This window comes from Lissotriton vulgaris, chromosome 8 (genome assembly GCF_964263255.1).
Source record: "Lissotriton vulgaris chromosome 8, aLisVul1.2, whole genome shotgun sequence".
In the NCBI taxonomy this organism is placed as follows: Eukaryota; Metazoa; Chordata; class Amphibia; order Caudata; family Salamandridae; genus Lissotriton; species Lissotriton vulgaris.
The window spans coordinates 603,418,609-604,572,041 of NC_141696.1; the positions used below are offsets into that span (position 1 = coordinate 603,418,609).

Genomic DNA, 1,153,433 nt, shown 5'->3' on the forward strand with positions numbered 1-1,153,433 from the left:
GTAGCTGTCGTATTGCACCGCATCGAGAGAAGCGTCTCACATTGAAGAGGAAGCATGTCGCCGTCGCTGCTGCTGCCGTCGCAACTCCAAGGGAGGGTGTCGTCGCCGTAGCTGTAGTATTGCACCGCATCAGGAGAAGAGTCTCGCAACTAAGAAGCGTGTCGCCGTCACTGTTGCTGCCGTCGCATCGTGGATGTCGGCGCTGTAGCTGCCGTATTGCACCACATCGAGAAAAGTGCCTCGCATCCCCGGAGAAACGCCCCGCTGTTGGAGCTGCTGCCATCGCATCGTGGATGTCGGCGCTGTAGTTGTCGCATTGTGCGGAAGCGTCTAGCAACATCGGAGAAGAGTGCCGCAGCCAAGGCTGGTGCCGTCACATCGCTGAACAAGGGTGTTGCCGCTGCAGCTGATCGAACCGAGACTCCTTGCATCCTCGGAGAAGCGTGCCGCATTTGGATGATCTTCACGTCTTTTTTTCTCTGCACCTGAACTTTGCTGCATTCCCATCGCTGCAACATTACTTGTTGTGGAAGCGCAACACATCGTAAGGAACATTGACAGAAAGTGTCGCATCTTAAGAACTGAACTAAGCTAAAACTACCATTTTTAAGCATGGTATTGTGGATTTTTGTTTGTGGTCTTGTGTTAAGTCTATATAAAGAATACTTATTTTTGATATAAACCTTGTGTGGTGTCCATTTGTAGTGTTGTCCCTGGGTTACTGTTTGTGGTCACAAATGCTTTCACACTGCCTCTGAGATAAGCCTGTCTGCTCGTGCCAACCTACCAAGGGGGTGAGCAGGGGTTATTTTAGGAGTGTACCCCCTTACCCTGACTAGAGGCAAGGGTCCCTATTTGTCACAAGTACCTACCTGTGCCAACTAGAGACCCCCAAATCTAACATGGGGCTTATACTATTTGTACACAAATTACAGGCAGTAACTGTCTGACCACATATTTGACTGTATTTTGTTGGTTGTTGTCTCTAGGACAATAGAGTTGTTAGTCCAGAAGCAGTTGCTGTATCTTAATTGCGAAGGAGTCTGCAACAGAAGCAGTTGCTGTATCTTAATTGCGAAAGGAGTCTGCAACAGAAGTATACTTTGCATATGTACTCTAGTCCCTTCGCTGTGCGCGTCGGCCAATAGCCGTCGTGAGCATTACCTCTGTAGTGCTGCACCCGTCTGTTGGCCGACGCGGCCTGGCCCACTTGTTTAAACCGCTGCACCGCGACAGAATTCGCACCGCGGTTAAGCGGCTAGACAAACTTTCATGGAAGGTATTCATTTCATAAAAATAGAAAACCAGAGAGAAACGTTTTCCAATCAACATCTTTTTGCCTAGAACGTATCAAGAACTTGAGCCTCCTGGTATACAAACATCTTCAGCATGGAGCTTGAGCATTAGCACTGACTGGCACATTTATTTTCAAACACACAAGCTATCTTTGAACACTTTTTAATGTTTTGAGCCTATGTCCTGCTACTTCTTGATAAAGACTTCCCATTAATTCAGCCTTGCAGGTACCTTATTGACAGACGACAGGACATCTTAAATGCCACAGCGCAACTCATTCTTGGTATTTTGGAAATAACTGTACAGTATGACAATTGGTGAGCCAAGTTGAACTTCAAGGGAAAAAGGATGGTTTCTTACTCACCCATAGCTCCATAGCAATGTATTTGCTGGTGGATGGCACAGTGGCTCATGTTTTGGTAGAAATGTTTCTCTGCTCAGGCTAAATCATTATGGATTTTATAGAGGATGTGATGTGTTTGAAACAATGCATATTTGTAATCCAATGTGATTTTCTTATATGGGAACTGCAATTGCCTAGTCAGACATAACTGTATAGGAATACATTGAGGAGAGGGTACCCCTGTTGGTGCCATCTGTTGTGAGAAGTTTTGCTTGACTCGGGCAATGTACACACAAGTATTGTAAAGGGGTTCTCTCTTTCTTAGGATCAGTACGAAAATTGGTGAGCCAAGTTGATCTTCATGGGAGAAAGGCTGGTTACTCATTCGTCTATAACTCCTGAGGAATGCATTGCTTTGAAAGTGGCACAGTGGGCACAGCTAGAAACATTGATTGGCTCAGGCTAAATCCTTATGGAGCTTGTAGGGGGATGTGATGTGTTTCAAAAACAAAACACATATTAGTGAGCCAATGCGTTTTTCCTATAGGAGAACCACAATCACGTATTCGCATGTAACTATTTTGGAATGCAATTAGTTGAGGGCAACCAGTTTGGTCCCACCTGTTGTGAAAAATGTTGCTTGGCTCAGGCATTTTACATATAGGTAGAGTACATGGGTGCTCCCTTTGCTAGGATGAAGATGAAAATTGGTGAGCCAAGTTGATCTAGATGGAATAAAGGATTGTTAATTATTAAACTATAAATCCATCAGAATGCATAGGCTTGAGGGTGGCCCAGTCGGCACAGAAGGAAACATTGCTTGGCTCAGGCTCAATCCTTATGGCTCTTATAGAGGGGTATGGTGTGCTTGAAAAACAAAATGCATATTTGAGAACCAATGTGCTTTTCATTTAAGGGAACTGTAAATACATAGCAGAAGTGTAGAGGGGAGTTCCCTTTATTAGGATCATTATGAAAATTGGTAAGCCAAGTTGATCTTCATGGGAGAAGGGATGGTTCCTTATTCACCTATAGCTCCATAGGAATGTATCGGCTGGAAAGTGAAACAGTGGCTCATGTTTTGGTGGAAATATTGCTTGGCTCAGGGAATTTACATATAGGTAGTGTAGAAGGGTGCTCTCTTTATTAGGATCGGTACGAAAATTGGTGAGCCAAGTTGATCTTAATGGGAAAAAGGCTGATTAATTATTTATATGTAACTCCATAGGAATGCATGGGCTGGAAAGTCGTACAGTGGGCATAGGTTGAAAAGTTGTTTGGCTCAGGCTAAATCCTTATGGATCTTATAGTGTGATGTGGTATGCTTTAACAACAAGATACATATTTGTGAGCCAATGTGATGTTCCTATAAGAGACCTGCAATGGCCTATTCAGACATAATTGCACTTTGTGGTGAGGGCACCCGATTTAGCGCCACCTGTTGTGCCAAATTGTGCTCAGCTCAGACAATTTACATACAGGTACTATAGAGGGATGCTCCCTTTGCTAGGTTCAGTGTGAAGGTTGGTGAGCCAGGGTAATCTTGATGGGTGAATGTATGGTGTCTTATTCCTTTATAACTCCATAGGAATATGTTGGGCTTGAAAGTGGCACTGTAGGCACAGGTGGATATGTTGCTTGGCTCCGGCTAAATCCTTACGGAGCTCGTAGGGTGATGTGGTGTGCTTGAAAAATAAAAACCATTGTGAGCCAATGTGTTTTTCCTATAAGAGAACCACAGTTACTTATTTGCATGTCAATCCATAGGAATGCAATGCGGTGAGGGCAACAAGTTTGGTGCCACTTGTTGTGACAACTTTTGCTTGGGTTAGGCAATTTACAAATAGGTAGTTCAGAGTGGTGCTCCCTTCGTAAGGATCAAGATTAACATTTTAGAGACAAGTTGATCTTCATGGGAGAAAGAATGTTTTTTTATGCGATTAGAACACCGTATGAATGCTTTGGCTGAAGAGTGGCACAGTGGGCCTATGTTTAGGTGGAAACCTTGCTTGGTCAAATTCCTTATGCTAGCTGAACAAAAAAAACGCCCAAGACAACTAAAACTGAACCAGGCCTGGGCAGTAAACCGCAAACAGGAACATGTCCCTAACCAGACCACAATAACAACATACTGCTAGCAGTAAAGGGACAACTCTCAATAGGTGGAGGAAACCTGACCAATACAAACATGATGAACTATAAAAGAAACTTATGGCTGGCCTAAAGGAACATGAGTCTGCAAATTATAGTATCAGCCATATAAGGACACATATTATGTCTACAATCAACTCTGATTTTATATTTATGAAGATTTATCTAACATTGGGTTTTAATTTGGTTTTAACCTGAAGATTCCCGTTTATAAGCAACAAAAAAACAGGGAATGTTGTGGAAATTATACAAAACACTGTTGAAACTGTAAATATATTTTTGAATTTTATGCAGTAACATTTCAATGGTTTTAAGTAACTATGCAGGAAATAAAGAAACTTGAAACTTGCTTGGCTCAGGCTAAATATTATTATTATTTTTTGCATTTATATTGTGCAACAGCTACCCAAAAAGGATTTCCCGGCGCTGAGCAGTCAATTGACAGATGGAAGAAGAGTGTCTTATTTGTCAAACAGCCAGGTTTTTAGCAACTTACGGAAACTGGAGTAGTTTGTCTCGTTTCTCAATGAGATAGGAAGAGAGTTCCAGTGCAACGGGCCTAGGTAGGCAAAGGATTTGCCTCCAATGCGTGCTCGCTTAAATTTAGGGATCATGAAACGGCCATGGGTAGCTGATCTGAGATTTCTAGATGGAATGTGTGCTTTGGTCATGGTGCAAAGGTACTTGGGGGCTATGTTGGCTTTTATTTTGTACATATAAGTGAGTGCTTTAAATTTAACTCTGTTTTCTATGTTTAGCCAATGTAATTTGCGTCGAAAAACAGAAACAGATTCCCTTTTTGATACTTTGCATAGTAGTCTTATTGCCGCATTTTGGGCCATCTGTAGACGATGGAGATTTGCTTTATTTGACCCCAAGTAGAGATCATTTCGGTAGTCATAACAGGACGTGATCAAGGCATTGACTACCGTTTTTTTTGTGGACTCCGGGAGCATCCAGCAGATTTTCCTCAGCCATCAAATGATGGAAAAGCAGGTGGCTGCAACTTTTACTGATTGTGCGTGCATGCTCAGATTGTCATCAAGGAGTATGCCTAGATTGCGTACTTGAGATACCGGGACAGGGAGGTTGCCCATTTTTCTGGCCAATGTTGTGGGTTCCACAGATGTTTCTGTTTCCCTAGAATTATTACCTCAGTTTTTTCTCCGTTTAATTTTAGGAAATTTACTTTCATCCAAGTTGCGATGTTATTTAGTCCTAATTTGAGCATAGAAGTGTCCTTGGGATTTTGAGCCGTGAGTGAAAACATAATTTGCGAATCATCAGCATACGAATAAATCGAGAGTCCAGACTCTTCTGCCAACTCTGCCAAAGGTTTGACATATAGGTTGAAGAGAAGTGGACTCAGGATAGACCCCTGTGGAACACCATGTGTAAAAGAGTAGATTTTAGAGCTGGCATTTTGGGAGAAAACTTGAAAAGTTCTATTGGAAAGAAAGGCCTGAATCCATTTGAGAGCTGCTCCGCCTATTCCTATGTCACTCAGTGTGTTGAGGAGCACCCTGTGTGATATAGTATCAAAGGCAGCGCTCAAATCCAATAGGATGAGCGCCACCGTTTACCCTTGATCTAATTTCTGGCGGATTGCTTCGGTCTCACCTAGGAGTGTGGTTTCTGTTGAGAAACCTGCCCTAAAACCTGACCGTGAGGGGTGAAGCAGCGGATGTGTTGTTACATATTGTGTTAAGTGTCTATGAATGTGTTTTTCTAGGATCTTTGATAGAATTGGGAGCAGTAAGATAGGTCGATAGTTTTTAATATCAGATGTATCTGCATTTGGTCTTTTTAATAGTGGGTGAATCATAGCGTGTTTCCAGGAAGATGGAATTTTGGACTCTTTAATGGATGCATTGAGTACGTGGGTTATGGTTGACATCACTGGATAATTAAGTTGTTTAAGGATATATGCTGGGATGGGGTCCTTCGGTGATCCTGATTTAATAGATTCTAGTAGCTCTCCTACACTATCCGTTGTTAACAGGGGCCAATCCCTTAACGTGTGGTCGGCCTTTACTTGGCTGGGTTCCTGTACCTCATGCGGTAGGAAAGCCTCATGCCTGGATGTATTCAGGTTCGAGGGGTTACCATATTCGGAGTTTTGTGAAATAATTTCTTGGTATATACCTTCTCCTTTGTCTATAAAGAAGATTGCTAATTCTTCGCATTTGGTTTGGGACAGGGTAGGAGGTTTGGCTATTGCTTCCGAGCCTGCCAGAGTTTTTACTGTATTGAATCATGTTTTTGCAGTTTGATGCTTTGCAGATGGTTAAGTTCACAAAGGAGGCACGAGCCTGCCTGCATTCTTTGTGATATTTACTCAATGCTGTTTTATAGACTAATTTAGCTATATGGTCATACTTACTCCTCCAGTTTCTCTCTAAGATTTTACAACTAGTTTTGGAGTTCTTCAGGGAATCATTATACCATGGTGCTGGTGGATGATGTAAAGTTCTCTTAAGTTTTGAGGTGGGGAGACAGACGTCAACAGCTTCCATGAGCCAGCTTTGTACTGCATTTGCAAGGGGGCCTACCTCTTGCTCAGGGGATGGTATGTGATCCTCCAGACATTTGTTCAATTTTTCTCTGTCTAACCTCTTCCAGTTTCTTTGTATATTCTTAGCACTATTAGCAGTGCTTAATGTATTTCTATCATGAGGTGAAGTCAGGGAGAAGTTTATCTGGTAATGATCGGACCAGATCGTTGGTACGGCTGGTAAGCAGGTGATAGTATCTAAATTAGAAAAAATGGGATCTAGGAAATGCCCGGCTCTGTGAGTTGGTCCTGCATTAACCAGCTTAAGGTTTTGTGAAGCCATATCCGAAATGAGTGTAGTACTATTTTTACAAGTGGCATCTTCTAAATGGAGATTTAAGTCTCCAAGAACAGTGAAGTTTGCCTTATTTGTTATCTGGAATGAGATTTCTTCCATTAAGACAGGAATCCAATTAGCCGTGTGGTCGGGGGGTCGATACATAAGTACCCCTGAAAGACTAAAATTTGGAGAGTGAGTTTAAAAAGGGCCGCTTCGCCTGCTGTAAATGAGATTTGATCTAAAGTGCAATGAAATTTTTTTTGAGAATTATCGCAATTCCCGCCCCCCCCCCCCCAGTGGGGGAAGTGATCCTTTCCCCCTCTGATTTTTTGTATACTACAACCAAGGAAACTGAAACGATCACATACATTTCCTTCTCCCCCCCCCCCTCCCCCTGATAAGCTATAGGTAGTGTAGACAGCAGCTCCCTTTGTTAGGATCAATATGAAACTTGATGAGCCAAGTTGATCTTGATAGGAGAAAGGAAGGTTATTTATTCGTCTAAAACTCCATAGGAATGCATTGGCTTGAGAGTATGCACAGGTAGTAACTTTGCTTGGCTCAGTGTAAATCCTTATGGAGCTTGTAGGGGGGTGTATTGGGTTTAAATTATGTGTAATCCAATGTGAATTTCCTATAGGGAAAGTATTAATTATTAGAGTATAACTGCTTAGGGATGCCTTGAAGTCAAGGCGACCCATATGGTGCCACAAATTATGATCAGCTCAGACAACTTACACACAGGTATTGTGAAGGAGTGCTCCATTGCTTAAAATGACTAATTTTATGGTGACAAGGTTTCTTGAGTCAGACTAAATCCTAATTGACGTAATGGTGGCATGTGTTGCATTTGAAAAATAAAAAGCTGTGTGGTGATGGCGGCACACGTGTTAGAAAATGTTCACTAATGACAAAAAAAGTAGACTGAGTTAGATCATTTTGGGTGCCAGGAAAAAAGTCCCATCCGGCCGGTGTGGACTATTACTTATACTGAAGAAATATGGGAGTGCAGGGACTGCCTGCACTGTATCCGATGGCACTCCAGTGGGAGAATACACTCCTGAGTGTTGGTATCCTAATAAGGTTTCACACGATATGATACGTTTTGAACCAGATTTCCAGGGCATCTTTAACAACAGACCACTTTTTGCATACCAGAGAGCTAAAAACATCAAAAACATCCTTGAAACCAAACCTACGGACCTTTCTACACACTATTCAGGTACTATACCGTGTCATAACTGCAGTCATTGTCACAACATCATTTCAGGCAACATTCTAAACCATCCATCATCGGGAAAAGCCATTAAGCTAAGGACTAATGCCACTTGTGATTCAAAAAACGTAGTATATCTACTAAAATGTCCCTGTGGATTGCCTTATGTAGGCAAAACCGAACGAAAGATTAAAGTTCGCTTGACAGAACATAAAAGCACCATCAGAAACAAATCAACTAAAGCACCCTTGGCAGCTCACTTCAGCACACACCAACATAACGTGAGCCAACTGAGGTTCCTTGTATTGGAGGTTGTCCCACTGAGGAATGGTGTTGATAAAAGAAAGGTATTACTCCAGAGGGAAACCGTCTGGATCAAGAGACTTGATGCCTGTCAACCTAAGGGCCTCAATGACAGACTGGAATATAGCTGTTTCCTATAAAGTGCTGTTGTCTCAATGTACATACTCCATCTTCCACTTTTCTACCCTCTAATGTTCATGTTCTATATTTCCGTCCTACAATGTTTACGCTATTACCCTCATGGCTTACTTCTCTTTTTGTCTACTCCCTCAACCACTTTTTCATCCAACCCTCCTTCATCACTTTACCATCACTTCACCCTCTTCACCTTCTCACATCTCATGACCTCGTATCGTTGTTTTACATTCATTGTGTAACTATTCTATGATTCACTTATTCTTTTGTCTACTCATTGCCTTTTAGTCTTTATTTTCCTTATGGTTACCCATTTACTGTCTCACCATCACATTACTTTCCTGGTAACCCTCCTTCCTACTTGTGGTTCCCATTACAATTTTTATTTTTTACACTGATTACTTTTATTTTTTACTCTGATTACCCATGTTCCACTTTTTTGACTCATTATGTTGTTCTCAATATGCACTTTGTATACATATTTCTTTTGAAGTTATTCATTGTGCATTGATAACGTGATTGACCATTCCAAGATGGCCGCTATAGTTGAATAACACTGGTTTCCGTGTTGATACGTTGATTAATGCATTTCTAGCGTTTGTTTCCACGCACAGTTCTAGTTAACACAGTAGAACATCATGCTATGGCTTACATCGTGTTTTGAACGGTCTTTTATTTGTACTTATGATTATCGGCATGCCCTTCATGTTGTCTACCTCCACGGGAGTCCGTTTTCTATTTTCGGTTTCCCAAATCGGGTATTTACTTCCGCGTTTCACCCCGACCTCATACTAACAGTCGGCAGCCCCGCATGTCGTGTGTTGCTGTTTACATTTATTGGTAAGCACTTTCCCGATCTGTCACTTTCACGTTACTTTCAACCTTTCTTTTACTGTCCCGTTTTTAATGCACGCTAGTTTGTGACGTTTTAGTTGGCATTATGCTCCGTTTGGCCGATCCACTCGTATTTTCACTTTTATTCAGTCTGCACTTAATGGGCACATTAACACCGGTTTCCCCACCAGTATTTCGGACTCGTTTATTTACATATCACGCACTTGGAGAACTCTCTCACTTCTTTTAGCATTGGAACAAGCACGCTTGGTTTAACCCGGTTTTTTGTTGTTCAGATCACTTTGCTTACCTCGTGGTAGCGAGCTCCCCTTCCTGACACTAATATGTTTATCCACAGATCCTTTGCTATCCCCTGACGAAGGGCTCCGCCCGAAATGCATAGGGAAGAGGCATTGATCATTTGACATTGTGAATAAATACAATTGATATATCGTTGCACGAATAAGTCACTATGATGAAATAATATGTGACTCATCAAGTAAATAAAACCTTCAACAAACAAGGATTACTACAGACTATGTTTATGTGTAACGTGTGAAACCTTATTAGGATACCAACACTCAGGAGTGTATTCTCCCACTGGAGTGCCATCGGATACAGTGCAGGCAGTCCCTGCACTCCCATATTTCTTCAGCATTTGAAAAATAACAATTCACTGTATGGTGATACAGAGTCCAATAAAATAGAGTTAACTGAACTATTTATGGTTGTATTTCATATAAAATGTTGCCTTCAAATAAAATGCTGGCAGTATAAGATGGTGGCCAAATAAGATGCTAACTTCAACCAGGGAGTAAGATGCTGGCCTAGTAAGAAGCTAACTTCAGCTTCGTGATCACCCTCGACCATACTTAAATACTCTCTCTACCAGGATACTTAACTACCTTCATTATGTGACCCCACCTACTTTTAAAAACTGTCGGTAGGACCCGGCCCACTTAAAGCCCTGCAGCTACTGTTGCAAATGTCTGAATTTAATTGTTTTAACTTGCGGTACCAATGTATCTTGCTAGTGTTGTAAAGCACTCTGATCCCGTCGGGCTATGTCAGCGCTATCCCAAGTCAAAAAGGAAGATCATCCTGGAGTGATTCTGAAGTCATTCGATGACTTCAGCCAGGCAATTCCTGCAATTAACTGGGGATGTCATCCGAAGCCATCCTGAAGTCTGCCTGCCCACAGGCAAAAATATTTAAATGGGATGACTTTATCTAGAGTCATCAGAGAAACTACTCCAGGATTAGGGCCCGATTACTTCAGTGGAAAAGATAAATGAGCTTGAACTACTGCCGGATGATCCCATGCAGATTACAGGATTAGGGTGGATTGCTCCAGGATGGGTCCCTGATTACTTCAGTGGAAAACATGTGATGACCTTGTACTACTCCAGAATGATCCCATGATGATTTCAGATTAGGCTGGATTACTCCAGGATGATCCTTTGAGTATTTCAGGATGAGGCTGCATTACTCATGGATGATCCAAGGATAACTTTAGAATGTGACTGAAACCGTACTAGTTGATTAATTAATAATGGGCATGTATTACCGCAGGATGGGTTCTGGCTGTATTACTGCATGGCGGTGTCAATATGCAGATGCAGGATGACCTCCAGTAGTAATACTGGTTTGCCATTTCACAAGATGTTAAGAAATACAGTTGTATTATTTTGTTAGCAGAGCAAATAATGGTTACAAAAACAAGCATTGGCAAAGCCAATACATTTTGCCTTTTTGACCATGTGACTGCAATTGTGGCTGCCTTTTTAGTAGTAAAATATAGCATAGTTCTTATGTATTAACTTTATTTTTAACATCCAGTGTTTATTACATTATTTAGAATATGATCATAATTATCAAATAGGTTAAGTTGAAAAAAAATCAATCACATAATGCCTACGAAGTGCAAAGAAAAGCACTGGGGGCATGAATAGGAAATGCCACAAACGTTCTAAGGATGAAGCATCTGGTTTACACAACTAAATAATAACAAGCATTGGCAAGTGTTTAGCGAGATATATTGACTTTACCAATGTCTTTAAGCTGTTCTGTACAGATTCTGCTGCATTCTGAAAAGTTATAATAAAGAAGTGGCAGAAGCATTTTTGTTACCTTAGATATGACCACAAAAACATTATGTACAACTGAACGACCATATTAAAAAAGTATCAAAAATAACTTCTGGAGGTTTTTTTCTTGTCCTTTCAATGCTGGCAACTTGTATCTGCCTGTCCCAATGGTTGCTTGTTGTGGGGGGTTTTCTTTATGGAGGGGGCATAAATAACAGGAGGGTGAAGGTAAGTCAGTTAGTGAGAGAGTCAGTGAGTGAGTGAGAGAGTCAGTGAGTGAGTGAGAGTCAGTGAGAGAGCGACCGAGTCAGTCAGTGAGAGAGAGCGAGTCAGTCAGTGAGAGAGAGAGCGAGTCAGTCAGTGAGAGAGAGAGCGAGTCAGTCAGTGAGAGAGAGAGCGATTCAGTCAGTGAGAGAGAGTCAGTCAGTGAGAGAGAGCGAGTGAGTCAGTCAGTCAGAGAGAGCGAGCGAGTCAGTGAGAGAGAGCGAGTCAGTCAGTCAGTGAGAGAGAGCGAGTCAGTCAGTCAGTCAGTGAGAGAGAGCGAGTCAGTCTGTCAGTGAGAGAGAGTGAGTCAGTCAGTCAGTGAGAGAGAGTGAGTCAGTCAGCAAAGGTGTCTGCGAGAGTCTAGCTTAGGTTTTGTACTGGAAGGGTCCTCTTTCAGTACAAAAAATAGTATGCCTAGAAAAAAAAGTGAAAACTTTACCCATTTTGGGGAGTGTTGTACCAAATACCAATTTGCTTTGGTTTGTAAATCCTGAAACGATTTTGAATCAAGTCTGCATTAGAAAACTTAAGCACACCAAAAGCAAAACATCCATAAATCTGGCCCCAACTATCAGATCAATATTCTCCTGCTCTGGAAAGATACTTTCTAAACTCTATCGCAGGATGCGGGCACTGTATGAAATAAATCTCAGAAACATTCTTTTTGGCTAGCTTTGTGCTATAGAAATACCATATGTACACAAAAGTAGTGGTCTGCAACAATGTTATGCTTTGCATTCAGATGAGCTTAACTTGTGCAGCTACTCCCATGCTCCCGCCTCACTGGGACTTGCCTTACTTTGAGCTACAGAGGATTACCTAGAGCTGTTTAACTTGATGACCAGTAACAAAAGACTGAAATAAATCATGGTTAAATGAAAAAGCATCAAAGGGGATGTGTCCAGGTGTAATTTTATTGATCTAAAACACTTTTGGATCCATAGGAGCCAGGATACCGAACAATAGAACAAAAAAAGTCTAGGACACTGTTCTAGAGGGGAAAAAAATGCCAGAATACTACAAGAAGAACAAAAGGCTGAATGAAAGCCAGCAACTTCATTATTTGTTTCTAGATTCAGAGTTTTCTTTAGTCCTCTTCCGGCATTGCATACTTTATAGCCAGCTTCCTTCTCATAGTTTTGTTGTCCAGTGTTGGCCAGCCGCCATCCCTGCACATAGACTTCATAAATTCTGGGAAAAAAGAAATTAACATAAATCAGTATCATGTTACCACCACTTTTTGAGGTTTTTAATAGGTTTGGGCTGCCCCGTCCAAGTGAAAAAACCGCCGTTCACCAGACGTTGTCCCACTTCCTATGCAAACAGAAAGCAATCAATACCAGATTTAACTTACAAAACCACCATGGAGGCAGCCATGTTGAGCCTGAACTCTACTTACAATATTCTTATTTGCAAAACAGTCTAAGAAATTACCATACTGACCAGAAATACAAAAAGGAGCTTACGGCCAAGTGCTTGGAACAGGGCAACTGATCTAATTATTGGGAGAGCTGATCAGGTCTAAATAAAAGCTGTGAGCACAGTGTTTTATAAGTGCAGTTTGCTATCACCCATTCATCCAGTTTGAGCTCCTCACCTGGACCTACACATTCTGAAATTAAACCCCAACTCAAGGCTTTGCGCCAGATTTGCATGCCATTTGTAGCGCAAACTCTCAATGAGTTACAACCCCGCCCCTATTGCTCTTTTGCAGACGTCTGTTAGTTAGGTGTGAAGGAGTCCTTGTACAATAATATGATCCAGGACTGCATATGCAAATATATATTTTAACACTGTATGTATATTCAAGTATTTTCATAGTTCAAGACCAATCAGAGTGGAAATTGTGCCAGTAGTGGCTGGGTGTGGATCTGCTTGGGCAACAGACTCCCCCAATACCAGTTGACAAGTGCAAACAGAGTCATGAGGCCACGCTTAGTAATAGCAAAGCAAGGCAAGTTTGCCCCACGCCACTGCTCACCGCCATGTGGAATGGGGCACTGACCACATAACTTGATGAACTCATGATTATAAGGTACAGGGCACAACTCTGTGTTCCAGACCATGAAAAATGGATACACTGCCAGGTCGCAATTTGCTGCTACTTTTTTCAGTTTGTAAGTTGCTAAGTCTTATTGGCTGAGACAAACTTGGAAAAACTAAATGTTGACTATATATAAGCACATGGACATACTTTAATATTTTTGCCAAGGTAGCATGTGAAAGGTAATATTATCGCTGCAAGGGTTCTAACATTTTTGTTAGACTGATCCTCAATGCATAGCCACCGTTACAGTGGCTTTCACATGACCAAGGGATGGTGCAGGTCAGAAATAAACGTCTTCGACATCTAGAGACAGGAGAGAGATACCATGTGTGTTCTTTTCCAGCTTGGGCAAGTGACAAGTTTGGCATTTAACAGTTGACTGATTCAATGTTGGCCCTTTACAGGTGCATGACTATGGCACCAAGGCCCTTTACCACTCATTCAAAGAAATATGCCTCTGGACATACTATCAGGGTAGAGTGATAGCTTTCCAGGATACCAGTGATCTATCTGTTCCATAACTTACCTTACTGCAACTATTAAAGCATTTCAAATTTGTTGAACAAGGATCCACGCTACATCCTCCTTTCAGCATCTAAAAGAGGTAATTCTGAAGATTGCCATAATCAATTACAGAAAACCTGGTTCACAAAAAACAAGGCCCTAAACACACACCATTAGTGGCATTAGATAGAACAAGGCTCAGGCACAGAGCTCCATACTAAGACTCAAGGACAGCAGGGTAGGGGCATTGTCAGTAGCACCCTCTCCTTTTGCAGACAGGGAGCGGGTGGAGTGAAGTGTGAATAAATTGGGAAGTCCGGGACAAGAATGTACTTTGCATAAGTCACAGCTCTGCCTAGCATTTCCTGCACTCCCTTGGTGTTGTTGACTTACTTGTTCGGGTCCTGTTGTCCTGCAGTCAGGAATTTGTGGATCCTTGATTGGACATCTCTGACATGTTACAGCCCTGACACGCGGGTCTTCCTCTCCCAGGTCGTTGATATCTTCTTCCGGGTTCCTTCGCCCTGCGTTCCCTCGCTAGAGGTACATGCTTGTGTAGCTGTTTCTTCGCACCCGAGTTTCTTCGGCCTCTCGTCCTGTAAAGAATACAATGAGAGAAGAAAGATATATTTAACCAAAGAATCCTCGTCTATCTGGTATATGGTAGGATGATGGTATACATATTTAGGAGGACATAGGTACTTATCTGATCCAAGGAGAGTGGAGAAATGGTTATTCTTTTGTTTCTCCTTTTTAACACAGGCTTGCTCTAAAGAGAAAATAGATATGTTGGTTTCCTGATTTCTTAAGGAGACCCTATATTCTTATCTGACCCAGCACTTTTTTTGTGTAGCTTTTTCATATTACATCCTATCTAGCAAAATATGTTTTTTCCTAGTATTAACTAGGATGTATATTTTTTGGTTATAATTTCATGCCCTTTTAAGACACAACCTCCAGACATGTGTAATTAAGATAACTTACTGTGTGTTTATTCACATAGACACGCTGTTATGGCGATAGCACAGACAAGATATCTACTGGCACTTTAAAGGGCAAAATGCAGGTTAGAATAAAAGGAAACGCACCACATCTAGCAAGAGCAATGATGGTATAATAACACAAAACACCCCATGGGTGAGCTCCTAATGTGGAGAACAACACAGCCAAACACACGTAGAATGGCTTTTTACATGAGGAAGTGTTTTTGGTGGTGTAAAACACAGTGTGTGCTGCCTGGTTTTTGATCTTCACCCTTGGGACAATCTGTGTTATTGTTTATCCTAAGCATGTGGCCTTCCTTATTTTCCATGAAAAAGATGATGGCATTCGCATTTTAATTGTGTTCCCTGGGCTACTGCAGTGGAGTTGTTCTCAGTTGTGCAGCGAAACGGTGCATCTGCGATACAGTCCCATATAGGTTTCCAGAATTAAAAAAGGATTTGTGAAAGGTAGAGCGAAAGCGCACCTACAAAGCCACAATCTACAATATTATCATAGACTGGTGAACAGTGGTCACATTATAGATTACACTCGAGCAGCGCTTGGTAACATTAATATGAGCAATGGTAGAATGGAGAAATAAGAAACTTCTACACTTGGTATGTCAAGAAGGAAGAGACTGATCCTAGCACACTGGCGACTCCTACTCAACATGTTAATGTTATCCTCCAGAGAGGACTGTGTGACGGTTAACAGGTTTAGGATTGTACAGCCACACATAATAAAACTTGCATCAATCGGCCAACCCGATGCAAAGTTTGAATGTTTGAGAGGCTATGCAGCATGTTCCTCTCTTCAACTGTAGCTCAATATTGGGGGCATTGTATAACGCAGAGCAGCCCCTCCATCAAAGATGGTGAAGCGTGCAGTGGCATAGAGTGGAGTGTTACGACATATGGTGCCGTGGAGTGGCATAGAGTGAAATGGTGCATAGTAGAGTAGAGTAGACATACACCTGTAAGTAGAATTTAGCATGCTCACTTCCAGGAAGAGTCCTGTATTAATTTCATAAATGCATAACAAGTCTGCCGAAAGTACACAACCATCCATTGCGCAGGAGACAGGCACTGAAGAGTGTGTGTGATCACACATTATACAGAAGACATGCACTGCCAGAAGTGCATTACAACACATTATACAGCAGACAGACATTGCCAAAGGAGCACTACCACACATTATGCCGTAGGCAGACATTGCCAAAGGTGCACTACCACACATTATGCAGCAGGCAGACATTGCCAAAAGAGCACTACCACACATTATGCAGCAGGCAGACATTGCCTTTGACATTGATACATCACAAATCAATTCCATATTTGGAAGAGATGCTTAAAACATGTCCCTTCCAAATACTGATTCGTTATGGGGGGTCACAATAAAAACAAGCATTGGCAAGTCCTACAATTGCGCCTATGTGAGAGCTATTGTCTTTGCCACTGTCCTTTAGCCATGTTGTACAGCAGCGTGGCTGCTGTTTAGCATGGCTATATGTTAATGGAGTGGCGTGGCGTAGAGTGGAGTGGAGTGGCACAGAGTCAAATGGCATAGGTGGAGCTAGACAGAGTGGCGGGATAGAACACGCATAGGGTAGAGTGGCGCAGAGTACAGTGGGATAGAGTGGCATTGTGCAGAATGGCATAGTGGCATTGTGTAGAGTGGCGTAGAGAGCCATATAGTGCAGTAGAGAGGCATTGTGTGGAGTGGCATGGTGTGGAGTGGCATGGTGTAAAGTGGGGTAGAGTAGCTTTGAGTGGAACTGTGTGGCGTAGAGTGGAGCGGTGCAGTAAAGTTATATTGGAAAGATGAGAGGCTGAGTTCACCACACAAGGATTCAGAGTGCTTCTAAAGCTGTGGTGCTAAACAAACTGAGTTATCCCTCACTGCACAGGTTCAACTTCATGTACTACTGCAAAGGGAGCCGGCTGAAAATAATCTCATGTAAAATGCAGTTAAGGGTTTTAATCCCAGTATGCATAACTCAGGCTTTCAAATCACACAATATTGGTAGTCACTTATGTGACAATGTTTGTGGTGGTCGACAGAATAAAGAACTTGAAAGTGTAAGAATATTTTGCTAAAATAATAGCTACCTAGAAGTTTGGTAGTGGAATGTCTCTTGGTAAGTTTTACGATTACTTCTAGGGTTGCCACGTGGCCAGTTTTTGTACAGCATGGCCGTTATTATAATCTCTCTGCCGTAACAAAAATTTGGAAAATCCCCCATGCCTGTATTTTTCCCTTATCAGTACATTCTTTAAACATTAAATCATGCAACGAGAAAACCATTTTAACTGTGTTCTACAACACCATTCATGACCCCAAAACGACAATTAAGGTATACAAAGACAGAAAAGCTATGTTCCCAACAAATACTGACAATTTCATATAAAGTTCTAGTTAAGAATCGTAGCCGACTCTCAAAACATGACGAGCTGGACTGTATTTTTCTCTGGGAAAGGTGACATCCCTGTTAATTTATATCAGCAGATAAACATTGTCCTAGCAACAGACTAAAAGTATGTTGTGCAATATACGAAAAGACGAAAGCTGAAGCGAAAAAGTGCAATTACTGATAATTATTTTAGCTTTTACGGAACAGTGTAAAGTCAGAGATCTGACTCTTAATTTTTTGCAGATGTAAACTCGTGTGCCATAAAAATCACATAAAGTGGACGAGCATATCTCCAAAGGATATATTTCAGACTTGGATTAGCTTTGCAACAGAAATATAAATGTTTTTATCGGATGCCTTTTAAACTGAGATAACAAACGGAAGGAAACCATGCCCCCTCTTACCTGGTGCCTGCCAGGAATCCGACCTTTGGCTGCCGACTACATCTTCCTGTGCAGCGCTGAAACTCTTAAAGGCAGCAGAAACAAAATCGAGTACAAGGAATCGCCATAAGACTTGCCTGAAGAGACCTCGAGGCAGATATCTCCAAGTTGCATTCACTCAATGGCGCAGGCAGTGACGTATTTCCGGCGCCACAGGATGTACGTAGTTTAGGAATGAAGCACACAGCGTTTTTCTAATGAAATTAAGTTTTGTGTCCTGGGTCAGCTGTTGCAACTAAGCCAACTAACAAAATGTGCTGGGAAAGTTCTGTTTTTTCAGGTTTGTTTCTAAACGTTTCCTTAGTGTAAAGACATATCCAAAACTCCTATTGGTTAAGAGATTCTATTAACCATAAACACTAGTTACAACCTGCGTGCACGCTCTCGTTTCCCTCTCGTGTAGCAGCCCACCATGAAAAGACGTTAATTGTTTTAAGGCGTCGCCTGGCTGTAGAGCTGCCTTCCTTATTCATGCAGCACAACAGGCATTCAAGGGGTGCGAAGCGCCCGAGGACCCAGGAGACTTACAGCGTGGGACCAGGAACACCTGCATTCCTCTGAACTTCACAACACTGAGAAAAGTTATTTATTGAAAGCAACACTTTACAACGTTCTCGTCCATCAGCTGTGAGCAGCTGACACAGTTTTCATGTTGAAAAGGAGACCCGATGTTATGTTTCCTTACATAGGATTATTGCAAAAAATTCCTGTCACGAAGCAATGTAAAATATTCTCACCTCATTTGCTTGATTTAAATGCAGATTAACGCTGGTCTTTCTTGATTTTCCTATGTCTATTTGCCCTACAGTTCCTTGAGGAGGTGCATTTAATGGGCAATTATTGAAGGGAAGATGTTTTGATGGCGAGTCCCTGCATTTCACGCATTGCTATAGGACATGTGATGAAGCCTTACATATTGGCGTCCAGGGTCAATGCCAACAATTAATCTTGCGTCTATGTCTTTTTGGCATGGATCGCCCAGTTTTCAGTTTTGAATATCTTATCAGGATGGGTCTGAGGGCTGCAATGTAGCCACATTTTTTTAAACCACTTTTAGGTGAGGTGGGTGAAATCAAAAGTAGGTAATTTAGATTTGCTTTTGGGAAAATGGCTATCTCCCATTTGCAAGCAGCTCGGAACTCACGACTCCGGTGCAGCTTTGCACTTATTGAAATCGGACACTCGATCAGCACTTGTGTGCGCAACAGCAAAGCTTCTGGGCCAAATGTGGAGAATATGAAGGAAGGCCCAGAGCCCAACCCCGACCCTACCCTAAGCTAGTGGAAGTAAGTCACCCAACATCTCATCTGCACCACCCCGCTGTAAAGCCACAATTAATAAGTCCCCTAGATGCACAGGGCTCCGTGAACTAGCTAGCTTTTCGTTTTTTAGCATCTACTGCATTGTTTTTAAGGTTTAGGCTTATATTGATGAAATTGTTGTGTTTTATGTCTAATGATGGCTTTTTAACATTTCAACATTTTTATTGGGCAGTATATATGCATTCTGTACTTTTATGGTCTGACGACCGAATAAAGTTTGATGAAATACTGCTGTAGATGTGTGTATTTTAAACAACAGCAATTTCTTCATAATTTTGCTCTATTTTACGTAGTATATGCACCATAATTTTCCTCATCCTGCAGCATTATTGCATACTACATTTCAAATAAATCCCAGTGGTCCTGCCTTCAATGCTTCATTTGCATCATTAATATTAATTAATTGTTGATCATTTAATGCTTGGATCTTTGTTTTTATTAATTGTTTAAAAAAATGTTTACAAGTATAATAAAAGCCTGTAAAATTATTAACTGTGAATCAACTAAAACAGTTATCTGACACTAGGTGCTTATTTGCATATAATAAAAGATACATTTCATATTTTAAATGGTTTTCATTGTGCAGTAATCATGCAATTCTGAAATCACAAATCGCTTAAAGAGTTAAACTTTTATAACAAAAATGAAACTAAATTGGTGGATATGCTCTACACGTAATCAACTATTCTTCTCCTACTGTAAATAGTGCCTGTGAAGTAATCAGTACTCATTTTCAAATAATCATCAAACATCCAGAACAAACTCATTTTGTGAAGTAATCGAATGCTCATTTTCAAGTCATCCTGAAATCATCAAGAACAATCCCATCTGGTGAAGTCATCAGGTAATAATTTTCAAGTCATTGTTGTGAAGTAGATTCGCCGTAGAATGAATATATTATTTAAATAAAGGAAGTCCACAAGAATATAATTATTTGTAAGTTTATTTCTAAAGAAAGGAGCTTGTGCGGCAGTAACTACGCAGAGTCACGGAATGACAATGGCACCGGGTGACGTCAGCTTTATACATACTTTGCATACCTATTAGCACGTGCCTAACAACCAATGGGAGGGAATTCCTGATCACAACAACTAGACCATAACATCTCCTTTTCTTAAGGGAAAACAAGGTTGAACATCAGAAAACTGTAGGTGGAGGACTAACTAGTACAGGGGGAGTTGCCCAGAAATAAGAGGGGGATGATGGATGTGATGACCACATACTAAATAAAATGATCTTGCTAGTACGGTATATAAGTCTAATGCAGAAGCTGCGAGGAGAAGGAAAACATGGGTTGTAAACAATACTAATGAAATGTGTAACCTAAATAAAAAGTTAGGTTTACTGTACGACATGAACTATGCACAATATATGGCAATTACTATATGTGTATAATCAACAGAAAATAAGAACTGACACTTCCTATTTGACAAAAAAAATATAGGCTGCATTAAATAAGTGCATTATCAGAAAGATATATAAATAATGACATATAATGACAGTATGAATGAATAGGTAATATAACGTCGAAAAGTTCCATAACTGTAAATAGTCCGTAAAAATTTGAGTGGCAGAAAGATGGTTCTGCTGGGACAACCAACTGGAAAGGAGCTCCACATTTTGGGATGGTAATAATGTCCTTGCAAAAAAATACATAAGAAGATACTGCGGAGGAGAAAACCGAAGACTGGTGCCACCTACTAGTGTATATTATTGCTGGAAGCTTGAATACTGATACATGAGTAAAATATAACAAAAAAGGGTGATGTATAATATTTACATGCCCGATATACACACTTCAATATCTACAATAAAAATACATGTAAGAAAACTTAACCTATTTTGCATAAATCTACTGTATGTGAGTAGGAACGATAATTGACACTTTATAGAATAACATTCTATATTTTGTAGAGCCACTCCAGTATGCGAAATATGTAACGATAGATGGATCTCGCCCTTCTGTTCTTAATTCCTATGGTCGAACATTTGAACCGTGAAAATACTTACGCAACAAAATGACTAATCCAGCATCTAATAATAAAAAAAATATATAAGAATATTGTCAGAAATATAAGAACTTCAGAATTTAGATTCCCTTCAATGTATTCTCGGATGAGCTGCAAGTAAAATATTAGGATAAGCTAAACCTAACTACCTATATAACAAAATGATATGTGTGAAAAGGAAGGAAAATATGAAATGACTTACTATTTATATGCAGGAGAAAGAGTTTAGATCACATGACCTACAATAACTCACATTGAATATATATATATAACATGTATGCAACATCTGACTGTATACTTACTTACGTGATGGCTTCTAGTTGAACACCTATAGGAATGAGATATCAGAAACAGGAAACATACCCTACTACCCAATAGTACTCTGTAAGTCACCTTTAAATCCCTTTAATGACAGATGAAAGGTGTGAACTATGTAGATGATTATATTAGATAACGATATTAAAGCACATATCCTCCTCTAACTCATCCACCATATTAATCCTTGCATCATCATTTCGCCTCTGACAAAAATTTCCACAGACCTTAGGAAAATGCCCTATTTTTTGGCATTTGGCACATCTTTTTCCTGTAGCTGGACAATATGTGGAATCGGCCTTATGGTTCGGGGAACCACACCTGAAGCATATTACAGGGGAAGGATTAGAAGCATAGTTAGGGTTGCCATTTTTTCTAATATTACTATCTATCCTTCTTCTGTCATTTACCAACGCTATGTTTGAATTAACTGATTCATTTGTTTTTGCCAATTCCCTTCTACTTTCGAGTGAACGTTCGATACCCTTGGCGATAGACAACCTCTGCCAATGTAGGTTTCTTGCAGGCCAATAAACGTTCCTGGATCTTGTGCTCAAAGCAATGGAACACAAATTGATCTCGGATGTAGATATCTGTCATGTCACCAAAATCGCATTTCATGGCTAACACCCTTAGATTTCCTATGTACTCTTTCGACATTCTCAAACTCTAATTGTTTTCTTAAGGCAAAACGATGTCTGCCCACCATAATGTTTTCATCTTCATCAAATTGTCTCTCCAACCTCTTAACTGCCTCCTGGAATTCATCCAGCGGAATAAATTGACCGGGATCTGGTTCATATTCAGGAAGACTTACAAACATTTCTTGACCAGCCACCCCCAACAACCCAAACAGAATAGCTTTTTTTCTTTCTGCGTCGAATTTCTTGCCATGGATGGCCACTATATAATTCTCGAATGCCCTATATCAGCTCTTCCACTTCATAATTGGTTTACCAGGAATTTCCAGGAAGCGGGCAGGAGTATTGAATATATTTTCATTAGACATGACTTCAACTTTGACCTACTCCTCTTTCTTAATAGATAAATTAATGGTGATGCAGACACAACTAACAAAACTGAAATGAACTGACAAATGCCAGGCTCAATAATGTAAGAGAATGTTGAAAATGCTAAATATCGGCACCTGAATCATAAAAATAAATATGACACTCTCTATAAAATACTTATAAAATCTTGTGATATGACAATTTAATTAAATATATTCGATGCCGGAAATTATTTCGATTAGTTCATGTGAATTTTCTTAATGTTCCTGTGCACTGAACCCGCGCTAGTGAGCTCGGTGAATACACCACTATTCAGTGCTTGAAAGAACCTCTGACGACAATTGGAAAAAAACTTGTTGCTCAAAATGGCGGCACGTACTTACGTCAATGACGTATCGACTTTCAAGATGGCCGCCTGGTAGGAGCTCCTGTTAAGAGCTCCCAGTGCTTGGGATCCCACTCGGGCTTTATCCCTGTTAGCACCCACGGAACCCGATTAAAAGTAACTGGATTGTAACCGGAGCGAACGCTTACCTGATTGACTGAGGTCTGGAGCCTGCAAATCCCCGCGATCACCTTTAATCCGCGTTGGGCTGCTCCTGGACGCTCGTCTTCAGGCACCCCCATCGCTCTGACTGGACTGAACGGCTGGAGCTCCGGGACAGACGGGACCTGATGAGCCGAGACGGAAGAGCGGAATCCGCCTGAGACCTGCCTGTCGGAGTCTGAGGGTTCCACACACGCTGGGGCAGCAGGGGCTGGAGTCCGACTCAAATCAACAGGCTGCTGCGGTTCATTGCCGGACCTGGGACGGAGGTCGAGAGCTACCCAAGACTTAAGTCTGAGGAGGAGGGCAAAGGCGTGGATGCGGAGCTGAACTGAAGGTAGGCACTGGGAGCCACCCTGCCACGGAGAGTCCCGCAGGGCTGCGGTGAGGCATTGCAGGATCGGGTCGGAGGTCCGGAGCCTGTGCGCCCCCGGCGACCGATCAAGTGCTGCGCATACAAGGAAGGCAGAGGCTTGGTGTCTGAGCTGCCCCTGTGCCCGGTGGAACGGAACAGCAAGACTCCCTGCAGTGGGGTGCTCACTGGGAACAACAAGCCCCGGCTATGGATACCCGTGGTGCGATCCCTGAGGTTGGCTGCTGGGTCGTGGAGGAGTGGGTGGCTGCATGTGCTGCGATGTTCGCACGGGAGCCCCCCCACTGATCCTACCTGTGGCTCACGCTAGGGCATTATCGCAGATGGCGAGCCTGGGGTGCACGTGAGGGGTTACACCGCTCGAAGACTCTGGAGGGCTGGAAGAGGGCCCCCCCCCCCGCTCCCCCGCACACCACACAGCATTGGAAGGTACAGGTGCCTTTTCATGACTGCCTACTGATTACTGTTGAACTGTTTCATTTAAGCATATCCAGCTAGCCGATGCAGACTATTCTTTACCTATATTGGTAATGTTGAACATGGAGAACAATAACCACTTTCCTGCATGTTACCGCAGGCTTCAGCCCTTTGTGCCGCTGCTGCAAGCTGTTGGATTATTGATCTAATGCATGGTTATTGATCTAATGCACGGCTGCAGAATCATCCCTCAGCAGCATAGAAGACCAAAAGGCAGACGCGGCAGCATTGAAGGTCCCCCCCGCCAGCTCAGGAGAGCAGCCTCGCCAAAGCTCAGTGTGCCTGATGAGCCGGCACCGCCCGCCCGCACCACCACTCGGGGTTTTTTGTCAAAAAGCACAATAAAGCCGGCCACGCCACAACAAAGGAGCCACACGCCGGAGGATTGTTAAGTGCCCCCTCCCCCAGTCCGCGGTGGAGATCACCGGCAGCTACGTCGGGAGTGCATCGAGATGTGGCAGTCCCCCATCCCTCCCCTCGCACCGCAGCACCGGAGATAGGACACGGACTTCAAGAGAGGGACGCGACCGGAGGCTGAGGCGCCGCCGCCACCCAGCGAGGAACGTTTGAAGGGAGTAACAACAACAAGAGCAGTAGATGCGACTGAAGACCGGAGCCTGCCCCCCTCGGCCCTGTTGGATACAGGGCCACTGCCTGCGCTGCCCTCACGGTAAATAGACTTGGAGCCATGATCTAATCCCTGGAGGTTAATTACACACAATTTACATATATCGGAAGGGTCTGAGTCACGTTATGGATTAAACCACTGCTTCAAAAGTTCTGTTGGCAGACTAAAAAGGCATACAGAGACGTAAGGTATTTATTTCTCTTTCCCGCCTGCTCACTTTTTAAAAATACCTCCTTTGTTCAAAATGGCTGGAGCCATAAACCTGTAACAATAAATCCCCTCCGGTACCTCTGTCCACGAGGCTCCTCAGTTAACTCCCCCACACAGAGATAAGCATTCCACCCAGCGAGCTGGAGCATTGCTGGCTTAGACGGAGAGTGAAATTCCTTCCCCTATGTTAAAAGTAACAGCAGCAGACAGAGGACTAATATCTCCACCTCCACTGCTTGCATGTAGAGGAAGGGAAACTGCTCTTCCAAGCAACAGCAACAAACAGAGGACTACTGTCTAACCCAGTTATTTGGCGGCCATTTTTGACTAGTTTCTCTCGAGCGGGGATCATTATCTGAACAGACACTAAGAACCTAGCATATTAGACTAATCTCAACTACCAACTACTGTGCTCAGTTGTGTATTCACACCATCTTGTGAAAGGATGTTTGTTGGTTGTTGGTTTGTTGGTTGCTCGGTAATGCACTGCCTCTGATTGCTACCTCATACATGAAAGATTGGCTGCCTATTATTGCAGTATTATAATTCTACCTATATTTTGAACAGGCTGCCTATTATCGTCTGCCTATTATTGCAGTATTATAATTCTACCTATATTTTAAACAGTGTTAATGCAGATTGCTACCTCATATATGAAACTATTATTCCCCTACCTGTATTTTAAAGATTTGTAATGCACGGCTTGTGATTGCTACCTTATACATGCCTATTATTGCAGCAGTATAATCCTACCTATATGCTGAACGTTTGCAATGCAGATTGCGACCTCATATATGAATGAATCTCTGCCTATTATTGCAGTATTATAATTCCACCTATATTCTGAACATAACGCTCAGAGTACGACCCCATTTATGGTTGTTTACTAACTAATGTCACCTTCTATTCTTTGATTCAGATTTTTGACGCATATACTGTATTGTGTACATTTTCGTTTATTGTAAACTTGCACATTTCTCACTTTTCTTCACTGTCAATGTACTAGCACTACCTCAAATTGTTCTGGTGAATAACTAGTATTATTATTGCTCATTATGCACCGTTTGGCACCACTCATACTGTTATATTCTAGTATATTTCGCTACATTATTTAAGCTGGACCGTCCGCTACCTCATATTTCGCTACATTATTTAAGCTGTACCATCCGCTACCTCATATTTCTTCACTCATTAGTGTACACTGTGTGTCGCACTATCATCTACCCTCCCACACCCACCTCACCGCCACACTCACCTACACATATAACGCCATCCTAGCATGGAGCCCATCGGCAGGCACACATTTAAAATCAACTACCCATCCGCACTCACCAAAAAAGCCGCTAAACGCTTTAAACACAACTTCCTGAGGTCTCACCCTGAAATCCCCTTTGTCGACACCTACTTCTCACCAGTCAATGGATCCCTTAACATCGATATCATCTTCCACACCTCTCGCAGAGCTCAATGGAGAAAAATGTTCCTCACACTACTCACTGTCTCCACCACCAGGAAATCTGCTCACTGCTTCACTCTCTCCATCACACCCTCCCAACTCTTCCTAGGCAGAACCACTATTACTATCTACAATAACGGGATTGTCCTAATTCAATCCACAGACAGGAACCTGGAACTACTAGACAACCTGTTCCCCACTTTCAAAGAGAACCTCTCCAACCATCGGACCCCCACTCACATCCCCGCCAGTATTATCACACTAGACCTCACAGCCCCCACCGACAACTCTTCTTACCTAGCTCAGCACCAGAACGACATACACCTCACCTCCTCCCCCAACACAACAGCCACTCACCCACCTGCTGCAACCACCCCACACTCCGCAATCACAGACATAAATAACCTCCCATCACACATCAGCCGACCCCACACTCCCACCCCGGTGACACCCACTCATTATACTCCCACCCATCCTCTCCCCCCTGACATCATAGACCCCGCCCACAACCCCTCTAACCTAGTTCAGCACCAGATCGACACACATAGCGACAAATCCCACACCCTGTCCACCCCCCTCTCAGCCCCCACTTCCACACGCTAACTAACCATACAGAGCACACCACATCTACTACCGTATCCCCCCCGCCCCACGACAGGACCATCTCCAACCTCAACTCCCCCCCCACTCTCAGCCCTCACTTCCCTTCAGGCTCCCCTTTCACCACCATCATACACTCCACTTCCACCCGCTCTCTCCGCCTGCCATGAATCCCCGCCTCCACGCCCCCAATCTCCTTCATACTTCATCCACTCCCATTGCCCCCCTACCCTCTCTCCCTAACACCAACCCGCACGACGACAACACGGAGCCCTGCATGAACACTAACCCTCCCCCCCACCCGCACGCTAAGTCCCAGGTCAGCCACCCAACCATGACTTCCACCCCCAGCACTAATACTCACCCCACGCTAGACAAGATTATGTCCTTCCTCCTACAACTCAAAGAAGAAATTCACACCATCAAGGAAGACATGCACATCATCAAAGAGCTGATCACCACACCCCCTAGACTCGCCTCACCCACCACCATCTCCCCTCTCAACATGCGCCCCTCCCGTCCGGACGACGCTCCCAAGCCATGTCCCACGCACCGGACCGCGATCCATGCCCACAATCGCAACAAGCACAACCGCCACACTCACTGGACCGCGATCCCCGCCCACAATCGCAACAACCGCCCCCTTCGTACATGCAACCCCCACTCGGACCTCGACACTCTCTCCGTCCTCCGCTCCTACGACCAAGCTCCCCTAAACCTCACAACGGCTCCGCAACTCCCCATCTCCACAATACACTCAAACCCCCGTAGATCCTCCACTCTCAACAACAGAATATCCGTCCCTAATAACCTTAGAAAAGTCCCCCTCTCTCTAGCACCCTCTTCCTCACCAGACACACCCCGTCTCAAATGCACTCTCATAAACTGCAGATCGGCTTCTAAACACTCCGCCGCCATCGCTGATCTCATCCTCAGATTGGACCTTGACCTAATCATCCTGACTGAAACCTGGTTAACCGAATCCTCTACACCTATAATGGACATTCTGGTCCCCCCTAACTAACACATCATTAGGCTTGACAGGTCTGGCAAGATAGGTGGCGGAATCGCTTGCATATACAGGAACAGCCTTTCTGTTCTGAAAGTCCCCATGCCGTCCCTACCCTCTCCAACTTCCTACGAATACATCTGCCTCGATATCATCAGTGATGGCAAACCGATTTGCTCTCTCCATAGCATTTACCACCCTCCCAGAGACCACCTCACCTTCGCCCAGCAAATGATGGACCTGATTTCAACCAACGCAGGACGACAGCTCACCCAAATATACCTGGGTGACTTCAACCTCCATTGGAACGATCTTAACGATGCGGTGGTAAATAGTCTTAAAAGCTTCCTCAGCGCCCTGGACCTCACACAATTATGCAACAGCCCGACCCACGTAAAAGGCTCCATCCTCGACCTCATCATCGCCAAAGAGGGCGCTATTCAACTTGAGGCTATTCAACCCTGTGACTGGTCAGACCATCATATTGTTACATTTCACATCAATGAAAAAGTCAAACTCAACTCTGTTCAACCCACCAGACCTAAAGTCTGGAAAAGAGACCTGAAAAGACTCAACCCATTATCCTTACCTCAGAACAGTCGCGACCTCCTACTCCCCCCTACTGGCGTTACAGATGTCCAATCTCTGACTGACCACTATCTTAGTGCAGTGACCTCAATAATTAATGAGGCTGCTCCCATGCAGCTAAAAAGAGTCCCCGCTAAAATCTCCAAACCATGGTACGACGGGAGTCTCAATGAAGATAGACGAGCCATGAGACTGGCAGAGCGCACCTGGAGGACAGCTCCCTCTGCACTACACCTAAAAACCCTGAAGACAAAGAGAAACGCCTACTTCAGGAAAATAAAGCGCTCGAAAGCAAACTTTTTCAGCCTCCAGCTTGACCAAGCAAAAAAACGCCCTAGAAAACTGTTTGAGTTAATCAGAACACAAGCCAAGGAACAACCCCAACCTCTCAGTACCTTGCACGAAGCACCCTCATGTGATGACTTCGCCACTTTCTTTACCCAAAAAACTGACAACATAAAGAATGACCTCCGCGCGGACGCAAGACTCCACAGCACTCTCAATTGCATAACACCCACCGAACCTAAAAACAATGCAACTTGGTCAGCCTTTGAAACCTACTCCGAAGAAGAAATAGGCAAACTGCTCAGCACCTTGAAACCTTCCAATCACCTCTCGGATCCCCTCCCTGCTTGACCGATTAGCGTGGTTTTCGGAAGACCCTACTCCGACCTGTATTACTTTGCTCGAACTCTATGCATGTATGAACATGTATGATTATGTATTTCACCTGAATTATTGTTGCTACTACCATCTACGCACACATTTAAATCGCTGTTCGAACTTTATGACTATGTATCTCAACTGTATTATCGATGCTACTGACTATCTATGCACACATTTAACTGTTATATTTGTATTATTGATGTGTTGTTCTACCTATGTGTAACCCCAATCTCTTGCTGGCATTCCCAGCCGTGTAAAGCGCTCTGATATCTGCAAAGATCCTGTTCGCGCTATATAAAACTTTCAAATAAATAAATAAATAAATAAATAAATAGACGCGCTATGACCAGCTGCTCACACTGAAGCGGATAACTGAATGCGGATGAGGTATGCGTCACCTCCAGCTGACAGTTGGAAGTAAACTGTCAATTACGCTTAACAAACGAATTCCCTCAAACGCCTCTCAACACTTCTTGATGTTCTGAAAAATACATCGGAATCTTTGTAATGCCGAATAATTTAAGCACAACAACTTCACGAACATCCGCACTTGCCCTTTAGTTATCTTTCAGACACCACCCCGACAATGAACTTCATGTCAATATCACAACACCGCTTTCCCTTCAGAAATCCTGTTATAACAACTCGAAATGTAGAAAGAAAGAATTACCGATCAGCCTTGAATTAGCTTAAGAAAGAAATGCCTTAACTTGCCTTGAAATGAAATGTAGAACTCCTGACGAACTTCGAAACGAACTGTAGAACCTCTGAAGAAATTTCCACACAAGCTCCTAGTGAAATCGCATCCCGTACCTCATCGCCATTTGTTGTGAAGTAGATTCGCTGTAGAATGAATATATTATTTAAATAAAGGAAGTCCACAAGAATATAATTATTTGTAAGTTTATTTCTAAAGAAAGGAGCAGAGTCACGGAATGACAATGGCACCGGGTGACGTCAGCTTTTTTTTTTTTTTAACATAATTTTTATTGCAACACCAATATAATTGTACAGTCAAGATAAGCAGCAATATTATTTCACTGTGTACAAGAGTAGTATTAACCAGTCTTTCAATTATCCGGGAGGTCCACCCTTTCCTCCGGTGCGGGTTGCCTTATCCACGGGTGCTTCTCGTATCACCTTACATTGTCTGTCAGTGGCAGCAGGCAAGCACTTCTGGGTTGCTTTTGCGATTTTCACCCCTCCCCCTCCCCCGATTTCGGTTCCCCAACAGCCCGCCAATTCCAGCTTCCTTCCCACCCTCCCCCGTGGTCGCTCTGCGCCGTATCAGCAGTATAAAAGTGCCTGGTGCGTTGTAGGAGGAACAGACATTCGCTAAGGTGTGCTCTCCTGTACAGTGACAGGGCTTGCCCCATCTAGCTCACCCTCGCCCTCCAACTCCTCAGCGTCCATGTCGCGGAGCGCCTGCACCATCATTTCCCATGCAGTTGCCCTCTCCAGAGCCTTCTCGTCATTCATCCTCCATGCCACCTGGTATCTCAAGGTACTTTCACATGCGGCCCACCTCAGGCATTCCCCATACCATCTTTTATATGTGGGCCCCACTCTCGACTTCCAGTTCCTCGTAATCTCCCGCTTGGCCAGAATAAGCCCCAAGTCTATAAATTTGCTAGTAGTCTTGTTTCTAGGCGTATGCGGGAACCAATGGAGGATGCCAACCGCTTTAGTGTACTGGATATCTCTGTCCGTCGCGCTGTTAAGGGCCCGCCCAACTTCCTGCCAGTAGTCTCCCAGAGAGGGGCAATCCCATAACATGTGACCCAGGTCCGCCCCGACTGTATTACATCTGGGGCAAGCAGCATTGTCTACCCCAAAATACTGTTGTACTTTCCCCGGTGTGAGGTATGCCCTGTGAATGACATAGAAGTGGATTAATTGAAACCTGGCGTTTCTCGAGCTCTTCCGTGCTCGCCTTAGTAACTGGCCCCAGGTCGTGTCAGGTATCTCCACTTGCAGGTCCAGCTCCCACTTGGCCTTCAGGGCCGTCAATGGTTGCAAGGCCTCCCGCTGCATCCTAGAGTACAAGCAAGTGACAGCCTTAAAGGTCCCCGCCGCCATCATCGTGTATTGACAGGCCATAGAGATGCCCGGCTCCTGCAACCCTTCCCCCCCAGTTACCGCTGCATGCAACAAGTAGTCGCCCCTCGGCAGGTCGAAACGCTCCTGCAAGTCCTGAAACTGCAGCAACACCCCATCCTCATATAGATCACCCAACATTTGTATCCCCGCCTCCTCCCAACCTAGCAGGCGCGACCAGTCCCCTCCATGCGGGAGGGCCGTGACCATTCCCAACGGAATTTCAGGGGCGTACATAAGGCGGACTCCCGCCCGCTTACGGGCCCAGTCCCAGCAGAGTCGAAACGTCTGCTCCTCGACCGTCAAATCTCCCACCCGGAGCTTCTGGTGCAGCGTGATGTACGCCAGAACATGCCGCGGGGTACCATCTACTCTCGCGTCTTCAGGGCCTCTATACACTCTCGCAACCTCCTGAGTAAAAATCTGCAGCTGCGCAGCCAGGTAATACCCTTCAAAATCCGGCACCGCCATCCCCCTTCATCCTTGGGGCGCAGCAGAGTGTCGAGCGCTATGCGCCTCCTTCCCGTGCCCCATAAGAACGCTATGACCAGAGATCTCAGGCGTTTAAAGATAGAACTCGGGATCCACACCGGAAGTGTCCTAAAATAATACAAAAGCCTGGGCAGAGCCACCATTTTGAGCAGGGAGATCCTACCAGCCAGGGATAATGGCAGGGTCGACCAGAAGTCCATGGACCCCCGTAGGGCATTAATACAGCGGGTGAGGTTGCCTTCCAGTAAATCAGCCGGGGTATGATAAACATAGACCCCCAAATAATGCAGGCAGCGCGGTTCCCATCTAAGTTCTCGCGCAGTGAGTGGGCATGGTTCTCCTGACCTCAGGGGGAACAGGCAGGATTTAGGCCAGTTGACCCTCAGGCCCGACAACCGGCCGAACCGCCCTAGTAGCCGCCGTGCTCCCTCGAGCTCGGGGCCCGCGTCGGCCAGAAACATCAACAGGTCATCTGCGTATAAAGAAATGAAGTGCGGTTTGCCCCTAAACGATAAACCGGCATAGTGGCGGCCCAGCCTGGCCTCCACAGCGAAGGGTTTCATCGCCAAAGCAAACAGGAGCGGAGATAGGGAACATCCTTGTCTGGTGCCACGCCTGACCGGGTATTGCCTCGAGATCAGAGTACCCACTCGAACTCTCGCTACCGCGTCAGTGTACAGGACCTTAGTCCAGTTTATGTATCCGTCCCCCAGTCCGAAGCGTCGCATCACCTCATACAGGTAACACCACTCCAGGCTGTCAAAGGCCTTTTCTATGTCAATGGAAAGGACAAATGGGGAAACGGCGCTCGGCCAGTCCGCACCCATCAGTCTCGTAAGCCTACGAATATTGTGGGTAGTGTTGCGTGTCGGAATAAAACCGCACTGGTCCTTATGAACAAGGCCCGTCATGTGCACCAGCAGTCTGTTGGCAAGAATTTTACTCAGGATCTTGTAGTCCGTCGTCAACATGGACAGCGGACGGTACGAGGACAGGGCCGCACCCTCTCTGCCCGGTTTCAAGAGCGGGATCATGAGGGCCTCACTCATGGAGGTCGGGAGCCTACCCTTCGTTTGAGCTTCATTGTATACCTCGCGCAGCCGCGGAGCAAGGTACTCTAGATATTTACTGTAGAATTCGATCGGGAGCCCGTCAAGTCCCGGGGTCTTGTTCCTGGCCATTTGCTTTACTGCACACCCTATCTCTCCAAGAGTGATGGGCCGACCCAGCTCTTCCGCCTCGGAGTCCTCCACCCTTGGCAGTTGTAAGCCGTCCAAGAACTCTCCTAGCTCATCCGCCCCTCCTGTCTCACCACTCTTATAGAGCCCCTCGTAATAAGTACGAAACTTATTCAGGATCCCGGGTTGAGTATGGCAGGGCTCCTCCCCCACCTCCTGGATCAACATGATCGGCATGCCCCTCCCGACTGGGTTAGCGAGCCATGCCAGCATAGACCCCCGCCTTATCGCCCTCCGCATGTGCCCTCGTCATGTACGCTTTATGGTCAAAGCTGCGCAGCCGTTCCAGCTCTACAGCCAGCCCCTCCCGTGCCCCACTAAGCCCCTCCTGCAACTCAGGGTGATTCGGGCGACTCTTCTCCAGTTCCCTCAGCCGTGTTTCAGCCTTATCCAAATCGTCCATCAAAGTCTTGCGAGCCCCAGCCGTGTGCCCAATACAGTGTCCCCGCACCACCACCTTAAACGCGTCCCACTCTACCGCCCTCGTGGAGGCCGAACCACTGTTTTCCTCAAAGTAACTCTCAATGCGTTCTCCCAGAGCCTCCCTAAACAGCAGATCATCCAGGGTGTCGGGTTGCAGGCGCCAAGTTGGCACGCAGTTAACAGTCACCATCCAGTTCAGAGATATCAACAATGGGTTGTGGTCCGATAGCGTCCTGGCCAAGTATTCCGCCCCACCCACTGCAGGGAGCACGCATGGCGAACAAAGAAACGCATCTAGCCTTACGTGCAGATCATGCAGGTGCGAGTGAAAAGAGTAGTCCCTAGTAGTGGGGTGCAACGCCCTCCATGCATCCCTGAGGGCCCAGCTCTCCTGCCATTCCAACCTGCGCTTGGCGACTCTATGCACTGGGGACGCGCGCAGTGGGGGATGGGACCTATCCAATAACACATCCTCGACTGAGTTGAAATCCCCCCCAAGAGGTCCGGCCCTGCTAAATAACCCGCCAGTTTGCCCGAGATGGTAGACAGAAATGCGGGCAGATCTACATTAGGGGCGTACACATTGCAGAGAGATATCACCCTGCCCCTCAGCCTCCCCTCCACCGCCACATACCTGCCCTCCGGGTCCACCAATGTTTTTGTCACCTGGAAGGGGACCCCCGCCCGTATCCAAATCAGTGTCCCCCTTGCAAAAGCTGAGAACGTCGTGTAAAACAGCTGCCCCCTCCAGCGTCTCTGCAGAGCAGCCCCCTCTTGCTTATTTAGATGTGTTTCTTGCAGGAACGCTATATGAACCCCCCCTACGCTTGAGGTATGCCTGAACTTTATGCCTGCGTGTCATTGACTGCATACCCCGCACATTCCAGGACACACATTTCAATGCCCCGGTACTAGCCATCCCTCCCCACACAACTGGACAAGACAACAAAGAACAATGTCTTCACATGTCCCGCGACCACGGGCCACCCCACCCACCCTCTCCAAACAGGAAGCCAAACCCCTCCAACAACAACTACCCCCCGAGCAACCCCAACTGCTCGCAACGCCCACCCCCCCAGGACAGGCCCCCCCGCAACTGGAAGTACCCCCATCCAAACCAACACTCCCAACCACCCCTCAAAGAAAGGCAGTAATGGCCGCAGTCTCCACTGCGGTGACCTTAGGGGCCAGTAAGGCGTGGCTCGATGTGCTAGATCCTCAAAGCAAATCAGCCCCGCGCACTCCACCCCACAATCCCCACATTATAGCGCCCCAAGACCTCAAGTAGCAGCGTTCCACTGCCACGGGCCCAATGCCCCGGTGTCCAACCAGCGAGTCCACTCCACTAGTGCAGTTCAACACGCCTCAAGTATCTCCTCCGAGGTCTGCGGCGTCACAATAGGGCCCCGGGCTCCACCAAATTCCGATTGTCCCGTCTCCGAGCCCGTGCCCGGGTCCTCTGAGCCCGTACCCTTCCCGGACTGGCTTCTGGTCCTGGATAAGTCCGCTACCGCCTGTAGGGCCGCCTGCCTCTCCGCCTCAGTCTGCGACACCGAAGGCTTACCGGTCCTCCTGCGGTTCCTCCTGATCCGTTGGGACTTCCTGACCGGTTGCGCCACCTTGGCCTCCTCCTCCCTGGCCTTAGCACCGTCCGTTCCCGCTTTATAAGTGTCCCACCAGGTCCAAGCGTCCGCAGAGGACGTAAAGAAGAGAGATTGTTCATCCACCACCACTCTCAGCTTGGCGGGGAACAGCAGAGAGTACTTGATGCCTTCATCGCGGAGCTCCCGCTTAAGGGACAGAAAGTTCGCCCTGAGCCGCTGTGTCTCAAACGTATAATCCGGGAACATAGTGACCCTGCTGTTGTCCACTTGAAAGGGTCCTGCCTCTCTCGCCCTCTGCAAAAGCCAGTCCCTGTCCCGGTAATGGAGCAGCTTGAACACCACTGGGCGAGGTGGGAGGCCTGAGGCCGGCGGGCGCGCCGGAACCCTATGCGCCCGTTCCAGGGAGAAAAAGGGGGACAGTCCCTCCGGCGCCACCTCCGTTCGCAACCAGTTATCGAGGTAGCCCACCATATCGTCGCCTTCAATTTTTTCCGGCAGGCCCACGAGGCGTACGTTGTTGCGCCTATTCCGGTTTTCCGCATCTTCGGCCCTCCGTTCCAGCACCTTCAAGCGGTCCATCACCTCCGACATCTGCGCCTTCACCGTTGCATGGCCCGGGGCTAATTCCTTAACCGTGATCTCCACGGACTTCACTCTGTCCTTAAGTTTATCATGGTCGGCCTTCAGGAGGCCCAATCCCGTCGCCACCTGAGCTATATCTTGTTGCAAAGCGTCCCTTGTGGTGGCGATGGCCTCCAGGATACGGTCCTGCATCCGCTGTAGTGCCGATTGGTCTCGATCCGCTCCTTCCGCAGCCTCTGTATCGGTCGCACCTTCTCCCTTCCTATTTGGCTTCCCCATCTGGGCCGGCTCGAGCGGTGGGCTCCAACTCTGTCCCTGCTCTCTCTCCGCACGTCGCCGGGCTCTGCCCTCAGGAAGGGTCCCTGCAGCCGCAGCGGAAAAGCCTGCCTTTTTCGTGCCCGTGGCGCTGCTCAGGTCTCCGGATCCAAGGCTGTCTCTAGGGATCAGGGTCTCCGATCTACCGCTAGCCCGGATGGCGCCAGTCGTGCTCAGAGGCCCGGGGTCACCGTCACTGGGTCATAGCCACACTGTCGCCTCCACTACCAAGGGGCGGATCCCAACCGCCCGGGGTGCGCCCAGGGTCCACTCCAACACCCAGGGAGGGGTGCGAGGCAACCGCTAGCACCCCCGACCTGTAGGGGTAGCAGCTCCTAGGGGGGCTCCGGCCCGGCGACTCCGTCGTCTCCGTATCTCATGCCACCGCCGCCATTTTAGGTCGAGGACTTCGCGCCTGAGTTCAACTTTCTGAGTCGGATAACTGGCTTGGAATGGCCCGGTGTCGTCCTCCGTGGGCACCGGATCCTCCGTGGTACCTTCCAGTGTCGAATGATATCAATTACGTCGGGGTCCGATCAGATTTTCAGGATAATTTCCGGGATCGGGCGCGGAGCTCCGAGCTCACGCTGCCTACCTCCTCGGCATCCAAGCCACGCCCCCCGGGTGACGTCAGCTTTATACATACTTTGCATACCTATTACCGCGTGCCTAACAACCAATGGGAGGGAATTCCTGATCACAACAACTAGACCATAACAAGTTGTCAGTGCGAGTTTCTAAACCTTGCTGATGACTTTAAGAGCTTGATGATGTCTGACGATGTGAAAATGACTTCTACAGTAGTTGGATGATCATCCAATAACTCTGGGATGGCTTCTAATGTCATCCTGTTTGACCTGCAAATTGCTAAAACAAAAAAAAGAATCTCCTTCTCTTCCCCTCGTGCCGATTCCCATTTTTTAAAAGCCTTATATATTCCTTTTACATTCCGGATCTGTTTGTTTTCTTTGTTTATTTTACAAATATCTATTTTTGTGTGTGTCACGATGCCATCGGTGCTCATAGTCAGCCCTGCGGGAATCAGGGTATGCAAATGAAACCCAGTCAGTGCTCCTTGTTGGGGTGTGTTAAGAACAGCACCGTAAGTTGGAGCGCTGCTTCTGTCTCCACCTACCGAGACAGGGCTGAGATTCGTTCGCCTCTCCGTGGATGGCTGTCAGAGAAGCCTTCGGAGGTATGCACGGGGTAAGAGCTCCGAAGAGAAAACTAAACACCTTCCCCTGGAATACCAATGATTACACAAGACCGGCTCACTTGCTACTGATGCAGGCGTTCCGGAGCAAGCGGAACTTCTCTTCCGGTGCAGCAGGAGCGGTAGTCTTTTCCGGGTCACCAGTGTTCTAACCAATCGAAGTGCTCAACGGGATGCCCAGCCACATAGTCTCTTGTAGTACCGCCCTGTAGTCTGTCAATCAGTTTAAAATCTGCTTCCCGAATACCTATTGGCTCCGCATTTTAACGCTGCTTACAGTGGAAAGAGGTAGAGGCAATGGAATGATCGACATCTTCTGTCAGGAGACAGAAGGTAAGGTCCACGTTTGGGAGCCTCCCGCGTAATTCGGGAGGCTTGAAGTGTAGGCCAAAGTGCATTTGCGATGCACCAAGATTTTATGTGACGTGTATACATCTAAACTGAACTAATTTATAAAAGGGTGCGGACACAGCCGTAAAGAGAGCACAGAACAGAAAGACCTGTCCCATATCATGCATTATATGTGTGTAATGCAAATTAAATGCGTGTCCGGCAGGGTATTTGTTTCTGAAGACTGTTTTTAAGCAGTATTTTCTGACATTGTGCTCTACATCTTTCAAAGCCCGCAATGTTTTTCAAGTAAGCTGATAATTAAAGGTAGTTCCTCATTCACAGGGAATGGCGGATGCAATACCCAGTGTCGAGCAAGTGTAGTTTATATAATACAGTTTTAAACTTTTTTAAAAGAAAGTTTTTTATTGCCTTCTGTAATAACTTTGAAGATGCTGCCTTAAAAGTATGAGTGCCAGTGACAATGTTAAGACGTAGCCTATTTGATTATTTCTGAAAAACCTTCATAAAAAGGCATATAAAACGTTTTCTTTTCACTAAACACCGGAATGTATATTTTTCAAACCATTTTATCATGTCAACTCTGAATGAAAACTAAATAGACAACCAACAACTGTAAATGTTTCCGTTTGAAGTAATAATTACTGAACTAAAATTTTGACAGGCTAATGAAAAATATTTTATTAGAGGGATTTTTTGTGTGTATATCTTATTGTTGTTATAATTGTAGTTGATGTGTTTTGTGGTACGGAGAGACCGCTGGGGAGACGGAGGCAAGGGTTCAGCAATAAAATTGCAGACACATTTAAACCAACAGACCGCATTTCAGATGCATTGGGGTATTTGAAGGATGGGCACTGACTGTACTATAGCCAATCTATCCAGTGGTAGGTCCTGGTGTGCATGGGGCAGATATAGAGGGCGCCATGAATGCCAAGTTACAGCGGAGAACAGGCAGGCAGAGACAGCTAGTCACGGGGATTGGAGGTGAGGTAGGTAGGGATAGCAAGTGACTTCGTTTGGCAGTTTGAGTGTATGCAGAGGCGTCTTGTGACGGGTTGTGAAGGAAAGAGATACTAAGAGTTCTCAATATACGTATCCTCCGTTTTCATCGCTAGTTTATGTCCGCTGTCAGCAGTTGAAGTTGATGCATTTGATGAGTTAGGTCTGCAATCCCCAAACGCTGCTCAAAGAGGAAGTGACATTGAGTAGTATCGGAGATTAAATGTGTAAACCTCTGTTCCCATGTCGAAAAGGAAGATCATCCTGGAGTCATTCTGGATTCATCTGATGATTACAGTCAGGCTATTCCTGCAATTATCTGGGGAAGGCATCCCAAGCCATCCTGAAGTATGCCTGTAGGACGAAAAATGTAAATGTGATGACGAACCTAGACTCATCACAAAAACTACAGTAGGATGGTGTTCTGATGACTTCTACTGGCAGGGAGTGATTACCTTTTACAACTCCACGAATACTAATTGACAACTTCAGGATGAGTGAGAATTACTCAAGGATGGGTTCTAGCTAATTAAAGGATGACTGTCAATTATTCCAGGATGATCCTATAACCGCTGCAGGATGAAAGTGGATTACTCTGGAATGATCCCATGACAATTTCTGGATGAGTGTGGATTATTCCTGGATGATCCTATGACAGCTTCAGGATGGCTATTGATTACATCAGAATGGCCCCATTATATTTTCAGAAAGAGTGTTGATTACTCTAGGACATGGGTACTCACAAACTTTCTCTCGGGGGCCAAATTTACAGTGTGGTTTGTTTCCGAGGGCCGCACCGGTGGGGGTGGGGTCAGTGGGGGAGGGGGCGGGGCTAGATCAACAAAAAAACCTATGACCATGAGTTTGATCACAGGTCCCTGCAGCGGATGCCTTCTTCGACTGCACCACCACACCCGGCATACACACATCTATCTCCCTCTTTCTCTCCATCCCTCGCTACCTCGCTCTCTCCATCCCTCGCTACCTCGCTCTCTCCATCCCTCGCTCTCTCCCTACACCCCTCTCTCCCTCCCTCCCTTGATCCCTCTCTCCCTGTCTCTCTCACTCCCTCCTTCTGTCTCCCTCCCACTGTCTCCCTCCCCGCCCACACTCCGTCACCCTCACTCCCTCCGTCACCCTCTGTCTCCCTTTCTCTGTGTCCCTCTCCCTCCCTTTCCCTCTCCCCTCTGTCTCCCTCTCTTTCCATCTGTCTATGTCCCTCGACCTCCCTCTGTCACCTCACCCTGCCTGTGTGTCAGCCCCGGGTGAGACAGCTTCCTGACACACACAGCCGCCCCCAAGCACTTCACAGGTCGTTAAAGGCCATTTGAATGCTAATGAGGCTTTGTTGTATTCCACCTCATCTTAGGCCCCTGCAGCTCCACTCTGGCTAAGTGAGAATCGCCCGACCCTGGCCCCCACATAGCAGCAGAGACTCTCAGAGTTGCGCTGCAGCAGACAATCTTTAAAAGAAAAAAAAAATACATTGGTAGGATGTCTGCAAGGTCCGTGGGCCGCCAGGGAAGGCTTGCCGGGCCGCCAGGGAAGGCTTGCCGGGCCGCCTCTGGCCCGCGGGCTGTACTATGAGTACCCATGCTCTAGGATGACGTGGTGAAAGGAAGGCATGTTTTTGTCCTTGATATTTGGATTTAAGCGGGGACACCAAACAAGTTCATTTTCACGTTCTGATGCGTCATTTTTAGTTGTGGATTTTTGATGAAGGACACTAGCCATCCCTGCTAAAAGGGCCAGGTTTTCAAGTTTCTGCAAACTCACCCGCGAACTTGCATCACCAGGCTGAGAAGTTATGCTTTCAGCATGAGCTTTCTTACCAACTCTTATATAATCCAGTGCACTCTGCTTGGCTTTTTTGTCCTTGCATCTTTTCTCTGCAATTTCTTCCTCTTGTAGTTCGCGTAACCCCCTCTTAAGTCTACCAGCGCTTCCCCGATTGCCACAGTCCATTAACATCTGCTTTTCCTCCAGTGCCCTTTGAAGTAACACCTGTTTTAGACCCTCTGTTGTGGCAGAATAGCTTGCAATTAGCTCTTGAAAAATATCCTGAATCATTAGACACTGTTTCTTAACTAACAAAAAAGCAAGAGAAAAAAAATATTTACATATAAACTTCAAAACAGATAAAAACACATTGACCACTTGCAATATATATTCACGCTCTAGCCATAATATTTAAATAAAGAGGTATTGATAATAAAGGACAAATGTACAATCTATCCATAACCAAGTAAGTAAGTTTTCCTTAATAGACAGTACACATTGTAAGCCTGAACTTGAACCTCCTGAAAAAAGTTGCCTAAATAAAATAGTTTATCCAAAAATGGCTGCCTTATAGTAGTGCCACAAGCTAAACGTTTCAGTCCTTTTCATAAGTGTTACATTTGTCTCTGGAGAGCAATCCAAGGCATATGTGGGGACATGCATGTTCATTTTTACTGTCCATTATTGGATTAATTAATCACAAATGTAGGTTTTTACTGAAACAGGTTGGTAATTTGTACCGTTATCCTGCAGTTGCAAACTTATTATAAAGGTTTACTTATTGTGCTTACCAGATGATTGGAACAGAATCATAGCTTTAAAATCTCTCTCTTCGGTGATTGGCCGACCAGCTTCATCTAGATTTTCGACCAGCCATTTACAAAGAACTTCCCCGGGATTGTCCAAAAGCAGGAAGTCACCATCTTTTCGAACACACACAGAATGATCGCAAGTGAAAAACAGGACGTTGAATGAAACCATGATTATGTCCTGCTAGATATAAAAATCAGGAATTAGTTTGTATGTGGTTTCAGAGGTAAAATACAAAGCATATCAAACTGATTAACAGATTTAATTGGAGAAAAGCACCCCAAAAAGTACACTGACCTGGTGCAATTTCTATCTAATATGCCTAGATTTTGGACTACAAAGAAGTGTTGGGCATGCACTGAAGGCCATTGAGGAAATTACCTAATAATCAACTTTATTTTTGGAGAGCCAGAGTGTATGCTTAGGTCTTGCTGCTCAGGGCATATAGTAATAGAAAAGTAGAGGCATTGTGAGAGAAATAGAAGAACTATCAATAAGTGAACTTTCACACGGGGTTTGTGACGGGAAAGTTACCTATCCCCACAGATGCATAGGGAGTCAGATGCCTGCTACCCTCTGCCCACCGGCACCCCAACATGAAAGGACAAGCGTTAAAAATGCAATAGGTTTTATTAAGCTAAAGGTATTAGCTTTGCTAGTAGTACGTTAATTGTGCAATATGTAACGGCTTTATAAATGAAACAAAAAGACATTACAATGACAAATACATAAAGCAAAAGCATTGGCATAGCCAATAGGTCTCCCCTCTGGGACCTTATAAGTGTTGTGGCAGATGTAACAAGACCGGCTTCATTTATACAGAGATCTTAGCGGTCAAGGTAAATTAGCACAAACAGGGAATACGTAATTGGCCCGGTCTCAATAATATATACAAACGAGTTAAAAACATTGCATGCACATGGAACGAAACCAGAATGATAGCCAGTTTTGCGAAAGTAGATATTGCAAGATGTTGGAATGCGTCCGACTACGTTTCCTAAATAGGGGGTAAACCTCAATCGCCACAGGCAACCAGCCCTTTCAATTACACAAATAGCAAACAAAATAAGGAACCAGCATTACAACGGCTAAGTTATTTGAAGCATTTATCCTTATGCTTTGAAACGTATCCATGAAAACTGCCAGTGTTTTAGAAGATGTGCTGCTCTGCACACTACACAACTTGGGGAACGTGACCAGGATTCAACAATAGAGCACACATTCATTTAGTAATGAAAGCTCACTACAAGTTGAAAGGACACAAGTAATGCTCAACAATATACAGTATTCACATAAATAAATGCGTTTAGCGATTGACAACTTTTCAGTAGATCGAAAACTGTTCAATTTGGTCGAGAATCTAGAATACACGCAGGTGCACTTGGAACCAGCATGGGACCTACAATACACGGGTAGTGATTTATTTTTCCTTACGGCGAAGAACTTGCTGTAAAACACATTGTTTAGGCATTATGCAATTTTAAACAAATTACACAGGCACGCACTACGTCACACAAAAATACACATGCTCAAACACAAAAGGTGAATATTAAACAAGCAGGCAGGCTGATACAGACAAACATCAAACACACATAATGCACACACATTGCAGCACAGGCATTCATTATAACACGTACGAAGCACACACATGCAGGGAGCTGCGTCTGAATTTGGCCCCTTAATGAAAACTCGTGCTTTCCGAAAAATGAGGAAGCTGGTCTGGGACGGAAATTGAACAACTGGGACCGAGAGCGGAGGATCGATGCTGCTCTTTTTTAAGAAAGGCAGCGCTATGCATGGGGGCTCTGACCCAGGATGGGCGCGTGCAGATATAGCGTGGAGCTTGCCCCGATGGACTGCAGCACTTACCTGAGTATACGCTGGAATCGATTAAGGAAGTGGAGTTGGGAAAATAAAGAGACCGATGCCAATCCATCGGTCCCTTTTCCATTGCACTCACGACGGTCTTCGATCTTGCCGCAGAACAATGACGTCACTTCCGGCGCTCCCGGATGTGCGTAAGCTTTTGCAAGAGGAATCCTCCGGCTTCAGATAGATGCAAAGGTGAGAGAGCTGCTCTCCATTGAGGACCTGCGGTTCGAGTCCCTGCCAGCCGGCAGGCAGACTGTTGGTTTACAGTAGGTGATTTTGGTATTGTGTTCGAGGCAGCTGTGCTTTTTAAAAATGTATTGTAGTATTGTGATGGAGTGAATTCGGCAGTCACAATGACGACAAAGCTTGTTTTCCTTTGCAAGACCTATTCCTCGAGCCATGAGAAGGTCTGTCCCCAGTTGTTTAATGAGTCTAACATTTGGATTCCACTAAACTATGAGGCAGATTTACAAGAACCTTGCGCCACTTTTCCCATGTTAAAAGTGACGCAAAAGTGGCGCAAGGGGCTTGTAAATCTGCCCCTCTGTGTTTATGGAAATACTCTATGAAGGAAGTGCAGCCTGGGGGTACAGAAAGTATCATTTGCAATCACAGCAGCGCCTCCCGGCTTTCCGCATTCATAAACAGTTTGGGGGTTTGTAGGGCTTTTGGATTTTAGGGCGTACATGGTCATTTTAGGGTTGAGGGTGGGTTTGTGTTTTGGGGGGCCAGGTGTAATTTAAGAGTTTAGAGCATGTTTGGGTTTGGGGTGTGAGGGTTAATTTTAGGGTGTGTTTGGGTTTTAGGGTACAAGGGTTAATATTAGGGTGTGTTTGTGTTTGGTGTGTAAGGGTTAATATGGGGGTTCAGGGTGTGTTTGGGTTTTGGGGTGCCAGGGTTAATTTTAGGGTTTGGGGGTTCAGGGTGTGTTTGGGTTTTGGGGTGCCAGGGTTAATTTTAGGGTTTAGGGTGGGTTTGAGGTGCAAGGGTTAATTTGGGGGTTCAGGGTGTGTTTGGGTTTTGGGGTGCCAGGGTTAATTTTATATTGGGGATCAGGGTGTGTTTGGGTTTTGGGGTGCAAGGGTTAATTTGGGGGTTTGGGGTGCCAGGGTTAATTTTAGGGTTTAGGGTGTGTTTGGGTTTTGGGGTGCAAGGGTTAATTAGGGGGTTCAGGGTGTGTCTGGGTTTTGGGGTGCCAGGGTTAATTTTAGGGTGTGTTTCGGTTTTGGGTGCAAGGGTCAATTTGGGGGTTCAGGGTGTGTTTGGGTTTTGGGGTGCAAGGGTTAATTTGGGGGTTCAGGGTGTGTTTGGGTTTTGGGGTGCCATGGTTAATTTTAGGGTTTAGGGTGTGTTTGGGGTGCAAGGGTTAATTTGGGGGTTCAGAGTGTGTTTGGGTTTTGGGATGCCAGGGTTACTTTTAGGGTTTAGGGTGTGTTTGGGTTTTGGGGTGCCAGGGTTAATTTTAGGTTTTAGGGTGTGTTTGGGTTTTGGCATGCAAGGGTTAATTTGGGGGTTCAGGGTGTGTTTGGGTTTTGGGGTGCCAGTTAATTTTAGGGTTTAGGGCGAGTTTGGGTTTTGGGGTGCAAGGGTTAATGTTGGGGTTCAGAGTGTGTTTGGGTTTTGTGGTGCAAGGGTTAATTTGGGGGTTCAGGGTGTGTTTGGGTTTTGGGATGCAAGGGTTAATTTGGGGGTTCAGGGTGTGTTTGGGTTTTGGGGTGCCAGGGTTAATTTTGGGGTTTAGGGTGAGTTTGGGTTTTGGGGTGCAAGGGTTAATATTGGGGTTCAGGGTGTTTGGCTTTTGCGGTGCAAGGGTATATTTGGGGCTTCAGGGTGTGTTTAGGTTTTGGGGTGCCAGGGTTAATTTTAGGGTTTAGGGTGTGTTTGGGTTTTGGGGTGCAAGGGTTAATATTGTGGTTCAGGGTGTGTTTGGGTTTTGGGGTGCAAGGGTTAATTTGGGGGTTCAGGGTGTGTTTGGGTTTTGGGGCTCCCAGCTGCAGGAGGTCAGACGTTTATCTGGAATTCATTGTGCAATTATCCAACAGTTTGCATTTTTCTGGAAAACTGAAACCAAAGTGGTGGACGTGCTCTTTAAATAGACAAGCAATTCCTGTTAAAATCACCAGACGCAAAAACATCTTATTGAAAACACAATAATACCTTTGAAGTATTCAGATGCTTATTTTCAAATCACCCCAAAGTCATCAGGAACAATGTCATCTTGTAAAGTTATCGGAGATTCATTTACAAGTCATCCTCAGATCATCAGGAATAATGACACCTTCTGAAGTCAGCATATACTAATTTTCAAGTCATCCTTAAATCATCACGAATAATGACACCTACTAGAGTCATCAGATACTTATTTTCAAGTCATCCTCAAATCATCAGGCTGAGCTTCTGCAGCTCGCTGATGACTTCAAGAGCTTGATGATGTCTGATGACGTGTAAATGACTTCTAAGGTAGTTTGATGATCATCCAATGACTCTGGGATGGCTTCTAAAGTAATCCTGTTTGACCTGGGTTACTGGTCACGGATCACATGCTTATTTCTTTTTTCCATTGCAGTGTTTCAGAGCAACATCCTCCACCCACTGCTGAGTCCTTTGTACAGCACTAACAGTACCATCTTTCGTCAAGCAGTCGTCAGATGTCTGCTTAGGCACAGCACCATGCTTGCTGCCATTTTCTCAGTTTTATGCTTACCTGGACTAACCTTTCAGGACACACTCTTGTATAGTCTAGAGTTAACCCAGGACTTGAAAAATCTGTCATTGCTTACTCCGTGGCAAATACGGAGACATATAAGGCATTGTATATTTGTAGTCCTCTTACGGGTAGACCATAACTTACTGGAAAGTTAGCTGAGTGAGTTAAGCTTCATACTGGTTTCTCCACCAGAGCCTGATTAAACAGTTATCACAAGGCCAACCCCATAATGGATGTACAACTTTTTATTTCTGTGGATGGCTTCGTTCCTCAGAGCTCAAATCTGAGCTATATTGAATGCAAAAATTATACATAAAAAATATTATGTAAATTGGTATTGTAAGCGTTTAGATATCTATTTTACTTATCTGTGACTCTTAGACTTGATGCTTTTACTTTGACAGCACTAAGATCAAAAACTGTTATGCTTGATAAACAGAAACACATGTATCATGCAACGGTGGCTGAGTACCAGTTGCAGGGGTGTGGGATTTAATAAAATATCTACTTGTCCATGGGGCAGGTTGCTTCAGAGAGGTTGGAGAGGTGTGGCTCACTGGTTAGAGGCGGCAGACCCGAGTGCCGAGAACGGCCCGGGACCAGGGTTAGATTCCCGACGCGGCAGGGTCTTGGACCAGGATCAGCGGACTGATAATTCTCGCATCGGTGCCTACTCCGACCAGGGATCACACTCGGCAACTCTGGGCATTAGCTTACCTCATCTCCACAACGGCCCCACACAAACGCCGGGGATGCCTGGTTTCAACTTGGAGACCCCCAGGAGGGACTATCTCACAGGGAAAGCCAGGACGGGTTCCCCAGCGGTCTATAGCGCTACGAGGCCTCCGGGTAGCAGTGCGCTTTACAAGACACAACAATTTACAATTTTTACAATTTCATAAATCTACTTGTCCTGTAACAAAATCCACGTGTCCCTTTGGTGCCATGTAGTGCGGCAACAAATTATGGCAGCAATCTCATTATATATGAGGTCTGATATGGCCTCTCTGATTATGCCAGGGCTCATACCATAGTAGTGCTTGCAATCTCCTTATGTTGCCACGTTTATGCAGATCTACATTAGGGCTGAAGGTAGTGGTAAGCAATAGTTCCAGGGTTAGAATGCCCTTTTGAGTCTGTGCAAACCTACTAACTTGCATGTTTTAAGGGTTTTCAACAACTCTTCTCTAATCTTTTTACTTACTGAGAAATGTTGGAAATTTACTCCTGACAATGGCAGATGTAAACCTTCTTCCAGAGTTAGGGAAAAAGTGGTTGGAGGGAAAGCAAACTTTCACTCAGATTTTCGCATGAGCAAATCTACACATGCACATTTTCTCATGCTAAAATGCAGTTCACAAATATTTTCTAGGAGTACTATTTTTGTCCAACTTCTTTACATTCTTGGGAATTCACGAAAGCCATATAGCTGCACTTAATGCAAGGACATACACCATGGGTGCACTTTTGATACTTTCTTTAATAATTGGGCCCATAATTTGGTCTGTTGTTGACCATGACCTTTTTCGCATTTATTGAAATTCTGTCTCTCTCTCTCTGTATCGGCTGTCGTCACTGTGAGTGACAGCATTCGGCTCCTTCATAAGGAGCATATCGGCACAATGTAGTTTTGTTCAGTGCCAGTAACTACTGTGGCAGAGTGCTTTATGAGACCAAAACAATTTTTGCTTTTGCCAATGTTTGTTATAATGGCGAGGGCCCGGCTTCTCTCACACCAGTAAGGTTTTACGAAAACCATGCCAAAACAGGACACACATTGACAAAACAAAAAAGCTGACCACCAATTTCAGATATACTGGTTTTGTCAATGCTTGTTTGTTTTTGTTTCCCATAATCCTATTGAAACTAATTACACTGATTTTCCATTATAAATATTTTGGGGAAATACTAGCATGCATCAACACGTTACTAAATGATGCTGCAAAGAAATGGTACCTGACATTTTACAGTAGTTTAGCGAAATGTTTTTTTCCTGCTTTCATTTTTTAATGAACATTTTATTTTGAAAGCAAAGAATCATCAATCTTGCTATCAAGGTTCTGCAGATATTTGCATCAAATCGGATAGCATTCTGGGAGCATTATACATAGCCTCATATTGCTAAACTTTGAGAACGTGTGTACACATTTTTATACTGGAACCACTGTCAGTTGTGCAGTCAGAGCTTAGAACATTAACTTAAAGCGCTTACCCTAATAATAAAGGCTTTCAATTAATGAACCATAAATACAGTTTGAACAGCATTAACTTATGGACAGAAATATTACCTTAACTGCAGACAGTGTCCTTCCCCAAAATGGGGTACTGCAAACTGGCATCCAAAGGGTTGATGCTGCAGGGGGTTGAGCCTACTTTTCCCAAGGACAAAAAACAAATGAATACTTGTTGCCCTTGACCCCAAACAATATGTCCTGGGCGTCAGGCTATAGGAATTCCACATCCCTGCAGTTGAGCTTGGCAATTGAAGTTAGTGCTATAAATTGAAAATATTGTACATAGCCCGGTTAATTAGTAGTTCAGTCTATGGCCACATAAAGTGTTGTAAAACTTCTCTCCACCTGTATACGAGCAACACCATGGTAAGTGAGCAGCCCTTTGGTGGTTACAGTTTAACACAAACTTAACCTCTCCAGTCTGCCAAGTCATCAGCCAACCCATAATTACCATTAATCTGTTCACCTCTTCTGTAATCAAACATTCTTCTCCATCTCTCAGACAGTCGCCAAAATCAGCCTGGTAGCTATTCTTTGCTTGGCCAAAAGCAGGCTTAGTATTCCAGCTTTATTGCATATTTTATGCTTTCATGCAAATGGGATTGTGCTTAATAGGCTGTACCTTATGGGTAATTTGGCTTAGTAAGCCAGTGCATCTACAGTATATATCATTAATATTTTTTAAATTTTATTGTTGGTATTTTTAATCGAATACCTAGCCCTGGTGTACAGTGAAGTGTTGTGCATAGCAGAAACATATAGAGCCTGCATGTGCAATTCTCTTTCATGAATAAATGTGGACATATATTGGAAAAGTCCAGCAATTGAGTGGAGAGAGGCTGGGGGAAGAGATTCCATCTGAAAAGAATATGGAGAACAGGTGGGATTTGAGATCTTCTATAAACTGTATCACTGAAGATGCAACCCTGAGGTGTAAAGAAGGGAGGTCATTCTATATATTGGGCCATGAGCTAAAAAAGCCTTTAAACGTTTCCATTCTTTGTTTTTCATTTTGATTTCTAGTTTGGCAAAGGATATTCTATTAGGTTTGTGGATGCTACCAGAAGTGTTTCATATAAAGGCAAGATAGGCACATTTCTTCATTTCCCTTGTATATCACACAGCAAATCTTGAAACGGTTTCTGGCAGAGGGTGAGTCAGTGCAATTCTATCCAAGTCAGAGAGGTTCGTAAAATATCTTTGATTGGTAATTAGTCGAGGTGCTGCATGAAGACTATCATAGATTGGAGGCAAATAAGTAGCCCATTACCTCTGTTGATGCATGATAAGACAAGGGCTTAGTTGTCAGAACGTTTAGGGGGTACTAGGGCAAACAAAAATTACTGGGATCAGATCTTAATAAGAGCCTTTCACCACTGATGTCCTAGGGTTTTACCTTACTGTTGAACAGAAAACAGCTCACCAAGTGTGTGGGACTTGGCCCTTTCCCCAGAAATTTTTTGCTTTTGACCCCTTTTAATTTAGAATGCCCCTATTGAAACAACAGTGTGTATGCTTTGTGTAGTGGAGAAGGACCTGTGTAGTGTAAAACTAGTGTTAAAGTACAGGTACTTCCTACCCCTAACATGGCCGCCACTGACCTCTGCTGCTGCAGCGTGGTCTACATTGGCGCATTCTAGTAGCCAGGGGCTGGCTGGAACCCTCAGGCAATGTAGCCATCTTAGCCTGCCAGCCTGCCCATAGGTAGAGCGGTGGAACCACCTGGAAGCCTCTGGAACCTTCTGGAAGAGGTGAGGTGACACCAACTGCCACTACCAACTGTCAACTGGCACTATAAAAGGAGAGGGAGGGAAACTTTCCTGTGAGAGACTGAGGGAGCACAGACCTGGGGGAGAACCTACGCAGGAGCATTAGGCGGAGGGGCCTAGACAGGGACCTATGACACTGGTAGAGACAGAGCTTAGGCGCTGCCTATCAAGTGTTGAGGGATCCTGAATTTGGCCCCCTGACCTGGCCCGGTGGAAGGGGAACCCCAGGTCGGTTTGAAGGGATCTGGCGGAGGAGACTTGGTATCAACCATCTACTTCAACATTCCCCCTCCTTTAAGGAACCAAGAGACTGAAAATTACAAGGGCGCAAGAAACAGCTGCGCCAAGAAGAAACCAAATCACCACAGGACTATTAAGAAATCAACCTGGAACTGGCGCTGTGTCGCTCCCCGCACCCCCTGACGCCACCTGGGATCCCTTATTCTGGTTTGCCACTGCTGTGTGACCTGTCCTGTGGAACCTGCTAAGAAGCGCTGTCCTTTTTCCACAGAGCGCTACAAAAAGAGACTGTGGCTGTGAAGCGCTGTATCCATCTCACTGCCCTAAGCGCTATTGCTGAGACTGCCCAGCGCTGTAAACTGCCGGAATGGTTGTGCCCCGAGGAGCGCTACATCCCTCAGGTGCTAAGAATTGCTGTGGGCTGAGGCGCCGTGGTAATTGCCCCCCCCCCCCCCGAGAAGTGCTGCAATTCGCTCCCTGGGGTGGAGGCCCTGAGAAGCACTGTCAACCCTTGAAGTGCTGTGCCAAGATAGCGCTGCAATTTCTCCCCGAGCGCTGTGACCGTCTGAAGACTTGCTGCTGAAAGCTCTAGAAGTGCCCTGAGCCGTCTGCTTTCATAGCTGTGCCCTGAGGGGGGAAGTGCCGACCTGTCGTGTGGTATCCCTCGCCCTGAATCGCTAGATCCCAGAAGCGCTACATCTGCTGAGCGCAGTGCCACCGAAAGCGCCGCTCGACATACCTCTGGGCCTGGACATCACCGTCGCGGCCCAGCGCTCTCTTGTGGGCGCCGGTGCCGCTCTTATCGCCCCCTTCAGCGGCACTCGGGCCGGGAGAGGGCCGCCGCGAATTTCAGTCAGGCCGCGCTAGGCCTGAGAAGCCGGGGCACTCGCCCCACGTGACGGGGGCGCCCGGCCGCGTCATTGGCCGCACCCCCGCCGGAAGCCGCGCAGCCATTGGCTGCCGTGCACCCGCCCCCGGCAGCCGCTCGCCGATTGGCTGCTGGGGTCGGGCCCCTCTACCAGCCATCTCCCGATTGGTCCCCGGGCCTGGAGGCCAGGAAAGGTCTGGGAAAAGCCTGATGGGACACCGAAGGGCTCCGTGAGAGAGCAGGAGACCCCTCCACCGGCCAGCGCAAGCCCGGACAGGCCGGGAATCCTCACGGAGGGGGCCCGGAAGAGCGAGAGCCCCCCTCCGACGTGTTGCACCCCCTGAGGCTGGCTGTACCTTCGGCGCTGGGGCCCGAGAAGCCCGGCTGCGCCCCGCGACCGGATCGGCCCCACATCCACCAGAGGGCTCCAAAAGAAGTAAGAGCCCTCCCCACCACCGGAGTCCTCCGCAAGGGCTCCCTGAAGAGCCAAAGACCAAAAGGTAAACCCCGGGGGAAGGAGGGCGGCCACAGAAGTGAACGCGGGGCCCCCAGGGAGATCGAAGGAGGCCCCGGGGCCGCCCCTCCCCTGCCGGGACTGTTGTTGGGCTCTGTTGGCCCCTGTAACTGGAAAAAGGTACTCTGAACTGAGCCAGGAGGATATTTCAGCCCCACTGAACTGCCTACAGAGACCCCTTCCCACAGAAAGGCCATGGGGAAGATACAGAGTGTTTAGTGGCCCGAGGAGATGTGTTATATGCACAAGTCAAGTGAATAGGTTTAATGAAATGCAAAGTTTCCCCAAAATGCCTGTGTCTCCTCGCCTAATGCAAGGTTGGAAGTAATGTAATGCTCATTTGAAGCCTGATGCAGGGCTTATGGGGGGCCAAGGAAATACTTGGGGCCTATCGAAATACTCAGTACTGGCTAAGTAAATGTTTACTCCTGATCCAGGGGAGGAGTATATAAGCTAAATGCCAGCAAATGTAGTCCCTTACGCATAGTGTATTTGTAGCTTAATGAAATGCTTTGTATTTAAAAGAAATGTGCATAATACACTAATGAAATGTACACAACAGAAAATTGAATATACTACCTTTAATGAAATAGGGTGGCTCCTGTTCAATGTTACACCCCCTGAAAGCCTACAGGTGGTTAGGTGTAGCTCTACATGAAACATGCCTAAATGATTCTCATGAATTTCTTGCAGAGGTGGGCTCTATGGAATGTTGATTCTCACCTGCAAACAAGAGTATACCTAATGAAATAGGGAAGTTGTTGAATGTCAATGAAAGCTCAATTTTTGTTCCAGAGGAAGGGTTACTCCTATTCCCTGAAATGTTGATTCCGGACTAAGGAAACGTTTTACCTACGCTTAGGGGATGGTTCTTCCTGCCTGAGTGTTAATGGCCTGTTTAGTCAGGGGAGTGGTGAGATGTTAGTTCGTACCTAGTAGGATGGTTATTCTACCCTAGTTAGGGGTCTGCTGATGCCCTCTTAGATGATAATTTAATCTGTAGGGTAAAGAGGTTACTGCTAGGAAAATGCTTGGCCTTTAATGAAATGTGTTGATGCATAATATGGTGAAATGCATATTGATTGAAAGGTTGATGCATAACTAATGAAAAGTTTTCCTTCAACTGTTAACCTGCTTAATGCTTATTCCTACTAGGAGTGATTCCTAAAATGGTTATTCCTGATTAAGGAAATGATTAATCCATCAAGAGGATGTTTATTCCTAATGAAATGTTTACTTCCACGTAGTGCTATATTTATTAGAAACCTACAGTGATTTATTTACATGTGCTGTTCTGAAACGCTCAGCTTTGCTTGGGGAGTAATAAGTAGAAACCTACTGTTATTTATTGAAGTGCTTTCTGTTGTAAAACGCTCACCCTTGCTTGGTGAGAGGTGGGTAAAAAGCCCACAGGGCTAATAAGATGACTTATCATTTTGGTTGTCTCCTTAATGTATTTGATGCAGGTGCTGACCAGGGGCAAGGCATAGGTCAGGCCTGTGTTTTTACAAAAAATGTATTTATCCAATATTTAATATTTATGGAATATCTAATATTTATTCAACTGAAGTTTAATGCCAAGTGTTGACACACAGGTATCTGAAAAGAGAGCTATGAAGCTAATTTTATGATGAATTCCTAATACCCTGATCCTGCTCTATCTTAATAAAGTTGACTTGAGTTTTTACACAAGCTCACTGGAGTGGTGTCACTAATTGCGTGCCCATGTTTCTGACTCAGTGGTAGAGTGTGCTGTATGGTCGCTTAACACATATGCTTTCGGATGCCTACCCGCTCGTGCCATGCTACCCTTGGGGAGCTGGTGACCCCAGTTCCAACAAAGTACATTCATGTATCTCACTGCCCTCCACAAGGCACAATGAGGACTCTATTACATGAGCAAACACAATGAAATGATGGACAGAGCACTGAAACTTCCAGTCACTCGCCCCCAGTCACAGATCTGGGTTGAATCCATCCATCATTGTTCTTTAGCTCACTTTGCCATACCAGTTCAGATCCAGCCATATGCAAATCAGTATTGACCCTGTTCCTTATGGGAACAGTCCGCCCAAACTTCCAAGCCAGGTCTTCCTTGGACTGGAAACAAGCATCCTGGGACCGGTTTCAGGGTAACACAGAAATTGAAAGGTGCCAGGCACTAATCATGCTAGCACCCTTCGTATTTGCCCTCCCAGCTGCCAAGACACATTCTAGTAGCTTCTCCGTGAAGCTCTTTGCCCAGTAATGTTTGGGTGCCTTTCCTCTGGTTGATTGTAATGTGAAGTGAGTATGTGAAACTTCTTAAATTGATGTCGTAGCTTGAACCGTTTTCCTTAGGTAGTAGCATAATTTTTGGCCACAAACTTCCTTGTTGCATGCACGAACATTTAACTAAGACATATTATTTATGTTTTCTTGTTTTTTCAGTTGTATGCTTTGGTTCTTTGATAAAACCAAAGCATATACAAGTGGCAAGCAACACTCTTAGGACAACAATGTTATTTATATTCTAAACTAAAATGAAATCGATTCAGAGCAAGGGTTTGCACCCTGAACTATGTTCACCCCCCACCTCCAATTGCTCTTAAGTCCAGGTTAATTAATTCCAACCAAGTGTTTAACAGGTTACTGTCCCTCACCACACTTGGACTGGTAACTGATAAACCAGAATGATAACCAATCAGATTTTGGGTTGTTGCATTGGTGGGGAGGGAGTCCGACTATTAATGGCGGTCAGTGATAGGCAATAGAGAAAGCCACGTGTGATCTCTCTTCTCTTGGGTACCATCTATGTCTTTGTCACTTTGATCCATTTGCTTTCACACTAGTAGCAAAGCTGACAAATCTAGTGTGGCAAAACCGCAGTGCCATTGGTTTTTTACTTTCATGTTCTGTTTCCCTGTAGTCTGTGAACTTTAGCACCATTCGATATAAAACCTGGCCTTCTCCTTTAGCCATGGTACTTCCTTATTCACATTCCATCACAAAATATATTGTGCAATTAACGTAACAGTTGCCACCATATCCATTTTAAGTGCTCTTTGAGCATCGAGCACGGTTTGTGCACTACGTTCTCTAAACTGCTTCTGAAACCATTTTATAAAGATCTTAATACATAAAGAGCTACTGTCACTCCCATTTTGACTTAGTTCTGTATATAGTGTAATATCAGTGAACTGAATTTTTTTTCTGCACCCAAGTTATCTTTCAACGCTCAAAATGCAAGTTCTCTAATACCTATTAACAGAGTTTTGATCTGTAGACATTCTTCCCCAATATGGAACTTCATGACATTGAAAACCTGCAACATAAGTTTAGTGGTTGGGTGTATGAATAGGGAGCAGGTCAACTCTGTGGGCTGATGAAAAGTAAATTTGTGGATATTCAAAAATATTTACATCGGTATTCCACACACAATTTGTGCATATAGTCTCATAATGAAAAAAATAATGATATGCAGATTTGTTGTGAAAAGACAGTCTTATACATTGGTCGCTGGGTCGGAATTCCTTAGTTACAGAAACGTAACCCTGTTTTTCCTATCTCTAGCTGTCAGATTTATTATGGTATGGGTGATTTTGGAGCCCAAGAACAGAGCATGATGATAATTGGTGATGAAAAAAACCCCGGGAATAGCTAAAAGAACAAAAAGAGCCCCTGATTATAACTTAGCCACAGGGTCAGACTATGGCTTAGACACATGTATGAGAATAGATGTAGAAAATACCCCAAATAAAAGTGCAACTACTAAGCCCAGGAAGAGAGCTTATGATAGTTGGAGAGATAAGGTAAGAGTAGAGACCAACCCGCTAGGAAGGGAGCAAAGAAGAACTGGAAAACAGAATGGCATAGGACTTAGTAGGAGTGGGCTTGGGAGATAGGAAAGTGAACTAGATATCCATAAACACCCGTGACCAAAGGCACACTCCGTCCAGTGTGGCTGGGGCAGGAAAGTAGGTGGTAATGGGGTGCGGGAAGCAGAACACAAAAAAAGAAAGTAGAAACTCTAGGTTAAGATTTCAACAGCCTATGGGTGTTTATGGAACCTGACCTAGACAATACCAGCGGCAAAAGGCATAGCAAGCTGAACCCTTTAAATAGGTCCAAGTTACTTGAGATATTCTCAAAATGTCCTAGTCTGCACACAGTATCCTCCTATGACTTAAAGCAGGTAGGGGTTTTGGAAAGTAAAGCAGGTACAGAGGTGACAAGGATCCAATTCTATCCAGCATTAGTTAGAACCATCTTTCAAAATGCTGAAAAAGACCAGAAAACACGGGGCATAAAAATCTCAATGTATGTAGAGCTCGAATCTGAGTGTTCCAAGAGTGGGATTCCTATAATGCCATAGGGGTCTCAAATAAATCAAGTTGGACTGGACACATTGGGTGTTCTGCTCAAGACCCAGCATATACTAAATGAGAGAGAGAGAGAGAGAGAGAGAAGGGTCCTTGAAAATCACCTTCCCTCTAGGAGGCCACCATAACAAGGGTCAGCATCTGCTATACCAGAATAAGATTGCTCCTCTGAGATGGGAAGAGGAAGATCAGGATGAATGGGATGAATTAAGTGATATTGACTAGGGATGGCATTTAATGCACAGAATCGCATTGTTTTCCTGGAACACAAATGGTCTAAACAATGTTTTGAAACATCAAATATTCGAACAAATCTGTAGGAAATTTCAGTGTTTCCATGAAACATTGCTGTGCACTGAGCACCCGCGATCAGATGGGTTCCTTCAGGTTTCAAAGGGCGTCTCAAATAATCCCCTTAGGATGTCCCTCTGGGGGCATGTTAACGTTAATATCAACAAAGATTGCCTCTAAAAAATGGAAAATTAACACCTGATGTAATTGGATCCTAGCTTGAGGAGTCATTTTGTTCAATGTCTAGAGTGGCTTTTATTCTGTCATTGTCCTTAACATTTAAATGCAAGTAAAGAATCCTCCTGGTTATGAGGGGAATATGGTTATATTTAAGGAGGATCTGGTTAATTGTACCTGCATCCTTTGCTTGTAATGTTAGGTCATTTTAATCACACATTTATTCCTGGGATAACTGATCAAATGAATGAAGATTTACTATCTACTTTTAGTATGCATTTTGGTAGTTTTCTGGTGGATGTGATGTCGGCGAGAGATACTGCTCCATTACATTTCATCACCACAAATGGTTTTGTCAGTCTTAAACTTCGAATACCGAGATTCATTGGCAAGGAAAACCTTTCTTTATGTCAACCAGTACTGCCCTAATGATTACTTATTTGTCCAAGCCTGGGCTTACAGTCATGTGGAGAAATTTGAGGTCCAAAAGGTTGTAGGGATTGATCATTATCCCCGGAGTACAACTTTAAACTTGGGCATTATCTGAAAAAGAAATCAAGTGCTTCCTCTAAAAATCTGCTTTCCGAGAAGTTGAAGTACGAGTATATCAGAGAAGTACTTAAATCGGTTAAAGGTTTTCCAATAGGAGAATAATGCTTTTAAAGAAGATGAGATATTCTCAGACTTTATTTTTTGGTATGAAGAAATAATAAACCAAGTGGTTGCGTGTTTAATGGTGGAGCTCAAAGTATTTAACAATAAAAAAAAATAATCGAAATAAGTCAGAAAACCAAATAAAGTATCTTTGGTTTGATGCAAAATACAGAAATTTGAAAGGGCGTATAAGGAAATTGGAAAGGTATATAAGGCATTCACAGACTAAAGAGGGTAAAATCAGACTTATTGACAGTAGGAAAAACCTTAAGTTTGATAGCTACTGAAAAGCGGACCCACCAGAAAAAAGCTGGACAATCATGCTAGAAACAATAGAGACAAACAATATTAGAGTCTGGAAAATAGGACAACATGGTCCAGAAAAAAGCATGGGAAAGCTGAAATGTCATGTGGGAAAAAGAAGCATGGGTCTCGTACATGGAGGAAATGTATAATAAAGATTTGTCAATCTTCCCGCAACCAGCTACTCTTAACATAAATGGTGGAAAGTAAGAATCATTTTCTTTAGAAACTATCAAAAAGACAAACACGTTGTTAAAGCTTACAAAAGCAGCTGGTCCAGATATTTTGCCAGCAGTAATAATGAAAACAAATATTGACTTGTGGTCGATCCTGCTTCATCGATTATTCCAGAATATTCTCTCTACAGGCATTTTTCCAGACATTTGGAACAGGGCGGTGATCCAACCCATGCACAATAAGGGTTCCAAATCTTCCCTAGGAAGCTATAGGGTAACAAACCTGTTGGACGTGTGTGGAATAGTTTTTTCTGTAATCCTCCTGGGGTTATTGAAAGACTGGACAGAAGTGAATTCAATAATCACCATAGAGCAAGCTGGTTTTAAGAGCGGACATTCGCCCCAGATCACTGCTCTAGTTTATGGCCAGCATCTAAAAAAATCACTGGAGCAATGTGAATATTTTGTTCCCTCATTCGCCGACTCGCCACCCATTCCTTCTAACTAGTCCACCACTGGGCTTTTTATCTCATAAGCTGGTTAAAGAGAGGAGGCATAAACTCCACCTATTTTTGAGTCTGGCCCCCAAACAATCGGTCCTTCTTGACCATCTGAGACAACAGGTGTGTCCACCTCTTACTCTATTTCCGACCTGGAATCCCACATAATAACTACCAGCGAGATCGGATGTCATGTGAAATAATATTTACCCAAAACATAGAAGAAAGGGTACCAAAAATCCTCGATTTCTCTTAGTGTGATCTGAAATATCAAGCTTAGCCGTGTACCTCATAGCCAATATCCAGTCCATTAATTTAGGGCTAAGTGGTGAGACCCACAACTTACATATCTCTCTACGAGCCAGTAAGATGGCGTAAAAAGTAAGTTTTACATTATCATTCATGCATTTATCCTCTAAATCAAATCTCCCTGTTATTATTAATTCGGGGCTTACCTCCATTCGCAGATTCAGGACTTGAAACAGACAGTTACTTACTTCCAGCCAGAATTGTCTTATATTTGGGCAAAAGACAAACATGTGTAGATCATCCACATTAGGGGTCTTGCATTTCGGACACCCCACTACGCCACCAACTTTGAATTTTGACAATCTGCGAGGGGACCAATATGCCCTATGGATGGTAAACAAAAGATTTCGCCTTAAATTTGCAGGTTTAACAATACTGTAAAGCACAGCCATTGTTACATGCCATTGGTTCTCTGTCGCGATCTTCAGCAAGCATTCTTTCCACAGAGCCTCCGCAAGCAGGAAAGGGCCATCTTCCAATTCCAATATCATCCAATACCACGTGGCCACCTCCTTCTTGAAGGTCCCTTCTGTTCCAAGCTTTAACTCAGTCATTTTGTCTCCCAATTACATTTCCTGAATCGTTTGCCCAACTCTGAATCTGCAAATATTTATATCTTGAAAAGACCTGTCCCCACAGTTGCTGGCAAAGGCCCCAAGTCACCAATTTACCCTCCTGAAACAAATCCTTCCATCTCTGCAGAGCGTCCTTTTTTTAGCGGAAGAGCCAAAGCATCCTTTGTCCAGAATGGAGCTCCAGGCGAATCCCATATTGGGGCCATATAACTAAAATACGGTAGTTTTAATAGTCTTCTTATTTTATACCAAACCTCCGCCAAGCCCCGAAGGATCTTAAGTCTAACTTTTTTGAAAAATGTAGGGTCTGCAAACTTATACAAAAAACCAAATCATTCTATCCACAGCTTTACAGCATCACACCAAATATTTCTCCGATCGTTGATATAGTTAGAGTACCCAACAGCATCCTACAATTCTTTAAACAAAAAGCCCATTCATACATTTGCAAATCCGGAGCCACCAGGCCACCTTTATTAACTCTCCTCCTTAGCTTTTTCCATGAGAGTCTTGATCCCTTTGATGCCCAAATAAGACACTATCTCACTCTGTAATTTAGCCATCCATTCCTTTCTGAACCCAAGGGGGATAGTCTCAAACAAAAATGTAACTTTTGGCACAATCACCATCTTCACTAGATTGGTTCGGCCATATAATGACAACGGAAGATTCATCCACCCTTTAAGAGCGGCCGAGACTTCTTTCTTTATCTTAAAAAAATTAGCTTTAGTGAGGTCCCCGATATTTTGAGTTATCCTAACCCCCAAATACCTCATTTCTGTTTTACTAATTAACCTTTCCGTATTTAAGTTCCAGACCATTATCTCAGTTTTGTCCTGATTTATCTGGTAGCCTGAGACTGTTCCAAATTCCTTAGTTATTCTCACCACATTTTTTAAAGTCTAATGCAATTTAGAAGAATAGATGATAATGTCATCTGCATACAGACCCATTTTTTTTTGACCAGTCGCCAACTACAAACGGGGGTATCTTCTCAGAGCTTCTGATTCTACAGGCTAGTGGCTCTATATATAAATTAAACAACAAGGGTGACAAAGGGCACCCTTGTCTTGTTCCACGCATCACTTTAACGGGCTGGGTTAATATACCATTAACCAAAACACGTGATGTCGGGGAGCAATACAAAGAGAGGAGGGATTCAGGGAAATTTTTGCCTAGGTTAAGATGCTGCAAAAGTGCTTTTAAATAAGCAAAGTTGAGGGCGTGGCCAAGATGGCGGCGTGAGCGGACGTGCTTTGTCGGAGCTCCCGCCGCCGGCCGCTAACTATAGCATATTTCCCAGCAAACGCCCTGAACCGAGCACTTCCCCGGCGGGCCTGAGGCCAGCATTGCTGTGGGGGGGTGCAGGACGGCTGTACGGCCGGTTCCCGGCGCGGAACCCCGGCTGGACCCGGCCCGGAGACCTGGTGGCGCTGAGGGCCTGGAAGGAGCGCGGCGAGTCGAAGGTGCCAGTGCCCGGCGGCTGCTACGACGGCGAGCCCGGCCCGCGCTGCTGAGCGCGAGGCCCCCGTGATCACCTGTCGGGGGCTTCTGCGGGCTCGCCTCGCTGACCTGCAGCTTGTCGGAGTGCCTAGCCGGTGGTGGTCAACTACGGACCCGGCCTTGGTCGAGCGGGGGAACCCAGGACTAGGAGGTGAGAAGCGGCGGTGGAGGGGGCCCCCACCCCCTTCGGCCCAGCGGACTCCCTTTCACGTGGGACCACCGGGGAGACAGCGGAGGCCGGCGGGCACCCCCGCAGGCACGTCCTCTAACGGCACAACCCGGCGGCAGTCTGGGGCGACCGAGACCACGATCCGCCGGCGCTGGGCCTATCAGCGTGGCACCCGCGGCCACCGGTCCCCGCCTGCAGCACTGCCCCAATCCTTGGCTGAATCTGCGCGCCTAGACTTCCAACGGGAGAGGTGGTGGCCTGTCGGCGCGGGGGGCGTGGAGAGGATCCACGGGGGCCCCGCACGTGGCGGGACAGCACGAGAACTCTAAACCTGCCCGTCGTGGTGGCGCTGACGCTGGGGACACCCACGCTGGTAGCCGAGCCCTCCCGACCGCGGGCCCCTTGCTGCGAGGAGGCCCCTGTGACCATACTGAGCTCCCACCCTCTGGACAGGACAACGCGGTGTGCCGCGGGCGCCATCTTGGGCAGCTTCCCGCCTGGCCTGGCCGGCGCTTCCCGCCTTGTCCTCTGGACCCGGCTCCACTGCACCCATCACGCGGCCCCCACGGTGCCTTGCTGCAGATTCGTGGAACAGCGACACCACACCGCTCACCCGGGGTGACGACGGGCTAGGAGGAACGCGGAGGTGCCACTCACATTGCACTGGTTGTCCCGGCCCCGGAGCGGCGCCCACAAGGCCCGAGGATCGATCTGCGGCCGGCAGAAGGAGATACCGGCGGACGCGGCGTGGGGCTCTGGGGCGGTATGTCCGGCGGGAGGCCCAGGAAGGACCGCACCATTAAGGATCACTTCACCCCCCCCTACCATGGGGAAGCGGAATGGCCCCGCGGGGTCAAATCCCCGGGGAGACACGGACAAGCAGCCGGTGGCCTCGTCGCCCCCTGGGGGAGCGGACCCCGAGGCTCCAGTCACGCGGTCCTTTCTGGAGTCCCTGTTCACTGGGCTGAGAGAGGACATCCATGCCCTAAAGAAAGAGCTCCAGGACGAGATCAAAGAGGTCCGCCGCGACACCGATGCCATAGGGGAGAGAGTGGCAGACCTGGAAACGAAGAGCGACACACGGGACGCCGAAATAGAGGCCCTAAGGCAGGAGCTGGCCCGCATCCATGACCAGCAGGTGGATCTCCAGACACATGCCGAGGATCTGGAGAACCGCTCCCGGCGGCATAATATCAGGATCCGAGGAGTGAAACTGGCCCCGGACACGGAGGACCTCTTTCGGTTCACACAGGGTCTCTTCAACCACATCTTGGGCCGACAGGCGGACGCCCCCCTGCGACTAGACAGGGCCCATCGGACGGGCCCGCCGAGAGCCGATGCAACGCACCCGCCTGACATCCTGGTGTGCGTACAGGACTTCAGGACAAAAGAGGAGATCCTAAGCAAGGCACGCCGCATGGAGAGTATCACCTTCGGCGACCATTCCCCGGCACTTTTCCAGGACCTGGCTGCACTTACCCTAGAGAAACGGCGCACCTTTCGGCCAGTAACGGCGGAACTGAGACAGCGCAACATTTCCTACAGCTGGGGGCACCCCTTCCGCCTGGTGTTTCGGCTTGGCAACGTCCTCCATCAGCCGCGCACCCTCAGAGACGCCTGCCGCGTGCTGGGCCTGGAGGAACCGGTGGTCGACGATGGGTCACCGGGAGAAAAGACTTCTAGCGAGGCTGGCCCAGGTCGCTGGCAGCAGCAACGGCGCAGACGCAGGCCGAGACGCCCCGCGGCGACTGAGATAGAGGAGGGGCAGAGGGCTGCGGTGGAAACGGTGGCGCAGGGCCTGGTGCCGGCAAACAAGGCCTGACCGCTGGGAGAGCGACGCACTGGTTCCACAAGCCATGGTTGGTTCGGGCTAATCTAGTCCGGCGGCGGGGGCGCGCACAGAGCGCTCCTTGGTCTTCCCTGATGGTGCCTCTGTCTCTTCGTCTGTGGCGGAGTGCTTCGAGCGGGCTGGCCTGCTTGCGACGCCACCACTGCCCCCACTCTACGGACTTACCTTACCACGGGTCCAGCGGCCACGTGCCTGGACCTGGGACAATGATGGACCACATTTTTTTGCCGGTTGGGGAGACGGGTTGGGTAGGGGGGCGGGCACGGGGAGTTGGATGGGAAGCGTTTGCACCGAGGGAGGGGGGGATCCAGGCGGGGAGGTTGCTCCGGTTGAGCAGGGACTGGGGGGGGCTGTCGGGGATGGGGGGGAGAGGGGGGAGGGGCGGGGGGGCTCTCCTTGTCCAGGGGGTGCTGACATCACGGGAGGGGCCGACGGGGCTCCCGGCGCTGTATCTTCCGCGACCCGCTGGCCTACGGTCACGGCCTCCGGGTGGGCTTGGCGTCTTTCTCACTATCCCAGACATGCCACGACATCTCACAGTGCTCACGCTTAATGTGCGGGGCCTCAACAGTCCGAACAAGCGCAGGGCGATACTATCATGTCTCGAACGCTCTAAGGCGGATATCTGCCTTCTTCAAGAAACGCATCTTCTGCGCAGCGACCAGCATAGGCTCAAATCCCGTGCTTTTCCATGGCAGTTCTTCTCATCCTCCCTGAAGAAAGCGGCGGGGGTGGCGATCCTAGTGGCTAAATCCTTTGAGGGAAGGGTTCTACAGAAAGAGGCCGAAATTAAAGGGCGGCTTCTGCTCTATAGCTTCCAAATTGCAGGCCACACCTTACTAGTGGGCTCTGTTTATGGCCCGAATGAGGGGCAGGAAAGGTTCTTACATACAGCTCTAGAGACCGCTACATCCACCACACACACTCACTTGCTGCTGGGGGGGGACCTCAACATCGTATTTCATAAAACAGCGGACCGCTCAGGCCAAAGATCCGGGCAGGTAGGGGCACTCACGGCAGCAGGGCATGCACACTTAGCAGACTTGGGCTTCACCGATTTATGGCGACACACACACCCCCTGACCACTGCCTACACGTATTACTCGGCGGCACACAAAACATATGCGAGACTGGATTACTTTCTGGGCTCCTCTCAACTGGCGTTACAGGTCGAGGGAGTGGAGATACTGCCGGCCGCACTCTCGGATCACTCCCCGGTGGTGGCGACGCTTCGGGTGGGAGCCATGCCAGCTCCACAACGCCACTGGAGGCTGCGAGACGGTCTCCTACAGCTGCCCGACACCCAGACCCGGCTCACAGCCGCGATTCGCCACTTTCTGGAGCACAACGCCAATGATGACACCACGAAGGCCACCCAGTGGGCGGCCCTCAAAGCAGTCCTGCGCGGGGAAATCATCTCCATCGCCACGGCCAATAACAAAGAGAGGGCGCTGAAGCGTGCCGAACTTACCCAACGGGTGGCAGAACTGGAGCAGATGCACCAGCGCACAGGGGCGGCCAGAGCATGGCGACAGTTGTGCGCCGAACGGAAGATGCTGGCGGCCTTGGATCAGGACGTGGCGGAATACGCCGCCATGTGTCTCAAACACGCCTACTACACCGGGGGCGACCGTTGCGGGAGGCTCCTGGCGAGCAGGCTACGGGCGCAGACTCAGAGGCAACATGTGCGCTCTCTCCGGTCGGCCAACGGCGACCAGATTACAGAGGACGCGGCAATTGCGGCGGCCTTCGGCAATTTTTATGCGGCGCTCTACGACGCAGATCACCTGGACCCCAATGCCGGTCCGGCCTACTTGCAGGGCGCGGAGCTCCCCACCCTTAACCCAGCTCAAGCAGACTTTCTGGAGCGGCCCATAGGCCTGGAGGAGGTCATCTCGGCTATTGCCCGCCTTAAGGTGGGGAAATCCCTGGGACCCGACTGCTATACCGCGGCATTTTACAAGACCTTTTGTCAGCAACTTGCCCCTCTCTTGCGCGACCTGTTTAACACATTTGACTCGCCTGGTGCCATACACCCGGACCTACTAGAGGCGTCTATCTCCGTTATTCCCAAACCGGGCCGTGATCCGGCAGCCTGCGGTTCATACAGGCCCATCTCGCTACTGAACATTGACTTGAAGCTCTACACTGGCATACTAGCGAGCCGCATTGCACCATATATGCAACAGCTGATAGACCCCGATCAGGCGGGCTTTATCCCTCAACGGCAGACCAGCGACAACACCAGGCGGGTGCTGCACCTCATTGAGGCCGGGTCGCGCACTAAACCCGGCTGCATGCTCCTCACCATCGACGCGGAGAAAGCCTTCGACAGAGTGCACTGGCCGTACCTCGATCAGGCCCTCCGCCGCTTCGGCTTTGGGGAGAAACTCCGCCATCGCATCTTCAACTGCTACCGCCGGCCCAACGCCGCGGTCAGGGTGAACGGTCATACCTCCCCGAGGTTCGACATTGGCAGAGGCACGCGCCAAGGCTGCCCTCTGTCATCGCTCCTATTCGCGCTGTACATGGAGCCGATGGCTCAAAGAGTGCGGCAGCACGTTCGCATTTCTGGTATCAAATTTGGGGCCGACACGCACAAGATCAGCCTGTACGCTGACGACGTCTTGCTGTCCCTTACCGACCCGATGCAATCCCTGCGTGCTCTCTTTGTGGAACTCCACACCTTTGCCCTGGCCTCGGGGTTTAAAATCAACGAAGCCAAATCCGAAGCCCTGAACATCTCCCTGAGCCCAGACGTGGTGGCCGAGATTAAATCGGAATTCAAGATTCAATGGTCGGACGCAACCGTCCCATACCTAGGCGTTCGCCTGGCTCCTACTGTCCGGGGCACTGCGCGAGTCAATTACGAGGCCCTCACACTCAAGCTCCGGGAGCAGCTCCGGCGTTGGAGGCCACTTACACTGTCATGGCTGGGCAGAATTGCCGCAATCAAGATGACACTGCTGCCGCAGATCCTGTATCTGTTCCAGACGCTCCCCGTGAACCCCCCGAAGGGTTGGCTTCAACAGACCCAATCGGATCTGTCGCGGTTCATTTGGAATGGCCGGCGACCTAGATTTAAGCACACTCTTGCTGCTCTGCCCCCGGCGAACGGGGGGGTCGGCGTGCCCGACCTCACCCTGTACTTCCAGGCAGCACAGCTGCGCACCTTTGTGGAATGGTTCCAGCTAGAGTCCGGCAAGCACTGGCTCTTCTTGGACCAGGCCGTGGCCGGCCGTACCCTCCAGGGTGTGCCTTTCCTACCGCGCCGACACCGTCCCCCTAACCTGTACGCCTCTGAAATCACTAGTACCGCCCTGCGGGTGTGGGACAGAGTGGCTGTGGCCAAGGGGCTGACCACCTTCCCCTCACCTATGACTCCCATCTTTGGAAACCCAGACTTCTCGCCGGGCCTGGACGCCGGAGCATTCACGACGTGGCGGGCGACACCCTGTAGAGCGGCGGGACAAATGTTCGACGTCAAGGGGATCCTCCCGTTCCAGCAGGTCAAGGCGGATTACGGCGTAGCCGAATCGGAACGCTTGCAATACCTGCAGGTGCGCCACTGGGTGCTTCACCCCTCGATCCAGCCCGGGGCCCAACGGCACCTCACACCCTACGAACGGTGGCTGCTGACACGCACTTCGGACAAGAAATTGATTTCAGATCTATATCAGCAGCTCCTTCTCACTCAGGCACACTCGTACAACGCAGGACAAGTCCGGTGGGAAAGGGACCTGGGGAGACAGCTCACTCGGAAAGAATGGGAAGGGGTTTACCATAGGGCCAGACACTCGGCGCACCATACCGGGCTCACCGAGACATTGACTAAGGTAGCCACATACTGGTACCACACCCCTGAGAGACTATATCAATGGGATGCCCGAATAAGTGACAGATGCTGGAGGGGGTGTGGGGGATTGGGTACTCTGGAACACCTACTGTGGAGCTGTGAGGCGCTGCGCCCTTACTGGGACCCTATCCTGGACCTCATAGATGCACATCTAGACACACAACTGCCGCGCTTCCCAGCATACATTCTTCTAGGCCTCCCAAACGCCCTCACATACCCTCTGAAATCCTGGAGAGGACGCTTGATCGCGCTTGCGCTTGGGGCTGCGGTCCAAAACATTGTGGCCCACTGGAGGGCGGTTCAGGCCCCACAGCAATTGGGGTGGCTTCACCGGCTTTGGGCGATCCTGGGGATGGAGAAACTATCACTGGCGGCAGCTGGGAGGGGGGCGGAATTTGCGGAACTCTGGCGGCCATTCCTCGCCCTACTTACCGGGGAGTTTCGGGAGGTGAGCTGCCCACGCTACCTGCGCCTGCTACGCCTGGCAGAAACACCTCTCCCAGACACCAAGACTCACACCCGTAAGCGCACGGGCCCTGCGCGCGCAGCGCCAACTGACTGTTAGTGGCGGAACACGACCGATAGAGCAATCCCGGAAATGGACAAGGAGAGGGGAGGGCTGGGGTGGGAAGGGTAGGGGGGTTGTTTCCATTTCTTTGTTTCTTAAGTTATGCTAGCACTGATTAGCTTGCACCGTTGTAGCACCTCTTATGACGCGGCCGGCCCAGTTGGGTTGTAGGCGGCTTGCTGTGTTAACAAGACGATGTTCCCGCTGGCCTCGTGTTGGGTGTCAGTGGGGTTGCTGCCTAGGCCTCCCTGGAGTGGGGACGGCCCCTACAGATGTCTCAGAGGTGCATTTCTTTGCCTATGCTCAATAAAATATTTAATACATAAATAAGCAAAGTTAACTCAATCAAAAGCCTTGGCGGCATCTAAAGCAATCACCGCCAAAGGAAGTTCATGCGTGGAAGCCATATCTATGATTCCAATAAGAGTAAAAGTTAATTCTTTCAGGTATCTCCCTTTAACAAAACCTTTTTGGTCCTCGTGAATCAATTTATGGAAAACCCTACTAAGTCTATCTACCAATATTTTTGAATAAAACTTATAATCACAGTTCAAAAGTGATATAGGTCTATATGAGTCCAAACTATTAGGTGATTTTCCTGGTTTGGGTATCAGGGAGATTGTTGCCTCATTCCAAGAACTAGGTATGGTTACTTCCCCCCCCTAAAAATTTGATTAAACAATTGACACAATGTGGGAGCAATCAATTCTACTAGCGCTCTATATACTTCAGCCGGGAGGCCATCCGGGCCTGGTGCTTTCCCCCTTTTACTTTCTTTGATCACCCTAACCACTTCGGCTCGAGATATTTCCCTATTTAGTGCCCCCATCCAATCCCCAGAAAGAGGTTCCAAATGCTGTAGCCACTTATCCATTTCAGCTTGTCTTGGGCAAAGGTCTTCCGTATAAACTTTTACAAAATAGCCATGGAAAGCTTCTGCAATTCTTTTACTATCTGTTATAGTTTCTCCATCTTTTTAATTTCTTTTATTTGATTACGCATCAGATCTTTTTTTAGCTTTCCACGCTAACAGTTTGCCACACCCTTCTCAATAGGAAAAGTGAGCCAACTGACTAGCTTCCCATCTTTCCTTAACTCTTTGTGACAGTACTGCTGTTAGTTCTACTTTTAATTCAAAGAGCTTATTTTTTACTTCCTCGTTTGTTATGTTGCCCCCTAGTCCTATTCCAGTAGCTTCCCAAGACCGTATTTCTTTCTCCAAATCCAAGACTTTTCTTTTAGCACCCTGAGCTCCCAGTCTCCCTCTCAAAAACGCTTTACACGTATCCCATACTATATCTTGTTTGGCTGACCCTTCATTTTTATCTAAAAAGACTTGTACCTCCTCTCTTAGGACTTCTAAATAATCCCCATCTAAGAGGATTGTACGATCCAATCTCCAGGTTGAAGTCAGACCCTCTGTCCCCAATTCCAAATTCAATCCAACAGCTGAGTGGTCAGAAATATGTGCCCCTAAATTAATCCCCTTCGTTACCCAATCCTTCAACCTAACATCAATCAAAAAGAAGTCTATTCGTGAACTGTGATTGTATTTTTTATTATGAAAAGTAAATCCTAACTGCTGACCTGCTTTTAATCTCCAAATATCACGTATACCTTGCTGTGCCATAATCCACTTTAACCTAGACGACATCTTACCATTTACAACAGCTCTACTATTTCCCGTCCGATCTAATTTGCAATCCAAAACCGTATTGAAATCTCCAGCCATAATTATTTTTGCTGAAAAATCTAGTAATTCCGCTGCTAAGTTATCCAAGATAGTTTCATCGTCCACATTTGGTCCATAATAGCCGACTACTACCAATACTTCCCCTGCCACTCTTATTTTAACAATCGCCCATCTACCTCTTTTATCTGCTCTCTTGTCTTCCATAACGATATTAACCCCTTTTCTAATCAAAATTACCACCCCCTTTGTAACTATTTCTTGGGGTGTAAAAAAAGCACTGGCTATCCATTTTTGAGCAGAAAAGATCTCCTTACTTTCTTTTTCAGTTAAATGCGTCTCTTGCAAAATAATCACGTGTGCAAGGGAATCTTCTAGATATTTCAATATTGATTGTCTCCTAGACTTCACTCGTAAGCCATTAACATTCCATGTAAGGAACCTTAGTTCCTTAACCTTAACCTTAACCTTAGCCCCACTCATGGAAGCTTGCCCACAATTCCCACCTTTCGGTGGCAAAGACGCTCCTGAGGATATTTTTCTTTTCTCCCAGTCCCCTTCCCCCCATTACCTCCCCCATACCCCCACTCCCCCACTCCCCCCTCTCCCCCCTCCCTGGAAAACCCAACCAAGACTCCCATGGCCTAGGCCTGTGGATGTCGCAGTGGCGGTGCACCTCATATCTCTTACTTACTATTCATTAATATGTGGGTGCCAAGCAGTAATCTGACCTTCCTTAACTAACTCACCTTCCCCTAACATAATTGCTATTCTCCTTGACATTGTTCTAAAAAGGTATCAACCTCTTCAGCTCCTCGAAACGTATACATTTTGTTCTGCCACATTACTTTTAGAAAAGCAGGAAATTTCAATTGGACTGTTGCCCCCAATGTTCTAAGTGGCCCCATACGCTTTCCTAACTCCCATTGTCCACTTGCTGTAGCAGGTGATAAATCTGACCTAATGTCCACTGCAATTCCATCCACCATTATATTCTTCTCCTTAAGGGCAGATGTCAAAATCCTCTCTTTTAAGTTATAAATTAAGAAGTTAACTAGTATCTTTCTTGGTTTAGAGCGATTTGGATTCAACCGGAAAGGATCTCGATGAATCCTCTGAATATCGCGTAGCAATACTTCTTCCGTTTCTTCTAGCTGTAACTCAGTTTTTAACAGTTGTACTACATAACTTTTTATGTCTGACCCCTCTTTTCCTTCTGGTAGTTTTAAAATCTTTAGATTATTTCGCCTTTGCATGTTTTCCAGTCTCTCAACTCTAATCATTCTTTCGCTCTTTGAATTTTATAATCTCAATCTCTTTGCAATTATCTAAAACTCTCTCCTGCATCGCTTTCATTTCTGTCTCAAGCACTTCTGTGCGGGCGCTTAATTTATCAAGTTTGGCCTCCAGTAGACTACATGAGGCTCTTATATACTCCTGATTTTTATTGGAGGCCTCAAAGCCCAAATGTATGTCTTTCTCTAACTTTCTTAAAAGCGCCACAACTGAAATGTCGGATGGGTCTGAGTTATTTGGCTGAAGAGCTATCTGCATCTTTTCCAGACCTTCCTGGGTTGTCAACATTTTCTCTGTTATCATCAGGGACGCCCCCACTCCCACTTCCCCAACCTCCAGCACACTTTCCAGCCCTTCTTCAGCTACTACTCCTTCAGCTACTAATGTTGTAATCAACTGCTGTGAGGTCTCCGCATCAGCCATACCAGCAGTATCTTGCGCAACCTCTCCTTCTTCTTCCATCCCGATCGCCAAAGCCTGATAGGGGTTGGGGGTTAAATGCCTGGACCAGTCCTGCTCCTCTGTACCCTTTAATACACACTGTACTGACTCTCCGTTTTTATCAGGATGGGGGTTTTGAACTGACTGTGTAGGGTGCGACTTCAAAATCAATATTTTAGGAATTGGCTTGAAATATGAATTGAGTGATGGGGTCGTAACTACCTTGTACTCAAGCCCCTTTTGTTTTCCCTTTTTTATATCTTTTCTTAAGCCCGGCTCCCCTGCCTTAGCGCTTTTAGCTTCTTTAATAGAACACTTTCGAAAGTTCTTTTGCAGCGCTTTAGGGTTACCCAAAGATAATTCATTAATATCTGACCTTGTGCTCCTTAACGAATATCTTGGACGCCCTGTCACCAGTTTTTTACTTTCTACCTTATTCACTGGCTGTACTTCCACCAAGCCAGCATCTAATGGAGACAATATTTGAGTTTTCTCCACAAAAGCCTTTCCACCTTTTACCTCCAACGCCCTTGCTAGGGGTTCCTCTCCTCTCCCCCGTCCTCCGATAACTCCTGAACCGATCCTCGCTACCACACGGCGTCCTCTGCCGATTTCCAGCGCCGCCCTTTCCCAGCTCCCGCTCTGCGGTTCCACAGGCAGACGCGGCTCCACCTCCTCGTCCTCCGCCCACAGTCGTACGGAGGTTTCTGCCTCAACCTCCGCCATAAGCCGTCAAACAAAGCAACTTCAAACTCCGGTAATATTCGCCAAAACCCATTCCAACCAGAACCCGATACCTTCGGTGAGTAATTCCTCTCCTTCAATATGCTCACACTATGGTCAGTTACCGCTAAACATTCCAAACCAGCACCGCCGCTGCTCCCGACATCCGCGACCCGCTACCTAGCCGGCCGCCATGTTTTCCCCCCACTGTGAATAGTTATATTGTTGTTTTGTGTTGACCGAGCCATGTTATTATGGGAAGCACTAAGAAACTATGATATCCCACATGGTTTACTTTTGAAGTTGCAGGAATTGCATAGAGATAATTTGTCCCAGGTGGAACTGTATGATGTTATGACTTTTTCATGGCGAACAGATTTTAGAAATGGCCTCGGACAAGGATGCGTTCTGCCACCCATATTGTTCTCCATTTACCCTATATATTTGACATGCGCGACTGTCTTTGCCCCAATATGAGTGGTTCACATATAAGTTGTCTCCTCTGTGCACACGATCTAGTGATCATTGACTTAGTAGAAATTGGTCTACAGAAAGAGGTAGATGTCTTTGCTTACTACTGTAATAAGAAAAAACTAATAGTCAACCTGCATACAACAAAGGTGCTTCCATTAGGGAACAAGAAATTCAAGTTTAATTGGCTTCTAAATAATGTTAAAATCAAGGCTGTTAATAGCTATAAGTACTTGGGGATGTGGATTGTGATGAACCTGTCATGGAAAGAACTAATTGATTCCCTGCAGGCAAAAGCTCTTTCTTCATTAGCGCTTAAGAAATTTGATTAAATGTATGGAGTTCCCCCTCTAAGAGCAGTATTGGTGGCATACCAAGAGATGATTTGGCCAAAGTTCCAATATGGTGTAGAGATACTTTGTATACGTGGGAAACTGGGAAATGAAATTGGGATCTTGAAGAAGGTAGATGCTTAAAAAGACTACTCTCCCTACCACCTTCCACTATGATCCAGGCCATTAGGACACAAACAGGGCTAAGTGCATGGAGCTGTGTAGCTGTGGCAGAAGCACTATAATTCTGGTCCAGAATAGATGGGGATGAGCCCCTAAAAATATCGACACTTTGTGAAAACTATAGATCTTCCAGGGCAAGGATGCAAAAAACTGAAATCAAAAAGTGATATGATAGACCTATCAAATGTTAGTAAAGCAGAGATTCGAAAGCTAACAAAAGCTAAAGCCAGGGATGATGATGTGAGATATTTACGGAACAAGAAATGTGTATCCCTTCTGATGGCCTCGTGTCTGTAGGAGGAAACCTTTTCCTGTTTGGATAGCTTACCAAATGAACATCTAAGGTCAAGCCTTCTGAAGTTTAGAAGCGGCATTAATCATGTTTTAATTTCTCAAGAGCAGGGCTCTTTTTATGGACGAGAAGGCAATTTGTAATTGTGGTCTTAATATGAAGGGGATCTAATGCACATCTTAGTAGATTGCCTGTGGCTTTTCCAACAATGAAAAAGATTGCTGAGCCCAATTTTACAAAAATACGAGATTAGAGTAAGGTGGCAAGCAGCCAATTTACTATAAAACATGCGATTTTTAGACTTATCCTATGCGCTGGGGCAATGAATTTTTTTTATTGTCCATGATTATATTTTGAGTAAATGTGAGAGGTTGTTATTGCCGTAGATATTTGATGGAATTTTAAGACAACAGCTGTGATTCTAGACCTGGTTGCAGCTGGCATGGTTTTATGATTTGGATGTCATATATTTATGGAAACGCTTTGTACTGTGTTAGTGTTTTAAAGACTAAGGTAAAAATAAACCTGTTTTGACGGACTGATTTTATGACCTCGATCGACTTAAAAGTTTTATCAAATAATACATACATAGTATGTGGTCTTAAAACTACTAAATCTAAAACTATTATTGTCCAGGGAAAGAAGAAAGACTCTTTAACAATTTCTTATACCTGGCCGATCTGTGTAATCAGTTGAAATGGGAACCACTTTTAACCACCAGAGTGCAGCAGACAAATAGGGCTGTGGATGCATTATTTCGTTTTTCCAGCAAACTAGGGCACAAGCCTGCCAAGGAATTATTTACCCTGTACAGAGCCAAATGTCTCCCTATTGCCATGAATGGCGTGGGGGTTTGGGGCCATGATAAAAACCATCTGCTCTAAATAATTGCAAACAAATTTATTATAAGATTATTGATGCTACCGAAAAGCGCTCCTACCCTATTTTGCCATACAGAATTGAACTTAGAGTTAATTGAAGACAGTATAGGCAGTGCCCCTTTGCTTCTATGGGTTAGGATCTGGCTCTCAGATTACTTAATTTAATTTGGAGAGATGTCATCAGAACTGTTTCAAATCAGACAATGTTTTTAAGATTCCCTGGTTCCATTATCTGAGGAGAAAATATCAGGAGATAGGTCTTGAACACTTTTTTGAAAACCCTGAAAGTATTCCTCCAAATGCCAAGATCATTATTGAAGAGGCGTATCGTACTTGGTTCAACATGCACATTTGTCAGCATCATGGCAATATAGGTTGGGCTCGGATGTTACCCGCCCCTCTACAATTTTATTTAACTTTTTCTGTCAACTCTCAGTTTCAATTTTATTTAACCATCTTTTGCTTATGCACTGTGCACTTTCTGCTGACATTTCCACGCCAAGGAGGGTGGTCAGACAGGCTTACACCCTGTGATAATTCCTCCAGTCAAAGCACTATGCAATATTTTGCCCATTGTATAAATCGGTAAAAATGAGACGTTTGTTGCCATTATTAAGGAACATTCGCCCTTGTTTGTATATGTGTAAATGTAATGTAAATGTGGCGTATTTGTATAGCGCGAACAGTGACCCGGAGGCATCCCGGCGCTTGTACTCCTACCACAAGGGAACCCCTCCTGGCTTTTCCTTGTGGGGTGTCCACTCCTGGGCATCCCATGGTGAAACCAGGCATCCCTTGTGTATCAGGGGGCCTTTGTGGAGACTAAGCAAGCTATTGCCCAGAGTTGCAGCGTGGGACCCATGCTTAGAATCGGCACTGAGGCGAGAATATCCGGTCAGAGGAATTTAAGCCCGAAACCCGCCGAGGCGGGAATCGAACCCTGGTCCCTGGCCAGCGTTCTGCATCAAGGTCTGCCGCTCTAAGCATTGAGCCACACTTCGATGGTTTTAACTTTTTTTACAGTCATTGGCAACCTCAGAAATTTGCTCTTCAGTAGTTAATTCTATAGAGGTTCTATTGCGATCAGGAAGCACTAGGATTAAAATTGCATGAAGATCATTAGGTTGACAGTTTGCTGCCTATAACTGACTTTTTAATGAATAGAATGATATGATATAGCTGGAATTTTATGATTAGTTTTAGATTTTATCATCGTTATTTAATGTATTTTATCTTGTGATGCTGTTAATCTTTTTATGGTTCTCATAACCGAAATAAAGGTATACTTGACTTGACTGACTGGCATGCAGATTCGTTGTCAAAACACAATCTCATACGGTGGTCACTGGGTGGGAATTCCTCAATCACAGAAACGTAACCTCGCTTTTCCCGTTTTTAGCTGTCAGATTTATTATGGTAGTGCTGATTTTGGAGCCCTAGGCTTCAGACCCGTAAGTCTATAATCACTGGTGGAGTTCTAGTTGCACTTTTTTTTATCTTATTGATTGGAGTTGTTTCTCAGGGTCAATACTGTGATGTGCAACATGCAATGGTCAAAACAGTTTGCCATAGTGTCATCTGTTTCTTCGTTCACTGGTTTTCTTTTTGACTCACCTCTTCATATGATTGCTTTTTAATCTTCAGAAAATGTGTGCCCAACATCATCTAACACAAATGTCTTTGGGGGTCTGGTTTTCTTGTAAACCAAGGTGTATTTGTTCTTATACCTATCAGGTGTTATATACTTCCTAAATATGTTTTTGTAATCTCAACTTGCAGGACTGTACTCTGGGTAGGCGTGCTACTGTGTAGTGTGATAATTACACTAATAAATTGCACTTAAGTGACTGTAAACAGATAGAAAACATAGTTATTCCTCGATGTACGCATAGAAATGCACATATTTTCGTAGATATCCGTAAAAAGACTGGATTTTTTTATATCTTCAATAATTGGATATTTACTCAAATTGGTCGAAGGCTTCAATGATTTTTTGCAACTTTAACAAAAATATTTGTTTGTGGTCCCTGTCGATTTAATGTTTACTGCCCAAAACTGCCCTGCTTTTGATTCCTTTATTATAGTGTTGATTTTCAATATTTTCACGAGCTAAGTGTATTGAATTCACAGATAGAAAATGTGACAATACTTGAGTACCCTGCATAAGGTGGCATGTAAAGCCCATCTGCCAAAGAGTCTACATCAATATCTGTAACGAGTTTTTGCATATTGCTATTCACATGTGAATAAACCTTTATTCAGTAGCCGTTTTGTGTCTGTTTTTGTAGATATGTGCTTGTTCACTGGAGATTAGACTGAAGCTTTTTGCATTTGGGAAATGGACCTAGCAGAAGCCCTGGAGGCAGGAGGCTGTGATCTTGAAACCGTACGAAATATTATACAAGGGGGTCCAGTACCTGCTGAGCTCAGATCTAAAGTATGGAAGGTAAGCTTGTAAAAACTGTGATAAGTTCTGTAACAGCCTGTTGCTCTATGCTATCGGTCTGGAACACATTTATGCTTTGGAATAGTACTTTTAAGCCTATCACCCGCCTGCTAAATCTGGATTTCCTTAATTTATTAATGCATTGTGTTAGGCGTGTTTTCATTTAATTTCTCTGAACGCAGAGTACACCTTTATGATATCCTGATGTTCTGTGTAGCGGGTGCAAAGGTCTGAGCAGAAGGGAGTGTTTTGGACCCTGGACTTTGTGATGCAATATTGTGGCATGTTTCCCTGGCCTGTTGCTGACCTGGAAACAAGCTAAGACAAATAGTCTTCTGGCCCCTTACCATATCCTCTAAGAAGGTTTTTGGGCTTAGTTTCCATTAAGGCAGAAGCTCTGCTGCATTGCACAAGGGGAAGTACTCCTATTCCAAGGCGTGCTTCGAATCCTCTTCTTATTTGTTTGCCTCTGTAATGGCCGGATTTTCCGCTTAGATGGGATCAGCCCCCAGGGGCCCTAGAACCCAGCCAAAACGTACTCACCTTCCCTCCTCAGATCGTATTCACCATGGATAGATATACAGATATATATACAGGTCGCACCTAAGGATGGGGAATGACAATATACATGTACGGATTTTCTACAATATCTTATTCACATCAGTTGGTCTCGCGGCCACCCTGACCCAGACCGTTCTACCCTAGGGCAGATATGACACACAATCCGGTGTGTCTACACATGGGCCTGCAGAACCCGATGCTCCCTTTTCCAAACTGTTCGCAATCCTGCGAAACTATACGCCAGTCTCCTTCCTGGCGCTCTCACTTATTCAAGCCACAATCCTGTGGGTATCCGCGCTGGTAATCCCCCCCAGCGTTCTCACTAACGCCGTATATCAACGACGACCACATTCCTATGAACAGTCATCAGGATAATATTCCAGTTACCTACTCGGGATAAAACTACAATAATGACATTGGATACGGTTCCCAAATTATATAGTGTACTTCCTGCTCTTGACATCAAAGGCCACTCACTCCCTCTTTGTTCGATCACCATTTACCTGATCGGGATTTCACATCCGTTCACATAAACAATTTTCAACTAGGAGATACATTTACCAAGATTGAACAGGAACACGAGGCACACGATAATTCTATAAGAATTAGGATATTTATTAACAGTAGACACAAATCACATTACTATGCAACATAACTTCTGCAAAGATAAAGATTAGAGTGCACGTTCTATGAGAAATGGACGGACATCACCTGGTTAATATGAAGTCTGGGCTCAGCAGTCATCTAGGTTCCCTTCTCGTCTCTGTGTCCTGGCTCGCCTTGCAGTCACACCCCAGCCGTCACAAGTACACGTCTGCACCGCTAGGCTCAACCTCGTCTGCTTCCCTCCAGGACACCGGAACCTTGCTGGTTATTAGCTACCGTCTCTCTCTCTCTCTGTATCAATGCGCTCCGCGCTAATTCTCGCTCAGTCTTTCTCAGAGAGTTTCGGTCTTAAATCTTTCTCGGACTTCAAGGATGGCGCCTGTCCGCCATGAGATAATTAATGGCAGAGATGCTAACGGCTAGATGCCGCCTACGGACTAACTGACAAACTGACTAACACCTTTGCTAATATCAAAGCCCGTTCCTTCATGGAAAGCTACGGCCAGTAACCTGCCGCCCACCAAATTCTTGTACCTCCCCGTACCAAGGACACGTTCCCAGCCGGCCGGCCTGAAGTTGTGTCTTCGGTGTGGAGAAAAATACATTCCTTCGATAAAGGCCAGCCTGAGCCGGTTCTCTCCAAGCGAACAACAGCTTGAAACTAAAACATTACACTTCACCTAGAAAGCCTTCTCGAGCTACCGGGCAGAAAGCAAAATGGAGTCTGTCTCGTTTAAGGCCTACGGAGCCCACAATATGCATAACTCCATAGAAAACATCCTAATATGTTAGCAAATGGGCAAATCATGTCTAATACTCATATATCTATCCCCTAACTTAAATTCATAAGCCCTACATTAAGGAAAGTGATACGAAAATGCCCTAATATATGTAAGACAGGGGCCCTGTCTATAGTCCTAATCCCTATGCTATGGGGGTGATAGGCTGGAGTCACTCTCCATCATTCTCCCTCTCAAAAGAGCCAGAAAAGGGCAGCCATTACAGCCTCCTACCAAATGCATGCTGGCAAGTATTCAGGAATGGAGATATCATGCATATCAACAAGCATAGGGTGGTTGGGAGAAGTAGTTGGGCAGGACTCTTTCTTGCATTCCAGACACCCATAGTAATTGCATTCTCTAACGCAAGCATCCTACTTTTTAGTTCTAAGATGATTAAAGTCTCCCACACTTAGATCTTCATTTGTGGACTGAAATCATTGTACAACGTTTTTTATGTGTCTTTGGGGTGATTTTAGAAGGTTCGTTTGCAGGCCTATCCCTGCTGCTCCTGTCGCACATTCGTATGTACATTTATTTGGACACATGGTGGTTGGGCTCCATCCCAGGCAGCTCGTCCAAGTACATAGCTTCAAAGTTTCTTGTGTTATTTTGAAACATGAAATTAATCCTTCCATGCCTGAGCTTGATTGATTTTCCAAGTGAACTTGTACAAAAGATTTGACATTTGGGGATGTGGGTCTATATAGGAAGCCACAATCTGTATAATTCATCAGGTGTAATATGTTTAGTAAACCCCTGTGTACTGCATCTGAGAAGCAGTCTGTTGCAGATCTTTGCTTTCCAGGATGCCTTTTTACAGTATGTTGTACGACAATCTAAAAACACAAAATGGGGTTATTCTGTTAAAGGTTTAATACATACATCCACCTACTACCACTGGTCATTGGGTAGCAAGTAAATAGCAGCCAGTGGATAGGCCTGGAGAGGTTGGTAAGGATGTTGGGGGAGGGAAACTGGGGAGTTGGGAAGAAGTAGTGATGATGATATCATTAACTGTATTGTGAGTAATTGACTGTTGTATTGATTCATTCCTCTTGCTGTCTATAAATGCTTCAGAATAACTTCAAATTAATGTTTCCCCTGAGACACCACACCGTTATCATTATAAAGAATTAATGAATAACAAAGCATAATTTAATGGGTTTCTCTTTATATGTGATGCAGGGTTATTATATTATGATGTCCTCTGTTAAACATATTGAACCCATGACCTGTATATCTTGGATTGTGAGGGATGACGATCAGTGCTGAATTTCCCTTGAACCCATTTATTATATTTTCAAGCTGGTGTTATTGTATTTTAAAGTATTGTTCCTCACACAGTTTTTGGTTATTCTCTTAAGTTACAGTCCTCATCTTGTTAACTTTTGGATCATTAAGATGACTTGTTGTCAGCTTACATGAGGGGAGTGCCTTTGCAGTCCCATGCAATTTTTGGTGGGTTCAGAGGGGAAATGCTTGGTTCAAAATAATATTGATGCATTTCTAAAGTCAGCTTTCAGTTTTGACCGATATCCTCTGCATCGGTGGCCCCTCTTTCCTGTAGTAGCAATTTCTTTCACCCTGCTGCTAGGTCTTGGCTTCTGAACACCGGCTTCTGTTGCTCCATATTTCTTTTTTAGCTTATAGTCTATAACACATTCTTACCATAGGTGATCTGCACCTGCGGTATGAATTTCTGGTCATTATCTTCTTTGACCAAACCACATCAGTACCAATTGTCTTCAACTTTGTTCATAGTGCCATTCGATGAGTTATCAAGAGCGAGACATCCTTCTATTATTTTTTCCCAATCCTTTTTCTGGTGGTTAGCTGTGTACACCTTTAAGCCCGTCTCTTAACCAGGGGTGGCTGGGAATTTGATCAGGGTGTCAAACGGGCCACACGTGTACACACATACTCATCCTCACCCATCTTTACGCATACTCCCTCATATCCATCTATTCACAAGCACATACACACGGACACACCTATTCACAGCATACACACACACTCTCAAATACACTTCCAATTTCCATGCACACATGCTTACCCTCATGCACCAAATTAAACAAAAAAAGCATCCTGGGCAACAGTAGTGATTACAGGTGGCAGGAGGGATGTTTTGTTGGTTCTTGGAGGATTGGGACTGCCTCCACGTTTCATTGCCAGATCTCGTGATGCGTCAGCCAATGAGCGGAGGCTGCATCCCTTACTTGTCAGAGTGGAATGAGGTCAGTGAGACTGTTGATAACATCCTACTCTGTGACAAAGCTTTGCTGATGGACAGTCACCCCCTAGCACTTCAGGGCTTAAAGCTGAAGCGCCCAGTTCCAAGTCTATTTGTGACGCACCCCCTCATCGTGAGGAGGGGGACCAACAAGCACTTTGCCTGGCTGAGGACGTCATTCCCACAAGACTGTGAAATCATCAGCCCAGCAAAGTTCAGCTCAGGCAGTCAGACACCAGCGCAATATGCGTATGTGCAGTGTCTGGCTTGAAAACAAAGAATGTCTGCATGTAAGGGATTGTCATCTGGGTGGAGAGCAAAACATTATTTTCCCGTTAGACCACAACTTCTCACTTGAAGCTAATGTCGCCTGCTGAGTATAATAAACAATATGTTCGAGGCATATGTAGCTGTAGAGACAGATGCTTTCCATGCTCCTGCCATCTAGTGTTGGATCCGGATGTGTGGACATCGACTCCATTATTAGATTATTTTCATTCCGCCATCTGGTTCAGACGTGTGTGCTTGCGCTCCTGGTTGAGACCGGTAGGGATCTCTCTTTGGTTCCTAATCTACTCTAACACATGCAGCATTGTTTTCCATCGCCCTTTTCCATTCTGCGTATCGAGGGACAATAACTTGTTGGGTCGATGCTTTTACTCTCAGGCCACGCCTGCTTTCGGTGTTTGATTGGTGCATAGTGCCTCATGATGGAGTATAGGTGGGGGATTAGTTTATGCGGAGATGGATTAGTGAGCATGTGTTCTTGAGCCTAGAATGTTGGGGTGAGATGGGAATGTGCCGTGCAGTGTGTGCCATTCCGCACACAGTTAATAGTAGAGGAATGTTTCTCATGCGGTGGGTATGGGTGCCTCAAATGGTGGTATAAAAGTGTTTCCCAGATAAACGTCTTGGAAATTATAAGGTCTTGCCCACGTGCGCGTATCCTAGCGCCCACATTCTGCAGGGGTGGTAACTAGGGGTTTCGCCCGAGGGGCACGGAGAGAGCATACAGGTATGGGATTCCTGCGTGTCTTCACATGCCATTCCATGCCCAGCACACACACTCCACAGTGTCTTATCTCTGCCCTTGACGCCTTGTAATGTGGTTAAAGTGTGGTGGACATGGCATCGCCGGCTTATATTGCGGTATGAGGACAAAATTGCGTTGGGTAGAGCCAAAAAAAGGAGGTACTGCGCCTGACCATATAACGCATAGAGAAACATATCCAGCGCGCTTCGACCAGCCAGAGAAAGTGGCAAGGTGAGAACCTTCCACATTACTAGTGGTTGCTTGGTAGCCCAAACCAGTGCTATTAGGTTAGATCTTAGACGTCTTGCAAAAGTAACCATATTGGGAATAGGCACATTAAGGAAAAGGTATAGTAATTTCTGTAAACAAATTATTTTCACTATTGCTATCCGACTCGAGAGCACAGCGGTAGCTGAGACCATGTTGGTACTCTGTGGTCTATGACACCATTTTTAAGCGCTTGTACGCGCCTATCCGTCGCACAGCATTCTCATGCCTCCTCTGGCAATTTTTCCAACAAGTATACCAAAATGTTTTCCGTCTAATCCTCATTATCACTTAATCCATTAATCCTGTTTGCACTTATTTGCTTATTCCTCAAACGGGGTGTTCATGCCATTTTCCAGGTTTCTCATGTTGCCACCGTGTCCATCCGGACCTCTTAGTAAAAACACGAATAAAGCATTCTTCGTTCAGGGCAGTGTTTATTTGTAAAAAAAAACCAATGCATTTCGTGCATTATATGCACTTCTTCAGGGGTCACTAATGAAAAAACAGTAAACCGTCATCACATTATGGAATTCTTTGCTATGTACATATGCATTAAAACTAGCACCTAATGACAATGTGCAAATCTGTACTCTATCATGTATACCATTTATTGCTCTTCATTCTCAAACTGCAAATTGACTACCCACGCAGCCAATCTTAATCTCTTTAATTATGGGCTTGCTGATCACATTGACGAAAAATAACATAATTTAACCGTGGACCTGGTTAATTTCTGTAAACAAATTATTTTCACTATCTCTATCCGACTCGAGAGCACAGCGGTAGCTGAGACCACGTTGGTACTCTGTGGTCTAGCCACGTGACAGCCCAGCAATAATCTGTCTGTCAGAGTTCATCAGGATAGCAACTGAGCCATATGACTAAGTCTCGTACTAAATCAGATAGCCACTTCAGTGGGTATTCCGTAATGAAGTCTTGGGTGCAATCCGTAAGGGAAAATAATATTGACTTGGACTAATTAACCTGTATGCCTGAAAACCTTCCAAATCGTATGACTATGTGGGTCATCGTAGCAAGGTTACCCTGTGGTCTGCAGACGTATAGGGTGACATTATCCACATACATGGAAACTATCAGCCCCATAGTAAAAAATTCAAGGCCTCAGTGGGCATGTGTTGTGGAAGACGCGCTGCCAGGGGTTCCATTGCCATAGCAAAGTAAATTGGTGACAGTGCACAGCCCTGGCACGTACCATGAGTGATTGGGAATGGGACAGATATGCCTTTAAGTTGTACGCGGGCAGTGGGGAGAGTGTAGAGGAGATGTGTCTCACAGATGTAACAAGAGCTGTGACCAAAACATGCAAGAAGGGGAAGAGGTAGGACCACTCCAGTGAGTCGTATACCTTTCTGGCATCAAGTAGGGCAGCCACTGCCGACCTATGCGGATGAAGATGATGCATAACTGCAAAGATGGTGCAGTGATGGTGTGATGTGGAGCATCCGGAAATAAACCTGGATTAACCTGGTCTCACTAGGGTGGGCAGGAGTGGGGGGAAGGAGGCGGTTTGCCAACAGTTTTGTGAAAATCTTTTTATCCTCATTGAACATGGAAAGCAACCTGTAGGAGTCTCAATGGCAGGCAGATTTGTCTAACTTGAGAAGCGTCACAATGACCACCTCTCTAAGGGAAGGTGGCAGGGAACATTTATCCAGAGATTCTTAGAAAATGAAGAGCATGTGATGTGCAATAATGGATGCATATTTTTTTTAAGGCGGTAGTTACGCCATCCAGACCTGGCACTTTGTCACCCGGAAGGCTTGTACTATTTCTTCCACTGTGAACGGGGAGTCTAGGTGGGCCTGGTCTAGTCATAATAGTTGGATAGTGTCCAGATGTGCAAGCAGTTTGCTCTTGTTGTGGACGGAAGTGGCGGTGTTAACTTCAGTGTAAAAGAAGGTCATTGTTCCCAAAAGCCCAGAGGAGGTAGATTGGAGATCTAGTTTGTCATCCAACAGCTCCACCACTTTGGTAGATACACGTGGTTTACGGTCTGGTGTGTGGTTCCTAGGAGTCCCCAGGACCTGCACGTTTTGGAAGACCTAAACGGAGGGATTGGTGTCTAAACCTCTTCCGGACATCCCCAAAGCATATGTCAGCCGTTAGACCGGCTAGCTCTACAGTGCCACCACCACCCCCCTGTAGCCTACAGAGGTGTAGGTAGTTTTTGGCAACCACTGAACATGACAACCCTGATTTCTCCGGGATTGTGGAAAACAGTTTTTTTCGCTCAGTGACTTGTGCTCACTTATTCTCATAAAATACACAGGGTGGCGATTAGGATGTTTAAATAAGTATTTATTTATCCAGCGTCATTCTTGTGTAAAACATATGTGCTGCGACAATCAGGAGAAAGAAGCATACAAAAGAGATTGCAAGTACCAATATAGTAAATAGTGGATCCATTTCTACCATAGTGCTAACGGGATGAACATTGACAGTTCAGATAAAAACAGTGGCACTTGCATATTCCTAAAATGCGCACCCTGAGTAATTTGACTAAATGTACCTAGCCTAGATCTGTAAGTGTAGCGTGTATATGCGTATATGTAGCCAAGAAACCCCTAGGGAAGAACCAACCCCCTCACCTAATGGTTGAGAATGAAGGACCCCGACTCTGCTTTGAGAATGACACCCCTCAAGACACCACTGTGTGTTGAAGATTCAGCATGCAAGACCCTGTGTCAGCTTGGAAGGAATTATCCTCTGATTTGGGGGAATAAGGGTCTTATATAATAAAGTAGAGACTCCAGGATTTCTTCTAGAATCAATGTTTTGAAAACAATCATAAATGTTTTCGAAACGATCATAAGTGCTTTACCAAACAAATGCGATCATACACAGTGGGCTGTTGGCCAAGGATGAAAAAAAGTGGTGTCCCTTGTACAGAATAATTATGCCATGCCTGAGGACATGTTTATGTACGTCAGGTACCGGGATTATGATAGAGTACTGAGAGCCTGGTGTCGAAAAGACAGGAGCAACCTACTTCCTAGACAGTCACCCTCCCTGTAGCCGCGGGCTGTTCGTCCTATTTCAAGAAGTTAGTCTCTTGGACCGCTTTTTCTGAAAATTCTGCCAGTTTGTCCCTGCCAATGTGGCCGTGTCTGTAGAGCAAAAATATTCTATTTTAAGATCGTGTATACATCCTTCTAGTTGCGCAAGTCTCCCTTGTATTTCCTTTAATACACCTGATTGTTTTGAAATACACGTGCTATGGATGACCACCTCATTTGTTTCCTAGAGGGTGAACGGAGAATCCACTGAGCCCTCATTATGCGCAGACCACTGGAATTATGCGGCAGGAGAGGGCTAAATCATGCAGAAGAGTTTAATACATTTTGCAGCAAGAAAAGCAAAATTATGCGGCATATTGCGGCACATTTTGTAGCAGTATTACTTCAAAATATAATTATTTTTAAACTTGGTAACACTGTCTGGGCATTGGTTGCAGCTCATTAGTTTAAAAAAAAGACCTGATGGCATGCTAACATATGTATATCCAATTTCCAAAGGAGAGTCTAAACCTTTCTTTTCAGTGGGACAAGGCTGACTATGAAATCATGCCCACCCATATGTGAAATGAAATGAATGAAATGAAATGAAATGAAATGAAATGAAAAAGAATTTCTAAAGCGCATGGCTGCCCTTGAGCGTCCCAGCGCTACGTGTACACACAGACAGACCTCCTCTGAACCGCATCCAGAGATGTTAGTCATTCTGGGGGAAAAGGAACGTTTTCAGAGATTTTCGGAATCTGGTCAAGTTAGGTTCTTTCCTCATTGATGTTGGGAGGGAGTTCCATAGCTGACCCGCATTTATTGAGAAGCGGCGTCCTCCAGCCCTTGCTCTTTTTGCTCTCGGGATAGCTACCAGGTTTTCCTCGCCAGAGCGGAGCGTTCGTGATGATTTGTAAGGGCGGATCAGATCTCTGAGGATCGGAGGGCCTGTGCCTTGGAGGACTCTGAACACTGTACAGAGCGCTTTGAATTTCACTCTCGCTCTTATGGGCAGCCAATGGAGTGCTTTCAAGGCCGGTTTCGCTGACGTTCTTCTGGGTGTATTCGTCAGCAGTCTTGCGGCTGCATTCTGTGCCCTCTGGAGCACGTTCAGGGTGTATTCCGGTGCAGCCAGGAAAAGGGCGTTGTTATAATCCAGTCTTGACAGAATAAGGCCTTGTACCAGCAATTTCCTGGAGTCTAGTGGGAGTAAGGGCATAACTTTCCGTATTGAGCGGAGCAGCCCATAGCAACACCCTGCGGTTTTTTTCGCCTGAGTGTGCATCGACAGCTCCGGTTCAAGCCAGACGCCGAGACTTTTTATGGATCCCTTCGGGGTCGGAGGATCTCCTAAGCAGGCCGGCCACATACATTTGGGGAGGGAGGTGCAGAGATTTCCCAGCAACATCACCTCGGTTTTGGAGGCATTAAGCTTGAGTCTTGAGTCGGCCATCCATGCCATGATGTTGGTAAGGCAGGCGGCAAACTTCTCACCATGGTTTTCTGCGAGCGAGAGCGAAACAATCAATTGGGTGTCATCCGCGTACGTTGCGAGTTTCACTCCAAAGGGTGCGACCTCCCCCTCCAGTGGGGCCATGTAGACGTTAAAAAGCGTAGGGCTCAGTGATGAGCCCTGCGGGACACCACACTGAAGGGGGGTGGGCACTGATCTATTGTTGCCCTCGCACACTTGATATGTTCGATCACTCAAGAATGACGTTAGCCAGGTGAGCGCCAGGCCTCTTACTCCCAGCTCCTCCACCCGGTGGATCAAGATCTTGTGATCCACCGTGTCAAATGCCGCGCTCCGATCCAGGAGGACCAGGGCTGCTGATCCTCCTGAATCTAAGATGCACCTGCCCTCTTCTACCATGGTGATCAGCGCCGAGTCAGTGCCCTGACCGGGCCGAAAGCCAGTCTGGGTGTGCCGTAACAACTCGTTGGATTCCAAAAAGGACGAGAGTTGCCGGTTAACCCATTTCTCAGCGATCTTTCCCATCCCTGGCAGTAAGGAGATTGGCCGAAAGTTGGACAAATCGGCGGGGTCAAGGCCCGCTTTTTTTAGCAGGGCTTTTACTATAGCCTGCTTCCAACTGGGGGGGACCTTGGCGGCAGCAAAGGAAGCGTTGAGTAGATCTACTGCCGGACCCGCTATGACATCCGTAAACTGCTTTAGGATGTACATAGGCATGGGATCCGTCGGAGAGCCACTTTTTTGCGCGGCCAGCTCTTTACAGAAAGCTTCCCTAGTGATCGGGGCAAACTTGTCTAGCACAACTCTATCAGTGGCCAGACAGCTCTCCCCTAAGGGCGGGCTCTGACGGGGCAAGGGGAGGCCGGCTATGATGTTTTGAATTTTCTGGTCAAAGTACTGGGCCAGAAGGTTACAGCGGTCCGTACTCCCCTCTGAGGGTTCTGGAGATACTGGAACTTTGAGCAGCTCTTTGAGAATTTTATAGGTTTCCCTTGAAGAACTGGCTGATGATTTTATCCTATTTTCAAGGTAGGCCGCTTTGGTGGCATTGCGTGCCACTTTATACGTTCTCACGGCTGCCCTGTACTCTTCTTTGGAGTTTCCTGCCCAGTTTTTCCGCCAGTCACGTTCTTTCTTTTTACAAATTTTTCTCAGAAGACCCAGCTCTGGGGTGAACCATAAGGATTTGGGGCCCCCCGTCTTCCTGTTGGCTATTTTCAGGGGAAGTACCGCATCTAAGGCTGTGCTGAGCCATTCGCAGAAAGCCTCATCTGCCTTTATAGGATCCCTATTAAGCACCGGGATGGTATGTGTCAGCTTGCGTGTAAGATCCCTGACCGGGAGTTTCGACCATACCCTTACTGGTACTTGTGCTGTGGCTGCCGGGGGAGGTGGGGGAGCTGTAACAAAACCCATTTGAAAGGGGATCAGGAAGTGATCAGTCCAAGGGAGAGGCAGGGACGGTGACATGGAGAGAAGGGGAAGATTAGAAAACACTGTATCCAATAAGTGGCCCTTGACGTGGGTGGGCTCCTGATTATGGAGGGTGATGTTCCCCAACCCAAGTTCGGATCTTAGGTCGTTTGCAACTTTATCCTCCGCTGAGTCGAAATGTAGGTTTAAATCTCCAAGCAGGAGAAAATTGGGTGCCGACGCTATTAGCATTGGGGCCTCTTCAAGCAGAGAGTTCACGAACTGCTTGATGTTACCCGGAGGCCGGTAAATCAGCAGCCCCGACAGTGAGTCGTTGGGGGACAGTTGAATCTTAAATCTACAACTTTCCGCATCCTTGATAGACCCTTCAGCGGCCCTACATGTCAACGTGTCTCTATATATAATGGCCAGCCCGCCCCCTCTGCCTCGCGGTCTCTGCAGGCAGAAGATACAAAATCCGGGGGGAAGAGCGTTCGCCATGTCGAAGTCCGAACTGTCAGATGTCCATGTTTCCGACAAAAATAGCACATCAAGCTTATGATCCAAAATCAGATGGTGGATGTGTAAGGAGTGCCTAGGTAAAGATCTACAGTTCAGGAGGGCTAGTCGAAGTGGTTCCCTGGGGGGGGGGGGGAGCATTCTGTATTGTATTGTATTGTATTGTATGTTGGATTTATATAGCGCTTATCACCCAGGGGTCACGAAGCGCTTGCCTTGGGAACCCGTCCTGGCTTTTCCCTGTGAGATAGCCCCTACAGGGCTTCCCCAAGGTGAAAGGCAGGCATCCCGCCGCAGGGGGCCGTTGTGGAGATTAAGCAAGCTTAATGCCCAGAGTTGCAGAGTGTGAACCCATGATTAGGTCAGGCACCGAAGCGAGAATTATCGAGTCCGTGGATATTTGAGCTCAAGACCCTGCCGCGTCGGGAATTGAACCCTGGTCCCGGGTCTGACCTCTGCTTCAGGGTCTGCCTGCTCTAACCAGTGAGCCACACTTCTCCACTCTCTCTGTGCCTCTTTACTTTCCGTAGTACATAGATCGCAGACTTTGAAAAGCACATCCATCCTCAATCTCCTCGGACAAAGGCAGGAGGCTTTGGGGCAGAGAGACAAAAGTTGTTCTTGCGAGTATGTGAGAGGCCCTCGCTTTGCTTTGGGCAGCATGTCTGGCCCTAGGTCCGTACGGGCCCGGACGGGCCCAGACGGGCTTGCCTCTGGCGCGCCTCTGGCGCGCCATCGGCGCGCCCGCTGCGCGGACAAGTGAGTGCGGCCATTTATGAAGCACGAGGGCCTGTTACATTTATAAAATCAACCATTCCAAGTCTGGTCAGGAGCCCACTATTCTATAATATCTAAGTTTCTGTCAGGAACGTGCCAATGATGACAGAGTGAACTGGTGAGTACCTACCAGTAACTCCATTGGTGCTGCTTACGTTAGGCACTTCCTGACCCACCTCCCACTTTTTTTAGACTTCATTGGTCCCACCTAGCGACTATAGAATGGTGGGCTCCTGACCTGACTTGTGATGGTTGATTTGATAAATTTAAGAACACATGTGGGTAGGCATGATTAGATAGTCAGCCTTGTCCCACCGAAAAAAACGGGCGTGAAAATTGGATGCACATGTGTTAGCATGCAACAAGGTCTTTATTTTTGAAATTTATGAATGGAGGGCATCTTAGTTCTTTTTCCTCTCTTATGCTCCTTTCTGTGAGATGCAGCTCATTAGTACCAGTTTAACACCCAATTATAGCAATAGGCAACAGACAGGTGACCAGTCAGCTTTGCAAAGGGCTTTTCACTGCGCAGCAACACATGTTTCTGCGTTTTAGTAACTTTTGAACTGTTAGAGTTAGAAGCAAAATTTATTTTTTGTTAAAATCTGCAGATAATGCGGCAGATGATGAATTATATGGCAAATGCGGCAAAATCTATAATTATGCAAAAATCTGCACAGTTGCATAATTCTAGGGGCCCTGGTTATGAGTAAAGTACTCCACCATTCCTTGGGGACCTCTTCGAGGAATGCTGTGCCCCGCAATGCTCCGGGGGGCAAATGCCAGGAGAAGGCGCGAGGGTTGTCTGGGGGAATGAGGAGCTCCTTCAGGACACAGCGGGGTCAGAGAGTGCAAGGCAGATGCATTACTTATGTAACCCAGGTCTGGCTGTCTCTGGAGACCAACCAATAATCTATTCTGGACCATGCGTTGTAATGTACTGTATTACATATACCCTTTTCGATATCTGTGTGTGACTGTCTCCAAATGTCCTGGAGAGGGTTTTCGAGGATAATCGTGTCAATGCAGCGCTGAGGACGTCTGGGGGGAACCTCCGATCGGTCCAACCAATTGTCCAATATCACATTAATTTCACCAGACCACAGTATTGCATTTGGGCAGAAGCTGGTTTTCAACTGCCAACTCTCCTAGAAGAACCCAGGGTCATTGATGTTGGGGTCGTAAACTGCAGCCAAGATAACGGGTTGTCTATGTAGAGTGCCTGCCAGGAGGGCGTCGCCACTTCAGTTGCCCCTAAAGGCACATCGCAGTTGCCACTGTATGGCTTTGCTTAGTAGGATGGCTACGCCTCTTTTTTAGCCAGAGTATAGGAAAGTGTAGGATTCTCCACACCAACTGGCGTACAGCCCTGCGGCAGAGGAGTGTGTAAAGTGGAGCTTTTGAAGGATGCAAACATCCTCCTGGTGTCTAACAAGATATGCATGTACCAAGCGAGCTTTCCTGTGGTCATTGAGCCCACGGATGTTCCATGGAGAGTTTTGGTTTTTATCATGATACTGTGAAATAAGAGTGTATGGGAGAGATCAATCGGCCAAGAAGTGTGTGCCATGCAGAAGGGTGGGCCATGCAGAAGGGTGGGGTAGAGTAGGGAAGAAGACACAGCCTGTGTATTGGGGCTGGAAAAGGGAACACAACCACCTCAAACAGCTGTGGATAGCAACCCAATCCCACCCCTCCAACCTCCAAATATAGTTGTGAATGGCAACCCCTCCCTCCACCTGAACATCCCACAAATGAATATACCAAAGAATCTGGGAGACATCCCTTGAAGTGGAGAGGAGTCGGCCGAGCTACCCAGTCAGGTATGGCAGGGTGGCTGAATGTGTGTTAAACACCTGAGGGTTAGACAGCGGTCTCACCTTAACTGTCTGGCATATTTGTGGACGTGGCGGCTCCTTAAGGGGCTCAACCGGCCTCCTCTGAATGAAACTGTAGGTGTCAAGTAAGCATGCTCAGCTGTTTGTACAGATCCACTGAGCAGGGTCAGGCTCCCACAGGCATTGTGAGGTCCAACTGTTAGTCATTGTCGCCGATGTGGTCCTCTCTTGGGCTACATGGAAGCCCCTGGGTGAAGGCTTTTTGGCAGCAATATCTTTGGCAAATTTCAGAGTCGATTTGGTATCAGTAAAACAAGGTTTCCCTTTAAAAGGGATGCCTAGCTCAGCCGATAGAGAAGGTTGTAGAGATTTTGTGCCTGTTGTAGGAGTCTTTTGGCATTCAGAAAATCCCCCCGAGCAGCCTGGACAGTAGAAGTAAAGTCTGGGTAAAAGGAAAGTATGTTCCCCTGGTATTCAATCTTCTGGCGTTCGTGGGCCAACTTCAGGACCACGCTTGATCCCTGTAGTTTAGGAATCTTGCGACAATGGAACAATCTAGTGCGCCAGGGGGGATGAGGGGCACCATCCAAGCGATAGTTGTGCCCTCTCCACAATAAAGACAGGGCCTCCCTTAATAGGTCTTGAAGCACGGTCTCAACAAAATCCTCAATTTTGAGGACCCCCACTTATCCGTGATCCAGAGGTTATTGCAACATTACCTTTCTTCTAATACGTTTCTTCTAAATCTGCGTTTTTAGCCTTGATACGGTTCAGGATCTTGTCCATTCGCATAGGATGTTCCTTGGCATCAGCAGGGGCGTCATCCACGTCTGATACCCAGTTTTCCTGATGGTCTAGCCTGTCTTCATACTTGTACACTCGCTGCTTCATGTGATCCAGGTGACTAGTTAGGCTATCTAATTTATCTAACTTCGCGCAGATAACTTTGAGGCTGGTCTTTACATCGACAAGAAGTTCTTTGAGGTTAATATCTTGTTGGACATTCTCCCACCGCCCCCCAAGATTGTTCGGGGCATCTGGCCACAGCGGTTTTGACTGACATGCTTATTGTTTGCCCATGATTGGGATACGGATAGAAGGGATCCTGGAATAGTAATAGTAGGAAGGTGAATACCTGACTATGGTTACCCCAGATTTTTTGCCTAGTGTTTAGCTGGTTTTCGACTTAGCTGGCCTGGGATCCTGCTAATCAGGACCCCAGGCAATCTGCTCTCTCTGTAAAATGGACTCCATGTACCTTAGGTACATATCCAATTGGATATTGGGTCACCTTATGAGCCCCTGTAGAGTGTACTATAGGTACCCAGGGCATAGGTGCATCCAAGGCCTACCAGGGGCTGCAGCGTATCTTTTGCCACCCCTGGCTGGCCATCCAAATTGACACAACTGGCTGATCACTTGGCTGGGGCAAGGTGGTGTAATCACCCTTTGCTTAGATATAGTTTTCCTATATCTAACCCTTTATCTAGACGCATATATACCTATAAGTAACTCCTATGGGAGGCCTTAACAATCCTGGATGCAAAGTTCTTGGTTTTGTGTGAGATGGTGCTCTAGCATGAGCTGAGCCTGTCTGCAGCTTTCGGAACCATGTCCTTTTAGCTGTTCTAGGATATTGCCATACCATATACTCTTAAGTGCATTATGAACCTCGCGGTCAGATACTATCTCTGGTTTGGCTTTATCAAAACATGTCGAGTAAGGTGTCATATGATTTGGAATACTACCCCCTCGCCAGTTCTAGCGACGGGGTAGCATTCCACCCTTCTAGAGGGAGAAGACCTGTTGTTCCTAATATTCCCAGTTAAAGTTAACCAGAGCCTCAGCATCACAAAATGGATGCTGCTGCCACAGACACAAGTCTGACCTCCTGCTGCTGGGAGTCCTTCCAGCGAGGGAGGCTTGGACAATAGATTTCCTGTCATGGGAGGTGCTAGCACCACCCCAGACAGGCTCTTGTGTATTAGGGCAGGGAGGGCTGAAAGAAAGGAGACACTGCCTGGGGCACACAAGGTGTCCCATGCATAGTCCAGTTCAAACCTGTGCTGAGGCACTCCAGCCCCAGCTCTGGCGCAAAACTGGACAAAGGGAAAGGGGTGTAACCACCCCCTTCCCTGGTCCCACCCATAGGAAGGACCTAGTAGGTAATCCAGCCCCTAGAATTGGTATATAGGTAGGAGCTGAGTCCCAAGACTTTAGATTATCCTGACAAACTCTAAAACGAAACTCTGGACCTTCAACGATCTACTTTGCAAGAAGACTGAAGAATCTCCCTTGTGGTCAAGGAGTGACCACCCTGCACAAGCAAGCATCAATCCAGTGATCAACGACTTGCTTTGTCGACGTTCCCGCCAGAGCCCGAGCACTGAGCCTGACAAGAACCGGACTTCCAGACATCCAACAGCCAGATCCACAGTCCCAGCAGAGCGGAGACCCCTGGAGCCGACGAGAGACGTGGGACGGGCCATCTCGAAAAGTCTGCGACTTGCTAATTGTGCAGCACCCGAGGCACCCTCGAAGCTGTGTATTGATGATTGAGAAGTCCCAGCCCTGAGCATCATCTGCACCGAAGATCAGCCCTGCACACTCCATGAGTTCTGCGTGGGGCCCTTCTGCATTTTCCTTCTCGACGCGTCTGCCTGGTCACTTGTGTTAGGTCACTGCGGCGTGTGCCATGCCACAGACATTGACCTGTGTTTAGGCAGGGTTCCCCAGTGTCCGTTTACACCCATTCCCTAGACTGTCTGCGTAAATCATGTCCTTTGCAGACGGTCCCTAGTAGACGTAAAGAGACGCGTCTGACAGTAAACCAATGCTTGGCTTACTATCTGTTACCACGCCCCCTCCTTGCTTCCTGGTTGCGAGAAACGCCATTCCCTCGGCGTCTGTGTTTCGCTCCATATTTCCTTTCCTCCTTGACTAAGACCGTTTTTTGGAGCTTCTTGGGTTTTTCCTAGTCTGTGCTCCGGTGTCGTCATCTAGCAGCTGAGTCCGTACGAATCCCTGGACTCCCGCCTCCCCTTAAACGACGAGCCTCACCGTGCTGCTTTTTTTGCAGAGTCTCGTCTCTAGGATTAGCGGGAGGCTCCCTGAGCTCTCCGTTCTCGCTAACAGTCAGTCCTCCCGTCTTGCTTCAGAGACCTTATCTCGTGGCCATCTTGCAGGATATTCCCTGTTACCTACCGGTGTTGCCTTGGCGGGAACTTTCTGGCAAGACTACGCAAAACATTGATTTCCTTTTTTCCTATCGAGAGTGTGTCTCTCCACTTGGTAAAAGTTTGCCGGGCCGGGCTTTGCCTCTCCTGAGTGTGTTAATGCTCCGCTCTTTTTCCCCCAGAAGAGCCGGCCATTGCACCTCAACTCCATTCCCCCTATTCTTTAATTTTGGTGTGAATGTTGTATGAATGCGTTCTTTCTTGAGTCCTCCACTACATGGCCTAGCATCATAATTCCTGCACTTTACTTGTCTACAAGGACAACCTGCTTCAAGGACGCCATTGGACGTGACTGGGGTAAGTGAGCCTCGGTTCTAATCACATGTCCATGTAAGCTTAATTGGGGTATTAGTGAAGCTTGTATGGGAAGAGTGGTGGACACTCCTTGGAATTTTCCCCTATACCTTTAGAAAACAGTCTTCAGGAGTGTGTGCAATCTTGCATTCTTGTCACTGTTTTTTGGAGGTTAAGGGGATTTATCTTCACTCATGTGGAAACTTGGCAAGCATCCTTTCAGGCCCGACAACTTGCCCGTTGGCTAGTGGCCATCTTGGCGACGATCCTTTGAATTTACACCGCTGGTCTGGTTGCTCCAGACTGGCCCTTGCTTCCCTCAAAAGAAGCAGCCCCTCAGACCTTGCTGGTCTGAGTAAGAATCCAACTTTGTTTCCTGCTTGGGTTGCCTTTGCCAAGGCTTGTTGACTCCAATCCTGAAGCCATTCAGAAAAGGGGGTGGTGATGGACAGAGTATCTGAATTAAGCAGAACACTCCTACCCAGTCAACAGATCAGGGCTTAATCCATCACCGTTTTTTAGCTCACTGCACCATCCCAGCTCAGAACCTGGCTACATGCAAATTAGTCTGTCCCTGGCCCAGTGCATCATGGGAGCAGGGCAGACCAAACTACCAAGCCAATTCTTTTACTGGAAAGGAAACAAGCTTCCGGGGACCGGTTTCTGGCATTACAGCAGTCTTTTTTTTTTTTTTTTTTTTTTTTTGGGTAAGACATTCATTGCACATTGTCATAGAAATAGTACATTCGACATCGCCTACATCCTGAGAAGGCCGGCCGTTCACGTTACTTAAAAGTAAATCAGAAATTCATCCTTACACAGCCCATCAGCCGACAACCATAGGTGTGAATGCCTGATCAGTCTCACATTTTCAGTATTTTCAGTCAATACCCCCGAAACCTTATGGGGATGACATAACAACAAAACAATAACTCCCTTTAAAACTCAAAGCACTGTGTCCCAACATTCTCCCCCCCCTCATTGCCCGCCATGTTATGCACAGAGTAGCAAGCGATCTGTAGTGATCGAGCGTTCAGCATGGTTCGTCACTAGAAGCCACTGACACCAGGTATTGTCTGAAAGGTTCCCAAAAGTCTCTGGGGCGGGACCCCATGGGTAACTCCTCCTCGTACGTGACTAGAGTATCTCTACAATAGGTCAAATCTTCTAGCCAGTTTTTTACCTTTGGTTTTCGCTTACTGTTCCAAAGTAAGGATATTCTCCTCTTCGCCATCAATAGTGCAATCACACACAGTTTACGTCGTCTCGCCCTCAAGTGCGGCACCAATCCCAGGAGACAGACTTTAGCAGTACAGGGCAATGTGGCCCCCAGCATAGTGTTGAGTGCCTGTATCACCTGGTCCCAGTACTGTGCCACCGCATCGCAGCACCACGCCAAGTGTATGAAATCTGCGTGTTCCTGCCCGCACCTGGTACAGTTGGAGTTGTCCCTCAGACCATATCTATGCAGCCTTTCAGGCGTGTGATACATGTGGTGCAAATATTTATAGTGAATCAGTCTTAGATTCCCGTTTGGTGTAAGCATCCCAGTGAGCATGCAGGAGGTCTCCCATTCCTCCTCCGAGAGTACATCCCCCAGTGCTGCATTCCACTTCTCTCTGGCTTTTGTGGTGTTACCCCCATTGCTAAATTGCGCGCTGCGGTACAGTCGAGACACCAAGTGAGATGCGGAGGGGGTGGTGAGCACGAGTGTCAGTGGTGCAAGTGCTTGTGGTTCTTCCGGGAATGTTCCAAAATGCTCTTTCACTGCCCTCTGCAATCGGTAATAATTGAAGCTAAACAACAGCGTTGGGTTCTTGATGTATGTCAATTGGTCTAATGTTATAAAGTGCCCGTCTCTATATAAATCCCCAAGGTTATCTATGCCCGCACGTTGAAGGAGGTCCATCCCCACCTGCTCCTGTGTGACAGATAATGCCGGATGATGAGCCAAGGGGAGTTGTGGTGCATAGAGTGGTGTACAACGTGCCATCCTACTCGGTGTTCTCCATGCGTCTATCGTGGCGTTCACTGGGTTAATGTCATGATCGTGTAATCTGGGACGTTTGTGCGGTAATATTCTTGTCAGTGGGATGGGATTAGCATCTCCCCGCTCTACAGCAACATGTGTAAGAAATGGGATCTCATGAAACCAATAATGTGCGAATTGTGCCTGCGCACACTGATAGTATAGGTAAATGTTTGGCACCTTGAAACCCCCTTTAGCGTATGGCAGTGTCAGGGTTTGCAGGTCCAATCTGGCCTGCTTTCCCGCCCAGATCAAGGAGAGCATGAGGGATTTTATGTTGCGAAACACCTCCGCCGGGGGCTTGATAGGTATGTTATTGAAAAGATATAAGAATTTTGGCAGGAGTACCATTTTTACTATGGCGAGTCTGTCTGCCAGTGAGAGCGGTAGCCCAATCCACCTCTTGTCTTTGTCTTCCAGTGTTGAGACGGTTCTCCCGTAGTTGGTGCGGATGACTAGTTCCGGGTCTCTGTGGAACCAAATGCCTAGGTATTTCGTTGGTTCCTCCTGCCATTCCAGGGGATAGTCTAGCGCTGTGGGCTGGGTACCGTCCGTCAGTGGGAGTATGAGGGATTTGCTCCAATTGAGGTGGAGACCCGAATATTGGCCGAATTTAATGTATTCCCTCAGCAGTGGGTTGAGATTTGTCTCCGGGTTCTTTACGTAGAGGACCATGTCATCTGCGTACAGGGCTATGTGTATGGGCCGCGTTGGCAACTGGATAGCTGAATAGTGGTGGTGCTGTCGTATTTTGCACGCTAGGGGCTCTAGGATAAGGGCAAACAGCATTGGCGACAGAGGGCACCCCTGTCTAGTGCCTCGCCTGATGTCTATCGGGGCCGATAGATGTTTGTTCACCCGTATGCGGGCTGACAGGCCCGAGTATAGCATTGTGATCCATCCGATGAACAATGGGGGGAAGCCCATCCGGATTAGGACTGTGTGTAAGAATGGCCAGTCAATCGTATCGAATGCCTTGGCCGCATCCAGTAAGACAGCTACCGCTTTAATATTCGGAGCCAAGTAATGTGCCAGAGCAAACAGGGTTCGGGTATTGTGCGTGGTCGACCGATCCGGAATGAAGCCTGCCTGGTCCGGTCTTATTAACAGCGGCATGAGCGGCTTCAGTCGGTCCGCTAGTATGCTAGTCAATATCTTAGTATCTACGTTAATTAATGAGAGGGGGCGGTACGAGTCACATTGTTCCTCGTCCTTGCCCAGTTTGAGAAGAGCGATGATCAGCGCCTCTCTCATGGATGGTGGGAGTGTTTGGGCTTCGTGCGCGGTTTCGTATAGATTCACCAGATGTGGGGCTAGCGTGTCTGCATACGTTTTATAAAATTCTATGACGAAGCCATCCGGGCCCGGTGCTTTGCCATTAGGGAGTCTTTTGATAGTATCTATGACTTCTTGTGCTGTGATAGGTCTCGCTAAATATTCCCTGTGTCCGTCCGCCAGCCAGGCGATCTCCACGTCAGCCATGTATTCCAATATCTCCTCCCGTGGTATTTGATCCCTGGCCTCGTACAGTGCCCCATAGGTTTCCCTGAATTCACCCATAATGGTCGGGATATCGTGTGCACGTGTGCCGTGTTTGGTGCGTATAGTCGCTATATGTTGTGGTGCCCTACCTGAGCAGATCTTTTCCGCCAGCGCTCTGCCCGGTCTGCCCCCTTCCCCATATCTCCTAGCCGTGGTCCTCTTAAAGATGTACTTAAGTTCATCATCAGCAAATGTGTTGTATTCCTGCAGTAGTACCTGAATGTCGCTCAGTAGTGTCGTGTCCCCAGTGTTTGTGTACCGCTGTTCCAGGTCTTGAAGCATCTCCTCCCTCCTTTGAAGCTGGTGACGGATATCCTTTAGTATACCTGCGGACGTGTTAATACAAACGCCCCGTATCGTTGCTTTAAATGCTTCCCACAGGAGGCACGGGTCCTCCGTGGTGGGGGCATTCAGCTCAAAGTAGTCGGTAACTGCTTTCAGGACTGTATCAACATACAGTGGATCCCGTAGGGCCTGCGCGTTGAATCGCCAGGTGTAGGGCGGTGGGACATAGTGAGGGATTCGTAACCGTAATAGTACCGGACTGTGATCTGACAGTGTTCTCGGGAGATGTGTTATCTGCTCTACCCATGTGAGGACGTCCTGTGTGGCTAGCCAGTAGTCTAACCTGGACCAGCTCCTATTCGCCGCATTAACGTGTGTGGCTACCTGTTCCCCAGGGTGCAGTATCCTCCACAGGTCGCGCACGTTCATGTCAGATATTGCGTCTAGCAGCATGTCCCTCGCCTTGGTATGTTGCTCAAGTGTGTGTGGAGCCCTGTCAAGCCCATCGCTGAGCGTGACGTTAAAGTCCCCTCCCCAGATCACATTATCTGCCTGTACATCCGCTATTGTGTGCCATAGACTTTCGAAAAACCCTGCATCGTCCACATTCGGGCCATACACATTCACCAGAGCTAGTTTTTGCTGTCTCACCTCGCCCACAACTATGACATAACGCCCCCCTGTGTCAGTGTACGTGTCCCTGATTTTGAAATGAGTCCCTTTTTTGATCAGAATACTGACGCCTTGGGAGTACGTCGAGTAGTATGAGCCAGTGGCGGATTCCGCCCATTTGTTCCCCAGTCGGGATGTGGAAGTGGGTGCCATGTGCGTCTCTTGCAGTAATGCCACATCCACCTTAAGTCTATTAAGGTATGCAAACATTTGCCTTTTCTTTTTTGGGTTTCCCAACCCCCTGACATTCCATGTGAGAAAGTTGAGTGTGTCAAGGCGTGCCATTAACACGTGGGCTGGTGTAATCGTGCGCCGTGTGTGTTGTGTGGCCACCTGTGAAATAGCGCAACTTTAACATTAATAGTACAGGCAACAAAAGAGGTCGCAATGTCTCTCAGACACAGTGCAAACATATGAACCATACTCAGCTTCCCCTCCCCCCCACCACCCACTTCAGCGCCCAAACTGTGCCAAAGCCATTCCCCCCCGAACTTCAGAACTGTGATCAAACTTGGTGTGGGGTACACCCTCTTGGGGGTGTCGCCCGAAGCACACATCTCCATCCACATGGTGGATGTGGACGGGCGCGATTTTGCATAATGATATCAACAAAATTTCCCCTCCCCTCCCCCTTCCGTCCCCTCGCTTGTAATCCTGACAATCGTTAACCCCCGTCTCCCCCAATGGTTCCAGTACATAGATAGGCAGTGCTGCTCACCCTCAGAGTCAGTGTCACAGGGTTTCACAGTGATAGTGCAGTTAGTACAGTCTGCCAGCCGCATGCCTTTAGTCAGTTGACCCACTGATTCCTGTTGCGGGTACTACAACAACACTCCCCAAGTGTACTCACTGCGTTACTGCCGTGTGTAGCCCCCTTTCAATGTACGCCAGCAGCAACGATCACGTCTTCCTGGAGTGCAAATTACAGTCTCGTTCCCAATGTAGCGTCCGTCGCCTGCTGCCAACTCCGAAGAAGCAATCCAATGATACACATAGGTCAGCCATCGCGTCGTCAGTCGTTGTCGCTCATTCTGCCCGCATTTTCCCGATCCTTCCTGCGTTTGGTGAGGGTCTTAACGTAGTCCTGCGCAGCTTGCACCGTCATGAGGATCCTCGGCCTGCCATCCGTTAGGATTTTAAGTTTTGCTGGGTACAGCATCGCGTATCCAATTTCCAGCTCACGAAGCTTCTTCTTCACTGGAGCGAACTCCTTTCTAGCCTGCTGTACCGCCATGGTGTGGTCTGGATAGAACTCCAGTGAGTTGCCCTGGTGTGTAATGGCGCCTTTTTCCCTCGCCAGGCGAAGTATAGTATCCCTGTCTCTGTAGTTGAGCACCCGGGCAATGATTATTCGAGGTGGAGCCCCTGGCTTCGGAGTGGGGGCCAGGGAACGATGCGCTCGTTCAACCAGGAAGACGTCGGAGAAGCTTCCAGCACCAAATATGTCCTTTAGCATGTTTTCTACGTACGTCTCCATCCTGCCAGTGTTGGTGGATTCCGGCAGGCCCGAGATGCGCACGTTATTGCGGCGGGACCTCGCTTCCTGGTCCTCCACCTTCGCTTTCAGGGTTTCCAGGGTCTTCTCAATGGCGCTGTGTGTTTTCGTGAGGTCTCTGGAGCGGTCTTCCACCAAGGAGATCCTCTGTTCCGCCTCCACTAATCTCTCCTCGTGGTTTTCTAGCTTAGTTGACAGAGAGTCCACTCGTGCCACGACATGGTCCATCTTGCTGTTCATGTCTTGCAGACTCTGCTGGATAGCCCTTAGCACTGACTCCATGCCGGCGCCGTCCCCCAGAGACTGATCGCCGTCCGCTTCCTGCGCCGCTCCTGTTTTCGCCGTTTGTTTTCTTGCTTCGAAGGGCAGCTTCGACTGCTGCTTGTCAGGTTTCCCCATCTCCCCCGGTGATACAGCAGGGCCAATAAATTGCGGGCTTGGTGGGGTTAATGGCGTGGTCGTCGCCCGTGTGCGCCGAGACTGTGCACCAACCGCCCTCTGCGCTGCGGATCTATTCATCAGCCGTACCTCTCAGCCACATATTCGCTCGTTACAGCACGGCGCTCTATGCAGGCGGGACCCGTGAAAGTTCATTCGTTATGGGGTGTTATCATCATCCGGGTAGCTCCCTGTCCGTTAGAGATGGCCCCGTGGCAGATGGCGGGTCCATTTCGCGCCTTTAGGCGTAGCACTTAGCAGCGCTGATGAGCCCCTCACCTCGCCACATTTGCCGGCGTGCCTCCAGCCGCCTTGCTCCCTGGCCTGCTTTCTTTGCCGCGTACTGTTGCGTCTCTACACCCGGTCACATCCCGGTGCACTGAAGCAGGGAGCCGGCAGCGTCTGGAGCAGGGTCGCCAATCGTGCGTTCCGCCGCCGCCGCCATGTTGGCCGTCCTGGAACGCACACAGTCCGCTGCGAGTTCCACATGCAGTGCAGGCATAAGATACCTGAATTTCGCTAGCCGTCAGCCCCTGCCGCTAGCGCGTCTGGTCGAGGTCAGCCATGAGAGCCCCCGGAGGCGGCATCGGTCGTTTTCTAGTTGCGGTCGCCACTACCGCTGTCCGCCATTTTGGCCAGCCTCACTGTGTCGCGCGGTCATTAGCCGATTTCTCCGGCGCTCCGTTCTCCCGCCGGCTGATATCTCCACAGTGCGGAGCCGGGACCGCCAGGCGTCCATTCCGCCAACTTGCGTGGGAATTGGGGCAGGTTGGGGGTCAAGGGGTCCGATTAAGCGCGCCCGTCCGGCGGAGCCGACTTAGCAGCCAGCCATTCCGCAGTGCGCCCTCTAGCGCCCCCCCCATTACAGCAGTCTTCGGCCCGGATTGCTTGAATCCTGATGGTGCAGTGAGCAAGGGACTCATGTCTGAGCATACCCTTCCACGCTTATGGTGGACAAAACGATTCAGAAAAGGGGGTGGTGATGGACAGAGTATCTGAATTAAGCATTACACTCCTACCCAGTCAACAGATCAGGGCTTGATCCATCACCGTTTGTTAGCTCACTGCACCATCCCAGCTCAGAACCTGGCTACATGCAAATTAGTCTGTCCCTGGCCCAGTGCATCATGGGAACAGGGCAGACCAAACTACCAAGCCAATTCTTTTACTGGAAAGGAAACAAGCTTCCGGGGACCGGTTTCTGGCATTACTGCCGTCTTCGGCCCGGCTTGCTTGAATCCTGATGGTGCAGTGAGCAAGGGACTCATGTCTGAGCATACCCTTCCACGCTTATGGTGGACAAAACGATTCAGAAAAGGGGGTGGTGATGGACAGAGTATCTGAATTAAGCAGAACACTCCTACCCAGTCAACAGATCAGGGCTTGATCCATCACCGTTTTTTAGCTCACTTCACCATCCCAGCTCAGAACCTGGCTACATGCAAATTAGTCTGTCCCTGGCCCAGTGCATCATGGGAACAGGGCAGACCAAACTACAATCCTGAAGCCGACACCGCCGACAGCGAGAGCCTTCGTGGGACAGTCCGTGCCTGACTCCTGGACGTCGTCGACGCCTCCTGGTCTACTTGGCTGCAGAGACAAGCTTCCCATCAGCACCTGATTGCTTCGCGACATCGCCTGGTTCCTTCCTGGTCACTGGCTAGTGACCCAGACTCTGTCCCCTCTGCTTTCACGTCCTCTTCATCTTCGATCCACCCTTGGATCCACCCGGACACTTCTCTCCTGGTCGCCTGCAGCATCTTTTCTCCAGGCTCCATAGGATTTGACGAAGAAACCGACACACTTTGACACCTATGCACCCGCCTCCTGTGGGTGAGGTAACGCGAGTACTCCGGTGCTCCTGTGGGTATTAACTATCCAACTGTCTAGGATTCAAGTAACTTTCACCGAGTCCAGTTAGAAGTACCCTAAAAGAACTAGTTTTTATCTTTTACGTTCCCATTCATTCTCTAAGGTAACCCGGTGTGTTTATAGACACTGCACACGCATCCTGTGGGCCTCCTGCTTCCTAACTCTTGGTAACTCAGCGTAGCCCGAGCGATGCCCTAGGCCTATTCACTTTCCCTGTGGTGGTCTTATACCACTATTTTAGTATATGGTTTAGCGTGCCCCTAGGGCCCTACTGTATTTTGTGCAACTTATTGTATTTTAATTTAATATCTTGTATTGTGCTTATACCTCTGACCTCATAAAGAGTTCAGAGGGTTTGTTTAGTAATAAATCATATATATATTTTATATATATCCTGTGTGGTGTCCTTTCATTTGGTATTAAAGTGGTTACATATGGTAAAACAGCTGGCTTCACATGCCCTCTTGAGTTTAGCCTAAGACTGCTCTGTCCATGCTACCCCTAGGATAGCTGGTCTATAAGGTTGACTTTACAATCATCACCATAAGGGTTGTTTGGACTGGTGCAAGGTGCTCACTAGAATAGTGAACATCATATACCAGGCCAACTCCTCACAGTGATACGGGCTAAGATCCAGTGGTCGATGCGTGCAGGGGAGCAGCAGTGTAGGGGTTCCACAGGGAAGGCTGGAGTACAGCGTAAAGTTCAGCTCTACTGATGATTGTGGGTCCCTTCAGAACCCCACCACTCCCCGTATGATAGTCCCACCGGTGGTAGCTCCTCTGCTACGGCAGAGGAGCGTCACCCCACTGCCTTTTAGCAGTGAAATAAAGGGAAAATAAAATTATAATAACTTTAATTATCATTTTATTTTCTCCTACTTCAGCAACTTTGCGTGAGGGGATGGGAGCAGGGGAGGAGTGCGCAATGACTGCTTGACCAGCCCTCTCGGGCGGCCAAACAGTCTTGCACACTTCGTATGTTCTCCATGCAGGCTTCATTATAGCCTGCGTAGAGTACAGGCCCAGTCTCCCAGTCAGCGTCTGAGGGTTAATACACAGCACTGATATCAGTCACAATGCTGCTAAGGCAGCGTTGTGATTGGCTGACTGGGAGCCTGGGTGTGCTTCCTGTTCCGGCCACTGAGGGAGTACTATGGAGGAGAGACGCGGTGAGATAGAGGTGAAAAGGTGTGAGAAGTTGGCCTGGTATATGATGCTCACTAGTTCTAGTGATCACCTTGTACCATGCCAAGCAACCCTTATGATGATTGGTTGTAAGTCAACCTTATAGACCAGCTATCCTAGAGGTAGCGTGGACAAAGCAGTCTTAGGCTAAACTCTGTAAAGGCATGTGAAGCAAGCTGTTTTACCATACACAATCCCCTTGAATACCAAATGAAAGGACACCACACAGATATATATTGAAAATCTATATCTATACTACTATTATAAAGGAAGAAATTTGAACCTTTGAGGCGGGTAAACTCGGGAACCACAGCACCAATCCACACCCCCATACATCGTTGTAATTGTCAGGGTGTGCAGCTGGACATAGGCTATATGAATTTAAAAAATATAAGTTATTTAAAAAATTTACGAGAGCAAATAAAAGTAGTCCCATGGAAGTAGCGCCGGCCGCGACTTGCGTGCTGACATTAGGAGCGCGGGGAGGAGCGGCGTCCAGGAGCGCGAGGAGGAGCGGCGGACATGAGCGCGGGGAGGAGCGGTGGACAGGCGGGGAGGAGCGGTAAGGAGCGGCGGACAGGCTGGGAGGAGCGGTGAGGAGCGGTGGACAGGCTGGGAGGAGCGGCGAGGAGCGGCAGACCGGTGAACTCAGGAGCGCGGGGAGGTACGGCGGATAAGGTAAGGCTCCGGGGGACCCACGGACAATGTCAGGTCGGGCGGGGGCCCTGAAGCCAAGGCCGGGACGGGCTGCTACTCCGGGGGACCGACTGAGAATGTAGGGGTGGGCGGGGGCCGGGCGGGCGGGGGCCCTGAAGACTGATTGCTCCCGGACAAGGTCGGGACAGGCTGCTAATATATATATATATATATATATTTACTACAAATATCCCCTATACTCTTTTATGAGCACAGAAGCAAATGCGTTAAAACAAAACACTGTTTAAATATACAAAAGCTGCACAATATGGATGAGCCCTAGGGGCCACCTAAACCATATACTAAAATAGTGGTATAAGTATCACTAATCGAAAAGGAAGTAGGCCTAGGGCCTTGGGAATCGCTGGAGCTGTTCGGGACTAGCAGTGACAAGTCGGGAAAGGCCCGCGGGACTCTGGTGCAGCGCTTAAAGCACACGCATACACCAATGCAATGTCAATGGTGCGTAAAAAGTACAAAGTTACTGAAATGGGAAGCTTCCGGATGACCTAGAACCTAGCAACTTAGAACATAGACACTAGAGGTGTATTGCTACACAGGAGCACCGGAGTGCCAGGGTTACTTCACCCACAGGAATCGGGTGCATATGTCTCAAAGTGTGTCGGGTTTCGTCGCGCTGGTCTATGGAGCCTGTAGATGAAGATGCTGCAGGCGGTTCGTCAAGGAGAGTTCCGGTGGATCCAAGGGTGGAGCTGAAGAGGTGAAGACCTGAAAGCAGAGGGGACAATGTTCAAAGCCACTAGCCAGTGACTACCGTGGAACCAGGAGGGAACCAGGCGATGTCTGGTGCAAACAGGCGAAGAAGTGAAGATTGTCTCTGCAGCCACGTGGACACGAAGAGGTCGAGGACGCCCAGGCGTCGATCACGAGCTGTCCCATGAAGGCTCTAGCTGATGGCGGTGTCGGCTTCTTGATTGGAGCAAACAGGCCTTGGCTAATGCAAGCCACGCAGGAAACAATGGAAGCTTCTCACTCGGACCAGCAAGGTCAGAGGGGCTGCTCCTTTTTACAGGAGCAAGGGCCAGTCTGGAGCAACCAGACCAGCGGTGTTGATTTCGGATTTCGTCGCCAAGATGGCTACTAGCCAACGGGCCAGTAACCGGGATGACCCGTAGAGTGGCAAAATGCAAAAGGGCCCCACGCAGATCGTGGAGATGCTGAGGGGCTGATCTTCGGTGCAGATGCTGCTCGATGATGGGGCTTCTCAAACCCCAAAGCACAGCGTCAAGGGTGCCTCGGGTGCTGCACAGTCAGCTTCTCGTGAATCTTCCAAGATGGCCGGTCCCAAGTCTCTCGGTGCCTCCACGGGTCTCTTCTTTTCAGGGATTGTGGATCGGACTCTGAGATGTCTGGGAATCCGGATCTTGTCGGGCTCTGGGCTCTGCGCTCGGGCTCCGGCGGGAGGCGGCGGCAAAGCAGACGTCGAGCTGCTGGATGGTGCCTGTATTCACAGGGTGGTCACTCCTTGGCCACAAGGGAGATGCTCTTCAGTCTTCTGTGCAGCAGAATGTCGAAGTCCAGTTTTCTTCTTAGTTTCAAGTCGAGTTTAGGATGATCTGAAGTCTTGGGACACAGCTCCTACTTATTCCAAATCTAGGGGCCAGATCACCTGCTAGGTCCCTCCTCTGGGTGGGACCAGGAAGGTGGGTGGTTAGACCCGCTTTCCTTTGTCCAGCTCCGCGCCAGGACTGGGGCTGGAAAGCCCCAGCACCGGTTTAGACTGGTTTATGCACAGGGACACCTTGTGTGCCCCAGGCATGTCTCATTCTATTCAGCCCTGTCCTACCCAATACACAAAATCCTGTCTGGGGTGGTGCTCGCACCTCCCAAGGCAGGAAACCCTTTGTCCAAGCCTCCCTCGCTGGAAGGACTCCCAGCAGCAGGAGGTCAGACTTGTGTCTGTGGTGTCAGCATCCATTTTGTGATGCTGAGGCTCGAGTTAACTTTAACCGGGGTTCAGGTTATGTACATGTCGTGTCCCTCTAGAAGGGTGGAATGCTACCCCCGTCGCCAGAATTGGCGAGGGGGTAGTATTCCAATTCGTATGACACCTTACTCAACATGTTTTGATAAAGCCAAACCAAAGTTAGCAAGTAACCGCGAGGATTATAATGCACTTAAGAGTATATGGTATGGCAGTATCCCGGAACAGCTAAGGGAGTTGTTCCCGACAGCTGCAGACAGGCTCAGCTCGTGCCAGAGCACCATCTCACATGAAACCAAGCACTCTGCCTCCAGGATTGTCGAGGCCTTCCATAGGAGTGGCTTATAGGTTAACATGTTTCCAGATGTTAGATATAGATATACTATATCTAAGTAAGAGGTGATTACACCAACTTACCCCAGCTGATTGATCAGCCAGTTGTGTCAAATATGGAGGCCAGGCCAGGGGTGGCATAATACATGCTGCAGCCCCTGGTAGGCCTTGGTTACACCTATGCCCTGGGAACCTAGGGTACACTGTTACAGGGGCCTATAAGGTGAACCAGTTCCAATTGTGTATGTACCTAAGGTACATGGAGTCCATTTTAAGGAGAGCGCAATTAGCCTGGGGCCCTGAATAGCAGGATCCCAGGCCAACTTAGTCAAAAACCAGCTAAACACAAGGCAAAAAGTGTGGGGGTAACCATAGTCAGATATCCACCTTCCTACAGAAGGTACTTTTTTATTTTTTAATACCCACACCCATCCCCATCCCCCTACTCCCGCCTCTGCACCCCTATCTCCGATCTGTGCTGGCCGCTGCTGAGTCCCACATGGGTGGCACGTGCAGGCTTGGTGGTCCCGGGTGTACAGTGAACAACAGGAGGAAACACCAGGCCAGCTGAACAATGTAGTAGGTGCCAGCCTCAACACACCTCATCAGCTGGGAACCTTTAGGAGGTTCTGTGACAGAGGCAGGATAACCCATGAAATGACACTCAGGCCGATAATGTTTCTGCCATCCAGCATGTTCAGTAAGGAATGACAAATTGAGTAGGTCCAAGAAGTGCCCAGGAGCCGGGTGGGAATTTGCCAGGGGTGAATAAAGTGTGACGCACTCACCAGTGGTTTGGGATCTGAAGGGCCTGCTCTTCAGACTGCAGCGCCAGCCTGTATGTGCCGCTTCGGGTTCCAGAGGGGCGATGACCCTCCCTGGCAGTGCAGCATACCTGTGCAGAGGTACAGTGTCCTCCTGGATTGGCGCTGGTACCGCGAAATAAGACAGGCGCACAGGCTGCGCTCCGCTCAGGTACTCATACCCCAGAATATGACAGACTAGCGAGGGAAGAGCAGCAACCACTGCACCCCCCCGGCTCACTGCCCCAGAGCAATAGGGTTCGCTGACTCCCGGCCACCTGCAGAGGCCCCCAAGGTGTCTGCACGGTTTGAGCGGCACTCCAACACAGGTAGACCATGGCTTAGAGTGCAGTGCCGCCAATCTCAGTCACAAGCAGGGGCCACAAAACTTAGCTGGTGGCAGTGCCATCCAATTCGAGAGGCCACAGCAGCAAATAGGCCGCTGACAAACGTCTTTGTGTAGTGCATTGAGTTCGGCCGGCAGAGCCCTCTAGGGAGCACCCATCTTGCGGCCTGGCTAGGCTCCGCCTTCCCCCAAAGAATTGTTACATTAAACCCCACTTGATGCCCAAGTGGAATTTTAATGACCATTTGACAACTTTAATGAGTATCCACTGTGTTGCCCAAAGTTATCCAGTGACCATTTATGGCCACTGACCACAAGGCATACTTCTGATCTCCTGGGAGGGAGGTGTGAATGACTCGCAGGAAAGAATACAAAGAGCCTGCCATTGGAAGAGGTGTTATCACTCCCTGGAAGGAATGCTGAACTGGGTGTGAGGTCCAAAGGCGAGCTTCAAAGAGGAAGCTGTCTTTGTAGGGCAAATGGTGGACACACATCAGAGGGCCTACTATTTTGTTTTGGTAGATCGATTGACATCTGGGACAGATAAAGGAGAAAAAGCTGCCTAACATGTTTCCCATGGGCATGTAGCCTTCAGATAGCAACCCCTTTAGGGTGGGCTAACTCCCTCCACACATTAAGAGAAGGGTTCTAAATACTTGGGAAAGGGCAGAATATTGCATTCTGAGATATCTAGATGCCACACTTTGCAGGAAGCTGTCAGGTGGTAGGGAACCTGGTAGCTCATTGGCTAGTAGTCCGCGCATCCTCCGGAGTCAAGTCCTGGGCATAAAAATCCCACCCAGACCTCCGATCTGCATTTGTGACGGGATCAATGAAAAACTGCCCTGCTGTTCCCTTGACCTGCAGGGCTCGAAAAAATCATAAAAATGTTACTAGACCTGCAGGTCTAGTAACTTGAATTGTCTACTTGACCTAACTGTACTGCGCTTGACCCGAAAACTGGTCTCAAATTGTGTGATCCTAGGCAAATATTTTTTCTTAAGGAACCACCTTTTTCTTCATTTTCACATAAGAGAGCCCCTTCAAATATGCAACTTCACTGTTTCTGCTGTACAAAAAACTCTTTATTTAACTAGACTAAACATTTGCTCCATATATAATAAGAATCAAGCCCACATATAGGGCACACATGATCGCTGGCTTGCCTTTTAGTTCACTAGTAGCATTGTCATCTGGGCAGGAGCAGGAATATTTCCCAGTTCATATTTAAACACTCACTTTTCATAAATCTATATCTATACTACTATTTTAAAGGAAGAACTTTGAACCTTTGAGGCGGGTAAACTCTGGATCCACAGCGCCAATCCACACACCCGATACATCGTTGTAATCGTCAGGGTGTGCAGATGGACATAGGCTATATAAACTTAATAAATATACGTAATTTAAAAAATGTACAGAAAAAAAAAGTAGTCCCTTGGAAGATGCGCCGGCCGCGACGTGCGTGTCCGATGTGAGGAGTGCGGGGAGGAGCGGCGTCCGGGAACGCGAAGAGGACCGGCGGACATGGCGCAGGGAGGAGCGGTGAGGAGCGGCGGACAGGCGGGGAGGAGCGGCGGACAGGCGGGGAAGAGCGGTGAGCGGCGGATGAGGTAGGTTATTTATTTATTTATTTAGGAGCGGTGAGCGGCGGAAAAATGAAGCAAAAATGAAAATTGTGAGCAAGAGGAAGCAAACGGAGCATTACAAAAGTGAGCCAAACATTGCATTACAGTAGGAAAAAGTTACGTGTGCAGGTTACAAAAGCGTACATCGTGAGCAAAAGGAAGCAAACCGAGCATTACAAAAGTGAGCGAAACGGTGCATTACAGGAGGAAAAAGTTACGTGTGCAGGTTACAAAAGCGTAGAAAGTAAACATAGAGGTATAAGAGGAAAAAGTGACATGTGCAGGTAGCAAGAGGAAGCAAACGGAGCATTAAAAAAGTGAACCAAACGGTGCATTACAGGAGGAAAAAGTTACGTGTGCAGGTTACAAAAGCGTACAAAGTAAACATAGAGGTATAATACTGCAATATATGGAGGAAGGCTCCGGGGGGCCCACGGACAACGTCGGGCGGGCGGGGGCCCTGAAGCCTAATTACTCCCAGACAACGTCGGGACGGGCTTCTAGTATATTACTAAAGCATGATGTGGTAGTGCACTCATGTATGGATAGCACATTTTTCTTTGAAATGGCCACAAAACTTTTCCACTAAAATGTTGTTTTACTGATAAGACTATATAGCTCATAAACCATGTTTTGGACCTTGGTTCTCAACAAAAATATTAAAAATGTGCGCATCACCAAGTAAAGTGTTCTGATTTGTTTTGATCCTATAAAAATCTTTTTTTTTCACCACAGAATTACGAAAATGTGTCTTCATAACTAGTGAAATATATTTAAAATGTTTGAACAGTTCACTTATTAGCTATTTTAGTGTTGTGTTAAAAGAAAAGCCTGAAAACTTACAGCCTTTCATTTTACATGCTTTGCACACAATGATTGTCACATAGTTCACTTTACTAAATTCTCCAACTTCAGTCACAGAAAGAAAAGTAAATGTAGGAAGACAAACTGACTTTTGACCTGTCTCTGACCACCGAGCAAATGTGACAAGATAACAAGATTTAAAGACCTCTTCATTGCTCATTCACTCTTTTTGAGAACACCTGATGTTGGCTTGCCATAACGGGCGAGTCGGCTCCAAAATAGCTAGTCCTTGTTAAATCTGGCACACCATAGCGAGTGGATTTTTTGACCCCAGACCTGGCAAAGAAAGGCTGACCCAAAAACTGGACCCACCTGCTGATCCATGGGCTTGCAAAAATTGTACTGTGCCTGAAATGTCTTGCTTGATGAAAAGTAGTCCCCAAGCCCTGGACAGAGGAAATGCCTGACTTCCTGTTACAGTCACAGGACCACAAAAGCTGAAGAAGTCTGGCTAGGAGAGTTGGTAGCCACAAACGCTTAACTGCCCCGACTACCAAAGTGCTACCTGGCAAACAGAGTCAAGACACTCAAAAGTTGCATTTGAGTCTGCTAGATCTGGGAGTCATCGCATTGCAGTTCGGTCGCCCAAGACTGACACTAACCTCAGTTAAAGGAAATGCTGGTTTCGCTATAACTGGAGACCAGTAGAACAGTGGCAACTAGTTTTTGGCGGTTATTCGACCAGACTTTGAGGGACCCAGTTGTGGTAAATATTTTAGTAATTTACCTTGATCGGAATTTCTATAATATCAATAAGGTCAAGTATGAAGAGCAGGGTCCATGGTGGTTCGAATTCAGGGTCTTTATTCAGTAACTCGAGTTAAGGGAGAGCTCCGTCACCTGAGGAGGATCGGAAGAATCTCTAACTTTCATCAAAGAGGACATGGAGATTCCTTTGAGCAAAACTCGGATAGCTGTGTTTGTAACAATACAGAAGTCAGTAAAACTCAGATAGCCGTGACATAATTTTACAGAAATCATGGCAGCGTCACTGTGTCAAAATCATACAGAAGTCATGACAGGAAGAAGCGTGACTGTGTCTTTAATCATGAGGAAGTCACGGCAGAAGCAGGGCATTGAGAAATAACTCTAGGCTGGTTCCTTAGATAAGAGAGGGAGAAAGAAAGAGAAAAAGGAGAACTGGTCGTTGACAGGATGTCTGGTGTAGTGTCTTTCAGCAAACGGGGGCTCTTCTCGGAATTGGTTGCTGTGGTTTAGCAAAACAGGGCCTATTTCTCGGAATCGGCCCGATTATAGGGAAATGGTTACAAATGGGGGTGTCTTGTTCTCGGATTCGGCTTAACCATAGGAATGTACAGTTTGAGTGAGGAAGCTGGTTTCTCGGAATCGCCCTAACCATAAAAATGTACCTTTGAATTTTAGAGGAAGGAGAGTGCGTGTGCAACTTTGTGTGCGCTTGATCGGGTTTGCTTGTGTTCTTGTTGTCTGTTTTCCGACATGATGGGCTCGGGGACGTGACTGAGAGGGTGTATGATGGGACCTAAACTACGAAAAATAACCTTTTCCACATTCCCTCCTTTTCCCATAATATACCCTTTTAAAAGTCTTCTTCTTATTAGTCTACTTCTATACTCATTAGGCAGTCTACTTGTTCCTGTAACATGATTCTTTTCTTTTCTTTCTTCTTGGACTGGGGTTTGGGAATGCAGGCAGTGATACAGAAACTACGTAGAGCTGGGCCACACTGAATACAGAGGCAACAGGTGAAGAGAATGGCTAGAGCAACACTTATTATTGTAAGGATCTTCCACCCCCATGAGGACAGGAGGCCCCTGAGCCATCCCGCCAGGGACCAGGCAGCAGTGTCTGCATCTAGTTTCTTTGAAAGTACATGAAGGCGGGAAATGGCAGAATATACTGAGGGAGCATTATCTGGAATGTATGTACAACAGCGGGATCCAATCAGTTCACATACGCCACCACGGTCCGCTAATATGATATCTAGGACCATACGGTTCTGTAACGTCATGAGTCTATCAGAAGCCATCTCAGAGGTGATGTTACTTAATGCACCAGCTGTTTTGTTTATGGCTCCCTGGACTACACGAGTCAGTTGTCTTATGTGGCGGCTATTGATCATGGGCCCCCAGAAAGGAATGATTCCTTTGAAGAAATCGCCAGCCTCCTGATCTACTGTGTCTTCAGCATCCATGACCCCCCTTCGTCGCCTATTAATCACGGTCGGAGGATCACTTAGATGATAATCTGCTGGGGCGGTGTAGGTAGGGGGGAGGAGAAATGCAATGTAGCACTTCCCGGACCAGCCTTGAGGTAGCCAAGTACGTGCTTGAGGTCCACAAATAAAACAAGTGTTGGAGGCGGTGGTCATTGTTGGGAAGTTTAAGTCCGGTAGGGTGTATGTCTTATTACACTCACTGTCTCCCATCTTCTGACCCTTGCCCTTACCTCTTACACAAAACATGCCCTTATGAGGCACAGCCCATCCTCCCTGCTCGGTCTGTCTCTTCTGAACTGAGAATGTTTCTCTAAAGGAGGTAGTGTCATTAAAGGGGGAATAACTGGTATTTTCACTATTATCTGCTCGTCCCCATGTTGCGGTGAAATCTACCATCTTTTGAACAGCGCGTACAGTCTTTGTTTTTATCTCGTTCCAGGTACTAGTGTTCTTGGTCTTGGTTTCAGGGATGTTTCTAACAGAAGCAGAGAATATCATAGAGAGAGCATAGGTAGATCCAGCATAACCGAAAGGGAGAGGTATAAAAGGCATACCTCCGTGTACGGAGTGTGGCATTAAGCCGCAGACCCAACAGTTGGTTTTGCTGATAACTAGTTGGTGCTGATGGAGCGTGGAGATAAATGTGTTATTGAAGAATTATTTTCTCCTACTTTCGAGATGCGGGGGAAGATCTACGTGTGAATGCATAGTAGTGTTGTTCAAAAGCGTAGGGGAAGAAAGTGGAAAAGCTAGATGAAGGAACCAACTTAGACAAGCCATGATGCAGAAAATAAGAATCATGATAGAAAGGAAAATATGAACTTTGTTTCAAAATAGTTTTGTGCAATGATTCTTGGTCTTCATGATTTCGGCTGCTTAGTCTGAGTAAAGTATGCACCAGTGACCGGACACTTCCCAGCAACAGCTTTACCAAGCGTCCGTCTTGGGCTTAATTAGCCACTGGTAGGTCGAGGTCAGGCACAAAGTCTCAAGTCTGTTTTGGATAAGATCGCAGCCGCGATTTGTACTCTTCTTTGGGCAAAAGTGCTGGAAGGGGTGAAATAAAGTCTGTTGTTTCAGTGTCTTTACAGTCTGATGGTTTAGTGTCTCTGGTCTCGGGATCAGCAATAGCGTCCGAAGGAGTTGGTCCGTGGAAAGGCTTGCAGTGGCTCACATGGAGCCACCCTTTACGTCCTTCGACTTTGACGGCGGTCCTCGTTGTGAGCAGCACCAGCTTGGGAGACGTCCATCTTCTTTCCAGAGGGCTGGTTCGGTCAAAGTTTGACGAGCACCCATTGGCCAGGTTGAAGGGAGTGCTCGTCGGGCGTGGTCTTGTCTGGAAAGGCTGCAGCCACCTGTGAACGGCAAGAACGTAGTGCAGACATCAAAGAAGCCAAGTAATCTGTCAGTACATTTGCATCAATATCAGTTAGCTTTTTAGGAGATGGGACACCCCAGATATTTGGAGGTCTCCCATATGTGACCTCATAGGGTGACAGGCCCGTCCGAGAATGTGCTACCATTCGCATGTAGAACAGGGCAACTGGAAGAGCTGTCACCCAGTCGATTTGCTTGTCAGCGCATATTTTTGCCAACTTGGTTTTTAATGTCTGGTTGTGCCGCTCCACCAGGCCTGCTGCTTGGGGATGTCTAACACAGTGAAATTTCCAGGTGTAACCTAACAGTAGGGAAACTGTTTCCATTAATTTAGAGGAGAATGGTTGTCCATTGTCAGAGTAGATGACTCTGGGCAATCCGTATCTTGGGAAAAATTCCCTCACCAATTGTTTAGCTGTCATTTGGACACCATAGTCTGGGACAGGGTAAGGTTCAGTCCATCGGATTAAGGTACAGACCACTACGAGGACATACTTGTATCTTTGACATCTTTCCATTTTGATATAATCCATTTGGAGGACTTCAAAGGGGTAATCTGGAGGATGGAAACCTCCTTGTTCAACTGATATACTTTTCCCGGGATTGAACTGACAGCAAATCATAGAGGTTCGTACTTTTTGTTTGGCTGCTGCACGCAGATGCTTGTTGCGCCATATCAAATTCAGGCTGTCTAACATTCATTTTTCTCCTAGGTGGGCAGGACCATGGGCAGTTTCTATCATTACAGGAACCATTATGTCAGGGAGAAACCATTTGGACTTGTCTTTTGTTACCCAACCTTGATCTGTGTGTGTACCTCCCTCTTCCTTCCATTTTCTCTTTTCGTTCTCTGTGGCTTCGTTTTGGATGTCTACTACATCTTTGGTGGGATCGATAACTGGACAGATAGTTCTAATAATGATTTCAGTGCTTAGTGTACCTGTCTGAGCAGCATGTTTAGCTGTGGCGTCCGCCAGAGCATTACCTCTAGTGATAGTCTATGACTTTGGTATGAGCTTTGCATTTTAGTATATCTACTTCTGCGGGTCTATGTACTGCTTCTAGTAGCTGGAGGATAAGATCTCCATGTTGGATCTTTGTTCCATGAGAGGTTGGGAAACCTCTCTCCCTCCACAAAATTCAAAAATTGTGGACTACCCCGAATCTGTATTGTGAATCGGTGTAGATGTTGACTCGTTTTCCTTTAGACCACTCACATGCTTGTGTAAGAGCTATTAGCTCTGCTGCTTGTGCTGAATGTACGGGTATCCTAGCTGCTAAGAGGGCTGTGTTTTCTGTAGTGACAGCATAGGCTGCTGAAAGTTTGCCTGATTAGAGGCGCATACAGGAACAGTTTACAAACAGTGTGTGTTCTGGTGTACTTAGAGGGACATCTGTAAGATCAGACCGGGGCTTTGTGACTAGTTCGACTACCTCTAAGCAGTCGTGAATCTGATTGTCAACTGGTATAGTAGGCAGTAACGTAGCTGGGTTGAGGATGTTGCATCTTTTGATTATGATGTGGGGTTGGAACAGAGTGACCTCGTAACCTGTGATGCGGGCTATGGTCAAGTGTTGTGTTTGTGTCCTATTCAAGAGTAGTTCTACTGCATGTGGAACTTGTACCTCAAGAGAGTGTCCTAATACTATGGAACCACTTTGTCGTATTGCTAGAGCTGTAGCTGCAACAGATTTCAAACAGGCAGGCAAACCTTGTGCAACAGGGTCAAGGGTGCTAGAAAAATAAGCACAGGGACGATGTTTGTTGGCTTGTGTTTGTACTGACAAGGCTGTACCTTCCCGTTCTGTGACAAAGAGGACAAAAGGTTTGGCATAATCGGGTGTAGCTAGGACGGGTGCAGAGCATAATGCTTGTTTAAGGGTGTCAAAAGCAAAAGTATGATCAGGTGTCCATGGCAATGGGGAAGAGGTTGTGGTCGTTAGCTGTATCAGGGGTTTGGCTAAGTATGCAAATTGGGGAATCCACTGTCTACAGTAGGACGTGAGGCCAATAAAGGCACGGACTTTTTAGGTTTTGCCTCGCCAAAAAGATGCGCTCTGCGCATCTTTTTTGCGCAGGCAAAAACCTAATGAGTACTGTGTGTGGGTTTGGGTCGGCCCTTGTCATTCATTGGCTGGCTCCATAAATGGAGCCTAGCCATTGGACGAGGGGCCTGTCCGTCAATGCCGGACCAGACACGGGGGCGTTCCCGAGATTCTTTGGCTTTTGCCGACGTCAGGCGAAAGCCGGGAACGCCCCCGAATCTGTTCCGGCATTGCCGGCACTTCTGCGTCTCTCCTCCCCCGTTTCCCGCCCCGTGACTGGCCGGCCGGCCAATCCTAGCGCGGCCGGCCGGAAGTGCCCGCCCCCCGCAGCCTGGGGGAAGAAGGAAGACGGCAAGAAGTATGGCGGCGCCCGCGGGGCTCCCGTGGCCTGGAGGGAACCCCGGGAGATGCGGAGGACGTTGCCGGTCTCCCATGCCGAAGAGGGAGACCGGAGAAGTGCCAGAGAGATTGCCGCCGTCGACGTTGCCGGTCTCCCTAGCCGAAGAGGGAGACCGGAGAAGTGCCGCCGTCGCAAGGTGCAGGTGAGTCGATTTGTTTTTTTATTTGGCGATTCTCCCAGTAGGCCGCTAAGCTTGCTTACGGGCCCCTCTCAGGTCGCGGAGAAACACTATGCTAGCGTGGGTCACTGACACTCTGGGCCCAGACTGTCGGTTCCGCTCTTGTCCCTCAGCCCTGGGGTAGTTGTCCTGAGTTTGTCTTGCTGCTGTCCCACTCTACTCTGTAGCGCTGGCAAATCCCCATCAGGCTGGATCAAGGGTCGGGCCCGTAGTCTAATCTGGCGCTGCGTCTGTGGCTGTTTGCGGGAACCTGAGAGTAGATGTTGGCCCCGTAGGTGGTGCAGGTACTTCCCTGACCGCCGATCCGCGGTCCGGCTCGCTGCCACCCGGTGCGTGCCCCTCTGCCCCCTCACCTGCTTCACTGTCGTTGGCACCGGGGCTGCTCTACCGCATGTACCCAGCAGGAGTACCCAGGCAGGTGCAGGCTCTTGGCGACTGGAGTGGCGTAGGCTGCGCCGGTCTCCCTGGTAGTGCGACGCGGCTTCAGGTCACGCGACATCCGAGGTCTCCAAGTCGCCGCCCACGCTGTCAGCCCGGCCTCAGGGCTCGCCGCGGGAGGAGGCAACGTACTTTATCTTATTATGTTTGCATTTTTTTTAAAATTTCCATATGCATGATTTTCCAACAGTATTTAATTTGCATTAACTCGTCCTACGCCTAGCCTCGTCAAGGCAAGTCATGCTCCCTGTCGTTCCCTGGTGGTGGTAAAGTGCGTCGACTGCCATCGGCAGGGGTGTGAAGAGGCTGAGCCACCTATGGGGCCCCCTGATGCTTAGGAACAGCTGCGCCCAGGATGAGGCCCGGGTGTCACCCCCCGCCCCCCCTCACCTCGAGGTGCGGATTAACGGGTGTGGAGGGGTTATTTTGGAGTGGTGTGCCCGGGCTGTGCCCCTGGGGGAGGGGAATTCCTCGCCTCGCCCTCCAGGCCCGGCTATATCGGAAGCCCGCATTGCACAGTTGTTCATTCTGGTGTGGGGCGGCGGATACTCGATCCCTCCCCCGCGCACCAGCCGGTCTCCTTTATCACACATCTGTCTCCAGGTACACTTTGAACCCTCGTGAGAACCCTGCAGACTGCGCATACTTTAAAAGGAGGGCTCTTTAACTTGTATACATTCCCACGTAACCCCGACAGCTGGTCTGCTCTACATTCCACTGGCAGCATGGGAGGGAAGAGCCTGGAAGTGGCTCCTATGGACACGGCTTTCCCTGGGCTTGCACCCCCACCCTCCGTCACATGTGTGTGAACCTTGCCTCTGCATAACAAGCTGCCATGGAAACAAAACAAGGATCCCTCCTTGCCTATTGCTGCACATATATAGGGCGTATGGACCCCGTGCAATATTCTCTCTCGGGTGTGCCTTCCCCGTAGCCGATGTCCCACCTAAACTGTTTTCCATCCCATGCACAACATCACGGAGTGGTGCCTCACTTACCACCTCCCACACAGGCGGATTCCAGGTCAGTGGCGTAATGCAGACCCCCTGTAGTCCCTGCAGTGCAGAGAGGCCTTCAACCGTTGAGGGGGGCCCTAATCCTTCAGAGGGTCACCATTCAGCCCAAAGAAAATGAATATATGTGAGACATGGGAGATGCAGGGCCTCCCATCACATTTTGCAGGAGAGGCCCCATCTTTTTACCCTTACACCACTGTTCCAGGTCAATGCATGCGCAGCTCTTCAAATCAAATGTTCTTTTGCATCTTTGGATTTATAACAGGATCAACAGGATCACAAGTCCCAGGATGCAATTAAAAGAACTGGGCTGGATGAACTACTCACGCATGGAATTAAGAAACTTACATTCGGCCCCTCAGAACAGATGTGCAACACATTTATCAACTCGACTTCGCTAGCCCGCTACAATACAGTCTGCCTCATACATGTTCAAGTTTTCACCAATAGGGTTGAAATTCAGGCTTCCGGACTCAGAGATTTCAAGTTTCCCAGGCCCATGCATAAGTAGATCATTCAGTCTAGGGTTTCTCTTTGCCATCGGGTCCTTGATAGCTCTTTGTAAAATTGGCACTACAAGTCCCAGAATGCAAAGAAAATACTTGGCAGAGTGAGCTATTCAAGCATGGACTTGCCAATCTTGAGAGGTCTGTGTGGCCGAACTGTTTGATTCTGACCAATTTACCCAATTTTACTTTGCATCTGGTCTAAACTCTTCTAAAAGAAATGGCTTTGCTATGTGGGCAAAAACAACTAGACGGTTCCAGAGTAACTATAGAATAATCACACACCACTGCTAAATTTTTAAACAATTGCATCTACCTCCACACAGTGCCGAAAATCTAAGATTCCCTAGTTAGTCAGGGAAGACATAGGCTTCCTTGTATTTTGCGATTCATCTTATTTTTTATGGAAAATGTATGCTGATGAATGCCCAAGTAGTTCACCTCATCCTGATTTTGACTCTAGCAAGAAGACATGTGCCTCAATAGCATCATGTATTAAAAAAAATAACATGAATACAAATACTTGCTTTGGGTCAGCCCTCTTCATCCACTGTCTGTTCAACTGCCATTCACATTTTGATTCCACCCACTGCCGCACAGTGGGTCAGCCCATTTGAGCCACTGGCTCTCTCACACTATGCGTGATGGTGTATTATTATCCCAGTCACATCTGCCTAAAAAAAGTGTGCCACAGTGCCAAGATATTGCAATGGGGGAGGGGCAGAAGTTAAGCCCATCAGTGCTGAAGCAGAGTCCACAGCTCGAATGATTGACTGGTCAGGTGTGGTTGTCAGTGAGATGATTAGAGGGGGAGGCAGATGTCTAGATATGCAGAGAGAGTACTTTTAATTCTTATTTCAGAAGATGTGGCTCTGCAACCCAGGGGGAAACACGTGCTTTCTCACTAAAGTCGCCCCCTTTCATAATTTTTCTTACTATGTGAATCCTGTAGCATGGTGAACATGAGGTGTAGGCTTTTAATTGGCCAACAGGGAGTGCAGATAGACGTGGAAAAAGAAACCAATTTAAAACAGGATGCACTTAGCATAGTGACTGTTACATCAAACTGGGCCTGTGGTTGAAAACGGAAGTATCCTTGGGGTAGCCGTGTTTCATGGTCTTATAATGACATCGAGGTTTCCCGAAGTCTGACTGATTTCACAAGAAAACCGAAATGCCGTTTCCCAATCTGCCCTCTCCCAGCCTGTCCCCTCCCTGCCCTCTCCCAGCCTGCCCTCTCCCAGCCTGTCCCCTCCCTGCCCTCTCCCAGCCTGCCCTCTCCCAGCCTGTCCCCTCCCTGCCCTCTCCCAGCCTGTCCTCTCCCTGCCTGTTGTTGTGTCCCGGCGGCAGCAGGCAGGAGCGTGCACTGCGTCCCCGAAGTAACAGCCCTAAAGGAAGCAAGAAGTACGTCCCCCTCCCACCAATCCCTGTTAGGTAGTGGAAACTGTCCAAACTGGGGTGCAGACAGCCCCTCTCACCTTTTGGCCTGGTACCACTGCACCAGCCGCACTACTTCCCTACTGACCGTTCTCCACTTAAGCCCCGTCTAAATTACAATTCCTGCTTGTGACCCTTTTGCCTGCTTGTACTTGTTTTCATGACCCTGTTGCCTGCTTGTGCCTCCGTGTGCCCCTGTTGCCTGCTTGTGCCTCCGTGTGCCCCTGTTGCCTGCTTGTGCCTCCGTGTGCCCCTGTTGCCTGCTTGTGCCTCCGTGTGCCCCTGTTGCCTGCTTGTGCCTCCGTTTTCGTGCCCCTGTCGCCTGCTTGTGCCTCAGTTTTCGTGCCCCTGTTGCCTGCTTGTGCCTCAGTTTTTGTGGCCCTGTTGCCTGCTTGTGCCCCTGTTGCCTGCTTGTGCCTCCGTGTGTCCCTGTTGCCTGCTTGTGCCTCCGTGTGCCCCTGTTGCCTGCTTGTGCCTCCGTGTGCCCCTGTTGCCTGCTTGTGCCTCCGTGTGCCCCTGTTGCCTGCTTTTGCTGTGTGGGTGTGTGTGGAAGGCTCTGTGTGGGTGTGTGTGGAGGGCTCTGTGTGGCTGTGTGTGTGGGAAGCTTTGTGTGGCTGTGTGTGTGGGAAGCTTTGTGTGGCTGTGTGTGTGGGAAGCTTTGTATGGCTGTGTGTGTGGGAAGCTCTGTGTGGCTGTGTGTGGGGGGGCTCTGTGTGGCTGTGTGTGGGGGGGGCTCTGTGTGGCTCTGTGTGTGGGGCTCTGTGTGTGGGTGTGTGTGGGGGGGGCTCTGTGTGTGTTTGTGTGTGTCATTTGCGAGAGATAAAGCTAGTGGCATTGTAAATGACAATGCCATTTATTTATGCTAAAAAAACATAAATAAAAATAATGTCAAGAGCAATGCCAATAGCTCTAACTTTAACAAAGGCAAAACCATTGCATTGTAAATGCTTGTTTCTGTGTCTTAGGGACAGGAATGTTAAAAATGAGTTGAATTCTTTCAGGTGTGAGTGCCCTACCCTCCTTTGACAGCAGGTGTCCTAGGTAGGCCACCTGCTGTAAACACAATTGTAATTTCGAGGGTGACACCTTGTGGCCATTTTGTGCAAGGAACATTAGGATAATCCGTGATGCTTGTTCACATTCTGGTTCAGAGCGTGCGGTGATCAGTAGGTCATCGACATATTGTAACAATGTTGTATTTGAGGGCATAACCATGTCGTCTAACTGTCTTTTAAGTGCCTGACTGTAGATACTGGTACTTTCTGTGTACCCTTGAGGAGCTCTTGTGAAACAGAAGCTACGACCTTGTAGTGAGAATCCGAATAGGTACTGACTGTCTTGGTGAATGGGTATACTAAAGAAGGCGTTCTTCAGGTCGATTACAGAAAAATGGGTGGCTTCAGGATCTTTAGCTGTTAGCAGAGTACTGATGTCAGAGACCACAGGGTATTGTGGTACCACACACTTGTTTAATTCACGTAGGTCGACCACTAGTCGGTAAACTGGTGGTGCACCATCATCTGTTTTCTTTCTTACTGGTAAGACTGGCGAATTACATATGTTAGAAGGTAGTTCTCTGAGTACTCCTTTCTGTATTAAGTCATCGATAATATGGATGAGGGCTTGTTCTGCATCTGGAGGTAACTTGTATTGTCGGACACGAGGTAGGACAACACCTTCTTTTAGTGTGACCATGTGTGGTGTAATGTCCATGAACCCTACGTCAGTCGGATCTGTCGCCCATAATGTAGCAGGAATGTCTCTTAGTCTGACGTCTAATTCTCGTGTGGTGAAATGACCTTTGAAATCTCGGAGGAATAGTCGTATTCCTTCCGGGGAACAGCATATCACAGCACCCAGTTCCTTTAACGTCTGAATGCCGCGTACATTTTCGGGACATGACTTAGTAAGTACCAAATCCGTGGATGTTGTAAGAGGACCAACTTGAAGTGATACTGGTTCAGAAACCTTGTTGATGACTGGTGTACCTGAAAAACCCAAGGAAATACTATTCGAGCCATAGAGTAGTACCTTGGGAACTTCGTTGTGCTGTACTGTCGTCCTACTGGCCCCGGTGTCTATTAGAAATTTTGTTTCCTTACCTAAGAGCTTAGCATTTACATAGGGACCCTTTTGGTCGACCGGGACCGGGATCAGTGGACGACTGTCATGTTCCTCCCAGCTGTCTCATGAAATTGAGGGGAATTCAGGATAAGATGACACTAGGTACTGATAGAGTTGGATGGCAGGTTTAGTATCAGTTGGAGGAGCTGATGTGGGAACAGAGGGTCGTGGGGGATAGTTACGGGGTTGAGTCTTCCCAGTGGCAATATTATGTTGTAATACTGGACAGTCACGCACAAAGTGACCTAGCCTTTTGCAATAATTGCAAGTAACTTTTTCTTGTGACACTTGAGCTTGTTTAGGGGTCTGTTGTATTGTATTAGTCTGTGCTACCAATACCTTCATTTTAGTATCCTTCGTTCTTTTCTTTTCTTGTTCTTGTTCATCTCTAATCCTATTTTGGTGATATTGGAGCATCTGAAGTGCTTGTGAAGGGGAGCTTGCTTGCCAAGTACTCTCTACCTTTAGTACTCTATTTCTGATCGAAGGCAAGGCATTTTCTACAAATTTGGAGACAAATAATCGACTATAGGTGTCTCCACCTGAGGAGAGGCCGCTGTTGATGAGAAAACATTTCTCTAACCTGGTATAGTAGTCCCCTATATCCTCATCTGGTTTCTGTTTGCATGCAGAGATAGCATCCCAATCTTCTTTCTTAGTGGTCAGCAACTGGGAGAGTATTTTCGGGAGAAGGCGAGGGAGTTCTAGGACTAGAGGTCCCAAGCCTTGTCCAGCAGCACGAGTACTTTCTTCTGTCTCTAAAGCTGTCCATACTATCTTTTTCCCATCTACCTCCCAATCTTTTCCTTTTAGTTTGTCATATGTCCCTTGAGGCAGTAGGACCTTGAGGAGAATATTGAGATCCTTATAGGTAATGGAACCCATTTGAAGAATATCCTTGAGTTCCCTATGGAAACCTGAAGGATCTTTTTCGTGAGAAGGGACCATTTTCTTCATCTCTAATATTTCTATTTTTGTCAGGGGTGTGTAGACAAATGTTTGTTGTAGTTTTCCTCCAGAATCTATAACGGGATGTACTTCTCGGAGGGGGAACTGTCCTTGGTCATAGTGATGGGGATTTGCGTCATAACTGTCTGAAAAGTATTGAACATATCGCTGTCGTAGGTCAAGGAAGACATTAAGGAACTCTTGTCCCCTGGCCACCCACCTCCCTTTTAAGCAGTCTCGTAAGAGACTGTAACTTTTTGGGCGGGCAACCAGTATCTTCGTACATTGTAATGAGGTGTTGAACCATATAGATGCTTGCTAACCTTTGGTACGTTAGAGGGATCGATAGAAACATTTGAGCGACTATATCAGGGCCATATATAGAGTATTGAGATACCCAATGGGTACTTGATCGAGCTAGTTCCTTTTCTTGGGTAGTGAGTGTAGGTTCGTCGTCCATCCAATCATCTAGAGCTTCTTGTGTTCGTTGGAACAATCTATCTCTCGGAGCTGAGAATTTCTTAGTTTTAATTTTTAATTGTCCACTATTCTGGGAACGAGGGATACGGGAGCGTACCGCTCCTTGAAAGGGAGCTTCTTCTTCCCTGTCTGTACTCTCATTCTCTATTTCCTGAGTAGGGATGTCTTTTCGGTGGAAATCAGAAACCTTGCTTGTAAAGAGTGGAATAAAGAGATCTATTTATTTTATTTTATTGTAACTACCTGCAACCACTGCTTGATCTAGTTGTAATAAATCATCAGGAACTCTTTTTCCTGCACTAGCTATCATTCTGATAAAACAAGTGATCATGAGTCGTGAGAGGCATTTTTTATGCGCTATGGGTCTATTTTTAATAGCTACCTGTAGGGCTTCTAAATTTTCTCCTGTTCGGAGAGTCTCGTAAATCTTGTTCAGGCAATTTGCGACATTCGGTACCTCTCGTATACCTTCTAGAGCTTCGCGTAGGTGAAGGGAGATATCCACTTGTGAACCTTCCCCTGGGGTCGGGTCGTAATCACATTCTAACATGGGGGGGGATTCCCGCTTGAGGTGTCAGACAGTTTCAGTCGGGGTGACTATTCGTCTGGCTGTTATTTGGTTGGTATAAGCAGGAGGAGGTTCCATTAAGTAAGTGGTAATGAAGTCTCTGGGAGCAGAAGGAGTTTTAGGACATGGGTGTGCTGTGGGAATACTAGGGTTATCTTCAGACTCTGTCTTTTGTGAAAGGACGGGATACATCCCCGTCATGGAGGCCGAGGCCTCCCTCTTTATTTGTTCAAAATTAATATCTGCATTCTGTTCTCGTAACTTTTCCATCTTACTTTCTTCTGACATTCTATTTGCTTTCTCTACTTTCCTTTGCTCTTTCTGTTCCCTTTGATGTGCTTCCTTTCGCCATAATTCAATACTCTCTAACATCGAGAGTCTTGCTTTCTTTTCCCAACATTTCTTTTCAACTGCCATGATACAATTCAAATCCCATGTGCCACTCTTTGGCCATCTAATCGCAATTTCTAAATCTTGAGTGTACTCTTTCCACAAATCCAAATACAAAACGGCAGTAATGCCGTACTTTGTATACATAAGGAAACCAGGAGTATCCTTTGGGGGGACTGGTACATCTTGTTCCAGTAAGCCCCTCCGGGTACCCAGTTTACACAACTTTGAAAACAAAGGCATTGTGACCACAAACAACAAAAACTTACACTTGATAACTTGATATATCCTAAGTATCAGAATACAAACATACCGTTTTCTAGAAACCTAGAACCCGTTTAGACCGTGCTCTGAAAAATCAGAACCCGTCTTGACCGTGCTCTAAATAAATCAGAACCCGTCTTGATACACCCCCAGCAGTACTCACCGAGGTGCAGAGAACTTGAAGATCTTGGAGATCTGGACACTGGACTAGTTGCGCTGCGCTCTTGATCGGGGGACTTTGCGGGATTCTGAAGACCTCGCACTCTGCAATCTTCACAGGTTTCGGGCTCTGGGTCGAGACTTCCGCTGTCGTCCTCACCGCCTTGTATGGATGCTCAAACATCGGTACGGTCTCTCTTGGACACGAAGGAGTTCATGCAGGAACACCCTGCAGCGTGCACTCTTTTGAAGTCCGTCGATGTCTTGAAGAGACCGGTTTGGGTCCGCATCACCGGCGTGTGGAGAGAAAGGGAAGTACCTGTTCGGGCGCCAATTTGCTGTGGTAAATATTTTAGTAATTTACCTTGATCGGAATTTCTATAATATCAATAAGGTCAAGTATGAAGAGCAGAGTCCGTGGTGGTTCGAATTCAGGGTCTTTATTCAGTAACTCGAGTTAAGGGAGAGCTCCGTCACCTGAGGAGGATCGGAAGAATCTCTAACTTTCATCAAAGAGGACATGGTATTTATGCACAGAAAAGAGGAAGGAGCTTCCCTTGAGTAAAACTTGGATAGCTGTGTTTGTAACAATACAGAAGTCAGTAAAACTCGGATAGCCGTGTCGTAATTTACAGAAATCATGGCAGCGTTACTGTGTCAAAATCATACAGAAGTCATGACAGGAAGAAGCGTGACTGTGTCTTTAATCATGAGGAAGTCACAGTAGAAGCAGGGCATTGAGAAATAACTCTAGGCTGGTTCCTTAGATAAGAGAGAGAGAAAGAGAGAGAGAAAAAGGAGAACTGGTCGTTGACAGGATGTCAGGTGTAGTGTCTTTCAGCAAACGGGGGCTCTTCTCGGAATTGGTTGCCGTGGTTTAGCAAAACGGGGCCTATTTCTTGGAATCGGCCCGATTATAGGGAAAGGGTTACAAATGGGGGGTCTTGTTCTCGGAATCGGCTTAACCATAGGAATGTACAGTTTGAGTGAGGAAGCTGTTTTCTCGGAATCGCCCTAACCATAAGAATGTACCTTTGAATTTTAGAGGAAGGAGAGTGCGTGTGCAACTTTGTGTGCGCGTGATCGGATTTGCTCGTGTTCTCGTTGCTTGTTTTCCGACATGATGAGCTCGGGGACGTGACTGAGAGGGTGTATGATGGGACATAAACTACTGAAAAAATAACCTTTTTCCACACAGTTACGCCACCGTGTTTGTGGACTGGGTGCAGGGGGGCCTGGATGACCACCGTCACATGATCAGCATCCTCTGCATCTAGTACCATTGCATCAAGACCACTCCATTGTTGTCTATAGTGGTTTGCCCATAGATCCTCAAACTGGACTGAAGACTGCTTTGACTGCAAGGAATATGTCTCTTGCATCAGGAGCACTCCATTGATGTCCATGGCGCTTCGCCCTTAGAGGCTGGAACTGGACTGAAGACTGTTTTCAGTGCAATATATCTGTCCCTCCAAGCCTCATTTGCCCTGTGACCCGATCCCCGCCAGTTTTGGTTACCCAGACCGGGCCAGAATAACTACTAACCGCGGTAGTTGCTAATGCTTGTTTGTGATTTGAATAAAAGCAGTGATTTATTTAATTAAATCCGATCTCCAGAACCCTCTTGTGGATTTTGTGCATTGTGGTGTTTAAAAAGTAATACAAATAGGAGCTATTTTTAGAAGTTGGTTTCTGAGTTTCTTTTGTGTTTCATTCTTACTCAACAGTTTGGTTCTTCTAAATGCTGTTGCACTTGTTTCTTTGACAAAGCCTCGCACCTGTAAACCACAGCTACCCTGGGTTGAGCTAAGATTTCGAAAATGAGCTTGACTGGACCCAAGATGGGTTTGTGAGTTTTATTACACGGTGAGGTTGCACAACCACACCATATAATAAATCCCTTTCTTCGCAGTGGTATAAACCAAGGACAAGTAAACACTGTAGACTGTGCCATCAAACTAAGCAGACTCCAGTCCACACTGCCTGTTTTATCCCTGTTTAACTAACTGAAAAAAGAGCCCTGCAAGACACCAGTTTAACACCTGTTTAACACATTGAAAACATTTTTGTGTAGCGAAGCTGTGATGGAATCACTAAATGTGGCTAATGCCATCTTGAAATTGGTTTTGTTAATTTCTTGAGTATACCAGAAAAGAAACCGTTAGTCCGAGCGTTTAACTCAAGTCTTCAAGAGATTGCTCCCCTCCGAACTTCAGAGTTTTATATGTTATCTGTGTAAAATGTCTCATTTTTATGTTTCAACAACTTCTTGAGCTTAGCCAAAAATAAAGTAGAAGGTTTAAGTATGCTCTGAAGGACATAGGTTGCTCTCCTCTGAGCTCCAAAGTTGCATATTTTAACTGCAAAAGGTCTTTTTTTTAAAGTATATTTTACCATGCAAAGGTTTTAATTAACTATGTATGAATTAAATAAATGTAAGCATGAAAAGGTTCCTCCTCCTCCAGGAAGAATGTTGCTCAAACCCTTAACATCACTTTGTGTGGAAAAAAGGTTCTATAAGCTATCTGGACTGGAGGGCCCGAAGCTTACTCACACTGCGTTCTGATGTTATCGCAACCAGGACAGCCATTTATAAGCTGAGTCACAACGGACAACTGTACATTGGTTTGTATGTAATAGTCACATTTAAGTTCCACCACAAACGGCTTTTCTGGAAACATATGTTGCAAACCGTCTGAACCCATTTCACGTAGCTCGCAGGGGTTACTGGGCCTGATGCTGGGTTGATGCTTTTGACTCCTGTTGTCCCAGGGCCTGACCCACTATGGATCCTGAATATCTGGGCCAAGTACCCATTCTGCACTCAACTTGGTTATTCCCCCTTGAGTTTGGGGCTCTAGTGTTTCACTGGCAAATCCCTGTTCCATCAGGTCCTCACAATGTGGTCAGGGTTATTCCTCAGTCACTAGTGGCCGCATCCAGGAAATGCTCATTAGTAGACTCAAAAGTCCAATTCAACTCTTAAGAAATAGTCCAGTGTTTTTGCGCTGAAGAGCTTTTATTGAGTCCCCTGTTGCTGATATTACCAGCTCTAATAGAGAGGAAGCATTCAGCATCCCAGCTGGCGCCTTATTTGAGGGTACTCTCAAGGCTCTGGTCCTGCTTGGTGAGTCTGCTGCCTCTCTCCTCTGAGCCTTCGTGGGATGTTCTGGCAGCGATGAGATGTTTTCTGTGCTCCACCTGTACGGTACATTCGGTGCTCTCCAACAGGGGGGCAGGTTGATTCTGATTATTCTGATCTGAGTCCCAGTGATGTGATAGTGCATCCTCACCCAGTCCCCGAGGTCCGGTTAGGTGCAGTTCTTGCGATGCTTCTCATGACCTATGCCATCACAGCTTCATAGTTTTCGGGCTTCGGCCGGATCTTCACAGCACCATTATTTTCAGCAGCCCCTCCTGGCATATGGTGTTGCCCCACTTCTGCTACCCAAGGCGCCATTCATCACCTCACTGGAGTCCCTCCTGGCACACGTGGTCGCCGCTATGATCCTGTTCAGGCTTCTGATTTTGTTTATCTGCTAGTATCTTCAACGGTGGCCCCTCCTGACATACAGGTCACAGCAGCAATGCAGTGCCAGCTTTGCTCTCACTTCAGAGCACACTTCCCACAGCTATCTTCACATGGCCGTCTGCTGACATACCCCATTTGCTGATTTGAATCTGCACATGGTCAATGACCCAATTGGGGGGGGCAGCCATCTCCTCACACTGGGAGTCCACTCGACGGGGCCCTCACTGGACCTCACGCCTTCCAACGATCTTTTCTTCACAGAGCACACTGTTCTTGGGAAGCAGGCAGGCACTAGTGCTCCAAGCTCCACAGCAGCTGGTCTTGATTTCCGTGGGTGATGTCCACACACCCAGCAGGGAGACTTGCAGGCCTTGGTCCTCCCAGACCTGGTCACAGGCAGAAGTCTTGCAAAGCTTCCCCTCCTCACACAGCCCATCTGGCTGCTTGAGGTTTTTGGGACATAGTCCATTTTCAGACACCAAATGTGATTTAGGGCCTGGGTCTTTGAAGTTTTATGTTGGGGTTCTGCTTCTTTTGAAGTGCATACTTCTCCTTTCCCTCTTCCCCTTGAAAGGCTGTCTGTCACAGCAGGAGAGACTCCACAGCTGATAGTACCACAACTCAGGTCATGGGAGTGACCAGAGTTTACACTTGGATGTCAGCCACAGTGATATTTGTATCAAAAGGTTAATCTCGGGCTCCCAGCCCGACCCTTTGGGATGCCCTTTGAAGTGTACTGGGGGAGTCTCTCTCTTCCGTCTCATTGTGTCCCGCCTAGCTCACAGGAATGCAGCAATACACAAATTATCTGGGGGATTACTCTACCTCTTCATGACTTCACCAGGGAGGCCTGTGTTTCCCAAAATGATACCCAAGCTCCTCAATGTTATGTATCATCACAGGCTCACATACAATCAGCAAACACATTCACCCTGTGTGCACTGCTCAGTACTGTAGCCTTTTCTACTCTGCCACTTGCAAGCAAACATGCTGCTGGTACACACATTTACCATGTGCGCAATGCACACAATACTATACCCTTCATTGACTGTTTTCTAGCAGGTACAAATACACCCCAAGTACATGTACTTGCCATGCGTGGATGCACTGCATAGCACTACTCTATACCTGTACTGTACTCTTCCCAGGCACACCTGTGCCCCAGATTGCAGTGAGCAGAGTCCAGGAAGTGGTAAGGAGGCAGACTAGTGCTGTCTCTTCCCCAAAACAAAAGTTAAAAAAAAAAAAAGATTTTTAGGTCTCGGCCTATTCATTCCGCAGGAATGAATAGGACGAGTCTAATGCGGTGAAGCCAAGAGTAAACTAAGCTCTCCCCAAAAAGAGGATTTCCACGAGTACATGTGCTCTCGTGCACGAGCTTGCCCAAGCCTCCTGCCTTAAAGACAATCTGCTTCTCCGCCCCCCTGGTGTTTCTGGCAGCCAAACGCTCTTCAGAGGCTCTGCTCCCCGCCTGCACCACTCTCCATACTTCTCCTCCCACCTCCCAAGGCCGTCCTTACTGCATGCCTCGCACACTACATCTAATTATCCAGATCGCAGCCTGTCCAGCCTGTGCCGTCTCTCCCTACCCCTTAATCCTTCACCCTGCCCCCACCACCTCTAGATATTGCTGCTTGTTTTAAACTTATTTTGCTTCTGCTGCATCCATCGCCTCCACCTTCAGGCAAAAATACATTGTTCAGCAGCACTTTCAAACTTTGTAAAATGGTTTTAGAAATTGCACATAGTTACTCTTTGCATTTACACATAAACATAAAAGTCCATTTTCATGTAGCATTCAATGGTGTCATTCTGGACCATAGTGCAGATAAAGGAAGCATGCATTTGTTAAGGATGTCCGAAAAACAGTTAAATGTGCAGCACACTCTGTGTATACCAAAGGCAATGACGGGGACCGAGTCAAATGAAAATAGTTGTCCAAAATTGTTATTGTCAAAACTGCGAATCGGTTTCATACAAGGCAACGCGCCTCGAAGACGTGACTTGCAGCCCTGGGCCTTGATTTTTAGAAGCACAGCCCATGGTCTTACGGGAGTCATACTGGCAACCCGAGAAGCTGAAAAGATAGCATTTCTCCTCCCCTAATTATTCTCTCCATGGCCGGCCGGCACATCAAAGGCTGCTGCTCCCCATGCTTCTCGTCACCCTTCCTCCCTTGTTTACTTTGCAGGTCACGAGTTAAGCCAACTCGCGCTTTCATTCTTTCGAGAGCGGCAAACTGAGTGCCATTAATTTAAGTTTTAGAAATACACAATTTTTCATAGCACTTAGAGCCAACCAGTAAAAGTACTGTACGAAGTGCCACATAAAGATATTATTATAAGCATTTTTCCAGTCTCGGACATAAACGTGATATTTGGAACAGCTTTATTAAACGAGCAGTTTCCAAGAAACGTGGATAAAGTAACGTGCCGGTTTGATAATTGTTCGGTTTTTTGTATGTCATCTTTGGTTTTTCACTGACCCAGTTGAACAAGAAATTAATGTTTTTCAACCGAAGATAAAATCGTTTTAAAACAATAAGGGGAAGCGTGCACATATTTTGGCTGTTCCCACCCTGCATCTGTTGCTGTGGCTGATCGATTTCGGTGTTGTAAAAATTAAATGTACGCTATTTTTTAGCAAGGAGCATTGGGTGCGTGGTGTGAAGCTGGAATTTCAACACGTTTGTGGTCTAGCAAATGTCAGCGTGGGCATCACTGTGTGTCAAAGGCATTCGGGATGGTTAAAGAGGCAGCTGAATGATGAGTATGCTGACGGGTAGAACTCTGGCTTGGTGACGGGGCTGAAGAGAGGAGGGTGCACGTGGTCACAAGAAATATTATCCCGTCAGCAGCATTTTGGGTGTTTATGCGGACCTTCCTGTTTTTTTTGCATGTATGCTTCTTACACTGTGTTTACAATAACATTGGTTGGCCTTTACAACAATATGTGCCCTTCTCGTACTGCATGCGTGATTTCCCATGGTGCTGGAGAATTGAATTTCTCTACCTCTCACCTGTCCTGGCTTGTGGTCTCGCAGAATGTTTCTAAATTTAGGGGTTGAGGTTGGAACTTACTCGTGGATACTGTGGTGGGGGAACATATTGTGTTTTACAAGACATTGCAGTTCAGTCGCATAAGGTGGTATTTGATTATCTAATTCATACATTTCAGTACATTTTATTGCATTCAATACATTCCTTCCTTTCATATTTTTCGTTTTCAGAAACACACCAGCTCCACCGTCCCGTAGTTCCACATATTTTAAATAATCATATTCTGAACGCCTTCATTTGTTAAGATGTCCGAAAAACAGTTAAATATGCAGCACACTCTGTGTATACCAAAAGCAATGACGGGGACCGAGTCAAATGAAAATAGTTGTCCAAAATTGTTATTGTCAAAACTGCGGATCGGTTTTATACAAGGCAACGCACCTCGAAGACGTGACTTGCAGCCCTGGGCCCTGGTTTTTAGAAGCACAGCCCATGGTCTTACGGCAGTCATACTGGCAACCCGAGAAGCTGAAAAGATAGCTCGGTATTCCTGAGTGCTGCAGAGGTGCTGTTGGGTGTACTCCCTCAGAACCGAATTCAGCTTTCATCCTTATAACATCACTGCAAAGGCCATACCAGCAGACGCGAATCGCGCGCATTATTCTAGCGCCAAGGGGGCGGTGAGCGCTATAACAATAGCCAGCATTATCAGTTTTTAAACACTTTCATTATGTACTCGCATCATGTGTTTTTTAACTACAATTCTTCACCAAGGAGATGGTGCACCGACCCTGGAGACCTCTCTACTAGCCTAAGGGAAACGTTTACTTCTGTGGGGAGTTCATTCATGGGCTGTAGCGCCCCAGAAAATAACCATTTACATGTGCCTGAGCAGGGAGGGGCGCAAATTCGAAGGAGGGGGCTAGTGTGATGAATTACTAAGCATAAAGAGGCGTTTGGTTGGCCAGTGGGTGAGATTTGTATGTGTAAATGGTAATTAACTCGCACTAAGCTGCATTTTTCCGATTTGTAAAGCCATGTCTCTTCCTACCATTTTCTCGGAGTGTGTCCACAGTCCCTGAATCCCCACACAGACTTGCACGCCGAAGACAGCATTATACTGGCCTGGGTTCTCATCAAGTATTTTACCACAAAAATCCCAGCAATGGCTCAGTTTTTCACCCTACTAGTCTCCTCTGTGCACAACCCTCACTCACCCTCAAACACCCTCACTCACCCACACACCCTCACGCACACATCCCACTCTCACACACCCTCACCCTCACACACCCTCACCCTCAAAACCCCTCAACCTCACCCTCACACCCCCACACCCCCTTACACCCCCACACCCCCCACACACCCCCTCACCCTCCCTCACCCCCACCCTCACACCCCCCACCCTCACACACCCTCTCTCACCCTCTCACACACTCTCACCCCCTCAGCACCACCACATTATCACTCAGCACCACCACAGCACCACTCAGCACCACCACAGCACCACTCAGCACCACCACAACACCACTCAGCACCACTCAGCACCACCACTGCATCACTCAGCACCACCACAGCACCACTAAGCACCACCTCAGCACCACCACAGCACCACTCAGCACCACTCAGCACCACCACAGCACCACTCAGCACCACCACAACACCACTCAGCACCACTCAGCACCACCACTGCATCACTCAGCACCACCACAGCACCACTAAGCACCACCTCAGCACCACTAAGCACCACCTCAGCACCACCTCAGCACCACCACAGCACCACTCAGCACCACTCAGCACCACTCAGCACCACTCAGCACCACTCAGCACCACCATAGCATCACTCAGCAGCACCACTCAGCACCACTCAGCACCACCACAGCATCACTCAGCACTACCACAGCATCACTCAGCACTACCACAGCATCACTCAGCACCACCACAGCACCACTAAGCACCACCACAGCATCACTCAGCACTACCACAGCATCACTCAGCACCACTAAGCACCACCACAGCATCACTCAGAACCACCACACCACCACTCAGCACCACCACACCACCACTCACCACCACTCACCCCCACTCAGCACCACCACAGCATCACTCAGCAGCATCACTCAGCAGCACCACTCAGCACCACCACAGCACAACTCAGCACCACTCAGCACCACCACAGCACCACTCAGCACCACCACAGCATCACCACTCAGCGCAACCAGAGCACCACTCAGCGCAACCACAGAATCACTCTGCGCAACCAGAGCATCACTCTGCGCAACCAGAGCATCACTCTGCGCAACCAGAGCATCACTCTGCGCAACCAGAGCATCACTCTGCGCAACCAGAGGATCACTCTGCGCAACCAGAGCATCACTCTGCGCAACCAGAGCATCATCACTCTGCGCAACCAGAGCATCATCACTCTGCGCAACCAGAGCATCATCACTCTGCGCAACCAGAGCATCATCACTCTGCGCAACCAGAGCATCATCACTCTGCGCAACCAGAGCATCATCACTCTGCGCAACCAGAGCATCATCACTCTGCGCAACCAGAGCATCATCACTCTGCGCAACCAGAGCATCATCACTCTGCGCAACCAGAGCATCATCACTCTGCGCAACCAGAGCATCATCACTCTGCGCAACCAGAGCATCATCACTCTGCGCAACCAGAGCATCATCACTCTGCGCAACCAGAGCATGCAACCAGAGCATCACTCTGCGCAACCAGAGCATCACTCTGCGCAACCAGAGCATCACTCTGCGCAACACTAAGCACCACAACAGCACCACCACAGCACCACTCAGCACCACCACAGCATCACTCAGCACCACTCAGCACCACCACAGCATCACTCAGCACTACCACAGCACCACCACAGCATCACTCAGCACCACCACTCAGCACCACCACAGCACTCAGCACCACCACAGCATCACTCAGCACCACCACTCAGCACCACCACAGCACCACTCAGCACTACCACAGCACCACTCAGCACCACCACAGCACCACTCAGCACCACCACAGCATCACTCAGCACCACTCAGCACCACCACAGCATCACTCAGCACTACCACAGCACCACCACAGCATCACTCAGCACCACCACTCAGCACCACCACAGCATCACTCAGCACCACTCAGCACCACCACAGCATCACTCAGCACTACCACAGCACCACCACAGCATCACTCAGCACCACCACTCAGCACCACCACAGCACTCAGCACCACCACAGCATCACTCAGCACCACCACTCAGCACCACCACAGCACCACTCAGCACTACCACAGCACCACTCAGCACCACCACAGCACCACTCAGCACCACTCAGCACCACCACAGCATCACTCAGCACTACCACAGCACCACCACAGCATCACTCAGCACCACCACTCAGCACCACCACAGCACTCAGCACCACCACAGCATCACTCAGCACCACCACTCAGCACCACCACAGCACCACTCAGCACTACCACAGCACCACTCAGCACCACCACAGCACCACTCAGCAACACTCAGCACCACTCAGCACCATCGCAGCACCACTCAGCACCATCGCAGCACCAATCAGCACCATCGCAGCACCACTCAGCACCATCGCAGCACCACTCGGCACCATCACAGCACCACTCGGCACCATCACAGCACCACTCAGCACCACCACAACATCACTCAGCAGCACCACCACAGCATCACTCAGCAGCACCACTCAGCACCACCACATCACCACTCAGCACCACCACAGCACCACCCAGCGCAACCACAGAATCACTCTGCGCAACCAGAGCATCACTCTGCGCAACCAGAGCATCACTCTGCGCAACCAGAGCATCACTCTGCGCAACCAGAGCATCACTCTGCGCAACCAGAGCATCACTCTGCGCAATCAGAGCATCACTCTGCGCAACCAGAGCATCACTCTGCGCAACCAGAGCATCACTCTGCGCAACCAGAGCATCACTCTGCGCAACCAGAGCATCACTCTGCGCAACCAGAGCATCACTCTGCGCAACCAGAGCATCACTCTGCGCAACCAGAGCATCATCACTCTGCGCAACCAGAGCATCATCACTCTGCGCAACCAGAGCATCATCACTCTGCGCAACCAGAGCATCATCACTCTGCGCAACCAGAGCATCATCACTCTGCGCAACCAGAGCATCATCACTCTGCGCAACCAGAGCATCATCACTCTGCGCAACCAGAGCATCATCACTCTGCGCAACCAGAGCATCATCACTCTGCGCAACCAGAGCATCATCACTCTGCGCAACCAGAGCATCATCACTCTGCGCAACCAGAGCATCATCACTCTGCGCAACCAGAGCATCATCACTCTGCGCAACCAGAGCATCACTCTGCGCAACCAGAGCATCACTCTGCGCAACCAGAGCATCACTCTGCGCAACCAGAGCATCACTCTGCGCAACACTAAGCACCACCACAGCACCACCACAGCACCACTCAGCACCACCACAGCATCACTCAGCACTACCACAGCACCACCACAGCATCACTCAGCACCACCACTCAGCACCACCACAGCACTCAGCACCACCACAGCATCACTCAGCACCACCACTCAGCACCACCACAGCACCACTCAGCACTACCACAGCACCACTCAGCACCACCACAGCACCACTCAGCAACACTCAGCACCACTCAGCACCATCGCAGCACCACTCAGCACCATCGCAGCACCAATCAGCACCATCGCAGCACCACTCAGCACCATCGCAGCACCACTCGGCACCATCACAGCACCACTCAGCACCACCACAACATCACTCAGCAGCACCACCACAGCATCACTCAGCAGCACCACAGCACCACTCAGCAACACTCAGCACCACTCAGCAACACTCAGCACCACTCAGCACCATCGCAGCACCACTCAGCACCATCGCAGCACCAATCAGCACCATCGCAGCACCACTCAGCACCATCGCAGCACCACTCGGCACCATCACAGCACCACTCAGCACCACCACAGCACCACTCAGCAACACTCAGCACCACTCAGCACCATCGCAGCACCACTCAGCACCATCGCAGCACCAATCAGCACCATCGCAGCACCACTCAGCACCATCGCAGCACCACTCGGCACCATCACAGCACCACTCAGCACCACCACAACATCACTCAGCAGCACCACCACAGCATCACTCAGCAGCACCACTCAGCACCACCACATCACCACTCAGCACCACCACAGCACCACCCAGCGCAACCACAGAATCACTCTGCGCAACCAGAGCATCACTCTGCGCAACCAGAGCATCACTCTGCGCAACCAGAGCATCACTCTGCGCAACCAGAGCATCACTCTGCGCAACCAGAGCATCACTCTGCGCAACCAGAGCATCACTCTGCGCAACCAGAGCATCACTCTGCGCAACACTAAGCACCACCACAGCACCACCACAGCACCACTCAGCACCACCACAGCATCACTCAGCACTACCACAGCACCACCACAGCATCACTCAGCACCACCACTCAGCACCACCACAGCACTCAGCACCACCACAGCATCACTCAGCACCACCACTCAGCACCACCACAGCACCACTCAGCACTACCACAGCACCACTCAGCACCACCACAGCACCACTCAGCAACACTCAGCACCATCGCAGCACCACTCAGCACCATCGCAGCACCACTCAGCACCATCGCAGCACCAATCAGCACCATCGCAGCACCACTCAGCACCATCGCAGCACCACTCGGCACCATCACAGCACCACTCAGCACCACCACAACATCACTCAGCAGCACCACCACAGCATCACTCAGCAGCACCACTCAGCACCACCACATCACCACTCAGCACCACCACAGCACCACCCAGCGCAACCACAGAATCACTCTGCGCAACCAGAGCATCACTCTGCGCAACCAGAGCATCACTCTGCGCAACCAGAGCATCACTCTGCGCAACCAGAGCATCACTCTGCGCAACCAGAGCATCACTCTGCGCAACCAGAGCATCATCACTCTGCGCAACCAGAGCATCATCACTCTGCGCAACCAGAGCATCATCACTCTGCGCAACCAGAGCATCATCACTCTGCGCAACCAGAGCATCATCACTCTGCGCAACCAGAGCATCATCACTCTGCGCAACCAGAGCATCATCACTCTGCGCAACCAGAGCATCATCACTCTGCGCAACCAGAGCATCATCACTCTGCGCAACCAGAGCATCATCACTCTGCGCAACCAGAGCATCATCACTCTGCGCAACCAGAGCAGCATCACTCTGCGCAACCAGAGCATCACTCTGCGCAACCAGAGCATCACTCTGCGCAACCAGAGCATCACTCTGCGCAACCAGAGCATCACTCTGCGCAACCAGAGCATCACTCTGCGCAACCAGAGCATCACTCTGCGCAACCAGAGCATCACTCTGCGCAACCAGAGCATCATCACTCTGCGCAACCAGAGCATCATCACTCTGCGCAACCAGAGCATCATCACTCTGCGCAACCAGAGCATCATCACTCTGCGCAACCAGAGCATCATCACTCTGCGCAACCAGAGCATCACTCTGCGCAACCAGAGCATCACTCTGCACAACCACAGCACCACCACAGCAACACTAAGCACCACCACAGCATCACTCAGCGCAACCACAGCATCACTCAGCGCAACCACAGCATCATCACTCTGCACAACCAGAGCATCACTCTGCACAACCACAGCACCACCACAGCAACACTAAGCACCACCACAGCACCACCACAGCATCACTCAGCGCAACCAGAGCATCACTCAGCGCAACCAGAGCATCACTCTGCGCAACCAGAGCATCACTCTGCGCAACCAGAGCATCACTCTGCGCAACCAGAGCATCACTCTGCGCAACCAGAGCATCACTCTGCGCAACCAGAGCATCACTCTGCACAACCACAGCATCACTCTGCACAACCACAGCATCACTCTGCACAACCACAGCACCACCACAGCAACACTAAGCACCACCACAGCACCACCACAGCATCACTCAGCGCAACCACAGCATCACTCAGCGCAACCAGAGCATCACTCAGAGCATCACTCAGCGCAACCAGAGCATCACTCAGAGCATCACTCAGCGCAACCAGAGCATCACTCTGCCCAACCAGAGCATCACTCTGCGCAACCAGAGCATCACTCTGCGCAACCAGAGCATCACTCTGCGCAACCACAGCATCACTCTGCACAACCACAGCATCACTCTGCACAACCACAGCATCACTCTGCACAACCACAGCATCACTCTGCACAACCACAGCATCACTCTGCACAACCACAGCATCACTCTGCACAACCACAGCATCACTCTGCACAACCACAGCACCACCACAGCAACACTAAGCACCACCACAGCACCACCACTGCATCAATCAGCGCAACCACAGCATCTCAGCGCAACCAGAGCATCACTCAGAGCATCACTCAGCGCAACCAGAGCATCACTCAGAGCATCACTCTGCGCAACCAGAGCATCACTCTGCGCAACCAGAGCCTCACTCTGCGCAACCAGAGCCTCACTCTGCGCAACCAGAGCCTCACTCTGCGCAACCAGAGCCTCACTCTGCGCAACCAGAGCCTCACTCTGCGCAACCAGAGCCTCACTCTGCGCAACCAGAGCCTCACTCTGCGCAACCAGAGCCTCACTCTGCGCAACCAGAGCCTCACTCTGCGCAACCAGAGCATCATCACTCTGCGCAACCAGAGCATCATCACTCTGCGCAACCAGAGCATCATCACTCTGCGCAACCAGAGCATCATCACTCTGCGCAACCAGAGCATCATCACTCTGCGCAACCAAAGCATCACTCTGCGCAACCAGAGCATCACTCTGCGCAACCAAAGCATCACTCTGCGCAACCAGAGCATCACTCTGCACAACCACAGCACCACCACAGCAACACTCAGCACCACCACAGCATCACTCAGCACTACCACAGCACCACTAAGCACCACCACAGCATCACTCAGCACCACCACTCAGCACCACCACAGCACTCAGCACCACCACAGCATCACTCAGCACCACCACAGCACCACCACAGCATCACTCAGCGCAACCACAGCATCACTCTGCGCAACCAGAGCATCACTCTGCGCAACCAGAGCATCACTCTGCGCAACCAGAGCATCACTCTGCGCAACCAGAGCATCACTCTGCGCAACCAGAGCATCACTCTGCGCAACCAAAGCATCACTCTGCGCAACCAGAGCATCACTCTGCACAACCACAGCACCACCACAGCAACACTCAGCACCACCACAGCATCACTCAGCACTACCACAGCACCACTAAGCACCACCACAGCATCACTCAGCACCACCACTCAGCACCACCACAGCACTCAGCACCACCACAGCATCACTCAGCACCACCACAGCACCACCACAGCATCACTCAGCGCAACCACAGCATCACTCTGCGCAACCAGAGCATCACTCTGCGCAACCAGAGCATCACTCTGCGCAACCAGAGCATCACTCTGCGCAACCAGAGCATCACTCTGCGCAACCAGAGCATCACTCTGCGCAACCACAGCATCACTCTGCACAACCACAGCATCACTCTGCACAACCACAGCATCACTCTGCACAACCACAGCATCACTCTGCACAACCACAGCACCACCACAGCAACACTAAGCACCACCACAGCACCACCACAGCATCACTCAGCGCAACCAGAGCATCACTCAGCGCAACCAGAGCATCACTCGGAGCATCACTCAGCGCAACCAGAGCATCACTCAGAGCATCACTCAGCGCAACCAGAGCATCACTCAGAGCATCACTCTGCGCAACCAGAGCATCACTCTGCGCAACCAGAGCATCACTCTGCGCAACCAGAGCATCACTCTGCGCAACCAGAGCATCACTCTGCGCAACCAGAGCATCACTCTGCGCAACCAGAGCATCACTCTGCGCAACCAGAGCATCACTCTGCGCAACCACAGCATCACTCTGCGCAACCACAGCATCACCACAGCAACACTAAGCACCACCACAGCACCACCACAGCATCACTCTGCGCAACCACAGCATCACTCTGCGCAACCACAGCATCACTCTGCGCAACCACAGCATCACTCTGCACAACCACAGCATCACCACAGCAACACTAAGCACCACCACAGCAGCACCACAGCATCACTCTGCACAACCACAGCATCACTCTGCACAACCACAGCATCACTCTGCACAACCACAGCATCACTCTGCACAACCACAGCATCACTCTGCACAACCACAGCACACAACCACAGCATCACTCTGCACAACCACAGCATCACTCTGCACAACCACAGCACCACCACAGCAACACTAAGCACCACCACAGCACCACCACTGCATCAATCCGCGCAACCACAGCATCTCAGCGCAACCAGAGCATCACTCAGAGCATCACTCAGCGCAACCAGAGCATCACTCAGAGCATCACTCTGCGCAACCAGAGCATCACTCAGAGCATCACTCTGCGCAAACAGAGCATCACTCTGCGCAACCAGAGCATCACTCTGCGCAACCAGAGCCTCACTCTGCGCAACCAGAGCCTCACTCTGCGCAACCAGAGCCTCACTCTGCGCAACCAGAGCCTCACTCTGCGCAACCAGAGCCTCACTCTGCGCAACCAGAGCCTCACTCTGCGCAACCAGAGCCTCACTCTGCGCAACCAGAGCCTCACTCTGCGCAACCAGAGCCTCACTCTGCGCAACCAGAGCCTCACTCTGCGCAACCAGAGCATCACTCTGCGCAACCAGAGCATCACTCTGCGCAACCAGAGCATCACTCTGCGCAACCAGAGCCTCACTCTGCACAACCACAGCATCACTGATTCAAATATGTTCTCTCAATGTTTCAAGCTTTATTACAAATGTCACAAATAGATGTTAATATTTCACTTCTGTTCTTGGTTTTATGCAAATCATGCTATATGCAAATCAGTCTGACCCTGTGCCTCATGGAAACAGTCCAGCCCGAACTGCCAAGCCATGTCTTCCCTGGACCGGAAACAAGCTTCCGAGGACCGGTTTCTGGCATTCCAGCCGTCTTCAGCCCGGCTTGCTTGAATCCAGTGGCAAAGTGAGCAAGGAACTCACGTCTGAGCATACCCTGCCACACCGGTCCTCGGAAGCTTGTTTCCGGTCCAGGGAAGGCATGGCTTGGCAGTTCGGGCTGGACTCTTCCCATGAGGCACAGGGTCAGACTGATTTGCATATAGCCATGTCTGAACCGGGGTGGCAGAGTGGGCTAAAGAACGGTGATGGATTAAACCCAGATCTTTTGACTGGGTGTGAGTGTTTGATTGGTTCAGATGATCCGTCCATTACCACCCCCTTTTGTACCGCTTTTGCCCGCCATCAGTGTGGCAGGGTATGCTCAGACGTGAGTCCCTTGCTCACTTTGCCACTGGATTCAAGCAAGCCGGGCTGAAGACGGCTGGAATGCCAGAAACCGGTCCTCGGAAGCTTGTTTCCGGTCCAGGGAAGGCATGGCTTGGCAGTTCGGGCTGGACTGTTCCCATGAGGCACAGGGTCAGACTGATTTGCATATAGCCATGTCTGAACTGGGGTGGCAGAGTGGGCTAAAGAACGGTGATGGATTAAACCCAGATCTTTTGACTGGGTGTGAGTGTTTGACTGGTTCAGATGCTCCGTCCATTACCACCCCCTTTTGTACTGCTTTTGGCCGCCATAAGTGTGGCAGGGTATGCTCAGACGTGAGTCCCTTGCTCACTTTGCCACTGGACTCAAGCAAACCGGGCTGAAGACGGCTGGAATGCCAGAAACCGGTCCTCGGAAGCTTGTTTCCAGTCCAGGGAAGGCATGGCTTGGCAGTTCGGGCTGGACTGTTCCCATGAGGCACAGGGTCAGACTGATTTGCATATAGCAATGTCTGAACTGGGGTGGCAGAGTGGGCTAAAGAACGGTGATGGATTAAACCCAGATCTTTTGACTGGGTGTGAGTGTTTTATTGGTTCAGATGCTCCGTCCATTACCACCCCCTTTTGTACCGCTTTTGGCCGCCATAAGTGTGGCAGGGTATGCTCAGACGTGAGTCCCTTGCTCACTTTGCCACTGGATTCAAGCAAGCCGGGCTGAAAACGGCTGGAATGCCAGAAACCGGTCCTCGGAAGCTTGTTTCCGGTCCAGGGAAGGCATGGCTTGGCAGTACGGGCTGGACTGTTCCCATAAGGCACAGGGTCATACTGATTTGCATATAGCCATGTCTGAACTGGGGTGGCAGAGTGGGCTAAAGAACGGTGATGGATTAAACCCAGATCTTTTGACTGGGTGTGAGTGTTTAATTGGTTCAGATGCTCCGTCCATTACCACTCCCTTTTGAATACGCATGATCTGTCTTTGCCTACAACAACAAAAATTAGCATTGGGGATTCAGGGAATAATACAGATGAGTACTCAAGACAAGGGTACACACCTTTTACAATGCAAAGGATATTTCCGTCCTAACATAAACCTTTAAAGAAACTAATTACAGGCGATTTGAATAAGGACGGCTGGTCTGGCAAACGTAAAAAGGCTGAGGGGGCAGACAAATAACCTTTAACAGTTGCCCATAGCTAGTCATTGGTGGTCCAAAGACAAAGCAGACAATGCAACAAGGCCAACAAAAAAAAATGTTGTTGGCCTTAGGAGACTGCACTTCACTGCTGCTAACCATTGCTAAAGTGCTTGTGCTCTCTCCTGTAAACATGGCACAATTGGCTTATCCCTGATAGGCATATTTAGTTTACTTATAAGTCCCTAGTAGAGTGCTATACCATATACCCAGGGCCTGTAATTAAATGATGCTAGTGGACCTGCAGCATTTTTTGTGCCACTTGTTTTAGTAGCCCCATAATACATGTCCCCGACCTGCCATTGCATCCTGACGGCAGTTTTAAACTGGCAATTAAACTTGGCAATATAACCCTCATGCCAAGCCTTAAACTCCCCTTTTATTTCATATAAACCACCTCTAAGGTAGGCCCTAGTTAGCCCATTGGTCTGGGTGCATTCTAATTAAAAGATTGAACATGTACTTTTAAGTTTTACATGCCCTGAAGGTGTATTACTCTAAAAGTAATTATTCACTACTGTGCGGTCTATCTATCCCCTAAGATAACATTGGTTTGCCTTATTACATGTAACAAGAACTAGTTTTTGATTGGGAAGAGGTAAGCATTTTATATTCGGTGTCTGAGAAATTGTAATAAAAAATCCTTTTTAATGGTAAAGTTGTATTTTAAGTAACAAATTCGAAATACCAGAAAGTTGGCATTTTCCTGCCTTAAACTATTTGGTACCTGCAGCCTCTCCCCAGTCATGTGACTGAGTGTAGTTGGCAGTTGGAATTTGTTTATTCCTCCGAAATAGCCACGGAGTAGTGGGATTAGGTGTGCCTGGATGGGCCATCAACTAGCAAGAGGGTGTGGAGGAGCTGGGCACAGTCCCACATGCATCTGGATAGGCTGTGCCCTGCCTTCACACTAAGGATTTTTTCACCCCTGCATTGTTCATAGATACAACCTGGAGCCAGGGCAGGGAAGTCAGGAAACTTCAAGGACTTTAAAATAGGAGAAGTTTCTAGAGAATTCTGTGACATTGCACCATGGATAGTTAATTCAGAACATCTAGCTCGGACATACTCCAACCATGCCCCAGTTTGCCTAACAATATCCCCTCCGGCACTGACTGTAACCCCCAAGAGCTGGAAGCTCACTCCAGAAGCATTATTTGACACTGCTTTCCAATCGAACTGGGCAAGAAAATCACAGACTTTTTCCAAAGAAATGTGGGTTCAGTCACACATATGGGTACAGTGTGGCACGCCTTCAAGGTCACGATGCGAGGCTCCTGTGTACCTAAGTGTCAGAGATTTCCGTTGCTAATCCCCAGGATTGTATTGATGCTGTAAAGGGGCCCTCCTCTAGATCATCCCAAGTCTGGCAATAATTGTTCGCAGACTCTTAAGGAGATCAAGCGGGGGAAAAAAGGTCCGGAGGGGAACTGCTGGGCTGCTGGAACTGGAGACCTGTAAATATACAAAGCACGAAATAAGTGGCACTGTTACCCGCTATACTAACACACTATTCAAAAAAGCTACTCGTTCCTCACCTGTATGAACGAAACAGGAATGCTTAATATATAGGGCAAAGAAAATGGGCAACTTCTCATCCCCCAGGTTTCCTACTGTAAAAGAAAAGTGACAATTTTGCTATTACTAGGCTTCCCAGGAATTAACCACCTTGCTATTATAAGGAAGAATGAGGACACACCTACCCTATTCGGAATGAGGAAGACCAGACTGCCCTCTTGTCTTCTGGCACTGATTTTTCTCTCCACCCCTCTCCTCCAAAGGGAAAGAAGATTAATGCTCTTGTTTGTTCACAAAATAATATCATTCATTTTCCCCTGATAGAGTTCTGGAATACATTACATCATGTATCAGCAGTAGGTAAACATATGCGCAGTCACCTTGATCTCTTTGTACACAAAGTTCCCCCAGGAAATAGTTACTGCGGTGTAAAAAATGAACCAAAACTAAAGGCAGCCCAGCAAAAAAAGAAAGTAAAACCTTCACTTCCGCTTATATCCAATATAGCAAAGAATCAAGTATATCAAGTCTTCGGCAATGAGACGCAAAGATCCAAGCGTTCAATAACCCCGAAGACCAGTTAAGCCAAATGTCAATCCTGCAGTTTTACCGGGTAAACTTACCTGAGTTTCCCAGCAGCTAAAACATAAATGAACCCCAAACAGAACCTGCAGTAAGTGTCTCAGCGATGCGGGCGCTTCCGAAGCCCCAGCCAGTAATCCAGAGGTTGGACCCACACTCACACGAAGATGGTTCCCGGGTCCGGAGATGCGGGCGCTTCCGAAGCCCCAGCCAGTAATCCACGGGCAGAGAGTGAACAAGAACCTAACACTCCCCCAAGAAAACGAGAAACACTGGAACAAAACGCTACGCCTGCAAACCAAAATAATCGGCAGCGCTTCTTCCTGATTGATTCATTAAATGCTTTTCCTGACGCATAACGTCATTCCGGCGCGACGCTCCTAGGATCATGGGATATGTAGTTTTGAGTCCCATGATTCACTCAGACAGCAGGCAGTGATTTACCAGCGGCCGGGAATCCTGACACTAAGAGCTTCGGAGTCTTACGAAACATAAGACTACATTTGCAGCAGTTAGAATGGAAGCAAAAAATGCTGTGAGATGGGAAATGTTGCAAACTGTGTTCTCCAAGCAGAATTCAGAGATAAACCCTCCGAATATAAAAATACTGCAGAGAGAGAAGCCTGCATTAGAGGGTAATATTTCTTGGCACGCAGGTACAGGGAAGGGGAGCGGCCAGGCAGGTCTCTGGCGGAAGAAATCCGTAAACCTTGCTTCTCTAAATACGTGATGGAGATTATTGATGACGACGGGGCGAGACAGAGAGACAGTAAAGAGATACTAACCACTTTTACCACATACAATGCCAACTTGTATAGATCTCGCAGGCAACAACCACTTTATTTATCGAGTTCTCTGAGTGACATAGCTATCAATTGGCTAGGAGACACACGAAGGGAATTCCTTGCGGCGCCTCTTGAGGTGGGTAAAATACGTGCTGCAATCATGCAAATGAAGTCAGATAAAGCGCCAGGGTCAGATGGCCTCCCGATAGACTTTCACAAAACGTATATCAATCAACTGATCCCCATATTAAAAGAGGTCTATGAAGAAGCCCAAGAAACAGGCATTCTCCTGTGCTCGATGAGAGAAGCTCTTATTACATCACTCCTAAAGCCAGGTAAACCCTCAAACACATGCAACTCATATAGGCCTCTTTCCTTAATCAATAACAACACAAAAAGTCTTGCCAAGGTATTGGCTAATAGACTAAGCCGCCTGATGGAGAAACTAGTGTTGCCTGACCAGGCTGGATTTCTTCCAGGGATAGCGACATCTCTCAACCTCCATGTTATTCTCCATACTGCCAAATGTCGACCCTCAATTGGCACTCGCGGCGGTCTTCTTAGACGCCACGAAGGCCTTTGATTCGGTCGAATGGGACCATTTATTTTCCATACTACAGTGCACGGGGATTCCCATAGGATTTTAGGTGTGGATACGCCTACTATATAATTCTCCAGCAACAAAGGTTCTTGTTAATGGTCCTACTTCATCATCATTTTCTGTTACACGGGGCACGAAGCAGGGATGTCCGCTTTCCCCCCCTGCTTTCTGCGTTTGTGATAGAGCCTCTTTGGGCTAAAGTGAGGCAGCAAAACCAGGACAAAGCTTTGCACTGTCACCTGCATCCCAAAGTCCTCTCCTTATATGCATATGATATTACCCTCCATCTCAGATACCCCCAACAGATTCTGAACCATATATTGAGAGAATTTGTCCGGTTTGACGAACTCTCAGGAATACGTATAAAGTGGGGGAAATCCCAGATATTCCCACTTACTGCATCTGCAAAGCCATTCACGCCAGACTTCCCAATAGAATGGTGTGACACTGAGGTGAAATATTTAGGAATACGCATCACTACTGACCGGTCCGAACTGATGCGTTTAAACTATCGTAGAACCCTGGAAAAAAATCACTAGCTATGTGTCAGAATACCGATCTATTCCACAGGAGTCGAAGATGGTCCCAATGCCCCTCCACCAATGCACTCCCCGAAAATAACTTCTAAGCACAACAGCCGGGGAGAAAGGGGAAGTGGAGGAAAAGAGAGACTGCCTCTGTATGAAGACACTTGAGAACTTCTGGCGGCTCCGCTACTCTGGTCAGGGTTGGACACACAGCATCTGTATCAGGAATGAGAATATATATACACACAGTCTAACCCATTGATTTCTAAATGTATATTCGTCAATATCTTTTTTCTCTAATTACCCTAACAACTTGAGGCGTTAGCTTCTTTCTATTTAACTCTATGTATCTTGCTTTCTTGCTTTTCTTTCGGTAGAATATGTTTTTATCACTTGTCCATCTCTGCTTGTGTCCATATAGAGCTTCACTCTTCATGAAGAATGATTTTCACTGAATGTCTTTTAAACCCTTTCAGTTCAAATAACGAAATGGTGACTGACTTACTCGTTGTATCCTTTTCTTTTAATATATCCGAAATCATACCTTGATCTTCAAGCTGATACGCCCACGAAGTTCTGCAGACCGCTGAGGTTTTCCTCTTTCTATTAAAAGTGACAAAAAACATGAATTTTGAGAAGCCTAACTAAGTCTTTTAGCTTGTGCTAGTTAAACTACATTGCCTCTTATAAAGCTCTAAAACGTTTGGCACAGTGGAAGAATTCAAAATATTGTTCTCTGAACTTTCCGAGATTTAAAACAAGAAAAAGGGCTGTGGCTCAATCTTAACCAAAAAATGCTCTTCAGCTAATTCAGAGTACTGAATGGAGATTTTTCTTCCTGGAGTGGGGAACTTGAAACAGGAATTTTTGGCATTTTCTTCTCCTCCGGAATTGTGGCACTGCGACAAGATGTTGAACGCGTCTTAAGTCACAGTTGAAGTGCGAAGTTCGTTAGTTAAGCGAGCGCACTTCAGAATCAAGTTCCGAGCGCGAGGAAGAAACACTAGAGCGCTGACCTGAATCTTGTAGAAGACTGGCTCTTGAACTCTTATCACAGGCTCCATTTGTAGAAGTTTGAGAAAGGTTTTTAAAATGTTCATGTGAATTAAATGCATTCTTCTTCAGGGTGGATTTTTTGCCATTTTCCTTAAATACGCCTTTGCTTTTTTCTTTTCCTTACCTACACTAACACTTGCTCTAGTGGTCCTGACACTGTGTCACAAGGTGGATCTCACTCCCACTATCTATGACCGGACGCACTTCCCTCATAAAAATGGTTATACTTTCCAAACTCGAATATTTATTTATGAATATTCCATTCGACCCAGGGAGGCATTTTTTCAAGACCCTACGCACAGAAATGAGTAGGCTAGCTCGGGGTGGCAAGCAACCCAGGTTGCAATGGGATGTACTTACTAGACCTTACTCCCAAGGGGGTTTGATGCCCCCAACCTAGAATTGTACTATATTTGTTCCCAGGCTCATTATGCACAACATTGGTTCCACCCTCCCAAGTACATGCCACAAGTGGCCGTAGAACAATGGCTGGCAGATCCTATACCCTTGGAGGGAGTCCTACTGAGCACGCCTCAACCCCGAGATGCTGCTTCTATGTCAGTCTCGTGTACGGTGAAAGCTTGGCAGCAAATAGCCAAATGGATGCAAGTCCCTATGTTATACTCGCCTCTGCTTCCCCTAGTATATCATCCAGAAATACCAGTATTACAGGAGGGTGCTTTTAAAGAAAACAAAACAAAGTTTGCCATACATTGCTGGAGTGACTGTATCTAAACTGAAAGTTCTGTACGCTGCAGCAGATGTTTACAAAACTGGCGTCCTCTCCTATGGATACCTTCTTGTATGTCAGGCTGAGACTAGGTATTAAAGAATACACACCTTCGTGTTCCACAAGAACCGCAAGCATTAACCTCACTACATAGGATATTACAATCTGAAACAGCTGCACATGTAGTGCCTGCATTATATCATAGCATTTATAGTAATAAGACCCCGGGACAGTGCACTGCAAGTGGAAAATGGAAGACCTATATCGGGCAGGAAATAACAGACAAGCAGTGGACCTACTGCTGTGCACAGACAGAACAAGTATCGTCTAGCAGTCGCCTGCACATTATAAATCGCACATATTACACTCCTACTAAAATGTATAAGTATAAATATAAACCTCGTGACCATGATCAATGCAACAGGTGTGGGATAGAAGGGGCAGATTTTCTACACCTCGCCTGGAATTGCAACAGCATTCAGGAATATTGGCGACCGGTATTTGTAGCAATGGTACAGATGACCTTGCCCTCAATCCAATTTTCACTTATGAAGGCTTTTTTGGACTATACAGAGAAAATAGAGGTTGGATACTGATGCTTCGTCTCTATAGGGCTTCTATAAGCTAAGCGAAGAGTGGCATGTAGATAGGGACAAGGGAGGGCTCCTAAGTTCAAGGAATTGGTCAAGGACATGATATTCCGGCAGGACCAGACACTCACCTATGTGGAACTATTCCCACTGTCCTCACTTCCCAGAGACAAATGGGATCCCCTCAAAGCATATCTCCTTGCACACCCAATAGACACCACGACTAACACACAGGCATGTTGAAGTGCTCTGGTTACTCACAGACTTCGAACAAATGAGATATTGAAAAAACACTTGGAGGGCCAGAAGCATAAAATTCCAACCCAGGTTGCTATGGTCAGAAATATTCTAAACTGTCAATGCTTGTAAGCAGCACATTACAGACATATATCCACAATGCTATTATGGAAACTGTCATGTATATCGAATTAATGTATGCAATGTATAAGTATATATTTGCCCATGCAATTTATGTACTGCAATTACTTTATGGTTTAAAAAAAAGGTTCTAGAGAATTACATTTGAAGTGGGCACCAGGTATAAATATTGGACCCCTGAAACCCAACTCTTGAGTACACTACTCAACCTGTGGATACTACAGAAGGAGGAGTGCTGTGCTACTTTGCTGCACAAAGGACTACCACTCTGCTGCCCTGCTACTTCGCTGAGAAGGAAGACTAGACCTGCACCTTTCATCCCAGGCTGGCATGAGTCCTGGGGTCGACTGACTGACCTCCTGTTCTAAGCTACAGGGACATAACAAGCTCCATATGCTTCTTGGTACTGCCGAGGTGACATGCTGCTTTGACCTGCCTGAGCCCTGCTGGCCTGAGTTCCTGATCCTCAAGAGGTGCCCCTCAGTTCCTGGACCCTTGTTGTAGCTTAAGTTGAGCTCTATCCTCAAGAAAATGAGAAACCCTGACGTTTTGGGCTAATTCACGAACAGGCACATTCACACCACAATCTTGCTGCCCGCCAACACAAAGGTCTGGTGCACCAGACTCTTCATGCCACAGTGACTGCCAGCGATGCCCGCACGCAAGATTTGCACTTCTTGCTACAGCATCAACAGCTTGTGAGGATTGCCAACACGGAGCTCCAGCAACGACAGTCTGCGACGCCAGGCCTGTTCTTCATGATACATCGACCTCCGCAATACTGTACCCGCTTCTCGGACCACCTCCACTAGGATGGAACTCTTTGCCCTGGACTTTGAAGGCAACTGTTTCAGTAGGACTAACCTGGTTCCTGTATTTGTCCAGTGCTCTATTGCGGTCGGCCTGAACTTATGACTTTCACCCAATCTTGTACATCGAGTGGCACTCTGTACTTTTACGCAGGTTACTTAACTGAAATTTTAAGGATTACATACATTTGATTTAGTGGATGTCATTTTGGTCTCCAATAATGTACTACATTTTACTCTATTCTTCTAAATTGGTGTGGAATTTTTCTTGTGTTGGGTTTTCACCTGATTACTGTTTGTGTGCTACATAAATACTTTACACATTGCCTGACTGCATTTGATCAAAGCTACCAGAGCAGTAAGCACAGGATCATTTAGTAATTGTTGTAGTTCACCCTAACAGGATTTGTGGCTGCTGTTTGAACAGGGGCCACCCACACCCTCAATCCAATTTCCCACAGTGCTGTATATGTCTGCCCACATCCTGGCCATCCTGATGGTTTGGGCCAAGGATAGATCACATGTCCTCTGAGACTGCTGGTAGAATCTCGCCATCCTTGTCCCAGAGTGCATGAGTGTAGTGTCCAGGAGGCAGGCAGATTAAAACTGTCACTTACCAAATGTTTCAATACATTTGGACTGGAGGTGTAGTCAGAAAGGTATTAGGATTCACTCTGCTGGTGGACGCCAACAGTTTTAGGAATATAATAATGATAATTTTGTTAATAATGTGAGGGTTTTTCAGTATATTCTTAAATGATCAAGGTTATGTATCTGCTCAGACATAATACAATGTATTTTGCTGAATATACTATGATTGTAATGCCTTGGCTCTGATCTTTGTGTATTTATTAATAATGACCAGGATTAAATATTCGATTAGTACTCTGGTGTGTTCCTACGTGCTGTCATCCATTTATGAGGGTTTTTTGTAGTTTGATGATTGCAAGTCTATTCCTGCTATGAATGTGATCCTTGTTTTATCAAGAAAGATGTGTAAAAATAGAAACTGTATGAATTGTGTACATGTTCAGTGGTACATAGCTCACTATTAACGTCTATGAAGTATATATCAGACTAATTTGGCAATGCTGTGCACATTCCAAGATGGCACATCACAATACATGTCTTCTGGACTCTTTAACATTGCATTGTTGGTGTTCACCATCTGCCACAATGCACTTTGTATTTAAGATCTGCTTAGAGATTTATGGTCCTCTTGGACAAGGCCCGTTGGCCAAAATGAGTTTAGTAAATGTTGTTCTGTTTGGCACGCTCTCTTTGTCACACTAAGTTATTCCTGCAGTCTGAACTTTGTAGTAGGTGCCATCCTTCCAGTGACATTGCCGGAGCATTGTGATCTTGTTTATGGGTGCATCATGCCCCTGCATGTACCCCCACTGAGAGAGGTGGCGTACGTCACTAGGTAGATATAGTTAGGTCAGCTGATCCATAGGAAAATATTTTTTTGTTTTGCTAATGACTTTGGCACCATTTGATGAATCTCCACACAACCTTCCAAAAAGGTGCTACTTTCTGACAAGTGTGTGCATGGAAAGTTTTAGGGAGATCTGTCTGGCGGGGGCTTAAAAGAAAACAAAAAAGGGGGAGTCCCAAAATACAAAAATCCCCATGCATATTCCATAGACTTCTTTAAGGCGGCCTACCACAAAAACTGTAGAACGGAATTACACCATATTTGGCAGGAAGCTAGATCTTGGTTTTCAGATTTAGCTTTTTGTTATTTGATGTAAATCCGCTCAGTAGTTTTTGAGAAATAAAGGTTATCTGGACAGTTCGCTCCTCGAGAGGAGAGAGAACTCTCCCAGGAGCCCCAATTTAAAAATAGAGCACTTTGATTTGGCTCAGTGAGCTTTATTTCCCATGGGCCATTTCACTCCGGTGGGAGTCAGACTCTCACGGGAGCGTGCACTCAGATTGGCTGTCAGAAACATGAGAAAAATTTTGCCGATAGCCATTGCAGGACTCTGGTACTTAGTCCCCTGTCCTGAAGTAAAAAAATGTAAAGTTATGTAAAGGGGCAGGGTAGGGATACCTTGAGCCCCTAGGCCCCATGGAGGGGGGAATGGGGGGGGCGGACGTACCCGATAGATCCACCCTAAAAAAAAATCTGCAAAAATTGCTGTGATCCTGCTGGACTCCCACGGGATCACCCAAAAGAATCTAAACTAATTGGTGTCCGAACTTCGTTTAATAACTTTATGCCCCCGGCAGCCCACCGCATGTGCTATATTCAATGTGGAGAGGGATTCTGCATGGCGGTTTTCTCTGAGCTATTAAATGTCCTGGGGAGCCCATCGCCAAGGCCAAAATCATGAAAAGAGTGGAGGGGGTCCGCGTGACTTTCATGTCAGGGAAGGGGTTGTGCAGCATTGGACAGACGTTCGATGAAGTCCTGGTGAAGCTGTTGACTTTGGTTGGAAAAGCTATAAGTGGGAAGATTCAAATTTGGCACCCTGGTAAGTTCTCTTGTCAACCGAATACATTTGGCGCACCTTAGCCCTGTCGGTTATTACGTTTGGACGTAGTCACTTTTTTGGAGCTGGAATTTCACCAGTGGGAAAAAGCTGCAGACTGTAGACCAAGACGACTGAATGATGCTGGATACCTTCTCCACAAAGCTTTGCTAGAATGGCTTTGTTGTTGCTGAAAAAGTCTGTGGGAGAATCTTCAGCCCAGTAGCTAGGCACCTTGTTAAACTCAACTTGGCAGATGTGTCCTGCTCCTCTGGAGTTTTTTGGAACCCACAAGTTTCCAAATTCCAGGTTTTTCTTAATGTTCAGGGCAGTACACTGACACATCCAAGGGTGCCAGGACCAAGGTAACAGCATTTGGGGATCAAGACCTTCTCCAGCAGAGCCACTAGCCGGATCCAGGGCAGGTCAAATTGGAATTGGTCAGCTGGGCTCTTCAAGAAAAAACTTTTTTCAGCTTGTTGTGGCCATGTAGAGTACCCTTTGAGTCAACTTCTTTGTCCTAGGTAGAAGTGGGATAGGTCCAGCCCCCAGATCTCGCAAGCTTGTGGGTGGTGGAAACTCCTGGATCCCCCTTACCAATGAGCAAATATTCAGAGGAGTAACACCTTTGCAGCAGTTCCTGTGTGCCCTACTGCAAACAATCAAACTGTGCCCTTCTCTGACTTAATTCAAGATGATGAAATCCTTCTCTCCTTGTGCAGATACTGTTTGTCCACTCCTGAGGTGTGAACGGGGAAATGAGTAACTCCTCCCCTATGTCCACTTCAAATAAGTGGGATTGGAGCTGCCTGACTGGGGGACCAAATAAGGGGTCTTTGCAGATGCTATCTGACTTCTCTGCCTGTGACAGGGGCGGCCACTTTGAAGGTAATCAAGTTCCTGGGCACTGCCCAAATAATCATTCTGCCAGAGGAACAGAAACACCTCCTCATACCCAAGGCTTTGTATCTGCTCTGGTAGCAGTTTTCATACCTCATTCAGGGTTTGACCACTCGTAGGTCTGTGGCTGGACTTTAAGATAGTGCTTTTAACTCAATATTTAATCAAAACCTGACTTCACAAGTAAAATGGGCTTTTAAACAATATATTACAAAGAGTCCAATAATAACATTGCTAGCTGTTTCCTAACCGCAGATAGCATTATTAAATGGATTAGGAAAGCCCTGTGTTCCTCCATGGAATATCCAGCCTTGCCACACTGAAAATGGTGTTTCGGGTGATAGTCATTGCAAGGACATGTTAACTTTAAGTTACTACATGTCCTACTTTAAAGTACCATGAACCCCCCTTGTGTGCTACAAGGCCCATATAGGGGTAAACTATCAATATTTAAAAAGGTTTCCCCTGTCAAAATGGGTTATTTTGACAGGCTAGTTTGCAGCTTTAAAATGTAGCTGCCAGGCTGCCGTTGCAGGCCTGGAGTCCTGTTTGCCTGGTCCCAGTTGTGCTGTAGTCCATAGGTGACATTGAACTTTCCCGCCATATGTGTATTCTGGGCACCATATACTATGGACTTGTAGGAAAGTTAAATATGCCTATAAGATGTTCCCAAATTCAATATGTTTTAGGGGTCAGATGACATGCATAAGGCCCTGGCCAGCAATGCAAGTGTAGAGTTAAAAAAACAAAAAGCAGTATCTTTCTACAAAACAAAAATCGGGGTAACCAGGTAAAAAGATTCACTTTCAAATACATTGCCTTTACAAAGCCAATGGCTGTATTTGGAAGTTGGGGAACTAGTTTGCTGTCTGACGCCGCTAGTTAATCTGAAAAGCATAACATACCTTTTCTGTCCCAGAAGATTAGTGTTTCGGGAAAGTAGTTTATAAATATATCATATTCTAGGCATCAGACTAACTTGGTTTGCTTTTGTTCCTTCTGCTGTTTTCTTTCAGATTGCACTAAATGTGTCAGGCAAAGGTGACAGTTTGGCCTCTTGGGATGGTTTCTTAGATCTACCAGAACAAGCAGTTATTCACGAAGATTGCCAAAAACTGATTGGTATGTAAATTTGTTTTGCATTACACTCAAAGGCGATTTCGCCTATTGCTCTCATATATAGAATCTTTTGTGATCCTGTGGTAATTTAATTTCTATCAAAACATATTTTCATTTAGTTCAGGGTTTTGCACATTTTATTTGTATATATTTTTTTGTTTTCCAAATGCTTATTTAAAAAAAAAAAAAATATATATATATATATATATATATATGTTTTTCATCGATACAATGTGGCTCAGCATGTTATTTGGAATAATTGTGCTAATTAAAAGTTGCACATCTATTGCTTCAGTGCATAGTTCAGACTCCATGTTATTACCACCTTACTGCCTAGTGACGTGAGAAAACAGTGCATATAGTTTCACATATTCCATTCAACCATCAGTTTAACATAATAAAACAACTGGAGTCCCTTAAGGCTGACTAAGTGTGAATATTTGTCAAGTTACTGATTGAACCCCTTCTTATGGTTAAGTACCTTTGTTTCTAACTACTGCACATGAAAAAACAGCATGGAATAACCAGACATGCAGATCAGCTGAATGTAATGTACTATTTAATCACTTGCAATTGAGGGTAGAGACGGCATAACTCACTCAAGTTTTGCTTCTTATGTACCAAGATTCCACCTCGCAGTCAACCACCTTAAAAAATAGCTTATTGCACTATTACATTGACCTCAGGCATAATTTTATTCACTGAAAATAATTTAAGTAATCTAGCTTTATTGCTGCCAAGAGCTATACTGTTTTTTAAAGGCCCAGTACACGAGTTCGGTTCAACCATATAACAAGGGAGAGGCCTAGAGCAGCTACATCCCGAGGCACAAGGGCTATAAGGCTATTAGAGCATTCAGCCCACCAAAGGTAGAATTTTTTAAATGATAAAGGGAGAAACGGAAAGATAACTATTGGAATGCTGGAGCAGAAAAGGCTTACACCAGCTATTATAGGCTCTAACCCACAACATATTCTTCAATGGAACTGTCAACATTCCAATGTTCTAATAAAGCCTTATAGCCTGCCGTTGCGGGCTATACCGGCTAATAAAGAACCGCTCCAGCGTTAAAGGCCCGAGCGGAAGGCAAGGGCCTTTAACATGGGAGCGATTCTTTAATATGGCCTCATAGCCCACTGTAGCGGGCTATACCGGCTATTAAAGACCGCTCCCGCGTTAAAGGCCCGAGCCGAAGGCGGGGGACTTTAACAAGGGACCGGGACTTTAATAGGCGCTAAATACCTGCTACGAAGGGCTATAAGGCTATTAGAACATTCTACCACTAGAGGGCAGAATGTTCTAACAAATAAAACAAAGACCTCTCGAGGGGATTTAAATCCCCTCTAGCTCCCAGAGGCCTTTGTAAAACATTGGAATGTTGCTCTACGGACCTTTACCGGCCCGTAGAAGCATGGAGCACTCCATTGTCTACAATGGAGCTCCCAATATTCCAATGTTCTAATAGCCAGAATAGCCCAGCTACTAAGGGCTATAAGGATATTAGAACATTCTGCCACTAGAGGGCAGAATGTTCTAACAAATAAAACAAAGGATTCAGGGATTGCGAGGGGATTGGAATCCCCTCAGGCTCCCTGAAGCCTTTGTTCACTGCTAGAGCTGTGAACAAAGAAACATTGGAATGTTGGAGCTCCAGGCTTATACCAGCCATTCAAAACCCAGAGCACTCAATTTTTTCCAATGGAGCTACCAACATTCTAATGTTCTAATAATATTGTAGTGTTCAGGGAGAGCAAATATATTCATATGTTCAAAGAAAATAAAATGCCACAGAAAAAAACACAGTTAAATTAGTATTATTGATACACATAAAAACCCTGAAATTCATGTTATAATTCTTCCGCTCTGCTATCTACCCCATAACTCTTCCCTTGTGTAATGCGGGAAAGATAATCCGTATTATTGAGAGGTTGGGTTTGGTAAACCATGATGGAGACAAAATGGCAGGGTAAATGTTTAAGGGTCCACTAAAAGATATGGCAGGGTATGGTAGGAGCAAAAAGGGATTCGAGAAGACAAGTAGAAAAAGAGTTCTGGGTTGTTGGAGGTTCATTAACAGTCATAAGTGTTAAAGGAATTACCAACTGCCTTAGTAGACCCCAGAGCACTTTCTATCAGTGTAGTAGGGTCCATTGAAATGTCAAACTGGGTAGGCGTGTCCTTCTGTCCTTATGAAGAACAGTACCCTGTAGCAGCCTAACTGAGCCAAAATGTTTCCTGGAAAATTAACGGATTAACTCCTAATGAGCAGTTTAATGCCTACATTTCAGCATGTAATATGCAAGAAAGGTGAGAAACTGAGGGTTTAAATTTAGGAAAAATTAAGTTGGTTCTTTTTTCTGGGCCCTGTTAGAACAATCTTAGAGTACATTTAAATTTCACACACCTATTTTTTTTACTAAAAAAATAGCAAATCTTTGCTTTTTCATTTTCACCCATCTTTAACATAATTCTGTCAAGTAAAAGGATTTTAATTTTTCCAGATTTTTGACAAATTTTCTTCTCTGAAATGCTCTTTCTGTTTTTTGAGAAGTGACTCTCCTGTGTGAAGAAGGTTGTTGCTAACTCCTACAACACCTGTGTTCTGTGTCTACTTGCCTCACATTTGGTCAAAGATTGACACATCTGTAAGGAAACGTCAAAAAGGACTTAAAAGACCGAGAGGGCTTAAGTGTCGTAGGAAGGATTTAGGACCTATCCGTGAATGAAGGAAGTAGAAGAAAAGGCTGGAAAAGTCACCCCTCTCATGCTTCTCCTGAAAGACCGCCTGCTCTAGAAGAGCACTCCTATAGGAAGCGATACAGAGAAAGGAGTTATTCAACAAGAGAAACAACTTGTAAGGTAACTGCATCAAGAGCAGTGGCCAGACAGAAGGTTTGTAATCTACCTCTCATCGACATCACAGAAAACGTGCCAAACACCTGCAAGTTGAAAGGCCTTCAACACTGAAGACACACATTTTTCTGTTGTCAAAACTGCCTTTAATATCGATTAATAAATCTGCTTCACTATGTTGATAGGACTCTCAGCACTGATGTTGAAGACAGAACACCAATTGTTGTCACACTTGACTTTGGAAAAGAGACACCGTAAGACTCCATCAAAGCCTGCATTACCATCCATGTTGAAAAGAACAAGGCTATCACCATCCTCTTCAATGCAAATGCCTATGACAACTCCTCCGCCGATTTAGTCTCCTTCTTCAATGTCACCACTACATTCCCTGCGACTATCACAACATGGTGTCTGCTGATGTGGCACCATGTTTTCCCGTTCCTTTACCAATTCTGACTCCAAAAAAGAGAGTAGAGTGCCTCTCCAAGACTTCTCAACCTATGTGTCATCCTGTTTTTTTAATCCGCATTCACGCTTTTTCTGACCACTAAGGCCAACAAGCCCTTTTGAGGACCCAGTGCGTATTCCAGGATGGTATTGAAACCAATGTATACGTCTCGACTAGGAAAACCGCAACACATCCTCACAGACTTCCGGCATCTTCCCATAGAACAGAAAAGACACTGATGTCCTTCCTGGTCTAGATCCCCTATTTCATACTCGGATGATACTCCATCTTGTATACCAACCTCATCAGCCGCATTTCCTTGTCCCTCCCCCATTGACATTATAATCTTTTTATGAGTATGAGGTACTAGCCAGTGGACCCAATATCAGAAAGGCACAAAGTTCCCCGGGGGATAGATAATAAAGTGTGTGTGTGTGCACGGGAGGAGAGCAAAGGCAGGGAACAAGGTGTTCCCTTGTTGGAACTAGAAGGCCTTACACACCCAGTAAGCTAGATGTCATGCTTCATCATTGGCCTCCTGCTCCTCGTCAGACTGGCGCTGCAATGTCTGACGGGCGCCTAACAGACGTTCTTTGTTGGAGTTCTTTTGTTCCAGCCAATGGTTGATTGCGTGTGAGGGGTCAAGTGAAGGTGTAGTCATGAGGGAGTGGTGGTTAAAAAAGGTGGGTCAGCTCACAAGGACCTTTATTAACGTGGCTGACTCCCTTGATTAAAAGAGTGGGAGGGGAAATAGGGACTGTAAGGGGCATAGCGGACTACCTCAACCCTCTAATTCGGTCGACATGTTTCTTGCCCAACTGGCAATTCTTCAGGACCTTAGGTGCTCAGTACTACACAGTGATAGAAAACAATAAAGAAAAAGAAAGATAAAAGATACAACCTCTCTGGGTCAGTAAGGGGGCAGGCCAGGAGGTTCTGCTATAGCGGGGTGACCTAGAAAAAATGTGTAGGAATAAGCCAAACGTTTATAGTGGTGTTATCTCATCAACAACTGATCACCGCAGCTCTCCAAAAACACACACAAGAAAATAGGAAACACAATCAAAGGGTATCTCTAAAGTATTTGCCCATGATCACAAATATACAGTTTAACAGTAAAAAAAATACAGAAATAGGATGAAGATGTCACAAGGTATGGAATGCCAGGGTTAATCCTTACCCAAGAGGTGTCCCTAGTGGGCCCCGCAGTCTGTTCCCATGGGGCTGCGCAATGAGGTACGGTGCCTGCAAACGAGAGAGACACACGCGCACCGGGTGCCAGCTTAAATTGGGAGGGGGAACAGGGAAACACAAAGTTGAAACAGCCACTCAAAATTGGTGGATGTAAGGATGCCTGGATAACAGGTGTCAAAGCATGGTCATTGTTGTACTCTCCCCCGTTTCCAAGATCGTAGCGAGCCAAACCAAGCCACCAGGACCTCCGGAATGACTAGCGTGTAGTGCATCCCACGTAATGTTAGTAAGCGGACAGTCAGGGTATGTAGAGAGGTTTGCTCAGCATAAAACAAGGCAACAAACCTTTTGTTGATAGCGCCCCCCTTGGGTGGCGCGAGGATGTGGGATATCTTGCCAAGCTCCCTCATACCCCCCCTATGACCCGACTTACACCCCCCATGGGGAGTCACGTACATCAGCCACCAATCTTAGGAACAGTCCTGTGAGGGCATGTCAGTTACTCGAGTGGACCTATCAGGTACGTGGTTGAATACCACCAACGAAATGCGGAGAGAGCCTGCATATCACAAAGACCCGGCGCTTCACACACAAACACATATCTTACCTCTAATGCGTGCAGCCAGGGCTCGCAAACCTACCCACACGCGTGGCGCTCCAACGGTAGCGCGTAACAGCTGGTGCCGGTTTCTCGATACAACCGGGTTTAAAAGAGAATGTTGTAATCTGTGAGGATTTTCACAACTCCTTGTGCTACTGTCCCATGGTTGTGTTACGGGAGGAGCACTATGTCTGCAAAGTGAGTCCGGATTCAGCGGCCAACCTGTAAGACCACTGCAAATAGTTCATTCAGTGTACAGCGTTATTCGACATCAGGCGTCTATCAGATATGACCCTAAACTCTCGATCTTGAAGTTGCATTTTTAAGTCATCCTTTAACTTCTAAATATCTTTCCGGGAGATAACATGCTTTAAGCTGATGACTTTCTGGGATTGCTCCACTATTTCGTGTTCTCTCTCTCTTGGAGACATCAGCACAACACAGGGAGGTCACTTTTATCAGTGGCATGTTCAGTACTTTACAGGCATTGACCTAATCACTTAATATTTAATTGTTTGATTCTCTGGCACCTATACTCTTAAAGCGAGTTCACAGTCATCTGTGGGACATTTTTTGGGGAAGAGTGGAGTTCTGCAGCATCAGCGCAGCCCTTAATGTGTTTTTGCTAAACATGGTCTACTGCTACAATGCATAAATAGCAAAACATCGCTCCACCATCTAGATGCATCATGTTGCTTTACTGTCTGGCCCGGCCTGCTGCTGTTATATATTGGAGGGCAAATGTGATCTTTGCAAGCTGCATGAACTTCTACATCATGCCTTCATTGTGGTAAGTGGCTGCTCCCTGGGAATCCTGAGTTTTTTTTAGTGAGGTTGCACATTTGTGAGATCCCTCTTGTCCAGTATGAGTCCCCTCTGATGTTGTGGTGCATTATCACTTTCCCTAGCCTACAACTATATTAAGTGTTACTTCTCATACTCCAAAGAAGTAAATTAAAGTCACTGCAATCGGAGGAAAAGGTGAAGCCCAAATGTGTACCGAAAACATTATTTGCAAACACCTAAAAGTGTCTGAAACACCCGCAAATTACACCCCCATCCGACAGACCCACACAACCAACTGGCTTGACAAAAAATTGCAATGGGAAATAGAAATCTTTTTAATTGGAATTAAGCAAATGTAGTTTACAAACATAAGTTAACAGGTGTTAAAAGGGAAATCCTGTAACATTTGTAAGTAAAATTGTGGTCCTCTTGTTTAAATGGAGGAAATTGGTTATTTGCAGTTATGTGGTCTATTTGTCTGATCTCTGTATTCTGGTTTAAGTTCTCCATGGTAGTACTATGGCAGGACGGGTCTGCAAATACATGGACTGTTACTTTTCACACTCCAGAAGAGAGAAAAAACACACAAGCAGGAATTTTTGTTTTTCAAAATGGACTAAAGTCCGTTCTAACGGGAAACACCCGTTACAACGAACGCGACTATTACAACGCGGACGGCATCGCAGCGCATGCTATCGGATCGCATTGACATATACATCGCTATTGATGACAATGTGTGGGAAAGGACACTGTTTAATGCTCAAAAAAAGTTTTTTCATTCCAGCCTCGCAGAAAAATATCGAAGAGGGTTGTGGAGATATAAAAGGAATAACGTGAAGTTTTGTGGAATAAGTTCAAAATGTTTGGGGATGCAGGAGGCAGGATCACAAGATGTGAAAAATGCAGCCTCACAGAAAACACTTGAAAACAGACAAGCAAAATATCGAGAGGGTTGTGGATGACCTTCAGTAGATTAAAAGCATTGGGGATATATAAAAGGAATCTAAATAATACAGAGATATAGAGATGTGGCAATGTTGATGAAATTTCGTGGAATAAGTTGAAAATATGTGGGGAATGCAGGGCCACAAAAGGCGGGAGGATGTGGTCTGACGGCTAGCGCTGCCGACTTTGGTGCTGGTAACAAAGGTTCGAGCCTCGTATCACGTCTCCCGTGCCTACACCCAAAAACTTACAAGTGCAGCACTACATCTACTTTTTATGTGTTGCATGGTGGGTGGGTAGGTGGATGCATGATGGGTGGATGCATGATTGGTGGATGGGTGGCTGGCTCATGGGTGGGTGGGTGGGTGGATGGATGCATGATGGCTGGATGGATGCATGATGGATGCATGCAAGATGGGTGGCTGGGTGGGTGGGTAGATGGGTGGTGGATGGATAGATGCATGATGGGTGGATGGATGCATGATGGGTGGATGGATGCATGATGGGTGGATGGATGCATGATGGGTGGATGGATGGATGCATGATGGGTGGATGGATGGATTCATGATGGATGGATGCATGATGGGTGGGTGGATGGATAGATGCATGATGTGTGGATGGATGCATGATGGAGCGGTGGGTGGATGGATGGGTGAAGTGTGGATTGATGGGTGGTGGATGGATGCCTGATGGGTGGGTGGATGGATGCATGATGGATGGATGCATGATGGATGGGTGGATGGGTGGTGGATGGATGCATGATGGGTGGATGGATGCATGATGGGTGGATGGATGCATGATGGGTGGATGGATGCATGATGGATGGATGCATGCATGATGGGTGGATGGGTCGTGGGTGGGTGGTGGTGTATGGTTGGATGCATGATGAGTGGATGGATGCATGATGGATCGGTGGGTGGATGGATCGGTGAGTGGATGGATGGATGGGTGGAAGTGTGGATGGATGGATGGGTGGTGGATGTATGCATGATGGGTGGATGGATGCATGATGGGTGGCTGGGTGGGTTGGTGGATGGGTGGTGGATTGATGCATGATGGATCGGTGGGTGGGTGGATGGATGGATGCGTGGAAGTGTGGATGGATGGGTGGTGGATTGATGCAGGATGGATGGATGGATGCATGATGGGTGGATGGATGCATGATGGGTGGATGGGTGGTGGATGAATGCATGATGGGTGGATGGATGCATGATGGGTGGATGGATGCATGATGGGTGGATGGATGCATGATGGATGGATGGATGCATGCATGATGGGTGGATGGGTCGTGGGTGGGTGGTGGTGTATGGATGGACGCATGATGGGTGGATGGATGCATGCATGATGGGTGGCTGGGTGATGGGTGGCTGGGTCATGGGTGGGTGGATATGGGATATGTACATACATTCCTGTGGTATACTGTACATTTTAGTTTTGTGAATACATTTTATAACTTTTATTTTTACCACATATGATGTGATATGCTGTCTGTACAACATTGCTGCCTGCTCCAAATACTTGTGATGTTTTATATTGGGAATTGCTTTCTCAATTCCCCCTGTAGACACTTTATGGTTGCAGGAGTGTCCTCTGGTGCACCATCAGTTCGGACCTCACCTTATTCCAATACTGACCTCTTTATTTGGAGATATTGCGGGTATTTTGTGTTCACTGCTACCATTGTGATGGTTTGTTTGCCTGTTGCCTCAATCCTTCTCTCTCTCTTCCCTGCCTCAGCCCTTCCCTCTCTCTTCCCTGCCTCAGCCCTTCTCTCTCACTTCTCTGCCTCAGCCCTTCTCTCTCTCTTCCCTGCCTCAACCCATCTCTCTCTCTTCCCTGCCTCAACCCTTCTCTCTCTTCCCTGCCTCAACCCTTCTCTCTCTCTTCCCTGCCTCAACCCTTCTCTCTCTCTTCCCTACCTCAACCCTTCTCTCTCTCTTCCCTGCCTCAGCCCTTCTCTCTCTCTTCCCTGCCTCAGCCCTTCTCTCTCTCTTCCTTGTCTCAGCCCTTCTCTCTCTTGCCTGCTCCAGCCCTTCTCTCTCGCTTTTGGGACCTTATAAGTAGTTATGCAGTACAATATCCTTGGTGCAACAACATCAACCGTTGCATGGCTAAACACTTATAAGGTCCCAAAGGCGAGACCTATTGGCTATGCCAATGCTTGTGTTGCTGTTCTGTTCGCCTTCCCACCCCAAAAAGTGATATTTACTGCTATCCTTGATAGGAGCAAGTATACAGACCTATCAAGAATGAGAAGATACTTGAGAAGAGTTAGTGAATGCCCCAAAAGGTATACATTTGAGAGAGTACATAAGCATTTTCATCTTGTAATGTGCATTTCCTGCCCACATTGTACAGCTATTTGTAAATGTATCCACACAAAACTTTCTGTGCGAGTGAATCCGTTTAATAGAGCAAACTTTTGAGCGCAGAAAGACTATTTGACTCGTTACATCTACACGCGCAAAGTTTTAAGAATCGCACCCACGTGGTATAAGCATGTTTTAACCAATGCTTCCTTCGGTGTGACTGATCTTTAAAAAAAATTATTTGCTAGCAGGTAAAGAAAGGTGTGCTAGTTTAGCCTAAAGATCGGATTCTCGGGGTACTGTAGTCTACTATTTGTAAGACACTTAGCAGTCCTTTATTTTAAACGCCATTCCATAGAGTGTGGATTATTCCGTGTCATTATAGGGTGATGCACTACAAATAGTTTTAAAGCAGTGATTGCTTCTCACAGATAGTGTTAGATGCTTCACTCTTTACTTGTGAAACATAATATACGATATTAAGCAAAGCAGTCACAAAGTTTTTTAAACGATGAACCCGATATTTCAAAGTACTTGAAACTTTCTGTTAAGCACTGTAATAAGAATGTTATCTAGGTCTTCCAGTTACGCTTGAAAGGAGTTTAATTTTCAACTGCCAGCCTGCGGGGAACATGTTGACACCTTTGCAGTCAAAGGTTTCACTTTACCGTCATCTATCTCACAAATGTGGAGAAGGAGAGTATTGTCTGGCATATTTTCAACTTACCATTGGGTGAAATGTAAGTTATTGCGCAAAAAGTACGGTACATACTCGGTCAGAAACAGAAGAACGTCCCAAAAATATTCATGTAGTATATCTGGCATGATGAAACACATGAAGATGTTATACCCTCATCAGCTGAAAGAGAAAGAAATGTCAAAAATCCATCTACATCCTCTGGTGGGCAGGTAGTTCCTGATAATGGCGTTGTACTGTGTTTGTCCGGGCCGGTAGGGAGAATTTTGCGGTGTGATGCAATGCGTGGTGTTTGTGTGCGATGAAAAAGTATTTTGCATACGTGTCAAGGCGTAGTGCGATGTAATGGTTTGCGTGGTGAAAGCGTGGAATGTAATGGTGCGTGCGATGTGAGGAATGCGATGTAATGGTGTGCGTTGTGTTTGTTTGCGTTGAATCGTCATACATCCCTCCGCATGAATTTTAAGTACCTTCCCCAAAAAGTGCGATGCAATCATGATGGCCACCCGCACCTTTTTCCTGGTCCCGAAGAGAAAAATTGACAATCAAACCAGCGGTATCTAAGTGCTTCCAATCAGATCGTAATAAGTGATTTTCCCTACAGAAAAAAAATGTCGCATTTGGCCTCCCCAAGTAGAGAAAGAATTTCAGCAGTTTTGCAGAACCATTAAGGTCCCGTACATTGAAGCTCAGCATTTTGCTGGAAGAATGACATATTACCGCAACAGAAAAATGGGCAACCTCTGAGTACATAAGAAGACGGGTATTGTTCTGTCGCCAGAATGAAAAAACTGTCCAGCAGAGAAAGAAAGAACCCATCAAATGCCGAGCACTTACATAGTCCCATCGGGGAGTTCCACTAAGCAATAATGGAGTTCCCTGAGCCTCATCTAAAACGAAACCAAGTAGGTGTGGGAACTGCAACCGCCGTGGCCCCTCCCCCATTAATATACAGGAACACTGGAAATATTCGGTCCTGATAAGGGGGGACCACAACTAAGTGGTTATCAAACCTAGTCATAAAGCATTGTGTGACGGTCAACCCCCAACTGCTGGACCATAGAACATGACAGGGTATAAAGGATACACAGAGACTCCTGGGAGCCAAGAAAAATATCACCACTGATCTTGATGGGAAAATAAATGCAAACAAAAAAGGACAAAAACATCAAAAGAAACAATAAAATAATAACAATCCCACTTCTGGGAAACAATCTCCCCATTTAGAAAGGGTCCGTCTGCCAGGCGGTAAAGGGTCTGTCTGCCAGGCGGTCAGTCATCTCCGCACCACGATGTTGAAGGGAGCGGTAGCCCCGCCGTGCGAAGGGCATAGCTTACTGGGCACCACAGCATCTCAACCCAGCCAAAAACCGGTAACAGGGCAAACTTACCTCTGCCAGAGCCCCACAGCCCCCCACTAAGACCTCACACTATGTCAGTATCTGAAACATTGTCCTGCTGCTGAAGTTGTTTCAAATGTGCCTCCCATTCCTTGTGGCCTATCGGATGCAGAGGGTTTCGCCAGCTAGTCCTTCCCAGTTCAACAGCGGCGTCTGTTTGGTGCCAAAGTGTGTCGGGGATCTGTGCTGCGATTGACTGCATTCCCCTTCAGAAGAGAAGTCAAAGTCCAGCATACAGTGTGCCTCCTCCAGGGTGCGGACTGCATGTGTTACTTCATTCCAGACAAATATCAGTCTGAAGGGATGGACCCACCTGTAACCAGTTTCCTTCTCATGCAGAAAAGTAGTAGCAGGTTTCAAAGATTTGCGTCGGAGGATGAGAGGTGAGAGATCTTGAAAAATGCTAACGTGTATCCCCTCCAAGGTTATAACTGGCAAGTCTCTGACAGCTGACATCAATTCCTAATGTTTATAAGAGTGGAGGCATGCCAGAATGTCCTGTGGCTTCCCTGGGATTGTCGCCGGGCGACCTCCCCTGTGAGTGCGATCAAGAGGAATATCCTTATCACCCAGTTCCAGCATTACATTCTTGAAGAGCCTCAGCACACAGTCCTCTAATTTCCTGGAGTTTACCTGAAGAGGTATTCCCCTGTTACAGATATTGGATTGTCGAGACCTGTTTTCCAAATCTTCCAAGCGGTAGTGCACTGCTCAATTTTGTAGTTCCAATAGTTCGCGGGCATGCTCATGGAGTTCTTCTCATTGATCACCAGATCTTTACATGGAATCCACTTGATACCCCAATTCGCCCATGTCTGCCTAACACTCCTGATATCACCTGCAACATCATGCCAAAGAGCTGCGAGTTTCTCTAATTAAGTGCGGGTCACTGGTTCCTCCAAAATGATAGTGTCTGCCACAGTACCCAACTCTTGAGTGGGAATTGGTGGATGTATATCCGGGCGGGCATCTGCTTTTTTTAGTAGATGTTTTATTTAGTAAGACTTTGTTGGAGGCATCCGTTTTGGAATGATTAGACACCACCTTGGTGAATTGTAGGTACCCCAGGGTCCAAGCTCCACCACCTGGGGAGACGGCTCAGGACCCAGTCCTTCTCAGACACCTTCATCCAGTCTCCCCCAGGGGGACACAAAGGCAGAGGCGCACTATAGTAGATATAGGCAGCACCACCATGTGGGCTGTGAGAAGTTGGCCTGATATGTAGTGCTCACTATTCTAGTGATCACTGTGTATCATTCCAAACAACCCTCATTGATGATTGGTTGTAAGTCAACCTTATAGACCAGCTATCCTAGGAGCATGGACAAGAGCAGTCTTTAGGCTAAACTCTAGAGGGCGTGTTAAGCCAGCTGTTATACCATCACATATACCCCTTGAACACCAAGTGAAAGGACACCACACAAGTTGTTATGAAAATAAAGGATATTTATTTATAACAAGTCTACCCTGAACTCTTTATGAGTCAGGGAGCTAAGCACACAACAAAACTCTTAAGAAAATACTTTAAGTCGCACAATTTACACAAATGCCCGAGGGGCACGAAAAACCATATACTCTAAAAGTGGAATGCGAAATACTAGCAGGTAAGTAACAAGATCCAGAGGCTTTAGGATCGCTAGGACTACACTACTGAACCTTCAGGTTAGGAGCAGGAGGCCTAGGGAGATCGGGTGCAGAGTGTGCACTCTCACGCGGGATGCGGGACAAAGTGTGGCTCACTGGTTAGAGGCGGCAGACCCGAGTTCAGAGAACGGCCCGGGACCAGGGTTCGATTCCCGACGCGGCAGGGTCTTGGACCAGGATCAGCGGACTGATAATTCTCGCATCGGTGCCCACTCCGACCAGGGAGCACACTCGGCAACTCTGGGCATTAGCTTGCCTCATCTCTACAACGGCCCCCACAGACGCCAGGGATGCCTGGTTTCACCCTGGAGATACCCAAAAGGGACCATCTCACAGGGAAAACCAGGACGGGTTCCCCAGCGGTCTACAGCGCCGGGACACTCGGGTAGAGTAACTGTGCGCTATACAAGTATCCCACATTTACATTTACATTATACTAGTATTCGTAAAGTTAGTGTTATCGGACGAATCCGACTTGATAGACTGAAAACGAAAAAGGATCTGGACACTTAGATAGTGAACCTACGTTGGAGCACCGAAATGCTCAAGTTACCTAGCCCAGGGGCTGCGGCTGCATAGGGTTCAAAAGACGTCGGGAATCCTCGTTACAGTCTATGGAGCCTGAAAGAATAAGTTGCTGGCAGGCGACCAGTGATGATGTTCGGAGTGATCCAAGCCTGGATTGATGATGGAGACGACCTGAAAGCAGAGGGGACTCAGTTCTTAACCACTAGCCAGTGATTAGGTGGGCACCAGGATGGCACCGGATGAAGTCACCTAGACCAGGTGAGTGGGCGACGCTGGACTCTGCTGTCTCTCGGACCAGGAGGCGTTGTCGGCGACCAGGATGGAGGTGCGAGCTGTCCCACGAAGGTGCCTGTTGTCGGCGATGCTGGACCCAGGATTGGGGCAACAAACCTTGGCAAAGGCAATCCCACGCAGTGGAGTCAAGATGGCGTCTGGAGTGGACCGGGAGGGTCCGGGGTGCTCCCCTCTTGGAAGGGAGCAAGGGCCAGTCTGGAGCAACCAGACCAGCGGTGTAATCGTCGTGGTTCGTCGTCAGGAGGGCCACTAGCCAGCAGGCAAGTGACCGGACAACGCGGTGAGCAGCAAAGAGCAGAAGGGCCCCACGCAGATCTCGTGGATGCTGGGGGGCTGGACTTCGGTGCTGGAGCTGCTCAGGGTTAGGGCTTCTCTAACCCCAAAGCACTCACTCGAGGATCCCTCGGCGGTCGTGCTGGATAAGCGTCGTGCAGTTTAGAAAATGGCCGGTCCCTTCAGGTCTCGTCACACCCACGAATCTCAGCTGGTCTGATGATGCAGGGAGAGGTCAGAGATGCCAGGGAATCCGGGTCTCGTCGAGCTGGGCAGTCTTGATCTGGAGGATGGACGTGCAGCAAACCGCATGCGCTTAGATGGTGCCCGCTGGTGCAGGGTGGCTACTCCTTAGCCACAAGGGAGAGTCTTCAGAAATGTTCAAGAGTTCTTTCGTGGAAAGTAGTGAAGATTCAGAATTATCTAATTTGGGAAGGGGGCCTGCTCCTACCTTTATTCTAAAACAAAAAGGGGCAGGCACGCAACTAGGTCCTGCCCATGGGTGGGACCAGGAGGGGGGTGGTTACACCCCTCTCCCTTGTCTGGACTTTCCCCAGCTCAGGGGCTGGTGTGCCCCTGGAACTGGTTCAAACCGGCAGATGCATAGTGAGCACCGGGGTGCCACTTGCAGTCACCTTCCTCTCAGCCCTGCCTACCTGGGATACTCAAAACCCTGTCTGGGATGGTGCTAGCACTGCCCCTGACAGGAAACCCTTTGTCCAAGCTCTCCTCGCTGGAAGGACTCCCAGCAGCAGGAGGTCAGACTTATGTCTGTGGTGGCAGCATCCATTTTGTGATGCTGAGGCTCGAGTTAACTTTAACCGGGGTTCACAGTTACATACATGTCGTGTCCCTCTAGAAGGGTGGAATGCTAACCCCGTCGCCAGAATTGGCGAGGGGTTAGTATTCCAATTCGGATGACACCTTACTCGACATGTTTTGATAAAGCGATACCAAAGATAGCAAATAACCGCGAGGATTATAATGCACTTAAGAGTATATGGTACGCGTTATCATGGAACAGCTATTAGGACTTGGTTCCGCAAGCTGCAGACGGGCTCAGCTCATGCCTGAGCACCATCTCACATAATTCCAAGCACTCTGCCTTCAGGATTGTAAAGGCCTGCCATAGGAGTGACTGATAGGAATACATGTGTCCATTTTAGGGTTAGATATAGGGATACTATATCTAAAGCAAAGGGTGATTACACCACCTTGCCCCAGCTGTCGTGCAGCCAGTTGTGTCAGATTTGGATGGCCAGCCAGGGGTGGCATAATATATGCTGCAGCCCCTGGTAGGCCCTGGGTACACCTATGCCCTGGATACCTAAGGTATACTGTACAGGGACTGATAAGGTGGCCCAGTACCAATTGGTAAATGCACCTAAGGTACATGTGTGTCAATTTAGAGAGAGAACAGCTAGGCTGTGGGTCTGATTAGCAGGCCCACAGCCAGGGAAAGTCGTAAACCAGTGAAGCAAAAAGCAAAAATCTGGGGTGATCATAGAGTTGCAGACCCTACTCTCCTACATGGGCAACAGCTGCGGCACCATTCCTACTACCAGCACTTGGTTGTAAGCCCCAAGAATCTTGCAAAGGTAATTAAATCTACCAGCAGCACCATCCAGTAGGCATAACAGTACACTGTATTGGTGCTGCAGATCACCACTCAGCTTGTGCTCAAATACTGCTGGTTAGAAGCCTCAAATCCATCAATCACCCCAGTACTTAAGCCAGAGTGGGCAAAATAGCACTCCAGAGAGGCTTCACCATGTGTAAACTGTAAACTTGCCGATTTATAGAGCGCGAATTGTTGCCCGGAGGCGTCCAAGCGCTAGGTATGTGTAAATAGGGAGCTCCCTATGTGTAAATAGGGAGCAGTTCAATTCACTCCTTCACCCGGCCAGATCCGAAGCCAGGTCGAGGCGCAACAGACCCCACTGGGCCACGTCTGGCGATGTCTGGATTGGGAGCCTCTGCTAACCCACTCCAACCGCCAGTCTCCTTGCACCACTGCTGCCTCTGGCTGCACTAGACAGAGGCCACCATTTTGCATATCTCCCCTGTCGGGGCTGGTCTCGCCATCGCTGGAGTTTCTGCCAGCCGCTGCGAGCTCCAACCCTCAAACATCTCCCGCAGGTCCGGACACATCTCACGCCTCATTACGGCTAGGTGATGGCTCCTGTGCCGGTGAAAACAGAGCTGTACAGACCTCGCACAGCCGAGCTCCACATAAGAGCTGCTACTCTGCCGCCATCTTGGCCTCGCCCTCCTAAACTCGTTATTTAAAAGTGCTTCCTTTGTATTACTTTAGTACATCAGTTTACATCATTTTATTGAGAGGCATTTATTAACAGTTTGAATAAATGCCTCACAATATAGTGGTATAAACTGATGCACTAAAGTGAAATGCTCCTGCATGTTAAAAGCATACAAAGGGTACTCCCCACTTTCAAATCCCATCAACCGCCACTGAGGAGTTCTCTGTCACAAGGAGCTACAGTCGTAGTTCATAGTGACAGATGCTTCCCTTTCTGGATGGGATATCTATTTACAACAGGCCATCAGTGATCCAGCAACAGCGCTGTAAATTGAAGGAGGCCATAGACAGAATAATTGGTACCGGACAAGATCTCTCTGCAGCGCCTTCAGGCCCAAAGTATCTGAGATTGCCTCCTGTCAGTTACTGCCGACTGGCTTGTCCCCAATGCCGACTATGCCCCTCAATCCCCACCATGGAGTCTGTCCCGACTCCAGGCACGGAGTCATGTGTTCATGCGCTGTGGCAGATGGCGCAGCCCCGAGTGTAGATGCCCACACAGACACATCCAATGCTGGAAGGTGATCCAGTAGTCCTTTCGGACTCTCCGGGTCAGCCACCACGACTTCATCTGAGGGCGCAGTCACCCCCAACCGCATCTTTATTCTAATTCTGAGACATGGCTGCACCAATACAAAATGCCTCATCTTGTTGAGGACGCCTAAAACCCATTTCTATGATGATGATACTATTCATTGACCGGCAGGATGCCAGTGGGCTTGATACATCCCTTGACTATTGCCTCCATTCACCCCACTGGCTAAAGCTACAGAGGAATCTGTCTCCTTTTCCACGGTTATAATGAGAGCAGCAGAAGTACTAGACCTTACATTAGCAACTGCAGAGGTAAAGACCAACATCCTGACAGAGGTCCTTCACCCAGGGCAGACATCTCAAAAACCTTTACTTCCTTTGAATGTGGTTCTAACTGATACACTACTGGGCACCTGGCAAACTAGGATCCTGCCTACAGTTAATAGGCAGATTGCAAGGTGGCATAGGCATGCTCCTGGGGACCCTGGCTTCCATCTTCAGAAAACTACTCCAAGAGAGCCTTGTGGGGCAGATCTCCATAAGTAGAGCAATCCTAAATGCGTTTCCGGCCACACTGCTTGACAGCCTGAAATAGATGGAGGCATTGGGAGAATGGATGTTCTCTTCGGTCAGCTTTGTCTTTAGAGCGGTAAATGCCATCTGCGTCCTGGGCAGATATTTGCAAGCGTTGTGGGTTATGGTGGTGGACATCTTACAAACCATTCCAGATGATATTATGCTCAAAGTCCAGCACTTTATTCAGGATAGTCAAGACATGGCGAAGTACTCCTGATCGGGACTTGGACACCACTGACCGCTAGTGTAGAGAGTCAGGACCATCTTGGTGCTTAGATGCCAGGTTTGGATTCGCTCAATGGATGTGTCCAGTAACATCCTACAGTCCCTCATTGAGATGCTTTCAATGGTACTCCTCACTTTCGGAAACCAGGTGGATTCAGCTGTGGATCGCTTTAAAGAAAGCAAAATTACCAGGCACTCTCCCTTAGGTTGGAATGCCAGTACAGCAGTTTCCCCTACAGTTTTAACCGTTTCGAGGCTTCGGAAGGGAGACTGAGGCAGTGTCAAAACCTGCCTTAACAGCAACAGGCTTCACAAGCCTTACAAGATAGAACGGCCGTCAGTGCCCAGGGCACCTGAGACAGCACACTATTGAAACTCTTGCCTCTCCCCCTGCAAAGCCGATTTAGTTTTCTACTCTCTGGCACAGATCCGACTGGTGAGAGGTTGCGCCACCTTTTACCTCCCCAAGTGGAGAAACATTGCATCCAACAAAGGGAGCCATAGAGTGGGTGCCAGTATCAGAAATAAGGACTGGTTGACATACATTTCCCTTTTTGGTGGGGAAAAATTATGGAAGCCTCCACCCTATCCTCTATCTTCAACCTCTGACATTCTTGCTCAGGAAGTACAAGTTCAAAATGCTCACCATGGCCCAAGTTTTGTCTGCCCAGGAGACTGAATGGTGGCACTTCAAAACCCTGGCCTACAGTCCCACTGACTCTACCTGTGGTTTCAGGCAGTTCTATGAGCATTTTCAGATCTTAGTGCACTGTGGGTGATAACTAAATTTCACCCAAATGATGATGGTGGTCAATGCCCATATGTTGCGGTTGGGTTACTAGTCTTCCCGTACCTCAACGATTGTCTGCTAATGGCAGGCTCAGCTCCTACAGTTCTAACCACCTCCAGCCAACGGCCAACCTGCTTACATCGTTGGGCCTTTCCATCAACATGCCCCTGACTCCTTCACGACGACTCCCCTTCATTGGACCTGTCCTGGCTTGGTGCTCTTCAGAGCTTTCCCTCTGCATCAAAGAGTCCAAGACATGTTTCAGCCTTTGACCTGGGCTTCAAAGAGAGTGGCTCTGAAGCTTCTTGGCCTTCTGTCTCCTACTGAAAAAAAACTCATTAAAGCATGGAATTTCATGATATGGTAACAGAGTACCCATAAAACAGATGTCACAAACACACAAAATCTCTATACGTGTTCTGGTGAGTAATACAGATCATCCATCCGCCTTCATCGAGACTTTTAACCAATGGTTTTAAATGTTACGCGTACCTCCAATTTGAGTGGAAATATCAGGGATCTAACCAAAAAATAGAAAAGATATTTACAAATGTAAAATTAATGACAATATTATTACGAAAACCCACCTTCCTTGAATGTTTGTCACAAAGAGAACAGAAGACAATGACTATCTTTGCCAAACAGTATTGATTATACTGAATCCTCCTCTATCTCTCTTGCCCAGAGCTCTGAAGAAGTTCATCAAAGACCAACCCAAGTCATCCTATTGGCTCCAGACTGGCAAGGAGAGTGTGATATCCAGAGATTCTGGCCATGAGCATCTGTCCTCTGATCTGCCTGCCCCTTCAAGGAGACCCCCTATTGCAGAAGCAGGTTAGGGTCCTGCACTCATGCCTGCACAACCTCCTCCTTCATGCGTAAAAAAAAGTGATAAAATTAATGGCGTTTGATCTTCCTCCTGAAGTAGTAGGTGTCATCTTGACAGACAAGTGTCCCTCTACTAAAACAGTTAATTCAGCACCCTGGGAGAAGTTTGTTTTCTGGTGTACCTCTCAAAATATCCAGTGTCTACAGGCACAGCTGTCTGACATAGTTAATTTGTATTTTGCTAGCTCAGCAGGGCTTTGCTTTGGCAACAGTTAAAGATTATCTGTTGGTCCTTTCAGTCTTTCTACGTTTACCTGATTGAAAGGGTTGACTAACTTGTTTTGCCAGCTCCATTTGTGATGCTTCAGTGGGACCATAATTTGGTCCTCACTTTCCTTATGTCTAACCTGATTGAACCAGTGCACAGCTGTTCCCTGCCCCTAGTTACTACAATCACTATATTTCTGATAGCGATTGATTGATTTGCCGTCGGTCCAGCTGCTGTATTCCACCTTCGTCACACACAAGGGACTCCTCGGGTCGAAAGTGGCACTTCTCCTGAATTTTATCACACTATTTCACTTCTGACAGTATTATCACCCTGCCAGCCTTTTTTGCCCCACCTCATCCATCTAAAGAGGAAGAAAGATTTCATCTCCGTGGCATTTAGATCGCTCTGAGCTTTTACGCCAGTTGCACCAAAGAACGCTGGTTGGACATATGTCTGTGATAAAGAAAGGGAACGCTGTACAGAAAAGAACTATCTTCAGGTGATTTGTCTTATGTACCAAGATCTGTTGTGTACTGCCCAAGAAGCAGCCTTCAAAAGGTCTACATACGCATTCCAAAAGAGCAAAGGCTGCTACCACTACTCTGGCCTGCAGTGTGCCAGTCTTGGACATTTGATGGGCTGCTAAGTGGGCATCACTCCACATGTTCACGTGGCGCTACTGCCGGGAAAGTCGGGTCCAGCAAGAGGAGTATTTTTCCCGTCCTTTCTTGGAGGATTCCCTGCTCTGAACCATTTCACAGACCTACCACCTGGGGAGGTACTAACTTAATATCTATTCACAAGGTGAGAAATCTGCAGGTAGAAGTATCCAGCAGAAGAACAGGTTAACTTCTCTTCAGTAAGACCCTTTCTGGTGGCTACTCTATCTAGTCTTTTATTTCTCATTTGCTCACCCATCTTCCAGTCCTGTGCAATGGACTTATTTGGTCCATGCTAGTAAGGTTCTATAGAGATCTGCACTCTGGAGCAATCTAATTATTTATGGCTTTCTGTCACAGCTCTGACCGATACCAGAAAGAAACTGAAGTCAGTGTGTGGAGTTGACAGCTATGTAGGGGACCAGATGTCCTATCCAGGGCGAGGTGGACTTGATGCAGAGCCGCATGACTCCACCTACTGATACTCGAGTGATTTGCTGAGAAAAATCCCTGGATCGGTTCTGGTGCCTGGGGGTATTCACAAGGTGAGGGCTCTGTGGTTAGATAGTGTCCACCAGAAAGAGCTTTATCAAAGGAGAGTAACTTGTTTGGTACTGACATCTGCAAGGCGGCAACATAAAAATCGATTCCCAAGACATTACTGTTTGGATTCAGATAATGGTGCCAATGCCAAAAGTAGGAGGAAAAACTTGAGGAATCTGTTTAAATTGATAAATTGTATTTGTCAAACTACACTATACTTACTATACTATGCTATGCTTAGGACTGTTGTATTTTGTGTTTCTTCCTTCTGCCCACCAGCCGCCTTCTGATGGATAAAATGTTCTGAAACTAATATAATATTTATGACAATCAGTGAAGATCCTATAATGCAGAAGACAAAGTTGATAACTTTTTGTCCTAGTTATGCATTGTAGGAATCTTCATAGAAGTCCTAACCATTCCACCTGCCATCCCTGACAAGGTAGTGTTTGGCAATAGAAAACAAATATGAGAACAGATAGATCACCTATTTCACAGCAAAAAACAGAATTGCCAATAATGCATCGTGGGTATGGGAAGCTCCATGAGTCTTTAAGAGACAAGATGCTTTTCCCTCTTTTTTTAATGTAAGCCTATCGGGCTACATTTTTTCCGCTGAAAGCTTCACCCACATCGAATGCCGCAATACAGGCTTGAAGCTGCTCTTCAGGCGTTCATCAGTTTGTTTTTTTACATAAAACCATTTAGCTTCAGTTAGCCTGTTGAGAAGTGCTGCTTATGACAAATGGACACTAACATCCTGTGTGGCATTTCAGTTAACACTACATCTATGGAAAGTGCTCTGGGGTCCACTCATGCAGCAGGGAATTATTCTAACATGTATGACTTCATTGAAGATTCCTGTAATGCAGACCTAGGACTGCTAGTAAGTAACCTTTCCTTTTGGTTTAAGCTTCTGGTAATGAGTACTCTGCAGTAACTGCTCTACTGAAAAAAAATATACAATGCATATGTACATACTGCTCAGAGTCCTGGTTTCAGTTTGATATTTCTTTATTTATTTATGACTGACACTAAGTCAGACTGTTCATATTCTATCCCTCAGATTGATTTACTGTGTTTGTGTGAATCCAATTTTAGACTTTATTACATGTTAACCTAATGTTCTCCCTTTCTCTTGCCCAGATCAGCTCTCTGTGCCAGAAGATGAAAAAACAGTATTGCTTTTGGATATTGAATCCGTTATCACTTTTTACTGTAAATCTCGCAGTGTAAAATACCAATCAAGCCTCAGCTGGATCCATCTGCTCAAGCCATTGGTAGATCTTCGCATTCACCGCAGTGATTTGTACAACTGTTTCTATGCGATCAAGAATAAGTATATTCCCAGGTAAAAATAATCAATATATGTTGTGAAATAAAGCAATATAGTTGTATTTCCATTCATAAACATAATCCGATATTTTCTTCTACAAATGTTTCCATAGTGCTAGTTGAATTGCTTTATTTCGTTCGACATCAGTCCATGTCATTTGACACAGACTATCATAACAATCAATCAAATATATTTAAAATTTGGAGTGCAATTATCCAGTGTACACCAGATTTTTTTTAAGGCTCGGTGAACATAGATCTTTACTTCACAGCTTTTGGGTTCTTCTGAAATTTGATATCTTATTTCATAATTAGCCGGGTATTCTGAACTGCTACTCTTGAACATTAAATTGCCTTGTGCTAATCGTTGACGTTATTGTATGCAAAAGCGTATCGAGAAAGCACTTTCAAAGACAATTTTCTGTGCTTCTCTGGAACATTATAATTAACTCCTGTGATTGGCCCTGTTTTAAGAATGAGTGAAAAGGTACAGAGGAAATCTCTCCAAGTTAGTGCTGAGTTTACATTAATTTAAGTCAATTTTATTTTGCTGGCAGGAGACAGTAGGTGTAACCATAAACGTTCCCACACCAACAGTTGCAAATCTAGATTCATATTCCAGTTGAACAATAATTCTGTCAATGATTCTGGCTGTTTCACAAAAAGGTAATTGTAGGAGAGTAGGGTCTGCTATCCTTTGGTCACCCCAATTTTTACTTTTTTTTGCTTCACTGGTTTTCGACTTAATGAGGCTGAGGGCCTGCTAATCAGACCCCCAGCCTGCTGTTCTCTCTCTAAATTCACATACATGTACTATAGGTACTTAACCCAATTGGAACTGGACTCCTTGTCAGCCCCTGTACCATGCACTATAGGTGCTCAGGGCATAGGTGCCACCAAGGCCTACCAGGGGCTGCAGCATAGCTTTTGCCACCCCTGGCTGGTCCTTAAATTGACACAACTGGCTGATCACTCAGCTGGGGCAAGTTGGTGTAATCACCTCTTGCTTAGATATAGTATACCTATATCTAAACCTATATCTGGACCCATATAAACCTGTGAGTCACTCCTATGGAAGGCCTTATCAATCCTGGAGGCAGAGTGCGTGGTTTAATGTGAGATGGAGCTCGAGCATGAGCTGAGCCGGTCTGCAGTTGTCGAGAACAACTCCCTCAACTGTTCCGGGATAATGCCATACCATATACTATTAAGTGCATTATAATCCTCGCGGTTATATGTTAACTTTGGTTTGGCTTTATCAAAACATGTCGTGTAAGGTGTCATACGATTTGGAATACTATCCCCTCGACAGTCCTGTCGACGGGGATAGCATTCCACCCTTCTAGAGGGAGAAGACATGTTACTTTACTGAAACGCGGTTGATTTTAAAAGAGCCTCAGCATCACAAAATGGACGCTTCTGCCACAGACACAAGTCTGACCTCCTGCTGCTGACCAAAACTCAGCCGAGGAGGCCTGGACAAAAGCTTTCCTGTCGCGGGGAGGTGTCACACCACCCCAGACAGGAGATAGTGGATTGTAGCAGGGAGGTTTGAAAGAAACCAGACACTGCCTGGGGCGCACAAGGCTTCCCCTTGCATAATCCGGTCAAACCGGTTCTGGGGCACACCAGCCCCAGTCCCAGCGCGACCTGGACAAAGGGAAAGGTGTGTAACCACCCCCTTCCTGGGTCCCACCCATAGGAGGGCACCTAGCAGGTAATCCAGCCCCCTAGATTGGTATAAGAATGGGAGCAGTGCCAAAGCACTCAGATTATCCTAACTGAAACCTATGAAACAAAACTCTGGACCCTTCGACATCCTACTCGACTGAAGAATCTCCCTTGTGGTCAAGGAGTGACCACCCAGTGCAAACAGGCACCATCCAGCACCTCAACGTTTGCTTTGTTGTAGTTCCCGCCGGAACTTGAGCAACAGAGATCGTCCAGACCAAGCAAGCCTGCCTTCTAACAGCCCGATCCACAGTCCCTGCAGAGCTGAGACCCGTGGAGGCGACCTGAAGCGTGGGGCCCGCCATCTTGGAAAGACCACGAGATGCTGACCGTGCAGCCCACGAGTGATCCTCGAAGCTGTGCATTGGGGTCTGAGAAGCCCCAGCCCTAAGCCTCTCTTGCACCGAAGCTCACCCCTCTACACTCACCGAGTGCTGCGTGGGGCCCTTCTGCATCTTTTGGCTCAACGCGTTGGCCCGGTAACTTGCCCGTTGGTTTGTGGCCCCTGTGCGACGAACCTTGAAAACCAACTTGTGGGGAACCTATTTTCCAAGATGGCAGGCTGACGCCACCGAGTGAAGGAGCTTGCATGGAGCCGCTCCGTATCGCTTCTGAAAATTATCATGGAAAAAGCTTGGAGAGCCACTAAATGACCGTGCAACCTTGCAACAGAAAAACTGCCAAATTACATTTTCTTCGTGAGAGCGAGCCAAGTGCCGGAATCAGCCGAAGAGTTGCTGAACCAAAAGCGCATCTTCCGATAACAAAAGGGGGAGAAATAAAACAAACCTTCCAGCATTTTACCTGCAATCTAACTGCTGTTCGACTCGGATGCTGCGTCTTGCCTATCGACTGAGCAGAGGGGTGGTGCTGGTTTGGAGGCTTCGAAACACTGGTCTCCTCCGAGCGCTCGAGCGGACGTGCTACAGGGCGGGCCCTGGCCTTGGGCTGACCCTTGCACAGCTGTGCGCACCTACCGAGGATCAGTCGGCGTATCCTGTGGAAACAGCAGACCCGAGCACCTCCGCTGTTACCGTGCTGATGACTTCACGCCAGGCAACTCGCTCCTCCAGGACTGGCAGAGCTGGAAAGACAACAGCATTGAGGCAAGACGAAACAGGTACGATAATGGCGGGGTCAGCAAAACAAACTAAGACTGTCACAGGACTTTTAGCGGGAGCCTGCTCTCCAGCTCTAGTAAGCAGGAAATGCTCGACTGGGGCTGTGTTAGTTTCATTTTATGGGGTTGTTGCTGCTCTAACTAGCAGCACTAACAGAGATACTGTGTCAGATACTGTGCTAGGTACAAAAAAAAAACGGACGTTATTTGCATCTCAGGTACACCTTCCAATAATGTAGATATTAGTCAAACAAGTCTCGCTGGGGAGGACAGAGATAAAGATAAGCACAAAAACATAAATGCAAACGTTGATAAAAACAACCAGCCAGAACCTGACACTATAATTTATAAGGCAAGAGATGAAGCGACTGATGCCATACATGTGGATATAGTTACTACTGATGGTGCCACACATGATACTGAAAACACTGATTTGACACGTATACCTTCAGCACCGGACTTAACTATGAGGTACGAGGTTGAAATGTGCGATCTAACTAAGAATTCTACGCCCATATTAGAGACTGCGATAACTACAAAGGAGCTACCGGTAGACAAATTAACCAATAAAAATGACCACTCACTAAATATTGAAACTGAGAGGGCAGTAGAAGACTCCAATCAAGACTATGAAGAGATCTCGGGAGAGAGTGAGCCAGATATAGAGGTAACTCCTGCCAGAGACCATGCCGGACAAGCCAACAATACAAAGAGAACAAAATTTAAAGCCAAGATCAAACAAAAACAAAAACCTACGACTCGCAAATCACTGAGTAAAGATCCTTCTACGAATAAAAAGGGACGCAAGGCTCTAATTGAGGATAGCCCATTGAGGAAGTGGATCGAAGCAAAGGGAGGAGTGAAGGGCATGGCCCTAAGGCTATCAGGAGCAAGCTTTGACGACGGCTTACATATAAGGGATAATACAACTCTGGGGACAGATAATGTGGATAACACGGATACCGCGGATAAAACAAAATCTAAAACGGATGCAACAATCCCACTACCCCCACCAACTGAAAACAAACCGGTTGATAATGACGCCATCACTACTGCACAGCCGGATCCCTCAACTGCTCCAACAACTCCTATTTCTGGCAGCTCGACCAAGGACTTAGATATTAGAGAAATAATCAGCTCACCAACTGCTACAATAGATTCTAACTTAAGGTCGATATCGAGTGAACCAGTCACTTATATATCAGAAACTTTAAATGATGATTCCAATGAAATTGTGTCTTTAAATTCTAACCAGACCTCCCCGGCTGTCAATACCGTAACTTCATTACTGGAGTCCAGTCAAATCTTAAATCAACCGCAGCCACATCCAAACCAGGGGATGAAATTCACAATCATTTTTTTTTTTTTTTGGTGTAAGACATTTATTTCACATTGCCACATAGGTAATATACAGTTGCATCGCCTACAACCTGATGAGGCCGGCTGTACATGTTGGTGGTATCTCCAATTATGACTCTGTTCTTACACGGCCCATCAGCCGACAACCGTAGGTCCGGCGGCGCTTTCGTGACATAGTTATCATGCATGTTATTCGACAATGTTGCATTCTGATATAGTTGCGTTCTCGGTCTCACATTTTATTTATTACATATGTAACCTCAACAACCTAGAGGAAAAAAAATTAACAAAACCCCTAAAAACTTAAAGCACTGTGTCACAGCATTCTCCCCCCTCCATCACACTTCTAAAAACCACATTTAGCAGCAGGTGGCCAGGTTCAGGTCTGCACCATTGGTGTCTCATTGTCAGAAGCAATCGTTAGCAGATATTGTCTGAAGGGTGCCCAATAGTCTCTGGGGCGTGAACCTGCCGGTAGCTCCTCCTCGTACGTGGCCAATGTATCACTACAATATGTCAAGTCCTCCAGCCAGTTTTTCATCTTGGGCTTCAATTTACTACTCCAGTGCAACGATGCCCTCCTTTTCGCCATTAGCAGGGCAATTGCACAGTTTTCGCCTGTGCGCCTTCAGTTGCGGAACTATTCCTAGCAAGCAAATTTTGGCCGTGCATTGTAAAGTTGCCCCGAGTATGGCATTAATGGTCTGTATCACTCGTTCCCAATATTGCGCCACCGAATTACAGTGCCAAGCTAAATGCATAAAGTCCGCATTCTCCTGCCCACATCTTGTACAGTTAGAGTTATCTCTTAAGCCATACCTGTGGAGTCTATGAGGTGTGTGGTACATGTGATGGAGGTATTTATAGTGGATGAGCCTGAGATTGCCGTTGGGTGTCAGCATCCCCGTCAGTATACAGGTGGTCTCCCATTCCTCTTCTGTGAGTGTCTCAGCTAGCGCTGTGCACCATTTCTCCCTGGCCCTTTCAGTGTTTCCCCCTATGTTTGTTTGCGCGCTTTTGTATAATCTGGACACCAGGTGAGAGGCAGAGGGTGCGGTGAGTACCAGTTGCAAAGGGGCTAGTGTCTGCGGTTCGTCCGGGAGTGTCGGAAAGTGTTCTCTCATTGCCCTTTGTAACCTGTAGTAGTTAAAACTGAACAGCAACGTCTGGTTTCGGATGTAGTCTAGTTTGTCTAGTGTTATGAATTGTCCGTCTCTGTATAGATCGCCTAGTTTGTCTATGCCAGCGTGTTTTAGGAGGCCCATCCCAACCTGTTCTTGTGCAACAGATATGGCCGGGTGGTGTGCTAGTGGGAGCGCTGGTGCGTAAAGTGGTGTGCTATGTGCCATCTTACTCAATAGCCTCCATGCTTCGATCGTGGTGTTTACCGGGTTGATGTCGTGGTCGTGCAATCTGGGTCGTTTATGTGGCAATATACTAGTCAGTGGGTTTGGATCTGCGTCACCTTGCTCCACTGCAACATGTGTTAGGAAGGGTATCTCGTGGAACCAGTAATGCGCAAATCGCGCCTGGGCACATAATAGAGGTAGATATCTGGGACCTTAAAGCCTCCTTTAGCGTATGGTAGCGTCATTGTCTGTAAATCTAACCTTGCTTGTTTTCCTGCCCAGATTAATGACAACATAAGGGATTTTATGTTTCGAAACACCTCCGCTGGGGGCTTAATAGGAATGTTGTTGAATAAGTACAGAAATTTTGGCAGCAGCACCATTTTTACTATGGCGAGTCTATCAGCCAGGGACAGCGGCAGCCCAACCCACCTCTTGATCTTATCCTCTAGTGTGGATATAGCTCTCCCGTAGTTGGTGCGGATGACCAGCTCCGGGTCCCTGTGGAACCATATGCCCAAGTATCTCGTCGGTTCGTCTTGCCATTCCAGAGGATAGTCCAAAGCAGTAGACTGGGTACCATCTGTTAACGGTAGCACTAGGGACTTGGTCCAATTAATCTGTAGTCCCGAGTAGTGGCCAAATTTAAGGTATTCCCGCAGCAGCGGGTTAAGATGTTGTTCTGGGTTTTTTACGTAAAGGACCATGCCATCTGCGTACAATGCTATGTGTATGGGACGTGTTGGGAGCTGAATGGCTGAGTAGTGATGGTGTTGTCTGATTTTACAAGCCAATGGCTCAAGGATGAGTGCAAACAGCATTGGTGACAGTGGGCACCCCTGCCTGGTGCCGCGTCTGATTTCTATTGGGTTCGAAATATGTTTATTTATCCTTATGCGTGCCGTCAGGTCCGTGTACAGCATCGTTATCCAACCTATGTACACTGGCGGGAATCCCATTCGCACCAGCACCGCGTGGAGAAAGGGCCAGTCGATCGTGTCGAACGTTTTGGCCGCATCTAGTAAGACAGCTACAGCCTTTATGTCCGGGGCCAAGTAGTGCACCAGGGCAAACAGAGTGCGGGTATTGTGCGTGGTCGATCTGTTTGGTATGAACCCAGCTTGGTCAGGCCTAATCAGCAGCGGCATGAGCGGTTTTAGTCTATCAGCTAGTATGCCTGCTAGTATTTTAGTATCTACATTGATCAGTGAGAGAGGGCGGTAAGAATCGCATTGTTCTTCGTCCTTGCCTGGTTTTAGTAATGCAATGATTAGCGCCTCTCTCATCGATGCCGGCAGTGTTTGGGCTTCGTGGGCGGCCTCATATAGCCTCACTAGATTCGTTGCCAGTATGTCGGCGAATGCTTTGTAAAATTCTATTACGAAGCCATCTGGCCCCGGAGCTTTTCCATTTGGGAGTCGTCTAATGGTATCTACGACCTCCTGTGTTGTGATAGGTCGCGCTAAGTATTCTCTGTGGCCGTCCGCCAACCACGCTAGCTCCACATCAGCCATGTAGGCCAACAGTTCTTCTTGTGGTATCAGTGGTCGTGCCTCATAAAGCGCCCCATACGTGCCCATGAACTCTCCCATTATAGTCTTGATATTATGTGTGCGTGTTCCTGCCTTAGTTTTTATAGCCGTGACGTGCTGCGGTGTCCTGCCTGTACATATCTTTTGGGCCAGGGCCCTACCAGGTCTTCCCCCCTCTCCGTACCTTCTGGCCGTTGTCCGTTTAAATATGTATTTTAGCTCATCCTCTGCAAATTTGTGGTGATCTGACAGTAACGCCCTAATGTCACTCAACAGTGCAGTATCACCAGTCTGTGTGTATCGCTGTTCCAGCTCTTGTATCGCCTCCTCCCGCCTCTGTAATTGGTGGCGTATGTCTTTTAGAATGCCAGAGGTTGTACTGATGCACACGCCACGTATTGTTGCCTTGAAGGCTTCCCACAGGAGGCACGGGTCCTCCGTCGTGGGAGAATTTAGCTCTAAATAGTCCGTGATCGCTTTTAGGATGGTGTCACATACAGCGGATCACGCAAGGCTTGTGCATTAAACCGCCACACATACAGTGGCGAGACATAGTGTGCGATTTGTAGCTTTAATAGCACGGGGCTGTGATCCGAAAGGGTCCTGGGGAGGTGTGTGATATTCCCTACCCATGCTACGACATCCTGCGTGCCTACCAAAAGTCTAATCTGGACCAACTTCTATTGGCCGCATTAATGTGCGTCGCTGCTTGTTTCCCAGGGTGTGTTAACCTCCACATGTCGCCCAGGTGTAGGTCAGTCATCGTATTTAGTAGCATCGCCCTCGCTTTTACATGTGGTTCCAGTGTATGTAGTGCTCTATCATTCCCATCTTGTAGCGTGACGTTAAAGTCCCCTCCCCAGATGATATTTTCTGCCCGTATATCCGCTAGTTTGTGCCATAACCTTTCATAGAAGGAGTCGTCGTCTACGTTTGGGCCATATAAGTTTACTAGAGCCACTTGTTGCTGTCTCACCTTTCCCACCACTGCTACGTATCTTCCCTCAGTGTCTTTGTGCGTTTCCGAAATCTGAAAATGGGTCCCTTTCTTTATCAGGATACTGACACCCCTCGAATATGTCGAGTAGTTCGAACTAGTGGTGGACTCTGCCCATTTATCGCCCAGCTTTGATGTGCTAGTAGGCGCCAGGTGCGTTTCTTGTAGAAAGGCCACGTTTACTTTGAGTCTGTCAAAATACGCAAACATTTGCCTTATCTTTTTTGGAGTGCCTAGGCCCCGTATATTCCATGTTAAAAAATTTTGTGTATCCGGACGTGCCATTACAGTTTGCTTGGTGGTAGTGTCTCCGTGGCAGATCCGCCTAGCCCCGCCAGTCCGCAGGCTGACATTCCTAGGTCATGTGTGTGCTGTGGTTCTCTTGTTAGGAGTGTGTACATAACAGCATCATTACGTGCAATGAATGTGGTCGCAATGCCTCACAGACACAGTGCATTCATGTGAACAGTTCCCACCTTCCCCTCCCCCCCACCTCCCACTTCAGCGCCCAAACTGTGCCAAAGCCATTCCCATAGCAACTTCAAACCTATGTCATAACTTGAATTGGGGTACACCCGCCTGGGGGTGTCGCCGATAGCACACATCTCCATCCACATGGTGGATGTGGACGGGTGCGTATTACATCAATACTGTTGCCGAGTTTTTCCCTTCCCCTACCCTTCTTGTCTTATGCATTGAAACAGATCCCCCCCCCCCCCCCCCCCTCTAATGGCCAGTCCTTGATGCAGGCAGTTGCAGGCCGTGTACCTCCCTGCTCCCATGTCGGCCCTCCTTTGCAGATAGCCTCTCAGTTCAGGGGTGTGCTGGTTCAGGTCCCACAGTTTACTGCCTATGCACCCTGACTAATCCTCCCCACGGGTCATGTACAGATGCCCAGCATCTATGAACGTCAAATGTACTCACTGTTCAACAGCCATGTTCGTCACCATCGTAACTACATTGGTTGGTCACCCCTGTTCCGCAATGGAGTTCAGTTTGCTGCGCAATGCCTACGGTAATGCCGCAGGCCCCAGCTGTCCGAGCAGTAGTATCCTACTGGACCGTGTGACTCCGCCGTTAATGTAGTTAGTCATTATCGCTCATTCTTTCCTCTCTTTCCCTTTCTTTTCGGCGTTTTCCAAGTTTTTTGACGTAGTCCTGTGCCGCCTGCACCGTCGGTAGAATCACCGGTTTGCCCTCCGTTAGAATTTTGAGTTTTGCGGGGTAGAGCATCGCATATCCAACTTCCATTTCCCGGAGTTTCTTTTTTACTGCAGCAAACTCTTTCTGCGCCATTTGCACTGCCATGGTGTGGTCAGGATAGAATTCCAAGGTGTTTCCCTGATAGGTGACTGTGCCTTTTTCCCTAGCAAGTCTGAGTATAGTGTTCCTATCTCTATAGTTGAGGATGCGGGCAATGATCATCCGAGGGGTGGCTCCTGGTTTTGGGGTGGGGGCCAGAGAGCAGTGTGCACGCTCGACCAAAAATACTTCCGAAAATCTCCCGGTCCCAAATATGTCCTTCAGCATTGTCTCCACATAAGTCTCCATCTTGCCAGTGTTGGTGGACTCCGGCAGACCCGAGATGCGTACGTTATTGCGGCGAGACCTCGCTTCCTGGTCCTCCACCTTCGCTTTCAGGGCCTCCAGGGTCTTTTCGATGGTGCTGCACGCTTTTGTTGTATCCCTGGATTGATCTTCGACCGTGGAGATCCTCTGCTCTGCTTCCACCAGCCGCTCCTCGTGGTTTTCCAATTTCGCTGTCATAGCGTCCACCCTCAACACAACATTGTCCATCTTGTTGTTCATTTCCTGTAAGCTTTGTTGGATGGCCCTTAGCACTGTTTCCATACCGGCGCCATCTCCCAGGTCTTGCTCCCCGTCTGCTTCCTGAGCTGGCCCAGTTTTGGTCGTCTGCTTCCTGGTTTCGAAGGGCAGCTTCGACTGCTGCTTATCGGGTTTCCCCATCTCACTGGGAGTCGCAGTTGGGCTACTAAGACGTGTTCCTGGGCTTTTCGGGGTCGTGGGCGCTGCCGCTGTCCGTTTACGTCGCTGTAAAGTGCCTATCGTCCCCGGTGCCGCGAGACTATGCATTGGACCATCCACCCTTCAACATAATCGCCCAGTGTCGAGCTTGTCACTGTTGTGATGATACGCTAGTGCGTGTGTTGCTGCTGCGCGTTTTACCGGTTATGCCATGCCAGGCTCTCGTTGGCGCGCACTGTGGGACCCAGTCTGAAATGGCGCCCGTGCTCTGTCGCTCTTCGCGACGCGTGTTGGGTCAGTGCCGCGAGGTAATATGCTGTCCTGCACGGTGCCAGCCTTGTATATGCAATCATGCGCCGGTATTGCCACGTTTCTTTGGGCCTCGCGTTTTATCCCCCTCGCTGCCAGCTGTCCGCAGATCTTTGCTCACGCCGATTACATGCGGCCGTTATATCAAGCTTGCGCCTTCTACTGTGCACCTCTTAACGGCGTGTGGCGTCCCCATCTGAGCGCTCCATACTCCGCTCCCTTATCAGTTGTGCCACGCTCTCCGCCTCCTCCTCTCGGCCTCTTGGTCTGCCCGCTTTCGCTCGATCCGGTGCAGTCTCAAGGCATCGGGTGAGCGGCAGTACCTGTCTCGGAATCGCCGTCCTTGCGTTCCACCGCCGCCGCCATTTTGTCAGTCCTGGAACGCAACCTCACCGCAGTTCTTACGCCGCGTATAACGAGCGCCCAGTTCACACTCCCCGCTGTTGTTGTTGCTCCGCGTGGGTGAGGTGTTTTCCCGGCAGTTGTGCCAGCGGCTGGGGGCGTTCAGCTCTGTTGTGCTCTGCGTCTCCGTGGTCCGGTCGCCGCCATTTTGGATCGCCTCTCACCCGCACCAGTGCGTTCGCCAATTTCTTCCTCCTGGATCTTCGGCGCCTCACGGAAACCGCCGCTGGACAATGTCACCACTTTCCGATGACCATTTTTCTGTTTGTTTCCCCTTTTGGAGCGGGTTTGGGGATGTAGGGATCGCTTTTCCCGCACCCGTCCGGCGGAGCTGACTCAGATGCCAGCCATCCGGCAGTGCGCCCTCTAGCGCCCCCTAAAATTCACAATCATTCAGATAATATCCCTATGGGATTAATTATGCAAACTCTTATGGCACAAAGGCAGGAAAGTCATCAACAGCATCTACAACTAAGAGAGGACAACACTAAGCTACAGGCCTTTATGAGCGAAGTATGTCAAAAACTGGGGGGAGTTACACAAGAGATAGAAGATTTGAAAACACGAGTTGCGGGAGTCGAAGTGAGCACTTCTCGAACAGAATCAACCACAAGAACTCAATCAGCCCGTATCACTCAACTAGAGGCTAAAGTTGAAGACATGGAGAATCGGGCACGAAGACACAATCTAAGACTATTCGGGGTTCCTGAAGGGGCTGACCCCCGTTCTTTCGTAGTGAGACTCTTTCAAAAAGCCTTCTGCGATCTCTCCGATTGGGACTGGGACTCCCAACTTCAACGGGTTCATAGACTACCTTCTGCTCCAAGGAATCAAAATAATACATTTCCCAGACCCCTATTGATATACTTTGGTAATTTCTTACTGAAACAAGCGGTAGCCCTCAAAGCCCAAGTTAATAACCCAGTCACTATGGATAATATTACTTTCTTTGTACGCTCTGATTTGAGCAAGGCTACAATGGATCGGCGCTGGGAACTTCGCAAACGTATTGACTCTTTCAAAGCAATCTGTTGTACAGTGTACTTACAGGTACCCGCTCGGCTCAAAGTCATTAGGAATGGCCAATCATTATTTTTTTCTGATCCGGAGGAGGCGACTAAGCATTTGGAGAAACTCACGAGAGAGAAACCCTAAGAAACTCTAAGAAATCTTTAAAACTTATTAAATAATCAATAAGAATTAATAAGAACTAATAAGAGATAAAATTGGACACTAGTAACTAAATTACTTTCTTCGTTTATTATTGCTCTCTCCCTTTCTTTTTACTTCTTTTTTGCTTCTATCGCTTCCTTTCTTTTCTTTTTTTTCTCTAGCTAGTTTGGTTGCTCTCCAATTAGTGTCCATTGCTCATTGATATATACTCTGATTTGCACTAACTGTATACCTTGAGCGATAGCTATATGGAGCAGACTCCCGGCTTGCGACTACACTGTGCTACCCTACCAGCGGTAGCAAGAGATAAAGGGGTGCTCCCCCTCAGGGGTCTTCAAGATTTGGGGGTGGCTGGGTGGGACTGAACTTTCTGGGTGGATAGGGGGGAAAAAGGGGGGGGGGAAATATATTGCAAGAGGGAAAAATGTATAAAAAACTATAACAAGATTATCGAGTTTATTTTATGGAGAAGACTGAGTGAGACCAATATAATTTATGTCTTCTCTTAGATGTTTGCTTTGGAATGTTGCCGGTCTTAATAATAAATGTAAAAGAAAACTGGTACAAGAAGAAATTAATATGTACAAACCACATATGGTATTCCTTTCAGAAAATCATATTAGATACAGTGACCGCAATTTATTATCACAAATGGGCTACGATCTCGTTGTCTGCTCAACTATAGAGACAACCAACCGAGGAGTTGCTATTTTGAAACAGAAATGGTTAAAATTAAATGTTATCAAAACTATTGGTGATGCTAAAGACAGGTGGGCAATAGCTCAATTACAATTCAATCAAAAACGCTATGTATTCTGTACCATTTACGGCCCAAATGCTGATATACCCAAACTGTATGAACATTTGACTATTGAACTAGTCGATTGGGATTGGGAATTGTTGTTAATGGGGGATTTTAACTGTGTCATGAATTATACTATAGATTCTACAAGCAAAGGTACTAGAAATAGGATGAGGAAAGTGAGATCTGCTATAGAAGAACTAGTTAAGATATATATATCCTGAAAGATGTCTGGCGCACTAAACATCCTACCATTCCCGGCTTTACATATTTTTCTGCCCCACATCAAACTCTCTCTAGGATTGATCTGGTATGGACAACAGACAATATTTTAACAAACTGCGAAATAGAAATTTGTCCTAAAGTTACCTCAGACCATAACCCGATATTGTTCGAATTTAAAACTTTGGATACTAAACAAACTACCTGTCAATTTACATTTCCTAGATATTTACTCACGGACTCTAAATTCACCCTGGGTTTGAAGAATCACATACTGGAATATATATCAATAAACATTAATTCCACTGCTGTTAATTATGTATGGGACTCATGTAAATGTAGTATTAGAGGTTACACACAACAATATATATTTCGGGACAACGCAGAAAAGAGAAGAGTTGAAAAAATAGCCACTTACAATATCTTAGCAGCCGAACAACAACTCGCAGATGCTATTACACAAGGTAACACTAACATTGAAGAGCTAAAACTAATACTAATTTCATTAAGAGTGACCCTAAAGAAAACTCTTAGAGAAAAATATAGCTCCAAAATTCATAAATATAAGCTGACACAATATGAAGGGGGAGACAGGATTGGGAAAATTCTGGCTTATAAAGTAGCCGATAAAAAGGCTAAAACCACCATAAAAACAAGAAAAGGATTAGATTCTAAAATCTATAAAAAACCAGAACAGATCTTGGATCAATTCGCCAAATACTATTGTCACCTATACACCAGAAAATGTACCTACATTAGAAATAATAGAATCCTATTTAGAAATACACAGACCTGAAAGAATGGACTCGGAAAAAAATTGACTACTTGACACTAAAATTACAACTGAAGAATTAAAAAGGCTATACATTCACTCCCCTTAGGCAAGGCCGCAGGTGAAGACAGTCTGCCTATGACGATCTACAAGATATGTGAACAAGAACTACTCCCTTTATTCCATCAGGTGATAGACTCTATAGGTGAAACAGGCAGCGCCCCTATCTCATGGCGCACTGCAAAAAAAAAAAAATTCTTGAAAAAGAACAAACCACCGGAAGAACAGGGATCATATCAACCAATTTCACTAATTAACACTGACGCAAAAATCTTCGTCAAAATACTTTCCAATCGGTTAGCCCCTATAATGCCCGAACTGGTAAATTGCCAGCAACATGGATTTGTGGTGGGGAGGGACACCACTGCTCATGTTAATACCGCAGTTACTACTTTCGACGTTGCGGCGACTACTCTTACCCCACTCGGAATGGTCATGCTAGACGCGCAGAAAGCATTTGACCGAGTGGGGTGGGAGTACCTCTGGGCAACAATAAGATCATTCGGTATACAGGGACAATATTTGAGATGGATTCAATCCCTATACGAAACACCAACAGCTATAGCAAGCTATTTGGGAAACAACTCAGATAGTTTCTTAATAAAAAGGGGTACTAGACAGGGGTGTCCTCTTTCACCCCTGCTATTTGCCTTAGCCTTAGAACCATTCTTAAATGCTCTTACAACTCAAGACCTCATTATCCCAATAGAACATGAAGGCAAGAGCTTAAGAATCACCGCTTTCGCTGATGACATTGCCATTTTTACCACCGATTTGGTACAAGCTATACCTAACATAATCAAGGAAGCTAGGGACTTTGGCGATATCTCGGGCTATCGGTTAAACGTCAAGAAAACTCAAGTGATGGCGAACTATCAACCATTACAACCGATAATAGGCGTACGCCCCGACGCCACCTATCTAGGGGTGAAACTTACCTCCAACATCGATAAAATTATTTCATTAAACTATGAGCCCCTACTTAAAGATATCACATCCACTCTTAAAAACTGGCATAAAATACCACTTAGCTTGATCGGACGCATCAATACAATTAAAATGAAAATAGTAACGAAAATACTCTACTTGTTTAGATCTATCCCGTTACAACTGAACAAATCCTATATTAAGAGGATAGAAAGTATCTGTAGCAACTATATATGGGGATATAAAAAAGCCCGCAGGTCAATGATGGCACTGAAACTATCCATTGAAAAAGGAGGATTACATTTCCCAGAGTTAAAAATTTACTTTTTTGCTTCTTTTATTTCACGTCTACGTAGCCTCCTGTCTAAAGAAGCCCCCCTATTTTATCATCAATTCATGCTAGGGCCACAAAGCAGCCAGTTTTTATTTCGGGTACATGACCCAAATTACTACAAGAGAGTCAAATTTAAGACTGCCAGAGCCATCAAAAGAATCTGGGATCAAATTATAGATACTGATAAAATACCCTTTTTCAACGCTGAACTACCAATATGGGGGAATCCGGGGTTGCCAAACATCTTTTCCGATGGTGCTTGTGCTCAATGGCCAGATGATGGTATTAACTCTGTAGGAGATCTTTATGGCCCAGAAGGTCTTCTAAGCTTTAATACATTAAAAATACTTTTATAAAATTAAAGATACTATGTATTTTAAATATATGCAGATACAGGATTTTTTGATTAATAAAAACAAAATCGAGAGTGTTGAGCAATCAGACATCTTACAATGTATTTACTCGAATCTTAATAAATCTCTTATTAGTAAAAGCTACACTCTTCTGAATAAAGGCCACGTTGGTGATTATGGGAAAATGGCGGACAAATGGACTAACAGGCTGGGAATTAATATTAATTCTAACCAGATTACGAGTTCACTCAAGCAAATAAACCGAGTGGTCCACTCCTCAAATTTAAGGCTACAATTCTATAGGACAATCACCCAACTATACTATACACCACAAAGAATTTCTGGCTGGACTTTTGGCAATACTCCCAATGAACGTACTAAATGTTCAAAATGCAATCAAGAAGCCGCTGCCATTGAACATATGCTTTACCAGTGCCCGAAACTCTCAACTTTTTGGGCAGGAATAACTGACGTTCTTAATAAGAAACAAATAATTTTCCCGGTCCTATCCGCCCATCTAGTTTTGCTCGATATACAAGATACCATTAGTAACTTTAAAGATTTAATAACAATAATTTTTGCTTGTGCGAGACTGGCCATTGCGCGAACCTGGATATCAAAAGAACCCCCAACTGTTATGGACTGGTGGTATTTAATTCATGAAATTTACACCATGGAGCTCTCATTGGCTAAACTAAGAGGCCCAAAAGCATTAGAACGAAGGGAAAAAATATGGGGATCATTTATTAACTAAATGTATGATCTTATTGCGACATCGGCACGCTTGTTCTCTTTTTTTTTGTTGTTGTACTCTCTGTAATCTACTATTTCCTTTTACTCTTCTCCTCTTTTCTTTTCTTTTATATACACAATGACTATATGTATAGTTATTTATATATGTATGTATAATTAATGTGATTTCAATATTGTAAATATTTTTTCTCTTGCAATAAATAAAAATGGTAAAAAAAAAAGAAAACCAACTTGTGAATCTGGTTGCTCCAGACTTGCACTCGCTCCCCTGAAAAGGAGCGCTCGCTCTGACCCTCCTGGTCCGAGTGTAACGCCATCTTCGAATCCTGCGTGGGTTGGCCTTGCCAAGTGTTGTTGACTCCGATCCAGAAGCCGACACCGCCGACAGCGAAAGCCTGCGTGTGACAGCTCGTGATCCACTCCTGGACATCCTCGGTGCCCCAGAGTCCATGTGGCAGCGGAGAGAAGCGACCCGTCAGCGACCTGAAAGCGCCCGACATAGCCTGGTTCCATCTGGTTCCGGCCTGGTCACTGCTGAGTGACCCAGACTCTGTCCCCTCTGCTTTCAGATCATCTTTAACTTCGATCCACCCTTGGATCACACCGGACACTTCTCGACTCAACGCCTGCAGCATCTTCAGCTCCAAGCACCATCAACCAGCGTGACAAAACCCGACACTACTTCGCACCTGTGCACCCGCTTCCTGTGGGTGAGGTAACTCATCAACGCCGGTGTTCCCACACTGGTACACACTTCTAGTGTATGTGTCTAAAGTTTCATCTTGCTAGGTTAAGCGGAAGTCTCCTTAAACTATAACTTTATAACTTTTACGCACCATTGACTTTACATTGGTGCATGCCTGTGCTTTAAGCGCTGCACCCGAATCCCGCGGGCTTTTCCCGACTTTAGCATGGCTAGTCCCGACTTCTCCCAGCGATTCCCTAGGCCCTAGGCCTAACCACTGTTCGATTGGTATCTCTTATACCACTTTCTTAATATATGGTTTGCGTGGCCCCCCGGCCTCATCCATAATTGTGCAACTTTCATATGTTTAACTGTGCTTTTGTTTTAATGCTTGTGCCTCTGCACTCCTAAAGAGTACAGAGGATTATTTTAGAAATAAATACATATATTTTTATATACAACTTGTGTGGTGTCCTTTCATTTAATAATACAGGATTGTGATTGGTAAAACAGCTCGCTTAACACGACCTCTTGAGTTTAGCCTTTAAGGCTGCTTAGTCCATGCTACCACTAGGATAGCTTGTCTATAAGGTTGACTTACAACCAGACACCATAAGGGATTGTTTGGACTGATACAAGGTGGTTCCAGAATTGGAAACATCACATATCAGGCTAACTTCTCACAGCAATTATTTTACATCAGCCTTTAGGGTCTGCTCTTATGTAAAATTCACATCAACGGTAAGGTTGCCTCTCAAGCCTGTCACCCACAGGATAGGAACACTTATGTTATGTTATGTTAGTGCTATTTGTATTGCGCACGGCTGCTCCAGCGAAGGAGCGTCCCGGCGCACCGACAAGGTGGCGAACACAACACAACTGGGAACAGAAATAATTATTAAGAAAATGGGGAGTGAAGGATTTAACAAAGCTCAGAAAATAAATGAGTTTTAGCGGCCTTGCGGAAGGAGAGCAGGTCACCAAAGGTCCGGAGTTTCAAAGGGAGAGCCATGCCTTAGCTTCATGGTACCTAAGACTGAATAAAATGAGTTGTTTCTTCTGCCCTCGACACATCAGACAAACATTTTGGCATTTTAAAGTTCCCCGCTGTTTCCCTGCATATGTATCTAAAGGAATTATTGACCGGTTCGGCTGCGCCATTCATTTTCTGTCACCTCATTCTCTATTGCGGTCCTGAAAGGGTTCTCTAATGTCTCTTGTCATAAATAGAGACTACCTTTAAATTGTGTTGGGGGTTTCGATTAGCTTATGAGCTTCTGTCCAAGTATTAGTTTCCATCCTTGGATCATCAGTAATATTTATTAATATGTTCAAGGTCCATTCTTTTGGTGCCTTATCCCCAGCCATCAATATGGAACCCCCACTCTTGCATATCCATTTTGGCCCTAAAACACACTTCTCAAGATTTCTGAAGACTTGAAATCCAGAATAGCGGACAATTTCCTCCGTCTTCCCATTATACAATGACTGTCTTTCAATTTCCACTGCCCTACTTGAACAAGGCAATTTCTAAGCTTGCAAGACCTAATTTCAATTATACAACTGCAAAACTTAAATATCCCTCATCTTGTAAAAGCAATTGTAACAAACCTGTCAATATTACAGCAATTTAGAGACAAAAGCAAGTTACTATCTAAGTAGCAATTAATCCTGGAGAACTTTAGTCTGACTAATTTCCTGTATGTTTTCATATATTCCATATTGCCAGTATTCTCAGTAGGACTTTATCAACGCAATATTGACAGACTACACTAGCTGTGGAGCACAGCAGCAAGGAAACCTAATGTACTGTTTATAAACCCCCATTACAAAACAAGGTATTGCACCACTTCAGTCTTAGTACTGACTAGAAAGTACAGAACTGGGACAAATAGCTTATTGTTTGAAGTATCAAGTCGTCACATTTGTAATTTATAGACTAAGCCTTGACACTCGTCCTCGTCCAGTTATAAGTGACCGTAGCAAATTAAAATTCCTAATCTCATTTCCATAAAAGAAATACCTGGCTTCAGATTGTGCCCTTTTGTTTCTAGAAAGTTAACATCTTTGAGCCTGTTAATGTCCTATATGTGTGAAAGAAATATTAATAAAGAAAATATCAATAAACAGAGGGTGATCTTGAAATAAATATTCGACGGGGGTATGTGTGCAATCCAGGTGTGTTCTTGTAATTATATGTTAAGATGTGGCTTTCTCGCCCTGTGGTCCCTCATAGAGGGATGTTTGATCTAGAGAAAGAAAGAATGACCTGAAAGTGTGGCTTGCCCATTTGTTTTAAATAGGTATTAAGTGCCTATTATTGACCCAGAAGTGAAGCAATCCATATATCGAACTGTCCTAGGGTGATGACTAAAGTCTCATCATTTCTCCCAGGTATTCAGGCCTTGGACGTCTGTGCGCGGAAATTTCCATTAATGTGTTCCAATCTAATAAGACGGGTTTCTTGCGTAAACCCCTATAGTCTTCCCTCTTAAATGCTTCCCTTTCTGCCATGCCCCATTGTAAAACTTGTTCCCACTATGTGTCTATTCTGGGAGCTTATGTGCATTTCCAGCTCTTCCTAAGCAGTCTCTTGGCCAGTAGCAGAGAGATGCCTGTAAAGCGCTGCTTCACTTTAAAACCATAGTGTAGGCACCGGCTGGATGTGTCATCGCCCCAGGTAACGCCAGAGTTCGTCATAGAGTGGGCATGTGTATGTTGGAGGTATTTCTGGTGTACACCACAAGAAGTCATTGCTCATCTGGGGAGTAAGTGATGGATGCTTGTTGAGTCTGAGTCGGATACATTATTCTGTGAGGAGCTGGAGCTGATGGCGGCTGGGCTGTCCTCATTGCAGATGCTGAATGGATTGCTGCTATTTGGTCCTGAAGGGCTTGTTGTGGAGAGAGGGTTCCCCTGGCACTGTCTTGAGTAATGAGTCCTCGCTATCACTGTCTAGGTGCATGTTGTGACATTGGCAGGGCCGACCCCCCAGGCTCGTTCCTAGCGCAGTACAGAAAATAAAGTTCCAACCTTTCCCAAGCACTCTCTTGGTTGGCAAAAAATTGAGAAAGTTGTTTGTGTATTATTTTAACTTTGGCTGTGAACAAAAGAACATAAGTGTGGCTGGGAGTACGTAGGTGTCTTTTTGCTTCCTGAAAGGAGGCACGTTTATGCTGTACAGCAATTGTGTAGTTCGGGATTATGGAGATCCTCGAATCATTGATGAAGATAGGTGCTTTTTCTCAAGCCACTTGTAGTAGCACACCTCGGTCCCTGAAGTTGAGGATTTTGGCTACGATAAGTCATGCAGATGCACCAGGAATAGGCTTCCTGGTGGGGACTCTGTGTCCCCTTTTGACGGTGAACATGTCAGAGAGCAGCAGGGGTCACCTCCCTCCTGAGCCAGTCCTTGATGTATTGTGTGGCATGGGAGCCCTCCATTTCTCCAGGGAACCCCACAATCCGTACTTCGATTTTGCTGGACCTCCCTTCAGCATCTTCAGCTCGTTTTGGAAGTGTTCTACCAGTTAGCGCATTTGTGAAATATGTGCATTATGATCATTGTTGCTTGGGGAAAGAGTGGCCAATGTTGACTCATTAGTTTTAACACTATCTGCTAACTTGTGGGGGTCGTCCTTAAGTAGGCTGATGTCTGTGGCGATTACACCTAGTTGCTGAGCGATGGCTGCTCGGGAATCACAAATGTCCTAAAGTTTTACATCCGATTTGTCCACAGGAAGTGTTGGTGACACATTGCTAGGGTGACCAACCGTCCTTAAATATTACGGACTGTCCGTAATTTGGACTTTACGTCCGTTGTCTGTGAGGATCCTTTTAACAAACTCCTTTTGTCCGTAATTTTGGGTCTTGCAGGGGAACAGAGCTGTTACCCTGCGAGAGGCCGCAGCTCCCTGATGGGGCCACCTCACACTCATCATAGGAGCATAAGAGCAGCCCTACCCTGCCCATTGTCACTCTGTCTGCGGCTGATTGCCCCATACAGAAAGACAATGGGCCAGTTTAGGCTCTTACAGCATGTGGTGGCCTCCCCTTGCTGTGGTCTAGGGCAGGGTATTCTGTAAGCGTTAGGTGGTAGAAATCTACAAAAGAATCTTTCAAAGTTAAAAAGAAGAGGTTATAGTTCTTACACAGTCTCATTATTTCAGAACTTAAGCATTTGTATTATTATATAAAACAAAGACATAATGCTGCTTTTTTGTTTATTTGATGCAAATAACATCCATTGACAAAGCCAATAGTCCTGGCTTCTTGTAGTTCTAAAGTTACTGGATGCAGTGATAGAAACTACATAATACCAATCAGGCGACACATTATGCTCAGCATATATTTTAAGGTGAGGTGTTTTAAGCCATTCCCTTAATTACATCAGACACGCCTCTTGGAGAGAACCCCAGATTTTTCATCCCACTTAAAGCCCTGGAAACAACACCATGTGATAGTCACCTCACGTCCTGGCACTGTGCATCATGCATGACTTCCAAGTTTTCAGATTGCCTATGTGCAGGGGCATAGTGAACCCTCCCCAACCCCACCCCTTGCTTTAGGAACTACAGCGTGGGTGAAGTTTTAGATGGGCCTCTGTCGCAGGGTTTCCGTTCTCTCACAGAACTGTGCACAGAGATCTAGAACCTGGGTGAGTTAGGGTGACCCACAACTCACCTTTGTTTCAGAAATCCCCTTACCAAGCTAGCTACAGTGTCGCATCGGTAGTAAATACTTCCCAATGTCTTAGACAATCCAGAACATGAACTTAGAATACCTCAGGTATCGTGGAACACATGAACACTCTTTCGTTATATAATCATTACAAACCGAAACTGGGAGGCAGAGAACACACGTGCAAGTTTGAAATGTTTATTTTTCAATGCAACATTCTCAAACGCAGTATCTTATATAATATCAATATACATATTATAAAAATCAGAGTTAGCAGCATAGTCACTAATCCATAATAAGCAAAAGGTGATAGCATGTTATGATGCAAAGATCTATATAATTCTGTATCACCTATATTTCGTGCACCCTAATTAGCATATTATATTATATCTAAGAAGGTCTCATCTGGGTTCTTAGCAGGGCGGACCCATACCTCTAATTCTCAGTAGGAGGAGATCACATCAACCGCTACCAGCTCTCAGCATGCGAAGCATCAAGTGTGTTGATCCATTCCCTGTAACTGTATCTTAAACCCACGTAGAGCCAAAATTTGGCACAAACATTATTTGTGTTATGACTAACGTGGTGCGAGGATCAGGCCGACAGCAACCTTGTGTTAGGTTATTCTGAGAGTGTGCAGTTCTCAGTGTGCAGACAGTTGTACCAAGTGTACCAAGCACGACTGATATCAGTGCAATAACATATTATTCTCAAATAAACACATCTTTCGTCTAGGTTAAAAGCTGCAATAACAATTAGGTGTCGTGTGCAAAACCGAAGCAGAAAGAAAATATGGCGTTTAAACATTTAATAAGCACATGCTAACTTAACACAATATATAGAAACGTAGTAACCATATGACACCCCCCCAATGATCCGAGGACGGTTAAAAAAGAAAAATATAAGCCAATACTCTTTGAGAGGCAAGACATGAAAGCAGAGTTCAATGATATTGAGCCAAGCTAAATGTATGTAAATGTATGTAAAATTTAAAAACACAAAAATGTATGTATGAATGCCTATAGTGGCCACACAAAATATAAAAAGTCGAACTTGAGGCCTAATTTCAATTAACAGGCCTAGAACATATGAAAAAATCGAATGTTCGTATTGAAAAAGGCACCATTCAGAATTACTAAAAAGTCACGTGCCAGATGGAAGTATTCAGAGTCATTCCTCGTTGAATGAATATGCAAAATAGGTAGCTACAGCTTCCAACAAGAAATCACTGCCATCATCCGAAAACAGTTCAGCCATCCAATTAAGCAATGGGAAAGAACATACATGCTCCTCCAACACTGATTCCTCTAGCAACATCAGAGGACAACTCAGTGGGTTCTCGAGAACGCTCTGTGCCAGAAAGTCATGCGCCGCTGCGAATATGTCCCACTGACCCATTAGTCCATGCATCGCTGCCACAGCCATAACCCTTTCGCCAGAACAGACCAACTCGTGAGCCACTACGGGGTACATCAGCTGATCAAAGTTGACGTCAGGAGAAGTCGGTAAACGGAGACACAAATCAATGGCCCAGTCGAAATCACAGCTCAGGCAATGAAACACAGGCTGGACACAGGTAAAATAGGAAAATCTGAAGGATAATCCAAAAGCCGTGCTCAATGTCGCAAGCGGCAAGGATCCATAGTAATCAAGCATCCGGTTGCGAAACTGCATCAGTAGGGGCTGTGCGTTTCCTTGCGCATGATGGGCATCCATGTTTTATGAAATAAAATATCACCAGAACGCCTGCAGCCAAAGCCAGCAAAACAGGAAATCCGCCAAACAGGCTAGCAAATATAGAATGAAAGAACGCAGGGATAATACCAAATACTTTTTCAAATGTAGTCACGAGACCACTGCTAACCATTTTAAAAAAATGAGCCAGGCCCGTTGTGGAGGAGGCATTGAAGATCTGATGAACCAGCTCGCAAAAATGAAACGGCAAATCAGTACTTAAAAGTGCTTGTACTTATGTGCGTGTGTTTGCTATGTGAAGGACATATGTTTCGCGTGCAGAGCTCAGGGCCACCTGTTTTTGAGACAAAAGGGCTCTTATACGGCCTAAACCATTGAACTCAGCTCTCAAGGTTGGTATTCTCGGCCAAATTAAAACTTCTGAATTCCCATGCGTGGGTGGATACAACACATTCTTGCAGCAAACCACCCTTTCTGACACGGTAACCACATAAGCGATACCAGCCTCTAAACCACAACAAAACTCGTTATTCAAAAGTAAATAACTTCCGTTGGACAACAAAGTGAACGTCGGAACTATTGCAGGAACTGGTGTCCCTTTCAAAACACAGGCCAAATTAGGTTTGTCCTGATTACAAGAACCATGCAACTGGATGTGTCTGCATATTAGTGAGCGGTCGGGCGACTGTGTACATTCTTCACCATTCAGATTCACTTCATTTCCCTCCTTAAGGCATCTGTAAGTGTATGGTAAAGACCATGTCTCATGGAGGAAAGCGCTGCCTAATGGTTCATATCGCCCAATGGCTATATATTTCATACAATTTGTAAATTTATACAAAGCAAACGGTAATGTTATAACACCATGAATAAGCCACGTCGCAGCAGTCACTTCAGCCACAGAAAATGGCAGGGATTCTAATTTTTCAATATGCAACGTAGAAAATGTTGCATCTCTCATTGATAGCATGCGCGGTTTTTCAGTCAGATTAAACGGGGCAAATAATGATGAGACGTTCATAAAAGTCCATGGCACTCGACCAGACTTAAGAGTCTGTAGTGTCCACGCAAATTGCATCACAGAACGCAATTGATTTTGACCATGATATAACACAGACACTTCATCATGTACAATGTCAACAACAGAAGACACAATATTGTTTAACGTGTAAATTCGGGAAGAAAGCGTGTTAATGCTGTTATCAACAACTGCAAGCACCTTCTCTAAATTTGCTTGATCAATAGCTCTCAGGCGTTTAGCAGCCTCAACCTGGGTAACTTTCCAAATTTCATTGTAAATCGCATACAGCCATCGTTTAGATCTACCTTTAGCTGGGCCTTTTATAAAATCGTTCAAATCCACATTATCATTTAATAGAGACAGATGTATTTTAACTGCAGCTAAAGTGGAATGTTGTAACCAATTCTGACAAAGCTTCCCCACAGAATAAGTCGTGTCAATATAGTCTTCCTCAAAACGGGGATCGAGTCTGACTTTCGTGAACCCTTTAGCCAAACCCAGAAACCGGCGTTGGCAAGAATCAGCACTTCTATGCCACATCAGCCAACCCTTCGAATCCAAACTGGATATGTTAAAGGACGAATTGTGTATAAGAGTTTGCAACTCATGAATGGACAAATCAGTAAAATTATCCCAACCTGTATATTCCTCCAAATCTGGGATGGTCGGTGTATTCAATTTTTTAGAAGTAGCCAATCCAAAGCATGTTTGGAAAATGGATGAATTTAAAAACAACATGTGATTCGGGATGAGACATGCACGGTGCAAAGCCTCAGTGCCTTGAACCTGCCAATCTTTGGTACCCCAAATCGATTTAAGGTCAATTGTTCCTTTCCAAAACTCGTAGCCATCTACAGCCAACCTGTCTAGAAAGGACTTCGAATACAGCAATTTTGTATCGGTAAGTCTAACTTTGGGCATGGACTTTTGTGTCATTTTAAAATAAAATGACTCGGGATTAGATTGATTAAAGTCTGTAAAATAGGTGTATTTTTTCAGAAACGTATTGGAACTGCCCCCTAATGGAGTAGGGCAATGTTCCCATTGTGTATAATTTACAGCAACCCTCCTGGAGCTTGTTTTATGTAAAAAATGATTACCATAGTGTTGAAAACAAAACAAATCACCATAATTAATAGAATCTGTGTACAGATCCTCAGCATCGAAGGCAGCATAATACTTTAAATCAGAGAATAATACTTCTACGGCCTGAATATCCCAATCATCAGAGCGTATATTCTGTTTAATTACATCTCCCATGTTTACTCTAAGCACATTTGGAACATTAATCACTTCAGTAGGCCCATGTATCTGAAACCTAACCGCATCCCACACAATCCCATCAAGGACAGGCCAAGCAGTAATGTTAACTGTATTTAAGTTTCGTTTCAGTCTGTGCGCAGAATGTGAAGAGGAAAGAGGGGCCAATGTTCCATTAAGGTCCTGAACTCCTGTTCTTTCTTTAACGTAGTGACCATCAATCAGGCGGAAAAAATAAAACACAAAACCAATTGACATAAAAAGATAGAATGAAAATAGAATCAACCAAATGTATGTCCAAGGCGGAATTAAAAAATGTTTTTTGAACAACGTGGCATATCTTGCAATGTTTGTGGGTTTCTTTGAAATTTCCGAAACAGTCGAAAGAGAATCTGGACTGGCCTGCCAAACGGGTCTGTAAATCAGGCATCGATAAATCAGCAGGATAAGTGTAGTTTAGCTCATCAATGTTAGTATCAGGAATAGTATTTAATAAAGGATTGGAAATGGCAGGCATCTCGAGGGACACCTCCTGTTCTGCACCAGATGTAATAGCCAGCACAGAGTGCCTCACCATGGAAGGACAGGATACAGCCGGTGTCATGCTATGAAGAATCGGCCACCCTGTGTGTCTTGACATTGTCAATAGAAATAAATCTGTTTTCCTTACGACCTGGAAGTGGTGGTAAAATGACTGTTCTTGTGCCCTTCACTCCAAGAACTCGAACTGGTGCTCGATATGCGGGACCAAACTCTTTCTTGTTATCGATCTTCTCTCGAACCAGTTCTCCAACTTGGGGTAGCCAGCCAACTACCGGGATCTGCAGCGCATCATCCGATGTGGAGGGCAAATGTTCCTTTGCAAGACTGTCTCTGGTCTTTTGTAGATTCTGTAAAACATTGCAATGTTCATCTACGTCAAAGGCCGTGGCCTGGGCCTTGCTGTCTAGCCCATCGAGGTCAGGTACATACATCTTGATACCAAAGAGCATTTCGTATGGGGTCCGCCCACCCAGAGACCTTCTAGGGAGATTATTAAGCGCACGCTGCACGCCTATGAGGTGGGCTAACCAGTTTCTGCCAGTGCCTATAACTCGAGCTGTCAAAGATTGCTTTAAGTCGCGGTTCATTCGTTCAACTACACTATTACCCTCAGGTCTGTAGGGACTCGAAAATTTGACTTGGACCCCCATCGAAACCATAGCATCCTTATACGCCTTAGAGGCAAACGCCGGACCCTGATCCGAATGGAAGGTACCACAGGCAAAAATTCCCACATAGACTCGCAAATCCTTAATGACAGTACGTGAATCAGCGCTCCGATGCGGCCATACCCACACAAAGCGTGTGCATGAATCAACTGCTACTAAGATGTACTTATATGCAGTATCAGAAGAAAATGGACCGCAGTGATCCAAATAAACACATCCAAGTGGTTTATTCGAGATGTACAACTGTGTCTGAGGCGGACGCGCAGCAGTTGAAGGCTTAATCTGCTGGCAAATGTCACATTGAAGAACATATTCACGCGTCTGTTTGTACAGTCCCCGCCACCTGAATCTCTGTTGTAGCTGAGTTACAGTGGCCGAGACGCCCGCATGCGCAGACGCCACTCCTTCATGAGCCGCTGTAATCAAAGCCGCCCTGCGATCCGAGTTGGGAACTAGACGTTCGCCAACTTCAGGGATTTTCACATAAGGAACCTTATCGGGACTTAAGTGGTATGAGTATTTAGAAGGGAACCCCGCAGGATATTTACTTCCCTTCTGTGTTGCAGCAACTGCTGCCAAGATGTCATCATCTATTTTGCTTTTGGACCTCGTGACTGCTGCAACTAGGTATTTCGATACCGCTGACTTCGCTGCTTCATCAGCAAGCGAGTTGCCAACAGCGTGGACCCCCACGCGCTGATGACCGAGAGTATGAATTACAAAGACAAGTGGCAGCTTCTCTTTAAGTTCCGCCACTCGTACCCAGATCGTCTTGTGTTTTATTGTGCTACCTTTGGAGTCACGAAATTCATTCTGAATCCAAAAGAACAAGTTTTCATTGTAAGACTGGACACAGTAGTAAGAGTCACTTACGATTAAAGTCGTCACACTAGGATCTGCGTACTCTAATGCAAGCATCAGAGCACGAAGCTCTGCTAATTGTGCGGTGCAGTCCCCAAGCGTCTGCGTGTGCACGACACTGGACTTGAACTCATCGTTCACCATGGCACCGACCACAATGGCGCAAGCGGAAACGTAGGCATGTTTAGAGCCATGCGCAACCTGTGCCGAACCATCAGTGTAAATGATGCAATGGAAATCCTCCAACGGCCGCATTGCTAATGGAGCAGGATGAACAAATTCATACTGTAAATACTCCTGCGACCGTAAAGTGGCGTCAAAAATAAACGTGACATCCTGGGACGTCAAGGACGCATCCCATTGAATCCACCGAGGGTGCAAAGCTTTGGAATTAGGTACACTGGCTTTCGTAACCGCCTCTAAGGCAGGACACGGGGTAACAACCAACATGCGTTTTCCTTGTGACAGGGCACGTTCCTTAAGAATCGCCATCTGCACAGCCGTTAAAACTTTCTCCACAGTGGAAAAACGCAGTTCAGCCGAAGTGTACAAGTGTGATTTGTAAGCAATAGGTACTGTGTCTCCTTCATTAAAAGTCAGGTACGTGAAACCCACCGCCCCAGGGATAATCCTTATCACCAGGTTGGTCTGGTTATCACGAGTCTGTAAGTATTCAGAAGCGAGCAAATCAGCCTGCAAAGACTGCAGAATGGCCGAATGCTCAGGCAGCCAGCATGATTTGGAAAAAGTTGGTTGTATCAAAGCATATAAAGGCTTGATACGCTGGGCATATTCCGGAATGTATGTCCTTCCGAAATTCAGAAAGCCCAGTAGAGATTGTAATTTTTTCAGTGTTGTCGGAGAGCGCAATTGCGCGCATTTCTCCAGGAAGTGGGGTGCTAAACCCTTTCCTTCGTTGTTAAGCTCGTAACCGAGAAACAACACCATGTACTCTGCAATGTGCGACTTTGCAAAGTTAAACTTGTAACCTATGTCAGCAAAGTTACAAAATATGCTATTTACTCGACACAGATGCTCCCAAAGATCGTCGTCTGTGAGATAAATGTCCACATACGAACAAGCAACTGGGTCGAAGCTCTCCAAAAGAGAGACAATGCGTGCGGAGAAGACTCCAGGACTGTTCTTGTATCCCATTGGGAGTCGCCGAAACATTTTTTGCACACCGCCGCATGTAAAACTGGTCCATTGGGAACTTAGACCGTCTAATCTATGGGCATAAAAACCATTGGAAATGTCAAGCGTGGTTTTGAACCGTTTACGCTCAAGACTATTCACTAACGCAGAGCCATGAGTATTCTGTACTGCACAGTTACGGCAATGCAAGTTCAAATGCCTATAATCCAAAACCAAACGATATGAGCCGTCCGGCTTGTTCACAGTAAAAAGGGGGTTATTCATCGGTGACACACACGTTTCAATTACACCTTGATATTCCAATTGTTCAAGGATAGCCGCGACTGAAGCTTTGGCTTCACGCCGTATGGGATATTGAGGTTGAGGCTGCGGTTGAGACCGTGAAGGAATCTCGTGGCTTGGTGACAATTTATCCCAGCCACACTGATTGCGGTACACAGCCGGCGCTAGCGCCAAAGCCCACTCTTCAGCAAAATGCAGCGCTTCCACTCTCGGTACAGTGTGCGCGAAACTGGGCAGGATTACCTCCTCCCCTCGCGGAGCTGCGAGAACAAAAGGTGGGGGCCAGTCAGCCTCCGAAAGCAAAATGTCATACGTGGACGAGAGATTTTCCCAAAATACCCCTTTTACAGTTCGCTGCATGTCACCTTCAATTAACAGGACAATTTCAAAAAGTCGTTCAGGGGGAGCAACATGCGTATCAGCAGTTTCAATCACAACATAGGAATTAGTCGCTGTCACCTTCAACAGTGGACGGAGGGCCTCTCTCACTATGGTAATCTCTGCTGCGCTGTCCAGCAAGGTCAGAGCCCACGTCAGATTCCGAAGCCGCGTTCTCACTATCTGGGGCATAACGATGCGCGGTCAGGGCAGCGACCTTCTTCGTGGCAAACTGTGGTCTCTTGGGCGTAGAGCCTTCCTGCTGCTCTCGTCCTTGCTGGCCACCCCGGCCCCTGCCGCCCCCTCCTCCACCCGTAGACGGAGCCGATGAGTCCTGAAAGGAACGAGGAGAGCGTTGGTCAGAAGCCTGAAATCTTTCAGGCGATTTAATCATCGCGCGGTCGCGCAAATCATAAACTCGATCCGACTGCGCAGGCAACGGAGACGCAGGAGCAGAAACCTGTGTTTGTTGTTGCTGTTGCTTACCCTGATTCTGCTTTTTAGGCCAATTTTGCTTTTTGGACTTTTGTTGACCACTAGTTTCCGATGTCTGACCCTGGGGCTGTTTCTTCTTCTTATCCGGAGAAGCTTTAACCCCCTTCGCATTGCGGCCAACCATTTTGTAAGCAGTCACAATAATCTTTGCCAACTGTCGGGGTCGGTCGGCCTCTTGAACCAACGCCAACGCGTCAGCCACCTAAAAGTTCACTGCATCTCCCTTGACATTCGCAAGGATTAGATCGCAAACTACTTCAAATGAGCCACACAGGCGCATGCCCAATTCAACAGCCGCCTCTGGTCCGTGTTCGTCTTGAACACGTTTAAGGACCCCACCTAGATTGGTCACAGACGGGGAGCCATAGCACCTCGAATAGACCGCCGCAAAAGTTTTTCCCCAGGTTTCACAGTCAGCAAGGTCAGGAGCCAGATCTTTCGGCAAACTTAGTGTAAGAATCCGGTGTTTATCACCCGGACTCGTGTTGGGAAACACAGCTTCCAGCTGGCCGAATTTCTCAGCAAGCCAGAAAGGAAAATCATCCTTTTCTTGGGGCTTTTTACCCATCACGGAATTGACCATGACCGGATTGATTTTCAGACCAGCATGTTCTGCACGAAGCTGTGCGCCCCTAGGGGCCGCGTCCTGAACATTACGGCTAGTGTAATGAACAAGTGCTCTAATCACTTCCACCGCGACTTCATGAAGCCGCCGCAGATCTCCCACGTTACAAGTGGCACGTCGGGGGTGAGGAGTAAATCCAGCCAAAGCGGGCCACGGAGTGCCCGGAATGGACAATGGACCTAACCTCGGAGCGGTTAAAGCGTGCGGTAGGGCGCCACCAAACCAAACTCCATGCTGCCAAGCGTCAATAGGAACTTCCAGTGCTCTGTACGGAGCGTACGCAGCCGGTACATCTGAAGCAGTGTATGAGTGGAACACACCAGAATTAGCGTCCACCGGCGGAAATGTAACCCACGAATAAAACAGTTCGTACGGGTAAGCATGTTCCGCACTCACCACCAGAATCACGGCCAAGCCCTCTAGAGGAACATCATACATCCGCAAATGGTCACGCACCGCAATGCGACTATGCTGCGGGATGTCCACGGCTAGAGCCATGTCAGCACAGGAACAAGAAAAAAACAAATAATACTTTGTAGCACAACTGGGTAGTAATCCAAAGAAACCGTTTTAGATAGATTCAAGCTTGAAAATGACCTATTTCAAAAATAGGTAGGTTTTTCCGACACTGCCGTTTAACGGGAATGTAGGCGTTAAGGATTGAATGATATACTACTCGAGTGTCATGATATAAGGCCAATCAACGTATGGGCGCCATGTCGCAGGGTTTCCGTTCTCTCACAGAATTGTGCACAGAGATCTAGAACCTGGGTGAGTTAGGGTGACCCACAACTCACCTTTGTTTCAGAAATCCCCTTACCAAGCTAGCTACAGTGTCGCATCGGTAGTAAATACTTCCCAATGTCTTAGACAATCCAGAACATGAACTTAGAATACCTCAGGTATCGTGGAACACATGAACACTCTTTCGTTATATAATCATTACAAACCGAAACTGGGAGGCAGAGAACACACGTGCAAGTTTGAAATGTTTATTTTTCAATGCAACATTCTCAAACGCAGTATCTTATATAATATCAATATACATATTATAAAAATCAGAGTTAGCAGCATAGTCACTAATCCATAATAAGCAAAAGGTGATAGCATGTTATGATGCAAAGATCTATATAATTCTGTATCACCTATATTTCGCGCACCCTAATTAGCATATTATATTATATCTAAGAAGGTCTCATCTGGGTTCTTAGCAGGGCGGACCCATACCTCTAATTCTCAGTAGGAGGAGATCACATCAACCGCTACCAGCTCTCAGCATGCGAAGCATCAAGTGTGTTGATCCATTCCCTGTAACTGTATCTTAAACCCACGTAGAGCCAAAATTTGGCACAAACATTATTTGTGTTATGACTAACGTGGTGCGAGGATCAGGCCGACAGCAACCTTGTGTTAGGTTATTCTGAGAGTGTGCAGTTCTCAGTGTGCAGACAGTTGTACCAAGTGTACCAAGCACGACTGATATCAGTGCAATAACATATCATTCTCAAATAAACACATCTTTCGTCTAGGTTAAAAGCTGCAATAACAATTAGGTGTCGTGTGCAAAACCGAAGCAGAAAGAAAATATGGCGTTTAAACATTTAATAAGCACATGCTAACTTAACACAATATATAGAAACGTAGTAACCATATGACACCTCTTATGTTTGCAACTGGATGGGGTGGTGGATGGGTGAAGGATGGGTGGCTAAGTGGAATGGGAATGGAGAGAGAAAGGGAGAATGTATGGATGAATGATAGCATGGATGGATGGATGAATGACTGACAGAATGGATGGGCAAATGGGTACATGGATGAGTGAAAAGAAGAATGTTTAGATGGATGAGTGAAAGAATATATACATGAGTGAAAGGGAGGGTGGAGAGCTGGAAGAAAGGATGGATGGATGGATGAGTGAAAGGGTGAATGGGTGGACAGATGAGCGACTGGGTGGGTGGATGGATGGATGAGTAAGTGAAAGGATGGCTGGATGGGTGAAAGAGTAAATGATTGGATGGATGAGTGAATGAATGGATGGGTGGAAGAGTGGATGGATGAGTGAAAGGATGGCTTGGGTGAAAGGGTACATGGTTGGTTGGATGGATGGATGAATTGATGGATGGAAGGATAGATGATGGATAGGTGTACAAATGGTTGAAAAGCTTTGGATATGGATGGGCATAGAGATGGAAGGACATATGAATAGTGAAATATTGAATGATTGATGAAAGAATTAATAGATGACAATTTGAGTGACACCCAACTGCTACTTGAATGTTACACTAGTAATTGTAAATGTTTGCATGTTTTGTTTTAGGTGTAAGAATTTAGGGAGAGTATCAGAGTGCCATGAGCAGTGCTTGAGATGTATATTGTGTTGTAGCAATAGGCAAGGCGTCAAAAATAAACTATGTAATAGTGTATTTGCAGTGCATTCTTTAAGAAATCTGCAGGGAAAAGCACCTTTGTGACTTCCGTAGGCTAGTGCAAGTCTCTGCGAAGCCCCCATAAGCAAAGTCAAATTCCATATTTTAATTTCCACTTGCTGAAACACCCTTAAAGTATTCCCTGTAGTGGGTTCATCACAGCAATCCTCCCTTTAGTGTGCGTATGCGTGCTGCTTTACATCTCACAATGGCACTCGGTTATGAGATGCTAGTAACAAAGTCTATCGGAGCTGATCTTCCTGACCACTTCTCTCACCAAACATGCTTGCTCAGGACCAAGAGTTGTAAACAAAATATCAGACTGAATCCCTCTACCTACAGGTAGCAACTCGAGAGAGGAAGACTTATCAGGAACCTTTCTTATTCAGCCTTTAGGCTTGATAAACTATTTATTCGGTAAGGAGGACCTGGGCTGAAACTTCCTTCTAAGGAGGAAGATGATGAATCACGTTTAGGCGAAGATCTGGCCGATTTTTACCAAAACGTCTAGCAGTAGACTTCCCCTTATAGAGTACAGCATGCTTTCCTTCTTTGAAGGCCTTGGAGACATAGAGTTCTCTGAACAACATTTAGCAATCATAGGGAAGTTTCCGTAGTGTGGCCTTTTCAGCAGGCTCAGTCTGCAATTGCTCCTCCTGAGATTACACCTAAATGCATTGACAACACCAGACGTTCTAGCTGTAGCCCTTATTACATCCTATAAAATATAAGCAATTAACCTGGCCAGCTGCTCTGTTGAGGCCAGATGGTCTGAGCACTCCAAACCTTCCTGCCTAACTTATATCAGTCCCGCACCATAGATTGGACTGAATAGTCCACATACACGCTATTAAAACCAGATTTCTGCAAAACCCTTCTTGAATTCGGCTCAACCCTTTTATCTGCAGCATCAGACGAAGGACAATCTTCTGGATTAATGGCTGTTTTCACAATCCCTGTAGCAAGGATTTCATCCACTCTACAGAATGAGGTAACATTTCGCCCCTATATCGAATATAACTTCTGGAGAAACAGTGGAACTGATAGTTTATCAAGCTCCTTCCACTCTTCTGTAACCATGTCCTTAATTCTCCCATGAAATGATTTTGCCGGTGTAGAGTGCTTTAAATATTGAGGAAAGAGATTTGTCACCATCCTTCAAGTGAAATGGATCAAAGCCTAAATTCTCCCTCACATGAGAAATAATGTCCAACATTTTATCACTCCTTGCATATTTCCTAGAGGATGCTGAAAGCGTATTCATTTCAGAACTCACAAAATCATCTTCTTTCACAGAAGTCTAAACCTTGGGAGATTTAGCTTCTTAACCCCTTCCCTGCTCATGACGAGCTCAGCTCGTCATGAGGCACAGTGGAGCTGTGCTTATAACGAGCTGAGCTAGTCATGAAACAATAGTATTCAAATAAGTTCAGCACAGGAGGGGAAAAGTCACAGCAGCCAAGGTGTTAAAGAGACTTAGACATTTAAAAAAAAAAAAACTTTATTTACCAATTTCACATTCATCACATCCTCATTACCAGCTCAAGAACAGTATAAATACGACCTTACACAGTGTACAACATCTTCGTACATTTTGCATGTGCAGTATTTCTGCCTTTCTACTCGCCCTTAGATCCAACATTATTACAGTTTCATAATGCATTAATTCAACCATTCATCTCTGTAACAATACCTTTATAACCCACAGCCTGTCCCCATCACAGGAAATCTGAACTCCCAATTGATGTATCCAAGATGTGAATACAGAGTGCAGTGTTTCAGAAGTCAGCCAATGCCAGCAGGCACTATTCCGCTGTTCAGCCGCGTGTCAGATTGTAATTGGAGCGCAGTTGTATATCATTTAAATGGACCCCAAATATCCAGAGGGCGAGATGAACCAGGCAACGTGGTGGCATACAAGTCCTAGTTGATATTTTCAGGGAGGTGGGAGCGCAGCAGACACGCCCCGACGAAATTACATTTTGCATGATGGTTCATATAGTTCATTATTTCTCGCTCAGTTCAATTCAAAGTGTTCATAGCCAGTGCTGTATTATTAGTTTCAATTCGTATCCCTAGACACGTGTTTCATGATTCCTCAATCGTCAGTAGGGAAAAAAAGCAAAGTTCATAGGTTGCAGGGCATGCTGCCTTGTCTCTCAGGACCAGTTCTACTCACAGCATGAAGGTGCAGGCTCCCGAGCTCGTCAGCTCACAGGAACTTGATACTTTCAGGGAGGTGGGAGCGCACCAGACACGCCCCAACGAAATTACCTTTTGCATGATGGTTCATGTAGTTCATTATTTCTCGCTCAGTTCAATTCAAAGTGTTCATAGCCGGTGCTGTATTATTAGTTTCAATTTGTATCCCTAGACACGTGTTTCATGATTCCTCAATCGTCAGTCGTCAGTAGGGAAAAAAAGCAAAGTTCATAGGTTGCAGTGTGTTAGACTATGTAGCCAATTCTTGCACCTCAGGACTGTTTTTTGCCCCCATTTGAGTGCAATCTCCCTTTTCGCCAGCAACAACTCCAATGCTATGAGCTTCCAGACCGGTTTTGGTATGTTGTGTACATATCCCAATAAAGCTATGGCCGGTGTAGGATCTATATAAAAACCGACTACGCCCCCCAGGGTATGAAATACAGCGGTCCAGAATCTACTAATTGTGGGACAAGTCCAAACCAGGTGTACAAAGTCTGCAAGCGTGCCTTGCATTTAAGACAGCAGTGGGGCCTCTCTGGGTCTATTTTGTGGGACATCTCGAGCATGATGTAACTGCTGCGTAAACATTTAAAATGAATAAGCTTGTGTCGGATGTTCAATTACACCTCCTTAGTTTGCATACAGCATGGAGCCCACTGCTCATCTGTTATAAGGTGACCCAGGTCCGCCCTTCCACGCAGCCCGTATTTTAGTATCATGAACTGGATTTGTCTTCACACAGGCTCTGTACAGTTTAGAAACCAAGTGTTTACCCCATGTTGCTCTCAATGGTGAGGGATAGAGGGGTGAATGTGTCTAGTTCAACTGTAAAGCCTGGAATCTTATTTTTTATCGCCGCCTGCATATGGGTGAGCTTTAATTTGTCCATAAATGATGCATTAGAAATCTGTCCCCGTTTGAAACTGAGAAGATTTGTCCCTCAATGAAAAGATCTCCTACTTTGGTCGTCATACCTAGCAAGTGTACGCTGCACTATCTTTTCTCCAGTTATTGGTATCCAGCGTTGATTTGGAAGCGGTAAGCTCGGGTAGTCGGAGATCCCAGAAACCGAAGCAGTTTTTGCCATGTCCAACTGGTGATAGAGACCGTTTGGATATCGCGGGGATAGCCCAGTGGGAGCCCCGTGTTCAAGGTGTCCGGCAATATCAGATCGGCTTCAGGCCTGAGGTAGAGGATCCTGTCGTCTGGGTGTAACCAGGAATATGCATAACTGCATTGGAAAATTAAATAGTGTAACTGAAAGTTAGGGACTCCAAAACCTCCCCTGTGGTATGGCAGGGTCATGACCGCCCAGCGAACTCTTGGACGCCTACCTCCCAAGTCAGCCTTATAAGTTGCGTGCTAATTGATTTGAAGAAACTGTTCGGCAGCGGGATAGGAAGATTGTTAAATAGTTAAAAGATTTTGGGCAGGACAATCATTTTAATCAATTCTATTCTCCCCGCTATAGAAAGTGGAAGGCAAAGCCATCTCTCCACCTGCTGCTCCAAATTTTATATTGCTGAGTCATACTTCAACAATAGAAGTTTGTCTGTTTGTAAGTGTATGTTGATCCCCAGATATTTAACCGATTCAGAGCACCAGGCGAGTGGGTACTCTATCTCCCATCTGACCGTGCCAAGGGTAAGGGGGAATATAACCGAATGATGCCAATTTATACCGAGGCCAGACTGGCTGCCAAATCTAATTATCTCTCTGATCAAGGGGGACAGGTTATTTTGAGGGTCCGTTACATACAAAATGACGTTGTCAGAGTAAAGAAACATTAATATCGGTCCAGTGTTAAATTGGAGCTCTCTGTAGAGGTGACACTCCTGGAAATGTCGGACAAGCGGATCCATTGCCAAAATACACAGTAGTGGAGATAATGGGCATCCCTGTCTCGTACCTCGGGAAGATGTAAAGGAGCGGGAGAGCGTACCATGTAAGCGTAATCTAGCTGTGGGTGCCGAGTACAATGGTGCAGTAAGATTAATAAATCCAAAGAGCATACCTAATCTGCTCATAACGGTCCATATAAATGGCCATTCCAACGAGTCGAATGCTTTTTCTCATCAAGCAGCACTGCTGACACCGGAGTAGGAAGATTTAAGCGGTGCAGGACTGCAAATAGTGAACGTACTTTCGGGGAGGTTGATCTGTGGGGAACAAGCCCCGACTGGACTGGGGAGATTATCTTGTCCAGTAGTAGGGCCTCAGTGCACTGAGATTGTCTTCGCCAGAATTTTATAATTAAAATTTAAGAGCGATAGCGGACGATAAGATTTGTAAATGGTCCTTACCGGACTTGGATAATAATATTATCACTGTTTCCCGCAATGTGGGGGGCAATTGGTTCCGCCCCAAGGATTCATAATAGACTTCTAGGAGCTTAGAGTCTAGTATATCTTTGTAACATTTATAAAAATCACCTGTGAAGACGTCTAGGCCAGAAGCAGATGCACCATGTAATGCGTCAATCGCGTACAATATTTCATCCTTCGAGAATGTCTCAGCAAGGTGGACCTGCATGAATTGTCCATATATACCATTGCTATTTTCTCAAATTATTAATCTGGGTCCTCAGTGGAGTGCATTTACTTGGAAGTGTGGAGGTCAGTGTAGTAACCCAAAAATGTACCTCAGAAGTTTCCGTTAAAGTAAGCCCTTACTCGGATCGGATAGTTGTGATGTACTCTTTGGAATATGAAGGTCTCGATATTTGCGCTAGCGTACGACCCGGTCGTTCGCCCTCATTATATTTACGAGCTACCGCATATTTGCTAAGGAAGTGTTTCTCTTTCCGCAGCTTCACGAAATTCCAATAGTAACGCCAAACCTATCTTTCATCTTCAACTTTCATCTTCAACTGCATCTGGGGAACCCACCATAGAAAGTTCTAAAGTGGTGAGCCGCAATTCAATGTCGGCTATAGTTTTCCTTCTAGTCCCGCATGGCCCCTGCGTGTTTGGAAATGACAATGTCCCTGATATAGGCTTTGAAAGCCTCCCAGTGAGTCGCCCACGTGTCCACCGACCCTGTGTTTATAGCAAAATAGTCCTCTATAGCTTCTCTAATTTTGTTTTCAAATAAGTCATCCTGTAACGCCCTACCTGGGAAGCGCCACTAGTACTCGTGCCCCTCTGGTCTAGGCATACGTAGTTTTAATGGGGCCGGAGCGTGATCTGAATAAGTACGTGGAAGTACCATAAGAGTTGTACCATGTGTATTGTATTGGGGTAAGCGGCCAGAAATCCAGTCTGGTCTAAATGTTATGTTGAGCTGAGTAGTGGGTGTAACCCGGGCTCGTCGGATTACGGACCCTCCATATATCTGTAAGTTCCCTGCGCGCCCTGGGTTTGGAATCGGCCGCCCTAGTGGAGCAGTCTATTGTGCCCTCTAAGAGTGCATTAAAATATCCACTCAGTATCACACCTCCTGAACTCATGCATAAGATTTGGGCGTCTAGCTCCTGGATAATTCGGGGCTATCTACATTCAGGGCCTAAACGCATACAAGAGTGACAGTGTGACCCATTAGTCTACCCACTACAACAGTAGATCGTCCTTTTGGATCACTGTGGCAGTAAGATTTGGAGAATGGAAGCCTTTTGTGAAGTAGGAGCGCTGTGCCGCGTGCATAATTACTGTAATTGGAGAAAAAAACGTGTGCCCCCAAACTAGACGCAAACCGTGTTGATCCTGACTTTGGTAAGTGCGTCTCCTGCAAATAGGCAACATCCACATTATGTCTCTGTAAATAATGTATTACGTGTAAGTTTTTTGGGGTTGTTGAGTCTCCTAACATTGCAGGTGAGAAGCGATAAAGTCGAATGGTCAGTTAAGGTTGGAGCTGATGCCATGTATGTCGGGTAGGAAAGATCGTGAAGGTAAATATTTCAACAATTGACCATTGAAACAAGTATAGCAGTGCTGGTAGTAAAAGAACATCTAACAGTTCAGTAAGATTCCCCTCCCTCTACCCCCCAACCAACCTCACGACCCTTACGCAAGGCAAACACTCATTTAACCAAAAACCCCAGGCATCTTGGGAACGCCCTAGTCGGAAAAACAGGGATAATGACAGATGCATGTAACTTTGAAAACTCAACAGTGTGCTACGCACCTAGGGGTGAAGCAACGCTCCAGTAATGCACATCAGTACAAAACAGCGAAAAATATCTCTAGTCATGCTGTCTCAATTATCATGATAACTTAGGCACATCATATGGGCTATACTATTCAGCTTGGTGACAGAGCAAATTTCAAAATATGTCAAATTCATTCACGAGAGAAGAGTTCAATGCTGGCAACCGATCCACTGTGTGAAGGGGAAGAGTCAGGTCCACTGTCTTTCCGCTGATGATCTGAACCTTTGTATGTTTTGCAGAAGGCCTGAACGTCCGTGGGGTTGTAGAAAATGCAGAATCATCCATTGACATCAACCCGCAGTCACGCTGGGTACAGCATGCCATATCTGAGGCTCAGATTTCGCAGCATGGGTTTGACGCCAGTAAACTTGTGGCGAGCCTCCTGGACCATCACTGTGAAATCTGGGAAGAAGAACACTGCATAGCCCTGCCATGTGATCACACCACGCTCCCTGGCCAAACGCAAGGCTCTGTTCCTGAAGTTCATTATGCGGGTGATAATGGAACGAGGCGGGCACCTGGGATTGGGGAGTGGGCCCAAGGATCGATGCGCCCTTTCCACTATAAAACCAGTGGTAAACACCTCCTTCCCGAAGATGTCTACTACCAACGATTCCACAAAGGTGTCCATTCTGTCCGTATTGGTTGACTCCGAGACCCCAAGTCTGCGGAGGTTATTTCGGCAAGTTTGTGCCTCCAAATCTTCGTTTTTGATAGCCATATCTTTGAAGATTTTTTCCATATGGTCTAGTCGCTTCGTCGATTGAGCGTCGCCATCCTTGAGATCTGATATACGACCTTACGCTGTGTCGAACCGCCGATCATGGATGTCTATTTTGGCCCCAAGAGAGTCCAAGCGCTTGTCCAGAGTGTAAAATCTGGTGTCTATTGATTTAGAACCGGCCCGTAGCTCCGCCAGTAAATCGGAGTGGGAGGAGGTAGCCCCTGTCCCCACCGCCGAGCCCTGTGCATTTTCTGGCATCTCACGCTCTTGTCTTGTGCTTTGTGCGTGGCGACGGGGAAAGATAAGTCTCTCTGCTTGGGGTCCTTCCTGCCCATTCCCGTGCACCCGCTGCCAGAGGAGTAGTTTGCCACTATCCACCACAGTGACATCGGAAGCAGATAAAGGCAAGCTGCTGTTGCGCCTATGGAAGGGACGGTATGCTGTGTTATCTGCCACTTTTACGGAGCTGGGTGCAAGAGCTGTGTTGCAAAAAATCTTGCCCGTGGCATGACCGCTGGATACAGAATTTACAGGGGGTTGCCACGTGCACACCTTTTTTCTTTCCACTTGGATGATCATTTTTGTTTGTTTCCTTTTTTCTCTTTTTTTTTAGCGTGCAGCCTTGGAAACGTGGCCTGCCCAAGTGCCTCGTATGTAAATACATTTCAGAAAGCTAGAGTGACATTCCACTCCATCCGGACGCACAGCTTATTCCATAGTGTCCTCACTCAAGTACTCCACAAGTTTGTCAGTTTTTTACAATTTTATTAAATGATTTTCCATAGTACACTTTTAACTTCTTCCTTAATTCTTTAATTCTGTCACTTGCAGGGCAGTATATGTATAACAGCGTTTCTAATGTCACAGATATGCCTATCCGTGCCTTTTTCTGGGACATGACGATATACATCAAACATTCTTAAAAGTGGATCGCATAAACCCAATGCATTTCGAGCTTTGAATTGCTCTTCCTCAGGGGTTCACTGTAAACATTAAAACATTGAAGCACAACATTAATTTTGGCATTTTCAGATCACTTAAAAACAGCAAATTTCAAAACCAATACCCGTAAACATGTATTCTGACGTTATCCCTCTAAACTCACAATTCCATACTTTACACAATGTACCCAGAGAAACCCTCCTTGCTAATTCCTTAACTCCATCTCCACAGAAATCAATGGTTCGAAAGTAATTTGTCCCCGTAGTTCACCCAGTCCACCTCAATGAATCCTACCTTTGTGCAACGTTATTGTGTTCTCTTTCGAAAGCGTGTCTACTTTCTAACGCCCACCGGTATCAAGTACCCACAAGCTATTGCTCCCATTTCAAAAGTTGTGCACTAAACTCCACCCTTCACTTTCACCCAATCACATTTCATGGACCGCCTTCATGACTACAGTTCCCATGAGCTATTGTTATTAACACCAGGTGCCTCCCTTACTTACGGACCTCTCAACAAAACTCTCTTGTGTGCCCCGCCCACCCTAGTTTGTCAATTACACGTCAGTAAGCTCTTTAAACACTATTTAGAACATTGGCATTTTAAAAAAAAAAATGTAGCATCAAGTTGATGTGGCAACATGCTGTTGTTATCGAACGCTGTTATTCAGTCCGAAAAGTCAAATGAAACTGTATGTTTATACTTCTCCGTTAGTGGTTTAAATGTTGCTGCCTTGATGCAAGGGACTTGCGCGCTGTTTATTCAAAGTTCTCCTTTCGGGTGGAACCTGGCCTAGGCAGTATTAGATACAGAATTTACAGGGGGTTGCCATGTGCACACCTGTTTATTTCCACTTGGATGATCATTTTTGTTTGTTTCCTTTTTTCTCTCTTTTTTCAGTGTGCAGCCTCAGAAATGTGGCCTGCCCAAGTGCCTCGTATGTAAATACATTTCAGAAAGCTAGAGTGACATTTCACTCCATCCAGACGCACATTAAAAACGCTGTTATGCATATACTGCCCTGCAAGTGACAACATTAAAGAATTAAGTTAAAAGTGCACTACTGCAAATCATTTGATAAAATTGTGAAAAAACTGACAAAATTGTGGAGTACTTGAGTGAGGACACTATGGAATAAGCTGTGTGTCCGGATGGAGTGGAATGTCACTCTAGCTTTCTGAAAAGGACCGCTAGATAGGCATCCGACGCCACAGCTGGCACTATGGAAATCGGGTAGTTCAAGGGTGCGCCTACCCTCAAGCATGCTCCTGAGCCTGTGGGGGAAGCCGATGAAACAGTGGGTACTCGGGGAAAGCAGAACGGAGGCCGAAATCATGCACAGCTCTTCAAGAGACAGTCATGTCCCATTAATAAAGGAAGAGGCCTCCACCAGGGCTGCCAGCTGGCACAATCCCTTTCCCAGGCCACCCCGCAAATTCAAGACTCAGTCCCCTGGCGCAGATGTGCAGCGTCACCAACACACCTCTCTGATGGAGCCAAGGATTGCTCCCAATGCAGAGCCCTGGTTGGTACGTCCCTTCCATGCAATCGACTCGCAGTTGTATGCTCTCAGTATCCGTTGCGTGTAGTCCCCCCCGCAATCCCAGGGAGACAGCCACCCGAGGACCCTATCACCCCGGGAGGCCCACGGGAGCGTCTGCTTAGCAGTGCGCTGCCCCTGTGCTCACTGTCTGAAGAGGGGAGGCGCAATGCGGCTGGGTGGGGGATTCAGGCGACGAGGGGGGGGGGGGGGGGGGGGGGGGATGTAGTAGCTGCACTCGCCACAGCCCGAAGTCCATGGCGGGGTCCATCAAGCTCCGCCAGCGGGCGCACACTTAGGCCTCAGACCGAAGGCTCTGGCAAACCAAGACGTAGGCGGGGTCTGGCCCCGGAGCTGTTCTCTGTGTGTTGCGGGCAGATTTTGGTGGCGAAAACATAGTCGCTGCCGCTCCTGCAGGTAAGGATGGGATGCCTTGTGATTTTTGATCTTTAACTGGCCATTTCCTGGAGAACAGCCGTATTGCTGCTGAGTCACCGATCGGAGATTCAGTGCCGCGGCTTGGCTCCGCCACAAAGAGACTTAGACTTCATAACCCTGGAGACTGAATGTCCTCTTTAGACATCAAAGGCAGCATATTTCGTTTCTCCTCTGTGATGCCTGGGCAGAATTGGAGTCTTCTCAGACGATCAGGAAGAAGACCTCACTTGCCCTCCATACTTTCGAACAATACCATCTTGAAAACAACCACTTATGTTTGAAAGGGTACCAATGAGAAACCTAGAAAAGTCAAACCCTCCAATCAAAAAAGATCAAAGGTATTAACCAATCATCGAACAAGCACCCTGTGTCCTCAAAAGTGAGAAACTCATGAGTTCCAGGGCCACCTACATTATCTGGACACCTACATGTGAGTTTTTCTTCTCTGCTGACCAGCTGTTTGCATACTTGAACCCTGGCCCGGATGCGCAGCTCCAGCTGCTCGGCGCTGCCTAACAGTCTGAGCGTTCACTCTCCCTTCCACGTTCCTGGCTCCTCCTAGCAACCTGAGCAAGGTTGTGGATTGAGGGTACACAAAAGGAACCCCGCACCTCCTTGTCGTCCTATTGCCTCTCACAGCAGTCTTCAGTGGTCTCCATGGCCCTGCCCAGGAGAACAGGTGAGCCGGAACAAGTCTGCAGACAGAAAATAACAGGAGATGTGGGAAAGGCCTTTGAAACGTTAAGAGGAGGCTTCGGATTGTGCCTGAGGAGGAAGAGAAACCTCTCATTGGTGCTCAAATCAAGCATAGTGTGTGCTAAGCAACCTCTTAGGACACTCAACATTAGGGCCCAACACTTCTAGGCCTACAAACAGGCAAGGTCTTTGCAGCACTTAAAAACAGAGCCCAGCTTCCTCTGGAGTTCTTAAGCCTTACTCCTGAGACACCTATGGTGAGAACTTTCTCTTTGCATCAGCGCTTATGAGTAGGGCTGCATTGCACCTAGCATAGCACATAGCAGAACTCCTGGTTATTGGCTCTAACCACAAGTTCCACTCTCTAGGTGCCTCCTGATCACCAGGATTTGGTTGATGTTAGTTATTGGTCCCTGCTGCACATCAGAGCTCCCCTATTCGAGACCAAATCTTCCTACTGGGCATTCTGGTTTCATAATTGCTCCACAGTTAGTTTAGTTGCATCACTCAATGCAGATTCAGCTCCTGCAGCAGGTCTAGGACCCAAGTCCTGTGTACAGCTCCTTAGTAACCAAGCGACTGGGAAGATAACACTTTAAGGTAGGCTTTTCCCCTCAGGCATGCAATCCAATAATCCTCCTTTTCTTGGCGGTCTACAGCATTCCTAGCATATGTCTTGCCCAGATTGCACCACCTGAAAGAATGCCAGAGGCCAGAGTTCCTGGCTCTGGTGCAAACGTCATTTATACTACGCCTGCAGGGCAAGCCCTGTTTACTGGTCCATGAGAAATTGGCACTCTGACCTAGGTTTCTATCCAATATTTGTCAGAGGTTTATATACAACCATGTTCAATCCATAAGTCCACATTTGGAAGCATTTTAAGCAATTCTTGGCATTTTGTATGTACTCCCAGACTGGTCCAGTCACTGTCTGTTTTTTAATAACAGCAAGGAGTGGTTGAGTTGGGAATTGGCTGTCCGAGAAAAACAATGACACAAAAGTAGGGGGAGGGGAGCCTTTCTCACTCAGCTAGCTCTTGACTTGTTCGGGGCAAAATCTCGGGTATGAGACTAAAGTAGGAAGTTGGCAGGGACTTTTTTGACTTTTTTTGTCTTCATCCTATCTTTCGCAGAAGCCTTGTCCAGTTCAAAGGACTTTTGGGACCTCTGGAATACATCCCTGTTTGGCAAGCTCTTCCCACCTTCTAGCTTATGTACCATTCACACACACACAGGGCATCCAAAATGGATACCTGTCCCAAACAATGAAGCGCTATAGTTATAACCCATGCTGGCCATAAACATAGAAAAACTTACAGTGCTCAACCACTCTCCTTAGATGTCCCCTGCAACCTACTCAGATTTCTCAACTGCAGCAGTTCTGGGGCAGATATCCTTCTTTAGGTTGATGCTTCAGTTTGCTGCTAACCAGACAATTAAACCAAGGGCTCGGTGTATGATACTCCATTATGGAGCCTCACCACATAGCAGAGGTCCAACTACAAGAGGTCAGAAAACAATAACACTTGTGTTTTCAAGAGATAGAACCCATGTTCATGACAACATGATCTAGGGTTGTCGAGTGATCCATGCCATCTGCTTGGAAATCTCAAGAGACCTTATTTGAGGCAGTGGATAGCTCACTCAAAGTGACTTCCAAGGTATGGACTTCAATTCACCAAAATGCAAGGGGTTGCAGAAGGGACATCATATGTCATTTTACCCCAATGAGATCACAGGAGGTGATGTTGCATTCTTTAAATATTTAAGTTATGTTTTCTATGTCTACTCTTTCCTTCTAAACTCTTGGATTTTTTTATACAATTTAAGCATCTTACTTTTAATAGATGTCCAATCATTTTTTACATAGCTGTTTGTTTCTCATGTGATTGTATTTATTATCTGCCCTGGTGTCGCTTTCTCTAGTCTCCTCCTTTAATTTAACTCTTTTCTCACTCCTCTCCTTATAATAGCTCAGATGTTCCAGACTCTCACCTCCTCTGTCTATTTTCAGCTCTTTCACCTGTCTCTCACCCTCTTACTCCCTTGTCTAGCTCTTTCTCACTGCCTCTGTCTCAATATCATCTCCATATTTCTCCGCCTCTTGTTGTTTCTTTTCTAATCTGTTTTAACACCTTTCTCTCTCTGCTTCCCTTTGTCTCTCAGTTGTCTTAGCACCACCTATCACCCGCTCTTTCTATATCTTCGCAATTTTTTTCTCTATCTGTATCATAACTCATACAGTCATCCCCTCTCATGGGTCCTCTCCTTTCTCTACCTCTCGGCTGTCTCTTTGTCACCTGTTAATGTTCCTATCACCTATCGCTCTCACATGTCTCACTCTTTCACACCTGTCTATATCTCCCACAACTGTCACCTATCTGTCTCTTTTATCCCTCACTCTCTCACACACACCCCTCCCCCACACACCTGTCTGTCTTCCTGCTTTTCCTTTCATAATTTCCCCCTTCAAGTCTTTCTCCTCTACCCCATCTCTCTAATTATCCTGTATTTCGAGATCATTGCACGTGCTCAGGGGCTGCAGGAGACACCGAATTGCACAATGTAGTTAAGGGACACAGAAAGTAAACATGGCCCATTAGAGCCCTGTTTAACTTCTATTGCTACAACTGCCCTTCCCACCTCTGAGGCCAAGTGTCGCAAGGGCAGACCCAGGGGTCGCAGCTTTGACCCCTGGCGAGCCCTAAATGACGTTTTCTAGTATAGGGCTTAGAGCCCTCCTTAGGTATGAAGAGCTTACTACATTTTGAGTTGCTTCTGGCGAGGTGGGACAGCTATTTTACATGTGCTAATTTCATTTCCAGAAATGACAAAGTTGTTTAAAAATAGTTTCCGAGAAATGGTGTCCAAAATTGTATTTTCTTTTTGGTCTTGGCTACCCGCCAGCTTGTTGTTTACTTGGATACGACCTTTTTAAAGAATTTACAGTGGACTTACATCACAACTATTACTTTCCATTGGTTGGCTTTATTGTCACACTAAGTTGCTAGCTTCTTCTGCAATACTTCGCCATCCTCTTCTGCTTGTATCTCCTCCTGAAGCAGTCGCTCTTTAACATCCTTTTGATTGATTTGCTTGTATCCTTCGACTGTTCTCTTTTTGGGAACTACTTTTTTCTTTTTGATTAAGCACTATATAGGAGTGCACATGTATTCCAGCTCGTTCCCTCATTTGCTTCTCCCCAGACAAATATCTGACCTCCCTCTTGCTCTCTCCCCGCGTGCTTCTCCACTGCCCCTGTGTCGCTCTCTCCCTTGCGTGATGCTTTTCCACTCTCGTCGCCCTCTCCTCCATTGCCCATCCACCCCCTGGTCCATTTGTATTTATTTCTTGTGCTTTTATGGTAAAATATTTGTTTACTTACTGATCCAAGTGCCAGTATGCTTCTTGCCAATGCTGCACAGCATCAATAAAGTTCATTGGTGAAGCAAGTTGATCCAAAAGGTGAGACCTATTGGCTTTGCAAACGCTTGTTGCACTTTTGAATTGCGAGTAACCATATCAGATCTCGTTGCACACAGTTGTATATCAGAATATCTAGCATAAATATGTCATGACTAGTATGGCTCCAGCCCAATTCAATAGTCATTCACCCCCCACGAATAATAATCTTGTACTAAACTGTTTATATTTTAATGCCAGATCTTTACCGGGACATGCTCTAGATATCTGGGAGCTATTAACATCCAAGTCACCGGACCTGGTTTTTGTAACAGAAACATGGTTGTCTGAATCCAATGCTCCTGATCTTGCGATTGCCATCCCCCCCAATTACAAAATCATCTCCAAAGACAGAGCCGGCAAAAAGAGAGGTGGCGGGGTTGCTGTTATATTCAGAGAGCACTTAACCTGCCTGGTCGAAACAACAACCGCCCAACCCGAACACGAAATCTTACCGTTCAAAATTCTCCTGGACGGCTATACCATGCTAGCAGGTGCAGTGGTTTACAACCCCCCAGGACATCAGACAAACATCGGGGCAAACCTATTAAAGCAACTCCTGCCAATATGTTTAAAACACAGAAACTACATGCTAGTCGGTGATTTTAACATTCATTTCGAAAAAACAGATGCCCCAGGATCTACTGAACTCAAATCAGATATGGAAATTCTTCAACTTAAACAGTGTATTGTGGGCCCCACGCACTCTGCGGGCCACACACTTGATCTTCTATTCACCAACATCACTTCCACCAGCATTAAAGAAATCAACCCACTGCCTTGGTCAGACCACTCTCTTATAGATTTTTCTCTCTCCCTTCCTGGGCGACCCCCTAAAACCAAATCCGTTCAACAGATATCCAAGCGAGCTTGGAGGTTGATTAACGAAACAAACTTTGATTCCAATTTCCCTAAAGACAAGGTCATATTTCCGGAGGACTCTTCTATTTGTCTGAACGCCGCCCTACTTGAGGAGGGCATTCTGCAAACACTGAATGCATTAGCCCCACTAAGAACAGCCAGAACCAAAACCATATCTGAGAAATGGTATACTCCCAACCTAAAAAGCCTAAAAAAAATCTGCCAAATAAAGGAACATCTATGGAGAAAGTCCAAAGACAGTGAAACCAGATTAAACTACGTCAACGCTCGGAAACAATACATCCGTGCCATAAAACAAGCAAAAAAGGACTACTTCACACAACGAATACAGGATAACTGCAACTCAACAAAAGAGTTATTCAAAATAGTCAAAGAACTAGGCAAACCCCCCAGTACGTCACAAACTCTAACCCCCTCCACAGAGGCCTGTGAACGTATTAGCACTTTCTTTTCGGACAAAATCAAAAAGATTTACTCCTCCTTCATCCCTCAAAACACTAATTTGTTTAACTTTTCCTTCACAAATGTCCCCCCATCAGAATCCCGTACAGACCTCCTAAACTCCTCAGACCTAGACACCGGGCCCAATCTCACCAGCTTCGAATTATTTTCAACCGAAGAGGTCCTGGCAGTACTGAACACAATTAAATCTGGATCCCCTTCAGATCCCTGCCCCCATTTTGTGTTTTCAAAAATTATATCCGCGCTTTGTCCCCTCATCACCCAACTGTTCAATAAATCACTAACCACAGCCACCTTCCCACAAGCCTGGAAGCACGCCTCTGTCACTCCCTTACTAAAGAAAGCTGGAACCGACATCTTAAATCCCGAAAACTATAGACCAATATCACAGCTCCCTTTTCTCTCAAAAGCCCTGGAGAAACTGGTCAACATACAGCTGACTAAATACCTAGAGACCAACTCCCTCCTAGACCCGTCCCAAACAGGGTTTAGAGCCAATAACAGTACCGAAGCAACGTTGCTGGCAGTGTCGGACGGTATCAGATCCACCGCCGACCAGGGTGGGGCGGTGGCACTGATATTGCTCGACCTGTCAGCGGCGTTTGATACGGTCTCCCACGAACACCTGCTTCATATACTTCGAAGCAAGGGAGTACAGTCCAAAGCCTTGGGCTGGCTCCACTCCTTCTTATCCAACCGTACCCAAGCTGTACACATGGGACAGTATCACTCTAAACCAAGCACCATCGGCTGTGGGGTACCACAGGGTGCCTCTTTGAGCCCCACCCTCTTCAATGTCTATGTTTCATCTTTAGCCGACATTGGGAGGAAGTGGGGCATTGGAGTCTGCTCATACGCTGACGACACACAGCTGGTGGTGACTATGGATGAAGGCCCTGAGGTCATCAAATCCAAACTACACAACTGTCTAGGAGAAATGGCCCACTGGATGCACAAGCATTCCCTGAAGCTGAATGCCGGGAAATCAGAGATCCTACTATTTGGGGGAGCAAAACATGTATGGGATGCCACATGGTGGCCCCCTTCACTGGGAACGGCCCCCTCTCCCAGTCAACAGGCCAGGAACCTGGGAATCATTATGGACGATACTCTTTCCATGAAAGATCATGTCAGATCACTCTGCGGGAAAAGTTTTGCCATACTCAAACTCCTTGCTAAAATATTCCCTTGGCTACCCTTGGACTGCAGACGGTCCGTTACGCAGGCACTACTGGTCAGTCGCCTGGATTATGGTAATGCACTTTTCAATGGGATGAACGACCATCTATTCTCACGTCTGCAGATTGTGCAAAACCAGGCGGCTAAACTTATTCTTAACAAAAGTAAGCGCGACTCAGCATCAGAGTGCCTAAATAAACTCCACTGGCTCCCAATGCGTCAGAGGGCTGCCTTCAAGCTACTCAGTCATGCTCACAAGACCCTACATGGAACTGGCCCTTCGATACTGCAAGGAAGGATCGAATTTTACAAACCTAACAGAAATCTGCGATCTTGCCAATCTGCATTGGCAAAGCCTAAACGCATCCATAAGGTCAGAACAGGTGGACGTTCCTTTTCCCACCTAGCAGCCAAGAGATGGAACGAGCTCCCCCCCAAGCTAAGACACACCTCCAACTATCTTCAGTTCAGAAGGAATCTCAAAACGTATCTCTATACTAAACCATAAATCCCAGCTGTCACCCTAGCAGCTTCTCTGGCTCTTAGCGCCGTGATATCCTTCGGGATGATTGATGCGCTCTATAAAAACCACAAAATAAAATAAAATGATACAAAAATATCATAGCCAAAATGTAATTGCCAAAATATCGTGAAAGTATCTATAGATCGTTATAGATTTACTATTCTTACTTCACATCTAAGTACCTTGAAGATATAATTATCGTCAAGATACATATATGTAGGGGTTAGTAAATTAAATCTATAACTGCCCGTATATACACTTACCTTCACAATATTTTGGTAGCCTTTTTTGTGCTATAATATTTTTGTAGCTCAATAGTTGAAACTCAATATTATTGTACTATACCTTGCACACTTATGAGTAAAGGGGACTTTACTACATCTATTTGCCCTATCTCACCTCAAGAGGCAACTTTTCTATGAAATGGGAGTGGTAATGACTCGCATGCTTTCTACCAAATAAAGTGTTACTGATTCAATGTTATTTCTCTGGAAACAGCAGGGTAATAAACACGTTATAACTTACCTTTACAGAGCCAACACTTCCTAATTGTCCTGGTGATTGGGCAGCTAAAGGGTAGGGTGAATTTACAGTTGTGCACGCAAATATGGGAAGTATCAATTTAATGCCATCACTCTGTGAATCTTTTCTAGCTCTCTTTCAGATCTGACCAATATTTTCTCTATTTTTCTAGAGATTGTTTCCAGAAGGGGAGGCCGTTTCATCTGTTTAGGCTGCTGCTGCAGTACCATGAGCCCGAGCTGTGTTCCTTTCTTGACACCAAGAAAATCACTCCAGACTCCTACGCACTAAACTGGGTAATACAATGGGAATCGGGACATAAAGAGGTTTTCCCTTTTGAGTTGACTTGTGGTTGTCTGATGTGAGATTTCATGTCTGTGACATATAGTTTCTGGTCATGACCATCTTTATGCCGTTCGCTGTATGCTCTTGTTCTCCCTCTCGCAACGAAAACTCCCACATGCACACACTCACTGTTCTCTCATTCACACATACTGTGGTGTTCTAATGCAGTTTATTCAGCATTTAACTCTAGTTCAGCTAGTAACAGTTGCTCTTGTAATGCCTCCTTTATCTGTGCGTACTGTTCCTTTTCTCTGTTTTCCAATCTGAAAAGCGGGCCACCCAGCTTGCCTTTAAAATGTGTCTTTCCATCATACTGATATATATTTATACCACATGTCTTACATAAGAGCTGCTTTAACGTATACAGCCAGCACCGAATGGCTGAAACGAGTCAGAGAGAGAGAGAGAGAGAGAGAGAGAGAGAATAGAGCTTGGTGTAAAGTGAACATTGAGGGCCACGTAATTGAGGTGTTACCACCCTCCCCTTTTATTTAAACACACAATATGCATGTCCAAAAATAATAAAATAAGATATTTTATTTACAGGGCTTATTGCTCCCCAGGGGCAGCACATTTAAGTGAAATACAGAGCATAAACTCCGTATTTAACTGTGCAGGCGACACCCCGCCTGCACCTTTAAGGGGGATTAGAGATGCCCTTGCAGGTGGGTGCTGTGAGTGACAGCACCCGTCTACAAGAGGATGTCCGAGGGGTGTAGTTCTCCCAATCCCCCCCCCCCTCCAGAGGGCTGCCATTAGGGAGATCACTGACAGTGTGCCACATCTTCTTTGCCTCTGCGCCTGCTTCTATAATATATTTACAAAAGGGGGTGGTGATGAACAGAGTGTCTGAATTGAGCAGACCACTCTTACCCAGTCCAAAGATCAGGGCTTGATCCATCACCGTTATTTATCTCACTGCCCCATCCCAGCTCAGAACCTGGCTATATGCAAATCAGTCTGTCCCTGGCCCAGTGCATCATGGGAACAGGGCAGACTAAACTACCAAGCCAATTCTTTACCAGAAAGGAGACAAGCTACCGGGGACCGGTTTCTGGCATTTCAGCCTCTTCGGCCCGGCTTGCTTGAATCCTGATGGAGCAGTGAGAAAGGGACTCATGTCTGAGTATACCCTGCCACACCTATAGTGGCCAAAATCGATTTACAAAAGGGGGTGGTGATGAACAGAGTGTCTGAATTGAGCAGACCACTCTTACCCAGTCCAAAGATCAGGGCTTGATCCATCACCGTTATTTATCTCACTGCCCCATCCCAGCTCAGAACCTGGCTATATGCAAATCAGTCTGTCCCTGGCCCAGTGCATCATGGGAACAGGGCAGACTAAACTACCAAGCCAATTCTTTACCAGAAAGGAGACAAGCTACCGGGGACCGGTTTCTGGCATTTCAGCCTCTTCGGCCCGGCTTGCTTGAATCCTGATGGAGCAGTGAGAAAGGGACTCATGTCTGAGTATACCCTGCCACACCTATAGTGGCCAAAATCGATTTACAAAAGGGGGTGGTGATGAACAGAGTGTCTGAATTGAGCAGACCACTCTTACCCAGTCCAAAGATCAGGGCTTGATCCATCACCGTTATTTATCTCACTGCCCCATCCCAGCTCAGAACCTGGCTATATGCAAATCAGTCTGTCCCTGGCCCAGTGCATCATGGGAACAGGGCAGACTAAACTACCAAGCCAATTCTTTACCAGAAAGGAGACAAGCTACCGGGGACCGGTTTCTGGCATTTCAGCCTCTTCGGCCCGGCTTGCTTGAATCCTGATGGAGCAGTGAGAAAGGGACTCATGTCTGAGTATACCCTGCCACACCTATAGTGGCCAAAATCGATTTACAAAAGGGGGTGGTGATGAACAGAGTGTCTGAATTGAGCAGACCACTCTTACCCAGTCCAAAGATCAGGGCTTGATCCATCACCGTTATTTATCTCACTGCCCCATCCCAGCTCAGAACCTGGCTATATGCAAATCAGTCTGTCCCTGGCCCAGTGCATCATGGGAACAGGGCAGACTAAACTACCAAGCCAATTCTTTACCAGAAAGGAGACAAGCTACCGGGGACCGGTTTCTGGCATTTCAGCCTCTTCGGCCCGGCTTGCTTGAATCCTGATGGAGCAGTGAGAAAGGGACTCATGTCTGAGTATACCCTGCCACACCTATAGTGGCCATAATCGATTTACAAAAGGGGGTGGTGATGAACAGAGTGTCTGAATTGAGCAGACCACTCTTACCCAGTCCAAGGATCAGGGCTTGATCCATCACCGTTATTTATCTCACTGCCCCATCCCAGCTCAGAACCTGGCTATATGCAAATCAGTCTGTCCCTGGCCCAGTGCATCATGGGAACAGGGCAGACTAAACTACCTGTCCCTCACCACCCCTTGTTGTAAATATTTTTGTCCACCCTAAGCGTGGAAGGGTATTCTCAGATGTGAGACCCTTGCTCATTGCACCATCAGGATTCAAGCAAACCGGGCCGAAGACGGCTGTAATGCCAGAAACCGGTCCCCGGGAGCTTGTTTCCTTCCCAGTGTAAGAATTGGCTTTTGTAGTTTGGTTTGCCCTGTTCCCATCATGCACTGGGACAGGAACAGACTAATTTGCATACAGCCGGGTTCTGAAACTGGGATGGTGCAGTGAGCTAAAAAACGGTGTTGGATCTAGCCCTGATCTCTTGACTGGGTGAGAGCTTTCTGCTTAATTCAGAGACTCTGTCCCTCACCACCCCTTGTTGTAAATATTTTTGTCCACCCTAAGCGTGGAAGGGTATTCTCAGATGTGAGACCCTTGCTCATTGCACCATCAGGATTCAAGCAAACCGGGCCGAAGACGGCTGTAATGCCAGAAACCGGTCCCCGGGAGCTTGTTTCCTTCCCAGTGTAAGAATTGGCTTTTGTAGTTTGGTATGCCCTGTTCCCATCATGCACTGGGACAGGAACAGACTAATTTGCATACAGCCGGGTTCTGAAACTGGGATGGTGCAGTGAGCTAAAAAACGGTGTTGGATCTAGCCCTGATCTCTTGACTGGGTGAGAGCTTTCTGCTTAATTCAGAGACTCTGTCCCTCACCACCCCTTGTTGTAAATGCTTCTATAATATGGCATAGAGGCAAAGGAGTTCCCTCATTTGTATGGGGCCATGCCACATGCAAATGAGGGAACACCCTCTAGTGATAGTCCTGGTGCCGTATGTGCACCAGGGCTATCTGTATTACAGAAAGGGCCCCAAAAGCGTTTGCAGCCCTTTCTGTAATGCCAAAGTGCAAAGCTGGCGCATATGCCTGTTGTACCTCTCTTGGGCACTTAATATAATACGGTCGCTGGAGGGTGTCCCACTCCATTCTTACATCTGTTCCTTCTCTTCAGGTATGCATGTTTTCTTTGCAAGACTGGACTTATTTGTGCTCTCTCTATAGATACATGCCGACGTTGACCACACACAATACCTGACCAAAACACTGTCCGATCATAACCCTCTGCTGGGGTTCTCCCTAACTGGAAAATAATGGTTGAATGTCCAGAAAATCAGGGGTTTCATCTAATTATTGATGATACTATACACACGTACTTTGCTAAAAATCTGCAGATAGCCTCATCCAGACGGATAGAATGTGAAACCTTTAAGATTGCAATACAAGGGCATTGTATTGGAAGGTCCTCTGAAATCAGACCAACATAGAACAGAAGGAGCCAATAATTGGGGATCAGGAGAGGAGAAGCTTGGTCACCCAGATCTAATCAAGTAGTAATTGGGGTTTAAAATATGCATTACAAAAACCTTACTCAACAAATTAGCCACTTGACTGCTGGGCCTGTACTCCACCTCAAGGCTGAGCCCTTTTTTGGCTGCCTGGGGGCAATTTGTTCTTAGGGCGCCATTATTTTTTTCCCACATAAGGTATCCAAGCCATATTTCCTTTATTTTTTCAAACATCCTGGAGATTCTAAGGGAACGCAGGGTTTGTGGATTTCACTGAAGGGGACTGAGAAGATAGGTAAAATGCTGCAACATTTTGAGTTTTTTGACAAAAATAGGAAAAAAGTACCCCAGATATGTGTCTGTCTATTTTATTTATAAATGGCATCAACAAACTGTTTGCTGTACTAAATCCACCATCTTCCCAGATTTCAGAAACATGCAGCGATTAACCAAAAAATTTTGTACCACAGTGTCGGCATTTTTCAAAGAGGTAGTCCATTTTTCCCATTTTGTGATCTCAACCTACTTCCAGTGTGTGGTGGAAACCAGTGGGAAGCCCATAGATGATCCTGGAAAGCTTTAGATTTCTGAAAAGTAGACACTATTTAGAATTCAGCAAGGGGTCATATGTGTAGATCCCGCAAGAGTTTTCCAAGGAAAATAAATGTTGAAATAAGGCATATTGAAAATGAGTAGGAAAAAATGGGCATTGGTGACAACATTTTTATCTGTAAATTTTTGGCACGATAATAGAATTAAAAAAAGTAATATAGCATTATGTCCGCTAGACCCTTCTTGTTGCTGGGATATGTAGAGTTTGTAGGTTCTCCAAGAACCTAATGTACCCAGAGCCAATAACTGAAATGCACCCTACAAGATTTTTTTCATTGAATACCAAGTATAGAAAAATTTAAGATTGCTTTTATCAAAATGGATGCATCACATTTTTCTACTGAAATCTGACCCTTTTTTCCACTGTGGATAATTGTAGATTTTGGACTCTAGTTTAGCTGGCATCTAGGAAAATCTAGCAGACCTGTACATCTTCGAAAACTAGACACTTAGGATTATCAAGGGGTGGCGTGACTTGCGTGGTTCTCAACAGGTTTTTTAAAATCCAGAATTCCTTGCAAACCTCAAACCTTGACTAAAAAACACATTTTTCTCATATTTCTGTGATGGAAAGTTCTGGAATCTGCAGAGAGCCACAAACTTCCTTCCACCCGGCATTCCTCTAAGTCTCCAGATAAAAATAGTTCCTCACTTGTGTGGGTTTTCCTAGTGCCCGTGACAGGAAACGGCCCAAAACGCAACATTGATACATCACATTTTTCCATTGAAAACTGACCCTTATTGGGTTTTGCCTGAACGGCGCTTACAACATTTATTGTATTTAATATATCTTAAAAGTACTGTTTACTGATACTCATCTTCCCCTGGCTGCATACACTTACAATACTTATCTTCTTCTAAAGCTATTCCCACTGTTTAAACCCCATTCACTGTGCACACTTCAAGGACTGTTTAACTATACTTTACCAAGCTGGCACCATAACCAAGGCTGATACTGTTTGGCTCAAGAACGCGTATATGTCAACCAAATCTGAAGAAAGAGAATCTAGAGCTTTGTCCATGCCTTCTGTGAGGTCTAATTTACCTTTCAATGAAACCTTATTTAAACTAGGCTGACTAAAACTTCTTGCTTTATCTGAAAGTGGTTTAGGGTTAATTTGATAAACCACTTGTTTTGTGCACCGAAGGGGTGGATGGATGAAACAAAGGGTATTCCCTGTCAACGTGATGGTTATTTAGCCCAAGATACCATGCATTTTGCTCTGGTATTATCTTTTTACTCGCTATTGCACAACATAATTTTGAAGTCAATCTGGCCTGAATGCAACTTTAGGCACGGCAGGCCTGCTTTGATACACCTGCAGATGTTGACTGATATTAGAACAGGTCATCATAATGCTACTTTTGAATTAGTACAGTTAATATGAGGAATCGAAATTTGCCTAGCATAGTAACGGTAAGCTTCAATTCTATTAAGGACACGGAGGCGAGGATTATGCTTTTCTCTCTTCGCTGTTTATTCACATAACACCACATAGCAGCCAGAAAAGCATCAAAACGTGAAATTTTTGTATTCCAAACACAGGAATATCAGAAAACATCATAATAACATTTTTTAATAACTACAAGTCCCATGAGATCAACATTAGGCAGTCCTTTCTTAGTGTCCATAAATCCCAATATAAGGCGTCCATCCTGTGAACTCCTCCTCTTTCTTCGTCGCGAGTCAGGCCAAAGTCTCAAGCATCTCGTTTCGCACCATCATTCCCTGGCGGAAAAAAGAACAACGTGAGCTAAGCCATACCCGCTGGGCTCGAAGGCAAGAAAACAAGACAACGTCACAAGTCCATGACATGCAATCCAGAACAACAATCCACATTGAAATTCGGAAAGAGATTACTTACACCAGTACGAGCGGGATCTCCGCAGGAGGTATGGGTAGGATAATCCTCGCCTCCGTGTCCTTAATAGAATTGAAACTTACCGTTACTACGCTAGGCAAATTTCGATTCTATGTCAGGACAGGAGGCTTCGGATTATGCTTGTTCAAAGGTTGTCCACCACCAAACTAGCAATATCCACCACTGGCTTAAAATAGAACCTTTTGAAGGTGGAATCCGAAGACCAGTCCGCAGCGCGCATGAGGTCTTCTAAACGTGCCCCAAGGGCAAACGCTTTCGAGGCCATGACCCCTCTTGCGGAGTGAGCTCCGAACTGCTTTGTATCAATACCAGCTTCCTGCATTGCCCAACGCACCCACCGGGCTATAGTGGGGGAAGAGACAGCCTTGTGAGGTTTGCGCAGCGCAATGAGTAATTGCCGCTCGCCCGGAGGGCGAAGTTCCGTAGTGACCTCCTCATAGGTTTTCAAACACTGTACCACACACAACTTAGGGACATCTGCAAATGCCGGATAAGAAATAGACCTTGTAGCCGATTTCGTACGGCGGCCCACGGTAAAGGTCCCCCCATCCGGGGAAAACGCTCTCGCCGTGACATCTAGGGCACGCACGTCAGACACTCTGCGACATGACACTAAACAGAGGAGCATCGCCAGTTTAGCTGATAGTTACTTTAAGGAGAGATACTTGTTAGGCTGCCAGGAAAGAAAAAGGTTCAACACCACGTTAACATCCCACAGGACGGAATATCGTGGCTCCGGCGGTAAAGCCAGACGCACTCCTCTGAGGAGCCGACACACAAGGGGATGTTCCCCGACCGCCACTCCATCCAACTGCACATGAGCTGCTGATATGGCAGAACGTATCGTGTTAATAGTCCGGTATGCTAAGCCGGCAGTAGAAAGTTCCGCCAGAAAATTCAGGATGGGAACGAGGCCTGCGACCATGGGATCCAAACCCCGTCGAAGACACCAACGAACCCATCTGGTCCAGGCCGATCTATACCTCTTGGCAGTGCTGCCTGCCCAGGCCTTGGACAAAAAGTGCTGAGCTGAGTTCGAAAGGCCAGGGAGCGACCAGCGTCGCCTGAAAGCCTCCATGCCATGAGGCGCAGAGAACCCTGGAGGAGATGGTGAGGGACCCCGTCTGGATTGAGGAGGAGACGAGGAAGCTGGGGGAGTAGGATTGGAGAATCCCAGGAAAGTTCCAGAAGAACTGGAAACCACACTTGCGACCTCCACACGGGCGTCACCATCACCACGTCCGCCACTTGGCGGCGAATCTGGGCCGCGGCCCGCACTATCATGGAGAAAGGCGGGAAGGCATACGGACGTTCCTGGCTCCAGTCCTGGAGGAACGCATCAGTCGCCTCCGCCAAGGGATCCGGTCTCTTGCTGAAGAACCTCGGCAGCTGGAAGTCCAGACGGGACGCAAACAGGTCTATGGAAAAAGGACCCCAGCATGCCGCCAGCCAGTGGAACACTTGAACATCCAGCTTCCACAGGCTGGAGTCTCGAAGATATCTCGAGTGCCAATCCGCCACTTGATTGGCCCGTCCCGGCAGGTATTCTGCCGTTACCGAGACCTGATGGGCGAGACAATAATCCCAAAAGTCTTTCGCCAGATCCGCTAGTGCTCGCGATCGCGGACCCCCTAAATGGTTCACATACCGAACCGCCGAAACATTGTCCATCCGCAGAAGGACACATGACTTCACCGAGTCCCTCGTCCAGCAACGGACGGCGAACGAACCTGCTAGAAGTTCCAAGCAGTTGATGTGAAGTCGCTGTTCGTCGGACGACCAAGCGCCGCCTGTGGAGAAATCCCCGCAGCGGGCGCCCCAGCCGGACCTGCTGGCGTCGGACTCGATCAAGTCCGGAACGGACCCGAAAATCGCTCGGCCGTTCCACGCCTCCATGTGGGCGAGCCACCAGGACATTTCCTCCTTGACCTCTACCGACAGGGGAATCAAGCGGTCGTAAGAGAGCCCCCTGCGCAAATGATGCGCTTTCAGCCGCTGAAGGGCCCGATAGTGAAGAGGGCCCGGAAATATTGCCTGAATTGAAGACGAGAGAAGGCCCACTACTCTGGCAACCTGCCGGAGGGAGGTGTGCGACTTGGAAATAGTTTGCCGTAGCACATGTTTGATTTTGGCCATCTTCCTGGACGGCAGACTGAGCGTCGAGGTTACCGAATCCACCACGAAGCCCAGGAACACCATTTGCTGGGCGGGCGTGAAAACCGACTTCTCCCTGTTGACGATAAACCCCAGACCTTGCAACAGGGAGATCGTCTGGGACAGGTGAGCGGCTAACTTGCTCGGGTCCTGGCCCAGCAGCAAAATGGCGTCGAGATAGACGATTAGCCGAATCCCCTGACTCCGCAGGGTTTCTATGGCCGGATGCAGAATTTTTGTAAAGCACCAAGGGGCCGAGGAAAGACCGAATGGAAGGGCCTTGAACTCGAAAACCATGCCTTTCCAGCAAAACTGGAGGAAACGGCGATGCGGGGGGTAAATGGGAACCACCAAATACGTATCTTTGAGGTCCAGACGGACCATCCAATCGTTCGGGAGCAAAACGTCTCTCAACAGATGGATGCCCTCCATCTTGAAATGGTTGTACACTACCCCGCCATTGAACTCCCTGAGGTTGATGACTGGTCGTCTGCCCCCGTCTACCTTTTCCACAAGAAAAATATTGCTCGGGAAACCCCCGGGGTGACGCGTTGCTCGACAAATAGCCCCTTTGCGCAGTAGCGCCGAGACTTCTTCGTCGATCAAAAGCACGTCGGGCTGAGAAAAAGTTATGGGCCGCGGAGGCTGTAACTGGCGCGGCTGGTCGTAAAACTCTATGCGGAACCCCCGCACGGTCTGAAGGACCCACGCGCCCGTCGTAATAGCCGCCCATGCCTGGGGGAAACATGCCAACCTCCCCCCAATAACAACTTGATCCGCAGGGATTACACTCACCGTGTGAATTGTTGCAGCCGGAGTCGTTCCGGAAGTTTCCGCGCCCCCGGAAACGCTGACCTCTGGTTGGGTAAAAGTTGTTGTAGTTCGCAGAGGAGTTGTAGCCTCCTCTGCCGGAGCCATGCCCTTTAACGGGCTGTTGTTGACCACCACGGCCGGTCGTGAGGCCCCTACCACGACCAGCCCCTCGGGAAAAACGCTGGTGGAAGACCCGCTTGATGGTTGACTGGGCCTTGTCCAGGGAAGTGAAAGTGGAAACAAACTTTCCCAGCTCCTTTATGAACGGCTCCCCAAAGAGACCTCCTTGAGCCACAGCGCCAGCTTCCGATGAAGCCAAATCACCCAACTTGGGGTCCAGTTTAATCAGCAGCGACCGACGCCGTTCGGTCGAAAGGGCACAGTTAGCGTTCCCCAGGAATATCACGGCCCACTGCGGCCAGTTGGACAACACCTCCGGGCATATGGCCCTGCCCGACACCTTGGCTTCCTCGGCCATATCCAGGATCTTGGTGAGGGGGCCAATGGTGTCCAATAGCTTGTCCTGACAGGAGCGCCAAGAACGGTCGATCCCCTTACGGGGGTCCTTTACAAACTTCGCCATGAAGGTGGCCATCTTTCCATCTAGTTCCGGCGTCATAGCCACCTTCCCATCCAAAGTCGGGCGGGGGCATTCGCCCCTCAAACAACTGCGCGCCTCCTTCTCCCAGGGGCTTGCGGAGGTGGCCCGCCACAAACTGCGCCACCTTGTCCCCAGGCGCCCAAGCAGCCGACCGTGGGTGCATGATTTCATCCGGGTTGAGCATGCCCGAAGTGTCCTTGGGCAACTCAGTCGAGTTAGATGCCGGTCGCCACGACCGTACTGAGTCTTCGTCGTCGTCTTCGTCAGTATCCGTGGGGGAAACACCCCCCGGGGAGGCCGGGACAGCATCCGCCGGCGTCGAAGGAGTCTGAGGCGGGGGCGCCTCGGAGGCAGACCCCGACGCCTTAGCCAGGAAAGCGTCTCGTAGGCGCTCGAAAGCGTCCTTGTCCACGCCCTGCGCACCACTGGGACCCGCGTCCCCACGTGGCTTCTTGGCCGCTGGTGGCCGGCTAGGATCGTTGGCGGGCATCCCCGCGAGGCCCGGCGCCAACTTGGCACACTCTTCCACAATGCGGGCCGATAGCCTGTCTTCCATAGGCCCTACGATTTCCTGCACGCAACGGTAAATCGACTGATCCACAGCCGCATAGAATTCGTCGTCCTGGAGGTATTGGTGTGACTCCTCCTCCTCGACGTAGTACCCCTCAGCCATGGCGTCCACAACGCAGTAAAGAAGAAAACAGGTATCTGAGGGTTCAGGTGGCGTAGACAAACTGCCACGTGTGGGCCAACCGGAGGTTAGCAAGGTTTTAGGCCGGCGGAACTAGGCAGTCACGAAGGCAGCACCAGCCTTCTCAGCGCGCCGACCCTCTCTCCAGAGACCGGGTCGCACCGCCTCCCAGCGCGCTTGAGCGGGTAACACCCCAGCGGAAGCTGATGCAGGAAAAGGTGCTGAAAATCGCCCGCGGGCGTCAACGTGGTCACGACCACCAGTACAGACCCCAACGGGGCGTTCGAGCACAGGACAGTACAACCCAAGAGGGCGTCGGGGTTAGGCGGCAGCAGGGCTCCGGCGACGTCGACTCACCAGCGTGGCTCCAATCAGCGAGACGGAAGCCGCGCGTGGGCAGGCGAGACGCTACGGCGCCCTCTAGCGGTGAAATCAACACCGCGGAACACACGGGGACATCGCGTAAGGGGCGAAGGCGTCCCCGCGATGGAAGGGGCTCTGGAAGGGAAAAAACCCCACAGACCCCCTAAAGCAATAGCAAAATCTATGCAAATAGAATGACAAATAAGCAAGAAAACACAAGACCTCAGCAGACACAAAATTGTGAAAGAGAGGGAGAATAGTACTTAACTGGCTGCGAAGCAGCGAAGAAAGAGGAGGAGTTCACAGGATGGACGCCTTATATTGGGATTTATGGACACTAAGAAAGGACTGCCTAATGTTGCTCTCATGGGACTTGTAGTTATTAAAAAATGTTATTATGATGTTTTCTGATATTCCTGTGTTTGGAATACAACATTTTTTCAAGTTTTGATGCTTTTCTGGCTGCTATGTGGTGTTATGTGAATAAACAGCGAAGAGAGAAAAGCATAATCCGAAGCCTCCGGTCCTGACATAGAATCCAATGTGCTTTTTGCTGTATCTTGGATACTTTTTAGCATGTTCTAACATTTTTTTATTATTTGTAATGCCATTTTTATTTTATGGATTTTTTGTTTTTGTTTTTAATGATCGTTTATGGTTTATCTGTTTTAAACTGAATAAAGATTCAATTGGAACATTTGTTAAATGTCACTAATGTCCAATCTTAAGAATGTGTTTATTTTAAGTAGTTCAAGAAGGGTGGTCCAGTAAATCACAAAATCAAATGTTATGCCCAAATAAATGATGAACCTCTCTTGATCTAACCTCATACCACCTGCGTGCCACTATCTGAGCCCCCTTTCTACACTCAAAACTGAGACTTGTTTTACCACAGTTGAATACTTTCACAATATCTAACTCTTGTTAAAAACGACTAACTTAAGTGCAAAGATCGCTGTGCCATACTCATGTAAGAAGCAGAATCTGAATTATCCAAACTATTTTGGGTGAATGTTGGCTCCCTCAATAGACTCATGCAAATCTGGCACACGAAGGTTAAATAGAGTGGAAGCCAACTCACACCCATGCTTTAATTATTGAAATTACCTTGGAATAATGCAGTGTTTACCAAACAAACCTTTAACCCATTTAGAACTATGTAAGCATTTACTTAGATTGAGTACTTTGTCATTGACATTTCAAAATGTACATTTATACTGCAGTAAGTTTCTTTTTAATGCAATTAAACGTTACCCCCCAACAAGGCAATAGTCCTTCGGGTTTTTCTGCACTTTTGTTTGCTGAGTTAGATAAGCCTGTCGGTATGGTGCAGTATATTGCTAAGTTTACTATGGATGTAAAATTAGTTAGTGGGATTTGGCCCACAAATTTGCCTTGTATTCCAAGGGCATTAGCTTTATTTTGATCATCTTGTGTCCAAACAAGAATTCACCTTTGTGTATTGTCTTAAGGCCGAGGCTTGTGTGGTATTGAGTTAGTGCAGGATGAATTAGTGGTGAATAGATAGATAGATGGTGAATGAATGGTTGGATGGTGAATGATTAGTGAATTTTGAGGGTATGGTATCTGTTGAATGGATTGTAAATAGTGACGGTGGTGAATGGGCATTTCATCCCCTCCAGGGCACATCCATCAACTCTTGTTGCACAATTAGAGGGAAAGTCCTTCTTCTAGTCATTTACAGAATTAGAAAGAATGAAGCGAACATCCGTGAATGACAATACACGTGATGAACACAATTTAGGATGTTTATAACCAGTAAGCGGCACATATTTTCACAATGACATAAAACAGAAGTTGGAATAATTTGTAACTTCTGTAAGCTGTACTGGGAAATTAGTGGCACAAGACACCTCTGAAGTTGAACCGTTTATTTCAAAACAGAGATGGGGATCTTTTTGGGGGGAGCATGGTAGTAAAATGTAAACTGTTAAAAAGATCAAGTAAGAGCTCTTTCACTTGCGTTTCCTTGAGTTCTCATTGAGAATTCAAGAGGATGTGCTGATGTCTGAGAAACCCCTGTGTATATACCTAGAGAGATGTTAATTCCTTTCGCTGCACAGTATTAGAGATGCTCTGTTAACTTATTTTTATGATAACCAACATTCCTAACCTTTTACTCTTTCAGCTCGGAAGTCTCTTTTCATGTTACTGCTCCACCATAGTCACTCAGACAATATGGGACAATTACCTACAACAGGCAGATCCTTTCTTCATCTACTTTCTAATGCTCATTATACTAGTCAACACAAAGTGAGTGCACGGTTCTCCTTTAATCTGTATATTTTAAGATACAAAATTAATCCAGGAATTCAATTCACCAATTTTTGTTTTCTTTTAGAGACAGTATTCTGGCACAAGAATCAGACAGCAAAGAAGACATTATAAGTGGGTAAAATTTTAGAAAAGGCTCGAGTGTTTGCATTTACGTGCTGTCCGAGAAAATACTGTCTTACTGCAAAAATGTTATGCTCTCATACAAGTAATAGCATACTGTCCGTGTGGGATGAGGTGTTTGGTAAAGATGAAATGGCAGTCTTGAGGCATTTAATAGTTGCCAGTAGTTAGGACTATGCTGCTAGAGAATTTGCTTTGTAAAATTTGACAGGCTAGCAGTTGTACACCTGCACCAATCCTTCCCTACATGATGAACTAAGCTGCTACATGATACCTTTTTGGTTCAGCGAAGAGGATACTGGCAACTTTATTTGAATAAAATATGGTATCTATCTGCACTGCTTTTTAATTTGTCCACTGCAATCATATGCACTTCCAGCAAAACGTCTTGAGAGATTTGTCCTCCTTCATGTCATTGGTGTTCTAGAAATTCAGTCACTTCTAGATCTCATGTAAGGCTTACGTGTAAATCAATATTTGCAGGTACACAAAGATATACATAGGAGCCACCTAATAAGTTTGCTGAATACCAAGGCTTTCTGGCATTGATTCGACCTCATCCCTCTTTCTTTCCTCACACTACACATCCTGCCTCTTTATCTCACTCTTACAGGTCTTAATCCTACTTGCTCTGTCTCCCTTTGCCACTGTTTCCATATACATTTCCTTGTATTCCTTTTTCCCTCTTGCTCTGGGTCAGCCCTATGATAAAAAATAAGTCCTGGACTCCAAGCAATGAGAACCGGTTCCCACCACCTGCAGTGAGCAGCATAAAACGAACACTGACCTCAATCAAGTGAACTTCTGAGTGAGGGTGTATTTAAATGGAGTAAATGACAACCTTGATGCTGATATACTCCTCCTTGAACTATCAGTGGCTTTCCACACCGTTCACCACCTCGCCCATGTTTTCCACACTCAGACCTAGGGATTCACAGCTCTACACAAATGATCTATCTTCTTGATCTCAAACTCTTCACACAGCATACAATTCTCTCCCTACTCTTTGGAACCCCTAGGAGTAGCTTTAAGAGTGCCTCAAGACGCCATGCTTTCATCCTCTAGTAATGGTTTAAATGACCTCCTCCCGCTATTTTATGTGATTCAGTCAATCAATCAGGCATTTGTAGAGCGCGCTACATACCTGTGAGGGTCTCAAGGCGCATGGGGGAACTGCTACTGTTCAAAGAGCCAGGTCTTGAGAAGTTTCCTGAAGGTCACAAGGTCTTTGGTCTGCCGTAGGTGGATTGGGAGGGTGTTCCATGTCTTGGCGGCGAGGTGGGAGAAAGATCTGCCACCGCAGTCACTTTTCCATTGCGGTGGATAGTGGCGAGGGCGCGGTCTGCGGAGCGGAACTTGCGGGTGGTAGTGTAGAGGCTGAGTCGGCTGTTGAGGTATGCTGGTCTGGTGTTGTGGAGTGCCTTGTGTGTGTGGGTGAGAAGTTTGAAGGTTATCCTCTTGTTGACATAGAGCCATTGCAGGTCTCTTAGTTGGGGTGGGGTGTGATGTGGTTGCGGCGAGGGATGTCGACGATCAGGCGTGCAGAGGCGTTCTGGATGCGTTGGAGCTGTTTCAGGAGTTTGGCAGGTGCTCCTGCGTAGAGGGCGTTCCTGTAGTCCATTCTACTACTGACGAGGGCCTGGGTGACCGTCTTTCTCATTTCGGTGGGGATCCACTTGAAGATCCTGCAAAGCATGCAGAGGGTGTTGAAGCCAGAGGAGGAGACAACATTGACCTGCTTCATCATGGAGAGGGTAAAGTTGGAGATGACCCCTAGGTTGCGTGCGTGTAGGGGGTGTTCCTAGTGCAGTCGGCCACCAGGAGTCGTCCCAGGCCGAGGATGAGGACCTCCGTCTTGTCCGAGTTCAGTTCCAGTCAACTGTTCCTCATCCAGTCGGTAACGTCCTTCATTCCTTCGTGAAGGTTGGTTTTGGCGGCGAGGGGGTCCTTGGTCAGGGAGAGGATCCGCTGGGTGTCGTCGGCGTAGGAGATGATGTTGAGGTTGTGCAGTCGTTCGACGTGGGCGAGCGGTGCCATGTAGATGTTGAACAACGTTGGGCTGAGGGATGAGCCTTTGGGTATGCCTCAGATGATCCCTGTGGCTTCGGAGCGGAAGGGGGAAGGTGGACGCTCTGTGTTCTGCTGGAGAGAAAGGAGGATGTCCAGTCTAGGGCCTTCTCCTGGATTCCGGCGTCGTAGAGGCGAGTTCGTAGTGTGCGGTGGCAGACCGTGTCGAAGGCGGCTGACAGGTCCAGGAGGATTAGGGCCATGGTTTCTCCGTTGTCTAGAAGGATCCTGGTGTCATCGTGGCAGCGATGAGGGCAGTTTTGTTGCTGTGGTTGCTGCGGAATCCGGACTGGTACAGGTCCAGGATTCTGTTCTCCTAGAGGAAGCTGGTCCGTTGTTTGTTGACAGCCTTTCGATGACCTTCGCCGGGAACGGGAGTAGGGAGATGGGTCGGAAGTTCTTGAGGTCCTTGGGGTCTGCCTTTGGTTTCTTGAGTAAGGCGTTGATCTCTGCGCGCTTCCAGCTCTCCGGGAAGGTCGCTGTCTCTAAGGAGATGTTGATGGTGTTCCGAAGATGGGGTGCGATGGTGCTACTGGCTTTGTTGAAGATGTGGTGTGGGCAGGGGTCTGCCAGGGATCTGGAGTGGACGGTGTTCGTGATCTTGATGGTGTCGTTGTTGTTGATATTGGTCCAGGAGAGCAGTCGGTTGGTGCGGGTGGTGGTCTTGGGAACCGGGGTGGATACGGCGTTGAAGCTGTTGTGGATGTCTGCGATCTTGCGGTGGAAGAAGGTGGCTAGTTAGTCGCACAGGTCTTGTGAAGGTGGGATGTCGGTGTTGGAGCTGGGGTTGGAGAGATCCTTCACGATGTTGAAAAGCTCTTTGCTGTTGTGTGCGTTTGTTGTCTAGACGGTCTTTGAAGGAGGTTTTTTTGGCGGATCTGATGATTCCCTCTATACATCTGACATGTCACAACAAAAGCAATGACACAAATATATTTTGTGTCCCTTTCTAGTGCATGCACACAATAAAAATCCTGTGCAAAGCAACCAATGGATGTAAAAAGAAATACCTTGAACTTAATTGCTGCAAGACTTATATTCTCATATACAGTGACCTAACATCAGTTGGTGTCCATGCCCCTCCACCCATCCCCTCTGGCAGATATGCAGACATGTCCAACCACAGCCAGCCATGAGCATAGAAAACGTGGTCAACATGAATTCCAACCTCTCCCAAGAACATCATATCAACAAAGTAATCTACACCGGTTTCCTCCTTTTCCATGTTACACAGCTTCTTGACCTAACTAGCGGATTCTGAATTGATAAAAGCCATACGTTCCTTGGATTTTCTCTCAAGTAAGAAATGCAACTCTTTTTGTTAGGGTGGCTACTTTGTTATGTGCACTAATGTATTTTTTTGTCCTATGTCCAATGTAGCATAATGGGTTTTACATTATTCCTTCAGATTATAAAAGCTTGCAGGCTTCTGATGATGATATGCTTACATAGTTACATTACTTCATATTTACTAATTCTTTTGTTTGGCAATAACGTACATAGTTTAGGAAACAGAGTTTCATCTAAACTAATGGTCTTCTAATGCTTTCGTCTAATTGTGCCAATAATTGCTCGTCTTTGTTTTTTAAAGAGTTTAGAGTTCAGTAAAGATTAGTACTGCATTATCGAACTACTCAGAATCAAGCCGAACAGCGCACCTACAAAATAAATATATAAATAAAATCCTCCTATGGTCTCGGGCATGTCGGATGCAGTCTATAGACCGGCCTCACCTGTAAATTAGCCAGGAGTGGGCAATTCTATCCTGTCTGTCTACCCTACTCTGCTGGCCTCGAGGTTTTTCCCTAAGAGGAACCATGGAATACCTACCGAGAGGCCCAAACCCTTGGCATATAACTGTGATACACTACCTTGTGACGTTTAAGGACCACATCTCTGAGATTAGTCAAGTCCCACTCTAAAATTGGTGATGTGTGCCTTGTACTTATAAATTGAAAACTTTTCAACCCAAAAGTTTATGATTAGCAGATCAAAAGGAAATCCCCTTAACTGGCTGTCGGCTAGTACCAGAGTCTAAACCATGGCCGGTTCTGTAAACCTATCCTGAATATGTTTGAAAGTGCTTAACCCCTTAACTGCTGAGACTTTTGCATCACAGAACGGAGCCCTTTTTTTTTTAGCTATCTGTAGTACTTTGCACTTGGGCATCTTTACCATTTTGTCCTTATAAGGTATCCGCACCTAAATTTGCATCCATTTTTTCCAACATAATGGAAATTCTAAAGGTACCCAGGAGGTGTGGAGTCCTCTGGAGGAACCGAGAAAATAGCCAACATATAGCTACTTGTAAAAAAAAAAAAAAATCGGGGGGAACTGGGGGGGGGGCGCTCTGCCGAAGATTGTTCCCCCCCAACCCCCCCCCCCCCGGAACCAGCTAAAATCACCATGTTTCAGCTTTTTCTAAACATGTAGAGCTGTATCAGATTTTTTTTTTTACCAAAGATTCCATTTGTTTTTGAAGAGGTAGGCCATTTTTTCCTAATTTTTGTGCCTTCAACCTGTTTTCAGTTTGTTGTGGAAAAAGTGTGAACCCCAAGAGTGGTGCCAGAAAGCTAAACATTTCTGAAAAATAGGCAACATTCAGAATCCAGTAAGCGGCAATTACATAAGATCCCTCAAGGTTTTCCCAAAGGAAGTAACTTGACCTTGAAATAAAAAAAGAAAATGAAAAATGTGTTGGAAAAACATTCATTTGTGGCAAAATTTAATTTGTAGCTTCTTGTCACAATGGCTGTTTTTCAAAGGCAGTACACTGGTGTGTCCGCTAGACCCTTCTGGTTGCAGGGATATTAGATAGGGTTTGTAGGTTTTCCAAGAAACCAAGGAAACTGAGCAAACAACTGAGCTGCACATTAAATTGTTTATAAAAAGTGACAAGTGGGTATGGAGAAAACCTATGTATTTCTGAAATATACACCAACTGCTGAGTTTAGAGCAGTGATTATTTGTATATCTCTGAATTTGTGGGTACCCCATCTAGCATATGATTCAGGAGGGCAATTTGCAAATGTCTACTTTGTCACACACAGGCTTTTATTTGAAAGGCACACATGCAGAGCAATCCAATTGATAACAAGTGTTTGACTATTCTGTGTTGCCACCATCTCCCTATAAAATTGGTACTCCGCTTGTGTGGCTGGACAAAGCACTTTAGACACAATGCAATCCATGATACGTCCTGGAGCCATCATATTTGACACGGCAGAAGCCATGCTTTAAAAAAAGAATTTACAACATGGGTGCCTGCGGATTTTAGGCCCTAGCACATTGGCCACACAGAAAAACCTACCATACCCAGATATTTCTCAAAGCTAAACAACTGTGGGTGTGGGCGGAATTTGTGATTTCTGTGGTTCTTAGAAGGTGTTTGCCCACACAAGCCATTTCAGAATTCAAACTGTGCAAAATATAGTTTTCCTCATATTTCTAGGAGGGAAAGTTTTGGAATCTGAGGGGAGCGATAAATGTCCTACTACTACGAGTTTGCCGACGTCTCCCCATAACAATGATACCTAACTTATATGGGTGTCCATAGCAGAGAAAGAAAAAGACCTAAAAAAACAACATGGACTGATCATTCTTACACCCCAAAACCAACCATTTTCTACGATGTTGGTGGCTGTGGAATGTGGGCTCCACATCAGCCAGAATCCAGCAGAATCTAGCAAACCTGCACATTTCCGAGAATAAGACACCTGGGAGACTATAGGGTGGGGTGAATTACATGGCTCTCACTAGTGTTATTTGTGTTTTACCCAGAAGCTCTTGCAAACTTCAAACCTTTGAGGAAAATGTGAATTTTCAGCATATTTCTCTAAGAGAAAGTTCGTCGGTCTGTGTGGGACCACAATTTGCCTACCACACACTGTTCCCCCAAGTCTCCTGATATTAATGGCACCTCACTTGTGTGGGTGGGCCTAGTCCTGTCGTCCAGAAAGGGCCCAAATGCAATGTGGAGACCTAAACATTCCCTGTTAACAAAACAAGGGAAACCTGCCAAACACAGACATTTCTATAAACTAGACATCCTGGGAAGTCCTGCGTTTTGTGCCTAGCATAGATCCCATGGGGTTTTCTTACCCACAATGCCCTTCAAACCTCACACTTTGCGTAAATCATCACATTTTGCTTGCATTTTTGCAACATCAACTTCGGGTATAGTCAGAGATCCACCAAATTCCTACCACCAGGCGTCCCGTCCCTCCCCCCCCCCCCCCCCCCCCCACCCCACCTGTCCCTATAAAAATACTACCCGACTTGTGTGGCCGTACCTAGTGCCCGCCACAGGAACAGTTCAAACCAGGGTTAATGGGAGTTCCCCAGCGTGGCTCATGGCTTTGAGATCACCTACCGCATTTCTCTAAACCCATTTCATCTAGAGAGAAAGTAATTTTTATTTAAAAATAATATATATTTTATAGTGAGATTACGTTGGTCTCATGTAGCTCATATGACCCAATAATCACCACATGATTTGTCAGAAAAACTTAGTGTGTGAAAAAAGTCAATACATTATCTGAAGCTAATTTTGTGTCTCTTTCTTAATTAGCATCATACTACTATCTCCATTTGAAACACTACATGCATTTTTTCAAAACATTGGGGATTAACTTCTGAAACCTATGTTAACTGACCCTCTCCACGTTTCTGTTAAGTATTCACTTGGTCACTGTCACACAACATTAAAGCTGGTAGGCAGTATAACAGTGCTTGAAATACGAAAGACTCCTAAAGGCAACCTTGATTTTGTTTCATTCATAAAATCTTTCTTTCGGTTGATAATACCATAAAAGATACAAACACATACATTTTTGTCAGTGGTGTTCGAAATAAAATTAAACAAATATTCCTTGCATCGGTCCCAAAGGATCAAATAATTCATATTACAATATTTAAACACGAAGGAAGATTGACAGAGGACATAATTTAACTATTTGCCATTTTAATCAGGGGTATTTGATATAGAACTAAAGTGTAAGTGCATTTGTAACTGTCCTTTATCGATTTAATCTAATCTACACCCCTTCTACTATAAACCAGTCTTTTAAGAGCCCTTTACCGCATTGTACTATAAAATCAAGATAATAAACACATTAAAAATGCATTAAAACCACACATTAAAGCTGGTAGGCAGATAATAGTGCTTGAAATACGAAAGACTCATAAAGGCAAACTCGATTTCATCATACCTATATTTCACCTAAAAGTAATGAAGGAACACAAGGATACTTGCACAACCGAAAAATATATATATGTTTGCTGAATGCTATATTGCGGACCTACTCATGTCTAATTCAAACTGTCTTAGTATGTATACGTAGTTGCTGATGACAGTATGTTTACGTTGTTAAAATGAAAAAAAAGTAAAAAAAAAAAGAGATAATGAAGGAATATACAAGCGAAATGCTATTCATTGGTAGGGAATAGCTGATGGCTTGCTTTTTATGACTTTATGAGATAGAAACTATTTGTTAACGATACAATAAAAATAAAAAGTATCTGAATGTAGTGATGTTTAATTGTGAGTATATTTACGTGCTGTAACATGGGCTGATTCCTATTAATTGACATACTACTTTAAAAGCAATTTCCTGTTTGTTTTTTTGTTGTATTGTATAGTGCACGTTTTTGAAATAAACATCAAAAGTGTTTTCTTTTCTCAAAACATTCCAAGTTATTGCTCTCTCGGAAGTGACTGTAATGTGACTTTATGCACAACAAACCACCTAATATAAATAAACAAGATAACGTAATAACCCATTTGTTTGCTTTTAGAGTTCTTGGCAAATTCACCATCTAGTTTGGAGACTGAAGATATTGAAGACCTTTTCTCCTTGGCTCAATATTATTACAGCAAAACCCCTACTTCCTTTAAAAAGGTATTAACATTTATTATCCCACCTACTGTTGTTTCGATTAGTTATTGACTGGTTCATCTTCATTGCTGTTTCTCTAGATGAGTCCTTGTTTGTGGTACTTCCAAGCTTGTACAACGTGTTTTGACTACTCGGATTATGAAAGCAATCATTATGACTGCCTAAGACTCTGGGCAAAACAAAATGTAATATAATTGAATCAATTAATATTTGGGTTGTACTTCATTCAAAGTGCAGCATGCTGGTAAGTGGCTGGCTATGCTTTGGAAATCACCAGGTAGAGGCAAATACCAAAGTGTACAGCTTTGGAATTATGCACTTCATCAAATGGATAAGATGAAAGTTGGAAAACAAAGCCCTGCTTTGTGTCTCAACGAAACAAGAGAGAAATAGAGAATCTGACTGCTAGGCAGAACTAAAAAGCAAACCTGTCTCAGCAGCATCTAAATCCAACAATAACTGAGTGCAGCTTTGTTCCCGTTGAAGATGGTTCCGACAGCCAGAGCTAAATCAGTGAGCCAGTGCAGTTTTCTTTACAGTTATTAAATAATGAGGTAGGCAGAAAATAATAGCCAAAGCATACATTCCTGGGATCCTAATTTAGTTTACCCTCATCGTTGTCTACAAATCTCACAATTCCCACTGATGAGAAAAGAACAAAAGAAAAAAGCACTTTCTGCTAGATACTTCTAACTGCAGGTTTATAATTTTGTGCAGTTTCCCAGGCACCAGACTGGACCTGGAAACGTTTAAAGCAATTTCCCTGCACGTCGATAGGTGGCTCATGCGGCTCCGCAACAGATCCGTCCTACCCCTCATGTGACTTTGGGGCCCCTATATCTGCACTCTGATGTCAGTTCCTTTCTTTACGTACCTTCCAAAATTGATCCAGAGTAGGGGTGGGCGTAGTTCGTGAAGTAGCGCTAAGTGAAGCTACGTGAAGTGCACTCCGCGAACTTCACGTAGCACTACGCGAACTTCACGTAGCACTACGCGAACTTCACGTAGCACTACGCGAGCTGCGTAGTAGCCTGTTCAAGATGCGTTTTCAATGATTGCACAGTGCCGGATGCTTGTCCGAACTGTGCAATCATTGAAAACGGCATCTTGCACAGTGCGAGCTGTAGTTTTCTGCTTCTCTAGTAGATTACTCGATTGGCAGCTTTCTCAACGCGAACTGGTAGTTTCTCATTGAGAGCGGTCGCGAGCATGCGCAACCACTCACAATGAGAAGCCGGACCTCCCCACGTTGGGAATCTCGCCAGGATGTCATTTTGCTTGCTCGCGGTCGCGAACATTATGTTGAGGACCTCAAACAAGCAAAAAATGACCGTTGCACTACGCTACGCTGCACTACGCGTGTTCGCACTGTGCTACGTGCAGCTCGCGTAGTGCGAAGTTGCGCAAATTTCGCAAACTCCGCGAGCGTAGCGTAGTGCTTCGCCCAGGGTTAATCCGGTGCTCTCAAACTTTGTCAGTCTGGCAGACTTTTTCCCAAAACTTGTTTCTCATAAACAACCGGGTTTGTTATATTGAGGCTGTTACCGACAGATGTTGGTGACAGACACCCCGGCAGTTCCCTTTTGTGTCTCGATTCCAAACATGACTGCATCATTGCTGCTCGAAGATTAATCTCATGGCAACCCGTGACCAGGTGCAGGTTTTCACAGACAACACATGTGCCAGGAGGCTGTACGTCACGCTTTCCTGATTACCCCACACCTTGCCGCATTTTTAATCGCCCGGGCACAAACTCAGCTGCTGGTTGCTAGTAGGTCACGAATGGCAGTTGCACTCTGAGATGGCAGATATCTGCCAGCAATGGGGAGAACACGTGGTCTTAACCGCCACAGAAAATGTGCAGTGTCCAGGTTTTTGCACGTTGCAGTTTCCCAAGGCCTCTGTCAGAGAAGCCTTCCATCTCAACTTTGGCATGGAACTCCTGTGTGACTTACCTGCCCTTGCTTTTCCTACCCAGAGTGCTGAAAACGTTCAAGAAAAACCAGCCCCAAGTCATCCTAGTGGCCCTGTGCTGAGCAAGTAGAATGTGGTACCAGAGGTCCTGGCTTTCTTTAGCCCTGCAAAGCCTTATTGTGGTGTCGGTTACAGATTACCTTTCGGCCTTGATCAACTATCTCTCCAAGTCATCAGCTGGGATGCATTTTTTTGAAGGGCTGATCCATATGTTCTGGCCAATACTATTTCATCATACCTCAGTGGGACCCTAATTTGGTATTCACCTTTCTGATGTGCATTCTTGTTGTCCCAATCCACGGTTGCCCTCTGTGTCGGCTGACTATCAAAGCTCTGTTCCTATTTATCAAATATCTGCAAGTGAACTTGGCAAACTCTAAGCGTTGTCCGAGGCACAGTCATATATCTTATTTATTTGCCGACAACCTGGTTGTCATGCCATTTCATATAGTGCAATTCATCACCTTGCTAAATTTTATATACAACCTGTTCCCTCCAAGAAAGAAATATGGCTGCACCTGCGGGAGCCTAAGAAGGCACTTCGTTTCTACATCGACCGAACCAGAATTTTCCAACAAAATAACCAACTTTTTTTCTTTCTTTCTCTGAAATAAGAAATGCAATTTGGTGCAAAAGAGAACCACCTACAGATGGATTAAATTATGGATCACAATCTGCTATGGGCTGTCTAAAGAGAAACCCCCAGAAGGAAGGTGCCCTTATTCCCCCAGAGCGAGGTTTGCCACCACTGCACTAGTGCATGGTGTGCCAGTCCTGGACATCCGCCAAGCTGCTACATGGGCTTCCCTCTGTACATTCAAAAAGCATTACTGAATGGACAGCTAGGCGGTAATGGGAACTTCACTTGATCTTTCCTATAGGATTTCCTGGTCTGGGCCATTCCACAGACCAGCCACCTGGGGACTGCTTTGGTATTGTAGGAATCTGGCTCTGTATATACTATATCAAAGTAAGATATAGTGTGCACAGAGGCACGTGAATCCTTAGAGGACGAGCAGGGGCTTTAGTAGATAATACCTTACTCTCTTTTTCGGTAGTGTGGTTGAGCAGTCGGGCTTATCAGAGGATAGTGTTAAGCATTTGTTGTACACACAGGCATGACATTTTGTCACACACTCAAAGACTAAATCCTGACTAGTTGTTTGTATAAAAAGTTATTTTGTTGTTTTATTTCTAGAACCAAGATTTACTTAGTAACAGGTAAGTTAGACTCTTCATACAATGTTACTTTTCAAAAAGACAGTGAATACTGGTTTGGTAAGAACATTTAGATTACATTTGCCGTTGAGAAAACAATTGGTAAACTGTTAAAAACACTTGAAATTACTGTTAGATAACTTTCATATTTCTTCCTGATTACTTTTCGAGTTTGGCATGAAACAGACTCCTAACACAGTTTAAGCAACAAAGGGCATTGGTAAACAGGTTAACTCTGGGGAAGGCACTAAGTAACTTTTTGTTAGAGCACAAGACAGGTTAACACTTTGAAGAATTTTCAGAGAAACCCCACCATTCAGTCCTCAGGAGAAAAACAAAGTGTTACGTTTACAGGTAAGTAAATGGTTTCAGGATTGGAGTTTTGGGGGGTAGAACCAAGGTTCCCCAAGGTTCAGGTTGGCTCTCAAGAAGCACCACTAGCAACATTAGGGCTGCCGGGTGCAGAATGGAGGGTGCCAATGTTGTTTTTTTGTTTTTTATTATTAGTTTCATCATAAGAAAATAGACATACAATTACCCACACAGGTACTTCGCTTCAAAGTAGCTTACTATACATCAAAAATTGTTGTTCAAGAACATGAATCGGACAATTAGGACGATGGGTGCTGAGTGGTGAGTACTCGTGGATCCGGCAGAATCTGGAGTCATCTAGGGTAGGTGGTTGACGAATCCAGTGTCCACTGGAGATCAGAGTTCTGTAGAATGGCAGGGTAGGTCCTTGGAGTCACTGGCTGAAGGACACGCAGAGTTCAGCTCGCAGGGGTTTCAGAGCAGGCAACAGGCCGGTATGGCTGGGGCCAAAGCAGTTGTCGTCATCGTCCTCCTCTGCAGCACGGCTCTTCGGTCCATCTTCTTGTCACGCCGAATCTGAAAAGGCAAGGCTGAGGGGTACCCCTAAATACTAGATTTAGGGAAAATACAGGGGTGTGCAGGTTGGGACCAATGGGTCCCTTCCCAGGGGTGCCTACACCCACTAGTATGCCATCCTCCAGTGGGAAGGGGATATAGGCCTTTTCCTGATAGAAGGGTCTCCCCATCTTCAAGATGGTGGGGACTGAGAGGTGGCCTTCACTATGCCTTCTCCAGCTGAGGGGTGGTGTTGGAGAAGGTGGGCACACCCCCCTTCCTGGCTAGGTTTTCCTGCTGGTTCTCGTGCCCGAAATGGGGGCCAGAATTGGTGGGAGCGAATTGCTGATAGCATCAAAAGGCTGGGGCAGCCAACAAAGGCGCCATGCTTCTTTGAGGGCTCTGCCCTCCTGGGGGAGGAGGCATGACACCTCTGCCAAGGATGTGCTTTGTTTCCAGACACAGAGAGCCGAGGGTTCTCTACCCAGGGGTCCAGAAATCTGTCTGGTGGTGGCATGTGGCTGGGAGTCAGTTGAGGTTCCGTGACAATCGTAAGTGGTGTTTTCGACTCGCACGAATATGGTCGAGTCTGGTATCTATGAACCGCAAATGACGAGTTTAGTAAGTGTGCGCAGTTTCGCTGTGCTAACTTAAACCGTTCGTTTGTTATGTGGGTTTTTCATCTGTACCCACGGGTTCCATCTTAGATACGGCATCCATTTTGTCTCTTGCCCTCAAGTAGCCAGCGAACGGACGTTGTCCGCTTCGCGACCCTGGGACTCCCAAGATATTTGCGGAAGACACATGTTCTTTGTAAGTGTCTTTATGACGAGGGGGTTGCTACTGTAAGGCAGATGGCGCCGCTCGAGGCTCATCTTGCCGCACGGACTTATTGTCTCAGCCGTGCATCTCATTAGGCACGTCCCTTTGATGCCTGTATCTCGTGTTTCCCGATACCTCCCTTTTACACCCTTTCCGATCTCCCCACTGTCTCCGTCTTCCTCTACACCTGTTCTTGCTCCTATTTCGATCTGTTTTACTGCTGATTGGAATTCGCTAATGGTGGGAAGATGGGTTTTACAGTTGGGAACCGCCAAATGTTTCCGCACTTATGTTCCGGACCTCATGTGTTTCAAAATGACCAAAGCGACCCCTCTGGGGGATAATGGTGAGAACTAGGTTGTAAACTTTTGTGTACCATGTTGTCCTATGGGTAAAAACTGTATAAAAGGAGCGATCCACAGAAGCAATTTGAAGCAGTCTCCCCAAGTTGCACGTGGTGTACTTGTCGTGACTTCTGTGTTCCCTGCAGCAAATAAACCTTGAATCTTTGACGTCGAAGGAAGTGTCCCGTGTCTCTGTGAATTGTACGCCGGAGCAGGTTACCCACGAAGGTTTCAGGTGTTGTGCCCTGGCACCGCTGGGTCTGAAAGAACCCAGTCCTTCAGTTGGCGCCCAACCTGGGGCTGCATCAGTGGTACCGGTCCAAGCCCGACGATCGTGAGGAACTTCGTGTGAAATCTCCGAGGGAAGGTGCACTCCGCTTCATCGATCCTGTTGTCGAAATAAGTGGCCCGAAGACTTTTCCCGCGAAGATTCCCGCCTCCGGACGGCTGCGACGGACTGCTGCCCTGACTGTAGACCTGTTTTGGCGCCTGGCGTAGACCTTGGTAGAGCGAGACGATTGACGGGCCTTCCTGGTGACGCCATCGATTTTTGAGTTAAGTATTTGTGGGTCGCTCCCAGAGTTCTTGGTTGTTGACACTTTAGCGAGTGTTTTTGTTGTTAACGCTGTGTGAGTGTTTTTGTCGGTGACACTTTGCTAGCGTACTTTGTTGTGTTGTTTGACGACTGCAGCCGCCAAAAACCGAGGGTTTTGTTCTTTGCTGGGACTTGGTAAATCCCGTAACCCTTGAAGTTTGTGAAACTCGGCTAGTGTGCAAGATGCCTGGTCGCAGTACTTTGTTTAGTTGTTTCAGACCATGTGGTACGGATTCCCGACTGGAGGACTCGTGTCCGATACCTCCGGTTGGAACTCCCACTTATGAGCTCTATAGTAAACATGGGCTAGGCCCAATTACCTTTAACGATTACTGGATTAAATACACGAAAAAGGACGGCGACCTTCGTTGGCCACCTCATGGTAGCTTCGAGGCCCCGATCTTAGATAATCTAGAGATTAAATTGTTCGAAAGAAAGTCAAGGCCGGCCATGTTTGATGCCTTTCGGTTGTGGCGCAAAGAAGCCCGACAGAAAGAAATCAGACAGACTAAACGTAATCAGCGAGATAATGTTGCTACCATAGTGAAGAAAGCAGAGCAATTTCAGCGAGATAAGGAGGTTAAGGATAAGGAAGTGTTTGATAGACTACAGCGTATGACCGTAGATAAATGTTATCCCGCTTTGCCTACGGAGTCGGAAAAGAAGGAGGAGCCAGTTGAGGATCCCTTAATGTCTTATCTTATGAAGTCACCACCTCCGTACGTACAGGGTACCGCAGTTCCTGTGGTCCCTGCCGTACCTATTCTTCCTCCGCCTGTTCCTCAACCTGCACCCGTTCTTCCGACTGTTCCTGCTCCTTTGCCTGTTGCTATCCCTACTGCTCCTCCGCTTCCACATACTCCTGCTCCCGCTACTGCTCCTGCTACTGCTCCTGTTTTGTTAACTCCTGCTGTTGCTACTGTTTCTACTCCTTCTCTTGTTAGTCCTGTATCGTATGCTTCTCCCTCTACTCGTTCTCGCACTACTCCTCTTGCTGCTAGCTTCTTTCATTCGCTCGGACCTGTTCATGGGTCCGCTGGTTCCGATGGTCCTCAGAGACGTAGCCAGCTTCCTGGAAACAGAGAACGCGTTGCGCTATATAATATGGCGATGGGTTGGATGGTAAATCCTCTTAGATGTCCACCCCGTGTTGTACTCGATACATTTTGTCAATTTAACATACCAACCCAAAGATATGTGTTTAATGAAATGTGTAAGTTCCTTTATGATCAAATAGCGGCCGATGCGCCTGACGAGGTGCTCACCGCTTTGTCTGATCTTCAGCTTCAGTTCGCAAATGGACTGATAGTGGATACTAACGTTCGACGTGCTGTTGAACGATTGCTATCTTTTCGTCCCGCTCCGATACCTCATGCATTGTTTGTTGAAGATATTGAAAAACAGCCAGATGAGTCTGGCCAATATCCCATGCGTGAAGTTCCACCCGTGTTGATGCCAGGTGATGCCGCTCATGTTCCACCTATCCTGCCGTATTTTCAGAGAGTATGGATACATCTCCCATGGAAAAGATCAGAAGTGTTGCAGGTGAAGCAATCTTTGCCTGACCCTCGCAAAAATCCTGCAGGGTATTACAAAGAATTATCGCAGCTCGTAGATGCTACGGTAATGAATCTTGCCGATATCGACATGTTGTTTGGCAATGTCGTACCGCAACCTGTATGGGCTAAGATTCGTCAGGAAAATCACGCAAACGAACTAGGTGGTGATTGGGCGGCCATTGTAGCGGCGGATGGGTTGCAAGTTGGTGGTGCTAAGCCTGAACAGTTGATTGCTGCTCTCCCTCAAAGAATAATAACATTAATGAAAACTCTTATGCCTGCTATGAGGGTAAACTGGGACAAATTGTCAGCTTGCAAGCAGAAGAAAGATGAGTGTTTCCGACTTCTTTACGAGGTTCGAGGAAGCATTCATCGACCATAGCGGACAGGATATGGGTACTGAGGGTGGTCAGAGATTGTTCGTGGATAAATTTGTTTCAAACTTATTGCCCGATTTGAGCAATAAATTGAAGAATTCGGAAAGTGCATGGGCCGTTTCTACCTCAGCTCAGATATTGGCTACGGCACAATATTATGAGAACAGGGAGAAAGAAGAGAACGACCGTGCTGATAAAAAGACGAAAGAGTTAAAAACTAAAGTGTTGCTTCAGCAAGCGTATCCTCCGCGTTCAAATCAGAATGCGTCCCAAAAGAATAGATCGCAGTCGCAATCGAACAGATCCCAAACTCGTAATGACTCCTCCTCCCAAAGATCCTCGTTAGGGTACAATCAATGTGCCTATTGTAGACAGGAGGGACACATTAAATTCAATTGCCCTGTTTTGAATGAACGTAACAATGGTAACTCATCGAGGGGAGGTCGCGGTGGTTCGCAGCAAGCATCACGTGGTAGAGGTCGTGGTGCTCAGAATGATCGCTCAGACAACTCATCCAATTCTAATAATTGTTTCGATCAACGTGGATCATCGCAAGGACGATCTGCGCAGTACAATGTAGACGATTATTACGTCGATCAGGGAACTGACGACAGTAATTACTAGGACAGCCAAAGACAAGGAGAGGGAGTGGTATCAGTTCCGGTTGATCAGAGAGGGCCTTACGTCGCAGTTGCTACATCTGGCGTCGTTGAGCCTTTTCTGTTGGACACTGGTGCAGCGAAAAGTTCTATCATGCATTCGAAACTCCCTGGCGCACCTTTGTCTGGCTTAACAAATGTTTCCGTTGGATTCTCTGGCGCCCCTGTTAGCAATCCAGTTTCACGCCCTTTGCCCCTAAAAATTGGGCCACGTGAGCTAGAAGCTCCGTTGATTTTGACTACGGGTTGTGGTGAAAATCTTTTGGGCCTGGATTTGTTTAAACGTTTGTACGCGACTTTGTATTGTTCTCCTGCGGGTGTAAAGCTTACGTTAGGAGAGAGGGTTGTCTCTCCTATGTATTTGTCCCTCGATAAGCTTCCACCGGAATTGAGTTCTCTTCCTGCGTCTTTGTGGGCAACGGGTCCAAATGACGTGGGCCTACTTGATATCTCCCCTTATGTTGTTCAGTTGAAATCTAATGTGCGACTGCCACGTATTCCCCAATATCGTATCTCCCTTGATGGTGAGCGAGCACTGTTAGCGATCATCTATGATCTGATTGAGAAAGATGTTATTGAAGAGACTCGGGGAAACGTGTGCAACAGCCCTGTACTGCCCATTCTTAAACGTACTGATCCTTCAAAACCGCCTGTTTATCGCTTTGTTATCGATTTACGGGAGGTGAATAAAATTGTGGTTCCTCAATTTCCCGTTGTGCCTGACATCACGGCGCTACTGACTTTGATTCCAGCTTCTGCATCGTGGTTTTCGGTGATTGACTTGAAAAATGCTTTTTTCAGCATCCCGATTGCCGAGGAGAGCAGGGACCTTTTCGGTTTCTCTCTTGGTGGACGCAGCTTCCGGTTCAAACGCGCTCCTCAGGGCTACTGTGAAAGTCCATCGATTTACAGTCAAGCCTTGAAGGGTCAACTGGATGCGTTTAGGTTGCCGGTCGGTGCGGCCTTGATCCAATACGTCGACGACTTATTGTTGGCTGCTGATACTCAGGACATTTGCAAAATTGCTACGGTGTCGTTGCTGCAACATCTCTGTGAGTTGAATCATAAGGTGTCCCCTTCTAAACTCCAATATTGTTGTCAAGAAGTAACCTATCTAGGTCACTTATTGTCACAGGAGGGAAGGAAGTTGACCCCAGAGAGAATTGCAGCAATTGCGCGAATGGCTGTGCCAAAAACCCAAAGAGATGTGCGTGCCTTTCTAGGTATCACGTCGTACTGCAGGCAATGGATTCCTAATTTTTCATTGCTAGCGAAACCATTGGTGGCTCTTACGTGCAAGGATGTTTCGACTCCTTTACCATGGACGGAAGAATGTCAGAAAAGTTTTTCTGAACTGCGTGATTCATTGTGTTCGGCTCCTGTGTTAGGTACTCCTGACTACAGTAAGCCGTTTACGTTATATGTTCACGAGAGGGAAGGTTGTGCTTTGAGTGTTTTAACGCAACCTTTTGGTGGTAAGCAGCGTCCATGTGCATATTTTTCCTCGACCTTGGACCCAGTAGCTAGAGCATTGCCGAGTTGTTTACGAGCAACAGCGGCAGCTGCGGTCTCCATCCGACAATCAGCAGGATTGGTCATGGATAATATGCTTACGGTGATGGTTCCGCATGCAGTCGATACTCTTTTGAATCGAACGAAAACTCAGCACCTGACGAGTGCGAGGTTGTCTGGGTACGAGTTGACGTTATTGGCAAGCCACATTCAAATAAAACGTTGTAATGTTTTGAACCCGGCAACTTTGTTACCAATTAGCACAGAGTCAGATGAAGTAGCAGAACATGATTGCTACTTGAGGACCGAAGAGGAAACAAAAGGTCGAGTGGACCTTAAAAACACCCCATTGGAAGATCCGGATGGCACATTGTATGTGGATGGGTCATGTTTTAAATTGCCGAATGGCGATGTGACTACTGCTTATGCTGTTGTAACATTGAATACTGTTGTAGAGACTGCGAGGTTGAATCAGAATTCTGCCCAAGCTGCAGAATTGATTGCTCTTACTAGAGCATGTGTGTTAGCGAAAGGGAAACGTGTGAATGTGTTTACCGACAGCCAATATGCGTTTGGTGTCGCTCACAGTTTTGGACGATTGTGGAGAGAGAGAGGTTTCTTGACGTCGCATGGTACGAAGATTCAGCATGGCCAGCTTGTGAATGATCTTTTGGATGCATTGACTTTGCCTACGCAAGTTGCGATTGTTAAATGTAGTGCGCATCGTAAGGTAACGGATGATGTTGGTCGTGGTAATGCGTTTGCGGATGAGACTGCTAAGGAGACTGCCCGGAACCTTAGCACTCGAATGTATGTGACGAGTTCGGTTAGGTGGCCTACAGAATCGAGTATGTGTGAAGACACTATCGAGAGTGTGAAAGCAATTCAGAATGAGGCCACCGAGACTGAAAAGATGAAGTGGAAAGAAAGTACGGGAAAGTTGGATGCGAATGGTTGTTGGATTGATTTGACTGATCAGAAAAGATGGATGTTGCCGGATGCGTATGTGCTGGCCGTTGTGACAATGGCGCATGGGTTAGCACATATTAGCGCGAAAGGTATTTGCAAGTTGCTGTCTCCGGTGTGGAAGAATGATGGCATTACGAAATGTGCTGAACGTCTGGTGAAGAATTGTATGGTGTGTATAATGTACAATCCTGGCAAAGGAACCCCAACTCCTCCTGGCAGTTTTGCTCCTCCTTCATGTCCCTTTGAGGTGATTCAATTGGACTTCATCCATATGGAGCGATGCAATAACCTGAAATACGTGTTAGTTGTGGTTTGCGCATTCTTCCGATGGATCGAGGCCTATCCTCTCAAAGACAATACTGCTTTGTCTACTGCGAAAATCCTACTGAAGGAATATTTTCCTCGGTATGGAATGCCTAGAGTCGTGTGGTCAGATAACGGAAGTGAGTTTGTTGGAAGTGTGATGAAGAGTGTGTGTAAGGGCCTTGGAATTAATCAGAAATTCCACAGCGCCAATCATCCCCAGTCAGCTGGATTGGTTGAAGGGTACAACGGCACCCTTAAACTAAAGTTAGCGAAGATTCAGGCTACGACTGGTCTTTCGTGGCCTGACGCTTTACCATTGGCATTACTGTCAACTAGGGCGACTGTACACTCCCGAGTAGGGCTTAGTCCCTATGAAATAGTGTTCGGCCGTCCTGCGAATGTGTGGGGGGTTCCTAGGCCAGGAATGTTTTCTGATCTTGAGTACCCAATGTTGATCGATTATCTACATGACTTGACTGCTAAACTGAGGTTAATTCACCAACAGGTTTACGACGCATTGCCGACGCAGACGGAGGGTCCAGGCCACCAGCTCCAGCCCGGAGACTGGGTGGTGACAAGAAATTTTTCACGCAAGAATAACCTGGACCCGAGGTTTACCGGACCCTATCAAGTGCTCCTGGCCACGAGGACTGCCGTTCGTCTCGAGGGACGTAAGAATTGGGTGCATGCCACCCACACCAAAAGAGTCCCCATCCCCTTGCCGGCAGACCCGTGGGTAAGCAGAGGCATTGCGTCATCTGAAACAGAAACATTGCCGGCGTTTGTGCCTTTTAGCGATGCACAGCTTGTTGGAGAATCCCCAGCGCAGCAGAAAGACACTGTTGAACAATTAGCATCAAAAGACTCAAGACCGGAACACTCAACTGATCAGCAGGACGCTGTCTCTTCAACGGATCCTTTGTTTGACGAGCAGACACGTCCTGGGAAAACCCGATACTCTTTGCGATCTCGCACTAAGGACAAATAAAAGATCTTGCTTTGCTGTATTGATAACTGCATTATCCCGTTTTCCGTGATCAGTTTTGAACCTTCGTATTACTGTAATTATTCATTGTACATATATTGAGCTTCATTCCTTGTACCTTTTGCTTCCACAGCTGAGAGACTTTGTTTTTGCATACATACATACTGTGCATTGAAGGCCGTAGGGCCGCGCGCGTACTTCCTTCTGGATAGTAGGTCTTGACGCTAGGTTAAAGGCCGTCGGTTCCTGGGAACTCCTAGGGATTGACTATTGCTACACAGAACGAAGTGCGTCAAGAAACGTTGCGGACGGTCATAGGGAATGGCATTCTCGAAGCTGAATGATTTGGAGGGAGCTCAGGTTCACAGATTCAAGCTGCAGCAACTCAGTCGTACCAAATGTTTTATATTCCAACTGTTTGTATTATTCTTGACTGCTTCTGCATTATTGGCGGGTGGGGTGTATTATACGATGTCTTATTTCTTACCTTCTGCTACACCTACTCCTGACCCTAAACTTACCTCTACTGTTTCTCCCCATTCCTTTCATATGTTACCGGAACACGAACAGGCTAGACGTGTAGAATTCCGCAACAATTCCTTTATTCAGCTCCTTCATCAGCATCAGTTAGTGGTTAACACTACTAATTGTTGGGTGTGTGGGTTGATGCCACATACTACGGATAAGGGAATTCCATATCTGGTGTTACCGTATAGTTCCCAAGGGTCAGCTCGAGCATTTCAAACAATGTTTCGAAGCGCACTGGGTTTCCACCCCATTCGAGAACCACGTTCCCCCTACTCTGGTCCTACCTCGTATCAAAAACCTTTGTCGATAGCAATAGAGGATTTAGATAGTGATATCTATGATCCCTCGCTTATTCCCGAAGAAGAGATACAAGCCTATAGGGTCCTAAGTAGAGGTGAATATAGTGCGTTCACTAGCGAAAAGCAGCTTAAAAGCTCGCCTCCGATATGGGTCGTACCCCACACTGGTAATTTTTGTCTCATGGGTCGTGGCCGAAGATCGCAAGCCCGACTTGGAGCAAGTGCTTGCACTGAAAATTACATTCTGCCGATGTTCTCGTCCCCTGTGTTCCTGGCTGCCAAGGGTACATACTTTATCTGTTATGATCGTGCATACACATGGTTGCCCGCTGACTTCATGGGCTCATGTTTCATTGCAAATCTGCTGCCTCCGACGTTCACTGTAGATGCCGATTATCATAAGACTAGAGTTGTACGAGGTGTAATTAGCGAAGAGGATACTGCCGGTCAAGAGGCAGGAGACTTTTTCAAGGGTTTCCTCCCGTTTTGGGGACCTATGGTCAATAGTAGGAACCTGAGACAGTTGACTCGAGTGGTAGAATCGACAGCTAATATTACTGCCAGTGCCCTTGGTAATATCACCACAGAACTTCAGGCGGAGAGACTTATGACGTTACAAAACCGTATGGTTTTAGATGTCATCTTAGCAGATCGAGGTGGGGTATGTAAGGTGATCCATTCGAGCTGCTGCATTTTCATTCCAGATAATGCTCCTACTGTCTATCAAGCCATCTCGAGGTTGCATAAGATCTCCGAATCCATACACGTGGATGTAGGGGATTGGACGCTACTTGGATGGTTTTGGGGCCTGATGTCGACTTGGGGTTGGAAGATTCTGATGATCATCGGAGTCGTTGTGGTGTTCCTGTTCACGTGTTGCCTTTGTGTGCAGTGTGGTCCTGCCTTATGTGGCCTCTGTGCTACAACGTGTATAAGACAACCACCTGTTACCAAGGGGACTCGGTTGGACAGAGCTATGCTACAGCAACATCTCGATGGTCTGATGAATATCGAATATGATTCCGACTAGTGCTTGCCTACATGAGGGCAAAAGGAGCGTCTGAGGTTCCGTGACAATCGTAAGTGGTGTTTTCGACTCGCACGAATATGGTCGAGTCTGGTATCTATGAACCGCAAATGACGAGTTTAGTAAGTGTGCGCAGTTTCGCTGTGCTAACTTAAACCGTTCGTTTGTTATGTGGGTTTTTCATCTGTACCCACGGGTTCCATCTTAGATACGGCATCCATTTTGTCTCTTGCCCTCAAGTAGCCAGCGAACGGACGTTGTCCGCTTCCCGACCCTGGGACTCCCAAGATATTTGCGGAAGACACATGTTCTTTGTAAGTGTCTTTATGACGAGGGGGTTGCTACTGTAAGGCAGATGGCGCCGCTCGAGGCTCATCTTGCCGCACGGACCTATTGTCTCAGCCGTGCATCTCATTAGGCACGTCCCTTTGATGCCTGTATCTCGTGTTTCCCGATACCTCCCTTTTACACCCTTTCCGATCTCCCCACTGTCTCCGTCTTCCTCTACACCTGTTCTTGCTCCTATTTCGATCTGTTTTACTGCTGATTGGAATTCGCTAATGGTGGGAAGATGGGTTTTACAGTTGGGAACCGCCAAATGTTTCCGCACTTATGTTCCGGACCTCATGTGTTTCAAAATGACCAAAGCGACCCCTCTGGGGGATAATGGTGAGAACTAGGTTGTAAACTTTTGTGTACCATGTTGTCCTATGGGTAAAAACTGTATAAAAGGAGCGATCCACAGAAGCAATTTGAAGCAGTCTCCCCAAGTTGCACGTGGTGTACTTGTCGTGACTTCTGTGTTCCCTGCAGCAAATAAACCTTGAATCTTTGACGTCGAAGGAAGTGTCCCGTGTCTCTGTGAATTGTACGCCGGAGCAGGTTACCCACGAAGGTTTCAGGTGTTGTGCCCTGGCACCGCTGGGTCTGAAAGAACCCAGTCCTTCACAGTCATGAACCACACTAGAGTCTGTTGTTTTTCAGGGAGCATCTCTAAGATGCCCTATGAGTGTATCTTTCATTAAATCCCACACTGGCATCAGTGTAGGTTTAATGTGCTGGGAAGTTTGATACCAAACTTCCCAGACTTCAGTAAAGCCATCATGGAGCTGTGGAATTCCTGTTGACAAACTCCCAGCCTATGCACTCAAAATGGCTCCACTGGACTTAGAATATCTGTGACCGGCACAGGCACTGTAGGGGTATACTGCTCATGCCGCTATGCCCTCACCTGGTTATGGTGCTCCCTGCCTTCAGGGCTGTAAGGCCTGCTAGAGAGGTGACGTACCCATGCCACAGGCAGTGGTGGTGGGCATGGCAAACTTTAGTTTGGTCTGCACGAAAACACGCAACCTGCAATGCATGGTGTGGGTGTTAAGATGAGTGGTCTCTGAGGGTGGCACAATGCATGCTGCAGCCCTCAGATGCCCTCTCTGGTCACAAGGCCCTTGGTACCAGGGGTACTTTGTACAAGGGACTTACATGTGGCCCAGAGGTGTGCCAGTTCTGGGTACAAAGGTACAGTTTTGGAAAAGAACACAGTTTCTGAATCCTGGGTAGCAGGATTCCAGTACATACTTACAGTTAAGTTGGCATCAGGTAACTGGCAAAAGGTTAGGGATAACCATAAAAAAGGGTCACTTTGCTACAGGTATCTATTCACAAGGTGAGTAATCTGTGGTTTGACGTCTGTCAGAACAAGTTACCCTGTGTTTTATTGTAGAGACTCTATCTAACCACTGATTGAATACTGACCCACCCTGTTTTGTGAAATAGACTTCTACACTTAGTCAGTCATGCAAAAACACTTTATTCGATTAATTAAAATCATAAAAGGCACAAATTTCATACAATAAATTATACAATCAAGCAATAAGCAATCCTAATATACACCAACGGATTTTAAAAACACAATTCATAAAAACACTCGTTAAAAAATCAGTCAGGATTACAGGAGCTACGGAGAATCTTTGATCTACGTCGCACAGCTGCCACCAAAAAACTAGCCACACTAAACATAATGCGGGTACTGCTTAACATCTGTAGATGTTAAGCAGTACCAGCAGGTCTAACTTGTGAAAAGCCGGCTTCTTTCAGAATTGGGAGCAGATATTTTTTCCGACGATCAGAATAAAACCTGCAAAACATAATAAAATGCAGTGTGTCTTGGTGAGAGAAATTATCGCAATTGCACGGCCTGCTACATTCTGGTTTGCCCCAGGTTGGGTAAAAGCCTAGGGAATAGTGGATCAGGTTAAACCTGAATCTTATCAATAGAAATCTATGATATGGTTTGGAGACAGTTCTTAAATAAGGTTCCAGCGAGGGGGAAGAGAGAAGCATAAAATGCGTTCTAACCCATGGCTTTGTAAGTTCCCTCTCCTCATGATCCAGTTTTGCCCTGTCTATAAAATGGTGCTTAATCCACAATACATCCTCCTTCGTAGTGTGGGTTGGAGATGTAAAGAGCGCGGGACGCCCTAGACGAGAGAACGTCGCTCTAACGTACTCAAGCCAAGGTATTCTTTTGGCGTTATCCATAGCTATGATGTCATTAAGGATCGAATGGTTGAGTTTAATTTCCTGGTTTAACCAGGTTTTCACAAGAAGTAGATCATGGTTACTATTCACAACAGTGGGGCCATCTTCAGTTTATCCGTGACATATCCCAGGCCAACCTCCGAGTGAATAGAAAAAGTGGGAGTGGATTGGGGAACTGAAAGCAAATGTTTCAGAAACCTGTTTTCTACTACTTGGATCTTGTCCTGGGCGACATAACCCCACAATGAAGCACCGTATGTAGGAATGGCCAAACATTTCGAGTTGTAAACTCTCAGCAGGGCCTCCATCGGTCGTGCCCCCAGTCTTTTTGCAAAGCTCATCAGCGCTGAGGTGGACCTCGCAACCGAGTTGCTTTTGAGCTTGATTTGGGGGCCCCAAGTACCTTTCTTGTCGGAGGACCCCTAGATAACAAAAGACATTTACTCTCGAGACCTCATCACCATTACAGAAGAAAGACTTGGATTTAAGTGTTTTACAGTGTTTCCCCACTACCATATAATGCGATTTCTTAATATTCACCTTAAGATCCAAGGGATCCATGAAAACACCAAACGCGTCCAGCAATCTCTGAAGTCCCACACCAGTGCGGGCCAACAGGACAGCATCATCCGCTTATAGGAGGACCGGTATAACAGATTCTCCTACACGTGGCATATCCACCCTCAAGTTCCCCAGGGACTTTTCCAGGCCATTAATATAGATGGTAAAGAGGAGGGGGGGGGAGGCAGGATGCACCCTTGCCTCCCCCCCCTCTCTGACCTAAAGTGCTTCGTGCATCTCCCTTCTTGAGTGACCCTCACTGAGGCAGAAAGGTCCTGATGTAGGGCCGCTAAAAAACGTACTAAAGGAGGGTCGATGCCTATTTCCAGCAAGATACGCCATAGCTTAGCCCGATTAACCAAATCGAAGGCTGAGGACAGGTCCATAAAAGCCATAAAAAGAGACCCGTCCTTCGCCACCGTGTATTTGCTGATTAGAAGCTGGAGATATAGACACTGATCAAGGGTGCCCCTCTTCTCTCTAAACCCATATTGCAGGTTAGACACGACACCACGACTAACTAAGACATCCCTGAGTTTGTGGAGTAGCACCCTGCCCAAGATCTTCACTGCAGAGTCTAACAGGGAAATGGGTCTATAAGAGGAGGGATCTCCGCGCTGGCCTTTTTAAAAAAAATTGGTATAATGACTGCGGTGGCCCATGAGGCAGGAAACCTGTTGCCGCTGGCGGCATTGAAGACGTTTGTTAAATTCCTTGCCCACAATTTTGGAGAAGAGCCATATAAATCCACCGGCACCCCATCGGGGCCCGGAGCCTTGTTCTTAGAGGATTCATTTATAGCTCTCTCCACATCCACAGTGTCAAAAATTACGCGGGGAGAGACTGCGACTCGTGAAGAGTACTATTTGAGGGACATGAGCCAGCAGAACCATACATATTGCTAAAATGGAGAAACCACTGTTCGTCACAATCCAAATCTGAACCATCTATACCCGAAAAGAATGGGTGATTGATTGTTGCCCAGAACTTCCCACTATCTCGGAGGATGTCGATTGAGAGGAGATTATCCCAGGCTTCCATTTTTATTTCCTTTTTCAGTCTGGCGATAGCTTCTTTATAGGCCCCTCTCAACTCGGCAATTGCCGCCTTATCCCTGGGACTACTTTTCAGCGCTTGAAACAAGGCCCTATAGGCCCTAGAGCAACTACCATCAAACCATCTTACATGTGTACTACATCTGCGGGTGTTAGTGGTAGTCGGGTCCTTATAGATCTGTGTACAGATTACCTCAAAGGCACTGACTACCTCAGCTGCGGGCGAGTTATTATTGAGGCTAGTGGCCAGAGGCCCATCAATTTTTGCACAAAGATCCTCCAAAAAGGATGCAGGGACCACCTTTGCCCACTTGTGCCTACAACCCTGATCTTTTGTGGACAAGGGACGAACATCCTGGTAAAGGTAATGCTCAGGGCCCATTCCCTCGGCCACATCCAGCTCCAAGTACACCGTATTGTTGTCACTAAAGGCGGACAAAACAACTTTATATGCGCTAGCCCTCAATAAGGCCCCAGGGGACATAAAGATATAATCAATCACTGTCCCGGGATAAGTGCCTTTATAAGTTGCAACCCTCTCCCCTGCCTCGATACAATTAGACTCATAGTTATTAGTGTTAGCAAAGAATTCCTCTAGGGCCTCCCCTTGCTTGGTATGCTCAAAATGAGAGGCCGCTGCGCCTGTTGGCCCCTCATGAGCATCCTGGGCCCTAGCGTAGCACTCCACATCGCAGGGATGAACATTAAAATCGCCCATAAGGACTATTTCGAAACCAGTGTTTTTGTTTTAGACTGTACTATAAAATAAAACTTTGCAAAGCAACCACATGTTGATTAAAATCAACACAATCTCTGAAATTATAAAAATTAATCACTAGTATTTTCAAATAGTGGGAGACGGACCATTTAATAATAAGGGAATTATGCGAGCCAGAATCCAGCAGTGTTAAAGTGTCCTTCAGATGTAACGCAAAAAGAAATATTAGGCCACCTTTTGCACGACCCACCAAACCCTTGACGGCCGGTACCGAAAAGCTAGAATAGCCATCCAGGCAAAAATTACTTGAGGGATCCCATGATTCCTGCATGGCAATAATATCATGTTTGGCTAGAAAATCAAGCCAAATGGCATCCACTCTCTTAGATCTAATGCCAGCAACATTCCAACTAATTAGTTTACATCTGTCCGCTACAACCGGATTGGAGTGATTAGATGAGATTGACTGATCCGGTGCTACCAGTCAATCATTATCCTCTAGATTAGACAGTGGAGCATAGCGATTATTCAAAATCAAATTAGTAATGTGGGAAAAAATACTATTAGTGGATAGCTGGCTCTAATTCCTCCCTGGGGCTTTGACTCCCCGCTGAGATGAACTGTGGGGGATTAGAATGTGGCCTGGGAGGTAAGGAGAAAATATTATTTGCGACGGGTGCTAAAACTAAATGACTATGTTTAACACGAAGCAGTAGATCAGGTGGCGGATAAAAGTATCCCAAGGGGACTGGTCTGATTCCTATTTGGGCGATATCTGACCCATCCCAGAACAATCTATCCTCTAAGTGAGGGCTGTTGAAGTTGACTATTATACAATCACCCACAGTCTGCTTGGGACGCCGCCCGACCCACCCCAGCCTTCTCGCCATAATAATATTAGAGGAAATGTCCAACCCACTGCTACTAGAGACTGCACACCAGGATCTGGCCTCCCTCAAAAGATCGTCAGTTGATTCTACCTCTCCTGCACGTAGCGGAGGAACCCCTATAAAAACAGCCACCAACGGAGCAGCTTCCGGGGGAAGGTCAAGATTGACCAAGCAACCCCTTGCCTGCCTCGCATTTGGGACTAAGGGCAGAACTAAATGGGGGCTGGACACACGAGGCACACTGCCTAACGTGGGCCTACCCAATGGCTGCTGCTTACTATGAAGAGATGGACCCACACTCAAATTCCTACCTATAGTGCTACAGTTAGCACGGGGACTCAGGTGGGACCTGGTGGGCCTCCCGTACCCCCCACTGGCCCCTGATTACTATGCTTAGCCTGACTATCCCCCTTTTGCTGTGAGCTAAGTTCCTTCAAGGAGAGACCAATTTGGATACATTTTTTAAGCAGATCAGCAACACACGCGTTTAAAGACTCAACAATGTCTTTAGCAATGCCAACCAATATCGGTTCTAAGCGTGAGATAATCAGTTCTTCCATTAACTCCCCCAAATTATTCTCTGTTTGGCCATCCGTGTTCAGCAAAACTTTAGGGATTTTTGCCCGTTTAGCATTCTTCTTCTTGGAGGCCCTAGCAAACCCCACATTACAATGAGCATTTAGCTCCAGTTAATCAGCACCTTCCTGGGTGGATTTAACAGGATCACTCATACTAGATGGATTCATCACGACCACCACGGGCTCCAGGGGTATACTAGGCACGGTCGTACTATCAGTAACGTCACAGGGTAAAGAGTGGGGGACCAGACCAAGTTCCTGCTCAGCGTCGGCAATCTCTTAAGTAAAAACCCCCATTGCAGAGGACAAATATGAAATAATGGATTCCGACTTCCTAGCATCCTTAGCCTTCTTCCCCTCCTCCTTCATGTTAGCTGCTTGTTTTCGCTTACCCATAGCGAAGCGTTGGGGGGGTGGCCCGGCCCGTGACCGCGCGCGTACTGGGACCGAAGGTCAAATATATCCCCGTTGAAGGTGGGCGGGGCAAGGGCTGGCCAGGTGCTGTGTGCCCCCGTGGATGGCTGGGACCTGTAGTCCTGCGGTAGTCCTTGGCTGCAAACACCCCAGCAAGAGTCTAGAAAGCGAAGCGTCTCCCGCGGAGCGGGAGACGCGAGGTGTTTTAAAACTGCTGCAGGCGGGCGGGGCAAGGGCTGGCCAGGTACTGTGTGCCCCCGTGGATGGCTGGGACTTGTAGTCCTGCGGTCGTCCTTGGCTGCAAACACCCCCACAAGAGTCTAGAAAGCGAAGTGTCGATCAGTCACTTCAGAATACTTTTTTCTTCATGGGTTGCCAAGATTCAAAGTAAAGTTCGGAAGAGGATCCCTGTAGTCACGGTTCAAGGCTTTTACAGCAAAACCTATGCACTTATTGACTTCTGTATCTCAAACTTGTTTCCAAATACCTGGAGATCTCCACCTCAACTACAGCGTCTCCCATAGTCAATTTGGCTGTAGTAGCTGAACATTCCAAAGAAGAGGTTCCACAATGCTGTTACTTCTTCGTGCAGATTATCCCTGAATCCATGGTGCCCATCAGTGCGAAAGTGCCATGTGCAAATCGGTATTTAAGTGTCTGAATGCCGACGCGTTTCGAGGTTAATACCTCTTCATCATGGGCAGCTGATCAGAACTCTCCCAGAGTGCTCTGCATGCCATTTTATCTCAACTTCTACAGTTCATTAATAAGATTCCAATCTAGATATTTGCACACTGGTATATGCTTATTGTTGGAACCTGGGATGTCAGGTCACCTAGGGTAGCCTGGCCTAGGGTAAGACACAATACTAGAGACACAAGTGTGAAGGTTGCAAACCACCCAGCAGTAAATCCACGCAATAACACACAAAAAGGACACTACACCAAAGTATGGAAAAATAAGAGCTTGTTTATAAAAATAATATACTCTGCTTTATACTTCTAAAATCACAGCTCAGTATTGTACATTTAATCCTGTCACTATACTTAGTCTTTCAAAGTTACTAAATCAACATCTTAAGCAGTTTTCCTATTAGAGTTTACAGCTCAATACAGCTTAGTCCTAAAATTGATAAAATCCCTGCAGAAATGCTAAATTAAATCATCAATTGACATCACTAGTACATTTGATCAAAATACAGAATTACTTAGATTTGATTACCATGAGGTGCTCCAAACTTTTCTCTCACAGCACCTCTAACCCCCTTCTACAGGTACACAGTCACTGAGGGGTTTCAGATATACCAAAATCTACATAGACATCAGCAACCTCTTTTGAGGAACTTATGCACTTACTTAACCAGCGAGTGCCTTCAGCACTCTCTATGCAGTTGGTTTCCTCAAGCTACTCCCCACCTTGGGTAACCCAGTGGTGGGAAAGCGATCAGTGTCTACGTTATGCCTTTGTGGCTCTAGCGCCACTCTCCCCTTTCAAATCACCTCCTTACTTGTACCAGAACGGGCGGTGGTAGTCTTGCTGCGCCGGAGGGTGGGGGAAAACACTTGGCAGGACAACAGGAGCCACATGCTGGCAAGGTTCACCAGCCTCTGGGGCCCCTCAGCTCCCCTCACCCCGCTTGAGCCTACTCCTCTGCGTGGCGCCAAAATGAAGAAAGCAGTCTCCGCCGTATTTCCCAAGCCGCTTCTGGGCTTCACAGTCCTCCCCTCCCGCTCGCGCCAGCTTCACTGTGTGGCGCTCGAGCAGGGGAGAGAAGTTACCACTCTCCTCCGCCGCCGTGGGACTCCCGGCGCTCCTCCTCAGTTCTCCCTCGCTCTGGGCAGGGGACGCACTACACTTCTAGGCATGCGCGAGGCGCCCACACTGTCACCGCCTCTCACCTCAGCTTCCAGACCCTCCTTCCGCTCCCGCCTCCGCTACGCTAGCTCCACTGATGAGACGCTGCTCCCTCGCGCTGTCTCCAATGGTGGGACGCTTCTCTTCCGGGCCTGCTCGGTCCTAGGCCCCTCCTGAGATGTGGAAGTGGGATCGCCTGGGGCATGCGCGGTAGCGCTCGACTACCTTCAAATCAGTGGCACATTCACCATAACGCGGCCGGTGCCCCTGGGGTCCTGTACACGGCGAGATCAGCGCTGCCTCATAAAAACCGGCACCCCTTTCCTTCCTCCGTTTCCTGAGAGGAAGTAGAGTTCTGTCGTCTGTGTTTCAGGTAAGGTCCCACAGGGACACACTGGCCAAAGTCTGCTTATACACCTAAGGCAATGGGACCTGAGCTATGCCTCTTCACTTGTCAGCTCCCAGTCTCTATCCTTCAGAGACTTCTTAACCCTTGGTGCTGGCAGGGATTGGGGATGAAGTGCACCCTTTCAAAGGTCTCTCTCACTGGGCAGAGGACTGCGCTCCGCAGCGCTGCAGTCTCCTTCTCCTTTTGACACCCCGCTATTCCTAAGCTAGGGGTTGGTCAGGCGCCCAGGGTCTCCAGCCATCAAACGCAGCAGGGATAGGACAAATAACCCAAGGGAGGAAGGGTGGTGAATCAATAGGCCCAAACCTCTGACTATCCTACCCCCACCTTAAGCTACAGCCTGTCCTCCAGCTGACTCTCTCAGGTAGACAAAATGGCTGTCCAGCATTCCGCCTTTTATAGGCTGACCCTCAAAGGTCCAGAAGGGACCAGAAGGTTCTGGAATGCCCTATGCAACTCTATGGGACAGGTTCTGGGTTTGGCAGTTAGGGCAGTTGGTAGCCACCATTTTGTGGTTCCAACTATTTTCCTGTCAGAACAGGCCTCTAGGCCTGAGGTGAAAAATTATGAGGGGGAAAAAGAACACCTATCCCCTTGACCAACACCTAGAAAAAGTTAGTGGACACAAAAATTAATAAAGGTATAAGGGGCAAAAAGGGGACAAAATAAATAATAAATTGGAGGGACTACGCAAAAAGCCAGACAGGTCTAACACACGTCCCCCCTAGCTGAAAGTGGGGAGAACTACCCAACCCCTTGGGAGTCCTCATCACTAAGGCGGAAATACCTGGAGACCGTCTGCATTGGCGTGGTCCACTCCAGGCCGATGTTCCACCCGGAAGTCCATTCCCTGTAGGGAGATGGACCACCTCAACAGCTTGGGATTTTCCCCCTTCATTTGCATCAGCCAACGAAGGGGTCGGGGGTCAGTCTGAACCAGGAAGTGCGAGCCAAAGAGGTATGGCCGCAGCTTCTTCAGAGCCCACACCACCGCAAAAGCTTCCCTCTCAATTGCACTCCACTTCTGTTCCCGGGGAAGCAGTCTCCTGGATAAGAAGACTACAGGCTGATCCAGGCCCTCTTCATTTAGTTGCGATAACACTGCCCCAATGCCATGTTCTGATGCATCTGTCTGGACAATGAACTCCTTGGAGAAGTCTGGGGCCCTCAGGACCGGTGCTGCACACATTGCCTGCTTCAGTTTCTCAAATGCTTGCTGACAAGCGTTCGTCCAAACTACCCGTCGAGGTTGTTTCTTTGAGGTGAGCTCTGTGAGAGGCGCTACAATAGTGCCATACCCCTTCACAAAGCGACGGTAGTAGCCTGTGAGGCCCAGGAAAGCTCGGACCTCAGTCTGTGTCTTGGGGGGTTCCCAGGCCATGATTGCCTCAATCTTCGCCTGCAGGGGCTGCACTGTCCCCCTACCCACCAAGTGTCCAAGGTACACAACCGACCCCTGCCCAATCTGGCATTTGCTGGCCTTGATTGTCAATCCAGCTTGTTTCAGGGCCTGGAGATCTGCTTGCAGATGTTGCAAATGGTCCTCCCAACTGCTACTGAAGACAGCAATGTCATCCAGGTAAGCAGCAGAGAAACCCTCCATTCCAGAGAGGACCTGGTTCACCAGCCGCTGAAATGTGGCAGGGGCATTTTTGAGCCCAAAGGGCATTACACAAAATTGGAAGTGTCCCTCAGGCGTGGAGAAGGCTGACCTTTCCTTTGCTCCATCTGTCAAGGAGATCTGCCAGTACCCTGAAGTGAGGTCAAAGGTACTTAGGTATTGGGCAGCTCCTAGCCGGTCAATTAATTCATCCGCCCTAGGGATCGGATGAGCATCAGTCTTTGTCACTGAGTTCAATCCTCGGTAATCCACACAGAACCTAAGTTTGGGTGTGGTGCCTGGTGGCGCGGCTTTTGGCACGAGCACCACCGGACTGGACCAAGGACTGTTGGAAGGTTCGATAACTCCCAGCTCTAGCATCTTGGCAACCTCTCCATGGATGCTAGCCTTCACCTTGTCGGACAGCCGGTAGGTCTTCGACTTCACTGGTGGGCTGTCCCCTGTGTCCACATCATGGGTACACAGGTGAGTCCTTCCCGGGACAAGGGAGAACAACGTAGAGTACTGCTCCAGTATCTGGCGGCAGTCCTCCCGCTGCTCAGGAGTTAGAGTAGGAGAGAAAATCACTCCCTCCACTGACCCATCCTTCTCTTGAGACGAGAATAAATCTGGGAGAGGTTCGCTTTCCGCTTCCTCTTCCCCATCAGTCACCATCATCAACATGACTTCAGGCCTCTCATGGTGGGGTTTGAGTCGGTTGGCATGCAGCACCCGTAGGGGCTGTCGAGGGGTCTTAAGGTCCACCAGGTATGTGGCCTTACCCTTCTTCTCCAACACTTCAAATGGGCCTGTCCAGCGATCCTGAAGGGCACTAAGCTCTCCAGGCTCCATCACCCACACTTTCTGGCCAGGCTCCAATTCCACCTGGTGAGCATTGTGGTCATACCACTCTTTCATGACTGCCTGGCTGGCCTCCAAGTTGTCAGAAGCTTGCTTCCACAACTTTGCCATTTGGCTCCTGAAGGCCAGCATGTAGCTCACCACATCCTGGGGGGGTTTCCTGGGAGACTTCTCCCAACCTTCCTTCACCAGGCTGAGAGGACCGCGTACACGGTGCCCATACAGAAGTTCAAAGGGGCTGAAGCCCACTCCCTTCTGTGGCACTTCCCTGTAGGAAAAGAGCAAACAGGGTAGGAGGACGTCCCATTTCCTCCGCAGGCTTTCGGGCAGACTTCTAATCATGCCCTTCAAGGTCTTATTGAACCTCTCAACCAGTCCATTCGACTGGGGGTGATAAGGAGTGGTGAACCGGTAGGTCACTCCACACTCCTTCCACATCGCCCGCATGTAAGCTGACGTGAAGTTGGTCCCCCTGTCAGACACAACTTCCTTGGGGAATCCCACTCGGGTAAAGATCCCCATTAGGGCTCTAGCCACCACAGGTGCAGTGACTGTCCTCAGAGGAATTGCCTCTGGGTACCGTGTGACATGATCCACCAGAACAAGGATGAACCTGTGACCAGCTGTTGTTGGTGGATCTAAAGGCCCTACAATGTCGATGCCCACCCTCTCAAAGGGTGTGCTAACGACCGGTAGTGGTTCCAGAAGAACCTTCAGCTTCACCCCTGTTTTCCCACTGGCCTGGCAGGTTACACATGTCCGACAGTAAGTGTTGGACGCCACTTTCATCTGAGGCCAGTAAAAGTGGAGGACAAGCCGAGCAAAGGTCTTGTCCTGGCCTAAGTGTCCTGCCAGAGGTATAGCATGAGCCAATTCTAGCAGAAAGGCTCGGTATTGTTGTGGGACTACCAAGGCCCTTGATGAACCAGGTAAGGGTACCTTGGGTTCACTGTAGAGGAGTCCATCCTCCCAGTGAATATGGTAGTGTCCCGTAACATCACCTGCTGCCTGGGCTTCAGCCTGTCGCCTCAGTCCCTCAAGGCTGGGGCACTCCCTCTGCCCCTTACAGAATTCCTCTCTGGTAGGACCTCCCTCCACATGCTACTCAGCAGGGATGGGTAAATCCTCCAGAGAGTCTACTTCCCCCTCCACGGACTCCTGGTCCACCACCGCAGGTGGCCGATCTGTCACATGGGGTGTGGAAGCCGAAGCAGGCTCTTCCTGTCTCCGGGTCTGTCCCTTTTTGGCAGCGGGTTGGGCCATTGTTCCAGGCTCCAACCCAGGCGAACTCCCTCTCCGGGCAGTCGCAGACCATGTGCTCGCACAGGCCCAGTCGGGTGTACCCAGCATCGCAGAATGCGTCCGGTATTCCACCTCTCTCCAAGTGTTGTGCTCCATGTCATTCCCCAACAGACAATCGACTGGCACGGCAGGGCTTACGGCAACTCGAAGTGAACCTGCAACCCCCTCCCACTCAAAGGGAACCTCAGCCACTGGATAGTGGCCCATTCTGCCGTCAGCCATCGCGGCGGGGTGGAGTACATTGGGAACCACCTGCTCTGGAGACACCAGTTGACTTCTCACCATAGTCATACTGGCTCCTGTATCTCTCAGAGCCTCCCCTCTCTGGCCATTGATGGTGACCCACTGCCCATACTTTGTAGCATTTGGGGGCACCTGGATCTTTGGGACCATCTCCCGCTCTCCCAGGGACACTAAGGTGACACCCGCCCACTCACCCCCCCTTATCTAAGGGCAACTCCTCCCCGAGCGCTACACTAGCCACTCCCGGTGATTTTCCTCCGGTGGGAGGGGGTGGTCTCTTTGGGCATCTGACATCTCCCTTATAATGTCCAACACCACCACACTCAAAACAGTGGAGAACCCTTGGCTGCTGGCTTTGGCCAGGATTAGGGTTTCTGGGCGGGTTTGCCTTAGGGGTGAAACCTGCTCCCTTTCCTTGGAAATTATTTTGGGGACCTTTAGAGAACTCCTTCTTTTTATCTCCCCCCTCCTTCTTCTGGGGGGCGCCCTGTCCGGCTTTTTGAGAATCCCCTCCAGTCCCCTTTGAGGACACCCGGGTACTTGCCCAGATGTCCGCCTCCTCTGCAAGCTTCCGGGGATTGGTCAGCTTGCTGTCCACCAGGTGTTGGCGCAGCTCGGGAAAACATTTCTCGAGGAGGTGCTCTTTCAAAAATAGATCATACAGCCCCTCATAATCCTTCACCTCACTGCCCTTGACCCAACCCTCTAAGGCCTTCCTGGCGTAGTCAAGGAAGTCCACCCAGTTCTGGGTGCTTAATTTGTGGCTCCCCCTGAACTTCTGACGGTACCTTTCTGGGGTAAGCCCAAACTTCCTTACCAACGCCAGCTTCATGGTGGGGTAGTGGGTTTGTTCCTCTGGTTCCAGGGCCAGCAAGGTGTCCCGACCAGCAGGAGGCATGTATTTATACAAACCACCCCCCCAGTGCTTTTCCTGCACCCCATGGGCTCTTAGGGAGACCTCATAAGCAGCCAGCCACTTGGCTATGTCGTCCCCCTGACTGAAGCTAGCTGTAAGGTCTTTCGGTAAATAGGGTCTGGACTCCCTGGCTGTCTCTTTTGATTCGCTGCCACCATTCATTTCAGGAGAGGACTCCCGTCGCAGGCTTTGAAGCTCTAATTCCTTCAACCTAAACTCATGGGCCATCCTCCTCTCCTCCTTCTCCTGCTCCAACTTAGCCAACTCCCATCTCAACTGCCTTTTTTCCCTCCTATCAGTGAGCTCGGCTTCAGTTAAGCTTCCCCCAGAGGCGCTACTGCCCCTCCTGGAGTAGGACACTGGTCCTGGGAGTAAGTTTTCCCCCTCAGAGTGGAATAACCCATCTATCTCCACCACCGTGTCCCGGTCTGCCCCTTCATCCTCCTCCTTCCCTTCTCGGTGTGCCTCCACCCAAGCCCTTAGGCTGGTCTGGAGCTCCCCCTTCCTGGCACCATGCTTGAAAAATACCCCCATTTTCTGGCAGAACTCTTTCAGCTGAGCCACAGAATAGGTATCTAGGTTTTCTAATGGAAACTCCATTTTGAAATAGGCAAACCTAGATTACACACACCAGAAAATTAGAGTTGCAAGGGCAACCTAAAGCTACCTCCACCCACCACCAGGAACAAATTTGGAAAAATAAAAAGACAAATTAGGAGGGCCGCAAGGAGAAAACTCCTGGTGTAGGCCAGTGTATTGCGTTTAATTACTATTGAGTAGCTGCAACCAAGTCAGGATCCCACCGCTAGACACCAATCTGTTGGAACCTGGGATGTCAGGTCACCTAGGGTAGCCTGGCCTAGGGTAAGACACAATACTAGAGACACAAGTGTGAAGGTTGCAAACCACCCAGCAGTAAATCCACGCAATAACAAACAAAAAGGACACTACACCAAAGTATGGAAAAATAAGAGCTTGTTTATAAAAATAATATACTCTGCTTTATACTTCTAAAATCACAGCTCAGTATTGTACATTTAATCCTGTCAATATACTTAGTCTTTCAAAGTTACTAAATCAACATATTAAGCAGTTTTCCTATTAGAGTTTACAGCTCAATACAGCTTAGTCCTAAAATTGATAAAATCCCTGCAGAAATGCTAAATTAAATCATCAATTGACATCACTAGTACATTGGATCAAAATACAGAATTACTTAGATTTGATTACCATGAGGTGCTCCAAACTTTTCTCTCACAGCACCTCTAACCCCCTTCTACAGGTACACAGTCACTGAGGGGTTTCAGATATACCAAAATCTACATAGACATCCGCAACCTCTTTTGAGGAACTTATGCTCTTACTTAACCAGTGAGTGCCTTCAGCACTCTCTATGCAGTTGGTTTCCTCAAGCTACTCCCCACCTTGGGTAACACAGTGGTGGGAAAGCGATCAGTGTCTACGTTATGCCTTTGTGGCTCTAGCGCCACTCTCCCCTTTCAAATCACCTCCTTACTTGTACCAGAACGGGCGGTGGTAGTCTTGCTGCGCCAGAGGGTGGGGGAAAACACTTGGCAGGACAACAGGAGCCACACGCTGGCAAGGTTCACAAGCCTCTGGGGCCCCTCAGCTCCCCTCACCCCGCTTGAGCCTACTCCTCTGCGTGGCGCCAAAATGAAGAAAGCAGTCTCCGCCGTATTTCCCAAGCCGCTTTTGGGCTTCACAGTCCTCCCCTCCCGCTCGCGCCAGCCTCACTGTGTGGCGCTCGAGCAGGGGAGAGAAGTTACCATTCGCCTCCGCCGCCGTGGGACTCCCGGCGCTCCTCCTCAGTTCTCCCTCGCTCTGGGCAGGGGACGCACTACACTTCTAGGCATGCGCGAGGCGCCCACACTGTCACCGCCTCTCACCTCAGCTTCCAGACCCTCCTTCCGCTCCCGCCTCCGCTACGCTGGCTCCACTGATGAGACGCTGCTCCCTCGCGCTGTCTCCAATGGTGGGACGCTTCTCTTCCGGGCCTGCTCGGTCCTAGGCCCCTCCTGAGATGTGGAAGTGGGATCGCCTGGGGCATGCGCGGTAGCGCTCGACTACCTTCAAACCAGTGGCACATTCACCATAACGCGGCCGGTGCCCCCGGGGTCCTGTACACGGCGAGATCAGCGCTGCCTCATAAAAACCGGCACCCCTTTCCTTCCTCCGTTTCCTGAGAGGAAGTAGAGTTCTGTCGTCTGTGTTTCAGGTAAGGTCCCACAGGGACACACTGGCCAAAGTCTGCTTATACACCTAAGGCAATGGGACCTGAGCTATGTCTCTTCACTTGTCAGCTCCCAGTCTCTATCCTTCAGAGACTTCTTAACCCTTGGTGCTGGCAGGGATTGGGGATGAAGTGCACCCTTTCAAAGGTCTCTCTCACTGGGCAGAGGACTGCGCTCCGCAGCGCTGCAGTCTCCTTCTCCTTTTGACACCCCGCTATTCCTAAGCTAGGGGTTGGTCAGGCGCCCAGGGTCTCCAGCCATCAAACGCAGCAGGGATAGGACAAATAACCCAAGGGAGGAAGGGTGGTGAATCAATAGGCCCAAACCTCTGACTATCCTACCCCCACCTTAAGCTTCAGCCTGTCCTCCAGCTGACTCTCTCAGGTAGACAAAATGGCTGTCCAGCATTCCGCCTTTTATAGGCGGACCCTCAAAGGTCCAGAAGGGACCAGAAGGTTCTGGAATGCTTATGCAACTCTATGGGACAGGTTCTGGGTTTGGCAGTTAGGGCAGTTGGTAGCCACCATTTTGTGGTTCCAACTATTTTCCTGTCAGAACAGGCCTCTAGGCCTGAGGTGAAAAATTATGAGGGGGAAAAAGAACACCTATCCCCTTGACCAACACCTAGAAAAAGTTAGTGGACACAAAAATTAATAAAGGTATGAGGGGCAAAAAGGGGACAAAATAAATAATAAATTGGAGGGACTACGCAAAAAGCCAGACAGGTCTAACACTTATGTTAATGGGCTCCGCATTCTATGGCGCAGACAGTACAGAAAGAAACTGAAATGGAGTGGCATGTGCCACTTACTGACACCCAGGGAAATTGCTTTGAAAGTTTACAGGTCCAGTCTGGCGCCTTGGAAAATTCACAAGGTGAGGAATCGGCAATTAGATAGTTTCTACCAGACAAAGCATTACTGAAGGTAAGAAACTTGTTCATCACCACCTCTGTATTGCGGCCCACCAATAGAAGCCCCTTAGACTACAAATTTAAATTACCAGCTACCAATGGGGGGTCAGGGAAATGTACAATAATTTATCAGGCGCTATTATGGAAGCCTGCCACCCAATAGAAACACTGATAAATAACAGAAATTACATATAATCAATGGAAATATTCAGACCTAGCCATTGTAACGATTTGAACTTACAGAAAGCACCATATTATTCAAACTAGACAGGTTAATATTGCTAAAAATGCACACCACACACAACATTAATCCAAGTTCAAGGGAGATTTTAGTCGCAAGGGAGAGGCATACACAGTCTGGACGAAACCCTATTCCTTGTAATGCAAAAATACCATATGACCAGTTCTTTCTGCAGAAATAGCAATTGATGGACAGAATGCAGAACAATGTCATACATTCAACCCAGTACAGAGATCTGGGCCTAAATCCATCGTTTTGTTGCTCACCATGCCATTCCAGTTTGAACCCAGCAATATAAAAATCAGTCTTGACCCTGTGCCTCATGGGAACAGTCCAGCCCGAACTGCCAAGCCTGGTCCTCACTGGACTGGAAACAAGCATCCTAGGACCAGTTTCGGGGTTTCTCTTCAGCCAGGGTATCTTCATTCCAGTGGTATGGAGAGCACGGGACCCCCGTCTGGGCATACCCGTCCCACTCGGGGTGACAAATGCGAAAACAACAGTTGATGGACAGAATGCAGAACAAAGTCATACATTCACCCCAGTACTGAGATCTGGCCCTAAATCCATCGTTTTTTGCTCACCATGCCATTCTGAACCCTTCTTACTAACAGTTGAAGACTTTACACTGGCTACATTCGCTACATTCATGAGACATATACCCTCACTTGAATCTCAGAAGTGTGGAACGGAAAACAGATCGCTAAAATGAAGAACAGAATACATATAGTTGGAAATACAATTGAACTAGTTACAGATAACTGCAAGATGCACTGTAGACTCAAGCTCATCGTTAGTAGTCACAGTCATCAACTGCAAACCAGGCTATGAAACGTTTTTTCTAGGCTTTATCCTGAAGCTGGTACGTTGCCTTCAAACACTGGTTCAAGAAATAATAATGAAAAGGGACCACAATTTTTAATTGGGCATCTCCATATGTAAATGGGGATTATACCTCAGTAGGAGAACATGGGCTCTTCTGCATTCTACTTATTGGTTAAAGGTCCCACCTACACAACTGACCATACTTTGACCTACATTTCTTACATAAAATTGAAGTTCCTCAATTCCCCCAAAAATTATTCTACCACTTTTTAGTTTCTTTACATTTCCCAAACCTGACCTGCGTCCCGTTTCCAGGTAGCAAATCACTGTCCTTGGCCATTTTGATTAACCACAGATCCTTTGTGCAGTGTCACTGTAATCTCATTAGTTCTGCAAAGCATGTTTCCACTGTTAGTTGGAGGTGTTATCTCTAAAGCTAAAAATCCACATGGGCTTTTCAGTTCTTGAGGGTTCCTGTCATCCATCATACATTCTGTCATGCATTGTGCAACACATCTTTTCTCTTGGATCACAAGGCAGAAGTGCCGTAGAAACGTCCCCCATCTTTAGGATCCTTCTGACACGTTTAACTCAGTTGGTTGGCGCCTCAGTCAAACCTACATAAAGGAATTTCCATTTTTTCTCCTATGTTTTGGGCCTTGTATTTTATAAGCGGTGCCTTGTACTCTGTAGAAGTGGCAGTTGGTAGCTCATCCTCTTAAAATATAATCTGTGTTCCTTGATTTGCCATTTTCTATAGTGAATCCTCAAGAGTAGGATTTTCTAGTCTACATTACCAACACCATCTTGGTGCTTTATTTTCTCGGCCCCAATTGATGCTTTTTCTTTAGAAACTTATCTGCGGATCTTCTTTCCTAGACAGAATATTTTGGAGGAGAGCTGGAAACTTAACACTGACAATTGGGCTTACTACCTGTGCATGACTGTAATTCAAAGCCCTTGTGTATTATCAATTATAGATGTCTTTATATTAATACTTCACCCAGGAAAAGACAGATCATAATGTGTATGATTTAAGATAGAAGCACCAATCAAACTGATACGAAACTGAATATCTGGACCATTGCTTGTAGAATTCTGGCAGAACCCAGCGATACTCTTGCTGATGTTAAGAAACTCATAGGTGCACATCCTTGTGCCAAAGTCTCATGAAAGTTATTTGCTTCTTTCTTTGTTCGTTGCTGGGAACGTGGCAGTCCTGTCTCTTGTGGTTTTGTGTTGTTGCTGCCGTAGAAAAGTCACTATTCACTAACTATCCAGAAATATGACTCAGACTTCTAGCCTCCGATTTCCTAACTTAGAATTATCCTCCGGCTTCAGACTGTATCTAAAAATATTTCATGAGCAGTATCCCTGTGCACTTGTAGGTGGCGCCATTAAGCTCAGCATGGTGTTCTGGGTGTAATCTGCCCTGGAAATGACGTTTGCGGTGACTATATAGGCACCACCCAGGCGCACAAGCGTCAGTTCTTTTCTTTGTGCGTCAGCCACCACAAATCCAGTAAGAGTTACCCATTAGTCACTTTTTGACTAGGTTTGTTTGATGTTTTGTCTTAGTCTTTTTTTTAGGTTTACCTCCTGGTGTTGCAGAAATGTCACTAAAGAAGGCCAGCTTCAAGCCCTGCGGCACCTATCACAGACGGATGTCTGTGATAACCAGCCCCTGGTATGCCTCTACCGGGACCAAAGGCCTGCCCCAACTGCTAGCACCATGCCCTGGAAGGCCTTGAGGTAGCGATCCCTCAAGCTTACGGCAGCTCGATGTGCGACACAGCAGCGATCGATGTCCCAGTCTAGAGGAAGGTTCTGGGAGACGTTGCGGATATAGAGGTTATTGTCGCACTCCAAGTTGTCGAGCCATTCGGGTAAGTCGAAGTCCCACTAGAAGAAAAGAAGTCTAAGTGTGCTTCCACTTTACCTCGTCCATTGGCCGCTAAGACGAGGGAGCGTTATGACTTGAGACCGGACTCTGCAGTTGAGCCAGCACTTTGGTCAGCTTGCGCCTCCCCGAAATTCCGGGAGCTGGTGTGACCCCCACCCCATAGCGAAAATTTGGAGGCCATTTGCTCATATTTGGTTGGCACATTCCCTCTGATGCGCTTTCGGGCACTGCAGGTTCTAGGGTGGGGCCCATACTGTATCCACTGCAGCTGCCCCGGTGCCAGTCGGACAGATGGATCTAGATCGGCGCCGGTCATGCCACCTCGACCTTCCCTGATGCCGAAGCCAATGCTGCCAGCACCTACTGGCCGCCCCATCTCTGACTCTGACACAGAGCCGAAGGGGGTATCCTCTGGCATCACCTCTGGCGCCAACTGGAGCCATGCCTTCCAGGCCAGTGCCAAAGTCCTATTCCTATGGGCTAGGACTCGGGGAGGAAATGGTGGGCTCGCTGAACCCTCCGGAATACCATCTTTATGAAGAACAAATGCACTGGTGTAATGATCTGGGTGAAGCAGTGGCCTGGATACTACTCCAGATACAAGCTTGATATCTTCCCCTACCATGGCTACTGAGGAGAGAGCTTCCTCCGCAATGGTGGTGCAGAGGGCAGCTGAGGTCCTGGACCTTAGCTTGCACTCAGTGGCTTTCAAGACTAATGTCTTGATGGAAGTGCTTCATCTGAGACTGTCCCCATCAGAACCGTTTCTCTCTTTCAATGAGGCACATACTGACGTCCTGCTTGGGACCTGGTGTAAGGCCAACACAGGGGCTCCTGGGAACTGGAAGATTGCCCGCCGCTCCGTCCTACTCCAGGGGCCCCAAATGTCCTCACTGAACAATCCTACCCCTAGAGATTGGTGGTCCAAGTCGCAACATCCCATGTAAATTCTGGCGCATTCCCTACTGCACCCTCGGACAGGTAATCCAAGAGGTTGAAAAATCTTGGGAAGATGTTTTCTTCCATCAGCCTGGCACTGTGGTCTGTGAACAGCGCATGCCTTTTGGGCCCCTTTGTCCATGCCCTATGGTATACGGTTAAGCAGGTGCTGCCAACAGTGCCGGAGTAGGCCAGGTCCGTGCTCTCCCAGGCTGTTGCCAATCTGAGGGATGCAGCTAAATTCACAATCCGCTTTGGACTAGTCACCACCAATTCACTCGGCAGAGCTGTTTAGTCAACAGCGGCCCTGTGACGCTGCGCCTGGTTGAGAACTACTGGCTTTTCTGGGAAGTTCTAGTCCCAACTCCTGGACATGCCCTTTGATGGCTCCAGTCTCTCAGGAAACAAGGCAGGTTTGGCGCTGGAGCACTTGAAGGACAGCAGGGCTACGACCAGGTCCTTAGGCCTATCTCTAGCCCCTCATCACCCTTAATCCTGGGTGGTCACAGAAGGGGCGTATATCGGTGTTTTTAACCTGCCCAATCACTGTGGCGTGCAAGCAATCCAGCCTGTGTGACCACGAACGTGGGTCCTAAAAGCAACGTGGATCATGTTGCAAACGGTCAGGTCAGTCCACTAACCCCCCCCCCCCCCCCCCCCTTCCCCTCCCCCCAGCAGCTGCAGCATCCAAATCCTCCTAGTCTACCTGTTTTTTTTTTCATTTTGTTTTTTTACAGAGTTTTATATAGCGCAAACTTGACCCAAAGGTATCAGGTATCAGAGCGCTTTACATGAGCACTAGTTGCGTTACATGAGGACATATTAATTTTTTTAAGCACAGGGAGAATGTGATTTGCCCAGAATCACAGGATGTTGTGTGTCCTTGCTGAGACTTGAACCCGGTTCCCCAGATTTGAGGTAGGCAACTCCTCTTTCCCTGTTTAACATCATGGGCATCCAGTGGCTGCAGGATTTGCCATCACCGGCCCCGCTGACAGTCTATAATATCGGAGAGGTGAGTTTTGCAGACTGTCCTGATGGGCTACTCCCTCCCCTTCGAGACTACCCCTTCCTCCATGTCACCTGCTTAAGACAGGCTGACGGAGGACCACCTGTCGCTTCTCCAACCAGGAAGTGACAGCTCTTTTGACCAAAGGAGCCTAAGACAGGGTGTTGACGCCAGAAGTAGATCATGGTTGCTATTCCCGCTACTTTCAGGTGCCCAAGAAGGATGGAGGCCATCATCCTATCCTGGACCTACGCCCTTGCAGTTTCTTCTTCAAGAAAGAGAAATTCAAGATGTTCGCTTGTTGCTCAGTCCCTGTCTTCCCTGGATTCTGGATGGTGGAGTTAGACTTGCAGGATGCAAGCTTCCACATTCCTGTCCTGCCTACTCGCAGGCAGTACCTGCTGTTCATGGTGGGCCACAAACATTTTCACTTTGCCGTTGCCTCTATGGCCTCACTAGCACCCCCTCAGGTATTCACCAAGTTGATGGCGGTGGCTGCATTTTATCTGCGAAGATCTGTGGTGCCAGTCTTCCCCTACAATCAATCAAAAGGGGTAGTGGCTAGGTACAAGGGTGCACACATCACTCACAGGGTAACCCGTAACTTTATCAAAGGTTCATATTTTGAATTGTCCATAAGTTGTGTGGTGCTCTGGAGGAGGAAGAGCCACCCGATCCTTCTCTTTATGCAAAAGAGATATTTTCCAGATTACGATTCAAACGATTCTCCAAGTACTCAATAAATCAATGTTGAGGTTGCGGTATCCACTGTACTTTTATTGCTGTATCTGATTATTAGTCCACACATTCAGACTTGTCACTAGCCCAATTGCCTTGCCAACAAGTGTTTCATCTGTGCTATATTCTGTGACAGCAGACTTCATCAGGGCTATAACATAAATATACAAATATTAAAAGCAGAGGAACTTCTGCAATTCTTTAAACCAGTCCATTCACCAGGGGCTGTGAAACAAGAGGACATCCCAGTCGTGCCAACTGTGACCCATTAGTGAGTAAAGCAAAAAGGTAGTTGCAAAAGGGGTCGCATAAAGGGGACAAATGACATCATTTGAGATATAACTTTAATAGAAGGTTGGCAAAAGAAAAGGAATAAGTGTTTAAAATTGTCTACCATGCTCTGGGCACTGTAAAGGGATACCTTTCTGCAGTCTCTGCTTTTCTTTGGTTGCCTGACCAACTTTCCCTTTTTTCAATCCCCTACTGCACATAGGTTTTTGAAAGGTTTGCAAAATATGTTACCTCCCACTCCTTTTGTTATGCCCCAGTTGGGACCTCAATTACCTTATATGCGCTCCCTTTGAGCCTCTGAACAATTGTCCACTCAGGCTTCTTTCTTGTGGCAATAACATCTACCCGGAGAGTCGGTGAGCTTCAGGCCTTGTCATCCAAGCCTCCATATCTTAACTTCTACCCAGAAAAACTGGTTCTTCGAGTGAGAGCTTCCTTTCTTGCAAAAGTGATCACTCCATTTAACAAGGGCCAAACCATCTCTCTGCCTACTTTTTACGCTTTACCTCATCTCTTCAAGGAAGAGGAGCGACTTCACCGTCTAGACCGAGAAAGAAGGTTGTTGTTCTACCTTGACTAGATGAAAGAGTTCCAGGTGGATGACCAGCTCTTTAAGGGGTATGTTGGAGTGAAGAAATGATGGGCGGTGCAGAAAAGGACAACCTCCAGATGTATTGTACTCTGCATTAAAATCTGCTATGCATTGCCTACTAAGCATCCCCCCCTGAGAGTTTACGTGCTCATTGCACCAGAGCCAATGCTGCAACCATTGCGTTCGCTCCCGGAGTTCCCGTCCTGGACATCTGCCAGGCAGCAATGTGGGCTTCCCTGCACACGTTTACCAAACAATACTGTCTGGACAGTCAGGTGCATAGGGATGGGCACTTTGCCCGTTCGGTCCTTTAGTACTTCCGTGTGTAAAATTGGTCCGCAGACCCACCACCGGGGAGGTATTACTTGGGTATCTATTCTAAGGTAAGGAATCTGCAGCTAGAAGTCTGTCAGATGAGCAAATTACTTGCCTTAAGTAACGCCTAATCTGGTAGAGGCTCGATCTAGCCGCAGATTCCTTATGGACCCACACATCCTCCCCGCTTTGAGAACATGTTTCTAGGGTCAAGGCTGTTTCCATTTAAGGACCTTAGTTTTTCACATCAGTGGTCAGTGTACTTTGTGGTTCCGCTCTTCTGGTGTTGAAAGTCGTGCAAAGTAACGTATGTCAATGCACCAATGCCTACATAGGCACCGCAAACTTCATCTCCAGCATGGATGAAGCCACATGGAGCTGAACGACAGTATCTACCGGCGTGCTGTGGGTACTGCTCCTGAAAAATTTTCATATCCAGCCTGACACCTGAGGAAAATTCTACGGTAAGGAATCTGCGACTAGATAGTCTCTACCAGATAAGGTGTTACTGTGGTAAGTAACTTGTTCTACACGCTTAGAGGATAACACGTTTTCATTCAGAGTTAAATATTGTTTGACCCTTAGTATACATCTTGACCAGTATGGTGAAAAGTCTGTCTTATCAAACGTGTTTCATGCATAATTTTTCAGAACGTTTGTTTTCTATTGTTATGTTTTTGTTTTCTCATCGGGCAATCATTAATGTATGTTCTTCAGTTCAGACCTTCATTTGTTAAAAAGAATAAATTACTATGAAAATGATACTTTTAATTTTGGGAAAGCAGTCTTAATACTGTGTTTGCTTGCTTCCTTCAAGGAGAACCAGAGTCTGTTTGGAAGCAGCTTATTGGGGCTTCGGGATGATGACAATGATCTGAGTCAGGCTCTCTGCTTGCCAATTTCTGTTTCTGAAATTCTTCAAGCTAATCAACAACAAGGGGTAGGTATTCTGTAGGCAACTAGTGAACAGTACAGAGTCATTTTTAAAGTGACTCATCTTTTTCAAATTCCAGCAGTTTTTCCATTTTATTTTTAAATTACTTTTAATCCTCGTTTCACTACAGGGATCTGCATCAAATGCTAAAGCTGAAACTACCCTAGTGAATGCATGGATAATGATCAGACTTCTAAGGATAATTATTTTCAGCAGTTGTGTAATAATGGGGTAACCCGATAGACCACTGTACCCGGGTACACTATGGTACATAGAGAAAAAAGTCACAGAGGAAAACATTGATAAAATGTAGAGGAGCAGTAAATAAGCAAATTATAACACCACCAATTGGCTCATTCCAAATATGGTTGTGAATTAATTGTATCACAGGTATCGAAATAAATCAAATATATAAAATAGAATATACTTCACATTTATGCAATTATAGGTAACAGGTGCACACATCGTGGGGTGACAAGTGCATAGCAGGTTTAAGTGCAAGTGATGTGCAAAGGGAAGGTAGTGCGCATATATGCATCAACAGTTAGTAATAACGACCTATCCTCCCAGATGTCTGGCTTACAAATGAATGTTAAATCATAACAAAAAGATGCAGATACAAAATCTCGGTCATCCAAGTTTGACACAAAAAGTAAGACAATGTCGAAGTTTCGACCCCTATGTGAACCAGCAGACTTTCCACCTTCAAAATTGGGTCTTCATCAGGACCAAGATGGGGAGGGGGGGGAAGGACGGGGGGGGGTGACGGACGGGGTGACGGGGCGGACGGGGGGGGAGTGGGCACCTATCAATGATAGTATGGAATTAGTGCGTTGGTGTGTCAGTCACAAACTAATCTACCAAGCATTGATTGATGATAAATTACCTGTAGTAGCGAGATGGCTTCAGGCTGAAAATTGTAGTGTGGGCCTTTTGGGCTCCTACAGAGGGCAGGGGGAAGAAAGGAGACATAAAAGGATCCACTAGGATTGGTACTTCAACTAGTGGGTACGAGGAGTAACAAAACAAACAAGAAATGGCCAAGACTTACTCAGTTTGGCGCAGGTATTCAAGGAGGGTTTGCCAAGGTTCATCAGTAACCTGTGGTTGAAGATGGTGCCGGTGTTGCGAAGGTTGATAAGTAACCTATAGCCGAAGAGTATACAGTATTAAATACTGTCCAAGGTATGGAAGATGTTAAAGATCATAAAACCGGGAAGGAGCCACGTGCAGAACCAAGATGGCCGTGTGAGCTCCGTGCTCCCGAGACCCCAGCCGCCCTCTGGTTAATCCTGCTATTTACCCAGGGCTCTGCGCCACTGATCCTGTAGCTGAAGAGGAGTGACGCCCGGCGCGGCAACTCCCGTCGGAATCCGAGGTCGGATTCTCAGGATACGCCACCCGCTACAGTGAGGCCTGCAGCTCCTCCAAGCCGGGACCTGGCGTAGTCCCGGTCCCCGGCCGCAAAGTCAACAATAGCAGGAGCCGGAAACTGGAAGTCACCGGTCCGGCCCCGCACGCGGCCCTGAATCGCCTGAAAACACAGCCAGCATCGGCTGATGGCACCCGTGCTGTGGTTGGGATACTGGAAGTGCCTGGGTAGGGCAGATGCACCTCCAATTGGGCACATACAAAATAAGCTGGCTGCAGCTGGGGCCAATACTGCTGGATGATGAAGCCCCCCAAAATATACCAGAGTGCGCAGTGGAGGAACTCTGCATGAGAGGTGCCTGGGACTGTGGTGCTGGAGCTTAGGCTGTACAGCGCAATACGCAGGAAGTGCACTGTTGGGGATTGGCACCCTCCGGGAGACAATGGCTGGTTGGGCTGTGTGCAAAGTTGCACTGGACACACTGAACAGCAGGCAGTGACTCCTGGCAGCTTAAGGTGGCGGGCCTGGACTGCTGGAGGGCTATAAGCTGCATAAGTGTACAGCGCTGACGATGGAAGTGTGTGGTGACCTCTGGGCTGCCTTGAGATTCTGGCGGTGAATGGAGATCGGAGATGTGGTGACTCGCGTTCCTCATCAGGTGATCTTTACCTTTGGAGCCGGAAGGTGACACAATATCCTGACGTTTTATTCCTGAGGAGATACCGTGAGTCTGCGAGTGGGGGAGGCTGTGCGCGTAGACTGAGTCACCCTCGGACATAAAAGGCTGCAAAATACGTCCAACCGCCACGGAAGACAACTGATCCCCAAATAGAGACACGCGATCAACGCCGCAGCGCTGTGTGGGTGAGCGACACTTACAGGGATGGTGGCGAGACTTGACTCCCATAAGGCCATGACCACCACATCGAAGGGGTGAAACAGGTGCAATCTAACAAACTCGACAGATACACAATGCCTAAAGGGTCGCCGGTGGAGCTTAAGAAGGCTACAGGGTCAGGTGGAGGTGAGCTTGATGCCCTCACTGAGCCAACACTGACTAATCTCATGGCTGCAATGAAAGGGGTACAGTCGTCCCTCGGGTGAAAAATGCAATCTATGGACAATAAACTAGATGCAGTTACGATGGAAGTGAATCTGATACGCGCCGACCTCCCCAAGGGTAGTGAGAAGGTGAAGTCGCTTGATATCAAAACCACTAGTTTGATAGACGATGTGGCGGAACTGCAGCAGGAAGTGCGTGCTCTTAAGGCCTCTTGTGATTCCACGGACCATAAGCTCGACGATTATGAGGGGAGAGCTTGGCGCAACAATGTGCGCATCCCTGGGGTTCCCAAGAGATCAGAGAATCCTTCGCTGGACCTGTTCATAGAGGACATCATTCTGAACCATCTCAAACCAAAGGGTCTTAGCAATTTCTTCACCATCTAGAGAGCCCACAGAATGCCGGGAGGGAAGCCTAGGCCGGGAGCACCACCTCGCCCGATGATCGCCAGGGTGCTTAATTTTTTAGACCGAGACGCTATCGTGCAAGCAGTGCGGTTGGGGGCTGCACTGCGAATCGAGAACACAACTCTTTCCTTCTTCTCAGATTTTACTCTGGCAGTGCAGAGGTTGAGACAAAGTTTCCTCCCAGTGAAGAAGAAGCTACGGGACAGGGGGCTGCGGTATGGCATGATGTATCCGGCTCGACTGCGCGTGGAAATTGATGGAAAGGCCTGGTTTTTGACAATCCGGAAGTGGCATTGGACTGGCTTGATAATAGACCCGCGTCCGAGGCCTAGAGACAAGAACTCGAGGAAGGAGAGGAGAGAACGGAACAGTAGGATTGAGGGCCTGGGTTTGGATATACATTTCGAACTATGTTAAGCATTTTGTCTGTCGTCTCTTCTTGATCAGGAGAGCATTCGTTGGTTTTGGTATTGAATGCAGGGTTAATGATGTTGCTGTGGGGGCTGGGGGTAGGGGCAGAGCATTGGTTTCCTCCTCATTACTACTTTTAGATATTTAGTTGGGGGATATTGGGCGACAGGCACACTGCGAGTTGGGAATGGGCATTGGCCACATGCAGGGGTGCCGGGAGGGGGGATGGAAATTTGGGGAGGTGGAATGGGTGGGTTTTGCGATGTTGTTCGTTGTAATAATCTTTGCATTGTTTGGTTTTTTTCTTGGTCGTGCATTTTTGTATGTTTGACAAGTCAGAGGTGGGGGGACAGCACTTTTCACTTCCACTTCAGGGGAGAGGAGGGCTTGTTTTGTATTTGTTTTCCTTTTGCATCAGGTGACGGTATTGCAATTAGATGCTAGCGATGTGGGGTAGATGTCGCGTACTAGTCAGGGATCGATGATCAAGGTGCTGAGATGGAATGTCAATGGTCTGGGTGACAAGATAAAGAGAGGGATGGTGAATCAGCTAATCAGAAAATATGCCCCGGATGCTGCCTTGTTGCAGAAGACACATCTTGTCGGGAATCGGTGCATGGTTCTCCATAAAGGGGGATATAAGCTAGTGGCACACGCTGTGTTTACTTCGGGGTCTAGGGGGGTCGGTATCCTAACAAAGAACTCCTTTCCGTTGGCAGTTCAGGCTACTTGGTCGGACCAGAGAGGCAGATACATAGGTGTCTCGGGGCAGCTGGGGTGAAGGACAGTTACCATCCTGTCAATATATGTTCTACCAGGCCTTCAGTTGGATACTTTCAAAGACTTGAGTGCCGTTTTTCTGACACTGCCCCTGGGTCTCCTGGTGCTGTGGGGAGATTTCAATGCAGTACTCGATGGGGGACTAGATAGATATCCGGCACGAATACACACACCATCGCAGAGGTGGCTCCCCGATTTCTTTAAGACACTGGGGTTGGTTGATAGTTGAAGGGTACATATTCCGACTCGGAGGCACTATACTCATGTGTCCGCCGCACACAACAGCATGTCCAAATTGAACTACATATTGATACCAGCGGCTATGGCAGACACAGTTAGAGAAGCACGATACCTTGGCAGCGGCATCTCAGATCATTCCCCAATGTGGTTACAGGTCGAGTTCGGGCAACCTGCGGTTGGCAGGGTAGCTCCGATTAATGCATGGCATCTGAAAGATCCGGCCACTAAAAAGGAGATACTCCGGGTTTCGGAACGCTATTTTCAAGAGAATGTGGGCACTGTCGACTCAGCGCAGTCACTGTGTGAGGCATATAAAGTGGTGCTGAGGGGTGAGGTCCTCTCCTTGGTTGCGGGAGAGAGGAAGAAACACAAGGCGGAGGTGACTGGGGTGGAGGCTGAGGTGATAAGGTTAGAGGAACGGGTTGCTGAGTCTGCCGCGCAGGGAGACCTTCACCTACTGAAGTTAAAACAAGATCTTTTTTTCATAAGCATGCTTTGCAAAGTCGGATATACGAACATGGGGACAAGGCTGGTAAGTTGATTGCTTGGTTGGAACGTGGGGAGTGGGCCTCTAGGTTGGTGCCGGAGCTGGAGGGGTCAGGATCCGATAGAATCACAGATCCACAAGCAGTGGCGGATGAATTTTCTGAGTACTTCAGAGAAGTGTACGCCACGGTAGGTGGTTTTACAGAGGCCAAGAACGGCGAAGTGATTAAAGATATCTGCATGCCGAGCTTGTCTGAGGACAATAGGAAATATCTAGACTCCTCTTTTATGGACTATGAAGTTGCGCAGGCGATTAGAGGCATAACATCTGGGAAGGCAACAGGTCCAAATGGGATACCAATAGAATTATATAAATTGAATGCCCATAAAATCGCTCCACATATTCGGGCCATGTTTCTAGAAAGTAAGGAGTCTGATCAACTTCCATACGACCAGCGGGTGGCAAATATTGTGGTCATCCACAAGACAGGCAAGACTAAGACATCTCCTTCCTCGTATAGATCCATCTCGCTTCTTAACGCTGAGCCCAAGATTTTGGCAAAATTGCTCGCCACCAGATTGGTCAAGGTCATAACAACCTTGATACACCCTGATTAATCCGGATTCATGCCGCGTCGTAACACGCCCTGAACCTGCGGAGGCTACACAGGATCCTGGGTGGATTTTATCGGGTGGGTTCGACTGCTGTATGCCACTCCCTTGGCCAGAGTGGTCGTAAATAATTGTAAATCAGTTGATTTTTCCCTCGGGAGAGGCACTAGACGGGGATGCCCGCTGTCCCCACTTCTCTTCGCTCTGGCGCTGGCGCTGGAGCCTCTGGCGGCATGGGTCAGGTGGGACCGGTCGATACGCGGCTTGTGGTGGAGGCCAGAGTGGGAAGATAAGATTTCGCTCTACGCGGATGATATCCTGCTATACCTCACTAACCACAGGGCGTCCTTGAGTAACTTTTTGGATGTCCTGGCCATATTTGGCAGATACTCCGGGTACGCTATAAACTGGTCAAAGCCGGTATTGTTCGTGCTGTTGGGGGCGCCGCCCGTGGTTCCACAGTCAGGCCCTATAAAGATTGAACTGGTGGGGTTTAAATATCTAGGCATATATATAACCTTGGACCCTATGATGAGATATGCTAATAATCTAGGGCCCCCCTTGAATCGGTTTAATAAGAACGTGGAGCAATGGAAAGCTCTCCCGCTATCATTGCTCGGGAGGGCGGTGTTATTCAAGATGATGGCATTGCCTCGGTTCCTATATGTACTCCAGAATACAATGGATCCGGTGCCGATGTCCTATTTTAAGGAGATTGAGACACTTCAGCTGCAGCTCCTCTGGGACGGCAGACCCCGTATAGCCTTGGTCAAGCTAACCCTCCCGTGGTACGATGGGGGCATCGGTCTCCCAGACTTGAGGAAGTATTACTGGGCCTCACATCTTACGGAGGTGAACCACATGGTTTATGGGCACCCCGGGACCCAGGTTATGCTATGGATCGTGGACAGGCACCGGGTGGAGATATCATCAGAGCCTTGTATGCTAGATCCGGGAGGTTCGCGCTGGTGGGCCCGACAGCACATGCTGTTCATGCTTGGCACGCTGCGACCAGAAGTTTGGGATGGGAGGGAAGATTGTTGTTGGCGACCCCCCTGTTCGGTTCGGAGAAGCTTGGGAGCTTGTGGAAGACTAAAGGGTTTGATAAGTGGGACCTCATTGGAATCAGCCAGATCAAGGATGTGTGGTGGTGGGGGGGGGGGGGCAGTGTGCAGACATTTGAATCTCTAAAACAACACTACAGTATGAATGATAATGAACACTTTCGGTACCGTCAGATTTGGCATGCCCTTCTTGCCCCCATACCTGGAGATACGGTGCTTCCGGAGGTTTTTCCTCTCGAGGACCGTGTGCTAGATGGTCACATCCCAGAAAAGACTACCTCCTTAACATATAGGAAGCTCGTAAATAATATGGATGACCCGTTGGGACGTGTTAGAACATTGTGGGGGGCTGATATATTGGAATTAGATGATGAGGACTGGGTAGAGGCAGTCTCCTCCCCTAAGGTGGTTGCAGTTCAGATGAGGCTCAGATTGGTGCAGCTTAATATCTTACATAGGTCATATATCACAGGGCCTAGACTTGTGCACATGGGGCGTGCGGAGAGTGTAGACGAGGTTGTGGAGAACTTGGCCCTTTCATGCATATCCTTTGGCACTGTGAAGAGATACAGAACTTCTGGGCAAAGATACACGATGAGATGAAAGAAGTACTGGGGGAGGGGATAAGACCGGAAGCCTGAAGATGTATATTAAATGTATGGGAACCCACAGATTTGAACGGGTATCTGAAACAGTGGGTGACGTTGGCATGTATGGTGGCGAAACTGAATATTGCTCAGTTGTGGGGAGCCAGCCAGCCACCCCGGGTTGCTAAGTGGGCTGAGGATATAGATTGGTGTATGTTCAGGGAGAGGGCAGTGTACGTGGCTAGGGGCTGTCCGGAGAAGTGGGGGAAGATCTGGGATAGTCATCGCGGTGAACTGTGCACACCCCCGATGCGGCGAATAGAAGCAGAAGCACAGGAATCCTGTGATCCCAAATTCTATGCATATTGTAATACATGATTCTGTACGAATGACTAATCAAACCTCACAGGGATGACAATTATTGTTCACCTTATGCTATTGTTTCTTTTGTTTCTTTTCAATAACAAGAATATTTAATTAAAAAAAACATGTTGCTGCCTAAACTTGTCTGCTATAAACTTGCAATTAAAATTCTGAATTAAAAACAAGTTGAAAATAAAAAGATCTTAAAACCGCTAAAGTCGCGAGCTGTGTGTCATAATTTCTGAGTGGGAAACAACGTGTCCTAAGGACACGTCATTCTCAGAGAAACTGAGGGTACTGCGCTCCTAATACGGCACTGAGGGGCTGCAGGACCTTCCCCCGCAGAAGCGATTGCAATATAAAATGTTGTATTCTAACCTCTTTCATTAAAAAGAAGTGCATGCATTAAATGCGCAATGTGAGCTCAGCGGGGGTGGAAGACCTCCACCAGCACTCTCATTGTTAAATGGTGTGTGCTAACCTCTTTGATTAATAAGAGGACGTGCACGTGTTAAATGCTGGGACGAAAAGTAACTGTGTCCAAGCCTAATGGATGGATTACCATGTCTAATGCGCGGAAAAACTTCACCAGTAATAGCGCTCCCCTTGTGAAGAGGGACTACAAGTGTATGCAAGCCTATTGACTTGGACAGGCGAAAGAAGGCGCGCAATAAACCTGTCCCTACATGAATAACCGTCTATGTGAAATTGTGAATACACATCAAGGGCTCATACTTGTATTTGTTTTTTCAGAAAAGGAGGAATTTGTGACATTGGACAGCATATCGTCTTCCTTATGTTAAGAGCAAGAGATGATGAGATCTGACATGGGGTAGAGACACCGTGGTGTTAGCTATGTATTCATCTTTTGAACTGGAGCTTGCAACAGTTAATCAGCATAATGTGTTTCTTGCCTAAAAACAAACAAATATTTGTACATTCTTTGAGGGTTGGAATATCTCACAGTAACAAATGATACATAGAGGAAGCGTCAGTATTAAACTTGCATGTAAGAAATTAAGTCCTTCTTGAGAGTCAAAAGTGCTTGCAACTTTGGACGTGGATAAACAAAGAAAAGAATATTACAAACATTAATGACATACTGTGTCTTGATGAGGGGGAGACGTCTATGATATAGTCATGTTTAGGGTGTTCCAACATGCTGTCCAGTCTAAATGGCTGACGCACAATCTAGAAAAATTCACTGGGCACCCCCGAATGTTTAACTGGTTGATACCACTGCGAATAGAAATTATGTCTGTTAATTCCCATCTAACAGAGGCAATAGAGCGTAAGTCTCATCCATTTCATTCTGGCCATTGTGTACAGAATTAAACCTATCCATCCACTTGCATTCCCTGGTAATTAAGATTTGGCTCAAGTCCCCACCCCTGATTCCCAAGGTGATGTTTCAATGACCAACCCTTTGATTGATTCCGGTGGGTGATTGAAAGTTTGAAAGTGTTCAACTAGGGGGCCCCTATACTGCAACACCGTATCCTACTGCTTTGCTGAAGTATACGTGCCTTCACCTTCTGTGTGGTTTGCCCTACATAATTCTTGTCACATGGGCACAGAATAGCATAAATGACATTAGATGTGTTGCAACTAGTGTGGGTGTCAAGATCTGTTGTGCAATTGTTATGGTTGAACTGTCTCGTTTCAATTGTTAGACCACATGCTTTACAGTTCCCACATTTGTAGTGTCCCACTAGTGTCTGGAGTTGCCTCAGCGATTGGATTGTAGGTTGGGGCGGAGGTTCCAGGAATGATCTGACCACATGGTCTCGGACATTCTTGCCTTTCTTAAATGAGTGCATGGGGGGCGGGGACAGGTAACTGTAGTTAGTCAGCCACGATTGGCCAATGTTTGACAATTTGTCGGATCTCATTGTTTCTTGTGTTGAATGTTGTGACACATATCAACCTATCCATGTTCTCTCCGGCTCGGTCTTTAGGCGTAAGAAGTGATTCTCTTGGATTATGCCAGGCTTGTTTCCTTGCCCGCTTCACAAACCGTCTCGGATATCCACGTTCTATCAATCTGTTGATCCGATCGTCTGATTCATTGAAAAAAGTCTTCTTTTAGTGTGCAATTCCTCCTGATTCTAAGGAATTGCCTGAATGGCAAATTGTCGTGTAGTCCCCATGGGCGGTGGCTGCCATACCGAAGAAGGGTGTTCATTTTGGTGGGTTTCCAATACAGAGTGGTGTGCAAACACTGGTTCGAGGCCTTTATTGAAATATCCAGGAAATCGAGGGTCGATTTGTCCCTATGAATGGTAAATTGGATATCCATGGATCTTTCGTTCAGCCAGGCGAAGAAGGAGAGGAGTTCAGTCACTGCCAGTCCATATCATGATTACATCGTCTATATAACGCTTCCAGTATGTTATGTGGTCTGAAAACGGGTTTAGATCATTATGAATGTATTGTTGTTCGAAATCATCCATCCAGAGGATGGCCAGATCGGGAGTGAAGCTGGCCCCTATCGCCACTCCTTTGGTCTGCACAAAATGGTCCCCTTGAAAATAGAAAAGGTTTGTGTCATTACAATCTTCAATAATTGAACGATGAAGCACATTGGTACCCGTGCAGGCTGAGTCCTTCTATCCAAGAGCTGCCCAATTACCTGGAGAGCATGACGTTTGGGAATGCTTGTATATAACGAAACTATATCTATGGTAACTAAGATTTGGGTTTCGGGATCAGTATAGGGCAAACTGTGCAAGGTAAAATATGGTTTAAAAGGTTTTGGAATTCTGACAGTGGAAGAGATCTGAGCCCATTGCAGGGATGTGAAGAGTCTGTGTCTCTAAGTGTCTTTGAGATTGTGAAAAGCATATATTGGCAACCTAAAGGGAGGACTGGGAGATCGTGCAGTAAGGTGTGTTCTAGATAGACATGCTGTGCATAATTTTGCCACTTAGTGGTTGGATCCGGAAGTGCTATCGTGAAAAATCTTTTTTCTGTCCTTGTTCAGTGTTGACTTAGACTGAGCCTGGGTATGACATCGGGAGTAAGACTACAATGCACCAAAATATGACCACCATTTTAGACACTTTTTTCCACTGTTTAGAGGGGCTCCATGGAAGCTCCATAGAACACCTAAAACCTATACACACAGAAAGAGCATTCTGTTAATAGAGGAAATGGGTTTCTCCGAAGACAACGGCATTGAGGAAGCCCGACGGCGGAACACCAGGAGGACCAAAACTATGAAGTTGTTCTACAGAACTCGAGGTGCATGGTGCGGTTAAAAACAGTATGGGAAGTCTTCGAGCCTGAATTCCCCAAGAAGGAACCGAATTTCCTATCTCTCAAATACATCTTCTCAAGATGACTTTTTCACTTACCCAGGGGTGCTTGTGGGCTGCCGATAGCTTTTTGGTGCAGATGGAGGTAGAATAGAAGAATGTGTTTCCTTTGTTTCCTGTTTACAGGAAGAATCATTGTCTACCTATGTACTAAAGTAGCAAATCAGTCTTGAATCAACTCCAGTTGGCACAGTCCATCCCAAACCGTCAGGGTCTATCTGAGCCGGAACACAAGCAACCCAGGACCGGATACGCTCTAGTTAGGACTCGTCAGCCAGGTGTAGCTCTGTTCAATGGACACAGTGTGCATAGGACCCACATCTGGGCATATCTGTCCCACTTAGGACGGCACACTAATGTATACAAAAAAGTGATGGATGGAATGCTTGAATTAATCTCAGCCAATGGCAGTCTTCTTGGACCACATCCCAATCCATCGTTATTTTGCACGTCATGCCACCTCAGTTTAGACCCAGCCATGTTCAAATGAGTCTTGACCTTGCTTCAATGGCGACAGTCCAGCCCGAAGTGACAGGCCAGGAACTGGAACACAAGCAACCCAGGACTGGTTTGTACCTAGTTAGGGCTCATCAACCAAGTATAGCTTAGTTCCAGTGACTGTGTGCATAGTACCCACTACTGGTTATACCAGTTCCACTTAGGGACAGGTATGCCTAGCATCTTGCATCAGGGAAGAGAAGTGCTTCAGAAACTGGTTTCTGCTGAAGCAGTTACCCTTAGGATTGAGAAGAAATGCATGGTGTCCACGCAAGATCTCAAATACATTTAATCACCAGTTGAAGCAGATTACCTGATAGTGACTACTGAACAAAAGAGGGCAATGTCCGCGGCCCTTGGAACTGCCTCCCGACAAGGATAGTACAAGTCTGCAGGTAGTGAGCAGAAAGATGAAAAAGACAAGAGCCACCCAGTGGCAATATCAGTGTCATCCTAATAAATATAGGGGCACATGCATTAAGGTATGCTTTTGCAATTCCTTAATTGCGATTATTAAGGAAACGCAATTATGGAATGGCTCTCCATTCATTCCTATGGGCTTACAGGCCCATAGAAATGAATGGGAATTGCATGCGCAGTTGGGGAATACCAAAAATAGATACTCGCAAATTGCGCATGCAATTTAAAGGATGCCAAAAGGGCACCCTGTAGCACCCATGAAATTGTAATGTGAACCCATATTGCGCACACACATGCCCCAAGGATATGTGAATGTGTAACCAGGAACTTAAATGCACTTTACTGCATTTTTCAACGTTTTTGCAAATTACCATAAAGTTCAAATTGATGGTAATTTGCTACCCCGATTTACGAAATCACTGTTTGAAATTTCATCATGCATCGAATTTAGGGAATCGCAATTTGCGATTCCCTTAATGCAATCGCAATTAAGTAATCGCTATTTTTGCAATAACTTAAATTGCGATTTTTGCATTTGGGATGATGCATCCCAAATGCAAAATTACTGGTCGCAAAGGGGCAGATTCTGAGAATCTGCCAATTTGCAACCAGTTTTTCTTTTGATGCATGTGGCCCATAGTCATCAGCAGTGAGAAGGCATAGAAAATTTTACGTCACACTTTCCCGGGGAGTAATATAAGAGAGCTAAGAACGTCATGGTGGAGGAGGAAGAACATAGCCTACTCCTGCATTAAGTCTGCTTTAGAAGTAGCTGACACCACAGGCAAACAGTTGGCTACTAGGACCATAATGCAGAGACTTGTGGCTATTCATTTCTGGTTTTGGACTTGAGATTCAGGCCAACATATTTGACTTGCCCCACACACGAAAAAAACAAACATCTTTTTGGGCCTGAAAAGACCACACCCTAGAAGGCGTAATAAATCGATTGGATTAAGATTGCTAAGGCCATGGGGCCATTGCAGGCGAGGAAATATGTCTCTAGAAGCGAAGCCATCATAGACAGAAGAGGACAGGCAAGGGTTAGTCCCATCCCCACATTCTAGAAACCTCCTGCAGTGTCACACATGAGGAAAACTCAACAGTGGCAACAACAGCACCAACAGAGCAAGATTTATTTTCATGCCAGAGGTAAGCACAGCGGCGGAACCTCCATGGAGGCAACCTCTCAATCCACCAAGTGACCTGGAGGTCCATTACCACGGACACATTTATGGTCAGTTTTTTGAAGCATGGGTACTACATGAAGTTCATACAGGCATCGCCCTCAATGCCCCCAAAACTAAAAACCTACAGGAAGGAACAGGAGGAGGTACTACAAAGGGAACTATTGGAAAACGAAAGGAAACAATTGAAATTGTGCCACAAGAGGAAGAAAACACCACAGTTTAATTGGTGTACTTTAAGCAAGACTTAACCCTGTGGCCAATAATGGTAAGGAACCTAAGATTTGTCAACTGGTTTAACAAAATACAAATGTTGCAGTTGAGAACCTTGCAAGAGGTGATTCCACCTTTGGAAGAAAAACTATCTGGAAGCTATAAATTTGAAAGATGCCTATTTTCCATCCTTCTTTAGCCCTCGCAAAGAAGATTTCTCAGGTTTGTGTTAAAAAGGGATACATTATCAGTTCAAAGTGTTGCCCTTTGTCATAAAATCTGCCCCAAGAGTGTTCAACAAAACACTGGCAGTGGTTGCAGCATACCTAAGAAAGCAGTGTGTTCATGTGTATCCCCACCTAGACAAAAGGCTGGTAAGGGCAAACACTTTCAGGCAATGCAAGACCAGTCTGAATAGGGTTGTCCACACACTTCACCATTTGGGGGTTTTCTGGGGCCAGAAATAGCTACGCTAAAAGCATATACAACTGTGAGAAGAGTAGCACCATTGTAGAGACTTGACATTGAGAACACTGATGGAGCTATTGGGGTATGATGGCCTCATGTGCACAGTTGATCCCAGACACAGGGTTACATAGGATACCCCTCCAAGAATGTTAAACCATCAGTGGTTAAAGGTGAAAGGGACATGGGATGATCTACTGGTTGTCACAGAGGTCAGCAAGGAATTAAAGTTGTGGAGTCAGATTCAAAGGAAAACAGTACCAATTCTCATGTATCGCACAGCTGCTTTGTTTCACCTAAACCAGCAGGTGAAGGAGTACAGTTTCACTACACTGTCCACTTGGCATTTGTCCGAGTTAGATCTACTGGTGGTGTAAATGACAATGTCTTTTACTTATGTGCTATGGTTTGAAGTGTATTTGATGTATGAACAGAGACACAGCTGCAGCACTGCCTAGATGACTTAGAATGAGGAATTACCACAGGGACCAGAGGATTTACTACTGGAACCTGAGAAGCAGCTCAAGCCCAGAATGTTACATCACTAATTTTAGAAATGTTTAAAAAATAATTGCAGATAACTGACTCCTCTTACTAGAACACACATTATCTGCCTAGTCATCTCCGTATTGTCTGACATTGAGAACAATATTACCAATTAACAATTTGCAATTCTGAAACTAGACCGTAATTCCCAAACACCTTTACTCTTTCACTTAATTACCTTTTGGAAACTGGGCTACGAGCAACATATGCCCACCCAAAATAATCCCAAGGTGGTGTTCACAATAATAACAGTAGTTGCAAAAAGACTGCTTGGTGGTGAGGTTGAAGGTAAGTAAATGGTAAGTATAGACAACAGACATTGTGGCCTGGGGTAGTCATACAGGAAATCGCCATAGAGAGTTAGCTCGACAGAGGTCCAGCCATGCAGAGGGTTAGACAAATAACTGCTGGAGACAGGACATTCCTCGCTGGGACATTGGTCTGAGATGAAGGCCCGGATTGCTTTGCTTTAGACATATTCTTTGGAGAAAAAATTGAGCATATGTTAAGGCGCACAGTTTTAAATAATCAATGATGAAGGTAACAGCTGAAATCGCGTACATACATGCATAGAAGGGGGGAAGTGGGAGGGGGAGAATGAAAAAACACCTTTGTCCACGTTGTCAGCGGGGCGGGTTACTTGGAAGTGGTGCTATGCCTGATGTCCTCTCGCCTTCCATGCGGCCTGCTGTGAACCCCCCAGGGCTGCTATGCACTATGTTGCTGCCCCCGCCCTGGGCTCAGCTGCCTGCTGCATTTCTGTTGCCGCAGTCCATCATGTCTGCAGGGGCTCTAAGGATGTCGGAGGAACGTCCATGCAAAAGAACAGCCAACGCGGTAATGTAAGTAAAGCGGCCAAAAATGTTAGAAGCAGCCGAACCACTGATAATTGCGCATGGGCACCATTGTTAAACTTAAATCATGGCTTTTTGCCTCCGCTGAAAAATAAAAAAATGATTTTTTTAAAGTTGATATAGGCGAGCTGCGCAGCACGAAAGAAAGGCGCACTGCCACTGTGTTAAATCTGCAGAGCGGTGTGGCGCATAAAATATTTAAAGGTAAAGCGCAATGTTGTGGCGCTTAAAAAAAAAAGCATTTGTTATGGCGTGCAACCGAAAGGCGTGCCGTGCTAGCTTGAAAAACAAATACACTTGCGGGAGAGCATGTTCTGCAATGGCTGGCAATAGAAAATAATGCTCAGACTGTAAATAAAACATACTGAGTAACACAGTAAGAAGGCCAGTACTCAAGGGAGGTTACAGAAGGAGAAAAGGCTGTACTAAGGAGGAACTACTAAGCCTACTCACGATTTTAAAGCAACTGTTTAGAAAGTACAGTAACATGAGCCAATTGTTAAGTTCAAGTCCTTACCTGAATACAGCATGTCTCGAACAGAGATGGCTGCCTAGGCGAGACCTAAAAAGCACATAGATCTTTCTCTAGGAAGTGCTATGTTTTGAAGTGGAAGAGATCGCTTGTATGGTGAAAGGGAAAAGCTGCTCGCTCCTAGCTAACGAGACAGTGATGGTTAAATATGTTGCCCATCCAGTGGACTACAATGTAGTATATTAATTCTTAAGCGTACACTTGTTATCTGTCACAGCATAAGTTAAGGGCTCAAACACAAGACAGATCTTCACTATCCCGAAAATCAAGAGTTTTATAGAATTAGACAAAAGGTTCTTCCTCTCGCATACTCTTCCACTAGCCCAGTGGAACCTAAACCTAATGCTAACAGGGTTCACTAGAACACCTTTTGAGCCCATAAACATGGCTTCACTTACGCTTTAACACTAAAAACAGCATTCCTTTTAGCAGTCACATCCATCAGAAGAGTTAGTGAATTGAAAACACTCACCATATAGAAGCCTTACCTAACAATTTACAAATGCGTGTTCATCATGAGAACAAATCCAAAGGTCCTGCAGAGGGTGCTGTCACTGTTTCACATCAACCAAACCATTATATTATCTACATTGCTATCAAAATCATGTTAGTACTGTAGAAACGGCACTGCACACTCTAGATGTGATGAGGGGAATTATGTATTCTATTCAATGTAAAGAAATGCTTCTATGTGTATAATCACCACAAATGTTTTGGACTGATGCTGCTGCTTTTTCGGCTCAACGAGTTGTCTGAGACCTCAGTGCCAGTGTTCTAACTCCTTACAAAGTGCATTTTGAATTGGCTACCCCCAAAAGCCATAAGGTGGCTTACTTATAAGTCCATACTATATATGGAACCAAGAGGACCCAGGGCATGTAAGATTGTCCCTCAGGGTTGCAGCTCTGGTTAGTCCACCCTGTATGTTACCAAATGCAAAATGACTCCCAGTCTTACACTGCAGCCTGGAAGAGCAGTTTTTAACTGCTAGTTGCACTTTGCCATTTAAATCAATGGCAAAGCCTCCACATCCCTTAACAGTATATGAAAGTCTCTTTCAAGGAAGGCCTGTGGACGTCTGAGGCAGGTAGTGGTGTGTTATTAAGTAAGATGTATATACTTTTCTATGTCCTAACAGCAAAACATCCAATATGTTGTCTTGTTGTGGAAAAGTTAGTAGCCCCATTGGCTGGCGCAGGGTTACCGGCTGACTACTCAGCCTGGCTGACTTCTGAATGGGACTACTAAAAGGAGTACTTAAAGTTACTAAATTAATCATGGCATTAGACCAGACTTAATGTCCTTCAAGGAAGCAACTCAGGGTGTTGGCACAAAACGCCGGCTTCAGAAGCAAAGCCGCCTTTGCTGGGCAACTAGCGATCACACTTCTCAAGGATTGTTCATTTGTTCAGGGAGACGGGTTGGCAGCGGGATTGGAGAGGGGAGACAAGTGCCCTAATCGTTTTTCTCGTGGGCCTGTAGCCCTCAGGTAGCCACACCTTTAGGCTAGGCTACCAAGCTTCTAACATCCATGGAAGGGTTCAGACATCTTGGGATTGGACAGAATAGTGCACCCTAGGATTGCTAGGTGCCATATATAGACAGAAATCATCACTGGGTGGGAGGGATCTGGTAACCCATTGGCTAGTGATTACATCACCCCCCATGGCAGTTTCTGGGCATAAATGTGGTAACCTGATCCTCAGATCACGCCGAAACTAAAGAAAGAACCGAAGAAGGACTACCCTGCTGACACAAGGACCTAGCAAGAGAGGACTGCACCTGTTCCAGCTTGACTAGCGAAGAGAGGACTGTGACTCCTGACTAGTGGAAAATGTGCTCCTGTGCCCCAGACCAAAGAATTGACTTCAAGGGTCAGTTTCTTGACCACTGGAACCAGCAACAATGCCATCAAAGCTGAAGAAGCCCCATCTAGCAAATTAGTAGCCGCTCTCCTGGAATTGTCTCCGACTGCCGCTGGGCACTCCTAGCGACCGATCCTCGATGGCCAATGCATCGGATTCCTATGGCCCAGGAGTGTCATCTGAGTACGAATTGGCCACCCCCAAGGGACACAAGCCTCCATCAAAGGATACCACTGGACCTGCTGGTGTACCGGGACAGGTAGCCCAGCAGCTCCTGGCCTTCTAGCTCCAACAGGATTTCTTGGGACCCGACTTCTGTGGCCAAAGTCACCCCACCTCATCCGTGGACCAAGAAGTAACAGCAAGGGCACCCCCGCCGTCCGCACAGCACCCAGAGCATTCTCAGCATCCTGCATCCCCTAGCATCAGGACAACTCTATTAAAGTCTATGGAGGTTTTGATGTAAAGCGTGGAATTGAACTTGGAACTGCTTTGGTGACCGGGTCACTGTTCAAATACACCTTAGTGGCCCTCCTGACCTTCTCCCTGCCGGATTTGGTCACCCACCTGGGCTGTAGTAGTCTAACACAATTATGTCAAACTTTTCAAAGTTTCTTAACTTTAGGTTCGAGGCATGTGGGCTGCTGAATTCATATCTGTGCATAGATCGCCGCCTAGTGTTGGGTCCGGATGATTGCACTTGGAAGAGTCTTCAAAGTATCATGAGATAGGTGACTCCTCCCCTGGACTACAGTGTGCATGGGCATCTTCTCCATCCTCAGATTGTTTTTTTCCGCCATTGGGTTCGGATGCTAACTCCTATACTCCAACTTCGGAATCGAAAACAAAACTTTTCTAAAGGCCAAAAAGCCTTCGACTTCGGCACTGTTCTCGTTCGGTACTTCTCTAATCGATCCAGCCTTCCATCTCGGATCGGTTGTTGACGCAGGCCGTTGGGCCTTTTCGACAACACGTGAGCCGACCGTCGATGGAAAGAAGCCTGTTTAAAAGGTGCCCACAATGCCACTCCAAGTTCCCACATACTGATAAACACTCAGTATGCAACAAGTGCATTTCCCCAGACCATAGGGAAGAGACCTGCCCAGCCTGCGGCCAGTTTCGATCGAAGAAAACTATGCGAAACCGACGGGCTGCTAGGCAAGAAATGCAGCGACAGGCACCGGAACCGGACAACATCTTCGATGATGACCAGGATCTTCCGGAAGCTCCTTACTCGGACCTAGAAATCGTCACTGTCGAGGACTACTCTTCTCCGATGACTATATCCCACCGGGGCAAATCGTGAGTACCCTGTCCCGACACCAATTAGCCCGTTACTAAAGGCTCCGGTCAAAGCATCGCCAAAAGGCCTTAGCCAAGATCATAAAAAAGTTTCGCCAGCCCCGGCTCGGCTCCTAAATCGAAACCGGAACCTTCAGAGACCGCAGGGCCCAGTACCATCGTCCCGAAGAAGGTTCTAGAGCCAAAGAAGGTCGTCGACCCGAAGGGCGTCGATCCAAAAAAGGCCGTACAGCCAAAGAGCGTCGAGCCAAAGAAGACTGTCGACCCCAAGAAGGCCGTTCAGCCAAAAACTGTCGAGCTCAAAAAAGCCTACTGTTCCGAAATCCGTCGACCCGGCAACAGGTGCTGTACCGAAGCCCGTAGCAAGGCCGGAAAAACCTGTCGACCCAAAGATAACTGCTCCAAAGACACCAGTCGATCCAAAAAAGAATATCGACTCAGAAAAGGACACTCACTTATTTCTCCTGAGGCACAGCCGGGAGCAACGATCTCTTGCTAATTTTTAAAATTGTACTTCTTTGTGTTTTTAAAATTGTTCACCTACCTACCCTTGGCGCATCTAATCTTCCTCGGCCATAGACACCCCCGCACATCGGATCTAGCGCTGCAGCGGGTGAGGTGTTTGGTGTTATCTTTGCCGCCATTTCCGCGTTCAGTGGGATACGCCCACCTGCGCCGGCCACGCCCCCTTCCAACCCTCTTCTCCACCTGTATATATAAGTATGTGTCCCCACCGGAAGCGCAGCGGATGAGCGCAGCAGGCGCGACGATTGCGCGCCGAAGGCGCGCCTAAGACAAGCCCGTTTGCGCCCGTCTGCGGCCGGCCGGGGCCTGGGGCCCGTCACTCTGCCCAATTTACATCTTTTGCCCCTAGGGACTTGATCGCTTTACACACACTCTGGCCGCTGGAATCTACTAGCTACTTAAAACTACAACAACCAGGCATTTTCCAAGCCCGCAGTACTTTTCCAGAGTTCAGGACCCTCCCGTCTTCCCTCACCCCCGAGCACATAGTCACCCCCCCCCCCTTCTTCTAAACCCTTGTCCGCTCAGGTACCTGCTAACATGGAATTAGCAATCACATACCTTAACACCCGGTCGTTTGTCAGCCACCAACTTGACATATGCCACCTCCTGGATTCAGACCGACCTGACATTCTACTCTTAACGGAGACCTGGCTGAATGAGGATTCCCCCCCTAACATCTTGGCAGCCATTCCACCTGGGTATTATATTCTCCAAGCCAACCGGCCAGCTGGGAAACTTGGTGGTGGCGTAGCCGCCATTATCAAACTCTCCCTCAGGTTCACTTCCCTCTCCCTACTCACCATTCTCCAGGTCGATTGCCTGGCAATCAGATTCGAATCCTCGGTGTTCCCCCTCACCTGCGTCCTGGTATACCGCCCTCCCCAACCCATGCCCAACTTCCCCTCGCTCTTTGGCGACCTACTTTCTCAGCTCACAATCAATAACTCCAAACTCCTGGTCCTGGGAGACTTTAACTACTGGCCGTCAGACGTACACGAAAGCTCCCACTCCTTGGCTTTCACCGACCTATTAAGTGGGCTCAATGGCCTTCAACACGTCCACACGGCCACTCATTCCAAGGGCCACACCCTAGACCAGGTGTGGACCTACAATCTTGAAATCAAGTCACTTGCGATCTCACCTTGCCACTAGTCGGACCATTTCTTAATCTCTTTTCTTCTCCTGGTCCCTCCACCGCCCCCCGTAAATGTGTATAGGCATTTATATAGCGCACTACTTACCCGGAGGGTCCCAAGGCGCTTCGACCGCTGCGAAACCCTTCCTGGCTTCCCTGAGAGATGGTCCCTTAATGGGTATCTCCAGGGTGAGACCAGGCATCCCCGGCGGTCTGGTGGGGCCGTTAGTGAAGATGAGGCAAGCTAATGCCCAGAGTTGCCGAGTGTGATCGCTGATCAGAGTGGGCACCGAGGCGAGAGAATTATCGAGTCCGCTGACCCTGGTCCAGAAACCTGCCGCGCCGGGAATCGAACCCTGGTCCCGGGCCGTCCTCTGCTCTCGGGTCTGCCGCCTCTAACCAGTGAGCCACACTACTTCACCCGTAGCCGAGGCCCTAGCCTCCTGGCCCGTAACTGGAATAAAGCAGACCTCGATCTATTTCTCACCTCTTTAACATCTTCGATTCTGCCCAGCCCCGGCTCCATAGACTCCCAGGAAGCTGCACTTGTCAAATGAAATCAGGCTCATCCCGTCCACTATACTCTTCAAGAAAGAGGTGAAGGCCATCCTTATGGCTAAATACACCTGAACACTATTGATATTGGAACAATGACAGTATTTGGCTCCCTTATTATCAGCGGTCTGAATACTTACCTTTGTACACTAGGACTTGAGTGCCTCAACATCCTGCAACGCACCCACTACTGACTATTGCTTTACTGTCAACATTGTGCTTACTCACCCTCTGGGGTGCTATAATCTTATCCGTATAGACATTGTATTGCTTCCATATTATTGTTTCTTGATTGTTATTACTCTGTATACTCTTGTATGATTGATACCCTATTCTTGCAACGCACTGTCTACGGAATCTCATATTGATGTAAGAGTCTCGCTTATCCGACCTACTGTTTCTGTAAAGCGCTCTGATATCTGCAAAGATCTTGTTCGCGCTATATAAAACTTTAAAAATAAATAAATAAATAAATAAATGGCTAGAGTCCGCTAGCGACAAGGTCGCCCCCCTTAAGTTAATTAGAACTAAGCGTCCCCATGACGCACACCGATGGTTCTCAGATAGCCTTAAATCTTTAAAACTGGGACTCTGCCAAGCCGAGCGTCGCTGGCGTAGAAACTATGATCCCTCAGAAAAATTACAATTCTTAAAACTATCTGGAGAATACAAACAGGCAATTTGTCGCCAAAACTGCTTACTTCTCTACAAAAATTCTTAATTCCGCGCAAAAATCTAAAGAAATCTTTGCCATTGTGGAGGAGCTCTCACACCCGGATAGGGTGACCATCAAACCCCTCCCATCTCAGGCACTATGTGATTCCCTTAACCAATTCTTCACAGACAAAATCAGCAGAATCAAAAACAGTATTTCCTCTGGATCCCCGGCGATGTCCCTCACAGAGGTTACTCCCTTTTTTAATCCCCACTCCCTGACCCAGCTTCCCCCCATACTAGAAGGAGATTTTCTCTCTCTGCTTAATAAAGTCTCATCTGGCTCCCCCATGGATTGCTGCCCTCCTGCGATTTTCCGTGCTGCCTTTTCGGCTTGCCCTGGCCCTCCTGAACAATTCTCTCCTGCTCGGTCAGGTCCCCAGCCAGTTTAAGAACGCTGAGGTGGTTCCCATACTAAAAAAAAACAACGCTGACCCCGCGGTTATGGGTAACTTCCGTCCCATTTCCCTTCTCCCTTACCTGAGTAAGGTACTTGAAACACATGTAACCAGCGTCCTCAGTTCTTTTATTGAAGATTCCAACTTCCTAGACTCCCAGCAAGCCGGGTTTAGACCTGCCCATTCGACGGAGGCGGTCATCCTCTCTGTCATGGAGGAACTCCGTAGAGGCGCCTTTGACACGGTCGACCACACCATCTTGGTCGACCGTGTCAAGGAGGCGGGCATCAGTGGGTCGGCCCTTAACTGGGTCCGCTCCTTCCCGACGAACCGCCACCAATCTGTCCGACTTTCCCAGTTTTCGGCTGACAGGATGAAGCTCACCTGCGGCGTCCCGCAGGGTTCGTCCTGGTCACCACTCCTATTCAACTTGTACCTCACCCCCCTGATCCGCTCCCTCCGGGGAAGGAATGTCACTGCATTTAACTATGCAGATGACATTCAGCTTGTCTTCAACCTCGATTCCTCGGTCGAAGCGGCCCTAGACTTTCAGTCCACCCTTTGCCACATCAGTAATTGGATGGGTGCTCACCATCTTAAACTTAACCCCGACAAGATGGAGCTTGTTCTGGCCCCTTTCCCTTGGCCCCTCTCCCTGCCCCGCTGACAAGGTGAAAAGCTTGGGAGTTTACATCTCCCATGATCTCTCAATGAAGCACCAGGTCAGTGCCACTGTGTCCTCCGGTTTTTTCCAGCTTAGGAAGTTTCGGAAAATAGCTCATTTCTTGACCACCGAAGCCCTCACTTTGGCACTGCTGGCATTAGTCATCTCCCGGATCGACTATGCCAACGCCCTGTATGCAGGCATCCCACAATATCAAATTAAAAGACTACAGCTGATACAGAATCAGGCAGCCCGCCTGATCTACCATCAACCCAAACACCACCATGTCCGCCCCCTGCTTAAAGCCCTCCACTGGCTCCCTGTATCGGAGCGTTGCAAGTTCAAACTAGGCTGTTTGACCCACAAATCTCTGGCCGGCATCGGCCCTTCCTTAATCTCCTCTCTTCTGCACCCCTACGTTCCCTCCAGGCACCTCCGATCCTCTCACCATGCGCTCCTCCAGACGCCTAGGTTTAGGCGCAAAAAACATGGAGGTCTCAGATTCTCTTTCCTGGCTCCCTCATTCTGGAACTCACTCCCGTTGGAACTCAGACTCTCTCTTTCCTACCCTCACTTTAGGTCTCTCCTCAAAACTCACCTCTTCCGCAGCATCTATACATAAGCACTCTTCACCTTCCCTTCATGCCTCTTCCCCAAATAAGTGAACAGCGCCAAGAAACCGTCCGGTGTAAGCCGCGCTTTATAAGAATTTTTTACATTACATTACATTTTACATTACTCATCCAAAGAAGCCTACAGAGCACAAAAAACGTGTCGGACCGAAAGTACCGGTCGACCCGAAGATACTTGTCGACCCGAAAAAAGGTCCCGAGCTGAAAAAATCCAACAAAACACCAAAAGTCGTCGAAAAACCAGGTGTTACCGACCCAAAGAAGTCTAACACTCAACCCAGGACTGTAGAGGAAGAACTATTCCACCCAGATCCATCAGACGACCAGGCAAAGATATATATTAATCCAGAGACTGGTAAAGTTACCATCCTGCATAGGAAAAAGAGCCCTTTGGACTCTGGCTCTCATTCCCCTATTCCATTGAAGAAAAAGGACTTTGGGACTTCTCCCTTTTCAGCCTATCATGCCTACTACACCTTTTGTTCCCTACTCTCCTTACTCTCCTTTTCACCACGTGGACAATGAGGGTAACATGGGGGATGAGCCACAGCCTCAATATGATTTCCCACAAGATCCTCAACCACAAGAGGAACCATGGGAGGAGCCAACTGACCCTTACAACACCCATCCATCCCTGATGTAGCCTCTTATCCTATTAAGCCGTCACCTACTGATGACACCGTAGTCTTCAATCAACTCATAGACAGGGCAGCACAAATCCACAATGTAGTCATGCATAATGACCCTGTTGAGGAAGACTTCTTATTTGACACCTTCCCTACTTCAGAAAAGAGTGTCAGAACACTTCCCATGTTAAAGGGAGTTCTATAACATGCACCTGACATATTTAAGGATACAGCCAGGGCACGGGTAATCAATCCCAGAATAGAAAAGAAGTATAGGGCAGCTCCTACAGACACTACTTACATCGAAGGGCAGTTACCACTAGACTCACTGGTAGTGGCTAATGCACGTAAAAGGGCAAACTCCCAAACAACAGGGGAAGCACCTCCCCCCGATAAAGAGTCAAAAATACTGGAGGCATCAGGCAACAGGGTAGCAACGCAAGCCTCCAACTCATGGAGAATTGCTAATACACAAGCCCTACTGGCTCGTTACGACAGGGCACACTATGATCAGCTCGAAAGCCTAATGCAACACCTACCTGAGCCTTTTAAAGCACAAGCTGATGACCTCATACAGGAGAGAAAATTCATAACAAACATCTCCATCAAATGTGCGCTTGACCCAGCAGACACCGCAGCTAGGTCAATTAATACTAGCGTCTTACTACGCAGACATGCATGGCTGCGTATTTCTGGTTTTAAGAATGAGGTGCAGTCCACCATTCTTAACCAACCTGTCAATCAGGATTTTCTATTTGGCCCTGCTGTCGACACCATTTTGGTTAAAATGAAAAAAGACACAGAAACCGCAAAATCAATGGGGGCATTGCAATTTCAGCAACATAGAGGCTCCTTTCGACGCTCCTCATACAGAGCAACTACACGAGGAAATACCTCACAAACATCTGCCTCATACAAAAGTAACACATAAAGGTTTTTCAACAAAAACACAAACAGAGGAGGTTATAGGGGCAACAATAATAAGGGAAGAGGACGTGGAGGCAATAACACCAGAGCCTCCACTGCCACAAAACATTGACTTCATTACGCTACCTCCAGACCACCTAACACCGGTCGGAGGCAGACTCTAACAGTTCCTACCTGTCTGGAACGCAATTACCACGGACAGGTGGGTGAGAGAAATTTTCCAGTTTAGTTATTGCCTAGAACTGACTTCTACACCACCAAACATACCACCCAGACATCGTCCTATGTCCACGGAACACATCACCTTGCTACAACAAGAGGTGAAATGCATGCTGGAAAAGGGGGCCATAGAGCAAGTCCCTTTCCACCAGCAAGGGACAGGAGTATACTCCCTATACTTCCTTATTCCCAAGAAGGGCGGTTCCCTCAGACCAATATTGGACCTCAGACCCCTAAATCAATATATACTATCAGAGCACTTCCATATGATCACACTACAACAAGTGTTCCAGTTGCTACAACAAGGAGATTTCCTAGCAACACTGGACCTTAAAGATGTGTATTTACCCATCCAACCAGCCCACAGAAAATACCTCTGGTTCACAATTGAAGGGCAACACTACCAATTCAAGGTTTTGCCCTTCGGGGTTACCACGGCTCCAAGAGTGTTTACAAAATGGCTTCTTTGGCCGTTTCGTCCTCCAGAACTTTCTGGTCTGATTATTGGTTCGCAGACCCACCACCGGGTTTGGTATTGCTGGGGTATCTATTCTAAGGTAAGGAATCTAATACTAACCTGTTTCTTTCAGATGAACAAGTTACTTACCTTCGGTAACGATATGCCTGTAAGAAACAGTAGTTAGTATTAGATTCCTTACCGCCCCACCCATCCTCCCCGTTCTGCGAACCGATATCTAGGATTAAGGTCATCCCCTTTTCAGGGCCCTAGTTTCAATGGCACCAGTGTTGGTTTTTAACATGGCTCTGCGTTTCTGGCGCGGAAAAGCTGTGTATAAGAACTGACGCCAGCGTGCGAGGGTGGCGTCTAAGTACTCCGGCGACGTCATCCCGGCGCCAACGACGCCGACGACCGACGCGGAGCAGCAGACGACGCCTACCGACGCGCAAGGGTACTGCTACGCAAAAGTTTCCGGATCCAGTCTGACGCCTGGGGATATTCTAAGGTAAGGAATATAATACTAAATACTGTTTCTTACAGATATATCGTTACCGAAGGTAAGTAACTTGTTCAACAGAAACAACATTTTTGCTTCCAGACTGCGACGGTAGTGTCTCTTTTTTCTGACTGTGGCTGTTGCCGGTGGCGTGTTACAAGAGAGGGCCAGAATATTTACCGGTGGGATACCGGCACCATCAGCCTCCTCAGCGATGTCACTTTTGCACTAAAAAAAAAAAAGACTGCTTTGAGCCCATCATCAAAACCCAAAGGGAACATGAATAGGATGATGTAACAGCCCACAAAAGCCATGGTCTTGATAAACAGTCCATCTAAGAAATGGTAAGCCATGAAAGCCCCCCACTAATTGAAGTAGGCTGACCCAAAACCGACTCTCTCTGTATGATTTCTGATAGATTACAGAAACTGCATAATAGTACTTTTTCAACTGGATAAAGCTCATGTTGGTGGCTGCACATCATCGCTGTCTGTGGTATGTAGCTTGGCCAAAGCTTGGAGGTGCATGTAGGCTTTTTTCCAGCGGGGAATCATTTTAGTAACATTTTATGCATAAACTTATAAATGGAGCATACCCACATTAAAACAACAGTACTTGGACGGTCTCCTTTTCGGGTCATCGCATAGTTAGGTCGGTGCATAAAAGTCCAAAATTGTTCATAAATGTAAGTATGGGAGGGAGCCCACGACTAGCTAGGCAACCATCGGTCAGCCTTCAGGCACTCCTAACCCTGGCAGGCGGTCCGCACTCCACACTCAGTTTAGGGTCAGCTGAGAGCCCCCACTTTCCAGGCCATAGACCTCCCTCCATCAAACCAAATTTTCTCATATTTCTTAGAGCAGCTCCTGAAAGCGTACACCACCTTTTCCGCTGCCATGTAAGTGTCCATTTCTGCAGTCAATTGTCCCTTGGTAGGGGCCTCTCCTACCCCCCACACCTGTGCCAAGTCCCTCTTAGGCACCCCTAGGCCCAGCAAGGAAAGTAATAACTCCCTGGAGGGCACAACTATATCTCTCCTGTACTTCCAAAAGCCCAAATTGGGGATTATGTGGACCCTCTTCCTCTAGTCTGGCCTCTGGCTCCATCAGTATTGTCAACCAGTGTTTCGGTATATCAGAGCATTCCCATATTGTATGGTAGAAGGACCCCACACACGGTCTACGTCACTTTACTCTGCATCACTCTACGCCACTGTACTGTACCCCACTCTAATCTACTCTGGACCACTGCTTGCCATGCAGCTGCACTCTGCCTCTCTATTTTATGCCACTGCACTCTGCCATTCTGCGCGACACCTCTGTAGTCTACCCTGCACCACTCCACTCTGTCACCACATTCTTCTCTGAAACGTCTACTCTACGCCACTCTACTTCACCCTGCCTCACTCGACCCTGCGCCACTCCACTCCACTCCACTCTAGTGCAATCTATGCTGCGCTACTCTGCACGACTCTACACCACTCTACTTTACACCCTTGCACTCTACGCCACTGTACTCTACGCCAATGCACTGTACACCACTTTACTCAAAACCATTGTACTCTATGCCATTGCAATCTGTGACAGTCTACTCTGCACCACTGTTCTCTATGCCACAACACTCTATGATGCTCTGCACAACTCTCTACGCCACATGCCACTTTACTCTATTCTGCAACACACTACTCCACTCTACTTTACTACACCAATCCACTTTATTCCACTCCACTCTGCAACGCTCTACTCCACTCTATGCCATTGTACTGCTCCCACTCTGTGCCGCTGCACGACAATCTGCTCTATAACACTCTACTCTATACATTATCCTCTAAGCCACTCCATTCTGCTCTATGCCACTCCACTCTATGCCACTTCACTGTGCTCTTTCCCACTCCACGATACTCTATGCCACTCAAATCTGCAACACTCTACTCTACGACACTCTACTCCACTCCCTTGTACTTTACAATACTCTACTCCCTTCACTCCAGTCCACAACACTCTATGCCACTCAACTCTATGCCACTTCATGACATTCCTCCCTACCCTATATCACAACACTCCACTGTACGACAGTCCATAAGGCTCTACTTTACAACACTCCATAAAAATCTTCTGTTCTCCATGACACTCCACTTTACAACACTTCATGATATTCTGTTTTATGACACTCCACTCTACTCCTCAACACTCTACTTTACAATACTCCACTCTACAATACTCCACTTTACGATGTTCAGCTCCACTTTTCTCCATGACTCTAATTTATGACACTCCACTCCAAGGCTCTCTATTTTAAGACATTCCACAACACTCCATAACACTCCACTCTATAACACTCCAGTTTACGACAATCCACTCTACTCCAATACTTCACTTTACAATTCTCCATGCCACTCCATAGCACTCTACTCCTGTCTCGCTTTGCCCTCCCAAAATACCACTCCCACACGATGGCTCAAACACGACGAAGCAGGAGACATATAACACAACAACTCATAGAAAGGGGTTTCACTTTATAAAATGAAATAAAGCAAATAATAATGGATTTCCTGAAAGAAATCAGAAAGATATATACACTAAATACATCAAATGATTACTTTGGATGTGCACTCTGACTCATTCACACATCAGAAAGAAAACACCTCAACTGATTATAGCCACTGGCCACACATCACAATGGCACTAATTAAAAACCAAACACTTCTCCTGGTGCTAATCTATCCTGACACACTCCAGACTTGGGTACTTACAGTCAAAGCCATGAGGCTCAGCGACCAGATGCCTGCACTGAAGATGTGTCCATTGTTCATGCTCAATCAATCCCAGTTTCTAATTCAACAACCCCCAGCTTTATTGTCTGAAAACACACTAGAAGGTTCGAGAGTCTTTCCTTCCGTGCCAAGGAAACTTGCTGGAATCGGCCACCTTCCATGCAAGCATATCAGGGCAAAAGGAGTTCCCACGTTCCCTCTGCATTCTCACATGTTCCAACCTTTATCTTAATGAATCTTACGAAAGCCTTCGAGGGTACGTTCAACAACCTCTTTTCCAAAAACAAAACAAAGCAACCTTGAACGTGATTAACCCAAACAACTTGAGCACTCTGTAGGCCTGCCTTTGCGCACAAAAAAGCTCGAGCAAGACAGTCAGAATTCAGGATGACATGAGGCCATGTCAAAGCCAATAGAAAAAACTTCATAATACTTCCCAATGTACATTTGTGCACCACGGGCTATAACAACATATACTTCATCTCTCAGTGTACAACACAATGCACATTTGTGCGCCACTGCTCATAACACTGCACTTAGAGACCAAAATGTATATTCCACACCTTTTTCTCTCTCTCATGCTTTCAAATGCACATCCCACACGTTCTGTTCTTGGCAAGCTGTTCTACTCTGTGACCCACTTTAAAACTGAGAGAAGAAATCTTCAAAAGAAACGAGGCATATGCAGGACGTACATTCAGGCTAGGATAAAATGAAACACCAAAGTCAATTAAAAAGATGGTAGTCAAATGTCATCACGTGGTGTCAAACCAAAAGAGTGCCTCCAGCACTACAACTCCACAACACTCCACTTTACTACATACCACTCCATTGACACTCCACTCTGCTCCACTAACTCTCCATTACTCGGCTCCACTGTACTCCATGACTCCACTTTACAACACTCCACTCCAAGGTACTCTGCTTTACGACACTCCACAACACTCCAGTCTAAACCATGACACTCCACTCTGTTCCATGACTGTCCACTTCACGACACTGCATAACACCCCACTCTACTCCATGAAACACTACTCCATGACACACGGCACTCCGCTCCACACTACTCCTTAACATTGTAGTCCAGGAAACTCCACTTTATGACACTCCACGACACTCACCTTTACGACACACCAATCCACTGAACTTCATGATACCCTGCTTTACGACTCTCCACTCGCTCTACTCCAGAACACTAAACTTTGACACTACAGCACACTCAACTGTGCGTCACTTCACTCAACACCACTCCACACCGCTTTACTCTACAATACTTCATGCTACTCCACAACACTACACTTTACCACTCTCCACTCCATTCTGTCATGTGTCCCAGTTAGGCCTAGAGGGAAACACTTCAATTTGACATGAACACAGTTTTTTTCCTAAAGTTGCCTTCACTTTCACACAATGGCCTTTGACACACATTAGCATTCGTGACAGTCTGAACTCGTTTTCCTGGTAAACTCCTGGTAAACTACAGAAACTACTTAGCAAGAGCATTATCTTTCCACCTTGGCACCATGTACAAGGCTTATACGTGCAAATGTGCTTATTATTTTTGTTTACATGGAGACACAGCTATCTAGAACACACAAACAATGGCAGCCTGCAAGAGATTTCGGCCCAAGGCCTTTGTTGTAAACACCGGTATGCGAAGGAGGCACTACAGGTCCAGAGCAGGCCCTACCCAGAAAAGCTGGTCAACCCCTTGCCTCTTCACAACCTTGGAGCATAATACTGCTTAAACTAGCGTGTTTTGAGAAGGGAATCCTCCTCTCACACATAGATAAACACTTTAGGGCGTGTATACACATAGTCTGAATTACACACCCACTAGTTAATTCACATACACTTGTTTTATTTAGTCCTGAAGAAAGCCAGCATATTCATAAGGCACTGGCTGAAACATGTTGACTCACCAATGGATGTGGGAGGTCGTAACTCGCCTCTAACATCCAACAGCCTTATTTTTAACCGCTGACGGTGGCCCAGGTATTAAAGTCTAATTCACCTTCGGGTACTGGGACCCCCGCCAAGCCGTTTTAACATCACATTCAGAACACTCTTCACCGCACACTCAGCGACATACCTGCTCCGCTGTAACCAGGCGTCGAAGCACACCCGGGACACGCTAGGTGTCACTGGGTGGTCCCGATGATGAAGCATGCCACCAACTAGGTTGGTGGGTGAGTGCTTCATGAGCACACCAACCAGGTGCTCCTATCCCATGACAAAACATACCTGAGTCCTTAAACTTTTTGTTAAACTCATAATGCATAAGCTAGTCTCTTTTTGATTAACTATATTTTGTTGTAAATAAACATCTGTTTCCAGGTGTTGACAGAGGAATACCTCTGCTGTCTTTGCGAGGTCTCTACACGCTGATGCTTCGGCCCAGCAATTTGCTCATATCTCCGCAAGGGGTGTCCAGCTCATGACCAAGATGGGGTCCTACATTCATTCCCATCAGGTAATGGGTTTGGAACATCCAGTACGGGGATTCTTCGCAGCACACACATAAACCCTAGAGGCTTTGGTTAGGGAACGCATTGTGGGAGTACGTAAGATTGTTATATTGTTTATATGCCTGCATATATACATTGTCTCAGTACAATGGTGGAACTTTTTTTTTTGTTCACTGACAGGAAACTTCTAATAACTTTCATCTGCTTCTGTCTATTGATCATCGCAGCACATATATTTTATACAAGAATCACATTGACTCAATAAACATTGAAAACGTCCCTCTTTGTATTCCTTGTATCTTTGTCTGAGCAACCAAGAACATGGGTAACTGAGCAGAAAGGGTTCTAGATCAGTTACCACGATTCCTGAGGGATCAGGGTTGCCATGTTCAGTAGCTTTCGGAACCTTTTGCTACCTGTCTAGGTTTAGGGGGGGACTATGATGGCACTGTGAGCCAGCTGGTCTATAGGACAGCATTTCCTGAGGGGGTGCTCGGAATCATTCTGGCACCTTCCCAATGATTATGCTGACCACAAACGTGCAGTTCCTACTGTAGAATGGAAACTACACAACAATGCCACTCTCCTTTATGGCACTAACTTTTAGCATTAGGCTTAATCATCGGACTTTAACATAAATGTAATTCAACCAAAATTTAACAGGAAGGGTATCCAAAATCCTCTATTTCTTTTAGAACGGTCTAACATATCAAGCTTAGCCATGTACCTCATGGCTAAAATCCAATCCATTAAAGTAGGACTAAATGGTGAGACCCATAGTTTACATATCTCTCGACGTGCTAGCAACATGGCATAAAAAATAAGTCTAACATTATTATTCAAAAGTCTGTTTTGTAAATCATATCTCCCCGTAATAATTAATTCAGGGCTTACCTCAATGCATTGGTTCAGAGATTTGGAGAGAGAATTACTTACGTCAATCCAGAATTGCTTGATATTTGGGCAAGACACAAACATGTGTAAGTCATCAACATTTGGAGCTTTACATTTTGGACATCCGACAATCCCTCCATCTTTAAATTTAGAAAGTCTATACGGAGACCAATATGCCCTGTGAATGGTAAATAAAAGGTTTCACCTTAGGTTTGCAGGTTTAACAATTCTATATAGCATGCACATAGTTACTTGCCATTGGTCTTCTGTCGCGATCCTTGGCAAGCTATCCTTCCACAGGGTCTCTGGCAGGTCGAATGGTCCATCCTCCATTTCTAGTATTTGCCAATACCAGAAAGCTACTTCCTTCTTAAAGGTCCCTGTCTCTAATTTTAACTCGAAGTCATTTTCCGTTCCGATCTCTGATTCCAAATGATTTGCCCAGCTTTGGATCTGTAGGTATTTGTATTTTGAGAAAACTGGACCCCACATTTGCTGGCAAAAACCCCAAGAAATTAAATTGCCATCTTGAAACAAATCTTTCCACCTTTGCAAAGCAGGTTCCTTTTTCAGATGTAGTGCTAGCGCGTCTTTTGTCCAGGAAGGAGCTCCAGGAGACTCCCATATTGGAGCCATATAGCTAAAATAGGGCAGTTTAGATATTTTCCTGATTTTATGCCATATCTCGGCCAAATCTCTCAAAGTCTTAAGCCTCACCTTTTTAAAAAATTTAGGGTCTGCAAACTTATACAAAAAACCAAACTCATGATATCCCGACCTTTTCAGCATTATTCCAAATAATCCGCCAATCTGAGAACTAAGAAGGGTACCCAACAGCATCCTGCAGTTTTTTTAACAAAAAGCCCATGCATAAATTTGTATATCTGGAGCCGCCAACCCTCCTTTATTTACTCTCCTCCTTATTTTCTTCCATGAGATTCGAGAGGCCTTTGACGCCCAAATGAATGATGTTATCATACTCTGTAACTTAACCAGCCATTCCTTTTTAAAACCCAACGGAATAGTCTCAAACAAGAAAGTAATTTTAGGTACAATCACCATTTTTACAAGATTAGATCGTCCGTATATTGAAAGGGGTAAATTCATCCAGCCTTTTAGTGTGTCACCAACTTCTTTTTTCACTCTATCAAAGTTAGTTTTTGCCAAACCTTCAATTTTTTGCGGAATCCTAACCCCAAGATATCTCATTACTGCTGTGGTTTTTACACCTCCCGTATTAAGATTCCAAGTCATTATTTCAGTTTTATCTTGATTTAACTGATAACCGGAGATCTTGCCAAAATCCTTTGTTGTCTTAACTAGATTTTCCAAAGAGCCAACTAAATTAGAAGAATAAACAATAATATCATCTGCATATAGTCCAAGTTTCTTTGACCAGTCCATCACAACAAAGGGGGTATCTCTTCTGAAGCTCTAATTTTACATGCAAGAGGCTCTATGTATAAATTAAAAAGCAAGGGTGATAAGGGGCATCCTTGTCGGGTACCCCACATTACTCTAATAGGAAGTGTTAGAGTTCCGTTTACCAATACTCGGGATGTCGGTGCACAATACAAAGAAAAAATAGACTGCGTGAATTTGTCTCCTAGGTTAAGATAATGCAGGAGTGCTTTTAGGTATACGAAATTAACTCGATCAAAGGCCTTGGCAGCGTCTAACGCGATCACTGCCAAGGGGTATTCATAATTGGAAGCTAAGTCTATCATACCTATCAAAGAGTAAGTAAGTTCTTTTAGGTATCTCATCTTAATAAAACCCCTTTGATCTTCATGAATCAGTTTATGAATGATTTTACCGAGTCTGTCAGCTAGGATTTTAGAGAATAATTTCTAGTCACAATTTAAGAGTGAGATAGGCCTATAAGCATCCAAACTCTTTGGAGATTTCCCTGGTTTAAGTATTAAGACAATAGTTGCCTCATTCCATGAGCTTGGAATTGTTACTTCCCCTCTAAAAAATTTATTATACAGATGACATAGTGTAGGGACCATTGTATTTCCTAAAGCTTTGTATACTTCTGCTGGGAGGCCGTCTGGCCCAGGGGCTTTCCCCCTTTTACTTTCCTTAATCACTTTCATCACCTCTTCTTGAGTAATTTCCTTATTTAGCTCCAACATATCCTTCGCTGCAAGTGGTTTTATTAGGGGTAACCAGCTCTCAATTTCTACCTTATTTGGACAAAGGTCCTCTGTATAGACATTCACAAAATAATCATGAAACGCTTCTACAATTTGTTTCCTTTCTGTTATGACTTGAACTGTGCCCAATTTCTTAATCTCTTTAATTTGATTCCGTATAGCGTCCTTCTTGGCTTTCCACGCTAATAACTTGCCACATCCCTCTCCATATGAAAAGTTTGCCAACTGGCTGGCTTCCCATCTTTCTTTAACTCTTTGAGTAAGTACTGCTGTAAGTTGAACCTTTAAATCTAAGAGCTTTTTCTTCCATGAACCCTCTGAAATGATACCGCCCTGGGGAATTCGACTAGTTTCACAATTTCAAATCTTTTTTTCTAAATTCGAAACTAGGCTGTAATACAGTCTTCGCTTTTTTGCACCCTGAGCTCCCATTCTCCCTCTCATGAACGCTTTGCAAGTTTCCCAAACTATATCCTCCTTAGCTGAACCCACATTTACGTCTAGAAAAACTTGTATCTCCTCTTTAAGAGTTTCTAAAACTTCTTCGTCAGCTAAAATTGTACGATCTAGTCTCCAAACAGGACTCATTTCTTCTAATTCTAAACTTAAGTTTAAACTCACTGCAGAGTGATCTGATAAATGTGCCCCTATGTGTTCTACACTTGTAACTCGCTCTTTCAACCTAGTGTCTACCAGAAAAAAATCTATCCGTGAATTATGCTTATATTTTTTATTATAGAAAGTAAATCCTAACTGCTGTGCTGCTTTAAATCTCCAAATATCACAAAGCCCTTGCTGGACCATAACTGACTTTACCTTAGCAGTCATTTTACTATTTACTATTGCCCTAACATTGCCAGTTCTATCCAACTTGCCATCTAATACTGTATTGAAGTCTCCTGCCATGATAATTTTACCTGAAAACTCCAGCAACTCCAATTCAATTTTTTCTAAAATTGTGGGATCGTCCACATTCGGGCCATAATAACCGACTATTACGAGCACTTCACCCGCCAGTCGTAACTTACAAATCACCCATCTTCCTCTACTGTCTACTGAATTATTTTCAACTACTATATCCGCTCCTTTTCTAATCAAAATAGCCACCCCTTTTGTAACCAAATCTTGAGATGTAAAAATAGCATTTGCAATCCACTTTTGAGTACTAAATATCTCCTTACTTTCCTTTTGTGTTAAATGTGTCTCTTGCAAGATGATCACCTGAGCTGGTGAATCTTCTAAATATTTCAAAATTAGTAATCTCCTTGATTTAACCCGGAGACCATTCACATTCCATGTAAGGAACCTTAGCTCCTTATTAGTAATCCTGCTCATCATACATTGCCCAAATTTCCCTTCTAATTATGTGACAGTAAGGCAGCTCATGAGGAATATTTTTTTTTATTTTCTCCCTTGACCCTCTCCCTCCCCTCCCCTCACAACCATTTCCCTCCCCGGAAAACCCAACCATAACTCCCATGGCCTAGGCCAGTGGATGTCACAGTGGTGATGTCTCTTGCTACTATTTTATGTATACACGGTCAGTATTCTACTTCTATCCATCGTGAGTGACATCCAGAAAGGCGTCTACCTCTTCAACTGTACGAAATGTATACATCTTATTGTGCCACATTACTTTTAAAAAAGCAGGAAATTTTAGCTGGGCCGTGGCTCCTATCTCTCTTAAGGGTATCAATCGTTTTCCCAATTCCCATTGCCTATTTGCTGTGGCTGGAGACAAATCCGACCTAATGTCTACTGTTATTCCGTCTATCATTATCGACTTTTTCTTAAGAGCAAGTGACAGAATTTTTTCTTTTAGCGAATATGTCGCAAAATTAATCAGAATTTTTCTTGGCTTAGCACGATCTGGGTTCAACCTAAAGGGATCGCGATGTACTGGTTGAATATCTCGGGTCAACATTTCCTCAGTTTCAACTAATGATAATTCCTTCTTCAATAGCTGCACTACAAAGCTCTTTATATCCGCACCCTCCTTTCCTTCTGGAAGTTTAAGAATTTTTAAGTTGTTGCGCCTTTGCATGTTTTCCAACCTTTCTACTCTTTCATCCAATTCTCTGTCTCTAGAGTATAGCTTCTCTATCTCTTTGCGATTATCCAGAACTCTTCCCTGTACAACTTTCATCTCTGATTCCATCTCTCCTGTACGTATAGTTAATTTGTCAATCTTATCTTCTAACAATGTACATGTGGCGCTTATGCGCTCCTGATTCCTTTTGGAGGCTTCAAATCCTAGATGAATGTCTTGTTCCAATTTCCTTAACAACTCCATAACAGACACATCTGTTGTTGCAAATCTCTCTTGCTGTCGTGAACCAGATTCTTCTGAGGAAATCAGCGTTTTTCCACTAATCATAATATCATCTTGCCTTGTGAATATATCCTCTCTCGCATTATCTTCCAGCTCAGCAGAGACAACAGTTAAACTTTCAGCTAATGAGTCTGGTGAAGTGGATTGAAATCTCTGCTCAATGGATGCCTCCGCGTCCACACTAATAACTTCCCCCTTATCTGCCTACATCTCTGTTACAAGAACCTGGAAGGGGTTTGGTGTTAAGAGGGTTGACCAGTCCTGTTCCTGCTCCCGTTCCTTTTCTATAGAATGATCAGCTGACTCATCCAATTAGACCCACTTGCCAACCTTAGGTTGAGATTGAGAGATAGAATCAGGCTTCAGCACCAGGACTTTTGGGACTGGCTTGAAATATGAATTAAGCAAAGGGGTTATTGGGGGCTTGAGACCAGCTTTTTCTTTTTTCTGTCTCTTTTTTCTCTCTTTCCTCGATGGGGAGTCCTTAGCTTTGTAAGAAGCGGGCTTAGAAGTAGCCTCTTCTTTTGACGCACCCTTTTTAGCACCCTTCTTAAACTCTAACGGATAAGAAATCAAGTCCCCTTGAGTTTTATCAACTTTGTTTAAACCCACCAAACCTCCCTGTCCCTCCAGTCTGTTACTCCTCAATTGGTATCTTGTTTTGCCCCCCTCTTCCAGCCCTTTGCTTGCTTGCTCAGTATCAGTGTTCCGACCAACCTCCTTAACTCGCTGCTCGGCTTCCTCGCCAGCTTCACTCCCCAGCAAAAAAGCGGGGGGGGGGGGGGGGTGTTCGTTAGGGCTTCCACTCCTCGTCCTCTGCCTCCGCTTGTTGGCGTTCCAATTTTCGCCAGCACTCGGCATCCCCTGCTGACTCCTTGCGCCGCTCTCTCCCAGCTCCCTGCCGGCAAATGACGCGACTCCGCCCCCTCACTCTCGGCGGCTTGCAGAGCCGAGTTCTCCGCCATCCGCTGCGAGTCTCCAAACACCGGCCGACGAACGGCCTCCAGGATCGCTCGATAACTCGTTTTGGGAGCTCAACAATCCCTGCTTGCACCAAAGTATGTGCGCCCTCCAGAATTACTGACAACTGACCGCAAGTCTCACTTCGACACCACCACTGCTCCGGACATCCGCGACCCGCTACCTAGCCGGCCGCCATGTTTTCCCACTCGGTGAGCCAGCTGGTCTATAGGACAGCATTTCCTGAGGGGGTGCTCGGAATCATTCTGGCACCTTCCCAATGATTATGCTGACCACAAACGTGCAGTTCCTACTGTAGAATGGAAACTACACAACAATGCCACTCTCCTTTATGACACTAACTTGTAGCATTGCCGAACAGCAGCCACGCTGGTATACAACATTGCTAAAACATATTGGCAAAGCCAATAGCTCTTGCATAGACAATACCTATTAGCTTTGCCAATGCTTGTTTATATTGAGGCTACTATTTAAGTATTCCTCATTTCACAGGTACATCAGTAATTTTCATGATTTCAGTCCTCCTATACATATGTTTGTTTCAACTTTTGCTTGGGGAAAATGTCATTGTCCTGTGTTGTACTACCTTTTCCTTGAGCAGATGTTCGTTATTTGCATTTAAGCCATCACATTTTTTTTACAGCAATTGCTTGATATACAGTTGCTTTCGTCGAGCAGATGTTAAAAGCAGCAGCTTAGTGTGAGCTATTATTGGCACAAAACATCAGCTGCCTCAAATAAAGTTGAGAAACTTTGAATTGTTCTTTTGTTCATTTTACATGCTTGCAAACTTTGCGTGCTACGTAGCTATCCCGCTAGGTCATGAGGGCATTCAAGTAATTCTCTCCTTTAACTTGGTATGCTTGTATCCATTTATTAAACTACTTTTTAGAGACGAAAAAGATAGTAAGGCAAAATGAGTTGACTGGATCATAATTCTAATAAATAGACCATGCGCATTTTCTTGGATATTTAAAACGTATATCTGTGTGCCAGTAAATTTATGGCAAAACTGTAAAGTGTCTTTATTTCTTGCAGGAGGGTGTAAGGTTTTTTGTGGTTGACTGCCGCCCTGCAGAACAATACAACTCTGGACACCTGTCAACGGCATTTCACTTGGATTCAGACTTGGTTAGTATACAACCGATCAAAAGCAGTATACTTTTTTTAATGTTGAAAGCCCTCAATAACAGTTCATCAGCAACTGCAAGCCACTGCAGCTAAAGATTTGCTAATTCTCCTGGTAACAGTCAAACATATTATATTTAATGTGTTAAAGATTCAGGTTAGTTTACGGAGCATTCGATATAGAAACTCTTTGTGAAATCTAGTACTGGTATAAGCATGCTCTGTAGTGCAATAGAGAAGGCTCACCTACACGCTGCCTCTGCACATTAAAAACAGACTGTGCCTTCAATTTATATAACGTTATCAAGGAGATATAAATATTGCATCCAGAGGAATTTCAGAAGCATCTTAACCAATGTTCAGAAGCCCTTGGTGAAACATTAAAAGCAAAGCCAGTTATAGGGCGGTGATATAGTGTACATCTTCTGTAACTGCACTTACACACAGTTCTGTTTGGATTTTGCATCATCACAAGTTGACGTCTGTGGCAGGAATAGTTATCTCCCAGCAGGGACCAGACTCTTAAATAGTTACTTGGATTCATGTACCAAATGTAGGGAAACTGAGCCTAGCTCTGGGGCTTGTGAGAAATCCAGTTCCAAAAAGATAATTGCTCAGGGTTTAGTATTTGGTCAAGGGTACACCCCTTCAGGAATGCTTGAGAGAAGACTTATTGTTTTCTATTTTGCTGAAATACTATACTCCATTTTGTTGTGCTGAACACCTTTTGTTCCTAGTCTTAAATACTACCTCACCTTCAGGCTTTGACGAATCCCTCTTGATCCTTCCTGGCCCCCTTTTCACAAATTTCCGATTATTGGAAATATAAGTACCTCAAAAATAACAGGAAAATCAGTTTCTCAAACGCATTATCTTATTATTTTCGTTCTCTTATGGTCATCACAGTTGAAGTAATATTAAAAGTGTTGGTTCACATACAGTATCTTGTGCAAAAAAGAATGGACACAACTGCAGAAATGTTAAGTGTAGTTTCAGCAAAGATTCATTTTGGAAATTCCATAAAGATGCATAGTTTCTGTATCTAGGTGGTTTACCGCTTGGAAAACATGGAAGGGTTTGCTTATCCTAGGCAGCCTGCTTATAGTACAAAAGGTTTTGAACCATACTGCATACAAAAACAGTTTTTACTTAGGTTTGTGTTTGAAAAACAACTGCAGTCCACTTCTAACGATGAATATCCTACCACTTGCATTCCAACACTATTCCTTGTGAAAAGGTGTGTCATGGTTCACAAACCTAAAACAATTGTGTAAAGCAAGAACTACATCCTGGATGACATTGGTTTATGGTTCATTTTAATTCAAATTCCACAATTGACATGCTTATTATGCACCTCTCAAAGGAGGTTTACCCCAAAGTAAATTTAGTAATCCTGTGTATATCTTAATGGGTTAGATGCACGCCAATGCAATGGATGATTTATTGGACAAACAGCTGAAACTTGTTTGCTCCATGTGCATTTTACTCATTAATAAAAAAATATATATTCTTGATTCTGTTCATGGACTTCCCATTCCACCAATGATTGCCACATGATGCCTATTGGCTGTGGATATTAGTCTAAAGACTGTTTAATGGTGAACTAAGAAAACACCTGGGGGGAAAGTCTCACAGACATGCCTTGGAATGCCCCTCCATTCTCCAAGAAAACCAAACCGTTATCCCTCAACATTCAAGAGTTGGGTCCTAAATTAAGCCATTCATTTGCTGATAAGTAGCAGTGAATGTTTTTAATCAACATGCATGTCTTTTGCCTTGCTTTTACAGCATTTTATATTTTACCTCCTCCTCTTCGCTGCAATGGTTAAGCTTAGTTAAAACATAGCAACTCTTACTTCCTTGGCTAGTGCAATAAAAAAAAAAATGTAGTGTTTAAAATATACAGGCATATTGTGGCAGTTGACAATATTTGATCTTCCTCCCGAAGTCTGTGATGTGATTTTAGCAGCCAGCCTGCAGGAAGCAGAAATTTGTAAAATATTGTACAGAACACTGTATTTATCCTCTTTCTGCTTCCCACTCTCAAATCCTTCTCTTTATTTTGACCCTTGCCCAACAGGGCTCTGCTCTGGGTACTTTCAAAGGGTACCCTTCGTCCCTTTCTGCCTTCTTGTGGCTGCCAGACCAACCCTCCTTATTAAAATTCCCCTATTGTAAATAGATTTCTTAAGGGGCCTGTAAATATATTCCGGCCTGCCCCATTTATCATTCCTCAGTGAGACCTTAATTTGGTTCTCACCTTCCTAATGTGCTCTCCGTTCGAACCTCTGCTCAACTGCCCCTCCATCTGCTTTCCATCAAAACAACCTTTTTAGTCGCAATAACTTCCCCCAGGAGGGTGAGTGAATTGCAGGCTCTATCATCAAAGCCTCCTTACCTGACCATTTTCCCTGATAAATTGTTGCTTCGCACTAGGGCCTCTTTCTTACTGAAAGTGGTAACACCATTCACGTGGGGCAATTAGTCACCTTGCCCACTTTCTATGCTCCTCTGCACCCCTCTAAAGAGGAGGAGCAGCTCAAACATATGGACCCAAAAAGAGCGTCTTTCTACGTTGACCGCACTAAAGAGTTCCGAGTTGAAGACCAACTCTTCTTGGCGTACATTGGATTGAAGAAAGATCGTACCCTGCAGAAGTTGACTATCTTGCGGTAGGTCAACATTTGCTATACTCTGGCCAAGAAACAGCCTCGTGAAGTCTTATGAGCTCATTCTACAAGGGCTTAGACTGCGACCAATGCGTTGCAACATGGTGATCCAGTCTTTGGCATATGTCAGGCAGCAACAAGGGCATCACTGCACACATTCACCAAGTACTACTTCCTGGACAGTCAAGTCTGCAAGGATGGCCTTTTTGGCTGCTCTTCCTACAGGACTTCCTGGTGTAAACTTGTCTGCAGTCCCTTGCTAGTGGTAGTGCGGGGGTATCTATTCTAAGTTAAGGAATCTGCGGCTAGATGTCTCGATCAGATGGACGAGTTACTTTACTTTACGCCTTATCTGGTAGAGACTTCATCTGGTAGAGACCTAATTTAGCCACAGATTCCTCACAGAGCCTCCCCCATCCACCCCACAAGGCAGACTGGTTTGTCAGGTCAGGGCTGATCCCTTTCAGGGCCCTAGTTGTTCTATACACACCACTGTCAGTGCACTTAATGCATCCGTGCTCATGGCAAGCAAATTCGTTAAAAGTAACTGATGTCCGCACGCCGATGTGGCACCTATATAGGTAACGCGTATATCAATTCTGGTGTGAACGATGCCAACTACGTCACGTGGAGCCGGCCGATACCACCAAACAGGCGCAAGGGTATAGCTCGAGCAAAGGTTTCCTGATCCAGCCAGCCTTGGATATTCTAAGTTAAGTAATTTGTCCTTCAAGACCTACAACATTGGGACAGAGTAGGTATAGAAAAGGTTAGTCATTTTTCCACACTGTTACTCGAATGAAATTCCCGTCACTAGTCGAGGATTGACATACAAGACTCAACAGAAACACCAGAGGGAGGTCCGCAAGTGTCTTAAAACTTCCCTCACACACCTTGCGGTGTCATGCTTCATCATTGGGCCACATCAGACACCTAGGCGCAATCCAACACTCTAGGTGGAGCGTAAGATTTTTTTGACGAAGACAGGTGGTAAGGGTAGTAAAATAAAAAAAGGTGGGGGTGATTCTACACACAAGACACTTGCAAGATTAAATGGAAAGGAAAACATACAAAACATATATGGCGGGATTAATTCTTCCCACACTGACAGGACCAAACTTAGCAGTAAAGTGAAATAAAACAGGCTAGAGGTTTCCCAGTTTCTACTTTATTCTATAGGGAAAACTCTGGCTGGATTAAAATAAGATAATGGGGGTATATATAGGGAAATTATGATCGCTCAATCCCCTCTGCTTCTACCAACATGTTTCTGCCTTTTTTGGATCCCTCCAACTGGGTGGCTTTAGGCTTTCATCGGGGTGTTGGTCCCTGTTCTCCAATCCTCCCCCAAGTCGGCTGAATATCACCTTAATAATTTTTTTTCGAAATGGACAAATCTGTTCCACCTTGTATGTCCCCCTCGCCAGAATTCTGTGGGGAAACAGATACCTAAGGAAGTAAACACACATAAGGTACTCCATGAGTGTCTAACATGAGTGTATAACCAACCATCAGGATATCTATGTGACTCATTCTACTGGTTTTTCACAGAGTCTCACGTCATCTTCTCACTTACACGCAGCCATTAAAAACCTTTTGTGTACCATCCACTAAGGTTTTGCACACACTTAAAATATGTGGTTTAACAAAACACACATAGTGCCACAGAACTCGCATCAACATTTCTTTCATATATTATATCAAAAAAAACATCTATGGGTTCTTACTTACACGAGTTTAAGAGAACTGCTCTTAACCCAGGACTGTGTGGGGCAGGTTCTCTCGCCGTCACACTGTAGATGTTAATGAGCGCATTAGTATTTAAAAGGTCAGGCTCTGGATTTTATTTACATCCATTCTTATATCCCCTCAATTGTTAGCATTAGGTTCTACACGCAGTCCCTTGCTCCCGGATATTTACTTACTAGTCACAAGAGAACGACTTGTCTTGTGCTCCAACTTTCGCAGTCCACCGCCGATGCAGTGCTTGCACAAAACGCCGTTTCTATATACCCTGTTTTCCCTCGCGTGTCGGTCCTACTTCCTGAATGCCACTGAACATAGTGATAGGAATACCTGCGCACGTCTCGTTATTTTATTTTACGTGGGCGCCATCTTAGAAGAGTGAATGTTGTATTTCACTTAACGGATGCCCTCTCATGCTAACTAAAAGGGTATTCTATTACTAAGGTCATAGTATCGTAATCGTTCGCTTTTCTTGGCATTAGAGTCAGATGTAGAAAAAACGAACAGATCGGAAAATACCAGCAGCGGTATTTCATGATTCAAATCACGGGATATATTTAAACTTATATTTGCATAGTAGTTCTGTTTTTTATGGACTGCTTACCTAATTTATCCTATTATAAAACAAACACCCAGATCGAAAAATCTTTATTGATGTTATTAATAAGAAAATGCATTGGGTGTAAAAATATAAAATTATATTTTTTCTCCTCAGAAGATAATTTTATTAACCTTATAGCCAGGTGGAAGGAGGGTGAAAGGAAAACACAATATAGTGAAGATGCTGTTTAAAACTTAATGTATTGTCATCCTAGATACAGTGTGAGAACAAGTCCTTCGTGCTACTGGGTAACGTGAGTCTATAGGCCAAGTGCACATCAATATATTTTGTCGCAATAAACTTCTTATGACTCATTTTATTTTGTCAGCATGCCATGTAATTGGAACCAGGGTATTTGATCATTCAGGCCTGTTATACTGCTGCGTAATCGTTCCACCCAACGTTGTTCTCTTAGCATCAAAATTTCGCCCACATTCCCAGTACCAGCTGGTATGTTCGGTTTGTCTAACACCGTCCATTGGAGATCTTTCTCATTGTGGCCTTTTTCCTGATAGTGTGCTGTCATTCTGGTGTTTGTTTTCCCGCACCTAATCGTACTCATGTGTTCTAGGATGCGGGTCTTGACTTTCCTTGTGGTCATGCCCACGTATAACATATTACAAGGGCACTTCAGGAGATAAATAAAATTTCGAGTGTTACATGACGTGTGTTTTCTTCTCTCCCAAGGTGTTTTTAGGCCAATGTCAATTTCTCTTCCATTCATAGAGTACGGGCAGGCTTTGCAGTAGCCACAAGCATAGTGGCCTTCTACTGGTGGTAGCGCCCAAGTTCTCTCTAGAGGTAACAGTTTTTTCCATGTTTCTAGGCCGTGTGTGTACTATCATATCTTTTATGCTGGCACTTTTCTTAAATGAGAAAAGGGGTAAAGGTTGATTTAGCCCATTGGAATTCAAAATCCCCCAGTTCTTCTGTATGATCTTCTTCATATGATCAGATGCTGTGTTGAATGTTGTAACGCAGATACTTTTCTCAACTCTTTCTTTCATGTTAGTTTCCAGAAGGGCTTCTCTATTACAGTTTCTTGCCCTTTTGCAGGCCTTTTTTATTACCCTTTTAGGATAATCCCGCTGGCTCAATTTTTCACTGAGAACATCGGCTTCTCTTTTATAGTCCGATATTTGAGAACAGTTCCGGCGGAGTCGCAGGAATTGCCCGTAGGGCAAGTTTTCCCGGAGCGAACGGAGATGAAAGCTCTTGAATGAGAGCAAGTTGTTCCTATCGGTAGGCTTGTGGAACACATTGCTGATTAATTTTCCTTCTTTTGGTATGATGTTCAAATCCAAAAAAGGGAGACATTCCTTTGTGATAGTCCCAGTAAAAAATAGAAAAGGATTCCTGCTGTTCAACCAGGATAAAAATGCTTCCACAGAATCTCTATCTCCTCTCCAGATGATCAATACATCATCAATATATCGGCGCCAAACCCTAATCTGATTAGAAAAGGAACTTGATCTGTTAACACTTTAAATACAGACGAGGTCCAACATTGATGCAATATAGGTTTCTCTGCTATGTGGGCTTGATATGTGAATAAGGGAACTAGAGAAACTATTATCCCTTGTCTCTCTTTTGTGGGTACTACTAGTCGAGGATTGCCAAGTACTCACCGGACAGTTACTCACGCATACAAAGTTGGTGCACGCCCGTAAACCGCAATGAAACATTCATCGAGATGAGCCTACAATGCATGCACTTATGCAGCTGCTTTTTACAATGGGGTGAAGTCTCACCATGTACTGTGATGTATAACAGGTAACTGTTTATAATGGGAAATAACAATAACGTTTCTTTAAAAAGTAAATCCATGGAGGATTAGCACAGCTAGCTTTAATGAACCTGTTATCTGCACTCAGCCTTGTAGACTTGTAGTTGGCCCTTTAGATTTGGAAGGTGAGGTGGGTTTGGTGACTTTGTTGCAGACAGTGAAATTATTTCTGCAAGCTAATAGGGATGTGTGCTGGCTACTTTGATATTCTCTATGTATATACATACTTTATGAGCTTAACTTGGTGCTATTGTATCAGAGGCCCCCTGAATTAATAATGCATTAATTCAGTTACTATCATATTCTGATGACTTCGTTCTGATTTCCTGGGTCAACCCTTAGTGGCGAAGTATGTTGAATTTTATCTTGGCCTAAAAACAAATGTAGTACATCTAAGATCCTGACTGTTGGCCCTTAGAACTCTTGTCCGAAGGCTATTATTAATGGTGGTCTGTGCTTGGGAGTGTTATTTATTTTTCTTAAGGTTCTGTTACTTTTGGCTCGTATATAAATAGGGGAACACAGTTGACCATAAAATCTGCAAATGTTGTAAAAATTATTGATGGGATTCTTAGTTTCTTAAGGGGCCATTCGCATTCCTTCAATGCTTGCTCCATACAGAATGTCTCTGTGGTGACACGCGAGGTGAGAGGTTTGAGTTATGCCATGGTACATTTGTTGCAAGTGGAGAAAATAGAGTTTTGAAATGTCCCTTTTCCGCCCACCAGTAGAAAAGCTTGAATTTTTTTTTAGAGGACAAAATAAGCTGTTCCCCAATATTTTCATGGTCTAATCCACATTTAGTGCATGATCCTACTAGACTTTCTTGGCCTGGAAAATCCTTTACTAATTACATGGCTATCTTTCGTAAAACAAACATTAGAAAGATTAGGCTGCAACGAAGTGTGTAGGTGTCCGCATATTATCCTGACCTCTCCCTAAGAATGGAGTTGCTACATTATTTCTCTTTGGTGCTTACCTTATTCACTTAAGTAAACACAAGGAGATGATGGATGGAGATCTAAAACTTTTCATACACTCACCCCCAATCACAGATCTGGGTTACATCCATCAATATTCTTTAGCTTACTTCGCCACCTCAGTTCAGACCCAACTATATGCAAATCAGTCTTGACCCTGTGCCTCATGGGAACAGTCCAGCCCGAACTGCCAAGCCAGGTCTTTATTGAACCGGAAACAAGCATCCTGGGACCGGTTTCTGGGTAACACCCTTCATCAGCCAGGCTATCTTGAATCCAGTGGCAAAATGAGCAAGGGACCCATGTCTGGGCATACCCTGCCAACTTAGGGCGGACAAAGCAAACACAAGGAGATGATGGACGGAGCGCTAAAACTTTTCAGACACTCACCCCCAGTCACAGATCTGGGTTTTACCCATCATCAGTCTTTAGCTCACTTTGCCATATTATCCTGACCTTTTCCTAAGAAAAGAGTTGCTACATTATTTCTCTTAGGTGCTTACAAAGTCAAAGTCAAAAGTTTTTATTTGTTTTGGTACTCAACAGAGGACCACAAAAGTATACATCACAAATTAATATAAAAGCAACATAGTTTTAAAAAATTTATACAAATTATAACAGACAAATTCGTTCGGAGGCAATTTGCCCACTGCTAATAGTTCTTTTTCCTTTGTTAGCCTGCAGGTTCGGTAAATAGGGTCAATATATGAAGCACGAGCTACTACAACTTTAGAGTTTGGGCAGACAAATAATAAATGCTCCACAGCTTGCTCGCCTCCTTGACATAACGAGCAAAGATGGTTAGTTTCCCCAGCCGACCATTTAGATGTATGAGATTGGACAGGTAGGATCCCTAATCGTAACATCAAGATCACCCTCCTTACACTATGAGTTAGGGACAACAAAATATAAGGCTGGATATGTTTATATTCTATGAGTTCAGTATATGGTTTAAAAGTTTTTAGTTTTCTGATATGCGCGTAGTCCAGGTCAAAACTCAACCTTGGTGTAAAACATTTAAGAAAAAGTTTTAGTTGTGATACAGACCAGGTAAGTAATATTTCTGTAGTAATTTCAGCCATTTGAAATGCAGCTGACATATTCCCTGAGAAAGTTTGTTTAGTTGCTTCTGTATCAAAGGTTTCCTTTTGTAGTAAAAACCTGAGTGTCCCCTCCTTTGCATGGAGGAGATTGTAGGCCCACCTAATAATGTTGGCCACAGCCGTGGCGTAAGCACTTGTTATTCCAAATTCTAACCTTAGAACCTGTACTGGTGTAGCAGCTGGGACCTTCATCATTCTTTTCAGTATTTTCCCCTCTTGTCGATCCATGAAGCCCCATTGCTTTAAAGGTATATATTCTGTAGCATAAGAGAGGACCGCAGGGATTTTCACTTTATATATTTTCAGTAATGAGGAAAAGTGCCTGCTCCCCGTGGCACTATAGAGTCGTGAGAGTGCTCCGGCGTGTAGATCAGATTTCTTTGTTAATTTATCTATATGCTTTGTGTTTGTTAGATTCTTTGAAAGAATCCTGCCGAGATATGTATATTCTATTTCTTCATCGATCTTTTCATCTCCCAGCCTCCAATTGTATTTGACGGTTTTTTTTTTCTTCCAGAAAATGCTACGATTTTTGTTTTCTTTACATTAGGAAGTAAGAAATTTTTATTTGAATATAGATACAAAGTGTCAAGAGCATTTTGCAAACCGAATGGTGTGAGATCGAACATAACTATGTCGTCTGCATAGAGCAACAAATGGATACTTTGATTGTTTATTTTTGGAGGCAGGTTTGAGCCCTGCTGTAGCTGCTTTGGCAGGTCACTGAGGTAAAGCGAAAATAACATAGGGGCTAGTAAACATCCCTGTTTAAGACCGTTCTCTGTATTTATTACTTTCGTTAAACCTTTTTCGCCCCCCATTTGGACTTGACACCACGTTGTTGTGTGGAGGCTTATTATTACCTGTAGCAGATGTTCATTGATTCCAAAACCCCTCAGTTTACTCCATAAAGTAGGTCGATCGACACGATCGAATGCGGTCGAATAATCTATAAAAGCCATATAGATCGTCTGTTTTCTTTGTGTCACATATTTATCGAGAATAACCTGAATAATTGCAATGTTGTCCGTAACAGAGTGCTTCGTCCTGAATCCAGCCTGGAACATTGGTATCAGTCCCAGCGAAAAAGCCCAGTTTTTTAATTGCAATAAAACTTCAGCTGCAAAAAAATTTCCGGACGCATCCATCAGAGCTATTTGACGGTAATTTCCTGCTACCGTTTTACAACCTTTTTTATGAATGGGGATAATAATGCTCCCCTGACACGATTTTGGTACTGTTCCAGTGGTCAAGATATAATTGAATAGTGGGGTTAACAAAAGACTCCATTCCTTTGGGTTCATCTGCAAGACCTTGATAGGAATTTGGTCGGGGCCAAAGGCACCTGTGCTTCTTGCCCTTCGAATGTGAGTTTCTACCATTATATTTGTTGTTTTAGGAATTAATGGTTTTTGTTTCTCCTTTGCATTATCTGTATAGTTTTCTTCAAATTTGACCATATTTGATTTATAGAGATCTGTCAGATAGATTTCCCACTGTTTTGGAGGAACCGGTACTGCTAGTAATTTCTTTTTTGTTCCTGTTAGTTTAGCTATTAGTGACCAATAAGTTCTCTGGTTTGGTTCTTTTGCAGCGATTTGTAAATCGACCCAGTTTCGATCTTGAATAGTTTTTTTCTTACTTATTTTTTCTCTTCTCAGCTGGTTTTTCAGTTTGTTTATTTCTTTCTTTTTAGTAGGAGAAGAATGTAAATATTGAACACGTATCAGTTTATTTAGTTTTTTCCTTATCTGAGAGTTCCAGATTTTTTTTGAGCTTTTCTTCATCTTATTACCAGCATTTCCTTGGAGATTCATTTTTATTAGTGCCTCTTTTAATTCGGTAAGCATACTCTCAAAATTTTCTATAGGGTCTTCTGAGTGCTGATTCTTTAAGAAGTGTTTTTGCTGAACCAGTGTTGCTATTTTGCCCATAAAAGATGAATTCCAGAAGATACGTCTCTGGTTGCTGTTTACCAGAGTTTCATTTCTACAAAGAATCATCTGTCCTTTTGTTGCAGACTGAGCCGACCAATTGGTTCGTAATTGCATCATGGCGTGATCGCTGTCTGATGAGAAGTTGGAGTGAAGATGGGAAATGGTTTCATATAGATCTTTGTCACAGATGATATAATCTATTATCGATGGACTCCCGTTTCCCTGTCTTGTATATGATGCCGGGATGTCTCCTTCAATGTTCCCATTCAAAATTACCCCATTTATATTAAATAGTGCAGATAACATTATTTTCCCTCTTTTATTTGAGCGGATGTCTCTGGGGAATTGGGGAGTATGAGGTTCCAGGCTTTCCTCTTCGAAAATTCTTCCCCACTTTTTTATTTCTGAATTAGAAATTTTCCCATTGAAATCGCCCATAATCATAAAAAGAGGAAACATATGGGCTTCTATTGTTTGTTTAATGATTTCCAAGATGTCTTCACATAGCATGTCATACTTTTTTCCTGGAGGGGCATATATGTTGAAAAGCAACATTGCTCTTTGGGGACTCATGTTATCGGTTTTTAGAAAAAATTTGATGCATTGCAAATTATCGCTGTTGGTCTCAACTATCTCTTGTTCCCAAGTACAATCCTCTCTCATTAGAATAGCCAAACCTCCTTTGGCATGGCCCCGATTAGTAGCTTTTGCAGGTATGTTGTAGACGTAGTACCCTTTTTGTGAAAAGGGTTCTGTTGCCCAAGTTTCTTGTAAGGTTAAAATTTCAGGTTGGTTTTTTAGAACTTCCTTCATTTTATTAGTTGTGCTCCCTGCAACATTCCACGATATAAGCTTTAGACCTTGGTTAAACAGAAATCTTCAGTTGGTTAGTACTTTTGCTGCAGTTCAGCATCCCCGGCAGCCATGTCCACGACTTCTCGGATTCAATATCGGTAACTTTGTTCTCGTTTGTATCCAGGTACCAAACTTCCCTTTCTCCTTTGTTTAAACGAATTTTCAGGATCGCTTCTCCCTGTCTCAAATCTCTAAAATTGCTAGCCCCCAAGTTTTCAGGCATCAATGAAGATCTGGGACCATTGTTTGGATAAGAATTAGGGATTCGCTGCCTATTGTTGTTTACGGTTTTATAGTTTGTATTTCCTTTGGACTCAACCTTCTCAATTACGTCATATCCAAATCTGTGTATTGTTTCTTTTTCCCTAAGTATAATCCCAGGTATTACGGGAGACCAAAAGGAAACTATTGCAATTTTATTTTGACCACTTTTGGGGAGAGTCACTAGATTAATTTCCCGGCTAGTCAAAAGTTGAAGAGGCTTTATATTTTGCAGGAGATTGAGTATCCTGCCTCTATTAAGTGGTGTATTATCTGTGGGGAATAGTTCTTCAAATTGAAGTGCATTTGACTGTATATTTGCACTGCTTGCGTTGTCCTTCATGTTAGTTCTATTGACATCAATACTTTCGTGTCTTGTCTTATTGACTATCTTAGTTGGGAGATATTCGTCCGCCCTTGGGTTCAGTTCTGGCTTTATATCTGTGCATAATCCTTTGGGAGATTCTCCTTTTTTACTCATATATGGTATACTTTTCTCGTCATTTTTCTCCTGTAGATCTCTTTGGGGTATATTGATTTTTTGGAATTTAAGTTTGCGGTTTTTCTTTTTTTGGATCCTTCTGAGAGGTTTTTTCTTCCTTTTATTTTTTCCCTTTTCCTCTGTTTCCTTGGTTTGATCAATTGTAATTTCTACTACTGGGGGTTCTGACTTAGTTTTTGTACAAGAATCTTCATCTTCCTTTACTAAGTCTTTATCATGTGAATCCTTTTTCATTTGTTTGTTAAAAATTGGGAATTGCTTTTGATTCTTTTGCGTCTTTCTCTGAATAATCTTTTCAGAGAATAAATTATTGAATTGTTAGTAGATTCCGTTTTTATCCTTTTATGAGTTTCTATGAGATCTTCTTCTGATGTCTGAGTAGAGGAGTGTCGATTACTTTGTTTATAGTCGTTTTCCTTTTGATCAATAGTATCCTTTGTTTGATTTTCTATTATTTTTAAGGACTCCTTCTTTCTTTTCTCTTCTACTAGGAATTTTAGAATGCCAATTTGGACATCCAGGGTTTGATCTGAATTTTCAAGGATGTTTCCTAGAAAGGAGAGAACCGATTCTAGGTGCTTACCTTAATCAGTACACTAATAAGCTACAAAACCCCTTAATAAGATCTTGTGTTGTCTTTATGACTGGTGCTGGGATGTGACCATATCTTGAATAAATACACAACCATTAGAAGACGTTTACTCGTTTTAGGTTTTAGATCTGGTTTAATCTGGGGACTACTGAATTTTCGTAAAGGTATGTGTCCTCAGTAAAATATTTATATTGGACCATAATAAACTATACTGACTGACTGGCCGATTGTCCAGTGCACTGTTTAAATTAAGCTGCTCAACAAAATGTTGCACTTCAAATTTCCTACAGTTAAGTGTTTGCAAAGAGTTCCACGCAGTGCCTCAAAACAGTGGCGTAACGATACTTGAGGGGGCCCCCCTGCAAAGCACATGGAGGGGGGCCCCCACCTAAGGTCCGGCCCCCCCATCTACCACTGTGCCCCACCGCCCAAAAATCTGGTATTTCTTTATTTGAAACCTCCAACAATCAATGAAATGCCTCTATATTGTCTTGCTCAAAATTCTATTGAGATATTGGCAAAAACTCTTAACATATAAGCTACGCCATTTGTAACAATACTGTCAAAAGCAGATTATTTAACCGAGGCAGCAATCGGAACAATTTCAAGGAGTGATCCTATTGTCTCAGGAACTGCCTCTGAAGAACAAAAAACTATGAAGGTTCTGAATTAGAATTAACAATATTGGACTATAATGTGAACGTGAAAATTTGAAAGACAAACCCAAACCTGCAACTTCATAGACTCAACCGACAATATGCATGAGAAGTACACAAGATATAACGCCTGTGAAATTCAAGAGAAATAGGAATTATCTGCATGCCACACACTAGCGACTGTCAAGGGTCACAGAAAGTGTCACAGACACACTAGTCCAAATTCTAAATGTGTTTAAATGTAATATTCAGGGATAGTGATGTGTGTTTTCAATATTGTAACAGCAGCTGCTCTCTAATATTACTGCAAATAATCTCTGTGACACCCTCCCATTTCTCATATGTGTGAGGTCCTGATTTGATCTAAAAGAAACTATTTTATAGATGTTGCATGAAACAAAACATTCCTCTACAAAATGTCTGTAATAGACACAAGTATCACCAATAATGAAATAAAGCAAAGGTAAGTGAAATTTAAAAAAAAATCTGTTTAAGAATCATTTGATGTCATCAGGGCAAGACTCTGCAGAACAAAGCTGGTTTTATCAGGCGGCCCCCTGAAAGTCTGGGGCCCTGGGCCGGAGCCCACTTTGCCCATGCCTTAAAACACCTCTGGATAGCATCTGCCTTTAATGGATGCAACAATCTCCCATGCAGTAATGGCAGTTTCTGAGGCAGCAGTTGTGACCTGGGGAGAGTAAAGGAGGTCCTTGCAAGAGGCGAAGGATATGGCTCGACAAACATGACAAGTGGCAGAGCACTTAGAATCAGGTCTGGGCCCTGGCATGGAACAGGAGCTGAGAATTTACTGTACGTGAAAGGAAGTCTGAGGGAAGATAGCAGCCCATCACGAAGTGGTGGGCATGTAAATGCAAGTAATAGGGTAGCCAGAGACAGTCCTGCAGGCAAAGTAGCACCAAAACCCACACACCTAAAAAATTTGAAAAGATGTCTTGCAGCTCCTCATGTTGGATCGCAACTTGGAATACCAAATGCATGTACATTTTAGTAAGAAGCATCCAAAACTGCACAAGCGACACATGATTGCTAACAAATAGTAGCTAGTTATACGTTTTCTTTTAAAATATGTGTAAACATGTTTTTTTTAATACACTCCTCTCCCATATGACAGTTCTCCATCTGAGCAAGTATATATTGAAGTGTTTTAGGATATTCAGAGTAAATCTGGAGATGATATTGATAACGCTGTTAGTTGTTAAAGGAAAAAGTAAGATTCAGGTCACCTTCCTTTCTCTTTTGCCAATGAATGCAATAGAATTTTAGAAGGGACTAAAGCAAACTATATTAAGGGGTTCGTTATGTTATCTTTTTTCCACAGAGAGGTTATTGTGAAGACGAATCCCTGATCTTCAACAATGTAGATGGATATTGCACATTCGGTAAATAATTAACATCAGTACTGAGAAGAGTAAGAGACTTTTGTGCCTTCACATTATACACACTGTTGCCTACAAAAAATATAAATTTTCGACTCGAGCAACTTGTTATTTTCAACATGATTGACAATTCTGTATTAGCATAGCAGTATGCTTAAAAAGAAAATTAAAGTCCATATTCCCAAAATATGGAACAAACTACCTGAGTCCCTCCGTAAAGAAGGAAATCTCCTTCGTTTCAGGAAGTCCCTGAAAACAATCCTATTCAGAGAGGCTTTGAGTTCAGCCTAAGCGTGCCCCCCTCTGGTCATCCTGCTGAGTAAGTTGTTGTGTCTTTTTGGTCAAAAGCACCTTGAGACCTGCCGGTGAGTTGGCGCTATATAAACCGGAAATACAAAATACAAAATACAAACATTCAACTCCGTGAGCTTTCACTCATGGTTTAAAATGCGGGAAGTACCATGTAATGCCCATAGATGGAAACATATCTATACTATGGAGAACAAATGGGTAAAGCACTGGGGGTTGCACACCTCTGCCCATTCATAGATTGGCTTTGCCCCTTGCTTCCCCAGTGGCCATCATCAACCTAAGCCTCTTGCTTCCCCAGTGGCCATCATCAAGCTAAGCCTCATACAACAAATCAGAGAAGCGAGAACGAAAGTCATACATTGGCTAGGGGATTGAAACCAGGGGCATAACTAGACCCAAACTTCGGGGGGAGGATGGCTTCTACTCCCAGCCAGGCCTGGCAATAGTACTGGTCACACACGGTGGAACAGTCTTTTTTGCAACCCCCATTTCCTCCTCCATGAATTCCCCACTACCACTAACCAACAATGCACCTCATCTCTCTATAGCACCTTTCTTACAAACATTTTTTTTTAGTGCTACTTATAGTTTACTCACACGTTCTTTTTAGCAGGCACATTGACCCCCTGCCCTTTGTGGGTGGGAGAAATGCCCATGGGAGTGCACAGTGAGTGATGTGACAGTGTGAGAGTAGGGTAAGAGGAGTGACTGCAGGGTGAGTGAGGTGACCATATTAATTTAGGTGCAGATGTAAGTACAGAGTGGGACGAAAGAGATACCATGGTTAGTGTTGGCCTTGTGTGAGTGAGATTGCAGATTGAACAGTGAGAGGGACAGGTGAGTGAAGTGTCACATGAGTGCAGGGTGAGTAGTGTGCTCATGTGACTGCAGGGTGAGGTACAGGGTGAATAGCGCAAGTGCATTGTGAGTGCAGAGGGATCACTGAGTACAGGGTGAGCGGGTGAATGGTGGGAGTGCATGGTGTTTAGTGAGTGCATTGTGATTGCGGAGAGTGCAGGGTGAGCGTAAAAGTGAAGGGCGAGAATGAGAATTGAGTTGTCTTAATGCAGAGTGCATTCCCAGACACTTGAAGTAACTCAGCAAGTTATTGACGGCGGCGTAGGGTTTCATATAAAAGTTAAACTATTGCTATTAATCAGGGATTAAAGGTGTAGGAAATAAATAATGTGCTAACCATTCAACAAACTTCCAGTCTTATGATTAGGATGGCCAGCTCATTATTTGGATGTCCCAGACTGGGCAAGAATAAGCAGTCACCTAAAACCATATTTTCAGCACTTATCTGTGCATACTTTGAACTGTAGATATAAATAGAAAACACTTTTAATTGTGTTCTAGAGCTGCCTGAATGATGACATTCATGACTGATCATTAAAGGGAACAAAGTCAGAAAAGTCACATTACAAATGAATACATACTTATTTATGTATAACCCTATTTAGTGCCAAGACTCCAGGCTCTTTAAACAACACATGGCTGACATTTTTCTTTTGGCAACCCTACTTTATATTCCTTTTCATGAAATGCATTCTCACACTACAGCAGTAAATGTAAATTTCAAATGCAGGGTATAGGTAGAGTGGGAGCGCAGGGGGCACTGGAACCAGAAAAATACTAAGCAACTGTAACCAGTTTACAAAGGTATGTTGAGCGTACAGCTGACTGACTGTTATGGTGCATTGTAGCACCCAACAACACTTTTCAATAATGTACATCACACGCAGACATGCAATGGCGCACACTGGGTAGAGCTTATATGGCACATAGCTCAGAAATACTATATAGCTGGGTGGCACGCAGCTCCCAAGAGCATTGTAAGTAGTATAAAACACATGCAAGAATTGAACTGAATGCACTGGACAAACCTCACACAGCGCAGATATACTATACAGCTGGCTGCAATGTGGCCCCCGAAAAGCACTTTTCAATGGCATGGAACACACACAAACTTCCAACACAAGACATTAAATAGAACATTTTGCTTACATCTAACTAAGCACAGACATAACATTTGGGCTGTGGGCCATATTTTCCATAGAATATAGTATATTAACATAAATAACGCAACCTAACATGTAATTGCTGTCCTTATAGTTGCGTGGCTCTATCTATAACTTGGTCATCGGAATGTGCTACAAACAAAGACAATAATTCTGGGCTGGTAAACAGGAGAGAGGAGAGGGGCAACCCATCTTCCCTATTGAGAGGCTCAGAAGCACACCATTTATTTTATGAGGTCAGGGCTGTTTTGAGGCAACTGGTACACCCATGCGCGCTACAACTACTGCGCTGATAGGGACCTTGGAGGCTGGAACATGGGGGCTGTGGGGCCTATATTACGTTCTACGCCTGCCCCATGATGCATGTGACTGGCATGTCCGGTATGCTGCCCACCCCACCCTACGCTCGGCGACTCCTCTGACAGACTCACCTGAGACCTGGCATGCTGCTCCAGTGGCAGGTCAAGTCGGCGGCAGAAGACTGGGCAAGGTTAGCCAGGGGCTAGCAGTAATTAAATTATGGCTGCACGGTCTCTCTGAGCCATCACACCTCACATGCATTTTTAATTGCTCAAAGCGGCATGCGCATGACAATGACCAGCCCCACCCTAATGGTGAGTACCGCGCAGACGCGCATTTTTTAATTACCGACGGCGAGCGTAACGTAAGTTATGTAATTCACATGGATGTGTGTAGTGCTAAGGGCAGCGCGACCACGACCCTGTACTGCGGGGCCTGTGTTATGCCCCCAGAGCCACTAGGAAGACTTGGGCACAGTTGGTTGTAATCTTCTTAAGGACCCGGGGCAGGAGTAGTATTGGGGGAAAGCATACAAGAGTCCTATGTTCCACTCCAAACAAATGTGTCGCAGAGCAAAAGCTGATTTGGAAATTCCAACGCACAGAAGTGCTGATCTAAGTTCTCAGCGGTGGCCAATAGATCAAGCAAAGGTTCTTCCCATTCTTGTAAGATCTAGCACCACCTCCAGGTGTAAACGCCATTCGTTTCCAGGAGCTTTGCGGTGGATACAGCAGCACTTGTCTTTGGATAGAGAAATACCACAGCTCAGAGACATATGTTTGCACTAGGCCATGTGCGATGCCTCGTTTAATAAGGATGCCCTCAGAGGTTTGCTGATCGTCCACCATTTCAGTAAGGACGATTGTCAGCGAGAGCGTGCAACAGAACCACCCTGCAGTCATCGGGGCAGGTTACAGAGAGCTGCCCACTCGGGGAGTGGAAGAAAAGTTGAGTTGGATCCACGTGAGTGGTGCCTTTAGTAGAAGGTTCCCATGTGTATGTGAGAGACATTTGTGTTCTTAACTGGAATAACAAACTAGGAACAAGTCCTTTCCAACGGAGGGCTCCTTGCTTTGAGCATGCCCTGCAATGGAGCTCAGAGAGGTTCTAAAACCAGAATGTTTATTTCCAGAAGATAATTAAACGCGGTAATTTTATATTCGATATATAATTTTACAAGATATTTTAGTTCTGTACTGTTTAACTTCTATATGTAACATATTATAGAGAAAACAAAGCAGCTTCTTTAAAGTGCATATAATTCCTATAAACATCATTTATTTTGGCTGGCTCGTATCACTTTTGTGTCATTTTATCTTGCACTATGGGGTATGTCCCTTATTTCTTTTCCTAATGAAGGAGTTTATGTTAATATTCATTCATTAATTCAATGTTCAGTTGCACTTGTTGGCGGAGTATTGTTGCTTCGTAGCACTATAAACAAAAAATGCTATATTTATTTAACCTGATCGTTCTTATGCTGCTATCCGTCAAATTAAAAATCTGGTTTCAATACCAGCAGCATATGCATCAACCCACAGAGCTTTCTCCCCAGCAATGTTCTCTTCCCAAGTTTAACTAAACAAGGGCCTGGTGGGAGAAATGCGCAGATTTCGATGAGCCGTTTAAAAGGCAAATTACAGTGTCTTTGGGAATGACACACGACCTGAGGGGGATGTTGCCACGAAAGATTTTGCCAGGGATGTCACTGGGTTGTGACTTCGTGTGAGAAAAGAGCAGGCAGTAAAATGCAATTGCGGTCTTGATAAGTCAAGCAAGTGATACATGGCCCGACCTAATTAAAGAGCAATTTTTGTATTCTTAGGAATGATGCATCGTATAATTAGAAACTAGGGCCTACATTCTTTACCTGGGTCAGAAGCAGATCTCAGCTCCCCTTAATTGTCACCCCCGGCCCTTCCTTGTCTCCAGCCCCAACACACTTTAACGGAGGAAACATTTTTAGCGGGGGTGGACTTTTGAAATCACAATACAATGAAGCTGTTCCAGTAAAAGAGGTTAACAGGTCAGGACTGTTATGAGGCAAATGGGGCACCCATCCACGCTACAACTACTGCGCTCAGCGCTGATGGGGCCTGCGGGGCCTATATTACATTCTATGCCAGCCTGGCCCTGTGATGCATGCGACTGGCATGTCCAGAAATGCTGCCAGCCAGTGCCCCCCCCCCACCCTCAGAGACTTCTGTGACAGACTCACCGGCAGCTCCAGTGGCAGGCTCAGCAGAAGACTGGTCCAGGTTATCCAGGGGTTACCAGTAATTACAGTATGGCCGCACGGTCTCTCTGAGCCATCGCACCTCACACGCACATTTAAGTGCGCAAAGCGCATGCGCATTGACAATGACCAGCCAACCCTATGCTCCACCCTAATGGTGGGGACCACGCAGACGCAGCCCACGCATCATTTAATTACCGACGGCAAGGCTGGGCGAGCGTAACTTACGTAAGTTATGTAATTCACATCCCAGACGGATGTGCATAGTTGTAAGTGCTGCATGGCCGCAGAGGGGCCCCCTGTAGCGTGAGGGCCCCCCCGCAATGCGGGGGCTGCGGGGGCCTGTGTTACGCCCCTGCCTCAAAATTGGTCACATTTCCACCAAATTGCAATCAGTAAATGAAAGATTAACGTCCATGCGTACTAATATACTTTCCCAAAGGCTCAAAATGGGGAAGCCCTTTGTTTCATCAGGCATAAATATATTTCCTTCAGGAAACTGGATAGTTTCATTAAAAAGTATTATTTGCATGTATTTTTTGTGAGGTCATGTGTGCGTTAAGTCAAAGCACTTTTGGATTCCATAACTAGTTATGCCAAATGGCTTGTTGGTAAAACTTACTGTTCAGAATTAAAGAAGGAAGTTGCTCACAGCTGCTTGCTTCAACATTTAAACACCCAAAGACTTCTGACAACAATATACATTTCTTAAAATAGAAATCCTGTATTATTGCACTCATTGCATTGTCTCACAGGGTTTACCTATTCAACCTTAACATGGTGCGCTCAGTGCCTCACATAACAACGTTTCTAATGTATATTTGTATTTAAGTGGTAATTCTCGGAGTGCCACAGATACCTAGGTATGACCATTGGCCTAGAATTGTACCACCCATATGTCACAGTCCAGTCTTACTTACCAGATACCACAAGCCTGGATCCTTTTTCCATGCCATTGGCATCATGGACACTCGCCTTGACTACTTGTAAATGTGTAATGACTGCAAGAAGCCTACCTGTTAACTAAAGTGAACCATCATAGAACATTGCAACATTTTTACCAGCAGCCTGCTGACTAGGCTCTTCATAATTGACTGCAGCTTGAAAAGAGCTGCTTTTTACTGCCTTGTATCATCAGTCGTTGTTAAATAATTTTCTTATGGTGTTTGCTTAGTGTATACGTTGTGTTTTGTTTACTTAAAAAACAATGTGGGTTCTTTTTCGGGTCGTTATCATAGATTTCCTTAGGATTACCTTAATATAAAGGAGCATTGTAGACGATGCAAATGATTTGTAAGTGGCTCTATTAATGACACTTGTTTTTACATTTGTTCTTTAGATGCTTCAGAATCCAGGAGAATTTGCATTGTCTGTGAAATCACTGTTAGAAGCACAAAAGCAGTCCATAGAGTCTGGCTCCATAGCTGGTGGGGAGCACCTGTGTTTCATGGGAAGTGGCAGAGAAGAAGAAGATATGTACATGAATATGGTCCTTGCACATTTTTTGCAGGTACGATTGTTATTTTGATGGAACATTAATAATGTAAACAACTTTTTTCCAGCTCTGCCTGTAGGTAGGTAGGCCAGTGTTTTCTTGATTCTTTCGTTTCTTGTTTCCAACCTGACTTTTTTTCAAATGCTTTTATTAGATTTTTTTGTTTAAATATGTCAGTAGAAAAACCTCTCTTGTATATACTGTTATAGCCCTAAATATGTAGTGCAGTTGTTCTATTGGAATAAAGCTCTCCAATAATTTTAACTATGCACTTGTACAAAATCTCAATTTAGTTGAAAATACAGTTATCCATTACAGTTTTATCAAAGTGAGTCTGAAGGTAATAGTAATATATTACATTTGTGTAGACCATGGAACAATGACAACCAACTAACTGTGAGCACCATGGGGAAGCATTTTACAAGGAAATGCTGCAAATTTGTTATGCAAATCTAGCCAATGATTCAGGATATGGGGAAGGAAAGAGGGAGGAACCTATAGACACAGCAGAACAACACTGCACATTCTACATTGTGACACAGTCACGCAAGTATAACAAATAAAAATGAATGCCGGAAATGACACGGCCAGCATTTAGATTCCATTGCCTTCTTATTGAGGTATATATCTGTAGGGAGCGAGGCGAGAGATCTTTGCCAAGGTTTTGACGTTGGAACAGTTTAGTGTCCTGTTCCATAAATATGCTGTGTTTACTGAGTACTCTGGCTGCCTCCTTTCGCAGGGCCTCAAATTCTGCTTTAGCCCATCTGATTAGGGAAAGTCGCCATGAAGTAATGCTAGGGGAAAATTGTGCTTGCCATTTAAATTTGCACGTTTGGCCAGCAGTAAAGCCAAGTCTATAAAGCGAGCAGCCACCTTATTAGCCTTTAAATGCGCTTAAAAAGTCTCGGAGCGCTTTCCTGCCAGGTGTTTGGGGGACAATATTGGGCAACTACAGTGATCACGAATGCCATGCTAATACTGTTCTAGAAAGGTGCAGCTCTATAGCATATGTTTGAAATCAGCTTACGAGAAGTTGCATGGTGGCAGGGGAGACCTCCATTGGGGATAATATGGTTACGTTGCTATTGCTGAACTCCCAGGGGGTCACAAGGAAGTGTTCAGAGAATAGCTGTGCCTCTCTTCCACATTACAAATCAAAATGCAAGAACGCACACGGTCTGAACACCCACTTACATTGGAGGGGGAGATTTATGATGTGGGCTACAACTCACTCCGCTGTGTGGAAAGGGGGCACTTAGCATGCTGTCTTCTTAGAGTGAGACCCCTCCATGAGCTGTAGTGTGGGTGAGTGACGCAGAGTTCAGTGGATAGGGTATGTGAGGTAAAACTACCTCCTAAGGGACAAACTTGATACTTTATTTTGTATCTCCAAAGAGTAGAATAAAACTAAGAGGAATGAAACTTCAACCCCATAATCTTAAAAAAGGGTCCACATGTGTCTGTCGATCTTAAAGACACTACAGTGAGGTGTGTGACTTCCTTTGGGACCATTGTGTTGAGTCACTCAGCCATTAAATGAAGGAAGAAATATGTGAAAAATATCTATGAAATAAATGCTTACAAACATTGGTCTACAGAATGTGGCTGTGTTTACTGTAGATGTGCCCTGTAATGAAAACTACAATCAAGAGATCAAAAGAAAATAGTATTGATTATATCATAATTGCCAAATTGGTACTTGTGTGCTCTGCTAGGAAGCAATTGTTTGTGCCAATCAACTGCCTTGTGGTCAAAATCACAGTGAAGTGAAGTGAACTGCTTCATAAATAGATATGTCAATTGTATATATGAGCTATCTCAGGCAGACTGATACACGTCTGTGCTCACGACACAACAAGAATGTCAGAAATTGCGACGTATTGTTAAAAAGAAGTGGAAAGGTAGAGTATGGTAACGAAAAAACCTTCCTTGTTGTAATTATCGGGTCCTACTTGGTAGAAAATTAAAAAATATACAATATTTAATCATTATCTTTGAGTTATGGTTCAAGAAGTGCCCAGGGCTCAGTGCAACTTTGCTGTAGGCACAGGTTCTTCTGCATGTCTGATATTGGTCTGTGCTCTTGTGACATTGTCGGAGGTGCAGGTACAGGTTTTATACTACAACGTAACTAGCGTTTATCAGTGAAATAAATACTGGGTGTAGGAAGTTGGGGTCTTGTTGCAGTACCCCTCCACCCCCCACACTTTTTGCCTCGTATTTGATGCAGTTTTATTTGACTGAAGTATACTGGGTTCCTGCTAACCAGGTCCCCGAACCCGTGTTCTTTTCCTAAAACTGTACAATTGTTTTCCCAATTGACAAAACCTTTAACACCCTTTGTAAGTTCCTAATAAGTGGTACCCCTGGTGCCTAGGCCCTGCTATACTAAAGAGGATGCCTAAGGGTAGCAGCACAAATTGTGCCACCTGAAGGGACCCCTCACCAAGCGCATACAAGGCTGGCATTGCAGGCTGCGTGTCTTGGTGTGGACAAAAGTGAAAACACAACATGTCACACATCCCTGTGTGCCGTGCTCCCTAATACAGCGTGTGATATTTGTAACTCACCTCTACAGCAGGCCTGACAGCTCTATGGCAGATTGCGGAATATTACATGTGAGGGCATGCCTGCATGAGCAAATATGGCTCTGTGCTGGTCAGTCCTATTACTGTCAGTGCAAGTGGACAGGAAAGCAATTTTAAAACATGTGCTGGACACTGGTGAGAACAAGTTCCCCAGCTACATGATGGCTTCACTGAAACTAGGGATGTTTGGTATCAAACATGTCTTACTGATAAAACCACACTGATTCCATTGATGAATTTAGCAATACATGCACTCAAAGGACACCTTAGACATATCCCCTGAAAACCTATAAGACTCTTTTGTGCTCCCTGACTGGTTTCAGCCAGCCTGCCACCAGAGACACTGTTCTGACTCCCTATGGTGAGAGCCTTTGTTCTCAAGAGTTTCAGAACAAAAGCCTGTCTGGGAAGAGGGTGTTACACTCCCCCTCACAGGCTGACCTGCTGATCAGCCTTCCCAGGCCAGCAAGCTTCAAAAAGCTGCTGCCTTTGGAATGGGGGTCTGGCTCCCTCACAGGAGAGGAAGCAACCCCCTTTGTCCAGGACCCCCTTGGCACCTGGACAGGTGGAAAAATTAGCTAGTCAGGTAGGCGTGCCGCCTCCAGGTTACCACCCCTAAGGTTGGCTACACTAAAGTGGACACGATTTTTCAGAAGTAACCATCTTTGTGATGGCATACTTAGGACTTCTGGGACAGGGTTATGCCCAGGAAGTGGTCATCCACCACTCAAATTACTTCATATTTCACTCTACTAATTTTCAATACTAATCCTTCATGGGTTCCGGAGTAGCCTGCTACTCGCCAGAAAAGTGCTTCAACACCCCATCAGGAGTAACAGGCGCTATATGAATTGTTTGAACTTTTTACCGAATACTTTGCTCTATTATGTATCTACACCTTCTCTGGTAAGAATGGCTGCCGGTTACTGCAGTACTATACTTCTACTTGCATTTTGAACTTTTTGTATTGCACAGATTGCTACCTCATATATGGAAAAATGTCTGCCTTTTATTGCAGTATTTTACTTATACCTGTACTTTGGTCATTTGTAATGCACAGATTGCTACCTCATATAACGTGTTTATTAACTAAGGTCAATGTTGATTCTTGATTTTTGATTTATTTTATCTTATTTTATCTTATTGTCTTATTACTGGATTACTACACTGTATGCATTGCTTTCACACTGCCATCGTATATTCTAGTGTTATATTGTTATTGCTGCAATATATATGCACATTTATGGGACTTAGTAACTCATTAGTAGTTTAGCCCTATTCTAGCCTGTATTTTATTGTATTTTTATTGTAGTGCTATACTGTTATTACTGCAATATGTATGCACATTTATGGGATTTAGTAACTCATTAGTAGTTTAGCTCTATTCTAGCCTGTGTTTTATATGCGGCAAGCTGCACATATCTCACCTTTATCCCCATCATTCGCTGTCCGCCTCCGCATTTATTTATTTTCTTATTGGGTTTTCATTGTAAGCTACGTCACGATATTGCACTGATTATTACTACCTCATCCAACTCTCTCTGTCAGGCAAACTGCGCCCAGCCACTTTCTAAGCCTAGACTACATTGCTGCTACCTTGTACATTCTGATATGTAACTTAGCCTCCACCTAATAGGCCTTACCTCGCATAGCTGGTCACACGGTGTAAGCTGACTGCTACCTTGTATATAGGGTACATCTGATAAGATGCTCCCACGCACTGGCTGTTCGGGGATCACACTGACTTCCACCCCCTATATCTGTGCTCACTCACTAGTGTCCTCCTTGGCCCTGTAACTAGCGGCTGACAGCGTGTACTATCGCCCTAGTTCAGACACCTAACACCACAGCCTCTCTAAAATGGAGCTCAACGGCAAGCACACTTTTAGAATTAACTACCCCTCCACCCCTCTCTCCAAAAGTGCCACTAAACGTTTCAAACACAACTTCTTGAGGGCGCACCCGGAAACACCCTTTGCTGACACCTACTTCTCATCAGGCAATGGAGCCCTGAATACTGATTTCATCTTCCACACCTCACGCAGAGCCCAATGGAGAAAAACTTTCCTATCTCTACTCACAGTCTCCATCACCAAGAAAACAACCCATGGCTCAACTCTCACCATCACACCTTCCCACCTCTTCCCTGGCAGGTCTACCATTACAATCTATAATACCGGGATTGTCCTGATCCAAGCCACGGACAAGAACCTGGAACTACTAGACAACCTGTTCCCCAAGTTCAAAGAGCACCTCTCCAAACTGCGGACCCGAACCCAGAAGTCCGCCAGCACTATCCCCCCTGACCTCGTAGCCACCACCTACTACACCTCTACCACCAGTACCCCAGTAAATGGCCCACCCGCTGTTAACGCACGCCACTCCCCAAGGACAGTCACGAATATCCCCACCGCACATACTAGTAGCCCCTCCAACATGACACTTCTTATCCCCACACACACCCCCTCCATCCCTCTCCCCTCGGACAGACCATCCCCCACCCACAACACTCCACCATTAGAACAAGCCACCGCCCAAAGTTTATTCACCCCCTCCCATCTCCCCCTCGACAGACACCTCTCCCTCCCCATCTCTCTCTCCACTCCCACCCACGTGTCTCTCACACCCGACACAACAACTCCCACCCACAACACGCCTACATCTGCACACACCATCACTCGGAGTTTATCCACCCAACCACCCCATGGCAGACACCTCTCCCTTCCCCGCTCCCTCCCCACTCCCACTCATAACGTCATCCCCCTCCCAACACAAGATACAGAACATACCTCCTCACTTACCCTATCACCCCCCTCTCTCCCACCTCCTATTCCTAGCCCTCACTACCCTCCTGTCTCCCCCACTGTCTTCAACCTTCACTCACTCTTCTACTCACCTGTACCGCCTCCCACTGAAGTCACTATCTATGCTTCCCACCCTCCGCCTGCCTCACCTTCACCACTCACACCCCTCGCCCACAAACACGTCCACACCTTGAATACCATCCCACCCATTAGCACCGCGGAACACCTCATCAACCCTCCTGACTTGACCTTATCCACACTCCAACAAGTCAAGGAGGAAATTTTACAAATCAAAAAAGACATCCACGCAATCAAAGACCTTCTCTCCTCACAGCCCAGTCTACCTCCCACCATCCCACTACCCTACAAACGACGCACCCTTCCTACATACACTCGCCCCCGACGACACCAGCAATGGTCCACTATCCCCGTTCGCAATAACTCCCACCGCCCCCGTCGTGTTCTCAGCCCCTTGTCGGACCTCGACCTTTGCTCTCTCCTACGCTCTTATGGCCCAGGTCCGGTAAAAGGTTTTTCCAATTCGCACATCCCCATACCCACAATTCCCACAAACGCTCTGAGGCTCCCAACACTCAACAACAGAGGCTCCGTCCCTAACAACCTCAGGAAAGTTCCCCTCACACTAGAAAGCTCGACCACCCTTCTCTCTCCCAAACTCAAATGCATCCTACTAAACTGCAGATCGGCCCAGAGACATTCCTCCGACATCGCGGATCTTGTCTTAAATAGGGAGCTAGACCTAGCCTTTCTAACGGAAACGTGGCTCACTGAAGCCTCTACCCCGATTATGGACATACTAGTCCCCCCCAACTATCACATCATTAGGCTGGACAGGTCTCCTGGCAAGACGGGCGGGGGAATTGCATGCATCGTTAAGAGCAACCTCTCCGTTACTCAAGTCACCTCACCCTCCCTCTCCTCCTGTGAACTCCTCTGCCTAGACATCATCAGTGAGGGCAAACAAGTATGTACTCTACATCTCATTTATCACCCGCCTGGTGACAATCTCATATTCACCCAACAAGTCATGGACCTGATCACTTCCAACGCCGGTCGGCAGACCACTCAAGTCTACCTGGGTGACTTCAATCTCCACTGGAACGATCAGAAAGACACTTCAGTGAATAGTCTAAAAACTTTCCTCAATGCGCTTGACCTCACCCAATTATGCGATAAACCAACACACGACAGAGGCGCGATACTCGATCTCATCATTGCCAAAGAGAACGCTATTCAACTGGAAGCGATTCTACCCTGCGATTGGTCAGATCACCGCATTATCACCTTTTTTATCAACGAAAAAGTTAAACCTAACCCTACTCAACCAATCAAATCCAAAACATGGAAAAGGGATTTGAAGAATCTTAACCCCTCCACCCTACCTCCCCACATCGGCAACCTCCTCCTTCCCCCTTCAGGTGCCTCAGATGTTCAATCACTGACTGACCACTACCTTGACTCTATGAATACAATAGTCAATGAAGTCGCCCCTCTGCAACTGAAGAGAGTCTCCACCAAAATTTCTAACCCCTGGTATGATGACAGTCTCAATGACGAAAGGCGTAATATGCGAATGGCAGAGCGCACCTGGAGATCGGACCCTTCAGCACTGCATCTCAAAAAGCTCAAGAACAAGAGAAATGCCTACTTTAGGAAAATAAAGCGCACAAAGTCGGACTTCTTCAGCCGCCAGTTGGACCAAGCGAAGAATAGGCCAAGAAAACTGTTCGAGCTAATCAAGACCCAAACAAAGGCACAACCCACACAATCAAATAGCACAACAAATGACACTCCACACTGTGAAGCCTTCTCTGCTTTCTTTAAACATAAGACTGACAACATAAGAAATGACCTCATCATGGATGTAAATCGATACTCCAACTACACCAGAATGGCTGACACTCAACCTAAAAACAAGGCATCCTGGCAGTACTTCGACACCTACTCGGAAGAAGCTATACACAAACTGCTCTGCACTTTGAAGCCCTCTAATCACCACACAGACCCTCTACCTGCTAATGCTGTAAAAGACTTTATCCCCTTGCTCCTCCCTCTCTGGACCAAGATCATTAACAGCTCTTTGCAACAAGGACACATTCCAGACTCCCTTAAGGTGGGGCAAGTCACGCCTATACTCAAGAAACCTACAGCTGACCCGTCTGACCTAAACAATTATCGGCCCATCACCAATATCCCCACCCTGGCCAAACTGTTGGAGAAATGTGTCCAACTCCAACTAACAAAACACATTGATCAATTTGACCTCCTCAACCCTCATCAATCAGGTTTCAGAGCGAAACATAGCACGGAAACAGCTATGACACACATAATTGATGACGCCCTCCAAATTCTGGATCGTAATGAGTCCTGCCTCCTCATCCTTCTTGATCTCTCGTCAGCATTTGACACGGTCAAACATGAGAACTTGTTGGAGCTGCTAAGTACTAGGATGGGGCTATCGGGAACTGTTCTCAAATGGTTTTCGTCTTTCCTTCACAACCGGTCTCAGAGGTTCAAGATCGACAATGTACTATCTACACCTGTGCCTGCAGATCTAGGGGTTCCACAAGGATCCACCCTCTCTCCTACACTGTTCAACCTCGTTATGGAACCCCTCGCCACCTTGCTTCAAGCATCCAATGTTCAATTCCATATGTACGCTGATGACACACAACTCTATCTTAAGTTACAGTCCCCGGAAGATATCAAACAGCTGAATTCCACGCTTATTAACACCCAATCCTGGCTGGCCGATAATCACCTCAAACTGAATGCTCTAAAAACTGAGTTCCTACTCATCTCACCTCCGGCGAAAATCTCCACCACCCAAACCTGGCTCAACAACCTAACAGCACTCAATGTCCAACCTACCATCGTGGACTCGGCGAAATCCCTAGGCATCACACTCGACGCCAAGCTCGACATGCAGCAGCACGTCAGCAAAGCCACAAAAGCAGCTAATTTCCAAATTAACACGCTGAGGAAAATTAAACCCTTCCTCCCGGCCAAAGACTTCCAAACTGCTGTACAAGCTCTAGTCATCCCTCGAATAGACTACGGAATTGCGACCCTCAGCGGTCTCCCACAATCCACAACAGCACCCTTAAGAGCCTCCCTGAACGCTGCCGCGAGACTCATTACTGGCTCTAGAAAGCACTCGCACATATCCCCAGACCTAAAGTCTCTAAAATGGCTGCCTTTTGAAGCCAGAATACAGCTAAAAATTGCAACTATGACACACGCGGCCGTGCACCACAAGGCACCCAACTACCTCGCTCAAAAGCTGTCTATATCAGGAGGTTCGAGATCCAATAGGAGTGCTAAAAATCTACTCCTGAAACCTCGTAGATTTCGGAAAGCGAAAACTTACAAACGCTCCTTCTCTGGAATGGCACCCAGGATCTGGAATGCGCTCCCTCCTGAAACAAGGCTAATCACCTCCACTGCACTCTTCAAGAAAGAGGTGAAAACATTGCTTCTGGCCAAGATCTCCTGATCGCTACAGATGTTGGGTCAGAGACTCTGCATTGCTTGTACCGCTGCTCTGCATATCCCCTGGCACTATACTTGACTTGTTGGGGGCACTATTACGCTACTCTCTTACTACCGACCAAGATATGATACACGTTGGTTTACTGATCCACCTGTACGCCATTGTAGTCGGATCAATGACCTGTGCTGCTCTATACTACTCCCTTACCTTATCATATATGGATTGGTTTTATGTTTGTTTTTATCATCCATGTTATTACCATGTTACTTACCATGTTATTACCATGTTATTACCATGTTACCATGTTATTTACCTGATCATATATGGATTGGTTTTATGTTTGTTTCTATCATCCATGTTATTACCATGTCACTGACTATTATACTGTTCCCATTATCTCTGTTTACTCCTATTGCCCCTCCCTGTCTTTGTGAAGCGCTCTGATATCTGTAAGGATCCTGTTCGCGCTATATAAAACTTTGAATAAATAAATGAATGCAAACCTTTCTTTCCCTGCTATCCCTCCGCTATCCTTCTCACTCCAAATAACTGACTAATATCCACCACTCAAATTACTTTCATACTTCACCATACTAATTCACCACTAATTCTTTATGGGTTTCCGGAGTAGCGTGCTACTCACCAAAAAAGCGCTTCAACACCCCATCAGGGGTTAGAAGCGCTATATAAATACAAACCTTTTTTACTCTTCTATCCTTCTGCTATCCTTCCGAATCCAAATAACTGACTAACAAATCCACCACTTAAAATGCACTTGCATGTTTCACTATACTAATTCAACACTAATACTCTATGGGTCCCGGAGTAGCGTGCTACTAGCCGAAAAAGTGCTTCAACGCCTCGTATGGGGTAGTAAGCGCTATACAAATGCAATTACAATACAATATAAGAGACTTAGTGACCCCACGGTTCAGTAACCCATTGGCTACTACCCTACAGTCCCCTTATGCCCCTAAATTCAGTATTAGGTGGAGTCCCTGGCACCAGAGAACCAGATCCTGAGCAGGACCCCCAAAGAGCCGCAAAAGCAGAGAGGAGAGAAGAAGCTGCTGACCTGGTACAGGCCCTGTTGGCCTGTCTGCATCCCTCGTCGAAAACTGTGCCAAAGTCGACTCTTCCTGCAGCTGTTGACTCCAGAAATCTTAGAGGACTGCCTTTCTTCGATTAAAGAACCAAGACCTCCCATGGGACAGCAAAACTGTTCCCTGCATCTCGCAGCAACTCCGGAACTGCCAAAACCCGACAACTGAAGCCCCCACTGCACTCATCACTCCAAGCCCGAGTTGAAGTGAGCCCACAAGGTTCCCCAGTCCTCCGGAGCCCGAATCCATCAGGATTTCACACCTCATGGACCCTCTGGCGTCGCCTGTAGCCTCTGCATGCAGGACCCCTCTACCGTGACTGCTACAGTAAGGAAAAACCGGACGCCTTAGAACACCTCTGCACCGCCACTCCTGGGCTGTGGCGAAGAGGACCAATGGTGTCCCGCGTATCTGAGCCTCAGGAGGCCTGATTTACCTCACCCCCTTGTTGTTTTGGCCGACTAGCCTCCTAGCCAGAGCCTGCAGCCTCTCTTCACAGAGACTGATCTCCATAGAATAACATGGGGCTCCTGAATCTGTTTTGTATCCTGCACCTGGTCACCCTTGTGCTGCTGGTGGTGTACTGTTGATGCTATATCATAACAAACAGAGGAGGGGGGGTCGTAGGTTCAAATCCCCAAAAACAACATATGATTAACATGAAGAACACAGGGGGTCTATAAACCAACTTTATGGCTAGCTATCCTTAACTCTAATGAGTGAGTTAGTGCCCAAGTCACCCTGGAAAGCCTGAGAAAAAGAAATGAAAGACATTCATGCGTGGGACCAAACATATACAGTACCGGTCGACAAGATCCAAACCACCCGAGTGTGGATTACCATCAAATGGACTTAGTGATCAGTCATATCATATGGTTCTCCAGCATATGAAATGGTAGGTCCCTTGATCATCGAGACCGATTACCAATCAATACGTAGTAGAGCTGGATCTAGCCCACAAGCACTTATGGACTGCCATATAACAGCTAATCAGTGATGGCTGAAAAAGTGATAGACACGATTGCAACAAGAAAAAGTGGTGAATTTAAAATAGGGTGATGTGTCCTGAAAAAACCACTAATTTAATTAAAGTAAGGGCGCATCCCCTAATTAAAAACAGAACAGTACAAACGACCGTGAGACCAAATATCTGTCGGAAAAAAAGGCCAACATGTTTCTGCCTAACTGGCCTTAAGTCCCTCGGCTTTCGTCAGGGGCTCTGCTCTCAAAAATGTTGCTACTGCTGCCAAAGTGATGTACAAATTATACCAAAATAAATGTATAAAGGATGATAAAGGTTGGAACAAATACAACCTGTGACATGCTAATCCTCCATATCAGTGGATGCAAATGAAAATCTACAAACAGATGCAAAAATAAGATAATGTATTAGCATAGTATGGTATCTGCAAGTTCCCAACACACTAGATCCATCATGCCATGATCTTTGCAAATAAATTTGTGATTATTCTCACCCAGTTTGACAGGGGACTGGACCTCACCTCACCTGGACCGTGCTCAGGTATTAGAAGAAAGCAGACAAAAAAAGGGGAAATTATAGAGCTATTAGGGAGCAGGCTCCAATATTTCAATTAAACCCTTTGGTCACTTAAGTCATCTTTATCTGATCGAAAGGTTCCTCAGTCTCTTACTGCTTCAAGTAGATATACATGTGCCTGTGTCACTGATATACTTAACACACAAATTCTCAGGTATACTCGAAGCAATGTCTATAGTATGAAATAGACCACCCATCTCATGTATATTCATCAACTCCTGGAGAGTCACTTGCTCTCTTATATAGTCTGTATAACAATATCAAAATAATCATTATTAGATCTGTTTCTCAGCTTTAACCAAAGATCATTTTTACGTCAAGCTGAGTTAGCGTGGTCTTAAAATGGGCTCAAAAACTCTCACATTTCTCAAAAATTGCGGACCTCCGATGGTAATCACACTTGCTAAACTCCTATACAAAGGAATCAGGAAGCTCAAAAAAGCCAACGAAAGCACTTCAACTACAATAGCGATCTACAACGTTGTCAAACAAAGTAAGAATCACCCCCATTATTACCTATCCGTCGGTGCCTCAAAGCTCTGTCCTGAGTCTTTGGGGGAGGCACCGGTACGGAAGACGAAGGCGTTTTTATCCCAAGTCCGTGAAAGGGACTACTTCACGTCGCGCTTGAGCAAGCTGCGCCATTATTAATTTGTCTCTATGCCCAATGTGCCTATTCAATGACAAATATACCCCTGTGTGCTGAAAAATAATCTAATTACCTTTCAGCCTTTTTCATGTGAACTGCCACAAAATATTCTTATCGATGTTGTGCTACCGTGCTCCCCGAAGGATCCATAGTCCCGGGACCAAAACTACCAAATGACGTCAGAACGTCAGCAGTTGTAGTTTATGTTCGAAGTGATACGGAGCTCTCTACGGTCAGTTCCACATAATGAACCCGGCACATACTTCTCAAAATACTCAAAAATCAAAAATGATGCAAAACGGACTCCAGCTTGCCAAATACACATCTATCCCCATCTAGGCATAATCGTAAAACCGGGAAACTTAAAACTACCAGATGACGTCGAAGCGTGAGCACTTGTAGTTCTATTAAAAAGGATGCTAATTTTCACGCTATCGGCTCAGTCAGATAGACTGACTGTGATTGGACCCAGGGAGATGCTAATATAACATCTTCTCTCATGCCGATTGTCAAGATCACAATTTATGGACATATTTAAGATCTCAAATCCTTAGTGAAGATTTGGTAAGTTACCAGTAGACCCGGATATGTACTAAATCATTATAAATATTCGCATGAGTATTACATGGAGTTGGCATCAAAAGGCAACGCCTGGAAACCACAGTGATGGCGCGCCTAAGTAGGTTTCAGATTCAAGACCTTATAACTTGCCAAAAGTAGAGAATATATTAGTGCCCTCAGTGAATCAATAGTACAGGGTTCTTGTAAGAGAAACAATATGGCACCAGTGAGTTGTGCGTTATTCCACCTTACAGTCACACACCAGGGATGAAAAGCACCCTATCTCATGTTCATGCTGTGTGTGGACCCTCAATGGTTTAAAATTATAGGGAGCACGACATCCTAATGACTTCGACTAGCCTGGTGAACGTGTTGTATAGACTACAATAAACAATGGACCTTACAACGAAGTCCATGGTATATCATCATTGAGTCCAACTACGTTAGTACGAAGTTTGTAGATCAATTTTTGTTCTTTCACGAACAAATATCTGGAGATATTGCTCTTGTATGACGGTATAAATGGCTTTTCTAGAACTGTCCACTGGAAGTCCTCTTCTCTATGCTGTTTCTCTAAAAAATGTTTAGTAAGGCTGGCTCGTCATAGATTTCTTACAGCGGAATGAGCTCTTGTGTTCTAACATTTGTGTTCGTACCTTACTCGTCCTTCCCACGTATCTGATTGAACACGGGCAGGTCAACAGGTAAATTAAATTCTCGCTGTTACAATTGGTAAAATGAGCCTGTTCCCAAGGCCGATTTGTGCCTATGTCAACATGAGTGGAGTGTTTCGTCTGGGGACAGAAGGAACAACTACCACAGGGATGGTCTCCTACCACTGGTGGCAGATTCCACAAGGTGCCTGCCGCTCTTCTGGGTGTCTCTTTTGGGCGGGTGTGCACCAGGCGGTCCCGAATGTTGCTTGATCTTTTAAAGGCAAAAAGAGGTAGAGCAATCTTGTCACTACTGTGATTCAAAATCTGCCAATGATGACGGACAATCTTCTGGATATTGTTGCTTTTGGTGTTGAACGTGCTCACAAAAGTCAATCTGTCTGAAGGGGCTTTGAAAACGGAGATTCTAGAAGCGCTTCACGGTTGCTGTTATTAGCTCGCTTCCGTGAACGCCTAATCCGTGAGCGTGGATAGTGTCTCTCAAGCAATTGTTTAGTTAGATTGTTAGCATGAGTTTTGAAGTCCTCGGTACTTGAACCATTTCTCCGTACACGGAGAAATTGCCCATATGGCAGGTTATCCCTGAGGGCTTTGGGATGCTGGCTTTCATACAAAAGTAAGGAGTTTCTCGCCATAGGTTTCCTGTATAGTTCACTCTGCAAACCTGCAGATGTGACATATATAGGGAGGTCCAGAAACGCCAATCTTTCCTTATGGGCCTCAACAGTGAATTTCAAAAATGTATTTCTACTGTTGGTGCAGCCTTGGACCTTGCCCACCACTCACCTTAATTCCTGGAGATTGATCTAGTAAGTCGTAAGTCGCTGTACTAAACCTGTTTGCAGAACTTGTTCTTCCTTCCATAGGATAACATTGCAGAACTTAAAAACTGCACGGTGTCCACTTTGTGAACTGAAAAGAATTCATATTTAAAACTTACTTACCTGAGCGATTATTTTCTGATCTCTAAGCACGTATAAAGATACTTTCTATTTTTAGAAATTGGTGTGGCTCTCCTTCTCGAATAGTGGGTGCCATTTATTGACTATTGTGTGTATTTCCAAATGTCCTGCACTCCTCTCAGTTAAGCCAAAGCTGCTCAAACACACTACCCCTAATAGAGCACCTTGGGATTGCTGAAGCGAGCACCTTGGGATTTGCTAAAGCAAGCCCCTGCCCACTTATAAGGGAACCCCAGGACTCTTTACACAGAATATCAGATTATTGATATATCACATAAAGACTAATTCACAAAGGAGCCAAGAGGGAATTACGGGTAACAGCAGGGTGGCCCTCCACTCAACAAACATCAATATCAAGAAACCCCTGTATTCTAATAAATGTAAAACTTCTATAGCCTGGAACAGTACAATATCTGAATCCAGTTTTACATCCCCTCAATATGTAGCCGGGTATGCTATATCTATGTCTATACCGTCCAAATCAAAGCATTGTTTGCATGTAAAAGGGGAGATTCCGGACGGAATTCAACTCGACAAATCCATTACGAATAAAATGCTGTCTGCTCCACTGAAACAGTACATCCACCCACACTTGATATAGAAGTGAAAGAATGCAAAAAATGTGTGGCGAAAAAGGATGACACCTCACGGGCGAACAACCCTCGGGGCAATTGGCAAATGTTACCGATTTATAGCCCCTTTCTCATCATCGGTTGTCATTCCTTTTCAGACAAAGAAAGAAAAGATAGTGTCCAAAACAAACCATACGTGTTAAAAGTGAGACAGGTGCAAATTTGGAGCTCAAACAATCGCTCCCTAATGTGACACAAACAGTGATTAAAATCAACAGGCACACCAATGGCACAACTTTATTCCTAAATCTGGTGTGTACTGGTGAACTAAAAAGGCTGGTAGCTTAGTTTCGCATACCAATACCTGCAGCCAACATGTTTCACTGCCTTTTATACCTTATGGCAGATTCATCAGGGCTCACCACTCGGTCACTGCACCAATGTTGGACATCGTAACTCTGGGAACCTCAGCCAGCCACGTCATCTCATACCAGCTGGTGAGGGAAGAAGTGGCTCTCAATACAAGCCTGTTTCAAAGATTGAAACTCATCTACTGTCTTTTGTTGCATCAATCGTACACAGACTCTACCGCATTTTGAATCATCCTGGATCATTTATTGATCCCCAAGAAAGACTGGCCCTCAGGTGCATCCTCGATCTCCAGACCCTCAACAAGTAAATTTTGTCAGAGCATTTCGACATGATCATGCTCCAGAATGTCATCCCACTGCTGCAGCATTGCATGACCACCCTCAACCTGAAGGATGCCTATTTCCACATCCCAGTCTATCCTGCCCAACCTTGCTACTTCGGGTTCATTATAAGTGGACAGCGCTTTCAATTCACAGTTCTGCCCTTCGGGGTAACTACAACATCCAGTTTTTTACCAAATTCCTTGCAGTGGTAGCTGCTCCTCTCAGGAGGGGCGACGTCCAACTATTTCCATACCTTGATGACTGAATGATAGAGTGCGAGCAGGAAACTGTCTTGCCCACTTTCAGACCACATTAGAAACTTTCATGATCTTGGCTTCGCTATCAATGTGGAAAAATCCCACTTCGGATACAGCCCTTATTAGGGGCAGTCCTAAATTGACTCGCAGGTAAAGGTTATCACATCCCTGCGGAATCCAAGCCTTCAGCACCTGCTGCCTCTTTTTCAGCCAAATCTCTAGTTTACGGTCAGTGGCTTGATGCGCCTCCTTGGCATGCTGGCCTGCTGCATTGCCATCATTTTCCCCACACAATTACAAATGCGTCCGCTCCAGGAGTGCCTAAGTATTCAATGATCATAATCGGAGGAAGTGTGTGGGAGGATTTGGTGTTTTTTTTTGGGCCAGCACCCATCACTGTCTGCAGTGGTGAAACAGCAACAACCTGTTGCAGACGTGGCCCTTTCTAGACCCAAACCCACAGGTGACCATTACCAAGGATGCCTCACTCATGGGTTTAAGGAGGGGGGACGCATCTGTTTTATATGACTGTCTAAGATCTAAGGACGCCCCTACAGCATCCTTCTATATTAACCACCTGGAGTTGCTGGCAGGTCAATTATCCTAAGTGTTGTTTACTGTCTCACACCGCACAAAACAGTCCTGTTCAGAACAGACAACATGACTGTCATTTATTACCCTTGGAAACAGGAGGGCATGCACACTCAACAGCACTCCAAGTTGGCACAAAGTATTTGGTGTTGCGCGATCCACCACAGGTTTCACCTGCCAGCGAAGTACCTTCTGGGAGTGCTCAGCCAGGCTGTAGACCTCCTCAGCAGGATGCAGCAACAAGTCCACATTTGTGAACTCCACCCCTAAGTTCTACTCCCATACTTCCAATGTTGGGGTTCCTCGATGTAGATCTCTGCAACTGCAGAAAACACCAAATGCCCAAACTTCGCCTCCAAGTTACCGCACCCTTAGTCCATAGGTGATGCGTTATGGACTAACTGATCAGGGATATTTGCTACACTTTTCCTCCTCTCCCACTTCTTCCGTATGTGGTCCATAGGCCAAGACAAACCTCTCTCAACGTCATCCTTGTAGCTAACATGTAGGCAGGCAGCTGCGGTTCACACTCCTTCTCGAGTTGTCAGTTCCACATGAGAAGCTCCCTATCCTGCTGGACCTGCTCACTCAGCACCAGGGTGCACAGTAAGGCAACCCAAGCAGCTCAACCTAGCAATTTGGCTCTTGAGGTCTTCAAGCTTGGGTTACTCAGTTTGCCAGCTGAATGCAAGTGCATACTTAGAGGCTTGGCGTCCCACCACTCGAGCCTGCTATGCAGCAAATTGGAAGATATTTATTCACCACTACCTACCCAAACACATTGATCCCCTTAATCATCCAGTATGATATCTTCTGCATTTATAATGCTCAGGTCTGGTTTAAACCTCCATTCACTTGAATTTTGTGGCAGTGGCAGCATAATTGCAGAACAGGGAACAGTCTATGATGTTCACAATCCAAGTCATTAAAGCCTTTATGGAGTAACTGAAGAGGGTTATCCCTGTGTAGTTCTAACTTGACAAATCAAAAAGGGGTAGGGGGCGCTGTTCCGAAGGTAGGGGAGCCAAATGTCACCCACTCACCAAAAGGAAAAAAGGAAGAAAACAAGCAAAAGAGTGATCCTAGGTCTAGAACCCACTGTTCTTCTGCAAGAGCAAGTCTTGTCTCTTATTGCCCTCACACAACCTGAAGGATTCCATGCTTCATTATTGGGTGTTTGCTCCTAGTCGGGCTTGTGCTGCAATGCCCTACTGGTCCCCTGAAGGGTCACTTTGGCGGAGATCTTTTGAGAACAGCCGTCAGATGAGTGCGAGTATGTGGGATGAGTCCAAATGAGGGGTAAAAATGTAAGTGAAAGTTAAAACTGGCTAAGTGTTACCAAAGAGGGTATATTTATTGTGACGGCACCCTTGTCAGAGTAAACAACCCGAAGGTCGTGCATTACTCCACTGGGCGTAATGTGCCCCAGTAACTAAAAGGTCAACATGTTTCACGCCTGGTTGGTCATGATGATCCGTGGCGCTTCTTCAGGACCGAAAAACAAGCTGTGATTTGGAGGTGCAAGTGAGTGGATGGAGTAAGACCCTCTGTACAGGACCACTGCCTACCACCAAGTACAAGGCACCTCTATGGGTAGTACCTTTGCGACTAGTCTGGCGGGGCTGTACATGTCACATTTCAGAGCCACACACATAATTAAGGACACCAAACTGTTCCAGGAACACCTTATTACTTGGAAGAGATACATTGATGACGTTCTCATCCTGTGAAGGGGCATGGAAGAGACCTGCTTGAAGTTCCATGATTGGATCAACAACTTGAACCCCCATCTACGCTTTACCACGACGTTATCCAATAAGGCCATCCCCTTCCTGGACTTACCGATCACTTTGGAGAATGGATACCAACATACGAAGTCATTTAGGAAGGCGAATTGTAACAACCTCCTCCGCTTCAAGAGCTACCATCCCAAGGCACTCAGGGAGATTCTACCTTAAGGCCAGTTTCTCAGGATCCGGTGCAACTGCAGCAACATCTGCAAGTTTGATGCACAAGCGAACTCGCTCGCCAGGAGCCTGCATGAGAGGGACTACCCAGGAGATGTCATCTGGAAGGCCAAGAAACGTGCTAGAAATACCAACCGCCAGGGACTACTTGAAACAAGGGAGCCCCAGACGAGTGATGTTATCACCTGTGTCACGACCTCAAAATACTACTCAAATACCAAATGACTGTCAGACTCTTCCAACCAAGGCACTTTAAGTGGCTTGCTACATGTCCACAAATGCACTTTAGAGCCTTGTGAAGCAGTATGTAAATACAATACCATACTTAATGAACATGAGACTTCTATTATTGGCTTTCATGTACCCAACTCTTGAAAGGTTGTATTTTGAAGGAAATTGCTCAGGTGCTTGTTAGGTACCTGCACTTCACTATCGATTGGGTTGGAAACTTTACCATGATATATAACCCAGAACTAGCTTGTTCACCATGAATCATTGCCTCCATCTCTTCTATGGTATGGTTGCTGCTGGGATTCTTGCGATACTGTTCTCTTAAAGACTGCAGACTAGGATAATAGCTCTGGAGATGGAGGGTAGTGGATGGGGGTGGGTGGCATGCATTACTATATTACTAATAATTTTGAAATGTATAGAACCCGGCCCTATTCAGCCCTAGAAACATACACTGAGTACACACAGGGTCACTTTGGTGGCAGCTTTTAAAGCTTTACTTATTCTTGATCCCAAGTGCCTACTTCCCATTAAGCTGGGTGAGGGTAATAGGCAGGCTGGGTACCATCCTGGCTGATCTGAAAAGTCTGCTCCCAATGGCGGGTTACCAACAATGGATTAACAGGTACTTCATCACCCAGTTGTGTACACCAAAATTCCCTTCAGACCCTGACCAAGTCCTGGCCTACCGTGGGATCTCAAGATCCATACATCGACTGTTTCCCAAGGATTAGCATTAAATGAAAGAATAACTGAATCTGGTGGTGCAAGTGCAAAGAAGCCCTAAACAAAGGGGATTAGTTGGAGGAATAAGGTCTCCCTACATTATTTTACTTTTCAAATTCAGTTGCCTGTCTTCCCTGATCTGCTGCTAAATGTATGAACATGTTTGCCAGTTTCTCCCGGGGCCTTGGGGCATGAGCCCCAGGATTAGTTCGTCTGATGAGCTCTTTAAAGTGCATCAAAGCCTGGGTTCTACATTTCTTTCTGTACCCCTTTCCAATTCAGACATGTTCTGTTATGGCTGCTGCTAGATAGCATGACCACAGCAGGATGGAAGTTGTAAGTGTTACTAAGACATAGGGCCCCATGCTCTTGAGGCTCTTCTTGTGATGGGCAGTAAAGTTTTTTGCAAGATTCATTGTTTTAGGGAAGAGTGAAAGCGTGCTCATTAGCGGTAAAGTTTAACCATCTGCAAATGAAAGGCAATCTCTGCCCTTTTACCACTTCACTGAATAACCTTAAATTGTTTCCAAGCTTTAAGGCAAAAATCATAGACTGAAACTTGATTTTTTTGTTGTAACTTTTTACATTATTACCAAGTGACCTATTTTTTGCAATAGCTAGTCCTGGTATTTCAGGCATCTCAGTGCTGCATGCTGACATTTGTAGTTTATTTTAAAATTGCAGGTAGTGGCTTGAGATGCAAACATGAGATGTTGCCGTCTAAAAAGCCAGGAATGTCTGATAGTCTCGAGCATGACATAAGACCACTTAATTTGGAGGTTGTGCAACATCTGCCAAAAAACAGCAGATTTCCTGTCACACTTGCAATTCCCCTGCTTTATTAGAATATTTGAAAGCGACAGGTTCCCATTGTGGAGCCCCTGCTGGTTCCACCAGTGGACCCGTTGACCCGTAGTCCATCCTCCACTGGGCTGTTTGTCAGTGCACGACAGAATATCAGCCATATATAGTTAACCAAAGAATTGACCCACACATGCTTGGAGAAAACTCTCAAAGTATCATAGTTATTTTTTTTGTTTTATTGATAACAATACCAACTTTAGGAGTTAATTTTTGAAAAAATAATACTTTGCTGAGCCAATGCATTAAACATGGTGCCTGCTCTGCAAAGATTCACTGACCAGTGGAATCGATCTTGCTCAAGGCACATATGCCCCTCCTTCCCCCACAGCCTTTGCTATTTCCAAGTATGGCAGGTGGTCTTCCTCCAAGCCAGAGGACGGCATCCATCTACTGACCTGGTGGACAGCCCAGAGTAGTGTAAATAAGCTTATGTTTTCAAAAGCGTAGGAATGTGTGACCTTCTATTTCTGAACAGTCTTTCTTCCTTATTTGAACAAACTTTGATCACTTTTTATGCTTACCTGGGCAGCGGCCATTTTAGAACTTTGCTTATGGGTTACGGTCTAGTTTTCCTGGCTTCCCATGTGCTGCTTGCATAAAACGTACAGGACATCTGCTCAACTGTTGACACTTTTTTTCCATACTGCCACATATATTATATTGCTACTTCAGGTTACTAAATTTAGACATCTGTCTGTGACAGTTTTTAATTAAGTAAAATTTTTCAGAGAGATTAGGGTATTTGTTTTTTCATTGCACTAGTTTTACCTATGTTGGGTTTCCTTGAATCTTACAAGTGGGTTTGTTTTGTTTGAAAGTTTGATGCTTATGGTAACCAAATAGGCACCCAGCAGTCTTTTTTTTCCACTTCTTCACGGCCTTTCTTTTATTTCTACGTAGTCTTTCTTCCATCTCTACACTTACCATGGCTGCCATTTTAAGGATTGGCTGAAAGGTTGCAGTCTGGTTTTTCTTACTCATGTGCTGCCAATATTAAACTGAGTGCACGATATGCGTGAAAGTGCTCACAGGCTCCAAGCCAGCACACCCATCCGGGACATAAGAAAGTTCAACTCATCTTAAATATTCCTACGGGGAACTTTTTGATCTTCAAAATATGAACACTCTGGTTTCTGCTGATACAAAAGGTAGTCTTGAGAAATGCAAGTTGTTGAAAAATACTGTCACTAAGACACCTTAGGCTGATCTTCTTTTACCTAATCATGAAGATGGCTTATGTTGCATTTCATACTTAACTCTCACTAGTTCTAGAACAAGCAAGACTACTGTAACCCATGCATCTAAAACCGACCCACCTCTAATAAAATTGGGTTATATTAATATACGTTCTTATATGTAACTTGCTATGGAAATCTATAATGCTATTTACTTGCATAATTTCCAATTTTTGTGCTTTTTTGAGACCTGGCTGAAAGGAGGTGTAGAAACCAGTATCCTCCCGTTTATGCCAAATGAGTATTTATTCACCAGATTTGACATACTCTCCTGAAAGCACAGAAGTGAAGTTACCATTATATGTAAATAATGATACTAAACAGACTAAATGCCAGAATTTTAACGTTGTCAATGCAGAACGTGTTACACTTAAAATGTCCTTTGTTATCATTCTAGTATACCATCCCCCCATAGAAGCAGCTCTTCTTTCATATCCGAATTTGCAGAACTATCTTTGGGTGTGTCCAGTACACACATAAACTGTCTTATACCAGGTGATTTTAATTTCCATTTTGATTACACAACTGACTGCATCTTCACTCCTTCTGGGTCACATGATAGATTGTAATATCACTCGAATAATCAATTCCTAAACCCACTTTGGTTGTCACATTTAGACCCTATTTAGGTAACTACCAACCTGGTGACTTCTGTTGAAGTTATTCCCCAGCTCTTGTCGGACCATTTTCCTTTATCTCTAGTTCTCTAAAACCCGCCTAATGTCATAAAAAATTTAAACTGACAAAAATGCTGTAGACCGTGGAAGAAAATAGATCAGCTGGTTATAATCATCTCTTTTGTTGATGTCCCAATTATTTCAGTTCCAGAAATAGGTTATTCACATTGTTACCCGTTTTGCAGCTGTTTCATGTAAAATGATCTCTGTAAACTTGATGAAGAGTCGGAAATATCGCAAGGAAGCACTTTAGTTTTCTGAAGCGTTAAAACCTCTCAAACTCAGCAAACATAACTAAAATGTAGAGTCCATTATGATCTCCGATCAAAATCAATTAACAATGTCAAGTGTTTAGCATACAAAAAGACCATCTTTGCATACAACAGTCCACCACACGGATACTCCCAGGAGTAAACAATGGGAACTCTTCTGAGTTGTTGAGGAACTGTCTTCTCCTCTATGTTCCCCACCCCACCGTGCAACCCCCCCCCCCCCCCCCCGAACGTGTTCCACAATCCTTTTATGAGCTAGCGTCCTTTTTTTTACCCACAAAAATACCAACATTAGAACTTCTATGACAAGATCTCTCTAGAACTGACTCAGAGATTGAACTACCTGCCCAGCTGCTTATTCATACCAGTACTGATAAACCTTGCCTAGAGCAGTTCTGCTGTCCTTCGCCTGATGATTTTGATACATTTTTAGCTAATGTAAGTCTGGATCTTCTTTAGATCTGATCCCAGTGCATTCTTTTTAAACCAATTTGTATTATTTTAATTTTAAGTAGTTTGAACAGCATTACATAGCTAGGTGTAATAAAAGAAAGAAAATGCCACCTTGAGTCCTGAGCATCTACGACATCATATTAAACTTTACAATAGTGACTGGTTCAACATAGAACAGTAAAACAGTAATAACTGCAAGTTACAACATTTGCAGATATTGTTATAAGCATCTCTATTTGCCGTTCCTTTGAGTGGACCTTCACACCTAGACTTAGTCTTTTTCCGGAGATGTGCAAAGTGCAGGCTGAGTAGGTCTAACCCCTTACTTAGTATGAATTCAGGGAACAATATCAGGTCTATACCATACAAAGCAGTCTGCTGCCCTCAATCAGGGAGACCCTCTTTATTCTCCTGCAGCTCATGGAACAAAACCTTCCAGTCTGCAGCCCCCGGGACTCTGCACAGCCCTATGATCTCTTCTTGCCTTAGCGCAACACCATTAGCACAACCCCATTTTAGCAGCGCAGTGCCAGAGTTTTATCCAAGTAAGCGTGGCTGCCTTCCAGTGCATGGCGATAGTTCTGGGTACTTCAAGCAGTGCTAGGGCTAGAAAGTGGTTTACACCGCTGCCTGCATTTTTTGTGCTTAAATATCCAAGTGCATTTGTTACACAACATTTGTTTCTTTTAATAACGTGTTGCCTGACAGGATCTAATTTTCTTTAAGGGACTGCATGTCTTTGGATAACGCCTCAAAAATTCCGTGGTTGGAATATGTAAAGGGGGAGATGGGCAGACTTGGCAGACCAAACCTTTTCATCACCCAAACACTATACTTAAGGAAGACTTGAAATGGATTAAAGAAAACTTTATGAGGAGGGCAGCTCAAACACGGGAGGAGAAAGAACTAACAAAACCCAGAGTTAGAGCCAACTTTCTCCTTCTGACCACGCCCCAAATTGAACCTTATCTAAAAATCGTGAGCAGACCATTCCATCGTCATTTGCTCATTAGATTTAGGTTCAATATAATCCAATATTCCCTGGGTGATTTCCCTGTGTGAGGTGTTCCTGATGAGTCTACCCCATGTAGCTGCGATAACTTTTCTGAGCAAACCCTCATGCATTTTGTCATGTTTTGTAGCCACTACAAAGAGAGTAGATTGAGGTTCTTGGCACCCATTTTAAGAGATGCAGGTTTCGTCCAGGTACGTCCTGCTCTACTTTATCTCCAGTTACTAGGTAGTACCAGGACAATCTTCGGGGTTGCTAGCTTCCTGGTCGCAGCCATGTGTACAAGGACCAGGACGCAATCCCCGAGGCAACTGGAAGGGTGACCTTATCATCCTGTATTCCTGCTATTGACTTTTCTAACTATTTTTAACTTTTTATACTGTGTATGATTTATACTGATGTGAACCTTTATATCTATGTAAATTGGATATCTTGACAGATTTGAACCCTCGATTGTTTTTTAACTCTATGAACTTTGTTAAATTGTAATCAATTTTTTAAATATATGTTGTTTTGTTGCTTTTATGATTTTAAATGCAATCGAATAAAGCTTGTTTTGACTTGACTTGAAGTGGTCTCTAGTCCTCTTAAATAACGTATTGCTAAACCATTATTTAAAAAGCTACTTATATCATTCAGATCCCCAAAATTATCTTCTTGTCACTCTTCGGCCTGCACCAGTTAAAATCAAGGACAACATTTCAGCTTCTCAAATATGCAGTTCCTTTCCTCCTCAATCCTAGAGGACTCACAGGTTGGTTTCCTTTTTTATTTTATTTTATTTTTTTTATTTTTATTGAGAGTTTGTGAACACATATCACACACCAAAATTCCTTTCATTCCAAATACAAAATACATGATACAGATCCGGCATACATAAATAAGTAATAATAATCGTTAGATACCAAAAGGAAAGAAGAAAAAAGGCAAAACTCTAGTTAGTTAAGATAAAAGTAACCATTCTAGCTTTTCGTAGCTTCACACTCTGGTTCTAAATAATGTGGAACTATAACATTTTTTAACCCAGAGGAGTTTTAGCGTACAATACAGAAAAGCCTGTGGCTAAACAGTTGATATCCCACTCGACTGACCCCTCATCCTTGCCGCCCTCCAAGCGGCCACTGGAGCCCAAATCCGTAGCCCCATCTCTCTTGTTTTTAAGCCCTTGAGTTCATATAGGGCTCCCTCCATCAGACCCCCCAGGATATTGCGGCATAGATTTGCATATTTAGCGGCACAAAAATGGAAATTTAGCGGCACAAAAATGGAAATTTAGCGGCATTATTGCGGCACTTTATTTTGCTCGTAAGCATTCCTTTTCAGCCTTAAATCAATGTTAACTGTTTTAACAGGGAATTCCACTGTGAAACTGGCATGTTTAAAGTGTCTGCGGTTCTACAGAAGCACAGCTCCAATCTGTACCTCGTGAGAGGGGGCCTATTTCTACAGTCATTTCTATCACCCTTTTTAACATTGAAAATATATTGATAATACAAATATGGCCCATACAGGAAGTCTTGCTTTGCTGCTAGAGCGCTTTACTAGAAAGTAATGCATTGAATTAAGTGGACAATTTAAGTGACACTTTGTGACTGGACAAAAGCAAGGAAATCCATAAAAAAACTATCCTCCTATCTGAAACCCAATGGTCTAAAAGGGCCTTAAAATATCCCCAGCAGTTCTGAAGCGCTGCTGCAGGGTACATAATTGCCAAGGCTTCAGGTTGCTATGTGTGACATTTTCATAAATTAAGTGTAAATATAAGTGACATTCAACGATTATGAGTGACAGTTTCTCCTGAACGAAATCAAGCAATGAAGTCTAGGGAAAGAAATAAATATCAGAAATACCCCCATTTGAGCAATTAGAAACTCTAAGAATATCTTGAAACTGCTGCAAAGTACCAGAAAAGGAAGGACATTAGCCTAGTGCCTTTGTAACCTGATTGAAAGACCTGTTTGGTACTCTGGTGCGGCTGCATTAGACGTCGCCAGCCCGCCAAACTGTGTCATCCTGGGCTGACACAAACGACGGGTGGGGGGGCTGAAGCCCGGTGAGCCCAATGGGTGTTGCGCGCCTGTCTTAAATCCACCTCCTGCCTGGTACTCCACTGCCAGACACTCCCTGCTCTATTATTTCACTCTGGCAGGTCCCTGCTTTCTCCTTTTGTGACGGGGTTGCTATGTTAATTGTCTCTCTTCCCGATCTGTGTGTTTTCCCATTGATTCGGTGTCCCCCCTTACCCCCCCCCCCTCTCAAATTAAGCGATGTCCTGCTCTGGGAATGATTGGCTTGCCATCCTAGCATTTTCTCGGTGGGTTGCGTCCTGAGTGAGGAAGAGAGTGGACTGCAACAATCCAACCAGGCCCCACATCATCCATCTAGTCACGGCAAACTGCAGTGACGAGTCTATTTGAACCTTTTCACCAGTACTTATATTTGGTTTTCGTGTGATTCTTTATTCTTTGATTCTCTGTTCGCAGTCAGCTTTTCCGGACAAATCTAACATTAGACGTTTTTCTCCTTCTTTGAATGTGGCATCGCTGGGTGTTCTTAAGCTAAATCTTCCCTCACTGTTTCTATCCATATTACTAGCTTTAGGTCAAGAGGCAGAGATGCCCGCTCACTTGTTGGACTGTGGACTCGAGCAGCAGTAATACGGTAATGTTCCTGCTTTATTTTTGACTGTCCCGTACTCGAAAGATCACAGATTCAGTTTCTCTGAAGCCTTTCAAGCTGAAATGTAGGACAGGGCAGAGGCCATTGTTTCCACACATCAGAGGTGCAAGAATTGTCCTCGCATCTTTCTTCAGTGTCGCAATTCCTTACTGCAGCAGTGCCTCGGGCCGCTCCACTATTTATTAGTTCTAAATACTCAGTTACACAGGTAAAGTGAGCGGTATTCGAGCACTTGGGGGCAAAGAGTTGCATTACTTGTACCCACCCTCCCAGAGCACCGGCCTTGAGCTTTCTAAGGGAAAGGTGAACGCAGCAGGTAAACAGACGCTGCACACGAGCCTCAAACACAGGGTTTGGTGACGGGGAGATAAACTTTAACGCTTGGGAAATTATGTAAGCCGTGACCCTTTGCCCTTACAGTACTCGCCTGCCAGAAGATAGGAAGGGGTGCGACCTCGCCAGCAGGCTCAGAGTTTGTTATTGGCCTCAGGCGTCATGATGAGAGAAAGTCCTGTTCCCGGAGCGAGGTGCCAGTAGCTGCATTTACATATCAAAGCCACGCAGGCTAAAGGATTGGATCGTGCCAAGTGGGACACAGCAGGTATTTGGCGGCTGGGCGGCGGCAGTAGTGAGATGTGCGCAAACAGCCTATGAAAGAGTAATGTTTGAATTGGTTACAATTATCGCGGCAATAATTGTAAATATCGCGGCCATCGCGCTAGTCAGCCGATTTCGCGATTTTTTTGCAAATCGCGAAATCGCGAAAGGCTGGAGGGTCTGCTCAATGTTATGAATGCCAAGGAGCCTGCATAGCCACATTTGGAATGTTGGAGCCTCTATATCTTTCCAGGCGGCTGAGATAAGTATTCGGAATACAGCTATTGCTATGAAAACTAGTGCTTCCTCCTCGATCCTTAAATTTAATTTACCACTGAGGAAACCGGAGTATCCTAATAAAGAAATGAGTTAAGTATAAAACTGCAGACAAGTCCAATAATATCAGGACACAGGTGTAATGGTTGTTGGCAGAATTCAGATGATCATCTTGCATGGCTATTAGAGCATCTTCTGTGCTTCTGTTGGGAAGGAAACTAACCTGTGGACTCACAGGTTGGTTTCCTTCCCAACAGAAGCACAGAAGATGCTCTAAAATCTATGCAAGATGATCATCTGAATTCTGCCAACAACCATTACACCTGTGTATCCTTTTGCTTCAACATCTTTAAATCTCTGAAACCTATTCTTCTATTGCTGTCAGAGAATTCCAGTAGCACAGTGACCGTATTCTCCATAGGTTTGCAAAATTATTATAATGCTTTATATTCCGGTATATCCAGGAGGGGGAATGGCCTGACGCTCATGGGGTGAGCAGTGGTGCTTTGAGTTCCTCTCAGCCCGTATCCAGCACCATCCTGATTCCCTTAGAACTAATCGAGTGTCCTAATCCTGCACAGCACTTTACCCCAGTGCGAATGAGATGCGGTCTCCTGAGACCACAGCACCTACATTGTGGGAGAATATAGAGGGTGTCTGTGACCTTGGAATTTTTCTGACCTTCACCGCTACCCTTGCACCTTGTGTGGATCATTGGTCCGCTGACTGGGACTAGCTGCTCCGATTACTCAGCGATTCGGGAAGATAACAAGAGGCAGCCCATGCCTCCCCCGGGCTACAGGTGGGAGTGTATACTGGGGGAAGGACTGAGAGGAATCTGGTTATCCTAGCTCTGATAAGACACAGTGTAAGATGGGCATATCCTCCCGTAGAGAGGAGCAGGACCTGGTGACGATGTATACCTTATTGATTGGTGAGAGGAATTCACCGCCTGCTGGTAGTGCCCGCAGGGAACCCAACGCTGCAGGACACACTCCAAGCCATAAATGCCTTCCCGCGAAGTGGTAGAGTTTAAAATTGACACTGGAGTCACAGACTTGAGCCTCTTGCAAGATGACTATAAGCGTCTTGCGGAGAGAGTCACCGCAAATGAGGAGACTCTGGGGAAGCTCCCTCCAGCCATAGGGACAATGCAGGAACAACTAAAGGCAGTGGAGGCTAAGGTTAGGACATTGGAAATTATGGCGGAAGATGTGGAAAACCGCTCTGGCCTCAACATTTAAGTAGTTGCGCACAGAGGCAGCTCCTGATCTGAAGAGGGCGCACTGGGTCCCGGCAAAACCTCCTCATGGCAAGACTTCTGTATTATAAATATCTGGACTATATTTTAGCATACGCTAATCAAATGGGGAGGATCACTTGTCCTGCACAACCTTCGGTATGCAGGAGGAACGTGGGGTGTCCCAATTAAAAGACCCTCATGCACGTGATGGGTATGGTGGTAACTTAGCGGTATATCTTGATTTTCCGCTGTCTAATCACGTGTGTGCATAATCATCAGGTTATGCAGTCTCCACCAGGAGGTTCTTACCCAAGGTTGATACAGTAGTGAGCCAGTGAGGAAGGGGTCTTAAACGGCCCGGAGAATCAGATCGAGGGAAATTTTATTATATCTGGGTTTGGGTCTGATAGACTCTTATGCAGTGCATCTCATGAACTTAATAAGAGTGATAGATGCACTAAGAGTATCGAAGTTAGAATTAGTGGGGGGGTTTAAAATTGGTCGACATGTTTCTGCCTCAATGGCCTAGATTAAGACTTACGGGCATTCATCAGGACCGTTTGGTGAATAATGTGAAAGGGGCTATAAATGATGTGCTCTTAAAATAGTGGGTGAGAAATAGGGAAATTGTCAACCTGTTTCTTTTGTATAGGAGATCACAGTGTACCAGTGTACCTGTGGAAAGATAAACACAATTTCTTGTTCAACATACAAGAGATCGGGTACAGTGCGACACAAACTGAGCAGAAATCTGCTAGACAACGTCTATTCGGTGATAGACTTCATAACAACTAAGAAATGGCAATACTTCATAGACCGACAGATACATATGGCAATGTCAACTCTCTCTTCATTTCTCCAAACTCATGCAGAGGGCTATAGCATACTTAAAGTTGGTGTTGCATGCATATGTTGTAAACCTATCTCGAGGTGTGGAGTTGGTTTGTCTCTTTTACGATCGGCGGTAGTGCTTCTATCAATTTGTGCTCACTAGCCAATGAAATACACGTTTACCAACACTCGTTCTAATGTAACACTATCTTTAGACAAGTTAGACCATGTTGGTGTTTTTGTGTCTTATCACACGTGGTGTTGGTCGGGTATTATACTAATTAGTCGTGGTCCATTAGTGACAAGGTAGGAAAGATTTTTATTACCTCGCGCGTATAACTAACGCGCTTCAATCGGGTGGCCGAGCTCTAGGAGGACTATTGGGAGAAAGAGTTAGAGTCAAGACAAAGCGCAGCGTGATACTTGCGGTTTTTATGTTCTCGCTCTTTCCGTATCGGCACCTTCTGCGTCCCCTGCTGGCGTCCTCTGTGTACGCGCTGCTTTCGCCAACCCGGAAACAGAAGGTTGTGTTTCCGGGTGGTTTTTAAGGGAGGCTGGTCTCTATGGAAGTGATTCTTTTGGTCCTTCCGTTTGTAGCTATAGAAACCCGGGGTGTTTACTATTGAGGTGAGTTACTTCCCTTTGTATTCAGTGCATTCTGTATACACGGCAAGGTTAATGGAAACATTGTTCGATAACTAGACGAACACTCGTTGTGTGAAGTTTCTCATTTTTATCTAAATGCTGTCTGTTGAAGCCGGCGTATAGTAAAGTTGCATTATAGAACTTGGGGCGACGTGTATTTCATCAAAAAACGACAGTTATTGCAGTTGTTGTGCCTCTTCGTGAGTTAGAGGTTACACAGGTCAGGTAATGTGTAGTTATTGTCTCGCCAGACTGAGCCAGGGGATATTATCATTCAAACCTTCACTGTCGGTTCTGAGCCTGTGCACCCACCTTTGTTCTTTTTCAAAGAGGATTTTTGCGGCATTTCTGTCTTTATTGGGTAGAGTTTCGAGGATGACCCAGTGTAGTTCTTCTACTGTGTGGCCCTTCTCCACGTAGTGGTTCGCCATTTTTGTAGTGCTCTTTTTGCATTTCACATTGCTGCGGTGTTCACACACTCTTTGTTTAACTTTTCTACATATCATGCCGATGTATCTGAGGTTACAAGGGCAGGTGATCATGTAGACCACGTGGCTGGTGTTGCAGACCATTGGTCCAGAAAACCCCAACGTACCTAAAGGACACCAGAGACCTCCTCAACCAATTACAAAACATTGAGTACTCTCCAACCACTATGCTCCTGGTTGGATTTGACATGGAAAGCCTGTACACCAGCCTTCCACAGGGGAAAACAATGGATACTCTGGAGAACATACTCTTTAACTCTATATGGACCTACAAAACCCCCAGACACTTCGTACTGGAATGTTGCCGAATGGCACTTATGGAAACATTTTTCCAATATAAAGACACTTTGTACCTGCAATGCCACGGAACATCGATGGGCAGCACATTAGCCCCCAGTGTGGCAGGACTCTACATCAGCACTTTCGAGGATCATCACATCTTGAATCAGAACAACAACCCCTTTCATCATCATATACTGTTCTGGAAGCGGTATATCGATGATATTTTTGTTATCTGGAAGGGAGATCCAAATAATTTACAGGTCTTCCATACCTGGCTGAACCAAAGAGACGAATGTCTAAAATTCGCCTACTGTGCAGACCAGGAAAGCATTGACTTTCTAGACGTGACCATCTATGCCGAGGCTGGCACTCTCCATACACGGACCTTCTTCAAAGCTACCTTGAAGAACAGCCTTCTCTCTTACAAGAGCTTCCATCCCCGCCCCCTGAGGGAAAATTTACCATACAGCCAGTTCCTCAGACTACGGCGGAATTGCAGCAAGACAATTGAGTACAAATCACAGGCTGACGACCTCTGCAAAAAACTGGAATCCCGGGACTATCCAAAGAGAGTGATTAATGTGTGCAAAAACGCGCCAGGAACCAGAACAGGGAAGCACTTCTTGAAACTTTCCCAAAAGCACCACCAGAAGATGTCCCGACCTGTGTAACCATGTACAGTCCAATGACAAACAGTGTAAAAAAGATCATAAACAAGAATCGGCGGATATTGACATCTGGGAACCTGTCTTGGCCGAAACCAAGGTTCGCAAATAAGAGGAGTCACAACTTAAAAGACATTCTAGTACACACTAGACCTGCCCCAAGAATACCTGGATAAATTACAAACCCATGGGGCACTCCTCAAGTGACAGGACACTATCCATGTGGCTCATGCTCTGTCTGCAGCCTACCAAGACCCACAAAAGAACTACAGTTACAACCAGATTTCAAATGGACCCTGAGGACCCACACAAACTGAAACACCAGCCACGTGGTCTACATGATCACCTGCCCTTGTAACCTCAGATACATCGGCATGACATGTAGAAAAATTAAACAAAGAGTGTGTGAACACCGCAGCAATGTGAAATGCAAAAAGAGCACTACAAAAATGGTGAACCACTACCTGGAGAAGGGCCACACAGTAGAAGAACTACACTGGGTCATCCTCTAAACTCTACCCAATAAAGACAGAAATGCCGAAAAAATCCTCTTTGAAAAAGAACAAAGGTGGCTGCACAGGCTCAGAACCGACAGTGAAGGTTTGAATGATAATATCCCCTGGCTCAGTCTGGTGAGACAATAACTACAGAGTACCTGACCTGTGTAACCTCTAACTCACGAAGAGGCACAACAACTGCAATAACTGTCGTTTTTTGATGAAATACACGTCGCCCCAAGTTCTATAATACAACTTTACTATACGCCGGCTTCAACAGACAGCATTTAGATAAAAATGAGAAACTTCACACAACGAGTGTTGGTCTAGTTATCGAACAATGTTTCCATTAACCTTGCCGTGTATACAGAATGCACTGAATACAAAGGGAAGTAACTCACCTCAATAGTAAACACCCCGGGTTTCTATAGCTACAAACGGAAGGACCAATAGAATCACTTCCATAGAGACCAGCCTCCCTTAAAAACCACCCGGAAACACAACCTTCTGTTTCCGGGTTGGCGAAAGCAGCGCGTACACAGAGGAGGCCAGCAAGGGACGCAGCAGGTGCAGATACTGAAAGAGCGAGAACACAAAAACCGCAAGTATCACGCTGCGCTTTGTCTTGACTCTAACTCTTTCTCCCAATAGTCCTCCTGGAGCTCGGCCACCCGATTGAAGCGTGTTAGTTATACGCGCAAGGTAATAAAAATCTTTCCTACCTTGTCATTAATGGACCACGACTAATTAGTATAATACCCGACCAACACCCAGTGTGATCAGACACAAAAACACCAACATGGTCTAACTTGTCTAAAGATAGTGTTACGTTAGAACGAGTGTTGGTAAGCGTGTATTTCATTAGCTAGTGAGCACAAATTGATAGAAGTACTACCGCCGATCGTAAAAGAGACAAACCAACTCCACACCTCGAGATATGTTTACAACATATGCATGCATCACCAACTCTAAGCATGCTATAGCCCTCTGCATGAATTTGGAGAAATGAAGAGAGAGTTGACTTTGCCATATGTATCTGTCGGTCTATGAAGTATTGCTATTTTTTAGATGTTATGAAGTCTATCACAGAATAGACGTTGTCTAGCAGATTTCTGCTCAGTTTGTGTCCCACTGGACCCCATCCCTTGTATGTTGAACAAGAAATTGTGTTTATCTTTCCACATGTACATTGTGACCTCCTATACAAAAGAAACAGGTTGACAATTTCCCTATTTCTCACCCACTATTTTAAGAGCACATCATTTATAACCCTTTTCACATTATTCACCTAACGGTCCTGATGAATGCCCGTAAGTCCTAATCTAGGCCATTGAGGCAGAAACATGTCGACCAATTTTAAACCCCCCCCCCACTAATTCTAACTTCGAAACTCTTAGTGTATCTATCACTCATAATAAGTTCATGAGATGCACTACGTAAGAGTCTATCAGACCCGAACCCAGATATAATAAAATTTCCCTCAATCTGGTTCTCCGGGCCTTTTAAGACCCCTTCCTCACTGGCTCACTACTGTATCAACATTGGGTAAGAACCTCCTGGTGGAGGCTGCATAACCTGATCGACCTGATGATTATGCACACACGTGATTAGACAGCGGAAAATCAAGATATACCGCTAAGTTACCACCATACCCATCACGTGCATGAGGGTCTTTTAATTGGGACACCCCACGTTCCTCCTGCATACCGAAGGTTGTGCAGGACAAGTGATCCTCCCTATTTGATTAGCCTATTTACTTAGGAAACTGGATGAATCAGCTTTCCAACTCCCCCTTTCTGATTAGAAAATATATTTTAGCATAAGCATGACAGGATCTCAGTCGACAATGCCACAGTGTGGATTTTCCCAGACTTCTCCAGAGGGTCCAAAGGCAAAGAGAATGATACCAGGAAGCTAAAAGGAAATTATGGTACAAATGGGGGTGGTGATGGACGGAGCATCTGAACCAATCAAACACTCACACCCAGTCAAAAGATCTGGCTTGATCCATCACCGCTCTTTAGCCCACTCTGCCACCCCAGTTCAGACATGGCTATATGCAAATCAGTCTGACCCTGTGCCTCGTGGGAACAGTCCAGCCCGAACTGCCGAGCCATGCCTTCCCTGGACCGGAAACAAGCTTCCGAGGACCGGTTTCTGGCATTCCAGCCGCCTTCAGCCTGGCTTGCTTGAATCCAGTGGCAAAGTGAGCAAGGGACTCACGTCTGAGCATACCCTGCCACACTTATGGCGGCCAAAGCGGTACCAAAGGGGGTGGTGATGGACCGAGCATCTGAACCAATCAAACACTCACACCCAGTCAAAAGATCTGGGTTTGATCCATCACCGTTCTTTAGCCCACTCTGCCACCCCAGTTCAGACATAGCTATATGCAAATCAGTCTGACCCTGTGCCTCATGGGAACAGTCCAGCTCGAACTGCCAAGCCATGCCTTCCCTGGACCGGAAACAAGCTTCCGAGGACCGGTTTCTTGCATTCCAGCCGTCTTCAGCCCGGCTTGCTTGAATCCAGTGGCAAAGTGAGCAAGGGACTCGCGTCTGAGCATACCCTGCCACACTTATGGCGGCCAAAGCGGTACAAAAGGGGGTGGTGATGGACGGAGCATCTGAACCAATCAAACACTCACACCCAGTCAAAAGATCTGGGTTTGATCCATCACCGTTCTTTAGCCCACTCTGCCACCCCAGTTCAGACATGGCTATATGCAAATCAGTCTGACCCTGTGCCTCATGGGAACTGTCCAGCCCGAACTGCCAAGCCATGCCTTCCCTGGACCGGAAACAAGCTTCCGGCAGCAGGAAATTACGGCAGCAGGTACTCAAATATGTGATGCTTTCCCTGCGTAGTTGCGAGTAGTGACCCCAGAGGGAGAGCAGTTTTTTCTCTCTCTGCAGGAAGTGTGGGACTGGTTGACAGACCTAAGAGGTTCGAGGGTCTACGCAAGCGTCGAACAGTGGTGTGGGCGCCAAATTGGTTCACTTTGCAAGCACTTAAAGCTAAACTCTGCTGCCCCTTCTCTGGCTGAGGCGCAGCTCGGCGGCAAAAGGTGATGGAGGTCGTGGCCTAGCTGAGTGAGAGACAGACTGACTTGAGATCTCCAGGACAGAGCCCTCCGACCCAAGAGTCTGATTCGTAACCAGAGTATAACGCTTCAGAGGACTCTAGTCACCAGGAACTGCACTATTAGCAACCAAGGAAGATGTGGTGGTACAGATAGCACAGCTCCGATGCTTCGACTGCAGACAATAGATGGACAGAACACATGGGGAGCAAGATAAATCTGTCTCCTTCCTGGCTTAGCTAGCTTACCTAGATAAATGTAGCTCGACGATAGTGGAGTTGGAGGATGGAGAGGGTCCTAAATATACTCACAGGAGGGGACAAATTACATATTTGGTCGCTACTACGCAACACTTTATGCTAGTTCCCCCACATGAGGCTCTGGGGAAATGCAGGCATTCCTGGAGGCATTGCCTCTACTGCGGATCACCGAGGAGGAAACAAGGGACCTTTATTTGGGGGGTGGGGGGAATGCTACCCGGCAAGTAATAGCGCCTGTCATCAAACATATGGCACACAAACCCCAGCCACAGACGGTTTCCCGGTGGTGGTCTACTCTGTGTACTCTGCTGAGTTGACCCCTTGACTTGTGAACCTATATGCAGCAGATAAGGAGACCAGTTTTCTGCCGGGTACTACCAGAGAGTCCCTATTTTAAAACCGGGTAAGCCTGCCCATGACCGGTCGGCCTACCGTCGATGCTCAACACAGACTACAACATCCTGAGTACGTTTTTGGCCAACTGACTTTTGCCCTTCATGATTAAGTTGATACATGCAGACCAGGTGGCTTTATCTGTGGCTGTAGCATGCCAGGAAATATTCGACGATTATTGACCGTTATGGGGGCTGAACAAGCTCACCAGGGAGGTGCATGAGTCTTCGCGATAGACATAGAGAAAGCTTTTGATAGCCTTGAGTGGAATTATTTCTATGAAGTTCTGGAACTCATGTGGCTGAGCAGGGACTATATTGAGTAGACTCAATACTTATATGCTCGCCCTACTGCTAGAGTGTGCACAGGGAGGGTTATCTCGGAGGGGTAGCTGGTGGGACGCTATTGCTAGGGAGCCATAGGCGTTTGTTGGAGAATTAGATTCTCTGGTACTGATGTTTGTTTGGGGGTCAGGCGGTGTGGAGTGGTGCTGATGACGATGCAGCTGCTGGTGTCCGTGGGCGGATTGGTGGTCCCTTACTTTGAGGCCTATTATATCGCAGCCCAGTTGCAGTGGCTGGCCCGGGAGATGGTGCAGAGACAAAACCCAGATTGGACACCAGGCTCGCTCGTACTGCCTTTACTTGATCTCCTGCGGGTGTTACTCAGAGTAAGCAGGCCGGCAGGGGGTGACTCACAGGAGTTCAAAGTACAGGCCAAGTGTTGGCGCTGAGGGTTAAGGAAAGTGTGGGTTAGGATCCCCTATTCCCCTGACCTTCCCTTGGACAGGCTGAGGGCACTCCCACATGGTGGTAACTGGCGGGACCTGACTTTTGGATTGAGGCTGGTGCGTCGAAGATGGGAAATCTAGACAGGAACACTGAATTGCTCCCCTTTGAAGAATTCCATGCGGAGTTTGACTTACCTTGCCTTCATTTTTTATTGCACAGAGCACTCACGACAGCACTACGCAAACACTGGTGCACAAAGACAACTGAACAGCTGAACCCCCGTTGAAGCAGAGCTGCTATTATATGTCTCTCTCTGGAGGCACCATAAAAGCAGTCTCTTGCTTCTACAGAGCATTACACACAGATCAGCAACGCCCATTGGAAAAACTAATCTCTCAGTGGGAGGCAGATTTGGGCAACCCGATCATGTCAAAGGACTGGTACAACATATTAGCTACGCTTTAAGCTCATAAATTATTATGGGCCATATGTATCAACACGTTTCCCCATAGACACAGAATGGGCAAACCCCTTTGATACATCTGGCCCTATGTCCTAGATAGGCCCTACCTGACCACAGTGTATAGGCAGATTCTTTCAGATAGCTGATGCAGCCTGTCTTCATTGCGGGAAAGAGAGGGCGCACATACTTTATATGTTTGGGCATGCCCGAGGCTGCATGGGTTCTGGAAAGGAGTCTTGCATGCGGTTGAGGAAACTATTGAGAGAGAGGTCCCACATACCCAGGGTCACAGTTTAATAGGATGGTTCCCCCATACATCTAAGACTAAAGTCACAAGCACATTCCAAGACCTGGCATTTGTCCTGGTTAAAAGTGAGATCATGAGGAATTGGAAGACACTGGGGGACCCCACCACCATAAATGGAGGTGAGAAATGATGAAGTGGGCAGGATGTGAGGGGCGAATATTGCTGAGCGAAGCTAGAAGGGAGATTGGAAACATAGATATGGCCCGATCCTGGGAAGCTCTGGTAGATGGCCTGCACAATCCCGAACTGAATACGCCCGAAAGATCACCTGCGGGATCCCCATGAGTGTCCTCTGGCGATCGAACTCCCATACTGGCGAAGTCTGACACGTGGACTTTTAAATGAACATGGAAAAGATAGGTTTACCTATGACTGCCCCTGCCCTCCTTGTTTATAATGGAGATATGTTTCCTACTCCGCAAATTAATCCAGTTCATGCTCTATAGTACTGTCTCATGGGGGTAGGGAGATAGTTTCTTGTAAAGTATTAATACTATATTAGTGCCATGCTTCCGTTCTATGTACTTGCAGCACGGCCTGGTGCAGGGTGCTATTTTGACGTTGGGCGCCCTGTTTGCAAAGGGGAACCTCTGGTTTGCAAAGGCACTGCAGGCATGGGAACGAAGGTCTTCTGGGTGCGACCACCACTTCAAGAGGTAAGTTGGAGGTTGGTTAGGCACCGTCGGTTTGGCCACCCAAGACCGTGGGGCGTCTGGTGAAGGGGTGCTTTTCAGAGTCGGATCTTCTTACCAGCTCCTGGTTGCGGTTGGGAGGACCTTCTGGATTTAGGCTGCAGGCGTCGGCTGGAGGCTTGAGGCAAGTCAGGGGCCGCCGGATCTCGGGTCAGAATCACCAGGGGGACCTCCTTGTGGTGTTAGCCCGCTCGAGTTCGGGCCGTGGACTGCGGTTGCAGAGTGGTGCGGACTCGCGGTGTCCGGCCGGAGCCAGAAGTTGCAGATGAACAAATCTGTTGTTCACGGGAGACAGTCTTTGTGGGTTGAAGGCAGGCAGGTCCTCCGGGGTTTCCAAGGTTGCTGGCTGCAGGACACACCGGGATTTCGCAGGAGCAGGTTCAAGGTGGAGACAGACCGGCAGGGCTGGGGCCAAGTCGGTGGGCGTCTTCCTCTTGTTAGCTTCTGCACTGCTGTTCGGTCCTTCTTCTTTTCTTGTAGTTTCTTCCGGTCTGAGAAAGCAAGATCTGATAGAGACTACTAGCCGCAGATTCCTTAACGTAGAATCATCCCCAGGCGTGAGACTGGATCCGGAAAACTTTTTGCCACATCATCCCTGCGAGCCGGAGGGACAGCATCACGCAGCTCCGCACAGGTGTCGTCCGCGTACGTGATGTCGGCGAGGTCACATAAGTCCCACCCCAGCGCGCCTACGACAGTTTCTTCCTTTTCCACGTGCAACGCGGGTCCGGTTTATGCTCCGGTCCTGTTTAGGCCTTTCTCTTCGCTATTGCGTGTGTTTGTGGGAACAGTGTGCGGATGCCTTCGGGCTTTAAGACGTGCATGTCTTGTGGACGCCTGATGTCGGCGACGGACCCTCACCTCATTTGCATCTGGTGTTTGGGTAAGATCATGGCTCCATTGATTGCAAGTCGTGCCAACGGTTGAATTCGAAGTCCCAGCGGGAGCGCCGGATGAAACTTCTCTCGGCTCGCATGTCCAGATCGGCTTCGCTCAGCTTCTGCAGAAGGTTTTCGAAGTAGCCATCATCGTGGCCGTCCTCATCCCTACCCTGTATTGCAAGAGCGTCCCTCCCCTTTCGGTAAATGTCGCAATTTGTCCCCGAGGGCTAGTTTCCGGCCTGTTGGGGGCGTGGGCTCTCCGCAGGTGATGCGGCCCGCGTATCATCCTCCTATCCACCGTTTCCCAGTGAGGGGGCGTTGAGAGCCCAGATGGAGACATATGCGGCGCTTTGCACGCATCGCTGGCTTCTCCTCCTCTTTCCCCTCCTGGGAAGTCTGCGGATCCCTTGCATGATGCGGGGCCCTCCGCGGCGGTGCCGGCTGCTCCGGCACCGACTGGCTCAGCTCCAGACTTGGAGGATGTGGTGCGACCCTTCGGGTCCCTCCTTCGGATCACAGCGCCTCAAACTTCTGCGGGAGTTCCTGTGGTGTTGTGGGAGGTCGCCGGGGCTCGGGTTGCATTCCCGAGCCCCCCTCGGCCCTGTGGACAAGCGGCGGTCTCGTCTGAGGCCTAGGTGACGCCGCTACGCCACCGGCGGGTGCTGGCCCTGGCGGCGACACAGGGATCAGCGGACCCCCCTCGTCCTGTCATGGGTCAAGGCTGGCGGTGTACACATCGTCCCTCCCAGGACCCTCTTGTCTCTCCTCGCAGGCAACCCCTCTCGTCCCCTCATGGGTCGAACCTGGCGGGGGTCTCCTTGTCACTCACTGGGTGCCTCTCGTTCCTCCACGCAGGTGGCTGCCTCGTCGGGAGGTCGAGTCGGCGCTGTCCCTTGACCACCTCGGCTCCGGCCCAGACCCGGTCTCCTGCGCCATGTGATGTGGCTGAGGCCTGTCCGGAGTCGACTTTGGTGTTGGACGACGGTGATGCCTGCTCCAGGTTGCGGACTCTACGGCACCGGATAGGCATCAGGTCGTGGAATCGCCTTCGGACGTCCCCTCTTCCCCGGAGGTTGGGCGCCTGCTGGTGTCATCGCCGCGGTTTTCGCCAGAGGAACCGCAGGTCCCCCACTCGGCGCCTCTTTCTCCTTTACGGACCTGGCCCTTCCCCACTCCGATTGGCTTGGGGGATGGCCGCCTTAGCTTACAGATGTCACCCACAGAGGAGCTGCTTTCCCCACCGCGGGCCCTTCAGAGGCGGGTGCGGCCTTCGCTCGCGCTGTTTCCACGGCAGTGGGAATTTTGCGCATGGGTGACCGAGCTGCCCATTTCCCCCCGGTTCATCTTCTGGAGGTTCTCCATCAGGGCTCTGGTGGTAGGGAACTGCTGCTTCCCTTCGAAGGTTAGTTCCATTCTTCTCTTTTGGGGGCTTAAAGCCGTCCCGCCACAGGGGACCCGGGGCCCCAACACCTTCTGCACCGCTTGACCCAGTGTGTCTTTCCCTCCACCCCTCTTCCAGTGGGCCCCTTTTGCGGACTGCCTTTCCCTCCCTGCTGTCGCTGTTTTGTCTCCACCATCACAGGAGGCTCGCTGGCTGGACTCTTGGGGGCGCAATATGTTTGCTTCAACCAGTGCGCCCCTTAACTCTTTGTGTGCTAGTTAGGGCCACCTCTTGTTTGTGGGACCCGGCGGTGTCCATTGTATCTGCAGCTTCTCAGGAGGGTGCTGGAGTTAATTTGCGGCACCATGCGTTGGATGGCCGGGAGCTGGCGGCGTTCATTCTTCGCTCCGCTCTGGACATCTCAGAGGTGTTTGGTCTTGCAATGGCTTTTTTGGTTGCCCTTCGCCGCCATGCTTGGCTTTGGGACAGTGTGTTCCCAGAAAATGTTCGAGAACGGCTGGTGGATCTTCCCTTCGACAGCACTCTTTTGTTCCCGGCCATCCGGAGGTTCTGGGCGGTGCTTCGGCCTCCTCCTCCTCCTCCTCCTCCTCCTCCTCCTCCCCCTCCCCCTCCTCCTCCTCCCCCTCCTCCCCCTCCTCCTCCTCCTTCCTCTGCTCCTCAGTGATCTGTGAATTGATCTGGTTTTTGGGAGTTGTCCCTTTATTGCGGCTGGTCGTCCCAGTTGTGGGATCTGTGTGGTTCAGGTGCCTGCGAGTCCTCTTTTGTTGGGATTATGGCTCAGTTGGCTGCTGGCCGGCCCTTGTTTACTGGGTGTTTTTGGTTGGGTTATCTACACCAGGGTGGCCCTGAGATTATGCCTTCTGTTTTTTCTCTCTCGCTGCTCAATAAGCCTTCGGCGGGGGGTTTACCCGCGGATCTTTCCGTTATCCTCTGCTGCGCAATTTTCTTCCTAAGAGGGTTCCCATGTCTTGGGACTTAACATATCCTATGTGGGGTAGTGGTAGCTGTTATATAGCTTGTTCTGTGCTGGGGAGTTGTGGTTGCCCTCGGGCCTCTGCTCTCCATGGTGTTTATGTACATTGTGGGGGCAATTCCCTTATCGCTGGATTGAACTGCCTTGGTGGCACCCCGGTGTGTCCTTCTCCGTGGTCGTTGCGCTGTTCGCCAGGTCTGACTTGCTGTCTGCGACCTGGCGTCATGACTCTGGTTCTGCTTCTTTTTGGACTGTGTGTGCGGACCCCTATTTGAGGTGTGTCTGGGCCCTTCTTTGCTCTAATGTTCTCTGTCCTGGGACTGAGATGGTTTTGTGTTCCTCCCTCTTTCAGGCACAGCCTGCCCGGTCTTCCTAGGTGCCCTGGGATCCTCTTCCTGCTTCCGACTGCTTCTGGCTGTCGACGTCATTCTGTCTGCCATATTGCCTTCCAGCTGTGGTGGGTTCAGTTGCCCTCTTCGCGGGGTGTGTTCCCGTTGGGGGAGGTTTGATCTCTTTCCCTCGTCTCCTTGGAACCTCTAGGTTGATTCTCTTCCTCCTCCTTGCCCTGGCCTTGGTTGGAGGTTCTGTTACATTGTAGTGGTGTGGGGTGCTTCGGCCTCCCCTTGCCTTGTCCTTGTTTCCTCTGTTGAGTGTTAATGGGCCTCATTTTTTTCTTCTTTTCTTCTTCCCACACCCCTCTTGGGGTCGGTGGTGTTCTGCTTGTGGGGGTTCCCCTTGCCTGGGTGGGACGAGATTCCTCGCCTTGGCCAGTGGACTAGTCTCCTGTGGGACCCTCTGTTATGTCCAGGCTGGTGGGGTCCTTTTGCAGACTCTCCTTCCCCGTGGGTATTGCTAAGGTATCTATTCTACGTTAAGTAATCTGTGGCTAGTAGTCTCTATCAGATGTACAATTTACTTACCTACGGTAACAATGTATCTGGTAGAGACGATTCTAGCCGCAGATTCCTTCACTGCCCGCCCTTCCTCCCCGTTCTGTGAGGACATTTGGTTTGGTCTTCTGCACTCGCCTCCCTGGTGGGTGGCTATGTCTTCTGTGAGGGCATTCTTTCGCTCTTTGACGGGCTGATCCGTCTTGTTGCTTGTTCCTTCCTCTCTTTGGTGCATTGGCGGATGGGTTTAACAGGTAATCTTGTGCCCCTATGCTCTGGTTGCTTCAGGATTAGGGGCATGCCTTCATACTCTTCCCTCCCCTCCCTTTCCCCTTTTGTTCCTGCGGGTCCTGGCCCCTCTGCTACCCTCTGGGTTGGTGTCATCTGGCCATTACTTTACCCCTTGTTCCTTGGGGGGCTGGTCGCCCTCTGAGCTGAGGTTGTTTGGAGGTTTGTCGTTCCTGTTTGTCTTGAACTGGCTCTACTTCATTGTTTCCTGGTTGGGGTTGTAGTCCTGCTACTTGTTGTCATGACATTTTGCTTATGTCTTTGTCTCAAGGGGGGGGGACATGTCTACAAACTGGCAGGGTGGCTGCTCAGGGCTGTGTTCTGTTCTTTCTTCTTTCCCTGCCTTTAAATACTGTAGTGTTGACACTGCTCCTTTTTGTGTGGTTCGTCACCATTCCTTTTTCCAATTATTTCTGCTTTTCACGCACTGTTCCCATACTCCCACAGTTTTGTCTGATGGCTCAGCGTTGTGGCGCGGAAAAGTTTTCAGAAGAAAACTGACGTAGGCGCGCCGGAGGGGGACTTACGTGACCTCGTTGACGTCACGTATGCAGACGACGCCTGTGCGGAGCCGCGTGATGCCGTCCCCCAGGCGTGCAGGGATGCTGTGGTAAAAAGTTTTCCGGATCCAGTCTCACGCCTGGGGATGATTCTACGTTAAGGAATCTGCGGCTAGAATCGTCTCTACCAGATACATCGTTACTGAAGCTAAGTAACTCGTACATTAAGGGGTGCCCCTAAATGCTAGATTTAGGGGTGTTACAGGTAGGTAAAAAGGGTAGGAATAATAGGTCTCTTCCCTGGGGTGGGTACACTCCCTATTATGCAACCCCCCCAGTGGGAGGGGGGTATAAACCTTTCCCTGGTTGGCTGAGTCCCCCCATCTGCAAGATGGCTGGGACTGAGAGTTGTGCTTCACCTCACCTCCCCCCGCTTGAGGGGTGGAGTTGGCAGAGGTGGGCACACCTCTCTTCCTCACTTGTTTTTTCCGCCAGTTCTCCCTCCCAAAGTGGTGGTCAGAACCAGTGGGGACCAGTTGCTGACAGCAGCAAGTGGCCTGGGGAAGCTCGCAAAGGCGGCAAGCCTTTGAAGCTTCCCCTTCGTGAACCCTGCCCATCCCCGAGGAGAAGGTTTTGTACCTTGTCCCAGGATGGGTTTCAGGCCCCAGAGAGCAGCAGGCTCTCGGCCCAGGGGTCCAGAAACATGTCTGGTGGTGGCAGCTTGAAAGCAGCCACTCAGCCTGGACAGTAGTGTTAGGTTAGTTTTCAGGATGCATATCTAAGATGGCATCAGTGTGAGTTTAATGTGCTGGGATGTTTGATACCAAACTTCTCGGTTTTCAGTGTAGCCATTATGGGGCTGTGGAGTTTGTAATGACAAACTCAAGGCACCATATACTCTTAATGGCAGCACTGCACTTACAATGTCTAAAAATTGACTTAGACACTGTATAGGGCTCATGCACTTGTACACTCACCACTGGTATAGTGCACCCAGCTAGAGGGTGACTGATCTATGCTAGGGCAGTGGGTTGTAGGCATGGCACGTCGACACGTCGGGTTGTAGCCATGTTGACTCTTCACTTTGTTCAGCACCAAAACTCGCAGCCTGCAAAGTGTGTAAGTGTAATGGTACAGGACCTCTAAGGGTGGCACAATAAGTGCTGCAGCCCTTAGAGGCCTTCTCTGGTCACCGTACCCTGGGTACCTGTGATACCATTTACCAGGGGCTGACCTGTGGCCAGAGATGCCAGTTGGGTTTAGGCTTCAGTGCAGTTTTATGGAAAGAACATAGGCCCTGGGTACCTGATTAGCAGGAGTCCAGGGCACACTCAGTCAAAGCACATCAGCAATCGAGCAAAAAGTGGGGGGGCAACCATGCAGAAAGAGTGCACTTTCTCACACACTGGCATCCAGCTAGCAAAAAAGATTACTTTCAAAGTATTGTGCATTATTCATTAGTGATACATTCATCCGCTCCAACTTTTTCAAAACCGTGCATTACCTTTCACACAACTCAACAATTATTGCGGTCTTCTAACACAAATATTTTGCACATTCCCCTTTTTTAAAAGAATTGGACTTGGTGTATTTTCCTTTACTGTGCTTGCTGCTACGGAATGAAATCAGCTTTCACCTTTTCTTAGATACATTTTTCCACTCTCATTGTTTGTAAGCTAAAACAGTACTTTCTTCCACTTAATGGTAGTGTGTGAGGTTTTCCATTAATGATAGTGTTCGAGCGTAAGTACCATGAGATTTGTGTTTGAGCTTCAGCAGCATGAAACCTTTGAGTGTAAGTGCGCTCTTTAAATCCAAATAATTTAACGTAACACAACAAAGTATTACCCTTCGCAAATTTCAGGTCCTGGTGTACTGGAGGTAAGTCTTGACATATGGGGTGCAACTATGGCAGTTAAAAGCAAGCATTTGCAATGCAATAGGTCTCGCATTTACGCAAGTTTGAGCTATTGGCATTGTAAATGACAAGGCCTTTTATTTGTTTTCGTTTTTAAAACATAAATAAAAGTCATTGTCATTTACATTGCCTATGTAAGACCTATTACATTGCAATTGCTTGTTTTTCTAGTTTCTAGCTGCAACGAAAACATAATGTAATTAAGGCAACACTAACAAACGTGGATGTTCCCTAAACCCATACCTTCACTTAGGTCCTGATAGCGCGAATCAGCCACATGTGGTGGCAGACGTTCTCTTTATAAGCCGTATTGGCATAACTTAAATCAACTAAACCATATGGGGAAAGAACTCGGTGGGTTAGGCGCTTGCTGCTTAGATCTGAGTAGAGCCAGTTTTAAATACCAAGGCCTGTGCACAGAATCAACTAGGAAAATAGAGACATTTGGGGTTTGGCCAGAGGACGAGCCAGCTCACTCCGTGGACATTTTACTGTAGCACTTCCAATTAACAAGCTAAAACGAACCGCCGAACATTGAGACGCGAAAAAACTGTTATTTTTACAGAGTGCTCCATTTCTAACACTCACCCAAAAAAGGCAATGTAGAATGTAGATGTGCTTGATGACTGTGGACGGTTTTGAAATATACTGTGACATTTATTGAATGGCTCCTTTAACCATCAGAGAGTCAGGGTAGCACTTCATGCACTTCATGCACAGAAAAAGGAGAAACATAATCTGATCTTATTAAATAACTGTACCTATTCATTATAAGTTTACTTGCAAAGAGACAAGTCCATTTGTGGGTTGGGAGTGTGAACGTCTGCATATTTAGTCTGGGGGCTGCCTTTTTTTGGGATAACTAGTCATGCATTTCCAGCTGCTTAGTAACTTCACAGAGAGACGATGTTTATCATCGTCAACGTCTGCTTGTTACTTCAAAAATACAAGCATTTGCAATGCAATAGGTCTCGTATTTATGAGAGTTTAAGCTAATGCCATTGTAAATGACAATAGCTTTTGCGGACAGCTTCCACGGAGGAGCGGGGAACGCCGCCAAACTCAAAGGACACATGGCAAGGGGGGCAGTTAACCTACCTGCTCCCTGGTGCATCTGGGCGCTGAGGCATCGCTGGGTCCCTGACGCTGTGGTCTCCCCCGCCGCCGAGCTGCAGGCATCGCTCGGACGCGGAGCAGGGTCGAGACTACAGCTCCCAGCCTGCCCTGGGAGTACACCGCCCACTTCCTGTTTGGCGCCACCGGAGGCGCACTAAAGTGGACAGCTTCCACGGAGGAGCGGGGAACGCCGCCAAACGCAAAGGACACACGGCGAGGGGGGCAGTTAACCTACCTGCTCCCTGGTGCATCTGGACGCTGAGGCATCGCTGGGTCCCTGACGCTGTGGTCTCCCCCGCCGCCGAGCTGCAGGCATCGCTCGGACGCGGAGCAGGGTCGAGACTACAGCTCCCAGCCTGCCCTGGGAGTACACCGCCCACTTCCTGTTTGGCGCCACCGGAGGCGCACTAAAGCGGACAGCTTCCCCCACGTCGCGGACGCGCGCGGACGGCGCCGGACGGAGCCCGGGCAGAGGGAGGGCCGTCTTTGGCCGTCCGGGGACGACTGCGGACGGGACGGGCCACCCTCATAACATCTATCGCCATCAATGGGTAAGCGCAAGAAAGCAACCAATATGGAGGAGGGAGGGAAGAAAGCCAAAGTTCCAAGGCACTCACACTCAAACTCTATATTGACGTATCTCACATCGGCGGTGGGTGCTCTGACGAAAGAGATTGCTAACGCGGAGCTTGAACTGGCCTCAGTAGCTACCCCCACCACCCAAGCTGTCACTAGCCCATCAACCTCCCCGGGATTGAGTGATATAACATCCGATGTATACCGCCCGCCACCACTGGACCCTGTTGTGGCAATTGTTAATCCTCTTCCCTCCTCATGTCATCCAACTAAGGACTATACCCCAGAGCCGAGGCAGCAGCCAGCCACCCAACCGCGGAAGAGATCTTTGGATGAGAACGCCACCAGCCTCTGCCCCCCTATTTTGCCAATCGACCCACTGGGGGATAAACTAGAAGAGCTTTTTACCGCTAGGATTGAACCACTACTTGTTGGAATCGCCAAAGATATTGTGGACACACTAAATACTTGCCTAGAAGGATTATTTAAGAAATGTGCTTTAATCGACAGATTAGTTAATAACCCTCCGCCTCACATGGCCCAGCACCCCAAAGTATTGTGCCCCGAGGGTATGGGAGTGAGGAAGTCAATTGACAAGGGGTATTCGAGACAGGCATTAAATGCGGTACCGCAATTTGAGAGTTGTACAGAGGTTCCTAATGTCAACCCTTGCTTGCCACTTAAGGATGCACCCCCTCTTATCATGGAGGGGCAACCTCAGCCTAGCATATCTGCACACGGGAGGGTATCCTATAGCAAATACAAATTGAACTTACCACCTGAGGCATCCCCACTAGTAGCGGTTTTTATTGGGGTCCCGCCACTAAGGGTTGGGGAGGCGGAATCTACTACGGACCTCATGGTTAAAACTCAAAAGTGGTGCTCAGACAATTGCTGTGGGGAGAACATAGCAGATGAGATAATTTTTGCAAGGAGGGTGGGTTGGATTGGCAAACGTCAGAAATTTACCCAAGGAGACTGCGTAGTCATCAACTTTAGTAGGGCAAACCTAGCTGATAGACTATTCTGGGATGGCTCTGTTCTATCCCCAAAGGACTAACTGAGACCTGTACCGCTGGGCTTTTTTTTTTATCCCCCCCCTGTTTACTCTATTCGCCCCTGGTGTAGCAAACCGGGAGGGCGATTATCTTTGGGAGAGGGAAGGACCAACGCACATGCACCCTCACTAACTTTAAGGTACCCAATCATCCCACCAACTTGTCACCCTGTTGCCCTTAAGAACGGCGGGGAGGGCACGGCACTGGCCACGGATAACCGGTTTGGACCCCTGTTGGGCTTGGAGGATATAGACTGACTAGTAGCCAACCACACCCCTCCAATAGAGGTGACAGGTCAGTTAATAAATGATGAAGCTGGGGCTTGCAAGATATTAAGCTGGAATGTGGCAGGCATCAATTCCAAGCGAAATGACAATGAGTGGATTAGCTTTGTCTCAGGGCACAAGGTGATCGCCCTACAAGAAACATGGGACAGCACCGCTAACTTTTGAATAGATGGTTTTACTAGCTTCGCTAAAGCTGCCACCCCTAGCAGCGCCGGCAGAGCGAAGGGAGGCCTCCTTATTTTATTCTCACTAGAACTAAATGGATCTCTAAAACAGATCAATAATGCGTCCCCTAACATCCTAATTGTTGAAAGGGAGATTAGTCCCTCCAGAAGGACATTATATATAAACTTTTATAACTCCTGGAATAGGGACAACTGTGATAACAACATTGCTAAGCTAGATGCAGTTTTAACGTCCGTCAGTCAGAACACACTTTCCGATTTAGAGTATATACTAATGGGAGGTTTTAATATTCACCCTTGCAAACAAATATGTGGCCTGAACAACGCAGAAGGGGGAGATGGCATAGAAGGACCACATTTTGAGCATACCATGCCAGGCGAGGAGCTAGAAGATCTACTGGCGAATCACAATTTCTATGAACCAGAGGGGGGCACAAGATTAGCTACCTTTAAGGGGACTGACCCAGGAACAACTATTGATTATATCTTTGTTACACAGGGCATCTTAAACAGGGTCACTACCTATCGAACAGTCCCCTCCCACTTTAGTGACCATAATCCAGTCACACTTGAGGTAGCCTGTGGAGATTACATGGGCCCAACCCCGGGTCCAGTCAGATCACAGCACACCCTACGTACAACTGACCAGGGTAAAAGGCTTAAATGGGCCAAGGTGGTTCTGGAGAACTTCTATGCGGAAGTTTTCCCGAAAATCGAGGCCCAGTTGGCGGTGTGCCAAGACTCAAACGCTAGTGACCATGAGATCATAGGAGCTTTTGAGACTATATGTGGGCAGATCTCCCAGGATCTCCTGGCAAAACCTAGGAAAGGCGCACCCAGCAAACAGCGTTGGTTTGATGCCTCTTGCTCAAAGGCACATAAGCTACTGATGACAGCCTTGAAGAGAACCCCTAGGATTAGGGATGACATAATAATGCTGAGGAAGAATTATAAGCTAGCCCTTAAGACTAGACGAGACAACATCAAACGTGAAGCATGGGAAAACCTCCTCTCTGTGGCCGTCTTGAAGGATAGCAGAAAATTTTGGTAAACAGTTAAACAGCCCTATTTCTCTGACTCAACAAATGACGTGCTGGATTGTGTCATCCCTGACGACAAATGGCTGGACCACTTTAAGAAAGAATAAGGGGATACTGGGTTGGGTGGTCAAGCATGCCTACTGGCAGCCTCGGATGCCACCCCTATTTACTTCAATACATCTGAGGTGCAGAAAGCTATTTTGGCCACAACCAAGAACAAGGCCCCCGGACCTGACTGGGTGCCGGCTGATTTCTTCATACATGCACCTCAGTTATGGGCGGGGGTTTTGGCTAATGTTTTCAATGCAGTTAATGGCAACTTTATACCATCAACCTGGGCTATTTCCACCATCGTCCCCATTTTTAAGAAGGGCTCGCGGGACGACCCGGGGTGCTACAGGCCCATATCCCTCTTGGACTCTACAGTTAAAATCTTAGGTAGAGTCCTGCTGGATAAACTGAGGGATAGCTTAGAGTGCTGCGGGGGGCTGGCAGATATCCAGTATGGCTTCAGAGAAAAGAAAGGTACAGTTGAGCAATGTTCCAACCTCCACCTGTTGATCTCCAAATACACGGTGGCCAAGGAGGGGTCCTTATCCCTAGCGTTTATGGACCTCTCCTCGGCCTTCGACTTGGTGAACAGGTCTAAGTTATGGGCCACACTCCTGAATATGGGGATAGATGAGGCACTGGTTAAGTTTATGGCCTCTCTCCACCAAGAGCTCTTTGCTGCAGTCCGGGTCACCAATGAGGTTAGGTGTACTTCCCGTTTCAAGTCCATGAGAGGGGTCAGGCAGGGCTGCATACTGGCCCCGTTGCTTTTTACCATCTACATTAATGGTCTGAGTGCACATCTGGAGGATGTTGTGGGTGATATTCCGCGTGCAGGTGCAGTTAAGATCCCCGCGCTCCTGTACGCGGACGACGCTGTGCTGATAGCCCGCACTGGTCTCTGCCTGCAGCGTCTCCTGGATGCATTCGGTACATTTATGGACCTTATGGACCTAAAAATAAATATAAATAAGTCCCATACTATGGTCGTAGGACGCCAAGCCTGTAAAGGGAAACACAACATTTTTAAATGCAAGGGAGAGATCGTCACCAGTGTCTCCACGTTCCCATATTTGGGGGTTCTTTTCGACCATAGAGGATCCTGGGGACCCCAGGTCAGGGCGAAGAGGTTGGCGGTGACAAGATCCTCAGCAGCCATAATGGGCTTCGCGAACAGGTTGGGCGCCAGTCCGATGGAAGCCCTTCTGAAGATCTATAAAAGCAAATCTGTCGCTTTGGCTTCTTATGGATCAGCCCGATGGGAATATGTCAACCTTGACCCAATCCAGAAGGCAGAAAATAGATTTATTTGGTCCCTCCTGTCTGTCCCTCAGTCCTCACCTACTTTCTCAATACACATGGAGGTGGGGTTGGACTTCGTTACTGACAGTTTGAATATGGCACCCCTGATCTTTTGGCTGAAGACTTGGCTCAATGAGGAGCTGCCTCTCAACCATAGGATCATGGCTGACTTTATGTCACTGGACCATTGTAAAAGGGTGCCATGGATGGCGTATCTGATGAAGGAGTTCTCAGATCTGGGATGACCAGAACTTTTTTCATCTCCCCGGGACATCAGGATTCAAGATATAGACTTGACCAAGAAACAATTTATGGACAGGGCAAGAGCTTCCCGTGAGGATAAAGAACTGGTGAAAACAGCTGTGAGGAGGCACTATCTTCTTGTTAATTCTTTTGCACTAGCACCTTATCTTAGCCTGGTTAAGATCCCATTCCATAGATTCCTCCTTACTAAGTTCAGGTTTAATTTGATACATTTTTATTTGGGCAATTTTAAAACGTGGGAAAAACCTGATTTGGCCCCCCCCCCCCCCCCCCCCCCCCCTTGTCACTGTGATCACTTTTCTGTTCAAGACACTATGCATTTTGTTATGTTTTGCGGGCTTTACTTAGAGCCCAGGAAAAAACAGCTGTTTCCTGTTCTGAAGGAGGCTGGCTTCACACAGGTGAGGCCAGCTCTGCTATACTTACAATCCTTAGCATACGCACTACATTTTGTATGGCCAATTTTCTGGTGGCAGCGGTCAGAACTAAAAAGATGCATCAGAACAATGGGGCTCCCAAACATTGTGTTAATCACTGTTTTTGAATTCTGTCAAACACAAAATGAACTTATTTTGCCTTTTTTCAAAGCTCACGTTGTTACTGATTTGTATAATATTGTAAATAGTTTTAAAAATGGTATGAAATGTTTTTATCTCTTTGTATGATTTTTAACTAAATCGAATACAGATATTTTTGACTGACAATAGCTTTTATTTTTGTTTTATAAACCAAAACCAAAATAAAAGGCGTAGACATTTTTAATGCCAATAACTCAAACAAGCATAACAGCGAGACCTTTTGCATTGCAAATGCTTGTTAAATATAGTTAATCAGCTGTGTACGCCATTTACCCTTTGAGAAAATCCACAACCCACACACCCCTGATGGGAACCAATCACATTACTCCCCTTACAACATCAGCTGCGAGAAAGGCATTGCTGACGCTTGCCCTCGGGTACATGGACAGCGAGGGCTGCCATAATAGTTGTGGCATAGACCATCAGCAGTATCTGTGGCAATGTTTGTTGTGCAAGGGAGCATAGGTGGGGGAACCGCTGTGCAGTGGGCGGCAGATGCATACAGGCAGTACATTGAGTCCCTAAAGCAGTACAGGAAGCTGTTAACTTTAATGTCAGTTCTGTGATAGTTTGTAAAACATTACAAATTCCCCCAAAAATTGTAAAGCTGGTTAAAAGTGTTGTAATGTAGCTTCTCGATGCTGTTCTCAATGCTGTTGCCCTCACCCAGGCTGTGAAGTTTCCTAGGCCAATGCGTGAAAAGTTCATCCAGGTCAAATTTTAACTTGGCATTCTAGGACCTGAAACCTCTTTTTACACCGTTAAAAAACAAACACTCTAACCCCCAAAATGCACACGAAGAACTTCGACAGGACGATTAAGACATTTGAAAGCTCTAGTCTCGGAACGCTGCTACAGTTAAAAAAGAACAAACACAAATACTAACAATTCCTGGCTCTTTATCTTACAACACATGCTAGACTCCTTGCGTATGTTTACAATTTTACATGAAAAACCATTCCAAAGACGCATCTAATGCATAAAAATGTCACACGTGACACGGCCTCTAACAGATCGGGGCAGGTGAAAGTTTCATTTTCTTGACATCTCAGAGCAGGGCACAGCGCGCTAATTCATATCATACTGCCAGAGCAAGCCCCTGACAGCAGCCCGCGTTTAGGAGCCTGGGAGGGACTTGCCACACTCAAGATGGCGGTCGTAGTTGCCTCTCTGGTGTGAATGACGTCACTAGAACGAGTCGCATGCTGCGGAGAATCTCCTGTCACTGTTACTTAAGAGTTCAGGAGGCATCAGAAAGAACTGCGCCTACAGGTGAGAAGACCCTGTGCCTCTTTGAAAGTGTTCTGGACTTTTCAGTCCTGAGAAATATGTAATGTACCAGTCAAAGCAGGAGAGGGAGAGGGAGAGGGTAACAGCCATAGTATCTGAATTTGGAACGGGAGTCGGGTTCGAGTCTCAGCGTCAGCCAGTGAGTGGGGGAAGAGGGGGGGAGTGGGGGTGTGTGCGCGTGTGTGGGTGTAGCTGTGTGTGTAGCTGTGCGTGTGTATGTATATGTGTGACTGTGTGTCTGTTAGCTGTGCGTGTGTATATGTGGAGCTGTGTGTCTGTGTAAGTGCGTCCTGATGTGCCTGCGTGGGTGTATATGTGTGTGTGTGCGCATGCATGAGTGACTTTTATGAGCATAGCAAAGTGATTCTGGGCCTAATTGAATGGTGTTTATATAACAACTATTTTTTATTTGGTAAAGAGATTTGGAGGCAACTGAGGGGCGTGGCTATGGGGGCCTGCTTCTCCCCCAGCTATGCGTGCTTGCACGTTGGCTGGTGGGAGGAGCGGGTCCTCAACGTCACGCATCAAGTGTGGGTACGAGAAAAAATTATCCGATACCTTCGCTATATTGATGATATTTTTATAGTTTGGCAAGGTGATGAAACAGAAGCTTGTGCTTTTATCAATGCAATCAATGACAATCCATATAACCTTAGATTTACTTCTAAAATGAGCACCAAACAAGCGGAATTTTTGGATGTCACTGTGTATATTGATGATCACAGCAGGGTGCAGACTACTCTCCATCGTAAAAGCACTGCAGGTAACACTACCCTCCATGCCTCTAGTTTACACCCTAGGCACACGATCCAAAGTATTCCCTATGGTGAAATTCTCAGTCTGAAGAGAATATGTAGTACTGCTACTGACTTTGAGATGTGTGTTAATGACCTGCGTAGCCGTATGAAAGCCCGAGGATATACAGAAAAAATGTTTAACCAAGCGTTAGCAAAATCCCAGGGCAGAACACGGGTTGGTCTGCTAAGTCAAGCTTCTGAGAATACTGAATCACCTGATGGGACAGCAGATATCACCAAACAGGAATGTCCCAGATTTATCACCAATTACAGCAGCCAACAAAACAGGATAAGGCAAATTATCAACCATCATTGGCCCACTATACTAACTGATAATGTATTGGGCAATATGCTTCCTGACAAACCCATGGTTACCTTTCGTCGTGCACTGAGTATGGGTGCAGTGCTCGATCAAAGTAGTCCGGAGCTCAAATGCAAACCGAACTGGCTAATTAAGGAGGGATGCCGGAAATGCTCTACTTGTAGAGCATGTAAATTCGGAATTAATAAGACACACTACAAAACCCCCTTCAGCGACACTGAGATTCTCATCAAAGGCCAGCATACATGCAAAACGGAATATGCAGTATATGTACTGACATGTACGTGTGGCCTCAATTATGTAGGCAGTACCAAACAGCCCGTACATGTCAGGATTTTGCAGCATATTCGAGCCATTTTGCACTCAGATCCTGCATATCCGGTGGCACGCCACTTTTTGAGCTCACATAATAAGGATATCAATTGCTTCTCTTACTACGTATTAGCTTCAATCCCCAAACTGAGGCGAGGTGGCAATCGTGAGCTCAAACTCCGACAATTAGAATCACGAATGATCCTCGAATTTGACAGTAAATGGCCAAATGGGCTTAACATTACAGAGGATCTTCGTCATTTTTTGTGATATGCTTCCTGTTTATAATACTGAGTCTTGGATACATTTATTGAATCCTGTTGTCCTTCCCTCTAGATAGTCAGGTTCCCTGTTATCTGGTGGGCCAAATACTCTTTTCCAGGTGACCAGTAATGGTGCTTATGTAATCAGCCATTTGTTTGGCCAGTCCAGTTCCTTGTTGGCCATTTTACCATCAATAGAAGTAACTCCTTACCTTCTCAAATTTTGTAAATATTGTTATTTAATATTTTGTATACACTTTTCATCAAATTTTGTATGATATTTACTAGCACTGTTTTTTAGGTCTCGCCTGTCGATGCGCATGCGCATCGAGCAAGCGAGAGTATTGGGACTTATCCACTCTTTCCCCAACTTGCAAGGAATCGTGGCGATTCCTTGCAGTGCCCGTGACTTTTAAACTCAATGCGCATGCGCATTGAGCTTGCGCATGCGCATTGAGCTTAAAAGCGCGTGCACGTCCGTCGTGGTTTACCCGCTCCGCCCCCTCCCCTTCCCGCCGTGCCGCATTTCTCCTCCCCCCTCCCCTCTCTTCCCTCCGTCTTGTTTGGTTGTCCCTCCCCTTCCCGCCGTGTCGCATTTCTCCTCCCCCTCCCCTCTCTTCCCTCCGTCTTGTTTCCTTTAGCTGCACTGGATGATCTATTCTTACTCAAACTTGCACCGCTTTTACTAAATCTTACCCTTTTAACCTTCGCGATGTTTCCCCCTTTTTACCTCCAGTGCTTGATATATCGTTCTCCCCTTTTTAACTCGGTTTTGCGAGGTCTCCGTTTATTTATCCTCTTGCTGGCTCCCCTTTTCTTTACCCCGCCCAGTCCGGAGGATCTCCTCTGCCATAGCCCGGTGCTGGATCTGTCCTCGTTAGCCCGGTGCTGTAATTGCCACGCTCCCCCTTAGCCCGGTGCTGGATCGCCCTTCTCTTATTTACTAAGCTGTTGGATTCACCACTCTTCGTCAGCTCAGTGCCGGGTTTTCGTTCGCCTAGTTAGCACGGTGCTAGTTCGCCCATGTTTCTCCGTCGGGCGCTGGATCGCCCCTTTTCTCTCTGTGCTGGATCTCCTCGCTTCGGTTTCGCTCGCCCTCCCTTCCCCCTTCCTGTGGCTGCTTTGTCTGCTCTCCAGCTCTGCGGGCTCGCTGCTGCCCCGGGCGTGGACTGGCTCCAGTCCCCGCAGAGAGCGGCTCTTCCCCCGCCCCTCCATCCCGCTCTCTCTGCTCTGCCTCCCCCTCTCTTCCAATCAGCCAGCGGGCTCCAGCCTGCGCCGACCCCACAGCAGAGCAGCGGAGCCAGGCGGACGGAGAGGGAGGGCTGTGCTGTTGCCTGCCACAGAGCAGGGGGCACTGCTGTCTGTGCCTGCTCCTCGCGATCTGGAGAGGAGACAAGCACGAAGGGTTTACTGTTCGGATCGGGCAGCCAAAGACGGCGAAATCTTTTGGGGTTCATCATCGCTACCTACCACACGCCTGGTGGCTTACTGCAGTCCAGTCTCCAGCTTGGGACGACATTGGCTGCCGTCATCGAAAAGCATTCTAAAGGCTGCCTACTCCTATTTTCTGTAGTCTGAGCCAACAGGCACACCTAAACTTTCTGGTGGTTGTCCTGGAATACAGCGCCAGGCACAAGGGGGAGCTACCAGTGCTGCCTGCCTTAGACGGAGAAGGAGGGCTTCACACATTATTGCAGAACTCTGTGCCTGCCCACACCAATGACAAGCGAATCCCTCAGATGTCTTGCATAACATCAAGTATGGGCTGTTTGTTACTTGTCACTGTTGTCTGTCGTTGGCAGCGAGCTCCTACCAGCAGGAGTCATGACCACTGGTGCCAGGACATCCCGTGCCACAGAACACCCGTAATTAACGCCCTGTTTCCAATGCTTGCTTCTGGCCTCTCACAGACATTACTATTTCTACCCCCGCTATTTAACAGGATCCCACACATGAGTTGCCCGACCGTGCTAATCCTGACTGCATGAATAAAATCCAGCACAGGCAAACGCACCCGTTCTCCTACTGTAACTTCAATATACTCGCAGGCTCGCCACCTCACCCAAACGTGCTCCCCCAAACAACGCGGCCTGCCACGCAAGGACATCAAACCTGGTTGCTGGTGGTCCCTACAGCTGCTTGAACCAGGTCCCGAGCTACAAATACCTCTCCCTAAATAATCTTGACTTCCCCTGCCATCCCGCAGGCAGACTAAACTCTGTCCCGCCGAGCTGGCATTCTCTGCTTTCCCCACAGCTCACCCTCACTCACTCACCCTCAACCCCTCGCTCACCCTCACTCTCACTCAGCCTCAACTACTCCCCCTCACCCTCACTCACCCAAAACCCCTCACTCACCCTCACCCTCACTCACCCTCAACACCTCACTCACCCTCACTCACCCTCACCCTCACTCACCCTCACCCTCACTCACCCTCAACACCTCACCCTCAACCCCTCACCCTCAACCCCTCACCCTCAACCCCTCACCCTCAACCCCTCACCCTCACTCACCCTCACTCACCCTCACCCTCACTCACCCTCACTCACACCCTCACTCACACCCTCACTCACACCCTCACCCTCACCCTCACCCTCACCCTCACTCACACTCACCCTCACCCTCACACAGTGCTCACAGCCACCAGTCAGCCTCCGTCCTCGGTGCCTCCACACCATTGTTGCTGCGTAGCAGGATCGGTACAGCGCTGCCACCTCACCTCTCAATGCTGTAGGTCAGGGCGCAAGGTGCGTGTCCCAGCGGCCACTCCAGCATTCAGCACCTCCTCGCCTCACCGCCTCGGTCTGCCTCTCACCTTCGCCGGCATCAGGCCTCCGCCCGCATCCCATAACTGCCATCTTGGGAGCGTAGTGCACCACAGGAAGGTTAAGGCGATCTCGCCCTCCAGACTTCTCCCCCAGGACTGCCGCCTCCGCAGTTTTCCGCTGTGAGTCTGCACGCCGAATCGCCTCCCAGCCGCTCACAGAGTGCACATCTCCCGTTGCTGCAGCCGGTGGAAGTCTCCCCCTCAGTGCGCTGCCGTCATTTTAGATGCGCAGCGTCCAGCGCTCAATCGGGTGATTTTGCTGCACTTACACCCTTGTAACAGCACCAATGCGCCCCAGCAGCAGTCCAGCTCATGCACCAGGATTTCCGCAACCAGTTTTGCAGTAAGGGGCCACCTTAGAATCACCAACCCCTCACCCTCAACCCCTCACCCTCACTCACTCACTCTCAACCCCTCACCCTCAAACCCTCACCCTCACTCACCCCCCCTCACCCTCACTCACTCACCCTCAACCCCTCACTCTCACTCACTCACCCTCACTCACCCTCAACCCCTCCCCCTCGACCCCTCCCCCTCAACCCCACACCCTCACCCTCACTCACCCTCACTCACCCTCAACCCCTCACTCACCCTCAACCACTCACCCTCAACCCCTCACCCTCAACCCCTCACTCACCCTCACTCTCACTCATCCTCACTCACCCTCAACCCCTCACCCTCACTCACCCTCACCCACCCTCAACCCCTCACCCTCACTCACCCACCCTCAACCCCTCACCCTCAACCCCTCACTCACCCTCACTCTCACTCAGCCTCAACTACTCCCCCTCACCCTCACTCACCCAAAACCCCTCACTCACCCTCACCCTCACTCACCCTCAACACCTCACTCACCCTCACTCACCCTCAACACCTCACCCTCAACCCCTCACTCACCCTCACTCACCCTCAACCCCTCACTCACCCTCACTCACCCTCACTCACCCTCACTCACCCTCACCCTCAACCCCTCACTCACCCTCACTCACACTCACCCTCACCCTCGCTCACCCTCACTCACACTCACCCTCACCCTCACACAGTGCAATAGTTCTCAGACCATTTCAGTTAGAGCTTTTAGAAATGTTTATGGCTTTTTTTATTTGTAATACTTTAGCATTGGCTACAGGAAACAAAAATGCTAAACATTTACAAAAAAACCCATAAACAATTCTAAAAGCACTAACTCTAATGGTGCGAGACCTATTGCATTTCCAATGCTTGTTACACTGGGTGTTTTTAGCTATAATGAATTGTACATATTGTAGTTTTATCTAGTATCAAATGTTTTTACAGTATTTTATGAGATATATAGGACAGTGTCCTATCTCTTACTGTTTGCATTTATGCTTTGAATACACAGGATACTTTGCAATATGTGGGTTTAGCACTTTATCCCCATTCCCCTTATTTCCCTATGCACTTTAATACACTCCACTTGACGCAGGCTTAGAACCAGTCTAATTTGTATATATTTGCACTTATAAATCAGCCTCAATTCCTCTAGTCACCGTAAATATATTATGTGTGAATTTTATGGTTTTCTCTAAATGGATTTATCCTGGAATTAATTATATGAAACCATCTCAAATAATACTTGTGGAACTATATTGCACTTTTTGCATAGAGTGACATTTCATTGTATCAATAGTGTTTGTTTAAATTTGATTTACACATTATTTGCGAAATATAAAAATGAAATGTTAAATGTAAATGCGAAATGTAGCACCACACTCCCACAGACAGGAGTAGTATGTCTTTCATTTCTGTGAAATTCTGACATCACGTGACTGGGCGGGCTGATTGGGTGTGCACTGCATTATAAAATTAAAAAACTCTAACTGGCTCACTTGCATGTGAACAAGGGCTTTTCAAGCCCGAAACGCGTAGTGCCCTCTTGCCTACCGGTTTTCCTGCAATAAAGATCCTGTGAAGCGCATCTGGTGGTCCGTCTCCTATGTTTCCTCGCCGGTCTGACTCCCGTCTGACTCTGAAGTGGTGTTTGGAGTTTCCGCGTATGCGTGAGTTTGGCTGTGTCTGCGCGCGATTGAGAGAGGCTGTGAATGTGGGACAGGAGATATGCACGGGGCCGGGCTGGGCGTGCGCGCCCATGAGGTCAAATCGCCAAGGAAAAGCGCGTAACCACCCACCCGTCCTCCATTCCCGGCAAACCCACAACAATAGGTCTTTCGCTGGAGCAGCGCTATGCGCTGCTAACACCAGCGAGACCTAAAAAAATTAATGGGATCAGTCCTGAACCTGATCTGCCTTCCTTGTTATGCAGTGAAAGTACTGGAATATTTAATTCATTCATTTTCAGAGCCTTTGGCTTTTTCAGAAAATTTATTTAAAAAGTGTGCTTTGAAATGCACATTTAACCCCATTTTTTCTAAAGTTTCTAGGGGAGAACTCCTTGAACTCTCCTAGAATAAATCTCTCACTTGTTTTGTTCCCTGTAATTCAAGGCAAGTTTAACGCCTCACCACTTTCAAAGACCACGAGCCACCACAGATGAGCAGAAGTGACGGAGAGCTAAGAGGACACTCTGTGTGCGGGGTGATGGGTGTGTCTAGAGAAGCCAGGAGCAGAGATTTGGCAGTGAAATTAATATATTGTCCAAGCTCAAAATAAACTCAATTGCATAAGGTGGTCCTCTCAAGGGATATATCTAGAGAAACTACTTAGACCTTGTGCATACTGCAACACATACAGACTTACGAACTGAGGCCCATAGGCTAGTGCTGTATGTTCAGGTCCTGTTTAGAGCCATGATCAGACTTAAACCTGGTAGAACAAGATTTACAAGTCAAGTCAAGTCAAGTCAAAAAGCTTTATTTCGATAAAATTTCATTATCATAAAAGCAAGTTTAAAAAGAATTGATAGGTAATAAAATTAGTTAGACATATCCAGTTAATAGCAAGAAATATAACATTTGCTAAAGTTAATATAGGAGTGTGGGTTCTGCCTTTGGGACGTCGTGAGCGCTGCCTGCCTGTTGCTCAGCCTTTCATCCCTGTTCCAGCGCCTGTAACAAACCTCCACGCCTCGCGGCCCCCGCTCCGCGGGCGCCGCTCGAAGGCAAGACTCTTTGTTTCACCAACCTGCCCAAGGCCACTGCGGAGTGCACAGGAGCACCAACGCGACTTTAAAGAGTGAAGATCAACCCTTCTCCTCGAGGCGGGACTGCGAGGACCAGCGTGCAGCGCGGCGCTGATCGGCCGCAGCTGGTCCTCTTCCCGCCCCTTCCACCGATAAAGATCAAGCGGTGTGGTAGGAGTGTGGGTTCTGCCTTTGGGACGTCGTGAGCGCTGCCTGCCTGTTGCTCAGCCTTTCATCCCTGTTCCAGCGCCTGTAACAAACCTCCACGCCTCGCGGCCCCCGCTCCGCGGGCGCCGCTCGAAGGCAAGACTCTTTGTTTCACCAACCTGCCCAAGGCCACTGCGGAGTGCACAGGAGCACCAACGCGACTTCAAAGAGTGAAGATCAACCCTTCTCCTCGAGGCGGGACTGCGAGGACCAGCGTGCAGCGCGGCGCTGATCGGCCGCAGCTGGTCCTCTTCCCGCCCCTTCCACCGATAAAGATCAAGCGGTGTGGTAGGAGTGTGGGTTCTGCCTTTGGGACGTCCTGAGCGCTGCCTGCCTGTTGCTCAGCCTTTCATCCCTGTTCCAGCGCCTGTAACAAACCTCCACGCCTCGCGGCCCCCGCTCCGCGGGCGCCGCTCGAAGGCAAGACTCTTTGTTTCACCAACCTGCCCAAGGCCACTGCGGAGTGCACAGGAGCACCAACGCGACTTCAAAGAGTGAAGATCAACCCTTCTCCTCGAGGCGGGACTGCGAGGACCAGCGTGCAGCGCGGCGCTGATCGGCCGCAGCTGGTCCTCTTCCCGCCCCTTTCAACTCACCTGCTCCTCCTATAAACTTTGCGCAGCTCTAACGCGCACGCGGGACGCGCGCGGGGCGGCCACCGGGGCGAAGACCGGGCAAAGAGCGGGCCGTTTAAGGCCGTTCAAGGACGGCAGAGGACGGCCCAGGCCCTGAATCCCTGTCTTATTGCCCTGAGACCATCAACCAGGTAGGCCGTTGCTACTCAGCCTTCCTTGAGGCCATAGCCACCTGACACTTGGTATAGCCTGTCCATCGCTAGCGACAACTATGCGGCACAAAACAAGAAGCTGCACCAAAAAAGCTGCAGAGGTAGCTCAAGTGACTGGCCCCATTGACCTCTTTATCTCACGGGTAACAGAGACAATTGACAAGAGCATTGTACTTCTAGAGAAAAGAGTCTCTCTCGACCTCATGGAGGCCAAGCGCTCTTCCTTGGGCTCCCTCGTAAATGCGCATTCACCTTCTCAGCAAGTCTTGAATAATTGCTCCTTGCCCTTAACCACTATGGGCACTGTTACAGTACCGAGTGCCGTCGACTTGTCGGTTACCTGTTCAGAGTCGGACCCGTCCTTTGTGGATCTGGAGGCGACCCCAGACCTAGAAGCCTGCCGGACACCCAGAGAGACGGAGCCGGACCTGGATGGGTTAACTGCCAGGTCGACCGCTTATGTGCCCAGCGACTCCAGGGATAAGGCTACTTGTATTCCCTCAAAAGTAATAGCTAAGCCCAAAACCAAGGAGTCTAAATTCAAATCTAAAGAGAAGACCAAAACCAAAGCTAGCAACCATAATCTGGTGACACCTATTCCACACACAACGCCTGGCATTCCATGCTGGGTCGAAAATATGGTCACGGACCTTAAGCATGACCTTGAAACTACAATAGTGGCCCAAATTAAACCCTTGATCTCTAAACTGGATAGATTAACATCTCTCATTATTACTAAATGGCCCAACAAGATCAATGAGTCTGGGACTATTCAGCAAGAAGGGCATAGAGAATCACCACCCAATCCCCAACCACCAACTAAGGTCACCAAGTCTACAGCTGATAAAGCGAAAAACCTTCCGCCATCCAAAGAACAACCAGCAACACATCTTCCCCACTCTGTGAAAAATCTTGCTCAACCATCATCAAAAGTAGTGAGCAGTTCTTTACCCGCCAAGCAACCAGCTGCTGTACTAAAATCACTTCCCAAGCCCCGGACCCTAAAGGGAAACCCACGAACATCCCAGCCCCCCATACTACTAATAATCCTGAAGTCCCTAAGCCAAGGCAGACTCGTTTTAAGTCTATTAGTCTGCCACCAGAAGTTTCCCCTTTTGTGGTTGTGTTGACTGCTGTCCCCCCACTGAAGGAAGGAGTTAGAGAGACTTATGTAGAGCTTAGAAACAAATGTGCCCAGTGTCTTCAAATACATAGACCATTACCCAGTAGTATGAGTGGGGAAATTCTTACTGTGCGTAGAGGTGATTGGGTGGGTAGGAGCAAGAAAACAATATCAGGGGATGTAATTACTGTCAACTTTAGGGATGTGGGGGCTGCGACTTTTATTTGTAATGCCCCTAACAGCGGCCCAGCCACTCAGATCAAACCACTCCCCCTCTCTTACTTCCTCCCCAACTCGACAAGACCCAACTTCCACCGACCAAGTAATCAAGGGCCTGCATGTCCCCCTCAATATGCCTCTAACCATTGGCAACAACCGCCCAATTTTCCATCTTTTGTCCCACATCATGCTGGTCTTCAGTGGCAACAACCCTTCCACCCCTTACCTCCTCCTTTTTTCCAACCCACCCAGCAGTGGCAACAACCTCCTCAGCCACTGTTTACTAATCAGCAATGGCAACAGCCATGGCAGGATCCGTCTCCATCCCTGTCTTTCAACCCTTCCTATACACAGTTTGCCCATCCAAATAGGTTCTGTGTCCTGGATGAGGTTGATTGACTTTCCCCTAAGGGAGGATTAGATATTAACCTCCCTAGTGTTAACACCAGTATGAAGGATCCTGTGCCGGAGACAATTCTCCCTATTAACTTAGAGGTGCTATCACCCATATTAACTAGGGACAGCGGTGATCCATGTAACCACCAAGGCACTGTGATCCAAGATGGAATCCTAGCACAGGGCAAGTTAAAGATCCTTAGTTGGAACCTCGCTGGGATTTCAAGGAAATTAGGCCTCCCAGAGTGGAATGCCCTGGTCGATGCCCATACAATTTGTATATTTCAAGAGACATGGGCCATTGAACCACTACATCGGGTGGGGTTTGTCACTATTTTTACCCCAGCAGTAAAATCTAAGGTAGGGAAGGGGCGACCATCGGGGGGGCTTATCATTTGGATAAGTATCCTCCTAAATTGTAGGATAATCACCAAGAAGCCAAGAACCCCGGATATTCTTGGTGTCTCACTATTGGGCCTACGGGGAAGTATGACTCTCGACCTTTATAATGTATATATTAGGGGAACCAAAAATGGGTGTATCTCACCTACAATGTTGGAGCTTGAAGCTCAGTTAGGAGAGCAAAGTGGACCTGGGCATATCCTAGTAGCAGGGGATTTTAATTGTACATATGAACCACTTCCCCTAGAAGGAGTACCAGACCTAGGAGAGGAGGACAGTAGATGGGGTATTCCTACCCTCTCTATCCCCCCCATCAAACGCTGGACTCTCAGTGCAATCCACCTAAATGCACTCACATTGGAGTTCGGCTTAAGAGCTGCCAACGGTCGCACTCGTTCTGACCCGCAGGGTGCTCCCACATTCAACAGAGTTGGTCAATGCACACTCATGATAACTCCCCCAAGTTATCATGAGTTCTCCACTGTGCATAATTAATTTCCTGGTTTTACCTTATTGGAAGAAGCTCCATATTCACTAAATTTATTTTAACCTGACCTGCGCTATTGGGGGGTCTAGCAAATGGTGGCTTTGAGGCAAAGTACACACTTGCTCTCAGTGGCACCGAGGGCATTGGGTATTTAAGGTATATCTACGTCAAAATGCCATGCTATATTTACATGGGCATGTCATTATTTTTCTGTTCTTATCAAAGTTGGCATCTTATGGTGTCCAAATCTTATTAAAGTTGAAATGAAGTAAGATAATTAAGGTACAAAAACAAAACAAGAGTTACCTTATTTAATTGTATGTTTCAAATGAAGTTTCTCTTCTTTTTTTCAGAAAAGCAAAGAGTATATCAGCATTGCCAAAGGAGGATTTATGGGTAAGCTCTGTTTTGATTTCATCCCATTACGTGGTGTCATTCTGCCTACACAAAATGTCTTTATCACTTATTTATGTTGCTTCTAACGGGGCATCCTTTAGTTGGATTGTATGTTTTTGAATAAGACACTGTTCAAGATACAGTGAGCACACTTTTCTCATTTTCTCAAATGTGTCCCTCACAGTAAGTTATTTAAATATGTTAATTGACCAGGAAGTGTCATAATGGCCATTTGGTTCATGCTTTTTAAACCTTGCAAAATACAGAATGCGATATGACATCTTGGCTGTGGGTTTTCTTTGGAACCAAAATGCTCAATGAGTTCCCCTATGTTGCCTGTTTAGCCGTTTATGGGGTGCTTTAGTATGTTGACATGGCCAATGCCATCGATATTTAATGTTTCTTGATGAATTTTGGGTATAGTCTAAAAAGCGTAGCATCTCGTAGCATCTCTTCACGATACATTGAAATGATGTATTCTACGCGTTTGTCCACATTCATTCTGTTAAATGCTTTGTTAATGTATTCATTATTTATAATGAGGCGACATTATAAATCGTATTCAATTGCAAGATAACAGTCAGGCAACTAGTTGTTACACGTGGCTGCTTAGCTATAGGTTTTCGTTAGCTCATGACTACAGAAAGCGAGAATATAGAGGGGGGCTTTCAGTGTTAATTTTCTCAGGTACACATTTTGCATTGTGATTTTGCCTTGGTCACGGGATGAACAAAAGTAGTCCATCTCGGCAGTCACACTGTGGAGCTTTCCAGAGATGATGCGGTTGCAGCAGGTGCCTCACTAATTGTTCCCTGTACAAATGGTACTCCGGGGATTCTGTAAGACCCCCTGTAGAGGGCATATGCAACACACGAAAAAAGGCTAATGCAGCTTTCTCGTACCTTGCTGAAAGTGCTCTGGACTTTACGTGGCACACTATGTTATGGATTGATACAGCTGAGTGAAGGGGCGTCAGCGCCGCCCAGTTTCCAGCACATCTAGGAATGGCTAACGTCTTCAAGGAATGGGGAAATAGCTAGTTAACGAGATTGTTTTTTGTAATTATATAGGAGTCACAAAATCTTTCACCTACAAGCTTTTTTTTTTCTCAATTCACGTAACATTTTTTTAACATCGTTACTCTACCATATATGATCAATTATGTTTTCGAAAAATATAATTAACACATTCTAATATGTACCGATGTTACAGTGGTTTAGCAGTATAGATTCACAGTTCATAAATAAATGACAACAAAGCAGTCTTCTGGTTAGAAAGGTTGCCTTTGTTGCTATGCAGATACACGGAGTGATGCATTACCTCATTCGTGCTAGTTCTCGGCAGATGCGCTGCACTTATTTTATGATTCGTTTTAACTCTTGGAACGGCATTTGAAACCTAGTTTTTTTTGTCAGACGGATGTAAAAAAAAAACAACAAAAAAACACCCCTTTCTTGTATTTCCCTACCTGTACTACTATAGTATAGTAACTTATGTTTGTATTGTGAAGTTTCAGGGCACCCCTAATTGGTGGCAACCTCTTCATAACCTCACTGGCTTTGTCTAATAGCTGGGGCCTAGTATAATCCGTGCCTTGGAATTTATACCTTGACATGCTTTCCAAGGTCAGGAAAATAATTCATCGTTGCTACAAAGTATGCTAACAAGATGAGGGTGTTTGGTAACTATCAGGTCTCATTACAGACAGTTTTTTTTAAGAAACCTAGGTCTCATGTTAAGAAATAAAAGATCAGCAAGAGGCACCTAAGAAAATCGGGAATGCAATTTCATATTCTCAAAATTATTTTTATTAGTTATAATATATAAATCTCATCAATATCAAACCAATGTTTGTTTACTCATCAACTTGGAATAAATATTTGAATCAAATATGATTAATCTTTTAGTACCATTTCATTTAACTTGATGAAGAAAGAAATAGTACTGTACATAAATAACGAAATGATCAAAGAAAACACACAGCCAACTCTTTTCACAACACCTGTCACTTTTTCAAGGCGGTAACAAAAAAGAAAATGGATATCATTGCAGCAAAATTATCACCAAAAACAAATACCACACACTCAACAAAAATTATCAACCCCAATAAAAAAATCAATATTTGTAGCAATATTCGAAAATAAAACAAGAACTGTTCAGAATTCATAAATAAACAGTTCGGAGTTTTGAAATACAATTCCTCTGCTAAGTAACTTAGGGTCTCTAGTTTTAAACATTCTTACCAAATAGTGAAAGAAATATAACAAATTTGATATATCTAGCACTCTTATCAACTAGTAATGGCCAGTCATATAATCTACATAAGTGTTCAAAAGGGACATAGTTCTCGGTGGCTGCTACATTTGGAATGGGTAGGGGTGACTCTGGAAGGTAGTGGTTGCAGACCATATGGTATAGTCCAAGAATAGTGATGATCGGTTTGGACTATCCGAGGTTTTCAATTTGTGTTTGAAGAAGACAAATTGTAAATCTTGGATGACTTTGAAAATGAGTGTGTGCTCCAGAGTCACTCTTTCTAAACTTGGCTTTTCCCTGGAACTTATTTTACCCTGTTCAAAACCAGAAAGTGCCCTCAACATCTCAGAAGAAAATCATTTTGAGAGTGATGTGTTAAACGACTATGGATATAAAATCTGTGAATGTGTAATGCAACCTTCAAACTGAAGTGGAGAGTTTTTGGGAGGGACTAATATAACATAGTAGTACTGGAGGTGTTGGGCAAAGTTTCACATCAGTAAGGGGCAAGCAAGTACTAGTGGGTAAGGGCAGTACCAGTGAGTGAACATACGAGTCATGCAAGAATGGTCTAAATAAAGCATTCATCTAAGGTTGGTCTGTGAAGAGGCAAGAGATGGCCCACCAGAGATCCTGTCAAAGAAAGGCAATTCAGGAAATGATCAGCAAGGAGCAATACGTATGCCACAGCTTGGCACCTGCCTTTCCCCCCACAATTGATATCTCTAGAGCATCATTCTATCTCTAATGTCTAAAATCATTTTAGTGTATTAATTTCAAACTTCCTAGCCTTTGTAATGGAAAGTTTGTTTAACTAAGAGCATGAATGATGCTCTTGTTTCTTCCCTATTAATGCAGCAGCCGTAAAACCAATCTTTTACAGAAACCATACTTTTATGCCCCCTCTTTTTTATGCAACCGTTGCTGTCCTAAGACTCCGGCTCATTCCTGTTTGGAAATGTAATCTCCACGAAAGATAAAATACCATCATAATTTCTTGCTCCAACCACATGGCAAATAATTAGCACATTTTTCTTTAAAAACTTTTTACCACTTCATATTTCTTACTTGGACATTAATAGGAATCCAACATCCTTAGCCAGACATTATTAGTTCATAATAAATCATTAAATTCTTATATAATATGTTGTGATAAATTTTTGTGCTCGATTATTAGCCCACCCTGAAAGGGTTGGGATACCGCCAACCCTGATCGTTGGGAGGGATAATTCTCACCTCTGTGTCCTTAATAAGACGGAAACTTTCTGTTATGAAATCTAGGATATTATATAGCCTATGTCTGGAACAGAGATGAGTATTATGCTTATTCAAAACTTACTTACACCACAGTTGCCATGTTTATTTTAAACTTGTAGTTTGTAGACCAATCAGTTGCATTTTGCATGTCTACCAGAGGGCGCCAAGTGAAAAAGTTTTAGAGAAAATAGCTCCACCGGCAGAATGTGCTCCAAAAACTGATAAATCTTTACCAATTTCCTGCGTAATCCACCTGACCCTCTTCCTATAGAAGGAGAGGAGACTGCCTTAAAAGGCTTGCATATTTAAATCTATAACTCGTTCATACTGTCATAGGCATTAATAGATCTGACCACACACAATTCTAAAGTACCGTCAAAGGTTGGGTATGAGATCACTGGAGTTACATTTTGTTCTCCTAGAGATAAGGAAAGTTACCCCGTCCGGGGTAAATACTCAACTTCTAATTTTCTAATCTCTAATGTCCAAAACTCTACTGCAGAAGATTAGTCACAGGGGCATGCTAGCTTACCTGATAATTCCTTTCAACAGAGGTTTTTGTGGATTCTCAGGTGGAGTAAAAGGTTAAGTACTCTGACATCCCCGAGAGATTAATAGTTGGGATCTGAGGGGAAGGGACTTCCTTACTAATAGATGTTCTCAAACTGGAGAGATTTCTATCGTGGTATGTCCTGCTGATTGGGCTGATCTGAATGTAGGCCATTCTCTCTGAGGCTATCAAGGACAGGAAGTTTAATGTATGCTCAATGTCGGACCTCAGGGAATCTACGTTCCTCTGCGAACACTAGCCCATCCATCTCCACCAGGCAGACCTGTTCTGCTTGCTCATGCCTGTGATAGAAGTCTTACAGCATTTGGCGAAAGTCCAGACACTAGCCATCATTCTCCGTAATACTCCAAGCCGTGAGCATAATTTTCCATCCATCACTGGGTGGGGTGGATTTTTTTAAAGGATCCATGAGAAATTTTTGAAATAAGGTGAGCCAGATTTGAGATTTCCTAAAAGTTCCATCAGAACTGGACAACATACTTGCAACTCCACATCAATGTGATGACTATCAAATTTGCTTTCTGTATTCTGACCTGAGAGGATATTCTAGTGATCAGTTCAAATGGCAGAAATGCATGCCCCATCCGTGGACTCCAGTCTTTGTGGAGAGGGCTTGGGAATATTGCTTTTATTGATGATGAAAGTAGGTCCACTAGTCGGGCAATTTCCTTAACCAGATGTTCTTGCTTCACAGTGTCTTCCAAAACTCTGCCTTATTCCTTGTCAGGAGCTCAATGTGGTTTCTGTGGAGATTATTGTAAACTCCGGGAAAAGTTGTCCTTTAGGGAGGTGTTAGAAGCAACTTATTTTGCTTAATGATAAATCCTAAGCCCTCCAAAAGCTGCATGTCATCTGGAGGCATTACAACAATTTCCTGAAGGCGTGGTCCATCAAAAAGATGGCATCTAGATGGACTATAAGGCTCAGACGTTTAATGGCTGGTTGTAGCACCTTTGTGAAGCACCACAGTGCAGAGGATAGGGTGAACATTAGTGTCTTAAACTCGAATGTCTACAGTTTCCACACACTTTTTAGATCAGAATTATGAGATTTGCCTCCTTCAGATTAGGCGCATCATGTGGTTGTGTAGTTGCAGTAGATCCCTGTGGTGGTGGATACCCTCCATGACGTGTCAATAAACAAGCCACTTGTAGAGCTGCTTGAGATTTAAAATGGTGCACTGGACTCAGTCTGTTTTTTCCACGAGAAAAAGGTTGCTCACAAATCAGTTTGGTTGGATGTTGAATACAGAGATTGCACCTTTTACCAGCTGATCTGCCTCCTCCTGATTGATTAGGGAAACATCCTAATCTGAAAATGATAGCCTTTTAATTTGCTGTGGCGTTCTGCAGAACTCTAAATGAAAGCCTTTTTCTGCTTACAGGACCGAAGTGTCTTGCGTCAACATGCTCCCATTTTAGTTGGGAAGAAGGGAGAACACTTACTGGTACTAGCTCCTTTCATATTTCTGGATCTCTAATGGCACTGGAAACCTCTGCAGAGGAAGAAACCTACAAATCTGGACAGGTCCTGCAATTGACAACCTGGAAGCCATGGCCTCTTGTTGGGGCTTGGGGGAGAAAACAGCTGGTGGAGCACTCTCTACAATGACTGCCCCTGGTGAAAACCTTGGGGTGAACTCTCTATACATGCCTTGTCCCGTGACCTAAATATGCTGACAGATTTCCCAAACGTCTTCATGAAGGGTCCCCAAAGAAGCCGCCTTCTGCTATTGCTCCTACTTCCAAGGTAGCCAGTCAACAGATGTAGGGTCTACTTCTATTGAAAGAGACCTGTTTCTCTCCGAAGAGAGGTTGCAGTTAGCGTTGCCCATGAATATGATCACTCTGTGAGCCCATCCAGACAGCATTTGAGGCGGGATAAGGGAAGCCAACTCTTTGGCTTCCTCGCTCTTGTCCAGGTTGGGCCCATGAATATCCAGCAGGTTATCTTGACAAGTCCACCATGGGCGGTTCATGGCTTTCTTCGGATCCCAAACATATTTCCCCATTCAGTGGCCCTTCTGTTTTTTATCTCGGGTAATATCTGCTTTACCCTCCAGGGAAGGATGGAGTTAAATTATCAAGAACCTTTCTGAAGGCGCACCCCGCCACTTGAGCCGCTGCCTTCTTAGTTGGAGACCACTCAGAGGAGCGAGGGTGAAAGATTTTCCGGGTCTGAAGTATCAGATATGGTGCCATTATTCCCCTGGGTACCTGGTTCTGGTATCAGTGATTTGGCATCAGCCAACGGGCATTAACACACAAAGGAAAGCTTGAGGAGGTTTAAAGACCAGCAGGGACCAACTCCCCAAAATTAGAAGTAACAAAACACAACAAGACCCCTGGGTATAAAATAGAAATGAAAAATAGAACAAGAGAGTGCTGGAGTGTCCCTTTTACAGGACGATTCCCCTCACCAACCCGTAGGTGGCCTGCTTTATCATTGGGAAACCTCCTCACATTGCGAACCTAGTCGCAATGCGAGCTACAACCTCCCTCTCAGAGAGGGAGGATCTCAGGGATGTTTTCAGTGTTTCAAAAGAGGTATCCTAAACCATATAGTTGAGGAGGGTGTGGTGAGGAAAGAAAAGAAAGAAAGATGTGTGTGTGAGGAAAAACTATCGCCAGGGTAGGCCAAAAAGTTTTATTGGGTCCTCTCTAGGTTAAAGATGTGAGGCTAGAGGATCTCTGGTCCCATCCCTTCACAGGCACACACGAGGTTGTCTTTCGTAGGTTCAAGGAAAGACTTTCATACAAAGTATCTTGTTGTATATTTATTAAATTTGTTTGGAGGTTGACATCATGATTTACAACATTAGTTCTTATGTCTTCAAATGTCTTTATCAACAATCATTATGTTTCAGGCCTTGTCATTCAAAACGTGTCCAATGCATTTCGGGCATATCAAACCTACCCTTCATCAGGGAATTGACACTACAAATGATAATATAAATGAACATTAGTATGACTACCCAGAATATATATGATAAAACAGTACACACTGGTAAATACGAGAAGTGGAATCAGGTGAAAATGACTGTACCAACAGAAACGAATCTAAATGGTGATGCTCGTTTTGTTCTTAAAGTGCAAGCAGTATCACGGTGTGTTTGCATGCATAGGCAAGAAAAACTACAAGAGAAATGGGTGGAAAACTATATTGGCGAATCACTCACATGCCTGTCGGTGAAAGTTGGGACAATCTAAAAAAGAAAAAAGGGGGAGGTATCCAATTAGTGCATGTTCGCGGAGTGCCGCGTGGCGCACTCTGTATTGGGTCTAACGGGTAATGAGCACTGACCTGTGGAAGTTCGTGGAAGTGTTCCGATCCGGTACTAGTCTCCAAAAAACGCCGGCAGGGAAAGTGGTTTGCCGCGTTTTTTTATTTGAAAGTGAAGTGGTCACGAGGTGGGTCACATGGTTCTGGGACATAGTAAACAGGCTGCGGCTTTGAAAAGTACGTGTGAAATCTCTGTGTCACCTCCCCCTTTTTTCTTTTTTAGATTGCCCCAACTTTCACCGACAGGCATGTGAGTGATTCGCCAATATAGTTTTCCACCCATTTCTCTTGTAGTTTTTTCTTGCCTATGCATGCAAACACACCGTGATACTGCTTGCACTTTAAGAACAAAACGAGCATCACCATTTAGATTCGTTTCTGTTGGTACAGTCATTTTCACCTGATTCCACTTCTTGTATTTACCAGTGTGTACTGTTTTATCATATATATTCTGGGTAGTCATACTAATGTTCATTTATATTATCATTTGTAGTGTCAATTCCCTGATGAAGGGCAGGTTTGATATGCCCGAAATGCATTGGACACGTTTTGAATGACAAGGCCTGAAACATAATGATTGTTGATAAAGACATTTAAAGACATAAGAACTAATGTTGTAAATCATGATGTCAACCTCCAAACAAATTTAATAAATATACAACAAGATACTTTGTATGAAAGTCTTTCCTTGAACCTACGAAAGACAACCTCGTGTGTGCCTGTGAAGGGATGGGACCAGAGATCCTCTAGCCTCACATCTTTAAGCATTTGAATAACGTCGTTGGGCCCTCGACGTTTCCTTTCAGAGCACCACAATAAATTCCTGTAACCATCACTCAATGGACAAACATGTAATACTTAACTAAACAAGCAGTGCATCCGTCCAATATAATCACATTATCCTCTCTAGGTTAGGCATAAATATAAGTACAATGAGAGGAGGGGTCGTACCCAAGGCAGAACCATGTTGCCCACCACTTATCTATGAAAGGATTAATCCCCACCTCCAACCAGTTGTTACACGGCGCCAAGAGTGTGCTGCAAGATAGCATAAGTAGATATCCGATAAGCCTGTCAAAGGACACGTGCAAAGTGATTGAAACGACCCCTTATGCCGGACCCCAGCCCACTCAAAGTTGGTAAACTTCATGGTCAAAGAGTGAAGCCATTTACGGGACTGGGATAGGGGGAATTACTCAGCACATACAAGTATATTGGCTGACACACCATTTTAAAGAGTACTGTCTGCCCGATTGGGTTCAGTGGAAGTGTAGCCCAGTGGCCATGATCACGTTCAAGCCGCAGGTCTAGACCCCGTAAATTAAGGGCCCAGGCCAAATCCGGAAGGGTAGACGTGTACCCCTAGATACTTAAAGCAATTGTGTCGAGTACGAATGATAGGACACCAGACCAACCTCAAAATGTTGTCTTTTACCTCCACTAAACAGGTCTTGCCTTCATTAACCTGAAGCCCGGACGCCTCACCGTACAGGATTTTAGGCAGCAGGGCCCGGAGCGCTGTTGATCTTTCAAGAACAAAAGCATAACATACACGTATAGCGTTATGCTGTCTTCAAGGCCCAGTCCCCATCACTATCCCTCCACCTGGGCATCACATCATATAAGCCACAAAAGAGGCTCTGTCACTAAGGCAAAAAGCTTGAGTATAACTCCTGGTGGAAGTCTCCAAAGGTCTAAGCGATAATTGGGATCGCCTTCTGAGGCCAGCCCGACAAGTCCTGAATCACTGGGAACACACGGTCGGAGACTCAACTGCTTGTCAATCAATACAATAATTTATCTGATTTGTCTCCCGAGGCATATACTCTGTGTCGTGGCCCTCCAGCACTACCTGGCCTCCTCTAAATAAACTTGCCGCAGTTCCATACAGGCCACGGCCATGAGACGACCGGAGTGTTGGGTGTCCCGACATCGCAGAGCAGCTTCCACTCTTAGCATCTGGGCTTCCGAGTCAGTCAGGCATGCTACTCGTCACCTCAACCTAACGAGCATAGCCTTTAATACCGCCTCTCAGTGAAGGCTTTCTAGCCGCTCATAGCATTGCCGCCGATTCCACCAATCCTACATTGAGCTAATATAAAATGGCGCAATTCCCTCTCAAAAAAGGCCTAGTCTTCTGAACTCTGCAGGTGCCAAGCATTGAACCTCCAAACTGGCTGTGAAGCAGTGGGCTGAGTTCCCCACGACAATAACAACGGAGCATGATCAGAGATACCACGCAGGAGAATGCACAACTATTGAACCGAGAGAAGATCCGTTGCTGGCAACCACATCAAGTCTATGCAAGATTCTACTGTATGTGCACCGGATCGAGGAGTGTAGGCCCTTTGGCCAGGGTGCCAGGAGCAGCAGGCATCGCAGAAACACAGCGAGTCTGCCCAGGAGGACAAGCAGACGGATCAGGAGTGCTGGTGGATGAGCCATCCAGGACCTGATCAGGAAGCTCAGTAAAGTCCCCTCCAACCATTGTGACGCCCTGATGGAGGGTCAAGAGGAAAAATCTCAGGATTTGCAGGAAAGATTGCAGCAGGGGCAGTGGGACATAACCGGATTTAAAATTATAGTGCCTCACTCCCAGTCGGCCCTCAATACCCACATAACAACACCGAGTGTCCGTGTTGGGCGCTTTAACCACCAGTAGAGGAATATGGTGACTCTCCTGGAACCTCGCATGAAACCTCAGTGGTAAACTCTATCGTAGCCAAAACGGCCCAGAAAGGGGCAGTTTGTACCCAATAAATGGGTCTCCTGCAATAAAATGATTGATGGTCTGTGGCGCTTGAGGTATCGTAATACTGCAGCGCGCTTAATGCTTCCAGGAGGCCATTTACATTCCAGGAGAGTACCGTTATCTTAATGGAGGCCATGACGCAGTCAGAGGGGCCAAAACTAGTCTGTACCCACCCAGGAGGAAACGTAATACCCCAAGGGCCTGCAATGCCAAGCCACATCAAGCTACTCTCTATTATCTGTGCGATCGCCACCACTAACCTTGAAAGAAAACACAGCGTTAAAACAAAACATTCAGCTAAAGAAACCAGGCTCAAGGACCTGAATAGAAGAAAAAAAGCGACGAGCAAAGCCCAGGAGATAGTGATAACCAGTCACATGTATCATCAGCAACATCGCACTTATTACAGAAAAGGGACACCACCGAAAGTTTAGTTAGTTAGTGAGTGAGTGTTTACCCCACAGCGAAGGGATGCAGATGATGCAAGATGGAAGGGCAATATGGATAAGGCTGTTGCATGTCATGAAGACCAGTATATAAGGAAGAGATGAGGATCTTAAAAGGATTGGAGACCGAGTACCACCTTGGCCAAAGGAGAAAGGGAACGTAATACTGTCACCAGAAAGTGTTTAAGAATGACCATCACAAAGTGAGAGTAGGAGAGATTTAAGTGAAAAATGAGGAGACAGATTTCACAATGATTTTTCAAGACTAATTATGGGAGGGTTTGGGAGAATAACAGAATAGAATCTATACATAAGCCGGTAGATAGTATTGGGAAATTGCTTCAAACACCACAAGCTAGGCATCCTACCTATGATGTTGATATTCATGAAAGACCCCTTATTGATTTGGACCACACAAGGAATGCAAGGAGATTGTCTAAACATATTGGTACTAGAGAAACAGAACAAGATGTGCTTCCTCAAGGTAGGAGAACTTGAGCGACAGAGCTCAAGCGATTGAAGTTTCAGGGAACACATGCTCAGCCAGACCCCAGGATGGGATCCTGTGAGGCAAAGGGAGGATTGACACTACAGAATAGACCAGTACACCAAACGAGTGTTCAATCGATTTTGCACAGCACAGATAACATAACAAGGTTTATTTGTAAAGTGCACATTCACCCAGAGGTCTCTTGGCGCTGAATAACAGATTTTCATTGTTACCCAACTCAGTGGTACTCATTTTATCGACCTCAGATGGATGAAATCTGAGTGGACCCGCCAGAATTTGAACCTGTAACCATGAGGTCAAACACAGGCCCCTGCAATAGTCGCATTAGTCCACTGAGCCACCAGACCCAGCTCTTAGTGAGATAGTCGCTGTAGGTAAGATTGGCTGGTACAATGTTGTGCCATATGTAGATAATTTGGTAGATTGGACTGAGTGGTTACCTTAACACATTAGCCCATGGCCACAAGAAGGGTCCTTTGACCGGCGAGATATGGCGAATGCTGAGGAATGCCTTCTGTATGGTGGGAGATACTGAGACTAGCTTACACACGGAAATGTTCGCGTGTATGGCAAAAATACACCAGACAATACAATGCCCAGCGTTTAACCACTCCCTTACACCAGGTGCCCTTGATTCGCAAGGGACTTGGGGCACTACATTATGTTCCTTGGCCTCATATGGACAAGGAAAATCTCAGGAAACTGTTACTGCTACTTACAGAGGGAGCAGGGAAATTGATTAGAGCATTTGAAAAGCAAGCCACAGGTATCACCTTCGCAGTAGTGGACATAAAGAGCCTGCTTAGTTCTCTCATAGGGGATAAAACAGACACTACATTTCAAAAGGATGGCATGAGAAATGTTACCCTCACTTAGATTAGCTGTTTTGGGTCTCCATTCAATTTGGTTAGAACAGCAGGTTGGGCTCAGCTGAGGAAAATGTATCCTGAAAGGCTAGATATTGGATCTCTCATGGCTCAGTCAAGGTAGCCCAATGAGAATACCTCTCAGATTCTTAATAGGATGAAATAGAAATAGACCCAGAAAGTAGGTCAGAGTTGGAAAGGAAAAGGAGGAATGATTTGTTGTTTTACAATGTAGTTAAAAAATGGTTGCCCTCTGACGTGCAGGGCTGACTTTATAACGTAGTTATTGTTATTGTTATTGTTAACTACAGCTTATATAGCGCCAAATCACTGACAGGTCTCTAGGCGCTATTTGATAAAACAACAATAGTGAAATATAAGAAAAGATGTACAGAGCTGAGGAGTTAGGCAGTGTTTAAGAATTCCCTAAACAGGAGTGTTTTCAAAGACTTCCTGAAATGCAATTGATTAGCTTCCTTAAGGAGAGACTCTGGGAGTTTATCCCAGATCTGTGGAATCACCACTGAAAAAGATCTGCCACCCTTCGTTGCTAATTTATAGCGGGGACAGACCAACCATTGAGTGTTAGAAGACCTTAATGAACGTATGGGGTTATATACCCCAAGGCGTTCTTTTATGTACGCAGATGCCTGGCCATAGACAACCTTATGAGCGATGCATAAACCTTTAAACTCCACCCGTTGTTTTATGGGGAGCCAATGTAGTTTATACAACCGTGGAGATGCCCAAGTCCGTCTAGGTAACCTGAATATCAGCCTGGCTGCGTCATTCAAGACAACTTGCATCCTGTTGATCAAAGTTTTGGGCAGACCCAAATACAGGGCGTTCCCATTGTCTAGTCTTGAAATTATTGTGGCGGAGACAATAGTGCGAAGCGTGGAAGAGGAGAGAAGGGGGGCTAGCTTGCGTAGCTGTCTAATTAAGTTAGTACAGGTCCCAACCACTGATGAAATCTGACTAGCCATTGACAGTTCGTGGGCCATTTTTATACCTAGACTTTTTACCTTAGGGCAAGGTTTCGGGGTGGGGCCAAGCTCTTGGGGCCAAAACAGATCGCTCCAAGGAGAAGCCTCAGTGGAGATCACCAGGACCTCCGTCTTGTCTGGGTTGATCTTCAACAAATTTGCTGTCATCCAGCTCACTGTGTATCTAAGGATTTGTTGGGCATGGGTCTGTGCGCAAGCCGTATTATCGATGCTCAGTAACAACTGAGTATCGTCAGCGTAATTAAAAGTTTTACAACCCATGCTTACCAAGGAGCTGATTAAGGGCTGCAGATAAAGATTAAAAAGGAGTGGGGACAAAGCAGATCCCTGGGGGACTCCACACTTCAGAGCACCCAAGTCTGATACACAGTCCCCCAATTGAATCCTCTGAGTTCTCCCAGAAAGAAAGGATTTTAGCCAATTATAGGCTGTGTCTTTTATCCCAAACGCGGCCAATCTGAAGCAGGGTATGGCTGACAGTATCGAATGCCGCTGACAGATCTAATAGTATCAGGGCACTCTGCGTTTTACTGTCAGCCATACCTCTGAGCTCATCCAGCACTGAAAGCATCACTAATTCAGTGCTATGGTGCGCCCGAAACCCTGCTTGCCGCTCATGAAGTAGATGGTGTGACTCCTGAAATACTGAGAGAGATCTCAGGACATGTTGTTCCAAAATTTTGGACAGAAAAGGTAGCTGGGATATAGGCCTATATTTTTTTAAGTTAGTGGGATCAGCCCCCAGCTTTTTTATTAGGGGCCTAACTCGTGCTTCTTTGAAACTCGAGGGGAGCTGGCCAATATCTAGGCATTTATTCAATAGGGAGATAAAATGATTCTCTAAAGTAGGAAGCGCCAGGCGGAAGATGCTAGGAGGACATGGGTCTGCTGGCGAGCCTGACTTAGTACGATTCATAAGTTGACCTAAAACTGTAGAATCAATCAAAGGAAATTTAAGGAAGGTGTGCTCAGAAGAGGGGGTTTGAGGATGAGAAAATGAAGGTAGAGAGTGGCTGCTGGAAGAGTTCTGAATGTCAGAAAGAATAGTTTTACCTTATCAAGAAAGTAGTGTTGAAAGATGTTACAATCTATCGGAGATTCTACTTTTCCTTCTTTCTTGCTCAGTTCATTTAAGATCTTAAAGGTTTCTTTCTGAACATTCTCCGCGTTATTGATTCGGGATTCGTAGTACTCTGCTTTTGCTGATAAAATGTAGTTTTTGTACAATTTAAGTCTTTCTAAGTGGCGTAGCTTTATTTTATGTTCTCTCATGGAAGGGTTAAACCATGGGGCTCCTTTCACTACTCTACTTATCTTTTGATTTCTTTCAGGAGCAATTAAATCAATGGCCTGACTAAGATTTTGCATCACATTCGCGAGTTCATGATCTAAATCTCCAGACGTATCATGTAGCTGTAGATTATTTTTGCGGAGGGTGTCAGTCAGTGTTCCTGAGTCAATTTTCTTCCATTGACGTACTTTCTTAAATTTTATGGGTAGTGATTGAGACAGATATCCATCAATTGGGATGTCGCAGTTTATCAAGTAATGGTCTGACCATATACAGGGTAGGACATCAGTTAGAACAACATCCGGGTCTGAAGTCCAGATGAGGTCGAGAGTATGACCTTTATCATGCGTGGGCACATCTACTAATTGCTGGAGTCCAAGTGTAGTCATAGTGGTTTCCAGATGTCGAGTTACCACATCTTTAGACGTTTTATCCCAATGGACGTTGAAATCTCCTGTTATTAAAACTTTTTGGTAGCGCGTGCAGACGTCTGAAATAATGGGAGTTAGTAGATCATTAAACAAAGGGGTAGATTTTGGGGGGCGATAAACTGTAAGAACAGCAAGGCAGGTGTTCCTAAATGTAATTTTCATCCCAAGTAAGTCAGCTAAATCGACTGTTTCTGCCATTAATTTAGTGACAGTTAAATGTTTTTTTAAAAGGAATTGCTACACCACCTTCTCGAGCATTATCTACGCGATTATGCCACATAGCATCATATTCATTGGGGAGGGCGGCTATGATGTCGGGTAGGGAGCTATCTCCCATCCACTGTCAGAATTAGGACATTTATGTCTTCATTCTGAAGAAGAGTGAATATTTCAAGGTGGTGTTTTTGTAACGATCTAGTGTTCAGACTAGTTAGTTTCAAACAGGAGTGAGTTGCAGGCGCACACCTATTAGTACATAGCTTGGTCAAATAGGTAGGGGTTAAGATAGGATTACTAGAATCTAGCCGGTGTAGCTCACCAGATGAATACATCAGTCGACATTCAGGGGGAGAGGCCCCTGTGCCCGGTTGTGCGCAGAGGGGCAGTACTCTGGCACGACTCCGGCGCAGGTCCGGCGCGTCCGCTGTACGCGTCCGCTGCGCGGAGGCATGGCCGTCCCCTTTTAAGCGCTACTAGAGCACGTCACCCGCAATAGCCCAACCCAATATGGCGGCCGTCAGTCACACGCCATCCAAGAATCAGCTCTCGGCGTCAATACTCGGCCGAGAGCGGTCCTGTGGCGAAGGGAGGGGGAAGAGGTCACAAGCGCAAGGTAAACAGAGTAAAAGCTTATTAAATCAAGCTAGCGTAACAGTTTATTAAGTCAAGCCAAATTTAAAACGCGCAATCTAAAAAGTGTAAAGTAAAAGGAGTAGACCTCCCGGCTTCCGCCTCAGGAGGGGGAGAAATTTGTTCTGTCAGGATGTAGTGGCAATAGAAGCCAAACCCTCGACAGAAATACAAACTCGCAGAATACATTTTTGCAAGAAAAAGCCTGAGAAAAAAGAAACAAACAGAAGGTAACAGAATAAGCAGCAGCCAAGTTAGTGCAGCAGACGTTGGCAAAGAAAGGAGCAGTGGATGGAGCTGTAGTGGCAGCCGCCACTCAAATGACTGCACTGTCTGTGGGATCAATCCCAGGGACCACTCAACAACAGTACCCATAACAGCAGGATGATGTAAGGATGCAGGGAAGTAGTAGAGAAGGACGCGGAGGTGTAGGAAGAGGTAGGATGGTTCCTCCAAGGAGGGATCAGGTAGTAATTATTGTCAAAAGTATGGACATTTTATCAGATCCTGCAAAACTAAATAATGGGATGAGCAAACTAGTAGAGCAGGAGTTTTTAATCCTCCAGGAAATGCAGCAGTATATCTACATCTAAATAAACAAATATATGTGCCACAGACACCCCTCCAAAATACAAAGCCACCATTAATGGGCCAAGCACAACAGTTACCATCTCAGCAAAACTACCAAACATCCCCAATGGTGACTCCACCTCAAAGTAGACAAGGAGGGGTAGTTGTGAGGGAAGGAAATCCTTTCCAGATACATTCTGTTGGAGCAAATATATATATAATGAAGGTGCCCGCAGGGTATTTCTATGTGTCCGGTCTTTTCAGTGCTGCGTAGGCCAAATGTGGAACCCACTGTGATGGTAGTTATCAAATACAAAAAGTATGCATTATTCATAGACACAGGAGCATCGAAGTCCTGTATTTAACCCCTTCCATGCTCATGACGAGCTCAGCTCATCATGAAGCACAGTGGAGCTGTGCTTATGACGAGCTGAGTTCGTCATGAACAATGGGGAAAATCCAAAGTCAGCATAGGAGGGGAAAACTCAAAGCAGCCAAGGTGTTAAAGAGTGAAACCTTCCAATTTCCAACTGATCAATGGATACACAAGGATTCTCTGGGAAAGTCATGAGGGTTCTTTTTTACCAAATCAAAGGAGATGGAAGTAGGAGGGAGGCACATTAATGGCTGTTTACTGTTTTCCCCTACTGCCCTAACTAATCTATTAGGGAGAAATCTGATGGCCAAATTAAATATTAAAATCAATTTTGAATCCAATGGAACCATGATTTGTGCCACCCTGGAGTCTCACCTTTTGGGGTCTTGGCAGTAATAGTAGATTCCTTTAGTGGAGATGAGACCAGATCATGATCTGCTGATATGGAGGCATTTACTACAGCAGTGTGTACAATGATAGCATATAATGTGAGAGACAACAAGGACCCCCTGATACCTTTAAATTTCCTGGGTCAGGGCAACATTTCAAGTGTGAGTAAATTACCCAGGCAAATAGAGAAACCAACTAACACATAAAAAAGTAATCCACTACAGTTTGTACATGTACAGTTTATGCTAAACTTTCAGAACCGTCGAGACGCCGCCCAGAGGGTCCACTCTCTAACACGAAAATAAGTTGTGCTCATTTAAAGTGCCGAAAAGAGCGTGCAACGAGCAAGCTGACAAATAAATATCATATGCGCAGAGTTCTCATCGTCTGCCCATCAACATTTTAAACCGCTGCGCTGACATCTTATCTAAATGAAGCGCGAAACGAATGGCCATGAATAACAAAGACCACTCGTCAGTAGCTCAAACATACTCGTGGTGAAAATAATATGACCACAGATGATGTACTACTAATGCGGTCTGAATAAACTAAATATGGCACCTACGGATAATCAATACTGAAGATTTCTTTACTTTAACACGAATTTTATCATCCTTAATATTCAACTCTATGCAGCATTAAGCAAGAGCACTCCCTTGCTCAGACCGTAGAAGCTTATCCTGATTCGAACCTGTATATAGCTTGATGGTACAGTCCTGAAGAAGGCACGTTAAAGTGTCGAAACGCGTAGACAGGATACAGTAAAACCATCCAAGAGTTTTTTATACTTATGAATTGTTTTATATTTTGTAATCGAGCATATGTTATAATGCAAACTAATTTTTATATCTTGTGTGTAATTATGTCTATTTTATCAGTCAGTATGCAACTGGAATAAGTATTAAATTTGTATTCTAAAATATGTACAAACTGTAGTGGATTACTTTTTTATGTGATAGTTGGTTTCTCTATTTGCCTGGGTAATTTACTCACACTTACAATGATAGCATAGACACCCGAATTACTGGGAAGGGAGATTCAGTTGCCCAAAGACTTTCTTTGTCAGCGACAAGAAAAACATGTCTGATGCTGAATTAATATTTCAAATAGATGCTTTAGAAGTGACACCAAACTATGTTGCTTTGAATGCCAGCGACTAAAATAACGTTTTATAGGCATGTGTTATTTTCATTGAGCCAAGAAAAATGGTTAGGGAGATACTGGAGGACCAACTGTTTGATGGTGATCCCAAGACAATTGCTGTAAATTTCCTAGATGACATACCATTGAGCACAGTGTTAGAAGAAAGGACACCCACATCACGTTGAGCTTTTTTATTTTATTTGAGAAGCAGGTCTGTTGCAGGTACCAGACGCTTTATGGACTAAGGGCCCCCAAGATGTAGTCCTTATTTGTACTGCCACACCATTACGAATTACATTAAAAGAAGGTGCCTTCCTACCCAGAGTGAGGCAATATCCCTGCCTAAAGGGCTGAGGGCATCGCCCCTACCATACAAGCATTGCTAGACTGAGCAGATTTACCCTGCAGTGTCTCCTTGTAATACCCTGGTATACCCGATCAAGAAAGCGAAGGGTAATACTGGGTGTATGGATCAAGACCTGCACCCCCTGAATGTCATAGTGGTACCAGAATTTGCAATTGTTCCTGACCCTTTTATCATTTTGGCCAATATTCTTCTGGATGCCAAGTATTTTTCTGTTTTTGATTTGAAAAAAAGTCTTCTTTAGCATCCTTCTCCACCCAGACAGCCAGTATTTGACAACATTCTCCTATCGTGGGACCCAGTACTTGTACACTCATTTACCCCAAGGGTTTTTAACAGAAAGATAAAGAATGACCTATCAAATTTCCGGTGTGGCAGCACACAGTTGGAATATGCCGCTATATTGATTTGTAGCCCTACTGAGCAGCAGGGCAGAACATACACTATCTGTCTTCTAGTCACTCTTGCCCAAACAGGATGCAAAGTGGAGAGAGAAAACTCAGTACTGTCAAGAAGAGATTCATTATTTAGGGCAATTGTTGTCAGCTTCTGGTCGTCAAGTGACCCCCTGAAAGGGCAGCATCCATCTGCCAAATGACTCAACCAGAAACAAAAGAATGCAGAAGTTTCTTGGTCTCTGTAATTATGTAAGACAGTGGGTCTTCGATTATAGCACATTAATAGTGCTCTTGTTGACTTCTATCAAACAAGCAAAAGAGAGGAAATGACAAGATAACATGAAATGAAGGAGAATTTTCAGAAATTGAAAACTGAAATAATAAATGTTCCAGTTTTGGGTACTCTTGGCTACACAAATGAGTTTGATTTATTTTGCCATTGCAATGATCAGGTTAAGTATCCCTTAGGACATAAACCATTACAAAATTTAGTGGAGTGCTGGATTCAGTAATGAAAGGACATTATCCCTGTGAGCAAGCTCTTGCTGCTGCAGCCTTTGCGGTGCAGAAACACCCCCACATTGTAATGGTGCACCTTTAACACTCTATGCAGAACATGCAGCATTTGCTATTATTCAGAAAACTAAGACTACTCTGACTACTTGGAAAGTGTCAGGATATGAGGCGATACTGCCACTACCATCTGTGAGATTTGTGAAATGTCATGCAGTGAATCCTGCACCATTTGTTGCCCATCCAGTATTAGACTCTTAGGAGGATGTGCATGACTTTGCAAACTATAGTCCTAATGAATCTAGTCAAGCAACAGAGGATCCTATACCTGGTAGCTTTGTTTATTTTCTTGACTGTTTTTCTACTGTTGACCAGGTTACAGGGATTAGACACACAGATGTGGAAGTAGTCAGAGGACAACAGCATGATTCCTCTGATGCACTCCATATAGTAGAGCAGGTAGACCAGCACATTTCGCCCAAGCAGCAGTGTTAACTTCATTAATAACCGCTCTTAAGCTAGGAGCAGTAGAAATCATTGCAATATATTCAGATTCAGATTATGTGACAACCACTGTGCATCCCGGCATCATGAGATGACCCAGGAGAGGTTTCCTTAAGTCAGGTGGAAGTCCTTTTATGCATCAAAGCATCTTAGAGGCACTAATAGAGGCACTCACATTACCAAAGTCAGGGGCAGTTGTGTAATGTGCAGTACAAATAAGTGGACAGGATTTTGTGTCCCGGGGTAATGTAGTAGCAGAATGGGCAACTAAAGATGCAGCTAGGCACACACCACTGCATGTGCCATCAGATTCACAAGGTCCCTGTTCTGGTGGCTCACACTGCCTCACCACCCGAGTTGGAACCCATGGCTACCACAGACAAAGACAAGCCTCATTATACTGAGACAGCATGGTTACATCTGCAAGAACTGCGGGAAGCTGCTCTTCCATAGGAAAGACAGTTATGCATTGGTGGAACCCACAAAACCTTTGCTTGCAGGGGACGACCGTTCCAAGAGCCTGTACCACAAATAGTGCTGACGACGGACGCATATCTCCTGGGCTGGGGAGCGCATGTCCTCCATTACACAGTACAGGGACTATGGACGACACAGCAAAAGAAGATGCATATCAACCTATTGGAACTGATGGCAATCTTCATGGCAATGAAGGCGTTCAAGGTACATTTGTGCAACAAAGTCGTGTTGATCCGGACGGACAACATGACTGCCATGTACTACATACAGAAGCAGGGAGGGACACACTCTCCACAGTTGTCACACCTAGCGCAAAGCATGTGGAAGTGGGCCATTCAGAGGAACATATTCATCATGGCGGAACACCTCCCAGGCAGGGACAACCAGATGGCGGATCTGATCAGCAGACACAGCCACCAGGTGCACGAGTGGGAGATACATCCCTCAGTGCTACAACCGTACTTCCAGCAGTGGGGTCACCCAGAGATAGACCTGTTCGCCACAAGGGAAAACGCCAAATGCCAAAGCTTCGCCGCCAGGTTTCCACATCCGCAGTCTCAGGGCAATGCAATATGGATGAACTGGTCAGGCAGGTTTGCGTACGCTTTTCTTCCAGCCCCACTCATACCACTAGTGGCACGCAAACTGCGACAACACTCCATGACACTCATCCTAGTTGCTCCAACGTGGGCGAGGCAACCATGGTACACCATGTTCCTAGAACTTTCCGTGGTGCCTCATCAAAGGCTGCGATTAACACCCAGTCTTTTAACGCAGAGCCATGGCGACATTCAGCACCCAGATCCGCAACAGTTGAACCTTGCGATCTGGCTCCTGAAGTCATAGAGTTTAGTTACCTGAATTTGCCTCCTGACTGTATGGATATTATCAAAGAGGCAAGAAGACCTACAACCAGAGCATGCTATGCGGCGAAGTGGAAACGATTTGTCATCTATTGTACCAATAATGACATAAATCCGCTAGATGCATCCACTCAAAACATCATATGTTACCTGTTACATTTACATAGATGCAATCTAGCCTACAGTTCCATACGTATACATTTGGCTGCAGTGGCAGCTTATCTTCAGAACAGGCAACACCTTTCACTCTTCAGAGTACCTGCTATTAAAGCTTTTATGGAGGGACTCCAACGAGTGATTCCTCCAAGACACCCACCTTCACCTGTCAAGAACCTCAATGTGGTTCTAACCAGATTAATGGGCCCACCTTTTGAACCTCTACACTTGTGTGAGATTCAATTCCTAACGTGGAAAGTGGCTTTCTTAGTGGCGATTACATCACTTAGGAGAGTTAGTGAGCTACAAGCCCTAACTATTCAGGAGCCATTCATACAAATAGGGTAGTGCTACGTACAAACCCTAAATTTATGCCAAAGGTGGTATCCCAGTTTCACATCAATCAGACTATCGAACTGCCAGTGTTCTTCCCAAATCCAGATTCAGTGGCAGATAAAGCTCTACATACCCTGGATGTTAAGAGAGCTCTCCTGTACTATATAGACAGAACAAAACCTTTCAGGAAAACTAAGCAACTGTTTGTTGACTTTTCACCACGGCACAAAGGCAACCCCATTTCAAAATCAGGTATAGCCAGATGGATTGTTAAGTGCATACAAATTTGTTATCTAAAAGCTAAACGCACATTAACAGTTCCCCTGAGGGCGCATTCCACACGCAGGTTGGGGGCATCCATGGCTTTCCTGGGAAACATTCCTCTAGAAGACATATGTAGAGCAGCCACATGAACTACCATGCATACATTTACCAAACACTACTGCGTAGATGTACACTCCAACAGCAAGCAGCTGTAGGTCAGACTGTACTCAAGACTCTTTTTCAGGCTGCTGCAGCTGGCACGGGCAACCACCGCTAAGTGGGAGGCTACTATGCATTCTATGCACAGATATGAATTCAGCAGCCCACATGCCTCGAACGGAATATGCTACTTACCAGTATGCATCTGTTCTTGGCATGTAGGGCTGCTGACATTCATATCGCCCTCCCTCCTCCCCGGTGCCTGTCGCAGCTGTAGCACTCGGAATTAATCTATAGCATGGACATCACTTACTGTATCATACTCCATCCCTGCCACAATGGCAAAAAACAATCTGAGGATGGAGAGGATGCCCATGCGCACTGTAGTCCGGGGGAGGAGCCACCTACCTCGTGATACTTCGAAGACTCTTCCGGGACAACTATGTGCAATCATCCAGACCCAACACTAGGCGGCGATCTATGCACAGATATGAATGTCAGCAGCCCTACATGCCAAGAACAGATGCATACTGGTAAGTAGCATATTCCTTATGGGTAGAGAGAGGATGCACCCAGTCAGGGGATTGCCTGATGTAAAGACAGCTGTCTATAGGTCAACCAGTGATGACATAGGCTTTGGTTACAATAGCTCTGGATCCGCTACGTTTATCAGCCCATGCCTCAAGGGACTACTTGTCTATGCAAATACAAGACTGGTTTGTTCCCAATGTATATAGCACACATAACTTGTATCTTCATAAGTGCACTGTCTGTCAGCAATTCTCCCCAATCGCATACTAAAGTAATACATTCTACTATTACACGACCACAAAGTCCCTTTAAAGTCCTTCATATGGACTTTTTAGACATGATAGATAGGTGTGTTAACTACAGATACCTCCTAGTTGTGGTGTTCCCTTTTTCTCAATGGATTGAAGCAGGACCATGCTTTCATTTTGATGCTAAATCAGCAGCTACATTCCTAATTTGTGAAGTAATCCCACAGTGGGGAATTCCAGAAGGGATTAGATCTGACAATGGCACTCATTTCATGAACACAATATTACTGCATATTGCAACAATGTTATGATTAAAAGATAAATTGTCCTCCGTGTACCACCCTCAAAGTACTAGTAATGTTCAGCTACTGACTGGCATATTGAAGAGTAAGATATGAGCTACATTGCATGAGCAATGGTTGTCTTGCTTACCAATAACACACTTTTCCCTTAGGAATACAGCAAGTTCTGACCATCACGTGACACCCCATCAAATAGTGACATGGAGATCGATGAATAAGCTCTTCAGTGATCCTGAATTATGATATGCATGTGTATTTGTGTGAACTAATGAAATGTGCAAGATTCCTCTCTAAACCAGTAACAAAGGAAAAGGAGAAGTGGATCACTGCCAAGGTCGACTGCCATCTGTCCACGTATGAGATACAATATTTGTAAAAAACTTTGTTCAGAAATGGAGGGAAAGACTGTTCGACAGCCTCTACTCAGTGACCATGGGGACTCCCACCACCTTAAAGGTGGATGTCAGGAAACCCTGGTTCCACCGCACCCATGTTAGTCTAAACACAGCATCTTGCAAAACATCTTAGACAAACTAAATGAAGCAAGATTGTTATCTCAACTATATCCCTCTCCACTGTTGGACTACTTTTTTTTAAAAACTGCTCAAAAGAAATGTATTTTTGTTTATATGCTTCTTTTTGTCTGTTGATATTATCTTTTCTGCTCTTCTATAGCAAAGTATGTGTTAGTCCTAATATTTTCCATGTATGAAGAGAATTCTCTAATAATAATGTGACTCTTAATGCTCATACTCCGCTGTCAGATATGTAGTATCAGCATATGTCAGACTAATGAATCCTGGTTTGTGGTTCCCAAATTCCTCATGCTACGGGATCAGATAGACTGCACTCCACGAAGGAATTATCCCCAAGTAGAGCTTAATGTTTATTATATCTCTACTTGTGTAGGATTAAAGGCCCATATGGAATTGACACATGTCAAAGTTGTACGTTTCGTAGTTAATATCACAAAATATGACTCATTACCAGAAGTATTGTACATTCTCACTGTTGGACAGGACATCTGGGATGATAGATCACGTACGAGGACAAGCTGATGTCCCATCACTGTAGTTTGGACCCAGATGGCCCTAAATTTCAGATTTTTAGAAGTAACACATACCTGTCAACCAAGTGTAACAACTATTTTCTTAACCCCTTACCGCGAGATTGTGTTCGTAGGCCAGGATTTAGTTGTGAGAAGTTGGCCTGATATATAGTGCTCACTATTCTAGTGATCACTTTGTATCATTCCAAACAACCCTTATTGATGATTGGTTGTAGTCAACCTTATAGACCAGCTATCCTAGTAGCATGGACAAGAGCAGTCTTTAGGCTAAACTCTAGAGGGCGTGTTAAGCCAGCTGTTATACCATCACATATACCCCTTGAACACCAAGTGAAAGGACACCACACAAGTTGTTACGAAAATAAAAGGATATTTATTTATAACCAGTCTACCCTGACATCTTTATGAGTCAGGGAGCTAAGCACACAACAAAACTCTTATGAAAATACTTTAAGTTGCACAATTTACACAAATGCCCGAGGGGCACGAAAAACCATATACTCTAAAAGTGGAATGCGAAATACTAGCAGGTAAGTAACAAGATCCAGAGGCTTTAGGATCGCTAGGACTACACTACAGAACCCTAAGGTTAGGAGCAGGAGGCCTAGGGAGATCGGGTGCAGAGTGTGCACTCTCACGCAGGATGCGGGACAAAGTCTATGGATGCTAGTATTCGTAAAGTTACTGTTATCGGACGAATCCGACTAGATAGACTGAAAACGAAAAAGGATCTGGACACTTAGATAGTGAACCTATGTGGGAGCACCGAAATGCTCAGGTTACCTAGCCCAGGGGCTGCGGCTGCATAGGGTTCAAAAGACGTTGGGAATCCTCGTTGAAGTCTATGGAGCCTGAAAGAAGAAGTTGCTGGCAGGCGACCAGTAAAGATATTCGGAGGGATCCAAGCCTGGATCGATGATGGAGACGACCTGAAAGCAGAGGGGACTCAGTTCTTAATCACTAGCCAGTGATTAGGTGGGCACCAGGATGGCACCGGATGAAGTCACCTCGACCAGGTGAGTGGGCGCCGCTGGACTCTGCTGTCCCTCGGACCTGGAGGCGTTGTCGGCGACCAGGATGGAGGTGCGAGCTGTCCCACGAAGGTGTCTGCTGTCAGCGATGCTGGACCCAGGATTGGGGCAACAAACCTTGGCAAAGTCAAGGCCACGCGGTGGAGTCAAGATGGCGTCTGGAGTGGACCAGGAGGGTCCGGGGTGCTCCTCTCTTGGAAGGGAGCAAGGGCCAGTCTGGAGCAACCAGACCAGCGATGTAATCGTCGTGGTTCGTCGTCAGGAGGGCCACTAGCCAGCAGGCAAGTGACCGGACAACGCGGTGAGCAGCAAAGAGCAGAAGGGCCTCACGCAGATCTCGTGGATGCTGGGGGGCTGGACTTCGGTGCTGGAGCTGCTCAGGGTTAGGGCTTCTCAGACCCCAAAGCACTCACTCGAGGATCCCTCGGCGGTCGTGCTGGATAAGCGTCGTGCAGGTTCTGAAGATGGCCGGTCCCTCAGGTCTCGTCACACCCACGAATCTCAGCTGGACTGATGATGCAGGTAGAGGTCAGAGCTGCCAGGGAATCCGGGTCTCGTCGAGCTGGTCAGTCTTGATCCGGAGGATGGACGTGCAGCAAACCGCAAGCGCTTAGATGGTGCCCGCTGGTGCAGGGTGGCTACTCCTTAGCCACAAGGGAGAGTCTTCAGAAATAGTCAAGAGTCCTTTCGTGGAAAGTAGTCAAGATTCAGAATTATCTAATTTGGGAAGGGGGCCTGCTCCTACCTTTATTCTAAGAAAAGGGGCTGGCACGCGACTAGGTCCTGCCCATGGGTGGGACCAGGAGGGGGGTGGTTACACCCCTCTCCTTTGTCCGGACTTTCCCCAGCTCAGGGGCTGGTGTGCCCCTGGAACTGGTTCAAGCTGGCATATGCACAGTGAGCACCGGGGTGCCACTTGCAGTCACCTTCCTCTCAGCCCTGCCTACCTGGGATACACAAAACCCTGTCTGGGATGGTGCTAGCACCGCCCCTGATAGGAAACCCTTTGTCCAAGCTCTCCTCGCTGAAAGGACTCCCAGCAGCAGGAGGTCAGACTTGTGTCTGTTGTGGCAGCATCCATTTTGTGGAGCTTAGGCTGTGTTAAGCTTTAACCGGGGTTCACAGTTACATATATGTCGTGTCCCTCTAGAAGGGTGGAATGCTAACCCCGTCGCCAGAATTGGCGAGGGGTTAGTATTTCAATTCGTATGACACCTTACTCGACATGTTTTGATAAAGCGATACCAAAGTTGGCAAATAACCGCGAGGATTATAAGGCACTTAAGAGTATATGGTACGCGTTATCATGGAACAGCTATTAGGACTTGGTTCCGCAAGCTGCAAACGGGCTCAGCTCATGCCAGAGCACCATCTCACATGATTCCAAGCACTCTGCCTTCAGGATTGATAAGGCCTACCGTAGGAGTGACTGATAGGAATACATGTGTCTATTTTAGGGTTAGATATAGGAATACTATATTTAAAGCAAAGGGTGATTACACCACCTTGCCCCAGCTGTCGTGCAGCCAGTTGTGTCAGATTTGGATGGCCAGCCAGGGGTGGCATAATACATGCTGCAGCCCCTGGTAGGCCCTGGGTACACCTATGCCCTGGATACCTAAGGTATACTGTACAGGAACTGATAAGGTGGCCCAGTACCAATTGGCAAATGCACCTAAGGTACATGTGTGTCAATTTAGAGAGAGAACAGCTAGGCTGTGGGTCTGACTAGCAGGCCCACAGCCAGGGAAAGTCGTAAACCAGTGAAGCAAAAAGCAAAAATCTGGGGTGATCATAGGATTGCAGACCCTACTCTCCTACATTAGTCACCAGGTCAGACTTTGCCCATCATCAATGGCGTCTCAATATTGAATTTTATTTGTAGGGCTAGGTCTTTATGGAATGACACTGATGTTAGTCTGGGTGCAATAGGGAAATGTACACATAACTGGGATGAAAACATTTCACTTACACTTGAGTAGATTGCACAATAAATCCTCAGACTGTCACAAGACTACTGTTTTTTTTATGGTTCAGAGAAAATGGCACTGTTAATGTAGGCAATAATATTGTCTGAAAGAGCACAACTTACCATGCCGACATGCAGGGGTGGGGGGGGGGGGTTGGGGGGACACCTCCAGCCTTATGATTATTACTGGTAGTGTGGGGAACTGCTGTAATCCCAGTTACCAACAAACTGAGGTGGAATCTGCACTTTTGTGACCTTGCACACTCTGGTTTTGGTAATTCATGGAATTAATATATCAGCCTTGCATGAACCATCAGACGACCTTGAAACACCATAGCCAAAGGAAGAGAACTGCAGAGTACTATCGTACAAGTACTTGGAATAATGTACCACAAGAGTACTGCCTGATTCGCAGATACTCTTTTGGAAAATTCTGCTGTTTGTTCAAGCTAAAGCAACATCTTGATGGCTGCAAGTTACATGGTGGGAATTGATAAAAGTCATTAACACTATAAATGGCTTCTTTAATACCATTAAGGATGAGCTGCGAGCCATAAGAATGATGGAAATTCATTTGAACATAGCTCAAAAACGAATTGAGTAGAAAACACACAGCTGTACTTTGTTAAAAACCAGTTTAGACCACTTGTGCAGAGTAAGGTGAAAGGTTCACCTGTGGACACAGTGAAATAAGTAACTTGAAAGGGTTTTAGTTAAAGACCAACTTGTGTTTAGCAAGCATGAAGATAGTTATGGGTTTATGTAGGAAGGTGGATACTAGACTATGGTTACCCCAGATTTTTTTGCCTAGTGTTTAGCTGGTTTTCGATTTAGTTTGCCTGGGATCCTGCTTATCAGGGCCCCAGGCTATCTGCTCTCTCTGTAAAATGGACTCCATGTACCCTAGGTACATCTCCAATTGAATATTGGGTCACCTTATCAGCCCCTGTACAGTGTACTATAGGTACCCAGGGCATAGGTGCATCCAAGGCTTACCAGGGGCTGCAGCATATCTTTTGCCACCCCTGGCTGGCCATCCAAAATGACACAACTGGCTGATCACTCAGCTTGGGCAAGGTGGTGTAATCACCCCTTGCTTAGATATAGTATACCTATATCTAAACCTATATCTGGACACATATACACCTATAAGTCACTCCTATGGCAGGCCTTAACAATCCTGGAGGCAGAGTGCATGGTTTTATGTGAGATGGTGCTCTAGCATGAGCTGAGCCTGTCTGCAGCTTTCGGGATGAACTCCCTTAGCTGTTCTGGGATATTGATATACCATATACTCTTAAGTGCATTATAATCCTCGCGGTTACTTGCTAACTTTGGTTTGGCTTTATCAAAACATGTCGTGTAAGGTGTCATACGCTTTGGAATACTACCCCCTCGCCAGTTCTGGCGATGGGGGTAGCATCCACCCTTTTAGAGGGAGAAGACATGTTACTTTGCTTAAACGCGGTTAAATCTAACCAGAGCCTCTGCATCACAAAATGGATGCTGCTGCCACAGACACAAGTCTGGCCTCCTGCTGCTGACCGAAACTCCGGCACAGGAGGCCTGGACAAATGGTATCCTGTCACAGGGAGGTGTTACACCACCCCAGACAGGAGATAGTGGATTGGGGCAGGGAGGGCTGAATGAAACTAGACACTGCCTGGGTCGCACAAGCCGTCCCATGCATAGTCCAGTTCAAACGGGTGCTGGAGCACTCCAGCCCCAGCTCTGGCGTGAAATTGGACAAAGGGAAAGGGGGTGTAACCACCCACTTCCTGGGTCCCACCCATAGGAGGGACCTAGCAGGTGATCCAGCCCCTAGATTTGGAATAAAGGTAGGAGATGTGCCAATGCAATTTAGATCATCCTGACTGAAACTTTGAAATGAAACTCTGGACCCTTCGACATCCTACTCAACGTAGAAGACTGAAGAATCTCCCTTGTGGTCAAGGAGTGGCCACCCTGTGCAAGCAGGCACCATCAGCGCATCAAGACTTCCTTTGCCGTTGCTCCCGCCGGAGCTCGAACGACAGAGACCGACAAGACCTGGACTCCCAGACTTCCAACAGCCCATCCACAGTCCTAGCAAAGCTTAGACCCGTGGAGGCGACGTGAGACGTGGGACTGGCCATCTTGAAAAGTCAACGAAGTGCTTCCTGTGCAGCTCCCGAGGCATCCTCGACGTTGTGCTTTGGGGTTTGAGAAGCCCCAGCCCCGAGCAGCCTATGCTCCAAAGATCACCCCTCCACACTCACCGAGTGCTGCGTGGGGCCCTTTTACACTTTTCCTGCTCGACGCGTTGTCCGGTCGCTTGCCCGTTGGCCAGTGGCCTCTGTGACGACGAAACCTCAAAACTACACTGCTGGTCTGGTTGCTCCAGACTGGCCCCAGCTCCCCTGAAAGGGAGCCATCGATCTGACCTTCCCGGTCCGATCAAGAAGACATCTTCGAGTCCTGTGTGGGTTGCCTTTGCCAAGGCTTGGTGACTCCGAATCGAGTACCGACACCGCCGACAGCAAGAGCCTTCGTGGGACATCTTGTGTTCATCAGCTGGTCATCCTCGATCCTTCCTGGTCCACGTTCCAGCGGAGACAAACTACTCGACAGCACCTGATCGCAGCCCGACATTGCCTGGTTCCGTCCTGGTTCCATCCTGGTCACTAGCTAGTGACCTAGACTCTGTCCCCTCTGCTTTCAGGTACTCTTCATCTTCGATCCACCCTTGGATCCAACCGGACTCTTCTCTCCTGGCCGCCTGCAGCATCTTTTCCTCCAGGCGTCATAGAACTTCACGACGAAACCCGACACACTTTGGCACCTATGCACCCGCTTCCTGTGGGTGAGGTAACGATATACCTCCGGTGCTCCTATAGTGGTTTACACCTCTAGTGCCCTAGTTTTAAGTGGCTAAGTTCTAGTCCAGTCGGAAGTCTCAGAAACCTAACACTTTCTGATTTTTACGCACCATGGACTTGTATGGTAAACGCGGTTGCCTATAGACACTGCACCCGTATCCTGTGGGCCTTCTCCGACCTAACCTTCGTTAGTCCAGTGTAGGCCCAGCGATTCCCTAGGCCTGTTCATTGTTCGTGACGTGGTACTTATACCACTTTCTTAATATATGGTTTGAGTGGCCACCCGGCCTATCCATAATTGTGCAGCTTATTGTATGTTATACTGTGTTCTTTGTTTAACGCTTGTGCTTCTGTGCTCCTAAAGAGTATAGGGGATTATTCTAGAAATAAATACATATATTTTGTAATATATAACTTGTGTGGTGTCCTTTCATTTGGTATTTAAAGGGATTGCATATGGTAAAACAGCTGGCTTCACATGCCCTCTTGAGTTTAGCCAAAGACTGCTCTTGTTCATGCTACCCCCAGGATAGCTGGTCTATAAGGTTGACTTACAACCAATCACCATAAGGGTCGTTTGGACTGGTGCAAGGTGCTCACTGGAATAGTGAACACCATATACCAGGCCAACTCCTCACAGTTTAGCACATGTGAGCACCTGCACACACTCCTTGCTTCCAAACAGATTGTAACCTGATTAGACAATGGGTGTGTGGTAAATGAATTCAATATTACCTCATCTCAGAATTTCTATCCTTAATAATCATAATTTCAGTCAAAGCAAGGAGAGGAGTCCGTGGTGCTCGAGTAAAAAAAAAGGATCCAGTAACTCGAGTTAAGGGGAGAGCTCCATCACCAAGCGGGTACAGGAGTGGTCTGCAGCTTTATTCACACATCAGAATATTTTTACAGTTTTCAGTCAATAGGCAAAAGAAGAAAAGAGAAGTGACAAGAAAAAGGGAAGTGACAAGTAGTAATTTCCAACAGATGTGTCATGGTAGGGGCGTGTCTTGTGTCTCGTGAGAGGGCATGTGATGTGTGGAAATGTGTTCTCTTTCAGTTGAAGGCCCTTGCTCATTCAGAGGTTTATATCTGGCTTAGAGTCAAGAACATGAACCATCTTGTGTAAAACAGGAACTATCTTGCTGGTTCTGGGAATTGGCTTAACCACAAGAGTCAAAAAGAGGAACTATCTTGTGTAAAACAGAGACCATCTGCTCTCTGGCTTGCAGTCAAGGACAGGAACTATTTCTTAAGACAGGAACTGTCTGCTGGTTCTGGGAATTGGCTGAAGCACCGGAAGGGTTGGTCAATGAACTAAGATGCCAGGTGCAGGGTGTCTTACAGTTAAGAAAACAGGAACTATCTGCTGCTGGTTCCCAGAATTGGCAGAACCACAGAAATGTGTGGTCAATGAACGGGGGTGCCAGAGGCAGGGTGTCTTGCTTGTGGGTCTGAAGACAAAATGGATGTGTCACAAAATGGGTGCTTGTCTGAATAAGTAAAATGGCTGTCAGGCAGAAACAGGGAAATGATGAGGCACAATTGTCAATTTTATTTCCACAGGTGCAGGAAAATTAAATTAGCCTAGAACACACAGCGGTATTAGGAATACAATGATAAAAGCACACACTCCACTTAAATTACATTTACCATGAATACTCATGCAGTCATGAGCAGAAGAATGCCATGCCTTGAGTGTTTTTCTGTCTTCAGTTTATAATCTACAAGTCAATTATTATTTACTGTTTTTAATACAGTACTGTGAAAGATATCAGGGCTCGACAAATCCACTCGCCCGCTCGCATTTGCGAGGGAGAATGGATGAGGATGAGCTATTTTTAGGTCCTACTCGCCCTTTCTGGCGAGTAGGAAGTCAAACTAAATTTTGTCCTCTGTCTTTGAAAACAGAGCAAAAGTGACAAGATAACATGATTTAAAGGCATTTTTATTGCTCATTAAGGGAATGAGCAATAAAGATGCCTTTAAATCTTGTTAACTTGTCACTTTTGCTCCGTTTTCAGAGACGGAGGTCAAGTGGGTTGCAGTCAGGTCGAGGGGATTTTCCATGGTACTAGACCAGCAGGACTAGTACCATTTTTCGGATTTGTCGAGCCCTGGATATGTATAAAAAGAGCTCCCCGTGAAGCATTCATTTGAGAGACCAACAGTCTGCCTGTGTGTAAGGAGGGCCTTTCTCTCTGTTGCAGCATTAGTAAACAAGCATTTGCAATGCAATAGGTCTCGCATTAGGAAAGTTTGAGCTAATGGTATTGTAAATGACACATTTTTTATTTATGTGTTGGTTTTGAAAATAGCAAAATTAATAGCTTTGTCATTTACAATGGCAATAGTTATAACTTTCGCAGATGTGACACCTATAGCATTTGTAATGCAATATGTGTTGTATTTACGTGACTTAGATGTATTGATATTATAAATAACAACGGCTTTTATTTTTTTAATAATTAATACTCAAATAAAAGTTATTGTAATTTATAATGGCAATAGCTTAAACTTTTGTAAATAACTTTTGTGAAGATTATGTTCAATGTATTTTATTGTGAGTAAAATCCAAGAACAGAAGTGAAATATTAACATCTTTTTGTGACATTTGTAATAAAGCTTGTAACATTGGGAGAACATATTTGAACCAGTTGTTGTTGAATGGTTGCACAGATTGATGCTGTGGTGGCGCTGAGTGATGTTGTGGCGACGAGTGATGCTGTGGCGTTCAGTGATGCTGTGGTAGCGCATAGTGATGTTGTGGTGCCCCTGAGTGATGCTGTGGTGGTGCTGAGTGATACTGTGGTGATGTGATAGAGTGAGTGCAGTAGATAGAGTGAGGGCGATAGATAGATAGAGGGAGGGCGATAGAGTGAGGGCGATAGATAGATAGATAGATAGATAGATAGACTGAAGGCAATAGATAAATAGAGTGAGGACGATAGAGTGAGGGCGATAGATAGATAGATGGTTGTGTGCTTGGTTGTGTGTGTGTGGTTGTGGTTGTGTGCGTGTGGTTGTGTGCGTGTGGTTGTGTGTGTGGGGTTGTGTGTGTTGGGTTGTGTGTGTTGTGTGTTTGTGGGTTTGTGGTTGTGTGTGTGCTTGTGGTTGTGTGTGTGTGGTTGTGTGTGGGTGTGTGTGGTTGTGGTTGTGTGTGTGGGGGGATGTGTGGTGGGGTTGTGTGTGTGTGTGTGTGGGGGGGTTGTGCATGTGTATGGGGTTGTGTGTGTATGGGGGTTGTGTGTGTGGGGGGGGTTGTGTGTGTGTGGAGGTTGTGTGTGTGTGGGGTTGTGTGAAGGGGTTATGTGTGTGGGGGGGTTGTGTGTGGGTGTGCGTGCTTGTGTGTGTGGGGGGATGTGTGTGTGGGGGGTTATGTGGGGGGGTTGTGTGTGTGTGGGGTTGTGTGTGTGTGTGGGGTTGTGTGTGTGTGTGGGTTGTGAGTGTGTGTGTGGGGGGGGTTGTGTGTGTGTGGGGGGGTTGTGTGTGTGTGTGGGGTTGTGTGTGTGGATGGGTTGTGTGTGTGTGTGTGTGTGTGGAGGGGTTGTGTGTGTGGGGGGGGATTGTGTGAGGGCACAGTGTAATGAAAGTGTGAGGGTGTGCGAGGTTGCGGTGTGTGAGGGTGCAGTGTGTGTGGCCTAAAGTAGTGTGAGTGAGCAATGTGTGAGTGCGCATTGTGTGAGGGGTCACTGTGTGAGGGGGCAGTGTGTGAGAGGGGGCAGAGTGGGAGAGGGTGCAGGGGTGCACGGTGTGAGAGGGTCAATTTTTATAACCCCAATAGTGAATAATGTAACATTATTCAGTATTAGTATAAAAGATTGACAGAAAATAAGGAGAGCTGGCCCCCAACCCATGTCCTTAAGGACAAGCTGCCCCTGCGTTCCTAGCCCTGATTTCCCCACCTCTGAAGCTAGGAGTCGCAAAGGCAGTGCCGGGGGTCGCAAGGGGCGAGCCAGGGTTTGCAGCACCTAAATGACATCCATGAGGTCTAGTTGGAGGGTATGCCTCTGCCCTGGTCTTAGAAGGGGCGTAGCCCCTCTCTGCCACGGTCCTAAAACTCACATGCCAATTTGGGAGGAAGGGAATAAGATTGCACCAAGTGATGTAAGCATCATTTATTAACACATACACCCTAGGGATTCTTGGTGCTAAAATATTGCAAAATGCGATATTCCGATCCAAACCTGCTGGTAAATGAATCAACAACGTTTTTCGATGACTTTACAGAAACAATCTGGCGTTTTCCTCATGTCCACCCCCAACGCACCTTTTCAATGTCGGATGGTGGCATTTGCCACCAGAATGGGCATGACATTGTGAGACAGAAGTACAGTGGTTGGAAGGGAGAGGGGGAGGTAATGTGGTGTACCAGAGTCAGCGTCCCCCCCCCCCCCCGGCCCGTTTGCTGCCCATGAAACTGCGCGTATTCCTCGGCACCAAAGGGGTGAGCATTTCCAGTTCTCTTCACCCATGCACAGCAAGGCACGCTAGAAAACACAATGAAAGCAATTCCTGAAAAGGACTATCCATTATTCCCGAGGGCGAGGTTGCCTCGGCTGGGTGTCCTAAGGAAACAGGGGCATCGCCATGCTGATATCAGTCACTGTTATCCTCCAGCTAGCTTCTGGGTACGAGCAGGAACAAGGGGCCTTTATTTGGGTCACTAGGTTGGTTGAAGGAGGCCGGATAGTTAGTGTGCATCTAGATCAGGAGAATCCACAAATCTTGCAAATTATTTTCCCAAACAATTATCACACTTAAACCGTGGGGTATTTTGCAAAATTGGCATCAAAACACCCGAATAGGCTCATGTTTCTTGTGGGTGCATGCGGGAATGAATTTCTCAACAAAAAAAATATATTTCTTGTTGGGAAAGAATAGATAAAGAAAAGTCAGGATATTTGCCCTTTAAACGAACTGTTAAACCTTGGGAATTTCGTTCTGCTGGTGGAAATTTATATAGGTTTTATTCTATAGATCCAGGGAGTTTTAGTGAGTCCCCTACAGGTTAAAAATCTACACAAGTCTTCAGTGGAACCTGCAATCAATAGATTTCCAACTTCTAAAATAATGTGATACATGCAGCTAATGCCATCTACCGTCCATGTTTATATTACAGGACTCTGGATTGCTAACAATATTAAAGAGTGGCGGTAGCCAGTTGGTGGTTACAGTTACCTAGAGAGAGGAAAACCTCGATCTTTCAGCCACATGCATCAAAAGACAAGCATTGGCCGCGCAGCTCTAAAAGTAAAGCTGCCTGGCAGCGAAATGAAATAAATAAAAAAAAACGCGAGTGGTGACGCGCGTGGGGTGCACGAGTGTCACCGCAACTGCTACCTTGCCGGCGAGCAGCTTGCTATAATGCGCATGCGTGCGCGCTCTTGTGCGCGTTCTAGCAAGCTGATCGCCGGCAAAGTAGCATTTCTCAGAGACCTACTAAAGATCTCGGCCGAGGCCAGCGCATGCGCTGGATCAGGCCAAGACCTAAAAAGGGGAGAGGGCCACGTACCTCCCCATCCCAAAGCCTTTGTAGGCCCTGGGGATCTCATCACCCGGGGCCCAATATAAGAAAAACAAGGGAAGACGGGACAATACCAAGCCTTTTCAGGCCCTGGGGACCCCATTTGCGGTGCCGTCCCTTTTTTAAGAGGAGTACCAACCTGTCCTCTTTTGAAGTGTTAGCAGTAAATCAGATCTCAGCACGAGATCAGGAGGGGTCGCAGATCCACAGCGTCCCTATGTATGCAACTGGAACTTTCTTTAAACAACCCCAAAGTTACTGTACAAATTTACACCATTTCCCAAAAAGGTCGCTTTCTGGACCAACAGCTACCTTTCTGCCAAATTCCTTTCTGCAGTTTGCACTGTAGCCTTGTCTAAAGTTCCTATGGAAATTAACATGGGAAAACGTGTTTTGGGACCCCCCCTTTCTCTTGGCCCCTGCTTCACAGATCAACCTGAAATTTTCAAGAAAGAAGCTGAAGTGAGCGTCTAAATAGTTTAGAAAATTTTGCAATGATTTGTCGGACGACGCCAAAGTAATTGGCAAATAAAAAAAAATGCTGTTTCTATGGAAACTACATCCTAACTGTAACAAACGCCAGTGGTATACTATACATATATATATATATATATATATATATATATATATATATATATATATATATATATATATATATATATATATATATATATATATATATATATATATATATATATATATATATATATATATCCTACTGGCGGTCGCCAGTAGGTAGTTATAGTTAGGATTTTTTTCAATGTTAAATCTCAAAATTCTATTTAGAATAACTTTGGCGCCGGTTGACGAATCTGACTGAACGTTTCCTCAAAATGGCCTCGCGGCGTTCCGGTCCTTCCCTGAAAGTTTGGGGGGGGATTCGTCAAGCGGGGGCCGAGATAAAAGGGGGGTCCCAAAATGCGTTTTCCCCATGTTAATTTCCATAGGGCGGTCGATTTCACTTTTAGCCCGAACGGCTGAATGGATTTCCACCAAACTTGGCAAAATTGTAGGGACTGGTAGCCCGATGTGCCTTTGCTATGTCTCATGATGTGTGCTCCAGTGGTCTTTGAGTATTTTAGGTTAAAAAAAATATATATATCTATGGCAGCGCCCCGGGGAGCGCTCCGGGCGCGCCACGGGAGGTGCGCACGGAAACCTGATTGGCTCTCGGGTGTCTGTAAACATTCGAAACAGTCCGGAGCGGGCGCCATCTTGTGTCTCGGTTAATTCGAGACACAAGAGGTGGCTAAAACAAAGGGGGAAATGACCATAAGGCGTCAGGGATAGACCCCCTCTGACCCCCTAGGTTTGATGTGGGGGCTATAAAAGGGCCCCGCGGGGCATTTAAATGTTTTTTTTTTTTCGTTTTGCGCGGGCGGAGCGCCCGGTACGCGCACCGGGGAGCGGACCAGGGAGCGTACTATGAGGAAAAAAGAATGACAGAGTTTTTAAAAAATGAAGCCTTTTTTTAGAAATTGAAGGTAGTTCTAAAAATAACTTTTTTTCTTCTTTTTGTTGTTTTATATTTTTTTGTGTTTTTTGAACATTTTGTACTTTTTTTGGCTTTTCAAAACAGTTTTATATTTTTTTTGTATTTTTTTAGGGGGAGAAACAAAAAAAAGGGAATTGAAACTGGCTCAACTGGAGCAAAAAAACAAAAAACCCCAAAAATTACTTCTTTTTGGGGCACTTGTGATTGTCACCTGCAAGGACGATTAGCTTTACGCTCTTTTCACCATAGGCGATAAGCTTGCCACATGCAGTACAAGTGATTTTAAAATCAGCAAATCGTGGCTGAATACAAGGCATCATCTCTGATGTTTCTGGTCATGATGAAGTGGGTTCGTTTCTTTGGGAGGTGGTCCTTGAAGACTGGGGGAGGTTACTGGCCAGTTCCCTGAGCTCCACACGAGAATAGTTGTTAGGGTGCTTACGGGTCATATGTCGAATCATGGTATTGTTATCGAAGGAATATTTTTTGTTTGGGTTGCCCCTTGAGAGTTCTTCCTTACAGATTAGGCAAGTTACCTTTTCACTTTTTTCTTGCCCTCTGGGAGTGAAAAAAACTCCCATACAATGTGTGACTTGGGCTTGTATGGGGTATTTTGTTCAGGCAGCCATCTTCCACCATCCTCCTCTTCCTCTTCCTCTTCCTCTTCCTCCTCCTCCTCTTGTTGACCACCAATGTAATCTTGAGCTGGTCCTCTTGGTGGTTGTGGTGGTGGTGGTGGTGGGGCAGATGCACCAGCTGCTGCTGCTACTTGAAGCCATTATAAAGATCAAAAAGGTACAGAGAGGTACAAACAGGTCTTCCTAAGTCAAAGGACAAAGTCAGAATAAGGAAAAAAGGTGGGGTCTTTCATCATTTGGAAAAAAAAACTGTCCTGAACCAATGAGAAGTGTTATTTTCAGGTCACAAGACCAGGGGCTTCATCATTATGAAACCAAAACTGTTATGAACCAATGAAAAGTATTATTTTCAGGTCACATGACCCGACGCGCTTACGCTACGCGCCCCGGGTCGCGTCGCGTAAGCGCGTCGGATGTTTACGTTGCGCGATCGTATTCGCTCGAGTACTTCCGGGTGCGCTTACGCCGTGCGTAGCACGCGGACGCGGCTACGCGATACGTCACGATCATGTTTTCGTTCGCGATATTGGCGCTTACGGGACGCTCCCCGGAGCGCGCCCCGGGGCGCTTTATAGAAGTACGCTTTTTGGGGCGCGCACCGGGAGCGCTCCAAAAATAAAAAATAAAAAATTTAAAAAAAATGGAAAAAATTGTAGGGACTGGTAGCCCTATTCTTAAGTGTTTTTTACGAAAATTAACTTTGAAAAAATATGTATTGTGCTACATTGGGCTATATATATGTTAGAGCCAAAATGTAGCCCAAATGTAGCCCAATGTAGCCCAAAGATGGCCACCAGAGACAAAAAAAATATATAGCCCAAATATAGCCCAACTGTAGCCCAATGACAGAATGTACCAGAGTGTTCTAAACAACTAGAGCGCTAACAGTCTTACTTATAAAGTGAGACTTATAGTTAGGAATTAGCATAAAAAAACCTATGAAATTCACTGAAAAAACAATAGGTTTCAGACCAGTTATAGTTAGGAATTAGCATTTAAAAAAACCTATGAAATTCACTGAAAAAACCATAGGTTTCACACCAGTTATAGTTAGGAATTAGCATTTAAAAAACCTATTAAATTCACTAAAAAAAACATAGGTTTCACATCAGTTATAGTTAGCTGGAAATTTTACTGATATAAAACCATTGAAATTCCACGTTATAGTTAGTTGGACTCACTATAACTTGCGCGTGTAATGCACTGCTGATGACGTCACATATTACATCACTCATGACATGGTCAGTGACATCACTCATGACATCACTTATGACATCATCCTTGTGACAGAGTGACAGACCTCCTTTCACTGTAATGTAACCCATGAAACACATATTGAAAAATATAAATTAAAAATGTTTTAAAAATGGAGATACCCATACCAGTTACAACAACCAATTCAATAATTCCACCATCTATATACACATTCACTCATTCAGCAACAGTTCTATATAGTCACTCATACATATACTCACTCATCATATGTAGTGATACACCTATACATCCTGTTACACATCGACAGTCATCCAAAAGTTACTCACACACATACTCACACATGCAAATAAACTATTGAACATCCATTTATTTGCATTTACAGCTATACACACACTACCACCTTACTTCTAAGGAAACTTACGCATACTTACTCTCTTAAACAATCACTTATAGAAACACATACTTATTTAAACAAGAACTCTTTCAATCTCTCACTCTCACATATACTCATTCATATACATCAGTACTCACATATACTAGATTAAAACATATGTCGTTACTGATAAAGACACTAATGAGACAGTCATTCACTCACTAACACACGCATATACACACACTCATCCACCCATACAGTCCTGCACATATGCCGTCTTCAAAACACATATAAACAGTGAGTCAGTCATTGATGCATCTATGTGCTAAGTAACACTCCCACCAAACCATACAGACACTCATACTGATACTAAAAAAACATCTAATAACCCATATACACACACATGTAGCTACTCACCAACCCATGCAGCCATTTATACACAAAGTGAAACACTGATACATATATTTAAATATTTAAACATTACTCGTTAATATATGTATTCACTAAGATACACTTAATAAGCCAGTTAACCAATCATTTCTTTTTTAAAAAAACATCCATTTACACACTTATTTAAACATTTATTCTTCCATCGACCTTTACATATACATATATAAAACATATTTATTTTTCAGAAAGGCACACATTCACTGGATGGTGTCATGAGTGATGTCATGAGTGATGTCACTGACCATGTCATGAGTGATGTAATATGTGACGTCATCAGCAGTGCATTACACGCGCAAGTTATAGTGAGTCCAACTAACTATAACGTGGAATTTCAATGGTTTTATATAAGTAAAATTTCCAGCTAACTATAACTGATGTGAAACCTATGTTTTTTTTAGTGAATTTAATAGGTTTTTTAAATGCTAATTCCTAACTATAACTGGTGTGAAACCTATGGTTCTTTCAGTGAAATATATATATATATATATATATATATATATATTCACTGAAAAAACCATAGGTTTCAGACCAGTTATAGTTAGGAATTAGCATTTAAAAAACCTATTAAATTCACTGAAAAAACCATAGGTTTCTCACCAGTTATAGTTAGCTGGAAATTTTACTGACATAAAACCATATTAAACATATTAATTTTAAAGAAAGACACACATTCACTGGCTGGTGTCATCAGTGATGTCATGAGTGATGTCACTGACGATGTCATGAGTGATGTCACTGACGATGTCATGAGTGATGTAATATGTGACGTCATCAGCAGTGCATTGCAGGCGCGCTTGTTATAGTGAGTCCAACTAACTATAACGTTGGAATTTCTATGGTTTTATGTCAGTATAATTTCCAGCTAACTATAACTGGTGTGAAACCTATGGTTTTTCAGTGAATTTAATAGGTTTTTTAAATGCCAATTCCTAACTATAACTGGTGTGAAATCTATGGATTTTTTCAGTGAATTTCATAAGTTTTGAAAATACTAATTCCTAACTATATATAAGGCCTCAAACCTATGAAATGTAATATTTTTTATAATGAATCCTATATTGTATATTTATATAATATATATATTTTTTTTTTGCCCTGGTGAGCTCCTGGTGCGCGCCCCGGTGTGCGCACTGGAAAGCGCAAGCGCACCCGGAAGTACTCGAGCGAATACGATCGTGCAACGTAATCATATGACACGCTTACGCGACGCGCACCGTGGCGCGCCCAAGGGCGCGTCGCGTAAGCGCGTCGGGTCATGTGACCTGAAAATAACACTTTTCATTAGTTCAGGACAGTTTTTTTTCCAAATGATGAAGGACCCCACCTTTTTTCCTTATTCTGACTTTGTCCTTTGACTGAGGAAGACCTGTTTGGAGATACAAGAGAAATATTTTGTACTTTAATATGGCTACAGTAGCAGCAGCAGCTGGAGCATCTGCACCACCACCGCCACCACCACCACCACGAGGACCACCACAACATCACATTGGTGGTAAAGAAGAAGAGGAGGAGGAGGTGGAGGGGAGGGGGTGGCTGCCAGAAGACAATACCCCATACAGGCCAAGGCAGCACATTGTATGGGAGTTTTTTTCTATCCCAGAGGGCAAGAAGAAAGTCAATGCGCCAAAGGTGACTTGCCAAATCTGTGGCATTGAACTTTCAAGGGGGAACCCTAACAAAAAATATTCATTTGGTAATAACACCATGATTAGGCACATGCAACGCAAGCATCCCAACAACTATGCTGCCGCAGAGGTGAGAGAACTGGCCAGTAACCCTCCCCAATCTTCAACCAGCAACTCCAAAAGAAAGCAACCCACTCCATCGGGACCAGAGACAAGGGAGACGATCCCTTGCATACAACCACGGTTTGGTGAATTCAGGATCACATGTATTTTTTGTGGTAAGACCATCTCCTATGGTGAGCAGAGCATAAAGCTCATCCTCCTTGCTGGTGACAACCACAATTGCCCAAAAAACCCTAATTTTTTCCTGATTTTTTTTTGCTCCAGTTGAGCCATTTTCAATTCTCTGTTTTTTGTTTCCCCCCATAAAAATAAGAAAAAAATATATAAAATAGTTCATAAAAGCCAAAAAAAGTACAAAATGTTCAAAAAACATTAAAAAAAAATAAAACAAAAAGAAGAAAAAAAACAGTTCTTTTCAGAACTACCTCCAAATTATAAAAAAAAGGCTACATTTTTTAAAAACTCTCATTGTTTTTTCCCCATGGAACGCTCCCCGGTACCACCTCCTGTGTCTCGATCCTACTAAGACACAAGATGGCGGCCGCTCCGGACTGTTTGGAATGTTGACAGACACCCGAGAGCCAATCAGCTTTCCGCGCGTACCGGGGATGCTTATAGATATATATATTTTTTTGAACCTAAATTGCTCAAAATCCACTGGAGCACATATCTTGAGAAATAGCAAAGGCACATCGGGCTACCAGTCCCTACAATTTTGCCAAGTTTGGTGAAAATCCATTCAGCCGTTCGGGCTAAAAGTGAGGCCGACCGCCCTATGGAAATTAACATGGGGAAAACACGTTTTGGGGCCCCCCTTTTATCTCTGGCCCCGCTTGACAAATCCCCCCCAAACTTTCAGGGAAGGACTGGGGCGCCACGAGGCAAATTTGAGGAAATGTTCAGGCAGATTACTCAACCGGCGCCAAAGTTATTCACAATAGAATGTTGAGATTTTGTATTGAAAATAATCCTAACTATAACTACCTACTGGCGACCGCCAGTAGGTGTAATATATATATATATATACATACCTTTTTGACAAACCATATATATGGATCACTGATACAATATTGTGGTAATCAATATATTGCTGACAAAAATATTATCTCAAAATATCTAGTTTACCACAATATTGTATTCCTATACTTATAATGGAGTGTACAAAATTATTGAAAAAATATCGTTGACACTAATATCATCCAAAACATACAATATATCTATTTTGAGTTTAAAGTATTGTTGTCTGGTTAGCGAACTGAAAAGAGTGTGTAACTAGGATGGCTACTTAGATTAGCTTGAAGGTGGTGGATAAATTGCGAATGAAAGTTATAACTATACCTTTAGAATTTTTAAAGTTTGTGTAGTTTAAACTTGGTTTGTATAGGTAAAATAAGTTTTCTTAACTGTAGCTCAGCTTTAACCTTTAGCTTTTTCATCTAAGTAAAAAAAAAAAATTGTAATAAAAATGTGTTTCAAATCGTTGAGTCTTATCGCTAGTGGAGAGTTATGTGGTGTGTCGTACAGTACAGTGAAGCAGAGTGTTGTAAAGTCTATTGTTATAGAGTGAAGAATTGTAGTTTGGAATAGAGTGGAGTAGAGAAGAGTGTAGTTGCACACTGTACAGTGAAGGAATGTGTTATATAGTGTAGTGGCATGGTGTCTCATATAATGGAGTCAAGTATTGTAGAATGGAACAGCAAGTTGGTCAGTGGAATGGCGTGTCAAACAGTAGAGTAGGGTGTTGTAGACTGTCAAAGAGTGCAGTATAGTGTTTTAGAGTGGAGTAGGATGAAGTTGAATGTCACAGAGTGGGGTATCGTCATGTGGAGGGTCGTAGAGTATGGTGAAAGAGAGTATCGTAAAGTGGAGTGGCTACATTTTGACTGAAATCGAAGCCTAGACTGACTTCATCTAAGCCTTGCTCAGTCCCACCAGTCACCCAGCCTATTCCCAGATAACAGGCCTGCAACAGATGATCCAACTTTCCGGACACAGAATCCCAATCCTACTCCTGATAGTATCATAGTACAGGCTTTACAAACCAAACTCTTTTCCAACTGCTCCACCCAACGGGAAAATATGCACTATGGCAAGAAAGTTTCATCGGCTAGCCTAGAGCTTCACTAATACACATACTTTCTGGCCTGCAAGAAGGACAGGAGGTTGAGGCTGATTTTGGACCTCAGAATATTGAACTCGTTCCTCAAGAAGGTAATGTTCTTAATGGTGACGTGCACAGGAGTCACGCCATGTGTAACTGCAAAAAGAATACAAATAAATCAAGAGGTTTCTCAATATAAACCACATGACTCCTGTGCATGATTAATGACAACTCCCGCTGATTTGGGTTGGACTGATTACAGATATTGTGGTTACCAATTGTGATGTTTTGATGTCATCAATAATGGAAATATTTGGTAAGGAAAAGATTTGATTATGATGATCTTATACTTACTCTTGAGAACATCATATGGTCCGATAACAGACGTACCTGTTCTATCTTTGTCCATAGGCCTTTTTTTGGTGACTCTTTGGCAGTAGGATCACAATCAGTTGAGCGTCTATATGCACATTACTAAAAATGCGGAAAAGTACTAGTGTGACGGTCTGGTAACCTTATTGCCTGTTTTCTCCTTTGTATAAAGAGATCATACGTGTGGCCAATTACAGAGGCATAAACTCCACACTTGGGCCCATAGTGATCAAGATTTTGCATCGCCCTTACGCCACGCAAGGGTGAATCAAAACCTAAGTGAGATTTATCGAGCCACTGAAGGCCACCTTGCATGGGCGAGCGTGGCTTGATAAATCTAGAGTAACGCAAGGCAGCGCAAATCACTGCCTTGCTCTGCAGCAGGGAGGCATTCCATTGGTGGAGCTTCGATGTTCCCATGCATCCACTCATGGATTTTGACGCATTCCAAGATTTGTCATTAATGGCATAGCTGGGGATTCGTCACAATGCTACGCCTCCCAGGTTAGGCGTAACAAGGAGAAATCTATTTCTCCTCGTTTTTTCCTCTTTCTGCATGCTGCCTTCTGCAGCACTTATTGAAAGAGGGAAATGCCTCTCAGGATTGTTTTGGTATAGGAAGGTGTCCCTTCCTGCACCAAAACAATCCTGCCTACAATGCTGGCACCCTTGCCCTCTGACATAAGGGTGCCTGAGTTGGCACTAGTCAGCTAAAAGTGCGCCAGTGCTAGGAAAGGACAGGAATGCACTGTATAATGGTAAATACCACACATTAGTTCCCTGTCCCTTTCACACATCTCAACAAGTTGGCTGGCTGCATTGCAGTGCGTGAAAGAATTATAAATCTGCTCCTCGGTTTGTGAATAGCACTTTGTAGCATATTTTGTACTATTGCAAAACATACTACAAATTGCATTTGTGAAGCAGGCAGAATTGATGAAGCAATAAACAAGACTAGGGGCCTGTTTTCGATCTGTGTGAACAGGTTACTCTATATAATGGAATTTCTATTTTGTCGGAGGAGATGTCCGTCACTAAATCCTAAGTAATGTTAGAAAATGACTGCTACTACTTGAGTCCCAGAGAGTAAAACTTTTTTTTCTCCTAAAGTGTGCATTAACAGTGGCCCTAGCATCCCTCTGGCCCTAGCAACACCTCTTTTAAGTAAACATGGCTCAGTGTCCTCAAAGGAACCATAGTCCTGTTATATTTAGATGCCGCGCTCCCTGCTGGATAGCTTTTAGTCACCAGTTGGTCCTATTTACTTTGCACCATCAGCTCTGCCTAATGTCTTCCTTGATCTCGCCTTGGTGCTTGCGGACTGACGATGATGTATGTGGACACAGACGTTAGGAAGATGTAGCCATGGGAAAGCCATTTCTGAGCGACGCGAGTCTCGGCTCTGTTGTGTGCACTCGAGGCCTGACGAGCTAATCAGCGGCGCAGCCTTGAATGAATCCCGGGAGTATTAGGAGTCTGAGGCGGGTATCTGCACACTCCTCGGGCTGCCATCTGCTCAGAGCTTGGAAGGGATTAGCAGTTCTTACTTCAATGTAAGAAACTTGTTTCGATTAGTTTAAGCTTTTTTTGGTGCTCGAGGCTGTGCATGTTCCAAAAGTGAAAAAGATGTCATAAGTGCAGCCGGGAGAGAATTTATTCATTTGTGTCTGTTCTGTAACATCTCCTAATTGCGGTAACAGTCGAGGTTTTTTTCGCTCCTTGTCCACAAGGTATTCTGTATGCCCTGTTATCAACCTATACATTTAACTACATCACTTACTGGATGGTCCGCAGAGGTAAATGTTTTTGCCTTATGGTGCATGCGTTTGAGGTTATTCTCCATCACGAAATGTGATTTCTCAAATGTGTGTCAAATAGGCGTCTGTATCTTTTTCATTACTGGACTAAGTGCTGCACAATAACAAACCAGCATTGCGGCACCTGCGCTCCACATCCGGGCCGGAGAGGAGACAGAGGGGGGGATAGGAGTGCGAGGGCTGCTCGCACATGCGCTGTTCCGGAATCTGCGGCTCGTGCACAGTGGCGGCGGGGCAGACTTTAGGGGGCTCCTGTGATCAAGACTGAGCCGCAGATGAAGACACGAGACCAGCGCAAAGTCACCACAATTGCTGGTAAGTGGGGTATATCTACATTTAAAGCATTTAAAGCCTTACATGTTTAATGCTGTGTTGTTTACGTGTCCACTAAAAGCCTGGTCTAAGTGCAGTGTCGACGCGAAAGTGAAACTGCATGCTTTTGCCTCGGGACAGGAGATGTGCGTGTGGCTGGACGTGCGCATCCACAGACCACAATCTGCGCGTGCCCCGGTCTGTCTCCCTTGAGAGGCATCTCAACGACAATAGGTCTCGAGAGCGAGACCTAAAAAACTGTCTTTGCATTGCCAAGAGGAGTCTGTGTAGTTTTTTCATTTTGATGGTTTCAAGACACCCTGCAACATAGCCAAAATGACTTGTCGATGTGTTCAAACCCTGTGATAATTCTTTTTCCCCCTACAATAAGTTAACAGGGCGTTAAGTTTCAGTTTGCGGTCAGATATGTATAGCTAAGGCGCTGCAGGCAGTTGTACTGCTCTCTCTGATGTCGGAAAAATGCAGAGCTTGCGCATACCAGCCACAAAGTGTCTGAGGTCGGGTCTCTTAAGTTTATTCCTCCCGGATGTAAGGGAGCACCCTCTACTAAACCTCAGTAGTGTGGCCCTGCATCAACAAAATAAAACCAGCACCGTTTAAGGAGCCCTAAACTTGTTGCCAAAGTGCTACCTAAATGGGAAAAGGTCAATAATACATGAAGAAACACTTGCATCCTTCCGGTTTGTTAGTAAACCAGTTCTCCACACAGGCGAGCTGTTTTTTTGGTCTTGAGGCTGCTGAAGCAGCGAAGAAAGAGTGGGTATAAGAGATGACATGAGACTGTAAGGGTGACCAAAGCCTGTGACTGTATAAAAAGTTTATTTTCCACTTCCTTTACCTATGGAAAAAGAGATGTTTTACTGTTGTGTTTAAGGCTGTTGTATTAATATAAGTGAATAAGATGAGCTTAATACTCGTATCTGGACTTGACATAGAATGCCAGGCAGGTTTATTGTCAGTGTGGCTTTCGGAATTAACCTCAGCTGTGTCTACGGTGTAATCTTTCTGAACTGTTATAGCAATGGCTGATAGAAGGCTTGTGTTTGTATGAATTCGATTGTGAAGTGATGGATTTGGCACTGCTCTGTGTGCTCATACTGGAGTCAAGCTATCCTGGCTGAAGACGGCTGATAGCCAGAAACCGGTCCTAGGATGCTTGATTGTGGTCCAGGGAAGACCTGTCTTGGCAGTTCAGGCTGGACTGTTCCCATGAGGCACAGGGTCAAGACTGATTTGCATATGGCCATGTCTGAACTGGGGTGGTTGGGTTAAACCCAGATCTGTGACTGGGGGTGAATGTTTTGCCATTGTGCAACATTCCGTCCATCAACTTGTGTGTTTTGCTGTTCACCCTATGTGGGAAGGGTATGCCCAGACGTGGGTCCCGCGCTCACTACGCCACTGGAGTCAAGCTATCGTGGCTGAAGACGGCTGATAGCCAGAAACTGGTCCTAGGATGCATTATTCCGGTCCAGTGAAAACATGGCTTGGCAGTTCGGGCTGGACTGTTCCCATGAAGCACAGGGTCAAGACTGATTTACATATGACCATGTCTGAACTGGGGTGGCTTGGTGAGCAAAATAAAGATGGATTAAACCCAGATCTGTGACTGGGGTGAATGTTTTGCCAATGTGCAACATTCCGTCCATCATCCTGTGTGTTTTGCTGTTCACCCTATGAGGGAAGGGTATGCCCAGACGTGGGTCCAGGTGCTCACTACACCACTGGAGTCAAGCTATCCTGGCTGAAGACGGCTGATAGCCAGAAACCGATCCTAGGATGCTTGATTCCGGTCCAGGGAAGACATGGCTTGGCAGTTCCGGCTGGACTGTTCCCATGAGGCACAGGGTCAAGACTGATTTGCCTGTCTGAACTGGGGTGGGTTGGTGAGCAAAATAATGATGGATTAAACGCAACATTCCGTCCATCATCTTGTGGTCATACTGTAAGGGTGATTTTGACAGCTGTGCTGCTTTCAGAGTAAGGCGCCATGCCCACAAACAGTAGAAAAGCAAATAAAGTCCCAATGCACCCTCACTCCCATACCAGCATGTGGGTGAAATGATTATTAAACAACATTCCCAGATGGAGACCTGAGAGTCTGGAATGCACTGGAGAATAAGGAAATGAATCCTGTTATGCAAGATATCAGCATGAGAGTGTTAATCAATTTGAAGTTCTAAACTTTTTGATTGGCCAATAACTTTGAGAAGTTCTATATTGAAAATAACGAAAGGACATTTACAAAAAGAAAAATTCTATTTTGTTTAATTCTCAGTAGTGTTTTCTGCATTATCGGTGGTGCGCCTGTAGAATAAAAATGACATATATTACTCCAACAAAAGGCCCCTAAATTAAGGGGACATCCTGCGGAAAATAAATTCCACTTACAGGGCAACATTTTCTCTGCCTAACAGAAATGTTAAGTCTCTTTTAAATGATTTATATCAGTCTAATTTCAGGTCACTTTCTAGGCACTAAAGAATTCAATTTATGCATTGCTGGTGGTGGTGTATAAATGCATTGGTTAGTTGTGCTGAAGTCACTAAGCAAAAGCGATTATAAATTTTTCTCAGAGAGAGCTCTGTCTGCAAATGGAAAACAAATACTTTGCCCCACAACTAAACCAAAGTCGCACAGAATAAAGGGATGAAAGTGTATGTCTAATCAAGGAAGCGTGACATGTCATTTTCTTTGTACATTGCGGCACAAAAAGGCATCTTGATTTGACATGGAAATGTCCCATTGCAACATTTGATATAGCCTTAAAGCCCACAGCACAGCTGAGGGCTATACTGGTTGTTAAAGGCCTTGAACCCAAGCTATATATAATGAGGGACAGGGTCTTCTTTTTTATCTATTTATTCGTACATTTTTAGAACACATTACTAGTACAGTAATCAGTTCTACAAGACGATACACAACGTATAAATTAAAAATGGTAATAAGCCCAGATTTTTTTTTGTAAGAATTTTATATAGCGCAAACTAGACACGAGGCATCGGGTATCAGATCGCTTTACATGAGCACTAGTTACAGATGAACACATTTATTTTTGTTAGGCACTGGGAGATTAAGTGATTTGCTCAGAATCACAGGATGTTGAGCGTGGTTGCGGAGACGCGAACCCGGTTCCCCAGGTCCGAGGTCGACCGCTCTAGACGTAAGGCTACATCCTCTCCCCTAGTCCTACAGTACATACAGATCACAATACATTTACAGAAGTGTAAAAGAGACACAGCAGACGTTTCCATAATGCCTTAATATCAAAACACATCATATGGGGAGGATGTAAAGTCAAATATGTTTTAACAGGTTAAGCAGTCTGATATATCTTGTAGTAACCTCTAATGCAGTAACAGTGCAGGAGGGGTATAGTAATTAATCTGGATTTAACTTCAACTTATAGGAACACAGAGGGTCCTAAAAGTCACAGGGACGAGCAGTCCGCGGTAAAGTTGAGGCATATGTCTCCGACCAGTACATGTAAAGGGGATCCCCGTAAAGAGAAAGGGTGTTGTCAACAAACCAACACTAAATGATACATACACTTTCAAAAACTAAAGAAAAACATCAAGAAAAACATCAGAGTTGTCTTTCTCGGAAAGTACTGTAGTTTATTTACAATACCTTACACTGTTACTTTAGGAATTTTTTTTTCTCAATTGTAATAATAGGTGCCCCAGAAAGAAGGGGGGGTGAGGAAAGGGAGGGGAAGTGCTCAGGGGAGTGTGAGGGAATGATGAACACAGTTGGAGAGATAAGTGATAAATACACAAATTAACAAAACAATCAACAAAAATACAAATGCAAAAGCCAAAAATTCTAGGCATACAATAATTGATTATTTCGCATGATAACTTTCAACGGACACACAGTCAGTACAGAACTGTAGAGGGTAGGTGCCGGAAGTTGTATAAAGAAACACCGTCGACGTTTCGACACCTATGTGTAGGCTTAATTCAGTCCTTAAGTGGGGTCTTCATCAGGACAATTGTGGCAAGGGAAGTGAGGGGCAATCCTGTTGAATAAATAAATAATGGTGAATTAATAAGTGGTGCAACATAGTCAATAGATTTAGACTATGATGAAACTCAAATGGTAATAAAGCAAGTTTACCATGGGATCGTGGCCCATAGAGCTCACGACGTGGAACAGCAAAGGACTGTGCTTAAATCACCGGTCGATCGCCAGAGGAATGAATCTCAGAAAACTACAGAGGAGGGAGGAGACAACCAGTAAAACAAGACCAAGTCATATAAATGGACAATCAATTAAAAGGCAAGTTAAAACGATCACCACTGATGTGGGATCGACTAGATTGTGTACGTCAACAGCTCCACTATTGTAAATGTGGAGTTGAGGGACCTATACCCATAATATAGATCGGTCAGTGGATGTTATGCCTATGAGGAACCGATAAATAAAGGTCGAAATGGCCCATTAGTTAAAAGAGCTGAAAAGGCATGGGATGCTAGGGGGAACCAATTCAAATATTCCACTTTAGTCAATCCAGAGATCGTCCAAACACACATTAGCAGGATAGAAGTTAAAGAATACAACGTACCTTAGCTGACAAAAACAAGAAGCGAAACGGTTGCACGCGTCAGGTATAACCGTTACTTGATAAACGCTCACTGCACTGTATTTGAGAACAATGACTCAAATATCAATATGGATCGTAAATCTAAAAAGAAGTCGAGGGGGAGTGAGTCAAGCGAGGGGGGGAATGGAAATGCTGAAATGACAATAAGTAATGCTTAACCAGCCTAAAAGCCTTGCGTTGCGCTACATACCTTAACTCACAGCAAGGAGGCAATTCAATTTTCAATGTCAATTTCGGCCATTACCATCAAATGCTGCCTGCACTCGGCTGGCTACAGGGTCAACAACATGCGTCAAACTGAAAAAAAGGGTCGAGGGCGAGCCTTAGTGACATATCTGTGAGCAAATCCTGAAATTTTGGACAATACTTACCACTCCACATCATGGCCACTCTATGCTTACCCAATAGCAGACCTGTGGCAGTGAATTTACAAAACATTTCAGGTACTGCCTTAACAAAACACAACCGAACCATTATAGGAACTAGTTGGAAAGCGTTATCTGTCATGTCTAATATCGTTACAATTATCTTATTTCAGTAATGGCCACCACTGGGCAGGACCATCCCAGGTGGAGGAAATCCACCCCCCAGGCACCACATCTCTAAAACATAGTATCAGCATTATTAAAATAGCTGGCGAGATCTACAGGTGAAAGGTTTGCTCCTAATATACATTTGGAATGAATTAGCCAATATCTACCTTCCGGGGGCACCTCCTTTGTTTATTGTAAACAGAATTGCTATTGGTCATCTAAAATGCAGTGTTCCAAGTCACCCTACCATGGAGTGCGAGCCCTGGGGCCCTCTATAAGCATGCTATCCATCACTGCAGCATATAAATCATGTGATAAATGGGAGCGGGTTAGAAAGCAATATTGCCAAAACTGGCCACACCAGAGACTCCTCTGGGAATACTGTAAAGAGGCGGCGAACTTCATGCGCGAGCCTATGGTAGGTAAGAACATCCAGGAAGGTGGCTGGGGAGTCGCCTACATTTTCTTGGTACGTTTTAATCATACGTGCTGTGAATAAATCACGTAATGTTTTAAGACTTTTCCTTTCAAGATTCAATAGTCGTTACGAAGTACGGTCGAGGTGCAGCATATCATATTATTTGAGGTGTATTTTTGTTGAATATGGTTCGGAAACATTACATAAAGAGGACAACCTGTTCTTTACCCAAACAGTACAACAGACGGTGTGAATTTCCATTGTTTGTCTCGGGAACAGTACATAGGGGCAGCAGGAAGAGAAGTGGGTGAAATTAGGCCTCGCTCGATAAAAACATGGGGGGCCCTGCCTGCTATTCTGAAACCAGTGGTGGATGAATTGCACCTGTGCCACCAGATATACACCTCAAAGTGTAGGACCCCAAATCCCCCCCATGATACGGGAGCTGCTATGTGTGCCACTCTATCTGTGGCTGTCGGCCCGCCCATGCAAGCTTGATCATAAGCCAACATAGTTGAGCAAAGAAGGCCTTGTTTAACATAATGAGAATAATTTGAAACCGATGAAGCAGCTTAGGCAAGACAATCATTTTCATCAGAGCCCCTTTACCTGCCAGAGAAAGGGTAACTTAGGACTGCAGGGTTTCCATCTACCATCCATAATTTTCCCAGACCACAGTGGGGATGTCTGTATGGTAGAAAATCTTCAGATATCTAATGGGCGCAGTCTGCGAAAGCAATGGGTATGGTATGTTGGGTCTAATAGTAGCTTTTGTTAGGGAGACCATGATAGATTTAGCCCAATTAATTGAAAGGCCAGACAAGCAGACACATTTCACAATGATAGGAGTCAAATTAACTGCAGGATTTCTAACCATGCGCATCCCACCATCGGCATACTTGTATAATTGTGTATAGTGGAATCCCATTTTCAACCCCTGTTGACAATGAAACTCATGCAGAGCACGCACCATGGGCTCAGCGGTTAAGGCAAAAAGAAGGGGCGACCAGGGGCATCGCTGCCATGTACCTCTGCCAATCATAACCGGCTCAGGTAGCCCATCATTTAGGCACAACCTAGCTGAGGGAGCGGTATACAGAATCTGAACCCATTTTACCAATGCCCCACTCAGTCACAGTCTGGACAGGACTGTGAGTAGAAAAGGCCATTCAACAGTATCAAAAGTCTTTGCGGCATCCAAAAACGCAGCAACAGGTGGTATATCCAGGTTTCGCTGGAGTGTAAGGACAAAAAGTGAGCGAAGGTTACCCGATGTGGCCTGGCAAGGAATGAAGCTGGACTGGTCAGGACAAATCAGTTTCTGCATCAATGGGAGTAGCCTGTTTGCCAATATCTTGGCAAGAACTTTGCTATCAACATTGATAAGGGAGAGTGGATGATACAACTCCCATTCAGAAAGAGGCTTCACTGGCTTAAGGAGGGTGATAATAATGGTCTCTCACAATGTCAAAGGCATCCGACCCTTCTGAAACGCCTCTTCATTGACAGGCCACAGTATGGGTGTCAAATTCTCAGAATGTGTTTTATAGAATTCATAGGGAGGCCGGCGCTTTCCGTTGTTCAGTTGTTTAATAATGTATCTGATCTCTGCTTCGGTTGGGGGTTGACAGAGAAAATCCTGTTGCACCTGATCTAACCACACCAAGGTCGGTCTTTTTAAATAAGAGGACATGCCTGGGATTCGCCAGCGATTACAAAATGTACAAACGCTGGTAAAAGGTAACAAATTCCTGCAATACATTCACCGGATCATACACTGATTGCCCATCAGATGGATCCAGGCCATAAACATGATTAGCAGCCCATTTGAGTTTCAGCAACATAGCAAGAGTATGTCCCAGTCTGTCACCCACCCCATACCTTCTAGCCTGTGAGTGTTTGCCCAGAAACTTCACCTCTCTATCAGCCTCTTCTTGAAACTAATGAGTGAGCACATGGGATCTAATAAGCTATTAGCATTCGTTTCCTCATAATGGAGTTCCAAAGTGCAAATGTTTTTGTTCTAATTTAGCAAGTCTACCTCTTGTGGATTTGAGGATACCATGCCCTTTAGCTATACATTCCCCCCGAATGACAACCTTCAGGGCTTCCCAAAAGATAGAAACCGAGCCCTTATTTAGTGTGATGTAATCTTAAATGGCAGCTCGAATATCTTCCTCAAGTACTGTATCTAGTAAAGTTTGGGGTTGGAGGCGCCTTAGTGGCCTGCATGTCCATTTGTTTGGCATGGCTATTTGTAATATGACCGCGGAGTGATCGGATAAGGTTCTGGGTTGATGCTGGACGTTCTTTTTCCATCCCACAACATCTCTCAATCCCACCCAAAAGTCTGGCTGTGAAGAGGTGTAATGAACAGAGGAGTGGAATGTGTGTTCTCGAGTTACGTCATTTAGTGACCTCACAAGGTCGATCATGTCAAACTGTTCCATAGCAGTGAGAAAGGCTGTACGAGCCTTGATGAGGTGTCGTTCGTTGCGATTTGAGCAATCTAATGCAATATCCTGAACAAGATTGTGGTCTCCACCCCGAATAATTGAACGTGGGTCGATTGCCAAGTAGTGCTTTAGGGTGGACTTGAAGAAATAAGGGCTGTCCTTGGTAGGCCCATATGTATTTATTAATATGACATGTGTAACCAATTGGGCCCTGCACCACTAGATATCGACCGTCACGGTCACCAATGGTCGATAGGTGCTGACAGGGTACTTGCTTTCTAATAATGGCAACTCCTCTAGCATAGGACGTTTTAAGAGGCAAACGTTTGGTAGGAACCCCACGCAGCATGTAACCGCGACTTCCTTCCAGGCAGTAAATGAGTCTCCTCCCCAAAAAAAAATATCCACCTGATGTGGTTGAGATAAGCAAGAACCTGTCCGCATTGTCAAGGGTTATGGAGACCTGGGACATTCCAAGTGACACATTTTATGGGGAGATCACAATAATTGTGTGTGTTTACCATAAAACTTAAGGAAGACAAAACTATGAGGATATTGTAAAGAGACTGCCAATCTCATGCTGAAATGTAGTATTGGTTTGCTGTTATGTTAAACCACCCTAAACCCCCCACCCAGCCCAGCCACACCAGGACCCGAACTCCTAGTGATATCCCCAAACATTTTATACAATCGGCTTGTTGAAGAGAAAAACAAATATTAACAAGTATCATATTGCATAATATAGAGCCCAGCCTAAAACAGGGGGCGACCAGAGCACTGATAAGGAAATTGCAACTAGTTAGCCAGTGTTGAAGCACATAGTGTAAACATTAGTACTCCGCGATAATGTATGCAAATCGTTCAGGGTGAGTAACTCACTGTGGGATCTAACTAGAGTCAATCAATGCTAGTGCTACATCAGCCATAGAAAAAAACCCAGATGGATACAATTAGCATGAAGGAAAATAACAATCCATACACTACAGTATGTATGGCAAGTCGCAAATGTTTTTTAACGCACTTGCATATTAGCCAACTAGATTTACGGTCGCCTTTTTTTAGAACAAGTTCATCAATAACTCAATGTTGCGCCTACTTACCTTGAGACATTGCAATACGCAAAAGCAGAATATTGTTACAGCAATACCGATTAGATTGCCAGGTAGTGTTGGAGAAAGCGTTAATTATATTGTCGTGGGCAGCGAACTAATCCGTAAATTGTTTTGCTGTTCCAACCATAGACTTTTAATTGCCATGAACAGCAATGAGATTTTGAACTACGTATTGAGTTTTCTTTTTTTTAATATAATTTTTATTTTAAGAAAAAGAACTTACACACAAGGCAGTAAGACATTACATTCGGACATGTGTTCAGAAAGGAAAGAGACCGCAGAACAATTTAATACAGACGTCATCGGCACAGGAGGGGGGGCCAGTGAGGAAACAATAGCAGTAAACATGACGGTTACACAATACTTAGAATGACTGATCAGGGGGAGAGAGGAACCTCTGGGGTCTCCGCGAATGGAGGCGAGCATATGTTTCCACAGTAGGAGTTCCACTGGCTCAAATTTTATTCCATTTCTTGGGTCTACCCCGTGCCACATACACAGTCTTCTCCCTAAACATACACCAATCCATGTTCTCCTTCCACGCCAAGACCGTGGGCGGCCGCTGGGAGCCCCACAACTGTGCAATGTCTCTCTTAGCAATCATATTCCCAAGGGTCGCCCACTGAGTCTGTGCCACATCATAGTCATTCGGTTCCCAGACATTCAACAGGCAACACCTTGTTTCGGGCAGCAATGCCGCCCCGTGACTCTTTCCATCACAGCATGCACTCGATTCCAGAACTCCACTACTCCAGGGCACTCCCAAATTATATGGAGGAAGGTGCCAACCAATCCACAACCACGCTTACATAACCCATCTACTGAATAACCCATGTGAATCAAGCGCGGACCGGTGACATATATCCGGTGTAGGATTTTAAGTTGAACGAATCGAAGACGGGCCGGAATCGCGACCTCTTTCGGCAAGGATAGCGCCAACTGCCAGTCCTCGTGATCCAATTCCAAACCATCGCTAGTCCAAACCTCTCGAAGCCGCACCAACAGATCCGCTCGATTATTAATCAATTTCTTGTGTATCAAAGAAATGGTGCTGTCGGGCACGTGGCCGTCAAGCACCCGATCTTCTAGTGGGGAGGATTCGGGAATGTCACTGCCCTCAGGAAAAACCGACCTCAGCGCGTGGGTAATCTGGGCATAACGGAAGAATTCTCTATCACTCAGCTCATACTCTACCTTTAGTGCCTCGAAGGTCTTGATTTTACCCTTGACCCATAGGTCACTCACCCTGCTAATGCCAATCATATCCCATTTTTCAAATCCTTTAGTCTTCCACAGAGAACCCAGTCTTTCAGACGCATAAAGCGGAGTTGCACGGGTCCCCCCATCCCGTTGCCGCACTCGCATCTTACCACACTCGCACCGCTATCTTGGTAGGTCCCAAGAGTTCCCTACCCGCTGCTTTGGAATAAAGGACCCTGTTGTAGTCCCCACCCGGTAACCGGTACTTATCCATCTCGAATGCATGATTAGAGGCAGGTCCATACATTCCATGATTAATCGCTCCCAACTGAGAGGCCCAGTAATATCGCCTGATATCCGGAAGTGCTATACCTCAGTCGTACCAAGGAAGCGTGAGCTTGGAGAGGGCAATATGCGAGCGTCCATTCCAAATCAATCGCCTCTGCAAACTCTCGACCTCCTGAAAATAACTCGCCGAAACAACATCGAAAGTATTCCGGAGCGCGTATAAAAATCGCAGTAAGGATATCATTTTAAAGAGGGCTGCACGCCCAAGCGGTGAGAGCGGTAGCCTAAGCCAGCCCGCAACATCAGTTCTTAACCTCTGGAGGGGAGGGAGCAGGTTACGATCATAACGAGCCACAGGATGTAAGGTTATAAATATCCCTAGGTACTTGAATCCCGATTGCGACACCTGGATAGGACAACGGCACAGCAAAGGGGGGCACCACCCGAAAGGACATAGACACAGGATTTGGTCCAGTTGATTACAAGACCGGAGTTCCTGCCGAACGATGTGAGCACATCAAACAATACATTCAACGACTTACGAAGGGACGTAAGGTACAACAGAATGTCGTCAGCGTAGAGCGATATGCGATCCTCAAACTCCGGGGTCCACTGAATACCTTTCATAGAAGGCTTCCATTGCAGCCGGGTAGCCAAGGGCTCCAGTGCAAGGGCGAACAGAAGGGGGGGACAAAGGACAGCTCTGTCGCGTACCCCTCCCGAGAACTAAAGGCTTAGAGACTCGACCATTCACCACCACTTGTGCCAACTGCTCCTCATACAAACGTTTCACCCAGCTAATGAAACCAGGACCAAAACCAAATTTTGCAATAGCGGCCCAGAGATATGGCCACTCCACCGAGAACACCATGCAAGCGCCTCAGGTTAAGTGCTGTATTGCGATGTGGGATAAAACCGGACTGGTCCGGATGAATCAAGTCACTAATTACTTTTATCAAGCGATTTGCCAACACCTTTGCGAGGATCTTTGGTTCTGCTTTTAAGAGCTAAATGGGCCTATACAACGCACATCGATCTCGCGGTTTCCCCTCCTTGTGAATCACCACGATGGTAGCAAGACGCTGATCATGAGCAAGGAAGCCAACGTCTCGCGACTCTAGAAACATATCAAGGAGATAGGGCGCCATTTTGTCTGGACGCAGCTTGTAGAGCTCGGTGGGCAGGCCATTAGGGCCCATGGCCTTGCCCGAGCGCACAGAGCGAATAGCGAGGGCCACCTCGTCAGCTGAGAATACCGCATCCATTAAGTCCCTATCCGAATCCGACAGGCGAGGCAACGCAATGTCACGCAGCAACAGATGGGAGTCTTCCTTCGGTCTATCGGAGACTGGGGAGTACACCTTACGGAAATGTTCAGCGAAACACTCGACAATCTCAGCCGGATCAGTCACACACACTCCATCAAGTTTCTCAATCACAGGAAGCACACGACTTGCCCTCTCCTTTTTATCCAGCCAAGCGATCAGTTTCCCAGCCTTATCACCCACATCATACAGTCTGCCCTGCTGCTCTCTACTCATGACTTTGGCGGCGTCCGTCACCAGGGCCCTATATTCCAGTTGTTTGAGGCTGAGGGCATGAAGTTTGTTACGAGTCACACCCAGTTCCAGGTTCCTTTCTAGCTCAGTTATTTCAGTCTCTAAGCGGACCACCTCCTCATTTTTACTTTTCTTGGCACCAGCAATTAACAATAATGCCTGTCCTCGGATGACCGTCTTAAATGCCTCCCACAATGACACACATGAGGACACGGACCCCTCGTTCTCAGCAAAGTATTGATCCAGGCTCGGGTTTTGGGGTCACGTAGAAACCAGGGATTGATCGGGGCAACCCGTCCCTCAACACTCATACTAGTGCCGATCTGGAGCCACAATGGGGAGTGATCTGATATACCCCGAGCCAGATGTCTAATTTCCCTGACAGAGGAGGCCTGCGCCGCCGGCACCAAGACATAGTCAAGTCTGGAGAGACTGATGTGAGCACCAGAGTGAAAAGTGTACTGTGTCTGTCCCGGATGCATCAACCTCCAACATTCTACCAAGCCCAGAGTCTCCGAAAACCCACTTAACCAGGACTGCGACCTGGTGAGGTCTCTGGGGGGGTAGCGATCTACACTACCGGAGACAACTGAATTAAAATCTCCACCCATCACCAGAATACCATCTGGGAGCCCCAGTACCATACGCCCAAGATCAGTAAAAGTCGAGGTCTGTAGACCCGGCAGGACATATACAGAAACCAGCGAAACCGTCCTCCCCTCCAACCTCCCTGTGATAGCAGCGTAACACCCCCTATCGTCCAGGACCACGTTATCTATTTCCAAAGGGAGGGAGATCTTGACAAGGATGCCCACGCCCCTAGAGCCAGTAGTGAACCCAGAGTGTACAGCCAGACGATATCCTCGCCGGTTCATGGCATGGCAAGTGTTTCCAATCAAGAGCGTCTCCTGCAACAATACAACATCAGGGGAGAGGCGCCTCAACAGTTGCAACACTACTCCCTGCTTTATCCTATCCCCCAAACCATTGACATTCCAACACAGCAGTTTCAACCCACTACCCCCCTACCCCCATCCCAGCAACAAATGCAGAATCCACCCCATGGCGAACACAGTGCCCAGACAGAAGAATCAACGTTGCCTTGGGAAAAAATAAAACAATCCCAAACAGCCCCTTCCACCCCCCCAACATGATCCCGTCACAACACCCCCCACCCTGCACCCCTGCGTTAACCTAAAAAAAATCCCCAGTGTGCCTGTCGCCCTAACATTAAACTAGTCTACAAAAAGAAACCCAGGGGAGGAAAGAGTTCCACTCCCCCCGCCACCCTCGGGTATGCCGCCCTAAGTCACATAAGTATGAAAGATATCAAATCAAGCTTTATGGTATGTTAAATGTTCGGAAATCAGGAACCACATTGTCATTCTTGCTCCGGCACGCCACCCTCAGCTCCACCCGAGTGTTCCGTCTGATCGCTCCGCTTTGGTAAAGTGTCCAACCAGTCACTCACGCTCTCAGGGCGATCAAAGAAAAACGTCCGGTCCTCATATTCGACACGGAGCCTGGTTGGAAGCAGCATCGCATATTTCAAGCCCATGTCTCTCAAGCGTCGCTTCACCCCCTGAAACCCCATCCTCTGTCTCTGGACGAACTGGGTAAAATCCGGGTAGAATCTCACTGTTGTGTTTTCAAACTTCACTGGGCCACCCACCCGCGACGCTTGCAGGATAGCGTCTCTGTCTCTGAAGTTGAAAATCCTGGCGATAATCGGCCTCGGAGGGGCATCCGGCTTTGGCTTCCCAATCGGTACCCGGTGCGCACGTTCCACAGCAAACAATTTACTTAGGCCTCTGGGGCGAGATGATTTAAAATGAGGTCCTCCACAAGTAGATCTGCAGAAGGATTGTCCGATTTTTCAGGGACCCCAATAATACGTACATTATGACGTCTGGCCCTGTTTTCAAAATCCTCAAGACGATGAGCCATGAGATCATTGGAGGATCGCAAGTTGCCGACCTCCGTCTGTAAGTCGGACACATCGGTCGTAAGGCTGGAGGTCTTTAGATCTAAATATTTGACCTTCTCATAAGTTTTCGATAAGTCTGCTCTAATCAAATTGACGTCAATGGCCACGGTGTCGAGCTTAAGGGCGGGAGCCTCATATTGCTGGCCAATGGAGGTCTTGATACCAGCAATGGCGCCCATGACATCCTGCAGGGTCAACTCGATCGACGCAGCCGGGTCCTTCCTTGCCTCATCCAGAGTCTTACTCGTAGCACCAGGGGACTCCTTAGGCTTGGTATAACGATCCATGACGTTTGTTTGAGTTGCTCCCCCCTGGAGAGGCGTCTTGGTTTTCCGCTTCTCATTATCGGGCCCGCCATGTTGGACAAAGTGCCCCCGAGGGGCTTGTGAGACCTGGTGATAATGGCCCTTCGTTGTCAACCCACCGGAGTCCTCAGAAGCAGGCGCCAGCAGCCGTGGCCCAGCACACAATCGCCCGCGACCGTTGGCACACAGTGTTCACAGAGTTCAGCTAGACCTCTGGCGACCAGATTGATCTCGAGACAGGACAGGGCCAATGACCGAAAGCTAACTCCAGGCAGCAAGCTGAGCCCAGTGGGCCGTTGTTGTTCAACTACTGCCTGGGCATCCTTGCGACTCGAGCCCCAGGCGTCGCCATGGGGTGGGCCTCGAAAGTTCAGGATGTCGTAGTAGCGGTTCCCGAAGACCGATTCAATTTTCGAAAGCGACTTTTCCATCAGCTGAGCTTCATCTCCAATAACCCGTCTTTGTAGTCAGGATATCGTTCAGGATTTATGCGCAAGGCGGTGAGGGTCTCGGGAGCCCTGGGCTCACGCGGCCATCTCGGATGCGCGTTTAGCTCCTCCCGTATTGAGTTTTCTTATCAAAATAAGAGACCGGGGAGAATATCTATCCATCCTTATAACGTTCTTGAGGAAAAATAGATATATATACACAAATATTTTCTTCCGAGTGCTACGCCATTGTTTGCGCAAGAAGACGTCCATTAGGGTCTCTACACCAATAGATAAACTGAATTTTTCGTCCTGAAGAAGGTGACGATATATCTAACTTTCACGGAAATGCAGCTTCAACAGTTTTCTGTATATTTTTTATCTATTTGCAAGTATATTGTTTTTTCATTACTTTTTTATGACATGCATAAAGAGAATGACATTCTTGTATTGATGAAATCATTTTTACATGATCCTGTTATTCTATGCATTTGTATTTTCTCAATATATGAGCACTATCAAGAATTTGTTTTAAGGTTTTAATAATAATATGATATATTGGATTATATGTTTTATAGCGAATTTATTGATTATCATTGCACCATAACACAACAGCCTGTAAGTTAGTTTTTTCTGTCTTAGCTTTCCCTCTCTATTTTGTCTATTTAGTAGAAGTTGTTTATATCACGTACTCTTTAACTCTGGTATGCCTGTAGGATTTATGTTTTGACTAGGTTTGCTTTCTGACCTATTGAAAAGGGATCTCTTGCTTCGTGTTACACATACCCATCCCTTTTCTAAGTACTAGTGTACCTCCCTCATATTTTTGCGACAACCACTCCACCTCATTAAGAGGCAAACTATTATTGACGGTTTCCTGAGCGGGAACTGTTCCCTGTAATGGAGGAGTTTTCTGTAAGAAAGCCAAGGCTGCAGTGGATTCAGTGAAGATCTTGTAGAGGGTCTTTAACAACCAGTGTAGTCCGAGACAGAAGAGATGTAAGGTTTTTGGAACATTCCACTCACTGAGGGTCGAATATTCTAAATTAAAAAAGGGAGAAACATAGAGACACAACTTGGAATGTTTGAGCAGAATGCTTTATATCAGCCAATTAAACTCTGGAGCTACTCCATTGTCTTCAATGGAGCTCTCAACATTTTAATGTTCTAATATAGCCTTTGAGCCCGATGTAGTGGATTCTACCGGCCATTAAAGTCCCATTCCAGGGTTTAACCCCCTAGCCAAAGGCAAGGGCTTTTAATAAGGTAGCAGGGCTTTAATGGCTGGCTGAGCCCCCTGCGGAGGGCTCTAAAGCTATTTGAACATTCCGCCCGAGAGGGTGGAATGTTCTAATTTGTAAAACAAAGGCCTCCCGTAGCCCGCGGAGGTTGAAAACCCCTCGGGAGGTCTTTGTTCAGAGAAACAGCTGTGAACAGACATTGGAATGATGATGCTTCGAGCTTCTACCAGCCATTACACCATGGGAGCTACTCCATTGTCTTTAACAGAGCTCTAAACATTTTGGTGTTCTAATTATGCTTACATTTCCAATGTAGTGTTGAACTGTGTCAAGTTGCACTGAAATCACATTCAGTGAAAAAATGATACAGATATCCGATTAAAACGTAAAACAAGATGGCTCAGCAACAACAATAAATAATTCCACTTGTCATTCTTTCCTTTTTTTTTTTGCTCATTGTATTGTTAAAACATTCGGCTGATCTTTCTAGAAATCTTACCACATTTTTAGTTCTTAAGAGGAAAGTCAGACGGTATTAAAATTATATAAATCCTTCTGCTTCTTATGGAATCTTAAAATTGCTGTTTTGGGAAGGATCTTATCTAATGTGCTGATGCTGGACTGTATGTGGTTGTGGTTCTGCTGTCTGAATTATACATTTTTGTGGCATTTCCTACAGCCCTGCAACAGCATTTGGCAGACATTAATGTAGAAGGGCTGGACAGTGGATATGGACACTGGATTGCTAGTACTTCTGGATCAAGAGGCAGTATCTCTTCGTCGGCTGATGTAAGTATCTAGTGTAGTGAGCTGCAATCATCTGTGGTGTAACCAGAGATTTCAAAGCTGGTGCTACAGACTGTATTTCCCAAATGAGTCCACCTGTTTTCTGCATTCATTCAAAATGTATTTTTTTTATGTATTATCACATTATTTATAATGCTGTGACACTTTACATTTCAAGACCCCCCTCACAATTTCATCAATGTGATTCTCAAAACAACTGTAATTTGAACACAAGTTTCCCATACTGTAAGATTTAGACTAACCCTTGGTCCCAAGTAGTTTGGTCAGTACAGTCTGAGAGTGTGTTTGCATTTGATTCCACCTTGCTATAGGCCTTAAGAAGAGCGCACTATCGGTCTAGTTTCTGTCCCAGAGAGACTCTAATTAGTTTATTTTGACAATTACCTCATATTGGAACAAAATAAGTTAAATGTTCCTGTTTTAGACAACTGGGAAGGAGGCTGCCTCGATGTTCCTGTATTTATGTAAGACTTTGATTGGGCCTATATAAAGCACAAAAAACACTAGGTCTCCTACTATAAGTGTATCACAAGAAGAGCTGCCTGTGCTGTAGATCAGTATGTACATTATCCTACATATGCACTAGGTTCAAATGTCATAATGTGATAATTGTACCACTTTAATTTATTATAAAACAATACCTGACAATATTCTTATAATGAAAAACACCTATTAACTCTCCTAAGCATGGAGTAGCATTCTCATTTTTAAAGCATTTCATAGTATTAAGGGCAAAACACATATTCTCATGGCAAAGTGAAAAATACATTCAATGTAAATAGTATCTTTGTAGTGAAGAATAACCCATCACCGGGCTGCATGATGTGTGCCGTGCTCACAAAAGTAATTAGGCGAGAGAAAAAGGGGAACAGTTGGTCATATCAGTGAGTATCAAGAGTACTTCAGTCCAATCATTGGGTTCAGGATGGAATAGTTTTTTTATGTAGTGGACTCAACTCAGTGGATTCACCACTAATGATGTGTGTCAAGTGTTGAGACAGCAAGTCTAATTTATTTAAAGAATAGCAGTGTACATTTATCTTTGGATAAGTCAATGCATTTTGAACCCATATTTACTGGTTCTATAACATTTAGTGTTTTAAAAGTTTTTAAGTCTTTTCTTCTTGACTAGTATAATGAACTGGGCTGTGGTGAGGCACTTACTATTTGATTCCAGTGAGATGGTTGTTGTAGCATCCTCTTACAATGAAATCCAAGAGGAACACGGTAGCAGTTTGAAAAGAAGTTTATTCTTCAGAAGTTCTCATCCAGAGCCTTTTAGATATCTGTTTTTTCCACAACCCTCTCAGACGCACGTGTCCCAGCATCTTCCACCTTACCCTCAGATTCAACTTTTTTACCCAAAACCCTAGGCACATCAGACTTTTTGTGTACATAACAACCCTGTTGAGATAGATTCCATATGCGGAAGTCTTGAGTTTTTGTAGGATTGTTTAAAACCATAATGGCATGTATAGGTATAGAGAAACTAAGACCACCCCCACACATTGCGGGACGCTTTATCATTACCAAGTCTCCTCTATTTTCTTCGCCACTTTCCTCTTATCTAAACCTTCCTTCCTGTACTTCACCCTAGACTCCTCTCTAGCGTGTACCTTATCCCCACCACAAGTCTTCCAACTTAATGCTTCATATTTACACACACTTCGTGGTTCAACAGTAATGCTGGGTGACCTTCCTTGGAAGAGTTCAAAATGAGTGCTCCCAGTGGTACTGTGAGGGGTATCTCTGTACATCTCTATTTCTTTTAGTACTTTTTTCCTCCAGTTCAGTAAGTTGGACTTTGCCATGGCTCTCGTTTCCTTGAGCACTCTATTCAACCTTTCAGACATTCTATTTGTCTCTGGGTGATAGGGTGCACATTTTCTTATGCTGCATATCTCTTTTTCTTAGAAATTCCTCCATTTACTTAGACACCAGCTTAACCCCGTTGTCAGTAAGAATTGTTTCCAGTGTCCTCTCTCCAGACATAAGTTCTTCCAGCTACGTGATGACCTATTTGGTATCAATAGCCGTTGTGAAGCAGACCTTCCGGCCATCTTGAGTATTACCGCAATTACATACACCAGCTGACCATTCCCATGAATTGGCTCCAAGATGTCCAGTCCAACATCTTGCCAATGCTGTGGCGGCCACTCTCCTACAGCCATGGGTTGCACTCTTGGGCTGTTAGATTTGTCACTCATTGCACAAGGAAGACAATCACAAATGGACCTCTCTACCTGTTTGTCCATTCCCAGCCACTAATAAGATGCCCTAAGCCTCTCCTTGCTCTTGGTGATGCCTTGATGAGTCTCATGGGCTGTACCAATCAGCTCTTTCCTGAGATTATACAGAGGTACTAGTCTTGTGCCTCAAAATAACCTGTCCTTAGACAGCCTAAGCTCATCACACACACACATCAATAACGTTTGGCGGTCTCTGATCCGTTTCTTATTGCGCCAGCCATTCTGAATCAGTAACACCACTTCAGCCAAAACAAAATCAGCAACCATTTCTTCACGCCATCTCAGAAATGGCTTCACTTTCCAAAAAGCACACCCATTCAAACTCATTCTCTAACAGATCATTATCATCACACACCATATCGTTCTCTTTAGGAACAAGTCTTGAGAGTCTATAAGCTACTACATTTTCCACGCCCGGAATATATTTTACAACAAAACTATTCCTGCAGTGCAATGACCCACTTTGTAATGCACCCATAAACTAATTCAAGCCCCTCTTTTGTAAATAATTTTGACAAGGGGTTTATGATCAGGCTTAACTGTCCAATAAACAGAAAGTGTTTTGCTTTCCACCTTGGAATAGCTGGACTGCTCTGGTATATGACCATAATAGTTCTCATGCCATCAGAACCATGTTGTGTAGAACTGCACCTAGTTCTTTTTTACTTGCATCAGTGGTTATGATTGATTTGATTTTTGGGATCAAGGTTCCTCATATTGGGTGCAGCAGAAAATCTTTACTTTATCAGAAGATACTGGTTCTCACAACTACAATCCCATACAAACGCCACACTCTTCCTCAAAAGCGTTCTTATGTTTATGCTAAGCTAAAATTCCTCAGAAACTTTCCATAATATTCCACCATCCCTGAAAATTTCATAAATTCTTCTTTAGATGACAGAAAACTCATGTTCTTAATGGTGGAAACGTGTTCAACCGTAGCTTTAATACCTTCCTCTGTGATGATATGACCCAGATAATTAATGGTATCAATGCAAAACTTAACACTTTTCCACTTTGATAGTGAGATTATTGTCACATACTTCCCTAACACCTCTCTCTAGGTGAGTGTTGTGTTCAGCTTCGTCTCTTCCAAACATTAGAATGTCATCTTGGTAGATGCACACCCAATCAATACCTTTCAACACCCTCTCAATAACCCGCTGGAGGACTAAAGCTACAGAAAACAGTTCAAATGGAAGCTTAACAAACCTGTAGACACCAAAGGGTGTAATAAATGTGGTTAAATCTCTAGGGGATTCTTCTACGTCAACCTGGTGATAAGCGTAGGTGAGATCAATGGTGCTAAACACCTTAGCACCACTTAATAATAATTACAGCTCTGTAATGTTGTGTAACTTGTACCTATCCACAACCACACTCTTGTTCCGTTGTCTTAAGTCAATGCATAAGCACAAGCTGCCATTAGGTTTCCTGGCTGCAGCAACCGGACCCAGACACTCTGTACCTTCCACCTTCTCTATAATTCAGTTTTCTATTAATTTTAACAGTCCTTCAGAGGAATTGGTACGCTTCTGACTTTGCAACATATCGGCTGAGCATTTTGCAGAAGTTTTATATTGCGCTCATAGTTTCTTAGACACCCCAGTTCCTCACTGAAAACCTTGGGGAAATCACGCTTAAGCATGTTCAAAAAACATCTTCAAGCAAACAATGGGGTGACCCTGTGTCCCTCAGAACCTGGGTATGTATTACAGAAAAACAATGGTTCTGTCAGGTATGCTTAGCACATTTCTTGTACAAGTAATTCAGTTATCTTATTTCTTATATACAATACTCACATGTAACACCAAAAAATGATTTTATCCATAAGGAACACACGAAAGAGAACAGTTAGATGGGTAATGAGTGGTTTTATATAAATTGCATCATTTATCACTTACCCATACTTAAATCGAGAGCTGTCAACAAAGTGAAGTTTCAAGGTGAAAAGTGATCAAGTGACATATCGTGCTCAGTGATACAGTTGAGTGCGTATTAAGTACAAGGTGATTAAGATATGTACAAGGGAAGGGAAGGCCATACTGAGGACAATGACTCTCCTGGTTGGTTGGTCGAAGTAGCAACAAATGCTTGAGTTCTGGGTTTTTTTCTCCAGTGTTGCCTCAAGTGGTGTATACGATGTTTGTTTGCATGCATATTTCCCGATTTTTCAAGGATATCCTGTTAGTAGTTTGCCTTTTAGGTTTCTTTTTTTTAAATCCTCAATTTTGGTGGAACAAGTTTGGCACATCCTCATGGTCTGGCCGTATTGGCGATTATGTTTCAAACTTCCTGGGTGGAAACTGTTAAAAGATAATATCAAACACCCAAAGGGTAAAAGGAGGATGTTTGCAATATGTCTAACCACTTGCAATCGCTCGGGTAGCATTTCAACCCATCATTTTGTTGCCCATGCTGCCACCTAAGATTAGACCCAGCCATATGCAAATCAGCCTTGATCCTGCTCCAATAGGAACAGTTCACCCCGAACTGCCAAGGCAGGTCTGCTCTGAACTGGGACACAAGCAATTTAAGACTAGTCCTGGGTTGTTTGTGTTCCGGTTCTGGGAGGATCTGACCTGTGAGTTAGGGCTGGACTGTGACTATTGTGACAGAGACAAGGCCGATTTGCTTATAGCTGGGTCCAAACTGAGGTGACATGGTGAGCGAGAAACAATGGATTGGGATGCAGGCCCGAGTGATAGCCAGTGGCTGGGACGAATTAAAGCATTCCATCCATCACTTTGTTTTTTGATTGCCCTAAGTGTGATGGGTACGCCTAGACGTGGGTTCCGAGCTCACTGTGCCACTGAAATCAAGCTACAACTGGCTGATGAGCCCCAAATAAGGGTGCAACCGGTCCTGGGTCACTGTACCCCAATTCAGGGCGGACCTAGCCTAGCAGTTCGGGTTGGACTGTTCCCGTTGGAGCAGGGTCAAGGCTGATATGCATAGTGCAGTACCCAAACTGAGGTGGCATGTTTGGCGAAAAACAGTGTATTGGGACATGGCCCAGAGCGATCACCAGTGGTGTAGATTAATTTAAGCATTCCATCCATCACATTGTTTTTTGATGTTATACTGGCGTAGGCTATTTTTGTCAGTAGGTGTATTGTACAAGGTTATCACTAGATATCTTTCTTCAGATGTTATTGTGCCATCAAGGAAAGTGATCTTTTCTTGTTTACGTACGTATTAAGTTTAATATATTATGATTACGTGTTAAGCCAGTGAGTGTAACTCCCTTATATCTTCATTCTTGCCTGTCCAGATGCAAAATACATATTCTCTATTGCAATATCATTTATTGATATTGTTGCCATACAAATTAATATAGAATATTTTTTTCTTCACATTCAGCCATATAGAGTATTGCCTTTTCTGTTGCAAATAAACATCCTGTGGCAGTCTCTTTTGTTTGTAGGAAGACATTCTCTGTAAGAGTAATTTTGGCTACTGCTAGAATATTTCCTGTCGGTACTATGTGGTCTTTCCTTTTTCTTTTTAAGTAAAATTCATTCAGCTCTAGTGGCTAATGTTGGTGTACAATTAGACAACGTCAGAAGCCATTATATGTCCCAGTTGTACAGGATCCCTTCTGTTTTCTTGATGAAGTCTACTGCATCTTGATTGAATGGCTGTCAGCGTGGCAAAGAGTATCAAAAAGAGATCTACATTTTCAGAGAGTAGTGCAATTAGAGTCACAATTAGATTATATCTGCCTTGCTGGTGGTTTCAAGGGATCCTTGTTTACTGTGGAAAGGAGATGTAGTTCTGGGGTCCGTGGTGTGCAGATTGTCAGAATTTCATCTCCCCCTGGCTGATCCGTTCCTCATCACGCACATACTGGAGTTTTTGGTTTATTTAAATCATCGTTTGTCATGTGGAATATTATTTCAGTTTTTGATCACTAACCCCTTAGCTGCGGCTATATATATATATATATATATATATATATATATATATATATATATATATATATATATATATATATATATACTATCTATATATATATATATATACTATCTATATACTATCTAAGTAAGGGGTGCTTACACTACCTTATCCAGGCTGCTAGTGCAAACCTGTGGTGCCATTTTGGAAGGGTTCCCAGGGGTGGTATAAATACATGCTTCAGCCCCCGGTAGGGGAAACCACCGTTACAACGCAACTATTACAACGCACACCATTGCAACGCAGGATCCTTTACAACGCATGATATTACATAGCAGATGCTATTACAACGCATGCCTTTACAACGTAAGTATATCATTTTATTTAACCTTTTTTTGAATTTCAAAAATATTAAAAATAAATAAAATAAATTAAAGTAATTTTATATATATATAGTTTGGGTTTTGGGGTACGGGGGTATTTTTAGGGTTCAGGGCTGAGTTTGGGATTTGGGGTACAGGGGTATTTTTAGGGTTCAGGGCTGGGTTTGGGTTTTGGGGTACAGGGGTATTTTGGGTGTTGCGGTTTGGGTTTTGGGGTACAGGGGTATTTTTAGGTTTCAGGGCTGGGTTTGGGTTTTGGGGTACAGGGGTATTTTTAGGTTTCAGGGTTTGGGTTTTGGGGTACCGGGGTATTTTTAGGTTTCAGGGTTGGGTTTGGGTTTTGGGGTACAGGGGTATTTTTAGGGTACAGGGCTGGGTTTGGGTTTTGGGGTACAGGGGTATTTTTAGGTTTCAGGGTTGGGTTTGGGTTTTGGGGTACAGGGGTATTTTTAGGGTTCAGGGCTGGGTTTGGGTTTTGGGGGACAGGGGTATTTTTAGGGTTCAGGTTTGGGTTTTGGGGTACAGGGTTTTTTTTTAGGGTTCAGGGTTTGGTTTCTTTTTTGGGGTATTTTTAGGGTTCAGGGTTAGGTTTGGATGTTGGGGTACAGGGGTATCTGAAAGAGACACGTTAGTGATAGATTCCTTACCTTAGAATATGCCCAGGCGTCAGACTGGATCCGGAAAGTTTTGCGTAGCAGTACCCTTGCGCGTCGGTTGGCGTCGTCTGCGGCTCCGCGTCCGTCGTCGGCGTCGTGGGCGCCGTGATGACGTCGTCGGAGTACTTAGACGCCTCCTCCGCGTGCTGACGTCCGTTCTTCTTTTTTCCGCGCCAGCCAGCGCAGATCTGGAAAGAGCAGTTCCCTAGTCACTTTTTGACTAACCTTTTTGATATTTTTGATCCATTCGAAGTCTTAACGACTCCGGTGCCGTTAGGGATGCCTGGTTTCAAGCATTGCGACGAGTGCGACCGTACCATGTCGGTCACGGATCCCCACCGCTTATGCCTGATGTGTTTGGGCGTCGACCATGACGACGAGGCCTGCTCCGACTGTCTGGCCCTCTCGAGGAAGGCCAGGCGGGAGCGGTCCCGCAGGCGACTCGAGATCCGCCAGTCGGCCCCGCGCCTTGTGAGGTCCCGGTCCCATGGGAGGTCGAAGGACAGGTCGCGGGGACGGAGCCGTCACAGCTCCGGGAGTCGGCGCCACTCCTCCGGGTCCAAGTCGTCAGGTAAGAAGCATAAGAAGTCGAAGAGACATCATCACTCTTCTGACACCCCCCGACGCTCGCACGACGCGGCCGGGGGTCCGGGTGACACCGCCCACGCGGCTCCTCGTGAGTCGCGGGCGCCGCGTTCGGCCCCATACCCCCCGGTCCTGGAACGCGACGCCGGAGGAGATCGAGCGCTTCCTCATGGCCATGAGGTCCCTTTCTTCTCCGACGGGTTCCACGGCGCCTTCGGGCCCAGTGAACCCGTCTGGGGGCCCTAGTGGGTCGGGGGCTTCGACCCAGACGCCGTCGGGTGCTCCGGCCTCGACGCCGCCGGCGCCTTCGAGCCCGGCGCCGCAGGGCTCCACGATCCCGACGCCGCCGCTGCCCTCGGGCTCGGCGCCGCAGGGTACAGCGGCTCCGGCGGCGTCGGTGCCTTCGGGCCCGGCACCGCTGGGCCCTCGTCGGGCGATGGATCGTCACCGGTGGACCTTACGACCCCCCCGGCGTCGGTCCGTGTGGTGTCCCCTCCGGCGTCGGCCTTGGCCGGCGCCGTCCCCGATGCCTTCTCTCAATCGGTTCCGACGTCGGGACGACGCCTATCGGCACCGATCCCGACGCCGTTCGGAGATTTTTATCCCCATGAACCGTCCTCATTCACTTATGGCCCTGAGTCTCAGGAGATGGGGGAAGAGGAGTATTGGGAGGGATCTGAGGATCCTCTGACAAGGGAATGTCAGTCTAACATGGACTGGACAGGAGACCTTGGGGAGGCCAGTGGCCTGGACACCTCTCCAGACACTGGATTCGTCTCTCCTCCTACCGTGGCTTCGGAGGAGGGCGCAACATATGGTGTGGTGTTGATGAGGGCTGCTAAGGCCTTGGGCCTTGAGCTCCCCGTCGCGTCCGTGAGGACTAACCTCCTCACTGAGGTCCTTAAGCAGTCATGCTCCATGGAGCCTCTGCTGCCGTTTAATGAGGTCTTGACGGACGTTCTTTTGGGCACTTGGTCCAGGCCCGCTACAGGTTCGCCTGTAGATAGGAACGTGGCCAGACGCCACCGCCCGGCCCCGGGCGACCCATGTTTCCTTTCCACCCACCCCACCCCTGAGAGTCTGGTAATCCAGGCCTCTAACTCCCAGACCGCCTTCCCGACGGCTCCCCTCGATCGGGAATCCAAGAGGTACGAGGCTTTTGGCAAGAAGGTGTTCTCGTCCCTTAGCTTGGGACTGCGGTCTTCAAACACCGCATGCCTCTTGGGCCGTTACACCCATTCTATATGGGAAACGGTGGCAGAATTGCTGCCAGAGTGTCCGTTGGAGGTACGGGCCAAACTCAGCCAAGCCCTAGTGGAGGGCCGGGACGCAGCGAAGTATTCGATCAGGTGCGGACTGGATACTACTGACTCGCTGGGCAGAGCGATGGCTACGACAGTGGCGATACGACGCCACGCCTGGCTGAGATCCGCCAACTTCTCGGCAGACGTCCAGAATACACTCATGGACATGCCGTTCGATGGCCGTCGCCTCTTTGGCGACAAGGCAGACCACGCGCTTGAGCGCTTTAAGGACTCCAGGGCTACGGCCAAGTCCTTGGGCCTCTCGGCCCCGCGCCAGCAAGTGGGTGCCTTTCGCTCCTTTCGTGGCCAAGGAAGGGGCGTCCCCACACGTGCCGCCAGCCACTCGCCGCAAACTGTCGTCCCGCGCGGCGACGGCCATGGGAACCGCCGTGGAGGCGGTCGGGGGAACAAGCGGAGCCAGTCCACACCTACCCCCGCAGCATCCGCCTCTAAACCCTCCTAGTCCGTGCTTTTCTGCCCATGTGACGCCAGTGGGAGGCAGGGTTCGCCATCACCACTCTCACTGGCGCACTGTCACTTCGGACAGGTGGGTGCTGCAGATCGTCCGGAGGGGCTACTCCCTCCCCTTCGAGACGACTCCTCAAGCCATGCCACCGCAACACCACCATGTATCGGGGGATCACTTGCGGCTCCTGCAGGAGGAAGTTTCAGCCCTCTTGGGCCAGAAGTAGGTTGTGGTTGCTACTCCCACTACTTCCTGGTACCCAAGAAGGGCAAAGGGGGCCTACGCCCTATCTTGGATCTGAGGAACGTCAACGGCTTCCTCCGGAAGGAGAAGTTCAAAATGCTGACTTTGGCTCAGGTCTTGGGTGCCCTAGACCCAGGAGACTGGATGGTAGCGTTGGACTTGCAGGACGCATATTTCCACATCCCCGTCCTGCCGGCCCACCGGCGTTACCTGCGGTTCACGGTAGGCCACGAGCACTTTCAGTTTACCGTGCTCCCCTTCGGCCTTACCAGCGCCCCACGGGTGTTCACGAAGGTGATGGCGGTGGTCGCAGCTCACCTGCGCAGGTTAGGGGTGTCAGTCTTCCCCTACCTAGATGACTGGTTGTTGAAGGCGAGCTCGCCCCAGGCAGTCGTCAGCCACCTCCAGACTACGGCGGATCTCCTGCACCAGCTGGGATTTTCCATCAATGTGCCGAAGTCACACCTGTGCCCCTCTCAGAAGCTCCTTTTCATCGGAGCGGTTCTCGACTCGGCGCAGTTTCGGGTTTACCCGCCCAAACAGCGGGTCCGGGATATACAGGCTCTGATTCTGGTCTTTCGGCCGTTATCCCGGGTTTCGGTCAGGTTGACGCTGCGGCTTCTGGGGCTGATGGCCTCCTGCATCCTTCTGGTGCATCACGCGCGGTGGCGGATGCGGGCTCTGCAGTGGGACCTGAAGTTTCAGTGGGCCCAGCACCGGGGCAACCTGTCCGACCATGTCCTGATCTCGGAGGGCACTGCGAGACAGCTGCAGTGGTGGCTCACGGACCGCGATTGGGTCAACGGCAGATCCCTCTCCTTTCCCCAACCGGAGCACGTAGTTGTGACGGACGCGTCCCTCCAGGGCTGGGGAGGCCACTTGGGAGAGGCGGAGATCAGATATATATATATATATATATATATATATATATATATATATATATATATATATATGTACATACGTACATAATAATTATTTAAAAATAATTTACTTTATTAAATTAATTCAATTTTAATTAATTAAATTTTTTAATAAAATAATATACTTACCTATACTTACCTTGTAATGGCATGCGTTGTAATAGCATCTGCTATGTAATGTCATGCGTTGTAAAAAATGTGTTGTAACGGTGTGCGTTGTAAAAGTTTGCGATGTAACGTCATACATCCCCCTGGTAGGCCTCTGGAGTACCTATGGCCTTGGTGCCTAAGGTACCATATACTAGGGACTCATAAGGGTAACCCAGTAACCAATCTAGAGTGTACCTAATGTACAGGTAACCAATTTAGAGAGAGAACAGCTAGGCTGTGGTCCTGATTAGCAGGGCTACAGCCAGACTAAAGTCGATAAACAAGTGAAACACAGCAAAAAATGGGCGTAACAATAGGAAGCAGATCCTACACTCCTACATCGCATTTTCCTCCATTTCTTTAAGCTCTCTCTGTTTAAGACTCAGCATATGTCTCAGTGCCAGATCAGTCATCCCTTCTTTCCCAACCGTGTCTCAATGTCCGTTATTTCTTGTTCCAGTGGCTCACCTCGTGAGCGTCATTGCTTCTGTTTGCCCCCGCCCACGGCCTGTACTAAGCCCCGGGCCACCACTTTGTATACTTCCCAAAGGCTACTATGGGAGTCCACTGAACCTGTATTCTCTTCAAAATACTGTTTTGCTTGTTCCCTGAACTCGGAAATTACAGTCCTTAAAGTGCAATGGGTTTATACGTGGTGGGAGAGTGTTATCCGATATGCCCTTCTCCTTGTTGCGCGCCTCGCAGAACTGTCCCGCGTACATTGTTTGTGTAAAGATGTAGTCCAGTCAGGAGCCACTACAGTGTGCCGCTGAGATGTGGGTATACTGCCTCGCGTTTAGGTTGTGCATGCTCCATAAGTCTGTGAGTCCCAGCACCTCCGTAAAAGAACTCAGTGGCTGCAGCTTTGTTGCTCGGAGAGACGACGTATCTCTGTCTTGTTCTAATGATATAATGGCATTCATATTGCCGCCTAGTATGATAACGCCTGGGGGCATAACTAATATTAGTTTGCTAAGTTCTGGTAGAGTCTCCTCGTGGAGCCTCAGAGGTATGTAAACAGAGCAAAAGTTGAAAGGCCTTGCCCTCCCATAACCATAACCCTGTTAACTCCACGTATCTGCCGAATGGGTCATACCACGTGCATTCCAGCAGAGAGGGTACTGTATTTTTAACTAGGATTGCAACCCCTTGGAACATGATGTGAACCATGCATGGGCCAGAAGAGTATATCCAAATCGATTGAGTGCTAGGTAGTTGTTGCCCTTTAATGGTGTGTCTCGTGTAGAAGAACTAAGTCAGGGGACTGTATATGCAAGTATTGTAGCACCATGGTGCGCTTCATTTTGTCTCTCAGGCCATTGACGTTCCACATCATGACCTTCTTTACTGATGTTGTTTGTGGTGTCATATCTGTAATGGGGTAGATTGCAACTGTCCCCACTCACTTCCCAATGCCCCCCCTCCCTTTTCCCCCTGTCTCTACAAGGCAGTGTGCCGCATATGGAATGTATTGGTGTCTCTGAAGCTGAACCGGAATAAGCCTAACTTACAAAACACAAAAACAGAGAAAAAATGCCTTTACAGAACACCCACCTCCCTGCTACCCTGCGCCGTAGGTCTAAAACTACCCGCATCCCCAATTTGCAGAGTGGCTGTTGCCCAAATAATCATTCAATGTACGTTTGGTTCTGCTGGCGCTGCTTCCTATAGACCAGTGACAGCTCTCCCGTCTCCCCGCCTTACCTGGTGCTCTGATGTCCAATGTGTGTCTTTCCCTGTGTGTCTACACAACCCTAGCACTTACACAATCTTCAAGTGGGAATAATCTCTGCAGTGTTTCCCAGAAAAAAAATATAGTTTATGCACTTAAAAATTTAATTTTTCGGATGTAGGCTCAGCCGAAGAATCTGTTGCACCACTTCTTGCCTTTCAGAAGCCCCAGCCTGTTGAGAAATCTGACACAACTATGTTGTTCAGCCTGCCTCTGTAATTGTATATGTACATTTCCTGAAATATTTGCTAGAGAGTGTATAGTGACGGGAGTGGGTGTCAGCATAACTAAAAGTTAAAGCATGAATTGGAGTCAGAATGCATATGGGGAGTGGGAGATAATATGGCTCGAATGACAGTAGGAAGGAGTGAGATGATGGAAGTAAATGTTAAATGGATCCCATTGGGATGGAAACGAGTGAATGGGAGTATAAGTGTGTGGCTAGAAGAGAGGGTGGATGTGAGAAGTGACTGGAGGGGGATGGAGTAAATGGGAGTTGAAGCAGATTTGAAAATGTGGGAGCAGGTAGGAGTAAATGGATTTGGCAGTAAGACCATGTTGAACATCGTTACACTGGGTGAAGAGTAGGTGAGGGAGTAGTAAAGTGAATCAGCCAGACGAAGCCTTTGAGACAGTTGCATGGTCTGAGAGGAGCCACTGCAAGTTAAGAATGTCACTGACTTACTCCTTTAAATTCAGCTAAGCAGATTAGAAATTAAGGCAACGCAGTTGAGTAGATGCTTGTTTTTATTACAGGATATAAGTAACGATTTTTATGGTATTTTTGTATTTCATTTTTTATCAACCATTAAAACCTTTGATTTTTGCATACCATTCTTATTTTCTGATCCATTAGCCTTTTTAGCATAACTTTTTCTGCAGTATTGGTATCTAAAGTAGTTTTTTGTGCAATCACACATTTTAAAATATCATAAAACAGCGGTGCTGCCCATCAACAGCAGCAGGTATAGCTGGAAGCATTAGCCCAGCTCTCCTTTAGTGAATCACCATTCAAAAATGCCACCAAACATAGACTTTGTTCTAACATGGCTACCAACTTGAACACCACTACATTATGTCCATCGTAGTCCGGTGAGTCCTGTTTTACCAGTATATAAATGGCCTCTCATGAGTGTACCAGTGCATTACCAGCCCTCCAGCTTGTTAATGCTCTTGGATTCTTTGCTCCGGTTCAGCCAGCTCCAACCTTGTCCAGTTCTTCTAGCAGAACTGGAACTGGCAGGATTAGAGCAGGAGTGCAACAAAGGGTCAAATAGCGGCTGCAAACTGGAGGAGTTGTGGCACACCGGTAAACTTAACAGAGGCCCTTTATATACTGGATCACCAAGTGTCACCTGACAGGAAAGGCTGATCATGGACATGCTGAATTGGTGTTTATTTTATATCCTACCTGGAAGGAGGCCTTTGTTGATGTCCATCTTGGAATGGTATTTCACTAAAAGGAAGTTGTCCTGATGCTTCCTGCTCGCAGCCATTCCTCTTGGTTTTCTGGAACTGTAACAGATAATTTGTGATCTGTGTCAATTTCTCTCTGAAGGATGAACCATTGACCCTCTTATAGCCAGTACTGTCAGTCTGTAAGATATCAAATATAGCCACCAGCATTTTGTTTTTATTCAGGTTAAATTATTTTTTCCTAGATTTTCAGGCTCAAGCAAATGTCACTGTGCTTCTAGAGTTCATTTTTTATTTAATCTAATGCTGTATTTGTTTCTCATAGGGTGATTCACCAAATGGTTCAGGAGATGGAAAAGGTGTGAAATCCTTGGTAAATAAAATGACAGTTGCCCTAAAGACCAAATCTGTGAACGTAAAAGAAAAAGTTATTAGCTTTATTGAGAATACATCTGTGCCCGTGGACAGGTAAGCTGGTACAAATGTAGCCATTCATTTAGTTACTTCATATTGTTTCATGCGTAATTATTTTCATCTTCCTATGTGTGTATTCGCTAATCTATGCATTTGTTTATTTTCTGTTAGTAAGAAGTGTTTTGAAGCTATCTGGTGGATATTATTTGTGTTGTCTAAGCTGGAGTTTTTCTATTTGCGTTCCAATGCTACTTTGTTTTAAGTTATCCTAATAATTTTGGTGTTTTTAGGTCGTGCATACCAGACAGCGCTAAGGTTTGGTTGCAAAAGATATATTGTTGAATTGCCAAGAAAATGGTGGGTCTTGCAGCCCTCCCATTGCTTTCCCTTAATTAGCTTTACTGTCATTCTCATTTATCTGCTTGTTATTGGATGGATGCCCATTGTGTCCGTCCCTCCCATGGAGCATTTCCCAATTACTTGCGTCCTTCCACTGCTCACTTTTAGGGATTAACATTTTTCTTTTGTCTTAATTAACCAGTCCAGCTGCCTCTGTATTGTGCTTCTCATCCCCTCTCTGCGCCCTATGATGCCTTCACCCGTGTGCTTCTCCACGGCCTCACTTTGCGATGTGCATACTCTCTTGTGCTTCTCCCCTTCTCGTTGTTTCCTTGTATGTGTGCTTCTCCCACCCAGCTCCACATGCTCTATCTTTCGCCCATTGGCTTTTTTCCTCCTACACTCATGTTACCCTCTCTCTCTCTCACCTATTTACCTAACTCTGCCCGCACCCACGCCCTCTGTGGTGCTTGCCCCACCCAAGATTCTCTTGTCTTGTAACTTCCACTCACCTTCACCAGCCTGGATTGCTTCCTCCCACCCGCACCCCCTTAATTCTTCTGCTCCCCTCATCCCATTGTGATGTTGCTTCTGCCCACCCACATCCAAATAGGTTCTGGCCACCTATTTTAAACAAGCATTGGAAATGCAATAGGTCTCGCATTAGAAAAGTTGGTGCTATTGGTCTTGTAAATGTAATATTTTTTTAATTTATGTTTATGTTTTTATAATAGCAAATGTATTAATTTTGTTATTGTAAATGCCAATATTTATAGAATTTGCAAATGTGACACCTATAGCATTATTAAAGCTACATGTTTAGTATTCCCCTGACTTACATGTATTGATATGACAAATCTTAATGGCTTATACATTTTACAAGTAACTAGCAGCCCGCCCCAGCGTTGCCCGGGGCAGAAGGGGACTGGGGGCAGCATTTCAGGCTTGCGTGCACTGCCGCCCCGGCCCCCGCCCGCCACGACATTTCCACTCCTCCCCGCGCTTCACTCAGCTGCCCACGTTCCGCCTCCACCCAGCGCTCCCGCGCTTCACCTACCTCAGCCCGACTTCACCGCTCCTCGTTCTGCCTCGTCATATCAGCCCGACTTCACCGCTCCTCGTTCCACCTCCTCCCATCAGCCCGACTTCACCGCTCCTCGTTCCGCCTCCTCCCATCAGCCCGACTTCACCGCTCCTCGTTCCACCTCCTCCCATCGCTTCTCTGAGCCGCACACATTCAGCTCCTCCCCGCGCTTCATATATCTCAGCCCAACTTCACCGCTGCTGTCCGCTGCTCCTCCCCGCGCTAGATGATGTCAGCACGCACGTCCACGTTGTTAGCGCACACGGCCAGCGCTACTTCTTCGGGACTACTTTTTTTATTGTTTATTTTTTAATTAACGTTTATTTTTATTTTTTTTATAGCCTATGTCCATCTACGGGACCCCCCCTTTCCAACGCTGTATTGGGTGTTGCGATTGGTGGTGTACTTTTCGAGTTTACCTGGCTCAAAGGACACAGTTCTCTCTTTATAATAGTAGTATAGATTATTAATTACATAATAATTTTTGTAATGTATAATGGCACTACATTTAAAAAAAAATTGTGAGAAGATTGTGTTGCGTATTTTATATTTTAGAAAAATCAAGATTAAAAGTGTAATATTAATATTTTTTTGTACTTTTGTAATAAAGCTTTAAACATTGATACATTGCATTTTTGCTGAGAACTGGGTAGAGTGAGGGTGGTAGAGTGAGGGTGGTAGAGTGAGGGTGGTAGAGTGAGGGTGGTAGAGTGAGGGTGGTAGAGTGGTATAGTGAGGGCGGTAGATAGAGTGAGGGCAATAGATAGAGTGAGGGTGATAGATAGAGTGAGGGTGATAGTGTAATTATGTGGTGTGTAATTATGAGGCACTGAGTGGTATTAGGAGTGCATGTTGCGTTGAGCGCAGTGTAAATATGTAGCATATAAATATGTGGCACAGAGTGGTATTTGGAGTGTATGTTGCATTGAGTGTAGGGTAATTATGTGGCGTGTAATTATGTGACACTGACTGGTATTTGGATTGTATGTTGCATTGAGTGCAGTGTAATTATGTGGTGTGTAACTATGTGGTAGTGAGTGGTATTTTGAGTGTATGTTGCGTTGAGCGCCGTGTAAATATGTAGCATAATACATTGTTGCACTGAGTGGGTGTTGTAGTGTATGTTGCATTGAGTGCAGTGTAATTATGTGGTGTGTAATTATGTGGCACTGAGTGCTATTTGGAGGGTATTTTGCGTTGAGCGCAGTGTAATTATGTAGCATTTAATTATGTGGCACTGAGTGATATTATAAGGAGTGTATGTTGTATTCAGTAGAGTGTAATTGTGGGGCGTCTAATTATGTGGCACTGAGTGTTATTGTTTGGAGTGTATGTGTCATTGTAATTATGTAGCATATAATTATGTGGTATTGTGTGGAGTGTGTGTTGCATTTAGTAGAGTGTAATTATGTGGTGTGTATTTATGTGGCACTGAGTGGTATTCGGAGTGTATGTTGCGTTGAGCGCAGTGTAATTATGTAGCATATAATTATGTGGCACTGAGTGGTATTGTGTGGAGTGTATGTTGTATTCAGTGGAGTGTAATTGTGTGGCATGTAATTATGTGGCACTGGATGGTATTGTTTGGAGTGTATGTTGCATTAAGTGCAGTGTAATTATGTAGCATATAATTATGTGGCACTGAGTGTGTGAGGGTGCAGTGTGTGTGAGGGTGCTGGGTGTGTGAGGGTGCAGAGTGTGTGGTCGCAGTGTGTGTGGCCTAAAGTAGTGTGAGGGTGCAGTGTGTGTGTGGGCTAAAGTAGTGAGAGGGCGCAGTGTGTGTGTGTGGCCTAAAGTAGTGAGAGGGCGCAGTGTGTGTGTCATAAAGTAGTGTGAGTACGAGTGAGGACGAGTTCCAAGCCTGGTAGAGGAATGTTGGCTCGGTCATATTCAACAGCAGGCGCCCCAGCTAGGCTGGTAGTATGACACCAGCAGATGCAATATTTAGCAATCAGACAGTGTCAGAGAGGAAACGGACAGTCTGGCTGCGAGCAGAAGGCGGCAGAGGCATGGATTGGGAAATCAACACTGGAGGAGACAGAAGCCCGTGAAGAAAGCACACATGAGATGGAGGAGCAGAAATCCGGAGGAAGAAAGCTTGAGAAAGTTGAAGGATGGAAGGATAGGGAGAAAGATGCAGATAAAGTCACTGAGGAAGGAAACGATGGGGAGAACTGAATGGACCTAGAGCAAGAAATATGGAGTTAAAAGGCAGAGAGGAGGCTGAGAGCGCGTGGCTAACTGAGAATATCTAAGCGGCCGAAAGGGGATAAAGGAGGTGCGAGTGCACGCCGAGGTGAAGGGCTGTGCGAGAAGGGAGGGGGAAATGCCAGCAGCAGAGGAGCCTGCAGGCTGTTTAAGGCAGATGGTGTCTGCGCGCAAAGGACTGGGCGAGAAGGGAGGGGGAAATGCCAACAGCAGAGGAGCCTGCAGGCTGTTTACAGGAAATTGCGTGAAAAAGGATGTTTATAACATTCACATTAGAAGAACCACACCAGTCAGCAGAGTAAGACCTTCTGCAGCGTCTAAAGACAGGAGTGTAGCCAGCAGCATCAGAGATCAGTTGCACTACTGAGTTGCGTTATGTATTTTCAACATGCACAATTTATATTGGTATGTATGTTAAACATGCCCACACTTTATTTTCTTTTAAAGCATGACTGCTGATGTGGCTCCACATGGCGCCATCCTTAAAAGTTACAGAACAGTGCGACAGTCGTTAGATGAGTGCCGTGCTGTAAGCGAAATGTTTTTAAAAGTTACTGACAGTGCGGTGGCCGTGAGATGGGTGCTAAGAGAGAAATGCTCACCTGAAATGTTAAACAAGAAGCGGTACAATTGCTCAAGCAGTGTCCCGCAAGTAGTGTGTGCGGCCGCCACTGCTGTAGCGCGGGGTGCCGGGCGGCTTGAGAAACAAGTTTAAAAAAAAAAAGTTAAAATAAAACGAGACACAGCCTGGCTGGTAAGACTGGTAGATAGACTAAGAAGACAGACTACCCAACGTTCCTTGCTTGTTATTACTGCACATGAGCATGGTGTTGACCTGAAGCGCCATGCCCTCCTCCTGGGAGTAAAACTTTGCAAGTACAACAAGAAACATAAAAGCAAGAGCCGTGCTCAAACATGAAACACAGCACCAGTGTATATAAAAGTTATGCGCATAATGCAATGCAAGGGGCATCTGATGACACAAGATAGCAATTCTTGAGGGAAGTGTGATGAAGCCTGGTGCGATGAGTCTGTGCCATGCTGAGAGAGAAATGCTCGCCCGAAATGTTTAAAAGAAAGTTACCGAACAGTGCGACGTCGTTAGATGAGTGCCGTGCTGAAAGCGAAAACTTTTTAGGGCTCGACCTCTGCCAATGCGCTTGCGCATTGCAGATGTCGAGACATATTGTGGCTTAACGAGAGCTTAACCAAACAGGCGATTTGATGTTGTGCCCGTGACAAAAGCGCGTGCACGCACTTAAGCCACCAGCCTCCCTCCCACAAGCTTCCCCCAGCGTGCGCTCTGGCATTTCTCCTCCCCTAATTATTCACTGCCCACGGCCGGCCGGCACATCGAAGGCTGCTGCTCCCCGTGCGTCTAGTCACCCTTACTCTACCCTATTCTTCCCTTCTTGCCTCTCCCCGCCCCCCTCCCCACCACAGCAATGCCGAGGGCTTGTTTATGTTCCAATCTCACAGTGGACATGTTTTCATCACACTACTCATGCTGCATTTTTAAATTACTCAGTTTGATGTGAGCAGAAGTCTTTACTTTATTTATCCAGCTTGTATTTTCTTTTAAAACACTTGCTCCACCTCGAGCTTTACTTTCCGTTTGAACTTTCGCCTTGTATTTAAACACGGAAAAACCAGCATGAGAGTGTTTATATAAACAGCCAGTACGAGCTTTCGCTGCATTTCAGAGCTCACGTTATGCTTATCTTCAACATTTCCGGCTTATATTTGCTTTAGAAAACTTTCATTTCTAAGCAGCCAGCACAAGATATTCCTTGTGCTTCAATCCTGGTGCTGTGTTTACTTTCAAATGGAAGGCTCGAGCTCAGCTTCGCACTTCGCTGCACCCACGGTGTTTACATATGATTCAAAGCCTCGAGCTGCCCTTCACACTCCCTGCTTACGCTGTGTTTACCTTTGAACACTCCGTTTAAGCCAATTAACTCCCCGCTCCTCATAGATTGTTTATGAAGTAATGCTTTGAGAATTGTATATTTCTAAACCAACGAAGACAGTTCTTTGCATATGACAACTAAGTAGATATTTATGTCTTTTACTTTCCACTCGATAACTTTCACTTTATAACCACCTCACCTTCTGCCGGTTTGCTTAAACAGTTCTTCTCAATTTTTTAAAGTATAATTACTGCTCTTCCTGCTGCTTTTACTTAATGTATATCAGTCTTAATAGTAACACTTTTTTATGTTAATTGCACATTCTCCATTGGATTGTATATCTTTAAGTTGAAATGTAAATTTCTTCACACTTTCTTTGCCTGCAGCTTTGAATTTAATTACTTGTTCTTGCCTTCTGCTCCCCTTATTGCCCTCGTTTTCTTGCCTTCTGCTTCCCCGATTGTACTTGTTTTTTCTTGCCTTCGGCTTCCCTACTCCATCCATCCATCCATCCCCCCCACTCCATACATCCATCCCCTCCCCTCCACTCCATCCATCCATCCCCTCCACTCCATCCATCCATCCCCTCCACTCCATCCATCCCCCCACTCCATCCATCCATCCCCCCCACTCCATCCATCCATCCCCCCACTCCATCCATCCATCCCCCCACTCCATCCATCCATCCCCCCACTCCATCCATCCATCCCCCCACTCCATCCATCCTTCCCCCCACTCCATCCATCCCTCTCCATCCATCCCACTCCATCCATCCATCCATCCACCACTCCATCCATCCATCCCCCCACTCCATCCATCCTCATCCATCCATCCCCATTCTCCATCCATCCCCCTACTCCATCCATCCCCCCACTCCATCCCCCCACTCCATCCATCCATCCATCCCCCCACTCCATCCATCCATCCCCCCAACTCCATCCATCCATCCCCTCCATCCATCCATCCCCTCCATCCATCCCCTCCATCCATCCCCTCCATCCATCCATGCCCTCCATCCCCTCCATCCATCCCTTCCATCCATCCCCTCCATCCATCCATGCCCTCCATCCCCTCCATCCATCCCTTCCATCCATCCATCCATCCATCCATCCATCCCCTCCATCCAAACCCTCCATCCATCCCCCACTCCATCCATCCCCCCACTCCATCCATCCATCCATCCATCCCCCCACTCCATCCATCCACTCCATCCATCCATCCATCTGCCCCACTCCATCCATCCCCCCACTCCATCCATCCATCTCCCTACTCCATCCATCCATCCATCCCCCCCTACTCCATCCATCCATCCCACTCCATCCATCCATCCCTCTCTCACACTCCATCCATCCATCCCCCCACTCCATCCATCCCACTCCATCCATCCCACTCTATCCATCCATCCCACTCCATCCATCCCCCCACTCCATCCATCCATCCATCCATCTCCCCACTCCATCCATCCATCTCCCCACTCCATCCATCCATCTCCCCACTCCATCCATCCATCCATCTCCATCCCTCCATCCCACTCCATCCATCCATCCCACTCTATCCATCCATCCATCCATCCCACTCTATCCATCCATCCATCCATCCATCCCACCCTATCCATCCATCCCACTCTATCCATCCATCCATCCCACTCTATCCATCCATCCATCCATCCATCCCACTCTATCCATCCATCCCACTCTATCCATCCATCCATCCCACTCTATCCATCCATCCATCCATCCCACTCTATCCCTCCATCCATCCATCCCACTCTATCCCTCCATCCATCCCACTCTATCCATCCATCCATCTGTCCCACTCCATTCATCCATCCCCCCACTCCATCCATCCAGCCACCCTACTCCATCCATCCATCCCACTCCATCCTTCCATCCCACTCCATCCATCCCCCACTCCATCCATCCATCCTCCCACTCCATCCATCCATCCATCCTCCCACTCCATCCATCCCACTCCATCCATCCATCCATCCATCCCACTCCATCCATCCATCTCCCCACTCCATCCATCCATCCATCCATCCATCCCACTCTATCCATCCATCCATCCCACTCTATCCATCCATCCATCCCACTCTATCCATCCATCCATCCCACTCCATCCATCCATCTGTCCCACTCCATTCATCCATCCCCCCACTCCATCCATCCATCCATCCCACTCCAGCCATCCCACTCCATCCATCCATCCCACTCTATCCATCCATCCCACTCTATCCATCCATCCCACTCCATCCATCCCCCCACTCCCTCCATCCATCCATCCATCCATCTCCCCACTCCATCCATCCATCTCCCTACTCCATCCATCCATCTCCCCACTCCATCCATCCATCCATCTCCATCCATCCAACCCACTCTATCCATCCATCCATCCCACTCTATCCATCCATCCATCCATCCATCCCACTCTATACATCCATCCATCCATCCCACTCTATCCATCCATCCCACTCTATCCATCCATCCATCCCACTCTATCCATCCATCCATCCCACTCTATCCATCCATCCATCCATCCCACTCTATCCATCCATCCATCCATCCCACTCTATCCATCCATCCATCCATCCATCCCACTCTATCCATCCATCCATCTGTCCCACTCCATTCATCCATCCCCCACTCCATCCATCCAGCCACCCCACTCCATCCATCCATCCATCCCACTCCATCCTTCCATCCCACTCCATCCATCCCACTCCATCCATCCCACTCCATCCATCCCCCACTCCATCCATCCATCCTCCCACTCCATCCATCCATCCATCCTCCCACCCCATCCATCCATCCATCCTCCCACTCCATCCATCCCACTCCATCCATCCATCCATCCCACTCCATCCATCCATCTCCATCCATCCATCCATCCATCCATCCCACTCTATCCATCCATCCATCCCACTCTATCCATCCATCCCACTCTATCCATCCATCCCACTCTATCCATCCATCCCACTCTATCCATCCATCCCACTCTATCCATCCATCCATCCCACTCCATCCATCCATCTGTCCCACTCCATCCATCCACCCCACTCCATCCATCCATCCCACTCCATCCATCCATCCCACTCCATCCATCCATCCCACTCCATCCATCCATCCATCCCACTCCATCCATCCCACTCCATCCATCCCCCCACTCCATCCATCCATCCTCCCACTCCATCCATCCCACTCCATCCATACATCCATCCATCCATCCCACTCCATCCATCCCACTCCATCCATCCATCCATCCCCCCACTCCATCCATCATCCATCCCCCCACTCCATCCATCCATCCCCCAATCCTTCCATCCGTCCCCGCACTCCATCCATCCATTCACCCGCTCCATCCATCCCTCCCCCGCCCCACACTCCATCCCTCCCCCGCCCCACACTCCATCCCTCCCCCGCCCCACACTCCATCCCTCCCCCGCCCCACACTCCATCTGGATCATGGGAACGGCCTTAATGAAGGTATCCCTGCCTACGAGCTTCGGAGACTTCAACTTATTCAAAACCAAGTCGCGCGTCTCATTCACAGGCTCCCCAAATCTCTCTGCGTTACCCCTCTGCTTAAATCCCTTCACTGGTTGCCCATTTCCCAGCGTTCCTTATTCAAGCTGGGCTGCCTGACCTTCATGGCTCTTGCTGGCACTGCTCCAGCCTTTGTTAATTCGAAGATCCGTGCCTATGTTCCCAGCAGAAGCCTCCGTTCCTCCACTCAGGTACTCCTGGATGTACCCCGATTTCGGAGGAAGAAACTGGAAGGCATGAGGTTCTCCAACCTTGCCCCTCGCTTCTGGAATGCTCTCCCTTTCACCATTAGGTCCTTCCCCATCTATATGGACTTTCGCAAAGTTTTAAAAACCCACCTCTTCTCTCTAGCTTTTCCTTTGCAGTAACTCTCCGCTCTCCCCTCTGTGCTGTCAACTCATAGCGCCAAGAAACCGCTGGGTGTTAGAGCGCTCAATAAATTCTTTCAACCATAACTTCATCCCTCCCCCGGCCCACACTCCATCCCTCCCCCGGCCCACACTCCATCCCTCCCCCGGCCCACACTCCATCCCTCCCCCGGCCCACACTCCATCCCTCCCCCGGCCCACACTCCAACCCTCCCCCGGCCCACACTCCAACCCTCCCCCGGCCCACACTCCAACCCTCCCCCGGCCCACACTCCAACCCTCCCCCGGCCCACACTCCAACCCTCCCCCGGCCCACACTCCATCCCTCGCCCACACTCCATCCCTCGCCCTCTTGCCCTGCCTCTATCTCTCACCCTCCCTCTATCTATCTTTCGCCCTCCCTCTATCTATCTATCGCCCTCACTATCCATCGCATCACCACAGCATCACTCAGGGGCACCACAACATCACTATGCGCTACCAGAAAATCACTGAACGCTACAGCATCACTCGTCGCCGCCACAACATCATTCAGAGCCACCACAGCATCAATCTGTGCAACCCTTCAACAACAACTGATTCAAATATGTTCTCTCAATATTTCAAACTTTATTACAAATGTCACAAAAAATGTTAATATTTCACTTCTGTTCTTGTATTTTCATCACAATAAAATACACTAAACATCATGTTCCAAAAAGTTATTTGCAAAACTTTAAGCTATTGCCATTATAAATTACAATAACTTTTATTTAAGTATTAACTATTGAAAAAAATACAACCCATTGTTATTTTTAATATTAATACATCTAAGTCATGTAAATACAACACATATTGCATTACAAATGCTATAGAAGTCACGTTTGCAAAAGTTAACACTATTGGCATTGTAAATGTCAAAGTTATTAATTTCGCTATTTTCAAAACAAAAACATAAATAAAAAATGTGTCATTTACAATACTAATACCTCTAACTTTACTAATGCGAGCCCTATTGCATTGCAAATTCTTGTTAAAAGTGGGTATGCGAGGCGAGATGCAGGCAACAGGAAAGACATGCCCAGAAGTTGTGTGCGCGCGCGCGTGCTAAAACGATCTAAAAAAAAGAACGAGACACGGCCTGGCAGGTGTAAAAGTGAAAGTACGGCCGGCTGGCCGTGAATAGTTAGGGGAGGAGAAATGCCTGAGTGCAGAGCGCGCACGCTGGGGGAAGCTGTGGGAGGGAAGCAGATGGCTTTGATGTGTGCACGAGCTTTTCACGGGCACTGCATGAAATCGCCCGTTTCGTTAATCTCTGGTTAAGCCCCTATATCTCTCGCCAGCAGTGCACAAGCGCATTAGCAGACGAGACCCAAAAAATGAATACTTTTTCACATTTGTTCTTTTGATTTATCAATCTAACTCAAATCAATAAATAATAATTTAAAAAAACATGGTATTTTGTAGGCCCATGCATGTGTGGTGTGCACACTTACAGAATGATACTGACAGCCATGTCATAGGCTTTGAAAAAAATCCTTTTAGTCATGCTGTATAGCATCTCTGAAAACTAATGTCAAAGCCAGTAGGTACCAAAGGTGAAACCTGTTGGCTTTGACAGTGTTTGTTTGAATTCACCAATGACAGAAGTCGATGGAGTAGTGACCGGATGGGACGGCCTACATTGTCTATCCAAAGTAATAACAGCAAAAGGCCTTTCTGCCAATGGAGCGTAGATTGTGGCGTGCAGTGTTGATGTTAGTCTTCCAGGAAAGCATAATGTTGAAGGCATTGTAATGTTTCACCATAAGAAACAACATTTAAATAATTAGATCATATACAGTAAATGCTAAAGAATAGCCTTGGAAAACGGCAAAAATACAATCAACATGTTTTGGCGAAATTATGGGCCATCTACCCCTGATTGTGTCCCCTAGCCGCAAAGTATAGTAGAGCAACGGGATTCATTACTAGATGAATTTATTTACCACTTTTAGACTTGCCTTTTTGATGTATAGTTTAGGCAGACAAAACCATAATCCGATGAATGTCCTTTACCAATCTACCAAACAAATGTGTCCTTTTTGTTGCGTCTCCCCTCATTGCACTACATTTCTTAATTGCCTTCCTCATGTAAGATTAAGTAAAAAAAAAGGCATAGTGTTTTTAAAACTGGTTCTTCTCACTTCGTCTGAACATTCTTCTTTTAGAGCTACACTTTGCTTAACTTATTGAAATGGGTATTTCTCATTGACATAATGTTACAGGCTCTAAAATATTTATTGCTAAAAGGGAGCTAGCGGACAGGTAGAATTGTAGGGAAGGGACAAATCCATATCAGTTTGACTTCTATTTGCTCCTTTCGTAAAGCTTGTACCTCAATTTCAAATTGCCCCATTTTTGTAGCAAATCTTTTTATCTCATTTCATAAGAATGTTAGCACGTACACTCATCTACATTCAGGTGCCATTGAGGGCCTCAAATAAACCCAATAAACTAGTAAACCCTGGTGGATCACAAACCAGAGGCAATTGTCGCCTTTTCTCTCCCACTCCCCCTGCTTTACTACACTGGGAGCCTAATTTATGGAAGCTAGAAACTATCTGTGATGAATATGTATGTTTCTATTATTACCTACTAATGCATGCATGTATGGGTTTGTATGGGTTTGTTGCTATTGCCCTCTAATCTTTTTCTCTGTCTGTGGACAACTGGACTGTTCCACTGTTTTTAGAACGTTTAGATATTGGGGGCTTATGAGATCTTTACATTTTGATTACAAGAAGTCCAGGATCAGGACCAAGACCTTTCCAAAGCACTCTGTTTTATGTTCAATTGAAAAGGCGACCTTTTCCATTCCTAGTAGAGCCCATATCCTATGTCAGCAGTTCCCAACATCTAGTGCTCAAGTTTTATCCCATAGAGTGGTAATGAATTGCCAGGCTGCACATAGTCTTAAGGACGTTTGTTTCCCTCGCATTATAGTGTTCAAGTATGCTTTAAGGTATGTTCTGGTAATCAGGTTATTTGTTTTGTACAAGGAGTCTAATGTGTCTAGTATTTTTTGTCCGTTATGGCTGAATTTCAGGAATTTATCATAAATAATGAATCAGAGTTATGTGGTTCTCTTATCCCCACTAACCTTCACTTGTTTTCAGTTTGTCCGATTCATGAAGTGTAACTTTTTTTTTTTTGCAGTGTGTAGTGTTCTTTTAATCATATTTTATTTCCCTGTAGACCATTTAGAAGTAAAGTGCATTCTTTGAAATCGCTTCTCTCACTCATCTGCAAGGTAACACTCCAAGTCCTTTTCCCATTGTCTTTGTTTCTGTCTTTTATATTTAAGAAACAATCCTCTTTTCTTCCCTCAAAACACTTATTTTTCACATTTGGTCTAAGGGCGCATAACGTGATTCATAGTGTTGTGTAGAGCCCAGCAACAAACCTAACATCATCAAAACTCTGCTTCAATCAAATTGAAATCCTTTTAAATCTCCTCAAAGGGTTTAATACCAGTCTCATCAAAGAATTTCCCTACTCTTATTTTTATGTTGTTATTTCTCCATCCCTTAATCGAGCTCTCTTCTAAAATTGGGTTGAACTATGGAATCCCTATCACTGGAAGGTGAAGGAAAGGAGGAAATACCCAATTTGACAGCCACTTAATCCCAGACACCCAACAGGTATCTGGTAAATGGGTAGGAGTATGGTTCCAAAGCTCTATGGTTTTGTTCCATCCATTAGGCCTTCCAATTATTAGACCCAGTAGTTGTTTGGTTAACCTCATGCGCGCTAGCGGAATTCCGCTCCTGCGCTGAGATTTTCTAAAACGCATGTTACGTGACGAGCTGGGCTCGTCATCAGCGTGCGAGGAGGCTACGCCATGACGAGCCCAGCTCAGCTGGAAGGGGTTAAGAAATCATCTCTGTTTTTCTGATTTAGGCTCTTCTCTATGAAGTAGCACAGCTTTGCTCTTGATAGTCTTTGAATACTTTGAGTAAAACTATCACAGCTTATTGTTGATGAGGAAAGCGATTGGCAATACTGTTACTTCCTAATCCATATAGAGTTGGCAATTCTTTCTTGCATTTTTTTCAACAATTTGTAAAGCAGGGGGGGGGGGGGAGTAGAGTTTGAAAGAGTGTCATGGGCAGTGAAGTCATTTTGGCTGCTGCTATTCTTCAAAGGGATGTATGACGTTACAACGCATACCATTACAACGCCTTTTTTACCACGCAACATCCATTACAACGCATTCCATTACAACGCATGCCATTACAACGAATTTTTAAAAACTACATTTACAACGCATTCCATTACAACGCATACTACCTTTACAACACATACCATTACATTGCATGTATGGTAATTATTGGATAGTGTAGGAGTAAAAATTACTATTCAAACTCCAGGGGGTGCAACTGTAGGGTAAGTGTTGGATAGTGTAAGGGTACTATGCGTTGTAATGGTATGCGTTGTAATGATATGCGTTGTAGTGGTATGCTTTGTAGTGTCATGCGTTGTAATGGTTGCGTTGTAATGGCATGCGTTGTAATGGGTGTTGCGTTGTAAAAGTTTTGTTGTAATGGTAGTGCGTTGTAAAAGTTGCGTTGTAAAGGTTGTGTACCCTTCAAAGCCAGGATAAACCACATTTCGTTTTATGCCTTCTTTTCATAGCTGTGTTAATAGTGAATCGAGTCGGAGTGTTCTTCAGTAGACAGCAACACGTCTGCTGCGGTCATAGTTTATTTATAGATGCCCTTCAATATCCTCACCCTTTGTTAGCTTCATTTTTAGGTCTCGCCTGTCGATGCGCATGCGCATCGAGCAAGCGAGACTATGGGGGCTCATCGACTCTTTATCTAACTTGCAAGGAATCGTGGCGATTCCTTGCAGTGCCCGTGACTTTTAAGCTCAATGCGCATGCGCATTGAGCTTAAAAGAGCGTGCACATGGCCCCAGCCGCCTGCCTTGCCTACTCTCCCGCCCCCTCACTGCTTGATTGCACGGCCGCTAGGCCGTGCCTCCCCTACTCCTCCTCCTACTCTCCTCCCCTCCCGTCTGTTCCCGCACTCCTCCCACACCCCGCTCCGCCCCCTCACTCTCTCTGCCCGCCCGCTCTCCACTCTATCAGGCAGCCAGCCGCACTCCTCCCACACCCCCGCTCCGCCCCCTCACTCTCTCTGCCCGCCCGCTCGCCGTTTAAAGTCTAGGACTGAAACCAGCGCCCTGGTGACTTCGAGCGAGGTGGAATCTGACCTATTCCACAACAAAAACCTTTGAAAGGTGGAATCTAAATTTTCAAATGTGATTCAACTACAATATCTTCTTAAACAGCATGTGCATTTATAAAGATCTAACTACAAAAACAGATGCTCACAATATTGGCCAGTCAAGCATGTTATTTCACTGCAAGCTCTAGTCTTAGAATCTTCAAAAAAAAAGTTGGTTGTCAAAAAATGCTGAAGCCCATCAGCTACCACAGGAGTGTTTTAGCGAGAATGAAGGCACCACAACCATATAGCACACCCCCGCTCCGCCCCCTCACTCTCTCTGCCCGCCCTCAACGCCTCACCCTCACTCACCCTCACCCTCACTCACTCACCCTCACTCACCCTCACTCACCCTCACTCACCCTCACTCACCCTCACCCTCACTCACCCTCACTCACCCTCACTCTCACCCTCACCCTCACCCTCACCCTCACTCACCCTCACTCTCACTCTCACCCTCACCCTCACCCTCACTCTCACCCTCACTCTCACCCTCACTCTCACCCTCACCCTCACCCTCACCCTCACTCACCCTCACTCTCACCCTCACCCTCACTCTCACTCACCCTCAACACCTCACCCTCAACACCTCACCCTCAACACCTCACCCTCAACACCTCACCCTCAACACCTCACCCTCAACACCTCACCCTCAACACCTCACCCTCAACACCTCACCCTCAACACCTCACCCTCAACACCTCACCCTCAACACCTCACCCTCACTCACCCTCACCCTCACTCACCCTCACCCACCCTCACCCACCCTCACCCACCCTCACCCACCCTCACCCTCACTCACCCTCACTCACCCTCACTCACCCTCTCACCCTCACCCTCACTCACCCTCACCCACCCTCACCCACCCTCACCCACCCTCACCCTCACTCACCCTCACTCACCCTCACTCACCCTCACTCACCCTCACTCTCACCCTCACTCTCACTCACCCTCACTCTCACTCACCCTCACTCTCACTCACCCTCACTCTCACTCACCCTCACTCACCCTCACTCTCACTCACCCTCACTCACCCTCACTCTCACCCTCACTCACCCTCACCCTCACTCTCCCTCACCCTCACTCTCACTCACCCTCACCCTCACTCTCTCACTCTCACCCTCACCCTCACTCTCACTCTCACTCAACTCCTCACTCACCCTCACCCTCACCCTCACTCACCCTCACCCTCACCCTCACCCTCACCCTCACTCTCACCCTCACCCTCACCCTCACTCTCACCCTCACCCTCACCCTCACCCTCACCCTCACTCTCACCCTCACTCTCACCCTCACTCACCCTCACCCTCACTCTCACCCTCACCCTCACTCTCACCCTCACCCTCAACACCTCACCCTCAACACCTCACCCTCAACACCTCACCCTCAACACCTCACCCTCAACACCTCACCCTCAACACCTCACCCTCAACACCTCACCCTCAACACCTCACCCTCAACACCTCACCCTCAACACCTCACCCTCAACACCTCACCCTCAACACCTCACCCTCACTCACCCTCACCCACCCTCACCCACCCTCACCCACCCTCACCCTCACTCACCCTCACTCACCCTCACTCACCCTCTCACCCTCACCCTCACTCACCCTCACCCACCCTCACCCACCCTCACCCACCCTCACTCACCCTCACTCACCCTCACTCACCCTCACTCACCCTCACTCACCCTCACTCACCCTCTCACCCTCACCCTCACTCTCACCCTCACTCACCCTCACTCACCCTCACTCTCACTCACCCTCACTCTCACTCACCCTCAACACCTCACCCTCACTCTCACTCTCACTCACCCTCAACACCTCACCCTCACTCACCCTCACGCTCACCCTCACTCACCCTCAACACCTCACCCTCACACAGTGCAATAGGTCTCAGACCATTTCAGTTAGAGCTTTTAGAAATGTTTATGGCTTTTTTTATTTGTAATTCTTTAGCATTGGCTACAGGAAACAAAAATGCTAAACATTTACCAAAAAAACCCATAAACAATTCTAAAAGCACTAACTCTAATGCTGCGAGACCTATTGCATTTCCAATGCTTGTTGCATGTGCTCTCTACCAATACTTACATAGAGGGTAAATGGCTGTGGGGATAGAGGGCAACCATATTTGCCAAGATACCTCTAAAGTTTTGTGGTGATATTTTAAAGTGATATGGTTCTGTAACAGCTCAAAGTGGGTGAGCTCTCCCTGGCTTTGGCGATACTGTTATTGCGTCTTCCATTGCATCTGACATGATGGCTGTGTCTGACAAAGAATTGAAGAAAGAGGTCTGTGATGGATGGAGCAACACATTATTTTACTGAACATCAGGTTGAATATATCTAGGGCTGGCATTTGTATTTAAAGATCATTGGTTTTTGCATGTGCTTCAACAAGTTTACGGAGTACTGTCTTCATAGTGGGTGGGAACTATTTGTCTATATGCTGCTCAACTATACCAGCTAACCTCTCTGCATGTCTTCATATTCTCCTGTGTTTATTCCCCTGTTGGACTCCACTATACATCAATTGAGAACCAACTTTTCAAATGGAGTAATGGCTCACATTGAGCATCTTTGATAAGGCTTGAATTGTGTAGGTCGCACTTCCCCATATCATCCCAGCCGCTATGCCACCATGCACTTAGAACTCATAAGTGTGTACTTATGTTTTTCTCTCCTCCTCTTGTGAGTCTTAAATTAAGCTATCTGAGTCTGGAACGCTCACTTCTCAAATTGCTGCAGCTCCCACCTCTGAGGAATTTCTTCTTGGTTTCTTTCAATCCCTACTGTGTGGCTTTTGCTAAAGTCTCTATCGAGGGGTTCACTCTATCAGTGTATTTCTGTCGTAGCACTTCCTCAACTTCCTTCAGAGTTTGTCCAATGACCCTTTCCTCTTTCCACTGGAAGAGGGGGTGGTTCCTCACCCCATTGATGAGAAATTATTTTTCGATCAAAGATCATCTCTGGACTGAAAGTCTTTCCCTCTATTGATTCTGGCAAGGGCATTGGTTCCTTGTTCTTTTCAAAGAAATGAACCCTTGTCAGGGTGCATTGTAAAGCATCCTTTCTTAGTACATTGTGGTCTTCTCTGTGTCACTGTTTTCTTGTTACTGTCCACTCTGAATTTTTAGCATGACGTTTTATTTATTTTGTTTTATTTTGAAAGTTTTATATAGCCCGAACAAGATCTTTGCAGATATCAGAGCGCTTTACAGACGGAAGGAAAGTGTGTGAGTAAATAACAATTGGGGTGGGGAAGGTACATGTGGGAGCATAGTCAACCAGATACATCAATAATGAAACAAGTACAAATAATTGATAGCGTAAACACTCAGGCAGGTCAATAACACGAGTCATACAAAAATGCAGAAAAGATCAGTAGAACTGAATGGTACAGCGTCTGTAAAATCATCCCCAGTAATAATTCAAGTGTATTTAGCCATGAGGATAGCTTTTACTTCTTTCTCAAAAAGTATGGTAGAGGCGATGAGCCTGGTTTCAGGGGGCAGTGAGTTCCAGATCCTGGGTGCCATTCCTGAGAAGGAGCGTTTATACGTTTTTTCCTTGCGGAATCTTTGGGGCTTTAGCAGGAGATTGTTTGTACCTCTAGTGTTTCTAGAGCCTCTGGAAATCGTCAGCTTCTGGGAGAGATATCCGGGTGTGCTCAGGTGGACAGCCTTGTGCGTGATGCAGGCGATTTTCAGATGTATTCTGGCTTCAAAAGGCAGCCAGTTCAGGGCTCTCAGGTCAGGGGAAATGTGTGAGTGTTTTTTTGATCCGGTGATGAGTCTCGCTGCGGCGTTTAGAGAAGCTCTTATGGGTGCCGTGGTAGTTAGGGGGAGACCGCAGAGGGCGATGCTGCCGTAATCTATTCGAGGGATGACTAGAGCTTGTACCGCAGTTTGGAGATCTTTGGCTGGAAGGAAGGGTTTTAGTTTCCTTAAGGTATTGATCTGGTAGTTCGCCCCCTTAGTTGCTTTGTTGATGTGTTCCTGCATGTTGAGGTTGGTGTCAAGTGTTATGCCTAGAGATTTTGCTGAGTCCACGATGGTGGGATGAACATTGAGTGCGGTTAGGTGTTTAAGCCAGCTTTGAGTGGTGGTGATCTTCGCAGGGGGTGAGATCAAGAGGAACTCTGTTTTAAGAGCATTGAGTTTGAGATGATTAGCGGCCAACCATGATTGGGTGCTTCTGATCGTTGAATTCAAGAGCATAATGCCTTTGGGTGATTGTAATTTGAGATAAAGTTGGGTGTCATCGGCGTACATGTGGAATTGAACATTGGATGCTTGTAGCAAGGTGGTGAGAGGTTCCATAACTAGGTTAAACAAAGTTTGGGATAGGGAGGATCCTTGTGGGACGCCTCGCAATACCGGTATTGGAGACGACATCCAGTTGTTGCTCTTGAATTTCTGCGTTCTGTTGTGTAAAAAGGACGTGAACCACTTGAGCACAGTTCCAGATATACCCATTCTTGTGTTTAAGAGTTCGAGTAAGTTCTCATGTTTGACAGTGTCAAATGCAGAAGAGAGATCAAGAAGGATAAGGAGGCAGGTATCGTTTTGATCCAGAATTTGGAGGGCGTCGTCAATTATGTGCATCATAGCAGTTTCTGTACTGTGGTCCGCTCTGAAGCCTGATTGATGAGGGTTGAGTAGATCAAACTGGTTAATGTGTCTAGTCAATTGAGTTTGTGCGCATTTTTCCAGCAATTTGGCAAGAGTCGGAATATTGGTAATGGGACGGTAACTATTTAGATCAGAGGGGTCGGCTGTAGGTTTCTTTAGTAGAGGTGTGACTTGTCCAACTTTGAGGGAGTCGGGGATGGTCCCTTGTTGAAGTGAGCTGTTGATAATTTTAGTCCAGAGTGGGAGGAGCGACGGGGTAAGGTCTTTGACAGCGTTGGCAGGAAGGGGGTCCGTGAGGTGGTTGGCTGGTTTCACAGTGCTGAGCAGTCTACCAATTTCTTCTTCCGAGTAGGTGGCAAAGGATGACCATGTAGCATTGTTTTTGGGTTCAGTGGGTGCTGTGCAAAGGGGTTTGGGATAGAGACTTACGTCAATGAGGAGATCGTTCTTTATGTTGTCTGTTTTTTGGATAAAGAAAGTAGCGAAGTCTTCACAGGAAGGTGCTTCGCCCAGAGTGCTGAGTGGATGGGGTTGTTCCTTGGATTGTGTTCTGATTAGCTCAAACAGCTTTCTCGGACGATTTTTGGCTTGGTCAAGCTGACGGCTGAAGAAAGCTGATTTTGAGCGTTTTATTTTCCTGAAGTAGGGCATTTCTCTTTTTCTTCAGCGTTTTTAAGTGCAGTGCGGAGGGAGCTGATCTCCAGGTGCGCTCTGCCATTCGCATGGCCCGTCTATCGTCATTGAGATTCCCGTCGTACCAAGGATTGGACATTTTTGTGGATGCTCTTTTTAGCTGCATAGGTGCAGCTTCGTTAACTATGGTGGTCATAGCGTTGAGGTAGTGATCCGTCAAGGATTGGACATCCGTAACGCCAGTGGGAGGAAGTAATAAATTGCAGCTGTTGGGGGGTAGAGTGTTTGGGTTGAGTTTTTTCAGGTCCCTTTTCCAGACTTTGGGCTTGAAGGATTGAACCCCATTGCTTTTGATTTCTTTAAAACAAGTTTGAATTATTTTCTTGAAAAGCCCCAATTAGATTTTATTTGCATGCAGTCATGTGTCATTTGGTTCAGCTTTAGGTCAACCCTTTATTTATCAGGGAGAGGGATTTTGGTGGACATTTGTTCAGTACTTTGTCCAACATCTACCATTTGGCTGTTAGTAACTGCTTGATAGACTGTTTATTCTATTACTGTTAGCTGTCCTAGTTCCCTTTTGTTAATTCTTGATACCATATGCGCTTCCCACTGCTCAACTCATTGCCGCAGTCTTGCCTTTGATGTTAACACCTCTCATGTTGCTTGCATTCTTTAAAGTTGATAGGACCTATTCACTCCTTGTCAATCTACAGTTTTGGGTATTCAGGTTGGCATGTGATGCTGTCATGTTCACTTTGGGAGGCTCTGTTTATATCTCCTTCGCAATACGGACCCACCACCAACCTAGCAGCGAATATCACCAACTTCAACCAATTGATTTCCTACTACGTAGACGCTCTTGCACCCATCAAAACTCATAAACACCACAGAACCAACAACTAGACATCTTGGTACACAGAACTCCTGGACTCTAATTGGCACTGAAAGAGGTGGCTCTCGCTTGGTTACGCTTTACCTCTTGGGTGGAGCATAGGCCTCCTTTGCGCCTTTCCGCAGATTCCACTCCTGCCCAGAGTTAAAAAGATGAGGAACGATCAAGCCCAAGTAATATTTATTGCTCTGGATTGGGCACGGAGCGTATGGTATCTTGAACTCCTGAGTCTCATTATGGTCATCTTTTAATGCTCCCCCTTAGGAGGATCTTTTGTTTCAGCAACAGGGCAGGGTCTTGAACCTCAACTTGGTGTTAACATTTCTCATGTACGCTCCCTTCGAGCCCCTGAACAATTACCCAATTCTCCTACTTGCTATCAAAACTGGTTTTCTGGTGACCATAACATTCGGCCAGGAAGGTCAGCCAACTTAAAGCACTCTCTGTGCATAGTGTTTACAAAACTTTCTTTCCAGGCATACTGGTTCTCAGGACCCGTGCTTCATTCCTTCTGAAGGATGTGACACCTTTTCATGTACACCAGAATATCACCTTGTCAACCTTCTTTTCTCAACCTCACCCTTCTAAAGAAGATGAGACTCCACCACCTATACCACCCCAAAAAAAGTTGTCATTCTACCTTGATCGTACCAAAGAGTTCCAGATGGAAGATCAACTGTTCTTTGGGTACATTTAGGCAAATAAGGGAAAGGCTGTGCAGACATTACTCATCTCACAATGGATAGTGCTCTGCATAAAAATCTGCCATGCAATGGTAAAAAACAATCCCCTTAGGGCTTACATGCTCATCACCAGAGCCAAGGCTGCTACCACTGTGTTAGCTGGCGGAGCCCTGTTGTGGAAATCTGTCAGGCAGGAACATGGGCGTCACTACACACATTCACCAAACATTACTGTCTGGGCAGTCAGGTCGGTCGTGATGGGCATATTGTCAGTTTAGTCCTGCAGAACTTTTTGGTCTAATCTGTTAGCAGACCTCCCTCCAGGGAGGTATTGCTTAGATATCCATTCTAAGGTAACAAATCAGCGGATTGGAAGGCTTTCAGATGAACAAGTTGCATATTTTTAGTAATGCTTATCTGATGGAGATTTTATCTAGCCGCAGATTCCTTACCGACCTTCCAATCCCACCCGCTCTTCGAACTGATTTCTGTATAGGCTTACCCTTTTGAGACCGTTGGCACTGCACACCAGTGCATTATCATTCTTCATGGCTCTGTGCTTCTGGTGTGAAAAGTTGTGATAAGAATCTGACATCAGTGCTCTGGGTAGGCACCGCACATGTCACATCACTCAGACAACGGCTGACGTGGAGCCGAGCGATGCCACCTACAGGGGCGCAGGGGTAGTGCGCCACCTACAGGGGCGCAGGGGTAGTGCTTGAAAAATTCCAGATCCAGTCGGACGCCTGAGGATTATTCAAACTTAAGGAGTCTGCGGCTAGATAGACTATTCCAGATAAGGCATTAGAAAAAGGTAAGTGACTTGTTTTTTTTTTTTTTTTTAGGAGTCCCACATAGTACACCTTCTGAGGTTGTTTATGAAGAGTTGGGCATGGGCTATGTGATCGATTTTATCCGGCTCTGTCCCCAGTTGCTTTAGCTTTCAATTTAGTGCAACGCGGAGCTAGGCCTCAATAGGTTGAGTATGCAAGAATGCATGAATCTTGATAACTCTTCTCTGATCTCTTGGCTGACTTATGTCTCCTCCACAATGAAATGTTTTTGTTTTTTTGTTTGTTTTTCGCATCGTTGTAATATGTTTATTAGCGCCTCACAGAAGGCCCGCCTGGGGAGGCAAACAGGTGTCTGGTTACAGCTACTTAAAGGAGCCAGAATAGGGTGCCAATACACATGTTCGTGGTTCAGGTGAATGTGATCAATGCTTTGGTTTGGGAGGCAGAGTTGTCTTCTTGGAGTGGTTTTAACCAGTCTAAAAAAGGGCCCCAGATATTTTTGGGTCTGGAGGCTGTGGGCATCAGTTCCCAGAAGTTAGTTAATTGAGTGTGACTGAAAGTGACATCTTGAATCCAGGCCTTAATTGTGGGTGCTTTCCTGTCGCCCCAGTAAATGGACACTCTATGTTTAGCCAACAAGAGTAGCATTGCATGTAATTTGCAGTTCTCTGCTTTGGTGTCCTTCACGTATCCTAATAACCCTGTGACTGGCTGAGGTTCGTTAGGTACCCCTAATATTTCTTGGATTTTACTGAATATTTCAGCCCAGAAGGAAGCGATGGGAGGACATTGCCAGTGTAAGAAGGTGATGGGAGCATACCCACATCTCCAACATCTCTCGTCTGGTCTTATTCCCATTTGATGTAACTGAGAGGGGGTTCTATAAAAGCTGTGCAGATATTTAAAATGTATTAATCTCAGTTTATAATTAGGTGAGAGCAATTGAAGTTGGCCACAGCAAAGGCCCATTTTTCATCTGTTTCCTTCCCATCAAGGGCTGCGTTGTAGCTTTGCTGGGCTTTGGGTATAGTGAAAGGTGCTATGTTTTGCATAGAGCAATATAGCCTCATTATTAGTCTGCAGGAAGATGCATTTGTAATCAACTGCTCAGGTGCTGGTAGTTGATTAGGGGGTTTGGGAAAGGCAGCGTGCAGTTGTCTACATGTAGCTCTGATCTTAAAGTAGAGAATTAACTCCCTCGCGCCCCCGGCCGTTGGTTCGGGCGGGGCACAGAAGGTGTCATCGGGATAGAGATCTGCAAAGGTTTCCAGTCCCATTGACTTCGCCAGCGCTATATTCCCGCCATCTGTCATCGCCAGGATATGTGGATTTTGTGTTAGAGGGACGGAGGGGGCGTATAATATCTCCATGCGGGCTCTGGTGCTCAGTCTGTCCCAAGCCCTCCTGAGGGTTTCGTCTGTATCTATACCATCCCTCGGTCTTCAGTATGTTCGATAGAGGGCTACTTGTAGAGGGACTGGGGCTGCGATGTCTGCCTCCATGGCCACGTGGGGCTGAAATGGGATGGGATGCAACCAATAATGTAAAAAATGAGCTTGCTCGCAATACGCATAAAGTGACATGTCTGGAGCCCCCAGTCCTCCCTGCATGAGAGGAAGTGTTAGCAGTTCCCAGGCGACACACACTTTTTTTTCTCTTCCCAGACAAGGGAGATCATCAGAGAGTTCTAAAAAAAGGCGTGGGTGAGAGGCATTGGAATATTAACGAATAAATATAAATATTTGGGCAGTGCAACCATCCTAGCAATCGCTATTTTGCCAGCAAGTGAGATCGATAGACTAGTCCATGTTTTTATTTTCCCTTCGAGCCAGGAAACAGCACGACCATAGCAATCTGTTGGCGAGCAATTTAGCATACATTTGGCATCCAGATTTTTCAAAGAGAGTGGTCTGTAAGAATCTGTCTCCTAGCATGGTTTCCCGGGTTTCAATAGCGTTTGAACTATCGCCTCTTGCATTGAAGGGGGAAGCATGTCAGTAGTTTGGGCCTCTTCAAAAACTGTCAAAAGATGAGGTGCCAACAGGTCTGCGTAGGACTTGTAGAACACGGTGGTCAACCCGTCAGAACATGGGGCCTTGTCCATGGGCAGGCTGCTAATCATCTGCAGAATATCATTGGATGTAAAGGATTCATCCAAATATTCCCTTTGCGCCCTCCCGAGCCATATCAATTCAACAGTCAAGGTAGGGCTGGAGTTGCTCTGGCTCCGCCTGATGGGTGGCCGTGTATAGCTTAGTGTAAAAGTTGACGAATCTACCTAGCACCTCCCGGGGACCTCTGATTAAATTTGAGTCATCTCCAGTGATTCCAGATATGTAAATGGTAGTGTGTGGCATCTTGAGCATGTTTGCTAAAGTTTTACCTGGCCTTTCTCCCTCCCCTTAGCGTCTGGCTTGGGCATGTTTGCCCATGAATTTCACCTTGTGTTGTGCCTCTTCCTCAAATTCTGTAATGAGCTCCCAAATAGATGACAAAAGTTTAGGGTCTTCGGTGGTAAAGCATGTAGTTTCTAGCTCCTTGATGCTGGTCTCTAGAGAGGCCAGTGTACCCCGGATAGCTTTAAGCACCCTGGTGTGGCGTGATATACATTTCCCCCGTATAACCACCTTGAATGCTTCCCAAAGTGTTGCAAGTGTGGTCACAGACCAGTGTTGGTGTCAAAGTATTCTTCAATGTCCCTGTTTTTTTCTTCTTTGAAAGCGGAGTCCAAAAGGGCGTTTGGGGCCAATCTGCAGCTAAACATTTTTACGGGGGTATCCGGGTCCGTCAATTGTAGCAAACAAGAAGCGTAAACAGGCAGCATTCTGAGGAAATGTGTACTGTCAAATGTCCAGGCTGCAATATCCTGTGAGTCCAACCAATAATCTTACCTGGACCAGGCTCCATGATAAGCTGATATACATGTGCCCTCCGCAACTCCTGGGTGTCTCTGCCTCCAGACGTCAGCCAAACCTCTGTTTCACAGTATAGCATTCAAAGCGTCGCAGTAGTTGGGATGCATAGCGCTGGGTGTGCCCTTCCTGTCTAGAGTGTCATTAAGTACATCTTTAAAATCATTCCCCATATTATTGTGTCACAACCTAAGATTTGTACTTTAGCCCAAACATTTTGAGAAAATTCAGGAAGGTCTGTATTCGGCCCATATACTGCCACAAGCATTATCTGTACCCCTCCCAGCATGCCACACAGAATCACAAATCGGCCTTCAGGGTCAAGCTGTGATTCTATTGTTTTCCAGTCTAGTCCTTATCGAATCAAGATTGCTACCCCGCTCGCAAAATTAGAATTAATCGAGAGAAAGTGTGTCCCCAGCGCTTATGTTGCAGTTTTAGATGAGATGAGCTATTTAAGTTGGTCTCTTGAATTAGACATATATCAATATGATGTCTACTTATAAAGGAATGGACAAGTCTGGTCTTTCTACAGACGTTCAGCCCACGAATGTTCCAGGTTAAAGGTCTGTAGTTAGTCATGCCTACCCGGAGAATTCATGCATACCAGACAAATTTAGCTTGTGTAGTTGTCAGTGTGCGATAAATACCTCATGCGGTCCCTTCTGGAGCTCGGACCTCCCCGACAGGCCCCGACCTGGGCTGCCTGGAGTGTTGCAGATAGCGACAATGCGTGTATAGTTACATAATTCTCTCCTGTCTAACTTCCCAACTGTGACATTCCCTCCCCATATCCCACCCACACCAACCCCCCAATTAGATTGTGTGATAAATCTGCCCCACCCTTAAAAAAAACTCAACAATATGCTCCAGATGAAAGCCTTGCAGCAAAACTTGGAAGCTCTCCCCTGAGGCGTGGGGTCACTGGCACAAAACCCTGCCCAGAGGCGGGGTGGCCGAGAAATATGAAGAGCACCAGCGGCATATGTTTGAAATCGTAATTTAGCATCCTTGACTTATCAGTTGCGTTTTTAAACATTACCATGCAACTGTTTCACTGTGGCTCTGGGTCTCTATGTATTCAATATCATTCGGCTTTGAAGCAGAGAATAAACGCCAGCATCAAACGTCATTGTCACTGAGGTTTTTATCAGGACTCTACTCAGGGGATCTTTGCATTTAGCAGTACACCTCCGTCCGACCACATGTTTGGCAAACTTTATTGCTGTCTGCGCATCAGTGAAGAAGTGGGCAGTGCCGTCCTGTATAAATTAAATTTGGCAGGGTAGAGTAGATCCTACAGGACCTTCGTCTGTAGGAGTAAGCGTTTTACTGGCACGAACTTGCGCCGGGCTACCTTCACAGTGGTGGTGAAGTCTAGAAAGAATGAGATCGTGTTACCCTTATATTGTTTAGTCCCACGCTCTCTGGCCGGGTGCAGAACTACATCACCGTCCCGGTAGTTCAACAGATGGGCCAGGATCAGTCGAGGAGTGGAGCCCACAGGAGGTTTAAGTCCCAGAATCCGATGTGCCCGTTCAGCAATGAAAACGATTGGTCAGACCCAAACAGATCATGGAGCAACTCTTACACGTATTTCTCCATTTTGAAAATGGCCGTCGTTTCCGGTACTCCATTATGCGTATGTTGTTGCACCTTGACCAGGCCTCAAGTTCGTCATTTTTGGCTCCGATCATGGTCAGGACTTTGTCCATCTGCAACAGCTGCTCTTTGACCTCTACCTAAAAATCGTGCTTATCTGAGGTGTGATTCTCAAGCTGATCTAATCTTTAGTCATGCGTGTCAACTCTTTTCCTGACCTGCCATAGTTGGGAGGTAAGTACATCCAGTTTGTTGTCGATGGTGTGGAGACTAGATCTCATTTCCAGCAGGAGCGCGCAGAGGTCTCTCCTCGGTCGTCTGTTGGTGCTGTTGAGGGGTCGCTCGGACCCGTAGTCTCTTTGTCTTGCAATTCTTTTATTGTCGAATGATAACTTCAACTGTTTGGTGTTTGTTTCTCCCCATGTCTGTGGGCTGGCTGGTACACTGGTTGCACTTAGGAGTGCAGGTGTTTTCCCCCCGGGGTCCGCACAGCATATATTGTAGGGTGCGGAGTGATCCTCTGGCTTTCCGAAAGTTGAAGAATGGTGTCAGCAACCCTCGCCGTAAGTCGCTATGTCCCCCTCCGTGCCGTATCACTTGTGTCCTCATGGCATTAAATACAGTTTGTAGGCGAGGGGGGCCAACACGATCCCCCAGGATGCAATTAACCAGTTGGTTTTCGGGGGACAGCCTCTTAGCTTAACCAAGCGCTCAACGGTTTCAGCTGCACCTTTATATCCTGTGGTAATCATCCATCCAGCAATTATATGACTTCATGCACCTAAAGTTATAATTTCAGCTGTAGTGACAATGTAGCTCTTAGAGCCTCAATGTGCCTGCTTACTTAAAATCTGCCAGTCCCAGCGAGGCCGTATTGCCTCTTGCCCCTCACACGGGGCTCAGTTCACCTCCCTGCCGCAGAGATTATCCAACTGCGTGCAGTCTAGATCTCTCTCGGGGGCTCACCAGTCGTTATTAGTTGCGCTCGCTTCTGTTCTTCTGCTGCACTATCTTTCACCAGCGCGATGTCCGGCCGCAATTCCGCTTGAGCTTAGGTGCCTCCTCCCCTCAGCACAAGATGGTGGCCTCCGTCACCTGGGGCTTCAGGCCTACGAGGTTACACTCAGACACGGAGCTCCGCTCCAGGCAACCTTGTCCAGATCTTCTGCTGGGCCCCGCATCACCGCCAGCCATGCACCTCAGATCTCCGCATCGGAGACAGCATAAACATGGCCTAGCACAGGTAACGTCGCAGCCCGGCGGCCCTTAGACCACCCCACAGGGCCTGTCGCAGCACTCTGGCCCTCCGGTTATTCATGGTTTTTACCTGCCGAATGGCGCCGTTATGCGTTTTGCACCGACAGGAACAGTTGTCTTGTCTTTTTCAGTGCCACCGGTCACTTTTAAGCACGGATTATGTAAGAATTAGGTCCAGGCCAGCAGAGCACACTCAAAGAGCAACCATCTTGCTGCTTTATTTTTATGAAATGTACTGTATTGTGGTGAATGTTTTGCCAATGTGCAACATTCCATCCATCATCTTGTGTGCTTTGCTGTTCGCCCTATGTGGGAAGGGTATGCCCAGACGTGGGTCCCGTGCTCCCCATACGTCACTGGAGTCAAGCTATCCTGGCTGATGACGGCTGATAGCCAGAAACGGGTCCTAGGTTGCTTCATTCCGGTCCAAGGAAGACATAGCTTGGCAGTTCAGGCTGGACTGTTCCCATGAGGCACAGGGTCAAGACTGATTTGCATATGGCCATGTCTGAACTGGGGTGGCGTGGTGAGCAAAATAACGATGGATTAAACCCAGATCTGTGGCTGGGGGTGAATGTTTTGCCAATGTGCAACATTCCGTCCATTTTCTTGTGTGTTTCAGTGCCCGGAGGAGGCCTGGGGCGTACTCTCTTGGGCAGTTGCCGAAGCGAGAGACGCAGCAAAGTTTACCATCCGCTGTGGGCTGGATACTGCCGACTCACTAGGCAGGACGATTTTCACGTCAGTAACCCTTTGACGCTACGCCTGGTTGAGGTTTATTGGTTTTTCAGGGGATGTCCAATCCACTGTTCTGGACATGTCCTTTGATGGCCGTCGCCTATTTGGTGACAAAGCACCAACACGCTAGAGCACTTTAAGGAATCTCGGGCTACGGCCAGGTCCTTTGGCCTCTCCACCACCTGTATTTGTATTTGTAATTGTTTGTATAGCGCTAGAATCGTCCCCCAAAGGGGTATCTCTGCGCTTCAGCAGGACCGTGAAGGGATAGCAGCATATTCAACAGGGTCAGTAATGGCAGAAGAGGAAGGTCTTAAGCATTTTCCTGAACTGCAAGTGTTCAGAGCACTGTCTTAAGGGGAGCGGAAGTTTATTCCATAAGTGTGGTCCGCGATATGAAAGAGCTCTTCCTCCTAATCTGACCCTTTTTACTCGCGGTACCACCAGAGGTGTTTAGCACCTGAACGTAGGGATCTGGGGGAGCGTAAGGCAGGAATTTTTCAGCGAGATAGGAAGCCGTGCCCTGCGCAGTCTGCTTTTCGCCCATTTCGTGTCTACGGAGGCGTGCCCCGCCACGTCCCGCGCAGAGCCACAGGCCAGTGCAAGCTGTTCAGCCCCTGCCTGGCCGGGGACATGGCAACCACCACTGTGGTTCTGGCGGCCAGCGGGTGGGCCAGTTCAGCACAGCCCCCTCTGCAGCAGCCTCCAAACCCTCCTATTCCGACCTTTCAGGGCCTCCTATCGGCAGTGGGTGGTATGATTCGTCATCCCCTCCCCAACTGGGGCACCATCACGTCGGACAGGTGGGTTTTGCAAATAGTCCAAAGGGGCTACTCCCTCCCCTTCGAGATTACCCGTCCAGCCATGCCACCTCAGTACCATCGCATGTTGAAGGATCATCAGGCCCTTCTCCATCAGGAAGTTTCAGCATTCTTGGCAAAGGGGTCCATCGAGCGAGTTCCAGTCCAGAAGTAGGTCGTGGTTGCTATTCCCACTACTTTCTGGTGCCCAAGAAGGACAAAGGCCTGCGTCCTATCTTGGATCTCAGGAATGTCAACCGATTCCTCCAGAAGGAGAAGTTCAAAATGTTGACGCTAGCTCAGGTCTTGTCTAACCTGGACCCTGGAACTGGATGGTAGCGCTGGACTTGCAGGATGCTTATTTTTACATCCCCCTCCTGCCGGGGTCCACCTGCGTTATCTGCGGTTCACGGTAGGCCACAAGCACTTTCAGTTTACCGTGCTCCCCTTTGGCCTTACCAGCTCCCCTCAGGTGTTCACAGGTCATCTGCGCAGGTCACCGGTTCCAGTATTTTCCTATCTCAACTACTGGCTGTTGAAGGCAGGCTCGCCCCAGGCTGTCGCTCCCACTTCCAGACTATGGCTGACCTCCTACGTTAGCTGGTGTTCTCCATCAACGTGCCGAAGTCCCACCTGAATCCCTCTCAGAAGCTCCTCTTCATCAGAGCAGTTTTGGACATGACGTAGTTTCAGGTCTATCATCCGGAACAGCGAGTCTGGAATATTTGGGGTATGATTCCGAGCTTTCAGCCTTTATCCTGAGTTTCGGTTAGGCTGACCCTCAGGCTACTGGGCCTGATCGCCTCCTACATCCTACTGGTGGACCATGCAAGAGGGCATATGGGGGCTCTGCAGTCGGACCTGAAATTCCAGTGGTCACAACATCAGGGGAACCTGTCCGATTGTGTTCATATCTCTGATGACACTGCACACCAATTGCAGTGGTGGCTAACAAAGCAGGAGTAGGTCGACGGCAGATCCCTCTCCCTTCCCCAATCAGAGTTCACAGTGGTTACCACTTCTGGGATGGGGCGGCCACATGGGGGAGGAGGAGATCAGAGGACTCTGGTCTCCAGCGGAGTCCAGGCTCCACATCAACCTTTTGGAGCTTCGGGCGATTCATCCTGCACTCAAAGCATTCCTTCCCTCAGTAGTGCAGGTGTTCACGGACAACACCACCGCCATGAGGTGCTACAAGAAACAATGCAGGGTGGGGCGTGGACCCTGTCACGAGGCCCTCTGCCTCTGGACATGGCTGGAACATCAGGGCATTTCCCTGGTAGTTCAACACCTGGCAGGTTCCCTGAACACCATGGCGGACGAACTCAGTCGCAGGTGCATGATGGATCACGAATGGTGTCTTCACTCGGAGGTGGTCCAAGGTCTCTTTCGCATGTGGGGAGAGTTTGGTTAGATCTATTTGCCACAGAAGAGAACGTGCAATGTCAGCAATTCTGCGCGTTGGGATTTCTAAGGCGGCACTCGCTCGGCGACACTTTCAGCGTGAGTGAAGTTGCGGTTTTCTATACGCCTTTCCGCCTATACCACTTCTGCTCAGAGTGCTGAAGAAGGTCAAGCGACATCGGGCCCAAGTCATTCTTGTGATTCTGGATTAGGCACAAAGAGTCTTGTATCCCCAGCTGCTACACATGGCTATCTATCCTCCGATCAGACTCCCTCTTCCAGAGGATCTTCTGTCGCAGCAGCAGGGGACGTTCCTCCAACCGAACCTGTCCAGCCTCCTCCTCCTTGCGCCAACGGCGAACGCGAAGTCGACCAATGCCACCTTCTGACGTGCAGAGGTACATTGACGAAAAACTTTGCGGATCAAGTCTGACACCAGGGGGTAATTCTATGTTTCTTACAGATATACCGTTACCGAAGGTAAGTAACTTGTTCATCTCTCCCCCAGCCCCCCCCCCACGTTAGGCATGGCTCGCACAAAGTAAGGGCAGGGATTCCCAGTTATGGAGGGTGGAGGGACTTTTTACTAGTAGGAGCTGCGATCTTCCCTAGAGAAAATTCAATAAAAAGGTTTGTGCCCTGGGCCTAGGCATTAGCTTGCTGGCTGGGGCACTACCAACTCCTTATTGCTGGGGAAGTGATACATTTGATGTATCCCAGTCATCACAGCAGAGTGCTGATGACGAACAAAATGAAAAACAAGCATTTGCAATGCAATAGGTCTCACATTAGGAAAGTTTGAGCTATTGGTATTGTGAATGACACATTCTTTGTTTGTTTTGTTTTTGAAAATAGTGAAATTAATAGCTTTGTCATTTACAATGCCAATAGTTATAACTTTCGCAAATGTGACGCCTATAGCATTTGTAATGCAATATGTGTTGTATTTACGTGACTTACATGTATTGATATTACAAATAACAATGGCTTTTAATTTTTTTCAATAATTAATACTTAAATAAAAGTTATTGTAATTTATAATGGCAATAGCTTAAAGTTTTGTAAATAACTTTTGTGAAGATTATGTTCAGTGTATTTTATTGTGACGAAAATCCAAGAACAGCAGTGAAATATTAACATCTTTTTGTTACATTTGTAATAAAGCTTGAAACATTGAGAGAACATATTTGAACCAGGTGTTGTTGAATGGTTGCACAGATTGATGCTGTGGTGGCGCTGAGTGATGTGATGGCGAACGAGTGATGCTGTGGTAGCACATAGTGATGTTGTGGTGCCCCTGAGTGATGCTGTGGTGGTGGGGAGTGATGCTGTATGCTATGTTTTGTTTTGCTATCCTATGTTTTGTTTTGTTATGCTATGCTATGTTTTGCTATCCTATTCTGTGATTTGTTATGTTATGCTATGCTGTGTTTTATGCTTTGTTTTGTTATTCTATGCTATGCTATGTTTTGCTATGCTATGCTCTGTTATGCTATGCTCTGTTATGCTATGTTTTGTTATGCTATGTTTTGTTGTGTTTTATTATGCTATGCTTTGTTTTGCTATGCTATGTTTTGTTATGCTATGCTATGTTTTGTTATGCTATGCTATGTTTTGTTGTGTTTGGTATGCTATGTTTTGCTATGCTATTATATGTTTTGTTTTGCTATGCTATGTTTTGTTGTGTTTTCTTAAGCTATGCTATGTTTTGTTGTGATTGGCTATATTTTGGTATGCTATGTGTTTTTGTATTTTGTTATGCTATGTTTTGTTATGCTATGGTATGTTTTGCTATCCTATGCTTTGTTTTGGTATGCTATGCTATGTTTAGTTTTGCTATCCTATGCTTTGTTTTGTTATGCAATGTTTTGTTGTGTTTTGTTATGCTATGCTATGTTTTGTTATGCTATGCTATGTTTTGTTGTGTTTTATTATACTATGCTTTGTTTTGCTTTATTATGCTATGCTTTGCTGTTTTGTTATGCTATGCTATGTTTTGCTGTTTTGTTATGCTAAGCTTTGTTGTGTTATGCTATGCCATGTTTTGTTATGCTATACTATGTTTTGCTATGCTATGTTTTGCAATGCTTTATTTTGCTATGCTTTGTTATGTATGCTATGTTTTGTTGTGTTTTGTTATGCTATGCTATGTTTTGCTATGTTTTGTTATGCTATGTTTTGTTATGCTATGTTTTGTTATGCTATGCTTTGTTTTATGTTGTGCTATGTTTTGTTATGCTGTTTTGTTATGCTATGCTATGCTTTGTTATGCTATGCTAAGCTTTGTTGTGTTATGCTATGTTGTGTTTTGTTTTGTTATGCTATGTTGTGTTTTGTTATGCTATGCTAAGCTTTGTTTTGTTATGCTATGCCATGTTTTGTTATGCTATGCTATGTTTTGCAATGCTTTATTTTGCTATGCTTTGTTATGTATGCTATGTTTTGTTGTGTTTTGTTATGCTATGCTATGTTTTGTTGTGTTTTGCTATGTTTTGTTATGCTATGTTTTGTTATGATATGCTTTGTTTTATGTTATGCTATGTTTTGTTATGCTGTTTTGTTATGCTATGCTATGCTTTGTTATGCTAAGCTAAGCTTTGTTGTGTTATGCTATGTTGTGTTTTGTTTTGTTATGCTATGGTGTGTTTTGCTATGCTTTGCAATGCTATGTTTTGTTATGTATGCTATGTTTTGTTGTATTTTGTTATGCTATGCTATGCTATGTTTTGTTGTGTTTTGCTTTGTTATGCTATATTTTGTTATGCTATGCTTTGTTTTATGTTATGTTATGTTTTGTTATGTTATGCTGTGTTTTGTTATGTTATGTTTTGTTCTGCTATGTTTTGTTGTGTTATGCTATGCTTTGTTTTGTTATGTTTTATGCTATGCTTTGTTGTGTTTTGCTATGCTTTGTTGTGTTATGCTATGTTTTGTTTTGCTACCCTATGCTATGTTTGTTCTACTATGCTGTGCTTTGTTTTGCTATGCTTTGTTAGGTTATGCTATGCTTTGTTTTGTTATGCTATGTTTTGTTGTGTTTTGCTATGCTATGCTTTGATGTGTGTTGCTATGCTATGTTTTGTTTTGTTATGCTGTTTTGTTTTGCTATCCTATGCTATGTTTTGTTATGCTATGCTGGTGAGGGTGTGAGGGTGAGGGTGAGGGTGTGTGAGGGTGAGGGGGTGTGAGGGTGAGGGGGTGTGAGGGTGATGGGGTGTGAGGGTGATGGGGTGTGAGGGTGATGGGGTGTGAGGGTGATGGGGTGTGAGGGTGATGGGGTGTGAGGGTGATGGGGTGTGAGGGTGATGGGGTGTGAGGGTGATGGGGTGTGAGGGTGATGGGGTGTGAGGGTGATGGGGTGTGAGGGTGATGGGGTGTGAGAGCGAGGGGGTGTGAAGGTGAGGAGGTGTGTGAGGGTGAGGGTGTGTGGGGGGTGAGAGGGGGTGAGGGTGAGGGGGGTGTGAGGGTGAGGGGGGGTGAGGGTGAGTGAAGGTGAGAGGGTGTGTGAGGGTGAGTGAGGGTGAGGAGGTGTGAGGGTGAGGGTCCGAAGTAAATGGTGGCAGGGCAGACATCATAAGACAGAGAGAAGAGACTTCGTGGTGACTGCGTTGGTCAGTTTCAGAATCAGGAGGGGCAGAGTCAGCACAGTCTGCGAGGGATCAACGTGTCTAGAGGCAAAGCATAGCGGATGTAGCATTACAGCTAGCAAGTCGAGTGTTTTCAAGCTGAGTGTCCATAGAGAGATGGCAACACAGCAACAGCATTTGAGGAGCAAGGCTACTGCAAACAAGCACGGTAGGCTTTCACTTTCGTCCAGAAAAAAAAAACAAGAAAGGTGTAGAGAACACCGAACAAAACAAGGCTTCCCTGCGAAATTGATGCAATGAAACCAAGCTCTCTGCATTGCTGTGGTGGGGGGAGTGGGAGCGCATTCCTTTGAAGTCTAATGCCAAGGTTCAGACAAATGGTGGTGTGTGATGTGCACGTGGGGGGGAGGGGGCGGGGGGAGCGGCACCTTTGAAGTCTGATGCTGAGGCACAGACAAACGGTGGTGTGATGTGGCTGGCGATGGTGTGCACGCGTATAGCTCATATGAACTGTACGCGATCCGCAGGCTAGGTAGACTTTTCTTTTCCACTTACTACAATCTGGCCTATTTATACCTGTGGAATATAATAGGCGAGACCTAACAAAGGGAGCAGTCCATTGCGCTTGTGTGACTGTCTAGTTCACTAAAGAAAAAACACTGTTAGCCCTAAAAACTTATCACGATAGGATAGCACAGTTTAGTAAGCAGTGTAGAGAAGTTTTATCCCAACAATTCGCCTTGAGTGGGTCCGTTCCCAGAAAGCCATTCAACAATCCACAGATCTCCTGCTTAAGGCCCACCGTCAGATTCTGCGTTTTTAGGTCTCGCTGAGCCATTGCGTTAGCAATGTTCGCGAGATATAAAGTAAGGGTTTTGGAAAGTGCTCCTAAAATGCAGATTGGGTACAGTGCATGTGAGCACAACCACGCGCATTGTGCACAGCTTCCATTTGCCACCTGACACTTTGCGCGCCGCGCTCAGCCTCTGCTGCCACACGCATTCAGCTCAGCCGGTTGCACAAGCCCTCACCCCCCATATGCTCGCTCGCCAATGTCCCTCCCACCCTTCCTTTGATCTCCGCTTTTCTTTGAACTTTCAGTGCGAGCTCTCACAGGCTCCTCTCCGCCCAATTCCTTTAATTGCCCTCCCCTTCCCACAGCGTGCGCATCGCTTGTTGTTTTCTCCCTGCCTGCTTCTACACAGCCCCTGTTATTGCCTTTCATTCGCTCAGGTGGTCACCCCTCACCGCTTTTCTCTAATACATGTTCTTTTCGGTGAGTGTCCAGTGCTCAGGATCTATAATACTCTGCTTGAACCCGGACCCCTGCTCAGTCCACGATGTGCTTAAATGCTTTAACTTTTCCCCGGTTTCCAACTTTCTGTGCAGCTACTTATATCAATAACTTTCCTGTGCTGGACTTCACTAATTGCTTTTTTTTCCTTTTTTTTTTGCAAGTTATTTAAGCCACTCCCTTTATTACATTACCCACGCTGCTGGCGTTATCCTTTCAATCCACTTTTTGCTGCTGTACTGTCCCTCACATTTTAGCAAATTAAGACGTTATGTGGGGCTGTTGGGGCAGGACGATGGTAGGTAGTTTTGCAAGTTATTTCACCCTTCACTCTTCACCCCATCTCAACCCATTGTAACCTCCTTTAGCGCTGTGCACCCCTTCACACACTCGCACATAGCTGACCATCGCTGCATGCTCTCTTCAGAGAGGCCAGGTATTGGATGGGCTTACATCAGCCGTGTGATGTGACTACAGGCCAGGTAATGTCCCCCGAGTGACTTGTGTTCCCACTATCTTTTCGCAGTTTGTGCCTGTTTAGTCCCCCCATGCACCCAAATGTGCTGCATTATACCGCATAATTTGTCCTCTTTTTATTTTTTATTTTTTTATACCCAACCCTGCCGCATACTATAGCCTAAGCCATCGTTGCTGCGTATTTATCTTATGCAACTAACAACCGTTGACAAAGCCAATAGACCCGACTTATTGTCAGTATGCTGCTACTCGTTGTATCATAAATCTGGATGCAATGACAGAAACAGCCAAAATACAAGTGGGGCAGCACACTAAGCTAAGCACTATTTATTTTATTTTTTGCACGTTATTTAGGCCACTCCCTTCATTACATTACCCACGCTGCTGGCGTTATCCTTTCAATCCACTTTTTGCTGCTGTACTGTCCCTCACATTTTAGCAAATTAAGGCGTTATCGGGCTGTTAGGGCAGGACGATGGTAGGTGGTATTGCAAGTTATTTCACCCTTCATCCCATCTCAACCCATTGTAACCTCCTTCAGCGCTGTGCACCCCTTCACACACTCGCACCTGGCCGACAATCGCTGTGTGCTCTCTTCAGAGAGGGCAGGTATTGGATGGGCGTGTCTCCTGTTAAGGGGCATCATTCATTCCAGTTACCTTACACAAGGTCACATTCATTTTTATTGTCCCGGGAATATTAGCTTATTTGTCCAAAACTATAGGATGTCGAGCGACTCCGTGACTTGAACCCGATTCCCAGTTCTAAAGCAGGGCTGGCCATTACACCGCATTCTGGGGTAAGGGGAGAGGGTCAGGCAATGCCACAAGGAGGCTCAGCTCGTCATGGGCTCGAGGTGCCAACAGGACCTGGGGCTGAGCCAAAGCTCCCCCCCCCCCCCCCCCCCCCCCCGCCCCACCCCTCTCGCTGAGCCGAGCCTGCCAGGACCTCTCTACAGGCCTCTGCTCTGCTGATGTGGACGGCATTAAACGAAGAGTGTACTGTAAGGTGATGCCACGAGTCCTCGCTTCCTTCCTGATGGCTCCGGGCACAAGGCGTCTCTTCTCCTTCTCTGTACATCTATCTACCGTAGCGCCTCGCTCTGCACACAGCTTCTTTCTCTTAGCGCTGCATGCTTCTAGCTCACTAAAGCCTCACTAAAGCTTGATGTTGAGTTTAAGCGCAGTGGAAGTCCATTTACAATAGTTGACTAGTTATCTTTAATTTGTTTATTGGTGCATTTGGATGTTAAACAGGTACTGCTAATAAGGTGAGATCTTTGTCCCGATGGTGTTACCATGAGTAAAAAAGGCAAAATAGCTAAGTAATATAACAAAATGTGTTGCATTATGCCGCATAATTTGCCTTTTCTTGCCATATAATTTAGCGGCATACTTTGGTCCATCACTGCCACATAATCCCAGTGGTCCTAAATATAATGTTCTAGTTAGACCACTATTTCTATGTCAGGAGAGTTTAAAAGCTCAGAAATAGACATATGCATACTTTTGTAATCGTCTAGCCTAAGGGCAGCATGTCGGGGTCTCGCACATGACCTATTTTGCATCTATTTTCTCACATTTCGGTAGTTTTTGTAAATACAGTTGGGTAATTTAGGTGGCTTCTGGACATGTCACAGCAGCTTCTTTTGGCATCTCAGGTATAATCACCCTTGGATCTCAAGAGGCTAACTCTCTGGTCTCACCGGAGGGTCACTTTATTATCTCACGTGAAGGTCATTTGAGGGTCACTTTAAGAGCTAACATGAGGGTTATTTTATTAAATGCTTTAGATTTCACAGGAGGGTCTCCATCAGCCGCCCAATTAATCAATGTACTGGAACACTGCTTTTTCCCACGTTGCGATAGATGCAAAGCGGAAGTGTGCCTGGGATTTATTGAGGCTTAACAGCAGTGCAAGGTATAACTCGGACCGACCGTCTAGGGGGAGCAGGGAGTCTGGAAGCACATGCTTCAGAATATGAGCATAAACTGTGTGCTCCTCGGAGCTGACAACGTTACGCTTATCTGCCCCCTCACCCGCCCCACACACAACCACACATACAACCACACACAGAACCAACCGTCAGTGCACACTTTCACCAAGCACAGACACCATCAGTCATCAGTGCACGCTTTCACCAGGCACAAACACCACCAGCGGTCAGTGCACGCTTTCACCGGACACAAACACCACCAGCCGTTAGTGCACGCTTTCACCAGGCACACACCACCAGACGTCCGTGCGTTTTCACCAGGCACACACACACAACCAGCCGTCAGTGCACGCTTTCACCAGGCTCACACACACCACCAGCCGTCAGTGCACGCTTTCACCAGGCACACACACACCATCAGCCGTCAGTGCACGCTTTCACCAAACACACACACACACACACAGTTGTCAGTACACGCATTCATCAGACACACACCACCAGCCGTCAGTGCACGCTTTCACCAGGCACACACACTATCAGCCGTCGGTGCACGCTTCCACCAGGCACACACACCACCAGCCGGCAGTGCACACTTCACCAGGCACGCACACTACCAGCCATCAGTGCACAATTTCTACAGACACACACCACCAGCCATCAGTGCACACATCAATTGTTAACGCATCCACAATTAACTATTGTAACAATAGCAGTATGGAGCACTTTACTTTTAAACATATTCATTTAAAGTGCAGCATGCCACCATTGCTACAAAAATAAATACACATTTTATTTGTCCTACAATTTATAGACTTTTGTTGCAATTGGTGTTGCAATATTTAGCAATGCCAATAGCTCAAACTTAATGCGAGACCTATTGCACAGTAAATGCTTGTTGATTTAATGATGTGGTACTATTTGATTTTGTTTATTTAAAAGCACATTTTGATGCAGACCTGTGTTTCTTGGTGCAAGGCTGAGTTTGCGTATTAGCATAGTATTCCTTTGAATATGATTACATTACAATTTTCTTCCCTTTTGTGCTTCATCATTCTATTAATTTGATTGGTTGAACATGCATACGGTACCCTAAAGTGTTTCGAGGTGAACCCTTCTTCAGGGCTTTGTTCTATATTTTTCATAGTTCTGCGAACAGATAAATTAGAACTATTTTGAGGTGAACTTGACAGATTATGGCACCTAAAAATAAAACTCAACAGTGAATACACCTCTGGAAAGAAAAAGTGTGTATTACATTCATGTTCGAGAATTTGATTAATCCATTCTTTATTGCCATCTTTTCACTAATGCAGTTATTGATATAATTTCATGTATTAGTGCGCTCAAACTGGACCAGGAGAAGCGCTATCGGCCACGGCCATAATCAAAAGGGTGTTTTCTTATGTTAGCATCCAATTAAAAGGGATGCTGTGTGCTATGGTATGTTGCTCTGTCAAACATTATTTATATCTAACCCTTTCACTGCAACATATTACCAAATTTCAGTTGAGTAACCATTCCAGTCCATAACCTTAGCACCTCCTTTTGTTCATGCCCAGATACTTAGTTATGAAATTCATGGTTCTTCCAGTCTTTCATGAACATGCACAAAGAGAGTTCCATGGTTGGTGGGCAGCTTCTCACATCTGCCTGTTTTATGTCCTAATTCAAAATAGATGCTGACATTTTTGTATTGTTAAAAGGTAAGTTCATTTCTGTCTTTCTTACGCAGTTGTATTTGTCTGTTAATAAATATTTTTTGTGATTGTAATATTGCTGGGATCTTCTGAGAAGCCTGTTATGTTCCCTTTAATTGTGCTGCGTTATTTCGAAGTTGCACAATACATTAAACTTCTCTCATTGCCGGTTGTGGTCATTTAATGTTCTCTGTTGGGGCACACACTTCTTCCTGATGGATTTGTTGCCTTTTGGTGTGCAGGGTAATCCGATCGACTTATAGCCGCAGATTACTTACCTTGGAGAATACCCCAGGCATTCGACTGGATCTTGAAAATCTTGAGCAGTACAGTACCTCTGTGCTTCGGAAGGAGGCACCGAACTGCACTGTCACTTCCAACGTGGTTGGTTCATAAATTTGTGGTACCTATATAGGCATCACCCCAGGTCGCTGATATGATTTCCTTTCTTTCATTGCCATCAGCATAAATCCGGAAGAGCATCCCAAGTCATTTTTTGACAGCTTTTTTCACCTTTCTGACTACCCTTTTTTAAGATGTTGCTTCCAATGTGCCTTAGGAATGTAGAGCCTGCCATAGGAAGTTATCTGCCTGTGACAGACTCCCACTTGGTTTTTTTATGGTGCATGGAGCTGGACTATGACCCCAAGGCCTCCCCTGACTGCTGTGCAATGAACCCGAAAGCAGTCCAGGAATGAGCATTAACGCTCCTGATCACTTGACAACAGACAACTATGTGCTGCTCCAGGTCCCGGTCAGGTGGAAATTTCCGGGCCTTAGATTATCTAACTGTTGTCAGGTATGTCACACAAGAAGAAAAAGAAGTTGAAGCTTTCTTCAACTTTATTGATCATCGAACAAGGCTTGGAAACGATGCAACCAGTCTAAGCTGCGCTCCCACACTTATTCAATGGAGCCAAAGCCTGGGTCTGCTCTGAGCCTCCTTGAATTTCTTGAAACCAGAATGACCCTGGCCCAACTGTAAGAATTCTGAGGCGATGAATCTCACGTTTGGGTGAATCGATCCCTCTGTAGCGCCTTCGGGCATCATGGGTTTGGAAGGTGCCTCCACTGGGATTCTGCTGGCTGGTTCGTCCTCGGATCCAGTCAGGCCGTTTGGATCTGTTCTTGGTTATGAAATGACTCTGGCTGCAAATCTACAACCTTCACCAGTGTTTGGTCTTGTGGGTCCATCCCCTACGCTACTGACCCCATACTTATTCCATACTAGAATAAGGAGCCGGACTAGCATGGTCCAACGTTGACACAGATACCAACCGGACCAGGACCTTCTGTGTTGGAGACAGTGCTTCCTTTTTCTAACAGGCCCTGTGAGGTTTTTTGCCTGGGATGAATCTGAGTATCCCTATTGTTATCCTGACCCCCCTGAGAAGTCGTTTACAGAGGATAACTGGTATGAGGAACTGGTTTATGCTAGTAGCCTGGACACCTCGCTAGACAGTGTGGCTGCAGAGGAAGGGGCTTCTTTGCCATTGTGGTGCGACGGGCGGCTGAGGTCCTTGACCTTACACTGCCCTCAGTAAAGGTCAAGACCAATGTTTTGATGGAGTTGCTTCAACCCAGGGCATCACACACAAGACTCCTCCTTCTCTGAAGCCCTCAACTGATACCAGCTGCGTCCATTTTAACACAGCCAGCAGACTCCCCAGTCTTTATGTGATCATAGACACAGCTTCCACAAGCCTTGTCGGACCCAATGGCAGAGATCTGCCCAGTCTGCCACCCCTGGCAATTTCTGCCTCCAAACCCCTTTAATGTACCCTTGCAGCATCATGGGCAATCAGTTGTCGGCAGGATCAGGCACCACCTGTCCCACTAGCAAGCCATAATAGCAGACAAGTGGGTGCTCCAAATTGTCCAGTGGGGTTACTCCCCTCTGGTCCCGGAAACACCACTGCATATGCCACCCCCTCAGACTGACTGACCGAGGACCACAGCTCCCTGCTGTAACTGGAAGTGCAGTCTCTTCTGGCCAGAGGAGCCATTGAGAGGGTGCTGACGTTGAAAGTAGGTCATGGTTGCTATTCCTGCTACTTTCTAGTGCCGAAGGACAGGCCTTTTCTCTATACTAGATTTACAACCACAGCCACATCCTGACCTAGAAGAGATTAAAAATGCTCACATTACCTCACGTATCTTATAGAGACTGCTAGCCGCAGATTCCTTAACGTAGAATTATCCCCAGCCGTGAGACTGGATCTGGAAATCTTTTGCCACAGCATCCCTGCGCGCCGGGGGGACGGCACCACATGACTCCGCCCTGATGTGGTCCGCGTTCGTGGCGTCAGCGAGGATACATAAGTCTCACCCCAGCGCGCCTACGTCAGTTTTTTCTTTTTTCCGCGTGCAACGCGGATCCGGATTGTGTCCTTGCCTGTTTTCAGGGCTTCTTTTCTTTTTAACGCTTTGGTGTTGTGGAACAGTGTGCGAATGCCTTCGGGCTTCAAGATGTGTACCTCTTGTGCACGTCCCATGTCGGCGACGGACCCTCACCCGATGTGCATGTGGAGCGTGGGCGAGCACCACAACTCAACGGATTGCGACGCCTGTCAGCACCTTAAGCCTAAGTCACGGCGGGAGCGCCGGATGAAATTGCTGTCGGCCCGCTTGTCCAGGTCTGTGTTGTCCCAGCGTCCGTCCCCTCCCTTGGAAGCAAGGAGCCGCCGATTCGGTCTGCGACATCGTCCCTCGCCAAGGCCCCAAGGCGGTTGCTCACCGACTGGTAGGTCCTTCAGTTTGTCTCCAAGGCCCTGTCCTCCTTCAGCCGAGGGCGCTGGTTCCCCTCTGGAAGTGCGCCCCCGCTTGTCGCCTTCCTACCCGCCGTTTCTCGCTATTGGGGCACCTAGGGCGCAAATGACAGCCTACACTGTGGCTCTGCAAGCTTCTTTGGCCCCTCCTCCACCTTCTGAGACGTCCGCAGATCCATTGCCTCGCGCAGGAACTTCGCAGAGTCAGCGTCGTCGTGGTCGTCGCCGCCGATGGCGGCTACGGCTTCGGCCCCACGCCGAAGGTTTCGTCTTCAGGTCGTAGGAAGGTGGTGCTGTCGAGGTGTAAATCTTGGGGGCTCAACTCTTCGGCGCCTGGCAACCCTACCTCGCCGCAAATCCATACGGGCTCCCTGTGGTTTCGCATGAGATTGCTGGGACTCCGGGCTTGCCCACGAGTCCCCCTGGGTCCTCTGAGCAGGTGGCTGTCTCGCCAGAGGCCGAGCCGGCGCCGGGAGCTTTCCTCCCCTGCTCTGGCAGAGTTACGGGGGGAGGCTGGGACCTGGGGTGCCTTCCCGAGTCCCTCTCAGTCCTCGACGCGAGCGGCTGCCCCTTCTGCGTTCGATCCCGCGCCTTTTTGGAGCCGCTCCTTCACCATACCGGCGTCCACCCCGCCCTATTCTCCTGGAGAGCACATGGTGGCAGAGGTCGACCCGGAGCCGCAAATGCCCACTCCGGCGCCGATCGACGTCGAACAGGTGTCTGTGGCGGACTCCACTGAGCCGTGCCGGCGTCGGCTCCTTCGGTCGTCTCCTGAGGTTCCTTCCTCTATGGAAGTCTGTCATCTGTTGGTGTCTTCCTCCCCGGAGACAGGGAGCCGCATTGATGCCTTTTCACCGGCATCTTCCAGGGAGGGCTCCTCAACGTCCCCACGGCCTAAATCCTCGGATCCTTCTCTCGGTGGCTCGCGGCGGGCTTTTCCAGCGGCCTCTCCATCTTCCCCTGAAGCCCCTCAGGTTCCGCACTCATCTGTGGATCCCCCACTATTCCAGGGCTGGCCGCTTCCCCCTGGTCTTGGGACGGACGGCTCAGTCTGCAGCCGTCGCCCACGGAGGAATTACTTTCTCCTCCGCGGCGCCCTACAGAGGCCAGTGTTGCCTTTGTTCGGGCTATTTCCACGGCTGCTGGCATTCTGCGGATGGGTGAACCTGTCACTCCATTTCCTACAGATAACCTTTTGGAAGTTCTCCAACAGGGCTTTGGTGGACGGGAGCTATTCCTTCCTTTTGAAGCGTCGCTCCACAAATCCCTACTGGGGGCTTGGGGGCGCCCTGCCACGGGTGATCCGGTGCCTCAGCTGCTCCTGCATTGCCACCATCCTGCTCCGCACAACCCAGTCTGCCTTTCCTTCCTCCGTTCTACTCAAGGTTCTCTTCTACGGATGGCTTTTCCGTCCTTGCCTGTGGTGTTGTTTACTCCGTCTCGAGAGGCCCAGTGGTTGGATTCATGGGGGGGAAACGTCTTCGCTTCTTTCAGTGCTGCCTTGCCGGCGCTCCACACTCTGTGTGTGTTGGCTAGGGCTACTTCCAGCCTGTGGGACTCTGTGGAGTTCCTTCTTTCTCATGTCTCCCATGAGGGTGTTCGTGCTGATCTGCTGAGCCATGTGTTGGATGGTAGTTGGCCGCGTTTATTCTTCCTGCAGTCTTGGATGTTGCCGATGCTCTTGGCCGTGCTATGGCCACTTCTGTGGCTCTTAGTCGCCATGCTTGGCTGCGTGATGCTGTTTTTCCTGAAAATTTTAGGGGGCGTCTGGTTGACCTGCCCTTTGATGGGGTCCTTCTGTTTAACACTCATGTGGACTCCGCCATTCAGCTTCTCCTTGCGGGGCTCGGTCCCCCTCCTCCTCCATAGGCTGGTTTGTTCATCCTCTGGGACTTGATGGGAGGTGTTATCCCACTTGCTCCTGGTGTTTGGAGTGACCGATACACTTTCCGTGTGGTTTGCTGTGCCTTCGGGGTCCCTTGGTTGGCCCCTCTCTTCAGTTGGCTGCTGATTCAGCCCTTTTTGGCAGGAGTGTCCTTTTGGCTGATTCCTAAGCCTTCTATGGTTTCTGCTGCAGGTTTTATGGTTTTGTTCTCTGATGCAGGATTGTTTCACTAAGAGTGGTTCCCATACTTTCTTTGGGACGTGTCATACCCTAAGTTGGGTACTTGTAGCTACTGTATAGCTCTGTCTTACGCTAGGAGGGTGTGGACTCCCTTTTGCGGGTTCCTCGCTTTTCCTGGTGTCTCTGTATTCCGCTGGTGCAGTTTCTTGGTCTTTAACTGGGCGTGGCTTTGCCATCTACGGCGTTGTGCTGCGGTGTTTTTGCCCTTTTGTCCGCCGTTCGGCCTGGTCCTCTGTCTGGTGTTCCAGAAGGCATAATTTCCTGTGTTGACGGCTAGGTCCGTCCTACTTGTTTCTCCTCTTATCTTTTGGCTGGTCGCACTTCTTCATGGAACGGTTCTGTCCAGAGCGGGCTCCTTCTAGGGGTCGTTTGGGATTTTTCTGTCATTGCCCTTATTTTGAGCCCGGCGTGGTCTGGGCGTTCGGTTTCATGGCGCTTGCCAGCGGCCAGCTGCGCCCGCCTGCTCTTCTGGTCTGCGGCCGGGGGCCTTGGCGTGCGCCATGGCGCTCCTGCTTCTTGTTCTGCTGGTGCCTTGTGAGACTAAGTCCTTCTTCTCACGCCGGCCTTTATTGACTGAGATGCCGTTCTGTCTTGTCTGTTGACTTCAAGCTGTGATAGGTTCGGCTGCCCTCTTCACTGTGTGTGTTTTCCGGTGGAGGGCTTTGCCTTCGGATCTACCTCTTCTCCTTGGGGTCTTGGGGTGGTTCTTCTTCCTGGGTACCCCTCTGCGTTGCCTGTACCTCTGGGGCTTCTGGCGGAGGTCCCTGGTACCTTGACTTGGCTTGGTGTGCACTGGCCTCCTTTCGCCTTGTCCTTGCTTCCTCCTACTCGGTGGGGGCTGGGCTGCCTCTCTTGTGTTCATAACACATTCCCTGTGGGGCTGGTGTTCTTCCAAGATGGTGAGGTTCTCTTCTGCTTGGGGGGACTGGGCTATTCTCCCTGTGACTCATCCCCTTTTGGGGTCCTGTGTTTGTCCAGGCTGGGGAGATCCTCTTGCAGACCCTCCTTCCCCTTGGGTATGGCTAGGGTATCAATTCTATGTTAAGGAATCTGTGGCTAGTAGTGTATCAGATGTATGAGTTACTTACCTTAGATAAGGATGTATCTGGTAGAGACGACTCTAGCCGCAGATTCCTTCACAACCCGCCCTTCCTCCCTGTTCTGCGAGAACCCTTCTTTGGTCTTCTGCACTCGCCTGCCTCCGGGTGGTTGTCTTATGCGAGTGCCCCCCCCCCACCCCCCCAGGGGGTTGCTAGTCTTGTTGTTTGCTCCATTCCTTCCTTTCTGGTGATTGGTTGATGATTTCATGGGTACTTCTGCGCCCCTGCATCCTGGTCTCCAGTGTGGGGTTTGCTTGTGCTCTTCTTCCTTTCGTTGCTTGCACTTCTGACTCCTTTGCAGCCCTTGGGGTTGAAGTCCCTTGGTTGGGTCTCGACCCTTAGTTCTTTTCAGGAGATGTCTCTCCCTGCTGGTGTTGTCTGAGGATGAATTGTCGTAGCCCTTCCGTTCTGGCCTTGGTGCTTTCTGCCCCCGGGGGGGGCTGTTTTATTTGTTTGCAGGCTTGCTTTGCAGTAGCTGTGCTCTGTTCTTTCTTTCCAGGACTTTTGGTGCATAGTGCCTGAATGGTGCTGTTCCTCACCATTCGTTCTTCCCTTTCTGTTTAGTTGATTTTTTTCGCACACTGTTCCCGTATTCTCACAGTTTTTGTTTGTGATGGCTCTGCGTTGTGGCGTGGAAAAGTTCTCCAGATACATTGTTACCGAAGGTAAGTAACTCGCACATTGTGTGCCCTGGAGACTGGATGATAGCGCTTGATTTTCAGGACACATATGTCCATATACCTGTTGTGCCAGGTCCACAGTACACTGCAGTTTGCAAGCCCTTTCCGTGTGCTGGGTACCACTTTGAACTTACCCGCCTTTCGAGTGTTCACAAAAGTGATGGCAGTGGTTGCAGCCCATCTGGCGAGGTCAGGGGTCCCAGTCTTCCCCTACCTTGATGACTGGCTTTTGAAGGCAGGCTGGTACCAAGCAGTCCTGGACCACCTCCACACTACAGCAAACCTCCTGCGTTCGCTTGTGCTCACTATGGGTTCACTATAAATGTGCCAAAGTCACACCTGACTCCCTCTCCGATGCTCCTTTTCATTGGAGCAATTCAGGACACAGTGCAGTTCCCCACTATGCTCCAGAGTGGCGAGTCCAGGATTTTCAGACTCTGATTGAAATGTTTGAGCCTCTATCCGGGATTTCAGTGAGATAGACTCTGAGACTTCTGGTTTTCCTGGCCTCCTGTATCCTGCTGCTAAAGTATGCTCACTGGCCTATGCGGGCCTTGAATTCTCAGTGGCCAGCTTCAGGGGAATGACTCCGACCTAGTCCAGATATACAGTGGTGGGTAATGACCTGCGGTGGAGTCTGTGAGAGACCCCTCTCTCACCCCGATGTCACATTGGTGACAGATGTGTTGCTTCTGGGTTGGGTAGCCTTTTGGTAGAGGTGAAGATCAGAGGACTTTGGTCACCAGTGAATTCTTGATTCCGCATTAACCTGTTGGATTTGAGTGATTCACTTGGCTTTGAAAGCTTTTTTTCCATCCACGAAGGGTAGGGTGGTTCAGGTGTACCCGGAGAACACCATCTCGGGATGGGGTCCTGGACCCTGTGCCAGGAAGCCGTGCACCTCCTGGATGTGGCTTGAACATCAGGAAATGTTCCTGGTTATACAGTATCTGGTGGGAACTCTTAATGCTAGGGTGGATAAACTCCACCATCCATGCCTTGTGGATCACAACTGGTGTCTCATCCGAAGGTGGCGTAAGATCTTTTCTGTAACTGGTGAGACCCTTGGTTAGATCTTTTTGCCACTGCCGAGAATGAGCAATGTCAGTGCTTCTGCGCATTAACCTTTCCAAGGCAACTCTTTCTCTGAGATACATTTCATCTGAAGTGTGGCTTGCGACTCCCTTATGCTCCTAGCAAACACTCAGCCTGCCAGGAGTGCTGAAAAAGATCAGGACAGACCAGGCCCAAGCCATACTAGTGGCTCCTCATCGGACATGGAGAGTATGGTATCCAGAACTCATGAGCATGGGTCCTCGATCAAGCTGCCCCTTCAGGAAGATCTCCTCTTGCAGCAACTGTGCATGGTTCTGCACCCGAGCTTCTGCACACTCCGCCTTCATGCTTGGACATTGAGCTGCAGCTGAAGAGTCTCTTCGATCTCCCTCCAGAAAGTCTGTGAGGTCATCTTGGCAACCAGTTGTCCATCCACAAAGTCGTTATACAGCTGTCGTTGGGACTAGTTAATGGCTTGGTGCATTGAAAAACATGTGAACTCTTTCTGCACCTTTGTGCAAATTGTTTTTGTTTGATGTGTCGTTAGCCCGGCGAGGCATTGCTCTGGCCACAGTTAAAGGGTACCTTGAGGCCGTCTCTGCTTTTTTAGTTACCAGAGCAACCTACCCTGTTCAAGTCACCCATTGTGACATGTTTTCTGAAAGGACTTCAACATGTGTCCCCCCCCCCCCAAAAAAAAATCTTTCTTTATGCCTCAATACGACCTTAATTTGGTTTTAACATACTTAATGTGTTCACTCCGTGAACTCACACATAGCTGTCCTGTAAAACTTCTGACAGTCGAAGGCTTCTTTGTGGCTATCCATCGGCCAAGAGGGTCAGCGAGTTCTTCTTCCCACACAAACTGGTTCTCCGCACCCGTGCCTCTTTTTTGCAGAAGGTTGAGACACCTTTCCACCTCAGCCAAAGCATCACACTACCAACGTTCTTTGCTCCTCCTCACCCCTCCAAGAAGGGGAGGGATTCAATTGCCTGGACTTGAAAAGAGCACTGACTTTCTACATATATCGCACCAAAGATCACTGGGTGAATGGTCAGCTCTTTGCTGGAGTCACTGGAGCAAAGAAGGGGAAAGCATTGCAGAAACTAACCATCAGCCATTTTCTATCACTGGTACACTTCAGGAGAAGTAACCATGCGCTTTGCAAATAACATTATTAGTGTTTTTATTTATTTCCAGATGGATTATACTCTGTATTGAGATTTGCCTCGCATTGACCAAGAAGCAACCCTGAGTACTGGCAAGCTCATTTCAATAGAGCCAAAGCTGGGACCACTCCATTGGCTTGAAAAGGCCCCATCCTGGACATCTGACAGGCTGCGAAGTGGACAACCTTGTACGCTTTTATCACTGCCTTGATGCTCAGGTCCATCGTGAAAGGCACTTTGCCTATTCGGTCCTCCAGGACTTTCTAGTCTGAGCACAGTTAACAGACCCTCCTGCAGAGCAGTATTGCTTTCGTATCTGATCCTGTAAAGAAGCGTTTGTCACCACGCTGGGGTGGTGCTTATATAGGCACCATGAACATAACTTCAGCGTGGATGACACCTCTGTGGAGCCATCAGTGCCACCTTCTGGTACGTAAAGGTACTGCTCTTGAATCTGCAGCTAGTCTTTACCAAATAAGGTATTTTTCTTTTTTTTGAGTTTTATAAAGCGCAAACTAGACCCGAGACATTGGGTATCAGGGCGCTTTACATGGGCACTAGTTTTGTTACACAAGGACACATTCATTTTTGTTAGGCACGGGGAGATGAAGTAATTTGCCCAGAGTCACAGGATGTTGAGCGTCGTTGCCGAGACTCAAACCCGGTTCCCCAGCTTCGAGGTCTGCCACTGTAGCCGTAAGGCTACATCCTCTCCCCTATAGGTATTAACAAATATAAGTAACTTGTTCCTTTCCTCTATTCCTATGCTATATGAGTTATATTCCCCTGTCTTTCCTTGCCCTTAGTTTGGGGAGTTGACGCTTTTGCACTTTGGCCCTAATTTATGCTTCTTCCTTATTACTTCCTCCTCCCTTAATTCTTTTGAGGGTTCTGCTACATTCTTTATAGCATTTTTCTGGTAAGGCTATCCCTGGTCTAGTGGTTCATCCATCGAGTTGGAGATACCTTTGATAAGACTCACCATGCTGCTGAAAAGATATTTTCTTTGTCCTACCCAGCAACTATGAAAAGGATGCAGAATCAACAGAAGACTGCTACAATGTGATTGAATCCTCAATAAGGTGATAGTTGCCTCCTTTCCTAATGGAAGCAAGATGCAGCTCCCAATGTTGTATTCCAAAATGTTTTTCCATTTCTCAGCAGATTACTGTGATCTTAAGCCCTAAAGTGTGTTTCATTCTTATTCTTCCTGGGGTAAAAACATCATGGATAACTTCACACAATAAGCCTTTACATGGAGAATCGCATCCGTTGGAGATGGGGGAGGTGTCACTAATTAGTTGACTATTTTTCGAAGCTGTTCCTGTGACTCCGCCTTTGGTGGACGAGAATGGGCAGAGTATTAATAGTCACAAACACTCTCTAATTAGGCCTCCTAATTACATTTCAGACGCACGTTCAAACTCCACAAAAAATCCATTAGCTCCCAATCTTCTAGCAAAGAAGACCACTTACATAAAAATGTATCTTATTCCGTGGCACGTGCACTTCAATCGTTATTTGACCAGCCTTTCTAACCCGCATACCCCAAGGAGAGAACTTCACTCCTCTATGAAAGGACTACTGACTGTTTGCAAGTGCAAACCTGAGATGAGCGATCGTTTGAAATACATGGAGCAAACAGTCAAATGTTTCTTATGAACCTTCACAAGACATTAAGCAAGAAATGGATATCCTGCATTTCAGTGAACACATTTTTTTGACTAGTTAATTGATTAAAAATATTTGTGACATTTTGGATATAACAATTGGATGCAATAAGTAAAATCGCTGCTTATGTTATTTATAACGTCATGGTTCATGGCATGAGGGATGCATTAGGGGATTGCAGATGCCTACCATTCATAGCTGATGAATTTCAGTATTTAGGTTTTAGATGATATCCGTAACATCCCTCCATTTGTAGTTTTAGAGGAGGTTCCTTTTTTATTTTAAGTGCACAGTAGTGTATCTTCTGAATAAAAAATATTAACTTACCTTTAACATTTTGTTCAGTGATGCATATATATATTCGCAAATTTGTGCATATTTAATAAAAGAGCCGCAATATGATCTATGTAGTTCTATTCAGACCATTAGTTTGTATATAAAAAGAGTTTTGTTTGTTTCATTGATAACTTTTTCATGGTTTGACAAACCCGGACAAAATGTTCCCATTCCCACTGCTCCCTACTTCTGCCCAACAAAAGCCAGTGTAAGGGTGGTTTAGGATTTTTTTGTGCAAATTGGTCGAATAGTGAGTAAATGTGAAGTGGCAACACCCACTATTTTCCTTCAATGCTAACTGGCATTTTTGGCTGGCAGCAATGTGGAAGACACTGGATAGAATGACACGAGACTTGGTCCAGAGGATTAAAAGTGATCAGATTCAAAATCGTTTTTATCGGGTTGGAGAAATCTGTCAAACAGTGTTTGTAAGTGTAAAGATATTTGACAATTCTTCTGAATGAAATCTGAATCTTACCTTATACTTGGATTCCCTGCTTGGAGTTAATTCTTCTTTGTTTACTCTAGCAGCTTTTAGGACATTTGAGGAAATGAACATGCTTCATGCCTTGATTGGTAAATTACTTAACACTAACAGACCAAAGGGATAGCTTGGTTGATTACTAGAAAACAAGTCAAAAACTAAGAAAGAAACTCTCCATCATCATTACCTTATTTAAAGACCAGGATTGTTTTTTTCTTTTGGTGTGTTGTTTTTTGTTTGTTTTTTGTACCAAATATTTATTTATTGAATGATTTTGTTATCTTATGTTCCTTAAGACTCGTATGCTCCATGACTGTTTTGATGTACTTACATTTTCATTGTATTCTATCCTTCTGCCTCAATGTGATGTATAGAATGTCATTGACTCTCCCGTGGCCAGACAAAGCAAATATGGAGCGGTAAGCCAACTTAAGGGGCACTGCCTGATTCAAGCACTTTCGTCTGTAGTTAAGCTCACCATTGTATCGCTTCTAAGCATTGGTTTACCAACATCATCCGAGATTCTTTTGAAGATTTTCATGTCTAGTCAACTGATGGTTTTTCGAAATGCCCAAACAATATACACTAAATAATTAATAAAATAGAGTAACTCAGAAAGCCCAGGAATAAGCAATTCTATGTGAGTGAATATCTTCCGTGAAAAATTGGATTGCCATACGATTCAGATTATTTTTAGAAAATCACACAACACAATAGAATGTGATACTTTCCATTTCATTTACATTCCTTTCAGTTAAAAATGTACAAATCCAGTTCATTTTCAGGTGATAATTCCTGTAAGTTCACATTTGTATTGAACTATCTTTTCTAATGTAGAACATGTCTTCTTACAAATGTCACTCACTAGTTGAGCGTAACGTGTTCACTTTTTAAAAAAGAATAATAATGAGCAAATATTTTCTCTATTGTACTTTTAAAATAATATATATTTACTGAAAATTGTCAAATGAACAGAGACCTCGTAGCTTACTCGTTTCACATTCATTTACAGTTGTTAATATTTTCTCCTCAAAAAATGTCTTAATTATGAGACCACATTCTATGTGCCCCTACAGTTCTGACTCACAGAGTAACCACAATGCCACATTGGATTAATATATGCTCTTCATTGGATTTAGCAAACTCACCCCATAAGAGTAAAAGAAACTGCATCATTCCCCTTGATGTACATGGCCTCCTTATTTTCATGCTTGCTAAAATCTAGATGGGCCTTTATTTTGCAGTCATCTTCAAATATTCTCTATGCCTGGCCTCTTCTGAGTGACTTCTAACTTCCATTTGTGCTTTTATTTCTCCTCATCTAACCTTCTAAAATTTTAGTTGTGGCAGTTGAAGACTTACTTATTCCTTTCATCATACTCTTAATAGTGCAACTATTACCTTTTGTTTTCTGTATTCTTTGTCAAGCTGTTTAGTGCACAAATTAATGGACACTTGTTGGTGTTAAGGGACAAAGTCTAAAACCACTCTATCAAGGTGGCAGGATTTCAATCCTTAAACCAGACTGCATTTTGGGGCAAGATTATTGTATTCAAATGTCCCCCTTAGATCCAACAGGGTGATTTGAAAGTTGGGTGGACCATTCAAGGCATCTTTGTTAAACACTCATGAATCTACCAACCCACCCTCCCGTTTTACAAGATGTGAGCATACCAGTCTGAAAAATAACAGAAAATGGTGCATATGAGAGCCGCCTCATCTGTCAAGGCTACTAAAGAAAATTTGTTTCCGATCCTATTTATCAGACCTGCTTTCATTTATTTTAAAGACTTCAGTGCATTGACTAGGCTTTCCTCAAATCTCATCCTTATCAGGATTGTTGAGATTTTTCATACCAATGAAACGTTGGCATAGATATAGGATAGGTAAGGAGACTCATTCTTATACTAACATTTCATGCATCACCTTCTCTGCTGTTCTGACGGCCCTCAGCTACCATGAAAGAAAATATTTTTCGGCTCACTCACAGAAATTACTTTGTTATTTCTTCACATCTTCATTTTGAGATGCCGCCTTCTTTATGAAGATGTATTTTTACACGAACTATGTGCAGATCTTTATTGGGGACCTTAATACCCCTTCCACTTTAGTCCTAGCTTGTCTAATTTTCGTATTCACTGTTAATTTGTGAATTGGTATAATATATAAAAAAATATTTCTGCAAAACTTTTTAAAGCATATCTTGGTTTTAAATTGAATTTTACTCCAATTTTATCAATAATCAAATCCATTAAAGATTCATAATTGATCAATACATGTATGGAGTATTTCTGGCTGGCTAGTACTCTATATCTATTCAATGCACTTCATAATAGATGCAAAAACAATGTCTCAATAAGGAGTCCACTGTTTCAGGTAGAGTGGCACATAGTTCATTCACAAAACAGCATATAGGAAATGGAATTCGTTGGGACAGAATCTCGTAAGGTAGTGACTGTATCCAAGAGACAATTAACTGGAAGCGCTGATAGCAAATGAAAGGTGACTGATGTCAGTGAAAAATTGCCTTGTTCTTCATGTATTTAGTTATTTATTTTAGTACTTGTATTCAAAGTACTACATTAATCCATTAATACTTTTCATTTTCAAAAGACCTCTTTGCTTCACCTTTAGGGTTAAAGTTGTGCCTGCCCCTCAATATATGATGCACTCATTCTGATTATGATGCCTTCTCTACTTTGAAATATGTAATAATGGTTTTAATTAAGGAACTAATTGATGAGGGAATTTTAAATCATAGAGCAGACGGAAATTCACGTGTCCCATGTTGACCTCTGATTGACCTCATGCAGATGTTTTGTCATCATTGCTCTTTATGGCTTTAACTTGCCCAGACTCTGCTGGCAATCGCTTAAAGATTTTATGAAAAACATTCCTTCACTTCCTGAAACCTAAAATAATTCTTATTTTCACATTTGACCTTGAATAGATGTTGATGAACAATCGACAGACGTCTTTTCTTTCTATCTGCCTTCTCTCTCGCACAGTAATAAAGTGACCCTTCGTCTACAACTCTAATGTCTTAACATCTGAAAATCTCAGTTACAAATACCAGGCTTAGAGCTCATTGTCTTTTATTGGAATGCCTAACATATCATACATCATGTTTTAGTTACTAGCTGTCATTTATCCCCTTGATACATTAGCGACCTCATTTTCTTTTCACTTTCTGCTTCTATACACCACTCGAACTGTAACAATAGCATTTGATTAAATATGGAGTTCAAACCTGTGCCTGCCTACATGGATGGAATACAATATAGGTATTTATAAATGAGCCAGTTGAAGCTTTCACCTCTGTTTTACACTCTCTAGTGTGGGCGTTGTTAATGGGCCTGTATTTTCTGATACTGCTACAGTTGTAGACCTTCTGCCCTTTACGTTAACTAGCTGTTGAAGGTAGAGTGTTGCTCCTTGTCTTGCTAACAAATAAACAGACATAATTTTCCTTTGCGTAATTACTTTACAGTGTTCAAAAGAAAGAGAAACCAAGCCATCTTAAGGTCCAGTACAACAGAGCAATTTTCTGTCCCGTTTAAACGTCTAAGGAGACTGATTCCAGTTAGACAGCCATTTTTTTACATTTTGCTAGCCATCCTTAGTTCACAATATTGTGCCTCAACGATTACCATACTTTACTGTGGCTCTCTCATAATGAAACCTGCAGGTCTGCGATGAGACCTTGCTTTTCACCATCTTCTGGCAAGATCCCTCACGTCACGTGGTTGAGCCAACTTGTATTGTCCAATGTATTTCTTAAAATTCTGTTCTCACAGTTCCTTTTTAACCTGAGTGCTCCTCCCTTTTTTTGGATAGGTTATTGGAACAATATTAGCTATAAGACACGCCATACCCTTCCAACCAAATTTCGAGCGCCATCTCATACAGCCATAATGTAATGATTAGATTCCTGTCTTGTAGTTTGTTTGGATGTAAGGTCCTAATCTTTAATCGTCTGGAATTTTCTGAGAATCTTCAGCTTCGTTGAGGAGTAAATACACATAGGCAATATACAAAGCATCTGCAGGTAAACCCTTTCTCCTCCAGCTAGCATACTCATCTAGGAAACCATACATTAAAAGAAAATTTAAAGGGTTCGATCAGTTGAAATTCTTTCTCGGACCGTTGGTGTTACCGATGCTTAAGGTCATAACAACATTCCAAGTTTCTTTAATACAGCTGAAATTTGGAGGTGTTTTCCTAACAAAACTAACTGCTTGTTTCATGTTGCCTTTAATCATTGTACTAACTGTAATCAATTGCTTTAGCACCTTTTTTTCTTTGGCATGTAGGTTGAAGAAAGTTCACTTAGATCAAAATGTTACATTACTACCTTTTCCTATTGTGACTACAATGAAATGTTCACTCTAGTTTTTAGCGCCTACGTTACTTTTGTCTTGGACATTTTCATGTTATCCTCTAAATTTGTGTCAGTGTAGGCCAGGAGTCTCCAACCTTTTCTGTAGTAAAAGCTACTTCTGATCAGTGAAAATCATTGTGAGCCTCTGAAGGCCAAGCCATTCACAGCTTTCTTACCAAGAATCCCCATGCCCAGCTTCATTGACTTTAAGCCTACGTTCCACAGAGCCAGATACTTTGGTTTGAACAAAATACTTTGACTGGGGCCATGATGACAGTACTGCAATGTTTGTCAGTGAGAGTGTGGTCCTTGGGGATGTATTAATGTGTGCGTATGAATGAGTTATATGTGTATGGGTGACTGAGAACCTGTGTTGTATGTACTTGTAGCATAGGACATAACCTTTGCCATATATGCCACTTTTACATATATAGCACAAACAAACAATTAATTATAGGGGAAATTTAAAGTGCAGAAATATGTTTTGCAAAAAAGTTCTAATATGGAACATTTTTCTGAACTTTAAATTTCACCAACTTAAAATAAGGCTGTATTTTTCACTGATACATATGACACCGTGTCTACCAGCCACTTGGAAATATGCCTGCTGTCTGGAAAGATGACACTTTGAAATGTGAGAAAATTACACTGAAGAGTTAACTTAATGTTTATATGGATTCCATAAAACCCCTAATTTAAATGTTCTCACATTTCCAAGTTTCACATTTACAAACCGGAGGCATCTTGCTTCCAGTGGCCTGTTGACACATTGCTGTATTTATAGCCAACAAATACAGCCAGCTGTTTAAGTAGGAGACATTTAAAGTGAAGAAACATGCTTCATGAAACATTAAAACGTAATTGGCTTTAATCGAAGTATTTTGCTTCACTTTCAATTTATTCCATTTAAAAACTATTATGTTATGTTATGTTATTTAAATTTGTAAGGCTCACAGCTACCCCATGGGATTTCTCAGCACCAGCCTGGTAAGGAAAGAACGGAGGAGCAAAGACGTTGAACAGCCAATTTTTCAGACATCTGCAAAAATTCCCATAAACTGTTTCTTTTCATAGTGAAATGGGAAGAGAATTCCACAGGGAGGGTCCTAGGTAAGCAAAGGATAGACCGCGCAAGCGCATCAATCTGATTCAGGGAACAGTGAATTTAAACTGAGTAGTGGAACGGCGGAAGCGTGAAGGTATACAGGGTTGAACTAAGGATTGCAGATATTGAGGGGCTAAACCAGTTTTGAATTTGAACATGTAGCTCAAGGCTTTGAATTTGATACGAATCTCCACCTTTAGCCAGTGAAGGTCGTGAAGAAAGCCTGAGATAGAGGCAGTCTTAGGAACCTGGCGGAGCAGTCTGGCAGCCGTGTTTTGCACCACCTGCAATCTTTGTGTCACATCTTTTTTTGAACCCAGATATAGGACATTGCCGTAGTCCAGCCTAGATGTAACAAGAGCCTGGACTACTGTTCTCTGAGTAGAGAAGGGTAGCTTGCAAGGAATTTTATTTACCCATTTAAGAATGGTAAAACAGGTTGAGGCCACCTTCGTGACCTGATGTTTCATTGATAACTGATCGTCGATGATAAAAGCCTAGGTTACACACTTGATAAACAGGCTGGGGTAAAACACCCATTTCCAATGGCCATTGCTGGGGACCCCAAAGATCTTGTTTTTTCCCCTAAGATCAGAACTTCTGTTTTTTCTCCATTAAATTTGAGTAAATTATCTTGCATCCAAGACGCCATCTTCCTCAAACCAGCCTGGAGAGTCGATGATTCAAATTCCTTCCCTGCAGAGAGGGAAAAGATTATCTGAGCGTAGGAGAATATAGACAGCCCTGCCTCTTCAGCAACATCTGCCATCGGGCGAACATAAACATTAAACAACAGAGGGCTCAGTACAGAGCCCAGGGACACTCCATATGGGGATAAGTGGGGCTTAAAGCTGGCTGTGGAGGAAAAAACCTGAAACTTATGGTTAGTGAGAAAGGAGTTAAGCCATTGGAGCGCTAGGCCCTCAATACTCAAGGATTGTAAAGCTTTAAGCAACACAGTGTGTGACACTGTGTTGAATGCAGCGCTCAGGTCAAGTAAAATAAGGGACCCCATGTCACCAGTGTCCAGTCAGTGTTGTAGCATTTCACTGACTCCTAAAAGAGTTGTATCAGTTGAAAACCCCACTCTAAAACCTGATTGAGAAGTGTGTAGGAAGTTCTGGGACTCAACAAAGGAGGATAACTGGGAATTTACATGTTTTTAAAGAATTTCAGAAAAGGCAAAAAGCAGTGAGGTCGGTCGGAAGTTGGCAGGCTGTGAAGGGTCAGCGTTGGCCTTCTTTGAGAGGAGGAGAACCATGGCATGTTTCCATTCTGGTGGGGCTATTCCCTCCTGTAAGGAGGCATTGAGGAGTCCCATAGTCCGCATAAGTGAAGGAGACTCAAGCTGCTTCAGCACAGAAATAGGGAGTAAATCGAATGGAGAGCCAGATTTTAAGCTAGCCAGTAGCTGATTAAATTATCTCATTTCCAGGAGAGACCATGCTTCCAGTTTTTTAATGGATTTAGTATTCCTACAATTCTCCGTCAATGTATCACTGGCTGCATTGGGAGAGGTGTTGGCCAGATGTAAGATATTAGACAGATTGACGCCAGCCTGTGCCGAATATAATTTTTCCACTTTGCTCACAAAAAGGTAGGCAGGATCCTCACATTGCATTTCATTGAGGGTAAGAGGGGTAGTCTGACTTTCTGAACCAGATTGTTCTTTGACCACCTTGAACAGGTTCTTAGAACAGTTCAGAGCTTGAGAAATTGTAGAAGAAACATATTCATTTCAAGCTGTTTTGCAGAGATAATTGTAATCCCTTATGGCCTTTTTATAGGCCAGTTTGGTGTCAATCGCATAGTTCTTCCTCCATTGTCTTTCTAGAGTTTTACATTACTTTTATATTACTGTATTTTTGACTTATAAATATGGCACAGCTTCTGCTGGCCACTGGTAGCAAGATGCCAACTTTTTGTAAATACAACACTTTGAAATGGGAGAGAATTACAATGAAGAGTTAACTTAATTATTAAGGTATCTTTTCAGTTTAATTTTTCTCCCATTTAAAAACATTCAGAAACATCATTTTGTTCTCACGCTCCAATATTGAGTTACAAGTACTTTTATTTAAGAGTTAGGTACCTCAGTGCTTCACCTTTGCACCTCTGTGCCCCAGCTTGGACCATAAATCTGACTGAGCACTGCTCATGATCAGGCCCTGACATCTTCAGCCTGATGATAATAATGTAAAATAAATACAGCCTTTCCTTAAATTTAAAAGGAAAATGTGACCCTGTGCGCATTTAAAAATGAATTTAAGGCTTTCAGTTACTGTGAAGTAACTATGAGCTACCTGTGGCTTGCGATCGACTTGTTGGAGAAGTTGGAGGCATTTGATTTCAGTTTTCGAATGCAGCCGTGCAAATAAAGGTTCCGGGAACGTTTTTGTGCAAAGCACTAGAATGATGCTAAGGTGGTGTTGGGACCAGTTGGGCAATGTAACAAAAACTCAGGTGTTGTGCTGCAGATCTAAAATCACTTGAAATTCTCCTAGCCAGTTTAACAGACTGACTCATAGGGCCTGTTTTAGAGTTTGGCAGACCAGGTTTTTCTGTCACAAATGTGACGGATACCCCCGTCTGGCACATTATAAGTCCATTATGTTTATGGCATTTGTAATATGACTAACAGGATATCCGTCACATTTGTGATGGGAGTAACTCATCCACCAAACTTTATATCAGGACCATAGTTTATTTCTGTTTTTTACTCAATATTTTAGCTGGTGGGTGCACGTAAAATACTGATGCCTGTAAAACAATATTTTTCTCTGCTGCTTTAAAAAATATATTTTTTAAGGTGTTGCCTACTAGACAGCTCGTACGCAAGACGTATTGTTAGCTTTCAGTGTGCTTAGAGACCGTGCATTGACTGCCATTGGTTGCTTTAATTGTTACCTTAATTTGCTTGCTTCTTATCCATTATGTGTGTGTTTTCCTTCCTCTTTTTGCGTTTCTCCTCCCTCTGTAACAGGGGCCTACTATGTGTGTCCTTCTACTTCTTACTTCTCAGTTTATACTTTTTTCTTATAGTTTAAGCACTTTATGAGAGTGCATGTGTTTTCCTGCTAACTCCCTTGTTTAATCTTCTTCTCTGCTGCGCTCGAGTTACTCTCCCCACCATCCCACTGTTACACGCTTGCCATTGTGTGCATCTCCCCATTCCCCTGTGTTGCTTTCTCGCGTGTGTGCTTCCACCGAGATCCATGCTGTTTTGTCAGTTTGCTTCCCCCCAGCTCCACATGATCTTGTCTGTTAGCTTCCATCCAAGCTACTTCTAGCACACTCCTGTGTTGCTTCTCTACCCCTACCCTCCATATTGCTTCTCCTCCCCCACCTTCCATGTTGCTTCTCGCCTACGTCAGTTTTTCCCTTTTCCTCGTGCAACGCGGATCTGGTCCTTGCTACAGGCCTGTTTAGGGCCCCTTTTTCTTCCATTTATTTTTGGTGGAACAATGTGCGAATGCCTTCGGTCTTCAAAACTTGCACGTTTTGTGGGCGTCTTATGCCGACGACAGACCCTCCTCATTTGTATGTGGTGTTTGGGGGAGGATCACAGCACCACTAACTGGGCGGCGTGCCAACAGTTGAAGCCGAAGTCGTGGCGGGAGCGCCGGATGAAACTTCTCCCGTGCGTCTCTCCAGGTCGACGTCCTCCCCTCGGTCTGCTTCAGCAGACTGCTTCAGATACGGCCGTGGTTGTCGTCTTCACCCTCCTCCAATGTCACCTGAGTGCCGCTCCCCGGTGGGGAAGTGTCGCAGTTTGTCCCCGGGGGCTGGTTTCCGGCCTGCTGGGCCCGTGGACTCTCCGCGGGTGATGTTGCCCCGCGTGTCGCCCTATCCACCATTAACGGTGTTGGGGCATCGAGTGTCCAAATGGAGACATACGCTGTGGCTTTGCAGGCCTCGCTGGTGTCTTTTCCTCCTTCGCCCCTTGGGGTGTAGGGGGATCCCTTTCCTTGCGCAGGGCCCTTCGCGGCAACGCCGGTGGCTCCGGCCCCAACTGGTTCGGATCCAGGCTTGGAGGATGTGGTGCTGTTGGGGTGCGGCTCCTCCGGGACACCTCCATCAGACCACGGCGTCTCTGCCTCACTGCAAGCTCCCACGGGAGTCCCTGTGGTGTCGCAGGAGGTCGCTGGGGATCTGGTCGCATCCCCGAGCCCCTCTCGGTCCTTTGACAGGGTGGTCCTGTCTAAGGCCAAGGTGACGCCTCTACGGCGCCGACAGCAGCTGGACTGTGCGGAGCCACAGAAGTCGGAGGACCCTCCTCATCCCGCTCCAGGTCAGACTGGGTGAGGACTCCTCGTCCCTCTCCTGGCCCCTCTCGTCCCTCCCCACAGGCGGCTGCATCGTCGGAGGTCGAATCATCCATGGCACCGCCACATGGGTTGCCGAGCGATTTCCGCCACATTCTGGGCCGCAGCTGGTGGAGGGCTTCGTGTCACTCCCCAGGCCCGTCTCGTTCCCCCAACACAGGTGGCTGGGTCGGCGTCGTAACGGCGCCGCCCGGAGCCGGTTCGGCTCCAGTACCACTCCGTTCTCTGGTACGGGGTCATTTGGAGGAGCCTTGTCCTGTGACGTCAGATGGTGCCGACGTCCTGCCTTAGGCAGCGGACCCTACGGTTCCGCGCAGGGGTCATACCGCGGATTCGTCTTAAGACGCTCCTTCTTCTCCGGAGGCTGGCTGTATATTGGTGTCGTCCTCCCCAGAGACTGGATACCGCGTGGTGTCTTTTTCACCGGCATCGAAGGGCTTCTCCCCGCCCTTCCTGAGGCAGAGGTGTTCGTCGGAGGAGCGGCAGGCACATCATTCTTCGGCTCCTTCTGACTTCCATGTCTGGCTCTTGCCCGTCCCGCTTGGCCTCGGGGACGGCCGCCTTAGTTTCCAGCCGTCGCCCACGGATGAGCTGCTTTCTCCACCGTGGGGCCCTATGGCGGTGGGTGCGGCCTTCGCTCACGCGGTGTCCACAGCTTTTGAGCATTCTCCGCATGGGCGACCCGATGGCTTATTTTCAGGCAGACCATCTATTGAAGGTCTTCCACCAGGGAGCTGATGGGAGGGAAATCTTACTTCCCTTTGAAGGTTCGCTCCTTTCTTCCTTGACGGGGGCTTGGAGGCGTCCTGCTTCAGGGGACCCGTTGCCTCAGCATCTTCTGCACCGGCACCTCCCGGCGCCGCGTGACCTGGCGTGTCTTTCCCTTCACCCCTCACCCACCAGCCCCCTTTTGCGGGCTGCTTTTCCCTCCCTGCCGCCACTTTTGAATCCGCCGTCCCGAGAGGCCCGCTGGCTGGACTCTTGGGGTCGCAACATGTTCGCATCGACCAGCGCTGCCCTGCGGGCCCTTAACACCTTGTGTGTGCTGGCTAGGGCCTCTTCCTATTTGTGGGACTCGTCTGAGTCTCTGGGATCTGCAGCGTCCCTGGAGTCTGGTCAGGTGGACTTATGGCATCATGCATTGGATGGCCGGGAGCTTGCAGCGTTTATTCTCCGCTCCGCTCTGGACATCTCAGAGGTGCTAGGCCGGGCCATGGCTTCCTCAATCGCTCTCCGTCGCCATGCTTGGCTTCAAGGCGGAGTATTCCCTGAGAATATTCTGGAGCGACTCATCAACCTTCTGTTTGAAGGCAGCCTGTTGTTCCATGCCCCGACTGACTCCACCATCCAAAGGCTCTTGGCAGTGCTCCATCCTCCTCCTCCTCTGCCTTATCCTCCTCTTCATTCGCCCCCTCCTCAGTGACTCCTGAGTTGAGCTGATTCTGGGCCTTTTTAGGCCGGTTGTTGTGGCTGGGGTGTGGGTTTTCTGGCCATTTGAGTCCTTCCTTGGGACTTTGGCATTGTTGGCTGCTGGACGGCCCTTTTGTTGATTATGTGTGTGCGTTCTTCCGGAGTTGTTGCACAGATTTGGCCCTGAGATCAGGCCTTCTGCTTAGCTTGGGCTGCTTGTCAAGCGTTCCGCTGGGGTGTTTTTTTCCCCGTGGCTCTTTTGTTTTTCCTCTGCTGCGGAAGCTCTTCAAAATAGGGTTGCCATATCTTGGGACTTAACGTACCCTATGTGGGGTAGTGGTAGCCGTCATATGGATTGTGCTCTGCTAGGGGGTTCTGGTCGCCTTCGGGTGCCTGTTCTCCATGGCGTTTATGTTGGTTGCTTTTGCTTCCTGAGGTTGTGTGCTCGACCACTCGTAGTGGTGTGCCCCGGGCATCTCCTCCTCTCCCTGCTCCTGTCCTGAGGTCTGGGATTATCCTATGTTCTCCCTTGCCAGGCGCCGCCTACTCGGCCTTCCTGGGGCCTCGGGCTGTTTTTCTTGCTTCTGGCGGCTTTGACTGCAGGCGCTGTTCTGGCTGGCAGGCTGCTCTCCATCTGGAGTGGGTTCGCCTTCTTTTCCCCCCATTTTTTCCTTGGGCCCTCTGGGCTTCTTCTGCTTCCTGTCTTCGCATTGGGTGGAAGCTATGTTGCCTTGTGAGGGTGTTGAGTGCTTTGGCCTCTCTGTCCTTGCCCTTGTTTCCTCTGCTGTGAGAGTACAAGCCTCTTCAGCCTTCTTTTCCCCCCTACATCCCCTTGGGGTCGGTGGGGTTCTGCTTGTGAGGGTTCCCTTGGCCTGGCAGGGGCGAGGTTCTACCTGGTCCACAGATCTGGTACTCTGTGGGGCCGTCTGTGTTCTGCATTGGCTGGTGAGGTTCTTTCGCAGACCCTCCTTTCCAAGGGGTATTGCTAGGGTATCTATTCTACGTGAAGGAATCTGCGGCTAGTAGTCTCTATCAGATGTACGAGTTAATTACCTTCGGTAACGATGTATCTGTTAGAGACAATTCTAGCCGCAGATTCCTTCGTGGCTCGCCCTTCCTTCCCTATTCTATGAGGACCCTTGGGTTGGTCTTCGGTACTCGCTTCCCGTGGGGGGGCTGTGTCTCCTGTTAGTGCCTTTCTTGTTCTTGACTGGTGGCTCCTTCTGGGGGCGGTTCATTCCTCTTTGGCTCGTTGGAGGATGAGATTCCGGTGCTCTGGTGCCCTGCTGTTCTGGCTACGCCAGGTTTGGCGTGGATTGCTTTCTATCCCTGTCCTCCCTCCCCTCCCTTCCTTCCAATGCTATCCTCTGATTTAAGGGTCATCTGTCCATGTTTTGCCCTTGTCCCTTGTGGGTGGTTGCCCTCTATGTTGGGGTGGCTTGGAAGTTTGTTGTCCTGTCTGTCTTACAACTGGTCCCATTCCTTGCTCAGGATGGGGGTGGTGATTTTACTGCGTGTGCCATGACTTTAACGCTTGTTCTTCGCCTCCGGGGCACAGGGATGGGAGTCTGTGTATGTGCTGGCAAGGAGACTGCGCAGGGCTCCATTTGTTCTTCTTCTTCTTTCCCTGCCCGTTCTGCAGTGTTGGCACTACTCTGGTGGTGTTGTTAGTCACCGTTTCTTTCCAAATTTTCTGCTCTTCGCACACTGTTCCCATGCTTCCACAGTTTTTTATCTGGTGGTTCCTTGTTGTGGTGGGAACATTTCTCTTAAGAAAACTGATGTAGGCGCGCGGGGCGGGTCTTATGTGATGTCACTGACGTCACGTATGCGAACGACCCCTTGGCGGAGTCGCGTGATGTCTCCCTGCCCCCCCCCCCCCCCGCGTGCAAAGCTGCTGTGGCAAAAAAGTTTCCCGAACCAGTCTCACGCCTTGGGATAATTCTACGTGAAGGAATCTGCGGCTAGAATCGGCTCTACCAGATACATTGTTACCGAAGGTAAGTAACTCGTACTTCAGGAATACTAAACTCCATCTTTCTATCTTGTCCCAATGGGAAGTTATATTTATAAGACGTTATAAATAAACTCCCATTCCATCCTATAGGACAGATAGCCTTTCAATAGTGAAAAAGGAAATACACGGTAGTTTACTATCTGGACATGTCACACACCTCAGTACATGTCCTACACTGCACCCTGCCCATTGGGCTACCTTGGGCCTACCTTAAGGGTGTTTTACATGTAAGAAAAGGGAAGATTAGTACCAAACTGCTCACAGACACTGCAGTGGCAGGTCTGAGTTATATTTACAGGCTGCTCATGTGGGTGGCACAATCAGTGCTGTAGGCTCACTAGCAGCATTTGATTTACAGGCCCTGGGCACACACAGTGCACTGTACTAGGGAACTTACCAGTAAATCAAATATGCCAATCATGGAATCCTCAATTGTTAACATACTTTACCTGGAGAGCATATGTACTTTAGCACTAAATAGCAGTGGTTGAGTGCCTAGAGTCCTAAAACCAACAAAAACGGTCAAAAACAGGAGGCCCAAAAGTCTGTGGGTAAATCCGCTGAAAACGCCATGTCTAACAGGGGGCGTGGGGGGAAGCAATTGCATAATATAGATATGCATGCATGCTTGATGTGTGCGCTCACAAAATGACCCGGCTGACCACATAGGCCTTTTCTTTCTATTTTTTACCCTAGCTGCACAGCATCATGAATGCTGAGCAGCATGGTGAACATGATTGGTTAAGTCAATAGGTCCCAAAGGCGAGACCTATTGGCTTTGCTAGTGCTTGTTTATTTATATGCCCAGGTGTACATTATTGTGGGTCTGTATATGAGACATTGTGGACCTGTATATGAGACATTGTGGGCCTGTGATTGATGGTTTGGGTTCCTGCTCCGTTCACATATTTGAATCAGACAGCAGTGCAGCTGTCAACTGCCCCGTCATCCTCAATCCACAATTGGAAATAGGGGAATAAGGACAGTAGATGTTGACAACTGGCTAAGGCACCCATTCATAATAATACACAGAACAGCTGTCCTGTTGTACTGTTTATAATTGTAAATGGGAAAAGGCATGCACTGGGTGGTAGCTGTAAACACTGAAAAGCCATGAGCATTAGCACTGGGTTGCCAAGAACTCTGAGCAAGGATGTAGGTCTGGCCTTCAAGCCACTGATGGTGAAAGGAAGCGGAGGTCAGAGCCTACTTTGTATAGACGGAATATGACCTTGAATTTCGACTTGCCAGGCCGTGCCCTGCACTGTGCACTCCGTCTGACAAATGCCCCTGAATATGGCCTTGAGTCTTTAGCAGGTACAAGTTCCATGCTTGAGTCTTTCATCACCTTATGTACAGATTTCTAATTTTTCACAACCCCACTGAGCTTAGGGTCTAGCAAATTGTGATTGGCTTTGCATCCCTCCTCTAGTGTCAGAACCCCTTTCAGAGAGCCATGGGCAAGTAGGGGTTGCGGGGGCCAACTGGGGAGGTGAAGCCTTTTACTCCTGATGTGCCAGGGCCCAAATTACTATGGATACAGAGTAGCTTGGCCAAGTACCCCTTCTGCAGTGCAGCACATGGCTCATTTCACGTCCCTGGAATACAGAGATCGCAGACTCCGTCCTGCACATATGCAACGTCCCATTCGTTGAAGTAGCAGTTTCCTCATAACTCACAGAGTCATGGACTCGGGCAGGCCCATAATCATCCCCTTGAGGGTCTGTTGAATCTTTTAACTGGCCCATTTGTTTGGGTGAGTTATGGTGTGGAGAAGTTTTAGGTTACCCCACACTCACCCACATGTACTTCATGTGTGCAGACCTGAAGTTGCTGCCTCTGTCGGACAACACTTCTTTGGGAAACCCCACTCAGGTAAAAATCCCGATCAGGGCCCTGGCCACTTCAGGTGTAGTTACCAACCCTCAGAGGGATGGCCTCTGGGTTCCTAGTGGCGTGACCAACCAAAACCAGGATGAAACTGTTGCCTAAGGCAGTTTTGGAGTCCAGGGGTCCAACAATGTCAATTCTCACCCTCTCAAAGGGAGTGCCCACAACAAGCAAGGGAACCCTGGCGAGACATCAGCTTTTGTCCTGTTTTCTTGCTTTCCTGGCACGTGGGACAAGACCTATATAATGGATCTAAGGTTGTCTTCATTCAGAGCCAACAAAAGTGGGTACAAGCCTGGCAAATGTGTTGTCATGCCAGGGCTATGTCATGAGCCAACCCCAGTAGGAAGGCCCTGTAACTCCGGATACCAGCAGCACACAGGCTTCCCCAGGTCCAGGAACCTTGGGCTCACTATACAGGTGGCCAGTCCCCAAATAGATAAGGTGACCTCCAGAGGCATGTGCTTCCTGAGCCTCAGCTTGCTGCTTCAAGCCCTCTAGAGATGGACACACTTTCTGTGCTTAGCAGAATTCTTGCCTGGTTGACCCACCCTCAACTTGCCATCCAGCAATCTGAGGCCGGTCTTCCGGGACAGATGTGCCCTACCTGTTAGGCTCAGGGGCGGCTTCCTCATGTGCCCCATCAGCCAGTCCTGTGAGTGTGTTAGGGGCTAGTTTCCCGCACCTCTTGCCCTTCCTCTTCTTGGTAGCTTCTTGGGCCCTTCTTACAGGTTCTTGGCTTCCTTGACTCCCCTCTCTGGTCACCATGGACCTTGTGGTCACACAGAACTATTCAGGCAAGCCTAACATCTCCCATTGCGACATGAGCCCCACTTCTTTCCAGACAGTATGCTCTAGGTCGTTTCGAAACAGACAATCTACAGGCATAGCATAGCTCACACCTACTTTTAGGGAACCTGATACCCCTCACTCAAAGGGAACCATAGCCACTGGGTAGTGACTCATGGTTGTCTGAGACTATGACCAGGTGAAATATATTAGGGATGACCTGTTCTGAGGACATCAGATGACACCTCACAGTAGTCATACTGGCTCCTGTGTCTCTCGGGGTGCCTCCACCTTTTGCCCATGGATGGTGACCCAAAGCCTATACTTAAATATTGGAAGGCACACGTTTATGTTTAGGATTTGTAGAGCGCATGGCTACCTGAGGGCTTCCCTTAGCTGGTGAGTGCTGAATAAAGTGCCTTTGCTTGGTAAACAGGTTACTATGGTAACAAAAAGGTCTAGATCTTTATTCTAAAGGTGAGTTCATTTACAGTAGTCTTATTCTGAGTGGCAGACTATTGCATAACTTTGGTACCAGATGTGCAAATGACCTTCCACCCCATCTCACTCTTTTCATTCTAGTAGTGCTAAGAAGGTGTTGTTGGATGATATCATGTGTCTTTCTGGTGCATAGGGGGAGACCAGACCTCTAAGTTTAGTTGGGCCTTGATTCTTTATAGCCTTATATGCAATGCAAAGAGATTTATACTTAATCCTTGTTTCAACAGGCAGTCTGTGTAGCCATTTTAAAGACTCCCTTACTGGAGCATGATTTGGGATTTTGAAAAGCCTTGCTGCAGCATTTTGTACTACCTGGAGTCTTTTTATGACCTGTTTTGGTGAGTTCACATAGAGTTACCCTAATCCGAACAGGAACTATCAGGGCTTGAATCACAATTTGTCTTAGATGCTGTGGGATCAGTGCTAGTATCTTCTGATCATTCAAAGTAGACCTAAGCAAATGCCAGCCAGTTTGTTTGCTTGGTGGTCCGTTGTGAGGCATGGGCTTCTGACACCATCTCTCTATCCCCTGGGATCACTGAGCTAACCTCTGCTCCTTGGAGATACTGGTGCTCTCCCAGAGGTTTGTCTCCTTAACAAGCTCCCTGGCGTCAGTGATCTTCCTATCAATCAGGTGCTGGAGCAGCTCTGTTGGACAGTTATTGAGCATGTGCTTTCTCAGTATCAAATTAAATAGCTCTGTAAAATCATAAACGTTTCTGCCCCGCACCCATCTGTACAGTACCATGCCGGTGTAATTAAGGAAATCCGCCCAAGACTGGTTCTGAAATTTTGGGCTATCCTCAAACCTAATGCAGCGCTTCCTTGGTGTGAGCCCAAACATGGTGACAAGGATGGTTTTCATGGAGTGTACTTTATCTAGTCCCCCACCTCCAGGGTAAATTAGATACCCTTCCCCAATGTAGGCATGTGTTTGCAGTGTGATGCCTTCCAATGTTCTTCTGGGACCCTGTGCATCTTAAATGCCACCTTATAGGTAGCAAATTACTTGTCAATTTCGACCCCTACCACATAGCTGGGCACCAGATCTTTAATTATGTGGTCTTACTTGTCACCTTCAGAAACTATAGGTATGCTGCCACCATTGCTGCTACTGTCTTGACTGAGCTCCGTGATAATCTGGCAAGTTGCTGTGCCGTCTTCGTTTCTCTTCTGCACCTCTGTCCACCGTCTGCTTTAGCGCCGGGAGACCCTTTCGGTTAGCTGCGTGCTCTACAAGTCTTTTTTAATAATAATCATAATAATAATAGACTCTGCTTGCCTTTATCTAACTTCCAGTTCTATCATGCTCACTTCACAAGCCAGAAGTAGTTTATTTTCCTCCAGGGCTCCCTCAGTCTTCTTTTGTTTGGCCTCCATCTTAAGTTTGACCTTCTGCAGCCTAAACTCTGTCAGCAATGATGTCCAGCTCTCTGACTTAGCTCATGGCCGTTCTCCTTTCCTCGTTTCCCTAGTTTGAGAAATAATGATGAAATAAATGGTGACCATGTTAATTGAGTTTTGTGTTCACGAATATAAAATATTTTTGTGAAGTAACGTCAGTACTGGCTCTGTTGTTTTGTATTTGACATTTAGAGTACCCTAGCTTTGCTAACATTAAATTGGCCCAACCCCTTGTTAGTGTTTCGATATTTAGAAAGTTGGCTTTTTCTTACTATAACCATTCTGTGCCTCCACCTTTCTCTGAATCCACATCTGGGGAAATAGACTTTCTGTGAATTGAAAACTGTATTTTTTAAACACATATTTTCTCTAAAAACTGCATTTATTTATGCAGGGACAGTAACGCGAGAGATGGGGGAGAATTGGGTTATACTTAAATACTGGAACTCAAAGCGCCTCTCTGACTGCTTGTTTTAGGGCAAGGCATGTGTACAGATGGGATACTAAACCAGCATTGGCCAATGCTTTTTTACTGACTCTGTTCAGTCTTTTAACAAACAGTGGTGTGCCGTGGGGGGCAGGGACTGGAGAGCACCTCACGGGCCGCCGTAAGTGGGGAGGGAGGCAGAAACAAAACGTAGGGTATACGGACAGCGGGAAGGGGGAGGGAGCCTGTTGAACATGTACAACGGGAGGGGGAAGGGGGAGTGGGGGTTACCTCACCGGTCGCCGCAAGTGGGTAAACATCTTTTAATACTCTGTGTCCTTTATTTATTTTCATAGTAGGCACCTTGTTAGATGGTTTTGGCATGGGCCTCTTAAGGGTATCCAAGTCCCTGCAGATTAACACAGCCAAAACATTTACGTCTCTTGCACCACATATCTGGGGGGAGGAGAAAGTGGGAGGGAGAGAGGGGAAGATTAAAGAGAGGCGGGTGAGGAGCCAGTAAAGGGAGATAGATTGCAGCGATAAATGTCTCTTGCACCACATATCTCAGGGAGGAAACATTGGGAGGGAGAGAGGGTGCTAGTGAACGGGGCGGGTGAGAAGCCAATGAAGAGAGATAAGAAACAGTGCTAATTAAAACAAGAAAGGCAGTTGGCACACTGCGCACCGATGCTCACTTCTGAGAGCAAAACGCAGTGGGAGTGACCTTTACACAAAGAAATGGGACATGCACCCGCCTTTGGCCATTTGCGTGCTTTCATTATTGAAAGCCACACGCAAAGGCCAATCAGATGTGTGGGAGTTGCCAAGCAGACACAGAGAAGTATGGAGTGCTCACAAGAAGCCTCCCATAGAACAGCACATGCGCGCTGCGCTAGGCTCTACCTAAAAAACAGTATTTATTACCTATTTTCTTTAAAACTGTCCTTATTTCTTCTGTATTATGCTTTTTATTGTATACATTTGTTGTCAGAAATGCCCTGAAACCTACTACAAACCTTGTTTATAACCCTTAGCATAACTGTAGCCTATCCCTAACTTAAACACTTTACCCTTTCCCTAAATATAAGCTAATCTTGATCCTAATTGTCACCCTCCCAAAGTGAGCCCGTTTCTCCAGATTCTTAGACAGTCAGGGTTTCAGGGGGGTTCTGAAGTGAGTTTACGAATGGTGTCCAAAGCCTTGAGTAATCTTGCACAACTCAAAAGTGCGATTCTTACATTTTTCACTTATTTTACTTTTGCCATATAACTACGATTTGTCAGCTGCTATGGCAGTTTTTGTGCATAATTCACAGCTTTGCAGCCACTTATCCTTTGTTCATAAGGCATTTGGCACAAAAGAGAAGATTTATTTTTGTTTCTTAATTAGACAGTCTGGGTAGTTTATGCACTTGTCACATGGTATTTGACTTGATAATCAACAAGTTTGAAATTTGACTAAATGTGCATCCTTCTTTGGACGTTAGCGGCAGACAGTTTGCAGTTATTTTAATAATATCTACCAACAATGCGTTTTGTTGCATGCCACTTGAAATCTGATCCTTAAAACATTTTTGTTTTTCATTAAAAGACACGTCAGCAGCAGTGACAGACTGGGAAAGCCATATCGTGGTCTGAAACCAGTATTCAGCATTGGGGATGAGGAAGAAAATGACACTGGTATGTAGTAAATGTTTGCGATTTCCTTAAAACACTATTTCAAGTGTGTAGATTCCCATTTGTTTATTTAAACAGTTTTATATTAATTTACAAACGTCTCCCCCACTTTGTACTTGATGTAATAAGCTACCCATCATGATAAACTTCTTCAATGTGATAAGAAAGAATTAGGGGGAAAAGTACTCAACATTTGTCCGTTTATCCCAGGGTGCAATCGTTCAGTTCTTGTCGCTCAGGAGTGTTACTTGAGGTTCACTGTGGATTTCAGCTCAGGGTCTATCTGTTAACCCCTTCCATGCTGATGACGAACCCCAGCCGTCATGCACTACGGTGCTCGTGTGCTGATGACGGCTGGGGTTCGTCACGGCCCGCCCCTGTTCGTGTTGTTTACAGCACACCAGGGGAATCGCGGCCGCATGGAAGGGGTTAAGGCTAGTAATCGAATGTTGTGTTTTCGCCACAATGCTGGCACTTCACTAAGACTGTCACGGGTCTGTGTATTTGCACTCTTGAACAACTGGCTAGTGAAGGCTCTGTTTCTTGTTCTGGTCCAAGAACATTTTCTATGCTTTATGACTCTTCTCCACGGCTTTAACTTAACCCTTTCGATGCTCATAACGAAATGGTTCCATCATGAGCATCGGTGCCCCTGTGCTCATGGCGGAACCATTCCGTCATGAGGACAGGGGCACGAAAGCCCTCTGCTGCAGACAGCAGAGGGATTTATATTTCTCCCCAGTGACCTCGGGAGCTGGGGAAGAGCTTACCCAGCTCCCGAGACCCCCCCTGCACTTTCTGTGAATTGACGATCAGCGCACACGTCGCACTGATGTCATTTCACAGAAACCAAAACTGAAATGAGCCTTTAGGCTCATTTCAGTTTCATTTTCTAGGTGCTCAGGGGGCTATCTCAGCCCCCTGAGCACGTAGAAAGACGGTAGGTTTCCTAAGATGGCTTCCGAGCCTGGGGCCAAAAACCTTACTCACATGGGTGGTTCAAGTACCCACGACAGGTAAGGGCCCAAAACGTATTGAGGAGACATGAAAATGACCTATGACAAAACATGGTTTTGCAAGGGGAGTCACCTAGGTTTTTGGCCCCAGCCTCGGCGGCCATCTAAGGAAACCTACCAAACCCACACATTTCTGAAAACTAGACACCTGGAGGAGTACAGCAGGGTATGGCTTGCGTGGGTTCCCCAACATTATCCTGCCCAGATTTAGCTGAAAAAAATCCCTTATTTCTCAAATTTCTGTGTGGGAAAGTTCAGGAATGTACGTGGATCCACAAATTTCCTACCACCCAGTGTTCCCCCAGGTCTCCCGATAAAAATGGTACCTCATTCGCGTGGTTGGGTCAAGTACCGGCGACAGGCAAGGGCCCAAAACGTATTGAAGAGACATCAAAATGACCTATCACAAAACAACCTGGTTTTGCAAGGGGTCACCTGGGTTTTTGACCCCGGGCTCGGCGGTCATCTTCGGAAACCTACCAAACCCACACATATCTCAAAACTAGACTCTCGGGGGAGTCCAGACAGGTATGCCTTGCTTGGGTCTCCCAACATTTTCCTACCCAGAATCCCCTGCAAACCTCAAATTTAGCTGATAAAATCACTTTTTTTCTCAAATTTCTGTGTGGGAAAGTTCTGGAATCTATGTGGATCCACACATTTCCTACCACCCAGTGTTCGCCCAGGTCTCCCGATAACAATGCGTGGGTGGGTCAAATACCCACGACAGGCAAGAGCCCAAAACGTATTGAGGAAACATCAAAATTACCTCTCACAAAACAACCTGGATTTGCAAAGGGGGTCACCTGGGTTTTTGGCCCCCTGGCTCGGCGGCCATCTTGGGAAACTTCCAAACCCACACATTTCTGAAAATTAGACACCCAGGGGAGTCCAGCGAGGTATGGCTTGCGTGGGACCCCCAACATTTTCCTACCCAGAACCCCTGCAAACCTCAAATTTACCTGAAAAAATATTTTTTTTCTCAAATTTCTGGAATCTGCGTGGATCTACCTGTCGCGGGCACTAGGCCTACCCACACAAGTGAGGTACCATTTTTCTCAGAAGACTTTGGGGAACGCGGGATGGGTGGAAATTTGTGGATCCACGCAGATTCCAGAACTTTCCACCACAGAAATGTGAGGAAAATGTGTTTTTTTTGACAATTTTTTTAAGTCACCCCATCCTTGATTTACCTGGGTGTCTAGTATTAAAAAAATTATAGATTTGCTAGGTTTCCCTAGGTGCCGGCAGAGCTAGGGTTCAAAAACTACAGCTAGGTACTTTGCCAAAAAAAGGGGTCATGTTTCCCTGTGAAATTGTTTCCTGTCACGGCCACTAGGCCTACCCACACAAGTGAGGTACCATTTTTCTCAGAGGACTTTGGGGAACTCGGGGTGGATGGAAATTTGTGAATCCACACAGATTCCAGAACTTTCCACCACAGAAATGTGAGGAAAATGTGATTTTTTTTTGGACTTTTTTTTTAAGGTTTTCAAGGGATTCTGGGTAACAGAACCTGGTGAGAGCCAGTCAAGTTACCCCATCCTGGATTCCCCTGGGTGTCTAGTTTAAAAAAATATATAGGTTTGCTAGGTGCCGGCAGAGCTAGGGTTCAAAAACTACAGCTAGGCACTTTGCCAAAAAAAGGTAATTTTTCATTGTGAAAATGCGGCGTGGTCACGTTGCGTTTTGAGCCGTTGCCTGCTGTGGGCACTATGCCTACCCACACAAGTGAGGTACCAATTTTATCAGGAGGCTTAGGGTAATTCAGATTTGTAAAGCAACTGTTATTACCTATTGACTTTAAATGCATTTCTGCCTTCCAAATGAAAGACAAGGTGTAAAAAAGAAGTAATTCTGAAAAATGATCGATCATTCTCATGCTAGTATGAGTATTCTCAATTTCGGAAATGTGCAAATATCTACGATCTTCATACCTGTTTCGTAGACTTTAAAGCGGCATTTGACCGCGTCAACAGACAAATGCTTTGGGCGAAATTAAAGCACCAGGGCCTACCGGACTCAATTCTCTCGCCCATTATTAACCTTTACACTGAAACCTGGATGCAGGTAAAAGTCGACAATGGACGACGTCTGACCAGGAAGATCTACACCGTTGACGGACTAAAGCAAGGATGCGTCTTGGCCCCACACCTATTTAATTTAATTGAGCGACCTGGCAGAAAGTCTGGACAAGGTTAACGCACATCCTCCCAAGTTAGGCACCCTTCGCCTAACGCACTTATCGTATGCGGACGACGTGGTACTCCTGAGCCAGACAAGAATCGGCCTCCAACGTCTGTTAGACGACTTGTACGCCTACACAAAAAGGAACCTGTTAACCATAAACATTAAGAAAACAAAGACAGTGCTCATATCACGCCGACGCAAAAATCCGCCAATTTTTCAAATAAACAACGACCAGCTGGAATCAGTCAATGACTATAAATATCTGGGGGTACACCTAGACAAGCATTTAAATTTCCTGGTGCACTTCAAAGCCATGGAAAGAAAGGGGGCAGCATTATTACATGCCTTCACCAACTTGGCAGCTGAGCTAAAGGGCCCTCTTGTCTCCCCCCCTGCTAATTGTAATGAAAGCCAAATTACTGCCTACAATAGCGTACGGGAGCATTTTGCACCATGGGAAAAGCGCCACCCTCCTGGAGAAAATACAAACTAAAGTCTACAAGTGGGTCTTCTTCTTACCGAATAATTCTTCCCCAGCACAAGTCAGACTTGAATTTGGTCTACAATCCCAAGTCTTACTGAAAAAATATGAGGCCATTAAATTTTGGTACTATGTCTGGAGGAACAAGGAGAATAAAATGAATGATGCACTTTGGGGAGCGATCCAGACAAGCCCGAACTCTGAGTACTCACTGGAGGAAACTGAGCTCGGAGCATTGTGGGAAACAAAACTCCCAGCCCCTTTATTTAACCAGGTAGTCAAAAGGACTGCTAAGAAGCACTCGTTCCTCAACCACAAAATCATTTTCAGTACCCGGTCCCACGCCTGGATGACTATTAAATCGTACACAAAGCCAGCGCCAGCCCCTTATCTAGACACGGCATTCTCGTTGAACCTTAAACGTAAATTCCTCCATTTAAGGCTGGGCATTTTACCCACACGACTAGACCAACCTAGATGGAGACCACAATTAACAACTGAATGCGATCTCTGCGGTGCAGGTAACCAATACTTTACACACATAATCTGCATCTGCCCAGCTATGTACTACGGACGGCGGCACTGGCTCAAGGACAAACTCAACGAGCTAGGAGTCTGTACCTGCCGGTCCGCGATAGTCCAAGCCTTATGCTCAGCGGACGCCCAACTGATCTGTAGGCTAGTAAAATTCCTGGACAGCTTCGCGGAGAAAACAAGGCAAGCTGCTGCTTGCCGGATCCCCATCGAACATTAAGATCACTGTTGATAGATAAATCTGTATCACACCAAATCCTGCTATGACTGGCCGGACTCCTTGTATCTCAAACCTTTTATAACGTAAACTTTTCTTTTAACTCCTTTCCCTATTTATTTCCTTGCTAATATTTTAAAAATTCTGTTTTAAATGCTGTACCATACCTTACATTGTAATGGTTTTAATTAACCGAACAATAAAGAAATTTACTTACTTTACTTACTGTTTCTAAACTCTATATTTTTTTCCCATCTCAGAAATACATAGGTGTCTTTCATACGGATTTTTCTATGTATACATTTTCCCAGAATAATTTCTATATAACCGGTACATAATAAAAAACCATTGCAAATCGCTGCTCAGTTTTTGGCTCTGGGTTCATCGGATTCTTGGTGAACCTGCAAGTCCTATATATCCCCCCAACCAGTAAGGTCTAGCGGATGTAACAGTATATTGCTTTCAAATAGCTGTCATGATTAGAAGTAGTTAGAGGTGAAAACATTGACACAAAAGGCATTTTTTCAACTAATTTTCCTTTTTTCCTATATTTAACTGTTAATTTCTATAAAGAAACCTTGAAGGATCTACACAAATGACCCCTTGCTGAATTCAGAATTGTCTACTTTTCAAAAATGTATAGCTTTCCAGGATCTATTATTGCTTTCATACCCGTGTCTACCATTAACTGGAAGGAGGTTGAAAGTAGAAAAAATAGCAAAAATAGGCTATTTTCCACAAAAATGCCAAAATTGTGTAAAAAATGTTGGTTTTCTGACAGAAGTGTTTCATTCCCTAAAAGCTGGGAAATGGTGATTTCAGCCCCACAAACCTTTTTTTGATACCATTCGTAGGGGAAACCCCAGACGCTTTCATTTACAGCACTTTTTTCCCATTGTTCCCCCCAAAAAACAAAATTTTGCTGTATTTGGCTAATTTCGGGGCCCCTTCCAGGGGAATCCACAAACCCTGGGTACCTTTAGAATCCCTAGGATGTTAGAAGAAAAGGACGCAAATTTGGCGTGGATACCTTATGTGGTCAAAAAGTTACAGGGGCCTAAGCGCAAACTCCCCCAAATAGCCAAAAAAGGCTTAGCACGGGGGGAGGCCTAGCAGCACAGGGGTTAAGCTTCTGGGATGCGAGAACTTCAAACCATCTTAGTTCATCCATCTTTCAGCTTTCCAGCCAGAAAAGTTGGGTCTACACACATCCCCAGTCTTCTTGACCAAATTAGTTTCAGAGTGTAATATCTACGAGTCTGTCACACTTATTTTTGCTTTGTAGGATCTTCCCTAATAGTCATGAATCCCTGCATGTGGGGATCGGAGAATACTTCTTTTTCTGTTAGAGGCTTCTTACTGCAGATTCCTTACCTTTTGAATATTCCCCCAGGCGTGAGATTGGATATGGAAAATCGTAATTGGTACCTCTCTGGGCTGCAGGTGGCACCAGCTCCTGTACGTGAAAGTCATTCGGCGCCTGAAGTGACATGCGTGGGCCTATATAGGCACCACCCATAGACGCCGACATTGGTTCCTTTCTTTTCACGCCATCAAACATAGATACAGAGCTGCCAAATTTCTCTTGAGACTGTCTCTTATTTCCTTCAAAACATTTTTTTTTACCAGTGGGCTAGGGCAATGTCCCCTCCAAAGTCGCCTTGTTGGGAATGTCCCAAACAAATAACTGTGACTGATCCCCACTTGGTTTCCATTTAGGATCTGAGGTCAGAACACAACTCTTAGACATGTAGCTGGTGTGCCTTGATGCATGCACAGGCTATCCGGGAGCATGAGGTGAAACCCTACCCTTGTCAGGTTGTCGTTGATGTCAAAGTCTTTCGGCTAAGTCCAGGAGAAAGCGAAATAAGTGCAAGCGGGTTATGAAATCCGTTGCACCACTCTCCTGAGAGGATTTGAGGTTATGGTGCCTCCCGGACCCGCTATCGAAATCATTCTGTAGAGCCCGTTCCTGATCCTACCTAGTGCTAGTCTAAATTTTCTGGGCCTGGGGCAACTCCTCTACTGATTCAGGAGTTTCAGAATGCAATGTTCCTCATTTTTGGTACAACACCTGTCCCCTCCGACTGGCCCCAAGAAGCAGATGGGCGTCCCATCTGGACCTCTGAGGTCATGACCTACCTCTGCCCCTGCTAGGTCTTTTGGATCTGCTTCCAGGTCCGTGTTGGCTTTCATACTGAACCGGTGTCCCACACCAGAACGGGATCCACTAACACCGATGTTGACGCCACTAATTCTGGATAATGGAGGCTAATCCATAGTGCTGCCCAACTCAAAGACAGCGCGCGCTCAGACCTTGTTTGAGGTCGCATTCGGCTCTGATAATCCCTCAACAAATGGCAACCCTTCTGACACTGACACAGTAGCCTCGCCTCAAGGAAAACCCCTTATGCATGGACTATTTGGCCCAGATTTGGATAATGGCATGTATGATACTTGAGATTAATTTGCTCAGATATACCATGAGTCAAATTGGTATCAGGATCGCTGAGCTGCCAGCTCGCCCTGCCACTGATGATAGTACATCATTGGCTGTGGTGATGAGGACGTTTTGGATCTAAAGCTACTCAGTTATAATGACAAGCAAAGGTGCTTCATCTGGGTCAGATTATTTCTGAGCCCTTTCTTCCCTTCAGCGAGGCCCTCACAAATACTCTCTTGGGAGCCTGCATATAATCCCTGTTTGGGGCGCCCAGTCGACTGCCAGATTGCCAATTGTCATCGTGTTGCACCTGGGGATCCTACCTTTCTCAACAGTCCTCCCTCACCCATGAGCTTGGTAGAGAAGGCCTCACCCAGATTTTGCCGGACATCCCAAAAAAAGTCTGCCCCATCCTTTTGAAGGCTATTCAGGACAGGCATGATGCGATGAAGTTCACAATTTGTTAGGGCTTGATAGCACCAACTCTATTGGTAGAGGCGTTGACACGGGTGTGGCCCTTTATAGCCATGGTTAGATGCTGCTCCCTGGATTTTTAAGAGACATCCAGGCGAGCTTGGTCATGCCGTTTGATGGCTCCTGTCTGATATTTAGAGGCAGACTCTGCTCTGGAGTGCCTAAACACCTTGGCTGCTATGGGTGTTCCCCTCCTGTGCTGTTACTCCAGCATTCCCATTATACATGACGAGCTCAGCTCGTCATAAGCACACGACTAGTGTGCTGCATGACGAGCTGAGCTCGTCATGAGCACCGAAGGGGTTAAAGAAAGCAGGGTCACAGCGCATTTCCTGGCCTGTTTGAGCCACCATGCAAACCACACCTGCAGTTTTGCTCCCTCTGTGGCTGTGGTAGGGATTTCAACATCGCCTTTAACTGCCACCGGCTTAGCAATTCCTGCAGTCTTTTCATGGCCGCGGCCACTGTACCTACAGATTGAATGGACTTCAGAGTCAGTTTGCAGCCCAGCCAGCAACTCCTCCAGCTGTCGCACCCTCTAAACATTTTTAGCATGTCCTTAGCAATGCAACACCACCCTGTCGGGCACAGGATCTGGCATGTTCTAACAGTGTTGCAAGCCATTACTTCAGGCGGTGGGCTGCAGATTGTCCAAAAGGGCTATGCATTACTGTGTCTCCAAACCTTGCTGCCCTTCCCACCGTCCTTGGAATGGTTGATGGAGGATAATCTGTCCATTTTATAGGAGAAAGTGTAGGCTCGTTTCAGCAAAGGAGCCATAGAGGGGCTCATGATTGGCCTGGAGCATTAATTTGTTGTGCTCCCCAAGTTAGCTTATGAAAGTTAATGGCGGTGGTTGCAGCTCATCTTAGAAGGTCGGTGGTTCCAGTCTTTTCCTACCTTAACGTCTGGCTGTTGCCGGCTAGTAGTCAAAATCCATCTCCAAACTATGGTGAACCTCCAGGGGTTGGTATTCACTATAAACATGCCAAATTCACACTTGACTGCTTCGCAGATGGTCTCTTTCATCTGAGCTATTCTAGATATGGAGCCATTTGGAACCAATCCCCTGTGAGCAATGAGGTGTGGTTGTGTGATCACCCTGTGTAATACACTTGCCAACCCCTTTAGGAACAGTAGGTTTAGTTTATCAATCCTTCTACTCAACCTCTGTAGCTGAGGCTCTGAGTGTAAAGCATTTAAACAGCTCCAAAATAATTGAAGAAGAAATCAACAACACTCCTAGGAAATCCAATGCCAAACTAAAAGAATAGACCGTATTTTTATGTGTTTTTAGACACACAGTTAAAAAGATCTGCTTTAGGGTTCTGGAGATATAGAGTATACAAGGTATAGTAAAGTAAAGCTTTTCACTCAACTGTAAACATGCAATCCCCAGTTAAACAAATTTGACACTTAGGAACTTTTTCACCAAAACGTTGCGCTAGTTGTATTTTGGTCACTTCGAGTCCCTTTAGGTGACCAACTCCAGTAGAGAGACAGTCAGGGCGACCAGCAAGGTCCTCAAAAACAGGTACCTCTGTCAGCTCCAGGCACTTTTATCCATTACAGGGGTTTCCTATGCAGGTTCCTGATGCATCGAATAAAGGATGCTGAAGGTGATTAAGGATGCTGTGGATGCATTGCGGTCAACTGGGTCTTCATGCAGCTACTCGTCGGTTCACAAAGGGGGTGAAGCGGTCCTGGTCACAGGGTTGACTTCCCTGAAAGTCCTCTTGGTGCTGGTAGAAGTCACCCATATCTCAGTCATGGCCATATCCTTCCCTGGGCAATAACTCAGCTCTGGGTGACTAAGCTGCATTCTGACGTTTCTCCCGGTCATAGCAAAATCGGGTGCAACTTTGAGCATCCGTTTCTTGTCTCTGGCACTGCACCTGGCGGTTGGAAACGAACGAAGATTTTGGTCTACCAACAAGCCCCAGAATGCTTCTCAGCTGGTGTGGCCTTGTGCCAGGAGTAGGAGGTCATCGAACTGACGCTTTGAGTCTCTTGACTGGGCTCTGGAGATGACTTCTCCATGAGCAGGACACAGCAGGCATAGTTCCTCTTCTTTGCTACCCACCAGGTTCAACAGGTGCAGCCTCACTGTGCCGGTTCCACAGTACAGCAGGGCAGTCCTCCTTCGGTCCTTCTTCCAGTCCAGGCAAGATATGACTAGGTCCCTCCTAGGCAGCGCGCATGCGCTGCTCTAGGAGAGAGCCTTTAGCAATCGGTCTTCACTTTTCAAGCACTCGTGCTTGTGGCATCATGCACCTTACGGGAGCGAGCTGCGGCGCGGGCACGTTAATTACCAACAGATGTCTCCTGCGCGCTGCTGCTCGCTCCCGCAAAGTGGATGCCACCACAAGCACAAGTGCGAGGGCTTGAAAAGTGAAGACCGCTTGTTTACGATAGATGCAGGAGGTAGGGTCAGCTTTCTGTACTGTATAAAATTACAGGAAGTATGCTACGCATTATTGCACAAAATAAACATCTTCCGAATGCTCTGTACACCGTGTCTCCTGTCCAATCCTGTAAAGCGTTTAATGGAAAGCTGGCCACTCTACAATTGCCCCGCTCGTGCACTTATACATTCCATCATTTAGGATTATGTGTATACAAAAGTTATCTAGTATTATGGGTGTCTTTCATAGATTCACATGACTGAGTCATTCCCCGTCGTCGAGACGGGAGTCTCCGACACATAGAAAAGTAATGTCCTATAGACATATATAGAGAGAATTAGGCCTAAGGGCCTCATCTTAGTAGCCTATCTATGTCCTTTTGTAAAAAGGACCAAACTCTAGAAGAGAGCCAATCAGCTAACGCCTCCCTCTGGAACCTTCCTGTCAGGAGCCTCAGTCCCTCAGATTTTCTACCGCACGTTGTGCCAAGGGAGTCTCCACCTGAGTTCTCCTCAGGTTTCCTTACTATAGCTTATTTCATCACAGATTTGGATTATTTTCATCACAACTGATTATGGCTGATGTTCAGAAGAAGAGGGGTTTCTTCAGAGAATGTACTTCTTGTGGGAAAAAGAGGTTACATATTGAAGATCAACACAAGACATGCTTATATTGCCTGTATCCGGACCATTCAGCAAAAGACTGCAAAATTTGTAGAACTTTTTCTACTAAAACGCTGAAAGACAGAGAAGGACGTCTTTTACTCTGGCTGAACAGGCTCAAGACCAGGGACAATCTGGAGTCTTCAGAGGAGGTTGAGTACTCTTCGGTCTCCTCACAGCTGTCTTTAAAAAGGCCAAGGGGGGCTTCCCCTAGCCCTACAGACGCTCCTCCAAAGAAGACCGCAAAGAAGTCTTCAGAGGTAAAGTCATCAGCGTCTGAGAAGGAGGTTCACACCTTCAAAAAACCTGCGCCGTCATCGTCGACGACATCGTCGTCGCCCTCATCTGCGCAAAGGAAGACTGTCTCTCAAATCTATGTCTCGAAGTAGACGACGACAGTATCGACGACGTCAGCATCGTCGACATTTTTGTCATCGACAACTACACCTTCGTCGACGGCGGGTAAGCCTTTGTCGTCGATCATTGTTATCAAGAAATCGTCATCGTCAACGACAGCGTCGTCGTCAGTGTCGACGACGAGACCAACGCCGTCGACGCCTGTGCAGTCGACAAAGCCCTCATCGTCGACGAGTGTGCCGTCGGCGAAATCATCATCGTCATCGACGAGTGTACCGTTGACTAAGTCATCGTTGTTGACGAGTGTACCGTCGACGAAGGAATCGACGACGAAAAAGATACATTCGACATTGCCATCGTCGGAGAGAGTTTCGTCGACACAGTCATCGTCGACGTCAACATCGAGAACGAAACCAACGACAGGCATACCGTTGTCAGCGGCACCGTCGACGAGGACATAGTCGAAGCCACAATGGAAGCAGTCTCCGACGATTCCACCGTCGATTAGACAGACTCAAGACCTACGCTCCGTAGACGATAAATCGTCTACAATCCTATAGTCGACGAGTCCTTCAATGGAAACTACACCTGAATTGGCGTCCCCAAGTAGGGTGCAAACATTACCACCGGCTCGTCTCCTACAAGATGAGGAGTCGGAAGAGGAGGATAGCACGCAGGCTACCAGTCCGTCTCATCTAGTGGTCAAATGCCAAAGTACGGATGAAATGATGTTGAAATTACCCAGGAGCGTAATGTTCAGGCACAGGTTCAGACTCAGGTTACGCCCATGGTATGTTTACCAGCGTCTACTGTGTCTGATTTAAGGTTCTTAATAGAGGACTATAAACAACGTTTTCCTGAGTCCTCGGCTCCAGCGGATAGGCAGATTCCTCCAGCGGCCAGGGCAGCTGCGTCTCCACGGTCCAGACCACCACCTTTAGTGCTTCATCAGTAAAGGGAGCAAGTACAGGATCCACCATCATCTGAAGATGAGGAAGAACCTCATGAAGAAGGGGAGATCCAAGATGTCCTTTCCAATCATGATGCTGGAGATGATTATATCATTTCTTCTCCAGCGTCCCCAAAGACAACAACATCTGGTTCACCACCGGCAGACATAGGAGGGTTCCACAGTATGATGGAGAGAGCGGCCTAAAGATTCCACATAACGATGGAATCTCAGGAAACAGATTGTTTCCTTTATGATTTTAAGGAGCCACTTAGGAAGACAACTAAATCAATTCCCATCATTGAATACATATGGAAAGAGGGTCTACAATTGATGCAGACACGAGCCTCAGTTTCTACGGTGGTTCCAAGATTAGACAAAAAATAGAAGGCCCCAACATCGGCGCCAGCCTGTTTTACAGGGCACCCCAAACCAGACTCGATGGTTACACAGGCGGCGCAGAAAAATTCCAGAAATCCCTCTTCACCGCTAACAGACCCGCCAGATAAGGAGGGCAGGAAGCTGGATAACATCGGGAAACGATTCTCAACTACGTCGGCAATGACGATAAAAGTGGCAAAGTTAGGAAAAACAGGTAATTAGGAACAATATTTAGCTAATGGACACGACCTGACATCAGACAGTAATAAATCTGGTTAAACAGCATGCATGGTACAAAAATATATATTTTATTTTATATAAAGATTTCTTTATAATTAAAAGGCACACAGTTTAATGTCTCCTCTGTACATGTGATGATTAATCTACATATATCGTATGCTATACTGTTTTGTTCATTTCTGTTTTCCAATACAGTTTATAACATTTCATAGTTTGGAGACTGTGATGGTGGTGCTAAACAAACTGATCATTTGCGATCTAAAAACATGGCTAGATGTAATAACTACGCGCGTTTCGGCTGAGGGCCTTCATCAGGAAGCCATGAAATTCCCAAATGAACCTATGCAAACAGAAAAATACATTACATGTCGGTGTCAGTGTGTTGTCCTAGTCATAAAAGTGCTCAAAAAACATACAGTGCAATTTTTACAAATTTGTGGTTAAAAACACAGGCGGAGATGTCCTGAAATTACTTGAGCCTGTCCTGCTATCTACAAATCCATATACATTACAGGGTGCCCATCCTGACTAATTGTGCATAAATATGTGCAGATGGATGTATATCCTAACTGGTTATACATGTGAATATCTACATGAGTATATACAACATACTATACAGTCTTGCTGCCTATGCTTAGATATATGGAACAATATGCACGTCCTAGCTGTCTTTACATAAATGTGGGCAACATATTGAGCGACCTGATTGGTTATTTACACAGAAAGGGTGTGGAATCTAAGTATATACAGTAAATATATACATACAGAATATTATGTATTTCCTAGCTGCCTTTCCAATAACTAATACAACATAATAAGCAACCTGGGTGGTTATTGAGACAGATTGGATGTGGAAACAGAGACTAAGAGTCCTATGGGTATATATGCTGTCTGGGCACTAAGATGAGAATGAGGAATGTATAGGACACAAAAAGATGGTAGAGGTAAGTGCCCAATGAGGAAGACTACTATTGGTAAACATATTAAGTGGAAAACAGACAAGCAAGGTCTCAAGACTATTCGTGTACCTTAATTTAATCGGAATCAGAAGTTGAAAATACCTCGGGTCACGGTGGTCCAAATGAGACTGATTGAATTAATGGAGATTCTAACATAGAAGAGAAGGATAAATGTGAAAATAATGCACTAAAACGTGGAGTTCTAAGTGATTTAATTGGCGGGAGGGACTGGTATCTTGAATGAATACCTGGATGAGTGGTCCGTCGCAATGGCCCGTATTAAGAATTTAGTATTCTCGGGAACTGCCCGGAAAGGAAAGGAGATTGCAGTGGAGTTAACTCGAATGCCTGTGGGTGAAGACAAGCGTGTTTTATTCAGAATGCAGGGAATGCAAAGCGGGGTAGGACAGCGGGGAGGAAAGAAGGGGGGAGGAAGGGGGAGGGTAGTGGGGCAGGGGAAGATGGGGTGGTATTTAGAGGGGGGGGGGGCGTAATACCTGATTCGACAGTCCGTCAGGAATGTTAGTGATGGGGATCTGAAGGTCGGGTACTTCTTTCAATTCGGTGCATCCAAAGCAGTGTCCATGTTAAGGAAATCTGGAACCAAGGGGGTAATGGACAGGGCATTAGTGGAGCAAGGCTTCGATATGGGCTGCATAGCAGGGAAGTCGAGGGGCTAGTGGACTGTAGCGTGTCAAAGCAGACACGGGTAAAATTACCTTGAAAAGGAGTCCCGCCTGCCTTCCAATAGAGGAGGGCAGGAAGCTGGATAACATCGGGAAACGATTGTCAACTACGTCGGCAATGACGATAAAAGTGGCAAATTCTATGGCACTGCTAGGAAGATATAATAGACAATTATTGGCAGACATTGCTCCGTATCGGTCTGAACTGCCGGACGACACGAAAGAGGAGGTTCAAGCTCTGCTCCTGGAAGGTCAGTCTTCGGCCTCTGAATTAATAGACTGTGATCTGGATGTTGCAAAGACTGGTTTCAGACAACTAGCAGGAGCAGCTGTATTGCGAAGGCAGGGATGGCTCAAGTCTACCTCATTCAGACAGGAGGTGCAGTCTAAAATCCTAGACATGCCATATGATGGACAACAACTGTTTGGCCCAAAGATTGATGAAGCGCTACAAACAATAAAAAAGGACACAGATACAGCGAGAGCACTTGGCACACTGCAATTTAAAAACCAGGTCTTTCAAGGGAACAGGGGCAGAGGACAATCCTCTTACAGAGGCAATTATCAAAATAGATCCTCGTATTCTTATGGCCACGGCAAGTCGCAGTACCATCCACGCCAACAACAGAACAGGCAGTCCTCCTTTGGAAAGTCCAACTTTAGAGGAAAGACCCAACGAAAGCCCGCTGGCGGACGCCAATGACCTGCTATTACAGCCAGTCCATCCCTCATCTCCTTCTTTCAAAATTGGAGGAAACTGACCCATTTCCTCGACAACTGGAGGAGGATAACAGCGGACCGGTGGGTCCTCCAGTTAATTCAATTTATACATTCTTTAGAGTTCGAAATTATCCCTCCAACAACCCCTCCTCGCCGTATGCCTCACAAGAACCTACGATTGCTTCTTCAGGAAATCTCGGTCATGCTTTGGAAACGGGTAATAGAGCGAGTACCGTCAGCCCACAACGGGAGAGGATTTTACTCCCGCTTCTTCCTCATTCAAAAGAAGGAATAGAAATGGAGGCCCATTCTAGACCTCAGGGCGCTCAACACATTCTTAAAGAAGCAATCGTTCCGCATGGTCCCGATTCAAGAAATCTTGGGCCTACTGGAGGAGGGAGATTTCATGTCTTCTTTGGACCTGCAGGACGCATATTTTCACGTCCCAATCCACAGGAGTCACAGGAAATTCCTAAGATTTGCAGTGGCTGGCCAACACTATCAGTTCTGTGTCCTCCCTTTTGGCCTCAAGTCTGCACCCCGGATCTTCACCAAATGTCTTTCCCCGGTGGCAGCTTTCCTCAGACAGCACGGGCATCAAGTCTTCCCGTATTTGGACGACTGGCTGGTGAAGGCACCATCCTTGTCAGGCGCAACCCAATCCTCCAACGCCTGTCTCAATCTCTTCAAAAACTTGGGTCTTAAACTTAATCGGGAAAAATCCACCTTGCATCCCTCTCGAGTCATTACCTTCCTCGGAGCAACACTAGATACAAAAGCTGCGAAGGCTTTCCCGTCTCAGGAGAGAAAATGTAAGCTTGTCTCCCTAGCCGCATCGGTGGCTTCGAAGAAGACTTTATCAGTCCGGACCTTCAAATCCCTCCTGGGCAGGATGTCCTCGTGTATCCTACTCATACCGCACTGTCGGCTATGGATGCGTCCTCTCCAAGAGGCTCTGTCTAAACAGTGGACGCAGTGTATGGGATCGTTAGACGACCGCATAAAGATCACAAGCCAGATCGTCAGGACATTGCAGTGGTGGAGGTCACTCAAGAACCTCTCACAAGGGTTGCCGTTCCTGCTTCCTGCAACTCCCCATGTCATTACATCAGACACCTCTCTGGAGGGTTGGGGAGCAGTCCTACAAGAATTTGCGGATCAGTGGCAGATGGTCGGAACAGGAGACACAGCTCCATATCAACCTGTGGAGCTGAGGACAGCCTTCCTAGCCTTGCAGGCCTTCTTGCCAAGGATCAAGAACTCCCTAGTGCTCGTCAGGACCGACAACACTACGACGATGCACTACCTGAGCAAACAGGGAGGGACACGCTCGCTAACACTCTCTTGCGAATCGCAGAAGATCTGGAATTGGCTCATTCTCCACAACGTATCGTTAAGGGTGGAGTACGTCCCAGGCAAGGACAATGTCATCGCAGATGCCCTAAGCAGACGGAGGTCTTCATCTCACAAATGGGAGCTAGACATGGCGACCACCGCTCACATCTTCTCAAGGTGGGGAACACCACAAATCGACCTATTTGCGACCAGGGAGAACGCCAAATGCCAAAGCTTCGCAAGTTGGCATCCCCAACCAGGGTCTCTCGGAAATGCATTTTCCATCGCATGGCGCAACATCTTTGCGTACGCATTTCCGCCATTTCCAATGATTCCCAGAGCCCTCAGAAAGATGAAGGCGGAGCCTTGCACTTTAATTCCGATAGTCCCATTCTGGCCAAGGCAACATTGGTTCACAGACCTTCATCGCCTCTCACTGCAGCCGCCAATCCGTCTACGTCAGCATCCATCTCTACTCACGATGAGCGACAAGCAGATTCAACATCCGGATCTGAAATCTCTCCGGTTATCGGCTTGGCTCCTGAGTACCGAGAATTCAGCAAGTTAAACATTCCGCAGGATTGTAAAGATATCCTAGCCAGGGCACGAGTGGACAGCACTAACAAGACGTATTCCCTGAAGTGGAAACGCTTCTGCATCTGGTGTGCGGACAAAGGTCTACGTCCCTTTGCCACCTCTCCAGAACAAATATTACCCTACTTGCTTCATCTGGCGCACTCCTCTATAAAAGTACATTTGGCGGAGATATCACGATTTAAAAGGACACATAGAGAGCCCTCTCCCTGGTCTAGTAGACTGATAAAACAATTCCTTAAAGGTCTCTATAGATCTTTTCCTAGTCCACGAATGGTCTCTCCAACATGGCATCTCAATGTGGTTCTTAACCAACTAATGAAACACCCTTTTGAACCCATTCACAGGGAAGAACTAAAATACATTTCGTGGAAGACAGCTCTCCTCCTGGCGCTTACATCAGCAAGGAGGGTCAGTGAACTGCAGGCTCTTCCGTCCAAGACCCCTTCCTGCAGTTTAGGGATGACAGAGTCATTTTAAGGACCAATCCTAGGTTTATTCCCCAGGTTCCGTCGGACTTCCACTTAAATGAGCCGGTGATTCTCAGATCATTCTTTCCAAATCCCAGCACCGCAGCTGAGAGATAGCTGCACTCATTGGACCTTAAAAGATGTCTAACATTTTATATTAATAAAACCAAACATCTCGGGAAATCCAACCAAGTTTTCATAGCCTTCAGTAGACCTAGAATGGGTCTACCGCTGTCCAAACAAAGCATCTCCAGATGGATCTCTTCGGCAATCGCCTTCTGCCACGACAGAGCCGGACATCCATTGCACTCTAAAATCAGGGCGCACTCTACAAGAGCCATGTCGACTACTATGGCACTATTTTCTGGAGTGCCAATTATTGACATCTGCAGGGCGGCAACATGGAAGTCGCCGCATACCTTCACCAGGCACTACTGTCTGGATACAGAGCTGATGAAGGATGCACAGTGGGACAAGCAGTGTTACGCCATCTATTCCAGTGAGGTGAGCCTTCCTCCATCCTTTTATGATAAGCACATTTCTCTGTTACTGCTTCCTGTTGATATCTATTGATGGTTCATAGTCACATGATATTTATTATCTAATGACTTGTATATGCTGTTCCATCAGAAATGTGCACACGGTATTGCTTGCTACTCTGATTCAGGCATGTGAATCTATGAAAGACACCCATAATACTGGATAAGAAATGCGTTACTTACCTGTAACTGCAGTTATCCAGTATTGGTGTCTTTCATAGATTCACATGCAACCCTCCCGCCTCCCTGGGAAGGACTCACCTATCTCTCTATCAGTGCTACGCCTACTTAGCTTGGTGCGTACGAAAATCTGAGAGACTGAGGCTCCTGACAGGAAGGTTCTAGAGGGAGGTGTTGGCTGATTGGCTCTCTTCTAGAGTTTGGTCCTTTTTACAAAAGGACATAGGCTACTAAGGTGAGGCCCTTAGGCCTAATTCTCTCTATATATGTCTATAGGACATTACTTTTCTATGTACCGGAGACTCCCGTCTCGACGACGGGGAATGATTCAGGCATGTGAATCTATGAAAGACACCAATACTGGATAACTGAAGTTACAGGTAAGTAACGCATTTTATTCACAAGAGAGTGATAACAAGGTTTGTCCAATATGTTTACAGTAAGGAACCCTGATGAAAGCCCGTAAAGAAAATAACGAGGCTAGAAACGCCTCGGCAGGATCATTTTATGATGTTTGAAAATTGAATCATAAACTAGACAAAAAGAGTTGTGCTAATTGAGCCAAAAATAATTGGGTTATACATGTATGCCTAAATAGGATACGGCGTATGCAGGATATTTTATATGTAATATATATTTTCTTTTTATGTGGAGTGTGACATATTGTTGATTGTTTGATGTTCACAAAAGATGTGATTGTATCACGTTGTCCAAATATGTAATTGTTAATAATGTTTAATGTAGTATAATTTTTTGTGTGATTCTCCAAAGGAGAGAAAATCCAAAAAGAAGTATTAAGAATACAAAATAGAGGGTAATTAAATAAACCCCAATCGCAACAAGCATTTACAATGCAATGGGTTTCGCAGCATTAAAGTTTGAGTTATTGGCATTGTGTATGACAATGCGTTGCATAAATTTTTTAGCAGACTTTGAATTGGTGAGCAGTGAGAGTGTGTGCAAGAGTATGCTGTTGCTCACACCTGTTATTATTCACACACCTCTGATGATGCAACTCAGACACGGGCTCACAGCTGTTATTATTCACACAGCTCCGATGATGCACCTGAGCACGGGGCTGACGCAGTTATTATTCACACAGCTCTGATGATGCACCTCAGGCACGGGCTCACAGCTGTTATTATTCACACAGCTCTGATGATGCACCTCAGGCACAGGCTCACACCTGTTTTTTTTCACACAGCTCTGGTGCACGGGGCTGACAGTTATTATTCACACAGCTCTGATGATGCACCTCAGGCACGGGGCTGACGCAGTTATTATTCACACAGCTCTGATGATGCACCTCAGGCACGGGGCTGACGCAGTTATTATTCTCACAGCTCTGATGATGCACCTCACGCACGGGCTGACGCAGTTATTATTCACACAGCTCTGATGATGCACCTCACGCACGGGGCTCACAGCTGTTATTATTCACACAGCTCTGATGATGCACCTCATGCACGGGGCTCACAGCTGTTAATATTCACACAGCTCTGATGATGCACCTCAGGCACGGGCTGACGCAGTTATTATTCACACAGCTCTGATGATGCACCTCAGGCACGGGCTCACAGCTGTTAGGCCGACGAGTGCATGCGAGGTGGGCGAGTAGTATCACTGGTCTCACACTATAGGAGGCACGGTTAGAGGGTAAAGAGGCTGGAAAAGACAGTGGCGTGGAATGAAAGTGGGAGGGCTCGGTAGGTGCGAAGAGAGGCTGTGGCTTGAGGGAGATGCGTTGTTGAAGTATGCGCACTGTGCAGAAGGAGGCTGGCATAATGTGTGAGAGATGGCCTGCCAGTGCCAGTTATATTCGGGGGTGGTGAATGGCTTGCGATGCATTTGCGGAGGGTGGAGCTCGTAGTGTGGGTGGAATAGCAGAGGAGGCGGGCTATGCTGTGGCTTGGGGGCAGGAATTTTTAGGAATATGTGAAGCGCTGTGGTTAGCGGAGGGGCGGTTTGGTTTGTTGATGTGTGAGCGCTAAGGAGATGGGTGACTCAGTGTAGTCCTTTACTTTAACAAAAGTAACGTTTGGGGCGAGATGCGGAGATATACCGGCATTAACCCCTCAGCAACACTTGCTAAAAAGTCCACTTTTAAGACCCAAGCATGGAAAGGCAGGAATGCAATTTTTTACGGGAAGGAGGAAACAAGGTGGCGACTATTATATAATACGTCATTACTTTTTCAATAGCGCCACAAATTCTTCATCCACTACCTTTCCGACCGCAGTCATTAATGACGTCCCCCCAGCAAACCTTGAAAAAGTTGTTTACCTCCCCTGTCCCATCCCGCTGCAGCTGCCCCGGCCAACATACGTCATCTCTCAGCCTGCACGCCCCATTCACCAACACCCTGTGCGAACAATCCAAAGAGACGGAGACCCCACCCCCAGCTCACGGCGGGGTTATTTGTGCCTTACCGTGCCGCCCTCACCAAAGGCTCGAGGAGCGACGATGTCCCAGAGTTCTATTAAAATGCCAGGGAGACAGTGCAACGGAAATGCAAAAAGGCAGCGAAACCGAAACCACGGTTGTAGCGCAGGAGACGCCGTCGCCGTGCGTGTGCACGTTTGCTGTCCCTGCGCAAGCTGCGATGAGAAGACACGCCGAGCCGAGGTTGGGGATGTGTGTGTGTGTGTAAGCGCGGGGGGTCTGTATGTATGTGTGTGTGTATGCGGGGGGGGAGTTCTCTATGTGTGCCTGTGTATGCACGGCGGCGGCAGCAGGGGGAGGGGGGTTCTCTATGTGTGTGTGCATGCGTGCGTGTATGCGCGGCGGCGGGGGGGTTGGGGGGTTCTCTGTGTGTGTATGCGTGGCGGCGGGGGGTTGTCTATGTGTGTGTATGCGCGGCGGGGGCGGTTGGGGGGGTTCACCATGTGTGTGTATGCGCGGTGGGGGGGTTGGGGGGTTCTCTGTGTGTGTATGCGCGGCGGGGGGGGTCTGTATGTGTGTGTGTGTGTTTCTGCTTCCAAGGAGCCATGGGAGACGGGAAGCGCGCGTGACCTGATCCTGATCCGTTTACGCGCGCGTGCACATCACTTGCACTTCAGATTTCTGTGCATGAGGCTGACGATAACCGATGAAAGGCACGGCTACTGTAATGCTAACAGCATTCCTATTTTCAAAACTCATGCCCTCTCGCTCCACAAGCTGATCACTACTGTTCAACTCGGCAGCTCGAGAGACAGACACCGTTCATACCTGCTTCTGTAGTCGTACATTGATAGTTTTGTCAGATCACTTAACCAGCCCATCTGGAAATCCTCAGCATGGAGACCGTCATTGCAAATGGTACGTCACTCTGCCAGCTGATAAATGCTTCTAAATTGTCTCAGGTGGGACAGTCCTCTCTGCAGTTGTGCTGGCATGGCGGCCACCTTTAAATGTTGTTGCTGTCCACTGCAGTAAAGCCACAGTAAAGGCCACTAATGTTTTTCTTACTAACAAGTAGCTGGCACAGGGTAAAAAATAACAAGCATTGGCATAGCCAATAAATCTCACCTTTGGGACCTTATAAGTATTTAGTTATGCAACACAAAATCCTTGGTGCAACAATATCAACTGTTGCTAAGCTAAACACTTATAAGGCCCCTAAGGCGAGAACTATTGGCTATGCCAATGCTTGGTTTGGGTGCTATAGGTGCCCCTTTTATGTTCAGAAAGTGTCCTCAGGGTAGGCGCCTCCCTACTGATAGCCACTAGGCCCCCTCTCACTTAATGGCCACTTACCGGGAAGTGTGGCATCTATATATCCCAAGATGCACTATTCTGTCCTCTACAACGTGGCAGACTCACTCTCTCGTCCAGAGCTTCCAAGGCCAACCCAGAAGTGTGACTACAAAGGGGGATACATGTCCCTGAAAACTGGTTTGACAACAGGTTTCCCCTCTCCTTCCTGGATGCCAACTAGACTTCCTAAACAATGTGGCTACCCCTCTCCCTAGTGTTCCCACTTTGCTCTTCAAAGTTGGCGCCAGCTTTGAAGATAACGTTTTTTGCCGCAACCGGGTGGCTTCCTGCAGGAGGGAAGTAACACATCTCTCCAGTGCAATCCCCAAATGTCTGCCTTCCTGGGAGTTGGCAGCATGTCTCCTTAGGTGGGCATAAAAGTTGTCTCTGGTTCAAGCTCCATGTTTAAAGCTGTTTAGGACACGGGAGATTGAAGGTAACATAGTGGCTACTTTTTTAAAAGTTACACACTGTAACTTGTTACATTAATTTTGACTTGGGAGCTAAATTGTGCTTAATGCAATAAGTAATTTGAGTATCAAGTGTTATCAAATTTAGTCGCACCTTCAGGAACCCAGCTGATCCTCTCCCTGACCAACGACCCCGCCGCCGCCAGAGCCAACCTGCACGAAGGGATGAAAGAGGTGGCCGAGTGGATGACGACCAGCCGCCTGAAACTGAACTCGGACAAGACGGAGGTCCTCATCCTGGGCTCCTCGCCCTCCGCCTGGGACGACTCCTGGTGGCCTCCCGCCCTGGGCACCGCACCCAAACCGACAGACCACGCACGCAACCTGGGCTTCATCCTGGACTCCTCCCTCTCCATGACCAGGCAAGTCAACAACGTCTCCTCGGCGTGCTTCAACATCCTACGCATGCTACGGAAGATCTTCTGGTGGATCCCCACCGAGACCAGGAAGACCGTCACCCAGGCCCTCGTCACCAGCCGACTGGACTACGGCAACGCCCTCTACGCCGGGACCACCGCCAAGCTCCAGAAGAGACTCCAGCGGATCCAGAACGCCTCAGCCAGACTCCTCCTCGACATCCCACGAACCAGCCACATCTCCGGACATCTGAGAGACCTTCACTGGCTCCCCGTCAACAAAAGGATCACCTACCACCTCCTCACCCACGCACACAAAGCCCTACACGACCAAGACCCGAGCTACCTCAACAGCCGACTCAACTTCTACGCTCCCAAACGCCACCTCCGATCAGCCAACCACGCCCTCGCCGCCGTCCCCCGCATCCGACGAGCGACTACAGGAGGAAGGTCCTTCTCCCACCTGGCCGCCAAGACCTGGAACTCCCTCCCTCCCGACCTGCGCCTGACCCAAGACCACCTCTCCTTCAGGAAGAAGCTGAAGACCTGGCTGTTCGAGCAGTAGCGGCACCCCCCCCCCCCCCCCCCCCCCCCCCCCAGCGCCTTGAGACCCTACGGGTATGTAGCGCGCTTTATAAGTGTCATTGATTGATTGATTGAATTAGTACAGCTAAGGGGTTAGCGTATATCCTTGCACTCCAACATGGCAAACAAATCCTTCCACAGTAAAAATGACAGTTTCGTGGTTTTGCCTTCTGAATAAATACACGTTCCACCCATGAAATACGATTCACCCTGCCATAGGGCTCAGTAAGCCTGCCATAGGGGTGACTTATTCATGTTTCAGGGGAAGATTTGACTTCGTAATGGCTTTAAATGGCAAAGTCAGGCTAGCAGTTTGACACTGGCACTGAAGTTTGGTTAGCAGGCCTAGGTGCACTATTAGAGCCTTAAAACCAGCCGCATCAGTCAAAAATCCTTGGGGTGACCATACAAAGAGAGGCATTTCCTTACACCCCTCCAGAGTGGAGAGTCCAGGATATGCTGGCTATCATCCTGATGTTTTAGCCTCCATGCTGGACTTCAGTGAGGATGACTCTAAGGGTGCTGGGACTGTTGGCATTCTGCATTCTGCTGGTAAAGTGAGTCAGGTGATATATGTGGGATCTGAAGACTCAGGTGGACCTCCCTGATCAAGTCCAGATTTTGGAGGACATTGCAACTGATCTATAGTGGTGGCTACTGGATCGCGATTAGGTCAGTGGCATACATCACTATTCCCCCCCGAGCTGACAGTTGAGACCAGTGCATACCTTCTAGGATGAGGTGGCCAGTTGGTTCAGGTGGAGATCAGAGGTATCTGGCCAACAGTGGAGAATTGGCTCCACATACTGGAGCTCAAAGCCATCTGCTTTGCATTGAAAGCCTTCCTGTAACCCCTCAAAGGGAGGGTGGGTCAGCTGTTCAGACAGCACAACAGCCATATGGTACTGCAAAAAGCAGGTTGGTGTGGGATTGTGGACCTTTTCTCAGGAAGCCCTGCACGTGTGGGCATGGCTGGAACACCAGGGAGCATTCCTAGTGGTGCAGCACCGGGTGGGATCTTTAAATGCCAGGGCAGACATCTTAGCCGTTGACACCTTGCAGATCACAAATGGCAGTTACACCTGGAGGTTCTCTTCTGTGAATTGGGAGAAGCTTGGCTCAATGTGTTCACTGCCAATGAGAATGCTCAATGTCAGCACTCAGGCATGTTTCTAAAGCGACTCTCACTCTGAGACATGTTCTGATTAGAGTAGAGACAGGAACCCCCTGTGCACCTTTCTGCTGAAACCTCTTCTGCCCCAGGTTCTGAAGGAGATCAGATTTGACTAGGCACAAGTCCTGCTAGTGTCTCCGGATTGGGTTTGGAGAGTATGGTAGCCCAAACACCTGGGTATAACCATCTGTCCTCTAGTCAGGTTGCCGCTCCTTGAGAATCTCCTGTCACAGCAACAGGACAAGATCCTGCACCCAATCCTGCACACACTCCTCAATGCTTGAAAATTAAGCGGTGGCAGTTGTGCCATTTTGACCTCCCTCCTTGAAACAGAGATGGGATGCCAGCTCAAATCGATCCTAAGTGGGCACAGGGGAAACAGGGCAAACTTTGAGGGGATGAACAGACCTCAAAGCAGCACCCTGTGGCAACAAAGCCATCCACGACTGCAAAGCTCTTTGTGCTAATTAAGCCATTAGTGTCGCCTACCCCTTTGGTGTCTGCAAACTCTTCGGGTAGTCATAGGGATTCAACTCCACACACATCATTAGAGCAGAGACCTAAAAATGCTGTTTTGGCACTGAAGCCAGCAACATTAGCATTTTCTGCTCTACAAGAACATCATACAAAGAAATCTCGTAAGGACATGCAACACAAGAAAGCTCATTCCACAGTCAACCCTGATGTGGAGGCCAATGTCTTTGAAAACCTCCTAGGACTAATGGAAAGTAAGACATTTGGAGGCGCAACATTTCTCTGAACAAACAAGCCATAAAAGGAAGATGGAGGATACTGCTCAACCTCCACCTTCTCTGAAGAAAAAGACTATGGGAGCACAAGTCAACCAGCCCTATGCCACTTGACACGTTCCCAAAATCCATGTCGCCGTCATCCACACATCCAGGCGATGTAGACTCAGGGAACCCTACACATAACACTCACGATGATGACTTTCAGGGAGTGCCCCCAGATAGTCCAGATGGTGTTGCTCCACCAGACCCTGACATTGTTGCGCCACCCCCGTTCAAAACATCACAACCAGATGACACTTCTTCCTACAATAGTGTTCTACAGACAGCGTGCAGCTGAATATCACAAAGTCGAGATGCACACCTCAGAGGAAGAAGGTGAAATTTTAGTTGTGACTCTTTTCAAAACGGAGTGCTTGGTTCAACATTTACCCAGCATAGGGTCAATGCTGAAAGTCTCTACTGAGATATTCAAAGAGCTTGTTAAGTCAAGGGTACTAACAACTAGAATCGAGGGCACAAACAAGCCTTTTTCCCATGATCTGCTCTACATTAGAGAACACCCAACAACGGATTCCTTAGTGGTTTCAACAGCTAAGAAAAGGGCAATTTCCCAGAGTACAGGTGACGCTCCTCCTCCAGCCAAGAAGAGTAAGCGTTTAGGTGTGGCAATCAAATGCATGGCAGTAGGACATGCTAATCATGTGACCTCTGACCCTGCCAGCAGGTAGGTCGCCCCCCCAGCCGCCACACGGTCCTCCTGTGACGCTGCCCCACTAGTGCTGTCGCCGCTGCATGCTGCCTGAGTAAGTCCTTCTGTGCCCCCTGCTCAGTTATCTGCCTTCGTTTTCTGTGCCCTGGTGCCCGCTCTCCCCCATTCTTGCATTCCTGTGCCCCCTGCTCACAGTTATCTGCCTTCGTTTTCTGTGCCCCCTGCTCACAGTTGTCTGCATTCGTTTTTCTGTGCCCTTGTACCCCCTCTCTCCCATTTTTGCATTTCTGTGCCCCCTGTTTCCGCTTTGTCTCCCATTGGTGTGCCTCTCTGCCCCCCTCCCCCGTTTTCCCTCCATGCCACCTTTCCCGCCGCTGCGTGCCTGCGGCCCCGCCCCCACTGTCCCATTCGCCACCCCCCTCCCGCCTCCCAGCTGCTACTCACTCCCACAGTCCCTCATATGGAGGGCGCGCCTAAGGCAACCCCGTCTGCGCTTGGACCACGCCCAGCGCCAGAACCCCTGGCCGCCGCCGCACCCAGAGTATCAGACTGAGATACGACTCCGCCTCCCTCAATGCACTCAACACCAGACGACCACCCACCTGCTACCAAGCCACCCCGAAGCGAACCCACAGACCCTTCACCTGCCAAGCCTGCAAATTCACCTGCCTTCGAACCTGCCCACCAGACACAGCAGCAACAACAACCACCTCAAGTGCATCCTCCTCAACACCCGCTCCGTCCACAAACACGCCGTCGAACTCTGGGACCTCCTCGACACAACAGCTCCAGACGTCGCCTTCCTCACGGAAACCTGGATGAACGCCTCCTCGGCCCCTGACATAGCCATAGCCATCCCGACGGATACAAAATCACCCGGAAGGACTGCGTCAACCAAACCGGAGGAGGAATCGCCATCGTCTACAGGAACACCATCAACATCACGACCTACATCAAAGACACACTCTCCGCCGCCGAACACCTACACTTCCGGATTCACACTGACCCCAAGACCACCCTTAGAGGAACGCTCATCTACAGACCCCCGGGCCCGCGCACACAAATCAGCGAAACCATTGTCGACTTCATCAGACCTCTGCAACTCCCTTGCCACGTTCTTCCACCGCAAGATCGCAGATATACACAACAGCTTTGGACCCCAGACTCCGCCTCCAGTCACCGAACCAGCGACCCCGACCACCACCCTCCACGCCTGGACCCCATCAGCACTGAAGACACCACTCACGTAATGAACACTATCCACTCCGGCTACCCCTCGGACCCATGCCCCCATCATATCTTCAACAAAGCCGACATCATCATTGCACCCCACCTCCGGAACGTCATTAACAACTCCCTCACGTCAGCCACCTTCCCTGAGATCTGGAAACACGCCGAAATCAACGCCCTTCCGAAGAAACCCACAGCGGACTCCAAAGACCTCAAAAACTTCCGCCCCATCTCTCTTCTTCCCTTCCCAGCGAAAGTCATCGGGAAAACCGTCAATAAACAGCTGACTGCATTCCTCGAGTCAAACAACTTACTCGACCCGTCCCAGTCCGGATTTCGTGCCAACCACAGCACCGAGACCGCCCTCTTTGCAGCCACCGACGACATCAGGACCATGATGTACAATGGAGAAACAACCGCTCTCATCCTCCTGGACCTCTCGGCAGCCTTTGATACCGTATGCCATCGCACCCTAATAACCCGCCTCTTCAACACTGGGATCCAAGGAAAGGCCCTGGACTGGATCACCTCGTTCCTCTCAGACAGAACCCAAAGAGTCCGCCTCCCTCCCTTCCGCTCAGCGACCACCGAGATCTGCGGCGTACCCAAAGGCTCCTCGCTCAGCCCAACCCTCTTCAATATCTACATGAGCCCCCTCGCCGCCATCGCACGCAAACACATCAACATCATCTCCTATGCCGACGACACCCAGCTAATACTCTCTCTCACCAAAGACTCTGCCACCGCCAGAACCAACATCCAAGAAGGAATGAAAGACGTCGATGAATGGATGAAGCTCAGCCGCCTGAAGTTGAACTCAGACAAGACGGAGGTCCTCCTCCTCGGACAATCCCCTTCCGCCTGGGACAACTCCTGGTGGCCCTCAGCGCTGGGCTCCGCGCCGACACCCTCGGACCACGCCCGCAACCTGGGATTCATCCTGGACTCCTCCCTCACGATGACCAAGCAAGTCAACGCCGTCTCGTCCTCTTGCTTCAACACCCTGCGCATGCTCCGAAAGATCTTCAGGTGGATCCCCACCAAAACCAGAAAGACCGTCACCCAGGCCCTCGTCTCTAGCCGACAGGACTACGGAAACGCCCTATACGCTGGAACCACCGCCAAACTCCAGAAACGACTACAAGGCATACAGAACGCCTCCGCACAACTCATCCTCGACATCCCTCGCCACAACCACATATCCGCCCACCTGAGAAACCTACACTGGCTCCCCATCAACAAAAGGATCACGTTCAGGCTCCTCACCCACGCACACAAGACACTCCACAACATGGGCACCCGAATACCCCAACAACCGCCTCTCGTTCTACACTCCCACCCGCCAGCCTCGCCCTCGCCACCATCCCACGGACTCGCAGAACAACCACAGGAGGAAGATCGTTCTCCTACCTGGCAGCCAAAACATGAAACTCCCTCCCTGCACACCTTCGACTGACCGAGGACCATCTCACCTTCAGGAAACACCTGAAGACCTGGCTATTCGAGCAGTAGCAGCACCCCCCCCCCCCCCCAACCCCCCCCCCCCACACACACACACAGCACCTTGAGAGGGTGAGTAGCGTGCTCTATAAATGCATTGATTGATTGAATCTTTGGTGCATTGCCAATTCGATGGGCCTGCTCTTTCATTGTAACAGGGTTACCTGCGATGACACACAGAAGCTGTTGCCTGAACATTATGAGCAAGAGCAGAGGAGTGAGAGCTAGCATAATTCCAATGCAACTATTAGATGCACCCAGAACAGTGCAGACACCTCTGCATGAAGAATTAATTCCTCAGTCATACTGCACAGGCCTCCTTGGCTGAGCATCTCAGGATTTAAACCAGAGGTTCAGCTACACCTAATGAATGTTCCTTTTGCTGAGGAACATCTTTTTTGGCCAGAGGTAGATACCCAATTACAAAAAATAAAGTTGCTGAAACTGCAAAATCCATTGGGACTTTGAAATCCACAAAACCTAGGCAGCAGTCCTTTCACAGGTGTCAGTGCAGTGGGAGTGTCAAAACCACCACTACTGACTTTTTTCTTACCAAAAACAACAGCAGGCACACCACCAACAAACTGCTAGGAGCTACTACAGAGGGGGCGCAATCAAAGAAGGGGGACTAAAGGGCTTTTGTGAGAGGTCCAGCAAACATGCCCTGCTCAAAGTACACACACTCTTCTATACTTCACAGGCCTCTTACACCCACTGCACCAAACGGCAAGGAATAAAAGATCTCCGCCAAAGAGTCCCTGCATTGGGTGTCCGTCGGGCATTGCAGCGCCGGCCCGACGAGGAGCTTGCCCGATGATGAATTATGACACCCAGCGGGCTGGGTGTGTGAGGGCCATAATTCCGAAAGCAAGGATTCCCCACCTCCTTTCGTAATAGACCAATATACTCCTGCTTGGGATCCTGCCTCCTCCCTTCCCCTTTAGGAACTGCATACCTAGTTTTTTGTGTGGGTTGTTTTTTCTACTACAGAAGGGGACATAAGGGGAATAGTCAAACTGGCAGCGGTAAAGGTACTCACGGAAAGGGAGACTCCACCTCAAAACAATGACACTTCACGAATTCCCTCCGATAACACAACACCTGTCGGGGGTACGACCTATTGCCAGAAAAAGCATCCGACTGATGGGTGCTGTCCATTGTTCAGCACAAATACTGCCTAGAGCTCACTTACCACCCCCAAGCATTATGTCACGCAGACAGACCTTCAGCCCTCAATACCTTTACCTTCTCAAGGAGGAGGTAAAAGCACTGTTGTTGAAAGAAGCCAAAGAACCAGTTCCAAAGGAACACCTTGGCAGAAGTTTATATTACCTCTACATCTTGATACCCCATAACGTATGGTACAATGAGGCCAATACTAGATCTCCGCCCTCTCAATCGTCACATATTGTTAGAACACTTCCACATGGTGACACTACAGGATGTAATTCCTCTGCTTCAGGAAGGCGACTTCATAGTGGTCTCTGCAGAGTGCTCCTTGAGGTGATACAACAAATTTGAACACCCATATCTGCCATGTCCCATAAAGCCTGACTGGTTTCCCAGTCCAAGCCTGCAGCCTCTTTTCGACTGGACCGATCCACGTAGGGTAACATCGGGCACCCAACGCTGAAAAGCACCTCTGCACCCATTCACCCCAGTGCTGCCCGAGGTGACCTGTTAATCCAGTCTGCTACTTAGAGCACCTGAAGAACCTGAGCCAGGACAGCATCCTAAACTGTTCTTGTGTAGGTAAAATTTCAAGACACTGATATCTAGGATCGGAGACAGACCACCACCCTTTTTCGGAATTAGGAACTACTGAGAATGGCATCCCTGTTCAGTGTTCTGCTTTGGAACTAATGCCCTCAGTCTCCCTGCCACAGGGCCGATACCTCTTGTTATAGCATCAACAGATGGTCTTCTGGCTCAAGAGAATCATGGGGGTAGATCTGGGGAGCCATTATTTGTAAGGGTAGGGCAAACCCTCTTTCTACAATCTGCAGGTTCCATTGCTACAATGTTATGGCCTTTCAGGCCTGTAGAAAGGGGCTACTTGTCCTCCTACAGGCCACACCTGGTCCTTCAAGAGGAAGCTAAAGTGACTTTCCAAGAACTGGGGAAAAGGAGAGCGCAATGTACTGACAGCCTCCCTCTGTTCTACCAGGGCAGTGGGTTTTGTTTCCGAGAGGGTTGGAGCCCAGTCCTGATGGCTTGTCTTGAAACGTCCATTCAATTAGACACTTCAGCAGAGTGCTCCTTGAGGTGATACAACAAATTTGAACACCCATATCTGACAAGTCCCATAAAGCACAAGTCTTTCATCCTAGGAGACAGACTGCATTAGGAGAGGGGGGATCAGGCTAATTACGAACTTGGTCTTTCTGTCTTATGGCTTCCAATATTTTTGTTTAACTCCATGTCAGGAGGGTGAACTGGGAAAGCGCACAGGTTGTATTTAGCATAGGATGACGTCCGCTACATCAGACTTTCCAGGAAAGATTGCACTGTTAAAGAAACGATGGATCACCTGGTCCAGGCCTCTATCATCTGTCCGCTATTTAGTTCCCCGCCAGGGCCGATGTGGGCTTCTCCCAAAATAATCTGTGTGTAGTTTGCCAGTAGCAGTGGCATGTAGAGGCGCATTCCTATATCGCTCTTCCTCTATGATTCTCTGGTTCTCTCTTCTTCACCTCTAAAGAATTTCCTTTGTGCTCAATACTGGTTGTTCTGAGTTGGGAGTGATGCCGGTAATGGGCCTCCTAGCGAAGTTCAGCTTGCACAAGCAGAAAAAAAAGACGATTAATGCTTGAGTAGGGCCCACTGGCAGAACCCCTAAGTGGTCCTGTAGAGCTTTAATGTGCACCATAGGGGTCATAGGGCACACCAGAGGAGGTCAACACATGCCGGAAGATCTCTATCATTGCATGGAGGTAAATGACTAGATCAGCCCCTGTGAAACCTAGAATTGCCTTAAGAAGCATCAATGTAGTGTGACCAGTGCAGGCCCTAGACCTGACATTTGCGGCTCTGGAGTAGTCGGTCCCTCAGTCTGAGGTGATCTAAAACCTACTTTTCGGATGTGGCATCAATTGGGGTCGGAGAGGACAGATCAGACTTACCATGTGATCTCAACTAATAGCATAGAAACTCACATCCATGCTTCCCTTTCTTTTTATATTTCTTCTGTTTGTCTCTGGAAGACTTGAAGGAGTTTGAGAATGGGGAAAGAAACCTTGACCTGGAGAACAAGCAAAGTAAAACCCCAATCTTATTCCACTTGCAGGATATAAAGAGATTTTCCTTACCGTTCTTTATGATCTTGGGGTTCATGCTGCTGCACTGCTCACATTACCGTCATATCTTGACCCCAGGCATCACAACCAGGCATAGCTTTTAGCAATTCAACTCAATTTATTTTATTATGATTTGGAATTCCATGGAATCCCACATAAAATACAAAATAAAAAAGCATTTCATACAGGTCAATGAATAAAAACACAACAAGTCACAACTTCAATTTTCCTAAATTACACCCAATGGTACATAATCACTTTTTCTAAATTAAACTCTTCACTACGGTGGATGGAAAAAATCAGCTTCTAAGGCACAAAAGTTAAAAACTTCAATTTTCCTAAATTACGTCTTCCAGAGGTAAGTAATCTATTTTCCTTAATATATAAGTCACTTCGGTAGACAACAGAAACCTCTTAGAGTACACTTGCGGGCAATAACACTTATTATCCGATAGGATACACTTTTGGCTATCACCCTAGTTTAATACATTACTCTACATTTGGACGGCTAATAGTTAAAAGAATGTACAGTTATCATTAAATATACACATATCGATTTATAAATACAGTTAAAAACTTTTTTAAGGAGATGAACATGGAATAGTAATAGCAGCAAATATTTTACAAAGTACTAACTAAAGTGCTAATGCATTAAATAAAGTGCAAGTGCGTTAGATAACCTTTCTTACAAGTGACTAACTAGCAGCTTGTTTATAAGGAGATGCACGTGATAAATTGACTATCCTGCGAATATGCTACAACGCAATAAGGGTTATATGTTGATTATCATCTTTAGCAACAGATTAATGTACCTAAAGTGTTTGAGAAAGTGCCAATATATGGGATAATTTCACACAATACTTTAGAGGACCTACAGCTCAAGCCCATTAATTTTCTTTTTTAAATAAACATTTAAAAATTCTTTAAAAAAGTGGAAGATTTTAAAACACATTAGTTCTGATGGGGGGAGCAAAAGAAAGTTGCGGGCCTGTTCTGATGTTGCGATTTTATACTGTAAAAAACATGCCTTAGGTATTTGCGGCGTATTAAGTGAAGTGCTGGACACACAATCAAGACATGATTAAGATCTTGTATACCGCCATTGCATAAATCACAGCGTCTTTCATTTTTAGGGATACCCTCCCAGGCACCTGTTACAATCCTCAAAGGCAGCAAGTTCATTCTCAATAATAAGATCACTCTGCGAACTCCATGATTCAGGTTCCAAAGTACATACGGCTGAGGATTTTTAACAGTAGAGCTTCCTGCAATACAGTCCAACCTTCCATTCGCGTGGCATATTTTCAAATCTCTTTCACGTGAAATCACATATATAGTTTTTTTAATTATATGCTTTAAAGCTATTCTATCTAAACCCGCTACTTCTTCAAAATCTAAACCAAAAATGTTCAAAGCCTTAAAAATAATTTCTAAAAATTGCACTTTTCTGCAACATAATAACAAAAATGTCCTTATGCAATGCTAACCTTAACAGATTCTCTTGACCATTTAACAAAGCGTTACACCACCGTAAACAAGCTGCCATTGATAACACATATGTTGAAAGGAGGCCAAATTCGAGCTTAAGAGCTGCGATAGACGCAGCATAACTTAGATTACATATTTGGCGCCAGATTTTTCCTTCGACTTTCTCAAACTTTGCCCACTCACATTCATCTATTGTTTCACTTGCATAATTCAAGGTCTGGGGGATCTTTATTTTATACACTGCAATAGTGTGCGAAAAATGTCTTTTCCCGCATTGCAAGTACAAGCGATTAATTGCAGAGGCTTGTGAGATAGCTTTACTTTTACAATGGTCCATATGTTTCTTAGCAGAGCACCTATTTGTAAAAAAAAATCCTAAGTACGGGTAAAATTTTACTATTTCCATTTTTTCATCTCCTAAAAACCATTTCAAATTTGGTCTAACCTTACAGCCGCTATGACTAAAAATCATCACTTTACTCTTTGAAATGTTTATTTTTAAAAAGTATTCCTCAGTGTACCTAACCAATTCCGTCAGTCGTCTCTGTAACCCAATTGGGGTTATATCCATTATTATTGCGTCATCCGCATACAACAGACAACTTATTTTTAGATCACCCACTTGTGGAGGATCCCCTTTACTCTCCCCTAACCGACTCAGTAGATCGTTTATGTAGATTGAGAAGAGTAAAGGGGCTAATAGGCACCCTTGCTTCAGCCCATTGTTAGTGGGAATTTTCTTTCAGAGGCCTTGAGTCCCTCCTAACAAGACTTGAGTCCATGTCGAAGAGTGAAGGGCAATTATTACTCTTAACAGGTTCCCTGGGATCCCCATAGCAATCAATTTCCTCCACAGCGTCCCTCGATCCACTCTATCGAACGCTGTGGAGAAATCAATGAATGCTGTATACAACGGAGTTCTCCGACCCATGGGATATTTATCAGTTAGGGTTTGCAGAACAGAGATGTTGTCTAAAGTACCACTATTCTTCCGGAACCCTGATTGTTCAAGGGGAATTAAATTATTTCCAAATACCCACTCTTGCAAGTGAACAAGGATACTTTTTGCGAACAATTTTCCAGTTGCGTCTAAAAGGGAAATTTGCCTAAAACTTGCCGGAGAGTTTTTAGGGCCCTTTTTATATAGTGGGACTATTATGCTTCCCTTCCAGGAATAAGGGATGTCCCCGAGATTGTAACAATGGACAAACAGAGGTTGTAATAATTTTGCCCAATCGCCACAGTCGTTTTTTATAATGGCTACTGGGACATCATCCGGCCCCATTGCCCCGGAGTATCTTGCCCCCTTAATATATCCTTCAATTTCCCTCACTGATGGTGCTTCAACATCACCGGCCAATGTTGTGATTTTACTAAACACCTCAACCTCATCAACTAGTGGATTGGGGGCATACAATAAGGATATATAAATACACCATTCTGCTTCAGGGATCAGCATGGGTTGAGATTTTTCTCTACTGTCGCAAAATTTGGCTATTAGCGCCCAGTACTTTCTAGTGTCCCCCGAAAGCGCCACTTCCCGAAGGTTAACCCATTTTTCATCTTCGGCAGCCCTACGGTCAGCTGCTATTTTTCTTTTCCGGACCTGTTTTAATCTATATATCTCTTTTTGTCTTAAGGCCATAGGGTCTTTAAATTGGGATCTGATCAGCCCATTTATCTTCTTATTAAGTTTTTTAATATCACTGGGCAGTATTACTATGGGGGGCGGCTCTTTCACCTTGCTTCTTTCTTCCCAAATCTTTTATCGCAGTCATGACTCTTTCATATCTCACAATCGGGCTCTCCCGGATTAAACTAAATGCAATATTTTTAAATACCCACTGAAAGTTCGGGAGGTTCTTGTAAGACCAATAAGTGCGACCATTATTTCGAGAATACATTGTCATTCCTCTGATTCCAGAGTTCAGGTTTCTCAATATGTATAACTAAGTTTACCGCCAAGATGTTATGGTCACTCAACTTAGTGGGAACCACCTTGAACTGTGAACATGCCCCAAACAATTGAAAAGACACTGCCATATTATCAAGTAGGGAATGGCCATATGTCCCATGAAAGGTAAGGGCTGCGGGTGAATTCTCTGGGAATCTGCCATTTAATAATACAAGATCAAGATCCCTAAGATTTTGCAAGAGTGTAAGGCCACGTTTGTCAGCTTTTAAATTGGTCGGGACTACTGGCTCTGGTATACACCAAACCTCCTCCAAATCCTCATTGGAAAAAGACAAGATGGAACTGTTACTTATTTTAGCATTAAAGTCCCCTACCATCATTATACATACTCTTTCTTCATTACTACATAAGTTGTGCACAAAAGAGCAAATGGAATCAATCAATGGGCTAGACGCCTTCCCAGGAGGAATGTACACGTTTACCAAAAACAGAAACGTAGTGTGACCCCTGTAATCTATTTCCATTTTCAACCTGGCGCATATACAACAAATTGATGGGTGTATGTATATCACAGGGTCCCATGCTAACTCACAACTTAGCAGAATGGCTAAACCCCCACTTGCACGCCCCTTTATGGATTTTTTTGCCGCACTACAGTACACATAATAGTTCTCTAACAGGAACTCTTCCCTAGCCCACGTCTCCTGGAGGCAAATTATCTTGGGGTCTAGGTATGCTAAGGATTTAAGCTTCTGATTTTCTTTTACTAGCCCCGCCATATTCCATGAGACAATTGTCCCCAGTAGGCTACCCCCGCACTATGGGTTTTGTGAAAGTTGTTTTTGCGCCATTCAACGTACTTGCAATCCAACTCCATCGCTTTTAGCAGGTTTTATCCCTAATGGAAACTTCACAGATAATACAAAACAGTTTTTAGATCTTATAGACAAAGCCACTCATTGCCAGAGAGAAGTCTTGCTATTTTCCATTGATAGCGAGAAGGCGTTTGATCGCGCTCATTGGCCCTACTTGGCCGAGACACTGGCATATTTTGGTCTCAGGGAACGGTATAGTGCCTGGATTCTTAGTGGCTATGGGGAACCGAGGGCCTCCATTACAGTCAATAGGAGAAGCTCAGCCCAATTTGCCATATGTTGTGGCACACGACAGGGATGCCCCTTGTCTCCACTGCTGTTTGCGTTCTAAATTGAGCTTTTAGCTCAAAGGGTTAGGGATGACCCAAACATCACAGGGCTAAGTTTGGGGTTGAGGAACAGGTCATCACCCTTTACGCAGACGATGTTGTTGTTTCCCTCGACAATCTTTGAGAGGGATTTCATATGAACCTGGCTAAATCACTGACCTTGGACTTCACGGTCTCACCCACCGCAAATGACTATCTCACTTAGAATCACTCGATCCGGTGGGCTTTGGGTTCCCTCCCATACCTGGGTATTCACCTGGTGCCCACCTTTGCTGGGATCAGGACTCTCAACTTTCAGGACCGGACTACGAGGGTGAAGGCTGATATGGCACTTTGGCAACTATACAACCTCTCCTGGCTAGGACGGGTCACCGCCCTTAAAATGATGATCCTGCTCCAGATTTTATGCCTTTTTCAAACACTCCCCCTACAGTTCCTGTCAGTGACGCTCCAGACTCTGCAAGATGCACTAAGGCATTTTGTGTGGGCTGGCAAGCGACCCAGAATATAACGCGATTGCTGTTGGCGTCCCCCGATCGAGGACGGTCTCGAAGTCCCTTGCCTACTACATTATTTTCAACCTACAGAGCTTCAGTATTTGGTGGAGTGGTCCCACCCAGGGTCAGAAAAGGCGTAGTTATTCATGTATAGAGCACTTGCGGCACAGCTTTATGGAAGGTTCCATTTCTGGCCCGCACTCACCACCCTGCAATTCTGTACTTGTCCTTGGTCACCACGCCTATCCTAAGGACATGGGATAGCCTGGTGACTTGGAGGGGCGTTACAACGTTCCATTCCCCTATAACTCCGGTATTTGGAAATGGGAACTTTACTCCTGGTCTGGATAGCACGCTGTTCAAAGCTTAGAACAGGCAGGATGCCGGTCCATAGGCCACTTGATTGATGCAGAGGGCCCTATCAAATTTTAATCTTTGCATGCAGACTATGTGATTCCTGAAAGGAAACCGTTTCGGTGCATGCAGATCAGACACTGGTTAATGCATCCGGTAATGAGGGAGGCTGCACAATGGCAGCTGACAATATTTGAGCTTTGGCTTCTTAGCAAGGTCTCAGATAAGCACCTCATTACCGAACTATATGTGATGCTGTTGAGGGGGAGCCTGGAACGAAGTCCCCTGCGCAAGTTCCATGGGAATTGGAAATTGCCAGACCACTTCCCCTAAGGAGTGGCAGGCAATTTATAAACACATCATCTTGAGACTGCAACGAGAATTGCCACGTACTGATACCTAACCACGGTGGATTCCCTCGCTTTCACAGAGGGAACCCAGCGCGTAGCGATAGTTGTTGGAGGCATTGTGATTCCCCCAGAACTTTTGCACATATCTTGTGGGAATACGCTAGACTTACACAGTTTTGGAATGAGATCTTGACTGATATAACACTCACTTTAATACCCAACTACCAAGATTACTCTCATATATCCTATTGGGACTTCGAAACCCCACTTAAATACTGGAGCGTCCGACATGTCTCTGGCACTAGGACGGCACACAAGTCAATCTTAGCCTATTGGGGAACAGATAAAGTTCAGTTTCAGAATTGGCTACACCATATTTGCCATCTTCTGGGGATGGAGAGGCTTTCTTTAACACTTACTCAGCAAGGGGACCTATACTGGGATATCTGTCAACCATTTATTTTGCTACTCTCCCAGAAATTAACAGAGCTAACCTGTCCCGGATGGCTGAGGTTTCTCCGACTGACTAGTCCGGCAGACTGAGCTATCCTGATGACCCGTCCATATGTATATCTCCTATACAACATGATCTCATTTATAGTTGGTGCTAGATGGGCACCCAGGGATGTGTGGGAGGTGGGGAGAGGTTTGAGGGGAGTTTATTGAAAATGTTGCTAATTGTCAAAGTGAAGTTTAATCTTCGAGATGTCACAGCTCTATTGAATATCTTGCCTTTTTTAACTGATTGTGCAACAATAATAACAAATGTAACCATAAAGTTAATTATTCTGGCCTGAAGATTTTACTAACATTTTTACTATAGCATGATGTGTATAAATTGTACTTTCAGCATGACGGACCACAATAGGTTTTTGTTTATGGTCAAATGTTTGAACATCTGTTCTGTGTCCCCTGGCCAGGAGTGGATGGATACCTCTACGAATATTTTATGCTTGGTAGCTGTATGTTTTCCAGGGTTTATTTTCCGGTTTCCTTTTATAATTATTTTAATTGTACTACTTTTGTGGCCATTAGCCGTAATAAAGTAAATAGAGAAATACGTGTAGACTTAAAATAATAACCTAATTTAAAGGTGAGCCTGTTTTTCCTATATTATAAACAGTTAATGTGTAAAACCTTGTTTTTCCCATCTTTTCCAGAGGAAAATGATAGCTCTTCATTGTCAGATGATGATCGGAAAGAAATAGTTAACATTCAAACTTGGATAAATAAGCCAGATGTTAAAAATCATTTCCCGTGTAACGAGGTGAAAGAAAACGGCCAAATGTTCCCAAGGTATGCTTTTGTTCTCTCCTCCTAAGAGTATTAACAGTTATAAAAATACATTTTGATAAAGGGACGGAGTGAGAAGGCATGTTACGAAATAATCCTTTTGAGTAACATTAAAATGGACCACAGTAAAGCATAATTGTAGACTGAGGTATCGAAAAAGCTGTGGAGGACTTGTATGCTCTGTTGAGTCAGCTGTAATTTGAAAAAAGACCATTTCTGAAAATAATCAGTGTAGCAAAACTATGGAAATATATAAATCACAAAAATTGTACTATATATATCGTTCAAAGGCCTAGAGCTTCAGAAGATAGCCCTAGGTTTCTTTTACCCAAGGAGTATACAGTGTGAAGACTTGTCTAGTGTTTGGGAATGGGCAAAGTTGGTAATGCCTTCAAACTATCCAAACATTGTCAACATGAATTTTAACATGATGGGAGTTGTTTTTGTTGCCAATATAAGGTGGTTTTGTGACTCACTGGGTCAGGGTTTTCCAGTCAGAAGTGCATCAGGATATCCCCTTCTGAATGCCTTCCCTGTTCCGTCATCAGGCACTTGTCGTGGACATTTTGGTCAGTTCCTCCAATGCTGTTATGTAAGGGGGCTAGTGATAGTGAAGGACACCGTCAATGGCAAAAGTGTTCAATAACAAACGCTGACTTTTAAAAGACTGTCCTTCCTAGATCAGTTCTATGGTGTTCGTTTTCCTAAAGATGTATAGGAAAACACAATGGTTTGTTTAAATAACCCTCGCCCACCAAAAGGTCCCTTGGTGGCATGCTTAATCATCGGGTTCTTCCCACCTGCTGGGGGACGGGAGTGCTGCGACCAACGACGACATGGGAGCACTTATTGGTGAAGTGATGCTATGTGTGATGTGAGACTGGAAGGGTCAGAGTGTATATAGTGGGATAGAAAATACCTGGCTGAGTGGAAACTAAAATGTAATATTCCCCATGGCTGGTATTATCAAAAGTGGGGAGTGTAGGATGTATGCTATAATGGGCTACTACCTCCATAGTCCTAAACTAGATAGCATCATTTTAGTTGTTAAGGGTGGACTTTCTTTGTTTTTTCATGCTTTACAGAGGAGGGTGAGTCCACTACTTACTGAACCTCTTCCCTCCTTTTCTTGTTTATATTTTTTACAAAAGACTGTTCAGGATAGTCAGGATACATTTTAAGGTATCCATCATGGGTGAAAAGGAAAACCCTGGACCAGATCAAGCAGGCACTAAGTGATCTGTATTATACTAAGAGTGGTGCATTCAACCATTCTTATATGCAGAAGGTCTACTAGAAGCGTCATTTTACAGGGACATTTTTAGCCTGGCAGGCACGAGAACAGGCTGCCAGTAACATGATACATGTTCTGAAATGCCCGGTGTCTGGGGTTAGGTGTAAAGTGGGTAAAAATCATGCTCCGTAATTATAGACCGATATGTAGTCAGAATAAAGTGGTGCAAAAGAAGTGTTGGGGAATTTTTTAGCAGGGCAACCTATCCTTACCTTATTTGAGGAAGATGGGGAAAGTAATATCTGTCCCTTCACTAAAGAAGAATTGGTAGAGGTGGTTAAGAACCTCCCAAACTGTAAGGTATGCAGACCTGATGGCTTCTCGGCAGAATTTTTTGAATCCTTCCTAGAAGTACTGGCAGATTATTTGGTATTGGTTACCAATGCAATGTTAAAGTGTGGACCAATCCCAGCATTTTTTAGTATGGTGAACGTTGTTAGTTTTTAAGAAAAATGTGGAGAAGACTCAAATTCGTACCACCCAATTACTTTACTGAAATCTGATTATAAAATAATTATGAAATTGTTGTCTAGTAGATTTAATTGGATAGCAGAAAAACTGATCCATCAGGTCCAGAATTGTTTTTACCGCCAGACATCAGCGAGGCACAAACATGCATTACTGATACGCTGGACTATTTTTCAGTTAATAGTACTGCAGCTATAGTTCTTTTATTAGATGCAGTAAAGGCATTCGACCTGTGGGTCTGGGAAAGACTTTATAGTATCTTAGCCAAATTTGAGCTTCCTCCCCATATCACATGGTTGGTACATAAGATGTATTTGAGTGTGGAATCCTATATTATAATGTTCGAGGCATGTAGGCTGCTGAATTCATATCTGTGCGTTATGCCACAGAGGTGGGGAAATTACAAGTTTGTTGAAGGACCCGGCAGGGTTGCCCTTTAACGTTGATCCTGTTTGCTTTTTTATCGAGTCCCTGGCGATTGCAATTAGACAGAATGACAATATCTGACCTCCCATTGGACAGATGAGCAAGATACAACTATACGCTGGCAATATCTTGCTGATTCTTGATGGTAATAAAGGCTTGCATGAGAAAGCTTTTGAGATTTTTTTGCTATTTGAGAAGTTGGGGGGCTATAAAATCAATAGGAAAATAACTGTAATTATTTTATGCGGGTGTAGTTCAGACAGGTTACTCCCAGAAATAGTCTCCTGCGTGAATAATCAACCAAAGAGGTACCCAAGGATTAGATATTCTTCTAAAATGGAGAATGTATGAGATCTTAATTTTGCCCCTTTGCTTCTAAAAGTCCACGTTGAAATTCCCTTCCTCTAAGTATCGCTTTGATTAAGATGTTGATTCTTCTATTAATTTACTTGCTTTTTTCAGCCACCCCATGCTTGTTAACACCATCCTTTTTTTAAGAAAGGGGAGTCCATGTCTATGTCATGTATTTGGCAAAATAAAATGGACAGATTAGCATTAAGCACTTTTATTGAAGAACTGGAGATGGGTGGGTTGGCACTAACCAATGTAAAGTATTATTATTTTGCATAATTTGCACATTATATGTTGAGATTTAATTTGAAGCTAAGATTAGGCGATATGTTTAGGAATTATTTTATTCTGCTGATTCTCAATGAGTGTGATGTACTTGGGACATTAAAATGAACAAAATCGCCCAAAAAAGTTTGCTACAAAAGTTTACGTTGTCTTTTTAGGAAAAGTGCGGATTTCCATAGTACATATGATATTCCCTATATTAATGCTGCTACACCTTTGTCAGAGCTGGCTGGGAAGTCCAGTTGGCTCCTGATATAGTGCAAAAATGGGAGAGAGCCGGGTTAGGAAGGTAGCAAACTTTGTCTGTTTAGAGGAGGTAGAAATCACTGGAAATGTGTTAAACGGTTCAAGATGATTTTCTGCTTCCCGGTTCCTTTAAAATATTGGTCAGTATATTCAACAGCTTGGAGTGCTGGTAGATCTGGAGCCATCAAAAAAATTGCAATTGTGTTATTGGAAGTTCCTGATTATAAGCAAGCAGGAGAATGGTAAAGACTGCTCGCGTCTATGAAGGGCCCGGATCTTTGTCAAAAAGCAATTAACAAAATGGGAAAAGTTCGACGGGTTAGAATTAATGATAAAGATGTGGGACAACATTAATATGCTGAATTTTAAGGTTTTGAAAGGAGTCAATTGGCACATAATGCAATTTTTGTGGGTGGCTTCCATACAGAACCCCACAATTCTTAACACAGGTGAATTCTAGGTGTGTGTTCGATAATTCAGGGGAGGTTGTAAATTGGACACACATTATAGGGTTCTGTCTCCCTATCTGGCGAGGGCTTGGGAGATTAATTTAGTACCTAGTACTTGGTGGATAGTCCTGGGTGTGATCCAGCTATTCGATTAGCCACCACATTTATAAAATTATTATATATTGCAATGGCAAGGGCCAGATCTTTATTACTTCAAAGGTGACGAACACCGTTGATCCCCACAGTGTGGAATGGGTGATAAGAATGAAACAAGAAAGAAATAAGGAGCGTCTGAATGCTCTGCATTGCGGGGGAACCAGGAAATTCAATAAAATGTGGGGGCAGTTTATGGAACAAGCCTCAGGCTGAAGAGATTGATTGTTCTTTCTTTTTGGGAAAATGTTTTACATAAGTGTTCCTTGGGCACTATGAAAAGTGGACCCTTAATGTTGTTTGGTTTTGGATGTACTCTGTGATGAAATGTGATTTGTGTATCTATAACATTGGAATATGAATATCATGCCGGGATGTTTGTATCACAAATTAGGATCTCAAAAAAATATTATTTAAAAAAAAAAAAACTAGCTTTGGCATATAATTAATCTTGTGAAAAACCAGCACAAATAATTAGAATAGCAAACGTGTATGTACATTTCTGTACAAAAGCCACACCCCCCTCCACTAGCTGGTTATTGGAAACAGTTATTTCCGACTTGAGCTGGACATCTGTTAAAAACAAGTTAAAGTGCAGACTTGTGAGTATTGTAGTGTTCTCGCATTCGATTTTCTGAGGGACACCTAGTAATGACTAGTTGAACTGCTGTTTCATATAAGAAATTCAGTGCTTTTGCATTCGACTTTTGAAGGACACCTAGTAACGACTATTGGAACTGTGGCTTCATGTAAGAATGAAAAGGCTTTTGCAATTGACTATAAAGGGGCACCTAGTAATGACTTGCGGAATTGCACCTTCATAAAGAATTTAGGTGATTTTGCATTTGACTTTTGATGACACATTGACGACTAGTGGAACTGGGACTCGATTAATAATTGTCAGTGCTTTTGAATTTGACTTGTGAGCGACACCTAGTATTGACTTGTGGAACTTTGGCTTCATTGAAAAATGTCAGTGCTTTTGCATTTCGCTTTTGACGACACCTAGTGATAACTAGTGTAATTGCAGCTTGGTGTAAGAATTTAAATGCTTTTGCATTCGACTTTTGAGGAACACCTAGTGAGGACTAGTGTAACTGCAGCTTGGTGTAAGAATTTAAATGCTTTTCCAGTCGACTTTTGATGGACCGTAATGCATTTGACTCAATAGGACCTTAAGGAACTGCAGTTTTAAGCAGGAATTTTAAAGATTTAGCGTTTGACTTGAGAGGGAAATTTGAAAAATCACTTTTTGAATTATCACTACTAATTACCCCACACATTACATAATTAATAATATCAATGCAACATTTGCAATGAAATTATTGATGAGAAAACTGTGCATGGCGGGGCGCAAGTTATAGTTACCTTAGGACACGAGTTATAGTTACTTCAGATAACTATAGCTGGTGAATTTCTATGTTTTTTTAGAGTTTGAAACGTTACTTTGTTACTGAGCATTTAACCTTACTATAACTACTTTAACATTTGTGTTTTTCAGAGAATATACATTGTGAGGAAATGGGGTTTATTATATGGTGTGGTTGTACAACCTCATTGTGTAATACACTTACCAACCCCTTTAGGTCAAGTAGGTTTCCTCTGTAAAACCCTCAGGTCAACCCTCGGTAGCTGTGGCACTGAGCAGTAAGGCCTATGCAGAGGACGAAGTGTTAAGCATTTAAACAGCACCATAACAATTGAAGAATCAATCAACATTACCCACAAGAAATCTGGCATCAATTTATAAAAATAGACTGTATTTTATAAGATTTTAGACACTAGAACGAAAAAGATCCCCCAGAGGGTTTGGGAGATTAGATTTTACAAGCAATAATAAATCAAAGCAATATCAGTCAACCTCGAACAAGCCATGGCAAAGTCAATAAATTGGACACTTAGAAACTTTTCAAAAGAAAACTTAGGTAAGTGTCAATGAAGTACTTGAGGTGACCAATTTGGTCAGGTAGCTAGTCAAGGAGACCTGCGAGGTCATCAAAAACAGTTAGCTTCACTGCAAAAGTAGTCCCTCAGGGGTTTCAAGTACTTTATCTGTTTTGCAATTGATTCCTCTGTAGTGGTCCTGATGCAAGGGATGAATGATGCTGAAGATGCTCCAAAGATGCTGCGGATGCGACAGTCTTCCTTCATAGATTCCTCGGTCCATGAAGAGAAGAGGGCAAGGGGGGCCTGGTTGCAGGGTGAATGTGCCACCAAGTCCTCTCTGGTCTGCCCGAAGTCCAGTCGCCATTGAACTATCAGTCGCCCGTTGTTACGGTTACAGGCTTATCATTCCTGGTTCTATAATTTTCCTTCTGAGGCTCACAGCAACTCTCTGACAGCACTCCTGAGTCCAGCGAACTTGTGTGCAACTCTTGTGTGTCAGTTCTTAGTCCTCTGTGCTGCACGGCAGTGGTGGTAGCAGCTTTAAGACTTTGGGCTACCATCTTGCCCCAGCAGGCTTGTTCCACTCTTGGGTCCCTGTTGTGCGAACAGGAGGTCAGTCAGCTAGCTTTAGAGTTCTCTTGGCTTCAGTGGTCTCTGGAGACCGCTTCCCTTTGAGCACAACACAGTAGGCACAGTCCCTCTCTTCACTAGCCACCAGGCGCAGCAGGTGCAGACTTCAACAGTGCAGCATCTCTTTGCTGGGTCCTGCCTCTCTTTGCTGGGTCCTCGGTGCAGCAGGGCATTCCTCCTTCCAAGTCGGTCAAGGTCTGAGATCTTCTCTCGTAGCAGGACACAGCAGGTAAGTCCCTTTGTTCGCTAGCCAGCAGGTGTAGTCCTCGCCAGTGCATCCTCTCGTTGCTGGTCCCTCTGTGCAGCAGGGCAGTCCTTCGGTGCTTCTTTCAAGTTAGTTGAGATCTAAGTTCTAGGTGCCAGGGGTACCTAATTTATCTTCAGAAAATGCCATCCGGGTTGGATGTGGTTGGTAGCCAATGAGCTACCAGGTTATCTCCCTCTTGAGGACCACTTTCTGGGAAGTGTGGCATCTGACTATCCCAGGATGCACCTTTCTGCCCACTCTGAACATGGCAAGACCCCATCTCTCAAAACTCAGTGGTCCCTAGCCCACACCCAGAGGTGTGTCTACCAGGGGGCTACACACTCCTGGAAAAACCGGTTTGACCACTAGATTCTCCTTTCCTGTCCCCAGTGACAGCCTATGCGCCTAAACAGAGTAGGCCCCCTCCCAAGTGTCACCCATTTGCCCAAAAAGGCGGCTCCTCTTTTGAAGCTTGGCTTTTGGGATAACACCTGTTTGGCTTCCTACAGGAGGGAGGTAACACCTCTCTCCCATGCAGGCCCTTGTTGTGACCTTTCCTAGGAGTCCTTAGCACGTCTCCCCAGCAGGGCAGAAAGATGTCTACAGGACAAGCCCCTTGTACATCAGTTAACAGGCACTGAAATCCTTGGGCAACTAAAGTGGCAACTTCTAAAGTTGCATTTTGCCCACCAGTGAGAATAAATCAGTTTTAACCATTAAACCAGATTTAATACCCTGATTGTTTTTATACCAAACAGTACCAATCTTAGTACTACCATTCAGAAATTTGCAGTCCTTGGATGCCAGCCTGTAACTCTGTACTTGCCAATGCGGCTACTAGACTTTCCACAGTAAAAATGATAACCAATATGTGTCACTTACAGAAACATTGTTACCGAAGGTAAGTAACTTGTTCATCTGAAAGTGACTATTAGTTATAGATTCCTTACTTTCGATTTCTACGTCAGTAGCCCTGAGGCGCTACGCCTGGCTGAGAACCTCTGGCTTCTCTGGGGATGTCCAATCTACCCTTTTGGACATGCCCTTTCAGGCTGTCGCCCGTTTGGTGGTAAGGCGGACAACGCACTCAAGCGCTTCAGGGACTCTAGGGCTACGGCCAGATCCTTGGGCCTTGCAGCAACTTGTCACCCCATGCAGTCTTCCTCTTGCCCCTTTCGTGGCCTCGGAGGGGGTGCCCCACCACGTTCTACCCATGATGAAAATGGTACCTTGCTTGTGTGGCTGTGTGTAGCACACACAACAGTTACCAGTCAACACGTAACTGTGTGAAGTCAATGATGCCTTTCGATGGTTACAATTTTGGTGCATTTCTATGACTTGCTTCTGATGGATACTTCTGACCACAGATTCCTCACCTTGCGATTTTGCCCTAGCACCAAACTCTAAAGCAGTATACCTGCTCACCAGTAGGTAGGACTCTGCTGTGGGAGTGATGAGCGGACCCACATACAGTGCCACCCATGTATACTGACATCCATTCCTTTCTTTTCTCATCTTTAGGCGTCGATCTGGATCTCAGCTCCTTCTTTTTTCTTCTCTTAAAATATATTTTTTCCTACTATTGTCCCATCTAAATTCTTCCAGTGTGTCAAGAAGCAAGTCAGACCCTAAGACTACAAAGTTTAAACCTTGTAGGGTCAGTTTAAAGCAGATATCTGATAAATCTCTATAAGGTGTGCCATTGGTGTTTAGATTCAGGGCCTGACTCCAAGACTGCAGCCAGATGAATTGGAAATCTATATTTTAATCAACAAAAAATGGACACTTGTAACACTGCTTGACCTTTGGTTCAGTGTAAATAAGGAAACCCTCAAAGAAATCAATGTTAGATAGAGTTGCGGTATATATGTTTCATCCGCCCCACATTGAAATTCCGGCAGTTATCATAGGGTTATTCCTATTTGTGTGAACTGCTTGCCTCATCCAGAGGCACCTCCAGTCTCGAGTGCAGTATCCAGAGACAAAAAGGATTTCCCACAGAGAAGGGAGAAAAATAAGGGGGATAAAGAGTTCTTTGAAAAATGGGAAAAATACCTTATAGTTTTATTTCAGGGCAAGTTTCCATTGGTTAAAATGGCTGGTATACTATGTAAAGGCCAAGTTACTGGGCCATGTAGTATTGCAAGAAAGAAGTTGTCGACATGTTTCAGCTCCTTGGGCCAGGCGGTCTATGGAGCTTTCGTCAGGACTTACAAACAGAAAATAGGCAGATAGTTTACACATAAAGTTCTACTCACACTACTTGTGCGGTAATTCATTTCTCATAATGTTTTTATGGAAAATATGCTCTTCACAATCTAGAAGAAATGTAGAATTAGGCATATTGGCTAATAATTGCAAACATTAAATTGTAAGTTTTCTGTGGGGGAGGGGGTGAGGGTAAGTTCGGGATCACAGGTAATCAATTGTAATTACACTGGACTCGCTGGAAGGAAAGTGAGGGGGAGCTACAGATACACCCTGATATTATATGGTAGGGCTAGAAGGTAATTGCCATATATTTTCACATTTCGTATGTTCACAGTGTGTGTTTTCAAAAGCAGGAAGTCTCTAAAATACACCACGGTATGGTAGGCTGTGCATATGCTAAGGACATATACATCGGTATGCATACAATGCTATGTAGTTTAAAAAATGTTTTAGTCTGTATGGTCGAGTGATCACATGTCGCACTGTACAGTCAATATATAATATGCGCTATATATTACTGGCAGGTGGGTACATATAAGTAACAGACTGTTGTACGACTGTTCCTATAAGGATGGTGGTGCCAACACTAACGCATATGATGGTGGAACATTTGCACTCAGGGATGCGTTTACGCAAAATGCCCAACAAAGTATGGTAAAAAGCTTGCTTAAAGGAAGTGGGACAAACATTTTTTGCTTTAACGGTGCTCGGGCTTCTAAAGTTGCTCAACATTCATAACCACGTCGTAATTGCAAATTACGTAATAGCAACTGGGGTGACTAGGAACATTTGTGCATTAATAAGATTAGCCTTAAACATATACGATTGTAATCACGCACATTCAGCTCTTACCTGCTGTGTAAGAGTACTCCACTTTCAACGGGGGACCGCTAATTGAAAGCGCAGAGCTGGGTTTAGAGAAGAAAAGTCTATAAGTATGGAAAAGCGGCAATTCTGCGTCTTACCGGTAACAATGCTCGGAGTTTTCATGCCGCCATTATCCGCGTGGAGGCTACGTTATAGCCTTGTGCTGACTCTGCCCCCGGTGTGCGGAAGTCGCGTTACTGTTTCCTTTTCAGCGGGTTGGATCTCACTGATTTAAAGGGGCAGTGAGATGTTTTTAGCTAAGATGACAGTGTAAGGGTGATCTAGTTTAGAATGCGGAAAAAGGTTGGCTGCATATATTGCTCAGAAAAAACGGTGATTCATATGTACACATTATAATTACAAACCTATCTCCTGATTTTGGGTGCATTAACGACTGAGATGATATTCGGTGAGCATGTTATCGCATTCTGTCAGTTCATTTTGCGAAGTGATGCCATGAAATGTTATCATTCAGACCGTACTCAAATGTACGTAGACGGTCTACCCATCTTTGCTCCTTTTCGTATAGTATTTTCTCCACGTTATCAGATTTGTTTGTCAACATCTCGATGACTGTCCACTGCATATCTTCATGGGAGTGATTCATTTCCAGGAAATGGGAGCACAGTTTTGTAGTGTTCTTTTTTAGCCTGATGTTGCTTTTGTGCTCACCTATCCTGAGTTTAATTTTGCGGCAGGTCATCCCAATGTATTTCATTTGACAAGGGCACTGGATCATGTAAATAACATGGGACGAGTTACAGTTAGTGAATTGCTTTTGTGTCCAGACGAAATTGTCCATTAGTTGTAGAGTTTTTGTGGCTGTCGTTGTTTTGCAAGCAACACAAGTACCGCATGGGAAATGTCCTGACAATGGGGTCATAGTAACGCTGTTAGTTACAGGCATCCGAGTGTGACTACCTTCAATCCAGCTACCTATGCCATCCAAAAACTGATCAACAAAAACTGGCATATAGTGAACACTGGCCAATTCAATTGGCCAAAACCCAGGTTCGCCAACAGAAGGACAAAAAACCTAAAGGACACTCTTGTACATACCCGCCCTCGGCAAAATACTCGGATGCCTGTAACTAACAGCGTCACTATGACCCCATTGTCAGGACATTTCCCATGCGGTACTTGTGTTGCTTGCAAAACAACGACAGCCACAAAAATGATCCCTATAGCACTGCCCCCCCCCGCCCCCCCCTCCCTCAATCATCATACTCGACTCTGCTACTGAGCAGGATCGGTGTCGCCTGACAATCAGAACTTGACTTCATGAGTCTGAGCCAGAGCCTTCTTCTTTCGATAGGCCTTGTGAAACAACGACAGCCACAAAAATGATCCCTATAGCACTGCCCCCCCCGCCCCCCCCTCCCTCAATCATCATACTCGACTCTGCTACTGAGCAGGATCGGTGTCGCCTGACAATCAGAACTTGACTTCATGAGTCTGAGCCAGAGCCTTCTTCTTTCGATAGGCCTTGTGAGGAGTATGATTGGGGAGGATCTAAGGATCCTTATGGTTACCAGAATTCCTTAGAAGAGTTGAGGACAACGAAAATCAGTAGATAGTGGATGCCGGTGGTCTGGATTCTTCCCCAGTCACTGGCCTAGATTCTCCTGCTAATACTGCTACACAGGAAGGGGCTTCCTTTGCCATGGTGGAGAGGAGGGCCCTCACGGGCAGTCAAGACAAAATGGTTTACAAAGAAGCTTCAGCCGGGAGTTGCCCCCACAGAACCTCTTCTCCCCTTTAGTGAAGCCCTCACAGATGTCCTGATCGGGGGAAGGGCCAAGCCCTGCATAGGGGCTCCTGTGCACCGAACAATTTCCTGCTGCCAGCTTAACTCACTCCGTACCCCACTCCGGGAGAGTCTGATTGCGTACCCCACTCCGGAGAGTCTGATTGCCTAGGTTGCCACCTCCAAAATTAACCCTGGCATGCACTCTTTCACTCCACCAGATACATTCGGCAAGAGAATGTTCTCTTCATGTTTTTGGTTACTACACTGCTCACAATTTTGGATTTGGTTGTGCAAGTGTTGCTAATGGTCACAAAGGAAGTCTGAGCCATACAGACCCAGGCTGTGGCCAGTGGCTGGGATGCAGCAAAGTTCACCATTCTCTGCGGTCAAGATACAACCAATTTGCTAGGCAGAGTGATTGCATTGTCAGTGGCACTCAGACACCACACCTAGCTGAGATCAGCTGACTTTTCAAGGGATGTTTAAGCATCCCTTATAGACCTGTTCTTCTATGGCACCCACAATAAGGCAGATTCCACATTGGAGTGCTTTAGGAACAACCTGACCACTGCCAAATATCTGGGTCTTTCCATGGCCCCACTTCAACCCCATTCTGCCTTTTATCCATTCTGCGCCTACGGTTGGGCTACCAGGTTGTCCATTCCTGCCCAGCCACCTAGACCCACAGGTTGCCACAAGCCTTGTGGGACATGCAACCAGAGGTGTAACCAGTCCACCACCCACTCCTGCAGCCACATGCTCAAAACCCTTTTAGTTTGCCCTCTTACCATCATGGGCAACCAGCAGGCTGCAGGATCTGACATCACTTCACCCGCTAGGCAGGCAGTTTCTGATATGTAATTTCCTTTTCTTAGCCAGTCTGCCCAGCATTATCAACCCATCAAAAGCGCTATTCCTCTTACGATTTGGCACAGGAGGTAGTGACTAGCCCAAGAACAAAACATTTTCAAATCCAAAACTTGCTGTGAAATTTTCCCCATTGTTTATTTTATTTTTCGGTGTTTTCAGCTCAGCTCATGTTTAGCTGGGATTGCGAGCACCTGTTGATGTGGTTGTTAATCTTGGCTTGCTTTCAGACTTCAAAAACACTTGTCATAATCTTTTTTATGTCTGTTTTTTTTGTTGTTCTTTTGCAATTTGTAATGTGATGTCATGAGTGACGCGCATCAGATTACATGCCTTGTATATGCGAGCCCAAGTTACTGCTGCCAACGACATGCACATCTGGGTATTTTATGGTGCACTCGCTCTTAGGTGCTTCATGACATATCAATACTCACTTTCATATTTTGACACCACCGCTCAATGGGAGTACGTCTTTCCCTGTTTTCTCACTTATGTGCTACATTTCCTTGTTCCAAGTTGCTCTTCCTTCCTCCCTAGCCTATATTAACATGTGAACGCATGCACATCATCACACTTTTAACTTTTTCTCTTGATGTTCAACAATATTGGCAAAAAACAATGGCAAAACTAGTAAGTCTGCATTCACATCCAAAAGACGAGAACTATTGGCTATGCCAATGCTTTTTGATGTAAGCCATTCCACAGACAGACCACCATAAGTTTCGGAGCGGAATGAAGTTGTCGCAGATTTGCAGGACACCGTCCCGACATTCATGAGCACTGCTATTTTGAGTTCCTGGATCCAGTCTGGTGCTTGGGGACATTCCCACGGTGAAGAGTCTGCTCTTAGATACATTTTCTATCAGAAAGAGCATTTTCGAAGGTAAGTAACATGTTCATTCGGTGCACCCATTCATGGGAGGCAGCAGTTTAATTGAGAAAATGCAGCGTGGTAGGACTTTGACCATTGGCTGGAAACCGGCAAGTTTTCTTTCTCACAAATATGATCAAAGTTGTCTTCTTTGACTCATTCTTTGATGTTCAGAAGACATTCTACGGTAGAAAACTTGCGGTAATCCATGCAAGTCAAACCACCCTGGAATCTTGTAGGTGTGTTGGTTTCAAAAATGCTCAGGGTTGGGAGACTTCCCTGGTTGCCATATGACCCAGAGTCTGACCAGTGCAGTCTTTCATCATGTCCGGTGAGAAGAAATTATGATTTCTTAGGGTGTAGTTTTCACATTTAGGGTAACACAGAGGTGGGTAAATTCCCCCAGTTGTTCTTCCCTGGAGGGGGGGGGCATATGTACTGTGTAGCACCCCATGCCATCCTTATTCCTTGTCTCATTTTTTCCCCTGATAGTCTTGTGTTCTTACAGCCCCGCTGAGGGTAGGTGCTAGGATATGCTGGAGAAGTCCTTACCATACCAGATGTGCTATGAATGTGTCAAGCAAGTCCATCGCATCTATGAGGTTTATGAGTGTGTGTGTATGTTTCCCAGTTCTACCTTCCCATAGCTCTGTGTTCCTTTAGTCTTTTGCATTTGGCTATAATTTAATTTTTTCAGGATTAAGTGCAACATTTAGATCTTAATTTCCATATTTTCCAATTGATGTGCACAAACGTTAAGGAATATAAAATAATTTACTCCTTTAATCATCAAGAAATTATTTGCAGCTTTGCGCATCTGTAATGGGACCAAGTTTACTACTTGAATAATTATCGAGTTCCCCTCAAGTTGTATAACTCAGCCACTTGCGCCATTACGTATTGTGTATATTCTTTGTGATATTAATACCCTTGTTTCTGATTTTTAGCCATCTCCTCGTCACTGCGAAGCACATGTTCTGCTTGAGGGAGATTCCATCGCGGAAAGGTTTGGCTTACATACAGTCTCGTCAAGCACTTAACTCTGTGGTTAAGATCACTTCCAAAAAGAAACACCCTGAACTTATCACCTTCAAATATGGAAACAGCAGTTCATCAGGCATTGAGGTTTTAGCAGTAGAAAGGTAAGAGTTCCTGAAATGAAGCTGATAAACTGATAACATTAAAAAAAGAAAAAATGTAAGCTCTTTCTGATGAATGTGTCTTCCTGCTAATTCATCACCTTATTAATATATCTCCTGGTGCTAGTTTTGCCCCGGCAATATCTCTCCAGTGCCTCCATGTGGCATCATGCTGTTTCAGCCATACCTCCCTCCACCTGATGTGACAGAGTATAATAGATGCTAGCTGGGACACTTGCATTAGAATCCTGATTTTCTGTTCAGAGTTGATTCTTGACTGGAGCTTACTCATTGCTTTACAGGTGAAATTCCTCATCATTTCGGTTCTGACTAGATCAGATATTGCTTCCAAATATTTCAAGGTTTAAAACCTGGCACAGATGCCACAAGAAAATGTTTTTGTTGGATCCACATGAAATCTTCATATGGTGTTTAGGCAGGTAACACAATGCCATCCCCTGCTATCAGCTGCATCGATAAACCCGAAAGCTGTTTAAGAATGGTAGACAAGGTCCTCAGAGATACGCCAAAGCGTATCCATTCATCTTCCTGGCAGGAAACAATCTCCAAACAGATCGTCCCACAAAAGATGCCATCTAGAGACCATTTTCTTTGTGGAAATTTTACCCCTCCCCAAATCATTTGGCGACTTGAAGCCTGTGGGCGTGGGAGGGGAGGTGGAAATGGGCGCAGTAACAGTAACAGGCTGAAGACCAGAGTATTTCTTCAAACTGGGTTTTATTTTCAGGGTTCGCTGGGTTCGAAAGGTGAGTCTCTCTCTTGCGAAATCCAGATTGTCCGTGGTGGCGGAGTCTTTTGGCCGAGGTGGCTCCTGGCAGATGTCTTCTTCTCCCACTCCGGTACGCCGTCTCCGGACCGCAAGGGAAAAGAGACCAACAGAGGGAAGCCGTTAGTTTGTTGCTTGATACCGGCTTACCCGAGTTGGGACCGAGTGGTTGTGAGGGAGCACCCGTGGTTTGTACAAGACGAACGTGCTCGTGCTCAGGTAGAAGGAGTGGCGTGAGGAACGTGGGATGGGAAGGAGGGGTGGAGGGTGGGAAAGAACACAGGAAAGTCACACACAGGGGAATCTACAGTATTTACAAAGGGGCGCTCTTTTTCCCCACCCAGGTTGCCCAACGCCGCTGTACCTGAGAAAGCCACACTCCTCCCTCTGGAGTGTGGCACGGCGGTTCACGGGGTCGTTGGCCTCCTGGCTCTTCTCCGCTCTTGTTTCTCTCGTCCTCTCCGTCTTCTCCTCGCTTCACCTTCGGTTCTTCTTCTCCGCTTCCTTCTCCGACCTCCGGGGTGATGTCACACCCCGCATACAGGATTCCTGCCCTTTCACCAATCTGGAGCCTCTGACGTCAGCAGGGGGCGGAGTCTCGTCTAGGTCGTCATACGCCCAGTTAAAGGCGCCGGGGTCATATTCACCGTCCCGTTCCAGAAGGCTTTCCCATTCTGCCCTCGGAGAGTCAGTCTGCGGGGAAGGAGGGGCGTTAGGGTCAGGGGTCCACCAGTCCTCAAGGCCTCCCATCCCAACCCTGTTACAAAGCCGTTCCCTGATCCTAGAATTTTCGTAATTGGAAAAAATCACAACACTGAAAAAATCTAAGCTGGTGTACCCAATTCTCTCAGGTGACCCTGTGCAGAATAACGCCTTCCCCTATTTGTTCACAGTGCTCCATTACCCTCAGGATCACTCTCCTCAGATGACCTCAATCATGCCTGCTTAATGATTCTGTTGGTGCTCCAAAGTCGCACCACCACTCGACACATTGCCTACATGGGCTCTAGCTCACTTCACCGTAAAAATCATTCAAGTGGCAAAAGAGAAGTTCAAAGCATTTTTGATGATGTGCCCTTGGCATGGCTCATAGGTCTCAAATATTTCCAAGATAGAATGATGTGAGAGGGACAGGCGGAAAAAGAAACTAGGAGGTCTTATGCGTGGATCTATTTTGGCGTATTTATTTACAGTTCTATGTTTGAAACAAAGTTGAAACAAAATTGAAAGAGAATGAACTCTTCTGGTGGTAGGTCGTCCCAGTGGTACACAGGATTCCCTTGGCCGTCGTCTTCTTCTCCTCCCAGGTAGGTAGGGTGGTGGTTCCCCGGGTAGCGTGGAGAGAGAGAGACAGGTGGTAAGTATATTTGTCCGGCTTTAGTACATTGTACCGTCACCAAGAAAACCCCAAAGTGCTCAAGGGACGAAGGAGGGAATAATGTGGGGTAAATAAATAAAGGCAGAGTGTGTCTACAGGCTTGTCCTTACTTCAGGTAACAAGTCTCAAAGGTAGGGTAAACAGGTTGGTGCAGGAAAGCAAAAGGAAAATAGAATCAGCCCACAGGCTACTTCTATGCCCAACAGAAGTGGAGACCTTGCGACTTAGCAGCGGACCTATATGCCGGCTCCCCGTTCCCTTACGCTATCCGGCGTTCGCTTCTCTGCCCAAGTAACAATCAAAAAACAGAAGGCTAGAAAACCCGTGCCCAACACAAGCCCGGAATACTGACCCCTCCCTCCACCCCCTTTCCCGATTCATGCACCGTGTTAGCCGTAACTCTCCAGAGTTACGGCGGCACTTGGGCGTCCTCCGGGGGTATCCAATACTCCTCGGACCAGGTTTCGTCCTCTCCGACGGCAGCCTCTTCTTCGTCCGTTCCTGGAGCCTCGGTGTCCACAGGCGGGTCCTCGGTGTTGCCGGTCTTCCTCGTGGGTTTCGCGTCCTCCTCTCCGCTCCTCGCGTCTTCCGGGTTCTCTCCGTCAGCCGTCCGCTCCGCTCCGCCTTCCTAATGGTGCCGCTCTTCTCCCATTGGTTGGGGCTCTCCTGTAGGGAAGAGGTCTCTATTTTAGTTAACCCTTCAGTGTCCGGGCCAGGCAGTTCCGTGGAAAAGTTCCGATGCGGGCTAATTATAGGGGTAAAGGCAAGCTCCTCCTCACATCCCCCTTCCCTAACTTTCTTGCCAGCAAGAAAAGGATCGAGTGGATATCTGGACAAAAAGTCAGCATTGGTTTGTTCTTTGCCCTTTCGATGGTGTCTGGAACCTGTAGGGCTGGAGTGTTAAAAACCATAGAAGAATCCTGTCATTGTGTCCTTTGTTTTTAGCTAGCCACTCAAGTGGGGCATGATCTGTATATAGAGTGAATTCCCTTCCCTCTAAGTAATATCTGTGGGTTTCTATGGCCCATTTGATTGCTAGGGCCTCTTTCTCAATCACTGCGTACTTCTTTTCTCTGGGGAATAGTTTCCTACTGATGTACAATATAGGTCTCTCTTGACCATGAGAGTCCCTTTGGGACAATACTGTCCCCAAGCCTGTGTCAGAGGCATCTGTTTGCAAGACAAACGGCTTAGTATAGCCAGGGCTAAGTAAGATTGGTCGGGAAGTGAGGGCCTGTTTTAACTTCTCAAAGGCCTCTGTAAGTGTAGGCGAAGGATTTTTTAATTCTTGTGCTGTCTTGATCTCTTTCTTTAATAAATCTGTCAAGGGGGAAGCCAACTGAGAACAATTCGGAATAAATCTCCTGTACACCCCAAGGAACGCTCTCAGTTCTTTTTTTGTTTTAGGAAAGGTGATGGATGTTATGGCTGCTATTTTTTCTTCTCTGGGTTTTATATATCCCTCTCCAATAAGATATCCCAAATACTTTACCGAACGAGCAGCCAACTTGCTTTTGGCAGGATTAATGTTCAGTCCGCTTTTCCCTAGTTCTTGTATGACTCTAGCAAGGTGGGACAGATGTTCATTCCATGACGTGCTATGGATAACTATATCGTCAATGTAGGCTGCTGCAAACTTTTCACAGGGTCTCAAGACATGCTTCATTAATCTTTGGAAAGTGGCTGGAGCTCCATGTAAGCCGAAAGGCAAAACTTTGAACTGGTACAACCCGCTGGGTGTGAAAAAGGCTGTTTTTTCTTTATCTTGGGGATTTAAGGGGACCTGCCAGTACCCCTTACACAAATCTAAAGTGCTGATGTACTGGGCCGTGCCAAGGCGTTCCACCATCTTATCGACTCTCGGGAGGGGATAGGAATCAAATTGGGAGATTTCATTGACCTCCCGGAAGTCGATGCAGAAGCGGATGGACCCATCGGGCTTAGGCACTAAAACAATGGGCGAGTTCCACTCACTTTTAGAAGGCTCTATTATGCCCATGTGCAGCATATTTGTTACTTCTTGTTCTACCGCTTGCCTGCGGGATTCTGGGATGCGGTAAGGCCGCAGTTTTAGCCTCTTGCCTGATGGAGTATTGATGGCATGTTCTACAATCGTTGTTCTCCCTGGTTCGAGGGAAAATACACCAGCCAATGGTTTTAGCCGGGCTTCCAACTCCTGTCTTTCTTGTTTAGGCAATTCACCATCAATACTTTGTTGGTACTCTCGAAAAAGGCTCTTGAATAATGGGTAGGGGATGTAAAGGGGCTTTCGGAGGGGTGGTTCTACTATTCTTTTGACAGATTGGACATTCTTTACAATACTGTCGTATCTGTCGGTAAATGCCGGGCCAATAGAATTTTTCTAGCACAGTTTTCTCTGTCTTTTCCTCCTCAAAGTGGCCACCCAATTAATGACTGTGGGCTATAATTAATACCTTTTCTCTATACTGTTGGGGTACCAACAACTGAAATGGCATGTCCCTCCTCCCTATCCGATAAAGTAAGCCCTTTTTACAAACAAACTGGGGACCTACTTGGTCTGGGTCTTCCTCGTCCTGAGCCTTGTTCCAGGCTTCTCTGAGAGAGGGATCTTCTCGTTGTGCTGAATGGAATCCTTGATCGTCCTGAAAAAGGGGGGAATCAATTCTCTGAGTTAAACCTACTCTGGTCCAATCCCTTTTTTCTCGTTTTTTCGGTTTTCCGCTCTTTCTTGGTTTGCCCTCAGGGAATCCTGGCTCTAAGTCTTGTGAAAAAGGGGCAGTACTTCTCCACTGTTCTCCCTCCGTCCATGTTTCTTTTACTAGTTTCGACGTGTGGGGGTAGTCATTCCCCAATACCAGGTCAGCCGCAGGATATCTCCGGGTGTCCCATGAACACATTGAATGTCAACCTCACCTAGCAGTGGTGGAACCCCTCCGGGTACAGCTTGGGGTTGTATTACGCTCTGCCAGCAACCAGTGTCTATGAAGGCCTGTCTTCTTTCCCCATTGACTAGGACTTCTCGATGGTAGGGACAGCTGGCTCCTGAAGGACTACAATAGTAGGAGCGGGCGAGTCCCACCTCCATAGGCTCCTCTTTCTGGGGACAGACCCTGGCTATATGGCCAAAGGCCCCACAATTATAACACTGGGGTCCGGGTTGAGTAGGTGCCCTGATGGGAGGGGTCACAGTACTAGGAAAAAGCGTAACAGACTCAGGCTTAAGGGAGGGTGGTCTGTATGGTTTGGTGGAGGAAGTCCCTGGTTTGACTGGGGGATATCCTGGTTTCTTCCAATTGTGTTCCTCTCGCCCCTTTTGTGATTCTTGAGCCCTATGAAAGGCACTGGCTATCTCTATGGCTCTATCTAAAGTCAAACCAGTGTGCTGACGTACCCACTTCTGTATATGGGGATACAAGGAACTCGGATACTGTTCTAGATAGATCTTTTCCATTATTTCGTCTTTAGTTGCTGTTTGGGTTTTCAGCCACCTATCAGCCATATCTCTAATTCTGTATGCTAGAGCTCTGGGAGTTTCCTTTAGTCCCTCCTTAATTTGTCTCAACTTTATTCTGTACGTATCTTCATCTATCCCCAGTCTTTCTAATATGCTTTTCTTCACATCATCATAAGGGATAAGGCCTTGAGGATTTACTGCTTGATAGGCCGCTTGTAATTCTCCTGAGAGAAGTGGACCTAAGTATTGCCCCCATTTGTCTAGGGACCACCCTGCTGCTCTCGCCATTCTTTCAAAATTAGAAAAGAAAAAATTGGGATCTTCTCCCTCAACATATTTCTGCAACACCATGGAGGGTAAACCGGTATGTCCTCGTGGTTGGCTGAGTGTATCTGCCAGTTTCCCTATCACGTTTTCCTGGGCATGGCTCTGTTCAGTCAAAGTCTTATGGAGCTTTTCCCTATCTTCTTCCGCAACAGCCAGGAATTTCTCCATTATCTTGCCCAACTGTTCTTGTCCTTCCGCCATTTTCTTAAACGCGGCCTCCATTTTTCCTGATCCCACTTCTGACACCAGATGTGAGAGGGACGGGCGGAAAAAGAAACTAGGAGGTCTTATGCGTGGATCTATTTTGGAGTATTTATTTACAGTTCTATGTATGAAACAAAGTTGAAACAACATTGAAAGAGAATGAAGTCTTCTGGTGGTAGGTCATCCCAGTGGTACACAGGATTCCCTTGGCCGTCGTCGTCTTCTTCTCCTCTCAGGTAGGTAGGGTGGTGGTTCCCCGGGTAGCGTGGAGAGAGAGAGACGGGTGGTAATTATATTTGTCCGACTTTAGTACATTGTACCATCACCAAGAAAACCCCAAAGTGCTCAAGGGACGAAGGAGGGAATAATGTGGGCTAAATAAATAGAGGCAGAGTGTGTCTACAGGCTTGTCCTTACTTCAGGTAACAAGTCTCAAAGGTAGGGTAAACAGGTTGGTGCAGGAAAGCAAAAGAAAAATAGAATCAGCCCACAGGCTACTTCTATGCCCAACAGAAGTGGAGACCTTGCGACTTAGCAGCGGACCTATATGCCGGCTCCACGTTTCCTTACGCTATACGGCGTTCCGCTTCTCTGCCCGAGTAACAATCAAAAAACAAAAGGCTAGAAAACCCGTGCCCAGCACAAGCCCGGAATACTGACCCCTCCCTCCACCCCCTTTCCCGATTCACTCACTGTGTTAGCCGTAACTCTCCAGAGTTACGGCGGCACTTGGGCGTCCTCCGGGGGTATCCACCACTCCTCGGACCAGGTTTCGTCCTCTCCGACAGCAGCCTCTTCTTCGTCCGGTCCTGGAGCCTCGGTGTCCGCAGGCGGTCCTCGGTGTTGCCGGTCTTCCTCGTGGGTTTCGCATCCTCCTCTCCGCTCCTCCTCGCGTCTTCCGGGTTCTCTCCGTCAGCCGTCCGCTCCGCCCTCCTAATGGTGCCGCTCTTCTCCCATTGGTTGGGGCTCTCCTGTAGGGAAGAGGTCTCTATTTTAGTTAACCCTTCAGTGTCCGGGCCAGGCAGTTCCGTGGAAAAGCTCCGATGCGGGCTGATTATAGGGGTAAAGGCAAGCTCTTCCTCACAAATACCTATTTGGGCCGGCCTCAGATGCCATTGCCTTGTCTAATAAACATACAGCTGCTCAGAAGATGAGTCAGAGGCTGATGTCCTCATTCTCCCCTTTAATACTTATGCTAGCATACATCTTTAAAAAATGCTAGTATATTTTATACATATTTTCAAAAAACAAGGCAGACCCAATGGGTACCTAGGGACCTTGGGCAATCAATTATTGTGAAGAACAGTGGTCCATAGGATTGAGTTTTCACAAGGACAAATACAAATATAGACTCCAATCAGTACTATATTGACAAGATTTTCAGTACCCAGCCGGGCCTGAAATTTTATTTCAAATATAGGTAAATTTAAAAGACCATCAAGGAGGTCTAATGTGAAAGTTGATAGGGTACAAGCCTGTACCTATCCAAAAGTACACTCAAGAAGAATTCAAGAGTAGGAAGAGAGCAAGGAAAAAGAGGGTAAAGAGTATCAGGCAAAAAGAACAACGGAGCCAATTGTCCCTTGCATCAATAACATATTAGCACGGCAAGTTCAGACAACCAATTCATGTAACAGTATAAACACAATGGAGAAGTTACAGAATCGGAGTAAGTGTCGACGGCGTTTCGATCCCCGGCTCCTAGTGAACTGGGATCATCATCAGGACTGTAAGAGTGTATTGCCTGTATGTGCTTTCTTTAAAAACCTTTCCGAGCGATCAACATCAGCCTCCTCGGTGTCCTATTTGGGTAGGTTCTGGGGGGGTGCTGCCATAAGTTCCTATCTTATGATGAGTAACGCTTGAAGAATCCAATTATCATGGAACTGGTTTCGTGTATATTCCACCGTCATAGGTGTATACTGTGCATACCACTTGCTGCCACTGTGCATACCGCTTGCTGCCTACTCGGACCGCGAGTAAAGGACTATTAACTCCTCGCTAAGACCTTCGAAGTCCTAGTGTATACACCTATGACGGTGGAATATACACGAAACCAGTTCCATGATAATTGGATTCTTCAAGCGTTACTCATCATAAGATAGGAACTTATGGCAGCACCCCCCCCAGAACCTACCCAAATAGGACACCGAGGAGGCTGATGTTGATCGCTCGGAAAGGTTTTTAAAGAAAGCACATACAGGCAATACACTCTTACAGTCCTGATGATGATCCCAGTTCACTAGGAGCCGGGGATCGAAACGCCGTCGACACTTACTCCGATTCTGTAACTTCTCCATTGTGTTTATACTGTTACATGAATTGGTTGTCTGAACTTGCCGTGCTAATATGTTATTGATGCAAGGGACAATTGGCTCCGTTGTTCTTTTTGCCTGATACTCTTTACCCTCTTTTTCCTTGCTCTCTTCCTACTCTTGAATTCTTCTTGAGTGTACTTTTGGATAGGTACAGGCTTGTACCCTATCAACTTTCACATTAGACCTCCTTGATGGTCTTTTAAATTTACCTATATTTGAAATAAAATTTCAGGCCCGGCTGGGTACTGAAAATCTTGTCAATATAGTACTGATTGGAGTCTATATTTGTATTTGTCCTTGTGAAAACTCAATCCTATGGACCACTGTTCTTCACAATAGTATATTTTATACTTCACGAGAAGGGGAATCTTACTCCTCTCTCCCTTGGAACTGAACCCCATTGTTTTGGCTTCAACACCTCCCATTAGAGAGCTGAATAACTGGACTCTTGGTTGTGATTTGTTTGCCTCTGACAGCATAGCATTTTGAACAGCAGACACTTCCTGGGCTGCCATGTCAAGTAGAAACTGGCAAAACATAGTCATTAGTGAACCACGTCACATAAATAAGCCCTTTAGGACCTGTTCAACAATAGTTTGGACGCTTCCAAACAAAACTCGAAGTGCATCTTCTATTCTTCAGACAACATGTCTTGTTCCATGGACATGGCAGTCATCCTATATTTTCATACTTGGATGCATGCCTCTGCTACTTCTAGAGCTGCCCATACCATACTCCTGAACATGCCCTTTGCTGGTGAGAGACTATTTGACAAGGCCATCTCCTCCCTGCAACACAGTTAGAATAGTAGAGCTATGGCTTGCGTGCTCTGTTTTGCCTCCTCAGCGAAATGGTTCCACCAACAGTACAGGAAGTTTCAAAACTATTCTGAAGCAGAAAAGTCACAGCAACTGAAAACTCTTGGGTACAGTTTTTTTCAGGGTATGAGTCCATGTATTCCTGTGCTTGGACTGGCTGATGCTGGTGGAGTAAACTCACTTGTCCAGGAAAATCTCCAGAGAGCAATCACTGTCCTCAGTGACTTGAAGTATACAATAAAAGTCCATACGTCTCTTAGCATTCCCATGCAGAGGCTGACCTTTACTGAATCGTGGTCGACAAAACCTTTAGATTGTCTTCCTTCCTGTAGAAAGGATTCTGGATAATCCAAGTATGATTCTCATGTGTCTGATTCAAGCCTAGGTCCTAGTCATGCAGGGCCTCACAGCCTTTACCATTCTGTCGGGCTTACACCAGGTGGTGTAGGTGGGAGCCCCCCATTAGTGTCTAAAGAGGCAGTGACTGTAGCACAGAGGAAGATGCAGATCTTTTGGTCCCCTCTAAACGTCTCCAATCTTGTGGGGTACACCCATTCAGTCCTCCACAGGCTTAGGGTATTGTGGCCACATGTGCCTCCTCTCTGATCTGGACTGTTCAGCTGGGTGGAAAAAATGTTCTGAACCTTTATTCCGTGTCGAAGGAGCACCTTTACGTATATGTGCTCGAGCTTTGGTGGTCCCTTTGTCCCTACCATATCCGGAGTAATGTCTAGATTCTATCAGGCAGCACCACTGCTGTTCATTATCTCAGCTATGAGGGTGGTGCAGGGCCATGGACTGTGATGGTAGGTGATTATCCTGTGAACATGGGAACAGCATTGGGTATTCTTGCCACTAGGGGATCATCTCACAGGCTACCTCTGTGTGAGAATGAATGCCCTCAGTCATCATTCTCTGGAGGACCACGAGTGGGAGCTACTCCCCAAGGTGATGGAGGTAGTCTTCTCATGCCCGGAACATGAAGTTTTTTCAGCTTTGAGCCATACACTTACATCAGGATGGGCCCCTGTGGCTCTCAGGGCCGTTTATACACATATCCACTAACTCTAATTCTGCCAGAGTTCTGTGAAAAATGTGTGAGGATCTTGGGCAGCTGATTCTGATTGCTCCTATGTGGCCAAGTAGCAACTGGATCTTTGATCTGTTGCCGTGCGGCATCCCACCGTCCCTTTGCCTCTTGCTATTAATGTGTCAGGTTCTCCATCCCGTTCCCCAAGGTTGAGTGTCCTTTTTGCTTTCTACATCATCTTGGCGGCCAGGAAAACTGCCACTGATTCCTTTATGCTGGCACAGCTTAGTGCAGTACAGCGAGTCAGAGGGTATTCATTCTGTTAAGTCTCGCCAACAGACATCTTGAAGTTCGAAAAACATTTCATTAGCTGCAGTAATATTTCTGACGGATACATCCTCTTCCCACACATTAGTTTCCACCCTCCCGCATGCTCGGTGAGCTGTTGCTGTGATTAATAACATGCTATGGTACGCAAGAGTGATGTGCTGTATTTGTCACAGTTTTGTATCTGTGGTTTCGCTTTGCACTCTTTGATGGGGAAAGGGGTAATGAAACAAAATACCAGGAACTAGTGTTAGTGTGCAGGTTAGCACCTAAGATACTACAGTGATGTTATGTCCATATCGTATGTTATATGTTAGATAGGGATTTATATCGCGCTCAAATACTGTAGAGTGTCCTGGCGCTTGCGCAGGCTGAGAGAGAACGGCAGAAAATTACAGAACCATTTTAAAGAGATGTGTTTTTAGAGTTTTTTTAAAAAGACGGAATTCCTGTAAATGCTGTAACTTCGCAAAGAGGGCATTCCAGGCAGCAGCTGCTTTAACAGAGATGGACTGGCCACCCAAACGCGCCTTACGGAACCTTGGGTTGACCAGCCGGCGCTGGGTGGCAGATTGCAGAGGGCGGTTTGGCATATGTAGGACAAAACGCCTCGTAAGATACGCTGGCCCTTGCCCATGGATGGCCCTATGAGATAGAATAAGGGTCTTCAATTTCACCCGCTGGGCCACTGGTAACCAATGCAGATCGCACAAAAGCTGCCGGACACTAGATCTTCGCGAGATGTTAAAAAGGAGTCTAGCCACAGCGTTCTGTATGATCTGGAGTTTCTTTACCAGATAGCCTGGAATGCCAATGAACAAAGCATTTAATATACCGGCCAATTCCAGCGGAAACCCATAGCGGGTTAAGGAACCAATGGCCATCATGTTATATTCATTATAACAGGACATCGAGGTAATATTCTGCTCCCACTCGCCAAAATCACGGGCGCACTCACTCACTTAAGCCCTGAGACTTATTTTATTCTTTCTCATTTAGGCACCAACCTCTACCCCACAGTCTCTCCCAGCAACATAGGAGACTCGTGAGGATCGTTTGCAGAGGTGCGCAACTCGCCTGTATTACTTTTTATATCATGAGGCATATAGAAACCTCTGTCACGCCCGCCCACACAATGCATGAATTTGACACTTATAAGTTTTATTGTCTTGACCACAGCCCTCAATGCCCGGACTCGCTCATTAGGCACCCCTACCGGCATGTCCTGAAATTGCTATAAATTCCACATGAATCTTCACCATGGCACGACTGACCCAATGCAACATCGGTAGTCACAACCACGTTAGCGCCTAAATACACACGGTGCCATAAACCGAACCGACTCAGGCCAAACTGCTCTCACCATTCTGTACAGCATGAGATTGGCACATTGGAATATAGGTTGTCTGAAATCAACGTCACAATGGCATGAAATCAATGTATGGTTTGTGCATTTTACCTGTAAAGAACAACTTTAATTAGTGCCATATTTAAACATATTCTTTTTTTCCCTCTTCTCTCCCATTCTTGTTCAATGTCACTTTTATCAGAAAAAGCACACACAGGCAAAACATTGTTTATGTCCTGATGATGATCCCAGTTCACTAGGAGCCGGGGATCGAAACGTCGTGGACACTTTGTCAAATTCTGTAACCTTACCATCGTGTTGAAATTGTTACATGAATTTGTTGTCTGAACTTGCCATGCAAATATGCCACTGATGCAAGGGACAATTGGCTCCCATGTTCTTTTTGCCTGATATTCTTTACCCTCTTTTCCTTGCTTTCTTGCCTATTTTCTTTCAATCCTTTTGGAGTGTACTTTTGGATAGGTACAGGCTTGTACCCTATCAACGTTCGCATTAGACCTCTCTGATGGTCTTTTAAACTTGTTTATATTCTGAAATAAAACTTCAGGCCCGGCTGGGTACTGAAAACAAAATATAGTACTGATTGGAGCCTATATTTGCATCTGTCCTTTTGATAACTTAATCCTACGGACCTCTGTTTTTCGTAATAAATGAACAAAGCATTGGCATAATCGAGGCGGGAGAGGATGAGAGCACACACTACCATTTCCTTCGCCTCCCTCGGCATCAGGGGAAAGAACCTTCGTAGGGCCTTGAGGGTGCCGAAGCAGACTCCTGTAAGTTTTTTAATATGCTCTTCAAACCGTAGATTCTCCCCGAACCAAACCCCCAAGTTCTTCTCAGGGTCCCCTGCAGATCTGGGACAAGGGACATTGGGAGGCCACAATGATTATCGGAAAGCGGGGGGGAACTGACCATATAGGAGTGCTACCGATTTTTCCTCGTTGCACTTAAGTTGGGCATGTGCAAACCAACAGAGAACAAAAAAAAAAGCCAGGTCTGAGCGATCTTAGTATCCAGATCCGAACCCCTCTAAGTAAATAGCATCTGGGTGTCATCCGCGTAGGCTATAATTTTTGCACCCAGTTCCTCCGCTAAAACATTCAGGGGGGGTCAGATATATATTAAAGAGCAGAGGGTTTAGTGAGGAGCCCTGAGGTACTCCAGTGGAGAGTTTCCTCACAGAGGACGAGTTGGGGGGGCATCCAGGCCTGCTGGGTACGGTTGTCTAAAAACGATTCAATCCATTCTAGAGCAGAGCTGACAATGCCGAAGGATGACAGTCGGGCAAGAAGAAGTCGATAGGGCACGTATCGTAGGCGGCAGAGAGGTCCAACAAAATCAGAGCCGCTCTGCTGCCTCCATCTAAGCTCTCCCGAATTGTCTCAGTCATTTCCACCAACGCAGTCTCCATACTATAGGAGGCTCGAAACCCAGATTGAGCAGGGTGCAGAGCATTAGATGTTCCCACAAAAGCCTCCAACTGTCGGAATGCCACCATCTCACAAACTTTTGCCAACGCTGGCAGAAGAGAAATGGGACGATAGTTTGATGGAACAGAGAGATCCAGCCCAGATTTTTTAAGAAGGGGTAGGAGTTTGGCCTGTTTCCACCACATAGGAACAGTGGCCGTCTGAAGGGAGAGATTAATAATCTCAGCAACCTCTGGGCAGACCGCCTCTGCTACCCCAGCAAGAACTCGGGCCCGACACGGATCCGTGGGTGAGCCATATTTCAGTGATTTCAAAATAGCTAAAATATCGGGCTCAGCCACCTGTGAGAAATGACTAAACTGGTCAATGGGAGAACTAAGGCTCATCGGGAGTGCCAAAAAAGCGCTCCTTTGTTCGGAGAGGGTAATTCCCAAGCCATCCTGAATCTTTACTATTTTATCAATAAAAAAGGAAGACCGGTCCTCACACCACTGTGTAGAGGTAGGTAGCATCATTTGCTCCGCGTCGGGGGAGAGGAAGCTCTTAACTATAGAGAAAATCTCCTTGCTGTTGTTATTCGCACTAATAATCCTCCCTGCATAGTAATTACTTTTTGCTTTCCTAATAGTAGAATAGTATTCCCTCTGGGCAGTACGGAGCGCAGACTTGGCAGAAGGGCAGTACTCCTGACGCCAGCTGCGTTCCAATTTTTTACAACCCAGTTTCAGCTCTTTTAGGGCATTCGAAAACCAGGGCTTCGAGGGTGTGGAACGCTGTTTGCCACTAACAAGTGATTTGGCAGTAGAGCTGACCTCTCGGCTAATCCAGGAGTCAAAGCTATGTGCTGCCCCAGTGAGATCAATTCAGTTTTCATTCCACATGCGATTGAATCCTGTCATGAAGAATTTTAGAAACAAGGAGAGAAAACAATAGCCCAAAAATAATCAAATGTCCAACACACACAATTTTCTCGTAAAGGTCTTAAAAGTAGAGGAAAAGAAGCTCTACCATTTATTTTATAAAATTCCTCATCATTATACAATATATACAAATACAGATTTTTGAAAAGCAAAAAACGGGGTTACCAACTAGTAACGTGCATAGAATAGAGTGAAAAGATTTTTAGTGCTCGTGTAAGACAGAAAAAAGACCAAGAGGGTCTAGAGAAGATGTGTTCCAGTTGATTTTAGAATCCAAGGTTAAGTAATCCTTAGAGAGGTTCTGGAGGAGCCTGCCCTCAATGTTTAATTCTGCAAAAAATGTCATTCTTTCTTGCTATGTTACGGTGAACAATTCATCCGTTGCTCTTATTTTGAAAGAGAAAAGGGGGGACAGGGGCACAAAAGATGCAGGCTCCAGGTAGGGGAATGGTTGTCGACGTTTCGACCCAAGGATAAGAAGGGCAGTTGATATCCTCATGTGCGGGTCTTCATCAGGACGGGATGGTGAAGGGAGGGGGCTTAGTTACATTAAATTCATGTAACCCCAGTGGTGTGGGCAGACACCCATTAATGGTGTGCCATGTGTGAAAGGTCAATTGGTTATGAAAGCCGTCCAGGCGTGCTCTCGAGTACCAAGCTGAAAATGGCGGCGGGTGAGGTCCGATGTATTTTTTAAGCAGTGTCTCTAGTGTCGAACTGCACGTGCCGTCAGTGGGGCTCAGTCAGCTGACGACCGCTGAAAGGTGCTCAGACTCTGCCGTCTCAGGGTCTTTGGCCGTCGCGTCTAACCCTGAGACGGCAGAGTCTGAGCACCTCTCAGCGGTCATCAGCTGACTGAGCCCCACTGACGGCCCGTGCAGTTCGACACTAGAGACACTGCTTAAAAAATACATCGGACCTCACCCGCCGCCATTGTCAGCGTGGTACTCGAGAGCACGCCTGGACGGCTTTCACTTGATACCCAGGTCCTAGGACTTTTGTTGGGTCACCCCATATATAATAACAGTCCCAGTGAGATAAGAAGGCAGTGCCTGACGCGACTGAATCAAAGCTTCGGAAAGCGCCGGAAGGTTAATCTTCATGGGGCGGGTACAAAAAGAAGTGGCAGCCGAACCAGACGGCTTCCCCATGGACCAGGAGAACCTGATCAGATGGTGGTCCGACCAGGTAACTTGCTCTGGTTCACTTATGGCCAAATCGAAATTAGTACAAACTAGATCCAATAGATGACCCGCTGAATGCGTCGGCATCTTGACCACTGGGTTAACTGAGCCAGGTGAAGATATAAAGAGTCTTGGCTAGACCAGCTTGTAAGACCTGAGAGTCGTTTCTGGGGAAAGGGTTTTTAGGGCTGGTTTGAACCCTGGAATAGGTATTCATAATGTGGGTGATCTGCATGATATTTTCTTTTTTTGACACCAGGGTGGTTACCAAAGGTAAGTACATTTTTCTTGTAATTCATGACTTGTATTTAAAAAGTCCTGTACAAACCCTTTTTTATTTGACATAGAAAGTTATAGTATAGTGGGTACAAAATTCTATTTCAGCAGTACCAATGCATTGCACATGAAGAGAACAGAAATGTTGACTGTATGTCATACAATCCAAGCACATCTTTAACAACACATGTTCAAAACCGAACACAGCCAACACATTTCATCTTTATCGAAGACTTTCTTAGACTACTAACATGTGGTAGAAACACTGTAGTTGTTCAGCCATAATAGTAGTCGAATTGCGAAATGTATGTACATGATGTGTATTAAAGTTAAAGGTTTAGTGCAGGTATGCATAAGTAACTACTCCAATGTAATGCCTGGTTATAGTCATCCATGGTGCGCAGGACTAAAAGTCTCAATAAATGTAGACAATATACTCGAGCCTCTTGATAAAGGAAGACCCTCAAAGGGAATTGAGTATGTTTGGCAAGTCATCTTTTCTCACTTTGCACTCATGTTTTCTATTGTTTGTGCTCGAAGGTGCTGTTCTCAAAAGATGAGGATTATTATACTTCAAAGTGTATTGTTTCTATTTTATGTTTAATTTCTGAAATGATGCTTTAACACATAATATCTGAAAGAGACAGTCAGTGATAGATTCCTTACCTTAGAATAACCCCTAGGCTGGATCTGGAAAGTTTTTCTGCTTAGTAGGACCCCTGCGCGCCAGTAGGTGGCGTCCTGCGGCTCCACGTCCGTCACTGGCGTCGTAGGCACCGAGATGAATTCAGGGAGAGTACTTAGGCGCCACCCATGCGCACTGACGTAAGTTCTTTCTTTTTCCGTGCCGAAAGCACAGATCGGGATTGAGCACGTACCTCAGTCATTTTTTTACCACTTTTTTCAGACTTTTTGTCTCCTTTTCTTTCCTCCTGGTTCACGGAGGGATGCCCGGCTTTAAGTCTTGCGGGTCGTCGGTGGCGGACCCCCATGATGTCTGCCTCTACTGCCTAGAGCATGACCATGACTCCGGGGATTATCAGGGACTGCCATGCCATGGCCCGAAGGCATTACGGGAGCGGCACCGGAAGTTGCTGGAGGTCCGGCACTCCTCTCACTGCTGCTCCGGGTCTAGGGGCCGTTTGCGGGACCGGAGCCGTTGCTCCTCGGACTCTAAGTCTTCACCTTCAGATTCCAGTAAGCGACGCCATAAAAAGAAGTCGAAGAAGCGCTTTCGCTCTCCGATGTTCCCCCCGTCGCTCCCCGGAGGCGGACGTGGGGGACAGGGGCTCCTCCGGAGCCTGGGAGTCCCGTGGCCTACCCGCTATACCCGGGTCCGTCGGCGACTCCCGAACAGGTGCAAGAGTTTCTTGCTGCCATGGACCACCTGTTTAGGCCTCGGGCTCCCGCCGGCGTGCCTTCAGGCCCTGAGGTCCCGTGTCCAGATCCTATTGGCCCGGCGGCACCGTCTCTGACGCCAGCGCCCTCGGCTCTGGCCCCGGTGCCACAAAGTGCAGCTCTGCTGGCTCCGGCCCTGGCGCCGCCCTTGGCTCCGGCACCAGCGCCGCCACAGGCGCCGCACTGGGTGCTGTTTATCCCGCCCCTGCCCCGGTTTCTGGACCATTCTGTTCCGGCCTGGGATCCACGTTGGGATGCGTCTTCGGCGTGGCCCGGCTGGTGCCACCACCGGCGCCGCTTCTGGCGCCACTGACCCCCTCACCTGCTTCGGACCTGCTGCCGCGGCCGGCTCCTTCTACTCCGGAGCCAGATGAGGATTGGGACAGCTCCGAGGACCCCCTTGCGCGGCAGTGTGACTCGGAGCAGGATCGGGTGGATGACCTTCAAGATGCGGGTGAACTTGATGTGTCCTCTGACCCGGGGTTTGCCTCGCCTTCGCCTACTATGGAGAAAGGCGCTTCCTATACTATGATGCTGCGTCGCGCCGCGGAGGCTCTCCATCTCGACCTCCCTACAGTGGCCCTTTAGACCAACCTCCTTACGGAGGTGCTCCAGACGGCGTCTACGTCATCGGTGCCGCTGTTCCCTTTCAATGACGCCCTTACCGAAGTCCTCTTGGGTACTTGGTTGTGGCCGGCCTCGGGGGCACCGGTGGATAAGAACATCGCTAGGTGTCATCCTCCATTGCCTGGTGATCCCGCCTTCTTGAGCACTCACCCCACGCCTGAGAGCCTGGTCATTCAGGCCTCGACATCGCAGAGTGCCTTTCCCTCGACCCCACCGGATAAGGACTCTAAGAGGCTGAACCAATGTGGCAAGAGTTTGTTCTCCTCAGCCAGTTTGGGGTTGAGGTCAGTTAATACCGCCTGCTTACAGGGCTGTTACTCCCACGCTGTGTGGGATTCGGTGGCAGAGGTTCTACCTCAGTGCTCTGAGGAGGTCCAGGCTGTCCTTTCCCAAGCGATTGCGGAGGGCAAGGATGCGGCGAAGTTAGCCATCAGGTGTGGTTTGGACACCGCTGATTCGTTGGACAGGACGGTTCGAGGCATGTGGGCTGCTGAATTCATATCTGTGCATAGATCGCCACCTAGTGTTGGGTCCGGATGATTGCACATTGTTGTCCTGGAAGAGTCTTCGAAGTATCACGAGATAGGTGGCTCCTCCCCTGGACTACAGTGCGCATGGGCATCGCCTCCATCCCCAGATTGTTTTTTTCCGCCATTGGGTTCGGATGTGTGTCGGTTCCCTCTGTCGGAACCGATAGTTGTTTAACTCTCTTAACTCGAGACCAAAAGGTCTTTAGGCTTAGCGCCGGTATCGTTTTCGTTCGGGTTTACTGATTTTCTTCAGCTCCGAGCTCTCGCTGCCCTTCCGCGTGCTGTCGGCGCGGACGGGCCTACACAACGCTCCAGACATGGAGCGCACTCAGTTTAAACGGTGCCCGGTGTGCAATCAGAAATACTCGCACCTCGACGTGCACCCAGTGTGCAACACTTGTCTGTCGCCGGACCACGACGAGGCCAGGTGTATGGCCTGCTCGAAGTTCCGGTGCAAGAAGACCCTCAAGATTCGTCGGGCTGCGAGACTCCAGGCCAAACTGTCTGCGCCCCCGCCGGAGGACATCTTCGAAGAAGACGTCGCGGCCGACAATGTCCAACAGGTTTCGGACTCTAGCCCTGCGTCCGAGGGGGATGCCTACGACGCAGGAGACGAGGAGTTTGACGAAGCCGGCGACGAGGTAGGGGACGACGATACGGCCTTTGCCACCGTGCGGGATAGCTCAGAGGAGGAGCTTCTCCGGACTGACTCGGGGGCCGACCCCCTTCCTGCAGCCCAGGTCGAGGGATCGCCTTCGGGCCTTACCCAAGACCGAGTTATTAGTCCAGCAGCCCCGCCTACGAGCCCGGCCACGGACATTTTGGAGGTGCCACTCACATTTACTAAAACGAAAGTGAAGCCCTCGGGTTCAACGCCTCCGGTTTCAAAACCGAAAGTGAAAGCAGTGCTGAAGGCTCTAGAGGCGTCAAAAGTAAAGAAATTCAAAATGGCCGCCATGGACAGTCCCGCCAAGATGGCCGACCCAAAGGCCTCAGGGTCGGTGCCGAGGGCGAAGTCGTCCGACGCGGCTGCGTCGGCGCCGAAGATGGTCGAGGTCGATGACCCAAAGAAGGCTTCAAAGAAGGGTCACGGCGATCCCAAAGCTCTGGCTTCCCCGGCTCCGCCCGTCGGAGCCAAGGACAGTACCGCATCGACTCCGAAGAAGGTGCCTCTCGACGACACTACTCCCAAATCAGGGAAATCACAAGAGGCGGTCGCTCCCTCTCCGGCCCTTTCGGAGAAAGTCAACGAGTCCCTGCAGCGGATTCGGAAGGTCGCGGAGCTTCCCGATCCCGAAGCTGGCGGGTCGAAGCCCGCACAGAAGCCGTCGGAGGCACAAGCGCCTATCCGCTTCACCCTGCCGCCGAAGTCGACGCCGAAGGCCTTCGCTTCGAAGCAGGTACCTGGGGTCCCCTCAAAGGAGGTGTCGACGCCCAAAGCGTCTCCAGTGGTGGCTACGCCTCGGCTCCAGACGCTCGCGGAGGAAGAACGTCGTGAAGTCATCATCGACGCCAATACCGGAAAACTGTCCCTCCTCAAAAGGAAAATCACCACGGAGCCGGTGTTAGAACACTATCGCATTCCTCTCAAGAATAAGAAGGACTCTGCGGGTACTCTAGCACCTTTGGCGCCGGCGTCTCCGGTTGACCTGCCGCGTTCCCCGACTCACTCCAACGCGGGGGATGGCGACGAGGAGGCGGCTGAGTACAACTATCCGGCGTACTCGGAGCCGGAGGAGGAACATGAACCTTGGTCCGCCGGAGGCGACCCTGACGACCCGCAATCGGGTCAGGAACCGCAACTCTTTGCGGCGAAGACTTCGCCTACGGAGGACTCCGCTGCCTTCAACGCGTTGATCGAGAGAGCTGCGGCTAACCACGATGTCGAGCTGCACTCCGATCCTGTGGATGTGGACTTTTTATTTGACACTTTCTCTGTGGCAGAAAAATCGATCAAAACTTTGCCAATGCTCAAGGGAGTACTCAAGCACGCGCAAGAGGTCTTCAAGGAGCCTACTCGAGCACGTGTCATCAACCCACGCATTGATAAAAAATATAAGGCAGCGCCCTCGGATCCTACATATATCAAGGGACACTTGCCACTGGACTCTTTGGTGGTATCCAACGCTCGCAAGAGGGCGAACTCTCAGACGACTGGTGACGCTCCTCCCCCAGACAAAGAGTCGAAAATATTTGAGGCCTCAGGGAAAAGGATTGCTGCGCAGGCAGCTAACATTTGGCGCATCTCTAACACGCAGGCCCTACTTGCACGCTACGATAGGGCTCATTATGACACCCTCGAAGCACTGCTGCAGCACTTGCCTGACCAGTACAAAGAAGCAGGGGAAATGCTAATTCAAGAGGGAAAGCTCATCACAAACGCTTCCATCAAGTGTGCGCTAGATGTGGCTGATACAGCCTCCAGGGCAATCAACACTAGTGTGTTGCTCAGAAGACATGCATGGCTTAGGATTTCAGGGTTTAAACCTGATATACAAACGACCATCCTGAACCAGACGGTTAATCCTAACCATTTGTTTGGGCCTGAGGTGGATACGACGCTTGAGAAAATGAAAAAAGATACAGACACTGCTAAGTCAATGGGGGCCCTCCAGTCTCAGCAGTTTCGGGGTGGTTCCTTTCGCCGCTCCAATACCGGAGGTGCCTCAAGGGGTCAGGCATCGCAATCCACCCAGTACTACAAGGGCAATACCCAAACCTCATACTCCAACAAGGGTAGAGGTGGCTACAGAGGCAACAACATCAAAGGCAGGGGACGTGGAAACAACAGCTCCAGGTCCACCGCCACAAACAAACAGTGACGCCTTGTCACTGCCCCCCGACCACACAACACCGGTCGGGGGGAGACTCCAGCAGTTCCTGCCCGCGTGGAAATCCATCACCACGGACAGGTGGGTCAAGTCTCTTATCCAGTACGGTTACTGTCTGGAACTTACTTCCACTCCACCGAACATACCTCCAAGAAGCCGTCCTATGTCCGGCGAGCACTTGCACTTGTTGCAGCAGGAAGTTCAGGTCATGCTGCAAAAAGGGGCAATAGAGCTCGTCCCACTGCAGGAAAGGGGTACAGGAGTTTACTCTCTGTACTTTCTAATCCCAAAAAAGGACGGATCCCTACGGCCCATCCTGGACCTCAGGCCCCTCAACTGGTACATTCTCTCGGAGCATTTTCATATGCTCACGTTGCAGCAGGTACTCCCTCTGCTTCAACAGGGGGACTTCCTGGCTACGTTGGATCTAAAAGATGCGTACTTTCATATCCCCCTGCATCCTTCACACAGGAAGTATCTCAGATTCACGATCCAAGACCAGCACTACCAGTTCAGGGTTCTGCCGTTCGGGGTCACCACCGCGCCAAGGGTCTTTACAAAGTGCCTGGCGACTGTGGCCGCGCATCTGCGGCGCCAGAACGTCCACGTTTACCCTTACCTGGACGACTGGCTCATTCAAGCAAGAACGGAACAGTGCGCCGACCACGTGTCCCGCACCATTCATCTCCTGCACGATCTGGGATTCTCTCTGAACTACCCGAAATCCCATCTCCAGCCCGCCCATGTACGACAGTATCTGGGCGCGACAATAAACACTCTGGCAGCCACTGCGCAGCCAACTTCAGTGAGAATCGCCAGTATCCAAACGCTGATCCAACGATTCAGACCTCAACACTCGCTTCCAGCGAAAGTGTTCATGCAGTTGATGGGCATGATGGCCTCCTGCATCTCCATTGTCCCGCACGCGAGACTACATATGCGTCCACTTCAGGAGTGCCTGGCACGTCAGTGGACTCAGGCTCATGGGCAACTGACAGACCTAGTGTTGGTGAGCGGTCGGGCATACAACTCTCTGCATTGGTGGAATCCACAAAACCTTTGCAAGGGCCGACCATTCCAAGAGCCTGTGCCACAGATTATCCCGACGACGGACGCTTCTCTCCAGGGGTGGGGAGCGCATGTACTCCACTACACAGTGCAGGGACTATGGACACTACAGCAAAGGAAGATGCACATCAATGTGTTGGAACTGATGGCGATCTTCATGGCCTTAAAGGTGTTCAAAGTACATCTGTGCGACAAGGTCGTGTTGATCCGGACGGACAACATGACACCCATGTACTACATTCAGAAGCAGGGAGGCACACACTCTCCGCAGCTGTCTCATCTGGCTCAGAGCATGTGGAAGTGGGCCATTCAGAGGAACATCTTCCTCATGGCGGAGCATCTCCCGGGCAAGGACAACCAGATGGCGGACCTGCTCAGCAGGCACAGTCATCAAATGCACGAGTGGGAGATACATCCATCAGTACTCCAACCGTACTTCCTAAGGTGGGGTCATCCAGAGATAGACCTGTTCGCCACAAAGGAGAACGCAAAATGCCAAAGCTTCGCCGCCAGGTTCCCACACCCGCAATCACAGGGCAATGCGATGTGGATGAACTGGTCAGGCAGATTTGCGTACGCTTTTCCCCCAGCACCTCTGATACCGCTGGTGGCACGCAAGCTCAGGCAGCACTCGATGACTCTCATCCTGGTTGCTCCAACGTGGGCTCGCCAACCGTGGTACACCACGTTTCTGGAACTCTCCGTGGTACCGCATCAAAGGCTTCATCTCACTCCCAGCCTTCTGACGCAGAGCCATGGCGACATTCAGCACCCAGATCCGCAACAGCTCAACCTGGCGATCTGGCTCCTGAAGTCCTAGAGTTTGGCTACCTCAACCTTCCTCCCGATTGCATGAACATCATTCGGGAGGCAAGAAAGCCCACTACTAGAGCTTGTTATGCGGCTAAATGGAAGAGGTTTGTCATTTACTGTGTTAACCACGATATTGACCCGCTAGATGCTTCCATTCAAAACATCATTTGTTACCTGTTCCACCTGTATCAATGCAATCTGGCATACTCTTCCATCCGCATTCACCTGTCTGCTATGGCAGCATACCTCCAGAATAGTCAACACCTGTCACTTTTTAAGGTCCCTGCTATCAAGGCTTTTCTGGAAGGACTCAAGAGAGTCATTCCGCCAAGGACCCCACCAGCTCCAGAATGGAACCTCAATGTGGTTCTTACAAGACTGATGGGTCCTCCCTTCGAGCCACTGCACTCTTGTGAGCTTCAGTTTCTGACTTGGAAGGTTGCTTTCTTAGTAGCAATTACATCGCTACGGAGGGTTAGCGAGTTGCAGGCGCTCACCATCCAAGAACCTTTCTTCCAAGTACATGCTAACAGGGTTGTGCTCCGCACTAACCCTAAATTCTTAACCAAGGTTGTATCTCAATTCCATATGAACCAGACAATTGAGTTGCCAGTGTTTTTCCAAAACCCAGAGACGCTGGCGGAGCGGATGCTCCACACCCTTGACGTTAAAAGAGCCTTGATGTACTACGTGGACAGGACAAAAGATTTTCGCAAAACCAAGCAGCTTTTCGTTGCTTTTGCCACACACCACAAGGGAAACGCTATCTCCAAAGCTGGGATCGCTAGGTGGATCGTGAAATGCATTCAAATCTGTTACGCTAAAGCTAAACGCACTCTCACTATCCCACCAAGAGCCCACTCAACCAGGAAGTTGGGGGCCTCTATGGCTTTCCTAGGTAACATTCCCTTAGAAGATATTTGTAGGGCAGCCACATGGTCTACCACACATACTTTCACTAAGCATTACTGTGTAGACGTGCACTCCAAACAGCAGGCAGCTGTTGGTCAGGCTGTTCTCAAAACACTTTTTCAGACTGCTGCAGCTGGCACGGGCGGCCGCCGCTAATGGAGGGACTGCTATGTATTCTATGCACAGATATGAATTCAGCAGCCCACATGCCTCGAACTGCAAATGCTACTTACCAGTATGCATCTGTTCTTGGCATGTAGGGCTGCTGACATTCATATCGCCCACCCTCCTCCCCGGCGCACAAGTTACTACTTGTGTAACGATATATCTGTAAGAGACATTAGTTAGTGATAGATTCCTTACCTTAGAATATCCCCAGGCGTCAGACTGGATCCGGAAATTTTTGCGTAGCAATACCCCTGCGCGCTGGTAGGCGTCGTCTGCGGCTCCGCGTCCGTCGTCGGCGTCGTGAGCGCCGGGATGACGTCATCGGAGTATATAGACGGCGCCCATGCGCGCTGACGTCAGTTCTGATAACACAGCTTTTCCGCGCCAGATACGCAGAGCCATGATAGAACTAACACTGGTGCCATTAAAACTAGGGCCCTGAAAGGGGATGACCTTAACCCTAAATATCGGTTCGCAGAACGGGGAGGACGGGAGGGCGGTAAGGAATCTATCACTAACTAATGTCTCTTACAGATATATCGTTACACAAGTAGTAACTTGTGCATCTGAAAGAGACACGTTAGTGATAGATTCCTTACCTTAGAATAGATACCCCAGCAATACCAACCCCGGTGGTGGGTCTGCGAACCAATATCACACCAGAAAGTCCTGGAGGACGGAACGGCCAAAGAAGCCATCCCTCCGGACTTGACTGTCCAGGCAGTAGTGTCTTGCGAACGTGTGCAGCGAGGCCCACGTGGCTGCCTGACAGATGTCCTGCAGGGGGACACCGCGGCCCAGGGCAGTTGTCGTTGCCGTGGCCCGAGTGGAGTGAGCCCGCAATCCAGCCGGGGGCTCCTTCCTCGCCATGGAGTAGCATGCTTGGATGCACAAGATGATCCACCTGGAGATGGTCCTCTTGTGTACAGCCTTTCCCTTCTTCGCACCCACGTAACCAACAAAGAGTTGGTCATCCACCCGGAATTGGCGAGTGCGGTCCAGGTAGTAGGAGAGCGCACGTTTTGGATCCAGACGGTGGAGCCTCTCTTCCTCTTTCGAGGGATGCGGAGGCGGAAAGAAGGTGGGCAAGGTGATGGACTGCCCGATGTGGAAGGCCGTGACAACCTTGGGCAGAAAGGAAGGTCGTGTACGCAACACCACCTTATCAGGATGAACAGACAGGAAAGGCGGGGAAGAAGAAAGAGCCTGGAGCTCACTCACCCTTCTGGCAGAGGTGATGGCAACCAGGAAGGCCGTCTTCAGCGTAAGGAGACGAAGAGGACAGTTATGAAGTGGCTCAAAGGGAGCACACATCAGATAGGTGAGAACAAGGTTCAAGTCCCACTGGGGCATCACGAAGGGAACAGGAGGGAACATGTGTGTGATGCCCTTCAGAAATCTACTCACTATAGGGGACTTGAACAAAGAAGGCTGATCAGGTAGCCTCAAGAAGGCTGAAAGAGCAGAGAGGTACCCTTTAAGAGTGCCCAGAGCAGAGCCCTGCTGGGCAAGGGAGAGAAGAAAGAGCAGCACTTCCGAAAGGGGTGCAGAGAGGGGATCCACAGCCTTTGCTGCGCACCATGCCACAAATCTATTCCACCGGCAGGCGTATACCGACTTAGTGGAGGGACGCCTGGCTGCCAGAATGATGTCACAGACTTCGGGAGGCAAGTCAAATGGCCTCAACTGCCGCCGCTCAATCTCCAAGCTTGTAGGTGGAGACTGGACAGGTTCGGGTGTAGGACCGTCCCCTGCTGCTGCGACAGAAGGTCCTCCCGAAGAGGCAGACGAATCGGGGGATCGACTGACATGCTGAGTAGCTCGGGATACCAGTATCTTCGAGCCCAGTCCGGAGCCACAAGGATAACTTGGGCCCGGTCGCGCTTGATCTTCTTCAGCACTCTGGGCAGAAGTGGTATAGGCGGAAAGGCGTACAACAGGCCGCAGCTCCACTCGCGACGAAAAGCGTCTCCGAGCGAGTGCCGCCTTGGAAACTCCAACGCGCAGAACTGCTGACATTGCGCGTTCTCTTCTGTGGCGAATAGATCTAACCAAGGCTCTCCCCACTGTCGAAAGAGACCTTGCGCCACGTCCGAGTTCAGACGCCATTCGTGATCCATCATGCACCGGCGGCTGAGTTCGTCCGCCCTGGCATTCAGAGAACCTGCCAGGTGTTGAACCACCAGAGTCACGCCCTGATGTTCCAGCCACTGCCAGAGGCGCAGAGCCTCCTGGCAAAGGATCCACGACCCCACACCGCCCTGTTTGTTGCAGTACCACATGGCGGTGGTGTTGTCGGTGAACACTTGCACCACGCTCCCCCTGACAGAGGGGAGGAATGCCTTCAGTGCAAGACGAATCGCCCGCAGCTCCAGAAGGTTGATGTGGAGCCGGGACTCCGCCGGAGACCAGAGGCCTCTGATCTCCGCCTCTCCCATGTGGCCTCCCCAGCCCTGGAGGGACGCGTCCGTCACAACTACGTGCTCCGGCTGGGGTAGAGAGAGGGGTCTGCCACTGACCCAGTCGCGGTCCGTGAGCCACCACTGCAGTTGTCTCGCAGTGCCCTCCGAGATCAGGACATGATCGGACAGGTTGCCCTGATGCTGGGCCCACTGAAACTTCAGGTCCCACTGCAGAGCCCGCATCCGCCACCTGGCGTGACGCACCAGAAGGATGCAGGAGGCCATCAGTCCCAGAAGCCGCAGCGTCAACCTGACCGAGACCCGGGATAACGGCCCGAAGATAGGAATCAGGGCCTGAATATCCCGAACCCGCTGCTCGGGTGGGTAAACCCGAAACTGCGCCGAGTCGAGAACCGCTCCGATGAAAAGGAGCTTCTGAGAGGGACACAGGTGTGACTTCGGCACATTGATGGAGAACCCCAGCAAGTGCAGGAGGTCGGCCGTAGTCTGGAGGTGGCTGACGACTGTCTGGGGCGAGCCCGCCTTCAACAACCAGTCGTCGAGGTAGGGGAAGACTGACACCCCTTGCCTGCGCAGATGGGCTGCGACCACCGCCATCACCTTCGTGAACACCCGTGGGGCGCTGGTAAGGCCGAAGGGGAGCACGGTAAACTGAAAGTGCTCGTGGCCTACCGTGAACCGCAGGTAACGCCGGTGGGCCGGCAGGACGGGGATGTGGAAATAGGCGTCCTGCAAGTCCAACGCTACCATCCAGTCTCCTGGGTCCAGGGCAGCCAGGACCTGAGCCAAAGTGAGCATCTTGAACTTCTCCGCACGGAGGAAGCCGTTGACGTTCCGCAGATCCAAGATAGGGCGTAGGCCCCCTTTGCCCTTCTTGGGTACCAGAAAGTAGTGGGAGTAACAGCCACGTCCTACTTCTGGCCCAGGAACGCGCTCGATGGCCCTCTTGGCCAAGAGGGCCGAAACTTCCTCTTGCAGAAGTCGCAAGTGATCCCCCGACACACGGTGGCATTGAGGTGGCATGGATGGAGGGGAAGACTCGAAGGGGAGGGAGAAACCCCTTCGGACAATTTGCAGCACCCACCTGTCCGAAGTGACTGTATGCCAGTGGGAGAGGTGATGGCGAACCCTGCCTCCCACAGGCGTCACATGGGCCTGAAAACTCGGACTAGGAAGGTTTTGAGGCGGGGGCTGCTGAGGGAGGTGTGGACTGGCCTCGCCGCTGGCCCCGACCACCGCCACGGCGGTTCCCACGGCCGCCACCGCGTTGCTGAACATTCTGCGGCGCGTGGCTGACGGTCCGCGGTGGGGCGCCCCTTCCGTGGCCACGAAAGGAGCGAAAGGCACCCGATTGCTGGCGTGGGGCCGCAAGACCCAAGGACTTGGCCGTGGCCCTGGAGTCCTTAAAACGTTCCAGCGCATGGTCTGCCTTGTCGCCGAAGAGGCGACGGCCATCAAACGGCATGTCCAGGAGAGTGGCCTGGACATCGGCCGAGAAATTGGCGGACCTCAACCAGGCGTGGCGTCGAACCGCCACCGTCGTTGCCATCGCCCTGCCCAGTGAGTCCGTGGTATCCAGCCCACACCGGATGGAAAAGCGTGCCGCATCTCGGCCGTCCGCAAGGGTTTGGCTGAGTTTAGCCCTGACCTCCTCAGAGCATTGTGGCAGCACCTCCGCAACCGTGTCCCACAGAGTGTGGGTGTAGCGGCCCAAGAGACAGTTGGTGTTCACTGACCGGAGCCCTAGGCTCACAGACGAGAAGACCTTCTTCCCGAACTGCTCAAATCTCTTGGATTCCCTGTCGGGCGGGGCCGACGGGAATGCGGACTGGGAGTTGGAGGCCTGGATGACCAGGCTCTCGGGGGTGGGGTGGGTGGACAAAAAGCAAGGGTCGCCCGGTGCCGGGCGGTAGCGTCTGGCCACGTTCCTATCCACAGGGGGACCTGTGGCGGGCTTGGACCAAGTGCCCAGCAGAACGTCACACAAGGCCTCATTGAACGGCAGAAGGGGCTCCGCGGAGCCGGACTGCTGTTTGAGTACCTCAGTGAGGAGATTAGTCCTCACGGCCGCGACGGGGAGCTCAAGGTGTAGGGCCTTAGCTGCCTTCGTCAACACTACACTGTAAGCAGAACCCGCCTCCGAAGCCACAGTCGGGGGCGACGTAAATCCAGTGTCTGGCGATGTGTCAATACCACTGGCCTCCCCAAGCTCATATGTCCAGTCCTGATGAGACTGGCAATCACGTGCCAGAGGGTCCTCGGACCCCTCCCACTGCTCCTCGTCACCCAGCTCCTGGAGACCAGGATCAACAGCCAGGGCCTCCTCGTGGAGATAGAATTCTCCGACGGCCGACGGAATCGGCGCCCAGCGGCGCCCCTCCGACGCCTGAGGCGGACCGTAGGAAGCATTGGGGTCGGCAACCACTACGGGCGCCGGGGACGACACCTGAAGGGACGGCGCCGGTGAGGTCGTAAGGTCGACCGGCGAGGTCCCGGATCCGGAGCCGGATCCAGCGAGGTCGCGCGGCGCCGGGACCGAAGTCGCCAGCGGCGCCGGGGCCGAAGCACCCGACGTCGTCGGGGCCGAAGCGCCCGACCCGGAAGGACCTCCAGACGGAGCCGCTCGGCCCGAAGGCGCCACGGGAACCGACTGAGGAGGGAGGGCCCTCATGGCCATGAGGTACCTCTCGACCTCCTCCTGCGACGCGCCGTGCCCAGGGACCCGAAGGTGTGGGGCAGGCGGCGACGCTTGCGACTCCCGCGGAGCCGCGTGGGCGGTGTCGCCCGAATCCCCGGTCGCATCGAGCGAGCGACGGGGCGGGTCGGAGGACCGATGGTGTCGCTCCGACCTCTCATGCCTCTTACCTGAGGACTTGGATCCAGACGATCGGTGACCACTCCCGGAGCGTCGATGACTCCGACCTCGCGACCTGTCCCTCGACCTCCCGTGGGACCGGGACCGGGACCTGGAGCGGCGCGGGGCCGACTGCCTCAGCTCGAGACGCTTGCGGGACCGCTCCCGCCTAGCCTTCGACGTCAGGGCCCGGCAGTCGTCACAGGTTCGATCGTCGTGGTCGAGGCCTAAGCACTTCAGGCACCGGCGATGGGGGTCCGTGACCGACATGAGTCGGCCGCACTTCGAGCAAGGCTTGAACCCGGGCATCCCTGGCACCGATAGTCGAGAATCGACTAAGTAGAGGATCAAAAAGATCAAAAAGTTTTCAGTCAAAAAGTGACTGGGGGTAGAGCTTCTTCCGGATCTGCGCTAGCTGGCGCGGAAAAAAGAAGAACTGACGTCAGCGCGCATGGGCGCCGTCTATATACTCCGATGACGTCATCCCGGCGCTCACGACGCCGACGACGGACGCGGAGCCGCAGACGACGCCTACCAGCGCGCAGGGGTATTGCTACGCAAAAATTTCCGGATCCAGTCTGACGCCTGGGGATATTCTAAGGTAAGGAATCTATCACTAACGTGTCTCTTTCAGATGCCTGTAGCAGCTGCAGTCTTCATATTTACATATGCTCATAGCATGGTCATCACTCACATACTTCACTCCATCTCTGCCAATGGCTAAAAACAATCTGGGGATGGAGGCGATGCCCATGCGCACTGTAGTCCAGGGGAGGAGCCACCTATCTCGTGATACTTCGAAGACTCTTCCAGGACAACAATGTGCAATCATCCGGACCCAACACTAGGTGGCGATCTATGCACAGATATGAATGTCAGCAGCCCTACATGCCAAGAACAGATGCATACTGGTAAGTAGCATTTGCAATTTCCACGACGGTGGCGTTGTGGCGCCACGCCTGGCTGCGTATCACTGGGTTCTCACCCGATGTCCAGAGCTCGCTCGTGCACATACCCTTCGATGGCTCCTGTCTTTTTGGCGACAAGGCGGACTGGAGCGCTTTAAAGGCTCATGCGCCACGGCCAAGTCTTTGGGTCTTTCCACGAAGGCCCCTGCCACGTCTGGTTTCCTTCCTTTCGCTCCAGGGTAAGAGCACCCAAGCACGCTCCTCCGCTAAGCCTGTGCAAAACTAGCCCCAGCGTGGCCGCAGCTGTGGCTTCCACAGGGGCGGGTCTGGTAACCAGCGAGCGGATCAGTGCACCTCCACCCCGCTGCTTCAGCCTCTAAGCCTTTTTATTCCGAGCTTCCGGGAGCACCCCACGCCGGTGGGTGGCAGGGTACGTCACCACCTCCGCCACTGGCGTGAGGTTACCTCGGACAAGTGGTTGCTGCAGATAATCTGCCTCGTTATTCGCTCCCCTTTCTGTCCTCCCCTCTGGCCATGCCACCTTGGCACCACCGCATGTCGGGGGATCATTTGGCTCTTCTCTGTCAGGAAGTCACGGCCTAGTCCCGCTACTTCCTGGTCCCCAAGAAGGAAAAGGGGGGATTACGCCCCATCTTGGACTTCTGGGACGTTAATCGCTTCCTCTGGAAGGAGTACTTCAAGGTGCTAACTCTGGCTCAGGCCCTGGCTGCCCTGGAGACTGGATGGTAGCGTTAGACTTGCAGGATGCCTATTTCCACATCCCCGTCCTGTCGGCCCACCAGCGCTACCTGCATTTCACGGTAGGCCAGGAACATTTTCAGTTTGCCGTGCTCCCCTTCGGCCTTAGCAGTGCCCCTCGGGTGTTCACAAAGGTGATGCAGGTGGTCGCAGCTCATCTGCGCAGGTCAGGGGTGTCAGTCTTCCCCTACCTCGACGACTGGCTGTTGAAGGCGGGCTCTCCCCAAGCAGTCGTCACCCACCTCCAGTCTACGGCCGATCTCCTGCACTTGCTGGGGTTCTCCATCAATGTGCCGAAGTCGCACCTGAGTCCCTCTCAGAAGCTCCCCTTCATCGGAGCGGTTCTGGATTCGGCACAGTTTTGTGTTTATCCTCCCCAGCAGCGAGTCCGGGATATTCAGGCTATGATTCTGCTCTTTCAGCCTCTATCCCGGGTTTCAGTCAGGATGACCCTCCGGCTTCTGGGCCTGATTACCTCCTGCATCCTGCTAGTGCAACATGCCCGATGGCATATGCGGGCTCTGCAGTGGGACCTGAAGTTCCAGTGGGCACAGCATCAGGGCAACCTGTCGGATCACGTCCAGATCTCGGAGGGCGCTTCACGACAGTTGCAGAGGTGGCTCACTAATCGCGATTGGGTCAGAGGCAGATCCCTCTCCCTTCCCCAACCGGAGCACACAGTAGTGACGGATGCTGTAGGAAGGTGGATATCTGACTATGGTTGCCCCCAACTTTTTGCCTAGTATTTTGCTGGTTTTCGACAAAGTTGGCCTAGGATCCTGCTATCCAGGACCCCAGGCTTCCTGCTCTCTCTGTTAAAATGGACTCCATGTACCTTAGGTACATATCTAATTGGTATTGGGTCACTCTTTTAAGTCCTTGTACAGTGTACCATAGGTACCCAGGGCATAAGTGCACCCAAGGCCTACCAGGGGCTGCAGCATGTATTATGCCACCCCTGGCTGGCCATCCAAAACTGACACAACTGGCTGGTAACCCAGCTGGGGCAAGGTGGTGTAATCACCCTTTGCTTTAGATATAGTATACCTATATCTAACCCTAAAATGGACACATATACACCTATAAGTCACTCCTATGGCAGGCCTTAACAATCCTGGAGGCAGAGTGCTTGGAATTATGTGAGATAGTGCTCTGGCATGAGCTGAGCCTGTCTGCAGCTTTCGGAACCAAGTCCTTTAGCTGTTTCCATGATAACGCTATACCATATACTCTTAAGTGCATTATAATCCTCGTGGTTATTGCTAACTTTGGCATAGCATTATCAAAACATGTCGAGTAAGGCGTCATACAAATTGGAATACTACCCCCTCGCCAGTTCTGGTGACGGGGGTAGCATTCCACTCTTTTAGAGGGACACAACATGTATATAACTGTGAACCCCGGTTAAAGTTAACTCGAGCCTCAGCATCACAAAATGGATGCTGCCACCACAGACACGAGTCTGACCTCCTGTTGCTGGGAGTCCTTCCAGCGAGGGAGGCCTGGACAAAGGGTTTCCTGCCTTGATAGGTGCTAGCACCACCCCAGACAGGATTTTGTGTATTGGGTAGGACAGGCCTGAAAGGAATGAGACATGCCTGGGGCACACAAGGTGCCCTGTGCTTACACCGGCTCAAACCAGTTGCTTGGGCACTCCAGCCCCAGCTCTGGCGCGAAACCGGACAAAGGATAGGGGGTGTAACCACCCCCCTTCCTGGTCCCACCCATAGGAGGGACCTAGTGATAGTACAGCCCCCTTTAGCAGAATAAAGGTAGGAGCTGGTCCAATTCCAAATTAGATTATCCTGAATTGAAACTTAACAAGAAGAAACTCTGGACTTCGACATTCTGCTCCACAGAAGACTGAAGAAATCTCCCTTGTGGCCAAGGAGTGACCACCCTGCACAAGCAGGTACCATCCAGCGTTCCAGCGTTTCACTTTGTCGCCTTCCCCAGTGGATCCAGACTTCAGAGCCCGACGAGACCCGGACTTCCAGACCTCTCCGACCTCTACTCACATCTGCAGCACAGCTGAGATCCGTGGGTGCGACGAGACACGTGGGACCGGCCATCTTGAAGAAACTGCAATTTGCTTCCAGCACGACTTCAGAGCATCCTCGACTAAGTGCTTTGGGGATTGAGAAGCCCCAGCCCCGAGCAGCTCCTGCACAGAAGATCAGCCCTCCAGCATCCACGAGATCTGCGTGGGGCCCTTTTGCTTGATTGCTGCTCGACGCGTTGTCTGGTCACTTGCCGGCTGGCTAGTGGCCTCCTAGACGATGTTCCTTGAAATCCACACCGCTGGTCTAGTTGCTCCACACTGGCCCTTGCTTCCCTGCAAAGGAGAAGCACCCCGGACCCTCCTGGTCCGCACCAGACGCCTTTTCCACTCACCGCGTGGGTTGCCTTTGCCAAGGCTTGTTGACGCCGAATCCGGAACCAACACCGCCGATAGCGAGAGCCTGCGTGGGACAGCTCGTGCCTCCATCCTGGTCATCGAAGACACCTCCTGGTCCACTTGGCTGCAGAGTCAAGCGTCCGCTCTTCACCTGATCGTGACGACAGCATCTGGTTCCTTCCTGGTTCCACTCCAGTCACTGGCTAGTGACTTTGAACATTGTCCCCTCTGCTTTCAGGTCTTCATCTTCCTTGATCCACCCTTGGATCACTCCGGACAGCTTCCTCCTGGTCGCCTGCCGCATCTTTCTTCAAGGCTCCATAGACTTCAACGCGGAAACCCGACACACTTTGACACCTATGCACCCGCAGCCCGTGGGTGAGGTAACAAGAGCATTTCGGTGCTCAAGGGTAGATTGACTCTCCTAGTGTCCAGATTTCCAGTCGTTTTAGTCCTAACTAGTTGGAACTGTCTAATACTTACCTTTTCGCATAGTGTACTGTCCATTGACTTTGTTATGCGTCCCGTGGGCCTCCTATTACTTACCTACGGTTAGGGTAGTGTAGTCCCAGCGATCCTACAGCCTCTGGACAGCTCCATTCCTTCTATCGACTTTCTCAACCCACTTACTTAGTATACGGTTTGACGTGCCCCTAGGGCACCATTGTAATTCGTGCAACTTAAACGTATTTTTCCTAAGAGTCTTGTCATGTGCTTAGCCCTCTGATCTCATAAAGAGTTCAGAGGTGTTTGTTATTAATAAATATAGTGTTTATTTTCATAACCATCTGTGTGGTGTCCTTTCACTTGGTATTCAAGTGGTTATATGTGGTAAAACAGTTGGCTTCACATGCCAAAAGAGTTTAGCCTAAGACTGCTTTGTCCATGCTACCATTAGGATAGCTGGTCTATAAGGTTAACTTACAACCAATCACCATAAGGGTTGTTTGGACTGATACAAGGTGATCACTAGAACTAGTGATCATCATATACGAGGCCAACTTCTCACAGATGAGTCTCTCCTGGGATGGGGAGGCCACATGGGAGAGGCGGAAATCAAAAGCCTCTGGTCTCCGGCGGAGTCCTGGCTCCATATCAACCTCCAGGAGCTGCTTGCAATCCGGCTTGCACTGAAGGCATTCCTTCCCTCTGTCCGGGGAAGTGTGGTGCAGGTGTTCACGTACAACACCACCGCCATGTGGTATTGCAACAAGCAGGGCAGGGTGGGGTCGTGGACCCTATGTCAGGAGGCTCTGCGCCTCTGGACATGGCTGGAACATCAAGGCATTACCTTCGGGGTTCAACACCTGACAGGTTCTCTGAACGCCAGGGCGGACAAACTCAGCCGCCGGTGCTTGGTGGATCTCTCTGATGTGGCGCAAGGTCTCTTTCTGCAGTGGGGAGAGCCTTGGTTAGAGCTATTCGCCTCCGAAGAGAATGCGCAATGTCATCGGTCCGCGCATTGGAATTTGCAATGCCGCACTCCCTCTGTGCCGCTTTTCGTTGTGAGTGGAGCTGCTGTCTATTGTGCGCCTTTCTGCCTATACCACTTCTGCCCAGAGTGCTGAAGATCAGGCACTACCGGGCCCAATTCATTCTTTTGGCTCCGGACTGGGCTCGAAGAGTATGGTATCCGGAGCTACTCAGTATGAGCTTCGATCCCCGATCCGACTGCCTCTTTGGGAGGATCTTCTGTCGCACCAACAGGGCGCGGTCCTCCACCCGAACCTGTCCAGCAACCTGTCCAGCCCCCACCTCCGTGCGTGGAGATTGAGCAGCGACAGTTGACGGCTTTCACCCTTCCTCCTGAGGTCTGTAATGTCATTCTGGCAGCCAGGAGTCCCTCCACTAAAACGGTATACGCCTGCCGATTGAACAGATTTGTGACATGGTGCACAGCGAAGGCTGTGGATCCCCTTTTGGCCCCTCTTTCTGAGGTTCTTCTCTTTTTTCTGTCTTTGGCCCAGCAGGGCTCTGTTCTGGACACTATCAAAGGTTATCTTTCTGCCATTTCTGCCTTTCTGAGGCTTCCTGATCAGCCTTTTCTTCTTAAGTCCCCGGTTGTTAACAGTTTCCTCAAAGGCATTACACACACGTTCCCTCCCGTGCCTTTCATAATGCCTCAATAGGACTTAAAGCTTGTCTTAACTTTTCTGATGTGCACTCCCTTTGAGCCTCTTCATAACTGTCCTTTACGTCTTCTTAATCTAAAGATGGCTTTCCTGGTAACTATCACCTCTGCCAGAAGAGTGAGTGAGCTCCAGGCTCTTTCTTCTAAACCTCCTTTCCTTTCTGTTCATCCGGACAAGGTGGTTCTAAGGACTCGTCCTTCTTTCCTGCCAAAGGTTGTCACGCCCTTCCACATCAGGCAGACCATCACTGTGCCCACCTTCTTTCCGCATCCTTCAAGGGAAGAGGAGAGGCTCCACTTGTTGTGAATGTATCTAGGACCCTAATTAGATATTCCCGTTTTATGCCCTTGTGTGGTTATAATAAATCATATCCTTATAAAGGCATAAGAATCATATCCATATTAAGTCATAGCCAATGCAGTCCAAATACGGCAATGCTACTCTCATACACTTTTAGAAAGTACAACACGTTCTTAAACAAACCAAGCCTCCAGCAGCCCGGGAATTTCCCCTGCTTCTGTTTTGATTTCTCCTAGAACTCCTGAGAGTCCTGAAAGAACTGCCAGTTCTTAGTGACGTCTTATGTCCAACCTTGCGTCAAACTCTGCACCTTCCAGGTATAAATATACCAGCATCTGCCTTAAGCAACACACAGTGGTTTGGAGCAGAATCGGCTATCTACTTGCCCGATGCCCTGCTAATGCGAGTGCCGAAGGAAGCCGATCCTCCCTGCTGACGCACTGAGAAAGACGCTGTCTTTTCTCCTGCGGAGAAATCCAGCTCCAGTGTTTTCCGGTCACTATTGCGGGTTTCTGGGAGATCGAGTCCTGAGAGAGAGATACAAGACCTCCTTCATTCTATACCTAAGGTACGGAGCTGATTAGACCCATAGAGAATTCTTGATTCAGATTCTTGGCAAAAACTGTAACTCATCTACTCCTTCCCTGTACTAGGCTTAGGTTAGGTACATTGGGGTAGGCGTATCTTAGAAACACCAGTTGAGTACGTTTAGTCATTATTTTATCATTGTATGTATTTTATCCATTTTAAGTATCATATGGCTTAGAAACCATATAAATGCTTTTACAGTATTTTTTCATAATACTACTTTTACTGTACGCACTTTACTTTATGACAAGTATTGCAATTGTGGCAATTCATTTCTCTTGGATGAGAAAGAAGACTGCTCAATAAATAACCCTTTTATTGAGAACGCCCGTTTCTGCATTTCTGGTGAAACGAAGCATGCACAATTGACTGAGTAAAATAGCTATCTATTGTTTCCGCGACTCTAGAGATATATTCCTTATTGCAGGGGGAACAAAGTTGTCAAGTGATATGGTTGTCAGAAGGTGCTGGGAAACATGGCGGCGGCAGGTTGAGCCGCGGCAGCTCTCTGCTTTTGGACTCCCGTCGTAAGCAATGATCCCGAGGGTTAGACCTTACCGCTGAAGCTGAACTGCCGACAGCGCGGTCTGATCAGCTGGTGTTCTCTGCTTTTTTTTTTTCTCTCTCCGAGGTGGCCGTTCGTTTTTGCAGGTTTTTCAGGTTCTGCAGCTTTCCAACAGCGGAGGTGTCTCTCCGCCATTCCTTTACAGCCTATGTGCCTGGGGGAGGAGACTAGTGCAGCAGCTCCCCTAGCAGCGGCAGCGGAGCGGACCGGTGTAAGACGTTCCACTGTAGCGGCAATACAATCTTCGATCCAGGCAGGCGACTCCGGGCAGCCGGTGCAGGGACCCCCGCATTTGCTGGCGGGGGGATTGATTTGGATCAGAGCCGCCCTGGAGCTCAGAAGAGGTCGTCGAGTACGCGACACTCTGCCGAGGCAACATGCTTCCATGGTAGCGTCTTGGGAGCAGGCTGACCAACGCGAAGGGGAGAATCTGGACGAGGATTTTCATCAAGTAAAGCGGAATCCACAGCACACGCAATACAGCCGGCGCTGCAAAAAAGGTGTCAGAGGTATCGCTGGTAACGGTGGGGAAGGGGCCAGTGGGTGTAATCCAGCTACCTTGTTTTTTGAAGGGGTAACAGCTAACACGAAGGAAACCACCAGAGGGGGCAGGGGGGGCAAAGGGAGGGGGAAAGGAAAGGAGAAAGCAGCTTTAAGGAAGAAATGTGCCTCCATTATTTCAAATGAAATATGTAAATCACCTATTCCCCAAACCTTAGTACCAAAAGATACTCCCCCCGCCTCTGAAGTTATTACAGCCACCACTATTATTGAAGTTGAGGATCTGGACTGCACAATTGATGGTGTGAGCGGTCCAGGGTTAAAGGGACTTGACGCTGACACTGTTACTGTCACGAATACAGCTGGAATTGAGAATAAAAAACTATCAACATACTTAACAGGTCAGGTTAAGGCAAAGCGTTCATTTACCCCTAAAACAGCCAAAATAGCCAAAACTAAATCAAAGACCTTGGTCTCCACCTCCAAAATAACCCCTTCACTGCGTTCCTACTTTAAAGTGGTTCCCCAAGTACTGCGGTTAGGAAACGAAGGCGATACTGCTTTTGAAATTCGGAGAGCGGCTAAATTGGTGTTAGGTTCCCCTATTGCGGATATGGAGGATTTGGAGGGCGCAGCGAGTACAAACACCCTTACAAACAGCAATATGGTTATCCATAATAACACTGATAAGGGCATGGAAACCAACGACGATCAACTTCTCTCCCCTACATTAGGAGAGGTTAGTCAAGTGGGGCTAGTCGATTGTCAGATCCCCTCTAATTTGGAGCAGGCTATGCCTTCAGTGCCTTCTGTGTCTTCACTGGTTCTGTTCAATCCCTTAGCTCCACCACTACCGCTTGCCCCTCCGAGCATAGCAGCAGGGCTAAGCCTGCAGTCAATCCTTCTAGAAACTGGTTCTAAGGCCTCTACTAGGAACCAGGAAGATCCTAGCTCTTTCCAGGATACCACCCAGGCCTTGAATAGTGATCTCGTGTCCACACTGCAGGCCTCTTTCCAGACAATGTTTACATCTCTGGCGGCAGATATTAAAAAGGGGTTTGAGACTTCCGCATCCAATCAAGCCGATATCCGATGTTACTGTCAATCACTGGACAGTAAGCTAGGGGATCTTACCACTAGAACGGAAACACTTGAAGATTCTGTCACGGAAGTAAATATTAACCTGAACGCCACAAAAGCTGAAATAACAAACCTCAGACAGGAAAACCAGAGTTTGTCCGATAGGATGGAGACTTTGGAAAATCACGCTCGGAGGAACAATCTACGAATTCTGAATATTCCCGAGGAGAAAGAGGGCTCTGACATCAAACAATTCGTGGTTTCCCTGTTAAAAGAAGCGTTAAGACTGGACTTCTCTGAGCAGGAAATAGCTCTGGATATCCAGCGCATTCATAGAGAGCCTTTTCGAAAGAATCCTCAGAGAACCAAACCTAGAAAAGTTTTGGTCAACTTTCTTACCTACTCTCTTAAAGAAACCATTCTGAATACAGCATTGAAACAGAAGGTGGTTAATGCTAAGGGGTTCAACTTTCAGATCAGATCAGACCTGTCTAGGATAACGCTGGATAGGCAGTGGGAGCTGGGTAAGAGGTTGGAAGCGTTCAGGAGTCAGGGGGCCGTAGCCCAGCTGGTCTTCCCTGCGGCTCTAAGAGTAATGTATAAAAACACAATGCACAATATAAGATCAGTGCAGGCCGCAGATGAATTTCTCTTAAGTATGGGTAGAAGGTCGGAGTCTCCTAAGTAGTTTCGGTCTACTTTCTTATACTATCTGCTTCTCTGTATATACTAGTTACTTTTTTATTTCCCTTGTCTGATCTCAGTCTGATCTCAGTCGAGTCTTTGAGGCTTGCTTAGATTATTTTTCAAAGGGTTTAAGTTTCTATTCCTTGTATTGAGATAAGGAGTCTAAACACTCCAAATACAAAATAATACACAATAATATAATACTATGGGAGGTATATAGTATACAGTGAAAAGCATACGTGTAAAAAGAAGAAAAAAAAAAAGGAGGAAAAAAAAAAAAAAGATAAAGAGAAAATAAAAAAAATAAAAAATGGGGGTAAGAAGAAAGGAAAGGAGGAAAAATAAAAAAAAATAAAAAAACTTCTATCTCCTGTCAAAAGGTTCTTCTCAAACTGGGAAATAATATTATATTTATTCATGATTCTCTTTCCCACCTTTTGATCTCTTTAGGTCTTCCCTCCAAATTTTGGTACTTTTACGATGGTGGCGGGGGTTCATAGCAGGGTGCTATCTCTCTGGTTATCCAGATAGATAGAGTAGGGGTTTCCCACGGGTGGGGGGTCTGGGGGGGGAGGGGTGGTAGGGGGCGGGGAAAAAGCAAAAATTGTCCTCTTAAATGTCCTTTAAAACAGTTCTTGGAGGGGAAAGTTATGAATATGCACAATTTAGTATTCATAGATTGGCAGTATTGGCCCCTGGTTCTGGTAACTCAGTTTCAGTATAATGCATAATATACGCATTTTATCCTGGAACACTAATGGTCTCCGCACTACCCCAAGAAGGAACATTATCATGCAATATTTACGAGATTCGGTTGCACAAGTATTAGTGCTCCAGGAGACACACTTGGCAGAGATTGAAATGCAAAATCTGCTCTGTAAGAACAAATGGATAGACTTTGGGGTCATTACTTCACAAACTTCACACATTAGGGGGGTGGCCATTCTTTTTAAAAAATCTATCAAGGCAAGGTTAATTTCTAAACAGGTAGACCCTTATGGCAGATGGGCAATAGCCTCTGTTATTGCTTTGGGCTCAGCATTCACGATAGTAGGGTATTATGGCCCTAACCAGGACGATCCATCTGTTTTAACCACACTTTTTTCTCACTTGTACCTATTCCCAGAACCTGTTATTTTGGCTGGCGATTATAACATAGTATTGGACCCAGTATTGGACAAGTCACCCTCCAATAGGGCTAAATCCCTATCCAAAACTAGGATGTATTTATTAAATAACATGAAAGCATTGAATTACATTGATATTTGGAGGAAACTCCATGGGTCTCAAAGGGGGGTGACATTTAAGAACTTTAAATTTCACCACCAGTCTCGGATAGATTTTATATTGATTAGCCATATTTTAGTTAAACAGGTAAAATCAATCTCTCATTTACCTTTTCATCTTTCTGACCACACTGCCATCCTTCTGGAGCTTGACGCTGTTTCTAAGCCCTCTTTAAGAAATTGGTCTTTCGATAGATCAATTCTAGCCTCATCCAATATGGTAGAAGCATTAATACAGGAATCTAAGTCCTTTTGGGTGATTAATCAGGGGACTGCCTCACCCGGGATCACCTGGGATGCCTTTAAAGCCACGTTAAGGGGTTATTTAACCAACTTATCCTCATATAAAAATAAGACCTACAGGGATGCAGTAGCCTCGCTTGAATTAGGGATTGCAGGCCTTCAAGAAGAGATCGATCTAAATCTAGGGTCCCCACTAGTGGAGCTGCAAGATAAATTAAAGGTCTTGAAAGGAGATCTCTCCTCAGTTCTAAATGCTCGGGTCTTAGAGAGATGGGAGGCTAGTAAGTTGGCCCACTTTGAATATGGGGAAGGTGCCGGGAAGCTCCTGGCCTGGAAGGCTAAGACAGATAGGGTCCGTAATAATGTTAGTTCTATTTGTAAAGATGGAGTTCTATTTTCTACAGATGAGGAAATCAGTGGAGCTTTTAAAAGTTTCTTTACGGATATATATCAAGAGGATAAGAGGGTACAACCTAGTCAAGCAAGGGACTGGCTAACTGGTATATCTCTACCATCCTTAAATTCAGAACAAAGGGTTTTCTTAAACCGCCCTTTTACACAGGAGGAAGTAAACCTTGCCATCTCTAAAAGTAAAAAAAATAAAGCTGCAGGTCCCGATGGGCTACCTTCTGAAATATATAAATTTTTGTCCCCTACAATTCTTGCCCATCTAACAGACCTCTTTAATAGTATCTTAGTCGATGGTGCCTTACCTCCTGCATCCTGGGATAGGGCCTCTATAACCTTGATTTTAAAACCCGGTAAACCCACAACTAGCTGTGGGTCATACAGGCCGATCTCAATTCTTTGTACAGATTATAAACTCTTTACATCGGTCCTCGCAAACAGATTGGGGGAAGTTGCAAACAACATCTTACATGCCAATCAGAAGGGATTTGTAAAAGGAAGGCAACTCTATGAATTGACCTACGACCTTATTGGAGCAATAGACATGGCCACATCAGCATCTTTACCTTTAGCAGTCTTTACCCTTGATGCAACAAAAGCTTTTGATAGGGTAAACTGGGTCTACCTAGAGGAAGTGTTGAGTAAATTTAACTTAGGTGATAACTTTAGGCGAGCTATTAAGTTACTATATAAAAGCCCTTCTGCCTCACTACTTGTTAACGGTGAACTTACGGAGCCATTTAACATCTCGCGTGGAACTCGTCAGGGGTGTCCTCTCTCACCACTCTTGTTTGACTTATATATTGAACCTTTTGCTCAGTTAATTCGGGATAACCTTAATATAAAACCTTTTATTTTTGAAGGATGGGAGAAGAAAGTAGCATTGTATGCGGATGATGTTCTTATTTTTTCATCCGAGCTGAACTCGTCCTTTCCTACCGTTATATCTATAGCGGAAGAATTCGGGGCTATATCCGGATACGAAGTCAATGCATCCAAAACTGATATCATGGTTTGGAATCATCCTGTACCGACTGTAGGAGTACAGCCCAGCTCTACCCTCAGATATCTTGGGTTAAACATCTACACTGATATCAATAAGATTGTCCCCTTAAACTTTGCTGAAGTAGCTAAGGCGGCTCGAAGATCGATGAGATTATGGTCTGCTCTCCCCATCTCTCTAATAGGCAGGTCTAACCTCGTCAAAATGTCCATTTTGCCCAAGATCACATACCTATTCAATACAATCCCTCTTTTTTTTGATTCATCCTTGATTGCCAAACTTCAAACTGAAATAAATAGATTTATATGGAACAGTCATACGCCTAGACTATCTTGGAAGAAGATTAGACGTCGGCGAGAAAAAGGAGGTCTTGCAGCACCAGACTTGCAACTCTATGGCTGGGCCTTCCAACTCTCACATACCAGGATGCTCTTAAAGACCCCTAATAATGCTGGATGTGGGAAGTTATTTTCAGCACTTTTAAGGGGGGAAAAAATCGGGCTGACGAACTTTCTATTAAAATTTGGCGACCCTAAATATTTCAAGAAGGTCAAACTAAAGGTTTTAAGGGACCTGGCTAGAACATGGGCTAGTCTAAGACGAACACTCAAATTGGATTACTATTCTAGTAGGGCCCCCCTTTGGGATTCCCCAGGTACACCGTCTTGGCTCTTAGATAGTTTAGCTCTCCCAATTAGGGCAGCCGGACTTTCATCATGGGGGGATCTATTTGTTGAAGGAACTTTACTCACATGGGAGACGTTGAGCCTAACTATAGGATCTCGTTTTTCACGATTTAAATATCTCCAAATGCAGAGTTGGTCACAGGCCTATAGCCAAGGAAGGGGTAGGTTTAAAATAGGTATCGAGAGTAATCTTCTAACCCACCTGATGGATAAACCACCTTTTAAAAAAGAAATTACATTTTGGTACAATCTTATTCTAGACGAGACTGATGGTGAGTTTCTGTTACCCCTTTCGCTTTGGAAAACCTTTATATCTGACATTGACGTGGAGGGCCTATGGATAAAATCATTTAGGATTTTGGGTGAGATCGTTAAACCATCTTGGCTCCGTCGCAACCATCTGTTTACTCTGCATAGGGTGTATTACTCTCCATTACGTCTATCAAAGTTCCCCAATAATGATCAAGTGGCATGCCCTAGATGTGGCTTGGTAGCAGCATCAGATATCCATATGTTTCTTGAGTGTCCGTTTATATCTTTATTTTGGAATGAAATCTGTGCTTCTCTCTCGTTAGCAATAGGCTCGCATGTTAACCCTAGTCCCATGCTAATTTTCTTTGGCATTATACCAGAGCTAGACGGCATGTGTAAAAAATTGGTCTTCTATAGCTGCCTGCTAGCCAGAAGAGAAATATGCAGACGGTGGAAAGATAAGACACCCCCTCTCTTTACCGATTGGCGTGCAGCAATGCTACAGATGTCTAAATTAGACATGGCTAGGAAAGGTAACCAACACAAGAGAAGATTTTGGCTGCTTTTGAATTGGTAATGGGTTTTTTTTTTTTTTTTTTTTTTTCCCCCATGTCCTATGATTTCGCTGCCTGTGGGGTCGTTTACTCGATCCTCGCCTTTCATACATACCCAACTAGGGCGACATCGGTCACAATCTGGGTTGTATTGAGCAGTACGCTAGTCCAGTTGGTACCATTATTCGATCATTGAGGTGTTGATGCTTGGCACTGCGGGATACCCCGGTAGGATCCAAGAAAGTCCCCCTCAGTTAATCTGGGTCAGTGTCTCAGTAATCCCCTCTAAACTGATCGTTATTGTTTGGTTTCCAAGGGCAAATATGAGGACACAAAAAAAAAAAAAAAAAAAAAAAAAAAAAAAATGGTTGTTAGAAGCTAATCCCTTCTTGTCTATTCAGGAAAGCTAAACATCTTCTTGTTTACTCGAGAAAGTTTCTAGTGACCTCTGAGCTAGCTGGCACACACTATTAAGTCTAACATATTCAATAGAGACCTAGTCTACCTCAGTCCTACGTCTAAACTATTGTTTGTTATTCCAATGCGCAGAGCCTATTGGGAATATAGGAACTACACTACAAGGCGCCCAACGTTTGGTAAGGCGATAATTTAACGCTAGATACTAGAGTAACTCAGTCGTGCTTTTCACACAGACCCCTTTTCCGTAAAAACTCCAATAGACGTCTGGAGTTGGTAAAAGGCTAATATCCGCAAAAACTTAGTAGGAAGAGATTCCTATGTATTAGTTTTTGATTTATTCAACGTTGAAGGATATAGTGTTCCAAAATATTTTTCACCTAATCTTTGTTTCCTTGAAACTTGCTCTGCACACTTTCTGTCAGCAAAATGACAGAGAGTGACGACGAAAGGGATAGAGCTAGACTAGCAGCTCAACTTTTGACGGAAGACGCAAGTCTCCAACAAGATCAACCGGATGCAATACTCATCCCGGTAAATGTAAGGAAAACCTTAACTATAAAACTCATAGAAAATGGTGTATCATCAAGAGGTGGTACAGTCATATTTGTTGTCGAGGCACATGAATATCGGCAGACAGAGGTATTCTATTCATGGATAACTTTTCCAGCAGCAAAGGCTGTAACACACGAGTTCCACTACTACAAAGTAGGAGAACCTCCAGCGGAATACACGCCTTTCGAGGAAGTTGAAATTCCACTAACTTACCAAGAGCATGAGCTCTGGTTCAATGGCGCCCTAAAACATCAAAATCACATTACCAGGCTCGGTCCACTAGGTAGACCAGGAGCCACATGGCCGGTTTTAGCCAGCTATACCCCACATACTGTTATTGAAAAAATGTCAAGCGAAGAACTTTTAGTTTGAATAAAAGAATTAACAAATTAGGCAATTAGTTCAATTGACAATTGACGGTACAACCTACCGCCAGAAATTAAAAGGAACAGATATAGCAGACCAACCTTTTGAACTAGCCAGAATAATTGAAAAATCCTATGAAGAATTAGGTAGACAGTTTGGGTGGGGAACCACTAAAACCACAACTAACTGAAAAGCAAGTCTCCACAATGGGAGCCCTCTGAAAAAAGATATACCTTAGAAATAGGGAAAATTTGAGAACCTGACAGATATCAAGATATTGATACACGTCCCTCTCGATCTTTACAGACTTCCTCACAGAAATCGGAAAGAAGAGGACGATCAGAACATAAAGAAGAGCGCGTCAAGTCCAAAGACAAAGAAGCTGCTCATCAAAATAAAAAATTACAATTTCCCAAAAAGAAGGTAGCCAGTATTAAAATAAAACATGCCGAGGATCCTGAGGACACAACTCAAGAACGGAGAGAGTGGGCCCAAACAATGCTAGAGAGCGCAGCAGAAGTGACAATAGCTCGCAAGATCTTGATTAATCTTCTGGAGACAGTGGACACAAATGAATACATTCAAGTGGAAACTGCAGACACCAGAGTTAGCGTGCCCATAAACTATATGAAATAACATTGCGTATAGAGGGAGATGAAACTAGGAAAATAAAAGGTCTCTTATGGGAAAACCTATCTAAAGGTTGTGATATCCTTCTAGCAGAAAAGGAATGGCCACCAGAGTTTGTCAGGGAGTACCCACATGGCGAAGAAATGATTATGCCTGCCTTCTCAAATCACATTCCAATTCATAAAAAATACACAAATGCTAGAAAATGTGCAGTGGCCCAAGCTCCTGCATTATATAAAAATCATGTAGAATGGGATGAGGATTCTCCTCACCATAAAATCCAGTTAAAAAATCAACCAACTGCTCAGAGGCAGTATCCTGTTAAGCAAGAAGCTAAAAAACAAGTCACAGAGATCTTAGATCAACTAGAATATCAGGAGGTGATTGAAACATGCACCTCACAAATGAACAATCCTTTGTTTCCTGTCTCCAAGCCAGACGATTCATATCGTCTAGTTTTTGACGACAGACACCTAAACTCTTGGTTCGAGGCATATGGGCTGCAGATGGTACATTATGAATAGATCGCCATCTGGTGTTGGGCTCGGATGATTGCACTTTGTTTTTCTCTTGGACAGTCTTTTATATCTTGGTGACTCCTCCTTTGGTTGGTAGTGCGCATGGGCATCGGCTCCATCCTTAGATTGTTTTTTTCCGCCATCGGGTTCGGATGAGGATTGAGACGCTCCAGATCAACTTCAAAAAGAAGTGATTTATCGGCGCGTATTCCCTTTCCAATTCGACGGTATTGTTATTGAACGCGTTTCATTTCCATTCCGGCGCGTTGCGACTTCAACATCGAAGAAAAAACTTTGATCTACGTCGACGAACAGGAGGCCTTTCTCGACGCAGTCAAGCCCGGAGTCCATGGAAAGGACTCCATTCAAGAAATGTCCAACGTGTGGTGCTAAGTTCCCACACAAGGACCTACACGAGGTGTGCAACCTCTGCCTATCGCCTGAACACGAATCCAGGGACTGCGAAGCCTGCGCAGCATTCTCCTCCAAGTTGACGATTAAAAATCGTCGAGCTCGAAGACACGAGGTTTCCAGAATGCAGTCGGAGGCGATCCCGGAGCTGTTCGGAGACGAGCAACTTGAGGAAGAAGAGGATCATGAGGATCAGTCGGGGTCGGAAGGACCAGTCGGATGTCGAAGAACTCGACGTGCAACAAACCGTGAGTGACGGCGTCCCCTTACCAAAAAACTGACCCCGTGTGGTAACGACCCCGCCTTAGAGCCCGGTCAAACCGCAGAAAAAAGTTTCCGACGCCCCGCCCTCGGGCCCGGCAACGAAACCGAAACTGAAACCGAAACACTCGGCCTCCCACCATGTCGGATCCGAGAAACGGTCGACATCGACTTCGACACCGAAGCTTCATACAAGGGAAAGCTCGGCATCGAAACATTCCATGTCGAAACAGAAACATGATTCGACGTCCAAGACTCACTCGACACCGAGGAAGTCGGAATCGAGTAAACACTCGGTGCCGAAAACACCGAACATTGACGATCGAAAACATAAGCACCTTTCGGAACCAAGGCCTTCGGTGCCGATTCAGGAGCAGCAGACAGATCCCAAACAAAAGATTTTGTTTATCGATCCGCAAACTGGCAAAGTTGTGACGAAGAAGAGAAAGAATGAACAGATAGAAGACAAATCTCTTCCTTCAAAAAAGAGAACACTGGGGACAAATACAACTCCTCCTGCTTCTCCTCGACCTAAAGTCACGCCCTCTTCTCCTATTCCTCACACTATGCCAAATATTCCTGCACCTTCCACACCAAGACCATCTACACCTCAGTCTGATATAGACAGTGATCCAGGGGAGGGAGAACCTCAAGGGGATGATGAAACCATCCCAGATGAGGATGACCCATGGGAAAATTATAACGTAGGGTCAGATGAGGACAACGACCCAGGGTTATATCCCTCAAAGCCTTCACCACCTGATGATAACACAGGGTTTGTACAGCTCATTAATAGGGCAGCAAAATATCATTAAGTAGATATACATACAGAACCTCAAATAGAGGACTTCCTATTAGAGATGCTACCTAATGCACAAAGAACATCAGGTACTCTTCCTATGCTGAAGGGTCTTCTCAGTCACACAGAAGAAATATTCAAAGACCCAGTGAGGGCTAGGGTGTTAAACCCAAGAATTGATAAAAAATATAAGGCGGCTCCAAAGGATCCAATATTTATCAAAGGGCAGGTACCTCTGGACTCGCTTGTAGATTCAAACGCTCGTAAAAGAGCGAACTCATTATCTACAGGAGAGGCTCCTCCACCTTATAAAGAGTCAAAATTAATAGATGCATTAGGCAAGAGAGTATCATCACAAGCGGCAAATAGCTGGCGTATAGCCAATACACAGGCACTACTTGCACGTTATGACAGGGCACATTATGATGAATTAGAAAAACTCATCACACATCTCCCCAAAGAACATCAGAAAAAGGCAGATCAGTTAATACAGGAAGGAAAAATAATAACTAATACTTCCATTAAGTGCGCCCTAGACGCAGCAGACACTGCAGCAAGATCCATCAACACCAGTGTCATGTTAAGGAGACATGCATGGCTTAGAATCTCAGGATTCAAACAGGAAGTACAAACGTCCTTATTGAACCAACCCTTTGATCAAAAGACACTTTTTGGTTCAAGCACAGATGAGACCTTAGAAAAAATGAAAAAAGATACAGAAACGGCTAAGTCAATGGGAGCATTGCAACAGCCAACACAAAGAGGTTCCTTTCGTAGATCCACCTATAGGGGAGGCTCAAAAAATACAGGAACAAATCAGCAATCCACCTCTTTCACACCTACATCACCCAAAGGTAATTCAAGAGGTAGTTACAGGGGTAACAACAACAAGGGTAGAGGCCGCGGAAATAATAACAACCGCAATGCCTCAACCCCAAAACAGTGACTTCATAGTACTTCCCCCCAGACCACATAACACCGGTCGGGGGACGTCTATCACAGTTCCTACCTGTCTGGGAAGACATCACATCAGACAAGTGGGTGAGACAGATTATCCAACATGGTTATTGCCTAGAACTCACAGCTACCCCACCAAACATCCCCCCCAAACAGCGTCCAATGAGTCAAGATCATCTGACATTGTTAAAAGAAGAAGTACTAGCACTACTACAAAAGCATGCAATAGAGAAGGTCCCAAAAAATCAACAAGGGACAGGAGTATACTCTCTATACTTCCTAATCCCCAAAAAAGACGGGTCCCTAAGACCAATCTTGGACCTCAGACCTCTCAATGCATACATAAATTCGGAACGTTTCCACATGGTCACGCTCCAACAGGTACTCCCTTTACTGAAGAAAGGGGACTTTCTTTCTACACTGGATCTAAAAGACGCTTACTTTCATATCCCAATTCACAAAGCCCACAGAAAATACCTAAGGTTTGTAGTGGAAGGACAACACTATCAATTCAAAGTCCTTCCGTTCGGGGTCACAACGGCACCAAGAGTGTTCACAAAATGCCTAGCTGTGGTGGCAGCACACCTAAGAAGACAACAAATACATGTCTTCCCCTACTTGGACGATTGGCTAATAAAGGCCAAGTCACAAGAAGAATGTCTTCACAACACACAGAAGACAATTCAATTGCTGCACCACCTAGGGTTTACGGTGAACTGCAAAAAATCACACCTGCAACCAAACAAGATTCAGCAATACCTGGGGGCTACTATAGACACAGAAAAGGCAATAGCATACCCCAATCCGATCAGGATACAAACAATGGTCGGGTTAACACAAAGATTTCAACCACAACACTCCCTACCAGCACGAGTGTTTATGCAACTGTTAGGCATGATGTCCTCCTGCATACTGCTAATACCACATGCCAGACTACAAACGCGTCCACTACAGGAGTGTCTAGCGACACAGTGGAATCAGGCTCAAGGTCAGATTACAGATCTGGTGTTGGTAGACGACCGTACGCATCGCTCTCTGAAGTGGTGGAACACAACAAACATTTCCAAAGGACGGTCGTTCCTAGAACCAATTCCACAAGTGATAATAACAGCGGACGCATCGCTCTCCGGATGGGGAGCGCATATGGACAAATACACAGTGCAGGGGAAGTGGAGTGTGCAGCAAAAGAAACTGCACATCAATTACCTGGAACTATTAGCGGTATTTCTAGCACTAAAAGCTTTCCAAATGCAAATAACAAACAAGGCAGTCCTGATCAGAACAGACAACATGACTGCAATGTATTATATTCAAAAACAGGGGGGGACACACTCTCTCCAACTATCCAAACTAGCACAGGACATTTGGAGATGGGCCATTCCTCAAAAGATCTATCTGTTAGCAGAACACCTACCAGGAGTTCAAAATCAGATAGCAGACATCCTAAGCAGACAGTCAGAACAAGTACACGAATGGGAGCTGCACGACCAAATACTGCAGCCATTCTTCCAGAGATGGGGGCAACCAGAGATAGATCTGTTTGCCAATCATCAGAACGCAAAATGCCAAAACTTCGCATCCAGGTACCCACACCAACGGTCCCAGGGCAATGCACTATGGATAAATTGGTCCAACAGATTTGCTTACGCTTTCCCCCCTCTCCCACTAATTCCGTTAGTGGTTCGGAAACTGCAGCAGCACTCAATGACAATGATACTAGTGGCACCCACGCGGGCAAGACAGCCGTGGGTCACCACGCTACTACAACTCTCACAGGTGCCACATCAAAAGCTAAGATTATTGCCCATGCATCTTACACAGAACCATGGAGAAATAATGCACCCAGATCCCAAACAATTGAACCTAGCGATCTGGCTCCTGAGGTCATAGAGTTTGGATATTTAGATTTACCACCAGAATGTATGGAAATCATTAAACAAGCAAGAAGTCCTACCACCAGAGCATGCTATGCAGCAAAATGGAAGAGGTTTGCTATACACTGTAACAGTAAGCACATCAACCCTCTGGACGCATCCACTAAACAGATCATTTGATATTTACTACACTTGCAGCAATGTAACTTAGCATACACCTCTATCAGAGTTCATCTCGCAGCTATAGCGGCGTACCTACAAAACAGGCAACATCTTTCCCTGTTTAAAGTACCAGCAATTAAAGCTTTCATGGAGGGACTCAAAAGAGTCATTCCACCAAGACGACCACCTTCCCCAGTCTGGAATCTCAACATAGTACTTACCAGACAAATGGGGCCACCCTTTGAAACTATGCATAGGTGTGAAATACAATTCCTCACATGGAAGGTGGCCTTCCTCATAGCTATCACGTCACTTAGAAGAGTAAGTGAGTTGCAGGCTTTTACGATTCAAGAACCATTCATGCAGTTACACCAAAATAAAGTGGTTCTTAGAACAAACCCAAAATTCCTACCAAAGGTAATTTCTGCATTCCACATCAATCAGTCAGTGGAATTACCGGTTTTCTTTCCAAAACCACAAACAGTAGCGGAAAGAGCCCTACATACATTGGATGTTAGAAGGGCAATATTGTACTATATAGAAAGAACACAAACTTTCAGAAAGACAAAACAGCTATTTGTTGCGTTTTCTCCTACACATAAGGGCAATCCCATCTCTAAAGCGGGCATTGCCAGATGGATTGTAAAATGTATTCAAATATGCTACTTAAAAGCAAAGAGAACATTAACTGTTCCTCCTAGAGCTCACTCTACACGTAAACTAGGAGCATCTATGGCATTTTTGGGAAACATTCCACTAGATGACCTATGCAAAGCAGTTACCTGGGTTACACCGCACACCTTCACAAAGCACTATTGTGTAGATGTGCACACAACACAACAAGCTAGAGTGGGACAAGCTGTATTAAAGACTTTATTTCAGACAGTTGCAACAGACACAGGCAACCACCGCTAGGGAGAGAACTGCTGTATAGTCTATTCATAATGTACCATCTGCAGCCCATATGCCTCGAACGGAATATGCTACTTACCAGTATGCATCTGTTCTTGGCATAGAGGGCTGCGGAGTGGTACATGCCCTCCCAGCCTCCCCGGAAACCTGTGTCTGTTCCAACATTATCTTATTTAGATACACTTACATGGGCATTCCTATCTGTATTCTATCATACTACTCCATCTAACCCTACTATGGCAAAACAATCTAAGGATGGAGCCGATGCCCATGCGCACTACCAACCAAAGGAGGAGTCACCAAGATACAAAAGACTCTCCAAGAGAAAAACAAAGTGCAATCATCCGAGCCCAACACCAGATGGCGATCTATTCATAATGTACCACTCTGCAGCCCTCTATGCCAAGAACAGATGCATACTGGTAAGTAGCATATTCCTTGTAAAACATTTGCAGTACAAAACTCACACAATGCAGCACTAATTAATAATATTGTGCGCAAAAAATATAAAACATTAGATATTTCAAATGTTTTTTTCTGTCAAAACATTGCACCAGAAAGCAGGTATTTGACCGCTTTCTCCAGCATGGGGGCCCAAAAGCAATTGTGTCGTCTCCCACAGGGATTCAAGAACAGCCCAGGATTATTTTCAGCCAGGGTAACAGAGTTACTACAAATGTATGATGATGAGGCATTATCCAATGTCGATGACATCTATCTTACAGACAATGACCTGGAGACACACTTGAAAAGAGTGAACACCATCATACTTGGGTTCGCATCTGAAGGGTACAAATTTAACTTTAAAAAAATCACGAATTGCCCACCAGACAGCCTAGCAGACAACTTCTTAGAGAAGTGTGCAGTACTCCAAGCTCCAAAAACGCTGAAAAACTTACAATCAATTCTATGTTTCCTGATCTTTGGAAGAACTTACATTCTAAATTATGCAGAGAGGGTTAAAGCACTCTACGAATTAATAAAACCTGATTACAAACCAACTAATTGGCCTCAGAAACACACAAAAATTTTAAGATCATTACAAACAGACATGTTAACTAAATCAAAACTGCAAACACGCGCAAACGAACACAACCTTGTAATCTGAGTCATCCCAGGAAGATGCGGATTTACATACCTGACCTCCGGTGAGGGAGAAACAGTACCTATAGCTTACAAATCACACTTGTACACACAAGCTGAAATGAAATTCAGTTCTACTGAAAAAATTCTAACCGCGGTACAAACTGCTGTAGCAAAAGAAAGAGCCCTCGCGCAAGGTAAACGTATAATAATCGTTACACCAGTACCTGCTTTAGAAGCAGTAACAAGAGCAAGCATTCCAAATGCTAAAGCATTACATCCGAGATGGATAGAATGGGTTAATTCTCTTGCTGCACCAGACGTAATATACGAATTTGATCCCAGAATGAAAAAACTAGAACATCTAGAATACGAAAAAGAATGTCCCCTGTCGATCGAAATTTTGCCTCTGGAACAGTTCACCTGTGTTATATACGCAGATAGATTTGCACAACACTACGTTGTGGATAAAAAGGTTTACAATTCAGCGTGTGCGATTGTTAAAGGTCGCTGGCGCTTAGGTAAATTCAGACCAATGGTCACTAAAACTGAATCAATTGGAAACTGTACACTCAGCGAGCTGAACTACGAACTTTTGAGATGGCGCTTGAAAATGCAGATTGCGAATTCCCCACACTAATAGTGTGCGACTCACATTACTGCGTCGAGTCTTATAATAATTCCATGCAGACCTGGATTAAAAATGGTTACAAAGATGAAAGAGGTGGCACAATAAAACATAAAAAACTTTGGTAACAAGTAGTTCTTTTGCAGAAAGAACTACAAAAGACTCACGTGACACATACGCAGAGTCTTCAAAGTGATGGCGTTCACGTTGCAGGGAATTAATTGGCTAACAGAGCCACAGCGGAAGCTGGTCAACCGGCTTCCGTAGCTACAAAAAAGCGTTCTAAAAAACAAATAGATGGTGAAACGCTGCTTGCTGTAAAAGCCTCCATGGAAGGCAATTATGCGGCGTTACCTCTGAATCATCCACTCAGAAATACATACATAATTGATGCAAACTCTGTTCCTTTTGCTCAAATTCCTGGAGTGGGGGATAGAGTAATTCCAAACACGAATCGGAGGGTCTTCTTGATTCAAGAAGCACTCATGGGATTGGGTCTGAGGCACCAAGAGATCCTGAAATCTCTAATAGAATTGCAATCACGACACTGGTGGCCGGAAATGAGCGTGCAAGTTTATAACTTTGCAATGGAGTGTCAGGACTGCAATAGAGATCGCAGTCATGAACCGGACCAGATATCAGACTCTAGCACAGTAAGACCAGCCCAGACTCCTCTATTAGACAGCATTAGACTGTCTACATGCAGGCGTCTGACCGGACAAATGTGATCCCATAAATATTAAGACGAGATTCATTTGGATGTAGCCCCAGCGCTCGGCTGACGCCAGAACTGTTATAAAAGATTTGCGATTCTTTATCGGTACATAGGCAATTGGCATGCTACATTCTGACCAGGGTCCTGCGTTTAGCTCTCGAGCTTACAAGGAGGCCATGGCCAGCATGGGCATTGCATTGCGGTACTCTAGTCCATTCCATCCTGAGGGAAATGCAGTAGTGGAGAGAAAAACCATGACATAAAGCAATCTATAACAGCGAGGGTATTAGGTTCGGGTGATGGGTGTGTCAAACATCTAATAAGTGTCCAACGTAGTCTTAACAATCTGCCAAGAAATTCTCTGGGTGGAATCACTCCGTATGAACTTTTGTTGGGTACAAGAATGATAATCGAAGATCTCGATTGTCAGACTTCAGTGGTGGAACAAAAAGCTTTTGATATCAAAGATCGTTTGGCTGTTTTACAGGACTTGAATGAAACAAGAAGAAGTTTAAGTAACACAAAACTAAAGCCAACAGCCACTGAAGAGAAACCACCTGTCCCAGCAAGACCTGTCTGGATTCCAAAGATTGGGGATCTGGTCAGAGAAAAGATCACGGTGAAGAAGGAATTTGGGACTTCTTACAGAAAAGCAGTATCTGTCTTAGCTATCAGCAGAACAAGATCTGTCGTACTACCGCCCCTTGCTGGTAAAAAGGAGAACGAGTTGTATCAATCGACCTGGTAAAACCACAACCAAGTGGCCAATAATAAGTAGTAGGCCCAGTGGACTCCCAAGAAGTAGCAGAAGACCAAACCTTGCTACAATCCAAGAGGTTCAAACTGAGGGACTAATCACATTTGATAAACCTGCAGTGAATAAAAAAGGACTATGCAACAAAGCCATGGAACTTGTGCCTCTTGAAACCCAAATTACAGTTCGTCAAGAAACACCTGTCTACAATGATGTAGCCTCGGACTATTCTAATATGAAAAAAGAAAAAGCAACTGCAAAGATTAATAACAATCCTGATGCCATCCAAACAATTGACAGAACTGCATCTGGCTACTTTATCAATTTCGATGTCTTTTCCGATGATCCAAGTGAACATGGAGACAAGCCAGCAAACAAAACTTTCAAAGACAAAATTACAGAACTCTTTCATCAACTTGGAGAAACATATCTGATTTAACCCTGGATTGAACTGTCGATTGTGTTAGGTGTACTTTTCCTCCTGCTCTGGCTCATCTTAGTTTTAAGCTTGGGAAGAATGATTGATGGAAAATACAGTACAATGGACACAGCAAGTCAGAACATCAACTTGGTTCTAAAACTTCACAGATCCTCTCACGTTGAAAAAAGAGAACTATCATCAGTGAACATCACAGCCATTCCGATACCTGGTGGGGTAGCATGGGACAATACGGATTACGAAATCTATGGCCCAGTTGAACTCTTGAAATATCCACATCAGTTCAAGATTTCTTTAAGTGACTTTGTATCACCTAGTACTTTCTCTGATGATTGGGACTTTGAAAATATTAATAATATGATGTCAGATTTAGAAATGTCAGCAAAATGTACAGAACATGATTATTTACAGGGTTCATCGAATTATGAAGAAATGTATTGCTTCAATCATTTTGGGCATCATTATTTGCATAAATCTGCTAATCCTAGAAATGTGTTCAGTTATAATCAGTGGGAACATTGTCCAACTCCGCCAAAAGGTAGTTCGAAAACATTTTATGAGAAATTCCCATACTTCTCAGGGTTTAATTGTCACTGATCCAGAAACGTTTTATTTAAAAATTATGAATAAGACTGGAATGAAAAACATGTTGACAAATACTAAACTGATTTATTCTGAAAAATGTTATGAAAAAATGTCTACATTTGGTTTTGAATGTTCGAGGCATGTGGGCTGCTGAATTCTTATCTGTGCATAGATCGCCGCCTAGTGTTGGGTCCGGATGATCGCACATTGTTGTCCTGGAAGAGGTGGCTCCTCCCCTGGACTACAGTGCGCATGGGTATCGACTCCATCCTCAGATTGTTTTTTTCCGCCATTGGGTTCGGATGCATATTGGTTCACTCAAGTCGGAATCGATATAAAAGTTTCTTAAGGCCAAAAGGCCTTCAGTTTTTTCGTCGGTATAGTCTTGCGTTCAGTGCCCAGTTCTGTTCCAGCTCAGTTCCCGAGCCAGATATCCAGGAGAGCCGCGTGCTTTTCGCCGCTGAATGCCGGGTCGACGCCAGAGGCCTTATCGACGACCCATCACGGAACGGATCCCGTTCAAGAGATGTCCCGTGTGCAACTCCAAATATCCCCACATCGACGTCCACCCGGTGTGCAACAAGTGTCTGTCGCCGGTTCATGATGAAGCCAGCTGCATGGCTTGTTCCCGTTTTCGATCCAAGAAGACGCTTCTGCATTGACGCGCTGCGCGCAAGGAAGCCCAGCAGATTGCACCGGAGCCGGTGGACATCTTCGATGCCGGGGATGATGAAGGAGCAGACCGGGAGGTTCGAGAGAACCTGTCGAATCCCGCGTCAGAGGTCGACTCCAACTACGACGCTGATGTTGAGATGCTCAAACTGGAAGAAGTCGTCGACGAGGTAGGAGACGACAATGGGGCCTTTGGGGCCATGCAAGATAGCTCGAGCGAGCTAGGCCCACAAACTGACACTGGGGCCGAAACGCTTCATAAGGCTCAGGTCGAGGGATCGCCACAAGGCCTTACCCAAGATCTTCCTATAAGTTCTACGGCCCCGCCTTCGGGCTCGGCTTCGGACATGTCTAAGGAGCTGCAAACAGCGAAATCAAAACCGAAAGTGAAAGCTCCGGTATCGACGCAACCAAAAGCACTGGTGACTACATCGAAACCGAAAGTGCGTATTGGTTTGGTCGGCTCGAAGTCCTCGGACCTGTCGGCACCGACGAAGCAGAAGAGCGTTCTCGACCCGAAGAAACCGCTGAAGGGCGCTGAGACGAAGTCTAGCACGCTGAAGGCAAAGGTCAAGGCAGTCGCCCGAACAAATCGGCGCCGAAGACAGTCGACACCGACAAAGGACTCGGTGATCCAAAGGTTCTCGAGCATCCGCGTCGGCCGGACAAGGCCAAAAGCGGAACAACCCCCGAGTCCACGCCTGGTTGTGCCTCGAAGGATTCCGTCGACGCAGCCGTCCGCCTCCTTCTCGAAGCAGGTGGCAGACTCCCTGAAGCGCATCAAGGACAAGGCTTCGGTGGTCGGGCCTAAGGATCCTCCACCTTCAAAGCCTGCAGATAAACCTCAGAAGACGTCGACGCCCATCCACTTCACGCTGCCACTGAAAGTGGTGCCGAAGGCTTTCGTCCCTAAAGTGGCCGTCGACGTGCCCAGGAAGGTGTCAATGGTGCCGAAGCCGACAACTGTGGTCCCGGCCGCAAAGCATCGACAATCCTCGTTGGAAGAACAACAGGAACAGTTTATCGATGCCGAGACAGGCAGACTTTCTCTTTATAAGAGAAAAATCGCCCCGGAACAGCCAATGGAGTCCTATAAAATACCACTAAAAAAGAAGGATTCTACTTCAACACCTGTTCTTGTAGAACCTGTATCTCCACGTGGCCATGATATCTCACCCACTTATTCAGATGTGAACACTGGGGAAGGTGATAATGACGAATACAGCTATCCTGTGGACACTGATCCTGATGATACAAATGAACCCTGAGCAGATGCTGCTGACCCAGGTGGTCCACACTCTGCCCCAGACACTCAAGTGTATGCTGTAAAAACGTCGCCTACTGAGGATTCGGCAGCGTTTAATGCCCTCATTGAAAGGGCGGCTAAAAATCATGACGTCCAGCTCCATGCTGACCCCATTGAAGTAGACTTTCTTTTCAACACCTTTTCCACCTCAGAGAGGACTGTCAAGACTCTGCCTATGTTGAAGGGTGTCTTGAAGCATGCTGGGGAAATCTTTAAGGAGCCTACAAGAGCCAGGGTGATAAACCCCAGGATTGAAAAGAAGTACAAACCGGCACCTGGAGACCCTGCTTACATTAAGGGACAGTTGCCGTTGGACTCTCTTGTTGTTTCTAATGCCCGGAAGAGGGCTAATTCACAAACTACGGGTGATGCTCCTCCCCCAGATAAGGAATCTAAGGTGTTCGAGGCATCAGGGAAAAGGGTAGCAGCTCAAGCGGCCAATATCTGGCGCATTTCAAACACTCAGGCACTCTTAGCCAGGTATGACAGGGCCCATTACGACACACTTGAGACCCTGTTACAGCACCTACCAGATGAATATAAAGAGGCAGCTGAGATGCTCATCCAGGAAGGGAAGCTCATATCAAATGCTTCTATCAAATGTGCACTAGACGCAGCAGACACTGCTGCCAGAGCTATTAACACTAGTGTCATGTTGAGGCGACATGCCTGGCTCAGAATCTCCGAGTTCAAGCCAGAGATACAGACCACCATTCTAAATCAGACAGTAAACCCTGATCATCTATTTGGCCCAGAGGTGGACACCACCTTCGAGAAAATCAAGAAAGACACTGAGACTGAAAAGTCTATGGGGGCTCTCCAGTCGCAGCAGTTCAGGGGTGGTTCTTTTCGTCGCTCAAGCAATAGAGGTGTTTCCAGAGGCCAGCTGTCCCAGAACACACAGTACTATAAAGGTGGCGCGCAAACCACATACACCAAACAAAGTAGAGGTGGATATTGTGGAAACAGCGCCAAGGGCAGAGGTCGTGGAAACTACAACTCCAGGTTTTCCGCCACTAACAAACAGTGACGCCTTGTCACTGCCCCCTGACCACGCAACACCCTTCGGGGGGAGACTTCAACAGTTCCTGCCAGTCTGGAAGTCCATCACCACAGACAGGTGGGTCACGCAGCTTATCCAGTACGGTTATTGTCTGGAGTTAACATCCACTCCACCCAACAGACCCCCAAGACACCGTCCTATGTCCTCCGAGCATTTGCACTTATTGCAGCAGGAGGTACTCGTCATGCTGCAAAAAGGGGCAATCGAGCTCGTGCCTGCGGAAGAAAGAGCACAGGAGTTTACTCACTGTAGTTGATACCAAAAAAGGACGGGTCCCTCAGAACCATACTGGACGTCAGACCCCTCAATCAGTACATTCTGTTGGAGCACTTTCACATGCTAACACTGCAGCAAGTCCCACCGTTGCTCAGTCAGGGAGATTTTCTCGCAACATTAGATCTGAAAGATGCGTATTTTCATATTCCGCTGCACCCGTCACACAGAAAATACCTCAGGTTCTCCATCCAAAATCAACATTACCAGTTCAAGGTTCTACCTTTCGGAGTCACCACGGCACCCAGGGTGTTTACAAAGTGCCTGGCGACAGTGGCGGCATACCTACGGAGACCGAACATTCACGTCTACCCTTATCTGGACGACTGGCTAATCCAGGCAAAGTCGGCCCAGCAGTGTGCCGCCCACATGTCCCACACCATTCACCTTCTTCACGATCTGGGATTCTCACTAAATTACCCAAAGTCCGAACTGCAACCCGCCCACATACGGCAGTATCTGGGTGCGACGATAAACACTCTGGTAGCCAAAGCACAGCCAAATTCAGTGAGGGTCAGCAGCATTCAATCGCTGATACAGAAATTCAGACTTCAACATTCGCTTCCAGCACGAGTGTTCATGCAGTTGATAAGCATGATGGCCTCCTGCATCTTCATAGTCCCGCACGCGAGACTACATATGCGTCCACTTCAGGAGTGCTTAGCACGTCAGTGGACTCAGGCTCATGGACAGTTGGAAGACCTAGTGTTGGTAACCGGTCGTTCATACAGCTCTCTGCATTGGTGGAATCCACAAAACCTTTGCAAGGGACGACCGTTCCAGTAGCCTGTGCCACCCATCATTCTGACGACGGACGCATCTCTCCAGGGTTGGGGAGCTCATGTACTCCACTACACTGTGCAGGGACTATGGACGGCACAGCAGAGGAAGATGCACATCAACGTTCTAGAACTGATGGCTATTTTCATGGCGATTAAAGCATTCAAAGTACATCTGTGCAACAAGGTCGTGTTGATCCGGACGGACAACATGACGGCCATGTACTACATCCAGAAGCAGGGAGGTACACACTCCACAATTGTCTCATCTGGCTCAGAGCATGTGGAAGTGGGCCATTCAAAGGAATATCTTCCTCATGGCGGAACACCTCCCGGGCAAGGACAATCAGATGGCGGACCTGCTCAGCAGGTACAGCCACCAAATGCAGGAGTGGGAGATACATCCATCAGTACTCCACTCGTACTTCCAAAGGTGGGGTCATCCAGAGATAGACCTGTTCGCCACAAAGGAAAACGCCAAATGCCGAAGCTTTGCCGCCAGGTTTCCACACCCACAGTCGCAGGGCAATGCGATATGGATGAACTGGTCAGGCAAATTTGCGTACGCTTTTCCCCCAGCACCTCTAATACCGCTGGTGGCACGCAAGCTGAAGCAACACTCGATGACTCTCATCCTGGTTGCTCCAACGTGGGCACGCCAACCATGGTACACCACATTTCTGGAACTATCCGTGGTACCGCATCAAAGGCTGCGCCTCACACCCAAGCTTTTGACGCAGAGCATGGCGACATTCAGCATCCAGATCCGCAACACCTCAACCTGACGATCTGGCTCCTGAGGTCTTAGAGTTTGACTACCTTAACTTACCTCCTGACTGTATGGACATAATCAGGGAGGCAAGGAAGCCCACCACCAGAGCATGCTATGCGGCGAAATGGAAGCGGTTTGTCATTTATTGTGCAGACCACAACATCAACCCGCTAGACGCCTCTATTCAAAACATCATTTGTTATCTCTTACATCTATACAAATGTAATCTGGCCTATGCTTCCATTCGTATACATTTATCCGCAATGGCGGCTTATCTCCAAAACAGGCAGCACCTCTCCCTTTTCAGAGTGCCTGTCATCAAAGCCTTTCTAAAAGGACTCAAACGAGTCATTCCTCCACGGACCCCACCAGCTCCCGAATGGAACCTAAATGTGGTCCTCACGAGACTGATGGGTCCCCCTTTCGAGCCACTGCATTCATGCGAGATTCAGTTCTTGACATGGAAAGTGTCTTTCCTAATAGCGATTACGTCACTACGACAAGTTAGTGAACTCCAGGCACTAACTATCCAAGAGCCATTTATACAAATTCATTCCAACAGGGTGGTGCTTCGCACTAACCCTAAGTTCCTTCCAAAGGTGGTTTCTCAGTTCCATATCAACCAGACTATAGAACTACCTGTGTTCTTCCAAATTCCTGAGTCAGTTGCGGAGAGAATGCTCCACACGCTTGACGTCAAAAGAGCCTTGATGTACTACATTGACAGGACCAAAGATTTTCAGAAGACGAAACAACTATTTGTTGCCTTTTCGCCACAACACAAAGGCAACCCCATTTCCAAGGCTGGTATAGCCAGGTGGATCGTTAAGTGTATTCAGATCTGCTATCAGAAAGCCAAGCGCACTCTAACGATTCCCCCGCGGGCCCACTCCACCCGGATGTTGGGGGCCTCCATGGCTTTCCTTGGAAATATTCCTTTAGAAGACATATGTAGAGCAGCCACATGGTCTACCACACACACATTTACAAAACACTACTGTGTGGATGTGCACTCCAAACAGCAGGCAGCTGTACGGCATGCTGTTCTTAAAACACTTTTCTAAACTGCTGCAGCTGGCACCGGCGGCCGCCGCTAATGGAGGGACTGCTATGTATTCTATGCACAGATATGAATTCAGCAGCCCACATGCCTCGAACTGAATATGCTAGTTACCAGTATGCATCTGTTCTTGGCATGTAGGGCTGCTGACATTCATATCGCTCCTCCCCGGCGCCTGTAGCACTCACAAATACTTCTAGCATGGTCATCATTCACAGAGTTTCACTCCATCTTTGCCACAATGGCTAAAAACAATCTGAGGATGGAGTCGATGCCCCTGCGCACTGTAGTCCAGGGGAGGAGCCACCTATCTCGTGATACTTTGAAGACTCTTCCAGGACAACCATGTGTGATCATCCGGACCCAACACTAGGCGGCGATCTATGCACAGATATGAATGTCAGCAGCCCTACATGCCAAGAACAGATGCATACTGGTAAGTAGCATATTAGTTTGGAAAAACAACATTGAGACAAAAACTATCTGGGGTACAAAAGAATGGCAGTGTCAAGGTTTAGAATCATTATTCAGAGCCTGCATGACCCCAGAACAAATAATGTTCCAGAGTGACACCATTCAATAAACAACCTTTCTTGGTCTAGCCAAGATAAAAGATTTAAACAACCCATCTATACCAAAGCCTTTGCCTGATAGAATCAACACTACAGATGAGGGGTTAGACGTGTCCCATAGTTTAAAACAAAACAGAACAAATCCTAATCGGAACAAATGGTTGATCTGGCCCACAGACACTAATAACTGTCAAGATAGTTTCTTGAACAAAATACAGGGGTTCAAACAGAATGGGCCAGACCCAAGATATTCCCAGAGACAACATCCACGGATAATAACAACCTATAGTGTAGGAAAACTATGCTTCGAATAGCTACAGAAATCCACACTACCCGAAATTAAGCAACACTTAACTGTACTTAAAGAAGGTGCTGACTTGCGAGATTTCTTACAGGGACCTCGCAAACAGCGCCAAAAACGTTTCATATGTGCCGGTATATACGCAGCTTACAATGAAGCTCGGAAAATAAAACAACTTGAAACTGCAGAAAAAATATGAGAAATTGATCGTATTCATTTGGAAAAATCACTTTCTGTAGTGGACAATGGGTTAACAACTCTGTCCTCCAGAATTTATTCACTGGACAGCATTGTATCTTCTGCTATTGATATAATAGAACAGGATATGCTAATGTTACAACATGGCCAGTCCCAATTACGTTCTATTGTACAGTTAGGCTGGATGTTACAAAATGTGCGTTCAGGCAACGTGCCATGGCGTCTAATCAACACAACGTCATTATTTTATGTCTATAACCTTACTGAAAGACAAATCACTTTGGCAAAGAGAGAGGCAGACTAAACGGTGCTGAGCATTGAAAATCTAGAGAAATTGCCATTGACAATGTCAGAACGACCGGTGATTGAATGGATAATACATGGCACCATTACAATCCCGATAACAACTTTTCAGTTTCAATACTGCCAAGAGTATATACCAGCAGGCCTGTATGAAAGGTTTGGTAAAGGATACATTAAGACAACCTGGAATTTGCCTTATACACATAGATGTTGGAGTGGGGGCAAGAAAGAAGTATTTCTAAGTGGTAACAACTGTAAAAAATCACTAAGCGGTACACATCTGTGTCAAGGACTTAACTTGCATGGAGCCTGCGAAGGTTCATCAAATAACCTTTCATGTCACCAGGAAGGCACCCCTGCTACACAGATAGAGCCTTTTTTCAGACAGCTTTCCAACGGCAGCTACGTTATAATAAGTGACCAAAGCTGTTGTGGCATGGTGCCAGGGAAAGCCAATCTTGTGAGCGTTACTTCCATGGTCACTTGTTGTATGCAAGTATTGTATCCAAACAGCAAACCAGACCTGGAGGCGGCAATATGGCCTTCTTTGAATATCTCTTCTATTCGAATTGATACTTTAAGCAGAATGAAGTCTATTCTTTTACAAAAAACTGTGCCTTTAACCTCGTCTAGAGAAACGTATGATCTGCAAGTTGCAAGGACAGCAGCAGAGATGCATGCATTATTATCAACAAAATGCCCTGAACATTTTGTAGAAATGTTAAGTCAAATCTTAAACATGTCTGATACCAGCGGCATCGCACATGTGTTTAAGACAATTTTTTCGGGACTGCTAGCACCCTTCGAAACAGTTCTTGGCATCTTCCCTAATTTTGTGCATTCTGTGGTCAACGGCCTGCCTCTCATCTTGGGACTCGTAGCAGGAATCTTATTTTTGTTCCTTCTGCTCCGATATGGCAAGTCAAGTCACAGACAAAACTCAGGCTACAATGGAAGACACGATCCTAGCAATACAATACCAAGAGCGGATCACTAAAGTCCTCGGCTTGGCTCGGCTAAGAGATCTGAATACTACCTGGTTTCTTTCATTCAGACCAATCTGGCAAGATTGCATCCTACCTGTGCTACGATGCATGCTTTGCGGAGAAGAATGCGTGTTAGACGTCTGTCTCACACTCCCATTAGCAGTATCTATGGATGTCGATACTTTGCTTGGTTCGGTAACGGCTCATGCTACGTGTTGTCCCCAGCGGCCACCCATTCTGATGACTGCATTCGTTGAGACCTCATCATTATGATTAGGTGGCGGTGAGGTACGAGATGAAAGCAGCACACGGGTACAACCTTCCGTGACCATTGCTGATCTAAACACCGATGATGGCAATGCATCGCACATATGCACTATTTCCACCTTTTCAAATCTGGCCCAACTTTCACCTACTGTTGTAGACAAATTCTTTGCCGGCCTATCTGAGGTAATGTTCTCTCCTAACAAGGGGAATAATATTTGAAATAGTGAGCACACAGCGTTCCCTGAACTTTGAATTCGGCCTCACTCCCTGCTGACGCACTGAGAAAGATGCGGTCTTCTCTCCTGCCGAGAAATCCAGCTCCAGTGTTTCCCTGTCACCCTTGCGGGTTGCTGGGAGATCGAGTCCTGAGAGAGAGATACAAGACCTCCTTCATTCTATACCTAAGGTACGGAGCTGATTAGACCCATAGAGAATTCTTGATTCAGATTCTTGGCAAAAACTGTAACTCATCTACTCCTTCCCTGTACTAGGCTTAGGTTAGGTACATTGGGGTAGGCGTATCTTAGAAACACCAGTTGAGTACGTTTAGTCATTATTTTATCATTGTATGTATTTTATCCATTTTAAGTATCATATGGCTTAGAAACCATATAAATGCTTTTACAGTATTATTTCATAATACTACTTTTACTGTACGCACTTTACTTTATGACAAGTATTTCAATTGTGGCAATTCATTTGTCTTGCACGAGAAAGAAGACTGCTCAATAAATAACCCTTTTATTGAGAAAGCCCGTCTCTCTATTTCTCTGCATTTCTGGTGAAACGAAGCATGCACGATTGACTGAGTAAAATAGCTATCTATTGTTTCCGCGGCTCTAGAGATATATTCCTTATTGCAGGGGGAACAAAGTTGTCATGTGATATGGTTGTCAGATGCTAATCCCGTCTTGTCTATTCAGGAAAGCTAAACACCTTCTTGTTTACTCAAGAAAGTTTCTAGTCAACTCTGAGCTACCTGGCACACACAATTAAGTCTAACATATTCAATAGAGACTTAGTCGACCTCAGTCCTACGTCTAAACTATCGTTTGTTATTCCAATGCGCAGAGCCTATTGGGAATATAGGAACTACACTACACACTGTCTGGACGTGTGCTCGCATTCTATCTGCAGCGTACCCAACAGTTCCGGGTGGATGATCAGCTCTTTGTTGGCTACATGGGCGCCAAAAAAGGTTGGGCGATGCACAAACAGACCATCTCCCTGTGCATCAAAGCATGTTACTCCTTGGCCAAAAAGGAGCCTCCTTTGGGGATGCGTGCCCATTCAACCAGGGCGACTGCCGCCACTAATGCCTTGGGACGCGGTGTCCCAATGCAGGATATTTGTCAGGCAACGTGGGCCTCGCTGCACACATTTACCAAGCACTACTGCCTTGACAGTCAGGTCCGGCGGGACGGCTTCTTTGGCTGTTCTGTGCTCCGTGACTTTCTGGTGTAATCCTGTTTGCAGACCCTCCACCGGGGTTGGTATTGCAGGGGTATCTATTCTAGGGTAAGGAATCTATCACTAATGTGTCTCTTTCAGATGCACAAGTTATTTACTTGTGTAACGATACATCTGTAAGAGACATTAGTTAGTGACAGATTCCTTACCGCCCCGCCCATCCTCCCCGATCTGCGAACTGATTACTAGGGTTAAGGTCATCCCCTTTTAGGGCCCTAGTCTTATGCACCAATTGTCAGTTTCTTGCATGGCTCTGCGTTTCTGGGCGGAATAGTTGTGTACAGAACGGACGTCAGCGCGCATGGTGGCGCCTAAGTACTCTCCGTGACTTCATCTCGGCGCCTACGACGCCAGTGATGGACGTGGAGCTGCAGGAAGCCACCTACTGGCGCGCAGGGGTACTGCTAATTAGAAAAACTTTCCAGATCCATCCTGACGCCTGGGGGTTATTCGAAGGTAAGGAATCTATCACTAACTAATGTCTCTTACAGATATATTGTTACACAGGTAAGTAACGTGTGCCTTGCAGTACACCCCAATCCACCCCACTCCAATCTGCCCCATTCCAGTCTACCCCACCTCACTCCACTCCAATGTGCCCCATTCAGTCCGATCTATCCCAGACCAATCCAATACACCCCACACCAATACGCCGCACTCCAATCCCAAACAATCTGCCCCATTCCAATCTGCCCCAATGCAATACAATCTGCCCCCCTCCAAACTGCCCCAATCCAGTCCAAAACAATGTGCCCCACTCCAATTCAAAACAACCATCCCCACTTCAATCCAAAACAATATGCCCCTCTCCAATCTAAAACAATCGACCCACTTCAATCTGTTCCACTCCAAACGAAAACAGTCTACCCCACTCCAATCCAAAACAACCTACCCCACTCTAATACAAAATAATTTGCCCCACTTCAATCTGCCCCAATCCATAACAATCTGCCCCACTCAATCCAAAACAATGTGCTCCAATCCGGAGCAATCTGCCCCACTGCAATCTACCCAACTACATTGCTCCCCACTCCACTCCATCCCAATTCACCCCATTCAAATGTACCACAATCGCCTCACTCCAATCCACCCACTTCAGTTCACCCCAGTCAGTCCAATCCATTCACCCCACCACACTCCAATCCAACCCACCACGCCCCAATCCAACCCACCACGCCCCAATCCAACCAACCACACTCTGCTCCAATCCACCACTCTCTGCTCCAATCCACCACTCTCTGCTCCAATCCACCACTCTCTACTCCAATCCACCACTATCCACCCCAATCCAATTCACCCCACTCCACATGATGCTGATATTGAGAATCTGGTGTCGAAATTCAACACTGGAGGGAGTAGAGAAGTGGAAGCTTGCGGACTTAAAAATTGATTCAAGTTATATCAAATAGGGGCCTTATTCAGTCCTGCAAACTATCCCTGATTATGGGTTAGATTATTGTACGTTCAACAATTTTCTCGCAATGGAGCTTAGCCATGTCACTAGAACACATTTTAATTTCAAGCACCCATCCCTTGTGATTTAACATCTTTCCCCTTGCTGACTCTGAATTAACCTTTACTTGCCAGCTGGAGAAGCATCTTTTATGGTGATGAAATACATAATGTATCACAATCATGTCTGGATGGTCTCTCTCAGCTCTTTCCTATGATTAAACCACTGATCTGCCCTAAGTATCATTTCTTCATGTCTTCCCTGGCCATTCAGTTAAGGTATGCTGAGGCAGTTCCAGCCACTTAGTCTCATTTTCTCCTGTAAAGGAGCACAGTTTAGCTTGCACCATCATCAAACCCCGCATGAAGGAGGCTCTTCATCCCTCTGGAGCGCCCTTCCACTCTTGCTTGCATGATTACTTCTATTAGGATGAGCATTACTGTTTCATTGAGTTTTTACAAGAACCCCTAATAAAAATCAAAACTACAAATCCCAGAATACAGTATTATATAGCCTAACGATGACAGTGCTGGGTGATATCACACTTGATGATGGGAAATGAGTACCTTTGGAAGGGCCCATTAGCTTATCAAGTCCTATTTTTGCATGACTTAATGCTGCTGAGAAGCTCCCTGCAATATGAAGTACAAAATATGTCTTATATATCCATTCTGATTGATAGTTCTAACTGCAGATTCCACAGCTTTTGAAAATCCCCAGAATTTTTTCAAAGGAATTGCTCCTGCATGCCCGTCGCTGGTGTTTTTGGCTCAGAAGTTACTTTACTCCATCCCAGGAAGTGACAAAACTGAGCCACACCTGCATGCTTACATCAGTCCCTTTCTTTCTATCCCCCTCAAAGCGAATCCGGTGGTCTTCTCCCATCTTTTGTCAGTGCTTACAGGCTCCAAATTTGTTTTTCTGTAGACAGTGTACAGGGAAATGTATCCCCTAAAACCCACAGGCTTCAAACTGGGCTATGAAAGCCGAATTCGGTCACAAATCGACACAATGTCTGCATGGGGTGTCTAGGGGTGACTCCAAGTCATATGACAAATGTTTATGATGCATCCACAGGCCAACAGAGAGCAATCAATGAAGTTTTACACCACCAGGACATGTTACTGCGCAAGGAGCAGGCTCACGCCATGCCCCAGTCCTACTTGAAGTCTCTGTCCTCAGCCAAGATGAGGTTGGTGAACAAGTCTCGCTAAAATCTCAAGAAAGACTTGTCACCATACTGTCATTACCACTCCAGGGAAAAGTTGTGTAGTCTGCACTCAAAAAGCCAAACTCCGCCTACATAGTCTAATTTTGATTCCATCCTCCAGCTGGATTTATTCGAGCACGAGTTCCCCAAGCCATTTACGACCGTGCATCAGATGAAGCCATGCTACAGATTTTACGACAAAGCTTGCTCCCTCTGGAGACTCTATGGGCTCCTTGGAGCCTAATGAGTCCCCAGTCAGGCTTATCCTGGCAGCATCACCCTAGCACCAACTGATCTCTCTAGGCATCTGTCTGCTCCTCTACCAGGGGCAGCACCTGCCTCCACTCCATGCCGAAGCCCCAACAGGTTCTGTCCACTAAAGTGCCTGTTTCTACTCCAGTGCCTCCTAACCCGGATCGGACAGAAACGTTTGTCTTGGCTCGGGAGCCAGCATTAACTACCCTATGCCAGGCCTAAGTCTCGTTATGAAATCATGAGGGCGCAGCCTCCAAATATGAATAAACTCCTGCCTCTACCTCAACATCAGTACTATCATAGGCTAGTGGTCTTGTTCAGAGTATTCCTCATTGCAATTACCTCGATGCACCATGTTAGTGGCTCTAGGCGCTGTCAGCCCAACCTCCATATCCCACCTACTTTCTGGACAAATTGGTGCTGCAAACTCGAGCCATCTTTTTCCCAAATGTGGTGTTGCACTTCCAAGAGGGACAGTTCATGACCCTACCTACCTCCTTCACCCCATCTCATTCCTCTAAAGAGGAGAGATTCCACAGGTTGGTCCTGAGACGGGCCCTTGGCCTTTACATCGAGTGGACGACGGAGCACCAGAGCAGCTATTTATTGCCTTTTCAGTTACAGGGCTCGAAAAATCCACTTGACCGCTTGCATTTGCGAGCTAACTGTAATGTGGGCAAGCTATTCTTGGCCCTACTTGCCATTTCTGGTGAGTAGGAATACAAACTAACTTTGATATGACAAGATAACAAGATTTAAAGGCATTTTTATTGCTCACAAAGTGATTGAGCAATAAAGATGCCTTTAAATCTTGTTATCTTGTCACAATTGTTCTGCTTTCAGAGACGGAGGTCAAGTAGGTTGCAGTTAGGTCGAGGAGATTGTCAAAGGTACTAGACCTGTATTACTAGTACCATTTTTAGGATTTTTCGAGCCCTGTGTTACTAAGAGGAAAGCGATCCAGAAGGGAAACTTATCCAGATAGACTATCCTGTTCATGAAGGCATGCTGCACGCTGGCTAAAAAGGAGCCGCAATGAGGGCTTTTGCCCTCATTCTACTAAAACCAAGGCTGCTGCAACAGAGTTGTCTAGAAGAGTCTTGGTGTTGGATATCTGCCAGGCTGCAACTTGAGCGCCTGTTCACACCTTCACCACATATTACTGTTTCTACAACCAAGCATCCCAGGAGGGCCATTTCCCAAGCTTTGTCCTTCAGGATTTTCTGGTGTATGTCCACTCCTCAGATCCGCCACCTTTTAGGAGGCACTGTTTAGGTATTGATTCAAAAGATGAGTAATCTTCAGTTGGTAGTATGCATCAGAATAATGAGTTACTTGTCTTTACTGACACTCTTCGTGATGATTCCTCACAGCCCTCTTGCCTCCCCGAGCTGTGGATTGGACTTTCTGATAGAGATTTCTTATTGCAGATTCCTCAGCAGGCACCAGATTGTATCTGTAAGTATATATAGCAGTTTTCTTGCGCGTTAATAAGTGGCGTCGGGTGGCTCAGCATGGGTCCTTCCCCACCCCAAGCCCAGATAAAGCTGAGCCAGAGCTTGTCCTACATGTCCTGACTATCATAAATCACTTTCAGCTGGGCCGGGAGCGTTTCAAACATAACTGATAGAGACATCTAGCTGCAGATTCTTTACCTTTGAATTCCCCAGGTATCAGACTGGATCCGGAAGAATTTTCTTCGAGCACTACACCTGCGTGCCGGAAGGTGGCGTCGGTCAGCTCCACATGAAGTCAGGGTGCGCTCCCAAACTGACGTCCCTGTCATCTATATAGATGCTACCTAGGCACGCTGACGTCAGTTTGTTTCTTTCTGCGCCACTCAATTTATGATTTGGAAAGAAAGCTACCCTCTGTTATTTTTTGGCAGGATTTTTCGACCTTTTGTCGACCCTTTTTTGGTGTGTAGCAATGTTCTCTAGGAAGTCTTCTGGGTTCAAGCTGTACAGTGCCTGTCATCGCGCCATGTCGGTGACGAACCTCCTTTTGGTTTGCCAATGGTGTCTAGAGCCTCACCACGACTCCAAGTCATGCTCTGACCAGCGAACAATGGCACCAAAGGCTTTGAAGAAGGGATCTCTGAAGCTGCTCGGGGCCCGGCAGGCGACGTCATACCCCACTCCTCTGAGATCACTGTCCTGGTCGAGAAGAAGGTTCTGGCTCCTCTCCAAGAGTCCAAGCCCTCTGCGCACCACTCAAGCTCATCAAGGGACTCAGGTAAGAGGCACAAAAAAACACAAGAAGTCGAATCGTGTCTTGTCTTCTACCCGTCCATCGGTTGGCACAACGGAGGGACCTCCGCATTCAAGGCCTTGTTCTCCAGAACCTGTGCCGCCTCCTTGCCTTCCTGCTTTTCCGGGTGCCAGAGCGACCCCTGCTCAAATTGGTGAGTTCTTTGAGGCGAGGCACCTAATGTTTGAGCAGCCTGAACCCCTCTGATGTGCCTGCAGGCCAGGGGCTACAGGTTCCACAGCGCAGGTCGTTGCACTACGACCTTCCTTTATGCCAGTCCCGTCACCACGTTTCCCAGCGCCCGCTGGCAACTCCAGGCTTATTTTGATTCCTGACGACACGGAATCGGAGCGGTTTCGACAGATGCCGATTCTGGTACAGATCGGACCAACAGTTCGCCGTTCGATGTGAGTTAGACACAATCAACTGGCGCAACAGCAATTTCTACAACTGTAGCTGTAGACTCCACGCCTGGCTGAGAACACCTGGCTTTTCAGGGGCTGTCAGGGCTTCGCTCATGGACCTGCCCTTTGAATGCACCCGTCTCATCGGAGACAAGGTAGATAAGGTGCTGTAGTGCTTTAAAGGCTCACAGGCTGTGGCCAATTCTTGGGCCTCTCAGCTGCCTTCCATCCCCAATATGCTTTCCACTGGGGAACATCCTTTACAACGCGGATGTTACCCTGCAGTACCGCTACAACGCGTATTTTAGAACGCAAGTCGTAACCACGACTTGCGCTGGAGGGCGCTAAAGGACAAGCAATAGTAGATTTACTATTCCAACACCTTCCCTTACTGTATGTAGGCTGGTGTTGGAAGAGTAAATTAAACTATTCCTAAGTCCGCACCCCTACAGCGCAAGTCGTGGTAACGACTTGCGTTGTAAAATACGCGTTGTAACGGTACGCGTGGTAATACCACGCGTCGTAACAGCGTACATCCCTTTCCACTCCTTTTGTGGCTATGGAAGGGGCTTTCAGCCATGCCAGTCCCCCCACCCGTCCCCCAGCCACTAAGCTGTGTAAGATCCACAACCCCTGCACAGACAAGGGCGTGGTTTGTTTTAACATTGTGGGTCGGGTAGCCAGAGGTCTGGTCAAGCCACCCCCGGCAGCTCCAGCCTCCAAACCCTTCTGGTCTTGCCCTTCAAATACAGGGGTGTCCAGTTGGTAGTAAGATTCGCCATCACCTGCATGACTGGCAAAACATCACTTTGGACACGTGGGTTCTCCAGATTATCTGAATGGGCTACTCCCTCCCATTTAAGACCATCCCTCCCTCCATCCTTCAGACAGGTGACTGAAGATCATCTACTTTTGCTCCAGGCGGAAGTCCTGGCTCTCTTGGCCAGGGGAGCCATAGAAAGTGTTCCGGTGCGAGACGTAGGCTGTGGTTGCTATTCCTGCTACTCTCTGGTCCTAAAAAAGGACAAAGGCCTCCGTCCTATCCTAGACCTACGGGCCCTCAACTACGTCCTAAAAAGGAGAAATCGAAGATGCTCACATTTGCTCAGGTTTTGTCTGCCCTGGGCCCAGGAGACAAGCATTGAACTTGCAGGACGTGTACTTTCACATTCCTGTCCTGCCTGCCCACAGGCATTACCTGCAATTCACGGTGGGCCACGAGCACTTTCAGTTCACGTTTATCCCTTTTGGCCTTACCAGTGCCCCTTCGGTGTTCACCAAGGTGATGGCAGTGGTCGCAGCTCATCTGTGGAATTCAGGGGTACCAGTCTTCCCCTATATTGACTGCTGGCTGTTAAAGGTGGGCTTGTCCCAGGCTGTCATCTTCCACCTCCAGATTACGGCAGAGCTCCTGCATTTGTTTGGTCTCACTGTCAGCGTGTCAAAGTCTCACCTGACTCCTCAGATGCTCCCTTTCAGCTGAGCTTTTCTGGACACCGTGCAGTTTTGGTTCTATCCTACAGAGTGGCGAGTCGAGGATATTGAGGCTGTGATACTGATGTTTCAGCTTCTATCCTGAATTTCGGTGAGAATTACTCTGAGTCTACTGAGCCTCATGGCATCATGCTAGTGGCGCATGCCAGATGGCATATGTGGACTCTACAGCATCAATGGAATATCTTAGACATGGTCCTGATCTGGGAGGGAAATGCACGAGACCTGCAGTGGTGGCTGACGATGGTGGCTGACGGATAGCGATTCGGTCAGAGGCAGACCCCTCTCCATTCCCTAACCGATTCTTACAGTAGTGACAGATGCTTCCCTTCTGGGATGGGGCAGTCATCTGGAAGAGGTGAATCCAGACTACACATCAACATGCTGGTGCACCGAGCGATCCGATGGGCTTTGAAAGCCTTTCTTTTTCTTTTAGAACAAATTTATTGAAGTTTTTGCTGGTATAATGCTTCTCATACACAAACAACAGGATGCAGTACATTTCGAAGCAGCACCAATATTTCAAAACGTCAACAAAAGCAGAAACACAAATTTGAAAGCCTTTTTAACCTCTATCAAAGGAAGACTAGCTCAAGTGTTTACTGACCACTATCGCCATGTGGTACTGCAACAAACAGGACGGAGTGGAGTCGTGCACTCCTTGTGAAGAGGCCCTGCATTTCTGGACATGACTGGAACAGCAGGATCTATCCCTAGTGGTTTAACACCTGGCAGGTTCCCTGAACGCCAAGGTGAATTAACTCAACTGTCAATGCCTAGCGTATCACAAGTGGCGTCTCCATCTGGAGGTGGTGCAAGTTCTCTTTGAGCAGTAGTGAGAGCCTTTGTTAGATCTGTTCCACTCTGCAGAGAATGGCCAATTTCAGCAGTTTTACACGCTGGAGTTTCCAAGTCGGCTCTCGCTCTTCTGGAGTGGAGCACAGGCCTCCTGTACGCCTTTCTCCCCATACCACTCCTGCCCTGAGTTCTCAAGAAGAACAGGAACGACTGGGCCCAAGTCATCCTTGTGGCTCTGGATTGGGTAAGGAGTGTCTGGGCTCCCGAGCTTTTGCAAATGAGGATCGATCCTCTGACCAGACAGCTCCTTTAGGAGGATCTTCTGTCACAGCAGCAGGGGAGGATTCTCCACCGAACTTGTCAATTCTACTCCTTCTTTCATGGAGATTGAAGGGCAGCAGTTAATAGCTTTCGGCCTTCCTCCCAAATTTTGTAATGTAATTCTGGAAGCCAGGCGTCCCTCCACTAAGACGGTATTCGCCTGCTGGTTGAAGAAATTTGTGATATATTCAGGCCCGGACTGGCCGTTGAGGGCACCGGGCAATTCCCCGGTGGGCCGCATGGTTGGGGGCCGGTTTTGGGCCCCTGGGGCCGTTTTTGTTACAGGGCCGTTATGCTGCAAAAACGGCCCGTAACAAAAACGGCCGAAAACCGGCCCTGGCACAGTGCGCGGTCGCACCTCTCCCCCCCTCCCCTCTCCTCCCGGAGGGGGAGGGGGGCCGGCCGAGCACTTTGCCAGGGCCGGTTCTGGTTCCCAGTACGGCCCTGGATATATTGTTCAGAGAAGTCTATAGACCCTCTTTTTATTTCCCTTTCCAATGTTTTACTTTTTATTTTGATCCGTGACCAGCAGGGCTTTTACCTGGGCACCCTGAAAGGGTATTTTTCTGCTTTCCTGAAGTTGCCAGACCAACCTTCTTTATTTGAGTCACCCATTGTACATAGATTCCTAAAAGGCCTTGTACATATGTTTCCATCTTCCGCCTTCATTGAACCTCAGTGGGACCTTAATTTGGTTCTCATCAGGCCTCGAAAAAGCTTAAAAATGTTACTAGACCTGCCGGTCTAGTGACCAAAATAATCTATTCAACCTCATTATAATGCTCTTGACACATAAACTGGTTTAAAATTATGTGATCCTGAGCAAGTATTTTAATTTACGGAGACTTCATTTTCGTCTTGATCACATATGAGAGCACTTTCGAATATGCAAGTTCAGCATGTCTGCTGTACAAAAGAATCTTTTGTTTGATATAATATGCTAAGCTTTTGCTCCATATATAATACAAATCTAGCCACATATAGGATACACATGACTGCTGATTTGCCTCAGATCATTAACCGCATTGTCATCAAATCATGTTTAAAAACTGCCACTTTTGTTAAATACATAATTAAAGCATAACGTAGCAGCACACTGTCATTTGCAATCAGCAGATTTTAGTTTCTGCAAATGTCATTTGCACATTACCAAGTAAAGTGTGCTGATTTGTTTTGCTTCTATGTAAATCTTTGTTTGCATCACACTTCTGAATTACAAAAACAAGTTATTTCATAATTCCTTATATATTTTAAAATACTTGTACTATTCATTTACAAGTAGTTTAAATGTTGTGTTAGAAAAAAAAACTGACATTTTGCAGCCTTCTTTCACAATTATTGTAAATAACTCACTTGACAGAAAGCACACACTATAATAAGAGAAAGAAAATTAAACTCCATTTTCCAGGAACAGATAAGCAACAATTAGTAAAAACAAACGGACATTTGACCTCTGTCCTTGAACAGACTGCAAATGTTTCAAGACATAAACAAGATATCAAGGTGTCTTTATTGCTCATTCACTTTCTGAAAGAACAAAACACCTGTTCCTTTCAGCTTAAGTAAACTCGCCAACGAGAAAATAGCACAACCTGATAAAATCCCACTCGCAATTGCGAGTGGATTTTTCGAGGCCTGCTCACCTTTCTTATCTGTGCTCCTTTCGAGCCCGTGCACAATTTCCCCTGTTGCTGCTTACAATAAAAACAGCCTTACTAGTGACACTCGCATCTGTAAGGAGGGTGAGCGAGCTGCAGGCTCTATCGTTCAAGCCTCCTTTTTTTTTTATTTACGATATTCCCTGACAGATTGGTGCATGTGATAGAGACATCTAGCCGCAGATTCCTTAACTTAGAATATCTCCCCAGGCGTCAGACTGGATCTGGAAAATCTTTTTTCCCCAACAATACCTCTGCACGCTGGGAGGTGACGTCGCCCGGCTCCGTCCTGACGTCGTCCACAGAAGTGACGTCAATGGAGCCATATAAGCCACTCCCGGCGTGCTGACGTCAGTTTTCTTCTTTTCCACATCCTAATGCGGATCCGGGAAAGTAATACCTCGGACCTGGTTTTGTTTATTACAGGCCTTTTCGCAACAAGAAACAGTGTGTTCAATGCCCTTTGTGGTCTTCAAACCGTGCCAGTCCTGCTCGCGACAGATGGCAGCAGCGGACCCTCACCAAATCGGTGTATGGTGCTTGGGAGAGCACCATGACTGTGGAGTGTAACATTTGCCGCCAGCTATGGCGGCAATCACTGCGGGAACGCCGCATAAAGCTGCTGGCTGCCCGGATGTCCCAAACGGACCCTCGCGACGCAGGTCTTCTTCTCCAGCAGAGTCGTCCACACGGCTCTAGTCCTCACAGGAGGACGTTCTTGTTTGGGGCCGGTCCCGGAACCGTCGCAGTCATTCGCCAACCTCAGGTAAGCATTGCCCCCCTCCCTGGCACGCCTCCAGGTCCCACAGGGGGGTAGGGACTCCGGTTGTGACACCGCCGCCGGGTTTACCCTCCGCTCCAACTGAGTGCCCTGACTGACACCAGAGTCGCTGCAGGTAAGCATTTGCCGGACCCCCCCCCCCCCCTCCCTCCCTGGTGCGCCTCTGAGCCCCACGGGGTAGGGACTCAAGTTGGGATACCGCCGGCGGGTTTACCCTCTGCTCCAACCGAGTGCCGCAATGTCAGGGCGCGGCCAGAAGGTAATCTCACGACGTCTAGCCCTTCCATTGCGCCTTTGCACAGCCTTCTGTGGCTCCCTGCGGCATCGCTGGAGGTGGCTGTGGCGCGGTGCACGACACCGCTTCGGCGTGCTCTCTCCACGCAGGTTTCCACCTCGGGGAATGGTGAGTCAACGCTGGTCCGACTCAGAGTGGCCGAGGCCTCTTCGGCTCGACTCGAAGGGTTGAGGCCTCTTCGGAGGTCGGCAGCTCGACTCAAGGAGTTGAGGCCTTTTCTGACGGTGCAGACGCTTGCTCCACTCCGCCAGTCGGGCTTATTCGGAGGTCTCTGATGCCGGCTCAACTTCGCCTCGATGCCGATCGACGCCGGTGCCGTTTCTGTCTTTATTGTTGGAGGAGGAGGTCCCGGTGGGTTCACCACCTCCCCCGAGTCATTTCACTACTCTCCAGTGCTGGCGTCAGTGGAGCATTGGCCTACTCATCCTGCTGCTGAGCCTGTATTAAGTGGCCGGTTTAGCTTGCGTTCATCACCTACTGATGACTTACTCACCGTCTCGCGGGGCCACGGAGGTTAGTGGGACGTTTGTCAGGGCTGTTTGCACGGCTGTAGACATTTTAAGGATGGAGTCGCCCTCAGCCTCAAGTCTTTCTTCTTTGCTGGATATTCGCCACCAGGGCGCGAGAAACATGGAACCATTGTTACCTTTTGCGGAGTCAATATTTGACATCTTTCTCGGAACCCGTGGATCGGGTCGTGGCACATCGCCATCGGCCGGCTCCCAATGACCCCGCCTATTTGACCCTCCATCCTGGAGCTGGAGGACTTGTGCTTCAGACAGCTCTCTCTGTCACTCCTGTTCCGTTGCATCCTCCCACACGGGAGTCTCAGTGGTTGGAGTCATATGACCGTGATGTGTTTGCATCCGCCAGCTGTGGACTCCTGTCCCTCAACACGTTGTGTGTATTTGCTCGGGCTACAGTTGTCCTTTGGGACGCTGTTAAACGGCCCATCCACTCCTTGCCGGAGAACTCTTGTGCCGATCTGGTGCGCCTAATCAGTGATGGCCATGATGTGGCACACTTTTCAATTTGGTCTGCCATGGACCCCACAAACTCGGTGAGTTGTGCTATGGCCAGGTCGGTTGCCATACTCCGCCACGCGCGGTTGCCCAATGGCGTTTCCCAGAGCATGTTCAGGAGCAGCTTAGAGATCTACCATTTCATGGGGTTACTCTTTTCAACGCCCATGCCGATTTGGCGGTCAGGCGCCTCCTGTATCTGCCTTCCTCGGTTTTAATCTTCGTGGAGGATTTTTGGTTTTGTGACTGTGCCGTCCCTTTACTTTCTGTTACCCATTGTGGGCTGCAGATGTTCTGGGTTGTGTGGCTGCTCAGCCGTCTTGTTTACTTATTCTGATACAGCTGATTAAGCTGTGTTTGCCTTTCTTTTGAGCCTCTTCCTACGTGCTTGTCTCAAGAAAGACCCTTTTTTTGTGGGGTTGTGCCTTACCCCATGTGGGGTATTTGTTGGCAATCATATTGCTACTCTTCCTTGCCCAGGAACATTTGATGCACGCTTACTCCTCCTACTGTTGTAGGATGTCTCTTCTGGTGAGATCCATGGGATTATTTTCTCTCCAAGGGTTCCAATTGGTTGTCTACGGTTGGTACTTAATGCATCCCTGCATCCGTAAGGGGTTTTGTCAACCTGGCGTGTTTCTGCAAACTCGCTGTCCACGCCTTGCCTGTCTATCGGTGGGCATGCGCCCCCTGGGGGTGGGGGGGCAGGTCTTCCCTGGCACGGTCTCTGGTTCCTTGTTGCTGGCAGGACACGGGTCCGGTTTGTCCCTTCCTGTCCTGTACATATTCTTAGTTCTCAAGGAGTGGCTCTTGTCTATGCCTTTCTGCCACTGGATCTGTGCTCCGCCCCTGATGTTTTTCTGGGTGTGAGTTTTTACTCCCATTTTGGCACAGGTGCTTCTTTAGGTAGCATTACTGTGTGTATTCTTCTTGACATTCTCCATTTGGTAGACGGTGTCGGTCTTTGGTGGTGTAGACTTTTGGCGCCAGGCTTCTGTCTGTGCCTTCTCTCAATCCTTTATGGGTAGTCTTGTGGTCTATGTTTCCACCTGTCTGACAGGAGACCAGGATTCTTCCCCCTCTTGGACCTGTTGTTTTTTCTGCATTCTTACCTGTTATGCAGCACACACCGGTGCCGTGGTACAGCTTGCATGACTCTCCTATTTAAGATTTCGTCACACCACATATGTGTGGTGACATTCCTGCCTCTTTGTCTGTATATTGTGGATTCTATACGCCACTGGGGTGCTTGCTTATAAGTATTTTTGCCTTCATGTCAGATATTCTTGTTTACCCTTCCTTCGGGATAGTGTCCTCTGTGTTCATAGCTTTGCAGGTTCTCCACTCACTGTGTTGCTTTTTAATTTGTTTGGCTGCATGAGCTTTTGCTCAATGGTGGCTCCTCTGTCGGCACTAGGCTCTTGGTTCGGACCTGCCACTGTTGTCACATGTCCTAGGGGGAACACATTACAGTGTTTTTTCTTACACCCACAGGCCTCTTGCTGTGGCTCCTGTTCTTGGGCGGACAGTCTTCCGACTGTCCCCTGTTTTTATGTGGCTTCCACTGTGGTGTCTGTTCAGGCAGTGTGCTCTACCGTTGTCATGTTGTTTCGACCATTGGATCTTAGTTCTTCTTGGATTATAGGGACTGGTGCTGGGATCCTTCTTTGAAGCTCTCACTGCTTGTTTCTTATGTTAGCACAGAACTTTCTCGTTCTGTTTTTCCTTTCGTCTGTGTCTGGGCGACAGTGGTCTCACACGTCCCTCGTCGGATTTGGTTCTTTTACCATCCCTTGTTCTTGCTCCTTAAGGTGGGTCATGGGTCTTATGTCCTTTGTCCTGGCATTGCGACTTCCACATAATTTCGTCAGCAGTTGACAAACATGTTCTCCTGGATCTTGGTGGTTGTTTCGTAGACCCTCTTTCAATGGTGTATGGCTTTGGTATCTATTCTAAGTTAAGGAATCTGCGGCTAGATGCCTCTATCAGATGGAAGAGTTACTTACCTTCGGTTAAGATGTATCTGGTAGAGGCACAGTCTAGATGCAGATTCCTTAATGCCCGTCCATCCTCCCCGCTCTGCGAAGGCCTTTTCATATGGTGATTTTCCACCTAGCCCCCACCTTTCTGGTGGCCTTGATCTTCCGGAGGTGTGCTCTCGCACCTCACTCTGGGGTAGGGTGTGTTCTCCCGCGTGGGGCTCCGTCGGCCTCCCCTCCGTCCTAGTGTTTGGTTGGTGACGTGTTCTTGCACGAAGGGGGTGTTGTTTGGCTTTTATGGCCTTTGGCTCTCCACTCCGTCCACGTTTCTCGGTTGTTAAAGTCTTACTTTTCACTGCCTTCTCATGTTGTGCCACCTGTGTTCTTCATGTGTGCAGTTATTCTGTTTTTTATTCTCTCCCACCCCCTGTGCCTCCTTCTTTCTATAGCAGTCAGTTGGGTTAGCTTCGCTTTGGTACTACAGTCTTTCAATCTCTGGAGGGTGTGCGTAGTGAAGTTTCCTATGGTCGTTTACTCCTAGTCACTTGGCTTGCATCATGTTGCTTCAATATTGTGGTTCTTTTCATTTCCCTCCTGTGGTGACGAGCTTGTCTGGCTTGTCATACCTTTTGTGCCACAGCTGTTGCCCCCCCTCAAGGTGGGGCACGACTTGGCAATTTGTTGGGCCCTTGCTTTCAGCAAGTGTTCTGTGAGCCCCCTTCAGTCCCTCCAGGTACTGGCTGCTTTTCTACTTCCTATGGTTTCTCATGCAAATGATTATTCTCTCATTTTCATGTTACTTGTTGTGTTTTCAATGATGTTGCTCTTCTTTTAACACACACTGTTCCTATGCTTTTGCAGCTCTTTGCATGGCTCCGCGTTGTTGAGCGGTAAAGTTTCCTGTAGAAAACTGACATCAGCACGCCGGGAGTGGCTCGTATGGCTCCATTGACGTCACTTCCGTGGCCGACGTCAGGACGGAGCTAGGCAACGCCACCTCCCGACCTGCAGGGGAAAAAAGATTTTCTGGATCCAGTCTGACGCCTGGGGAAATATTCTAAGTTAAGGAATCTGCCGGTAGACTGTGTCTCTACCAGATATATCATTACCTAAGGTAAGTAACTCTCCCTTCACACTAGAGCTTCTTTCCTTCAGAAAGTGGTAACACCTTTTCATATGGGCCAATCTGTCACCTTGCTCACTTTGTACACTCCTCCACATCCCTCTAAGGAAAAGGAGCGACTTCACTGCTTGGACCCTAAAAAAGCGTTCTACCTTGACCACACGAAAGAGTTCCAGGTGGATGGCCAACTCTTCGTGGGGTTTGTTGGTGGGAAGAAAGGTAAAAGAACCATCTCACAATGGCTTTTTTTCTGCATCAAGATAGGCTACGCTTTGGCAAATAAGAAGCCTCCTGAAGGCGTAAGGGCTCATTCTATTGGTGCTAAAGTGCTACCATTGCATTAGCACATGGAGTCCAAGTCCTGGAAATCTATCAGGCAGCAAAGTGGTCGTCCCTGCAAACATTTACCTAGCATTACAGCCTGGACAGTCAGATCACCGGGGCGGTCATTTTACCCACTCGGTCCTGCAGGACTTTCTAGTCTGAAGCATGTCCGTAGCCCTGCTCAGGGGATGGTATTGCTTGGGTATCTATTCAAAGGTAAGGAATCTGGGGCAAGATGTCTCTATCAGATGGACAAGTTACTTACCTTTGGTATCACCTTATCTGGTAGAGATAGTATCTAGCTGTAGATTTTTTACTGGCCCATCCAACCTCCCAGCGCTACGGACATGTTTCTAGGGTCAAGGTCTTTCCCTTTAAGGACCTTAGTTTTTCAAACACACAAATGTCAGTACTCTTTATGGCTACACGGTTCTGGCATGGAAAGTCGTGAAAAAGTAACTGACGTCAGTATACGGGGTAGGTGCCTCTATAGGTTACACTTCCATCACTTCTGGTGTGGATGACACCAAAGAGGTCATGCGGAGCAAACTGACACCACCTACTGGCGCACAGGGGTATTACTCTAAGAAAAATCTTCTGGATCCTGTTTGTTGTTGGGTAATTCAAAGCTAAGTAATCTGCTTCAAGATACTGTCTTCCAGATAAGGCTTTACTGAAGATAAGTAGCTTGTCCAACTGTCCCAAATGCTTTCAGTTTTTTATCAAAATCACTGTTCACAAAAGCAAACCTTGTCCAGTTTAGATGGTCGATCACATTTTATATCTCTCTTCCGGTGCCAGAAAATCGCCAGAGTAAAAAACAATATCCTTGGGCTTTTTCTAGGGGGTAAGAAGTGGAACCAGTGTGCCTTTTCAACTGCCATTTCAAGTCTGATGTGACAGAAGTGGGTATGTTTGTATAAACAATTGAACTATAAAAACCGTTATGGGGACCTGCTTCAGCCAGATCCCTCAGTAGGAGGATTGGTTATACTGGGCACCTATATTGTTATTCATTGTAGGATTGTTGTAAAACACATACTGTAATAAATGTTTCCAAATCTGAGATGAGCAACTAGACTGTTAAGTGTACATAACATAAGACATTTCTTAACGACTTCAGTGGATACATTGCATAATACCTCACTATAAGATAACAGGCCCTATCTGTAAATAAGTAAGCTAAAACTATCTAACAAGCTAGGGAGCTACCACACCAACAAAAGAAAATAGGGCAACAAGGGTGCAAAAAAACAGTTGACTAAACATATCCTCACATCTCAAGTAACTTTTCAGTCCTGTGGAGAAGGAGCTGTCCATGCTTTTCAAACCATAGAGTTCTGAGTTTTATTTATTTATTTATTTATTTGTAGAGCGATTTGGGTGCACCGCCCGGTGTGTCCCCGCGCTGAGACATAACTAATGGAAAGATGCTGCTGCACGCTGCAAGACCTGTCGAGCTATATTTTTTTGCAAACAGCCAGGTCTTCAGCTGTCTACGAAATCTACTTTCCCTTGGTTCAGTTCTTAGGGCAATTGACATTGTGTTCCAGATTTTTGCTGCTAGGTACCTGAAAGAGCGAGCCCCCATTCTTGCTCTGAATATTCTTGGAACTGTCACCAGTGCCTTCCCCATAGATCTTAAGGTGCGTCCTGGGATGTATTGGGTTAGTAGTGGTTGAAGGTATCTTGGGCCATTCTTTAATAGAATGCAGTGACAGTGGTACATTGCCTTAAACACAACTCTCTTTTCCGCTGGCGACCAGTGTAATGCTGTTAGGGCTTTCTTCGTGTTAGCTCTTCTTGGAAGGCTGAGTACCAAATGCGCCGCCGCATTTTGTACCCTCTGTAATTTGGATAGACCTTTTTGTGAAGCGCCCAGATATAGTGCATTCCCATAGTCCAGTTGGGAGGTTATTACTGTATGTACTATGTTTTTTCTGGCATTAGATGGTAACAGATCAATGACTTTCCTCAAGGTTTTCATGGCCCCGTAGCATTTCCCTGCTACCTTCCGAATCTGATTATCAAATGTTTTTTTTTTTTTTTTTTTTTTTTAAACTTTATTCGGATTATTACGATCCATAAAAGCATTACAATTACAATTAAAAAAATCTTCAATGAGATCTGGTTTACCAATTAATTAAAAAACAGCAAAAGGGATTACAGTACTATTATAATTTAAAGGTTTTTCCGATGTCTGTATATACATTTCAGAAAATTAAGGACATGGTAACATGTGGCTTCGGTGTCCAAAAGCTGCAAACTCAGCATGGCTGCTCTGCATTGTCTAAGACCCCAAGATTTTAGAAGGGTCAGTAGCCAGAGTTTGCGGTGTTCCTGATAAAATTTACAGAACAGAACTGTGTGGATAGAGGATTGACTTGATATCCCGTCACATGGACATGGAGGTAAATTTAAATCCCAAACATTTGGCGTTGGGAAGACCACCAGTTTATGAAATATGTTCAGTCTGAATCTTATCAGGAGAAATCGTTCAAAGGTACCAATGTCAAGATTTAAATAGGGCTGCATTGAAAGGGTAGATTGGACCAGCATAGCATGCTGCACCGACCGTTTTCCAGCTTCTGCCTGAAGTCTCAAATTTGTCAAATGATCCAACGCTCGCTTTTTTAAGTTATCGTTTGCGAGTTCTCCAATTTTTTCGGGATTAAGATAATATTTTTCCATTCCAAGGTCGCTAAGAAAGGTCCGAATATAGGCCAGCCATTTGATTTTTAAAGCGTAGTCCAGAGACATTGCATCCGCCAATATTGTTTTTGTGAGGTCGTTTGTGTCTGACACCCAAATACGTCGCCAAAGTAGAAGTGGTTGGATTTTGGCAAGATCTTCAATATATGGTGCCCCTAATTCTAAGTGGCAGGCGTAAACGGAAGAAGTTTTGGGGGCAGATAGGATGAATCTAAAAAACTTATTTTCTGCAATTTGCAGAGAAGTGACGTCCGTGTGTCCCCATAGTCCTGCTCCATATAAGGCTGTAGATTGGCACTTGGCTTTATATATGGTTAACAGTTCCCTGGGTGGACGTTTTCCTAATTTTTGAGAAAACGACACCATAGCGGCTAGTGCTCTTTTAAAACAATGTTTTCTGGCTTCTACTGCTGGTTTCCAGGAGAGTTTATTGTCTATCATAACCCCCAGATAGCAGTAATCATTTGTTGAGTCAATTTTTTGACTGTCGAGGAAGATGGATTTTTGCTGTTTTTTCCCGACCCCAGCCTTCATTACGAAAGTCTTTTTCACATTTATATGGAGGTCAAGAGTTCTCATAAACTGGGAGTATCTGTTAAGGGACCTTTGGAGTTCACGGGGAGTTTGTGCGAGGAGGACGGCGTCATCCGCATACAGCAGGGCGGGGATCGGGCGATGTTTGGCCATTGGGAGGTCACGGGCACCCTTTAGTAGCTCGACCTCCAAGTTGTTGGTATAGAGGGAGAAAAGGAAGGGTGCCAGGACACATCCCTGTCTGACCCCACGCTCTACTGTGAAGGACGCCGGCAGTTCTCCCTTTGTCCCGTAGCGAACTCTTGCGGATGGGTTGGAATAGAGTTCCCTTAGAAAGTTCAGGAGTGGTTGGTCTACCCCCATCTGTGCTAGAAGGGACCACAATTTCGTGTGGGAGACGCAGTCGAAAGCCGCGGACAGATCTACGTATGTCATATAAAGTTTTGCTTTCTTTGCATGCACATATTTTCCGAAGATTATTGATAAATTTAGGGCTTGTTCCACAGTACCTAATCCTTTTCTGAATCCGAATTGAAGGTCGGATAGGATACCTTTTTCTTCCGCCCAATCCTGTAGTCTTTCCAGTATCACTCTTCCTGCTATTTTCCCCAGCGAGTCCAACAGGGAGATTGGGCGATAGCAGGCGGGGTCCATACGATTACCTTTTTTAAAAATCGGCACCATAATGGACCTAGTCCAAGACTCTAGAATTCCTATTTTTGCTGTAGCGCTGCAGACCCTTGTTAGAATTGGTGCCCAAAGATCTGTTTGATGTTTAAAAAGGTCTGCCGGGACACAATCCGGCCCTGGAGCTTTCCCTTTTTTGGTAGAGTTCAATGCCACAAGAATTTCAGGAATTTCGAATTTTATATCTATTGGGTATGGTGGGAATGTTTTTTCCCCTTCTTCCAGCTCTTGGTCATGAATTGGTTTTTGGAAGATGCTGGTGAAATGTGATACCCAAGTTGCAGCGTCTATGGCGGCTTCGATTTTTGGGCAAGTGTCATCCGCCAAAAAAGGAGTTCTTATAATTCTCCAGAAGGCTGTCGAGTTTTTTTCCTGGGCACTGGTGTGGAGTTCGTGCCACAGCGCTTGCTTCAGTTCCTCTTTCCTCTTTTTCCTTGTTTTTAGGTATTCACTCCTGAGAGTGGCTATTGTTCTGGAATCCCTTTCATTTTTATTTAAGGCTAGCTTTAGTTTTGTATGAGCCTTAGTGCACTCTTGATTGAACCAGCCAGTGGTCCGGGATGAGTCAGATTTTTGTTTTCTTGTAAGTAGCATCTTTGTTTTTTCCATAATTTGGGCGAAGTTAGTTAGAAGCTCCGTGTCATTAGTAGCTATATCCAAACAGATTTCAATTTGGGGGTAAACTGATCTTATTAGTTCTTTGGTGAGTTCCTCTGGATTGATCCTCTCCCACTTTATGGTATACCCATTTGCTTTATCCACGTTGATATTTTCCTGAGTCAATGCGTTTGCTATTATTACTGGAGAACATTTTTGATAAGTTAGTGAGACTTCCAGAGTTAGTATTGCATGGTCACTTTGGGAATTCGGTAGTACTTCAAAGTTCTTTACTCTTGATTGTAAGGAGGCTGATATAATTATAAAGTCTACCGTAGTTTGGTAACCTCTTCCTATATAGGTAGGTGCAAGTGAGTTTTCCCCATAGTCCAAGGTGTTTACTATCTGGAGATCCAGATCGGATAGGAGATCATTCATTTGCCTTCCCATTTTGGTGTGCGAGAAATGGGTAAGTAAGAGGCCGTCTTCTGTCACCATGCCAGGGCATTTTCTTTTTAGTTGGGTACAGGCGTGAAGATTGAAGTCGCCTGCCCATACTATTGTTGCCGGGCCTCCTTCTCCTTGCTGCGTTCTGAAGGTAGTTAGAGTTTCATGGAGGTGGGCCAAAACTCTCTCTAAGTCCAAGTCATCCAGATTGTTATAAAAGTTGATAATGATCATCGACTCTCTTTTCTGGAAGTAAAGACCAAGGATCTGCAAATTTGGTGCCAGTTCAATAACCTTTGTTTTAGCATTTTGAATAGTTTTAGCTATGTAAATACACAGACCTCCCTTTGGTCTGCCTATATGTCCCGTCTGCGCGAGAGACGAGTACGTCTTGTACCCCTGCAGGTGATATTCTTGTAGTGACCATGTCTCCTGTATACATAATACTTGGTGGTTAAGCGTGTGGTACAGGATTGTCCCATCCTCTATTTTTGTCCTTAATCCAGCGATGTTCCACGAGATCAAACTCAGGTTTGTTAGGCTGTCCCTTGAGCTTTTTGTTCTTTTTAGTTCGTTTAGTTTCTCGGGAGTAGGTGGAGTCTCTCGGTCTGGAGGGACTGATGGGGATTCGATGGGTTCCAAACGGTCTATATGATTTTGGGAATATTCCTGAGATTGTGGTAGTCAATCAACGCAGTCCAGGGGACTATATCTGTTTGCTAAATGGAGGCCGTTCCAACTATCCCAGCGTGTGGGGTCGTTGTGCTTTGTCCGATGATCCTGTCCACTCCATTCGTTCCTATCTCTGCCTTGATGGTTTGGGCCTAGTGGATTGAATGGGGGAAACCATCCTTGCCGCGGCTGTTGCCATAAGTGGGTGTTGTAGTGCATAGATTGCTGAGGTTGCCACCATTGTTGGGTGGTATGATGTGGATATTGAGGTGGGTTTACAGGAGGTTGGGTAACAAGGTGTGTGGGTTGGGGAAATAAGACAGGTGGTTGCCACTGGAAAGCTGGATGCTGTAAGTTTTGCAAGGAGCTTGGCCTATCTGGGTGGTGTTGGGGATGATACATGTTATATTCGGAGGGATTTATAGGGCCGGTGTTTGGTAGGTGTGCGTACGAGGAAAAATTTTGCCTTGTGGATGGGGGTAGGAAGTAAGACAAGGGAAGGGGATTTATTTGTGTGGCAGGTCCTCTATTGGACGAATTGCAAATGTAGTTTGCTGCCCCTATCTCCCTGAATTTGATACTGATGACGTCCCCCGCTATTGCCTTCGTGCTTCTACCAACCCAATCTCCTCTACGTGCGGAGAAGATGTCGCCCCTAATGTGGGCAGGTAGTGGTCTATGGAGTTGGAGCCACTGGGCACATTTGTTCCTCAGCTCTGCGAAAGTTTCACTTGCACCCTCCTTCAGTGGGGGAACTGCTGTTAGCACCACCACGAAGGGAGAAGCTTCCGGGGGTAAGTTAATTATTTTAGGCCGAGGTTGCTTGGTCTTCAGATCTGATGGTTTTTCTTGGGAGGGGGTCTCTGCTGGAATGGTGGGGTTTCCTTTCGTTTGTCTATTATTTGTTTTTGATTGAGCTTCTGGACCTGTTTGTGTGGCAGAGGAAGGATCTACCACATCCGGGATGTTTTTGGGGGCATCCAGATTGGTCCCTTTTTTGGCTAATGGATGTGTTACTGCCGCTTTTTTGGTTAGTGAGATATTGGACTTGTCTATTATGCTAGTTATTTGTTTGGTGCTGGGTGTTTTTTTTTTAATTATTTCCTGTGCTCCCTGCGTTGGGGCGGGACCATTCCTGCTTGATTTACAACTACATTTGGTGTTGATTAATGACGTAAGTCTGTCCAATTTTGATATGAGTGGTTTGATCTGCGCTGTGATTTTGGCCTCAAGGTCGGATTTTAAATCCATAACCATGTTTTCCACCCAACAGGGGATGCCTGCCGAAGAATTTGGGGTAGGTGTGATCAAATTATGGTTCTTTCTTTTTATCTTTGGTTTTTCCTTGATGATTGGCATTGCCTCGGGGTGGGTGGAGATATTTTCCCTTATTTTTGTTGTTTCTAGGATCATTTCTGGATCAGGTGGTAAAGAGTTACTGACGGCACTCTGGTCTAATTTCTCGACCGGTGATTGGCAGGCTTCTAAGTCTGGGGTTGCGTCGAGATCGACGTATGATTGATCAGAGTCCGATTGAGTTACGGACAAATCGACGGAATTTGGAACAGTCAACGTAGGAGCGATGGTTAATGGGAGTGGCAAGGAGCAGTTATTAGCCACCTGGTGAACGGGGGAATTTACAGTGGCAAGTGAACCGAACGACGATCGTTTTGCCTGCATGAGGTCCAAAGAGACTCTTTTCTCCAGTAGGATGATGCTTTTGTCAATGGTATCATTGACCCTGGATATGAAAAGGTCTATGGGGCCGGTTACTTGCGTCACCAGAGCCACTTTCTTAGACGCACTTCTTGTTTTGGGACGCATCTTGAGTCCCAGTGATGTGCGTTTGTTTTCGTGGGGGGCTAGGGGGTCGACGTAGAGTTCAGGGTGACAGGGCCGTGGCCGTCCTCTGCCGTCCTCGAACGGCCTCAAACGGCCCTGTCTTTGCCCTGTCTGTCTTTGCCCTGTCTTTGCCCTGTCTTTGCCCTGTCTTTGCCCTGTCTTCGCCCGAGCTGCGTCCCGCGCTGCGGGAGAGAGATGTTGTTAAGTAGGAGGCGTAAAGGGCGGGGGGCGGGCCAGCAGGGAGAGCGGACCGGAAGCTCTTCCTTGGTCTTGCAGGGACTTCTGGGAAATGAAGTCCCCGCACGCTCGCAGCCCCGCTGGTCCCTCGCGCCCCTTACCGCCTTGCTGTCTTGCTGCCGGTGTCCTCGCCTCAGTTCTTCAGGATACTGCCTCTACCAGCACCCACCGACGAAGCGGCACCCGCGGAGCGGGTGCGGCGAGAGGTGGGCTGGGAGGCTGATGCGCTGTTTGGCTGGTGCGTGACCGCTAGAGTGGAGCTTTCCGCTTGAGTGCAGAGTAGGTAGGTGTCCCACAAGGTGGAGGGAGAGGGACGCTTTTAGCAGGGTTGGATGGGCGGGGGGCGGGCCAGCAGGGAGAGCGGACCGGAAGCTCTTCCTTGGTCTTGCAGGGACTTCTGGGAAATGAAGTCCCCGCACGCTCGCAGCCCCGCTGGTCCCTCGCGCCCCTTACCGCCTTGCTGTCTTGCTGCCGGTGTCCTCGCCTCAGTTCTTCAGGATACTGCCTCTACCAGCACCCACCGACGAAGCGGCACCCGCGGAGCGGGTGCGGCGAGAGGTGGGCTGGGAGGCTGATGCGCTGTTTGGCTGGTGCGTGACCGCTAGAGTGGAGCTTTCCGCTTGAGTGCAGAGTAGGTAGGTGTCCCCGATTATCAAATGTCAACTCGGAGTCAAACCAGATTCTGAGGTTTTCCACTTCTACTTTTGGGGTGGGCAGTTGACCCAGTGATTCCGGCCACCATGCGGACGACCATATGGTTGGCATCTTGCCTACCGGCATTACCTCTGTCTTATTCCCGTTTAACTAGAGGCATCTGAAAGAGACACGTTAGTGATAGATTCCTTACCTTAGAATATCCTTAGGCGTCAGACTGTATATGGAAAGTTTTCGCTAGCAGTACCCCTACGCGTTAGTAGGTGGCGTCCTTCAGCTCCGTGTCCTTCGCTGGCGACATATGCACCGAGATGACGCCACAGAAACTACTTAGGCACCGCAATGCACGCTGACGTCAGTTCTTTCTTTTTCCGCGCCAGTAAGCGCAGATCCGGTTAGAGCACGTACCTCAGTCTCTTTTTGATATCTTTTTGAGACTTTTGTCTCCTAGAGTTGTTCTTTGGTGCATGTAGAGGTGCCTGGTTTTAAGTCTTGTGGGGTCTGCCGTCGCAATATGTCTGTGGCGGACCCCCACGATGTCTGTCTCTACTGCCTGGAGAGCGACCACGACTCTTGGTCCTGTCTGGACTGTCGAGCCATGGCTTTGAAGGCCTTGAAGGAGCGGCGCCAAAAGCTGCTTGAAGTCCGGCACTCGTCCCAGCACCGTTCGCGGTCCAGGGGCCTCTCCAGGGAACGTTTTCAGGGCCACCATCACCACTCCTCATCCAAGTCTTTACCCTCAGATTCGGGTAAGAGATGCCACAAAAAGAAGTCAAAGAAGTGTTGTCGCTCTATGACGTCCCCCCGTCGTTCCCCAAATGTGTACGAGGTTTACAGGGGCTTTGCCCCTGCGGCTTCTTTGGAGCCCGGGAGTCCCGCAGCCTACCCACCTTTTCCGGGTCCGTTGGCGCTTCCCACACAGGTGCAAGAATTTCTTGCTACCATGGACCGCCTGTTTAGGCCTCGGGGCTCCCGCACGCACGCCCTCGTGCCCCGCGGACCAGTGATTCGATCCTGTTGGGCCATTGGCCCCGCCGGCGGCTCCAGCCCTGGCACCACAGGATCCTGCGCCGCTGGCTCTGGCCACGGCGCCACAAGGTCCTATGCTGCCCCAGCGCCACCCTCGGCTCCGCCTCAGGCACCGCAGTGGGTACCATTCACTCAGCCCCTACCCAGGTTCCAGGGCAATTTTGTCCCTACCGGGGATCCCCAGTGGGAGGCAGCGCCGGTACGGCCCCGTCCGATGCTGTTCCTGGTGCCGTTTGTCCCTTCCCCGGCCCCTGCCCTGACTGACGACTTACTGGGCACTTGGTCACGGTCGGCCACAGGGCCCCGGTGGATAAGAATGTCACCAGGCGCCATCACCCAGCGCTGGGTGACCCTGCTTTTCTGACCACTCATCCTACGCCCGAGAGTCTGGTTATCCAGGCTTCGACATCCCAGAGTGCCTTTCCCACGGCTCCACCGGATAAGGACTCTAAGAGGCTGGAGCAGTTCGGCAAATGGTTGTTCTCTTCGGCCAGCTTGGGGCTGTGGTCGGTGAACACTGCATGCCTATTGGGCCGCTACTCCCACGCGGTCTGGGATACAGTCGCTGAAGTGTTGCCTCAGTGTTCTGAAGAGACCCAGGCCGTGTTGTCCCAAGCTATTGCAGAGGGTAAAGATGCGGCTAAGTTCGTCATTCGGTGTGGTTTGGACACAGCAGACTCATTAGGTAGAGCAATTTCTACTACTGTGGCGCTTCGTCGCCACGCCTGGTTGAGATCTACCGGGTTTTCACCGGATGTCCAAAGCTCTCTTTATTTATTTTATTTAGGAAGTTTTCTATAGCGCTGTCAAGACCCGGAGGTAACCGAGCGCTTTACAGTAAGAGAAAGACATGACATATGAAAGGTATTAGCATTCAAGGAGTAACATAGTAAGCGGAACATGATAGTGCTGCCGAACTTCTTTGGTTACATGATTAGTTGTAGTCACAATAGTACAGGGGTTGCTTACTGGCCCCGGTTATCCGCAACCGAGGGAGCGGACAAGGAACAAGGCTTTGAGTTGCCTTTTGAATTCCACAAAAGATGGAATAGTTCTGATGTGCAGGGGGATGGAATTCCAGATTTTGGGGGCGTTTCCAGTGAACGAGCAGTCCGCTGTTTTTTTCTTTCTAGTTTTAGGTAGGATGAGCAGGAAGGAGTTGGAGCTTCTCATATTCCTGGCTTGGCCTGCTTTTTTTAGTTTTTTTGCCAGGTATTCGGGTTTGCCGGTATGGAGGGCTTTGTGGGTTAGGTAGGCCGTTCTGAAGTTGCTTCGCATTTCCACTGGGAGCCATTTGAGTACCTTGAGTGCTGGGGAGATGTGATCCGATTTTTTGATGCCGGTGATCATTCTGGCTACCGCATATAATGGTGTTTTGATCGGAGCCAATCTCGATTTAGGGGTACCTATTAGGATTGCGTTCCCATAGTCCAGTCTTGACAGTACCAGAGATTGCGTGGCCATTTTGAGATCCTTGTTCGGGATGTAGGGTTTGATCTTGTTCAAAAGTCTGAGGTTAAAGAATGCACCTCTGGCCGCGTTCTTGATGTGTTTTGTCATGTTTAATTTGGGGTCTATGATGATGCCAAGAGATTTGACAGAGTCGGCTAGAGTAAGATTTCCTTTGAGGGCATCAATTGCTTTTAGCCATTCGGTGATTTGAGGGTTTTTCATCCTTGTTCGAGATGAGGAGTGTCTCAGTTTTGTCTCGATTCAGTTTCAGGTGATTATTTGTCAGCCATTGTTGAACATCTTTCAGGACATTGTTTAGTCTGTGAATGTCAGTGAGAGAGGAAGTTTCCAGATAGATTTGTGTATCGTCCGCGTAGAGGTGGAAGCGGATGTTGGCTTTCCTGAGTAATTTGGAAAGTGGTTCCATATAGATATTGAAAAGCTGAGGCGAGAGCACCGATCCTTGGGGGACGCCCTTATTGACCTGCTGGGTTTCGGAGGTGAAGTTCTTGATTTTTATGAATTGTGTTCGATTGTGTATGAATGAGGAGAACCATTTGATAACTACTTCGCCGAGGCCAGCTCTCTTGAAGAGCCTTGGTGAGGAGTTTGTGGTCCACCGTATCGAATGCTGCGGAGAGGTCAAGGAGAATGAGGAGGCAGCATTTGTCTGAATCAAGAGATCCGTGGATATAATCGATGTTCAGCATCGCTGTTTCTGTGCTGCATCCTTGTCTGAAGCCAGATTGGAGGGGGTCTAGGAGATTGATGTTGTCCAGATGTTGAGTCAGTTGCAGAAGTACGCAGCGTTCCAGTGTTTTGGAGAGTAAAGGGAGGTTAGATATTGGTCTGAAATTGTTCAGGTCTGTTGAGTCAAGGCCTGGTTTTTTCAGCAGGGGGGTAATTTGCCCCATTTTTAGGCAGTCAGGGACCACTCCACTTTTTAGGGAGCTGTTAATGATTTTGCCCCATATAGGTGCAAAAGTGTGCTTCATTTTCTTGATTAGTGAGGGAGGAATGGGGTCAGAGATATGTGATGATGGTTTGGAGGACGCGATCAGTGAGATCCATCTGGAACGGGGCGAAAGCTAAGCCAGGGGGTGCTCAATGCGCCGGGAGAGATGGCCTGAGGGGCGGCCGAGCTGGTCTTCTTGGGGTGTGAATTGTTGAAGTCGAATGAAAGTTCGATTCTTGTGATCTTGTCGTTGAAGAAGTGGGCAAAATTGTCGCATAGTTCTTTGGACGCCTGTACAGAAGAGGACAGTGGTTTGGAGGTTTGTTGTCTGATGATGCTGTAAAGCTCCTTCGGTCTGTTTTTGGCTTTGTCCAGTGCCTCGCGGAAGAAGCTGGATTTTTTTTTTTTTTAAACTTTATTGACAGGAAGGAATAGTGGTTAATCAGTTGCATACATTCTTTCGGCAATCGTTACATATCGTATAAAATTATCATTTCTATAGGTGATGAGTGACATTTTCGTAACAAGAACTGTGTCGCCTGCGGTTTCCCGAGTCTTGTACATACATCAATCGTCCGTTACATTGTGCAGATTGCAATCCTCTGATAACCCCTCCCTCATATATCAGCGACGGTGAAATCACTTTTCATTGAAAACATTCTCAACAAACTTCCCAACTTACCCCCCCAACCATGTGTCATCGCAACCCTTTTGTTTCACCCACATTTCGTAGTAGCCTGTGTCTCTACTTGCACTTTGGTGTGTGGCCAGGTTAGTGCCGCCAATGTACCGTTTTCCTGTACTTGAGGCAACTGCCCCGCAACCGTTCAGTTACTCCTTCTCCCCCTCCGAGTCTAAGTCCTCTCCCTCTGGTAAGGGTTCACAGATTTCCCCTCTGTATATGTTCCACGCCGCCCAAACTTTGTTCCATTTCCGGGGCGCTGCCCGAAGTACGTAAACCGCTCTCTCTGTCACCATTAGAATGTCCATGTTTTTAGCCCATCTACTGGCGGTGGGTACGTCTGGCGCCCCCCATTTCTGTGCTATATCCCGCTTTGCCACTGTCATAGCCAATGATGCCCAAATCAGTTCGTACCTACCCAGATCATTGGGGTCCCAGATGTTGAGAAGGCATTTACGTGGTTCAGGTAATATGGAAAGTTTAAGGGCCTGGGAGATTGAGCGGAGTATCTGTCTCCAGAATTCGCGTATTTGTGGGCATTCCCATAGTGTGTGTATCAGTGTCCCTTCCTCCCCGCATCCTCTCAAACAAAAGGGGTGTAGTGCTCTCTGTATTTTGTGCAACAGTGGCCTGGTGTAGTAGATGCGGTGTAGGATTTTAAGTTGTACTAGTCTGAGCTTACTAGAGATTCCAACCTCCTTCGGGGAGGCCAGTGCCTCATTCCATTCGAATTCGTCTGTTTCTCCTAGTTCCCTTTCCCATTTTTCTTTAAGCTTTAGCGTTGGGTCTTTGAGATTGTTGATCAGCTTTTTATATGTAAGGGAGGTGGCGCTTTGGAGCATGAATTCCGTTAGCAGTCTATCCTCCAATGGAGAGGAGTCCGGCAGAGTGGTGCCTGCAGGGATTGCTTGTAGTAATGCATGTCTAATTTGGACATATCTAAACGTCTCTGTGGGTCCGAGGTTGTATTGCTGTTGTAGGTGCGGAAACGGTATTACTGAGTCATAGTCCCAGAGGTCCCCTACTGTAGAGATGCCTATGGAATCCCACCGCTCAAACCCTTTACAGCCTCTCAGGTTCCCCAATGCCTTCGTGTCCCACAAGGGCGTCATTTTGGTGATTCGACCTGCCCATCCCAGACGGGCCTGTGCCATGTGCCACAATGCCGCCGTGTGTTTGGTCGGACCAATCAGGGTCTTCAGTTGTGACTTGTTGTAGAGCACGGACAGCATACAGTCCGTCCCAAGTTGTGACCAATCCGCCCTATAGGCCGGGTCGTCTTTTGGGGCGTGGATCCAGTAGTTTATAATTTTGAGTTGGGCCGCCCAGTAATATAGCTGAATGTTGGGGAGCGCTATGCCCCCTTCGTACCAGCTTTTTACCAGCTTGTCGTACGCTATACGCGCCGGGCCAGTATTCCAGAGCAGGACAGTGACCAGCGCCACAATCTGTTTAAAGTAACGCGGTGGTACCAGGTGCGGAGTATTTTCCAGGACATAGAGGAGCCTCGGGAGGGCCATCATCTTGTACAATGCCGCCCTTCCCAGTAGGGTCAGGGGCAGGGCCGCCCAATGTTTAACATCTGCTCGCAGGCGATCTATGGGCGGTTTTAGGTTGCTAACAAAATATTCTGCTTCCCCGCACGTGATGACAATGCCTAAGTATTTGAAGGAGGCCGATGTCGTAAGCAGTGGACAGTTCTCCTGTAGTCTCGGTGCCGGGCCCTTTAACGTATATACCGTGGATTTCGACCAGTTGAGAGTGTATCCCGATGCGCGCCCATGTGTGTCACAGAGGTCTAGCAGGGCTGGGATGCCTGTATCAGGTGCGGTCATATAAATGAGCATGTCGTCCGCGTATAGCGAGACTTTGTCCTCCCACCCCTCCTCCCATTTGATGCCTGCGAACAGTGGTGTGGATCTGATTTGGATGGCCAGAGGTTCAAGCACCAGTGCGAAGAGCAGGGGGGACAGGGGGCAGCCCTGTCTGGTCCCCCTGCCCAGAGGGAATCTCGGCGATATGTGGCCGTTGGCCACCACCTGTGCAACGGGTTTCGAATAAAGCAACCGTATCCATTTTATGTATTTCGGCCCAAATCCCATGCGTTCCAGTACCACAAAGAGATATTCCCACTCTACCAGGTCGAATGCCATTTTGGCGTCGAGAGAGAGAATCACCGCTTGCTCCGTGAGGAGGTGCGCTCGGGCCAACACTCCGTGGACTCTTCTGAGATTCATCGCAGTGCTCCGGTGGGGCATAAAGCCCGACTGGTCCGGGTGGATCAGGGTACTGAGGTGGGGCAGCAAGCGGGTAGCTAGAAGTTTAGCTAGTATCTTGGCCTCGATGTTCAATAATGATATCGGGCGGTACGAGGTACATTCTGTCGGGGGTTTCCCCGGTTTGGGTATTGTTACAATCATGGCCGTGCGTTGATCCAGCGGCAGCTCCAGTTTGTCCCTGCTCTCTAAATACATGGCCAGTAGTGGGGCACTGAGGTCCGGAGCCATGGACTTGTACCACTCTACCGGTATCCCGTTAGGGCCCAGTGCTTTACCGGACTGTAACGCCTGGATCGCCAGTTGGATTTCTTCCTCCGTCGGGTCTAGGTCTAGGGTGTCCCTATCTTCTTGAGCAATGCTGGGGATGGTAATGTCTGCGAGTGTTACCGTTGCCATTTGTCGCGTGACCCTCCGGTCTGGTGTGTATATTGCCCGATAGTGTCGTGCTAATTCGCAAACTATTTCTTCTGGGTGTACCAGTGTCCGCCCCTCCTCTGTGTTGAGCCTCTGAATACCTCTCGTTCCATTCCCCCTCTTATCTAGCCATGCCAGCATACGACCTGCTTTGTCGCCCACGTCGTAAATTCTATGTCTAGTGTTTGCGATATATCCTTTCCCAGTCGTTTTGAGGTGAGCTAGGTATTGTTGTTGCCGAACCATGAGGGTGTGTGCCGTGGACGGGGAGGGGTCTGTCATATGTGCATTGTTGGCCGTGTCGAGTGCAAGTTCCAGGTCTGTGAGGTCCTTTCGCGAGTCCCGTTTGTGACCCGTAATCGCTGCAATGGCCGCCCCCCTGAGGACTGTTTTGTACGCCTCCCATAGGGTGGAAGGTGACACCGCTGTGCCTGTGTTTTCAGCAAAGTACTGCGTTGTCACTAGTTTTAGCTTCTTTCGAATCTTGGGGATTTTTAAAAAATTGGGGTAGATTGGGTAGATTCGAGCATTACGTTTACCCCCGGTGGTGAGTGATAGGACAATTGGAGAGTGATCTGAGATTCCCCTGGGTAGTGTGTCCACTTTGTCCACCATGTCTAGACCCAATCCCAGTGCCATGAAGTAATCTATACGAGATAGGCTATTATGTACCGCTGAGTAGTAAGTGTATTGGGTGGTCTCGGTGTTCAACTGTCGCCAGAGGTCCACAAGGCCTAGGGCTTCCGCAAAGTCCGACAGTGGTGTAGTACCTCGTGGCCGGGTTCTAGAGGGAAAGGTGTCCTTAAGTGGATCCATGATTGCGTTAAAGTCCCCCCCCCAACAATCGTTGCGCCATCGGGGAGATCAAGAAGGAATTTGCCCAGTGCCGGTAGGGCCACAGAGTGTAGGGCTGGGGGAATATATACTGATATCACATTCAGAGCTCTGCCCTCCCACTGCCCATGGACCGCGGCAAAGCGACCCTGGTCATCCTCCACACGGCGGGTTACCATAAAGGGGGATGATTTTCTCACCAGTATGCCTGTTCCCCTGGAGCCAGTAGTGAAGTCTGCATGTACCGCCATTGTGTAGCCACGTCTGTCTAGGGCTTTGCAGGTGGACCCTGTGAGGTGGGTTTCTTGTAGGAGGACCATATCCGGGTTCTGTCGTTTTATGGCCTGTAGGACCAAGCCTCTCTTGATTTTATCACCCAGGCCCCGGACATTCCATGTCAGTATGCGCAATGGGGGAATCCCCCCCGGCTGTGGAGGAGCCCTCGGCGGGCGTGTGATTAAGTGGCCTGGCCATTAAGGTGGTGAGGGAGTCTTGCACACAACGTGTGCTGTGGCGTAACCCACGTGCCGAATTGTGTCGTGCTGTGTAGGAGACATACAGATGTCAGGGTAATAGTACACTGTAGGTGGTGAATGATGACTACAAACAAAATTAAGCATTCCAACATGAAAACTTCAATCCCATCCCCCCTCCCTGCTACCCTGCTCCACGGACAAACCCCCGCCCGCTTCCCCAACTGTGCAGAGTGCTTTAGTCCTCCCCCAAACATCTTACTTGCGCGTAGGGTTGGTGAGTCCCCTTTGGGCACTGCTTGTGCCCACCTTACTCAGCCTTGTCCGAGCCACGGCACCCGCGGCCCACACAGTCTCGAAAGCAATGTAGTTCAGCTTCATACCGGAGCCAATTGTCCAGAGTCTAGAGGGTCTCTTTCAAGGTCCGAATCTATTTCTTCCTCGCCTCCCTGCTGCGGCAGTTGGGAGGACTGACTGGGTGGTGTTTTCTCCGTACGATGTCGCGGTCGGTCTCGTTGTGAGCGGTGTCACTGTCCTGCTGGTCTCCAGCCCTCCAGCCATTCTTGAGCCACCTCTGGCGTGTCAAAGAACCAAGTCTTTCCCTCGGCCACTATCCGTAGTTTAGCAGGGAACATCATGGAGTATGGTAGTTCCCTGTCACGTAGCGCCTTTTTAACCTCCGTGAAGGATTTGCGTCGCCTGGCCACTTCCGCCGTGTAATCAGGAAAAAAGGCTAAGGTCGCATTTTGAATCCGCACTGGTGGTGAGTTCCTTGCTGCCTGTAGAATTGCGTCCCTGTCTCTGAAATTAAAGAGCCGGGCTAGCACCGGCCTTGGTGCTGCCCCCGTCTTGGGCGGGCCTCCCGGGACCCTGTGCGCTCTCTCCACCGAGAAGAAATGAGATAGGCCTTTGGGCTGGAGTTTGCTTTTGATGAGATCTTCTATATAGAGGTCCATGGCCCCTTTCCCCTCCGTCTCTGGAAGCCCAAGGATACGCACGTTGTTGCGTCGCGAACGCCCTTCCTGGTCGTCCAGCTTGTCGTGTAGGAGCTTGGTCGCTTTCTGCATCCTTTCCATGGCCACTTGGAGCTCCGAGGTGTCTTCCACTAGCGACTTTGTTACCACTTCCACCTGCGATACCCTCTCCGCCATTTTGTGAAAGTCTGCTCGCAGCAGGGAGACTTCTGAGGAGATGGCGCCCACCGTGGTTTTCACCTCCGAGAGTGTTTTCATGATGTCTTCCAGCGTTATTTTGGTCGTTTTCTCTGCTTCCTGGGCATGTCCTGTGGAGGAGCGCCCTGTAGTTTGCTGTTGACCCTGGTGGCCATAGGCGAATTTGTCCAGTTTAGCCTGCGTGGACCCACTCCTGAGGCCTTTACCCGCCATAGTGCTGAGATCTGTGAGATCCAGAGATTTGTCTTGCGTCTGAGGTCACCGTTAGTCGGTATTAGCCAGAGAATAGCAGTTCGGTGGGTGGTGGACAGCGTGTCCCCCTCTGCTGTTTGCGTAAGCTTCACTGTTCGTTTGCGTGGGTTTCGGTGAGCCGCTGGTATATTGGGTGTCGTTGCCCCCGATACTCTCCCTCAGGGCTGGAACGGCCACTGCGACCCCCACTCTCGTTCTTCCATGCTGTTCTGTCCCTCACGGCCACTGCGGTTGGTGTAGGGTCCGGGCCCGGGCAGCCGCCCCCCCGCACACCCGACAGGCCGCCGTGTGCCGGATTTTCGCCGCTTTGTTGGTCCTGAGGGTCCCCCCTGAGCTCCCGCGTAGATGGCCGGGATGGCGCCGTCCCCCTGGGGTACCGACGTTTCTAACCGTAGGTCTGGAGCGGTGCTAATGTCCACTGTTACCCCTCAGTTACGCGGGGTCCGATGATGTCCTCCGTAGTTTTCCCCGCCCGCTAGGCTTTCGTGGGGGGGGGGGGGGGGGGGGGGAGTTCAGGATGTTAGCTCCGCTTCGTGCGGTCAAGGCTCTGACCTTTGCGCTGCTCCTCCAGTCCCGCTTGGTGGTTGCGGCAGTCCGTGTGCCGCCGGACGATGTCGTCAGGAGTGGCAGGCTGGTCCTGTACCGCCCAGCTGGTATCGGGGTGAGTTCACTTCTCTCGGCCGGGTCGGCCGCACTTCCGCCGGGGCCTGGATGGCACGCAAGGCCGGTGCTGTTCCTCCGGCTGTAGGCCCCCGCTTGCCACACGACGTAACTCAGGCTCCGGTGTACCGATTTCTCCCAAAATTGGACCGGTGTCACCGCTCAAGTCCCGGACTCGAACGCCGCCGCTTCAGGTGTGCTAGGTAGCGGATAAATGTGTCGGATAGATTAAAAGGCTACAGTGCCCTCGGGAGCTCTCACTCTAAGCGGCCGCCATGCTTGGCTGCTAGCCACGCCCCTGATTTTTTGTTTTTGATGTGGTTGTTGTATTTCCTGCGGGCTGCTTTCAGTTGGTCACGAAGGATGGCCGTTGGGTTATTTCTCCATTTTCTCTCCTTGGCTCTTAGGGTTCTCCTTTCTGCGTTGAGGTCAGCGTTGAACAAAGTTCTGGAAGGGATCTACTTCTTTTGAGATTTAGTGGCGCTAGTTTGTCGAGTATGGACACTAGCTCGGAATTGTAGCAGTCGGTGAGCTCATTGGTGGAAAGGTGTGCTTTGTTGGCCGGAAGAAGAGAACTTAACTGACCATCCAGGATATCCAGGGGTATTTGGTAGCGGTTTCTAGTCCATTTGGGGGGGGTCTGGGGGAGGTTTGTGTGAGGTAATGGGGTGATTAATATGAAAGAGGATCAAGTGGTGGTCTGACCAGTCGACGGGGAGGATGTGATTGACCGTGATTGAATTCTTTTTTGAGATGATAGCATCCATTGTGGCTCCGCGATTGGTTTAGGGGATTGTGTGTCTCGTTCCAGCGAAGATTCAGATCGCCAAGAATTAGGTTGTTGGAGTCGCCGAGTGCGTCTTGTGCAATCAGGTCGGAAAGTTGTTCTCCAAAAGAGTTGTTTTTACCTGGGGGGTGGTAGAGCAGGTGACATAGTAGAGAATCCTTATCTTTGGTCTTGATGATGGTGGATAAGCATTCAAATGAGTCGTAATCAAAAGAGGTGGTTTCTGAAATGTCCAGGCTGTCCTTGTGGATGATAGCTACCCCTCCTCCCCGCTGCTCTAACCTGTCTTTGGTAATGAGGGAGAAGCCGGGTGGTACCAGCAAGTCAAGGCAGGGAGGGGATATCTTATTTAGCCAGGTCTCTGTGAGGAATGCAATGTCAATGTCGTGGGTGAGGATGGCTTCAGCTAGTTCAGTTGCGTGCATTGAGGCCGATCTACAGTTGATTAGTAGGCAGTTGGAGAATTGCTCCTGATTACTGGCCGAATTATCTATAGTCTCCCTTGGTATGGCGGTGAGGACCGGGTGTCTCTGAGGTTTGGTGCTGGGTGGGTCTTTCCGGTGACCTGTGATTACTTGGATTTTGGATTTGGGAGAATCAAAGGCGGGGATGTTGTATGCTGCGGCTAGCAGAGTTGCTTCACTGTCTGACATGGGTGCTACTGTTCTTAAAGGCCTTGAGGTCAAGTGTTTTGTGGCTGATAAGGGCTTTGGGAGGAGTATGAGAAGGAGTATGGGTCTTGGACCTAGGGAAGGGGACTCCGGTTTTAGCAGTCTGCTGTGGACAGGGTTCCAGGATCTTGTGGGGGGGATCGTGAAGCAGGGTACTAGGCATTTCTGAGGGCCTAGGAGAGCTATTAGCGTTGACTGAGTTGGCCGTCGGCGGAGGGCATTTGGAGGGTCTGCGGGCTATACCTAGGTTGGAGAGGATCTCCAATAGGCCCTGGGAGATTGTGGCAATCTGGTTCTCGAGAGCCGAGAGGCGTTGTGACACGGAGTTGAGGGAGGGGTTGGAGGTATCTAGGGTATCGGCAAGAGTGTTGTGGTTTAGGATGAGGGATCAGGGGAGGGGACGGAGGAAGGGGAGGGGAAGGCAGAAGGGAAGGATTTGAGTGACTGTGAGCTGGGATGAGACTCAAGGGGAGGGAGGTTTCTGAAGGCGGGAGAAGGGGAGGGGAAGGGACACGGCAAGGCTTTGAGTGACTGTGAGCTGGGATGAGACTCAAGGGGAGGGAGGTTCCTTAGGGCGGAAGAAGGGGGGGGGGGGCAGGGAAGCGCTTTGAGTGACTGTGAGCCAGGATGGGACTCGAGGGGAGGGAGGTTCCTGAGGACGGGGGAAGGGGAGGGGAAGGGACCAGGGAGGGCTTTGAGTGACTGTGGGCTGGGATGAGACTTGAGGGGAGGGAGGTTCCTGAAGACGGGGGAGGGGGAGGTGAAGGGACAGGGAAGCGCTTTGAGTGACTGTGAGCCAGGATGGGACTCGAGGGGAGGGAGGTTCCTGAGGACGGGGAAGGGGAGGGGAAGGGACAAGGGAGGGCTTTGAGTGACTGTGGGCTGGGATGAGACTCGAGGGGAGGGAGGATCCTAAGGACAGAGGTGAAGGGACAGGGGAGGGCTTTGACTGACGGTGAGCTGGGGTGAGATTCGAAGGGAGGGAGGTCCCTGAAGACGGAGGAAGGGGATAGGAAGGGATAGGGGAAGGCTTAGAAAGACTGTGAGGTGGGATGAGGCTCATGTGGCGGGGGGTTCCTGCAGGCGAGCTAGTATTTTCTGTATGGGGATGAGGGAGGCGGTAGCTGGAAGAGGAGTTTCGGTAGGGAGGAGGAATTGAAGGAGGGGTTGGGATTTCCTGTTGTGGCTGGTTGGCAGAAAATGTCCGTTGTGAGACGGCGGTGCCGGGAGGGGCGTAGTAGGCAAGGGAGATATCGCGGAGGAGAGGATCATAGTCTTCTGTTAGCAGTGTGGGTGGTCGGGGAGGTTGTGGCGTGGTGAGGTAGGGTTGGGGAGGTTGATCTTAATGTGGGGAAAAGGGAGTCGAAGGCTTCAAGGTTCTAATTATTCGCCTGAATAAGGACTGTGCCGTTGGAGTAGATGGTCACGGTAGTGTAGCCCCTACCGGCCGATCTGGAAGGGAGTATAGTGGTAAATTTGCAACTATGGGAAGTGGATGTGGTTTTGGCGATAAATAGTTGCGTTCTGATCAAGGAGATCCAGTATTCAGGTCTCTCAGTGTGGAATATACGGTCCATCTTGATCGGACCATTGACAGACGAGTGGTAGATGTCTGTGATTAGGGTTTCCCTGTGTTGACGGATAAGTTTCTGTTTGAAAGAGCGTCTCAGTTTTGTAGAGAGGAGGGGGGGGGGGGGGGATGATGGTGAAAGAGTTTCGGCTATGGGGTTTCAGGTGGATAGATAGTACTTGAGGAGAAGGGGAAGGCCGGTCTCGAGCCATCCTGGAGGTAGTGTAAGCGTGAGTGGACCTAGTTTAGTTACGGTGTTACGCTCGGGTGACGCGGCTCAACAAAGCCTGAGTCCCGGAGTCTTGTAGGGCATTGTGACGTTATAACTGGTGTCACGAGCCGGAGAGTCCTTGAAGACAGCCAGATTGCAGACAATCCAGCAACAACTACGGGATTGCGGGGAGGTCAATGTTGGCGACTGAAGGTGGCTCGGTACCTGTATGTTTCGCTCTGGAGGTGTCCCGGGGTCACGGGAAGGCAGGGGAGCGACGATCACGTTAACGTGTGATCGGGCGGACAGTCCCTGCTAACTGATAGCGTGAGTCAGGCTGCCCTTTCTTGCTTAGTGAGGGGCAGATCTCTTATGGCCATGCCCTTTGATGGCACTCGCCTGTTTGGCGACAAGGCCGACAGTGCTCTGGGGCGCTAGGAGGACTCGCGAGCCACTGCCAAGTCCTTAGGTCTTTCCACGAAAAGTCCAGCCACTCCTGGTTTTAGCTCCTTTCATGGCAACGGAGAGGGCACCCAGGAACGTTCCTTCACCAAGCCTGTGCAGAACCAGCCTCCGAGAGTCCGCAGGCGTGGTTTCCGCAGGGGTGAGTCGGGAAATCAGCGTGGGTGTCAGTCCACCTCCGACCCTGCTGCTTCTACCTCCAAACCTCCCTAATCCGAGCTTTGGGGGACACCCCACGCCGACGGGTGGCAAGATCCGCTATCACCTCCCCCACTGGCACGCTATCACTTCAGACAAGTGGGTGTTGCAGATCATCCACAATGGTTATTCACTTCCCTTTCAGTCCACCCCTCCAGCCATGCCACCTCAGTACCACCGCATGTCGGGGAACACTTGGCATTTCTCCAGCAGGAAGTCACGGGCCATCGAGTGCGTTCCTGGGCCAGAATTAAGGAGTGGTTGTTATTCCCACTACTTTCTGGTCCCCAAGAATGAAAAAGAGGGTCCGTGTCCCATCTTGGACCTCCGGAATGTCAATCGCTTCCTCCGGAAGGAGAAGTTCAATATGTGGACTTTGGCTCAGGTCTAGTCTGCTCTCGATCCAGGAGACTGGATGGTAGCATTAGACGTGCAGGACGCCTATTTTCCTGTTCCCGGCCCACCGGTGTTACCTGTGGTTCATGGTAGGCCACGAGCACTTTCAGTTTACCGTGCTCTCCTTTGGCCTTACCAGCGCCCCTCGGGTGTTCACTAAAGTGATGGCGGTGGTCGCAGCCCATCTGAGCAGATCGGGGGTCTCAGTCTTCCCCTATATGGACGACTGGTTGTTGAAGGCGAGCTCGCCCCAAACGGTTGTCTCCCACCTCCAGACACCGGCCAACCTCCTGAATTTGCTGGGGTTTTCCATCAATGTGCCGAAGTCGCACCTGAGTCTCTCTCAGAAGCTCCAATTCATTGGAGCGGTCCTGCATTTGCTGGGGTTTTCCATCAATGTGCCAAAGTCACACCTGAGTTTCTGTCAGAAGCTCCAATTCATCGGAGCGGTTCTGGATTCGGCGCAGTTTCCGGTCTATCCTCCCCAACAGCAGAACCGGGATATTCAGGCCATGATTCCGATCTTTCAGCCTCTATCCCGGGTTTCAGTCAGGATGACCCTCCGGCTCTTGGGCCTGATGGCCTCCTGCCTCCTACTGGTACATAATGCCAGGTGGCATATGCGGGCTCTGCAGTGGGACCTGAAGTTCCAATGGGCACAGCATCAGGGCAACCTGTCTGACCACATCCAGATTTCGGAGGGCACTGCACGACACTTGCAGTGGTGGCTCACGAACCGCGATTGGGTCAGTGGCAGATCCTGCTCCCTTCCCCAACCGGAGCTCACAGTGGTGACAGATGCGTCCTTGATGGGGTGGCCACATGGGAGAGGCGGAGATCAGGGGCCTCTGGTCTCCGGCGGAGTACCGGCTCCATATCCACCTTCTGGACCTGCTGGCGATCCAACTTGCTCTGAAAGCCTTCCTTCCCTCTGTCCAGGGACAGGTGATACGGGTTTTCATGGACAACACCACCGCCATGTGGTATTGCAACAAACAGGGCGGGTGGGGTCGTGGACCCTATGTCAGGAGGCTCTGCGCCTCTGGACATGGCTGGAACATTGGGGCATGTCTTTGGTGGTTCAACACTTGGAAGGTTCTCTGAACACCAGGGTGGACGAACTCAGCCGCAGATGCATGTTGGATCACGAATGGCGTCTGACCTTGGAGAAGGTCTCTTTCTGCAGTGGGGAGAGCCTTGGTTAGATCTATTCGCCACTGAAGAGAACGCACAATGTCATTAATTCTGCGCAAATTTCTAAGGCGGCACTCGTTTGGAGACGCTTTTCGTCGCGAGTGGAGTTGCGGTCTGTTGTACGCCTTTCTGCCTATACCACTTCTGCCCAGAGTGCTGAAGAAGATCAGGCGCGACCGGGCCCAAGTCATTCTCGTGGCTCCGGATTGGTCAAGAAGAGTTTGGTATCCCTAGCTACTCAGTCTGGCAATCTGTTCCCCGATCCGACTGCCTCTTCGAGAGGATCTTCTGTCGTCGCAGCAGCGGGGGGTCCTCCACCCGAACCTGTTCAGCCTCCACATTCATGCGTGGAGATTGAGCGGTGCAGTTAACAGCTTTTGACCTTCCAGCCGAAGTCTGTGATGTTATCTTGGCAGCCAGGCGTCCCTCCACTAAAACGGTATTCGCCTGCAGGTGGAATACATTTGTGGCATAGTGCACAGCGAAGGCTGGGGATCCCCTTTCTCCCCCTCTTTCAGAAGTTCTTCTGTTCCTCCTTCTCTGGCCCAGCGGGGCTCTGCTCTGGGCACTATCAAGGGTTATCGCTCGGCCATTTCCGCCTTCTGAAGGCTTCCAGATCATCCTTCTCTTTTCAAGTCCCCTGTTAGTCGTTTCTTGGAAGGCAATACCCACACGTTCCCTCTGGTTCCGTTTATAATGCCTTAGTGGGACTTGAATCTTGTGTTGACTTATTTGATGTGCGCTCCCTTTGAGCCGCTTCAAAACTATCCTTTACGTCTTCTCACCTTAAAGACTGCTTTCCTGGTTGCTGTCACATCTGCCAGAAGAGTGAGTGAGCTTCAGGCTCTTTCTTCTAAATCTCCTTTCCTTTTTGTTCATCTGGACGAGGTGGTTTTACGGACCAGTCCTTCTTTCTTGACCAAGGTTGTTACGCCCTTCCACATCAGGCAGACCATCACTTTGCCCACCTTTTTTCCACCTCTGCATCCTTCAAAAGAGGAAGAGAGGCTCCACCACCTGGACCCAAAACGTGTGCTCTCTTTCTATCTGATGCACACACAACAGTCCGGGTGGATGACCAGCTTTTTGTTGGCTAGGTGGGTGCCAATAAAGGTCGGGCCGTGCACAAGCGGACCATCTGTTGGTGAGTCATTCTCTGCATCAAGGCCTGTTACTTGTTGGCTAAGAAGGAGCCTCCTGTGGGCCTGCGTGCCCATTCCATCGGGGTAACAGCTGCCACTACTGCCTTGGGACGCGGCGTTCCATTTGAGAACATTTGTCAGGCAGCTACTTGGGCCTCGATGCACACGTTTACCAAGCATTACTGCCTTGACAGTCAAATCCGGGGAGACGGCTTCTTTTGGCCATTCTGTTCTCTGTGACTTTCTGGTGTAATCTTGTTCTCAGACCCCCCACTTGGGTTGTTATTGCTGGGGTATCTATTCTAAGTTAAGGAATCTATCACTAACGTGTCTTTCAGAGGCACAAGTTACTACTTTTGTAACGATATATCTGTAAGAGACATTAGTTGGTGATTGATTCCTTACTGCCCCTCCCATCCTCCCCATTCTACGACCTGATTACTAGGGTTAAGGTCATCCCTTTCAGGGCCCTAGTTTCAATGCACCAGTGGTCAGTGTCTTGCCTAACTCTGCGTTCCTGGCGCAGAAAGTCATGTTCAGAACTGACGTCTGCGCGCATTGGGTGGCGCCATCTCAGCGCATATTACGCTAACGACGGACGCAGAGCTGCAGGATGCCACCTACTGACGTGCAGTGGTACTGCTAGCAAAAACGTTTGGATCCAGTCTGACACCTGGGGATATTCTAAGGTAAGAAATCTATCACTAACTAATGTCTCTTACAGGTCTATTGTTACACAAGTAGTAACTTGTACAATGGTTTGACATCCAATCTGCCACCTCCTCTAAACATTTGGCGAAGTGGATTGCTGCCTGATCTTTATCTTGAGACAGCAGTACAATTAACTGCGTGTCATCCGCGTAAGACACGATCAACACCTTATGTTTCTCCACTCGTTCTGACAGTGGTCCCACATAGAGATTCAAGAGAGTGGGCCTCATAATTGATCCCTGTGGAACCCCCTGGTGCAGAGGAAAGCTCTCGGATAGGTGTGTCTGTTGTGCAACTTGGAAGCTCAGTTCGGAGAGAAACAATGTCATCCACTTCAAAGCGTTCCAGAAACAATGTCATCCACTTCAAAGCGTTTCGCCTGATGCCACTTGCCTCTAGTCTTAGAAGAAGCAATTTGTGCGAAACGGTGTCAAACGCCACACTGCGATCCAGCAGGATCAGTGCGGCCGTTTGCCCTTCGGCAGCATATTTTCTCAGCATTTCTGTGGCCATAAGTAGTGCTGACTCCGTGGAATGCGCCATTCTAAAACCTGACTGAGATTGGTGCAGTAAATCATTCGTATTGATGTGGTCCACCAGTTCTTTATTGGTGATTTTCTCTGCAATTTTGGCCACAAACAGTAATAATGAGATACGGCGTAGATTTTCTAATACTGTGTGTTCCGCGATGGTTTCTTTTTGAGTGGTCTGACAATGACCGTTTCCATTTGGTAGGGACCACCCCAGTCTGAAAGGAACATAGGATGAGTTCCGCAATGTACGGCAAGGTCGCGTCTGCCCCTCCATTACTTTCTCTAGTCGAGCTGGGTCTAAAGAAGAACCAGATTTTATTCCTTTTGCTGTGGCTTTGAGTTCTTCTATTTCCTGAATCTTAAATTCATCCAGAGTTACTCCTGCAAAGTTTGTATGGCTTACACAGGCTGAGCTGGTTCCTTATTGCACTTCTATTGGGAAGGTGTTGTATATTGTAGTGTAGTTCCTATTTTCCCAATAGGCTCTGCGCATTGGAATAACATAAACAGCAGTGTAGACGTAGGACTGAGGTCATCTAGGTCTCTACTGACTATGTTGAACTTAGGTTTTGCCAGCTAGCTCAGAGGTCACTAGAAACTTTCTTGAATGAACAGGGAGGAGTTAACTTCCCTGATTAGACAAGAAGGGATTCAGTTTCTGACAACCGCATAAACATGACTACTTTGCTCCCTCAGAATAAAGAGTGTATCTCTAGAGTCGTGTGAAAACAATAGGCAGCTATTTCACTCAGTCAATCGTGCATGCTTAGTTTCACCAGAGTGCAGAGAAATAGAGAGACGGGCGTTTTCAATAAAAAGGTGTTATTTTATTGAGCAGTCTTTTTTCTCATGCAAGAGAAATGAATTGCCATAATTGCAATACTCATCATAAAGTAAAGTGCATACAGTAAAAGTAGTATTATGAAATAATACTGTAGAAGCATTGATATGGTTTATTAGCCATATGATACTTTAAAATGGATAAAATATATACATAAGTAAAAACATTGATTAACAAACTCAACTGGTGCTTCTAAGATACGCCTACCCCAGTGTACCTGACCTAAGCCTAATACGTGGGAAGGAGTAAGTAAGTTGCAGTTTTTAAGTTAAGTTGGGTTTTTAGCCAAGTATAGGAATCGAGAATTCTCTCTAAGGTTTTAAACAGTTCCGTACCTTGGTTCTATAATGAAGGAGGTCTTGTATCTCGCGTTTCAGGAATCGATCTCCCAGCAACCCGCGAAGGCAACTTGGGAACCCCGGAGCTGGATTTTCTCGGCGTGCGAAAAGGCACTCGCATCAGCTGGGCTCCGGATAAGTAGATAACTGCTCTGCTCCACACCACCGTGTGTTTGCTTAAGGCAATGTTGGTATATTTATATCTGAAAGGTGCCGGGTTTGACGTAAGGTTGGACATAAGACGTCACTAAGAACTAACAGTTCTTTCTGGACTCCAGGATTTCTTGTGCAAATCAAAACAGAAGCAGGAGGGGATTTCCCGGGCTGCTGAAGGCTTGGCTTGTTTAAAGAACGTGTTGTGCTTTCTAGGAGTCTATGGGAGTAGCCTTGCCGTGCTTTGGACTGCATGGGCTATTTACTAAATATGGATCTGATTCTTATGCCTTTATAAGGATACTATTTATTATAACCACACAAGGGCATGAATCGGGAATATCGAATTAGGGTACTAGATAGAAATACAACAATATTTTTGTTACTTTATTCGCGAAAAATTCTGCCGCCTTATTACAGCTCTCTATGGTAGTTGTTATGTCCTTTCTCTCTTCATGTGTTTTAAGAGACTTCACAATTATGAACATTTCTTTGCGGGAATTACTGGCACTTTCTATTTTGTCCGTATAAAATTTACATTTGATTTTCTTGATTAATGAGTGATAGTATTTTAGTTCCTTTTTATAATCTTCTTTGGCCCCACTACAGTAGTCTTTCCTCCAAACTCGTTCCCGTTTTTTACACCTTTGTTTGGACTTCATCAGTTCATCATTAAACCATGGTGCTGTTGTGTTTTGTCTCTTAGGGATTCTAGTACTCCATGGTGCTATCTTATCTAGTGTCTCTGTAATCCATGTATCAAATTGTTTAGTGGCTAGGTTTATGTCTTTATCTAGCGTGAGATTCTTCTCCCTGAGAACTTGGGTGAAGGATGAGGAATTAAATGTGTTCCACTTCCTAGTTGTGATTTCCTTCATTGGGTGTTGTGGCTTCCTTCTGTAGGACAGCACTGTAAAAGGGACTAGGTAATAATCCGACCAAGGAACTGACCATGGTGCTCCTACCTCTGTCCCAGTAAAATTTGAGAAAATTGGGACTAAAATGTGGCCCCCTTGGTGTGTTTGTGTCTCCACTATTTGTGCTAGATTCAGTGTCAGCAGGTCCTTGCATACTGCACAAATTTCTTGGTTATGTATGTCATCAAAATGTATTTTTAGGTCTCCTAGCACCAGAAAATTTTTATATCTCAGAGCTGGGTGTACTACCTTCTCTTCCAGGCTCGCCATAAACTGCGTTGTTAGAATGCCAGCTATGGTGTTATCCACCTCCGCGGATAGGGTAAATAAGAATGCCTCACAATTGTCTAGGCCTGCTTGTTTGATATCGCACTTCATCGTGGCTTTATAGATTATAGCAATTCCACCGCCAATTTGGCCTTCCCTATCTTGCCTTACTAGCATATAATCTTTCGGGATTGCGTCTAGTACATCAGGGGTAGAGTTCTCGTTAAGCCGGGGGGGCGGAGCTAGACGGCGACCAAGATGGCCGCATTATCCCGAAGCTCCATCCCGTGGCTATCAAAATCCTGCATTATCCTACATTAGTGAGACAATAGGCGACATCCATAGTGACCCTTGAAACAGAGGTGGTTACATCCCGACAGCAATTTGGTGCCGGAATCCAGGAGATCCTCGAGGCGACGTGACACCGGATCGGAAGGCCTTCCGACCCCGTCCTGCAGTACTTGGCCCACCCACGCTGCGTCATCGTGCGTGCGGCTACGATCTGCTGTGCACTCGCGGAGGCGATCAGCTGGAAGCGGGAAGGCCCGAACAGGTACTTGCCTCCCGGCGCCCGGCTCCAACCCAGGAGGGGAGCAGAGATCATCGCGGCCTCCCTCCCCACCGCCCCTGCCTCCCCCCAAGACGGAGATATACGAGACGCGCTCGCTCCAAGCTTAACGGAGCGTGTCCGATTGAAGCGACCAGTGCGGGGCACCCCTTTCCCCTGGGTGAGACGCGAGGGTGGGGTGCTCTTGCGAACTCCCCCGAGGGGCCGGAGGCTCTGAACCACACGGGGGAGCGCTAAGGAGTGGATTGGCATTGCCACTCACTATGGGACTCACAAGCTAAGAGACTGAATATACTGCACCCTTAACCCCCACCGGGCATACATCCAGGGAGACACTACCAATTGGCCACCTCGTTTGACCTCAGGGGACCGAATGGAACGTCCTTGGGGGCACAAGTGGACAGACTGCGACAGCCTTGGCAGGGGGCCGACTGAGGTGGCGAGGCTGGGGCTTTGGAGCACGTGGCACGCTTGAAATTGATGTGATTCACACTCGAGGGGTAGCCACTGAAGAGGACTGGATAAAAAGCTCCTAAACCCCCTTGCTGCGGCATTCATGTGGCGGACTTCTAGCCTAATCAAGAAGGGCGACTGTGACCATCCTTGTAGTTGTGGCAGCCCCTCCCCTTGCCCCTGAACGGACTGCGACCCACATCGCCGCCTCAACGGGGAGGGCACAGTCACCCCCTGCCTATCCAACCACAGTTGAATTCCCTGGCCTGTTGGCTCATGAGGGACACATGAGTGCGTGGTGGCCATACTGAGCGAGACTCTTGGAGGCTTTGGTTGGCATGTGATGAGTCCGGCTAGCCCTGAGTTCGGAGTCTAGACCTGAGGCTGCTGGGAATTAGCAAAGGATCCACCGTTACCCCGGAGCGTAATTTTTGCTGCTTTCACCACCCCGGGCTGGTAGCCGCCATTCCCGCTCGCTGAGCTGCGTTGCCTGGAACTACGCATACTACGCTACACGATGGGCAAGGGTGACAAGACGCAGAGCAAACTCACCTTCGAACAAAGGCGTTTAAGGTCACAGGGCCCCACGGGCCCAGACAAAAATGACGAGCGGGACGGCGATGACGCAGCTGGGGGCGCAGACATTAAAAGCATGCTCCTTGCTATGGAAAAAGGCCTCCAAAACAGCATGACATCGCTGAGATCGAAGTTAGATCCTCTCACTTATATATGCTTGTCAAATGAAGGGATGTACAGCTACACATGCCGCTTGTTGGTTAGACTGCTGGAATTGTTCAATACGTTTGCGTAACATTTAATCTCACTGATGCTCTTTATAAGCTGCAGCGGGTGGTAGCCGGAGGATCTCCAGTGTAGTGCGCTCCTGGCTGGTGGCTAGGCTACCTCGGCCCCCGCGTGCAATGCACCTGTTTGTCTCTACGGAGATCAACCAGTATGGGGTAAGGGACGGGGGAGGGAGGAGGGAGGAGTGGCGATGTAATCTGCAGGGCCCAGTTGGGGGGGGGATCTGCTGTGGGTGGGGGGAGGACTTGTTTGTTGGCTTGAGCCATCAGTTGGGGGGAGGGGAAATGTTCCTATACTGTTTGTACACACAGGCCACACTAGGCTCATACAGACTCTGCGCACACTATTCAACACAGTCTTAAGTGCAATGACGCGTATACCTAAACTGGGGGATCGTGGCTCTACTGCCACGATTCGCGCACTCACGTAGAATGTAAGAGGGCTAAACGATTTCTGCAAGTTGAGGAAAGTACTCAGCTACCTCCAGCGGCAACAGATGGATATAGCGCTCCTCCAAGAGTCTCATTTGCCACTCACTAACAGGATGCTGCACAGTAAGTGTTTGGAAGGTAATATCTCAGCTGCAGGTTTTATGACCCATGCCAGAGGAGTGATAACCTGGGTGAATCCCAGATCGAAACTTACTCTGACTTCCTTGAGGGCGGACCCCGAGGGCCGTTTCGTGATCGCAAATTATAAAGGTCTAGGGATGGACTTTGTAGTTGTTAATGTGAATGGTCCGGAGGCGCTAGGGGGCGCACAGCGGGATGGCTGCCTGAATGACGGCTCCGCCGGGCAGGCACTGATGAACGCAGCTTAACATGCTAATCGGCAGTTAAAACTACAATAAAACCGGGATCTGAGAAGTTGGACCCCTCATGCACACGAAGCGGACAAAGCGCCCGACTGAAAATGTAAACGAACCGAAAATTTGGACCGGAATCGCAGATCCGATCGCCTCGGACAAGATGGCGGGCGCAACTTCAACGGAGCCCAGAGTGTGAAGAGCGGCGGTTTTAGGACGCTACTGCCTATCCCGGGCGAACGAAAAGCCACGAATGACAAGGTGACTGTCAGCCCACGGACATTCGCACTAGTGAGTACTTTTACTTTCTAACAGACGGGGAGCCACCGCTGAGTACTTTTACACAAACAGCGATAAAATGGCGGCGCACATAAGCGCGATTTACTCTGCAAATTGAATGACCCTAACAAAGATCGGTACTGCATGGGACACAACGTGGGTTCGACATGGAGCATAATTGTGCATAACGGACAGTTGGGAGGAAGGGATTAAGGCAAAGGTGCGACACGGAAATGTTTGAAAGCTCAGCCTTCCCTGATCACCACTACATACCAATTGGAAAGATGTATGATTAAAATGGCGGCGAGGAGTTGTATGAACCCTAATTGTATCAGAAGATATAGATTACTCACTGACCAACAGATCACACGAGGAGACAGATTAAATCAAAATGTCACCCTTTAACATTTGCTGACGCCCACTAACGTTCATACAAGCACTGTATTATCAAGCCGGATAGAACAGCTCTCGCCACAATAGCTATCCACATATCTGACGTTTCAATATGGCGGCGCGCAGGATAGATGCCCCCTGAACACAGCTGCGCTATCAGCTCAGATAACGTACGACGCTGTGACGCCGTGTAATAGCGCGATTGTGGAGGGGAAGGCTGCAAGAACATAAGAAGTAATGCAGAAGCATATGGCGGAGACATGGAACTGCAACAAGGTTGACGCAGGTAACCCCTGAAATGCACATGGGGGGAATTGCGCTGCTACCAACGTTGCTGAAGCGACGAAGTACGAGGGCTTGAAGAGAACGACTCCACTCATTAGAAGCTGTATGTATCGCTGCAATGACGCCTGCATGACACACCCCAGCAGAAAGTGATAGACAGCCGTAGGTTGGTGGATTGCAAAATAACATATAGTGCAGACACTCTCTGGACGCAAAATCCAGCGGATCTCGACAACCTTGTGGGGATTACCCAGAACTAGATTACCTGAAGGTGGCAACGCACTGGCCAACATGGGCAAACCGGATAAACAGCAGCCCAAGCTCACATTCGAAGCTCGCAAAACAACCAGAGGACAGACCGGACAAGGAGAGGATGACACAGACGGCCTCTACTCCCGGAAACAATATGGAGGCCATTCTCACTGCGATACAAAACAATTTGCAAGAAATAAATAGTAAATTGGATCATATGTCGAGCCGGATGGACAGCATGACGAATAAGCTGGAGAAACATGGCGAGAGATTGGACACAGCGGAACAACGTATCTTAACAGTTGAGGATGAATCACATAGAACAACGGGGAAATGCCAAGGCATGGAAAAACTGCTGAAGTCATCAACGCGAGAGCTGATGAATTGGAAGCTCGTTCCCGCCGAAATAACGTGAGAATAGCGGGTCTGTCGGAAACGACCAACACGGGTAAGATGGAACAATACGTTGAACAACTAATCTTTGGGGAGAGCTGCTTTCGCCCATGGTTATCATTCAGAGGGTTGTAACCAATTGGACTTTTGACTGCGCACTCTGTTTTGTTTTTTGACGGTATACTTGTTGAAAACAGATTTCTGGAGTGTGGTTGGTGCAGGATGTGAGTACCCTTCTGAGCCTCAGGGTCAAAGTATGAATGTCAATGCGTGTTTCCTGTATCACAAGATTCACATTCACATCCGCACTCTCTCTTCTTTTCATATGCCGGTGAACAAATGTGTTAAATAAACTTCTTTACTCAATTGTTTGACTGTTCATTTCATTTCATTTAATTCTCATGAAATTTTTTCGACGCACGCCGAGGGGCCACCATCGGAATATCGTACATCCAGATACACGCACACAGACCTACTTACAAGGGTACAGATTTAAAGCCCCCCTAGGAAGAGCTGTGTAGCTCGAAATGCATCGGGCAATGTACAATCACTAAATTACTGAAGTAATAAGGAAAATGAAAAATGAAAAAATTTCATGAGAATGAAATGAAATGAAATGAACAGTCAAACAATTGAGTAAAGAAGTTTATTTAACACATTTGTTCACCGGCATATGAAAAGAAGAGAGTGCGGATGTGAATGTGAATCTTGTGATACAGGAAACACGCATTGACATTCATATCATTCAGAGGGCCCACAGATCACTCGCTCTGAAACCACCACCTGGAGCCGCCCCACGTCCCATTGTGGCCCGCGTCTTGAATTACAGAGACCGTGACACGATACTTCATCTGGCGCGTGAGAAAGGACAAATTCAACATCAAGGGAACAAGCTGGAATTCTATCCAGACTTCACTGTAGCTGTTCAACAAGCACAGCGTGAATTCAATACAGTCAAAACAAGACTCCGGGAGATGCAAATCAATTACGCTATGCTTTACCCTGCGAGATTACGGATTGTCTGGGAGGAGAAAGTGATAATTCTTACGAGCCCTAAAGCAGCCCAAGATTTTCTTAAGAAAATAAAGGGCAAGAGCAAATCAACAAATAATCAGGCCCAGAACCATGACTCTGATTAACTGTAATCTGTGAGGGTCCTTGAGGTATGCAGATCTCAGCGCCATACCTGATGTGATACGCAAAAGGGAACAACAAAGGAGGTAACGAGAGAGGCCGTTCAGCTACAGGTACGAACATGATGGGAAGAGGTAAGATGATCACTTGCGTTGAGGTCGAGACTCTACTGATACCTTAAGGTAATGATACGGAATGATAAGTGATAAACGGACAGACCTGGCAATCAGAACAAGGTTTGAGATATACATCAGACTCTACATTGCCTGTTCCATGCACTTAAATGTAACGTGGGAAGAAGAGGCTGTGTTCTCTTAATACACAATGACTCACCGTGATTGAAAACTTAAGATGCCAACACAGTGAATATCGGGTGGTCTATCATAGAACTATACATGAGCGACTCCACTATTATGTTGGCTGCCATAAAACAATGGTGCGTGTTGCTAACCTGGGTTGAGCACTTCATTGGGTCTTCCATGACTAGAACTAAGTACGGATATAGGAAGATAGTTTCTTTGCATATATGTGATATATGTGATGTACCATTGTCTACTCGGGGTGCGGGGAGGTGGGACACAAACCTGATTGTCAAGCATGAATCACTTTTAGCATCAATGTTGCAAATGCCTGCCCCCATCCATTTAGTTGGGTGGTGTAATGCGCCCACGGCGGACCTCCACATGGGTGTACCCCGTATAAGTTATGTTACATAGGGTTGTTAATATGGCAGAATGTCTTCGGCAGGATGGTTGCTGAAGTGGGTGGGGGGAGGTGGAATGGGTGTTCTGTTTTGTTCTTGAAAAGGCCAAAGCATTTAATATGCACTGCTACCCTTCTGGTTGTGATACAGACTCTGAAAGGAGCAAGGAGTGAGACACCAACAGTCCATGAGAAACAAACGTTTAAGATGGACTTGCCAGTATATGTTCAATGCCAGTTAGAAGCAATAAGACCGATAGATCGTATCTGAACATCCTCACATGGAATGTCCGAGGTTTCACGAACCCAAAAAAAACAAGACAAGTACTGACATCCCTAGACAGATGGGGCATAGAGATAGCTTTATTGCAGGAGACGCACATTGCACCGCATAAACACAACTCTATAGGTGCTAGATGGGCAGAATCCATACACACAGCTCCCTATTCCTCATACTCAAGGGGGTTGATGATCTTAGTTAAAAAAGGGGTAAACTTTCAAGTGAACCGCAAGATACTTGACGCAAATGGGCGTTTTATTACATTGTCTGGAATCCTAAGAGGTCAAAAGATAACGCTAGTGAATGTATACGGCCCAAACATTGACTCACCTGAGTTCTTTCAAAATATTTAGAACCAGGTTCAAAAATTCACGGATACAACTTTATTGTGGGGGGGGGGGACTTTAATCTAACATTAAGGGACCAAATAGACAGATCACCAGCATCTATAGAAGGTCACAGGAAAGCCCGGGCGAAAGTGTTAGACATCATGGAAGACACTCCTTTGAGAGACATATGGAGGGCAAAACGCCATCACCGCCATCACCGCCAGCGCGCCAAAGGCGTAGCCACGCCCCCTGCGAGGCCACGCCCACTACATCCATTACAAATGTGTCGACCTCCCCAGTGCAGCGGACGAGCGCAGCGGGAGCGCCGTTTGCGCGCCGAAGGCACGCCTAAGGCAAGCCCGTCTGCGCCCGTCCGTGGCAGACCGGGGCCTGGGGCCATAACCCCTGGTCATTTTCACACTTAATCCACTTCCTCTCTGTTATCACTCAGGCCCACTGACAGCGCCGGACCCGCCCCACCCGCCGTTGTTCTAAAGCGTGCCGCTACTCACGGCATTCTGAAACCCGAATTCTCTCTCGGCAAGGCACCTAAGCCTAGGTCCTATGCGCCTCATTCTACTCCCGATGACTCTGAGGCCACTCTCAAATGCCTATATCTGAATACTAGATCCATGGTCAAACACCATCTGAATATTTTTCTCTTGCTCCAGGCTGAACAACCTGATTTTTTGTTTCTATCTGAGACTTGGCTTACTGAGGACGCCCTACCCGATATCCTAGCGGCAGTTCCCTCAAACTACTACATTCTGCATGTCGACAGACCAGCCGGCAAAAGAGGTGGGGGGGTCGCCGCGATCATTCGCAGCACCCACAAAGTCTCCTCTTTACCATCCCTCGACCTATCAGGAACAGACAACTTGATCTTTAAAAAGGATACTAATACTGGATCATTACTCCTCATCCTTATATATCGCCCCCCTCAAAAAATGCCTACTTTTTCGGCATCTCTAGCTGAACAAATTGCTCCTCTGATAATTGCCCATAACAAAATTGTGTTGCTAGAAGACTTTAACCTGTGGCTGGACTCTGCCGACTCTGACTCTCAGGCTGCCACACTGAAAGAAACCCTCCTCGATATGAATCTCTCCCAACACATTCACCTTCCCACTCATGAAAAAGGGCATAGCCTAGACCAAACTTGGTCCCAAAACATTCCCTTGGCAATTAAGTCCATTATGCCCTGTGTTTGGTCGGATCATTATCTGATCAACTTTACTATGACCACAGGGAGAAGTAAAAACCCCCTGCCCATGCCAGGAGGAAAAACCAGAAGGTGGAAGAATGTTGATGTCCCCGCTCTCATTGGCTCACTTACTTCCTCCCTTCCCTCGTTTGATCAGGACATCGAAAAGATGGAAGAGGCTTTTTCAGGGTGGCTACTCCAGGCTGCGGACGCTCACGCCCCCTGCACCTGCTTTCCCCGCTCCCGCCCCAATGACGCCCACAGGTGGTTTTCACCTCTTCTGAAAACTCACAAACTTGAGGTCCGTCAACTGGAGCGAAAGTGGCGCACAGCCTATTCAGAACAAGATAGGGCCAACTTCTGCAAAGCTCGAAAAAATTATCAAAAGCTTATTTTAAAACACAAAACCGATTATTTCTCGGATAAAATTCTTAAAGCCCAGAATCAATCTAAAGAACTGTTCAACATTGTGGAAGACCTCAGCACCAGTGACAGAACCTCCCTTCCGACAGTCCCCACTCAGGAACTTTGTAATTCTTTAAACTCCTTCTTCTTTGACAAAATTTGCACCATTAAACAAAACATCCCCACCACTCTGCCTCCACTTTTATTTGCAGACATCTTTTACAACCCTGTTACCCTGGACTCTTTCCCCCCCATTGAAAACGCTAATCTATCTAAACTTCTTTCTAAGATCAAATCCGGCTCCCCTGATGACATCTGTCCCCCTTACATCCTGAAAGAAGTGGGCACCAGCATTCCTGGGGGTTTTCTTCCCATGCTGAATGGTTCACTTGCTCAGGGCAAAGTTCCAAACAACTTTAAAAAAGCCCTCCTCATCCCCCTCATAAAAAAGGCAGGAGCCAATCCATTAGACCCACTCAACTACAGGCCCATATCTCTGCTGCCATACTGCGCCAAACTCTTGGAGTCTCATGTATGCGACAGCATCTCCACATTCCTTGAAAAATCGGAATATCTTGCACCTAATCAAGCCGGTTTCCGCCCTTGCCATTCCACGGAGGCGGTCATCCTCTCGGTGCAGAACACCCTTAGGCGGAATGCGGATGAAGGGATCCACCAGGCTCTGGTGCTTTTAGACCTCTCTGCTGCTTTCGACACGGTCGACTATACCATCTTGGTCGACCGTGTCGAACAGGCAGGCCTCAGGGGCCCTTCACTGAGCTGGATCCGTTCATTTATCACTGACCGAACTCAATCGGTCAGACTAGGCTCCTTTACGGCTCCCACCATTTCTACCATCTGCGGAGTGCCTCAGGGCTCTTCGCTGTCTCCCCTGCTTTTTAATTTGTATCTGCGCCCTCTCTTGTATTCCCTCAGGCACGCTAAGGTCACCATTTTCAATTACGCCGATGATTTGCAGCTCATCTTTCCTTTGAACACCAAGGACTCTGTGGTAGAATTCCAAAACACCATGTCCCACATTTTGAGTTGGATGAGCTGCAATCATCTCAAACTTAACCCAGGCAAGACCGAACTGGTCTTGCCGGGACAGAGCGCCCTCAGCTGGAACCCTAGCTTCTGGCCCACATGCATGGGCGCCCCCCATCCAAATCATCCTCGGTCAAGAGCCTCGGCATTTTTATCAGTGAGGACCTCTCTCTGAAAAAACAAGTTGGAGCCGTTGTTTCCTCCAGTTTTTTTCAGCTGAAGAAAATTTAAAAAATCGCCCGCTTCTTTTCCCAAGCTGCCCTTACTCAGATCATTATCTCCCTGGTTTTGTCCAGATTGGACTTCTCCAACAGTCTATACCTTGGGCTCCAAACTGGAGAGCTTAAACGCCTCCAGCTGGTTCAAAACCAGGCAGCCAGACTCCTCCTGAACATTCCTAGAAGGCAATCTGTCAGACCTGGCTTGAAACAACTACATTGGCTCCCGGTCGAGCAACGTGTGGCCTTTAAAGCTGGGTGTATCCTTTTCAAATCTCTACACGACATTGGGCCCATTTTCATTAGAGACCTATTTAAAAAATATAGTCCCCCCCCGCAATCTCCGGTCTGCTCACAAAGCCCTTCTGACTATCCCTTCTTACAAGAAAAAGCGTCTCGGAGGCAGCTGCTTCGACCATCTTGCCGCTGTCCTCTGGAACTCCTTCCCTCTTCATCTGAAACTTAGTGATAACATCCTCAGCTTCAGACACTCTCTGAAGACCTGGCTCTTTTCCCAGGCGCATCACTAAGCTGCCTTATCTCCACCCTCCGATGGCCACGCCTGTTCCTTACTACAGCGCCATGAAGCCTCCGGGCGTACGAGCGCTTAACAAATGCCAAGTAACATTAACATTAACATTAACAAAACACCCGGACTTGCCAGGTGCGACACACGTTAACATGGCACATGGGAGCTGGTCCCGTATTGACTTTTGGTTAGGGTATAATAATATATTGTTATGGACAAATAAGTTGCAAATATTACCGAGAACACTGTCCGATCATAATCCGATCCTACTATCGCTCCAGGTGCCACGTTATGCCCCACCTCCTTTTAGCTGGAGATTTAACGCAAAACCACTGACAGGCTCGGTCTATGCCGACACCATAGCCACAGCTATAAAAGATTACTTTCACTTTAACGTTTCTTCTGTTGAAGATCCAGGCACTATATGGGAGGCATTCAAAGCAACATTAAGGGGTAAATGTATGAGTACCACGGTGGGTATACTAAGGGACATCAGGGGACAGATACATAAATGTGAAGCTCAAATGAAAGACCTTGAGATTCAATATGAAAATACCCAGGATACTGCTTACTTGGGGGAGTTACGAAAATTGTGCTCTGAACATCAGACACTACTAGAAAACACATTAAAATATATATATAAAAGACCAACAGCGAGACAATTTGGAGAGGGCGGAAGGCCGGGTACAGTATTAGCTGCTAAGATCTGAGAAGGGAAATGCTCTCAGACGATTCTAAAGATTCGTGACCCTGAAGGGGATATAGTCACACACACAGAGGACATCCTAAATTGTTTTGCCCACAACTATGGTGAGTTATACAAATCACAGCCCACGGCTAACATAGACGACACACTCCGTTACCTTCATGATGTGACAATCGCATGGCTTTCAGATACCCAACGTGAATACCTTGCCAGGCCAATAACAGTGGAGGAAGTGTCAGAAATTATACAATCACTACCTAATGGGAAAGCGCCGGGCCCGGACGGCTTTACCTGTGAGTTTTGCAAAACATGTGTGGACATACTGGCCTCACATCTGGTGGCTATGTATGGCGGTGCTCTTGATCAAGCGGAGCTACCTCCAACACTACGTGAGGCAATCATAATCACGCTCGTAAAACCACACAAAGACCCTGAAAAATGGGAATCATATCGTCCATTATCATTAATAAATGTGGATTCTAAAATTCTAGCCAAAATTTTAGCAGTACGATTGCAGCCGCTGATGACTAACTTGATCCTCCCGGACCAGGCAGGATTTATACCGACAAGGGCCACGTCACACAACACCAGGACGCTTTTTGCCCTGTCGCACTACCTTGAACCCACAACTAAAGCGGTAGCAGTTATGCTGGACGCCGCCAAAGCGTTCGATTCTATAGAGTGGACGTATTTACTAACAATACTAAAACGAATGGGGTTCCCCTTGAGATACATCAGCTGGGTACAACTTCTTTATACGAATCCACTGGCCAGAGTGCGTGTGAACGGTTACTTGTCGGAAATGTTTCCCATTGGGAGAGGAACGCGACAAGGATGCCCACTCTCACCACTATTGTTTTGCTCTAGAGTTAGAACCACTAGCCTGCATAATTAGACAAAGGTACAATCACTCTGCCCTACATTTCCCGGACCGGCCGCTACATATATCATTATATGCGGACGACATGCTCCTGTGCGTACGTGACCCGGTACAAAAGTTAGACCCGTTACTGAGGGAATACATTAAATTTGGCTGGAATTCTGGTCTACAGATCAATTGGGATAAGTCCTCGATCATCCCACTAACGGACACCACACTACCACATACCACAGAATTCCCACTGGAATGGCAAACTGACCCTATACGATATCTGGGGGTCTGGTATAGTAGACACCCAGAGGAAATTATTTGTACAAATTATGGCAGGGTAATAGAAGCCTTGGAAGGGAAGATTGACAGATGGATACACTTACCGCTATCGCTGGCAGATCGTATTGCCATTGTGAAAATGAACATCCTTCCTAAATTTTTATATTTATTTAATAACATTCCTATTCCACCTCCGAAAGCGGTGTTTAAAAACATTACGGCACTAGTGCTCAAACTCATATGGGCAGGTAAACAAGCACGTTTGGGCCTCAGCACATTAACGCTGCCCTATGAAAGCGGAGGTTATGGCGTGCCAGATTTCTACCTCTACTATCTATGCGCACAAGCGCATTACGCTGCTTTCTGGTTTCACAAAACGCCTTATCTAACTCATACAGCAGTGGAAGAAGGGGATGCGTTCCCAATACCACTAACAGCCCTAATACCACATAAAAGGCCTCCGTTACATTCGGAAGACATAAATACCAGACACACCACGAATCACGCGTGGAGAACACTGGGTCGGCTAACACATAAACTACCGCTATATGCCCCTGCGTTACCATTACACCATCACCCAGAATTGTCAGTAACGAACGAGAAGGTGGGAATGGGTTTGTTAACACAAGTTGGTATAGACACGTTTGGAGACCTATACAAAGATGGGAACTTTTGTCAATTAGAAGAATTATCTTACATAAGTAATCAGACCATGCTGTTTCGATTCACATACTACAGACTACAAAGAGCTATTAAGGAATTATTTCCCATTTATCCTTTGGAACCAGCATGTTTAGAATCACTACAATTGATATTGACATCTTCCAACACATCACACTTGATTTCCCGACTTTATAGGGTGGCACAGGGTGAATTGCCAAATAATACTGACAAGGCCAAGTACAGATGGAGCGAGGTATTGCAGGAACCACTGTCAGACAAAGAGTGGTTTACAACATGTGCATTGGTTAAACTTCTGATGCCAAACGGCAACCTCCGTATCTTACATTTTAAATATATCCACCAAACATATCATACACCATTAAAATTACACAGACATGGACTACGCGATGAAGCAACATGCAAGAGATGTAAATGGAAGGAAGCAGATTTTATTCACTTAGCCTCGTATTGTGGGAAAATACAGGGATATTGGATTGAGATAACTGCTACATTATCTGAAATGCTGGGCACAGACATTGAATGTTCAATAAAAACGTGTTTATTGGGGTTGGTGACGAATGTGAAAGCACAAAAACGCAAATTCTGTGTAATAGCCCTGTTAGCAAAACGTCAAATTTCTCAGAACTGGGACAGCACTAATACACCTAGTATAAAAAAGTGGTTAAAAGACATGGCTCACTGTCGAGGCAATTTACTAACCTATGAGGAGGAGTTACCACGAGTATCAAGAGCTAAAGACTACTGGCAGTTCTTCACCAAACTAGCGAACTGGTTGATGTACCTTGAGTATTTTTTTAATGCACAACATTGTTAAAATGCTGTATCAGTGTGTCACACCCAATTGCCACAATCAATCGTTTTGATACGCCGAAGACATGTAATTACACCGTTCATAGGCGATGGATGAATGCGGTAATGTAATGGCCGATGTTTCTTACTGTTGTATACTTGTAATGTACCACTTTTGGGTGGTTTATATCAGTTTATTAAAATCAATAAACAGAATTTCGAAAAAATGTGTATGGTCCAAATTATGATTCCCTGGACTTTTACCAGTCACTAGCGAATATAGTTGGTAATTATCATACTGCGCAGGTTCTGTGGGGAGGGGACTTCAATTTAGTACTCAATCTGGCATTAGACAGATCTGCGGGTCCTCTGCGTAAGCCTTCGGCCGCGGCCTAGATGTTGAATACTTTGCTCACTAGTCTAGACCTGGAGGACGTGTGGAGGTACAGACATACGGCTCCGGGGGGGATACACCCACTATTCGGCCTATTATGACATCCACACCAGAATCGATTACTGGCTGGCAACCTCTTCCATAATGAGTCACATCAGAGACTGTAAGATTTTGCCGCGCACTTTATCGGACCACTCACCTCTCTTGTTAGTTTTAGACACCCCTAAAAAGGCGATTTCTCCCGTTCCAATGGTGCTTTCTCCCGTACTCGCTCCTTGATCCATTATTCAGGGGTGAGCTAGCTGAAGCGATAGACGTCTTTTTTGAGACTAATGTAGGTTCGGTTGAAGACTTTCAAGCGGTGTGGGAGGCCTTTAAGGTCTACAAAAGAGGCATAGCCATATCCAAACACTCTAGTGTTCTTAAATCCATCAGACAGGCTGTCTGCGTTGGAGCGACAACTTTTGAGCCTTGAGGAGCGTCAGTTGAGGCAACCAGGCACCGCAGTTACGGATGAGATAAAGTCCCTTCTTACGGAATATCATGAGTAAGCTGACAGGGACATTAAACATATGGGTAAATACGCGATAGTACATACCTACGGGGAAGGAGAGAGGCCTAGTTCGGTCCTCGCTAGAATATTGAAGGGCAAGAGAGGGAAAACGCAGGTAACTGAGTTATAGACTATGAGTGTCCAGACTTTCACGGACCAATCGGACATAGCGAACACGTTCAGAAGCTTTTACTCTGACTTGTATTCCTCTAAGTGCGGAGACCTTTCCGATGAGATTTTGGAATACTTAGAGCACATAGAGCTGCCCATGCTTTCCAATACGCACAGGAAATTCCTCATGCTCCCAATAGCAAAGGAAGAAATAATAGAGGCCCTAACATCTATGTGGGCGGGGAGTGCTCCGGGAGTAGATGGTCTTACGGTGGAATTCTACAAAGCCTTCCAAGAGCAACTGATTCCCCATCTATCCGCTTTGTTTGATGACATCTGCGTGGAGAGTAGCATGCCACCGTTCATGAGGGAAGCACTGTTAGTCACTATACTTAAGCCTGGAAAGGCGCATGACTAGTGCAGCTCGTACAGGCCGCTTTCCTTGTTAAATGTTGACACTAAGCTTTACGTAAAGGTGCTAGCGACGCGTCTGGCACTCCTGGCCCCCAAGCTGGTGGCGCCGGAGTAAGCGGGTTTTATCCCCAGTAGGAACTTAACCTACAACATTCGCACTGTACTGGGCACCATGCAGCATGTCAAACAGGACACGAGAGCCATTGCAGTGTTCCTTGACATGGAAAAGGCTTTTGAATCGGTGGAGTGGCCGTTCTCGCGACAGGTGCTGCAGAGGATGGGACTGGGCATGCCTTTTCTTCAAATGATAGGCTCTCTTTATAACTAGCCTTCCGCCAGGGTGCGAATTGGCAATCTGGTTACGGAACCCTTTTCTATTGGTAGAGGCCCTCGGCAGGGCTGCCCACTATCCCCATTGTTATATGCCTTAGTGGCTGAGCCATTAGCCTGCGCGCTGAGGGAATACCATGGCAACGAGGGTATACGCTTCCCAACATATAAGATAGTCATGTCAATGTATACGGACGACACCCTGTTATATGTTCGTGACCCTGAAAATAATGTCTGGTCAATGCTCAGGGAGGTTGTACATTTCGGTGCCCTCTCGGGCCTGAGAGTAAATAGGGGGAAGGCTAGCGATTTCGTCCAAACTCCAGCTACTCAGCAGTTTGACATGGAGTATCCGCTCCAATGGACTGAGGACCCAATTAGATATCTAGGAGTGCGTCTCCACACTGACCCAGAACTCCTGCTTAGTGAAAACTACGGAGTTGCGATTAGCAAGCTGGAGGACGATGTGGCAATCTGGAACAAAATCCTGCTTTCCCTTATGGGACGCATTGCCATAATGAAGATGGTAGTACTGCCTCGACTTTTATTCCTATTTAACGCTATCCCGATTGTGCTGTCTAAGGCTTTCTTTCAACGGCTAACTTAGCTTATGATCAAAGTAGCTTGGGCTGGCAAGCAGCCCAGAGTTAAATGGACGCTCCTCATGCTGCCATACAGCTTGGGATGCCATGGAGCCCCAGATCTAGAACTATACTATAGAGTAGCGCAAGCATCACACATGCACACCTGGGTGCACGGAGACATGCACATCCCACACGTGCGCATGGAAAAGTTGGTCGGGAAGCCACTTTCGCTTCCAGCCACGGTGTTCCAGCCAATGGATCGCAGGACTGGGATTCTAGACTCTTATCACAGCTACTAACCATGCGTGGCACTCACTGCTACACAGGCAGAGAAGAGCGTTGCACTACTCGCCGGCTATGCCAGTGGACTGGACACTATGGCTGTCCCCCATCGAAGAGAAGGAAATAATCCGGGCTCTGCAGCAGCTCGGCATCCTACAGACGGGAGACTTTTTCAAGGAAGGCATGGTTAAAACCTGGAAAAAGGTGGTAGGTGATAGAAGTGACCTCTCCTTATTGCTCCGATTCCAGTTCCATAGAGTCCGCAGTGCGTTTTTAGAATTGCTAGGGACAGACCTGGCGGAAGTCCCGGAACTTACATATGTAATAAAAACGGAGACACCCCGCAAATTGCTGACTAATCTGTACAAACTCGCAGTGTCCCACAGGGAGCAACAACTCATGAAGGCCAGAGTGGCATGGCAAAGAGACTTACAGATCACAATAGACGACGACATGTGGCGCTACTGCTGCGTTAATACTAGGAGGATTTCCTTAAACTGGAAGCATAGACTGATACATTTTACATTTCTTCAAAGGGTATATTATACCCCAGAGAGGCTACATAGATACGGCCTTTGACAGTCAGCGGCATGCGAGAGATGTCGTGAGCCAATGGCTGACTTTCTCCACCTGGCGTGGAGCTGCCCTGGGATACAGGCCTATTGGGATAAGATCTTTACTGAAATGAGCAGGATCTTGGAAGTTGGGCTGACTCCTGATCCTGCGCTTGCGCTCATTGGACACTCTAGGGGACTCCGGGTCGCAATCCGGAGGCTTGCAGACAGGGGGATGCTGATAGCGAGAAGGGTGGTGGCACTCTGCTGGATGAGAGGGCCTCTACCTACCACAGCCCGATGGGCACAAGACATGCTTTACTGCTGCACTCAAACTGAACATTATAGTGAGCTGCTACCACCTACAAGTCGCACCAAAAATTTCTGGGGACTATTTCAATCATACTTGAGTGGCGCAGCTCGAGAGGGTGATTCTGACACCGCAGATATAGCTGGAGGGTCTCAAGTAGGCACTTCCGACTATATGGTGTAATACAACGTCGACAAGGGACTGTCATGCACTAGAACCATGCGCACTCATGGGCTGCGGAGGAAATGGGAGTGTATCTAGTGGGAAGTGTGTTTAGAGTACAAAATTAACTAAATAATCCAACACAGGGCCCAGACGTTCCTTGTGGGGTGGCCAGTCCACGTGTAACGACAGAAATGGGAGGATTGATGCCTACCTGCTAGGGGTGGGAAGAGGACTGTATGCGCACGAAGTTCCGAATGAGTCTTAGATATTGTATAGTCAGTTTATTGCTCTGTGTGTGTGTAACGGGGAGGGGGAGGTTCTTAGTTACAAAACTGAGAGGTTTCGAAAGTCCTAGAAGTCACTCGCCTAAAGGTACTTTGTCTTCCCAGGGTCGGACGAAGATTATTAAGGATTGCATGGAGGTTTATCACAAACTTTCTTAAATTTGATAACTGTTTATACTATACATGTATTGACTGACCTACATGCATCTCTTTTTCCACGCCGCCGGACCCCAGGGTTGTCGGCTGAAGGGCTGTATTACTCCTGAAGTAATAAGCTGACTCTATGCTTGCACGCAGCCGACCCCAGGGTTGTAGGCTCATTGCTGTGTCTCTACTGGTGAGCAAAATAAAGGCTTTTGAAAGTTAAAAAAAAAAGTTCTTTTTAAGCCAGGTCTGGTCAGGAATAGAGCATCCAATGATATTTCCCTTAATAAGTTGTGGATCTCATGCTTGTGTTTGGCCAATGATCTGCAGTTTAGTAAAGCTAAATGTAGCTTGCCCTCCTTGGTATTTTGGGTTTTAAACGTAAGTGCATATTGCATTGCCTGCATATTAGTGCCATGCTATCTACATTTATTTTATGCCTGCATGCTGTGTCTGTGGGCTTTGACAATCTAAATAGCTCCTCAGCTGAGTACTTGATCCTGTATTGCGCCCCCATAGAACCAGGGGACCGGCGGGCGCGGACAGGCGCAGATGGGCTTGCCTTTGGCACGCCTTCGGCGCGCCAGTGGCCCGCCCGCTGCGCAGCCGCATACACATTGGTCTCTTGTAGGGGAGCAGGCCGGAAGATCCTCCTCAGCCCACTAGACCATAAGTGATGCTCTAATGCCCTGTGACACTCACTGACCCGCCCTCCACACAAGGGCACTCAGCCGGTATGGACCAGGGCGGACTGACTAATGAGGTAGGCTGTGCAGATTATCTATTTAAAACAGTAGGCTGTGCAAATTCGCTATTAAAACCAATACAGTTTTTATAAAAAAAAAGTTTAAAAAACAATCAGCAATCACAGTATCTAGCGCGCACACTCAGCAGTCTCACCGGATTGTCTCTGCGTGGTCGCATTCACATTGGTCTCTTGTAGAAGAGCAGGCGGAACACTCCGCCTCTGCCCACTAGACCAGAAGTGATGCTCTAATGCCCTGTGACACGCTCTGCCCCGCCCTCCACACAACGGCGCTCAGCCAGGGTGGACCGGGTGGGCTCACTAACAAGGTAGGCTGTACAGATTATCTATTTAAATCATTAGGTTGTGCAAATTCGCTATTAAAACCAGTACAGTTTGTAGTTTTTAAAAAAAAGTTTAAAAAAACACGCAGCAATCACAGTATCTAGCGTGCAGACTCATCGGAGTGTCTCTTTAGCAATTTATAGAGAATCCATCACATAACCAGTTTTTTTTTGGTTTGGGCAACTTAGCTGAAGATGGAATTAAATGGAACAGCAGCAGTAATGGACATGTTGTGCTTGGGGTCAAGTTGCTTACTGGATCCTGTAGCAAATTATGTTCCATGTCAACCAACATGGAGACTTAGCATATCTGAAGAGAAGGTAAGTATAAAACTCATATCAGGAGGTTCAGCATAAGCTGCTTTTGGACATTCAAGCAACCACTACTTACAATGAGAATGGAATATTTTGCACTACATCTGCCAGAATGTGCTGTGGGGACTTGGGTGGGCTTGATAGCCAGTATGCCACCTTAAACCCCTTCAATCAATGGAGATGCACTTAAGGAAACCACTGTCAAATCAATATTATCCAGGAGATCAGTATAGAATGTATTAACTCTATATGTCCAAATTAAATGCCCAACCGTACCTGTATCCTAATTACATGGTCAACTTTTATCTAATAAACACAGCCCAATTCTCTCTAGTTTTACTGGAGTCCATTATAATCAAAATATCAGTTTTATTAGATATAGTTCAAATTTAGATCTAAATTGTTTTTAGTAGTCAAGTCAAGTCAAAAACCACTTTATTCGATTTAGTTAAAAATCATAAAAGCATTCTACAAGCAAAAGAAAAGGGACAATACAAATTCATGAGAAATTACATACATCAATAGCAATTTATATATACACAATTTAAAAACAGCTAAAAAAGGAATGAATATTTAGCTAAAAAATTACAGGTACAAAAAAATACATTTAATCCTTCCGTGCAAAACCCCTATGTTACATTTTAAGTCGTCTCCTCCTGATCCTAACAGCAGCAACAAGATAATTGGCCACGCTAAACATAACCAAAGCTGAAGCCAACAATTGGAGATACAGGAGGGCTGGTTTTGCCTGATGGAAGGCTTTGTCCTTCAATAAAGGTACCAGGTATTTCTGTCTGGGCACAAAATAGAAATGACAGAACAGCATAAGGTGCATGTTATCTTGCGTTGAGAAGTTGTCGCAGTTACAGACAGGTGCATCCTCCTCCTTATACCATCCTTGACTATCACAAAGGACCGTGTAAATCTGGTTAAACCGAAATTTAACCAGAAGCCACCTGTGAAAGGGGATGTTAACAATGGAAAGGTACTGTTGTATAGCAAGGCAGGTAATGGTCAAAAAATGGGCTCTGACCGTGGGTTTTATAAGTTGGTGTTCCTCCCTCTCCACGATTTTCAATTTGGAAAAGTTGAGCTTGACCCAATCTAAATCAGATTTCTTTAGACCTTGAGGGGCAGAAAAAATCTCAGGACGACCAAGGTCCAAAGAACACTTATGGATGTATGATAGCCAAGCAATATTTTTAGATTTATCCAATTTTAAACAGTCCCCCAGTATTTTATGATTCAAACCTAGATTGTTATTGGTCCAGGTCCTAATCCATAACAAAATAGGTGCCATTAAAAGGATATCAGTGATATACCCTAAACCAAGTTCCTGGTGAACTGAAAACGTGGCTGTTGATTGGGGGAGCCCTAGTATAGATCGAAGGAACTTATTTTCTTCCCTTTGAATAGATTCACAATTCACATAGCCCCACAGACCTGAACCATACCTGGCTATTGACACAGATTTTGCCCTATACAGGCTTAATAAAGCACCAGTTGTCTTTCCACCCAGTCTCCTAGAAAAACTTAAAATAGCATTGGCCGAACTCCTAACTGCTTTAGTTTTGGCTGTAATTTGATGAGCTCAGCTACCCTTGGTATCAAAGATTACACCCAGGTAAGTAAAAAATTTGACATTAGTGATCGCATCACCATTGCAATAGAACTGTTTGGTATTATTTTTAACAGCCCCAAAATCCATAACGTGAGATTTGGAATTGTTTACCACTAAGTCAAGTGAAGACATAAAATCATTAAAAGCATTTAAGAGTCTTTGCAAACCTAAATGAGTCCGAGCTATCAAAGCTGCGTCATCCGCGTACAGGGGAACAGGGATGCGAGTATCCCCTGCACGCGGAGTGTCCAAGGTAGCAGTTAAAAGAGTCTTCTCTAATGAATTTATATAAAGAGTGAACAGCATGGGAGCAAGAATGCAGCCCTGCCGCACGCCCCTACTTGATTTGAACCAAGCTGTACGATTTCCTTCTTGGTCCATTCTAATTGAAGCTTTTAAATCCTTGTGGAGTTCTGCCAAAAAGTGTACAAGGGGAGGATCAAGTCCCAATTTTAACATGGTCCACAGCCGGGCTCTATTAACCAAATCAAATGCCATGGACAGGTCCATAAATGCAACAAAAATTGACCCCTTTTTTGCAGTAGTGTATTTCGAAATTATCAAGTGAAGATTGAAGCATTGGTCCTCTGTTCCTCTGCCTGAACGAAACCCATACTGGGCATCTGTTAAAATATCATTATCTAGAGACCAACTGTTAATTCTTGCTAGCAAAACTTTGCCCAGGACCTTCAGGAAGAATCCAATAAAGATATTGGTCGGAAGCACTTGGGGTCGTTTCTTTGGCCCTTTTTAAAAATGCGAACTATAATTGAACATGCCCAAGTTTTTGGCAAACCCCCCTCAAGCACACAGTTGAAAACATTGGCTAAGATCTCTGCCCACATCTCAGGGTTAAGTTTGTAGAGATCCAAGGGGACCCCGTCTGGGCCGGGAGCTTTATTAGCAGCAGAGCCTAAAATCGCCACCTCTACTTCGGATTTACTAAATTTTAACTTAAGAGGAGAAGTTGGGGAACAGGGCATTGCAAATGCCTCAACTATTTCATTTGAGCCATATATCTTAGAAAAATGTTTAATCCATTCTGCTTCAGGGATGTTAATTTCAAGATCCATGTTATTTGATTGGGCAAATAAAGGATTATTAATTATGGACCAAAATTTGGAACTTTGTTTAAGAGTTGAAGAATCCATTAAAGAGTCCCAGGCTTCCTCTTTGATGGCCTTTTTTCGCGTCTTGACCGCCATAGCATATTCTTTTCTCAACTGTGCCACCAATGACCTATCTCTAGGGAATTGTTTAAGGGCTTTCAGTAAAGCCGAGTGTGCCTTGTAGCAAGTGCGATCAAACCACCCAAAGGCTGGAACAGGACCCCTCCTTGCTTTAGCTGTAAGCTCTTTTTCTACTCTGGCACAAATAGCCTCAAAGGCACTAACTACCTCATTCCCCCTCCTCACTACGTCCCTACATTTCTCAAATTCTACTGCCATGTTTTGCTCAATTAGATCAAGAAAGTCCTCAGGGCAAACTTTACACCATTTAAGGCGCCTTCCCTGATCTCTACTCCTTACATCCCTTGCAGAGGTGGCCCTCAAAGCCCCTTTGCTCAAGCCGGAGAGGGTGTCCAAAACTAACAGCACCGGATTACGGTCGCTGAACCCGCTTACAATTGCATTATAGAACAATACATGGCGTAGGAGCCCCGGGGACATAAAAAAGTAATCAATGATCGATTCACTTCCCCTTGCATTATACGTGACCACACGCTTTGTTGAGTCTGAAAACCCTGGTTCATATAAATCATTAGATGATAACAGATTTTCCATTGCCACGCCCTTAGGGCTATGCTCAAAATGTATTTACAAAAGGGGGTGGTGATGAACAGAGTGTCTGAATTGAGCAGACCACTCTTACCCAGTCCAAAGATCAGGGCTTGATCCATCACCGTTATTTATCTCACTGCCCCATCCCAGCTCAGAATCTGGCTATATGCAAATCAGTCTGTCCCTGGCCCAGTGCATCATGGAAACAGGGCAGACTAAACTACCAAGCCAATTCTTTACCAGAAAGGAGACAAGCTACCGGGGACCGGTTTCTGGCATTTCAGCCTCTTCGGCCCGGCTTGCTTGAATCCTGATGGAGCAGTGAGAAAGGGACTCATGTCTGAGTATACCCTGCCACACCTATAGTGGCCAAAATCGATTTACAAAAGGGGGTGGTGATGAACAGAGTGTCTGAATTGAGCAGACCACTCTTACCCAGTCCAAAGATCAGGGCTTGATCCATCACCGTTATTTATCTCACTGCCCCATCCCAGCTCAGAATCTGGCTATATGCAAATCAGTCTGTCCCTGGCCCAGTGCATCATGGGAACAGGGCAGACTAAACTACCAAGCCAATTCTTTACCAGAAAGGAGACAAGCTACCGGGGACCGGTTTCTGGCATTTCAGCCTCTTCGGCCCGGCTTGCTTGAATCCTGATGGAGCAGTGAGAAAGGGACTCATGTCTGAGTATACCCTGCCACGCCTATAGTGGCCAAAATCGATTTACAAAAGGGGGTGGTGATGAACAGAGTGTCTGAATTGAGCAGACCACTCTTACCCAGTCCAAAGATCAGGGCTTGATCCATCACCGTTATTTATCTCACTGCCCCATCCCAGCTCAGAATCTGGCTATATGCAAATCAGTCTGTCCCTGGCCCAGTGCATCATGGGAACAGGGCAGACTAAACTACCAAGCCAATTCTTTACCAGAAAGGAGACAAGCTACCGGGGACCGGTTTCTGGCATTTCAGCCTCTTCGGCCCGGCTTGCTTGAATCCTGATGGAGCAGTGAGAAAGGGACTCATGTCTGAGTATACCCTGCCACACCTATAGTGGCCAAAATCGATTTACAAAAGGGGGTGGTGATGAACAGAGTGTCTGAATTGAGCAGACCACTCTTACCCAGTCCAAAGATCAGGGCTTGATCCATCACCGTTATTTATCTCACTGCCCCATCCCAGCTCAGAATCTGGCTATATGCAAATCAGTCTGTTCCTGGCCCAGTGCATCATGGGCATCTTGTTGTAAATATTTTTGTCCACCCTAAGCGTGGAAGGGTATACTCAGATGTGAGTCCCTTGCTCATTGCACCATCAGGATTCAAGCAAGCCGGGCCGAAGAGGCTTAAATGCCAGAAACCGGTCCCCGGTAGCTTGTTTCCTTCCCAGTGTAAGAATTGGCTTTTGTAGTTTGGTTTGCCCTGTTCCCATCATGCACTGGGACAGGAACAGACTAATTTGCATACAGCCGGGTTCTGAAACTGGGATGGTGCAGTGAGCTAAAAAACGGTGTTGGATCTAGCCCTGATCTCTTGACTGGGTGAGAGTATTCTGTTTAATTCAGAGACTCTGTCCCTCACCACCCCTTGTTGTAAATATTTTTGTCCACCCTAAGCGTGGAAGGGTATACTCAGATGTGAGTCCCTTGCTCATTGCACCATCAGGATTCAAGCAAGCCGGGCCGAAGAGGCTGAAATGCCAGAAACCGGTCCCCGGTAGCTTGTTTCCTTCCCAGTGTAAGAATTGGCTTTTGTAGTTTGGTTTGCCCTGTTCCCATCATGCACTGGGACAGGAACAGACTAATTTGCATACAGCCGGGTTCTGAAACTGGGATGGTGCAGTGAGCTAAAAAACGGTGTTGGATCTAGCCCTGATCTCTTGACTGGGTGAGAGTATTCTGTTTAATTCAGAGACTCTGTCCCTCACCACCCCTTGTTGTAAATATTTTTGTCCACCCTAAGCGTGGAAGGGTATACTCAGATGTGAGTCCCTTGCTCATTGCACCATCAGGATTCAAGCAAGCCGGGCCGAAGAGGCTGAAATGCCAGAAACCGGTCCCCGGTAGCTTGTTTCCTTCCCAGTGTAAGAATTGGCTTTTGTAGTTTGGTTTGCCCTGTTCCCATCATGCACTGGGACAGGAACAGACTAATTTGCATACAGCCGGGTTCTGAAACTGGGATGGTGCAGTGAGCTAAAAAACGGTGTTGGATCTAGCCCTGATCTCTTGACTGGGTGAGAGTATTCTGTTTAATTCAGAGACTCTGTCCCTCACCACCCCTTGTTGTAAATATTTTTGTCCACCCTAAGCGAGGAAGGGTATACTCAGATGTGAGTCCCTTGCTCATTGCACCATCAGGATTCAAGCAAGCCGGGCCGAAGAGGCTGAAATGCCAGAAACCGGTCCCCGGTAGCTTGTTTCCTTCCCAGTGTAAGAATTGGCTTTTGTAGTTTGGTTTGCCCTGTTCCCATCATGCACTGGGACAGGAACAGACTAATTTGCATACAGCCGGGTTCTGAAACTGGGATGGTGCAGTGAGCTAAAAAACGGTGTTGGATCTAGCCCTGATCTCTTGACTGGGTGAGAGTATTCTGTTTAATTCAGAGACTCTGTCCCTCACCACCCCTTGTTGTAAATATGCTCAAAATGTGGCAAAGATGTGTGATCTGGACCAGTATCGTCTACAATCTGGCAGTGTAACTCACATAAATGAACATTAAAATCTCCCATCATAATTAGTTGAACAAAAGTGGTTTGTTTTGACATGTAATTAATTAAAAAAGAGGATAAACCTTCTAAAACAAAATTAGGGGGCCCCCCTGCATGGAGTTATAGCAGTTTATTAACACAATCTTGTTCTTATCTGCCAAAAGAATTTCCACCAGCTGAAAAAAGTGTGAAGAACTGGGGATTTCTTTGACAGTCCCTGCTACTTTAACTGAAACTAGAAGTAGCAGACCCCCCTCTATCCCTTCCCGCCGTGGAACTCTGCGCATTGACAAAGAATGAAATGTATCCATCTACCCAGAAACCATTTTCTTTTGACCAAGTTTCCTGTAAGGCAACTATATCGTGTTCCTTCAGTTTCTGTAGCCAAATCGGGTCCTCCTGTTTAGCCCGTAGGCCCGCGATGTTCCATGACAATAACCTGATATGCCCCCTGCCCAGTTCTAAAGGGTCATTTATGGCAGTACTAACAGTGTCGCCTGATGTAACAATCACTGCATTATCTAAGCATGGGTCAATCAGGCTTTCATGCTCAGGCTCTAGTCATTCAATATCTATTCGTTCTGCTAGAGCCGTGAACCTATTTGACAATGGTAAGTCATTTGTAGGGATGTTCCTTACAGAATTAGCTAGGCCACTGCCCCTAGGTGGCTTTGTCACCCATTCATTAACAGATAGAGGCGAAATAAGTTTGTCTTCAGCCCAAGCATTTTCGGTAAAATGTGACATGTTGTTCTCACCATCACCTGGCCTATAGGCGCGAGGGTAAAAAAAGCCTAGGGGCATCGCTCGAACACCTTTTCCTACAGGGTCCAAAGGGGAGCCATCCCAGAAGAGGCGGCTGGCGACATTTCTAGATTTAAAATTAACAATTACACAATCTCCAGCTACCTCTTTCTTACTTGTGCCCACCCAGTTAACCCTTCTACCTGTTACAATATTGTCTGCGATGTTACTTTCTCCCGTGCAGTTAGCATTACACCATTTTTTAACATGCCTAAGAAGAGTGTCATGATGTTCTACCACCCCATCTGCAAGTTTAGGCACGTTAACCAAAATTGCTACAAAAGGTGTTGCATCCGGAGGTAGATTTACTGGGGGTACCCTTCCTGCCCCAACCCCCTGCGGGCCTCTAGGCCTTACTGTGGGATTTACACTGGAAGCAGCCTCCGTCGTGGGAATATATATCCCCTTATCCACTTTTCCTTTTTTCTGAACAGGGTTATCGGTGGCCACTTTAGAAGTGACAGTGGGTCTATTTGTAGAAAGACCACAAACCTTCGGGGCAGAAACCTGCACGACTGTAGGGCATGGCGCCGTAGGTGTAACAGAAAAAGGGGCCCGGGTATTAAGGGCATCATTGATGCGCTCACATTTTGCCACAAGGCCCTTAACACAATCCCTCAGTCTCAGTGATGTCAGAAGCAATCTGGATTAGTGCGGTTTCAAGTCTTTCTGTAAAAAGTTTTTCCAATAAAGACGAGATGCCCTCCTCAGTGACGTAAATTGGCCGTTGAGGCCCAGGCTGGTTAAATGCAGTACTTCCTATATCCACCGGGGTCATAGGGAATGATGGTATCACTGTTTCAGGCAAAACCGGGAATGCAAGAACTGTAGGGGATTGTGGCAAGATGGGTCTACAAGACTCAATGATGACCCTAGGTTCCAGCGGGATACAGTTGATAGCAGAAATATTGGATGTGTTAACGGCCCCTGGGCTAGATGCAAGACCCAGCTCACGCTCTGACTCTGCAATCTGTGTTGATAGTTCACCCACCTTTGTTGTTAAGTACGTAATGATACTAGTCGTGTACTTAGACACCTTAGCTTCGCCTGCCGCCGATGTAGCAAGTTTGCACTTACCCATGATGAAAGGGATGTGGCCCGTCCCTGGTCGTCCTTGGACGGCCTTAGACGGCCCGGGCTCCGCCCGGCGCCGCCCGCGCGCGTCCACGACGCGGCGGTAGCCGTCTCCTTTTGTGCGCCTCCTGGCGCTGTCAGCTGGAAGTGGGCGATGATTTGCTCCGGGCAAGCTGGGAGTTGTGGTCCGCTCCTCTCCGCGGCCGTGTGATGGTGCTGCACGGCGGCGGGGGCGACCACAACGTCAGGGACCCAGTGGCGCGGTGTGATGGTGCTGCACGGCGTCTGGTCGGTGAGTGCAGCGTGCTGCGACCCCTCCTGGAGCCGGTAATGATTTTTTATGCCCCCCGCTCCACTCCGGGAGCCGTCTCCTTTTGTGCGCCTCCTGGCGCTGTCAGCTGGAAGTGGGCGGTGATTTGCTCCGGGCAAGCTGGGAGTTGTGGTCCGCTCCTCTCCGCGGCCGTGTGATGGTGCTGCACGGCAGCGGGGGCGACCACAACGTCAGGGACCCAGCGGCGCGGTGTGATGGTGCTGCACGGCGTCTGGTCGGTGAGTGCAGCGTGCTGCGACCCCTCCTGGAGCCGGTAATGATTTTTTATGTTTTTAGTAGATTTATAAGGTTCAGACACTGAAATTACGAAGGGTAAAATCCAGGTTTTCTATCAATTTGACAAGTTTCTTTTGGAGGTAGACCTTGTCAGAAAAAGAGCTGCCAACTTTTTTTTAAAGATCTTTTTATTAAGTAATATAAAGCGAAAAATAGGTCAGTGCATCACACTACATCACAATCATATATCAGTCGATAGCCAATAAGCATCAGAACATCAATACGTCAGACACATTTACCATCAGTTGCTCCTCTGCACGGTAGCTGGAGCATTAATAATGTAGTTGTTAAGAAGGAAACAATTGCAATCGTCTGAGTGAGTGAGGTACAAGGGCCACCCCTATAATCCTTTCTGTAGCCCCAAATTTTCTCCCACTTTTTAGGACAACCCCTGCCCTCACGAGCTACCTTTTCAACCACCATGCTCAAGTACATGTCTCACTTCCAGTCTCTGTGACATGGTTCGTCTCTGCCCCCCACAATCAAGCAGTATTGCTCTTGGCGATAGCCTAGCCCGAATCATCCAGGTTCACTCCATACAATTCACATCAGTTGCGTCCCAAGTATTGAGCAAGCACCACATGGCTGAGAATGGCATCTCACTCCGACACAGGCTAGTCATACAATTTACCACAGACTCCAAATAGAACAGCAATCCCAAATTATATGATATAAGGTACCCAGCTGTCCACACTGCCAGCAGCAGTTCGCATCTGTTGCTTTAACCATTTTTGCCATGGTGGTGCCGGCATAGTAGGTCCTATGTAATATCTTGAGCAGTACTAAGCGAAACCCAGAGGTAATCGATATCTCTTTCGAGGAGGCAAAGGCCTGAGGCCATTCATTGTCCTCTAAACCTCCCAAATCTAGGTCACATTGCTCCTGCAAACAATGGAGAGTGTCAAGGGAATTGTTAATCAGTTTGTAGTATGTGAGTGAAATTGCCTTGTTGGGCATGAAGTTAAGTAGTCTGTCCTCCAAAGGGAAGGATTCAGGTAGTTCCTGTTCTTGGAGGAAGTACCGCTCAGAGGGCTTGTCGAACCTGCAGGTAATAGAAGGTCTTAGTAGGGGCCAAATGATAGTCTTGCGGTAAGTCAGTGAATGAAACATCTCCTGGAGACCATAGATCACCCTCCCTGGAAAGACCAATAAGATCCCAAAAGTCAAACTCGGGTTGCCTACCCAGGATACCCTATGCTTCAGAATACCACAAAGGGGTGGCCTGGGTTATTTTACCCTTCCATCCCAGGGATGGGACTGTATGCTACCAAATTTTAACCATGACCACTGTAGGTCCCTAGAATGTCCAGTGTCCAGTGTTGTGGACTAGTATAGAGGGGAGGTGTACCCATTGAGCGGCCCAGTGAGTTTGTTCAGTGCTATGCGTGCTGGTTCCCCATCGAAAAGCAGCATTCTGAGGGCTGACTCCTTAACCTGAAATTAGGCCGCACGGATTGGGCAAGATATGTGTATTATGTAGTGCATAAAGGAAACGAGCAGGGCCATCATTTGAAATAACACAGCCCAACCAAGTAAAGACAATGGTAGGGACCTCCAGTACTGCACATCGCTCTTAAGTCACGTCAGAGACAGTGGTAGGTTTTTTTTCATAGAATTGGGCCACGTTGGCCCTAAAAGAGATACCCAGGTAGCAGAACCCATCGAAGACTATCTGCACTTCAAACCCCTTTGACAATTCAGGCGCTGGCCTACATAGTTTTCATCCAATTAATCACATACCTCGAATACTGACCATCGAGGGTGAGTATGAGCATAATTCTGTCGAGAGAACTGGTGGCCTGCCACATACAGCAGAATGTCATCTGCATTGAGCAAAATTCTGTCCTCCCATTTCTAAGTCTATTGGAAACCGTGGATCAATGAATCTCAGGCTGCCAAGGGTTCCAGAACAAGAGAGAAAAGGAGTGGTGAGAGTGAGCAGCCCTGTCTAGTTCCTTGCTGAAAGCTAAATGCGAGGGAAATCCCCCGCCTTAACAGTTATTACCTGTGCTAGGGGCTCAGTGTAGAAGAGTCTTACCCATGCTATGAAATTAGGGCTGAAGCCCATCCTCGTCAATACTTCAAAAACAAAGACCACCTCAAAGGTGTTGAAAGCCTTACAGGTGTGCAACCTGAAGAATAAAGCGTCCTCCTGAATTCAGCCAGTGTGATCAAGCATTCCACGGAGCCACCAAAGATTAAGAGCAGTACAGCGTCCTGGAATGAAGCTGGATGATCAGGATGGATTAGTCTTGCAATAATTTGATCAATCTAGAAACCAAGAGTTTGGCCAATATTTTGACTTTGGCGTTAAGGAGCGAAATCAGTCTATACGAAGCACAGTCATCTGGTGATTTGCCCTCCTCACGTATAACGACTATGTTGGCCAACCTCTGATCCCTCGAAAGAATTTGTTGATCTTTACTTTCCTTAAACATTCACAAGTACGGGGCACGTGTCTAAGCAGTGAGCTTATAGAGTTCTGTTGGCATACCATTGGGGCCGATGGCCTTGACTGAGTTCAGTCCTTGCATATTCGGATGTTAGTCTCGTCCCTTGTAAGGGTGGGAAGTGCTATATTCACTAGTAGGTCGTGGGATTCTTCCATCGTAGATGTCCGCATTGGGGAGTAAAACTGGGTATAATAGGAGGCGAAGGCTTCGGTAATTTCCCGCCTATCAATCGTCCAGTGACCCTCCTCTGTGTGAATGTTCAAAACCAAATGGCTTGCCCGCTCCATCCTATCCAGCCACGCTATGAGCTTCACCGCTTTGTCTCCCACCTATTAAACTCGATGCATTGCCCTCTGGCGGGCGCTGGTGACCTCAGTTATCAGTTACCAAGTCTCTATATAGTCTTTGTTTAAGTTTGGGATGTGTTTAATATCCGCTTTGTCTGGACCTGTCAATTTAGTCTCTAGAGCTAAGATCTCGTGCTCCAGCGCCTCTTAACTATGCCCTTCTATCCTTCTTGTGATCATGTATTAATGATAGACTCTGACCCTTGATGACTGTGGGAAGCCTATAGAACAACGTCTGTGCTGAGTCTACAGATGTCTCATTCTCTGTGAAGTACTAATCTGTGGTCTGTACAAGTATTTTTAGCTACCAGGGATTGAGCGTATCTCAGTGCTCTCCAGGGGTGTATCTAGCCATAAACAGCCCAAAGCATTGAGTGGTCATGGATGCCTCTGGCCAAGTGCCGGACCTCAAGAAATAGAGGGAGCCCATAAGCCAAAGTAAATATAACATCAAATCCGGAAAGGCTACGATGTGCCCCAGAGTGAAAAGTGTAGTGTTGGGTCGAGAGGTTAAGTGTGTCCACGAGGCAGAGCGCAGAGAGAAAATCTGCTAAGGGGCGACCTTGGGACACCACCCCCTAAAGAGGCCAACGGTCCTCAAAATCAATGAGGGCCATATTAAAGTCCCCACCCATGAATTATTCTCCTGCAGGGAGACTAAGCAGTCGGAACCCGAAGTGTATGTACCCTGTGTGTGCGAGCATCTTGTACTGCCATCGGTCCATGGCACTGTAGGTTGTTTCCTCCAAGTGTGTTTCTTGGCGGAGCAAAGAGTTATAATCTTGACAAAAGAAAGAGGCTTTAATGTTTGAAGCTAGAACCAAACTGGGCTTGACAAAGTTGCGTGATTTAGGCTTAAATGATGGCACTCTTGTCTACATAGAGATCAAGGTCTACCTTTCCAGAACTCACCAAAAGTATATTACACATTCTTTGGTTTTTATTTTTTATTTGAACTTTGGGTGCTCACAGGAAACAATTTTAAGATGTTGACGAAAAGACATGTTATCAATAACGTATGGGTAAACAGCTGCGTATAGGTTTGAGAAGAGCATAAGAGTATCCAAGTTGGACTGAACTGAATTGTATCTGACTCTCTGTTTGCCTTTTGCTAAAATAGTGATTTGAAAGTTGGTGCTTTTTTGTTGTTAAGACCTAACTACTATATATTATTTCTTTTTCCTTTCAAGGTATATAATTCCAAATGCAGGAGAGGCTACCAAAGTCATCAAGCAACAAATTATGAAAATTCTTGATGCCTTGGAAAGCTAACATAATGTTTTATAGTGTATGTACATTATGGGCATCCAGACCAACCACATAGAATGGGATACAAAAGGATGACGTTTGAATGGAATACTAACCTACGCTAACTATTTTGTTTTCTGATGGGGTTTCCTATTTTATGTCAAGCCTTAACAATGTTCTTCTACCTTATTGTTCGTACCAACTGAAATTCTGGGCAGGGAAGGATCTAAAAAAATTGTTTCATAAAAGTTGTTTATTTAAGTCATTTGAATCAGCACTAGTGAGCCAGATTTTCATCCCTATAAGATAAAAGGTACACATGCAATTCAGTAGTGTTAAATTGCATTAGGATGTGTTGCATTTTGGGGTTGGCTTTACTGATGTGTTGTCTTTAATGACCATAATATATATAAACCGTTTAAATTGCACAATTTTGTAAAATAGTTTTTACCTGTTAGCAAGGACTGAAAAACAATTACTCAGGTTTGTAAACTAAAAAAACAGCAAAGAAACCTTGAATGATGAGAAAGACTCCAGCTCTGTGCATACATGTACCATGTTGTGTAAATTACTTGTGAAAGACCTTGTAAAATAAAATGTATTCTTTGAAACCTTTTAAAACTTTGATAGTGGAGTTTAATCATTGAAACGCCATGAAATTGATTTTGCAAAGTTTGAGGTTCTAAAGTAATATACGGCTACGCCTATGTGATGGTATTAATATTTAAAGAAAGATTTGATTTGCGGGTTGGTTGAAGTACTGTAATGCTGGTTTAATATGAACATCTTGACAGAGAGGAACTGCTGGCATACAGCTAATTGCCGTTTTCTTCACCCAGCTATTCTGTTTACAAAAGCAAACTGGACTAAATGATTGCATATTGTAAGTATTGTTATCACTGCCAATTAAAATGCATAACAGTAGAACATGTATGACTACCAAATATTTAAGTATGTTTTTGACACAAATATTTTATTTTGAAGACTGGAAGACTGCTTTTCATTTCTGAAACCCCACACTACCTGGGCGTGTATGTTTACCATGTTTTATAATGGATTGTCATCTAGTATATATGTATAGCAGCTGCGTTCACCTTCATCAGTTTGTCTTGACTGATTTAGTCTATCTCCCACTCGCATTGATTTAAAAAGGTGTTCTGTTATCGTTTCTGGATTTTCTTAATGATCTAAGATTCATTTCATCACATTGAAATTCTCTAGGGCAACAACCTATTACTATGCAAGATGTGTTTTTTTAAAAGTGTTAATTGATTTTTTTTATATTTTAATCTTGGATCAGACTCTTGCACTTTGGTGTGTAGATCATATTAGAGTTTCTAACACTGAATACAGGCCACTGCACAATTAACTTTATAGTTTACTGGTACAATAGTATACTACTTGGATCGTGCGTTAGGTATGCTCCCTAAATATTAGCCGACTAAATAAACAATGTAGGATATGTATCATTATAAGTGGCTCTAGAATATTCAAAAGCATTTACAGGTTCTGTAATCCGTAATATGCAGAACACAAATGATTTCCTGGTTGCTGCATGTTAAGGAAATCAACAGATACAGCCGACGTTTCTGTCACCCTGATTTCTAAGCAGTGAAGTAAGCTGTAGAAATTTTGCATGAAGTTACAATTAGGGCCTTTCCAGGTATTTATAATTCTGGATTACTTTTTCATGTACTCTGTCCTCCAGTGATGTCCTGAAGAGCCATCAATTGTGTGCCTACTGAGAGTCAAATATTGTTTTCATAATTTTCATGTAAAGATGTTTGTGTTACCGTTTTTAAATTGCAAGTTGTAAATAAACCATTAGAAATGTGATCATATTATTTTTGATAGACATGTCATTGATATCTTTGCTGTCATTGCCTAAAATGGTTATGTAGTAGTATGTTTTTTAGCATAAGGACTATAATTATTGAAAAAGCACACCTATCAATTACAACACACACTGCAAACTTCGCATTAGTTTACGTATCTAGTATAGATTGACTACAAACGATTGCCGTGAGTACTCCCGACTTCTGAAAATGGGCTGTGACAACACTTCTACACTTTCACGTGTACACCAGAGGGTCTAAGGTAAGGCTGCAGGGGAGCATGGCATATTGAAGGCGTTATTGGCCCACCTTTGAGCCACTGGTAACTGCACAGTGAGTATGTATAGATAAAGTTGGCCTGCAAGTGCCGGGACTTCATCCAATCTTCTGGGTCCAAAGCGGAGAGAATCTGAGCCACTGTGAGCATTTTAAATGTGTCCTTTCTCAGAAAGGTATTTGCCAGACGGAGGTCCAGAAAACTTGTAAGGTGTAACCGTCCTTCTTTCTGAGTCCAGTACCCACTAATGGAAGCTTTGGAGCGCCAAAGACTGACCTCCTGCATTGCTTTTGCAGAATGCTATTCTGAAATTAATCCCGATATTGACGGACGATGGGGTGTAGGGCATGGTGTATCCCCTTTGAACAATCTGCTAGACCCCCCTGTCATATGAAGTATCGCCTGTCAGGGAGAAAATTATGAATCTTGTCTCCTGCTGGCCATGCATGAGTCACAGAGGGTAGACTAAAGCGAATTAGTAGCCATTGCAGGAGGAAAAGGAGAATGCAAAAGTGGCTGTCCCTGCTGACTTGCACATTTGCTGGCAGTACTACAGTCACCATCTTGAAAGGGCTGTGACGACTGCTGTGTGGCAGGCTGAAAAGACTACAGAAGGAGGCTGTGGAAAACCACAACCTACGTGGAGCACAGCTGAGGACAAAAATTTCTTAAGGCAATAATATACACAATGTGTAGAAGTATACTGTATTCACGAAATTTAATCAGTATTAAGTGCATCAATAAAAAGTAAAAAAATTAGTATGAATTGATTTTATCACAAACAAAACATTGTCCTCTGAAAAATACGAATATAAATTCTCATCATGTTAACACAAAACAAATTAATTTAACTCCAACATTTGTAGGGTCCGTAACATAAAACACTCCCAACGCATTTCGGGTTCATTCAGAACACTTCTTCAGGCTGAAAAGACTGTCATCTGTAACAACACAAACCAGAAAGTAAATAGGAATTACCTTACTCATTGAAGATTGAACAATCAAGCTTTTCAGTGCGCAGTTCTTTGTTAGAAAGTCAGGATCACCAGTAGCTGCTCTGTACTGCGGAATCACAGGTCAACAAATTCGCAAACATGAACATGGTTAGGCCCTTGTAGCTGTAAGGGCTTCATTACATAGCAGTAATGGCTCAGATGAAGAAGGCCTTTGTTAAAAGAATCTCAGTCAATACATTTGTTTTCCTCTCAGTGGTAAGCAACTACAGCTCTAATGCTTCAGCTGTCTTTCGAATCGCCTCTGCAAATTAGGCATTTTGTTCTAGTGGCAAGTCTAGCTCCGTTTTAAGAAGTCTACATACACGTATAACAAGGAAGAAAGCAACCCATACCCTTACTCATCCGTGTCTTGGAAGACCGAGGGTGTCTCCTGCAATGGGTCATATTCAGATCCTAAAACTTCATGGATCCTCTGCCGATAGTGGTGCTCTAGCAGAGGTCTTTGGTTTGAATTGGGCTGAATGACAATTGGGTTCTCTATTATAATGTCATAGTTCTATATGGATCTGGAACTGGCGGACCACAGCTCGGGGTCTAAGAGTGTTAGAACCGGTTCTTCAGGTGTAGTGAGTGTCCGCACAGAAGAAACTGTTGGGAACCATGGTGCTGTAGTCTTAGTCCTCATCTGAGACAATAAAGGCCTGCTAGCGTGTGCCAAGGTGGCAGAGAGTAACAGGGTGCTCAGCTGGCAGTAGTCAAAATGGAGACCTCTGTGGCTCTCTAGAGCCTGAAGGGACGCCAGAGAGAACTGGTGGTATACCAAAATCTGCAGTATGGCCATCTTGAAGACCACTATCTGTTGTGGGATCAACGACTGACTAGAAACTCTGGGCACCCCAATAGCAACTGCAAAATCGACTCTGATTCAGGTGACTTTGGAGGGTGCAACTATTATCTTCATGCCATCTTGCTTGATTTCAAGTGGCAGGATGAGTTAATCTTTTTATGGTTTTGTTTTGACTTTAACTTTGAGCTGGACATAGATTTATTACTGAAGTCTCATCATGAGCAGGATAGCAACTTGGAGGGATACCTATGCCTTGACCATGGCCTCTTGTTTTATTTGGGGAGATGTACCCCTCCTGTTGGTAATTTCACCTCCTATTTTTGGATTTCCTTCAGGTGCATATTTGGGCACGCGTTGATAACATTCAAGACTTTCAAGCCACTTGACTGTCATGAACAGAGCCTAATATAATAGACAAACCGTATGCGAATATGTGACCAACATCTTTTTATTGCAGTTCTAGCATGCTTCGAATCTTTGTGTTGTCAGGAGGAGATTGTTCCCTAGCACAGTGACTGAGAAATTAGAAGCCGCCAGAAAACCAGTGAAATTCGGAGCTGCGCTCCAGAGCCCCCTTGAAGGCCACAGACAGAAAGGAACTGACAGCATGCAGTGATGGTGCTGTTATGCAACTCTATTCCATCACTTCCAAGGCTGTACGGAGCCACAACGAAGCTGCATGATGCCACCTGCCAGTGTACTGCAGCATTGCAAATGGATTTCCCAGATCCGGTCTCGCATATGAAGATTCTTCTGAAGTGAGAAGTAGTAGGTTAGAGTATTCATCATGTTAAGGATAAATGGGAGACGAACACCACTAAGATCAAATTAAAAAAATAGCACTGAAGCACTCCTCTGAGTCTGAACCAAGCTGATTGTGACCTGTAAATGTGAACATAAAGAAATGGTTATTCTTCAGAGAACTAGTTATTTTGATCATATGCGCACCTAATTGCCTAAAGGATGCTACTGCCCTGTGCAGTCATTCTGACTTAAGGAAGATGTAGGATATAGAGAAAGAAATGGAAAGCAATATGAAAGAAAATGGGCATATATTTTTTTTAACCAGTACTGCATGGAAAACAGCTGAAAGATGGAAGCCATGGAAAGCAGATGTGTGAGTGTATTAGAGTAACAGAAGACGAACCATTAAAGAACTAAAAGCGTCAAAACTGAGAGACTTGAGGGGTGTGGCCAGGCGGTCCAATATGGTGGACGCACCGTAAAGAAGCCATACAGTAATCTTTCAATTATCCTACCGCATCGGCCCTCGAAAACACAACAATCCAGTGTGGTGATTGCGAGTGCTTTGTGGGCTGCAAAAATGGTTCTGGAATCACCCTTAATACAAACAAAGAGATGCCTCGGTTGAGGGGCAGCATCTGGACCAGGGCTAGTGACCAGCGTGCACAGGAACAGCGGTTCTGGCGTGTCCCACCTGACAACAAAGCGATACCAAAGGGGATGATGGAATCAAACACTCACCCCAGTCCACTGATCTGGGTTTAATCCCTCATCCTTCTTTAGCTCACTCCACCACCCCAGTTCAAACATTGGCTTGGCCATATGCAAATCAGTCTGACCCTGTGCCTCATGGGAACAGTCCAGCCCGAACGGCCAAGCCATATCTTCCCTGGACCAGAAACAAGCATCCTGGGACCAGTTTCTGGCTAATCAGCCGTCATCAGCCAGGCTAGCATGAATCCAGTGGCAAAGTGAGCAAGGGACCCACGTCTGGGCATACCCTGCCAACTTAGGGCGAACAAAGCGATACCAAAGGGGATGATGGAGTGTTTGAGCAAATCAAACACTCACCCCCAGTCAACCAGTCAACTGATCTGGGCTTAATCCATCATCATTCTTTAGCTCACTCCACCACCCCAGTTAAGACATGGCCATATGCAAATCAGTCTTACCCTGTGCCTCATGGGAACAGTCCAGCCCGAACCACGGAGTTGGCGCCCTGGATTGTGACTTCTAGCTATGCCGAAGGTGAGTCCTCCATCTGTGCGAGCGGCCAGGGCTCCGAGGCGTGACTGCAGTGGCTGATTGAGCAGTAGGCTGCCTGCATGGCTCCACAGCCGCTACAGAGTCTGCGGCGTCCCAGCCTCTACATCGGCGGCAGGGTCGGGTCGTGAGGTGCAGCGCACTTCGGTGCATGGGACTGGACCGCAACTGGGTAGTGGGCGACTGCTGGACCGACGGGGCCGCTACTGCGTGAACACCGCGGCCCTTTGGGTGCATCAATCGGCAGTCAGGCCAGCATTCCGGCCTTTAAGGGGAGACCACAGCAGAGTTTTAGGCGCGGGCTGTGGCTTGGGCACAGACGCCACCATTGATAAGACACAGTGCTCTTTATCTACACATCGGCGGTCGATTCGGGCCGTGTTGTACATTGTTGCAGGTGGCTGACAAGGCGCAAGGACTGGGGCACCTTAGAACGCGCTCTACATCGCCTCCGTGGGGGCGGCCTGGCCAGGACGGAGGGGGCTGTGTATGATAGTGAGGCTGCCTGGGCGAGATCCAGCTTGCTGTGGCATACTGGGGTCAATGTTGGCTGCAGAGACCCCCTGCCCACAGGATATAATAGAAGCGTTTGGGGAGCCACGGGGAATTGAATGTTAGAAGACACAAATAAACTACCTCCATGGGTGGTGATCACCTGGCGATCTGATTAATCCTGCGAAGAGAGACACCTATTCAGGCCAGTCGAGAGACACCAATACATTGTGGGACCATTGGTGGGGGGTGAGTCCCACGTATCAGTTATAATGGTGATGCACTACCCTGTGGCGTTCGGTGACAGGCAACCACCACATTCGTAGTTCGTATTTGGCCCTATACAATACAACACAGGCTCGCGTGCTGCATCCTACTTATCCCACTTATTGTTGGGTACCAGAGTGTGTCTGGGACTCAAGATTCGCCACTAAACCTATATTATATATATATATATATGACTGGCTCTCCTCCCCGGAGTGTGAAGAGCATGGTCACTACATCCAGGGCAATTCATACATTTGGGCCCTTGTCCAATCTAGATCTGAACCCATTGCTAAACCCTTGTGATCATTCATAGAGAGTGCTCCACCTGCTGATACGTGCAACATGACAAAAGATAAGCTCCCCCGCAACGGCACAAACGTCTCCCCTCAATATCTTTTCTTGTCTTTTTGATTGTTCCTTGGTAAAATATTTTTTTTGTGTGTTTGGGTTTCCTTAAGGTATTGAAATGGGAATTATCTGTTCTGCGATGTTGCTCTATGTAGATTTAGAATTGTGACGCAATTAAGGTAAACTTTAGTTATTCATTTTATATGAAAGATTCAGTTGAGTTTGATGGTGTTGTTTTGTTGCTGAACGCCACCAACACTCTTTATTGGTATGTCCTTTGGGTACTAGTAACCTCTTCCTGGAACTATTGACTATTTTTCTTCACTAGAAAACCCTGTAATAGCTAGTAGCTCTGTTCAATACTCGAAATATAGATTCAGAGCCAAAATGTCCAACTGGATGCTTTCATCCGAAATCTGAGGTCCTGTGAGACTTGGGATGGTTAGATTGTGTAGTCAATTCAATTCTGAATTGACTACACAATCCAACTAAACAGTTTTCATTTTTAGGCCTTGAATGAACTGTGCTTTAAAACGTATTGTTTATATTCCGTGGGCTTTAAACCCACTCACAGCGTATCATTAGTTCATTGTCACTCTCATTAGCAATCTTGTGATTGCTTAGCTCCGGTAGGCTTCCATTGCTTTCTTGTGTTAGGTCCTTCCTGGAGCATGGACCAAGTAAATGAGTTCTTTCACGTCTTTGTATATCCTCATCTTTTTGCAACTTACTATTTGCTATTTTATTTTATACGGGTTTTAGTATTATTCGTGGACATTCAATGTGCTTTCCTACTTTTAAATCAAGCACACTACTTATTTATGTTGCTTTTACTCTATCTGCCGTCGCTGTTGACGCTTTAGTTACCTGCACCCACAACTGTACAAGTCTATGCCACTGAACTCTTCACTGCTCTACAGAACTCCAAGCCACTCAACTGTACACCGTTCTTCACTATGCATCTCTGTGCCACTCCCCTCTACTCCACCCCACTCTATTCCACGCCATTCTACTGCAGTCCTCCCCACTCTACACCACTGTAATCTACACCACTCTATGGCATTCCATGCAGTGCAGCTCTATGCCACTCCACTCTTTGGCATTTTACTCTTCATCACTCTACTTTACTCCACTCTGCCTCTCTACTGCATGCTACTCAACTGCAGTCCACCACACTTAGTCACTCTACTGTATGCCACTCTAATCTACACCTCTCTACTCCCCTTTTTGCCAATCTAATCTGAAAGAGATTCCTAAATGCAGATTCCCCACCTTAGAATTATTCTCAGGCATCACACTAGATGCGGACATTTTTCATGAGCGGTATCCCTACATTCCGGTAGGTGGCGTTGTTTGGCTCCACCTGGTGTCAACTCCGGAAGTGATGTGCCGATATAGGTGCCACCCCAGCGCACTGACATCAGTTCTTTTCTTTCTGCGCCATTCAGTGCAGAACCGGAGTGTGCTAACTCCCGTTATTTTTTTGACTGACCTTTTTTGACTTTTTGTTTGAAGGTTTTTGAGATCCCTTCGCCTTCTGTTGCAGAGATGTCCACAAGCAAAGCTGGCTTCTAAACCTGTGACACGATGTCAGTGACAGACCCACATCTTGTTTCCCTCTGGTGTCTTGAGCACACCACGACACAAAGATTTTCGTCAGCTGCTGTTCCATGCACCCCAAGACCTTGAGGCCCCTCAAGCTCTTTGCCACTCATCATGCTATGCCGCAACGGTATAGACCTGGTCGAGAGGAGGCGCCGGAATAGGTTGCAAAGCCATTGATCATTACAGTCAAAGTAGTCTGGACATTCGGGTTTGTCCCATAAGAAGAAAGAGTAAGAAGTTGAAGAGATCTTCGATTTCATCCCATCCATCAAAGAGACAAGAGAATGTAGTCATTCAAGGCCTGGCTCCGTGGTTGAGCCTGTGCCTAGGCCAGCTCCGTGCCTCCCTGAGTTTCCCGGAATGACCCACGCCCAACTCCGCAAACTTTGAGACCATGCAGCTCATATTTGAACGGACCGTCCCTGCAAGCACGTCTGCATGCCCTGATGGTTCAAAAGGGGCTCCTACTGGTTCCCTGCTAGCAGGCCCGCCAACACGCCAGCTGGGAAGCTTGGTTCCACAGATGGATCTGGACCAGCGTCGATCGTACCACCTCTACCTTCCCTGATGCTGTCCCCGTTTTCATCCCCAACTCCGACACGTAGCCGGAAGGGCGTCACCTGACTTAGGTGCTGACTGAAGCCTTTCCCTCCAGATTAGAGCCTGAGCCCTTTTCCTACAGGCTAGGACTTGGGGAAGATTGTGAGGAGAACTGGACCCTGAAGAATACCAGCCCCTAGACCCCAACAAGGCCTGTTGTGAGGAATTGCCAGATGCCAGATACTGGCATGGTCTCTCCTCCTACCGTGGCTATGGAGGAGGGAGCATCTTTTGCTATGGTGGTGAGAAGAGCAGCCAAGGTCCTAGGTTTTAGTCAAAACTAATGTCAAGACATAGGCTTCAGTCAAGAGTGCCCCCTCAGAACAGCTTCTCCCATTGCTGCACATAGGCTCCTGGGAATAGGACAATTACCTGCTGCCATCACTCCGCCCTAGCAGACCCCAGTATCCTCATCAACATCTTACCCCAGAGAGATTGGTTGTCCAAGCCTCTACTTTCAATCTAAATCCTGGCTCATTCTCTACCTCCCCTTTAGATAGGGAATCTTAAGAGGCTAGACAGCTTAGGCAAGAAAGTATTTTCTTCGACCAGCCTGGCACTGTGGTCCGTGAACACTGCGTGTCTTTTTGACTGTTACTTCCATGCAATGTGGGATTTAGTTGTGCATGTGCTGCCCATGGTCCCGGAGTAGGTCCAGTCCATACTCTGCCAAGCTATGGCAGATGGGGAGATACAGCCAAGTTCAGGATCAGATGTGGGCTCAAGAGGACTGACTTTCTAGGCAGAGCGGGTTCCTTCCTCGTTGGCCTTACTGCACCACACCTGGTTGAGAATGACTGGCTTTTCAGGGGGTGTCCAAGATTCGCCTATGGACATCCCCTTTGATGGCTCCCGTCTCTTAGGAGACCAAGCAGGCCCAGTGCTGAAGCGCTTCAAGGACAGCAGAGCTACAGCTGGGTACTTGGGCCTTTCCTTGACCCCTTGCAAACCCTAGTCTGCCTTTTCCTCCTTTTATGGCCCCATAAGTGTAGTGTAGTTCCTATATCCCTGATAGGCTCTGCGCCTTGGAATTATATACACTATAGGTTTGACATAGGACTGAGGTCAGTATGTCTCTATTGAGTACATTAAACTTAATTACTTGCGTGTGCCAGCTAACTCAGAGGTCACTAGAAACTTCTCGAATGAACAAGAAGGGATTAGTCTCTCACAACCGCATAAACATGTCAACTTTGTTTCCCTTAGAATCGGAACAGTTCTCTGAATCGTGGAAACAATAGATAACAGTTTCACTCAGTCAATCGTGCATCTTTCGTTTCTATAAAGTTACACAGAAATAGGTAGAAAGGTGTTTCAATAAAAATGGTTTATGGAACAGTCTTATTTCTTGTGCAAGAGATATGAGCTGCTACAATCGAAAGACAGAAGGCCTTGTAAATGCAGTTATATGTTTAGACTGCTTCCTCTGCATTGTTCTTGTTTGTTTGAGGGAAAGGACAAATTACATTAGAGTTTTTCGCCTATTGATCCTTTTACCCCTTGCTTTTAACTCACACATCTCTTGATTTTTACACTGCACTCGATCCCATCTTTATCATTTGTTCATGGGTACCTTAGCGATTGATGGTGCGACCCAATTGAGTAAGGGCGATGGATGGGTCTCATTGATCAAGAGACATACCACCCCATTTTTGGATGACCAAATGAGAACACTTGATCTACATACCTATTTGATGGGAATCCAACACATCTCTGTACGGGTCTTACCAACAATCTCAGTAGGTCCTTCGACAGGTTTGTCCTGGCACACATTCTGATATAGAGACTTTTATAGCTCTATTAGCGCCTAACTCACTTATGTAGGAGTTTTGCAGCAGCTGGGAGTACTTGAAGCTCCGTTATAGACCCCCGGTTCTTTTTGTTGTTAGAATGCGAAGTATAACACGTACAGTGTTAGTGTAAAATAATACTGCAATAGCATGGTTTGTAGCTATTACATATATTCATAAAAATTCATACATAACACAGGCTAAAATGTGAATACTCATCTGGTGCTTCTAAATAGTTCTACCCCAGTGTACCTAACCTAAGTGTAGTACGAGGTAAGAAGTAGGTGCTATTTTCTAAAGTATAGCTAGCTATAATTTCGTTTTGCCAAGAGTTCCTCTAGGTTCTAGTCTGCTCCATACCTTAGAATGAGAGAGGTGGAATCTCTTTCCGGGTCTCGATCTCTTAACACCCCACAAGGGGAGTCAGAAACACTGGAGCTGGATTCTCTGTGAGGAGGATGACAGGGTCTGGTCAGTGCGTCAGGCGGGGACTCGAATTTCTTCCAAAGTTACCGTGGCGAACCATATCGAACTGTGTAGCCGAGCAATGGTTTGCCATGGCAAGTGAAGGTATATTTATACCTTGAAGGTGTTTAGGAATGCCAGTATTTACGTAAAAGTCGGGCAGAGGAACGTCATGAATGAACCCCTAAGGAATAGATGTGCATGCATAATAAATGAGTTCTTGGAGAAATCAATAATCCAAGCAAGGGGAAGTCCTAAAGGCTTAAAAGTCTGGTTTTCCAAGAACTCGGTCTGACATGGATGGACGGATGTAGGTGACCATGCCTGAATTTGGTTAGCATGGATAATGCCTAAATAAGGGTTGGATTTCTATACCTAAATAAGGGCAATATGAATTGTGCCTCTATAAGGGCATACATTTGGAAACCTATATATGGTATCTAAATCGACACACAACATAAGGGCTTTGCACCCACGTCTTTACCCCCCAGCCACCAGAGCATGCAAACTTCCTCCCCTTCGTGACTACCCCTTTACTCATGTCAACCTTTTGCAACAGGCTGACAGAGGACCATCTCTCCTTACTCCACCAGGATGTGGCAGCTCTCTTGGCCAAGGGAGCCATAGAGAGGATGCTGACGCAAGAAGTACGTAGTGGTTGTTATTCCCACTACTTTCTGGTGCCCAAAAAGGATGGAAGCCTTCGTTCTATACTAGACGTGTGCCCTCTAAATGTCTTCCTGTAAAAGGAGTAATTAAAAATGCTCAAATGTGCTCAAGTTCGGTCTGCCCTCGACCAGGAAGAATGTTTGGTAGAGTTGGTCTTGCTGGATGCATCTTTCCACATGCCTGTCTTGCCTGCCCACAGGTATTACCTGTGGTTCACCTGGGCCACAAGCACTTTCAGTTCCCAGTGCTCACTTTTGGCCTTACCAGAGCCCCTTGGGTGTTCACCAAGGTGATGACGGTGGTTGCAGCTCATCTGTGGAGATCAGGTGTACCAGTCTTCCTGTATCTCAATGCCTTTGTGTTGAAGATGGGTTCACCCAAGGCGGTTGTGTCCCGCCTCCAGACTATGGCGGACCACCTGCACTTGCTGGGGTTCACTATCTGAAAGAGACACATTAGTGATAGGTTCCTTACCTTAGAATATCCCCAGGCGTCAGACTGGATCTGGAAAGTTTTGCTCAGCTGCCGGGACTGGCCCCCTCTACGCCAGAGGTGGACGGCGGCTGGGAACTGTCTGAGGACCCGCTTGCTCGGCAATGTGACCCTGAGCAAGATTGGGTGGATGACTTGGAGGATGCGGGCAACCTCAATGTTTCCTCTGACCCGGGGTTTATCTCTCACCCGCCCACGATGGAAGGGTGTGCCTCCTGCACAATGGTGCTCCGTCAGGCTGCTGAGGCCCTCAACCTTGACCTCCCCACGGTGGCCTTCAAGACCAACCTCCTCACCGAGGTGCTCCAGCCAGCATCTATTTTGTTGGAGCCGCTGCTTCCCTTTCATGATGCCCTCACAGAGGTCCTCTTGGGCACTTGGTCGAGGCCAGCCACGGGGGCCCCGGTGCACACAAACGTCACCAGACGCCAGCGACCGGCGCCCGGTGAACTCGCTTTCTTGACCACTCAGCCTACCCCTGAAAGCCTGGTCATTCAGGCCTCGACGTCGCAGTGTGCCCTTCCCACGGCCCCGCCAGATAAGGACTCCAAGAGGCTTGGCCAGTTTGGGAAGCGGTTGTTCTCTTCGGCCATCCTGGGGCTGCGGTCGGTGAACACCGCCTGTTTGTTGGGCCGCTACTCCCACGCCGTGTGGGATACCGTTGCTCAGGTGTTGCCCCAGTGTCCTGAGGAGTTGCAGGCTGTCCTTTCTCAGGCAATTGCTGAGGGCAAGGATGCAACTATGTTCGCCATTCGTAGTGGGTTGGACACTGCCGACTCATTGGGCAGGGCGATTTCTACGACTGTGGCAATGCGGCGCCACGCCTGGTTGCGTTCGACTGGGTTCTTAGTCGATGTCTAGAGCTCTTTCATGGACATGCCTGTTGATGGCACCTGCCTGTTTGGCGACAAGGCTGACAGTGCGCTGGAGCGCTTTAAGGACTCTCCGGATATGGCCAAGTCCTTGGGTCTGTCTACTCAGAACCCGGCCACTCCTGGTTTTCGTTCCTTTCGTGGCCAGGGTCGAGGCACGCCCCTCCACCAGGCCTGTGCAGAACCAGCCCAAGCGCGCCCGTGCTTGTGGTTTTCGCAGGGGTGGGTCGGGGAACCAGCTTGCGTGTCCGCCCACCTCCACCCCCGCTGCTTCCGCCTCCAAGCCCTCCTAATCGGAGTCACCGCATGTCGGGGGATCATTTGGTTTTTCTTCAACAGGAAGTTGCGGCCCTCTTGGCCAAGGGGGTCGTAGAGATGGACTCTGCATAGATGACGGCATTTGACCAGAGCGCGTGATGGAAAGAGCTGCCTTGCTTCTGGAGTATAGAGAGACTGCCGAACGGGAAATACTGTACATGGGGAAATACCACAATGCACGGGTGTATGGAGAGGGAGACCGCCCTGGTAGGGTGCTGGCACAAATGGTTAGACCCCCCTGCACCAAGGCTTACATCACTGAGCTACACTCCCAGACAGGTCAACATATTACTGACCGTTGGAAATACAGCAGGAATTTCTCTCGTATTTTTAAACACTTTATGCCACAAGACTGGGTTCAGATCACACGGCACAAGAAGCCTATCTATCAGAAATTGCACTTGTGTTCCTTGAAAAATTCATGCAAGATTTCCTAGCGGTACCGATCACAGCGGAAAGCATAGATGAAGCGATTACGTCTCTTAGCCCTTCTTCTGCTCCCGGGCTGGATGGATACACAGGGGAATTTTACAAAGCCAACAAAGAAATATTGATCCCTCAGCTGCTAGACATGTACGCTGAAACCTTGGAAAAACAAGTCCTGCCTCCCACGCTTCGCGAGGCAGTCATTATATTGCTCACCAAACCCGGCAAAGACCCCCTGTTGTGTGGTTCCTATCGTCCCCTGTCTCTCCTTACCCTCGATTACAAAAATTCTTGATAAGGCATTATCATGTCGCCTCTCATTGCTTATGGAGTCCATAATCTCCCCGGCCCTGTCGGGTTTTATAGCGGCTGCTGTCCTACTGGACACCGAGAAAGCCTTTGATTCCCTGGAGTGGCCCTTTTTTCTCTCTATAATGCAGCGGATGGGCATGCCGCAGGGTTTTATGGCCACCACAGCTCTGTTATACACCACGCCCATTGCCAGGCTTTGGATTAATGGCACTCTGTCCTCACCCTTTGGACTGACTCTCGGTACGAGGCAGGGATGCCCCCTGTCTCCCCTGCTATTCATTCTGGCAATGGACCCGCTGGTGATACATTTCCAGGAAAAGCATCTCCACAGGGGTCTGGCGTTCCGCACGGGCCCATTATTGGTCTCACTGTATGCGGATGACACAATCCTTTGTCTATGATCCCGAGACTAACTTAGATCCTCTTCTACGAGAAATCATATGCTTTGGCACTTATTCCGGCCTAGGGAAAAACTGGCGTAAATCTGTGATCTTCCCACTCACGGAGAGCACCACCCAGTGGACACTTTAATTCCCGTTGGAATGGTGTTCCGACTCAGCGAGGTATTTGGGGGTGCAGATACCCCGGGATCGAGATCAAATTATTCGCCTTAATTACGGGGTAGTGATTTCCAAACTTGAGTCGCAAATAGACCACTGGCTAAAGCTGCCCCTATCCATGGCAGGGCGCGTGGCGCTTATTAAGATGATAGTCCTTCCTAAATTTTTTATATTTGTTCCATAATATTCCAATTCCCCTGTCTGGGAAGTTTTTCAGTACGCTTCGCACCCAATTGCTTAGACTGGTCTGGGCCAACAGAACACAGAGAGTTCGGTGGCAGGTCATGACACTCCCCCCTACGAAAAGGGGGGATACGGTGTCCCGGACATGCAGCTCTACTATCTGGTGGCACAGTGTAGCTTCGCCCAGGCATGGTACCACCCTGACGCCAGAATAACCTTTCTGAAGCCCGAGTCAGACTTCGTGCTGCTGGACACCCTGGCTGTAGTCCTACCTATCGGGATCCCTTGAGATCGTACAGATATTCAACCGGGCATGGGCCTCACTGGGATGCCTCACAAACACACAAATGGTTTATTCTTCAACCATCCCGCTACCAAATCCTAAACTGTTGCCCATAACTTGAGAAAAACTTGTGCAAAAAACCTGCACAAAGTTCGGTATTACCAAAGTGGGAAATTTCTTTCCTGGAGGTCACGTATTTGACCTAGACGACCCGTCCCTTTTTCCAGATGCTTCGTTTATGGATAGGTTTGTGCTTGCTAGGCTTAAGGCTGCATTGTGGGCCCGGCTTCCTGATTTCCCTTTGGAGCCGCCGTCCTTTACTCCTTTGACAATGGTGATTAACAGCAGCAGAGGGGTACATTTGATTTCGCAACTGTACAAGGCGGGTATGGATCTGATTGTATTAGATGATGCCAGGGGGCGGGGGCCTGGGAGGCGGACTTGGGTAACCCAATATCTGATGAGCAGTGGGCTGTATGCTGTCTGGAGACCAAACTAGTATCTATTAACAGCAGGCACAGGTTGATTCATTTTAAGATTTTACGCCGAATGTACGTCACCCCACTCAGGGCGCACAGGTTGGACCCCAATAGGTCACACCAATGTCAACGGTGTCAATCCCCCCAGGCTGACTTCGCTCACTTGGCCTGGACTTGCCCACGGATTCATACATTCTGGATGAGGGTTCGCCACACGCTCAGTAAGGTTATACAAATACAAATTAATCCTCTTCCCGAGATTGCTCTTCTGGGATATGTGGTACAATTCCCCATAAAGGTCAGACGGTTTGCAGCCATCGCCTTGCTTTTGGCGAAGCGAGAGGTGGCGATACACTGAGGGGGAGGGGGGCTCCTACAGTGCAGTCCTGGCTCCAAAGTTTGGCTTCCTGTTCTATGAGAAGTGAACATTATGCAAACACAGTCCCTCCAGCCTCCAGACCCAGGGACATATGGGGCCCCTTCAAGTCCTATCTTGCTATCCAGCAGCATGAGCACTCCACACAACATGAGCGAGAACTAGAACCGACAGGAGTAGGCTAATGCATTGTTCTAATTCTAGGCAATTTCTTTGTTCCAACTCTGTGTTTGCTTGCAGCGATGGGCTGGAGTGGTGTTGGGTTTGGTGGGTGGGATAAGGGGGAGGGGTGCTTGCCGAGTAGTATCATTTGTGATTACCATGGGCCAGGACTGTGGTACTTGTGGATTGTGATGTTCATGCATGACCTATTGTGCAAATGTTAGGACGACTAAGGCCTTTTATGTTTATGCAAGCAGATCGCCCTGCCATCGGGCTCAGTGCATTGCTTTGTTTGTATTTTTTTGCTCAAAATACTAAATAAAGTTAGTAAAAAAAAAAAAAAGGTTGTCACGCCCTTCCACATCGGGCAGGCCATCACTTTGCCCACCTTCTTTCCACCTCCACAGCCTTTCAGGAAGGAGGAGAGGTTCCACCGCCTGGACCCAAAACATGCGCTTGCTTTCTATCTGCAGTGTACCAACAGTTCCGGGAGGATGATCAACTCTTTTTTTGGCTACGTGGATGCCAAAAACGGTTGGGCGGTGCACAAACAAGCCATCTCTCGGTGGGTCGTTCTGTGCATCAAAGCATGTTACTCCTTGGCCAAGAAGGAGCCTCCTGTGGGGTTGCGTGCCCATTCGACCAGGGTAACTGCAGCCACTACTGCCTTGGGACGCGGCGTTCACTTGCAGGACATTTGTCAGGCAACTACGTGGGCCTCGCTGCACACGTTTACCAAGCATTACTGCCTTGACAGTCAAGTCCGGAGGGACGACTTCTTTGGCCGTTCTGTGCTCTGTGACTTTCTGGTGTAATCCTGTTCGCAGACCCACCCCTGGAGTTGGTATTGCTGGGGTATCTATTCTAAGGTAAGCTCTATAACTAACGTGTCTCTTTCAGATGCACAAGTTACTACTTGTGTAATGATATATCTGTAAGAGACATTAGTTAGTGATAGATTCCTTACCGACCCACCCATCCTCCCCGTTCTGCGGACTGATTACTAGGGTTAAGGTCATTCCTTCCAGGGCCCTAGTTTTATGCACCAATGGTCAGTATCTTGCATGGCTCTTCGTTCCTGGCGCGGAAAGTCGTGTACAGAACTGACGTCAGCCCGCATGGGTGGCGCCTAAGTACTCTCCGTGACGTCATCTCAGCGCTGATGACGCCAGTGACGGACGCGGAGCCGCAGGACACCACCTACTGACGTGCAGGGGTACTGCTAAGCAAAACTTTCCGTATCCAGTCTGACGCCTGGGGATATTTTAAGGTAAGAAATCTATCACTAACGAATGTCTCTTACAGATATATCGTTACACAAGTAGTAACTTGTGCATCAGTGTGCCAAAGTTAAAGCCGACTCCATCTCAGACACTCTTTTATCTGGGCTGTTCTGGACGGTTTTGGGCTTATCCTTCCGAACGCAGAGTCCAGGATATTCAGTCTATGATGCAAACGTTTCAGCCTCTTTCCTGGGTTTCAGTGAAACTGAGTCTGCTGGGCCACATGAGTGCTCTGCAGTGGGACTTGAAATTTCAGTGGGCGCAGCATTGGGGGAAACTCTGACATGCTCAAGATCTCGAAGGGAAGAGCAAAAGATCTGCATTGGTGGTTAAGGAATCACAATTCAGTCAGCGTCAGACCCCTATCCCTTCCCTAACCAGATCTGGCAGTAGTGGCACATGCGCCACTCCTATGATGGTGCTACCATATGGAGAAGAGGAGATTCGAGGACTCATCAACCTACTGGAGCTCCGGGCGATCCGGCTAGCCTTTCAACCCTCCATCATGGGAAAGCTAGTGCAGGTGTTCACGGACAGCACCACTGCTACGTGGTACTGCAACAAACAGGGCAGGGTGGGGGTCATGGACCCATTGTCATGAGGCCCTGCACCTCTGGACATGGCTGGAACGTCTGGGCATATCCCTGGTGGTTCAACACCTGGTGGGCTCTCTGAAAGCCAGGGCGGACAAACTCGGAGAAAGATGCCTACCTGATCACAAATTACATCTACATCCGTAGGTGGTGCAAGTCCTCTATCAGCAGTGGGGAGGCCCTTGGTTAGATCTGTTCACCACTGCCGGGAATACACAATGTCAGCACTCCTGTGCGCTGGAGGTTCCAAGAGGACTCTCACTCAGAGACCCTTTTCATCTTGAGTGGAGCTCAGGCCTCCTGTACGTTTTTCCACCAGTACCATTCCTGCCCAGAGTTCTCAAGAAGATTAGGACCAACCCGATCTAAATAATCTTTGTGGTCTGGACTGGGCTTGAAGAGTTTGGCATCCTGAGCTGATGAGTATGGCCATCAGTCCTCCTTAGACTGCCTCTTCAGGAGGAGCATCTGTTTCTGCAGCAGAGGAGGGTTCTCCACCCAAACCTGTCAATGCTCCACCTTCCTGCATGGAGATTGAGCAGCAGCAGTTTACAACAACTGCACTCCTATTTGCCTTGTTCCATATCCTCCTAGCTCCTCCTCCCTTCCCCTAGGTCCCCCACACCTCCCGTGGGGTGGATGCGCCCGCACCTGATTCTCTGCCCTCCTAATTACCGCCATTGGGAACACTACAGCCTGTCCTAATGTGCCAAGAAACTATTTGACAATTAATATAAAGACTAAAATGGCACAATATTAAAGGGTATGTGGGTGGGCTCACAGAAACACGCTCTCGCTCATCTTTTCTGCCCTCTGAACCATGTTGCAGCAAGAAAGGATAACCCCCACACCCTTGCCTAAAATTCCCCGCTCATTGACACTGTCCCTTGGCGCTAGTGACCTATTCCAACCCAACAACTTCTGGCATGTGGCACTTCAACAAAGCCACCAGGGGAAGACCGAATAAAGCCATGCTCCCCTCCGGTACCCTCATCATGCAATAAAGAACCGCACACACACACAAGCCTGTTGTAAAAGAAAGGGGCACTTTATTTGGACATGCTTGCAGTAACACAGCAAAACACTTTATACAACATACAACAGTATTTTTATTAATGCATAATCCCATTGAAACCCTAATGTATACAAAATCCCCCAATTGAACACCATAAACTCCACTAGACCATTAATTCCACTCACACTAATCATTCACATTAACCATTGTCTCACCCAACCCGAACCATCCTAACCAAAAGCACTCCCCTTCCCCTTGCTCCTTGTCCTCCAAGCTCTTGTTCTCTTCCCTGGGTCTCCTTTCCGCCCCCCCGAGATGTGGATACGCCTGCACTTGACTCTCCGCCCCCCAACTTACTGCCACCCTGAAAATGTGTTTTCCTGATGACCTCAACAGAAGACAAACTCATACTTCAAACGCACCAAGGCTGCTCGTTTCACACACATGCCAACAACTCTTGCAACTCCACAAAATAAAAAGCATATCCAGATTTGATCAAATGCACCCCATCAGGCTGAAACAAATGCCACTCTTCCTCCCTAATGTTTGAAGAAGGAAGCACCATAACCCCCATGGATTGGCAGAATAACCTCATTGCCTTCTAAAAATTTACGTCTGGCCCTAGGAACAAACTCAGTCCATACAATGGTTGTCCCAGACAATAATAGTTTCAGCAAAGGCAAGACCCCATTCATATGTTGCAGCAGTGTCAGTTCTGAAAGAGGCACTTGATCATTCTTCCCAAGATGGATAAGTAGTAAATCAGGACTACCCCTGGTAGATGACAACTGAGCCAACAAAGAAAGCAACCCTCCCAAACCACCGCATAACACTCTTGCTCCATAAAAATATTTTGTGTTGGCTGCTGGCCAGGCCATGGTTCTTCCGGGTTAAGACTCAATCGAGCCCTGAACTCCTCGTCGTACCTCAACCAGGCAAAATCCCCGAAGTGAATCAGCGCCTTACGAATGATGTCCATGTACTTCAAAGTAGCAATGGCTCTCTCCCCATACTTTTCACAGTAAATACTGGTAAAGATAAGAAATGCTGATGTCCAATTATCTACCGTCACAGACACTCTTGGTCCGCATGCCAACTCCAACTCCCACTCCCACTCCTTGGACAATTCTTTAGACTGAATGTCACGATGCAGTAATTTAAAAACATCAATGTAATCAGGTTTCCAGCTCTTATTCAGAGTTTTCTGAGATAAATGAGATCCCAGTGGTATTGCAAGCCCCATGTGCGCCAATTTCTTCCTAGACTGTAAAGAATCATCCATAACCTCACCTTTCTCATCTTTTTCTTGTGCTGCCTGATCCTCACATTGGATTCCTTGATCACACATTGAAAACGACCCCAACTGTGTCCTATTAAGGACAGTCTCCATTTTCCCCAGCTGGAGGACCATCGAATTGTTGCTTAAAGCCGACAGAAATCACCCAGTCCCCTACCCCCATCGATACTGAGGAAGGCTGCCCCTCCATGTTCCTTCTCACGTCCCAAACATACCACAAAGGAGCAATACCTTTTCGCAAACTGTGTCCTCCCACAGTTTGTCTGCCATCAAAGTGAATCCGCTTGGAACTTCTGGGCACCTCCATGGTCCCATCAGCACTTGACTTCTGAAAAGCACCAATCGCCTGCTCTTTTCTGTTAAATGCCCCTCGGCCCCCCTCCAAGCGAACCTCGACCCACAGAAATAGCTTCATTATCATGCAGTTCCCCTGCCTCAAACTCATCACTATAGTCCAAAACCAATGCATCATCGTCCATCTGATCAGACACACCACTAACACCCGAATGCTCTCCATTCCCCTCACCACCATCATTATTGTGCCAAGCGCTGTACAGACAAGGAATTTTGCTTTTGCTGCAGTGGGAAAGCCATGACAGACTCTGCCATTTCCTCAGACAGACCTCCTGGAGACACACTTTGCTCCATCAGGAACAGCATCCTACTGCCAGTCATGAGGTTGAATATCCCACAGCTGCACCCAGAGACTCGCAGGAAGTCCGGGGGAGGAGATCATCCTGCTCAGATGGCGCCGCACCAGCCCCCAAGTCAACATCTGCAGCCTCCATAATGGGTGCCCAAAACCACTTCCCAGTCTCCCCAGTAGCGGGTAGCCCAGATGCAGTTCCAAAACCCCTGCCAAAGGACCCCTTGCTATGTCACCTCCTCACTAGAGCACAATTTACCACAGTCAGTAGGAGGATTCATATCCCCCAATCGAGCACCCTGAACATTGTAAACACCCTGGACCTCCAGCTCATAGCCTGCACCCTGCCCCAATCCAAGTGCTTCACCTGAGAAGCTGCTCGGTCGAAGACATGCACCGCTAGCGATGTGATTCCCTGTCTGATGTCACCGAGACAACTAACAGCTGCCAGCAGCACCACCTGGCACGCAGGAGGCATCGCCCCAGCCAACAAGTGTGCTCTGCAGCTTTGCTTCGATAATTGGTGTGGCCGGCAGAAAAAACAATCTGCGTCCCTGTTAGAAATGGGATTTCTGGCTGGCTAGAGCTTGCGCCTAAGCCAGGCAGAAACCACCACTCTAGGCAAGGGAGTTGCACACTAAAGATAACCCCTGCTCTCCCCCTTGGTAGAATGGCAGGAGTAGTCAGGCTTATCCCAGATGCAATGTGTAAAGCATTTGTGCAACACATACACATACATACACACACCCACCCATACACACAACCACACACACAACCACACACACACAACCACACACACACAAATACACTCACACACACTCACAGCAGCAACACACTAGGCACACTACAAAAGAAACTCCACACAAGGTTATATAAAAAATAGCTTTTGTATTATCCAAAACACAATAGGATCATAATCACACAATATACACTGTGCCAACTGGCATCAGGTAGAACATCAAAGGAGATTATATACAGGACAGGACCACTGTTAGAACCTTTAGAAAGCACTAGTAACACATGTACAACACAACCAGTGAATACTGGTAAAATACTGTACTTAGCAATATCACCTGCAACATGCGTTGTGTCTGCATCACATTAGCACACAAACACATTATACATAAACGCTATAGTATAACATTAGGCAGCAACACATGGTGCATAAATCATCAGCATAAACACATTATGCAGAAACACTATAGCATAACATTAGGCATCGATCGACACATGGGGAATAACAGGCACTGGCACCAACAATGCCACTGAAGCCCCACTCCGAGACTCCTAAAACAAAAATTGCCTCCAAAAAGAAATCAGCCCTAGGGAGCTCCGTTTACGGGGTTTCTCCCGGTGCACCACTCTCTGCACCAACTGTGCTGCCCAGTTCAGCCCCACTTACCAGGCTGCTTGTGGATTCCTCCGGTCTCACCTAGGCTGGGGGAAAGGCACAGACGATGTGCCTCAGCTGCTTCCTCTTCCCGGGCCTCTCAATCTTCCATGAGATGGGGCAGAGATGGAGTCCGCAAGGCTCCAGACTCTTCTCGGCATGCGGGGCTTCTCCACCGGTATGGGAGCCCTGCCTACATCAGACACCCTGTTGCCTGACTTCCCCTAGGCCGTGCTGAAATTGGCTGCCTCAGCAGCTTCCTATTTTTCCGGCCTACCCCGCCCACAACCAGGCAGCTTGCTTGGCTTCTGGGTCGCGTTGACAGCGGTCCGGTAGCGCCACAATGTGGGGTAGGCTCCCGCCTCTCTTCTGGTACAAATCCGGGGTGGGCTCCTGCCAAATAAGTGGCGTAAATCCGGAGTAGGCTCCCACTTCTCTTCAGGCACGAATGCGGGGTAGGCTCCAGCCAAATAAGTGGCGTAAATGCGGGATAGGCTCCCGCTTGCCTCCTACGCTGTGCAGGGGAATCCACATGCCGGGATTCCCTCAGGACGCTCTGGCAGCCCAGCGCTGAAGAGCGCACACACTCCTCCCTTTCCTTGAGTAAAAGATCTGGCGCTCTTGAGGCGCTAAGCTCCAAAGGTTCCAGGGCAAAGGCTGGGCCCTTCAGCAGGGGAGGCAGTCCCTCATGGCGGTTCCTCCTGGGGCCCAGCAGCAGAAAGTCCCCCAGTAGCACAAGCACACTTCATGGGGTCAGAGCCCCAGTATATATACATATTTCTATTTTGTTCTGCTCTGACACAGGGCTTGGGGGAACCAGTCTCAACTGGTTCTGGAGGTGTTGGAGCACTCTGTGTACAGTGCTCACACCCTCCTTTGTCAGATGGGGGCTCGGTCCTTAGACACACTTCAGAGGGGCCCAGCCAGCAATAACCTAGGCAGGCACAGACCTATCAGGGTCAGGGGACTACTCCCACTATTCCAAATGCAGATCCCCTCATTCCTGCTGTCCCTGGAGCCACACACACCACACACACCTTACCAGGCTCTGTCACTCCAAAGCAAGACATGCAATCCACATCAGGTAGGCAGACACATAGCACACAGAAATGCCACCTTCTAAAAGTGGCATTTCTAAAATTGTGATAATAAATCTTGGCACACAATTGCTCAGCATTTATTATTACTATTTCACCCATTCCAAACTTGGGTCTACCTTAGGGGTGACTGACATGCAGCAAAAGGGGGGGGTCACAGACGAGGCACACACTTTAGGTGTCACGTCACAGCTGCAGTAACACTGCACGCACAGGCCCTGCAATGGCAGAGGCCTGAGACCGGTTTGAAAGGCTACTTTGGTGGGTGGCGCAATCAGCTCTGCAAGCCCACCAGTAGCATTTAATTTACTGGTGCCGCGTGTCTGAGATACCCCTTTACAAGGGACTGACAGGTAAATTAAATATGCCAGCCAGGTGTAGAAGGCTGCTCTCCACAGCTACCACTAGGGGTCGTTTGGACTGGTGCAAGGTGCCCACTAGAATAGTGGCCATCATACACCAGGCCAACTTTGCACATTGGTGTGCAGCGGATGGGATAAGAGCTTGCATTTATTTTACCAAATAATCTTGAGAATATCATTTGAAAAATCACATTAAGGTACCAGTAGGTACATATGAATCAAGACTTATAATACATAAGTTCTACTGAACTTAGAAGTTGTAGGTGGTAAGGGCTTAGCACACCCTGACTACAACTCCTAGAGAGGTTCTAGTAGGAAACCAAGTAGTGTAGGTAGGTGCACACACCACATCTCACTAGTCATGGCTTTAAAGGCAGGAGCTAGTGCATCTCTGCCAGATTTCAGCAAGGAGCAGACATCTAAATATGACACAAAAATTCTTATCAAGTGGGAGCACCGTAATCAATTAATTATTTTCACAGTTCAACTATGTTGATTCCAAATCTTCTACCTAGAAGGAACAGATCACTTTCAGTAGAATCCAACCATTCTGGTTCATCAATAGGGTCCTCTGCCTCATCTGACAGAAGAAGAACTTCCCCTGAGAGAAGAGAACATGAAGCTAGAATGAGAGAAGTCAAGCTTAGGATCAAGAGTCAAGAAATTGCCCTTGAAAAAGATACCCTGGCTCTTGAAAGAGAGCGAAAATTAGCAGGACTAGAGTCCTCTGGTGGCAGCAAAATCCCTAGTGGTAGGGATCGGTCTTATGACCATAAAAACCTAAGCAAGATTGTCCCTCCCTATCAGAGTGGGGATGACATCCACAAATGGATAACTGCTCTGGAAAGGGCCTACAAAGTAAAGCAGGTACCCCCTAAGCAGTAGGCAGCAATCTTGTGGCTCTCCTTTGCAGACAAAGGTAGAGACAAGCTCCTCACTGCAAGAGAAGAGGATGCTGACAATTACAATGGGCCCGATGTAGGTAATAGGGAAATACTGATTCCTAAATACCAAATTTTACCGATTCGGTATTTAGAAATCGGTATTTCATATGTAGGTAATAATTCGGTAAAAAATACCGAATCGTTAATATTCCTTATTACCGAATCGGTAATAAGGAATCACCGACCCATTCATTCCTATGGGCTTGGAGGCCTCCTATAATGAATGCAAAGAAATTCTGTAGCGATTCGGTAATCGTGGGAGGTATTACAAGGGTGCCAGTGTGTCTAAAGGACACCCTCTGGCACCCCTGAAATGAGCATGTGTGCATGCGTGGCGCACATAAATGCCCAAAGGGCATGGATGTGTGCCACACGTCACACTTCAAAAAGCAAAAAAGTGCTTTTTGAAATGAATTCGCTATTTACCACCAACTTGGAGTTGGTGGTTGTTGGAACCTAAATATGTCAGGTCACCGAGGGTAGCCTGGCTTAGGATAAGGCAATGTCAACAAAGGCACATGTATAAAGGTTGCAAACCACCCAACAGTAACTCAATAAAATTCCACTCAAAAATGACGCTACACCGTAAATTATGGAAAAATATGGATTACTTTATAAAAATAGATTGGCTATTTTCTCTTCAGTATTTCACACCATCATTTCTCCTTTTTGTATTGGTTACTTTTAAAACTGATATTCACATTTCATAGTCAAATTACATTTGCTTTGTCAATTTCACACGGTTCACATTAAGCCTTCTATTTTCTACAGCTTTATAACAGTACAACTCAATGTGGTGGATAGCAGGGCAAATGGACGTTTGAATAAACCTCTGTAGTTTCCTCCAATTACCACCTTCCTTCTCTCACACTCCCTAATGATGCAGTACAGTCAATGAACATGAGCCAGGAGTGAGGAGTATCAATAACGGCAATGATTACAGTGAAACATTAGCCTGGTCATATAAAATAGGTACTTTAGGCTGATGTCTCAGGAAGTTCCCCCTCCCTGCAAAGCTATTATCATTGAACTCCTTAGCCTCCCCTTAACACCAGATTCTCTCCTGACCCAGTTCCAGAACCGGTGTCCCTTATAACAATACAGACCTTTGCGTCTTTGAGGCAACTCTTCAAGGCTTTCTTTGAGTTATTTATCTGAAAGAAACACGTTAGTGTTAGATTCCTTACCTTAGAATATCCCCAGGCGTCAGTCTGGATCCGGAAACTTTTGCGTAGCAGTACCCCTGCGCGTCGGTAGGCGTCGTCTGCAGGCGTCCCCTGCGGCTCCGCGTCCGTCGTCGGCGTCGTGCGCCGTGATGACGTCGCTGGAGTACATAGACGCCGCCTCCGCGCGCTGACGTCAGTTCTTCTTTTTTCCGCGCCAGTGGACGCAGATCTGAAGAGCAGTACTCCGGTCTTTGACCAAGTTTTTCGATTATTTTTTCTCTATTGTGCCTGATAGGATGCCTGGGTTTAAGAATTGCGATGACTGTGAGCGCACGATGTCGGTCACAGACCATCACCGCCTCTGTCTCCGGTGTCTGGGCCCCGACCACGACGTGGACTCCTGCGTCGACTGCCGGGCCCTTACCAACAAGGCTAGGCGGGAGCGGTCCCGCAAGCTGCTGGAGCTCCGGGTGTCGGCCCCACGTCGGGACCGGGAGCGGTCCCGGTCCGGCCGGAGGTCGGGAGAGCGTTCGAGGGAGCGGTCGCGGAGCCGCGCCGGGCGCTCCGGAAGTCGACACCACTCGTCAGGCTCGTCAGGTAGGAAGCACAAGAAGTCGGGGCGTCGTCATCGTACCCCCGACTCCCCCCGACGCTCGCGCGATGCGGCCGGGGGCTCGGGTGACCCCAACCCCGCGGCTCCGCGAGAGTCGCCGGCACGGCCTGCCGCATACCCTCCGGTCCCTGGGCATGGCGCGTCGCCTGAGGAGATCGAGGCGTTCCTCATGGCCATGAGGGCGCTCGCTTCTCCGACGGGGCCTACGGCGCCTTCGGGCCCAGTGCTACCGTCTGGGGGCCCTGGCGGCTCGGGTGTCCCTGCCTCGGCGCCGTCGGGTGCTCCGGCCCCGGCGCCGCCGACGGCTCCGACCCCGGCGCCGCAGGGGCCTTCGGGATCGGCGCCGGCTGGTCTTCCGGCCTCCCCGGCGCCGTTGCCATCGGGGTTACCCCCGACGCCGCCCCCGCGCGGCGCCGGTTCTCCGCTGCCGGTTCCGGCCGGCGGTGGGGTTCCGACGCCGGCTCCGGGCGGCGCCGTCCCCTTACCTTCTCCGACGCCGGACGCGGCGCCGGACGGGCGTCGCTCGACGCCGGTCCCGGCGCCGATGGGGCCCATGAACCCCGAGGAGCCGGTCTTCATCATTGACTCCGAATACGGAGAGGATGAGGAGTACGGTGAAGGTTGGGAGGGGTCCGAGGACCCTCTGGCTCGCGAGTGCCAGTATGACCCGGACTGGACAGGTGACTTGGGGGATGCCAGTGGTTTGGACGACTCTCCTAACCCTGGTTTGATCTCTCCTCCAACCGTGGCATCGGTGGAGGGAGCTGCCTATTCTGTGGTGCTGATGAGGGCTGCCAAGGCCTTAAACCTTGAGCTCCCCGTCGCGGCCGTGAGGCCTAACATCCTCACCGAGGTCTTCAAACCGCAGTCATGCCCACTGGAGCCACTGCTGCCGTTTAATGAAGCCTTGTCTGACGTTCTGTTGGGCACGTGGTCCAGGCCCGCTTCAGGTGCGCCTGTTGATCGGAACGTGGCCAGGCGCCACCGTCCTTGTCCGGACGACCCCAAGTACCTGTCTACCCACCCCACTCCTGAGAGTCTGGTGATCCAGGCCTCGACCTCCCAGTCCGCATTCCCGTCGGCCCCGCCCGACCGGGAATCCAAGAGGTATGACCAGTTTGGCAAAAAGGTCTTCTCGTCCATTAGTTTGGGCCTGCGGTCTTGCAACACCGCCTGCCTCTTGGGCCGCTACACCCACTCTGTGTGGGATACGGTCGCGGAGCTGCTGCCAGAATGCCCCATGGAGGTGCGGGCAAAGCTCGGTCAGGCTGTGGCTGAGGGCCGAGATGCAGCGAAATATTCCATTCGGTGTGGTCTTGATACGACCGACTCGCTGGGCAGAGCTATCCTCCTAGTCCGTGCTTTCGGCCCCATGTGACGCCAGTGGGTGGCAGGGTTCGCCATCACCACGCTCACTGGCGCACGATCACTTCGGACAGGTGGGTGCTGCAAATCGTCCGAAGGGGCTACTCCCTCCCCTTCGAGACCTCTCCTCCAGCCATGCCACCGCAGAACCACCGTGTGTCGGGGGACCACTTGACACTTCTGCAGGAGGAAGTTACGGCCCTCTTGGCCAAGGGGGCCATCGAGCGCGTTCCTGGGCCAGAAGTAGGGCGTGGTTGCTATTCCCACTACTTTCTGGTGCCCAAGAAGGACAAGGGGGGCCTACGTCCTATCTTGGATCTAAGGAACGTCAACGGCTTCCTCCGGAAGGAGAAGTTCAAGATGTTGACGTTAGCTCAGGTCTTGGCTGCTCTAGACCCACAAGACTGGATGGTAGCGTTGGACTTGCAGGACGCCTATTTTCACATTCCCGTCCTGCCGGCCCACCGGCGTTACCTGCGGTTCACGGTAGGCCTGGAGCACTTTCAGTTTATCGTGCTCCCCTTCGGCCTTACCAGCGCCCCACGGGTGTTCACAAAGGTGATGGCGGTGGTCGCAGCCCATCTGCGCAGGTTGGGGGTTTCAGTCTTCCCCTACCTAGACGATTGGTTGTTGAAGGCGGGCTCGCCCCAAACAGTCGTCCACCACCTTCAGATGACGGCAGACCTCTTGCACGACCTGGGGTTCTCCATCAACGTGCCGAAATCACACCTGTGTCCCTCTCAAAAGCTCCTTTTCATCGGAGCGGTTCTGGACTCGGCGCAGTTTCGGGTTTATCCTCCGGAACGGCGGGTTCGGGATATTCAGGCTTTGATTCCCATCTTTCAGCCGCTATCCCGAGTTTCGGTCAGGTCGACGCTGCGGCTGCTGGGACTGATGGCTTCCTGCATCCTACTGGTGCATCACGCCCGGTGGCGGATGCGGGCTCTGCAGTGGGACCTGAAGTTTCAGTGGGCCCAGCATCAGGGCAACTTGTCGGACCACGTCTTGATCTCGGAGGGCACTGCGAGACAACTGCAGTGGTGGCTTACGGACCGCGATTGGGTCAGGGGCAAGTCCCTCTCCCTTCCCCAACCGGAGCACGTTGTCGTGACGGACGCGTCCCTCCAGGGCTGGGGTGGCCACTTGGGAGAGGCAGAGATCAGAGGCATCTGGTCTCCGGCGGAGTCCCGGCTCCATATCAATCTGTTGGAGCTGCGGGCGATTCGTCTGGCACTGAAGGCATTCCTCCCCTTTGTCAACGGGAGTGTAGTGCAGGTGTTCACCGACAACACCACCGCCATGTGGTACTGCAACAAACAGGGCGGAGTGGGGTCGTGGACCCTTTGCCAGGAGGCTCTGCGCCTCTGGCAATGGCTGGAACGTCAGGGCGTGACTCTGACGGTTCAACACCTGGCAGGTTCTCTGAACGCCAGGGTGGACGAACTCAGCCGTCGGTGCTCGATGGATCACGAATGGCGTCTGAACTCGGACGTGGCGCGAGGCATCTTTCTGCAATGGGGAGAGCCTTGGTTAGATCTATTCGCCACAGAAGAGAACGCGCAATGTCATCAGTTCTGCGCGTTGGAGTTTCCAAGACGGCACTCGCACGGCGACGCCTTTCGGCGCGAGTGGAGTTGCGGTCTGTTATACGCCTTTCCGCCTATACCACTTCTGCCCAGAGTGCTGAAGAAGATCAGGCGCGACCGGGCCCAAGTTATCCTTGTGGCTCCGGACTGGGCTCGAAGGTACTGGTATCCCGAGCTACTCAGCATGTCAGTCGGTCCCCCGATCCGCCTGCCCCTTCAAGAGGACCTTCTGTCGCAGCAGCAGGGGACGGTCCTCCACCCGAACCTGTCCAGTCTCCACCTCCATGCTTGGAGATTGAGCGGCGGCAGTTGAGGCCATTTGACTTGCCTCCTGAAGTCTGTGATGTTATTCTGGCAGCCAGGCGTCCCTCCACTAAGTCGGTATACGCCTGTCGGTGGAACAGATTTGTGGCATGGTGCACAGCAAAGGCTGTGGACCCTCTTTCTGCCCCTCTTTCGGAGGTTCTTCTGTTTCTTCTTTCTCTTGCCCAGCAGGGCTCTGCTCTGGGCACTATCAAGGGCTACCTTTCTGCCCTTTCAGCCTTCTTGAGGCTTCCTGATCAGCCTTCTTTGTTCAAATCCCCGATTGTAACTCGATTCTTGAAGGGCATCACTCACATGTTTCCACCTGTTCCGTTTGTGATGCCTCAGTGGGATTTGAACCTGGTTCTGACTTTCCTGATGTGTGCTCCCTTTGAGCCCCTTCATTCTTGTCCTCTCCGTCTCCTGACTTTAAAGACGGCTTTCCTGGTTGCCATCACCTCTGCCAGGAGGGTGAGTGAGCTCCAGGCTCTTTCTGTCCAACCTCCTTTCCTGTCCATTCATCCTGACAAGGTGGTTCTGAGGACTAGACCTTCTTTCCTGCCCAAGGTTGTTTCGGCCTTTCACATCGGGCAGTCCATCACCCTCCCTTCCTTCTTCCCGCCTCCGCATCCTTCAAAGGATGAAGAACGGCTCCATCGTCTGGACCCAAAACGTGCGCTTTCATTTTACATGGATCGCACACGCCAGTTCCGGGTGGATGACCAACTGTTTGTTGGCTACGTGGGTGCGAAGAAGGGACGGGCGGTCTGTAAACGAACCATCTCTCGATGGGTCGTCCTCTGCATCAAAGCGTGCTACTCTTTGGCTCGGAAGGAGCCTCCTGTTGGGCTGAGGGCCCATTCCACTCGGGCCACGGCGGCTACTACTGCCCTGGGCCGGGGAGTCCCCTTGCAGGACATTTGCCAAGCAGCTACGTGGGCCTCGCTGCACACCTTTGCGAGGCACTACTGCCTGGACAGTCAAGTCCGGAGGGATGGCTTCTTTGGCCGTTCTGTCCTCCAGGACTTTCTGGTGTAGTTTTGTATTGGTTCGCAGACCCGCCACCGGGGTTGGTATTGCTGGGGTATGTATTCTAAGGTAAGGAATCTAACACTAACGTGTTTCTTTCAGATGAACAAGTTACTTACCTTCGGTAACGATATATCTGTAAGAAACATTAGTTAGTGTTAGATTCCTTACCGAACCCGCCCATCCTCCCCGTTCTGCGAACTGATACCTAGGGTTAAGGTCATCCCTTTCAGGGCCCTAGTTTTTACATGGCACCAGTGTTGGTTCTCTCATGGCTCTGCGTCTCCTGGCGCGGAAATGCTGTGTGCAAAGAACTGACGTCAGCGCGCGGAGGCGGCGTCTATGCACTCCAGCGACGTCATCACGGCGCACGACGCCGACGACGGACGCGGAGCCGCAGGGGACGCCTGCAGACGACGCCTACCGACGCGCAGGGGTACTGCTACGCAAAAGTTTCCGGATCCAGACTGACGCCTGGGGATATTCTAAGGTAAGGAATCTAACACTAACTAATGTTTCTTACAGATATATCGTTACCGAAGGTAAGTAACTTGTTCACCAGCGCATTCGATTCTGCGCAACAAGAAAGTACTCCCTGCTCTCCAGCTTCACACCCACACAAGCTCCTTACTTTCAACAAGGGCCCTCTTTCACGCGTTGTCTTAGGACACTGGAGGGAGGGAGGTAGGCCACCAAGGAAGCTCCACAGATGCGGCTTGCTTTTCAAGCCGACCCACCAGACCAGCCGCTCTTCCTTCAGTTTGCGATGGACTTGTGGCTTCTTAGGCGGGGAAACGACGTTGTGCGCTTCTTGCGGGGAATAACGGTGAGAGACACTTCCGCCTCACTTCCGTTCCCGCCGAGGGTCTTCCTCAGCCCTTCACTGGGCCTGCGCATCTCCTAGACGCCTCCGCGCCTTCAGAGCCGCCCGCCTACCAAAGCCAGCACTCCGCCTACAAGGCACCGCCCCGCCTCTTACCGGGCCTGCGCGATTCTCGGCCGCTATCTTCCTGAAACAGGCGTGGCTCCTCCCAAAGCGAGACACCGCTCCGCGCCTCTGGGCATGCGCGGAGAGCAGCGTCTCCCGAATCAAGCACCAGCCCGTCAGCTCACCGCAGTCCCGTATCTCCGCCTCAAGGACTCCAACCCCAACACAGGGCGTCTCCACTCCGCTCCTGGTAAGATCGGTAGACAGTCCAAAGGGAAGGGGTTTTACTCGGCCAGCAGCCAGGTGGTTGGCTTAGGTTCTCCAAGAAGAGCCAGCGAAGATCAGAGCTGACACCCTCAGTTATCAAGGTCCCACCAGAGGGTTTGGTCAGTAGCTAAGGGGGAACGTCATCCAGAAGAGGCTGTCAAGCTTCCTGCCAACTAACTTCTCTCTGTGCGTCCACCTCCACTCGCCACTGCCTTACTCCTCACACTCTCTAGACTACACAAAATGGCTCCCTGACCCCTGCCCTTTTATAGCCAGACCACACAGGGTCCAGTAGGGTCCAGAAAGTTCTGGAAGGCCTAATGTTAACCTATGGGGCAGTCTAAGATGTGGCAGTTGGGGACAGTTGGTGGCCACCATTTTGTGAAACTCAGTAAATCCCTGACAGGAAAGGCACCTAAACTGAGGTGAATGATTATGAGGGTAAAAGAGCACCTATCCCCATGACCAACACCTTGAAAAATCTAGTGGACACAAAAATAAATAAAGGCATGAGGGGCAAAAAGGGGACAAAATAAATAATAAATTGGAGGGACTACGCAAAAAGTCAGACAGGTCTAACACGCGTCCCCCCCCCAGCTGAAAGTGGGGAGGGCTACCCAACCCCTTGGGAGTCCTCATCACTAAGGCAGAAATACCTGGAGAGACCGTCTGCATTGGCGTGGTCCACTCCAGGCCGATGTTCCACCCGGAAGTCCATTCCCTGTAGGGAGATGGACCACCTCAACAGTTTGGGATTCTCCCCCTTCATCTGCATTAGCCAACGAAGGGGTCGGTGGTCAGTCTGAACCAGGAAGTGCGAGCCAAACAGGTATGGCCGCAGCTTCTTCAGAGCCCACACCACCGCAAAAGCTTCCCTCTCATTTGCACTCCACTTCTGTTCCCGGGGAAGCAGTCTCCTAGATAAGAAGACTACAGGCTGATCCAGGCCCTCTTCATTCAGTTGCGATAACACTGCCCCAATGCCATGTACTGATGCATCTGTCTGGACAATGAACTCCTTGGAGAAGTCTGGGGCCCTCAGGACCGGTGCTGCACACATTGCCTGCTTCAGTTTTTCAAAAGCTTGCTGACAAGCTTTCGTCCAAACTACCCGTCGAGGTTGTTTCTTGGAGGTGAGCTCTGTGAGGGGCGCTACAATAGTGCCATACCCCTTCACAAAGCGACGGTAGTAGCCTGTGAGGCCCAGGAAAGCTCGGACCTCAGTCTGTGTCTTGGAGGGTTCCCAGGCCATGATTGCCTCAATCTTTGCCTGCAGGGGCTGCACTGTCCCCCTACCCACCAAGTGTCCAAGGTACACAACCGACCCCTGCCCAATCTGGCAGTTGCTGGCCTTGATTGTCAATCCAGCTTGTTTCAGGGCCTGGAGAACTGCTTGCAAATGTTGCAAATGGTCCTCCCAACTGCTACTGAAGACAGCAATGTCATCCAGGTAAGCAGCGGAGAAACCCTCCATTCGAGAGAGGACCTGGTTCACCAGCCGTTGAAATGTGGCAGGGGCATTTTTGAGCCCTAAGGGCATTACACAAAATTGGAAGTGTCCCTCAGGCGTGGAGAAGGCTGACCTTTCCTTTGCTCCATCTGTCAAGGAGATCTGCCAGTACCCGGAAGTGAGGTCAAAGGTACTTAGGTATTGGGCAGCTCCTAGCCGGTCAATTAATTCATCCGCCCTAGGGATCGGATGAGCATCAGTCTTTGTAACTGAGTTCAGTCCCCGGTAATCCACACAGAACCTCAGTTCTGGCGTGGTGCCCGGTGGAGCGGCTTTTGGCACTAGCACCACCGGACTGGACCAAGGGCTGTTGGAAGGTTCTATAACTCCCAGCTCTAGCATCTTGGCAACCTCTCCATGGATGCTAGCCTTCACCTTGTCGGACAGCCGGTAGGTCTTCGACTTCACTGGTGGGCTGTCCCCTGTGTCCACATCATGGGTACACATGTGAGTCCTTCCCGGGACAAGGGAGAACAACGTAGAGTACTGCTCCAGTATCTGGCGGCAGTCCTCCCGCTGTTCAGGAGTTCGAGTGGGAGAGAGAATCACTCCCTCCACTGACCCATCCTTCTCTTGAGACAAGAACAAGTCTGGGAGAGGTTCACTTTCCGCTTCCTCTTCCCCATCAGTCACCATCATTAAAATGACCTCGGGCCTCTCATGGTGGGGTTTGAGTCGGTTGGCATGCAGCACCCGTAGGGGCTGTCGAGGGGTCTTAAGGTCCACCAGGTATGTGGCCTTACCCTTCTTTTCCAACACTTCAAATGGGCCTGTCCAGCGATCCTGGAGGGCAGTAAGCTCTCCAGGCTCCATCACCCACACTTTTTGGCCTGGCTCCAGTTCCACCTGGTGAGCATTGTGGTCATACCACTCTTTCATGACTGCCTGGCTGGCCTCCAAGTTGTCAGAAGCTTGCTTCCACAACTTCGCCATTTGGCTCCGGAAAGCCAGCATGTAGCTCACCACATCCTTGGGGGGGTTTCCTGGGAGACTTCTCCCAACCATCCTTCACCAGGCTGAGAGGACCGCGTACAGGGTGCCCATACAGAAGTTCGAAGGGGCTGAAGCCCACTCCCTTCTGTGGCACTTCCCTGTAGGAAAATAGCAAACAGGGTAGGAGGACGTCCCATTTCCTCCGCAGGCTTTCGGGCAGACTTCTGATCATGCCCTTCAAGGTTTTGTTGAACCTCTCAACCAGTCCATTCGACTGGGGGTGATAGGGAGTGGTGAACCGGTAGGTCACTCCACACTCCTTCCACATTGCCCGCATGTAAGCAGACATAAAGTTGGTCCCCCTGTCATACACAACTTCTTTGGGGAAACCCACTCGGGTAAAGATCCCCATTAGGGCTCTAGCCACCACAGGTGCAGTGACTGTCCTCAGAGGAATTGCCTCTGGGTACCGTGTGGCATGATCCACCAGAACCAGGATGAACCTGTGACCAGCTGTTGTTGGTGGATCTAAAGGCCCTACAATGTCGATGCCCACCCTTTCAAAGGGGGTGCTAACGACTGGAAGTGGTTCCAGGGGAGCCTTCAGCTTCACCCCTGTTTTCCCACTGGCCTGGCAGGATACACATGTCCGACAGTAAGTGTTGGACGCCACTTTCATCTGAAGCCAGTAAAAGTGGAGGACAAGCCGAGCAAAGGTCTTGTCCTGACCTAAGTGTCCTGCCAAGGGTATAGCTTGAGCCAATTCCAGCAGAAAGGCTCGGTATTGTTGCGGGACTACCAAGGCCCTTGATGAACCAGGTAAGGGTACCTTGGGTTCACTGTAGAGGAGTCCATCCTCCCAGTAAATATGGTAGTGTCCCTTAACATCACCTGCTGCCTTGGCTTCAGCCTGTCGCCTCAGTCCCTCAAGGGTAGGGCACTCCCTCTGCCCCTTACAGAATTCCTTTCTGGTAGGTCCTCCCTCCACATGCCACTCAGCAGGGATGGGTAAATCCTCCAGAGAGTCTACTTCCCCCTCCACTGACTCCTGGTCCACCACCGCAGGTGGCCGATCTGTCACATGGGGTGTGGAAGCCGAAGCAGGCTCTTCCTGTCTTCGGGTCTGTCCCTTTTTGGCAGCGGGTTGGGCCATTGTTCCAGGCTCCAACCCAGGCGAACTCCCTCTCCGGGCAGTCACAGACCGTGTGCTCACACAGGCCCAGTCAGGTGTACCCAGCATCGCAGAGTGCGTCCGGTATTCCACCTCTCTCCAAGTGTTGTGCTCCATATAATTTCCCTGCAGACAATCAACTGGCACGGCAGGGCTTACGGCAACTCGAAGTGAACCTGCAACCCCTTCCCACTCAAAGGGAACCTCAGCCACTGGATAGTGGCCCATTCTGCCGTCAGCCATCGCGGCGGGGTGGAGTACATGGGGAACCACCTGCTCTGGAGACACCAGTTGACTTCTCACCATAGTCATACTGGCTCCTGTATCTCTCAGAGCCTCCCCTCTCTGGCCATTGATGGTGACCCATTGCCCATACTTAGCAGTATTTGGGGGCACCTGGATCTTAGGAACCATCTCCCGTTCTCCCAGGGACACTAAGGTGACACCCGCCCACTCACCCCCCTTATCTAAGGGCAACTCCTCCCCGAGCGCTACACTAGCTACTCCTGGTGGTTTTCCTCCGGTGGCAGGGGGTGGTCTCTTTGGGCATCTGACATCTCCCTTATAATGTCCAACACCACCACACTCAAAACAGTGGAGAACTCTTGGCTGCTGGCTTTGGCCAGGATTAGGCTTTCTGGGCGGGTTTGCCTTAGGGGTGAAACCTGTTCCCTTTCCTTGGAAATTGTTTTGGGGACCTTTAGTTAACTCCCTCTTTTTATCTCCTCCCTCCTTCTTCTGAGGGGCGCCCTGTCCGGCCTTTTGGGAATCCCCTCCAGTCCCCTTTGAGGACACCCGGGTACTTGCCCAGATGTCCGCCTCCTCTGCAAGCTTCCGGGGATTGGTCAGCTTGCTGTCCACCAGGTGTTGGCGCAGCTCGGGAAAGCATTTCTCGAGGAGGTGCTCTTTCAAAAATAGATCATACAGCCCCTCATAATCCTTCACCTCACTGCCCTTGACCCAGCCCTCCAATGCCTTTCTTGCGTAATCAAGGAAGTCCACCCAGTTATGGGTGCTGAGCTTGTGGCTCCCCCTGAACTTCTGACGATATTTCTCAGGGGTTAACCCAAACTTCCTGATCAAGGCTAGCTTCATGGTGGGGTGGTTGGTCTGCTCCTCTGGTTCCAGGGCCAGCAAGGTGTCCCGACCAGCAGGAGGCATGTACTTATACAAACCACCCCCCCAGTGCTTCTCCTGCACCTCATGGGCTCTTAAGCAGACCTCATAGGCAGCCAACCACTTAGCTACATCACCCCCCTGACTAAAGCTAGCAATAAGGTCTTTTGGCAAATAGGGTCTGGACTCTCTGGCTGTTTCTTTGGATTCGCTGCCACCATTCATTACAGGAGAGGACCCCCGTTGCATGATCTGGAGTTCCAACTCTTTCAACCTGAACTCATGAGCCATCCTCCGCTCCTCCTTCTCCTGCTCCAGCTTAGCCAACTCCCATTTTAATTGTCTCATTTCCCTCCTGTCAGTGAGCTCGGCTTCGGTCAGGCTTCCCCCGGAGACACTACTGCCCCTCCTGGAGTAGGACACTGGTCCTGGGAGTAGGTTTTCCCCCTCTGAGTGGAATAATCCTTCTATCTCCACAACCGTGTCCCAGTCTGTCCCTTCATCCTCCTCCTTCCCTTCTTTGTGTGCTTCCACCCAAGCCCTTAGACTAGTCTGGAGTTCCCCCTTCCTGGCACCATGCTTAAAAAATACCCCCATTTGTTGGCAGTAATCTTTCAGTTGGGCCACAGAATAGGTGTCTAGTTTTTCTAGTGCAAACTCCATTTTTCAACAGGCAATACAAAGTTACACACACAAGGAAATTTGAGTTGCAAGGGCAACCTGAACCTACTTCCACCCCACCACCAGGAACAAATTTGGAGAAACAAAAGTAAAAATTAGGAGGGCCGCTAGGAGAAAACTCCAGGTGTAGGCTAGTGGGTTTTACTAAATTACTACAGAGTAGTTGCAACCACAGTCCGGATCCCACCGCTAGACACCAACTTGTTGGAACCTAAATATGTCAGGTCACCGAGGGTAGCCTGGCCTAGGGTAAGGCAATGTCAACAAAGGCACATGTATAAAGGTTGCAAACCACCCAACAGTAACTCAATAAAATTCCACTCAAAAATGACGCTACACCGTAAATTATGGAAAAATATGGATTACTTTATAAAAATAGATTGGATTGGTTATTTTCTCTTCTATATTTCACACCATCATTTCTCCTTTTTGTATTGGTTGCTTTTAAAACTGATATTCACATTTCATAGTCAAATTACATTTGCTTTGTCAATTTCACAAGGTTCACATTAAGCCTTCTATTTTCTACAGCTTTATAACAGTACAACTCAACGTGGTGGATAGCAGGGCAAATGGACGTTTGAATAAACCTCTGTAGTTTCCTCCAATTACCACCTTCCTTCTCTCACACTCCCTAATGATGCAGTACAGTCAATGAACATGAGCCAGGAGTGAGGAGTATCAATAACGGCAATGATTACAGTGAAACATTAGCCTGGTCATATAAAATAGGTACTTTAGGCTGATGTCTCAGGAAGTTCCCCCTCCCTGCAAAGCTATTATCATTGTACTCCTTAGCCTCTCCTTAACACCAGATTCTCTCCTGACCCAGTTCCAGAACCGGTGTCCCTTATAACAATACAGACCTTTGCGTCTTTGAGGCAACTCTTCAAGGCTTTCTTTGAGTTATTTACCAGTGCATTCGATTCTGCGCAACAAGAAAGTACTCCCTGCTCTCCAGCTTCTCACCCACACAAGCTCCTTACTTTCAACAAGGGCCCTCTGTCACGCGTTGTCTTAGGACACTGGAGGGAGGGAGGTAGGCCACCAAGGAAGCTCCACAGATGCGGCTTGCTTTTCAAGCCGACCCACCAGACCAGCCGCTCTTCCTTCAGTTAGCAATGGACTTGTGGCTTCTTAGGCGGGGAAACAACGTCGTGCGATTCTTGCGGGGAATCACGGTGAGAGACACTTCCGCCTCACTTCTGTTCCCGCCGAGGGTCTTCCTCAGCCCTTCACTGGGCCTGCGCGTCTCCTAGACGCCTCCGCGCCTTCAGAGCCGCCCGCCTACCGAAGCCAGCACTCCGCCTACAAGGCACCGCCCCGCCTCTTACCGGGCCTGCGCGATTCTCGGCCGCTATCTTCCTGAAACAGGCGTGGCTCCTCCCAAAGCGAGACACCGCTCCGCGCCTCTGGGCATGCACGGAGAGCAGCGTCTCCCGAATCAAGCACCAGCCCGTCAGCTCACCGCAGTCCCGTATCTCCGCCTCAAGGACTCCAACCCCAACACAGGGCGTCTCCACTCCGCTCCTGGTAAGATCGGTAGACAGTCCAAAGGGAAGGGGTTTTACTCGGCCAGCAGCCAGGTGGTTAGCTTAGGTTCTCCAAGAAGAGCCAGCGAAGATCACAGAGCTGACACCCTCAGTTATCAAGGTCCCACCAGAGGGTTTGGTCAGTAGCTAAGGGGGAACGTCATCCAGAAGAGGCTGTCAAGCTTCCTGCCAACTAACTTCTCTCTGTGCGTCCACCTCCACTCGCCACTGCCTTACTCCTCACACTCTCTAGACTACACAAAATGGCTCCCTGACCCCTGCCCTTTTATAGCCAGACCACACAGGGTCCAGTAGGGTCCAGAAAGTTCTGGAAGTCCTAATGTTAACCTATGGGGCAGTCTAAGATGTGGCAGTTGGGGACAGTTGGTGGCCACCATTTTGTGAAACTCCGTAAATCCCTGACAGGAAAGGCACCTAAACTGAGGTGAATGCTTATGAGGGTAAAAGAGCACCTATCCCCATGACCAACACCTTGAAAAATCGAGTGGACACAAAAATAAATAAAGGCATGAGGGGCAAAAAGGGGACAAAATAAATAATAAATTGGAGGGACTACGCAAAAAGTCAGACAGGTCTAACACGCGTCCCCCCCAGCTGAAAGTGGGGAGGGCTACCCAACCCCTTGGGAGTCCTTATCACTAAGGCGGAAATACCTGGAGAGACCGTCTGCATTGGCGTGGTCCACTCCAGGCCGATGTTCCACCCGGAAGTTCATTCCCTGTAGGGAGATGGACCACCTCAACAGTTTGGGATTCTCCCCCTTCATCTGCATTAGCCAACGAAGGGGTCGGTGGTCAGTCTGAACCAGGAAGTGCGAGCCAAACAGGTATGGCCGCAGCTTCTTCAGAGCCCACACCACCGCAAAAGCTTCCCTCTCATTTGCACTCCACTTCTGTTCCCGGGGAAGCAGTCTCCTAAATAAGAAGACTACAGGCTGATCCAGGCCCTCTTCATTCAGTTGCGATAACACTGCCCCAATGCCATGTTCTGATGCATCTGTCTGGACAATGAACTCCTTGGAGAAGTCTGGGGCCCTCAGGACCGGTGCTGCACACATTGCCTGCTTCAGTTTTTCAAAAGCTTGCTGACAACCTTTCGTCCAAACTACCCGTCGAGGTTGTTTCTTGGAGGTGAGCTCTGTGAGGGGCGCTACAATAGTGCCATACCCCTTCACAAAGCGACGGTAGTAGCCTGTGAGGCCCAGGAAAGCTCGGACCTCAGTCTGTGTCTTGGGGGGTTCCCAGGCCATGATTGCCTCAATCTTTGCCTGCAGGGGCTGCACTGTCCCCCTACCCACCAAGTGTCCAAGGTACACAACCGACCCCTGCCCAATCTGGCATTTGCTGGCCTTGATTGTCAATCCAGCTTGTTTCAGGGCCTGGAGAACTGCTTGCAAATGTTGCAAATGGGCCTCCCAACTGCTACTGAAGACAGCAATGTCATCCAGGTAAGCAGCGGAGAAACCCTCCATTACAGAGAGGACCTGGTTCACCAGCCGCTGAAATGTGGCAGGGGCATTTTTGAGCCCAAAGGGCATTACACAAAATTGGAAGTGTCCCTCAGGCGTGGAGAAGGCTGACCTTTCCTTTGCTCCATCTGTCAAGGAGATCTGCCAGTACCCGGAAGTGAGGTCAAAGGTACTTAGGTATTGGGCAGCTCCTAGCCGGTCAATTAATTCATCCGCCCTAGGGATCGGATGAGCATCAGTCTTTGTAACTGAGTTCAGTCCCCGGTAATCCACACAGAACCTCAGTTCTGGCGTGGTGCCCGGTGGAGCGGCTTTTGGCACTAGCACCACCGGACTGGACCAAGGGCTGTTGGAAGGTTCTATAACTCCCAGCTCTAGCATCTTGGCAACCTATCCATGGATGCTAGCCTTCACCTTGTCGGACAGCCGGTAGGTCTTCGACTTCACTGGTGGGCTGTCCCCTGTGTCCACATCATGGGTACACAGGTGAGTCCTTCCCGGGACAAGGGAGAACAACGTAGAGTACTGCTCCAGTATCTGGCGGCAGTCCTCCCGCTGTTCAGGAGTTCGAGTGGGAGAGAGAATCACTCCCTCCACTGACCCATCCTTCTCTTGAGACGAGAACAAGTCTGGGAGAGGTTCGCTTTCCGCTTCCTCTTCCCCATCAGTCACCATCATTAAAATGACCTCGGGCCTCTCATGGTGGGGTTTGAGTCGGTTGGCATGCAGCACCCGTAGGGGCTGTCGAGGAGTCTTAAGGTCCACCAGGTATGTGGCCTTACCCTTCTTTTCCAACACTTCAAATGGGCCTGTCCAGCGATCCTGGAGGGCAGTAAGCTCTCCAGGCTCCATCACCCACACTTTCTGGCCAGGCTCCAGTTCCACATGGTGAGCATTGTGGTCATACCACTCTTTCATGACTGCCTGGCTGGCCTCCAAGTTGGCAGAAGCTTGCTTCCACAACTTCGCCATTTGGCTCCGGAAAGCCAGCATGTAGCTCACCACATCCTTGGGGGGGTTTCCTGGGAGACTTCTCCCAACCATCCTTCACTAGGCTGAGAGGACCGCGTACAGGGTGCCCATACAGAAGTTCGAAGGGGCTGAAGCCCACTCCCTTCTGTGGCACTTCCCTGTAGGAAAATAGCAAACAGGGTAGGAGGACGTCCCATTTCCTCCGCAGGCTTTCGGGCAGACTTCTGATCATGCCCTTCAAGGTTTTGTTGAACCTCTCAACCAGTCCATTCGACTGGGGGTGATAGGGAGCGGTGAACCGGTAGGTCACTCCACACTCCTTCCACATTGCCCGCATGTAAGCTGACATAAAGTTGGTTCCCCTGTCAGACACAACTTCTTTGGGGAAACCCACTCGGGTAAAGATCCCCATTAGGGCTCTAGCCACCACAGGTGCCGTGACTGTCCTCAGAGGAATTGCCTCTGGGTACCGTGTGGCATGATCCACCAGAACCAGGATGAACCTGTGACCAGCTGTTGTTGGTGGATCTAAAGGCCCTACAATGTCGATGCCCACCCTTTCAAAGGGGGTGCTAACGACTGGAAGTGGTTCCAGGGGAGCCTTCAGCTTCACCCCTGTTTTCCCACTGGCCTGGCAGGATACACATGTCCGACAGTAAGTGTTGGACGCCACTTTCATCTGAGGCCAGTAAAAGTGGAGGACAAGCCGAGCAAAGGTCTTGTCCTGACCTAAGTGTCCTGCCAAGGGTATAGCTTGAGCCAATTCCAGCAGAAAGGCTCGGTATTGTTGCGGGACTACCAAGGCCCTTGATGAACCAGGTAAGGGTACCTTGGGTTCACTGTAGAGGAGTCCATCCTCCCAGTAAATATGGTAGTGTCCCTTAACATCACCTGCTGCCTGGGCTTCAGCCTGTCGCCTCAGTCCCTCAAGGGTAGGGCACTCCCTCTGCCCCTTACAGAATTCCTTTCTGGTAGGTCCTCCCTCCACATGCCACTCAGCAGGGATGGGTAAATCCTCCAGAGAGTCTACTTCCCCCTCCACTGACTCCTGTCCACCACCGCAGGTGGCCGATCTGTCACATGGGGTGTGGAAGCCGAAGCAGGCTCTTCCTGTCTTCGGGTCTGTCCCTTTTTGGCAGCGGGTGGGGCCATTGTTCCAGGCTCCAACCCAGGCGAACTCCCTCTCCGGGCAGTCGCAGACCGTGTGCTCACACAGGCCCAGTCAGGTGTACCCAGCATCGCAGAGTGCGTCCGGTATTCCACCTCTCTCCAAGTGTTGTGCTCCATATCATTTCCCTGCAGACAATCAACTGGCACGGCAGGGCTTACGGCAACTCGAAGTGAACCTGCAACCCCTTCCCACTCAAAGGGAACCTCAGCCACTGGATAGTGGCCCATTCTGCCGTCAGCCATCGCGGCGGGGTGGAGTACATGGGGAACCACCTGCTCTGGAGACACCAGTTGACTTCTCACCATAGTCATACTGGCTCCTGTATTTCTCAGAGCCTCCCCTCTCTGGCCATTGATGGTGACCCATTGCCCATACTTAGCAGTATTTGGGGGCACCTGGATCTTAGGAACCATCTCCCGTTCTCCCAGGGACACTAAGGTGACACCCGCCCACTCACCCCCCTTATCTAAGGGCAACTCCTCCCCGAGCGCTACACTAGCTACTCCCGGTGGTTTTCCTCCGGTGGCAGGGGGTGGTCTCTTTGGGCATCTGACATCTCCCTTATAATGTCCAACACCACCACACTCAAAACAGTGGAGAACCCTTGGCTGCTGGCTTTGGCCAGGATTAGGGTTTCTGGGCGGGTTTGCCTTAGGGGTGAAACCTGTTCCCTTTCCTTGGAAATTGTTTTTGGGACCTTTAGAAAACTCCCTCTTTTTATCTCCTCCCTCCTTCTTCTGAGGGGCGCCCTGTCCGGCCTTTTGGGAATCCCCTTTGAGGACACCCGGGTACTTGCCCAGATGTCCGCCTCCTCTGCAAGCTTCCGGGGATTGGTCAGCTTGCTGTCCACCAGGTGTTGGCGCAGCTCGGGAAATCATTTCTCGAGGAGGTGCTCTTTCAAAAATAGATCATACAACCCCTCATAATCCTTCACCTCACTGCCCTTGACCCAGCCCTCCAATGCCTTTCTTGCGTAATCAAGGAAGTCCACCCAGTTCTGGGTGCTGAGCTTGTGGCTCCCCCTGAACTTCTGACGATATTTCTCAGGGGTTAACCCAAACTTCCTGATCAAGGCTAGCTTCATGGTGGGGTAGTTGGTCTGCTCCTCTGGTTCCAGGGCCAGCAAGGTGTCCCGACCAGCAGGAGGCATGTACTTATACAAACCACCCCCCCCAGTGCTTCTCCTGCACCTTATGGGCTCTTAAGGAGACCTGATAGGCAGCCAACCACTTAGCTACATCATCCCCCTGACTAAAGCTAGCAATAAGGTCTTTGGCAAATAGGGTCTGGACTCTCTGGCTGTTTCTTTGGATTTGCTGCCACCATTCATTACAGGAGAGGACCCCCGTTGCAGGATCTGGAGTTCCAACTCTTTCAACCTGAACTCATGAGTCATCCTCCGCTCCTCCTTCTCCTGCTCCAGCTTAGCCAACTCCCATTTTAATTGTCTCATTTCCCTCCTGTCAGTGAGCTCGGCTTCGGTCAGGCTTCCCCCGGAGACACTACTGCCCCTCCTGGAGTAGGACACTGGTCCTGGGAGTAGGTTTTCCCCCTCTGAGTGGAATAATCCTTCTATCTCCACAACCGTGTCCCAGTCTGTCCCTTCATCCTCCTCCTTCCCTTCTTTGTGTGCTTCCACCCAAGCCCTTAGACTAGTCTGGAGTTCCCCCTTCCTGGCACCATGCTTAAAAAATACCCCCATTTGTTGGCAGTAATCTTTCAGTTGGGCCACAGAATAGGTGTCTAGTTTTTCTAGTGCAAACTCCATTTTTCAACAGGCAATACAAAGTTACACACACAAGGAAATTTGAGTTGCAAGGGCAACCTGAACCTACTTCCACCCCACCACCAGAAACAAATTTGGAAAAACAAAAGTAAAAATTAGGAGGGCCGCTAGGAGAAAACTCCAGGTGTAGGCTAGTGGGTTTTACTAAATTACTACAGAGTAGTTGCAACCACAGTCAGGATCCCACCGCTAGACCCCAACTTGTTGGAACCTAAATATGTCAGGTCACCAAGGGTAGCCTGGCCTAGGGTAAGGCAATGTCAACAAAGGCACATGTATAAAGGTTGCAAACCACCCAACAGTAACTCAATAAAATTCCACTCAAAAATGACGCTACACCGTAAATTATGGAAAAATATGGATTACTTTATAAAAATAGATTGGTTATTTTCTTTTCTGCATTTCACACCATCATTTCTCCTTTTTGTATTGGTTACTTTTAAAACTGATATTCACATTTCATAGTCAAATTACATTTGCTTTGTCAATTTCACAAGGTTCACATTAAGCCTTCTATTTTCTACAGCTTTATAACAGTACTACTCAACGTGGTGGATAGCAGGGCAAATGGACGTTTGAATAAACCTCTGTAGTTTCCTCCAATTACCACCTTCCTTCTCCCACACTCCCTAATGATGCAGTACAGTCAATGAACATGAGCCAGGAGTGAGGAGTATCAATAACGGCAATGATTACAGTGAAACATTAGCCTGGTCATATAAAATAGGTACTTTAGGCTGATGTCTCAGGAAGTTCCCCCTCCCTGCAAAGCTATTATCATTGTACTCCTTAGCCTCCCCTTAACACCAGATTCTCTCCTGACCCAGTTCCAGAACCGGTGTCCCTTATAACAATACAGACCTTTGCGTCTTTGAGGCAACTCTTCAAGGCTTTCTTTGAGTTATTTACCAGCGCATTCGATTCTGCGCAACAAGAAAGTACTCCCTGCTCTCCAGCTTCTCACCCACACAAGCTCCTTACTTTCAACAAGGGCCCTCTGTCACGCGTTGTCTTAGGACACTGGAGGGAGGGAGGTAGGCCACCAAGGAAGCTCCACAGATGCGGCTTGCTTTTCAAGCCGACCCACCAGACCAGCCGCTCTTCCTTCAGTTAGCGATGGACTTGTGGCTTCTTAGGCGGGGAAAAGACGTTGTGCGCTTCTCGCGGGGAATCACGGTGAGAGACACTTCCGCCTTACTTCCGTTCCCGCCGAGGGTCTTCCTCAGCCCTTCACTGGGCCTGCGCGTCTCCTAGATGCCTCCGCGCCTTCAGAGCCGCCCGCCTACCGAAGCCAGCACTCCGCCTACAAGGCACCGCCCCGCCTCTTACCGGGCCTGCGCGATTCTCGGCCGCTATCTTCCTGAAACAGGCGTGGCTCCTCCCAAAGCGAGACACCGCTCCGCGCCTCTGGGCATGCGCGGAGAGCAGCGTCTCCCGAATCAAGCACCAGCCCGTCAGCTCACCGCAGTCCCGGATCTCCGCCTCAAGCACTCCAACCCCAACACAGAGCGTCTCCACTCCGCTCCTGGTAAGATCGGTAGACAGTCCAAAGGGAAGGGGTTTTACTCGGCCAGCAGCCAGGTGGTTAGCTTAGGTTCTCCAAGAAGAGCCAGCGAAGATCACAGAGCTGACACCCTCAGTTATCAAGGTCCCACCAGAGGGTTTGGTCAGTAGCTAAGGGGGAACGTCATCCAGAAGAGGCTGTCAAGCTTCCTGCTAACTAACTTCTCTCTGTGCGTCCACCTTCACTCGCCACTGCCTTACTCCTCACACTCTCTAGACTACACAACATGGCTCCCTGACCCCTGCCCTTTTATAGCCAGACCACACAGGGTCCAGTAGGGTCCAGAAAGTTCTGGAAGGCCTAATGTTAACCTATGGGGCAGTCTAAGATGTGGCAGTTGGGGACAGTTGGTGGCCACCATTTTGTGAAACTCAGTAAATCCCTGACAGGAAAGGCACCTAAACTGAGGTGAATGATTATGAGGGTAAAAGAGCACCTATCCCCATGACCAACACCTTGAAAAATCTAGTGGACACAAAAATAAATAAAGGCATGAGGGGCAAAAAGGGGACAAAATAAATAATAAATTGGAGGGACTACGCAAAAAGTCAGACAGGTCTAACAGTGGTAAATAGCGATTCCTTAAGGCTGAGGTGCACTGTTTTAAGTGCCACCTACATTGGATTTAAGGAATCCGTATTACCGATTCCTTAAATGCAAGGCCATAAGGAATCGGTATTAAGAAATCAGTATTTACTGATTCCTTAATACCGAATCCTCCCTACATCTCAAATGCCTAAATACCGGTCGGTAACGGTGAAATTTAACGAATGTCACTGTTACCGACCGGTATTAGGCCACCTACATATGGCCTTTAGTCCTGAAGAGTGCTTTAATAGAGGGGTTTGGCCTAACCACTGAACAGTATAGGTTGCTGTTCAGAGATACCCAGAAGACACAGACTCAGGACTGGACTGCCTTTGTAGATTGTGCTAATAAGGCTCTGGAGGGCTGGTTACTGGACAGTAAGGTAAGTGACTATGCAGGATTGTATAACCTTATAATTAGAGCACAGATTCTTAATAATTGTCACAGCCAGTTATTGCATCAGCACGTGGTTGACTCTGATGTGACCTCTCCCCAACAATTGGGTAAGAAGACAGACAAATGGGTCAGAACCAGGGTGAAGCAGAAGGTACAGAACCAAGGTGGTGGTGACCAGAAGAAGTAAGACCAAAAGGGTGGGGAGAAAGCTAAAGACCAGTCTTCACAAGGTCCCCAAAAAGCTTCTAATGGTTGGGGTCCCAATCAGTCCAAAAAGAAAGAAGGCCAAATGAAACCATGGTGCGAAAACTGTAAAAGTAATACTCACTGGACCAGTGAGTGCACCAAGAAGGAGACAGCTCCAGCCACCATTGCCCCTAAGGCAACTGTTCCCCATAGTTCAGCTCCAAGTGGTGGTTCTCAACAGAAGGGTATAGTAGGGTTAACCCTGGGAAGTGAGAGGGACTCTGGACTAGCCAGAGTGTCAACTCAAGCCGTTTTGATCTGTGATGGAGGCATAGATGTGTCCTCCTCTGTGATTCCCAGTAACCTGGGCAAGTACAGACAAACTCCTTTAGTCAATGCTAAAAAGGCTCAGGCCTACAGGGACACAGGTGCCAGTGTCACAATGGTGATACCTGACTTTGTGGACCCTGGACAGTTCATACTAGGTGAAACCTACCTAGTGACCAATGCCAGCAATGTCACTACCACCCATGATATGGCAGTTGTTAATTTCTCCAGGGGAGGAGTAACTGGCCTTAAGAAGGTTGTTGTTAGTTCAGACCTCCCTGTAGAATGTTTGCTTGCAATGACCTAGAGACTTCAGCCTGCTCTGAAGTGGAGTTTAGGACTCATGAAGAAATGTTAGGAATCTCAGCACATGTCCTTGCTGTGACTAGGTCACAAGTCAAAAAGTCTAACACTGAATAGGCGCTGGATTCTGGAATAATGCACCAGTTTCCTACCAGGAAAAGGAACAGTAGGGTTAAGGCAGTGCATTCCCCCTTGCCTCAGGATGAGGATCAGCCTTCTGAGGAAGCGGATTGTGAGCCTGAAGAAGGAACTGTCCTAGAAGACCTTGGACCTGATCAGGTTGAGTTTCTTGGGACAGGGGGACCTTCCAGGGCAGATCTTAGGCAGGCGCAGTTGGACTGCCCTCCTCTTGAACCCCTCAGACAGCAAACTGCCGCTGAGGCTGCAGGGAATGCTAGTGGCACCCATAACATTAATTGGGATGAAGGGCTCCTGTATTCAGAGGCTAGAGACCCCAAGCCTGGTGCTTCCAGGAGGTTGGTCATACCTTTGGCATTCAGGGTCTTCCCTTTGACACTAGCCCATGATATTTCCTTAGCAGGACATCTTGGCCAGAACAAGAATTGGGACAGGCTTGTCCCTCAGTTTCACTGGCCCCACATGTCAGGAGACACAAAGGAGTTTTGTCGCTCCTGTGTAACCTGCCAAGCCAGTGGCAAAGCAGGTGGCACTACAAGGGCTCCCCTTATACCACTACCTGTGGTGGGGGTTCCCTTTGAAAGAGTAGGGATTGACATTGTTGGACCAATGGATCCCCAAACAGCATCTGGGCACAGGTTTGTCCTGGTGGTAGTGTTTCATGCCACCAGGTACCCAGAAGCTATACCACTTAGGACCACTACAGCACCTGTTGTGGCAAGTGCCCTCTTGGGAGTTTTCTCAAGAGTGGGTTTCCCTAAGGAGGTTGTTTTAGACAGAGGTGCAAACGTTATATCTAGTTACTTGACTGCAATGTGGAAGGGGTGTGGAGTGAACTATAAATTCACCACACCCTATCACCCAAAATGCAATGGCTTAGTTGAAAGGTTCAACAAGACCTTAAAGGGTATGATTAAAGGTCTCCCAGAAATGCTCAGACGGAGATGGGATATCCTGCTACTCTGCCCTTTATTTGCATACAGGGAGGTTCCTCAGAAGGGGGTTGACTACAGCCCTTTTGAACTTCTGTTTGGGTATCCTGTAAGAGAACCCCTTTGCCTGGTGAAGGAAGGATGGGAGTTACCTCTCAAACTTCCCAAACAAGACATTGTGGACTATGTACTTGGTCTCCCCTCCAGGATAGCTGAGTGCATGAAAAAGGCATCCAAAAACCTTGACGCTAGCCAGGAATTGCAAAAGGCCTGGCATGACCAAAAGGCTGTACTGACTGTCTACCAGCCAGGACAGAAAGTGTGGGAGTTGGAGCCAGTGGCCCCAGCAGCTCTCCAAGACACGTGGAGTGGACCCCACACTATTGTTGAACAGAAGGGAGAGGTCACCTATTTGGTAGATCTTGGAACTTCCAGGAGCCCCCATAGGGGGTTTCATGTCAACAGACTGAAACCATATGTTGACAGGGCAGACATGGGCTTGCTCATTGCTACTGATGAAGGACAGGAGGAAAAGAGTGACCCTCTCCCAGACCTGCTCTCTCAGAACCCTGATGATGGGTCAGTAGATGGTGTAGCTTTGGCAGCCTGTCTCACTGACCAGCAACAAAGTGACTGCAGCCAGGAGGCGCATAAAGGCTGCCTTGTTGCCGAGTCCGGGGGGGAAGTTCACCTGCTGTTTGCACTCACTCTGAGGGCCGGGCATTGCTCCGCCACATCTTCTTGGCTGGGCTTGGCTCCGCCGAGCCCCGAATCTTCGTGGCAGCATCTGAGGACCGGGCTTTCCCTCGCTTGTTCCTCCGCCCGGGCTTGGCTCCGCCGGGCCCCTCCCACTCCCTGGACTACACCTCCCAGCAGCAGCGGACGTAACCTGGAAGCGCCAGGAGGCGAGACTATGATGCTACCTGTCCAGGCTGTTCATGCAAGATGGAATCACTACCGCATTTTCTGTTTGCTTGTAGGGCTTATAAGCTACCTCGAGCTAGGTGGTTAAAACCTGTGTGTAGAGAGATGGGTGTTAGAGATTTTAGGATTGCATTACGTATTCTGCTAACTGACGCATCCTCTATGTTCATTGTTTGTGGGATTGCAAAGTATCTTTCTAGCGCTTGGTTCATAAGGTCTAGGTTGCTGGACGCCACAAAATAGAAATGTTAATCTCCTCCCGATTGATCTTTCCTACTGAAAATGTATTTTAGGCTTTTGTAACTATTTTTTATTGTAAAAAGTGTTTTTAAACCTCATTTTTTAGATGAAATTGTAATATGTATGTGATACTATTTGTATATTGACTCCATGATTAATGTATGTTTGCACTTTTATGATATGGAAATATCGAATAAAGTATTACTGCTACTGCATAAAGGCTGCCTTAGAACATCGTCCTGCGGGACGCGCGCCGGGAGAAGCCCGGGACAAGGGCGAGACAGTCTGTGGCAGTCCGTGGTTGGACGCAGCTGGGCTGGGACACCTCTCTGTTACCTTCCCCTAAAACTGTGAGACTTGAGACTATTATTTGTTGGTTTTTCAACTAGTTACTGTGGGTACTTTTATATGGAAATTGTTAAATGCACAGTTAAGTTTTATTACTAGCCTTGTGTATATACCGGGCCATTTTTCAAGCCGTCAAGCTTTGTTTTTAAGCATAGTCAAGGCTCTGGGGTGAAAGGGAGCTTTCTTAAGCTAATTGTGCCATACATTCTCCCATCTTATCTAAGGGTATAACGGTGACTAGGAATTCTGACGCCCGGGGTCTTTTTGATCATGGGGAAAATCATTAAGCCCTCTATTATTCCGCCTAGAACCAGGTTACAGGCTGCCAAAACCCAGCCACTACCAACCCTCACAGCAATTGACCTAATGCTCCAAAAAACCATAGGAGCAGTAGCAACGGCAATTGAAGACACTGAAAGGCGGTTGTCCTCAACCCCCGCAATAACCCTCCCTCAGTTAGAAAGTGACGTCTCCCTGGCCATCGCCAACCCTTTTCAGTCAACCGCTTACCAGATGCCTTCCTTCTTTGAGTTACCGTGCGCACAGATTGCTCCTGAGGCAATTGTCTCCGCGCCACCTTCCGCACTGGCCCCAAATCCGCTAGAAATAAGTGACCCCAAGCCTAGCCCAAAACGGAGAAAATTAAAAGTCACGAGGAAATGTGTCAAGAAGAAAACACATTTTCGCACTAGTGTGCAGTCAGATCCTGCTTTTCCCCGCCCTCCTTCTGCACCACCCCTTTGGGTCACACACTTGATGACTGATCTCCAGGCCCATATAGAACAAGTCATTAGCTCCCAGGTAAAATCTTTAGCATCGAGACTAGACAGAATTCTCTCCCTTATTGCTAACAAATCCCTAGGGAAGCCCCAGCCAGTTAGCTCGCAGGGGAACCATGTCAGGGGAGATGTTCTAGTCACCACCTTGGGTGCCTCGTCGGGCACTGGTTTGGAGGGTGGTAAACAAACATTTAATCCACCACACGTTATGGCCCAGATAGTTGTGCAGCAGCCCACTAAGGCATTGACTAAACCCGTAGGTGCCCCTTGCTCTACTGAGGTAACTAAAGCAACTATTCCACCCACCAGTGTCCCGCCTCAACCCCCGGTAGCACCTGTGAACCAGCCTCGTGCCGATGGTATACCTAGCCCCACTACCATACAGACACGACAGGCCGAGAGCTTAACCAAACGCGCTCCTCGACCCCACCTACCGCCGGAGGCTATGCCTTATGCTGTGGTGCTTACGGGAGTTCCACCCTTGGAAACAAGTGCTAGTGAATCCTACTCCGAGCTAAAAAATAAAATCATATTTTGGTTAAACCGACACAGACCCTTAGTGGGACCCGGGCAGGGGGAGATCCTTTTTGTACGCAGAGTCAGTTGACTGGGCACAAGACGCAAGGATATAGAAGGTGACTGTGTCATTATTAACTTTCGGGACACAGAGGTGGTAAAATATATTCTAGGTAATGGCGGGTTGGACAACACGAGTAAGATTCACACACACCACTTGGGGTATTTTTATCCACAGGTTAGGGTGCAGTTTCTTCCTCCCTTTGGTGGGCTTGATCGGGAGTACAATCTTCCAGTGGGGAACAGATACAGGGCGCTGAGTTACACTGATTGACTCACCCCGCAAGGAGCCATTAATACCAAGGTTAGTTATTCCCAGGAGAGGCCGACCGAGGAAGGCTCCAAAGGTGAGACAGGGCCAGAGGTTCTAAACCAGATGCCAACAGCAGCAGGTCTCCTACCCCCATCATCTCCTTCGACACCAAGTGCGCTCGGGGGCGGGGGGGACCGGGTGGCTCCTCCCCACCCCGTGAGGTGCACGAATAATCCCCTTCTGCACAGGGATCCAATAGTCATTCTTTAATTGGGTCATGGAATGTTGCAGGCTTGGGGGCTAAACTGTCGATTCCGGAGTGGGGTGCACTGATAGACGATTATGATCTATGCCTATTTCAGGAAACCTGGCTCCTGGTTCCTCCCCCTTAGAGTAGGATTTGCATCCTACCACATACCGGCAGTGCAGGGACCGAGGGGAAGGCCATCTGGGGGACTGTGCATCTGGGTGGCGGTACATCTAGGGTGCTCAGTCAAGGTAGTTGGCACACTGAGCCCTGACATCCTCTGTATTCTCCTTACCTTCAGGGATCGGGATGCCTCAGTCCTGGTTGTGATCCATATCTACCTACGCCTGCTACCACTCAAGCTAGGTTTAGAAACCATAGAAGCCCTGGAGTTATTGCTCTCATCCTTTCCGCCCTCCCACAATATGGTGTTAGGTGCCGACTTGAACTGCCATTTTGAGCCACTGGGGGATCCCCTCGGTTACTGCCGAGGAGGACGTGACATGGTCAATACCTGAATGCCAGATGTACCCAGTCAAGCGGTTATCACCTCTGGCTCTCGCAATTAACAATCTGGTTGTTTCCAACTCACTGAGGGCGTGTAATTGCAGATTGTTACCTGACATACCCGGTGCCCACACTTTTAATAGATTAGATAGATCCACCACAATAGATTTTATCTTGGTTAATGTGGAATTCTGGGCAAAAGTTAAATCATTCAAGGTTATACCACGGGTTGAGAGTGACCACAATTTGTTAAAGCTGGAATTGGTCCCCCACCTCGGGGCATTTAATCCACAGGCTGCTCAGGAACCCATACTCAATGAGAACTACCTTCAAATAGCGGGAGGCAGACAAATTCGTTGGGCGAAGGTGGCATTGGACCAGGATAAGCTAGCGGAAGTCTACAACCACGTAGCCGGGGCCCTATCAGTGGCCTGCGAGCTGGCGGGCCCAATTTAGATCAACTAAATCTCCAGGCCCTCCAGCGCACTCATACTGAGCTATTCACCACGCTGGGAGCCTACATCTTTACCACTGAGCCAGGCAGGGGAGGGAATCAGAATCCTGACCACCATTGGTTTATTAAAAATTGTAGGGTAGCGAAAACTACCCTGGTAAAAGAGGTAAAAACTGGGTCACCCAGACGGATTAGGTTGGCAAGACAAAACTATAAAAATCTTGTGACAGAGGCAAAATCTGAATGGGAGGCGGACAGATGGGACAAGGTTAGTAGGACGCTTACTGCCCAGGACTTTAGGTCCTTTTGGAATCTGGTTCGGGGGGGAACGGTGGCAGAGAAGTCAGCCATACTCCCCAATCTTAGTGAGGACACATGGCTCGCCCATTTTAAGCCCCTCTACGCCCTAGATCATGTAGCCCCTGCAGAGGAACCACTAAGTCCTTTGGCAATCGAGCCCTCGAGGGGCACGGCCTATGCCCACCAACCCTGTACATTGCTGGAAGTTCATGCTGCGCTTAAAAGCCTGGCCGCAGGGAAAGCTCCAGGCCTGGACAGAATTCCGGGCGACCTATATCGGTCGGAGCAAAGGGTTTGGGCGCCTTACATCTGTGTCCTGTTCAATGCAATCATGGAGGGCCTGGATATTCCTCCCACGTGGCTGGATGCGGAAATCATTCCCATATATAAGAAGGCCTACCCCTTGGACCCTGCAAACTACCGGCCCATCAGTTTGATCGACGTAGTACAAAAGCTCTTTGCTCGAGTCCTACTGTCTAGGTTGCAGAATTGGATGGATGACCATCACAGCCTAACCTCCCTACAGGCTGGATTTTCGGGCAGGGGTTTTCTACAATCGATCAACTGTTCAGGCTCCAACTTATATATTGGAGGACTGTCGTGCTAGGGGGGGGAAGCTTGTATCTGGTCTTTGTTGATCTTAGGGCTGCTTTTGACCTGGTCAACAGAGACAAATTGTGGGCTCTGCTTCTGGATATGGGAGCCCCAGCATATTTGTGCAACCTTTTGAGGCGCTTGCAAGAGGGCAAATATGCCAGGGTCAGGTATGGAAAAGGAGGGGTGCTGTCCACCCCGTTTCCAGTTAATAAGGGTGTAAGACAGGGGTGCGTTTTAGCCCCCACGCTTTTTTCCCTGTACCTTAACGGGTTGATTGCACATCTAGATGGGGCTAGGAATTTGGACTCCCCCATCCTAGCCGGGCGGAAAGTACCGGCGCTAATGTTCGCTGATGACACCCTCTTATTGTCTAAATCTTTTGGGGGTGTCCAGCGAACATTGGAGGCATTCTGTGACTTCTGCAGGATGAGGGACTTGGAGATTAACGTCTCCAAAACCAAATTCATGGCGTATAACGCCAACAAAGCAAACTGTCCCCGCCCTCATATGGATGGATTGCCCCTGGACCGAGTGTCCACATTTGACTATTTGGGGGTTACCCTTAATGACAAAATGGACTGGACCTCACACGTTGCCAGGGCCAACCTGAAACTGACTCAATCGTCTGGTGGCATCTTGAAAGTTTTTAACGGAACACCCCAGAAACTGGTGGGCCCGCCTGTAGAGATATACAAAAGTGCAGGCACGAGGGGGTGCGATATATGGAGCAGATCTCTGGGGGCATGCCAGTACTTTTTCGCTTTCCCTTACAGAGAACAGCTTCATTAGACGCATATTACGACTCCCCAGAAGCACTCCCCTAATCCCCCTAAGATTTAACCTAGGCCTGGTTCCCGTTCAGGAAATTGTATTGAATCGCCCTCTTCTTTATTGGAGACGCCTTGGTCCACTGTGGAGCTAGAGAGCTTCAGAGAGGACCTGCGCGATCTCCTGGCGAGAAGCGGTGCGGGAAAGATCCCATGGCTGAAGCATATTAAACATCTTTCTCTAGCACTCGGAATGGGGGATCTGTGGTCGACCCCCGAAGTAGCCTGCCCCCAGATTTAAAAAAAATCATTGGGTATGGCCCTAAACCAACATCGCCTTGCCATTGTTCTTGCCAATTCTTCCTTGGGTAGGTTGACCGAAAATGTCTTCAATTTTAAAGCACTTCCTAGTTTTGAGGAATTTTTGGATGTTATCCAGCCTCCACTGGCTAAGAAATTGTATATTCAATTTCACCATGGCTCATTGCCTTTTAGGGCCTTAACGCACAAATGGACTGGGAACCTACAATCAGTGAGTACCTGCCCCGGGTGCGGGGTTGCAGAGGAGACAGATCCGCACCTTCTGCTCTTCTGCCCCTCGTACCAAGGCGCGAGGGTCAAGTGGCTAGTCCAATTTTGCAGGTCCAGGGGATACAGAGATTACAGGGAAGTGCTGAGGATCTTAAGAGCTGACACTTCGACCCTGGCTGTGTTCGCAACATCAAGAGTCCTCCTTTCTATGTGATATACTAGATATGCAACCCTAAAAGGAAACCTAAAAAAAAAAACACCACTAGTTAAGGTCCATGGTGGTGATACCTTCCCTCTCGAACTCTACTTAGGGCCTTAGCCACTTTTTTTTATGATTGTTATTATGTCATGGTTGTGTATTTTTCATTGCCTCTTTTCTTTTCTATGGTATATTTTATAATAACTACCTATGTAAAGTCTTTTTAATGCAGTTTTCAACTTGATTTTATGGTTCTGTAAATTGTCTTTTAATGGTTTTTAACCGAAATAAAAGCTTTGACTGGCTGACTGCAGACAAGTTCTGCAACAATACAGACGTATGTTTTCACTGACTCCAAGTCAGACTACCTGGTGCACTCATGAAATGGACACTGGGGATAGTCTGCCTGTTAAAAATAAGATTTACAGGCAACCTGATCATGCCAGGGACTGTATCAGGACAGAAGTGCAGAAAATGTTGGAATTGGGAGTTATTGAACCCTCAGAGAGCCCTTGGGCCAGTCCAGTAGTCCTTGAACCCAAACCTCACACCCAGGGTGGTAAGAGAGAGATGAGGTTTTGTGTGGACTACAGAGGTCTCAATGCTGTCACTAGGACAGATGACCTTCCAATACCCAGAGCAGACGAGCTCATAGGTAAGTTGGCATCTGCCAAATTTCTGAGCACATTTGATCTGACAGCTGGCTACTGGCAGCTCAGACTAGCTGATGATGCAAAGCCAAAGACAGCATTTTCAACCCCTAGTAGATATTATCAATTGGTGGTAATTCCCTTTGGTCTGTAAAATGCACCTGCCAAATTTCAAAGGTTGGTGAATAAAGTCCTCACAGGCCTGGATGACTACTGTGCAGCGTATCTTGATGATATTGCTGTCTTTAGCTCCACCTGGTAAGATCACCTGCTCCACCTGAAAATTTTTTGGGAGGCCCTGCAGAAATCAGGCCTAACTATCAAGGCTACTAAGAGCCACATAGGGCAGAGTCAGGTTGTGTACCTGGGCCACCTTGTAGGTGGAGGCCAGGTTCAACCATTGCATAGAAAAATCCAGACCACTATGGGCTGGGTTGCTCAAACCGCCCAGACTCAGGTCAGAGCTTTCTAGGGCCTGACTGGGTACTATAGGAGATTTGTCAAGGGGTATGGTTCCATTGTGACATCTCTGAATGACGTAACTTCTAAAAGAATGCCTAAGAAAGTTCAGTGGACAGTCAGATGTCAAAAGGCATTTGATGACCTGAAGCAGGCCATGTGCACTGCACCAATTCTGCAAAGTACTAACTACTCCAAAGAATTCATTGTTCAAACAGATGCTTCTGAGTTGGGGGTAGGGGCTGTGCTATCACAATTGAATGAAGGAGGTCAGGACCAGCCAGTAGCTTTTATTAGCAGAAGGCTGACCCCTAGAGAGAAACGTTGTCAGCTATGGAGAGGGAGGCCTTTGCTGTGCTTTGGGCCCTGAAGAAGCTGAGGCCATACTTGTTTGGTACTCACTTCACAGTTCAGACAGACCATTAGCCCCTCTTGTGGCTAAAACAGATGAAGGGTGAAAATCCCAAATTGCTCAGGTGGTCCATTTTCCTACAGGGGATGGACTATACAGTGGAACATAGACCTGGGAGTAACCATGCCAATGCAGATGGACTCTCCAGATATTTCCACTTAGAACATGAAGACTCAACGTGTCAAGGTTAGTTTAATGTCCCTGCGTTGACGGGGGTTGTGTAGGAGATTAGGGTCTGCTTCCTATGGTTACTCCCACTTTTTGCTGTGATTCACTGGTTTTTCGACTTTAGTATGGCTGTGGCCCTGCTAATCAGGCCCACAGCCTAACTGTTCGCTCTCTAAATTGATACCATGTACTTTAGGTACATATCAGATTGGTTACTGGGTCACCGTTGTGAGCCCCTATATATGGTCCCCTAGGTACCCAGGGCATAGGTGCACCCTATGCCTACCAGGGGCTGCAGCATGTATTATGCCACCCCTGGCTGGCCTTCCAAACTGATACCACAGGGCTGCAATTGCAGCCTGGGTAAGGTGGTGTAATCACCCCTTGCTTAGATATTTTATATATATATATATATATATATATATATATATATATATATATATATATATATTACCTACTGGCGGTCGCCAGTAGGTATATATAGTTAGGATTTTTTCTCTATGGGATTTTTGAAAATTCTATGTCTAATAACTTTGGCGTTTGTGGACGGAATTGGCTGAAATTTTCAGGATAATGGAACATTTTGTTTCTGAGCAGCCCCTGACAATTTGGGGGGGGTTTCGTCAAGGGGGGGCTGAGAAAAAAGGGGGGTCCCAAAACGCGTTATTCCCATGTTAATTTCCATAGGGCGGTTGGCCTCACTTTTAGCTCGAACGGCTGAATGGATTTGCACGAAACTTGGCAAAATTGTAGGGACTGTTAGCCCGATGTGCCTTTGCTAGGTCTCAATATATGGGCTCCAGTGGATTTTGAGTAATTTAGGTTCAAAAAAAGATATATATCTGGGCGGAGCCTAACCACACATCTGATCTGATTGGCTGTCAGCACTTCATCCAAGAAGTGTTGGCAGCCATCTTGGGACCAATATACATGATAGCACCTCATTAAAAAGCATTGTAGTTAATAGAGGGTTTTAGGACTTTAGTTACATTATAAATCATTTGTTGATGGTACCATACTCGTTTTAGGAATTGTGGTGGGTTCTAAGGTGATTTTACCATGTGAAAAAACCTTCTGCTGTGATATCATGAATATTGTTTGAAAGAAAACTAATATCTCATGATTTTCCCACAGTGGTTTGGAAGGGGATCTATAAGCTAAACTGAAAGCATATTTTCTGTAAATTCACATTATCTTTCTCAGTCATGTGAAAATGAAGTCTGGCATTCTCAGTAAAACATGTACATCCAACAAGGACAGAGACTGTCAGTTGATTCCTTTGTGTTCTACTGCAGCCTCCTAGAGTGTTCTAAAGAACAACTAGAGCGCTAACAGTCCTACTTATTACAAAGGTATGGCACACCTGAAGCCATCTTGATTGGAATAAAGTGGTAACTCTTAAAACATTTAATTTAAAAAGAAACAACATGAGGAGGTATATTTTGCCATAGAAAGTATGATTAGTGCCGCAGAATGAAAAATTAGGGCACATTTTGAATGACTTCTCAAATCCTTTTCTATTTCATTAAAACATTCTGACATGCAGTCTCCCAAAATGGCCACCAGAGACAAAAGAGCCCAAATGTAGCCCAAATATCACCCAGATATAGCCCAAGTATAGCCCAATGACAGAATGTCCCAGAGTGTTCTAAAGAACAACTAGAGCGCTAACAGTCCTACTTATTACAAAGGTATGGCACACCTGAAGCCATCTTGATTGGAATAAAGTGGTAACTCTTAAAACATTTAATTTAAAAAGAAACAACATGAGGGGGTATATTTTGCCATAGAAAGTATGATTAGTGCTGCAGAATGAAAAATTAGGGCACATTTTGAGTGACTTCTCAAATCCTTTTCTATTTCATTAAAACATTCTGACATGCAGTCTCCCAAAATGGCCACCAGAGACAAAAGAGCCCAAATGTAGCCCAAATATCACCCAGATGTAGCCCAAGTATAGCCCAATGACAGAATGTCCCAGAGTGTTCTAAAGAACAACTAGAGCGCTAACAGTCCTACTTATTAAAAAGGTATGGCACACCTGAAGCCATCTTGATTGGAATAAAGTGGTAACTCTTAAAACATTTAATTTAAAAAGGAACAAAATGAGGGGGTATATTTTGCCATATGAATTATGATTAGTGCTGCAGAAAGAAAAATTAGGGCACATTTTGAGTGACTTCTCAAACCCTCTTCAATTTCATTAAAAAATTCTGACATACAGTCTCCCAAGATGGCCACCAGAGACAAAAGAGCCTAAATGTAGCCCAAATATCACCCAGATGTACCCCAAGTATAGCCCAATGACAGAATGTCCCAGAGTGTTCTAAAGAACAACTAGAGCGCTAACAGTCTTACTTATGACAAAAGTATGGCACACCAGAAGCCATCTTGATTGGAATGAAGTGGTAAGTCTGAAAACACTCAATTTAAAAAGGAACAACATGAGGGGGTTAATTTTGCCATAGAAAGTATGATTAGTGCTTCAGAAAGAAAAATTAGGGATCATTTTGAGTGACTTCTCAAATCCTCTTCTATTTCATTAAAAAAATTCTGACATGCAGACTGAAACATGCACTTTGAATACCAGCAGCAGATGTCCCTGGTGAGCAGTAGCTTTACTACAGTGATCTAATGTGCAACTAGAGTGCTAACATTCAGAATTTATGGCAAATGTGTGACACATCTGAATGCCTTCTTGATGGAACCAAAGTAAACAAGCATTGAAAATGCAATAGATCTCGCCCTCGTTTAAGTTAAAGCCATTCTGTTTGTAATGAGGTGGCTTTTTAGCTTTGCTTTTATTAGTGTTTTTTCAACTTTCATGTAAATAACATGCATCTGTATGCATATAAGTATATGTATGCATGCATTTATGTTTGCATTTATATAGATATACAGATGATATATGTTTATATATGTATGTATATATATATATTCACTGAAAAAAACATAGGCTATAGACCATATATAGTTAGGAATTAGCATTTACAAAACCTTGAAAATTCACTGAAAAAACCATAGGTTATAGACCATATATAGTTAGGAATTAGCATTTACAAAACCTTGAAAATTCACTGAAAAAACCATAGGTTATAGACCATATATAGTTAGGAATTCGCATTTACAAAACCTTATTTTACTCACACAAAACCATTGAAATTCCATATATAGTTAGTTGCACTAACTATATATCGCGCACCCGCAATCCACTGCTGATGATGTCACATATTACATCATTCATGACATGGTCAGTGACATCACTGATGACATCTCAAATGACATCACTGATGACATCTCAAATGACATCACTGATGACATCACTGATGACATCTCATTTGACATTACTGATCACATCACTGATGATATCATTCATGTGATAATACGATGAACCTCTTCAGACTCTAATATAACCTTAGATACAATCAGTGTAAACAGACACTCACAGACTGTCACTCACCCATGGAGTTACTCACACACCTAGTCAGTCATGCAAAGAATCAATCACACCTCCATTTCCTCAACTATACAGTTATACAAACCTTACTTATTCAAACATATACTAACACATATTTACTCTCTTATACAATCCCTGATACAAGTTCACAATGATCCATACAGCCACTCACACATTCACTGGCTCTTATGCACAGTTATTTATATATGTCAACTCTCACATGTACTGTGTTTTACATATGTACTTACTTTGACATGTAGCACTGAGATATCCATTCACTCACCAATACACTCATGCACACAGTCAACCGCCCATACAGCTGTTTCCACATGCACTTTTGAAACCATACATCTAGTGAATCAACTGCTCACACATCTATGCACAGAGTCATACACCTCCCAGCCACCCACACACACACTCAGTCTCCCATACAAATACTTCGGCAACCCATCAATAACCCATATAGTTACTCATATAGCTACTTATAAACACATGCAACAGTTTACAGAACAACAGACATAATGATGCACAAATTAAGACAGTTTAGTCACTAACCCATGCACTCAGTGAGACACATTTAATCACTCACTCATACAGTCAGTCATGCACCTACTAAATCCTTCATCCAGACACTTATACATCCACTCATTCTTCAATATGTAAGACATATTTTAACTTTACAGAAACATACAGTCACTGGATGTTGTCATCAGTGATGTCATCAGTGATGTCATTTGAGATGTCATCAGTGATGTCACTGACCATGTCATGAATGATGTAATATGTGACATCATCAGCAGTGGATTGCGGGTGCGCGATATATAGTTAGTGCAACTAACTATATATGGAATTTCAATGGTTTTGTGTGAGTAAAATAAGGTTTTGTAAATGCGAATTCCTAACTATATATGGTCTATAACCTATGGTTTTTTCAGTGAATTTTCAAGGTTTTGTAAATGCTAATTCCTAACTATATATGGTCTGTAACCTATGGTTTTTTCAGTGTATATATATATATATATATATATATATATATATATATATATATATATATATAGTTAGGACCTAGCTACCATAGGAAATCTGCAACATTTTATTGGGAATAACTTTGGCGCCCGTTGAGGAATTTGCGTGTAATTTTCCAAAATTTAGGCCAGCTCCGCTCCGCTCCTTCCCTGAAAGTTTCGGGGGGATTCGTGAAGTGGGGGCCGAGAAAAAAGGGGGGTCCCAAAACGTGTTTTCCCCATGTTAATTTCCATAGGACGAATTGACAGGCTACAGCCCGAACCGTTGAACGGAATTACACCAAACTTTGCAAAATTGTAGGGACTGGTACGCAGATGTGCCTTTTCTATATTTGGTGAAAATTGCTCTAGTGGTTTTTTCGAAAATTAACTTCAAAAACACATATATATCTATAGGCGCGCTCCGAGCGCTCAGTGGTATGCGTACCGGGGGCGCACCCGGCGCGCCACGGGAGTGCACGAGCGTAAAACTGATTGGCTCTCGGATGTCTGTCAATATTCTAAACAGTCCAGAGAGTCCGCCATCTTGTGTCTCGGAGGAATCGAGATTCAAGAGGTGAAAATAAAAAGGGGGAAATAATTATAAGGGGGCAGGGTAGACACGCCCTGACCCCCTAGGTTTTCTGAGGGGGGCCTAGAAGGACCCTGTGGTGCAAAAAAACTATATATTTTTTTTCAAATTTTCGCGGGGTAAGCGCTGGGTGCGTTCCCATGTACGCTTACAGGTACACGTACCCTGAGCGTACCACTGGGAAACCGTAGGATTCTGCACCATGCTCCTGTGATAACTTCTCCACTCAAGATACACTCCATTTAATTATGTTTTGTGAAAAGTCCTCTTTGGCCCGTAAAAAATTTCTTTTGCCCATTTAAAAAAAAGCTGGTTTCATGCAAGTGAGACCAGCTCTTATACACTTGCAGCTACTGAGTAGCGTGCACACTATTTTTAGTGTAGCTAGTTTCTTGGTGGCAGCAGTGAGGATCAACAAGAGTAAAGGGAACGCTTGTCTACTGCAGGATGTAGTGGAAGGAGAAGGGGCTACTTAGTTTTTCTGAGTTTCTCAATAAAGGTGATATAAGATCTTACTCTTGAACAAATTCTGATCTGTAAATACGAGTGCATATATCTAAAAAAAAAACAGAAATATCTTGCACAATTTCCAACTTGTATAGAGCTTCAGTGGTGCTGCACAAGTTTGCTATTTGCACATATTATGTATAAATTATGAATTGTATGTACTTTGTATATGTTTCAATGGCTGCTAAAAACTAGTACATTTATCCGTCTGTATATAATTTTAAAACTTTTAACTTGTATGTATGAAAATTTTTAAACTGTATGTATGAATTCTTTGATGCTGCTTTTATGATTTTAATTAATCGAAATAAAGACTTTTGACTGACTGACTGAGGTACGCGTACCCTGAGCGTACCACGGGGAAAACCAGAAAAAATATATTTTTGGGCCTGGGGGGTCCTTGTGGGACCCCCTGAGCAGGCCTAGGGGGTCAGGGGGTTCTACCCTGTCCCCTTTGCGTGTTTTGCACCTTTGTTTCACTGCTTTCTTGTGCCTTGGTTCTACCGAGGCACAAGATGGCTGCCAACACTTCCTGGTTTGGAGTGCTGACAGACAGTGGCAGTCAATCAGCATGCCTTTCACAGGAAAGCAGCATGCTCATTGGCTGTCAATACTTCTAACCAGGAAGTGTTGGTATTCATCTTGTGCTAGGTAGACCGAGGCACAAAAGAAGCAGAAAAACAAACGTGTAGAATGCAAAAAGGGGGCAGGGTAGGAAGAACCTGACCCCCTAGGGCTGCTCAGGTGGTCCCACAAGGATATTAACATATTTAAACATTATCCACTAATAGAATTAGCATTTAAAAAACACAAACCTTGCGAATTCACTGAAAAAAACATAGGTTTCAGGCCTTATATAGTTAGGAATTAGCATTAAAAAAACCTTGCAAATTCACTGAAAAAAACATAGGTTTCAGGCCTTATATAGTTAGGAATTAGCATATAAAAACCTTTGAAATTCACTGAAAAAACCATAGGTTTCAGGCCTTATATAGTTAGGAATTAGCTTTTAAAAAACCTTTGAAATTCACTCAAAAAAACTATGTTTTAGGGGTGTTATAGTTAGCTGGACATTTCACTCATACAAAACCATTGAAATTGCTCCTATATAGTTAGTTGTACAAACTATATTTCGCGCACCCGCAATCCACTGATGATGATGTCACATATTAGATCATTCATGACATAGTCAGTGACATCACTGATGACATTATCCACGTGACAATCACATACACCTTTTCATACACTGGTAAAATCTTTCAGCACTCTTTGTAAATTACAGAGTATCATATTTGAATCCATTGTCACAGCAATACAAGTATCTAAAAACCCACTCAGTGATTCATAGATGTATACACACATCTAATCCCTTACCTGGAGATTCACTCATACATGCTGTCAATGAACAATAGAACACTATCAAAAATACTTATACATCTATATCGACATTACACACCAGCACACATCCTATTCACATATGAAGTCATCCTACTCACTTATGCAAACAATGGATCATACTTACATATTTACTTAGCTACACACTTATACAAACACCACTTCATGTATTCATTTAGATATTAAGTCATACTTAGTGAATTATAAAATCATTATTACAAGTATACAGATATTCGTACAGTCACTCACACAATCATTGAGTATCTGGGAATCCTGCCTGCCAGCTACCAGAGTAGCTTCTGAAGATCCCTACCTTGCCTGGGGTGGATTGACTTGTGTTCTTGGCCGCAGAGGAGGCGAGAGGCGCGGCGAGCGGGACTGCGAGGACCAGCATTCCTACAAACAACACCAGCTGGTTCCTCTTCCCGCCCGCGCCTCGCCCCCTCCCAGTGCCACGCCCCCCGCCTGGGTGTACTTTACCTCTCGCGGCCCCCGCTCCGCAGGAGCCGCTCAAGAGTGATTTCGTGTCTGGGAATCCTGCCTGCCAGCTACCGGAGTAGCTTCTGAAGATCCCTACCTTGCCTGGGGCGAATTGACTTGTGTTCTTGGCCGCAGAGGAGGTGAGAGGCGCGGCGAGCGGGACTGCGAGGACCAGCATTCTTACAAACAACACCAGCTGGTTCCTCTTCCCGCCCGCGCCGCGCCCCCTCCCAGTGCCACGCCCCCCTGTCATATATAAGTGCCCCTGGTTACGCGCATCGCGGGACGCGCGCGGGGCGGTCCCCGGGGCGAAGACCGGGCAAAGAGCGGGCCGTTTTAGGCCGTTAGAGGCCGGCAGAGACCGGACCGGGCCTCCCCTCTAACGTTGAGCCTGTCCCAATTCTCCACCCCTGATTTCACCAGTCCGCGGACCCCGACTGTTCCCTTGCCATGGCTACTAGAGTATCCAGGAGCAAGGCTGCTCAACAGTCTTCTAGTACACTGGAAAAATTCTTTCCCAAGGCCAGTGCTGCGGTTAACAAAGGTCATACAGTGCCAGACACTCTCCCTGAGGTGAACACAGAAAATGTGTCAGTGGCCCCCTCGGATTCCTCTTCAATTGATGTTAGTACTCCAATACCCCTTGACGCTACCCATCTATCACTCATGGATAGTATTGATCAGACAATTGAGTCAGTCCTCCAACAACTTAGGACCCCGTCAAACTTACAGAGGGATAGTGAGTCCTTGCGTCTCTCTGGGGTTGTGGAGACCACTCCCTATGTGAACTGTGCGGAAATGACCAAGGCGCAGGAGGGGGATCAAGATGTAGTGTTAACGGAACCCGGAGACAGCAGAGTGGACCATCCTCCGAAAAGAAAAAGGTCAAGGAAGCTAAGAGGGGCTAAAAGGGCTAAAGTGGATAAAATCAATCCAATAATGGATGTCAGCACGGATATTTCGGCTTCTCCTGAGATCACCTCCCCGGGAACTGGGTCTGATCATTCAGGCTCCCCATTAGTCACATTTGTACCAGGGTGCTCTGGGCCGTTTACATTTGGTGGAACCCCACCTAATATCACAGATGCCCTAATTAGCTCACTTACAGTCATCCTTAAGAACCTATTGGAACCCTTATCTGCAAAACTGGACTCTATGGATGCTAGACTCATGGCTATAGAAAATGTATACAACAGAAATAGTCCTAGCGGGGGGTTGGGTCCAAGTGTACAGACGGCTCCCCGGGAATCCGTGGGGAATAGACCACCAAGAACAGGGTGGGGGACTCCTACTGCTGGAACAAGCAGACAGGCCCAGACTGGGGTACAACACAGTACTACAGGTAGTCAAGTCCCCCTACTGCCCTCTTCACAATCGTCTAGGCCACCTGTCCCTGCACCTAGAAGATCCAAGCAACCGACACCACCCCAACCAACGAGTGAGGGGTGTGCTACTAATGAACATACCGGTCGTCCCATTAGCCCTAACACTAGGCGTAGGGCGGTCAATTTGCCCCCTGAGGCAGTGCCTTACACAGCGATTATGGTGGGAGTTCCTGAGCTCACTGGTGACACTAGAGAGCCACAGGACTCACTCCGTAATAAGGTAATTAGCTGGCTCAACACCAATAGGCCCCTCCCTCCTAACATCCAAGGAGATGTGCTGATGGTTAGAAGGATCCCATGGATTGGACTTACCCCCAAGAACAGGGCGGGGGACTGTATCATAATCAGCTTCAAAAGTCCACTGGTTGCCCCTTATATTTGCAACTGGCTGGTAAGGCCGGACAAGTCCAACATAGATTTAGTATCCCTCTCACACTTCTACCCAAATGTCTCTAATTTAGTTGTGGGGAGGGAACAGAGCTGGACTAGAGTGGGCTTCGCAATAGATGGATCACGGTACAGACCCAAGCATAACACACTGCCCGCCCATGGCAACTTCATTCATCAGAACAGATTCTCCTGCCTGGACCAAGTAGATTGACCACAAAGGGGAGTCACACCACAACATTCAGAAAAATCTGCCCTTGGGTTTCCGGACAGGGGGGAGGGTATATCTCTTCCCGCAACTGACAAAAGGATCCAGGTTTCTGTCAATGAGGGGGGGACCTCCTTGGGAAGCATTCCAGTACAAGCTGAGGAACCATCAAGCACACTCATTGCTTCTACACTGCAATCAGTGGAGCTTGCTGTATTACCCACCCCGTCGCCCATCATAACCGGTTTGGGCGATCCGGGCAATCCTGCATATGTTATCCCACCCGTATTAAGTGAAGCAGGTTCGCAACCTCAAGGTCCAGGGTTGAGGATTCTCTCCTGGAATGTGGCAGGCATCACAAGTAAAGTGGGCACCCCGGAATGGGAAACCCTGGTTAATAAAAGTGATATCCTCCTTTTCCAGGAGACTTGGGCAAGGGAACCACAGTCTAGGAGGGGGTATGATGTTTCTGAAATCCCGGCAAAGTGGAATGGGAGGGGGAGACCTTCGGGTGGTCTAGCAATCTGGGTGGCGAGCCACATTGGGTGCCAGGTGGAAAGGATGGACACACTCTCTCAGGACATCCAGTGTGTGCTCCTCAGATGGCCCGGTAAAAGAACATGGGCCATTGTTAACGTTTACTCACGACCAGTTGCTGTGGGCAATGAATCCCCCACCCTAGTCGAACTCTCATCTTTTCTAGGACAATTGCCAGGTGACCTGAAAATAGTGATGGGAGGGGACTTCAACTGCCACTTCGAACCCCTGGAGGGCCTAATGGAGGGTCCCCTTACTGCCGAGGATGATCACTGGGGAGTTCCACCTTCCTCCTCACCTCACCCCAAAGCCTGGTCTCCGTTGGCAGTACAACTTACTTCCCTCACCTTGAACTTTGCACTGAGGACATGCAATGGACGCACCCCTTCTGACACTCCTTCGGTGTGCACATTCAACAGAAAGGGCCAGGAGTCAAGGCTGGACTACATATTCATAGACATCTCTTTGTGGCCTAAAGTTCAAGATTTTAGAGTGGTCCGAAGGACAGATAGTGACCACAATTCCCTTTTGCTGGAGATCCAGCATCCAGCCCCTGGAGCAGGGATGTCAACTACTGACACCGGAGTCGACCAGGGGGACTTACTCCTCACTACAAGCAGGCGTCGGGTGAAATGGGGGAAGCTGGTTGACAAAGAAGATGCTATTAACAAGTTATATGGCTTAGCACTCCCCAGGTTCCAGGAGGTGGATGCTCTCATTAACCAACTAAGACCCTCTGATTACAATGAGAGACTATCTGGCACTCACCAGGCCTTAGTGAGGGACCTTGCAGATGTCTTCAACCCGGTGGTGCCCTCAAGAAGGAAAAAGACTCGTACCCCGACTTGGTACACCTCTACTTGCAGGAAAATTAAATCTGAGTTACTTTCCACCATTAAAGAGGGTAGTGACAAGGTGAGGGTTGTAGCCCTTAGGAGGGAGTACAAGTTAGCACTGGCCAATGCAAGGGCAGAGTGGGATTGGAACCATTGGCACGAACTGACTGAGGCCCTTAAATCCAAAGATTCTAGAAAATTCTGGGCCCTGGTAAATAACAGAACAGGGGATCTTATATCCGCAGTAGAACCCAATATTGCCCCCTCTATTTGGGAGGCCCACTTCGGAGCACTGTATCAAGAGGCCACTCTATGGCCCGAAGGGATGGCGGCGGAGTTCCCCTGTCTTCCAGACATGGCCCTGGAATTCTCCTTAGGTGAGGTGAAGATAGCTCTGGAGCGCTTAGCGCTAGGGAAGGCACCGGGGCTGGACAAGCTACCCGGTGATCTCTTCAGACACCATCCCGACATCTGTGGCCCGTACCTTCTTATCCTTTTTAATGCTATATTAGGAGGTATGGCGGTCCCTTCCTCTTGGCTTGGGGCTGAAATAGTGCCGATCCATAAGAAAGGGTCCCCTCTGAGTCCGGCAAACTATAGGCCAATTAGCCTTATAGATGTCCCCCAAAAGCTTTTTGCGCGTCTTATTTTGAACCATCTATTAGACTGGGTAGAGGATAACAACATCATGAGCCCCTTGCAGGCTGGCTTCAGGAAAAACACGTCGACCATGGACCAGATCTTCCGCCTCGTCCTCCTCTACTGGAAGACGGTGAGGATTGAGGGGGGAAGACTGTACATGGTCTTCGTGCATCTGAGGTCAGCCTTTGACCTAGTCCCGCGCAGGAAACTGTGGGAGGTGCTGGAAAAGCTAGGAGTTTCCCCCCAGCTACTTAACATCTTAGCCAGGCTGCATGAGAACAACTATGCGCAAGTCAGGTGTGGGAGAGATGGCAATCTCTCATCCAGGTTCCCTGTCCGTCGAGGTGTGAGGCAGGGTTGTGTCTTGGCACCGACCCTGTTTTGTTTATTTATTAATAATGTCATCTCACACCTGGAAAACGTCAAGGACAACGACGCCCTAAGTTTGGCAGGTAGGAAGGTACCGGCAATTGTGTTTGCCGATGACACCCTCCTCCTTTCCAAATCCCCCATGGGGATCCAGAGGATTCTGGATGGATTTGGTCTTTTCTGTTGTCAGCACGGGTTGGAGGTGAATACAGAGAAGACCAAGTTTATGATCTTTAATCCACCAACTAAAACTAGGCCCAATCCCACCCTGGGGACTGCCAGCCTTGAGAGGGTGTCCACTTTCATATATCTGGGGGTAACATTGCAGGAAAATTTATCATGGGATCGCCAGATAGTACGATCTAGGATCAAACTGTCCCAACTGTCGGGCGCAATCTTGAAGGTGGCCAATACTTCTTCCTTCAAGCCCATAAGTCCGGCCCTTGAAACTTACAGGACCCAGGCCAAGGCAGCGGCCATGTATGGCAGTGAGTTATGGGGGGCATAAAGCGGTAAAGGACTTATCAACAGTTGAAAATAGCTTTTTAAGGCGCCTATTACTTCTCCCACGTGCTACGCCACTTCAGCCTCTGAGAATGGACATGGGTCTCCCCCCTATTGCAGAGGAGCTCGTGTCAAAGCCAGTGAAGTTCTGGCACAGGCTCTGGTCTACGAATGAACTTCACCATTATAGGGAGGATCTTACCCACGTCATGAGCTTGACCTGTAGTGGCAAAATTCCTTGGCTCACCTTTGTGAAAAACGAACTGTTTGCCACGAATCTCCGTGACCTCTGGGAGGACCCTGCGCGAGGCTGCCAAACAATCTCGCGCAAAGCCCTGTCACAAATCTATAAAGACAGGTCCCTTGCACACTTGATGGACGCTCAAAACAGCGGCACCCTAACTTTGCGATTTTTAGAATCCAAAAAAAATTCATATGTCTTTGAACCTTTTATGGATTTTATTTTCCCCATCCTGGCGAGGAAGCTGTTTGTTCAATGGAGGCTTGGCACACTCCCCATCAACTCATACACCTGCAAGTGGACCAACGGGGGCGATAAAACCTGTCCCTGCTGTAACAGCCATCTGGAAGACGACCTCCACATCCTGTTTGTTTGCCCCGCATATCAAAGGTCCAGGAAACATTGGATAGCGCCGCTATGCAAGAACCTAGGGTTCAGAGAGTATGCACAGGCATACAGGATCCTGAAAACCAGCACCCTGGGCCACATTGTGTTCGCTGTTTCCAAATTTCTCATGGCTATATGGTTGATCAGAATGAGAAAATCTTCTGAAGCCCCCTGAACTTTCTAGTGTTATTAAATTCCTTCCTCGCTGGGAGAGTGAATTTTATTCAATGTATTTTAAAATGTATTTTAATGTATGTAATGTTTTGCACTGCATCTTTTATGGTCTATATGGCCGAAATAAAGAATTTTTGGATTGGATTGGATTGGTATACTTACTTATATACAACAATTGACACATACACTGCCTTTTATTTTTCTAGTTTGTTGGACATGTACCATTGAGAAATATATTTGCTCATCACCACACCCATAAAGAGATTCACTCACCCAAACAACTGTTAGAACATGTAGTTATAACTTCATATATCTACTGAATCAACTATTCACACATCTTTGGACAGTCACACACCCCCCACCGAACCACACACGCTTTCACTCTCCCATACACATACTCAGTTAACTAATCAATAACTAATATAGACTTTCACATTGCTAGTAGCCAACTGTAGAACCAGTTTACACAACAACTGACAAAGTGATACAGATATTCACACAGTTTAGTCACTATCCACTACATTTAGTGAAATATAATAAATTGGTCAAGAAAACAGTCAATTACACTGCTACTAAATCCTCGATCCAAATATTTATTTATATATATCCACTCATTCTTCAATGCAAATTGCTATATATATAATGCATATTTTAATACCGAAGCAAACCACATTCACTGGATGATGTCATCAGTGATGTCATCAATATGTGACATCATCAGCAGTGGATTTCGGGTGTGCGAAATATAGTTAGTACAACTAACTATATAGGAGCAATTTCAATGGTTTTGTACGAGTAAAATGTCCAGCTAACTATAACACCCCTAAAACTTATAGTTTTTTGAGTGAATTTCAAAGGTTTTTTCAAAGCTAATTCCTAACTATATAAGGCCTGAAACCTATGGTTTTTCCAGTGAATTTCAAAGGTTTTTTATATGCTAATTCCTAACTATATAAGGCCTGAAACCTATGGTTTTTTCAGTGAATTTGCAAGGTTTTTTTAATGCTAATTCCTAACTATATAAGGCCTGAAACCTATGGTTTTTTCAGTGAATATATATATATATATATATATATATATATATATATATTCAATGAAAAAACCATAGGTTATAGGCCATATATAGTTAGGAATTAGCATTTACAAAACCTTATTTTACTCGCATAAAACCATTGAAATTCCATATATAGTTAGCTAACTATAAGCGCTAACTATATATCGCGCACCCGCAATCCACTGCTGATGATGTCACATATTACATCATTCATGACATGGTCAGTGACATCACTGATGACATCACTGATCACAACATCCAGTGATTGTATGTGTCTGTAAAGTTTAAATATGTTTCACATATTGAAGAATGAGTGGATGTATAAGTGTCTGGATGAAGAATTTAGTAGGTGCATGACTGACTGTATGAGTGAGTGATTAAATGTGTCTCACTGAGTACATGGGTTAGTGACTAAACTGTCTTAATTCGTGCATCAGTATGTTTGATGTTGTGTAAGCTGCTGCATGTGTTGATCAGTAGCTATAAGAGTGGCCATATGGGTTATTGATTGGTTGCCCAAATATTTGAATGGGAGGCTGAGTGTGTGTGTGGGTGGCTGGGAGGTGCGTGACTCTGTGCATAGATGTGTAAGCAGTTGATTCACTAGGAGTATGAGTTCAAGAGTGCATGTGGAAACAGCTATATGGGCGGTTGACTGTGCATGGGTGTGTTGGTGAGTGAATGGATTTCTCATTGCTACATGTGCAAGTAAGTACGTATGTAAAACACAATACATGTGAGAGTTGAGATATATAAATAACTGAACATAAGAGCCAGTGAATGTGTGAGTGGCTGTATCGATCACTGTGAGCTTGTATCAGGGATTATATAAGAGAGTAAATATGTGTTATTATATGTTTGAATAAGTAAGATGTGTATAACTGTATAGTTGAGGAAATGGAGGTGTGATTGATTCTTTGCATGACTGACTAGGTGTGTGAGTAACTCCATGGATGAGTGACAGTCTGTGAGTGTCTGTTTATACTGAGTGTATGTAAGGTTATATTAGAGTCTGAAGAGGTTCATTGTATTATCACATGAGTGATGTGATCAGTGATGACAAATGAGATGTCATCAGTGATGTCATTTGAGTTGTCATCAGTAATGTCATCAGTGATGTCATTTGAGATGTCATCATTGATATCATTTGAGTTGTCATCAGTGATGTCATTTGAGATGTCATCAGTGATGTCATCAGTGATGTCACTGACCATGTCATGAATGATGTAATATGTGACATCATCAGCAGTGGATTGCGGGTGCGCGATATATAGTTAGCGCTTATAGTTAGCTAACTATATATGGAATTTCAATGGTTTTATGCGAGTAAAATAAGGTTTTGTAAATGCTAATTCCTAACTATATATGGCCTATAACCTATGGTTTTTTCATTGAATTTTCAAGGTTTTGTAAATGCAAATTCCTAACTATATATCCACTATAACCTATGGTTTTTTCTGTGAATTTCATTGTTTTTTTAATAGCAAATATGAAAAGCTTTAAAATGTCAAGTACGTGATAGATAAAAACATTTTCGTATTTATGCACGCTGATGTGCTTTGAACGCTGCCCCCCCCCCCCCTCCCCTCTTTTGCCTTAGTAGTACTCTCTCTTTGCAGATACTGAAGGGTAGTTAACGCAGGCCTTTACCCCCGTTGTAATCCGTCGTGCCTCCTTGTCTCTCCATTTGATTGATTGTTGTCCAACCATTTACTGTTTTAGAATTGGTTCTCTTTGGATCATTCTCTATTTACAAACAAGCACAAAGTCGCAATACTCTGTTTAGTCTTTGCAGATAGTGAAAAATCGTGTAAAAAAATAAAAGTAATCGAGCAAAATCAGTAGGCCACTAATTGGATCTCTTTTTGACCTCGCTAAAATAGAAATATTAGGAACAACCCTTCTTGAGAAATACGAAAATAGTGAGATGAACTGAGCTCCACACCATGAGGGCTGCAAGACAGCTCGGCTCCATCACCCATCCCGCACAAAATAATGACAAACCCTATGCAAATATTAAAAATATAGACAACACACCAGCAAAGAAACAGGGTAAAACATTTTATTAAAAAACTATTTACATAACGTTGGTTTATAAGATGATGTCAGTAGTGGACCGATGTGTGAATAGATCGAAAACAGCACAAGGCTCCAAGATCCGGATAGCAAGCTCCTGGATGTTGGGTGCCATAGTTTAGAGTTCTGAATTTCAGCCTTTTTCAATGCCTGTGCTTTGTTGAATCAAAATGGCGGCTTGACACAAAGCTGACTCAAGCGTTGTTACTGATGCTATGCAGACCAAAACTGGTTTTCAGTTTGTACATTTTTCTAGATTTTTCAATCCAAGTTTGGTTGACTTTGTAGAACGATGGCTTCAGATTTTCAACATACGGTGTGGTGGCGCTGACTGGGAGGGGGCGCTTCGCTCCTGCCCCCTCCCCAAGTAAGATTTTCATACGTGAAAGTACGTTAATGGTTTTGGTCCCTGAGATGCTTCGATGTCACTACCATTCTCAAATAGCATAAGTTCTGGATGTTGGGTGCCATAGTTAAGAGTTCTGAGCAGCGCTTGTAACACTGTCTGAAGCTTATTTCCACCTACTGCAGCTTCACTATTCTCAAAGTAAGTGAGTGTCGTTTGTGGACCTGACTGCATTAGAAAACAATGTGATATGTTACCTTCCTAAACAGCTTGACGGAGGCCCCTGAGGGGCGGTGTGATGGCCATGGACTCGGAGAAGACGCTTGGCTCCGACACCCTCCCCAAGTCTTATAGCACTGGTGTAGCCTGAGATCGCCCCCGACATAGGCGGCCGGCTCCCGGGGTCCGGCGGAACTTTTTGCCTTTTGATGACTCTTCAATTCTGGACCTTGTCCCACAATCCGTTTGACCTGAAGACAAGCTGTAGTGGGGCGCCCCTTTATCGTTTTAGTTGCCATTCCGCCCGCTTTTGCTACACTGTGCCTCTTCCGCCATTCAGCTGTTTTCCGCCCGCTCTTGCGACTACAGCGTCTCGCTCACCATGTAGTTGAGATGCGCCCGCTCTTGCGGTGCAGCGATAGGCGGCTGCCACAGGACTCTCAAAATGGCGGCCGGCTCTTCGGTTTTGGGCCTGGTCCACTAAAATGGCCCTGGGACACCTTGGAACTCGGACGCTTGTCTGCTAGGGCTTGGGTCCCATTCTCGAAAAGCGTCCCCTCAGCCGTGAAGATTCTACAAAAGTCTTGGGGGCCTCCGACTCCCGCAGGCTTCTGGTGGGGAGCGGCTGCCATGATTGCTCGTGGAATGGCCACGACGGAGCTACGAGATGGTAGTGGTCTCATGCTGACGCCAGCTTTAGTCTGAAACATCCAGAAACACTGTAGACTACCAATTCGATCAGTTCCGGTAGCGCCCCAACATGACCCGGAAGAGAAGAACTTGCCCTCCCCTCTTTGACTGATGGTTCTTGTTGCCTGTCCCCTCTGTTGTCATTTAACAGAACTTTTTGGACTGCTGAAAGGGGTTGTGTTCTGAACGGTGGTTGGTGGAGACATTTAGACTATATTCTTGACCTACGTTGTCGCGTAATGCGTTTTATGACACGCCGCGTTAGCGCACCCGGAAGTGATCCGAGGCGCGGCGCGCAGCGCGTAACGTAAGCATAACAGGTCATGTGACTTGTTAATAAAACTTTTCATTGGTTCATTTTACTTTTGTTAATTTAATGATGAAAAGCTTGGTCATATGACCTAAAAATTACGCTTTTTATTATTTTCGAACAATATTTTTTTTTCAAACATATGTTATAATATTCCAGGCTAATGTACTTTCCCGGAAAATTTACAACTGTTTTGCAAGTAAAATATATTCCTTTTTCGAGAAAAAGGGCGTTTCTTCCTTCCATGACGGAGCCGTTGAGTAAAAGAGATTCGGCCTGCTGTCTTAGTCGCCGATACGCCTGATTATCAGATTCTTATCGATCACTTTATGTTGCAGACATGAAAAACACAACTGCCCTTGACCATTTATCTTTACTGCGTTCCTACATATTATACCTTTTATCCGTCATGTAATTGGACTGCTTTATTTCACTTGCCTTTTACTGATTCGAAAACAGTCACTAAAAGTAAAAACTTTACAAATGAAAATACTACTACCGTGTTTTGTTTTAAAAACCTTTATTGTGAAAATGTCAGTATACAAATACGGGCCTATAACCACGTGGGCCGGCCACGGAGCAAACTGAAATCGTATATGATGAGGAGACATTTACACTGTAGAAGAACGTAACGAGCGGGCCATTAGGTGACAAGAACAAAGGTGTCTAACAGTTGCGGAATCGGTGGACGTACATTTTGTAATTAAAATACGACAGGGCCACTTACAATAACATTTTCTAGATATACATTTGCGGGCAAAGAGTTACGAGTCCCATTTATACCGGCGCCATTTTGGGCGAGGCCGGGCAGGTCCAAGATATAGTCAAAATGTCTCCACCAACCATCGGCCAGACCAGAACCCCTTTCGGCCCTTTATGCTACAAGATGGTGTCTTCCATTCAGAAAATATTGGTGGCAGCATTTTGAAAGGAAACAGAAACAGCCGTTCTCCTAGTGAGTTTCACATTGTTACATTTAGGAAGAATGTTGAAGAGTAGTATGTGGAAAATCTGAAGCCATTTTTCTACAAACTCTCAATCAGACTTGGATGGAAAAAAAAAACCTGAAGAATGTACAAACTGAAAACCAATTTTTGTCTGTATAGCACCAACAGTAACGCTTGAGTCAGCTTTGTGTCAAGCCGCCATTTTCATTCAATCAATAGCGTCCCCCTGCACACATTCAGGGACCTGGTCGTGTCTTCAGATGAAACGCATTGTAGGAAAAGAAGCAGAAAGGAAAAGGAAAAAAGTTCCGCCGGACCTAGTGAAGCTGCAGCAGGTGCAAATAAGCTTCAGACAGTCTTACAAGCACTGCTCAGAACTCTCAACTGAGGCACTCAACATCCAGGACTTGCCATTCGGATCTTGGCGCCTTGTATTTTTGTTTTGTTTTTGATGGAGGGGAAACAACAAAAATCAGACATTGAAAAAGGCTCAACAGTGCAGGGCGCCTTGTGCTGGTTCCGACCTATTCACACATCGGTCCGCTACTGACATCACCTCATAAACCAACGGGGCACCCCACGCCGACTTTCGGCGCAGCATTGTAGGATGGCCACACCAGTGCGGCAATTTGCTGGACACCACCTCGGTGCCATCCAGATCTCGGCGCGTTCATTCAATCAATAGCGTCCCCCTGCACACATTCAGGGACCTGGTCGTGTCTTCAGAAGAAACGCATTGTAGGAAAAGAAGCAGAAAGGAAAAGGCAAAAAGTTCCGCCGGACCTAGTGAAGCTGCAGCAGGTGCAAATAAGCTTCAGACAGTCCTACAAGCACTGCTCAGAAATCTCAACTGAGGCACTCAACATCCAGGACTTGCCATTCGGATCTTGGCGCCTTGTGCTGGTTCCGACCTATTCACACATCAGTCCACTACTGACATCACCTCATAAGCCAACGGGGCACCCCACGCCGACTTCCGGCGCAGCATTGTAGGATGGCCACACCAGTGCAGCCACTTGCTGGACACCACCTCGGTGCCATCCGGATCTCAGCGCGTTCGAGTCACTGTGCCGGAAGAGTGACCGGAACTCAGCTGAACACGCCGTCTTTCGGCGCAGCATTGTAGGATGGCCACACCAGTACGGCAATTTGCTGGACACCACCTCGGCGCCATCCGGATCTCGGCGCGTTCGAGTCACTGTACCGCAACAGTGACCGCAATTCAGCTGGACACGCCGTCTTTCGGCGCAGCATTGTAGGATGGCCACACCAGTGCGGCAATTTGCTGGACACCACCTCGGTGCCATCCGGATCTCGGCGCGTTGTGCTGCCTTCGGCCTATTCGCACATCGGTCCGCTACTGACGCCGCCTCACGTGCCAACGGATTTTCTACGCTTTTTGTAGCCCTATGTCGCATAACAGGTCATGTGACTTGTTTATAAAACTTTTCATTGGTTCATTTTACTTTTGGTTTCCTAAAGATGGAAGGCTTGGTCATATGACCTAAAAATAACACTTTTCATTGGTTTAGAACATTTTTTTTTCCCAAACGATGAAAGCCCCACCTTGTTTCTGGATCATTCAGACTGAAGCTGGCGTCAGCATGAGAGCACCACCATCTCGTGGCTCCGTCGTGGTCATTCCGCGAGCAATCATGGCAGCCGCTCCCCACCGGAAGTCTGCGGGAGTCGGGGGCCCCCAAGACTTTTATACAATCTTCACGGCTGAGGGGACGCTTTTCGAGAATGGAGCCCAAGCCCTAGCAGGCAAGCGTCCGAGTTCCAAAGTGTCCCAGGGCCATTTCAGTGGACCAGGCCCAAAACCGAGGAGCCGTCCGCCATTTTAAGAGCCATGTGGCAGCCGCCTATCGCTGCACTGCAAGAGTGGGAGCAACTCAACAACATGGTGAGCGAGACGCTGTAGCCGCAAGAGCGAGCGCAACTCAGCTAGATGGCCGCCACCTGGGGAGGCCCGTTCACGCCGGCTCCCCCACGCCCCCCCCCCGGGCCGCCGCACGCCAATTTTCGGAGCAGCATTGTAGGATACCAAAACCAGTGCGGCAGTTTACTGGACATCACCTGGGTGCCTGTCGTACATGTTGTGTCAGCCATGTGACACTGGACACAGACCGCTACTGACGAGGCCTCCCCCCGCACCACCCGGGACGCCCCACGCTGTTTTTCTGTGCTGCATTGTAGGATCCCTAAACCAGTGCGGCACCCAGGCGACATCACCTGGGTGCCGTCCAGAACTCTGCACGTTGTGCTGCCTTGGGACTATTCGCACAACAGACCGCTACTGACGAGGCCTCCTCCCGCCCCACCCGGGACGCCCCACGCCAATTTTCGGAGCAGCATTGTAGGATCCCTAAACCAGTGCGGCACCCAGGCGACATCACCTGGGTGCCGTCCAGAACTCTGCACGTTGTGCTGCCTTGGGACTATTCACACAAAAGACCGCTTCTAACCATTGTTGCTTTTTGTGTGGAGAAATGTTTAAATGTTTTTAGTTTTTGTTCCGTTTGTTAAAGTTAGTAGTTAATAAAGTTTTATAACCTTACTTTGTTGGAGTGTTATCTATTTTTTTTAAAACGGGTGAATGGGGCCTTGATTCGGGTTATTGTCATGTGTGGGCTTTGGAAGTGTGCTGCTGCAGGATCGGACATTTCAAACTCAAATGCACGTTCTTTTTCTTACCTTTCCGAAGCATGGAGCGCAATAGCAGGCAGAGAAAGGGTGATGCACGTGTTGAACACTACCTGACCTGGCAAGTTGCTGGCAGTGCCCCCCCGCCCGCTCCTGAAAGAGGGCACACACACACCGCCGCCCCGAGTACTTCACAAATCTTTAAAAGACCATGCGCTTGTTCATGAGGCTTAAATGGTTTATCACCTCTTCTAGAACCCCTACATCGACCCTCTGACGTTTCATGGAAAAATTACCATGTAACACAATACCAAGCCCTGTCAGCTGAAACCCCCAAGGAATCGTGGGGCATATTATCAAGGGGGTTTATCTCCGCTTTTTTGGCTTTAAAAACCATGAAAGCGGAGATAAAATTATTTCCCTATTATCAAGCTGTCGCTAACACCAGTTAGTGACAGCTAAAAGGAGATAGCGACCATCTTGGGCCCCGCTTTGCATGTCAGTGATACTTATCACTAATGACATGCAAAGTGGCGTGCCAAGATGTTAGCGACTGGAAACAGTCCCTAACATCGCTATCTCCTATTACCAACTTTTGGAGATATTCGCGCTAAGCGCGAATATCTCCAAAATCTAACACCTGCCCTGAGCAGTTCTTAGCCATGTTATCCAATGGGAGGTGGATAACATGGCTAAGAGCATTAGGTCGATAATACATGAATATCGCTGACTTTTCTGCGATAATAGCAAGGTTTATCTGCGATAAAAATCGCCGATGTGCGGCGATAATTTTTGTCTCTAAACAAGTTATAGACAAAAATTATCGCTAGTTGTTCGTAATATGCCCCCGGGTTTTTGCTTGCAGAAATCGGGAGGCGGGAGACTAGCACTGAAATCAGTACTCACACGCCTGAATCAGGAGGATTGGCATGTCTGAATTCTCTACAGCTGGGGCCATAAACTACATCCGCAGGGTTAGGTGATAGCCTGGAACCAGCCTGGCATCTAAAATGGCTGCCGTGCACGACAAAATTGTGGCATTCGAAAAAAGGCAAGATGGCGCAGCCGCTGGAAGAGATATATCAACATATATCAGCCTCCTCAGCCACCCTCAGGAAACATAGGGGATTAGGATATGTCTCCCGCACCCCCTTATACCTAGTACTTTAATTAACGAAGCACAAAATGGCGAATTCCCGTTTCGCTACCAGTTTGCGGCCCAGTTCGCGGCCCGTGAAGCGCTTCTACCGTGAAAAATCATTTTTTTTTTATTTTCCCCACGGGACCCTTTAATAACCCCAACAACATTCCTAGGGGGTCAAGAGGGGGATACCTTGCCCCCTTTCATTAAATTCCCCCTTAGTTTTTCACCTTTTCTTCTCTCTCGATCCTACCGAGAGACAAGATGGCGGCCGCTCCGGACTGTCACGCAGCAAAAAAAAAAAAAAAGCTCACGCACAGCCGCTGGAAGAGATGTATCAACATATATCAGCCTCCTCACCCACCCTCAGGAAACATAGGGGATTAGGATACGTCTCCCGCACCCACTTATAACTAGTAATTTAATTTACGAAGCACAAAATGGCGAATTCCCGTTTCGCTACCAGTTCGCGGCCGCGCTTCTACCGTGAAAAATCATTTTTTTTTTATTTTCCCCACGGGACCCTTTAATAACCCCAACAACATTCCTAGGGGGTCAAGAGGGGGATACCTTGCCCCCTTTCATTAAATTCCCCCTTCGTTTTCCACCTCTTCTTCTCTCTCGATCCTACCGAGAGACAAGATGGCGTCCGCTCCGGACTGTTTAGAATGTTGACAGACACCGGAGAGCCAATCAGCTTTCTGCGCGCAAAGTTCCGATAAGCGAAAAGTAAGCGGACCGGATCGCTGCCCGGAGCGCTGTTACAGATATATATCTTGATTTAAACGTTAATTTCTCAAAAACTACTGGAGCACATATATTGAGACCTAGCAAAGGCACATCGGGCTAACAGTCCCTACAATTTTGCCAAGTTTCGTGCAAATCCATTCAGCCGTTCGAGCTAAAAGTGAGTCCAACCGCCCTATGGAAAACTCAATGCAAAAAACGCGTTTTGGGACCCCCCTTTTTTCTCAGCCCCCCCTTGACGAAACCCCACCAAATTTTCAGGGGCTGCTCAGAAACAAAATGTGCCATTTTCCTGAAAATTTCAGCCGATTCCGTCCACAAACGCCAAAGTTATTAGACATAGAATTTTCAAAAGTCCCATAGGGAAAAAATTCTAACTATATATACCTACTGGCGATAGCCAGTAGGTAATATATATATATATATATATATTGCAGCAACTCCTCTGTCAGCCGGCGTTTGCGATATAACAAAAAGCAGGAGCACGGACCGCAATTAAGAGCACAAAATCAGTTTATTAGATTGTGCTCAGTCAGCCGTTACGCGTCTCAGCACCAAAGTTCCTTGATCACATGACACGTACATACATCACATGACTGCTTTTAAACACATTTTTTCTTTTGTAATCACACCCATTAAAGTGACAGTGCATACATTAAGTTACGTGAACTTGCATGAACATTTGTACATTTTTGGTTTCAACATTTTTTTTCCTTTTTTTATCGTTTGTTTTTCCCTTTGACAAGAGTATTTTTTCGAAAATCGTGGTGTAAATACCATATTTTAGATAGTTTTTCTGATGCAGTCAAATCCATGTAAATAATATTACATCCTTATTATATAAAGTGGTATGTGCAATATAATATGCTTTCAGTATATATTTGTACAGATGTAAACAATAGATATACACTAAATATATAAAACACATCAATATGTTAATATAAAATTGAATTTGGGGAATAAATAAGTCAATAAATAGATATTCATATTTTTCCTTAAAAAATAATTTTAAAATAATATGCTTTTCAAAGTACATCTATTTACATCTACTTGACCTAATTTAAATCCTGACTGCATATAACTTAAATATTTGGTTTCTACCATACTCTTAGTCCACTGTTCATGCAAAAAGTATTTTCCGTTTTTTAGAGCAACAGAAATCTCTGTGCTCTATAAAGTGCAATGTGTGAAAACCTTTCTTTTTGATAATTGTGATTAAAATACCATAAAATATCCCATAAAAGATGATTGCCCTTACTTCCCCGCCTAAAAACATGTTTTCAAAATGCTCTTTTACTATTATAATGCATAATTTACATTGGTTTGTTTCTGTGATGCCTGATCTCTATAAGGTTTGAAACTCTGACCCAAAACTGACCTTAAAAGATTCATTAATTCCGAAGTCTTTTTGTTTATACATATTATAGACAAGTATATAGGTCTTCTGTAATATTGAGGCCATTTGGATATTTTGAATCAAGTTCCAAAATATATCTTGTTTCAAGGTTTCTCAGAGCACCTTCCCTGTCACCTCCTCTTTTGTTGAAGGGTACACTGTCGATGATGTAGTATTTCAAGAGCTTAGAATCTGCTTGGTGAGATTCATTAAAATGGCGAGCCACTGGGTCACGGTTATTAATTGCTCTAATATGTTGCAAAATCCTTTTGTGCCCCTGTAGCTTGGTACTTCCCACGTACCTAAGCCCACAGGGACACTCGAGGACATATACAACATATTCTGTTTTACACAACAGAGATTTTGTAATTATATGTTCACCTGCCCCAAATGCTTTTGAAAAACTGGTGGTATTGACTCCATTCTGGCAGGCTTTACAGGTTTTACAGCTGAAGAAAACTTTTCGTTGACTTAGCCAGTTTATTTTAGGTTTGTTCAATTGGGTTATTTACCACTAATTTATCTCTCATATTTGGTGCCCTCTTGTTGGTGATCGATGGTCTGAGAGGTAAACTCGGGCCTAGGACAGGATCACTTTTCACTAAAGGCCATTTTCTCTGTATTATGTGTGTTACCTCTTTCTGTTGCTTACTGTACCCTACAATCATTCTGAAATCATTTGTAGGTTCTTTTTCAATTGTTTCCTTTTGTACTACAGTATTAACAGTTGTATTGGTCTCTGGTCTTACATGTTTTAGAAGATCTTCTCTGTCTATTTGTTCAGTTTTTAAAATAGCAGCATTAATACATTTGTTGCTGTACCCACGGGCTAAAAACCTTGTTTTACAATCCTGTTGTGCTTTTATTAGTTCTTTTCTAGTGCTGCAGATCCTTTTTATTCGTAGCATCTCCCCGTAGGGGATGCTCTGAGCCAAGTGTTTTGGATGATGGCTCTGCGCATGTAGTACTGGATTAACAGCGCTGGGTTTTCTATGCATCTTAGTTTCTATTTTGCCATCTTCAATATAGACTTCTACGTCTAAAAAAAGGACCCGCTCAGCACTAATTTCTGAAGTGAATTGTAAATTTAAATCATTTAGATTCAGCTGATGAATAAATTTCATTGCCTCAGATTTTGTACCATGCCAAATTAAAAACAGATTGTCTATATAACGCCACCAACATTTTACATGTTGTATGAGGGTGTTGGAGTATTCTCTATGGAGAACCAGTTCCTCCCACCAGCCCATGTGGAGACACGCATAGCTGGGGGAGAAACTGGCCCCCATAGCAACTCCCCTCAATTGTTGGTATAACACATGTTGGAACAGAAAGATATTGTTATTCTAACAAAAGTCCATCATATCCATGATCATTTTATTATGATGTCTATAGCCTGCAGGTTTGTGCCAAATAATGTTCAATAGCTCTCATACCATCATTGTGATTTATGCTCGTATATAGTGCGGCTATATCCTTCGTGATTAATAAATAATCATTTTGCCACTCGCAAGTCTGTCATTTTGCCAAAAAATCACCAGTGTCTTTAAGGTATGAGGGTAAAGCTTGTACAAAGTCCTGTAAAAAATGATCAATATATTGTGATGCATGTTCAGTTAAACTGTTCTTCGGAGAGATGATGGGACGCCCAGGGGGTGAATTGGATCTTTGTGTAACTTGGGAATAAAATAGAGTACCGTTGTTGTCGGTGTAGTATTTTTTAGAAACAAATATTCATCATTGCTTATTACTCCCGATGTTTTCCAAGCCAATAATTTGTTGTAGAAACTCTCATATGTTAGTTTCAATTTGGATTGGTCACATCGGCAATAGCACTCCTTTACCGACAATTGTTTTTGTGCTTCTTCAATATAGTCCGGTTCACCCCATATTACAAGGTTACCCCCTTTGTCTGCATTGCGTATTATGATTTCTTTATTGTTTGGAAGTTTTTTCATCAATTGATGATATTGTAATTCTTGTTTATTTTTTGTTTTGGCTTTCCGTTTGTTTGATTTGTAATTGAGCTGTTTCAATTCCTTAATTATGTGTCCATGGTACACATCAATGTTGTCTCGTGGCATAATAGGGACATATGTGGAGCAAGGTTAACATTTTTGTCTTTGTCTCATAAGTTCTTCATTTGTACTCAATATATCATGTGCATTGTATGTTTGTAGTTCATTATCAGATAGTGATTGCAGATCTCTAAGCAATGTTATGTCCTGGCTTGCGAGATCTGGATATACGGTTGTTTCCTCCAGTAGTGGCGAGTTTGTTATCACCTGAATCTCTGACTGCTTAGCTGTATTTTTCAAGAGGTGATGTATTTTTAATTTTGTAGAGTTGTGTTTGCGGAAACCGCAGGTACATCCCCAAAGAGGCACACCGATAATGATCATCAAACGTGATTCAAAAGTTCATTTGAAACGTAACATTTATTTTCTTCAATGTTTTTTTGTATATTCCGTTTTGGATTATTTTGCTGATATTCAAAGCATATCAGAGGACAACGTAGTTAAACATATGAACAGTTGTTTCCAATGCATTTCGGGCTGTTCAGCCCTTGATCACGGAAAGGCTGAGGAGGAAGAGTACGGAAAAAATGTCAAGGGTAATGTGATTATACAGCATAGGAGTTATATACAAGTGCTCGTGGTGCTGAACTCTGGTTAAAGAAACGAGTGCCAAATGATGGAGTGAAGGGTGAGGTGGTTGTGTCAAGATTTATCTATGGTGGTAACAATGCGAGGAGGAGCCAGCGTATGAAAACGGGTGATAACATTAGAATGAGAGGTTACCATTAACGAAGTGCTCGGTATTAGTGCAGACGGGTGTGGGGGTGCTTCGGGAATTACCGATTGCGTGCTATCAAAGCAGAATAAACGGGTGGGTGAAACGCGGGTTCGGCAAGTACACCGATGTGTAACACTTACTTCATAGTGAATAACGTGGTAGCGCAGGAACGCGCTCTCAGGCAGGTTACCGCCGGTTGTCTAGCGTGTTTGGGAAAACACGGAAGTATAAATAAACAAACAGTGAGAACGGACTAAGACATGCAGGGAAGGTTACAATGGAAAGTGAAGCGGCCATATTGGAAAGGTGAAGTGATAGATGAGCCAGTTAATGATACAGGAGCAATGTATCATTAACTGGCTCATCTATCACTTCACCTTTCCAATATGGCCGCTTCACTTTCCATTGTAACCTTCCCTGCATGTCTTAGTCCGTTCTCACTGTTTGTTTATTTATACTTCCGTGTTTTCCCAAACACGCTAGACAACCGGCGGTAACCTGCCTGAGAGCGCGTTCCTGCGCTACCACGTTATTCACTATGAAGTAAGTGTTACACATCGGTGTACTTGCCGAACCCGCGTTTCACCCACCCGTTTATTCTGCTTTGATAGCACGCAATCGGTAATTCCCGAAGCACCCCCACACCCGTCTGCACTAATACCGAGCACTTCGTTAATGGTAACCTCTCATTCTAATGTTATCACCCGTTTTCATACGCTGGCTCCTCCTCGCATTGTTACCACCATAGATAAATCTTGACACAACCACCTCACCCTTCACTCCATCATTTGGCACTCGTTTCTTTAACCAGAGTTCAGCACCACGAGCACTTGTATATAACTCCTATGCTGTATAATCACATTACCCTTGACATTTTTTCCGTACTCTTCCTCCTCAGCCTTTCCGTGATCAAGGGCTGAACAGCCCGAAATGCATTGGAAACAACTGTTCATATGTTTAACTACGTTGTCCTCTGATATGCTTTGAATATCAGCAAAATAATCCAAAACGGAATATACAAAAAAACATTGAAAAAAACATTGAAGAAAATAAATGTTACGTTTCAAATGAACTTTTGAATCACGTTTGATGATCATTATCGGTGTGCCTCTTTGGGGATGTACCTGCGGTTTCCGCAAACACAACTCTACAGTATTACTCAGTGGTGTGCAGACGGATAACACCACCCTTTGAGAGCACCCAGAACTCTAACAACTTTTCGCCAACACCTTTCTCAACCCAGTTGTGCACCCCCCATACTCTCTTTTGTCGTATTTTTAATTTTAACTTTCTAATACCTCTATAAATGTCCATTCTGGTGGATGCATAGTCAAATGAACTTTCCGGTGCATATGATAGACCTAGGGACAGCAATTGTAGTTCAGCTTGATTTAGAACTGTTTTAGACAAATTTGTAACAGTGATAGTGGTTTCATTTTGAATTTGTAGGTTGTCACTGTTGTCTATTTCTTGTTCCACCGCCTGGTTTGATATCTCCTGGTGGTTTCGCCTTTTGCTTGACCTTCGCCTTTCTCTACGTTTGCGGAATTTATTTTTTGTGGATGTTTTTTGGGCGCAGTGTCTGTTAGCGCTCCTCCACTAAAACATCCAACTCTTCTACTAGGGAGATCGTTGTTGGAACTCTCCTTTCTCTTGGATCCTCAGTTTCGCTTTCCACGGCTGAATCCAGTCCGAGGCTGATGATTCTCCCTGCCCTCGTTTGCCTTGAACTGTATTTTTAGATGCTCCGCTAAATTTTGATATTTTTAAACTTTCGTATTTCTTTGCGAAAGTGAAAATTCTCCCGCATTCATAATCGGCTTTGTCTCTATGGTACTTAAAGGTCTTACGTTCCCGTATTTTATCCTCCTACTTCTTTAGTCGTGAGGTCATTTCCTTTCTGAGTTTATTTTCTTCCTCACTTTGTCCCATTTGTTTGATTTCCTCATTTAGTTTTTCGATTTGTGCTTGCAATTTCAGCCTGTCCGATTCTGCATATTTAACAAGTATATTCATCAGCTTTCTAGATGATTCTAGGTTTGTATCTGCCCACTCCTTCATCATTTGGGGGTCAGGGGTCTCATAACTGGGCACTATGAGTATGCGCAATCCCCTAGGTACACGCCCCACATCTAAATAGCGCTGCAGGGAGCAACCCTCCCACCACTTGCTTTGTTCACTTTTGTTGAGTTTCTCCAAAGCACGAAATTTATCACGGAGTGTATTGGTTGTTACTGTCCCGCTTGTTGCATTATGGGCATTGTAGTTTGTCGGCGGGGAGTTTGAGTCCTCAAACATTTCTACTGCGGCAGCCTCGCGGTCCCTTAACTTGTCCGCCGACATTGCACAATCTGTATTTTCTTGAATCTTTTGAACTCGCTAGTCGGTGTAATCTATTAATGTCCTTTACACCCCAACAGTAGCATAGTTTTGCACACCCTTCACCCAACGTGATCGCGTTGCAGTTTCCTCCTACCTTCGGCTTCAGACAGCTGCTGCTGCGTCTTCCGACCCAGGTACGTTGTCCCGCTTACTTGTGTAGAGGTATCCTGCAAATTTCAGCGTTGTTGGGGGGCTGTTCCACAGAAAATTAATCCTCCTGGATAACACTGCCGATAAACCGCCCGTTGCCGGACGATATCCTCCTTTGTCATTTACATTGCCTGGTGTGCGCTCTGTTCACCGCATTGATTATTACACTGTTTGCCAGCTCGACTTGCCGACCTGTAAAGCGCATTCCCCCCAAGCGCCCTCCATTTTGTTGTTGTTGTGCTCCTACCTAGCCCGCCCCGCCTCCCAGCTAAGACGCCCTCCCACAGACTACTTCAGCGCTCCGTTACCTGGAAGCGCTGTGACTCACTCGACGCTTGCCAGCTGAGTGGTCGCTCCCTTGAGCAGCGGTATCGTTGCTTAGCGCTTCCTTCCTCAAACTGTGTCTTCTGCATTGCCTGCTGTGCGCTCTGTCTTCCGCTGTGATTATTTCACTGTTCGTGTCATTTGCATTGCCTGCTGTGCGCTCTGTTTTCCGCTGTGATTATTTCACTGTTCGTGTCATTTACATTGCCTGGTGTGCGCTCTGTTTTCCGCTGTGATTATTTCACTGTTCGTGTCATTTACATTGCCTGGTGTGCGCTCTGTTCACCGCATTGATTATTTCACTGTTTGCCAGCGCGACTTGCCGACCTGTAAAGCGCATTCCCCCCAAGCGCCCTCCATTTTGTTGTTGTTGTGCTCCTACCTAGCCCGCCCCGCCTCCCAGCTAAGACGCCCTCCCACAGACTACTTCAGCGCTCCGTTACCTGGAAGCGCTGTGACTCACTCGACGCTTGCCAGCTGAGTGGTCGCTCCCTTGAGCAGCGGTATCGTTGCTTAGCGCTTCCTTCCTCAAACTGTGTCTTCTGCATTGCCTGCTGTGCGCTCTGTCTTCCGCTGTGATTATTTCACTGTTCGTGTCATTTGCATTGCCTGCTGTGCGCTCTGTTTTCCGCTGTGATTATTTCACTGTTCGTGTCATTTACATTGCCTGGTGTGCGCTCTGTTTTCCGCTGTGATTATTTCACTGTTCGTGTCATTTACATTGCCTGGTGTGCGCTCTGTTCACCGCATTGATTATTTCACTGTTTGCCAGCGCGACTTGCCGACCTGTAAAGCGCATTCCCCCCAAGCACCCTCCATTTTGTTGTTGTTGTGCTCCTACCTAGCCCGCCCCGCCTCCCAGCTAAGACGCCCTCCCACAGACTACTTCAGCGCTCCGTTACATGGAAGCGCTGTGACTCACTCGACGCTTGCCAGCTGAGTGGTCGCTCCCTTGAGCAGCGGTATCGTTGCTTAGCGCTTCCTTCCTCAAACTGTGTCTTCTGCATTGCCTGCTGTGCGCTCTGTCTTCCGCTGTGATTATTTCACTGTTCGTGTCATTTGCATTGCCTGCTGTGCGCTCTGTTTTCCGCTGTGATTATTTCACTGTTCGTGTCATTTACATTGCCTGGTGTGCGCTCTGTTTTCCGCTGTGATTATTTCACTGTTCGTGTCATTTACATTGCCTGGTGTGCGCTCTGTTCACCGCATTGATTATTTCACTGTTTGCCAGCGCGACTTGCCGACCTGTAAAGCGCATTCCCCCCAAGCGCCCTCCATTTTGTTGTTGTTGTGCTCCTACCTAGCCCGCCCCGCCTCCCAGCTAAGACGCCCTCGCCCCTCCCCCTCCACTATCCATATATGACAGGAGTTCCCGCGCGCAGCGTTCACGCGCAGCGACCGCGCCCAACCCGCGCCGAAGGTGCGCCAAAGGTAAGCCCGTCTACGCCCGTCCGCGCCTGGACCGCGCCCAGCGCCAGACCCCCTGCCCCTCGCGCTGCCCTGCCCCCCCGCATTACCTACGATGCCGCCACCCTCCTAGCCCTTAACCCCGGTCGCGCCCCCACCTGCGTCCAAGCCGCTCCCGGACACACCCATGGACCATTCTCTTGCTACTCTTGCAAATTCAGCGGCACCGACAACATCTCCGCTACGACCACAACACAGATCCCCGACCCCAACCACCTAGAATGCATCCTTCTCAACACCCGCTCGGTCCACAGGCACGCCATTGACCTTTGGAACCTACTAGACACCATCTCTCCGGACGTCGCCTTCCTAACGGAAACATGGATGAACGCTTCCTCCGCCCCTGACATCGCCATCGCTATCCCTGATGACTATAAGATCACACACAAGGACCGCACCGACCATACAGGAGGTGGAATCGCTATCGTCCATAAGAAATCAATCCGCATCTCAACCAGCTCTGACGCCAACCTCACCAACTCCGAACACCTTCACTTCCAGATCCACATCGACCCCAAGACCACACTCAGAGGCACCCTCCTCTACAGACCACCAGGACCACGCGCAAAATTCAGTGAAGACATCACAGACTTCATCACCCCACACGCGCTCCCCTCCAAAGACTACATCCTTCTGGGAGACCTCAACTTCCACCTTGAAAAGATCAACGACCGCAACACCGCCACCCTCTTGGACAACCTCGCCAACCTCAGACTTAAACAACTGGTCACTTCCCCCACCCACATCGCAGGCCACACTCTCGACCCCATCTTCACCTCCAGCAACCATGTCTCCTTCAGCCACACTACGAATCTCCTCTGGACTGACCACAGCTGCGTTCACTTCACCTACAACATGCCGAAACCCATCATCCACCTCCAACCAACTCTACAAAGAAACTGGAACAAAATCACCACAGAGCAGATCTCCACATCGCTCCTTCAAACCTCCCCAGCCCTCTCCTCTAACACCAACGAAGCCGCCTCCAACCTCACCCTTTGGTTATCCAACACCGCCGACAACTTAGCACCACTGAAAAAACGTCAACACAAACTTGGCATCAAGAAGGCCTCATGGTTCAACGACGACCTCAAGAAGTCCAAGAAACTGTGCCGCTCCCTTGAAAATGCCTGGAAAAAAGACCCATCCACCAGCAAGAAGGACGCCTTCAAAAGCGCCATCCGTACTCACCACCAAATGATCCGAAAAGCCAAGAAAACAGCATTCAAAGATCGACTTGACAACAACGCCCACAACAGCAAGGAACTGTTCAACATCGTCAAGGAATTTTCCAACCCCTCGGCCAACTCTAACGACATCACCCCCTCTCAAACCCTCTGCGATTCCCTAGCCTCTTTTTTCCACAACAAGATTGCTGACATCCACAACAGCTTCGACAACCAACCCGGAAACCAACCCACCCTTCCATCAGCTGACCATCTTCCCCCCGTTAACACCCTTAACGCCTGGAACCCAATCTCCACTGAGGACACCATCCGCCTGATGAATTCCATCCACTCTGGATCCCCCACAGACCCATGCCCTCACCACATCTTCAACAAAGCAGACTCCGTCATAGCTCCGCACCTCCGAGACGTCATCAACTGCTCATTCAACTCCGCTACCTTCCCAGAAGACTGGAAACACGCTGAACTCACCGCCCTTTTGAAAAAACCCACAGCGGACCCCACCGAACTCAAAAATTACCGCCCCATCTCGCTTCTCCCATTCCCGGCCAAAGTCATCGAGAAAGCCGTCAACAACCAGCTCGCCGCCTTCCTCGAAGCCAACAAATCACTCGACCCCTCACAATCTGGCTTCCGAGCTAAACACAGCACTGAAACCGCCCTCATCGCAGCAACAGACGACATTCGTACTCTTCTGGACAATGGAGACACAGTCGCCCTCATCCTCCTCGACCTCTCTGCAGCATTCGACACAGTCTGCCACAGCACCCTTCTACAACGCCTCAATAACATCGGAATCCAAGGAAAAGCACTTGAATGGATCACCTCGTTCCTCACCGGAAGAACCCAGAGAGTCCGCCTTCCTCCATTCAAGTCCGAGGCCTCTGAAGTCATCTGCGGCGTGCCTCAAGGATCATCACTCAGTCCCACCCTCTTCAACGTATACATGAGCCCCCTCGCGGCCATCGCCCGCCAACACAACCTCAACATCATCTCTTACGCGGACGACACTCAACTGATCCTTTCTCTCACCAAGGACCCCAGCACCGCCAAAACTAACCTACACGAAGGAATGAAAGAAGTCGCTGAATGGATGAAACAAAGCCGTCTGAAACTGAACTCAGATAAAACAGAAGTCCTCATCTTAGGCACATCCCCCTCTGCTTGGGACGACTCCTGGTGGCCGGAAGCCCTCGGAAAAGCACCCATTCCGACAGACCACGCACGGAACCTTGGCGTCATCCTGGACTCTTCACTCTCAATGAACAGACAAGTCAACGCCGTATCCTCTTCCTGCTTCAACATTCTTCGCATGCTCAGAAAAACATTTCGCTGGATCCCCTCCGAAACAAGGAAAACAGTCACCCACGCTCTGGTCACGAGCCGACTGGACTACGGAAACACCCTCTACGCAGGTACCACCGCTAAACTCCAGAAGAAACTCCAACGAATCCAAAACGCCTCAGCCAGGCTCATATTAGACATCCCACGCAACGAACACATCTCCGGTCACCTTAAAGACCTCCACTGGCTACCCGTCAATAAAAGGATCACCTTCCGACTGCTTACCCACGCACACAAATCACTCTACGACATCGGACCAGATTGCCTCAACTCTCGACTGTCCTTCTACACCCCCTCCCGCCAACTACGCTCTTCCAGCCAAGCCTTCGCCACTGTACCTCGCATCAACAAGACCACCATGGGAGGCAGATCCTTTTCATACCTGGCTGCTAAAACATGGAACTCACTCCCCGCTTACCTTCGCCTCACCCAGAACCACCTAGCGTTCAGAAAGCAGCTTAAAACGTGGATATTTGACAAATAATCCTCCTCCCCTTCCTAAGCGCCTTGAAACCCTCTGGGTATGTAGTGCGCTATACAAATTTTATGACTTGACTTGACTTGACTTTGGTGAAAGCAGCCCTTTGAGTAGCGAAGGGGGGTCCGCGTGAAACCGGAGAAGATAGAAACCGGTTTGTATATTGCAGCAACTCCTCTGCCAGCCGGCGTTTGCGATATAACAAAAAGCAGGAGCACGGACCGCAATTAAGTACACAAAATCAGTTTATTAGATTGTGCTCAGTCAGCCATTACGCGTTTCAGCACCAAAGTGCCTTGATCACATGACACGTACATACATCACATGACTGCTTTTAAACACATTTTTTCTTTTGTAATCACACCCATTAAAGTGACAGTGCATACATTAAGTTACATAAGCTTGCATGAACATTTTTACATTTTTGGTTTCAACATTTTTTTTCCTTTTTTTATCGTTTGTTTTTCCCTTTGAAAAGAGTATTTTTTCGAATACATCTTTTTTTGAATATATATATATATATATATATATATATATATATATATATATATATATATATATATATATTCACTTAAAAAACCATAGGTTTCAGGCCTTATATAGTTAGGAATTAGCATTTAAACAACCATTGAAATTGCTCCTATATAGTTAGTTGTACTAACTATATTTCGCGCACCCGCAATCCACTGCTGATGATGTCACATATTACATCATTCATGACATGGTCAGTGACATCACTGATGACATCACTGATGACATCTCAAATGGCATCACGGATGACATCACTGATGACATCTCATTTGACATCAATGATGACATCACTGATGACATCATCCATTGACTGTGTATTTCTGTAAAGTTTACATATTGAAGAATGAGTGGATGTATAAGTGTCTGGATGAAGGATTTAGTAGGTGCGTGACTGACTGTATGAGTGAGTGATTAAATATGTCTTACTAAAAACATGGATTAGTGACTAAACTGTCTGAATGTGTGCATCAGTATGTCTGTTGTTGTGTAAGCTGCTGCATGTGTTGATCAGTAGCTATATGAGTGGCTATATGGGTTATTGATTGGTTGCCCGAGTATTTGAATGGGAGACTGTGTGTATGTGTGGGTGGCTGGGAGGTGTGTGACTTTGTGCACAGATGTGTGAGCAGTTGATTCACTAGGTGTATGAGTTCAAGAGTGCATGTGGAAACAGCCATATGGTCGGTTGACTGTGTGCATGGGTGTGTTGGTGAGTGAATGGATATCTCAGTGCTACATGTGCAAGTAAGTACATATGTAAAACACAGTGCATGTGAGAGTTGGCATATATAAATGACTATACATGAGAGCCAGTGAATGTATGAGTGGCTATATGGATCATTGTGTACTTGTATCAGTGAGTGTATAAGAGAGTGAGTATGTGTTAGTATATGTTTGAATAAGTAAGGTGTTGTGTGTATAACTGTTTAGATGAGATAATGGGAATGTGATTGATTCTTTGCATGACTGACTAGGTGTGTGAGTAACTCCATGGATGAGGGGCAGTGTGTGAGTGTCTGTATAGGTGTATGAGTGCATATGATAGTGTTGTATTGATGAGTGACTGTATGTATGAGTGATTCTATGGATAAATGAGTGAATGTGTGTGTAGACCTAGGAATCAGTGAGTGCATATGTAGTAACTGGTATTGGTGTGTCAATGGTTTCAAGAACGGTAGTCTGTATTTAACACTGGGTGTATCAAAGGTTATATTAGAGTGTGAGGATGTGCATCGTATTATCACATGAATGATATCATCAGTGATGTGATCAGTGATGTCAAATGAGATGTCATCAGTGATGTCATTTGAGATGTCATCAGTGATGTCATCAGTGATGTCACTGACCATGTCATGAATGATGTAATATGTGACATCATCAGCAGTGGATTGCGGGTCCTCGAAATATAGTTAGTACAACTAACTATATAGGAGCAATTTCAATGTTTTTTTAAATGCTAATACCTAACTATATAAGGCCTGAAACCTATGGTTTTTTAAGTGAATTTGCAAGGTTTTTAAAATGCTAATTCCTAACTATATAAGGCCTGAAAGCTATGGTTTTTTAAGTGAATTTGCAAGGTTTTTTAAATGGTAATTCCTAACTATATAAGTCCTGAAACCTATGTTTTTTTAAGTGAATTTGCAAGGTTTTTTAAATGCTAATTCCTAACTATATAAGGCTTGAAACCTATGATTTTTTCAGTGAATTTGCAAGTTTTTGTAAATGCTAATTCCTAACTATATCAGGCGTGAAACCTTTATTTTTTTCAATAAATTTCAAAGGTTTTGTAAATGCTAATTCTATTAGCGGATAACGTTTATATATGTTATTATCCTTCTGGGACCACCTGAGCAGCCATCTTGTTTCTCAGGAGAAGTGAGGCACAAGAGAGCACAAAACAAGAGTGGAAAACACGAAAAGGGGGCAGGGTTGAGACCCCCTGACCCCCTAGCCCTTCTCAGGGGGTCTCAGAAGGACCACCATATGCAAAAAAAATGTTATTTTTTTCAAATCGCGGGGTACGCGCACGGTACGCGAACCCTACACATACGGTGCGCGTTCCCCGTGATATTATTTTTTTTGCCCTTGGGGGTCCTTTTGGGACCCCCTGAGAAGGGCTAGAGGGTTGGGGGTTCTCTACCCTGCCCCCTTTTCGTGTTTTCCGCTCTTGTTTTGGGCTATCTTGTGCCTCAGTTCTCCTGAAAAACAAGATGGTGGCCAACACTTCCTGGTTTGGACAGCTTGGAATGTTGACAGTCGACTGCCAGCCAATCAGAAACTCGCTCGCTCACGTAAGGGATTTTCACCAAATATAGAAAAGGCACTACTGCATACCTGTCCCTACCATTTTGCCAAGTTTGGTGTAATTCCGTTCAGCCGTTCGTGCTGTAGCCGTGTCTAAAGGTCCCATAGAAAATGCCATTTGAAACATTTCAAAATTAATTTTCTAAAGAACTACTGGAGGGATTTTCACCAAACATAGCAAAGGCACATCTGCATTCCAGGCGCTACCATTTTGCCAAGTTTGGTGTAATTCCATTCAGCCGTTCGGGCTGTAGCCTTGTCTAAAGGTCCCTATGGAAATTAACATGGGGAAAACACGTTTTGGGACCCCCTTTTCGGCCCCCGCTTGACGAATCCCCCCAAAACTTTCAGGGAAGGAGCGGAACGGAGCTGGCCAAAATTCTGGAAAATTACACACAGATTCCTCAATCGGCGCCAAAGTTATTCCCAATAGAATGTTGAGCGCATATAGATATATAATTTGCTCAAATTCATTTTCTCATCAACTACTGGAGGGATTTTCACCAAATATAGAAAAGGCACTACTGCATACCTGTCCCTACCATTTTGCCAAGTTTGGTGTAATTCCGTTCAGCCGTTCGGGCTGTAGCCGTGTCTAAAGGTCCCATAGAAAATGCCATTTGAAAAATTTCAAATTCAATTTTCTCATGAACTACTGGAGGGATTTACACCAAACATACAAAAGGCACTGCTGCATACCAGTCCCTACCATTTTGCCAAATCTGATATAATTCAGTTCAGCCGTTCAAGCTGTAGCCTTGTCAGAATGTCCCTATAGAAATTAACATGGGGAAAACACGTTTTGGGACCCCCCCCTTTTTTCTCGGCTCCCGCTTGACGAATCCCCGCGAAACTTTCAGGGAAGGAGCGGAGCGCAGGGAGGCAAATTTAAGGAAAAATACAGGCAGACCCCTCAATCGGCGCCAAAGTTATTCCCAATAGAATGCTCAGAATTTCCTATGGTAACTAGGTCCTAACTATATATACCTACTGGCGACCGCCAATAGGTAATATATATATATATATCATACAAGGGCGTGTTGCACACCTGTTCTCACAATTTCTTCTTCCATTTTAAACCGAATGTTAATCTTATGCGTGCTCACCGTTGACGTGCTAAGCCCACAACAGCACGTGTGAAATTAAACAACATCAAAACTTGTCAACGAAGGGAGGGCACTCACGGCGAGATAGTGGGGGAAGAGGGAAGACACAGAGGAATGGGGAACATGGGGAATATGGAGCCAACATGGAAAGGAAGGTTCACTTCGATGATGAAGATTTGATAACTTGCAATGATGTCGATTTAAGAAATGCTGAAATTAAGTATATACATTCGTGCAATCACTGACTGAGTATGTTTTAATTAATTTCACAGTTATCCCTGACGAAGGACCCTGTGTGGTCTGAAATGCATTGGGTTTATTAAACTGCTTTTTAATGAACTTTGCCTCAGTACGTGTTATTGGAAAGAGGTTCGGATGGCCCGTGATAACATGAGAAACCCAGAAAACTGCAGAATCTTGCTGGAGGATTTAAATGTATGAGATTGAGAATGTATGAAGGTTTAAAAGGACGAAAAATAATTTTGAAAAAATGGAATAGCAAAAGAAAGTGATGCAATTGCAAAAAGAAAAAAAGCTGTCGCCACCGGCATTGGGGCAAAAGCAGCCCCAAGTTTTGATGTTGTTTAATATATATATATATACCTATATAACCTATAAGTCACTCCTATGGCAGGCCTTGAAAATCCTGGAGGCAGAGTGCTTGGTTTTGTGTGTGAGGGTGCCCTAGCATGAGCTGACCCCCTCTGCAGCTTTCGGAACCATCTCCTTATAGCTGGTCTATGATATAGCCATACCATATACTCTTAAGTGCATTATAATCCTTGCGTTTAATGCTAACTTTGGTTTGGCTTTATCAAAACATGTCATATAAGGTGTCAAACACTTTGGAATACTACACCAAAACCCGGTTAAAGTTAAACAGAGTCCCATCATCACAAAATGGATGCTGCTGCCACAGACACGAGTCTGCCCTCCTGCTGCTGGACGAAACTCCGGCAGGGGAGGCCTGAACAATAGGTTTCCTGTCCAGGGAGGTGCTGGCACCTCCTCAGGCAAGCTTTAGTGTATTGGGGCAGGGTGGGTTGCATTTAGTGAATGCTTTTCTGACACTGCCTGGGGCACACAAGGTGCTCCATGCATTTCCCAGTTCAAACCGGTTGCTGGGGCACTCAGCCCCAGCTCTGGCGCGAAACTGGACAAAGGGGAAGGGGTCTAACCACCCCATCCTCAGGTTCACCCATAGGAGGGACCTTAGAGTTAGCCCAACCCCTAATCTTGCTATAAGAATAGGATCCCAGTCCCTAGGACTGTAGATTACCCTGGACGGAACTCTGCAACATATATCTTGGACCTTCAACATTCCATATCAACTGGAAGATAGAACACATCTCCCTTGTGGTCAAGGAGTGACCACCCTGTTCAAACAAGCACCAACTGCATCTTTGACGTCTGCATTTTCGAGGCTCCTGCCGGATCCTGAAGAATCTGCGACACAGGACACATACTTCCAGACATCTCTGACACTGACCTGCATTCCCAGCAAAACTGGAACCTGTGTCGGACACGAGAGACGTGGGACAGGAACTCCTGGACATCCTGCATTTTGCAAGCTGCACCTACTTCCCGAGGTATCCCTAAGTTGTGCATTGGGGTGCTTGAAGCCCCAGCCCTGAGCACCTTTTGCACCGAAGCTCAGAGGCCCACACTCTACGAGTGCCCCGTGGGCCCGCTTTGTGCATTTCAGCTTGATGCGTCTTTGCGGTTCCTAGTCCGTTGGCTAGTAAACCCCCAAGAAGACCAATCTTTGATTTACTTTACTTTCCTGGTTGTTCCAGGCTTGCTCCAACTTCCCTGCAAAGGAGAAGTTCCTCAGACCTTGCTGGTCTGCACCAAAGCCAATCTTGACATCTTGCTTGGATTGCGTTTGCCAGGGCTTGTTGGGTCCAATCCAGAATCCGACACCGCAGTCAACTAGATCCTTTGTGGGACAGCTCGAATCCAGCTCCTGATCATCGTCGACACCTCCTGGACCTCGTGGCTACAGAGACAAACTTCATCACTTGCACCTGAAATCACCCGATATTGTCTGGCAGCTTCCCATCGCCATCCTGGTCAATGGCTAGTGACCCAGACTCTGCCCCTTCTGCTTTCAGGTTCTTCACATCTTCGATCCACCCTTAGATCCACCTGGACACTTTTCCTCTGGTCGCCTGCAGCACTTCTTCGCAGCTCTCCATTGGAATCGACGACGAAACCCGACACCAAAAGGCACCAATGCACCCAGGTTTCCCTGGGTGAGGTAACACGAGTACTCCGGTGCTCCCGTGGGTCTAGACTCTCAAAGTGTCTAAGTCTAAAAGGGTTCCATCGTAGTTAACCTAGAAGTGTCCTTAAATTGTAAATTTGTAACTTGTTTGTTTCCCATAGAAAGTCAATGGTAACCCATGGCTGTGTTTAGACACTGCACGCGTCTCCCGGGGGCCTCCTACATCCTAACCTTTGGTTGTTCCTAGAAGCCCCAGCAATTTCACAGGCCCTAGGCCTGATTTCTATTCCAGACGTGGTTCTTATACCACTATTTTAGTATATAGTTTGCGAGGCCCCTAGGGCATAACATATACTGTGCAACTTATCGTATGCTGATTAAGTTCCTTGTATTGTACTTTTACCTCTGACCTCATAAAGAGTCCAGAGGGGTTGTGTTTAGAATAAATACATATATATTTGATATATAACTTGTGTGGTGTGCTTTCATTTGGTACTCAAGAGATTAAAAATGGTAAAACAACTCGCTTAACTCGTCTCCAAAGTCTTAGCCTGAAGGCTGCTCTCCACAGCTACCTCTAGGATAGCTTTCTATAAGGTTGACTTTACAACCTACCATCAAAAAGGGTCATTTGGACTGGTGCAAGGTGCCCACTAGAATAGTGGACATCATATACCAGGCCAACTTCTCACATTTACCGCAGAGAGCACACGCAATTTACACTGGAAAGCAGGGCTAAAGTGGCCAGAGTTCTAAAACCACCAACACCATGTCAGAAAAAGGCTAGGAGGAAGGCAAAAAGTTCAGGGATGACCCTGCAAAAAGGGCAAAGTCCAACATTAGGATGTTGCTGCCTGCCCAGAAACCACATTACCACCCTGGCCTTTCTGACGCATGCCCGCACCAGGATGCCTCCTCATGAGAGACTGCCTGTGCTTGTCAGCCAGCTCCTGCTCAACAGGTAGTCTCGCATTTTCTACCCTGACTCTTCCACTGCCCATAGGTATTGTCTCTTTAGCTAACCTTGCTGCCTTCTTTGCTCTTGGTGGTGAGCAAGCAGCAACTACCACAGGGGCCTCCCCCTTAAAGCCATCCAGGCCCACGCCTTCTCCTGCACTCCAGACCGAATCAAATCCTCATGTCCCGCAGCACATAACATTCTAAGGGCTTCACGAGCCAAGTCATTCTCTTTTGACACCATTACAAATAAATGCCCCTGACTTAACTTTATAATTCTCTCACAAAAACACACCCTTCTTCAGCTTCTCTGTCCTCCATACCATGTCACCACAAGAAGGAATAACCCCCCGCCTCTTGCCTAAAATTCCCTTGTTCCTTGACCGCACCCTTTGGCACTCCTGACCTATCCCAACCCAACATTTTGTGGCATGTGCCACTTGCACAAAGACACCTGGGGGAAGACCAGATAAAGCCATGCTCCGCCAGGTACCGACCCTTAGTCTCCCACTTTCCTCTTCTACAATGTTAGCAGGTAGGGGGTCTCCCCTCTGGGACCCTTGCCTACTGTTGGTCTCGTAGTCATCACTTATTTCGGTAATCGTCTCTTCCATATGAGAATTCTGGACCCCTTCCTTGCGTTTTTGTCCCTGAGGGGCTCGTCTTAATCATACTTGGTCATCAAGCTAGCTTCTTGAATATTCATGGAGCCCTCAATTCCTCTACTTTCATCGCTAAGGTTCCTGGGGCTCCCTCTTATTACCTTTACTGACCGCGACCCACTTGCCTTCCTTTGGTTAGGTCCTCCCAATCCTTCCCTCCTCCTCCTTAGAGATCATATCCCCTATTCTCTGGGAGACCCACCCGCTCCCACACTTGCCTGCCTGTATCACTTAGTTAGTGGGTGGGTGTGGGGGGGTTCATCTCCCTTCTCAGGGATGTTATGGAGGCCAAAATGACAGCAACTAGCGGATGCTCGTTGGAACCTATCGCCTTGCTGTCACTCAATGGGGGCTCTGCAGCTACCATCCTCTGCCTCTTTATATGCCCAAAGATGGTATATGCCCCCTCAGGAGGCCAAGTTGCTGCCTTCTGCCCCACTCATATGCATAATGAAAGTGATTTCTCTCAAGCACATTCAGTTTCATGTGGCAGCTACACCACTGCGGATGTCACTTACAGTATGCTTCATGATTACCTTCCCTAATTTTATGTCATGATTCAGAGGCGCAGCTTATGCTCCTTTTCCTTTACTGGCAGTTTTCATAGATGCCAATGTAGGAGTGGGTTTACAGTGAAGGAGAGGAGGACGCCATGTAATTATTTAGGTGCACTTTATTTAATGATAGCATTCCCGAGAGAGCACCGGGAGAACGTCTTGGCGAAGCGGCTGCTCGCGTACTTCCCTACGCCCTGCTCTCCTAACGTTCCCTGTCACGCATGTGACCTGGAACACTAGAGCGCAACTCTACATATCTCCCTCCTTTATCAACATGACAAAAGCAGTAACTAAGAACTTCATACGATACCCCACGTGGTCCCACCGGGCGGGCATTCATGAGTCCATGTCAAACTATCAATAACGTCTTGGCACCCTTACGACTCTTCCTGATCCGGTGTGTCTCAGTGGTGTGCTTGCTCTTGTGTCTCCTGCACTACTCAGCGGGGTAGGGTCGCAGAGTGATTCTTGCGTGGGGCTTCCGCCTTCTAATTCCTCCGCCTCTTGATCTTCCAGCCTCACTCTTTGCCCCGTGCTCCCTAGCTCCTCCTGCATCCTTCTGAAGCTAGTTCCCTCAGGATCTGTGTCTCTGGCACTGCTGTTCGGTGTTTCGGTTTCTGCCATCCTCTCTTCCTCATCTGTGTTCTCGTCGTCTCCACTTGCTGATGCCTTGTCTGCCTCTTTGCCCCAGTTCATGACTCAATTGCACTTGGTCATTCTGTCGTGGGACCATATTTTTCCAACACTCAGCTTGGCCGTACGGTTGTACACTTCCCGCACTTGCAAAGGTGCACTGTACTTCCTGTCGCCTTTCCTCCTCTGCTGGGCCAGTTTGACCCTGACCCACTCAACCTTCTCCAAAGATGTTTCCTTGATGTTGTGTCTGGCATTGTAGTAGTCTGTGTATATCGTCTGCGCTGCTTCCAAGTTGCGACGTACCACCGCCAGGGACCACTTGCTCTGCACTGTCCGTTGTTTCCACACTATGTCATCCCGAGTGAAGGGATCTCGTCCTCCCAGATTCTTGAAGGGACTGTATCCTGTCTTGGTGGGGTGATGCGGTAGGCCCATGCTGTGCTTTTGAGTTCAGTGTCCCAGTTTTTCCCAGCACTGATTGCTGCTTGCACTGACCCTATAATCACACGGTTAAATCTTTCGGCCAGACCATTTCCAGCCGGGTGATATACCAGAGTGTGTTTCACTTGTATTCCATTCCTGTTCATGAACTCATTCCACTTGTCAGGCATGAATTGCGGCCCGTTGTCACAGGTAATGATCCTTGGAATCCCTTCTCGAAGGAACGTGGAGGTGAGGAATGCCAGTACTGCGTCCCGTGTCTACTACTTCACAAGTCTCGAGTTCTGGCCATTTGGAATACCTGTCGACCAGCGCGATGACATATTTAGGTGTGCCCAGCGCATTTAGGATGGGGCCTAAAATGTCCACCGACAGTTCATCCCACGGGTTGGCAGGATTTGTGAATTTTCCCAACGGGGGCTGTTGTGTGGTCTGCGTCTTGTCCGCATTGCTGTACTGTGTGCATTCTCTTACGTGCCTTTCCACGCAACTGTCCATGGCAGGCCACCAGTATGCCTGCTTGACTCTCAGTTTAGTTTTTACTATACCCAGATGTCCATTGTGTAGTATTGCGAGTAGAAGTTATTTCAGTTGGCCGGGAGGAACGATCTTGTCCCCTCGTAGTATAAACGTGTCCTTGTCTCCCACTGACAGCTCTTCACGAACTACATGGAATTTCCTTAGGTCAGCGTTCAAGTGTCTCTTCTCCGGCCATCCCATGACTATGAATTGTTTGAGTTCCTTGAGGCAGGCGTCTGTGTCATATGCTTCCTTCCACTCTTGTGTGCTGATTACTTTTCGTGATCCTCAGTGAAGGCCACGGTGTAGGACTCATCCTCTCCCTCCGTAGGGGCTTCCTCCATAGCCGCTGCTCTGCTGACTTAGTCTGCTACCTTGTTCTTCGCTCCGGGGATGTATTCGACATCGTACACATAGTCCAGAAGTTTCAGTGTCATCTTGGCTATTCTGGGCGTGGCATTCGAATGTCCACTGGACATAAGCACTTTCACTAACGGCTTGTAGTCTGTTCGGAGTAGGACCCTCGAACCCCAAAGGAATTGGCAGAACTTCTCCATCGCCCAGGCTGCCGCTAGCATCCCCTTCTCCACCACACTGAATTTCTCTTCGTTCGGGGTCAGGGACCGTGACGCAAAACTGACTATTGTGGTCGTGCCCTCCTCTGTTCTCTGCATGAGGACTGCCCCTGAACTCCCTGTCGCTCGCATCCGTGGTGAGGATCGACAATGCCCGTTGATCAAATCTGTGCAATGGCGCCGCCTAGCATATGTCCTCTTTCAGTTGTTGAAACTCGCCTTGGGCTGCGTCTGACCACGTGAAGGTGGTCTTTCCCTTAAGAAGCTGTCTTAAATTGTGTGTTTTGGTGGCAAAGTGGGGAACAAACTTGCTGTAGAACTCCGCCATACGAAGGAAGGACCGGACGTCGTCCTTGCTTCTCGGTGTGGGAGCATCCTGTATCGCTCGCACATGCGCCTGTTTCGGTGCAACACCTTTGTCACTTATTTCATGGCCCAAGTACGTGACTGAGGTCACTCCAAATTTGCACTTGTCCTACTCTGCCGTGAGGCCATTCCATGCTAGGATACGTAGTACTGTGTCTAGCTTGGTGTCATGATCCACTTTGGTCCTGCCCATGATCAAGATGTCGTCCTGAAAGTACTGCACTCCTTGAACACTTTGTGCATCAGCTTTTGGAAGACCGCTGCAGTGGATGCCAAGCCAAACGGCATCCACCGGAACTGGTAGCACCCGAAGGGCGTGATAAATGATGTGAGTTTCTTGCAGGTTGGGTGCAATGCAATTTGGTGGTACGCCGAGGTTAGATCTATGGTGGAAAACCACTTGATGTCCTTCGTCTGGGCAAGCATCTCATTTATCCTTGGCAAGGTAAACATGTCTATCAAGATGTTCTTATTCAGTTCTCTCAAATCAATGCATAGGCATACCTTGCCGTTGGGCTTCCTGGCCACGACCAGGGGCGCCAGCCATTCCGCACTCTCGATTAGTTGTATGATTCCATTGTCTTCCAATGTCTGCAATTCTTGCTGTACTGCGTCTCCGCACTGAAACAGGATGTTCCACACTTTGTGGCTCACTGGCTTGGCACCTTCCTTGGGGCATATCCTGTGCATGAACTTTGTCAGTTATCCGATGGTGCCCCCGAAGACCGTGGGGAATCCCGTCTTCCATCTGTTGGCCTCATGCTCTTGTGTCGAGTTTGTCATCAGCACCTGCATCGTGCCCCCGGGATTTAGTTGGATACCCAGCTCTCCTTGGTCCTTCCATCCTAATACCGAGGGCCCCTTCGCCTCTACCCTCTGCTGTGGGGCCTTTGAACTCAAATTTGAGTGGGCGAAACCCCACCATGGGAATCGGTTCTCCGGTAAAGGTGACTGGGTGGATGTTCGTGGCCCGGAGGTGTGTAGTATTGTAGGTGCGAAGTCCCTGTCCCAAATGCTGCATTGTATGATGGTGTATGGTGACCCAGAGTCGGCCACCAAAGAGACCAGGATGCCACCTATAAATATGTCACACTGTGGTTTGCGTGAGCGGGGCGCAGTCTATACCCAACACCAAGACTTCTATGCACAGCACGCTGTCCCGTCATCGTCTGTGCCTCCCTCTTCTGTTCCTTGTTCTGGTGCGACATATTTCACAGATGCTTTCTGCGGTTTGCGCCTGCATACCTTCTCGAAGTGTCCCATGACTCCGCAGAACATGCATTTGGCTCTGAATGAAGGGCATTGTTTGTCGCTGGCTACATGGTCTCTGCTTCCACATCGGTAGCACGTATTCTTGTCATCACTTTGGGTTTTCTGGGTTGTGGCCATTCTGGGAGTCTGTTTCCTCTGCTGGTGTGTGTTCCTCCTCTCCGTTCGCTTCCACTCTTGGGGATTTTCATCCGCCACTTTAGCCTCTATGGGTGTACTGGTGTGTTCCTTTTTTGCGGCTTCTGCTCATCTCTTCAAGAGTTCCGCATTTTTTACCATGGCCACTATTTCTTTGAGGGGAGCCTCCCCACTGACCCACAGTTTCTCCTGTAACAATGTAGTTACCGTGTGTATGATGATCTGGTCTCTGATGAGGTAGTAGTGTAGTGTTCCGAATTTGCAGGTAACTGCTAGTCTTCTCAGTGCTGCAACATATTCATCAACTGACTCTCCTACCTTCTGTTTCCGGTGATAGAAGTTGAACCGATCGATGGCAGTGCAGACTACCGGTTGATAATGGCTGTCCAGGTCATCTAGGGCATGTTGGAACACATCTTCATCGTCGGCATGTCTGGGTTTTGGGATTAGGTTCTTGTACACTCTAATGCCTTCTGGGCCCAAGTTGTGTAACAGTATCTTTTTTTTCGCCTGCTGGGGAATTCTGTGCCCCCTTCGTCTTCTAACGCAGAGATATAGTTAAAAATATACTCCTTCCAGTCCTCCCATTTCATGGTGGGTTCCCCTGGCTTAGGTGGCAAGGGGACCGGGTTGGTGAGGGAGAAGGTCTGCGCGCACATGGCGGCCACCTGTTGAGGCGATTCTTCCTGCGCTCTGGGGCTCCCTGGCACGCTTTGTCCCTGTTGGCCTATTGCCCCTTCTAGGGTCGGTAGACTCTCTCCTCCTCTGCTTTGGCGCGCCAGGGTCTTGCTTCCCTACAGCTGGGAGCTGTTCCGTGCTGCGAGACGTGGACAAGGCCCCTGCGGCCCTCTGAATGGCGTGGCCCCTCCAGCTGCCTGACTGGTGGTGCGTGGTGAATGTCACTGTGCCGTGGCTGAGGTAGGGGGCTGTGGGGAAGACTGGTGCAACTTCCCTCTGGGCTGTAACGCTGCTGGTGTGGTAAGGGACCTGCTGGTGCAGCCAGGGGAAGCGTGGTGTGGTCCCTCCCTTACCTCGGTGGCGGAGGTGCCTTGTGTGTGTAGTTCCTCAGCAATCGGGCTGCAGGCTCGGGACGCACAGGGCACGCTGATGCCTCACTGCTTGGGTGGCAGAGTCCAGCTAAGTTTGTGCTCAGGGCTTCAGGGTGAGGCCTACTGGGGCATCTACACTGCCTCCTGCTTCCCACCGTTACCGGGTGTGCGGGGGACTCTCTCTGTTCCCGCTGCCGCTCTCTCTCGTGGTTGTGTCGTCCGTGCGCCGGTCACTGGCGTCCGGGGCGTGCTGGAATGTTGGCCTCACCTCCCAGCCTCGCTGCCAATATGTAGGAGTGGGCTTACAGTGAAGGAGAGGCGGACGCCATGTAATTATTTAGGTGCACTTTATTTAATTATAGCATTCCCGAGAGAACGCCGGGAGAACGTCCTGCCACCACGGCTGCTTGCGTACTTCGCTCCACCCTGCGCTCCTAGAGTTCCCTGCCACGCACGTGACCTGGAACACTAAAGCACAACACTACAGCCAATTAAACAGTTTAACATAAACTACATTTTCCATAAACACTGTACTTCCTCTCCACAAGTCACAAGAATCAATCCTATATCGTTGACAAACATAAATAGTTAGTCCACCATTTTGAATCCTGTTTCTTGGATGCTATGAAGCCGAGGATAAGTACACTTTATTCCTTCTTTGTTCATGTTGTTATGTAGTGTGTTAAATGCTTCTTTGGGGTACCAGCCTGCGTTATCGTCAACATTTATCTCAGTTGTCTAAAGCAATGTAATTTTTCCCTGGCAGTTGCGAAGTACTGAGGAGCATGGTCGCCTGACCGGCTCCTTATTGTGGCTCGGGTAGCAGACTGAGGACAAATTCCTTGCTCTAGTCCAATTTCCATGGAAATGGGTGCTCACATGAGGCTATAGCGTGTCTTTGAAGCATGCAAGACGCTATCACCAGTGCTGTATACCGGGTCAGATTGAAGTGTTATGCCCATTAAAGCTAACAATCTTAGCCCTGCTTCAGCTAGCAGTAGCGTGTATGTGCCGCTGATGCCCTTGCCAGCGTGTATGCACCCCTTTCACACCCTCCTCACTTAGATGGTGGGCTGTAATAATTTGAATAGGCTCTGCCCAGGAGCTTTGTCGGGCACTCCCTCCATGTTTTAACGTGAGGTTTTGCCTGGCTGGGGCTAACTCTCCCCTCTGTGCTTGTGTGTCCTTGGGCATTCATAAAGGAGGATCCTGAATACTCAGTGGTAGAAAGGCTGGTGGATGCATTGGACAATCGCATCCAGGAATCGGTAAATCAGGATTTAATCCGGGCTCTTTAGCCTTTCACTAAACAACTCCATTGATACGCGCAACAGTCCGCATCCAGCCCAGACCTGCATATGAATCAGCCCCAGACCAATGGGGGAACTAGTTCCTCAAAAGGCAAGAAAAAAGTGAGGAAATGGGCTCGTACTGAGGCACTACGAAAACAACACAGACGTCAACATTAACTACCATGCCTACAGGTTATCAATTCCACTGCCTAGCAAGGCATGGGGAAGGGTGGGTGTGAGGGGGGAGGTCTGTCGGGGATGTAACCCAGACTTGGGCCACTCCTGTATGTCCAACTCCTCTAAGGGCGATGAAGCCCCAGCAAGAGGAAATGCAAAACAAAAGTGCACACCCAGGAGATGGGTCCCAAAGTCTTGGAGTTTGACCTGGATGACATCATTCACTCTAGGCTGGCAGAGTGGGTCCAACTAACTAAGGTAGACAGTTACGTCCAGGCTAGGATAAAAAATGCATTCCAGAAAGCTATCCTCTCCTGCCGTCGGGCAGAGTGTCCCCGCCCCTCCTTAGGGAGCAAAGTCATCGGCACCCCTGAAGTGGATATGAGCAGGGTGACATTTATGACGAAGTACTCTAAGGATCCCAAGAAAGGTCTTGATAGAGCTTGGAGTTGTTGCCAAGATAAGGTCTAGGACCTGGTGGAGCCCCTAACTAAGATCCTTGAAATGTCGTACAAGACCAAACGATAATGCAAAACCAATGGATGCAGACAGCTTGGCGGGTTGGGAGCAACGTGCAATCCGCCTCCTAGGTAATGCTAATTGTGGGATTTCCTCAGAACGGAGGAGGCCCATCCTACTATGGATTGAACCTAAGCCCAGGGACCTGGCTAGCATCACTGCTGCTGAAGGTCTTTTATTTGGAGCAAGCCTTGTTTAAGGAGATCTGTAAATTTGCTTCCAAGTTTAGTGCCTTGACAAGGCCCAATTCTCCCTTAAAAAATTCTTAAATGTGGGAATTTTTAGGAAGACCAGATGCTACAGAGGTTGCGCTTTCGGTCACAGTGCTGCCCAAGGATCTCAGAGGGGATACAGCCTTCATGGCAGAGGCAGTTGGTATGAGCCAGCCAGAGGCTTCACCTTTCCATCCAGAACCAAAACAGGGGTGGTAGAGGACACTTCTAGGGTGGTGGATAGCATACCCCCTCCTCCTCCGGAGCAGAACCCAGTTTTACAGGTGAGTGAGAGTCCTCCAGCAAAGGTGATTTTAGGGGTTTGAGTCAATTTCACATAAAAAATTGGGCGAAGATTTTGCAAGATGTATGGATTCTAGAAGCACTTTGGGGTTACAGATTGAAATTTTACTGCATCCTACGTCAATGCTCCATCCGCAAGCAACTGTCTTTTACCCTTCAAGAGCAAACATTTGTCAAGCAGGCAGGAGATTCATGAGCTCTTGAAAGAAGACAGCATTTACCAATCACCCAAAAAGTTTCCTCAGCACAATCGTCTTGGTATAGAAGTAAGGCTGTGGATCCCAGTTGGTTCTCAACCTTCGGGACTTCAGTGCCTGGATTTTGTACCGATGTTAACCGATCGGTTAACCGATACTCCCATTGGTTAATAGATAGCGGTGATTGGAGACTTCTCCCCAAGATCTTCGAGGCCCTTCACGAACTCTGGAGCCCTTGTCAGACTTATTTGCCTCCCGCCTGAACAAGCAACTCCCACTATTCTTCAGCTGGGGGCCGGACCCACTAGCTGTAGCCACAGATGCATTCCTATAGACATGGCCTCAGTTGCTCCACTACGCTTTCCCTCTTTTTGTAATGATCTCATGAGTAGTATCACAAGTGAGATGACAAGTGGCAGAGATCAGTGGTGTAACGAACCTTGAGGACTCAATCTAGAGCTCCCCACCAGAAGTGTGGTGCTGACGGGGCACCCTGGAGGGTGAGAGCCCCCCCGCACCGCAGGGGCTGCAGGGGCCTGTGTTACACCCCTGGCAGAGATCATTCTAGTAACTCTGATTTAGAAGGCCCAACTTTGGTTTCCGAGCTTTTTTGTACCGGTGTGCGACTTACCGATGACACTTCCAGTGATCGAGAACCTGTTGTTGGACCTGACAGATCCCACACACCTGCTGATCCATTCGGGTCAATTGAAACTCATGGCATTAAGGGTTTCCAGCAAAGTTGGAGTCTGCCAGGAATTTAGGCTCAAGCTAACCAGTATATCAGACATGCTTGGTTTACCTCTATCAACACAGTCTAAGCTTCAGCTTTGTGATAATGGGTGGGCTGGTAAAACAAACAAGGTTCTAATCTCGTGGAGGAAGAATTGTTGGTGGTGATGCATTTTTTAATCCCATATGGCTGATAATGGGTTAGCTTATCGCTCAATAAACATTTGCTCCCCAATTTCTGCTAGACATTCACCTCTCAAGGGCAGATCAGTGGGAAAGCATACTCTGGTCTGCAAATTAATGCTAAGCATGTGGTTTTCTAAACCTCCGAGACCAAGATAACATCCTGTGGGATGTTTCACTAATGTTGAGATTTTTGGAGGCGAAATGGCCTGATACTAGTGATTTATCTAGGAAACAATATTCGGCCAAATAGACTGTTATTGTGTTTGATATCATGCAGAAGGGTTTCTGATGTAAAGAAGTTGGACTTAACAGGTAGAGGGTTTTCTCTGAATGGAGTATCCTTACTATATGTCAACCTAAAAAGTGTAATTCTTGTATTTTGTACCCTGCAGTCCCAGACAATTGTAAATTGTGTGTGGTGCGATGCATGAAGGAGTATGAGGCATGTACTTGAGAGTTGAGGCAGACCCCAGAGGGTCAGTTGTTGATTGCATTCTAAACACCTTTTGGACCCTTGTTATTTGCGACCCTTGCCTGATGAGTTCAATGACTGTTGAGTGAGGTAGGTATCGATATTTCTCAATTTCGTGCATTGAGCTAGATGAGAAATCGCTTCAAAGACATACCCACTAGGGTCAAGATTAGAAGACATTATTCTGGACACAGACTGGGCTGCGAAATCAAGCTGTAAGACCTTTTATCACAAACTTGTTATTGACATTGTGTCAGATATGGCTGATCAGCTTTAAACCAGCATAATCTGAGCCTTTGGGCCCTGACATAGAATAAAACTTTTTCTAGCTTACAGGATAAGAATTTTCAGTTCTATAAGAACAGGGAGGCAAGGATTATCTCACTCGATTGCAAAATTACTGTGATGAATGCTAGTATTTGATTATTCAAATCAATACGGCAAATGTTATTAGATGAATGTTACTATTCTTGATATAGTTTTATCTACTTTGCCCTCCTTTTTGTAAGCTACTTAGGTTTGTTGATGATTCTGTAAACCGAGTTTGCGATTTCACCTTTGCCTCTCTGCTCTAGGCTCATCATATATTAAGCAAGCATGAAACTGTTACTGGTCTTCTGGATGTCCGTTGCCAGGCCCTGCTTTCAACATTGGACTCTCTAATTTCTTTTCTTCGGATATGAAGAATGAGATGAGAGATGACTGGGTCTATGACGTGTTCTTGATTATGTTCGCTGTTGCAGGACCTGGAACTGATTTAAGAAGAGCTTTAGTTTTATGGTTATTTGCTTGTTTATGACAAAGAAAGAGGTTTCAAAATGGTGGATTGATATGTTGGTGAAAGATATATGATTTGTTCATTTGACCTGTGAGGGGAAGTACAGTGTTTATGGGCATGTAGTTTTTGTATGCTGAACTGTTTCATTGGCTGCTGTAAACATTGTTGGAAAAGGAAGAGAAGCATAATCCCGGATCTGTGTCCTTGATAGAATTGAACATTCTTATAATGTAAGCTAGAGTTTTCGTTTACCCCTTCCTTGGAGCCCAACTTCTAGACAATGCAACAGAAGCTACCAACAACAAAGAGACAAGTGAAAATACAACAAACTTGTCTAGTAAAGGACAGCTTTACAGGCTTACATTTGGTATGAGTTTTAGAAGTAGATATGAATGATTGACGAACTTCCTCAATCTACGTCCTAAGGAAAATACTTTCTTGTGGCTGTGCCTGACTCAAACAACATTAAAGGCATTTGAATAGTAAAATGAACTTTTGCATAGGCGAACACTTGGACACACAGAACCTCATATATTTGACCAATTCATGTTGACCCGATTGAGGGGGCTCTAAATGTGGACTGCACAGTTCTGGAATTCTAGGAGAGAGTCAGCAACAATAATCGAGGAAATTCTTGATTGTCATTAGTGCTGAAGACTTTCCCAAAGTATCACAGATTAAGACCATACTCAAGTTGAACACCGCAGCCACAATGAAGTACATTGTGAACTAAACAGTGGGATTAAGGTTTTCCAATTCATACAGGTAAGCATACAAAAAATTACATTGCAATTTGTTTTGGGATTAACCATCAGAGTAGAGAATTTGCCATGCCAAATACATAATTGTGGTTCAATAGTGTTACCTCAAATCAAATCAAAGATAGCATTATTCGGTATTTGTTAAAAGACCATAAAAGCACATAAAAAAGAGTTTATAAAACATTTCATCCACAAAATACAATAGTACAATTTAATTCATTATTTTTCATTAAAAAGGAAACTTAATCATTCGTTAAAAGCACTAGGGGAATCCAGGATGATTAATGAATACTATTAAGTATATTGATATACAGTACAATCATACAATCATTATGCCATCGAACATCTACATCTTACTACATATTTCAGAAATTTAACAACTGCGACCATAGTAAGTTCGTCTTGTAGCATATATAGTCTGATCAAGGCTGGTTTACATTGTCTCAAACCCCACATCTTTAGGAGGGGCAAAATATGCCTCTTTCTGCCCCAATCGTAGTATTTGCAGAAAAAGATGCAGTGGATATTTGACTGAGTGGATGAGTCATCACAAGGACAATTTATTAGCGTGGCAGACCAGTCATTTGGGGCGGGAAAGGATATCAGCCTATAAAAACAGTCAGTCCTCATCCTTGTTAGTAGCATTCTAGGGTAACTGGAAAGTGACGGGGCCAGGTATGGGTGTAAACCTGGGCCATGTAGAATGCGGCGATGAGAGATGATCGTAGACTTGTTACCGTCCAGATACCACCGCCTATCTTCTAACAGCTTAAGGCAGATTTCCTTTAAAGTTTTTTTCGAAATTGATGCACATGAGCTAGGAGTTACATAAAGTTCTGGATGGCCAATAGAGTTTGAGAATTTTTTGACATAATGGAGCCAGGTAAACTTCCTAGCCGCTGATTGGTTCATACAGTCTTGAATCACATCCCTGCTAAAAGCTGTGTCCTTGGAGGTCCATATCTTATGCCACAACATGATTGGTCTTATCTTATTTAGGTCTGTGATATGTACCCGATCTAGTTCCTTATGGCATATAGTTGTAGAGATTGATCTTGGGACAGCTAACAAGTACCTAAAAAAGGCGTTTTCCGCTAGTTGGATTTGTGTACAGTCGGCCGTCCCCCAAATGCCAGCCCCATAGGTCGCAGTAGAGACACATTTTGCTGCGTAAATCTTTAGCAGAGTCTCTATGGGTTTTCCACCCAGTCTCTTAGCAAATTGGTTTACTGCGCCAATGGTGCGGGTGAAAGCCAGATTGCGTGTAGCGATGGCTGTGGTCCAAGTTCCTCTATTATTAAAAGTAGTACCTAAATAGGAAAAAGTTTTGGTCAAGCCTATCTTTGTCTGGTTGACAAAAGTTTTGCAGTCTATTTTGGAATTATTTTTTGACGTGCAACACATGGTGAAGGTTTTTCCCACGTTTATCTTCAAACCTCTAGAGCCCATAAAAGTTGAAAAGCCGGTTAATGCCTTTTGGAGGCCCACCTGAGTTCGTGACATTATTACAGCGTCATCGGCATAAAGTAGTATTCGTACCGCCGTGCCGTTAATTTTAGGATAGTCTACTTCCAAATTAGTCAAAAAGTCTGCCACTTCGTTAATATACAGATTAAAAAGGAAAGGTGCAAGGATGAAGCCCTGTCTAACGCCCTTTTCAATTGGGAACTTCTTGGTGCGTTCTCCATTTTTACCATAGCGGACCGTTGCCCCTGCACCTCTGTAAAGTTCCTTTATAAAATTCAACACGAATGGGTCTATCCCCATCTTAGTTAAGGTATTCCATAACACTTTGTGGCTTAAGCAGTCGAAAGCCGAGCTTAAGTCGACAAAGGTCATGTATAGGTTCCCTTTTTTAACCACCATATATTTACTAGTTATTAGTGCCAGATTGAGTCCCTGCTCAACTGTGCCCAGCCCACACTTGAACCCATATTGGAACTTCGAAAGAACCCCTTCCGCTTTGGCCCAGGATTGTAGTTTAGTAAGTAAAACTCTTCCTGCTACTTTCATCAAGGAGTCGAGTAGGAAGATTGGCCTATAGCATTTGGGATCCTGTCTATCTCCTTTTTTAAAGATAGGAATTACAATGGCTTCCTGCCATGTTACTGGAAAGCCTGTTTGACTATAGGAGTTTAGAACGTTTGTGAGGAGCGGGCCCATAGGTCCATATTTTCTTTAAATAAGTCAATAGGGATGCCATCTGGCCCTGGGGCTTTGGAGTTGGCGCTCTCTTGAATAGCCTGCTCAACCTCTAATTGAGAAAATGCTATATTCAATGGAAGGTATCTATGAGTTGAGAGTCTTCAGACTGCAGGGCAGTGGCGATGTGTGATAATGTCGCAGGGCAGTTTACCATAGGCAATTCGTCATTTTTATATAATGCCGTGAAGTAACTGACCCACACGTCCTCGGCTATAGCTACCTCCAAAGAATCAGTCTTTCTCTCTGCAAAGAACGGGGCATTGACTTCTCTCCAAAAGGAAATATTGTCTCGAAGGGCGCTAGCCTTTATTAACGCCTCCCAGGCAAGATCTTTAAGTTCTCTTTTCCTATTTTGAAGTGCCTGTTTATAGTCCAACCTGGCTGCTCTGACTACCTCGATGTCTTTCAGCAGGGCCTTTACTGCCTGCAAGAGGGCTTTATGGGCTCTAGTGCAGGCAGAATTGAACCAGCCATTTGGTCTAACCCTTTCACCATCTTTTCGCTTCCTGGTCAGTTTATCATTAATAGTGGCTACTATCTTATCATAAGCCGCTTTGATCTTGTGGGGATTGGGATATTGTTCCAGACATGTCATGAAATGCTCTAGGTCTTCCGTGATTACCTACTTTAAATTTTTTTTGGGGTCGACCTTGGCCCACTTGATAGCATACCCATTTCTTCTGGTCAGGGAAATTGACGATATAATGTTTCAGACAGTTTTGATGCATGGCTATCATAGGTGCCCGCATCAAGACTGGTACTAATTGGAAAGTGGTCACTCATTAATAAATCTTCTGTTTTAAAGCCCTGTACAGAACCCTGATTGCTGTTAAATAGCAACATAAAATCTATAATGGTACCTGACCCCCGACCATGAAAAGTCGGTTGGAAATCAACCGTTGGCTCGCAAAGTTCATTAGCGTAGCCTAGGTCCCAGTCATGCATTAATTGGTTTAACAGATTGCCACAAATGGTGTGTTCGAAATGCGTGCTAGGTTCGCCTTTTAGATTTGTTATGCCACAAATGTCTAAACCACTATAAGGGCATAAGTGGCAGTTAAAATCTCCCACTATAAGGATGCAACCTGCCTCTCCCATTCCCCTATTTAAAATATGGGTTAAATCGTCTATGAGCACTTTGGCTTCTTCTTTCATGATGTTGCTATATAAATTGATCAGAAGAATGCTCAGCCCTTTCCCTTTGACAGAAAAACCCTGCAAGGAATTACAGTTCCTATTATTGTCCCCAGCATTCTCTAATCTCTTCATTGTCAGATTTGCCAGATTAGAGACATACGTACAGAGGCCACCAGAGCCCCTGCCTCGATTACCCTGAAGAGACGGGGTAAAATGGGTACTGAAACCCTCTATATGGGACTCCTCCTGATCCCAACACTCCTGAAGACATATAATGTCAAAATTATCGACAAAGGATAGGAATGTTTGGTCCGTCGATTTCTTAGAGAGACCTGCAATGTTCCACGATGTTAAGGCCACACTGGCTCTCCTCACAGTTTGTATTAGATCTTTTTCCTGCAGATTTGGGCTAACACTATTACCTACACTGGACCCTATCGTGTCTAGATTTTCTCTATTTATTTCATCAGAGGAGGCTATATTATATTCCTCATTGGAGTCTGTAACATCAGACCCCACAGAAGTGGAGCCCATGGCTAGTTGGTATAAAGAGGATGATGCTTGTGGCCGGGGAAAGACATGATTGGTACTTGACAGGGTTGAGCTAGTATGACAGGGAGAGTGTTTTTTGTTGCACAGGTTGGATGCTCTCGCTGAGGTTGGAGAAGCAGAAGAGATTCTATATTCCTGTTTTACCCCGATTGAATTCCCTAGTGGTCAGTCGACCATATCTAGGCAATCATATCTATTTCTTGTTGAGATACCCCTCCAACCTTCCAAATTAAACTGATCTCTTCTAGGAAACCAAGACCGAGCTTCCCAGTCTCTACTCCTATTCCTGTTCCAACGACCCACTTGGTTCCAGGTCCAATCCGGACCTTCCTCCCAGTTTGGGGTGGCTCCATATTCAAAGATGTTCGATGGTGGATAAAAAAAGAAGAGGCGGTGGGCATCACTCCCCCCCTTTTTTGCCAGGGTAGGCCAAGAGCAGATATAATCAACCGTGGCGGGATCGTCACAGTTGATTATGACGCAGTCACCCTGTATGCATTTTTTTACTTCGCCAATCCACGATACTCTACGTACCGAAGAGATTCTGCTGGAATTTGGTGGCTGGAGAGGTCTATTAAGGCTCAACCACTGCAGCACCTTATTTCGAAGGGACCAGGAAGGTTCGTCTGTGTTTTCAGGCAGCTCTGGAACCCCAGTAAGGATGACGGTGAATGGAGTCGCTTCAGGTGGTAGATGTATCGGACGCCTGAACCTCACTCCCTTCTTTCCATCACCCGAAGGCGGCGGGGCCAACCCTTTAGATGGTATGAGTGGTGTGGCTTTCAACTTGGATGTCTGAGTTGGGCCTTTTAATGATCCCGGGGTAGCCTGGGAAGTGTCTTGTGTTATATTAGGCTTTGCCTGCCCGGCTCTGGAGGGAGCCTGGGTAGTATCTTGTGTTGTGTTTCGCTCTGGTTGCGCATTTGCAACTTTTACAACTTGTGTCGGTTTTACGCGAGAATCAGATTGAACTGATTGGGCTGATGTGCTGATGACTTTGGGTCCCCCCCCCTAAATTAGTTGAGCCTAATGTTTTCTGAGTGAAAGGTGGTATGTTCAACTTCGCTAATTGTTTTTCAATATTCATTAGGCTTCGTTCCACTGGGTGTAGGTGGCGTTTAAGAAGCTCCCCTACACTCTTTAGTAATTGGGTGTTAGATACGCATACTTTGCATGTACCCCCCTCTGCCACCATGATGTTTAAATTCTCGGGCATTTCTGAAAGAATAATTAGAGGAGTGTTGCTGACAGTTAGGGGGCACTGGGTGGGCTGGTTTGAACCCAGTATGTGGATATTCGGGGAAGATATAGATTTATTTGAGTTGGAATTAATCTTTTTTTTCTTCACCCGTTTTGATATGGCGCCCTCGCTCCTCCCCTTAGCATTTCTTTCCGGGGGTTCTACTTGAGTTTGGCACTGATGTAAATCAGGTGTTTTTTCTAAGTCATCAGTTAAATGCGAATCAAGGGAAAGCTGAGTGGAAGAGAGGTCCACAGTGCTAGGAACAGTGTGGATCTCTGCTATGGCTTTAGATGGCAACAACAGGGGGGCGATCGGCCCTGACTGAGTCGTGGTTAGCGCAGAAGCAAGAGGACCCATAGAAGACCTTCTCGCTATTTCCAGCTCTTGGGATACCCTACTCTCCAACAAGATTATGCTCTGATCTATCACCTCGTTTGTCCTAGTGATAAACTGATCTATCGGGCCTGTAATCTGTGCAGCGCTCAGCGCCTTTTTATTTCTGCTCCCTCTGGTCATGGCTAAACACAGGTGAGGCCTCCGAAGTCATCTGCGGCGTCCCCCAAGGATCATCTCTGAGCCCCACCCTCTTCAACGTCTACATGAGCCCCCTCGCGGCCATCGTACGCAAACACAACCTCAGCATAATCTCCTACGCCGACGACACCCAGCTGATCCTCTCCCTGACCAACGACCCCGCCGCCGCCAGAGCCAACCTGCACGAAGGGATGAAAGAGGTAGCCGAGTGGATGACGACCAGCCGCCTGAAACTGAACTCGGACAAGACGGAGGTCCTCATCCTGGGCTCCTCACCCTCCGCCTGGGACGACTCCTGGTGGCCTCCCGCCCTGGGCACCGCACCCAAACCGACAGACCATGCACGAAACCTGGGCGTCATCCTGGACTCCTCCCTCTCCATGACCAGGCAAGTCAACAACGTCTCCTCGGCGTGCTTCAACATCCTACGCATGCTACGGAAGATCTTCTGGTGGATCCCCACCGAGACCAGAAAGACCGTCACCCAGGCCCTCGTCACCAGCCGACTGGACTACGGCAACGCCCTCTACGCCGGCACCACCGCCAAGCTCCAGAAGAGACTCCAGCGGATCCAGAACGCCTCAGCCAGACTCATCCTCGACATCCCACGAACCAGCCACATCTCCGGACATCTGAGAGACCTTCACTGGCTCCCCGTCAACAAAAGAATCACCTTCCGCCTCCTCACCCACGCACACAAAGCCCTACACGACCAAGGCCCGAGCTACCTCAACAGCCGAGTCAACTTCTACGCTCCCAAACGCCACCTCCGATCAGCCAACCACGCCCTCGCCGCCGTCCCCCGCATCCGAAGAGCGACGACAGGAGGAAGGTCCTTCTCCTACCTGGCCGCCAAGACCTGGAACTCCCTCCCGACCGACCTGCGCCTGACCCAAGACCACCTCTCCTTCAGGAAGAAGCTGAAGACCTGGCTGTTCGAGCAGTAGCGGCACCTCCCCCCCCAGCGCCTTGAGACCCTACGGGTATGTAGCGCGCTTTATAAGTGTCACTGATTGATTGATTGATTGATAAATAGAGCTATGCTGTCACAAAGTAACAAATAGATGTAATAGCGTACTTTCAGACAACAGTAACGATCTGAAAAATAAAAATGCAAATGACGTGGCCCAGTCCAGTCTTACCAGTCTATAACGGGCTAAAACGGGCCCGCCATTGGCCCGGGCTTCCCCCGGCGTCCGGGTGATGCTGAATTTAAGCGCCTCCTGGCACGCAAAACTGACAGTGTGTGCCGCTAGGGCTGCTGGGGCTTGTAGTTTGTATGCCCCGCCCACGCTCCACTCTGCGGCACGACTCCGGGATGTTACAGGGAGTTAGACGGCGGGAGGCGGGCAGGCAGTACCCCAGACACTATTGATCCTCGGGCTGGAGCGGACAACAGCAGGCAGAACGCAAAAAGGCTCAGTGGAAAGTGAGATTCCCCCACTCGACCGGAGTGATGCTGAATTTAAGCGCCTCCTGGTGCGCAAAGCTGACAGTGTGTGCCGCTAGGGCTGCTGGGGCTTGTAGTTTGTATGCCCCGCCCACGCTCCACTCGGCGGCCCGACTCCGGGATGTTACAGGGAGTTGGGAGGCTGGCAGGCAGGACCCCAGACACTGTTGATCCTCGGGCTGGAGCGGACAACAGCAGGCAGAACGCAAAAAGGCTCAGTGGAAAGTGAGATTCCCCCACTCGACCGGGGTGATGCTGAATTTAAGCGCTTTCTGGCGTGCAAAGCTGACAGTGTGTGCCGCTAGGGCTGCTGGGGCTTATAGTTTGTATGCCCCACCCACGCTCCACTCGGCGGCCCGACTCCGGGATGTTACAGGGAGTTAGGCGGCGGGAGGCGGGCAGGCAGGACCCCAGACACTGTTGAACTTCGGGCTGGAGCGGACAACAGCAGGCAGAACGCAAAAAGGCTCAGTGGAAAGTGAGATTCCCCCACTCGATCGGGGTGATGCTGAATTTAAGCGCCTCCTGGCGCTCAAAGCTGACAGTGTGTGCCGCTAGGGCTGCTAGGGCTTGTAGTTTGTATGCAACGCCCACGCTCCACTAGGCGGCCCGACTCTGGGATGTTACAGGGAGTTAGGCGGCGGGAGGGGGGCAGGCAGGACCCCAGGCACTGTTGATCCTCGGGCTGGAGCGGACAACAGCAGGCAGAACGCAAAAAGGCTCAGTGGAAAGTGAGATTCCCAAACTCGACCGGGGTGATGCTGAATTTAAGCGCCCCTTGGCGCGCAAAGCTGACAGCGTGTGCCGCTAGGGCTGCTGGGGCTTGTAGTTTGCATGCCCTGCCCACGCTGCACTCGGCGGCCCGACTCCGGGATGTTACAGGGAGTTAGGCGGTGGGAGGCGGGCAGGCAGGACCCCAGACACTGTTGATCCTCGGGCTGGAGCGGACAACAGCAGGCAGAACGCAAAAAGGCTCAGTGGAAAGTGAGATTCCCCCACTCGACCGGGGTGATGTTGAATTTAAGCGCCTCCTGGCGCGCAAAGCTGACAGTGTGTGCCGCTAGGGCTGCTGGGGCTTGTAGTTTGTATGCCCCGCCCACGCTCCACTCGGCGGCCCGACTCCGGGATGTTACAGGGAGTTAGGCGGCGGGAGGCGGGCAGGCAGGACCCCAGACACTGTTGATCCTCGGGCTGGAGCAGACAACAGCAGGCAGAACGCAAAAAGGCTCAGTGGAAAGTGAGATTCCCCCACTCGACCAGGGTGATGCTGAATTTAAGCGCCTCCTGGCACACAAAGCTGACAGTGTGTGCCGCTGGGGCTTGTAGTTTGTATGCCCCGCCCACGCTCCACTCGGCGGCACGACTCCGGGATGTTACAGGGAGTTAGGCGGCGGGAGGCGGGCAGGCAGGACCCCAGACACTGTTGATCCTCGGGCTGGAGCGGACAACAGCAGGCAGAACGCAAAAAGGCTCAGTGGAAAGTGAGATTCCCCCACTCGAGTGGGGTGATGCTGAATTTAAGCGCCTCCTGGCGCGCAAAGCTGACAGTGTGAGCCGCTAGGGCTGCTGGGGCTTGTAGTTTGTATGCTCCGCCCACGCTCCACTCGGCGGCCTGACTCCGGGATGTTACAGGGAGTTAGGCGGCGGGAGGCGGGCAGGCAGGACCCCAGACACTGTTGATCCTCGGGCTGGAGCGGACAACAGCAGGCAGAACGCAAAAAGGCTCAGTGGAAAGTGAGATTCTTCTCAATCGGTGTTTAAGATGGAAGTTTTATTCCAAGGCTTTCATTGTCTCAAACTGCCCCATCCAAAATTAAAACCACTTGGCACACCTAACCCTCAGACAAAATGTCACCATCTCCTTGACATAAGGGATTAAATTATGAAAGCAGGGACCCACATATAATACTCATCCTTCCCAACTGAACAATCACAGTTTATAGCAAAAAATCCACACATTTTACACAGAGAAAGATTGGGAGGGCGAAACCAGCTATCTTCTCAAGCCAAACTACAACCAAATTGCTGTCACCTTCAATGTATTCCCTTCACAAAGCGCTTGCCCTGCAACTACTAACCTTTCACAACTTAAATTAAACTAAACTAATCACACAATACCCCATCATCTGCTCAACCTCCAGGAAAGCCGCCAAAGGTACCATTTTAAACATATTATGACACTATAGAATCTGCTATGTTTGAAAATGTCAGCAGACAAACAATGTATTTCAGGAAGAATGCAAACCGTCTCCTCCATCATTCATGATTATTTTTCATATTTCCGCCGGAAAAGAAAAACAACTACACTACAGGTATTTTGTAAACATTTACCATTGATTTCTATATATACTCACTTGTAGTTTTATGCAGCCCAGATACAATGGGTGACAGTGTGCTTTACAAAGGTCAAATGGAAAACGTGCAATAAAGAGTTTCAATTAGTATGTGTTTTTGTATAATGCAGATTTGATTATATATTTTCAAGCCTCAATGAGTAAGTTACTTACCTTTAGTAATGCTCTTTCTGGTCGAGATTGTATCTGACCGGAGATTCCTCACATTCTTTCCAAAGGCGACAGACAGGATCTGGAAAATCATAAGCAGTGAGCCTGCACGCTGACAGGGGGCCCCATATAGGCGCCATCCATGTGAGCGTACCACAGTTGCTTTCTGAACTATCCGAATGCGTGGAATCCAAACTTCAGATTGGTGGTGACCAGAGTGCAGATTTCTAATTGGGACATTTATAAAATGAGAAGAGTCCAGTCCACAGAACATGGACGATGGGAGAGTCAGTAAGGAATTTGCGCTTAGAGTCTTTACAAGAAAGAGCATTGCAGAAGGCGAGTAACTTGTTCTGCTAATAGAGACTTCTAACTGCAGATTCCCCACCTTTGGAATAGAACCAAAGCAGTACCTCACAGGTTGTGGGTCTGTGAAATGACACAAACTAAACAGTCCTGTAGGATAATGTGGCAAAGTGCCCTTGTAGACAAGCCTGCTTGTCCAGACAGTAGTTCTTCGTGAATGTATAGAGCAGAGGTCTTCAAACTTTTGAAGGTTGAGCCCCCCCAGCTGAATTTTTTTAAATGTCGGGCCCCCCCTCCACCACCTGACAGAAATTTCTGGAATCTGGTACACTACATAATCGACCGCCACCCGCATATCCCGGGCCATATCTCGCAAATAATGTCCAAAACAATGAGTTTCCTCCTTCTCCATGAATTCCCTCACTACCACTCACCAACAATGCACCTCATCTCGCTATATCACCTTTCCCGTTCGTGTGGGGGAAGCTTGCACTGCTAACCAATTCTCCATGATGTACATATATTTGGGGAGAGCTTGTAATGTTCACTGAGTGTGAAGGAAGCTTGATCTGCTGCAGTCAGTTTCATATCTGCGCTGCATACATGAAGGATACTAGTACTGCTGTTGCCACACCCCTGGAATCCCAGCTCCGTTCATATGGGGGAAGCTTGCACTGCTGCCCCTATGTTCCACGATGTATATGTATTTGAGGAGAGTTTGTACTGTTCTCTGAGTGTGAAGGAAGTTTGTCCTGCCGCAGGCTGTATCACATCTGTGCTGCATGCAAGAGGAATAAATGTACTGTTGTCGCAACACTAAGGAATCCCTTCTCTGTTTGTGTGGGGGAAGCTTGCATTGCTGATGCATGTACTTTGCCTTTTCTCGGTTCGTGAGGCTACAATGCACGGCTCCCTTTCTGTTCTTGCTCTGTACCTGTGAGCATGTTTACACTGCTCCTGTCCCTGTGTGTGAGGAAAGTCTGTCACAGTTTCCAGTATACGGAAAGCAGTGCTGTATCTGGTGTGGGTCTGTGCAGCAAGTTTCCACTGCTGGAGACTGTCACACCAGTGTACCGTGTGAATGAAGGACGCTTGTCCTGCTGCCAGCGGTGCCACTCATGATTCACATCTGTGTGTGAGCGGAGCCCGTGCCGTTGCTCCTTAGACTGAACTTGCTGGAACCACTAATGCATGCAGTGGTTTGTGCAAAATCCACAGATTTAACTGAGCACAAAATGTGGTTTAATTGTAGATTTCCATTGCTGAAGGCCCCAAAGCCTGCCATTTAACAGAGACACCTTTTCCATGTGCTGAGTTGTGTTTGCGCCTCACCGAGTCTGCCTCCCGTGGGGCTCAGGCACCAGATGTGAGACAAAGACAGGTGCAGTGTGAGTGCTTTCACTTTGGTATCTCCCCACTATCCCTTGAGAGGCCCCCTCGCCTCTCTCCTCTCTCCATACGTATAGATGCTGCTGTGAAATATACTCCTGTTGTTGAAATCCCGGCATAACGTATTAATCACAGCTCAGAATCACGGCAGGCCAACTCAGCCTATTATCCTTTTCAACAAAGGTAGCACTGTAGAACTTGAGATGTACACATCTGTAATTTAAGGTGCTTAGAAGGCTCAGTGCCGCGTCAGCGTGCTGTAGTCCTCTGGTACATGCCTGCCTTGTGCAACAGTAATAGGGGAAACAGAGCAGTCGGGTCATGTGTGCGGTAACATGTGACGTGTATGTTACTGCCTGTACACATCTGACTCATTCAAATCCGGGTGAGAATCCGAGGTGCGGGTGTGTCATGTGGCGCGTGGGGAAGAACGCTTACCTATGCATGCGGGCTTCCCTCTGACATGGAAAAGAATTCTGGGCCGCGGATAGTGCAGTGTTCAGGGTGTACTGCGCATGCGCACTGTCCTGCCTGAGTGACTGATCCTGTTGGCATTACCCCCTTTTGTTTGCTCGTTACTGTTTTGCTCCTGTTACGGGGCAATGTGTATCGACAGTTGTATTTCTTTGGTGTGTTTGCTCTTGTGTGCTGTTTTAAACGTCTAAGTGCCCAGGGTAGTAGTTTGCGCACTGTGTGTATCTCCTAGAGTTGGGAGCATAAGGTGGGCAGGGAGCTAAGAACTTCCAAGAATCCAGAGTTTCCGAGGGTGGCTGAGAGAAGGGTTTCCAGATGCCCAAGGCTTCGAGGGTTAAAGGGTGTCCTTTCACTGCTGAGGTTATGTGAAGGTTGAGCATGTCTGAGATATAAGTTTGCTGTGATTCGCGCTGTGTTGTTATCCATACATAGCATTTCAGCTGTAGGAATTAACCTGGTTTGCTCGGTTGAAATTGCAACAGCCCCTCCCCCGACACCCTGTGTGTCAGCCCGGGTTCAAAACAAGCAAAGGCAAAAGTCTGGAGTGAGTTGACTCCCGAGTACAACGTTAAAAAAAAACTGCTACAGTGAAAAATACAAAAATGCGTTTTTTATATACATTGCATTTATGAGTTAAATAATTCAATGTGTGCTAATTAAGTGTATTATTGAGAAGTAAAATGGCCACTCATGTATTACACTGCAAGCACTCCATACAAGGTGAATGATACAACAAACTGCCAGTTTCATCAGGTGAGAGAGTAATAGTCTTCTGGACGGAGCCACAGCCCACATTATGTATATTGTAAAGAATTATTAACAATAGGTCTCATAGATAGCTACGCTGTCAATCAAGACATATAAAGAATTTCGTGAGTGGAGTAAAATCCTTATTGCTCTTTGCAAGTATAGGGCTTACTGAGGCATTTCCAGTGAGAAGCTGATGCACCTTTTTAATATGCTCGCTGACTGCTCGTCTTCTGATAGGATGAGAAGTCTGGAAGTGCTGGCCCATTTGTTGTACCCAGTGATTGTAAATCTGGAGTCAAAGATAGGAAAGGCCCATTTAATCAGCTGGTGTGCACCAACATATTCAAGCCAGTAAGTAGCCTTTTACCCAAACCTGTGTTATTGTGTTGAGCAAGCTGATGGTCCTGCGGTTTATATACGCGGCTGTGTATACAGGTTGTTTTTGCAGTTTGCATACTCCCAGGATGTCCTACTTCTACAAACAGGGTGTCTTGGCTGTTGAGGTCTGTAAAACATAACCCTATAGCACATGTGATGCTGGGGCGAGGAGTGGTCTACCTGATAGGGCTCCAGCTCAGCATTCCATTTCCAGGCCCCCAGGCCGATACCACCTCTGTCATTACCCATAATCCGAGACAATAACTGCAGGCCAAAACAACACTGTTACTAAACTTGAAGATCTCAGACGCTGCTGAAGCCAAAACTCACTGGTGCTGCTATGGTTCCATAGACACCAATGCAAACAAGAAACCAGGGCACCCTGCTGCCTCGTTCGGTAGTAAAAGACAGTCATAATTGGGGTATAACTGCACCTGCTGCACCAATGATGGCTGTGTCATTGCTGGTACCCCACGAATGACCCCTAGCACTGAAAGTAGAACAATAGCCCATTGCCTTCTCTTATGAAAATTCAGAGTCCGGGCTGACACCCCCTGCGTGTCAGCCCGGGCTGAGACAGTTTCAGCTGCACCAGAGTACTTCACAGGTCATTAAAAGACCTTTTACATGTTAATGAGGCTTTGATGGCCCCTGAAGCCCCACTCTGCCGTTTGCTTGAAGAATCAAAAAAAAAACGCCCTCCCGAAATTTGACTCTAGGTGCGCCTCAGCCTGCTGGTGAGACACAAGCACAACTGTAAGAACAGTGACTGAGAGCTAGATGAAACCGCTGTACAACCGGGTGGCCACTTTTACATTATCAGCAACATGGCAGAGGGGTTATCAAGAGGAGCACGTGCAAGACACTATCGTTGCAAAACGAGTTCAGGGGCTAACACTTGAAAACAAGACTGTGAAGGTGACGCAAATGTGTTTACATGCAGTGGGGCATAGGAATGGTTTGACAGGCCGCGCGCTCGCTCTTCTGTGTGATTTAACTGCCCCGATGTTTATATGCCTCCAGAAGCAAGCTCTTCGCCCACAGTAGGTTCTCTTAATTTCTCCCAGAAGGCCTTGCCTGTGACTGGGGCTGTTGTGAGTGGGGTGCGCGCGAAAGGTGCCTTAGGGCCCTAGAAGAAATGTCTGTTCACTGCACTATTTTCGGTACAAACATAAGATGGAGCGCAAACGTGTTCCACTCGCTCATTTAGGCTATTTGCACAAACCCCACTATCCAGTGGACCCCTACACGGGTGCCCCTGAGCTAGAATAATCAGACACATCTGGCCGAGCAGGGCACACACTGATGAAAGAAAGTTACTGGTATGTGCCAGGCAGGGCCCTTCTAGCAGTGCTGGTCTGACCCCAGCCCAGCTGGCCTCGGCACTAATGACAATTAATGAGACCATGACGGCTGCAGCGGCTCTTAACAGCGTGTCACGCGCGCGCCGCAGGTAGTCTTCCATGCTCCCGGTCGGGTGCGCGGGAGCGGCCGTGGGTGCACTGTTTGTCAGTGCCTCGCCTGCTGCCGTCCCCGCACTGCGCCCTTGATCAGCAGAGAGCGGCTGAGCCCTGCCTGTGAAGCTGCCGAAGGTGAGATTTATGGGTAGAGTGTGCGCCCCGCCCCCCCTGAGAGGGTGTTGCGCCCCCCCAGGGGGGCGCGCCCCACAGATTGAAGAACTCTGACTTAGAATATCCCCTGGAGTCAGACTGGTTCCGGATAGTTTTTTCATCAGCAGTGCCCCTGCAAATTGGAAGGTGGCGTTGTGCGGCTCTGCGTGGTTGTGCGGCTCTGCGTCCGTCGCTGGCATCGTATGCACTATGATGACGTCACAGAGACTACTTAGGCGCCACCCATGTGCTCTGACGTCAGTTCTTTCTTTTTCCACCCTAAGTCACTTTTTGCCTAACTTTTTTGAGACTTTTTGTCTCTACTTCTCTTTGAATCTTTGACTCCTGGTGCAACGTAGGGATGCCTGGGTTTAAATCCTTAAGGGCCTGTCGCTGTACGATGTTGGTAGCCGACCCCCATAGCATATGTCTCGACTGTCTAGAGCACGACCATGACTCCCGGTCATGTTCTGAGTGTCTGGCCATGGCTCCAAATGCTTTGCGGGAGTGCTCCTGTAGCTGCTGGAGGCCCGGCAGTCCTCTTCGTGCCATTCGAGGTCCAGGGGTCGATCTAGGGACCGACCGCGGAGCCATCATCATCGCTCCTCGGGATCGAAGTCTTCACACTCGGAATCGGGTAGGAGACGTCATAAGAAGAAGTCAAAGAAGTGTTTCTGCTCTCCGACGTCCCCCCATCGGTCTCCGGACGTGGATGACGTAGCTGGGGGTATCTCTCCCACAGCTCCGTTGGAGTCTGTGAGTCCGGCGGCCTGCCCGCCTTATTTGGGTCCATCTGCGACTCCAGCCCAGGTGCACGATTTTCTTGTTGCCATGGACCGCCTTTTCAGGCCTCAGGCTCTCACCGGTGCGCCTTTGCGCCCTGCGGTCCCAGCTGAGGGCCTGCCCTTGCTGGCGGCTCTGCTACCAGCGCCGACGGCGGCTCTGACCCCGGCACTGCATGGTCCTCTGCTGGCGACTCCGGCCCCGGCACCGCAAAGTCCTCCGCTGCTGGCTCCATCCCCGGCGCCTCCCGCGGCTCCATTTCCGGCGACACAATGGGTTCCGTTCGTTCCACCTCCACCCTTGCCCAGTTTTCTGGACAATTTTGCTCCTGGTTGGGACCCTAATTGGGACATGGAGCCGGATCAGCGCCGACTGGCGCCATTCTCCGTGGCCATTCCCGGTGCCGTTGGACCATTTGTATTCCACTGTCCCTCCCCTGCCGCCGCAGCCTGTGCCATGGGCAGTGGAGATGGGGGCGGCTGGGAGGGGTCTGAGGACCCTCTTGCATGGCAGTGCAAGTCAGAACAGGAGGGGCGGAAGAGTAGGAGGAGGCAAGTGGCCTTGACCTCTCCTCTGAACCTGGTTTTCTTTCTCCTCCTGCTGCTGTGGCCATGAAGGAGGGCACCATATACACTGTGGTGCTCCGTAGAGCAGCTGAGGCCCTTGACCTTGATCTGCCTACGGTGACTCTCAAAGCTAACATCCTCACTAAAGTCCTTCAGCCGGCGGCAAGGTCTATGGAGCCTCTGCTACCGTTCAATGAGGCGTTGACTGTTGTGTTGATGGGCATCTGGTCTAGACCAGCCACGGGGGTTCCTGTGGATAAGAACATGGCCAGGCGTCATCGCCCGGCACCGGGTGACCCTGTCTTTTTAACAACCCACCCAACTCCAGAGAGCCTGGTCATCCAAACCTCCACTTTTCAAAGCACATTCCCTTACACCCCTCCAGATAAGGAATCTAAGAAGTTGGAACAGTTTGGCAAGAAATTGTTTTCCTCTGCCAGCTTGGGACTGTAGTCAGTGAACATAGCATGCCTCTTGGGCCGCTACTCTCATGCTGTGTGGAACACAGTTGCACAGACGCTGCGCTAGTGTCCGGAGGAGGTTCGGGCGGTGCGTTCCCAAGCTGTTGCTGAGGGGAAAGATGCAGCAAAGTTCACCATCCGGTGTGGGCTCCACACCGCAGACTCACTGAATAGGGTGATCTCCAATAAAGTGGCACTCCGTTGCCACACCTGGTTGCTGTCCACTGGGTTTTCAGGGGATGTTAGGAGTTCTCTCATGGACATGCCCTTTGATTGTACTCACCTGTTTGGCGATAAAGCAGACAGTGCGCTGGAGCATTTTAAGGACTCTCGGGCTACGGCCAAGCCCTTGGGTCTCTCCAGCACGTGCCCGGCTACGTCTACTTTTTGTTCCTTTTGTGGCCACGGAAGGGGCACCCCAACAGGTTCGTTCAGCCAGAAGCCTATGCAGAACCAACCTGAGCACTGCGGCAGACATGGTGGCCGCGCCAGCGGCACAGAGGGCCAGCTTGGGGTTCAGTCCACCTCCACTCCCGCAGCATTCGCCTCAAAGCCTTCCTAGTTCGAGCTTTGGGGTGTACCCCATGCAGGTGGGTGGCAGGATTCAACATCGCCTCCCCCAATGGCGTTCTGTCACCTCAGACAGGTGGGTGCTACAAATCGTCCGAAGGGGCTACTCCTCCCCTTCAAGTCTGCCCCTCCAGCCGTACCACCTCAGTTCCAATGCATGTCTGGGGATCACTTTGCACTTCTCCAACAGGAAGTCATGGCCCTCTTCGCCAAGGGGGCCATCAAGCGCGTTCCTGGGCCAGAAGTAGGACGTGGTTGTTATTCCCACTACTTTCTGGTCCCCAAAAGGAGAAAGGGGGCCTGCGCCCCATCTTGGAACTCAGGAACATCAATCGCTTCCTCCAGAAGGAGAAGTTCAAGATGTTGCCTCTGGCTCAGGTCTAGGCTGCCCTCGACCCTGGAGACTGGATGGTAGCGTTGGACTTGCAGGACGCTTATTTTCATATCCCCGTCCTGCCGGCCCACCAGCGTTACCTGCTGTTCCTGGTAGGCCACGAGCATTTTCAGTTTGAGGCGCTCCCCTTCGGCCTTACCAGTGCCCCTCGGTGTTCACAAAAGTGATGGTGGTGTTCGCAACTAACCTGCGCAGATCAGGGTTTCCAGTCTTCCACTATCTCGACGACTGGTTGTTGAAGGCAGGCTCCCCCAGGCAGTCTTCTACCACCTCCAGATTGTGGCTGACCTCCTGCATTTGCTGGGGTTCTCCATCAACATGCCAAAGTCGCACCTGAGTCCCTCTCAGAAGCTCCCCTTCATCGGAGTGGTTCTGGATTCGAAGCAGTTTCGGGTTTATCCTCCCGAGCAGCGAGTACGGGATATTCAGGCTATGATTCCGATCTTTCAGCCTCTATCCCTGGTTTCAGTCAGGATGACCCTCAGGCTCCTGGGCCTGATGGCCTCCTACATCCTGCTGGCTCAACATGCCAGATGGCATATGCGGGCTCTGCAGTGGAACCTGAAGTTCCAGTGGGCGCAGCATCAGGGCAACCTGTCCGATCATGTCCAGATCTCGGAGGGCACTGCACGACAATTGCAGTGGTGGCTCACGAATCGCGATTGGGTCAATGGCAGATCCCTCTGCCTCCCCCAACCAGAGCACACAGTGGTGACAGATGCGTGCCTCCTGGCATGGGGCGGCCACTTGGGAGAGGCGGAGATCAGAGGCCTCTGGTCTTTGGCCGAGTCCTGGCTCCATATCAACCTTTTGGGGCTTCAGGCGATCCGTCTTGCACTGAAAGCATTCCTTCCATCTGTCCGGGGAAGTGTAGTGCAGGTGTTCACAGACAACACCACCGCCATGTGGTATTGCAACAAACAAGGGGTGGGGTCGACAACCCTATGTCAGGAGGCTCTGCGCCTCTGGACATGGCTGGAACATCAAGGCATTACCTTGGTGGTTCTACACCTGGCAGGTTCTCTGAACTCCAGGGCTGACAAACTCAGACGCTGGTGCATGATGGATCACGAATGGCGTCTGAACTTGGATGTGGCGCAAGGTCTCTTTCTGCAGTGGGGAGAGCCTTGGTTAGATCTATTTGCCACCGAAGAGAACGCGCAATGTAATCAGTTCTGCGCATTGGTATTTCCAAGGCGGCACTCACTCAGCGACGCTTTTCGTCGCGAGTGGAGTTGCGGTCTGTTGTACGCCTTTCCGCCTATGCCACTTCTGCCCAGAGTGCTGAAGAAGATTTGGCGCGACCGGGCCCAAGTCATCCTTGTGGCTCAGGATTGGGCCCGAAGATACTGGCATCCCGAGCTACTCAGCATGGCGATCGATCCCCCGATCCGACTGCCTCTTTGGGAGGATCTTCTGTCACAGCAGCATGGGACTGTTATCCACCCGAGCCTGTCCAGCCTCCACCTCCATGTGTGGAGATTGAGCGGCGACAGTTGACAGCTTTCGACCTTCCTCCCGAAGTCTGTGATGTCATTCTGGCAGCCAGGCGTACCTCCACTAAAACGGTATACGCCTACACAAAGGCTGTGGATCCCCTCTCTGCCCCTCTTTCCGAGGTCCTTCTGTTCGTTCTCTCTTTGGCCCAGCAGGGCTCTGCTCTGGGCACAATCAAAGGTTATTTTTCGGCCATCTCCACCTTTCTACGGCTTCCAGATTAGCCTTCTCTTTTTAAGTCCCCAGTTGTTAATCGCTTCCTCAAAGGCATTACACACACGTTTCCTTCCGTGCCTTTCATAATGCCTCAATGGGACTTCAATCTTGTCTTGACCTACCTGATGTGTGCTCCCTTTGAGCCCCTTCATAACTGTCCCTTACGTCTTCTTACTCTCAAGACGGCTTTCCTGGTAGCTATCACCTCTGCCAGAAGAGTGAGTGAGCTCCAGGCTCTCTCTTCTAAATCTCCTTTCCTTTCAGTTCATCATGACAAGGTGGTTTTAAAGACCCGTCCTTCTTTCTTGCCAAAGGTTGTCACGCCCTTCCACATTGGGCAGAGCATCACTTTGCTCACTTTCTTTCCACCTCCGCATCCTTCGAAAGAGGAAGAGAGGCTCCATCGTCTGGACCCAAAACGTGCGCTCTCGTTCTATCTGAAGCGCACACAACAGTTTCGGGTGGATGACCAGCTCTTTGTTGGCTATGTGGGTGCCAAAAAAGGTCGGGCCGTGCACAAACAAACCATGTCTCGGTGGGTCATTCTGTGCATCAAAGCATGTTATTCGTTGGCTTAGAAGGAGCCTCCTGTAGGGCTGCGTGCCCATTCTACCAGAGCAACGGAAGCCACTACTGCCTTGGGATGCGGCGTTCCCTTGCAGGATATTTATCAGGCAGCTACGTGGGCCTCGCTGCACACGTTTACAAAGCATTACTGCCTTGACAGTCAAGTCCAGAGAGACGGCTTCTTTGGCTGTTCTGTACTCCGTTACTTTCTGGTGTAATCTTGTTCGCAGACCCACCACCAGGGTTGGTATTGCTGGGGTATCTATTCTAAGGTAAGGAATCTATCACTAACATGTCTCTTTCAGATGCACAAGTTACTACTTGTGTAACGATATATCTGTAAGAGACATTCGTTAGTGATAGATTCCTTACTGCCCCACCCTTCCTCCCCGTTCAGCAAACTGATTTCTAGGGTTAAGGTCATCCTTTTCAGGGCCCTAGTTTCATGGCACCAGTGGTCAGTTTCTTGCATGGCTCTGCGTTCCTGGCACGGAAAGTTGTGTACAGAACTGACGTCAGCGCGCATGGGTGGCGCCTAAATAGTCTCCGTGACGTTATCTCAGCGCAAACGAAGCCAGCGACGGACGCAGAGCCGCCAGACGCCACCTTCCGACGTGCAGGGGTACTTATGATGAAAAACTTTCCGGATCCAGTCTGACGCCTGGGGATATTCTAAGGTAAGGAATCTATTACTAACTAATGTCTCTTACAGATATATCATTACACAAGTAGCAACTTGTGTGTTTAGTACATTGGGACACCCAAGATTGGATCCTGGGTACCCTTATCAGTCCCTAGTATACAGTATTAAGGTACCCAGGGCATAGGTACCCCAGAGGTCCCCCATGTGTTGAATCATGCATTATGCCACAGGTGGAAGACCATTTAAAATGGAACTACAGGCCTGACATTGCAGCCTGTGTACGCTGTGCTAACACCACTTACTAATGACATAGGTTTCCTATATCTAGGGCCACTGCAATTAAAACATATAAGGCACCCCTTTAGCAGGCCTTATCAATCCTGAAGGCAGGGTGCTTGGTTCTAAGTGGGGGGGGGGGGGCATGATCAGGACATCCTTACAGCCCACAGAGTCCATTCTCCTGGGTTGTAAGTGAAGTAGCCATATACCGTATAGAGTGGCACAACGTAATTATGCAATGACCATCTGAAAATGGCTGCAACAAATCCTAGCATGTTTGCTATCAAACATGTTGGAATCATACCCCCACACCGTAAATGGTGTGGGATGTATGATTCAAAGCACTGGAAGTGCCCACTGTTAGGCTCTCAGTGCTCCCGGTACCAGCCTTCTAGCCCCGGACAGCACAAAATGGTTGTTGCCGACCAGAGAAACTATTCTGCCCTCCTGCTGCTGAGCCAAGCTCAAGCAAAGGGAGGCAGAACAATTGGCATCCTGTCACAGGGAGGTGTGGCCACCTTAAAGACAGGATCTAGTGTATTGGAGAAGGGTGGGTGCGCTGGCCAGTGCCACTCGGTCTGCATTAGGGGCACATTTGTTGTCCCCATACATAGTACAGTTCAAACCAGTTATAGGAGCCGTTGGCTCCCGCTCCAGCGTGAAACTGGACAAAGGACATGGGAGTTACCTCCCCACTGTCCAGACCCTCCCCTGAGAGGGTCCCTTGAATCGTCTCAACCCTTTCCTTAGGGTACTTGAGGGCTTACCTGTGGGTGTATCCCTATATTCACGGTGGGACATTATTCAGATAAGACACCACTTCTTCTTCTACCGTCTGGGCACACTGGACTTTGGACTCAACTGCATCTCCTTTCCAGTCTGCTGCATCACCTGTGCACCATACAGGAATCTTCCAAGGCCTCTCATGGAACACTAGAGCGTGTGCATAGGATAGGATATCAATTACTTGACAGGCCCTTCGGTCCAACATTATTGGGTGTTCTAGGGTGTTTTCCCTCACCTTTTGCACCGAGTGAATCTATAGATAAGTGTATACTATGCTAATTTGACAGGCGCCAATTTTCCTGTACAAATAACACCACCCGCAGCACTAGAACCGAAGTTCTGTGCACCGTGTCAATTTGCAGTTGCAAAGGCTTGTTGGCTTCCATCCAAGAAGATGTTTGGGCTCCAAGTAGCCCCAACCTCGAGCATCTCCAGTGACCAAAAACGTCAACCCCACCGCAACGTTGTGCATCGAAGCCTGCATCTTTTGGTGAGCTGCTTGAGGCCCTCTCACGACTCCAGTGCCTACAGCCTGTGGTTCCATTTGAGGGTCATATGTGTTTCTTTTGGGCTCCTCTGATTGCTAGGGCCTGCTCTGATTCCACTGCTTGTGCTGAGTCTTCTAGATCTTGCTGGCCAAGGCTTGTTGGTGCTCCCGCTGGACACCGACCCCTCAGCATTCGACATCCAACGTGGGACTTCTTGTGCATGGCTCTTGGTCTTCCTCGATTTTGCCTGGTCCTCACAGCTGCAGAGTCAAGTTACTCATCAATTCTCCTTCAACACCCGACATTGGTAGGCATTCGTCTTCCAGATCCCTCTGGTCACTCCTGAGTGACATAGACACTGTCCCCTCTGCTTGCAGGTACCACTCAACTAGAATCCACCTTCGGATTCCACCGGACACTTTCTCCTCTTCCAGCAGTAGCACTTTCCTGAAGTCCTCCATTAGATTTGACGTAGTTTCTGACACCACTTCACACCTATGCACCCGGCTTCCCTGGTGTAAGTAACATGGGTACTAGGGTATCCATAGGTGGGGTGCTCTCCTACCTTCTGTCTTCCACTGGTATTCTTCAGGGTCCACTCAGAAGGATCCTCAGTCTTTAGAAATCCAATTGCGACTTAAACGTTGATTTGTACGGAACACACAGTCATGTTCTCACACTGCACACACTCTCCATGGGTGTCCCTATCTACTCACCTTGAGTGGTTCCTTGGGTCCCCAGCTCTTCTACGTCTTGACCCAAGTCGTGGTTCTTATACTACTTTCTTAGTATATGGTTTGTTTCCCCATGGGCGTTATGGTTGGCTCTTATCTCCATGCATATTGTAGTGACTGAGTCCAGACGTGTAGAGGATCTTTAGATGTTTATTAGTAGTAAGTGACAAGTCATCCAGTTCAATCCAGTATAAGACCCCACCAGGAGCAGCCAGTGTGCTGCTCAGCCCTACTCAACTGACATCTCTGCCACCCAACATTCTGAAACACATCATAGGATGAACATTCCACTGGCAGAGCAAGAGATAGCATGAATAACATAAAAGCCAGAATATTTCATATCCCCTATCCTTCCATATAAAAACAATAAAGAAAGAAAAGAGAAAGAAAACCAAGATGAAGGAAAGACAAAGCGTAAATAAGAAACATCGCAAAACAAAGAGAAAGAAGAGCAGCAAAAGAAGATGCAAAAATGTAAGTGAAGAAAACAAAGAAGAAAGACAAAAGGTGAGGATACCATCCTCTTTTCTTCACAACAACATTTACAAAAAGAGAAAACACCAAGCGACTACCTCAAGATATACCTGCTGGCCAGGCATGTATAAAAAGAGACAAGTCAAAGCACAGAACAATAACCAACAGACCAAAAACAGACACTAACAAGAGTAGGAGAAGAAAACCTCCAATGGATAGAAGACACAACGTAAAGAGAAAGACAGAGAAGAACAAGGAAAAAATAGAAACCAGAATCCACAGATGACACCAGTAAAAGATATCAAAAGGAAAACTGATCAGTAAAGAGAAATAACGAGACAATTTAAGATAAACCACACAAAATTCCCATTATATTAAAAGCTCAAATAAAACCAGTGTAGGGTAAACAAATGAGACAAGAGTTGTCCATGTATGGACAAATGGTGTGGAGCTTCCACACTGTGCACTAAAGCAACATAAAAGTTAGCTTTTCAGGTAGGAACCCGAATACATGAGTAGGAACCTGTGACATAGCGGGTACTGTAAAGGAAGAAATATCCTGGAGGTAAATTCTTGTGCACTGAGCAAATGGGACTGTGACCCATGTGAGACACCTCATGTAGAGGCAAACACATTGTGCACTGTAAAGATGGGAATGTGACCCATGTGAGACACTGTCACAGGGATCCTGCTCTCACACAGAACTGCGCATAGAGACTTGGAACCTCAGTGAATTAGGGTGTGCCAAAACTCACCTTAGTACCCAAAATCCCCTACCAGACTAGCAATCAGTGTCTCATTGGTTCTTACAAGGTTCTTACAAACTCCCAATGTTTAGACAACCAAGAACATGGACTTAGAACACCTCAGGCAACGTGGAACACATGAACACTCTTTAGTTATACCAACATATCAACCCAGAACTAGGAGTAAATGAAGACACGTGCAAGTTTGAAATGTTTATTTCTAATGCAATGTTCTCAAGCGCGGTATCTTAGCTAATACAAGCAAACATATTATAAGAAACAAAGTTATCAGCATAGTTACTAGTCCATAAAATACAAAGGGAGAAAGCATGTTAAAATGCTAAAGGGAAGAAGGCTAAATGGCACCTAAGTCTTACCCTCCCTTGCTAGTATATTATTTTATATCTAAAGAAGGTCTTTTTGGGTTTTAGAACCTCTGATCCTAGTGGATAGGGATCACATCATCTTCCACCAGCTCTCTGCATGCGAATATTCATCAAGTGTTTTTGCATGCTCGGCGCAGTGCAATATTAAACGCGCCTAAAGCCAGAGTTGGCCGCAGCTGCATATGTGTTATGTCTAGAACGTGCGCAGATCAGACCTCACAACAACCACTGTGTTGAAATAACCTTGAAGACCTCGGCACTCACTGTTCAGACATAGCTTACCAAGCAAAGCGGATACAATAGCAAAACATATTATTTTTGTGTGAAGCAAAATATTCTACTAGGCTCAAAGCTCTAATAACAATATGTGCCGTGTGCAGAAACAGCAGAAAGGTAAAATGGCGTTTAAACTTCTAATAAGCTCATGCTAACTTAACACAGTGTGAAGGCAAAGCATATCTATATGACACCCTCCCTTGATCCGAGCACGGATAAGATAAGATAAGAGGCAAATTTTCGGAATGCAGAGTTCAAAAACAACAGTCAGCTCAAATTTGCGCAAGAGAAAAAAAATGAAAAATACATTTTCACTTTAAAAAAGTCTCATTATCAAGAAAATGTTTTCAAGGTCCGTAGCAAAGTCAATAGGCCTGGGGCAGAGAAAGTTTTCATATGCTAGAGAGGAAAAAAATAATAATAATAAAAATGTTCAGTGTCAAATAAATGACAATGACACACCTCATTCTACCATTGAATATGTAAAATATGCAGCAACAGCTTCCAATAGAAAGTCACTGTTCTCACCCGAGAATAGTTCAGCCATCCAATTTAATAGCGGGAAAGAACATACATGCTCTTCAATTACCGGAGCCTCTAGCACCATCAGAGGACAACTCGGTGGGTTCTCAATGAAGCTGTGTGGCAAGAAATCTTGCGCCGCTGCGAATACATTCCAACGACCCAGTATTCCATGCATCGCTGCAAAGGCCATAATCCCTCCATCAGAACAAAGCAATTAATGAGCAACTAAAGGGCTCATAAGCTGGTTATAATCCACATCGGGCGACACCGTATTGCAGAGACACAAATCCAGGGCCCAGTCGAAATCGCAACTCAGGCAATGAAAAACAGGCTGGACACATGTAAAATAGGAAAACCGAAACGATAATTCATAAGCTGCACTTAAGGTTGCAAGAGGCAGCGCTCCATAGTATTTAAGCATTCTGTTGCGAAACAGTGCCAGACGTGACAGCTCGTCTTGAAACACAGGACGTGCATCCATTTTGAATCAAACAAAACAGCAAAAGAACGCCTGCAGACAGAACCAGTAGAATGGGAAATCCACCAAATAGGCTGGAAAAGATCGAATGAAAGAAAGCAGGAAAGACCCCATATATAGTTTGAAATGAAGTCACAAGGCCACTGCTAACCACTTTAAAATGTGTAACATGGAATAAGAGGCATCCTTCATTGAAAGTAAACGCTGCTTGTCAGTCAAATTAAACGGGGCAAACAGGGAAGAGGTATTCATGTAATGCCATGGCACTTTTCCTGCCTTAAGCGTCTTAAACTGCATAATAGAACGCAATTGATTGTGACCATGGTACAACACAGACACTTCATCTTTCACAATATCAACAACAGATGACACAATATTATCCAACGTGTAAATGCGGGAAGAAAGCGTGTTAATGCTATTATCTACAACTATTAGCACTTTTTCTAAATTAGCTTGATCTATAGCCCTAAGGTGGGTAGCCGCCTCAATTTGGGATGCTTTCCAGAATTCGTTATAAACAGCATATATCCATCTTTTAGATCTACCTTTAGCCGGGCCTTTTATTAAATCATTCAGATCAACATCGTCAGTCAGTTTTGATAAATGCTGTTTAACTGACGCCAAGGTAGAATGTTTGAGCCAATTCTGACATAATTTGCCTACGGAACAGGTAGTCACAGAATGGTCACTTTCAAAACGGGGATCCACCCTGACCTGTGTAAAGCCTTGAGCTAAACCGAAAAAAATGATGCTGGCACGAGTCAGCACTTCTGTGCCACAGAAACCAGCCATTGGGATCCAAACTGGATATGTTAAAAGAGGAATTTAGCAACAGAGTTTGCAACTCTCTGATCGAAAATTTTGTAGTATTACCCCAACCTGAATATTCTACCAAATCAGGGAAAGAAGGAGCATTTAATTTTTTTGAGGTAGCCAATTCAAAGCATGTTGTCTGTGAAATTGTAAAATTCAAAAACAACATATAATTCGGGATGAGACATGCACGGTGCAAAGCCTCAGTGCCTTGCACCTGCCAACTTTTAGAACCCCAAACAGATTTAAGGTCAACTGTTTTCTTCCACAACTCGTAGCCTCCAACAGCTAACTGGTCTAGAAAGGACTTAGAGTACAATAATTTAGTATTGGTAAGTCTAACTTTAGATGTGGATTTTCGGTCATTTTAAAATAAAATGCATTGGGATTTGACTGATTAAAATCAGTAAAATAAGTGAACCTTTTCAAAAAGGTAGCAGAACTGCCTTGCATAGGAGCTGGACAATGTTCCCATTGAGTATAATTTACAGTGTTCCTCCTGGTATTAGTTTTATGCAGGTAGTGATTGCCAAAATGTTGGTAACAATATAAATCACCGTAATTAGCAGATTCTAAATACAAATCTTCAGCATCAAAGGCAGCATAATATTTCAAATCAAAAAACAACACTTCTACGGCCTGAACATCCCAATCATCAGAACGTATATTTTGTTTAACTACATCCCCCATGTTAACTCTTAAGCACATTAGGGACATTTATAACCTCAGTGGGGCCATGGGTTTGAAATTTAACAGCATCCCATACAATCCCATCTAGGACAGGCCAAGCAGTGATGTTAACAAAAGCCAAGTCTCTCTTCAATCTGTGTGATGAGGAATGGGGTGTCAATGTTCCATTGATATGTCGAATGCATGTTCTCTCCTCGACATAGTGTCTATTGACGAGACGGAAAAAATAAAACACAAAACCAATTGACATAAAAAGTTAAATCGAAAAAAAGCACCATATAAATATAAGTCCAAGGGGGAATTAAAAAATGTTTTTAAACAGTCTTACATAAACTGTAATCCTTGAAGGCTTTCTTGATGTGTGAGAAACAGTGTGAGAAACAGTGTCAAATGAAAATCTGGATTCTGTGGCCAAGCGAGTTTGTAAATCCGGCATCGATAAGTCAGTTAAATGTAATGTAAATGTAAATGTAAATGTGTTTGTATTTGTGACGGGGGTGCTGCAAACGGGGACTCTACATACATTGACACTCTACCTTTCTTCAAACAGCACCCCGAGAACTGGAAGGTCAACGATGTGATTACCCCGGGACACGAGTATAAACACCCGGAAGAACACTTTTTTTTTAACTGGGCGTATCCCGAGGCTAGCCGTGCCCCCGTCGACCAGGTAAAACGCCACGAGATCCCCACACAGGTGTGTTCATCACCCGGAGGCGGAGGAGGAGTTTGGAGTGGCGAGGAGAGTAACGGCGAGGAGTGGAAGATTGGAGACGGCGATGAGTGGAGATTCGGAGTACGACAAGGCGACTGGAGGAAGAGCGGAGACGAGACCATCGGAGGAGAGCCAGGAGACAAGGCTGGAGGTGAAAGACCCGAGGAGAAGAGTGGAAACACCGGAAACGACCGGAACGTTGAGACGAAGGAGGAGAGGGACGGAGGAGAGACCAGAGGGAGAAAGACCGACTGCAGCGAGAAGCCGGGAGGCCACCGAGAAGGCGCTTCGCCCAGCCACACTTCAACCAGGGAAGTGTGGCTCTCCCAGGTACGGTCACGCTTTGCGGGCTGGGCAGGTCCTAAGTGCGCTAAACCTCCGTGAGGTCTTCACACGAGTATCCCCTGCACTACCCTACCCCATCACGGCATTGCCATTTCACGCGATCCGGAATCAGTTGTTGTGCACGTGTGACTCCCCCACTTCACCCCCCTTTGAAGCGATGTGAGTGAAGTGGGACACCACGCTAAGACCTCTTTCCTTTACCCCATTATATGCTCCAATCTGGACCCCGAGCTGGAAGACGACGTGCCGAACATCCGGACTACAAGTCCCAGAAGATATTGGGATAGACGTTCCGCCGGAGCTGAGGGAGACCGAGATATTCCTTTACCATTCTACAGAAAAGCTATACAGCGAAAAAAGTATTCAAGACAATAAAGCCATCCTTACCCGCAGTACCTGTGTCAGTGAGTCTGTTCCCATCCCCACAGTATTTATATAGCGCCTTTTACCCAGAGGTCTCGTAACGCTGTATTCATACAGCTGTGGAACCCTTCCTGGCTTTCCTGTGAGATGTCCACTCCTGGGCACCCCCAAGATGAAGCCAGGCATCCAAGCGCTGCTGTGGCCGTTGTGGAGATTAAGCAAGCTATTGCTCAGAGTCACAGAGTGGGACCCATGATTAGAATAGGCACTGAGGCAAGAATTATCAGGTCCGGGGAGATTGAGTCCAAGAGCCGCCGAGACGGGAATTGAACCCTGGTCCCGGGCCAGACCTCTGCATCAGGGTCTGCAGCTCTAACCATTGAGCCACACTACTCCACAAGGGTAAGTGTAGTCAGTTTCATCAAGTTGAGTACCAAGCAGTGTACCCAATAAAGGACTGGAAATTGCAGGCATCTCAAGGGCAATTTCAAGCACAGGATTTGAAGCCGGGGCCAAAACTGAATTTTTCACAATCGAAGGACATGAGACTGCCGGTGTCATACTAAGAAGAATTGGCCACTCTGTGTATCTTGACATTGTCAATGGAGATATACATGTTTTCCTTACGACCTGGAAGTGGTGGTAAAATGACTGTTCTTGTGACCTTCACACCAAGCACTGGAACTGGAGCTCGATAAGAGGGACCAAATTCTTTCTTGTTCTCCCGAACCAGTTCTCCAACTTGGGGTAGCCAGCCAACTACCGGGATCTGCAACGCATCATCCGAGGTGGAGGGCAAATGTTCCTTTGCAAGAATGTCTCCTGTCTCTTGTAGATTCTGTAAAACATTGCAATGTTCATCTACATCAAAGGAGGCAGCAACAGCCGCCAAGTCTAGACCGTCAAGGTCCGGTACAAACATCTTGATACCAAAGAGCATTTCGTATGGGTCCGCCCACCCAGAGACCTTCTAGGGAGATTATTTAGAGCATGCTGCATGCTATTGAGGTGGGCCAGCCAGTTCCTGCCAGTGCCTATAACTCGAGCTGTCAAAGACTGCTTTAAAACTCGGTTCATTCGTTCCACAACACTATTACCCTCGGGTCTGTATGGAGACGAAAACTTGACTTGGACCCCCAATGAAGTCATGGCATCCTTATACGCCTTAGAGGCGAAAGCCGGACCCTGATCCGAATGGCAAAAATCCCTACAAACTGTGTGTGTATCATAGCATAATAACAAGCAGAAGGGAAGGAAAAATGCATAAAGGAACCACAAATACACTTAAATGCAAAAAAACACTTTTTCATTTAATAAATGTTCATAATAAAACCAAATATACATCAATGACAATATTACATAAAATTCAGCAAAAGACATGAATAGGTAAATTATACAGTATTGACAATAATTAATCATATATTAAAAAAGACCATAAAGTGGCAATCAATGCTTTCCGACGCACGTTTCGGCGTTTCAAGGACGGCTTCTTCAGGAGCCACAATTTCTGTATGAAATATACAGTTAAAATATAAAAACATAATCAATTCCATAAGTTAAAAATTGGTTTTCACCTAAGGCAACATATCATAAGCAACATAATTATTATTATGTATATAACATAACCAATTCAAGACAATAACAAAAAACACAATAGACAACAAAATTATTTAACCAATGCCAAACAGATTCCTAAATGACACACCTTCCCTATTTGCTGTAGCAATATAATAATTGCCAAACAAAGTGCAAAGCTAATGTATATATAAAGACATTTCTTTGAGAACGTGGTGGAAAAGTCTACTAGAAACGAGGAAGATCAACTCAAAGGATTACGCCCAACCAGTACATACATGGCACCAGTCTCTCACAAAAGTTTAGATATGTTTGAAATTCTGGTTAAAAACGACATTTCCAAACTGAATCGCACCAAACCAACCAAACATAAAAACTATACCATTAAGGAAATGGGTACCCTGAAAGCCATATCACGCAACAAACATATAACTTGCACCAAGGCGGACAAAGGGGGTGCTATCGTCATCCTAAATACTACTTACTACAGCTCACAGGTATCCCTACACCTCTCAGACCAAGAAACTTACATGAAGCTGGCAAACAATCCTACCAATCATTTTATGGAAATCCTTGGGACTATCTTACAGAAAGCATTAGACAATGGCATCATTAATGATAAAACCAAAAAGTACCTCACACAACTGCATCCCAAAAGTCCCACATTTTATATGGTTCCCAAAATACATAAAATTTAAAAACACCACCTTGCAGACCGATCGTCTCTACACGTGGTAGTATACATGAACCTGTGGGAAAGTTTTTAGATAAGTATTTGCAACCTACAGTCAGGATCACAAAAACCTACATCAAGGACACAACAGATTTCTTTCAAAAACTCAATAACATTTCCTTGGATGACTATGACAGTACTCTTCTATGTACAGTGGACGTCAATGCATTGTATACCTCCATCCCACATCAAATGGGGATTGACGCCATTGAGTACTATTTGATCAGGACTGAACTCCAAGAGGAGTTTAAAATATTTCTAATGGAACTCATGGAATGTACGCTGTTACACAGCTATTTCAAATGCAATGATGAGTGGTATCAACAGAAAACCGGAACCTCTATGGGAAATTGTGCAGCTCCAGCCTATGCCAACATTTTTATGAGTAGATTTGAGGAGGATCATATACTGACTGTACAACCATGGATTAATCATTTGAAAATGTTTGTGAGGTTCATTGATGACATTTTTTTGCTGTGGCAAGGACCAAAACAGATACTTGACCAGGAACTCAACAAACTCAACAACATAGACTCACGTATTCAATTTACCCATGACATTCAAACTGAGTCAATAACCTTTTTGGATGTAAAAATCAACAAAACTTCTACAGGGTTCCAAACCAATTTATATAGGAAAGCAACCGACAGAAATAACACATTACATTACTCCAGCTTCCACCCAGAACAACTTAAACAACATCTGCCATACAGTCAATTGATAAGAGCCAAATGGGTAGTCTCTGACCCCGTGAATTCGGATTTACAGCAGGGCGACATGATAACAAGATTTCAAAGACATGGTTACCCTAATCATATTCTCGAGCAAGCACAGCAACGTTGTGCAAGCAAGACACAAATAGAACTGTTATCTACCACACAGAAAGAAACCAAGGATGCCATAACCATCGTATCTAAGTTTTCAACCATGAGCAAAGCTTTCAAGAATACCATCAAAAAACATTGGCAAATCCTTAGAGCAGAACAAGATTTCAACCATATTTTTGATCCAGAACCGATTTTTGCATATACCAGAGCGAAAAACATTGGAGAATTAATAAAACATTCTGAATATGACCAAGCCAACACACAATTTAAAGGAACTTCACCTTGCTGGAATTGCAACCATTGCAACAGCGTCATAAAAGGAACGACCATCAACCACCCCATGAAGGGTCATAAAATCAAAATCAGAGCAACAGCAACCTGTGATACATCTAATCTGGTATATATGTTGAAATGCCCTTGTGGCAAAATTTACATAGGACAGACCGAAAGAAAAATTAAAACTAGACTTAATGAACACAAGTCGAACATTGGAACCAAACAAACTAAATCAACAGTGGCTCAACACTTTATTGAAGCCGGACATAACGTCAGTCAGATAAGATTTTGTGTTCTTGAAAACGTTGCGAAAATGGAAGGAAAGGACAATCACAATTCTCTATTACAGAGAGAGAACTATTGGATTTCATTATTATCAAGTATGAAACCACATGGTCTCAATGACCGTATGGAATACAACTGTTAACTATAAACATTTCTTTCCTTTGTCCGTAATGTGGCACTGTTAGAATTCTATTTTACGTTTTTTTATTTCATGACATGCAATGTGTTTTGATATTTTTCCTTTTTTGACTTAATAACACCACCCTTGATTAATTGAAATGTTATTCATGACATATGAAATTGCTACTTTACATTTTCCGATAGTGTATTGTTAGAACATTATCCGTATTATTTTGACTAACTGGTTGTTATCCCACAGACACTCTTTTCGTTTTTATTTGCTCACAATCGTCATATGTCTCTGTCTATCACAAACCGTCGTTTATTTCTATGCCTAACGCTTCGTTTTGAGCTCGAGCGACCGCATATATGGCCGCCTAATACATCCGGGGTAAATCAGCTTAACTTCCGGTTCATTCACGGTTAGACGTAACACCAAGAATTGCGGTAAGCTCCTCTTGGTAATTGCCAAATCTTTGCCTTGATGTTCATGCATGTTTGCACTTATTCCAAATCTTACAGCAAGAGATTCTATTGCACGTTGTCATCCACTTAGAACCTATTTGTGTTCACGGTCCTACCACGTATATCACACCCGATACTTTACCCATTTTTATTAGAGCACTACACAAGCCTTGTTTGTTTTCAACCTTCTGCTAAGCGTTTAGAGCTTTTTGGTCAAACACAGGTACCACCTATCTCATCAATATCTTTTGGGGAACACTATCACAACCGGTGTTTTTTAACTTTGTGTACCTTTTAAGTTCTTTCATTACTGTTTCCTCAACCCAGAGTGCTAAAATAGATACTTCGTTTTTCTTTAGAAATATCCCCGGATGAAGGCACATCTTATGCCGAAATGCATTGGGAATTGCAAAGTGGATATTGAAATATGAATGAACCATTACAAGCATTTAAAGAAATCTTGTGGAGTATAACGAGATTCCGAAATAAACAAAATACAATGAACCTATACAAGTGTTTTCAGCTTTCATTTTAAAAGGATAAACCTTCGCATTGAAGGCATCAATGGAGCCTGGGGGACATATCCCACGCGGATGGGTATGCAACCTAATTTGTGATCCATATTACACTCCCTGTCAGAGAGTGATACTCCAGAGCACCGAACAACGGATTAATCATTGATTAACACGTGTAGTGCGCCCTACCAATACCTAATTGCTCTTTAAGCTCAGCCACTCAGACCCAGATCATTTAATGTTTTATTGTGCTACCCTTGGAATCATGAAAATCATTCTGAATCCAAAAGAAGAGGTTCTCATTGTAAGACTGGACTCAGTAGTAAGAATCACTCACTATAAGAGTCGTCACATTAGGATCAGCGTACTCCAATGCAAGCATCTGAGCACGAAGCTCTGCCAATTGTGCGGTGCAGTCCCCGAGAGTCTGCGTGTGCACGACTCTGGACTTGAATTCATCATTCACCATGGCACCTACCACAATGGCGCAAGCTGAACCGTATGCGTGCTTAGACCCATGCGTAACTTGCACTGAACCATCAGTGTATATGATGCAATAGAAATCCTCCAAAGGCCGGAAAGCCAAAGGTGCAGGATGAACGAATACATATTGCAAAAACTCCTGCGACTGTAAGGAGGCATCAAAAATAAACGTGACATCCGGAGACGTCAATGATGCTGTCCATTGTATCCACCGTGGGTGCAAAGCTTTAGAATTTGGTACACTGGCTTTCGTAACTGCCTCTAATGCAGGATACGGGGTAACAACCAACATGCGTTTTCCCTGTGACAGCGCACGTTCCTTAAGAATAGCTATCTGCACTGCTGCTAAAACTTTCTCCACAGAGGAAAATCGCATTTCAGCTGAAGTGTACAAGTGTAACTTGTAAGCAATAGGTACTGTGTCTCCTTCGTTAAAAGTAAGGTAAGTGAAACCCACCGCCCCAGGGATGATTCTTATCACCAGGTTGGTGTGGTTTTCACGAGTCACTAAGAATTTAGATTCTAAAAGATCAGCCTGCAAAGATTGCAAAATAGCTGAGTGTTCTGACAGCCAGCACGATTTGGTAAAAGTAGGTTGTATCAAAGCATACAAAGGCTTGATACACTGGGCATATTCAGGAATGCATGTACGCCCGAAATTCAAAAATCCCAGCAAGGACTGTAATTTGTAGTTGTAGGAGCACGCAGTTGTGCGCATTTCTCCAAGAAGTGAGGAGCCAATCCTCGACCTTCATTGTTGAGCTCATAGCCCAGGAACAACACTGTGTACTCTGCAATGTGAGACTTTGCAAAGTTGAATTTGTAAAAGAAGTCCGCAAAGTTACAAATTATGCGGTCAGCGTGACACAGATGTGCCCAAAGCTCGTCGTCTGTGAGATAGATGTCATCCACATACGAACACGCATCCGTGTCCACTCTCTCTAAGAGAGAGACAATGCGGGCAGCAAACACTCCTGGACTATTCTTATAGCCCATCGGTAAACGTTTGTATTAGAGCTGCTTGCCGCCACTTGTAAAACTGGTCCATTGAGAACTTAGACCATCTAAGTTGTGGGCAAAAAAAACATTGAAAATGTCAAGTGTGGTTTTAAACCGTTTTCGCACAAGACCATCCACTAAAGCAGAGCCGTGGGGATTCTGTACTGCACAGGTACGACAATGCGAGTTAAAATGCCGATAATCCAATACTAAACGGAACGAGCCGACTGGCTTGGTCACAGTAAAAAGAGGGTTATTTATCGGTGACACACAAGTTTCAATTACACCTTGATATTCCAATTGTTCAAGGATTTCCGCAACGGAAGCCTTAGCTTCGCATCTGATGGGATATTGAGGTTGAGGCTGTGGCATAGAACGTAAAGGAATCTCGTGGTATGGGGAAAATTTATCCCAACCACAGTGTGTACGGTACAGAGCCGGCGCAAGGGCTTTAGCCCACTCTTCTGCAGAATTCAGCGCATGCTCCTTCGAGACAGTGTGAGCGAAACTAGGGAGGATCACCTCCTCCCCTCTCGGAGCTGCAAGCACGAAAGGTGGGGGCCAGTCAGCTTCCGCTAACAAAATGTCATAGGTAGTCGTAAGATTTTCCCAAAATACCCCTTTTATGGTACATTGTATGTCACCCTCAACTAAAAGGACTACGTCATAAAGTCTATCAGGGGGAGCTACTCTAGTGTCAGCTGTCTCCTCAACAACATATAGGTCAGTCGCTGTCACCTTCAGTAGTGGACGCAGGGCCTCTCGCACTATGGTAATCTCCGCTGCGCTGTCCAGCAAGGTCAGAGCCCATGTCTGATTCCGAAGCTGCGTTCTCACTATCTGTGGCATATCTCGCTGTTAAAGTGGCAACTTTCTTTTTCTAAAACCGGGGTCTTTTCGGTGTTGAAACGTCCTGCTTGCCTTTACCGTCTTTTGGGCGGGGCTGGTCGCGTTCCTGCTGGCCACCCCGACCTCTGCTGCCTTCTCGATGAGGCCGGTGATTCCTGAAATGAACGAGGAGACCGTTGTTCAGAAACCTGAAAACGATCAGGTGATTTTATCGTCGCGCGAGCGCGCAATTCATAAATACGTTCTGTAGGTGCAGGCACTGGAGATGCAGGACGAGACTCCTGTTTCTGCTGTTCTTGCTTGCCCTGCTTTTGTTGTTTTTTCGGCCAATTTTGCTTCTTAGCATTGGGCTGTTCGTCAGTCTCTGACTTCTGCCCTTTGGGTTGTTTTTTCTCTTTTGTTGAGAAAGGCTTGAGTCCCAAACTATTACGGCCTACGGTTTTGTAAGCTGCCACAATAATTATTGCTAACTGTCTGGGTTTGTCGACATCGGGTACAGCCTGCAAAGCATTAGACACCTGAAAGTTCACAGCATCTCCCTTGACATTCTCAAGTACGAGATCGGAAACTACGTCAAAAGTGCCGCATAGGCGCATACCCAATTCAACCGCTGCCTCGGGTCCGTGCTCATCTTGAACACGCTTAAGGACCGTTGGAAGGACAGTCATTGACGGAGTGCCGAAGCACCTTGTATACACTGCGGCAAAGGTCTTACCCGAAGTCTCAAAGTCATCAGGTTCCGGGACCAAGTCTTTTGGCATGCTAATTGTCAGGATCCTGTGTTTTTCACCAGGAGTCGTATTAGGAAATACTGCTTCCAGCTGGTCAAACTTCTTGGCAAGCCAGAAAGGAAAATCATCCTTATTCTGGGGGCACTTGCCCATTACTGCGTTGACCATCACAGCACTGAGCTGCATTCCGCCCTGTACGGCTGCAAGCACTGCAGCACCCGGGGCCTCGCCCCAGAGATTGCGGGTAATGTATTGCACCAATGACCGAATTACACTAATTGCGACTGTATCTAACAGCCGTTAATCTGCAACAGGAACCGCTCTATGTCTAGGATGCGGTGTAAATCCAGCCAAAACAGGCCAGGTAGCGCCTGGTATGGACAAAGGACCTAACCTCGGAGTTAACAAAGAGTGGGGTAGGGCGCCATTAAACCAAACTCGGTGCTGCCAGGCATTGATAGGAACTTCCTATGTCCTATAGGGAACATATTCCTGTGGCATGGCATTTGGAGTGTACATGTCAAACACATTAGTATTTGCATTCACAGCCGGGAAGGTCACTCACAAGTAAAAAATGTCGTATGGGTAAGCCACTTCCGTACTCACCACCAAGATCACAGCCATTCCATCCACAGGGACATCATAAGTCTGCAAATGATTGCGAACCGCCATCCGACTATGCTGCGAAAAATCAACGGCTTTAGCCATAGGGACACAGTAAGAAAGATGTGAAATAAAAGCTACGTATCACAATTGGGTAGTAATTCAAAAAGAAACCATTTGAAAAGATTCAAGCTTGAAAAGACCTATGTAACTATAGGTAGGTTTGTCCGACACCACTGTCTTCTGAAAACAATAGTGAAGGGAGTTAAGGACCGATAGAAGCACTACTCAAGTGCCATGTAATAAGACCGCCAACGGTTGGGCGCCATGTTGCAGGGATCCTGCTCTTACACAGAGACATGGAACCTCAGTGAATTAGGGTGTGCCAAAACTCACCTTAGTACCCAAAATCCCCTTCCAGACTAGCAATCAGTGTCTCATTGGTTCTTACAAGCTCCCAATGTTAGACAACCCAGAACATGGACTTATAACACCTCAGGCAACGTGGAACACATGAACACTCTTTTGTTATACCAACATATCAACCCAGAACTAGGAGTAAATGAAGAAACGTGCAAGTTTGAAATGTTTATTTCTAATGCAGTGTTCTCAAGCGCAGTATCTTAGCTAATACAAGCAAACATATTATAAGAAACAAAGTTATCAGCATAGTTACTAGTCCATAAAATACAAAGGGAGAAAGCATGTTAAAATGCTAAAGGGAAGAAGGCTAAATGGCACCTAAGTCTTACCCTCCCTTGCTAGTATATTATATTATATCTAAAGAAGGTTTCTTTGGGTTTTAGAAGGGCGGCCCAATACCTCTGATCCTAGTGGATAGGGATCACATCATCTTCCACCAGCTCTCTGTATGCGAATATTCATTAAGTTTGTTTGCATGCTCTGCGCAGTGCAATATTAAACGCGCCTAAAGCCAGAGTGGGCCGCAGCTGCATATGTGTTATGTCTAGAACGTGCACAGTTCAGACCTCACCACAACCACTCTGTTGAAATAACCTTGAAGGCCTCGGCACTCACGGTTCAGACATAGCTTACCAAGCAAAGCTGATACAATAGCAAAACATATTATTCTCATGTGAAGCAAAATATTCTACTAGGCTCAAAGCTCTAATAACAATATGTGCTGTGTGCAGAAGCAGCAGAAAGGTAAAATGGCGTTTAAACTTCTAATAAGCTCATGCTAACTTAACACAGTGTGAAGGCAAAGAATATCTATATAACAACACCTCATGTAGAGGCAAACACGTTGTGCACCGTAAAGATGGGAATATGACCCATGTAAGACACCTCATGTAGAGGCATATAAGTTGTGCACCGTAGAGCAAACAATTTGTGAACAATTGAGACTGGACTGAAACCCAAACTGTACAACGTAATGATAGAACATAAAGAAGACTGTACACCCTGTGTATGTTAAGTGTGAAATAAATAAATTTAGGAAGATAAAATTACAAATTTTGGACCTAAACACGTTACAACACAATCAAACAGTTTGAAATACAACCTGTTTAGTGCACAATGAACAACAACATATTCTATTTAAATTGTTTTTAATTATATAAATATTTTTCATGACAAATAAAGAGAATATTTGAACAGTTCCATTTATTGAATTCTGTTGCCCAACAAAAATTGTGTAACTGTGCTTCAATATTGCTTCTTTTCACAGTTATTAAAGTTCAACCGTAACTTTCTAAATTTATTAGATCAGGTAACACATCAAAAAAATATTTGGTGGTAACATGGCTTTAAATTACTGTACATCCTACGTGCATTTCGGCTGTCAGCCTTCATCAGGAAGCCATGAATATATTTCAGTAAAACCTAAACAGGGTGCAAATAATCAAAATGTCATGTCAGTGCTGAAAAACAGGTCCTATATACATAAAATAGCCTCTTTGAGAACATGAGGTCAATGACAATAATTCCAATAAACTACCACTAAAAACAACTAGTCGTTACACATTCATAATAAACAACCTAGGTAGGTTTGTGACAATCAAAGAACATCACCTTCAGTCCGTCACCACGTGAACAATTGATTGCAAATTCATTTAATAAAACCTATAAAGCACCTTTTAACGGGAAGATATAGAAACATGAAAAAAAGAGGGAACAGGTGAGGATTGGAAAATGACGAAGAAAAGAAAAGAGAAGATGAATAGAGTCTCCACGATCTCAATAGTTCTTAAGTGGCCCTAAAAGAGAATGTCCATTTAGAAAATGTATAATACCTTGCAGTGCATGTAGAATGCTCTAACGGGTAGAACGACCAGCTATTGTCTCCCTGTCGGTTTATTAATGCCCAGTTCTATAGAAAAATCAAATCAAACATAAAGATGTTCAAGAAAGCCAAACACAAAAGTGTTTCTACTCTAGAGCAAGATGGTTGAAGAAAAGAGCCATGTCTGGTACATATGACCGCCTGGATAATATAGATGCAACTATAGAGATGATCCTAGATGTGCAGCCATAAGACAAAGTTCATTATATTGGCATATCGGGACATTTTTATTAAAAAACTCGAACAGAATAGAAAGTGCAGTATTTAAGAATGGTACTGCATGTATTAAGGAAATGCTCCTGATAATTACAGACAATTGAACTGAATTGGTAATTAATTACTGCTAGTAATCGAGGGTCTTATTCTTAAAAGGATGTCCATATATATCTCCAATACAGGGAGGCAAACTAATTGGATTAATACCTGATATGAATAAAAAGACTCCTGAGGTATTTGTCCAAGTATGAATCTTACGAAACCGATCATAAGACGACCAAGTGCCCTGTATGTGAAAACGAGGCTTTTAGTATTAGGTTTGGTCAACAAACAAGAAAATTAACATAATGAGACAGGAACCCAATTCGTACATCCCGTGTAGAGTATAGTGTCTGTGTGAACAAACTAGATGTAAAGTGACGCAACGTAAAGTTACGTAATATGAGTAAGGACTGTAATGTAAAATGCTTTGAACAGCCAGGAGTGCATGAACACAAGGAAGTCCAAGTTGGCAATGTGATTCACATGAAAAATGATATGCATTTTGAACTTTAAGCAAGAAAATATAAAGGTAAAATAAATAAAGTGGTCACCGTAGTCATCGTAGTATGCCGCTGACGAATAAAGCAAAATGGAACAGTACCTTGCGAAGTGATGGGTGACCTTTGCAGGAAAGTTTGTGCAAGCTAAAACACTGTATAAGTGTTTTTTTTATATAGTGTCTAAAACAAATGGACTTTTTATCCTTGCAGTGGTGCAGTGGTGGTGGATGACCACTAGATAGCACTGTTACATAGACAAAATAACTGGAAATGCTGTACTCACAGTGCTTTGACTGAAAAAAATTGTGGCCCCAGCAGCTGGCAAGAAGACTGAAGATAAAATTGAAGTGCCAATCGCAAGCTGTAAAACCACTCAGCAAAATAACGGAAGAGCTTGATGTGCAGGTAATGACGAAATGACTCCGGTGGTGCCAGACAAAATGGATGCACGCAGCGCAACGGCGCGCCGGGTTGCTCCAGGCACGACGATGCATGCCAGGACACAGAGGAAGCAACGCAGCTCTAACTACAGGAGACGTCACAAGAAAACAGAGGCGGGAGCCGGTAGGCAGCAGAAATTGCAGTACTCAACTGTCCCTGTCTTTGCTCCTCGCTGTGGGCTTTCATAGCATTTGGCCGTAACCGATTTAGGGAGTCATCAAAAGTCTTTTTGGCTCGTTCTGGACTAGTGATACAACATCCCGTATGTACCAGTCGATATTTTCCCTGGATAACACCTGATTCCTACAGTATATTACGTGCCGCTCTGAGAGCTTGATCAAGCTGCGGCCATTGTGGTGCTAGGCATGCTGCCCCCAGGCTACTGCAGGGTTGAGGCAACTGTACTTGGGGGCAGCGGCATTGTTACCGGAGAGATTGTATTACGATTGAGGGCTTCAGAAGCGGTCGCTCCCCACGCTGCTCCCTGCTCCTACCTGCGGTATCGTAGCGCTAGACTGGCAGACCTAGTTGTTTGATATTTCATTTATTTTACATTGTGTGCTGCTCGCTTGCCGAATTGCGCTGTTGCTGACTGATTGTGCCAGTACTGCTTGGCCATTTGTTCTTGTTTGCTGAGGCTGTGCCCCAAACTCGTCCTGCTTCGCTTTTTGGCTCGCATCCATTTTGTTGTTGTTATTGTGCCTCCCAGCCCTGCTCTCCACCCCGCTCCCGCCTCCCAGCTGATCCCCCCCCCCTCCCACAGAAAGGTTAGGCTCTTCCCTCGCTAGCAAACGCTGTGACCGTCTTGAGTGCTTCAGAAGCGGTCGCTCCCCAAGCTGCTCCCTGCTCCTACCTGCGGTATCGTAGCGCTAGACTGGCAGACCTAGTTGTTTGATATTTCATTTATTTTACATTGTGTGCTGCTCGCTTGGCTAATTGCGCTGTTGCTGCCTGATTGTGCCAGTACTGCTTGGCCATTTGTTCTCGTTTGCTGAGGCTTTGCCCCAAACTCGTCCTGCACGCTTTTTGGCTCGCATCCATTTTGTTGTTGTTATTGTGCCTCCCAGCCCGGCTCTCCACCCCGCTCCCGCCTCCCAGCTGATCCCCCTCGCTCCGCCCCCTCCACCATCCTCTTATGACAGATGTGTTTGCGTGCAGCGTTAACGCGCAGCGGTCGTGCCCCATGCGCGCCGAAGGTGCGCCAAAAGTAAGCCCGTCTACGCCCGTCCGCGCGCAGCGCCAGACCCGCTGGTCCACGCAAAACCCACTCCACCCGCATAACGTACGACGCCGCAACGTTCTCAGCACTTAACCCCGGCCCACTCCCAAACTGCTACCAAGCCGCTCCAGGACACACCCACGGACCCTTCACCTGCCACTCTTGCAAGTTCGACTGCATCAGGTCCCACACCAAATCCACAAACTCCAAACAGAGCTCGGACACAAACCACCTAAAGTGCTTACTGCTCAACACCCGCTCAGTCCACAGACACTGCATCCAACTCTGGAACCTACTCTACACCACATCGTCGGACGTCGCCTTCCTTACAGAAACATGGATGAACGCCTCATCAGCCCCCGACATCGCCATAGCCATCCCGGACACCTACAAGATCATCCGAAAGGACCGCATCAACCAAACAGGAGGAGGCATCGCCATCGTCCATAACAACACCATCCGCGTCACAACCAGCTCCGACGATAACCTCGCTACCGCCGAACATCTTCACTTCCAGATTCACACCGACTCAAAACCACACTCAGAGGCACCCTTATCTACAGACCCCCAGGACCCCGCTCACAATTCAGTGAAGACTTCGCTGACTTCATCAGCCCACATGCCATCCCATCCGAGAACTACATTCTACTGGGAGACCTCAACTTGCACCTGGACAAGAAAAACGACAACAACACCACCACCCTTCTGGACAACATGGCCAATCTCCGACTCAAACAACTCGTTAACACCCCCACCCACTCTGCCAGACACATGCTTGACCCTATCTTCACCTCCAGCAAGCACATCTCCTTCGATCACACCACAGCTCTCCATTGGACGGACCACAGCTGCGTTCACTTCCATTACAAAAAATCCACGACCCATAACCCCCCACAACCCATTCCCCGAAGAAACTGGAACGAAATCACCACCGACCACCTCTTCTCGTCGCTTCAACAAAACCCCCCTGCCAATTCATCGGACCCAAACCAAGCAGCCACCAACCTTACACAATGGATCACCTACAGAGCAGATGAACTAGCACCCCTGAAAAACCATCTAATCAAGCAAGGTAACAAAAAAGCCCCCTGTTTCAACGATTACCTTAAGAAATCCAAGAAGTTCTGTCGGACTCTCCAGAAAGCCTGGAGAAAAAACCCCACCACTGACAACCTGGCCTCCTTCAAGAACGCCACCCGCAAACACCACCAACTCATCCGATCCACCAAAAAATCAGCATTTAAAGATCGACTTGACAACAATGCCCAAAACAGCAAGGAACTATTCAACATCGTCAAAGAATTCACTAACCCCTCCGCAGGCTCCAACGACATCACCCCCTCCCAAGACCTCTGCGACTCTCTATCATCATTCTTCCACAACAAAATTGCCGAAATACATAACAGCTTTCAAAACCAGTCCGAAGACCAGCCCACTCCACCCACCTCCGAACCAAACCCCCCCCTAACAACCTTTGCGCCTGGAACCCAATCACCACTGAAGACACCATCCGCATGATGAATTCCATCCACTCAGGATCGCCAACCGACCCTTGTCCCCACCACATCTTCAACAAAGCAGACTCCATCATCGCACCCCATCTTCGAGACGTCATCAACTGCTCCCTAAACTCCGCCACCTTCTCGGAAAACTGGAAACATGCCGAACTCAGCGCCCTTCTGAAGAAACCCACAGCTGACCCAACCGAACTTAAGAACTACCGCCCCATCTCGCTGCTCCCATTCCCCGCCAAAGTCATCGAGAAAGCCATCAACAGTCAGCTTGCCGCCTTCCTCGAATCTAACAAATCCCTCGACTCCTCCCAATCAGGCTTCAGAGCCAAACACAGCACCGAAACCGCAATCATCGCAGCAACAGATGACATCCGAACACTACTGGACAACGGAGAAACAGTTGCTCTCATCTTACTTGACCTCTCCGCAGCCTTCGACACAGTCTGCCATAGCACCCTAATACAACGCCTCAGCAACATCGGAGTACAAGGAAAGGCATTGGACTGGATCATATCATTCTTCACCGGAAGAACCCAGAGAGTCCGCCTCCCCCCTTTCAAATCAGAGGCCACCGAAGTCATCTGCGGAGTACCACAAGGATCATCACTCAGCCCCACCGTCTTCAACGTATACATGAGTCCCCTCGCATCCATTGCGCGCCAACACAACCTCAACATCATCTCCTAGGCAGACGACACCCAGCTTATCCTCTCCCTCACAAAAGACCCAAACACCGCCAAAACCAACCTACATGAAGGAATGAAAGAAGTAGCCGAATGGATGAAGAACAGCCGTTTAAAACTAAACTCGGACAAAACAGAAGTCCTGATCTTAGGACCATCCTCCTCTGCCTGGGACGACTCATGGTGGCCACCGGCCCTCGGAACCGCACCCATACCTACGGACCACGCACCTAACCTGGGCTTCATCCTGGACTCCTCCCTCTCGATGACCAGACAAGTCAACGCCGTCTCATCATCCTGCTTCAACATCCTACGAATGCTCAAAAAAATCTTCAGTTGGATCTCCACCGAAACAAGAAAGACAGTCACCCACGCACTGGTCACAAGACGATTGGATGACGGCAACACCCTTTACGCCGGAACCACAGCCAAACTACAGAAAAAACTCCAACGCATCCAAAACGCCTCAGCCAGACTCATTTTGGACATCCCTCGGCAAGCTCACATTTCCGACCACCTGAAAGACCTCCATTGGCTCCCTGTCAACAAGAGAATAACGTTCTGTCTCCTCACCCACGCACACAAAGCCCTCTACGACCTAGGACCCGAATGTCTCAACACGCGTCTATCCTTCTACACCCCCTCCCGCCAACTACGATCGTCTAATCAAGCCCTCGCCGCAATTCCGCGCATCCACAGATCCACCATGGGGGGGAAGATCCTTCTCCTACTTAGCGGCTAAAACCTGGAATTCTCTCCCCACCCACCTCCGCCTCACTCAGAACCACCTCTCTTTCAGAAAGCAACTAAAAACCTGGATATTCGATAAGTAAATTCACCTCTCTCCCCAAGCGCCTTGAGACCCTCTGGGTGAGTAGTGCGCTATACAAATTTTTGAACTTGAACTTGATGGTGGGGCGGGGCTGGCTTCTAGTCTGGGTTCTGACTGATGATTCTGCATGCTCCTCTCAGAGCGAGTGGGTCCTATAATGCTGCTCTCATTTTGTGGCAGGGTGGGACTGGCTTCTAGACCAAGCTCTGACAGAGAGTTCTGAGAGTTTTGCATGCTTCTTTTGATACATGTTGGTTCTGTATGGAGTTGGGTATGGCGGAATTCCTCTTGTATAAACCCCCAGGGGCCAGCTGCTTTTGGACTAGGTACTGAATGCGCAGGTTATTTACTCCCCTTATAACCAGTAGCGATGCCCGTTCAGATGCCGGGTCTGAGGCTGTATATGTTGGAGCTTGGGGTAATGGCCACTACAACGCGGACGTTTCCACGAACACCTAACCACGCATGCATTACAACGCATGCGTGGTTACCACGAAAGCCTTTACCGCGCATACCTTTACTACGAGGTACGTAGTAAAGGTATGTGTTATAAAGGTTAAAATTAAAAAAAGGGGGCTTGGGGGGTCTCCCCCTCCCAAAAAAAGACGCTCACCTGAAGTCACGTCGAGATGTGAAGGCATTCGGCGTCGTTTAAGAGGAAACAGAAAGGAACTTCTGCTTCCTCTTAACGACGTACGTCACCACGGAAGAATTAGAGGAAAAGGTAATGCGTTGAAATATCATTCCGTTGTAACGCATGCGTGGTAAAGGCATGCGTTGCAAAGGAATGCGTTGTAAGAACATACAACCGATGTTGAGACGAACGGTTTTACCGTTGCAATGCTATATGGAAGTGGGCCAGCCAGGTCTTCAGCATATAAGCGAGCCTCCTCACATGGCTATGAGATGGGTGGGAGCGTCAGCAATTGTAAAGGTAGCAGAGGGGTCTGAGACCTTTAAGGGGAGCATTGCTTCAGTAAAGAGCAGAGCCTGTGTCCTTAAGAAAGCTGAAATTTGTGTTGAATTGAATGAGTTGAGATTTGTTGATGGCGTAAGCCGCTTGATGTTGCCATGTGTTTAATTTCAGGCTCAGTTGCAATTAGTGAGGAATGGACACTATGTTGAGCGGGAGAGCATGTATTTAGTCTCTTTCCATTTTTCCCGCTGGCCTGGGGGGAATGGCCACCCTGGTTTTTCCTGACCTCATCGGCGGCCAGACTAAATAGCGGCGTGTAGTACTGGGGCTAATAGCCTTGTGATGGAACCGGGCAGGCATCGCTGGCATGTAAGGGGCACAGGTGCTTGGTGCTTGACAGGACTGCTTGCTGTAGGTCCTCGTTCCAATGTCAAGGAAGGGGAAAATACATTTTTTGATTGACTGGAAGTGGCCAGCACCTCGGGGCACCAAAGTAGATTATATGACGTGGCTTTCATTCAAGAACATAAATTGCTCTCATACATTCAGAGGCAGTTTTTTTTACCATTTGTCAGCAGCAACGGCAATTGCTGAAGCACATTCTGGTAGCCTGGGTTGCCTGTTAAAGCTAAGTAGAATGTACTAATTTATTAGATAATTGGGAAAACTGTGAACTGGGGGATGTATGCTCTAGAAACTGTGCTGGATTTGAGAGGCCAGTCACTCAAGCTTGACCCCCCAGATCTCTTAAATCCCAGCCCTCCAATCAGAATAGCAGCTTGCATTTCCCCTGCAGTGATCTCATATTGTGCTAGGAATGTTTTGAAACACTAGCATTCCTGAGAGCGCGAGTCCAGAAGGTGTCTGCACATTAGTCACAAAAGTGTGCTGGTTAAGTGTCAGTCGTTCTCTGCAAGCCCTGATAATTATTCTTAATGGTTGGGATGGGCAAAATGTACCAAAAGTCGTTGGTTTTGGTGAAACCTGGTTAGGTATGGTTGTAGTGCCTTTGAAATATATGTCTGGGAGGAGGTGGATAGAAAAACCTTACAAGGGTAGCCATTATCTTGCTAGAGTTCAAGCTTCCAGGGAACAAACGGAACAACAAAAACTGTACCCACTCTGGATTTCGGGATACTATAATTTGTTCTATAACAGCTAGATTAAAATCTGTATTTCTCCTACACTAATAACCTGCTTTATTCATAAGAATTTGACAGGACTCATGAACTTCTTCAGCTAAAGGTGGAACTCCTACCATGGTGTAGGGGGTACAATCAGGGGAAGATGCAGGCTATCCAAAACACTTCAACATGGAGGTGTTTTGGCATAAGCAGGTTTGTTATTATTGTCAATATTCATAAGCCCAGATATGGGTGATTCTAAAAAGTCCTCTGGGTGACCCAGCAAAGCAGATGGGCCATCAGCATGTAATTTAGGATTATTTTTACTGGTCCCCCTCCTCCCCGCCTGAACCCAAGGGCATATTACCAACAACTAGCGATAATTTTTGTCTCTAACTTGTTTAGAGACAAAAATTATCGCCGCACATCGGCGATTTTTATCGCAGATAAACCTTGCTATTAGCAAGGTTTATCGCAAATGCGATAAAAAACGGCCGCAATGCATGAATATCGCTGAAAAGTCAGCGATATTCATGCATTATCGAGCAAATGCTCTTAGCCATGTTATCCACCTCCCATTGGATAACATGGCTAAGAACTGCTCAGGGCAGGTGTTAGCTTTTGGAGATATTCGCGCTTAGAGCGAATATCTCCAAGAGTTGGTAATAGGAGATAGCGATGTTAGCGACAGTTTCCAGTCTCTAACATCTTGGCACGCCCACTTTGCATGTCATTAGTGATAAATATCACTGACATGCAAAGCGGGGCCCAAGATGGTCGCTATCTCCTATTAACTGTCACTAACTGGTGTTAGCGACAGCTTGGTAATAGGGAGATAATTTTATCTCCGCTTTCTTGGCTTTTAAAGCCAAAAAAGCGGAGATAAACCCCCTTGATAATATGCCCCCCAGTTTTTTAAACAATTGATTAACAGCAGTAGATGATGACCCTAGAACGCAGCCAACAGTTTGAGACTGATTAGAGGCTGAGTAGCAAAGGACTCTCAATTTACTCTCAAAGGAATTGGCAGACACTAAAGTCAAGTCAAGTCAAAAAGTTTTATTCGATTGTTCATAGTAACAACCATAAAAGCACATTTCAGTAAACATACATTGACGCATAAAATCCAGGCATTGTTTAAAACGACATAGAATAGAAAATCACAAGCAGAATATACAATAAAAAATATAAATATACATGATTATGTTAGTTAAAATATATCTATCAGCAACACAATTACCCCTCCATACTTTTCCTAAATTTAATTGCTAGTTTTAAAAAGCTGCATACAAATAAAGTGCAATCACAGCTTAGAAGTTGGAGGTAATAAAGTGCTGGTCTGATTTGTGCAAAATTCATTTGTCTGAGGCATGGTTTTAAATATAGCTTTCGTGGTACAGTATAAAAGGGGCAGATGAATAGAAAGTGTGCCAGGTCTTGAGGAGACTTTTCGTCGCAGCTGCAAGCAGGCAACACTTGGCCTCGATGGGTACCCCTCGGTACGGCCAATAATAAATGGAATATATCTAAGCGAAACCTCGTCAGCAAAAAGCGATCATAACCTGACAAAGGCCATGACAGGTAAGGTTCCATGGGCAACGAAGGTTTTTAGTAGCACATGTTTCCGAACACTGTCTTTCTTTAGTTCGACCTCTTCCCGAGCCATATACCTAGGTGCAATGAAGGTCTTCTTCACAAAAATACCATCAGATTTGGTGATAGACTCTGGGGTTGCAAAAAGATCGGGACTCCCTAGTTCAGAAAAACAGTTACTGATATATTTAATCCGAAGGACTTTGAAACCGTTTTCCCATGTTAATGCTTCTTTCAAAATGTGTTGGGTAAGGGGTACATCAGTATTTAGCCAACAGTTTAGCCAACAAAGTAAGGGATTTACAGCTATCCTATCACATACATAGGGCATGCCCAGTTCTTCATGGGCAGAAAAGTTTGCTGTTCCCCTTGGAATCCTCAAAACCCGTTTTAAAAAACTATTTTCTGCAACCTCCAGGCCTCTAGAGGAGGCGTACCCCCATAGCTCACTTCCATAGCATGCAATAGCAATGCTCTTAGCTTGATAGAGTTGGAGCAATGCGGCCACCGGACTATTACCCATTTTTCTTGCGAAGTCAAGTATTGCTGCATTGGCTCTAGTTACCTCTCCCATTTTTCTCTGTACTGCGGGTCCCCAATTTAGTTGATGATCAAAGAGGACACCGAGGTAGGAAAATGTTTTAGCTGCAGGAATTTTTCCCCCATTGACGTTAAAGGAGTTTGGCTTTTTTTCCCTAGGCCTACCTTCATGACGTAAGATTTTGAGTTATTGATACTCAGGTCCCGGGACTTCATAAAAGCGTGGAAAGAATTTAGCAGGGCTTGTTGGCCAGTTGCAGTCCTGGATATCAGGACTGCGTCATCCGCGTAGAGCAGAACCGGCAAGCCTTTCCGGCCGACATAAGGGTAATCTACTCCTGTACTTAAAAGATGCTCTTCCAGGTCATTGATGTATAGGTTGAAGAGGAATGGGGCTAGAATACACCCTTGGCGGACGCCCCGATGTATTCCAAAGTCCCTCGTTACTTTTAAGTCTTGTGTATGGCGGACATTTGCTCTTGTATCGGAGTGCATGTCGGCTAGTAAATTTATCAGGTTCTGCTCTACACCCATTTTTGCCATGGCATCCCATAGCCTACCACGGTCTACGCAGTCGAAAGCCGACGATAGGTCCATGAATGCCATGTGAATTGTACCTTGTCGGGCCATGGTGCATTTTCCTATAATCATGTACAGATTCAAACACTGGGTAACCGTTGAGTGACCAGGCCTGAAACCGTATTGAATTGGGGAAATTACATTATTTTCATCTGCCCATGCTACTAACCTATTTAAAATTACACCCCCCACTACTTTCACTACAGAGTTAATTAAAGATATTGGCCTGTAGCAAAGTGGGCTACTGCGGTCTGCTTTTTTAAATACGGGTACTATGGTGGAGATCCCCCACGACTTTGGGCAACCAGAAGCCGCTGCTGCATTAAGTACAGCGGTAAGAACAGGGGCCCATAATGATGGGCAAGATTTAAAAAGATCTGGAGGAAGGCCGTCAGGCCCTGGGGCCTTATTGGTTAGGCCTTGAATTCCTTTTTCAACCTCGTTAATTGAAAAATGCAGAAGGTTCTCCATAGGTGTAATAAAACTATACTCAGCTTGTGGCTCGTTACTTTTAAAAATAGTACTGAAATTGGTGACCCACTCTTCCTCTGGGATATTTGTGCCAAGAACAGTGTTGCTTGGATGATCAAACAGAGGTTTATTAATGATTTCCCAGAACTTGGCACTGTTACCCAAAATTTTAGGATCTAAAAGGGACTCCCAGGTACTTGCCTTTACCTCTTTTTTTCGTGTCGTAAGGGATTTATTGTAGTTGGCGCTCATAGCCTTGATACGTGCCAAATCTCTGGTTCTAGCGTTTAGGGCCGTCTTAAGGTCTCGGCTGGCTTTGGAGCAGGAGTGGTCAAACCATTTTGGGTTATTGCCAGCATGCTCATTTGCTGGCATCATTAACAAGGACCCTACTGTTGATACGACCCCCTCAAATGCAGACAAGGTTTGTCCAGGAGACGATGTAGGTGACACACAAAGTGGAAGTTCGGAACTACATAGATTATTAATTGAGATATACAAGTTATCACAATTCACCATTGTCCATTTCAAGCGGCGCTTTCCGTTTGTACACTTTAAGGTTCCTCGGCCTTCACAACGCTTTCGCAGTTCAAAGATACCTCCACCCAATTTGATGGAGATGGGGTTATGATCACTATGAACGCTCATTTGGATGCGAAAATCTGAGGCAAAGTTGGCAAGGTCCGCAGATAATAGGATATGGTCTATGTATGATCTGTTTAAGTTGCCTTTATATGTAGGTACATGAAAGAGTGTGTGCTCCGCCGTCTCAGACATAGATGCAACTAAGTTGTTTTCATTCATCAAAGTGTTAAGTTGAGTTCCACGCCGAAAAAGATCGAAGTGAAAGCCTTTCAGGCTATTACACCCCAAATGTCCCATAGGCGTCACTCCTGGAGACCGCCCTCATCGCAGCAACAGACGACATTCGAACTCTACTGGACAACGAAGACACAGTCGCCCTCATCCTCCTCGACCTCTCCGCAGCCTTCGACACACTCTGCCATAGCACCCTTCTACAGCGCCTCAGAAACATCAGAATCCAAGGAAAAGCACTGGAATGGATCACCTCGTTCCTCACCGGAAGAACCCAGAGAGTCCGCCTCCCACCATTCAAGTCAGAGGCCACTGAAGTCATCTGCGGCGTACCACAAGGATCCTCACTCAGCCCCACCCTCTTCAACGTATACATGAGCCCCCTCGCGGCCATCGCACGCCAACACAACCTCAACATCATCTCCTACGCTGACGACACTCTACTGATCCTCTCACTCACCAAAGACCCTAACACCGCCAAAACCAACCTACATGAAGGAATGAAAGAAGTAGCCGAGTGGATGAAGCACAGCCGTCTGAAACTGAACTCAGACAAAACAGAAGTCCTTATCTTAGGTACCTCCCCCTCCGCCTGGGATGACTCTTGGTGGCCAGAGGCCCTTGGAAAAGCACCCATCCCGACGGACCACGCACGGAACCTGGGCGTCATCCTGGACTCCTCACTCTCTATGAACAGACAGGTCAGCGCCGTCTCATCATCTTGCTTCAACATTCTTCGCATGCTCAAAAAAACATTTCGCTGGATCCCCACCGAAACCAGAAAAACGGTCACCCATGCACTGGTTACAAGCCGCCTGGACTACGGAAACACCCTATACGCCGGTACCACCGCAAAACTCCAGAAAAAACTCCAACGCATCCAGAACGCATCAGCCAGACTCATACTAGACATCCCGCGTAAAGACCACATCTCTAGTCACCTGAAAAACCTCCACTGGCTCCCCCTCAATAAGAGGATTACTTTCCGCCTCCTAACCCACGCACACAAAGCACTTTACGAACTTGGACCCGAATGCCTCAACACACGACTTTCCTTCTACACCCCTTCCCGCCAGCTACGATCCTCCAACCAAGCCCTTGCTACCGTACCTCGCATCAACAAAACCACCATGGGAGGTAGATCCTTCTCCTACCTGGCAGCTAAAACCTGGAACTCACTCCCCACTCACCTTCGTCTCACTCAGAACCACCTAGCATTCAGAAAGCAACTTAAAACTTGGATATTCGACAAGTAATTCCCCACCCTTCTTCAAGCGCCTTGAGACCCTCTGGGTATGTAGCGCGCTATATAAATCTTTTGACTTGACTTGACTTGACATGGATGGGTATTAAAATCACCAGCGATTAATATTTGGCGTGACAAATTTCCCACATTGTCTCTCAGGAAATCACACAACTGCAGTAAATTACATTCTCCATATTGGTTTACTGCATTATAGAAATGGATCAGGGTCAAGGTATATTTACCCCTCTTTAGCTCTAGGACTTGAATATTCCTATTGCCTGAGTGACGAATGTTCATATGACAGATAAGAGCCAGATTGATGTAAATTACCAGGCCCCCCTTTGCTCTTCCACTGCTCGATGGTTCGGCTGGCATGAAGCAGCTTCGATATCCCTCGATGTGAACGTATTTTTCTTCTGCCAGCCAAGTTTCTTGGAGGCATATCACTGCGTATTGCTTGACAAAAGACAGCCAAGTGGGATCGCAAGCTTTATCAGCCAAGGCCGCCGTGTTCCAGGAGACCAGGCTTGTGCTACATGATGGTATTATTTCTGCTTCAGTGACTGTGTCTGTGTTTACATTGATAGATAAATTTGGGTCGATAAACTCTGTTCGTATGACTATCTGTTCTGCCATGGTGTTGTGATTGTGTTTTATATTGATTAGGTCGAGGCTGATGGCCTCTAAATAGTCTGTGGATGAACTTGACCGATTTTGTAAGAGCGAACTCTCTGCTGAGGTTCTTATTTCTGGGCCTGTCTGGTCAATTAATGTTAGTTTCTCAGCAATGGTGAATTCATTCAGTCCCTTTGTAACAGCGTCTTTGCCAGATGTTATGCCATGGTTTGCGTAATCATTATGTACAGTGGGGTTTTGTGTTACGGGTAGTCAGTCAACCCCCTCCAGGCCACACTGTTCATAAAGGGCATTAAACCTATTTGAAATGGGAACGCTGTACTGATTATTCAGATAGGTTGAGTAGGGATATTCGCGTTGGAGTACTTGGTATGATCCTTCCCTCCTCTCTGGGTACATTGCAAAGTGATTTATAGTTCTGTAGTCCCTGGGAATAGCCCGATTTGTATATAATGGGTCATCTGGGGTATAATGGCCATAATTCCCTGTAGTATCCCAATTTTGATGTTGGTTAGCGCGTGTATAAAATCTCCTCTGTTCCGGTAAGAAATGTAAGTGCATGTTGTTTGACCCGGGGTCGTTTGAGGGATAAAAGTAGCTAAGGTCCATAGTACGAATCAGACTGTTTGTGGGACCATCCCTCCATCGTCTCATATGGCTTGCCACGCGAATATCTCTAAAAGTTACAATAATGCACTCACCCTCAGTAGACTTAAATCTATGACCCACCCAATCTACCCTCCTGACATGGGATATTTGCCCATTGAAATGTGAAGGAAGCGGTCTATGTGTAGTTAGCTAGTGGCACACTTTGTTTTTTAGTTCCCCATATGTTTCTGTTTTCCCCTCACCCAATTTCGGGACGCCTATCATTACTATTGTGTAGGGGTGAGACTCAGGAGGAAGGTTGATATAGATTGGCTTTTTAGCTGGTATCTGGTTTGAGGGTTTCTCAGGGCGATCATTTGTAGGCATATTTTGAGATACTGTGGCCCTTAGAGGTCCGAGCTGGTCGTTTTGTTTATCAGTACATAAATCCTCTGCCGCCCATTCGCTCTCATCATTTTCAGTTGTAGGGGGCTCAGAAGCTATGTTAGGGTCTGGGGCCATTACTAGTACAATGTTTTCACGAGCACTAGAGTTTTTGTTTGTGACATTTGGGGCTAATGCTGCAGATAGAGGGGTCAGTGTTTGTTTAGTGTTGCCGCTGTGTGGTGGATTCTTCGTACGATTTTAATATTAGTCGGTTTAGATGGACATTTAGCCGACGCGGGGTTCTCTTTTGATGGCGGTGGTCTGAGTATTTTTAACATTGTTGCAGTATTTTTATTTTGTGTCGCTTCAAATTTCTCAACGGTTTCCTCCAGCTTAATAATTCTTTCACGTATGGGCAACAGGAGGGACATTATTAAATGTTCCAGTTGGGGCAGAAATGTGTTATCACTTAAATTTAATGAATCAGTCTGACATGACTGGTCTGTACTAGCTGTTGCGTTTTCTGCCTGTAGCTCTTTTGGCTGTCGGGATACCACCAGACTAGATGGTAGTGGTGTCTGGTGGTTAGATGTTTTATTTATCAGTTTGGCCAATCTGAAGTTGGACCAAACGTCCTTCGCTGAGAGCTTGTGTTTACAGAGATGTCGGGAGATTATCCTCGCTATTGATTTTGATTTTTTCCTATTCCGCCTTTTGGGCTTGGTTATCGAGCTGCCTTTATCGGGGGTGGAATTATTTATAAGTAGTGGTCTCCCCGGGTATTCGTCACCTACACGTGGTGAAGCTATAGACATGGCTCTAGAAGGAAGAGGGCCCGAGTTATCCTGTGGGCTACAAGTCGGCAGAAGACTGCTTTCCCTGCTGTTACAGTTTAAAGGTGTATTTGTATTTGATAATGAATTTTCTCCCACTTGAGTATTAGGCAACCCTGTAAAGGATTGCATTAAAAGTGATTCCTGAGAATTTATAGTAATATCAGAAGTATTAATAGTAGTAGTGTTATGTAGTGAAAGATAAGGGAAACACAAATTTGGAGTTAGCGAAAGACGCCTCTCTGTATTTTGAATAGCGTCTGCCACAACGCCTATAGTTTTCTGTAGCATTATGTCAATAGCGGTGAGGCTAGGAAGAGGTGTAGTAGGAGCCACTTTATTCCTAGTGGAGGATCTTGCGGCAATGGGTGATTTTTTGACTTTCATCATTTTATTATTGATAATTGTTGGGTTTCGTGTACTTTAGAGGAGTTGCCTCTGATTATGTTCGTAGATATTGATTACAATGGTAACACTACTATCCATGCACCAAATAAGAGATAAGATTGTTTGTTATGAACAGTCACCTTATGCCATGTTCCACGAAGCTGGTTGAAAGGGAGGTGGCCCGTCCCGTCCTCCTTGGTCCTCTGAGGGCCACGGAGGGCCCGGGCTTCGCGCCGGGTGCTCCCGCGACGCGGGGGTGGCGCGACCTTTATGCACCGCCTGGCGCGATCTTTGTAGCGTCTCCCGCCGCTATGCGGGTCGGGAAACGTAGTCCAGAGCCCCCCTTCGCTCGGCGGCCACTAGCGATGTCGGTTGCGGCAGCGGGAGGGGGACTGAGGCAGGCACCAGGCTCCAGGGGCAAAGAGAGGGTCAAGGGGTTGTTGTAAGCAGGTCCTGGGAATTGCAGCAGAAGTTTTTAAACGGCGTCACCCGCTCCACCGGGGTAACACGACCTTTATGCGTCGCCTGGCGCGATCTTCGTAGCATCTCCCGCCGCTATGCAAGGCGGGAAACGTAGTCCATAGCCCCCCTCCGCTCGGCAGCCACTAACGATGTCGGTTGCGGCGGCCGGAGGGGGACTGAGGCAGGCACCAGGCTCCAGGGGCAAAGAGAGTGTCAAGGGGTTGTTGTAAGGAGGTCCTGGGAATTGCAGCAGAAGTTTTTAAACGGAGTCACCCACTTCACCGGGGTGACGCGACCTTTATGCGCCGCCTGGCGCGATCTTCGTAGCATCTCCCGCTGCTATGCAGGGCGGGAAACGTAGTCCAGAGCCCCCCTCCGCTCGGCGGCCACTAGCGATGTCGGTTGCGGTGGCGGGTGGGGGACTGAGGCAGGCACCAGGCTCCAGGGGCGAAGAGAGTGTCAAGGGGTTGTTGTAAGCAGGTCCTGGGAATTGCAGCAGAAGTTTTTAAACGGCGTCACTCTGCCTTGCCTGCTCCTAAAAGAGAGAAAAGTTGTTCTTCAATCTTCCTCAAACTGACCAGAATAGCCCTAAAGCGTCAGGCAGAAGATTTGTTATCCCAGGATAGAAACCATCCACAAAAGATTGTATCCTGTCATCGCCCACAAGACTCAGTTGGGGAGAATCCTGCTGTTCGACATTTTGAGAGTGTCTTGAGGGAGCTTTGCATTGTTCCATACTCATTTTTATAGGCTCCACCCTTTTTGTCTTCCCCTCTTTAGATTTTGCACTTTCAATCCCATCAATATTCTGCACAGCAGTGTTGGACTCGGTGTCACGTTGACTACAAACAGCAATGGGGGATAATGGAATTCCCAACACTAATGTCTGAGACACCTGCTGAGCCTCGTTCCCTTCTACCAGTGAGGAAAGAGATAGCCTGTGCTCAGCCAGCTCTTTTTCTTCATTTTTAGCTCCTACAGCCCCCTGCAAAAAAGTCAAAGGTGTTACCCTTAGATAAGGGCCCAGAGTTTGTCATCCTTCTTTTCCCCATTCCAATTAAAAATTTTAGTCCACGTTGATTTAAAAAAGCCAAAATAGAGTAAGAGATGCTACTGTTAAAAAGATTTCACAGTACTTTGTGGCCACCACAAGTCTTATGGCTTAGAGTTTATGAAGAGCCAAAAGGGAAGGCAGGCTCAGCCTCATCCAGCTTCAGCCAGGCACAGACGGGTGCACCCCTTGCTGTCCAATGCAGTAGGAACTCTGAGTAAAATTGCTAAAGCATCTCTGGGCGTGAATTAGCGGCATGTGCGGCTCCTGCCAGGATGATCGGTGGGCCTGTGGTCTGCCCTCTCACTCTTTTTATGAGGCTCTCTCTTCACAGCGCAAGCCCCAAGTGAAATTAGTCAAGTGCCTCTATGTGCAAACTGGCATCGGAGTGGGGGCGTGGCCAAGCGTCGAACATGGCGGACGTGTAGTCCCTGAGCTCCGTCCCTAGCCCTAAACACTAGCAATCAATCCTGTCAATCCAGCCTGCAGCCCACCTGAATCCTGTCCGTGAAGCCTCCGGGTGCAGGCGGCGTGCTGCGGTAAAGCGCTGTTCCTCCCGAACCACGCCGGAACAGCAACACAGCAGAGGTGCCCATCGCGGCCTGCAGCGTAACGTGAAGCCTCGGCCTCAATTGGGTGGCCTGCCCGACCCACTCCTGTCCACTGTCGCGCCCCGGCCGGGGCCCCGGACCGGAAGAGTGCCGCGACTCCTGAGGAGGTACCGGGTTGCTGTGGGAGGTCCCTACACTGCCTGTGTCCCCGCTGCCTCTCTCCTAGCTGCTTCAGCACCCAGCCGGCCTGCCCAGCCGTGAGTCTACCCGGGACGCGGGGCCATACCGGACCGGCCCGCGACCCGCCTGTAACACCGGCGGTGCCTGCACCATCCACTGCACAGGTGAGGAGAGCGGGGCGGGTGGAGCGGGTGGCCCTCCGCTGGCGCTGTGGGTCCCGCTTCTCCCTGGCTGCGCCTCAAGCTACAAGCAAGGTGACGACCCGGCATTGAGGCTGCCCTGCTAGCGCCATTTTGTCTCTGCGCCGGGGCCGTGACGGGGCCCCGGGATTCTGGCCGTACCGCCTCGCCTACCCCTAGATATCACGGCGACGAGCGGAGTGCGCGGATTTGAAGCACAGTGGCACACATTAAGGCCTGCACACCTTCCAGTGAGGCATAAGCCCCGAGCACCTGGCTGATAGTGCCGATCTGCGGCGTGGGAGTGCGTCACACACGGCGGCGCACTGCCGTGGCATCAACTACCTGGCTCCTTGCGCTCCCAGTCTCCGGAGGACTCCACCTTGCTTTCACCTGGGACCGCAAACCTCCCCTTCCCACCCTGCGAGACCGCGGATGCAACTGTCTGTCGGGTCCCCAACAGGACGACGTCCTGCCCTGCAGCGGCGCTACAAAAAGCGCGCCAACACTATCCCTGCCACCACTGGGGTCTATACCGCAGCATAGCCACTGCCTTCCACCGGCGCAGCTCAGACCCACCGCAGCCACTGCCTGGCACCCTGCGCGGACACTTACGGAGTTTGCAGCAGCCGGCTGTCGCAACTACAACGCCACCCTGCTCACGAGATCAATGGGCAGACACAGGGGCAGGACACAGGATCAAGGCGCCCCGGCGGACATGCAGTCCACGGGCTCTGAGGACCCGCTAGCCTCTTCGAACGCGGACATCATACCGCCAACCGGTAAGGTGACACAGGACGCCAAGTTGGACCTTATCCTGAACGAAATTCGCGCGACGCGCGAAGCCCTGGAATCGCGCATAGACAATATGGCGACTGGCCTATCCCTACTGCGTGCTGACCATAACAAGCTGGCGGAGCGGGTCTCCGCACAGAGGATAGCGCTGAGTGACCTCATAACGCAACAGACAGAACATTCCACGAAGCTAGAGAACGTGGAGAAACAGCTCAAGCAACTATGGGATAGGGTGGACGACGCGGAAGGACGTGCCCGCCGCAACAACGTCCGCATCCTGGGGATTCCGGAGAGAAGCGAGGGGAGGAATCCCACCCAGTTTGTGGAAGATTGGCTACGGAAACTGGTGGGCCGGGAAGATCTCACCGCCCTATACAGCGTGGAAAGGGCACACAGGATGCCGTCGCGACCTCCGCAGCCCGGGGCGCCTCCTCGCCCCTTGATTGCACGCCTTCTTCTCTATAAGGATCGAGACACTGTCTTAAGAGCGGCTAGGGAGAAGGCACCAATACGCTTCGAGGACAAGAACATTTCAGTGTACCCTGATTTCACGCCCACGGTGCAACGCGCCAGGTCCACCTTCCTGGGTGTGAAGCGCAAACTGAGAGACAGGAACATGAAGTATGCGCTCCTGTTCCCCGCACGGCTCAAGATCCTGCATGACAACAAGTCTCATTTCTTCGACTCGCCGGAGGAGGCGGAAGAATGGATGGAAGTCACACTAACCCCACCGACCTCTCAGGACCCATTCACGGACCAACGCAGCGGTGGTCACAGGAGCCCGTCGGACCGACGGAAAGACGCTTCCAGTTCCGGGCACCACCCTTCACAGGATTTGCCGACAACAACGCGACCCTCGGGTGGTCAGGAGACAGGTCATCTGTCATTGCAGATGCGGCTAACAGAGGAGGCGCTTGCCGCGCACGACGCAGGAGCAACCGGAGACAGACTCACCGTTACCACCGACACCCACACTGAGGTATCTGGATCAGTAGACAGCCTACAACTATTCCCTAAAATCACGGCCCAGATGGCGGCGGAGTTCTGAGTGGCAACACAACTGATCCCCTCCGAGTGGTAACGTATACCTGACTCTCTTCTTCAGATATGGTGGGTTGCATACGGACTCACCCTTTTGAGGGCTATCGTGCCCATGCAGGCCGTTAAGTGACAATCATCAGAGGCCTGCTACCCCCAGTATGCACACGAACTTGACAGAATTGTGCTCACGTTGGGCACCTTGGTTTGGCTCCCGGGCCCGTTGGCTAGGGGACCTTATTGTTAAGGGGTTATATGTTCATAAGACACTCTCACTTTTTGGCAAAACAGATCTGACACGGTCACCCAGATGTTCCATTCTATCACATCACACAGATGGTAATGGGGTCACTTAATGTTTACCACTTGTGCACCTGGAATGTGCGGGGCATGAGCTCAGTTCACAAGCGCCATAGAATCTTGGCCCAACTCAACCGCAGAGGGACGCAGATTGCTTGCCTCCAAGAGACACATTTGAACAATGCTGAGAATGTGAAGCTACGCAAGAAATGGAGAGGGCAGCTCTTCGCTACCTCCTATTCGGCGTTCTCCAGGGGGGCGGCGATATGGCTACGCAACTCTGTCCCTTTTAAGATGTTGGAGCAAAGGATTGATCAGGATGGACGAAATGTATTTGTGCGGGGCCTGTTAGACAGGGATGCCGTTGTGTTTGGATGTGTGTACTCACCGAATACTGGTCAAGCAGAGTTTTTGTTAACTGTAAATGGGATACTTGCAGATTGGGCTGACCACCACTGGATAATTGGGGGAGATTTCAATGCTGTGCTCGATGTTACACTGGACAGGTCACACCCCCCTCTGCAGGCCACGGAGAGCAGGAGGCAGGCGGACGCTCTTGCACGGTGGGCCGAGGGCTGGGAGCTAGCGGACGCATGGCGAAGCACACACACGCAGGAGAGGGAATACACCTTTTTCTCCCCACCACACCAGCTCCATACCGGGATCGACCATGTCTTCTGCTCCCGCTCCCTTACAGACTCCATAGTTCAGACCCAACACATGGGGAAAACTCTCTCCGACCACAACCCCGTGGAACTCACCTGGCAATGGGGCAGGCGGCTGGCCCCTATCCCGACCTGGAGACTGTCTCCAGATCTCCTTGAGGACTCGGTCTTCCGACACTATAGACACCTACTTCTCCACAAATGCGAACACAGCCACCACACGTCAGATAGAGTGGGACGCTTTCAAAGTCTGTGTCAGGGGGGCGGCAATGACCACCCGGGTGGGCAGGAAACGGGAGGTGATCACTCAATTGAAGGAAGTGGAGGGTTTGCTGGCGTCCCTAGAGAACGAGGCAGCGGGCACAAATGCACCTTTCACACCATTGCAAGAGGCCCATATTAGACATGCTGAGCTACTGGAGGACCTGAGGCTTCTGGACTACCGAGAATACACAAATAGGCAGCATACTCAAGCAGATAGGGCCGGTCCCTTACTAGCCCGCCTCCTGCGCGATACCCCAGTTTGCCATCCAATCCTGACAATTCTAGACCAGACAGGCAGCCCGACCTCCACACAAGTAGGGATTAACACGGCGTTCAGAGACTATTATACTACGCTGTACAGCCCTCCTCAACCCCTACCAGTGGCTACGTTCGAGGCCTTCCTGGAAGACCTAGACCTCCCCCAACTCACTGACCGGCAATGCAAAGACCTGAAACGCAACATCTCAGTGGCGGAAGTCAGGCAGGCAATACGAGCTCTCCCGAAGAGCAAGGCCCCCGGAACAGATGGCCTACCAGCCGAATTCTATGCAACATTCCTTGATCTTCTGGCCCCACGGTTACACTCTGTTTATTTGGAAGCCCTACGGACGGCCTCCATGCCACAATCATCCATGCAGGCGTTGATCACTTCCCTCTTAAAGCCTGGCAAGGATGGGCTACAGTTGGCCGATTACAGGCCCCTCTCCCTCCTTAACACTGATTCCAAGATCCTAAGCAAGGTGCTGGCGTTGAGACTCGTGCAATTCATACCACAGCTGATCCATCCTGACCAATGTGGTTTTGTACCGGGCCGCAATACGGCCATGAATCTCAGGCGCTTAGCCCAGCTGATGCTCGGCAACCAGGCGGATGCGAGCTCGGAAGGCTGCATATCTCTAGATCTGAAACAGGCGTTCGATTCCCTTAGATGGGACTATATGTTCGCCACACTGTCAAAATTCGGGATAGCACCCGAATTCATTGCCTGGGTCAGATTACTTTATACCCTCCCCACAGCCAGAGTGCGCACCTCCAACCACATCTCGGGACCCATAGCTATAGCTAGGGGCACCCGGCAGGGCTGCCCACTCTCCCCTCTCCTATTTATCCTCGCCCTCGAACCACTGCTCTGTAAGCTCAGGACAGAGGCCCCCCGCTGCGGTGTACTGAGGCACGGGACGGCACACATTGTGTCGGCTTATGCAGATGATATCATTTTTTTTTTTGTGTTCGCGCGGGTTTCTGCCAGTTCGCGAGGGTTTTGTACAATTTCGCAAACGCGAACTTACCTGTCGGGTCGCAAGTTTTGCGAACTTGTTGTTTCTACGTGTCCAGCCTGTTTGGGACACTCTTCTTCATCACTGCCACTCTCTGTCACCACTGCCACTCTCTGACTACTCATGCCACCCTCTGGCCCACCCATGCCACCCTCTGTTTCATCACAGCACCCTCTGGTTGTCCAGTCAGTGTACATTATTGTGGCAAAGCAAAGCACACCTTCCCTGCCTCAAGTGACCTGAATTAATTTGGGGCTGATTAATGTGTCACAGAATATTTTTTTAGCTGGCACCTGCTTCCTTAGTGCTTCCTGATTAGTGATCTTTTGCACTTGCTAAGTGCTTTCATTGTTGCAAAATTAGTTACAACACCTGCCCTGCCCCAACTTACAATAATGAATTAGGGGCTGATTAATGGATTTGAACTTCCAGCCTGGCTCCTGCTTGTCTCCCTTAGCTGTAATTCAGGACCTTTGTGGCATATGTGTAACTATTCTGAGGTTCAGAGCAGGGTCACATAATAGTTGCAACTGGCAACTGAACTCTGGAGGGGCCCCTCAGGAAGCACTACAGGAAATGGCTACTAATGATGAGCCTGAACTTTTGAACCTGGTAAGTAGTTTCAGTTTTGCTAAGATCGTATTTCTGCAATTTAGCACTTATTCGCGGGGCGCGAAGTTGTACTGGGAAGCCGCGAACTCACGCGAACAGTGCGAGCAAGCCATAAAATCCGCTGCTCGCGGATTTGCGGATTTTGCGGGAGATTCGCGAATCTCGCGGATTGCGAATTTACCGAAAATCCGCAAAATCCGCGAGCGAAACGGATTTTCCGCCCATGCTTACACACTACTCACGGAACTTGTATGGGGACATGGGCGCAGACGCATAGGGCTTGCAAAACTACAACTACCCTCTGACTCCGGTGGTATGGGCATACCAGACTTCAGGGCTTATAACTATGCGTGCCAACTGCAGTGGCTGGCTTACTGGGTGGCGGGTCGCAACCTCCAAGAGATCAATATGTCAGAAGATGAACATTCCAAAGGGAGGATACATGCATTGCTCCTACCCAGAGCAGATCTACCGAGGGACGCCCCACCACTCCTCAGGCTTGCAGTGATGTACTGGCGGAAGGCATTAAGGTACACGCCCCCGAGACGTCCTATGCCCCCACGATCCCACTCTTAGGTATCCCGCTGGGCTCGGAACACTTACGACGAACAAACTGATCCCTTGGCACGATGCAGGAGTGTCTCATGTGGGTGACCTGTTCGAAGGGGGGCACCTATTGTCCTTTGAGGACTTTAGAGCTACACATAGCGTTCCCCAGGGCTCATTCCTCCTACACGCAGGCCTCTGCCATTATGTGACACATAAGTGGTCACCCGAGGGGCAGGAGCCTGCTACAAACCCCCTCATAACTATGCACTACCTCATGGGCACGGGCGGCCATCTGACCAGATGGCTCACTTCTAGCATAAAAATGGGGAGGGCAATCACTCTAACACCGCTCCGAGCGGCATGGGAGGGTGATATTGGTAGGCCTCTGAGAGATACAGAGTGGGTGCGTATCCTTCAGTTTCCCAAGAAAGTCGCTAGAAACCCCAAGTTCAGGTTCATTCAATTGATGTTACTACATAGAGCCTACCTGACCCCACACCGCATACATAAGATGTTCCCTGACGCGAGTAGCACCTGCCCCCGATGTGACATTGACGACGCATCGCTACTACACATGCTATGGCAATGCCCGAAGCTGGGATATTACTGGACCACTGTCCATGACTTGCTTACGAGGGCCGGTGCCCTGTCCCGGTCACCTACACCAGAACATACCCAATTAGGGCTAGGACCGCCAGCACGCATTAGAACAGTGGCGACACGTTTCACTGACATGGCCCTATTGCTAGCGAAAGGAGCAATAACGATGAGGTGGAAGTCGTCCAAGCCACCCAACCCTGAACTATGGAAAGCAGAGGTAGTACGGTGGGGTAAGGCGGAAGGCGAGGCACTACAACGAGAGGAACGCAGAGGTCTCCGGAAAACTCCTATTTCACTAGACTGGTTTGCCACAGTGGGAACGTTTGAAGTGGGGGATGACCAGGATGATGGGGATACACAAGTCCCACCACGTATGGGGTGAACGTGTTCAGATCTAGTCCCTTTACACGCCGTCCCGGGCCACGGTGCCCTGTGATGGGATACGGGAAATCCCGAACCATCGACCCTTTCACCCAACCCACCTGTGTGCACATATAGGACCGTATGTCAATTACCACGGGTGACCCAGATGTAAATGTTACGGTTATACGCATCACGAGAGAGTGTCGGGAGGGGCTCCAGAGGGTGGGGGGAGGGTACGGGTACAGCGTTGGTTTGTTCAATTTGTTTGGTTCCAGACGACATAATGGAAATCAATGTTACCATGTACCTATATGTTCTGAGCAAACACATGCATGTAACATCCTGATTGCAACTGCGCTCTGATATGTGTGTAACTGCTCTCCCTACTATGCTAATAAACAAATTAAAAAAAAAATGTGCAAACTGGCATCGTTTGCAGTTTCTGCCGCAATGACTGGTGGGGCTTGTGGTCTGCCCCCTCACTCCTGCTATGAGGCTCTCTCCGTGCAGCAGGAGTCTCTGGCGAACTTAGTAAATTGCCTTAGGGTGCGAACTGGCAGCATTGGCATGTACCTACTGCGATGACAGGCGGGGCCTGTGGTCCGCCCCCTTGCTTCTACTACTAGGCTCTCCCCCCTGATGCAGTCAACCAAAGGTATGTTTCATTTGTGTGAAAAATAAAATATGCTAAAATTAGAACAATATTGAACTTCAGCACATTATTTTGCGTCTGTAGTCGGAAAATACCAACAATTTTCACTTGGGATCTTAAATCCATTTTATTAGTGCTCAAGATCCCTGCTACTTTTGCATGTGCCAAGCACTGTACCCCAGTACTGATACATTCACCGAGGTCTCCTAGTATCGAGCCATCTCAAAAGGGTGCCCCAGCCATGCACAGTGCTGTCATCATTGATGTAATTTCATATGTTTCATAGGGTTTTTTGAAAATATGACTACAACTGTTATTTTACCTTGTGTTTTTTCTGAGAATTTCTAGGAGTTTTTTAAATGTAAGTTACTATCAAAATATAAAAGGCAAGGCTACTGGGCTTGTTATTAAACATTTTACCAAAGCATTCATAGTAAAAAAAATATAAACCTGTTTCAGTCTTGTTTTTTTACACACCTCAAGCCACATAATCAACCATAAAGAATCTCTGCATTTCTAAACTAAATAGTAAAAGTGTCAACTTTGTTAATTACAAAGCATGTAAATACATTTCCCTGGGGTCAGGAAGCATAGGGTTATTGTTTTTTAAGTATTTTTGGGCGGCTATGCAGTCGCTACAGCCCATCACAACATCTAGAAAATATACTGGTGGTGCCCTTCCCAGTTCCAGGCACCACCATGTAGCAAATTATATGTAAATTAGCCAATTAAGGGAATTATGGGGAGCTCCTTGGTAGAAGCAGTGAATTAAAAGGAGCTCATGTATTAGTCATTCCCCCTGCTTTATTTTTTTTCATTGGGGGATCCTGGGGTAGTCCCAGGGCCCCATGGTCCTGCCAGCTCCCATCATGGGTGCCTCCGGGAGAAGACAATTTTTTAGGTTTTTCTAAATATTGGGGAGGGGGCATTTTGGAGCCCCTCTCCAAGTCATTGCTGCCCCGGTGACCCCATTACCCAGAGCAAACTATTTTTAATGAGGGGGGTATGTAGCCCCCCTCTCTGAGCTTTGAAAGGTTCTGGATGCCCCATTGTCAGGAATCAATCAATCTGTGCAGCGACCATCTCTCTGAGTAGGAATAGAGGAGTAAAATACCGTAGGTTAAGCTGTTATCCTCGGTGGAGAAGGCTATATCCACTGCGGAGGTTACTGGACCGAGTTATCCTCAAGACCCTCAAGATCCTCAAGACTCGTGGCAACGAAAACAAATTTGTGGAAGATCTCGGCACCAGCGGGGTGAAGCTGCGAGGACCCCTCACGAGTCCGGAGTTAGGAGAGGAGGCAGAAAATGCCGGAGCAGAGTCGGAGCCTCTAACGAGGGAGTAGCATCACCATACACAAGGTGAGACCTAGCGAATCGCGGGGGGACCTCCTGCCTGCTCCGTGCCTACCAGCCCTAGAGTGCCGACACTCCTATGTGCGATCAAAAGAAGACGGCGGGCAAAACAAGCGGCGCAAGAGGACAGAGGAGAGGGGGTGGAAAAAATGTGAAAAAATCCTCATACCTGGAAAACTCTGCTAGGAGTCCCAAGTGCACAGCGGGCTCAGCGTGGGGCCAAATATGCCACCAGAGAAGGTCCCCCACGAGAGTGCACATACAGCCTTCATAACTGTCGACCGCACCCGTGAAAAACAAAACTGAAACTGGGCCATCGACTTGCGAAGAGCAGTGCCGCCATCTTAACTTAAACACACCGAGCAGAGGGAGTCAGCAGAGAACAGCGGGAAAAGTGCTGCACCGGTCAGAAAAACCCCAATTGACCCCAACCGGCCAGCAACCAAAATCAAACGGAGCCGGCACATAGAACTCAGAGCAGAGAGGGTGCAGCGAGGGTGCAGTGAGAGGGTGAAAGGCAGTGACCTTCCCGCACGGACGGAAGCGCCTCAAGTGCAGGATACCGTTTCTTTTCACCTGTAGCTTGCAATGCTACCCTTTGCGTGGTGCTAAGGCGGTAAGCAACTGCAGTCAAGTTGACAGTTTAACAGCCTGCAGAGTTTTCATTTTCAAGAAAAACAGGTATATATTTTGTGGCTCTTCTTTGGTCAAATTGAGTTGCGGTAGAAATGCAAAACTAATTATCGAAGTGATCATGTTCATTGCTACAGCTACAGCGCTGCGTCTGCCAGAGATCCTGTGGAGGCACTGATTCACATATAACGGGGCACGAGTTATTCCTACCGGAAGCATCCGACTGGCGTGATACGCAGAGTAAGGGAAGCTCGCCACGCCGTCCGCCAAGGCCGACGTCTGGGAGGCAGTTGGCGCCTGCTGCTTCAAACGCAGTACACCGGGCCAAGAATAAACAGGTACTCAGCAGCAGAGTGCCCGTGGGTGAAAGCACCGTGTGTAGCGCGAGATCAAAGGCCGCACAGCAAGGGTTGACAGGAGGAGACAGCCCGTGCAAGTAATGCCCCCACCCCCCCCTCAGGCTAAACGGCCTCATTGTGCTTTAGCGTGTGTCAGCTCAGTGGCCTCTTACAATACTTTTAGAGCACAGCGGACTACCATCAACCAGAGCTTTTAGATCCCCCGTATTTCTCTGGCATTTTGCCAGGCACATCCTCTGGCTCACATCAAGAGCCGCCTGAAAGGCTCAGACTTCCTTTTCTTCCTAACCTCTGTGTTTGTGGGCACATTTAAGGATCACGCGCATGGTCTGATGTTCCCTAGCTCTGGTGTATACATTGAGGGTCGTCACCCATTTTGTTCATCTATATTATTTACTTTGGGGCATCCATATTGTCCTTTGGGCAAAGAAACTAAAGAGGGATGCCTCCTCCTCCCTGGTCTCTATGCTCGGCTGTGCATAGAGAGTGCATTTGGGGGCCATCTTGGAATGGACAAACTGACAGTATCCCACATATCTGGTTCAGGAATTCTCATCTTAACATCATCCATGTGCCACTGATAAAACTTTACCATCGGACAATAGATCAAGTGCAGCAACAGCGTGGGCAGCTGCAACGTTTCCATCTATCTATTTAAAGGGCACATTGAGTGCCCTGGCGGCATTGCCTCATCTACAGCTGCGCAGCAAGTAGTGCCAGCTGCACCGTTTAGGCCTTTTACAGTTGTGCAGCAAGTAGTGCCAGCTACACCGTTTAGGCCATTGACAGTTGTGCAGCAAGTAGTGCCAGCTGCTCCGTTTAGGCCTTTAACAGCTGAGCAGCAAGTAGTGCCAGCTGCACCGGTTAGGCAACTTCATCCGTGGGGGCAGTTCTGATTGAGTTAGGACTCCCGCTGCATTGGCAGTACCATTGACACTATGGATTCAGGGCATTTGAGTCTCCCTCTGAGATGGCCAGTTGGCCAGGGAGACTGCGAGGGGTGTAGGGCGCCAGGCCCTTGTACCTATATATAGTGCTAGGAAATGTTTTTCATGTAGTATGATTTTTGCACCCTGTTCTGAGTACCTCTAAAGGTGGTCTTATGATGCCGAGGTTGTTGTGCATATTTAGATTTTGCTAGTCAGATTTTGCTCCACCCTATGCTCTTTGCCCCTAATGTTAGTGATTCTCAGGAGTTTAGGGTCCAATAGTAGTCTGTTGAGATCATGAGCGTGCAATGCGGTCGGTGTTAAGTACAGTGTTCACCAGTGGTCACTGGGTGTTCGTTTATAATCTGTTCTACGTTGACTAAATTTGCTTTGTGATGGTTCTGAAAATTGACAAGTTGGTCCTCTCATATGTAAACAATTCCCTTGTAAATATTACCTAGTGCCAGGTGGCATCATGTATTCCTAGATGAAGGGCCTAACAAATACCCACCTCACTTTCCGGACGGCACATTAGTTCTGATATCTTCACCCAACGTCTGGAATATGTGCCCCCTTTATGACCTTTTACTTCTCCTCACCACCGCTTTCCTAGTAACACCCTTCTCATATCCCCCCACCCTCCTCCGCCTCATTTTCCCAACATGGCCACCACTCGAGTTAAGGCTGGAATTAATTGCTACAAAGTAATTTATCCTCCCGAACAGACTAAAGCTGCAGTAAAACGATTGAAGCATAACACTATTGAACGTTACCCAGATTCCCTTTTTGTTGATCAATTTTACAATGGTTGTTTTGGGAGGCTCAAAAACGATTTCATTTTCCTCACTCACGACACCCCCTCTTATTCCACCAGCTTATATAATTCCCTTAACGTCACCTCTTCCTCCTCCTCTATCCCTCATGGGAAACAACTAAAAATGTACCCCTCTGCGTGTTTCAACGGCTACCTCACTATCTCACTCTATAACAACGGTACTGTCATGAGCCAAGGCAAAGACACCTGTCTCTTGCTCTTTGACCACCTCTTCCCCTCCCTACTCCCTCCTCTGTGACCAGGTTATCCCTTGACTCTTCTTCTAGCTCCTCCCATTACTCCCTTTCTCCTCCCCCGACCCCCCTACACTCCAATAGGCTGCACCCTCGAGAAACACAGGTCAGCCCCCTTCCCTCCCCCTCCCCTGTGCCCTCCTCTCCTATTCCTGCCCCCTCACAGTATGCCCCCGCATCACTTCAGCCTTACCTCTAGCTAATGCGCTCCTCGCCCAATCTGCACCATCCCGGTACTCTAATCTCTTCTCCTCCCCCATATTCCTACCTGCCACCCCCCTTTTTAGTCCACCTCTCCTCCAACCCTCTCCCCAGTTAACTTTCCCTACGCTCCCCTAATTCCTCCCTCCCCCGTCACCTCTTCCCCCTTCTCCCCTCGTTATTCACCCCGATTTCTCCACAACCCCACTGCATCTCTCTCCTCCCTCACACTCCTCCAGCAATGCTATGCTACTCCCTTTCCCCCTTGGTAACCCTTTCCATTTCCCTCCCTCGGGCCCAGCAGAACCACTTCCTTTCTTCAACTTCCCTTTCTCCCAACCCCCTCACTCTGCCAGATTCCCATTCCCTCACAGCCACCTCTCCTAGCTGACAGGATCTCTCCAGCCACCTCCCCTCTTTTCCTCCCAAACCTCCTACATTCTCATGAATCCACACAGTCCTCTCCTCTCCTTCCACCCTACTGCCTTGATCCGCACCCATCTCCCCCTAAATATGTCCTTAATTCTTTTCCTTCTTGCAACACCAACAGAGACAACTCTCCCTTCACCTCCGATTCACCAACTCCCGCTCTCAACCTCCACCTTTCCCCACTCTTGAACCCTATACCCCAACTCACCTCCTGTCCCCCCACTTCTCCCTGCCTTCCACCACCAATTTCACCTCCTCCTGTTTCCATCGAGCCAACCAACCTTCCATTCTCTGCCCTACTCTCTCTAGAAAATAAGCTACGCTCTCTTATCACCTCCATCTCCCAGCTTGTAGCTGCTATTTCAGTTTTAAGCTCCAGGTTTTCTACCTTTCGATACACGTCTACTCCTTTGGAAAACCCTCAACTTCCCACGAGATGCACCTCGCCCCCTCACCCCAATACAGTCAAGCTCAACCTGTCGTCTACAAACTTCGTTGACTCACACAAGCCCTTGAACGCCACCCTTCTTCAACCTGCATCCCCTAGTAACCCTACTATCTACACTATACCGACCATCTCCTCTGTCAGAACCAAGCATCCACCTAAACCCTCCGAGCACCCCCGCATAAGCACAACATCCCGATCACCCATCACCAAAACAGTCTTGACAGAGCTGCACTGTCTGCTCCACACTGCAGATCTGCAGTAAAACACAAACTTGAAATCTCCGACACCATCACCCTTCACAATATTGACATGCTCTTCCTCACAGAGACCTGGTTCAACGATACCTCTCACTCTATGTTTGATCTCCTATTACCCACTGGCTATTATATATTTAGGAATGACAGAATTGACAATGTTGGGGGAGGTGTTGCAGTCATCTTTAGAAACTCCCTTCAACTTAAGGCTCTTCCTAGCAGCTCCTTCCACACCTTTGAATGCCTTTCTCTTGAGCTTCAATTGCACCACCACTCACCCCTCAAATTCCATGTCATTTACCGGCCGCCTTGTAGTGGCCCTTCGTTTATGGAGGAACTCACTGACTTCATCAGCGACCAATACTCGCAAAGTGACAATCAGACCTTCGTGGGTGACTTCAATCTCCACTGGGGCTTACCGCAAGACTCTTCTGCGAACTCGCTGGACACCTTCCTCTCTGCAAACGTTCTTATCCAACACTGCAAAAAATCAGCACACTCTAAGGGTTCAATCCTGGACCTTGTTATTTCTAAAGCAGGCATGATTTCTATCACTACCCCTATTCATGTAGACTGGTCTGACCACCTCCTCATCCCTTTCTCTCTTTACCTATCACACTCTATAACTCTTGGCCAACCTAAGAGGGCTACCTCCTGGTTCCGTGATGTTAAAAATATTGATGTCGGTCCCCTCTGTGAATCAGCTTTGTTATCACTTCCAAGGCTAGACCCGAAACTAGATGTTGACGAACTCACCTCCCAATGCCTCACAGTCCTTGCAGTCGAAATCAATAGCGTCGCTCCACTCAAAAGCAAAAACATAAGGCCCACTCCCTCAGCTCCTTGGTTCAACAAATCCCTCTATGAAGAAAGGAAGCAGCTAAGATTGCTGGAGAAACAATGGCGGCAAGTGCCCTCCACCGATTACTTGGCCACGCTTCGTTCAGCAAGATCCAAGTACCACAAGCACATCTTCCTTGGGAAAGCGTCGCACTTCAAAACCCTCCTTGACTCAGCCAAAAATAGACCCAAAAACTATTCGATCCCATCAAGATTCCTAACTGCTCTCCACCAACCTCAAAGTTGGAGGATTCTACAAAGAAAGCAGCGTATTTCGCTATATTCTTCGACGAAAAAGTGAAATCCCTTGTGGATCAGGTCGCTCAACCTACCCCTCCAGAGGAGCGCAAATCCTTAGCCATTTGGCAGAACTTTGACCCCATCTCTGAAGATGCCCTTCTCAATTGCATCCTTGAAACAAAGCCCTCCTACCATTCTCTGGACCCCATCCCCAGTGCGATTGCCATTGACTTCTATACCCATTCCCTTTCCTATTGGGCCACTCTGGTCAACCTCTCCCTCTGTCAAGGCTCCCTTCCTATCTCCTTCAAAACTGGGCAGGTCACGCCTCTGCTTAAAAAACCCGCAGCTGATGCGAATGACCTCAAAAACTTCCACCCCATCACTAACCTACCCTTTCTTGCGAAGATCACAGAAAGATGTGTAGCCAAACAACTCTCTCGTCATATCAAGGACAATGATCTTCTTGACAATTGTCAGTCTGGCTTAATCCGAAACTGCAGCACTGAAACAGCCCTACTGCAAGTAGTTGATGAAGCGCTGAGGATACTCGATTCGGGGGGGGGGGGGGGGTCCTGTCTTCTAATTCTCCTTGACCTTTCCACAGCCTTTGACACTGTCAATCACAACACTCTCCTCAACACTCTGCAACAGAGAATGGGCATGGAGGGCACTGTGCTTAAATGGTTTGCTTCCTTCCTCTCTGATAGATCCCAAATAATCAAAATAGCGAACAGTCTTTCATCTCCTTTGGCAGTAGGTCCAGGTGTTCCTCAAGGCTCCATACTTGTACCCACATTGTTCAATCTCTATTTAGAACCACTAGGAAATCTCCTAAGTAAATCTGGGATCCACTATCATCTCTATGCAGATGAAACTCAAATCTACCTCAAGGTTGCCTCCACTCATGATCTCGCCATCCTAAGCTCTATTCTCGACTCCATTCAAAACTAGATGTCAACTCATCAATTGATTCTGAATCCCTCCAAAACTGAATTCTTCCTCCTTTCCTCCTCACTTTCTCCTACTTGGTTCAATCAAGGATGGATCAGATGAATCTACTTCACAATAAACCCATCATCGTCGACAGCGCAAAATCCCTTGGTGTCATACTTGACAAAAAACTAAATCTAATCTCCCACATCAATTCCATTGCAAAGTCTGCTCGATACCAACTGTGCCTTCTTAAGGGAATTTGTCGCTTTTTCCCGGAGCAAGACTTTAAAACCCTGGTGCAATCGCTGGTCCTCTCCAGACTGGATTACTGCAATTCTCTTCTTACTGGCCTCCCTAAATCCCACCTGTCCCCCCTTAAATCTGTTTTCCATTCAGCAGCTCGTTTAATTCATGGGGCCAAAAGAAGCAACCACATCACATGATGTTATCCACCCTCCGCTGGCTTCCAATCGAGGCTAGAGCTATCTACAAGACTTCCTGTATCACTCACAAAGCCTTGCACTCCTCCTCTCCTCACTACCTGGCAAATAAACTGAAACTCTCTGGAGGCTCTAGACCATCTCGTAATGCGGAAAATGTACTACTTGAACCTGCCACTTTCAAGAAGGAAAGATCGATGGCTCAATCCTTTTCAGGCAATGCAGTGAGAATCTGGAACTCACTTCCGCCTCAGCTCCGGACCACCACCTCCTCCCAGGCCTTCAAAACGGACCTCAAAGTTCTCCTCCTCCAAAGACACCTCCAAATTTAATTCACACCCTCTCTATTATGTGAAGGAAGACCTCCCATTACTGAAAATTCTATTCTCCATGACTTTGGAAGTGCCTTCCCAGTGTTTTCTTGTGGTTGGAGTGTTTGCCCTTTATTGCAGTATTATCCTTGTACCTGTGTTTGGTACTCTTTTGTAACATGCACCCACCACTTTTCTCTTGCAACACACTGTTTGCTACCTCTCACATTTTGCTTGCTTTTGATACTTGCACAAGTGCCAAAGGCAAGACCGCCTGCGCCCGTCCGCGACCGAACGGGGCTCGGGGCCGGACCCCCTGGTTCATTTGTTCCCTTGGACATGACGGGAACTCACAGACAGGGGCTACACTATACTAAACAAGAATTACTATCTCTATGCCCGAAACTTAAAGATAGCTGTTACCACTGATGAGTACAGGCCCGTGAGTGCAAAAGGGTTTGCCTTTCTGTACGCAAAGTCCTCAGACTACATAAGAAATTGGCACGGAAACTGGAAATACAAAAACATAGTTTAATAAAACTTTAAAGGTGGTACTACAGCCCACACAACACTCTACAGTACTGTACAAGGTAGCACAAAGAACTCGGACATACGGTCCCCTTTTATACATGAAGAAGGGGCTCATAAGTGGGCGGTTACAATTCAAAAGCATGATTTACGACCATATATGGACATTTCTAAAACCTGATCGATACATGGGTGGAGTTAACGGTTCATGGAACCCCTCAAATACACATTCCAATCTCCTCTAAGCAGAAACAGATGTTACACATACTGGGCATGCGCTAGGCAAGCTGGAACTATTTATAGCCTGTTGCTGGGCAAACTCCAGGGGTGACGGTCAGTGAAGTAGGACTTGCCTTGTGGCAAACATATGGTGGAGTGGAGCAGGCAAGATGGATGCCAGAAAACAAAATGGAGTCCGGCCGTATTTTCGAGCATGAGCAAGAAAACTAGAATGAAGACACAATAGCATGTCTTCAGCAAATGCTTAACATTATCGCTGTTTTATTTACAACAGACGACCCTTTCAGCATTTGCTGAAGACATTCGGTTTTCTTGGATAATCTAAATACTCATCGTTTATATTGATGCTCATCATGTCCGCTATCTCTCTAGTTATAGTTTTCTTATGAGCAGCATCCGCAACAGCTTGTTTATTAGACACACAAAGTGAGACACATAGAGAACATATCATCGGACTACATTGAATACATACGCAACAGGTGAGTAAAATGGCACCAATTATACATTGTCCAGTGAGGACCTTCCAAACCCATGTAGAAATCAAGGTCCAGAACCACCCAGAGAAAGTCCAAGATCCATTTTCTTGATGTATATCAGCTTCAATCTTGTGCAATTTGTTAATGGCTTTATACACAGAAGGAGTATGATCAGGTATGAAAACGCATATTACAAAAAGAGATACCCCTGACACCATAAATTACACAACTGATTTACTGACAGAAGTCTTTTTAATTGACTCTGTGTTATCAAAATCTTATTTTGTATATCTTTTCATTTATGTTGCACACTTGTTGTTCAGTTTCTATATAATACATTACCAATATTTACACCATATTCTTCATACTGTACATATATCTACATCCATTTGTAAAAGCATGAAATCAACAATTATGTTAGCTCAAACCAAATCTTGCTTTAACTGCAATTGGCAAGATTACAAATTTTTTTAGTTCATACTTACTTTCAGTATATACAACCAAAAAAGTCCTACTTTCTTAGTATTGTCAAGATTAGCTCCCTTCTTGATCAAGTCCACATATATGTTTTATGGTCCTTTGGCATTATAATCACCACTCGAAGTTTACATTAATAGTTCATAATACATGTATCCGGGAATTTATCTTTTGTTCACCGGATATTGAAAAAATTGTTCACATTCACTTGTGGTTATATAAACATTTATAGTCTCGCCGACGCGTTTCGACCTTATTGGTGTTGGACCTTCATTGTCAAGTTTTATTAAGGTCTTCCTCAGGGCTGTATTTTTATGTGATGTAGGACAACTTTATATCTATAAAAGATAATGATAAATATATTCCTTTTAGTAACTCAAATCTGAATTTATTGCTAATGCATTGCATATAATTCGTTTCCCATGGTTATTTTACATACATACCCTCCGTTTTGTTGTTGGGGGGCGTGTTTGCCAATTCTCACCTGAGAGTCAGAACATAATCGTTTTAGTATTTGGGTGTGTCTTTTTAATTAACTTACAGCATCTGTTTTTTTTGTTAACATATATGAATGCATTACATACCCCTCGTGTAGTATGCTTCGTTGAGCGGTACGTCCGGTGTATTATTTTCTTTAATTGGCCTTAGTCGTGAGTCTCTTGCACTCGATTTGTGCTGTTGGTTGAAACAACAGTTGTTGTAAATATCTATGTACACGGGCCTCTTTTGATCTTTTTTCAATTGTCTTATCAGTTTTTGTTGACATTAACTCTCTCATGCACTCGGTTTGTTAATGCTGACTTTCATAGCGCACGTAGGGTGCTACTTGCAACAATATGCGCGTTGCTCCTGGCTCGGGTTTCATCTCTTAGCCACATTTTTTCGATATTAAGGTAACATCATACCTTATTTTCGCATGACAGCTCATGCTCGCGGCATCACTGCGTCTCACTGGGCTCTCCGTCTCCTCTTCTTCGGCGTACACCCGGCGCTCTCTATCTCCTTTCCGCTCCTACGGCGTCCTCGTCTTCTTGGCCGGTTACTTCCGTGTTTGGTGTCACGTGTTACATGGGGCGTGATTTCCCTTCCTCTACGTTGTGTTGCTTTTTCGGGCCGATGGCCGATGGGTGTTGGAGTTTTAGCATCCTTGGTTCGTTTGCATGAAGGAAAAAAATCCATATTCTGCAGAACATTTTCAGGAGCCTTATTACTGTCGTCCCCATTGATGGTATATTAGGATGCACATTTGTATATTGTATGCATGGAGGATAAAATATCCATTTTCAATAAAACATTTTCAGGAGCCTTTTTACTGTTGTCCCCATTGATGGTATGTTGGGATGTACATTTGTATATTGTTTTTGCTGGCCAATGTTACGTTGAATTTTGTTACTGATTTTTTTATGTGATTTAAATTGCAGATCATGATTACATAAAGTGTGTAAGTTCTGACATCTCATTCACTCCGTTTTCTATTGTGTTCAGGTATAAGATAGTTTTTGCCTCAAAGTTGGACATGACGTTTTCCACATTATTGCCCACGATATGTTTTTAGGACTGTCCACTTGATATCTTTCTCCGAGTGTCCCATCGCAATGCAGTGAGCCACCATTGGAGCATTTTGAGTTTTACACTTGATACGAGATCTATGTTGTGTAATCCTTTTTCTTATTTGCTGGCTTGTTTTACCTATATAGGCTTTCATGCAGGGGCATAGCACACAGTAAATTACATTTTGCGTATTGCAATTTGTGAATTCTTCATGGACAATGTATTTTGTTCCATATTGGAATTTGGTTCCTTCTATGGTGTTGTCACATGAAACGCAATTTCCGCATTTTTTGTGTCCTTTCACTGCGGGTAGTGATAACATGGATCTCAATGATGTATCTTGTCTTCTTATGTTTGTGTTTGCTCTTACAAGTTTGTCTTTGATGCTGGAATTTCTTTTTAATGCGAAGATAGGCGGATTTTTGAAATGCTCAATACTTTTCACTGTGATCCAATTTTTTCTTATAATCTTTTGGATTTCATTTGTGACTCCAGAGAAAGTTGTAACACACACCAGAGGAGAATTTTCTTCTTTGCTTCTTGGAGTTAACAGTGATTCTCTTGGAACATACCACGCTCTTTTCATAGCTTTTTTTAGAAGTTTTTTTGGATAACCTCTTGTTTGCAGTTTTTCTACAAGAATTGTGGCATTGATGAAATAATCTTCCTTTTTTGTGCAATTCCTATGAATTCTCATAAATTGACTAAAGGGCAAGTTGTCTCTTAGATTTCTTTGATGGAAACTGCCATAATGTAGAAAGGTATTTCTATCTGTAGTTGTGGTGTAAAGAGTCGTGTATATGTGGCCTTCTTCATGTTTGATTAGAAGGTCTAAAAAGTTCATCTCAGTTTTGCTCTTATTGACGGTGAATTGTATGTCCCGATTCCTATCGTTCAACCATCTGGTGAAATTTGATAGTTGTTCCTCACTTCCTCGCCATAGCATGAAGACATCATCTATGTAACGGTACCACATTTTAATGTGGCCGTCATATGGGTTGTTAAAGAAGATCCATCTTTCTTCAAACATCGCCATGAACATTATAGCCATTTCTGGGGCAAAGGGACACCCTATCGCGGTGCCCTTGACTTGAATGTACTTACTGCCATTAAATGTGAAAAAGTTGTTTTTCAAACATATTTCTGCCAATTGCAAAATGAAGTCTGTTAGCACATTGTGTGGGCGATCTCTTTTCTCTAAGAAGATCCTCATCACCTCTAACCCTGCTTCTTGTTGGATATTAGAATAGAGGCACACAATATCTAATGTGACTAAGAATTCCTCTTCTTCCTCAAACGGTGGTGCTCTAAGATGTTTATTGCCTGCATAGTATCTTTGATATAACTTGTTGTTTCAGATACGAGAGGTTTTAGGAAGGTATCCACGTATTTAGCTGGACGTTCTAGTATGGAATTTACTCCAGATATTATTGGCCTTCCTGGCGGATTCCTTTGATCCTTATGTATCTTGGGTAAGATATACATAAGTGGTGTCCTTGGGTTTTCATTGATCAGGAATTTTGCTTCCTTTTTTGATAGCCATCCTTCATTTTCTCCGATGTTCTTTATAGTCTCTAATTTTGATTTTATTTTGTTGTTCCAATCTTCATCTGTTCTTCTATAGTACTGTTGGTCACTTAGTTGCCTAAGTACTTCGGCTTCATATTTTTCCCGTTGGAGTATCACCACTCCACCGCCTTTGTCGGCTGGCTTGACGATGATTGTGTCATTCTTTTTCAGATTTTCCAAGGCCAGTTTTTCTTGTTGTGGCATGTTCCATTTGGTAAAAATTCTTTTGTTTTCTAAGTTTGCCAGATCTCTCAGTACATTTTTCTCAAAGGTCAATAGCTCAATTGGCATGTTAGTAGCATTTGGAAAGAACGTGGACTGATTTTTTAGTCCTGAGTAATTTCGCTCCACATAGTTAGGTGTGTCCTCAAAGAAGATTTTCAATCTCATTTTTCTAAACAGTTGTATGATTTCTAATTTGGTCAATCTTAAATCTGGTCTGACCGTAGGTATAAATGACAGCCCTCTTCGTAGCACACTCATTTCTTGCGATGATAATTCATACTCCGATATATTGTAGATTGGACTTTCTTCTGTGATCACCAGCGGTAAACATTCCTCCTTGTTGTGATTTGTCCTGGTTGAGGATTGTACCATCTTGAGCCTCGTGCTCTGCCTCTGGGTCGGCGATTTCCTCTGCCTAAAAAAGGTGCCGATTGATAGTTTTGTCCCTGTTGGTTTGTTGCTGCACTTGTTGATGGATTTATATCACTAGAGCTCTCTGACGACGAAGAAGCATCTGAAAAGGTTAGAAATTGTCTTCTGCTTCTTCCTCCGTATGTACGTAATGCTCCTGTATTTTGAGGTTGTTATAAAAATCCTTATCTAAGTAAGGGTAGGTCTTATTTTCGGAGAAGTTGCTGATGTCTTTTTGGAGTTTAAATTTTTTGGCGTCCTCTGTTGTTTTCTTAAATACTTCGTTTTCTTTTTGTAATTTTAATAGTAATGCTTGTGCGTTCCCAATTGCTCTATTGTTTTTCAGGGCCTCCTCCAGTTCTTGGATTAGTTCAAGTTCTTTTAAACTCAATCGTTCTGCTGTTTTAATTGAGTGGAACATCCAATCTCTTGAACATTTTGTTCCTATATGGCTGAAACCCTCCAGATATTCAGGTTGATCAACAAAAATCACTGGAACGTTTTTGACTTGCAAACCTACTGGTATTGTTCCTGCTCTCATATGTTCAAAGAGGACTTCGCTGTTTTATTTACAACAGACGACCCTTTCAGCATTTGCTGAAGACATTCGGTTTTCTTGGATAATCTAAATACTCATCGTTTATATTGATGCTCATCATGTCCGCTATCTCTCTAGTTATAGTTTTCTTATGAGCAGCATCCGCAACAGCTTGTTTATTAGGCACACAAAGTGAGACACATAGAGAACATATCATCGGACTACATTGAATACATACGCAACAGGTGAGTAAAATGGCACCAATTATACATTGTCCAGTGAGGACCTTCCAACCCCATGTAGAAATCAAGGTCCAGAACCACCCAGAGAAAGTCCAAGATCCATTTTCTTGATGTATATCAGCTTCAATCTTGTGCAATTTGTTAATGGCTTTATACACAGAAGGAGTATGATCAGGTATGAAAACGCAGCAGCTGCTTCCAATAATTCTACAAGCTCCACCTCTATCTGCGAACATAATGTCGAGAACCATCCGTTTCTGCAACACAACAATCCTAGTAAGTTGCAGCTCTTCAGTAATGTTTCCAGGAGCTGCAGCAGTTTGATTGGTGACAGCTTCTACTACTGTTGTTAATCGCCGTATCTTTCTGCTATTCAGAGCAGCTCCCACAAAGAAAAACAATCCTAAGTTGAAAACTATATATAGTTGCAGACTAGTGTCCGTCTGATCAACATCGTCTACAGATAAAGTCTGTTTGAATCTGTTCACAGTTACATTATTCAACAGCTTCAAGTCTTTATGATATGATGCAGGTGCCAAGAATACAGGTGGCAATAGGAACGATACATAACATACTCCAGACCATCCGTCTGGTAATCAATAATAACCCTTATTTCCACATACAAAATAGGTGTTATGTGAAGCAAGGAAAGTACTGTTATTCAGACCATCAATGTTCAATACAACAATACAGTCACTAACACCTACAGGAATATGGCCTACGCTTTGGACACATAAATCAGCTTGTGCTTGGGCCACTGAAATCACAAACTTCTCTTGTCCAACAGTGTCTCTAGTGTTCGTGAAGATATAAGGGGTTGATTCATTGTCCGGTCAATACTCTTCCCACTCCCATATAGTTCCGTTGGCTTGTGGATAGCCGTCTTTATCTTGATGACACTCTTTGTTCAGTTTGAAAATCAATCGTCCTACCGTAGGCTTTCTTGTAGCAAAAAGCAAAGTGTACCACGCTCTACAAGAGCCATTGTGAGAAAAGGGGAGTGGTATGAATGGTGTTCCCCCTTTCTTTTGGTGCGCTGGCATCTTCCCACATATCCAACAGTCTGTAGCGTTCGTAGCAACGTGGGTATGATGCAGCATTTGAATAAAGGTGTTATTCAAATATGACTGTCGATGTGTGGTAAATAAAATTACCCGGACTATTTTTCTATACATTAATAACAATAAGGATAGCTCATAAAATGAGAGGCAGAGTCCGTGGTATCTGAGTCAAAAGGGCTTTAATTCAAATGACTCGAGTCAATGAGAATCGGGTTCCATCACCACTAAGGTTCAGGAAGGGATATCTAACGTTTTATTAACATCACACATTATATATAGTAAAATCATACAATTGCAATGAATACAGTAGGCGGAACACTCCCGGCGGAGCAAGTGAAAAAAGAGAGATAAGAACACATGGGCGTAAAAGAAGGCGTGTAAGGAGGCATACACGTGGGTGTTCACTTGACGAGTCATAGATGTGTCATAGGTGGGTGGATGCATAGAGGAGGTCTGCAGGGTCAGCAGAAACTTTTACCCTACATGTGCGCGCAACTGGTCATGACGTGTAATTGACGTGTAACTGGGGAGAGCTGGGGGGCTGACTTTAGCACTAGTAAAAGAGTATGGAGTCTGGGATGTCAGAACGACCTGCACCTTTGGCAGATCTGATATCTTGGATGTATTGTCTGAAGTAAAGTTCTTTCGAGCAGAAGCCGTTCATCACTGAATGCTAGTGTGTGCATATATTTCTTCGTGCATTGCGTGGGGGCCATGGGCCTACTATGGCAACGGGTTCAGTAAATCACTTGCATGGAGACAGGAAGGCTAGGCCCTATGCTCTGCAGGCAGAAAATGTTTACCTATTTCACTAGACTGGAATGTGTTTTTGCGGAGGCTGAGCAGATAACTGTAGGCAAAATACCGTCTTGGCAGGCAGGCCAGGCTGGGCACCTCTCGGCTGGGCAGGGAGTAAGGGAGAGGTCATGGATGCATACCTAAACTGCAGCTTTCAGAGACAGAAGAGGCTCGGAGCCTGAATTCAGGGCCTGGCTCGGCTGGGCCACAAAAACGTGTGCTTCTCGATATTTAAACGTGTACCATGTAAATGCATTGGCAACGTAGGCCTTAGTGCAGAATTAACGTTTCATTCATGGAAGGCCTAATAACTGACATGCTGACATTAGACGGAAATGCAGGGGCATTATTATAACAGGCACGGGAAGGGAATTACATGATAACATGAACATACATGGAGCATAGGTACATGGATAGGGTGCGAGGGGGGGACACACTGACCACATAAAATTTCTGTTTCCTCATTCCCTCCTTGTCCCCTACTGCGCCCTTTAGGATATATCTATTTTCATGAGACCATCTATCTGTTCATATAACATCATTTGCTCGTCTTTTTTCATTCGAGCACGGGAACGTGAACGTGGACGGGGAATACAAGCAGTGGCACACAAGCCGCAAATCGCTGGGCCACATTGCAGACAGAGACAGCAACTGAATACTATGAGCAGTACTATCCCTAGAAATGACAGTACGGTCCAGCCCCATCCTGCTATTACACTCCAGAGCCAGCCGGACCAAGACCATGGGTCCTGACGCAATTCACGGGCTATCTTATGGAGTCTTGTTATTGCTGCATACACTGATGGTGTGTTATTAGGAATAAACACACAACAACTGGAGCCGATCACTCTACAAGCTCCGCCCCTATCGGCCAGGATGACGTCAAGAACAAGGCAGTTCTGAAGAACAACAAGTCTCATAGCAGACTGCTCTTCGGTCAAGTTTCCTAAGGCAAAAGTAGTCTCGTTCACTACTGCTTCAAGAGTTCTTGTTAACCTGCGTATTATTTTACTATTTTGGACGGGACCTATGAACCAGAAGTATCCTTTAATGTAATCCTTGTACTGGTCCCACGCTGACTCAGTGTAATCGATAACTGGAGGAAGGTCCCTCTTATGTCTAACATGCACAAGTCGGGAGTCTCGATGATAATTGGATGGGGCTAGAAAAACTGGTGGCAGTAGGAACGCAATATAACATGTTCCACCCCAGTCTAAGGGCAGACGTACGTACATAAGCGGTCTGACCACAAATGAAATAGGAATGGCGGGAAGCTTTGAAAGTAGACTTTCCTTTATCACTGAATTCGACCACAGTATTACAATCACTGTGTCCTAGGTGCACGGAACCATTTTTTCTGACGCATAATTCACCTTTCACTGGTAAGACTGTTATAAACGGTGAACCTGTATTGGTCTCGGACTGGACGTTCAGAATCATGAGGTTAAGGGAAACATTCCCTAATTTGTACACTTCATTTTCTAGATCGGTCCCTTTCCTTTGGGGAAGACCGTCTTCGTCTGGAAAACATGCCTTATTCATAACTGTATTCAGGTCTCCCCATATCCAATCGCCCTGGGAAACTGTGGACTTACTGTCTAGTGATGACATTAAAGCAAACCAAGCTCCGCACGAACCATTGTGCGAAAACGGATAAGGAAAGAGGGGCAGAGCTCCCTTCATTTTCTGGTAAGGTGGGAGTCGGCCGCATACCCAGCAATTCGTGACATTGCTGGTCTGGTGAGAATGGTGTAACATACGAATAAAAGTGTTGTTGCGCAGTGCTAGTCGATAGGATAATTCATGGGGTGGCAGGTCACTGAATGTGTGCTCTACAGTGTCATTAAAAGAAGAATGTACATGTGAACCAAGAGGAGGAAAGAAAAAATGTAGCGTCAAGCTTATACATATAATCGATATACTTTAAAAAAACATAATGATCAGAGTTACTATGCATCTACTGCGTAAGTTTTTGCAGTATTTTTCTTTCATTTTGTTACGCCTATCTCTCTGACTATTTGGGTCTACGATCTTATACATGTCAGGAACCTGTCTAACCGCTTCACCCGAGGGGGACTTAAACAATTAAACGCTGTCTGACTTACTAGACCGTAACTTCTGTCTATATTCCTGTTGCAGAGTCTTTTCTAGCAAAGGAAGTTTAGTGTCAGTGTTCTCTGAACAGTTCTCAGAATCTTTTACTGAACCAAGTGCATGGAAACGCTTCACATGATGGGTGTGGAGCCATCCGATCCTATGAACAATCTGCTCTACGAAAGGAGGAGAATATCGAAATTGTACCTATTGACCCTAATAGATCGTCCAGAAAGAATGATAGGAAAGTAATCCACCACAACTTACAACATATCCAGGTAACTGCAACTGAAACAGAAAATGGAAAGAGCGCTAACTCACAGAAAACCCTGAACTGCCTACTACTTAACTGTCGATCAGCAAATAAACACGCATCAGACATAGCCGCCCTAATCATTAATAAAGAAATCGACCTAGCCATCCTCACGGAAACTTGGCTCAGTGAATCATCCTCTCCTTCCATGGATCTCCTAGTACCACCACAATATAACATTGTCAGATTAGACAGACCGAGGAAAGTGGGAGGAGGTATAGCGTGTATTCACCGCTCAGAGATCGAGGTCAACAAATTCCAATCTGACCCTATAGAATCTTGTGAATACCTTGGTCTTAATGTAAGATTACCAAAAATTCAAAGCTACAACCTACACGCGTTCTACCACCCACCTGGAGATAACGCAAAGTTCACAGAGCATCTTATAGAGATTATAACGGCCAACTCTAACCCAGATGCCAACAACATATTCCTAGGGGACTTTAACCTCCACTGGGACGACGACAATGACAAACTAATTAACTCGATCAAAGACTTCCTCTACGAGCTAGACCTTACACAAGCATGCATCCAGCCCACTCACTCACTCACAAGGAGCGACTCTAGACTGGATTATTTCAAGAAACAAAGAGACATCAATCCTTGCTATAGACCCGTGTGATTGGTCAGATCATCACGCCATAACATTCACAATACCTACAATGAAAAAAGGCAGGACCGTGCAACCCCGTAAGTCCAAAAAATTGATACGAGATACAAAAGAAGCTAATATTGAACTTCTGGTCGAAAGATGTGAGAAAGACCTGAAGCCTTGTAACAACAGCCAGAATGTCAATGAGATGACGGATCACTACCTAACGTCGATCGATAAGATAGTTAATGACACATTGCCTCAAAAGTTAAAAAGAGTCTTGGAAAAGCCAAAAAATCCTTGGTTTAATGAGGCACTGAACGAGGACAGGCGAAGACTGAGAAAGGCTGAAAGGAAATGGAGACAACATCCATCCTCCCCCGAGCTGAAAGCCCTCAGGAAAATAAGGAAGCAATATAACAAAAAGATCATCAACTCCAAAAAAGAATTTATAAGGGCGGAACTGGACAATGCCAAAAACAGACCACGAAAACTTTTTGAGATCCTAAAACAACAGTCTAATAAACTAACTAAAACGACTCAAGAGAACCCGAAAAATCCCATAAGCTGCGAAGAATTCTCCTCATTTTTCACGGATAAAACTAAACTGCTAGAAGTTGAGCTTACAAGTGCCGCTGCTAATATCACGACCTTTCCCTCATCTGAAAATGAGACTAATGTGACCTTGGAAGATCTCCTAACAAAAAATAAGGCAAACTGGGACACATTTGAACTATACGACCAGGGAAAGATCGCCAAAACACTAGCTGTACTTAGACCGAACAACCACTATCAAGACCCGTTACCGGCAAAATGTGTAAGAGAAATCAACCACACTCTAGTTCCGATCTGGACTGAGATAATAAATGCCTCACTTGCACAAGGGACCCTCCCTGACTGCCTAAAAACAGGGCAGGTAGTTCCCATCATCACAAAACCGACAGCGGATGCAACAGACCCGAATAACTATCGACCAGTGACCAACATCCCTTTACTCGCCAAACTTATTGAGAAATGCGTGCAGGGCCAATTGAGTCAACACATCGCTAAGTTCTCATTACTTGATGACTGCCAATCAGGTTTCAGAACAAGGCACAGTACTGAAACCGCGATCCTACATATTGTTGATGACGCCCTACAAGCCCTTGACCAAAATCATGCGTGTCTACTGATCCTTCTAGACTTGTCATCTGCATTTGACACAGTAAATCATGAGATCCTGATGACCAGGCTACAAGACAGGATGGGTTTATCGGGAAACGTACTGAAATGGTTTAACTCCTTCCTGCAGAACAGGACTCAGCTATTCCTGGTCAACCAAGCAATCTCCTCCCCATGCCCTAACGCAATGGGTGTACCACAAGGCTCAACATTATCCCCAGATCTTTTCAACTTATATGTAGAACCCCTCACGGAGATTCTTCGAAAATCACAGATCTCCTACCATATGTATGCAGACGACACGCAAATATATATGAAGATCACCTGCAGTGACGACATAGACCTACTGAATGCAACTCTAAAGAAAGCGCTGCAATGGCTAACAACCAACCATCTGAAACTTAATGCCAACAAAACAGAATTCCTGTTAATCTCACCGACAAGGAGTCAACCAGAGGTAAAGGAATGGGCTAAATTGGTGACTGCGCTCAACTGCACTCCGACCCTAGTTAACTCAGCCAAATCACTAGGAATTACATTAGATGAGAACCTCGACATGAAAGAACACATCAACTCAATGGCTAAGAGCGCCCGCTTCCACTTGAACTATCTAAGAAAACTGAAACCCTTTATCTCAGAAGCGGATCTAAAACTTGCCATCCAATCGCTAGTTATTTCAAGGATCGAATATGGCTGCACCACGTTAGCTGGCCTACCGAAAACATCGACGGCACCATTAAAGGCCTGTCTCAACGCAGCGGCAAGACTCATCACGGGAACCAGGAAATTCGACCACATATCTCCTCACCTGAAGGCACTAAACTGGCTACCTTATGAAGCTAGAATTAAAATGAAGATAGCCTGTATTTCCCACAAAGCGATCCACTTCAACACGCCTAGATATCTAGCCAAGAAAATTAAACTATCGGGAGGTAACAGACCAACCAGAAGCGCTAAAGAGTTGCTATTGAAGCCGGCCTTCTTCCGAAAGAAAAAGACATATGACCGAGCATTCTCCGGAGCCGCCCCCAGAGTCTGGAACTCAATCCCTCCTAACATCAGGAAGATTAAAAACACTGCAACATTTAAACGGGAACTGAAGAACCACATGATGAGTATATACCCTACATAAAGATCCCTACAGACTACTGGTGTGAACATTTATGCCAAAAGAGGATCAGACTCATCTTGAATAATTTGAAGATCGACAAGACAAAGGACTGATTACCGCGCAAACACCGGCTGTACACCTTACTGCTACCTCATATTTATATGATCTCTACACTGTATCTCCCACCTGAAAGATACTACCTATACCTTACTTTGTTTATCTTTACGATCCTCGCTACTATCTAAACTATCTCTACTCTCAGTGCTAATCTACTTAGATAATTGTACTTATAATACTATGTAACCCTACCTCACCGAGCCGAATATTTGACTATGACTCAAGCTTTACGTTATGCACCTCTTAATGCTAATGGCACAGGCGCTAAGAATTTATTTATCTAAATCGCCCTAGATAGTATATCACCATCTACCTCACCTGTTTTGTCTTGTTGTTATAATTGCTACTATAATGTCAATCTGTAATCGTCTATGTTAAGCGCTCTGATACCCACGGGTCTTGTTCGCGCTATATAAAACACTATAAATAAATAAATAAATAAATAAATAAATAAATAAATAAATCCCTTGCGTCCCTCGACCTTGACGGCGGTCCTCGTCGACAACAAGACCAATTTAGGCTCACGCCAGCGGGGCTCCAGAGGGCTTGAACGGTCAAAATTGCGGACACACGCCAGGTCTCCCGGAACGATTGCGTGGCTCTTCACCTGGGTGTGGTCCGGGAAGGCATCTGCAACCTGTGAACGACAAGAAAGTAGTGCAGACATCAAGGAAGCCAGGTAATCTGTCAGCATATTACTGTCAACATCGGTAATTTTGCGCGGCATAGGCGTACCCCGCATATTCGGCGGTCTACCAAAAACCACCTCGTACGGGGATAGTCCGGTTCTGGAATGAGCTACCATACGCATGTAAAAGAGGGCAACCGGCAAGGCTACCATCCAATCCACGCCTTTTTCTGCACAGACCTTCGCTAACCGTGTTTTTAGAGTCTGATTGTGTCTCTCTACGAGGCCTGCTGCCTCTGGGTGTCGTACGCAATGGAATTTCCACTGGTACCCTAACAGGAGAGATACTTGTTTCATCAATTCAGAGGAGAATGGCTGTCTATTATCTGAGTACACGACACGGGGCAAGCCGTATCGCGGGAAGAATTCACGGACCAACTGCTTGGCAGTGGTCACAGCAGTGTAATCTGGGACTGGGTACGCTTCTGTCCATCTAGATAGGGCACATACAACTACGAGGACATACTTGTATCCTCGACATCTGTCCATCTGAATATAATCCATCTGGAGGACTTCAAAAGGGTGGTCAGGAGGATGAAATCCCCCTTGTTCCACGGGAATGCCTTTGCCTGGATTGAACTGACAACAGATCATGCAGGTACGCACTTTTTGTTTCGCTGCTGCACGTAAATGCTTGTTGAACCAGATGTTCTGTATACTGTCTAACATGGCTTTTTCTCCTAAGTGTGCTGGACTATGTGCTGTATTTATGATAACTTGAACCATGGAGTTGGGGAGAAACCACGTGGCTTTGCCTTTTGTCATCCATCCCTGATCTGTCTGGACCCCTCCTTGTTCAGTCCATTTCTTGATTTCGTCTGGAGTGGCATGTGTCTGTATGTCGAGTACATCTTGTGAGGGATCCCTGACTGTCATGCAATTTGTCAGTGATGGTACTTCAGTCTTTGTCGCGTCAGTTAGAATGTCCGTTTGAGTCTGTGCTTTAAGTTTAGCTGTTCGATCTGCCAGGTCGTTACCCTGGGAAATAGTGTCAGTGACTTTCGTATGTGCTTTGCACTTCATGATGGCTATTGCTGTAGGCAAGTGTATGGCATCTAACAGAGCTTGAATGAGGGGACCATGCTGTATCTTGGCTCCATGAGAGGTCAGAAAACCTCTCTCTTGACAGAGGACACCAAAGTCGTGAACGACTCCGAATGCGTACTGTGAATCTGTGTATATGTTCACTTTCAGGTTCTTGGCTCGTATACAGGCTTGGGTCAGAGCGACGAGCTCTGCTGCTTGGGCTGACAAGGTGTCAATTCGTTGTGTTTCTATGACTTCAGTATCGGTGGTCACTGCATATGCGGCCACTAACTCTCCTGTGCTTGTTCTCATACATGAACCATCCACATAAAGTGTCAGGTCTGGATCGGGCAATGCAATGTCTGTCAAGTCTTGTCTTGGTTTCGTCACTGTGTTAATTACTTCCACACAGTCATGTGGTGTAGGGTCTGCTGTGCTCGAGGGTAAAAGTGTAGCAGGGTTTAGAGTATTGCAACGTCTGATCTCTATGTGTGGCTGGAACAGTGTCAGTTCATATCCTGTCAGTCTTGCTATGGTCAAGTGTTGTGTCTGTGTCCTGTTCAAGAGAACTTCCACTGAGTGTGGAACTTGTACTGTCAGGGGATGCCCTAATACTATGGAATCACTTTGTCTGATTGCTAGAGCTGTTGCTGCAACTGATTTGAGGCACGCAGGCAGAGCCTGGGCCACTGGATCCAATGTACTAGAGAAGTAAGCACAAGGCTTGTGTTTTCCTGCCTGATCCTGTGTGAGAACAGATAATGCTGTGCCATCGCGTTCAGTGACAAAAAGTGTAAAAGGTTTGCTGTAACATGGTGTCGCTAAAACTGGTGCTTGACATAGAGCTTTCTTCAATTCATCAAAAGCAAGTGTATGTTCCTGAGTCCAAGGGAGGACAGTCGAAGTCGCTGCCTCCTGTGTTGTCAACTGTATGAGTGGTTTGGCTAGATATGCATACTGGGGAATCCATTGTCTGCAGTAAGAAGTGAGGCCACTGAAGGCCCGTACTTCCTTTTGTGTCTTGGGCTGTGGAAGATGTGCAATTAACTGAATGCGGTCAGGTGTCAACTGTCTACCCCTCTTGGACAGCAAGTGTCCAAGGTATACCACTTGCTGGGCACAGAATTGTAGCTTTGAAGGGGACACTTTGTGCCCCTTTTCCGCCAGGAAGTATAAGACTGTCAGTGATGCACGTTCGCAGTCTCGTTCTGTCCATGCTGTGATCAAAAGATCATCAACGTATTGGAGCAGTGCAGTGTCAGTAGGCATGTGAATACTGTCTAGTTGTCTTTTCAATGCTTGACTGTAAATACTAGGGCTTTCTGTGAACCCTTGAGGAGCCCTTGCAAATTTGAAGCTTCGGCCATTTAAACAGAATCCGAAGAGGTATTGGCTCTCCGGATGGATTGGGACACTAAAGAAGGCGTTCTTGAGATCAATTACAGTAAAGAACGCTGATTCGGAATCAATAGCAGTCAATAGTGAAGAGATGTCTGGGACCACTGGGTACTGGGGTATTATGCATTTGTTCAATTCTCAGAGGTCAATCACTAGTCTGTAAACCGGTGGTGCATTTGGGTCAGTTCGTTTAAGAATCGGAATGATAGGAGAATTACATACATTGGAGTCAGTTTCTACAACCACCCCCTGTGCAATGAGTTTGTCAACAATTTTCAGTAAGGCTACTACAGCCTCAGGTGGTAACTTGTATTGTCGGATTCGTGGCAGTACAACTCCTTGCTTGAGTGTGACACGGTATGGTGTAATGTGCATGTAACCTACATCAGTCGGACCTTGTGCCCTTAAATGCTGTGGTACATTCTGAAGTCTGGGGTCAAAATCTCTCAATACATAATGTCCTTTAAAATCACGTAAAAACAATCTCACTCCTTCCGGAGAACAACAAATCACTGCTCCTAGTTCTTTCAACGTTTTTATACCAAGCAAGTTTTCTGGACATGATTTCGTAAGCAACAAGTCTGTAGTACGGGACAATGGACCAACTTCTAGGGAAACTGGTTTTGCCACTTCGTTAACAATAGGCTTTCCTGAAAATCCCAGGGAAATATTCCGTGAGCCTGAGAGGGGTGCCCCTGGGACCTCGTTGTGACTGATGGTAGTTCTGCTCGCCCCTGTGTCAATCAGAAATGTTCTGTCTTTCCCTAATACATGACTATGTACATAAGGACCTTCTTGATCTACAGGAACCTTGATAAGGGGCAATCCAACCTCCCTCTCTAGGCTGTTTCATGAATACTGTTGATAATCTGGGTAGTCTGACTGTGCTTACTGGTACATTTGTTGTGTGACATGTTGTGTGGCAGCAATGGGTTGGGGTGCAGCTACTGTCTGTTGCGCGTTCTGTGGGGTTTGCGTGTTCTGCAGGATGTGATCCTGTCTAGGAGGACGCAGTCTTTCTTTCGTCTTGCCTGTAGCTATATTGTGTTTCAGGACAGCACATTCATTTATATAGTGACCTGGCTGTTTACAGTAGTTACAGTTCCCTTTGACAGGTGCCGCGCCCTTTCTCTGGCCATCGGCGGCTGGAACTGATTGTGCAACTAGTACTTTCATTTTCGTGTCTTTCATGCGTCTCTTTTCGTGTTCCTGTTCTTCTCTAATTCGGTTCTGGTGGTACTGTAACATTTGTAACATTTGGGAAGGGCTATTTGCTTGCCAGGTACTCTCAACCTTCAGTACTCTATTTTTGATCTGGGGTAAGGAATTCTCTACTAATTTGGTCACAAAAAGATGTGGGTACGATTCACTACTTGTCTTCAGGCCACTATTAATAAGAAAACATTTTTCGAATCTAGAATAAAAATCACTAGTGTCTTCATCTTGTTTTTGTTTGCAGGCTGAAATAGCATCCCAATCTTCCTTTTTGGTAGTCAATAATCTCGGCAAAACCTGTATCAATAGCTCGGGTAATTCTTTAGCTTTGTCCCCGAGACCAGTACCAGGGGTTCGTGTATTATCTTCGTCTTCTAATTCTGTCCAGTTAATCTTTTTCTCTCCCACCTCCCATTCTTTTTCTTTAAGTTTTTCGTAAATGCCTGGTGGTAACGGTACTTTCAACATTTTAATCGTATCAGCGTATGTATACTCCCCCATACGGAGCATGTCTTTTAATTCACGGTGGAACCCTGCCGGGTCTTTATCATGACAGGGCAGTAATTTTTTCATTACCAATAATTCCATTTTCGTTAAGGGTGTGTAAACGTATACTCGTTGAAGCACACCCGCGTTAGTTCTAACGGGATGAACCTCTCGTAAGGGATTCTGTCTGTCTATGTAAAAGGTCTTTCTTTCTCGATGTGGAATAGGAATCAAGTGTGGGGTCAGGAAAGTCAAGTACTTATGTCGTTGATCTAGAATAACATTAATTAATTCGGTGCCCAGGCCTCTCCATCTTGCCAGGAGTAAGTCGTCCAATAATTTATATAGGGGACCTGGATTGGAATGCTGACTCTCGTACAGTGTGATGAGATGCTGGATCATGTAAATACCAGCTAAACGCTGTTCTTCCGGAGGAAGACTCAAAAATGTTTGCGCTACTATATCATCCTTATATATGTCAGAATTGCCAGCCCATTGAACTGCTGACCGGGCTAGTTCCTGTTCATGCATAGTACTAAGTTCGCTACTCCCTACTCGTTTTTTCAGTGCATGTTCAGTAGCTTGGAATAGGTGTTCAAGGGAATATCGTTCTGGTATTGGAGAGAGAGAACGTTTATTGTATTCTAGGCGCATGGGTCTATCAAACGGTCTTGCCCTACCTACGTAATGTATTTTATTCGGTTCCTCTGTTACTATATCATCGTCCTCTGAGACTTCGTCGTCCTCTTCCTCACCTTGTTTCTCGGTCTGTTCTTTCTTGTGTATCTCAAGTATTTCTTTACGAATTTTCCTGTACATGCACTCTACTCTATTCTGTGTATCATGTTTACCAATAGCTATATTGTCACTCCAGTTAATCATACCTTTAGTTACTTCTTTATCTGGCTGGTCTCGTTCCCTGATCAAACAATTAACCAAAAACTGTAAGAGTAAGCGTTGAAGCTCCACTTTTCTATTTGCCATGGCCTCTTGTATACTTTCAGGTCCCTCCCCCGTTCTAATGAAGTGGTATATTCTGTCTAAATAGTCCTTCATGCCTGGTAGAGTAATCAAATAGTCTGCAACGCGTCTTAATCGTATTGAGTATATGAGCATTGGACCCTCACCCGGTACTGGATCGTATATACAATCAGTGAGGGACTGTCTAAGGGTTGCGTATGTCACTTGTTTTGGCGTGTGTAGTAGTGCTAAATCTCGTAGTGATCGTTTTATTGGTGGCGGGGTGTGCTGTATATCTCTAGAGGGCCCCCCTCCCGATGCTCCTAGACTGGAGTCTCCTAGGCTTGAATCGGCTTTTACTGCCAGCGCTGTCGCTGGTAATGTGGGTTGATCTTGTACTACAGGTGCTCAGTGAAAAGGATTGGTAGGGATGGTGGCAGGAGGATCAGGAGGAGGATTAGTAGGGTTGATAGGAACGATAGGGTTGGGAGGAGGTATATTTACATTTACATACTCTGGAGCAGCGTCGTCTAAATAGGAGGAAAGAAAAATATCCGCTGCGATCTGTTTATGACTACGGAGTTTAGTCGGGATCAGTGGTGGCGGCAAGTTACTGGGTACTTCCGGGGTCACTTTAGGTAGGTCCTCGGCGAGGAGGGGATACATGCCTTTAATAAGGGCATTTCTTTGTCTATCTAATTGTTCTGCCTTAACCCGTTCACCTTCTTCTTGTAGCTCTTTTTCCTTGGCTTTTTCTGATGCTTCTCTACTTCTCTCTGCTTTCTGAATTTCTTTCTCTGTTCTTCTATGCGCTTCTTTACACCACAACTCTATGGCATCTTTCTGGGATTGTCTAGCTTTCTTTTTCCACAGTGCTTCCTCTACTCTCATGATGCAATCAGCATCCCATGTCCCTGAGACAGGCCAACTATATTTCTCTTCCAGATTCTTCGTGTAATCTACCCATAAATCTAAGTACAGTATGGTATCTAGGCCATGCTTGTGGTACATAAAATATCCAGGAGTGTCCCTAGGCGGGACGGGAACTGCCTCTTCGAGTATCCCTTTCCTGGTTCCTATCTGACGTAATTTCGAAAACAGCGGCATGTTTGAACTAGCTTGAACAGAAACACAATAAGCACAATAATAGACTGTAAACAATCATTCATACCACGACATTAAAACATTAGAAACAGACACTAACAAGTACATAGAATAACACAATTCTAAAAATCCTAAAATACAATACTATACTGGATGCACTGCTAGAACAGTACAGTCATACCGGTCTCATAAAGAGACACGTCATTACCGCATCCACCTAAATGGACACGTCTTTACCGGATCTGTGTACCCAGACCCGTCTTGACCGGGCTCAAATAAATGAACCCGTCTATATGCGTTCCCAACAACGGTACTCACCGGGAAGCAAAACTGAAGGCCTCGGAAACTCGATACTGGACTGGACTGCTACGGCTTCTTGCTGCGCATGCGCCTCGGAACAGGTGGGCCTCGGGATACCTCGGACCTTGCTCTCTCGGCTTGGGCTCTGGTCGGGACAGTCCGCAATCCTCACCGCCTCGTGTGGATGCCTGGTCGCAGTCTCCGTCTCCTCCGTGGGCCTGAGGGAGTTAGCAGGAAAACCCGTGGATGTGCACAGAATGGGTCCGTCACGGCTAAAGAAGGGGTCAGGGGGCTGCGCTTACATCGCCGGCGCGTGGGGAAGGGGACTCGTCCCTGTTCGGGCGCCAGATTTATGTGGTAAATAAAATTACCCGGACTATTTTTCTATACATTAATAACAATAAGGATAGCTCCTAAAATGAGAGGCAGAGTCCGTGATATCTGAGTCAAAAGGGCTTTAATTCAAATGACTCGAGTCAATGAGAATCGAGTTCCATCACCACTAAGGTTCAGGAAGGGATATCTAACGTTTTATTAACATCACACATTATATATAGTAAAATCATACAATTGCAATGAATACAGTAGGCGGAACACTCCAGGCGGAGCAAGTGAAAAAAGAGAGATAAGAACACATGGGCGTAAAAGAAGGCGTGTAAGGAGGCGTACACGTGGGTGTTCACTTGACGAGTCATAGATGTGTCATAGGTGGGTGGATGCATAGAGGAGGTCTGCAGGGTCAGCAGAAACTTTTACCCTACATGTGCGCGCAACTGGTCATGACGTGTAATTGACGTGTAACTGGGGAGAGCTGGGGGGCTGACTTTAGCACTAGTAAAAGAGTCTGGAGTCTGGGATGTCAGAACGACCTGCACCTTTGGCATGTCTGATATCTTGTGTTTGGAGGATGTATTGTCTGAAGTAAAGGTCTTTCGAGCAGAAGCCGTTCATCACTGAATGCTAGTGTGTGCATATATTTCTTCATGCATTGCGTGGGGGCCATGGGCCTACTATGGCAACGGGTTCAGTAAATCACTTGCATGGAGACAGGAAGGCTAGGCCCTATGCTCTGCAGACGGAAAATGTTTACCTATTTCACTAGACTGGAATGTGTTTTTGCGGAGGCTGAGCAGATAACTGTAGGCAAAATACCGTCTTGGCAGGCAGGCCAGGCTAGGCACCTCTCAGCTGGGCAGGGAGTAAGGGAGAGGTCAGGGATGCATACCTAAACTGCAGCTTTCAGAGACAGAAGAGGCTCGGAGCCTGAATTCAGGGCCTGGCTCGGCTGGGCCACAAAAACGTGTGCTTCTCGATATTTAAACGTGTACCATGTAAATGCATTGGCAACGTAGGCCTTAGTGCAGAATTAACATTTCATTCATGGAAGGCCTAATAACTGACATGCTGACATTATACGGAAATGCAGGGGCATTATTATAACAGGCACGGGAAGGGAATTACATGATAACATGAACATACATGGAGCATAGGTACTTGGATAGGGTGCGAGGGGGGGACACACTGACCACATAAAATTTCTGTTTCCTCAGATGTTTCAACTCTTAATATGGGAGTGTATAGAAAAAGTGCTCATCAGGGACTGGAGTAGAAACAACATACAGTTCAAGGGCAGGAGCTTTCTCCTCAACAAACCACATGACTGTAGCAATGACTGCTATAATGAAAATGAACCCTACAGAACCAAGAATCTTTCTTTTATCCATCTCCAGCAAATGTACACAGTATCTTCCTGAAACTAAAGTGTTGTCAGAACTCTTACCCCATAGGTAGCCGTTGTTTTCCTCACCATCGGGCCAAGACGGGTGTCACTACTCTAATGCATGGCTGATCCCCCCCCCCTTGCCTCTCCGTTTCACAAACCTAGTTAGCGTTGTGAAAACTTCTCATACAATTGCAGATTATTTTCTTGGTCGTAGATTGTATCTTCTCGATGCAGGCGTTGTCTGGTCCGGGAAGAACTCTTCAGAATCTTCAGGTACCACAGCACGGCCTCTCTCCGTAGTCAAGATATCTCGATGATCAGTCAGCACAGGAGGTTCCACCAGATCAGGTTGCACTTTCCGGCAGTGGATAGAATGGATCCAGTTCCTGCGATTCGTCACTCGTACTGCTGTTCTTGTGGCTAGGAGAACCTGTTCCGGGCCGCACCACCTCGGCTCCAGGCTACTCGACCTCTCAAACGATTTCACGAGGACGAAATCACCAGGCCGGAGATTATGACCTTCTCCTGTGGACCGATCATGGAGTGCTTCTCGAACCTGTTGATGAAGGGAAACCAAGCTATCAGTTAATTGTGCCAAATAGTCATTCATTAAAACACAAGATACATCATACACTGAACTTGGTTTGGGCACCCCCCCATATATTCATGGGGCGCCCAAAAACTATTTCGTAGGGCGATAAACCCGTCTGATAGACAACAACGCCAAAGGCAGAGCGTCTGGCCAAGTCAGAGAAGTGGAAGCCCGTATCTTCGCTATCTTCAATTTAAGCGTGCCATTGTACTTTTCCACCAATCCAGCCGATTGTGGGTGGAATACTGCGTGGAACTTCTGTACAATGCCTAATCCCTTCAGGACATACTTAATAACGTCCGCCACAAAATGGGGCCCGTTATCACTCCACAACAATCTGCAAACACCAAAACGAGGAAAGAATTCCTTCAAAAGTGCCTTAGCAGTAGTCATCACGGTATTGTCCTTAGTAGGGTATGCTTCAACCCACTTGCTAAATGCACAAACCACAACCAGGACATACTTCAGATTATTACAGCATTCCAGCTGAATATAATCCATTTGCAATACTTCAAAAGGTGCAGTGAGTGTTGCAAATCCTCCTGCTGGAGTTCGTGTCCCTTTTCCTGGATTATATTTAAGGCAAATCATGCAGGTCTGTACCACTCTCTTAGCCGTGCTAGCAATTTCTGGATGTTCCCAAACTTGCGTTAGCAATTTCACAATTGCCGAAGCTCCAACATGTGCTAGCCCATGTGCCATCTGAACCATAGGTTGTACGAAGGCTGTAGGTAACTTCCACCTATCCATCTGCTTATTCCTCCAACAACCCTCATCGTCCAACTCTCCATCTTTGGACCATTGGTCTCGTTCTTTCTCAGTAGTAGTCTTTTGCATTTCTCGTACCTTTTCCTTAGCATCGTGCCACCGTTCAGCTTGTGACTTCACGGGATGTATGTCGTTACAACGCATACTTTTACTCCACATACCATTACAACGCGGTTTTTACAACGCATACCATTACAACGCATAGCGCTTTGAGGTGCTGGATAGTGGTAAGTATAATTTACTATTCTAACTCCAGTCCCCGTGGACCCTAGGGAAGGTGTTGGATAGTAAATTAAACTTACCTCTTATCCTAGAGCGCCCCCCAGCGCAATGCGTTGTAATGTCATGCGTTGTAATGCCTGCGTTGTAATGGTAGTGCGGAGTAAAAGTTGCGTTGTAACGGGTGTATACCGACTTCACGACATACATTAAGGTGGAGCCGGGCTGCATCGCAGTTTCACGTGCTACTCGATCTACAAAAGCATTTGCTTGTCCCACTTTGTCTGTCACTTTCTTGTGTGCACTACATTTTACTATAGCTATCCTTTTAGGGACGTCAGTGCAATCAAGAGATTTTGCACTAATTCTCCATACATTCTCTGGGTCCCATGCGATGTCAAAAAGCCCCTTTCCTTCCAGAGCTGGCCGAAATCGTGCGCTACTCCGAAAGCATAGCGGCTGTCTGTGTAAACATTCACACATAATCCTGCACTAAGCTCACAAGCTCGTGTCAACGCTATCAGTTCTGCTGCCTGAGCTGATTTCTGTGGTATGCTTGCTGTCTCCACTATCGTGTGTAATGTAGTAATTGCATATGCTGCAGAAGTGGTTCCGTCTGATAACTTTAAACAGGACCCATCCACCCACAGCTCTCTATCCACATCTCTAAAGGGCGTATCTTGTAAATTAACACGACCCTTTGTCTGTTCCTCTGTCACAAAGACACAGTCATGTGTCTCTTGCGCCTCAGACTGAGTCACTGGGAAGGGCAACAACGTAGCTGGATTCAATGTTGCACATCTCTTCAAAGTTATATGAGGAGCCAACAACGTCAGCTCATATCCGGTCAGATGAGCACTGGTTAAATGCTGCATCTTTGTCTGATTCAAAAGGGCATCAACAGCATGGGGGACCAACACCAACAACTTATGTGATAAAACTATCCCTTCACTCTGGCGTATTGACACAGCTGTCGCCGCAACTGAGCGAAAACACCCAGGCAACGTTCGAGCAACAGGATCAAGTACTGCCGAGAAGTATGCACAAGGGCACTGCTTATCGCCGTGCATCTGCACTAACACTGATAACGCGGATCCATCTCTCTCATGCACATACAATGTAAAGGGCTTTGTGTAATCAGGGGTGCCTAACACTGGTGCTGAACAAAGGGCCTGACGTAATTGTTGAAAAGCATTTTCACATTCATCTGTCCATGGAAGAGGAACTGGGGTATCCTTTGTCAGAAGGGCTAACAGTGATTTAACTATATATGAAAACCCTAATATCCACTGTTTACCAAAGGAGGTAAGACCCAAAAATAATCGAACTTCTTTCTGCGTGGATGGTACTGGTGTGTCTAAAATAGCTTGAATACGATCTGGTGTGAGTGCACGCCCCTCCTTAGACAAAAGGTGACCTAAGTAGGTTACCTTTGGTCTACAATATTGCAGTTTCTTTTTCGATACTTTATGATTGTGGGATGCCAAGAAGGTAAGTAAAGACAAGGTGCACTCTTCACATTGTTTAGGGGTGTCGGCGACCAACAAGATGTCATCGACATATTGTATAAGCGCCACACCGTCCGGTAAAACAAATGAATCCAATTGTCGTTTCAATGCCTGACTGTAAATGCTAGGGCTCTCAATATAGCCTTGAGGAACCTTACAGAATCTGTACGATCTATTATTCAACGTGAAACCGAAAAGGTATCGGCTGTCAGGATGAATAGGGATCGAAAAGAAGGCGTTCTTCAAGTCTATAACAGAGAACGTTGTTGCAGTTGGCGGGACCAAAATAAGAAGTGTCGTAATATCAGAAACCACTGGGTATTGAGGTATCAATATCTTGTTAACCTCCCTTAAATCGATAATTAATCAATAAATCCTGGTGTCAGTGTCTTTCTTCAAAATCGGTAAAATAGGACTATTACACACATTATTTGGAACTTCTTCAACCCCCCCTGCTTTAATCAAGTCCTGCATTATCTGCATGATCGCCTCCTCCCCCTCCTGTGATATCTGATACTGAGGCAGGCGCTGCAGCACAGCTCCCTCCTTTACACTGATGTGCACCGGAGGGATAATCATCTGGCCCACGTCGGTATCGGAGTTGGCCCACAAAGATTCAGGCAAAGTGGCCAATGCAGCCTCTATGGTAATCATGTACACCCTCTCCATTGGCGGATAATTATCATTCAGGATAACACGTACTCCCTCAGGGGAGCACCGTATTGTGGCCCGAAAATATTTGAGCATATCCAGGCCCACAATATTATCAGGAGTTTTCGGTGAGAGTAAAAATGGGCATGGTGCAGCAAACTGGTCTACATAAAGTGCAAGAGGTTGTGATAGTGGGCTAACAGAAGGTGTTCCATCGAACCCTATTGACGTAATTGTTGAGCCAGACAGGGGAGCCCTCGGAACCAATTTTTTTGTCAAAGCCCTACGAGTAGCTCCTGTATCAACCAGGAACCGATCAGTAGAGCCCAGAACATGTGCTGTAACATAAGGACCCCTCTGATCTACTGGCACTTCAACTGGTTCCTTACCCCATCCTACGCAATCCTATGCATACTGTGAATTGTGCTGCTCAGGAGGTGCAAAATCAGACATTTGGTACTGATTTTGTCGATCAAAAACATTGGACCCATCTCGGGGTCGCACATTAGACTCAAACCTAGCTCGATCATTCGTGTTGCCTCTAGGGCCTGAAAAGTTTCATCTACCCCCCATAGACCCCTGCCCACGCCCCTGTCGCTGTGCACGCAACAACGGACACTCATTCGCCCAATGGCCTTTCTGCCTACAATACGCACATTGATCCCGGGCCAAATCAGTACGACCTGAAGGAGCGCTAAAAAAATTCCTGCCGCCCCGATCATTACCTCTAGGAGGCGGCCTATATACTTGTGCTAACATAACCTTCGTTTTCAGATCTTTAGACTTCTTTTCCTCACTACCCTTCGCTTCTAGTTCCTGACGCTCATAATACTGAGCCATCGTCAGGAGGGATGTTGGCGTCGAAGTCGTCCAAGAGCTCTCACTCACTTTTAATCGAGCTGCTATACTTGGTAATAAATTTGAAACATATTTATCAACAAAAAGGTGCCGGCCCGTGTCGTCCGTGAGCAACTGACCGCGGAAATCATGAAAAGTTTCCTCAAATCGTGTAAAGAAGTCTGAAACCGATTCATCTACCTTCTGCTTACATGACGGTAGCATAGTCCAATCAATCTTTTTAGGGGGGATAAGCGTTTTCAATTTAGCTACAATAGCAGCCGGAAGGTCTAAAATCGACTGGGGCGGTTTCTGTGCTGGTTTCCTCTCCCTGTCCTCATCCTCAAGATCCACCCATCGAGCTTTAAATGCCTGAAGGTCATCAACCTTTCGTATTGACCTCCACATATCTGGGGGTAATAGAAGGCCGAAAAATAAATCAATATCAGACAGAGTCATAGTGCAGGAATTCAAAGCCCCCTCAACTTCCTCGTAAAAGGATGCAGGGTTCTTTAGTGGATCAGGTAATGCAGCCTTTAATGCCATAATGTCAGCCCTATTCCAAGGAGTATAAACCCAATTATAGATAAAATACCCTTGAGCATCAGGAGACCCCCTATCCGAACTAGTACCCGCTCCTTTAGGAGGAACATACAAAGGCGTCGCCTCCCGCATTGGTTTAGCATGCACTGCATCGATCTTATCTGAATAAAAGATGGATGACTGCTTCCCGCCGCCACTCGGATTCGATTGCTCCTCGCCAGCTTTCCTTTTCCGCCCCTCATCCCGTAGCCGAAACGCTTCATCCCTTAACGCGAATAGCCGTCGGATTGCATCGGGTACCTGGGGAGAAAGAAAAAGACCTTTACTCAGTTATTTTGCATCAGCTATCACATCCGCTGGTTCAAGAACATCAGAGTATTTCCGAAAGGTTGACCCTATTTCATTAGAGAGAAAATCAACGAAATATAGTTTCTCCCTATCTTCCCATGCCTCAAGCTCTGGCAAGAGATGGGCAAGGGGCATAGTATCTTTGTTGACCCGATAAGCAATCTTACAAAGATCAGCCATACGATCAGCCGATAACATAGACCGCGTATCCACCTTCTGTCTGGGCGGCCTAGAATCTTGATCTCCTCCTCTCGGGGCAGACGGACCAGCATACGGGGGCGGGGAGCGATCTAATAACAAAAAATCATCATCCGATTTATTAAGGACAGGATAAAGAGGCTGTCGAACAGAGTACTGGCCAGATATTTGCAACCAACGTTCTTTCTCCTGCTTCTCTTCTAATTCTTTTGCTTCATGTTTTTTCGCCTCATGCGCCTTCTCATGCTCACACTTTCGCTGTTCTTTCTCAAGCAGTGCTTGCTCACGCTTCTCACGCTCTCGTACTTCTTCCACCCACATTCGTATACATTCGAACATATCTTGTCTCACTCGCCGCTTACACATACACTGCTCCACGTACTCAATTTTCCTCAAGTCAAAGGATCCATACATAGGCCATCGCAACTCAGGAACCTTCTTTGTATATTTCCTCCACAACGTGCTGTACATTATGGGGGAAAGACCAAATTTAACAAACATATCCCTATTTGGCATCCCCTCTGGGGGAGCCGGCTGTGATTCTTCAAGTACCAACCAGTCATTTCCAAAACACCAGCACCACTTACGGAGTGCGCTAAAAACAGGCATGTCTAAAAAGAATGCAGAATATGCAATATTATAATTAAATGGCACTTAAAACGTTGCACCGCTCAAATTCACAGATCAGGAGAAATCTCTCCTCATTGCCCGCCTATATGGGTTGCAACTCATATATACATTCAGTGAGCAATAATATGACTAGTCATCCCAATCAAACAAACAAATTAGTCGGGGCAAGCGTATAAAACTGCCTTGCCAAACAAGACTATCAAAAGCTCGGAGCAAGTATCGTTCAACGATTCTTACCAATCAAGAGCGTCCAGATTCCAACTGCCAAGTTCCGAATTCGCCCAAACGGCCACTACGCGGCAAACCAACAGAAGAGGTCTCAGTCGATGGCCGGCGCCACCCAGATGGTCAGATCGGAAGGGAAGGAAGAATACCTCAGGATGCCAGGACTAAAACGCCGCTGGCAGTGATCACGTCCCCGGCAAGGTTCCAATCCTTCGTCACGACCAGTCCTTCGAGCATCCGAGTCACCGATGAGCCCCACTTGACGGGCGCCAATTGATGAGTACAGGCCTCAGCAAGGCCCGTGAGTGCGAAAGGGTTCGCCCTTTTGTACGCAAAGTCCTCAGACTACGTAAGAAATTGGCACGGAAACTGGAATTACAAAAACATAGTTTAATAAACCTTTACAGGTGGTACTACAGCCCACACAACACTCTACAGTATTGTACAAGGTAGCACAAAGAACTCGGACATGTGGTCCCCATTTATACATGAAAAAGGGGCTCATAAGTGGGCGGTTACAATTCAAAAGCATGATTTACGACCATATATGGACATTTCTAAAACCTGATCGATACATGGGTGGAGTTAACGGTTCATGGAACCCCTCGAATACACATTCCAATCTCCTCTAAGCAGAAACAGATGTTACACATACTGGGCATGCGCTAGGCAAGCTGGAACTATTTATAGCCTGTTGCTGGGCAAACTCCAGGGGTGACGGTCAGTGAAGTAGGACTTGCCTCGTGGCGAGCATATGGCGGAGTGTAGCAGGCAAGATGGATGCCAGAAAACAAAATGGAGTCCGGCCGTATTTTACAGCTTGAGCAAGAAAACTAGAATGAAGACACAATAGCATGTCTTCAGCGAATGCTTAACATTATCGCTGTTTTATTTACAACACCACACCTTACAAGCTGACTCTTTACCTCTCTTCTGTGAGACCTGTAATTACACTTTCCAACTCTCAAAGAAGGAAAAGCGGGAGACAGCTAAGTTAAAAATGTTGCTACTAAACTGCAGATCTATGAAGAAACATAAGTTTCAAGTTTCAAGTTAATTTTTATTTGCTTTGGTACTCTACTGAGGACCACACATATTATACAGAAAAGATTCAATTACTACAGCATTTAAAAATTCTCATGTTAGTACAAAGATAAAAAAAGGTTTTAAAAATTTATAAAATTTGTAACATACTAGTTCATTCGGGGTAGATTTGCATACGATAATCAGTTCCTTTATGGTGGTAATACGGCATTTGACATAAATGGGGTACAGATGTTTTGCCCTTGCCGCTACTACTTTTGGATTGGGACAGGTGAACAGTAGATGCTCTAGGTCTTGCTCCCCGCCATTACATAGGCTGCATAATGTGGTTTCGTTTGGATGCCATCTCGCTGTTATAGTTTGGACGGGTAAAATGCCCAGCCGAAGCAGGATGATTGATCTCCTAGCACCATGCGTGAGATTAAAATTGATATATTTCTGCGTTTTCTTGAATACCACTGTTTCCGTAATGTTTTTATATAAAGTTAATTTGGCGCAATGCGAGGAGTCAAGTTCAAAGCTAAGTCTTGGGGTATAGCATTTCAGAAAAAGTTTCGATTGAGATGGTGTCCAGGTTAGCAGCGGATTGACATTAATATCCGCCAGTTTAAAAGCAATAGACATGTTTTTGAAGAATACATGTTTCGATGAGTCGCAGTCAAAGGTCTCTGCTTTGAGCAGGGAGTGAAGAGTCCCATCCTTCGCATGTAGCAGGTTGTATGCCCACCTAATCACGTTGGCAATACCTTTAGAGTAAGAGCTTGTGAGTGAAAGTTCAAGGCGGAGAGCTTGTACTGGAATAGATTGCGATACCTTTAACATTCTCCTTAGTATTTTTCCTTCTTTTAGGTCCAGGAATGACCACTGTTTAATTGGAATGTATTCCAAGGCGTATGATAGAACTGAAGGTATCTTCACACTGTAGACTTTTAGCAGGGAGGAGAAGTGTCTATTTCCAGAGGCCGCGTATAACCTTTGCAGAGCTCCTGCATGTACCTCGGATTTCCTGGACAAGTTTAGGAGCTGTTGATTGTTTTTTAGAGACTTAGTAAAGATCCTGCCCAGGTAGGTGTAGTCCTCAACCTCTTCGACTTTTTCGTCGCCCAGTCTCCAACAGTATTTGCTGCTTTTTTTCCTCCCTGAAAAAGAGACTAATTTTGTTTTGCTTAAATTAGGAATTAAAAAATGTTCCTGGGTATACTTATACAAGGCATCCAGATCGCTTTGCAGACCAAAGGGGGTTAGGTCCAGTACTATAATATCGTCTGCATATAGTAGGGTATGTATATTTTGAGCTGCTACCTTTCGTGGGAAGCTTCGCACTTGTTGTAGATGCTGCGGCAGATCACTGAGATATAATGAAAACAGCAAGGGGGCAAGGAGACATCCTTGCTTGAGTCTGTTTGGCGTCAGGATCGGGTTGGTAAGGCCCTTTCCCCTCCCCATTTGAATTTGACACCAGGTGTCTGTGTACAGGGCAATTATAATTCGTAGTAGCTGTTCTGGGATTCCTAATTTCCTCAATTTATTCCAGAGCAACGCTCTGTCCACCTGGTCGAACGCTGTTGTAAAGTCAATAAATGCTGCATACACAGGCTGGGATTTAACTACCACATATTTGTCAAGGATAGTTTGTAGCATCGCGATATTGTCTATGACTGAGTGCTTTGGCCTGAAGCCTGCTTGGTAGAGTGGAATCAGTCCCAGTGAAAATGCCCACTTTTTAAGTTGGTCCAGGACCTCTGCAGCAAAGATCTTTCCAGTGGCATCCAATAGCGCTATTTGTCTATAATTGCCGGGCTGGTGTCTCGGTCCCTTTTTGTGTATTGGTACTACGATGCTCCCCTTCCAAGATTTTGGCATTTCCCCTGTCTTGAGAATGAAATTAAAGAGGGGAGAAAGCACCGTACTCCATCCCTTAGGGTCAGCCTGAAGGACCATGATTGGAATTTGATCTGGGCCGGTGGCTCCTGTTGATCTTGCCTTCCTTATGTGCATTTCCGTAGAGAAAGGGGAAGCAGTTCCAATGGGCGAGGGGTTTCCTTCGCAATTACTTGTGGGGTTACTAGACATTTCATAGGTTGTATTTAATTTATACAGGTTGGCTATATATAAATCCCATTCTTTAGGGGGAACTGGGATAGCTTGTAGGGCCTTTTTTGTGCCTGTCTCTTTTGCAATTAAGGACCAGTAAGTGCGTTGGTTGTACTGCTTTGCTGCTATCCGCAGGTCGACCCAGTTTTTATCTTCTGCTGTACTTTTTATTCGTTGTTTCTCCCTCTTGAGTTGATTCTTCAATTTGTTGATTTCTACCTGTCTTGGGATTGAGAGTTCCAGGAACTGTGCTCTTATCAGTTTATTTAGCATTTTTGCGGTTGTGGATGATTTAATGGTTTTGTTTCCGTGCTTTGCTGGTACTGCTTGTTGCAATTTGTATTGAAGCATTTGTTTTATTATCTCAAAAATTGACTCAAAGTTTGTTATTGGGTTGGAAGAGTGCTTTATCAGAAGAAGTTGATTAGTGTTTATTAAGGTGGTTATTTTATTGAGTGTAGATGAATTCCAATAGATTCGCCTTTGATTTGTCTTTACCATAACTGTACTGTGCTTAAACATGATATGGCTAGTTGGGCATGTGGTTGTTTTCCATTGCGTAAGTAATGACAGAATAGCATGGTCGCTTCCCTGGACAGAGTGAATTCGAAGATGTGAGGCAGACTCAAATATATCCAAGCTACAGATCATATAGTCCAGGATTGATAAGGTATTAGTTCCCCGTCTCGTGTAAGATGCAGGAATGTCACCTTCCACGTTCCCGTTTAGAATAGTTCCGTTTAATAGTGGGAGTGATGCTCTAGAGCTTAACCTACAGAAACATAAAATAGAGATACATGATCTACTGACGGAGAGCTGTCCTGATGTTCTATGTCTAACCGAGACGTGGCTAGACGAAGCTTTGTCGCCTGTAACTCTCGAAGCCACCCCTCCAGGTTACTGCCTACTTAGATTAGATAGACAGAGACAGAGAGGTGGAGGGTTAACTCTTATCTATAAAACAGACTAAGATTGTACCTTACTGAAGGCTACGCTACCTAATAGCGAGAGCGTTTTTTTCACAATAAAAGCAGGACCCAAAAACATCATTAACGGACTGCTTATATAGCACAGTTCGGCAACCAACTCATAGAACTGGTAACCAAGCCGGCACTTCATTCTAGGTGACCTAAAGCTCCACTTCGAAAATATTGAATGTGGGGAGACTCAGGCTGTGGCAGAAGCATTGAAAGCCCTTGAGCTTAACCTACAATCTAGATCCCCCTCGTACCAATTAGGGCATCTTTTGGACCCCATCTTTTCTAATTGGGAGGGTGTTAAGGTCTCCTCCCCGATCAGAACTATTTGGTCTGATCACTTTATCATTCCGTTTGAAATAGAAGGTATTCCTTCAGAAACCAGATCTAACAATCCCTTACCCCAGAAACGCAGAGACTGGAAAAAATTCAAGCAGGAGACATTTAAGCTTGCCCTACTTGAAAAACCCCGCCCCCTAGCAATACCTTACAGGAGGCGTGGAATAGTTACGAAAGATGGGTGTCCAATGCGTTAGATACGGTAGCACCCTGGACACACAAACCGCCCGCAAGACAGACCAAAACTGCCCCTGGTTCTCTGAAGAACTCAAAATAGCCAAAGCTAAATGCAAAAACTTGGAAAGACAATGGAGGAAAAGGTACAATCTAGAATGATGTAAGTCACATTATAGAACAGAACTAAAAAAATATCAGAAACTTGTAAGAGCAGTGAAAGGCGCCCACTTTAAGGGTAGAATAGAATCCGCCGATAACCCCACTAGAGAACTCTTTGCCATTTACAAAGAGTTAACGGTCCCGACCAGACTCGAAGCGCAGGACACCTACTCCAGCGAGCTATGTGACTCCATAGCTGATCATTTTGTTGGCAAGGTCGACAAAATCTATGCCACTTTCACAGACGACGTTGATCCCTCAAGAAAACATGGGGAAGTCAGAGATAACTCCACCGTCAAACCCCGTCTGACATGTTTTAAAGTACCTGAGAGACAGGAACTGCTGAATATTGCTAACGGCATACAGTCTGGTTCCCCCTGTGACGTGTGTCCCCCCCAATCGCTGTAAGGGAGTCTTGGAGAGCATGATCGATTAGATTACTCATATTGTCACTCTTTCTTTCCAAGAATGCCATGTCCTTGATGCATGGAAAACAGCCCAGGTCATCCCTTTGAAAAAAAAACCGAATGTCAACATCTCCCGACTTAAAAATCTTCGTCCCATCTCCCTTCTTCCCTTCTGTTCGAAAATAGTGGAAAAAGTGGTCAACGGGCAACTCATGAAATATATGGAGGAGGTATCCCTCCTCCACCCCACTCAATCGGAGTTCAGAGCCGGCTACTCGACGGAGTCAGCCGTCCTCTATTCCACTGAGTGCCTCAGACAGATGGTGGATGAAGGACAGACAGCAGCATTGGTTTTATTAGACCTGAGTGCAGCGTTTGACACCGTGCTGCACACAACGCTGCTGTTTTGCCTCTCCGATATGGGAGTGGAGGGATCTGCCCATGCCTGGATATAATCTTTCCTGGATAATAGGAGTTTCCAGATGCACTGTCCCCCTTTTAAATCCTTCCCCCGGAAGCTGAGCCATGGGGTTCTACAGGGCTCCAGCTTGAGCCCTACCTTGTTCAACCTCTATATGGAACCCCTGGCTCATATAGTTGAAGCTTTCGGGGTGGATATTGTCACCTATGCTGACGATACCCAACTGATAATCAAGCTTACGCTCGACCACACGGAAGATGCCATTAACTTTTCCAAATGCCTGTCATCAGTGGCAACATGGATGAATAACAACTGTCTGCGCCTGAATGGCGAAAAAACAGAACTTTTAGTTGTTGGTAAATCCCCAACTGCCTGGTCGCACATGTGGTGGCCCGCGGAACTGGGCAATTCTCCCTCTCCCGTTGACTCTGTCAGAAACCTCGGAGTGATGCTCGACTCGGATCTCTCTTTCAGGTCTCAGGTTAGCAAAGTTACGGGTAGGTGTTTTAGCACACTAAAAACCCTCCGTAAAGTCCTTGACCTTCTCCCCATCAATGCCAGAAAGACACTTGTCCATGCCTTAGTCACACCCCACCTTGACTACGGCAATGTCCTGCTCCTAGGTTTAAGTAAAAAAGGGCTGCACCAACTGCAGTGCGTACAAAAGGCTGCTGCCCGCCTGGTACTTAACCTGCCTCGTAGAGCATCTGGGAAGAATGCTCTAGCGAAGCTTCTCTGGCTTCCGGTCAAGGAACGCATTAAATTTAAAGCTCTATGCTTTACGCATCGCATCGCCCAGGGCAAAGGCCCAAGCTACTTGCAAAAGCTCCTCATAATTCACCGCCCCACCCGGAATTTGAGGTGGTCCGGAGCGATGCTGTTTAAACTCCCCCGCACTCGCAGAGCCAGGATGGGAGGTCGTTCTTTCAGGCACCTGGCTCCTAGGCACTGGAATGAATTACCGCTTGACCTCCGAATGGAACCTTCAGAAACCAGATTCCGTGCTAAACTTAAAACTCACCTGTTTCCAGCCATCTAATTTTCTCTCTTCTCTCTGACCTCGGCTTCGTTCTCTCTAACTTCTGCCTCTTGAGATATAGCAGCAATCTAGCGCAGGGACACACTATTTTTAGTGTAGCCAGGCGCTTTAGAAATGGCTTTATTATTATTATTATTTAGTGCCACCATTGCCTACGTAACGTTTGTTCTTGTGCTTGAGCGTCTGCCATATATTGCAGTATTATACCTCTAATTGTACTTTTTTTTCTCTTGTAACCTGCACACATGTCACCTTTTCCTCATGTAATGCACCCTTTGCTACCTCATGTTTTTTGTTTGCTCACAATTGTCACTTTTGCCTCATGTAACTTAACGTTTGCTTTTGTAATTTGTTCACTTGTAATTTTCTCCTCATGTATCATTACTGTTCCTATTGTGAAGCGCTCTGAGGCCTTCAGGTAAAGTTTGAGCTATATAAAAACGCATAAATAAATAAATGAATACATAACTAAATAAATAAATAAATAAGCCCGCTATCGCAGAATTTTCAAGATGGCCGCCGACGCAATGGATATGGAGGGTGAGCAGTCTAATGTTCAAAGGCAGCAGCAAGACAAGTGCGCACGAGTGACTAGAGCTACTCGCACTTCAATTGAACCTCCTGTGGCGGCAGCAGCGTCTCCTCACCACGTCTGTCAGTTTTTAGGTATTTCGATTCAAGACACTTTCAGGAAGATGAAGTAAGTGTCTCAGAGGAAATTCAAGAGCCCTGTGAGTAGCCTCTTCGTGATTTTAAGGAAAGTCAATAACTTTGAGAGTAAAATATTAGTCGGCTTAAAAGTCCAGACTCTGAGTTGGAAATTAATTCCTATACAGCATTCAGTCAAGTTTAATGGAAAATATGAACTTATAAGATTACAGCAATTTAAATATTAGTTTGAGGTTTAACTGTGTAGTAAGAAATTCTTTCTTGTCTAGACTTTTGAATAGAATAAAAGGAACTGAGTAGAAAGTAATTCAGTCCTTATTCACCAAAAGAAAGCCTAGAGAAAAGACTGGCATATTTCTAAATTCCGGCTCAAGGAATTTCCCTCATGAACATCTCATTTGTGATTCATTAATTGGCAATCAAAAAGGAATCTTCAAAAGAAAAAACGAAACCCAAATATATATATATATATATATATATATATATATATATATATATATATATATATATATATATATATATATACATATATATATATATATATATATATATATATATATATATATATATATATATATATATATATATATATATATATTGTCGCTCAAACTCTCCTTCACTTTGCACAAGGAAGAGGCAGCACTCGCAGACCAAGGTTAAACCAGAGTTTTAATCAGAGGGAACTGAAAAGCACAGACGCGTTTCGGCGTGAGCCTTCGTCAGTGTGTCATTCATCAATATCATGCGACCCATTAAATAAACAAACAATTCGTGAGCATTGTCATCGACATAGGACTATACCCCTTGTGGCCACTTTGGGCGCCATCTTGGAATGGTGTTCTATCCAGATAGGGGTCTTTATCTGATTTATACGTGAAGTTTTCACGTCAAAAAATAAAGCCGTGGATCGGCTAGTGTCCTGTGGCATTACGTGCAATGCTAACATAATCAAAATAGTGCAAAAAACATAGGAAATTAGAAGAGGTCATCAGGCACATGAAAAAGGTGTTCCTATCCTTCAAACAAAGATGAACCAAAATGTTTCGTCATAAATTGTCATAATCATTATACATTGCTATTTCATGGGATATATAGCAGAAGGATACTCATTTAGTTCAAGGAACCCACAAAGGAAAGAGGTATGTACAATGTTCAAAAAAAGTCAGATGAAACTGAGCTACCATTTGGTGTGTAGTAGAATAGACAATAAAACTTGGATGTCAAAACGGATACTTCCAGGGCACAAATTATTGTAAGTATCTAGATTCCAATATCTACATTCAAAGTCCTGGCCACACATGTACATGATAGACTAAATACATATCATATTCTATACGTGTATGTTCAGGCTGGATTATTTATATATTTACATATTTACACATCTATGGTAGTCTGTCATCAACTGCAGGGGGGGGGGAAAGAAATTTTCTCAGTTGACATTGTTATCAAGATCAGTGTTCAGGTTCAGGATACAGAAATTCATAGATAAAGATCATAGACATATGCATCAAGGACATACTCAAGGAACATATTTGAAAAAGTATATATGGCGGTCTTGCAGTGTTAGAGTTACTGTAACCCTCAGGGAATGTACACTTTTTAGTTGGATTGACATTTTAGTGCATCAAACTTCCTAAGGGGAAAGAGATCTACTCCTCCTGTGGTATTATCTTCCCAGATGATATGCTAATTCCTCCCCGCGATTGAGCCCACCAGGTTGTTTCGTTGAAAGATCTACAACATATCTGGACTCAAGTCTACGGAGTCTCCTTAGCCTATCACCTCCTCTTACATTGGGTGGGACAATGTCCAATCCAAAGAATCGGAGTTGTTTGCGATCTTTACTATGCTCCTCCGCAAAATGCCGGGCGACCGGATATGAGGTGTCTACTTTCTCGATCGCCCGTTGGTGCTCCAGGATCCTCAGCTTGAGTTCCTTGATAGTACTGCCTATGTAGCGTAAGCCACACGGGCAGACTAAACAATAGACCGCAAACTGGGAGCTGCATGTAATAAAGTGCTTGATCGGCACCTTTTTACCGGTATCAGGTATATCAAATGATAGCACCCGTTTGCTCCCACTGCAGGCCTTGCAGTGGCCGCAGGGAAAGAAGCCCGCCATCTGCTTCAAGGAATTAGTTTTAGGTGGTAGTTTAGCTAGGTGACTTGAGACAAGCATATCACTAAGCGACCTTGCTCTGCTAAAGGTGATTAGAGGGTAAGCAGGTAGGTCGTCTGCAATTACACTGTCCATTTTCAAAATGTTCCAGTTTTTTTTTAGCATGTCTTTCAGATCCCCTGCTCCTTTTGAATAAGGAGTAATGAGTCTGAATTTTCCCTCAGTCTTGTTCGAGTTTCTGTTCCTTCCAACTACAGGATTCTCAGTTGCCAAGAGTTGAGATCTTTGCATCTTCCTTACTTTTTTTAGGGTGTTTGTTAGTAAGGTGGTGCCATATCCCCTCATGGAAAATCTATTGATGCATTCTGAAGCGGCCGCCTCAAAATCGGAGTCCTTTGAGCAGTTCCTACGGATCCTTAGCAGCTCTCCGTAGGGAATGCTGTTCTTTAACTGGGTGGGATGGCTACTGCTGGCAAAGAGTGTTGAATTGCCAGCAGTATCCTTTCTGTGCAGGGTGGTATGCATCTGGTTATCTTCAATGTACACCCTCAGGTCTAGGTACTCCGCTCTCATCGGACTGACCGAACCTGAAAAGTGCAGATTGAGATCGTTGTTATTAAGAATTTTAATAAATTCTTCTGCTGAATCCATTCCTCCATCCCAAACAATAAACAAATCATCAATATAACGATACCAGCATTTAACCTGCCCTGTCTCTGTTCCTGCCGTGCAGCTCCTGGGTACCTGCTCCTCCCACCAGCCAACGAAGAGGTTCGCATAGCTGGGAGCGAAGCAGGTACCCATCGCCGTCCCTGATGTTTGTTTATACATCTGGTCCTCAAAGAGGAAAATATTATTGGTCAGGCAGAACTCTGTGAACTCCAAAAGCATTTCATTATGACATGCATACTTCATTGGACGTTGGTAGTTATAGTTAGGATTATTTTCAATGCAAAATCTCAACATTCTATTGTGAATAACTTTAGGGCCGGTTGAGGAATCTGCCTGAAAATTTCCTCAAATTTGCCTTGCGGTGCTCCGGTCCTTCCCTGAAAGTTTGGAGGGGATTCGTCAAGCGGGGGCCGAGATAAAAAGGGGGTCCCAAAACGTGTTTTCCCCATGTTAATTTCCATAGGGCGGTCGACTTCACTTTTAGCCCGAACGGCTGAATGGATTTCCACCAAACTTGGCAAAATTGTAGGGACTGGTAGCCCGATGTGCCTTTGCTATGTCTCAAGATATGTGCTCCAGTGGATTTTGAGTAATTTAGGTTCAAAAAAATATATATATCTGGGCGAAGCCTAACCATCTGATCTGATTGGCTGTCAGCACTTCATCCTAGAAGTGTTGGCAGCCATCTTGGGACCAATATACCTCATTAAAAAGCATTGTAGTTAATAGAGGGTTTTAGGACTTTAGTTACATCATAAATCATTTGTTGATGGTACCATACTCATTTTAGGAATTGTGGTGTGTTCTAAGGTGATTTTACCATGTGAAAAAGCCTTCTGCTGTGATATCATGAATCATGTTTGAAAGAAAACTAATATCTCATGATTTTCCCACAGTGGTTGGGAAGGGGATCTATAAGCTAAACTAAACTGAAAGCATATTTTCGGTAAATTCACATTATCTTTCTCAGTCATGTGAGAATGAAGTCTGACATTCTCAGTAAAACATGTACATCCAACAAGGACAGAGACTGTCAGTTGATTCATTTGTGTTCTACTGCAGCCTCCTAGAGTGTTCTAAAGAACAACTAGAGCGCTAACGGTCCTACTTATTACAAAGGTATAGCACACCTGAAGCCATCGTGATGGGAATAAAGTGGTAACTCTTAAAACATTTCATTTAAAAAGGAACAAAATGAGGGGGTATATTATGCCATAGAAACATTATTAGTGCTGCAGAAAGAAAAATTAGGGCACATTTTGAGTGACTTCTCAAATCCTCTTCTATTTCATAAAACAATTCTGACATGCAGTCTCCCAAGATGGCCACCAGAGACAAAAGAGCCCAAATGTAGCCCAAATATCACCCAGATGTAGCCCAATTATAGCCCAATGACAGAATGTCACAGAGTGTTCTAAAGAACAACTAGAGCGCTAACAGTCCTACTTATTACAAAGATATGGCACACCTGAAGCCATCTTGATTGGAATAAAGTGGTAACTCTTAAAACATTTAATTTAAAAAGGAACAAAACGAGGGGGTATATTTTGCCATAGAAAGTATGATTAGTGCTGCAAAAAGAAAAATTAGGGCACATTTTGAGTGACTTCTCAAATCCTCTTCAATTCTATGTCAGGACGGAGGCGAGGATTATGCAGTCCTTTCTTCTCTTTATTATAATCAGCACTTTAAAGAAAAACCAATCAAAACGTTTTTATTGAACCACAACTCCCATGAGCACATGGGATACAGTGTCCATAGTAACCAACAGCCAATCCTGGATCCGTCCGCCGTAGAACTAGCCATGACATCCTATCCTTTTCCTCTTTCTTCTCTGCTCGTCAGATAAGTCAAACCTTTTTATCTTTTCTGACGTTGTGTGTATTTGGTTTACTATTGTGTTTTCTTGTGCAATAGCGCTTGCTTGGCGGTGCTCTTGGTCTCTTGTCTCCCTTCGGCAGTTCGACGTGCACCAGGCGCTGCTTGCGCCGTCTCTGCCGTTTTCTCAGCGCGGGCTCTGCGGAGAGCGGCTTCGCTTCCTCTCAGCTCCATGGGGCGCCACCGCTTGGGTTAAGGCTGCGTTCGCGGTGCTTTTCCCTCGGGTCGGTGCGCTGAGGCAGGTTTTTCACCTGACTCACCAACCCTCGCCTGACACCGGTCCGGTGTATTAGCGCGCCCAGCGTGTGCGATGCCATCTAGTGGCGGTTGTCAGTCACCGCACCCTAATTTTGACAGCGGTACTGTCGGAGCACCGGCGAGGGGGCTACCTTCTGTAAAGTCGTACAAGATGTTTAGTGCTCTCACCCTCGCACAATGCAGACTGCTGAACAGTCGAACCCCCTCAATCAGGGGACGGAGGAACCTGGCTGTTCCCAACCACTGCCACCAGCGGTTGGCCCCGCGCTCTCGCAGGCGCTGGATTCGGTACTGGCACCTTTGCGGGAGAGTGTGGAGGCCCGCACTCAAAGCATCCCCGGGGTGTTCAGTGGTGCAGTTCCTGCGAACTGCGGAACCAAAGGCGCGCCGAGGGGGGGGGAAAGTCGGCGAAGCGTCACGCGGGGCACTTGGAGGAGTTCGATCACCTGAGGGACTCCTTCCGTAAAAGTGCGCGAACGCTTAAAAATTTACCCTGCCGGGAGGGTTTTTACCCCGGAGATGATGGCGACGAGGTCGTCCCCAATTCTGACCAGGATGATGGTTTCCCCTTGGAGGGAGAGGGTGTTACCGAGGATGATACCTCCTCGGACGATGAGGATGAGTGCTCAGGACGCCCTTGGCGCCCTGCGTCGCATTCCTCGGGGTCGCTTGAAGGGGATGATAAAATCCCGGATATGTTTGATCCGACAAAGATCGATCATCCACGATCGTCGGAATGGACCCCAGACCCCAAAGTAGCGGCGTACGTGGCTGGTAAGGTATGCCAAAGGAGGTTCGGACCCGCATGCGGGGTGAGTGCCCTCGCCCTAAACTGGAGGGCAGAGTGGCGGCCACTCCTGATATCGACGAAAAGCTCTATGCGTTCTTCGCTAAATTTATGAAGGACCCCAGGAAGGGTATAGATCGTTCCTGGCGCAACTGCCAGGATAAGCTCCTGGACGCCGTGGGCCCCGTGACCCAGATTATCCAGTTGGCCGAGAGGGCCCAGGAGTCGGGGACACCGATGTCCACGGAGGTCGTGGCAGGTTGGGCACAGAGAGCCCTATGCTTCCTGGGCAATGCGAATTGTGCGTTGGCAGCAGAGCGGAGGAGATCTCTCCTCATCAAGATCGATCCGAAACTCGGGGATCTAGCCACATCTGAGGCGGGCCCTATTGCACAAGGCAAACTCTCTGGGGAACCTTTTATAAAGGAACTGAACAAGTTTGTGACAACTTTCTCTGCACTCGACAGAGCTCAAACTTCCATCAAGAAATTTTTTCCCGGACGGGTTTTTGCAGGGGCTGGACGAGGACGGGGTCGCTCCTCCGGGCGCCAGCCCCAACAAGGCCCTAACAACAAGGCCCAGCAGCGCCGTAACAACGGCTGGAATGACGGTCGCCAGGGGAACTTCTACCCGAGTCGAGGCGCCGGCCGAGGGCGCGGCAGAGGCTACCATGGCGGTGCCAATGCACCGGGAGGCCCATCCGGTGAGTGTTACCCTTTTTTCCCCATCCGTTCTGGGGGGAGGCTTCGTGATCACCTCCACAACTGGTGCAAAATCTCCTCAGACCCTTGGATTCTCCAGACGGTCAGGGGCTTCCGAATAGAATTCTACAGCACTCCCCATCAGAGGGTTCGCCCTCGTCCCTTGGTTTTTCCTCAGAGGACAGACTTCTTATCCACAATGAAATCACAGACCTCCTTAGAAAAGGCGCGATTCGCAGAACGCGCCTTCACCCTGCGGGTTTTCTGAGCAACATATTTCTGGTCCAGAAAAAAGACAAGGGGTTTCGCCCGGTCATCAATTTACGGGAGTTCAACGAGTGGCTGGTTTACCGCCACTTCGAGATGGAGGGAATCCATCTACTCTGAGACATTCTCCTACAAGGGGATTGGATGGTTCGTCTGGACCTGAAGGACGCGTATCTCTTGGTACCGATCTTTCCCCCTCACAGACTCTTCCTGCAGTTCTTGTGGAACGAGGACGTCTTCGAATTCCAAGCCCTCCCATTCGGCCTCTCGTCGGCCCCATGGTGCTTTACGAAGCTCCTTCGGCCGGTGGTGGAAACGCTACGCGAGAGAGGTGTTCAGATGATCATATACCTCAATGACATTCTGATCATGGATCAGTCGCCGGACCGTTTTCGGTCACACTTGACCATGACTATTGCCCTTCTCCAGTTCTTGGGGTTCGTGGTGAATGCTCAGAAGTCGGATCTTCTTCCGAAGAGACAGATTACCTTTCTGGGCTTCCTAATAGATTCCGACTCGGCCAGCCTCAGCCTCCCACAACAGAAGGTGAACAAGATCCGCAGGGAACTCTCCCAGACTCTGAGGAGAGACAGGATTTCCCTTCGACACCTAGCTCGTATAGTGGGCCTTCTATCATCGTCGATTCAGGCGATTTTCCCGGGCCCGTTACACTACAGGGCACTTCAGCGCCTGAAGTCGCAACACCTCCGGAAAGGACTTACTTATTCCGAACTCATCTCCCTTACGGAGGAAACGAGAACGGAGTTGTGATGGTGGATAGAACACATGAGTGCGTGGAACGGGAGAGCAATCTTCGGATCCAGCCCGGACCTGGTCATAGAATCGAATGCCAGCAGAGCGGGCTGGGGAGCCCGTTGTGGCGATGTCGCTATGGGGGGCCGGTGGTCAGAGGACGAACTTCGGCTTCACATCAACTGCCTGGAGCTTCTAGCGGGCTCCTTTGCGATAAAGTCTCTGACACAGAACAAGGTGTTGTGCTGTGTCCTGCTGCGCATGGACAACATGTCGGCAGTACATTATATCAATCGCCTGGGCGGGCCTCGGTACAAGGCACTGGCGAATCTGGCGAAGGACTTCTGGCACTGCCTAGAGAAACGAATTTCGGTCTCGGCCGAATATCTCCCAGGCACGCAAAACTCAATCGCGGACTGGCATTCCAGGAACTTCCTGGACTTCAGCGATTGGAAGCTGCACACGGCGGTCTTTCAGGCCTTGAGGGAGACGTGGGGTCCGTTCACTCTGGACCTGTTTGCTTCCCGGCTCAACCGTCAACTTCCGAGGTTTGTGAGCTGGAGACCGGACCCGGATGCGGTCGCGGTCGATGCCTTCTTACAGAACTGGTCGACGTAACAGGCGTACGCCTTTCCCCCTTTCCTCATGATTCCTCGAGTAGCGGCACAAGTTCGCCGACAGCAGGCCTCGCTGGTCTTGGTGACCCCCTTTCCCTCGCTACTGGAGCTGTCTTGGGACTGTCCGATTCGACTGCCCTCGTTCCCGTCGCACTTTCGGGGCCCCTGGGAGAGGGGCACCCGCTGGTACTTCAGGAAACCTTGTCCTCATGGCGTGGAGGATTTCCGGGGACGTTGGCAGGACGGGCGCCTTTCGGCGGGCACTGCGGAACTCATCAGCAGGGCCTGGGCCCCTAGTACAGTCAAGAGGTACCGATCGGCTTGGCAACAGTGGCGTCGTTGGTGTCTGGGAAGACACGCCGATCCCGTGGGGGCTGACGTTACCCTCATTCTAAATTTTCTGGCCGAACTAGCCGACTGGGGTTTGGCGTATCGGTCCATTAACTCTTTCAGGTCCGCCATTTCGGCGGGGCATCCTCACATCGACAGCAAACCAGTGGGGGAACACCCTTGGGTTTGCAAGCTCATGAAGGGCGCCAGGCTTTCAACTCCTCCAGAGCCCAGGTCTAGCAATCTCTGGGATGTCAACATCATCCTCAGGTTCCTTAACTCTTGGCGGGACAACAGGTATTTGACTAGGAAAGAACTGTCAGCCAAACTGGCGATGTTGTTGTGTCTGATCGCGTGTAAACGAGTTTCTGACGTGCGTGCATTAGACATCACGGCACGCGTATTCACTCCGGAGGGGGTGACGTTCACAGTGGCTAGACGTACGAAAACTAGCATCAGGTCAGTATCATACCCGTCCTTTTCGGACCATCCAAACTTGTGTGTGATGTGTTGCCTCAAGGCGTACGAGGATATGACAGAGGATTGCCGCCCTCCTGGGGAACGACAACTCCTCATAGCACTGAAGAAGCCTTTTAAGGCGGTTTCGGCTCCGTCTATCGCTCGGTGGGTCCGTTGGATCATGACCGAGGCGGGCATAGATGTGACCTCGTTTGGGGCTTACTCCGTAAGGGGTGCCATGGCATCTAAGGCCATTCAGGTAGGTGGTAGGTTAGAGGACATCATGGCAGCGGCAGACTGGTCCTCGGAGTCTACATTCAAAAAGTTTTACTTCAAGCCTATCTATGGTGCGGCAGAGCTTGTGGTGGATAAGCTTTGAAACTGCATAATCCTCGCCTCCGTCCTGACATAGAATGAAAAATGTCCTAGCTAAAGTAACGGAAAGTTTTAATTCTATTAAGCAAAGAAAGTAAAAGGAGGCCCCCTTCTCTGTCAACTTTAGGACAGGGGAGATATATTGTAAACAAAAATTGTCCCACGGATTCACCACTAAATTGGTAAGGAGTGGAATAATGGTACCAAGTAAGTTTTTGATGTTTGGCAATACCAATCACACAATCGTATAAGATGCAAGGGGCTGAGTTACATAACATAGGCCAACTAATATAGTCATTAAACCACCAAGAGTTACAAGTTTAAACCACAATGGCACATCTTACATAATATCAAAAACAAGATAAAAAATGGAAAACCAGAAAGTAGTTTTTTGGAAAAATATATATATACTTTGTGTATTTATTCAGATGTAAACATTTTATCACAGTGATAACAAATCATTAAAAAATATACATATAGTACATTAAACATTTCGTTAAAAACATTAAAAATCACATGAAATAAACATTGGTTAAAAGTTCAAAAGAACATGGGTCGATGCAGCGTTTCGGTTACAGGCTAACAATAGACAACCTTCTTCAGGACCAAGTTCTAAAAGGAAACAGAAAATTACTTTTTTGCATTTCCAATTTTTCAAACAAAACATTTTTCCAAAACAACACCGTTGATTGGCTACGTTATTTGGTGGTTGGCGCTATTCAGGAATAGGTGGTGGTTAACATTATTGGTATTGCTAAAACACATAACTCATTATTAGTGGTACCCTTTCGTGAGTTCCAGTTTGTATTTATCGGGAACAATTTCATTAGTGTAGACATATTATTATTATTGTTTTGTCCTCAAAGTTACCTGTATAGTGTTACTGGCTTCCAGATAGATCCTGGAATGCCGTGAGCCGGTTCTAGAATCCGGTCAGGAACTGTTATAAGTTCGCGACGTTTTAACATACGCTGTAACGTTATCTATAAATGATAATAGAGTTTGGATCAATACTTTGTGTGCTCTATTTTTACTTAAGAGTGATACAATAATATAGCACGTCACTACCTTGTGTTTGTATAAGAATGGATCTCGTTCTGGTAGTAGGAGCCACCGATATTGGACTTCAGTAATGCTGTAGATAAATACACCTATTACTATATTGTAATCAAAGGAGTGATTATCAAATGTCAAATCGGTTTTTAATTAATTATACTCACCCAGATTTAAATGACTGGCAGCTATATACAATCACGAGCTTTTCAATGGGCTTGTGTATCAGGTTTGGCGTTCATACCATGGTGGGGGTTATCCTGCCACTGTTTAATTCAAAAAACTGAATGTTTGTTAAAATCCCAGCTTAATTAATAGTGCATTTAAAGTTTTTAACATGGGGTTTCTGGTAATCAATCTCCCTATTGGTTTGAAATTTTTCTATCATGCTATAAAGAATATTTCTTTTGTACAAGTATTCTGGCTGACTAGATTGTTATTAGGCTTATTTTGATGTTGTTGCTGTGGCTAGTATTTCTCTACCTTTTTTGTAGGGACATATTTAATCAAAGATAACATCGGCATTATTATGCCCAAAAGGTTTAAACATCACGTCAGACTTATGTTTATGCCCATGACGCGTGTAGACAGTAGTTTATACTGGGGCGCCATAGAGGTCACCCATGTCGTCATGAATGGCTCCAGCGCGTTATGATTATTCTCCGTTAATTATTTGTATAGCTCATTTCAAGAATCTCGCCGGTCTACTTAGGCGAAGGTTTACAGGAAACACAGATTGTAAAAGCGCAAAGACACCGGCATGACCTGCAGATTCAGTTTAGCGTAAGGGCGTATATGCCGGTAATGGGATTGAGTGCTAGATTAAAAATGCGCAAAAACGCCGGCATGACAAGCAGATTCAGGTTAGCGTAAGGGCGTATATGTCGGTAATAGGATCGAGTTCGCTCTGCTTGCCTTGGGCTTTAGATTCGGCCTCCCTGCTCCTACTCCGTCAGCGTGTTCTCGGGTCGGGTAAAAGTGAAAGTATCAACAGAGCGATGTGTTTGCTATACTTATAGTACAAGGCGGCTAATTGGGCGGTTAATCTCACCCTACCTTATTGGTTAACATCATGTCACCTGACCTTTCATGTTTTGTTTATGAACACTGACAAGCGGTTTATTGTCTATATGTCCAAACAGGACTGCATTACACCACTTAGAAGATTCCGGCGAGTTTTGAGTTAATCGTATTTTTCCTCGTAATTTTCCTCGCATACTAAACATCTGCTGCTATGAGGATTCTACACATTAGTAGTGTAAACTATCTACACTATAATGACATTACCGCGATAGACAATAAACCGCTTGTCAGTGTTCATAAACAAAACATGAAAGGTCAGGTGACATGATGTTAACCAATAAGGTAGGGTGAGATTAACCGCCCAATTAGCCGCCTTGTACTATAAGTATAGCAAACACATCGCTCTGTTGATACTTTCACTTTTACCCGACCCGAGAACACGCTGACGGAGTAGGAGCAGGGAGGCCGAATCTAAAGCCCAAGGTAAGCAGAGCGAACTCGATCCTATTACCGACATATACGCCCTTACGCTAACCTGAATCTGCTTGTCATGCCGGCGTTTTTGCGCATTTTTAATCTAGCACTCAATCCCATTACCGGCATATACGCCCTTACGCTAAACTGAATCTGCAGGTCATGCCGGTGTCTTTGCGCTTTTACAATCTGTGTTTCCTGTAAACCTTCGCCTAAGTAGACCGGCGAGATTCTTGAAATGAGCTATACAAATAATTAACGGAGAATAATCATAACGCGCTGGAGCCATTCATGACGACATGGGTGACCTCTATGGCGCCCCAGTATAAACTACGGTCTACACGCGTCATGGGCATAAACATAAGTCTGACGTGATGTTTAAACCTTTTGGGCATAATAATGCCGATGTTATCTTTGATTAAATATGTCCCTACAAAAAAGGTAGAGAAATACTAGCCACAGCAACAACATCAAAATAAGCCTAATAACAATCTAGTCAGCCAGAATACTTGTACAAAAGAAATATTCTTTATAGCATGATAGAAAAATTTCAAACCAATAGGGAGATTGATTACCAGAAACCCCATGTTAAAAACTTTAAATGCACTATTAATTAAGCTGGGATTTTAACAAACATTCAGTTTTTTGAATTAAACAGTGGCAGGATAACCCCCACCATGGTATGAACGCCAAACCTGATACACAAGCCCATTGAAAAGCTTGTGATTATATATAGCTGCCAGTCATTTAAATCTGGGTGAGTATAATTAATTAAAAACCGATTTGACATTTGATAATCACTCCTTTGATTACAATATAGTAATAGGTGTATTTATCTACAGCATTACTGAAGTCCAATATCGGTGGCTCCTACTACCAGAGCGAGATCCATTCTTATACAAACACAAGGTAGTGACGTGCTATATTATTGTATCACTCTTAAGTAAAAATAGAGCACACAAAGTATTGATCCAAACTCTATTATCATTTATAGATAACGTTACAGCGTATGTTAAAACGTCGCAAACTTATAACAGTTCCTGACCGGATTCTAGAACCGGCTCACGGCATTCCAGGATCTATCTGGAAGCCAGTAACACTATACAGGTAACTTTGAGGACAAAACAATAATAATAATATGTCTACACTAATGAAATTGTTCCCGATAAATACAAACTGGAACTCACGAAAGGGTACCACTAATAATGAGTTATGTGTTTTAGCAATACCAATAATGTTAACCACCACCTATTCCTGAATAGCGCCAACCACCAAATAACGTAGCCAATCAACAGTGTTGTTTTGGAAAAATGCTTTGTTTGAAAAATTGGAAATGCAAAAAAGTAATTTTCTGTTTCCTTTTAGAACTTGGTCCTGAAGAAGGTTGTCTATTGTTAGCCTGTAACCGAAACGCTGCATCGACCCATGTTCTTTTGAACTTTTAACCAATGTTTATTTCATGTGATTTTTAATGTTTTTAACAAAATGTTTAATGTACTATATGTATATTTTTTAATGATTTGTTATCACTGTAATAAAATGTTTACATCTGAATAAATACACAAAGTATATATATATTTTTCCAAAAAACTACTTTCTGGTTTTCCATTTTTTATCTTGTTTTTGATATTATGTAATATGTGCCATTGTGGTCTAAACTTGTAACTCTTGGTGGTTTAATGACTATATTAGTTGGCCTATGTTATGTAACTCAGCCCCTTGCATCTTATACGATTGTGTGATTGGTATTGCCAAACATCAAAAACTTACTTGGTACCATTATTCCACTCCTTACCAATTTAGTGGTGAATCCGTGGGACAATTTTTGTTTTCAATTCTATTAAGGACAAGGAGGCGAGGATTATCCCTCCCGAGACGGAGCGGTCTCGTCCCACCCGTACACCTTCGTACTTCAGTAAGTATTACTTTTATGATTGGCTTCAACGTTGTATTAATGCTATGCATTGTGTGGAACAGTGTTTTCTTAGATCAATGTTGCAATCTGGTAACGTTCAAATCGTCAAACTTTATTGTCTCTAGTGCATACTGTGTATTGCCTTTGCCTTACTTCTTGTAAGAAGAACTGGATAACGGTCTCCTTATTTGCTTTAGGACAAGACCAGAAAGAATGAAGAGTTTTCCCGGGGATTCTGCCTCACAGAGAAGACGAGGAAAAGGATAGGACGTCATGGCTAGTTATACGGCGGACGGATCCAGGATTGGCTGTTGGTTACTATGGACACTGTATCCCATGTGCTCATGGGAGTTGTGGTTCAATAAAAACGTTTTGATTGGTTTTTCTTTAAAGTGCTGATTATAATAAAGAGAAGAAAGGACTGCATAATCCTCGCCTCCTTGTCCTTAATAGAATTGAAACTTTTCGTCACGTTAGCTAGGAAATTTTCCATTTCATAAAAAAATTCTGACATACAGTCTCCCAAGATGGCCACCAGAGACAAAAGAGCCTAAATGTAGCCCAAATATCACCCAGATGTAGCCCAAGTATAGCTCAATGACAGAATGCCCCAGAGTGTTCTAAAGAACAACTAGAGCGCTAACAGTCTTACTTATGACAAAAGTATGGCACACCAGAAGCCATCTTGATTGGAATGAAGTGGTAAGTCTGAAAACATTTAATTTAAAAAGGAACAAAATGAGGGGGTTCATTTTGCAATAGAAAGTATGATTAGTGCTTCAGAAAGAAAAATTAGGGATCATTTTGAGTGACTTCTCAAATCCTCTTCTATTTCATTAAAAAAATTCTGACATGCAGACTGAAACATGCACTTTGAATACCAGCAGCAGACTTCCCTGGTGAGCAGTAGCTTTACTACAGTGATCTAATGAGCAACTAGAGTGCTAACATTCAGAATTTATGGCAAATGTGTGACACATTTGAATGCCTTCTTGATGGAACCAAAGTAAACAAGCATTGAAAATGCAATAGATCTCGCCCTCGTTTAAGTTAAAGCCATTCTGTTTGTAATGAGGTGGCGTTTTAGCTTTCATGTAAATAACATGCATCTGTATGCATATATGTATATGTATGCATGCATTTATATTTGTATTTATATAGATATACAGATTATATATGTATGTATATTATTATTTCCCCTTGATTACTGTTTCAAATATGGCGACTGGAAAGGGATTTAGCCTTTCGTAAGAAGTAGTTTTAATTGACATGAACTGTATTTATTATTTTAAATATGTTCAGTGGCACATTGAGAATATACAAATTCAATGTCATATATTATGGCAATAGAAGTAGGTTATATTTCTTCTAACATGCGCCAATAGAAATATGCCTATTGAAACCAGCAGTAGGGTAATATAGAAGAAAACCATACTAACAGGATTTTTTCTATGTTTTTTACACATGTGATCTGTGATGCAAACAGAGGGAGGGGCTCTTTTGCACTTTGACTCGTAGGTCAAACCCTGCGACCAACTCCCTGCCATGCATGCCATAGGCCGTGCGTGGCGGGGTTGTGCTTTATCATGCTAATAAAATATTACTTTACGTTAAAAAAACTACAAATTCACTGAAATAAACACAAAAGTTAAAGTGACTGTTAGACCTGACAGCCTCACTGTGTTCTTCCCCCGCCTTTTTTCCTGCCTCCCTCCATTTCTCTGAACTAATTTTTGCTGGTTTTAGGTCTCCGCGCACTTTACCACTGCTGACCCGTGCTAAAGTGCTTATGCTCTCTCCCCTAAACATGGCAACATTGGCTTATTCCCGACTGGCACAGTTAATTTTCCTAGAAGTCCCTAGGAAAGTGCACTACTTGTGCCAAGGGCCTGTAAATTGATGCTACAAGTGGGCTTGAAGCATTCATTGTGCCACCGACTTAAATAGCCTTCCAACCATGATTTAGGCCTACCATTGCAGAGCCTGTATGTGGAGTTTTAAACTGAAATTTCGACCTGGCAAGGTAACCCTCTTGCCAGGCCTAAACCTTCCCTTTTTACACATGTAAGTCACCCCTAAAGTAGGCACTGTCTAACCCACAAGGCAGGGGGTGTCATGCACTTAAAAAATAGGACATGTACTTTGAAAATGTTACGTGGCCTGGTAGTGAAAAGCTACCAATTCAGTTTTTCACTACAGCAAGTCCTATCTCACCTATAGGATAACATTGGGATTACCTTATTAAATCTTTTAAGTGTAATTCTCGATTGAGAAGAGACAGACTTTTTAAAAGTTTGGTGTCACTGAACTCACAACTTAAAATCACAATTTATGGGGAAGCTGGATTTTAAATTCCAGTTTAGAAAAATACCGCTTTTAGAAAGTTGGCATTTACTTACTTAAGCAATTTGGTGCAGAAGGCACTGGAATACACTTCAGAGGTGGGTGACAGCTGGCGTCCTGCATTCCCTCTAGACAGTCACACACCAAAGAAGGGTAAGTGTGCCTGATTGCTCATTTGTATGCTAATGGGCCATCCTGAGCAGGATGGGAGGGAGGAGCTGACACTTACACCTAAAAGGGCTGTCTCCTGTCCCTACACAAAGGATTGATTACCCCCTGTAGCGTATCTGAAGCCAGGGCAGGAAGGGAGAACGTATTTCTTTCAATTCCCTCCCACTTCAAAGGCACCGATCAGTATATATACTGGACTGATGTCATGAGTGATGTCACTGACCATGTCATGAGTGATGTAATATGTGACGCCATCAGCAGTGCATTGCAGGCGCGCAAGTTATAGTGAGTCAAATTAACTATAACGTGGGAATTTCAATGGTTTTATGTCAGTAAAATTTCCAGGTAACTATAACTGGTGTCAAACCTATGGTTTTTTCAGTGAATTTAATAGGTTTTTTAAATGCTAATTCCTAACTATAACTGGTGTGAAACCTATGGTTTTTTGAGTGAATTTCTATAGGTTTTTTAAATGCTAATTCCTAACTATATAAGGCCTGAAACCTTTGTTTTTTTCAGTGAATTTCAAAGGTTTTTTTAATGCTAATTCCTAACTATATAAGACCTGAAAGCCCACCAGGAATCTCCAGTGTGCGCCAGGGGACTGCATTGCAGAGAGGTGTAATGAAGCCACGCCCCTTTTTACACCTCTCTGCAACGCAGCCCCCGTGCATGTTTGAAGAGGGGGAACTAATTCCCCTTGCATATGAAATTAAATGAATGAAACTTATATAGCGCATGACTTACCCTGGGGCATCTCAGCGCTTGCTTAGGGAACCCGTCCTGGTATTCCCCTGTAAGTAGCATATTCAGGCTAGCCGCACGCATCGAAGGTGCCAGAATTTCCTCCTTTGCCATTTTCTTGAATAGATTCATCAGATGGGGCATTAAGCGATCCTGATAAGCTTTGTAGAATGAGACAGTCAGGCCATCAGACACGGGTGCCTTTTTGTTGGGTATGTCTTTTAGAGCATCAATGATTTCCATTGGGCGAAGGGGAGCCAGCAGTCTTTCTCTGCCCAAGTCAGTTAGCCACTTCATTACTATATGGGTGAGGTAAACATTGTCTGCTTCTGTTATGTTGGGTTCACGCTAGGTGTAGTTTTTTGTAATAATCCCTAAAACCCTCCACTTTCTTAGGTTTGCTACCTACTAGAACTCTATTTTCGTCATATATTTGCGATATATAATTTTCACTTCTGGGGGTGTGTGTTAACCTGGCAAGTACTGAGTTGGGTCTGTCACCTTCAGCATAAACCCTCTCGGTAGTGTATTTTCCCAGGTGTTTAACCTCCGTGTTCGTAGCTCTTTGAATTCATCTATGTTTGACCTAATGAGGGACAGTAGTTTAGGGTCACCACCTTCCTGATTTTTTTCTAACGCTGCCAACGTATTTTCCACTTTCCTTAATTGTGTTCTGATTGACTAAAGTACACACGCATGTTTCAATATGGTCATACCTCTGATATAAGGTGGGCGTGGCTTGCTCGCCATCTGGAGAGGACGGATTTCCCGTGAGTTCCGCTCAGGACGGAAACGCGGATGCCGTGAGGACCTTTCCTGACGTTTTTCGAACGGCTTTTTTGGGCTGCCGTGTCGTCGGAAGGTGGGCAGATCATGAAGAAACAACTGTGCAGTGTCTCCTAACAACGGAACGGCGGATTTTGGACACGGTAATTTGTACCATCTCCTCAACTCGGGCGGCCGCCATTTTGTTTGCCGATCCCGTGAATGTTGTCCTGCATCTGCTCTTACGCCTCATTTCACCGTGCCTACTGCTGGTAACATCGGAGGAACACTTTGGCATGTATATATTTTTTTTAAACAATCTTTAATAGTTTTTCCGTGCCAAATGCATTTTGCCTCTAGATTTCTGATGTTACAACAGTTTCTCTGAGGAAATATGGCCGCCATTTTAGGATTTCTGCCTGCAAAGTGCTCTGCTTCTTTCTAATTATCCCCATTCACATGTTTTTAAAAGAACTTACTTGATATTATTTTTGCTGGTGTCCACATCCCTTGCCTCCCATGGGATCTTGCTTCCTGCTTACATATTGGGAACGTTTTTCTTTTACTATGTGTGGTGATCATGACCGCCATTTTGAGACTTGCTAGGTTTGGATTTCACTTTGCCACTACTTGCTTCTTCTGGCACTAAGGTCTTTAAAGTGACATTGCATTTACGACATATCACCTTTAATGGTGCTGGCTTTAATAGATGCTCCGTTTATGTGCTGTGGTTGTCATTGACACAGTATCATTTGTTTTATTTTGCTATTCTCAATCCAGTGAGGGTATCAGCACTCAAAGGTAGTGCGTTTTTTGGCTGCTCTTTTTTGTCGCCTTATTTCAGCCACGCTTTGTATGCCCCTCTTACTGTCTAATCATCTCTAAGCCAGTTCAGTCCGTGCAATCACATTGGATGCTGCTGCTCTCTGTTAGTGCACACCTGCTTCCTACGTGCCTGTGTAGGGCATTTTGACAGGTTTCTATTACCATGGCAAATAACTCTATCTCTCCAAAAATGTCACAATCTGGAACCAAACCTAAGAGGCTTAAGAATGACCCGCCCTCCCCCATTGCGTCTTCTTCTAATCCTGTTTTGGATTCCATTCTTGAAGAGGTGCGTGGTCTCCAACCTTTTATGTCCGCTACTAATGCAAAACTTCAGCAAATTGAAGAGCGTTGGGTTGTCATGGAGGGCAAGTTTTTAAATCTGGAACAGCGTGTGAGCGATATTCAAGATGTCTCAGCTAAAATTCAAATATTGGAACAAGAGATCCACAAACTCAAACTTCACACAGAGGATTTGGAAAATCGTAATTGTAGGAACAACCTACGCGTTTATGGTGTTCCAGAAAATTTGGAGGGGTCCGACATGGTGTCCTTTATAGGGAAATTTCTTCAGGAACTCTTGGATCTTCAACTAGCATCGCATCCTCTTAATATCCAAAGGGCCCATCGTCTTGGCCATATTAATTCCAACTCCTCCAAACCACGTGGCATCATTCTACTGTTCCTAGAATTCACAGAGTTAATGTCTGCCCTGAAGGCTGCCAGGATCAAGCGACGTCTCCAGTGGTCTGGTCATAACATCTTTATCTCACAGGATCTTTCATCGGCTACCAATGCTCGGCGCAAGAAATTCTTGAATCTTCGACCTTTAATGCGACAACTGAACATTCAATATGGAATCCAACATCCTTGTTTCTGCAAGATCACGCATAATGGCCGTACCAGATCTTATGATGATCCGCAAAAACTCCACGACTATCTTCTGAGTGTCTCTCCTTCCAATATGGACACTGCTAACTAATGTTTTCCTCCTTTCGACTTTTCATTGTAGCTTTTCTATTCTTTCTGACCTATTTTGATCTTTTCCTTTATTCTTGATCTGTTTCTTGAGGTTTAGTTCTCACATCCTTGTGTCTTTCCTTTCTGTATATGTCCTTTTCTTTGGTAGCTCATGGGTTGCATTCTCCCACTTCGCCTCAGATGTCTTGGTTGCTCTCTTTTTTTTCTGATCAGGCTTTTGTGTATTGATCTGTTCACTTTTTCCTTCTCTGTCCTCATCTATTTTCTCTCTTTCTCTCTTCTCTCTTTCCCTCTTTCTTTTTGGTTTCTTTGCTTTTTTCCCAGTTTCAATGCTATTCTATTCCTAAGCAATCTCTACTTTTATTTTTGTTCTGCATATTGTCTTTTCTTCTATCTATGGGTTTCTTTGGTCTCGATATTGTGAGCGTTTTGGGAGTCCCCTTTTTCAATTTCAATTACTTATGTATTTTTTGTCTTCCCTTTTGTAGTGATCTCCTTGCCATGTGTCTGTTTCATTTGTCGCCCATCCTCCCTTCCTACCATCATGTGTAACTTTGTCTCTTGGAACGTGCGAGGTCTCGGTCACCCTGTAAAGCGTCAAAAGGTATTGTCTCACTTATCTAAATTTCATTCATAGGTTGTTTTTCTTCAGGAAACGCATTGTTCTGATGTTGAATCTCTTAAGCTCAAGAGGCAATGGGTGGGCCAGGTTGTGTTTTCGCCTGCTGTTCATAAAAAGGGAGGGGTTGCTATACTGTTTCATAAAGCTTTAAATGTTCAGATTGTTTCTTCTCATACTGATGATGAATGACGTTGGGCAATGGCTAAGGTTGTCATACAAAACAAGACAATGGTACTGCTTAATATATAGGGTCCAGTCCGTCCTGATCCAAAATTTTGGAAAGATAATAAAGTTCTGATTTCATCTATAGATTGCCCCGATTTTATCGTTGCTGGTGATTTCAATCAATGGTTAGATCCTTTTTCTGATAGATTATCATCCAGTAAATTTCAACCTGACAAGTCCCATAAGAGTTTTCAATCTGCCATTGCTTCTCGTCCTTTATACGATTCATGTAAAATGTACAACCCAGATTTGCTAGAATATACTTTTTTTTCTAATGTCCACCACACTCGCTCGAGAATTGATTACATTATGGTTAGTAAGTCTCTTTTACCCTCCATTCAATAGTCTGTTATTGGTTCTATTTTTATTTCTGATCATGCTCCCGTGTACACTACCCTAAATCTCTCCCTTATTTCCTCTAAATTTAGTCGTTGGAAATTTAATTCTTTTCTTTTATCTGATGCCATTTTTATGAAAGAAAGTGTGGAATTTTTTAATGAGTTCTTTTCCTTTAATAATCCCTCGGACACCTCCATTCCCGTTACTTGGGATGCTTTTAAGGCTTCTTTTAGAGCATTTACTATACCCTATGTTTCTAAAAAGAAGAAGCTTATTAGACAAAAATACGACAACCAACTTAAAAGGATTAAAAGCCTTGAACATTCCTATTTTTCCTCTAAGTCCTCCTCTGCTCTTCAGGAGTTAATCCTCCTCAAAACAGACCTTAACAAAATTATCACCAATGAAGCTTGTCACACCCTTCTCAAAATTAAATCTAAATTCCATGGTGGCCAGAATAAAGCAGGGAAAATGTTGGCAAATTATTTAAAAATAAAATCCGAACGTAAAACTGTTGGTCCTATCTTTAATGAATCTCTTAATAAATTAGTCACTTCCGATGAAGATATTGGCGAAGTATTTCATATTATTACCAAGCCTTATACTCTGATGACACACATCCCTCTGAAGTGGACTTAACAACATTTTTTGAGGGTCTCCCAGCTCCCCCTTCCCTTCCGATGGACTTTGCTCTTTTGGAACGGGAAATTACAGGAAGTTATTACAGCCATTAACTCTCTCAAAAAGTCGAAAACCCCTGTCCCTGATGGCTTTCCTGTTGAGTTTTATTCCTCTTTTCTTTTTTTGCACCTAAACTCCTTCAATTATTTAATTCATTTATTTCAGATGCCAAAGCCTCTGGGTCCTTTTTGGAGGCTCTCATTGTCATTATTCCCAAACTTGATAAAGACCACTCACAATGTAAAAATTTTCGCCCCATATCTTTAATTAATTATGATTGCAAAATTTTTGCTAAAATCCTTGCATCTCGTCTAGATTCTTTTATTCCCCGTTTAATTAAAACAGAACAAGTGGGATTTGTGAAGGGTAGACTTGCTGCTGATAAAGCTCGCCTGTTTTCCAGTGTCATTGCACATGCTAAAAATGTTAAAGTCCCATTGGCGGCCCTGTCCCTGGATGCTGAAAAAGCTTTTGATCGTATTAATTGGCAATTCATGTTTCGTACCCTCAGTTGGTTTGGTTTTGGTCCATCTTTCATATCCTTGGTTAAACTTCTTTATTCTTCCCCTGTGCCAGTATTTTTGTTAATAACCAATTCTCTAGATTTTTTTCATTGACTAGAGGTACAAGACAAGGCTGTCCCCTTTCCCCCTTGTTATTTATTTTATGTCTTGAGCCTTTCTTAGAACGTATTCGTTCCAACTCTAATATTACTGGCCTCAAGCTCTCCTCTACTGAATCTAAACTGTCTGCTTATGCAGATGATGTCCTGATATATATGTCCAATCCGGAATCCTCCCTTCCACATTTTTTGAATGAGGTCCATCTGTACTCTTCCATATCAGGATATAAGCTCAATTTATCTAAAACTGAAGTTCTACCCCTTAATCCAATCTGTTTCCAGTACATGTTTAATAATACTGATTTTGCATGGTGTCCCTCCAAAATTAAATACCTTGGTATATGGTTTTCTTCCTCCCTAAAAGACACCCTTAAATTAACCTTTGATTCACTAATTCAGAAAATTCAATCCCTTCTTCAAATTTGGTCCCCCTTATTCCTATCCTGGTGGGGTAGATTGGATACCATCAAAATGATGATTACCCCTCATGTTCTCTATACTGTTTCCATGCTCCCTTTTAAAATTCCCAAATCCTATTTTGCACGCATTAATTCTCTTTGTATAAAATTTCTGTGGAACAACAAACATCCACAAATTGCTCTGCACAAGTTAATTCGTCCTAAACATGAAGGTGGTGTTCGTTTTCCTGATTTTAAATCATACCATTCTGCTTTTTTGATTAAACAGTCCTTTTCCTTGGCTTATGACTTCATGGATAACCCTGTGCCTAAGTGGGTTCTCCCAGAACGCTCCCTTTTGAAAGATTTCTCACTCCAACATATTGTTTTCATGTCAAATTGCTCTTTTTTATCCAAATACCCCATTTTGAAATATTCCCAATTTTTATTACAAACTGTTTTTTCTTCTACTCTATCCCCGCTTCAGTGTTTCTTGTCCTCTGTGGTGTGGTACAACAAATTCCTTCGATACAAGGGCAAATCATTTTACTTTAAACACTGGAAAGAAAAGGGTATCCTATTTGTGCATCAAATTTTGGTTGGTTCATCCCTTATTTCCTTCCCAGTATTGCAAAATGAATTTCATTTGCCTTCATTGTTTATTACTGAATATACCATTATAACATCTTCTATTTAATCTCACTTGTCTTCCCTCTCCTCATCTGATTCTTTTTCTTCCTTCACCCCCACCACTCCATTGTACCCTTTATTTTCTACTCAACTACCTAAAGCTGCTCTTGTTTATTCAATTGTGTTATCTAATATCTCAGAACGTCCTAAATCTAATGTAGGGACTGCTTGGGAGACTGACCTTGATGTCTCTATATCTGTTGCTTTGTGGGATCGTTTATGGTCTAAACTTTTTAAAGTATCTGTTGCTGCACTATTACGCAATCTTTATTCTTTATATATCATAGAGTAGTTATTACCCCGGTTAGTATCCATAAGTTTTCTCCAGTTTCCTCACCATTATGCTGGTCATGTTCCAAGGAACCTGGTACTCTAAAACACCAACTATACGATTGTTCCCCTGTTTTATCATTTTGGACTGAAGTATGGAATATCTGCATGCCTGTGTTTTCTTGCTCCTCCTCATTATCTCTATTGAATGTGTTTTTAGGTTCCTTATCTGATGATGTTGATATTGTACCTTCTTCTGCTAAGTTATTAGACCTTTTTATAGCTCTTGCATTTAAAGTTATTTTATCGTGTTGGAAGGATAATTCTAAGCTTTCTGTCCACACTTGGTGGAACTATGTTTGTGATGAACACAGAATATCTATTGCATCCTCCACCTCTGTCCCCCATAAAATTAAATCTGATCTACTGTGGCTTCCCTTCACCTCATATCTTTCTTCCAACCCTCCTCCTTTATTGCTTGCTACTAATCCCACGTAGTACGTCTTGCTCTTCTCTTTCTTTTTTCTTTTTCCTTTTATTCTTCTCCTTCTTTCTTTTCTTTTCTCTCCCTTTTTTTTCTTTATCATCTCTTTCACTATTCTTTTTCCCCTCCTCATGCACTTCTTTATGATGATTTATGTCATTTAATACTATATTCACATGTATTTTTCCTAATTATTTATGACATGTCCTTTGTATTACTTTTCAAATGATTAATAAAAATTTCCTTAACAAAAAAAAATACCTCTGATATAAGCCTTCAATGCTGCCCATATAGTGCTCATTTTAGGTACTCTCTCTATATTGGCGTAAAAAAACGTATTTTTTTTACCTTGCCTAGCATATCGTGAAAAACAGGGTCCAATAATGAGTATTGTGGAAATCGCCAAATAGATATTCTGCGTTGTAGGTCCCCTATAGACAACTTTAGCGCCTGGGGGAGTGGTCAGAAAGAGTGCAATACATATGTATGCATTCAGTTATAAGGGGAACAGTTCCTGCGATGTATACCAATAGTCTATCCTGGTGTGGATATCGTGTACTGAGGAGTAATGTGTGTATTCCTTGTCCAGGGGTTCGCAGTGTCGCCAGACTTCTGCCACTCCCTCCACCTCTGCCATGTCAGCTATTGCTCTCGCAGCATTAGATGGAAGTCTCTGGGGATCTTTAGATTGGTCTAGCTCTGGATTTTGTGTGCAATTAAAATTACCCCGCCCAAAGTTGTGGAACATCTGAGTGCTGCATGATTTTGCTGTGAAGGGAGTGATAAAACTGGGGGTCATAATGATTTGGACCTTAGATGCCAACTAACAGCACATTGAAGTTATCTTTATAGCATCTGGCCAAAACATATCTCCCCTCCTTATCCACTTCAACCTCCTGTACTTGTAATCCAGAGTTCCTGCGCATCCATATCAATACCCCTCTGGTGTGTGTGGTAAACCCTGGCTTTATGCATTTATCCCTCATTCTCTTTAATGACAGCAGACCTGTGCCTGGGGTGAAGGTGTGTCTCTTGAAGCATAGCTGCATCCACCAGATGTCGTTGTAGGTAAGCCACTACTTTCCAGATTTTTCTGTGTTCGTTGAGGCCCCTTACATTCCATGACATGAATTTTATATGGGAAGTAGTATTAGATGTATGCACAGTTGGCATAGTCTGTACTTTGACATCTTGTGTCCACAATGCTAAACCATTCAAACGAACAGTATATTCTACACATACGCAATCTAGCTCTGCTTGCTGTCAGTCTGACTAGGTTAACAACCCCCTCACTCCCCACCCACGCCATAACTCATCATTGTAGCATGGCTTGACTTAAACATCTGAGCCCCGCCCTTCCCGAAAACTAAACCGAACCAAATTTAACTTCCTCCCAGTGTGAATTACACTTGGGGGCAGTGGTTGCCCAACTACTTGTGTCTACTGATGGCCTCTGTCCGCCTTCCAATAGAATACAATCCAGGTGAACATTGTTGCTGATGACTATAAATACTGCAGTCTTTCACCTCTGACTACAATCATAAATCACTCATGTCTCTCCTGTATTTTTATGACCCACTGGCACTAACATTATAACAGCTTGCACATAGTTGTGACATAAATTGACGCATGCTTGTCCTGCGGCTTTAACTATTATTATTTTCCAAATGTTACCAGGGGGCTCTAGTACTGCCAGTCTGATTAATCAAAGTCGCCTCTTGTATCACCATCCTCTCCCCCTGGCCTTTGTGAAAGTTTCTTCTTGTTGTCTTTACAATACTTTTTGAGTTCTTGCTGCATTTCTTGAGGGTCATTGTATATCTTGGCCTTACCATTTAAAGACACTCTCAGTCTGGCCAGATACAACATAGCATATTCAAGTTGCAACTCCCTCAGTTTGCGTTTCATGAGCGCAAATTGCTTGTGTGCTTCCTGCACCTGTGGGGTGAAGTCCGGGTACAAAGTCAACTCTGAGCCTTTGTATTTCATTCCTGAAGCTCCCTGGTGCAACGTAGTGCCACATCCCTATCCCTGTAATTCAATAATCTTGTTATCAGGGGCCGAGGGGGAGCCCCAGGGGGTGGCCTGGGGGCAAGAGAGCTGTGGGCACGCTCAACTATGAAAACTGGCGAGAAAGTCTCACATCCCACTAGAGCCAAAAAGAGCTGCTCCATGAATGACTCCATGTTGCCCATTACTGTGGATTCAGGTAGGCCTCGTATGTGCACGTTGTTGCACCTGAAACGCGCTTTCAGGTCCTCTGCCTTATCGCGCAATTTTGCCAGTAGTTTTCCCATTTGATTCTACGCTGCTCAGGCTTTGACCTGCAAGTCCTCTGCTTCAGACACAAGGCGCTCTACCATGTCCAACCTTTCAGTATGCTTATCCACACATTCTAACATGCGGTCCATTCTGTACAACAGGAAGTCCATCTTACCATATATTGAGGCCAGACTTTGTTGCATAGCTGTTAATATTTGTCTTATATCATCGCCAGCCTCAGCGGCAGTGTCTCCTTGTTCCGGTGTGGTGGATTAAATATCGTTTTCACCCAGTAGTTTTCCACCTTTCAAAATAAATCTAGGGCTGGGCTCTATCCGTTTTGCCCATGACTAGATCAAAGCCATGCTGCCACTGGAGGGGGGGGGGGGGGGGCACATCGCCTTAGGTCAATCCATTCGCCTTCCCCCCTATAAGTTCCAAAATAAGCGTCCCACACTGTGAGGTCCTGTCAATGAGACACGGGCCCTTACATGCTACACAATTGCTGGATGTCGGGGGGAGGGGGAGAAGTGTTATGGTGCCTCTCCGCGATCACTCACCGATACTGGGAATCGGTGTGCAGACCGCTCCACAGCACAGGGCTCAGCTAGATGCCCCACTCTTCCGTCCAGGTATTTGCCGGGGGCACATGGCCTCTGAAAACTCTTATCTCTTGCTTTCACCCTGTGGCCCTCAGCTGCAGCGCCCCTCAAGCCTTCCCCAATCTGTACTAGTGACAAAACATCCCCTATGTACCAGTCAATAGTTGCCCTGGAAGCAAGCTGATTGCGACAGTATATTACGGGCGGCTCCAGGAGCTCGAACAAGCTGCGGCCATTGTGGTGCTAGGCAAGCTCCCCCCAGGCTGCTGCAGGGTTGATGCAATTGTATTTGGGGGCAGCGGCATTGTTTCCGGACAGATGTTATTACAATTGATGGTGGGGCGGGGCTGGCTTCTAGTCCGGGTCTGCCTGATGATTCTGCATGCTCCTCTGAGAGCGTGTGGGTCCTATAATCCTCCTCTCATTTTGTGGCAGGATGGGGCTGGCTTCTAGACGAAACTCTAACGTAGATTTCTGAGAGTTTTGCATGCTCCTCTTGATACATGTTGCTTCTGTATGGAGTTGGTTATGGCGGAATACCTCTTGTATAAACCCCCAGGGGCCAGCTGCTTTTGGAGTAGGCACTGGATTTTGTTTCACTGTGGTGGGCGTGGCATTTAGGGCCCTAGGCTGTTTGGGACAGGGAGAGCAGCATGTGTCTTGGGCCATTGGGCGCAATGTTGAAACGAACGGTTTTACCGTTGCAATGCTATACGGAAGTGGGCCAGCCAGGTCTTCAGCATATAAGCGAGCCTCCTCACGTGGCTATGAGATGGGTGAGAGCCTCAGCAATTGTAAAGGTAGCAGAGGGTTCTGCAGACCTTTAAGGGGAGCATTGCTTCAGTAAAGAGCAGAGCCTGCGTCCTTAAGAAAGCTGAATTTTGTGTTGAATTGAATGAGTTGAGATTTGTTGATGGCGTAAGCCGCTTGATGTTGCCATGTGTTTAATTTCAGGCTCAGTTGCAATTAGTGAGGAATGGACACTATGTTGAGCGGGAGAGCATGTATTTAGTCTCTTTCCATTTTTCCTGCTGGCCTGGGGGGGAATGGCCACCCTGGTTTTTCCTGACCTCATCGGTGGCCAGACTAAATAGCGGCGTGAAGTGCTGGGGCTAATAGCCTTGTGATGGAACCGGGCAGGCATCGCTGCCAGGTAAGGAGCACAGGTGCTTGGTGCTTGACAGGACTGCTTGCTGTAGGTCCTCGTTCCAATGTCAAGGAAGGGGAAAAGTAATTTTCTTATTGACTGGAAGCGGCCAGCACCTAGGTGCCCCAAAGTAGATTATATTACGTGACGTTCATTCAATATCAAAAATTGCTCTCATACATTCAGAGGCAAGTTTTTAACCATATGGCAGCAGCAACGGCAATTTCTGAAGCACATTCTGGTAGCCTGAGTTGCCTGTCTGTTAAAGCTAAGGAGAATGTACTAATGTATTAGATAATTGGGGAAGCTGCGAAATGGGGGATGTATGCTCTAGAAACTGTGCTGGATTGGAGAGGCCAGTCACTCAAGCTTGACCCCCCAGAACTCTTAAATCCCAGCCCTCCAATCAGAACAGCAGATTGCATTTCCTCTGCAGTGATCTCATATCGTGATAGGGATGATTTGAAACACTAGCATCCCTGAGAGCGCAAGTCCAGAAGGCGTCTGCTCATTAGTTAAATAACAACAAAGCCTGTAAGTCGAAAGGTGCTGAGGTATGACAATTGACCCTGGTATATTTGCACAGGAGTAAATCCAACAAAAGACTATCAACTGTAGCTGATTAAGTCCTATCAGCCCACCAGATGGCGGAGCCTCATCATGTAGGACTCCAATACCAAGGTAAGTGTGCAGTCGCCCGGTTGTAATTTAGCGACGCATCACTGAACCATGGTATGGTCACCACAGTTGTTAGACCAGAAGGTGAGGCTGATATGTGCAGTGCAAGAAGTAAAATGAAGTGAAGTGTGTTAAAATGGCTATCAAGGCAAACAAAGACCTTTATTAGCGTTTGCCTGGACGTCAGATTAAAAATAGTGAAATAACAGTGTGAAAGAATCACTGTTTAACTTGCTTGGTAGAAAACAAGGTAAGATATAAGAGGGCCAACATGTTTCTGCCTTAAATGTGAAGGGTCACTGGCATTCGTCAGGGCCAAATTAATATCTGCTACTGCAAGGGCACTATAAAACTAGAGAGGACAAGTTGTTCATGGGTCGTTTCCTCCACTTGTTTAACAGATAAGAATAGGAGGACTCTCTTCCACCAGGTTTTGAACAGCATTAAATAACACCTTTATTCTGCTGTTTAGATGGACTTCAGTAGGTAAAGATAAGGGGAATATTTCTCCACTAGTTCTAAACAGTATTAATTAACACCATTACTCAGTAGTTTAGATGGGAAACAGTAGTTGCCTTAGCACAATTGATGAGAATCCCCTTGAATACACTGGAGGGGTTAGATGCCGTAGTCGTAAGATGTGGCCACCTTAGACACCGGTGGGGTACATGCGATAGACAGTTGAGAAAGTATGTGGGTTTTAACAATATACTGAGGTCGTATCCTCTAGACAAGCATCTTTTACAGAGATTGTCTTTGTATGTTTAGAGCGGTGCCTTATCCGTCCGAGCAGTTGCCGGGTGAGGTGAGGTCCACTTCCCACACACAGTTGGGTAAGTGTCAAACTTGTGTACATCAATTCAACCACTGGGTGACGTATTACAATGCACTTTGTATGTGACTATTACTAATGAGTGATGGTCTAGTCTGAGGTTTGAGAGTTTTCACTGGTTTTGCACAGTAACATCATCCACTACAGAATGGTTGGTGTAGACTTAATTATTGAGCACTGTCTATATGCAATGTCTACATTGTTCTTTTTCATCTTCTTGTTCTTATACAGGAAAGACCTATTGCATCACCAGAACAATACTGAGAAGATGTGGTAGGATGGTTCTGTTATGTTCACTTTGTTGTTAATTTTCTTTAGTTCAGCACATATTATAGTGCCCTTGCAGTAGCAGATATTAATTTGGCCCTGACGAATGCCAGTGACCCTTCACATTTAAGGCAGAAACATGTTGGCCCTCTTATATCTTACCTTGTTTTCTACCAAGCAAGTTAAACAGTGATTCTTTCACACTGTTATTTCACTATTTTTAATCTGGCGTCCAGGCAAACGCTAATAAAGGTCTTTGTTTGCCTTGATAGCCATTTTAACACACTTCACTTCATTTTACTTTCATGCACTGCACATATCAGCCTCACCTTCTGGTCTAACAACTGTGGTGACCATACCATGGTTCAGTGATGCGTCGCTAAATTACAACCGGGCGACTGCACACTTACCTTGGTATTGGAGTCCTACATGATGAGGCTCCGCCATCTGGTGGGCTGATAGGACTTAATCAGCTACAGTTGATAGTCTTTTGTTGGATTTACTCCTGTGCAAATATACCAGGGTCAATTGTCATACCTCAGCACCTTTCGACTTACAGGCTTTGTTGTTATTTAGGTAGTTATACAGGGGGTATTAGCCTGTTTTGTCGTTAAACACTTCCCTCGGACCCTCTCTTACGAGTTGTTTAGATAGTGTATAGAGCAGCCTAGGCTGCGGGTCATTGTTTCTCTATTTAGCACTACACAGCAAATGTTATAGTGCAATTCAGCTCACCCACTTCACTCATCTAGCTGTCTGTCTGTTGCAGTTCCTCACCATGGAGGACTTTGGTGGCTTAGCATTTGACGATGAGGATTTGAATACCATCCTAAGCAACAATCCCAGTATACTAGACGATTTACCCTCCACCTCTACTCCTACGACAGAGGATGATTGGGTTAAACTTTTGAACCTGAAAAAGGATCACTCTCGGATTACACTGCATGGTGTGATTATGAACGAGTACTTACATGGCAAGTGTGCACCATCAGGCTTGATCGTCACTACGACGCCCAGACTCTTTTTAAAAGACAAAGAATTCCTTAAAAATTGGGCATTGATTGGTTGGCGGTGCACCCGCGACTGGCTGGTTTTAATCATCAAAACAGCTAAAAAAACAGCTGATGCCTTATTGATAGAGATCCAAGTCCTGGAGGGACAAATCAATGCAGCTGTGCGGCCCGTGATCTACAAAAAGAACTTAGAAGATGCCAATAAAACGAACAAAGACTACTATGACAACATTTTGCTAAATAAAGTGGAGAAGTTTAAAAAAGATTTGGCACGCTTTTCCATCGAATTGGCTTACCCATATTTGAGTGATTCCTATGTAGCCCCCTCTACCAACTCTAAAGGGAGAAGATATGGGTCAAATTACTCTTCTTTGGGCTCGGACCCGGGCTCTAGTGACCAAGGGAACTCCAACACAGGCCCCAATACCGGGTCACGAGGCGGAGGTTTCCAACGTAGACCCTACAGAGGCCGGGGTGGACAACAGTACCCCAACCCAGGACAGTGGTGGCCTCCAGGCCCATGGAACTACAGTCCGGGGGCAATGGGCCCCCCACCGATGGGTCACCCCATGCCTATGTATCCTCCAAATCCGTCATTTTACTATGACCAGTCTTTTTTATGGCAGGGCCGAGGCAGGAACCGCGGCAAAAGGAGAGGCCAACAGACTGTGAATTGGGCTCCACAGCCCAACAAGACAGGCCCAACAACAGGAGCTGCGACTTAGTAGTAAACCTGAGTTCGAGGACCATTACACCAACTGAAAATATTGTCCTCAACAAAGGGCTGGGTTTTGTCCCTACCAACACAGGTGACCTGTTCAAATTGAGATGCGAGCTTGAGAGTTTTTACAGGAAAATACGCCTGCATTTCTTTTTCAAGTCATCCAGTTCCAATAGGAACGAGCCTAACATGATTGACCAAGGCGAACAGAACACTGGCCTTAGACCTAAGTCAACATTCACTCCTTTGAACCAACAAGTACCAGCTAATGTCTTAGCCTTTGAACAAGCAGTGACACATGACGTTATGAATACCGAACAACGACAGAAGACCTTCCACAACATGTCCAATCTGGAGAAATCAGCACTTGCTACTCTGTCAAATGATAGATCTCTTACTATCAAGCTGGCTGATAAGGGCGGCGCTATAGTGTTACAGGACACTATAGTTTACCAACAAGAATGTCAAAGACAACTTGATGACACTAAATCCTACCGTCTCCTCAATGAAGTTCCAACTCCTAGAATCTCCAATGAAATCAAGAGTCTGGTTGAAGAAGGAATGGCAGAAGTCTGGATCACTTCTCATGAAGCAAGATATCTAATCACCACACATCCGGTCACCCCTTACTTCTACTGCCTTCCTAAAATTCATAAGGCCCAAAGACCGCCTCCTGGTAGGCCCATCATCTCGGGCATAGGTTCGTTACTCGAGCCTCTATCTACTTTTGTAGATTTCTTCCTAAAACCCATTGTGAAGGAAACACCAACGTACCTCCAAGACACTGGTGATGTACTTAGACTCCTGGCCGATGCGGAATTCAATGTTGAGACAGATCTACTGGTGAGCTTCGACGTTGAATCGTTGTACACGTCAATCCCTCAACAAGAAACATTGGACTGCATCAGGAGCCTCTTAGAGTCCAAACAAATGGACACTATTACACCCGTCGCTTTCATTATGGAGTGTGCGAGAATCGCCATGATGGAAAAAAAATTTCAATACCAAAACGATCTCTACCTCCAGGTCTCAGGGACCTCAATGGGCAGTGTCTTTGCGCCGAGCTTGGCAAACCTATACATGCACCAATTCGAACAAGATCATGTATTGAACCACAGTAACCCCTTTATCCACCAGGTGGTACTGTGGAAACGATACATCGACGATATTTTGGTGATTTGGAGAGGGACATCAACGGAGGTTTCGTCCTTTCACACATGGTTAAACTCTAGGAATCAGTTCCTCAAGTTTACCATGGAGAGCAGCAAAGAGAAATTGGCGTACCTGGATCTCCAGATCTTCCCGGCAGAAGGAGGCCTACAAGGTGAGCTTTTTAAGAAACCGATGGCACGCAACTCGCTTTTGTCCTATCAGAGTTTTCACCCTCAGTCCCTTCGCGAGAATTTACCTGTAGCACAATTTCTTAGGGTGAGAAGGAATTGTTCGTCTAACATCCTATACGAACAACATGCGAAAGAACTAGCACTCAATCTGAAAGATCGGCATTATCCTAATCATCTAATACGCCGCGCGCGGAAGAGAGCCTTCAACAACAATCGAGAGGCACTTCTGCAACACAAGAGGCCAGAGACTACAAGAGACCAGATGACTATGGTTCAAACCTTCACCACATCTTCCAATCAAGTGAAGAAAACCATACTCAAGCATTGGAAGATCCTGAATACAGCAGCAGGTACAATACCTCGCCCTTTGTTTGCATTCAAAAGAGGACCCTCTATTCGGGATAACCTGGTGCATACCAGACCTCGCACCGAGATGAGACAAACTATTAATACCATCTGGAATAGCAATCCAGTTCAAGGTCATTACCCGTGCGGGAATTGTGCTGCCTGTCCACAGACACGTAAAACCTTAACAGTAGACATTGGCACCAATAGACCCTGGAAATTGACAAGGCACACGAACTGTAATTCAGAAAAACTGATTTATTTTGATCACCTGCAAAGAGACTTCACTTGGACATTTAACAGGCACACCAATTGTAACAGCTCCAAATGTATCTATGCTCTTATATGCCCATGTAAGATGCTTTACATTGGGATGACAATGCGCCCTGTTAAACAACGCATAATGGAGCACAACAGTAATATACGTTGCCTGAAAACACACACCAAACTCTATGAACACTGCAAAGAGCAAAACCACTCCACAGAGAGTATCCGGTGGACTGTCCTTGAAAGCCTATCATCAGTCAACCAACAAACTCTCTTTAGACTTGAACAAAGATGGATACATCGTCTACATACAGATGAACTGGGTCTTAACGATGCGGTGCCATGGACGACGTTAGCCAGATAGCATTTGATTCGGACTATTTTGTCCTGCCCCCAGTAATGACCATTATGCCTTTAATGTTCATGATCCCATCTCCAAGATGGCGCCCATGTTTACCACTCTGACTTAGCATAAGCCTCTTCGCTTTCTACCCTCGTTTTTGGAAGTCTAATCACCCAGCAATCACTATTGCACTTCCAACTTCCGGAGCTCCCAATCTAAGATGGCGCCCATGTTTACCACACTAGCGCAGCGAAGGCACCTTCGCCTTCTACGCTTTCTACCCTTGTTTGAGGTTGCCTAGTAACCCGACGGACACGCCCCTCTGGGCGCGCGCGCAGCTCACGCTTATCTGCCTGACCGGGACCCCCATGCTTACACCGGCTGTCCTGCAATCGGCAGAGACGTGGGAGGGGTAGGTGCCTAGAGGCTTACTGCTAGCAACTATCGAGGTAAGATGTAAAAAAAAACCCCGACGCTCTTTCTCTCCCTCCCCGCCCTGTTTGTTGACCCCGGCGAGCGCTAAGCTGTGCTCTCGGCGCCCGGTCTCCTACACGGCAATTCAGCCTTCAGTTAGCGGTGCCGCCTAAATATTCACTGTGTCCCGCGCTCCTTCTGATTTATTTACAGGTTCTCCTCAATTGTTGCTGGCCCCACCAGGTCAGCCTAGGGGATCTAAAAACGGGAATAGCGGGTAAGTGTATTGTTTGTGCCAGCTCTCACCCGACGAGCATGACTATCTGGCGCTAATTATGTAACACACTCCGGTAGTAGTCGGTATCCGCGCATTTTACAGAGTGTCAAACGGTCACGGTTTTTTCTGTTTTCTAGCCAATTACTTAATGTGTCTTCTTTGACAAATTCCCTTCACTTCACTCGAATGCTGGAGGGCTCTAAACACTCATTTTCAATAGTGTTACTGGCACACCACACTTGGTTTGTAGATCATACATGGTATATGTAGACACCATGAGGCATGCCACCAATTGAGCGAGCATGCCACTCACAGGACGCAGCAATCCTCGTTCTGTCTTTTAAACATAACTTTCTCTCACGGGCACACCATACATGAACGGGGTCTGTCTATCTTTCACACCCCTTGACTACTCATTGTCACCTCACTCTTAGGACCACATGATGTCACCAGGCCATAGAGTGAGCAATGTTAGTAACCACTTGTTTTGTTTCCTTCCTAGTTCCCGGAAGGTCCACAAAGAATACATTAATTCTGCGACACCGTTCAGGTCGTATCATCGATTCCTCTGAATCCAGAGGGACCTTTAGCAATTATATGAGCTCCAAAGGTCCTGATGAATTGCCTTTCAGGCAAGAAACATGTTGACCACCTTCACACTAAGGGTTGAATAAGGATTGATCAAATAACCCATCACTCCTTAATACCCCTTTATTCCCTTTTAACAAAGCAGTGAGCCACACTATTAAAATTGCTTAATGGACTCTACTGACTTTTTTTAGAAATCACACTCACGCTCACAATTGCACTTTATTTAGGCCCCTTACATTCAAACACCCGTTGGCAAGGAATAAAAGATCTCCACCAAAGTGCAGCCCTCCTGGGCTGCCCGACGGGCATTGCACCGCCAGCCTGCCGTAGGAGCAGGATGCCAATGATGACGCTGGACGGTCATCGGATGGGATGACAGTTGTCGTCCAACCGGTTACTTGTGTGAGGTATCCTAAATTTTCCGACAAGGGTTCACACCATGCACTTTCCCGTTCTTGACTAGTGAGAGAAATGTCAGTTTGAGCCACTCTTTTGTCTCCCTCTGGGAACTCTGCACAAATTATCTTGTTTACTTATTTGATCACCTGCCCATGCAAAAAACAGTATGTGGGCCATACAACGCGGATGATCAAGGCTCGCATCAGCGAACACAAAAGCACTATCCGATGTAGGAAGCAATCTACAGGCCTCACCAATCACTTCCTGGAAGCGAAACACAAACCTGAGGATTTGTTTTGGTTAGTGCTGGAACAGCCATACATCCCACCACACATTACCAATGTCTCCCATTTCCTCTTTGTGAAGGAGCAACGGTGGATTCACAGATTGCAATCTGATGTCAATGGATTGAATGACAATATCCCATGGTTATCTATTTGAGTGGACCACTTGCCATGTGTGCTCTCTGTTGTCACAACGAGTTGGGTCCGGTGCAAGAAACCGCTACACATCTGGCGCTGACCACACCGGGCCCTTCGTAAACTATTTTCAGGTTCCAAAGTTATATATAGTCTACTGGTCTACCTTTGACTTTCATAGTAGACACCTTTATCAGATATTCATCATTGACCCATACCCACTAGGAATCAATATCCATAGTAGGGGTCTAGGTCTCCTTGGAAGTTTTGCCCAGGACTTTGTTAATTTCTCAGGTGTACATCTAGTCACCGCCGTTTTTTGGCAACACAGCGCTTATTTATGCTGCCTGGGTTTGGTTATCAACTAATGGGTCTTCAAACTCATAATACCGCTAAATAAGATCCCTTTAAATGGCGCCTGTCCGGTAATTTAACAAACAAGTCGCAGTGTTATTTGCAATATAATCGCGTCCCCATTGCTTTCCAACACGCGATAAATAATGCTGGATTGGGGCCGCAACACGCAAGCGCGATACAGCTGCATGAAGGCAGCGTCTCGCCACTTGCCGAGATAGGCCAAGTTAGCGCTATGCTAACGCACATGCGCTGTACGCGTTACCAGGCGTACTCGTGTTCGCGCATGCGCGCCAGATGACAGCTTCGCTGTGCACATGCGCGAGGGTTAGTAAGACCTGCATCGTGCAATTGCAGCGCGTTTACAGTGATACTCAGCTGAGCCTAATTACAGATGTAGTGGCGCTATAAATAGACGCCAGACCGTCCGTTCGGTGCCTCCCCTTCGGCTCGTCATTCAGCCTTAAGGTACCGACGGACAGGTAAGCAGGGACCGGGTTACTAAAACTAGAGAGGACAAGTTGTTCATGGGTTGTTTCCTCCACTTGTTTAACAGATAAGAATAGGAGGACTCTCTTCCACCAGGTTTTGAACAGCATTAAATAACACCTTTATTCTGCTGTTTAGATGGACTTCAGTAGGTAAAGATAAGGGGAATATTTCTCCACTAGTTCTAAACAGTATTAATTAACACCATTACTCAGTAGTTTAGATGGGAAACAGTAGTTGCCTTAGCACAATTGATGAGAATCCCCTTGAATACACTGGAGGGGTTAGATGCCGTAGTCGTAAGATGTGGCCACCTTAGACACCGGTGGGGTACATGCGATAGACAGTTGAGAAAGTATGTGGGTTTTAACAATATACTGAGGTCGTATCCTCTAGACAAGCATCTTTTACAGAGATTGTCTTTGTATGTTTAGAGCGGTGCCTTATCCGTCCGAGCAGTTGCCGGGTGAGGTGAGGTCCACTTCCCACACACAGTTGGGTAAGTGTCAAACTTGTGTACATCAATTCAACCACTGGGTGACGTATTACAATGCACTTTGTATGTGACTATTACTAATGAGTGATGGTCTAGTCTGAGGTTTGAGAGTTTTCACTGGTTTTGCACAGTAACATCATCCACTACAGAATGGTTGGTGTAGACTTAATTATTGAGCACTGTCTATATGCAATGTCTACATTGTTCTTTTTCATCTTCTTGTTCTTATACAGGAAAGACCTATTGCATCACCAGAACAATACTGAGAAGATGTTGTAGGATGGTTCTGTTATGTTCACTTTGTTGTTAATTTTCTTTAGTTCAGCACATATTATAGTGCCCTTGCAGTAGCAGATATTAATTTGGCCCTGACGAATGCCAGTGACCCTTCACATTTAAGGCAGAAACATGTTGGCCCTCTTATATCTTACCTAGTTTTCTACCAAGCAAGTTAAACAGTGATTCTTTCACACTGTTATTTCACTATTTTTAATCTGACGTCCAGGCAAACGCTAATAAAGGTCTTTGTTTGCCTTGATAGCCATTTTAACACACTTCACTTCATTTTACTTTCTTGCACTGCACATATCAGCCTCACCTTCTGGTCTAACAACTGTGGTGACCATACCATGGTTCAGTGATGCGTCGCTAAATTACAACCGGGCGACTGCACACTTACCTTGGTATTGGAGTCCTACATGATGAGGCTCCGCCATCTGGTGGGCTGATAGGACTTAATCAGCTACAGTTGATAGTCTTTTGTTGGATTTACTCCTGTGCAAATATACCAGGGTCAATTGTCATACCTCAGCACCTTTCGACTTACAGGCTTTGTTGTTATTTAGGTAGTTATACAGGGGTTATTAGCCTGTTTTGTCGTTAAACACTTCCCTCGGACCCTCTCTTACGAGTTGTTTAGATAGTCTGCTCATTAGTCACAAAAGTGTACTGGGTTAGGTGTCAGTCGATATCTGCGAGCCCTGATAATTATTCTTAATGGCTGGGCTGGGCAAAATGTATCAAAGGTGGTTGGTTTTGGTGAAACCTGGTTAAGTATGGTTGAATTGCCTTTGAAATATATGGCTGGGAGGAGGCGGACAGTAAAACCTTACGGGGGTAGCCCTTATCTTGCTAGAGTTCAAGCTTCCAGGGAACAAACGGAAAAACAAAAAGTGTACCAACTATGGGCCTCGAAAGCTTAAAACTATACAATCTAAATCAACTGATTTCACTGTAGTGCCACCCATTTTACGCTGAAGGCCATTATAATTTGTTCTATAACAGCTGGATTAAAATTTGTATTTCTCCTACAACAATACCCTACTTTATTGATAATGATATGACTCATGAACTTCTTCAGCTAAAGGTGGAACTCCTATCGTGGTGTAGGGGGTAGATTCCGGGGAAGCTGCAGGCTGTTCAAAACACTTAAACATTGAGGTGCTTTGGAATAAGCAGGTTTGTTATTATTGTCAATATTCATAAGCCCAGATATGGGTGAATCTAAAGAGTCCTGTGGGTGACCCAGCAAAGCAGAGGGGTCATAAGCCTGTAACTAATGATTATTATTACTTAGGGCTGAACCCAGTTTTTAAAAGATTGATTAACAGCAGTAGATAATGACCATGGAATACAGCCAACAGTTTGAGATTGATTAGAGGCTGAGTGCACCTGTACCCCAGTACTGAAACATTCACCGAAGTCTCCTAGTATCGAGCCATCTGAAGAGGGTGCCCCAGCCATGTAATTTCATATGTTTCATAGGGTTTTTTGAAAATCTGACTACAATGTTATTTTAACTTGTTTTTTTCTGAGAATTTCTAGGAGTTTCTTAAATGTAATTTACTATCAAAATATAAAAGGCAAACCTACTGGGCTTGTTATTAAACATTTTAACAAAGGATTCATAGTAAAAAAAAACATTAAACCTGTTTCAGTCTTGCTTTTTTACACAACTCTAGCCACATAATCAACCAGAAAATCAACCATAAAGAATCCCTGCATTTCTAAGCTAAATAACAAAAGTGTCAACTTTCTGAATAATTAAGAATATCAATCCATTTCCCTGGGGTCAGGAAGCAAAGGGTTATTGTCTTGTAAGTATTTTTGGGAGGCTGTTGACCGAGTCTAGTCCCCTGTCACAGTCCTCCTGTTTAGCCTCTGTGCTTAGCTGCCAGCCCCCACCCTGCTTTCCCTGCCCTCCATGTCTGTGTGCATGCCCCTGCTCCCTCCCTTTTGTCCACCATGTTCAATGGAGCTGAAACTGCCCCTCCTGTCTACCCTGGGTATTCCTGGAGCTACCACTGCCCCCCTGACTGCTCAGCATGGCCAGATGTTTGCTTCCTGTCTCTGTCCCTCCACCCTGGCTTACATTTGCTGAGTTCCTAACCCCTATACCTTCCCTGCTGCCCTCCATGGTCTATTTTTCTGCAGCCTCCATTCTCTGCTGTGTTGTAACTGCTCCTCCTGCCTTCCCAGCATGGTCTGTTATGAATCCCCTAACCAATTCCTTTGCATTCTGATGTCTGTGTCCAGCCCCTACCCCTCCCCTATGCCCTCCATGGTCCTTTGTGCATGCCACCTCCCTCTTGCCCATCCTGACCGCTGTGCTGCCACTAATCCCCCTGCATGCCTTGCATGGGATTTTCTGCTTCCCAATGTGGTTAGCTTGCTGCCCCATACCCCCTCCCACCTTCCCTTCGTTGTCCATATATAAGCCTTTATAGGATCCCTGTTGCCATCCATGGTGTGTTGTGCTTCTAGTACCCATCCTGCCTGCCCTGCATGGCCAGCTTCTCCAGCCCTGCCCTCTTGCCCCTTGTCCTCTGTTGGCCATGTGCGAGCCCCCGGCCCTTCCTTCCTGCCTTCCATGGTCCCTGACTGGCACTTGCCCCTTCCTCCTGTCCTCCATGATTCGTTGTGCTGCAACTGCTCTGCATGCATATATCTCTGTCACCACCATATTGCTGTCCAAGGTTTGCTCGGCTGCACTGCCCTCTCACTTGCTCTGTGCCGTGTATTGTGCTGCCACAACCCTTGGGGTTAACCCTGTAAGGTCAGTTTGGTGCCCCTGCTACATCCATCCTGCCCTCTATTGTCAGAGCCCATGTCTCTACCCCATTCATTCTGTCCTTCATCCTGTCATTGTTTCATATATGCCAAAATTTCACACTTGGCAAAAGGGAGATTTTGAAAAGAAAATTGGAGAACTGATTTTCCCTATTGACTTACATTAAAGAAGAGGAGATTTTGGGCAGGAGACAGCTAAAATAAAGCCCTTTTGGGCTTAAAAACCAGGGGTTTCCTGACTAAGCCAGTTCTGTTGATTTATCTGATTGTAGAGCCACTGCCACTCCTTTCTTCCCTTAGTGGTCTATTGTGTTGCCACAGTCTCTCTTGCCTGTCCTGTACGGTTTGGTTTACTGCCCCTACCCTGTTTACACCTGCCCTCCATGGTCCGTTATGCTGCCACTGCCCTTCCCGCCTGCCCAACAAGGTCAACTTGCTGCCTCTGACTCCTTCTTGCTGCCCTTTATTGTCAAGTACATGCACCTACCTCTGCCTCCCCATAGTGTTCTAATGAACAATTAAATTGGTAACATTTTGTATTTATTAAAAAAGTGTGGCACACCTGACGGTATCTTGAAGGAATCTAAGCCGTAAAACCTAAAGCATTCTCTTTAGAAATTATAAAAAGGAGGGGGTCTTTTCTCATGGAAATTATGAGTGCTCTAAAAAAACTACATTAAGGACACATTTCAATTCTCAAATAGTGACAAAGCTTTTTTTATCCATTTGATCACTTTATTATTTGTTGCACTTAAGGGAGAGGATGTGATATTATGGCCAGAGCTGCTGACTTTGTAACTGGGAAATGAAGTTCCAGTTTCAGCATTGAATTTGAGCATCGGCTCAACATCCTGTGATTGTGGGCAAATCACTTAATTTTCCAGTGTTTAAAACAAAAATGGATGTGTTCTCATGTAAAGCACTTCTGTAACTTCAGCCACGTCCGTGCTATATAAAATTGCAACAACAAAAACATTTAGGGTTTTGCACATTTCTGCCATTGGGTTATACTAGGGCTATGTTTGGGCGGCATTTGGGCTATAATTGGGCTACATTTGGGCTCTTTTTCTCCGGTGGCCATCTTGAGAGAGTTTATTTATTATGAAGATCCCTAAATACTTCATATACTGTGGTATCCACCATAGAAAATGTTATCAGTTTTCCACTTCAATTCCATCAAGATGGGGTTCAGATATGCCACACTTTTGTCTTAAATTGACAATGTTAGCACTCTAGTTGCTCATTAGAACACTGGAGTAAATCTACGGTTGATCACCAGAGAGTTAACTGTCAGTGCTACTGGTGTTGAAAGCGCATGTTTCAGTCTCCAGATCAGAGTGTTTTAATTGAATAGATGAGGAAGAAATTTAAGAACTCATTTAAAATTGTGCATTCCTCAGCAATGACTATAATTTATATGACAACATGAATCCCAATTGTGTTCCTTTGTAAATTAAAGGTTTTACATTTAACCAGTTTGATTCAATGAAGATGACTTCATGGCTGCCACACTTTTATTGTATTTTACACTGTTAGCGCTCTAGTTGCTCTTTAGAAAACACTGGGAGGCTGTAGTAAAACACAGGGGAATCAACTGATAGGCTGCTGTTAGAAGTGCATGTGTTGCTGTGCTTTACTGAGAATGTCAGACTTCACTGTCGCATGGCTGAGAAAAAGAATGTGAGTTTACAGAAAATATGCTTTCATTTTAGCTTATTGAGCACCTTCCATAGCATCTAGAAGAAAATCATAAGAGAAAACTGTTTTACCTCAAACATGATTCATGAAATCCCAGCAGAGGGCAGAACTTTTCACAGGGTAAAATCACTTTAGAACACATCACAATTCCAAAATCTAGTATGGTACACCAACAAATGTTTTATATTGTAAATTAAATCTGCTATCAACTTTTATACTTGCTCGTTTTTGTGACAGTCAAGACCAGCCATTCACTACAATGCATTTCAATAGGGACCATGTCCCAGCGTCCTGTAATTGATGCCACAGCATACTGTTCATGTTGTGGCCAGCCAACAAAGAGGGGTCCCGTTGGGGTCCCACCACATGCCTTTTGGGGTCTGGGTGTGCTTACCCTTCCCCCGTACATATTTTTAATTCATTTTCAGGACATAGGGACCAAGTCTTTGAGTCTTGCAAAGGCTGCCAAATCCAACCAATTAGGATTGACCTTAAATTGGCCTATCAGATAACACATGAACACCAACTATCCAGATATATAGTTAGTTTTGACCCTTACATTCTCAAAAACTGCTGATTGGATATACACCAAATCACAAAAAGCACACCATGTGCTCGCTCCAGGGTATAACACGGGATCAGACCCTCTGGTGACATTTCTTGACATAGCCATTTTTCTAGTTAGGTCAGCATGCTATTCCCTTCACCACACTCTGGCATCCCAATCACCTTGTTGCATCTCAACCTGTTATCTGCGTCCTCTACCCTAAGCTTGTGTCTCCTGACCTTACTCTCCATGTCTGTAAGTCGCTCTTTCATTGTTATTAGATCGAAGGTGATATCCGCCAATTCTCTCTCTGCCAGGTGATGGTGGTCAGCCTTCAGGATTCTCATGTCTGCCACCAAAATGTCAATCTTCATCTCCAACACCTCCCGGGAGGCGGTTATTGCATGCAGAAGGTCCTAAAGAGTGGGGCCTGCAGGAGGTCCTGAGTGTAGGGCAGGGATTCCATCGTCCTGTGAAAGCTCAGAAGGACTGTCCCTGGTCGTGCCCCCAGTGGCTGGGTCCTTTTTCCAAACAGACTTTTCCCATGTTTGTGTTCCTACCTCTATGACACAGATCACAGCATGCGTTGGCCTGATGAGGGAGCAGAGAACGTGCTGAGAACTCAAAGGCCCGTCACCAAAAGCCAAGATGGGGAGCCCAAAATATAGTTCAATGTGCTGTTGCCAGCAGTCTCAGGGTATTCTTTGCAAAATTCAGTGAGCCCTGCCGGTAGAGTGTGTTGCAGCAAAATCTCACCTACAGCAAGGGTGGGGAGCAATGCAGGGTGAGGCAATCCACTTGGGTCCGTGGGCAGAGCTCGGCAGGTGAGGTGGTTCAGGGTAATAATGATGCACAAATGGTAATCTGTGGTCAGGGCACCAAGTCTTATCAGGGTGTCCTGTTCCAAAACAGGGTCAGTGGGAAGGTGATTAGGCAAAGTATTCTTGTGGGAGTGGTCGTAGTGATCCAGGGAGGTCTTGCCAATTTGCAGAGTGTAGTAACCTGGGCCTCATCCAAGAATGTCTGTAGGGTGCATCTGTGTGTTGGACAGTGAGAACCTTTTAAAGGCTCTTCAATGAAAGAATCGATCTTTGCATCACAACAACGCACTGGGGGTCCAATTGCATCAAGGGCTATGGCAGGCCCATTGGTAGATATGGGGCGAGTAGGGAAGTCCTCCTGCAGTCCATGCAGGCCCCACTCCGATCAGTGAGTCTATCGGTGATTAGTATAATGCCATCCATGCCAAGATATAAACGTGACAAAGTGTTCTGATATTTTTGCTGCAAAGTCTTTTACACCATCGCTGCTAGTGATATTTTCCTCCTGTGCTGGAATTTTCAAAAGTCCATTGATCATGACGAGCTTGGCTCGTCATCAGCCTGGTAGGAGGCTACTTCATGACCAGCCCAGCTCGTCATGAGCCTGGAAGGGGTTAAGCATAGCATTAGCTACTTCCATCCATGCAGAGTTGACAAAAGACAAATGCTTTTTACCACTCCAGGCACAGTATTACAGTTTTGGATTTGTGCAATACCATCCAAGGCAACCTGGAATGAATAAGAGCAATCGCTGATATAGGTAGGTATGTAGGTAGATAGATAGATAGATAGATAGATAGATAGATAGATAGATAGATAGATAGATAGATAGATAGATTGATAGATAGATAACCAAAACCTGAACAAAAATTATCCCACCCGAAAAATACACCTTAGAAGGCCAAGTCTCAACCAATGAATCCTCCCAGTTGTGTAAAAATAAATACTGTGAGCGCAGAACCCTGTTAGCAAAATTTTACACTCTCTCATACTGTACTTTATTTGCATTGTTTATATATGCCTAGTTAGATCTACTCTATATTGCCGAAGTTCGATGAAACAAAGGCAGATTTCACAATGAATGTTTTTAATTTCCTTATAATACGCTTTACATTTAAATTTGGATTTAACCTAATTTACATTGTTGCATAAAACACATTTGACATATTAGTACAGTCTCTATAATAAAACACATATTTTTCAAACCATTGACAGACATATCTTCAATTTCAGGCAAACAATTATTACTAAATGGATGACACTAACATTCTCTAAATCTTTCTAAAGAGTACTACAATCAATTAATAAATCATGTAACTAAAAAATACACAACAGGTAATGTGTAAAATTGTCTTACATTGCCCCTTTTTAATTAAAAGTATTTTTTTTAAGTGTCACCATTGTACTGTGAAGGAAGGGGGTAGCCACTTTTAAAGTTAGAGTGGCAATGCGCTCCATACGAAAGCGGCAGGCATTGTCCTTTGTGGGCACGCTGCAAATACAACAAAAAGCATCTGCCATTCTTCCTATTGGATAGCACTAAACAAAATAGTGCACACTGTGTAACAAGCCAAGTAATAGTCCCAGTTACAAATGAAGACAAGGTGGTATTAAGGAGGTACTTACAAGCCAATTTACGAATCGGAAGCCAGCATTTACGAAGGACAGTGACACAAGCCAAAGACAAATATGGGTGGAGAGTGGGCTGGGCTTCTATTCCATACTTCACAACAACAAGTTTTGCAGAGCAGCGCATGCGCGCTGACTCTAAGCTCGACCTAAAAAGGATCCATGCAACTTGAGATCAGTTTTTAAAGGCTATTAAAGACAGTTGCACACTTATGGATCCTAAAAGACAACGTAGATTATCCACTGCCCAGAATCCTGGATAAATAATAAAAGAGGTAGAATTATTCAGCAGAATTCTAGGGCTTAAGTAAAGGAGCAGTCATGAGTTTTTGGTAAGGGATAAAGGGGAAAAAACAGACACACACACAAACTACCTTTAAATCACTGGCACATTGTCTGACCTAACCAAAGCACAAGATCATCGGCTATGCACAAATGAAACTGAATCCTTTGAGCACCCCATATTAAGTTGCAGAATAGTAGCTTTTGACTGATGTGACTAAAAGCTCAGTCCATCTCCAACCATGTAACTTTACATGGGATGTATTCAGGGTTTGTTATGCACAGGAGGTATTGGAAGATTTAGAAGATGGGGGAAATAATCCCATGTGGGAGGCTGTGGTCCTCCAACAAACTTCAAATGACAGGGGCTGGCAGCTTTGTACTCAGTGAGGCTTTGCCTCTTTTGTAAACCTAAGTCTACTTTTGTGACGATGTAGTGCTTTTATGCTTTTCTGATGGGTTTAGCTTCTCATTTACACCTCTTCCCCTGTCACCATTAGGAACGTTTGTGTAACCTTACTGCTTGTGAAGTCAAAAATATACCAATGAGCTATCAATTCTAGAATTACGCAAAACTGGAGAGTTCAGAGTTTGTTCGCAAAGGTCACACATGTGGTTACTCCTTGGAGTTTTCCAAATGACCCCTAACTGAGAGGTAAAGGAGTCTAAAGGTCATACCATCACTTTCCAGCAGCAATTGATGTTCTTAACCCACCTTCCTTGCTGCTCTCCATGGTCTATTTTGCTGCTGTCTCCATTCTCTGCTGTGTTGTAACTGCTCCTCCTGCCTTCCCAGCATGGTCTGTTATGAATCCCCTAACCAATTCCTTTGCCTTCTGATGTCTGTGTCCAGCCCCTACCCCTCCCCTATGCCCTCCATGGTCCTTTGTGCATGCCACCTCCCTCTTGCCCATCCTGACCGTTGTGCTGCCACTAATCCCCCTGCATGCCTTGCATGGGATTTTCTGCTTCCCAATTTGGTTAGCTTGCTGCCCCATACCCCCTCCTACCTTCCCTTCGTTGTCCATATATAAGACTTTATAGGATCGCTGTTGTCATTAATGGTGTGTTGTGCTCCCAGTACCCATCCTGCCTGCCCTGCATGGCCAGCTTCTCCAGCCCTGCCCTCTTGCCCCTTGCCCTCTGTTGGCCATGTGCGAGCCCCCAGCCCCTCCTTCCTGCCTTCCATGGTCCCTGGCTGGCATTTGCCTCCTTCCTCCTGCCCTCCATGATTCGTTGTGCTGCAACTGCTCTGCGTGCATATATCTCTGTCACCTCCATATTGCTTTCCAAGGTTTGCTCGGCTGCACTGCCCTTTCACTAGCTCTGTGCTGTGTATTGTGCTGCCACAACCCTTGATGTTTACCCTGTAAGGTCAGTTTGGTGCCCCTGCTACATCCATCCTGCCCTCTATTGTCAGAGCCCATGTCTCTACCCCATTCATTCTGTCCTTCATCCTGTCATTGTTCCATATATGCCAACATTTCACACTTGGTAAAAGGGAGATTTTGAAAAGAAAATTGGGGAACTGATTTTCCCTATTGACTTACATTAAAGAAGTGGAGATTTTTGGCAGGAGACAGCTAAAATAAAGCCCCTTTGGGCTTAAAAACCAGGGGTTTCCTGACTAAGCCAGTTGTGTTGATTTATCTGATTGTAGAGCCACTGCCACTCCTTTCTTCCCTTAGTGGTCCATTGTTTGCCACAGTCTCTCTTGCCTGTCCTGTATGGTTTTGGTTTGCTGCCCCTACCCCGCTTACACCTGTCCTCCATGGTCCGTTATGCTGCCACTGCCCTACCCGCTTGCCCAACAAGGTCAACTTGCTGCCTCTGACTACTTCTTGCTGCCCTTTATTGTCCACGTACGTGCACCTACCTCTGCCTACCCATAGTGTTCTAATGAACAATTAGATTGGTAACATTTTGTATTTATTAAAAAAGTGTGGCACACCTGACGGTATCTTGGAAGAATCTAAGCCGTAAAACCTAAAGCATTCTCTTTAGAAATTATAAAAAGGAGGGGGTCTTTTCTCATAGAAATTATGAGTGCTCTAAAAAACCACATAAAGGACACATTTCAATTCTCAAATAGTGACAAAGCTTTTTTTATCCATTTGATCACTTTATATTTTGTTGCACTTAGGGGAGAGAATGTGATATTAGAACATTGGAATGTTGGGAGCTCCATTGAAAACAATGGAGTGCTCTGGGCTTATAATGGCTGGTATAAGCCTGGAGCTCCAACATTCCAATGTTTCTTTGTTCACAACTCTGGCTGTGAACAAAGGCTTCAGGAAGCCTGAGGGGATTCCAATCCCCTCACGCTTCCAAAAGGCTTTGTTTTTTTTGTTAGAACATTCTGTCCTCTAGTGACAGAATGTTCTAATAGCCTTATAGCCCTTCGTAGATGGGCTATACCGCTATTAAAGTCCCTCTCCCTTGTTAAAGGCCCTCGCCTCCGGCTCGGGGCCTTTAACGCTAGAGAGGGCCTTTAATAGCCGGTATAGCCCTCTACGGCGGGCTATAAGGCTATATTATGGCCAGAGCTGCTGACTTTGTAACTGGGAAATCAAGTTCCAGTTTCAGCATTGAATTTGAGCATCGCCTCAACCTCCTGTGTTTGTGGGCAAATCACTTAATTTTTCCAGTGTTTAAAACAAAAATGGATGTGTTCTCATGTAAAGCACTTCTGTAACTTCAGCCATGTCCGTGCTATATAAAATTGCAACAACAAAAAAATTAAGGGTTTTGCACATTTCTGCCATTGGGTTATACTAGGGCTATGTTTGGGTGGCATTTGGGCTATAATTGGGCTACATTTGGGCTCTTTTTCTCTGGTGGCCATCTTGGGAGAGTTTATTTATTATGAAGATCCCTAAATACTTCATATACTGTGGTATCCGCAATAGAAAATGTTTTCAGTTTTCCACTTCAATTCAATCAAGATGGCGTTCAGATGTGCCACACTTTTGTCTTAAATTGACAATGTTAGCACTCTAGTTGCTCATTAGAACACTGGAGTAAAGCTACAGTTGATCACCAGAGAGTTAACTGTCAGTGCTACTGGTGTTGAAAGCGCATGTTTCAGTCTTTAGATCAGAGTGTTTTATTTGAATAGATGAGGAAGATATTTAAGAACTCATTTAAAATTGTGCTTTCCTCAGCAATGATTATAATTTATATGACAACATGAATCCCATTTGTGTTCCTTTGTCAATTAAATGTTTTAAATTTAACCAGTTTGATTCGATCAAGATGACTTCATGGCTGCCACACTTTTATTGTATGTTACACTGTTAGCGCTCTAGTTGCTCTTTAGAAAACACTGGGAGGCTGTAGTAAAACACAGGGGAATCAACTGATAGGCTGCTGTTAGAAGTGCATGTGTTACTGTGCTTTACTGAGAATGTCAGACTTCACTCTCGCATGGCTGAGAAAGAGAATGTGAGTTTACAGATAATATGCTTTCATTTTAGCTTATTGAGCACCTTCCATAGCATCTAGAAGAAAATCATAAGAGAAACCTGTTTTACCTCAAACATATTTCATGAAATCCCAGCAGAGGGCAGAACTTTTCACAGGTTAAAATCACTTTAGAATACATCACAATTCCAAAATCTAGTATGGTACACCAACAAATGGTTTATATTGTAAATTAAATCTGCTATCCACTTTTATACTTGCTGGTTTTTGTGACAGTCAAGACCAGCCATTCACTACAATGCATTTCAATGGGGACCATGTCCCAGAGTCCTGTAATTGATGCCACAGCATGTTGTTCATGTTGTGGCCAGCCAACAAAGAGGGGTCCCTTTGGGGTCCCACCACATGCCTTTTGGGGTCTGGTGTGTGCTTACCCTGACCCCGTACACATTTTTTATTCATTTTCAGGACATAGGGACCAAATCTTTGAGTCTTGCAATGGCTGCCAAATCCAACCACTTAGTATTGACTTTATATTGGCCGATCAGATTACATATGAACACCAACTATCCAGATATACAATTAGTTTTGACCCTTACATTCTCAAAAACTGCTGATTGGATATTCACCAAATCACAAAAAGCACACCATGTGCTATCTCCAGGGTATAACACGGGATAAGACCCTCAGGTGACGTTTCTTGACATAGCCATTTTTCTAGTTAGGTCAGCATGCTATTCCCTTCACCACACTCTGGCAGCCCAATAACCTTGTTGCATCTCAACCTGTTATCTGCGTCCTCTACCCTAAGCTCGTGTGTCCTGACTTTACTCTCCGTATCTGTAAGTCCCTCTTTCATTGTTATTAGATCTAAGGTGACATCCGCCAATTCCTTTTCTGCCAGGTGATGGTGGTCGTACTTCAGGATTCTTATGTCTGCCACCAAAATGTCAATCTTCATTTCCATTACCTCCAGGGAGGCGGTTATGGCATGCAGAAGGTCCTGAAGAGTGGGGCCTGCATGAGGTCCTGAGTGTAGGGCAGGGATTCCATCGTCCTGTGAAAGCTCAGAAGGACTGTCCCTGGTCGTGCCCCCAGTGGCTGGGTCCTTTTTCCAAACAGACATTTCCCAAGTTTGTGTTCCTACCTCTATGACAAAGAACTAGGCAAGTGTTGGCCTGATGAGGGAGCAGGGAACGTGCTGAGAACTCAAAGGCCAGTCACCAAAAGCCAAGATGGGGGAGCCCAAAATATAGTTCAATGTGCTGTTGCCAGCAGTCTCAGGGTATTCTTTGCGAAATTCAATGTGCCCTGCTGGTAGGGTGCGTTGCAGCAAAATGTCACCTACAGTAAGGGTGGGGAGCAGTGCAGGGTGAGGCAACCCACTTGGGTCCGTGGGCAGAGCTCGGCAGGTGAGGTGGTTCAGGGTAATAATGATGCACAAATGGTAATCTGGGGTCAGGGCACCAAGTCTTATCAGGGTTTCCTGTTCCAAAACAGGGTCAGTGGGAAGGTGATAAGGCAAAGTACTCTCGTGGGAGTGGTCGTATTGATCCAGGGAGGTCTTGCCAATGTGCAGAGTGTAGTAACCTGGGCCTCATCCAAGAATGTCTGTAGTGTGCGTCTGTGTGTTGGACAGTGAGAACCTTTTAAGGGCTCTTCTATGGAAGAATCAATCTTTGCATCACAACAACGCACTGGGGGTCCAATTGCATCAAGGGCTATGGCAGGGCCCACTGGTAGATATGGGGCTAGTAGGGAAGTCCTTCTGCAGTCCATGCAGGCTCCACTCCGATCAGTGAGTCTATCGGTGATTAGTATAATGCCATCCATGCCAAGATATAAAAGGGACAAAGTGTTCTGACATTTTTGCTGCAAAGTCTTTAAGCATAGCATTAGCTACTTCCATCCATGCAGAGTTGACAAAAGACAAGTGCTTTTTACCACTCGAGGCACAGTATTACAGTTTTGGATTTGTGCAATACCATCCAAGGCAACCTGGAATGAATAAGAGCAATCGCTGCGGTAGGTAGGTAGGTAGATAGATAGATAGATAGATAGATAGATAGATAGATAGACAGATAGACAGATAGACAGACAGATAGACAGACAGATAGACAGACAGATAGATAGATAGATAGATAGATAGATAGATAGATAGATAGATAGATAGATAGATAGATAGATAGATAGATAGATAGATAGATAGATAGATAGATAGATAGATAGATAGATAGATAACCAACACGTGAACAAAACTTATCCCACCGGAAAAATACACCTTAGAAGGCCAAGAAAATAAATACTGTGAGCGCAGAACCCTGTTAGCAAAATTTTACACTATCTCATACTGTACTTTATTTGCATTGTTTATATATGCCTAGTTAGATCTACTCTATATTGCCGAAGTTCGATAAAACAAAGGCAGATTTCACAATGAATGTTTTTAATTTCCTTATAATACGCTGTACATTTAAATTTGGATTTAACCTAATTTACATTGTTGCATAAAACACATTTGAAATATTAGTACAGTCTCTCTAATAAAACACATATTTTTCAAAACATTGACAGACATATCTTCAATTTCAGGCAAACAATTATTACTAAACGGATGACACTAAAATTCTCTAAATCTTTCTAAAGAGTACTACAATCAATTAATAAATCATGTAATAAAAAAATACACAACAGGTAATGTGTAAAATTGTCTTATATTGCCCCTTTTTAATTAAAAGTATTTTTTTTTAAGTGTCGCCATTGTACTGTGAAGGAAGGGGGTAACCACTTTTAAAGTTAGAGCGGCAATGCGCTCCATACGAAAGCGGCAGCCATTTTCCTTTGTGGGCACGCTGCAAATACAACAAAAAGCAGCTGCCATTCTCCCTATTGGATAGCAATAAACAAAATAGTGCACAATGTGTAACAAGCCAAGTAATAGTCCCAGTTACAAATGAAGACAAGGTGGTACTAAGGAGATACTAACAAGCCAATTTACGAATCAGAAGCCAGCCTTTACGAAGGACAATGACACAAGCCAATGACAAATATGGGTGGAGAGTGGGCTGGGCTTCTATTCCATACTTCACAACAACAAGTTTTGCAGAGCAGCGCATGCGCCTTGACTCTAAGCTCGACCTAAAAAGGATCCATGCAACTTGAGATCAGTTTTTAAAGGCTATTAAAGACAGTTGCACACTTATGGATCCTAAAAGACAACGTAGATTATCCACTGCCCAGAATTCTGGATAAATAATAAAAGAGGTAGAATTATTCAGCAGAATTCTAGGGCTTAAGTTAAGGAGCAGTCATGAGTTTTTGGTAAGGGATAAAGGGGAAAAAACAGACACACACACAAACTACCTTTAAATCACTGGCACATTGTCTGACCTAACCAAAGCACAAGATCATCGGCTATGCACAAATGAAACTGAATCCTTTGAGCACCCCATATTAAGTTCCAGAATAGTAGCTTTTGACTGATGTGACTAAAAGCTTAGTCCATTTCCAACCATGTAACTTTACATGGGATGTATTCAGGGTTTGTTATGCACAGGAGGTATTGGAAGATTTAGAAGATGGGGGAAATATTCCCATATGGGAGGCTGTGGTCCTCCAGCAAACTTGAAATGACAGGGGCTGGCAGCTTTGTACTCAGTGAGGCTTTGCCTCTTTTGTAAACCTATGTCTACTTTTGTGACGATGTAGTGCTTTTATGCTTTTCTGATGGGTTTAGTTTCTCATTTACACCTCTTCCCCTGTCACCATTAGGAACGTTTGTGTAACCTTACTGCTTGTGAAGTCAAAAATATACCAATGAGCTATCAATTCTAGAATTACGCAAAACTGGAGAGTTCAGAGTTTGTTCGCAAAGGTCACACATGTGGTTACTCCTTGGAGTTTTCCAAATGACCCCTAACTGAGAGGTAAAGGAGTCTAAAGGTCATACCATCACTTTCCAGCAGCAATTGTTGTTCTTAACCCACTTTCCCTGCTGCCCTCCATGGTCCATTTTGCTGCTGTCTCCATTCTCTGCTGTGTTGTAACTGCTCCTCCTGCCATCCCAGCATGGTCTGTTATGAATCCCCTAACCAATTCCTTTGCCTTCTGATGTCTGTGTCCAGCCCATACCCCTCCCCTATGCCCTCCATGGTCCTTTGTGCATGCAACCTCCCTCTTGCCCATCCTGACCGTTGTCCTGCCACTAATCCCCTGCATGCCTTGCATGGGATTTTCTGCTTCCCAATGTGGTTAGCTTGCTGCCCCATACCCCCTCCCACCTACCCTTCGTTGTCCATATATAATAAGCCTTTATAGGATCGCTGTTGTCATCCATGGTGTGTTGTGCTCCCAGTACCCATCCTGCCTGCCCTGCATGACCAGCTTCTCCAGCCCTGCCCTCTTGCCCCTTGCCCTCTGTTGGCCATGTGCGAGCCCCCAGCCCCTCCTTCCTGCCTTTCATGGTCCCTGGCTGGCACTTGCCTCCTTCTTCCTGCCCTCCATGATTCGTTGTGCTGCAACTGCTCTGCGTGCATATATCTCTGTCACCTCCATATTGCTTTCAAAGGTTTGCTCGGCTGCACTGCCCTCTCACTTGCTCTGTGCCGTTTATTGTGCTGCCACAACCCTTGGCGTTTACACTGTAAGGTCAGTTTGGTGCCCCTACTACATCCATCCTGCCCTCTATTGTCAGAGCCCATGTCTCTACCCCATTCATTCTGTCCTTCATCCTGTCATTGTTCCATATATGTTGAGAAGTGAGACTAGAGGATCTCTAGAATCATCCCTTTACAGGCACACATATTGTTGTCTTCCCATAAAAAAAGACTTCCACTCCGTTGTTTCTGTTGTTTGCGTGTTATTTATTTCATTAGAATTTTAACTGGTGATTTAAAACATGATTTCTTATCCTCGAACACTTTATACTTCAGGCAATGTCATTACAACGTGTCGAATGCATTTCGGGCATTTAGATCATGCCCTTCATCAGGGAATCGACACTGTAAACATAATATAATACCATTACTGTGGTGTAAATCAATATGTAAAACAAACAATGTCATTACATCGTACCATCTTTAACATAAGCATTTAAAGTGTGCACAGAAAACTAAAGACTAAAAGAGATCCTAAAAATATCCTGCCTAAGTGTACAATAATGGTGTACATGAAAGGTGATCAAAAACGATAAGAACGAGGCGTCACTTACATGCCTTTCTCTGAGTGGTTGCTAAGATCTGTAAGAAAGAAACGGTGGGGCACGGATTAGGGTATGGTTAACGAGTGCTTAAGTGAAGCGCTCAAAAATGTAATCCTGTCCCATATCACAAACTGACCTGAAAAGAGAGTTTGGGCGTGCTCGGGTCCGTTACTCGTCTTCGGAAGCGACGGCACAGAGATTTCCGGCCGCGCTTTGCTATATTGAAATGGTCCCGGTCATGTGATGTGTCACGTGACTATTAACAAGGACGATGGACTATGTGTGCCTGTAAAGGGATGATTCTAGAGATCCTCTAGTCTCACTTCTCAACTTATGTTCACGACGCCGTCGGACCCTCGACGTCACCTTTCGGTGCACCATAAAATTTCAACAAAACTCAGTACAATTGTATTCCAACAAACCAGCTGTGCATCTATCCGAATCTCAATCGTATTGTTCCGTATATGCCAACATTTCACACTTGGCAAAAGGGAGATTTTGAAAAGAAAATTGGGGAACTGATTTTCCCAATTGACTTACATTAAAGAAGAGGAGATTTTTGGCAGGAGACAGCTAAAATAAAGCCCCTTTGGGCTTAAAAACCAGGGGTTTCCTGACTAAGCCAGTTCTGTTGATTTATCTGATTGTAGAGCCACTGCCACTCCTTTCTTCCCTTAGTGGTCCATTGTGTTGCCACAGTCTCTCTTGCCTGTCCTGTATGGTTTGGTTTACTGCCCCTACCCCGCTTACACCTTCCCTCCATGGTCCGTTATGCTGCCACTGCCCTTCCCGCTTACCCAACAAGGTCAACTTGCTGCCTCTGACTCCTTCTTGCTGCCCTTTATTGTCCAAGTACGTGCACCTACCTCTGCCTCCCAATAGTGTTCTAATGAACAATTAGATTGGTAACATTTTGTATTTATTAAAAAAGTGTGGCACACCTGACGGTATCTTGGAAGAATCTAAGCCCTAAAACCTAAAGCATTCTCTTTAGAAATTATAAAAAGAAGGGGGTATTTTCTCATAGAAATTATGAGTGCTCTAAAAAACCACATTAAGGATACATTTCAATTCTCAAATAGTGACAAAGCTTTTTTTATCCATTTGATCACTTTATATTTTGTTGCACTTAAGGGAGAGAATGTGATATTATGGCCAGAGCTGCTGACCTTGTAACTGGGAAATCAAGTTCCAGTTTCAGCATTGAATTTGAGCATCGCCTCAACATCCTGTGATTGTGGGAAAATCACTTAATTTTCCAGTGTTTAAAACAAAAATGGATGTGTTCTCATGTAAAGCACTTCTGTAACTTCAGCCATGTCCGTGCTATATAAAATTGCAACAACAAAAAAATTAAGGGTTTTGCACATTTCTGCCATTGGGTTATACTAGGGCTATGTTTGGGCGGCATTTGGGCTATAATTGGGCTACATTTGGGCTCTTTTTCTCTGGTGGCCATCTTGGGAGAGTTTATTTATTATGAAGATCCCTAAATACTTCATATACTGTGGTATCCGCAATAGAAAATGTTATCAGTTTTCCACTTCAATTCCATCAAGATGGCGTTCAGATGTGCCACACTTCTGTCTTAAATTGACAATATTAGCACTCTAGTTGCTCATTAGAACACTGGAGTAAAGCTGCAGTTGATCACCAGAGAGTTAACTGTCAGTGCTACTGGTGTTGAAAGCGCATGTTTCAGTCTTCATATCAGAGTGTTTTATTTGAATAGATGAGGAAGATATTTAGGAACTCATTTAAAATTGTGCTTTCCTCAGCAATAACTATAATTTATATGACAACATGAATCCCAATTGTGTTCCTTTGTCAATTAAATGTTTTAAATTTAACCAGTTTGATTCAATCAAGATGACTTCATGGCTGCCACACTTTTATTGTATGTTACACTGTTAGCGCTCTAGTTGTTCTTTAGAAAACACTGAAAGGCTGTAGTAAAATACAGGAGAATCAACTGATAGGCTGCTGTTAGAAGTGCATGTGTTACTGTGCTTTACTGAGAATGTCAGACTTCAGTCTCGCATGGCTGAGAAAAAGAATGTGAGTTTACAGAAAATATGCTTTCATTTTAGCTTATTGAGCACTTTCCATAGCATCTAGAAGAAAATCATAAGAGAAAACTGTTTTACCTCAAACATGTTTCATGAAATCCCAGCAGAGGGCAGAACTTTTCACAGGTTAAAATCACTTTAGAACACATCACAATTCCAAAATCTAGTATGGTACACCAACAAATGGTTTATATTGTAAATTAAATCTGCTATCACCTTTTATACTTGCTCGTTTTTGTGACAGTCAAGACCAGCCATTCACTACAATGCATTTCAATGGGGACCATGTCACAGAGTCCTGTAATTGATGCCACAGCATGTTGTTCATGTTGTGGCCAACCAACAAAGAGGGGTCCCTTTGGGGTCCCACCACATGCCTTTTGGGGTATGGGTGTGCTTACCCTGACCCCGTATACATTTTTAATTCATTTTCAGGACATAGGGACCAAGTCTTTGAGTCATGCAAAGGCTGCCAAATCCAACCACTTAGTATTGACTTTAAATTGGCCGATCAGATTACGTATGAACACCAACTATCCAGATATACAATTAGTTTTGACCCTTACATTCTCAAAAACTGCTAATTGGATATTCACCAAATCACAAAAAGTACACCATGTGCTATCTCCAGGGTATAACACGGGATAAGACCCTCAGGTGACGTTTCTTGACATAGCCATTTTTCTAGTTAGGTCAGCATGCTATTCCCTTCACCACACTCTGGCAGCCCAATCACCTTGTTGCATCTCAACCTGTTATCTGCGTCCTCTACCCTAAGCTATTGTGTCCTGACCATAATCTCCATATCTGTAGGTTGCTCTTTCATTGTTTTTAGATCTAAAGTGATATCCGCCAATTCCTTTTCTGCCAGGTGATGGTGGTCGTCCTTCAGGATTCTTATGTCTGCCACCAAAATGTCAATCTTCATTTCCATCACCTCCCGGGAGGCGGTTATGGCATGCAAAAGGTCCTGAAGTGTGGGGCCTGCATGAGGTCCTGAGTGTAGGGCAGGGATTCCATCGTCCTGTGAAAGCTCAGAAGGACTGTCCCTGGTCGTGCCCCCAGTGGCTGGGTCCTTTTTCCAAACAGACTTTTCCCATGTTTGTGTTCCTACCTCTATGACACAGATCACAGCATGCGTTGGCCTGATGAGGGAGCAGGGAACGTGATGAGAACTCAAAGGCCAGTCACCAAAAGCCAAGATATGGGAGCCCAAAATATAGTTCAACTTGCTGTTGCCAGCAGTCTCAGGGTATTCTATGCAAAATTCAGTGAGCCCTGCTGGTAGGGTGCGTTGCAGTAAAATGTCACCTACAGTAAGTGTGGGGAGCAATGCAGGGTGAGGCAACCCACTTGGGTCCGTGGGCAGAGCTCGGCAGGTGAGGTGGTTCAGGGTAATAATGATGCACAAATGGTAATCTGTGGTCAGGGCACCAAGTCTTATCAGGGTTTCCTGTTCCAAAACAGGGTCAGTGGGGAGGTGATAAGGCAAAGTATTCTCGTGGGAGTGGTCGTAGTGATCCAGGGAGGTCTTGCCAATGTGCAGAGTGTAGTAACCTGGGCCTCCTCCAAGAATGTCTGTAGGGTGCGTCTGTGTTTTGGACAGTGAGAACCATTTAAGGGCTCTTCTTTGGAAGAATCGGTCTTTGCATCACAACAACGCACTGGGTTCCAATTGCATCAAGGGCTATGGCAGGGCCCACTGGTAGATATGGGGCTAGTAGGGAAGTCCTCCTGCAGTCCATGCAGGCCCCACTCCGATCAGTCAGTCTATCGGTGATTAGTATAATGCCATCCATGCCAAGATATAAAAGTGACAAAGTGTTCTGACATTTTTGCAGCAAAGTCCTTAACCACATCGATGCTAGTGTTATTTTCCTGCTGTGCTGACTTCTCAGGATTACCATTGTTCATGACGAGCTCAGCTTGTCATGAGTGTATGGAGGTGTACATCATGACGAGCTGAGCTCGTCATGAGTGTCCAAGGAGTTAAGCATAGCATTAGCTACTTCCATCCATGCGGAGTTGACAAAAGACAAATGCTTTTTACCACTCCAGGCACAGTATTACAGTTTTGGATTAGTGCAATACCATCCAAGGCAACCTGGAATTAATAAAAGCAATCGCTGAGGTAGGTAGGTAGGTAGGTAGGTAGGTAGGTAGATAGATAGATAGATAGATAGATAGATAGATAGATAGATAGATAGATAGATAGATAGATAGATAGATAGATAGATAGATAGATAGATAGATAACCAAAACCTGAACAAAAATTATCCCACCGGAAAAATATACCTTAGAAGGCCAAGTCTCAACCAGTGAATCCTCCCAGTTGTGTAAAAATAAATACTGTGAGCGCAGAACCCTGTTAGCAAAATTTTACACTATTTCATACTGTACTTTATTTGCATTTTTTATATATGCCTTGTTAGATCTACTCTATAGTGCCGAAGTTCGTGAAACAAAGGCAGATTTCACAATGAATGTTTTTAATTTCCTCATAATATGCTTTATATTTAAATTTGGATTTAACCTAATTTACATTGTTGCATAAAACACATTAGAAATATTAGTACAGTCTCTCTAATAAAACACATATTTTTCAAAACATTGACAGACATATCTTCAATTTCAGGCAAACAATTATTACTAAACGGATGACACTCAAATTCTCTAAATCTTTCTAAAGAGGACTACAATCAATTAATAAATCATGTAATAAAAAATACACAACAGGTAATGTGTAAAATTGTCTTACATTGCCCCTTTTTAATTAAAAGTATTTCTTTTTAAGTTTCGTCATTGTACTGTGGAGGAAGGGAGTAGCCACTTTTAAAGTTAGAGTGGCATAGTGCTCCATACGAAAACGGCAGCCATTGTCCTTTGTGGGCACGCTGCAAATACAACAAAAAGCAGCTGCCATTCTCCCTATTGGTTAGCAATAAACAAAATAGTGCACACTGTGTAACAAGCCAAGTAATAGCCCCAGTTACAAATGCAGACAAGGTGGTACTAACGAGGTACTAACAAGCTAATTTACGAATCAGAAGCCAGCATTTACAAAGGACAATGACACAAGCCAATGACAAATATGGGTGGAGAGTGGGCTGGGCTTCTATTCCATACTTCACAACAACAAGTTTTGCAGAGTAGTGCATGCGCGCTGACACTAGGCTCGACCTAAAAAGGATCCATGCAACTTGAGATCAGTTTTTAAAGGCTATCAAAGACAGTTGCACACTTATGGATCCTAAAAGACAACTTAGATTATCCACTACCCAGAATCCTGGATAAATAATAAAAGGGGTAGAATTATTCAGCAGAATGCTAGGGCTTAAGTAAAGGAGCAGTCATGAGTTTTTGGTAAGGGATAAAGGGGAAAAAACAGACACACACACAAACTACCTTTAAATCACTGGCACATTGTCTGACCTAACCAAAGCACAATATCATCGGCTATGCACAAATGAAACTGAATCCTTTGAGCACCCGATAATAATTTGCAGAATAGTAGCTTTTGACTGATGTGACTAAAAGCTCAGTCCATCTCCAACCATGTAACTTTACATGGGATGTATTCAGGGGTTGTTATGCACAGGAGGTATTGGAAGATTTAGAAGATGGGGTAAATAATCCCATGTGGGAGGCTGTGGTCCTCAAACAAACTTCAAATGACAGGGGCTGGCAGCTTTGTACTCAGTGAGGCTTTGCCTCTTTTGTAAACCTAAGTCTACTTTTGTGACAATGTAGTGCTTTTCTGCTTTTCTGATGGGTTTAGCTTCTCAATTACACCTCTTCCCACATCACCAATAGGAACGTTTGTGTAACCTTACAGCTTGTGAAGTCAAAATTATACCAATGAGCTATCAATTCTAGAATTAGGCAAAACTGGAGAGTTCAGAGTTTGTTCGCAAAGGTCACACATGGTTACTCCTTGGAGTTTTTCAAATGACCCCTAACTGAGAGATAAAGGAGTCTAAAGGTCATACCATCACTTTCCAGCAGCAATTGTTGTTCTTAACCCCTATACCTTCCCTGCTGCCCTCCATGGTCCATTTTGCTGCTGCCTCCATTCTCTGCTGTGTTGTAACTGCTCCTCCCGCCTTCCCAGCATGGTCTGTTATGAATCCCCTAACCAATTCCTTTGCCTTCTGATGTCTGTGTCCAGCCCCTACCCCTCCCCTATGCCCTCCATGGTCCTTTGTGCATGCCACCTCCCTCTTGCCCATCCTGACCATTGCCCTGCCACTAATCCCCCTGCATTCCTTGCATGGGATTTTCTGCTTCCCAATGTGGGTAGCTTGCTGCCCCATACGCCCTCCCACCTTCCCTTCGTTGTCAATATATAAGCTTTTATAGGATCCCTGTTGTCATCCATGGTGTGTTGTGCTCCCAGGTACCCATCCTGCCTGCCTTGCATGGCCAGCTTTCCGAGCCCTGCCCTCTTGCCCCTTACCCTCTGTTGGCCATGTGCGAGCCCCTCCTTCCTGCCTTTCATGGTCCCTGGGTAGCACTTGCCCCCTTCCTCCTGCCCTCCATGATTCGTTGTGCTGCAACTGCTCTGCGTGCATATATCTCTGTCACCTCCATATTGCTTTCTGAGGTGTGCTCGGCTGCACTGCCCTCTCACTTGCTCTGTGCCGTGTATTGTGCTGCCACAACCCTTGGCGTTTACCCTGTAAGGTCAGTTTGGTGCCCCTGCTACATCCATCCTGCCCTCTATTGTCAGAGCCCATGTCTCTACCCCATTCATTCTGTCCTTCATCCTGTCATTGTTCCATATATGCCAACATTTCACACTTGTCAAAAGGAAGATTTTGAAAAGAAAATTGGGGAACTGATTTTCCCTATTGACTTACATTAAAGAAGATGAGATTTTTGGCAGGAGACAGCTAAAATAAAGCCCCTTTGGGCTTAAAAACCAGGGGTTTCCTGACTAAGCCAGTTCTGTTGATTTATTTGATTGTAGAGCCACTGCCACTCCTTTCTTCCCTTAGTGGTCCATTGTGTTGCCACAGTCTCTCTTGCCTGTCCTGTATGGTTTGGTTTGCTGCCCCTACCCCGCTTACACCTGCCCTCCATGGTCCGTTATGCTGCCACTGCCCTTCCCGCTTGCCCAACAAGGTCAACTTGCTGCCTCTGACTCCTTCTTGCTGCTCTTTATTGTCCAAGTACGTGCACCTACCTCTGCCTCCCCATAGTGTTCTAATAAACAATTAGATTGGTAACATTTTGTATTTATTAAAAAAAGTGTGGCACACCTGACGGTATCTTGGAGGAATCTAAGCCGTAAAACCTAAAGCATTCTCTTTAGAAATTATAAAAAGGAGGGGGTCTTTTCTCATAGAAATTATGAGTACTCTACAAAAACTACATTAAGGACACATTTCAATTCTCAAATAGTGACAAAGCTTTTTTTATCCATTTGATCACTTTATTATTTGTTGCACTTAAGGGAGAGGATGTGATATTATGGCCAGAGCTGCTGACTTTGTAACTGGGAAATCAAGTTCCAGTTTCAGCATTGAATTTGAGCTTTGGCTCAACATCCTGTGATTGTGGGCAAATCACTTAATTTTCCAGTGTTTAAAACAAAAATGGATGTGTTCTCATATAAAGCACTTCTGTAACTTCAGCCATGTCCGTGCTGTATAAAATTGTAACAACAAAAAAACTTAAGGGTTTTGCACATTTCTGCCATTGGGTTATACTAGGGCTATGTTTGGGCGGCATTTGGGCTATAATTGGGCTACATTTGGGCTCTTTTTCTCTGGTGGCCATCTTGGGAGATTTTATTTATTATGAAGATCCCTAAATACTTCATATACTTTGGTATCCGCAATAGAAAATGTTATCAGTTTTCCACTTCAATTCCATCAACATGGCGTTCAGATGTGCCACACTTTTGTCTTAAATTGACAATGTTAGCACTCTAGTTGCTCATTAGAACGCTGGAGTAAAGCTACAGTTGATCACCAGCGAGTTAACTGTCAGTGCTACTGGTGTTGAAAGCGCATGTTTCAGTCTTCAGATGAGAGTGTTTTAATTGATTAGATGAGGAAGATATTTAAGAACTCATTTAAAATTGTGCTTTCCTCGGCAATGACTATAATTTATATGACAACATGAATCCCAATTGTGTTCCTTTGTAAATTAAATGTTTTAAATTTAACCAGTTTGATTCAATCAAGATGACTTCATGGCTGCCACACTTTTATTGTATGTTACACTGTTAGCGCTCTAGTTGTTCTTTAGAAAACACTGGAAGGCTGTAGTAAAACACAGGAGAATCAACTGATACGCTGCCGTTAGAAGTGCATGTGTTACTGTGCTTTACTGAGAATGTCAGACTTCAACCTTGCATGGCTGAGAAAAATAACGTGAGTTTACAGAAAATATGCTTTCATTTTAGCTTATTGAGCACCTTTCATAGCATCTAGAAGAAAATCATAAGAGAAAACTGTTTTACATCAAACATGATTCATGAAATCCCAGCAGAGGGCAGAACTTTTCACAGGGTAAAATCACTTTAGAACACATCACAATTCCAAAATCTAGTATGGTACACCAACAAATGGTTTATATTGTAAATTAAATCTGCTATCGCCTTTCATACTTGCTCGTTTTTGTGACGGTCAAGACCAGCCATTCACTACAATGCATTTCAATGGGGACCATGTCCCAGAGTCATGTAATTGATGCCACAGCATGTTGTTCATGTTGTGGCCATCCAACAAAGAGGGGTCCCTTTGGGGTCCCACCACATGCCTTTTGGGGTCTGGGTGTGCTTACCCTGCCCCGAACTTATTTTTAATTAATTTTCAGGACATAGGGACCAAGTCTTTGAGTCTTGCAAAGGCTGCCAAATCCAACCAATTACTATTGACTTTAAGTTGGCCGATCAGATTACATATGAACACCAACTATCCAGAAATACAATTATTTTTGACCCTTATATTCTCAAAAACTGCTGATTGGATATACACCAAATCACAAAAAGCACACCATGTGCTCTCTCTAGGGTATAACACGGGATAAGACCCTCAGGTGACGTTTCTTGACATAGCCATTTTTCTAGTTAGGTCAGCATGATATTCCCTTCACCACACTCTGGCAGCCCAATCACCTTGTTGCTTCTCAACCTGTTATCTGCATCCTCTACACTAAGCTCGTGTGTCCTGACCTTACTCTCCATGTATGTAAGTCGCTCTTTCATTGTTATTAGATCTGAGGTGATATCCGCTAATTCTCTTTCTGCCAGGTGATGGTGGTTGTCATTCAGGATTCTCATGTCTGCCACCAAAATGTCAATCTTCATCTCCATCACCTCCCGGGAGGAGGTTATGGCATGCAGAAGGTCCTGAAGAGTGGGGCCGGCAGGAGGTCCTGAGTGTAGGGCAGGAATTCCATCGTCCCGTGAAAGCTCAGAAGGACTGTCCCTGGTCGTGCCCCCAGTGGCTGGGTCCTTTTTCCAAACAGACTTTTTCCCATGTTTGTGTTCCTACCTCTATGACACAGATCACGGCATGCGTTCGCCTGATGAGGGAGGAGGAAACGTGCTGAGAACTCAAAGGCCAGTCACCAAAAGCCAAGATGGGGAGCCCAAAATATAGTTCAATGTGCTGTTGCCAGCAGTCTCAGGGTATTCTTTGCAAAATTCAGTGAGCCCTGCTGGTAGGGTGCGTTGCAGCAAAATGTCACCTACAGTAAGGGTGGGGAGCAATGCAGGGTGAGGCAACCCACTTGGGTCCGTGGGCAGAGATCGGCAGGTGAGGTGGTTCAGGGTAATAATGATGCACAAATGGTAATCTGTGGTCAGGGCACCAAGTCTTATCAGGGTTTCCTGTTCCAAAACAGGGTCAGTGGGGAGGTGATAAGGCAAAGTATTCTCGTGGGAGTCGTCGTAGTGATCCAGGAAGGTCTTGCCAATGTGCAGAGTGTAGTAACCTGGGCCTCCTCCAAGAATATCTGTAGGGTGCGTCTGTGTGTTGGACAGTGAGAACTATTTAAGGGCTCCTCTTTGGAAGAATCGGTCTTTGCATCACAACAACGCACTGGGGTCCAATTGCATCAAGGGCTATGGCAGGGCCCACTGGTAGATATGGGGCTAGTAGGGAAGTCCTCCTGCAGTCCATGCAGGCCCCACTCCGATCAGTCAGTCCATCGGTGATTAGTATAATGCCATCCATGCCAAGATATAAAAGTGACAAAGTGTTCTGACAATTTTGCAGCAAAGTCCTTAAGCATAGCATTAGCTACTTCCATCCATGCGGAGTTGACAAAAGACAAATGCTTTTTACCACTCCAGGCACAGTATTACAGTTTTGGATTTGTGCAATACCATCCAAGGCAACCTGGAATGAATAAAAGCAATCGCTGAGGTAGGTAGGTAGGTAGGTAGATAGATAGATAGATAGATAGATAGATAGATAGATAGATAGATAGATAGATAGAAAGATAGATAGATAGATAGATAGATAGATAGATAGATAGATAGATAGATAGATAGATAGATAGATAGATAGATAGATAGATAGATAGATAGATAGATAGATAGATAGATAGATAGATAGATAGATAGATGGATAACCAAAACCTGAACAAAAATTATCCCACCGGAAAAATATACCTTAGAAGACCAAGTCTCAACTAATGAATCCTCCCATTTGCGTAAAAATAAATACTGTGAGCGCAGAACCCTGTTAGCAAAATTTTACACTATCTCATACTGTACTTTATTTGCATTGTTTATATATGCCTTGTTAGATCTACTCTATAGTGCCAAAGTTCGTGAAACAAAGGTAGATTTCACAATGAATGTTTTTAATTTCCTTATAATACGCTTTATATTTAAATTTGGATTTAACCTAATTTACATTGTTGCATACAACACATTAGAAATATTAGTACAGTCTCTCTAATAAAACACATATTTTTCATAACATTGACAGACATATCTTTAATTTCAGGCAAACAATTATTACTAAACGGATGACACTCAAATTCTCTAAATCTTTCTGAAGAGTACTACAATCAATTAATAAATCATGTAATAAAAAAATACACAACAGGTAATGTGTAAAATTGTCTTACATGGCCCCTTTTTAATTAAAAGTATTTTTTTTTTAAGTTTTGCCATTGTACTGTGGAGGAAGGGGGTAGCCACTTTTAAAGTTAGAGCGGCATAGTGCTCCATTCGAAAGCGGCAGCCATTGTCCTTTGTGGGCACGCTGCAAATACAACAAAAAGCAGCTGCCATTCTCCCTATTGGTTAGCAATAAACAAAATAGTGCACACTGTGTAACAAGCCAAGTAATAGCCCCAGTTACAAATGCAGACAAGGTGGTACTAACGAGGTACTAACAAGCCAATTTACGAATCAGAAGCCAGCATTTACGAAGGACAATGACACAAGCCAATGACAAATATGGGTGGAGAGTGAGCTGGGCTTCTATTCCATACTTCACAACAAGTTTTGCAGAGCAGCGCATGCGCGCTGACACTAGGCTCGACCTAAAAAGGATCCATGCAACTTGAGATCAGTTTTTAAAGGCTATTAAAGACAGTTGCACACTTATGGATCCTAAAAGACAACGGAGATTATCCACTGCCCAGAATCCTGGATAAATAATAAAAGAGGTAGAATTATTCAGCAGAATGCTAGGGCTTAAGTAAAGGAACAGTCATGAGTTTTTGGTAAGGGATAAAGGGGAAAAAACAGACACACACAAAACTACCTTTAAATCACTGGCACATTGTCTGACCTAACCAAAGCACAAAATCATCGGCTATGCACAAATGAAACTGAATCCTTTGAGCACCCGATATTAATTTGCAGAATAGTAGCTTTTGACTGATGTGACTAAAAGCACAGTCCATCTCCAACCATGTAACTTTACATGGGATGTATTCAGGGGTTGTTATGCACAGGAGGTATTGGAAGATTTAGAAGATGGGGGAAATAATCCCATGTGGGAGGCTGTGGTCCTCCAACAAACTTCAAATGCCAGGGGCTGGCAGCTTTGTACTCAGTGAGGCTTTGCCTCTTTTGTAAACCTAAGTCTACTTTTGTGACGATGTAGTGCTTTTCTGCTTTTCTGATGGGTTTAGCTTCTCAATTACACCTCTTCCCACGTTACCAATTGGAACGTTTGTGTAACCTTACAGCTTGTGAAGTCAAAAATATACCAATGAGCTATCAATTCTAGAATTAGGCAAAACTGGAGAGTTCAGAGTTTGTTCGAAAAGGTCACACATGTGATTACTCCTTGGAGTTTTCCAAATTACCCCTAACTGAGAGGTAAAGGAGTCTAAAGGTCATACCATCACTTTTCAGCAGCAATTGCTGTTCTTAATCCCTATACCTTCCCTGCTGCCCTCCATGGTCCATTTTGCTGCTGCCTCCATTCTCTGCTGTGTTGTAAATGATCCTCCTGCCTTCCCAGCATGGTCTGTTATGAATCCCCTAACCAATTCCTTTGCCTTCTGATGTCTGTGTCCAGCCCCTACCCCTCCCCTATGCCCTCCATGGTCCTTTGTGCATGCCACCTCCCTCTTGCCCATCCTGACCGTTGTCCTGCCACTAATCCCCCTGCATGCCTTGCATGGGATTTTCTGCTTCCCAATGTGGTTAGCTTGCTGCCCCATACCCCACCCACCTTCCCTTTGTTGTCCATATATTAGCCTTTATAGGATCCCTGTTGTCATCCATGTTGTGTTGTGCTCCCAGTACCCATCCTGCCTGCCCTGCATGGCCAGCTTCTCCAGCCCTACCCTCTTGCCCCTTACCCTCTGTTGGCCATGTGCGAGCCCCTCCTTCCTGCCTTTCATGGTCCCTGGCAGGCACTTGCCCCTTTCCTCCTGCCCTCCATGATTCGTTGTGCTGCAACTGCTCTGCGTGCATATATCTCTGTCACCTCCATATTACTTTCCGAGGTGTGCTCGGCTGCACTGCCCTCTCACTTGCTCTTTGCCGTGTATTGTGCTGCCACAACCCTTGGCGTTTACCCTCTAAGGTCAGTTTGGTGCCCCTACTACATCCATCCTGCCCTCTATTGTCAGAGCCCATGTCTCTACCCCATTCATTCTGTCCTTCATCCTGTCATTGTTTCATATATGCCAACATTTCACACTTGTCAAAAGGAAGATTTTGAAAAGAAAATTGGGGAACTGATTTTCCCTATTGACTTACATTAAAGAAGAGGAGATTTTTTTGCAGGAGACAGCTAAAATAAAGCCCTTTTGGGCTTAAAAACCAGGGGTTTCCTGACTAAGCCAGTTCTGTTGATTTATCTGATTGTAGAGAGAGCCACTGCCACTCCTTTCTTCCCTTAGTGGTCCTTGTGTTGCCACAGACTCTCTCCTGCCTGTCCTGTATGGTTTTGGTTTGCTGCCCCTACCCCGCTTACACCTGCCCTCCATGGTCCGTTATGCTCCCACTGCCCTTCCCGCTTGCCCAACAAGGTCAACTTGCTGCCCTTTATTGTCCAAGTACGTGCACCTACTTCTGCCTCCCCATAGTGTTCTAATGAACAATTAGATTGGTAACATTTTGTATTTATTAAAACATGTGGCACACCTGACGGTATCTTGGAGGAATCTAAGCCGTAAAACCTAAAGCATTCTCTTTAGAAATCATAAAAAGGAGGGGGTCTTTTCTCATAGAAATTATGAGTGCTCTAAAAAAACTACATTAAGGACACATTTCAATTCTCAAATAGTGACAAAGCTTTTTTTATCCATTTGATCACTTTATTATTTGTTGCACTTAAGGGAGAGGATGTGATATTATGGCCAGAGCTGCTGACTTTGTAACTGGGAAATCAAGTTCCAGTTTCAGCATTGAATTTGAGCATTTTCTCAACCTCCTGTGATTGTGGGCAAATCACTTAATTTTCCAGTGTTTAAAACAAAAATGGATGTGTTCTCATGTAAAGCACTTCGGTAACTTCAGCCATGTCCGTGCTATATAAAATTGCAACAACAAAAAAACGTAAGGGTTTTGCACATTTCTGCCATTGGGTTATACTATGGCTATGTTTGGGCGGCATTGGGCTATAATTGGGCTACATTTGGGCTCTTTTTCTATGGTGGCCATCTTGGGAGATTTTGTTTATTATGAAGATCCCTAAATACTTCATATACTGTGGTATACGCAATAGGAAATGTTATCAATTTTCCACTTCAGTTCCATCAAGATGGCGCTTAGATGTGCCACACTTTTGTCTTAAATTGACAATGTTAGCACTCTAGTTGCTCATTAGAACACTGGAGTAAAGCTACAGTTGATCACCAGAGAGTTAACTGTCAGTGCTACTGGTGTTGAAAGCGCATGTTTCAGTCTTCAGATCAGAGTGTTTTAATTGAATAGATGAGTAAGATATTTAAGAACTCATTTAAAATTGTGCTTTCCTCAGCAATGACTATAATTTATTTGACAACATGAATCCCAAATGTGTTCCTTTGTAAATTAAATGTTTTGAATTTAACCAGTTTGATTCAATCAAGATGACTTCATGGCTGCCACACTTTTATTGTATGTTACACTGTTAGCGCTCTAGTTGTTCTTTAGAAAACACTGGGAGGCTGTAGTAAAACACAGGAGAATCAACTGATAGGCTTCTGTTCGAAGTGCATGTGTTACTGTGCTTTACTGAGAATGTCAGACTTCACTCTCGCATGGCTGCGAAAAAGAATGTGAGTTTACAGAAAATATGCTTTAATTTTAGCTTATTGAGCACCTTTTATAGCATCTAGAAGAAAATCATAAGAGAAAACTGTTTTACCTCAAACATGATTCATGAAATCCCAGCAGAGGGCAGAAGTTTTCACAGGGTAAAATCACTTTAGAAGACATCACAATTCCAAAATCTAGTATGGTACACCAACAAATGGTTTATATTGTAAATTAAATCTGTATCGCCTTTTATACTTGCTCGTTTTTGTGACAGTCAAGACCAGCCGTTCACTACAATGCATTTCAATGGGGACCATGTCCCAGAGTCCTGTAATTGATGCCACAGCATGTTGTTCATGTTGTGGCCAGCCAACAAAGAGGGGTCCCTTTGGGGTCCCACCACATGCCTTTTGGGGTCTGGGTGTGCTTACCCTGACCCCGTACACATTTTTAATTCATTTTCAGGCCATAGGGACCAAGTCTTTGAGTCTTGCAAAGGCTGCCAAATCCAACCAATTACTAGTGACTTTAAATTGGCCGATCAGATTACATATGAACACCAACTATCCAGATATACAATTAGTTTTGACCCTTATATTCTCAAAAACTGCTGATTGGATATACACCAAATCACAAAAAGCACACCATGTGTTCTCTCTAGGGTATAACACCGGATAAGACCCTCAGGTGACGTTTCTTGACATAGCCATTTTTCTAGTTAGGTCAGCATGCTATTCCCTTCACCACACTCCGGCAGCCCAATCACCTTGTTGCATCTCAACCTGTTATCTGCGTCCTCTACACTAAGCTCGTGTGTCCTGACCTTACTCTCCATGTCTGTAAGTCGCTCTTTCATTGTTATTAGATCTAAGGTGATATCCGCCAATTCTCTTTCTGCCAGGTAATGGTGGTCGTCATTCAGGATTCTCATGTCTGCCACCAAAATGTCAATCTTCATCTCCATCACCTCCCGGGAGGCGGTTATGGCATGCAGAAGGTCCTGAAGAGTGGGGCCTGCAGGAGGTCCTGAGTGTAGGGCATGGATTCCATCGTCCTGTGAAAGCTCAGAAGGACTGTCTCTGGTCGTGCCCCCAGTGGCTGGGTCCTTTTTCTAAACAGACTTTTCCCATGTTTGTGTTCCTACCTCTATGACACAGATCACGGCATGCGTTGGCCTGATGAGGGAGCAGGAAACATGCTGAGAACTCAAAGGTCAGTCACCAAAAGCCAAGATGGGGGAGCCCAAAATTTAGTTCAATGTGCTGTTGCCAGCAGTCTCAGGGTATTCTTTGCAAAATTCAGTGAGCCCTGCTGGTAGGGTGCGTTGCAGCAAAATGTCACCTACAGTAAGGTTGGGGAGCAATGCAGGCTGAGGCAACCCACTTGGGTCCGTGGGCAGAGCTCGGCAGGTGAGGTGGTTCAGGGTAATAATGATGCACAAATGGTAATCTGTGGTCAGGGCACCAAGTCTTATCAGGGTTTCCTGTTCCAAAACAGGGTCAGTGGGGAGGTGATAAGGCAAAGTATTCTCGTGGGAGTGGTCGTAGTGATCCAGGGAGGTCTTGCCAATATGCAGAGTGTAGTAACCTGGGCCACCTCCAAGAATGTCTGTAGGGTGCGTCTGTGTGTTGGACAGTGAGAACCATTTAAGGGCTCTTCTTTTGAAGAATCCGTCTTTGCATCACAACAACGCACTGGGGTCCAATTGCATCAAGGGCGATGGCAGGGCCCACTGGTGGATATGGGGCTAGTAGGGAAGTCCTCCTGCAGTCCATGCAGGCCCCACTCCGATCAGTGAGTCTATCGGTGATTAGTATAATGCCATCCATGCCAAGATATAAAAGTGACAAAGTGTTCTGACATTTTTGCAGCAAAGTCCTTAAGCATAGCATTAGCTACTTCCATCCATGAAGAGTTGACAAAAGACAAATGCTTTTTACCACTCCAGGCACAGTATTTCCGTTTTGGATTCGTGCACTACCATCCAAGGGGTATACACCCGTTACAACGCATTCGTTACTCCGCACTACCATTACAACGCGACTTTTACAACGCATACCATTACAACGCATTGCGCTGGGGGGCGCTCTAGGATAGGGAATAAGTATAATTTACTATCCAACACCTTCCCTAGGGTCCACGGGGACTGGAGTTAGAATAGTAAATTATACTTACCACTATCCAGCACCTCAAAGCGCTATGCGTTGTAATGGTATGCGTTGTAATGGTCGCGTTGTAACGGTAGGTAGTTGTAATAGTATGCGTTGTAACATGGTACATCCATCCAAGGCAACCTGGAATGATAGATAGATAGATAGATAGATATATAGATAGATAGATAGATAGATAGATAGATAGATAGATAGATAGATAGATAGATGGATAGATAGATAGATAGATAGATAGATAGATAACCAAAACCTGAACAAAAATTATCCCACCGGAAAAATACACCTTGAAGGCCAAGTCTCAACCAATGAACCCTCCCAGTTGTGTAAAAATAAATACTGTGAGCGCAGAACACTGTTAGCAAAATTTTACACTATCTCATACTGTACATTATTTGCATTTTTATATATGCCTTGTTAGATCTACTCTATAGTGCCGAAGTTCGATGAAACAAAGGCCGATTTCACAATGAATGTTTTTAATTTCCTTATAATACGCTTTACATTTAAATTTGGATTTAACCTAATTTACATTGTTGCATAAAACACATTTGATATATTAGTACAGTCTCTCTAATAAAAACACATATTTTTCAAAACATTGACGGACATATCTTCAATTTCAGGCAAACAATTATTACTAATCGGATGACACTAAAATTCTCTAAATCTTTCTAAAGAGTACTACAATCAATTAATAAATCATGTAATAAAAAAATACACAACATGTAATGTGTAAAATTGTCTTACATTGCCCCTTTTTAATTAAAAGTATTTTTTTTAAGTGTCCCCATTGTACTGCGAAGGAAGGGGGTAGCCACTTTTAAAGTTAGAGCGGCAATGCGCTCCATACGAAAGCGGCAGCCATTGTCCTTTGTGAGCATGCTGCAAATACAACAAAAAGCAGCTGCCATTCTCCCTATTGGATAGCAATAAACAAAATAGTGCACACTGTGTAACAAGCCAAGTAATAGTCCCAGTTACAAATGAAGACAAGGTGGTACTAAGGAGGTACTAACAAGCCAATTTACGAATCAGAAGCCAGCATTTACGAAGGACAATGACCCAAGCCAATGACAAATATGGGTGGAGAGTGGGCTGGGCTTCTATTCCATACTTCACAACAACAAGTTTTGCAGAGCAGCGCATGCGCGCTGACTCTAAGGTCGACCTGAAAAGGATCCATGCAACTTGAGATCAGTTTTTAAAGGCTATTAAAGACAGTTGCACACTTATGGATCCTAAAAGACAATGTAGATTAACCACTGCCCAGAATCCTGGATAAATATTAAAAGAGGTAGAATTATTCAGCAGAATTCTAGGGCTTAAGTAAAGGAGCAGTCATGAGTTTTTGGTAAGGGATAAAGGGGAAAAAAAAGACACACACACAAACTACCTTTAAATCACTGGCACATTGTCTGACCTAACCAAAGCACAAGATCATCGGCTATGCACAAATGAAACTGAATCCTTTGAGCACCCCATATTAAGTTGCAGAATAGTAGCTTTTGACTGATGTGACTAAAAGCTCAGTCCATCTCCAACCATGTAACTTTACATGGGATGTATTCAGGGTTTGTTATGCACAGGAGGTATTGGAAGATTTAGAAGATGGGGGAAATAATCCCATGTGGGAGGCTGTGGTCCTCCAGCAAACTTCAAATGACAGGGGCTGGCAGCTTTGTACTCAGTGAGGCTTTGCCTCTTTTGTAAACCTAAGTCTACTTTTGTGACGATGTAGTGCTTTTATGCTTTTCTGATGGGTTTAGCTTCTCAATTACACCTCTTCCCCTGTCACCATTGGGAACGTTTGTGTAACTTTACTGCTTGTGAAGTCAAAAATATACCAATGAGCTATCAATTCTAGAATTCCGCAAAACTGGAGAGTTCAGAGTTTCTTCGCAAAGGTCACACGTGTGGTTACTCCTTGGAGTTTTCCAAATGACCCCTAACTGAGAGGTAAAGGAGTCTAAAGGTCATACCATCACTTTCCAGCAGCAATTGTTGTTCTTAACCCACCTTCCCTGTTGCCCTCCATGGTCCATTTTGCTGCTGTCTCCATTCTCTGCTGTGTTGTAACTGCTCCTCCTGCCTTCCCAGCATGGTCTGTTATGAATCCCCTAACCAATTCCTTTGCCTTCTGATGTCTGTGTCCAGCCCCTACCCCTCCCCTATGCCCTCCATAGTCCTTTGTGCATGCCACCTCCCTCTTCCCCATCCTGACTGTTGTGCTGCCACTATTCCCCCTGCATGCCTTGCATGGGATTTTCTGCTTCCCAATGTGGTTAGATCCCTGTTGTCATCCATGTTGTGTTGTGCTCCCAGTACCCATCCTGCCTGCCCTGCATGGCCAGCTTCTCCAGCCCTACCCTCTTGCCCCTTACCCTCTGTTGGCCATGTGCGAGCCCCTCCTTCATGTCTTCCATGGTCCCTGGCTGGCACTTGCCCCCTTCCTCCTGCCCTCCATGATTCGTTGTGCTGCAACTGCTCTGCGTGCATATATCTCTGTCACCTCCATATTGCTTTCCAAGGTTTGCTCGGCAGCACTGCCCTCTCACTTGCTCTGTGCCGTGTATTGTGCTGCCACAACCCTTGGCGTTTACCCTGTAAGGTCAGTTTGGTGCCCCTGCTACATCCATCCTGCCCTCTATTGTCAGAGCCCATGTCTCTACCCCATTCATTCTGTCCTTCATCCTATCATTGTTCCATATATACCAACATTTCACACTTGGCAAAAGGGAGATTTTGAAAAGAAAATTGGGGAACTGATTTGCCCTATTGACTTACATTAAAGAAGAGGAGATTTTTGGCAGGAGACAGCTAAAATAAAGCCCTTTTGGGCTTAAAAACCAGGGGTTTCCTGACTAAGCCATTTCTGTTGATTTATCTGATTGTAGAGCCACTGCCACTCCTTTTTTCCCTTAGTGGTCCATTGTGTTGCCACAGTCTCTCTTGCCTGTCCTGTATGGTTTGGTTTGCTGCCCCTACCCCGCTTACACCTGCCCTCCATGGTCCGTTATGCGGCCACTGCCCTTCCCGCTTGCCCAACAAGGTCAACTTGCTGCCTCTGACTGTATTGTAACCATGTTATGAAAAAATGCTTGCTCTTTTATGATTTTAAATAATCGAATAAAGAAAATTGACTGACTGGCCTCTGACTCCTTCTTGCTGCCTTTTATTGTCCAAGTACGTGCACCTACCTCTGCCTCCCCATAGTGTTCTAATGAACAATTAGATTGGTAACATTTTGTATTTATTAAAAAAGTGTGGCACACCTGACGGTATCTTGGAATAATCTAAGACGTAAAACCTAAAGCATTCTCTTTAGAAATTATAAAAAGGAGGGGGTCTTTTCTCATAGAAATTATGAGTGCTCTAAAAAACTACGTTAAGGACACATTTCGATTCTCAAATAGTGACAAAGCTTTTTTTATCCATTTGATCACTTTATATTTTGTTGCACTTAAGGGAGAGAATGTGATATTATGTCCAGAGCTGCTGACTTTGTAACTGGGAAATCAAGTTCCACTTTCAGCATTGAATTTGAGCATCGCCTCAACATCCTGTGATTGTGGGCAAATCACTTAATTTTCCAGTGTTTAAAACAAAAATGGATGTGTTCTCATGTAAAGCACTTCTGTAACTTCAGCCATGTCCGTGCTATATAAACTTGCAACAACAAAAGAATTAAGGGTTTTTCACATTTCTGCCATTGGGTTATACTAGGGCTATGTTTGGGCTGCATTTGGGCTATAATTGGGCTACATTTGGGCTCTTTTTCTCCGGTGGCCATCTTGGGAGAGTTTATTCATTATGAAGATCCCTAAATACTTCATATACTGTGGTATTCGCAATAGAAAATGTTATCAGTTTTCCACTTCAATTCCATCAAGATGGCGTTCAGATGTGCCACACTTTTGTCTGAAATTGACAATGTTAGCACTCTAGTTGCTCATTAGACTATAATTTATATGACAACATGAATCCCAACTGTGTTCCTTTGTCAATTAAATGTTTTAAATGTAACCAGTTTGATTCAATCAAGATGACTTCATGGCTGCCACACTTTTATTGTATGTTACACTGTTAGCACTCTAGTTGTTCTTTAGAAAACACTGGGAGGCTGTAGTAAAACACAGGGGAATCAACTGATAGGCTGCTGTTAGAAGTGCATGTGTTACTGTGCTTTACTGAGAATGTCAGACTTCACTCTCGCATGGCTGAGAAAAAGAATGTGAGTTTACAGAAAATATGCTTTCCTTTTAGCTTATTGAGCACCTTTCGATAGCATCTAGAAGAAAATCATAAGAGAAAACTGTTTTACCTCAAACATGTTTCATGAAATCCCAGCAGAGGGCAGTACTTTTCATAGGTTAAAATCACTTTAGAACACATCACAATTCCAAAATCTAGTATGGTACACCAACAAATGGTTTATATTGTAAATTAAATCTGCTATCACCTTTTATACTTGCTCGTTTTTGTGACCGTCAAGACCAGCCATTCACTACATTGCATTTCAAAGGGGACCATGTCCCAGAGTCCTGTATTTGATGCCACAGCATGTTGTTCATGTTGTGGCCAGCCAACAAAGAGGGGTCCCTTTGGGGTCCCACCACATGCCTTTTGGGGTCTGGGTGTGCTTACCCTGACCCCGTACACATTTTTAATTCATTTTCAGGACATAGGGACCAAGTCTTTGAGTTTTGCAAAGGCTGCCAAATCCAACCACTTAGTATTGACTTTAAATTGGCCAATCAGATTACATATGAACACCAACTATCCAGATATACAATTAGTTTTGACCCTTACATTCTCAAAAACTGCTGATTGGATATACACCAAACCCCAAAAAGCACACCATGTGCTCTCTCTAGGGTATAACACGGGATAAGACCCTCAGGTGACGTTTCTTGACATAGCCATTTTTCTAGTTAGGTCAGCATGCTATTCCCTTCACAACACTCTGGCAGCCCAATCACCTTGTTGCATCTCAGCCTGTTATCTGCGTCCTCTACCCTAAGCTCGTGTGTCCTGACCTTACTCTCCATGTCTGTAAGTCGCTCTTTCATTGTTATTAGATCTAAGGTGATATCCGCCGATTCCTTTTCTGCCAGGTGATGGTGGTCGTCCTTCAGGATTCTCATGTCTGCCACCAAAATGTCAATCTTCATTTCCATCACCTCCCGGGAGGCGGTTATGGCATGCAGAAGGTCCTGAAGAGTGGGGCCTGCATTAAGTCCTGAGTGTAGGGCAGGGATTCCATCGTCCTGTGAAAGCTCAGAAGGACTGTCCCTGGTCGTGCCCCCAGTGGCTGGGTCCTTTTTCCAAACAGACTTTTCCCAAGTTTGTGTTCCAACCTCTATGACACAGATCTAGGCAAGTGTTGGCCTGATGAGGGAGCAGGGAACGTGATGAGAACTCAAAGGCCAGTCACCAAAAGCCAAGACGTGGGAGCCCAAAATATAGTTCAATGTGCTGTTGGCAGCAGTCTCAGGAAATTCTTGGCAAAATTCAGTGTGCCCTGCTGGTAGGATGCGTTGCAGCAAAATGTCACCTACAGTAAGGGTGGGGAGCAGTGCAGGGTGAGGCATCCCACTTGGGTCCGTGGGCAGAGCTCGGCAGGTGAGGTGGTTCAGGGTAATAATGATGCACAAATGGTAATCTGTGGTCAGGGCACCAAGTCTTATCAGGGTTTCATGTTCCAAAACAGGGTCAGTGGGAAGGTGTTACAGCAAAGTATTCTCGTGGGAGTGGTCGTAGTGATCCAGGGAGGTCTTGCCAATGTGTAGAGTGTAGTAACCTGGGCCTCATCCAAAAATGTCTGTAGGGTGCGTCTGTGTGTTGGACAGTGAGAACCTTTTAAGGGCTCTTCTATGGAAGAATCGGTCTTTGCATCACAACAACACACTTGGGGTCCAATTGCATCAAGGCTATGGCAGGGCCCACTGGTAGATATGGGGCTATTAGGGAAGTCCTCCTGCAGCCCATGCAGGCCCCACTCCGATCAGTAAGTCTATCGGTGATTAGTATAATGCCATCCATGCCAAGATATAAAAGTCACAAAGTGTTCTGACATTTTTGCTGCAAAGTCTTTAAGCATAGCATTAGCTACTTCCATCCATGCAGAGTTGACAAAAGACAAATGCTTTTTACCACTCCAGGCACAGTATTACAATTTTGGATTCGTGCAATACCATCCAAGGCAACCTGGAACGAATAAGAGCAATCGCTGAGGTAGGTAGGTAGGTAGGTAGGTAGATAGATAGATAGATAGATATACGCCCGACGTATTGAGTTCAAAATCCTGATTCTTGCTTTTCGGGCTATTCATGGAATTGGCCCGGCCTATCTGAGCAAAAGACTCGAGATATCATCTTCAGTAAGACATCTGAGATCAAACAGCCTTCGCTTATTGATTGTTCCCAGATTCAGGCTTACCCGAAGTGGCGGCAGAACGTTCACCGTTACAGCAGCCAAGCACTGGAATAGCCTACCTCTGGACCTTAGGTTCATTGAGTCAGAGCAAATCTTCCGACGCAAACTAAAAACCTGGCTGTTCACCAAACGCTGATTAGGTGTGCCTCCGCAGCCCATGGTTTTTGGATGGTTTTGAACCAGGCAACCCTCTCTAGTGATTAACCGGTACTCTTAGCGCCGGGACACCCCCGCTGGGGGTAGCCGCGCGCTTTATAAGCTTCTTAAATAAATAAATAAATAAATAGATAGATAGATAGATAGATAGATAGATAGATAGATAGATAGATAGATAGATAGATAGATAGATAGATAGATAGATAACCAAAACCTGAACAAAAATTATCCCACCGGAAAAATACACCTTAGAAGGCCAAGTCTCAACCAATGAATCCTCCCAGTTGTGTAAAAATAAATACTGTGACCGCAGAACCCTGTTAGCACAATTTTACACTATCTCATACTGTACTTCATTTGCATTGTTTATATATGCCTAGTTAGATCTACTCTATATTGCCGAAGTTCGGTGAAACAAAGGCAGATTTCAAAATGAATGTTTTTATTTCCTTATAATACGCTTTACATTTAAATTTGGATTTAACCTAATTTACATTGTTGCATAAAACACATTTGAAATATTAGTACAGTCTCTCTAATAAAACACACATTTTTCAAAACATTGACAGACATATCTTCAACTTCAGGCAAACAATTATTACTAAACGGATGACACTAAAATTCTCTAAATCTTTCTAAAGAGTACTACAATCAATTAATAAATCATGTAATAAAAAAATACACAACAGGTAATATGTAAAATTGTCTTACATTGCCCCTTTTTAATTAAAAGTATTTTTTTTTAAGTGTCGCCATTGTACTGTGAAGGAAGGGGGTAGCCACTTTTAAAGTTAGAGCGGCAATGCGCTCCATACGAAAGCGGCAGCCATTGTTCTTTGTGGGCACGCTGCAAATACAACAAAAAGCAGCTGCCATTCTCCCTATTGGATAGCAATAAACAAAATAGTGCACACTGTGTAACAAGCCAAGTAATAGTCCTAGTTACAAATGAAGACAAGGTGGTACTAAGGAGGTACTAACAAGCCAATTTACGAATCAGAAGCCAGCATTTACGAAGGACAATGACACAAGCCAATGACAAATATGGGTGGAGAGTGGGCTGGGCTTCTATTCCATACTTCACAACAACAAGTTTTGCAGAGCAGCGCATGCGCGCTGACTCTAAGCTCGACCTAAAAAGGATCCATGCAACTTGAGATCAGTTTTTAAAGGCTATTAAAGACAGTTGCACACTTATGGATCCTAAAAGACAACGTAGATTTTCCACTGCCCAGAATCCTGGCTAAATAATAAAAGAGGTAGAATTATTCAGCAGAATTCTAGGGCTTAAGTAAAGGAGCAGTCATGAGTTTTTGGTAAGGGATAAAGGGGAAAAAACAGACACACACACAAACTACCTTTAAATCACTGGCACATTGTCTGACCTAACCAAAGCACAAGATCATCTGCTATGCACAAATGAAACTGAATCCTTTGAGCACCCCATATTAAGTTGCAGAATAGTAGCTTTTGACTGATGTGACTAAATGCTCAGTCCATCTCCAGTATTTACTTAAGACAAGGGAACCCAAGGCGCAATAAGCTAAGGACCATGGGTAAATGTTACTTTTCAAAGACAACGGTCCTTAGACAGTCAAGGAATATTAGGACACAATAAATATAGGCCAAATGGAGCTATATTGTTATAAGAAATGCCCAGCCGGGCACTTTAATTAAATAGATAGAGAAAATGTCATAGAACAATTTCACACAAGGTGCGGTAGAAGCAGAACACCTGCCGATGTCTGGCTAACACACTTGAAGAACAACAAACAAGGAACAAAATTTCTTTGCAGGCAAATTGCACGTAGTCTGATTATTGTAAGTCATATAACAGACAATCAAAAGCAATACACATATGCATGTATATATTGTATCAGCTATGCATTTAGTGCATTTTTAGTCGACGACGTTTCGAACCACAGTTAATAACGGTTCATCCTCAGGACACAAATAATTTGCCTAAAGAATTCATATTCAAAGAATTATTTGCTGCATGGGAAACAATGTACCATACTAAAAATAGAAAATGTTTGGGGGAAAGAAAGTAGGAAACAAAAAACATGAAAGGATAAACATGTCAATACACAGGGCCTTTAAATCAACTGCGTTAAATTCTCATGAACCATACCATGCCAGAGTGTCATATGCAGCCGGGTGTAAACCATGCTTAAGAACGTCAGTGTTTTTGAACGAGGTGATTCATATACAACGTCCACGCAGTATTTAAAAAGTGCTCATGCTGTAAACAACATGCGTGAATGTGCATATCATAAAATCTCCAGGATATAAATGTGGGTAGAACCTGGTGTAGGGAGGTGAAATATGGACTATGCTGACGCCGAGTGATGTGAACATGTGGCCGGGGTGTCTAACGGCCAGTATAACGGGGCTAGTTGACTGGAAATCTTACCAGGTCGTTAGTTCCAGTTCTGCACATAATGAGTCTGGGAAGGAATATGGGCACGAAATTAAACCCAGAGTAGGGAGAAAAGAATGGGGTAATGAATAGCAACCCGCATTAATTGAAGGGCTTACCAGTGAAACAAACGCGATCAGTCGGATATCTGTAGAGAAATAATCCGATCACAATCATATAAGCACATAGCACCGCGGGGCGGTCCAAGGGAATCCTCATGGTTTCTGTAGGGTCTTACCTGATAGTCAGTGAAGCAGGTCCGCAATGGGATTCCTTGCTTGTGTACGAAGTAGACACTAACAGAGTATGCCGTGTTAGGGAAGTTGCAAATGACCTTCGCGCTCACGTGGAACAGATGAACCAATAGGAAGGCACATGGGCCAAGTGCCCTGTTACAGTGGGAACATAGGAAAAATGTGGCAGACATCTTGGAGTGGAGCCCGAATTGTTCATGAATCGGTGTATTAGTGCTACCCAATTGTCACTTTAAAATTATGATAAAACCAATTAGAACATTTTAAACACTTCTTACATTATATTCAACGTAATTACGAAAAATGAAACAAGTCTCACATGGTACGAATTAGCACGGTTAGGGCAGTTTAAGCAATTATTGGCCATCACATTCTGCGCAAATGAACACAACAAAGGTATTGCAAAAGTCTTTTCTCATGATGAGGACTATTTGAATCGGTCTCATGAGGGGGAATTGATCAGAGAAACTGAGTCCATTTATCTCAAAATGTCCCGAATAATCCAGGACCCAAATTGCCATCTTAGATCAGGGAAGTCCAGTCCTCAGTGCGATTCAATCCTGTTTGTAGACTCTTTGTCTTTAGGATCCAGCGTAGTTCCTCTCTGTTTAGCATCTGTTGTAGGTTGCCACCACGGATGGGCAGCTTGACTAAAGTAATGATGGTCCATTCAAAGTCCATTTCAGTGTGGGAACAGTCACTGAAGTGCTTTACAAGTGGAGCATTAACAATGTTACATCGTATTCTGCTCCTGTGTTATATTTCGGGTTATCAGTAAAAACTCCCGGTATATTCCTGACTTGCAGTCCAAGTGGAATGATATTTGCCTTAAGATATTGAGTAAGGAGCAGTATCATTAATTCTAATCTAACCGCTTTTTTCTTTATTTTCTCCAGTTGGTCGCCTAAAGGAACATTGAGACTACTGGGACTGTCAGGATTATCTGTGAGTAGGGACGGGCCCTCTAAGAGTTTTTTGAAGTAATCCTCATTGTAAAGGGGAGTGTGGTCAGACATGCCAAAAAAATGGGGGAATAAGGGGAAAGAATAAGAGTGGAAAGACAAACAGGGGAAGGGACCCACTTCAAACGAGGGGGTAGGGGTGCGAACCCTTGCAACCAGGTGGCTGCACTACATAGTATTTACTTAAGACAAGGGAACCCAAGGCGCAATAAGCTAAGGACCATGGGTAAATGTTACTTTTCAAAGACAACGGTCCTTAGACAGTCAAGGAATATTAGGACACAATAAATATAGGCCAAATGGAGCTATATTGTTATAAGAAATGCCCAGCCGGGCACTTTAATTAAATAGATAGAGAAAATGTCATAGAACAATTTCACACAAGGTGCGGTAGAAGCAGAACACCTGCCGATGTCTGGCTAACACACTTGAAGAACAACAAACAAGGAACAAAATTTCTTTGCAGGCAAATTGCACGTAGTCTGATTATTGTAAGTCATATAACAGACAATCAAAAGCAATACACATATGCATGTATATATTGTATCAGCTATGCATTTAGTGCATTTTTAGTCGACGACGTTTCGAACCACAGTTAATAACGGTTCATCCTCAGGACACAAATAATTTGCCTAAAGAATTCATATTCAAAGAATTATTTGCTGCATGGGAAACAATGTACCATACTAAAAATAGAAAATGTTTGGGGGAAAGAAAGTAGGAAACAAAAAACATGAAAGTGACAATTGGGTAGCACTAATACACCGATTCATGAACAATTCGGGCTCCACTCCAAGATGTCTGCCACATTTTTCCTATGTTCCCACTGTAACAGGGCACTTGGCCCATGTGCCTTCCTATTGGTTCATCTGTTCCACGTGAGCGCGAAGGTCATTTGCAACTTCCCTAACACGGCATACTCTGTTAGTGTCTACTTCGTACACAAGCAAGGAATCCCATTGCGGACCTGCTTCACTGACTATCAGGTAAGACCCTACAGAAACCATGAGGATTCCCTTGGACCGCCCCGCGGTGCTATGTGCTTATATGATTGTGATCGGATTATTTCTCTACAGATATCCGACTGATCGCGTTTGTTTCACTGGTAAGCCCTTCAATTAATGCGGGTTGCTATTCATTACCCCATTCTTTTCTCCCTACTCTGGGTTTAATTTCGTGCCCATATTCCTTCCCAGACTCATTATGTGCAGAACTGGAACTAACGACCTGGTAAGATTTCCAGTCAACTAGCCCCGTTATACTGGCCGTTAGACACCCCGGCCACATGTTCACATCACTCGGCGTCAGCATAGTCCATATTTCACCTCCCTACACCAGGTTCTACCCACATTTATATCCTGGAGATTTTATGATATGCACATTCACGCATGTTGTTTACAGCATGAGCACTTTTTAAATACTGCGTGGACGTTGTATATGAATCACCTCGTTCAAAAACACTGACGTTCTTAAGCATGGTTTACACCCGGCTGCATATGACACTCTGGCATGGTATGGTTCATGAGAATTTAACGCAGTTGATTTAAAGGCCCTGTGTATTGACATGTTTATCCTTTCATGTTTTTTGTTTCCTACTTTCTTTCCCCCAAACATTTTCTATTTTTAGTATGGTACATTGTTTCCCATGCAGCAAATAATTCTTTGAATATGAATTCTTTAGGCAAATTATTTGTGTCCTGAGGATGAACCGTTATTAACTGTGGTTCGAAACGTCGTCGACTAAAAATGCACTAAATGCATAGCTGATACAATATATACATGCATATGTGTATTGCTTTTGATTGTCTGTTATATGACTTACAATAATCAGACTACGTGCAATTTGCCTGCAAAGAAATTTTGTTCCTTGTTTGTTGTTCTTCAAGTGTGTTAGCCAGACATCGGCAGGTGTTCTGCTTCTACCGCACCTTGTGTGAAATTGTTCTATGACATTTTCTCTATCTATTTAATTAAAGTGCCCGGCTGGGCATTTCTTATAACAATATAGCTCCATTTGGCCTATATTTATTGTGTCCTAATATTCCTTGACTGTCTAAGGACCGTTGTCTTTGAAAAGTAACATTTACCCATGGTCCTTAGCTTATTGCGCCTTGGGTTCCCTTGTCTTAAGTAAATACTATGTAGTGCAGCCACCTGGTTGCAAGGGTTCGCACCCCTAACCCCTCGTTTGAAGTGGGTCCCTTCCCCTGTTTGTCTTTCCACTCTTATTCTTTCCCCTTATTCCCCCATTTTTTTGGCATGTCTGACCACACTCCCCTTTACAATGAGGATTACTTCAAAAAACTCTTAGAGGGCCCGTCCCTACTCACAGATAATCCTGACAGTCCCAGTAGTCTCAATGTTCCTTTAGGCGACCAACTGGAGAAAATAAAGAAAAAAGCGGTTAGATTAGAATTAATGATACTGCTCCTTACTCAATATCTTAAGGCAAATATCATTCCACTTGGACTGCAAGTCAGGAATATACCGGGAGTTTTTACTGATAACCCGAAATATAACACAGGAGCAGAATACGATGTAACATTGTTAATGCTCCACTTGTAAAGCACTTCAGTGACTGTTCCCACACTGAAATGGACTTTGAATGGACCATCATTACTTTAGTCAAGCTGCCCATCCGTGGTGGCAACCTACAACAGATGCTAAACAGAGAGGAACTACGCTGGATCCTAAAGACAAAGAGTCTACAAACAGGATTGAATCGCACTGAGGACTGGACTTCCCTGATCTAAGATGGCAATTTGGGTCCTGGATTATTCGGGACATTTTGAGATAAATGGACTCAGTTTCTCTGATCAATTCCCCCTCATGAGACCGATTCAAATAGTCCTCATCATGAGAAAAGACTTTTGCAATACCTTTGTTGTGTTCATTTGCGCAGAATGTGATGGCCAATAATTGCTTAAACTGCCCTAACCGTGCTAATTCGTACCATGTGAGACTTGTTTCATTTTTCGTAATTACGTTGAATATAATGTAAGAAGTGTTTAAAATGTTCTAATTGGTTTTATCATAATTTTAAAGTGACAATTGGGTAGCACTAATACACCGATTCATGAACAATTCGGGCTCCACTCCAAGATGTCTGCCACATTTTTCCTATGTTCCCACTGTAACAGGGCACTTGGCCCATGTGCCTTCCTATTGGTTCATCTGTTCCACGTGAGCGCGAAGGTCATTTGCAACTTCCCTAACACGGCATACTCTGTTAGTGTCTACTTCGTACACAAGCAAGGAATCCCATTGCGGACCTGCTTCACTGACTATCAGGTAAGACCCTACAGAAACCATGAGGATTCCCTTGGACCGCCCCGCGGTGCTATGTGCTTATATGATTGTGATCGGATTATTTCTCTACAGATATCCGACTGATCGCGTTTGTTTCACTGGTAAGCCCTTCAATTAATGCGGGTTGCTATTCATTACCCCATTCTTTTCTCCCTACTCTGGGTTTAATTTCGTGCCCATATTCCTTCCCAGACTCATTATGTGCAGAACTGGAACTAACGACCTGGTAAGATTTCCAGTCAACTAGCCCCGTTATACTGGCCGTTAGACACCCCGGCCACATGTTCACATCACTCGGCGTCAGCATAGTCCATATTTCACCTCCCTACACCAGGTTCTACCCACATTTATATCCTGGAGATTTTATGATATGCACATTCACGCATGTTGTTTACAGCATGAGCACTTTTTAAATACTGCGTGGACGTTGTATATGAATCACCTCGTTCAAAAACACTGACGTTCTTAAGCATGGTTTACACCCGGCTGCATATGACACTCTGGCATGGTATGGTTCATGAGAATTTAACGCAGTTGATTTAAAGGCCCTGTGTATTGACATGTTTATCCTTTCATGTTTTTTGTTTCCTACTTTCTTTCCCCCAAACATTTTCTATTTTTAGTATGGTACATTGTTTCCCATGCAGCAAATAATTCTTTGAATATGAATTCTTTAGGCAAATTATTTGTGTCCTGAGGATGAACCGTTATTAACTGTGGTTCGAAACGTCGTCGACTAAAAATGCACTAAATGCATAGCTGATACAATATATACATGCATATGTGTATTGCTTTTGATTGTCTGTTATATGACTTACAATAATCAGACTACGTGCAATTTGCCTGCAAAGAAATTTTGTTCCTTGTTTGTTGTTCTTCAAGTGTGTTAGCCAGACATCGGCAGGTGTTCTGCTTCTACCGCACCTTGTGTGAAATTGTTCTATGACATTTTCTCTATCTATTTAATTAAAGTGCCCGGCTGGGCATTTCTTATAACAATATAGCTCCATTTGGCCTATATTTATTGTGTCCTAATATTCCTTGACTGTCTAAGGACCGTTGTCTTTGAAAAGTAACATTTACCCATGGTCCTGAGCTTATTGCGCCTTGGGTTCCCTTGTCTTAAGTAAATACTATGTAGTGCAGCCACCTGGTTGCAAGGGTTCGCACCCCTACCCCCTCGTTTGAAGTGGGTCCCTTCCCCTGTTTGTCTTTCCACTCTTATTCTTTCCCCTTATTCCCCCATTTTTTTGGCATGTCTGACCACACTCCCCTTTACAATGAGGATTACTTCAAAAAACTCTTAGAGGGCCCGTCCCTACTCACAGATAATCCTGACAGTCCCAGTAGTCTCAATGTTCCTTTAGGCGACCAACTGGAGAAAATAAAGAAAAAAGCGGTTAGATTAGAATTAATGATACTGCTCCTTACTCAATATCTTAAGGCAAATATCATTCCACTTGGACTGCAAGTCAGGAATATACCGGGAGTTTTTACTGATAACCCGAAATATAACACAGGAGCAGAATACGATGTAACATTGTTAATGCTCCACTTGTAAAGCACTTCAGTGACTGTTCCCACACTGAAATGGACTTTGAATGGACCATCATTACTTTAGTCAAGCTGCCCATCCGTGGTGGCAACCTACAACAGATGCTAAACAGAGAGGAACTACGCTGGATCCTAAAGACAAAGAGTCTACAAACAGGATTGAATCGCACTGAGGACTGGACTTCCCTGATCTAAGATGGCAATTTGGGTCCTGGATTATTCGGGACATTTTGAGATAAATGGACTCAGTTTCTCTGATCAATTCCCCCTCATGAGACCGATTCAAATAGTCCTCATCATGAGAAAAGACTTTTGCAATACCTTTGTTGTGTTCATTTGCGCAGAATGTGATGGCCAATAATTGCTTAAACTGCCCTAACCGTGCTAATTCGTACCATGTGAGACTTGTTTCATTTTTCGTAATTACGTTGAATATAATGTAAGAAGTGTTTAAAATGTTCTAATTGGTTTTATCATAATTTTAAAGTGACAATTGGGTAGCACTAATACACCGATTCATGAACAATTCGGGCTCCACTCCAAGATGTCTGCCACATTTTTCCTATGTTCCCACTGTAACAGGGCACTTGGCCCATGTGCCTTCCTATTGGTTCATCTGTTCCACGTGAGCGCGAAGGTCATTTGCAACTTCCCTAACACGGCATACTCTGTTAGTGTCTACTTCGTACACAAGCAAGGAATCCCATTGCGGACCTGCTTCACTGACTATCAGGTAAGACCCTACAGAAACCATGAGGATTCCCTTGGACCGCCCCGCGGTGCTATGTGCTTATATGATTGTGATCGGATTATTTCTCTACAGATATCCGACTGATCGCGTTTGCTTCACTGGTAAGCCCTTCAATTAATGCGGGTTGCTATTCATTACCCCATTCTTTTCTCCCTACTCTGGGTTTAATTTCGTGCCCATATTCCTTCCCAGACTCATTATGTGCAGAACTGGAACTAACGACCTGGTAAGATTTCCAGTCAACTAGCCCCGTTATACTGGCCGTTAGACACCCCGGCCACATGTTCACATCACTCGGCGTCAGCATAGTCCATATTTCACCTCCCTACACCAGGTTCTACCCACATTTATATCCTGGAGATTTTATGATATGCACATTCACGCATGTTGTTTACAGCATGAGCACTTTTTAAATACTGCGTGGACGTTGTATATGAATCACCTCGTTCAAAAACACTGACGTTCTTAAGCATGGTTTACACCCGGCTGCATATGACACTCTGGCATGGTATGGTTCATGAGAATTTAACGCAGTTGATTTAAAGGCCCTGTGTATTGACATGTTTATCCTTTCATGTTTTTTGTTTCCTACTTTCTTTCCCCCAAACATTTTCTATTTTTAGTATGGTACATTGTTTCCCATGCAGCAAATAATTCTTTGAATATGAATTCTTTAGGCAAATTATTTGTGTCCTGAGGATGAACCGTTATTAACTGTGGTTCGAAACGTCGTCGACTAAAAATGCACTAAATGCATAGCTGATACAATATATACATGCATATGTGTATTGCTTTTGATTGTCTGTTATATGACTTACAATAATCAGACTACGTGCAATTTGCCTGCAAAGAAATTTTGTTCCTTGTTTGTTGTTCTTCAAGTGTGTTAGCCAGACATCGGCAGGTGTTCTGCTTCTACCGCACCTTGTGTGAAATTGTTCTATGACATTTTCTCTATCTATTTAATTAAAGTGCCCGGCTGGGCATTTCTTATAACAATATAGCTCCATTTGGCCTATATTTATTGTGTCCTAATATTCCTTGACAGTCCATCTCCAATCATGTAACTTTACATGGGATGTATTCAGGGTTTGTTATGCACAGGAGGTATTGGAAGATTTAGAAGATGGGGGAAATAATCCCATGTGGGAGGCTGTGGTCCTCCAACAAACTTCAAATGACAGGTGCTGGCAGCTTTGTACTCAGGGAGGCTTTGCCTCTTTTGTAAACCTAAGTCTACTTTTGTGACGATGTCGTGCTTTTATGCTTTTCTGGTGGGTTTAGCTTCTCAATTACACCTCTTCCCCTGTCACCATTAGGAACGTTTGTGTAACCTTACTGCTTGTGAAGTCAAAAATATACCAATGAGCTATCAATTCTAGAATTACGCAAAACTGGAGAGTTCAGAGTTTGTTCGCAAAGGTCACACATGTGGTTACTCCTTGGAGTTTTCCAAATGACCCATAACTGAGAGGTAAAGGAGTTTAAAGGTCATACCATCACTTTCCAGCAGCAATTTTTGTTCTTAACCCACCTTCCCTGCTGCCCTCCATGGTCCATTTTGCTGCTGTCTCCATTCTCTGCTGTGTTGTAACTGCTCCTCCTGCCATCCCAGCATGTTCTGTTATGAATCCCCTAACCAATTCCTTTGCCTTCTGATGTCTGTTTTCAAACCCCTACCCCTCCCCTATGCCCTCCATGGTCCTTTGTGCATGCCACCTCCCTCTTGCCCATTCTGACCGTTGTGCTGCCACTAATCCCCCTGCATGCCTTGCATGGGATTTTCTGCTTCCCAATGTGGTTAGCTTGCTGCCCCATACCCCCTCCCACCTTCCCTTCGTTGTCCATATATAAGCCTTCATAGGATCGCTGTTGTCATCCATGGTGTGTTGTGCTCCCAGTACCCATCCTGCCTGCCCTGCATGGCCAGCTTCTCCAGCCCTGCCCTCTTGCCCCTTGACCTCTGTTGGCCATGTGCGAGCCCCCAGCCCCTCCTTCCTGCCTTCCATGGTCCCTGGCTGGCACTTGCACCCTTCCTCCTGCCCTCCATGATTATTTGTGCTGCAACTGCTCTGCGTGCATACAGCTCTGTCACCTCCATATTGCTTTCCAAGGTTTGCTCGGCTGCACTGCCCTCTCACTTGCTCTGTGCCGTGTATTGTGCTGCCACAACCCTTGGCGTTTACCCTGTAAGGTCAGTTTGGTGCCCCTGCTACATCCATCCTGCCCTCTATTGTCAGAGCCCATGTCTCTACCCCATTCATTCTGTCCTTCATCCTGTCATTGTTCCATATATGCCAACATTTCACACTTGGCAAAAGGGAGATTTTGAAAAGAAAATTGGGGAACTGATTTTCCCTATCGACTTACATTAAAGAAGAGGAGATTTTTGGCAGGAGACAACTAAAATAAAGCCCTTTTGGGCTTAAAAACCAGAGGTTTCCAGACTAAGCCAGTTCTGTTGATTTATCTGATTGTAGAGCCACTGCCACTCCTTTCTTCCCTTAGTGGTCCATTGTGTTGCCACAGTCTCTCTTGCCTGTCCTGTATGGTTTGGTTTGCTGCCCCTACCCCGCTTACACCTGCCCTCCATGGTCCGTTATACTGCCACTACCCTTCCTGCTTGCCCAACAAGGTCAACTTGCTGCCTCTGACTCCTTCTTGCTGCCCTTTATTGTTCAAGTACGCGCACCTACCTCTGCCTCCCCATAGTGTTCTAATGAACAATTAGATTGGAAACATTTTGTATTTATTAAAAAAGTTTGGCACACCTGACGGTATCTTGGAGGAATCTCAGCCGTAAAACCTAAAGCATTCTCTTTAGAAATTATAAAAAGGAGGGGGGCTTTTCTCATAGAAATTATGAGTGCTCTAAAAAAACTACATTAAGGACACATTTCAATTCTCAAATAGTGACAAAGCTTTTTTTATCCATTTGATCGCTTTATTATTTGTTGCACTTAAGGGAGAGGATGTGATATTATGGCCAGAGCTGCTGACTTTGTAACTGGGAAATCAAGTTCCAGTTTCAGCATTGAATTTGAGCATCGGCTCAACATCCTGTGATTGTGGGCAAATCACTTAATTTTCCAATGTTTAAACCAAAAATGGATGTGTTCTCATGTGTAAACTTTCCTGCCTGCACATAGAAAGGTGCCATCAAACCTGCCAGAGAGCCCTTGACGAGACACCGGCACTGCTGCCTTCGCCGCTGCTCCACCGCTGACTGTCACCTCCCCCGCCGCAGCCTTCCTCCATCAGCGCTGCCGCAGTGTGGGGGAGAGTGAGAGAGAAACTAATTCTCCCAGCGGCCTCCGCGACCGGAAGTCGCGTTGAGGCGGAGCGCGCCAGGAGGCGCTTAAAATCGGCATTCACCTGCTGTGGAGCGGGTGCTTGTGTAAACTTTCCTGCCTGCTCATAGAAAGCTGCCATCAAACCTGCCAGAGAGCCCTTGACGAGACGCCGGCACTGCTGCCTTCGCCGCTGCTCCACCGCTGACTGTCACCTCCCCCCGCCGCAGCCTTCCTCCATCAGCGCTGCCGCAGTGTGTGGGAGAGTGAGAGAGAAACTACATCTCCCAGCGGCCTCCGCGACCAGAAGTCGCGTTGAGGCGGAGGCGCTTAAAATCGGCATTCATCTCCCACGTTGCGGGAGCGCGCGGGGCCGCGCCGGGCTAAGCCCAGGCAAAGGGTGGGCCCTCTGTGGCCCTCAGGGGACCGAAGAGGCCGGGACGGGCCACCCCCCTGACATCTTCTACAGCACTATATATCTAAGGTGAACTCTGCTATTGTTCCACAACTATAACTGTTAATCAAAGTGCACCTTAGTATACATCACACACAATTCCCTGCAAAAGGATGTCTAAAACTAGGAAAACCCCAGTGACCACGAGATCTATAACCAGAACTAAAAATTACTCCAACACACCACTACCTTCCTTAACTGCCATCGATCTTATGATCCAGAAAACTATTGGCGTAGTGGCAGATGCTATACAAGACACTGAGAGACGCCTTTCAATAACCCCAGATTTGTGCTTTCCTGATCTCTCACAGCATACAACCAATAATACTAACATCATGGATAATACTTTGAATGCTCAAGAGTCCATACTAATGTTATCTTTTACGGGGCTTCCAAGCTCCCAAACCAGAGATAACACTCCATCAGATTTGTTTACACCAACTATAGTTAACAGAAGGGACGGTAGTCCCACTCAGACCAGCAACTATGGCGAGATTTCATGTTCTCCGCCCACAGCCTCTTTAGTCCCAGGGGATGTACTCGTGGGGGGTGCATCGCCTATAACACAACCTGCCCCTGGGAATAGTTGTGCCACTTCAACTGTAAAGCAACACCGTGGGAAAAAACATAAAACAAAACCCTTATTGAGGAAGATTCATCGCCCAATAGCTAAACAGAAACATCCAGCTAAAGACATTTGGTCAAACTTTAGACTGGCTAAATTTGCCATAAACACAGCAATCCCGCCCTTAGTACCATCTAGCCAAGGCACAGACCTTCCCCAAAGTGAAAAGCGGCCGATGCACACAAACACGGTAACACACAAGTCAAGTCAGACAGACCAGTCTCCAACAACAAATAATTCCCTCTTGAGTGAATTAGAAACGCTAATCAGGTCTCTCTTGTTGCCTATCAATGAAAGAGTCATTAACATCGAGAAGGCATTAGGGAAATTTGAGAGGGCGCAAAATGACGCATCTTCCAGTTTGTTAAAAATATTGAAAGCACCAAAATCAACTTCTACCTTCGTACCAGCAAGTAGCTCTCTTAACCCAACTAGCACTAAAAATGCACGGCCCAAGAGAGTTACACCAAATGCCGCCACTAAACAACCTTTGCTCATCCGACAGGGTGTTACAGCCCCAACCAACGCAGCAACAAATCCACACGTAGATACAAATTCATTACATATAGTGGCCACAATCCCGAGCAGTATTCCAACTTTGCCTGAAACTGAAAATGATGAAACCGAATGGGCCGCGGAGGGTTCCCCTGCTAAATCCGATAAAATCCACACAGAGCCGCCGTGTCACATCAGAACCCCAATTCTGACCACAAACATAAATATAGTAGGGGACAAAACGTCAAAAACAGCGGTAGCTAAAAGACCCTTTCATATAAACCTCCCCCCTGAATCTAGCCCATACAGTAGGTGAGAGGTCAGAGTCCCAAGTGGAATTAAAAAATAAAGTGAGCCACTGGCTGACCACACACAGACCAATTCCCCATCATATAAACGGTCACATCTCCTACGTGAGAAGGGTAGATTGGGTGGGCACCAGATTTAAATCAACTGAGGGTGACTGCATTGGGGTAAATTTTGGGGACAGGCGTGCGGCCAGTTACATTAGCAGTTGGAAAGGTGATGTGACAAATAGCCTGATCCGCACGAGGGATCTAAGCTATTTTTACCCCTCTAACATCTCTGGCCAAAATTCAATACAACTACAGACTATCTACGGACAGGGGGGGATGCTCGAGCCAGCAGTTCATTACCAACCAAGGGTAACTCCTTGGCATCATAGCCAGGCCATCTCAACGGAGTTCAAACATCAGAGGCAGGAACCACCATGGGAGAACAGGTCTAAAAACTATCTCTCAACATTTCAAGAGAGAAGGGAGTTTCTACCCCACACACAACAACGAGACTACTCATATCCATATCATCCAAATATGCAATATGGGGTTCCCATCTCAAAAAGATTTGATGCCCTCTATGCCCCAGATTACTTGGATGAGATTGATTGACAAACAGCATTCTCATCTTCTCCGATTGTTTCTGATTCTGTAAAATGGGCAGCACCACCCAATATAATAAAGAACATCAATCTAGAGAGTGCACCAACTCCCACCCAAAAATTAGAAGAAATCTGTATAGCAGACTCGCTAGCATACCATCCTGAGAGCACGCTGTCAGAAAACGGGTCTATTTCTTTACATCCCACCATCCAAGACTATAGCCCTGCCCTTAGTGTGGAAAATCTCCCGCTCTCCACTAGCGAAGCAAATAAAGACGTAGCAACAGATCGAGGTAATCCAGTCCCATTTACATCCCCAAACATGGTTCAGGTAACAGGTCTAGGTTACACACCACCTAGCATCATAAAAGTTCTGTCTTGGAATATTGCAGGTCTGGCTGCCAAGATAAAGGATCCAACATGGGTGGCATATATAAATAAATACACTGTTTTGTGTTTCCAAGAGACATGGCTGGAAGAAGAAAAAGTACACATTGAGGGCTTTCAGAGCTTTTTTTCACCAGCAGCCCCGTCGAACAGAGGAAGATCTAAGGGGGGTCTGGTAACATACATTAGTCTTGCTCTCATCTGTCAGGTCACTAATAGACAACCTGAAAACAGACATATTCAAGTTTTGGAGCTCAGGAGGGGTAAAAGGGCACTTACTCTGATCAACTTTTACAATGCAGTATCCTTACAGGGGGAGTGTAACATTCATCATCTACACAACTTCCTAAAAGCCAAAGCGGCAAGCTTGCCCCGAAATATATTAATTGCTGGTGATTTCAACGCGCATCTATGTGGCAACCCAGAAAAGACGCCCATCGGCTCCCTAGGCTGTAATAACAGATCAGATTTCCACTTTGACCACTCGATGCGTGGCAGAATGCTAATAACTTAATCGATGATATGAATTTAACTGTTGCTATGTCCATGGCGGTGGATTCTCACATCTATGATGTTCCTACCTATAAAGGTTCTGGTCACGGTTCCTACATAGACCACATTTTACTTTCTACTGACCTTGTCTATTTAGCCTCTGATTTTCAAATTGAAACAAGTATCCATAGCGACCACAACCCCATCTCTATTGTAGTAAGAGCAGGTATCTTTGAGCAGCGGAAGACGCGCAAATGATGTGGATCTTTAAAATTGATAAACGGAAACCGCAGACTGAAATGGTCAATGGTGAATAGTGATACTCTCTATAGCTCAATTAATACCAGCTGCGGCCAAGAACTCGGACTGTGTGTTTCTCCAGCCATATCGCCGGAAATGACTTTAAATGCCTTTTCTGTTGTGGTACAAAGAGTTGGTCAAATGTTAACCATACCAGCGAAGGGTCAATCTGATTGTCACCCAAGATGGTTTGATCAAGCATGCTCCAAGGCTGGGCTAAACCTCAAAAAGGCCTTAAAAACTAAACCAAGAGACCCTGCCTGCATTAAGATTTTGAGAGCTAAATACAAGGCAACTCTGGCATCTCGGAAAAGGGAAGTAAAAGCATGCACCTGGGAATCCCTGCTCGACCCCGCCATCCTGGGTAACAGCTCAAAGTTCTGGAACATTATTAACAAACCATTATTTGATGATTTTAGTAATCCTGCGCTTGGAACTAATATACCCGAGGAAGAGTGGGTCTCCCATTTTAGTAAAATTTTTAAAAGTGATGAGCCACAAGCGGAATTTGACATTAAAACTTCTGAGGAAGCTTTCTTGTGCTTTACAGCTGGGGAGGTTGAGAAGGGGATCCGGGGTTTAACCTGCAATAAGGCCCCTGGTCCTGACGGCCTCCCTCCTGACTAATTTAAATCCAACATCCACCTCTGGGCTCCTGTTCTTACTGCAGTAATTAATGCCGGAGCATTAATTGGCTGCCCAAAGACTTGGGGGTCCTCGACCATAGTACCTGTATTTAAGAAGGGCGATCGTAACAGTGTAGTATGTTATAGGCCTATTTCTCTGATTAACTCAGTTGCCAAGGTGGGGGGGGCATAGTTCTAAATAGGCTGGTAGCATGGGCTAACGATAACAACACAATGTCGCCAACACAATACAGATTCAGACCTGGCCACTCAACGGTAACCCAATGTCTGAACCTGTACTTAATAAATGGCAAATACACTATGGCTAGAAAAGGGACCATCCATATGGCCTTTATGGACTTATCGTCCGCTTTTGATTGCGTCGACAGAGGCAGGCTCTGGGAGGTCCTGCAAAAAATGGGGGTGGAGCAAAAATTGATTAACTTCTTAGCGGACCTTCATTCGGACACAAGAGCAAATGTCCGTTACACCCAAGACCTGAAAGTAACTAGGGATTTCAGGATAAATCGGGGGGTCAGACGGGGTGTATTTTAGCCCCGTTTCTTTTTAATCTTTATATTAACGAACTGGAGGAGCATCTCTTAAAAACAGGTACAGACTATCCATACATAGGAGGGAAGGGCGTGCCCGTCCTGCTATATGCGGACAACGCAGTCCTTATTTCTAGAACCGCAATAGGTCTCCAAACCTTGCTAGACTCCTTCTTCGTATTCATGAACTCTCGAGGCCTGAGCATCAATAACTCGAAATCTTTCGTTATGATGACAGGATCAGGCCCCAGAAAGTCATACCCCTTCTCAGTTAACGGTGAAAAAATTCCGAAAACCAAGACCTTCTCATACCTTGGTGTTCTCTTTGACCACAAATTAACGTGGGCACCAGCGGTACGAAAGAAGATGGGTGAGGTAGTACGGGCAAACGCAGCAATAATGGACTTTGCAAGGAAAATGGGAAACAGCCCAGTGACTGCCATGTTGAAGCTATACCAAGCTAAAAGCACTGCTGTCGCGAGCTATGGGAGCGAAATATGGGGCTTTGTTCCTCTAGGTGATCTTGAGGTCACCGAAAATAACTTCTTAAAACAAGTGTTAAGGGTCCCTAGGGGAACGGCAAACTTTTCCGTCCATGAAGAACTAGGCATGCCATACCTAAGCGACAGAATACCTGCCAATCCCTTGCTGTGCTGGCTAAATAGCTGGTTGAACACAGACATACCCCTCACCAGAAACATCATACATGAAGCATTATCGTGGGAAGGGAGGTATAAGATCCCCTGGATAAAATACGTTAGAAGATGTCTTCTTGAAATGGGACGGCTGGACCTCTTCCTAGCCCCAGAGTCAATAACCAAACCAGATGTAACCTTTGTGAAGAACACCTTTATGTTATCTAGGTACCTAGCTAGGGAGGAGAGAGAGCTTAAGAAAGATAGTGTAAGGATGCATGTTCTGAAAAAAACCTGTCTACAAATGGAACCCTACCTATCTTGGCCCATGTCTGGCTATGAACGTTTCTTGTTGACAAGGTTTCTTTTTGACTTGTTTCACCTATTGTTAGCTGTACCAAGTGGGGCCCATAGAGGTCAAGTGTTGCCAGCTTGCGGCTGCGACAGCAAGTCTCCGCAAGATCTGGCACACTTTTTATTCATTTGCTCTTACTACACAGTTCCCCGTTAATTGTTTTTAAAACCTCTTCTTAAACAGCTGAATTTTGCACAAATCAGACCAGCACTTTATTACCTTCAAATGCTAAATTGTGACTGCACTATGTTTGTTTGTAGCTTTTTAAAATCAGCACTCAAGTTTAGAAAAAGTATGGAAGGTTAATTAATTCATGCTACTGATAGTCATATCTTTTTATTCCACTGTATATTTATATTTTAACTAGTTATTTCGCTTGTGTCCTTTGCTCACTGGAAAATACTGTTTTTTATACTATTTTATCTGTGTCAAATGTGTATGTTATGAAATGTACTTTTATGATTGTCAATTGCAAACGATCGAATAAAGACATTTGACTGACTCATGTAAAGCACTTCTGTAACTTCAGCCATGTCCGTGCTATATAAAATTGCAACAACAAAAAAATTAAGGGTTTTGCACATTTCTGCCATTGGGTTATACTAGGGCTATGTTTGGGCTGCATGTGGGCTATAATTGGGCTACATTTGGGCTCTTTTTCTCCAGTGGCCATCTTGGGAGAGTTTATTTATTATGAAGATCTCTAAATACTTCATATACTGTGGTATCCGCAGTAGAAAATGTTATCAGTTTTTCACTTCAATTCCATCAAGATGGCGTTCAGATGTGCCACACTTTTGTCTTAAATTGACAATGTTAGCACTCTAGTTGCTCATTAGAACACTGGAGTAAAGCTACAGTTGATCACCAGAGAGTTAACTGTCAGTGCTACTGGTGTTGAAAGCGCATGTTTCAGTCTTCGGATCACAGTGTTTTAATTGAATAGATGAGGAAGATATTTAAGAACTCATTTAAAATTGTGCTTTCCTCAGCAATGACTATAATTTATATGACAACATGAATCCCAATTGTGTTCCTTCGTAAATGAAATGTTTTAAATTTAACCAGTTTGATTCGATCAAGATGACTTCATGGCTGCCACACTTGTATTGTATGTTACACTGTTAGCGCTCTAGTTGTTCTTTAGAAAACACTGGGAGGCTGTAGTAAAACACAGGGGAATCAACTGATAGGCTGCCGTTAGAAGTGCATGTGTTACTGTGCTTTACTGAGAATGTCAGACTTCACTCTCGCATGGCTGAGAAAAAGAATGTGAGTTTACAGAAAATATGCTTTCATTTTAGCTTATTGAGCACCTTCCATAGCATCTAGAAGAAAATCATAAGAGAAAACTGTCTTACCTCAAACATGATTCATGAAATCCCAGCAGGGGGCAGAACTTTTCACAGGGTAAAATCACTTTAGAACACATCACAATTCCAAAATCTAGTATGGTACACCAACAAATGGTTTATATTGTAAATTAAATCTGCTATCACCTTTTATACTTGCTTGTTTTTGTGATAGTCAAGAACAACCATTCACTACAATGCATTTCAATGGGGACCATGTCCCAGAGTCCTGTAATTGATGCTACAGCATGTTGTTCATGTTGTGGCCAGCCAACAAAGAGGGGTCTCTTTGGGGTCCCACCACATGCCTTTTGGGGTCTGGGTGTGCTTACCCTTCCCCGTACATTTTTTTTTAAAATTCATTTTCAGGACATAGAGACAAACTCTTTGAGTCTTGCAAAGGCTGCTAAATCCAACCAATTAGTATTGACTTTAAATTGGCCGATCAGATTACATATGAACACCAACTATCCAGATATACAATTAGTTTTGACCCTTACATTCTCAAAAGCTGCTGATTGGATATACACCAAACCCCAAAAAGCACACCATGTGCTCTCTCTAGGGTATAACACGGGATAAGACCCACTGGTGACATTTCTTAAAATAGCAATTTTTCTAGTTAGGTCAGCATGCTATTCCCTTCACCACAATCTGGCAGCCCAATCACCTTGTTGGATCTCAACCTGTTATCTGCGTCCTCTACCCTAAGCTTGTGTGTCCTGACCTTACTCTCCATGTCTGTAAGTCGCTCCTTCATTGTTATTAGATCTAAGGTGATATCAGCCAATTCTCTTTCTGCCAGGTGATGGTGGTCGTCCTTCAGGATTCTTATGTCTGCCACCAAAATGTCAATCTTCATCTCCATCACCTCCCGGGAGGCGGTTATGGCATGCAGAAGGTCCTGAAGAGTGGGGCCTGCATGAGGTCCTGAGTGTAGGGCAGGGATTCCATCGTCCTGTGAAAGCTCAGAAGGACTGTCCCTGGTCGTGCCCCCAGTGGCTGGGTCCTTTTTCTAAACAGACTTTTCCCATGTTTGTGTTCCTACCTCTATGACACAGATCACGGCATGCGTTGGCCTGATGAGGGAGCAGGGAACGTGCTGAGAACTCAAAGGCCAGTCACCAAAAGCCAAGATGAGGGAGCCCAAAATATAGTTCAATATGCTGTTGCCAGCAGTCTGAGGGTATTCTTTGCAAAATTCAGTGAGCCCTGCGGGTAGGGTGCGTTGAAGCAAAATGTCACCTACAGTAAGGGTGGGGAGCAATGCAGGGTGAGGCAACCCACTTGGGTCCGTGGGCAGAGCTCGGCAGGTGAGGTGGTTCAGGGTAATAATGATGCACAAATGGTAATCTGCTGTCAGGGCACCAAGTCTTATCAGGGTTTCCTGTTCCAAAACAGGGTCAGTGGGGAGGTGATAAGGCAAAGTATTCTCGTGGGAGTGGTCGAAGTGATCCAGGGAGGTTTTGCCAATGTGCAGAGTGTAGTTACCTTGGCCTCCTCCAAGAATGTCTGTAGGGTCCGTCTGTGTGTTGGACAGTGAGAACCATTGAAGGGATGTTATATGGAAGAATCGGTCTTTGCATCACAACAATGCACTGGGGGTCCAATTGCCTCAAGGGCTATGGCAGGGCCCACTGGTAGATATGGGGCTAGTAGGGAAGTCCTCCTGCAGTCCATGCAACCCCACTCCGATCAGTGAGTCTATCGTTGATTAGTATAATGCCATCCATGCCAAGATATAAAAGTCACAAAGGGTTCTGACATTTTTGCAGCAAAGTCTTTAAGCATAGCATTAGCTACTTCCATCCATGCGGAGTTGACAAAAGACAAATGCTTTTTACCACTCCAGGCACAGTATTACAGTTTTGGATTCATGCAATACCATCCAAGGCAACCTGGAATGAATAAAAGCAATTGCTGAGGTAGGTAGGTAGGTAGGTAGGTAGGTAGGTTGGTAGGTAAGTAGATAGATAGATAGATAGATAGATAGATAGATAGATAGATAGATAGATAGATAGATAGATAGATAGATAGATAGATAGATAGATAACCAAAACCTGAACAAAAATTATCCCACCAGAAAAATACACTTTAGAAGGCCAAGTCTCAACCAATGAATCCTCCCAGTTGTGTAAAAATAAATACTGTGAGCGCAGAACCCTGTTAGCAAAATTTTACACTATCTCATACTGTACTTTATTTGCATTGTTTATATATGCCTTTTTAGATCTACTCTATGGTGCCGAAGTTCGATGAAACAAAGGCAGATTTCACAATGAATGTTTTTAATTTCCTAATAATACGCTTTACATTTAAATTTGGATTTAACCTAATTTACATTGTTGCATAAAACACATTAGAAATATTAGTGCAGTCTCTCTAATAAAACACATATTTTTCAAAACATTGACAGACGTATCTTCAATTTCAGGCAAACAATTATTACTAAACAGATGACACTCAAATTCTCTAAATCTTTCTAAAAAGTACTACAATCAATTAATAAATCATGTAATAAAAAAATACACAACAGGTAATGTGTATAATTGTCTTACATTGCCCCTTTTTAATTAAAAGTATTTTTTTAAGTGTCGCCATTGTACTGTGGAGGAAGGGGTCAGCTACTTTTAAAGTTAGAGAGGCATAGCGCTCCATACGAAAGCGGCAGCCATTGTCCTTTGAGGGCACGCTGCAAATACAACAAAAAGCAGCTGCCATTCTCCCTATTGGTTAGCAATAAACAAAATAGTGCACAATGTGTAACAAGCTAAGTAATAGTCCCAGTTACAAATGAAGACAAGGTGGTACTAAAGAGGTACTAACAAGCCGATTTACGAATCAGAAGCCAGCATTTACGAAGGACAATGACACAAGCCAATGACAAATATGGGCGGAGAGTGGGCTGGACTTCGATTCCATACTTCACATCAACAAGTTTTGCAGAGCAGCGCATGCACGCTGACTCTAGGCTCGACCTAAAAAGCGTCCATGCAACTTGAGATCAGTTTTTAAAGGCTATTAAAGATAGTTGCACACTTATGGATCCTAAAAGACAACGTAGATTATCCACTGCCTAGAATCCTGGATAAATAATAAAAGAGGTAGAATTATTCAGCAGAATGCTAGGGCTTAAGTAAAGGAGCAGTCATGAGTTTTTGGTAAGGGATAAAGGGGAAAATCCAGACACACACACAAACTACCTTTAAATCACTGGCACATTGTCTGACCTAACCAAAGCACAAGATCATCGGCTATCCACAAATGAAACTGAATCCTTTGAGCACCCGATATTAAGTTGCAGAATAGTAGCTTTTGACTGATGTGGCTAAAAGCTCAGTCCATCTCCAACCTTGTAACTTTACATGGGATGTATTCAGGGTTTGTTATGCACAGGAGGCATTGGAAGATTTAGAAGATGGGGGAAATAATCCCATGTGGGAGGCTGTGGTCCTCCAACAAACTTCAAATGACAGGGGCTGGCAGCTTTGTACTCAGTGAGGCTTTGCCTCTTTTGTAAACCTAAGTCTACTTTTTTGACGATGTAGTGCTTTTATGCTTTTCTGATGGGTTTAGCTTCTCAATTACACCTCTTCCCACGTCACCAATAGGAACGTTTGTGTAACCTTACTGCTTGTGAAGTCAAAAATATACCAATGATCTATCAATTCTAGAATTACGCAAAACTGGAGAGTTCAGAGTTTGTTCGCAAAGGTCACACATGTGGTTACTCCTTGGAGTTTTCCAAATGACCCCTAACTCAGAGGTAAAGGAGTCTAAAGGTCATACCATCACTTTCCAGCAGCAATTGCTGTTCTTAACCCCTATACCTTCCCTGCTGCCCTCCATGGTCAATTTTGCTGCTGCCTCCATTCTCTGCTGTGTTGTAACTGCTCCTCCTGCCTTTCCAGCATGGTCTGTTATGAATCCCCTAACCAATTCCTTTGCCTTCTGATGTCTGTGTCCAGCCCCTACCCCTCCCCTATGCCCTCCATGGACCTTTTTGCATGCCACCTCCCTCTTGCCCATCCTGACCGTTGTCCTGCCACTAATCCCCTGCATGCCTTGCATGGAATTATCTGCTTCCCAATGTGGTTAGCTTGCTGCCCCATACCCCCTCCCACCTTCCCTTTGTTGTCCATATATAAGACTTTATAGGATCCCTGTTGTCATCCATGGTGTGTTGTGCTCCCAGTACCCATCCTGCCTGCCCTGCATGGCCAGTTTCTCCAGCCCTGCCCTCTTGCCCCTTGCCCTTTGTTGGCCTGCTGCAATCCCCCAACCCCTCCTTCCTGCCTTCCATGGTCCCTGGCTGGCACTTGCCCCTTCCTCCTGCCCTCCATGATTCGTTGGCTGCAACTGCTCTGCGTGCATATATCTCTGTCACCTCCATATTGCTTTACAAGGTTTGCTCAGCTGCACTGCCCTCTCACTTGCTCTGTGCCGTGTATTGTGCTGCCACAACCCTTGTCGTTTACCCTGTAAGGTCAGTTTGGTGCCCCTGCTACATCCATCCTGCCCTCTATTGTCAGAGCCAATGTCTCTACCCAATTCATTTTGTCCTTCATCCTGTCATTGTTCCATATATACCAACATTTCACACTTGGCAAAAGGGAGATTTTGAAAAGAAAATTGGGGAACTGATTTTCCCTATTGACTTACATTAAAGAAGATGAGATTTTTGGCAGGAGACAACTAAAATAAAGCCCTTTTGGGCTTAAAAACCAGGGGTTTCCTGACTAAGCCAGTTCTGTTGATTTATCTGATTGTAGAGCCACTGCCACTCCTTTCTTCCCTTAGTTGTCCATTGTGTTGCCACAGTCTCTCTTGCCTGTCCTGTATGGTTTGGTTTGCTGCCCCTACCCCGCTTACACCTGCCCTCCATGGTCCGTTATGCTGCCACTACCCTTCCCGCTTGCCTAACAAGGTCAACTTGCTGCCTCTGACTCCTTCTTGCTGCCCTTTATTGTTCAAGTACGTGCACCTACCTCTGCCTCCCCATAGTGTTCTAATGAACAATTAGATTGGAAACATTTTGTATTTAATAAAAAGTTTGGCACACCTGACGGTATCTTGGAGGAATCTCAGCCGTAAAACCTAAAGCATTCTCTTTAGAAATTATAAAAAGGAGGGGGTCTTTTCTCATAGAAATTATGAGTGCTCTAAAAAAAACTACATTAAGGACACATTTCAATTCTCAAATAGTGACAAAGCTTTTTTTATCCATTTGATCGCTTTATTATTTGTTGCACTTAAGGGAGAGGATGTGATATTATGGCCAGAGCTGCTGACTTTGTAACTGGGAAATCAAGTTCCAGTTTCAGCATTGAAGTTGAGCATTGGCTCAACATCCTGTGATTGTGGGCAAATCACTTAATTTTCCAGTGTTTAAAACAAAAATGGATGTGTTCTCATGTAAAGCACTTCTGTAACTTCAGCCATGTCCGTGCTATATAAAATTGCAACAACAAAAGAATTAAGGGTTTTGCACATTTCTGCCATTGGGTTATACTAGGGCTATGTTTGGGCTGCATTTGGGCTATAATTGGGCTACATTTGGGCTCTTTTTCTCCGGTGGCCATCTTGGGAGAGTTTATTTATTATGAAGATCTCTAAATACTTCATATATTGTGGTATCCGCAATAGAAAATGTTATCAGTTTTCCACTTCAATTCCATCAAGATGGCGTTCAGATGTGCCACACTTTTGTCTTAAATTGACAATGTTAGCACTCTAGTTGCTCATTAGAACACTGGAGTAAAGCTACAGTTGATCACCAGAGAGTTAACTGTCAGTGCTACTGGTGTTGAAAGCGCATGTTTCAGTCTTCAGATCAGAGTGTTTTAATTGAATAGATGAGGAAGATATTTAAGAACTCATTTAAAATTGTGCTTTCCTCAGCAATGACTATAATTTATATGACAACATGAATCCCAATTGTGTTCCTTTGTAAATGAAATGTTTTAAATTTAACCAGTTTGATTCGATCAAGATGACTTCATGGCTGCCACACTTTTATTGTATGTTACACTGTTAGCGCTCTAGTTGTTCTTTAGAAAACACTGGGAGGCTGTAGTAAAACACAGGGGAATCAACTGATAGGCTGCTGTTAGAAGTGCATGTGTTACTGTGCTTTACTGAGAATGTCAGACTTCAGTCTCGCATGGCTGAGAAAAAGAATGTGAGTTTACAGAAAATATGCTTTCATTTTAGCTTATTGAGCACCTTCCATAGCATCTAGAAGAAAATCATAAGAGAAAACTGTCTTACCTCAAACATGATTCATGAAATCCCAGCAGGGGGCAGAACTTTTCACAGGGTAAAATCACTTTAGAACACATCACAATTCCCAAATCTAGTATGGTACACCAACAAATGGTTTATATTGTAAATTAAATCTGCTATCACCTTTTATACTTGCTCGTTTTTGTGATAGTCAAGAACAACCATTCACTACAATGCATTTCAATGGGGACCATGTCCCAGAGTCCTGTAATTGATGCTACAGCATGTTGTTCATGTTGTGGCCAGCCAACAAAGAGGGGTCTCTTTGGGGTCCCACCACATGCCTTTTGGGGTCTGGGTTTGCTTACCCTTCCCCCGTACATTTTTATTTTAAATTCATTTTCAGGACATAGGGACCAAGTCTTTGAGTCTTGCAAAGGCTGCCAAATCCAACCAATTAGTATTGACTTTAAATTGGCCGATCAGATTACATATGAACACCAACTATCCAGATATACAATTAGTTTTGACCCTTACATTCTCAAAAGCTGCTGATTGGATATACACCAAACCCCAAAAAGCACACCATGTGCTCTCTCAAGGGTATAACACGGGATAAGACCCCCTGGTGACATTTCTTGAAATAGCCATTTTTCTAGTTAGGTCAGCATGCTATTCCCTTCACCACACTCTGGCAGCCCAATCACCTTGTTGCATCTCAACCTGTTATCTGCGTCCTCTACCCTAAGCTCGTGTGTCCTGACCTTACTCTCCATGTCTGTAAGTCGCTCTTTCATTGTTATTAGATCTAAGGTGATATCCGCCAATTCTCTTTCTGCCAGGTGATGGTGGTCGTCCTTCAGGAATCTCATGTCTGCCACCAAAATGTCAATCTTCATCTCCATCACCTCCCGGGAGGCGGTTATGACATGTAGAAGGTCCGGAAGAGTGGGGCCTGCAGGAGGTCCTGAGTGTAGGGCAGGGATTCCATCGTCCTGTGAAAGCTCAGAAGGACTGTCTCTGGTCGTGCCCCCAGTGGCTGGGTCCTTTTTCTAAACAGACTTTTCCTATGTTTGTGTTCCTACCTCTATGACACAGATCACGGCATGCGTTGGCCTGATGAGGGAGCAGGGAATGTGCTGAGAACTCAAAGGCCAGTCACCAAAAGCCAAGATGAGGGAGCCCAAAATATAGTTCAATATGCTGTTGCCAGCAGTCTCAGGGTATTCTTTACAAAATTCAGTGAGCCCTGCTGGTAGGGTGCGTTGCACCAAAATGTCACCTACAGTAAGGGTGGGGAGCAATGCAGGGTGAGGCAACCCACTTGGGTCCGTAGGCAGAGCTCGGCAGGTGAGGTGGTTCAGGGTAATAATGATGCACAAATGGTAATGTGTGGTCAGGGCACCAAGTCTTATCAGGGTTTCCTGTTCCAAAACAGGGTCGGTGGGGAGGTGATAAGGCAAAGTATTCTCGTGGGAGTGGTCGTAGTGATCTAGGGAGGTCTTGCCAATGTGCAGAGTGTAGTTACCTTGGCCTCCTCCAAGAATGTCTGTAGGGTGCGTCTGTGTGTTGGACAGTGAGAACCATTGAAGGGCTCTTATATGGAAGAATCAGTCTTTGCATCACAACAACGCACTGGGGGTCCAATTGCATCAAGGGCTATGGCAGGGCCCACTGGTAGATATGGGGCTAGTAGGGAAGTCCTCCTGCAGTCCATGCAACCCCACTCCGATCAGTGAGTCTATTGTTGATTAGTATAATGCCATCCATGCCAAGATATAAAAGTCACAAAGGGTTCTGACATTTTTGCAGCAAAGTCTTTAAGCATAGCATTAGCTACTTCTATCCATGCGGAGTTGACAAAAGACTAATGCTTTTTACCACTCCAGGCACAGTATTACAGTTTTAGATTTATGCAATAAAATCCAAGGCAACCTGCAATGAATAAAAGCAATCGCTGAGGTAGGTAGGTAGGTAGGTAGGTTGGTAGGTAAGTAGGTAGATAGATAGATAGATAGATAGATAGATAGATAGATAGATAGATAGATAGATAGATAGATAGATAGATAGATAGATAGATAGATAGATAGATAACCAAAACCTGAACAAAAATTATCCCACCAGAAAAATACACTTTAGAAGGCCAAGTCTCAACCAATGAATCCTCCCAGTTGTGTAAAAATAAATACTGTGAGCGCAGAACCCTGTTAGCAAAATTTTACACTATCTCATACTGTACTTTATTTGCATTGTTTATATATGCCTTTTTAGATCTACTCTATAGTGCCGAAGTTCGATGAAACAAAGGCAGATTTCACAATGAATGTTTTTAATTTCCTAATAATACGCTTTACATTTAAATTTGGATTTAACCTAATTTACATTGTTGCATAAAACACATTAGAAATATTAGTGCAGTCTCTCTAATAAAACACATATTTTTCAAAACATTGACAGACGTATCTTCAATTTCAGGCAAACAATTATTACTAAACAGATGACACTCAAATTCTCTAAATCTTTCTAAAAAGTACTACAATCAATTAATAAATCATGTAATAAAAAAATACACAACAGGTAATGTGTATAATTGTCTTACATTGCCCCTTTTTATTTAAAAGTATTTTTTTAAGTGTCGCCATTGTATTGTGGAGGAAGGGGTCAGCTACTTTTAAAGTTAGAGTGGCATAGCGCTCCATACGAAAGCGGCAGCCATTGTCCTTTGAGGGCACGCTGCAAATACATCAAAAAGCAGCTGCCATTCTCCCTATTGGTTAGCAATAAACAAAATAGTGCACAATGTGTAACAAGCTAAGTAATAGTCCCAGTTACAAATGAAGACAAGGTGGTACTAAAGAAGTACTAACAAGCCGATTTACGAATCAGAAGCCAGCATTTACGAAGGACAATGACACAAGCCAATGAGAAATATGGGCGGAGAGTGGGCTGGACTTCGATTCCATACTTCACATCAACAAGTTTTGCAGAGCAGCGCATGCACGCTGACTCTAGGCTCGACCTAAAAAGCGTCCATGCAACTTGAGATCAGTTTTTAAAGGCTATTAAAGATAGTTTCACACTTATGGATCCTAAAAGACAACGTAGATTATCCACTGCCCAGAATCCTGGATAAATAATAAAAGAGGTAGAATTATTCAGCAGAATGCTAGGGCTTAAGTAAAAGAGCAGTCATGAGTTTTTGGTAAGGGATAAAGGGGAAAAAACAGACACACACACAAACTACCTTTAAATCACTGGCACATTGTCTGACCTAACCAAAGCACAAGATCATCGGCTATCCACAAATGAAACTGAATCTTTAAGCATAGCATTAGCTACTTCTATCCATGCGGAGTTGACAAAAGACTAATGCTTTTTACCACTCCAGGCACAGTATTACAGTTTTAGATTTATGCAATAAAATCCAAGGCAACCTGCAATGAATAAAAGCAATCGCTGAGGTAGGTAGGTAGGTAGGTAGGTAGGTTGGTAGGTAAGTAGGTAGATAGATAGATAGATAGATAGATAGATAGATAGATAGATAGATAGATAGATAGATAGATAGATAGATAGATAGATAGATAGATAGATAGATAGATAACCAAAACCTGAACAAAAATTATCCCACCAGAAAAATACACTTTAGAAGGCCAAGTCTCAACCAATGAATCCTCCCAGTTGTGTAAAAATAAATACTGTGAGCGCAGAACCCTGTTAGCAAAATTTTACACTATCTCATACTGTACTTTATTTGCATTGTTTATATATGCCTTTTTAGATCTACTCTATAGTGCCGAAGTTCGATGAAACAAAGGCAGATTTCACAATGAATGTTTTTAATTTCCTAATAATACGCTTTACATTTAAATTTGGATTTAACCTAATTTACATTGTTGCATAAAACACATTAGAAATATTAGTGCAGTCTCTCTAATAAAACACATATTTTTCAAAACATTGACAGACGTATCTTCAATTTCAGGCAAACAATTATTACTAAACAGATGACACTCAAATTCTCTAAATCTTTCTAAAAAGTACTACAATCAATTAATAAATCATGTAATAAAAAAATACACAACAGGTAATGTGTATAATTGTCTTACGTTGCCCCTTTTTATTTAAAAGTATTTTTTTAAGTGTCGCCATTGTATTGTGGAGGAAGGGGTCAGCTACTTTTAAAGTTAGAGTGGCATAGCGCTCCATACGAAAGCGGCAGCCATTGTCCTTTGAGGGCACGCTGCAAATACATCAAAAAGCAGCTGCCATTCTCCCTATTGGTTAGCAATAAACAAAATAGTGCACAATGTGTAACAAGCTAAGTAATAGTCCCAGTTACAAATGAAGACAAGGTGGTACTAAAGAAGTACTAACAAGCCGATTTACGAATCAGAAGCCAGCATTTACGAAGGACAATGACACAAGCCAATGAGAAATATGGGCGGAGAGTGGGCTGGACTTCGATTCCATACTTCACATCAACAAGTTTTGCAGAGCAGCGCATGCACGCTGACTCTAGGCTCGACCTAAAAAGCGTCCATGCAACTTGAGATCAGTTTTTAAAGGCTATTAAAGATAGTTTCACACTTATGGATCCTAAAAGACAACGTAGATTATCCACTGCCCAGAATCCTGGATAAATAATAAAAGAGGTAGAATTATTCAGCAGAATGCTAGGGCTTAAGTAAAAGAGCAGTCATGAGTTTTTGGTAAGGGATAAAGGGGAAAAAACAGACACACACACAAACTACCTTTAAATCACTGGCACATTGTCTGACCTAACCAAAGCACAAGATCATCGGCTATCCACAAATGAAACTGAATCTTTAAGCATAGCATTAGCTACTTCTATCCATGCGGAGTTGACAAAAGACTAATGCTTTTTACCACTCCAGGCACAGTATTACAGTTTTAGATTTATGCAATAAAATCCAAGGCAACCTGCAATGAATAAAAGCAATCGCTGAGGTAGGTAGGTAGGTAGGTAGGTTGGTAGGTAAGTAGGTAGATAGATAGATAGATAGATAGATAGATAGATAGATAGATAGATAGATAGATAGATAGATAGATAGATAGATAGATAGATAGGATAGATAACCAAAACCTGAACAAAAATTATCCCACCAGAAAAATACACTTTAGAAGGCCAAGTCTCAACCAATGAATCCTCCCAGTTGTGTAAAAATAAATACTGTGAGCGCAGAACCCTGTTAGCAAAATTTTACACTATCTCATACTGTACTTTATTTGCATTGTTTATATATGCCTTTTTAGATCTACTCTATAGTGCCGAAGTTCGATGAAACAAAGGCAGATTTCACAATGAATGTTTTTAATTTCCTAATAATACGCTTTACATTTAAATTTGGATTTAACCTAATTTACATTGTTGCATAAAACACATTAGAAATATTAGTGCAGTCTCTCTAATAAAACACATATTTTTCAAAACATTGACAGACGTATCTTCAATTTCAGGCAAACAATTATTACTAAACAGATGACACTCAAATTCTTTAAATCTTTCTAAAAAGTACTACAATCAATTAATAAATCATGTAATAAAAAAATACACAACAGGTAATGTGTATAATTGTCTTACATTGCCCCTTTTTATTTAAAAGTATTTTTTTAAGTGTCGCCATTGTATTGTGGAGGAAGGGGTCAGCTACTTTTAAAGTTAGAGTGGCATAGCGCTCCATACGAAAGCGGCAGCCATTGTCCTTTGAGGGCACGCTGCAAATACATCAAAAAGCAGCTGCCATTCTCCCTATTGGTTAGCAATAAACAAAATAGTGCACAATGTGTAACAAGCTAAGTAATAGTCCCAGTTACAAATGAAGACAAGGTGGTACTAAAGAAGTACTAACAAGCCGATTTACGAATCAGAAGCCAGCATTTACGAAGGACAATGACACAAGCCAATGAGAAATATGGGCGGAGAGTGGGCTGGACTTCGATTCCATACTTCACATCAACAAGTTTTGCAGAGCAGCGCATGCACGCTGACTCTAGGCTCGACCTAAAAAGCGTCCATGCAACTTGAGATCAGTTTTTAAAGGCTATTAAAGATAGTTTCACACTTATGGATCCTAAAAGACAACGTAGATTATCCACTGCCCAGAATCCTGGATAAATAATAAAAGAGGTAGAATTATTCAGCAGAATGCTAGGGCTTAAGTAAAAGAGCAGTCATGAGTTTTTGGTAAGGGATAAAGGGGAAAAAACAGACACACACACAAACTACCTTTAAATCACTGGCACATTGTCTGACCTAACCAAAGCACAAGATCATCGGCTATCCACAAATGAAACTGAATCATTTGAGCACCCGATATTAAGTTGCAGAATAGTAGCTTTTGACTGATGTGGCTAAAAGCTCAGTCCATCTCCAACCTTGTAACTTTACATGGGATGTATTCAGGGTTTGTTATGCACAGGAGGAATTGGAAGATTTAGAAGATGGGGGAAATAATCCCATGTGGGAGGTTGTGGTCCTCCAACAAACTTCAAATGACAGGGGCTGGCAGCTTTGTACTCAGTGAGGCTTTGCCTCTTTTGTAAACCTAAGTCTACTTTTTTGACGATGTAGTGCTTTTATGCTTTTCTGATGGGTTTAGCTTCTCAATTACACCTCTTCCCACGTCACCAATAGGAACGTTTGTGTAACCTTACTGCTTGTGAAGTCAAAAATATACCAATGAGCTATCAATTCTAGAATTACGCAAAACTGGAGAGTTCAGAGTTTGTTCGCAAAGGTCACACATGTGGTTACTCCTTGGAGTTTTCCAAATGACCCCTAACTCAGAGGTAAAGGAGTCTAAAGGTCATACCATCACTTTCCAGCAGCAATTGCTGTTCTTAACCCCTATATCTTCCCTGCTGCCCTCCATGGTCAATTTTGCTGCTGCCTCCATTCTCTGCTGTGTTGTAACTGCTCCTCCTGCCTTCCCAGCATGGTCTGTTATGAATCCCCTAACCAATTCCTTTGCCTTCTGATGTCTGTGTCCAGCCCCTACCCCTCCCCTATGCCCTCCATGGAACTTTGTGCATGCCACCTCCCTCTTGCCCATCCTGACCGTTGTCCTGCCACTAATCCCCTGCATGCCTTGCATGGAATTATCTGCTTCCCAATGTGGTTAGCTTGCTGCCCCATACCCCCTCCCACCTTCCCTTTGTTGTCCATATATAAGACTTTATAGGATCCCTGTTGTCATCCATGGTGTGTTGTGCTCCCAGTACCCATCCTGCCTGCCCTGCATGGCCAGTTTCTCCAGCCCTGCCCTCTTGCCCCTTGCCCTCTGTTGGCCTGCTGCAATCCCCCAGCCCCTCCTTCCTGCCTTCCATGGTCCCTGGCTGGCACTTGCCCCTTCCTCCTGCCCTCCATGATTCGTTGGCTGCAACTGCTCTGCGTGCATATATCTCTGTCACCTCCATATTGCTTTACAAGGTTTGCTCAGCTGCACTGCCCTCTCACTTGCTCTGTGCCGTGTATTGTGCTGCCACAACCCTTGTCGTTTACCCTGTAAGGTCAGTTTGGTGCCCCTGCTACATCCATCCTGCCCTCTATTGTCAGAGCCAATGTCTCTACCCAATTCATTTTGTCCTTCATCCTGTCATTGTTCCATATATACCAACATTTCACACTTGGCAAAAGGGAGATTTTGAAAAGAAAATTGGGGAACTGATTTTCCCTATTGACTTACATTAAAGAAGAGGAGATTTTTGGCAAGAGACAACTAAAATAAAGCCCTTTTGGGCTTAAAAACCAGGGGTTTCCTGACTAAGCCAGTTCTGTTGATTTATCTGATTGTAGAGCCACTGCCACCCCTTTCTTCCCTTAGTGGTCCATTGTGTTGCCACAGTCTCTCTTGCCTGTCCTGTAGGGTTTGGTTTGCTGCCCCTACCCCGCTTACACCTGCCCTCCATGGTCCGTTATGCTGCCACTACCCTTCCCGCTTGCCTAACAAGGTCAACTTGCTGCCTCTGACTCCTTCTTGCTGCCCTTTATTGTTCAAGTACGTGCACCTACCTCTGCCTCCCCATAGTGTTCTAATGAACAATTAGATTGGAAACATTTTGTATTTAATAAAAAGTTTGGCACACCTGACGGTATCTTGGAGGAATCTCAGCCGTAAAACCTAAAGCATTCTCTTTAGAAATTATAAAAAGGAGGGGGTCTTTTCTCATAGAAATTATGAGTGCTCTAAAAAAACTACATTAAGGACACATTTCAATTCTCAAATAGTGACAAAGCTTTTTTTATCCATTTGATCGCTTTATTATTTGTTGCACTTAAGGGAGAGGATGTGATATTATGGCCAGAGCTGCTGACTTTGTAACTGGGAAATCAAGTTCCAGTTTCAGCATTGAATTTGAGCATCGGCTCATCATCCTGTGATTGTGGGCAAATCACTTAATTTTCCAGTGTTTAAAACAAAAATGGATGTGTTCTCATGTAAAGCACTTCTGTAACTTCAGCAGTGTCCGTGCTATATAAAATTGCAACAACAAAAAAAAAAAAGGGTTTTGCACATTTCTGCCATTGGGTTATACTAGGGCTATGTTTGGGCTGCATTTGGGCTATAATTGGGCTACATTTGGGCTCTTTTTCTCCTGTGGCCATCTTGGGAGAGTTTATTTATTATGAAGATCTCTAAATACTTCATATACTGTGGTATCCGCAATAGAAAATGTTATCAGTTTTCCACTTCAATTCCATCAAGATGGCGTTCAGATGTGCCACACTTTTGTCTTAAATTGACAATGTTAGCACTCTAGTTGCTCATTAGAACACTGGAGTAAAGCTACAGTTGATCACCAGAGAGTTAACTGTCAGTGCTACCGGTGTTGAAAGCGCATGTTTCAGTCTTCAGATCAGAGTATTTTAATTGAATAGATGAGGAAGATATTTAAGAACTCATTTAAAATTGTGCTTTCCTCAGCAATGACTATAATTTATATGACAACATGAATCCCAATTGTGTTCCTTTGTAAATGAAATGTTTTAAATTTAACCAGTTTGATTCGATCAAGATGACTTCATGGCTGCCACACTTTTATTGTATGTTACACTGTTAGCGCTCTAGTTGTTCTTTAGAAAACACTGGGAGGCTGTAGTAAAACACAGGGGAATCAACTGATAGGCTGCTGTTAGAAGTGCATGTGTTACTGTGCTTTACTGAGAATGTCAGACTTCAGTCTCGCATGGCTGAGAAAAAGAATGTGAGTTTACAGAAAATATGCTTTCATTTTAGCTTATTGAGCACCTTCCATAGCATCTAGAAGAAAATCATAAGAGAAAACTGTCTTACCTCAAACATGATTCATGAAATCCCAGCAGGGGGCAGAACTTTTCACAGGGTAAAATCACTTTAGAACACATCACAATTCCCAAATCTAGTATGGTACACCAACAAATGGTTTATATTGTAAATTAAATCTGCTATCACCTTTTATACTTGCTCGTTTTTGTGATAGTCAAGAACAACCATTCACTACAATGCATTTCAATGGGGACCATGTCCCAGAGTCCTGTAATTGATGCTACAGCATGTTGTTCATGTTGTGGCCAGCCAACAAAGAGGGGTCTCTTTGGGGTCCCACCACATGCCTTTTGGGGTCTGGGTGTGCTTACCCTTCCCCCGTACATTTTTATTTTAAATTCATTTTCAGGACATAGGGACCAAGTCTTTGAGTCTTGCAAAGGCTGCCAAATCCAACCAATTAGTATTGACTTTAAATTGGCCGATCAGATTACATATGAACACCAACTATCCAGATATACAATTAGTTTTGACCCTTACATTCTCAAAAGCTGCTGATTGGATATACACCAAACCCCAAAAAGCACACCATGTGCTCTCTCAAGGGTATAACACGGGATAAGACCCTCTGGTGACATTTCTTGAAATAGCCATTTTTCTAGTTAGGTCAGCATGCTATTCCCTTCACCACACTCTGGCAGCCCAATCACCTTGTTGCATCTCAACCTGTTATCTGCGTCCTCTACCCTAAGCTCGTGTGTCCTGACCTTACTCTCCATGTCTGTAAGTCGCTCTTTCATTGTTATTAGATCTAAGGTGATATCCGCCAATTCTCTTTCTGCCAGGTGATGGTGGTCGTCCTTCAGGAATCTCATGTCTGCCACCAAAATGTCAATCTTCATCTCCATCACCTCCCGGGAGGCGGTTATGACATGTAGAAGGTCCGGAAGAGTGGGGCCTGCAGGAGGTCCTGAGTGTAGGGCAGGGATTCCATCGTCCTGTGAAAGCTCAGAAGGACTGTCTCTGGTCGTGCCCCCAGTGGCTGGGTCCTTTTTCTAAACAGACTTTTCCTATGTTTGTGTTCCTACCTCTATGACACAGATCACGGCATGCGTTGGCCTGATGAGGGAGCAGGGAATGTGCTGAGAACTCAAAGGCCAGTCACCAAAAGCCAAGATGAGGGAGCCCAAAATATAGTTCAATATGCTGTTGCCAGCAGTCTCAGGGTATTCTTTACAAAATTCAGTGAGCCCTGCTGGTAGGGTGCGTTGCACCAAAATGTCACCTACAGTAAGGGTGGGGAGCAATGCAGGGTGAGGCAACCCACTTGGGTCCGTAGGCAGAGCTCGGCAGGTGAGGTGGTTCAGGGTAATAATGATGCACAAATGGTAATGTGTGGTCAGGGCACCAAGTCTTATCAGGGTTTCCTGTTCCAAAACAGGGTCGGTGGGGAGGTGATAAGGCAAAGTATTCTCGTGGGAGTGGTCGTAGTGATCTAGGGAGGTCTTGCCAATGTGCAGAGTGTAGTTACCTTGGCCTCCTCCAAGAATGTCTGTAGGGTGCGTCTGTGTGTTGGACAGTGAGAACCATTGAAGGGCTCTTATATGGAAGAATCAGTCTTTGCATCACAACAACGCACTGGGGGTCCAATTGCATCAAGGGCTATGGCAGGGCCCACTGGTAGATATGGGGCTAGTAGGGAAGTCCTCCTGCAGTCCATGCAACCCCACTCCGATCAGTGAGTCTATTGTTGATTAGTATAATGCCATCCATGCCAAGATATAAAAGTCACAAAGGGTTCTGACATTTTTGCAGCAAAGTCTTTAAGCATAGCATTAGCTACTTCTATCCATGCGGAGTTGACAAAAGACTAATGCTTTTTACCACTCCAGGCACAGTATTACAGTTTTAGATTTATGCAATAAAATCCAAGGCAACCTGCAATGAATAAAAGCAATCGCTGAGGTAGGTAGGTAGGTAGGTAGGTTGGTAGGTAAGTAGGTAGATAGATAGATAGATAGATATATAGATAGATAGATAGATAGATAGATAGATAGATAGATAGATAGATAGATAGATAGATAGATAGATAGATAGATAGATAGATAGATAGATAGATAGATAGATAGATAGATAGATAGATAACCAAAACCTGAACAAAAATTATCCCACCAGAAAAATACACTTTAGAAGGCCAAGTCTCAACCAATGAATCCTCCCAGTTGTGTAAAAATAAATACTGTGAGCGCAGAACCCTGTTAGCAAAATTTTACACTATCTCATACTGTACTTTATTTGCATTGTTTATATATGCCTTTTTAGATCTACTCTATAGTGCCGAAGTTCGATGAAACAAAGGCAGATTTCACAATGAATGTTTTTAATTTCCTAATAATACGCTTTACATTTAAATTTGGATTTAACCTAATTTACATTGTTGCATAAAACACATTAGAAATATTAGTGCAGTCTCTCTAATAAAACACATATTTTTCAAAACATTGACAGATGTATCTTCAATTTCAGGCAAACAATTATTACTAAACAGATGACACTCAAATTCTCTAAATCTTTCTAAAAAGTACTACAATCAATTAATAAATCATGTAATAAAAAAATACACAACAGGTAATGTGTATAATTGTCTTACATTGCCCCTTTTTATTTAAAAGTATTTTTTTAAGTGTCGCCATTGTATTGTGGAGGAAGGGGTCAGCTACTTTTAAAGTTAGAGTGGCATAGCGCTCCATACGAAAGCGGCAGCCATTGTCCTTTGAGGGCACGCTGCAAATACATCAAAAAGCAGCTGCCATTCTCCCTATTGGTTAGCAATAAACAAAATAGTGCACAATGTGTAACAAGCTAAGTAATAGTCCCAGTTACAAATGAAGACAAGGTGGTACTAAAGAAGTACTAACAAGCCGATTTACGAATCAGAAGCCAGCATTTACGAAGGACAATGACACAAGCCAATGAGAAATATGGGCGGAGAGTGGGCTGGACTTCGATTCCATACTTCACATCAACAAGTTTTGCAGAGCAGCGCATGCACGCTGACTCTAGGCTCGACCTAAAAAGCGTCCATGCAACTTGAGATCAGTTTTTAAAGGCTATTAAAGATAGTTTCACACTTATGGATCCTAAAAGACAACGTAGATTATCCACTGCCCAGAATCCTGGATAAATAATAAAAGAGGTAGAATTATTCAGCAGAATGCTAGGGCTTAAGTAAAAGAGCAGTCATGAGTTTTTGGTAAGGGATAAAGGGGAAAAAACAGACACACACACAAACTACCTTTAAATCACTGGCACATTGTCTGACCTAACCAAAGCACAAGATCATCGGCTATCCACAAATGAAACTGAATCTTTAAGCATAGCATTAGCTACTTCTATCCATGCGGAGTTGACAAAAGACTAATGCTTTTTACCACTCCAGGCACAGTATTACAGTTTTAGATTTATGCAATAAAATCCAAGGCAACCTGCAATGAATAAAAGCAATCGCTGAGGTAGGTAGGTAGGTAGGTAGGTTGGTAGGTAAGTAGGTAGATAGATAGATAGATAGATAGATAGATAGATAGATAAGTAGATAGATAGATAGATAGATAGATAGATAGATAGATAGATAGATAGATAGATAGATAGATAGGATAGATAACCAAAACCTGAACAAAAATTATCCCACCAGAAAAATACACTTTAGAAGGCCAAGTCTCAACCAATGAATCCTCCCAGTTGTGTAAAAATAAATACTGTGAGCGCAGAACCCTGTTAGCAAAATTTTACACTATCTCATACTGTACTTTATTTGCATTGTTTATATATGCCTTTTTAGATCTACTCTATAGTGCCGAAGTTCGATGAAACAAAGGCAGATTTCACAATGAATGTTTTTAATTTCCTAATAATACGCTTTACATTTAAATTTGGATTTAACCTAATTTACATTGTTGCATAAAACACATTAGAAATATTAGTGCAGTCTCTCTAATAAAACACATATTTTTCAAAACATTGACAGACGTATCTTCAATTTCAGGCAAACAATTATTACTAAACAGATGACACTCAAATTCTCTAAATCTTTCTAAAAAGTACTACAATCAATTAATAAATCATGTAATAAAAAAATACACAACAGGTAATGTGTATAATTGTCTTACATTGCCCCTTTTTATTTAAAAGTATTTTTTTAAGTGTCGCCATTGTATTGTGGAGGAAGGGGTCAGCTACTTTTAAAGTTAGAGTGGCATAGCGCTCCATACGAAAGCGGCAGCCATTGTCCTTTGAGGGCACGCTGCAAATACATCAAAAAGCAGCTGCCATTCTCCCTATTGGTTAGCAATAAACAAAATAGTGCACAATGTGTAACAAGCTAAGTAATAGTCCCAGTTACAAATGAAGACAAGGTGGTACTAAAGAAGTACTAACAAGCCGATTTACGAATCAGAAGCCAGCATTTACGAAGGACAATGACACAAGCCAATGAGAAATATGGGCGGAGAGTGGGCTGGACTTCGATTCCATACTTCACATCAACAAGTTTTGCAGAGCAGCGCATGCACGCTGACTCTAGGCTCGACCTAAAAAGCGTCCATGCAACTTGAGATCAGTTTTTAAAGGCTATTAAAGATAGTTTCACACTTATGGATCCTAAAAGACAACGTAGATTATCCACTGCCCAGAATCCTGGATAAATAATAAAAGAGGTAGAATTATTCAGCAGAATGCTAGGGCTTAAGTAAAAGAGCAGTCATGAGTTTTTGGTAAGGGATAAAGGGGAAAAAACAGACACACACACAAACTACCTTTAAATCACTGGCACATTGTCTGACCTAACCAAAGCACAAGATCATCGGCTATCCACAAATGAAACTGAATCATTTGAGCACCCGATATTAAGTTGCAGAATAGTAGCTTTTGACTGATGTGGCTAAAAGCTCAGTCCATCTCCAACCTTGTAACTTTACATGGGATGTATTCAGGGTTTGTTATGCACAGGAGGAATTGGAAGATTTAGAAGATGGGGGAAATAATCCCATGTGGGAGGTTGTGGTCCTCCAACAAACTTCAAATGACAGGGGCTGGCAGCTTTGTACTCAGTGAGGCTTTGCCTCTTTTGTAAACCTAAGTCTACTTTTTTGACGATGTAGTGCTTTTATGCTTTTCTGATGGGTTTAGCTTCTCAATTACACCTCTTCCCACGTCACCAATAGGAACGTTTGTGTAACCTTACTGCTTGTGAAGTCAAAAATATACCAATGAGCTATCAATTCTAGAATTACGCAAAACTGGAGAGTTCAGAGTTTGTTCGCAAAGGTCACACATGTGGTTACTCCTTGGAGTTTTCCAAATGACCCCTAACTCAGAGGTAAAGGAGTCTAAAGGTCATACCATCACTTTCCAGCAGCAATTGCTGTTCTTAACCCCTATATCTTCCCTGCTGCCCTCCATGGTCAATTTTGCTGCTGCCTCCATTCTCTGCTGTGTTGTAACTGCTCCTCCTGCCTTCCCAGCATGGTCTGTTATGAATCCCCTAACCAATTCCTTTGCCTTCTGATGTCTGTGTCCAGCCCCTACCCCTCCCCTATGCCCTCCATGGAACTTTGTGCATGCCACCTCCCTCTTGCCCATCCTGACCGTTGTCCTGCCACTAATCCCCTGCATGCCTTGCATGGAATTATCTGCTTCCCAATGTGGTTAGCTTGCTGCCCCATACCCCCTCCCACCTTCCCTTTGTTGTCCATATATAAGACTTTATAGGATCCCTGTTGTCATCCATGGTGTGTTGTGCTCCCAGTACCCATCCTGCCTGCCCTGCATGGCCAGTTTCTCCAGCCCTGCCCTCTTGCCCCTTGCCCTCTGTTGGCCTGCTGCAATCCCCCAGCCCCTCCTTCCTGCCTTCCATGGTCCCTGGCTGGCACTTGCCCCTTCCTCCTGCCCTCCATGATTCGTTGGCTGCAACTGCTCTGCGTGCATATATCTCTGTCACCTCCATATTGCTTTACAAGGTTTGCTCAGCTGCACTGCCCTCTCACTTGCTCTGTGCCGTGTATTGTGCTGCCACAACCCTTGTCGTTTACCCTGTAAGGTCAGTTTGGTGCCCCTGCTACATCCATCCTGCCCTCTATTGTCAGAGCCAATGTCTCTACCCAATTCATTTTGTCCTTCATCCTGTCATTGTTCCATATATACCAACATTTCACACTTGGCAAAAGGGAGATTTTGAAAAGAAAATTGGGGAACTGATTTTCCCTATTGACTTACATTAAAGAAGAGGAGATTTTTGGCAAGAGACAACTAAAATAAAGCCCTTTTGGGCTTAAAAACCAGGGGTTTCCTGACTAAGCCAGTTCTGTTGATTTATCTGATTGTAGAGCCACTGCCACCCCTTTCTTCCCTTAGTGGTCCATTGTGTTGCCACAGTCTCTCTTGCCTGTCCTGTAGGGTTTGGTTTGCTGCCCCTACCCCGCTTACACCTGCCCTCCATGGTCCGTTATGCTGCCACTACCCTTCCCGCTTGCCTAACAAGGTCAACTTGCTGCCTCTGACTCCTTCTTGCTGCCCTTTATTGTTCAAGTACGTGCACCTACCTCTGCCTCCCCATAGTGTTCTAATGAACAATTAGATTGGAAACATTTTGTATTTAATAAAAAGTTTGGCACACCTGACGGTATCTTGGAGGAATCTCAGCCGTAAAACCTAAAGCATTCTCTTTAGAAATTATAAAAAGGAGGGGGTCTTTTCTCATAGAAATTATGAGTGCTCTAAAAAAACTACATTAAGGACACATTTCAATTCTCAAATAGTGACAAAGCTTTTTTTATCCATTTGATCGCTTTATTATTTGTTGCACTTAAGGGAGAGGATGTGATATTATGGCCAGAGCTGCTGACTTTGTAACTGGGAAATCAAGTTCCAGTTTCAGCATTGAATTTGAGCATCGGCTCATCATCCTGTGATTGTGGGCAAATCACTTAATTTTCCAGTGTTTAAAACAAAAATGGATGTGTTCTCATGTAAAGCACTTCTGTAACTTCAGCAGTGTCCGTGCTATATAAAATTGCAACAACAAAAAAAAAAAAGGGTTTTGCACATTTCTGCCATTGGGTTATACTAGGGCTATGTTTGGGCTGCATTTGGGCTATAATTGGGCTACATTTGGGCTCTTTTTCTCCTGTGGCCATCTTGGGAGAGTTTATTTATTATGAAGATCTCTAAATACTTCATATACTGTGGTATCCGCAATAGAAAATGTTATCAGTTTTCCACTTCAATTCCATCAAGATGGCGTTCAGATGTGCCACACTTTTGTCTTAAATTGACAATGTTAGCACTCTAGTTGCTCATTAGAACACTGGAGTAAAGCTACAGTTGATCACCAGAGAGTTAACTGTCAGTGCTACCGGTGTTGAAAGCGCATGTTTCAGTCTTCAGATCAGAGTATTTTAATTGAATAGATGAGGAAGATATTTAAGAACTCATTTAAAATTGTGCTTTCCTCAGCAATGACTATAATTTATATGACAACATGAATCCCAATTGTGTTCCTTTGTAAATGAAATGTTTTAAATTTAACCAGTTTGATTCGATCAAGATGACTTCATGGCTGCCACACTTTTATTGTATGTTACACTGTTAGCGCTCTAGTTGTTCTTTAGAAAACACTTGGAGGCTGTAGTAAAACACAGGGGAATCAACTGATAGGCTGCTGTTAGAAGTGCATGTGTTACTGTGCTTTACTGAGAATGTCAGACTTCAGTCTCGCATGGCTGAGAAAAAGAATGTGAGTTTACAGAAAATATGCTTTCATTTTAGCTTATTGAGCACCTTCCATAGCATCTAGAAGAAAATCATAAGAGAAAACTGTCTTACCTCAAACATGATTCATGAAATCCCAGCAGGGGGCAGAACTTTTCACAGGGTAAAATCACTTTAGAACACATCACAATTCCCAAATCTAGTATGGTACACCAACAAATGGTTTATATTGTAAATTAAATCTGCTATCACCTTTTATACTTGCTCGTTTTTGTGATAGTCAAGAACAACCATTCACTACAATGCATTTCAATGGGGACCATGTCCCAGAGTCCTGTAATTGATGCTACAGCATGTTGTTCATGTTGTGGCCAGCCAACAAAGAGGGGTCTCTTTGGGGTCCCACCACATGCCTTTTGGGGTCTGGGTGTGCTTACCCTTCCCCCGTACATTTTTATTTTAAATTCATTTTCAGGACATAGGGACCAAGTCTTTGAGTCTTGCAAAGGCTGCCAAATCCAACCAATTAGTATTGACTTTAAATTGGCCGATCAGATTACATATGAACACCAACTATCCAGATATACAATTAGTTTTGACCCTTACATTCTCAAAAGCTGCTGATTGGATATACACCAAACCCCAAAAAGCACACCATGTGCTCTCTCAAGGGTATAACACGGGATAAGACCCTCTGGTGACATTTCTTGAAATAGCCATTTTTCTAGTTAGGTCAGCATGCTATTCCCTTCACCACACTCTGGCAGCCCAATCACCTTGTTGCATCTCAACCTGTTATCTGCGTCCTCTACCCTAAGCTCGTGTGTCCTGACCTTACTCTCCATGTCTGTAAGTCGCTCTTTCATTGTTATTAGATCTAAGGTGATATCCGCCAATTCTCTTTCTGCCAGGTGATGGTGGTCGTCCTTCAGGAATCTCATGTCTGCCACCAAAATGTCAATCTTCATCTCCATCACCTCCCGGGAGGCGGTTATGACATGTAGAAGGTCCGGAAGAGTGGGGCCTGCAGGAGGTCCTGAGTGTAGGGCAGGGATTCCATCGTCCTGTGAAAGCTCAGAAGGACTGTCTCTGGTCGTGCCCCCAGTGGCTGGGTCCTTTTTCTAAACAGACTTTTCCTATGTTTGTGTTCCTACCTCTATGACACAGATCACGGCATGCGTTGGCCTGATGAGGGAGCAGGGAATGTGCTGAGAACTCAAAGGCCAGTCACCAAAAGCCAAGATGAGGGAGCCCAAAATATAGTTCAATATGCTGTTGCCAGCAGTCTCAGGGTATTCTTTACAAAATTCAGTGAGCCCTGCTGGTAGGGTGCGTTGCACCAAAATGTCACCTACAGTAAGGGTGGGGAGCAATGCAGGGTGAGGCAACCCACTTGGGTCCGTAGGCAGAGCTCGGCAGGTGAGGTGGTTCAGGGTAATAATGATGCACAAATGGTAATGTGTGGTCAGGGCACCAAGTCTTATCAGGGTTTCCTGTTCCAAAACAGGGTCGGTGGGGAGGTGATAAGGCAAAGTATTCTCGTGGGAGTGGTCGTAGTGATCTAGGGAGGTCTTGCCAATGTGCAGAGTGTAGTTACCTTGGCCTCCTCCAAGAATGTCTGTAGGGTGCGTCTGTGTGTTGGACAGTGAGAACCATTGAAGGGCTCTTATATGGAAGAATCAGTCTTTGCATCACAACAACGCACTGGGGGTCCAATTGCATCAAGGGCTATGGCAGGGCCCACTGGTAGATATGGGGCTAGTAGGGAAGTCCTCCTGCAGTCCATGCAACCCCACTCCGATCAGTGAGTCTATTGTTGATTAGTATAATGCCATCCATGCCAAGATATAAAAGTCACAAAGGGTTCTGACATTTTTGCAGCAAAGTCTTTAAGCATAGCATTAGCTACTTCTATCCATGCGGAGTTGACAAAAGACTAATGCTTTTTACCACTCCAGGCACAGTATTACAGTTTTAGATTTATGCAATAAAATCCAAGGCAACCTGCAATGAATAAAAGCAATCGCTGAGGTAGGTAGGTAGGTAGGTAGGTTGGTAGGTAAGTAGGTAGATAGATAGATAGATAGATAGATAGATAGATAGATAGATAGATAGATAGATAGATAGATAGATAGATAGATATATAGATAGATAGATAGATAGATAGATAGATAGATAGATAGATAGATAGATAGATAGATAGATAGATAGATAGATAGATAGATAGATAGATAGATAGATAGATAGATAGATAGATAACCAAAACCTGAACAAAAATTATCCCACCAGAAAAATACACTTTAGAAGGCCAAGTCTCAACCAATGAATCCTCCCAGTTGTGTAAAAATAAATACTGTGAGCGCAGAACCCTGTTAGCAAAATTTTACACTATCTCATACTGTACTTTATTTGCATTGTTTATATATGCCTTTTTAGATCTACTCTATAGTGCCGAAGTTCGATGAAACAAAGGCAGATTTCACAATGAATGTTTTTAATTTCCTAATAATACGCTTTACATTTAAATTTGGATTTAACCTAATTTACATTGTTGCATAAAACACATTAGAAATATTAGTGCAGTCTCTCTAATAAAACACATATTTTTCAAAACATTGACAGACGTATCTTCAATTTCAGGCAAACAATTATTACTAAACAGATGACACTCAAATTCTCTAAATCTTTCTAAAAAGTACTACAATCAATTAATAAATCATGTAATAAAAAAATACACAACATGTAATGTGTATAATTGTCTTACATTGCCCCTTTTTATTTAAAAGTATTTTTTTAAGTGTCGCCATTGTATTGTGGAGGAAGGGGTCAGCTACTTTTAAAGTTAGAGTGGCATAGCGCTCCATACGAAAGCGGCAGCCATTGTCCTTTGAGGGCACGCTGCAAATACATCAAAAAGCAGCTGCCATTCTCCCTATTGGTTAGCAATAAACAAAATAGTGCACAATGTGTAACAAGCTAAGTAATAGTCCCAGTTACAAATGAAGACAAGGTGGTACTAAAGAAGTACTAACAAGCCGATTTACGAATCAGAAGCCAGCATTTACGAAGGACAATGACACAAGCCAATGAGAAATATGGGCGGAGAGTGGGCTGGACTTCGATTCCATACTTCACATCAACAAGTTTTGCAGAGCAGCGCATGCACGCTGACTCTAGGCTCGACCTAAAAAGCGTCCATGCAACTTGAGATCAGTTTTTAAAGGCTATTAAAGATAGTTTCACACTTATGGATCCTAAAAGACAACGTAGATTATCCACTGCCCAGAATCCTGGATAAATAATAAAAGAGGTAGAATTATTCAGCAGAATGCTAGGGCTTAAGTAAAAGAGCAGTCATGAGTTTTTGGTAAGGGATAAAGGGGAAAAAACAGACACACACACAAACTACCTTTAAATCACTGGCACATTGTCTGACCTAACCAAAGCACAAGATCATCGGCTATCCACAAATGAAACTGAATCTTTAAGCATAGCATTAGCTACTTCTATCCATGCGGAGTTGACAAAAGACTAATGCTTTTTACCACTCCAGGCACAGTATTACAGTTTTAGATTTATGCAATAAAATCCAAGGCAACCTGCAATGAATAAAAGCAATCGCTGAGGTAGGTAGGTAGGTAGGTAGGTTGGTAGGTAAGTAGGTAGATAGATAGATAGATAGATAGATAGATAGATAGATAGATAGATAGATAGATAGATAGATAGATAGATAGATAGATAGATAGATAGATAGATAGATAGATAGATAGATAGATAGATAGATAACCAAAACCTGAACAAAAATTATCCCACCAGAAAAATACACTTTAGAAGGCCAAGTCTCAACCAATGAATCCTCCCAGTTGTGTAAAAATAAATACTGTGAGCGCAGAACCCTGTTAGCAAAATTTTACACTATCTCATACTGTACTTTATTTGCATTGTTTATATATGCCTTTTTAGATCTACTCTATAGTGCCGAAGTTCGATGAAACAAAGGCAGATTTCACAATGAATGTTTTTAATTTCCTAATAATACGCTTTACATTTAAATTTGGATTTAACCTAATTTACATTGTTGCATAAAACACATTAGAAATATTAGTGCAGTCTCTCTAATAAAACACATATTTTTCAAAACATTGACAGACGTATCTTCAATTTCAGGCAAACAATTATTACTAAACAGATGACACTCAAATTCTCTAAATCTTTCTAAAAAGTACTACAATCAATTAATAAATCATGTAATAAAAAAATACACAACAGGTAATGTGTATAATTGTCTTACATTGCCCCTTTTTATTTAAAAGTATTTTTTTAAGTGTCGCCATTGTATTGTGGAGGAAGGGGTCAGCTACTTTTAAAGTTAGAGTGGCATAGCGCTCCATACGAAAGCGGCAGCCATTGTCCTTTGAGGGCACGCTGCAAATACATCAAAAAGCAGCTGCCATTCTCCCTATTGGTTAGCAATAAACAAAATAGTGCACAATGTGTAACAAGCTAAGTAATAGTCCCAGTTACAAATGAAGACAAGGTGGTACTAAAGAAGTACTAACAAGCCGATTTACGAATCAGAAGCCAGCATTTACGAAGGACAATGACACAAGCCAATGAGAAATATGGGCGGAGAGTGGGCTGGACTTCGATTCCATACTTCACATCAACAAGTTTTGCAGAGCAGCGCATGCACGCTGACTCTAGGCTCGACCTAAAAAGCGTCCATGCAACTTGAGATCAGTTTTTAAAGGCTATTAAAGATAGTTTCACACTTATGGATCCTAAAAGACAACGTAGATTATCCACTGCCCAGAATCCTGGATAAATAATAAAAGAGGTAGAATTATTCAGCAGAATGCTAGGGCTTAAGTAAAAGAGCAGTCATGAGTTTTTGGTAAGGGATAAAGGGGAAAAAACAGACACACACACAAACTACCTTTAAATCACTGGCACATTGTCTGACCTAACCAAAGCACAAGATCATCGGCTATCCACAAATGAAACTGAATCTTTAAGCATAGCATTAGCTACTTCTATCCATGCGGAGTTGACAAAAGACTAATGCTTTTTACCACTCCAGGCACAGTATTACAGTTTTAGATTTATGCAATAAAATCCAAGGCAACCTGCAATGAATAAAAGCAATCGCTGAGGTAGGTAGGTAGGTAGGTAGGTTGGTAGGTAAGTAGGTAGATAGATAGATAGATAGATAGATAGATAGATAGATAGATAGATAGATAGATAGATAGATAGATAGATAGATAGATAGATAGATAGATAGATAGATAGATAGATAGGATAGATAACCAAAACCTGAACAAAAATTATCCCACCAGAAAAATACACTTTAGAAGGCCAAGTCTCAACCAATGAATCCTCCCAGTTGTGTAAAAATAAATACTGTGAGCGCAGAACCCTGTTAGCAAAATTTTACACTATCTCATACTGTACTTTATTTGCATTGTTTATATATGCCTTTTTAGATCTACTCTATAGTGCCGAAGTTCGATGAAACAAAGGCAGATTTCACAATGAATGTTTTTAATTTCCTAATAATACGCTTTACATTTAAATTTGGATTTAACCTAATTTACATTGTTGCATAAAACACATTAGAAATATTAGTGCAGTCTCTCTAATAAAACACATATTTTTCAAAACATTGACAGACGTATCTTCAATTTCAGGCAAACAATTATTACTAAACAGATGACACTCAAATTCTCTAAATCTTTCTAAAAAGTACTACAATCAATTAATAAATCATGTAATAAAAAAATACACAACAGGTAATGTGTATAATTGTCTTACATTGCCCCTTTTTATTTAAAAGTATTTTTTTAAGTGTCGCCATTGTATTGTGGAGGAAGGGGTCAGCTACTTTTAAAGTTAGAGTGGCATAGCGCTCCATACGAAAGCGGCAGCCATTGTCCTTTGAGGGCACGCTGCAAATACATCAAAAAGCAGCTGCCATTCTCCCTATTGGTTAGCAATAAACAAAATAGTGCACAATGTGTAACAAGCTAAGTAATAGTCCCAGTTACAAATGAAGACAAGGTGGTACTAAAGAAGTACTAACAAGCCGATTTACGAATCAGAAGCCAGCATTTACGAAGGACAATGACACAAGCCAATGAGAAATATGGGCGGAGAGTGGGCTGGACTTCGATTCCATACTTCACATCAACAAGTTTTGCAGAGCAGCGCATGCACGCTGACTCTAGGCTCGACCTAAAAAGCGTCCATGCAACTTGAGATCAGTTTTTAAAGGCTATTAAAGATAGTTTCACACTTATGGATCCTAAAAGACAACGTAGATTATCCACTGCCCAGAATCCTGGATAAATAATAAAAGAGGTAGAATTATTCAGCAGAATGCTAGGGCTTAAGTAAAAGAGCAGTCATGAGTTTTTGGTAAGGGATAAAGGGGAAAAAACAGACACACACACAAACTACCTTTAAATCACTGGCACATTGTCTGACCTAACCAAAGCACAAGATCATCGGCTATCCACAAATGAAACTGAATCATTTGAGCACCCGATATTAAGTTGCAGAATAGTAGCTTTTGACTGATGTGGCTAAAAGCTCAGTCCATCTCCAACCTTGTAACTTTACATGGGATGTATTCAGGGTTTGTTATGCACAGGAGGAATTGGAAGATTTAGAAGATGGGGGAAATAATCCCATGTGGGAGGTTGTGGTCCTCCAACAAACTTCAAATGACAGGGGCTGGCAGCTTTGTACTCAGTGAGGCTTTGCCTCTTTTGTAAACCTAAGTCTACTTTTTTGACGATGTAGTGCTTTTATGCTTTTCTGATGGGTTTAGCTTCTCAATTACACCTCTTCCCACGTCACCAATAGGAACGTTTGTGTAACCTTACTGCTTGTGAAGTCAAAAATATACCAATGAGCTATCAATTCTAGAATTACGCAAAACTGGAGAGTTCAGAGTTTGTTCGCAAAGGTCACACATGTGGTTACTCCTTGGAGTTTTCCAAATGACCCCTAACTCAGAGGTAAAGGAGTCTAAAGGTCATACCATCACTTTCCAGCAGCAATTGCTGTTCTTAACCCCTATATCTTCCCTGCTGCCCTCCATGGTCAATTTTGCTGCTGCCTCCATTCTCTGCTGTGTTGTAACTGCTCCTCCTGCCTTCCCAGCATGGTCTGTTATGAATCCCCTAACCAATTCCTTTGCCTTCTGATGTCTGTGTCCAGCCCCTACCCCTCCCCTATGCCCTCCATGGAACTTTGTGCATGCCACCTCCGTCTTGCCCATCCTGACCGTTGTCCTGCCACTAATCCCCTGCATGCCTTGCATGGAATTATCTGCTTCCCAATGTGGTTAGCTTGCTGCCCCATACCCCCTCCCACCTTCCCTTTGTTGTCCATATATAAGACTTTATAGGATCCCTGTTGTCATCCATGGTGTGTTGTGCTCCCAGTACCCATCCTGCCTGCCCTGCATGGCCAGTTTCTCCAGCCCTGCCCTCTTGCCCCTTGCCCTCTGTTGGCCTGCTGCAATCCCCCAGCCCCTCCTTCCTGCCTTCCATGGTCCCTGGCTGGCACTTGCCCCTTCCTCCTGCCCTCCATGATTCGTTGGCTGCAACTGCTCTGCGTGCATATATCTCTGTCACCTCCATATTGCTTTACAAGGTTTGCTCAGCTGCACTGCCCTCTCACTTGCTCTGTGCCGTGTATTGTGCTGCCACAACCCTTGTCGTTTACCCTGTAAGGTCAGTTTGGTGCCCCTGCTACATCCATCCTGCCCTCTATTGTCAGAGCCAATGTCTCTACCCAATTCATTTTGTCCTTCATCCTGTCATTGTTCCATATATACCAACATTTCACACTTGGCAAAAGGGAGATTTTGAAAAGAAAATTGGGGAACTGATTTTCCCTATTGACTTACATTAAAGAAGAGGAGATTTTTGGCAAGAGACAACTAAAATAAAGCCCTTTTGGGCTTAAAAACCAGGGGTTTCCTGACTAAGCCAGTTCTGTTGATTTATCTGATTGTAGAGCCACTGCCACCCCTTTCTTCCCTTAGTGGTCCATTGTGTTGCCACAGTCTCTCTTGCCTGTCCTGTAGGGTTTGGTTTGCTGCCCCTACCCCGCTTACACCTGCCCTCCATGGTCCGTTATGCTGCCACTACCCTTCCCGCTTGCCTAACAAGGTCAACTTGCTGCCTCTGACTCCTTCTTGCTGCCCTTTATTGTTCAAGTACGTGCACCTACCTCTGCCTCCCCATAGTGTTCTAATGAACAATTAGATTGGAAACATTTTGTATTTAATAAAAAGTTTGGCACACCTGACGGTATCTTGGAGGAATCTCAGCCGTAAAACCTAAAGCATTCTCTTTAGAAATTATAAAAAGGAGGGGGTCTTTTCTCATAGAAATTATGAGTGCTCTAAAAAAACTACATTAAGGACACATTTCAATTCTCAAATAGTGACAAAGCTTTTTTTATCCATTTGATCGCTTTATTATTTGTTGCACTTAAGGGAGAGGATGTGATATTATGGCCAGAGCTGCTGACTTTGTAACTGGGAAATCAAGTTCCAGTTTCAGCATTGAATTTGAGCATCGGCTCATCATCCTGTGATTGTGGGCAAATCACTTAATTTTCCAGTGTTTAAAACAAAAATGGATGTGTTCTCATGTAAAGCACTTCTGTAACTTCAGCAGTGTCCGTGCTATATAAAATTGCAACAACAAAAAAAAAAAAGGGTTTTGCACATTTCTGCCATTGGGTTATACTAGGGCTATGTTTGGGCTGCATTTGGGCTATAATTGGGCTACATTTGGGCTCTTTTTCTCCTGTGGCCATCTTGGGAGAGTTTATTTATTATGAAGATCTCTAAATACTTCATATACTGTGGTATCCGCAATAGAAAATGTTATCAGTTTTCCACTTCAATTCCATCAAGATGGCGTTCAGATGTGCCACACTTTTGTCTTAAATTGACAATGTTAGCACTCTAGTTGCTCATTAGAACACTGGAGTAAAGCTACAGTTGATCACCAGAGAGTTAACTGTCAGTGCTACCGGTGTTGAAAGCGCATGTTTCAGTCTTCAGATCAGAGTATTTTAATTGAATAGATGAGGAAGATATTTAAGAACTCATTTAAAATTGTGCTTTCCTCAGCAATGACTATAATTTATATGACAACATGAATCCCAATTGTGTTCCTTTGTAAATGAAATGTTTTAAATTTAACCAGTTTGATTCGATCAAGATGACTTCATGGCTGCCACACTTTTATTGTATGTTACACTGTTAGCGCTCTAGTTGTTCTTTAGAAAACACTGGGAGGCTGTAGTAAAACACAGGGGAATCAACTGATAGGCTGCTGTTAGAAGTGCATGTGTTACTGTGCTTTACTGAGAATGTCAGACTTCAGTCTCGCATGGCTGAGAAAAAGAATGTGAGTTTACAGAAAATATGCTTTCATTTTAGCTTATTGAGCACCTTCCATAGCATCTAGAAGAAAATCATAAGAGAAAACTGTCTTACCTCAAACATGATTCATGAAATCCCAGCAGGGGGCAGAACTTTTCACAGGGTAAAATCACTTTAGAACACATCACAATTCCCAAATCTAGTATGGTACACCAACAAATGGTTTATATTGTAAATTAAATCTGCTATCACCTTTTATACTTGCTCGTTTTTGTGATAGTCAAGAACAACCATTCACTACAATGCATTTCAATGGGGACCATGTCCCAGAGTCCTGTAATTGATGCTACAGCATGTTGTTCATGTTGTGGCCAGCCAACAAAGAGGGGTCTCTTTGGGGTCCCACCACATGCCTTTTGGGGTCTGGGTGTGCTTACCCTTCCCCCGTACATTTTTATTTTAAATTCATTTTCAGGACATAGGGACCAAGTCTTTGAGTCTTGCAAAGGCTGCCAAATCCAACCAATTAGTATTGACTTTAAATTGGCCGATCAGATTACATATGAACACCAACTATCCAGATATACAATTAGTTTTGACCCTTACATTCTCAAAAGCTGCTGATTGGATATACACCAAACCCCAAAAAGCACACCATGTGCTCTCTCAAGGGTATAACACGGGATAAGACCCTCTGGTGACATTTCTTGAAATAGCCATTTTTCTAGTTAGGTCAGCATGCTATTCCCTTCACCACACTCTGGCAGCCCAATCACCTTGTTGCATCTCAACCTGTTATCTGCGTCCTCTACCCTAAGCTCGTGTGTCCTGACCTTACTCTCCATGTCTGTAAGTCGCTCTTTCATTGTTATTAGATCTAAGGTGATATCCGCCAATTCTCTTTCTGCCAGGTGATGGTGGTCGTCCTTCAGGAATCTCATGTCTGCCACCAAAATGTCAATCTTCATCTCCATCACCTCCCGGGAGGCGGTTATGACATGTAGAAGGTCCGGAAGAGTGGGGCCTGCAGGAGGTCCTGAGTGTAGGGCAGGGATTCCATCGTCCTGTGAAAGCTCAGAAGGACTGTCTCTGGTCGTGCCCCCAGTGGCTGGGTCCTTTTTCTAAACAGACTTTTCCTATGTTTGTGTTCCTACCTCTATGACACAGATCACGGCATGCGTTGGCCTGATGAGGGAGCAGGGAATGTGCTGAGAACTCAAAGGCCAGTCACCAAAAGCCAAGATGAGGGAGCCCAAAATATAGTTCAATATGCTGTTGCCAGCAGTCTCAGGGTATTCTTTACAAAATTCAGTGAGCCCTGCTGGTAGGGTGCGTTGCACCAAAATGTCACCTACAGTAAGGGTGGGGAGCAATGCAGGGTGAGGCAACCCACTTGGGTCCGTAGGCAGAGCTCGGCAGGTGAGGTGGTTCAGGGTAATAATGATGCACAAATGGTAATGTGTGGTCAGGGCACCAAGTCTTATCAGGGTTTCCTGTTCCAAAACAGGGTCGGTGGGGAGGTGATAAGGCAAAGTATTCTCGTGGGAGTGGTCGTAGTGATCTAGGGAGGTCTTGCCAATGTGCAGAGTGTAGTTACCTTGGCCTCCTCCAAGAATGTCTGTAGGGTGCGTCTGTGTGTTGGACAGTGAGAACCATTGAAGGGCTCTTATATGGAAGAATCAGTCTTTGCATCACAACAACGCACTGGGGGTCCAATTGCATCAAGGGCTATGGCAGGGCCCACTGGTAGATATGGGGCTAGTAGGGAAGTCCTCCTGCAGTCCATGCAACCCCACTCCGATCAGTGAGTCTATTGTTGATTAGTATAATGCCATCCATGCCAAGATATAAAAGTCACAAAGGGTTCTGACATTTTTGCAGCAAAGTCTTTAAGCATAGCATTAGCTACTTCTATCCATGCGGAGTTGACAAAAGACTAATGCTTTTTACCACTCCAGGCACAGTATTACAGTTTTAGATTTATGCAATAAAATCCAAGGCAACCTGCAATGAATAAAAGCAATCGCTGAGGTAGGTAGGTAGGTAGGTAGGTTGGTAGGTAAGTAGGTAGATAGATAGATAGATAGATAGATAGATAGATAGATAGATAGATAGATAGATAGATAGATAGATAGATATATAGATAGATAGATAGATAGATAGATAGATAGATAGATAGATAGATAGATAGATAGATAGATAGATAGATAGATAGATAGATAGATAGATAGATAGATAGATAGATAGATAGATAGATAACCAAAACCTGAACAAAAATTATCCCACCAGAAAAATACACTTTAGAAGGCCAAGTCTCAACCAATGAATCCTCCCAGTTGTGTAAAAATAAATACTGTGAGCGCAGAACCCTGTTAGCAAAATTTTACACTATCTCATACTGTACTTTATTTGCATTGTTTATATATGCCTTTTTAGATCTACTCTATAGTGCCGAAGTTCGATGAAACAAAGGCAGATTTCACAATGAATGTTTTTAATTTCCTAATAATACGCTTTACATTTAAATTTGGATTTAACCTAATTTACATTGTTGCATAAAACACATTAGAAATATTAGTGCAGTCTCTCTAATAAAACACATATTTTTCAAAACATTGACAGACGTATCTTCAATTTCAGGCAAACAATTATTACTAAACAGATGACACTCAAATTCTCTAAATCTTTCTAAAAAGTACTACAATCAATTAATAAATCATGTAATAAAAAAATACACAACATGTAATGTGTATAATTGTCTTACATTGCCCCTTTTTATTTAAAAGTATTTTTTTAAGTGTCGCCATTGTATTGTGGAGGAAGGGGTCAGCTACTTTTAAAGTTAGAGTGGCATAGCGCTCCATACGAAAGCGGCAGCCATTGTCCTTTGAGGGCACGCTGCAAATACATCAAAAAGCAGCTGCCATTCTCCCTATTGGTTAGCAATAAACAAAATAGTGCACAATGTGTAACAAGCTAAGTAATAGTCCCAGTTACAAATGAAGACAAGGTGGTACTAAAGAAGTACTAACAAGCCGATTTACGAATCAGAAGCCAGCATTTACGAAGGACAATGACACAAGCCAATGAGAAATATGGGCGGAGAGTGGGCTGGACTTCGATTCCATACTTCACATCAACAAGTTTTGCAGAGCAGCGCATGCACGCTGACTCTAGGCTCGACCTAAAAAGCGTCCATGCAACTTGAGATCAGTTTTTAAAGGCTATTAAAGATAGTTTCACACTTATGGATCCTAAAAGACAACGTAGATTATCCACTGCCCAGAATCCTGGATAAATAATAAAAGAGGTAGAATTATTCAGCAGAATGCTAGGGCTTAAGTAAAAGAGCAGTCATGAGTTTTTGGTAAGGGATAAAGGGGAAAAAACAGACACACACACAAACTACCTTTAAATCACTGGCACATTGTCTGACCTAACCAAAGCACAAGATCATCGGCTATCCACAAATGAAACTGAATCTTTAAGCATAGCATTAGCTACTTCTATCCATGCGGAGTTGACAAAAGACTAATGCTTTTTACCACTCCAGGCACAGTATTACAGTTTTAGATTTATGCAATAAAATCCAAGGCAACCTGCAATGAATAAAAGCAATCGCTGAGGTAGGTAGGTAGGTAGGTAGGTTGGTAGGTAAGTAGGTAGATAGATAGATAGATAGATAGATAGATAGATAGATAGATAGATAGATAGATAGATAGATAGATAGATAGATAGATAGATAGATAGATAGATAGATAGATAGATAGGATAGATAACCAAAACCTGAACAAAAATTATCCCACCAGAAAAATACACTTTAGAAGGCCAAGTCTCAACCAATGAATCCTCCCAGTTGTGTAAAAATAAATACTGTGAGCGCAGAACCCTGTTAGCAAAATTTTACACTATCTCATACTGTACTTTATTTGCATTGTTTATATATGCCTTTTTAGATCTACTCTATAGTGCCGAAGTTCGATGAAACAAAGGCAGATTTCACAATGAATGTTTTTAATTTCCTAATAATACGCTTTACATTTAAATTTGGATTTAACCTAATTTACATTGTTGCATAAAACACATTAGAAATATTAGTGCAGTCTCTCTAATAAAACACATATTTTTCAAAACATTGACAGACGTATCTTCAATTTCAGGCAAACAATTATTACTAAACAGATGACACTCAAATTCTCTAAATCTTTCTAAAAAGTACTACAATCAATTAATAAATCATGTAATAAAAAAATACACAACAGGTAATGTGTATAATTGTCTTACATTGCCCCTTTTTATTTAAAAGTATTTTTTTAAGTGTCGCCATTGTATTGTGGAGGAAGGGGTCAGCTACTTTTAAAGTTAGAGTGGCATAGCGCTCCATACGAAAGCGGCAGCCATTGTCCTTTGAGGGCACGCTGCAAATACATCAAAAAGCAGCTGCCATTCTCCCTATTGGTTAGCAATAAACAAAATAGTGCACAATGTGTAACAAGCTAAGTAATAGTCCCAGTTACAAATGAAGACAAGGTGGTACTAAAGAAGTACTAACAAGCCGATTTACGAATCAGAAGCCAGCATTTACGAAGGACAATGACACAAGCCAATGAGAAATATGGGCGGAGAGTGGGCTGGACTTCGATTCCATACTTCACATCAACAAGTTTTGCAGAGCAGCGCATGCACGCTGACTCTAGGCTCGACCTAAAAAGCGTCCATGCAACTTGAGATCAGTTTTTAAAGGCTATTAAAGATAGTTTCACACTTATGGATCCTAAAAGACAACGTAGATTATCCACTGCCCAGAATCCTGGATAAATAATAAAAGAGGTAGAATTATTCAGCAGAATGCTAGGGCTTAAGTAAAAGAGCAGTCATGAGTTTTTGGTAAGGGATAAAGGGGAAAAAACAGACACACACACAAACTACCTTTAAATCACTGGCACATTGTCTGACCTAACCAAAGCACAAGATCATCGGCTATCCACAAATGAAACTGAATCATTTGAGCACCCGATATTAAGTTGCAGAATAGTAGCTTTTGACTGATGTGGCTAAAAGCTCAGTCCATCTCCAACCTTGTAACTTTACATGGGATGTATTCAGGGTTTGTTATGCACAGGAGGAATTGGAAGATTTAGAAGATGGGGGAAATAATCCCATGTGGGAGGTTGTGGTCCTCCAACAAACTTCAAATGACAGGGGCTGGCAGCTTTGTACTCAGTGAGGCTTTGCCTCTTTTGTAAACCTAAGTCTACTTTTTTGACGATGTAGTGCTTTTATGCTTTTCTGATGGGTTTAGCTTCTCAATTACACCTCTTCCCACGTCACCAATAGGAACGTTTGTGTAACCTTACTGCTTGTGAAGTCAAAAATATACCAATGAGCTATCAATTCGAGAATTACGCAAAACTGGAGAGTTCAGAGTTTGTTCGCAAAGGTCACACATGTGGTTACTCCTTGGAGTTTTCCAAATGACCCCTAACTCAGAGGTAAAGGAGTCTAAAGGTCATACCATCACTTTCCAGCAGCAATTGCTGTTCTTAACCCCTATATCTTCCCTGCTGCCCTCCATGGTCAATTTTGCTGCTGCCTCCATTCTCTGCTGTGTTGTAACTGCTCCTCCTGCCTTCCCAGCATGGTCTGTTATGAATCCCCTAACCAATTCCTTTGCCTTCTGATGTCTGTGTCCAGCCCCTACCCCTCCCCTATGCCCTCCATGGAACTTTGTGCATGCCACCTCCCTCTTGCCCATCCTGACCGTTGTCCTGCCACTAATCCCCTGCATGCCTTGCATGGAATTATCTGCTTCCCAATGTGGTTAGCTTGCTGCCCCATACCCCCTCCCACCTTCCCTTTGTTGTCCATATATAAGACTTTATAGGATCCCTGTTGTCATCCATGGTGTGTTGTGCTCCCAGTACCCATCCTGCCTGCCCTGCATGGCCAGTTTCTCCAGCCCTGCCCTCTTGCCCCTTGCCCTCTGTTGGCCTGCTGCAATCCCCCAGCCCCTCCTTCCTGCCTTCCATGGTCCCTGGCTGGCACTTGCCCCTTCCTCCTGCCCTCCATGATTCGTTGGCTGCAACTGCTCTGCGTGCATATATCTCTGTCACCTCCATATTGCTTTACAAGGTTTGCTCAGCTGCACTGCCCTCTCACTTGCTCTGTGCCGTGTATTGTGCTGCCACAACCCTTGTCGTTTACCCTGTAAGGTCAGTTTGGTGCCCCTGCTACATCCATCCTGCCCTCTATTGTCAGAGCCAATGTCTCTACCCAATTCATTTTGTCCTTCATCCTGTCATTGTTCCATATATACCAACATTTCACACTTGGCAAAAGGGAGATTTTGAAAAGAAAATTGGGGAACTGATTTTCCCTATTGACTTACATTAAAGAAGAGGAGATTTTTGGCAAGAGACAACTAAAATAAAGCCCTTTTGGGCTTAAAAACCAGGGGTTTCCTGACTAAGCCAGTTCTGTTGATTTATCTGATTGTAGAGCCACTGCCACCCCTTTCTTCCCTTAGTGGTCCATTGTGTTGCCACAGTCTCTCTTGCCTGTCCTGTAGGGTTTGGTTTGCTGCCCCTACCCCGCTTACACCTGCCCTCCATGGTCCGTTATGCTGCCACTACCCTTCCCGCTTGCCTAACAAGGTCAACTTGCTGCCTCTGACTCCTTCTTGCTGCCCTTTATTGTTCAAGTACGTGCACCTACCTCTGCCTCCCCATAGTGTTCTAATGAACAATTAGATTGGAAACATTTTGTATTTAATAAAAAGTTTGGCACACCTGACGGTATCTTGGAGGAATCTCAGCCGTAAAACCTAAAGCATTCTCTTTAGAAATTATAAAAAGGAGGGGGTCTTTTCTCATAGAAATTATGAGTGCTCTAAAAAAACTACATTAAGGACACATTTCAATTCTCAAATAGTGACAAATCTTTTTTTATCCATTTGATCGCTTTATTATTTGTTGCACTTAAGGGAGAGGATGTGATATTATGGCCAGAGCTGCTGACTTTGTAACTGGGAAATCAAGTTCCAGTTTCAGCATTGAATTTGAGCATCGGCTCATCATCCTGTGATTGTGGGCAAATCACTTAATTTTCCAGTGTTTAAAACAAAAATGGATGTGTTCTCATGTAAAGCACTTCTGTAACTTCAGCAGTGTCCGTGCTATATAAAATTGCAACAAAAAAAAAAAAAAAAAGGGTTTTGCACATTTCTGCCATTGGGTTATACTAGGGCTATGTTTGGGCTGCATTTGGGCTATAATTGGGCTACATTTGGGCTCTTTTTCTCCTGTGGCCATCTTGGGAGAGTTTATTTATTATGAAGATCTCTAAATACTTCATATACTGTGGTATCCGCAATAGAAAATGTTATCAGTTTTCCACTTCAATTCCATCAAGATGGCGTTCAGATGTGCCACACTTTTGTCTTAAATTGACAATGTTAGCACTCTAGTTGCTCATTAGAACACTGGAGTAAAGCTACAGTTGATCACCAGAGAGTTAACTGTCAGTGCTACCGGTGTTGAAAGCGCATGTTTCAGTCTTCAGATCAGAGTATTTTAATTGAATAGATGAGGAAGATATTTAAGAACTCATTTAAAATTGTGCTTTCCTCAGCAATGACTATAATTTATATGACAACATGAATCCCAATTGTGTTCCTTTGTAAATGAAATGTTTTAAATTTAACCAGTTTGATTCGATCAAGATGACTTCATGGCTGCCACACTTTTATTGTATGTTACACTGTTAGCGCTCTAGTTGTTCTTTAGAAAACACTGGGAGGCTGTAGTAAAACACAGGGGAATCAACTGATAGGCTGCCGTTAGAAGTGCATGTGTTACTGTGCTTTACTGAGAATGTCAGACTTCAGTCTCGCATGGCTGAGAAAAAGAATGTGAGTTTACAGAAAATATGCTTTCATTTTAGCTTATTGAGCACCTTCCATAGCATCTAGAAGAAAATCATAAGAGAAAACTGTCTTACCTCAAACATGATTCATGAAATCCCAGCAGGGGGCAGAACTTTTCACAGGGTAAAATCACTTTAGAACACATCACAATTCCAAAATCTAGTATGGTACACCAACAAATGGTTTATATTGTAAATTAAATCTGCTATCACCTTTTATACTTGCTCGTTTTTGTGATAGTCAAGAACAACCATTCACTACAATGCATTTCAATGGGGACCATGTCCCAGAGTCCTGTAATTGATGCTACAGCATGTTGTTCATGTTGTGGCCAGCCAACAAAGAGGGGTCTCTTTGGGGTCCCACCACATGCCTTTTGGGGTCTGGGTGTGCTTACCCTTCCCCCGTACATTTTTATTTTAAATTCATTTTCAGGACATAGGGACCAAGTCTTTGAGTCTTGCAAAGGCTGCCAAATCCAACCAATTAGTATTGACTTTAAATTGGCCGATCAGATTACATATGAACACCAACTATCCAGATATACAATTAGTTTTGACCCTTACATTCTCAAAAGCTGCTGATTGGATATACACCAAACCCCAAAAAGCACACCATGTGCTCTCTCAAGGGTATAACACGGGATAAGACCCTCTGGTGACATTTCTTGAAATAGCCATTTTTCTAGTTAGGTCAGCATGCTATTCCCTTCACCACACTCTGGCAGCCCAATCACCTTGTTGCATCTCAACCTGTTATCTGCGTCCTCTACCCTAAGCTCGTGTGTCCTGACCTTACTCTCCATGTCTGTAAGTCGCTCTTTCATTGTTATTAGATCTAAGGTGATATCCGCCAATTCTCTTTCTGCCAGGTGATGGTGGTCGTCCTTCAGGAATCTCATGTCTGCCACCAAAATGTCAATCTTCATCTCCATCACCTCCCGGGAGGCGGTTATGACATGTAGAAGGTCCTGAAGAGTGGGGCCTGCAGGAGGTCCTGAGTGTAGGGCAGGGATTCCATCGTCCTGTGAAAGCTCAGAAGGACTGTCTCTGGTCGTGCCCCCAGTGGCTGGGTCCTTTTTCTAAACAGACTTTTCCTATGTTTGTGTTCCTACCTCTATGACACAGATCACGGCATGCGTTGGCCTGATGAGGGAGCAGGGAATGTGCTGAGAACTCAAAGGCCAGTCACCAAAAGCTTAAGATATAGTTCAATATGCTGTTGCCAGCAGTCTCAGGGTATTCTTTACAAAATTCAGTGAGCCCTGCTGGTAGGGTGCGTTGCACCAAAATGTCACCTACAGTAAGGGTGGGGAGCAATGCAGGGTGAGGCAACCCACTTGGGTCCATAGGCAGAGCTCGGCAGGTGAGGTGGTTCAGGGTAATAATGATGCACAAATGGTAATGTGTGGTCAGGGCACCAAGTCTTATCAGGGTTTCCTGTTCCAAAACAGGGTCGGTGGGGAGGTGATAAGGCAAAGTATTCTCGTGGGAGTGGTCGTAGTGATCTAGGGAGGTCTTGCCAATGTGCAGAGTGTAGTTTCCTTGGCCTCCTCCAAGAATGTCTGTAGGGTGCGTCTGTGTGTTGGACAGTGAGAACCATTGAAGGGCTCTTATATGGAAGAATCGGTCTTTGCATCACTTTTTTTTTAAACATCATTTTTATTGCATCACCAATAGAAATGTACAGACAATATAATTATCAGTTATAATACAACAGTTCCAATCGATCTCCATTCGGGGGGTCACCTCATCCTTGGCACGATTGACCTCATTTCTGCCCAGTCCCTGTAGCTCCTTACAATGTCTGATCGCCTCCTTACGCAAATAATCCTGGGATGCTTTTGCGTTTTTCACCCCTCCCCCTCCCCAAATTTCGGTACCCCAACACCCCTCCGATGCAGCCTCCTACCCGCCCTCCCCCGTGGTCGCTCTGCGCTGGACTAACAGTGTAAAAGTGTCTGGTGTGATGCAGGAGGAAGTAATCTTTCACTAATGTGTGTTCTCCTGTGTAGTGATGGGGTCCGCCCCGTCCAGGTCGCTCTCTCCATCCTGCCCCTCATCGTCCACATCCCGGAGCGCCTGCACCATCACTTCCCATGCAGTCGCCCTTTCCAAAGCTTTTTCATCATTCAACCTCCATGCCATCTGGTACCGTAAGGTACTTTCACACGCGGCCCATCTCAGGCATTCCCCATACCATCTTTTATACGTGGGCCCCGCTTTGGACTTCCAGTTCCTTGTGATCTCCCGCTTGGCCAGAATAAGCCCCAAGTCCACAAATTTACTAGTCATCTTGTTCCTAGGTGTGTGCGGGAACCAATGGAGGACACCAACCGCTTTGGTAAACTGGATATCCCTATCCGTCGCGAAGTTAAGGGCCCGCCCAACTTCCTGCCAATAATCTCCCAGGGCGGGGCAATCCCACAGCATATGGCACAAATCCGCCCCAACTGTGTTACATCTGGGGCAGGCAGCGTCGGTCGCCCCAAAATACTGTTGGATTTTTCCGGGGGTGAGGTACGCCCTGTGAATGATATAGAAATGAATCAATTGAAACCTGGCATTTCTTGAGCTCTTCCGTGCCCGCCGTAGCAACTGGCCCCAGGTCGTGTCTGGTATCTCCACCTGAAGGTCCAGCTCCCACTTGGCCTTCAGGGCCGCCAAAGGCTGCAAGGCCTCCCGCTGCATCCTAGCGTACAAGCACGTGACAGCCTTAAAGGTTCCCGCCGCCATCATGGTGTACTGGCAGGCCATCGAGGTGCCTGGTTCCTGCAGCCCTTCCCCCCAGTGAGCTTGCATGGCGCCTGTGACTGCTGCGTGCAGCAAGTAGTCGCCCCTTGGAAGATCAAATCGCTCCTGCAGGCCCTGGAACGGCAACAAAACCCCATCTTCGTAGAGGTCACCCAACATCTGTATACCCGCCTCCTCCCATCCTAGTAAGCGCGACCAGTCGCCTCCATGCGGGAGGGCGGTGACCATCCCCAACGGAATTTCTGGGGCGTACATAAGGCGGACACCCGCCCGCTTACGGGCCCGGTCCCAACAAAGTCGGAACGTCTGCTCCTCGGCCGTTAGGTCTCCCACCCGGAGCTTCTGATGCAGCGTAATATACGCCAGCACATGTCGCGGGGTGCCGTCCATCCTCGCGTCCTCGGGGCCTCTATACACCCTCGCCACCTCCTGAGTAAAGGTCTGCAGCTGCGCGGCCAAGTAGTATCCCTCAAAATCCGGCACCGCCATCCCTCCTTCATCTTTGGGGCGCAATAGGGTGTCGAGCGCTATGCGCCTCCTTCCCGTGCCCCACAAAAAGGCTATGACCAATGACCTGAGGCGTTTGAAAACAGAACTCGGGACCCACACCGGGAGCGTCCTAAAGTAGTACAAAAGCCTGGGCAGGGCTATCATCTTAAGCAGGGAAATTCTACCCGCCAGGGACAACGGCAGAGTTGCCCAGAAGTCCATGGACCCTCGCAGAGCGTTGATGCAGCGAGTAATGTTGCCATCCAGGAGGTCGGACGTGGTGTGGTACACATAGACCCCCAAATAGTGCAGGCAGCGCGCCTCCCACCGGAGTTCCTGAGCAGTGAGCGGGCACGGTTCGCCCGCCCTCAGGGGGAACAGACAGGATTTAGGCCAGTTGACCCTCAGGCCCGACAACCGGCCGAACTGCCCCAGTAGCCGCCGCGCCCCCTGAAGTTCGGGGCCCGCATCGGCCAAAAACATCAGCAGGTCATCTGCGTACAGGGATATGAATTGCGGTCTCCCCCTAAATGATAAGCCTGCGTAGTAGCTGCCCCGCCTGGCTTCCGCCGCGAAGGGTTCCATCGCCAACGCGAATAGGAGCGGGGATAGGGAACAACCCTGTCTAGTGCCACGTTTAACCGGGTATTGTCCCGAGATCAGTGTGCCCACCCGAACCCTCGCTACCGCCCCGGTGTACAGGACCTTGGTCCATTTTATATATCCGTCCCCCAGCCCGAAGCGTCGCATCACCTCATACAAGTACCCCCATTCAAGGCTGTCAAATGCCTTCTCAATATCAATGGAGAGGACAAATGGGGAGATGGCGTCAGGCCAGTCCGCACCCATCTGTCTCGTGAGCCTACGAATGTTATGAGTGGTGTTGCGTGTTGGTATAAAACCACACTGGTCACCGTGAACCAGGCTTGTCATGTGCACCAGCAGTCTGTTGGCCAGAATTTTACTGAGGATCTTGTAGTCCGTCGTCAACATAGACAACGGACGATACGAGGACAGAGCCGCACTCTCTCTGCCCGGTTTCAGGAGCGGGATCATGAGGGCATCGCACATGGAGCCCGGGAGTCGGCCCTTCGCCTGTGCCTCGTTGTACACCTCGCGCAGCCGTGGGGCAAGATGCTCTAGATATTTGCCATAAAATTCGATTGGCAGTCCGTCGAGTCCCGGGGTCTTATTTCTAGCCATCTGCTTTACAGCACAACCTATTTCCCCAAGAGAGATGGGCCGACCTAGCTCCTCCGCCTCCGAGTCCTCCACTCGGGGCAACTGTAACCCGTCCAAAAACTCCTCAAGTTCGTCCGCCCCTCCCGTTTCGCCACTCTCATAGAGCCCCTCATAATAAGCACGAAACTTATTCAGGATCCCGGGTTGAGTGTGGCAGGGCTCCTCCCCTGGCTCCTGGATCCCCATGATTGGCACACCCCTCCGGACGGGGTTAGCAAGCCAAGCCAGCATCGACCCCGCCTTATCACCTTCCGCATGCACCCTTGCCATGTACTCCTTGTGATCAAAACTGCGCAGCCGCTCTAGCTCTACCGCCAGCCCCTCCCGTGCCCCGCTAAGCCCCTCCTGCAACTCAGGGTGATTCGGGCGCCTCTTCTCCAGGTCCCTCAACCGCGTCTCAGCCTTATCTAAGTCATCCAGCAGTGTTTTCCGAGCCCCTGCCGTGTGTCCAATACAGTGTCCCCGCACCACCACTTTAAACGCATCCCATTCAACCGCCCTAGTGGAGGCCGAGCCACTGTTCACCTCAAAATATCCCTCAATGCGCTCACCCAGGGCCTCCCTGAACAACAAGTCATCCAGGGTGTCAGGTTGCAGGCGCCATGTTGGCACGCAGTTAACAGTCACCATCCATTCCAGAGATATCAACAAAGGGTTGTGGTCCGATAGCGTCCTGGCCAAGTATTCCGCCCCTCCCACCGCGGGGAGCACACACGCCGAGCAAAGAAACGCATCCAATCTCACGTGCAGGTCATGTAGGTGCGAGTGAAAGGAATAGTCCCTAGTGGTGGGGTGCAACGCCCTCCATGCATCCGTGAGGGCCCAGCTTTCCTGCCATTCCAACCTACGCTTAGCGATCCTATGCACTGGGGACGCGCGCAGCGGGGGATGGGATCTATCTAGGAGCACATCCTCAACCGAGTTGAAGTCCCCCCCCCAAAAGGACCGGCCCTGCCAAATAACCCGCCAGTTTGCCCGAGATGGTAGACAAGAAAGCGGGCAGGTCTACATTAGGAGCATACACATTACAGAGAGATACCACCCTGCCTCTCAGCCTCCCCTCCACCGCTACATATCTGCCCTCCGGGTCCACCACCGACTTCGAGACCTGGAAGGGGACCCCCGCCCGTATCCAAATCAGTGCCCCCCTCGCAAAAGCCGAAAATGTCGTGTAAAATAACTGCCCCCTCCAGCGCCTCTGCAGAGCAGCCCCCTCCTGCTTGTTAAGATGCGTCTCCTGCAGGAAAGCTATATGAACCCCCCTACGTTTGAGGTACGCCTGAACTTTATGTCTGCGCGTCATGGACGGCATACCCCGCACATTCCAGGTCACACATTTCAGTGCCCCAGTACTAGCCATCCCCCCCTACACAACCGGACCAAAGATTGAAGAACAATGTCAGCATAAGTCCCGCGACCACGGGTCCACCCACCCACCCTCTCCCAACAGGAAGCTGAACCCCTCCAACAACAACTACCCCCCGAGCAACCCCAACTGCTCGCAGCTCCCACCCCCCCAGGACAGGCCCCCCCGCAACTGGAAGTACCCCCATCCAAACCAACACTCCCGGCCACCCCTCAAGGAAAGGCGGCAATAGTCGCAGTCCCCACTGCGGTGACCTTAGGGGCCAGTAAGGCGTGGCTCAATGCAATGTAACCTCAAAACGAATCAGCCCCGCGCACTCCATCCCACAATCCCCACCTTACAGCACCCCAAAACCTCAATCAATAACGTTCCATTGCTGCGGGCCCAGTGCCCCGGTGATCGACCAACGAGTTCACTCCACCAGTTCAGTTCAACACGCCTCCAGTATTTCCCCCGAGGTCTGCGGCGTCACAATAGGGCCCCGGGCTCCGCCAAATTCCGACTGTCCAGTCTCTGAGCCCGTGCCCGGGTCTTCCGATTCCGTGCCCTTCCCGGACCGACTCCTGGCGGTCCTAGATAAGTCCACTACCGCCTGCAGTGCCGCCTGCCTCTCCGCCTCCGTCTGGGACACCGTTGGCTTTCCAGTCCTCTTGCGGTTCCTCCTGATCCGTTGGGATTGCCTGACCGGTCGCGCCACCTTAGCCTCCTCCTCCCTGGCCTTGGCACCGTCCGTACCCGCTTTATAAGTGTCCCACCAGTCCCAAGCGTCCGCGGAGGTCGTGAAAAATAACGTTTTCTCATCCACCACCACTCTTAGCTTGGCAGGGAACAACAGGGAGTACTTGATGCCTTCCTGGCAGAGCTCTCGTTTGAGGGACAGAAAGTTTGCCCGGAGCCGCTGCGTCTCAAATGTATAATCCGGGAACATGGTGACTCTGTTGTTATCCACCTGAAATGGCCCCGCTTCTCTCGCCCTCTGTAGGAGCCAGTCTCTGTCTCGGTAGTGGAGCAACTTAAACACCACTGGGCGAGGAGGAAGGCCCAAGGCTGGTGGGTGCGCTGGAACTCTATGTGCCCGCTCCAGGGAGAAGGGGGACAATCCTTCCGGTGCCACCTCCGTCCGCAACCAATGATCAAGGTAGCCCACCATGTCGTCGCCTTCGATTTTTTCCGGCAGGCCCACTAGGCGAACGTTGTTTCTCCTGTTTCGGTTTTCCGCATCCTCGGCCCTCCTTTCCAGCACCTTCAGACGGTCCATCACGTCCGCTATCTGGGCCTTCATTGTGGCCTGGCCCGGGGCCAATTCTTTAACCGTGGTCTCCACGGACTTCACCCTGTCCTTAAGTTTGTCATGGTCGGCCTTCAGGAGGCCCAAACCCGTCGCCACCTGAGCTATATCCTGCTGCAGGGCGTCTTTTGTGGTGGCGATGGCCTCCAGGATACGATCCTGCATCCGCTGCAATGCTGTTTGGTCTCGCTCCGCTCCCTCCGCGGCCTCAGTATCGGGCGCTCCATCTCCCTTCCCTTTCGTCTTCCCCATCTGGGCCGGCTCGTTCGGTGGCCTTCGGGTACTGTCCTGGGCGTCCTCCGTTTGCTGTTGGGTGCCACCCTACAGCAGGGCTCCCGGGTCCGAAGTTATCTCCAAAACTCAGGAAACACTGAGTGACCGCAGCCCGGCCGATGCCAGACGTGCCAGGGGCCCAGGGCGCCCGCCGCTGGGTCTCAACCGCACCGTCGTCGCCCCTACCAGGGGGAGTCCCCAGTCTCCGCCCGAGGGCGCGCCCCAGGTCCACTCAGCACCTGGGGGGAGAGGCGCGAAGCAGCCGTCAACACCCCCGTGTCACAAGGGAGCAGTCCTTAGCAGGTCTCCAGGCAGATGTCTCCATCGCTTCAGAGTCTCATGCCCTCGCCGCCATTTTGGGGTCCGCGACTTCTCGCCTGGGTTCAACTTTCAAAGCCAAAATATCGGTGCGGAATGGCTCGGTGTCGTCGTCCGTGGGTCCCGGGCCCTCCGCAGTGCCTTCCAGTACCGGATGAAACTGGTTACATCGGGGTCCGATCAGATATTCAGGATATTTTCCGGGATCGGGCACGGAGCTCCGAGCTCACGCTGCCTACCTCCTCGGCATCCAAGCCACGCCCCTCCGGTCTTTGCATCACAACAACGCACTGGGGGTCCAATTGCATCAAGGGCTATGGCAGGGCCCACTGATAGATATGGGGCTAGTAGGGAAGTCCTCCTGCAGTCCATGCAACCCCACTCCGATCAGTGAGTCTATCGTTGATTAGTATAATGCCATCCATGCCAAGATATAAAAGTCACAAAGGGTTCTGACATTTTTGCAGCAAAGTCTTTAAGCATAGCATTAGCTACTTCCATCCATGCGGAGTTGACAAAAGACAAATGCTTTTTACCACTCCAGGCACAGTATTACAGTTTTGGATTTATGCAATAAAATCCAAGGCAACCTGCAATGAATAAAAGCAATCGCTGAGGTAGGTAGGTAGGTAGGTAGGTAGGTTGGTAGGTAAGTAGGTAGATAGATAGATAGATAGATAGATAGATAGATAGATAGATAGATAGATAGATAGATAGATAGATAGATAGATAGATAGTTAGAAAGGATAGATAACCAAAACCTGAACAAAAATTATCCCACCAGAAAAATACACTTTAGAAGGCCAAGTCTCAACCAATGAATCCTCCCAGTTGTGTAAAAATAAATACTGTGAGCGCAGAACCCTGTTAGCAAAATTTTACACTATCTCATACTGTACTTTATTTGCATTGTTTATATATGCCTTTTTAGATCTACTCTATAGTGCCGAAGTTCGATGAAACAAAGGCAGATTTCACAATGAATGTTTTTAATTTCCTAATAATACGCTTTACATTTAAATTTGGATTTAACCTAATTTACATTGTTGCATAAAACACATTAGAAATATTAGTACAGTCTCTCTAATAAAACACATATTTTTCAAAACATTGACAGACATATCTTCAATTTCAGGCAAACAATTATTACTAAACAGATGACACTCAAATTCTCTAAATCTTTCTAAAAAGTACTACAATCAATTAATAAATCATGTAATAAAAAAATACACAACAGGTGATGTGTAAAATTGTCTTACATTGCCCCTTTTTAATTAAAAGTATTTTTTTAAGTGTCGCCATTGTACTGTGGAGGAAGGGGTCAACTACTTTTAAAGTTAGAGTGGCATAGCGCTCCATACGAAAGCGGCAGCCATTGTCCTTTGAGGGCACGCTGCAAATACAACAAAAAGCAGCTGCCATTCTCCCTATTGGTTAGCAAGAAACAAAATAGTGCACAATGTGTAACAAGCCAAGTAATAGTCCCAGTTACAAATGAAGACAAGGTGGTACTAAAGAGGTACTAACAAGCCGATTTACGAATCAGAAGCCAGCATTTACGAAGGACAATGACACAAGCCAATGACAAATATGGGCGGAGAGTGGGCTGTACTTCGATTCCATACTTCACATCAACAAGTTTTGCAGAGCAGCGCATGCACGCTGACTCTAGGCTCGACCTAAAAAGCGTCCATGCAACTTGAGATCAGTTTTTAAAGGCTATTAAAGATAGTTGCACACTTATGGATCCTAAAAGACAACGTACATTATCCACTGCCCAGAATCCTGGATAAATAATAAAAGAGGTAGAATTATTCAGCAGAATGCTAGGGCTTAAGTAAAGGAGCAGTCATGAGTTTTTGGTAAGGGATAAAGGGGAAAAAACAGACACACACACAAACTACCTTTAAATCACTGGCACATTGTCTGACCTAACCAAAGCACAAGATCATCGGCTATGCACAAATGAAACTGAATCCTTTGAGCACCCGATATTAAGTTGCAGAATAGTAGCTTTTGACTGATGTGGCTAAAATCTCAGTCCATCTCCAACCTTGTAACTTTACATGGGATGTATTCAGGGTTTGTTATGCACAGGAGGTATTGGAAGATTTAGAAGATGGGGGAAATAATCCCATGTGGGAGGCTGTGGTCCTCCAACAAACTTCAAATGACAGGGGCTGGCAGCTTTGTACTCAGTGAGGCTTTGCCTCTTTTGTAAACCTAAGTCTACTTTTTTGACGATGTAGTGCTTTTATGCTTTTCTGATGGGTTTAGCTTCTCAATTACACCTCTTCCCACGTCACCAATAGGAACGTTTGTGTAACCTTACTGCTTGTGAAGTCAAAAATATACCAATGAGCTATAAATTCTAGAATTACGCAAAACTGGAGAGTTCAGAGTTTGTTCGCAAAGGTCACACATGTGGTTACTCCTTACCCCTAACTCAGAGGTAAAGGAGTCTAAAGGTCATACCATCACTTTCCAGCAGCAATTGCTGTTCTTAACCCCTATACCTTCCCTGCTGCCCTCCATGGTCAATTTTGCTGCTGCCTCCATTCTCTGCTGTGTTGTAACTGCTCCTCCTGCCTTCCCAGCATGGTCTTTTATGAATCCCCTAACCAATTCCTTTGCCTTCTGATGTCTGTGTCCAGCCCCTACCCCTCCACTATGCCCTCCATGGACCTTTGTGCATGCCACCTCCCTCTTGCCCATCCTGACCGTTGTCCTGCCACTAATCCCCTGCATGCCTTGCATGGGATTATCTGCTTCCCAATGTGGTTAGCTTGCTGCCCCATACCCCCTCCCACCTTCCCTTCGTTGTCCATATATAAGACTTTATAGGATCCCTATTGTCATCCATGGTGTGTTTGCTCCCAGTACCCATCCTGCCTGCCCTGCATGGCCAGTTTCTCCAGCCCTGCCTTCTTGCCCCTTGCCCTCTGTTGGCCATTTGCAAGCCCCCAGCCCCTCCTTCCTGCCTTTCATGGTCCCTGGCTGGCACTTGCCCCTTCCTCCTGCCCTCCATGATTCGTTGGCTGCAACTGCTCTGCGTGCATATATCTCTGTCACCTCCATATTGCTTTCCAAGGTTTGCTCAGCTGCACTGCCCTCTCACTTGCTCTGTGCCGTGTATTGTGCTGCCACAACCCTTGTCGTTTACCCTGTAAGGTCAGTTTGGTGCCCCTGCTACATCCATCCTGCCCTCTATTGTCAGAGCCAATGTCTCTACCCAATTCATTTTGTCCTTCATCCGGTCATTGTTCCATATATACCAACATTTCACACTTGGCAAAAGGGAGATTTTGAAAAGAAAATTGGGGAACTGATTTTTTCTATTGACTTACATTAAAGAAGATGAGATTTTTGGCAGGAGACAACTAAAATAAAGCCCTTTTGGGCTTAAAAACCAGGGGTTTCCTGACTAAGCCAGTTCTGTTGATTTATCTGACTGTAGAGCCACTGCCACTCCTTTCTTCCCTTAGTTGTCCATTGTGTTGCCACAGTCTCTCTTGCCTGTCCTGTATGGTTTGGTTTGCTGCCCCTACCCCGCTTACACCTGCCCTCCATGGTCCGTTATGCTGCCACTACCCTTCCCGCTTGCCTAACAAGGTCAACTTGCTGCCTCTGACTCCTTCTTGCTGCCCTTTATTGTTCAAGTACGTGCACCTACCTCTGCCTACCCATAGTGTTCTAATGAACAATTAGATTGGAAAAATTTTGTATTTAATAAAAAGTTTGGCACACCTGACGGTATCTTGGAGGAATCTCAGCCGTAAAACCTAAAGCATTCTCTTTAGAAATTATAAAAAGGAGGGGGTCTTTTCTCATAGAAATTATGAGTGCTCTAAAAAAACTACATTAAGGACACATTTCAATTCTCAAATAGTGACAAAGCTTTTTTTATCCATTTGATCGCTTTATTATTTGTTGCACTTAAGGGAGAGGATGTGATATTATGGCCAGAGCTGCTGACTTTGTAACTGGGAAATCAAGTTCCAGTTTCAGCATTGAATTTGAGCATCGGCTCAACATCCTGTGATTGTGGGCAAATCACTTAATTTTCCAGTGTTTAAAACAAAAATGGATGTGTTCTCATGTAAAGCACTTCTGTAACTTCAGCCATGTCCGTGCTATATAAAATTGCAACAACAAAAAAATTAAGGGTTTTGCACGTTTCTGCCATTGGGTTATACTAGGGCTGTGTTTGGGCTGCATTTGGGCTATAATTGGGCTACATTTGGGCTCTTTTTCTCCGGTGGCCATCTTGGGAGAGTTTATTTATTATGAAGATCTCTAAATACTTCATATACTGTGGTATCCGCAATAGAAAATGTTATCAGTTTTCCACTTCAATTCCATCAAGATGGCGTTCAGATGTGCCACACTTTTGTCTTAAATTGACAATGTTAGCACTCTAGTTGCTCATTAGAACACTGGAGTAAAGCTACAGTTGATCACCAGAGAGTTAACTGTCAGTGCTACTGGTGTTGAAAGCGCATGTTTCAGTCTTCAGATCAGAGTGTTTTAATTGAATAGATGAGGAAGATATTTAAGAACTCATTTAAAATTGTGCTTTCCTCAGCAATGACTATAATTTATATGACAACATGAATCCCAATTGTGTTCCTTTGTAAATGAAATGTTTTAAATTTAACCAGTTTGATTCGATCAAGATGACTTCATGGCTGCCACACTTTTATTGTATGTTACACTGTTAGCGCTCTAGTTGTTCTTTAGAAAACACTGGGAGGCTGTAGTAAAACACAGGGGAATCAACTGATAGGCTGCCGTTAGAAGTGCATGTGTTACTGTGCTTTACTGAGAATGTCAGACTTCAGTCTCGCATGGCTGAGAAAAAGAATGTGAGTTTACAGAAAATATGCTTTCATTTTAGCTTATTGAGCACCTTCCATAGCATCTAGAAGAAAATCATAAGAGAAAACTGTCTTACCTCAAACATGATTCATGAAATCCCAGCAGGGGGCAGAACTTTTCACAGGGTAAAATCACTTTAGAACACATCACAATTCCAAAATCTAGTATGGTACACCAACAAATGGTTTATATTGTAAATTAAATCTGCTATCACCTTTTATACTTGCTCGTTTTTGTGATAGTCAAGAACAACCATTCACTACAATGCATTTCAATGGGGACCATGTCCCAGAGTCCTGTAATTGATGCTACAGCATGTTGTTCATGTTGTGGCCAGCCAACAAAGAGGGGTCTCTTTGGGGTCCCACCACATGCCTTTTGGGGTCTGGGTGTGCTTACCCTTCCCCCGTACATTTTTATTTTAAATTCATTTTCAGGACATAGGGACCAAGTCTTTGAGTCTTGCAAAGGCTGCCAAATCCAACCAATTAGTATTGACTTTAAATTGGCCGATCAGATTACATATGAACACCAACTATCCAGATATACAATTAGTTTTGACCCTTACATTCTCAAAAGCTGCTGATTGGATATACACCAAACCCCAAAAAGCACACCATGTGCTCTCTCAAGGGTATAACACGGGATAAGACCCTCTGGTGACATTTCTTGAAATAGCCATTTTTCTAGTTAGGTCAGCATGCTATTCCCTTCACCACACTCTGGCAGCCCAATCACCTTGTTGCATCTCAACCTGTTATCTGCGTCCTCTACCCTAAGCTCGTGTGTCCTGACCTTACTCTCCATGTCTGTAAGTCGCTCTTTCATTGTTATTAGATCTAAGGTGATATCCGCCAATTCTCTTTCTGCCAGGTGATGGTGGTCGTCCTTCAGGAATCTCATGTCTGCCACCAAAATGTCAATCTTCATCTCCATCACCTCCCGGGAGGCGGTTATGACATGTAGAAGGTCCTGAAGAGTGGGGCCTGCAGGAGGTCCTGAGTGTAGGGCAGGGATTCCATCGTCCTGTGAAAGCTCAGAAGGACTGTCTCTGGTCGTGCCCCCAGTGGCTGGGTCCTTTTTCTAAACAGACTTTTCCTATGTTTGTGTTCCTACCTCTATGACACAGATCACGGCATGCGTTGGCCTGATGAGGGAGCAGGGAATGTGCTGAGAACTCAAAGGCCAGTCACCAAAAGCCAAGATGAGGGAGCTTAAGATATAGTTCAATATGCTGTTGCCAGCAGTCTCAGGGTATTCTTTACAAAATTCAGTGAGCCCTGCTGGTAGGGTGCGTTGCACCAAAATGTCACCTACAGTAAGGGTGGGGAGCAATGCAGGGTGAGGCAACCCACTTGGGTCCATAGGCAGAGCTCGGCAGGTGAGGTGGTTCAGGGTAATAATGATGCACAAATGGTAATGTGTGGTCAGGGCACCAAGTCTTATCAGGGTTTCCTGTTCCAAAACAGGGTCGGTGGGGAGGTGATAAGGCAAAGTATTCTCGTGGGAGTGGTCGTAGTGATCTAGGGAGGTCTTGCCAATGTGCAGAGTGTAGTTTCCTTGGCCTCCTCCAAGAATGTCTGTAGGGTGCGTCTGTGTGTTGGACAGTGAGAACCATTGAAGGGCTCTTATGTGGAAGAATCGGTCTTTGCATCACAACAACGCACTGGGGGTCCAATTGCATCAAGGGCTATGGCAGGGCCCACTGATAGATATGGGGCTAGTAGGGAAGTCCTCCTGCAGTCCATGCAACCCCACTCCGATCAGTGAGTCTATCGTTGATTAGTATAATGCCATCCATGCCAAGATATAACAGTCACAAAGGGTTCTGACATTTTTGCAGCAAAGTCTTTAAGCATAGCATTAGCTACTTCCATCCATGCGGAGTTGACAAAAGACAAATGCTTTTTACCACTCCAGGCACAGTATTACAGTTTTGGATTTATGCAATAAAATCCAAGGCAACCTGCAATGAATAAAAGCAATCGCTGAGGTAGGTAGGTAGGTAGGTAGGTAGGTTGGTAGGTAAGTAGGTAGATAGATAGATAGATAGATAGATAGATAGATAGATAGATAGATAGATAGATAGATAGATAGATAGATAGATAGATAGAAAGGATAGATAACCAAAACCTGAACAAAAATTATCCCACCAGAAAAATACACTTTAGAAGGCCAAGTCTCAACCAATGAATCCTCCCAGTTGTGTAAAAATAAATACTGTGAGCGCAGAACCCTGTTAGCAAAATTTTACACTATCTCATACTGTACTTTATTTGCATTGTTTATATATGCCTTTTTAGATCTACTCTATAGTGCCGAAGTTCGATGAAACAAAGGCAGATTTCACAATGAATGTTTTTAATTTCCTAATAATACGCTTTACATTTAAATTTGGATTTAACCTAATTTACATTGTTGCATAAAACACATTAGAAATATTAGTACAGTCTCTCTAATAAAACACATATTTTTCAAAACATTGACAGACATATCTTCAATTTCAGGCAAACAATTATTACTAAACAGATGACACTCAAATTCTCTAAATCTTTCTAAAAAGTACTACAATCAATTAATAAATCATGTAATAAAAAAATACACAACAGGTGATGTGTAAAATTGTCTTACATTGCCCCTTTTTAATTAAAAGTATTTTTTTAAGTGTCGCCATTGTACTGTGGAGGAAGGGGTCAACTACTTTTAAAGTTAGAGTGGCATAGCGCTCCATACGAAAGCGGCAGCCATTGTCCTTTGAGGGCACGCTGCAAATACAACAAAAAGCAGCTGCCATTCTCCCTATTGGTTAGCAATAAACAAAATAGTGCACATTGTGTAACAAGCCAAGTAATAGTCCCAGTTACAAATGAAGACAAGGTGGTACTAAAGAGGTACTAACAAGCCGATTTACGAATCAGAAGCCAGCATTTACGAAGGACAATGACACAAGCCAATGACAAATATGGGCGGAGAGTGGGCTGTACTTCGATTCCATACTTCACATCAACAAGTTTTGCAGAGCAGCGCATGCACGCTGACTCTAGGCTCGACCTAAAAAGCGTCCATGCAACTTGAGATCAGTTTTTAAAGGCTATTAAAGATAGTTGCACACTTATGGATCCTAAAAGACAACGTACATTATCCACTGCCCAGAATCCTGGATAAATAATAAAAGAGGTAGAATTATTCAGCAGAATGCTAGGGCTTAAGTAAAGGAGCAGTCATGAGTTTTTGGTAAGGGATAAAGGGGAAAAAACAGACACACACACAAACTACCTTTAAATCACTGGCACATTGTCTGACCTAACCAAAGCACAAGATCATCGGCTATGCACAAATGAAACTGAATCCTTTGAGCACCCGATATTAAGTTGCAGAATAGTAGTTTTTGACTGATGTGGCTAAAAGCTCAGTCCATCTCCAACCTTGTAACTTTACATGGGATGTATTCAGGGTTAGTTATGCACAGGAGGTATTGGAAGATTTAGACGATGGGGGAAATAATCCCATGTGGGAGGCTGTGGTCCTCCAACAAACTTCAAATGACAGGGGCTGGCAGCTTTGTACTCAGTGAGGCTTTGCCTCTTTTGTAAACCTAAGTCTACTTTTTTGACGATGTAGTGCTTTTATGCTTTTCTGATGGGTTTAGCTTCTCAATTACACCTCTTCCCACGTCACCAATAGGAACATTTGTGTAACCTTACTGCTTGTGAAGTCAAAAATATACCAATGAGCTATCAATTCTAGAATTACGCAAAACTGGAGAGTTCAGAGTTTGTTCGCAAAGGTCACACATGTGGTTACTCCTTACCCCTAACTCAGAGGTAAAGGAGTCTAAAGGTCATACCATCACTTTCCAGCAGCAATTGCTGTTCTTAACCCCTATACCTTCCCTGCTGCCCTCCATGGTCAATTTTGCTGCTGCCTCCATTCTCTGCTGTGTTGTAACTGCTCCTCCTGCCTTCCCAGCATGGTCTTTTATGAATCCCCTAACCAATTCCTTTGCCTTCTGATGTCTGTGTCCAGCCCCTACCCCTCCACTATGCCCTCCATGGACCTTTGTGCATGCCACCTCCCTCTTGCCCATCCTGACCGATGTCCTGCCACTAATCCCCTGCATGCCTTGCATGGGATTATCTGCTTCCCAATGTGGTTAGCTTGCTGCCCCATACCCCCTCCCACCTTCCCTTCGTTGTCCATATATAAGACTTTATAGGATCCCTATTGTCATCCATGGTGTGTTTGCTCCCAGTACCCATCCTGCCTGCCCTGCATGGACAGTTTCTCCAGCCCTGCCTTCTTGCCCCTTGCCCTCTGTTCGCCATTTGCAAGCCCCCAGCCCCTCCTTCCTGCCTTTCATGGTCCCTGGCTGGCACTTGCCCCTTCCTCCTGCCCTCCATGATTCGTTGGCTGCAACTGCTCTGCGTGCATATATCTCTGTCACCTCCATATTGCTTTCCAAGGTTTGCTCAGCTGCACTGCCCTCTCACTTGCTCTGTGCCGTGTATTGTGCTGCCACAACCCTTGTCGTTTACCCTGTAAGGTCAGTTTGGTGCCCCTGCTACATCCATCCTGCCCTCTATTGTCAGAGCCAATGTCTCTACCCAATTCATTTTGTCCTTCATCCTGTCATTGTTCCATATATACCAACATTTCACACTTGGCAAAAGGGAGATTTTGAAAAGAAAATTGGGGAACTGATTTTCCCTATTGACTTACATTAAAGAAGATGAGATTTTTGGCAGGAGACAACTAAAATAAAGCCCTTTTGGGCTTAAAAACCAGGGGCTTCCTGACTAAGCCAGTTCTGTTGATTTATCTGATTGTAGAGCCACTGCCACTCCTTTCTTCCCTTAGTTGTCCATTGTGTTGCCACAGTCTCTCTTGCCTGTCCTGTATGGTTTGGTTTGCTGCCCCTACCCCACTTACACCTGCCCTCCATGGTCCGTTATGCTGCCACTACCCTTCCCGCTTGCCTAACAAGGTCAACTTGCTGCCTCTGACTCCTTCTTGCTGCCCTTTATTGTTCAAGTACGTTCACCTACCTCTGCCTCCCCATAGTGTTCTAATGAACAATTAGATTGGAAACATTTTGTATTTAATAAAAAGTTTGGCACACCTGACGGTATCTTGGAGGAATCTCAGCCGTAAAAACTAAAGCATTCTCTTTAGAAATTATAAAAAGGAGGGGGTCTTTTCTCATAGAAATTATGAGTGCTCTAAAAAAACTACATTAAGGACACATTTCAATTCTCAAATAGTGACAAAGCTTTTTGTATCCATTTGATCGCTTTATTATTTGTTGCACTTAAGGGAGAGGATGTGATATTATGGCCAGTGCTGCTGACTTTGTAACTGGGAAATCAAGTTCCAGTTTCAGCATTGAATTTGAGCATCGGCTCAACATCCTGTGATTGTGGGCAAATCACTTAATTTTCCAGTGTTTAAAACAAAAATGGATGTGTTCTCATGTAAAGCACTTCTGTAACTTCAGCCATGTCCGTGCTATATAAAATTGCAACAACAAAAAAAATAAGGGTTTTGCACATTTCTGCCATTGGGTTATACTAGGGCTATGTCTGGGCTGCATTTGGACTATAATTGGGCTACATTTGGGCTCTTTTTCTCCGGTGGCCATCTTGGGAGAGTTTATTTATTATGAAGATCTCTAAAAACTTCATATGCTGTGTTATCCGCAATAGAAAATGTTATCAGTTTTCCACTTCAATTCCATCAAGATGGCGTTCAGATGTGCCACACTTTTGTCTTAAATTGACAATGTTAGCACTCTAGTTGCTCATTAGAACACTGGAGTAAAGCTACAGTTGATCACCAGAGAGTTAACTGTCAGTGCTACTGGTGTTGAAAGCGCATGTTTCAGTCTTCAGATCAGAGTGTTTTAATTGAATAGATGAGGAAGATATTTAAGAACTCATTTAAAATTGTGCTTTCCTCAGCAATGACTATAATTTATATGACAACATGAATCCCAATTGTGTTCCTTTGTAAATGAAATGTTTTAAATTTAACCAGTTTGATTCGATCAAGATGACTTCATGGCTGCCACACTTTTATTGTATTTTACACTGTTAGCGCTCTAGTTGTTTTTTAGAAAACACTGGGAGGCTGTAGTAAAACACAGGGGAATCGACTGATAGGCTGCCGTTAGAAGTGCATGTGTTACTGTGCTTTACTGAGAATGTCAGACTTCAGTCTTGCATGGCTGAGAAAAAGAATGTGAGTTTACAGAAAATATGCTTTCATTTTAGCTTATTGAGCACCTTCCATAGCATCTAGAAGAAAATCATAAGAGAAAACTGTCTTACCTCAAACATGATTCATGAAATCCCAGCAGGGGGCAGAACTTTTCACAGGGTAAAATCACTTTAGAACACATCACAATTCCAAAATCTAGTATGGTACACCAACAAATGGTTTATATTGTAAATTAAATCTGCTATCACCTTTTATACTTGCTTGTTTTTGTGACAGTCAAGAACAGCCATTCACTACAATGCATTTCAATGGGGACCATGTCCCAGAGTCCTGTAATTGATGCTACAGCATGTTGTTCATGTTGTGGCCAGCCAACAAAGAGGGGTCCCTTTGGGGTCCCACCACATGCCTTTTGGGGTCTGGGTGTGCTTACCCTTCCCCCGTACATTTTTATTTTAAATTCATTTTCAGGACATAGAGACAAAGTCTTTGAGTCTTGCAAAGGCTGCCAAATCCAACCAATTAGTATTGACTTTAAATTGGCCGATCAGATTACATATGAACACCGACTATCCAGATATACGATTAGTTTTGACCCTTGCATTCTCAAAAGCTGCTGATTGGATATACACCAAACCCCAAAAAGCACACCATGTGCTCTCTCAAGGGTATAACACGGGATAAGACCCTCTGGTGACATTTCTTGAAATAGCCATTTTTCTAGTTAGGTCAGCATGCTATTCCCATCACCACACTCTGGCAGCCCAATCACCTTGTTGCATCTCAACCTGTTATCTGCGTCCTCTACCCTAAGCTCGTGTGTCCTGACCTTACTCTCCATGTCTGTAAGTCGCTCTTTCATTGTTATTAGATCTAAGGTGATATCCGCCAATTCTCTTTCTGCCAGGTGATGGTGGTCGTCCTTCAGGAATCTCATGTCTGCCACCAAAATGTCAATCTTCATCTCCATCACCTCCCGGGAGGCGGTTATGGCATGTAGAAGGTCCTGAAGAGTGGGGCCTGCAGGAGGTCCTGAGTGTAGGGCAGGGATTCCATCGTCCTGTGAAAGCTCAGAAGGACTGTCTCTGGTCGTGCCCCCAGTGGCTGGGTCCTTTTTCTAAACAGACTTTTCCCATGTTTGTGTTCCTACCTCTATGACACAGATCACGGCATGCGTTGGCCTGATGAGGGAGCAGGGAACGTGCTGAGAACTCAAAGGCCAGTCACCAAAAGCCAAGATGAGGGAGCCCAAAATATAGTTCAATATGCTGTTGCCAGCAGTCTCAGGGTATTCTTTGCAAAATTCAGTGAGCCCTGCTGGTAGGGTGCATTGCAGCAAAATGTCACCTACAGTAAGGGTGGGGAGCAATGCAGGGTGAGGCAACCCACTTGGGTCCGTGGGCAGAGCTCGGCAGGTGAGGTGGTTCAGGGTAATATTGATGCACAAATGGTAATCTGTGGTCAGGGCACCAAGTCTTATCAGGGTTTCCTGTTCCAAAACAGGGTCAGTGGGGAGGTGATAAGGCAAATTATTCTTGTGGGAGTGGTCGTAGTGATCCAGGGAGGTCTTGCCAATGTGCAGAGTGTAGTTACCTTGGCCTCCTCCAAGAATGTCTGTAGGGTGCGTCTGTGTGTTGGACAGTGAGAACCATTGAAGGGCTCTTCTATGGAAGAATCGGTCTTTGCATCACAACAACGCACTGGGGGTCCAATTGCATCAAGGGCTATGGCAGGGCCCACTGTTAGATATGGGGCTAGTAGGGAAGTCCTCCTGCAGTCCATGCAGGCCCCACTCCGATCAGTGAGTCTATCGTTGATTAGTATAATGCCATCCATGCCAAGATATAAAAGTCACAAAGGGTTCTGACAATTTTGCAGCAAAGTCCTTAAGCATAGCATTAGCTACTTCCATCCATGCGGAGTTGACAAAAGACAAATGCTTTTTACCACTCCAGGCACAGTATTACAGTTTTGGATTTATGCTATACCATCCAAGGCAACCTGGAATGAATAAAAGCAATCGCTGAGGTAGGTAGGTAGGTAGGTAGGTTGGTAGGTAAGTAGGTAGATAGATAGATAGATAGATAGATAGATAGATAGATAGATAGATAGATAGATAAATAGATAAATAGATAGATAGATAGATAGATAACCAAAACCTGAACAAAAATTATCCCACCAGAAAAATACACTTTAGAAGGCCAAGTCTCAACCAATGAATCCTCCCAGTTGTGTAAAAATAAATACTGTAGGCGCAGAACCCTGTTAGCAAATTTTTACACTATCTCATACTGTACTTTATTTGCATTGTTTATATATGCCTTTTTAGATCTACTCTATAGTGCTGAAGTTCGATGAAACAAAGGCAGATTTCACAATGAATGTTTTTAATTTCCTAATAATACGCTTTACATTTAAATTTGGATTCACCCTAATTTACATTGTTGCATAAAACACATTAGAAATATTAGTACAATCTCTCTAATAAAACACATATTTTTCAAAACATTGACAGACATATCTTCAATTTCAGGCAAACAATTATTACTAAACAGATGACACTCAAATTCTCTAAATCTTTCTAAAAAGTACTACAATCAATTAATAAATCATGTAATAAAAAAATACACAACAGGTAATGTGTAAAATTGTCTTACATTGCCCCTTTTTAATTAAAAGTATTTTTTTTAAGTGTCGCCATTGTACTGTGGAGGAAGGGGTCAGCTACTTTTAAAGTTAGAGTGGCATAGCGCTCCATACGAAAGCGGCAGCCATTGTCCTTTGAGGGCACGCTGCAAATACAACAAAAAGCAGCTGCCATTCTCCCTATTGGTTAGCAATAAACAAAATAGTGCACAATGTGTAACAAGCCAAGTAATAGTCCCAGTTACAAATGAAGACAAGGTGGTACTAAAGAGGTACTAACAAGCCGATTTACGAATCAGAAGCCAGCATTTACGAAGGACAATGACACAAGCCAATGACAAATATGGGCGGAGTGTGGGCTGGACTTCGATTCCATACTTCACATTAACAAGTTTTGCAGAGCAGCGCATGCACGCTGACTCTAGGCTCGACCTAAAAAGCGTCCATGCAACTTGAGATCAGTTTTTAAAGGCTATTAAAGATAGTTCACACTTATGGATCCTAAAAGACAACGTAGATTATCCACTGCTCAGAATCCTGGATAAATAATAAAAGAGGTAGAATTATTCAGCAGAATGCTAGGGCTTAAGTAAAGGAGCAGTCATGAGTTTTTGGTAAGGGATAAAGGGGAAAAAACAGACACACACACAAACTACCTTTAAATCACTGGCACATTGTCTGACCTAACCAAAGCACAAGATCATCGGCTATGCACAAATGAAACTGAATCCTTTGAGCACCCGATATTAAGTTGCAGAATAGTAGCTTTTGACTGATGTGGCTAAAAGCTCAGTCCATCTTCAACCTTGTAACTTTACATGGGATGTATTCAGGGTTTGTTATGCACAGGAGGTATTGGAAAATTTAGAAGATGGGGGAAATAATCCCATGTGGGAGGCTGTGGTCCTCCAACAAACTTCAAATGACAGGGGCTGGCAGCTTTGTACTCAGTGAGGCTTTGCCTCTTTTGTAACCTAAGTCTACTTTTTTGACGATGTAGTGCTTTTATGCTTTTCTGATGGGTTTAGCTTCTCAATTACACCTCTTCCCACGTCACCAATAGGAACGTTTGTGTAACCTTACTGCTTGCGAAGTCAAAAATATACCAATGAGCTATCAGTTCTAGAATTACGCAAAACTGAAGAGTTCAGAGTTTGTTCGCAAAGGTCACACGTGTGGTTACTCCTTGGAGTTTTCCAAATGACCCCTAACTCAGAGGTAAAGGAGTCTAAAGGTCATACCATCACTTTCCAGCAGCAATTGCTGTTCTTAACCCCTATACCTTCTCTGCTGCCCTCCATGGTCAATTTTGCTGCTGCCTCCATTCTCTGCTGTGTTGTAACTGCTCCTCCTGCCTTCCCAGCATGGTCTGTTATGAATCCCCTAACCAATTCCTTTGCCTTCTGATGTCTGTGTCCAGCCCCTACCCCTCCCCTATGCCCTCCATGGACCTTTGTGCATGCCACCTCCCTCTTGCCCATCCTGACCGTTGTCCTGCCACTAATCCCCTGCATGCCTTGCATGGGATTATCTGCTTCCCAATGTGGTTAGCTTGCTGCCCCATACCCCCTCCCACCTTCCCTTCGTTGTCCATATATAAGACTTTATAGGATCCCTTTTGTCATCCATAGTGTGTTTGCTCCCAGTACCCATCCTGCCTGCCCTGCATGGCCAGTTTCTCCAGCCCTGCCCTCTTGCCCCTTGCCCTCTGTTGGCCATGTGCAAGCCCCCAGCCCCTCCTTCCTGCCTTCCATGGTCCCTGGCTGGCACTTGCCCCTTCCTCCTGCCCTCCATGATTCGTTGGCTGCAACTGCTCTGCGTGCATATATCTCTGTCACCTCCATATTGCTTTCCAAGGTTTGCTCAGCTGCACTGCCCTCTCACTTGCTCTGTGCCGTGTATTGTGCTGCCACAACCCTTGTCGTTTACCCTGTAAGGTCAGTTTGGTGCCCCTGCTACATCCATCCTGCCCTCTATTGTCAGAGCCAATGTCTCTACCCAATTCATTTTGTCCTTCATCCTGTCATTGTTCCATATATACCAACATTTCACACTTGGCAAAAGAGAGATTTTGAAAAGAAAATTGGGGAACTGATTTTCCCTATTGACTTACATTAAAGAAGAGGAGATTTTTGGCAAGAGACAACTTAAATAAAGCCCTTTTGGGCTTAAAAACTAGGGGTTTCCTGACTAAGCCAGTTCTGTTGATTTATCTGATTATAGAGCCACTGCCACTCCTTTCTTCCCTTAGTGGTCCATTGTGTTGCCACAGTCTCTCTTGCCTGTCCTGTATGGTTTGGTTTGCTGCCCCTACTTCGCTTACACCTTTCATCCATGGTCCGTTATGCTGCCACTACCCTTCCCGCTTGCCTAACAAGGTCAACTTGCTGCCTCTGACTCCTTCTTGCTGCCCTTTATTGTTCAAGTACGTGCACCTACCTCTGCCTCCCCATAGTGTTCTAATGAACAATTAGATTGGAAACATTTTGTATTTAATAAAAAGTTTGGCACACCTGACTGTATCTTGGAGGAATCTCAGCCGTAAAACCTAAAGCATTCTCTTTAGAAATTATAAAAAGGAGGGGGTCTTTTCTCATAGAAATTATGAGTGCTCTAAAAAAACTACATTAAGGACACATTTCAATTCTCAAATAGTGACAAAGCTTTTTTTATCCATTTGATCGCTTTATTATTTGTTGCACTTAAGGGAGAGGATGTGATATTATGGCCAGAGCTGCTGACTTTGTAACTGGGAAATCAAGTTCCAGTTTCAGCATTGAATTTGAGCATCGGCTCAACATACTGTGATTGTGGGCAAATCACTTAATTTTCCAGTGTTTAAAACAAAAATGGATGTGTTCTCATGTAAAGCACTTCTGTAACTTCAGCCATGTCCGTGCTATATAAAATTGCAACAACAAAAAAATTAAGGGTTTTGCACATTTCTGCCATTGGGTTATACTAGGGCTATGTTTGGGCTGCATTTGGGCTATAATTGGGCTACATTTGGGCTCTTTTTCTCCGGTGGCCATCTTGGGAGAGTTTATTTATTATGAAGATCTCTAAATACTTCATATACTGTGGTATCCGCAATAGAAAATGTTATCAGTTTTCCACTTCAATTCCATCAAGATGGCGTTCAGATGTGCCACACTTTTGTCTTAAATTGACAATGTTAGCACTCTAGTTGCTCATTAGAACACTGGAGTAAAGCTACAGTTGATCACCAGAGAGTTAACTGTCAGTGCTACTGGTGTTGAAAGCGCATGTTTCAGTCTTCAGATCAGAGTGTTTTAATTGAATAGATGAGGAAGATATTTAAGAACTCATTTAAAATTGTGCTTTCCTCAGCAATGACTATAATTTATATGACAACATGAATCCCAATTGTGTTCCTTTGTAAATGAAATCTTTTAAATTTAACCAGTTTGATTCGATCAAGATGACTTCATGGCTGCCACACTTTTATTGTATGTTACACTGTCAGTGCTCTAGTTGTTCTTTAGAAAACACTGGGAGGCTGTAGTAAAACACAGGGGAATCGACTGATAGGCTGCCGTTAGAAGTGCATGTGTTACTGTGCTTTACTGAGAATGTCAGACTTCAGCCTCGCATGGCTGAGAAAAAGAATGTGAGTTTACAGAAAATATGCTTAAATTTTAGCTTATTGAGCACCTTCCATAGCATCTAGAAGAAAATCATAAGAGAAAACTGTCTTACCTCAAACATGATTCATGAAATCCCAGCAGGGGGCAGAACTTTTCACAGGGTAAAATCACTTTAGAACACATCACAATTCCAAAATCTAGTATGGTACACCAACAAATGGTTTATATTGTAAATTAAATCTGCTATCACCTTTTATACTTGCTTGTTTTTGTGACAGTCAAGAACAGCCATTCACTACAATGCATTTCAATGGGGACCATGTCCCAGAGTCCTGTAATTGATGCTACAGCATGTTGTTCATGTTGTGGCCAGCCAACAAAGAGGGGTCCCTTTGGGGTCCCACCACATGCCTTTTGGGGTCTGGGTGTGCTTACCCTTCCCCCGTACATTTTTATTTTAAATTCATTTTCAGGACATAGAGACAAAGTCTTTGAGTCTTGCAAAGGCTGCCAAATCCAACCAATTAGTATTGACTTTAAATTGGCCGATCAGATTACATATGAACACCGACTATCCAGATATACGATTAGTTTTGACCCTTACATTCTCAAAAGCTGCTGATTGGATATACACCAAGCCCCAAAAAGCACACCATGTGCTCTCTCAAGGGTATAACACGGGATAAGACCCTCTGGTGACATTTCTTGAAATAGCCATTTTTCTAGTTAGATCAGCATGCTATTCCCTTCACCACATTCTGGCAGCCCAATCACCTTGTTGCATCTCAACCTGTTATCTGCGTCCTCTACCCTAAGCTCGTGTGTCCTGACCTTACTCTCCATGTCTGTAAGTCGCTCTTTCATTGTTATTAGATCTAAGGTGATATCCGCCAATTCTCTTTCTGCCAGGTGATGGTGGTCGTCCTTCAGGAATCTCATGTCTGCCACCAAAATGTCAATCTTCATCTCCATCACCTCCCGGGAGGCGGTTATGGCATGTAGAAGGTCCTGAAGAGTGGGGCCTGCAGGAGGTCCTGAGTGTAGGGCAGGGATTCCATCGTCCTGTGAAAGCTCAGAAGGACTGTCTCTGGTCGTGCCCCCAGTGGCTGGGTCCTTTTTCTAAACAGACTTTTCCCATGTTTGTGTTCCTACCTCTATGACACAGATCACGGCATGCGTTGGACTGATGAGGGAGCAGGGAACGTGCTGAGAACTCAAAGGCCAGTCACCAAAAGCCAAGATGAGGGAGCCCAAAATATAGTTCAATATGCTGTTGCCAGCAGTCTCAGGGTATTCTTTGCAAAATTCAGTGAGCCCTGCTGGTAGGGTGCATTGCAGCAAAATGTCACCTACAGTAAGGGTGGGGAGCAATGCAGGGTGAGGCAACCCACTTGGGTCCGTGGGCAGAGCTCGGCAGGTGAGGTGGTTCAGGGTAATAATGATTCACAAATGATAATCTGTGGTCAGGGCACCAAGTCTTATCAGGGTTTCCTGTTCCAAAACAGGGTCAGTGGGGAGATGGTAAGGCAAAGTATTCTCGTGGGAGTGGTCGTAGCGATCCAGGGAGGTCTTGCCAATGTGCAGAGTGTAGTTACCTTGGCCTCCTCAAAGAATGTCTGTAGGGTGCGTGTGTGTGTTGGACAGTGAGAACCATTGAAGGGCTCTTATATGGAAGAATCGGTCTTTGCATCACAACAACGCACTGGGGGTCCAATTGCATCAAGGGCTATGGCAGGGCCCACTGTTAGATATGGGGCTAGTAGGGAAGTCCTCCTGCAGTCCATGCAGGCCCCACTCCGATCAGTGAGTCTATCATTAATTAGTATAATGCCATCCATGCCAAGATATAAAAGTCACAAAGGGTTCTGACATTTTTGCAGCAAAGTCTTTAAGCATAGCATTAGCTACTTCTATCCATGCAGAGTTGACAAAAGACAAATGCTTTTTACCACTCCAGGCACAGTATTACAGTTTTGGATTTATGCTATACCATCCAAGGCAACCTGGAATGAATAAAAGCAATCGCTGAGGTAGGTAGGTAGGTAGGTAGGTTGGTAGGTAAGTAGGTAGATAGTTAAATAGATAGATAGATAGATAGATAGATAGATAGATAGATAGATAGATAAATAGATAGATAGATAACCAAAACCTGAACAAAAATTATCCCACCAGAAAAATACACTTTAGAAGGCCAAGTCTCAACCAATGAATCCTCCCAGTTGTGTAAAAATAAATACTGTGGGCGCAGAACCCTGTTAGCAAATTTTTACACTATCTCATACTGTACTTTATTTGCATTGTTTATATATGCCTTTTTAGATCTACTCTATAGTGCTGAAGTTCGATGAAACAAAGGCAGATTTCACAATGAATGTTTTTAATTTCCTAATAATACGCTTTACATTTAAATTTGGATTCACCCTAATTTACATTGTTGCATAAAACACATTAGAAATATTAGTACAGTCTCTCTAATAAAACACATATTTTTCAAAACATTGACAGACATATCTTCAATTTCAGGCAAACAATTATTACTAAACAGATGACACTCAAATTCTCTAAATCTTTCTAAAAAGTACTACAATCAATTAATAAATCATGTAATAAAAAAATACACAACAGGTAATGTGTAAAATTGTCTTACATTGCCCCTTTTTAATTAAAAGCATTTTTTTTAAGTGTCGCCATTGTACTGTGGAGGAAGGGGTCAGCTACTTTTAAAGTTAGAGTGGCATAGCGCTCCATACGAAAGCGGCAGCCATTGTCCTTTGAGGGCACGCTGCAAATACAACAAAAAGCAGCTGCCATTCTCCCTATTGGTTAGCAATAAACAAAATAGTGCACAATGTGTAACAAGCCAAGTAATAGTCCCAGTTACAAATGAAGACAAGGTGGTACTAAAGAGGTACTAACAAGCCGATTTACGAATCAGAAGCCAGCATTTACGAAGGACAATGACACAAGCCAATGACAAATATGGGCGGAGTGTGGGCTGGACTTCGATTCCATACTTCACATTAACAAGTTTTGCAGAGCAGCGCATGCACGCTGACTCTAGGCTCAACCTAAAAAGCGTCCATGCAACTTGAGATCAGTTTTTAAAGGCTATTAAAGATAGTTCACACTTATGGATCCTAAAAGACAACGTAGATTATCCACTGCTCAGAATCCTGGATAAATAATAAAAGAGGTAGAATTATTCAGCAGAATGCTAGGGCTTAAGTAAAGGAGCAGGCATGAGTTTTTGGTAAGGGATAAAGGGGAAAAAACAGACACACACACAAACTACCTTTAAATCACTGGCACATTGTCTGACCTAACCAAAGCACAAGATCATCGGCTATGCACAAATGAAACTGAATCCTTTGAGCACCCGATATTAAGTTGCAGAATAGTAGCTTTTGACTGATGTGGCTAAAAGCTCAGTCCATCTTCAACCTTGTAACTTTACATGGGATGTATTCAGGGTTTGTTATGCACAGGAGGTATTGGAAGATTTAGAAGATGGGGGAAATAATCCCATGTGGGAGGCTGTGGTCCTCCAACAAACTTCAAATGACAGGGGAAGGCAGCTTTGTACTCAGTGAGGCTTTGCCTCTTTTGTAACCTAAGTCTACTTTTTTGACGATGTAGTGCTTTTATGCTTTTCTGATGGGTTTAGCTTCTCAATTACACCTCTTCCCTCGTCACCAATAGGAACGTTTGTGTAACCTTACTGCTTGCGAAGTCAAAAATATACCAATGAGCTATCAGTTCTAGAATTACGCAAAACTGGAGAGTTCAGAGTTTGTTCGCAAAGGTCACACGTGTGGTTACTCCTTGGAGTTTTCCAAATGACCCCTAACTCAGAGATAAAGGAGTCTAAAGGTCATACCATCACTTTCCAGCAGCAATTGCTGTTCATAACCCCTATACCTTCTCTGCTGCCCTCCATGGTCAATTTTGCTGCTGCCTCCATTCTCTGCTGTGTTGTAACTGCTCCTCCTGCCTTCCCAGCATGGTCTGTTATGAATCCCCTAACCAATTCCTTTGCCTTCTGATGTCTGTGTCCAGCCCCTAGCCCTCCCCTATGCCCTCCATGGACCTTTGTGCATGCCACCTCCCTCTTGCCCATCCTGACCTTTGTCCTGCCACTAATCCCCTGCATGCCTTGCATGGGATTATCTGCTTCCCAATGTGGTTAGCTTGCTGCCCCATACCCCCTTGCACCTTCCCTTCGTTGTCCATATATAAGACTTTATAGGATCCCTATTGTCATCCATGGTGTGTTTGCTCCCAGTACCCATCCTGCCTGCCCTGCATGGCCAGTTTCTCCAGCCCTGCCCTCTTGCCCCTTGCCCTCTGTTGGCCATGTGCAAGCCCCCAGCCCCTCCTTCCTGCCTTCCATGGTCCCTGGCTGGCACTTGCCCCTTCCTCCTGCCCTCCATGATTCGTTGGCTGCAACTGCTCTGCGTGCATATATCTCTGTCACCTCCATATTGCTTTCCAAGGTTTGCTCAGCTGCACTGCCCTGTCACTTGCTCTGTGCCGTGTATTGTGCTGCCACAACCCTTGGCGTTTACCCTGTAAGGTCAGTTTGGTGCCCCTGCTACATCCATCCTGCCCTCTATTGTCAGAGCCAATGTCTCTACCCAATTCATTTTGTCCTTCATCCTGTCATTGTTCCATATATACCAACATTTCACACTTGGCAAAAGAGAGATTTTGAAAAGAAAATTGGGAAACTGATTTTCCCTATTGACTTACATTAAAGAAGAGGAGATTTTTGGCAAGAGACAACTAAAATAAAGCCCTTTTGGGCTTAAAAACTAGGGGTTTCCTGACTAAGCCAGTTCTGTTGATTTATCTGATCATAGAGCCACTGCCACTCCTTTCTTCCCTTAGTGGTCCATTGTGTTGCCACAGTCTCTCTTGCCTGTCCTGTATGGTTTGGTTTGCTGCCCCTACCCCGCTTACACCTTTCATCCATGGTCCGTTATGCTGCCACTACCCTTCCCGCTTGCCTAACAAGGTCAACTTGCTGCCTCTGACTCCTTCTTGCTGCCCTTTATTGTTCAAGTACGTGCACCTACCTCTGCCTCCCCATAGTGTTCTAATGAACAATTAGATTGGAAACATTTTGTATTTAATAAAAAGTTTGGCACACCTGACTATCTTGGAGGAATCTCAGCCGTAAAACCTAAAGCATTCTCTTTAGAAATTATAAAAAGGAGGGGGTCTTTTCTCATAGAAATTATGAGTGCTCTAAAAAAACTACATTAAGGACACATTTCAATTCTCAAATAGTGACAAAGCTTTTTTTATCCATTTGATCGCTTTATTATTTGTTGCACTTAAGGGAGAGGATGTGATATTATGGCCAGAGCTGCTGACTTTGTAACTGGGAAATCAAGTTCCAGTTTCAGCATTGAATTTGAGCATCGGCTCAACATACTGTGATTGTGGGCAAATCACTTAATTTTCCAGTGTTTAAAACAAAAATGGATGTGTTCTCATGTAAAGGACTTCTGTAACTTCAGCCATGTCCGTGCTATATAAAATTGCAACAACAAAAAAATTAAGGGTTTTGCACATTTCTGCCATTGGGTTATACTAGGGCTATGTTTGGGCTGCATTTGGGCTATAATTGGGCTACATTTGGGCTCTTTTTCTCCGGTGGCCATCTTGGGAGAGTTTATTTATTATGAAGATCTCTAAATACTTCATATACTGTGGTATCCGCAATAGAAAATGTTATCAGTTTTCCACTTCAATTCCATCAAGATGGCGTTCAGATGTGCCACACTTTTGTCTTAAATTGACAATGTTAGCACTCTAGTTGCTCATTAGAACACTGGAGTAAAGCTACAGTTGATCACCAGAGAGTTAACTGTCAGTGCTACTGGTGTTGAAAGCGCATGTTTCAGTCTTCAGATCAGAGTGTTTTAATTGAATAGATGAGGAAGATATTTAAGAACTCATTTAAAATTGTGCTTTCCTCAGCAATGACTATAATTTATATGACAACATGAATCCCAATTGTGTTCCTTTGTAAATGAAATCTTTTAAATTTAACCAGTTTGATTCGATCAAGATGACTTCATGGCTGCCACACTTTTATTGTATGTTACACTGTTAGTGCTCTAGTTGTTCTTTAGAAAACACTGGGAGGCTGTAGTAAAACACTGGGGAATCGACTGATAGGCTGCCGTTAGAAGTGCATGTGTTACTGTGCTTTACTGAGAATGTCAGACTTCAGCCTCGCATGGCTGAGAAAAAGAATGTGAGTTTACAGAAAATATGCTTAAATTTTAGCTTATTGAGCACCTTCCATAGCATCTAGAAGAAAATCATAAGAGAAAACTGTCTTACCTCAAACATGATTCATGAAATCCCAGCAGGGGGCAGAACTTTTCACAGGGTAAAATCACTTTAGAACACATCACAATTCCAAAATCTAGTATGGTACACCAACAAATGGTTTATATTGTAAATTAAATCTGCTATCACCTTTTATACTTGCTTGTTTTTGTGACAGTCAAGAACAGCCATTCACTACAATGCATTTCAATGGGGACCATGTCCCAGAGTCCTGTAATTGATGCTACAGCATGTTGTTCATGTTGTGGCCAGCCAACAAAGAGGGGTCCCTTTGGGGTCCCACCACATGCCTTTTGGGGTCTGGGTGTGCTTACCCTTCCCCCGTACATTTTTATTTTAAATTCATTTTCAGGACATAGAGACAAAGTCTTTGAGTCTTGCAAAGGCTGCCAAATCCAACCAATTAGTATTGACTTTAAATTGGCCGATCAGATTACATATGAACACCGACTATCCAGATATACGATTAGTTTTGACCCTTACATTCTCAAAAGCTGCTGATTGGATATACACCAAGCCCCAAAAAGCACACCATGTGCTCTCTCAAGGTTATAACACGGGATAAGACCCTCTGGTGACATTTCTTGAAATAGCCATTTTTCTAGTTAGGTCAGCATGCTATTCCCTTCACCACACTCTGGCAGCCCAATCACCTTGTTGCATCTCAACCTGTTATCTGCGTCCTCTACCCTAAACTCATGTGTCCTGACCTTACTCTCCATGTCTGTAAGTCGCTCTTTCATTGTTATTAGATCTAAGGTGATATCCGCCAATTCTCTTTCTGCCAGGTGATGGTGGTCGTCCTTCAGGAATCTCATGTCTGCCACCAAAATGTCAATCTTCATCTCCATCACCTCCCGGGAGGCGGTTATGGCATGTAGAAGGTCCTGAAGAGTGGGGCCTGCAGGAGGTCCTGAGTGTAGGGCAGGGATTCCATCGTCCTGTGAAAGCTCAGAAGGACTGTCTCTGGTCGTGCCCCCAGTGGCTGGGTCCTTTTTTTAAACAGACTTTTCCCATGTTTGTGTTCCTACCTCTATGACACAGATCACGGCATGCGTTGGACTGATGAGGGAGCAGGGAACGTGCTGAGAACTCAAAGGCCAGTCACCAAAAGCCAAGATGAGGGAGCCCAAAATATAGTTCAATATGCTGTTGCCAGCAGTCTCAGGGTATTCTTTGCAAAATTCAGTGAGCCCTGCTGGTAGGGTGCGTTGCAGCAAAATGTCACCTACAGTAAGGGTGGGGAGCAATGCAGGGTGAGGCAACCCACTTGGGTCCGTGGGCAGAGCTCGGCAGGTGAGGTGGTTCAGGGTAATAATGATGCACAAATGGTAATCTGTGGTCAGGGCACCAAGTCTTATCAGGGTTTCCTGTTCCAAAACAGGGTCAGTGGGGAGATGATAAGGCAAAGTATTCTCGTGGGAGTGGTCGTAGCGATCCAGGGAGGTCTTGCCAATGTGCAGAGTGTAGTTACCTTGGCCTCCTCCAAGAATGTCTGTAGGGTGCGTCTGTGTGTTGGACAGTGAGAACCATTGAAGGGCTCTTATATGGAAGAATCGGTCTTTGCATCACAACAACGCACTGGGGGTCCAATTGCATCAAGGGCAATGGCAGGGCCCACTGTTAGATATGGGGCTAGTAGGGAAGTCCTCCTGCAGTCCATGCAGGCCCCACTCCGATCAGTGAGTCTATCATTGATTAGTATAATGCCATCCATGCCAAGATATAAAAGTCACAAAGGGTTCTGACATTTTTGCAGCAAAGTCTTTAAGCATAGCATTAGCTACTTCTATCCATGCGGAGTTGACAAAAGACAAATGCTTTTTACCACTCCAGGCACAGTATTACAGTTTTGGATTTATGCTATACCATCCAAGGCAACCTGGAATGAATAAAAGCAATCGCTGAGGTAGGTAGGTAGGTAGGTAGGTTGGTAGGTAAGTAGGTAGATAGTTAGATAGATAGATAGATAGATAGATAGATAGATAGATAGATAGATAGATAGATAGATAGATAAAAATTATCCCACCAGAAAAATACACTTTAGAAGGCCAAGTCTCAACCAATGAATCCTCCCAGTTGTGTAAAAATAAATACTGTGGGCGCAGAACCCTGTTAGCAAATTTTTACACTATCTCATACTGTACTTTATTTGCCTTGTTTATATATGCCTTTTTAGATCTACTCTATAGTGCTGAAGTTCGATGAAACAAAGGCAGATTTCACAATGAATGTTTTAAATTTCCTAATAATACGCTTTACATTTAAATTTGGATTTAACCTAATTTACATTGTTGCATAAAACACATTAGAAATATTAGTACAGTCTCTCTAATAAAACACATATTTTTCAAAACATTGACAGACATATCTTCAATTTCAGGCAAATAATTATTACTAAACAGATGACACTCAAATTCTCTAAATCTTTCTAAAAAGTACTACAATCAATTAATAAATCATGTAATAAAAAAATACACAACAGGTAATGTGTAAAATTGTCTTACATTGCCCCTTTTTAATTAAAAGTATTTTTTTTAAGTATCGCCATTGTACTGTGGAGGAAGGGGTCAGCTACTTTTAAAGTTAGAGTGGCATAGCGCTCCATACGAAAGCGGCAGCCATTGTCCTTTGAGGGCACGCTGCAAATACAACAAAAAGCAGCTGCCATTCTCCCTATTGGTTAGCAATAAACAAAATAGTGCACAATGTGTAACAAGCCAAGTAATAGTCCCAGTTACAAATGAAGACAAGGTGGTACTAAAGAGGTACTAACAAGCCGATTTACGAATCAGAAGCCAGCATTTACGAAGGACAATGACACAAGCCAATGACAAATATGGGCGGAGAGTGGGCTGGACTTCGATTCCATACTTCACATCAACAAGTTTTGCAGAGCAGCGCATGCACGCTGACTCTAGGCTCGACCTAAAAAGCGTCCATGCAACTTGAGATCAGTTTTTAAAGGCTATTAAAGATAGTTCACACTTATGGATCCTAAAAGACAACGTAGATTATCCACTGCCCAGAATCCTGGATAAATAATAAAAGAGGTAGAATTATTCAGCAGAGTGCTAGGGCTTAAGTAAAGGAGCAGTCATGAGTTTTTGGTAAGGGATAAAGGGGAAAAAACAGACACACACACAAACTACCTTTAAATCACTGGCACATTGTCTGACCTAACCAAAGCACAAGATCATCAGCTATGCACAAATGAAACTGAATCCTTTGAGCACCCGATATTAAGTTGCAGAATAGTAGCTTTTGACTGATGTGGCTAAAAGCTCAGTCCATCTTCAACCTTGTAACTTTACATGGGATGTATTCAGGGTTTGTTATGCACAGGAGGTATTGGAAGATTTAGAAGATGGGGGAAATAATCCCGTGTGGGAGGCTGTGGTCCTCCAACAAACTTCAAATGACAGGGGCTGGCAGCTTTGTACTCAGTGAGGCTTTGCCTCTTTTGTAAACCTAAGTCTACTTTTTTGACGATGTAGTGCTTTTATGCTTTTCTGATGGGGTTAGCCTCTCAATTACACCTCTTCCCACGTCACCAATAGGAACGTTTGTGTAGCCTTACTGCTTGCGAAGTCAAAAATATACCAATGAGCTATCAGTTCTAGAATTACGCAAAACTGGAGAGTTCAGAGTTTGTTTGCAAAGGTCACACGTGTGGTTACTCCTTGGAGTTTTCCAAATGACCCCTAACTCAGAGGTAAAGGAGTCTAAAGGTCATACCATCACTTTCCAGCAGCAATTGCTGTTCTTAACCCCTATACCTTCTCTGCTGCCCTCCATGGTCAATTTTGCTGCTGCCTCCATTCTCTGCTGTGTTGTAACTGCTCCTCCTGCCTTCCCAGCATGGTCTGTTATGAATCCCCTAACCAATTTCTTTGCCTTCTGATGTCTGTGTCCAGCCCCTACCCCTCCCCTATGCCCTCCATGGACCCTTGTGCAAGCCACCTCCCTCTTGCCCATCCTGACCGTTGTCCTGCCACTAATCCCCTGCATGCCTTGCATGGGATTATCTGCTTCCCAATGTGGTTAGCTTGCTGCCCCATACCCCCTCCCACCTTCCCTTCGTTGTCCATATATAAGACTTTATAGGATCCCTATTGTCATCCATGGTGTGTTTGCTCCCAGTACCCATCCTGCCTGCCCTGCATGGCCAGTTTCTCCAGCCCTGCCCTCTTGCCCCTTGCCCTCTGTTGGCCATGTGCAAGCCCCCAGCCCCTCCTTCCTGCCTTCCATGGTCCCTGGCTGGCACTTGCCCCTTCCTCCTGCCCTCCATGATTCGTTGGCTGCAACTGCTCTGCGTGCATATATCTCTGTCACCTCCATATTGCTTTCCAAGGTTTGCTCAGCTGCACTGCCCTCTCACTTGCTCTGTGCCGTGTATTGTGCTGCCACAACCCTTGTCGTTTACCCTGTAAGGTCAGTTTGGTGCCCCTGCTACATCCATCCTGCCCTCTATTGTCAGAGCCAATGTCTCTACACAATTCATTTTGTCCTTCATCCTGTCATTGTTCCATATATACCAACATTTCACACTTGGCAAAAGGGAGATTTTGAAAAGAAAATTGGGGAACTGATTTTCCCTATTGACTTACATTAAAGAAGAGGAGATTTTTGGCAAGAGACAACTAAAATAAAGCCCTTTTGGGCTTAAAAACCAGGGGTTTCCTGACTAAGCCAGTTCTGTTGATTTATCTGATTGTAGAGCCACTGCCACCCCTTTCTTCCCTTAGTGGTCCATTGTGTTGCCACAGTCTCTCTTGCCTGTCCTGTAGGGTTTGGTTGCTGCCCCTACCCCGCTTACACCTGCCCTCCATGGTCCGTTATGCTGCCACTACCCTTCCCGCTTGCCTAACAAGGTCAACTTGCTGCCTCTGACTCCTTCTTGCTGCCCTTTATTGTTCAAGTACGTGCACCTACCTCTGCCTCCCCATAGTGTTCTAATGAACAATTAGATTGGAAACATTTTGTATTTAATAAAAAGTTTGGCACACTTGACTGTATCTTGGAGGAATCTCAGCCGTAAAACCTAAAGCATTCTCTTTAGAAATTATAAAAAGGAGGGGGTCTTTTCTCATAGAAATTATGAGTGCTCTAAAAAAACTACATTAAGGACACATTTCAATTCTCAAATAGTGACAAAGCTTTTTTTATCCATTTGATCGCTTTATTATTTGTTGCACTTAAGGGAGAGGATGTGATATTATGGCCAGAGCTGCTGACTTTGTAACTGGGAAATCAAGTTCCAGTTTCAGCATTGAATTTGAGAATCGGCTCAACATCCAGTGATTGTGGGCAAATCACTTAATTTTCCAGTGTTTAAAACAAAAATGGATGTGTTCTCATGTAAAGCACTTCTGTAAGTTCAGCCATGTCCGTGCTATATAAAATTGCAACAACAAAAAAATTAAGGGTTTTGCATATTTCTGCCATTGGGTTATACTAGGGCTATGTTTGGGCTGCATTTGGGCTATAATTGGGCTACATTTGGGCTCCTTTTCTCCGGTGGCCATCTTGGGAGAGTTTATTTATTATGAAGATCTCTAAATACTTCATATAGTGTGGTATCCGCAATAGAAAATGTTATCAGTTTTCCACTTCAATTCCATCAAGATGGCGTTCAGATGTGCCACACTTTTGTCTTAAATTGACACTGTTAGCACTCTAGTTGCTCATTAGAACACTGGAGTAAAGCTACAGTTGATCACCAGAGAGTTAACTATCAGTGCTACTGGTGTTGAAAGCGCATGTTTCAGTCTTCAGATCAGAGTGTTTTAATTGAATAGATGATGAAGATATTTAAGAACTCATTTAAAATTGTGCTTTCCTCAGCAATGACTATAATTTATATGACAACATGAATCCCAATTGTGTTCCTTTGTAAATGAAATGTTTTAAATTTAACCAGTTTGATTCGATCAAGATGACTTCATGGCTGCCCACTTTTATTGTATGTTACACTGTTAGCGCTCTAGTTGTTCTTTAGAAAACACTGGGAGGCTGTAGTAAAACACAGGGGAATCGACTGATAGGCTGCCGTTAGAAGTGCATGTGTTACTGTGCTTTACTGAGAATGTCAGACTTCAGTCTCGCATGGCTGAGAAAAAGAATGTGAGTTTACAGAAAATATGCTTAAATTTTAGCTTATTGAGCACCTTCCATAGCATCTAGAAGAAAATCATAAGAGAAAACTGTCTTACCTCAAACATGATTCATGAAATCCCAGCAGGGGGCAGAACTTTTCACAGGGTAAAATCACTTTAGAACACATCACAATTCCAAAATCTAGTATGGTACACCAACAAATGGTTTATATTGTAAATTAAATCTGCTATCACCTTTTATACTTGCTTGTTTTTGTGACAGTCAAGAACAGCCATTCACTACAATGCATTTCAATGGGGACCATGTCCCAGAGTCCTGTAATTGATGCTACAGCATGTTGTTCATGTTGTGGCCAGCCAACAAAGAGGGGTCCCTTTGGGGTCCCACCACATGCCTTTTGGGGTCTGGGTGTGCTTACCCTTCCCCCGTACATTTTTATTTTAAATTCATTTTCAGGACATAGAGACAAAGTCTTTGAGTCTTGCAAAGGCTGCCAAATCCAACCAATTAGTATTGACTTTAAATTGGCCGATCAGATTACATATGAACACCGACTATCCAAATATACGATTAGTTTTGACCCTTACATTCTCAAAAGCTGCTGATTGGATATACACCAAACCCCAAAAAGCACACCATGTGCTCTCTCAAGGGTATAACACGGGATCAGACCCTCTGGTGACATTTCTTGAAATAGCCATTTTTCTAGTTAGGTCAGCATGCTATTCCCTTCACCACACTCTGGCAGCCCAATCACCTTGTTGCATCTCAACCTGTTATCTGCGTCCTCTACCCTAAGCTCGTGTGTCCTGACCTTACTCTCTATGTCTGTAAGTCGCTCTTTCATTGTTATTAGATCTAAGGTGATATCCGCCAATTCTCTTTCTGCCAGGTGATGGTGGTCGTCCTTCAGGAATCTCATGTCTGCCACCAAAATGTCAATCTTCATCTCCATCACCTCCGGGGAGGCGGTTATGGCATGTAGAAGGTCCTGAAGAGTGGGGCCTGCAGGAGGTCCTGAGTGTAGGGCAGGGATTCCATCGTCCTGTGAAAGCTCAGAAGGACTGTCTCTGGTCGTGCCCCCAGTGGCTGGGTCCTTTTTCTAAACAGACTTTTCCCATGTTTGTGTTCCTACCTCTATGACACAGATCACGGCATGCGTTGGCCTGATGAGGGAGCAGGGAACGTGCTGAGAACTCAAAGGCCAGTCACCAAAAGCCAAGATGAGGGAGCCCAAAATATAGTTCAATATGCTGTTGCCAGCAGTCTCGGTATTCTTTGCAAAATTCAGTGAGCCCTGCTGGTAGGGTGCGTTGCAGCAAAATGTCACCTACAGTAAGGGTGGGGAGCAATGCAGGGTGAGGCAACCCACTTGGGTCCGTGGGCAGAGCTCGGCAGGTGAGGTGGTTCAGGGTAATAATGATGCACAAATGGTAATCTGTGGTCAGGGCACCAAGTCTTATCAGGGTTTCCTGTTCCAAAACAGGGTCAGTGGGGAGGTGATAAGGCAAAGTATTCTCGTGGGAGTGGTCGTAGTGATCCAGGGAGGTCTTGCCAATGTGCAGAGTGTAGTTACCTTGGCCTCCTCCAAGAATGTCTGTAGGGTGCGTCTGTGTGTTGGACAGTGAGAACCACTGAAGGGCTCTTATATGGAAGAATCGGTCTTTGCATCACAACAACGCACTGGGGGTCCAATTGCATCAAGGGCTATGGCAGGGCCCACTGTTAGATATGGGGCTAGTAGGGAAGTCCTCCTGCAGTCCATGCAGGCCCCACTCCGATCAGTGAGTCTATCATTGATTAGTATAATGCCATCCATGCCAAGATATAAAAGTCACAAAGGGTTCTGACATTTTTGCAGCAAAGTCTTTAAGCATAGCATTAGCTACTTCTATCCATGCGGAGTTGACAAAAGACAAATGCTTTTTACCACTCCAGGCACAGTATTACAGTTTTGGATTCATGCTATACCATCCAAGGCAACCTGGAATGAATAAAAGCAATCGCTGAGGTAGGTAGGTAGTTAGGTAGGTTGGTAGGTAAGTAGGTAGAATTTAAATAGATAGATAGATAGATAGATAGATAGATAGATAGATAGATAGATAAATAGATAGATAGATAGATAACCAAAACCTGAACAAAAATTATCCCACCAGAAAAATACACTTTAGAAGGCCAAGTCTCAACCAATGAATCCTCCCAGTTGTGTAAAAATAAAAACTGTGGGCGCAGAACCCTGTTAGCAAATTTTTACACTATCTCATACTGTACTTTATTTGCATTGTTTATATATGCCTTTTAAGATCTACTCTATAGTGCTGAAGTTCGATGAAACAAAGGCAGATTTCACAATGAATGTTTTTAATTTCCTAATAATACGCTTTACATTTAAATTTGGATTTAACCTAATTTACATTGTTGCATAAAACACATTAGAAATATTAGTACAGTCTCTCTAATAAAACACATATTTTTCAAAACATTGACAGACATATCTTCAATTTCAGGCAAACAATTATTACTAAACAGATGACACTCAAATTCTCTAAATCTTTCTAAAAAGTACTACAATCAATTAATAAATCA

The 1,153,433-nt window shown here is 46.2% G+C and overlaps 2 protein-coding genes across 8 annotated transcripts; one reads left to right on the forward strand and one right to left on the reverse strand.

The window, feature by feature from the left end:
- Positions 1-39,942: 39,942 nt before the first annotated feature.
- On the reverse strand, positions 39,943-42,947 carry LOC147697791 (uncharacterized). 2 transcript variants are annotated; one of them, XM_086934469.1, is made up of 3 exons: positions 42,837-42,947; positions 40,949-41,147; positions 39,943-40,465 (listed from the first exon to the last, which is right to left on the reverse strand). In XM_086934469.1, the coding sequence occupies exons 2-3, from the start codon at positions 41,136-41,138 to the stop codon at positions 39,960-39,962; spliced, it is 696 nt and encodes a 231-aa protein (XP_086790595.1). In that variant the 5' UTR covers positions 41,139-41,147; positions 42,837-42,947; the 3' UTR covers positions 39,943-39,959. The 2 variants fall into 2 exon arrangements, with proteins under 2 accessions (XP_086790595.1, XP_086790594.1); XM_086934468.1 differs by having other exon boundaries at positions 40,949-41,150; positions 42,837-42,945.
- On the forward strand, positions 42,871-757,184 carry TBC1D23 (TBC1 domain family member 23). 6 transcript variants are annotated; one of them, XM_086934463.1, is made up of 19 exons: positions 42,887-43,031; positions 75,060-75,217; positions 154,048-154,153; positions 176,015-176,219; positions 227,056-227,179; positions 240,212-240,336; positions 240,425-240,471; positions 248,344-248,447; positions 287,263-287,385; positions 325,963-326,055; positions 347,346-347,516; positions 411,795-411,837; positions 474,759-474,868; positions 489,213-489,355; positions 541,114-541,158; positions 560,583-560,671; positions 599,279-599,414; positions 613,361-613,555; positions 755,286-757,184. In XM_086934463.1, exons 2-19 carry the CDS (start codon positions 75,110-75,112, stop codon positions 755,365-755,367), a joined length of 2,049 nt encoding a protein of 682 aa, XP_086790589.1. In that variant the 5' UTR covers positions 42,887-43,031; positions 75,060-75,109; the 3' UTR covers positions 755,368-757,184. The 6 variants fall into 6 exon arrangements, with proteins under 6 accessions (XP_086790592.1, XP_086790589.1, XP_086790588.1 ...); XM_086934462.1 differs by having other exon boundaries at positions 42,973-43,105; XM_086934464.1 differs by having other exon boundaries at positions 42,996-43,109.
- The last annotated feature ends 396,249 nt before the right edge of the window (positions 757,185-1,153,433 follow it).

Excerpts from the sequence above, each read along its gene's own strand:
- LOC147697791 (XM_086934469.1), bottom strand. The coding sequence starts at position 41,138 with ATGGTTTCATTCAACGTCCTGTTTTTCACTTGCGATCATTCTGTGTGT. Across the intron at positions 40,466-40,948 it reads GATTCTGTTCCAATCATCTG|TTAAGAAACAGTGTCTAATG; the intron begins GTAAGCACAATA and ends CTTTTTTGTTAG.
- TBC1D23 (XM_086934463.1), top strand. The coding sequence starts at position 75,110 with ATGGACCTAGCAGAAGCCCTGGAGGCAGGAGGCTGTGATCTTGAAACC. Across the intron at positions 248,448-287,262 it reads CCCCTACTTCCTTTAAAAAG|GAGAACCAGAGTCTGTTTGG; the intron begins GTATTAACATTT and ends GCTTCCTTCAAG. Across the intron at positions 599,415-613,360 it reads AACGGCCAAATGTTCCCAAG|CCATCTCCTCGTCACTGCGA; the intron begins GTATGCTTTTGT and ends TCTGATTTTTAG.